The sequence below is a fragment of the Megascapheus bottae genome, chromosome 11 (assembly GCF_031878675.1).
Source record: "Megascapheus bottae isolate mThoBot1 chromosome 11, mThoBot2.hap1, whole genome shotgun sequence".
NCBI lineage: Eukaryota > Metazoa > Chordata > Mammalia > Rodentia > Geomyidae > Megascapheus > Megascapheus bottae.
In genome coordinates, this window is record NC_143519.1 from 51,462,328 (window position 1) to 52,297,065 (window position 834,738).

At 36.2% G+C, this 834,738-nt stretch overlaps 2 protein-coding genes, 1 long non-coding RNA gene, 2 other non-coding genes and 1 pseudogene across 11 annotated transcripts; 3 read left to right on the forward strand and 3 right to left on the reverse strand.

Moving 5' to 3' along the window:
• The first annotated feature begins 278,705 nt into the window (after positions 1 to 278,705).
• Positions 278,706 to 775,487, forward strand: Nbea (neurobeachin). 7 transcript variants are annotated; one of them, XM_090342258.1, is made up of 58 exons: positions 278,706 to 279,047; positions 319,425 to 319,656; positions 323,618 to 323,718; positions 323,934 to 324,029; positions 330,985 to 331,106; positions 331,929 to 332,055; positions 334,069 to 334,188; positions 335,785 to 335,931; positions 347,159 to 347,356; positions 348,180 to 348,313; positions 369,812 to 369,920; positions 374,606 to 374,758; positions 376,728 to 376,896; positions 382,098 to 382,177; positions 382,805 to 382,867; positions 382,961 to 383,058; positions 385,535 to 385,627; positions 392,006 to 392,114; positions 396,544 to 396,625; positions 396,850 to 396,973; positions 397,801 to 397,993; positions 400,941 to 401,957; positions 403,724 to 403,941; positions 406,491 to 406,644; positions 414,159 to 414,339; positions 416,575 to 416,705; positions 420,005 to 420,112; positions 427,554 to 427,722; positions 429,497 to 429,592; positions 437,325 to 437,763; positions 448,938 to 449,092; positions 451,261 to 451,387; positions 459,502 to 459,629; positions 487,876 to 487,937; positions 502,971 to 503,035; positions 517,663 to 517,771; positions 521,735 to 521,901; positions 559,928 to 560,052; positions 577,896 to 578,039; positions 595,680 to 595,816; positions 657,465 to 657,582; positions 658,049 to 658,151; positions 663,784 to 663,899; positions 675,013 to 675,125; positions 691,829 to 691,969; positions 704,782 to 704,901; positions 718,559 to 718,711; positions 735,421 to 735,588; positions 750,401 to 750,463; positions 750,787 to 750,876; positions 753,660 to 753,852; positions 755,536 to 755,607; positions 757,359 to 757,514; positions 758,094 to 758,264; positions 767,304 to 767,405; positions 768,952 to 769,148; positions 770,173 to 770,324; positions 773,669 to 775,487. In XM_090342258.1, the coding sequence occupies exons 1-58, from the start codon at positions 278,727 to 278,729 to the stop codon at positions 773,757 to 773,759; spliced, it is 8,922 nt and encodes a 2,973-aa protein (XP_090198384.1). In that variant the 5' UTR covers positions 278,706 to 278,726; the 3' UTR covers positions 773,760 to 775,487. The 7 variants fall into 7 exon arrangements, with proteins under 7 accessions (XP_090198384.1, XP_090198377.1, XP_090198378.1 ...); XM_090342251.1 differs by lacking the exon at positions 750,401 to 750,463; XM_090342252.1 differs by lacking the exon at positions 750,401 to 750,463 and having other exon boundaries at positions 753,675 to 753,852.
• On the forward strand, positions 298,001 to 303,131 carry LOC150057068 (phosducin-like protein 3 pseudogene; annotated as a pseudogene).
• LOC150057069 (small nucleolar RNA SNORA26) lies at positions 373,137 to 373,256 on the reverse strand. The gene has a single exon (XR_016537186.1). It is a non-coding gene; the product is annotated as a small nucleolar RNA SNORA26 (small nucleolar RNA).
• LOC150057070 (U6 spliceosomal RNA) lies at positions 525,699 to 525,804 on the forward strand. Its single transcript, XR_016537196.1, has one exon. It is a non-coding gene; the product is annotated as a U6 spliceosomal RNA (small nuclear RNA).
• On the reverse strand, positions 567,523 to 578,615 carry LOC150057071 (uncharacterized). Its single transcript, XR_016537129.1, has 3 exons — positions 578,542 to 578,615; positions 577,867 to 578,008; positions 567,523 to 567,542 (listed from the first exon to the last, which is right to left on the reverse strand). It is a non-coding gene; the product is annotated as an uncharacterized LOC150057071 (long non-coding RNA).
• Mab21l1 (mab-21 like 1) lies at positions 596,568 to 601,265 on the reverse strand. Its single transcript, XM_090342250.1, has 2 exons — positions 601,158 to 601,265; positions 596,568 to 600,199 (listed from the first exon to the last, which is right to left on the reverse strand). Exon 2 carries the CDS (start codon positions 599,373 to 599,375, stop codon positions 598,296 to 598,298), a length of 1,080 nt encoding a protein of 359 aa, XP_090198376.1. The 5' UTR covers positions 599,376 to 600,199; positions 601,158 to 601,265; the 3' UTR covers positions 596,568 to 598,295.
• Positions 775,488 to 834,738: the final 59,251 nt, after the last annotated feature.

Genomic DNA, 834,738 nt, shown 5'->3' on the forward strand with positions numbered 1-834,738 from the left:
TCCCGAATAGCTATTATTACAGGCATGAGCCACCAGTACTTGGCTAATAAATTAGATTTTTACGCAAAAAAAAACAAAGACAAACACAAACAAACAAACAACAACAACAACAACCTACTAAAAAGAAAATGGAAGAGAGACCTCTCAGGGGAAGAAAATATTCCCAGTTCTTATGTCTAAAACATGTCCAAACCTTATGAGGCCTTGAGTTCAATATACAGCACTGAAGAGTAAGAAAGAATGAAAGAAAGAAAGAAAGAAAGAAAGAAAGAAAGAAAGAAAGAAAGAAAGAAAGAAAGAAAGAGAAAGAAAGAGAAAGGAAGGAAGGAAGGAAGGAAGGAAGGAAGGAAGGAAGGAAGGAAGGGGAGGAGAGGGAGAAGGAGAAGAAGAAGGAGGAGGAGGAGAAAAGAAGAAGAGGAAGAAGAAGGGGAAGAAGAAGAAGAAGAGGAAGGAGAAGGAGAAGGAGAAGAGGAAGGAGAAGGAGGAGGAGGAGGAAGAGGAGGAGGAGGAGGAGGAGGAGGAGGAGGAGGAGGAGGAGGAGGAGGAAGAAGAAAAATTAGCCTGAGCACATTAATTTACTTTGATCATCTAATATAAACACTATTTCATGTAACAAATATTATCTTTCACATGTGCCAGGATGTCTGGGCCAGAAGTTGGAAATACAAGAATGAGCTACTGTTGTAATAAAACAAACAAACCAACAAACAAAAACCTGTTAGTCTTTGTGATCTTGCAAAATTATGCTAGAAGATATAGGTAAGCAATGAGAATAGATGGTAATAAATGCACCAATGGGGAAAATACTTATTTGTTCATAGAGCTGAGTAATGACTGAGTGTCATGTTACCTAGATGATGGCAGCTGGTAAGGAGACCAGGAAAAGAGAAAAAGCTTGGTTTCTTCAGGTTATATTACTAACCACATTTTCTAAAATAAATTAAATTTGTTTCAACATATAAAACAACATACTTAAAACTGTACATATGCATGAAGTAGGATTCATATATTGTACAATGTGTAATTCAATTAAACATATCTAGTTTCCCAAGCATTGAGCTATTTAATTTTTCATTTAATCCTATTGGTTTTGCTATAATGTTTTTACTATCATAAAATCTAATCACTTATATCTCAGTAGATGTAATTAACAGGGAGCAGAGATCGTTTTGTAGTATGTTCTTTTTTATCTTTAAATCTAATTGGCAAGTTTTTCCTGTGTTTCTGCTACTAATCAAAATCACAGAAATTGTATTTATTGATCCTAACTCTATGCCCCAGAAATCCCCTACTGAAAGAACTGTAACATTACTAATAGAGTAATTCCTCGGAAACAAACTGGGCCTCACCCCAAATCAAACCTGATTCTTTAAGGAAAGAAACCTCTGATCCATGCATAAGAAATAAATCTTCTCCTCTCACCACCCATTTTAACCTACGTCTTTGTTGAGCTCTTTCCATTCAGAAAGATTTATGTTCATAGTTACTATATTATTTGACTGGGAAGATAATCCAACTTGCTACTACAGACATTTCAGAAAAGAGAGTTACACAGAATCTAGGCCTTTTAATTGTCTTTCTGTGTTCCACATTGTGTGCTCTGAGGAGTGTTCATTTTATGTGGTTTCCACATGAAAGGTGGCACAGAGTTGCCAAGTACAACCAAGAAAGGGAAGGTAGCTATGCCTTTGACCACCATCTCCTCATTCCTCCTCTCACAGAACAGACATTTATTGATCCAGAGAATGGAGCATATACACAAAAGGAAGTAAACATCAGAGCACAGAGAGAAACTCAGAAACCACAGGCTTGAGGTATAGATGGTCTTTCTGTGCGGCACCCGACACCCCTGACCGGCAGGGAAGAACGGACACCACCCAAGGATCCTTCTTGTATCACGCTTTATTGAAGAGCCACTTGATTGAAGGGAGAGCTGAAGCAGAGGGGCCCCGGGCCGGGAAATGCAACTGCTTATATAAGCCCAAGGAACAAGGGGCTCTCTACCATTGGCTGCTCTGTTGCTAAGGCCGTTTTGAGACTCGGGATTGGTCAGGCCCTTTTTCGTCATGGGCAGACTGAAGAGCAACTTGATACTTAGTAACGAGTAAAGGCCTCGCACACACATACCAAATAAGTTACAAGGAGCGAGGCAGGAAACAGGTGCCATCCGGCTCCCCACATTTCTGCAACTAAACACCAGTTCCGCTCATCTATCTCCCATCTTGTCCTTCCAAAATCATCCAGTGCATCAACTTCCACTTCCATTCAGACAGTTGAGATGCCTCAAAGGGCTCCATGATGTGAATACTGTCCTCTTGTTTGAGGTGTGTGGGAAGTGGTGGGGGGGTGGGGCATAAATTCAGGGCCCGGCACTTACTATCCCTTAGCTTTTTTTTCATTTTTAATTTTTTTATTGTGATTAATAGAAGGGTTACATTATATTCACCAGATAAAAGGTGCATAACTTCACAAACATTGATTCTCCTTCTCATGACATGGTCTCCCCCCATTTCCCTCCCACCCTCCCCCCACTTATCTTGATTTGCCCCCTTCCCTATCCAATTTCAAATAACCATTTAAGCACATATAAAATATATCAGATAACAAGGTGAAATATTGTAACAATATGAGATAACCAAGGGATGGCAAAAGAGATGAGAGATAACAGTACATTGAGAACAGCAGTTATTCATTATATGGCTTTTGTTTCCTTAGCCTGGAGGTCCTTACATTTAATGTCATACTATTTGGCCTAATGTCTCTAGATTTTGTTCTATTGTAAATCTCTGCTAGGAGAGCCCAAGGTTTCTACTAATTATGACAAATGAGGGAAACTATTGTGCCTATGTTCCTTTGAGTCTGGCTTACTTCATTTAATATGAATTTTTCTTTTTTTTCCTTTTTTTTTAAAGTCTGGTTTTTTTTGCATTTTTTTATTGTAATTAGTAAAAGGGTTACATGATATTTGCCAGATAGAAGGTGCATTAATTCACATACATTGATACCCTTTCACATGTCTTGGTACCCATTTCCCATTTCCTTACAAATGGGGTGATGTCATTCTTTGTGACTGCAGCATAGAATTCCATTGTGTATAAATACCACATCTTGTTGATCCACTCATCAACTGAGGGACATCTGGGTTGGTTCTATAACTTTGCTATGGTAAATAGTGCTGCAATGAACATCACTGTGCTAGTGGATTTAGTTTGTTCTTGTTTCTGGATGATTGTGTAAATGCCTACTAGTGGAATTGCTGGTCATAGGGGAGCTCTATGTTTAGTCTTTTGAGGAACTGCCAAACTGCTTTCCATAGTGGTTGAACGAGTTTGCACCCCCACCAACAGTTTAGTAGTGATCCCTCCTGGCCACATCCCCTCCAGAGATGTTGAGCATTTTTTCATGTGTCTATAAGTCATTTTTATTTCTTCTTCAGAGAAAACTCTCTTTAAGTCTTTGGCCCATCTTTTAATGGGATGGTTGATACTTTGGAGATTAGTTTTGGAGTGATTCAATTTTTCGAGCTGTTGATATATTTTAGATATGAGGCCTTTGTCCATTGTTTGTGAAAGACCCTCCCCCTGAGAAGATAAATAAATTAAAAGCTTATCATATACTTAGTAGCTTAGCATTAGTAATGCCATTTTGCAAGGCTTGAACTCAGAAATAAAGAAGTAGCCTCAGGATAAAAATAGGGTGCAAGAACAGGATATGTTTGGGCCAACATCTGACCCGGGTTCCAGGAACCAAGAGGAACAGATGTTTGGTAAAAGAATGGAGAAACACCAGGCCTGCAGTTCCTGCAGTTACACCAGAGTGAAGTAACATTAGGCCAGGTTTGTGGTTAAGAAGTTGTGTTAAGATGGGAAGTCCCCAGTGTATCAATAATAGGAACTTAATAAACCAATCAGATTCCTGTAACTATGCTGCCTCTGCTTCTGTAAGCCTGCTTCAGCTGTCTATAAAAATATACCCCTCTCCCCAGTCCGGCGCGCAAGTCTTCTAGGAGACTTGTCGCCCGGGCGCCCGATACCCAAATAAACCTCTTGCTGTTTGCATCCGACTGCGTGGCCTCGTTGTTCCTTGGGAAGGGTCTCCTTCTGGAAGACGTCCCGCTGAGTCGGGGGTCTTACATTTGGAGGTTCCACCGAGATAGGAGACCCCCACCCAGGGACCATCGACCCACCTCCGGGAGGTAAGCTGGCCAGCAATTTGTCTGTTGTCTGACTGTAATTTTGTTCTCTGTACTCTGTAACGTGCGCCTGCGCGTCTGTGACCCGGCCGTGTCAGCCTGTATTTTGCGGTGCTGAGGAGGAGCTGACGGGCTCGGACTCCCGACCGTAGCCCCTGGGAGACGTCCCAGGGGTGAGAGAGGCTAGAAATAGTCTCCGCCTGTCTGGTGGGGTGCTCGGTACCCCTTCTGAAGTGAGTATTCACTCACAACCTGTAAGGGAGGAGGATTGATCACCCTCGGACTCCCGTCTGAATTTACTTTCAGTTTGATGTCTGGGGTCAGATTTCTGACCCGTCCTGTTTCCCCCTTTGGGCTGAGGACTCTTCAGTCCAGCTGATAAGGGAAACGTCTGGGTTTCTTCCGAACACCAGTTTACTTTCGGTTTTGGAAAGAAGCTGTATTGTGAGGTTTTTTTGTCTGTTGTGTATTTTTGTTCCTTGTGTTAATTGTGACGGGACTGAAACTGACTATTAATATGGGACAGTCTGTGACTGCTGCCATGTATGCCATCAAAGTTTGGGTACTTAAAGGTCTCTGCTTCTGTCTTGTTTTATGAGGTGTTTTTTTTTGTTGTCTGGTTTTGTTTTCAAAATTGGTACCAGTCTTAAATATGGATCCTTGCAATTTTTGTGTGTGTATTCTGGACAGTTGTAACAAGCCCTAGAAAAATAAATCACTGCTAAGTTGCCTTGTAAAAAGTTTTGTTCTGAACCTGGTTCTCACCTGCAAGAGTAAAATTGGCAAAGCTCTCTTGACACAAACTTCCGGAAAATGAACGGCCGATATTAATTTTGCGCGCTTTAAGATCTTTGAGTATGAATGTGTGTGAATGAGTGAGTGAACATGTTCAAGGTTAAATTATCAGCATGCTGTATAAAACAATGGATAAATTTATACTTGAAATAAAAAAAAAGGCAATTGGGTAAATCTAAGTCTAAACTTCAAGAAAATTATTAGGTTAAAATGTTTTACAATGTCTCAAAGGGTAATTGCATTGTTTTAAAGAGAAACTGGTAAAAAAAAAAAAAGGTAAAGTAAAAAAAGTATTTTCTAAATAAAATTTGCATTAATAATTTAATATTGAAATGCATAGAGCTGTTTACATTGTAAACATTGTGTCCTGTTTAGCCCAGAGGTATTAGGGAATTTGGAATCTATTTCCTTAAGTTAAAATTTGGAGATAAATATTAGGAATTAAATGTAAATTTATTTATTAATGTCAGAGACTTTACCTAAGAGAAAGGATGGGAAAACTTAGGATAGTCCTGTGTGACCATCTTGGGGGGTGAGAGGTGAACTGGCAAAGGTGCAGCTCTGGGTAAATAAGCTGGAATGAAGGTCCGTTCACTTAACCTGGTCAGGTGGACTGAGATCCACATCTTTGCTCTTTTTCTTTGCAGACTGACATTGAAAATCTGATGGTAAAATCTGGGTAATATAATTAGTATTTTAAAAGGAATAAATATTTAAAAGTTTATCTCTGTATAATTTGGGTTCATGCTACTGCATTGCAATTGGATGCATTCTAGAAAAAGAAAGAAATTAAGTCCAGATTTAGACTTTTGGTGCACTGATGATGTTTACAGTTCTTGCATTGAGGAAAAACTTATTTGAGTTTAAACTGTTGCTGGAGTTTTGAAACCTGGAAACAAAGGGAGTTCCTTGGGCCCTTAAAAGATTTTTCAAATGCACATAAAGGCTAAAGTGTTAATTGTTTAAGCAAATATCAGTAAAAATTTTTAAAGAATATTGGAAATGGGTTTCTGAACAAAGTTTGAAATTGAAATTATCCTGAATGTTTATTTAAACAAGAAAAATTAGGACTACCAAAATGGTTGCTTAATTGCTATTTTAGCTTATTCTTGCAAGTTATTCTATAGCAATCTGCAGCAGGTCCATGGAAAATGACAACAGATCCTCATTCAGATGTAAATTTGGCCCTCACCAAGTTCCAGGTAAAATCATGCTTAGAGACTATTTCTGAGTTGACCACCTTGTTGCTTCTAATTGGAGTAAAGTGTCCTTTGTAGGACTCACTGATCTGAAAGCCGCAGTTTTGAGCCAGCCCGGGCAAGGCAAAGTCCCTGTGAGACTGTGGTGTCTAATCTGTCAGAGTGCTATTGAGAGTTGCTTTGGAGCTCCAAGTGGCAGAGTGCTAGCTCTGAGCTGAAAAGCTGGGGGACAGCACTCAAGCACCAGGCCCAGGACTCGGTGGCAGAGTGCAAGCCTTGAGCTGCAGAGCTGAGGAGAGGCACTCAGGCCCTGTGTTTAGGACTTAAAAGTGGCAGGGTGCTAGCCTTGAGCTGGAGAGCTGAGAGACAGCACCCAGACCCTGAGTTCAAGTCTAGCAACCAACAGAGTGAAATGCCAATGGGACATTTATTCCTGTGTGGAGAGACACTACTGGGACAATGAAGCATCCAAATGCAGTAAGCCACAGCTTGGATGGCAGAGGTGGTGTCAGATCCTAGAGTCATTTGTGCTTAGCCATTCAAAATTAATTAGAGCCGGGAGGTCATAGAATAGTTTGTAAGCATGCCTTACTAATGCCCATGCCTTTCATACCTGGGCAGGAACTTGTCAATCATCTGTGATATGGTTTAAAATCCTAACTGAGTGAAGTTTGATTTGACACCAGCCACAAATTCAGGGTGGATGTGGCGCTTGCGTCCCTATTATCTGTTTAGATCTGGCAACTGAAGCATAGAGTGCAGGGATTAAGTTCCCCAGAAAATCAGGAAAATGCCTTTGCAAATGGGTGTTAAGTAAACTACACTGTTGTAGCCAAAGAAAAAGTTTGTGCAGTTATTAAATGCTTTATATGACCTCCAATTTGGAGTAGAATATATGTAATCTTGACAGCCTCTTGGTAAAATAGGCTAAGTTTTCAGGGTCCCTGGCTAGGTATAGAGACAACGCCCCTGAGTCAGCCTAAAGAAGTTATAGAAGATGGATCGTCGCCCATCAGTCCTCTTTAGATAAAGGGACCAAAAAGTTGTTTCTTAAAAAATTAAGACAGTATAAGTTAGAGGCATGAAAAAATAGTAGTAACAAATATGCAAGAGTAGAGACTGCACTTGTGGGGAACGGCTACAGTTTCAAGTCTTCTGTGCCTGTCTAGAAAATCCTAGCCTTGTTTAATCTGGTTACTAAAAGTTGTCACCTTGGTATTACTTTGGATTCTCAACCCTATACTGTCTTAAAAACCAACCGGTGCCAGCCTGCAAAAATGAGTGTGCTCGGGTAAATGCAGGACGGACTAAAATTGGACTATTAGCCAGAGTGAGAGGACACCGCCCAGGTGTTCATTGGGAAATTGACTTTACAGAAATTAAACCTGGACAATATGGCTACAAATATCTTCTAGTATTCATAGACACCTTCTCTGGATGGGTGGAAGCATACCCCACCAAGCATGAAACAGCCAAAGTAGTAACCAAGAAACTACTGGGAAAAATTTTTCCTAGGTATGGCATGCCTCAGGTCCTGGGGATGGACAATGGGCCAGCATTTGTCTCCAGGGTAAGTCAGTTGGTGGCCAAGTTATTGGGGATTGATTGGAAATTGCATTGTGCTTACAGACCCCAAAGTTCAGGGCAGGTAAAAAAAATGAATAGAACAATAAAGGAGACTCTGACCAAATTAGCCTTAGCAACTGGCTCTAGGAATTGGGTACTCCTCCTCCCCTTGGCCCTGTATAGGGCCCGGAATACTCCAGGACTCCATCAGTTGACTCCCTTTGAAATCCTGTATGGGGCTCCCCCACCTGCTGTCAGCTTTTTGGATCCTAATATCGCCAGTTTTGCTAATAGTCAAACTCTTCAAGCCCATTTGCAGGCTCTCCAACTGGTCCAGAAAGAGGTCTGGAGACCTCTGGCGGCAGCATACAAAGAACAACAGGACCGGCCTGTGGTACCCCCTCAAGCCAGATTGGTGACTCTGTTTGGGTCCGCCGACACCAAACCAGGAACCTTGAACCCAGGTGGAAGGGACCCTACACTGTCCTGCTGACCACCCCCACCGCTCTCAAGGTAGACGGGATCGCCGCCTGGATCCACGTATCCCACGTCAAGCCCGCAACTCCTGTGGACTCTGGGACCGGACAACAGACATGGCAAGTCCAGCGAACCCAAAACCCCCTCAAGACAAATTCCCAATAATGGTTCTTATATATATCAATGCCCTTTGTTGTCAAGGCTCTCCCCACCAACTTCAGCTGTTAACCTGGCAAGTTCTGTCTGGTAATGCGGAGGTAGTGTGGGAGACCACCCAGTCAGCGCCCCCCAATACCTGGTGGCCCACTCTGACCCCCGATTTCTGCCAATATTGGGGGGAATAACTGTGGGGGGAATAGCCTCTGGAATTGGAACTGGGACATCCGCCCTTTTGGCCAGTAAGAAAATTAAAATACTTCAACGTGCAATGCATTCAGATATTACAGCTCTAGAAGAATCAGTCAGTGCCTTGGAAAAGTCCTTAACCTCCCTGTCTGAAGTTGTGTTACAAAATAGAAGGGGACTAGATGTATTATTTCTAAAAGAAGGGGGACTGTGTGCAGCCCTTAAAGAGGAATGTTGCTTTTATGCGGACCATACTGGAATCGTAAGAGATAACATGGCCAAACTAAGAGAAAGACTAAAACAAAGACAGCAAATGTTTGATTCACAACAAGGATGGTTTGAGGGATGGTTTAATAAATCACCATGGCTTGTCACTCTACTTTCAAGTATTATGGGCCTGTTAGCCATTATTTTTCTAATTTTGCTATTTGGTCCCTGTATACTGAACCGAATACTGCAATTTGTCAAAAATCGGGTGGCAGTAGTCCAAGCCTTGGTATTAACACAGCAATATAACCAGGTGCCTCAAGAAGATTTTCTTTAAAATAAAGGATTTTATTTAGTCACAAGAAAAAGGGGGGAATGAAAGACCCTCCCCCTGAGAAGATAAATAAATTAAAAGCTTATCATATACTTAGTAGCTTAGCATTAGTAATGCCATTTTGCAAGGCTTGAACTCAGAAATAAAGAAGTAGCCTCAGGATAAAAATAGGGTGCAAGAACAGGATATGTTTGGGCCAACATCTGACCCGGGTTCCAGGAACCAAGAGGAACAGATGTTTGGTAAAAGAATGGAGAAACACCAGGCCTGCAGTTCCTGCAGTTACACCAGAGTGAAGTAACATTAGGCCAGGTTTGTGGTTAAGAAGTTGTGTTAAGATGGGAAGTCCCCAGTGTATCAATAATAGGAACTTAATAAACCAATCAGATTCCTGTAACTATGCTGCCTCTGCTTCTGTAAGCCTGCTTCAGCTGTCTATAAAAATATACCCCTCTCCCCAGTCCGGCGCGCAAGTCTTCTAGGAGACTTGTCGCCCGGGCGCCCGATACCCAAATAAACCTCTTGCTGTTTGCATCCGACTGCGTGGCCTCGTTGTTCCTTGGGAAGGGTCTCCTTCTGGAAAACGTCCCGCTGAGTCGGGGGTCTTACATTTGGTTAGTGAAGATCTTCTCCCATTCTGTAGGCTTCCTAATTAATTTACTAGCTATGTCCTTTGCCTTACAGAAGCTCTGCAGTTTAATGCACTCCCACTTATCCAGCCTTTCTCTGATTTGTTATGTTTCTTGGTCCTTATTGAGAACATTTCGACCCGTGCCAAGGAGGCCTAGTGTGTCTCCTATTCCTTCTTGTAAAGTTTTCAGTGTGTCAGCTTTTACCTCAAGCCCCTTAGCTTTCTTTGCTCAAGACTAGCACCCAGTACCACTTGAATTACCATGGTACTTTTAGCTCTTTGCTGGTAAACTGGGGATATGAGCCTCATGGACTTTGCTACTGAGTCTTGCTGTGAGCCAGGATCCTCAGATCTCAGCCTCCTGACTCCATTCCTTTTGAGCTCTGAGTTTTCCTCTCCAGAGTACTTAGAAGCACACCATGCAACTGATTTGCTCTTGCCTTGTGAACATTCCAGAATGATCATGTGGCAGGCATGGATAAGAGCTATTTAACTTGCCTGATGCAGTACTTAGCACAGTAACAAAGACACATGGATGCCTAATAAGCCATGGAGTACAATTAGCCTAATGCTGCTAGCCTCCTTGTTTCATCAGCCTTCAGGGAGACAATGATAATTAGTTGAAATAGCTGGAGAATAACACTTAATCATAGAAAAACAATGCAGAAAAAAACATTTTAAAAAAAGCAGTCTTTGCCTAAGGAATACTGGTATCTTAGCAAAAAGAACAAAATAAAGCACCTGTCACACCCTCTAAGACTTAGGTGCTAAAATATTAGTATATTCTTCTTTTCTTTAATGTAACCACTCTGAGTACACATTGGACTTAGATACCCACATAGGTCAAGCCTCCTTCTGATCCTATCAAATGATTAATGGAAGATATTTTCTTCTTTTTGTTGTTGCCAGTTCTGGGCCTTGAACTCGGGGCCTGAGCACTGTCCTTGGGCTTTCTCAAGGCTGGAGCTATACTTCTGGCTTTTTCTATGTATGTGGAACCCAGGAACTGAACCTGGATTTTCATGCATGCTAGGCAAGCACTGTACCACTAGGCCAAACTCCCAGTCCAAACTTTTTTTAATAGAAACAGTTTACAATTGATTTCAGTCATTAATGTAAAATATAATTAAATTTACAATATTAACTCCTGATTCTTGCAGATTTAGAAATAACCATATTTTTTTCAGTATCAAGACAGACGGATGTTTTGGTTTTTTTACATAGTGACTTGCATAATGTTTCATATGGTAATTAGAAAACAAAAAGAATGAAAGCAACTTAATGTAAAATGTCACGGTTTCAGCAGTTTGAGTTCAAATCAAGCACCTTTCTGGAAATTAAAAGTTATGATTAAATAAAAGTGAAGTTATACTGTGTGGGTGGTTAGATCATCAGAATTGCAGAAAAGTTACAAGCTGTGCTTTTCTCATTCCAGACAGCCCTTTAAGTCTTGTAGAAGATGATTAAGGTGTCAGTTAATGGAAAGTGTGTTTCCTAGCAAAACTTCAACTAAGGTAAGACATCTTTCCATGCCTTTCAATATCACAGCCATACTGAAACACAAACCCAAGGCTCATGCTGCAACAGATTTACATCCTTCCTTTTCATTTCCAGGCTGTCATTTTGTAGCAATGATCACTTCCAAGGGCTGCAACTCACAATCCAACATAGCAGATGTGTGAGGGTAGGGGCTGCTTATCTGCAAGCTTGCATCATCACAGGACTGCAGCTTACAGACTCAAAATAATGAGGCCTGAATGGCTTGAATTGGCTTCTTGTTGCCTTTGACTTTTTAGAAGACATTTGAACAAAGATGACTGACTGCCTTAGACAAAGGGCTATGCAAAATGATGACTTTGGTTCCGCCTCCTTATTGCCCTTTTTATGTGATGTTTAATAAAATCATAGCTTGGGAAGATCAAACCATGGAAGAAAAACAGACTGTGTATTGGAGCACACCTTCAGGGTGAGAAAACCAGGAGTGGGAGGCACACCTACAGGATTGCAAATTCTAGGGAACCAAAGAGGGAGAAAATGAAGTAAGAATCCAGGAAACCATCTGCCTTTGACAAAACCTGAAACCATGTCAGCAGTGAAAAATCATTTCAGAGGCACAAGCTGAAAATCAGCTCTGACCACCCAAGAGCAAAGATTAGTATCACTTGTGCTGCCACAGCTGGCTTAACATAACCCCCAGGTAATGTTCTTAGACTTCTAGCTTTTTTTTTATTTGGATTTCACATCCTTTTGCCTTTGAGATATGAAATACACTGCACTACCTGAAGCCTGGCTTTAAAAGGAATGAATCCAAAGCACTCCAGCTACTGTGGCTTACAGTTTAAAAGTTTATACACCCTTGGCTGTTTGGGGACTGCCATGAGGTCTTGTATTTAGTATCTAAGGTATTGATTCTGTAAGTAGGATGTGCCTTGAAATTGACTTAATGGGTGCGAGGTGATAAAACTTACAGCCTAAAATAGTGGACTGAGTTCTGCAAAAACACATGTGTAATCTCTGCTACTGAGTAGCTATCCCCCCCCCAAAAAAAGTCTATTAAGGATGGTTGAGTAGATGGATGGATAGACGGGTGGATGAATGAGTGGAGATATGGAGAATAGATCCACTTAGGGCAGTAAGCTACATGGAGTGTTCACCTGTGACACTATTCCTACACGCCTCAGAGTTTAGCTTCTATATACCTGTTCTTGTCTAGCTTTGTGTTTCCTTTTCTTTATATGTTCGCCATAGGTCCCAGGGCCTCTCTTTATGCAGCCTATGATTTCTTCTTATGTTTTGTAAAATTCTTTATCGTATCTGCAACCCCCATGTTCATTCAGTATGTTTGGCTCTTTTCTTGATTCCACCCCAGACTGCCTCACATGATGCTTTCAACAAAACAAAACAAAAAACAAACCTGTAAAGAACTGGAAAATCCTAGTCAAGATGAATCGCATCATATATCGACATGCTGAAATGAAATTATCTTACAACTACTTCAAGAAAATTTAAGAAGTGAATTCAATAAAGAAGAACAACAACAAAAACCTGATTTCTCAGTTTCAAAGACAACCTAAATCAATGAAGTGAAATCTTAAGTCACAGGGTCACTTTTATTCCTAACAAATATTTTGCTTTCATATTACCCCATTTAAAAATGTTCTAGGTAAGTACTATGGCATAATTTATCAAATAATGGAGAAGCTGGCTTTGGTGACTCATGCCTACAATCTTAACTACTCAGGAGGCTGAGATACAAGGATTGAAATTCAAAGCCAGCCCAGGCAGGAAAGTTTGTTAGACTCTTACTTCCAGTTAATCAGTAGAAAGCAAGAAGTAGTTCAATGATGTAATGTCAGACTTGAGTATGAAAGCTAAAAAACAGTACCCAGGAACTGAGTTCAAACTCAGTCAAAACACTAAAAGACAATTAATGGTAGTAGCTCTATTTGCAATCTACAGTGTACATGCATTCTATCATTATTACATCATTATTCTATCATTATAATTACTATTTCTATCATTATTCTATAGAATGGTTCCAGGTTAGGGGTTCCTATTACAACTGAGTGTGAGATTCAGGGAATCTCAAAAAGATGCACCAAAAAGATGCAATGAGCAGCATCTTTTACCTTCATTGCACAGCTGCACATTCAGAAAAAGATCTTTTTAATGTCACACACCAAACTCTTCGAGCATTTCCATACTTTTCTGATTCTCATTCTAATTTTCCTCTAGAAATCAAGCAAAAGAGTCTCTTACACTGGATTTAGCACTAATAATGTGAAAAAAACATGAGAAATTGAATTGTTGAAGCTTTCATGGCAATATATTTTGCTTTAATGACATTTGATTTAAAAAAGAGAGGTAGGAATGATGGCTGTGCCTGTAAATCCTGCTATGTCAGAAATAGACATTTAGAAGATGATGGTTTGAGGCCATCCCAGCCAGTTAGACCCCATATCTCAACAAATCAGCTAGCTATGATTTCTCACATCTATGATAATACACAAATTGGAGTATTGTAGTCCAAGATCAGACCCAGGCAAAAACATAATATCCAATCTGGAAAAACAAAATAAAACAAACAAACAAAAAACTAAGGCAAAAGAAGGCTACAGGTGATGGTGCTTAGCTCATACCTGCCTAGCAAGTATGAGGCCCTGAGTTCTGTCAGGGTGTGTGTGTGTGTGTGTGTGTGTGTGTGTGTGTGTGTGTGTGCGCATGTGTGTGCATATGTGTAAAATGGTCCTAATTTTGTTTTTAGGTTGATTATGTTTCTTCAGAATTAAGCTACAAGTGAGGAGAAAAAAGAACCAGCTTTCTAAGTTTAGAATGCACACTATTCTCTCTCTTGAAGGTTTATAACCTAGGATTAACTTTTCACTTTGCCTCTTAGTTGTTTAACTGTTCCCAGTGTGGATAATAGGAAATACCTGATTACCTATGGATATGATTCTGGAGTATTTCAGCAAGCCTGAAGTTACAGAGGCTCCAGGTGCTTATTGCATGAAGGTTTGAAGAGGCTCAGAGTAGAAAGCAAGGCTGACAATAATAATAATTCAAAAAAATGTAAAAGAAGTGAAAGGGACAAAGATCAGGAGACAATCATTGGATTCGAAAGAAAGAAATAATGTCAGAACTGGCAGCATAGCTCAAATGGTAAAGCACTGAAAGAAGCTCAAGGAATGAAGTTTGGCCTGAGGTCAAGCCCTAATACGAACATAGAAGAAAGCAAGGAAACAAGAAGGCAAGAGAGAAAGAGAAAGAGAAAAAGAAAGAAAGAGAGAGAGAGACAGAGAAAGAGAGGTGAAGGGAGGAGGGGAGGAAGGGGAGAGAAAGATCAAGGGAGAGTGAGGGAGGGAGGAAGGAAGGAAGGAAGGAAGGGAGGGAGGGAGGGAGGGAGGGAGGGAGGAAGGGAGGGAAGGAAGGAGAAAGGACGAGAAAATAAGTAGTACCCATCATTATTACAGTTTCCGTGATCAAATTTCCAAGATTTTAACCAAAGAATTGCAACTAAGGGTTTAAAGATTTTTTTTTGGTTGATTGGATTGTTTTAAAAAATAAACAACAACTATGTCAATGGGCATAGATTAGAGAATGAGTATCCCTTGTATCTGTCCCTTAAGATACTACTTATATTTCTAGGCCAAAAATAAATTGAGAGACCCCATAAATCAAGAATATACAGGAAAGTATTTATGCAATGTTTATTCAGCTCTAGGCAGTGCACTGCTTGAGCATATCTAATAGATAACAACCTTGTCCACTTCAGGAATTCTTTATCTTGGCCTAGACACCAAGGACAACAGTGCTGCTTCTTGTTTGTTGTAGAAGCCCAAGTAGCAAGACATCTGCCTTGAGTATATGGAGCACAGATGCTTAATGTGTGATTTGTAGCTGTGAGACCCTGAGGTATTTGCTGATGGTCTCCCCTTCCTGACACTCTGGTCTTTTCATAGTGAACAGGATTGATCTGTGATCCAGTGGACTATTGTGGAAATGTTAGGGTTTGATCTGTCCAACTGGGTTCCAAAGGACACCACATCTATGTTTTGCCTTCTGTCTTGAATTACTTGTTTCATGAGAAGTTAGCTACCACAGACCCTAAAACAGCTCTATGGATGACATACATGGTAAGGAACTTAAGAGTTCCTGCCAAAAAGACAGCAACAAATTGAGGCCCCCTGCCAACAACTTTGAAAGTGAGCCATCTGGGAAGCTGATCTTACAGCCCTAGTCAAGTCTTCAGTTGACTTCAACCCAAATTTTAACTTTAACCTCATGAGTAATTTTGAGCCAGAACTATTCAGCCTATAGCTGCTCTAAATTTCCAACCCATAAAAATTATGAAGTGATAAATGTTTAGTAATTTAGGCTTCAGAGTCATTTTTAAACAGTGATAGACAAAGAATACATATTTTGGCACTTGGGTAGTTGGAAATGGGTTGCTAGAATAATGGTAGCTAAAAAATAGGGGGAGGCTTTGGAGAAAAAAATGTGGGTAGGAGCTGAGAAGGTTTGAGAAAGAGTATTAGTATGAGCCTAGAGCATGTAAGCAAATTTTTAGGAAAGTCTCAGAGGGTATCTGCAAAAAGCTAAACAAGATAGAGAAAGATGGGAGAAAGGGAGTGCTTGTAATCAAGTGGCAGATAGTCTAGAAGTATTGTTTCCTGATTTTTAAGAGAGCAGGAAAAGTAGCCTATGAATGCAATAACAGGTTTAGAGTTTAGGGAAAGTGTTAAAGGTATTATTTGTTGGGCCAGTAGTTTAGCCTAATGGTAGAAGTGCTTGCCTAACACACATGAACACCCTGGTTTGATTCCTCAGTACCACATACATAGCAAAAAAAAAAAAAAAGCCAGAAATGGTGCTGTGGCTCAAGTGATAGAGCTCTAGCCTTAAGAAAGCCCAAGGACAGTGCCCAGGCCCTGAGTTCAAGGCCCAGGGCTGGCAAAAAAAAGGTATCATGGTATTGTTTGTTGCCTCTTGCTGCTGATAGCATAACCTCAGCCTGGAGCTTAAAGACAGCTAGGTCAGGTGGCTCACACTTTTAATCCCATCTGATCAAGAGGCAGAAATTGAGAGGATTGTAGTTAAAGGCCAAACTGAGGAAATCATCAGTAAGACCTCCATCTTAATCAAATAAGACAGGAATCAAATAAGATAGGCCTGGTGGAATGTGTCTGAGATGTAGTCTTGCAGGAGGTTGTAAGTAAGAGGATCAAGGTCCAAAGCTGGCCATAAGTCAGCAAGCACAAGATCCTCTCTGAAAATAAGCCAAAAAAATAAAAAGAAATAAAGGCTAGAGATGAGGTTCAAGTAAGTACTAGACTTCCTGCCTAGCATGTGCAAAGCTCTGAGTTGAAACCTCATTACAATTAAAAAAAGAAAGTCAGTCAGGTGCCAGTGGCTCAAGCCTCTAATCCCAGCTTCTCAGGAAACTGAGGTCAAATTCAAAACCAGCTCAAGCAGAAAAGTCCATAAGACTCTTTCCACTAACGAAGCCAGACCTTGGAATGTGGCTCAAGTGCTAGAGCACTAGCCTTGAGCAAAAAAATAAAATTAAAAACTAAAACAAAAAAAAGTTGGGAGCAGTGCCCAGGCCCTGACTTTAAGCCCTAGAGCCAGTACACACACACAAACACACACACACACACACACACACACACACACACACACACACACACACACACAAAGGTATAATTGACAAATTAAAATTGTATAAGGTGTAATTGACAAATTAAAATTGTATATGCTTATAATGCATGAGGTGTTTTGATATAAACACATATTGTGAAACTATTGAAAGTAACCTATTCATCACCTCACATACTTGTTACTTTAGTGTTATAAGAGCATTTAAGATTTGTCTCAGCAACCATATAATACACTATTAACACTTCCCACCATGCTGTCCTACATCTCACTGAACTCACTTATTTCTAATTGAAATTTTGTAGAAGGAAAAACTTTACTGCCTTTAGCATTGCAGGTGACCAGAAATGCTAAAATTAGGAATTAGTTTCCAAGTAAAGATCCAATCCATGGTTTCCTCTAGGAAAACACAATGCTGTGATATAGTAGAAGGTGTGACTGTAAAATCCTTTGTTAACCCTTTGATATGTTGTTCTAGCAAACTGCTGAGCCAAATAATAGACTTAAAAAAAAAACCTAACCATAAATTTCTTCAGCAATCTCAGCAGAGGCCCAACCTAGAGAAATGTTTATCTCGAAAAGATTTGTGTACATGCATTTTATCTAATAAAGGACCCAAAAACTTTAAATGCAAATACATGGGCAGAAGCTTGGCCTGAAAAGTACACAAAGTACAATTTTTTAAAGGACTTAGGATTCTCAAAATTCTGCTGGCAGGAAGCAGGCACTGGGAACTGCACAGCTGCAAACACAGCTGAAAATCTTTTGGAAATGGATGGATGACTCACAGCTATCCAGAGCCCAGAGGGAATAGTGCAAGAAGAGGAAGAGGAAGAAGAGGACTTCACCCTTCCAGTCAAACAAATTTCAAACTATACTCATAGATTCAACGCTCTTGACTCACATATGCCTCTTATTTAAATATCATGGTCATCTACCCATCTCACCATTATTAGTTATGAACTGGAGAGAAATAGCTTGTCTCTAATCTCAAGACTGAGTGTCCTTAAAGACTTATGCTGGAAAAACTAGGTCTGATGGGCCACAGAGGTATCTTGATCTGAGCTGTATAACAAAGTTACTAGGATGAAACTTGGGGGATTATTAGGAGAGTGTGAATGTCTTATAGTTGTCCTTATTATTTTGGCATGTTGTATTGTGTTTACACATGCTTAGGAGAGACATTGCTCCTTGGAAGCCAAAAGATACCCTGTGGCAGTCAGTTGCCAAAATGTGTGCCCAAAGTTCCTGGTCCTTGAAATTTGTGTTGTGGTATAGTTCCCTCTGACATTAAATAAAAATAACCTTTGAAACCACTGTGAAACTGCAGAAATCACCACAGGACTTAGAAAACTATGTAATGAAGACAATACAGCTTCTCCAATTTCCCCCTCCTCACTCTCCTGGTGGTCCCACTCTGGGTGTGGGGCTTGAACTTAGGACCTAGGCACTGATCCTTATCATTCTTATTCAAGACTACTGCTCTTCCACTTGAACCACAGCTCCATTTTAGGCCTTTTGCTAATTAACTGGAGCTAAAAGTTTTACAGACTTTCCTTCCTCGTCTGGCTTTGAACCATGATCCTCAGATCTCAGCTTCTTGTGTAGTTACAGGTATAAGCCAGTCCTACTCTCTCTCTCTTGATCACTCTCCTGGATGAAGCTTCTATATTGTGAGGACACTCAAGTAGGCTTGTAGAGAAGCTATGTGAGAGACAATTGTACGTTAACAACAGCTCCACATCTGGCTCTAGAAATACAAGAAGTGTATTTATATGTGCATGCTTATTGCTGATTTTAAGGCTATAGAAGATATAAGCAATAATGTATACAAATACTAACATTTTGAGGACCACACAACCAGTTGATTCTCATAGGCTGTTTACATTATTTTGTTGAATTTCTGACAGAAATTGGTTAACACTTTTGACTACACTGATAATTGAAAAGAAAGAAAAGTAATGAAGGGATCCTTGCGGAAGTGGACAATAGTTGTGACTTAAAAGAATTTTGACCCCCACTGGCTGCTCTGAAAAGCCATCTTTGCATTGTTCCTGGGTCCTGCTCCCGCAACCTCCTCCGCCGCGCGCCTCCTCTAACTCTGGCATTCTTTTTTCCTCGCTGCACCGGATTACCGGCGGGCCCCCCACCCCACACCATGTCAGATGCAGCTGTGTTCTCCAGCTCCGAGATCACCACCAAGGACTTGAAGGAGAGGAGGAAGTTGTGGAGGAGGCAGAGGATGGAAGAGATGCCCCGGCCAATGGGAATGCCAATGAGGGAAATGGGGAGCAGGAAGCTGATAAAGAGGTAGATGAAGAAGAAGAGGAAGATGGTGATGGTGAGGAGGAGGATGGAGAGGAAGAGGAGGAGGCAGAGGCAGCTCCAGGCAAACAGGCAGCTGAAGATGATGAGGACGATGATGTCAATACCAAGAAGCAGAAGACTGATGAGGAGGACTAGACAGCAAAAGAGGAAAAGTTAACTAAAAAGGCCACCGTGACCTACTCACCCTCCACTTCCCGGCTCAGAATCTAAACGTGGTCACCTTCGAGGAGAGAGGCCCGCCGCCCTCAGCGGGCAGCATCACCAAGCTCTCCACCACCCCACCACAACCACCACGGGAATCTGCAACAGGGGAGGAAAATACCAACACTTCCAAGGCCCTGCTTTTTTTTCTTAAAAGTACTTTAAAAAGGAAAATTTGTATTTTTTATTTACATTTTATATTTTTGTACATACTGTTAGGGGTCAGCGCATTCTGTCCTGCTTCTGACTACTTGTGGTGTGACCATGTTCATTATAATCTCAAAGGAGAAAATAATCTTGTAAAAAAAAAAGCAAAAACAACAACAACAAAAAACAATCTTATTCTGAGCATTCCAGTAACTTTTTTTGTGTATGTAGTTAGGTGTACGATAAAGTAGTTTGTTTGTATGAGATGGTTAAAAAGGCCAAAGATAAAAAGGTTTCTTTTTTTTTCTTTTGTCTATGAAGTTGCTGTTTATTATTTTTTTGGCCTGTTCTATGTATATGTGAAACAATGTTGTCCAACAATAAACCAGAATTTTATTTTGCTGAGTTGTTATAAAAAAAAAATATTGAGGGGCGGGGGTGGGGGAGGGAAATGGGGACCAAGACGTGAGAAAGGGTATCAATGTTTGTGAAGTAATGCACCTTCTATCTGGTGAATATAATGTAACCCTTCTATTAATTACAATAAAAATATATGAAAAAAACATTTTAAAAAGAATGTTGTGCTATACTGGGCGTGGTGGCTCATGGCTGTAATCCTAGCTACTCAGGAGGCTGAGATCTGAGGATCAAGATTCAAAGCCAGCCCAGGCAGGAAAGGACCTGAGACTCTTATCTCCAATTAACCTCTAGAAAACTTGAAATGGGGCTTGACTCAAGGGTAGGGTGGTAGCCTTGAGCTGAAGAGCTCAGAGTTCAGCCTTGAGCTGACGTCTCCCAAGTCGAATTAAAGCCCCATCACACACACACACACACACACACACACACACACACAAAGAATATTATGCTATTCCCAACGAAAAGGCTGTAGATATTGTAGATATGACATACTTTCGAGTTTAATCTGTGTTGTTAACATTTCTCCCTCATTTTCTAAAGTCTGAACAATCAATAAGCAATAACACTAAGGCTGATTTCTAGTGCTGACTGACATTCATAACATGAATGATTTTGAACGACTAACCCAATGTCACTGACTGCAGAAATGGAAAGAGTTGCACAGTAGTATACACCTTCAAATCTCCCCATGTGGACAGAGTAGTCAAAAATAACCCACAAACACCCATAATGGAAAATTTTTAAATAATCGTAGTGATGAGTTCTGAATATTTGCTACGTTGGCTTTTCAAATAGCTTGTTTAAATGATTTCTGTGTGATATGTTTTAACAATATGTTTAATAATTGGTGTTCATATTTTTTAGAATTTTAACAATGAGCTTTATTTTTGTCAGTTGTGGGGCTTGAATTCAGGGCCTGGCCACTGTCTCTGAGCCTCTTGGTACTCCAGAATAGCACTCTACCACTTTGAGCCACAGGGCCACTTTCTGTTTTTGAGTGGTGAATTGGAGATAAGAATTTTATGGGACCTTTCTGCAGGGGGCTGGCTTGGAATTGTGAGCCTCAGAACTCAGCCTCCTGAGTACCTGGGATTTCAGGCGTGAGCCACCAGCACCTGGCTAACAATGGGCTCTTTAAAAGAGATGTTAGCCAAATGGGACAGGCGATTGAAATAATGCCTCCTGTCCATGGTTACATGAGAGAGCCATCTTGGAAGCAGGCCCATTACCCAGTCAAACCTTCAGATGACAGAAATCCCAGCCAACATCTCATGCAAGACTCAGAATCAAGATATTCCAGCAAAGCCACTTCCTAACCCACAAAATCTGTGAGTGACAATTACTGTTCATCCACACATTTTGAGATAACAAATCTGCTTGTGTGGTACATGGGCATTTGCTGCCACAATCAGGGACATCACCACGTGGAGGCAGAGTGGTACAGGAGGAAAATGGCTGGAGCTTAGGGACCACTAGTAATTACAAGCAATGACTTATGAAATACCCTTGTGACTGCTGTGAGCATCCTTAGAAGTATTTGAGAAAAAAAATCACAATGGAATTGAATGTTTCCTGGGATCTTTGCTTTAATCCTCATTTGATCAGGGGAGTAACTGAAATTCAGAAAGGTTAAATAACTTAAAAAATGTTACACAGCCAAGAAGCAGGTAAACACTAAAAATCAGAGCTTGAAACCCAAATGAAAGCCTAGATTCTTACAGAGGATGCCTTAACAAGAGGTCTTCAGAACATTTTTGTTATTATGAATAATTTGGTAACCTCCATAATGTACTAAGTGGAAAGCATCATTTCTATCTCACAAGTTTTTTTATGACATAGTGCCAGAATGATTAGTATCTAGAGGTGATGCAAGAAAACGTTCATGGGAACCAGAAACTGTCTAACCCCAAGATCTAAGTAAGGACTAAAAAATAAATAAATTAAATAAATAAATAAATAAATAAATGAACTTGAGAATCAAATATATAACTGAGTGTGAAATTTGGTTGTATATAATGTAAAGCCTATGAAATTTCAACATTTGATGCCTTATTTTTAAATAGACTTTATATTCAATAGGTGGTAACAGATTTCTAGGATACACCTAGCCTCTGCATACCTTGTGATCTGGTAACAAATTGTAACAACTGTAACAACCACATTTGCTACCTAGACATATCATTATTCAAAGGCCATAGTTCCACACAATTCATTCATGATGTTCATGCTATGGGCTTAAACAGATGTGTAATGATAAGACACCCACCATTATAAAACCATAATGCATCGTTATACTGAGGTCAACAAAGTTCTGTACTCTTCTGATTTGTCCCCTTTCTGTCTTTCTAATTTAGCAGTCAGAGCCAAGAAAACATCTTTAATATGTATCTTTTTATTGACAAGAAATATAGATGATATTTTTAAGATTTACTAAAACCTGTGTGTTAGCTAGTGCCATGGTTCCTGACTATAATCCTAGCTACTCAAGAGGCTGTGATCTGAGAATTATGGTGCCAAGCTAGCCAGAGCAGGAAAATCCATGAGAGTCTTATCTGTAATTAACCATCAAAAATAGTTGAAAGTAGAGGTGTGGGTCACATGGTAGAGAACTTCCTTGAATACAAAAACTCAGGGACAGCATCCATGCTCTAAGTTCAAACCCCAGGAATTGTACACACACACACACACACACACACACACACACACACACACACACAATTTGAAATTTCTCAAAATCAAATTTCTTTTGTGTTTCCTCCAGATTGACCCAGGACCTGCAGGTTATTCCTAATTTGCATGAGTAGCTCATACAGTTTTAATACATTTTTCAAATTATTCATTCTACCAGCTTTTCATAAGCACTTCAAATGAGTGGTAACAACGGCTTTGTTTTCTAGGTGTCATTTCATGTGTCAGAATAATTCTATCAGACTTTTATGATTACAACATTTTGGGATGTGGAAGAATAAACACCAAATTTAACTTGGAATTATTTTTTTTTAGCAAAGTCCATATTTGCTTGTCCTCTTAATCTTTTATTATTTATGTGTTTGACACACAAAAACTGCAGTGGCAGAAGCTCTATTGAAAGTACCGAAAATTTGAAAGACTAGACCTGTACAAGGAAAGCACTCTGGCATTAAATATGGAAAATACAAGCCAAAGAGCCCACTCAGAGAGGTGGGTTGTATGTGTGATGATCAGAGAAATAGGACTGTATCCAAAATCTGACCAGAAATAATAGATCTGATTTTGTGGTTGAAAGCCAATTAATCTGGCTGGGATAGAGACTCAGGGAGGCATAAAATGATTGAGGTCAGAGGAGATTATAAAATAATCATCTGTCCTATAGTTTGTAGAAGGAAAATATGTCATCTGAACTGGAAGAGTGCTCACATGAGTTTGTCAGATCCAGGCAAGGATTCAGGGAGGCAAATAAGTAATTGAGGCAATTTTCTAGCATCAAACACCTCTAGACAGAAACTAGACAATGTTCAGGTAAGTAGATTCCATTTTGTGGGATGAGAAACCTTCACAGTTTGGTCTTAGAGATATAGAGGACACACTGAAGCCCAGTGTCCTGGATAATTACCATCCAAACTACTGATGTGGTGTCCCTGAAAGAGATCAGGAATTGATCACTTTCTTTCAATGGTGCTGTTTCATATGACAGACTGAAGAGAGCTGGATGGGGGTTAGGGTACTTGGGGGGAAGGAATGTTCCCCTGAGTTTGCTCAATTCTAGGGAAGCGTGTGTGTGTGTGTGTGTGTGTGTGTGTGTGTGTGTGTGTGTGTGTGTAGATCCATGTATATATATGAATATGAATATAGATATTCAGTCTTACTCTCTAGCTGTCTTGGTTAGGACTCTTGCCTCATATATTCAGCCACATGTTCACCATTAGGAAAGAATACTGAACACTTATTAAATTCTATGTTGGGCACATTTTATGATATATTATAACCTCTTGAGAAAACTCTTAAAGTCCTCATCTGAGAGATTGACAAACTGGAGGACTAAGACATTACCTGAGACCATATTGGTATGTGATAAAGCTGGAATTTGATGCTTTTAATGATAATAATCATGATGATAATAAAGAGTAATTGATGTCATTGAGCAATTAATGCCTAAACATTTCTCTAAATTCCTTGAGGGTGCTTATTTCTTTCTCACAGAAATACCATAAGGTAAATAATATTACTCATTTCTCACATATATCTGCTGACACTGAGATCCAAATAAATTAAGTAGCATACAAGATTTCACAGCATGTAATTACTGGAACTTTGAAATCCATGCTCTTCTATCCTTCTCTTCCACCTTTTCTGCCAAATTGATTCATTCTTAAGGCCTACTCTCACTCCTTTATGTGGTATCTCTTGAAAGTCATCTATAGAGAGACATCACAGAAGGTACCTACCTTCTAATAGCTCTAGAGGTGTATTGAGGTAAATAAATTCAAGAAGATCATCTCTATGACACGAATGTTTCCAAACACGAGAGCAGGAAATCTTTAGGAAGTAATGCGCTGAATAGTTATATACTCTTAGAAACCATGGTTCCTATCACAAGCTAATATTAAAGAATAGAAAAACAGTAGTCAGGTGCTGGTAGATCAACTCTATGATCAGAACTACTGAGGATACTCAGACCTGGAGAATCACAGTTCAAAGACAGCCTAGGCACAAAATGTCTCTGAGACTCCATCTCCTGTGGAACACATTGCTGGACTGGAGCTATGAAGATCATAGCTCCAAGCTAGGCAGGATAGGAAAGTCCATGATATTCTTATTTTCAATTAACCATCAAAAATAGTTGAAAGTAGAGGTGTGAGTTGAATTCCAGTTGTGAGAAAGAAAGTCATGTAAGCATAAGAGCCTGAATTCAAAGCCCAGTGCTAGCAAAACTAATAATAGCCATCATAATTGTAGAATGAGAAAATTTTCAAAAGAATTGTAAAAGATCACAATTATGATATAAGTAAGTAGAGAACTTGGACTGACTACAGAAAAGAGAATATCTGGGCTTTTGGTTTTTGTCAGCCATGTAGCTTAAACTCAGTGCCTGGAAGCTTTTCTGGCCTAGGCTGTAGCTCCACACCTTGAGCCATAGTATCACTTCCAGTTTTATGGGGGTTAACTGGAGATAAGAGTCTCTTGAATTTTCCTGCCCGGGATGGCTTTGAATATTGATCCTCAGATGTCAACCTCCTGAGTAGCTAGAATTGGAGGCATGAGCCACCTGCATCTGACAAGAAGAGAGAATATCTTAACTTAGGTTTGTGAAACCACCACAAGGCATAAATAATGCAAGGTGTTGCATCCATTAGGAATTAGTTCATGACTGAAGAGCCTGAGCAATGTCTGATGTTACAGAAACTTCTCCATCCGAAGTTGACGATAGTTTTGAATAATTTTTCAGTGATAGCATTTTGTTTTCTTGTGAGTCTTTCTATGACTATGTATAAAAATGTTTAAATTTTTTGTTTAAGAGAAATAGAATATAAATATTAATAATGTATTATCTGGGGGTAGTGGTTCATGCTTGTAATCCCAGTATTCTGTAGGCAGAGAGGAGGCATTGGGATTTGCTACTTATCCAGCATAGGATACATAGTAAGACACTGCATAGTAAGGCATTGCCATTCCTGGGCTTGAGCTCAGGGCCTGAGCGCTGTCCTTGGACTTTCTCAAGGCTAGTGCTCTACCACTTGAGCCTCAGCACCACTTCCGGCTTTTTTGTATATATGTGGTACCAAGGAATCGAACCCGGGTCTTTGTGCATGCTAGGCAAGCACTTAAACCACTAGGCCAAACTCCCGGCCCCTCAAAAGCAATTTTTTTCTTTTTTATATAGTTGGAAAAGTGTATAGAGGGATTACAGTAATATTCGTCAGGTTGTAGATGTATTACTTCTAGAAAATTAATATCCCTTCTCATGTTTTTGTCTCCATTTCCCTTCCCCATCTTCTCACAATCATCTTGTTTCCCCCTTCCTTTCCCAATTTCAAATAAACAAATAAACATACATAGAATATACTAGGTAACAAAATTAGATACAGTAACATGAGATTAACCATAGGGCAAAAATAGAGAAGAGAAATAACATAGCACATTAAGAACACCAAGCACACAAGATAAAGCTCTTGTTTCTATATCCTAGAGTTAATTTCATTTAGCCTTATCCTATATGACCTTATGTACATAGGATCAAAAGCAATTTTTAAGTATCCATTATAACCTGATTACTTAGCCCAGAACTGATGGCTCATTCTTGTCATTATAGCTACTTGGGCCACTGAGATTGGAATGATCCCAATTCCAGGACAGCCCGAGAAGAGGTTTGAGAGACTATCCCAACAAAAAAGCTGGGTGCAAGAGCCTATACCTCTTATCCTAACTATGGTAGAAAAAAAATTACGGGATTATACTTGAAGCAAATACCTAGGCAGGAAATGAGAATTTATTTTAAAAATAATCAGTACAGAAAATGGCTGAAGGAATGGCTCAAATCTGGCAAGCATGGGATCCTGAGTTCAAACCCCAGTGTACATATGTATATATGTATATATATGCATATATGAATATATGTATGTACATACACACATATATGCGTGCATGTATATGCATATGTATATATATTTATAAGATTCTTTAGAAATGATTTGTCTGTAGGAATGGCTTACAAGTTGATTTTGAATTATTTTTAAAGAACATGCAATTAGCTTTTCACGTTCCATTGTATTAAGTCATCTAGATATAATTTGAGGTGTATAGGAAGCTGTGTGTAGGTTCTATGAGACTACTATGCCATTATACATAAGGAATTTGAGCATCTATGGATTTTGATAACTATGGGAGTCCTTGGAACCAATGTGCCATGGATTCATGGTAAGGCAACTTATGTAACATATTATGCTTTGTTTTCATCTATATGCTTATTTATTTGTTTCATTGCCAGCTTTGGTAATGATCTGAACTGTTACTGAATAAAATTTTGATTCCATGAAAAATATCTCCCCTTACATTCTTTCACAGCCACTTGGTTGTAAAAATGAACTGAGAAGTAATTCCTTTGATATTCTTTGATAATTTCAAAGAAGAAAGAAGTTTGGAACCTGAAAGCTTTTTAGCTTATACAAAGTACCAGGCAGAACTGGATAAACTCTTCTTGACCTTCTATGACATTTAAATACTCTTCTTCCAACTTAACTCACCTTGCCTCAACATGATAGAGACTTGACTTCCAAGATAACAGGAGGAGTTCAAGCTCCACTCAACTAGTTTTAGAAGTTTCCCCATGTGATCATACAAACAGACACAACCTCTCTCTCTCTTTCTCTCTTCACTTCCTGCTCTCATGTCTCTATCAGTCTCTCATATTACCTCTCTCTCATTCTTTTTCTACCATTCTTCCTTCCTTTATCTACTTGAGAGTACAAGTCTGGCTGCACATGTAGTTTCCTTAAAGTAACAAATAACAATGTTGGTCTCCTATCTAGAGAGAGAAGATAAGGGTATAATTCTTTTTTGGATCTACTAGCCCAACTAATTTTTAAGCCATATTATCCATAATTATTTAATAATTGAAACCAAGTTTATAAATAACATCTCTATGAAAATCTTGATCACATGACTGTGGCTTCTCTTTTAACTAAAGCAGATATAGTTAGGCCTGGAGCTTGGTAAAAGGCAAATTATCCCTACTTACAGATGACATAGTTTACACCTAAAAGACCACAAAGAGTTTACCAAACCAAACAAAGAAAACCTCTTTCAGCAAAACCAAAACACTTTCATCAGAAAAGCAGGTTATATATATCCATGACAAAAGGTAGGTCTATACAAACAAAAAACCATCCAAGGAAGCTCCAAAGACTCAACACTCAAAGACCCAAAGTCCAATTTAAAATAGGCAAATGAACTGCAGAGATGATTCTTTAAAGATATACAAATGGCCAATGAATACTGGAAGAGAGGTTCAACATCTCTGGTCTTAAAGAAAATACCACACAGATTTCAATTTATGTCACTCATCATACACAAACAACAACTACTGACAAAAAATGTGTAGGAAAAAGGTAACTTTGTATGTTGTAGGTGAGAATACAAATTATGGCAACTACTGCAGAAAGCAGTGTGGAGTTTTCTCAAAAACATAAAACAAACCTGGAGCTGTACCTCCATGGTAGATACTTTCTTAGTATGTACAAAATCCTAGCATCACAAAACAGTAAGTAAAAACCATAACTAACATGTAATCCAATGATCTATTCATGGGCATGTATGTGAAAGAACAAAAGTCAAGATCCGATTCAGACAGCTGCAATTACAAGCCTACTACAGCACTATTCACAGTAACTAAATTATATTTATATTTATTTTTTATCAGCATAGTGATGTATAGAGGGTTTACAGTTACATTAATAAAGTAGTGGGTGCCTTACTTCTTGAACATTGGTACCCTTCCCATGTTTTTCTCACATTTTTCTTCCCCCACCCCTCCCAGGTTGTACAGTTCATTTCCAACATATTGTCTTGTGAATATCACTGTTACACTGGTTCATCCTTTGTGCTTTGACAAATCATCTTGTTTTTCCCCTTCCCTTTCCTGATTCAAATAAGTTCACAAATGTATATACAATACACGAGGTACCAAAGTTAGATACAACAACAGAGGATAAGCCATAAGGGAATAAAAGAGAAAAAAAGAAAAGAAAAAAAAGAGTAAAGAAATATCTTCACATATTATTGTTCTTAATATACTATGTGAAGCTATTCTTCTTTCTTCTTTTCCCTTTAAGGTTTATCTCATGTTGTTACTGTATCTGACTTTGGTACCAGGTATATTTTATATACATTTATTTCTGTTTTTGAAAATGGAAAGGAAAGGGAAAAACAGGATGAGTGGGAGGAGGTAGGGGAGGGAAAGTGGGATAAAAACATGGGAAGGCGTAACAATGTTCAAGAAGTAATGTACCCACTACCTGATGAATGTAACTGTAACCCCTCTGTAAATCATCCAACAATAAAATACAATTTAAAAAAAGAGAAATATCTTCACATTAGAACAGTAAAAACTACAACCACACGGGTAAGTCTCTTTTTTCCCTATCCTAGAGTTCATTTCACATAGCCTCATCCTATATGGTCATAAACACATAGCTTTTGAGTTACTGGGCTCCTCTGCTAGGACGCATACTCATGATTACAAATAAGGGATACCATGGAGCCTTTGGGATTGGCTTACTTTGCTTAATATGATTTTTTTCCAAGTTTTTCCATTTCCTTACAAATGAGGAATGTCATTCTTTCTGATGGCAGCATAGAATTGCATGATGTATATGTACCACATCTTCATGATCCATTTACCTACTGAAGAACATCGAGGTTGGTTCCATATCTAGGGTATTGTGAATAATGCTGCAATGAACATGGTTGTGTTGCTAACTAAACTATTGAAGCAACCTACCTCATTACTAAATCACGAACATATGGAATATATGCCGAATAAATACCACAATATACAATATTACAACTATATATTGATATATTTTATGTTGTGGTATTTATTCAACATATATACATATTAAAATATATTATATTAAATATAATGGGTTTTATTCAACCATAAAAAGAACAAAATTGTTATTTGCAGGAAAATGGATATAAGAATAACATCATGTTAACTAAGCGTGGTTCAGAAGCACATTGGTCACATGTTCTCTCTCAGGTGCACAATAAAGAATTAAAAGATATATCTGTATATATGTATACCTAGATGCATATACACATACACATATATAAGCATGTATATTAAAAGAGAGAATAAATACAACCACAAATGTGAGACTGTTGAGGGGAGTTAACAAAGGAGAAGAAAAAAGAATGGTGGAGAGTGGATTAAATCCATGTATATTACATCTACAATCTATCTATGAAGAAGGCATAAAGAAACTCACTGAAAGCTATTAAATAAAGAGGGAAAACAGAAATGAGAGTGAAGGGTAGAGAGAAAGTTTTTATAACGTCATATCAGATATGACATATATTACTTACATAAAATATTAGTCAAAAAGCCCAACCTTGATAAAATATGGAGGTACACACATTTGTTAAGGGGGTAGGCCAGAGCAATAAGGCAAGAGAAGGACATCAAAGGGATCCACATAGGGAAAGAAGAAATTAAACTATCGCTATTAGCAGATGACATGGTCCTCTACCTGAGTGACCCAATAAGTTTCCCCCTCAAACTCCTAGAATTAATAAACCACTTTAGCAAAGTAACAGGATACAAAATTAACCTGCAAAAGTGAGTAGCCTTCTTGTACACGAACAAAACGCAAACAAAAAGCCAACTCAAGCAAATAATCCCATTTGCAATAGCGCCCAAAAGAATAAAATACTTAGGAATTAACTTAATCAAAGATGTAAACAAATTACTTAATGAAAACTATAAAAGCCAAACAAAAGAAATTAAAGAGGACAGGAGGAAATGTAAAGATATCCCATGCTCATAGGTAGGGAGAATCAATATTGTGAAAATGGCCATACTGCCAAAATTGATATACAAATTCAAAGTAATGCACATCAAAATCCCAAAGACACTCTTTACTGAAACAAAAGATACAATCCAAAGGTTCATATGGAACAAGAAAAGACCTAGAATAGCCAAAACAATTCTAGGCAAAAAGAGCAATGCACATGGTATTACAATACCAGACTTCAAACTCTACAATAGAGCCATAATAACAAAAACAGCATGGTATTGGCACAAAAATAGACCAGAAGATCAATGGAACAGAATAGAAGATCCAGAAATAAAACCACATACCTACAGTCAACTTGTATTTGACAAAGGAGTCAAAGATATACAGTGGAACAAACACAACCTATTCAATTATTGGTGCTTGCAAAACTGGGCAGCCACATGCAGAAAACCAAAAATTGACCTTATCCTTTCACCACGCACAAGCATCAACTCAAAATGGATCAAAAACCTCAATATCTGACCAGAAACCTTGAAACTGCTACACGATAGAGTTAGAGAGACACTGGAACTCATAGGGACAGGCATAAACTTCCTGAACAGAGTCCTAGGGTCACAACAGATTGAAGAGAGACTCGATAAATGGGACTATCTAAAAATAAAAACTTTCTGCACAGATAAAAGCATAGCCACTAAAGTAGAAAGACAGCCAACCAACTGGGAAAAGATACTTACCAATAATACATCAGACAAATGCTTAATATCCAGTATCTACAGGGAACTCAAGAAACTAATGTCCCCCAAACCCAACATACCAATCACTAAATGGGCAAGGAAACTAAAGAGAGACTTATCAAAAGAAGAGGTTAAAAAGGCAGAGAAACATATGAGGAAATGTTCATCATCCATGACCATAAAGGAAATGCAAATAAAAACAACCCTAAGATACCACCTTATCCCAAGAATGGCCAAGATTTTGAACTCAGAGAATGACAGATGCTGGTGGTGTTGTGGAGAAAAAGGAACCCTACTGCACTGCTGGTGGGATTGTATGCTAGTTCAGCCACTCTGGAAAGCACTGTGGAGGTTTCTTAAAGAACTGAAAATTGACCTTCCCTACGATCCTGCCATACCACTCCTGGGCATCTATCCTGAACATCATAACCCAGGATATGATAAGAACACCTGCTCAGTTATGTTCATCTCTGCACTATTCACAATAGCCAAGCGATGGAAACAATTCAGATGCCCTACTGCAGATGAATGGATACAGAAAATATGGTATATATACACAATAGAATTCTACATAGCCAACAGACAAGATAAAATAATGGCATTCTCAGGGAAGTGGATGAATCTAGAGCGAATCATGTTAAGTGAGGTAAGTCAAGACCAAAGGAACAAAAGGCACATGATATCCTTAATATATGGCTCTTAGATCCAAACAGCACAAGAGAGATGACTCAGTATTCACATAGTCAATGCTATGGACATGGTCTTGGAAATATAAACACAACTACATCGACATAAAAATTTATGACTTTGTAGACATGTTTTATTACATAGATTAATATGTATATATGAAATACAAACCCTCAGCCTAAGTTTAATTATGTTCTAAAATCTAAGTGCAATTGATTATATGTAGAAATTCCCTTCTTCAATACTTGCTTGTTAAATACGTCATTTGAAATAGGATGTAAAAAAATCAATGTTAATAAATTAAAAAAAAGAATAGGAGGTAGGAGTTATTGGGATCCACCATGCAAACTGGCTATAACACTTAACTTTGGGGGAAAAAAAGTATGAAGCATCCAGCCCCAGCAAAAGTTCAAGACATTGTCTGAGAAAGAATACTAAAGCAAAAGCTGTTCAGTGTGTATTTCAAATAGCAAACGACCCTGAGTTCCAACCATAGGGCCACCAATATGAAAGTAAATAAAAGAAGCAAAAGCTCAAGCTCACTGAAAGCTGTTTCTGAATGAGTAATTCAGAAAAAGTTATCCAGCACAGGAGACTGTGCTAATGAGGAAGGGGCTATGGCTGACAGCATTTCCAACATCCCTGAGGGATAGTTTGACTGTAACTGGCAAATCCAAGCTAGGAAAACATTTTAGTCAAGAATTATAGCAGGCCCAAAGACAGGAAACAGTTGTACACAAGATATGTGCTGCTGTAGAAACAAGGAAAGCCATGAAAGTTTGATTTTATCAGCCTTCTATTTCCTAGGCCCAAGAAATATTTCAGGAGAAGATAGTATCTAATTTTCCTGCCTAGACTTCTGATTTGCAACTCTTGACATTATGTTCCTCTGAATCTCATGGAAAATTGTATTACAGATAAAATTGCAGAGATCATGATGAGAGTCAACACCTGGATCATCTGTACCACTAAGCAGAGTATACTCTATTTATAAAGTGCCTAATGCTGCCAGAGCTGTTCTGTGCAGCACATTAATATCTTATCAGATGCTAAAAGGAGACCCTTATTTTTCAAATCAAAAGTCTTAACCAGGAACATGTGATTAATAAAGCATGAATGAATTGTGATGAGCTGTTTTTATGGTATCTATTATCTAATGATATTCCTCAATTCCTTTAGTCTCCTAATGTATTAGATGTAAAATAAACAAAGGGAACTATTATACCTGTGCTGGAAGTTTTACGCTTTGAGACTTAACGCTTATAGGTGAGAAGAACATTCAGATGTCTGACTGATTCTTCTGCAACAGGATACATGTAGCACCTTTGAAAATGGCTGACGCCATAGGCTACCAACAGGAGGACACACCTGCCCATGATCCAATTATCTGGGCTTGAATAAAAGTGACTTGCTCCAATCCAAAGCATTAGTCCAAATTAGTTCTGCACATTCACTACTTTTTTGTGAGGGAATAAAATATGCAAAGGCAAAATATATCATTTTAGCTAATTTTTTTGTACAGCTCACAGGCACTAGGCTACCTTCTTTCCATTGTGAATCCATCTCTATTATACCACTCCAACATTTTTAATGTACCCAGATATAGTTCTAAACCATTAAATAGGGGGTCTCTATTACCTTCTCCCCACCCTCCCAGCAGTTCCTACTAACAACATTCCTATAGTCCAGTTCTATGAATTTGACTATTCTAGGCATTTTACATACAAAGAATCATAGAAGTGTTGCCCACTCACAAGAACAGTCCTGAAGACCAATGTAATAGAACTGAGGACCCAGATATTATCCCACAGACCTATGGCCACCTAGTGTTTGATAAGGGAGCCAGAAAAAAATAGAATGGAAGAAAGACAGCCTCTTCAACAAGTGGTGCTGGCAGAACTGGTTAAGCACCTGCAGAAAACTCAAGTTGGAACCTTCTTTGTCACACTGCACTAGGATTACCTCCAAATAGATCAAAGACCTTGAGGTAAAAGCAGATACACTGAAAACTACACAACAAGGGATAGAAGATACACTAGGTCTCCTTGGCACAAGTTGAAACTTTCTTAGTAAGGACACAGAAATACAACAAATCAGAGAAAGTCTGGATAAGTGGGACATACATTAAACTTCTGAGCTTCTGTATGGCAAAGGACATAGCTAGCAAATTAACAATAAAGCCTACAGAGTGGGAGAATATCTTCACTAACCAGACAACAGACAAAGGCTTCATATCCAAAATATATCAACAGCTCAAAAAATTTACTCACTCCAAAACTAATCTCCAAAGAAACAACCATCCCATTAAAAGATGGGCCACAGACTTAAAGAGTCTTCTCTGAAGAAGAAATAAGAATGGTCTACAGACACATGAAGGAATGCTCAACATCTCTGGTCATAAAAGAAATGCAAATCAAAACAACTCTAAGATTCTACCTCACTCCAGTTAGAATGGCCAGGATCAAGAAATCTAATAACAATAGATCCTGGAGGGGATGTGGCCAGGAGGGATCACTACTACCCTGTTGGTGGGAGTGCAAACTCATTCAACCACTATGGGAAGCAGTGTGGCGGTTCCTCAAAAGACTAAACATAGAGCTCCCCTATGACCCAGAAATTCCATTACTTGGCATTTACCCAATCATCCAGAAACAAGGGCATACTAAATCTACTAGCACAACGATGCTTACTACAGCACTATTTACCATAGCAAAGATATGAAACCAACCCAGATGCCCCTCAGTTGATGAGTGGATCAACAAAATGTGGTATTTATACACAATGGAATTTTATGTTGCTGTCAGAAAGAACGACACTGCCCCATCTGTAAGGAAATGGAAAGACTTAGACAAAATCATTTGTCATAATCAGTAGAAACCTTGGGCTATCCTAGCAGAGATTTACAATAGAACAAAACCTAGATACATAAGGCCATATAGTATGACGCTAAATGTAAGGACCTCCAGGATATAGAAACAAAAGCCATATAATGAGTGATTGTTGTCCTTAATGTACTATGTTATCTTTCATCCCTTTTTCTGTTCCTTGATTATCTCATATTGGTACAGTATCTTACCTGGTTATCTGATATATTGTATATATGCTTATTTGGTTATTTGAAGTCGGATAGGGAAGGGAGCAAAACAAGATGAGGGGCATGGGTGGGTGAGGGAAATGGGGACCAAGACATAAGAAAGGGTATCAATGTATGTGAAGTAATGCACCTCCTATCTGATGAATATAATGGAACCCTTCTATTAATTACAATAAAAAATACATGAAAAAAAGAATTGTTGCCCACTCTGTCTGGTTTATTTCACATAAAACATGTTCATTCATTAGCCTTCACCCTCTTAAATATAGTTTTCCCTACAATGTTTTTTCCACATGCTCTTAAGCATATGGAATTTGTTTGTGTCTTTGTGATAGTATGTGTGCTTTCACTTCCTTCCCATCAATATATAACGCACAAGGATTTTGAAAAGTAAACATTACCCTGAAACAAGAAGAGAGAGAATGATCTGGTCAGTTGGCTTTTAACGTTGTGAGGAAGGATGTATTAAAGGAATGCAAAACAGTGAGCTAGACTTGAAGACCAGAGTGAAAGAGTAGATCTCCTAAACTAGCTATCTGTGTTATTAAATGCTCTTGAATGATGAAGCAAATGTAGACTCCAATGTCTCTATTATGTGAGTCATATGGCAGGAATCTCTAACAGTTTCATGCCATTTTCTCCATTGATCACAGCTAGATCAAGGAGTTTAAAGGATTTTGCCTCCAATATGTTTCACTGCATGAGAAGTTAGGGATGATTTTGCTGTTAATTTGTATCCAAAATTGTTTGAATGTGTGTCCTAAGCAGAAGTCTTACTGAACCATTGCACCATCTCATTGTGATATATATATATATATATATATATACATAGTCAAAGATAAATGTACTGGTTGATGTAAACAAGGACAATAATGCATCTACATAAACTTGAAAGACAGTGAAAATAGTAGATGAACATAAATGCCTGACAAATTTAGATGGACAAACTAACTAATTTGCACTGTCCCTTATTTCTGTCTTTAAGAAGGTCATCAAAGAAGTATAATATTCACTAGACATCACTTTGATCCAATGCTGTGAAGTGTGTAAGAATTACAGAGAGCAAAAAGGAGATTCTGATAAATATTTGAGAAGTGACTTAGATTCCCTATAATTCTCTACTTTCTTTTTTCTTTTATTTCCTTGTCAGGGTGATGTAGAGAGGGGTTACAGTTACATACGTAAGTTAGTGAGTACATTTCTTTTTGGACATTGCTCCACTCCTGAGTTTTTCTCCCACTTTTCCTCCCCCCTCCCCAAGTTGTAGAATTCAATTGCAACATAATGTGTGTATCACTGTTACATAGTTCATTCTTTGTCCTTTGTCTCACCATTTTCTTGTTCACCTTTCCTTCCCCACCACAAATAAATGTATGTACAATTCACCAGGGTACCAAAATCAGATAATGACAATAAAAAATAAACCAGAGGGGCAATAAACAAAAGAGTAAAGATTACAGGCTCATGCCTGTAATCCTAGGTACGCAGGAGGCTGAGATCTAAGGATCATGGTTCAAAGGCACTAAAGATCATGAAACTCATCAATAATTAATCTGTGTCTCCAAGTGTAGGTCAGTAGACTTGAGCTGAAGAGCTCATGGATGGAGACCAGGCCCAGAGTTCAAGCTCCAGAACAACAACAACAACAAAACAAACAAACAAAACACTTCACACTTCACATAGTTCACATAGTACATTAATACAACAAACACAAAATAAAACCTCTTGTTTCCATATCAAGAAAATGTGGCATATATAAACAGTGGAATTCTATGCTGTCATCAGAAAGAACGACATCACCACATTTGTAAAGAAATAGACTTGGAAAAAAAATCATATTAAGTGAAGTAAGCCAAAACCAAAGAAACATAGACTCCATGGTTTCCTTTGTAATAAATAGTATACATGTAGGATTTTCCTAGCACAGGACCACAATTGCTCAATAGCTACGTACATTAAACCATATAACATCCCTTGTAATTCTCTTTAATAAAATTAAAAACTTCTTTGAAAATATTTTGGCTATCAGTCTATACATTATATGCAGAAATAGGATTATATGCATATAACTTTTATTAGATGATGGGTTATACTTTTGCTTTTTTCTCTCCATCATTACAAACATCATTATATGTCTTTAACTGAGCTTATTCTCAGATAATCATTTGTTTTATTAGTCAAACAAAATAGTTGCTACTTCAATCTCAAAGTCTTAGTAGACTATAAATATTTCTTACATATATCAAGACTTATGTAGATTTTGAGGCTCTCCATTTAGTGACTTGGGGAGCATCCTCTTCTGTCACATCCATCTCAACTGATGAAAGTTTTCACAACAGAAAAAAAGATAAAATCAAGGCACAAAGCCCTTAACCATCTTGGCCTGGAAATGATTTCCATTAGTTTTACTCAGAGGCCTTTGTCCCAAACCAAGAGCAAATACTTGGGAAAAATGCAGGAAAACATGTGGCTATCAGTATTCACCAAATGTCTGTATCGTAACTGTGATATTATCCTCTGAGTTACACAGGAAGTCAAGGAATTTTACTTTCCTATTGGAGAAATGATGTCCCCCTGGTTTGAATATACACAGAACAACATAAGACTCATGAAAAATATAAAATTCTGCGCAGATTTCCCATTCTTATCTGGAACTTCAGATTTCTGTATGTTCTCAAAACCATGGAACTTCATATTTCTGTATGTTCTCAAAAGCAAAAGACTTTCAATAACTGGTTAGATAGAACATCATGACCTGAGTTGAAGTAACGGTATTTATGAGCATATCTAGTACCAAAATTTTCATTTGAAGAGAAGGAACTCTGAATTATGTTTATGTATATATGAGAGAATAGATACTAAATTGGAACAGCAGTTTAGAAATAGTCTCTCTCTAAGTCTGTAGTTATCTATTATGTAAGTCTGGTGACAAAATTAATGATTATGTGACTTGTATTGTTTAAAGCAATTTGCATTTATCAGCTCATTTAATCTTCTCAACAATCCTTTGGTATAAATATTATCATCTACACTGACCATACACAGAAAGTTAATTCATATGCCTTTTCTCTATTATACTATATTTCCACACAGAATCTTTTATTTATCTGTGTCTGCCAACATTTGATGAGCTAAACTTGAAATTATCTGTGTTAAACTTTGAAACATGCAAACATGTATGTCTGCTTGTGAAAATTTCCCATAGAATTTGAATGAATAGTCAGTTCTGTCTATAAACGAGAAACTGATCTCAATTTTCTAAGTCATTTTACGCAGAATATCTTAGACTAAGCTCCAGGTTAGTCCTTGATTCAAAGGAAATTTCAAGCTGTGCATGAAAAAGTGTGGCTTTCTCAAGCCACATTTATTTTAAGAGATTGCTTGGGAAAACATTAAGAAATCTTTATACACAAACACATTAAGCTAAGATGTAAGCAACATGATACATCATTCTTTTCATGCTTTAGTTAGATATAATTGATGAAGTTTATATTTGGAGCTGGACACCAGTCACTCATGTATGTAACTACTTTTGTGAAGAGTGTACTTAAAGTTCAAATTTTTTGGGCACTTGTGGTTCTTATCTGTGATCAGTGGATTTTTCCAGCACAAAGCTGGGTTTGAAGGTGCGGCACAAGTAGTAGAAAATCAGCTGAGCAGATAAGTTAACTGAGTACAAGGCCCTGATTTCAGACCCCTGTACTGGCCCCAAAAGTAATATCTATATTTAATGCATTTGGGAAACAGAGAACAATCTTTTGATATATGCATTTTGTGTTAAATGATTAAATCATGTGAACAAATATATCTCAACTCAATACTTACTTTTAATGATTAATCAAGCATATCTCAAGTGTCTTCTTTGTTATAGAGTGTAGCACTAGAAGACATACAGCCAGGAATACTCATTATTAACATAGGATATGTTTGAGTAGACTAGAATAATCGTAACCCTTTAGAAATGTTTTCCGTGAAAGGTGGTTATTTTATATCAAGAAAGAGTATAATTTTAAACTCTTCTTCCAAGTATAATATTATAGCCTTTTTGAGATCTAGAATTGCATTACAAATCCACTTTTTATAAATTTACAGTTACTGATATTTTTCAAGAATATGAATATCTAAGAGAAATTATTAGAAGGTTTGATAAAAGTTAATAAAATAAAGTGACTTTCTGCAACCTCAGATATCTCCATTCTTTCATTATAAGATTTTATAAAGGTAGATAAAAGAGCATCGTTGTTTGGTTGTTTGGTGGGTAGTTGGTTGGTTGGTTGGTCACTTGGTTTACTGGTTGGTAGATTAATTGTTGAGTTCTCTACCACTCTACCAACTCCACTAACCTGAGAATGCTGTATCATATCACTGTAGTAGTCAATTTTTGGCTGTTTAACAAATGCTCTGAAATATTGGTGCTTAAAAGTAACAAAAGCTTCTTTTTTCTTCCTGAGTGTGAGTTGACTAAGGCTCCGTTGATACAGGATGGGCAAAGCTGATAAAAGCTGGATCCCAAGCTTTTAGTACACTTCTGGGATTCAATTGAGTGTGTGGTAGTTACCTAGACCATTTCTTTCTTGTGAGGACAGGGAACTCCCCCCAAAATACCAAATCTTGGAAATAAATGTAAAGCCTCTGCTCATGTTACATTCTCAAACATGCAATTAGGCCAGTCAAAGTATGTATAGTAAAGTTGGACTATAGTGGAAGGAAGTGAGAAATTAGGACAGTAATTTGCCATATCTAATGGTTGAAATTTTAATAATTCTCCTCCAAAAGAAACCACTTTTATCAGACATCAATCCTTTATATTCAACAGTCTTCATTTATTCAATTACTACAAGCCAGAACCACGCTAAATGCATACAAGACCCATCAGGGTTTAGCCTTTGTCTGTCTTCTCTCTATGTGAATGATTTTTATTTTCTTTTTCTTTTTCTTTCTTTCTTTTTTTTTTGTGGGTCATGGAACTTGAACATGGCCTTAGCATTGTCCCTGAGCTCTTCATCTCAAGGCTTCTGCCCTGCCCTTGAACCAAGCCCCATTTTCCATTTTCTACAGGTTAATTGGAGATAAGAGATCTCAGGTCCTTTTGTGCTCAGACTGGCTTTGAACCTTGATCCTCAGATCTCAGCCTCCTGTGTAGCTAGGATTACAGGCGTAAGGCACCACATCCAGCATTGAATGCCATTTTCATAAGCTTTCAGTCCCACTTTCAAAGCTTTGGCCATATAGAAGGTTCAGGAATCTTTAGTCTGTTGGTCTTCCTGTCATGGAGCTGCTTCTTCCATCACTCTTACCTACCCAAAAGAGCTCTGTACTCTAATAACACCTAAATATTCAGCTCCTCAGGATCCCTTACTGATCAGTACCTAGGTGTTTTCATTCTCAACTGTTTCCTTCCATGTACTATTAACAGAGATAACATGTTACTCTTCTGTGTCTCCAGTCCCCAGCTTATTCTTAAACACACTGCAAGACTTTCTCTGAAAGCATAAAATTAATGAAGGAAACCCACGATTATTGAGTTTCTTCAGTTTTTCTCAGGCCATCATATTTTAGTGCACATACTATATTTTTCAGAACATCTTCCATTAAACATTTTGAAATCTATCCAATGTATCTGTCTTCCTACCTCACATACATTACCATTTACATGAAACTTGTGTTTGTATAATAATGTTAATTATTAAAAACATAACATAGTTCTGAGAAACAACTTGAATGTACTAGTAATCATGTTACAAAATCCAATGATACCCAATTAAAGAGAATTCTCTAACTTTCCTCTTAACCACATCAATGTTTTATTAATGCTGAGAATATATTGTCTTTTGTCTTGCTATTGATGGCTTGTTATCAATGCTCCTTATAGTGTCAACACTTTCTACAATATTAAACTATCTTTAAGAACAATATTTAACTATCTTTAAGAACTTGTAGAGAGAAGGTGAAACTCAACATGTGAATAGTTTGTGAGAGCAATGCATCCTGATCAATGTCATCCCTTTCATAGTTCTCCCCCATTTCTCCCAACCAACTTCTACATTTTTATACCTATCTAAATGCCTCTCCTTCTGTAAACTTCAACTGGCATCAAAATGGCTGTTATAAATTGACACAGTTTTCTACCCAGATCATGTATTTTAAAAATAATAATCATTAAAATAAAATTGTACGTTACCAAATTTATATAATACCTTACACATAATATAAAATATAGAGAAAACCATATGAAAAGCTATAATACTTATAAAACATTATACTCTAGGTGCTATTCTTTTTTAATTTAAAGAATTTATTAACATTGATTGTTACACGATATTTCAAATGACATATTTAACAAACAAATATTCAAGAAGGGAATCTCTATATGTAATCACTGGCACTTACCTTTTAGAACATAGTTAAAATTAGGTTGAAGATTTGTATGTCATAGATACATATTAATCTATGTAATAAAACATTATGTCTATAGAGTCATATATTTTTATGTCAATGTAGTTGTGTTTATATTTCCAATACCATGTCCATAGCATTGACTATGTGAATACTGAGTCATCTCTCTTGTGCTGTTTGGATCTAAGAGCCATATATTAAGGATATCATGTGCCTTTTGTTCCTTTGGTCTTGACTTACCTCACTCAACATGATTCGCTCTAGATTCATCCATTTCCCTAGAATGCCATTATTTTATCTTGTCTGTTGGCTATGTAGAATTCTATTGTGTATATATACCATATTTTCTGTATCCATTCATCTGCAGTAGGGCATTTGAATTGTTTCCATCGCTTGGCTATTGTGAATAGTGCAGAGATGAACATAACTGAGCAGGTGTTCTTATCATATCCTGGGTTATGATGTTCAGGGTAGATGCCCAGGAGTGGTATGGCAGGATCGTAGGGAAGGTCAATTTTCAGTTCTTTAAGAAACCTCCACAGTGCTTTCCAGAGTGGCTGAACTAGCATACAATCCCACCAGCAGTGCAGTAGGGTTCCTTTTTCTCCACAACACCACCAGCATCTGTCATTCTCTGAGTTCAAAATCTTGGCCATTCTTGGGGTAAGGTGGTATCTTAGGGTTGTTTTATTTGCATTTCCTTTATGGTCATGGATGATGAACATTTCCTCATATGCTTTTCTGCCTTTTTAACCTCTTCTTTTGATAAGTCTCTCTTTAGTTTCCTTGCCCATTTAGTGATTGGTATGTTGGGTTTGGGGGACATTAGTTTCTTGAGTTCCCTGTAGATACTGGATATTAAGCATTTGTCTGATGTATTATTGGTATCTTTTCCCAGTTGGTTGGCTGTCTTTCTACTTTAGTGGCTATGCTTTTATCTGTGCAGAAACTTTTTAATTTTAGGTAGTCCCATTTATCGAGTCTCTCTTCAATCTGTTGTGACCCTGGGACTCTGTTCAGGAAGTTTATGCCTGTCCCTATGAGTTCCAGTGTCTCTCTAACTCTATCATGTAGCAGTTTCAAGGTTTCTGGTCAGATATTGAGGTTTTTGATCCATTTTGAGTTGATGCTTGTGCGTGGTGAAAGGATAAGGTCAATTTTTAGTTTTCTGCATGTGGCTGCCCAGTTTTGCAAGCACCAATAATTGAATAGGTTGTGTTTGTTCCACTGTATATCTTTGACTCCTTTGTCAAATACAAGTTGACTGTAGGTATGTGGTTTTATTTCTGGATCTTCTATTCTGTTCCATTGATCTTCTGGTCTATTTTTGTGCCAATACCATGCTGTTTTTGTTATTATGGCTCTATTGTAGAGTTTGAAGTCTGGTATTGTAATACCATGTGCATTGCTCTTTTTGCCTAGAATTGTTTTGGCTATTCTAGGTCTTTTCTTGTTCCATATGAACCTTTGGATTGTATCTTCGGTTTCAGTGAAGAATGTCTTTGGGATTTTGATGCAGATTGCATTGAATTTGTATATCAATTTTGGCAGTATGGCCATTTTCACTATATTGATTCTCCCTACCTATGAGTATGGGATATCTCTCCTTTTCTTGTTGTTCTCTTTAATTTCTTTCATTAGGCTTTTATACTTTCCATTAAATTTACATTTTTGGTTAAGTTAATTCCTAAGTATTTTATTCTTTGGGGTAGCAAATGGGATCATTTTCTTGATTTTGCCTTCTGTTTTTGCATTGTTGGTGTACAAGAAGGCTACAGACTTTTGCAGCTTAATTTTGTTTCCTGCCAGTTTGCTAAAGTGGTTTATTAGTTCTAGGAATTTGGGAGTGGTACTTATTGGTCATTCAGGTATAGGATCATGTCATCTGCGAATAGCGATAGTTTAATTTCTTCTTTCCCTATGTAGATCCCTTTGATGACCTTTTTTTGCCTCATTACTCTGGCTAAGGGTTCCAGTACTATATTAAAGAGAAGTGGAGAAAGTGTGCATCCCTGTCTACTTCCTGATTTTAAGGTAAATGGTTCCAGTCTTTCACCATTTAGTATAATATTGGCTATAGGTTTTTCATATATGGCTTTAACTATTTTGAAGAATGTACCTCTTATTCCCATTTTTTTCTAGTGCTTTCAACATGAATGGGTGCTCTATTTTGTCAAATAGAAAATATTATGGCAAGGCTGGGAGTATGACCTAGGGATACAGTGCTTGCCTAGCACGCACAAGACCTGGATTCAATTTCTTGGCACCACATACACAGAAAAGGCCAGAACTGTTTTTGTGGCTCAAATGGTATAGTGCTAGCCTTGAGAAAGCTCAAGGGCAATGAGTTCAAGCCCTGGCAAAAAAAGGAGGAGGAAGAGGAGGAGGTAGAGGAGGAGAAAGAGGAAGAGGAGAAGAAGAAGAAGAAGAAGAAGAAGAAGAAGAAGAAGAAGAAGAAGAAGAAGAAGAAGAAGAAGAAGAGGAGGAAGAGGAGGAGGAGGAGGAAGCGGAGGAGGAGGAGGAGGAGGAGGAGGAGGAGGAGGAGGAGGAGGAAGAGGAGGAGAAGGTGGCAAATAAAACTTGAACTACATATTGTACAAATATATTAGGCTTCAAGCAAGTATATTAGCCCAAATGATATATAATTTGACCTCTTTGAATATAAATTTATCTATGCTTTGACATGTACAAACTGTGTGTAGATCCTACAAAAATCCAACATATTAAATGATATTTTAATTATATGTGAAATATAAAAATATTGTACAATGCGGCAGGGATTTGCCAATTAGGTGCTGTAACTTGACAAAGAAGACAAGTCTTCTTCCAAGATGTCCCTGACCTTTTCCCTCTATGCTCCTGCATCTCCTCCATCATAACACCAACTTCATAGATAACTATTTATTTAATTAACACCCACTGAGCATCAGTTATTCTTCAGTTACTACTGCAGTGTGATGATAAAGCAGTGAACAAATCAGACAAAGTTGTTAGGATTCCTTAGTGCTTGTTTGTGTTTTCTACAAGACTTCAAGTTCTAGGACAAGAGAAATAATCTTTTCTATTGACAATGGCCCTAGTCTGTTTGAGATGCTATAACAAAATACTCAAGGCTCATAGCTCACAAATGACACAACTTTATTTCTTACAATCCTGGAAGATCAGAAGTCCTAATTCAATGCACTAGTTGCTTAGCTGTTTGGTGATGAACTAGTCTCTACTGTCAATATAGTGCCTCTTACTTCACCAAGCAAGGAGGATGAATGCTGTATTATAGAGTGGAAAGATACTAATATAAAAGTCACACTCAATGACTCTGTCCTCATGATTTAATGACCACTTGAAATCCCTACCTGTTAACATCTAACTAGAATCTTATGTTCTAATGTGTACTTTAGGAGAAATATACATGCCCAAACCACAATATCATTGTTAAATAAAACATAAGAATACATTGCTGAATCACAGAAGACTATTACGTTAGGATATAGTCATATATAACAAAAATTTCCACTGTAAGGTAAAAATATTTTTCTTCAGTTAAGTTTTCTACAGTCAAAAGTAAATCAATGATGACTAAAATCACCTAAAGAATCCTTTATATTTAAGAAAAATTCAGCTAGGCATTGGTGGCTCATACCTGTTATCCTAGCTACTCAGGGGGCTGAGATCGAAGAATCATAATTTGAAGGCAGCCTAGGCTGACAATTCAAAGACTTTTATCTCCAATTAACAATTAACCAACAAAAGAAAAACCAGTGAAAGGATGACTTAAGTAGTAAAGCATCATCCTTGAGTCATACAGCTAAGCAAAAAAAGAAGGCCTTGTGTTCAAGCCCCAATAATAGAACAGAAGGAAGGAAGAACAGAAGGAAGGAAAGAAGGAAGGAAGGAAGGAAGGAAGGAAGGAAGGAAGGAAGGAAGGAAGGAAGGGAGGGAAGGAGGGAGGGAAGGAAGGAAGGAAGGAAGAGCGAAATGAAGGAAGGAAGGGTGAAAGGAAGGAAAGAAGGAAGAGAGGGAAGGAGGGAGCGAGGGAGGGAGGGAAGGACTTTTGGTATCTTGTGGATTTGGGTTCTTTTGATATTACAAAGCAAATACATAAGTGCATATATTTTGTGTGTGCATGTGTGTGTGCATGTGTGTGTGATAGAGAAAATGTAATTTGCAGCTTCCATTCTTCCCCTTTCTGAGCTATAAACCTTGTGATAGCAATTACTTGCAAAACAATACAAAATAAAATTTCTTCCTTTGCATACAAACCATAGGACAATACATTCCATATTCCAGTCCACATACAAACAAAAACAAGATTTTGGACAGCTCTGTTATTTTCCTGGGGATAAATACGGAGATTCCCCAAGTATAGTTGAGTAAAACCCCTACTAATAGCGGTAGACAACAACCCTTTCAGTCAGCTGGTGTTCTCCTTAACACTTGCCTTCCTCCTGTAAGTCTATCTCCAAAGATCACATGATAAACATATTATATACATGTCAGCTGGGCACACATAAAAGCTTACCAACTTTGCTCATTTTTCATTTTAATTCTTGCCTTCACTTTGGATTTTTCCCTAGTTCTACCATCTTTACTTCATGGACCCCCTGTAAACTATTCATAGAAATTCTTCAGAGGAGAAGAAAAACTGATTGCTAAGATTTATGAGGTTGTGATGATTTATTCACCTCTCAAGAAAAGAGGCAATCCATCACACTTTGAAAGCCTGGACAGTCAAGCTCTGTCTGAATTTATACAAATCCATAATGCTGTTTTCTTAAGAAAGGATTAAGTGACCACCTTGAAGATGATGCTGACTTGCTCTGCACAGTCATTTTAAGCAAGAATACTTCAGAACCTAGTGCATGACTTACCACTAAGGATCTTCTAGTGGAAAAGAACTCAATAGCATAGTTACTTTGACTCAACATTGCAAAGATTTTTTAAAATAAATTTGTGAGGTAAAAATTATCACTAAATATTTACTATAGGTTTAACACTAACTTAACTACATCATGTTCTCTGCCAATCCAGGACTCACAATAGAGAACAGATGAGTAAATAAATGATAATAGCAAAGTGTTACTTGCTAGAAGGAAAGTTGAACTCTGTACAGACTGAAAAAATTCTAGCTGAGATCAAAATCATGTAAGCCATAACCACTTTGGTCTGCACTAAATGATTTTTAATCTCCAACAAGAGAAAAAGGTTATTGCTTTAGAGCCCAAATATGAATAAAAGATCTGTTTATAGCACATAAAAGGAAACAAGAGAAAAGGGATGAATATAAAACATACTTCTCAACTTGTTCCTTGTAATATTTTCAGAAGTTACCAGTTGTGCAATATTTCATTCATGCAACTCTTAGGTTGGAAGACAGTCTGATAAGTGAATTTTCCTAAAATGCTAATAGTTCGTCATCTGAGATAATCTCACTGAGTAATTTACATACCAATAGGTTACACTTAGAAATAAAAGTACTGAGCAATCATGTGACTTCTATTTCTGAATCTGAATGCTCTGCCCTGATTTCTTCACATCAAAATACTTGAGTCTGCAAGTACATCAAGATGAAACACTGGTCTAAACACCTGGGGTCAGAGATAAGTAATTTAGTACATAGTATTACATTATATAAACTTCTGTTTTAAGTCAAAGCAATACCCAAATGGTCACTTTATTTGAACTACTAGCAAATTGAGAATCTCTAATCCAAAAAATCAGCAATCTGAAATGCTCCAAAGTCTCAAACTTCATATCATTTCAGCCAATACCAAGAAAGTTACAGATTTCAGAGAATTTCGGATTATAGATTTTCAAATAAAGGATGCATAGGCAGTAAAATATGTTCCAATATTTCCTAACCTAAAGTTCCAAAACGTGAAACATTTCCTGTCCCAGCTATTTCAAATAAAAGATATTCAAGCCATAAGCATGAAAGAAATGACTCTATTTTTTGATGGCCTACATCACAGTTTTGTTTTCTCCTTTTCATAAGAAAACTCAAAATAAGGCAATGTTTAAAGAAATGTCTTAGTATAACTACATGACTTAACTGAAAATACTCTCATGTAGCAAAGTTCTAACAAATTAACAGCAAAATCCCAGACAAGCTGCAAACTGAGAGTCTGTAACTCATGCAAGTACTATTCAGAGGAAAAATAAATGATGAATTAATCTCAGAAGAAGCTAATGGAATAAAATGCATTTTATTTATAGAACAGAGCCTCTCCCCAAAGTCAGAATAGGTGCTTTAATAGGATTTTATGAACAAGCGTTACTCCACTTTCAAAGCCCAGCCAGTTGGGATTCTGAGATCTGAGCTCCAGGATGAATAATGTGTCAGAGATGTCCAAACAAGCAAACATGAGCATGGAGAAAACCAGATAATTTCACAGCAAAACTAGAGCTGACTGATGAATGGAACTGTAACCCCTCTATACATTACCCCCATACTAAAATACAAACAGACAAACTAGAGCTGAAAAATAAATCAAGCAGCAAGCCAAATAGGTACAAAATATGTCTAAGATAGGTGGGGAAGGAGGTTGCTAAAAGTAGCAAGACTGGAACACAAAAAGTCTATTAGAAAAATACCTGGAACTCCTTGACTTGCTGCTGTAAGGTACTGATAGCTTCATTGGGTGAGACACACAAAACCAAGAAAACTGGGTAAGTGGCTGGGTTGGGAGAGATAGGTGACATTGATCAAGATCCATTATACTTACGAATCAATTTGATGATTTATAACTTTTGTACAATTATTTAAAGATAATAAAAATGAAATTTATAAAAAGGAGAAGATTTAAACAATGCTTCTTAGAGGATGTTACATAGCATGCAACTTTAAGAAAAAAATATTCCTAAATTAAGATATGTTAGACTGTACTGGGTGAAGGTTAGGAAGCCAAGAGAGATGGAGGGATTTTAAATTCCTCTCCACTTTATTCAGATTTCATTTCCCCAAGTACAAAATTACTTTGGTTTCACTAAACTTAATCCCAAACTCAAAGCTTTAGTTCATTAAAATAGCAGCACCTATCACTCTCCAAGGTTAATTCGGATAGTTCAAACCTTCAACAAAGCCTTTTTTAATAGTTTCAAGAAAATTACACATTAATACTCTTATTGAGGCTTCTTCTTGGCAATAAAACTAATTGCAACACATAAACTCCTGAATACACTTACTACATCAGACCTTTACTCAAATATTTTAAAAAATGTCCCCACCCAAAATATTTGAAAGGCTATCTAATATAAAATATTCTGCATGATAGCCTATTTCTATTTTTCCTTGCTTAATATACATGTGAAAAAATCAATCTACCCGTGGATATTAGCTATTTCTCAAAATCAGAATTTTAATATCCCTTTGCTTTCTCCTGTCACCTGCATGTTGTGACATTTGTTCTGATTTTTGTGGAGTAGATTTCTTTTGAACCCATGAAGATTTCTCTGGTGACATCCATTTGAGCACCCACCCTGCTAAAGAGCCTTCCATTCTATTCACAGCACTAAAGCTTGGTAGAAGAACCTTTAAACTAGCCATGTCAGAACATATTCTGATGTCTGACTTGTTTTTATAATGCTGAAAGCTATGGTCTTAACTATTCTAACAAAGAATTCAGCTACATGCACAGACACCTACAATAAAAAATCAGGAAGTAGTACAGCAATACAGAAATGAAACCCCACAGAGCCTTTAATGGGTAGCTTAACTACATGAATATCAGAGAGCTGAAACAAGATTGTAAGGAGGGGATGATGAATAAAACAAATATACAAAACACTCAATATCCTTACATGATCAAGGAAGTGGGAAATAAAAAATGAGTCTGGGGAGGGAACCAACAAAATGGGTAAGAAAAACAGAAGGATGACAGTGATCCAGATGAACTACATACATAGATGGGCAAGTTAAATGTAATCCCCTTGTGCCATCACTTGATAATCAGAACAAAAATCAGAAATAGTATAGCACTTCAAAAATTTTACTATTACTAATATTAATCACTTTCCAGTAGTGATTTCACCTTTACAAATTATTAAAATCCTGTCATCATAAATTCATATTATATATCACATGTATTTCATGCATCATATATATTATTTATACATTGATGACTCATAGACCATTACATATGTATATTTTCATATGTTTATATGTGTCATTCATGTTTATTATACATGTGCAAATTATGATTACATATATATGTTATTCAGAAATACGTGTATGATTCATAGAAACATATTCTGGGCCTAGGATTAAACCCAGGCCTGTGTGTATGCTGATAATGAAGCATTCACTTTGCTATACACAGTCAAATATTATTTACTTGCCCCTTATAATTTGAGCAGGGTGATTATCAGTTACTTATTCTATTCCGCAGAGCTTTAAATTCTTTTTAAAAGATAACCAAAATTTTGTTTCTAAAACTAAGCTTTAGAATGTAAAGACTTGGGTTTTCTGTGAACTGCGCTTTGACTGAATTGTTCATTCTGAAGCTTACAACCGTTTATATATTTAAACTGATCTACCTTCCTTCAAGGTCCCAAACTATACTAAAAATTGATAAAAAAAAAATTTACTCTTCCCATTTGATCGTGACTAGTAAGAGCTTTAAAGTACTGTCTGTGTAACACTCTGAATAACAAAATTAATCTGATATTTTAAAATTCCAAAGAGAGTATGTAATTTATCCCTAAGCATCTCAGAAATCCAAAATAAATTACAGTGTTTTTTTGCTCAGGAAACTGAGCCTCACACTTAAAGAAAAGTGACAAAAAGGGCCAGACTTCATCATGAAAAGCCCACCTAATCAAGAATAAACAGACTACTTCTAGTGAAATTTTAGAAAACTGTCTTGAACCATAACAGAGAGGAAATAATCACATTTACTCAGCAAATGAGAAATAGCTCAACATTCCAGACATCCTACTTAGTAGCATTTATACCAATACAATGACATCATTAAAATACCCCAGAATTTAAAAATAAGAGGCAATATAATTGTCTGTACTGTTTTCTAAGTTAGTGAAATCAGATACATACCTAAAGCCAAAATAAATATAAGTGTATTTCCATATTCAAAATTGAAATATGATTTTTGGGAAATCATCTGACCTGGCTCTTTCTGAAATATGTTACGATCGGGCCATATTTGCTCTTCCCTCTAGGCTCTATCCTCCTCTTTCATGCAACTAAGAACAACTGTAAATTCCAAAAGCTTATGTCTATATACTACACAATGTAAGTCCTTTATGAAAAATCACCTTTTAATGTTCACTTATGAGAATCAAGAGCTTGCAATATTAGGAAAAAAGTATGAAATGGGCATGAAAATTAGCAGCATTAGCTGGACAAACAAGTGATATTTTTAATCTTTTGACAGATGGATTTTTCAAAATTATTTTGGCTTTTCCTCTCACCCTCACTTTTTTTCCCTCAGCAGTAGCCCTGGATGCATGCAATTTAAGATCTGTGAAATCAGTGGAAGCAGAGCAATATAATATTTAGCACAGTGGGCTCTGGAGACAGAGGGTTTAGGTTTAAATCCTTGTTTTCACCATTTCTTTGTATGAGAGCTTGGACAAGTGATGTACAAATTCTACTGTCAAATGGGAATAAATAATTGTACCACCCTCTAAGTTTGCTGTGGGAACTGAGAGTGTTATAAAGTTCTTGGCATAGTGGCTGGCACATTTTAATGCCCCCCAAAATGGTAGTTATTACTGCTAATGGTACTTTACCCATGTACATACTCAATAATTGTTGATCAACTAGATAGCCAGATGCAGACTGGGTTGAAATAAAAGAAAACAATCAATGCCTGTGGGCAAACAGCTCAATTATTGTGGACATAAGTTTTGTAGTCGAGCTCTTTTCCATCATTTATCTGTCCAGGTATACTAGAAAGATGAATACCTGGAATACTGAACTATAAAATTCCCAGGAAAAGATCAGCCCTGAAAATAGTTCTAGAGAATTGAGATAGTCAGAAAGGTTAATTTTAGGGTTCAATTTTCTCAAAGTTGCAATATCGAAAGGGCTTTTATAACAACAACAACAACAACAATCAGCCAAAAAAAAAAAACCTACCTTTCCTAGACATTGCTTTCCCAGCCTTTCAAGAAGTTTGAAACACATCACCCTCAAGTATGCCACTTTGACATATTGATTATTTTGAGCTAAAGGAAAGTAAGAACTATCCAACACAACAACACAAGAATGGCCTTTGACTTCCCGCTCTTGGTTGTATAAAAACAAAGTATAGGTTTCCCCTTTTGTAAAGGAAATCACATTCATTAACTAATGGTGCATGTGTGTGTATGTGTGTGTATGTGTGTGTGTGTGTGTGTGTGTGTGTGTGTGTGTGCAGGTGTGCACGTGTGAGCATGAGGCATCTCTACCAGGACACCAGGTATTCTGAGACAACTTTTATACTTGATAGACTTTGCCTACTTCTAAAAGCAATATGTATTTACCACATCTTCCCCATACCACCTAGCTTCACAAAATTTGCCATAAACACCCCTCAGAGACCCTGAACCTAAATTTCCTTAGTCATTCCAGCAACCCAGAATCATTTAAAACTTCAGCTGATCTGTACAGCATCCATTTTCATGAGCATTTCCATGTGTGCTTCATAATTAAAATGGTTTTCCTATTCCTCTGATTATGTCAATTTATTTAACAGGCCAGCTAAAGAACCTGAAGATTAGAAGGAACCATTGGTTTCTGAAGTGTTGGAGGTTTTTAAATTTCCACATAAAACGTTAATGAAAGGATAAAAATAATGAGTCTCATAAAGCAATATGTATTGTTATTTTTCATAGACTGAGAAATTAGGAGTCATAATACTTTGATAATTTATCCAAATGCAAATCTACTGACAAGTACAGTCAAGAATCAAACTCATGCCTTCAATTGCATTCAGTATAGCTTGACCATTATTTCATCCAGAGCTGCATGAAACACTTTCTATGTGTCTGATACGTAGTTCTGTAATCAGGATTACATATGTAAATGCCTTCAGAATGTTTGTAAATCAATTTATAAAAAAAAATCAGTCAGGGGTTGGGTGGAAGGTGGTGGCGGTTCAGTGTGAGTCTTTCTGAGCTCTCGCCAAGATACCAGTTTTAGCATCATAGAGAAAAGTTCATACCCAAAGATCAATCCTAAGTAAGCTTTAGCACCACAGAGATCTCAGTCAGAGAGGACAAAGGCAGAAAACCGGAGGAAGAAGACAGCGTGGAGTCGTGATAGCCGCTCTGTGCAGCAGCATGGCCAGGGAGACAATGCCTCCCTCCTGAACCTGAGCAGACGGCACTTCTCGGTAGCGCAGACCTTCCAGCTCCAGACAGAGCCACATAGAGCCTGTGCGAGCTCAGAGCTGTCACCCAGCCGCGGCGCGGACCTGCCAGCTTCACAGAACAAGAAAATCCAGCAATTTGTGAGTACCTCCATGGAGACGTTTCCACTTCTGCTCACAGAATGAAAGACATTGGGAAGGAATCCCCTCCCCCACCAGCCGAGAGCAGCACCATCTTGCCTGCTGGCAAAAACCCCGCCAAGCCAACTGGAGCCTGAGATGAGGGGCTGGCAGCACCATCCTTCAAGAGAGCAAAGACTTTCCCAGAGGCAGCTTAGCCAGATGTCCCCCCCCCCCAACCCCAGCGCTAGCGGAAGTTCCTCCCCCTGGGCAGGGACACACTCCTAGAAAACAAAGCCACTCACAGCACCACCAGCTTTTTTTCTGCCCAATCAAGGAAACTAATCAGAAAAAGCACAAAGCAAAATCGCAGGAGAAAAAGACTTTTTAAAGTGTTTGGATCCCAAATTTAGTGTAGACACAAGATTCCCACCTCCCTCACGCAAAAAAAAATAAATAAAATAAAACAAAAACTGAAGAATCCCCCAGCATTAAAAATTCTCAAAAAATGTTCTACACATTGAAAACCAACATAAATGTGATACTGACAAAGAAATGGCACCCAAAAATCATACCAGCTAAGTACCTTAAGAACTGTCAAGCCATAGGCCATAACGAAAGCTTTTAAAAAATGGCAGGAACTAGTAAATATTTCTCAATCCTAACCCTCAATATCAATGAACTTAACTCTCCAATTAAACAGCATAGATGTCTAGTTGGATCAAAAACAAGATTCATCGTTCTACTGTCATCAAGAGACATCTTTTTTCATATATTTTTATTGTAATTAATAGAAGAGTTACATTATATTCACCAAATAGAAGGTGCATTAATTCACATACATTGATACCCTTTCTCATGTCTTGATCCCCATTTCCCTCCCCCCACCCCCACCCCTCATCTTGTTTTCCCCCCTTCCCTATCCAATTTCAAATAACCAAATACAAATACATCCAATATATCAGATAACAAAGTGAGATACTGTAACAATATGAGATAACCAAGGAATAGCAAAAGAGATGAGAGATAACATAGTATATTAAGGACAACAATCACTCATTATATGGCTTTTGTTTCTATATCCTAGAGGTCCTTTCCTTTAGCGTCATACTGTGTGGCCTTATGTGTCTAGGTTTTGTTCTATTGAAAATCTTTGCTAGGAGAGCCCAAGGTTTCTACTGATTATGACAAATGAGGGAAACCATTGAGCCTATGTTCCTTTGAGTCTGGCTTACTTCAATTAATATGATTTCTTTTAAGTCTTTCCATTTCCTTATAAATGGGGTGATGTCATTCTTTCTGACAGCAGCATAGAATTCCATTGTGTATAAATACCACATTTTGTTGATCCACTCATCAACTGAGGGGCATCTGGGTTGGTTCCATATCTTTGCTATGGTAAATAGTGCTGCAATGAACATCGTTGTGCTAATGGATTTAGTATGTCTTTGTTTCTGGACAGTTGGGTAAATGCCAAGTAGTGGAATTGCTGGTCATAGGGGGAGCTTTATGTTTAGTCTTGTGAGGAACAGCCATACTGCTTTCCATAGTGGTTGAACACGTTTGCACTCCCACCAGCAGTATAATAGTGATCCCTCCTGGCCACATCCCCTCCAGCATCTGTTGTTATTAGGGTTTTTTTGTTTTTTGGTTTTTTTTTATCCTGGCCATTCTAACTGGAGTGAGGTGGAATCTTAGAGTTGTTTTGATTTGCATTTCTTTTATGACCAGAGTTGTCGAGCATTTCTTCATGTGAAGAGACACATCTTGCCAGAAAAAGCAAACATTTTTTGAAAGTGAGAGTTTGGAATTAAGTTTATCAAGCTAACAGCCCCCATAAACAGGTTGGAGTTGCCATCCTCATATCAGATAAAATATATTTCAAACTAAAATTAGTGAGAAAAGACAAAGACAGTTATTACATACTAATAAAGGGATCTATCCTCCAGGAGGACATAACCATCCTAAATATCTACACACCTAATCCCAGAGCACTGAACTTAATCAAGTAAACTTTACTTTCACTAAAACCACACACGAATAGAAACACAGTGATTGTTGGTGACTTTAACACAGCACTCTCACCTATGGACAGATCAACCAGGCAAAAATTAACAGAGAAATCTCAGATTTGAACAACTGTATAGACCAACTAGATCTAACAGACATCTGTAGATTATTCAATCCAATAACAGCATAATATACATTTTTTTCAGCAGTACGTGTTACATTTGCTAAAATAGATCACATTTTAGAACATAAAACAAACATGTGCAGATTCAGAAACACTTAAATTATTCCCTGCATTCTCTTGGACCACAAGGGCATCAAATTGGAACTAAATTCCAATTTCCACCAAGGAAAACCCTGTAATGCATGGAGATTGAACAATGCATTGTTGAATCACCAATAGATCATCAGGTAGTTCAGAACAGAAATTCAACAGTTTATGAAATTTAAGAAAAAGAAGCACACAAAATACCATCTCCTCTGGAACACAGCAAAACTCAGTACTCAGAAGAAAATGAATAGCTCTGAGTAGTTACATTAACAAATTGGAAAAATCGCAAACCAACAATTTAATGTCGCACCTTAAGCTCTTGGAAAAGCACAACAAACCAACCCTAATCCCAGTAGAAGGAAGCAAATTATTAAAATCAAAGCAGAATTAAATGAAGTAGAGTCCAAAAAAAACATAGAAAGTATCACCAAAACAAGTTTGTTCTTTGAAAAAATTAACAAAATTGACAGACCCTTAGCAAATCTTACCAAAAAAAAGAAGGGAGCACATCCAAAGAAACAAAATCACAGATGAGAATGGTAATATCATGACAGAAATTACCAAGATCCAGAGCACATAAGGGAATACTTTTCAAGCGTTTATGCCACCAAATTTGAGAATCTAGAAGAAATGGATGAATTTCTAGCCAATATTAACATACCCACACTGAACCAAGAAGACCTAATCCAACTAAACAGACCTATTTCAAACATTGAAATAGAAATGACAATAAGAGACCTTCCATGCAAGAAAAGCCCAGGGCCAGATGGATTCATAGCTGAATTCTATAAGGTCTTCAAAGCAGAGCTCACCCCAATACTCCTCAAGCTCCTCAATGAAGTTGAAAATAAAGGTTCTTTGTCAAACGCATTCTATGAAGCCACTATACCCCTCATCCCAAAACCAGACAGAGATTCATCAAGGAAAGAGAACTATAGACCCATTTCTTTGATGAATATTGATACAAAACTTCTCAACAAAATACTGGCCAACTATCTTAAGCAACTCATCAAAAAATTATACACTATGACCAAACACATTTCATCACAGAGATACAAAGCTATTTCCACATATACAAGTCAATTAATATAATTCAACGCAACAACAGGAGCAAGGACAAGAAACACATGATTGTCTCAATAGATGCAGAAAAGGAATTTGACAAGACCCAAAACCCCTTTATGCTAAAGGCTCTGGAGAAACTAGGAATCCATGGAACATTCCTCAGTGTAATAAAGGCTGTGTATGACAAACCCACAGCTAGCATTATACTTAATGGTGAAAAGCTAAAGCCAATTCCTCTAAAATCAGGAACGAGACAAGGATACCTACTCTCTCCACTTCTCTTTAACATAGTACTAGAATTCCTAGCCAGAGCAATAAGGCAGGAAGCAAGAAGAAAGACAGCCTCTGCAACAAGTGGTGCTGGCAGAAATGATTAAGCACCTACAGAAAACTAAATTTGGATCCTTCTTTGTCACCCTGCACCAGGATTAACTACAAATCTGTTAAAGACTTTGAGGTAAAGAAGATACACTGAAAACTTTACAAGAAGGGTAAAAGTTAAACTATGACTTTTTGGCACAGGTTGAATCTTCCTTAATAAGGACCAAAAAACACAACAAATCAGAAAAAGTCTGGATAAGTAGGACTGCATTAAACTGCAGAGCTTCTGTATGGCAAAGGACATAGCTAGCAAACTATCTAGAAAGCCTACAGAGTGGGAGAAGATCTTCACTAACCATACAACAGACAAGGGCCACATGTCTAAAATATATCAAAAGCTCCAAAAAATTAAATCCCTCCAAAACTAAGCTCCAAAGAAACAACCATCCCATTAAAAGATGGGGGAAAGACTTAAAGAGAGTCTTCTCTGAAGAAGAAATAAGAATGCCCTATAGACACATGAAGAAATGCTGCAAATCAAAACAACTTTGAGATTCATCTCACTCCAGTTAGAATGGTCATGATCAAGAAATCTAATCACAACAGATGCTGGCAGGAATGTGGCCAGGAGGGATCATTACTACACTGTTAGTGGGAGTGCAAACTCATTCAATCACTATGGAAAGCAGTATAGCAGTTCCTCAAAAGACTAAACATCGAGCTCCCCTTATGACCCAGCAAATACACTACTTGGCATTTACCCAATCATCCAGAAACAAGGACATACTAAATCCACTAGCACAACGATGTTCACTGCAGCACTATTTACCATAGCAAAGATATGGAACCAACCCAGATGCCCCTCAGTTGATGAGTGGATCAACAAGATGTCACATTCATACACAATGGAATTCTATGTTGCTGTCAGAAATAATGACATCACCCCATTTGTAAGGAAATGGAAAGAAAAAATCATATTAATTGAAGTAAGCCAGACTCAAAGGAATATAGGCTCAATGTTTTCCCTCATTTGTCATAATTAGTAGAAACCTTGGGCTCTCCTAGCAGAGGTTTTCAATAGAGCAAAACCTACATATATAAGGCCTTATAGTATGACGCTAAATGAAAGGACCTCCACTATATATAGAAACAAAAGCCATATAATGAGTGATTGTTGTCTTTAATGTACTATGTTATCTCTCATCTCTTTTGCTATTCCTTGGTTATCTCATAGTGTTACAGTATTTCACCTTGTTATCTGATACATTGTATATATGTTTATTTGGTTATTTGAAGTCGGATAGGGAAGAAAGGGGGTTGGGGGAGGGAAATGGGGACCAAGACATAAGAAAGGTTATCAATGTATGTGAAGTAATTCACCTTTTATCTGATGAATATAATGTTAGCCTTCTATTAATTACAATAAAAATATATGAAAAAAATCAATCAAATGAACTGAAACTCCTGCTTCCATGTTCTAAATGGGTTTGTGGAAACGAGATTCTTTTTATTTTACTTTTATTTTTATTGGAAAGTTAATAAGCAAGGGATTTACAGTTACATAGCTAAAGGAATGATTACATTTGTTTTTGTTCTCCCTCCTTTTCTCTCTCTTATCTCTTCCTATTCCATCCTTCCCCAGTTTTAAGGTCCATATCCAACTTAGAGTCAAATGAGTCTCAGCGTTGAATTGATTCATCCTTTGTGCACCTGTTTCTGTGTTTCCCTTTCCCTTTCACACATCAAATAATCTTATATCCATGACACAAGGTACAGAAAACTAACAGAATTGAAATAGAAAGAAAAAGCTACATACAAGGCACAGTAAGAGCTCTTATTTCCATATGTTAGAATTCCTGTTGGTACACATCATTGAATAGGATATGGTCCCATGCATTAAGCATTTGGGTATTTGGGATTCCCTTTTAAAAATATCTTGGACATATTCTAGTTTTACAAATGAGGGAAATCATTTTCTTTCGGTCTGGCTTACTTCTCTTAATATAATATTTTCCAACTCTGGAAACCTTATTCTAAGGACATACTCCTTGACTCTGATGAAACATTTCAGGGTCAGGTGATTGGACTTTGAAAGTTCAGAGTCTTCCTGGAGTAAGATACCATATGGATTTAGGAATGGAAAAGAAGTTTTCCTGGGAAGATATTTCTAGGATGGATTTCGAAGGATCAATGAGATTTGTCTACCCAGAGAACTGGAAGAGTCATTTGGACAGAAAAAAAGTAATCAGTCTATTTAGAAATGAAACTCATGGACAAAAATAGCTTCATGTCACTAAATTAAAAGGAGGCAGAGAAGAGAAACTTCTAGATACTGAACTACAAACAAGGCTTACATAGATCCCTTGAAACTGATATCAGAGAACAAACAGAAAACCAGGACAGCAAAAGTAGGGTTAGCCTACAAGTGACACTGCAGCAGGTTGCTCCCTTCTGCCCCTCCATAAATTGTCAGGTTGTGCTAGATGAGCCCTGACAGCTGTGAGGAAGAGGGGCATTGATCTTGTGGCTACTTCCTGCTGAAAGGTGGGCACTGTGGATTTCCTGGCAGTGTTAGAGCCTGTCATGGAGGGAGGTGCTGTCCACAGGTCCTTGGTAATGGGTGATTTTCATTTCCATCAACATTTATAGTTTGAAATTTTCTAAGCAAGTAGAGACAATTTGATTAGCAAATTTAAGATACATGATCGGAAAATGAGAAGGAGGATAGCAACCAGGGGCTCGCAAAAAAGAGAAGGACCCAAGTTATCTCTCATCACTTCTACTGTCCCTTGGTTATCTCATATTGTTACACTATCTCACTTTGTTACCTGATATATCGGATATATTTGTATTTGGTTATCTGAAATTGGATAGGGAACGGGGGAAAACAAGATGAGGGATGGGGGAGGGGGGGAAGGGAAATGGGGACCATGACATGTGAAAGGGTATCAATGTGTGGGAATTAAGGCACCATTTATCTGGCAAATATCATGTAACCCTTCTATTAATTACAATAAAAATATATTTAAAAAAAGAGAGAAGGACCCAAGTCACAGGGCAAAACCATGACTTTACCTGGTCCCATAACTGCAAGGAGACCTGTGATTGCAGAAATTGCTCCCAGAGAAATTCTTTATTTTTTGTAATAATTAGGTTTCCTCTGGAAAGGCCTGCTCCTATAATTAGAATGGCCAGCTATAATTTATTTTTATGAGTATTGGACCCAAGCCAAAAGCAGACTGTAATATACAAAACACATCTTTTAAGATGAAACAGAAATTTTTCAAATTACTTTTAAGTGGTTACACTTTCCAAAACTAATCACAGTACAGAAAAGACAGGACCAAATTAATGGTTACCAATTTTCTGTTTCTTGCCATATCAAAGAAAGTTTTATCTCAGCAAGTACACTGTGCAAATGTAAATTCATTATGCCAAAGACATTGTCCTGCTTACAGGCTTCCTTAATCTATTGCTTTATCAATATCCCTAGGCTCACTGGTTTAAAATTCCACCTCATTTTATATGCACTGTCCACCTCAACATGGCTAATAATATCAATGTTCCAAGACTTTACTTTGAAGCAAGTGGACATATGAGATGAAGATATGTAGATGAATACGAGAAATGAACCAAAAATATGTGAGCGCTATTGTAGCCTACAATAGATCATTACAATAAAGAACAAAACAATTTTGAGAGATATTTTAGTTTCTTATTCTAATAGAAATAACTAAGATTTCAGTAAGAAGAAAATCCTCCAATGCCAACCATTCAGTTATAACCTCAGAAAAACACAGAATGCATACCATGCATTCTTAAGGTCCAGTAGAGAAGGCCATCCATGAGGTAAGAGTGAGAAACAAGGAGAAAGAGAGGCAAGTGGCTTCCAAGCACAAGGGCTCTCACAGTCAACCTTTAAAGGTGTTATAATATACAACAGATGTACTCAAGCGCTTAAACAATTGAATGTGTGAAATTCTCAATGATATAAACTTACTTCCTAGAAAACTTAAACAGGGTTTAAATAATATATGTATTCCTATACTATCATTATAATTTCTGAGGTTGTGCTACAGCCCTAGGAAATTTAATTACATAACACTAAGGATGTTCAGGCTTCTTAGTATAATATTAAACTTCATGGATCTAACTGTCAAAAAAACCAACAACAACAGGGAAGACAGAAGGGCTGACAGACATATGTCACTGAGATTGCCTCCCTTCAAGGATCTATTTCTCATTCTTTTTAAAGGAGCTTAACTAAGAATGTAAAGGACCTTTTTAACGAAAACTTTAAAACCCTAAAAAAGGAAATTAAAGCAGAACTAAGGAAATGGAAAAACCTCCCATGCTCCTGGATTGGAAGAATCAACATTGTGAAAATGACAATCTTGCCAAGAGCTATCTACAAATTCAATGCAATACCCATCAACATCCCAATGTCATTCTTTAAAGAAATAGAAGAGGCAATCCAAAATTTCATATGGAATAATAAAAGACCCCGTATAGCAAAAACACTCCTTAGCAGAAAGAACAGCGCTGGAGGAATTTCAATTCCAAACTTTAGACTCTATTACAGAGCTATAATTCTCAAAACAGCTTGGTACTGGCACAGGAACAGGCCTGAAGACCAATGGAATAGAACTGAGGACCCAGATATTAAACCACGGACCTATGGCCACCTAATCTTTGACAAGGGAGCCAAAAAAATAGAATGGAAGAAAGACAGCCTCTTCAACAAGTTGTGCTGGCACAACTGGTTAAGCACCTGCAGAAAACTAAAGCTGGATCCTTCTTTGTCACCTTGCACTAGAATTAACTCCAAATGGATCAAAGACCTGGAGGTAAAAGCTGACACACTGAAAACTCTACAGGAAGGAATAGGAGATACACTAGGCCTCCTTGGCACAGGTCAAAACTTTCTTAATAAGGACCAAGAATCACAACAAATCAGAGAAAGGCTGGATAAGTGGGACTGCATTAAACTGCAGAGCTTTTGTATGGCAAAGGACATAGCTAGTAAATTAAATAGGAAGCCTACAGAGTGGGAGAAGATCTTCACCAACCAAACAATGGACAAAGGCCTCATATCTAAAATATATCAACAACTTAAATTATTGAATCACTCCAAAACTAACCTCCAAAGTAACAACCATCCCATTAAAAAAGGGGCCAAAGACTTAAAGAGAGTCTTCTCTGAAGAAGAAACAAAAATGGCCTATAGACACATGAAGAAATGCTCAACATCTCTGGTCATAAAAGAAATGCAAATCAAAACAACTCTAAGATTCCACCTCACTCCAGCTAGAATGGCCAGGATCAGGAAAACGAATGACAACAGATGCTGGAGGGGATGTGGCCAGGAGGGATCACTAATACACTGTTGGTGGGAGTGCAAACTCATTCAACCACTATGGAAAGCAGTGTGGCAGTGCCTCAAAAGGCTAAACATAGAACTCCCCTATGACCCAGCAATTCCACTACTCGGCATTTACCCAACCACCCAGAAACAAGGACATACTAAACCCACTAGCACAACAATGTTCATTGCAGCACTATTCACCATAGCAAAGATATGGAACCAACCTAGATGTCCCTCAGTTGATGAGTGGATCAACAAGTTGTGGTATTTGTACACAATGGAATTCTATGCTGCTGTCAGAAAGAATGACATCGCCGTATTTGTTAGGAAATGGAAAGACTTAGAAAAAATCATATTAAGTGAAGTAAGCCAGACTCAAAGGAACTTAGGCTCAATGGTTTCCCTCATTCGTCATAATCAGTAGAAACCTTCGGCTCTACTAGCAGAGATTTGCAATAGAGCAAAATCTTGATTCATAAGGACATATAATGTGAAGCTAATTGAAAGGACCTCCAGGATAGTGAAACAAAAGCCATATAATGAATGATTGTTGTCCTTAATGTACTATGTTGTCTCTCATCTCCTTTGCTGTCCCTTGGTTATCTCATATTGGTATAGTATCTCACTTTGTTATCTGATATACTGAATTTATTTGTATTTGGATATTTGAAATTTGATAGGGAAGGGGGGAAAACCAAGACGGGTGGAGGATGTGGGAGGGGAGGGAAACGGGTACCAAGACATGTGAAAGGGTATCAATGTATGTGAATTAATGCACCTTCTATCTGGCAAATATCATGTAACCCTTTTACTAATTACAATAAAAAATAAATAAAATAAAGGAATCCCTCTTCCTTCCCATTAAATAGGCAGGCCTCTAGCTTGCTCCATTCTATCACTATCTTTCCCACAGCAATGAGAAAATGCAATTTTTTAGTTGGATGGTGGATGTTTTATTTAGAATAGTAAAGAAATAATATAAATGAGGCAATTTTGATATTTCTACAATTTTTGGTGACAGATTTTATTCTTTAGGGAAATTTAAAATTCAAAGAAAGATGCACAGAAACCACAGAGCCCCTCCGCCTCTTCCACATGTTCAAGGCCTTCTTATGAATATCCTGCTTTAGTAGACTAAGCCCTTACTCTGACTGATGAACCCACTTATTTTTACTTTTCAAAGTTCTTGGCTCACATTTTATTTTTGTTTTGTGAATTTATACAAACATTTTTATTATGCTACATTATTTTTAATAAAGCAGAGCTCACACCAATACTCCTCAAGCTCTTCAACGAAATTGAAAATGAAGGTTCTTTACCAAACTCATTCTATGAAGCCAGTATAACCCTCATCCTCAAACCAGACAGAGATTCATCAAAGAAAGAGAACTATAGATCTATTTCTTTGATGAACATCGATGAAAAACTTCTCAACAAAATACTGGCAAACTGACTACAACAAGTCATCAAAAAAATTATACACTATGGTCAAACAGGATTCATCACAGGGAGGAAAGCTGGTTCAACATACGCAAATCAATTAATATAATTCCACACATCAACAGGAGCAAGGACAAAAATCACATGATTGTCTCAATAGACGCAGAAAAGGCATTTGACAAGATCCAAAACTCCTTTATGTTAAAAGCTCTGGGGAAACTAGGAATCCATGGAACATTCTTCAATATAATAAAGGCTGTGTATGAGAAACCTACTGCTAGTATTACACTTAATGGTGAAAATCTAAAGCCATTCCCTCTAAAATCAGGAACGAGACAAGGATGCCCACTCTCTCCACTACTCTTTAACATAGTACTAGAATTCCCAGCCAGTGCAATAAGGCAAGAAGCAAGCATAAAGGGGGTCCAAGTAGGGAAAGAGGAAGTAAAACTATCCCTCTTTGCAGATGACATGATTCTGTATTTAAAGAATCCTATAGATCTACCCCCAAGCTCCTTGAGCTGATTCAAAACTTTGGAAGAGTAGTAGGCTATAAAATTAACCCTCAAAAATCAACTGCCTTCCTTTACACCAACAGTGAGAGGAACGAGGCAATAATCAGGAAAGCAACTCCTTTCACAATAGCCTCAAAGAAAATAAAGTACCTAGGAAGTAGCTTAACTAAGAATGTAAAGGACCTTTTTGATGAAAACTTGAAAACCCTAAAAAAGGAAATTAAAGCAGAACTAAGGAAATGGAAAAACCTCCCATGCTCCTGGATTGGAAGAATCAACATTGTGAAAATGACAATCTTACCAAGGGCTATCTACAAATTCAACGCAATACCCATCAATATCCCAATGTCATTCTTTAAAGAAATAGAAGAGGCAATTCAAAACTTCATATGGAATAATAAAAGACCCAGTATAGCAAAAACACTTCTTAGCAGAAACAACAGTGCTGGAGGAATTTCAATTCCAAACTTTAGACTCTATTACAGGGCTATAATTATCAAAACAGCTTGGTACTGGCACAAGAACAGGCCTGAAGACCAATGGAATAGAACTGAAGACCCACATATTTAACCACAGACCTATGGCCACCTAATCTTTGACAAGGGAGCCAAAAAAATAGAATGGAAGAAAGACAGCCTCTTCAACAAGTTGTGCTGGCACAACTGGTTAAGCACATGCAGAAAACTAAAGTTGGATCCTTCTTTGTCACCCTGCACTAGAATTAACTCCAAATGGATCAAAGACCTGGAGGTAAAAGCTGACCTGTGCCTCCTTGGCACAGAATCACAACAAATCAGAGAAAGGCTGGATAAGTGGGACTGCATTAAACTGCAGAGCTTTTGTATGGCAAAGGACATAGCTAGTAAATTAAATAGGAAGCCTACAGAGTGGGAGAAGATCTTCACCAACCAAACAACGGACAAAGGCCTCATATCTAAAATATATCAACAACTCAAATTATTGAATCACTCCAAAACTAACCTCCAAAGTAACAACCATCCCATTAAAAAATGGGCCAAAGACTTAAAGAGAGTCTTCTCTGAAGAAGAAACAAAAATGGCCTATAGACACATGAAGAAATGCTCAACATCTCTGGTCATAAAAGAAATGCAAATCAAAACAACTCTAAGATTCCACCTCATTCCAGTTAGAATGGCCAGGATCAGGAAAATGAATAATAACAGATGCTGGAGGGGATGTGGCCAGGAAGGATCACTACTACACTGTTGATGGGAGTGCAAACTCGTTCAGCCACTATGGAAAGCAGTGTGGCAATGCCTCAAAAGGCTAAACATAGAACTCCCCTATGACCCAGCAATTCCACTACTTGGCATTTACCCAACCATCCAGAAACAAGGACATACTAAATCCACTAGCACAACAATGTTCATTGCAGCACTATTCACCATAGCAAAGATATGGAACCAACCTAGATGTCCCTCAGTGGATGAGTGGATCAACAAGTTGTGGTATTTGTATACAATGGAATTCTATGCTGCTATCAGAAAAAATGACATCGCCCCATTTATTAGGAAATGGAAAGACTTAGAAAAAATCATATTAAGTGAAGTAAGCCAGACTCAAAGGAACTTAGGCTCAATGGTTTCCCTCATTTGTCATAACCAGTAGAAACCTTGGGCTCCACTAGCAGAGATTTGCAATAGAGCAAAATCTTGATATATAAGGCCATATAGTATGAAGCTAATTGAAAGGACCTCCAGGATACTGAAACAAAAGCCATATAATGAATGATTGTTGTCCTTAATGTACTATGTTATCTTTCATCTCCTTTGCTGTCTCTTGGGTATCTCATATTGTTACAATATCTCACTTTGTTATCTGATATATTGAATTTATTCGTATTTGGTTATTTGAAATATGATAGGGAAGGTGGAAAACCAAGACGGGGGGTGGGTGTTGGGGGGGGAGAGTAATGGGTACCAAGACATGTGAAAGGGTATCAATGTATGTGAATTAATGCACCTTCTATCTGGCAAATATCATGTAACCCTTTTATTAATTACAATAAAAAATTATAAAAAAAACAAGGAAATAGAAAGTTACATAACAAGATTTTTGTGTAATCAAACTCAGCCCAACATATTAAATAATAATAACTAATCATAGGTTATTCCAGGATGTTTTACGATTAGAAAATTAAATATTAGCATATAAAAGAAAGCTAGTATATCATCCTGAGATGATATATTTTAAAAACAATAAATTTTGACTCACTTTCATGATGGAGGAATTATATCTTAATATTAATGATTTAGAAAATAAAGGATAAAGCATAAGAAATGAATCCAATAATACTTTCAAATGAATTTGACTTTCCTTTTACCAACCAATTTGATAAATGGCAACAAACATAAACCTTGAAAAAACTTCATAGTGAAACATGGGAAAAAATTGCCATTAATTTTGAGAGTAAGATATGACCATATAAACCACATGTTGTGAATGAAAAGATTCCCAATAGTCTCAAAAATGTCCCTAACGAGTCTCAAATCCTTACAGCATCAATTTATTGTTTATCCTTGATGAAAATCACTTATAATTTTTTATTTTACCAAATGTCATATTTTTAGCCCCCAAAGGCTACTTCTTTGGCATTTTATTATACAAATGTCTCATATACATTTATGAGTATGAAGATATCTGATGGAGCATTGTATAGTACACACAATTTGGTGAGCCTTTTAGTAGCTATTGGTATAGTAGCTAAAATATTATGTTAAGTCCCTGCTGTGGGTCATGGAAAATTTTAACACATTAACAAATCTGTAGGTAGATAAGAAAAGCTCTGTAGTAATTCATAGAAAACCGGGGCCGAGAGTTTGGCCTAGTGGTAGAGTGCTTGCCTAGCATGCACAAATATCCGGGTTCGATTCCTCCGTACCACATACATAGCAAAAATCCGGAAGTGGTGCTGAGACTCAAGTGGTAGAGTGCTAGCCTTGAGAAAGTCCAAGGACAGTCCTCAAGCCCTGAGCCCAAGCCCAGGACTGGCAAAAAAAAAAACAACCCCAAAAAACGAAAACAATAAGTCATCCCTGGTCAGGTTGTAGAATTGAGAAGTATGATGGAAATGTTCAATTTTCTAACTGTATACTTCCATGTCATCTAAATATAATTTCCAGTAATTATATGCTACATGTTTATTTCAAGTCTGAAATTAAATATTTTAATATCCTCTATGCACTGATGTTTGCCTTATTGCTTTGAGTATATATTTTATACATTTTTTATTAAAGAATTTATTAACATTGATTTTTACATCATATTTCAAATGGTGTATTTAACAAAGTATTCCAAGAAGGGAATCTTTATATACAATCACTGGCTCTTAGATTTTAGAGCACAATTAAAATTAGGCTGAGGGTTTGTATGTCATAAATCCATATTAATCTATGTAATTTTACATTTTTGTACTGTTGTTTTGTGAGCATTTGGGCTTCTCTGGATTCTTTTCATGCGCTGGTCTGCCAAACTGCTTGCTACAGAAATGTTAGAAAAGAAGTCTTGGGCTGAACCTATGGCACATTGGTAGGGCTACATGACTAGCAAGTATGAGGCCTTGAGTTCAAGTCACAATAACTCTTCTATTAATTACAATAAAAATATACGAAAAAAATAAACAAAATAAAATCAGGAATGCTGGCACATACCTGAAATTTCCTTACCCAAGAGACATTGATGCAGGAGGATGGCAGGTTCAAGCCTAGCTATAACAAGATCTTTGGTAAAGAAAAAACGTTGACAATGATAAATGATTTGTAAATAGTACTTTTTTTTGCCACTCCTGGGCTTGTGCTCAGGGCCTGGGCACTGTTCTTGGGCTTTCTCAAGGCTGGCACTCTACCACTTGAGCCACAGCACCACTTCTAGTTTTTTTTCTATGTATGTGGTACCAAGGAATTGAACTCGGGTCTTTGTACATGATAGGCAAGCACCCTACCACTAGGCCAAACTCCTGGCCCATAAATAGTACTTTCTAAAGGATTGGCCCACACCATATTATCTGAATGGCATACAGATGCAAGGCAATACCTCAGACATGTGTGAACTTGCTTGAGGGGCAGGCAGGGCAATTCACACAGGCCTGGTTGTAAACACATCATTGTAGGCCCAACAAAAACTTCCACCTCCTAGACCTAATGGCTTTTCCACTGACCCCTGCCTCCTTGCCCAGACTCCATGTATGCCCTACCCCAAACCCATCCCCTCATACAACCTCCATACCCACCGGAAGGCTGTGTCCCTGGCTGGCAATAAACAATTTTAGCTGGTTGAGAATGGAGTCCTGTCTATTCCTTTTTCCCTTCTCCTCCATTTGCCTAACACTCCTATTAATTTTTATATTGTAACCATGTCTCATTTAGATTTTAATTATACTTTGGGGAAATTCATACTGTTTTTTTTGCTTTCATTCTGTAGGTGGTTATTTCTTATCTTATGCGTGCCCTATCCTAATTGCTTTTGTCTTTTTTCTCACGGCTATTATAAAGCTCTCATTTTAAAAGTGTAACTGAAAAAAAGGATTTGAAACTTTAATGAAATATCTGAAATAGATATGTATTATACTAAAAGTTAATAACTACCTAAAATTATTCTTTTATTTGCTATAAAGTTGAACTGTCATATAAACATGTTTAGTAACAAATAACTTCTCTATAAAATATGAGCACCTAATAGTTTTAGGAAATGATGATTCATAACCTTCATGCTAAGAATATTTGCTAGAAGAACTACTTATCTAAATTGTTTATGACTTATCTAAATTGCTTATGAAGATACTGTATAAAAGGAAATATAATCTTTACATGGCACATATAATTGCTATCTCCCTATACATCACCTCTATAATAACAACAAAGAAAATTAATTTTTAAAAAGTGTTTGTACTTTCATGTGTACCAAGCTATGTTTCCTGTGTGCAAGTGTGTGCGTGTGTGTGTGTGTGTGTGTGTGTGTGTGCTTGTACTTGGGTTTGAACTCTAGGCCTTAGCACTTCCTCTTAGTTTTTTCACATCAAGATTGATGCTCTACCACTTTTCTTCACATCTCCACCTTCAGCTTTCTAGTAGCTGATTAGAGACACAGTCTTATGGACTTTTCTACACTGGCTGGCTTCAAATCACAATCCTTATATCTCAGTGTCCTGAGTAGCCAGGATTATAGGCAACAACCACCAGTGCCCAGCTTTTGGAGGTTAGTCATATCTACCAGACTTCCGGATCACAAAAAGAAATACTGAGTAACTACTTCTTTAGGAGATTGTGCAGATTTTCTGAAAATAAAAACACAGTTAATTCAATTCTTGTATAAATTATCTTAAAGCATAAGTGCCTCAAACAGATTAAATCCCAGGCAGATTTCCAACTTAACAGCAATCAAGACTAGAATAATGAAATACTTCATTCACTTCATGAATTACTTTTAGGAAAACTAGAAAATTGGATGGAAGCCAGGACACTAAAATTCCACACATAGATCTATCAATTATTTCACTATTTTCTTTTTTTCCTATTGTTACACTGATTTATGCAGTGGTTGTTGTATTTTGTGATACTGCTATTTTATTTGTACAAGGGGCTTAGTTTGCTTAAATGATTGGTATTCTTATCACTTGTGCTATGCCTTCAGTCCTGCTTTATTTTGGTTTTCTGGTAATGGAGTCTCATGGACTTTTCTTCCTGATCTAGCTTTGAAACAAAATCTCAACCTCCTATGTAGCTAGGGCTTGCAGGCATGAGCCACTGAGGCCCAGCTAACAATCATTCACTTTTGAATGAACTTGCGCTTCCAGAGTAGTTGCCTATTGCAAATCCAGTTCAAATATTATGTTTTTCCCTGGGAAGTCCTTCTGTCCCTAGATAAATTTTACCTTGATTGTGTCTTACAGTGACTGTTGGCCCTCCTTGGTGGAGCTGTGCCTGTGGTCCCAGGGGTCCATGTTGTCATCGATCCAATTAAGTGATGTGCATTGACATATGAACACAGAATCAAAATTCCCTCTTCAAACATCTGTGTGATGTTTGCACACAATGATTCAACATTGGTAAGAAAAGTTATGATGTGCAAAGAAGGATGTAGAAACAGCCAAGGGAAGTGAATTTGATCTTAGTAAAACAAAAATTTATTATTGGAAGAATTTCTGAAATTCCCTATTTTCTTGTAAAAACAACCAAAATATGTTGTAGGTATTAAAATTTAAGTTCCAAAAAGATAAATCTGACTCACAGCATAGTTGTTCAGGCTTATAATCCTAGATATTTTAAAATGGAGATAGAATTTGATACGAGCCTGAGCCAAATTAGTGAGACCTTACCTCAAAAAGAAAATTAAAATAAAATGGCTCAGGATGTGTAGATCTTGGGCTCAATTCCCTATAGAGAGGGAGGGAAGGAAGAAATATCTATGTTACACTTTGTAACTGAGACACAAAGAGAAAATTGGTAACCACATCAAAGCAACACATGAGAGAAAGGAGAAATTGCCAGAGCCATTAGAACAGATGAAAAGATTTTCAGAGCAATGAGAGGCTGTTATAACAGATTCGGTCGTCAAGGACAGTACCACTTCCAGGAGTTTTTTGGTGGTTAATTGGAGATAATAGTCTCATGGACTTGCTAGGCACAGTGGCTCACACCAGTAATCTTAGCTACTCAAGAGGCTGAGATCTGAGGATCAAGGTTCAAAGCCAGCCCGGGGAACAAAAGACCCTGAGACTCTTATCTGTAATTAACTTCTAGAAAATGGGAAGTGTGGCTGGCTCAAGAGTAGGGTGGTAGCCTTGAGCTGAAGAGCTTAGGGAGAATGCCCAGGCCAACTTCAAGCCCCATAAGCTCCCCACCCCCACCCCCATACACAAAGAGTCTCATGGACTTTAGTGGCTTTGAACCACGATCCCCAGATCTAAGCCTCCTGAGCCACCATATCCAGCTAAGAAGTACTATTATTAAAGCAAGCATCAAAGATCATTTTGTCAAAAATTCCCTTCTTAGAACAGAAACTAGCTAACTTCTGACACAGGTGATTTAATTAAAGAAAAACACAAAACGATTTAGTCAAATAGGGCATCTTAATGAAAGCTTAGCTTTCTTTGAAGTTATACTATTAATGTTGTAAAAATCAAGAAATCGGGTGGGGGAGGTGGTGGGGAGGGTAATGGGTACCAAGACAAGTGAAAGGGTATCAATGTATGTGAATTAATGCACCTTCTATCTGGCAAATATCATGTAACCCTTTTATTAATTACAATAAAAAATATTTAAAAAATCAAGAAATCGGACCAGAAGTTTGGCCTAATGGTAGAATGCTTGTCTAGCATGCATGAAGACCTGGATTCAATTCCTTGGTATCGCATACATAGAAAAACTGGAAGTGGTGCTGTGGGTTAAGTGGTAGGGCTGTGGCCTTGAGGAAAGCCCAAGGACAGTGCTTAAGCCCTGAGTTCAGTCCCCAGGACTGGCAAAAAAAATCAAGAAATCAAAATGATGAGTTTAAAATTACAAAAAAATAGTGAATCACTGTGATGAAAAATTGCTAATGGCCAGAAGGCTGATTTTTATGTTAACTTTAACCTACAAAAAGGTTAGAATATGTATTTTCCCCAGAATATTAATGTCTCTTTTATTTTGTATTAATGACTCTTCTGCTTAAAAAAGGTACATAACAGCAAAACAGAAGAAGCTGTGAAATGCTAGGATGAGAAACTTCCTGGACAAAAGACTCCACCAATTCTGTTAGTTCTTGATCCTGGTTAATTGGTTTCTAATTAATTCAAGACTGCAGACCTTCCCTACACACTAGCAGCCCATGCCTTATTCCTAGCATAAAAAAATACTGAGAATGGTTGGATTGAAATTCCCCTTCTCAAACCCTAGCTGGATACAGTGGCATGTACCCCGAATCCTAAGCTACGTGAGAGGTTAAGAGGCTGAGTATGTCTGTAATGTCAGCCATGATGAGAAACCTAAAGTAAGCATATCACAGCTCTTTCCTCTGCTGGAAGGGAATGGAGACCCTATTATAAAAATAACAAGTGAAAAATAGGACTGAAAGTGCATCTCAGTGATGTCAAACTACCCTAGCTAGCAAGAGGCCCTGACTTTAAACTCCACCTCCCTCCATCACAGTATCACCGAAAGAATATGTTCCATCATAATGTATAACTTACTTTCTATTTCTGGCAGCTTCAGTAAACAACTGCAATTCTGTAGTGTTTTTATTTACCAATTATTTAATAACCACTGAAAGAAAGATCATGAGTCTCATCAGTGTATGAAAAAAAATCTCTGCAAAATATTCAGAAATAAGGCCATATGAAACCTACCAGCACAACCATGTTCATTGCAGCATTATTCAACATAGCTAAGATATGGAACCAACCCAGATACCCCACAGTAGAATGGATGGATCATGAAGATGTGGTCTATATACACCATGGAATTCTATGCTACCATCAGAAGGAATGACATTGCCCCATTTGTAAGGTAATGAAAAGACTTGGAAAAATTCATACTGAGTGAAGTAGGCCAATTCCCAAAGAAACATAAGTTCCATGGTTTCCCTCACTTGTCACAATTAGTATAAGCCTAGGATTCTCCTAGAAGAGGATCATAGTAGCTCAAAAGCCATGTCATATAGCCATATTGGATGAGGCTAAGTGAAATGAACTCCAGGATATAGAAACAAGAGGTTTATCTTTGTGATTGTTGTTTGCAATGTACCATGTGAAACTATTTCTTTTCTCTTCTTTTCCCCATATGGTTCATCTCATGCTGGTACTGTAGCTGATTTTGTTACCTGGTATATTGTATATGATTTATTTGTTTATTCGAAAAAGGGAAGGTAAGAGAAAAACAAAATAATTGGTAGGGGGTGAGGAACGAAAAGTAAAAGGAAAACATGGAAAGGGGTAACAATACTCAGGAAGTAACGTACCCACTACCTGATGAATGTAACTGTAACCCCTCTGTACATCACCCAGACAATAAAATTATAAAAATGAAACAAATGTTTGCTTAAAATTAAAATTTTATCTTATTATATCCATTTCTTTCTTGTATACTATCTATTGAATGCCATAGTTTGATGCCTATGTCGAATCACTATGTTTAACTTTTTGAAGTTTTGTGGGTTTTTTTCTTTTTTGTTTGTTTGTTTTGGGTCTTGTTTGTTTAAACAAGTTTAATTCATTGAGAGTAGGCCAAAATAAAGCTTCTGAAAATTCAAAATCCTAATATCCCCATATTGTTCAATACTTCTCTCTAAGTGTGTATGTAAAAGTTCATTTGTCTAGGAGCCTGGAGTTTGGCCTAGTGGTAGTGCGCCTGTCTACCATTCATGAAGACCTGGGTTCAATTCCTCAGTTACCACATACATAGAAAAAGCTGGACGTGGTTCTGTGGTTTAAGTTGTAGAGCTCGAGCTTTGAGAAAGCCTCAAGGACAGTGCTCAGGCCCTGAATTGAAGCCCCACAACTGGCAAAAAAATAAAGTTCATTTGTTTAACATGAACTATTTGGGATTTAGAAGCTAATACAGGTATCTTAAATAAGCTTGGTTAGTTCAACTTGGGTACAAAATAGTTGTACTGAAAACTCAATCCTTGTGGAAACCTGATGCTCTCAGATTGTTCAACTCCTCCAGCTAAGTTAGTATGCAATAGTTCAAAGTGCGTGAGTGTATATGAGTTCATTTGACTATTAACAATGATAGTCAGCTTGTTGGTGGTAGATGAATGCCTGATCAGACTTGATATCTTGAAAACAATTCCAGAGAAAATAGCAGTGTACTTTTTTGAGAATGTCTCATCAAAGCCAGGCACTTGTAGCTCATATCTATAAACCTAGCTACTCAGGAGGCTGAGATATGAAAATTCTGGTTCATAGACAGCCTAGGAAAGAAATTCCATGAGACTTTTATCTTTAATCACAAAGAGCCAGAAGTAGAGCTGTGGATCAAGAGGTAGAGTACTAGCCTTGAGCACAAAAGTTCAGGGACAGTACTCAGGCCAAGGTCAAACCCCAGGAATGGCCAAAAACAAAAACAAACAAACAAAAAGTTTCATCATCCAGGCTTTTGATAATATAAAGAATAATATACCTAGGCACCAGTGGCTTACACCTAAAATCCCATTTTCTCGAGAGGCTGAGATCTGAGGATTGTCATTTGAAGCAATACTGGCCACAAAAGTCCATGAAACTCTTCTTTCTCATTCACCAGAAAGAAATCTGAATGGTAGAGCACTAATTGGTCTTGAGCATAAAAGCTCAGAGATGCATCCAGCCCCTAAGTTCAAGCCCAGGACTGGCACCAAAAACCAAACAAACAAAAAAGACATAAAAAGGCTGGAGAGTTGGCTCATGTAATAAAATGACCTGTCTAGCAGGACTCAGGCCCTGAGTTCAAACTCCAGTTATATACATCATATATATATGATGTGATATATGTAATACAAAATATGTATTATATTATATATATATATGTTTGACAATGAATGGGAAGAGTTGTAGAGATACTTTAGCCAACCCATTTTTCTTACATTTATTTCTTTTTAAAGAAATTCATAATATATTACTTTTAAACTCTGCTTAATAACTCTGAATTTTTCAATATGTTTAAGAAAAGGATTTAGTATCAGACAGAAGTATTGAGCCATGGTTTTATTTGGAGTATTTTATCTTTCTTAGTGGTATATGAAATAATAGTGTATCTTAGAATCTGTGACTGCTTCCATTTGATGAAATTCAGTATAATTTTTGGCTCATTGATTCTTTTTATTTAGCTGTGACAGTTTGGGCACCCAGACATGTGTATCTTACAGGCTGCCATTTCCACTGGTTGAAGTTCAATTCCAAATTCTTGATCTTTACTTTATTGAGCCATTCAGCTTCAACTGTCAGAGATTTTCTCTGAAGTTCTCCTTAAAGAGTCAAGAAGGTGGAGAATATTTGCTAATAAAATAATATAATAACCTTTTACATTTGCCACAAATATCTTCCAAATAATTGTCATAGATTTTCCATGTTTACCAGGCATTTTAGAATATGTTGACTAATGTTCTAAATGCTAACCTAGGCTTTACTCATACTAATGAAGTTTATTTTTGTATGGCCTTGATGATTTTTTTTTTGCTTCTAATTAATCATTAGTCAAACTAGTAAACCTCAGAAAGGCTAATTATAGAAGCATGTCTTTTTCATAATCCATGTAAAAATAATCGTGTAAAAACACCAGAAAATGTAATGTTCTCTCATTGAATGTCATGGTCTCTGAAGAAACAGCCTGCTGACAAGCATGATAAGCTATTTTTAGCACATCACCTTTTGAGAACATTTGTGATTGTTAATTATGACCATTTGGAGTTCACAGATGGTATATGGAATTGTAGTGTTCTGTTTTAGATAATTGAGAGTGGTGGAATAATAAATAAATTGTTTTGAAACCAAAAGACGTAGATGGTGCAGAATATTGTGCGTTGATTATTTATGATGTGCAGTACCTGGGTTGTAAATAGTGCTTTATGCTTTATTTCTAATCACAGTTTCATTTGCCACTCTGATCTGTCGTGTTTTTTTGTGTTTTTTTTTAAAAACATGGCTTCTATCACATTGCCTCTCTGATTATACTTGGTGGTTTTTTTCTGTCTTTCCTTTCACAACTCAGCTTGAACTCCAAGGCTCTATGGTCAAACACAACTTTGCTAATTGAAATTATTTCTCACAGCCTCTGGTAATCTATGTGTCCTTCATTAGTGCAGTCTTCTTCCTGGTTCCCTGTTTCCTCTGCTTCTTGCCATCCAGGATCCTGTAGACAATCTATGCCTATTACCTTCACTTCTGCTTCTCAAAATCAACCAACCCATTGAGGCAGACTTTAGATACCAGGATCTTCATAAAGCATCTCTCTTCTGAATTCTAAGTGTACACACAAAGAGTGTGTACATTAGTCATTCTACAAATACAGTATCATGTAGACTAAGCTCAACAAGAAGGTGAGGTTGTAAGTAATGGAGAACCTGACATGATCTGTTGAATAAAATCTCTGAAAAGAATTACCATTTCAGGGGCATTCTCTTAAAGCATAGCATGCTGAGCCTAGTGACTAGAGTCTAGTGACTCCAGTTATATTGATTCAACTGTTTGGCAAAGTGTCTTAATTACTTGTTATTTCTTAGCATTTTAATATTTCTACCAACAAGATGAACAAAAATATTAAGGAAATAGTATACAAGTACAAAATAGATCTTAAAAGTTACTCAGAAGGCAATTATTAGGCTTGATAAGCTTAATTTAGAAGGTAAAAGCTTCTCGTAAAATTACTATAAACCAAAGAGAGAGTAGAGGAGTACAACAAGGAACCCAAGCTACGAGAAATTCAGGTATCTTGTATGTCCCATCAGTGAGATGGAAGGTACCCTGCAAATTCCCTTGAGCAGCCACTTTTCACATTGTGTCATGACATAATATGCAATTCAAAAGCACTAATTTTGCATATTAAGTATTACTGGTGTTTCAACTCAGGGCTTTAATCTCACTAGACAGATGCTTGAGCCATATTTCTAGTCCTTTTTGTTTATTTATTTATATATGTATATATATTTTCCAATCCCAGGCTTGAGCTCAGAGCCTGAGCACTGTCCTTGGGTTTTCTCAAGGCTAGAGCTCTACCACTTGAGCTACAGTACCACTTTTGGCTTTTTCTATATATGTAGTACCGAGGAATATAACCTGGGCCTCCAGGCATGCTAGGCAAGCACTCTACCACTAGGCTAAATTCCCAGACCTGTTCTTATTTTTTAGATAGGGTCTCACTTCTTGCCCAGACCAGCCTGGATGACAATCTTACTGCTATTTCCTACCATAGGCAAAAATAAGGGCTTGCAAACTTTTTGTTTGTTTGGCCTCAAATCATGATAATTCTGATCGCCACCTCCCCAACAGGTCTCATTGCAGGCATGAGCCACCAGTGCCCATTATGTCCATTCTAGAGGTCATACATTCAATTGTTTCTTCAGCAACAACTTTTTATTTTGAATCTCAAATTGAAATATGCACAAAATACTATGATTTAGAGATGATGCCTCAATTTGATAGCTGAAGTGGCAAGCCAATCAATTACTTTCCAGTCTCATAGCACTATTGTGTTGATGAGTTTTAACACCTCCTCTTAAGTCAGTATTTCCTGGGATTGACATTCCAGTAACGTTGTTAGTAAGAGAAGGCAGGCTATTGGAAGTCTCGTTCTCCTTAATTATATATACTTTTGTGTTCTATATCTATTTGTGTTGCACCTGCCTTTCCAAACAGAATAGGTACCTCAGAAGAGGAAGTAGGTTTCATATTTATGTAGGTTCATCCTATAATGTCAGTACCATGGTGAACAAATTGGAAACATAAAGTGTCTGCTTTGGTGGTTGATTGCTTACTTAAAAGAAATGAATAATTCACATCAGAAAGAAACAAAGGCAAAATAACCAATTACAGAAAATCTAATTGCGAACCACATTCCTCATGCAGAATTTACCAGAAGATCAAGACTTCTGAGACTCTCCAACTCAAAATTTTAGATAAAGCCTGACGTGTGAAATTTTAGTGTAGGTTGGGTACTAGTAAGAACTCTCTGTAATCCTACCTGCTTATGAGGTACAGATCAAAAGATAATGGTTTGTAAGGGCAACTACTTGCAAAATATTTGTAAGACCCATCTCAACCAATAGCTGGGTACGATGATGAGTGCCTATCAATCCCAGCTGTGAGTGAAGCATAAATAAGAGGATTGCAATCCAGGCCAACCCTGACATACACACAAGACTTAGCTTTTCATTAATCCTCTACCCTCTCATTTTTCCCATCATATTAGTTCTATATAACTATGAATGCAAACATTTCCCCTTCTCAGTATGCATGCATGTATTCAGCTTTGAAAAGATGTTTAAAGAGCATCTAAGACTCCGGTACTATAAATGACACTGAACACAACCAACTAGTAAGGCGCAAGGTGTGCCAATATTGAACTTGAACTCAGGGCCTTTGTGCCATCTTTGAGCTTATCTGCTCAAGGCAAGAACTCTTCTACTTGAGCTACATCTCCCCTTCTGGCTTTTTTATTTTTAATTTTTTTCAGTACTTAACTGGAGATAGGAGCCTCATGGACTTTATTTCCTGGGTCAACTTTGAACTACAATCCTCAGATATCAGATATCAAACTATATCTGCCTCTTGAGTAGCAAAGATTATAGGAATGAGCCACTGGTACCTGGCAGTACAAGGTTTTAAATATGTTCAGTATTGGAGGAAAGTCCTTGCACAGTCAAGTGAAGGTAGAAACACAGTTGCACCGAATTTGTGAGAAACATTTGATAAGACTAGCTAAAAAATCTACCATTATCCAATGTCTCCCTTTTCAGCAAATATTTTCCCTATTGCTCCAGTATTTATTGAGAAGACAAAGGATTCTATAAATGGAATAACAGGTGTATGAGTACTGTGTATAATTATGTCCTAATAAAGGTATCCTTTTCTATAAGATTTCTGATGACTGAGTGCTTGGTATGTGGTTTGTTTTCTAATTACAATCAATCATTTCCTCCTTGAAGTCATTCTGGTAACACATCTTTGCTGCTATTTTGGGATGTGTGACAAATCGTATACTCTGTACTAACTCAGAAATGTCTTTCACTGAATAGCTCTCATCAAACACTAAAGAAGAGCAAATGGTTGTGTGAGTCCAGGAGTTGGCATTACTTCAGATGGGAAATTAAGTTCCTCAGGACAGTTAACCCTGCAATGAATGCTAAGGGAAGGTCAAGTCTCATAGTTACAATAAGTCGCTTGCTCTCTTGGTAAACGATCCACCTACCCAAATGGCTTTCACATGCAGTTACTTCTTCTTGGACTTGCTTAAATGAGAGATAATCTTACTTCAAAATTACTGTTAAAACAAACATAGTTTTTGAAAAGCTAATATACAAACCTAAATTTTTTTCATATATTTTTTATTGTAATTAATAGAAGGGTTACATGATATTTGCCAGATAGATGGTGCATTAATTCCCATACATTGATACCCTTTCACAAACCTAAATTTATAAAAATTAATTAATATCACTGGGCACTGATTATCCATGCCTGTAATCCTAGAGATTTGAGGACTATGGTTCAAAGACAGCACAGCAGAAAAGATTGTGAGGCTCTTATCTTTAACCAGCAAAAGTCTCAAAGTGCAACTGTGGCTCAGATGGTACAGTACATGCTTTGTGTGAAAAAGCTAAGCAAGAGCAAGACACCTTGAGTTCAAGCTCAGTATTGGCACACACACGAACACGCATGCACTTATTAACACAAAACTAATATCACAAAATTTCTTTCACTCACTGTTAGAGATTCATATCTATAATCACAGCTACCTGGAAGGCTGAGAATCATGATTTGAAGGCAGCCTACACTGAAAAGTTGACTTGACTTCATGTCCAAATTAACTAGCTAAAAGCAGGGCTGGAGGCATGGCTTAAGTGGTAGAGCTTCATTCTGCCAAGTTTAAAGGCCTGGGTTCAAACCTCAGTCTTGAAAAAGATAAAATGAAAATAAAATGCCAAGTATCTTTTTTGTATCTTTTATACAGATGATTGCAAGCACCTGGAAGTATTTATAGATAAAGGAGGAGCTAAGTATGCATTTATCCTTTTCTGTAGTTGTTGCAAAAATTGAGTCCAATTTGGGGTTTACAGAATTTTCCCACAATTTACCATATTAAATGCCCCCCTTTTGAATGTCAGTTGCCTGGATCCTGGTGACAAGTGACTTTACCTAGTACTCAAACTACATATATAATAAATCTTTATGCAAACTATCATTTGTTGTCTATGTGGTTAAAGTAAGAGTTCAAAGAATTTTCTGAAGTTCAAGTCATGACATGAACTCAATCACTCCCAACTCAATTAATTTCTTGGTGTATTGGAAAAGAAGAAACAAAGGCTCATCAGAGGGATTTTAATTCTTATACAAGGTAGGTCCCCCCACTGTGGAGAAGCTAGATTTATTTATTGGATGTATAAGTGGAAGCACAATGAAACAGAAGAACATAAAAATAGATTGGAAGGAGGGACTTAGTAAACACCTGATTATAGGAACATCATTTTCTATAGATAACTAGTTCTACAACTACAGTTTTTAAGTGGAACTACTGGATCATACCTGTGTCAGGTAAGAAGATACAGATAATGCTTCATATTATGTACCATGAAGTTGGGAACCTAAGGAAGAGCAGTAGCACATTTTAGTGTGTCGCCAGTGTGCCCAAAATGTCATGGTTCTGGAGCTTCTCAGAGTTCCTGCTCATCACATCAAGAACTCAGACGAATAGAAAATAATGGTGTGTTGTGTTGGACATCTGTAAAAACACTCCAGCTTCATTGTGTTTGCTCTTACTGGTCAAGTGGGAAGCATAAGGGTTGCCTTTAAAGGGAGCTTTGTTGGTAAGACCTTTCATTTTCCCCAAATTGAATGTTTGGGGATTTCAATCAGAGGAGTTTCAGCTGCACCCCATGTGGTTTATCTATGAAAGGACAACATAGGAAATCAGAAAGTCTCCATTTTTATAACACAACATTGATTTTGCTGCAAAAATGTATTCTACATGGGCAGAATGAAGAACTGTAATGGAATCCTAGCCAGATTATTTAACTAAGCAATTACTCTTGTCCGAATTATTCAGGACAAAGGATTTCTCCTCCTTACATAATGGCTTCATAGTAGCTTTACCTAGGTTTCTAAGTATGATCATTTCTTAACTAGTAGAAATAAAAGATTTAAGGAGTTCATTTTAAAAAAAATTAGCCAGACACTGGGGCTCAAGCCTGCCATCCTAGCTACTCAAGAGTCTGAGATCTCAGGATCATGGTTGAATCCCTCTCTGGGCAGAAAAGTCTGTGAGACTCTATCTCCAATTAATAACATAAAAAGCTGGAATGGTAGAGGGCTATCCTTTAGTAGAAGAAGCTCAGAGGCAATGGCTAGGCCACTTGAACAGTAGTTCAAGCTCCAAGACCAGAAAAAAAAATAATCACAAGAGTGAGAGAAAATTTTAAAGTTAATCTATAAATCAGAAAAGCATATTAATTGGAGACATAGATCTTTTAGAATGAAGTTCCCTAGAATTACTTGGGCCTTTAATTTACCCAAAGAATCATTTTTTGCTATCAGGTAGAAGATATTTTTGTAGTAAAAAAAATCAATCTCTTGCATTCTCTTGAACCATTTTGTTGATTTCTGACACTCCACATATGCAAAAATCATTTACTCAAAGTGACTAGTAAAGCGGAAAAATTAGAGTTTCATGGTTTGTGCAATGAAATTTACACAGATTTTACAGCTTTGCTTTTAAAGAAAGGAAAATGTTTTCTGCAGTTATTTTTATTTATAGTTGGCTTATGAGTGAATTACCCTGGACATAGTTATAAATTTCAAATTATAGGAACTGTTAAGAGGAGGACATTTTTTTTCTTTTTTGCTTGTAAAATACAGTGAGGACACAAGAGAAGCACATAGAAATAGAGAGAATCAGAAATCATAAACATAGCACTGCTTATTTTGCAGACAATCTCTAAAACAAGACTTAAATTTTCTGAGTTTTCCATTATTTAATAATGATTCAGCTAAAACCACATTCCTAGGAGAGTCATTAGCTAGCCAATTACTCCATATGAATCCAACATTTTTTGGTGAAGTGTAACATTACAATTAGAAGTGGTCAAACATTCAATAAAGCAAAGAACATGGCATCTTTATTTTTACTGGAGGGTTGAGAATGAAGTTAGAATTGTACTAGGAATCAATGGCTGGCCGAACCCCACAATTCAAGTCAATTCTAGCTCCTCTAGAGCAAGTCAGCAGTGGAATTGTGTATTTCTTTCCATAAGGAGATTTTCTACGTTTATGTATGCCTTTGCCTGCTACTTACTCAACCCATGAAGTATCTATACACATATAGTCTTCAGACAGTTTAAACTGTAAGCCTACACCTGTCTCATATTTATTTGTGAGTAAGCTGCCCTTCCTTACCACTTCCCAATCATCTCCAGTATATTTAAGAGCGATGTTCTGAATATCCAAATCAGAAATTAGTCCTCTGCTAAAATCTCTCAAGAAGTAATTTCTTAACATTACAAGATTCAATATAATCTCTTTAGCATTATGTTCCATGTATTTCTTGGCCTGGATCTTGATAGCACTTTAGAAGCTTGAAATTTCTACAATACAAATAGGAAGGACAGTAGTAGAGATTACAATGACAGTAATCATGATAACTAGCATTCATTGAGAATTCATAGATTCCGTAAGAGACTGAGACATATATATATATATATATATATATATATATATATATATATAGTCGGTAGTGGGGCTTGAGCTCTGCACCTGGGCCCCCTCCCTAAGCTCTTCAGCTCAAGGCTAGCACTTTACCACTGAGCCACAGCACTCTGGTGTTCTGGTGGTAAATTGGAAATAAGAATCTCAAGGTCTTTTGTGCCCAAGGCTGGCTTTGAATCATGATCCTCAGATCTCAGCCTCCTGAGTAGTAAGGATTTTAGGCATGAACCACTGTGCCCAGCCAGATTTTAGTTCAAAGCAAGTTTAGGCAGAAAAATCTGAGAGACTCCATCTGTAAAAATAACTACCAAACTACTGGACTATGGGCACTACTGAAGTGCCAGCCAAGCAAATGGAAGGTCTTGACTTTAAACCCCTAAGAGGTAAAATGTCAAATACATTATCCCATTCAATCCTTATATCAATATAAGCTAAGTATTGATGTTTTTGTATCGAAGAGGGAAGTGAAGTCCTTGAAATAAGTAATTCATTCAAGATGATATGCAAGCAATCTCTAGCAAAGACAACTGTTTTCTCTTAGTATCAATTATACCCTGGTTTGCCATGGTATTAGGCCTTCTTATGGTTTATTCTCTCCGACTATAATGCCAGCCATTGCTTTGCCTACTTGATTCATTTTAGAAACTCTACCCCCAGAACTGCAAAAGCAAAAGCATGCTCGCACCATTTATTGAAGAAAATGTCTTTCTTCTGACCTAAGTGTTTGGCTCCTTTATCGAAAGTTAAATAGCTGTAGATCTGTAGGGCTATTTCTGGGTCATCTATTCTGTTCTGTGAGTCTTTAGGCCTTGGTTTGTGTCAGTACCACGCTGTCTTCATTACTCTGGCTCCAATATTTGAAGTTTGGTATTGTGATTCCTCCAGCACTATTCAGCCAGAAAATGATTGCTTTTGCTATTCAAGGTCTTCAGTTGCTCCATATAAATTCTTAGATGCTTTCTCTAGCTCACTGAAGAAGGATGCTAGGATTTTGATGAATATTGTATTAAATTTGTAGATAGCTTTGGACAGTATTGCCATTTTCACAGTGTTAGTTCTTCTAATCCAGGAACATGGAAGGTCTTTTCATTTTCTTCTTCTATTTCTTTCTTTTTTATATTTTTTATTGTAATTAATAAAAGGGTTACATGATATTTGCCAGATAGAAGGTGCATTAATTCACATACATTGATACCCTTTCACATGTCTTGGTACCCTTTACCGACCCCCCCACTAACCCCCCCCCGGCTTGGTTTTGCCCCCTTCCCTATCAAATTTCAAATAACCAAATACAAATAAATTCAATATATCAGATAACAAAGTGAAGTACTGTAACAATATGAGATACCCAAGGGACAGCAAAGGAGAATGAGAGATAACATAGTACATTAAGGACAACAATCATTCATTATATGGCTTTTGTTTCACTATCCTGGAGGTCCTTTCAATTGGCTTCACACTATATGGCCTTATGTATCAAGGTTTTGCTCTATTGCAGATCTCTGCTAGTAGAGCCCAAGGTTTCTACTGATTGTGACAAATGAGGGAAACCATTGAGCCTAAGTTCCTTTGAGTCTGGCTTACTTCACTTAATATGATTTTTTCTAAGTCTTTCCATTTCCTAACAAATGGGGCGATGTCATTTTTTCTGACAGCAGCATAGAATTCCATTGTGTACAAATACCACAACTTGTTGATCCATTCATCAACTGAGGGACATCTAGGTTGGTTCCATATCTTTGCTATGGTGAATAATGCTGCAATGAACATTGTTGTGCTAGTGGATTTAGTATGCCCTAGATTTTGGATGGTTGGGTAAATGCCAAGTAGTGGAATTGCTGGGTCATAGGGGAGTTCTATGTTTAGCCTTTTGAGGCACTGCCACACTGCTTTCCATAGTGGTTGAATGAGTTTGCACTCCCACCAACAGTGTAGTAGTGATCCCTCCTGGTCACATCCCCTCCAGCATCTGTTATTATTCGTTTTCCTGATCCTGGCCATTCTAACTGGAGTGAGGTGGAATCTTAGAGTTGTTTTGATTTGCATTTCTTTTATGACCAGAGATGTTGAGCATTTCTTCATTTGTCTATAGGCCGTTTTTGTTTCTTGTTCAGAGAAGACTCTCTTTAAGTCTTTGGCCCATTTTTTAATGGGATGGTTGTTACTTTGGAGATTAGTTTTGGAGTGATTCAATTTTTTGAGTTGTTGATATATTTTAGATATGAGGCCTTTGTCTGTTGTTTGGTTGGTGAAGATCTTCTCCCACTCTGTAGGCTTCCTCATTAATTTACTAGCTATGTCCTTTGCCATACTAGAGGCCTTCGTATTTCTGATTAAGTGTCCAGGAATTAGGTATTCAAAAAGGTTAGGATAAGGTCAAGAGGAAAGGGACACATGAATGAGAAGAAGAGGGGGAGAATATGAACAAAAATCCAATGTATATACTACAAAATTAGGAAGAGTGAGGAAATGAGTGAGTAGAGGAAGGGTGGGTGAGAATATCAAAAGGGGTGGCAACAATCAAAAGTGTTTTAAAACATGTTACACTATTTACTTGAAATGTACTATATGTGATAAAAGTGAGTTATTAACAAACATTATATCAAGTTAACTTTGAGATATAAATGAAATTTATAAATGTAGATTGAAGTGTGCTTAGTTACAGTGTTAAACAATAGTGGAAAGCTATTTTCAGGACCTGATATTGGCAATCTCTCTATTATGTCTCTTCAGGAAACAACCAACTAGCTTATTTTTGAGGCACAGTCTAGTCTATTTGCATATGCAATACAGAAATGACTGAATGATGAATTTTATCACCAAACTATATCCAGACTCCTTTGAACCACCCCAGAGAACTCTGTTCTATTACACTATCTCACCTATCCTGTGGGTATTACAATAGACTTCCATCTCTCCTTCTTTCTGTGCATGCCTCACTCAGCCTTTTCCTCTTTCCTACTGATACTTGTGTTCAACAACAGTATTTGGCACATGCTAGATTGTCTACCTAAAGTTCTCTACCTCGGAGCTGTAACCCACACCTCCCTCGCCTTACCACCACTAAAACCTGTTTTTAACACAACCCCAAGCATCTTCAGGCCCATGTGCTCCTTGATAGAAGCTGAAGTTCTTCCAGTGGTCTTAAGTTCTTTTCCACAAATACTGCCTCCCTCCTTGTTCTGTCTGCTCCATTTTAATTTAGACTTGTTCTGACTCAAATATGCACACCATGCTTCTGTCTCAGGTCCTTCAGCATCCTCTGTGGAGAATCCATGTGCCACAATACATCTCACCTTACATTTTTATCTTCTTTAGTGGTTTATACAGCTGTCACCAGTCCTCCTCTCACTCCAATTTTTACATGATTTCTCTATGTCACCATCCTCATCATCTGCCATATTACACATTTAACTAGTTTGGAGTACTGAATTAATTGTCTTGATGACCCTCATTACTGCCCTTCATGGATCTATGCATTTTGCAAAATGATGTATCATTCTTTCTAAGAAAAAGAGGACTCATTTTCCACCAGTGACCCAAGGGTGTTCTTGGGATTTGCTTTGTCAGCTACCAAATGCATCAGAAGTAAACATGGGTCAGGGGCAAGAGGGATTGTCATGTGGCATTATGTAGTTCTGAACTCTGTCTCTGTCTCTGCCTCTCTCTCTGTCTCTCTGTCTCTCTCCGTCTGTTTCTCTCCCCCCACCTTCTTTCTCTCTCTCTCTTTCTCTCCTTTCAGCCTAGGGCTTGAACTCAAGGCTTGGACACTGTCCCTGGGCTTCTTTTTGCTTAAGGCTATCTCTCTACCACTCAAGCCACCACTTTCAGCTCTTTCTGAATCGTTTATTGAAGATAAGAGGTTCATGGACTTTCCTGCCCCCAGCTGGCTTCACAGCACAATCCCCCGATCTCAGCCTCCTGGTAGGATTACAAGTGTGAGCCATCAGCACCAGGCTGTTGTTTCTCATTTGCTTTTCTCCCCTGCCTTTGTGATGAGTAGAAGCTTAGCCCAGATTAGAGCTAGACACATGAGCAACCCAGATGAAATCAACCCATCCATTCTAGGACAAGCACTAGAAGGAAGCTGGGCTCACTGGGCTCTTTATAAATTTTGCCAACCCATGAACATACCAATGCTCAAATCCCTTTTGGGAGGGCAAGAACTGGGGCTTAAACACAGGGCCTAGGCACTGTCCCTACACTTCTTTGCTCTACCACTTGTACTCTACCACTTGAATCACAGCTCCATTTCCTGCCTTTTTGCTCAGTAATTGGAAATAAGAGTCTTATAGGCTTTCTATCCAGACTGGCTTCAAAGTGTGACCCTCAAATGTCAGCCTTCTGAGTAGTTAGGATTATAGGCATGAACCATCTATGCCTGGCTCAAATTCTTTAAAAGGCACACTTTAGATCACAATCCTATCCTTAATTTTAAAAAAAGTCACAACAGATGTTATTTTTGCATTTAATGATGTGAATCCTAACACACATTTTCAGAGACAAAAATTTGGATAGGAAACTTTCTTGCTAATACTTAATAAGTATTTTTCAGAGATAAGCAGAATAGACAATGTGATTTAAAGCTGCCATACAGAATCCCTTGCCAATGACTGCTGGTGGTTAACCTCCAGTAACAACTAAACTTTCACTGTTAGACATTCATGGCATTTAGGCTGAAAAACCTGTTTTCAAGAGTCATTTTATTTCATTACTTAGTCATCATTAAGTATGAAGTAGTAGCTAAGAATAAAACATTGCAAAAGACATGTAATTCCCACCATCAAAAGCTTAAAATGTAGTTGTAATAAATATGAGTAACTACATGAGAGGAAGGGGCTTCTAAAATAACTTTCAGCAAAGAAATCATTCTCTGCTTAAAAAAAATTGGTGACTAAGTCTAAGAGTACAGTTCTAATGATCCGTGCCTGCCTATCCAGGGCCAGGCTGTGAGTTCAAACCCCAGGCTAACCAGAAAGAAATGAAAGGAAGCAGGAAGGAAGAAGGGAGAAAAGAGGGAGGAAGAGAAGAAAAAAAGGTGAGTAGATAGCTAGAATGAAATTATTTTATGAAAATTCAATTGTTCAATTATTATATAAAAAATGAGTACTACATTTCTTCATTCTCCTTAGCATCATACTCAAATGTATCACGTAAGCAAAACAGCAGCCTTCTAAAATAACATTTGGAGTTCAATTAGTTCTTTTGAGTTTGTTTTCTTTCAGGTTCAAGGTCAGGACTCAAACTTGGTTTCTTCCACTCTATCAACTGAGCCAGGCCTCTAACTCCTTAATTCCTTTTTTTTCTGATTATGTGGTATTAAGGAATTGAACCCAGGGTTTCATGAATGCTAGGAAAGCACTCATTCTCAGTTCCTCCATTACCTTTTTGTAGGAAGCTGCACCTCATCACAGAGCTCGAGAAGTAACATGAACTCACTCAGAACTCTTCTATTCCAGAGTGCCAAGAAAGTCCGTAATGTCATTATCATTTCCTTTTTCTTTCTGTCATTGTTTTAATAATAAGCAAACAAGAGACGAAGAGATATCATGATTAATGCTTATTGATATACAAAGCTGAAGATCTGAATCACATTTTTTTTTTTGCCAGGCCTGGGCTTGAGCTCAGGGCTTGAGCACTGTCCTTGGACTTTCTCAAGGCTAGAGCTCTACCACTTGAGCCTCAGCACCACTTCCGGCTTTTTTCTATGTATGTGGTACCAAGGAATTGAACCCGGGTCTTCGTGCATGCTAGGCAAGCACTTTAGCCACTAGGCCAAACTCCCGGCCCCAAATCACATTTTTGTTGGATGAATGTGCGTCTACACATGCATTGGCATAAGAACTTACTGTAATAATAATAATCAAATAAGTTAATTATGGTGGAAATACCTCGGAGATATGTGTCAATGAAGACCATATCCAGGATACACTGGTAATTTATTTTAAGCCAGCAAATCAAATTTCTGAATCTTAACTGCAAGTTTTGCTTCAAAGGAACGCATAATCTTGAGTCTGAAGACTCAGGATGCTAGTAGATATGGAAAGAGAGACAAGAAAGATGGAAGATAACATGAATAAAATGCATTCATTCATTCACTCATGCACACACACACACACACACACACACACACACACACACACACTGTTTTCCTGAAAAAGCAGGAGCAATAATCACTTTTATCTTTGGGCATGAGTGATGTTATCTTAAGATGCCAGAGATAAAGGGAACCTACTACTTCATTTCTCTCTCTCTCTCTCTCTCTCTCTCTCTCTCTCTCTCTCTCTCTCTCTCTCTCTCTCTCTCTCTCTCTCCCTCTCTCTCTCTTTCTCTCTCCCCCTCCTTCTCTGCCAGTACTGGGCCATCTGTCTGCTTAGGTTGGCTTCAAACCTCCATCCTCAGATTTCAGCCTCCTGAGTAGCTAAGTTGACAGGTTTGAGGCATTGTCACCTGGCCAAATGATTCCTTTCACAGGACTCTTCTATTCTTTTTAGTTTGTGTAAAATCATTACAATGTAGATATAACAGATATGAGCAGCTAAGCTTGGTTTCCAGTATCAAGGACATAAATCTTTTTTCATGTATTTTTATTGTAATTAATAGAAGGGTTACATTATATTACCAGATAGAAGGTGCATTAATTCACATACATTGATACCCTTTCTCACGTCTTGGTCCCCATTTCCCTCCCCCGATCCGCACCCCTCATCTTGTTTTCCCCCCTTCCCTATCCAATTTCAAATAACCAAATACAAATATATCCAATATATCAGATAACAAAGTGAGATATTGTAACAATATGAGATAACCAAGGGACAGAAAAAGAGATGAGAGATAACATAGTACATTAAGGATAAAAATCACTCATTATATGGCTTTTGTTTCTATATCCTAGAGGTCTTTTCATTTAGCATCATACTATATGGCCTTATGCATCTAGGTTTTGCTCTATTGCAAATCTCTGCTAGGGGAGCCCAAAGTTTCTACTGATTATGATAAATGAGGGAAACCATTGAGCCTATGTTCCTTTGAGTGTGGCTAACTTCACTTAAAATAATTTTTTCTAAGTCTTTCCATTTCCTTACAAATGGGACGATGTCTTTCTTTCTGACAGCAGCATAGAATTCCATTGTATATAAATACCACATCTTGTTGATCTACTCATCAACTGAGGAACATCTGGGTTGGTTCCATATCTTTGCTATGGTAAATAGTGCTGCAATGAACATGGTTGTGCTAGTGGATTTAGTATGTCCTTGTTTCTGGATGATTGGGTAAATGCCAAGTAGTGGAATTGCTGGGTCATAGGGGAGCGCTATGTTTAGTCTTTAGAGGAACTGCCATACTGCTTTCCATAGTGGTTAAATAAGTTTGTACTCCTAACACCAGTGTAGTAGTGATCTCTCCTGGCCACATCCCCTCCAGCATCTGTTGTCATTCGTTTTCCTGATCCTGGCCATTCTAACTGGAGTGAGGTGGAATCTCACTTTTGATTTGCATTTCTTTTATGACCAGAGATGTTGAGCATTTCTTCATGTGTCTCTAGGCCACTTTTGTTTCTTCTTCAGAGAAGACTCTCTTTAAGTCTTTGGCCCATCTTTTAATGGGATGGTTGATACTTTGGAGATTAGTTTTGGAGTGATTCAATTTTTTGAGCTGCTGGTATATTTTAGATATGAGGCCTTTGTCCACTGTATGGTTGGGGAAGATCTTCTCCCATTTTGTAGGCTTCCTAATTAATTTTCTAGCCATGTCCTTTACCATACAACAGCTTTGCAGTTTAATGCAGTCACACTTATCCAGCCTTTCTCTGATTTGTTGTGTTTCTTGGTCTTTATTGAGAAAGTTTTGACTTGTGCCAAGGAGGCCTAGTGTATCTCCTATTCCTTCCTGTAGAGTTTTCAGTGTGTCAGCTTTTACCTCGAGGTCTTTGATCCATTTGCAGTTAATTCTAGTGCAGGGTGACAAAGAAGGATCCAACTTTAGTTTACTGCAGGTTCTTAACCAGTTCTGCCAGAACCACTTGTTGAAGAGGCTGTCTTTCTTCCAATCTATTTTTTTGGTTCCCTTGCCAAAGATTAGGTGGCCATAGGTCTGTGTTCTAATATCTGGTTAAGAACATAAATCTTATTAAGCAAACACACATGCTTGTGATGTAATAACCCAGATAAAAACACTATAATTCATACATCTCAAACTCACAAGTTATTTTTGCCTTAATAGTATAGTGTCCGTCATCCTTAAGAATAACTGTTTCTTAAAAGTAATATTAGAGAATAAGCTTATTATTTATATAAATGAAGCAAAGTTAAACACAACTTATATCAATTATCTTACTGATAATGTCACATTCTATTTCATACATGTACAGTACTTATTTTCCAAGTAACAAAATAAATGAGTAACAAAGGTACTAAAAATGCCTAACTCATAGTTCAGGAATACAAATGGAATTTAAATTAGAGGGAATGTACTAAGATCTCCTGGAATTTGACAAGGTCAAATAAGTTTAGACTACAGCTTTTTTTTTCTTTTCAAAAGTTTGACACAAGACCCATAAGCTTAAGGAAAACAATTGCTATGCATAACCTTAAGCACAAATTGCTTTAAGAAAAGTTCCCCTTGAATCACATGCAAGTCTCTGTTTAATACACATGACCAGTCATCAGTTACAGGTCACTGAAGATTTTTCCTCTTGTTTACCAAAAATTTCTGCTTTAACAAATGAGCCAAACTATATGCAGACTACCTCTGTGGAAGGAAACTTGGTCCTTTGTGATGGAGGACTCTGCTCGCATGAGTTTGCTGGTGAGTTCAGTTTGACTGAGAATTCTGTCTCTGAACTACATGAGCAAAATCTCTGTAATCCTTAATGTGTAAATGGATCTGAATTTCTGAAAACCTCTTCCCTCTCCAACAGTTTTATCCTCCAGAATAATGCCTTTTATTAAGCTATCTATTGCACTGAAATGTTCTGTAATTATCTTGGCCAGATCAGTAAATGCATTTCTGTGACCCTCTGAATGCTGCCCTTGGTTCTCAAACTTAGAATCATTTCATTTGTTTCTCAGTTTAAGCATGAAATGTATACCAGGCTTAGTGCCACATTTGAGAAACCAGTTCTCAACTCTATAACCACGAGGTTTGTGTAACCCTTGATCTTTGTTTTTGTTTTTTTTTTGTTTTTTTGTTTTTTGGGGGGGTTTTTGCCAGTCATGGGCCTGAGCACTGTCCTTGGACTTTCTCAAGGTTAGAGCTCTACCACTTGAGCCTCAGCACCATTTCTGGCTTTTTTCTATGTATGTGGTACCGAGGAATTGAACCTGGGTCTTCGTGCATGCTAGGCAAGCACTCTACCACTAGGCCAAACTCCCGGCCCTCAATCCTTGATCTTTGAAGCAAAACTTAATTGAGTCACTGGATTTTTCTGTAAAGAGGGTTGCTGTGTAATACTTGGTGTGGTCTTTGTCCTGAGTACCTAGCATGGATCTTAGAATGTACTTTGAATTTCCCGAAGGAGAGAATCTCTTCATTGTCTGTGAGTTTATACTATTTAAATGACTCCAGAGAGTAGCTGGCCAGCTGAAAGACAAATTGTATTATTACTAAGTCCAGTCTTTGAGCCAGCCTGACCTCTGTGGATAGGTGAAGGCAAAAGATGGCCAATGAATGTTTCAATCAGCCATGCCTATACAATGAAACTCTAATAAAATCTCTGAGTACCAAGATTCCTGACAGTTTCTGGTTGGGGAACACATGTGATATGGGGAAAGGGAAATGACGAAAATAAGCATATTAACTCTATTGGGAGAAAATGAAATGTTACCTAAATGCCTTTTCATTTGACTGTTCCTCTTTAAACCTAATACAAAAGAGGCAAAAATAAAACCCTTCAGGTATAATAATTTTCTGGATGGTATGTGTTCCTCTAATATACCAAGCAAAAACAGGTCATGGGTAATTCTCAAACTAATAAACAGGAGATCAGAAATAAAGGTAACTTGGGATCCCCCAAGCTTGTCATTGACATCGGAAGTAAAGGAAATCGGGTGGGGATATGCATTGAAATCTGCTGCAGCTGATGGTAAGTCTGTATAGTTAGCATCAGAACTTCATTGCAATACATAAAGGTCCATATCTATTGTTGGGCTTTCAAAGGACTCTTCAACCTAATTTCCTCACGCCATGAAAAATAGTCAGTTTCCTTTCTCTTACAAAAATATAGCTGTGCAAATTAAAAAATACTTCAGATATGCAAGGCAGAGTAAGACTTATGCTCTCTCCTAATCTAAATTTACAAAGAAAGGGGGAAAGGAAGAAAGAAAAGAAAAGAAAGAAAGAAGGAAGGAAAAAAGGAAGAAAGGAAAGGAAAAAGAAGGAAGGAAGGAAAGCATAGAGAGAAAAGAGAGAAACCTTACTTAAATAACTGTAACCTGCTTGTTTATCAACTTTACAATAAGTTAAATATAAATAAATAAATGAAAGAACATAATCAGAGCAAAAGCAAGGGTGATCCTTCATTTCTTATCTTCTCTACCTAACATTCTTTCCATTCCTATTCCTCCCTTTGTAGCCCATTTATTGTCACTGCATTTTCCAGTGGCTGCTTATACACTCTTAACTGATGCAAAAAAGGAACAAGAAGTATCTTATACTGCATAAACCCAATGCACTTGGCCTATTTCCAAACACATGTGGAGCTAGAACTGTCATTAGTAATAAAAAACTTCATTTTCTCCATGACTTCCTTTGTCTCTAAATGTGTTCTCAACTCTGTGTATTGATCACTGCACCAGAAAAAGTATTTGGTTTGCTAATTCTAAATCAGTCTGCCTTTTATTAAAGCAACTCATCCCTTCATCTTATATTGATGTTTTAATGAATGAAATATGACTACTTTTCCAAAGTTAAAAGAATTGATCCAAATATTATATATGTATATATATTTATATAGATGCTATATAACCATTGGACTGAAAATATGAAATGTCTGTGAAGTAAAATAACTTTTAAAAATTAACAGGTCATTTGGGCATTCAGATAAAATGCAAGGGAAATAATTTTTTCCCACAGGCGAGGACTGTTTATTGAAGAACAGTGAGGAGCACAGACCTTCCTACAGGATAGAAGGTTGTATTAGAGACTGGATTTGGGGGTAGGCTTTTATAAGGCTTAACAAGGAAACAAAAATTTAAAGTAGGATAATGGTCTCTTGGAGACCCACAGTGGAATGCCCCACCTTGGATGTGGAGGCTAGTATCCCCTGGGGACCAAATTCAAAATGACCTGCCTGCAGACAAGCACGTGAGTATGCACCTGGTGTTTTGCTTGACCTTGGAGGAAAAGACAGGATTCAATCCTTCATATTCCATGTTTATATACATAAAAAAATTAGTCTTATAGGGAAGAGGGGCGATCCTCCATATAGGGTCTTCTGGATACATAATAAAGTTGGGCAAAGAGAGGAGACTGAGAGGAGAGACAAGAGGAAGGGGTGAATGGTTGTCTTTCTGGCTACTTCCTGCTGTTCCCACTGACAGGGGGCATTGTTTTAGGAGGTGGTCTCTTGTTGAAAGGTATCTCTTCCCCATTGAGGGGTTGGTATCCTGTTGCCATGAAGAACTCCATCACTCTCTGGAGGTGAAAGTTCAGACCCCATTCCAGTTCATGGCTGGTAGGGAGCCTCTCATCTGATGTGTAGGAAATTGAGGTAGGTAGAGGTTTGAGTTAGGCTTAGTTTTTGTTTATTGGTTTGTTGGTTTGTTTTTTGTGGGTCATGGGCTTGAACTTGGCCTCAGCGCTGTCCTTGAGCTCTTCAGCTCAAGGCTACCACCCTACCCCTGGTCCTGGGCATTGTCCCTGAGCTCTTCAGCTCATGGCTGCCAACCTCCCCTGGAGCCAAGCCCCACTTCCTGTTTTCTAGAGGTTAATTGGAGAGAAATCTCATGTGGTTTTATGCCTGGGTTGTCTTTGAACCTTGATCCTCAGATCTCAGCCTCCTGAGAAGCTAGGATTACAGGTGTGAGCCACCACATCCAGCTTTGAGCTAGGCTTAATTTTTTGACAGATGTGACAGGACAAACAAGGGAAAATTTTTTTTGACGAGTTGAAATCATATCCCCAAAGTTTACGTAAATGGTAAATGGAGCATTGGAAACAATGGATTCTAAAAGTCATGTGAGAAAGAAAGAAAGGAAAAAAAGGAAGAAAGGAAGGAAATGAAATGAGGTGGCCTGAATATCTTTACAAAGGAATTTTGCACACACACATGCACACACGTGCACATACATACACACGTGCGCACACGCACACACACACACCCCAAAACTGGTTATGCTGATGGAAAATTAGGTACTATCTTTACCCATTAATTGTTTACTAGAACAATAGAAAAAGTGAACCACCTGGACACTACCCCAGTAATGCTACTGCCATATTTACCACCACCACCTTACCCCCCAAGAGAACTCTTCACTTCTCTGAACTCTGTTATTCTAGTCTTTCCAGAAACTATAACTTCAGAGTTAATGCCTTAGTCTGCATGTTCTCAGAAAGCAAGAATTGGAACACAGAATACACTAGGGAGGAAAATAAGGCCAGGAATCATTGTCAGTTAGGCTAAGTACTCACTCACCACAGGACCCTGATGGCTGACAGGAGACTGTCCCTAAGAATGCCTTTGAGCTATCTCTGGAATCAGAAAGTCCCTGAGTATAACAATCAGATGTGTGCTGACATGTCTCTACCACTGACCTTCTAGATACAGTGACCCACATACATGTCCATGACAAATACCATTTATGAAACACTTCAATGCAAAAAAAAAATGCTTCACTGACCTACAGTGTTAAAATCCAGAATGGAGAAATGGTTCTCCCCATTTTATAGAAACCTACGTTATCTATCAACCCCAAATTCATACTCAATGGAGTCAAATTCCTAGAGTGACTTGGGTAACCTGGAAACTTCCTTTCTCCTCTACATGGATTATGTCATCACACAGACAACAGGCATGAAGGTCATTATAAGTCAGCTAAACAGCATGCCTCCTACTGCAGTCTGCCTGTATGAGGAGAGGAGAGGAAACAGCTGTGTTCATTCCTAGGAAGCAACACCCAGGAGAGCTTTGAACATGTTTCATTTTATATAAAAATGCTACAAGTTCACGTACAATGGAGATAGCCCTCCAAGGCTCCTAGCCATGTTAAAGTGAACGCACCAACAAACTATATTTGTATTTAAGGAAAGAGGTCTTGTAAAGACACCCGAAAATATACCACTGAGTTTCTTTGGAATGTGTTCAGGAGGTGAAAATAACTGAAGAAATTGGCCAGCTTTCTGTATCACACAGTATTCCCAGCCATCTGTGCCACGTACTTCTGAAGACGGTGCTCAGTGCTTAAAATTCTCATCAAAGGAAATGTGAATAACCACTTTACAACCTGTGAGGTAAGGGAAGGGATGCATTCTTCCATATCCCCACAGTTCAGATTTACAGTGAGCACGTGTCGTTGTCGGTGGCTGTGCTTGTTTCCTAAAAGGAGATAATTGCACACACCACCAAATAACAAAACAAAAGGGGAAAATGTGTGTGGGAGGTGGGAGTGAGATGGTGGAATAATTTAATTACTGTCAGGTGGTTTTCAAGCTGTACTAGGAGGGAAAAAAACTGCCTTGAACATTATCTGTTACCCAGAAAACAACTTGAGTTTTCTTTCTAAATCTGCTCATTTTTATCCAGATAATCCCAAAAGTTCTTAAAAATTTGAAAGCCTGTGATTAATAAGTAAATCAGTTGTTATTTGTTCCAAGCACAAAGCTAGAGAAATCAAAGACTGGTTAAATTAAGGTCTCAGAAGGCAGTAAGTTTTGCACTGTTCCAGAATTGCTAGCTACATTCTGTACAAAGCTGAACACAGAATAGTCTATTCTACAATGTTTAGTATCCCATGAACAATATAGTTCATAGATACTGCTATAGATACAGATCCAGGCTTCATAAATACTGTTAACTCAGATTATTGAAGAGGTATCGTACAGACCTCTTTTGGTCTGAAACAGATCCAAACAGATCCCAAAAGATCTTCTGCTAAAGCCTTGGTTGCCAGCCTACAGCACTATTGTGTGATGTCTTTAGCAGGTAAGACCAAGTGGAAAGAAGTTAGGCACTTGGCCACAATGTGCCTTTAAGAGTGATAATGTGAAAAAAAAGAGGGATAATGTGATAATAGACCCCTAGTAAGCCCCTTCATATTCTCTCTCTGACTCTCTGTCTCTCTGTCTCTGTCTGTCTCTGTCTCTGTCTTTGTCTCTCTCTCCTTTGCTTTCTCTCTCCTTCCCTCCCTCCTTCCCTTCTCCCTCCCTCCCTTCTCTCTCCCTCCCTTTCTTCTCTTTCCTTCTCTTCTCATCTCTATCCTCCACACATTTTTTCACCATACTCTTCTACCCTTCTGCTCACTACAAGTTCAAAGTGATGGATCTAAGGGATTATGGACATTTCTAAAAACTGGGAGCATATATAACTGTGAACCAAAATGCAAGTTGATTGCCTTATGCATCTTGTCACAATGACATAAAGGTGGCTAATATAAAGAGGGGAGGAAGGAAAGAGCAAGTGTCTATCATTAGAGCAGAAAGAGCTGGTTTGTATTGGAGGTGGGGGAAAGGACAACATAGTTACAACTCTGTGGGGAGGCCCTGCTTTGGAGGTCATAGGTTTATGGGGGGGTACTACAAGCAAGCGTGAGTGAATCATACAGTAGCATTGATCAGCCATCTGATGGAAGAGATGGGAAACAGTGCCCTGGGTGCCGTATGAGTCCCACCAGCTTTGTCAGTTTAAAAATGAGAAGAACAAGGGAAGGAGAGATCCTGGAGAAATATCCTGGGTTGAGAGGCCACAGCTGTCTGTGCTTGACTACAGTGAACACATGGCTTGTGACAGTGTGGATAGTTGCAGTAGCAACATGCTCTAAAGAGATCAGGAATTGCCAGCCTAAAATAGCAAGTGTAGAAAGACAAAATGTTATGTTGGTTAGCATGGGCCATTCAGTGCAGACCTTAACATAGGAATCATGATATGTCAATTGTAATCATCTTGGTAATGACAGCCATAAAAATGCCAGCTCTCCTGAATCTAACAGACTAAGTTGATAGGTCAACCATCTTCTCAAACTCTCCATCCTTCTCCACAATCTCCTCCAAAACTGTGTCTCAGACATTGGAACTAGTTGAAAAATTGAATTAGCAAATACTTTGAAATGTGATCAGTCAACATCAGATCCACATCCATTATAATTATCAGTATTACCTGTCAATATGTCAACAGATAACATCAAAGTATTCAGTGATTATCATGTGACTAGTTAGGAAAAATAGTGAAATCTGCATCTCTGAATGCACAAAAGATTACAGTGCTCACTTTGACACACTACAGTTAATTACACACCAATAAAAGTCAACAATTGTTAAAGCATTATGGTTACTGAAACCCAAATGGCATTGTTTGTGAATCATTGGATTAAAACTTTTGGGACTTTGTGTGCCTTGACATAGCATAGAAAAGAGTTTGCTAACTTGGGATATTCTGTGTTAGAGAGAGAAGTGTTTGGGCTGAGCCCAGTGCCTTGGTTACAAGGACGTCATCAGCCACACTTAAACAAGGAAATACAGGATTCTCAGGAAGTGCACTTGATAATGAAGCCACTTCAAGTCCAAATTAGCCAATAACTGGCATTGCTTTTCATCCTGAATTGTTGCAATCCAACAGTGGAGAATTACCCAGGGGAACCTAAGAGACCCTTTCCCTAGCTTTATCACCAGCTCATGTGATTGCAGACAACCAGATCAACCAGATATTAATGACTTGCCCCTGTTCCAGTTTTTCTTTTCTTTTTTTTCCAGTCTCAAATATAGCCATCAGTAATAGGATTTATAAGTTCATACCAGGCAAATCTACTGGACTCGGGCTTTTGTTTAATGCCAAAGACAATGGTTTATTCTTTTTCATAACTATTCAGCATAAGGCTTGATACAGTAACCATTCAATTCATGTTTGCTAAGTTATTAACTATCAGAAAACCAAGCACTTAATTGAGCTGATTAGTCACTAGCTGCTTGGATAGGCTTTCTTCCTGTCTACAGGGTTAAGCACAGAGCTCAGGATGGATAAGTCCATTTGGAGAGTTACACTAGAAAACCCGGTGTGCCAGCCTGCACCAGAAAGCCACACTACTCCATCCCTGGCTTATTTCTATGATAGGGAAAAACAGCTTGATGAAAAACTCAGAATTCCAAGTCTTCTATCTGCTTCTTTGATTTTTGGCAGTCACTGCCTAAATATCAGTGAAATAGTATGGAAATCAAAGCAATTTTTTACATCATTATTTCTGGAGAGTTCATAGAAGCCCTGAACAGGAAAAACGTGCACAGACAAACTTACTTAAGGAACTATTGTTCAGTGGGAGGGTTGAGAGTATCCAGTTTCTATCCTCTATAGTGATTTGCAATCGGACACCTTAGTGATGCATTAGAGAAAGAAACCTGTGCTTAGCATTACAAAGTTGTTAATAAGGGTATAAGATGGAATAGATCTTAGGAATGGGGTGGAAAGGAGTGGATTTAAGATCTGCCCCTTCACTCCCTGTGTGACCCTACATGTAACACTTAACCTTTCTAAGTGTTCAAGATTGTAAGTATTTCTCTCAGCCTTTCTATAAGACCCAGACAAAACCAGCTACATTCTGAAAGGTTCTGAAAACCGTTATACACATTATACATGTTACTCATTATTCTTTTATAGATGCTTCTTCCTGCGTATGCAGTAAGAAGCCATCTAACCTGCAGGAACATATCCTCTTATAAAGCAGGACCCTTACTGAAAACTTATAGTGAATTCCAGCTGGTCAGTGAGCAAAATCCAACTCTCACATTTAGCAGGTGTCATGGATAACAGTGCACACCCAGAAGGTAATTATATCTTTCTGTAAAGTCCTTTTTAAAATGCCAAGTTTGGCTTTCAATTCTGGTGCCTCCTATATCAGAGTGATTTTTTTGACACCCAGAAATGTTAAGATTGACATTTGTTCAATGCCTATGACATTTAATTTTTTTCTTTACAGTTAAAACTTGTATCTGTCACATAGGCAAGTTGAATTTTTATCCAGATCTGAAAGTGTAATGACAAAACTTTGCAGTTGTGTTTGCATGAAAATATTTTCATTTGATAGAAAAGGCTGAAATGTCAAAAGTATGAAATGCTCCCCAACAAATTTCCACTTCCCTACAAACCTGCAATGCATTCTCTGTAAAAATAAACCATGTTTGATGTATTTCAATGACCCAATTCCTCTCATCATTATTAGCAGACAAACTGTTACGGGTTTCGTACTTTTCTGTCTAGAATAGTTGTGTATATTACAGAAGAAAATGTGCCTAGGTATCATAATTTTCTTGAGTTTCTAGTGAACAATCTTTGCCCCTAAACAGCTATACTACTCATTACTTTTCTTATTATTCTCTTCTGTCCCTCTCAAGCCTTGATCATCGACTCCTTGCAGCCATTATGGCCACAAGGCGAGGCATCCCATTTCTCTTTTCTGGATTTTATCAAGCTGAGTCTGCAGAACCCGACAGAGAAGGCATTGCAGGCCCCATGTTTGCTGCTCTTCCTACTTGCACTGTCGTCAATGGCAATCTAATGGTCTCATATCTCTAGACAGTGGATGAGATTCTGGTCAGGCATAATACAGGGCTCCATAGAAACGGACACATGGGCAACAGAAGAACCCTGGCCTCGCCAGGTGGAGACCCACATAGTGGAGAGCTGCCAAAAGCTAGCAGATGGAGAAAAACAAGAAATATCAAAGGGAAGACCGAATTGTCTGCTCAGGATTATCTCTCTAGCTGATTTTTAAGAAACGGGGAGCAGAAGGAGGACAGACTTTAGAGGACTGGAAGTGAAGTTTTCACCCTTCATTTAATTGCATGTAATTTTCTCTGGGGCAGTCTTCTGAACTCACTTCAATTTTTATAATGGACAAGGAGCAAAGCAAGTAGTTGATCATGAAAACGATTGCCTACACTTAGCAAATGATCAGTCTCCATTTAAAGCCCTCATCAAGTGGTACACATGATGTCATCTATTAAGCGCTTAGTTCTCTCTCTCTCTCTTTTCATTAATTTCATACAGTGATTTCTAATGATCACATTTCAGAAATTGTCAGAAACATTTTTCTCCTTTTGTTGCTTGTTGCCAAGCGAGAACAATCTTGTAATGACACCACACGCTTCAACATGCCTTTTCATAATGAGTCTTTAGGGGAATATTCAACTTAGGAGAATTAAGAAAACAGTCTGCTACTTCCCATAACATCAAAACCACAGGAACAACGTTGTGCATGCATAATAACCACACAGTTATAATGCCTTCAACAAAGCAGGCTTTGCCCTGCATAGATTACGGCACATAGCTATCAATCAATACAAATGAAGTATTCCTTGTATTTATGAATATATACATTTTAAGATGATTAATAAATGTCATTGGTTACCATTTCTAAGAGCATCAGACCAGAAGAGAAATGTAAAACAGCACAACATAAAGTCTCAGCTTTGCCTCTGAATAATTCTATTATGCATGGCACATGAGAAGAAGCTCATGTGCTCAATAGTAAAACTCCCTCAAAGGGAGACACATTCGTTACACTTTTGCACCACTCAGAATCAAACCCAGTCATTAGCATTGTTCTCACAATAAAACTGAAGGAAAAATAAGATGGTAAATGACCATGAACTAAACTCTAAAACAATGCCCTTAGAGGCCAAATAACTTCTCATTTCTGACTGGAAGAGCAGAAGTGGCAGTCACTGTCAAACTTCCCAGGAGTGAAATGTAGTGATTGTTTTCAGCCACAATCAACCAAGAGTTTGGTTTTGGTGTTGGTAGAGGTGGTGGTGTTTCAGAAATGCCCTCTGAGTGTAGTCCAATGATACAACACTGTGTGTATGGTATTGAAATGTTCATTTGGTACATTATAAAAATTATTGGAGGGGCTGGGAGCATGGCCTAGTGGTAGAGTGCTTGACTAGCATGCAGGATGTGCTGGGTTTGATTCTGCAGTACCATTTACACAGAAAAAGCCAGAAGTGGTGCTGTGGCTCAAGTAGTAGAGCACTAGCCTTGAGAAAGCTCAAAGACAGTGCACAGATCCTGAGTTCAAGCCTCAGGACTGACAAAAAAAATATTGGAGACAGGCTTACACCTGTAACCCTAGCTAATCAGGAGGCCGAGATATGAAGATAGCTGTTCTAATCCAGCCTGGGCAGAAAAAGCTATGTTCATTTTATTCCAATTAAACACTAAAAACCAAAAGTAGTGCTATAGCTCAAGAGAATGAGTGCCAAGCCAGACATAAACATTTGAAAGAATCCTATGTCTAATCACCAAAATTCCACAAGTGGAGTGGCTCAAGTGACACAGGACCAGCCTTGGGTAGAAAAAGCTAATTAGGAGCAAGAGACTAGAGTTCAAGCCCCAATACTATTATACACAATTGTGCTATGTTGGACATAGTGCAATTTTTAGATATTTCAAAGATATTTTCAAGAAGTCTAATGATTCCATTTACTTGTCAAGTACTCTTGATGAGTATTATTAGTTTTTAAATGTTTTCCTGATGATTTCTAAATATATAAACATAAGCAGGTAAAATAAATAGTAATATCAGAAAGTTAGATAAGGACAGAGAAAACAAGTTCAATTTGGCATTTATTGATAACACGCTATGTGCACAGAATGGAACTTTTCAGCAGGTACCAGTCAGCAATCCACTATGATTTTTCAAAATGCCTGAGATAATCATCTTCCAATGCAGAATTGTTCATTTTGCCTTATCATTTCAGAGGTTGTAGTTCACTATCAATGGACTTGGTACTCTGGGCCTGGGTTGAAGCAATACATTATGGTAGAAATATGGCAAAGGAATATGCTATTCATGGTAGCCAGGAAGCAAACAGAGAGGAATCAATAAAATATCCTTCAACAGGGAAAATAAGATGAGGGGAGGGGGTGGGGGACGTAATGGGAACAAAAATATGAGAAGGGGTAGCAATGTTTGTGAAGTAATGCACCTTCTATCTGGAAAATATAATGTAACCCTTCTATTAATTACAATAAAATATATTTTAAAAATATCCTTCAAGCCACGTACACCTAATGATCTTGCTTCCTTCCACTCCTTTCCTCGCTCTCTTCTATCCTAAAGGTTCCACAATTTCCCAGTAATGCTACACACTACAGACAGATTTAAGAATGATTATCCATCATGTATTCTATTTTTATTCTTCATAATAAATTATTACAGATAAAGTTCATCTGCTGTTAAAAAAGAATGGGTGTACTTCAGCACAATAGGACTCTAAAATTGACTCTACCTTATTTTGTGATGATTTTTTAAAAAAATATTTGTGATGACAAGGAGAGAAAAACAGAGATTCATCTGTAGAAAACATACGTATTTGTCAATTTTCAAATACTTTGAAAGCACTATAAAGTGCTACAAGGGACTATTATGAGGGAGTACGTTGTTACAGAGCTTATACATGTGGTGGTTGGGTGTATATTGCTTGAATTCATAGGAATGTTCATGTGAGTGAATATGTGTGTGTGTGTTAAGATATATACGTGTCAGGTGTGGGAACATGATAAAAACACATCTAGCACATGATTGATTTTTTGATACTCTAATCACTTGCCTGGAACAACTGGCTCACCACTGCTTCTCCCCTGACTCATCCTTCCAAAGAATTTGGAAATTTCCTTCCAAATGTCAGCTCTGCAGAGATGCTTTCCCAGACCAGCCCAACTCACATCCCTACTTTATTCTATATCACACCATCATAATTTTGTTTGCTCATAAATTTGTTTTTTTTTGTTTCTATGTATCTCACCACTGCAACAGGGCTTTATGAGAATATGTCTGTTTTGTTCATTTATGATATTCCAGGAACTTAAACCAGTCACAATAGGTAGTGTATTTTTAGTTAAAAATGAAGGGGTTGAATAGAGAGATTAATTCCAGTATGTATGATTTGTAATTAAAAGATCCATAAGCCAACCAACTGAGCTGATATACAAAGAGTTCTGTGCTAAGTCATGACCAGTGCCCTCTAGGCCTGAGAGATAAATGTGACTCAAATGCTGCAGCTGTGTGTAGAGGATTTTAATGGCAGTATATACAGGCAAGGGAAATTGTTCAAGCTCCATGCTTTAGTCCCTTCTTTAATATGATAATATAATTGTGTATGCTATAAAAAATTCTATGCATCCAAAGTAAACAAGATGTTTCCCATATCATGACTGTATAAAGTTTGAAAATGAATTTTTAATAATTCGGTGGACTCATTTTGTTGTCTCTCACTATATATAATTACCTCAGATTCTATTATCTGTTACAAAGACATAATGATAGCTGTCATATATCTGAAATAACTACACTAGCCACTTAAAATAGCATTAAAACAAGAACTGTATTTTGATTTGAGGTACATTTCAAACTGGCTAGATGTCCATTTACAAAATATTACTTACCAATTAAAAAATGAAGGGCTGACACTTGAAAGCTCATTGAATCTTGAAAAATGACCTTTCTAATAAATGAAAAAGCCAGTCCCAATAACCATGTTTATTATATATCTGTTCCACTATTTACAACAGGCAAAGGTATACAGAGTTTGAGTTTGCTTTTTTTTTCTATTTTGATATGGGGAATTAGATTAATGATTTGAGGTTTTTTGTTGTTGTTGTTTGGTCCTAGGGATCAAACTCAAGTCCTGGTGCATGCTGGGAAAATGCTCTAATGCTACACTTTATCCCCTAACCCCCAGGTTTACGGTTATGGCTTCACTATATTATTTCAAGCCTACCTAGAATGCACCATGTAGCCAAGGTCTCAAATTTCCCCATCTTCCTACCTGAGTCTCCCAAGTGCTAGAATTATAGGATCCTTCTGTCATCACTCATGGTTCCATTCACCTCCTTTTAAAATCTAGTGTGTTTCAACAAATAGGAGAAAGGCTGGATAAGTGGGACTGTATTAAACTGAAGAGCTTTTGTATGGCAAAGGACACAGCTAGTAAATTAATTAGGAAGCCTACAGAATGGGAGAAGATCTTCCCCAACCATACAGTGGACAAAGGCCTCATATCTAAAATATACCAACAGCTCAAAAAATTGAATCACTCCAAAACTAATCTCCAAAGTATCAACCATCCCATTAAAAGATGGGCCAAAGACTTAAAGAGAGTCTTCTCTGAAGAAGAAACAAAAGTGGCCTACAGATACATGAAGAAATGCTCAACATCTCTGGTCATAAAAGAAATGCAAATCAAAACAACTCTAAGATTCTACCTCACTCCAGTTAGAATGGCCAGGATCAAGAAAACTAAAAACAACAGATGCTGGAGGGGATGTGGCCAGGAGGGATCACTACTACACTGGTGGTGGGAGTGCAAACTCATTTAATCACTATGGAAAGCAGTATGGCAGTTTCTCAAAAGACTAAACATAGAACTCCCCTATGACCCAGCAATTCCACTACTTGGCATTTACCCAATCATCCAGAAACAAGGACAGACTAGATCCACTAGCACAACCATGTTCATTGCAGCACTACTTACCATAGCAAAGATATGGAACCAACCCAGATGTTCCCCAGTTGATGAGTGGATCAACAAGATGTGGTATTTATATACAATGGAATTCTATGCTGCTGTCAGAAAGAAAGACATCGTCCCATTTGTAAGGAAATGGAAAGACTTAGAAAAAATTATTTTAAGTGAAGTAAGCTAGACTCAAAGGAACATAGGCCCAAGAGTCTCCCTCATTTGTCATAATCAGTAGAAACCTTGGGTTCTCCTAGCAAAGATTTACAATAGAACAAAATCTAGAGACATAAGGCCAAATAATATGACACTAAATGTAAGGACCTCCAGGATATAGAAACAAAAGCCATATAATGAATGACTGTTGTCCTTAATGTACTATGTTATCTCTCATCTCTTTTGCTATCCCTTGGTTATCTCATATTGTTACAATATTTCACCTTGTTATCTGATATATTTTATATGTGCTTAATTGGTTATTTGAAATTGGATAGGGAAGGGGTGAAATCAAGATGAGCAAGGGGAGAGGGGGAGGGAATTGGGGACCATGTCATGAGAAAGGTATCAATGTTTGTGAAGTAATGCACCTTCTATGTGGTAATATAATGTAACCCTTCTATTAATTACAATAAAAAAGGATAATGAAAAAAAGAAAAAATATATAGTGTGTTTGTGGCATAGATTTTCCCTGAGAACTGCTTTCTCAGTGTTTCAGGGAAACTTATTGCCCTAGACATGACCATCGATTCTTTTAAATTTGACATGTTTCATGGTCTAAAATATAATTACTCTTGGAGAATGTGCTATGTATATTCTCCTGTTAGGTAGGTGGGTCTTTCTTCTTCCCATCCTTTCCTCTCTCCCTCCACCCCTCCCTATTTTCCTACCTTCCCTTTTTTCTCTCGTTTGTTTGTACAGAGGTTTGAACTCATGGCCTTGTGCTCATTAGGCTGATGCTCCATGACTGGAGACATGTTATGAGCCATCTATTTTTCTGTAGCTACCTGCTGCACCTTATTGATTTATGGTACCATAAAGTCCTTTACTTGCTGACCTCCTCACTAGCTGTAATGTCTATTATTACAGTGTGACGGTCACGTCTCTGACTGCTATCAGTCGATTCTGGGTTGGTTCCATATCTTTGCTATGGTAAATAGTGCTGCAATGAACATTGTTGGGCCAGTGAATTTAGTATGTCCTTGTTTCTGGTCGATTAGGTAAATACCAAGTAGTGGAATTGCTTCGTAGGGGAGCTCTAAGTATATGCTTTTGAGTAGCCACCATATTGCTTTCCATAGTGGTTGAAAGAGTTTACATTCCCATCAACAGTATAGTAGTGATCCCTCCTGGCCACATCCCTGCCAGCATCTGTTGTTATTAGATTTCTTGATCATGGCCATTCTAACTGGAGTGAGGTGAATCTCAGAATTGTTTTGATTTGCATTTCTTTTTTTTTTCCAGTCCTGGGCTTGAGCTCAGGGCCTGAGCACTGCCCTTGGACTTTCTCAAGGCTAGAGCTCTACCACTTGAGCCTCAGCACCACTTCTGGCTTTTTTCTATGTAGGTGGTACCAAGGAATCGAACCCGGGACTTCGTGCATGCTAGGCAAGAACTTTAACCACTAGGCCAAACTCCCGGCCCCGATTTGCATTTCTTTTATGGCCAGTGATGTCAAGCATTTCTTCACGTGTCTAAAGGCCATTCTTATTTCTTCTTCAGAGAAGACTCTCTTTAAGTCTTTGGCCCATCTTTTAATGGGATGGTTGGTTTTTGGAGATTAGTTTTGAAGTGATTCAATATTTTGAGCTATTGATATATTTTTAGATATGAGACCTTTATTGTATGGTTAGTGAAGATCTTCTCCCACTCTGTGGGCTTTCTATTTAGCCTGCTAGCTATGTCCTTTTCCATATAGGAACTCTGCATTTTAATGCAGTCCCACTTATCCAAACTGTCTTTGATTCATTATGTTTCTGGGTCTTTATTAAGAAAGTTTCAACCTTTGCCAAGGAGACCTAGTGCATTTCCTATTTCTTCTTGTGAAGTTTTCAGTGTATCTGCTTTTGCCTGGAGGTCTTTGATCAATTTGGAGTTAATCCTAGTGCAGGGTGACATGGAAGGATCAAACTTTAGTTTTCTGCAGGTGCTTAACCAGTTCTACCAGCACCATATGTTGAAGATGCTGTCTTTCTTCCATTCTATATTTTTTTGGCTCCCTGTCGAAGATTGGGTGGCTATAGGTCTGTGGGTTGATTTCTGGGTCTTCAGTTCTATTTTATTGTTCCTCAGGCCTGTTCTTTTGCCAGTACCAAGATGTTTTGGTTACTATAGCTCTGTAATAGGGTCTAAAGTTTGGTATTAAAATTCCTCCTGTGCTGTTCTTTCTGCTAAAAATTGTTTTTTGCTATACACGATCTTTTATTACTCCATATAAAATTTTGGATTGCCTCTTCTATTTTCTTAAAGAATGATATTGGGATATTGATGTGTATTGCATTGAGTTTGTAGATAGCTTTTGGCAAGATTGCCTTTTTCACGATGTTAATTTTTCCAATCCAGGAGCATGGGAGGTTTTTTCCATTTCCTCAGTTCTGCTTTAATTTCCTTTTTCAGGGTTTTAAAGTTTTCATCATAAAGGTCCTTTACATTCTTATTTAAGATAATTCCTAGGAGTTGCTTTCCTGGTTGCTGCCTCACTTCTCTCGTTGTTGGCATATAGGAAGGCAATTAATTTTATACCCTGCTACCAGGTGGATTGGCTTCTTTCTTTTAGTAACATGCATTTAAGGTTACCCCATGGCTGGAGATATGACTTATATGATAAAGCACTTACCCAGCAATTGCAAAACCCTGAGTTCAAACCCCAGTACTGTCATAAATAAATAAATAAACATCCTGAATACATTTTAGCTATGAGCATTTCTTTTAGCTATCGATAATATTGCACTGACTGGATTGCCACACCTGTAGGAGACTATCTTGACTATCTACTTTTAAAACATTATTAATAAATCTTCACTAACATCCACATGCATATTTTCATATGAACAGTAAATGACAAGAATCAGAATTGTGGAATTAGATGGAAATAGTGTGCTAAGTTTTGTAAGAAACTATCAAAATTGTTATATTTATTTATTTGCTGTGTGTACTAATGCAGAGAATTAAACTCAAGGGCTTGTGTTCCCGCTTGACTTTTTCACTCAAGGCTGGCACTCTACCACTTGAGCCATACTGCCAGTCTCCCAGAATCATTTTATCATGAATTAAAAACTCTGACTCAGAAAAATGGAGCTACCCAAAAAGGTGATCCAGAAACTGTAAATCATATTGCAGAAAGATAAGCACATAGACATCAGAGAGTTTTAAGCACAGAGAGTTCTAACACATTTTCTGCATTAGTGTTATCAGTCATTTGTGACAAAAGATGACTCTTCTCCACATTGCACACACTCAGATAATGGTGTTTCCCAGCTAACCTTCCTTTGAATATTATTAGAAATGAACTCTTAATTGACCAAGGGGTAGAATGAATTAAGAATTCAAGGATGGAGAAGTTATTCAATAAGAAGACAGAATGGTAAATGCAGTGTGCTCTGCTCTGTCAAATTACAATATACCCTACATGTGAGGTTTGAAGAACCTGGACCTTCTCGATGCTATAGATCCTAGTGTCAATGTAACTACCAACTGTTGCTTTCTTTCTGCCGCTAAGTACTCAGGTGTGGATAGCATGTGCTGATCTTATTCTATGTTGGATATCCTGATCACCACCCTTAACACCTGGCATCAGAGTTGGTACTCAATTCTTTGTGAATGAATGAGTATGAGCAAGTGAACCGGATGTTTCTTCTCACTTGACCCAATGTGTTTGTAACATGTTGTGTGAATTCCTCAAGGGCAAAGTCTAAGCCTTTTCTGTGGATGCTGCTCAGTCTCATATGAATATTTACTAAATTTATTGATCTGAATCCTTTGCCACGCTCTCCTATTTTCCTTAAACCCTTGCCAGGCTACAGGATATGCTGTTTCACATAACCGTGTCTTCATGTATGTTGTGTGCTAGCCTAGATTCTTTCACCCACCTTGCCAGCTCTGAGAACTTTCAGTCTCCCAGGAAATTCCAACTCTTGTCTTTTCTGAGGTTGCTCAGGCACTACATGCTGTTGCCATGATGACTGACCATACTGTACCAAAATTATAGTCACATTTGTTTTCCTTACACAATGGACAGTGATCTTCTTGAAATATATGATTTTGATTCTTCTGCTACCTAATACATAAACATTATGGAGGTAACTCATAGTTTCCATGTTTCCTAATGTTAAAGGAATAAACTTCGTGAACTACATAGCTGCATCTGCTACAAAAGAGCCTACATGAACAGGTGAGTAGCTGATGGCTTATTAATTCAGAGGGCTTTGTTGTTGTTGTTGGTTTGTGCTAGTATTAGGGTTGAACTCAGGGCCTGGTTGCTCTCCCTTCATATTCTTTTTTTTTTCTTTTGTTCAAGTCTGGCACTCTACCACCTGTGCTGCCACAGTTTTACTTCTAGCATTTTGGTGGTTACTTGGAGATAAGTCTCACAGACTTTCCTGTCGAAGCTGTTCCATCTGTGATCCTCGGATCTCAGCCTTCTAAGTAGCTATGAATAGCCTCAGGAAACACCAGCACCTGGCCAGAAGTTTTTAATGCACCATGCAACTAGTTTATAACCTGACATGGGAGAAGAAAAAAAGTGAACGCTGTGCATTCATGTATCCAAAGAGGACCTGCAAATGATGACAAGGTTTTTTAAACTTCCATGAACTTAAGTTTTATCTTCAGTTGAAGGACAAGTTTGTCCTTTCTGTGTCTCAAGGTTCCATAGCTTCCAGGTTTGATCAAAAAAAAAATGATGCACGCAAAGTTCAACTGTATTATACTGAGGGAAAGTTCTGTCTTTGGGCTACAGCTATGAGGCTTTACTAGTTTCAAGCTTTTTCCTCAGAACTAAAAAACAAAGGGAGGGAAATTGTTCGATATCCTTTGAAGTTTTTCATCTAATTAAGAATTAAATCAAGAAGTGTTCCTTATCACATTTTCTTCTGGTTGATTCCGCTAGAATATTTCTCTCTGACATGTCAGAGTGCAGTAATTTTTCAGAGGATTCAATTAAAGTTTTTTTATGGGACAATGTAGTCAGTCTTACATTGTTTTTTAAATGATTAGATTTTCTGAGATACACATAATACAAAAAAGATTTGTTTGCTCCATAGTTGGTCTCTCTTTCTTGTACTTATTTTTGCTGAGGTGGTATTTACTGCCCTGCTCTTGAGATGCAGAGACAGTCTAACCTACCTAGCCCCAGAAGAGGTTTTCCTGCAAAGTAGTTCTAAGTGGCACACCTGCTGAGAAACGACTCACACATAAAGAGAACTGAAATGCACACCCTTTTCTCAGAGACTACAAGCAAGTTGGGATGGACAAAGAGACCTGGATCAACATAATCCATGACATACTAAAAAGAACTCAGAAGTATTATCATAAATTGATCTGGAAAATATGTAACAGTCAATATACAGGTGGTATACTGAAACAGAAAAAGCCAAGGTATTATAAGATTAGCTAGTCATTCTTTATAACCTCACTGAAGTGAGGATGTCCTAGAAAACAGCCTTTCACTTCTATTTTTGACAATGTCAAATACGTTTTCTAACCCTGAAATGTTCTGTATGCAGCCAAATAAAGGTGGCCCAGGATTAAATTTATTTAACATATGACAGGTTAAATCTGTTGTTTCTAGCCTAAGACAAATGGAAATCCTGCTATTAATTTCCCCACTCAAATGTTGTCACAAACATTATTTTTTTATTATTCTTGGTATTTATTTGTCTGTTCTTAGCAAAGTAAAAATTCTAAAATAGGAATCAGGGAGCTGGGATTGCAGCTGAGTAGAAGAATGCTTGTCTAAAATGCACAAGGTTGTGGGTTCTATCCTTAGCACTACATATACAGCACCTTTGTGCAATTATTTAATAATAATAATAATAGTAAATAAAGTGACAAAAATTTTCAAAGAATTAATGATTAAAATTCAGGAAAGACCAGAAAAATTCAGCTGATACATATGCATGAATGCACACATGAAAAGGAAGTTGACCTTATATATTGAAATGGATTTTTAAATTAAGTTCATTTTAAATATCAATGATCTACAACATTATCTTTTTACCTGTGATATTCCAGTATTTAATAAAAAACAAAATATGTAAGAACCTAATATTGTTAGAAATATTAAATGTTTTCCATTGTATAGATATATAATATGCTAACTTTATTATACTGTTATCTTCTACAGCCATACTATCTGGTATTGTTAACCAGTAGCTACACATGGTATGAGATGTGACTGAGCACTTGAAATGTAGCTAGTCTAAATTAAGATAGTATAAAATACATCCTGAATATTGAAGACTTAGTAAGCAATCACCAGTTTTGGAGTTCTGAAAAATCTATTGAGCAACACTGGCAATCAATAAATGTAATTTTATATTGGCTACTGCAATGATACAAAAATTATACAGTCTAATCCCAAAATATAGATGGTAGTTTTAAGAAGCTAATTAATAATACAGAAATAAATATCCAAATCCTATCATTCATTTTGCTTTTCTCATTTTAATTTTATTGATTCCTAACAGAAGATTTTGTACATATGTATACAGATCAAATTGTAGCATCAAGTATAAGACAAGAATTCAATGGGAAAAATACAATAGAACTGAAAATAATAATGTTAAGTGAGATACAATAACTGCAGTTGAGATAAAATGTGACCCAAACTAACCTCTTTGAAGAAGAAAAATACAGCATATTACATACTTTTAGACACACAAAAAGATGCCAGTGTTGCTCTATGCAGTAACAAAAGTGCTGATAGGTAGAATTAGATTTAGAAATGTTTCTTGTAGGAAAAACTTTATCTCCCAAAATATTTCATTGATATGCTCTCTAAATGTCATCAAGATAATCTCATTCAGCCTATGAATTCCAAAACAACATATTGCAAAGTGTTGTTTTTCCCCTTTAACTGATGCATTTCTAAAATGCTAAATTACTTTCCTGGCCACTGAACTTTACTTCAGTGACCTATTTTATTCAAGGAATCATCTATCTACCCAAACAGCACCTGACCGCTCACAATGCAGTGTGTGCTGACTGGCAGTGCCAGGCTCTTTCAGCCACCAGTGTTTTGACTGCCTACTCAGGATGGAGATAATTGATCCCACAGAAAAGCCATCCTTCTCATTTCCTCCTAAAACTCATTTGGAAATTACCTCCCACTGCTCATTCAGTGTCAAGCGGTGCCAAGATGAAATGCCAGCTCACTCACCCCATTTGTTCTTTCGTTACCTAAGCCCATGAAGTATTCTTGCTTGCATTTCTAAAATGTCAAGTAGATTGTACAATTAATATACACTAATAAAAATAAATAAGTAAAATGTTAGATGGAGAAAAGAGGAAGGCATAAATTCATTGTCTAGGAGTAGAAATACTTATAAGATCATTTGGGGATGCCACTTGTTCCTGAGGTCAACAGAATTTACAACAAAAAAATCAATTCAGCTTCTAACTTACAGGTAAAAGTATACTTCACATGTCTCCTTTGTTCCAAAGCATATTTACTTAGACCTGGTGCTCCAGCCCTTGAGACACACTGCAAGTCTGGCTTTTTGGTAGTTAACTTAGATGAAATCTTGTGAACTTTCCATCCTAGGCTGACTTCCAACTGCTAGTCCCCTGAGTAGCTAGGACTGCATGCTTGAGCCACCAGCACATAGATATTTCCTTTTTATTTATTTTAAAAAATTCAATTTGAGGTCAAAGACAAAATAAAGCTTTGTTACATCTTTTAACATTATCTTAGCCATAAGTAGGGATCCTGGCTGTAGGAATACCCATTTCACCTTCCACTTCACCAACATGCTACAGGATCTCCCAGAGAGATGTACTCAACCTAGAATTGCCCATGTGACATGTACTTAGTCTTCGCATTTAGTATTTGCATTGAGCAAGTATCTTGGGAGAAAGAGAGAAGTGGAATGGTGAGACCCATTCCCAATCAACCTCTAAGACTAGATCTAAACTTTCCCAGAAAGAAAGAGATGAGGGCCGGGAGTTTGGCCTAGTGGTTAAAGTGCTTGCCTAGCATGCATGAAGACCCGGGTTCGATTCCTGGGTACCACATACATAGAAAAAAGCCAGAAGTGATGCTGAGGCTCAAGTGGTAGAGCTCTAACCTTGAGAAAGTCCAAGGACAGTGCTCAGGCCCTGAGCTCAAGCCCAGGACTGGCAAAAAAAAAAAAAAAAAGAAAGAGATGAGATAGGCAATTCTGATGAGGAAACTCATGAGTCTTTATGTCAGTTTACACTCTAAGCTATAGGATATCACTTCACAAGATCTAGCAGTATGACCAAGTGCTCAGACACCGTAAAGCAGGCCAGGAGCAGGCTGGTATGGTAGAGGAAGTAATACTTCACCAATGGTAGTAAAGAAATAAGTAGATGTGTAGCCTCCTCAGTAACACGGTCTTGCCTTCATATGTTCTTCAGTGTCCTGTCATCACATTTGCACAGTCACAATGTAACTGTATTGCCTCTCTAAAGGGAAAACAAGTTCTTTATAAACAACTTCTCAAACATGTTTGAGTGGGGGATGAATGGGAATCATTCTTTCTTTCCAGCAGTCACTTGGTGTGGAGCAGAGACCAGAAACCAAAAAAGACATCCACTGGCCACTGACCCACTACAACAAGGTTCTCTATGGGTGGCAACTGCTGTCTCTGTGGACAGGCACATTCTCAGGTACTATCTGACCTTCCATTGGGTCAGATAGGTTTGAGGTCTGGGTCAAAATCATGATTGAGACAAAGCTTAGGAGACTGGAGAAACTGAGTCTAGCCAACATATTTGTGAGTTCTACTACTTGTGAATTCACCTCGGATGCTGGAGAGGCTATGTGCTTTCAGATCACATGCAACTTGTCTACCATGGACGAAACATTAGGCAACAGAGTATGAGGTCAGAATCTCCAATCCCAGGAGTGATATTTTTGCTAAATATTTGGAACACCAAGGCATGAAGTGTAAAATTAGCTCTACATTCAGACTACAATTTTTCATCTGAATGAATATTTCAATATTTATTCTATTATTATTTACTAGATGTATACATGGATATAATAGTAAATATTTTTTTAAATTGAATAACATTTTAAATCTCTCTAGAAAAGGTCATATTGAAAGGAATCTGTAATAACACCCCTGGTTTAAATATTGCCAACTAAATGCATCTGTCTCATAATTTTGCACAGCCTTGAAATGGAATATAATTTATATTGAAATTACCATATGTCTTTTGCGCATGTAATAGTGCTATGTTTTGAGATAGGTCCTAGGAGTTAAAGAACGAGATGTTTTAATGTGCCTTTCCTATATTGCTTAATTCCACTCAGTTCTGCTGCACAAAATCAGGAAAGTAACAGGATAGACTGAACTCCTCAGAAGTGTTAAGCCCAGTGGGCAAATTATAGGAAACAAACAAAACTCAGAAAACATATGGAAGATATAGGTAATAAGTAAAGCAGGTAACTTATAGTAGGGGAAAAGTCATTGAATATATTAACCATGGTATGTGAAGTAGCCACTGATCCACAGAATAAATTATGAATATAATGAACAAAAGAATATTTTTATGCAAAATAATGTAAAAACAGAATCTTGCCATAGCTAGGATAACAACTGCATTCACCCACTCTGAGAAGGCTTGTATGGCTTCACTAGGGTCAAGTGTTCTCAGGCTTCTGTTCATTGGCCTGAAGCTTCTTCTGTCTGTGAACCTGTGGCTCAAACTTCAACTCTAGTCCTTATAACCATACCATCAGCAAAGGACACTGACCTCTTTTAGTTTCTCATCTCTACACCAGCAGCAAGAAAGAGAGCAACAGAAAGATAAACATGCATTATGGTATTCAGGACTTGGAAATTGTACTTTTACCTACTCGTACCCTAAACTAAGACTGTTAGATTACTTGCATTTCATTTCCCTGACTTTCCATGATGTGTTTTAATTTGATTCAATGAACTATGCAATTCTATTTTATTTTCATATTAGAGTCTTTATGCTCTGCACTAGTAAGTCACATATGGACCTGGAATCTCCAGTGGCCTTAAGGTAGGTCTTGCACAGTGGAGGTGATGTAGAAGATTTTAGTCATTTATCTACATGACTAAAATCTTCTAGATCAGCTCTAGATAGTTGAGGATCAGATGACACAACTAGATCCTAATTACCTTCAGTTAACAAATGTAAGATTGCCCCATAAGACAAAGCCAGGGTGTCTGTCACCTTTGAAAAATTAAGTTGTCTCTAGCAGGACATCCATAGCTCATGCCTATAATCCTAGCTACTTGGGAGGCTAAGGTCTGAAGATGGCAATTTGAAGCCAGCCTAGGCAGGAGTTTGTGAGATTCTAATCTCCAATTAAGCACCAAAAAACCAGAAGTGGCTCAAGTGATAGACCTCTAGCCTTGAGCAAAAAGGCTCAGGAATAAAACCCAGGTCCTGAGAAAAAGGCCCTGGACAGGCTCAAAATACATACATACATACATGCATACATACATACATACATACTAAACCTTACTCTAAGCCTTTGAGTACAGGTATTTGTGCTGTGTTGAATAAATGTCAATGAATAAGGTAATGTAGACATTTACATACTAATATTTATGTGTTGCCCCTGACAAAGCTTACCAGTGGAACCAATAAAAAATACTTTATTAAAATTACAGGGATTAGGCTATCTTAGGAGGTTGCCATGGAAAAATACCAAACTCCTCCTAGATAGAACTGACAGATGAAAATGACTTCCATGGCATACTTAGTGATTCAAGATCACAGGACCAGTACATTTCAACTTGATTTCAATGAGGACCCCAAATCCTTCTGTTTTTTGGCAAAATTAAGTCAATGCAGCAAACATGTCTGACATGGAAAAGGCAGACCTGTCATCAGGCTGGATTTGCTCAGGAACAGCAGAGCTGAGAAGTAATATGAAAGTTAGGGTAAGACCAAACACCAGTACATGGAAAAAAAAGAGGAGATAGAAGAAGAGAAAAGAGGAGGAAAAGGAGGGAAGGAGAGAGAAGGATGAATGGGAGGAAGAGAAAGAAGGAGAGAGAAATGGAGAGAGGGAAAGATAAATTAGAATGGAAGTCCTTGTTTATTTATCTGGGATGATTGTTAACAATCAGAGACCTGTTAGATAAATGATAGTCCATTCCAACAGCAGAATATTTATTTACAAGTGTTTAAAAAGATGGAAAACAGCTTATGAAGTGGCATGAAACAATCTATATTGTCAAGTCAAAAAGCAGTTTGAATGGCATGCTAATGCTTCGCTTTTAAAAATTGTAAATAGCTACTTGTGTATGCACACAGCCTTGTGCAGTATTTTGACTGTAGTGTTCCCTCTAAGAAGAGGTATCCTAGAAAGCAGACTGGTTTGGGGTATTTAAGTTTTACATGTCTTCATGAAATTTAGGTGAAAAGCTTAAAATGACAATGACAAACAATTTCTTAAATTTAAATCAAACATTTTTGTAAATGTTCTCTAATCAAAAATATGTAAAACTGAACACAGTAAATTACTCTATTTCTAACCATGTTTTGGTTCACAGCATACTGTGAAGTGGAAGATTTCTCATTTAATATCTTGCAAAATAGATAAGAGATTGTAGACTCTGATTGCTTTATATATGGATATACATTTAGAGCAGTTTCTTTTCTAATTGATAAATATAGAATAGCACCACTGATTTGCTAGATCCTATTCAACTTAGGGATTCTGGTACAGCTGATTTCACAAACCTTAAAAATTAAAGAAAACCAGGCCGGGAGTTTGGCCTAGTGGTAGAGTGCTTGCCTAGCATGCATGAAGACCCAGGTTCGATTCCTTGGTACAATATACATACAAAAAAAAATAAGCCAAAGTGGTACTGAGGCTCAAGTGGTAGAGAAAAGCCCAGGACAGTGCTCAGGCCCTGAGCTCAAGCCCAGGAGGGCCCCTTAGGTGAGCAGATATAGTCCCAAATCGTGAATCTGACTCTTCGCAAACCTGTTAGAGAAGTAAAAGAAAAATATATATGCCTGGCCTAGTAACTCACCTAGAACCCAAAGTAAATAATAGTTTAATAAATACTAGCTAACTGTTCTGGTTTAGTAGTGGAGATACAGTTGTTCTGTATACACATTATATCTTATACACATTATACCTGTATACACATTATGCCTTATTTAAATAAAATATAAATACCAATGATTGGTTATGGATGTCATCTGCCTATCACAGTTGGTCAAGCCTCTACCCCAAATATTGGATTTGAATTGGAAATGGCTCATCACCCAACATATTAACAATGAGCTGCTGCTTCCAATGGTGCGGGTAAACAAAATTATCAAATTATTCTTCAAATTTCTTACACAGCTCTAAAGTTACCTGAAATGATTTCTTTAAGTAACAAGTTTTGTTTCAAAAAGGAAAAAGAGACAGGACATGTATTGACATTTGAGGAATAAAGACCTTGGATTAAGATCATGTTTTCTTAATGTACTATGTGAAGTTATTTCTTTTCTCTTTTTTTCCCCCTTATGGTTAACCTCATGTGGTTACTGTATCTGACTTTGTTACCTGGTATATTATATATACCTTTATTTGTTTATTTCAAATAGGGAAATGATGGGGGAAAACAAGATGATTTGGAGGGGATGGGGGGACAGAACAGGGGACAAAAATATGAGAAGGGATATCAAGGTTCAAGAAGCAATACACCCACTACCTGGCCAATGTATCTATAACCCCTCTATACATCACCTCGACAATAAAATACAATTTAAAAATCTCAAAAAATAAATAAGTTAACAAATGGTATGCTATTTTAAAAAAATCACAAAGATAAGAAGGATCTGCACTTGAAAAAGCAAAAACTAAATTTATCTTTCTAAGGACTGATATATAAAGGAGAGTTTTAAGACAATTCATCCTAATTTAATTAAATTCACCAAGTAATCACCCTATCATTTATTTTCGTTGCCTTTGTAAACATAGACAGGGTATCATTTATTTGGAACTTTAGTGAAGAATCATGTAGGTATCTTAAATATTCAAAAACAGCTTATGTTTAAGTGATTTGTCCTTGAGGACAAAGATAAGCTGGACAAAAATCGCCTTTGGGTCTACATGATGTCAACCAACAAATATGAGATCATTTTTTGCTTATTACTGAAACACCAATTAATTACTTTTGCAAATGAGCAGTCATAGTTGAATTATGAATATCTAATCTATAATGACGACTGGGGAGAGAAAAACAAGCAGACCTAAGAAAGGATTGGAGAGGAATCATTAGCTGAATGGAAGTTAATGTATAGCCCCACTTACAGTGGGGTCAGTCACTGAAAAATAATAATCCTACTAAGCTCAAAGCTATATGGGGCCCTTGGAGACATTCACTCTTCCTGATCTCACAGACAAGTAGGAAGAAACCAAGGTCAGTTCTCATCACCATTGAGTGACCTGACAGGATTTACACAGCTCCCTTCCAGCTAGGACTTCATTTTCCTATGATCAACCAAAATATTAATATTAAATATTAATAGTATATTCCAGAAATAAAAATATGAAAGTTTTGAATGAAACTTATGGTAGGATTTTGTTATAATCATCCAGTTTTATTAGTGGTCAATCATTCATCTCTCACTGTGCCTAGTTTCTAAATTAAATGTTGTCATAAGAATGTTCATATAAAAAGAAGCGTATATAATGGGTTCTGTGCTTTACGTGATATCAGGAATTCACTGGCTATCTTGGAACATATTCATCATGGGTATGAGAGAGTTAACTAGCTGGCCCCTGGCCAAGTAGTTGTGGTGGTGGGGGTAATGGTGAGGAAGAAAACGATTAATATAGGAGGGACGCAGAAGATTTAGGAAAGGCAAGATGTTAAGCTCTCTCACTGCTGCCTTCAAGTGTGTGCTGGGGGGCGCGGTGGAGGGAGGATTGTCCAATCAGACTATGGCCACCACTTAGTCAATGAGACCAAAGATACACACTTAAAAGGGAGAGGAGCAGGGAACAGCTATTTGATGGGCCAGTCAATATGGATACCTAATTGGGCTGTTCCCTCTTTTCAGGGTCTACTGTTACTCCCTCTCCTTTCATTCCTTTTGCTCTGTGTGTGTGTATATGTGTGTGTGTGTCTGTCTGTGTCTGTGTGTCTGTGTGTTTGTGCGTGTCTGTGTGTGTCTGTGTGTCTGTGTCTGTGCGTGTCTGTGTGTATCTGTGTGTGTCTGTGTGTGTGTGTGCCTGTGTGTGTCTGTGTGTCTGTGTCTGTGCATGTCTGTGTGTCTGTGTACTAAGGTTTGAACTCAAGGCCTTTAGTTTATTTTATTCAAGGCTGGCGCTCTATTACTTAAGTCTTAGGAAATTTTTGCCCGCATTGGCTTTGAACTTCATTCTTAAGCTCTCAGATTCCTGAGTAGCTAGGATTACAGATATGAGACACTACTGGATCCTGGCCTCCTTTTGCTTTTTTTTTCTTTGTGGGTCATGGGGCTTGAATTCTGGTCCTGGGAGCTGTCCCTGAGCTCTTCAACTCAAGGTTATCATCCTACCCCTTGAGCCACACCCTCCTTCCTCTTTTTCTAGTGATTAATGGGAGATAGGGTCTCATAGCCTTTAATTCAATGCCTAAGTTGGCTTTGAACTGTGATCCTCAGATCACTACCTCCTGAGTAGCTAGGATTAGAGGTGTAGCCACAGCACCTGGCTCTCTTTTTACTTTTAAATATATTTAGTCCTCAAGTACTTTCATTTCTCTTTTCTTTAACAGTGAAAAAGAACCTACCCCTAGATGGTATCAGATAAGCAAAGAACACTCTATGTTCTGTATGTGTGTGAGTAAGAGAGAGGAAGGGAGGGGAGCAGACAGACAGACAAAGATGGAGAATTACCCAGACATAAATTCACAGAGATAGAAAGACATAGAAACAGAGGAAGAATGCCTACATATTTTTCTGTGTGTGTACATTAAAGGAGGCCCTAAAGGAGAAAGAAGAAGCAGCGTTTGGATGCAATGAACAAGCTTGAAGGAGATCTTTACTTCACGACTCCAGTGACTATCCTACTCTACTATCCTATTTGGGGCATAAGGCAGGATGATTTCCAAGAGCAGTTTTTTTTTTTGAGATCTAGTTTCTTTTCAGTCTGCTGAAATAATATCACAATGAAGCAGTATCACAAACCTGTACTTAAAAAGAAACAGAAGAAAAGCCCCAGCAGTCTCCTTGGGTGTTGGGAAGTCTGAGAAGAGATGTATGTTTGGAACACCATTCCTATCGACCAGGACACCATTCACTGGACACTTGCTGGAGGTTCCCAACCTCACCTGCATTGAGCTGATGTGCTCTCTCACACATGGAACAGCAACCTTGCCTCTAAGCATAATGGGGGCTCTGCATTTCTTGAAACACAGACTTGTGCTTCTAAAAACAGCTATTTGTCTAGCGTCTACTAAGAACTTACCTGGGCCCTAACCATGGAAACTGAAGAATGCCTTTTAAAGCTATTTCTGCCACAGTGGGAAAAAAAAAACCTTCAGTTTTGAACCTTAGCAAAGTGGTTTTAGGGCAGGAAAGGCCATTCTACTTCAACAAAAAACACCATATCAAACTCTAACATTTGTGTTAAGTGGTAAAAACTACTCCAACAGACACTATAGTATATTGTGATCGGGAAAAAAATAGAAAAGAAAAAAATCAAGACAATATTTGATCTCTGTATTTGCACTCAGAAATTGTTGAATTCCATAGATTATTAGGGAGAAAAAAACAGCAAAATGAGCCAAAAAATAAGCTCTGGAATTTATACTGATTTTTTAATCAAATTTAACAGGTTTTTGTATACTAAGTAAAATCCTTCTGTAAAAAGAATAATTAAAAAAAGAGGAAGTTTGTGAAACTGGAAAGAACAACCTAATGTTTTTACTAATAGATGGAACTACAAATCCAAATATAAATCTTTCCAGTGCTGTCAAGCCTAGAAAGAGGAGAATTATATAATGGAATACAGGAGAGAAGGGCTAGAGGTCCTTATGCAGATGCAAGTTGATTAAAATTAGCACTTCATGAAATTGCTTCTTTTTTTTTTTTAGCTGAAACGCGATTCTAAGTGGGACACGGCTATAAAAGTAAGAAGTCCTCATTTTTCAATCTATGCTGAAGGCTCTTCCCTGTGTGACCTTGTTTGGTGCTTTTAACATAAGATTATAAAAGGAAAGGACTGTTACAACAGCTTTTCCTTACTTTGGGGTTGGTTCTTACGAAAACCTAATATGATTGTCTGGGGGCAGAGGGACTAGGGTGGTGGTAAGAAAACTCAAATACAAAGTCTAGGACCCACAAAACTCACATTTTTGGACAAATGATGTAATTGACTTGTTAGAGATTCACCCTTACTGCTCATAAATAACAATGCGGATAGGAGCAAGTAAGAGCACTTTTCACAGTGTCTGATGATAGAGAAATGGCATTTAGTGGTGGCTCCATTTTCATCAGTATTCATAAATGGTCTTATTATACGGAGGAGAAAATATTGTTCTTCCACTCTCTCCTTCAGATGGGGTCCTGCAAATTATATGGACAAAAGACCAACTAACCAGAGATAAAACCTGTTTCTTTCTTTTTCTATCTTTTTTTCTTTCTTTCTTTTCTGCTACTAAGACTTGAACAAGGGCTTCATACTCTTGTGCGACTTTTCTGATCAAGGCTAGAACTCCTATCATTTGAGCAGCTGTCCCACCCTAGCTTTTTGCTTGAGAATTGGAAAGTCGTCTTATAGACTTTCTTTATGTCTTGTTGTAGACAAATACAATACAGTGCTTTTTTAAAACATCTGCTTCCTTTTAATTGCATGTATTTGACTAGAAATAATGCTAGCATCAAAGTGGCAGACTTGGTGAGTAGCCCCTTCTGTGACCCTGTGTTACTACAGTTACCCAAACATGGCTGATTCAGAGCCATTATGTCCTGACACAATCAAGTCTATGACTTGGGACCTCGGCAAAATCATAGTGCAAGCTGCAAAGGCTGTGTTTTAAGCCTTTTTTGTTCCATTTGTATTTGTAAGAAAATATATCCTTCAGAGATACCTTTCTCATATGATCAGGCTAATTGGTGGGCCACCCTACCAATTTTGCCAATTATACCCAAGCATCTTCTGTCATGTACTTGGACTATGTCTACTAGCAAAGCCCACTGTGTTCTGCTGACTCACCATCAACAAAAGAAGGCCGTGCTGCCTGCCCATAGTTGGCATTTCTCAGAGATGCACAAATTGGACTGAAACACTGGCAATTAATATTCCACTCATCTCTGCATGACACATGCAATATTACAAGTGGTACTTCACTTGCATGGAAATGAAATGAATTTATTGGAAAAGTTGAAGTGTTTTATAGACCAACATCAGTGCATTTTACTTCCAGTCAGGCTTCTAAAGAAGAAAAGATTGAGGTAAAGTGTAGTTTGGGTACAAATTGTTTATTACTTCCCTCCCCCACCAAAAAGACAAAAAAAGAAAACTTCAGCAAGAGATAGATAGCATCCTTATTTAAAATCTCCCACAGGATCTGGTATTTATCTTGTCATTTAAATAGCTTCATTATTTTAAATTAGTGCAGGAGAAAAAAAATCACATCATAACAACCAGCCGCAAATTTCCCAGAAAGTATGACCATGCCCAAACCTTATCAGACTTCTGCAAAACTATAAACAATGGTTGTATCAAGTCCAAAGTTTGGCTTCAGGTATCTTCAGGTGACCATATCTGGCTGGGGGAACCTTCCCTCTCAGCTAAATTTCCAGAAGTCATAGGAGATGTGAAAGGCAATCTGACTCCCTCCTTGTGCCCTATTGCAATACCCTGCCAACATACGTCCTTCCAATCTTCATCCAAATGACATCTTCATGAGCACGTGGTCACTGCCTAAAAACGATAATGCTTTCTCTGCTCCCATCTCTGCTTAACTTTTCTCTCTAGCATTTCTCATCTTTCACATACTTAGATATGTCTTGTATGATCCTTCTTTCCATTTCCTACAAAAACATTCTTGCTTTTCTCTTCCCTCCCTCCACTGGAAAGTGAGGCCCCACAGAGATTCTGCTATGTTGGTTTATATCTATACCTTCAGGTCCTAGGACAGCACTTGGTTTTCAGTGTTAAACACTTGAACATGTAAAGAGATCTTCACCTCTTGAACTCTGGAGTCCATATGCTTCCCTGGTGCCACTTGTCAAATTATTTTATCACATAAAATTAAGAATAATTTTAAAATGAGATAAAAGGATGACTTCTTGTTCTGATTTAGAGTCATGTTAAATCATTGTCTGACAACCCCACTCAGAGATTTCTTCAACACTCCAAGGAAATGGCTCTTAGTTTATCACTTTGTGTACAGTTGATTGGAGTCTGAGCTCTAGAAAGTTACATGGCAATTCAAAAATTTTTGTCTGATTGAATTGAAATGAATTCTGTGTAGAAGAATGATAAAACCCCAAAGGTTCTGCTTTTATTTGCACTATCAGACATAAGATGGTTTGTTCCTAGTATTTCTTCATTAGTTTTTAATACTCACCACATGATACACAATACTCAAGTACATTTTCTTGGTTGGTTGGTTGACTTTCTCTTTTCTTTGTTTATGTTAAGACAGGGTGTTGTTATGTATCCCAGGCTACATAACTTATGCCTCTGCCTCCAAAGTGCTAGGATTACAGGTATATGCCACCAGACCTATATCCTTAAGTGCATTTTAATCAATTTCATCACCCCACTGATTCTATTGTCTGTTAGGTGAGCATTTTTTCTATTCTCGATATATATGATAATTATATTTTTTTACATTTTGATATTTTCACAATGCTGTGGTTTGAGCAGTTCCCTCAAAAAGGCATATTGAAATGTAATTGCCATTGTAGTAAGATTAAAAGCAAGAACCTCCAACAGGTGGTTAGAATGGGTTATGGCAAGAATGTGTGAGTTCTTTCTAGAATGAGAACTTGATGAAAATTTTAAAACTATCTCCTTGTCTCAATGTTGCTATTTGCCTTTTTGTTTTGTTACAATAAAGGATCAAGGCCCTCTCCAGATACCAGTAGCAGGGCTCTTGAATTTCCCAGCCTCCAGAAACATGGGCCTAATAAACACCCACTATTCAGAAATTACTCAAACTGTATCATAACATTAGAAAATGAACTGAGACGGTTGGGTCATTATCCCACCAAGATGGACAAATGAGTGATTATGGATTATGTTAGAAGTAGAAAATATGGTTTGTTAATATTTTGACTTTGTTTCGATTATTGGAAAGCTCTATTATAAGAATGCTCTCACTGAAAGGGGACAAGGTGGTTGAGATCTGGGCCAGTCGGCTGTAGCTCTTGATTACCTGTTCCTCTGGAGCTGATAGTACAGAGATGATGCAACAAGCTATTTGCCAGGTGTTTGTAAGAGAAAAATCATTTCCACTTCGAAGTGAATTTGAAATATTTCACTATATCTGAAAGTATCCATAAAATAGATGGCAGTTCTCATAAAGGAGCTCTGTTGTGATTGTTTTATAGCTAACATAAGCAATTGCATAAATCTAATATTGCCAGAATTTGCAGAAAATAACGCTCTAATGATTTTAATAATTTAAATGTGCCATCATTTCCATACCTACTTCAAAAAAACAAAAAGACAAAAGGAAAATACTATCAGAAATCCTAGCTACAAGGTATATTCTATATCAGAGTCTTAGTTCGTACAGCCAAAATTAATTGTTAGACATATTAGACTTGTTTGATTAGAATTTGATTTTAAAGTACATCATTTAAAACATCACTCTCCTTGATTTTATCTATGTAGAAAATAATATGAGGGAACACCACAATAGATCCTAAATTGTTTTTTTTTTCTCCCTTACCTTTGGCACCATTGCAGTTGGAACTCAAAACCTTGGCCTTATTATGTAGTCATTCTACCTCTTGAGCCACAACAGGAGCCCCTAATTGATTCTTGCGAATATACTATTTAATCTTAATTCCTCAAAACTGTTATGTTACATTATAGATTATATAAGCAAGCATATACGTTAGATTATGGAAAACATATTAAGTTATAGACTCTAGGGTTAAGTAAGATATTAACTGATGACTTCTATACCAACAGTGATTGTGAACTATAGTATTCCAGTTTTCACATAACTGTCAAGATGCTGACTTAATATTAAGCTGGTGCCTATGGCTCATGCTTGTAATGCTAGGAACTCAAGAGGCTGGAGTCTAAATATCCAAGCCAACCTAGACAAGAAAGTCTGTCTCTTATCGCCTATTAATCACCAAAATGCCATAAGTGGAGCTGTGGATTAAATAGTAGAGCATTAGCTTTATGAAAAACCTAAGGAACAGTGCTCAGTCCTGAGTTCCAGCCTCAGGAAAGGGGAGAGAAAGAAGGGTGGGGGAGCAGTAAATTGAATTCATTAATGAATAATATTGGAATCTCTGGATATCTGTAATAAGAGAATAGAAGGCTGATCAGGAAGCATATATTTTCATAGCTTGCTTTGTTTGTTTGCCAATATTTGAGCATGAATTCAGGACCTCACAATCTTGCTCTACATTTTCTGCTCACAGCTAAGGCTCTGCCCTTTGTGCCACACCTTCACTCCTGATATTTTGTTTGTTAATTGGACATAAGAGTCTTTAGATTTCAGACTCTTATGTAGCTAGGATGGTAGATACGAATTATTAGCACCCAGAGTTCTCTTTTTATTGTACAAATTTATAGTTGTACCTGTGAAGGATCAGTTAAAATGGTTCTAGATCCCTAGTGAGTATTAAAACAATATTGTTGATCAAATCTTTTATAACAGGACCTAGTATTTGCATATGATCTATGCATATCTCCCAAATACATTATATCACCACTAGATTAATAATATCTATACAAGGTAAATACTATTCACATAGATTTTACACTCTATTGTTTAAGAAATTATAACAAAGTAAGGGCCTGAACCTTTTCAGCACAGTTATATTTTTCCTCAAATATTTTCAGCCCTAGCTGGGGATTGATGGTTCACACCAATAATCCTTGCTACTCAGGAAGATGGGATTGAAGGATCTTGGTTCAATACCAGACTGGGCAGAAAAGTCTATGAAAGTCTTATCTCCAATAAACAATTCAGAAAAAAATGGAATTGGTGCTGTACTCAAGTGGTAGAGTGCTAGACTTTAACAAAAGAAGCTTGGGGGGTGAGGACTTTGGCCTTGTGGTAGAGTGCTTGCCTAGCATGCAAAAAGGCCCAGGTTTGATTCCTCAGGACCATATACATAGAAAAGAGCTGGAAGTGGTGCTATGGCTCAAGTGGTAGAGCTCTAGCCTTGAGAGAAACCCAAGGACAGAGCTCAGGTCCTGAGCTCAAGCTCAGGACTGGCAAAAAAGAAGAAGAAGAAGAAGCTAGGGCCAGAGCCCATGTCCAGAGTTCAAGCCCCCAGCCCTAGGACCAGGAAAAGAATATATATATGATCAAGGTACACACACACACACACACACACACACACACACACACACACACACACACATATCTTATATATCCAGATCTGGAAGTTGGACTATAAACGTGTCTTGGCTTCTTATTGTAATATGCTGCAATGCGGTTCTATTCTGAGAGTATGTAAGCATATTTCTCAACAAGGATACCAAGTCGATTCTCTTTGTTTGGAACTGTCCATAGTGTACTATTTAGCAGCTTCTACACATTCTATGACGTAAGCACTGGCCATCACCTGTCAGTCGTTTTAATGAAATACTGGCAAATATTTCCTGGATACAAAATTGACAACTACTGTATTAGTGAAAGCATTCACTATTTCTATCTTAGGAGTGATAAAAATTGACTACTTATCCCTCAAAAATAAATAGTTATATGTGTGAAATATCCTGGTGAAACCTCTTTCAATAAATAATATAAGCCAGTGGCATATTAAGTAATAAGATACTAGTGGCTCATGCCTGTAAGCCTAGCTACTGAGAAGGCTGAGATCTGAGGATCACAGTTCCAAGCCAGCTCAGGCAGAAAAGTCTATGAGACTTACTTCCGATAAACTACTCAGAAAAAGTCAGAAGTAATCCTGTGGCTCAGGTAGTAAAGTGCTAGCCTTGAGCACAGAGAGGCACAGGGACAGAGTCCAGGACCTGAATTCAACCACCAGGACCATCAAAAAATAAAATAAAACAATTATGTATTACTTTAAATTGTCAGGGAGGTAAAAACAAGTCCTGTGTCTGTATGTGAAACTGAAATAAGAAGCTCATCGTGATTGTTTTGGGAAAGAGAAAGGGTATGGAGGCAGGAAGAATGATCTAGGTACATGTATAAACATGTTAACATGTGTGAACCTGTTTAAATGAAACTTCTGTGCAACAAATTTGAGCTAATAACAATGTGAAAAGCTACATATCCTGTATACATGAATATAAAACTGATCCAATAATAAAAACTGTGGCCAAAAAAAGTAATAAAATGAAACCAATGCTAGTGGCTCATATTTATAATTCTAGTTACTCAGAGGGCTGTGATCTGAGGAATCAGGTACAAAAACAGCACAGGGAAGCAAACTCTGGAGGCTTGTACCTCTAATTAACCAGCAAAAGGCCAGAAGTGGAGGCATGGCTCAACTGAGAGAGCACCAACCATTAAAACAATAGCCAAGGGAGAGCAAGAGATCTTGAGTACATGCCCTACTACTGACACAAGAAAAGTGATAAATACATGGGACTATGGAGATTCAAACTGGTATTCTCTTCTGGCTTTCTAAAATATTCCTATTTACCAATTCTACCCCCCTATGCACACACCTTTTTTCTGTGCTAAATGAAGTTAGTTCAAAATTAAAAGTAACATAGGTTATTTATATTACTAGAAATTAAAGTGGCAGAAAACAAGATTGTATGGAAGATAATGAAGTGAACACAAAAAGAGAGTCATTATTTCATCCTAAAATCAAAATATCTTGCTTTAGAATGTAAATGAAGATAATGAAGGTTAAAACTTAAGTGGAATAAACTTAAATGGATAAAACTGTGGAGGGAATGCAAAAAAGGTGATTTTTTTTGTTTTAACTTCTAATAAATACAAATGAGGAACCTAAAAATAAGCAATAGTGTGTTGAAAATTTGGCAAAGTCAATATACTTCTGGTGAGGTAATTCATAAAATCCATAAAAAGAATCTTCTAAACCCTTTATGGAGAAGTATGTTATTCACAAAAAATAATTTTTGGTTTTTTTTCCATTAAAGTTAGTCTTGGAGTACAGAGTTTGCTCTTATCAAAGGGCAGGAAAGGTTAGCATTCATCTTTAGCATAATCTGCCAAGAAGTAGAGATTCTATATATCATTAGAATAACTTCCTGTGTTTTGGGCTGCTTTTAAAATGTCCTTGATTATTTAAAAAAAAGAAAAAGAAAAATTGTCATTGAGAAGAGCTAGAATCATGATTGCTTCTTGTGCATTTATTTTAATATATTTCATTGTCATTTTGATTAATAAATCATGCAGCTAAAACTATTCATGTTCTATAGCATCTATGATTCTCCCTCAATACAGTAGCAGATTTCTTGATAGCTCTTCTGATTTTTGACATGTCAAGATCACTTTTTAAAATGAAAGAAACAAATCTGATGATCTAACTCTTTTACCTAAACTGTCATTACCTAAAGTATCATGTGATTTTTTCAGAGATAACCGAAGAGGGGGGAAGAAAAAACAGATTTCTTTGTTTTCTTTTAGATATTAATTCTCATTGTTATTGAAACAAGTTGCCATAAGTGTAGTGACTTCAAGCAAAATTCTCTTTTACAGCTATTGGGGACAGAAGTCCAAAATGAGTTTTAACAGGTTAAAATCAAGAAGCAGGCAGGGATCTTTCTTCTTAGAGGCTCAAAGAATGTTTCCTTGCCTTTATCATCTTCTAATGGCTTCCTGAATCTCTTGTAGCCTTTATTTCATCTCCAAAGCATCATCACAATCTGTTACATTCTCATGTCACTTTCTCTCTTATTAAATATAACCCTTATGATTGTATTAAGTCTACCTCTATAAACCAGGATAATTTCTCAAAATACTTAACTATACTTCCAAAAATTGCTTTGGCCCTAGAGAGTAACATTGTGATAATTGATCTCACTCATCAACTTGACAAGGTTGAAACATTGGCAAAGTACACTTCTAGTTGGGCTTTGAGGGTATTTCCAGAAATAATAGGCATGTGGGTCTGTGAATTGAATACAGAAAAGCCTCTGTGGATATAGGTAGAGCAGTCCAGTAGACTGGAACACCAAAAAAAAGTAAGGGGAAATTCATGTATATGACAAACTTGACTTCTTTCAACTTGTGTATTTTGTAGCTGATATCAGACTCCAGATTCTTCATCCCTAGAATGTGATATTGAACCCTTTAAGGAACATTTAGGCTATCCAACTTAAAATGGGGCTGTATATTTTGTTCATCTTTGAAGGGAGACTTTAACTTTCATAGACTGAGCAGATCTTTGCTCTTCAGCATACAGGAAGTCATTGTGGAACCAGATTCTGATCCTGTAAGAAAGTCTAATAAATTCTTCTCTGTGTGTGTGTGTGTGTGTGTGTGTGTGTGTGTGTGTGTGTGTGTGTTAAAACTGGGACCTGAACTCAGGACCCAGTGCTGTCTCTTAGCTTTTCCCTCAAGACTAATGACCACCACTTGAGTCACACAACTGCTGTTCCAGCCTTTGATGCCTAATTGTATATAAGAGTCTCAGCAGCTTTCATACCAAGTGTTGGCTTTGAGCCAATATCCTTTGAGCCTCATGAGTAGCAGGATTAAAGGCATGAACTACTGACCACCCAGCCTAAATACCTTCTTGCAATTGGCTATAATAAATATCTTCTTACAATCCCTTCTTACCTATTGATTCTGTTTCTTCTTATCTTCTGATTCTGTATTCAAGGAAAGCCTTGAATAATACAATGATGTTCACAGATTTCAGTGATTAGGGTATGAAGATCTTTCGTGGGCCTATTTTTCAGCCTACCACATCTTATAAAAAAGAGAAGTATCTGAAAGTTCCATATACCTAAATAGTTCCACATTATTATAAAAGCTACAAAAGAAAGTTGGTAATTGAAAGAAGAAACTAAGCCTTCCTCAAGTTTATTTTGCATAAGAAGAGCATTATTGATATAAATATGTTTCCTAGATCATGCAGATTGAAAGGCAAATTGATAAACTTTGAAATGTGGTAGTACTCTGGCTATTTATAGTAAGTTCATGTTCCCAAAAGAAGTAGTGGCCGAATCCTTATGAAGCAAGATGTATGTCAAAAGATAAAATGAAATTAAAACAATTGTAGATCTAATTTATTTGGGATTCATGGAGAAGCCTCCATTCTGGGATACAGAATGAGAACTTCTACTGGATAAATAGCAATGAGCTTTGTAAAGTGGGAATAAAGGAACAGAACCAAGCCTGCTGCTAGTGTTTCATGCCTGCAAGCCTAACTAGTCAGGAGGTAGAGATCTCAGGATAATAATTCAAGGCTAACCCAGACAAGAAGTCAATGGGATTATTTTCAATTAGTCATCAAAAATCCAGAACTGAAGCTACAGCTTCACTTAGAGTTCCAGTCTTGAGAGAAAGGCCAATCAAGAGCTCTAGGCTCTGAATTTAAGTACCAATACCAGTACTTGCGCACAAACACACACACACACACACACACACACACACACACCCCACACACACACACCAAACCCCCCCCACACACACTAAGAAATAGAACCAAAAGGAATTATTTAAAATTATATTACTTCAAGCTATATTCTTGTAAGGGTTAAAATAGAGGGGATTCTGTATTGTACAGCTTAAGTAGAGATTTGGCTACTATCTCTTATTTCTAAATTATTTTTTGGATGGTGAGGAATTTCAGCATGAACCACTCCATTTTGCTTTAGTCTTTTGTACCTAGTACAAACATTCAATCCAAACCAAGGGCATCAGTAGATCTCACTTAACGTATTCTAACAAAGAATTTTACTTCTCTATATTCTGTATATTGGCCCCTGAAATTGAAATGTGATACTTGGTCTATAATGATGGTAAGATCTTCATACTCAGTTCTGAAAACTGCAGTTGTGTCAAGGGATAATAAGCTCGAAGAAAGTCTTGCTCCAGGGATGTTTGCCCTTGATTGCCCCAGATTGTTCTGGGGTTTTTTTCCCCTCTAGGTCAATTATAAATCCATAACCAACAAATGAACAAAGAAGAATACAGTGAGCCTAGAATATCCTGAATTAAAGAGGAGGAATTTCATGCACCATTTGTTTGGAAAATCCTTGAAAATACTTGTAATGCTTTCTTGGTCAAATGGTAGTGATTTAAGCTCACCATTAAAGAATAAAGGTTTACACATGTGTATGCAAGGACATATATGTAGAGCCAAAGCCTACAGGACTTTCCCAGGAAATTACTTAAAACCTTTCCAATGACTTCCAAGTTCCTAGGCTACAAAGACAGTCAGAAAGGTTAGGCAATTTGACAGAATATGCTGAGTTTCCAAGGGGAACAATTCATCTCAATCTATTTATCAGTGTTGAGATAAAAACTATAGACTGGTGATGCCTAGGTTTGGTTTGCTCTGTATGTATAGGAACAATAAGACATTTTTGATCCCACTTTGTAACAGAAAGGTTATTTTTTTAATAACACCTGAAATTTCTTATGAAACAGAAGTTAATTCTCCAGACTTGTAAATACTCAGTAGCATAGAAATCTAGATTTTCTAACCACACTCAGGGAGGCAAATATGTTTAATTAAAACACAACCTCTGTAAAATTACAGAGGCTGGCTGTAGTGGCTTACGTCTGTGAGTCTAGCAATGTAGAAGATCTGGGTTAGAGGTTTAAAATCTGAGGCTGGCTCCAAGTAAATATACAAGTTAACATTTGGGAAATATGTGAGATCCCATTTGAAAAATAAGTAGAATAAAAAAATGCTAGAGATATATTTTAAGTAATAGAGTACCTGCTTACAATGGCCAGTCTCTTTTATCTTTAAGCAGCAATTTATGATCACCCTTGAAAACTGCACTGTGTTGTGTTAATGATTTTTTAAACTAAAATCATGGCTTTCATAAAAATACAAAATGGAGCCATAGCAAAGATTTATTTCATATGTTAAGCAAACATTTTATTTCAGTAGTATCTAAAGAAAACTTGAAGAACACATATATAGATAGAAGAACTATGAAAGTTACAGATCAATGCTAGATGCAAATTAGCCTCTTTAGGGTAAGGAAAAAGCATTACCTCCTCAGTAAACCAAGTGTGCGTGTGTGTGTGTGTTTGTATGAATAAGAGCCATAATACATTGCTAGTTGACTACAACTAAAAGGTTGTAAATGGCAAAGCAAATAAAAGGTAGAGATACCTTTAAATTTGGAATTCATATTTTTAACCTGAAAAAAAGAACATAAGTCACATTAGCACCAAGAAATTCCAATGGGCATACTCCCTCCCCAATAATTTCTTTACCATGTGTAGAGTCCCCATAGAGGACTGCTTGCATAGATTCGCATACCTTTTCTCTAAGTCTCCAGTTCACTGGCTCCTTTAAGACCCTGAGACATAACATGAAGTAAGCAGTCCTATAATAAAGTCTAAAAGACAGCCAGTCACTACCACTCTCCCCCATGGTAGAAAAGAACTAAATTCAATGCAACTGTTAGAATTAAACCATATCCAATTCAACAAGCACACTGAAGGTTGGGCCACTCAAAGTACCTGGCTTTGCATAGACAGTCAGTGGATGAAGTCCCTGGGACCCAGGAACTGGACTCTTCTCCAGGATCTTCCCTTAACCCAATACCAGGCCTTAAGGCATTTGCATTTGTCCTCTCTGAGCTAGTCTGAATGTGATCTCCTACTTGAATAGACTTAACCTCTGAAGGCAAGATTTGCAATACATAAGCTGAAGTTATCTTAGATGCCCCCAAATGCCTCACAGAACCATATGCAAATATATGCAAATAAGCTACAGCACAGACTTATTAAAATAAAGTCTACTAGCCTTAAATAGACACCAAATAATAGTTCTAGGAGAGGTAATTAATTCTATTGTTTACAACCATTCCATTTGTTATATGACTTTTTTTTCCCCAAATGAAGAGCCAAATCATTTTGTTAGCTTCCCTGACAAAAGACAAAAGAACACTGCAGTTATTATCAGCCTTATTGTTATCTGTAACAGCATGGCCATAGTAATTTCTATTAACTAGACAGAAAAATAAATCAGAAATGGGGCCACTGCTAATAAAGCTTTTCAAGGTCTGGCTACTACGCAAAATTTCAGCCTCATTTCTTCCTGCAGCCTTTCCCACAATTCTTCAAGAAGCTCTACAGTGAATTCCTTTAAGTCCCACAGTCCTATCAACTTTAGTCCCAGGTCAAATATGACATGCTTGTCTGTGCCTTCCACCAGGCAGCAGAACACAGTCTTACTCTCAGGAACACAGATCAATTAGGGAAAATGACAGAAAAGCAAGTAACTGCACATGCCAGAGCTTTGGCTTTAAGGATGCAAACATTGGGGCATGTAGAGCGGCACCTAAAGTTGATGAGGCAATGCTCAGAGAATTGCCTGAAAGATGAAACCCTTGACTGAGAGTTAGAGAGAAATAGAACTGTGTAAGATAGAGTTGTATATGACAAGCTACTTGGAGTTATGGGTGTAAGACAAAGGAGAGACCAAGAATGAAGTTCAAGAAGGAATAGTATGCCTGGATCTAACTGGACTTTCCAGAATGAGCAATTTATATTCCATCTACTAGGGAGAAACCTACTGAAGAGCACTCAGTAAATGAATAATGGAATACCCTTTTTATTTAGAGTTAGGGTCATCTCTCTGCCTATCTACAAAAGAGAAAAGAGGGCAAATACAGAAAGGTCAGCCCCCACTACCAAGAAGCTGTTATAGTAATGTCTGAGAGAATCCATGGTATCTTTGTTTGAAGCAGTGGCAATAAACACGGCAATGCACATTTTAAAGATGTTAAGACTGGACATAATTGGCTACCCTGATAACCAATTGGGATGAAGAAAGTATTTAATGAGAACAAAGCAGGAACAAATATTTTGTCTACAAATTGTAATTCTGCCTTGAGATATTGTCAAAGTTCCAAGATTGGTGGAATGTGCAGTGCTATACTGACTGTGTTGAAAAGTGATGGTCTGGTAGAGCTGGCACCCCGACACTTGTGAGTTTAAGTAGGAGACATTGTTGTAGGGATAAGGAAACCCCATAAGGAGATAGTTAGTAGCACAGGAAATAATGCCTGAAGTAGGTCAGAGATTAAGAAAGACTTAATTGTGAAAGGGTATCAATGTATGTGAATTAATGCACCTTCTATCTGGCAAATATCATGTAACCCTTTTACTAATTACAATAAAAAAATTAAAAACAGCAAAAAAAAGAAAGACTTAATTGATGGAAAATTTAAAGAGGCAAGTAACTATGCAAGCATTAGTCACAAGTTTGGAACTATCTTAATTGCTTTTTATAGAATGAGTGATCACAAAACTTTGGATTTGTGTTTTTATTATACTATCTTGAACCTTATCAAAAGTTCAAGCATTAAATGGTCAAAGATAGTCTAACTTTCCCTTTTTTGAAGAAGCAATAGAATTACTGACAAAGACTGATAATAAACTTTACACAAATCCCAAGGCCTTCTCATAAGCCCATCTGTACATATTAAAGAACATAGCTGGAGAGGTGGCTTAAGAGGTAGAGTATCTGAGTTCAACTCATAATGAAAGAAAGAGAGGAAAAAAGGCAGAAATAAGGAATTGAAGAATGAGTGAGAGAAAGAGAAAAAGAAAGAAAAAGTAGTAAGGAAGAACAAAAGGAGGGAAAGAAAGAAGAAAGAAGGGAGAGACATAAGAAGGGAGGAAGGGAGGAAGGAGAAAGAAAAGTAAAGAAAAACATAAAGTACCCTTATAACATGGAGACCATGCTAACTAAGTCTACCAGAGGCCTACCCCTGTCCATATCTGATCACTTCCAATATCAAATAAGGGACCTTGTCTTCTTAAGATGTCAGAAAGCCTGTTAGTTAGAATTAGCCATGATACTTCCTCTTATTGTCAGTCCATGGCTCCTATATAGTTCCTTCACTATAAATTCCAATGCTGTACTTAGATTTATTCCCAGATAGATACTAAGATATAATTTTCCTTCTTGCAATAATCTTGAAGCAAATATCTTCTGACCAGTTTAGCCTGTAAGAGGCCATTTCCTCTTTGACATTAGCCAATTCCCAGAGCTAATTGGTCTAGAGCTAGAACTCTGCTTTCTAATGCTGTATTGCCACATGGCTGCAGATCTCTCAACTTTTCATTTACTTGTAAATATTTAAACAGCTCTCTACAGATGTACAGAACAACAAAGAAACCAAGTTTTAAATAATCCATACATATACCCAAAGGTACATTAGAGCTAAAATCATTTAATTAATAGTCGCTTACTTACCCCAGATCAATATATTCCTGGCTGAGATGAGTGATTGCTTTTGAACATAACACAAAAGAGATCTGGAAGAGTGAATATAATTAGATGATACTGACAAATAGACAGTTAATGAAAAGGAAAAAGACTTGCAATTGGATAGTGGGGGAGTGGGGGTAGAGACCAGTATCAGTCAGGCCAGTCCTTGAAACTTGTATCAAAACACACCCCAGAGTAATTGAGGCCTTGAAACTAAGAACTGTGGCTCTGAGACACACTGTGGCTCTTCTAGTCGAGACCCCACATTCTGGGTGTTTTCTGATTTAGAAGAATCAAAACTTCCTTGGAGTTTCTAACTGATTTTTTTTTTACTGTTATTCTAAAGGTGATATACACAGAGGACACAGTTACATAAGTCAGGTGATGGGTACATTTCTTTTTGAAGAATGTCACTCCTTCCTTCACCCTCTCCATATTCTCCCTCCTGTCCTCCATGGCAAATTATATAGTTCATTTTCAAAATAGTGTCTAGTGAATATTACAGATGCATTTGTTCACCCCTTATCCACCATTTCTGTGCTCCCCAGTTACCCTTCTCAAAACAGATAAGTTTACATACAAGGCAAAAAGTACAGATATCAAAAACAGTGACAAAGAATATAATAAAATTAAAAATCTCAATGGCACATAGCCATTGAGCCTCTGTGATCCTCTAAAAATACCCTCCTCTGGTCTATGTCTGAAATCCAGTATAATTTACCACATCCAAGTGTATTTTTTATTTTTATAATACAGTGCATTTTTGCATATTTATATCACCTTCTAGTTAAAATGAATGAGGGAAACCATGCAACCTTCGTTTCTTTGGGTCTGGCTTCTTCACTTAATATATTTTTCCGTCTTCCATTTTCTTTTGAATGGGGAAATGCCATTCTTTTTATGGAAGCATATAATTTCATTGTGTATATATATACCACATTTTCTTGATCCATTTATCCATTGAGGGGTATCTGGGTTGATTCCATATCTTGGCCATGGTAAAAAAAAAATACTACAATGAATATGGTTGTGCTGGTAGCTTTAGTATGGTCTTGTTTGTGAAAATATCTAAGATATAGATAGCACTTAAACCCTGAGTTCAAGTCACAGTACTGGTGAAAGAAAGAAGGAAAGAAAGAAAGAAAGAAAGAAAGAAAGAAAGAAAGAAAGAAAGAAAGAAAGAAAGAAAGGAAGAAAGAAAGAAAGAGAAAAATGGATAGGGAATGGGGAGGGAGGGAGGGAGAAAGGGAGGGAAGAGGGAAGGAGAGAAGAGTGGAGGTCATGAAGGAAGGAAGGAAAGAAGGAAGGAAGGAAGGTTGGTTCTTATAGGATGGCTCAATATCAGAATGACAGTGGGTATTATGTATAGAGGTTATAAGAATTTTCTAAAACAGGTCAGTCTTTTCAAATTATTCTATCATAAAATGAAAATCTCCAACAGACATACTAATATAAAAAATGTAAACTTAAATGCTATATTTTATACCCATCTTCCTTTTCTAAAATATGTCCAGAGCAAGTGCATTCCTTTGAGAAGATGTTTTAATGTAGAAGTAAATTTCTATATATTCCCTTGATTGCCATGGTAACTATTTTCTTACTAAATGGAAATGGTATAATCGGCACTTAAGAGCATCTATTTCCTGAGATGTTCATCTCATAGGTTTCATACACAAATGACATGTAATGACTTTATTTTCTGTCTTCAATTAATGCTAATTTTGTTAAATCTGGTGGCTATGCAATAGAGAAGCATTGTGATATCCTAGATTCTTTATTACTCATAACACATATTCCTCCAAAATTTGAATATTTTGTTGTAATAATTAACCATACCAGTCTCCCTCATTGTATTGAGAAATCAGGGATTCCAAAAAGGTTCTTTAGTTGTCTCGCTATATTTAGTAAACTCTACAAGTATATGAATTTCTGAATTGAAGGACAATATTCATAAAAGGTAAGAATCATGACTCTCCTACAAATACGAAAAAATAATGTGTTGATTGTTCTTTTTAAACAAATTGGAGAGAGCCAGGAGCCTAGGACTGCCTCCTTGACCAAAATTTAGTCAGGTTCCTCTTAGCTTCCTTCTCCAGTAGGCCTCAACCTCAGTTTCCATCTTTACTAAGTCTTTATAGCCCAAATATTAGTAAGAATCCTACTAAGTCATTGATAGTCAATCATCCTCCATCTCTGATCTGAATTAAGCAAGAAGACTGTTCAATTGGTTTAGTATAGCAAGGATATCTCTCACTCTAAATGTCTCTTCTGAGTAATTTTCAAGCCACCTGAACACCTCATTCTGCTGGTGGGTTACAAATCCCCAGCTACCCCACTCCCTTCGATAGTTAGCTGGTAGAGTGGAGGACTGAAGGTGTGGCGCCTTGGGCCATCCTTAGGTTGCTGGTTCAACAAATCCCCAGCTAACTGCTGTGTTCAAAACTGAGTTTTATTCCTCTTTTATTGAGAAAATCATGATAATTGTTGCAATATTCCTACTTAAAGTTTTCCTTACCATTTTAGCAAGTTTTACAATAAGCAATTGTTACAGCCAAGTCAGAGAAATAGTCAAAATAACAACCTTTTAAACTAAAGAAATCAAATTAAGGGGGGAAGGAAGATGGCGCTGAGACAATAGGGACACTGCCTAGCTCTCTCACACAAAAAGAGAGAACCAGGGAGTCCCACGAGCCAATTACCTTAACAAATCCACAAAAACAAACTCAAAAAGCAACAGAGAAGGACTCAAACCGGAAGAGAAATCCAGATAAAGCTCACATCCAACTTTCTCAAAGAATTCGGAACGCGAGGACCCCTCCCCCACCTCTTGCCGCGGGCTCCAAGCCGCAAAAAGCAGCAGTGGAGGACGCCAGGCCAGGAGCCCAAACGCTGCAGAAACCAGCACAGGACCGGGCCAGCGCGCAGTGGAAGCAGCGGAACCCAAACATGGAACCAGAACAGCAAGCAGCAGGACCAGAGGCAGCGGAGGAGACCCAAGGGGAGTGAAAGACTCCTGACCACCGTGGAACACCCACAGAGGGAACGCAGAGGCGTGAGTAATACAGCGCGTCCCCAAACACATCGGGAAAGCAGAGCGGTGCCAAGCAATAGACCTTAACTCAGACCCCAACACCCCGCCTGAGAAAGACTGGCAGGAGCAGGGGGGCAAGGAATTTCGAATCCTGTCCCTTCCCTCAACAGGCCCCTCCCTCAGGCTCCATTGACTGGAGATTGACAGACTGGCTACCTAAGACCCAGCACCCCACCAAGGGAGGCAGAGCTGTCCCAACTCCCACCCGCCCTATGGGCTCAAATCCTAGCCCTCTGACTGGAGACTGACAAGCGGGCGGACCCTAAGACTCAGCACCCCACCAGGGGAGGCAGAGCTGTCCCAGCTCCCACCCGCCCACCAGGCTCCTCTCCCAGGCCACTGGATCTGGAGAGTGGAGGGCTCTGGGACCCTGCGTTACAACAGCAGGTAGGGTGTGCGGGGAAAATAGGAGCCAGCATCTGCCCCCCCTCAATTGTTGAGTGGGGCATCCTCCACCTGGGAATCCTGAGCAAGACAGCACCAAGGGGACCCCCACAGCAGGGAACTGAAGGGCCGACCAGCAGCCACACTCCCCTTTTGAGAATCAGAAAGGCGAGGCTCCACCCTTGGAGCCCACATCCTCAGCTGGGCCCCGACCCTGGGAACAGAGCAGTCTCCTGCTGGTCCTGCTGAGAGCCCCTGGAAACTCTCAATCCCCAGACCCTTGGCTGGGGGCCGGCCCTGGAAGCAGCACAGGAAAACATCTGCCCAGTGTGCTCAGACTGAAGCTCGTAGATGCATCCCACGGTCCACTGTGAGGCCACTGGCTGGGCTAAGAGCTAGTCGTGCAGCAACACATAACTTTTATTCTAATACTTTCCAAACTTTGTACTCAAATACGCTACCTACTTACAAACTTAGGTCAGTTATCCTTACACTATTTTCTTACACTCATACGTTAATCCTCTTGTGCCTCCCCTGACCTCTCTCATTCTATTTTTCTATCTCTGGACCTCTGTTCGTCTTTCAAACCTTAATACTGCACAGAGCTACACTTGATGGCTGTTGAGCAATACTGTATATCTAGGTGTATAGTTATTCTCTAGACTCAGAGGGACTTAAAGACAATAGAGAATGGATTGAGAGGCTTATTGTTTTGGGTATAAATCACTTATCAGTGGATGTATTAGACTGGTCTGTAAGTACACAAAAAGAAAGAGTGATAACACCAATCAAAACTTGTGAACATCTAGTGTCTGCCAGCTACAGAGCTCTAGGTTGGTTATATCTGAAAAACTATAATCGTGTTTAGTATTAATGTTGCTCCCATTTTCAAATGGGCAGAACAAGAAACTCAAGAAAAATGTCAAATCAAGAATCAACATCCCCCACCCAATGTAAACAGACAATGGAACAGTCACTGGCAAACCTAGAGGAGAGTCTTCCAAGTGCTACACAAATGCAATTGATAAACATCATTAATGAAAAATGTGAAAATATAAAGAAGGAGATAAGGGAGGAAGCCATAGCTGAACAAGAGGAAACCATGAACAAGGTGATAAGTGAAAAAGAAGAAGCCATAAAGGAGGCCATAATAAAGGTTTTTCAAAGAAAGATGGATGAATTCATACAATCCACAAATAAAAAGGTGACCGAATTCCAGCAAATGTCTAAAGAAAATGAAGCTACTGAGCTAACCACTCAAATGGGAATCAAGGAGCTAAAGAAATCCATACATGATCTAAAAGAAGAGATGCAAGGCCTCAAAAATGAGCAATTAGAAGCAAGGGAGATGAAAAATAAAGTAGATAGCTTTGATAGCAGGTTAGACAATGCAGAGGAGAGAATTTCCGGGGCTGAAGATAATTTAGTTATTATAGAGAAAGAACAGAAAATGAGTCAATCCAAATCTAGGAAAAATGAGAGAGCGCTTCAGGAGGTCCAAGATACAATTAGGAAGCCTAATTTAAGGCTAATTGGTATTGAGGAGGGTCTGGTGAAAGAGGTCAATGGTATTGAAATATACTTCAGGGAATCATCTCAGAGAATTTCCCAAATATCCAGAAGAGCAGGCCCATCCAGATACAAGAAGCTTTTAGAACCCCAAACAGACCTGACCAGAAAAGAACATCCCTCTGCCACATCGTAATCCAAACTGGATCAATAGAAACCAAAGAAAGGATCCTAAAGGCAGCCAGGGAAAAGAGTTCAGTAACCTATAAAGGCAAACCAATAAGAACAACCCCAGATTTCTCAGCAGAGACCATGCAAGCAAGAAGTGACTGGAAGCATATATGTCATGCCCTGAAGTCAAATAACTGCCAACCAAGAATACTGTACCCAGGTAAGCTCTCATTCATAACTGAGGGAACAATAAAAACATTCCATTCCAGGGAAAAGCTACAATATGTTGCAACAAAACCAACACTACAGAGAATTCTGAAAGATGTTCTATACAGAGAAAACCAAAATAAATGCAATATAGGGAAAGAAATGCCACCTAAACAGCATACCATCTAAGGACCACAAGAACTGTCAAGACACAGGCCCTAATAAAAGCTTTTAAAAATGGCAGGATCTAATAAATATCTCTCAATCCTAACTCTCAATATCAATGGACTTAACTCTCCAATTAAATGGCATAGGCTGTCTAGTTGGATCAAAAAGCAAGAGCCATCGTTCTGCTGTCTTCAAGAGACACATCTTACCCAAAAAAACAATCATCTTTTGAAAGTGAGAGGTTGGAATAAACTCTATCAAGTTAATGGCCCCCATAAACAGGCTGGAGTTGCCATCCTCATATCAGATAAAATAGACTTCAAACTAAAATTAGTAAGAAAAAACAAAGCAGGTTACTACATACTACTAAAGGGATCTTTCCTCCAGGAAGACATAACAATCCTAAATATTACACACTCAATCCCGGGGCTCCGAACTTCATCAAGCAAACTTTACTTACAATGAAACCATACATAGATCGAAACACAGTGATTGTCAGTGATTTTAACACACCACTCTCACCTACGGACAGATCAACAAGGCAAAAACTCAACAGAGAAACCTTAGAACTGAACAACTATATAGACCAAATAGATCTAACAGACATCTGCAGAACATTCCACCCATCAACAACACAATATACGTTTTTCTCAGCAGCACATGGAACATTTTCCAAAATAGACCACATCTTAGGCCATAAAACAAACCTGGTCAGATTCAGACACACTGAAATTATTCCATGCACACTCTCAGACCACAAAGGCATCAAATTGGAACTGAACACACATCTCTACCAATGAAAATCCTCTAACTCATGGAGACTGAACAACACATTGTTGAGTCACCGATGGGTGATCGAAGAGATCAGAACAGAAATCCAACAGTTTATGAAATTTAACAGTAAGGAGCACACAAAATACCAACTCCTTTGGGACACAGCAAAGGCAGTACTCAGAGGAAAATTTATAACCCTGACTGCCTACAACAACAAGTGGGAAAAATCGCAAACCAACAAGTTAATGTGTCACGTTAAGCTCCTGGAAAAAGAGCAACAAACCAACCCTAATCCCAGTAGAAGAAAGCAAATTATTAAAATCAAAGCAGAATTAAATGATTTGGAATCCAAAAAAACTATAGAAAGAATCAACAAAACAAGGAGTTGGTTCTTCGAAAGAATTAAAAAAATTGACAAACCCTTAGCAAAGCTCACCAAAAAAAGAAGAGAGCATATCGAAATAAACAAAATCGCAGATGAAAATGGTAATATCACGACAGAAATTACTAAGATCCAGAATATCATGAGGGAATACTTCTCAAACCTTTACGCCAACAAATTTGAGAATCTAGATGAAATGGATGAATTCCTAGCCAAATTAACATATTCACACTGAACCAAGAAGGACTAACCCAACTCAACAGGCCTATTTCAAGCTCTGAAATAGAAATGGCAATTAGAGAACTTCCACCTAAGAAGAGCCCAGGGCCAGATGGATTCACAGCTGAATTCTATAAGGTCTTCAAAGTAGAGCTCACACCAATACTCTTCAAGCTCTTCAACGAAATTGAAAATGAAGGTTCTTTACCAAATCATTCTATGAAGCCAGTATAACCCTCATCCCCAAACCAGACAGAGATTCATCAAAGAAAAAGAACTATAGACCTATTTCTTTGATGAACATCGATGCAAAACTTCTCAACAAAATACTGGCCAACCGTCTACAACAACTCATCAAAAAAATTTTACACTATGATCAAACTTGATTCATCACAGGGAGGCAAAGCTGGTTCAACATACGCAAATCAATTAATATAATTCCACACATCAGCAGGAGCAAGGACAAAAATCACATGATTGTCTCAATAGACGCAGAAAAGGCATTTGACAAGATCCAACACCCCTTTATGTTAAAAGCTCTGGAGAAACTAGGAATCCATGGAACATTCCTCAATATACTAAAGGCTGTGTATGAGAAACCCACTGCTAGTATTACACGTAATGGTGAAAATCTAAAGCCATTCTCTCTAAAATCAGGAATGAGACAAGGATGCCCCCTCTCTCCACTCCTCTTTAACATAGTAGTAGAATTCCTAGCCAGTGCAATAAGGCAAGAAGCAAGCATAAAGGGGGTTCAAGTAGGGAAAGAGGAAGTATAACTATCCCTCTTTGCAGATGACATGATTCTGTATTTAAAGAATCCTATAGACTCTACCCCCAAGGTCCTTGAGCTGATTCAAAACTTTGGAAGAGTAGCAGGCTATAAAATCAACCCTCAAAAATCAACTGCCTTTCTTTATGCCAACAGTGAGAGGAACGAGGCAATAATCAGTAAAGAAACTCCTTTCACAATAGCCTCAAAGAAAATAAAGTACCTAGGAATTAGATTAACTAAGAATGTAAAGGACCTTTATGATGAAAACTTTAAAACGCTAAAAAAGCAAATTAAATCAGAACTAAGGAAATGGAAAAACCTCCCATGCTCCTGGATTGGAAGAATCAACATTGTGAAAATGACAATCTTGCCAAGGGCTATCTACAAATTCAACGCAATACCCATCAATATCCCAATGGCATTCTTTAAAGAAATAGAAGAGGCAATTCAAAATTTCATATGGAATAATAAAAGACCCCATATAGCAAAAACACTTCTTAGCAGAAAGAACAGCACTGAAGGAATTTCAATTCCAAACTTTAGACTCTATTACAGGGCTATAATTATCAAAACTGCTTGGTACTGGCACAAGAACAGGCCTGAAGACCAATGGAATAGAACTGAGGACCCAGATATTAAACCACAGACCTATAGCCTCCTAATCTTTGACAAGGGAGCCAAAAAAATAGAATGGAAGAAAGACAGCCTCTTCAACAAGTTGTGCTGGCAGAACTGGTTAAGCACCTGCAGAAAACTAAAGTTGGATCCTTCTTTGTCACCCTGCACTATAATTAACTCCAAATGGATCAAAGACCTGGAGGTAAAAGCTGACACACTGAAAACTTTACAAGAAAGAATAGGAGATACACTAGGCCTCCTTGGCACAGGTTGAAACTTTCTTAATAAGGACCAAGAATCACAACAAATCAGAGAAAGGCTGGATAAATGGGACTGCATTAAACTGCAGAGCTTTTGTATGGCAAAGGACATAGCTAGTAAATTAATGAGGAAGCCTACAAAGTGGGAAAAATCTTCATCAACCAAACAATGGACAAAGGCCTCATATCTAAAATATATCAATAACTCAAAAAATTGAATGACTCCAAAACTAATCTCCAAAGTAACAACCATCCCATTAAAAATGGGCCAACGACTTAAAGAGAGCTTTTTCTGAAGAAGAAACAAAAATAGCCTATAGACACATGAAGAAATGCTCAACATCTCTGGTCATAAAAGAAATGCAAATCAAAACAACTCTAAGATTCCACCTCACTCCAGTTAGAATTGCCAGGAAAATGAATAATAACAGATGCTGGAGGGGATGTGGCCAGGAGGGATCACTACTACACTGTTGGTGGGAGTGCAAACTCATTCAACCACTGCAGAAAGCAGTATGGCAGTGCCTCAAAAGGCTAAACATAGAATTCCCTATGACCCAGCAATTCCACTACTTGGCATTTACCCAACCATCCAGAAACAAGGGCATACTAAATCCACTAGCACAACAATGTTCATTACAGCACTATTCACCATAGCAAAGATATGGAACCAACCTAGATGTCCCTCAGTTGATGAGTGGATAAACAAGTTGTGGTATTTGTACACAATGGAATTCTATGCTGCTGTCAGAAAAAAACGACATCGCCCCATTTGTTAGGAAATGGAAAGACTTAGAAAAAAAATCATATTAAGTGAAGTAAGCCAGACTCAAAGGAACTTAGGCTCAATGGTTTCCCTCATTGGTCATAATCAGTAGAAACCTTGGGCTCTACTAGCAGAGATCTGCAATAGAGCAAAACCTTGATACATAAGGTCATATAGTATGAAGCTAATTGAAAGGACCTTCAGGATATTGAAACAAAAGCCACATAACGAACGATTGTTGTCCTTAATGTACTATGTTGTCTCTCATCTCCTTTGCTGTCCCTTGGGCATCTCATATTGTTACAGTATCTCACTTTGTTACCTGATATATTGAATTTATTTGTATTTGGTTATTTGAAATTTGATAGGGAAGGGGGGAAAACCAAGACGGGGGGTGGGTGGTGGGTGGGGGGGAGGGTAATGGGGACCAAGACATGTGAAAGGGTATCAATGTATGTGAATTAATGCACCTTCTATCTGGCAAATATCATGTAACCGTTTTATTAATTACAATAAAAATATAAAAAAACAAAAAATAAAGTATTTATGATAGTAAAAAAAAAAGAAATCAAATTATGAATAAAGGCCAGACTTTCCTCTTCAGAACACAGAGAACTCTGCTACACAAGACAGAGTCTGAATATTTATAAGTAATATACAGTTTACAAACCCAATTGAAGTAATTTAGAGACAAGGCATATTTTGTATGTAGTAGAAATAATAACAGACAACCTGAAAGGATGTGCTATCTGTCGTGCACACCTGTATTTTACTAAGCATGATGTTGTAAACAACATATAGCATAAATCTTAGTCTTCCTTTACATATCAGCTTTGCAAAGCACAATCTCTAAGAACTCAATGAATGATTTCTCATCATTTGGGTCATAAATAATTGGCTGTGATGAAGTAGGAAAATTTTAACAATCTCAGGTCCTTAATGCAGCACAACGTGTATACCTATTCAAACAATCGAGTCCATGGGTAGTGTTCATTTACAAGGCTTGGATAGGAAAGGGGGGAAAACAAGATGAGGGATGGGGGTCAAGGGAAGGGAAATGGGGCCCAAGACATGAGAAAGGGTATCAATGTATGTGAATCAATGCACCTCCTATCTGGCAACTATAATGTAACCCTTCTATTAATTACAATAAAAATATATGAAAAAAATACAAGGCTTATTTCTTAAAGGCAGAAGATATCACCTAATAAATCCAGTAAAGATGTAAAATGGATTAAAATTATCATTGGTAAATAAAACTCCCAAAAGGCATAATGATGATGATGATAAAATAATAATAATAATAATATCAGGTACAGTAGTTCATATGTGTAATTCTATCTACTCAGGAAGCTGAGACCTGGAGAAGCAAGGTTAGAAGCCAACTCAGGTAAAAATTCAATTACCCAGCAAATAGGAAATAAAGGAAGATGCTAAAATTACTAAGAAGTTCTTGATATTATTTAATTGAAATAATAATTATGTGAATCTGTTATACTTACTACATACTGTCTTTTATATTCTTTTTTTTTTGCCAGTCCTGGGTTTGAGCTCAGGGCCTGAGCACTGTCCTTGGATTTTCTCAAGGCTAGAGCTCTACCACTTGAGCCTCAGCATCACTTCCAGCTTTTTTCTATGTATGTGGTACCGAGGAATCAAACCTGGGTCTTAGTGCATGCTAGGCAAGCATGCTAGGCAAGTGGTGCTACCACTAGGCCAAACTCCTGGCCCTTATATCCTTTTCCACACATTTCTTTACCCTATTCATTTCAGCACAGGGATCGTGTCTACTATCGTCATGTTTTTCTCCACAGAATCTGATCATTCATACAGACTAGGGGGCAGAGGATTGAAGGCTCCACTCCTGGGTTTTTGGATAGTTAGTTGGATAAGAGTGTCTTGGACTTTTCTGCTCAGGTTTCATACTGTGATCTCAACCTCCTGAGTAGCTAGGATTACAGACTAGAGCCACAAACACCAGCCAGTAAGTTTCACTTCTGTATGCGCCTGGCTAAATACATGGAAGAATGTTGTTTTCTGTACCATCATCATTCTTTTTTAATCTAATCCCAAATCACTCCTTCATTGCCTCTAATCTTTATATCTTGGGCCATTGTAAAAAGGGAATCTCCATAGTGTCAGAACTGTTAGGGACAGGACAGTACATGCAGGGGCAGAGGCTCCCAGAATGGTGGTTAGCCATTCTGGCCAGTTAAGGATAAATGAGCACTGGAGAAACAAACCAAAGACCAAGTGTATGTTATCCTTAACTTTTGTGAACCATGCTTTATGGAAAACCTTTCAGTTTCCACAAAGGGATGATACATTTCAACATTATGAAAACATCAGTGTTAATTTTGAGTTGGCAGATGTAACCTTACCCGCTCATGTTTGGTACCTTTCAATAAAATTATTAAAATGCAAAAAAAAAGGGAATCTCCACAACTAGAGGCTAGAGCCAGGCACAATGGCTCATGCCTGTAATCCTAGCTACTCAGGAGGCTGAGATCTGAAGATCAAGTTCAAAGCCAGCTAGGCACAATAGAACCTGAAACTCTTATCTCCAATTAACCTCTAGAAAACAGGAAGTGGGGTTGGCTCAAGGGTAAAGTGGTAGCCTTCAGTTGAAGAACTCAGGGACAATGCCCAAGCCCAAAGGTAGGGCAGTAGCCTTGAGCTGAAGAGCTCAGGGACAGCTCCCAGGCTGAGTTCACGCCCTGTGAACGCCCCCCAAATATATATATATTTATGACGCATGGCTGCAGGGAAATTTGAAATGAAGTTCTAGCAACATATATAGATGTCACTTTTGCTGGGTGATTGAAGCCATTCCAAGCCACTGTAGAAAAGGTAGCTCTCTACCACTTTTAACCATAGCTCTACTTTCAATTTCTTTCTTTCTTTTTTTTTTTTTTTTTTTTTTGCTAGTCCTGGGCTTGAGCTCAGGGCCTGAGCACTGTCCTTGGACTTTCTCAAGGCTAGAGCTCTACCACTTGAGCCTCAGCACCACTTCCAGCTTTTTTCTATGTATGTGGTACGGAGGAATTGAACTCGGGTCTTCGTGCATGCTAGGCAAGCACTCTACAACTAGGCCAAACTCCCGGCCCATACTTTCAATTTCTTGAGTGGTTAATTGGGGATAAGAATCTCATGGGGACTTTTCTAAGCAGGCTGGCTTATAACCCTCTTCCTCAGATCTCAGCTACCTCAGTAGCTAGGATTACAGGGGTGAGCCACTGATGCCTGCATAGTGGAGGTGATGCTTATGGTCACCAAGATTCTCTTTTTTTTATATCCGCTGAACACCTCCATGCACAAGTCCTTTACCCCAGGCCAGCTTAGCCCAGCCTTCCTAGAATTAGCCTGGGGCAAAGCAGTTTTACCTTGTCATCTAATAAGCCATTAAGACACAAAATTCTCCCTTGATTTCTTAAGAGGCTTTGTTTTCCTCCATTAAGTTCTTGTATGTGAAAAAGGTAGATGAGGATTTGGGTGCTTGCTTTAAAAATGGAAGATCATTTCTTGCCTGTCAATTGGTTTTAAAAAACTGAATAATGTAGTGTCATGGGTAGCAAATAAAGTTTTATAAAAAGGTAAATAGCAAATATAGACAACCTGCATTCAGATAGTCATTTTATTGATAGCCTTTCAAAATTATAGAAATCATTCTTTGCTCTGGTACTTTCTTAAGTCCACAGACTTGAGAGAGACAGGAGAATGGTTAGGTAGGTAGGGATAAAACATGGTAGATATAACAAGTGGTCTATAACATGATATCTCTTGTTCCTGTAGTGCCTTGGCCTTCTACTTAAGTGTTTCTTCTTCCCATAATAACTTGGGAGCCAATGAAAGGAGCCAGAGCAGCACAAGCATAAGCCATCAAAAAGCACAAGGCTCAGGGGAGGAGCTATGGAAGAGACCCTGTGGTATAAAATCCACCCTGTGGGCCCTCTCTCCTAATAGGGAATTTCTGCTACTCTCTTTCATAGCCTTCCTGGCACTTTCAAATCAACTTACTCCATTTGCCTTAAACATTACTGTGCCTTTTAATTTTCTAATGGGTGGAAAACAGAAACCTCCAAAATCATATCAAACTCATTTTAGAAGGCTAGAGAGAGAACTTTAAGCCACTTCTTCATCTATTTGTCTATATTGAGCTCAAATCGATTAAGAATTTCATGCTCACTGGGAAGTGGATATCAGCACTTGTGAGTTTTATATGTCTAGGCTGATGTTTGATCTGTGACTAGAATTTTAAAACTTAGGATGTACAAAGCTCTTTTTCAAACATATAAATATATTTGTATGTCTCTTCTGTATGTTGATATCTATAATTTAGAAAGGCCTTTAAATATTGCTGTGTGAATATACAATACTTCTCTACCTGCAAATGGCAAATTTGATTATAAAATCACTTCAATTAAAGCCCTACTCTGGTTAACTTATATAAGTAAGAACTTATATAGCTAAATATTCATAAAATTCCAAGATATGAGGGAAATAGAATTTCTAATAAATTGTCTTAAAGTATTTTTTATTATTAAAGAATTTATTATCATTGATTTTTACATCATATTTCAAATGACATATTTAACAAACAAGTATTCAAGAAGGGAATCTCTATATACAGTCACTGGCACTTACATTTTAGAACATAATTAAAATTAGGCTGAGGGTTTGTATGTCATAGATACATATTAATCTATGTAATAAAATATTATGTCTATAGAGTCATAAATTTTTATGTCTATGTAGTTGTTTTTATATTTCCAATACCACGTTCATAACATTGGGTAAGTAAATATTGAGTCCTCGCTCTTAAAATATTTTTTAAAACTAATATTACACGAATTCTAGCTCACATAATTATCTAAGCCTTTGGCAAATTAGAATAAATCATTATTTTGGTTTAATACAAACAAGTCTTTTCTGAGTCATCAGCATTATTATACAAGACTACAATTATATTTTACTTAATTTTTTTCTTTTCCAATCCTAGGGCTGGAACTCATGGCCTGAGTGTTGTTCCTGAGTTTCTTTTGCTCAAGGCTAGCACTTTATTTCTTGAGCCACTGGGCCACTTCTAACTTTTTTGAAGTTTGCTGGACATAAGAGTCTCATAGAGTTTCCTGCCCAGGCTATCTTCAAACTGAGATCCTCAGATCTTAGCCTCATGAGTATCTAGGATTACAGGCATGAGCCACCAGCACCCAACTACTTAAGTATATTCTTCTTAAACAATTACAGGCTTACTGATGGAGTAGTATTTGTATTTAAGATTATGAAAAAACAAAAGTTTGTGTTTAACCAATTATTGTGTAAATATTTCAATGGATATTATATTTTATAATGTGTCAGTTAATAATAGATTCCACAATGTTTAGGTTACTAAAAGTCTTGTATTGATGATAAATTGAATAAGTTATTAATTTGTTACTCCGATCATTTCTGGGTACAATAAAATCCTGAATCATTAATTAGTAAACATAATTTTGCCTATTTTTATGTGTCTGTATATCCATCCTGGGGCTTGAACTCAGATACTGGACATTCTCCTTGAGTTTTTGGCCTAAACCTAGTGCTCTATCACTTGAACCACAGCACCACTTTCAGTTTTTTGGTAATTATTGAAGATAAGAGTCCCATGACTTTCATACCCAGGCTGGCTTTGAACTGCACTCCTCAGATCTCAGCCACCTAAGTAGTTAGGACTACAGGCGTGAGCCACTGGCATCTGGCCCACAATGACTGTTTTTTTTTTAAATGAGATGTAGTATTTGTGCTGTTGTTTATGTATGTTTAATCATAATGTTTATGTATGTTTAATCTGAATTTTTAGATCGAAGGGATTATCTTGTTTTGTATGACATGACAAAAAATTCCAGGTGTATTATTCTTGGAAAATGCTCTTCTTAGGACTTCCATTTGCGAAATGGATCAATAAATTAAACAAAGCAATTTAAAGCCTATTGTCATGCCCAGTTTTCTGCTTTACTCTGATGCTTCCTTCCCAGGCAGGAAAAGGGTGTCATCTTCCACAAGAGGACCTTCCTGGAGCCTGTGGAAATAAGTTCTACTGGATAGTTCAAGGCACAGGCTTTTGATGTCACTGTCTAAACAACATTGATACTATACCAGTAGAACAAGTTAGGATTTCTTTCTAATTCAGAAGCTCACGACTGTAAGCTCACGATTTAACAGAACATGAACTAGTTACAAGGGACTAAATGACCAGATGAGGGATAATAAAAGAAATTTGTTCTTTTCTAAATTATTTGATTTTTTTTTCTTTTTTTAAATTGCTGAATTGATCTGACCACATATTCCAGCAATGCTGTACAGTCTTTTCTGTATTTTCAATCTAATTTTGAATCTCATTTTATTTGGGACTTTACCCCCAAATTGTCCATCCTCCCTTGCCAGTATATATATATTGGCTGTCTTCTTAGTGGGCCTCAAAGGTTGCCATTGGGAAACCCTCCTCTTTTCTGAAGTAGACTCTGATTCGCCTCTTCTTCTACTTTCTCCCATATTGCTCATGGAGCACATCCAATACATTCTCCATGACCAAAGCCATGTGGAAGACGCACACTTTTGAGCCTTCTGTTAAGATCTGCATTCTACTCCAACAGTAGGTTGACAGTTTGTTAATTTGGAAGACTTTGCTCCATTGGTGTCTAGTAAATGTCCTTGGGATTCTTCTTTCTCATTTTATTATTACTGCCATCACCATCCTGATCTCTGGAAGTGTTTAGATAATCTCCTTTAATTTGGTAGTATTAATTTTTACAAATGTTGCTTGGCATATCTTTTATTTATATTCCTTTTGTAGGTACTTTGATATTCAATTTCTCAGTGTAGGAAATTTTCCTTTAATTATTATTTTCTATATATTCCCCATTAAAGTTTCTTTGGTACAGATGTAAGGATGTCAGATGACCTTTTTAGGTTCATTCCTCTTATTTTATTATTTTTTTTCTATTTTCACTGGATACTTCATTCATTTAAAAAAAAATCTTGCAAAACATCATCCTTCAGCCCTTCCATCAAAACTTTAATAGTTTTAATATCCAAGAGTACTTTGTTCTCTGGATTTTCTTTTTATTTTTATTGTCAGGGTAATTATAGAGGGGTTAGTTAAATTGGTCAGGTGCGTTACTTCTCACACATTGATATCCCTTCTCATATTTTTGTTTTCCACCCCTCATCCCCTCCCAATCATATTGTTCTCCCCCCTTCCTTTCTCTATTTCAAATAAACAAATAAAGGTATATACAATATATCAGGTAACAAAGACAAATACAGTAACCACATGAAATAACCATAACGGGGGAAAAAAGAGAATAGAAGTAACATAATGCATTAAGAACAACAATCACAAAGATAAACCTCTTTTCTCCTTATCCTAGAGTTCATTTTGTTTGGTATCATCCTGTACGACCATATGTACATAATTTTGAGCTATTGTGATTCTCTGCTAGGAGAGTCCTAGATGTGCACTAATTATTACAAATGTGGGAAACCATGAAGCCTGTATTTCTTTGGGTCTAGCTTACTTCACTTAATATGATTTTTCCCAAATCTTTCTTATGTTTTTCCATAAGAAGCAAGCTAGTTTTCTTTCACTACTATAATCAAAATATTTTCTTGTCTCTTTGAGGACATTAATGATGATTTAGTTTAACTTTCCCCTACAGGCTGCATCATTTTCTCTCTTGTCTGTATTGATTCAATTGATGGAAAGCTTTTCTCAAATATCAGTGATCCTGGATACTTCTTTCAAATTCAAAAGTAAATCTTTACCTGGCACCGGTGAACCCATCATTCAGGAAAAGTCCATGATTCCAAGGCCTCACTTTCTTGTGCTTTCTATCTTGTAGGTTTGTTCCTTTTTTTTAATTCCTTCACTGTAATTTAGTGGAACTTTAAAGAAGAAACAAAGGGACTAGGAATATGGCTTAGTGGCCGAGTGCTTGTCTTGCAAGCATGAAGCCCTGAGTATGATTCCTCAGTACTACATAAACAGAAAAAATGGAAGTAGCATTGTGGCTCCATGGGAGAGGTGCTATCTTTGGGCACAAAGAAACCCAGAGGTAATGCCCAGGCCCTGAGTTCAAGCCTTAGAATTAGAAGGAGTATAATCATGTTTTCATTCTCTTGTGATGAGTAATTTATTTTTTTAATATCTATAGTTACCACTTTAGGCAATTTCTAGGATGTGTTCATCTATGGTCTCTAGGTCACTCTCAGTTCAAAGAAGGAATTCCATTCCTAGATCCTTAAGTTTTATAAGCCAATATCCATGAGATGATGAGTTGGCAGTTGGAGGAACTTTCAAAAAAACATCCAAAATTTTTGTAAAGACATGCAAAAAAATTCATATAAAGTATATGATTAAATATTTGTAGGTTGGTGACATCTTCCCAATAGCGCCTGTGGCATGAAATAAATAATTAATTGGAAGATTTGCAAAAGTCATAGGCCCATGTTTCACATTTCCTTATAATAGCCTGTAGATGTGCAGGCACTCTAAAAATTTGGCAGACAGTAAATTGACAGAAAGTCTAAAATGCTTTTCCAGAAAACTAGAAAGGCCTGAATGCTTGTCAGTCATAACACCTGTAAGAAAATAAGAAGAGAATGAGAGAAGTTACCAGAGAAAAGAAGAGCATCCCTTCTTTGGTCATGGTCTTCCGTGTCTCTAGTTCATTCCCTGAACTAAAATCATCCATCAGATGATGTAACCACTGTGCGTAGGAAGACTGCAGGGATTGACATGCAAATAAGTACTCTAGGCAACCTACACTACTCCAGTTCTGCTCAGGGAGGAATAGTTGGGGTGTACATTTGCATTGCATGGGTTAGTTACCAAAAAAAATAGCACAGTGAGTTCACAGCCATTTCCCCTGTCAGATTTCCAGAGCCATTTAAAGTGAACAAAGGTGACAGTGACAGTGAGCTCTGTAAGTCATAGGAAGACAACATGCCTTCTATCGGGAGTATAAATCTTCTTTAAGATGCTCAGCACGCAAACAAAGTCGGCCCACTACAGTGAATACCTCTTGTTAAAGAAAAGCTCTCAGATCACACATTAGTCCATATTCTGACTTAATCTCAGGACTGTTATGTCTGGGCTTCCAACTGAGCTCCTCCTTGAGTCATATCTCACTCTAATGTTACTGCACTGGCTTCCTGTGTGTAAAGAGTGCACTTTGAGAGAAGAAATGCTTCTTTCCTTAATTCACAGCAATATTTATGGCTGCAGGGGAATTCCAGTCTTGTCCTTTGGCAAGCTCACAGCTCTCAATGTAAGCAGGCAAAGCAAATGCATTTTCTTTCCTTCACTGAAAAAGAGCTGTGGTCGACAAGAATTTGTCTCTGAAAAGTGTAGCCATTTCCATTATTTTAGTATTAATAAAGAAATAAAAGCAAACACATGAAAAGGTCATCTTATTTTCAGGTCCTTTGCAGAAATTTCTTTCCTGCAGCATCTTTGTAAAACAACATGTTTCAGTTTCTATCATTATTGTTCTCTGTTTAGTTTGGCTTGGATTGGGTGTTTTGGTTTAGGGGCTGATACGCAGGGCTTGAACTGAGGGTCTAAAGCTTTCACTCAGCTTATTTGTTCATAGCTGACATTCTACCACTACAGCCACCTTCTAGTTTGGTATTTTGCTTGTTAGTTGGAGGTAAAAGTGGCTCAGAATTTTCCAGCTAGGCTGGCTTCTAACAGTAATCCTCAGATCTGTCTTCTTCACTGCTAGAATCACAGGTGTGAACCAGTGGTGCCTGGCCTTTTGATTTTGTTTATTTGACAACCTTTTATAAAGGTCTTAAGGCCCAGGCTAACTTTGAATTCACAATTCTCTTGCTTCGACCTGCTATATCCTGGGATTACTATGAACTGGGATTACCTGGGGCTCCTTTCATATTCTTATTATTCTGTAAATCCCTATGATGGCTCAACAGTGTGAACTGTGGTTGGTAACACATACATCTATCCTCTAGCCATCAACCTTTTTGCAGTGGGGGGAGACTAAGAAACACTTTCTATACCTTGTAAAAGAATATAGTTGTCTTCTAATGGAAAGCGTACCAGGTGGTAGATTGTATGATGATGAGTGGAGATGCAAATGGAGAATGTTATGCTTAAAAATAGGATAGAATGGAGCCAATGATAGCATATCTTCTTTGGACTGAGACATACATTATTATAATGACTATTTCACTAATGAAGTACAACTCTAGTGGGAAAAACCCTCACTTCAGTCATGTTCTTAAGCATAAGGTAATTAATTTAGATATGTTGGTATAATGAACTTCATCAGTCTTATTCATGAAGCTCGTTTCATTTGGGTAAATTACCAACTACATTCTGAGGTTCCCCTGGTGTTCAAGTCTAGCCATTTTTACAAGTGACATTCAAACTGATCTGGTTTCTCAACCTCACAGTCAAGGATTCTGCTGATAAAATACATAAACAGAATTCAACAGAACACATAGTGATTATTAATGAATAATAAACTGCAATGGCCACCTCTTTAACAAATACCTCCCTGGGTTGCTAGTGCCTTTAATACCATCTAGTTTCTTTCAACATATTAATTCTGCTCCACACAGGTACAATGCAAACATTTTTTATCACAAACAACAATAAACCCCATGCTCCCCCACTTTTACAACCCAATAGAAATATTTAACATGGATCTCATGTTCCTTCTTTCCAAAACATTTTTCATGTGAGAAATGGACTTTAATTACATTCTTCATAGAGATACAAAGGAAAATCTAATTATACATAGGGTCTCTGACACACTGAAATATGAATTCAGAATGGCTAAGGTGCTTTGTTGTCATCAATGTGGGTCTAGCACAAACTATTCTTCACCAGCAAAAGGTATCCCCAAAGTACAGCCTACTTGGTAGAAAGTATAAGCCTCATAATTCCTTTACTGATACCTTTTTCCGGGAAACATTTATTCCTATATTCTCCACCAAATAGTCCAAAAGTAATGATTAATGGTATAATTACTTAAGATCCTTAAAATTGTTTAAAGTGAATCTGATGGATTAAAGTTCAGCCCTTTTATGAATACCATTACCATATTTAAATCTGTACAGAGTTTTTATTGTATGTGTACTTAAGTCAACTTCATACTATTATACCAGAACTCCTAAGAGTCAACCATTTACAAGGAACAGAAATGTATTTCTCATAGTTTTAGAGCTTGGGAAATCAAAAATCAAGAACCTAATGTTGAGGCCAGGGGTTTGGCCTAGTGGTAAGAATGCTTGCCTAGCGTGCAGGAAGACCTAGGTTCGATTCCTTGGTACCACATACATAAAAAAGAGCAGAAGTGGTTCTGTGGATTAAATGGTAGAGCTCTAGCCTTGAGAAAGCCTAAGGACAGTGTTCAGGCCCTAAGCTCAAGCCCAAGGACTGGCACCAAAAAACAAACAAAAAAAGAACCTAATGTCCTGTGAGGGCCTTCTGGCTAAGTCACCCCATGACAAACAGAGAAGGACAAAAGAGAATGAGGGGAACAAATGTAAAGAACCACTCATCAGATAATGTGATAATGAATACTTTATCACAATAAGATCATTAGCTAATTCATGAAAAAGAAACATCCAAGGTCTAAACCCCACCTCCTATCAACTCTACAAGAGGGTCAAGTTTCCAACTTATAAACTTTGGGGGACAAATTCAAACCAAAGTATTTTTGTCATCTTTAAATAATGACAGAGGATTTAGGCACTTTTTAAACAAAGTGATGGCTTTAGGTCACAAAACATGCTAAAATATTTAAGTCTTTAAATATTGACATAAGATAAAAGTTGATCAAAAGAACAAGCATTTTCAAAAAGCTAATATTTGTAGCATTACTATCGATATAATGAATTCTTTCAGGTATTATTTTTAGAGACTAGTCATTTATCCAGGAGAAAACCCTATTCTACTGACTGTGTATGTCATTTTAGTATGAAATTAATTCCTTTCTTCAAGGCAAAGTCCTGTTCAAAGTAATAGTGATTTTACACTCTAGAGAGAGATCAATTTCAATCAAAAACTTACCACACTACACTATCTTATTTTTTAGTGAATAAATATTTAGTTTTATGTATTGATCAGAAAATAATGTGTTTTAAAAAGTCATCGGATAGTTACTAGAAGTAAGGTGAGACAAGAAAAGATGAGTTTACCTATCATATATTGAAAAAGGATCAACCCAGCCTGCTTAACTTAAAAATGAACATATTTCAGTTAACTGTTACTAAAATAATGCAATCATGTTTCTCTGCTTTTATTATTGTTTTCTATCACAGCCAATGTTTTCTGATCTGAATTATGGGGGTGGAAAAAAAGAAATAAAATTATTATGTATTCAAAAAAAATTGATCATGGTTGAATGGCCTGAGTGGGTTGACAGAAAAAAAGGAGAATGGAATAAATGAGAAGGTCTCAATCATTAGAATTTAAAGAAACACAAGTCTACTGTAAGTAACATATGTAAAGAGAGAACTTAAGGTGTCCAGGATGGGACATCTACACAGAGCCTGGAGCTACAATGAGGGGTTATTCTCCACCTTTCAAAGCCATATGGCTTCCCTTGAATCTGTGTCTCTTTTCTGGCCTCTAGGTTTTAAAATTTCTCTTCAAATTTTGCCTCCTGAACTGAGTTTGACAGTGTGTACTTGTAATCCCAGCATTCGAGTGGCTAAGACTCAAGGTCAAGTTCAAGGCCAGTCTGAGCTACATAGCAAGCTCCATATCCACTTATGCTACATAAAGAAAGTCTGTGACTCATTTCCTCAAAAAATAAAGTATCTTATTTCTTTATACTGTAGCTGTAGTTAATCACGGCACTTAATAACTCATACCAGATTACAAATGGGAGTTATTTCAATGCCTGATATTGGCTCCATCTTGACTGACGCAATGTAATCATACATCTACCTTTTGTGGGTTAAATAAAATGTCTCTTAAATGTACAGATGATAAAGGATAAAACTACTGGAAGTTACTGTGGATCTTTAAAAGGAAGAGCTTACTGAGAGGCTTTTAGATCATGGGAAAGCAGGAAGTCAAAGAGAATTAGAGAACTATAGTCTCTTCCTTTGGTTTCTTATCCATGAGGTGATAGTTTTGCTATAGACAAGAATGTTCTGTCCCTCCAGAAGCCCGGGGAAAATGGTCATGCGTTGGAACCTCTGAATTTATCTCTTGATAAATTGATTATCTCAGATATTTGTGATACTGACATAAAGCTGGCTAAAACTAACCCCTTTCCAAGCAGACCTGGAAGGGGAAGAATCATACAGAAATATCATCGGCCCTATTGAAGCAACTTTTCTAAAATGGAGTTGTGGAAAGACAGTAAATGTTCAGCAATTGTATACTGTGGACTAGAATAACCCAAGAGGGAATACGGAAAGTTCCTTCTTGTTAACATTATACTAGACCACAGTGGCATTATACTAGAGAGTAAAGAGTGACAGTTATTAGACTGGTGTTAAAAAGTAAATGACTGAGCCAGGCAATGGTAAATCACTAGTAGCTTGTACCTATGATCCTACTTACTCAGAAGGCTTTTTGTTCTTGAAGCCAGCACTGGGAGAAAAGTCAAAAAGACTTCATCTCCAATTAGTCAACAAAAACCCTAACTGAAAGCATGGGTCAGGTGGTAAAATGTAATTCATGAGCACAAAAATTTTCTATAAAAAATATGTAGGGCTGAGAGTGTGGCCTAGTGGTAGAGTGCTTGTCTAGCATGCACGAAGCCCTGGGTTCAATTCCTTACTACCACATGCACAGAAAAAGCTGGAAATGGTACTGTGGCACAAGTGGTAAAGCACTAGCTTTGTGAAAGTTCAAGGACTGTGCTTAGGCTCAGAGTTGAAGCCCAAGGAGATAGATAGATAACTAGATAGATAGATAGATAGATAGGTAGATAGATAGATAGATAGATAGATTGAGACAGAGAAAGTTGGAGTAGGGACATAGTGGCAGAATTAGGAAAGTTGCTGTGTAAATTTTGTTTAGAGCAAAAACATCAACCAAAGCCATTTTAGAAATTGAAGAAGAATGCTACTAGTTGGGACTTCAAAGTTATCTTCTCAATGTGCTGTTTGAAAGTGATTGTTATTGGCAAAGTATGTCAATAAAATAACTAGTAGTGGTTCCATTCATTACTAATTAAATGTAAGCAAGAAGACATTCATAATGAAAGTCATATATCAAAAGTAGTCTGTTCATTATCAGTTATAGAGGCAAGACTCCAAAGTCCAAACCTGTAATCACTTCTAGGGTACTGTATTTAGTGAATTCACAAAAATTACTCAATCTTTCTCAAATACTCAAATATTCTTATATATTAAAAGAAATTAGAACTCTTTCTAATACAAATTTAGTACATCTTTGTGGTTTAAAACTTTTACTTAGAAATTTAGGTGCAATGAATACTTTGAATAAAACATTTGTTAAAAATAAGGTTAAAGAAATTGCGCAATTTACACATGACTCAAATGATGAATGATGTTTTGAGCTTATACGTATATGCTTTAACACATGCTGAGAAAGTATTTTCCACATTGTAGACTAAATCCTGAAGAATTGTGTGAATAGCATATTTACTAACCAAATATACTAAATACTAATTATGAGGACACTGTTAAAATGGAGAAATGTAGTTAGTACTTTTTAGATAACAAATGTGTATAAAACTGTCACTGCTGATTATATTTAATGTGAAAATAAAACAATTTTAACAAAAAAACCCTTTTATTTAGCATATAAAGGACTATTTCCCCATATAACAGTTACCTTTGCTTTCTTGTTTTACTTAGCAGTCCTTCACAACTAAAATGTGTCCAATAATTTTACATTCAAACAGTTTTAATATTTTCCAATATGCTTTATGCAGTAAGAAATTAATATGAAACTAGTGGAATATCTGACTGCAAGGGCCTATTTCCACAACTCTTTTTCTTTTTCTATAATGAAACTTTTTGACATTTTACATGTTTGTCTATTACATACGAAGTAGATCAGATAGTGTATATATATACATATATATATACTAATATATATGTGTGTCTTACATAGATATTCAAGTATACAAATCATTATGTTGTATTGCTAGGATTTTATTGTTTGGGGTTTTGCTTCTTGCAGACTCAGCTTTCTTGCTCACAGATGGTGCTTTGCCACATCCAGTACTGCTTTTGGATGATTAATTGGAGATGGAGTCTCTTGAACTTATCTGCCCCAGCTGTCTTTGAACCATGATCTTCTAGGGCTCATCCTCCTAAGTCACTAGGATTGTAGGCATAGGCTACAAGCATCCTGCCGGGTCACTTCTTTTTAATATGCTGATCACAACCCATGAAATTAATTCTACAGCCCACTAATGAATTAGAATCTATACTTTGAAAAGTACCTCACTGGACATATTAACTATTGTACTTTACTTTGGGAGTTTCTTCTATTCATTGGACACCTAGAAACAGACTCTGACATTTGGAAATGATAGCTAAGACCTATATAGGACCATAAATGTTCTTCCTAGTAACTCACCCTGCCTTTCTCTACAAATTAGTCTGGCTGGTGTCACTGTAAATCTTGAAGGCATTTCCTTTATCTGAAGAAAGCATCTACTTTCAAGAGGAGAAAAGAATCCCCAGTGAAAAACAAACTGGACAACGCAGTAAATCTAGCAGAAAGTGATTGATGGGAGTGGTTGTCAGCAGAACCCAATGTTCTTCCTTTACAATGTGTGAACAGAAGCCCAAATTCATCTTCTTTAATATGTTACCATTTAGTGCGGTGGTCTAGAGACACATTTACTACTTAATAATTAATCTGAATCTGCTAAAAGCCTCAGAAGGGAGAATTCATGGGTAAGATTTTCCCTGCATAGAGAAAGGTTTATAATTAAAACACCATAACATAATGTCTTAATGATAAAAATAGCTATAGCCTATCAGAACTATAATCCATGCTACTTGAGGGTAATAGGGAATTGTGGTTTAAGGCCAGCCTGAACATAAAAGTTTCCAAGACTTCATCTCAACCCACATAAGGGTACAGTGGTCACCTGTCATGCCAGCTACAGGAGAAGCAAATGTTTGGGTGCAGTGCCCTTCAGCTTGCTCTTCTTAACTGTAAGTACTCTATCATTGCTTGGTTTGGGTCTTTTGTCCCACTTTAACTGAAAGCTTTCCTTATTCACTGTGGAATCCACAATGCCTAACCTGGTATCCACAACACTGATACTCAAATAAGTTCTTGAAAGAATGAGCAAATGGATGGATAATACGTCAATGAGTATTTGATAATATATATATAGTCACATGTTTTCTGTTTCCAAGTAGTAATAGAGAGTCTAAGAGCACTCTGGCACACTCTGACCATCTGTTGAAAAACATCCTCATTCTGTTCCTACTCCCCAAACCAAGAACACTTTGGTCAATTTCAGTTCCCCACTCCCCATCTTTCCCTCTTGCATCCCAGTCAACTAATCTTTATTGGGTTCCTGCCATGGGCCAGCAACCACAATATCTTGAAACCATCTGTTCCTCTTCATTTCTTTTTCCACAGCCTTTTTTCTCTTACATGATTCCAGCAGCCCTTTAAATCTTCCTTGTGCTCAGCTCTCAATATACCCTCACCTTAGTCTATTCTACTCATGACTGCCCAAATAATCTTTCTGAAATATTGTATGTCATTCCCCTGCTCAAAGTCCTCAGAATCCAACTCCCAAGTCTGGCATAGAAGACTCACTCTTTTTCCCTAGGTTGTTTCCCCTCTACATCAACCTTATGCTCACTCATATAGCAACACCTTTACACGTTGACAAAAGTGTCAGTGCTCTGTTCCAAAAGGCAGAATCAGACCTTGCTTCCTTGCAATCTGGGGGCCAGGAGCAGTATAGGTCCCTGTACTTTGTGGAGTACCTGATGGCAGACAGAATGGGGAAAATCAAAGAGATCCTCAGTTAGTTTAAATCTCTTAAATGTCAACTCAAACTTGGGCTTGGGAGAACACTCAAGGCAGAGGGAGGGACAGGCAACTGGTACCCTGTGAACAAGTGGCAATGCTGAGATTCTCACCAGATTCTTAGGATCACAGCTGGCTCTTGAGTGAGAAGAGTGCCCTTCCTCACCATATGTCACTCTTTCCACCAAGGGACAAAAATCGTATCCCAGTTTAGATCAGAGCCCGTAGGTATTTTATTTTTTCTTAATTTTTAAAATTTTATTGTAACAATATGGGATTAATCAAAGGACAACAAAGGAGAAGAGAAATAACACAGTACATTAAGAAAAACAATCACACATTATAAAGCTCTTGTTTCCATATCCTGGAGATCGTTTCTTTTAGCTTCATCCTGTATGGCCTTATGTATCTAGGTTTTGAGCTATTGTAATCCTCTGCTAAGAGAGTCCTGGGTATATACTAATTATTACAAATGAGGGAAATCATTGAGCCCATGAGCCTTTGGGTCTGACTTTGTTACCTGGCATATTGTATATACATTTATTTGTTTATTTGAAATAGGAAAGGGAATGGAGAAAACAAGATGGTTAAGGGGGGAGGGAAATGGGGACAAAAACATGAGAAGGGGTATCAGTGTATGAGTTGTAATGCACCTTCTATCTGACGAATATAACTGTAACCCCTCTATACATTACAATAAAAATGAAAATTATTGTAAAGGGTTACAGTTAGGTAAGTCAGGTGATGAGTGCATTTCTTTTGGAACAGTGTCACGGCCTCCCTCTTTCTCTCCTATTTTCCCCTCCAGGTCCCCATCCAATCTGTATACATTATTTCCAACATAGTGTGTAGGGTGTATCACTGCTGAATAGGTTGACCCTTTCTCCCACTCTTCCTGTGCTTCCCCTCCCCAAATCAGATTAATTTACATACAAGACAAAGGGTACAGATACCAAAAACAGTGACAAAAGGGAATAAACCAAAGAAAAAAGAAAAGAAAAGAAAAAGAACTACAAACAGTACAGTACAAAAAAAAAACCTGTTTCCATTTCTTGGAGTTCATTTCAATAAACATCATTGTATAAGATCATCTGCATAGAGCTCTTGAACTCTTGTGATGCTCTCCTAAAAATAACCTCCTTTGTTCTTCCTGTGTGAATGTTTAGAGTGCTGTTTAGTTAATTAATCATGTCCAAGTATAATTGTGTTCTGCTATCCAAACACCCTTACTTATTTATTTCCTTGTTTATTTATTTATTTTTGCTGGAATTGGGACTTGAACTCAGGGCTTTGCACTCTTACTCAGATTGCATGCATGATTGCACCTCTAGTTCCTCCTTTTGGTTGGTTAATTGGAAGTAAGAGTATCAAGCTGGTGTCTGGGAGCATGGTCTGACTATAGACTGCTTGCCTTGCATGCATGAAGCCCTGGGTTCAATTCCTCGGTAGCACATAAACAAAAAGCCAGAAATGGCGCTGTGGCTCAAGTGGTAGTATGCTAGCCTTGAGCAAAATGAAACTGAGGGACAATGCCCCAGGCCCTAAGTTCAAGCCTCAGAACTGCCACACACACACACACACACACAAAGAGACTATCAAGCTGGCTTTAGACCATGGCATCAGATCTCAGTCCCTAAATATCTAGGGTTCTAAGTATTTGTCACTGATGCCTGGCTACAACTGTAAAAAAGCACTCACTTTTACCTAACAGTGCCTGGTACGTAGTATTTTAAGGCACTCTTTACAGATGAGTGGTGAAATGAGTCACCCTTAAACAACAAAACCTTGCATTTTCAATTGGAAGGTTCAGATCCCTACACTAAGAAGACTTTCTGATCTCCACTAATGAGTGCTTCAAGGATTTGTTTTCATTTCATTTAACTTCAAAGGACATGGTGAGTTTCCTCATAATTGATTTGATGTGGTCCCTAGAAGTTTTCCTGTAGTTATAAGATTCCTTAGTCCAGAGGCAGAGAGCGGAACTGAGTGAAAAAGAGCTTGCCTAGCATGCACCAGACCTAGGTTCTAACCACAGGAGTGTGAAGAAAAATAAAAGATCAGATTGGCCTAGAGGAGTGGCTCAAGTATTAAAGCTCCTACCTAACAAATGAAGTACAAAACCCCAGAATCACAAAAAATTCATATTTACTTTTATGATATTAAACCCCAATATTTCCAAAATATTACTTTTTTAAAAAGTTATACTTTGTAAATGCACAATATGGTGGAATCACTATAATCTGAACATCCCACTACTTGTGTTGAATATCCCTTCCATATTTCATGTGAGATATTTCTGTTTATTCTAACATTCATTATATGTATGTGTTTCTCCTGGTTTAACTTATGCTTTAAAATATATTGCATTCTTAAGTCTTGATACATAAGGACATATAATGTGAAGCTAATTGAAAGGACCTCCAGGATAGTGAAACAAAAGCCATATAATGAATGATTGTTGTCCTTAATGTACTATGTTGTCTCTCATCTCCTTTGGTTATCTCATATTGGTATAGTATCTCACTTTGTTATCTGATATATTGAATTTATTTGTATTTGAAATTTGATAGGGAAGGGGGGAAAACCAAGACGGGTGGGGGATGGGGGGGAGGGAAACGGGTACCAAGACATGTGAAAGGGTATCAATGTATGTGAATTAATGCACCTTCTATCTGGCAAATATCATGTAACCCTTTTACTAATTACAATAAAAAAAGAAAATTAAAAAAATATATATATATTGCATTCTTTTTAGTTAGTATAGGGATCTGAACCTAACCATTAAAATATGAATTGATTACATATGACAAATGTTTCCAGAGATGGAAAAATGTCCTGGGTTGGGTGCCAGGATCATTACAGGTAAAAATAAAAATATGAATAACACTGATTTAGATGTCAGTCTCATTTTCTTCAGCCATCTAAGCTAGAGTTGTTTTGTGCTTCTATTGTGCCCCAGTGAACAGCTCTGTTCCACTCTGTCCTCTCTACCATTATACCACCTACACTGTAATCACATCATCTCTTCCACTTTGCCTCTAACCCTGTGAGCCATTGCAACTATCACAAGGCCTGGCATGCAGTAACATGCTTAATATATATTGGTTGCTTTTTTGATTGGAGTCCTACTCCCTCATCTTCAAAATGGGGAATTGCCTTATTGCTTTCTGCTTTCTAGAAATGTGAAGAATATGTAAGTTGGAAGACAAATATTTTTAATTAAGGCATTATATCAAAGAAAGCCATGTTATTATTATTACAACCATGGCTCTACTCTATCATTTTTATCCTCCCAGACTCTCAATACTCCCTATATTGCATCTGCTGTAAAGCACTATAGTTTACATATAAAACATTACCCCAAATGGCTGAAGGCTTGGTACACAGCTATTTGGGGAGGTGCTGGTAACTTAGAAGGTGAAGTGTAGTTGAAGAAAGTACATCACTGGGGAAGAGTTCTGAGGAATCTGTTTTTCCTGCTTTCTCTCCCCCCTACACACACAGCCCTGGAACTCAAATTCAGAGCTTCATGCATGCTAAGCAAGTTCTTTAGTCCTGAGCCATAGGACCAATCTTTCCTAGTCTCCATTCTGAAAGAGGTTCTACTGTCCTCTACTCTGTAGCCTCTACCCAAATATCACAATGACAATCTAATCAGCACAAAATATTATTAGCAGTTGAGAAATCATGATCTAAGCTGAGAATTAGTATACACTAAGAGTCAGCCAGGCTAGAGGGTATAGAAGACAGAAAACAGTATTCCAGGAAGAATTTAGATGAAGGAATACTACACTGACTGATTTATTTCTTAATGTTTTTGCCATAAAACATATATATAGGATACATTTACCATGTTCAAGTCTGTGATGTTAAATACTTTAGTTTACATTGTTTTTGAAACTATCATCATCCTTCAACCCCAAAAGATTTCATATTCTGAAATAATTTTCTGCACCCATTAAAACACACATTAAGCATTAACTTCCAAGTCTAAACTTTCCTCAGCTCTTGAATTGTGCTCTGATTCCTCATAAAGTGTGTTAATACAATACTTGTCCCTTTGGATCTGGCTTATTTCACTTCAAAATTGTTTTCAAGGTTCACCTACATTATAGCCTATTAGAAAGTCTCCTTTCTCTTTTAGGCTAAATAATATACCATTGTACTAATATTATTTACTTTATTCATGCATTCATGTATCCAGCACTGGACACCTGGGCTGCTTTTGGACTTCTGGAGATTATAAATAATGCTACTATGACTATGAGTATACAAGTATCTGTTCACGTCTCTGCTATCAGTTTTTTGAGGAATATATCCAGAAGTCAGTCACCAATTATTTTTAGCAGTCAATTCCCTAGTATTGTTCTAGTAGTTGGTGCATGCTAAGAAAATACCCAAGATCCCTCCCTGTGGAACTTCTGTTTTAGGGAAACTAATAACAATCAAGAGGAGAATACTGTTTTTAGAGGATATAAGCAGAGATGGTACACAGACAAGTTGAATAGAATTCAATAATTAGGAAGGGAGTGAAAAATAAGACAGTGGCAAGTAACAGTCTTTTCAAGAAGGTCAGCCAGGCCTGGAGTTTATATTCCATTTTATAGGCAATTAAAAAAATTTTAAGTTAAATAAATTTTCCAAGGTCACACAGCTAGGCCAGACTCCTGTATCAATGCCCATCATTTTATACACTTTCTTTTATTAGTTGAAAGGTTGAGTTTGGGTACGTGCTTATCAGACACACAACTCTGTATCCTATTTCTCATATATCTGATCTTCTTCTATTATTATGTTTCTTTTTGGAATCAATTTTCTAAATGACAGATGGACATTTTAATGTTTTACTTACCCACATTTACTCTATACTCAGCTGTGCCTCGGTGTTTCCTCTTTGCTTGTTTAAAGAGATTTCCTACAAGTACAAGATAAAATGGTATTGATTCTGAAAGGAAATGTCATACTTGCCTATAGCCTCACTTTAAAATAAACAACTTCTGTTCCACTCAGAACAAAATATCACATATGACCTGAGTAAGTAATATCTGACAAAATATAGAAGCATTCTGTCAAACAATATGAACACTATTTCTGCCAACCTTTGCTTTCATTCAAGGTCATGTGCAGCTTCCATAAATATTACATGAAGCCTGTTTTGCAAAGTATCATGCTGTCTATGAAGATTTATAAACACAGAAGTCCATTGGCAGTGTCTACCTTTTTAAATATTATGAGTTTTTATTTTCTAGCAAGAGGAGGAAGATGGCCTTTTCTCACTTGCATGCAAATGTTCTTTCTTGTAAGACTAAGACCTTAGAACAGTTTGTGTGCAGGAAAATTCATCTTAAGTTCAAGTGTCAAGTGTATGGATGATTGCCATCGAGTTCAGAGTTCAAACTTCACCAAGAATAAGTTATGAAACAAAGTTTATGTTGGGAGAAAAGATTCTTCTTGTAGTCTTAATATTTTGATACAATCTAAGCTTTCATCAATTTTTAAAAGTGATCAGAGCCATCCAAAAGTGTCTTATGTCTGTAGTTCTCTTTACTGAGATATGAGTCTCGCAGCGCAAAGCCAATCTGAACAGAACAATCATGAATGGAGGTGTTGCTCAAAGGATAATGCACCTGTTTTGAGCAAAACAGCCAAGAGGGAGCATGACGTCCTGAATTCAAGCCCCAGTATTAGTGTATGCACATGTGTGCATGTACACACACACACACACACACAAACACACATTCAGAATGAATAGTTGTCCTTCCCCTTTAAAGTACTTTATATAAAAAGTGTCCAGTTTGGCTAATTATGTTACTTTATCAGCAAAAGTGGTTGAATAACTTACATGTAAAACACTTCACCAGATACTATTAAAATTATAAGTAATGGCATAAAGCTAAACAGCTAAATATCTTCCTATTGCTCTGTTTATATAGATATCAATATATATTTAAACATATGTTGATTTTTCTTTTTTTTTCTCTTTTCTTTGTTTGGTGCTGGGGATCAAATCTGGGATGTTGCACTTACTAGGCAAAGGCTTTGTCACTGAGCTATACATCCCAGTCCTAGGTTGATTTTTGTATGATAATTTTTTAAATATTGTCCATGAAAATATTTTATTTCAGAAAAGCTGTATGTTCTTAAAGATCCCATAAATCCCATAATTACTTCCAAGACACTACTCAAATTTATCTTTTAGAATTGACCTCATATATATATATGTAGATATATATATATATGTATTTGTTGTGGTAGTTGTTGTTATTGTTGTTGTTGGTCATGAGGCTTGGACTCTGGGCCTAGGCACTGTCCCTGAGCTCATCAGCTCAAAGCTACCACCCTTCCCCTTGAGCCACAGCTCTACTTCTGCTTTTCTAGTGGTTAATTGGAGATAATAGTCTCACATTCTTTAGTTCTTTAGTGCCCAGCCTCGTTATGAACCTCAATCCTCCGATCTCAGCCGCCTGAATAGCTAGGATAACAAACGTGAGCCACCACACCTGGCCATAAATACCTTTTAATATAAGAATACAGGAAGTTGTATTGCTTTCCACAGAATCTCCTTTGGCCTCTTTGTCACTCCAGCTGTTTTTTTACGTTATTCAAAAGTCAACAATTTTTATTAAGAGTCAGGCTCTGTGCCTGACATTGACATTGTGAAGCTGCATAAGAAAGGCGATGTTGCTGCTGTGTCATATTTATGATCTGATCAGGGAAAGAAAGAAAGCAGTTGTATGAAGTTTCTATGTCCCATGAAAGGGAAAGCAGAATGAATTTCCATTGAATAACATCCAACCTCTCTCCACCACAGCATGGAGAGACAGACAGGAGAAGTGACAGGGAAAACACTCTAAAGAAAGACATATTGGGGCAGGGAATTTGGCCTAGTGGTAGAGTGCTTGCCTAGCATTCACGAAGACCTGGGTTTGATTCCTCGGTACCACATATATAGCAAAAGGCCAGAAGTGGTGCTGTGGCTCAAGTTGTAGAGCCCTATCCTTGAGAAAATCCAGGGACAGTGCTCAGGCCCTGACCTCATGCCCAGGACTGGCAAAAAAAAAAAGACATTATTTACCATATCCCACAAGAATTTCTTTAAAATCACCTTGTTATCAAGAGCCCAAACCTTAAACATAGGTTTTATATATAAGTCTTCTGAGTCCTCCACTGCTAGATGTTCTAGTGCAGTACCATACTCCCCACTGGTTCATTCTTGAATCAGTCATACCTTCCTAAAATACTAGATGAGCTTTGGGGGACCCTAAGCACTATACTTCCCAAGCTGTAACAATTATATGTACTTTTAATCTTCTGTTGCCTTGTGTTGCCTCAATTTCAGCTGAGACCAAGGCACTCTTTGGCAATGCCAGAACACCAAACTCTTGATAAATTTTCTGATTCCTACCTCTACACTTCCTATATTCAAAAGGTCCTGTGCATGTAATTTCTGCTGTAGATTGGATCTATCTCAATACAGATAGAAGTCACTAGAATTTCCTCTCTGGAAGATCCCATCTGAAAAATAACCTAAAGCAAAATGGACTAGAGGTAAGCTCAGTGGTAGAGCAAAGTCCCAAGTTTAAACTCCAGGGAAACCAAAAAAATGGATAAATAATTACAAATACAAAAACTGATTTATTTTTATAAGTACATGTATGTCTTTTATTGTGATGTCCCCATTAGCCTCCAAATAATTACACATGTGGCCTCAGTTCATTCTTCTTAGAGAATTTTGCATAAAAGGAGAAAATATAAAGAATTTATTTTTCATTTGCATCAGCCTTGAGTATGTAAAAATTGGTCTTCACAATAATAACTGAAACATTTTCATTATTTAAACATGAAAGGCCTTCTCATATCTAAAATATATCAACAACTCAAAAAATTGAATCACTCCAAAACTAATCTCCAAAGTCACAACCATCCCATTAAAAAATGGGCCAAAGACTTAAAGAGAGTCTTCTCTGAAGAAGAAACAAAAATGGCCTATAGACACATGAAGAAATGCTCAACATCTCTGGTCATAAAAGAAATGCAAATCAAAACAACTCTAAGATTCCACCTCACTCCAGTTAGAATGGCCAGGATCAGGAAAACGAATAACAACAGATGCTGGAGGGGATGTGGCCAGGAGGGATCATTACTACACTGTTGGTGGGAGTGCAAACTCGTTCAACCACTATGGAAAGCAGTGTGGCAGTGCCTCAAAAGGCTAAACATAGAACTCCCCTATGACCTAGCAATTCCACTACTTGGCATTTACCCAACCATCCAGAAACAAGGACATACTAAACCCACTAGCACAACAATGTTCATTGCAGCATTATTCACCATAGCAAAGATATGGAACCAACCTAGATGTCCCTCAGTTGATGAGTGGATCAACAAGTTGTGGTATTTGTACACAATGGAATTCTATGCTGCTGTCAGAAAGAATGACATCGCCCCACTTGTTAGGAAATGGAAAGGCTTAGAAAAAATCATATTAAGTGAAGTAAGCCAGACTCAAAGGAACTTAGGCTCAATGGTTTCCCTCATTGGTCATAATCAGTAGAAACCTTGGGCTCTACTGGCAGAGATCTGCAATAGAGCAAAACCTTGATACATAAGGTCATATAATGTGAAGCTAATCGAAAGGACCTCCAGGATAGTGAAACAAAAGCCATATAATGAATGATTGTTGTCCTTAATGTACTATGTTGTCTCTCACCTCCTTTGCTATCCCTTGGTTATCTCATATTGGTATAGTATCTCACTTTGTTATCTGATATATTGAATTTATTTGTATTTGGATATTTGAAATTTGATAGGGAAGGGGGGAAAACCAAGACGGGTGGGGGGTGTGGGGGGGGGAAATGGGTACCAAGACATGTGAAAGAGTATCAATGTATGTGAATTAATGCACCTTCTATCTGGCAAATATCATGTAACCCTTTTACTAATTACAATAAAAAAATATGGAAACATGAAAGGCCTTGTTGCTAAACTGGAGCCTGGTTTAAATAGTCCCAAGAAATATGATTATAATCATTAAAAGACAACATGTATTAAACCCAAATTCTGACCTAAGAACTTTATATATATTAAGATTTCATATTAGTAAGAATGGATAGGAGCAAAGCAAGGATTCTTAAGTGACAGAAGCAGGACAAAGAAGGAAGCCAAGTGCCTGATTCAATAGGAAGGATGAGAGAATGGGTTCCAGCACTCTAGTGGAGCAAGTGGGCTTAAACAGATGGTGTTATGATGATTAGATATAGCTCACCCTAAATAGTTCACATGTTAGTCACTCCGTGTGGCAGTATTAAAGAGTTAGGACTTAGTGAGAAACATTTAGGTCTTTTGAGGCTCCCTTCCTAAAAAGGGTTAATTACAGTCTCAGGCTTAGTCTTCTCAAAAGTGAGTTGTTGCCGGGCATGGTGGCTCACGCCTGTAATTCTAGCTACTCAGGAGGCTAAGAAATGAGGATCAGAGTTCAAAGCCAGCCGAGGCATAAAAGGACCTGAGACTCTTATCTCCAATTAACCTTTAGAAAACAGGAAGTGGGGCTCTGGCTCAAGGGTAGGGCGGTAGCCTTGGGCTGAAGAGCTGAGGGCCCAGGGGTAGGGTAATAGCCTTGAGCTGAAGAGCTCAGGGACAGTGCCCAGGCCCAGAGTTCAAGCCCCATGACCACCCCCAACACACACACACACACACACACACACACACACACACACGCACACATACACACACACACGCACACACAAAGTGAGTTGTTATAAAGAGTAATCCTACTCCCGGAAGTCCTCTGGCTTCTAGGCTTCCTACGTGCTCACTTTCGAAGATGTGCACGCTATTGTGATGCCATCCACCATAAGACGCTCATCTCAGGCCAAATTGATGGAAACACCATATTCTGGACTTTTAACCTCCACAACTGCCCTCAGCAGTGTGTATATATATATATATACAGAAAATGGTAGGAGAAGAAAGTGGCACATGTTGGAGATATGAGAAAGCAAAACAAAACTGCTACTACTATAAACCTAAGTAGAGCTGGATGTCCTACCACTGTAATTTGGAGAGGAGGAGAAACTGTAAATTCCTCACAAAAGAGAAATAAGATACTGAGCAGAACACTTAGAGCATGACTGAATTCTAATAGTCACCCAAAAGCATAGAACAAAGTGAAATGATCTTTGGTAAATATAGTTTCTCTAACTTTTAAACATAATTCTAGTAAATTGACTTTAAAAGAAATGAGTTCTATAAGGTATTTTCTTTAATTATGCCTAATTCAGTAATTAATGAAACAACACTACACATTATTTCATGGCAAAGTTTGCTGCTAATCTTCAGTAGGAGATACAACTCTGGAATGTAGGGGATGCCTTATAATTTTACCAGTGAATTAGACAAGAGAGGGATGGACTAAAGAATCTGTACACAACTAGGGTTCTCCTAGCAGAGGATCACAATAGCACAAAAGCTATGTACATATGGTCATATAGAATGAGAGTAAACAAAATGATCTCAAGGATATGGAAACAAGGTTTATCTGTGTGATTGTGGTTCTTAATTTACTGTTATTTCTTTTCTCTTTTTTCCCCTTGTGGTTAATCTCATGTCATTATATCTTTCTTTGTTATCGGGTATATTGTATATATGCTTATTTGTTTATTTAAATAGGGAAGGGAAGAGGGGAAAACAAGATTATTTGGAGAGGTGGGGAAAGGGAGACAAAAACATAAGAAGGGGTATCAATGTGTGAGAAGTAATGCATCTGATGAATGTAACTGTAATCCCTCTATGCATTACTCTGAAAATAAAAAAAGAATTTATGCAGGTTGGGTATTGTCTTATAAAATTTGTGTATTGATGTTATATGGTAGTGAGATATTTGGCATTTGACCCAAACTCCTGCTCAGAAATTTAATGGACTTTTACTAGAACTGAAAAAAAGACATGATAGAAAAATAGATAGATAGATAGATAGATAGATAGATAGATAGATAGATAGATGATAGATAGATAGATACATCTACTTGTCCTAAATTTCCCTAGTAAGTATTCTAGTCATTTTGCTAGCTTAGTGTGTAAAATATTTTAATACTGAGTTTTTCCGTAAGAACAGTCACCCTATGACACATTCTCTTACTCTTTTCAAGATGCCTCCCTAGTAAAATTTGAATCCTAGTGACATAACTATTGATGCTGTCCTCTGCTTAGCTGGCTTAATATCATCAACTAGCAATTATTCTATTAAGATCAGGTACTCACTGTTCCTTCTACATGTCAGAAAAGGCCCAGACTTATATCTTAACGTAACAAAAGCCTATATATACAACCAGAGAACACAATAATTGTTATGAGATTTCCAAGTAGTAACACCTTCTTCTAATGCCCAAATCTCTGCCTTGCCATACAGATACACAGAAACAACTCAGAAGAAAAGCTTGTGTCTTAATTATATCCTTGACATTTAGTAGGGTATCTGCTGAAGAAATGCATAAATGATCTACTAATGAATAAATGCTGAGTTATCCTGAGAGGTTGGCACACAAGGTCCATTGGATTTCAGTATCTATTCCTGCCATTGAAGAGATAGTAACACTGGATCTTTATCTCAGTGTCTGTCCTAGCTTTTAAATATAACATTAAGCATTCTATCCCCAAGAATTAGCAAGACATCACAATTGTCCTCCTATCCCAATTTATTCACAGGGAGCAGAAAAAAATCAAATCATTTAGTAAATCTCAGTGTCTCCTGTTTACTGGCTTTTCCCAACAGAGAGGAAACAAAACAAACTCCCAGCCTCTGTCGAACCTAAAAACCTTCTTCAGTTTTCCTAGAGCTAGGCCCTCCTCACAGTTTGCTGAAATCCCCTCTATATGTTCTGAAATTCTTCTAACCACCTAAGGAAGCAGGTAAATACTCATTCTGGAAACTGGATCTCTCACTTTATCCCAGTAATAACAATGAACATTTTCAGCTATTTTGTTAAATATCAAGCCAAAATAAGCAAGGTCTAGACCTAAATTGTGAAATACTAAAAACGATCCTTCTTTTTTAGTATAAATGTGTTTTAAATTTAATATTCTTCCTAGAGAAGCAAAATAGAAGAAGGCAACATTATAAAGCAGTGAAGACAGCCTGTTCTACCATTCAGTATGTTTGTATCTTTGGGAGGAAAAACATATAGCATCATAGCTTTTTCTACACATTAAGAAATCTTCTCTTGTTGAGGAAGAATTGAGACCTCATAAGATGATAACCATAAAGCTCTTGTAGTTTCTACTAACACAGCATATCAGTTTGTTTGACCAGGAATGGCTATCTAGCATATTTCACAGTTCTTTCAAACATTTTCTTCTATAGAGTCTTCATTATGGAGGAAAAGCTTTTAAGTAAGTGCATGGAATGATTTAAAAAGCCTTTTAAATCATTCATAGAAAGGAATTAATAACAAACATTTTAAACATCTATAATTAGAACAATTTATGGTCTAGGGGGAAAGAGCAATCCATTACTCTCCCAGGAAGAGAGACAAGCAACTGGTCAGTCCATAGCCAAATTCTTCAAGCCAGAACATTTCCTAGGTGCCATTCACTTGTCTTTCCTTTTTAATCTTCATAGCAGTACCTTTAATCAGTTTTATTAACAATCCCCCATTGCATACAGAAGCTAAATCTTGAAGACATCTCACACAACATTTGATCAAAGGCAAATACATATTTTCAATTTTAATACTTTTTCAAATGTGACATAGGTCAGCTTTTGAATCATTAGGAATTAATAACATGGCTTCTCTTTCTGCACTAGGTCTAATTTTACGGTGGAAAAGAACCGAGAAGTGGAGGGGGAAATCCATTCCAATAAAGCAGAGGGTGTGGTATGGGAGTTCACAGTCAAACACGAAGAGGACAGCAGCTCCAGTGTGGAAAGGGAATAGAAGAGATGAGAGGGAACAGCAGTTTTCTACATGTCAGAGCTTCTGCTTTAACTTTCTGCTTGTCTCTACTTCCCCCTCCCCACTTTCCTTCTTCTATAAGCCTGAATCAACCTGATGAGATCCTGAGGATAGAATCCGAAGCAAACTCAGGAAGATGCCAAAAAGCAGTAACTCATTACAGCAGTTATTACATTATTCTATTAAAGATCTCGGTGCTCTCCAAAAGACCATTGCACCAAGCAAGTTCTTCCCATGACAGAGTGCCATCTTCACTCAATATGGAAAAAGCTAATAGAACTTAAATCCTTCTCCCCAAAATCTGAGTGCTATTCATAATCATCCCCAAGAAATAGTTCTAACCACAGACAAAAGGCTACACCTCTAGTTGCAATTCCTAGTCTTCCTTGTTGGTAGACTTGCCCCATCAAGTCAGTGTTGTACCATAGTTAATCTGAAAGAGAGAGAGTATTCTGATTTCATATTCCTGAGCTATGCTTGCCTTTCAGGTAAAGTGGGAATAAATCAACCAACCCTGAATACTTCTTGGTTGTTGCAAAAATGATTGAGAATTAGACCAGGCTGGTGCTGGTGGCTCATATCTATAAATATACACTGCTCAAGATGTGGAGACTTAGAGGATCTAGGTCAAAGCCAGCCCATCCAAAAAGGTCCATCAGACACCCAATCCAAAACCATCAGCAAAAATCTGTACTAGAGGCATGACTCAAATGGAAAAGCCACTATGAACAAGAAAACAAGTGAACATGAAGCCATAAGTTCAAGTCTCATGAACAGCAAAAGAATGAACAGAAGGAAAGGGAGGAAGGAGAGAGGAGAAAGAAGAGAAGAGGAGAGGAGAAAAGAGGACAGGAGAAGAGAGGAGAGGAGAGGAGAGGAGAGGAGAAAATTAGACCAGAAAATTCCCTAGAGTCACCACACTAGAAACGAATAGCATCAAGAGGAAAAGCTCAGAGGACAGAGAACTCAAATGGGCCAGGACACAGGTAATAACCTCTGACCCAGAGTAAAGACCCACAGCTCACTAGCAGGAGAGAACTTGATTCAAGCATTTCCCAGGTACTCAGGAAATTGCATCATGGTATAAGTGAGGAAGGAGCAAGGCTAATCCAAATATCTACACAGAGAGCCATAAACCTGCTCATCCAGAGCAACAAACTTAGAAAGCTGAGAATTTCTACTCAAGTGGTCATATGTTCAATCACTTATAGAAAGAAATTAAACATCTATAATTAAAATAACTCCTGCTGCAGATATTAAACACTCTATTCAGGGTACATTGTGTCATTAAAAACCTAAAGACACCAAAAAGTCACTGAGTACTTTCTCAGTAGAACTCACAATAGCAATGGGATCTGTTTTAAGAAAGAAAACTATTTATGCACTGAATTGAAATGTTCGTACTTTGAACAGGCACACAAAACCCAAATATAATATTATTGCAAAGACAGCCAGAAAAAAATAAAACAGAGTCCATAATATAAGAAGAACAGCTGGAGATTTTCCTCTTATCAACAGAAGACATTAGCCTCAGACAATGAAGAAAAAACCAAGAAATGAATGCATCTTCCCTGCTATAGCATGGATTTGGATTAAACGACATTCGTTTTCAATTCCGTGGTCTTACAGAAAAGATGTTTTCTCAGACCCCTTGGTATGGCACCAAATTTTGACAACTTTGTAATAACCATTTTCCCTTAGTCCAAGTGTTTTATATTTTTTTTAATTTTAAGAGGATCATGAAATACCAAGGTGGAATTCAGAGATGAAAATACACTGTTAATAGAGAAAATAGTTATAGAGTCACAACTAAAGAGAACAAGAAACACACACACACATACACAATAAGAAATTGATCTAAATAAATTGTGAAATAGTTAAAATGTAAATCTAAACATAGAAAAAATATATATATATATTGAAAATCCTAGAAGACATCATTTAGCATTGGGTTTCAAGTATTTCTTTAAGCACTAGCCATGCAGTTATATTAACAGAAAGCACCTGCCTACAGGAAATCGTGTCCTAGTTAGAAGACAATAAATAACTATACAAAATCTGACATGTATAAGGATTATAAAGAAACATTAAAAATAAGCAGGATCAGAGAATAGGGAAAGAGAATGGAATTCATGGTGATAGGAAAATCCATGTGGATAAAATTAATAATTGAGTAGAAATATTAACTAAAGGGGAGATTAGTGCAAAAAAATCAAAAGGAAAAAGAAGAACCCAGATAGAGGAAAGAACAAGTACAAAGGTCTTGAATTAGACATGATTTTGCTATGTTTGAAGAAAGGCTACTAGATCAAGATGGCTTGAATCCAGTAAATTGAATGAGGTGGTAGAGGCCATGGCAACATCAGTTCATGTGAAACCTTAATAGGCCAAAGTAAAACACTGGATCACATTGTGAATGTGATGTGAAATCACTGGAAAGTTCTGAGCAAAGAAAGGACTGGATTATCTCTTTCTCTCTTTTAGAAATATTATTCTAGTTGTTAGATAGAAAATAAGTTGTAGTGGGACATTGTGGAAACAGGGAGGTCAGTAGGTGGTGACTGCATTAGTTCAGGAAGAAAATGATAGAGCACAGCCAGGGGCAGAAGAGGTGATGAGATGTGATCAACAATGCAATATGTTCCTTGAGATGGAGGCAGCCGAGCTTGCAAGTCAGTTGATATTGGTTGTGGGAGAAAAAGAAATTATCATTGACCCCCAGAATTTGTTCAAAGCTGCAAAGAAATGGTGGTAGTACTTACCAAAATCGGAAGTACTCAGGTCATTGGGATAGAAAGGTTTGGTTGTAGGGCTAGAGGGGAAAATGTGAGCTGCGGATTTGTTTAGTTTGTGGTGCCTATTGGAGCTCCAAGCGTAAGGTGTGGAGAATTGGATGAAAGAGTGTAAAGTTCAAGAGAGCCTGGTACTGGAAATAGGAATTTAAGCTCTCAGCATATGGGTCTCAGTAAAATCACCTGCAGAGTGAATACAAACAGGAGAGAGCTTGATCTGGAAACAGCTCCATGGTAAAGTAATTGCCTAGCATGTGTGAGGACCTGAGTTCAATCCCCAGCATAGGGTAGGAAAAAATGGAAAGAAAATGAAAAATAAAAGAGAGAGCTTAAAGAACTGAATACAGAGCCATTCCAAATTGACAAGTTGAGCAATACGAAACTAAGTAAAGAAAACTTTTCAAAAAGAGGGGCAAGCGGCCACTGGTGGCTCACCCCTATAATCCCAGCTATTTGGAAGGGTATGATTAGCCCGGAAAATTGGAAGATTGACTTTCCATGAGTTGTAGGCTGAAAAGTTCTCACTATGCCTTCTTAATCAATAGCTGAGCATGGTGACACATGTGTGTCTTATCAGTTATGATAGGAAGGACAAAATAAGCAGATCAGAGTCCAGACATAACCTTGGGCAGGAAGTAAGATATTATCTAAATAAAAACTGGTGCAAAGAGGCACTTTCATACCCATGTTCATTGCAGAACTATTCAAAATATCCAAGCTATAGAAACAGAACAGATGCCCTATAACAGATAAATGGATTAAGAATGTGCAATTCATGCACACAATGGAGTAATTATGCAGCCATAAAGAAGAATGGAGTTATGTCATTGGCAGAAAAATGGATGGAACTAAAAAACATCATGTTGCTTGAAAGTAAGCCATGTTCAGAAAGACAAAAGCCACATAAATTCTCTTGTCTGTGGATACTGGCCCTAAAAGATAAACATATTCAAATCTACCCACAGGATCTACTTTAAAAATTTATGTCAAATTCAAGGTGATTGGGGTCGAAAGAGGAGAGAATATTAAAGGAAAAACAATACTGAAATATGCTACATCTGTCCATAGAGACAGCAAAATGAAACTCGATGAAAGCTGTTGAATAATAGGCAACAGTTGAGTTGGGTAAAGAGGAATATACTAAGCAAGCAGTTTGATTAAAATACTGTCTATGCATGAATGAAATGCATTTGTGTGCTCCTCTAACAATTAGCATACACTACAAATTTGGGTGTACCAAACAGGTCCTGTTTGGCAGATGGGCACTCATGTGGAGGGGTACAGAGGGTGTGAAGGAGAGTGAAGATGGAAAAAGATTTGATGTATATGGGTGAAAACAAAACAATGAGGCTTGTTGAGACTGGAAAGGAAGAAGAGCACTTGTGGGAGAGTGACAGACAGGGAGGTGAGTGTGATCAAGGTTCATAGTATGTATATGCAGAGAAGTCAAAATAATAGCTGTTTGTTCAAATAGATTACACTCATAAAAAGGTAATCAATCAATAAATAGGTGATACTAGCTTTTAGAATAATTTTAAATGTGCATAAATAAACCGGAAGTGTGGCTCAGCCACACTTTGCAGAGAACCTGCGAAGTAAGCATTAGACTATGAATTCAAATACCAGTAGTGCCAAAAGAAAAAGTATAAAATAAAATATAAAAGAAAGCATGTTCATTGGAACCATATGCTTCTGAAAAACACATGCCAGAGGTGCAGATGCAACTGCTGGTCATCACAACAAAAAGCCCATTCAGGATTCCTAGAACCGTAGTTTCAGTCGGATAGTGAGAACCAAAGCCTGGTTAAGTAGGTTGATATGAGAGTAATATCAGAAGCATTCATCTAAGCATAAAAAATAGAGAGGCTGAAATAAATCTATCCTTACTTATAGATAAATCAATTCTACATATACAAAATAAAATGATACAACCCAAGTATTGTAATATTAATTACAAGATTGCTGAAATCAACCCTACTGCCAGACATAAAACCAAAAGGGTCCTCATACACTAAAATGTAAAAAAATAATTAAAAACTGTAGTAGCAACAAAAAATACATGGCAGTTAGGAGTGAAACTGTAAAACATTATTGGAAGACATGAAAGGCCTGAATAATCAAGAGACAAACTGTACTCACGCATAGAAAAAGTCAGTCATATAAAGGAGTCCACTTTCCCATATTTATTGAGTACTTCAAGGCAGTTCCAATCAGATTCTCAATGGAGTTTCTGCTGGAATGTGTTAAGCTGATTGCAGGCTTACATGGGTGAGCTGCTGATCAAGAAGAGTCAAAAAGGATTAGAAAAAAACAAAACGGATGACAAGTGTCATAAAACTGTGGTGCCTGTACAAAGTTTGATAACAAAAGCAATAATATATAAAGATGCAAAAGAGACACATACAGATGTGGCAAGAATATATACCAAAATTAAGGCAAAGTTTCCATTAGTTTGGGTCTTCAATAATTATATGTGAGTCCGGTGCCAGACGCTCACTGAACGATGAGATTTGAGGACTGTGGTTCAAAGATAGCAGAAAAGTCCATGAAAGAGTATCTCCAATTCACCAGCAATAAGCGAGAAGTGGAACTGTAGCTTGAGCAGAAAAAAACTAAGGGAGAACATCCAGGCCCTGACTCCAAGTCTTGTGTGCCAGCTCACAAGTTAAAAAAAAAAAAGAATTCAATGTGCAAGAGACTTAGTTGAGAGGAGGTGGCTGAAAGGGGTGAAGGAGAGGAAGCAAGAAGAGACTGAAGAGCCTTCACACCACAAGAAAGGTGCAACTTCATGAACAATGAAAGAAAGAAAAATTAAACGGGAGGAGTCTGCAAGTTCCACAAGGATCTAAGGAAGTTGTGGTGAGGCTATCCCTGCTGTACTTGGAGAGCTTACCCCCAATTAACGTATAGAAAGTTCAGATAGTGTTAACAGTGTTTGGAGAAGGGGATCTCTGAGAGGTATTTCGGTCATGGGAGCAGAACCTTTGCAATTTGTTTAATGTCTTCTAAGAACTGACTCTCAGGAGTCATACTTCATTTCTCTTTTCGCATATGTCCCTTTGAACTAATGCTTCTGTCATGAAACAGCATGGCACCCTAACAAGAAGGTAGATAGGTGCTCCTAGACTTTCTGGCCTCCAGGACCTGTGCTAAAATAAACCACGTATAGTTAAACATTCCTGTTATCATAACAGGAAGGAGAATAACACAGTCACCTATTAGATAAGGTCTTGTACCTCAAAGAAAAGTTGGCTTCATCTTACATCTGTATACTGTTCAGCCTTTGCTGGGAGTTTCCAGGGTTAGAGGGTGGAACCCATGGTAAATGTAGAAATGAGACAGCTAGGGCCATCATAAACTTTACTGTCTTTTTTTACTTTTGTCCCAGAAGTTTATTTGTTATAAAACTTGCCTTAACCAAGAGAAGAGTTTGTGCTTTTTGTATTTCAACTACGTAGGCTACTGCCAGAGTTAATTACATATTTGGCCCTGTGGATCTAAGAAGCTAAGCCCCATGTTAGCCCAACAACTTTCTGTGCTTTCACTTTTACTTCTGAGATTTTTCCCTTTGGCACAATCTCTGCTTACAGCAATGTAGAATTGAAAACAGTTGAGATTTTATGGCTAGAAAGTTTTCTTTTATCTCATCTAGTCAATCCTTCAGTTTGATGAGCTTTACATCATTTTTTTTATTTTTATTGTCAGGATAATGTATAGAGGGGTTACAGTTACATTTGTCAGGTAGTAGGTGCATCACTTCTCACACATTGATAGCCCTTCTCATGTTTTTGTCCCCATTTCCCTCCCCCATACCCTCCCAATCATCTTGTTTTCCCCCTTTCCCTTCCCTATTTCAAATAAACAAATAAACATATATACAATATACCAGGTAACAAAATCAAATAGAGTAACCACATGAGATTAACCATAAGGGGAAAACAAGAGAAAAGAAACAGCATAGTACATTAAGACCAACATGAAATTCTGTGTTGCCATCAGAAAGAATGACATTGCCCCATTCGTAAGGAAATGGAAAGACTTAGGAAAAAAATCATATTACGTGAAGTAAGCCAGCCCCAAAGGAACATAGGCTCATGGTTTCCATCATTTGTAATAATTAGTACACGTCTAGGACTCTCCTAGCAGAGGATCACAATAGATCAAAAGCTCTGCACATAAGGACATATAGGATGAGACTAAATGAAATGAACTCTAGGATATGGAAACAAGAGGTTTGTCTTTGTGATTGTTGTTTAACTGTGTATAGCAGGAGATCTGAACAACCTAGTTTTCATGGTGTGGTCCCATTAATTTTCTGTGTGTTGTATGTGAGGGCCGATGAAGGAAGATTGGTCATGATTTAAGAGAAAGAGAGGAACTCCAAATGTGGTGGTGATTTTTTCCTGAGTAGTGGAGACAACATTGTCCAGTATATTATTTTATCTACTTACTCCATATAGTTACCTGCTTTGAATAAATAAGAGTTTAAGAGGTCAAAACCAGGTTTGTATGGAATTTTACCACAGTGGCATATAACCATAGGATTAAGTTATTTATAGCCTTTAGATGCTAAAATTTAGATCCTTGAGGGAAATGTGACATGGAAAAGAAGGAAATTTTCGGGACAGAAGCCCCTGATTGTGGATGAAGGGTGGAGGATGAGTCTTAGCCCTTAATAGGAGCTGGAAAGAGAACCTGAACTCCCAGGTGAAAGGTGAAGATAGCAGAATGGATTTTGCAGTGGCAGATGAGCACATTTTTTTTTTCATGACGGCTGTTTCTTCAATCAAATAAGAAATGAGCTGATCAGCTGAGAGAGAGAGGAAGAGAAGTGGTTTGTGGAGAGCAGAATGCCAAGGAGTCCCAAGGGTTCATTTGAGGTTTGTGGTCGGAGATTTCAAATGATACCAGTCAAAACACCATAGTTTTCCTGCTAGTATATACAGGCTGCCTTTGACTCAGAGATAAGAGGCCTGGACTTCCCCACGGCGAGGTTCCCAGAAGCAAGCATGATAAAGGAGGTTCAGGGCAGGGGTTTAAGAATGCAGGAAAGGGGTATCATAGGAGTGCAGATACAACTGAAATAATGGTAGGAAATGGAAAACAGTGCTGATACTGGGTTACAGGCTCCTAGCATTGGGCTAAAACCCTGCTGGAATGGGGACACAATGACATGACAATGGTACTCAGAGGTTGTAAATTTCAAGCTTGTGATTCTAAATGTAAATAGAGTTCCTGGGTTAGGCTGTAATGGAAAGAGTAGGGGTTTGAGGCTACGTGAGGAGAGGAAATGAAGATAACAAGCTAATGAAGCAACCTAAAGGTCAGAAACATGGGTTCTTGTGTGGATGTTAATGTCATGCCAACTAATGGCCATAGTATGAGGAGAGGGGAAAAAAGTGAATTGAGAACAAAAATAGCAAATAGTAGAAATCATTTAACTTCTTTTCCAAGGGTAGAAATGATCTAAAATGCTACAGATAGCATCAACCAGAAAGGAAAAGGAGAAGTCTCAATGGCAAATGAGAAACATTTTTCAGTGAGAGCAATTTTAGTCTAAGTATGGCCTCTTTTAAAAATATTTGAGAATTATTTTTTGGTTTTATGAAGAAAAAAATAACAAACATAAAGAACATGGAGAGAAAAAATACAATGAACTGGTATATTCTGATTTCTTAGATTGAAATACATCAAATATTAGCATACTTGGGTTTTTATTTAATTTTGAGTTTACTGAGGTATTTTAAATAAATTTCAGACATGAAGCATTTTATTTCTATTTATCTATATGTTTCTTTAAAAGCAAGTACATTTTTCTATATAACTACATATCATAATCACACATAAAAATTCACAATTATTCTTAATATTCTCTAGTACCAATTTCATATTCAAATTTCTCCAGCTGTTCCAAAATATCTTGAACTGCTTGTTGGCTTGAAACAGGTTGCAATCAAGAAGCACACGTTACATATAATTATGTCTCTTTAGAATGAAGAGTAAACTCTTTCTCAAATGCATGTCTGTACACCCCCCCCACACACACATACTAGATCTCCTATAAAATGCTCTATGTTCTGAATTCAACTAATTTTTCATGACACTTTCATTCCTCTTTTTCTTCCCCTAGTGTTTTCCATAAGCAGTCATTTCTGAACCGGTTTGCAGCTCCTGGCCAATGCAGTGTGTGCCTGTATGAGAAAGTCACAGTGAAACTCTCTTGCTGATTACATATATAAACCAATTGCAAAATTTAAAAATTAAAAAGTTCACTTGAAAGTTTGGTGCACACTTAGAAAAGAGCACCATCTACTCTGTTTTAGTCTTCTACAATCCTATCTTCCAGAAATTCTCTACCAAATAATTTGACTGCCAGTGCTCCAATCTCCATCACCTCACTGTCAGCTTCTAATGATTGTTCCTTCTGTGCCTTTTAACTAGCATCCCTGAGGAAGAATCTCTGAGGAAACAGTACCAGTCACTAAGAAAATAAGATAATATGTATTTGAAGTAGAGAAAATTCTTAAATTTCAATTCAAATTTCTTTTCCTTTTTCTTTGTAAATTAAAGTCAAGCTATATATACATATACATAATATATATTTCATACTATGTATATGTAATATATATTTCATGTTAATTGAATAGTTATATACTTCTAAGAAAAAAGATGTCTACCCAATGAAAATATCACTGTGATTTGTAAACCAGTCTTGCTTCACAGATCAGAGCTTCCATTCAGGTTGTCTTGAAAAGAAGGGATGAAATATAGTAACACTAGAGTGAGTTTAATTCATTCATAAACCTCCCTAGTCATATACTTGATGTACATGTCATTAAAAAAAAAAACCTCAGATCCTGCTATAGTGCAGAATGGTTTGTAAAGATTATATAAATCCTTTCATTTAAAATGGTCTTTATATTCATAATATCCAAAAGGAAATGGTAAAATTGAATTTTATGACAAATTCCATCTTTTAAAAATATGAGGGATTTTTTTTTATCCTTAGTGATAACCACCAAAAATTATAAACTGGCAGTTTTTAAATGGATGTCAAATTTCTTTTGTGATCCTAAAATTGGAAAATAGTTCTAAACACATTCCCTGGTGGTAACTGACAATGCTGTGGTGGTCTTTAAATCTTCAATTTGAATGTGTCAGAAATATAAAGAAATGCTCTCCGGAATACATTTCCTGAAGATGAAAACTTTCTTACACATTGAAATCATTCCAGTTATTCAACTCACTTCTTGTTTCCCCAAGTTAACTGTAAAATAGAATAAACAAGAACAGAATTGCAGTACAGCAGAAACAATTCTGAGACCAGGAGCTTCTATGTAAATATGAACAGCCGTTACTGTCTCCCCAGGATAGGCGCAGGTTGTTCCAGTGGAGATGGAGTCTGAAGTATCTCCATTGGAAGCGATTAGAAAGCTGTATACATAATTCACAGTATTTCTTGGAGGCACTAATCTAAATTATCCTTACCTGAAACCCATAGGAACAGCAATATTCATTAACAAAGTAGGTTGCTGCCTACATGGCTTCATTTGAAGGTGGCCTCAAGCTGTCTCTTTGAATGTACAATACAGAGGCTCCTAAAATTGACAAAATGGGACTCATTCTCCCAGACTTCCAGAAGGCTTCTGGTAAATGCTGAAAAAGTTTCTTGGAAGAAAGTACAACTTATAGCTAAGAAAACTCTTGACGATCATGTGTGCCCCATTTTCCTCCCCAATTATTTTTCTATAGGATCACCAGCAAGTTATATACCTTCTCTGTTCCATTGAATGCTGTGATAAATAAAAATGAGCACTCTTCAAAGGGAGATTTATTTTAAATTCCATAAAACATCACAAGGAACCAAGAAAAGAAAATCTCAGCCAAAGGATAAGCAGAAACTGAGGTAACTGTGAGAAAATAATTTTCCAATACCAATCTTTTGCCCTAATTTGCACTTCTCAAACACTCACCACCCTCTGTCCAGTCTTCTCTGTTGATCTGCCTTAAACATGATCACAACTGGTAGCTTCCAAACTGAGCCTTCAAACCTGTAATCTAGGTTTGTTTCGTTTGTTCTTTTGATACTAGGATTTAATCCTGAACTTAAAAGTCTCGTGTTTGCCCACCTTGTTTATTAGTCCAGTACTTTACAACTTGAGCCATGTTTCTAACCCATATTTGCTGATTATTTTGGAAGATGGAGGAGTCTGTTGAACTTCTTTTGCCTGGCCTGGCTTCAGTCTTCTATCTTCTACATCTCCACCTCCTGAGTAGCTAGGATTACAAGTGTCAGCCACCAGAACCTTGTATTTATTTTTTTTAATATTCAATTGACAAAGATTGTATATATTCAAGGCATACCATGTGATGATTTAATATCTTTGTACAATTTGGGATAATTGCCATAAGGAGGTAAATATGAACAAAAGCACATTATGTGTGTTTGTGGAAATAATACACTGAAACTACTTTGCATAATAACTGTAGCACAGAAATTAGTCTCTAGTATAGTTTCTGAATCTCATTTACTCATCACCAAAATACATGCAATGTTGGCTAAGGAAATTTGTGAAATTTTTCTTAGAACTGAGGCATTTTATTGACTTACTACTTAAATAAACTTAAAATGGCATATTACCCTTCAGTGCTTTTTTAGCAAATGCCATTTATTCAATTCATTGGGTATAATTGATATCACTGATGGTGATTGTCTTCACAGTTGATCTACATTTCAATATTAGCAAAGTACACAGATTTTGCCTGACTTCTTTCAATGCCTTCTTGAGACCAGGTTTGCCTTAATAATTCCTTTTTATATTACTATCTGGGCATTGGTGGCTCATGCCTATAAATCTAACTGAGATGTAAGTATTGTGATAGCAGTTCAAAGCCAGCCTGTAAGACTCTTATCTCCAATCAACTATCAAAAAAGCTGAAAGTGAGGGACCAGAAGTTTGGCCTAGTGGAAGAGTGTTTGCCTAGCATGCACGAAGACCTGGGTTTGATTCCTCAGTACCAAATACAAAAAATTAAAAAGAAGTGGTGATGTGACCCAAGGGGAAGAGCTTTAGCCTTGAGAAAGCCCAAGGATAGTGCTCAAGCCCTGAGTTTAAGCCCCAGTACTGGCAAAAAACAATAAAAGCTGAAAGTGGAGCTATGGCTCAAGTGTGTTACCCTTGAGCACAAAAGCTCAGGAACAATACTCAGGCTCTGAATTTAAGCCTCAAAACTAGCACACATGCACACACACACACAACACACACACACACACACACACACACACACACATACACACACACACACACACTGAAAGAAAAACATTATGGTTTACAAACTACTCTTGCATATCCACCATCATTCCATGTGATGATTTGCGGTAGCTTTTTAAAAAAAATTTATTGTAATTAATAGAAAGGTTACATTATATTCGCCAGATAGAAGGTGCATTACTTAACAATCATTGCTACCCCTTCTCATGTTTTTGTCCCCAAATGCCTCCCTATATTATTTCAAACAAACAAATAAATATATATACAATATATCAGATAACAAGGTAAGATACAGTAACAATATGAGATAACCAAGGGACAACAAAAGAGATGAGAAATAACATAGTACATTAAGAACAGTCATACCTTATATGGCTCTTGTTTCTATATTTTTTAAAAAATCTCAAGAGAGAAGAAAGGCTGCATAAGCTGGAGTGAGAATGGAGGGCAAAAGTTCTTTTTCTTCATTTTCACTTGTTAGCGAGAGTCGATCTTCAGGTAGATGAATCAATTATAAAATGACCCAGCATTCGTGAGCAGTGAGACAAACGGAGCTGAGTAGAATTCCCTATTTGCTTTTAGATACACAAAGGATCTAGAAGCTCTTGGGTGGCCTGAGAGTAAGACAACTTTAGGTAGCCAGTTAGCTGAATGGCTGTAATCAAGTATAGGTGTCATTCTCTAGCCATACACAATGGAATATGGTGCCATAACCAGTTAGTTGGATGTGTATCAGATGATACTGAGTTAGGTTGATTCTATAATAAAAGATTCTGGTTCCTGATTTGCAGAGGCTTTGATGGACATGTCATATACTTCATTTTGCCCTCCTACTTCTGCTCAGTTGGACCTCAGAAATGCCAGCAATGATTCTTCAAGACAGAAGGCTGCCAGGGCATGGTTCATAGTTCCACTTTTTAATTTTTTCTTTTTTGCAATACTGAGTTTTAAACTCAGGGCCTCATTCTTGCTTGACTGCTACTCTTACTACTTTAGACACACCTCTATCCCTGTTTATCCTTGATCATTTCTGGCACAGTCTCACTTCTTACCTGACAAATGAGCCATGATCCCTGCAGGCTTTCTGTCATGTCTAGGATAACTTACACCCACCAGTGTGTCCTGCTTCCCTCCATTGAGATGGAGTCTCCTAAGTGTTTCTACCTGAGTTGTCCTGAAACCATGAGCCTCCCAAGGTTATGATTCTTTTCTTTCGTTTTAAAGTACCTGGGTTGTAACTCCGGGCCTTCCACTGGCTTAGTGTGCATGCTCAAGCTGGTGCTCTAGCTTTTTGCTACTTGTTTTGGGGACACAGTCTCACAGCTTGGCCTCAAACCATGATCTTCCAGATTACAGTCTCCCAGGGCACCATTATCTAGCAGTGATTCCATTTTTAAAACGATTAACTTTTATCATAAAAGGGTTTGTGGTCATGCCTCAGCGGCAGAGAACTGCCTAGCTTTTGAGCAGCCCTACCTTTGGTTTCAAGTCAGCTACAAATATAACAAAACAAATATCAAACCACTTTACAGCACACTCTGAAACAATTTTGGAGGGGATATGAAAGCAAAAGAGCAAATGAAAATTGGAAGTCCACGTCTAATCCCAAGTATTGGCTGTTAAAAAAAAAATTAGTGATGCTTGGTAAGGCATAGGAAAGCAGATTTCATTCAAGTTCATCAGGACCACAGAGAATGGATCTTGCAGCACAATAGAAATAGTAAGCTCCACCCTGAATATAGTATGAATGAATGGGGATTTACAGCCAAGATGTAAGAGTAAGGAAAAATCAAGGATAGAGAGGATTCTGGCTAAGAAAATGAAAACAAGCAAACAAAACTGGAGGAAGGCAGACAGAGTACTCAGTCATCATCCAGAGCAGAATGAAGAATGAGGAGCCTGACCATATATCAAGGGTGATTAGACATCAGCCACAGGGAGTTATTATCAAACTGACTTAGGATACTTTCTAAAAGTGGATTTTACCAGAAAGTACACAAATAGATCCAGAAGAAGATTCACATGCCTGACTAAACTTTAACCAAGCAAAGAATGTTTGCCCATATTAAAGGAAAACATTTAGGACCAGAAGACTCTGAAAATTCTCCTAAAACTGGGTGGGATCTAGCTTAGAATCTATCGTCTACTTTCTTCATGATCCAGGGTTATCTGGTGTTCTCTGTTACTCTAAACCTCTTGTTATCATCCACCCCTGGTTAAAGAAAGAAAAAAAAAAGAAACCTTGAGCAGTTACTACCATATTTATACCACCTCCTCAGAGGTGAAATAAGGAGCCTGGTATTCTTACAGCTATTTTTAAAGAAACAGATACCTTACCAAGATATGTTCTTTAGAGAGTAATCCATAAAATGCTGCAAAATCCTCTGTAGGCCTTTATAGAAAAGAACATTGCACATAATTGGGCCTATCAATTCCTGTCACACATGAATTTTAGGGAAATAATATAAAAACAATTTAACAGCAACTTATTTTGGATGTGTTTCTTATCAGCTTCTCAGTTTCCACACTCATAAAATATTAAACTTCTTGGAGCAAACCCCAACTCTCCAGTATCTGAAACATTTATTTGAAACTACACTATATGGAGAGTTAGAACAGCAGAGAAAAGTAAGCCAATGCAACTAAAAGAGAGTACTTCTCCAAGACTACAAGCAGTACCAAAGAAATACTGAGAGATCATGCAATGGGATCTTGCCTACTTGTATGCTTAGTTCTCCAATCTGTCAGACTACTTCTGCCCCTATGCAAATCATAAGAAGGGAAAAATTGCTACAGAAAAACAACTGTTTGTAGAATTCGAGGATTGGCACTGTCTTAGCACTTAGAGCTTTTGCAATGTGTGCTGGTCCCTGATCTTGCTATCTTCATAGAAGCCATATGCCTGATATTTTCAAGAATAATCTACTTAAGGTATGAAATAGGGCCAGCTAGGAGAAATTATTTTTGAAACATGGAAAACTGCTCTGCAAATCCTAGAATGAAATGGAGGTAGGATTTTTTCCCCAAAAAAAACCAAAGAATGACTAATTCTGCAGAGAAACCTCTATTCTAAGTAATTTCCTTTCTTGGATCCAAGCAGCAGAAGAAAATCATTCTTTCTTTCATGGTTTCTCACCATCATTTCACCAAGCCTCCCAGGCTTCTGTTTACACTTTTCTTGACACTGTTGAGAATTTTGCTGAGATTTTTCTCAAGGCAACCAAGGCCCAGAGCCAATGCCATATTTCAGGATTTTACTACATTTAGGAACCCTTTTCTGATTATCTACAAAACTGACTCAATAAACCACTCCAAAACCTAGTGGTGTCAAACAAAAGTAAACAAACTCATTTACAAAAGTGAAATTGGAACAGGATTTAACAGAGACTTTTTATTCTATGGGATGATTTAAGGCTGCCTGAGTGAAATCTGAAAGATCTGCTTTCAAGATGGCTAAAGTGTACAAGTTGCCACACATCGAACAGAGCTCAGTTGGAATTATAGACTTGTCCATGTGGACTTCCTCATAGCCTGCTCATGGTAGAGTGATTGAGTGCCAAGGGAAACATTCCAAGACAGAAGCAGAAAGTCACTGGTCTCCAAAGTCATGACTTTTGAAACTACCATTGTATCCCTTCTACCCTCTTCTGTTTTCTCTCATCTTATCATATTAGCAGACACATCCAGAACAGTGGTATGCAGTAATGGTGATGGGAAAGATTCTGAGTTTATTCTGACTTCTAATGGTTCCAGTAGAGTTAGCATTGGCATGACTATTTTGGGAGATGTGAAAGAAGTACTCATTTAATTCTAGTTTACTAAGACATTTTATCAGGAATAAATGTTGAATTTTTGTCCAGCTTATTGACATCAGTGAAGATGATTATATCTTGTTTCAATCCATTAAAATAATAAATATTTCCAAACTACTCAATCCTATTCCTGAAACAAATTTGACTTAGTGTCTTATTTATTTATATCATATGTAGTATGTCTTCCTTTCTCATAGCAAACCAAAAGCTCCTTAAGATCAGAAGACCTTTTCTTCCAAGTAGACTTCAGTTACTGGTATCTGATAGGTACTTAAAAATTCCTAAAAAATGAATTATAGATGTTCAGTAACTATGTGTAAAATCATTGATGACTCATTTTCTGGAGGGAGGGGGAATAGACTTTATCTGTTATTAACAGAATTCTTGATCTTCTCCATTCTTTATGCTATGTGCATTGCTTGGTCAAGGTTATTATGCCTACAGCCTTGATACTGGCCAATATCTATTGGCCATAGAATCTTTTTCTAAGGAGACAACTTGTAATTTCTTTTTTTGGAGTTTTTAAAATTTTTATTGTAATTAATAGAAGGGTTACATTATATATGCCAGATAGAAGGTGCATTACTTCACAAACATTGCTACCCCTTCTCATGTTTTTGTCCCCATTTCCCTTCCTCCCATTCCCATCCCTCATCTTGTTTTCCTCTTCCATATCCTATTTCAAATAAACATATATACAATATACCAGATAATAAGGTAAGATACTGTAGCAATATGAGATAACCAAAAGACAACAAAAGAGATGAGATATAACATCATACATTAAGAACAAGTCACACCTTATATGACTCTTGTTTCTATATCTTGGAGGTCCTTTCATTTAGCCTCTTCCTATATGGCCTTACATATCAAGGTTTTGCCCTATTGTAAACCTCTGCTAGGAGAGACCAAGGTTTATACTAATTATGACAAATGAGGAAAACAATTGACAGCTTATAATTTTCCCCCCAACATTCTTTCTCCTCTCTCTCTGTCTCTCTCTGTCTCTCTGTCTCTGTCTCTCTTTCTCTCTCTCTCTCTCTCTGTCTCTCTCTCTCTCTCTCTCTCTCTCTCTCTCTCTCTCTCTCTCTCTCTCACACACACACACACACACACACACACACATACACACCTTATAAACACTTATCACAACTACTTTCCAAAATAGTCAATGGAAACATGATATCAATACCAGTAGTTCCTCAATATTATTGCTGGAAAATGTGTTCTTTAACCTATTTCTACTGATTTTCTTTCTTAAAACTATAGGGCTCTGAATCCCTGAATCTGTTCTTCATGCTTCAGTAGATAAGCAGCAAGGGACTAAATTCAAATTTTAAGCATATCTGCCAGATTGCAGTGTGTTTCTGTGGCTAAGCTATGCTAATGAGTTCCAACACTAGCTTTAATCACAATCTCATCAACCATTTGGAGAGACAGTGCCACTGTTTGTACTTTTAAAATCAGTACATTTTCAATATAAACAAGGCAAATGCAAGACACAGAACTAAATTCAAGTTTGGATCCCAAACCTTTATCCACGGATTGGCAAATTCAACACCTCTGAAAGTCCTGTGGCAGTAGAATATTTTGAATTGAAAATTCCAAATCCAGAGACTAAAAGAAAATGAAGAATTGCTAATATACACTTAGAGAGAAAAAGTTTATCTGTAAGCTTTAGAAAGATTTTTTAAAGAGTTTAAATTATAAGATTTCATTATTGGACTAACATTTAAGTGAAATAGACATTAATAAAAACGTAATTGATTTCACCATCTAAAAAAATGTTGAAGCCCTAAAATAATGTGTCTTGTATATGGCAGATACTTGGTAATTAAACAATCTCAGAATTGGAATGGAGTCATAGGACCTTTGACAAGTAGCAAATGAGATAATATAGATGAAATGTATAGACTAGAGCCTACCACTGAAGCTGAGTGTTGTAAGCACTGAATATAGTTAAATCTTCAATTAATTACTAGAAAACGGGAAGTGGGGCTGTGGCTCAAGAGGTAGGGCGGTAAATTTGAGCTGAAGAGCTCAGGGACAGCGCCCAAGCCCAAAGTCCAAGCCCCACAACACACACACACACACACACACACACACACACACACACAAAAAAAAAAAAAACTTTCCTAATGGTGTACTGTTTAATAAGAAGAAGAAATCACTGAAAATCAGATTTAATGAATATATTATGTACTTAGTGCAGTGAAGGACTTAGTTCACATAATTTTCATCAAGAATGTTCATGTAGGATTTATAACAAGTTTAATAATAGCAAGTAGAGCATAATATAGTAGAGACTTTAAAACCACTCACTGATTCACCACTCACTACTCAATTCCAGAACAAATTTTCAGAATAATAATAAGTAATTTGGCTAAGATGTAAAATATAACCCAGTTTTGAGTTAACTAGAACAGATAAATTTGAAGAGAAATTAAATAAATACATTTCACCTAAATCATCACCAAAACATGCAGAGGCTTTACACATGAAAGGCTAACTCACACCTCAAGGTATCTTTGTGATAACTGGACATTTTATTTTTCACAATGAAGTGTTAAACAGTGAGGCATGGTTCCCTAGTAATGACAGTAGTGCTAGGTAAATAAGATAAAACTCAGCTTACAGCAATCACCAGCCATTCACTTTCCATCAAGAGGCAGAAATCCCTTGGATGTCTGCTTTTATACTCCCATTATAACAAAAAGAAATTGACTACTAAATATGTAATCATTTCTTCCCAAAATCTGGAAAAGACATTGGAGTAGTAACTCGGTGTCCCTCAGACACGCTAGATTCTTCCTAATATATATAATTAACTTTAAAAAGGTCATCCTTGCCCAAAGGGTGAAGAAAAAAAGGCTTACTATATTGGCATAAGTTGTGAAGGGTTCTAGCCAGCCTTACTTCAATTCATTGATATCTGAAGTCTGAAATTCTGCATTTAAAATAATCTTTCTTTTTGTTTTGGATTTGGTTTGTTCTAGTTTTGAATGCAAGACTCTCTGTTCCCAAAAATTTTAAATGCAAATCTTTTATGTATGACTCCTTTAACCAAATTGCATATTATATACAAGGGTTATATTTGAAAAAAATCAGAATACATTAAGGAATATTTAATATATGCTCATAACTCAACTAGATAGTTAATGTAACTAAAGTATGACTTGATTAGGCTATCACAGTCACAGGTGTTTCTTATCAGTAACTAGCTTAAATGAACATGTGGTACAATTCTGAGAATAGAAGTCCACAGGGGAACCTCTTTAATAAGTGAACAGATGCACACACAGAAAAGAAATCTTTTATTAGATAGTATTTTTTGACTGGGAAGTCTAGGATTTTCTCTAGAAGTCTGTGGCCATTAGCAAAGTTTTTCTAAAGATGAGCCAAGATGACAGAAGGTAAAATAGATAAAATTTAGATGCCTGATGTCATTGAACTAGTAAATTAATCATGAAGATGCCTACTCCTGGACATAAGGTAACATATATATATATATATATATGTGTGTGTGTGTGTGTGTGTGTGTGTGTGTGTGTGTATGCATTTTTACTGTGTTAGATTATTGATTTTTCTACAATTTGCAAACAAAGGCAAACTGCTCCAGAGTACATTGATCATAGCAATGCATTTGAGAAAACTCTCAGATCTCTGATGATTTGATAGAGAAATGTGGAATTATTTAACACTGTGTCTTAGAATTCCACTTTGCCTTTAACTTCTGTTGAATATTGTTATCAATAATTGATAAACACATAGATAATGTACAACATGTATAGGACTTATCCCAAAAGGATAACTGATAGGCTACCTAGTGGAATTAAAATTCAAAGCATTCTCCTATTGCAAGGAGAATATAAATGGCTGTCACTGTATCCTATCCCAATATTTCCTGCTCCAACTCAGACATCTTCCCTGTAAAGATTTTTCTTCTTCTGACTACCGAACACACTTTAACATACAAATCCACTCCTGTTGTGGCTTTTGTACATATGCGTATCATGACATGTACTTGACATGACATGACATGTGAACTCTTGGAAAATAGAAACTGTGCCTTACTCTTTTGGGTGCTGTTGATGGAATAACCATATGTAGGAATAAATAAGTGAAGTAGATAAGCAAAACAAGTAAATTGAGTTAAAGAAATAGCTGAAGTGAAAAGGTGAAAATAAAAACAGTATAACTAGAAATGTAATAGAAACTACTAAAGACCAGGAAAAATCTCCAGTAGAATCAGTGATTAGGAAAATGAAGCTGGCTTATGCCTAGCTACTCATAGGCTGAGATCTGAGGATAGTGGTTCTAAGCCAGTTCAGGGCAGGGAAAAAAAGTCCACTCTTATTTCCAATTAATCACCAAAAAGTAAGAAGTAGATCTCAGGTGCAAGTGACAAAACACCAGCCTTGAGCAAATAAAGCTTAGGGACAGCCTCCAGGCCTTGAGGTCAAGCCAAGTACCCACCCCTGGAGGAGGTACAGGGAAGAGGGAGGGAGGGAGAGGAGTAGAAGAGGGGGAGGAAATATTTCAGAAGACTGTTTACTCTCCTCATCACACCCTCCTATCTCACCTCTGACATTTTCCCATATATGTGTCTATATTCAGAAATACACAGTATAAGATTGTAGATCGCCAGAACCATTTTCAAATCTTTTAAGAATGTTCTGCATGGCTTTATTGCATTTTATGCAGCAATAACTATGCATATACACTTTCTGTATCATCCCTAGAATCCTAAACAGAGTAGCCTAATACTTTAGATTTTCTGAAAGACCCAAGCCATGGTGATAGCAATGAATAATGCTTAGAATGAAAATCAAATTCCTGTATGACTTCCTCTTCAAGAGACTAAAATAGTTTACTTCCCAATGCCTTCCCCAGGGCTACTCCATCTTCTTTCCACTGCTCATGCACATAAATATCTTAAAAAGAAAAAAACCACTAAATGAGAGGTTTACACAAGGTTGTAACAATCCATTATTTAATGTCAGTTATAGGGTTTCTGGAAACCTTAGCAACTACAAAGATTTCATGCATGTTAAGTATGAAATAGATATATGCAGTTAACTTTGAGAAAAATGAGCATTATTTTCAGAGGATGAGAAGAAAGTCAAATAGCCTATCCATGCTTGGTTTGAATCCAAAGTCTCATTCACTAGAAATCAAAACAAGCTACTAAATCTATTGTCTACGTAACAAAAAACAGTGTTACACTTTTATTTCTTTCTCAACATGAGGATCTGTGTTAACTCCTTAACATAGAATGATCCTTTGGGTCAACTGTCTCATTTATGTAGTATTAGAAAATTAAACCAAGAACAAGCACAAAACTTGAACGCCTAAAAATTTATGCATAGGCCCAAGGGGAGGCAAATTTTAATTGTTACTTGACATGCAGAAAATGTGACTATACAGCACTTGTGTCATTTTTTTGTCTAAAATTTAATGACCCAGTCAAGAGGCCACCAGCTTCCCTCCTCCCAGATTAAATAACCCTTGTCCCTTAGGCGTTAACAAGAAACAGAATTCAGTGATATCCAGATATATCACATCCTCTATGATAATAAGACAAGCATTATTAAAAATAAAATATATGTAAGCAATGGCAATATTAAATTTTAAAACTTAAAATAAATTATTATTTAAACAATCCCTGATAGTGGCTCATATCTATTATACTGACTACTACAGAAGTTATCTGGAGGACTGCAGTTCAAGACCAACCCTGAGACAAAACTGGTGCAATCCCATCTCAACCATTAATAAGGAGTTAGGTTTGATAGTGGATACCTAATAAATAAAGCTATGTGGGAAGCATAGTTAGGAGGATAGCTGGTTCAGACCAGCCCAGTCATAAATGTGAAGCCCTATATAAAAAGAGTTGGGGATGTCTAGCAAAGGTGAGACACTGAGTTCAAACCCTAGTACCCTCTCATACATACAAAACTAGATGATAGATAGATAGGTAGGTAGATAGATAGATAGATAGATAGATAGATAGATAGATAGATAGACAGACAGATAGATAGATTTTAAGTCATAGTTTTCAGTTACTTATGTAAAAAACTTTTATGGCATTCTCTTAAGGGGTGTATAATTAAATTATTAAGTGGCTATCAAATTATTTCTGTCACAAAATAGTCAACACAAACTATTCATGTCACATTTCTATGGTCCTTTGATCTAAGCCTGATGTCAACCATAACGACAATTTAGGGCATATCAAAGTAGATTCTGCACATGGGAATCTGGCCAGCAGGCAAATTCTAGAGGTAGGGTTGTTCATTTTATCCCCATCTGGTGAATGTGAGCAGACTAATGACTGTTTCAATCAATAAGACAGAGTGACAGCGATATCAAGTGACTTGAATTCTGGTCAGAAAAGTCCACACAATTTCCACCTGATTCTCTTGGAATTCTTGTTTGAGGGTTACTGCTTTAAATGCATCTCCCTCTGGAACCCCAGGTATCAAGCTCAAGTCACCTGAAGAAGGCTTGCAAAGGTGCTCTGATTGACAGTCTCAGCTGATCTATCTTTGCCGAGTATGAAGGAAACATCCATTAATTAGATTACTGGCTCTCAAAGTTTAGCATGCATCTGAGTCCACAGGAGGGCTGGGAAATGTCACCTGCGGAGCCCTGCTGCTTCCGTTATCTGCTTCAGTTGATCTGAGAGCACCCTGAACATTAGAATTTGTAAATTTCCAGGTTATGTGGACGCTACCCTTGAGAATCGGTGTTCTAGATTAATTGGGCACAGATTTGACAAGACCCTAAGATTGGGGTGCAGAGATAAGCCATCCCTATTCTCTCTGCCTGGAATTCTGACATTTCATAGCCATGAACACAATTGTTCCACTTTTTTTTCCATTCAAGGAGATTATATTAGTAAGAATTAAATGAAATGAAGTAAATTAAATGGTAAGAAACGATTGATTTCATGGGTTTGAGATTCACTTCTGAGTTTCATGCGATGAAGCACACCTAAAGAAACCTCACTGGTGACTCCTATTTGGGAATCTCCCTTGAGGAAAAGCATGGGCTTTGACATCAGGGCTGGATTTGAATCACGCATACACTTTTTAAAGTAGCAAAGCAAATAGTGAAACAAGAAAGATGTCTATAGATTTTCTATACCTGGCTTAAAGTCTTAATTCTACCTTGCAGCTTGTGTGTGAACTGGAAAGAAAATACCTAGTCTTCCTAAGCCTCCGTACAATCCTAAAATGATCTGACGAGTGTTGTGGTTATTCAGTGAGATAATGTTCCTAAAACGATGCCTGGCACTAAGAAATCATCCCATCAAGATCTTAGGCAATGGTACGTGCCCCTGTCGAGGCTTCTTACTTCTCTGGGCATTTGAATATACCTGTAAGCATGTACTCATGACTCATGCTTATTATCCTAGCTACTTAGAAGGCTGACACCTGTGAGTCAATATTTCAAGCCATCCTGTACAGAGAAATTCAGGAGACTTATCTAATTAACCAGCAAAAGGCCAGATGTGGAGGTGTGGCACAAGTAGTAGAGCACTAATGAAAAAATAAAGCCAGAAAAGAACGTGAAGCCCTGGGTTCAAGCCCCACCCCCTAAAAATAACAAGATACAATTATCTATATTTTGAGCTGATTGTTAGGGTTAAATAACCCAACACTAGTATTCATCATCATTATTATTGCTAGGAAACAGACACATTTCCTGCTACAGAAAGCATAAGTCAGCAACTTTGGCTCTGATGAAATGGAGCTTAATGTGGGAGGCAGGCAATATAATGCATAGAGGGTTTTAGCTTAGTCTGGAGTATACAGAGAGGGAGTAGATGATATTAAAAGTCAAGATAGTATGACAGAATCAAAGGGAGTTCTGAAAGTCTGTTCACGGGCATCAGATGCTAATATAAGCTTTACACTAAATCATTCTGGTGATGGTCTTGGCAGTATCTGATGCACACAGTTCTGAGTCCCACATCTCATACCTTTGCTGTTTCTCAGACCCTTCTCTCCTTCTCTCCTGAATCCAACATGCAGGTTCCAGGTATCACTCCTACCAGATTAGAAGATGTAAAGGAGATCCTCTGAACAGTAGTCAATAATGAACATGCCAGTTAACATTGAAAAGACAGCTTTCAGTAATGAAAACAACCTTCATGGACCCAAAGAATTAGATTCAGTTTAATATAATGATGGGGGCAGAGATTTCCATATTTAAACAGTTTTTTCCTCAGTTCAGTTGAAGTATTATTGTACTTCATTCTATTGTATTGCATTCTCCTTAGTCTGTCCTATTATACAAGGCATTTACATATTTTAATATTTTTTCTTATGATATGTTTCATTCTTCTTAAATCTAAAGTAAGCTAGAAGAAAATCAAAGGAAAGTTTCTTCCCTATGGACAGGAAAATCTTTCTAAATATACGAAGTTGAAAAAAATCACAAAGGATTCTCATTATGTAAAAACTGAACTATGTGACTTGAGGTTCAAGACAGGAGGAGAAAGAATGATACAAGGAGTGACACTGAACAAAATGTGTTATGCTCATAACCTGACATGAAATTTTAACCTCTCTTTATAACTACATAATAATAAAATTAAATTTAAGATATAATAAAATACAATTACAAATCACAACATTATGCATATTTGACTTCAAAAAATTGAAATTTTGATGGAAGGGGTGTCACTGAGCAAAATGGATCACACATATAAATTGACATGTTAAATTGAAACCCCTTTGTACAACTATTTAAAGATAATAAAATATAGTTTAAAATCTTCCACATGATGATAATAGACACCACAGGCTAAATTAAAATTGAGAAATAAGATCATCCACAGGGTATCTATATTTATAATATGCAAATAATTCATTCATGTATTGGCTAACATACAAAGAGATATTCTACCTCATTAGTAGGAAAAAATTGCAAATTGGAACTACATTCTTTTTCCTCTCTTAGCAAATTAGCAAAGATAAAATATGTAATAAGTTTATGCTGATAGACTTCATTGAAACCATTATCTGTATGACCTTTTATTAAATGGTCTAATTTTTCTGGAAAGTAGATTGGTTAAATAAAATAAAGTTATAAAAATGTTTTCAATCCATGATCCAGTATGCCTATGTCAAAAAAACCTAGGTATATTTCTCTAGGAAATAATCAGTTTCCATTAAATTTTCAATACTAAGGTATTAGTCACAGTTTTACTCATAACAGCAAATCCAGTAGAAAAACATACAATTAACACTAAAGCAACTTTATCATTTCTAATAATTCTTAAGGATTTATCATTTCTAATAATTCTTAAGGATTTAGAGAAATGAATGCAAGAAATTAATGAAAAATAATGAGGACACAGGACAGTTCCTAAGTAGAATCACTCCTGCAATGGCCTGGTGATTTGGTGATTTCACATGCTATGTTGATGGTTACTTTGGAGCCTATTCTGGGCTCTGTGCAAGATAAGGTGTGCCATGGGCACAAAAGATGAGGAGTCATTGCACACACCACATTTGGCAACATCCCAAGAAGTATCCACAGGTTTCGATCCCTTATTAGCATGTACAGGTATAAAAAATAGGTATTTATGTCTGTGGGGAAAAAAATCATTGCATTTTAATCTTAAATAGCTTGATTATGATAGGTGGGTGGTTATTTTCTTTCTCTTTTTTCCCCAATTTTTTGCATGGTAAAACAATAGTGCAAAATATTGAGTATTTTAAGCTAAAGATGAAACAACAAGTATAGGAAGAACTTTTCTTCCTACCTCTAGCACAAATCCATGAGACCACCTTGTGAGAGGAGACTTGGCTCTCCCAGGAGAAAAGAGGAGTATCCCAATCTCAAAGAGAAAAAACACAAAGTCTCTCTGAAGTTCCCTTATCCCATGTCTTTTTGGTGCCTGTCAAATTTTTCATGACCTTCTATTCATCAGAAAATACAGCATAAGAGCATTCAGTTTTAATCTCTTCTTCCAGGCTTTTTTTTAATGGTTCTTATGCCATATAAAACTTAAATTCGTATGCCTTAGCCTCACCAACCCCTTATTAATCTGCCTTTTGTTACGAGAGTTTCAGCTAGTGAATCTAAAGGTAAGTAGAAAAAAGGGGCATTTTCTCTCTGCCACTTTGACAATGTGCACGTTAGTGTTATATTAGTTGCTCTGTTTGGTTTGGTTTGGTTGGTATATGTCCAAACCATTTAAGAGATGCTTTAAATAGAATCAAATGTTCACACTGGTGAAGGCCCCAATGGTAGAAGAATTTTAAAAATATGTGCAAAGCAATTTTAGAAAGTGTTTTTATATAATTTTGTTTGTCTATAAGAGAAATGTTATTAGGAGTTAAAACTGTCTTTCCAGATATACATTAACTCTAAATCTCTCCAAATTTGCTTATGAAAAGTGTGGCCTTTGTTTCCTATAGAAATCCAAGAACTTAACAGAAGATTTCTGTGAATGAGCTTTATAAGAAAAATCAAGTATTCATCAGTATAAATAGCCAAAAGTTCTGAAACTAAGAAGTGCCACATTTGAATGTGTCAGTCTTATAGCAAGATATTAACATTTTAGCTTCTTGTGCTAATCTGTCAAATGCTGGGTCCTGGGTCACACTGAAAGCTGATTTGGGTATTTTGAAAGTCCTTGCAGAGAGCACCTTCGAAGTGGAAGAAAAAAAAAAAAGAGCCAAGATGGTGTCCTGGCAGAATTTCATCTGCCTGGTGAGGCTTCCTCAGAATTGGAAACTACAGGCTTCAGGGGAGTCAGAGACAAAGGACCCAGATGCAGCTTTTCCTTTAATTAGCTCTGTGACATGAGACAAGTCATTTTCTCTGTTCTCTTCCAGACTTTCCACATTTGTAATATGAAAATATACTGTTACTGCCCTCCAGGGCATAATAGATGAGCATAAATTGAGTAAAAGATGTGAGATGCATAAACCAGCAGGAAGCTCTGTTTCCTACTGGGTCTCACTCCCAGAAGATTGTATACAAATCCCTCCTAAGGTGTTAACTGATAATGAGGATGTTAACTAGCAGCTAAGCAGTCAGTGATATTGGTGCTTCTAAAAAGGAATTAGGTAGGAATGTACCAAATTTCAGAACTGGATGGTGTCAGGCTGACCCCAGGGAGTTTGGGAGAAGGAAGAAGTCAGCTATAGTTTCTCATTCTCTTGAAACTAAAGCCCATTAGGGCAATTCTGCACTTCCTTCTATTAATTCACACTGGGCCATGGTTGAGCGAATTTCTCACCTTCTTCTCAGTTGATGCATGCCTTCCTTGGCTCCTTCACTATGCTCAATATGAACCCTAGAATACATGTGAAGATAACCATCATTACCCAGAGTAAGAATAGCCTTTGTTTAAGAACTCCTTATTGGAGAAGGCTGTATATAAAATAACTTTTGGGAAAAAAACCTAAATCTATAGGAAAATGATTGATACATTTGATTTACAGAGTCTGAAAGAAATTTTTTATTTTCTTATGAAAAAAATCATTAGAAACAAATACAGATGGCACAAAGTACTTTCAGCCTAATAATTTCCATAATTTATCAGAATACCCATAAATGATTCATTTGGAACATTAGACATATTTTTCCAGAAACTCTGCATTGATCTCGCAGTCTAAATCAAGACATAACATCATCATATAGCCCCTCCGTGATTCCTTCCTCACCCTTATCTATATCCCACAGATTCAACAAATACTTCCTCTGTAAAGGGCATGATATTATACACTACCTATTTATAGGCATATCACCAAACAAATTTAAATGTTACCATAGGTTTTGATTGTACACTGTGATTTATCTAAACTCAAATTGCCTAGAATATGATGATTTTTACTTTTCAATTATCTAAATTTTGAATGAAATGTATCAAGGTCTACTTATGAAATATATAATCTAGATGATTGTATGTAAATGTATTTTGCAGCTGCATCTATTTCTCTTTGTTAGGTAGAAAGGTAGTATAACTTTTGAGATTTTTTTATAAAAGTAATGCATACACATGCAATGAAGTGTGTGGTACAAGCACGTGATGTGACATTTTGTGTAAAATTACTTTAAAGCTCAATTAAAATTAAAATGAAGAAAGTAGAACTGTACAATGCTAGCCTTGAACACAGAGAGCTCAAGGACAGCTTCCAAGACCTGAGTTCAAGCCCTAGGACTGTCATGAAAAGATAAAATTAAAATTAAAAGTTTGATTTTACTCCAAGGTATCTAGTTCTTTGCGATTGCAAATCATATTACCATGAGCCCCTGATTAGAAAACAAGCTTATCCAAAGTAAAGAATTTTTCTCTTCTCTCTATTCCTTTGGTGTATGTTTTAGTTCCTCCGTGTTACTGTATTATGATTCCCTGAAATAGTATTAAATCCAGAGTCATCTTAAAACCAAATAACAAGATGTTGCTTTATGAACAATGTTATGCTGTATTCATGAATATCATATAATTCTCTACTTGCATGACCTTGAATCAGGACAACTATGAAGGGGTTAAACCCTGCCCAGGGTTGCCCTAAAATTGCTGCAAAAAAAGCCTCCAATTAGGCTCACTGGAACAGCAGGAGCCTCTTGCAGCTATGTGGACAAGCAGAATGGTAGCAGGGAAGGTACAAGGCTACAAACTAGCAGCAGTGACATAAATGGGGACTGCCAGGAGGGAAGCCAGAAGGTTCAGGCAGGGGTGAAGCAGAGTCTATCCTTTGGTGCATATGTATTCATTATATGAATGATTTGATGTGGTGGGAACTTTCATCTTACCTGGGACTGGCACTTTCTCAGATGAAGAGGGTCAAAGTACAATATCCCCAGTAGACTGCAGAAAACCAGGAAGATAGGCTTTCTTTTCATATATACCCATTCTTTTTAATTGGCTTCCTTTGTAGTAATCTTGGGACACCAGAAAGGCAGATGGAGGGAATTAGGTGAACAAGGCCCTCACAGGCAAAAAAAAGCTCTCTCATTTGCTAACATGTTCCCTCCCCTCTTCATTCTGCTTCTACCATGACCATGCCCAGCCTGCCTGAATAAAGGCAGACATAGCATTAGTACAAATAAACTGTCAGTTTAGTGAATTTAGGGGACATAGTCAATGATTTAGGAAGTAGGTTTCACGTGAATGGATTACAACAGTACAACAACAAAGCTCTTCTTATTCTTTCATTTATTACACTTGGCTAAAGAAATGAAATACTGAAAGACAGACACACACATATGTACCTTTCTAACTAATCATTTACTGAGCAATGTAGAAAGTCTTATGAAAGGCTCAAAGGTCATCTGATTTTATATAAAAGGTAGACACATAACCGTAACCCCTCTATACATTACAATAAAAAGGTAGACTTTAAGATAACAGAAATATGTCAAGAAATTAATAGTGAAATCTAATCCAAGTCTGGGGAGATTCCTAAGGCTTTGGGTCTAACAACACAGTGCTTTGTAGGTGAGGGTTGACAGGAACTTTGGACAGAAGATTGCATTTCCAAAGGTGTAGGCGAAAAGGAGCAATGATGCTGTTCTCAGTGACTTCATGTAATTCAACATGAGGTGAGTATGTAGTTTGGTAAAGGAGAGGAGTTGAAAGAATTTGTCAATCAGCCAAAGCCTTTAGACTTCTTATATACATGAAATCATTGTTGAATACTTTAAATAAGGAACTCAGTTACAGATTGAAATAACAAAAAGAGGAGAAGAGACTGAAAAGTATGTAGACTGGATACAGGGATACCAGTTAAGGAGATGATTGTTCAGGCTTTCCTGAAAGACATTGGGAACCTACGATGACTTTACATAGTTTAATGTTTAAGGTATGTAAACGTGATTTCATAATGAAAAATATTGGGTCACTAAACCCAAATGAGCTTTGCCAAAGCTGAGTGCAACTGTATGCTTAGAATATAAAAACAAAAACAAAAACTCTAGTCTAAAAGCTGGCCACAACTTTCTCAAAGAGATGGCAGAGGAGTGGAGTTGTGCTTGTGAGTTAGGGGAGGGTAAGTGCAGATATAAAGGCTTTTATTGCATTACATCTAATTGAAAATGACGGACCTTGGTTAGAACTATGTTGAAACCTTTTCCTTTTACCATGGATATAACTGGAAATACATGTAGCAACTTTTGAATGTTGGGGAAAGAGAATGATAAGAAAAACATTATTGCATATTAGCATAGAACTGGGGCTCAGGTTCTACTGCTGAGATATCCATACTAAAAGATACCCATACTTTCAGATCTTCTAAGCCAGGGCCAGACATAAGGAGCATTCAAGCCTCCTGTTCAGCTTCAGGGTAATAACTACATCGGAGAAGCAGAATGAATAGCACATCCTTTTAGGAAACTATTTACACTCTCCATTAATAATCTTTTTCAGGAGTCACCATGTTCTAATTTTCCCTGCTTGGCCCCATTCGTCCTTACATGAATTGATATGAAAGAAGGCCTGCAGGAACTGTTTCACCTGAAAGAACCAATCAGATACCACCATTTTTCTTTAAGTCTTCCATCAGACTTGAAGCTTATTTTAGATGCTAAATGGAGAATGAACTAGGAGGAATCAAAAGCAATAAACAGGTAGTATTTGCCTGGGCTCAATGATGTCTAAAATGGTAAAGAGAATGAATTGATTTAAGGCTATTAGATAATGAAGAGATTTGAGGCTATTTACATGTGTGGAGGACTGATTGAAAGAAGGTGCTAGGGAGAATCAAGGAAAACTCTTGAGATGCTTGAAACAATCAGCTGTTTAAGTAGTGATTCTGGTTACTTTGTTTCTGGAAAATTCCATTGTAGAACTGGTAAAGCTGAAGAACCCATGAGACCTCTTAATAAGGATATCCATTAAGTCAGATGTATGTACTTAAAAGTCATAAGAGAAATCTAAACTAGATTAAATGATTCCTAGGCCATCAACATGTAGCTAACAATATCTGATCTCCTTGGAATAATGAAATGAATGCAAATAGTTAAGCCTCCAGAGAAATACTTATATTTGTAAAAGTAGAGATAAAAAGAAATCTTTGGTGCTAAGAACCCGTGGCTTATGCCTATAATCCTTAGGAGACTGAGAGCTGAAAAAAAATGGTTTGAAGCAAATTGGGGTCAGATAAATATTCTAGACTCATTGCCAATTAATCAACAAAAAGCTATTTTAAAAAGGAAGAAAAGAGAAACAGAAGTGTAGCTCAAGAAGTATCATAGCAAAGACATGGAATAGCCCAGATGTTCCTCAATGGATGAATACAACAGGAAAAGTTGGTGTATATATACACAATGGAAATCTACTCATCCAACAGCAAGAATGATATTGTATTATTCATAAGGAAATAGATGGACTTGGAAAAAAGTTATCATGCAAAATAAGCCAGACCCACAGAAAGGAAAGTTGCATGATTTCCCTCATTGTACTAGCTAGAATTTTCCTATGAATCTGTAAGTAAACACACTGGGTGGTATGCAAGCCATTACAAATTAATTAACTAAAGTGTAAGAGACCCTATGGAGGGCTCAAATAGTATAATTCTGTAAAAAGACTAAAATCAAAGTCCAGCAAAATAGGTATCAATATATGGGTACTTGCAAGGGGTGGTAGAGCTCAGGAGGCAGGGGTAAAGTGAGGAGAATGCAGTCAAGAACTCATTGTATGTATCACAAAATTAAGAAAAATAAGGAAAGGAGTGAGTTGAAGAATGATGAAAGTATTGAAGCAATGATATAGCTCAAGATGAATTGTATACAAAAACTGCTTGGTTAAATGGCAAGAAATTCAATATATATCCTACAAAATTAACAAAAGTGAGAGAAGGGATAAGTTAGGAAGGGTGAGTGAGAATATCGAGAGTAACACTGATCAAGATTCACTGTATTCATATATTGCTTGGTTGAATGGCAACTCCTTTGTACAACTACTTAAGGATAATAAAAATATTTTTAAAGTTCATTATTAGTATATGGACAAACAATGATTTTTGAATGTTAATTCATATACTGTGACTTTTTGAAAGTATTTTTGTGTTTAAGATTTTTATGCATTCTTTACTATTTTTTAAGTACAGAACAGAAAACATGGATGATTTGACTTCTTCCTTTTCTATTTGTATCCCTTTCATTTCTTTCTCTTGACTTATTGCACTGGCTAAGAATTCAATCACTATATTAAGTGAGAGGAAAGAAAGCAAAGAGTATATGGGTGGTGAGAGATGGAGAAGTATGATGAAAATGCACCAAGATGTATCTTGATGTATCAAGATGGAATGGTAACCTTTTGTATTACTACTCAAAGATAATAAAAATATAATTTAAAACAAAAAAGCTATAGCTCAAGAGATAGAACACCAGCAAAAAAGCAGAGTGAAAGTGTAAGGTCTGAGTTCAAGCCCCAGTATGTACATAAAAGAGAAGAAAAGAAAGGAGCCTTTGGGGAAGTCTAAAACTCTACTAAAGATGTAAAAAACAAAGCAGGAAAGGGAAATTCATAGATACATACAAGAAAATAAGCATTTCTAGTACTTATTAAATGTTGCTGAGAAATCAAACAAGATAATTGCTAAAAATGTTCAGTAGGATTTGAGGACACAGAGAACAGTTCTAAATGGGGTGGTAAGAACAAAATCAAAGTATGATGCAAAGAAGAAATGGAGGCTAAGTCTACCTGTGAAGAAGAGAGAGTAAATAAAGCAGGACCAGTAAAGAAGGTAGGATGGGATAAAAGACAACACTTAAAAACAATGAGGGCCCCAGAGTATGGCCTAGTGGTAGAGTGCTTGCCTAGCATGTACAAAGACCCAGGTTTGATTCCTCAATACCACACACATAGGAAAGGCTGGAAGTGGTGCTGTGGCTCAAGTGATAAAAGCTCTAGCTTTGAGGAAAGCCCAAGGACAATGCTCAGGCACTGAGTTCATATCTCAAGACTGGCAAAAAAAATGATGAAAGAGTGATATTGAGGCAATTAGGTATGCACACAAATATGGAATTGATCAAAAAGACAGAAATCAAAGCAAAGGAGCTGAGAATGTGAGTAACTGCAAAATTATTATAACACATGTTGAGATGCAGGCTGAGTTCAGATTCTTGCTCAGGCACTTAACAACACTTCCTCATTTGTGAAACGGGGATAATCTTTTTTTTTTTTTCAAAAAATCATCTGTTTGAAAGTACTTCCCATCTAGTAAAAATTTATGACCCATGGATTTTTCTTTCTTCCTTTGGAGGATAAATCAAAGGGGAACAATGCCTTTAATAGAAATATATTATATAAAACAAATCATCATGTGTAAAGGGAAGTTTGTATTTTCATGTTCTAAATGCATTGTGTTTGATGACATTGTCATACCATAACATATATTTTATACCACTTTAAAATTCATTCAATTGTTTCATTTTTGTCTCATAACAACTCTGTGAAGCAACTAGGGCAGGTATTATTGTCCCTTGCTAATGATAAAGAAACTAGGCCACACCAAGGTTAAGGAAACTATTCTCAGGAGCCCAGGCTTAGTTACTAGTAGTGGAAGCTGCACTGGACTTTGGTGCTTTCCTTGTAGCTTATAACATGTAAATAAAAACCTAATGTCATATCAATGGCACCTCTAGGACAAGAATAATAGATAATTTTTGTTTGCCTTTAGTTCTAGAAATGAGCATAGAGCATCAGTTTAAGTTCCTTTCAACTGAATTTCATCTCATTATCCCCATAATAACTTAATTCCCTGGCACTGGAACTCCTTGCTCTGAGCTTGGCCAAGTGCTCAACTTCACAGCTAAGGAAAAAAAGAAGACACCCAAAAGTGATACTTTAGCGAGCAGAAGGAAACTTAGGCAATAACTCCAGAAAAGAAAAAGTCTCTGGCAAAATGGAGTTAAAAAACAGCACATTTGTCAACACAAAACAAAATATTTCTCTATCACTTCTTCTTCTAGAAATAGTACTAAAAAGATGAATTCAACTTGTATACTACAATCAAAATAAATCTTAGAATTATATTAATTGATTCAACTCTACATAACACCGCAAGCAATATTTTAAACAACAAAAGTTTGTTGTTGCCTTTTCTCACAGTTCTAGAAGCATGCAGTCCTTATGCACTGCAGGAAATGTATTTCCTCCTTGGGTGCTTGCTGCTTGCTGCTTGCTGCCATCTTGCTGAATCCCCACATGCCTTTCCTCTGTGCTATGTTGTCTCTTCCTCTTCTCATAAGGGTAGTAGTCACAAAGAATTAAGACCCCAGAAACCTTCAATTACCTCATCAAACCTGTTTATACCTTCACCACATACTTTTTATTATTTTTTTGCCAGTCCTAAGGCTTGAACTCAGGGCCTGAGCACTATCCTTGGGTTTTTCTCAAGGCTATGCTCTACCACTTGAGCCACACCACCACTTCTGACTTTTTTCTATATATGTGGTACCAAGGAACCAAACCCAGGTCTTCATGCATGCGAAGCAAGCACTCTACCACTAGACCAAACTCCTGCCCCCCCAACACATATATTATGATAGGATCACAACGCTGTCTATAAAAGGAAATAAAATCTGTTTTTTTAAACTAAAGTATACAAATAAATAGATGATATTCAAAGTAGTAAATTGGAAGTTAAAAAGACAATATCATTGAAAAATTAAGGGTCAAAAATCCCAAGATGAAAACACGAGAACATGTAGACATAACATGAGGATGACAAAATATTACAGCTTGGGGAAAGACTATAATCATGCACTTGACTCTGTGTGTTCCTGGATTGACAGAAGAAAACAGAGTTGAAGTATTTGTGGAGATTCAGATGGATACACAGGTAGCCAGTTCAAGCAAGATTCCTAAACTCAATAAAAATTTTACAACTAACTTACAAGACGGCAAGAGAAAGAACAAACTAATGTATTTTTTTAGAAAGAAAGAAATATTCAAAAGGCTTATCTTCTCATCTACATAACCATAAAATAATGGAATGCCAACTACAGTCCTAGAGAGAAAAGAAGATCCTTCCAAAATCTTGAAAAAAAAAAACTCCAGATATCATATGTAAAGGAAATAAAATTATCCTATAAAATAAATACCTGCGTAGCCATGTGTGCGGCTGCATTGTTCACAATAGCTAAAGTACAGAGTCAATTTACGTGTCCATCAATGGATTAATGTGTGAAGTTGAATGGACCCTGGCATTGGGTCCTCCATGGTAAGAATGATATGGGAGTTTCTTTTAGCTATAAAGTCCTGCCATTTGTATCAAGGGAGATTTGGCTGTACTAAATGAAATAAGCAAGATACAGAAGAGAACTATTCCATATATGGAAATTAGAAAAAACTGACCTAAACATAGATTAGTAACTACCAGAGATTAGGAAGGGTGCAGGGTTAGGGGAATTATTGGATAAAGGAAAATTGGGTTTGATCACAGAATGTTATATGCATAGTTTGAAATATCACATTGAACCACATTAACATTAAAATTAATACATATTAACCAAAATTGTCATAAGAAGAATCCAAAATATAATTTACCAGCCCAGTTAAAATAAGGCATTCATGTAACAGCAAAAATTCAGACAATTAACATTGAGAATAATACTGGAAGTATAACTACAGATAACAAATGAATAAGAAAAGGAAAAACGAAGCTGAAAGGAAATGGCAGTAAATGTTTATTTTTGCAATATATAAATGTAAACTGCTAATCATTGAGAATGTGTAAAACAAGGTTTCTTGAAATAACAGAACCAGCTGTAAATTTTAAGTTGACTAAAATAAATGAGACTCAGAGGGACAAATAATACAGTTTTCTCTCATCTGTGAAATCTGGAGGAAGGTAGGAAAAGGATGAAAGGACAAGAAATGTTAGAAAATGGGATGGGGGAATGAGGAAGTAAATATGATCAAAGTAAATTATATGCATGAATGAAAATGTCACTATGCACACACATTCTACAAAATTAATATGCACTAATAAAAATCAAAGAGAAATATTTATAATGATTTGGAAATAAAAATGATCTAAAAAGCTAGCTTTAAAACTTTTATAGAAATACGAATTGCTGTAACATTTGGGGAAGCAATTGATACATCTATTAAAATTTCAAATAATCCTAGAACCAGTATCTTGGGAAAACAGAATCTCCCAATCCAGGAGCAGTGGTGCTTGCAGAACTGGTTAAGCACTTGCAGAAAACTAAAGTTGGATCCCTCCATGTCACCCTACACCAGGATTAACTCCAAATGGATCAAAGACCTCAAGGTAAAAGCAGATACACTGAAAACTTTACAAGAAAGAATAAGAAATACGCTAGGTCTCCTTGGTACAGATCGAAACTTTCTTAATAAAGACCAAGAAACACAACAAATTAAAGAAAGTTTGGACAAATGAGACTGCATTAAACTGCAGAGCTTCTGTATGGCAGAGGACATAGCTAGAAAGTTAAATACAAAGTCTACAGAGGAGAAGATCTTCACTAACCATAAACAGACAAAGGCCTCATATCTAAAATATAACTAGAGCTAAAAAAAATCTCTCCAAAGAAACAACCATCCCATTAAAAAATGAGCCAAAGACTTAAAGAGAGTCTTCTTTGAAGAAGAAATAAGAATGGCTTATAGACACATGAAGAAATGATCAATATCTCTTGTCATAAAAGAAAAACAAATTAAAACAGCTCTGAGATTCCACCTCACTCCAGTTAGAATGGCCATTATCAAGAAATATAATAACAACAGATGCTGGGGCGGAGGGGGGGGGGAATATGCCCAGGAGGGATCACTGCTATACTGTTGGTAGGAGTGTAAACTCATTCAATCACTATGGAAAGCAGTATGGCGGTTCATCAAAAGACTAAACAAAGAGCTCCCCTGTGACCCAGCAATTCCACTACCTGGCATTTACCCACCCAATCCTCCAGAAACAAGAACATACTAAAGCCACTAGCACAAAGATGTTCACTGCAGCACTATTAACCATAGCAAAGATATGGGACCAACCCAGATGCCCGTCAGTAGATAATTGGGTCAAGAAGACATACTGATACACAATGGAATTCTATGCTGCCATCAGAAAGAATGACATTGTCCCACTTGTAAGGAAATGGAAAGACTGGGGAAAAATCATATTAATTGAAATAAGCCAGACCCAAAGAAACATAGGCTCAATGGTTTCCCTCATTTGTAATAATTAGTACAAACCTAGAACTCTCCTGGCAGAGGTCCACAATAGGGCAAAACCTAGATACATCAGGCCATATAGAATGAGGATAAATGAAAAAAAGAAGCTTTATCTTGTGTGATTGTTGTTCTTAATGTGCCATGTTATTTCTCTTCGCTTTTTTGCCCTTTGGTTAATCTCATATTGTTACATTATCTGACTGTATTACCTGATATATTTTATATACATTTGTTTATTTGAAATAGGAAAGGGAAGGGGGAGAAGATATTTGGGAGGGGGTTAGGGGAGGGAAATGGAAACAAAAACATGAGAAGGGGTATTATTGTGTGAGGGGTAATGCACCTTCTATCTGACAAATATAACTGTAACCCCTCTATACATTACAATTAAAAAGAAAAAAGAAAACAGAATCTCACCAGATATGAGTTTCTCACCCTTGTAATCCTAGCTACTCAGGAGACTGAGATCTGAGGATTGTGGCTCAAAGCCAGCCAAGGCAAAAGTACTTGAGACTCTTAATTCCAATTAACCACCAAAAAAACAAAAGTGACACTGTGACTCAAAGTGGTAGAGTACTAGCCTTGAGCTGAAGATCTTGAAGACAGCACCTAGGCCCAGAGTTCAAACCCCATGACCGACATAAAGAAAAGAAAAAGGAAAGACAAAGGAAAAGGAAACAGAATGTCTAGTATATAAGAACATGATATTTTTGCACTATTGTCTTAATGACAAATGCATAAAAATCCAATTATTTGTGAATAATTGTTCAATTATTCAATTTATTTGTTCAATAAATTGTAGCATGTCCGCAACATGGAATACAGTTTTAAATTAAAGAATCTCTAACTGATTTGGATTCAAACTATAAACAACTGATTTCCATGAAGTATAGTGAAATGAGAAAGATAAAATGAAACTATAAATAATCCAGTAGCATTATATAGTTACTGTATAGTCTATCTATGAGTGATAAGGGGTTATTTTCATATAATTTTCCATATGGTGACCCCTATTTAGACAAATTCTCTTATACCTAGAAAAAAACCTAATCCTCCTTCCCAGGCCAGCCTAATGACCATATTCTCAGGAAGGCATTCCCAGTTCCTTAGCTCAAGTTACATCCCTTTCTTATTTGCTTCCCTTATCACAGCTCTCATGACACATTATAATAATTATTTTAATTGCTCATCTTTCCCACCTTAGCACGCTTTATGTGAATAGAGACTCTGTATCTCATTCATCTCCAGCTTCTTACACAGTTCCTAATATTAACTAGAGACTCTGAGCTCAATTAGTATTGATTTAATGAGTGAATGATTCCCTAGTAAGGATCTCAAGGACACTGATAGCATCACTAACATCTATCACTAACCATGATAACATCACAGGATACCTGTATCCTCCTTCACTTTCAATCGTCTAGCATCTTATATCTCAGCAAGAACTTACTTATTCAATGTATATACGAATAGTTGACAGGAAGTATCATAATTGTGATACAGTAAAGATCCTGTGTCTGATTCCTTATGCAAATCACTGGAGTGTTGGGTGATACATATATTGATAAGCAGAGAACTTACTGAAAAGATGAGACCTTGCATCATGGGACCTTGCATGAAAACCTGACCCAAAATGTGCCTAATTTTATTCTCTTTATCAAATTTGAAGTTGTGATACTGAGAGATTCTGGGGCTAAAAGAATATACAAAATCAGGAGTAAATGTGTCCTGAAGCTATTCAAAGCCCAGAATAAGTGTACCTAGAGAGAGAAGAGGAACCCTGCAAAGAGAAGCAGAAAGTTGAAGAACTGCAGCCATGACATTGCCCAGGAACACAAGAAATGAAGACAGCCTCCCCACTTATCTATCCATTCACTTCTCCAGTCAAACATTTGCAAAACCCACTGGGATTCCTACATTATAATAGGTGCTGAGATTCGACAGTAAATGTGACAACCAAAGTAAATACCTTAGCACTTACTTCCTAAAAAGTACCCCCATCCCGAAAAAAAAGTCTATCAGGAACTGATAGTGAAGGGACACAGTGGGAGACTACAGAAAGTTACGATTCTAAGGGAACATAAAACAGGCGGATCCATCCTGGTACAGCCTTTTCTGAAGGTTTTTCAAAAAGCAATCTCATGTGGATCTACTGACACTCATTCCTGTTTTTCAGTACTTATGAGACTATTATTTACCCATTCCAAAATGAGACTTTTTTCCAACTTCAGTATAGCAGATACCTGACTATTTTACCTGCCCAACACATATGGGGGTACTGTTCTATTAGAAACTGTCTTATTCCTGGTGAAGGTATGATCACAATATGCCAACCCTCCTTAGTCTGGCCAATCAAAACCTTCAAAGTTCCAGCCACTGTGTTTGTCTCAGCTATTGGCATACAACCTGCCATGGGTGACTCAGCATACTTTTATGGGAACTGTCAAAGATAGAAGTGTCTCTGCCCTTCTGAAACCTCTACATGGAGGACTTCACAATAGACTGGAGCTGTTGGGGCTATTTTTTGCTGTGTTATCAGTTTTGTGTCATTGTGACAAAATGCCAGAATTTTAAAAGAGGAGGATATTTTTTTGGTTCAGGAGTTTCAGCCCATCATGGCAGGGAGCTTGTGGTATAGCAGAATGGCTCACATTATGGAAGCCAAGCAGACGTGAGAAAAAATGTCTATACTGTGGGCTTGTCCTTTATGCATTTCATCCCATGTAGACCCCCAGTCTATGGGAAGGTATGGCCCACATTCCCTTTAGTTAATCTTCTGTAAACACACACACACACACACACACACACACACACACACACACTCACCTAGAAATGTGCTCCTAGGTGGTTTTCTATTCAAACCAATCAATTTGACCATCAATACCAACTATTACAACTGGCACAACCTGAGGACAAGATCTGAGACAAGAGATGCTGAAAATTATGAAGATTCTTGATGACATCTTTTTAAGTACTTTTTCAGTTTTCTATATTCATGAGCCAGTAAATTCCTTTCTTCTTTACTAATGTAAGTGCTCTCACTCACAACTAAGAGTGTCCTCTTTAATACAGCTATCCTAGATAAATGTCTGTTACGTGCACAAATAATCCGTTAGATGATCTAGTAGAGGTGGTCCTGGGGAAGACAAAATTGACTTGCCCTGTCTCTTCCCTTATCATTTCCCAGATTGTAATAACTTATTGTATAATACTTTTGCCCCCACAGTTCTCCATTCTGTTTCCCATAGCTTTCTCAATATGTCTGTGATGTGGGAATTATTTTTCCCATTCTGCAGTGCATTTCTAAGGATGATTGGCTACAAAGTGGCTGATTTGGTTGTATCAGTGTTTGCCACATTGCTGATTCCTAGTCTCCTCAATCCCCTCCCTCCACACTGGGGTGATTGTTTTTAATCCCCAACTCCAACCCTGCTCCATTGATGTACAAACTGAAAGAATGGCCAATGAGAGATTAATAACCTATTAAATTATTTCTTTTGAAAAATTAAAATTGTTACATGAATTTTATTGTCCAATTAGAGCCTAATTTTCTGATGAAAAATTTTAATATATTAATAATATATTATCAGATTTTTATGAACCTTAAATCATGCCAAAGTTATTCTATTAATGCAGAGAGTACATGTACTTTTTGAAACCTGGTAAAACTATGTAGAAACAGTTATAGAAACAATCAGACATAGGGATTTATCAGATGATAGAAAAATTGTTTTTGTCCTGAGTCTCTCTTCTTTTAAATACATAGCAGCCCTAGGCTAAAACAAAGACACAGGAAACTGAAAATAATTTTAATTTTTAAAAAATCTCCTATACTATGCAGCCACTCTGGAAGGCAGTTTGAAGGTTTCTTTAAAAACTGAAAATAGACCTTCCCTACGATCCCTCCACACCACTCCTGGCATATAAGGACACCTGCTCAGCCATGTTCATCTCTGCACTATTCACAATAGCCAAGTGATGGAAACAACCCAGATGCCCCACTATAGATGAATGGATACAGAAAATGTGATATATATATATATATACATATGGATTATGCATAGCCAACAGACAGGATAAGAAGTACATTCACTGGGAAGTAACTGAAACTTGAGTGAATCATGTTGAGTGAAATAAGTCACGACCAAAGGAACAAAAGGAGCATGGTATCCTTATATGTGGATATTAGAGCCAAACAGTACAAGAATATGACTCAATATTTGGGTACCCAAGGTTATGGACATGGTCTTGTAGATATAAACATAACTACATAGACAAAAATCCATTGTGGAATATATACTCTACAGACATAATGTTTTATTATATAGATTAATATGTATTTTTGACATACAAATCCTCAGCTAAAATTAATTATGTTCAAAAAAATCTATGTGCCAGTGATTGCATATAGATATCCCTTCTTGAATACTTGTTTGTTAAACATGACATTTGCAATATGATGTAAAAATCAGTGTTAATAGAATCTTTCAAATAAAAGAAATAAAGTCTGCCATTTTATCTTAACAAAAAAGAATCTCCTGTACTATGAACTGGATTTAGCTATAGGATTTAGGAAACAGAAATCATTTTTATTCCATTACTCTACAACTCCCTCCCCCAAATACTGTTTGGACTGGAATATTTATTTTTTAAATCTATTTGTTTATAAATCTTCTGGTGATTAAGTTGATATTAAAATAAATCACTATATTTTGTTTTCTTGGCAACATTATTAGACAAAACTCTTTCAAATACCATTATGCTTTTAATATTTTCAAATTTCATTTGGACTTATTATTCCTACATCAGTCTTTGAAGAATGACACTAACTGTTATGCACTAGCAATCCTGCCATTAACTCATCTCCTAAAATAACTCAGAGGCCATAATCACTCAATACACTTTTATCTTGATGAAGTACTAATTCAAGCTTAAAATATAAATATTGCTATTTTTATACAAGAACATCAACTGAGATTTTAAGTATCCATATTTGTGTTCATGAGTCACAATTTCCCCGTTAGACTATTTCCTTATTTAATAAATTAAGCCAAAAACAAAGATGAAAGATTCTTCCCTATAACCATTTTAAAATCTTCTCTTGGTTATGATAAGATATTTAAGAATTGTTGGAAAACTTTTCCATCTGGTGTGCATAGATGAAACAATATATACTTGCAGTAAAGTCAGTTTTGCAAGCAGGCTAAATGACTTTTTATATAAGAAGATTCTGGAGAATCTTCATCTTCAAAAATCTGAAATCATTTAACAGTATGTGAGAGTAGAGACATTTCTACCTCCATGCATTTTCATGGTCAACTGGCATTGTCTGCTCATAGATGAACAAATCAATCTACTATGGGGATAGAAATGAGATCAGGGAGTTTTGTAGAAGAGAGAAGAGAGGCAAAGAAGAGAAGCGAAAAAAAAAAAAGGTCTATATTGACTTCACAAACTCTGGCAGACTAGGAAAGATCAGAAAAGTCCTAGACTACTAGATTACTGGGAGTGGGGAGGATAAAAATGTTAGGAAATAATGTCAACAGACCTACAGAGTTCACTGGCTTCCCATCATATATGACATGAATTCTATTTAACCATGTTTGCAAAATACACTATCAGAATCATGATTAAGGGATTCCCTTAATCAAGCTAGCAGAATGAGTGAACTGACTTTAGCAATGAAATGTAATGTTTTCTGTTCTTGCATATGCACACTCCGCTACACCTTACACAACAAGCTGAAAAATCGATAAATAAATGCATTCATTAATGATTTAGTGGAATCCAAAAGGAAAGAAAAACTGGAGCTACAAAAAAAACGATTAGTGTTATCAGGGCTAGCGATGCTAACAGAGCTATGGGGGAAACAAGAATGCTGGGACTTTGATGCTTCTGCAGCCACAACCCTTAGGAAGTAGTGCCTCTCTGACCTTCGTATCCGCACATTCACAAAGACTGAGAAACAGGAAATTGGAATACATTCCTGTAAAGTGTTCTTCCTTTTTCCTTTCATTATGCACTAAAAGATACCTAGTAAAATATAAAACATCAGCTTAGAATATGTTAATGCTCATAAATTAAATTGCTCACAGAAGGTGATCAATTTTTAATGTTTATACTCAAGATGTTCTTTTTAATTAACACTTAGCTACATTTGTACTCTCTGTTCACTGCAGAAAATGTCTGAACTTGCAGAGCGCAGCAATAAGTTGTAAGACATCAGACTACAGTAATTTTTCAAAGCTGCACTCTTCAACGAAAGAAAAAGGACTTAGCTTCAGAGTGTTGACATCATGCAGAAACCCAAGTTACTGTCTTAGGAAGGAATGGAAAGTTCTTCTGAATACACAGATATTTCGAAAAATTACTTACATTCCTGATAGGGATGTGGAAATTCTCCATCAAAACTGTCTATAATGTACTCTAAGTCATCAAGAATCAAGTGATTTCCCAATTCAGCTAAAATTCATTTATCTAGAATTCTTCGGTTTTTAATTTAAAAAATACTTGTTAGGGCCAGGAGTTTGGCCTAGTAGTAAAGTGCTTGCCTGGCATGCACGAAGACCCAGGTTCAATTCCTCGGTACCACATACATAGAAAAAAGCCAGAAGTGGTGCTGAGGCTCAAGTGGTAGAGCTCTAGCCTTGAGAAAGTCCAAGGACAGGGTTCATGCCCTGAGCTCAAGCCCAGGACTAGCAAAAAAAAAAAAAAAATTAAAAAAAAATACTTGTTAGCTACACAGAACCATGAAGAGCAGATTGCTTACTGTGTGACCTTGAGAAATTAACTCTGTACAGTAAAAACTGGGTTAATACCCAATAGTAGTTTTGATGTATATTAAGTGGCAAGTATGAAGTGACCATTAGTGCCTCATGTATACTAAATGCTAAGTAAATACTAATTTCTTTCCTGTGTATTGTTTTTACTCCCTTTATATTCATTACACTTCCTGGTACATTCTCTCTGAAGACTGAAATGAATTTGTCTGAAAATAAAGACATATCTTACAGCAGAAAATGTTATTTCTGGTGTAATCTGGGCTCCTTCTCTGAGCTATGAACAATTTGGAGAAGCAGACCAAGACTTGGAAATATTCTGCAAAGGAAAAAAATGTTATCTGTCATTTAGAGAAAAGCCTAATTTCTGAAAAGCAGATGCTCATAGCTCAAGATAGGAAAGGTGACTTTCAGTATTCACAGTGGTACTGCCAACTCAATTGAAAATATGCAGCACTCCTGGGATTTGAACTCAATGACTTTTGCTCTTGCCCAGCTTTCTTGCTCACAGTTTATGCTTTACCATTAGGTATAGCTATAGATTCCCTCAGATTGTTTTGCCCATGTTGGCTTTGAATCATGATTCACAAGACAGTCTCTTGAGTAACTAGGATTATAAGCTTGAGCCACTGACATCTGTCTTAAACTACAATGGATACTTGTCATTTATGCAGAGATTTTTCTCTGGTTTCTTTGTGTTTTGTTCTGTTTTATTTTTAGCAAATTATAAGAGTATCTCTAATGTAAAGATTTCAAAATATTCTTGAAATATTTTGGAAGATTGAGAAGACTTCAGACTTAGACTAAATTAGGAATAAAAGAGAAAACTTGACATTAGTGAGAATGGGCGGGGTCAAGTCAGATTTCTGAGCACTGGTTCAAAGTGTATTTTGGAAAAAAGGATGGAGGGGTTCATGTCCAAATATGATTTCACTCATTCTGAACAGGAGATTGTAAATTATTATTACTAGAGGTAAACTAGCTGCATAGGAAGATCTCAAGCCATATATTGGTATTAAGTATGCTAAACTGAATTTCTAGATTGATAAATACTTTCCACCTATGCAAAATTCCAATAATTCATAAAAGCTTGCTTTCAGAAATCATTGGTAGGTGATATATTAATTATCACTCAATCCCACAACCAAATGAAAAAGGATATATCCCAGTAATATATTTAAAACAAAGTTCTGAGAAGCCTTCTAGTTTATATTTCTTGGATAACCATTATCATTTGCCATATATAGAACTAGGAAACATTATTTATAGCTAATCCAAATTTAGTTTACCTATATTTTGCCCAATTTCCAAATATCTTCTAAGAGTGACAATGTGAACTGATGTTCTAACAGCCATGAAGGATATGTTCATTCAAAAGAATTGATGCAAATCTTTACTCATTTCCACTAGAACACACAGGAAATGTACTTGATCATTTCTCTTTCAAAAAATAAACAAGACTTGGTTATCTCATATTGTTACAGTATCTGACTTTGTTACCTGATATATCAGATATATTTGTATTTGGTTATTTGAAATTGGATAGGGAAAGGGAGAAAACAAGATGAGGGGTGGGGGTAGGAGGAAGGGAAATGAGGACCAAGACATGTGAAAGGGTATCAATGTATGTGAATTAATGCACCTTCTATCTGGCAAATATCATGTAACCTTTCTATTAATTACAACAAAAATATATGAAAAAAAGAAAATAAAAGGGAGCCCTTGGATCCCCTCCCACCAAAAAATAAATAAATAAAAATAAATAAACAAGATACCTAAATGGGGTTTTATTTTATGAAGTAGATGGCTCAAGAACATTAAGAAAATAAAACAAATAAAAAAATTAACTATTCAGGAAGTGGCACTGTGGCTCAAGTGGTATAATACTAGCCTTGAGCAGAAGAGCTCAAGGATAGCACCTAGGCCCAGAGTTCAAGTCCCATGATCAACAAAAAAAAAAAAAGAAAGAAAGAAAGAAAAAAAATTATTCAAATAACTTTTTGTTAACCTAACAATTAGTTCATTTTTAATCCATATGTCTGTGAAGAAATTATTAGGTTTTATTAGCAAGAAATTATAACTCTTGATGGCTCACATCTGTAATACCACCTACTCAGGATGCTGAGATCTGAATATCAAAGTTAGAAACTAGCCTAATCAGGAAAGTTCCTGAGATTCTTATCGCCAATTAACTGCCAAAAAAGCCAGAAGTGAAGCTGTGGCTCAAGTAGTAGGGTGATAGACTGCACCCAGGCCCTGAGTTCAAGTCCCAGGGTGCACATGCACACAGACACACACACACACACACACAAATTAGAATTCTCATCATCAAGAATCTTATTGGCTTGTGACTTTAAAAGGGCACACCCAGTCTGAAATATCAACCACTATTCCTTGAAAATTTATTTTTCATTTTGTTAAATTTAAATATTGATTTCCTATGTAGTAGTCAAGTCACTGTACATCAAACTGGGTAGTAGCATCACCTAACCTTTAGAAGAGCAAGTAGCTCAAGTGCAAAATAATAGTCTGGATCGATGTTTATCCATCCTGATTTACATTAGACTTGACTGAATTGTTTTAAAAAATATGTAACACCCAGATCCCATGCAGGTCACTTTTTGAATTGAATGGAAGATTTTTTAAAAAAAAAACTCTACCAGTAATGTAAGAGAGTGAGCAATATCAAAATGCATTGTGTATGTGCATGAAAATGCATAAGGAAAGTCACTGAAAGTGACAGAGGGTGTTAATCTGACCAAAGCATTGTATATGTAAATCTGGAATGCTTTAGTCCTCTTTGTGTAATAAATATACACTAAAAAAATGAATAACAAGAATGTGTAAAAGATTTGGGTGAGAGATGGATTTCAGAAAGAGCTGGGAGGTTAAACACAGATGAAGGAGGATAAATATACATTATGTGAATATATAAAAGCAAAATCATGAAATTTGTTGATATTCTTTTAAGAAAGGGAATGGAACCAAGCATCAATTGGTCACATCTATATTCCTAGCTACTCAGAGGGTGCTGAGATCTGAGGATCACATTTAGGGCCATCCCAAGAATGAAGGCCCATGAGAATCATATTTCCCATTATTCAACCACACACAAAAGTCATAAATGGAGTTGTGGCTCAAGTGGTAGAAATGCCAGCCGTGGGCAGAAAAGCTGTGGAACAATGTCTAAGCCCTGAGTTCAAGTCCAGCACCAACACACACACACACACACACACACACTTGCACACATGCGTGTGCGAGGGGATGGGGAGAACAGCGACAGAAGATGAGAGAAAGTGATAGAGGAGTGAATTTCATCAGGATATAACATATGTGTACATGGAAATGTCACAATGAAATTCCTTTGTGAAAACTGATGAAAATGAAATTTAAATTTAAAAAACCTTAAACATAAAAAAATATTCTCTATCTGGTTGGTTTTAATGAGGAAACACGATTTAAAACCACTATTTCAGATGAACCCTTTGCTTTGTTTTAGATTAAAAGAGCCATTCAAAGTGTTCTGTCCATCACAGCTCCTTGGATACAGAGAATGATCAATAAATGTCAGCTCCTTTAACATTTGAATCCATTAGTAGTCAGCAAACTTTTTCTGTAACAGATCAGAACGTAAATACCTTAGGCACTGAGTGTCATAAGGTCTTTTGCAAGGCTCTGTTACAACCACTTCAGCCTATACTCTTGGCACCAAAGCAGGCTCATATACTCTGAGCTCAGTGGGCCTGGCTATTTGCCAATAAAACTTAACAAAACCAGGACACAGATTGGTTGGGCCTGCTGTCCCAGTTTGCCAACCCATATAATACATCTCCTCTCATTTGAGGCTCTTAAAACTTTCCATAGTTTTATCATTGCAACTTTATCCTATAGCTTTAAAATGTATATTTCCAAAATATCGGTGCAGATTAAACTACTAAGTAGCCACTACACACAATTATCAAAGAAATTACATAAATAAGAATGCCCAAAATAATAATCACTGTACTTTTGATGAGATTACCACTTCTGAAGTGTTGATTGTTAGTGAATTTCATTAAATTTTATCTAGGCTAGCTAATATAATTTTATAAATTATGCCTACTGAGTAGAAAGTGATTAAATAGAAATTCCCTAGTGCTACCGATGTTAACAGCAAGGGCTGCTTAATTGTTTCATAGGAAGTATCATGTTCACTAGTGGTACATACTGGGTGTTTTACAGGGCCACTTACCACCCCAGAAAAGATTCTGTCAATCAGTTAGAACTTAGCCTGGAGATGATCTCCCAGTATTTCTTAACATTGCCCCAAGACGTCACCATAAATAAAAATTCACAGACAAAATGAAATCTAGGGGCTGGGAGTTTGGCCTAGTGCTAGAGTGCTTGCCTAGCATTCACGAAGACCTGCATTCAATTCCCCAGTACCCCATACATAGAAAAAAAAGCCAGAAGGGGTTCTGTTGCTCAAGTGGTAGAGCTCTAGCCTTGAGAAAACCCAAGGACAGTCCTCATGCCCTGAGTTCAAGCCAGGACTAGCAAAAAAACAAAAGAGAGAGAGAGAGAGAGAGAGAGAGAGAGAGAGAGAGAGAGAGAGAGAGAGAGAGAGAGAGAGAGAGAGAGAGAGAGAGAGACTGTAATACTAGAGGGCTGGGAGTTTGGTTCGATTCCTCAGTACCACATTCATAGAAAAGGCTGGAAGAGCTGCTGTGGCCCAAGTGGTAAGGCTCTATCCTTGAGAAAGCCCAAGGACAGTGTTCAGGCCCTGAGTGCAAGCCCCAAGACTGTCAAAAATTAATTAATTAATTAGTTAATTAATTAATTGAAATCTAGGTGGGTTTAGAACAATACAGTATGTATTTTTTGATGCAGATAGCAAGAAAGTTTCATCTTTCCTGGAATATGAATAATCTCTCCTCCCCCACACTGATGAGTATGCTGATCTTACAAGGGAACACAAAGCCACCAGCTTATATTAGAAACGCAGAGAACTGCAGCAAGCCATGTCTTCTCCAAATCAGGTAGTCAGCATTTTGCACAGCATATTTGGAAGAAAGCAGATTTCCCAGAAATCAATGGATCAATGATCTATAGCTAAAGACTATAATTTTAAACTTACCCCAAAATGAATCAAAATGCCATTGACTCACACCTATAATCCAAGCAACAAAGGATGTTGAAATCTGAAGATCAAGGTTTGAAGCCTGCCCAGGCAGAAAAATCTGAAAAACCTCTTACCTGCAATTAACTACAAGAAAACCAGACACGGGGCTGTGGCTCCAAGTGGTAGAGAGCTAGTTCTGAGCAAAAGAGCTTGGGACAGCACCTGAGCCCTAAATTCAAGCCCCATGACAAACTGGGGGGAAAAAGAGTCAAAATTTCTACCATTTACATAAAATAAACCCTACAGAAGAGACTGGTCTGGGACTAGACATTGTGAGGAAGAGACCATGATCCAGCTTAGCCCAAACCTTTCTGTGTAGTGTAGTTGTTCAAGGCATCTGACCTCAACTCAGTTCTCTTCCACATGGCTTTTGATCCTTCAGTGTGCTACGTCAGCTCCTTACATGATGGTGGTCCAAAAACAAGCAAACAAAAAAACCAAAGGGCAGGGCAGTAGAGCTCTCTGTTCCAGAACATATGACCTATATTCTATAGGTCAAAGCAAGGTATTTAATCATTGTCAAATACTGAGACTCTTTCTCTAGGTGGAAGGTGTTACAAAATGCTGGAATCTTGTCTTAAAATCTGCCATTCATGACAGAGCTCTAGTCTCCCTTAACATATTCTGTTTCTTCATAAAATCCTGAGCTAAACCCTTGTAATTATTATGCATGGCTAGCAGGACCAGATGGGACTTCTCTGGCACTATTTTAGAATTCTGAGGCTCTGAGTACCCACAATGGATAAGCAGTTGGTCTAATAAAATTCTATCATAATGAAACTTATTCTGTCTAAGCATACTAGTACATGTTACATATTCACCCCCACTTCCTATCTAATTTTACACATTTAAAAATGGGACCTTAAATAGCATCTAACTCCATAATAAGTAGAACTGACAGTTCAGGAAAAAATATAATTTTTGCTTTTTCAAAATAATAAGATGAAGGCTGGGCACAGTGGCTCACGCCTGTAATCCTACCTACTCAAGAGGCTAAGATTGGAGGATTGCGCTGAGATCTGAGGATCATGGTTCAAAGCCAGCCTGGACATTAAAGAAAGGTGTCTTACCTCCAATTAACCATTAGAAAACAGGAAGTGGTGCTGAGGCTCAAGGGGGAGGGCAGTAGCCTTGAGCTGAAGTGCTCAGGAATAATGCCCAGGCCCAGGGGTAAGGCAGTAGCCTTGAGCTGAAGAGCTCAGGAACCGCACCCAGGCCCAGAGTTCAAGCCCCATGACCAACAAAAACAAATAAATAAATAATTATAATAATAAAATTATATCTGTAGGGGAGGAATTTGGATTTTTATATAAATAGGATACTTCCTTTATTGAGTAGTACAGTAAGGATAAATGACTAAAGGTCTGACATGTGTCTATAATTAAGACTAGACAAAGACAGGCAAGCACCATGACCACTTTTGTGATTTTTCTTAAGGAGAAAAGGGGAATGGGGACATGAAAGCTAAGAATCTTGCTCAAGATCACAGAACTATTTAATGGCAAAACATATGACACAAGCCAAAACTCCCAGTTGAAAAAGGGGGAAAAAAAAAAAAAAGCTTTTGCCATTGCTCCATTTGAACAGTGCCAAGGATTCAGGTGAAATCCTATTAGTCTTCATTCCAAAGGCATTATTGTGGTGGTGAGGTCAAGCTTCAATAGATTTTTTTTCCTGAAAAGGACCAGATAATAATTATTTTAGATTTTATAGGCCATGAAGTTTCTTGATACTCGATGCAATTTTTTCATATATTTTTATTGTAATTAATAGAAGGGTTACATTATATTCACCAGATAGAAGGTGCATTACTTCACAAACATTGATACCCTTTCTCATGTCTTGGTCCCCATTTCCCTCCCCCCACCCTCTATGCAAATATTTTTGTAACAGGAAACATAGGCATGCAAGGAAAACATAAGTATGTCTGTAGTCCACTGGAACTTTATAAAACAGTCCAGGTTTGATCAACAGGCCATAGTGTTCAGCAGTTATACTTGACTGAAGTTTAAACTATTAAGAACTACCTTCATTTTTTTCCACAGCACCATGTTGAATCCACAATAATACTATAATACTACATCTTCATTATGATTAATTTTAACCCTTTTAATTTGAAATTTTGCTGTGTTATGAGTTGAAATCAAAATCAAAATCCTCCATACTTCAAAAAATAAAATTATTTAGACGTAGGTTCTTTCTGGGTAATTAATTATAATAAAGCATTAGGCTAGGTCCTAATCCAATATGATGGATTAACTTTAGGCACTGGTGGCTCACACATGTAATCCTAGCTGAGATCCAGAGGACTATGGTTTCAAAGTTAGACATGTGCAGATAAATCTATGATACTTTCTCTAAAATAACCAGGGGAAAGCTGTGCTGGAAGCATGGCTCACGCAGTATAGAATCAGCCAGGCAAGAAAGCCAAACAAGTGGGAGATATCAAGTTCAAGCCCCGGTACTGGATTTTTTTTTTTAAAGGGAAGCTGTGGAGACTGACACATGGAGAACAGAAAGCTACAAACGAGATATGTGAACATACAAATACATGGGTCAGCAATGGATTTACTACATTCCTGCATGACTAATACCCCCTCCCTCCAAAAGCCCTGAAAACTAAGGTTTGAGTAGCATGCCTGCATGCTGTGTCCCACTATTGCTAGAAAAACTAATCCCTGCTTATATCACTCCATAGAGAAAGGAAAACTAAAAGTTTGTGCCTCATCTCTCCTAGATTCTGCTCTATGAGGTTTTTTTTGCCTTTGCTGATCTTAATTATACACTTTTAAAAGTAGTAACCCATAATTGTTGATTCTAAGATCTTCATGTTTTGCAAGCCCTACTATCAAGTCATTGAAGCCGAAGGTGGTGTTGGAGGTTACACATTTCTTCGCAAGCATACATGAATGAAAAACATAGGGTTATCATTAATAACGTCTCCATTAACTGTGTATGTAATGACTTACATCATGCTGTGTTGTACAGTGAAGGTCTAAGCATAACATATGTGGGAGCCTCCCAAGCTGGTTTTTAATTGAGCAAACTATGGAAACTGGAGATAGCCTAAATTGACCCCATCTCCTTGATACAGACATTAACATTGTCATTGGCCCATTGATCTCACATAGAAAACTTGTCCTCCAGACTCATAATTCCCACTGAGCCATTTGCTATCTTTGAGACACAACAATTTCCATATACTCTCTTAACCTTGGTTTTCTTTTTTTATTTTATTTTCTTATTGTCGGGTAATGTATAGAGGGGTTACAGTTACGTCTGCCAGATAGTAGGTGCATTACTTCTCAAACATTGATACCCTTTCTCATGTTTTTGTCCCCATTTACCATACCTCCCATCCCTTCCCAATCATCTTGTTTCCCCCTTCCCTTTCCTATTTCAAATAAACAAATAAACATGTATACAATATGCCAGGTAACAAAGTCAAATACAGTAACAATATGTGATTAACCAAAGGGCAACAAAGAAGAAGAGAAATAACATAGTACATTAAGAACAACAGTAACACAAGATAAAGCTCTTGTTTTCATATCCTAAAGATCCTTTCATTTAGTCTCATTCTATATGACCTTATGTATCTAGGTTTTGTGCTATTGTTATCCTTTGCTAGGAGAGTCCTAGATGTGTACTAATTATTACAAATGAGGAAAACCATTGAACCCATGTTCCTTTGGGTCTGGCTTACTTCACTTAATATGATTTTTTTCCAAGTCTTTCCATTTCTTTACAAATGGGGTGATGTCATTCTTTCCAATTTAGCCTTGGTTTTCTACTTGAAAAATAAAGAAATAGCAACTACCACACAGAATTAATGTGAATTTTAAAGAAAAATAACATATGTGTGATTGAGTACAAATGGTTAACAGCAGGTGTCTCTTCATCACTTGCCATCTGGCACAAATTCCACATTCTATTAGAAACCATAGGGTTAAAAGGATCTTACCTTTCCCTCTCATCTTTTTACCTTTCTCCATCTTCTAAGGGCAATTTGTTTTTGCCATGCTGACGTTTGTGTGTGTGTGTGTGTGTGTGTGTGTGTGTGTGTGTGTGTGTGTGTGTGTGTGCATATATGCTCCATGGAACTTATTTTAGTAGGTCTGATTCTGATAGTCCCTATAGTAAAGGTGAAAGTAGATGGGTAATATAAAGAATTTTTTTAAAGAAGTTTGTTGCTGGCTGGGAGTTGGCCTAGTGGTAGAGTTTTGCCTAGCATACATGAAGACCCAGTTTCAGTTCATCGGTACCACATGCATAGAAAAAGCCAGAAATGGTGCTGTGGCCCAAGTGGTAGAGTTCAAACTTTCAGAAAGCCCAAGGAGAGCAATCAAACTCTGAGTGAGTTCAAGCCCCAAGACTGGCAAAGAAGAAGAGAGAAGAGGAAGAGGAAGAGGAAGAGGAAGGAGGAGGAGGAGGAGGAGGAAGGAAGGAAGGAAGGAAAGAAAGAAGAAGGGGTAGGGGAAGGGGAAGAGGAGGAGGAGGAGGAGGAGGAGGAGGAGGAAGGAAGGAAGGAAGGAAGGAAGGAAGGAAGGAAGGAAGGAAAGAAAGAAGAAGGGGTAGGGGAAGGGGAAGAGGAGGAGGAGGAGGGGCAGAGGAGGAAAAGAAAGAAGATTGTTCGCTCTTCAAATTATCTGTGACTCACAGTATAGACCTAAGTAATAGTCTCTATTTCTTTTTTCTAATTGTAATTAATAGAAGGGTTACATGATATTTGCCAGATAGATGGTGCATTAATTCCCATACATTAATACCCTTTCTCATGTCTTGGTCCCCATTTCCCTCCCCCCCCCCCCCACGCTCTCTTTTTGCGCTGGCATTCTTCCTTTTTTTCCTCTCTGTCTGAGTTCTCTGTGGTCCTAAAGCTTACTTAGGAGCAATTTCTGATAGAGGACTGTCTTCTGCACTGCCAGTACATGAATCTTGGCAGGAGCTCAGTACGTCTCACCCTGAACCCCCCGCCATATTCCACCGATCTTCTAGTCTTAATTTCTTTATGGACAGGACCAGAGTAGAGAAAATCACATGCTCGTTTTGTCTTGCTTTGCAGAAATTTTTTCATTGACTTCCTCTTAAATTCTGTCATTAAAATATATCAATGTAAAAACAATAGATTTTTTAAACTTTTTTTTTAAATTTGGAGACTCTTTTTCAGTGTAATGCAACATTTGAGCAATTCCTTCACAATTCAAGGCCAGAAGAGGTATATTTCTCTTAAAGATCTAGTTAAGTTTTCTTCTTCTGTATACTGATAAGCATGTGGCTTTGACTGCCATTCAGATCAGAGACAAGGTTCCAGCCCAACTTGTATTCTGATATGTGGACTTTGAACTGCTTTTTTCTTTTCATATGCCTAAGTCAGACTTGGTAGTGGAAGAGGATGAAACAGAATCTGGAAGTTGCTTGTAGAAGGACATGGACTTCTTTTGTGTATGAGAATAGGAAAAAGTAGCAGCAAGGATAGACTTAAGGAAATAAAAAGCAAATCAACCCAAATTTAGATACTCCAATGAGCCCACGTGTACAACATGGTTTGATGGCGTATTAAGAAGGCCAAAGTAAAGAAGCTTGTTAGAAAACCTGACCCAGCTTAAAAGATCTAGTGATGGGAACAAGTGAGGTGTTTTCATTATAAAATTTAGAATACTTCCACGGGGAGAATTCAATTCACAGTCAGATGACTATAAAATACATAGTTTCAATTTTAAAAGACCAAGAAATTGAACCTTGGACCCCACCACATGAGACTAAATGTTCTTAAAGAGTATGACTTAGAGGTTTAACCAGCTGGAGGTGAAATAGTTTGCAACTGAACAATCTAGATGATTATGTGAAGTACCACTCAGAGTACCCATAACTTATGTCTGTGATTATAGCATCAACAGTAGGCCTTGATTTAAAAGGAAAAATACTTGACCCATTGTTGTCACCAAAACACAATACAACAAAGCCTTCTCTTTGAGGGACTTTGAATTGGTTTCATTAACAAAATCTGCATGTCCACTTCAATTCTCCTTAACTAAATTTGTATAAAAATACGCATTTTAATTTGTTTGCTTATATAAACTAAAGACAAGACAGAAAGAAAGAATACATCGAAGAACCTTAGAAATCATCTGGCCCTTAGATCTGAAGTATTATAGATTTGAAATGAAAACTCACAAAGGCTAGAATTACATGGCTCATTCATTTAAAAGCAGAAAGCTACTAAGGGGTTTGGATTTCTGTATGAATTCCCAGTTCCCAGTCAGAAAAAGCATAGTTATTCTGCCCCTAAATACTCCAAAGACATATAAAATGATTTTTTATAACATGTCTGCTACAAAAACAAAGACCCACAATGTGGCAATTTCTTATGGTACCCTACAGTTCACATTTGCTTTTTTCTCATAAATTAAACAGTTTGAACTTGTTTTTAAGTTTTCACATCCCTATATAATTTATATATCCCATACAATTCCCAAGTGACTTTACTGAGCAGATGTGTTGACAGTAGAGGCAAATTTTATCTTAGAACTTGTTACTACATGTTTTTCTTTACAAATGTTTTCAACTTTTTTTTATGACTTCAGATTTTCTTTAAAAATTTCTTTGGACAAGTATTTCTGTATTTTCCACTAAGATTTATTTAGTCCTTTTGAATTCAAAAACCTAAACTGTGGCTATAAATCTATTCCTCAGTAGGGAAAGTATACTTTGCAATTCCTGACAGCCTACTTTTCCTCTTTGTTTCTTCCATTCAGGTTCACTCTCATTTGTTTACATTAGCTGCCTTTGTCTTTATTTCCATTCCACAAAAAACTGAACAAGTGAGTAAAAGTGCAATATTGGAAAACAGTACAAATTTAAAGAGCATGTAGAGTAGAATCAAAGGCATATAAAAGCAAAACGAAGGGCTGGGAGTGTGGCCTAGTGGTAGAGCCCTCTCCTAGCATGCATGAAGCCCTAGGTTCGATTACTTGGTACCACATATACAGAAAAAGATGAAAATCGCGTACAATCACAAACTCTACCAATTTTATTAAAACTTAAAACTTAATTTGTATACTAGTAGTAAAGCTTATACTTTTATACTTGTGTCAAACCAGCCTTTACCTTCCTCCTTCCCTCCCTCCTTCCCTTGTTTCCTATACCTTATTCCAATACCATCTCATTCTTTGTGTTTTCTTTTACTGTATTCAGTTATGCTCAAATCAAAAGAAAAATAATTATCTCATGAAGTTTTTGGAAGAGTTCTGCTCTAATCCTTCTCTCCCCTCCCCCCTGGTAACGTTCTTCATTTAGGAAATCAAGATCTTAAAATCTGTTTCACTTCTTAGTTATTTACTTGTTCTCTGGGTGCTCATAAAATTACATGTAAAACTAACAAGCATCAAATTTTAAACTAATAGGTATTTATCAGTTATGTTAAAACATTCTCTATAATGGACACATTTTCAGATGCTATTATTCTTCTCCTATCTTATTATACTTCAGCAAATAATACCAAATAGTTCTTTATTGTCTTTTTGATATTTTTTTTTCTATTCGGGATTTTGAAGACAGAGCCCAGAACTCTGAAAATGCTAAATAAGCCCTCAACAACTAAGCTACAGCCCCAGCCCTTCTAAGATATTATTTTGAAATGCTACAAGCCTTCTTAGTGAGAAGTATTGAAGTTCTTTCTCAAATGAAACTTCCTATCTCACTGAATTTTAAAGGTTTATCTTACTTCCACATAATATTGACTAAATACATTTATCCAACTATTCAGTATTTTTATTTGATCTTATGCTGTAATTAGCTAGGTCCCCTCCCCCACCCCAGGACATGGCATATCAATCTACTTGGCTTTGCTAAATTATTTAGTTACTGTAGGTCACAGCTTATGAGTAATCTATGTATGTGTGTGGTGGGGGGGTGGTATATGTGTTTGCCAGTGTTGGGGTTTGAACTCAAGGCTAGAGCATTGTCATTTTGCTTCCTTTTGTTTTGTTTGCTTTTCCTTAAGGTTAGTGCTCTATCTGTTGAACCAAAGCTCTATTCACAACGTTTAGGTTTTTAATTGCAGATAAGAGTCTGACTGACTTTCCTGCCTGGGCTAGCTTCAAACTGTGATCCTCAGATCCCTCCCGAATAGCTAGGATTACAGCCTTCATACACTGGCACACAGGTTATTGGAATACTTGTTATTGCACCTGCGATATCAAGTAATTTAGAATTTGGTTCACCAATAGCCCAAGTTAATGATTCTTGTTTTATCCAATACATATGATACATGTTCAATGGCCAAGGAGTATTAAATAATAGACTCAATCTGAGAGCTCAATTTATTGCATTCTATTGTTTTTTTTCCTTTTTTAGGTAACACTTTTTTAGCTTTTTATATTTTATTTAAATAGAAATAAGAAATAGCCTGATGCTATGAGTCTTTAGTCCACTGTGTCAGTGCCACAGTCCAGATTATCAAGGCAGTCATTCCTCTTGCCAATCATGCTTGATTATTTTTCTTGGTACCCTCCCTTAATGATCACTGCACAGTGCTCTGAAATAAATGAACATAGAATTTCTTAAATTGTTTTTCATCCTTCTAGCAGTCTGCCTGCTGCTTAAGGTGTGGAAAGTAAATGATAATGACCTCCAAGGTGAAATAATTCATGTGCATAACTCTCTTCAAGTAAGATTTTGGTGTCAATTAGAGACAATCTTTTTCAATCTAGCAACTACCTAGAATGTAGGGTATCTCCCTCCTTCAGATACTAACAGAAAGAAATTCCAGAAAAAGCTATAACTCAGCCTTTAGCCCTATCAGTAGGATTGTATCCATCCCCAGCTAGTTGACTTATAAGTTGGAAGGCTAAACACCTTTGTTTCATCACTGGTTTTCCTCTCCAAGACACAAACGAAGAACAATTGAAGTGACCACAAATATGGAGCCAGTTTCCAATGTTAAAATATCCTGCCTGGAGCCGGGAGTTTGGCCTAGTGGTAGAGTGCTTGCCTAGCATGCAAAGATCCGGGTTCGATTCCTCGGTCCCACATACATAGCAAAAAGCCAGAAGTGGTGCTGTGGCTCAAATGGTAGAGCCCTAGCCTTAGAAAATCCAGGGACCATGCTCAGGCCCTGAGCCCAAGCCCAGGACTGGCAAAAAAAAAGAAATCCTGCCTGTGTTTTTATTATTTTCTGTAATGTTTCACTTACTCCTTTACCAAAAAAAAAAAAAAAAAAAAAAAAAAAAAAAACCCACAACGTTTAGCTTTATTTTCTGGCCAGCAGAAACTTGGTTACTCTAAGACCACTCCACTATTTCACACTTCTCTGCCCCGCCCCCTCCAACTTCTAAGCCTTTTTATTTCAGTGACCAATGTTCTATTTCGAGTGGCCTCTTCTTTACATCTGCATAACTTAAAGGCATTATCTCCATAATAAAGAAATCATTTGTTGGAGATTTTATCTTTTATCTAATTAAAACTTATTTACCACACTTCAAAATAGAGAAGTTGAGAGATAAAGATCTCATTGACGTCTTTAACCCTCTACTATTCTTTACAGATACCCTGGGGGAAACTAGATACAACCTGAGAACCAACTCTCTGTATTAACTGTATTCAAATATGTTTCTCCTGTATACAAGGAAGTGCATCCTTAGGAATCTGGCTTGGTATGAGAAATTGGAAAACAAAACCTCTTTTCTCCTCCACTTAGTGGAAGGGACACCCAATCTTAACAAACTGAGCAAGTTAAATATATACTATATTTGACAAACATAAACATCATGTAGGAAAAAAAATGGAGAAAAGAAGACAGGGACATAATGGTAAGATTAACTTTCACATTATGATCACAAAACCTCTAAGAAGTAAAGATCACAGGCCAAGGTAAACTGGACAGGACAGAGAGAGAACAGGTAGGAGGCCAAAGATAAGAATCCAGAAACTATAGCCCTTTAGATCTGATATTTCCCTGAAATCACAAGATTAAAGCACAAGGTTGATCACTGGACCTTTGGTGCTCTTTTGAGGTCTCTGAGCTGTCCCAAGAGCTTTTTAGCATTCTCAGAGTTTTACAACTTTTCTCCCGTGTTCTCTGAAGTTTCTAGTAGTTTTAAGAGCAGCTATTTCCTCTGTTTCTTCTACAGGGATAGATCCTAATAAAACACTGTGGGAATCTAGTTTTGTTGTTGTTGATGTTGTTGTTGTTTTAATCCCAAGCTGTGTTCTTAATTGCTTAGCAATGGCATTTCACTGACAGATGCCAAGCGCTGACAGTAAGCCAGACTCACTGAAATGAAATTGTCTGGCACCTGAGGGGTTCTTGGCCTTCTGGTCTTTCCCTTCTCATCTGTGCCCTATTTTTGAGGGCCTGTCTCCTAGGGAAGCTACCAATATGCAAGAAGTTCTGTTGCTCTCACTTCCTACTTTTAATGCTCTTTTAGTGCAGCAAAATGAGTTTACAGAGACAACCTCCATAATCCCAAACCTCAGGATTCTGTCTGATAAAACAAAGGTGGCAAACGGCTTTAGAGAACATTGAGGGCTTGTATGTTCATATTCCTACAAAGCAGGAAGTAAAGGAGCAAAGTTGGATGTGAGATCCACAGTCAAATCCTATATTTAGAGGAAAACCAGTTCTTCAATCAGTTACTACAATGTGGAGTGAAAAGCTCACTGTGCCCAAAATTAACTTTAGAAGAAAAGACAGACCAATAACAATGGCTGTTATCAAAAAGACAAGAAAACAAGTACAGATGATGAGAAAATTGGTGCTTGTATGTTGTTGGTAAGAATTCTAAGTTAATAAAGCCATTATGAAAATCAGTATGAAGGTTCCTAAAAATTTTAAGAACAAGAAGTTTCTAGGTCAGATAAATTTGGCAGGTCCCTGTTTCAAAAACAAAAACATAAACAAATGTGAAGCCCAGGTTTCATTGTTAGGAAAAAGAAAGGGAGGGAGGGAAGAACAGAGAGAAAGAAAGAGAGAGAGAGAGAGAGAGAGAGAGAGAGAGAGAGAGAGAGAGAGAGAGAGAGAGAGAGAGAGAGAGAGAGAGAGAGAGAGAGAGAGAGAGAGAGAGAGAAAGAAACAGGAAAAGGAAAGAAACCACTACCAGGCAGATACCCAAAGGAAATGAAATTAGTGTATCAAAGAGAAATCTGCATTTTTGTGTTCCTTACAATACTACCCATAATGGATGAGAGATAGAAACAACCTGGGGGTCCATCACCTGATGAATGAATAAGGGAAATTTGGTCTCATGACTATTCAATCATTAAATAAAAAAAAGATGAAATCCTATTATTTGAGATATACACATGGAACTGGAGACCATTAGTTAAATTAAATAAGTCAGGCACATGATCTTATTTTAACATGTAATAATAAAAAAAGAAAAAAGAAACTCAATTTCATAGAAGTTGAGAATAGAATGATAATTACTGGAGACTGGGAGAATAGTGGAGAAGGACAAAGAAAGGTTGGCCAATGTGAAATATGTTAGAATTAGAAAAGCAACAAATGAATTGATTTAAATCTTTCTAAAGTCTAGGGGTAGCCTGGGGTCTCTGATTCCTAGCCCTCCTATTTGGTGGGGTTGATCATAGCCTGTTTACTACTGTAAATAGAAAACTAAAAATAAAAAAAAAAATAAGAGGTGAAGCCAGGTACTAGTAGCTAATGCTTGTTAGCATAGCTGCTCAGAAGATTGAGATCTGAGGATTCTTGTTTGAAGCAAGTCCTGACAGGAGACTCTTATCTCAAACTGCAAAAATCAATCAATCAATCAATCAATCAATCCAGAAAGAGAAGCTGTGGCTCAAATAGTAGAGTACTAGACTTAAGCAAAAGAAGCTGAAGAACAGCAGCTAAGCTCTGAGTCTCTGAGTTCAAACCCTCATGTTCATGAGCATGCACATGCCTGTGTGTGTGTGTATGTATGTGTGTGTGTGTGTATGTATGTGTGTCTTTGTGCATGCGTGTGCATGTGCACCCGTGCCCACAAGAAGTGAAGAAAGGATGGACACTATTTTGTAAACTGCAAACCAACTGACTTTTGTGGTAAAGATTCTGGAGTGATCACCAATTAGCAGGAAAAACACTGAGTTGTCTCATCAGAGCTGAATAATACTTACCTGTGGCAAGTATTTGCCAGTCTGTAGAAGAACTATAGCTGTGATGATTAGTGTAAAATAAGTGTTTCAATTGCTTCTACTGAATTAGCTTTTCATTTAAAGTGTGCTTTTCTCAAGTTCCCCAGAGCCTGGGATAATGGAGCATGGCTATTCAATGAACATAAGAACCTGTGAATCCTATGCTGCCTTTGCTTCTAACTTGAGATGCACAAATCAAGCTGACCTTGACAGCACTAATGCAGAAAGGTAAATGTCTTGATTTATCACCCACACACCTCAGATGTAATTCATTTGAATTTTTTATGATATTATAAAAATAGGTCCAAATTTTACCACTGTAAACCAATCAGCCTTCAGATCATTAAATATTTTAATCTGAGTTGGTTTACTAGATGATTTTAGTTTCCTAAAATGAGTTTTGCTTTAGAATAACAGTGATCTTCAATGCAAAGTACAGGTATTTTATTTTAATGAGAAACAACAAAAATCTGAACTAAAAAGTAATTTAAAATATTTTTTTAATATTTCAATTCCTGATAGACTGAACCTAGTATATTTATGAAGTTATACCATGATGATTACCACATTATAATTTTAGAACACTACCCAATAGAAAGTTGCAGCTTATATACACCATTTCCCATACCCAATTTAAGCAATCATGTCTTTCCCCTCCCCTCTCTCTCTCTCTCTCTCTCTCTCTCTCTCTCTCTCTCTCTCTCTCTCTCTCTCTCTCTCTCTCTCTCTCTCTCTCTCTCTCTCTCTCTCTCTCTCTCTCTCTCTCTCTCTACTGATTTGCCTTTTCCTGTAGGGGAGTCCTGAAGTCTATGGAGTTTATTGTTTGTTTGGTATCTGGTTTCTTTACCATAACAACAAGGTCTCAAGGTTCACCCACATTGTGGCATATATGACTATCTGAATTATCTTTATTATCAGGTAGTATGGCATTTTAGGGATAGACCACATTTTGCTTATCTATTCACTATCAGATGGAAATTTAGGCTCCCTCAATCCATACTTTGCTCATTGTGAATAGTGCTTCTATGAGTGAGTTTCTTTGTTAAAAATGTTTTCATTTGGGGTAGGAGAGGTATAAATATCTAAGAGTAATAGATAATAGAGAAAGTTTTACCAAAGTGCTGAGAAACTGTCAAACTTTTCTCTAAACTATCTCTATCATATTATATTCCTACCTCCAAGTATAAAAGTACCATTTTTTCTCATCTTTCACATTTCCTATTATCTGTCTTAATTTTAACTACTCTAAAAAATAAGAAATCAAGGGCCGGGAGTTTGTCCTAGTGCTAGAGTGCTTGCCTAGCATGCACGAAGACCCGGGTTCAATTCCTCGGTACCCCACATACATAGCAAAAAGCTGGAAGTGGTGCTGAGGCTCAAGTGGTAGAGGTCTAGCCTTGAGAAAGTCCAAGGATAGTGCTCAAGCCTGAGCCCAAGCCCAGGACTGGCAAAAAAAAAAATAAGAAATCAAATATAGTTTTAATTTCAAGGAAAGGGTTTATGGCTCTTTATAGAAAAACGGTAGCAAAAATATTCTTGTCTATCAGTGCATTCCATTTTCTAGCTAAAACATCCGTTGACAAAACTCCATTCAAAATAAAGGAACTTCTACAAATTCCCAGTTTCCAATAATTGCTAACTTAATGTTAAAATTGTCTATTTGAGTGAAGACCCCAGATGGTAAGTTATAATCTGAGACTCTACATGCACACAGAAAATGCTCTTTTCACAATTCCTCAGTTCTCTTTCCCATTAATGCAATGTTGGTGCCTGGAATTCACAAATCAGACTCTTCCTGAATATATTTTAACAATCTATTATTCTCATGCTCTTTCAATAAATATTGTAATTGTAAGGCAACTTCTGTGTTTCAAAGAAAGCTATATATTGCGTATTCTTGCATTTATTTTACTGTGACTGTAGAGCTTTCCTCCAATTCTAGAAACCATGTTGCTTATAGAACTGCTAAAGAATGCTTTTCATACATTTACAATTCAATTCTGTCTGATAGAGGGCCAGCCCTCCCCCCATGGATAAAGAAGCAGTTTTGTCTGTATTTATGCATTCATTTCATTACTCCTGATGTAGAAACAAATCTTTTTGTTTGCTTATTTGTTTGCTTTTGGGTCCTCTTGAATTATTTATAATTTCTGCCTGACTCCCTCATTGATCAAAGTTTAAGTCAGATCTTTAATACATTTTTGTTTTACATCTTATGAGTCATGATTTTATCGCTTTCTGAAAATTATCATTTAATCATACTTTTTTCTTGATTAACATAAATATAATTCTTAATAGGTAGAATCAATATTTACTTACATTTGTAAAAATTAACCTTTTGGATAGAAAACCATCATAACCTCTTTAGTACAATTATTTTCTGCTAACAAAATACCTTCTAAACAAACTTTGGAAAATTAAAAACCCAGATTTGTATTTTGTGAATTTTATTTACTTGTATTCAAACTCCTTTTAATAAGTTTGTTACCAAAGAATATATTCCACAGTCAGGTGCTAGTGACTCACGCCTGAAATTCTAGCTACTCAGGAGGCTGAGATCTGAGGATCACAGTTCAAAGCCAGCCCAGGCAGGAAAATCAGTGAGACTCTTATCTCCAATTAACCACAAGAACACCAGAAGTGGTGCTGCGGCTCAAGTGGTAGTGCCCTATCCTTGAGCTGAAGAGCTTAAGGACAGCACCCAGGCCCAGGGGTCAAGCCCCATGACTGAAAAAGAGAGAGAGAGAGAGAATATATTTTCATAACAGAAATTTCTCACCCTGCATTATCCTTTAAATCTCATTTTACTTTATGTTATAGAAAAAACATTTTCGAGATTGTGGTCTATGGGTAGAGTACTTACCTAGCATGCACAAAGCCCTAGTTCAATTCCTTGGTGCCACCGGAAGTGGTGCTGTGGCTCAAGTGGTAGAGCACTAGCCTTGAGAAAGCTAAAGGATAGTGCCCAGGCCTTGTGTTCAATTCCCAGGACTGATACACAAAAAAGTTAAAATTCAAAAGGAATAAAAAAGAACAAGAAATAAAGAACACAGCAATACTTGAAAAAAGATTATCTAACCAATAATTTGAAATGCTTGCTCTGTTCCAATACTTGTTCAGAGGACTCTAGTACATATATGTCTTGCTCTTGCAAGTCTCCTTCAAAGGTCATGGAAGAAAACATTTACCTCTCTATCTACTACCTTTCCAGGGAAAGGAAGAGTCAAAGCTCATATTCTCAAAGGATTTACCCAAGAGAAGAGAGCGGGATGATTGGACCACCTCCTCAGCCTGTCATACCTTTGGTAAAACTGTCTTTCAATTTGGCTTTAATTTTTGTCCCTTAGATCGCAGATGTACCAGCACAAGTTCTCATTTGGCTCAATCCTGATATCCAGTGAGAACGGGAAGAGCAATCCCAAGCCTATGCTAAAGTGAAGGAAATGAGATGAAGCCATTTGTCAAGGAAACTGGAGCTAAGACAATTTTCCATTGATTAGTCATAGAGCCAGCCAAATATTAGAATAAATTAAGACTAGGATGAAGAAGACCTAGAGCAAAGAATGTAAATGTGAAAAGTAACTTGATAGATACTACAGGAAAGTAGAATAGAATAGTATGATAAACTCTATTTTTCTGCCCTTAGAGCTATTTGAAAAGGTGATAGATTAGTAAAACGTGAAAGTACTATCTAATTCATCAATAATCGTGGTCCCTAAGGAAGTGTACAGAAAGGTAACCTGTTTTGTGAGTAAATCTATCCCTCAGATGATGAAGAAGCAAGGGAAGGATTGTGGGAGAAATGAGCAGTTATTATTCAGCATAATTCAAAGACAAACACCAAGTGTGTGGCAAGATAAACTTTACAGTCACTGGAAATATATAAGTAGAAATGAACGGTTAATAAATGGTTAATTAATCAAGCCTAACTACAAAATAACAAAATGTCTCTCCTATTTAAATGATATTCTGTTTATCAGTATCTCTTACTGGCCACAACAGTCACAGCAAAAGAAAACCCATCAGGGAAGATCTGTTCATTCCTGTACCTAGAAATGAATATCTCACACTGTAAATTATATTGGCCTCTTCTGGGTAGATTGCCATGTATTATTTTTCCAGGGGCTGCTTGACAAAATAGATTCATATTATCCTGGTGTCCCCCTAACCTTTCCTATGGCCCCTTTAAAATTTTTGGATGATGACTATGAGTTGGATGTCATTACTCAGCTCTTTGGAAACCTAAGCCCACTTTGGTTTTTTATCACTCTATGTATTTTTTTCTTGATACATCCTGTTACTGCTCAAGAGCAAAAAAACCCAAAAAACAAAAACCCCCACAAAATCCCCTAAGTTTGGTCTAGTCAGAAAATAGACTGAGCTAGTAAATTTAAAATTGAGCATCTCTTAGATAAATATTCAAATAAATGCAGCTGTGATATTCTCTAGTTCCCACAGTCTTAGTTCATAGTGTAAAGACCACTATGGAAAGCAGTATGGCAGTTCCTCAAAAAACTAAACATAGAGCTCCCCTACGACCCCTACTTGGCATTTACCCAATCGTCTAGAAACAAGGACATACTAAATCCACTAGCACAACAATGTTCTTTGCAGCACTATTTACCATAGCAAAGATATGGAACCAATACAGATGCCCCTCAGTAGATGATTGGATCAACAAGATGTGATATTTATACACAATGCAATTGAATGCTGCCATCAAAAAGAATAACATTGTCCCATTTGTAAGGAAATGCAAAGACTTAGAAAAAATCATATTAAGTGAAGTAAGCCAGACTCAAAGAAACAAAGGCTCAATGGTTTTCCTCATTTGTCATAATTAGTATAAACCTTGGGCTCTACTAGCAGAGGTCCACAATGGGGCAAAACCTAAATACTTAGGTCATATAGGATGAGGGTAAATGAAAGGATCTCCAGGATATGGAAACAAGAGGTATATAATGTGTGATTGTTGTCCTTAATGTATCATGTTATTTCTCATCTCTTTTGTTGTCCCTTGGTTATCTCATATTGTTACAGTATCTTACCTAGTTATCTGGTATATTGCATATATATTTATTTGTTTATTTGAAATAGGATAGGGAAGGGGGTAAAGAAGATGAGGGGAGGGGGTGGGAAGAGGAAAATGGGGACAAAAACATGAGAAGGGGTATCAATATTTGTGAAGTAATGTACCAGCTCTCTGGTGAATATAATGTAACCCTTCTAATTGCAATTTAAAAAATAGCAAAAAAGAGAAAAGGAAAAAAAAAGACTGTAGGTTTCTTTCAGGGCGCAATGGCTCACACCTGTAATCCTATCTACTCAAGAGGCTGAGATCTGAGGATCAAGGTTCAATGCCAGTCCGACACAAAAGGACCTGAGATTTTTATCTCAAATTAACCCCTAGAAAACAGAAGTAGAGCTTGGCTCAAGGGTAGGGTGGTATCCCTGTGCTGAAGAGCCCTGGGTCAGTGCCCAGGACCAGGAATAAGACAGTAGCCTTGAGCTAAAGAGCTCAGGGACAGCACCCAGGCCTTCTAATTCAAGTCCCATGACCAACAATAAAAAAGAAAAGACTACAGGTCTCAGAGGTAACATGCCACTTGGTATCAATTTGAATAAAAAAGGTTTAACACTAATGAACTAGGGTTTCAATGAATGATTATTAGGTGAATTAAGTAACTTTCCCTTAATCAAGTAAATGTGAGACTATAAAAACATTTCTTATCTTATTCATACCTCTATTCAAAAGCCTAATTTCTAAATTGGGGGAATTTAGCACATTATTGCCAGTATGAAATGAAGCAGATCAACTAAAACATATTAATCAATATGCTTTTTAAAATGTGTTGATTAGCTGGGTGTTATGGCTTACCCCTGTAATCCTAGCTCTTCAGGAGGCTGAGATCATGGTATCTGAGTATTGTGGTTCAAAACCAGTACTCTCCAATAAACAACCCAAATAAAGCCACAAGGGTAGAGCATTAACCACTCAAGAACTGCACACAGGCCCTGACTTCAGATCCTTGTTAAGCCAATGGATAAGGTTTTTTGTTTGTTTGTTTGTTTTTTGGGTTTTTTTGGTTTTTTAATTTTAATATATATATTTAATTGTGATTAATAGAAGGGTTACATTATATTCACCAGATAGAAGGTGCATAACTTCACAAACATTGATACCCTTTCTTATGACATGGTCCCTATTTACCTCCCACCCTCCCCCCACTTATCTTGATTCCCCCCCTTCCCTATCCAATTTCAAATAACCAATTAAGCACATATAAAATATATCAGATAACAAGGTGAAATATTGTAACAATATGAGATAACCAAGGGATAGCAAAAGTGATGAGAGTTTTCAATGTCAAGATTTAAAAATATATAGCAGAGTGGGGTTATAGTAGGTTAAAATGGAGAAATAAATTTCATGGGGGAATTTCTCAACATTCTTTAAATAATGTTAAGTTGATACACAGTCTCCATAAGGAAGGAAAGTTGTAGGCTTGTTGTATGAAAAGACTCAAATAGGAAAGCTTTCCACAAACTAGTTACTAAGACGACCAGAGTAATGTCAGTAATAAAAATGCAGTGACCACATAATGCTATAGAATTTTCATACAACAGAAAGTTTACTAAACAAACATAATGCTTTGAGTTGAAGCACAATATCACATTAAAAAGAAGATCTGATGCATGTCACCACATGTGATATTAAAGATGATAAATACAGAAAACCATATCTTGTATGGCTCCTTTTGCATGAAATATTCAGAACAGGCCAATCCACAGAGACAGGAAGTAAATGAGCAGGCTAGGGAGGTAAAGGCTAACTTCTATGAGGAATGAATTTCCTTGGGGGGAAGATAAAATATTCTAAATTAGTGGTGATGAGTGCACAGCCTGGTGACTATTCCAAAAATCATTAGATTGTACATCTTAAAAGGGTCATTTTTATTGCCTACTGAATTATATCACAATAAAATATACAATGAATCAAAAAATACTAGGAATAAAAAACAGCTTGAGTCATTTATCATTGCTATTAGAACAACTACAAACAAAATCATGTTTTCAGGATATGAAAGATTATAGAGCCAGCCATTTTAGTAGCTCTATAAAGCATTTTTATAATTCTTTTCCTCTAGTTTCCCTGCAGTCTGCTGTCTTGTGCCTTTATTCACAGGCTGTAAAAACTGCAATGGTCAGTTGGTATTTTGTTTCTGTTTTAAATTTTCAAATTTCTTTAAGTAATTTCTTTCAATATTATAGTGCTGTCAATTTAGCACATTCAGTAAAAATAAAAACTTGTACTATTTTCAGTTAATTTCAAGTGTTCCTCTGAACCATTAATTCTACTTTTAATATGGACATTTATACCTGTTTGCTCTGATGCTTCAGATATGCTGAAATGAATAACTTTCCTTTTATTTATCATAGTGATATAACTTCCTGCTGTTGTTCACTATAAATGTCAGTTGTACAGAGAGATAAACTGAAATGTCCTTTGGATAACAGAAAAATATAGTGACATTATGTTCATATCACTTTCTTAAAGATCATGCAAAATTCTGAGTACGAGTGGCCCATGCCCATAATCCTAGGTATTTAGAAGGCAGAGTTCAGTAGCTCTCCATTTTTAGCCAGCTCAGGAAGAAAAGTCTGCAAGTCTCAATCTCCAAAATAACCACCAAGAATCTGCCTTAAAGATGTAGCTCAAACAATAGAATTAAGTTAAGTAAGATTGAAGTCCCTGAGTTCAAACTCTGGTACAAGAAAAAAAAATTAAGATCATACAGACTTGAAAGATTACTGATGAAGGGTTTAATAAAAGTCCCATGTATCATTATGGTTCTCAACCTTCATGGACTTCATCCCCTTCACAGCACATTTTGAAAAACAACTATTTTGGCAGGGCATGGTGGCACATAGCTATAATCTCAGCTAGTTGGAATTGGTACGCATGTGTTATTTCCTCTACTTTGAAGTAGGGATTGGAGGAATGCAATTTTTTGTGTGTGTATTCCAGTCCCGGGAGCTTGAACTTTGGGACTAGGCACTGTCCTTGAGCTTTTTCAAGGCTAGAAGTGCTCTACCATTTGTGCCACTAACGCCAGCGTTTTCTGTGCATGTACTACGGAGGAATTGAACTCAGGATTCAGTACATGCTAGGTGAGCACTGTACCACTAGGCCACACTCCCAGAGAGGAATGTAATTTGAGGCCTGTTATGATATTACAAAAATAAATTAAGAAAACAAAGTGACATGCCCTTGTGGTGATGACACTTCCAGGGGTGGGGGTGTCTCCATAGGTACTGTTACTGCTGGAATTGATGTTGCTGCTACTGTTTCACAAGAAGCTGCAAATCGTCTTTCCACTGACAAATAAGGAACACAGAATCTGGATGAAATCTACCATCACCACTGCACCTGAAGCCAAGCCCACAAGGCTTTATTCCTAATGTTCTCCCTGAAACCACTGTCTGAGCAGGAACTCAGAAACCTAAAATCATTGTTGTACTGTCCAAAGTGTTATCCCAATCAAGAATTTTAAAACCTTCTTTTCCCTTCTGCTACTTTTCCTCTAATGACTTGTCCCAATGGCCCATACAGGCCATGGGCAAAGCTTAGTCATATTCTCTTAGTCAAAGGAATCTAGGAAATTTCATTCGCAGGATTTCCCACTCCTGTGAAGAACAAAGCATGGTTGGAAGATTTCTGAAAGCCAACAAATACCCTAAGCAGAAGAGCAGAAGTCTTGATCATCTGACCACCACAAGCCCATTGTCCAGAAACTGTTCCACATAAATATCAACTTTGCCTTTTCCTTTATTCTGAAAAACTTACTAAAGAAAATCTGTTGTGGGGCCAGGAGTTTGGCCTAGTGGTAGAATGCTTGCCTAGTATGCATGAAGACCCTGGTTTGATTCCTAGGTACCACATATATAGAAAAAAAGCTGGAAGTGGTGCTGTGGCTCAAATGGTAGAGCTCTAGCCTTGAGAAATCCCACAGACAGTGCTCAGGCCCTGAGTTAAAGCACCAGGTCTGGCAAAAAGAAAGAAAGAAAGCTGTTGTTAGCAATAAATTTTCTTTTCTGAAATGTTTTCTATTAAATTTAATTTAATTTTATTATAAAAGTGATGTACAGAGAGTTATAGTTACATAAGTAAGGTAATGAGTACATTTCTTATCTAACAATATCTATTCCCTCATCTTTTTCCACTTTCCCTCCTCCCCAGCTCCCCTCCTGCCAAATTGCAAGTTCATGTCTAACAATGTCTTGTGAATATTGTTGTATTAGTTCACCCCTCGTCCTTCATTTCACCATTTTGTTATTCCCCTTCTCTTCCCCAAATCAGATAAATGTATATTCAAGACATTGGGTACTAAAATCACAAATAGTGACAACTGGGGATAAACCAAAAGGGGAGAAATGAAAGAAAAATGAAATAATTTTACACAGTACATTAAAAAAAAGAAAGAACCCTCTCATTTCCATATATTGGAGTTCATTCCAATTACCAACATTTTATATGATCATATGTACATAGTTAGCTATTGTGATCCTCGACTAGGACTACAGACATATATTAATAATTACAAATGAAGGAAACCATGGAGCCTGCTTCTTTGTCTTACTTCACCTAATATGATTTTTTTTCTAATTCTTTCCATTTCCTTATGAGTAGGGTGATGTCATTCTGATGGGAGCATAGAATTCCATTGTGGATATACACCACAATTTCTCGATCCATTCATCTATTGAGGGACAAGGGGGTTGGTTCCATATCTTAGCTATGGTAAATAGTACTGCAATGAACATGGTTGTGCTGATAGCTTTAGTGTGGCCTTGTTTGTGGTCATTTGGGTAAATGCCCAGGAGTGAGATTGCTGGATCATAGAGGAGCTCTATATTCAGTCTTTTGTGGAACGTCCATACTGCTTTCCAAAGTGGTTGAACCAGTTTACATTCCTATCCACATTATAGTAGTGGTCACTTTGGCCACATCCTTATCCCCATCTACTATCATTTATTTTCTTGATAATGGCTTTTTTAACTGGGGTGAGGTGGAAACTCAACTGCATTTCTTTTATGGCCAAAAGTGTTAAGCATTTCTTCTATTGACTATACTTATTTCCTCCCCAGAGAAATCTCTTCTTAATTCTTTAGCACATTTACTAATGGGGTAGTTGTTTCTTTGGATTTATTAGTGGATATTTAATTTTTTGAGCTCTAGATATATTTTTATATGAGGTCCTTGTCTGTTATGTAACTAGTGAAGATCTCCAAATCTTCACTAGTTGGTTGGTTGGGTTTTTTTGGTTTGTTTTTTTGGTTTTTTTGCCAGTCCTGGGCCTTGCTCTCAGGGCCTGAGCACTGTCCTTGGACTTTCTCAAAGCTAGAACTCTACCACTTCAGCCACAGCACCACTTCTGGCTTTTTTCTATGTATGTGGGACCGAGAAATTGAACCCGGGCCTTCGTGCGTGCTAGGCAAGCTCTCTACCATTAGGCCAAACTCCGGGCCCCTGTGGGCTTTTTTAAATATCTTACTAGCTATGCCCTTTATGATGAAAACTTTAAAAACCTGAAAAAGAAAAAGTGGATTAAGGAAGTGGAAAAATCTACCACACTCCTGGATTGGAAGGATCAAAATTGTGAAAATGGCAATACTTCTAAAAGTTATCTCCAAATTCAATGCAATAGCCATCAATAACCAACAGCATTCTTTAATGAAATAGAAAGAAGCAATACAAAAATTCAAATGGAATAATAGAAGACCCTAAATAGCAAAAAACTTTCCTTAGCAGGGAAAAGAGTGCTGGAGAAATATCAATCGAAGTTTCAAACTCTAACATAAAAGCATAGTTATAAAAACAGCTTGGTGCTTGCACATGAACAGGCCTGAGAACCAAAGGAATGGACTGAAGACCCAGAATATCCCACAGACCTATGGTCACCTAAGCTTTAATAAAAAGAGCCAAAATCTTCAGCTGGAAGAAAGACAGCCTCTTCAACAAATGGTGCTGGCATATTTGGCTATACACATATAGAAAACTGAAGTTAGATCCTCATAGATTACCCTGCACCAGAATCAGTTCAGAATGGATCAAAGACCTCAAGGTAAAAGCAGATACCCTGAAAATGTTACAGGAAAGGAAAGGGGAAACACAAAGTTTCCTTGGCACAGGTTGAAATTTCCTAAATAAACATCCAGAGATACAACAAATCAAAGAAAGGCTAGATATATGGAACTGCATTCAATTTTTTAAAGGTATTATCTATTTGATGATATAAAATACAGAGAAAGAAATCTTAAAAAAAAAAAAGTATTAATGTGGCTCAGTGGTAGAAGACCAGCCTTGAGAGAAAAAGCTAAACATGAGTATGTGAAGTACTGAGTTCAAGCTTCAGTACTGGCACACACACAAAGATTTAATTATAAAATCAGATGGAAATTTTAAGGGATAACTTTAATTTTTAAAAAGTAAATAAGAATCATCAGATAATAAACATCTGTGTCAATTATTCAGTTGGTTTATATACTCCCAAAGCAAAAGTGAACACTAAACCCCAAATGCTTCCATCGAAGCTCTCTCTTAAATACTTTCTGCTTTATTTTCCATGCTTATAATTATCCTGCCGTGCTCAGTTCTTTGCAGCCTTGAACTTTTCAAAGTTCTTTACCATTTTCCCCACCCTAAAACTCACTCTACCTCTTTAATATTTTCAGTGTTTGACAGACCAACCCACTTCTGATTGTTTTCTCCACCTCACTCAACAAGATTCCTTTTGAAAATAAAATATCTCCTATCCAGATACAAATTTCACTACTGCTGTAGATGGAAAACACAGTTGCAGTCCCTTTTTGTCTTAAATGATCATTTTTTCCTTTGAGTTATTATTGAGTTCCTTTGTTGATGCAGTCTTGAAAAGGCCAAGACTCTGATTGCAATAAATTATACCTTGCCCTCTACTTCATAGTTCTGTCCTCTCAACTTTATCCCACTAGCTATCATTAATATGCTTCCTTCCTTGTATAGGGAAATGAATTTTACACCTCTTAGGAAAGTTGGATTTTCTGCATACTTGCTGAGCACCTCTAGGTAACAGATTTTCACAAATGATCTATATTGTGTTGCAAATACAATAAAGAAAACATTCATTATTTTCTTACTTTCCTTAACTTTCAAGGAGTCTCCAACCCATGAGGAGAGAAATAAGACCTATACATAGAACTATAAAATAAAGCAAAGTGTTTCACTATCCGTAAGAGAGAAAAAGAGAATTCCCTCTTTCTTTTTTAGAAAGTGGGCAGCAGAGCTAAACTTGGAGGATGTGTTGAGGCAGATAATTAAAAGCGATAGGAAGCTACAGGAGGATACAGACACAAAAAGCTGAAAGCCATAAAGAAATTGAGTGTAAGATCTTCTGGGAGAATAGCCCCTTGCTTCCTCTTCACTGGCTTGAAACCAGAAATCACCTGTCAAGACAGTTAATCACCTGACTGTGAGTCAACAAAGGATTTCAGACTCTGACATCACTTCCTCATCTGCTGAGGTCATTTCCTGGAACCCTCATCATACCTCCCTCAGAAATAATAATTGCCTCTGCCTGAAGTTTTATTGCTTCATATCTTTTGCTCAATATTCTTTTTTTAAAAATATAATCTCTTCAGAGAGACACTCTTGTCATTGTGTTTTGTTTTCTTCCAATATTACCTGATTTAATTATTTGCTGATCTTTCTGCCCTTGAGGGCAGATAATCTTGTCTCAGACCATGCTAGATTACTTGAGCTAAGAACAAGTTATAAGCCCCAACACATTTCTGTTGACTGAATAAATGAAGGAGATCATCCCCAAGGGAAAGAGATGCTGTTATGAACATTTTGCAAAAGAAAAACTATATTTACTCTAATTTGGATTTGTACAGGAGAAACATAGACAAATATGATACTTGGCCACATCCTCACAATTTTTCTCTGAAGTTTTCTCACTTTAGCGCATCCTGGGGCATACTTTCAAGAATTCTGCTGTCCTGTATTCTCACAGTGGAGTTGCTGTGATTACAACTTCCACAAAGATAGACTGGATTCTTTTTCCTGCTTGGAGATTTTTTATCTTACTTGGTCCTGCCCATGAATATGAACAAAAAATAAGTATACCAGTATTGCAAGTTCAAAACTCCCCTCTAGAGGAAGAAAAATGGATGCAACATCTGAAGAAACCATATGTGGTACAATTGTTGCTGCCTCAAGAAAGATATGACCAAGGCTCTGTTACATCCTCACTGCACAGTTTGTAAATTGCCTAGTTAAGTCTGGACTCAAACTGTGCTACCCAATTTTAAACTGTTAAGTTTCTTAGTACTTTATAGACTTGATAGGGTGAGCCCATTTACTGTGACAAAAGGAATACTTTTAAGTTGGTCTTTTACTTTAAGTAAAATACTATTTCTCCTCTAATGAGTCTAACAAAGGAGTGCTGTAGTTTATTACCTGTGGATGAGCATGAAGAAAAAGAGGATTGTGAAATTAATGGAATTCTATGAGGAAACAGTATGATTTCTATGGGAGGAATGGTTTCACATACACTGCAGATATAATCATGACATAAAAACTGCATAGATAAAATGGCATAATATTTGCATATAATCTATGCACATTCTTCTGTACAATTGAAATAATCTCTAGATAACTAACTAATACCTACTGCAATATAAATGCTGTGTAAATAGGGAATAAGGACAAGAAAATGATTCCCCACGTTCAATATACATTAACACACACCTATATAATATATATGCTATACATGTATCATAATACATGTATTATATATAATAATATAATTAACCTATTTGATCATCATTAATATCAATATTATATTTAATATAGTATATGTACTTAACATTATATATGATTATACAACATAATTATATAATATATATTTATATATACATATGTGTCTAAATATACATTTGTATATATGTAGTACATATGTATATATATTTTTTTCAATACCCAAGGTTGGTTGAATGCATGATTAAATATTAAGGCCAAACTGTGCCTATATAAGCCTGTTCATGTGCATTGCAGTACATGATGGGTGTTGGGAGTTGTAAACAGGGCCTGGAAAAGCTAATATGTGGTATGAACATGTATTTAAAAGTACATTTTAATGTTTAATAAACTCAAATGAAAAACATTGAGAACATTTCCTTCAACTCTATATGAATCTAAATATTTACCTTACTGTAATATTAGTAAATTTGGAATTAGTATTTACCAAAAATATTGACATTCATGTTAATAGCTATTAAATACCTATGCTTAAGAAATTAATGGTAAAAAGATGTTCCTCTCAAAGGTAAATTCATTTTTTAATTTTTACATGTTAGAAGTTCTTTAATGTTTTCTCATTCTCTTTTGCAAGATAGCACTAATGTTCTCCTTTATGATTTTTTTTCTTTTTATGTTCCATTCCTATCTTCCCCTACAAGTCTGGATCTAAGCCAGAATAAAGAAAAGGTAATGTTGATCAAAATTCATTGTACTCATAATCTGACTGGTTGGACAAAACCCTTTTGTACAACAATGTAAATATATACATATATATGTATGTATATATGTATATATATATTAAAAAATCTATAACAGCAAACTGTCTCCATATTTCAAGTTGTAGTACTTAAAGGTCACTTGAGATTTGGGAATCTATATGCTACATAGTTTTTGTATAGAATCTTTAACAAGTAGTCAGATCCCAAGGGACTCATAAAACTTTATGTCTTTACTGACAAATAGACATTGGATTTCAAATTGATTTTTACTGATCCCTTGGGAGGTGTGCTCCCTGAAGATAGTACTGTACTGTAACCTAAAAAAGGCACAATTAAGTGCTTTGGAAAAAGATATTTCTAAACTGATAGACTAGCTCAAAAATTGACAAGTCAGTTCTCTTTGAAGGCAAGATTGTATTTTACTACCAAAATGAAATGTTATCATTCCTTACCATAACATTACAGACAGTTTTGCAATTTTTTTTTCTTGACCAGTCTTGGGTCTTGAACTCAGGCCCGGGCCTGGGCACTGTCCTTGAGCTTTCTCAAGGCTAGTACTCTACTACTTGAGCCACAGCACCACTTACTGCTTTTTCTGTGTGTATGGTAACCAAGGAATCAAACCTTGTATACATATGTATACATCGTGCATCCTAGGTAAGTACTCTACTATTAAGCTAAACTTTGGCCCAATTTTGCTATTATTTATATGCAGTCTCTTATCCTAAGTTGAAGTCAAATATTCTGGGTGAACAGGATCTTTGTGATGAGTTTACTATATACCTGCTGATAGAGAATAGTATCTTTCTTTAACAAAAGAATTATTATTGTATTGATATATTATTTAATTATTGATTAATATACTATATTGATATATTGTTATAATAATATAATTTAATATAATAATTATTATTATTGAGGGGGTGAGCTAAGGGATTTGTACTTGCCACCCAAACAAGTGCTCTACTATTTTAGGCATAGTTCTCTCTGCTTTTGTTTTTTTCTAATAGGCTCTCCCCTTCATTCACAGACCACCACAGACTGAAATTCTCCTGTTGATGCTTTCTGTGAAGCTGAGATAACATGCACAGGCCATCATTCCCAGTTTTTTACTGATTGAGAGGGTCTCTCACTAACTTTTTTCCATGACTGGTCTGAAACTGGATAAATGTCAAATGGAGATTCTCCCAATTTCTGCCCCCGAGTAACTGGCCTTGCAGGCATAAGCTATAGTGCCAGCTAAGGCTAATATTTCTTTGGAAGCCCTAGAGTTACTTCCTTAGAGCCCTTTTAATTATATTTCCAGAAAACCATAAGATAAAACTGTATACATCAAGGATTCACCTAGCAGAGGACTACAGTAGCTCAAAAGCCATATAGAATGAAGCTAAGCAAAATGAGCTCCACAATATAGAAACAAGAGGTTTATCTTTGTGATTGTTGTTCTTAAGTCACTATGGGAAGTTATTTCTTTTCTCTTTTGTCCCCCTATGGTTTATCTCATACAGTTACTGTAAGTGACTTTGATATATATATCAAATATATATATATATATTTGTTTGTTTGAAATAGGGAAGCAAAGGGGAAAAGCAAGATGATTGGGAGGGGTGGGGTAGAAAAATTGGGAGAAAAAAATAAGAAGGGGTATCAATGTTCAGGAAGTAATGTCCCGCTACTTGATGAATGTAACTATAATCCCTTTATACATCATCCCAGTAATAAAATACAATAAGAAACTGTAGACTGTAGACAACTATTTTCCAAATAGCATTGTTCTCATTTGTTTTGAAAACTTAAGTCAGTCCTATCGATTTATGTTCATGTTCATATTTCTCTTTGCTTTTCTTATGAATCAAACATCTTTTCCTACCAAAACTTTTCATTGTGACTTTTGGAAACTATTGTAAAACATTCTCTCTCTCTCTCTCTCTCTCTCTCTCTCTCTCTCTCTCTCTCTCTCTCTCTCTCTCTCTCTCTGTTTTGTTTTAATTGAAATCTAACCCTTTTTATGGAGGTATCACTTCACTTTCAACACATTCAACTGCTGAGGTTATCACAGCATTAGAAGTAGATTGGAATATTTTTAGTTATCACATTGCCTATCCCAAATCACTGCTTACCTACTTAAAAAACTCCTTTAAAAAATTCCTTGTCTGTCTGTTGTTTTAGTTATACCATAGTCTACTAGCCATCACCATAATTATTCTGGAAATTTCTCTCTGCTCAAGTCCTATTATTATCATATGGCTTTTCTTCTATACCTCTGCAGTAGGTTTTTCTAACATCTAATCCACATGGGTTTCTTACTTCTGCAGTTATGAGACCTGTACTTTTTCTTTTTTAGTGTTTTTTCCTTTTTTAAAAAAAAAATGCCAGTCATGGGTCTTGAACTCAGGGCCTGGGCACTGTCACTGAGCTTCTTTTGCTCAAGGTTGGAAGTCTACCACTTGAGCCACAGCACCACTTCTGGCTTTTTCTGTTTATATGGCACTGAGGAATTGTTCTCAGGGCTTCATGCATGCTAGGCCAGCACTGTTATCACCTTTCCAGCTGAGATCTGTATTTTTTCTTGATCTCAGTCTTCCACTGAAATGTTCTTTTGATCTCAAAATGTTTTATGTCAAAAATCACATTTCAAAACCCAAAATGTAATAGTCATTAAAATAAAGGTACATATGTTAATCTTCCAATAATTATTCAATTTTAACCTCTACTTTGGTTTCTGATCTCAGAGTGATGTAGATATTCTGGAAAATAGTAATAGTGCATCAATTTCCACTATTTGCACTTCTCTGTTCCTGTGTCCATGGAAATAACTATAGCAGAGTATACACCAAAATGTAAACAAAAACATGTATTTTTATAACTGAGCAATTTATAGTTTCTTCAAAATGACAACCATGTTTCCATGTGTTGTTATTCTACTTCCTATATCAAATGTTTCCATTTTTTTGTGTGTGTATCACTTCTGGAATACCGTCCCTGAGTATTTTTCCATTCAGAGTTCTGGTGGTTAATTAGAGATAAGAGTCTTAGCAGGACTTCATTTTTCAAGCTGGCTTTGAGCCTTTATTTTCAGCTCTCAACCTTCTAAATAGTAGCTAGGATTACAGGCCTGGGCCACTGGACACTGCCTCTGGTTATCACTTTTAACATCACTTCCATTCCATATGTTCCTTTATTCTCAGCAGAGCCCCTACTATAGGGTGAGTTCTACTTTCACAGATTGAACAAGTCTGGTTTAGCTTCTTGATACCAATGACTTAATTTGGAATAGTACTATGATCATTGTTTAGAATTTAGTTATATATTAAGAGTTTAGATAGAATGATTGTACGAAGTTAGGAAATGTTAGAAATTATTTCTATTATTACAATTCTATTTGTATTAACTGATAGTGCGAAACAATTTACCCTTCACCTATAAACCTTGGTGGTTATACTCAGAAAAAAGCATTACAAAAATAGGTAACACAAAGAGATTATTTCTAAATTCTTCATTATTCAATTAATATAAGCTTATTCTTAGAACATTGTGTTTATCAAGTTGAATAAATGTGCATGTTCTTATGAGTATATACACTTTTATATCTTTATAGATAGTCCTTTAGGAAAAAAGTCATATTTTTAAGAAAGCCTTTAAAGTGGAAAACAAAAGTATATCTCAATTTTCTGTTTTATTCTATGTTCCCCCAAAAACCTACTCCTCCTAAAAAAAAAGTAATGAGAAATTTGATTTTAGGATGTTCTACTTTCTAGTACTCTTCCCAGTGATTTTTTAATACAAAATATCATTAAGCCAGTTGTACTAGATAAGATGTAACTTTGGCTGATGTGTTATATGTCTAAATTAACAGAACGTTCTCAAGATGGAATGTCTGTTTCTTTCTCACTGCACAGCCTGAGCTAGTATAATAGTTCAATTCCATAGGGTGATTAGACGGCTAGGATTATTTCTCCAGTGGCTAGAGTGGTGTTCCCACCTGTGTGATCTCAAGTAATAACCAGTTGGAAGGGCAGCAAGATACTTTGCAATAATTCATTCCTTAGGAGGTGAAGACACCCCTTCCATCTTAATTGGCTACAATTGGCCACAATAATTATAAAGATGCTAACCAGAATAATCTTAACTCTAAATACCTAGGAGCTCACTTAAAACCTGGGGATTACTATAAAGACTGAGAATAGATATTGAGAGATACTTAGCTATCATTCACATTAACTCTTCAGCTACCCACACATCCATAGCCACCCTTTTCTCTACATAAAAGTTGTGTTTTTGTGATCTCTGTACACATTGATGAGATCCATGGAGGTATGTAGTTTCTCTATGAAGTACAGAAATAGGTCCTTATAAATTAGATGATAATTAGCAACTTTACCCTATATTGAATCAGACCATGATAATAGGGAATCTATAATAACAGATGTTTTACAGAGGAAATATTAGAAAACATCTACATACCTGAAGTTTTTATTAGTTATAAGATCCTGGAAACAATCTAACACTCAAGCATCCTGTCCTGGAAATTGGAGTTACTTGTTTAGCCTCTGGCTCTATTTTCTCTTTCTTTCTTTCTTTCTTTCTTTCTTGATTTTTTTATTTTTGGCCACTTGCTTTGCCTTCTTTTTATTGTCAGGGTAATGTATAGGGGTTACATTTACATTTGGCAGATAGTAAGTACATTACTTCTCACACATTAATACCCCTTCTCATGTTTTGTCCCCATTTCTGTCCCCCCACCTCTGCCCAATTATCTTGTTTTCCCCCTTCCCTTTCCTATTTCAAACAAAAAAACAAGCATATATACAATATACAAGGTAACGAAGTCAGAAACAGAAACAATATGAGATCAACCAAAGGGCAAAAAAATAGAAGTAACATGGTAAATTAAGAACAACAATTACACAGATAAAGCTCTTGTTTCCATATCCTAGAGATACTTTCATTTAGTCTCATCCTATATGACCTTATGTACGTAGGTTTTGCACAATTGTAATCCTCTGCTAGAAGGGTCCTAGATGTGTACTAATTATTACAAACATCGAGACTATGTTCTCTTGGGTCTTGCTTACTTCACTTTTTTCCCCAAGTCTTTCTATTTCCTTACAAATGGGACCATATAATTCTTTCTGATAGCAGCATAGAATTCCATTGCATACAAATAACACATCTTCTTGATCTAATCATCTACTGAGGGGCATCTCGGTTGATTCTGTATCTTTGCTATGGTAAATAGTGCTGCAATGAACATTGTTGTGCTAGTGGCTTTAGTATATCCTTGTTTCTGGGGGATTGGATAAATGCCAAGTAATGTATTTCCTGGGTCATAGAGGAGCTCTATGTTTATTTAGTCTTTTGAGGAATCGCCATACTGCTTTCCATAGTGCTTGAACAAATCCACACTCCCACCAATAGTGTAGCAGGGGGTCCCTCCTGAACACATCCCCACCAGCATCTGTTGTTGTTACATTTCTTGATAATGGCCATTCTGAATGGAGTGAGGTAGAATCTCCAAATTGTTTTGATTTGCGTTTCTTTTATGGCCAGAGATGTGGAACATTTCTTCATGTGTCTATAGGTGATTCTTATTCTTCTTCAGAAAAGTCTCTCTTTAAGTCTTTGGCCCATCTTTTAATGGGATGGTTGTTTCTTTGAAGATTTGTTTTGGAGATATTCAATTCTTTTAGGTGTAGATACGTTTTAGATATGAGGTCTTTGTCTGTTGTATGGCTAGTAAAGATCTTCTCCCACTCTGAGATTTTTAACTTGCTACCTATGTCCTTTGCCATATAGAAGCTCTGCAGTTTCATACAGTCCCATTTGTCCAAACTCTCTTTAATTTGTGTGTTTCTGGGTCTTTAATTAAGAAAATTTCAATTTGTTCTGGCTCTATTCTTTAAAAAAATATTCATTCATTTTCTTCTCTGGTTAAGTTCTGGAGGTTCTTTCCTTGTCATTCTTCACTTTGTCTTTATGGGACTGAATACAGACAATGCCTTCTTCTGGGCTGACTTCAGGGGAGAGATGACAATTTTTCACTTGCCTCCTGATAGTATAAGTTTGGGGCCTTGGATATTTTTAATTTTTTATTTCTATTATAAAGGTGATATACAGAAGTTACAGCTACAGGTAATGAGTCAAGTAATGAGAGATTTTCATTTTGGACAATATATCCCTTCCTCCCTCTGCCCCAGTTTTTTCTCCTGTCCCCACCCACAAGTTGTATAGTTTATTTTCAACATAGTGTCTAATGAGTACCACGGCTGTATTTGGTCACCCATTTTTCCCTCTACTTCTGTGCCCCTCTTTATCCTCCTAACATTCATAAACAGACAAGACAAAAAGAAAAGCAATAAAAAACAACAACAAAGAAGAATCCTCTTGTTTCTAGTTCCTGGAGTTCATTTTGATAAATATAATTTTATATGCTCAGAAGCCCAGGATTTGCTTACAGGAGTTTGATGTTCAGTCTGGCAATTAAAGACTGATAACACTCTCAAAATTGTAGTTGAATCCCAACATATTTGATTTTGACCCATTTAATAAGCAAGTTGTCCCCACCAACCATCTTTTGATAAAATTAAGACTTTGAACTCCTTAATTTTTACTTGCTGCCCTCTGGACACCATAGTACACCACCTCCCAACTTAATTGCAGCTCCTTGAGGTTAAGTGTCTTGGTGGGAAAGCAATGCTATTATTCTAATGTTTGTCTAATTTGAATTTTATTGTTTGGCTTCTATAGCTCGGGGCCACAACCTAAACTCCTGCTAAAGGTATCTCTTAAGAACAGTTGTCTTCCAGTTGCTTTAGTGTAGGGAAATCATTAAAGGAGTTACTTGTTAGCTCTTCCCAGAATCTCAGGCCACTCACATCTCAAGCCGCCAATGACACAAGACATTCTTAGAGTTGTTGCCATCCTTTTCACCTCTGATCTAGGTTGATTAGTTTCAGTCCAAATTCTATCTGAGATTTTGCTAATAAAAGCAAGAAGCAGACCATAAAGTGTGAAATTTCTCTTTGGCGTTAGGGTCTCATGCGGCATCACAGTATCATGAATAATGGATAATGGTTTTCCAAATATTTCTCCATGGCCTAACAGAACTCAGCTGTTGGGGATCTCTAATACAATGCAATGTACTTCAAATTTAGCACCACTCTACTCTTTTTCCAGGGATCACATTTGTATTGAAATATAGTTCTGGTGGTTATGATAGAGGTTCAAATAAGTGTGGCTTAAGCAAGGGAAAAAAACTATTTACTTGACACACTAAAGAAACAAGCTGGTATGTTAGCCAGCTAGGGAAAATAAGGAAAGGACCCATGTCACTGACAAATCAGCCACTGAAGTTGATCACATAGCTATTCAGAAGCTGTAAGAGCAGCTGGGGAACAAATGAATTCTAGGTTGTCAAAATTCAGAAGAGATTCTATAGGGATTGGGTAACAGAAACAATCAGCACTACTCTGATTTGTATATTTGTGATAGTTTTAATTTGCATTTTAAACTTACAATTATGTGAATTGGAAAAATACATAAACAAATACAACCTGAGAACATTTCCCTTTCCATTAATGTGCCCCTTACCTTTCATGTGCCTAACAAAGATGAGAAGCAAAATCATCTGTATATGAAGAACAGTATTTGATTTTGTTTTCAAAATCCTTTCCTAATAACTGAATCCAAATGTTGCACAAAAATTAACTATTAGTTAATTTGTTCTTCTTTCTCCAAGCATTTTAGACAGCCCTAAATTTAAGATATCATGAGTAATTTCCACTGAAAGACCTCCATGTAAAAGGACAGCTCACATATTTCCTCTATAGCATTTAATGTATATTTTCTAGTCAAAAATGAACCCCTAAAGTCCTCACAAAATGATCCATTTTCAGCTGGGAGTTTGGCCTAGTGGTTAAAGTGCTTGCCTAGCATACACAAAGACCCGGGTTCAATTCCTTGGTACCACATACATACAAAAAAGCCGGAAGTGGTGCTGAGGCTCAAGTGGTAGAGCTCTAGCCTTGAGAAAGTCCAAGGACAGTGCTCAGGCCCTGAGCTCAAGCACAGGACTGGCAAAAAAAAAAAAAAGATCCATTTTCATGAAAAACAAATTATACATGGGACTGACAAATTAATAGAACATAAACTCTTTGAGGATTGAGGTTGTATATCTTTGCATTAGTAGACAATTTTAATTCTTCTTCTAATTTAATGACCTAACTATGTACTTCAAGCATTAAATACATCATTTCTTGTATTCAATCTTGAAAGTGCCTATATTCTGGGAAAAAGTAGTGAGTCTCTTCTACCAGTAGAAGGGAGGTCAGATTCTAGAATTCAACATCTCCATCCTGTCTTGGCCCTGACCCAATGTTAGAGAAGTAAAGTTGGAATTTTTGAAGTATTTTTAATCTCCTAGGACTAGACAGCAGGAAATACTAAAAAAGAGAAGAAAAAGAGTAGGCTTAACTTTTAACTGTTATGTTTATAATGAGCATAAAATAGGTATTTCCAGAAAGAGGAATAAAAGACTCTATTGATCAAACCTGAAGGTGGCTGCCTTCATAAACATCTTGCTCCTGAATTTGGACTTATACTTACATGTTGGACTATTCCAAAAACCTGCTATTTGTTTTCAAATAACCTATATTTTAATGGATTAACATAGGCAACCTACATAATTTTTTTTTTGGAAATCATGACTTACTTCAGCCTATCACAGAATTATCTATAGTTTTAGTCCTTTGGAAAGCAGTTATGTCTGGCTGGAGTCCGGCTACAAGAATCTCTTAATTTTGTAGATGTCCATCCTTTATACATACTTAAGATGATATTTTTATGTCATTCTCACTATGATTTTATCTAATAGTAGACAGCTTGGGGTTCAGAAGTCTACCAATAGGTAATGCTTAAACTAGTTTTTTTTAACAGAGATGAAAACAGGATAGGATAAATTGACATGAGTAGTAATATAGTGTTTTCAAACACTCCATGTAAGTTTCCTTCTGTTTCTGTGTGCTTATAAGTCAAAAGTACATCCTGGCTGCCCTGGAAGATTTCTTCTCCTAGTTATAAGTCAAGTATCTAGAACAATACAACTATCTGTACCAGATTGAACATATTAGAAGGTTTTAGATGGCTTAGAAAGTTCTATGCTCTAAGAATATAAAAGGATTGTGTGTGTGTGTTTATGTGTATTAGAGACAAACTCAAGCCCTTTGTATATGTATTATGTATTCTTCGGTCCTTTTGACTTTAGTTATATATTTGCTGTTGTTGTGTTGTTGTAGCCAGATAGGTTTGCATGTTTTCTCTATAGCTGACATCAGAGCAGAATCCTGCTTTCACCTCCTGAGAAAAGTATATGCCATAAAATGATACTTTTTTTGTGCTGATCCTACAGCTTAAACTCCAGGCGTGGGAGCTGTCCCTGAACTTTTTTACTCAAGGCTGCTATTCTACTACTTGAGCCATGGCTCCACTTTTGGCTTTTTGGTAGCTAATTGGAGTTTCCTGCCCAAACTGGCTTCAAACCATGATCCTCAGATCTCAGCCTCCTAAATAGCTAGGGTTAGAGGTGTGAGACACTGGTTCACTGCTTATAAAAATTATTCTTAAAATCATATCATATGTTGATGTTTTATTGCTCTGTGATCATGTACTTTACAGTCTCTTTAGTGAGATTATTTGTAATTTTTTAATCAGAAGGAAATAATTTTAGATGTTATGTAAAAAAGGAAAAAAGGACCAGGCCCGGGTGGTTCATGCCTGTAATCCTACCTACTCAGGAAGCTGAGATCTGAGGACTGAAGTTCAAAGACAACTCAGGCACAAAAGTCCATGTGACACTTAGCTCCAAATAACCACCAAAAAACAGGAAATGATGCTGTGGCTCAAGAGGTAGAAAGATAGCCTTGAGCTGAAGAGCTCAGGGACAGCACCCAGATCCAGAGTTCAAGCCTCACGACTGACAAAAAAAAAAAAAAAAAGGAAAAACATAACCAAGGAATCTCTTTGCCAGTTAATTTTTAATATTTTCACCATTTTCCTCCTTCTTGTCTTTCTTCCTCTTCCCTCCTTTTCTCTCCCCTTCTCTCTCTCTCCCTCTCCCTCTCCCTCTCCCTCTCCCTCCCTCTCCCTCTCCCTCTCCCTCTCCCTCTCTCTCTCTCTCTCTCTCTGTCTCTCTCTCTCTCTGTCTCTCTCTCTCCTACTAGAGTTTAAAATTCAAAGTCTGTGCTTGCTGGGCTTTATGTACAGCTAGCACTCTATCACCTTAGCCAGAGCTCCAGCCTTGCCTTTTCTTGTTATTTTGGAAACAGAATCTCAGAATTTTCTGCCCAGTTTGGTTTTGAATCACAGTCCTCTGGATTACAGCTCCTTGAATTGCTAGGATTAGAAGTGTGAGCCAACAGAGCCTGCCTTGCCAATTATTTCTTCATTACATTTTCTGGCTATGAAATGACTAGAAAGATTTTTCCACTTGTCCATTAGTATTAACATCTAGTTATTCATTCACTCACATTTCTCTAGTAGCAGCCACTCAGCGTTATGGAGTTTAGCATAAAAGGGGAAGCAGCTCAAGACTAGTGAGAAGTAAAATCATCATCCAGCTAACAGACATGCAATGGAAAAAAGGTAAAGAGGGAACTAATAATTGATTCTTATATTCCAGTCACTGTGATAGATGTGGCTCACAAAATTAATTCATTTCATCCTAATAACATCTTGAAAGAGGCTGTTAATCCAAAAAACTTAGATTAAGTTTCTACAACTTATTGCTTATTAAATGAATAGTAAGCAGTAAGGCCATATAACAACTCAGGCTTGTTATCAACATCGTGGTCTGTAAGATGCCTTGGGCACCAAAACATTAACCATACTGAAGGAGTTGAAAGAATATTCATGAAGAAGAGGCAACTGAAATCAGTTTTTGTAGATTGAGCAAGAGTCGTCCCATAGATAGCTTAGTTTGTGAAATGCTTTCTAGACCAATGATGGAACAAATACAAAACTTGGCGAGTTGTGAGCAATATCAAGTTTAGGAAGTTGAAAGTGCCTTAGCACAAGACTACTGTAGATTCTACAGGTAGGCTGCCTGCATTCAAATCTCAGCGTCTACACTTCTTTCATTTATCATTATGACTGAAAATTTTTTAAACCTTTACTTCTTATCTCAATAAGGCAATAATAACACCTATTCAAGAAAGTTATTGAGGATTAAATAATCTACATAAAGTATTTTATACAGTAGCTGGAATCTAATAAATGTTCCATGAATATTACATATTATGCTGAAATGTCTGGGTACAGTATTCATAGGAGATAATGTCAACAGACGAATTTGAATGCAAAGGTTGAGACCCGGTCATGAAACATTTCTATTCTATATCATTGGATCGTCATTGAAGAATTTAAAATGTCACATAGGATCGTCTTATATAATTGGTGTTAGTTCCTGATCTAAAAATATCTTCCTGATGTCAGTGTAAAGAAAAGATGAGAACTGAGACTTGAGTCAAGAGACCAACTCTTATTATTTCACTGATCTAGGAAAAGTCCCACAAGGAAATGAACTGAATGGAGAGATAGGATAGAGGTAAAAGCAAGTATCAACAATAACCACCTTAGGAAGTAGTACCAGTAAGATTTCACTAAAATATCAGGAGGAGAGACAGGTTAAATTAGTCCCAATCGCAGAGACAGGCACAGAGTATGATACATAGGCTTTGGAAAATTTGTTTGGATAATGAAACCGGGTCCCGCTAAAACAGTAAAAGAAATTAACATACCCAAGCAAAGAATACAGACACAATCCTGTCTCAAAGAGTTACCCAGGGAATCTTGCTTGATGCTTAAAGTTAAATGAATGTCTTGCTAACAAATAATTTCATCATAGAGGAAAAAGCCTAAGTTAAACATTTATTGAATCAAATTAATAAATAGTATATTGCCACTAATTTACAGAACATACAAAGAATATATTTCTCTGTAACCCTAGCTATTCACGATGCTGAGATCTGAGGATCATGGTTCAAAGCCAGCCTAGGAAGAAAAATTAACCACCAAGAAGCTAGAAGTGGAGGGATGGATCAAGTGGTAAAATACCAACTCTGAGTGTAAAAGCTCAGGGAAAGTGCATAGGCCCTGAGTTCAAGCACTACAACCAGCATAATGTTTTTTTCTTTTATGTGTATTGTATTAGAGGTCAACCCTAAATCTTTGAGTATGTTTAGGCTAGTTTCTATCACCGAGTCACATTCCTAATTCTGTAGGAAACTTTTTTTTTGTCAATCCTGGCTTGAATTCAGGGCTTGAGCACTGTCCTTGGGCTTTCTCAAGGTTAGAGCTCTACCACTTGAACCACAGCACCACTTCTGGCTTTTTCTATGTATCTGGTACCTAGGAATCGAACCTGGGTCTTTGTGTATGCTAGGCAAGCACTCTACCACTAGGCCAAACTCTCAGTCCCATTGTAGGAAACTTTCATATGATGTATATCTACACAAACATTCACATATACTGTATTTTCTCATAAAGTATAAATTAGTGAAATGTTTGCCAGGTGTGGTTGCTAGCAATACTAACTATACAAGAAGAAGTAAAAGGACTATGGTCTGAGGCAGTTTCTGGCAAAAGTCTGACCCTTTCTAAATATAACCTAAAATCAAAAAGACTGGGGGTGTGATTCAGGTTGTAGAGTATTTGCAAGTTTGAGGCCTTGAGTTCAAACCCCAGTACTGCCAAACATATCATGAACAGAAAACTGTACAATTATTTATGATTTGATTAGTCAAAATTACCAGTGATAAAGATCAAGCAGATAATATCTGGTGCATTCACAATAGTTCAAAAGCTATGTATATATGGCAATATAGGATGAGGCTAAGCAAAATGAACTCCAGGATAGGAAAACAAGAGGTTTATCTTTATGCTTGTGTTCTTAAGGTACTATGTGAAGTTATTTCTTTTTCCTTTCATTCCCCTTATCGTTTAATCTCATGTAGACACTGCATATGTCTTTGGTACCTGGTATATTGTATATATGTTTATTTGTTTAGTTGAAATAGGGAAGTGAAGGGGAAAACCAAGATGATTGGGAGGGGGTGGAGGAGGGAACATGGGAGAAAAACATGAGAAGGGGTATCAGTGTTCAAGAAGTAATGTACCCATTGCCTGGTGAATGTAACTGTAACCCCTCATATGTTACTCTGACAATAAAATTCAAAAAAAAAAAAGATCGAACAGAAACAAATGTTAAACAATCCAGCATAAAATCCCTTGGCTTCCAATGCCCAGAAATGGACACATAAATACAGAATACACTTTCTCAATGAAATAGGTTGTATGTAGATCTAAAAGGTCTAGTTCTTGCTGTAAATATGCATCTTAAGTGCATCTGTCCTTGAGTGCAGATGATCATTAAGTCTGCTGAACTTAACTATCAAAGAAGGACTTACATCGACATTTACACTTCTTTTTCTGAGAATACATAAATGTCTTGCTATATACCCAGGATGTGACCTCAACTCAAAATCAACAAAGCAATCCTCCTGAGGAAAGTGAATTTCACCATAATTTCTAAGTCATTACAGGCATCAAATAAAAGCTAATTACTTGTAATCAAGTGTGCTTTAATATAGTTAGGGAATTATACAGCAGGTACTTATTTTTAAAACAAATCCTTTAATTCTGACACCTACGTAAATACTATTTAACATGAATAGGGTTAACTACTTGGCTAGTCGAAATATGGTTTCAGATAACTAAAACATTTGTAAATCTCTCTTGTGCACTAGCATTTTTGAATTGTCAATTATGTCCTCCAAATAATTTTTCAGTAAATAAAATATAGTAAAAATTAGAAGTATAGTTAATATTGATCTTACATCAAGATATTATCATATATCAAATTTAATACTTCATTTGAAGTGTTAACATTAATCCGCTTCATTCATGTAATCACATGGTATGTTTTAGAAGTACTGTTTCATTTTGCAACTACAAGTATTTCACAGATTAGTTTCAGCACCAGGGACAGTAATCTTCAGGGATAATTGTAAATGCAATGCTGTAAATGAGTAAATGCTAGAGTCTAATGCTATGGGTTCAGATTAATTACTGAGTTTATGTGAATGAGTATAACATGATAGTTGAGAATGCAAGCAAAAAGTAAATATTCAACAAATAACTGTCACTGTCTTTGTTATTATTACCCTGAAGCTGATGTAATAAAAAGGAGATTAATACTTCTTCTTAGTTTCAAATGCAAGTATTTACTTAAATATGTATAACAAGGCCATTATTCTAATATTAGATAAATGTTCAGTAGTAGAGCACTTGTCTAGCATGTGTGAGACCCTGGGTTCAATTCAAAGCACTGCAAAAAGAAAAATTATCACTGACTCAAATTATTCAATCCAGCTTCATTAGTGCTTAAGATAACCTTTAAACATAGTTATAGGATCCTTATGTATTGCATTTTTTCATAAGGGATTTCAATGATATCTTTTTGGCTACTTCTAAAATGTCATTAACATGCAAATTATTATATATTCTTTATTAGAAATGAAATCTGATTCTATACTATTTCCCATCTGGCTGCTTACTTATTTGCTAGTAACAAACACACTTTATATGCTAGTAATAAATATAAAAAATTGAAACCATCAGTACCTAACATTTTAATAGGTGGAGCAATCTTTATGCTGATATATCATGATTGTTATACTTCTTTTTGTGTGTGTGGGGGGGGTCATGGGGCTTGAACTCAGCCTGGGCACTGTCACTGAGCTCTTCAGCTCAAGGTTACCTCCCTACCCCTGGGCCTGGGAGTTGTCCCTGAGCTCTTCAGCTCAAGGCTACTGCCCTAACCTTGAGCCAAGCCTCATTTCCCGTTTTCTAGAAGTTAATTGGAGATAAGAGTCTCAGGTCCTTTTGTACCTGGGCTGGCCTAGAACCTTGATCCTCAGATCTCAGCCTCCTGAGTAGCTAAGATTTACAGGCTGGGGCCACTGCATCTGGCATATTTCATTTTTTAACAATTTTCTAGGTGATACTGAAATTTGAATCTGTTGCTTGCAAACCCAAATACCAAAAATGTTACTTGAATGGTCGAAAATCAGGAGAAAACTGAGCACCTGTGGCTCATGCTTATAAGAGCTAGCTCTTAAGGGGTCTGAGCTCTGAAGATCACCGTTCCAAGTCAACATAGGCAGGAAAATCCAACAGACTCTTCAGTTAGTCACTTTAAATAGTCAGAAGTGAAGCTGTGGCTCAAGCAGTGGATTGCTAGCCTTGAGCAAAAGAACTCAGGATAGTGCTCCAGGATTGGTGCATGCACACACACACACACATACACACACACACATGCACGCAAAGAGACATGCACATACAAATCAGAAGAAATACAGGTCAATTTTTTAATGGTCTATAAAGCCAATAACCCACAGTAGTTACCATGAACTGAAAGGAACAAGGTTCTTGGAAACAGAGATATGCACTGTGTAAAAAGAACAATAACTTGTTCCCCAGATCTGACCTTGTCTGCTTGTCATTCTCCCTCTTGTGGGAGGCTGGCCTGAGATTTGCTGGTGATCATTGGAAACATCCAACAAGTGGCACTTTGTGGTCAATTTTGAATTTGGAACTAGAATGGAAAGTTATTAAAGGATAGTATTCTGTCCTTACCCACAGGAAGGGTTTTATCCAGCACTTACTTCACATTACCTCAATTAAACTGTTGTATTAATTGACATTAGATAATAAATTAGTAAGCTTAGTCATAGTAAACAGGAGTGAAGTAAATATTTGCAATTTCAGTTGAAATAATACACATGGAACATTTAAAATGAGAGAGTAAATCAGTGATTTAGCTCTTTTACTTTCAAAATATTTTGTGGTAGCACAAAGTCAAAGTGTAAATCACAAGAGAGATTTGTCTAGAGATTTCACAGAGCTATAACCTTCTGTCCAATCAGAAAATGCATTCCTGCAGTCTTTCTTTTTATTTTAAAATAAAAATTGTATTCACTTAGAAGCATTTAGAATGTCAACAAAATAGCTGTATTTTTTGCAATTAGAGTGGTATTCATTTAACAATAATTATTTCATGTAAACTGCATCAGACAGCTGAACATGAAAGAATTACTCTCTTTATATAAAAGTAATTTGTGCTGTGCAGCAATAATAATCTACTTTACATTTGCATGCCAGTTTATAACTCCCATTCTGTACCAGGCCAAGGTTAGTAGCTACTGAATATACCTCTAGGGCATGGCTGTCTAAAGGCACATTCGGTAGAGTTAATCATACAAAAATAAAGAGGGGGAAAAGAAAGAGGAAGAGCAAGAGGAGGAAGAAGAGAATGCAAAACTCAAGGGAAAATACAGAAAGGAAACTGCTGCCTACTTAAACCTTATTCAACAAATAAGGAAGCTGTGAAGGCTGAAAAGATCAAGAAAAAGAAGGAAGAGGAGGAAAATGAGGAAGAAGTTGATGAGAAAGAGGAAGAGGATAAAGAAGATGATGAATAAAATGGTTCCAGTGCAGTTTCTTGTCTATAAAGCATTCAACTCCCCTGAACAAAACTCACTCCTTTTAAAGAGAAAGAAATTAAAATGTAAGACTGTGTAAGCTTTGTTTTTAAACTGTGCAGTCTTTTAAAAGCTAATCAGGTATGTGAATTAATGCACTTTCTATCTGGCAAATATAATGTAACCCTTCTATTAATTACAATAAAAATATTTTTAAAAAAGCTAATCAGGATATTGTCAGAATCTCTCTTCTTGGAAGGAGCCAGTTGCATCCACTTACCTCACTCAGATCCATGCCCCAGATTATCTGTCCTTCAGGATTGATGCTATTCACAGAGAACTGGAAATATATCAGAACTGTGGTGCAACCTTGCCATGCCTTTTGAGGATATTAAACTCAGCTTCTTGTTTACCTTCTTCTGTTTGTTCACTATGTTTCCAGTTTCTTGAGTTTTTTTCCTACCACTTAAGCCATGGCCTCAGTACATTTTAATTTAATTTTCAGATAGGGTCTCTCTCTCTCTCTCTCTCTCTCTCTCTCTCTCTCTCTCTCTCTCTCTCTCTCTCTCTCTCTCTCTTGTTTTTATTTGGTTTCTTTTTTAAAAAATTCAGATAGCCCTCAAACTACCATCCTTTTACATAAACTGTCTCTGAAGCTGGAATTACAAGTGTGCACAATTTGATTCAGTCTATATTTATTTTATTGGTTGAGATGGGGTCTGGCTAACATTTTCTTTGGACTTATGTCAAATTGCAACCACCCTGATTTCGCTCCTTAGTATTTGGGATTTGAGGCATGCATTTGCACACTCAGCCCATTTGCTCAATCTTAGGTTTCCTTCCAGCTCTGTTTTTAAAAATAGTGCTCCAAATATTGCTATTCTGACTGGTTTCTGACTGGACATTGTTTTTGTCTATCCACCTTGTAACTTTTCTCCACTATGGCCTATATTGTGTCAAAACTAGTTTTGTGGCTGGAGTTGCCTGCAATTCTAACTACTCAGGAGGTTCAGATCTGTGGACCCATGTGTAAAGCCAAACAAATCCCTTAAATCTTTGACTTCCAATATACTGGCAAAAAGATAGAAGTGGAGGTGTGTTTTAAGTGATAGAGCACCAGCACGGAGTGAGAAATCTAAGGAAAGTTCTGAGTTCTAGCCTTATTATGGTTATAAAACAAACAACAAAATGGACCAGTTGAATGTTCTCTAGCTACTCCTAGCTAATGGCAGCAAACAGCATTTTTATATCACCAGAATTACTATCTCATTCCATATCTTTACCAGAATTAATGTCACTGATTTTTTGTGATAGTCTACACTTTTGAAAACATGATCACATTTTCTCTCATGTTTATGACAATTTCAGTCTACAATAGGAACAGTTCATTTGCATTTTATTGGTAAACCAAGATTCAAGAAGCTGGATAATCTTCATCTGTGGAGTAGCACATGACAAAGGATCTTTATGTTATTATTTGCAAACTATTTTTATAAAATCCCAGGGAAAGATAGTAAAGTTCATAATGTGCCTTCACCCACTATGACTAACAGAAGGCAAATCAAAGTTATTTTGCCAATTTAGTTAAATGTACGTAGGAAGGATAAAACATTACCATTTGAGAAACAAATGAAAATTATTAAGATTATTATAAAATAAACAAATGTTGAAATAGAACAGGATAGGCTTTTATCAAACAACAACAATAGGAACAACAACAAACAAACTAACAAACAAGAGGGGCTAGGAGTTTGGCCTAGTGGTAAGAATACTTGGCTAGCATGCACAAAGACCCTAGTTCAATTCTTCAATACCACATACATAAAAAAAAAGGCAGAAGTGGTGATGTGGCTCAAGTGGTAGAGCACTAGCTTTGAGAAAGCCCAAGGACAGTGAGCAGGCCCTGAGTTCAAGCCCCAGGACTGGGGGAAAAATAATAAAAAACAAGAAGAAACTGAAGAAAACATTGATGGTCTATTTGATTTCGAATAAGGGAAAGCCAAGTCAATGGATAATGAGAAAGTAAGCAAAATCATTCTAAATTTTAAAACTCAACGAATCCTTTTTTTGTCAGTCTATAATCATACCGTTTATCATCTATTACTCATTACAGGCATTGTTCTAAAAGATCTGTGTGATTTTGTCTCTTTTACCACTTCAGGTATTACATACAAAGTAGTTATATTTTTCAAGGACAATAATATAGGGTCAAGGATAATGTGGTAGAATTTGAACACAGTCTATCTCTTTTCAAACCCATTCTTTTAGCTAGTATATTACACTTCAGATGATTGTTTAGGAATAAGATAGGGAATGCTAAAAGGAAAACAATGAGAATGTTTTATGTATCATGCAGTCATGTGAACTCTGCTGTCTATATGAATAAAAACTCTGGTCTCAATTATGAAGATAAACACTGTGGCCTCCATCTCACTATGCTTGAGCAAATCAAAATAGCCCACAACATGCTATTGTATGTTCTTCCTGCTACAAAAGAAACTGGTGGAGCTTGTTTTAATATAAACAAAGAAACTGTTGATAAATTTGTGGCCAACATTTGACCATTCATTTACTTCTAAGAAGATAAGATCAGACAAAGAGAAATGTAGGTTTGGTTTTCTTTAAGAAATTAAACAAATCATTTTTATTTACATCTTGAAGACATAAAACATGATGTATTAAAAGTTAAGGTGCCATATTCCCCTTGAAAGCCCTACAAAGAAAATTTTCTTGTCTCCTTTTTGTTTACAGTAATTGCCTACAATACTCCCATTTTCTTGGCTTGCGGCTGTAAATCTCCAGTCTGTCACTATTTTCCTATGACTGTCTTTCCTGTGTCTGTCTTAACATCATCTTCCCTATGTTCCTGTCTCTCTTTGCTTCTTAGAAGAACCTCAATCATATTCATTGAAGATTCACTTAACAAACCTTGTCTTAGTTGATTTCATCTTATTCCTAAATAAGATCATATTCACAGGTACTGGAAGTTGGGACATCTCCAGTATTTTGGGGAGACACAATAATTCATCTCAGAATAATATATGTGCATTTCAAATATAGGCAATTATATGATTTTTAAAAGGCAAAAGGTTGAAATATTTATGTCAGATTAAAAATTATTTAATTTTTAGGAATCAATTACTGGAAAATAGCAATCCCTCATAATATATTTTTTCAACTAGTGAATATTATAAGAATTAGCACATCTCTGGGCTGGGAGTTTGGCCTAGTAGTAGAGTGCTTGCCAAGCATGCACAAAGACCTGGGTTCAATTCCTCGGTACCACATACATAGAAAAAAAAAATCTGGAAGTGGTGCTGAGGCTCAAGTAGTAGGCTCTAGTCTTGAGAAAGCCCAGTGCTCAGGCCCTGAGCTAAAGCCTAGAACTGGCCAAAAAAAGGAAATAAAGAATTAGCGAATCTCCTAGATTCTAGCATTCTGTGTGTGTATGTGTGTGTGTGTGTGTGTGTGTGTGTGTGTGTGTGTGTGTTGCACAAGTGTATGTAGATTTCGTGGGACTGGGTTTTGAACTCAGGGTCTCAGGCTTGCTATGCAAGCATGCTCTGACCCTTGAGCTACTTCTTAACCCTTTCCGGGGGGTTAATTATTTTTTTCTATGATCTTGTACTTATGTCCAGACTGGCCTGGACAATTTTCCCCATTTTGATATTTTACATATAACTGACATGGTAAGCATGCCGTCACGTTCTGCTATTAGTTGATGAGTTCTTGCTAACATTTTGTCTGAGCAGGCCTGGAACTTCACGGTTTCCCATTTCTGCCTTCCAAGTAGCTAAAATTACAGGCATGAGTCATTAAGTCATGCCAGAAAAAAATTTGTTAATAAATTTAATTCTACATACTTAGGAAGGTGGTGAGTCATTGATCAACATTTCTATCAGGGAAGATAGAAATCTTTCTTGACAGAAAGCCAAAGAATGGCGCGAGGGTCTTTGACAATAAGATGAGGACTCAAGATTACATTAGGCAAAGAAGGTTACTAGTAATGTTTTGAACAGATGGAATGTATGTATGTACAATATCTAATGATTATTAAATAATGTGGACTAAATAATCTGTCCATAAAGGTAGACCTTTTGCAAGATTATCAGTGTGATAATGAAGCAGATCAAGCACCATGCTTCTCCCATCTGAATGAGGATGGCAATGCAATTGAAAGAATGGGATGCATTCTGGAAGATTCCTAGGAGAGAAAGGGCAGAGGTACTGTTAGTTTAATGGAAAATACAGAAAACTATGTAGTACATCTATGTGTATGGTATATGATGCTTGAAGAAACATATGGGCATTGCATTAGATTATTTATACTATATCTGCTTTTGAAATTGCAGAGTACATATTATTTTTGTACCATTCTCTTGACATTTTTAATGCATTGATTTACTGATTAGGTTTCTATATGTGAAGACAATTATTTCTTTAAATGGAAAACTCAAAATCCTTTCAACTAGTCTATTGCATTTATTTATTTTTAATTTTATTGTCAGGGTTATGTGCAGCTGCATATGTAAGGCAGTGAGTATATTTCTTCTCAAACATTATTACATCCCACACATTTTTTCTTTCACTTTCCCAACTGCCCAATTCATATCCCTCTCCCCCCAGTCTATTTTATTTTTACAGACAGTAGGCACTCAAATATTTGCTATTTGAAATCCAGCAGTGCTGCTCACTAGACACTACATCAAAAATGAACTGTATGTATTGTGGGTGGGGATGGTGGGAAAAATCTTGAGAAAGCAAGGGAAGGGGAGACATGGTTCAATAAGAATCGTACTGTTATGTGATTCATGTAACTATAACTCCTCTGTGTATCAACTCTGCAATACTGATAAAAATAAAAATAAATTAAGAAATTTGACATCCAGAATGTGTTTAAATAAAGATTTAAATGTTGAAATAAAAAAATATTTGTTATTTGAAAAGCATCTACATTGCAAGTCTTTGAAGAATTAGGTAGCTAATATTGAGTGCCAGTATCATGTCTGTGTTTTCAGTTTAGGAGAAAAATTAGTGGAGAAAAAAAAGACAATCCTATCATCATGTTTATATGTAATTTCTAGACACATTCTAATTAATATATTTTTTCAAGTCCTTCCATTTCCTTCAAATGGTGCAATATAATTCTTTCTGATGAAAGCTTATAATTCTATTGCGCGTATATACCACATTTTCTTGATCCATTCATCCACTGAGGGGCATCTGGGCTGAAACTAAATAGAACTCTAAAAAAATCACATATTAAAGGGTTCAGATTTTGGCCTAGTGGTAGAGTGCTTGCTAATGAATAGTTAAAAAGAGTCTAAACAAACCAAACTTTTGACTGTTACTTGTTACCTAGTATACACATGTTATCTATTATACATAGTTATAAATATGCAGATGTATATGGTATATATGCATGTGTGTAAATATTTTTAAAATATAAAATATATTTTTGGATTTTTGTATATTTGCATTTTTATTGTGGTTTTGTCTTATTCCATAGGAACTGCCTGTTGTCATCCATTAAATGAATTTAATTACCCATAACTTGAGACCTACACTTTGCAAAAAGGTGAGTTGATTTTATTCATACTGTTACTATTAACTATTGAATTACTTTTATCCTGATCCATTATTTGCATGACTATATAGAACTGTTTTCAAAATTGTAGCTATTAAGAAGAAAAAGACAGTGAATTATTATCAAAATAAATTAAATTTCTAGCATATGGAATTTAGTAGAAATTTTTGATAAAATAAAATTTAAATAAGCATGTAAAATCTGTATTTAGTATCTCAAAATCTAAATGTAATGAGACATTAGAGATAGGCTACTGTGTAGAAACAAAAGAATTTTGGCTTTTCTGGCTAGTAATAATTTTTAATGAAAAGGAAGTAGAAATAAAATTATTTGGAAACCTATTATGAATATGAATTTTTACTTTGTTACATGGATCCATACTACATTATATAGATTATTAGGGCCATGCTGCTGAAAACTTGAAAATCAACCCATTAAATCTAACTTAATTTGGGGTTGCATCAACAGGAGTTGTATGTTTAAATGTTGAGTAAAGTAACAGTTTCTCTTTATATCCTAGTAGTCCCATTCCATATTGAATTTGGAGCATTCTGTTCAGAAGAAACAACAAAAACCTGCTTCAAAACAATGGGCAACGGGGGCTGGGAGTTTGGCCTAGAGTTAGAGTGCTTGCCTAGCATGCACCAAGACCCGGGTTGATTTCTTGGTACCACATGCATAGAAAAAAAGCCAGAAGTGGTGCTGAGGCTCATGTGGTAGAGCTCTAGCCTTGAGAAAGTCCAAGGACAGTGCTCAGGCTCTGAGCTCAAGCCCAGGACTGGAAAACAATAACAACAACAACAACAGCAGCAACAAAAACAATGGGCAATGGGATACTATACAGTTGGTAGGAGTGTAAACTAGTTCAACCACTATGGAAAGCAGTACTGGAATTCCTCAAAAGACTAAACATAAATCTCCCCTATGACCCAGCAATTCCACTACTTGGCATTTACCCAAATCATCCAGATACAAGGACACACTAAAGCCACTAGCACAATGTTCATTGCAGCACTATTTACCATAGCAAAGATATGGAACCAACTCAGATGCCCCTCAGATTGGATCAAGAAGATGTGGTACTTATACACAATGGAATTCTATGCTGCCATCAGAAAAAATAATATCACCCTATTTTTAAGGAAATGGAAAGACTTGGGAAAAATCATAGTAAGTAAGCCAGACCCAAAGGATCATAGGCTCAATGGTTTCCCTCATTTGTAATAATACATATTACAAATGTACATATCTAGGACTGTCCTTGCAGAGGATTACAATAGCACAAAACTTATGTAAGTAAGGTCATATAGGATGAGACTAAATGAAAGAATTCTAGGATATGGAAACAAGACTTTATCTTGTGTGATTGTTGTTCTTAATGTACTGTGTTATTTCTCTTCTCTTTTTTTGCTCTTTGGTTAATCTCATATTGTTACTATACCTGAGTGTGTTATCTAGTATATTGTAGGTAAGTTTGATTATTTGAAATAGGAAAGGGAATAGGGGAAAACAAGATGATTGGGCAGGGGTGTGGGAGGGAAAGTAGGACAAAAACATAGGAAGGGGTACCAATGTGTAAGAAGTAATTCACCTACTACCTGGCGAATGTAATTGTAACCCCTTTATACATTACAACAAAAATTTTTAAAAAATGTATAAGTAATGAGAATATTTAGTTTGAATTATTTTCATTGTCTAAAAATTTAAATTAGAAGTCATCTTAGACACCAAAAACATTAAAATAATGTTTTTTCCCTCACAGTCAATGAACCATTTATTGATGGTTGTTCCACATTAAGCACCTTGTTTATCAGCTGCTGTAATCCTGGGAAATAGTATTACAATATTTACAGTGGTTGGGTAAATTGAGGCTTGGAAGTTCTGCCATTTGTTCAAGAGTACACATAAAAGCAGGTGGTGAGATAGGAACCCAGACTAGATTCTATTCAATCTGAAGCATGCATTCTAAACCATAATTTGTCTCTTAGAACTCAGATTCATAGACTTCTACCTGCTAAAAGTAGCACTTTGGAATCGGAATTATGGGAATGCAAAACTGTATACAAATTTAATATTTACTGTACATATAATTTATATACTAAACACTATAGTATATATAGTTACAAAATGTATAGATATATGCATGCACATATACATTTCCTACTTTTGAAGTGGGCCTCCTACTCTTGGAGAAGATTTTGTTCATAGTTAGTACTCTAGATTTGAGACAAACTCCCACTTCTAGCTTTTTGCTTGTTATTTCAAGATAGTCTTTTGGATTTGTCTGCTGTGCCTGGTTCTAAACCTCAAACCCCAGATCCCAGCCTTCTGAGTAGCCAGAATTATTTGTGAGCCGCCACATGTTTTTAATCTATAGATTTAAAAGTGAGTATCTTATGCTATTTTAGTATTATGCACCTATCTTTCAATTAAAAATATTACAAATCTAAACATTAAGTATTTGTGTACTTGAAAAATGGCTTTGTAGTGTAGAAAAAAAACAGATTTGATCACATTGTTACTGTATCTGACTTTGTTATCGGATATATTGTATATACATTTATTTGTTTATTTGAAATAGGAAAGGGAAGGGGGGAAAAGATAATTGGGGGGTGGAGGAGAGAAATGGGGACAAAAACATGAAAAAGGGTATGAATGTTTGATAATACACCTACTACCTGGAGAATGTAACTGTAACCCCTCTATACAGTACCCCAACAATAAAAAATAAAAACAAGAAAACAGATTTGATTGCCAGCTTTTCAAAACTTCATGCCTCAAAAACATGTGTGAAACATTTAAAGGTTTGTATGCACTTATTTGTGTTTCCTTGTTTAAAGACCACTTAACACATTGCTCCTGTATACTAACAATGCAAAGACATATTGTATGTTAGCTGCTGAGGTGAAATTATTTCATTGACTTCTTACACTCCCCTATGGGGCAAGTGTTATGTCTGTTCAAGGAAGAAGCATAATGAAGTTGAAATAGCTTGAGTAGACTGTATGGATAGTTCTGAGTGTGATTCAAAGCCCTCCCCACAGTACACTGTGCCATACTGCTTGTGAGGAAGTTTACAATCTATAGGTGAACACTTTAATTGGTAAGCTCTTTGAAATATCTCTGACGTTGATCTAAGCATTCAGAAGTATCCCCCTCCCCATTTTGAAATAGAGGTTTTCTCTTTAGCCACCCCTAATCTCCACTGAAGATCTAAACAAGAAAACAAGGCAAAATTGCAGGGGAGATTCAAACAGAAATTTTAAAAATGATGCTAAACTATACATTTTGAAAGAAAATAGAAAGTTCAGGTCGTCATTTCTCTCAAAGCATTCGTTCAAGTCCAAAATATAAGAGGTAGAACTTGCTGCCATATATAATCATAGATCGATCGACCTATCATCTATCTATCTATCTGTCTGTCTGTCTGTCTGTCTGTCTGTCTGTCTGTCTGTCATCTACCTACCTACCTACCTATCTGTGGGGTTAAAACATGTGTTTTATGACTTTTAAGTCTTGATTTGTATTTGTAAAATTATGTACCAATTTAAATTTACAAATGGTATCATTCTCATAGAAGTAGATACCTGCACAGACAAAAGTTTTGTGGACGGCTTACATCATGGCTTACACTGGTAGCTTACACCTGTAATTCTAGATATTCAAGAGGCTGAGATCTGAAGGATTACAATTCAAAGTAAGCCGGGGCAGAAAAATCCGTAGATTCTGTCTCCAATTATCCAGAAAAATGATTCATTAGAGGAGTAGCTTACATAGTAGAGTGCCAGCCATTAGTAAGAAACTCCAGTGAGAGGACAGGGTGCAGGGCTCAGCCTTAATACCAGCAGACACCAAAAAATGAGACGTTGTAGATAAGATATGAATGTTACAGGATTTTCGGTTAGATTTCATCTCACATCACACTGATACAGGTTAAGTCTTTCAGGTTTTGCAAATCCTCATGTAGTTATAATCATGCTAGCATTATATAATTCCACTGTTACTTCATTGAAATGAACACACCAAATTCTTCAAATTTTTTTTGTTTAACTACTTTAATAACTCAGTCACTTCAGTGGAAGTTTCCACAAACATACGACCAACTATTAATTCTAATCTCTTGTTTTGGGGGGAATTTTGTTATAAGCTGTATACTTCAGACTTTTTCCATGTCCCTTGTGCTCTGGGAGTTAAGTTCACCAGCAGTAGTTCTAATTAGATGTGATTAGTAACAAACTGGATTATGGTGGATTTATATATTGACTTATTTCCATTTGAGATGAAAATGAAAAGGATTTGAATATTAAGAGATTTAATATTTCTCATGTTTTGTGAGATATATCTTTATTGCACGGGGCAAGCTTCATGAAATATTCAAAAAAATTACATCTGTCATTTGAAAGAAGCAAGAATTCATGTTTATTTAGTCTTAATTCAACGCCAGCAGTAAGATTATCATGCATATGTTAACTTCTTAAAATTCAAACTAAATTCTTGGGGGCAACTGTATCTGTTGAGATATCGAAATCTACTTTTCTCCTCGACTAAGGCTAGCAAGTGAGAATAAGAATCTCTCTTTACATTCGGATAATTTCAAAATAAAACTCCTCAGAATCCTACACCCTTAAGGGGAGGTATCATTTTCTTTTCTTTTTATTTCAAGTGTGAGATTTGTTGCAAACCACTCAATTACTGCCCAGGGTCACCCAGGTCTAGTATTAGTATTATTTAGTTGGTAGGCTAGTTCAAGAGCTATTTGTTGTTCTCAGCCCGTTCCTGAGAGGATCACTGTTTGACAAGTTCTATTTTAAGTCGCGCCTGTGTGTGCAGGTGTCAGCCTCTCTCTTGGCTGTAGGAAGAAGAGGAAGAAAAAAAAAAAAAAGAAAAAGACCCATTACACTCCATCTGCATCCTTTCCCCCAGGCAATGCGGGCGCTTCCCTCCTCGTGTGTTTGTTTCTGCTTTGCCAGCCACTTTCCCTTTGGGAAATTTCAGAGAGAGCAGGCGCACGGAATGCAAGGAAGGGCAAAGAGGGGCAGAAAGGGATGGTCTGCCACTCCCCTACCTGACCAGGCACGTGGCGTTGGCCGGAAGCCACGGCGAAGACCACGAAGGAGCTCCCAGCCCGAGCACAGAGAGAAGGGAGGAGGCGGCGGCGGTGGCAGCTTAGGCAAGACACGCACACGGTGTCCTTCCCCGTAGGGAGAATCCACCCTCCAGGGAGCAGCCACAAGGAAGCCACCACCCGCCCCGCCTATGCCAAGCGCAGTCCCAGTGTCTGGCAAGCCCGTCCCCATGCACCTGCTCACCTGTCTATCCATTCAGGGTGGTTGTGGGTGAGTGGGTGGGGGGGTGGGGAGAGGGACGAAAGGTGTCGGGGTGGGTGGGTGGGTGGAACCGAAGGAGGGCAGGGAAAAAAAAAAAGAGGGGGTGCAGAGAGGGCTCCGCCCCCGTAGGCTCTGCGCAGGCGCAGTGGCCGCTACCGCAGGCAGGGGGCGGCAACATGGCGGAGTGAGCGGCGGCGTCGGGGCTTGACAACAACAGTGGCGCCGGTACCCGCGGCGGCCAGCAGCGTCCGTTTAGTATCGGAAGCAGCCTGAGCTTCAGCAGCGGCTGGCGGCGTGGCCCAGCGGCTGCTGCCCGGGGATTTCCTTATTTTTTTTTTTTTTGGGAGGGGGAGCGGCGGCGGCGGCATCTCTGTGGGGGGTGGGGGGCGGGCCGCGCCGGCCGGACCAGGAGGAGGTGGGGGGGGGGGGGGAGACCGGCGGCAGCGGCGGCGGCAGCGGCACGGGCGCAGCGGCGGGGTGGGCACTGCCGCTCGCTCGCCGGGCACCGCTTCGCGGCGCCGCCTCCGCCGGGAATAAGGCTGTGGTGAGGATCTGTGGCTGCTTGCACCCGGGCCGGACGCCCGCGCGGGCCGGGCTGAGGCGCAGGCGGGGAGCGGGCCCGGCGCCTCGGCGCTGGTGGATGCTGGGGCTCCGAGGCGACGGCCGGGGGGCGGGGGCCGAGGCGGGGATAACGGTCCCGGCGGAGGCGGCGCCGCTGCTCTCGCCTTCTCCTCACGAAGGGCGCCCATGGCCAGCGAGAAGCCGGGCCCGGGCCCAGGGCTCGAACCTCCTCAGCCCGTGGGGCTCATCGCCGTCGGGGCCAGCGGCAGCGGCTGTGGCGGAGGCGGCGGCGGCGGCAGCGGTGGCGGCGGCAGCGGTGGTGGCGGCGGCGGCGGGATGGGTGAACTGAGGGGGGCGTCCGGCTCCGGCTCGGTGGTGCTCCCCGCGGGGATGATTAACCCTTCGGTGCCGATCCGCAACATCCGGATGAAATTCGCCGTGTTGATCGGACTCATACAGGTCGGAGAGGTCAGCAACCGGGACATCGTGGAGACCGTGCTCAACCTGGTAAGGGAAAAGCCGTGTGTGTATGTGTCCCTCCCTTGTCCCCCCTCCTCCACATCCCGGTCTCCCCTCCATTTTTTCGGTCCCCAGTGACCCCGCTTCCTCCCGCCCCCCCCCTTTACTCCTCCTAGCCCTCCCTCTCGGGGTCACCACACGCAGCGCGTCCCGGAGAGCCGGGGTCGGAGCGAGCGCTCTACGCGGGGCCCGGGTTGCCCGGCAGGTGACCCGCCCGCCCGCCCGCCCGCAGCCCCAGCCGCCGTCCCCTGTCCCATCCTCTCCCCCGGGAAGGTGGCGCGGGTGTGTGTGCCTGGAGGGGGGGAGGGGGATGGTTGTCTCCTGTCCTGCCCACCTGAGCGCAGCGCCCCAACTTCACACCAGCTTCTTCTCCTCACTCACTCACTTCTCATGGCTACTCAGTGGGTCCCGGTCGGGGAGATTGGGGATGGGGTGGGTGGAAGATGGGGGGAGGGGGGAAAGGTTTCTTATTTTTATTTTATTTTATTTGAGTGGACTTTAGAGTTTAGTTAGGGAGGTCGGGAGGCCTCGGTTTCGCCGGGGTTGAATCGGGAGGGCGGAGGGGTGTGTGTGTGTGTGTGTGGAATTCCTTCTCCAACACTCTTCAATTGTCCGAGGATGACAGCTTTGCCCCTGGAGCCTAAATTTACACCCCCCTCCCCCCCCCCCCGCCCCGTGCTCCCGAAATGTGAGAAGCGCAATAAAGCTCCAACTTGAGCAGCTGGGGTGTGTGATGTTTTCGAGGCAGGAGGAGAATGATGCAGTTTTGCATCTGTCTCCGGATGTGTTCTGGGCTGTGGTGGGAGAGCGTGGTGCCAGTATCCAGCCCCCACCCCCACCCCACCTCCTAAGCAGCGATCGCTTCTTTTGTAATGTTGCTCCGAATATGTTGATCTCTTGGTGTTCTCTCTCTCTCCCTCTCTCTCCCTCTCTCTGTCAAATTTTATGCACACAAGGTGTTAAAATGTGAAGGTAGGAAATCATACAGGTTGGTTTCTATGGTTGCCTTCAGCACCGTGGCTTCAGGCTCTAGCACGAAACCACCGATTTTAAAAAAAAATATGCAGCCTAGGTTTTGGCTTCTTTCACGAGAAGAAAGAGTTACTGCGGAACCGTGTATGACTTAATGTTTTGTGCTACCTACAGAAAGGCTAAGAAGTGTTCAAGATGACAGCAGAAGGAAGGGGAAAGGATGGGGGAGGAGAATCATAAACAGCATAATTAAGAGCAGCTCATTTTTAGTGCTTTGTAAAGGCAGTTTTTTTTTTTTGCGGCAGCAAAGCAATAATAATAAAAAAATCAGTTTCCTCTGCAATAGCTAGCCTTTGACATATTGTAAGATTGGGTTTGGGAAGGCAAGGTGTAAATCAGAAGCAGTCACTTGATTATTTTACAGGAGGTAAAGTCACAGGAATGATAGAAATGTGTTTGCCGGAAGATTTTTATTTTTTTAAAATAACACCCATCCCTGCACTCTGCTTTTTCCGCTAAGCAATTATTTTTATTTGGTGTATGGAAAAATGGAAAGAAAGCTGCAGCTACAGCAGTGATAGTGCCTGAGACACGGATTAGATCATGTTTATGGCTTATGAATCCCTAAAATTTACAGAAAAGTTTAAACTGCTCTCCCCAACCCCATTCTGTTAGTTTGTTAAGTTAAAGATAGGATATGATCTGCCTTTACTTTGCTATTTTTATTGCTGCTTAAATGCAGAATGCCATTTTCTGCTTTTGTGGATCCGTCAAATAAATATCTACAGAAAGTCAGTGTGAAGTTTGGAAGCATGTCACCACATTGGTATAACCTGTTCTTTTCAAAACTTACATAGCAATATAATTTCCTTGGCATTTTAATTTTGGCCAGGTACAAATAGGGAGTCAGTACTTGTCCTTTTTTTCTTTTTAAAATGAAAAATGAAATCTTAAAAATGTTAGTATGTTAGCTGGAACTGAATTACTGTATTAGTTTGTACCTTTTTGCTAATCAATATTATTTTTACTTTAGAGGATGTGATAATAGTGTTTGTATACTTTCTTAGTTCATATAACCTGGTAAGAGATAGTTGAGCTTTCACAATCTGGAAACAGACTTGAATATGTAACCAGTTTGGACTCTGCAGCAGTAGATATGTATGCAGGATCAGTTCTTAACAGATGGGAGCCTTTAGATATACAGAGGGTGAGAATGGAAGTGGAGTATTTCTCTAGAAGTAAAATGACACTCTATTCCTTAGTGCAATGAAAATCTACCATGAAATATGCAAACATTATTTTAGAGCTGAGGTTTACTGTTAAGTTTACAGTCCTTAGAAATAAAGTGATTGATACCAACTGGTACATCCCTCAATTCATATAAGAACATGTATCTATCTTGATCTTTTTGGATAAAAACATTAGGTTTACAATTTGGGGGGAACACATTTAAGGAATACAATAGGTTTTTAGAGGGAAAGTTTCAGAGCAGAGGATAGATGATGAAAGGAGCTGTTTGTTATTTAGCTATTAATTATATTAATTGTAGCATATAAAAAGTCATTTGAAGTTGAAGTTTCTTACATTATAAATTTAGGGCTTTGTTGCTGCTCCAAAACATGCGCGCGCGCACACACACACACACACACACACACACACACACACACACACACACACACACACACACACAAAACCCTGTCATGTGAAAATTTAAGCTAATTCTCAAAATGGTATTTGGAAATGATAGACATTAAAAAATAATTATCAGGATTTAATTTTGTGTAATAAGTAACAAAATAACATTTATGACACAAAGTAACATATTAGAGGTTGGAAGCTTTTAATTTTATTTCTAAAATTAGTTTTCTACAATTTCAGTTGTAATTAAAAATGTTGGAAGAAAAAATATTAAATGGCAACAGTGAAATACCTTATCACACTGCTCTGGACGACGGAATAGGAAGGTTGGGAACTAATAAAAATTCAAAACAGTTTCTACTTAGAACAATACCCCTGTCCTAGAGTAATATTCTTATCAAAATATGATTTTTTTCCCTGTTCTTTTGTCTATATGAGAAAATTAGTATCTGTTTTTTAGGTACTATTTTGTATTTATCTTATACTTCACTTTGGAAGTTCTGTAGAGAAGTTTTAAGTACACAGCAAATGACTTGTCTTATGGCTACAATTTTTCTACTGTTTGCTAAGGTAGAGAGCTGTTTCTATTTCTACTTGTAGGAGTTTGGAGAAGAATTACTAATGTAATGAGAAATAAAATGATCTCATTTTGAATGTATGTGTTTTACGCAATAATGTTTTAGCCTACTTAAAACATTCCCAAAGGAGATAGAGAAGTTCAGGTGGATTAGTAAATGAGTTTGTAAATAAAGTTGCAAGAAGAATGTGTTTTCAGTGATTTTTCATTGTGGCTCTATCAAGTGAACTGATAGAAACCTATGAAGAAGCTTTGGTTTTAGGAGGAATTATTTAATGTTGTATTATGAATGTTTATACTGAAATTTTGTTTGTTGGCTTTCTGTTGTAAAGCAGGCATGTTTCTGAACGAGTTGCTTCTTTGTGACACAATTGACATACATTTTCATGGGTTTCTCCATTCTTGAAGGTATCATATGTACATATCATGTGTAAACAAATGGTTACAACATGGGTTTTTATCTGAATTTGATACAAATATAAATTTTTAGAAAAGGAAAGACATGAACATGCTATTTAAAAAAATTCACAACAGGCTGTTTTCAGTAGCTATATTGTGCAGTATAAATCTTCAAGCATAACACAGTTTTATGGCCATGTAGATTTTTTTCATGAATTACTAAATTTATAATTTGTTTTCATGAATTTGTGGAATTATTTTCACTAATTATTGTGGGATTGTATCACTATGTCTTTAGTTGTAGGGAATGGCAACTTCTCTAGTTTTGTTTAATTATTTTTAGATCCTACGGGGCATATTCCTTACTGTATTGAAATCATAAGGCATTTAGGAGGATTTTGTGGGCTACTGTGGATCATGGTATTTTAATCAAAACAGAAGTTCTAAGTTACTGTTTGCATTTTAATTGAGAGTAGTGCTTACCTAGAGTGCTTCACTTGTAACTTGATATTTGGAATTGGTTATAGCTGGATCATTAATTTTTATTTTAATAGTATTTAGATTTTTACACACAAAAGCCTTTGAACTTTATTTAAGAAGCATACAGTTGCATCTTACGTACATTAATGGAAGTCTTTAACATTAATGAAATGACATTTATTCATATTAAAAGAATTTTATGCATTTTAACTTGTGTTGACAGATGAAGCTGTTCATGTTAACTCAAATTTATTCTTGCTATTGAGTATGGAAAATTAAATATGTAAACACTGAATATTCTCAAGGTGGCCAAAAATCAGTGATTGGTTCAGGAACTTTAAGACAAGAGTCACAGAGTCAGTCCAGCACTTGGGCTTGAGTTTGTTCTTTGGGGAATGCTGAACAGATAGACCCTTAGTTTGTGACTGTTGCATTTTGAATTTGACCAGTTGTGAAGCCAAAAGAGAAATTGCTTCTTGATTCTATTGGAACACCTGGAGTCAGTGCTTGGTGATTGTCTTCTATTAGATGCTTGCTTTAAAAAACTTATTATTGCTGTTGTGATCATTTTAATCAGTTGAAGTTGGGTTTTTGTCACTAGTAAATGAAAGTATTCCTAGGAACACAAAATTAGTATGGGAAAAAGATGTTAAGATATAGGCCTTGAATATTGAGATGGAAGAAAGCAAAGGCTTTTGCTATCTGCTGGTAATTCCTCATAGAAGGAGGTAACATTGATCAAGTTGTAGTCGTAAACTGCTTTGTTAAATGGCAAGTCCTTTGTACAACTACTTAAAGATAGTAATTAAAATAAAAGAACCTTATGGAACATCTGCTTATATTGTCCCTTGATGTTATCCTTGAGGTTGAACTCCTTTGGTCACTCCCGAGTCCTCTGATAATGACTTACATATAAAAGAGAGCAATTAAACTGGGCACCAGGGGCTGACAGTTAAATCTTAGCTACTCAGGAGCCTGAGAACTAAGGTTTGTGGGTCAAAGCCAGCCCTGGCAGGAAGGCCCAGAAGACTCTGACCTCCAACTAACCTACCAAAAAGTCTTGATCACAAAAGCTAATGGACAGTGCTCAGGCCCTGAGTTCAAACCCTAGGTACAGCTTGCCTGAAAGGAAGTAGAAAGAAAGGAAATTAAAAAGAGGGTCGTTGTGCCTCTGTCTGCCATCTAAGCTGTAAATAAATAGTAATATCAAGAGCTTTTGATGATGCATGCTTACAAGTTCAGCTACTCTGGTAGCAGACACAGGAAGCTCACAAATTGCAGTCCTGTTAGGGATAGCTCCAGCAAAAGTGGGAGACTCCGTGAAAAATGAAATTAAAAAGTAAAAAAAATGTATTGAGGTGTGATTCATGTTAGTATAGTGGTAACACAATTAGTGTCAACCTGTGAGTTCTTGAATTACATCTCTAGTATTGAGAGAAAGGAAAAAAGAAAAGAAAAGCTTTGTAAGTTGGGAAGGTTGGTAAAGCTTGTTTTCACCCCATGCAAGGTTGGTAAGAGGAAAGTTCACTGGTTTGAATTGGAAAAAGTTTTTTTTTTTTTTCAATTTTATTTTTATAAGTTTCTCCCAAGCACCCAGACTATAGAGCAAAGCAGCAATTAATCCAGTTCTGAAGAGTTTTTACCCAAGATGCAGCCAGGGAACAAGTGTCTTGATTTCCTGGATTATTGTTTCACACAGCTTCAAGGAGAGTCATTAAGCCTTGGGTTAAAGGGATAATAGTACCAGGAAGTTCTATTGCTATGAGTCTAAAACTTTGGGCTCTGAAACCCTGGTTGCTCTACTTTATATTGGAAAGATCTGTTGTTGTGGTTGCTAATTCAATCACTTGACTGAAATGAATTAGCCAAAAAGCTTGCTAAGGGTTTAGGGAAGTTGTACTTCTAGAGAAACCTTAAACCTGGTAAACAAAAGCCTGTGTTCTTTGAGTTCTAGAGCATTTCTAATCTGAGGTTTTTGCCAAGAGGGAGTGGGCTACTAAACCAGTATAGCTCCTAGACGGGAAATGATTTATGGGCGTGGACGATAATGGAAAAATGAGGTTGTCTAGGGCTATAGGAATAAATGCTTTTAAAATTGGCTGACTGAAGAATTACATTTATCAGAAAGGGAATTTTTGGTAATTTGACCATTGGCTTTGCTTTGTATTAGTGACCATGATTTTTATAACATTCGCCACTCTTCTTAAATGGGCTGATTATTATTTATCTTTTATCTGTTGCATATTAAATATGAGGTATAGTTCAGTGTGTTTATTTATTTATTTATTTCACCAGTCCTGGGACTTGAACTCAGGTACTGACCGCTGTTCTTGAGCTTTCTCAAGCCTAGCACTCTGCCACTTGAGCCACAACTTTTTCTTTGTATGTGTGTACCAAGGAATCGAACCCAGAGCTCAGTTTATTATGTAGCTATATATTGTCAGATTATGAGTTAAAGCCAAGAAGAATGTACAGTTGAATCTGACTCCCAGTAAATAAAAAAAATGTAGACTTGTACCTACATGCAATAACTTGAATTCTTTAAAAAGTTATTTATTCAGCTGGGTACTGGTAAATCATGCCTACTCAGGGTGGATAAGTTTGAGGATCGTGGTTCCAAGCCAGTCAAGGCAGAAAAGTCTTTTGAGATTCTTATCTTCAATTAACCAACAAAAAGCCAGAACTAGATGTGTAGTTTAATTGGTACAGCACCAGTTTTGGTAGAAAAAGTCAATAAGAGCCTGAGGCCCTAAGTTGAAGCTCCTATACAGGCATACATGTGTGCTCGCACCTTAACACACACACACACACACACACACACGTGTGCACATACTTAGAAAAACTGTTTTATCCAATGGTGAATTGGTAAATATATTTTGTGTGGCTAAGATGGTAATAGTGTTAATTAAGGGTATTAAAGAGATTGAATATATGCAAGTGATTATTTGAGATGACAGGCAAAGGAGTGATGGTACAGATTTCTTCTTGTTAAATATTCCTGTGTCCTTAACATTTATAGATTGTCTGGTTCTTGGGGATTCATCCTTTCATGTTTATAGTTTGAAGCTTCCTTGCTTTCCACTGCTTTCTTGGACAGACATGGAAGTGGGTTTGTGGCTTATCAGCAGATTCTGGTTATGAATCTGGCTATACTTTTTTCAGACTTTCCAGACAACTTGATTACTTTATTTATTCTGTTGGAGAAAGAAAGAAAAGAGTTTTCCTGGCTTGTTATATATGTTAGAATGTAAATCTAGAGTTGACTGGCAATCTGCCTCCCTGAAAGAAACATCTGAATAAGAATGCACAAAGGCATCTAGCAGCACGATATAAATTGTGGATAGCATCTTTGAACTCTTTATTTAATTCTATCATCAGTGTATTAAGATAATACATTTTCTATTTTATTTAGTCCAGTTTGAGTCTTATTTCTATCTATGCCTGTCAAAGATGACTAATATTTCAAATTTAAATAAAAATATCCTTGGGTACTAAATAATATAGGAAAACTTACAAATAATATCTTGTCAAAGAAATTCAATAAATCTGTTTAGTAGAATTTCTATTCATTTTGTCCCTTAATGATTTTTTAGTAAAGTAGAAAACTAATGACATATAATAAGCAGAATAATCTTAGTAATTGTGTGTCCAAGGCAAAATTAAAATTCAGGTCCTGTGTTTAAAATGTATTCAGAATTCAAGATGATGGCAGTGAATTCATTAGCCACGTAGGGGCTCTTCTGATCACAAAGCCGTATGTGACACCCAAGTTGTTCATCAGTGAGACTCTCTAAAAAGAAAGGTTTAAATGTTGATGTTAGTCATTTACAATGTTACAGTTGTTCTGAATGACATTTTAGCAGTTGTATCAAGAACTTTTAAGATACTCCTGTAGTTGTTCATTAGTTCTTCATCCATACTTATGAAAAAATTACCAGTGGACAGAGTAAAATGTAGTTTTTTAAAAAAAATTTATTGTTGGGGTAATGTATAGAGGGGTTTCAGTTAAAATTCATCAGATAGTAAGTGCATTACTTCTTACACAGTGATATCCCTTCTCATGGTTTTGTCCCTATTTCCCTCCCTCCACCCCTCCCAGTCATCTTGTTTTCCCTCTTTCCTTTTCCTATTTCAAATAAACATATAAACATATATACAATACACTAGGTAACAAAATTAGATTGACCAAAGGTCAACAAAAGAGAAATGAAATAACATAGTAGATTAAGAACTGCAATCACACAAGATAAAGCTCTTGTTGGTCATGGGGCTTGAACTCTGGGCCTGGACGTTGTCCTTGAGATCTTCAGCTCAAGGCTTCTGCCCTGCCCCTTGAGCCACAGTTCACTTCTGGTTTTCTGGTGGTTAATTGGAGATAAGAGTCTCATGGACTTTGTGCCCAGCCTGGCTTTAAACCTTGATCCTCAGATCTCAGCCTCCTGTGTAGTTAGGATTACAGATGTGAGGCACCAAGTGCGGCATAAAATGTAGTTTGAAAAAAAATGATTTATGAGAACCTATTAGTATTAAACAGTAGAGATAAGTTAAATACATTCTTTCATATCCTTATTTTTGAACAATGTACGGCCCTTCTGTTTTTTTTTTTATGTATAAGATGGGATACCTACCACATATGGCTTTTTTTCGAATTAAATAAGTCTATATATATATAATGCTTTGGGAATAATTAACTTTATTTACTGTTGTTATTTTTACACTTACCTTAGTCTTGAGGATCATCTGATTATAGAAAAATAATAACCTTACTAAGTCAGATATCCTATTTTAGTTTAGAATATCTGAGCCAGGTGAACCTATCGTACTGTGGGTGGTAGGTTTCTCCTTATAGCCTGTGTTGAGTGAGGTGAATGGAATGGAGCAGGTATGAACAAACTATACTCCTTCCTTCACTCATATGTTTGAACCTCACATGAAGATGTAAAAGGGCATGAATGATGATCTTTGAGGGAAAAAAAAAACAACTTACCAGGGGGAAAGTAGGAGAATTAAGCACTATGTCATGATAATCTTATTTTAGAAAATTTTAGTCTCTCTCTCTCTCTCTATATATATATATATATATTTTTTTTTTTTTCTTTTTTTGCCAGTCCTGGGCCTGAGCCCTGTCCTTGGACTTTCTCAAAGCTAGAGCTCTACCACTTGAGCCTCAGCACCACTTCCAGCTTTTTTCTATGCATGTGGTACCGAGAAATTGAACCCCGGTCTTCGTGCATGCTAGGCAAGCACTCTACCACTAGGCCAAACTCCAGGCCCCTTTAGTCTATATTTTAATGTCTGTTAGTATTTAGATCACATTTCTGATGTTGTACTATTTAATACTCAGAAAAAATTGCCTTTTTTATTCATCATCATTTTATAGCTTTATTTATTTCATTATTTAATATATTTTTTATCTTCTCTGTGTGGTTATAAGTATCTACATAGTATACAGTAGAATTCATTCACACTTACTTTATTTAACATATAACTTATGAAGGTAATCAATTCAATTTTTGCCTATTAGCTTTATATTTAAAAATGACATACAATTTATCACTTCTGTTTATACTATTATGGATTAGTCCTAGCTTATCTTAAATTACTGTAATTACTGGTTAAGGCTATATATATTTTCTTGAGTCTACTCATGCCTTTTATATCTTTATAGTTTTAGTGTAACTTTTTTGTTTGCTGTTTGTTTAATGTACCTTGTTTTTATGTTTGTCTATAGCTGAAGCTATAATGGAGGCTCCATATTGTTTTCTGACCATAGATGTGACCTAACATTAAAAGTTGAAATTAATATATGTATAAAATGCACTATATTTCAAAGAAATAGTTTTAAAAGATGTGAAGAGTATCAATAACTTTATTGGTTATATGTTGAAATGGTAATATTTTGGATACATCACTTCCTGGTTTAATTTTATTACAAATCACCTATGTATATATACATATTATTGTATGTTTTAATGGCTTCTTTTTAAATGTAATTACTGCATTCTTAAAATTATGTTTGCGCCTTTGTGAAGTAATGCACCTTCTATCTGGCAAATATAATGTAACCCTTCTATTAATTACAATAAAAATATATTTTAAAAAAGTTAGTACAGAAAAAAATTCAATAGACATTTTATTATGCTCTCTTTCTCTCCTTTTCTTATTCTTTTTATATGTACATATAGTATATATGTGTATATGTATACGCATAATATCCTCATTATTGAAGTCATTCATGTTTTGGGGTTTCCTGTTACATGTCGGTAAACCTCATCCTAACTAATGGCATTGACTCAATACACAATTTAAAAACCACATGCCATTGGGGAAAAACTTCTTCCCCTGCTCTGGTAAAAACGTCTAAATAATTCATGAAATCAATATAGCAACAAATTAAAATGTATTTTATTGTCAGCAGGTACTTTGGAGGGCACATTGTAAACATTGCTACAGAGTTGAAAGTGATTATTAGAATTAAGATATAGGAGTTTATAGTTGGATGAAAATATTGTTATTTCAACATGTTTTTGTTTACATTACTTGCTAGATTGTGTCTCCTAGATAAACTATAACTTTGTATGAGATACTGTGAAGTGTATGCTTTCACAGAAATCTGTATTTTGTGTTTATCCAAGCCAGAATTTAGTGTTACCTGAAAAGAATACATATTTCATGACAATTTATTTAATAAGTAATTTTTTACTTTGTATCATACTATCATACTTTGATTGCTACCTTGAGTATTACTTTTGAGCGTCATCCTATCTTAAATAGGTCTTTGAACTGAATAGTGATTTGCTGCTGCTTGATTTCAGAGACCACTGATTTAATATGGGCTGTTCAATTTGTAAGTTAATCATACATCATTTCAGCTCTCTTGATTTTCTAGTGTAGCACTTACTTCTGTTATATTAATCTGAATCTTCTGGATTTGACTGGTGTACTAGTTGCTAGGTTTACCATAACAAATACCATATGTATGGTGGCATAAAGAACAAAACAAAATAAAATTCTCCCTCTTCTGGTGGCCAGAGGTCCCAAGACTGAAGTATTTTCAGGGCTATTTTCTTCTTAACAGTTGTCCTTTGCTTACAGGTGGCTGTTTCTTCCTTTGGTCTTTGTATGGTCTTTCTTATGTATCATTGTCTTAATTTTTTATTCAGAAATATTCAAATATGTATATATATACATATATATATAATTTGACAGTGGCCCTTAAGTAGGTAGTATGTTAAGGTGAAGAAACTTAGGCTAAAATATGATAAAGTTACTTTTCCAAGATTGCAAGGTAGTAGCTCTTGTTAGGCTTTATCCAGAGGCAGTACTTTCTACGATTACTGCTTTCTCCTCCTCCTGCCCCTTAAAACTCTTTAGAATGTGATTGTGTTCTCTCTGAAATTTCAATTTGAGATACCATAAAATTAAAGTGTGGAAATTCTGTCATGCCCTTGTGAACTTTTGTGGTAACTATGGTGTTTACTATGGAAAGCATTTAGCATATTTAACTTCGGAAGTTTAAATAAGTAGATGTACTTGCGTGTGCCACCAATTATTTAGTAGTCTTCTTTTATTTTAGTGTGTAAGCATCAAGATCAATGGCATGCCATACTCAGTATATCTGATCTGTCTCCTCCCTCCCCTCCCCCTACTTCCTTTTTGCTAGTACTAGTTTGACTCAGTGCCTCACACTCACTTGGCTGTTTTTTCCCCTTGGGATGAAATGCTCTCAGTTATGCCATACAATTTCCTGGTTGAGTTTTGCAGACTTTCCTGCCTGGGCTGCTTTAATCTTCATCTCTCATGTCTCAGCCTACTGAGTAGCTAGGATTACAGGCATGAGCTACTACTGGTGCTTGGCCCTGCTGCTTCTAGTGAAATTTCTGTATAATAGGCTGGACATGTTTAGCTGTAATAAACTAGTACTCATAGTTTCTGGTGTTTAATGTATTTTCACATTTCCTTTGGGCTGTACATCTTTTAGGTCCAGTTTGGGAATAATTAGTTGATTATGTACGTACTGTCCAAGTATATATCTACATTTCTGTGCACTACTGAAGGTGGATTTGGATCCCAACACCTTTCAAAGAAAAAAGTGTGGGCTGCTCTAAAGAACTTTTTAAATACCTATTTGTATTAGCCAGTTGCACAGTAAATGAGAGGAGGCAGGAAGTTTTGAATAACAGAGGAAGAGTATTATTTAAGTTCCGCAATCCACTGGTGAGTAGGTGAACACAGTCCCAGCTGGAAGATAATACTGGAACTAAATTAGGCCTTCATTGCTAACAATAGTAGATTGTTGAAAGGACTATTTCAGGTACAGCAGGGCAGAATAGAGAAATTGCCATACCATTGTGGCCCAGGAAATCTTGTCATATAATTTTGATAATTGTCATTCTTTTTCATATTGTGTTCTCCCACTAACATTATAGTGTCAGTCCCATTTTTTTTTCTTTTTTTGTCGTGGTACTTGGACTCTGGGCCTGGGCACTGTTCATGAGCTCTTCAGCTCAAGGATACTACCCTATCCTTTGAACCATAGTGTCACTTCTGGCTTTCTAGTGGTTAATTGGAGATAAGAGTCTCATGGTCTTTTGTGCCTGGGCTGACTTTGAACTGTGATTCTCAGATCTCAGCCTCCTAATTAGCTAGGATTACAGGGGTGAGCCACTGCGCCTGGCTCCCCATTTTTAGATAGTTTAAACTATAAAGATCTTCAAAGTCTTGATGGAGAGTTGAAGCAGATTAATTTGGCAAATTTTTTCCAGTCCTGGGCTTTGAGCTCAGGGCCTGAGCACTGTCCCTGGACTTTCTTAAGGCTAGAGCTCTACCACTTGAGCCTCAGCACCACTTCTGGCTTTTTTTTCTATGTATGTGGTACCAAGGAATCAAACCCGGGTTTTTGTGCATGCTAGGCAAGCACTCTACCACTAGGCCAAACTCCTGGCCCCGAAACAGATTAATTTGAATAGCTTCTATTTTTATTAAGTTGATGAGGACTTAGGGATGATAAATATGTTTAAACCTGGATTGGATTCTTGTCCTTTTTTTCTTTTAAATTGAAATGTTGAAATAATTTATTATATTTCATCAGATCATAATAGACTAAACTAGAAATCAATAAGCAAAAAGAAAATGCACAAGCAAATGGAGATGGAACAATATGCTTCTTAAGTTAATATTTTTTAATAGCTATGAGTTGCACAAAGAGCTTCCATTTTGACATATTCATATTTACTTACAATGTCTCCTGATCAGATTCCCACCATCCATCACTATTCTCTTTTGCCCCATCTTTAAACATCTTGAGCAGGTTTTCAGTTTCATACATGTAAGAACTTGGACTATGTTTGCCATCTTTTAGCCCCTCCATTTGCCATTTCTTCCACTAGCAACCAAGCCCTACAGAACCTGTTTTACATTGTTATTCTCTCTTTTTTAGGTGCATGTTGATTGTTCAAATAAGTTTCACCATGTTATTTCACAAATTCATCTATTAAGAGAATCAGATTTGCCCTCTTGAGTATACTGTTATTCTCTTTTTCCCTTGATTCTTATCTTTGGGGATATTAAACTAAACTAAGTAAATTTAAACATGCTAAGTAATGTGATTAAACCTTTGTAGTGTCATCAGTCTGAATTTAACTCCTAGCTGTGGCTTAAAAAAATTTTTTTGTGACCTTAAGTGTAAGTATGTGCTAGCTATTACACCACACAGAGGAGAAAGTGATTAGTTATTTGGAAGAACCAAGAAAAACTTTTTTTTTGGCTAGTTATGGGGCTTAAACTCCGGGCCTGAGCACTGTCCTTGGACTTTTCTCAAGCTAGAGCTATAGCACTTGAGCCACTGTACCACGTCCAGCTTTTTTTTTTTTTCTATGCATGTGGTACCGAGGAATCGAACCTGGGTCTCTTTGTGCATGCTAGGCAAGCACTCTATAACTAGACCAAACTCCTGGCCCCCAGGAAATACTTTTAAAAGACTTTTCTTCCATTGATTTCAGAAGATTATTTGAAACAAGCTGAATACACCTGATAGAGGAAGGATAGTTCAGGTAAAGTTATTTGCATCAACATTGATTCAGGAATATAATTTGAGTATCCCTAATCTGAAAATTTGAAAATGGAATATTTCCAAACTTTTTGGTTCTGGACCTGAGTTTTAATTAGGGCTTGTCACCCAGTAAAACTTAGGTAAATATTTCAAAATCAAAGAAACTCCAATAGCTGAAGTACATCTTCTTGCAAATATTCAAGCTAATTCCAGTTTATCCGTTAGGACTGAGCTTAAGCTTTTATGTCTGCTATAGATCATTCTCTAACTGATGGAATTTTGCAGCACTAAGTATTTCCATTTTTGTTTTCCATTATTATCTTATAAATATATCAATCTCCTTACCATTTTAGTAGTTATTGTTCTGAATGAAATATGATTGGCAAAAGTGTATCTTTAAAGAATTGTGAAGATGAAAGGGATGGGAGAAAAAGTCTGCCATAAACATACATATATTCATATGGAAATATGTAAATAAAATTTCTGGAAAGGATGTATTTTAAAATTGTACTCATCTCATTGGTTGTTGGCTTCAAATATAATTAAAACCTCAAAAATAGTTACAACTTTTTGTCAGTGTATGATGCTAAACTGTTGACTGTTTGATTTCATTACTTTTGGTAGGAAAAAAGAAACATTATTAGGCTAAATGTACACCTCAGTTGTGTGTTTCTAACTTGATTTCAGAAATGTTTGTTTGCTTATTTATTTTTGCCAGTCCTGTGGCTTGAACTCAGGGCCTGGGCACTGTCCAGGCCCTTGAGGTGTCCTTGAGGTTTCTCAAGGCTAGTGCTCTACCACTTGAGTCACAGAACTACTTTCATCTTTTTCTCTTTTTGTGGTACCAGGAATCCAGCTCAGGGCTTTGTGCATGCTAGGTGAGCACTCTACTACTAGGCCACCCTCCTGGCCCTCAGAAATGTTTAACGTGAAAAAATATTTCTCAGAATAAGTGTTATATGTTATTCCTAATAACATAACTCCCTCCCTCCTTCTCTCCTTCCTTTCTCCTCTCTTTCCCACCCCCTCTCCCCCTTCTCCCTCTTCCCTTCCCCCTCCCCCTCGATCTCTCCCTCCCAGCTCTCTCCCCCCTTCTCCCTGTCCCTCTCCCCCTTTCCTTCTCTCTCTCCTCCTTTCCCTCTCCCTTTCTCCCTCTCCCTCTCCTTTATTTGCCAGATCTGGGACATGAACTCAGGGCCTGGGAAATGTCTTGGGCTTTTCTCAAGGCTAGTGCACTGCCACTTGAGCCACAGCACCACTTCAGGCCTTTTCTGTGTATGTGGTACCCAAGAATTGAACCCAGGGTTTTGTGTATGCTAGGCTACCTCCTGGCTCCACATAACTCCCTATTTGTCATATGAGGAAAGTCAAGTGTGATAAGTTTAAATTTAAGGGCTTTGGTCAAACAGCACAAGAGAAGTTTTAGAAGACAGTTTTTTTTCTTTTTTCTTTTGCCAGTCCCAGGGCTTGAAGTCAAGTCCTGAGCACTGTCCTTGTGCTTTATCAAGGTAAGAGCTCTATCACTTGAGCCACAGCACCATTCTGGTTTTTTCTGTGTATGTGATATCGAGGAATCAAACCCAGGTCTTCATGCATGCTAGGCAAGCACTCTACCACTAGGCCAAACTCCCAGCCCAGCCTTTTTTTTCTTTCTTGTGCTGAGGTTTGAACTTAAGATCTTTTCCTTGCTAAGTAGGCTGTCTAGCATTTGAGCTGGAGCTTGCCTGGTAAAGTGTACATAATTATTAGGATGCCTCTTCTTGGTTCATCTTACACTTGCTTCTGTCAGGCTTTTTATGATCGTGAACTGATGAACCTTATTCTTTCTATAAGATTTGAAAATTAGTGTGTAAATACTGTTTTGAATTAACTCAGTTTTTTATTTATTTATTTTATTTATTTATTTATTTATTTTTGCCAGTCCTGGGCTTGAGCTCAGGGTCTGAGCACTGTCCTTGGACTTTCTCAAGGATAGAGCTCTACCACTTGAGCCTCAGCACCACTTCTGGCTTTTTTCTATGTATGTGGTACGGAGGAATCAAACCTGGGTCTTCGTGCATGCTAGGCAAGCACTCTACCACTAGGCCAAACTCCCGGCCCTTAACTCAGTTTTTTAAATCCTGTTTTTTAAATAGGTTGGCCTTTCAAATGTGACTAATCTGAATTTGAATTCTGGTTTTTTCTTTTCTTTGCCTTATCTTGAGCCAAGTATTAGACCATCCTGATCCTTTATGTCTCTCATTTTCATGCTATATCTAGATCTATTTTATATATATATGTGTGACTATAAATATATCCTTCACATACATGGAAAAGAAAAAAATGTGACTTTCCTTTTTATTTTGCTGTCAAGAGTAAACTTTGTATATAAGAAAGATACAGCTGAGTGCTGGTGGCCCATGCCTCTCACCCTATCACTCAGAAAGCTAAGATATGAGGAGGGTGGTTCAAACCAGCCCTGGTAGAAAAATTCCTGTGAGATTTTTATCTCCAATTAACCACTTAAAAACCAGAAATGGAGCTCTAGCTCAAAGTGGTAGAGTGCTAGCCTTGAGCAAAAGAGCCCCATATCTAACAAAACAAAACAACCAAAACTTGTGACAGATCATTACATTATTATAATTATTAACAGTTATTAGCAATTTCTGCTTCTATATAGAATATTTAGCACAGTGCTCAACAAAATGTGGCCCACAGATTGTGTATTTGTGAAATGCTTGCTGATCTAAGGGAAAATAAGGAGCTTACTCCAGAATATAAATCCACTTTGTGACTAAGCATACTGTTTGTTTCAAGAAATTTTATTCCTTCTCCTAGCAAGACTTTCTTGATGAAGGAAGCTCTGTGCTGACTCATTTTTTACTTGGATTGCATTGGTTGGCCCATTGAGTTGCATGTATGTAATTGTGACATTTAGAATAAAATAGAATCCCATTCTAAAGTATAATAGCGCCAATATAGAAACTTACTTCACTAAAGTCTTTGTTTTTTTGTTCCTGAAAAACTATTTTAATTAAGCATCTTGGCAACTATACAACATGACGTTTTTGCTAAAGATAGGATATTTGTTGTCCTCAAATATTCATTTATTCAGTGTTTTTGTTGGTTTAATAGAATACCTAAAATGAATGATTTATAAAAAGAGGTGTATTTTGACTCATGCTTGAGGTGAATAGTTAAGATTTGGCAGCTTTTGGTGGGATTCAGTTCATTCTGTACATTATAAAGAGAAGTTGGTATGTATCAGTAACAAACTACAGGATAGAGATACTGTGCAATGATCTTTCTGTAACCAGGTCTATGAGAACTAAACTTACTTGAGAAAAGAAATGCATTGATGCATTCACGAGGGCTCCACTTTTATGCAAAACACCTCCCAGGAAGCCTGTTATGCTCAAGATTGTTGAAATGAGAAATTAAATTTGTCACATAAGAGCTTTGAGGAAGATGAACTCAAACCATATGAATTTCATGTGCAGGGGGTGGAGATGGACAAGTAAATGTGTATCTATGTGTAAATAAATAAATCAGTAAATCAATAAATAATGTGCTAGAGATAAAGACTGAACAAAGTTACACTACAGAAAAAAGATAAACAATTTCTTAATATAAAAATATAGGTGCTTGTGAGCAATGTAATTATTCAATTGTAATTGTAATTGTTATTGTAATTATTCAAATTTGCAGTCATAGTGGAAAGGCAATCATATATAAATGAAAATAAATCATTTTCTAGTACAAGATTTTTGGTACCGATTATGGGTTCAGTTCAATTTTGATAATAGTTGGAGTTAGTATAAATCTATAGTTAAGGGACCTGTACCTCAAGATTACCTTTATTTCAGATGTTAGCCTCAAGTAGGCTTGTGTTTCTGTTTTACTGACTACATTATTCTAAACTTCTCTCAAGCTTGTTACGATGACTTACAGAATTCAGAAAGTGGTGTACTTAGAGTTACAGTTTTATTACAGAACATACAATAGCCAATTGGAAGAAGAGTAGGTTGCAGAATTTACATGCGTTCTCTGGGTATATTATCTTCTCAGCTTGCCAAAGTGTTTTCTTTCAGTAGTGCTGGGTTTTGCACCCAAGGCTTCTCTCTTTCTAGGCAAGCCATTTATTTATTTATTTATTTATTTATATTTTTTCAGATTTTATTCACAGTTTATTGTGTTTCTTTTTTAAATTTTATTTTATTGTTGGGGTGATATACAGAGGGGTTACAGTTACATTTGTCAGGTAGTGGATACATTACTTCTTGAATATTGTTACCCCTTCCCATGCTTTCCTCCCACTTTCCCTCCTCCACCCCTCCTATTCATCTTGTTTTTCCCTTACCTGCCCCTTTTCAAATAAACAAATGAACATATATACAATATACTAGGCTGTATCTGAATACAGCCACAAAATGAGATAAACCTTAAGGGGAAAAAAAGAGAAAAGTAATAACTTCACATAGGACATTAAGAACAACAATCACAAAGATAAAACTCTTGTTTCCATATCCTGGAGTTGATTTCACTTAGCCTCATCCTATATGGCTATATGCACATAGCTATTATGATCCTCTGTAGGAGAATCCTAGGCTTATACCAGTTGTTACAAATGAGGGAAACTGTGGAGCCTATGTTTCTTTGGGATTGGCTTACTTCATTTAATATGATTTTTTTCCAAGGTTTTTTATTTCCTTACAAATAAGGCAATGTCCTTCTTTCAGATGGCAGCATAGAATTCCATACCACATCTTCATGATCCATTCATCTACTGAGGGCCATCTGGGTTGGTTCCGTATCTTAGCAATGGTGAATAATGCTGCAGTGAACATGGTTGTGCTGGTAGGTTTCATATGGCCTTATTTCTAGATATTTGGTTTACATGCCCAGTAGTGGGATTGTTGGGTCTTGGGGAGCTCTATGTTTAGTCTTTTGAGGAATCTCCATAATTCTTTCTAGAGTGGATGAACAAGTTTACACTCCCACCAATAGTGTAGTTGTGATTCCTTCTGACCACATCCCCATCAGCAGCATCTCTTGTTAGATTTTTTGATAATAGCCATTCTAACTGAGGTGAGATGAAATCTCAAAATTGGGGATTTGCAATTCTTTTATGGCTAGAGATGTGGAGAATTTCTTCATGTCTGTATTGGCCATTTTTATTTACTCTTCAGAGAAATCTAAGTTTTTGGCCCACCTTTTAATGGGATGGTTGTCTCTTTGAGGGTTTGTTTCTGAAAGATTTAATTTCTTGAGCTGTAGGTATATGTGGGATTTAAGGCCTTTGTCTGTTGTATGGCAAGGGAAGATCTTTCCCACTCTGTGGGTTTCCTATTTATCTTGCTGGCTATGTCGTTTGCCATACAAAAGCTCTGCAGTTTAGTGCAGTCCCACTTGTCCAAACTGTTTGATTTGTCATGTTTCTGGGCCTTTATTAAGAAAGTTTCGACCCATGCCAAGGAGCCCAAGTGTGTCTCCTATTTCATCCTATAAAATTTTCTGGGTATCTGCTTTTACCTCAAGGTCTTTGATCCATTTGGAGTTAATTCTGGTGCAGGGAGACAGACAAGGATCCAACTTTAGTTTTCTACATGTGTTTAGCCAGTTCTTTCAACACCATTTGTTGAAGAAGCTGCCTTTCTTCCAGCCAGTATTCTTGGCTCCTTTATCAATGAAGAGGTGGCCAAAGGTCTGTGGGTTGAATCCTAGATCTTTAGTTCTATTCTGTTGGTCCTTTGCCTGTTCTTGTGCCAGTACCAAGCTGTTTTTAGTACTGTAGCTTTGTAGTAGAGTTTGGAGTTTGGAAGAAAGACAGCCTCTTCAGCCTCGTTCTTTATGTTGTTGGCATACAGGAAAGCCATTGATTTTTGAGGGTTAATTTTATATCAAAGTTTTGTATTAGTTCAAGGAGCTTGGAAGCGGAGTCCATAGGTTTCTTTACATACAGAATCATGTCATCAGCAAAGTGGGACCATTTTACTTCTTTCCCTATTTGGATCCCCTTTATGTTTGCTTCTTAGGCAAGTCATTTATCTCATGAGCCAGCCATTAGCTCTTTTTGTTTTGTTTGTTTTTTCAGGGAGGTTTCATTCCTCCATCCTTCCCTCCTTCCCTCCTTCCCTCCTTCCCTCCCTCCCTCCCTCCCACCCTCCCACCTACCCATCGTTTCTTCCTTCTTTTTCCCTCCCCCTCCTTCCTTTCTTTCCTTTTCTCCTCCCTTTCTCCCTTTCTCCCTCCCTCTTTCCCTCTTTTCTTTCCTTTCTTTCTTTTTCTCCTCCATCCCTCCCTTCTCTCTCTCTTTCTCTTTCCTTCCCTCTCCCCCACCCCTTGATCAGGACAGCCCTGGATCTCAGTACTCCTGTATGCCTCTGATGTTTCTGGGATAAGAAGAGTTATAAGCCTGCGTAACCCAAGAGCTTTGGTGGAGGCTTCATTATGTAGGTAACATTTTTAAGCAATAGAGTTGACCTCGAGGTCCATTTCTTCACTTAGTCCACTTTGCTTGGACTTTTGGTATGTTCAGCTCTTCTTTTGAATCTATCTAAATATCAACCTTGTGTCACCTGTTGCTGTAAATTAGGTGTTGTCAAGAGGGTCTTGTTATGAGTATCTCAAAAGCACTTTTTTCCTGTCCTGGGTACTGAACTCAGGGCCTGAGCACTGTCCTTGGGCTTTTCTTAAGGCTAATGCTCTACCTCTTGGACCACAGCACCACTTCCAGCTTTTCTATCTATATATGTGGTACAGAGGAATCGAACCCTGGTCTTCATGCATGCTAGACAAGCACTCCACCACTATGCCAAACTTCTGCCCCCCTTCCCCAAAGCACTTTTATGTCTTGGGATATGGCAAAGATTTTTGAAGTTCTAGTGGAAGAATTTGGGCCAAACACTTTTAAATTAAAAATATTTAATGTTATTATAGAGGGGCTACAGTTACGTAACTCGGATAATGAGTAGTACATTTCTTTTTGGACAATGTTGTCCCCTTCCCTCATTCCGTTCTCTTCCAGTTTTCCCCTCCTGTCCCCATACACAGGTTGTATAGTTCATTTTCAATATAGCATTAGTGAGTACTTATGCTGCATTGGGCCAAACACATATAAAAAGTTATGCCATATATGCTATTAACACAAATGAAGTTATTTATATAAACAAATTATTAAATTATTATAAACAAATGGAGTAGGTCATGTACCAATGCAACTTTATTTACAGTGAAGTATCAAAGTAGAATTGATATGCAGACAGTAGTTTGCCGATTCTTGCTGAGTAGAAGTGAGAATCTCAGAAATGATTTTCAAAAAGGTGACATTTGAGATTTTTTTTCCATTTCTCCAAAACTTCTTGTTGAATGTAAAGTGCTTTATGCAAGTTTAAAATGATTCATTATAGTCTCATTAATGTCACTTGTTTTCATTCAGTAGTACTACTCATAGAGAATTTTTTAAAGTATCAACTGGGAAAGACCTCAGTTCTTAGAAATTAATTCCTCTTTGTGCCTCTGGTTCAGGTTTGAACATTAGCTAGTGATTCATAACTAGTAGGTGCTCTTTCAACTAATGATCATTTTTATCACATTGATTAGTGAATTTTGTTGAATATATTTATGTTAAAATACCAGCTAAAATACCAGCTTCCTTTGCTTGTTTTTATTTTGACCTCTACTCTTTCTATTTTTAGAGAAAAGTATTCTACCCTTGGATTGGAATTTTATGCTTCTGACTCATGTGGGCCTATAATTAAATAGGTTCCACATTCTGATATTTGTCCAATGAAGGATTAGAAGTTGTCCTTTATTTGGCAGTGTGATGGAGACATGTAAAATCTTTCCCTTTTAGCTCTTTCCTTCATTCTTTTTGACACTTGTATTTGAAAGGTTGTTTTTTTTTTAAATTCTTGTGTACAAGTTTTACCATAGAAAAAGAACAATCATGCAGATATCACTTTTTAACTTCTTTTGTTAATTTTACATCTTAGTACATGTGACAACATTTCAATGGTCACAGATAGGAACACTGAGACCTCTGAGCCTCTAAGCAGTGGACTATAATTATATTAATTGGAATGTGCTTTGATTATGAAACAGTAGACAGAAGATTGTAGGGTAAAGAGATTTGCTCTTATGAATAATGTAAAAAGTGAGGATGAAATGCGAGTAATGAAAAGTAACCTAACAGACCGGGAGTTTGGCCTAGTGGTTAAAGTGCTTGTCTAGCATGCATGAAGACCCGAGTTCGGTTCCTCGGTACCACATACATAGAAAAAAGCTGGAAGTGGTGCTGAGGCTCAAATGGTAGAGCTCTTGCCTTGAGAAAGTCCAAGGACAGTGCTCAGGCCCTGAGCTCAAGCCCAGGACTGGCCAAAAAAAAAAAAAAAAAAAAAAAAGAAAAGTAACCGAACGATTTAGGGAGAAAAGCAAAAGTATTCAGAAGAATTGAATGAAACCCACTCTCAGTAATCACAGAAGAGTTAGTTAGTAGTGTTATATTTAAAAAATAAAGACCAAACACTTACGTATGATAAAATGTGTGTGTGAACTATAGTAGTGTTCTGTCAATCAGCAGTACATTAACAGTTATTTCATTCACTTTTTCAATTGATCCACAGACACACACACATTAAATCTTCTTGGTAGTGAGATAGATCCACTGGGAGAAAAAATAGAACAGCAATAATTTTACTCTTTAGTTCATATATGAGACTACAAATAATCCTCACAATAACACTATGGGATTAGGTTCAGATATCCATGATATACATAAAAGAAAGCAATATCTAGTCACTTGTCTAGGTTAAGCAGATAGAAATGACTTCTTCAGATGCAGGCCTTTTTACTCATTTTCTTTCTAAAAGACATAATCTCATGAGATTTACAAGGTAAATATAAAGAACTATGAACTTTGTGCATATGGATAGACAACATCTTGGAGGAGTAGAGATTTAAGGAAAGCTCTATAGGGGAGAGAGATGTGGAAGATGAAGCTCAGGCCTGATCATGAGTATTAGGATAACATGAGTTAGCTTAGTCAAAATTCCACTTTTCTGTTGCAGCCATTTTGCACTGTTTTTCTTCTGTAAGAAAAATCTTCACAGTTATAGGTCTGCGTGATTAAATAATGTTTTGTATTTAGAGAACTTCTGTATTAGATTGCATGTCTGTGCTTTTGTACATGAGTAAAAATACAAACGGATGTGGAGTGTTCATAATCTATGTCAGAATAAATGGCAACACTAATGAGTACTTACTTAGAAGTCATCTAATTGTCTTGACATTTGATGTCATTTTTTCCTCTCCAGATGAAGGTTCGCAGTGTTTGTTTTGTAATCTTTTTGCCTGGCACACTGTAGGCATTCAATCACTTTGTAAGAAAGTAAGAAAGAATGGATAGAATATATTTTTCATTTAAAGTTGCTTTTTAACCAGTCTTTTAGTCATAAAGCAGTGAAGACTAGCTGAGCAGAAAACAACTCAACTGAAAAATAAGTTTGGAGAAGTTCTGGAGATCTCAGGAAAGAATTATGTTAAAGAAATTACCAAAGCTGGTGAAGGTTTATGGGTAATTTTGTACCTTTACAAACAAGGGAATCCCCTGTGTACCCTTATAAATCAACACTTCAATAGGCCTGTCAGGAAATTTCCTGATGTCAAATTTATCAGGGCCATTTCAACAACTTGTATACCCAATTACCCTGATAGCAATTTGCCCACTGGTGATAATCAAGGCACATTCATTGGTTCTCTGGAGTTTGGTGGAATGAACCTGACAAGAGATGAGCTGGAGGGGAAGCTCTCTGAGTCTGGAGCTATCAAGACAGTCCTAGAGGAGAAGCCTAAGAAAACCATTGAAGACAAGATGATATTCTTAGTATGAAGCTCTGTTGCCATAGGAGGGTCAGCAACTCTGAATAGTAAAAGCAAGGCTGCAGCTGCCATAACTTTTGGAACATTTTTGGTGTGACGTATCATGTAGATGTACCTTAAAAAGAAAAAAGAGTAAATCTTTTTGGTTTTATAGCCTTTTCACAATTACACTTGAAATGTTATATATTTCAGAAATTGATGCTGGGAATTGATTAAATTTCTGGAAACTTAAAAAAAATTAAAAACATTAGAAGTTAAACAGCTGTTGGCATGCCAACTAACAAAAAAGTGATTTTTTTCTGATTGTTTTATTTTAACTTAAAAGTGAGGATTTGAATTCATTTTCTTGAATGTGTGCCTTAAACATAGCAACACCTCTCTGAAAGATAGTTGTTTTTATTCATACTTCACACATGTAGAAGATAAACACCAATTCTGTGTTTAAATTAAAATTTTAAGATAATTTATTCAGTTGTAGTGTCTGGATTTTCTTTTTTATTGTTGGGATAATTATAGAGGGGTTGCAGTTACATTCATCAGGTAGTAGATATATTACTTCTCACACATTGATACTCTTTCTCATGTTTTTTTCCCATTTCCCTCCCCTCCACCCCCACCCCTTATCTTGTTTTTCCCCGTTCCCTGTCCAGTTTCAAATAACCAAATACAAATATATCCGATGTATCAGGTAACAAAGTGAGATACTGTAACAATATGAGATAACCAAGGGACAGCAAAAGAGATGAGAGATAACATAGTACCTTAAGAACAACAATCATTCATTATATGGCTTATGTTTCTATATCCTACAGATCCTTTCATCCTACTATATGGCCTTTTATATCAAGGTTTTGCTCTATTGCAAATCTCTGCTAGGAGAGCCCAAGGTTTCTTCTGATTATGACAAATGAGGGAAACCATTGAGCCTAAGTTCCTTTGAGCCTGGCTTACTTCACTTAATATGATCTTTTCTAAGTCTTTCCATTTCCTAACAAAAGGGGCAATGCCATTCTTTCTGACAGCAGCATAGAATTCCATTGTGTATAAATACCACATCTTGTTGATCCACTCATCAACTGAGGGACATCTAGGTTGGTTCCATATGTTTGCTATGGTAAATAGTGCTGCAATGAACATTGTTGTGCTGGTGGATTTAAAACCTAGACTCTTAAGCATCAAATAGTACTCACATTTATGGTAATCAGGGCAGTACAAATTAAACTGTGATGTCCATCATCATGGACATCTCTGTATCTAACTTCTGCCTATACACATTTATATGTATTTAAAATATTAGCAGATTATGGCCATATATCTTTAAAGGGCTGGAGGAAAATAACTTTAAGTCTGGTAATATTCTACTAAAATTAACATTTTAGAATAAGACAGGAATAAATACAGTTTCAAGTTTACAGATCTATGGAAGGTATCCTGTGCACAGATCATTGCTAAACCAATTACTAATGGATGTGTTCTAGCAAGAGGAGCAATGAACCAAAATAAAATAATGGGCTTCAGGAAATAATGATGCACAAAGAAAGCAAAACATTTTAAGTTCAAATGCAATTGAACTGTTTAAATGAAAGTTTTGTGCAGTCATAAAAACCAGTAAAACATAAGCTGAGGTTCCAATCTTTTTGGAGGAATCGATGTATTTGCTAAAATTAGAGTTGTCTAGGAAAAAAAAAATATATATATATTTTTGCCAGTCCTGGGCTTGAGCTCAGGGCTTGAGCACTGTCCTTGGACTTTCTCAAGGCTAGAGCTGTACCACTTGAGCCTCAGCACCACTTCTGGCTTTTTTCTATGTATGTGGTACCAAGGAATCGAACCCAGGTCTTTGTGCATGCTAGGCAAGCACTTTAACCACTAGGCCAAACTCCCGGCCCCAGGAAAAAATAAATTTTATGTCAACTACTACTACTGCTAAATGTGGTAGTAATACTATTTTACTTTTACTAAACACTATTTATGTTCTATACATGATATAAAAAATTCATTATAACATATATACATATACACACTATTGTATATTTTCATATGTACTCTTTTATTTTCATATATCTTTTATTGTAATTAATAGAACAGTTACATGATATTTGCCAGATAGAAGGTGCATTAATTCCCATACATTGATACCCTTTCACATGTCGTGGTCCCCATTTCCCTCCCCCCCAACCCCACCCCTCATCTTGTTTTCCCCCCTTCCCTATCGAATTTCAAATAACCAAATACAAATATATCCGATGTATCAGGTAACAAAGTGAGATACTGTAACAATATGGGATAACCAAGGGACCTTAAGAACAACAATCATTCATTATATGGCTTATGTTTCTATATCCTAAAGATCCTTTCATTTAGCGTCATACTATATGGCCTTATGTATCAAGGTTTTGCTATATTGCAAATCTCTGCTAGGAGAGCCCAAGGTTTCTTCTGATTATGACAAATGAGGGAAACCATTGAGCCTAAGTTCCTTTGAGTCTGGCTTACTTCACTTAATATGATCTTTTCTAAGTCTTTCCATTTCCTAACAAATGGGGCAATGCCATTTTTTCTGACAGCAGCATAGAATTCCATTGTGTACAAATACCACAACTTGTTGATCCACTCATCAACTGAGGGACATCTAGGTTAGTTCCATATGTTTGCTATGGTAAATAGGGCTGCAATGAACATTGTTGTGCTAGTGGATTTAGTATGTCCTTGTTTCTGGATGATTGGGTAAATGGCAAGTAGTGGAATTGCTGGGTCATAGGGGAGTTCTATGTTTAGTCTTTTGAGGAACTGCCATACTGCTTTCCATAGTGGTTGAACGAGTTGCACTCCCACCAACAGTGTAGTAGTGATCCCTTCAAAAGTACTCTTAAAATATTTTAAGAGTAGCCAGCAGCTGTAAGAATATCTACCAAGCACACCCAGAAAGGAGAAGAAATTGAAATGGGAAAGTGTGAAAGTCAAGAGGGAATTTTAGTTCTATCTTTATAGATGGTTTTAAAGAACAGAGTATTGGCACATTACTTGGGTAATCGTGTTACTCTTTTGGAGGTCTGAGTCTCTGTATTTCCGGATGATTATTTTTAGGCATATGGCAAGGCAGAAACAACAGAAAGGCATGTCTGTTCAGCCCAAAGCCCCCACACAAAGGAAGCATCTGGGACAGGATATCTTTTAGAGGAATACTTTCAGGAATGTACTTTGCCCAATCAGGCCTTACCTTTCAGTTTTCACCGTCTCCCAACAGCCCAATTATGAATCCATCAGTGGATTAAGCCATTGATCAGGTCAGTAGATTCTCATGAGTCAGTCACCTTTGTCATACCTATCTCTGAACATATGTTTATGACAAAGACTTTAACATGTGTGCCTTTGATAGGACATTACCCCAGAGTTTTAATAGTGATTAAATCTGGTATTTTTGTATTCTTTCTTTCCTGAAGTATCTGACTATAATGGTAGTGTAATACATAAATCTTTTATAATTAATTCCATATTCACCTGTAATCATAGCTATTTGGGAGGCAGCAATCTGTGGATCAAAGTTCAAAACTAAACTGGACTGACATATTTGAGAGCTGTATCTCTAATGAGCCAGTAAAAAGTCATTACTGGAGGCTAGCTCAAGTGGTAGAGTGCCAGAAGCCCTGAGTTCAAACCCTAGTAGCAGTGTATGTGCACATGCACACACATAATGCACAACACACACACCCACACACACAACTCTAATAGCTAAAGAGACCGAGAAAAAAATAGCAACATTTTTCTCTGAAATAATCAACAAATTTATGGAAAAAAAAACCACTTTAATCAGTCAGGGGCTTACTGAAGAAGGAAGGTTGATGGTCCATATATTAACAGAAAAGGAACAGCTTCTGCAGGCGGTTCCATCCTGGAGAGGAGATGTGTTAGCTTTTCATCACTGTGACATAATACCCGAGGAAACAACTAAAAAGGAAAGAAGATTTATTCTAGTTCGTAGTTTCCTAGGTTTATATTTGTGGTCACTCAGCATTCTGTGTCCAGGACATCATGGTGAGGATAGTTTGGCATAGAAGAGCTTCAGTGGGAAGTTGGTAGGAGACACAGCTAGAGGGTGTCTGGGCAAGCTTCACTTCTGCGGCATATAACCAGTGATTAATTTCCTCTAATTAGGGCCTTACTTCCTTAAGTTTCTAACTACTCCCAAATTTCAATGAGGATTAAAATGCTGAAATAAAAATCATTTATTGTGTATTCTATAATTTTTCTATAAGTTGTGACATTTGTTGCAATTGGATATAAAATTTCTGATAGATACTAATGTGTATATCCTAAAACATAATGAAGATGATTTATGAGGGAATTTTAAGTTTTATTGTGAATGAATGGTAAATGATTTGTTCCTTTGTCTTGGAATCCATGTATGACATTTGATTGGGAAATTCACTTTTATGTAGTTCATCCCTTTTGCTATTTGAGATATTGGACCTCTGCTCATTTACTTTGCCTTCTTCCTCTAGTGCTAGAGATTGAAGCCAGGGAGTAATTAAGTGGTCATGCTACGTTACACTCCTGGCACCAGAAGGGCCACCGTGTGTGTGTGTGTGTGTGTGTGTGTGTGTGTGTGTGTGTGGTGTGTGTGTGTGTGTGTATTACATGATTTTTGCAACATTATGTAATATGAATGGAGTCTGGTCTAAACCCTTGCATCAGATCTGTCTGGACATTACAGTAAAACAGTAAGACTAGAATTCTTGGAATTTATATTCAGTATATTGGAAATGGATAATATATACATAAATCAAGTACAGGCTGTAAAATAATAAAGGCAAGTGCTTCATTGAATAGATGGCAAGTTAGACTGAGAGCAAAAGTCTCTCATGTTAAAGGACGGTGCAAGCATATGGAAGACACACAGAACAAAGAGGAAAAGCTTGAGAACTAAGGGAAAGTTGGTCTTTTTGGAGAGTGACTTAAGCCTGATTTTATTGAACAGAGAGGAGAGCAATGTGAAATGAGATTGGTGAAGTAGACATAAATAAAATTTATTCAAATTTGTAACCTGTTGGAGCAGGCATACAAGAGCATTAGAAAGTTATGGGAAATTTTTAGAGTACAGAGATACCTAATCTCCATATAATCTTTTCCATTTGGAAAACACATAGGGACAGTAGAATGGGTAGATACATTGTTATTTATTTACTTTAGATATTGTTATATTTTAAAGAGATTTAAAAATGATAACCTTTTGTATTTAATAATGTCCTTAAATTTTTGTGTGTGTGGATTCAAATGTTCACCAATTTCTTTATAAAGATTCTGTTTTTATCTGTAAATGTCTATTTAGCTTTTATGAAAAGGATTGGCATTTTTCATTGTGAGTTAGAATTTAAAAGGATGTAATTGGCATTTTAGTTTTACTTTATTTTTTATTTACTTTTCATTTTTACTTTATATATTAAGTGGCTTCAAGTAACCAGATACTTATTATATCTACTATTAGAGTACATTGTTATGATGTGTTTATGTGAGTTGTAGTCAAGTCAGTATATTTGGGGTAATACCTGGTTTTTAAAACAATGTTAAAAGTGGTTATACTGGGCTGAGAATTTGGGCTAGTGGTCAAAGTACTTGCCTAGGGGCTGGGAGTTTGGCCTAGTGGTAGAATGCTTGCCTAGCATGCACGAAGACCTGGGTTCGATTCCTCAGTACCACATATATACAAAAAAGCCAGAAGTGGTGCTGAGGCTCAAGTGGTAGAGCTCTAGCTTTTAGAAAAACCAAGGACAGTGCTCAGCCCCTGAGCTCAAGCTCAGGACTGGCAATAAATAAATAAATAAATAAATAGATAGATAGATAGATAGATAAATAAATAAATAAATAAATAAATGTGGTTGCCTAGCATGCAGGTAGACTGGGGTTCAACTCGTCAGTACCACATACGTAGCAAAAGGGTGGAAGTGGTGCTGGTTCAGTGCTCAGGCTCTGAGTTCAGTCCCTATGATTTAAAGCTTTTGAAAAAGCTTTAAGATGTATTTAAGGATATGCTTTGAAGTAGGAGCTTATTGAATGACTATTGTTCCCTTTGTTTTCTCCTCCCATCCCTAGAGTGTTTATGGACTGTATTTGTAGCACATTGGCTATACACTTGGGTATAGTTGTTTCTTTACCTCAGAAAAATTGCCAATAGGAATTCTTTGTAGAAAGGACTAGTGTAAAGTTAGTAGGAAATAAACAAGTGATTTTTATTTTGTTTGCCTTTATTTCTGAGAGTCACTAACTTACGTATATCCATTCCTACATTACAAAACATTTTCTTTTCATTAAGTCACTTACAATGCATGCTAAGGGTTAAGCAAATTCTGCAGGCTAATGGTTAAGCAGTTAGATGATTGGTAGAGGAACATGTATTTGTTTTGGGGTATAGTTTTTCTGATACGATTTTGAGTACGTGAATTTAAATTTGGATGTGGATGCGAGCTTTGGTACCTCGGGCAAGCTATTTAAATTTTGGTAAGTTCAGTGTCCTCATATGTGATTCACTTAGTCATGAAAAATAAAGAATGTTGTATACGGAAATTACTTAACTAATATGTTAATAAAATGCTAATTTCTAATTGTCTAGTGCTTTGACTTACATACTTGTTTCTTTGGTAAAGATTATATGCAGATATAGCCTTATTTTTAATAAAATATCTTTATTATGAATTAATAATAGAAGAGTTTTTGTGATCCATATTGTACTGCTTCTAAAAGTATGTCTGTATTGGCTCTGATAGATGTTATCTGTAAGACTAAGATGAAAAGCCCAAAGCTTTTAGGGATGTAGAATGAAATGGCAAATATGTAGTTAAATTATTAATCATTAGTTTTAATTTCCTGGCAGCCATGGCAAAAAGGAAAATATGATGGTTTACAGTATTCTGTTTACTAGAAGCAAGTATACTAGTTTGTATATGTAACATTTCATTTTCTCATTGTCTGTGTTTCTGTGCGTGCACGTGCGTGTGTGCGTGTGTGCGTGTGTGCGTGTGTGTGTGTGTGTGTGTGTGTGTACTTTGCTCCTAGGGCTTGAATTAAGTTTATCCATTGATAGAAGTTTCTCTGTGAGTTCTCTCGATTTTGATAATTCTTTCTTTTGATGTGTAGAAGCTGTTTAATTTGATATAATCCCATTTCTTAACTCTGTAGATGGGTGTAGCCGGTGGTTTGACAGTATCCTTAAGTGCCAGAATAAAGTGTTTTATTAATACAAATATTGGCACACCAACTCTTTTATTCTCACCATCTCTAGCTCTTGACAACTACTAATATATTTATCTCATGTTGAAATGTTAATAATTTTATAAAAATTTGAGGAAATAGTATGTGACCTTTTGAGATGAATTTTGCTCAGTAAACCTAATGTCCAGCAATCAATCCAGTTTGTTATGTACGTAGACAGTTGTTTCTTTTTGATTATTGGCTTACTATCCTTAAAGTTTTGGTCACGATAGCCTATTTTATTATTTTTCAATTGCTATCTGAAAGTCATATTTCCTCAATCTTCTTCGTATTCTTGATAGTCTTTTTTCCAGTGTTTTATTTTTTCTTGGGTAGATATTTTTATTGTTTTTTCTGTTACATATTTTATTTAGAAAGACTTTTTTAAATTTAATTTTGTCAATATGATGTACAAGGGGTGTAGTGCATACATTTCTTCTTGAACATTGTTAACCCCACCCACGTTTTTCTATTTTCTCTACCTCCAATCCGCCCTGCAAGTTGTAAAGCTCATTTCCAACATGTTGTCTTAAGTTTCACTGTTGCATTGGTTCACTTTTTGTCCTTTGTGTCACCATTTTGTTGTTCCTTTTCCCTTCCCTAATTCAAATAAATGTATATACAATAAATGTGATCTGTTGAGCTTCTTGCTTCTAGGATTATTTTCCTCATCTGTGTTGCTAAATTTCTCATCCACCTTGCTAACTTTTTGTCCAAATCTCAAAATAACTTCCTTACTTCATTAATTCATCTACTTGGATTCTTTTTGAGGTCATTGATAATTTTTTTCATATATTTTTATTGTAATTAATAGAAGGGTTACATGATATTTGCCAGATCGATGGTGCATTAATTACCATACATTGATACCCTTTCACATGTCTCGGTCCCCATTTCCCTCCCCCCCTAAACCCCTCATCTTGTTTTCCCCCGTTCCCTATCCCATTTCAAATAACCAAATACAAATATATCCGATGTATCAGGTAACAAAGTGAGATAACCAAGGGACAGCAAAAGAGATGAGAGATAACATAGTACCTTAAGAACAACAATCATTCATTATATGGCTTATGTTTCTATATCCTAGAGATCCTTTCATCCTACTATATGGCCTTTTATATCAAGGTTTTGCTATATTGCAAATCTCTGCTAGGAGAGCCCAAGGTTTCTTCTGATTATGACAAATGAGGGAAACCATTGAGCCTAAGTTCCTTTGAGTCTGGCTTACTTCACTTAATATGATTTTTTCTAAGTCTTTCCATTTCCTAACAAATGGGGCGATGTCATTCTTTCTGACAGCAGCATAGAATTCCATTGTGTACAAATACCACAACTTGTTGATCCACTCATCAACTGAGGGACATCTAGGTTAGTTCCATATGTTTGCTATGGTAAATAGGGCTGCAATGAACATTGTTGTGCTAGTGGATTTAGTATGTCCTTGTTTCTGGATGATTGGGTAAATGGCAAGTAGTGGAATTGCTGGGTCATAGGGGAGCTCTATGTTTAGTCTTTTGAGGAACTGCCATACTGCTTTCCATAGTGGTTGAACGAGTTTGCATTCCCACCAACAGTGTAGTAGTGATCCCTCCTGGCCACATCCCCTCCAGCATCGGCTGGATAAGTGGGACTGCATTAAACTGCATAGCTTTTGTATGGCAAAGGACATAGCTAGTAAACTAATTAGGAAACCTACAGAGTGGGAGATCTTCACCAACCATACAACGGACAAAGGGCTCATATCTAAAATATATCAACAGCTCAAAAAATTGAATCAATCCAAAAGTAATCTCGAAAGTGACAACCATCCCATTAAAAGATGGGCCAAAGACTTAAAGAGAGTCTTCTCTGAAGAAGAAACAAAAATATCCTATAGACACATGAAAAAATGCTCAACATCTCTGGTCATAAAAGAAATGCAAATCAAAATAACTCTAAGATTCCACCTCACTCCAGTTAGAATGGCCAGGATCATTGATAATTTTTTAAATTAGTGCTTTGAATTCTTCTGATGAAGCATCTATCTTAATATAATTGGAATCACTTTTGCCAAGTTTCTATGTTTTTGTTTATGCATCTTTGGGGGATAGAGGTCTCTTCTGGTTTTATCTAGGATATCTTCTTAGGTTTCAGCCGTCTTTCAATGGCTCTTTTGGGGAGAAAGCAGGGTATTATATAAACAATTAAAAACCAGACCAGGTACCTTGATGTAGTGAAAAATATAAACTGTACCCCCTTATAAAGAAAAGAAAGAAGCTACAATACCTATACGATAAAGTAGGAATTTAAAAATTGTTAAAGGTTGTCTAGTAACAACAAGTAAAATACGGGAATGGGAAAGAAAAGAGTAAGGAAAATAGGAAAAAGAAAAAGAAATGGAAAGAGAAAAAAAAGAAACCTACAAAGAATCTGTGAAACATATCTGAAGTTGTACTTTATTCTAATAAAACTTTAGCATACCGTGTCATCTTAGAAAAGTCAGCTATAGGGGTAGGAGTTTGGCTTAATGGTAGATTGCTTGCCTAGCATGCACAAAGACCTGGGGTTGATTCCTCAGTACCACATACATAGAAAATGCCAGAAATATGTGGTTCAAGTGATAGAACTCTAATTTGAGAAAGCCCAAGAACAGTCATCAGGCCTTGAGCTCAAGCCCTGGGACTGGCAAAAAAAAAAAGTCAACTATGCATAATTTAGACGTGAACATATGCAAAAACTAAAATGTAAAAATATATGTTTAATCTATAAAAGTGAATTGTTTTTGTAATAAAGTGTGAATGATTTGCATTGTGAATATAATAAAACCTTGAGTGGGCTGGGAAAATAGTTTAGGGGTAGAGCGCTTGCCTAGCATACATAAAGTCTGGGTTCAATTCCTCAGTGACACATAAACAGGAAAAGCCAGAGTGGCGCTATGGCTCAAATGATAGAGTGCTGGCATTGAGCAAAAGAAACCCAGGGACAGTGGGTCTTGAATTCAAGCCTCAGGACTAGTAAAAAATCATGATAATAAATAAAAGTAAACGTTGAGTAAATACATCAAAGGTATAAATTAACATGGCAAGATAGACAAAATAGTTTATCAAACACCTAATCAATTAACAAAGCTTAATACAACTCCCTTAAAAATCAGCAATTTATAGATAAAGGCACATTATAAAATTTACATAAAAGTCAATGTGAGAGTAACTTAAGAGTTCTTTGAATAATGTTAAAAGACATGGGATGAATCATTTTACAGTTTAAAACTGCCATGTGCAGAATATTCTGATAGTTACATAATTGAAAATTGTGTGATACTCATAGACCCAGAGGTCACAAAAGAGAAGATAAAAACCAGAAACCAAAAATATTATGGCAAACTGATTTCAACAAACATTCAAGAGTAATTTAATGAAGGAGGATAATATTTTCATCAATTGGATATCAATAGGCCAATAATATGATCCTCAACACATTTATACCTTAAACAAAAATGATGTAGAAAGGTGGTTCAGTAGAGACATTCAGCACTGAAACCAGATTCTGAAAGAAAATACATTTAGTGTGTGACTCAAGTTGTAGAGTACCACCCTTGAGCAAACAAAAAAAAAAAAAAAGAAAAGAAAAGAAATAAAACATATGAGGTGGCCTTGAGTGTTCAAGTCCTAATATCAGCAACACGCACACCCCCCCTCCCCTGCAGTGGTATAAGTGCACAAATTGTGATTGTTGCTATTGAGGTCCATAGAATAAGCTAAGAAGTCTTAAAACCTTGAATTGAAAGTTAGTAAGGAATTCAGCCGTTTGATTAGGTTTCTCCTTGTATAAGAGCAGCACTAGCATCCACTTTCTGGTAACTTCTTGTTAAACTTATCATCTTGTTAAACTAAAAATTGTGCATAGTGTACTTCATAAATTAGAGAAGTCATGTCTTACTAATTCAAGTGCATGGGTTTTTGTGTTAATTTATATGAAACCTTATCTATTTTCCAAGAAGTAATGGAAAAATGAGACAAACGAGGAATATAAACAGGGCTATGGAATTATCTTTGGCTCTGCGATTACCTCTGAAGCATTTAAAAAGTTTTATGGCAATTAAGTAATTCTTTGTTGAAGGAAAATATGAGCATACACAGAAAGCTTGGTTATTAATTGGGGCCTAAGGATAGAAGTGAATCCTGCTTCCTAACAAGCTTTACCTCACTGCTGTCTTCCTCTTTTCTTGTGTTAGTGTATAACTTACACACAGTGGGCAGTAGCTAATGATATAAAATATCGTGGGTAGTAAGACATAATGCTCCTTGTTTCTTAAAAAGCCTACTTCAGAAAGATAGAAGAAACCAGTAAACGTTTTTTTTTTTTTTTTTTTTTTTTTGGTCTGGTAAACCAAAGTGCTGTGATCTGAGTAATTTACACTATAGAGTTTTTTCTTCATGGTACAGTGAAACTGTTTTTTGTTTTGTTTCTTAAGAAAATTAATGTTCTTTAATGTACTATATTATTTCTCTTCTCTTTTTTGCCCTTTGGTTAATCTCGTATTATTACTGTATCTGACTTTAGTTACCTGTCATATTGTATATACATTTATTTATTTGAAATAGGGGCGGGAAGGGGGGAACAAGATTGGGAGGGGTTGGGGGAAGAGAACAGGGACAAAAGCATTAGAAGGGGTATCAGTGTATGAGAAGTAATGTACCTACTACCTGGACACTGTAACTGTAACCCCTCTATACATTACCCCGACAATGAAAAAATAAAAAATAATAAAAACAAAATAAATCCCTCTACAAGAGGGTGACTCACTATTCTATTTAAACCTAATTACCTTCCCAAACCCCAACTCCAAATACCATTATAATGGGTGTTAGCACTTCAACATAAGAATTTAAAGGGGGGCAGTAATTTTGTCTGTGATGTAAAGTAATGGTTAATATGGTGGGAATGGACTGTAATGGGATTTGGAGAAAAGGCAAGAAAAGGCTTTAGGAGTTAAGTGATATCTACCCTCATAGATAAAGATTTCATAGCAGTTAACAAGTGTAAAGATTTGAGAGAGAACACTATGACTAGATAGAGAAAGTAACACGTATGCAAAATGTTAGATGAAGTATTAAATGGCATTGTCGAACCTTTCTTTAGATGCAGCGAGGAAGGGAAACAGGAAGGCAAAGCAGAAAGTTAATGAGGACTTGATGAACAGACTATATTGAAGTTGCAAAGAAATCCAACTAAGACCATATATGTATGTAAAATCCATGAACATGAGTGTGCTTCCTGTGTAGTTTACACATATGAGCAAAAAAATTTGACTTTTTTAGCTTACTTTGTCTTGCTCAAATATGATATGTGATGTCATCTGTTTTCCTGCAAGTGATAATGTTTTTTTAAGTGTCTTAATATGTTAAAAATTTCCTTTAATTGTATAATGAAGTTATCATTTAACAACACAATTTATGAATACCTTACATTTTGGTCAGAATCACCCCTCTAATATTCATCTGTCCTCCTAATCTGCCTCTTACTTCACTTTTCACAATTCTTAGGACATACATTGAATTCTTAACTGAATTCTTCTCTTCATTTGTCTAGGGGCGTTTTTTTAGGAAATTCTTTTTTTTTTTAATTAGACATAAATTGTAAGATGCCAGGCGCGGTGGCTCTCACCTTAATCCTAGCCACTCAAGAGGCTGAGGTCTGAGGATCATAGTTCTAAGCCATAGGGCCTCTTTTTATGCTCTGGGCTGGTGTTCTACCACTTAAGCCATGCCTCCAGATCTGACATTTTGCTTGTTATTTGGAAACACTAAGTCTTCCAGACTTGTCTGCTTTCGCCAGCTGTGAATTGAGATGCTTAAATCTTAGAGGATTGTCTAAATAATAAATTTGCTGTTTCTGCCTTTTGTTATATTTAGTAGCTTGTAACTGTTAAACTACTCATTAAAGCAGGGCATAAATACTGCTGTAATCTTGAAAAATAGTTTCTTACAAGTTAACCTCTTTAATAATAATGTATCACAGTTATAATAAAAATTAGCTTTCTGTAGAGAAAATAGTCTCATTCTGTAACATCTATAGTACTTGTTTATATTACTGTGATAATGAAATTAGAGAGCCTCAGCAGTCCTCTTTTCTTTCTCCTTCCTCTGTGTGTGTGTGTGTGTGTGTGTGTGTGTGTGTGTGTGTACGTGTACGTACTAGCTAGACATAGGGCCAAACCTGGGAACAGGTGGGAACTTCCATGCATGCATTGCTAGTTATACTTTTTTATTTTTGGTAGTTACATTGTATGAAAAAGTGCATGTTATTCCTAACTACAAAACTCATGGGTTTCACAGAAGAGAGCTTACTTGTGAGAATTGCAGATATTGAAAATCCTGTAAAGTAGACTTTTTATTTTTGTTCCACTGAAGCTCTCTCTGCTGTTTACACATGTCATAGTGATAGTTGGTTAAAAGCAAAGTCCATTAGTATAGTTAAAACTTGTTTTAGAAAGTAGTAAAAAAAAATTCAGTGCTTTCTCTTTCATTTTAGTGCACATACATTCAGCAACAGATTTATTCAGAGGCTCGTAGGTATAAACTTTAGTAGCTGTTTCTTCGTGGTTCAGTCATTAAGTGCCTGCCATCACTGATTTTAAAACCTTTTTATTTCTTTATATGGGAGAACCTCTTCTGCAATACTGATCACTGGCTTACTAACCTCATAGTAGTGCTGACTCAAGACAGTTACACATATAATAATACTCTTATTTGTATTACATGATGCAGCTGATAATTTGAATTGATTTTAATAGGTCTATATGTTGCAAGTAGAATGCAGATTGAAGTCAGTTCACTGATAGTCTTCTTAGAACTTTTCTTTTCTTTTTTTTTTTTTTTTTGTTCGTGGGACTTGAACTCTGGGCCTGTGCCTGGGCACTGTGCTTGAGCTCCTCAGCTCAAGGCTACTGCTCTACCACTTGAGCCAAAATGCCACTTCCTATTTTCTGGTGGGTAATTGGAGGTCAGAGTCTAATGGACTTTTGTGCCCAACCTGGCTTTGAACTTTGATCCTCAGATCTCAGACTCCTGAGCACCCAATTGCTTGACTACTTTTGTGCTTTGTTTCCTCAGTAAACTAGAAATAGTAGAAGGAGTTGAGGTGGTCAGATACAAAACTGAAATTAAATTTTAACTAGAAATAATATGTCAAAGAATAAGAATTTAGTGGAGGGGTTAGTTACTATGAAGTTTTATTTTGTATCAGTTACAAATAAAATTATATATTGTAGTATTTTAAAATTTAAGACAAATGTCTACTTTTAGAAGACATAAATAGTTCTAGATGAGATTGTATTGTTTATGTGGTCTCCCATGAAGATGAATTTGTTGCTTGTTTGTTCTGGATCACATATTTCCTTTATGACTTTTTCTGGGTATTTAACACTTTTTAGAGTAGGGCAATACTAGTTTCTTAATAGACATAGAAACAAAAGCCATATAATGAGTGATTGTTGTCCATATGTACTATATTATCTCTTATCTCTTTTGCTATCCCTTGGTTATCTCATATTGTTACAATATTTCACCTTGTTATCTGATATATTTTATATGTGCTTAATTGGTTATTTGAAATTGGATAGGGAAGGGGGGAAATCAAAAAGAGCGGGAGTAGGGAGGAGGGAAATGGGGACCATGTCATGAAAAAGGGGTATCACTGTTTGTGAAGTAATGCACCTTCTATCTGGTGAATATAATGTAACCCTTCTAGTAATTGCAATAAAAATTTATAATAGTACTAAATATTACTATTTAGTAAATAAGGTGATATCATTTTTGTTATTAATTATATTATTTATATGTGTATCTAATAATTTGTTCATGTTTGTATCTTTCAATAATGGAAAATGTACTTCTTGGTCTGAATTTTACATCCTTTCTGTTTCTAATATAACTTTTCTTTTGCTTATTCCTTCTGCAGTTATTTTGATTTATCTGTCATTTTTTAATCTTACATATTTTGTAATCCAGCTCTTTTGGAATCCTTATTACATGCATGTACACCTTCCTTCCTATAATCTAGCACTGTCAATAGCATTGTCAAGGCCTGGCCTTCCTTGTTCCCACAACTCATTATAGTATCAGTTTAGAGAGTAAATTCTAGACACTAATCAATAAAGTTCTTGTTAAATGAAGAAATGAGTGAATATCTTCAAACATGTCAGGTTTTAAATAAATAGTACTTTATTTTGAAATCTTTCATTCATTAAACTGTAAGGCTAGCCACTTGTGAAGAGTGATAATTAACATGCCGACTCATGTGATTTGGAAGGTTGGAGGCATGTCTCAGGTTGTAGATTGCCAGCCAGTAAGCAAGGCCTTCAGATGCTAAGTTTTAGTCCCTCTCCCAGTAAAAACAAAGCCAAAACCAAAACCCCAAAACCAAGTATGTGATTTGGTTAATACAGAGTAAGAGTATCATTCTATTATCTCCTTGTATTTTTGTATCCCTCTACTTAAATTAGCATTTTTAAGGCCAGTGATAACCTTTGCTCACTTAATGTAATGCAACGAGTTATATTTGATGTTGAGTCAACTTTCTTACTTAATTCACATTATTGCCTCCAAAAGTACTTTGTAAGACCTTACATATTTCTCCATTCAGCCTTTTAAAATATTTTTCCATCATTTCAACATTATTGCAAATTGTACATCTTACTATCACTTTTCTATATAATCATGTTCTGTGTTAACCAGCCTTCTTCCGTTTTTAGCTATTTATCCTGAATTCCATTTAGTGTGAATATGCTGTTTATAGTTTGTTCTTTTTCATCTTTATGAAAATTGGATTTTTGAAGTTAGATAGCTCTAAAATTTTGGGTCAAAAAGTTTTATACCTAGAGCGGTAGTCTTGAGCTGAAGAGCTCAGGGACAGCGCCCAGGACCAGAGTTCAAGTCCTATGACTAATATATAAAAAAAGGTTTATACCTGGAGATTTGAATTTTTAAAACATACTTTATTGTATTGGTGATGTACAAAGGGGTTACAGTTACATAAATCAAGTAATCTTGTTGAATTTTTAATAGTAGCTATGTATCTTTCCTAGTTATATTTTTGGTACTGGTTATTGTTATAATAACCATCATACTATTTCTAGTTCTTGTTTCTTTCTGTTTGTTTTCAGCTGGTTGGTGGAGAATTTGATTTGGAGATGAACTTTATTATTCAAGATGCTGAGAGTATAACATGCATGACAGAACTTTTGGAACACTGTGATGTAACATGTCAGGCAGAAATTTGGAGCATGTTTACAGCCATTCTACGAAAAAGTGTTCGGAATTTACAGACTAGCACAGAAGTTGGGCTCATTGAACAAGTATTGCTGAAAATGAGTGCTGTAGATGACATGATAGCAGGTATGTAACTAACTGACAGGAAAGTATTACTTCACTATTAATACATTTGACAGTGTTCATAGGTAATGTAAATTTGTTGAAATTACCTTGATTTAAAATATGTAGAAATATATGGAAAATTTGTCTTTTAGACTAATGGAACACCTGTAGAGAATAAAAGAAAGGAAATATAATTATCATATTAGACAAATGTAACTTCCATTTTTGCTTCTCTAAATCGTCTAAAATATCAATACTGGGTAGTACTAATCAAAAAAAGACAGTGTATTTTTATATAACAAATAATTGAATCTTTACATAGTTAAAATGTTACAACACATGTTTGAGTTCTGTATAATGAATGAGTCCTTTACCAAATTAACCCACTTTCCTGGTCTTCAATATGTCACATGTGAAACTATGACAGATGACAAGAGGTTCTAAAAGCATGCTGTGTCTTTGGAAGTTTCTCTTTTAGCTTATTATTGTTTGGGGGAAGCATCTATATTAAAACAAGCATTATAATTGAATAGATCATAAATTTCACACAAAATTTCAGATGAAATGATGCTTTTTCTTTGTTATAGTTTATTTTCAATAACTACTTTGAAATCAGTGATTTGTCATCAGTAGCCCTTCACCTTTTTCACACTAATATTCTTCTATGGCTATGTGCGTTTCTGTGAGATTATTTTTAATGATTGTCCTAGAACAGCAGTTATTTCAAGAAATAAATAATTGTACTTTGTTTTTAAGAAATAGATTAACTCTTAGAATTAGTAAAAATTATATCAAGTTACTTATGCTGAGATCTAAAATTTACAAGAATCAACATTTTTAATGTCTGAATTTATTTTCTGATGATTCATATATTTTTTTCTTAATGAGTATATTGAAATCAATCTTAGTTGCTTTCACAGTGGCATATAGCTCTCTATTGAACATGCTCTGGTATTCTCTTTACTGGTTAGTAGTAGGTAACTTTTTGATGAAAGTAGACTCTGACTTAATTTTTTAAAATTGTATTTTATTGTCAGGTGATATAAAGAAGAATTTGTATAGTTTTACCTGTCATACATAAAGTGTTTGCCACCTTGCGCTAACATGGTACATTTAAGAAAAGAATCCAGAATTACATGCATATTTTAACTACTGGAATATAATTCATGAGCACTGGGATTTAATGACAGTGAAGGTAGAAACAGAAATTCATGTTTTGACATTTTTTAGACTATTCAGCTCCCTGCTTCTTTTATTCTTTCTGCTTAGTATTGGTAGTGGTAACACAGATTTTTTAGTTTTTGTTAAATTAGTTCCCAAAGAGCGTGATGGTGGGAGGATATATAAAAAGTGAATGAGTATCAGAAAACAATCTGTACCTTAACTTTTTTTTAGAGAACTCAAGATTTGGATATCATGCTAAAATTTGAATACTAAGTTTTCATCTCTTTGCTGTAGTAAGTTAAGCTCAGAGAGGCACTTTTTATTTATTACTATAAATATTTAATTGATCAGAGTTCCATATCTTTAAAAAAATCTTGTCTAAGCTGGGTGCTGGTGGCTCACACTTATAATCCTAGCCACTCTAGATGCTGAAATCTAGACTGAACTGCTAAATTGCAGTTCAAAGCCATCGCAGGCAGGAAAGTTTGTGGAACTCATCTCCAGTTAAGCACCTGAAAACCAGAAGTGGAGTTGCAGAACAGAGTGATAGAGTTCTAGCCCTGAGCACAAAACTAAGGCACACAGCCCAAGTTCTAAGTTCTATCCTCATGACTAAGGCTAAAATATTGTATATGTTTTCATTTACAATGAAATTATAAGGAATTAAAATATTGAACTATATACAAATTTAATTTCAGTCTTCTTTTGCACATATTCTATATGTCTCATATAGAAACTTGGCTTTTAAGAAAATATCTGCATATAAGCATTTAAGGAATATTTGATGATAGTTGCTGTTTCACTAATTGCTTAAAGTTTAACTTTTTTTTCTATACATTTTTTTATTGTAATTAGTAAAAGGGTTACATGATATTTGCCAGATAGAAGGTGCATTAATTCACATACATTGATACCCTTTCACATGTCTTGGTACCCGTTTCCCTCCCCCCCACACCCCCCACCCGTCTTGGTTTTCCCCCCTTCCCTATCAAATTTTTTTTGTAAATAATCTCAAAGTTTGTATTACTAACATTTTCCTACAGTTTTATTAATGAAGTGATGAAAAATTTTGTTTCATTAAAAGATCTTTTTCAAATATGGCATATCTACTTGCACACATCATAGAGATTATTTTCTTGATATTAAGGAACAGTTATTTATTTATAGTTTAAAAACAAGTAATACTTTAATTTTTCAAAATAATTTGTTACACTAGATACTAAAAATTCTATAACAGTAACATTATTTCACTTTACCTATAAATAACTTTATATATGTGTACATTTAAAAATATTTTCTATGTGTGCATTGGTTTATATTAGCATGTGTAGTATATTTAATTCTTAGTGCTTTAGAAAGTAGGGAAATGAAGTATGAAATTTACCTGTTTAATTTCTTATAAAGAACCCGAAGTATGGCCTAGTAGTAGAGTGCTTGCCTAACTTGCGTGAAGCCCTGGGTTTGATTCCTTTACCACATGTACAGAAGAAGCTAGAAGTGGTACTGTGGGTCAGGTGATAGAGTGCTAGTCTTGACAAAACTCAAGGACAGTGCCCAGACCCTGAGTCTAAGCCTCAGGACTGGCAAAAAAAAAAAAAAAGAACATGGAATGAGATATTAATTACAATGTGCTGAGAAAGTAACTAGAGACAAGAGATTAATTTTTCTTAGTGTTTGCTGATCTGATGTTTTCATTTTGTATGTAAAAATACTAATTTGTACAATGGATATTTTTAGTAATGCATTTAAATCAGACTTCTTTTTTATAGATTATTGGGTAGGAATAGGGTTCTAGTCATATTCCCTGGGTTTGAATATTGACTTTACTACTTGGTATACTTTTACTCTTGGACAGTTTGACTGAGCGATATGTGTGAAAATTATTCTTTTTTTTTTCTTTTTTGTCAGTTGTGGGGTTTGAACTCTGGGCCTGGGTGTTGTCCCTGAGCTCTTCAGCTTAAGGCTAGCACTCTACCACTGAGCCACAGTGCCACTTCCTGTTTTCTGGTGATAATAAGGAATAAGAATTGGAGATATGAGTCTCATGGACTTTGGTATCAGGGCTGGCGCTGAACTGTGATCCTCAGATCTCAGCTTCCTGAGTAGCTAGGATTACAGATGTGAGCCACTGGTACAAAGAACAATTTACTCATTCTTAAAAGATGAAATTTGTGGTATTTAACTTAAGTTTATTATGAGGATTTGTGACTTGGACATTTACCAGTCACTTAAAATAATGCCTGATATGTTAGTATTTAATAATTTTCAGTATTCAGAAATCTAACTAAGATGAGGGATATTTCAAGAACATACTTTATTTTTATTTATTTTGCTAGTTTTGAGGCTTGAGCTCAGGGCCTGAGCACTATCCTTGGGCATTTTTTCTCAAGGCTGGTGGTCTGCCACTTGGGTCATAGCACCACTTCCAGATTTTTTTTCTCCAGTGTATGTAGTACTGAGGAATCAAACCCAGGTCTTTGTGCATCCTAGGCAAGCACTCTACCACTAGGCCAAATTTCTGGCCCTAAGAGCATATTTTATTAAGAACATAATTTTGTTAGAAAATGTAGTCAACTTTCAGTTTTTCATTTGAAATAATTATTTGGAATTTTATGTTTTTGTCTCCATAGTTCAGCTTGAATTTTTTCCTCACGCAGTAAATAATGTGTCAGAATTGTTAATTGGAATTGCAATTCGAAAGGACATTTTATGTATATATGTATCTTCTATTGGTAATTTTTGCTTTTTAAATATGTTTATACCTTATCATATGATAGCTCCTGAGTAGAGTAGAGAATAACTTTGTTTTTCTTTGAAGATCTTCTAGTCGATATGTTGGGGGTTCTTGCCAGCTACAGCATCACTGTTAAGGAGTTGAAGCTTTTATTCAGCATGCTTCGAGGAGAGAGCGGAATATGGGTAAGCTATGGTCAGAGAGAAGAAGAATCAATATCTGTCTGTTCATAATTAAAAGTTCAGCAATTTGTCCCTAGAGAGTTATATATTTGAGTTGGTAATGGAATTTTTCTTTCTAAACCATTAAGTAAGTAAATAATTTTCTCTAGTTAGAAAATACAGTAATTTAAGTGGTATGTTTAGTGTAATGACATTTTTTTTATTCATTGTTTTCTTAGCCAAGACATGCAGTGAAATTATTGTCAGTTCTTAATCAGATGCCACAAAGACATGGCCCTGATACTTTTTTCAATTTCCCTGGTTGTAGTGCTGCGGTAAGTTTTGATTGCATGTGTTTTTATTGTAATTATCATTATTATTATTTCTTTTTTAAATTGTATTTTATTGTTGGGCTATTATTTAGAGGGGGTAACAGTTACATTCATCAGGTAGTAGGTACATTACCTCTTGAATATTGATACCCTTTTCCATGTTTTTCTCCCATTTCCCCTTACCTCATTCCCTTCCAATCATCTTGTTCTTCTGCTTCTTTTTTCCTATTTCAAATAAACAAATAAATGTGTATACAATATATCAGGCACCAAAGTCAGATACAGTAACAGCATAAGATAAAAAATAAGGGGAAACAAAAGAGAAAAGAAATAACTTTGCCGAACACATTAGGAACAACAGTCACAAAGATAAAACTCTTGTTTCCATATATTGACGTTGCTTAGCCTCATGCTAAATAGCCATCTCTACCTAGCTTTTGAGCTATAGTGCTCCTCTGCTAGGAAATCCTAGACATAACCTAAAGATTACAAATGAGGGAAACAGTGGAGTCTATGTTTCCTTCGGTCTGGCTTACTTCACTTAATATGATTTTTTCCCCAAGTCTTTCATTTTCCTTACAAATAGGGCAGCCATTCTTTCTGACGGCAGCATAGAATTCCATTGTGTATAAATGCCACATGTTCATGATCCATTTATAATTATTTTTAATCTTTAAGTCAGATAGCTTCTGTTTCTTTTCACCTCTGATTTATTTTGTTTTTATATAGTTTTAATTTTCCAGATCATCTTGTAAGTAAAATTATATACTATATAGTCTATTGGTACCCTTTTTGAAGTAAGGTCTGCTTTGTAACTCAGTCTGTCCTCCTAGCTGTGTCTGTCTTTTATGTTTTGCTTCTTCCACTTATGATAACCCTTTTGAGATTGTCCCTGGTTGTAGGTCTTATCAGTACTTTATTCTGCATAGTATTGTGTTTTATGGTTATATCTTTCTTATTTATTCATCTGCTAGTTAGTAGGCATTTGGAATTCTAGGTTTCAGCTATTGTAAATAAAACTGAAGTGAGCATTTAATGCACAGTTCTTCCTGTGGACATGTTTTCTTATCTCTTGGTTAAATAGCTGGGTGACATTGCTGTGTATTATTGAGAGTATTATTTATGAGGAACTGTCAAATTATTTTTTATCAGGTTTTACTCTTCCATCAGCAGTTGAGTTCTGAACAGTAGTAGTCTTCTTTTTTTTTTGGCAGTTGTAGGGCTTGGACTCAGGTGGTCTTGAACACTGTCCTTGGACTTTTCTCAAGGCTAGAGCTCTACCAATTAAGACACAGCACCATGTATACCTTTTTTTCCCTATGTCTATGGTACTGAGGAATCGAACTCGTGTCTTCATGCATACTAGGCAAGCACTCTACCACTAGACCAAACTCCCGGCCCACAGAAGTAGTCTTTTTAACTGGTTATGTAGTCATACCTCATCATAGTTTTATCATAACTTAGGATGGTAAGAATTTTTTATGTGTTTATTGTTCAGCATGACTGGTCTTTTGCAGTGTTTTTTTCATATATTTTTTATTGTAATTAATAGAAGGGTTACATTATATTCGCCAGATAGAAGGTGCATTACTTCACATACATTGATACCTTTTCTCATGTCTTAGCAATCTTCTGCTAATGTCAGTACAAAATGCTTATCTTATTAAGATACCTTAAGAGTTCATTTATTAGACACATTTGTCAAATAATTTTTTTCCAGTATATGATATTCGTTTATTTTTAACAGTATTTCTTCAAGTGTAATGGGTTTAATTGGTAAAGTCAAATTAAAATTAATTCTTTCTCTTATTATGGAATGTGCTTTTAAATTCTAAGAAGTCAATATTAAACCTAAGTCACAACTTTGTCCTACTTATGCTTTTATCTATGCTTTTATTAGTTTATTAGTTTTATCACTTACATTTGGTTTTGTTTCTTTTGGGTTACTTACATTGACATTTTACTTGTTTGCATATCCATATTTTGCAATAAATATCTGTTGAAGGGACACTTTTCATTTTGGATTACTGGATATTTTTCCTAAAATTAATTGAATGTAGTGTGTAGCCATGCCCTAGATTTCTATCTTTATGCCAAAGTCATATTTTGTTATTCTGGCTGAATAATTAGGTTATGTAAATACTTAAACGTGACTTTTAACTTAAAATAGTTTTTGTTGTTTTGGGATGTTTGCTCTTGTGTACATTGTTGGATGACCTTGCTCAATTTTGTTAAAAATCCTGCTAGAACAATTTGGAAAACACAGCTTACCTTAATATTATTGAATCTCGCAGTTTTTGAATACATATTTTAATTGTTTTTAGGTTTTTCCAGTGTTTTTAGTTTTCAATGTAAAACTTGAAGGGTGGATCATCTCAATTTAATTTCTCTATTTCTTTGTACAATTCACTGTTTGATTTTTAATTTAGTACTATGTAGTCCTAAGTATTGAGACTGGTTATGTAGACAATTTCAAGGCTGTTGGGGGGTTGGGGATTATAAATGTAGAACAATGGAGGGAAAGTATGTTTTGGTATACACCGGTAATAGTGCTATAAGCAGCCACTTCATTGATTTGATGTTCTTTACAAAAGGCTGAAAATAAAAATTCTAAACCTGGGCCGCAAGTGTGACCTAGTGGTAGAGTGCTTGCCTAGCATACATGAAGCTCTGGATTCATCAATTCCTCAGTATCACATACACAGAAAAAGCCAGAAGTGGTGCTGTGGCTCGTGTGGAGTGCTAGCCTTGAGAAAGCTCAAGGACAGTGCCCAGGTCTTGAGTTCAAGCCCCAGGACTGGCAAGAAAAAAAATCTAATCCTATGCCAGTGTATCTCTTATGTGAAAAAGTTAGCATATTCATTAGGTTGACATATAATTCTATACTTCTCGTTTTACTACTTACTGTCTTCAGTATCTTTCCTATTAGTGCTCATGTGGTTAATATTAATGACAGTTTATAGAAGCATAAACAAAATATAGTGCATAAAGTTATAAGGTAAAATACTTTTCTTTTACAAATTAAAGCTTTTTTGACAAGTTGCTTGAGTTAATAGCTGAAATATGTGAAATGATATTACATAAGCAATTTTATATGTATATGAATTTTTAAATTATATATTTTTATCTTTAAGTAGTTCTACTAAGGGTTACAACTCAGCAAGTCAGTTTATGTATCTGAGGCAGTATCATCACTTTCATGATTCTCCCCCAGTGTATGAATTCTTAAAGTAGCAAATACTTGCAAATCTTTAATCTTTTTGACATTATTTATTGGCCATACAATGTTTTTCCTATCTTAATTCATGATACTAGGAACGTGAGTCTTATTTACTCCTTGTGAAGAATTCTAATGGATAGATACAAAAGTTTTTTTTTCCCCCCTTAGATTTAGGTACTAAGAATTATGGGAAGCAAGGCAAAGAGAAACCAAGCTAGTGTAAACTCCTCGGAAGCTTGAAAAATGAGAGGACTATTAGCCTGGAATTGAGGGATAGTGGGAGTCTTTTATGGAAGGAGAACGTTTTCGACAGCAGCAATATCATCTATGAAATGGGAGGCTTTTAAGGTTTATAGGTGGAAAAGCTGTTATGTTTAGGTATACATTGAGTATGGGATAAGGTAGTAAAAAGAAGAAAATTGAGATGATTAGGTGGTATCATGGTGTGTATGAAATTTTGTACAACCTGAATAACTTTAAATTTTATTCTGTTTGGAGAGGCTTTTTAACATACAGAGACTATTTGTAATATTTTTAGAAAGGCCATTATTAACTATATGAAGGATGTGTTTGTGGAAAAGATCAATTATAAAATCATGATGGGTAACTTCTTTTGTAAAGAAATTTGAATATTATTATCTAAATAAATCACCCAGATATTTCTTTTTTTTTACTCTTTTTAAAAAATTTTTTTTATTGTAATTAGTAAAAGGGTTACATGATATTTACCAGATAGAAGGTGCATTAATTCACATACATTGATACCCTTTCACATGTCTTGGTACCCGTTTCCCTCCCCCCCCACACCCCCCACCCGTCTTGGTTTTCCCCCTTTCCCTATCAGATTTCAAACATCCAAATACAAATAAATTCAATATATCAGATAACAAAGTGAGATACTATACCAATATGAGATAACCAAGGGACAGCAAAGGAGATGAGAGACAACATACTACATTAAGGACAACAATCATTCATTATATGGCTTTTGTTTCACTATCCTGGAGGTCCTTTCAATTAGCTTCACATTATATATCCTTATGTATCAAGATTTTGCTCTATTGCAAATCTCTGCTAGTAGAGCCCAAGGTTTCTACTGCTTATGACGAATGAGGGAAATGATTGAGCCTAAGTTCCTTTGAGTCTGGCTTACTTCACTTAATATGATTTTTTCTAAGTCTTTCCATTTCCTAACAAATGGGGCGATGTCATTCTTTCTGACAGCAGCATAGAATTCCATTGTGTACAAATACCACAACTTGTTGATCCACTCATCAACTGAGGGACATCTAGGTTGGTTCCATATCTTTGCTATGGTGAATAGTGCTGCAATGAACATTGTTGTGCTAGTGGGCTTAGTATGTCCTTGTTTCTGGGTGGTTGGGTAAATGCCAAGTAGTGGAATTGCTGGGTCATAGGGGAGTTCTATGTTTAGCCTTTTGAGGCACTGCCACACTGCTTTCCATAGTGGTTGAACGAGTTTGCACTCCCACCAACAGTGTAGTAGTGATCCCTCCTGGCCACATCCCCTCCAGCATCTGTTGTCATTCGTTTTCCTGATCCTGGCCATTCTAGCTGGAGTGAGGTGGAATCTTAGAGTTGTTTTGATTTGCATTTCTTTTATGACCAGAGATGTTGAGCATTTCTTCATGTGTCTATAGGCCATTTTTGTTTCTTCTTCAGAGAAGACTCTCTTTAAGTCTTTGGCCCATTTTTTAATGGGATGGTTGTTACTTTGGAGATTAGTTTTGGAGTGATTCAATTTTTTGAGTTGTTGATATATTTTAGATATGAGGCCTTTGTCTGTTGTTTGATTGGTGAAGATTTTCTCCCACTCTGTAGGCTTCCTGATTAGTTTACTAGCTATGTCCTTTGCCATACAAAAGCTCTGCAGTTTAATGCAGTCCCACTTATCCAGGCTTTCTCTGATTTGTTGTGATTCTTGGTCCTTATTAAGAAAGTTTCGACCTGTGCCAAGGAGGCCTAGTGTATCTCCTATTCCTTCCTGTAGAGTTTTCAGTGTATCAGCTTTTACCTCCAGGTCTTTGATCCATTTGGAGTTAATTCTAGTGCAAGGTGACAAAGAAGGATCCAGCTTTAGTTTTCTGCAGGTGCTTAACCAGTTCTGCCAGCACAACTTGTTGAAGAGGCTGTCTTTCTTCCATTCTATTTTTTTGGCTCCCTTGTCAAAGATTAGGTGGCCATAGGTCTGTGGTTTAATATCTGGGTCCTCAGTTCTATTCCATTGGTCTTCAGGCCTGTTCCTGTGCCAGTACCCAGCTGTTTTGAGAATTATAGCTCTGTAATAGAGTCTAAAGTTTGGAATTGAAATTCCTCCAGCGCTGTTCTTTCTGCTAAGAAGTGTTTTTCCTATACGGGGTCTTTTATTATTCCATATGAAATTTTGGATTGCCTCTTCTATTTCTTTAAAGAATGACATTGGGATGTTGATGGGTATTGCATTGAATTTGTAGATAGCTCTTGGCAAGATTGTCATTTTCACAATGTTGATTCTTCCAATCCAGGAGCATGGGAGGTTTTTCCATTTCCTTAGTTCTGCTTTAATTTCCTTTTTTAGGGTTTTAAAGTTTTCGTCAAAAAGGTCCTTTACATTCTTAGTTAAGGTAATTCCTAGGTACTTTATTTTCTTTGAGGCTATTGTGAAAGGAGTTTCTTTCCTGATTATTGCCTCGTTCCTCTCACTGTTGGCGTAAAGGAAGGCGGTTGATTTTTGAGGGTTGATTTTATAGCCTGCTACTCTTCCAAAGTTTTGAATCAGCTCAAGGAGCTTGGGAGTAGAGTCTATAGGATTCTTTAAATACAGAATCATGTCATCTGCAAAGAGGGATAGTTTTATTTCCTCTTTCCCTACTTGGATCCCCTTTATGCTTGCTTCTTGCCTTATTGCACTGGCTAGGAATTCTAGTACTATGTTAAAGAGGAGTGGAGAGAGTGGGCATCCTTGTCTCGTTCCTGATTTTACAGGGAATGGCTTTAGATTTTCACCATTAAGTGTAATGCTAGCAGTAGGTTTCTCATACACAGCCTTTATTACATTGAGGAATGTTCCATGGATTCCTAGTTTCTCCAGAGCTTTTAACATAAATGTCACCCAGATATTTCTTGAAAGTGAAGTAAACAAGTATTTTCTTCTTAAATAATCAAATTTCATTTTACTGTTTTCAGTTAAATTCTGTATTACTGCTCTTCTACTTATAACGTGAACCTGAATATTTTGGGCTATAAATTTCAGTGGCTAAGTTTTGAACAACAAATATGACTTCCTCTTACTTCAGTGTTTTGAGAGTTATAAACATTATCAACAGAACTGAATTTCACTACTGACTTGACTAATATTCTCTAGCATAGTTGTTAAGGGTTGCAAAGATTCAACCTCCTGGAATCAAGAGAAATATTTCCAAAAAGTAGCAGTGTTCATAGAAAATTGAAAACTATGAGGCATATATTATATAAGATACTGAGCATTGGTGAAATTAGAGGGGACTTGGAAAACATTCTGCAAAACACTGTATAGTCTAGAAATGAAATGTAATTTGATGACTCTTTGTAAATGTAATACTTCTATAGTCTATAAGCAGTATGTCATATTTAAATAAGATAATGGTTTCTGTTTTCTATTCATAAATTTCTTGCTGTTTTCTTAGTCTGAATGTAAGGTTTGACTTTAGTGGCTTCATGTTTCCATTAGCTGATACTTCCTTTCTCATTGGCTTGTAGGCAATTGCATTGCCTCCTATTGCAAAATGGCCTTATCAAAATGGCTTTACGCTGAACACTTGGTTTCGAATGGATCCATTGAATAATATTAATGTTGATAAAGATAAACCTTATCTTTATTGGTGAGTAGTCTACTTTCTTTTGGACTTTTGTTTTTGTCTTTTAAGTAATTACATTTTTTACTATATAATATAGTTTTGAGATTATATACTGGAATGTACATATGTGTATATATACCATGAAAGTTCATAAATATTTACTTATTTTACTATAGTGATTATATAATTTTTCTTATTTTGTTTTTCCCAATTGTAGTGTAGGAGTGAGGATTTCAGACCTTCCTTTTCCAGTTTGTTTCAATGCTTACCACTTGTAGGACACTTAAGATCGTGGGTGCCTGTACTAGGAGAAAGAAAACTCCCTTTAGATTTCTACTATTTTGCCTTTTCACTTATTCACATATGTTTAAGCAAAAGTAATAGCTACATGTTAAACAATAGTGAAATGAACTATTTAAAACTATGATTAGAATATGTTTTTTTAGTTGATTAGCTACATTATTTTACAAAAATGTTCTTTTTTTAAATTTGTAAGCTATTTGAAAACAAAGCAGAATGAGAAAGCAAGTAGTTACTGGAAATATTAACTGTATGTAAGTAACTTTTGCACTTGTTAATTAAAGATGATCCTTAAGGTAAGTTTACTTGATAGATTTTTATTGAGTGTTAGTTTTCATATATTCGTAACAGATAATGTGAAATATTATAAATTCCTGCAGTCTCATTTAAATTTTATATCTTTCAGTTACATAAACTATAAAGATTATTTAAATGGCTCTATAGAGAATTTATACATGCTATAGAGAGCTTAGGTTTCTTTGTAGATAAAAATACTTGATATTGTTTCTTTTTATGAGATGATTGTATTATTCTCATATTCGCTAGTTTTCGTACCAGTAAAGGAGTTGGCTATTCTGCTCATTTTGTTGGCAACTGCTTAATAGTCACATCACTGAAGTCCAAAGGAAAAGGTTTTCAGCATTGTGTGAAATATGATTTTCAACCACGAAAGGTAGGTTGAGAGAATTACTTCTGAGAATTACAAAAGCCACCATTTTCATTGTTTTTGTTTACTGTGGTTTCTGTCATATTCTCTCTCACTTTTTTCTATGACTTTTAATGCTTTTTTCTATCTCTCGTCATTTCCTTTTTATTCTGTTTCTGACTTTTTTTCCATGTATTTTTGTTGTAATTAATAGAAGGGTTACTTCACATTTGCCAGATAGAAGGTGCATTACTTCACATACATTGATACCCTTTCTTTTGTCTTGGTTTTTGACTTTTATCTTCTGAGAGATTTGTCTTCTGTAAAACAAATATCTTCTGTTAGATTTGTAAGATTTGTCTTTTGATCCCTATATTATGTCTCTCTCATACTCTTAATTCTTTCTCACTATAACCTGTTTTATGACATTTTTTCGGTAAGTGCTTATTGACTATTTACTGAGTTAAACAGAAAAAATTCTTCACTTTTATAGCACTTATATTTTACTTAGGAATTTTGTCTAATCTCATGATATTCTAACCTTATTTTTATTTTCAGAGCTCTACTTTTTTGAGTAGTTTTCAGCAAGATATCTTTCTGGCCTGTGGACCTCAGAATATATAACACTGAATTTAATGTCGGTTGCCTCATATCTCCCCATGTGCTGAAACCCACTGATTCAGAGGTCTACCATCTCATAACAATTGAGACTTGGTCAGCTTTGCTCTTAACCTTTGTTTGGTTAACATATTAGATCATTTTTTGAGTTCCACATGGGAAATACATCCCTCTTTTAAAAATACCTTTGCTACTCTGATTTTTCATGTTGATTTTTTCATCTTGGATGATTTGTCTCTTTTTCAAACATTTTACTCATAAATGTGTAAAATATGAATCTTGAAACAAAAATTCCTCTTGCTTTCTAAAGAGCTAAGATATGTTTTGTGAATATCTAACTTACATGAAGCAGTTATTTTCCAGTAGATTGAGTTTAGTGTGATGTTGATTACTTGAAAAAAGGCCGAGGTGTTAGTATGCTCAAGTGCTTTTTGTTAGGCAAGGATGCCAACAACCTTGACAAGATGAAAAGTAGTCAGGACTATTATAAAATCCAAATGGCTGGGGCTGTTGTTAAAGTTTACTAGCCTAGTTTTCTGGACACAGTAAGGCATATTTAAAACAACGAATCAATTTTTGGTCTTAGAGAATTGGAGAATTCACGAACATTAAAAGAGATTTTATGTTTTTTGGAAAAAATATTTTTTGCAAATTTCATGGGAAATCAGTTAATTTGAATGTCTAGTCCTGATAGAATCTTTTTATATATCTTCATTCAGATCCTCCAATTTTGATATATAGTATAATTAATTCTTAATGCAGTCACATTTCACATGTATAAAGTTTGATACATATTATATAGAATATATAATAATGATAGGTCTATTAATCTGTTAAAGAAATAACTTATTTTAACCATTGCATTAGAAAATCTTTCAAAGGTAAATATTCATATGTAAACTTTATTTTATTTGCTTGTATTTTAAAAGTGACACATTTGAAGAAATGTTAATTATAATTTGTTCTTGTTCTCTTCAGCTCAAGGCTATCGCCCTGCCCTTGAGCCAAGCCCCACTTCCCATTTTCTAGAGGTTAATTGGAGAGCTACTCTAGGCTGAGATCTGATGATTGTAGTTCAGTGCCAACTCTGGGCACAAAAGTTTGCCAGACTCTTACCTCTGATTAACCACCAGAAAACTGGAAGTGGAGCTGTGGCTAAAATGGTAGGGAGCTAGCCTTGAGCTGAAGAACTTGGGGATAGTGTGCAGGCCCAGACAGAATTCAAGCCCCAGGACAGACCACAAAAAAGAAAAAAAGAAAAAGAACAAAGAGAAATGGAAGAGGGAACTTCAGAAAATGCTGACAACTGATCAGTAAAAGTCTTTCAAACATTCTCTTAAAGCATTTTATAAATTTTTGATTGCATCGTAGGCAGTAATAGCTCAATATTACATACTAATATTTTAATTATTTTTATTTCAGTGGTATATGATCAGTATCGTTCACATTTACAATCGATGGAGGAACAGTGAAATTAGGTGTTATGTTAATGGACAGCTGGTATCCTATGGTGATATGGCTTGGCATGTCAACACAAATGATGTAAGTTTCTTGATTTTAAAGGTTTATATTGTAATGAATTTGAGTATATGGTTTATTTCTATCACATGAATTAAATAATGAAATAATCTGATAGCACCATGTAAATTGTACTTCAAAGTTTATTTTGTGTAACATGTGAAATTTTAAGTCTTAACTCTGGTATAGCAAAACTGTTAAAATTACATGACTAGATAAGCACTGATACCTGACACCAGTACACTGGTACCTCACATCTCATTCCTAGCTATACAGAAAGCTGAGATCAGAGTATCACAGTTCAAAAAGCCAGCTCAATAGGCAAGCCCTTGGGACATTTTATCTCCAGTTAGCCACTAAAAATCCAGAAATGGTGCTATTACTTAAGTGGTAGAGCCCTAGTTTTGAGAAAATAAGCTCAGGAACAGCAGGCCATGAATTCAAGCACTTTACTCCCTCCCTACCCCCCTCTCCCAATCTTAGATTAGTGAGCTATTTGTCATAATTCAGAAATGGAGAAGGCTAGGCAATAACACACATCTTTGGGCTGCATACTTTAACTTATTGATTAAATTCTATATTATTTAATGAGGAATTCTTACTATTGTGCTCTATTCCTTCCCCTGTTTTGTTTTTGTTTTGCCTGTTATTTTCTGTGTTACCAAAGGCATTTCATTTTCATGTATGTATGTGTGTGTGTATGACTTTCTCCATGTTGATTGATTATATGTGTTTATCACAGTGTAGACATGCAATATCCTGTGATTATGGAAAAAACTTGAAAGTGACTGATTTTGTTATGAAAATGGATGGGGTTTTGAAGGATTAGAAAGAGTTTTCCTGAGCATGGCTTCTTAAGTGTTTGATCCTCTTGATGGAACTCATTGTATTCTCTACTATAGGCAGCAGATTATTAATTTAATTCCATATCATGCCTACATTATAGAATGCATAATGTATCCATAATGGAGAACTAAAATAGAATTTAAAAAATTCCTCCTGTCGGGCCAGGAGTTTGGCCTAGTGGTAGAGTGCTTGCCTAGCATGCACGAAGACCCGGGTTTGATTCCTTGGTGCCACATGCATAGAAAAAAGCTGGAAGTGGTGCTGAGGCTCAAGTGGTAGAGCTCTAACCTTGAGAAAGTCCAAGGACAGTGCTCAGGCCCTGAGCTAAAGCCCAAGACTGGCAAAAAAAAATTCCTCCCGTTAATTATAATTAATTTTTAGATGTTATTTCTTTGATTCAAATGAATCTGTCTCTCAATGTGAACAATTATGAATCATTAGTTTTGCTTCAATAAAATAAAATTAGTTTTGCTTTCATAAAATAATTACAGGTCCATTGCCTTTAATGAGAAAGTTTAGAAAGTAGTTTAGTGTAAGAATAGTTATTCATTTATTACTTTTCAAATGTAAGTCATTTAACTGATTTTAGTTTTTTGAAAAAATATTTTATTTTTATTGACTTTCTTTACTTAAATATTCCATGTTGTCTTAATTGATGTTTGCTTCTGTTATTTCTATTTTTTAAGTGATGTGTGATGATGAAAACAGACATCTTCATATATTCTGTCACTACAAAATAACAATATGCTTTTTGTGTGATTTTTTTAAAAATAGAGCTATGACAAGTGCTTTCTTGGATCTTCAGAAACGGCCGATGCAAATAGGGTATTCTGTGGGCAACTGGGTGCTGTGTATGTATTCAGTGAAGCACTCAACCCCGCACAGATATTTGCAATTCATCAATTAGGACCTGGTTATAAGGTAAGAATAACTAGCTTATCACAACTGTAAATTTTCAGTTGTAAATGTAACATGTGATAGTATTTAGTGAAAATTTCTCTTAGTGCGTTTTAAAAGTCCTCTCCATTCTTGAAACTCAGCTATTGGTTCATTCTGAGAGGGTATTTTTTAACTGTTTTTCTTTTGTGACTTGTTTGATTCTTCAGAACGTTATCTAATGTAAGTGACCTTTGCTACCAAATATGAAAAAATAAATTTTATTAAGACTGTACTGTTTCAAATGTATTTGTGCAAAGCCTCTAGGCCCTGCACTGAAACAAGAAGGTTGCGAGGTCAAGATTAGCTGGCGCTACATTATGAATTGAAGCTAGACTGGGCTAAATAGAGAGACCTTGCTTTAAAACAAGCAAGTATACCCCCAAACTTCTATTTCTTAGTATGGTACTTGAAATCTCAAATCATGGAATATATAAAATAAATCCTGAAAATATGAAATGACCTGTCAAGTAAGAGATACCTTGGCACAAATGGTTAAAGGTTTAGAAGGAAAATAGTATGCTATGTGTGACTGGAAATAGTTAACTTTTGCCTTTCTTTTATAGTAATAAAGAACTGATTAGACTATTAAGTATCCTTATTTTATAAAAGGCATTTTGTAAATTTTGGGGAGAATAACATGTTTTTCCTGTTTTTTTAAACAAAATAAAACAAGGAAAAGCGTTCCCATCTGTGAATTAGATTTTTTAATGTATAGTATACTCAACTGTGTAGTATGTGCGGATTTCATTAATAACTGTGAAATATAAATAATTTTAAGGTCTGAGAATTACACTTTATAAGTCTGAGTATACATTTTAGGGAGTGAATGTCTTATGTTTTATAGCTTAGTGCTTAATACTTAATGGGAAGATCTGTACTATAAAAAGAAATACTAACCATGAATTATTATCACATTTCTTTCTCTAACATTTTATGTTATGCATACATGACAGTTTGAAATTACCTTTACTAAAAGATCTTATTGTCACTCATTTTTATAATCAAAAATAGTAGTGCGATTCCTGTTATTTTTATGTCCAAGTGACATTGTTGGTTGTTGTCTTTTATCCAATTAGTTTTATTTGCTTCACTAGCCGCAGAAATGAATTAGTGCTAGCATAGCCATTTTTCTCCTAGCTACGCCATCTATTGTTTGTTTTGAATTCAGGTTTTGCATGTGCTGACAATGCATGGAAATATTCCTGAATTTCATAATTTTAGATTACTATATAGCCAGCCTTCCTTTTTTCTTTGATTTATACATAAAATATTTAATTTTTCAATCACTATTGGGATGATATTAAATACAAAATATAAATAAAATTAAAAGGTTAAGGAATACAGATATAAACTATAACCCTAATACTGTGATTATGGCTCAAAATCGACAGGAGCTTCTTGACAGCAAAAAGAGGAGTAGGGTATCATGCAAGTAGTTACCTAATGTTTTATACTGAAAGGAACAAACATTGTTCAAACAGCTCTACAAAGTTTGTAATTCCTTATTTAGCTCTTTACTTTTTGTGAAAACATGCCATAGTCTCATGTATCTGGTATTTTGATAGAGAATAGCATACCTATATTGAAGTTATTAAAAATACTTCTAAGTATTCTCTTCACATGAAAGAGTATTTTATTAAATAGTAAAAATCTCTGAGCTTCTGGTTAGTGAGGGATGTTGGTAAATCCATTAGCAATTGCTCAGCTTAAATATTGATACAAAGTGTTCTCTAGAAATGTCGAGAATTGATAAAAGAGAGGAAATTATATAAATGAAGATTCCGTTGGGTGGTTTTAAAATATGTTTTTATTTATTTGTTGTATATATGTATGTATGTATTTATGTATTCATGTATATACATATGTATGTATTTTTGTGCTGGTCCTAGGGCTTGAATGCAGGGCCTTCCCACTGTCCCTGTGCTTATGTGCTCAAGCCTAGTGCTTTACTACTTTGAATCACAACTATATTTCTAACTTTTAGTAGCTAATTGGAGACAGAAATCTCACAGACTTTGCTGCCTGGTCTGGCTTTTAATGGTAGCTAGGTGTGTGCCAGTGGCGGCTGGTATGTTTGCTTTTAAGTAGTAATACGCAAGTCAAATTATGAGTACAATGAATTTTGATCAGTTGTGGGTTTTTTATGTTTGTTTTTGTTTTCGGTTCCTGCGGCCCTGGCAACTGTTCTGAGCTTTGTGCTCAAAGTGAATACTATACCACTTGAGCCACAGCTTCAGTTCAGCTTTTTAGTAGTTAATTGGAACAGAGTCCCAGACATTACCTGCTGGGGCTGTCTTCCAGTTGTGGTCCTCAGATCTTGTTCCCTGGGTAGCTAGGATTTCGAGCATGAAACACTGTTGCCTGGCTCAGTTGTGTTTTAATAGGAAAAAGGCAAGTGTTTCACATATTTTAGTCTCAGTTTTCTTGATTAAGCATGGGAGAAAGTTATTCACTATGTGTAAAAAATTAGAAATCTGTGTAGTTGTAAAAGATATATGGGATATAAATTAGTTGACTTCGGATTTGATTTACGAGTGAATTATTACATTTCCAAGGTAACCCAACTACTATAATTGTCAGAGGTCTTTCTAAAGAAGTATAAAGGAAAATTTACTTAAAAAGTAAATAATTTCTTAAAATTTAATTGAAACATAATTATGAACTGCAATAAAATCAAATATAAATTTTAGATTTGAAAGTATATATTTAGCTAAAAAAGAATTTTATGTGGATGTATCAACAGAATGTTAGTGGAAAATAAATGAACTTGAATTTAGTTTGGTAGATGTGTTAGAAAAGGATGTTAAAAAAATGAGGGGGAAAAAAAGGAACAGGCCATGGAAATATTCTGGGCAACTATAAGCAGTAAGGTGAAGGGGCCAGAAAAAATTTTGAAGAAGTAATGATGGAATATGTCCTATTTTTGATGAATAGAGAAAAATAGCTATGACTGTAAGCAAAATCAAATCAAAGAGAACTTGTTTAGGCACACTGGAGAGCCAAAATACAACTGCAGAGATCTAGATTGAAAGAACTTAAAAGCAGGCAATTAATGGAAGAAACAAATTTGAATCAGTATACCTATCTCATCATAAAACATAAGCCAAACATCCTTAAAAGTTATGGTTCATGGATCAAGAAAGATGTAATACTGTAAGGAGTTTATCTTGAAAGTTTTAGTGAAAAACCTAAAAATGTAAAGTTGACTAAGATTCTACCAATGATATCACTTATGAATTCTAAGCCTGATATTATTACAAAGACTTGTTATTTTAGGAACTAGGAAATACTTCATACAGAAGATAACTTTAAAACAAGACTCATAAGATTGTTTGGGTAGCCCTTATGTGATATTTTATCTCCAGAGGTTAAAGACTCTGCTTTCCTTAATTACATGTAATAACATTACTATGCTTAAAACTTCTCTTTATCATTTACTCTTTACCCAGTTTCTTTTTCTAAAATGATAGAATTCATATTTAAAAATAGTTAAAATAAAAATAAATTAAGAAAAAATACTTTAAATACCTGCCATCCAGTTATTATCCTTCTTGTTGGGTTCATTTTAGAACACTTAAGCTGACTTCTGGTTTTGCTCTGATGTAGTTGCTGATGTTAGCTATGTCTTACAATTAAAAATAATTATAAAACTGGGAAAAATGCATGACATTCCTTTTTAGACATTTGTTAAATCACACAGAACAAGAAAGCACTTAAGATGTGCCCCATATTTATTCTGATTCTCTGATTGGAGCCAATAAAAATGAGTAAAAAGGCTGGGTGCTGGTGGCTCATGCCTGTAATTCTTTCTACTCTGGAGGCTGAGATCTGAGGATTGCTGTTCAAAGCCAGCCCGGGCATGAAAGACCATGAGATTCTTACCTTCAGTTAACCACAAGAAAACCGAAAGTAGCACTGTGGCTCAAAGTGGTAGAGCGCTCTTGAGCTGAACAACTCTGGGACAGTGCCCAGGCCTAGTGTTCAAGCCCCATGATCGACAACTCCCCCTCCGCCAACAAAAAACTGAGTAGAACATGGAGGTGTTCTTGCTGAGAGCAGGAGCTTTGGGTCAGAATTAATCAACTATTTAAAGAAACAGTGAGAACTTGTGAAACCTGAGCTGTTGTGGCATGAGACCTTTGTGAGACTTCCTTATGGATTCTTGGGCATCACCCACTTGATGTTCCATTAATCCTAGTAGAAAGCAGCTGTTGTCAATAGTAGAAGAGATTTGTTAGAAATTGCATAATGATTGAAGATTTTATATATTTGGCTGTGTGGGTGCAGCTGTCTGTAATCTATAATTGCTCCATAATTATTATAAAATTAAATGATGGTATTGAAACAGAAATTTTAGGATTTTTCCTTTAAAACAAATAATTATTTTACTTTTCTACTCAAGTTATCTGTATAAGTTATGTACATATATATGTGTGTATATATATATAGATAGATAGATAGATATTGGTTGAGCCTGCAGCTTCATTATCATATGTTCTTAATGATTCATATGATCATTCTTCTATGGTACTGCATGTCTTAAAGAACCTATTCATGGAATAAGTTTCATGAAGTTACTTGATATAAACCAATAAAACTTTAATATATGCTTTCTTTTTAAAAAATCAACAAAATTTTATCAAATTTAAATTTTTTGACTTTCATAAATAATATGTATTTTCTTAGTGTCATGCTAAATAGCTTTTCTTTTGGATACTGGTTTATGTCACTAATGAGTTTCTGTTTAATATTTGAAATATTTCAGTGATTATAGCACTAGCACTTGCACTTTGCATGCTGTAGATTTTAATGTTTTAGTAATTTTCTATGGTGAAGTACTGACTTCCTTTTATGCAGAGAGATTTTAATCACTAATATATGTCATTACTGTCAAGGTTGTGACTGTAATCTTTATTCTCTACATTCTTGCATGTAAAACAGTGATAATAATGATTACATGACATGCAGTTGAATAAAATTTAGCAATACATTGAATATTTATTGTACTGAAAAAGTGTTCTAAGCTTTAAGGATTAGTAATGATTAAGCTCATACTTTCTTTATGAGAATGTAATTACATTTCTAAATATTTATAATTAGAAGTTGATATATGTACCGGACAGGAAATATAATGCAAATATTCTTTTAGTTTTAAGCTAGGCTGGATTAATTCCAGCCACAGAGGATTTAGGAAATTTTCAGAGAAGGAAGATTATTCTTTTAGTGTTCTTAGAAGATAAATGATAAATGGATTTCAGAAGGTGGATGGGAGGTAATGATAGTATTTGAGAAAGAACATAATTAAAAAGATAGAAACAAGGGAATACAGATTACGTATTGACTAATATGTAGGCATGGCTTGATGATAGAACACACACAGTAGGGCTATGATTTAAATAAACTGTGTTGTAAAAGATGGTTACAGAAAGCTTACCCCACTGAAGGCTTTAAATGTCAGTATTTTCTTTTCTTTTTCTTGTATTTTCTTTTTCTTGTATTTTTTTTCCAGTCCTGACTTGAACTCAGGGCCTGAGCACTGTCCTTGGGCTTTCTCAAGGCTAGAGGCTCTACCACTTGAGCCACAGAACCACTTCCGGCTTTTGTATGTGGAACCGAGGAATCAAACCTGGGTCTTCATGCATGCTAGGCAAGCACTCTACCACTAGGCCAAACTCCCTGCCTTGGGTCCCTGCCTTGAAGTAACTATGATAAAAACAAAGACCTTGGAAATCATCTTATGAAACACTCTCTGAAGTATCACTTAAAAACTGGGAAAAGGAGCAGTTTAGGTCTGGGTTGTCTATGCCTGAATAAATAATGGGAATTCTTTAACCTCCTCTGTGGCTCAGGCTTTTTATAAACATTTATAACCGGCTTAACAAAACTATCTAGAAAAGGAGATGCAGTTTTTACCCCTTTCCTATGGGTGTCAATGGTAGAAATAGAAGATTTAAAATGACCTCCTTGGGGAGGCACTGGTGGCTCACACCTGTAATCTTAACTACTCAGGAAGCTGGGATTGGAAGATGGCAGTTTGAAATCAGCCCAGTCAGGTGACTTATCAAAAACTTAAGAAGTGGAGCTTTGGCTCTACTTGAGTGCTAGCTTTTGAAAAAGAAGAGTTAAGGACAATGTCCAGACCCTAAGTTCAAGCCCCACAACCAACAAAAAAATTACTAAGTGACTTCTTTTTTGTGTGTATTTTTATTGTAATTAATAGAAGGGTTACATTATAGTCACCAGATAGAAGGTGCATTGCTTCACAAACATTGATACCTTTTCTCATGTCTTGGTTTCCATTTCCCTCCCCTCATCCCGCCTGTCATCTTGTTTTCCCCCCTTCCCTACTCGATTAAATGACTTCGTTTTTGATAGATATTTTTTGAGAGAGAGCAGTAAGCCATATATGAGTGATCTTACTGGACACAATACAGGGAGATGTACTCCTTCCTTTGATGTGTTTTGAAGACTGTCCCACTCATTCTCACATTTTCATATCTAAAGATAATTCTTAAGCAAACCAAGGACGACAGTATTGCTTCTGGACTAGCTGCCTTTTCGTTATCTCCCTCCCTCCCTCCCTCCCCCTCCCTGCCTTCCTTTTCTTTTTCCTTTTCTTTTTCTTTTATCTTTTCTTTTTCCTGTCAGTTTTGCGGGTTGAACTCAGGGCCTGGGTGCTGTCCCCGCGTTCTTTTACTGAAGGATAATGCTCTACCAGTTTGAGCCACAGCTCTCCTAGTTTTCTGATTTTTAATTGTAGATAAGAATCTACCAGAACTTTCCTGCCTGGGCTGGCTTTCCTGCCTCAGGGCTGGTTCTTCTGAGTAGGGAGGAATACAGGAATGAGCTTCTAGTGCCTGGATAGTTGTACTTTCTTAATCTTACATTTTACAGACTTTAAAAGTTGCTTCAGTGTCCTAGTTTTTAATTGCTTAGTATTTTATTTAATTTTTATATTTTATTGATTTTAAGTAGTTGTACAAAGGAGTGACTTCAACAAATCAGTTTATATGTACTGTATATCTCCATTGATGTCATCCATTAATCATTCTTTCCCATCCCTCCAAAACATCCCTGTCCCTCATGTTTCTTAGTGTCATAGGATATGCATTGAATATTATGAGCACATTTTCTCTATTCCCCTTTTCAGTCCTCTATCCCCTCCCCTACTCACTAGTGTGTTTTCTGATACTCATTTTGGTGGAATGTGCATTCTTTTTTCTAAGGAATTATAGTGTTTGAATGCTCCCATAGAAATGCCATATTACATTTGTGAGCACTTGCACACAACTTGGCATATTTATCAATGTAAATAAATACTTTTACATTTAGATAAATGCAATTTATGTAAATATTAATGTTCTGCTTTCACATGAGAGGCAATTGTTTCTTTTGTATTTCTGAGCCTGACTTTTTTCACTTAACATAGTTTTTTCAGGTATCTCTATTTCTTTGCAAATGATGTAATACTATTTCTAATGGTGAGTAAAATTCCATTGTGTGGACCATTCATCCATCCACACATTAAGGGGCATCTAGACACACCTTGGGTGGGATGAAGAGTGCTGCACTACACTGGTTGTGCAAGTGGCATTATTGTATCCTTATCGGGGTTAATAATATTTTGGATAAATGCCCATGAGAAAAGAAGGAAGGAGAAAGAAGAAATGAAGGAAAGGATAAAAGAAGAAGGGAATTTCTCACTGGAATTAGAGAGCTATCCCTCAGGTGCTGAACACCTCACAGAGGAATGAATAATTTCATCTCTAACTTCTTTACAAATAATTTAACAAATCATCCACCACTGCAGATTCCCAGCTTCCTCAGATGAAGCATCACTGCTGGTTCCATCCAGAAGATACTCTGAGGATAGATGAATTACTTAGGGAAAATATGATTTCTGTGGTAATGAGCAATGAGTTTAATTGATAGAAGTAATTCAAGTTGAAAGAATAGGATACCCCTGGGTTCATTCTTGTAATCCTACTCAGGAAGCTGAGCCTATTCAAGAAATCCTGTGAGACTCTTATCTCCAGTCAACAAGCAAAAATATGGAAGTGGATCTGTGAGTCAAGAAATAGAGCATTAGCCTTGAGTAAAACTGTTCAGAAACAGGACCAAACCCTTAGTCTAAGACCCAGGATTGTCACATGTGCATGCCCATATGCACATAAACATACACACATGCACACATATACACATGAATTTATCCCATATTCTACTTTTAAGGAATCAGAAAGTATAGGTTTGCTTGGAGCAGTTTCAGTTACAAATCATGAGCACATTGTAAGGGGCAGGTAACAAGGTATAAGGACGCAGTAAGAAGTACATAGAGGCACTCCTGTCTTTGACATGATCACTGTGAAATGTCAGAATTCCATGTCTTTACTCAGACACAAGTTTAGCAATCACATTAACAGCAATTTTCTGATGGTAGCAGGCGTTCTCCATGTACACAGTCCATTCCTACTTCCTGCATTCAGCCATAGTTCCCATGGAGTCCTAGGGTTTCCACAGTCAACAAAGAATTGGAGATAAATATGCCAAAGCTAAGCACTTTCTATACCATGTGATTTTCATCTCCTGGCTCAGTAGGCTCATGCCTACAATCCTGACAACTCAGGAGACTGAGATCTGAGGTTTGTAGGTTGAAGCCAGCATGTGTCTCGTAGACTCAGACTATGAGGAGAGTCAAGTGGTAGAGTGATATCCTTGAGCGCAAATGTGCTCAGAAATAGCACCCATGCCCAGTGTGCAAGCCCAGGGAATAGCAAAACAAGCTAACAAACAGAGAAACCAAAAACCCCTCCTGGCTCAAGCTTACCATGTTGTCACTGGAGAATGGATGAAGCCTTCTGTCAGCTTTCACTTTCCAGGCAAAGAAATCATAGACCCTTCAGATCAACTTACAAAAATATTTTAGTGTCTCACAAAAAAGGAGTGTCTCACAAGGTGAAATTTTAACAAAGATTTATTTTAGTATAATGGATAAAGTAGAAAAAAACAGAAAAAGAAACATTTAAAAGACTCATTAAATCTTTATTTTAAACCAGGACTTAAAAAAAATTCAACTGTTAACTCTAGCTTGGAAAGTTGGAATCCATGAGTTTTAAGAAAAGCAATTAAAATATGAAATTTTGAGTTGAGAGGCAATGTTTTATATTGTACTTAATTGAGTAGATAATAGATAATAAAAGCTCTTTTCCAAATAAGGCAATTTTTGTTATATTTAATATCAAACACTTAAACATACTTACATGTTTACCCTCCCTAACTATATTTTTATACATTTCTAACTATGCTTTTGTCTTGGTGCAATTCTTGATGAATGGTTTGTATCTAGCTTTATGTTAGCAATATATCAGTCAAATAGAAAACTGTCTGAAACTGGCCTGCATTATTTTCAGGTATTTGAATTAAAAACCTTGGTGATATTATTTTATAAGAGCAGACTTTATATTTTCTCTTTAAAATTTTAGAAGACTGGAAGTATAGCATAATAATTGAATTGAGGACAGCAGTAGAGGTTTCTTTCAAACAGACTATGCTCTCTAGTGGAGATCTCCAACCTAGCCCACTTCACTTACATGAGTGTTCATTTGCTTCCTATAAGATAGTGAGTTTGAGGCCAGGAGTTTGGCCTAGTGGTAGAGTGCTTGCCTAGCATGCACAAAGACATGGGTTTGATTCCTTGGTACCACATACATGGAAAAAAGCTGGAAGTGGTGCTGAGGCTCAAGTGGTACAGCTCTAGCCTTGAGAAAGCCCAAGGACAGTGCTCAGGCCCTGAGCGCAAGCCCAGGACTGGCTAAAAAAAAAAAAAAAAGAAAAAGAAAAAAAGATAGTGAGTTTGAGCTGGACACCAAGGGCTCACACCTGTAATGCTAGCTCCTCAGAAGGCTGAGGTCTGACCTTTGCAATTCAAAGCCAGTCTGGGCATGAAAGTCCGTTACACTCTTGTTTCCATTTAACTACTAGAAAATGAAGTGGTACTATGGCTCAAGGGGTAGGGTGGTAGCCTTGATCTGAAGAGGTCCGGGACAGCTCACAGGTCAAGAGTTCAAGCCCACGACTGACATTGAAAAAAACAAAAAAGATGAGTTTTTAACATTTGAGTTACCCTCATTATAACTTAAGGAAGAGGAAGTAAGAGCCATATTACTTAAAGACATACTAGCTTTCAGGCAACAATGGCAGCTGCAGGATTATAACTCATGACTCCCTTAACCAACTCTTTGACTGTGTGGCAAAATATTTGAAGCATCCTAATTCTTTTCTTCCTGTATTTTTTTTTTTAATTGTCGGTCGGTCGTGGGGCTTGGAATCTGGGCCTGGGCACTTTCCCTGAGTTCTCAAGGCTACTGCCCTACCTCTGGGCCTGGGCATTGTCCCTGAGCCCTTCATCTCAAGGCTGCCCTCCCTCTTGAGCCACAGTGTCACTTTTGGTTTTCTGGTGATTAAATGGAGATAAAAGTCTCTTGATCTTTAGTGCCTGGGCTGGCTTTGAACTGTGATCCTCAGATCTCAGCCTCCTGAGTAGTCAGGATTACCATCGTGAGCCACCACGGCCAGCTCTGTATCTTCATTTCTATAACAATGTTTTCACAGTTGTATAATTGAAAACAGATAATACTAATTTCATGGGATTATTACAAAGATTGAATATCTTTTTCATTGTAAGATTCATACTTCTGAGCAAATTAAACTACTGCCTTTAATACAGTCAAATATTACTATATAAAAATAAGGTATTAACTTGTTTTATTGAAATCTTTTGGTTTTAATGTATAGCACTGGCATTCAATGTGCTTTTTTTTAAAATTAAGAAGCAAAATATTTTTACATCTCAACCTTTTTTAGTATAAACTGTTAGTTTTCTGTGTTAAGGAAGTCATTTGTCATGGTCTATTCACTTTTGTAAATATCTTTGAAAGTGATAAGAAAAGTTTATGAAGTTTAAAATAAATTATTTACCATCGTGTCTCGCATTTTTCTAATAAAATTATTTTTCAAATACTCAAAAAACTTACAGAATGTTTGCATTAGTATATTGACATAATTGAAAATAATATAGTAATGAAAATAGTCATGTGCCTGACACAAGGAAGGCACATAGCAAATTGTTGATTGTTATAATTTTTCTGTTTTAAAAATGTACTTTTTAAAGATTTTTTAAAAAAAATATTTACTTTCATTTTATTTGTTTCAGAGTACCTTCAAGTTTAAATCAGAGAGTGATATTCATCTGGCAGAACATCATAAACAGGTTCTTTATGATGGTAAACTTGCAAGTAGTATTGCCTTTACATATAATGCTAAGGCCACTGATGCTCAGTTATGCCTGGAATCATCGCCAAAGGAAAATGCATCAATTTTTGTGCACTCCCCACATGCTCTAATGCTCCAGGTGAGAAATAGTAGTTTGTTGTCCATGTTTTTATCTGCATAATATTATTTCTATTTGATTCATTAAATATTGCTCCTTTAAAGAAACACCATCACTCTTTTTAGATGAATATTTTTTAGTTATGATTTTGACATGAGTGGGGTTTGAACTAAGGGCCTTTTGCTTGCTAGGCATATGTGCTACCACTTGAGCCATGCACTCATCTCTTTTTTGTTAGTTGATCAGTTCTTTGCATTTTCTATTCAACACTTGCTTTGGAATACAATCCTCCTATGTATGTATCATACGTAGCTCAGATTACTGAGTTCCATCTCATCTGGGTTTTTTTGGAGATGGCCTTGAATTACAATTTTCTAGATTTCTGCTTCCCCAGGTGACTGTGATTACAGACATGGACTACTGTGTCCAGCTTGCTTGCAAATTCATTCGGACTTGTTTTTGTTGAAAATGTTTTTTTCTGCCCTACTAAGAAATAAAATCTATTGATTAACTGAACACATACTTATTAGAGATCAACATACATTTTAAGAAGATATACAAATTACCTTAAAGCTAATATAAAAGTTAACCTTAAATCTTTAAATCAATCAAGAATCTTAATTATTCTAAAATAATTTCTATTTTTGAAATATAAAGGTCTCTCCAGATTTCAAATTTAAAAGTGATTATCAATACCTCAAGTATATATATCATTCGTATACATCTTTGAAAATTATATCATTTTGAGCTCTTAAATATCAATGTCTTATAAAGATATTGAAGACAGAGAAATAGTGATGAAAATATGCCATAAGTTCAATAAATATTTTTGTGTCTGATGTAGGATGTGAAGGCTATAGTAACACATTCAATTCATAGTGCAATTCATTCAATTGGAGGGATTCAAGTGCTTTTTCCACTTTTTGCTCAATTGGACAATCGGCAGCTAAATGACAGTCAAGTGGAAACAACTGTCTGGTAAGTTTTGTATTTTAGTGTACAAAATCTGGTGTTAATCTACATACTTAAGTATGGCATAATCATTGCTGTTTCAAAAAGTGCAGCATTTGAGTTCTGTTGCAAAACTGTTAATAAAAATATTTTTAGAATAAGAAAATTTACACAAAATAAAAGAAACCCTGGCATGTAGAGTTTTATTACAATTAAAGAATTTCTTTATTGACAAAAAACAAAAATATTTCTAGGTATAGCATAGTGATTATTATATGCAGTGTGGCAAATTCTTAATCCTGATGTTATCCTTTACAAATGTTCATACTTTGCCCTGTAGACAACTTAATATGGTAAGGTTTTTTTCAAACCAATACTGCTTAAAGACTGGTCTTGTTTTATAATAAGATTAGCACAATACTAATTGGTATCATTTTTTTCTTTAAATGTCATTCAATCTTGAGGAACCAAGAAATATTTATGGTCTATGACTTTATAAAATTGAAATATCTTTTATTGAATTTCAATTAATATACATATTGTATAACTCATGCATCATATTTAGATTTAATGTCATGTCCTAGAATTATATATATATGAAGTTAAATAGTGATTTCAGATTCGATCTGCCTCTGTACATCATTTACTTTTGCATTTTCAGAGGACAAACTATATTGACAAACTTTTTAATCTTTAATTCAGAACCTTTATTGAAATGTTGCACATATACGTAAGATCTTTTATGGGCCATTTTGAATTGATGAAAAAAATTAGTGACTGAATCTGTGGTAAAAATTCAAGCACAATGAAATAGAATACAGAATTTCCTCATATTAACTGAATTAGTATTAATAACATTGTTTTAATATTGCTAATATTATTGTTCTTGTATTGGGACTATCTTTGTGTGATGTATATATTTAAATATAAAAGCAATCTTGCTTTTACAGTATTCAGCTTCCATCTATAAGTTATGACTTGAGTATTATTAGTTGTAATGTATTGGCATGAATTTTGAAAGTCTAAAGCTTTGAAGTGAAAAGTTATCCTGTGTTTTGATATCCTTCTTTATCATTACATGATTTTTAAAAACAGGCAAGGACTGGTTTTTTGAAGAAAAGCGAGGGGCATGAACCTTCCCATGGGATAGAAGGTTGTGCTAGGGACTGGATTTGGGGGTAGGCTTATATAGTGGTTAATAAAGAAGCAAAAATAAAAATGTGTTATGGTCTTCTGGGGTTCCAGGGAGGTGTCCTTGGCCAGGCCCACAATGGTATGTTCCACCTTGGATGTGGGGGCCATCGTCCCTTGGGGACCAAGGACAAGCCCATGAGCATGCACCTGGTGCTAATTTTATTGAGGAGGTGCTAATTTTATTGAGAGGCAGATCAGTATAGGGAACACCTCATTTTAATTCTAGTCCTGAGTTAATTTCAAAGTGTTTTGTTTATCATATAAATAACAGGGAAAATTATGATCTGTAACATAAAATTTATTAATAATACTAAAAAGAAGATGAAGAAAACTACTTGTGAAATGTAAACATTTCTTACTAATTCATATAAAATATATCATTTTTAAATTTGAGATGTACTTTCAAAGATTATGCAGTCTGAAATATGGTAACTCAAAATTTCAAAATAATTTAGTACTTTTTGAATGGCTAATTTGAAGTATTTGATCTAATTCTTTATTTGACAGTTTATCAGCACCATTCATTCAAGATATATACATATTTTTACTGCCTTACTTATTATAGTGTATATACTATATTTTAATATCATAATTTAATTTATTTCACGTAGTAGCTTAAAAGATAGTGTAAGAAGTCAACATACTGATTTTTATTTTGTTTTGTTTTTAAAGGAATTTTTAGATCATTCACATTAATTTTCCCCTGTAATCATTCATTCTTTTAAAATGTATATTGTGTACTTAGTTTATTGCTGAGTAAAAAGGAAATATACTACTCTGTTTAAAAGCAATATCTGCCCAGCTGTAAACTGTACAGTGATCCACTTCTGTCCTACTTTACATTTTTAATATTCTTCACTATTTGTTTCAGAATACTTGCTCTTCTATAAATAATTGTATAGAAAATCAATTAAGCCAGGCATGGTGGCTCATGCCTGTAATCCTAGCTACTCAGGAGGCTGAGATCTGAGAATCAAAGTTCAAACCCTGCTGGGGCACAAAAAGACCTGAGACTCTTACCTCCAATTAACCTCTAGAAAATGGGAAGTGGGGCTTGGCTTAAGGGTAGGGTAGTAGCCTAATGCCCAGGCCCAGGGGTAGGGCGGTAGCCTTGAGCTGAAGAGCTCAAGGACAATGCCCAGGCTGAGTTAAAGCCCCATGACCCATACACACACACACACACACACACACACACACACACACACACACACACACACACACACACACACTAAATTAAGTTTCTTATTTAAAGTCTTGAAGGTGATCCGGGTGTTTGTGCATCAGTGATAGAACCATTCATATTTTAAAATGGTATAACCAAGTTGTGTTATAGAGTCTCTCCTGTTTGAATAATAAAAATTAGTAATTATTCATGAGATTGTAGGATTTCTGATTTTATGCCTATGTCACCTGCTTACAAAGATGAATGAGACCTTGCTGTAGGATATATCATCTTACTTTTAGTCCATATTAAATTCTTCCAGATGAATCAGAATCACTTCAGGTTTTTCAGTCTTGCAAAGCAACTGTATATTTTTTTGAAACCAGTTAGCATGGCAACATTTATAAGTGTCTACTTTTCACTTACCTTTTGGTGAAAATCAGCAATATCACACACACACACACGCACACACACACACAGACACACACACACACACACACACACACACACACACAGAGGCTTCTGTATTTCAAGCTGAAGCAATCCCTTCTTGTGAACTTTTTCATTATTTTCTTAAGCCTTACCTTACTTACCTCACTGACAGTATGGAACTATATGTTGACTACTTCAATGAGCTGTTTTATAGTATCATGATAGGTGAAATTAAAATACTTCATTGAGGGAAGACCTTAAAGATGGGTTTGTGCCAGAGTATTTTTGTAGCTTTTATTATTTTGTAACAATATTAATATAGTTGTTACTTCATATGTGACTTTTCAAGGCAAACTTTGAGCTTAATATTATTAGTACAACTTTTGAGTGTATTATTACTGAGTATGTTATTTCTACCATTGTGAAACCATAATAGTTTATACTCAGGATTATTTAGAGTACTTGTAACCAAATGCACAAATCACACCTCAGAAGTATTCAGGACGTTCTGATCTTCGCCATTATGATGATAACCCAGTGTTTTTTCTATCATTGCAATTTTAGATTTAAAATACTATATGTCACATATTCTAAAGAAATAGATTGTAATTGGGCTCCTTTCTTCCCTCCTTCCCCTCCCTCCCTCCCTCCCTCCCTTCCTTTGTTCTTTTCCTCCCTCCCTCCCTCCCTCCCTTCCTCCCTCTCTTTTCTTCTTTCCCTTTCTATCTTTTTACCTTTCTTTGCCAGCCCTGGGGCTTGAACTCAGCCTGGGCACTGTCCTTGGACACATTTTGCTCAAAGCTAGTGCCCTGCTACTTGAGCCACAATACCACTTGTGGCTTTTTCTGTGTATGTGGTACTGAGAAATTAAACCAAGGTCTTTGTGCATGCTAGGCAAGCAATCTACTGCTAGGCCAAACTCTTGGCCCTCATCTTTCTTTATATGAATTTCCTTTATCTTACAATACTATTTGCAATAGAGAATTATTTACTTAAGTTAACTAGAATTTGCCTTGTAGATACAATTGTGATGAAAACTGATTTTGAGCAATTATTCTTTTTCTAGATATTGTGGTTTAAGATTGACATTCATGTTAACTGTAATTATAAACATGAGCAACAAGACAGTGGAACCCAAAGAGTTCCCGTTTAGCTGGTCATATGACTTAACTTCCCCTGTAGTACTTAAATTTACATTAATAATACTGTATACTGCCTTAATTATTTATAAAACATTATTGGCAATAAATTATTAGATAAATTCTATTTAGCAGGGTCAGATGACTTGTGGCAATAAAAAGCTTTTGAAGTGATAAGTTTTTCAATAAGTTCATTAAGTATGTTTGAACATCCTATTTGTAATTATTCTCAGTAATTATTCCAGGATAATAAGTCATCAAGGCTATTTGGATGTATTCTAATTTCTTTGTGACTAATATTGACTCCTCTCAGTCCACTGAGTTTGAGTACAAAAATCAAGCAGAGTTCCTTTGACTAGATATTTAATATTTAAGAACTAGAATTGATCAAACAGTTAAGAAATTAATTCAAAAAGCTTAAGCCTAATCCTGAAATGATGATCATTTTTTATATTTTGTCTGAGATTCAGTAAATTAGATAGAAACTTCATTTTCCTTTGAATTAGATGATTCTATACAGTAGTTGCAAACAGTATATTCTGATAAAGATGAATTAATGCAATTAATTTGGTAGGTAATGCAAAATTAGACAACTATCCTTATGGGACTTAAGAGAAGATTTTCTTTGAAAAGGTATCCTTTCTTAAGCAAAATACAATTTGGTTTTGGTAGATCAAACAAAAATACAGTTTGGAGAACTTCTCTTTAGATGCAGTGTAGTGCATTGGATAATTGTTCTTTTGGTTAAAATCCAGTTCTGTTACATGTTGTCTTATTGTGCTGTGATGGTGATGTTCATGTGTGAGTAGAGGAAGAATAACTAGAGTTATTCACTACTTGGTTTTATTTCAAAACAATTTCACTATCAGTTTAGTAAAGTTTTGTTAAGACAAATAGCTACATAAATTGTTGTGCCAAGAGAACAGTTTGAAAAAAATAAGGAAAATAAAGAAATACCATTTGATAAACTATAATGGTATATTAAATATTTTGTTAACAAAATAATTTTATTATGCTGATTATGAGGAAGAAAGAAATAGAATTACTGCTCAAGATCACCATTAAAATGTGGCTGATTTCAGAGTCCTCAGTGTAAATTACAATGGATTATTTGAGAATTACTTTAGTTGTGATAATATCCTCACACTGATAATTTTTATAAACTACAAATTAATTACAAGTGATAATTTAAGTGAATATTTGTAAGAACGTATTTTCCTAGGAAATGTATCCTTATTTTTAATTTTATTTTTAATAATACTAAATTAAAATTTGATAGACTAATAAGATCAGTTTAGAAAATCTCATATTAAAACTCTCTCTTGGGCCGGGAGTTTGGCCTAATGGTAGAGTGCTTGCCTAGCATGCATGAAGACCCCAGTTCGATTCCTCAGTACCACACACATACAAAAAAAAAAAGCCGGAAGTGATGCTGAGGCTCAAGTGGTAGAGCTATAGCCTTGAGAAAGTCCAAGGACAATGCTCAGGCCCTGAGCTCAAGCCCAGGACTGGCAAAAGAATCAAAACAAAACAAAGCAAAACAAAAAAAAACATTCTCTTGCAAAAATTAATGACTTGTAATTTACCTAGTGAACTTAAGTCATAATTTTTCCCCAAAACTCTTGGCTAACTAAAATTGTTATAGAAAACAATTTAAATTTTTTATAAAGTAACCAAGCAGCCCCATTAATAGTTAAATGCTATATGTAGAGTCTTAATTAGCAGTATTGTCATAAAGCAAATAAATCACCTAGAAAGTATAATATTTTAGTGTTTATGTAGTTTAACAATATTTCTTTATAATCTTAGATGTAATATGTAATATTTTTGCCAGTCCTGTGGCTTGAACTCAGGACCTGAGTAGTCTCCTTGGGCTTTCTCAAGGCTAGCTCTCTACCACTTGAGCCACACCACCACTTCTGGCTTTTTCTGTGTATATGGTACCGAGGAATCGAACCCGGGACTTTGTGTGTGCTAGCCAAGCACTCTACTGCTAGGCCATGCTCTTGGCAGTAGATAAATTTTTTGACTAGTCATACCTTTTAATTTTTATTTAGATAAACATATCTACTGTGCATAGATTATATAAATTTCATTATATACTTTTAATTCAGCTCATTTAAAAAGATTATATTTACTATGCAAAATAAGTAAAATCAGTATCATTTTTATTTTCTCATGAACTGTATGTATTTTAAATTATATATTATATAATTAATAATTATATTAAACTATTAATGATTTGGTTTAAAATAATTCATTAAATTTTAAAATGATTTGTTTAATAATATGTCATTCTTAGAAAGTTTTTATCAGGCTATAGCTTGTCAAATTATATTTCATTAATTTAAAAATACATTTTCTGAAAGAATATATCACTCACAATTATACTTGATTATTTGCCTTTATTAAAACATATTAGTTGTACTGAAATAATCTTTGAAGTAAAGCCACTTAATCAAGCCACATAAAGTAAGAGAAGTAGTTTATTGTTTTATTTGTGTCTACAGAAAAAGTTAGGTTATTATTAATCTATTCTAAAGTATTTCTTAGATTATTTTACATCTGTTATAATATAGGAGTCCTCATATAGATATTAATTTTTATTTAATTTATATCCATTTAATACTTTTCTCTAGCAAGTGTCAACATGTATTGAATGTACTGATATTTTCTGTAATATCATTTGTGATGACCCTTTGCTTAGAAAGCTTCTTAAGACTCTACTGATACTTGAGTGTACTTTAAACCATGAGTATAGATGCATACATGTATCTTTTGAACAGCAAATGCCTGTAGGAATTAAAGAGGAAGTGTCCTTTATTTTCCTGAAGGCTTAAGAGTCAAATACAATCTAAAATGTACAAGAGTTGGTTAGTTCCATATTGAAACAATGTTCTTTTGCCCCTTGTGGTTTAACGGTTACATTTCAGGCAATGTCACTAGGCATCTTTCCCTTTGTGACCCAGTATTTAGAAACATGGGAACTTGTCAGGGTCACTTTTTCGGGCTAATAATTGGGAGCTTGAATGGCATATAATATAATGGGGAAGAATGATTAACAATTTATACATGTTATAAGCAAAATCTTGCTTTAAAAACTATGCTCTATTGTTTTTGTTGCAAGTTAAGCTGAAACTGGAAGGCAGATTGTAATAGCTGACAACTGGAAGAAGGAGTTTTTTTCTAGGGAAGGAGGTCTGGTTTTATTTTCATTTTGAGGTAAAGTCGATTCAAAGCTCTCTGGGTATTGATAGTTGCCTCTTAGCTGAAGACTGGTTAAATAGATTTACTAGTATAAGTTCTAGTAAAGTATTATTAATAGACAAGAACCCAAGAGTAAGAAGTTTAATTATGAAGAAAGTATGTTTGATAGATTGCTGAAGTATAAGATGAACTTAGAAGTGACAAGTTTCCATGAAATGAATGTTTAAGAAAAGTACTGGATGCATATATGTATTTATAATTTCCCTATAGGATGTGGCATTCCTTCCTTGTTTCATACAGTAGTGAGTAGGATCAGATATGGTCCTTTCTATCAGTCTTAGTGGAACTTCATTTGGACCTAATATTGCATAGGTCATTACATTGATTATCTTTGTTCATAAATAGAGCTCTTTATTAAAGGAGTCTGTGAAAAGACTGGATAGACTTTTTGCATATATATGTTTGTACACATAGTCATATACATGTATATATCATATTCATGAGCACACTTTGCAAATTGCTCCTGGAAACAGAAGACAATCTTATATTCCCAGCTCTCACTAATTGATTGCAGGAGTACTGTTTTACTTAGGATGTTGTAAATCATGAGTTATAAACTTCTGCCCATTGGGATTTAATTTCTATACAGGCTTTAGATATTTATTAGTTTTGGATTCAATTTTAGCATTTGTTCTAATATTTTGAATAAAAATGATGAATTTATTCTACTTTTGATACTTTATTGTAATTTGTTTTCTTTCTTAATAGATAATGATTACTCTTAATCTGGGTACTAAATTTTTTTTATAAACTCTTTTACAGATTGATAGACTTAAGTATGTTGAGAACACGTATACATTATTTTAAGTGTTTGTTCGTAGAAATAATTCAAAGTATTTGCTGTTTTTCATGAAGTTCATAAAATATTTTTAACATGGCTTTCCATTGTGTATCTTTCAAATGTGACAGAAAACACATTTAGGGATTAAAGAAAATCTTTGGATTATACCAAAAGCATGTATCAAATTTTCTTTCCAATTTCTGCAATTCAAGTGCAGAGTAAAGAAAGCTATTTGGTTTGTTTTGCTTCGTTTTTCCCATTCTTTTAATTCTTGGGATGAGGCTATACTGGAGTTGAACTCAGCTTTATTCTTGCTTGGGTTTGTTTCTTAGCTAGAGCTCTACCAAATAAGCTACAAATCCACTCTCAATTGCTTTTACTTTTAGTCTTTCTGAGTTAACACATATTCATAATATGAAATGGTTTTATTATGAAGTTTTCATGAATTTGCATGTAAACAATGTACAGAAAAAAATCACATTCTCTACTATATTCCCATTGTTCTTCTTTATCCTCCATACTTTATGTACAGTGTTTGGTGGAATTCATTATGCTATATTAGTATTTGTGATTGTATGTGTTGTTCGTGTATGTGAGTGACCTTTTGTTGTTCTTCATTCCCTTGAATCCCTTCTCCATTCTTCTCACTGATCTCCCTATAAGATTGTTTTTTATAGTCATATATCCCATTTTATTAGCATCATAATGAACATCATCTCTCCAATTTTAAAATATCATTTAAAATTACTTTAAAGAGTTTAGTTTTACCTTTGAAAGCACCAAAAATAAATTCTAAATGATATTGAACACTTTCTGTGTGTGGCTGAACGTGGGTAGCCATGCTTGTAATCCAAGCTACTCAGGAGGCTGAGATCTAAGGATCACAGTTGAAAGCCAGCCCAGGCACCAAAGGTCCTGTGAGACTCTTAACTTCAACTAACCATTCAAAAACTAGAAGTGTATTTGTGGCACAAAGTGGTAGAGCATTAGTCTTGAACAAGAGAGCATAGAGACGAGTGCCCATACCCTGAGTTCAAACCTCATGATGGACAAAAAAAATCAAAAGAACAAAACCTTTTTTTAAGAATATGGTGGTATACAGATCTATAAGACTATGGATTTGGCTTCTGGCATGCACAGGAGTGCTAATCTAGCATTTGTGATGTCCAGCATGTGTTCAGGGCCCTGAATTCAGTCTCTAATACTGCCCAAAATACAACAAATTAACCAAGCAAACAGCCCCCCCCCAAAGTATTCATTAAAAATGTTCCCCCAAAATTGATATCTGATTTAAAATAAGGAAATTTGAGCACAAAATTAATAGGTACTAGGTTATAATTAGTTAAGAGTAAGAAACTGTGATGCATAATTGCATAGCAGGATGACTATAGATAACTACAATGCACTGTCCATTTCAAAAAGCTAAGAGAAAGAATTTTAATGTTTTCAACATAAAGGATACATTATAAAGTAGCTAGTAGCTATGATCAATCTGATTTAAATATTATACACTGTGTACACATATTAAAACATTATAGAGTACCCCAGTAATCTGTAAGCTTCTACTTTTTACATTTCAGATAAAAATAAAAATTTTTTAAAATGTTCAAAAGAGTGGCCAAGAATGTGGCCTAGTGGTAGAGGGATTCCTAGCATGCATGAAGCCCTGGGTTCGATTCCTTGGTGCCACATACACAGCAAAAGCCAGAAGTGGCGCTGTGGCTCAAGAGTAGAGTGCTAGCCTTGAGAAAGCTCAAGAACAGTGCTCAGGCTCTGCATCTCAGCCCTAGGATTGGCAAAAAAAAAAAAAAGTTCAAAAGACTCCTTACAACACCACTATGAATTCTCAAAGCATGAGTCATAATTTAACATCATGACTAAGTTATAATAGAAGGGAATTGTAAATAATGTATGTCATATATAATATCTGGACATGAGGTCATTATCTTAACAGAAGTATGACATTCTTTTTCTCTTACTGTATGAAATAATTGACAATGTCAGACTTAAAATGAATCATAACATTCATCATCATTACAGCCACAATTTATATGTAAATAAGAGGCCAAATATATATATATATGTATTTTTGTACACACACATATATGCATATATATATATATATATTTGTAGCATCAACTTCAGAAACTTGTATAGAATACTCAGAATGGAAACAAATTTTCTATTGGTTCATATAATAATAGATGGTATGACCAGGGAATCTGTTTGTATGAATATGATGATGATTTTGAAGAAATGGTCAGGTTTTTCTATAGATGAACTTGCTGATATGTGACATGCAACACCGTTAAGGGGGTTGCAACCCTAAAAAGTGTTGAGTTTATACTTGCCATTAGAACAGTGTAATATTTTGATCTGTTGTATGGGTACTGTGATTGTTCCTCATCCTACAACCATGACTGCAGAATGAAGTTATAGAGCAAACATGGTATTAAGAAGTAGTGGGGGAGGCTGGGTGCCAGTGGCTCACGCCTGTAATCCTAACTATTCAGGAGCCTGAGATTTGAGGATCACAATCCAAAGCCAGCCCAGGCAAGAAAGGCCATGAGGTTTTTTCGTTTTGTTTTGTTTTTCATATATTTTTTATTGTAATTAGTAGAAAGGTTACATAATATTTGCTAGATAGATGGTGCATTAATTCCCATACATTGATACCCTTTCACATGTCTTGGTCCCCATTTCCATCCCCCCCCATCTTGTTTTCCCCCCTTCCCTATCCAATTTCAGATAACCAAATACAAATATATTCGATATATCAGGTAACAAAGTGAGATACTGTAATAATATGAGATAACCAAGGGACAGCAAAAGAGATGAGAGATAACACAGTACCTTAAGAACAACAATCATTCATTATATGGCTTATGTTTCTATATCCTAGAGCATAGGTCGAAACATTCTTAATAAGGACCAAGAATCACAACAAATCAGAGAAAGGCTGGATAAGTGGGACTGCATTAAATTGCAGAGCTTTTGTATGGCAAAGGACATAGCTAGTAAACTAATTAGGAAGCCTACACAGTGGGAGAAGATCTTCACCAACATACAACGGACAAAGGCCTCATATCTAAAATATATCAACAGCTCAAAAAATTGAATTAATCCAAAACTAATCTCCAAAGTAACAATCATCCCATTAAAAGATGGGCCAAAGACTTAAAGAGGGTCTTCTCTGAAGAAGAAACAAAAATGGCCTATAGACACATGAAGAAATGCTTAACATCTCTGGTCATAAAAGAAATGTAAATCAAAACAACTCTAAGATTCCACCTTACTCCAGTTACAAAGGCCAGGATCAAGAAAACTCATAACAACAGATGCTGGAGGGGATGTGGCCAGGAGGGATCATTACTACACTGTTGGTGGGAGTGCAAACTCGTTCAACCACTATGGAAAGCAGTATGGCAGTTGCTCAAAAGACTAAACATAGAACTCCCCTATGACCCAGCAATTCCACTACTTGGCATTTACCCAATCATGCAGAAACAAGGACATACTAAATCCACTAGCACAACAATGTTCATTGCAGCACTATTTACCATAGCAAAGATATGGAACCAACCTAGATGTCCCTCAGTTGATGAGTGGATCAACAAGATGTGGTATTTGTACACATTGGAATTCTATGCTGCTGTCAGAAAGAATGACATTTGCCCCATTTGTTAGGAAATGGAAAGACTTAGAAAAAATCATATTAAGTGAAGTAAGCCAGACTCAAAGGAACTTAGGCTCAGTGGTTTCCCTTATTTGTCATAAGTAGTGGAAACCTTGGGCTCTCCTAGCAGAGATTTGCAATAGAGCAAAACTTTGATACAAAAGGCCATATAGTATGGCCATGATGTTTTTATCTCCAGTTAACCACCAGAAAACTGCAAGTGGCGCTGTGGCTTAAAGTGGTAGCCCAGGCTCAGAGCTCCAACCCCAAGACCAACAAAATAATGATGATGATGATGATGATGATGATGATAATAATAAAGCATTGAAGCATTATTTGTTCTCATGAAACTGTACTAGGTCAGGGCCTAACACAATCACATAAACACAATAATGAGACTCTGAACAGAACTTGTTTATAAGAAGCTCTTTTATTTTTCTGGTTTGGGGAACAAGGGGTTGTCTGCCATTTCTTATGTGTAGTTTTGTATTCTACTTTCCATTATGATTCATAGCCACTGTAATTAAGTGTGTGCATTTTTTAGATTACTTAGTTTCCATTTGGGACTTCGTAAGATGTTATTGTCTGTAAGAACTTAGAATAACTTAAGTGTTTCCAGAATATTTTAAATCAAGTATCCTGGACTATCTAAAAGATAAAATAAAAATTACAAATTAAGTAATGGCAGGATAGTAAAAAAAAACAGCAATAGACATTTACTTTTTTTGTTTGGATATATTAGTCAGGATAGGGCATGTACCATCAAATTAATCCTGAAACTTGGTGGCTTCTTTCAATAAAGATTTATACATAGTTCAGATATCCAAACCCTCAGGGATCCAAAACATTAGTTTTCACCTTTGTGTTTTAGAGTAGCTAATCAAAATGGGAAAAGACAGACTAGAAAATTATGCATGCACTTGTTGCAGCTTATAAGATAATTCAGGCAGGAAATATAATGTTCATTATACACATAAAAGAATGTGAAATGAGAACTGTAGTATCTATGATTATGTAGTAACTATGTATTTCTCTGGTATACTTGGTTCCATAGCAGATAAAATTCGTAAGTTATAGTGATTCTTGGTCAGAATCATGCTTCTTCCTTGTTAAACAATATAAAAATTGAAATTTCCTGCTCCAATAGTATTAAACCTGACTGTCATAGTTGGTGTTATATCATCTAGCATCTGCCACTGTGTCTTACCATATTGCAACAGTATGTTTTCACTATAATGTTAAAATGAGAGTGATTGAGAAAGATTACTTGGTAGGAAGAGAACATTAGATTATTTTACTTGTAACTTTTAAGTCCATATGAAATTAAATATAGTCAAATTATACATAAAATTGAGTGAGTATATTCTCTTTATGTCACTCAAAACACAAAACAGTACAACATATTTACATGGATAAAATTCGTGAAGCACCTATTTGAGAGGTCTTAAACTCATAGCAGTAGGGTTATAGAACTTTTGAATTGGTGGTCAATTTACTTCTGTCCCCTCCAGTATCCTGAGTGAACTAAATGCACCAGAAACTTATAGATGAACACAAAAATCACATGCAATCATCATGTGTATGTGTGCATGTGTGTGTGTATGTATGTATGTGTGAGAGAGACAGAATGTGAGCAAATTTGTTCTCTGTTCTTTAATGTCCTAGTTTCTATGTAGCCTCATCACAGTAGACACAGAGGAACAGAAGAAGACAAAAGTTTAAGAGTCATAAAGCTCTTTGATCAGTGGAGCTAGTGCACCAATAGGGTGAAACAAAAAAATTGTATAAGTTTACATGTATGTTTCACCTCCTGGTGGCTCTAGATGAAGGTAGTATTACAAAATTATACAGCAAGAAAAGAAAACAAAAGTTGAAATTAGATAGGGAAGGGGGTTGGGGGATGGAAAAGGGGACCATGACATGAGAAAGGGTATTAATGTTTGTGAAGCAATGCACCTTCTATCTGGTGAATATGATGTAACCCTTCTATTAATCACAATAAAAATATGTGGATAAACCAAAAGTTATGGCTTTTTGGCAGAACTAGTGAAGAGAACTCCATAGCTAGAAACCATCAGGAAGGAATTCATGCAAAGACTGTGAGAAGGTAATTTGTAATAGTTTTTTGTGCCCTGTGATATGCATAGATTGACTCTCAAGGGCTCTAATCAGTGCAATAAGGTAAGAAAACTTACTCAAATAAAAAGTATTAATAAGTTAAAAATAAATATCAATCATTACAAATGACATGATTTTCTATATACTAGTTTGCAAGCAATTAAGAGAGAAAATTCTAGTTTTAATATGTTTAAAAAGATTATAAGAAAAAGGCTCATACACTATAAGTTATATATTACTTTGTAGGTTTTTTTTGGCAGTAGTAGGGCTGAACTCAAGGCTATACACTTTGACTCAGATTTCTTGCTATTTTATGCATGCTCTTGTCTGTTTTTCTTTCTTGGTTACTTTGGAAATGGAGTCTCGTGGGCTTTTCTTCATGAACTGGCCTAGAATCACAATGTTCCACATCTCAGACTCCTGAGTAACCAGAATTAATGGTGTGAGCCACTAGTTTTCTTTATAGTGTACCCAGTTTAATAATGCTATTAAAATAGTTTTTAAACATTCATGTATATAGGCATAAATTTCACAAAATATTTATGAGATCGGTGTAACTACAAATTGTTGAAAAAAATTTAGAGACCGAAATAAATGGAGAGCTGAATCTAATTCTTGGATAAAACAGATAAAATTGTTGGAAGATATTTATTGATATTTTTTAAAAAGATGATTCTAAAATTTATATGGTATGAAGACATGAGAAAGGGTATCAATATATGTGAAGTAATGTACCGTCTCTTTGGTGAATATAATGTAACCCTTCTATTAATTACAATAAAAATATATGGAAAAAAATTATATGGTATGATAAATGTAACTAGCATAGCTAAAATATTTTGAGAAAAATTTGATGGAATTATACATATCCGGCTATAGAACTTTTATTGTAAAACTATAATAGTGAAGACATTGTCATAATAACATAATCCTGGGCACATATATTAATGAAGAAAATAAAGTTCAGATACGGGCTAACACATTTATGGACAATTGATTTTTGCTACAAGTACAAAGAAATTAAATGGATTAAGAGCTTTTATTTGTCTAGCCGTGACTGTTGTCTCACACCTGCAATTCTAGCCACTCTGGAGGCTGATATCTGAGGATCAAGGTTCAAATCCAGCCCAGGCACACAAGGACAAAAGGACATGAGACTCTTATCTCCAATTAATCTCTAGAAATCGGGAAGTGAGGCTTGGCTCGAGGGTAGGACAGTAGCCATGAGCTGAAGAACTCGGACAGTGCCCAGGCCCAGTTCAAGCTTCAAGCTCGATGACCCCCCCCCCAAAAAAAAGAGCTTTTAAATGTCTAAAAAATAATGAGGCTTGTCCTAAATCACCCACCTTATACAAAAATTAACTTGAAGACTAAAGTAAAAAAAAAAAGAAAAAAAAAACAGAAAAAACATGGAAGTATAAAACTTTAAGAAGAAATTGTAGATAAGCTTGAGGAACTATTACAACAACAAAGAAAGCATGACTATGGGCTTTATGAGCTCTAGGGCATGATGAAGAGATCAATCTAAGAATTCCTGTTGTACAAGGAATTGCTGAGATAGAAAATAAAGACACAGAAACCTATTTGAATGACATCCTAGCAGAAAATCCCCAGATCTAGAGAAGATATGGACATCCAAGTACAGAAGATATTTGGAATGTCAAATAGCTAGACAGGAAAACATTAATAGTTAAAATTACAAGATTATAGAATAAAGAAAGAAAGACTATCAAAAGGCTACAGAGTGATATGTCATTGCTTATTAAGGTAAACTCCTCAGATTTGCAACAGGCCTCCAAGAAGAAGTAATAAAAGCCAAGAAAGCATGAAATGGTGTATTTCAAACTCTGAGAGCAAATAATTGCCAATCAAAGTCAATGGAGAAAAATAGACCATCTAATAGATGATCACACAAAAGGAATTCATGACAATCAGTATCACAGAAAATACACATACAAAAATCACATATACAAATGAAAAAGAAACAAATGTGAGAACTCAGGAAAGAGTAAATTTTGTGAGAGGAATATATGAACAAATGAAAATCAGGAAATAATAAATGTGTCAAACTCAAAACACCAAACTCCAAAGATGAGTAAAGAGAAAAAAATTAAATACTGCTTGAGTCAACTATGGGTAATGATTTAAACTATTCACTGTAATCACAACAATAATGATTCACAGTAAAATCCTAAATATATGTGGTTGTAACTCTGAAAAGTTTCAGACTGGGTGATTGGGTTAGTGCATAAGACCCAACTGCCCAACTGTATTTTGGTCTGCAAGACACACAGCGCACTGGCAAAGAGTCATGCAGACTAAAATAGAAAATGTCAGAAACTGCATACACCAATCAAATGTAAGCCAGAAGCAAGCAGATTTATGCTTTTATCTAACAAGGCAAACTTCAAATCAGAAAAAATGAAGAGAGTCCTTACTAACAAAAGGAATAATCCATGAAATAAATCAGTTATAAATTTTATATGCACTGAACATTGATACATAAATTTCATAAAACAACCACTATTGGTCATAAAGGTACAGTTTGTAAAAGATAATACAATAATAGTACATTACTTTAATACCACATTTCATCAATATTCATTGAGGAGACAAAATTAGCAAAGGAGCTTCAGAGTTACACTTCACTATGGATCAAATAAACATAATGAAAATTACAAAATAGTCTATCTGACAACTGCATATTGTTTTCAGCATCTTACATAATTATATCTAAAGTTGGTAACATTTTAGGCCATTACACAAGTTCTACCAAAACAAAAAAGAGAGAAACTACAGAAATACACTAACATCGAAATTGTCCAATATGTTTTGAAAGATAAGTGGATTATTAAGGAAATCAAGGAAGAAAATTTAAAATCCTTGAATCAAGTGTAAGTGGAAATAAAACTTAACAGATCCTTTGGGATATAGTATAGGAAGTTTTTAAGAGGAAATTTATTTTGGTGCCTAGGTTGCAAAAATTAGAGAGATCTTAATTAAATAACCTGATTATGTACCTTAAGTTTTTTAGTTAAACAGGAACAAACTGATCTATAGTTAGTAGATAGAAATATCAAGGATCATGGTCGAAACTAATGAAATTGAAATTGAGGAAAGAGGAAGTTTTAGCAGAAGATAGGGCTGGTTCATTGAACAGATAAAATGTTTGACAAACCATTACCCAGACTAACCAAAAGAAAAAGAAGATAGAACTTAATAAAATTGCAAATACCTTGTAATGTTGAATTGATGTGTTTTTCCTTATATGTTAAGATATACAATTAAATTTCCAAAAGTGATGATCCATACTGAAATGGTGTCTGCTATTTGTAACATGTGCAGAAAGTTTTCATGAAGAAGCTATTTAGTTTGTAATGAGATCTGTTAGGTAGTATCTAATTAAACTGAAGAACTATTCAAATCTGCGAAGTTTTTTTTTTGTTGTTGTTGGTCCTGGGGCTTGAAATCTAGGCCTTAGAGCTGACCCTGAGCTCTTCAGTTCAAGGCTGTGATTGAGCCACAATCCACTTTCAATTTTCTGGTGGTTAATTGGAGATAAGAGTCTTATGTACTTTCGTGGCTAGGCTGGCTTTGAACCATGATCCTCAGATCTCAGCCTCCTGAGTTGCTAAGATTACAGGTGTTAGCTACCTTTAATACATACATGAATGGCAGTGTACATCAATTTATCATAGGAAGGTGGGTTAAAATTAATCCCTTTCCAATCAAACATTTTGTTCCCTTTATACACAGATTGATGCATTTAAATTACCAGTATTAACACTCAGAAATCTTTTCCCTTCCCTTTCCCTTCCCCTCCCCCTTCCCTTTGCTATCTTTGGTCAGAAGCAGGCCAGTGAATCATAAAATCACAATTTGTTATAAAACAAAGACCTAAGTATGCAATAACCTAATTTTGAATAGATTTTCTTACAGAAGTTATTTAAGTTTCAATTCAGTTAAAAGGCAACCTGCTTGTTTACCAGTCTAAAGGGAAGGTAGAAATTACTGGGAAAAGATTTCATCGCCAAGGTCAGGCCTAGTCATTTCATGTGATATTCCATCTGCATTGCATTTCACTCTTTTCTTTATTACTTTGGCATGAAGCTCTATGTCTGCACCTAAGAATGTGTTTTTATTAGGATTTAGTTGAATACATAGACAGTTGTCTTAAATGTTTAGGAGTTCCTTGCCTAAAAGTGACTGCTAAATACTGAGGAGGTATATGTATGTTAGTCACTGGAAATTATTTGTCTTGGGTGTGAAGTTATTTTGTGTGTGGACTTGATTGGTTTATTTTACAGTTTTATTTAGCAAAAAAATTGTGGTAAAAGAATAACATCTGTAGTGATAGATGTTTTCTATGATTTTCATCTTTTGAAATATTTCAGTACTGAACTAGGTTGTTTAAGAGATGAAACTTTGTGAAAATGTCAAAAGATTTTTTTTTACCTTTATTGGTACCTGCAGTCTTAATTGGAACTTAATCTACTTCAGAATTTATTCTGTCCATTATTTTTTCTGTAGGACTTCTCAAGAGTTTAAATGTTTTCAAAGGGTAGAGGTTTTGAATCTCAGGGAATCTTTTATTTTTATATTACTTACATTCTTTAAACATAAAAGATGTTTACTTAAGAAACCAATTTGGATGTTAATACTTGCTAGATACAAAGAAATTAAATAGCTAGCTTGTATCTTTTCTGAGCTAACTTTGAAATGAATTCAACTTATCTGTTACTTCTTACTCATGATGTATTGTCTTTAAATACAAAAAGTACTTTGAATTAAATAAAACTTTTGGATTATATTATGAATTATATTCCTCAGTTATTTTGAAATTTTAAGTGAAAAAATTAAGATGATATCAATCTACACTTCTATAAATTTTAATGGAATCTAAATAAGTTTATCTTTTTATTAATACTTAATTTTATTTATACCTACTCACTAAGTATTTTAAGACATGTATAGGCAAAGACTATTGTGTTATTTTAACAATAAGGATAGAAAGATCAAAGACCTGGAGAGAAGTAGGTATATGAAGTTACTACAGGCAGGATTATATTGTTTCTTTTCTGTTGCCAGGCTCTAGCTCTCATATTTTTATGATATTTAAAGTTGTTACTATTTCTTTAGTTAAATTTTTTTAACAATTAGAAGATCACAATTATTTTTACAGAAAAATGACTCAGTAGACTATTAGTGGTGTTTTCCTTAAAAGGAGACAGGATTACAAACCCTTACTCATTTCTGAAGTAGTAATGCTGCTTATGGAATCAATGTTATAGTCCTGTCTGTTGAAAAGTTTAGCAATTTAATATCATAGCACAATAATTAACACAGTTTTTGTCTGTCATTAAAATGCATTGACAACACTGTGTCCCTAGGTATTGCTCTACTTTTCTAGAGAATTTTTTTATGTTGTGTATGCTAGTTTGGGCTGACATGGCTACTTGCTTTTTGGCTTATCTTGTATATGTAGATCCTCTGCAGATGAACTGATATGTTCTAGACAGGAGGTGGTATGTAGGAGCTATAGGAATGGGCTGAAGTATCCTTTATATTTGCCTTTGTATCTAGGGGAGTTGGAAATAGGCAAGAATGGAGAGAAATTTTGTATGGCAGTACACAGAATTTTGCAAGTTTATTGTGAGCCCTGCAGCAATCCGATGCATTTTAGTTACTGGTAAGTTTGTTAAATTACGTTTGAAAATGTACCTCTTCGAAGATGGCCATCTATTTACTGATACATCCACCATGTCAAATATACCGTATTTTTAAGATTTTTTTTAAAAAAAGATTTGGTGTTGTTATTGCCTTGGGTTTTAGGTACAAACTAAAAATACTGGTTAGTGAATGTATTTGACTTTTCCATGGTTGTCATGGCTATTATCAAAGTGAAATTAATAGTATAGTTGTGTTTAACAATTGAGGAATACAATGAAATTAATATTCCTGTTTTTGTAATGGAACTCAACCATATTTGTAGGTCCTAGTTAACATATTTGATGTTAGAGAATGATTAGTTCTTCTGACATAAAATAATTTTAAAATTCTATGGCATCTTTATATTTTCATGTTGTTCTATATAGGAGGTGATCTTACTTTCTTTTACCTGTTCTCATGGACCATAGTGACCACAGTTAGGTATTTCTAGTCTTTCTTTTTGGCAGTGCTGAATTTTAGAAAAACACTTCCCTCCTAAATCATTAAGTAATTTTAGATAAGAATTCATGAACAGATCAGGAAATTGTATAACATTTATACAGTAGTTTTTCTTTATTCTTTTCAAATATTTAAGCAGAAGTGTTAAATGTATTTCAGTACTTAAGCAATTATTTGTGAAGTGGCTTTGACTATTGATTCAATTTATTTAAAATGGACTAAATTCTTTAATAGCTATACTTCTTTAGAAAAACATTTAAAAAGTCATAATGGATCTCTTTGGTAGTTGTGTTATAAATGTGTTTCTTTTGACTAAGGACAAAGTAAAAAATAACATTGATTTGTAATATTTGATTATTTTTGTGGTTTGGGCTTTATGGCAAATTGATATAATTGAATTTTAATTTGCTGATATAAAGTGCTTTATTACTGGGTAGTGTATTTTATAAAGCTGGTATCATGTAGCTCATTAAACCATTAATTTTTATTATAGTGAATATTTTATTGGTTCTTGATACAACATTTGATTTGAACAAAACTAGCCACATTTATCATACAAATGGGTTCTTTATCAATTCTGTTGAAACCAGAAGAGCTAGAATAATTCAGAGACTAGAATAACTTGAGATTCCATAATAATTGTCAAGTTTTCCACATTACCATATTTTCTTAATTTTTGTAAGAATGAATACTATTGTGTTTAAAATATAGTTAGAAATCTGTGGCTTTACCCTTCTTATGAATACAAATAGGTAATTTAAGCTAATATTTTGGTATTAATTCTTTATAAAGTCTTGTTTTTTAACACTTCATTGTAAACTACATTAAACACATACAGTGAAGAACATATATTTTTGCTTTCAGAAATCCTATGTCTATATATTAGTGCTGGTGGTTGAACTCAGTATATGTAATTTTGTGATACATTTTCAAAGCTGCATTCAGTACAGTCATTTCTTTTTCTTTTCTCCCCCTCATTCACTCATCCAACGATGTACCTAGTGCTTAACTTTTGTCTGGGATATTTCTACGAATGCTTCTGTGTGTTTGTGTATACAATGTGTAATTAACTACAACTTTTCATTTTGGTATACATGAGTCATTTCGTTCCTATGTTCTTGGGAAATTTTCTGAGGGGATATATAGATTAAAGTGATATGTTGTTGCATATTTCTCTTGCTACCTTTTTATAAATAAAATGTTTATGAAAACAAAATTTAAATAACTCATTTACAAACAAGTATGTTCTTTCCAAACAATAATTTATAAATATTTAAAATTTGTGATACAGTCCTTATGACATGTGACATATATTTAAGGTTAGATTTACTTAAAACAGTAAATATATATTTGTATAAATAAGCTTTGATGTTTAACTATGTAATAAAATAATTATTTTCCAGTTAGTCTATTTAACTTAAAAAATATAAAAGTTTTTTGTTACTTATGAGAAGATATATAAGTAACATTTATCATCAAATAGATATTAGAGTACAGTTATTTTTGTATAACCGTTCAAATGAATGAAGCATGTTTATCATAAACATTTAATGATTGCAAAATGAAATTATCTGTACTTTATATGCAGTGCTACTCTTTTGGCATTCCTGGTTGAACTACTTAAAAGTTCAGTAGCCATGCAAGAACAGATGCTGGGTGGAAAAGGCTTTTTAGTCATTGGCTACTTACTTGAAAAGGTAAGTGATATGCAGTTCTCATAGTTGAACATTTGACAATTTTAATCATATTTTCTCTTTCTTTCCCAGCTCCATGGTCATATCATTTGCTAATTTAAGAATATTTAAAAATTATGGTTAAATATCTTAGAAATCTAACTAATGAATAATTTTTGAGTGGAATTAAAAACTAAAGAAAAAAGTCGCATCTTTTATTCAAGTTCCAAATATCACTTATTTTTTTTTGCCAGTCATGAGCCTGAGCTCAGGGCCTGAGCACTGTCCTTGGACTTTCTCAAGGCTAGAGCTCTACCATGTGAGCCTCAGCACCACTTCTGGCTTTTTCCTATGTATGTGGTACCAAGGAATCAAACCCGGGTCTTCGTGCATGCTAGACAAGCACTTTAACCACTAGGCCAAACTCCCGGCCCCTCCAAATATCACTTTTTTTAGGGATTTTTTTTTTTTTGTGGAACAGAAGCCCCAGAAATAAACGCACAGACCTATAGTTTTCTAATATTTGATGTGGGAGACAAAAATATAGACTGGAAGAGTCTTTTCAACAAATGGTGCAGGGTAAAGCGCTATCAAGCTATAGAAAACTGAAACTTGAGCCTTGTTTTTTTAATGCTAATTTTTATTTTAAGTATATATTTTGGACATTTCAGTGCATGGTTTGCTGTCCCCATATCTATGGGCCTGAAATAAGGCTAACCATCCCATTGAGGAGCAGGAAGTATAGCTCACCCAATGGCAAACCTGAAGTAGAGAGAGAAGCCAGGAAAAGACCAAGGTTTTGGTGATATTATCAGAGTCCTCAGTGAGCCAAGCCCTTTAGCTCATCCTCTATCTTCTAAAGTTTACACAGTCTGCCAGTGAGGACACAAATGACAATTAAGGACCAAGCTCTGAACACATAAGCCTCTGAAACAGACATTTCACACTGGCTGATCTATTATAGTGTTGTCAGGATTCTGATAGCATAGTTGAGTGGGGATTTTGAACAGAGTTTATTTAAGGCTTCTTAAAAATGTATGTTGTGAGCACTGTTAAAAGGCAGTAAGGTCTGAGAAAGGGGGAAATGATTATTTAGTGTAACTTAGAAAGGTAGCTTTGGGAAAGTCCCTGACAGGGATGCAGATGCAGTCTTCAGTAAAGGAGTAGTTGACCTGTTGGTTAATAGTCCATCATTATTTTATTCTGTCTTTTAACTCCTTACTGTTGTCAACTCATGAAACTATCAACTGTATACCAGTGGGACCATCCCAAACATAGAAACAAGGTAGGGAGTTCTACCACTCTAGCCACAGCACCACTTCCAGCTTTTTTTTTTTTTTTGGCCAGTCCTGGGCTTGAGCTCAGGGCCTGAGCACTGTACTTGGACTTTCTCAAGGCTAGAGCTCTACCACTTGAGCCTCAGCACCACTTCCGGCTTTTTTTTTTTTCTATGTATGTGGTACCGTGGATCGAACCCGGGTCTTCGTGCATGCTAGGCAAGCACTTTAACCACTAGGCCAAACTCCAGGCCCCAGCTTTTTTTTTTATAATATATATGGTACCATGGAATCAAACCTGGGTCTTCGTGCATGCGAGGCAAGCACTCCACCAGTAGGCCAAACTCCAACCCCTTGTATTTTAATGCATCTGTTAATATCTAGTGTCACAGAGTTTATCTTTTAATTTTACCTACTATCTGCCCCTACTTTCTCCTTCATTAAAATAGTTCTTAAGAGGCCAGAAGTATTTTCTTTTCAGTTTTGTTAACTGACTTTTCCACAGTGTCAAAGAGAGTGCCTAGTAAATAGCAAGTATTCTCTGTGTATAATTTTTAAATAACTAAACCAAAAGTCTTGAGGTCTCCTTTTAAAATAAAAGAAGTACACATAAGGATATTAGTTACACCTTGAAGGGAACAGTAGTAGAAAACTAGGGTAAACTTGACCTAAAAAAAAATTTTGTTTGGCTCAACATAATTTTTGTTTTTTCCCTGGAACATTACTTACCACTCAGTTTATTATGTTTAATCCTAACTTATACATTGTTGTTAACTCATTGAGTTTGTGGTGGTTTATGTAGAAGTATGAAAATTTATGTTTAAAAATTACTAATTTGACAATGTTAGATGGAACATATACATAATTTGTATGGCTGATAAAAACTGGAAAGACAATTTCTATTTTGCAGACTTTGTATATTCTGTAGTAGTATTTTGACTTCAGTCAATGTAAAATAAGGCAAAATGTTAAAATGTGACATGTATTTCAGGATTCATCAATCACTAATTCATTATCTACGATAGTACAGAAAAGATCACTTGATGTTTTATCAAGGAAAATGTGTTTCTGATGTTTGAGTTTAATGAAGTGTATATTTTGTGTCTGTAGACATTTTCACTTAGAATTATATTTTAGGATAGCATTTTCCAAAGGAAATACATTGTCAACCTCATATGCAACTTTAGATATTAATGAAATATTATAGGTGATACAAACTTTAAATAATATATTACAATATAATTTTAATAACATATTCTCTGATGTATATTAAATGTCATCTCAGCATATACTTAATACAGAAAATATTTGGTCATTTTTATACTGAATTATAAAGAGTTACTATATACATCTTTGTAGCCCAGGTTGCTTTGGACTACGTACATTTTTAAGTATAGAATGGTTACATGAGGATAGTGGCTACGTATTTATCACTAGATTGTAGAGGTTTAGTTTCATATTTGCAAAGTGTACTGTTTTTCTTGTTCGTGTTTTAGTATAATAGGCTATGCTTCGGTAATGATATTTATAATTTTCTTTTTTTTTTTCTGTTTTGGGGCTTGGACTCTGGGCCTGGATGCTGTCCCTGAGCTCTTCTGTTCAAGCTACCACCCTACCCCTTGAGCCACAGGCACCACTTTCCATTTTCTAGTGGTTACTTGGAGAGAAGAGTTTCGAGGTCTGTAGTGTCTGGGCTGGCTTTGAATCGCAATCCTCAGATCTCAGCCTCCTGAGTAGCTAGGATTAGAGGTGTGAGCCACCGTGCACAACCAATTTTATAATTTTCAAATTTTTTAGGTTTTATTATATTTTAATAGTCTTAAATTTGGTAAAAATGACAGGAATGAAAAATAACATGGCAATACTTTCTTTTTAAAAGAAGTTTAAGTGGAAACATCTTTATATTTGTCCTTTCCACTAATATTTTAATATTTTTTTCTTTTTCCCTTTTTTTTTTTTTCCCAGCTGTAACTCCAGACAGGATCCAGAGAGGAGTTTTACCATCTCATCTCTGGGTTTCATGGAGATTTCCTTTAGCCTTCTGTGTTAGCCTCTTAAGACACGGTCATCCTTAAAAGGGCACAGGAAAGGGCGTATTTTAATATTTTAATTACATTTTAATTACCTGTAAGTAGTATATAAAGTTACCATTCAACTAATCAGTTGATTAGTCTAGTGCATCTTTATCATATAAATCCTTTTCATTATTCCCCCATCCCTTCCATGCCCTCCCCTCAGTTTTCTTAGTTTTGTAAGATATGCATTAAATATTATGACTGATTTCTCCAAGAAGCCATATTATTGGAATCTGTAAAAGCATACGGGTATCATCCAAATTGAGTCTAGAGGGAAGAAGTCTAAGTAACTAATATTTAAGCAAAGGACACGGAGGAATAATACGAAGATCATGAAATCTATATGTATCCAGGGAAGTCAGATTTGTTTCTCTTTCCCAGAATCTATGAGTAGATTTGAGAGGTGGATGCTAAAGAGAGGTGGATGCTAAAGAAAGATAGATGTGGAAGTCTTTTGTAACTTTGGAAGAACAGATTTAATGGAATAATAGGGTTAGTTTTATTTTTTCTCTGGTTTGAAATAACTAAGTGAGAAAGTAGTTCTGTTTCTCAATGTTTTTAACATTATTATGATAATTATTTTACTTTCTATGTATATTTCTTTGGTATTTGACATTATTTTGGATTCTGCTTCATTAGATTGAGCTGATAGCTTTATTTCATCTCATATATTTATCTAAAATTGTATGAGAAGTGACACAATATGCTCTAACTCACAGAAATATTATGTTATACATATTTAGTTTCTTCTTGCTTTGGATCATGAATTTGGGTTTGGTGAATGCAGTGTTAGTTATGTCCCTCATCCTTTTGATTTGGTTGTTGAGATAAGATTTGGCTAACTCTGCCTGCATTGCCTTACATTTCCTCTTGCCATCACTTCATTACACTCATGTATCACCCTGCTAGGCTAAAGGAATATAATTAGCAAATAGGTTTTATTTTATCACTAAAAATTGAATAAAAAGTAATATAGCAAACTTAGTATTCTGAGGCTAGGCACTGTGACTCATGCCTTAAGCCTAGCTGCTCAGGAAGCTGAGATCTGAGGATCACAGTTCAAAACCAGCCTGGACACAAAAGTCCCTGAGACTCTTATCTCCAAGAAACCATCCAGAGCCCGAAAGTGACACTGTGGCAGAAGTGGTAGAGCCCTAGCCCTCAGCTGAAGAGCTCATGGACAGCTCCCAGGGTTCAAACCCCACGAATGACAAAACAACAACAACTTTGTATTCTGAACTTAAACTATGAGGGATAGCATATGAATAATTGCGTCTTACTTTAATTTATGCAGTTGTGTGAGTTGGTAGTACATCTGTTTTTAGTTAGAGTTCTATGTTGTTTTTTTTTTCTTTAGTCCTCAAGAGTTCATATTACAAGAGCTGTCTTGGAGCAGTTTTTATCCTTTGCAAAATACCTTGATGGTTTATCTCATGGAGCACCTTTATTAAAGCAGCTTTGTGACCACATTTTATTTAACCCAGCCATCTGGATACACACACCTGCAAAGGTTTGAATTTTGTGTTGATTCATTTTATTTTAGTATAATATACTTTATAATTGTTAGATTTAAGATACACGGTAATAACTAAATATTTTGGATTATTTTATAGTCATGCCACCATGGTTATATTAGCATGAGACATCAAAACATTAAATGTATAAATGTAAAATGAATTAAATTACTTAAGCTTGATATAACACTGGTGTAAACTCTGACGTTATCTGGTATAATTCATAAGAGCTAATTATATCATGAGTGCTAGAATCATTTTGATTGGGAAATTGCTTTCATTCTGAACACAGTACATAAAAGTACATCCAACTAGGTATTTTTCTAAAGTTAAGATAAAAGGCTTATTTTGCATAGTTGAGTTTAGTCCTCTTATGTACTGATGACGGATATATCACTAATGCGGGATATTTTGACTTGGGGTGTCTTAAATTTACAAAATCTTCTATATACTTAAATATACAAATGAGTTATTTTTCATTATAGTTCATTTTACTATATATTGGATTAAACACATGAACTTTGGGCATATTTGGTACTAGTTCTAGTCTTGTGAGGAAATACATTCATGGGTAACTACCGAAAAGTACTTTCCTTAAGAGTGTTAGCACAGGGCCTGGGAGTTTGGCCTAGTGGTAAGAGTGCCTGCTTAGTGTGCAGAAAGAGCCATACATAGAAAAAAACCATAAGTGGTACTCAAGTGGTAGAGCACTGGGCCTGGAGAAAGTTCAAGCACAGGGCTCAGGCCCTGAGTTCAAGCCCCGGGACTGGCCAAAAAAACAGTGCTAGTTAGCATGGTGCTGCAGATTCACACTTTTGTAATCCTAGTAACCAGGAGGCTGAAACCTGAGGATAGCTGTGCAAAATTAACCTGGGCAGGAAAGTCCTTGAGAATCTTATGCCAATAAACTACTAATGTAAAAAATTGATAAAAACCTAGAAATGGAGCTGTGACCCAAGTGGTAGAGCTCTAGCCTTGATCAGGGAAGCTCAGCGCTAGCACACAGGCTCTGAAGTCAAATCCCAGGACCAACACAAAGGCAAAAAAGTGTTGGTGTAGGTGACTTTCAAAATGGGATTTTCCCATTGGATTAATATCTCATCAGTTTCAAAGTATTGGTAAATAGCCATTACCATTCTTATATTCTTTCTTTTTCACTCTTTTTCTTTTTCTCTCTATTTCTCCCTCCTCCCCCTTCCTTCTCTCACTCCCTTTCCTTTTTTCTTCCTCTTTTGTGTCTTGACCTTGCTTGAACTCAGAGCCTACATGCTTCCCCTGAGGTTTGTTTGCTCAAACCTCTTGAGCCACAGCTTTACTTTCTGTGTATGTGTGGTTTATTGGAGATAAGAGGCCACAGACTTTGTTCCCCACCTGGCTTTGAAAGGTGATCCTCAAAATTCAGCTCTAGGATTTCAGCCCTTAAATTTCAGTAGCTAGGATATGAACCACTGGTGCTAAGCTACTATTCTTATTAAGCAATTTATTTAGTATAAAGTACTGTTAATAAAACCAGTGGTGTTAGGATCAGTTATATTAGGATTGCTTGCATTTTGAACATTTCGCTTTAAAAATAAATAACAAGAATAGTTATTATTATTTTTGTTGTGGGTCATGGGGCTTGAACTAGGCCTGGGTGCTGTCCCTGAGATCTTCAGCTCAAGGCTACCATCCTACCCTTGAGTTAAGCCCCACGTCTCATTTTTCTAGAGGTTAATTGGAGATAAGAGTGTCAGGTTCTTTTGTGCCTGGGCTGGCTTTGAACTTTGATCCTCAGATCTCAGCCTCCTGAGTAGCTATGATTACAGGTGTGAGTCACCACACCCAGCTAAGAATAATTATTTTAAAACAAATAATTAGTTTACATTTCTTAGTATTCACTAATTTTTATTTGAATTAAATTTAAATTTGTACTTATGAGCAATTGAAATATTTATATGTTAATAATCTGGTAATTTTTGATATTAGGTTCAGCTTTCATTATATACTTACTTGTCTGCTGAATTTATTGGAACTGCTACCATCTACACCACCATCCGGAGAGTAGGAACAGTATTACAGCTAATGCATACATTAAAATATTACTACTGGGTCATTAATCCTGCTGACAGTAGTGGAATTACTCCTAAAGGATTAGGTAAGTACACCACTGCCAGTGTTTCCATTTCTCTGGGATTGTTCTATATCCTGAGTACTATTATAGTGAACAGATAAGCATGGATATGAAATTATCACTGCACTCTTTACTTACTTTCTTATGAAATAGATTGATATTGGGATGGTTTATAGTAAAAATACATTCATTGCTTTCCAGTATTAAAATTTTTAGGACAAATGATTGGTTTGAGAAAATAGTAGTCTTCATTTTAACCTAGATAATTTTTTTAGTTTCAAGAAGATATATTTTCATATTAAAAACTGATAAACGAGCGGCTGGTTCTGTAATTCTAGCTAGTTTGAGAATTCAGGTTCAAAGCCAGCCTCAGCAGTAAAGTCCATGAGACTCTTATTTGCAACTAATCATAGAAAGCCAGAAGTAAAACTGTTGCTGTAGTGGTAGACCATTAACTGTGACAAAAAAGCTCCAGGATAGTGTCCAGGTCCTGAGTTCAAGCCTCAGAGCCACACAAAAACAAAACCAAAACAAAATACCCAAACTAATTAATCCTATTGACTACAATTATATTTTCTAATAACTTTGAATTTTTATTCCCAGTCCATCCTTTCTTCTGAAGGCACTAGTAGTAGAAACTAATTTAATCCTTTAAAATTCATATGTCTAACTCTCCTTTCCTTCCTAAGTTTCCTTCCTTTTCTTTTCTTCCTTCCCTTCCCCCTTTTGTCTTTCCCTTTTCCCATTCCTCCCCCCACATCTTCCTTTCTAACTTTCCACTTCTCTCTCCCTTTATCCTTCCCTCCTTCTTTGCCCTGATAAAGTACTTTGTACATGACCCTCCTGTTAATTTTTTTTAGCATTTTTTTTTATCAGATAGTGTTTCATGGATTTTGCCTGGGTCAGCTGTGAACCATGATCATCTTATCTTCACCTCCTATAACTGCAGTTGCAGGCATGAACCACCACACTCTTCTCATAGTGCTTTATGTTCTAAAAGTGGAAGCCATTTTTAACAATTACATAAAATTATAGGAAAAACACAATCAAAGAAAAATATTATTTATGAGCCAGACTATAAGCACAGCAAATTTGGCATCTTCTCTATCACTGTTTCTCATTATTGAAATATGTGAATTTAGGCATTAGATAAAACTGTGATTAGACTTTTTAAACATTTTTACAGAATTAAGAACAACTACTTCTCCTCCTCCTCCTCCTTCTCCTCCTCCTCCTCCTCCGTCTTCTCCTCCTCCTCCTCTGTCTTCTTCTCCTCCTCCTCCTCCTCCTCCTCCTCCTCCTTTTCCTCCTCCTCCTCCGCCTCCGTCTTCTCCTCATCCTCCTCCGTCTTCTCCTCCTCCTCCTCCTCCTTCTTGTTCTCCTCCTCCTCCTTCTTCTCCTTCTCCTCCTCTTCCTCCTTCTCCTCCTCCTCCTCCTTCTTCTTCTCCTTCTCCTCCTCCTCCTCCTCTTCCTCCTTGTTGTTCTCCTCCTCCTCCTTCTTCTCCTTCTCCTCCTCTTCCTCCTCCTCCTCCTTCTTCTTCTCCTTCTCCTCCTCCTCCTTCTTCTTCTCCTTCTCCTCCTTCTCCTCCTTCTTCACCTTCTTCACCTTCTTCTCCTTCTTTTTTTTTTTTTGCCAGATCTGGGCTTGAGCTCACAGCCTAAGCACTGTCCTCAGACTTTTTCAAGGCTCTACCACTTGAACCTTAGCACCCTTTCTGGCTTTTTTCTATGTATATAGTGCCAAGGAATCGAACCTGGGTCTTCATGCATGCTAGGAAAGCACTCTACAACTAGGCCAAATTCCGGGCCCGATTTTCTTCATTTTGACCATTTTCTTTTTCACTTCTTTGTAGTTAAGGGGATTTAGTATTTACATTATTTCTGTAGTTTATAAAGATGTAGTATTTACATTTTATCTATAGTTTATTAAAAAAATACCAAGATTATATACTTTGTATATAGTTTGTTTTTTTAGACTTGATGAGAAGGGGCTAATAATACATTTTAAATTTTTTGAAATATATTTGTTAAATTTCAGTAATAATGTGCTAGGAATACATTACTTTTTGATAGAGGAAATAACATTTCACAATTTTAATTTTTGATATGAATTTACTTTTATTTCAGGGACAAGGATGTAGAAATTGGTATTCTTACTCAGACCTAGTTTGTCCTTTTAGGATTTCTTCATTGTTTTAAGCTTATTGTGATTAAAAATCTATTAAATTCTTGCTACAAATTGGATTCTATGCTATACACTTGACAACAAGTTGATATGTTTGCTATCATATAATGTAAATATGTAGAAAATACTTAGACTATATCTTTACATACCTATGTTGTTACTGTCATGTTGTTTTATACATTAAAAAATGGAGCCAGGCCCTGATGACTCACGCCTTTAATCTTAGCTATAAAAGAGACTCAGATCTGAGGATCATGGTACAAATCCAGCTCAGGCAGGAAAGTCCATGACCATTTTCTTTTATCTCCAATTAACCACCAGAAAGCTGGAAGTAGTGCTCAGAGTAGTAGAGTATTAGCCTTGAGCAAAAGAGCTCAGGGGTATCAATGTCCAAGAATAATATACCTACTACCCGATAAATTTATCGATAAGCCCCCTTTACCCCACCCCAACATAATATACAATTGAGAGACCAGAAGCATCACCTAATGGTAGAGTGCTCACCAAAAATGCATGAAGACCTGGGTTCGATTCCTTAGTACCATATACTCAGAAAAAGACAGAAGTGGTGCTGTGACTAAAGGGGCAGAGCACTAGCCTTGAGCAAAATGTATCCAAGGACAATGCCCAGGCCTGAGTCAAGCCCGGGGACTGGCGGAAAAAAAAAAAAGGGAAAGTTGGCACCAAGTGATAGCATTGAAATTTGAATGTTTGTTTTTTTTTTGTTTTTGTTTTTTTTTTTTTAATTACAGCTCCCTTTTTTTTTTTTCTGGAACACTGTACTCTATTCTGCCTAGCAAATAATATAATCCCAGATGTTAAGTTCTACTGTCAAACATTGATTTCTAATTTTTTAAAAATTACAAGGAAGGGCTAAGAGTTTGGCTTAGCCTAGTGGTAGAGGGTATGATTCCTCTGTACCACATAACATAGGAAAAACCAGAAATAGTGTTGTGGCTCAAATGATAGAGGACTAGCCTTGAGAAAACAAAAGAACAGTGCTCAGACCCTGAGTTCAAGCCCAAGGCCTGGTGAAAAAAATTACAAGGAAAATGCTTAAAGATAGTAAAATGTAATTTTAAAAATTTTGTAAGAATTATGGAAATAATTCTCATATGCCCTTTGTCATTTCCCAATATCTAGCCTTTTGCCTTATACACTTGATCATTCTGTTATTCTCTTTTTATGGAGCTTCCATTACTGTATATGGATATTTTTGTGTATCAATTGAGAATAAATTGTACATGTGATACCCTCTTACTATTTATTAAATAATCATAAGATTAAAATTAGGAAATTTGCCTTAATTTATCTAACTCAAAAACTTCCCTGAGATTTTATTAATTATCCCAATAATTTCTGTTTTAGAAATAAAAAGACCTTTAAGGCCTCTTGAAGTTCTGTGTTGCAATGACTGTCATCCTAACATTTTTATGTGGAGTAGTTCTTTTATCTTTCATAACCTTGACATTTTAATGAATACAAGAAATGATTTTTTTCAGAATACCCCTTAATTTGGATTTGTTGGATATTTTCTCATGATGCTTAATATTTTTCATATTGCCAGGAATTACAGAAAACTCATTCTGTTTCTGTCTTATTTTATCATGTCAAGAAGGTACATGATATTCAATAGTCTTGTCACAAGTGATTTTCCCTTTGAACATTTGATGAGTTGTTTTCCATGGTTTTTTTCTCTTTTTTTTCAGTATAAAATGACTACTTGGTCCTTTAAAACTAAAAGGTAGTTGGTGGAAAAGACCATAAGACTATATACATATTCTATTCTTTAGCAAAAGTTTCCCTACTTACTTTAGTTCATAGATAAATTATGCTAAAATTGGTCTTACTGGAATGGCTGCCAGTGCTAGAAATAATTTATTTTTACCCATTTATTATTTTTCATTCTTATATGAATATTGGGTCATGGTAACTATTTTTCAGTATGTTTTATCTATACTTGGTATGCTTTCTTTGCAAAGTGCTATATAGTAAGTGTTTTGGGCTGACATTACTGTTAAGTCTATGTTGAACATAAGTAGCCCTATCATTTCTAATTAGAAATAACTCTAAGTAGTATAAAAGTAGATATATTTGGTTTGTTCCAATGAAACTACTAAAAACACATAGCATGGTGTATTTTGACAAAGACTATACTTGTTCCAACATTTGGCATGTGTTGTAGTTAATTTCATTTGCTTTTTCATTTCATTGTTTGGATTGCTTCATATTTGGCTAGTAGAAACATTTTCATGGATTCATATGATCTCATAACACAGTGTCAGATGTTACCCTTACCTTTCATAGTTTGTTTTCTTATTCTCCTTTCTTATTCTCATCATTTCTTTATTTCTTTTTGGTGATGTTATGGATTGACCTCAGAGCCTACGTGCTTGTAAGCAGCCTTGATAAGACTTGAACCATGACTTTCAGGTTTTTTTTTTCTTTTGTTAGTTTTTCAAAAAAAGTCTGATTTTGTCTAGGCCAGCCTGAACTGTGATTCTCCTATTAATGCTTTCTGTAGTTGGAATAACAAATATGTACTGCCACACCCAGCTTTTTATGGGTTGAGATGCCATCTTGCAAACTTTTTGCCAGAGTGTGGCTAGAACCAAAATCCTTTTAATCTGACCCCTCTCATAACTAGAATTGCCCAGCTTCCTTGTTATTTTAACATTGCAAGAACAGTTCTTGCTGCCTCCTCGATCTGAATAGTTTAGTATTAATTAACATACTGGCTCTCTGGTCCTTAATCCTAAAAGGTCTTTCCAGGCTTTGTTGCCTCCTTGCCTCTGTGAACCCCTCTTTGTCTCCTTGGTACCCTATTGCTTTCTAGACCTTAGCCTAGAAACTTCATTGGTTCCAACCACCTCAATAAATGTATTGTAATGAAAACTGACAATAAAGTAGAAGAACAACTATTTTTGTTTTGATGTAATTTAAAGACCTGTTTTATTATTTAAGAGAATGGCATTCTAGCTTGTATATTTTAACCTATAATAGTATGATTTTTCCCCCTGTTTTTCTATTTTTATCCTAGATGGTCCCCGGCCATCACAAAAAGAAATTATATCACTTCGAGCATTTATGCTGCTTTTTCTGAAACAGCTCATACTAAAGGTAAAATAACTTATGTAACTCATCATTGCAAAACAAAAAGGTAAAAATGGACTATTGTTATACTTTTATTTTTGCTGTAAAATTAGCAAAGAATACCTTGCATGAATCACTTTCAAAATTTGATGGATTTTAGTAGCAGAGTTTTAAATTTAATTTGTGGTTAAATGTTCCAAATTAAGGAATGTAGTACAAAGAGACAAGGACTGTATTGGTAAGAATTAAGCATAAATATCCTATCCTATAAAATACTCATTGTTTCAGTTTATGAAAGCTTGTACAGTACTTTTATTGCAGAATTATTGTCAAGGTCACAACAAAGACAAAGGGAAAGTAAAGTCAAGATTGTAAGATAGTATGTCTAATTTGTATTGTTTTAAGAAAACTGTTTAGAAAACAATAATAGGAATATTGCTGATCATTATAATATTAATATCAATTTAATTTAGATAATATTCTTACTAATGTATTTAACTTGAAATTAAATAGTATATGAATTATAAAGCCTTTAAGACTTTTAATAAAATTACTGCTTTAAACTTACTCCTATTTTGTAATCTTTTTGGTGCCTTTCTTTAAAGTTCTAATTTTCAGTTTAAATGAAATACTAAAATATATTTTTTTAATTAGGATCGAGGGGTTAAAGAAGATGAACTTCAAAGTATATTAAATTATCTACTAACAATGCATGAGGTAGGCCAAATGATGGGTCTTCTGCATTACTTTTTTTGAGTGTTTTAGAACTAAAATTTTAACTCAATAAATATTTTGATTTTATTTATGCAGGATGAAAATATCCATGATGTGTTACAGTTATTAGTAGCCTTAATGTCAGAACACCCAGCATCAATGATACCAGCATTTGATCAAAGAAATGGAATAAGGTATGATTATGATAATAGTAGTATTAATATTTAATAGAATCCAATTATGCAATCTAGAATATCCTCTGTTCTCTTAATGTTTGGATAACAGAAATTTTACACATATGAAAGAAATGGAAAAGCTATTCATCCACTGATATTCAAGGAAACTGATGAAATACAAGGCAAATTACATAAGAAATATAGACATTTATAAGGTAGTTACAGATTATTTTACAAGATAAGAGCCTAAAATATGTCAGCAAGAAAAAATAATGACACAAGAACAAAATAGTGGTACCCAAGAGAAAAGATATAGGGCAGATTTTTAAAAATTTATTTGTTTATTTGTACCTTGATGTCATGTACTAGGGTGTAAACTCAGGGACTTGAGTGTGGATTCGGCTCTTTTAGAAAATATACTTTATTTTTGCCAGTCCTGCGCTTTAGCTCAGGGTCTGAGCACTCTCCTTGGACTTTCTCAAGGTTAGAGCTCTACCACTTGAGCCTCAGCATCACTTCCAGCTTTTTTCTATGCATGTGGTACCAAGGAATCGAACCCGGGTCCTTGTGCATGCTAGGCAAGCACTCTACCACTAGGCCAAACTCCTGGCCCCTAGAAAATATACTTTTGAGCTGGGAATGTGGCCTAGTAGTAGAGTGCTTGCCTAGCATGCACGAAGACCCAGGTTCATTTCCTGGTACCACATATGCAGAAAGCCAGAAATAGTGCAGTGGCTCATATGGTAGAGCTCCGGCCTTGTGAAAGTCCAAGGACATTGCTCACATCCTGAGTTCAAGACCTGGAACTGGCAAAAACAAACAAAAAGAATTAGTCATACAAAGAGTTGCCACTTAAAGCATTTATTAAACCAAATGTCTTCATTGTCATCCCTTTCTATATTCTCACCCACCCATTCTTTTCTGTCCTCCTTCTTAATTTTGTAGCACAGACATTTGATTCTTGTCTGCATTTTCCTTCTCTTCTCTTCATATGTCTACCCTTCTTGCCTTGAGTTCCCTACCCCTTTCCTTTATCTCCTTGCTGATATTATATTTTGCTGAACTTTGATTTTGGTTCTCTATTTAAGATCTCCTTAATTCTACCAGAGAGTCAAAGAATATTTGTGTTTCCTTACATGGGAAAGTTTTATTTAGCTTACAAACTCAGATAAATTATGTTGGGTGGTATGCAAGTGTATACAAGATGTATTAACAAAAATTGCTTGGCGTGCATGTGTGTGTGTGTGTGTGTGTGTGTGTCTGTCTGTGTGTCTGTGTGTCTGTCTGTGTGTCTGTCTGTCTACCTATGTTGGTGCTTGAACTCAGGGTTTGGGTGACATCCCTGAGTTTCTTTTTGCTCAAGGATAAAGATCTACAAGTGGAGCTCCACTTCTGGCTTTGTGGTGGTTAATTGGAGAGGAGAATCCCACTGATTTTCCTGCTTGTTCTGGCCTCAAACCTCAATCCTCAGAGCTCAGCCTCCTCAGTAGTTAGGATTGCATGTCAAATTCTCATGTGTATATGTCCTTAAATTGAAAATCTTTGTTTAGTATACTGAGAGAAACTAGTTACAAATAACCAGTCAGACTGCCCATTTGGTGTTTATTTGGAGGTCAATTTTTAGGAAAGATTGTGAGGGACCAGGTGTGTGGCCTAGTGGTAGAGTGCTTGCCTAGCATGCACTAAGTCCTGCATTTGATTCCTCAGTACCACAGACACAGAAAAAGCCGGAAGTGGTATTGTGGCTTAAATGATAGAACGCTGGCCTAGAGAAAGCCCAAGGATAGTGCCCAGACCCTGAGTTCAAGCCCCAGAGCTGGCAAAAAAAAGAAAAAAGAAAAGAAAAGAAAGATTAGTGAAATGTGCTCTTTAATTAGTGCAAAGAATTAAAAACTCTGAGAATAACACATACCTTAGAGACTTAGAAAAAATCATTTCAAGTGAAGTAAGCCAGACTCAAAGGAACATAGGCTCAATGGTTTCCCTCATTTGTCATAATCAGTAGAAACCTTGGGCTGTCCTAGCAGAGATTTGCAATAGAGCAAAACCTAGATACATCAGACCATACAGTATGACACTAAATGAAAGGACCTCTAGGGTATAGAAACAAAAGCCATATAATGAGTGATTGTTGTCCTTAATGTACTATGTTATCTCTCATCTCTTTTGTTGTCCCTTGGTTATCTCATATTGTTACAGTATCTCACTTTGTTATCTGATATATTGGATATATTTGTATTTGGTTATTTGAAATTGGATAGGGAAGGGAGGAAAACAAGATGAGGGGTGGGAGTTGGGGGGAGGGAAATGGGGACCAAGACATGAGAAAGGGTATCAATGTTTGTGAAGTAATGCACCTTCTATCTCGTGAATATAATGTAACCCTTCTATTAATTACAATAAATATATATATATAAATACATACCTTAGTAGTTTATTTGTATTTAATGTTTAAAAGTATTAGTAAACATTTAAAAGATTATTTATTTTTTAGGGTGATCTACAAATTATTGGCTTCAAAAAGTGAAAGCATATGGGTTCAAGCTCTGAAGGTTCTGGGATATTTTTTGAAGCATTTAGGTCACAAGTAAGTATATTTTATACAATGAATTAAAGAAATGGCTACTTAAATTTTATTTTTGTTTTATGGATAGTATATAATGTCTCAGATTTGACATAAGAAAAAGTAAAAATGATAAATGTTTATAAAATATTCTATGATGTTTTAATAATAGTAAATTATGGTATAAAATTGTAGTTAAAGTGTTTTAGTTTTCTTCAAGAAAAGTATGTTCACTTAAGAATATAATATATTTTATCAAGTTTTTATTAGTAGTACAGTTGTTAAAGTTTTTATTGGTACAATTTTAGTGAAAGCTTTTTTGATGTATAATAAATTCCACCTATATTATGTTATGTTTGAGAGGTAACCTAGACCTACGTTTTGACTTTTCATTATTTGTATTCCTTTTGTATTATATTTACAATGTTTATATTATACAATAATTATTTCATTCTCCAAATATGAATTTAAAGAATTTTGAAGTATTATTTTTCCTATAGTAATAAATAGATATTTAATGTTTATAGTCCTTATTGTATTCTTTTTTCATAAATTTTATTTCACAGATCTATTTTCAGGTCAATGGACCTAAGGAAGTAGTCCTGTTATGTAGCTCTTGCTAGATACAGTTATTCCTAAAATATCAATTATACTAATTTTTTCTGTACTTACATTCATGGGTTTATTGCTAACAGTTATGAAACTTGTACAAAATTCTTATAAGTTATATATAACATGCTAAATAGAAGTTTTGTGTATTTAGCTCATGCCTGTAATCTTAGCTACTCAGGAGGCTGAGAACTGAGGATCTCGGTTCAAAGCAACCCAGACACTAAAATGTGAGACTCTTATCTCCAATCATTAGAAAATGGGAAGTGGGGCTGTTACTCAATGGGTAGGGCAGTAGCCTTGAGCCTGAAGAGCTCAGGGACTTCTTCCAGGCCCAGAGTTCAACCCTCATGACCTACAAAAAAATTTTAAAAAGAAGTTTTATGTACTTATTTTTTGATATCAAAATAAAGTGAGAGAGAATGAAGACATTATAGATGTAGGCAATAACTCACACAGCCATGACTATAGAAAAGGATTCCATACGAATGTATGCATTAATGTATAAGACTGCTCATTTAGATTGGCTTATGTAATGATGGACTCAGATTTCAAGGTTTAGTTCAAAGTAAACACTTTAAAAAATATCAGAAGAAGACAGATGCTGTTGTTCCACGCCTGTCACCCTAGCTACTGAGGAATCTGAGATCTGAGGATCCATTATGGTCCAAATCCAGCCTGGATAGGAAAAGTCTGAGACTCTTATCTGCAATAAACTACTGCAGCGATGCTGTAGCTCAGTGGCAGAGCACTAGCCTTGAGCACACAGAAGCTCAGGGACAATGCCCAGGCTCTGATTCAAGGCCCATGACCAGCAAAAACAATCTATATCTATGTTTATATATATATATATATGTATATATGTCTATATATCAGTTTCAAAGGAACACATTGATAAAATATAGAAAATGGAGGAAACTCACAGACAATACAATTTTTTAAATTTTTTAAATGTCATTATTTATACAAATAATGATTAAGATACTCCTACATATTCTTATGTATTTTTTCTGTAAAATTTATAAATAATACAACAGAACAAAAAGTTATTTGAAACACATTGTTATTATGATTGAAGACACAACCTATTAATTCCAAGGTGTAAGTTTCTTAATAATGATAGGTTGGCCCAAGGTATGAAAAACAAACAGAAAAGGATAAAAATATAGAATGATAGCAAATGTCAAAACCTTTCTGTAAAATATTCATTTTGAAGACCAAAGGTTTAAGAAGCAAAATGTACTTTTAATTGGAAGGAATAAATACATTATAACTGATACAAAATCCTTTCCAAATCACATTGGCTTCAGAAAATTAGAAGATGCAAAGGATTGTTCAGTAAGTAATGTTTGTAGGCAAAATCTGCGTCTGGTTATGGAGATGAACATTTTAGATTGTGAAGGTAATAAAGTTGTGTTTGTCTCTTCCCTTACACAGACCGATACCTTCTAAAAATAGCTTTCTTCAGCAAAGTTGACTGTCAAAAAATTTGAGACATTAGTTAATTTATTTTAAACAAACAAATGAACAAAATAAAACAACTTGGGGTCAAACATTGAGACCCAGTCCACCCCAAACTATTCAGGAAGCTGAGATCAGAGGATTCCTGTTCAGAGCAAGCCTGGACACAAAAGTCGTGAAACTCTTATCTATAATAAACTACTCAGAAAACACCAGAATAGGTGCTGTGGCTTGAGTGGTAGAGTGCTAGCTTTGAACAAATGAAGCTTAGGGATAGCACCCAGGTCTTTAGTTTAAATCCCAAGACTAGCACCCCTTCCCCTCCACCATAAAAAAAAACCATGTGGAAAATAAGCAAAATTAACAGTAGATGAAGAACACTTAGCGGGAAAATTTTGTTAATAATAATTGTGACTTAAAATATTCTGATAGGTTAAAGAACAGATGAGTGAACTGCTTCTGAGGAAGAACAGCCAATAAACTGAATTTCAAAACAACTGAAAGAAATGATTATAGAAAATGGAAATATTGGATTTTGAAATAGTAACTTTTTAGAAAAGAAAATGGGATGAAATCAACATACAAATAAAAATGAAATTGGAAGAAGATAAAAGGAAGATAAAATCTGTACCTAGCCAGAAGGATATGTAGAAGATAAAAATGAAAACAATGTAAATAATAAAGAGAGGTGAAGAAAATACAGAATTAGGTGGAAAATCATTTTTAAGAAGGAAGAAAATTTCCAATTTTTTCTTTTTTTTTTTTTCTTGCCAGTCCTGGGGCTTGAACTCAGGGTCTGAGCATTGGCCAGGGGCTTTCTCAAGGCTAGAGCTCTACCACTTGAGCCACAGCACCTCTTCCAGCATTTTCTATATATGTGGTACTCAGGCTTTGAACCCAGGGCTATGTGCATTTTAGGCAAGCACTCTACCACTAAGTCAAACTCCTGCCCCACCCCTCCTTTTTTTTTTTTTCTTTTCTTGTTTGGAAGCATCACTTATTCAAATGTGGGAAATTCTCGGAGCCAGGGATTTGACCTAGTGGTAGAGTGCTTGCCTAGCATGTACTTCTTTTTCATTTTTATGTTTATATTTTGCTTGCTTCCTTCCTTCCTGTCTGTCTGTCTGTCTGTCTGTGTCTCTCTCTTTCTCTCTCTCTCTCTCTCTCTCTCTCTCTCTCTCTCTCTCTCTCTCTCTCTCTCTCTCTCTCTCTCTCTTTTTTGGTTGATTATGGGGCCTGAACTCTGCCTAGGTGCTGTTCCTGACCTCTTCAGCTCAAGCCTACCACTCTGTTACTTGAACCCACAGGACCACTTCAGTTTTCTGGTGGTTAATTGGGGATAAGAGTCTTTGGGCTAGCTTTGAACTGAGATCCTCATATCTCAGCCTCCTGAGTAGCTAGGATTGAGCTTGAACCACAGGCGCCCAGCCCTATTTTACCTTTCTATTACATATGAATGAAACAGTAGTTTATACCTGCATTTTAAAGTAAAATATAGTGGGCTGAAGGCAAGAATGAGGATAACTAAACATTCCTGAGAACCTGGGTTTGCTTCCCCAGCACTGTAATTTAGCAGCCAATAAAAGATACAATAAAATTTAATATGAGTTTTTTTCCTATTTAGTCACCCATTTTCTTACTTCAATTTTCTTCTGTATGGAGAACTTTTACTGTTGATTTTAAAATGGCACTTTGGGATAGTAGAATTTTAAATTTTCCACATTTAGTTCCATGCAAAAATTGAATTTCTAAATTATATCATATCACTAAAACTATTGGTCAAAATGAGTTAAAAATAATTTGTAATGCTATTTTAGAAAGAGTAAATAAGAAGTGCCAGTATGACCACTGAATAGAAAGTTTCTTTTCAACATTAAATACAAATGAAGAAATAACAAATATTAAATTTTATGTTTTATTAAAGAAAATTAAAATCTCATACCAAAAATCTTGTAAAAATTCAAAAAATAAATAACTTTCAGTTATGTAATTATGGTTGATATTTGTCTTGGTATTATTAAAATAACTGTAATCACTAGGAAAAAGATCACAGAGGGAAAAATGGTCAGAGGACAGACAATATTAGAGATTTCTTAGAAATGTTATAAATACTTGGGCCGGGAGTTTAGTGTACTGGTAGAGTACTTGCTTAGCATGAAGACTAGGTTTGATTCCTCAGCACCACATACATAGAAAAAAAAAGCTGAAAGTGGTGCTGTGGCTAATGGATAGAGCTCTATCTTGAGAAAAGTCCCAGGACAGTGCTCAGGCCCTGAGTTTAAGCCCCACAACTGGCAAAAAAAAAAAAAAAAAAAAAAATTAAAGAAATGATCTAAATACTCAAAAAAATATAAAGGACCAGAATTTTGCCTCAAGTGGTAAAGTGTTTGTTTACCAAGGATGAGTTTCAGAATTCAATCCTCAATACTACCAGAAGAAAAAGAAATTTTTTAAACTATGAATATTTGCCAGCATTTTGGAATAAGAAAGTTTTATACTTTTAACATATCAAATTAACTTTTTTACTATTATGGTAGTACAAGATTATGAAGAGATAAGAAAACAAACATTCTTCTATGGCATATATATATGGGGGTATTTTGGGGATCAGTTTTCAAAAAATAATAAAAATTAATGATTTTTAATCCATTATTTCTGTTATAAGAATGTATTGCATGAAAGCCAGGCCCAATGGCTCATACTTTCTACTCAAGAGGCAGAGATCTGAGGATCAAGGTTCAAAGCCAGCCCGGGCACAAAAGGACCTGAGACTCTTATCTCCAGTTAACCTCTATAAAATGGGAAGTGGGGCTTGGCTCAAGAGTAGGGTGGTAGCCTTGAGCTGAGGAGCTCAGGGACAGTGCCCAGTCCCAATTTAGACATAATGTAGGTTTTACTCCTGCTTTGTAGCAAAGAGTCATTTTTTGACAGGGTTATGGCATTTGTTCTTTCCTGATCAGGAGCAGATGAAAGCTCCAGGCTTCCTTTTCTTGGGGAAAAAACAAAAGCTTTGCTCTCCATCTAGCCCATATAACATCTATAAGTTCTGTGCTTTGGCCAGTTGACCTTTATAATCTTTAAGTGTTTTTCATATACAGTGAGGGGAAAGCCATTTGCTTTCTTTTGTGTATAGATAGTTTTGCTGCTTCCTTCCTTGAACTGAAGAGGAGTGGCTGTGGGGACCAACAATCCTGTGTTTTTGTTGTGTGGTATACTGCTTGGAGGTTGATGTTAGACTAAGGATTTTCAAGTGAATAGTTCACAGATAAATGCTTCATTTTACTTCTGTATTAACTAAAGTAACTATGACTGCTATTATATAGACAATGAGACTTACCAAATCAGTTGACTCTTTCCTGTTCACTTAAAATTTAAATGAGTTTTAGCCAGAAGATGCTACTTTTGCAAGAAATTCTGGTAGCTTCTTCCACCCTATCATATCCTTATATTTATCACATGGCTCCTGCGTTTCTGGATCCTTTGAGTTTGGAAGACTCATAGCTACATTATTTGCTTTTGATCATAATTTTAGGTTATTTATTTATTTGGTGCCAGTCCCCGGGTGTGAACTCAGGGCCTGAGCATGCTTCTTTTTGCTAGGACTCTACCACTTGAGCCACAGCACCATTTTTTCTATTTATGTGGTGCTGAGAAATTGAATTCAGGGCTTTGTGCACGGTAGGTAAGCATTCTACCCCTAAGCCACATTCCCAGCCCATAGTTTTACATTTTTGATATTAAAGTTCAGACTGTGTTGGGATTAAAATTGTTTTTTTTCTTTTTTTTTTTTTTGGAGCTGTTCCTGGGGTTTGAACTCAGGACCTGGATGCTGTCCCTGAGCTTTATTGTGCAAAGCTAGCTCTCGCACTTATGCCACAGCATCACTTGCAGCTTTTTGGTGCTTTAATTGGAGAGAAGTGTCCCATGCATTTTCTTGCCCTGACTGGTTTTGGACTGTGGTCTTCAGATCGTGGCCTCCTACATAGCTAGGATTATAGGTGTGAACCTCCAGCAAGCACCCAGCTAAAATGTTTTTTTTTTCTTTTGCATAAGAACAGCTTTTAAATAATGGTTAAAAATTTGATATAATTCATTATTTTTATATGGTTATACAATTCATATACATTGTATTTTAGTTTACCTTACATGATACGTGTTTAAATAGTAGTCTAGAACTTTAAAAAACAGCTGTGTTAATTATTTCTTTCTATAGATGGAAGCAGGTAAAGATAATTTTATGACTCTGTTTCTGCTCACAAATATCTTTTCTTATCTAAAAGTCATATGATCTCAGACTCCAGTGTTTCATGTTTTTTTTTTTCCTCTCTCCAGGAGAAAAGTTGAAATTATGCACACACACAGTCTTTTCACTCTTCTTGGAGAAAGGCTGATGTTACATACAAATACTGTGACTGTCACCACGTACAACACACTCTATGAGGTAAAGTAAAATATGAGATGAAGTTATTTACAGCTGAAAACTTCAGCATTTGTACTGAAGCCAGCCATTAATCGAAAATGTCAGTTAATTCCCAAAATAAAGATGCACACAAGCTTTGCATTTTTATTTTTTAGTGTATCCAAGTGCAGTCATTTGTCAGTGTTTTTGTGTTATTGTAAGGCCTGTTTGGTTAGTACAGAATAATTAGCTTTGTAATCTTTCTTATATAAACATTCATATACGATGTATAATAATTTACTTATCTTTCTCTCCACCCTGCTTTCTAGTATATATGTCAACTACTAACATTAAAATAGAGTTGATACTTAGATAAAATGAGGTAAGAACTATTTATATAAGTGATATTTGGAAGCTCTTTAAATATCACTATTTGAATTTAGCTAAGTCACTTTCTAAATTATTTCGCATAAATGGCAAGCTATAGCCTTGAGTACCTTCCTTCCCTCCTTTCTTCCCTCCTACCTTTTTTTCTTTCTCCCTTGTTTTTTATTTTTAATCTTTAAATGTTTTCAGTTTTGCTGATGTTGGGGATTAAACTCAGAACCTCATACTTGCTGAGAAGTGGCTGCATCACTTGAGCCATAACCCCAGTCCTTTTTTCTTTAGTTACTTTTCAGATAGGGTCTGGCAAATTTTGCTTGGGCCAGCTTCAGCTTCCATCTTCTTGTGAATGCTAATGCAAAGCTAATATTGGAAGTATGGACCCAGTTCGTTTGTTGCACCAGATCTCACCAACTTTTTTTTCAAGTTGGCCCCTAACCATGACCCTCCAAGTCTTTGCTCCCTGAGTTGCTGGGATTCTGTGTGTGAGCCATCAGATCTAGGTTTGGGTTTATTATTTTCTATGAAGTACCTAGAGTGCCCTACATTAGCAGTTTTAATTTTTTCATGCTATTATTAGGCACATTCATCTATATTATCTTTAATTCATTCAGCTCAACCTTAATCTTACTTTCCAGTGAGTGATATTCAGTGACTTTAGTTCTTTTTTTTCTGGTGTAATTGATGTCAGAGAAACAGTACCTGTTTTTGTATGGGTGGGAGGAAAAGATGTTATTTTTTCTATTTTTAAGTGTTAAAATAATCAAAAGAAATAATCTACAATATTAAAAACTACATAAAATACAAGTATTGGTGATTATAAATTGCTTTATTCGAACCCAGCCATGAAGATTTGTTTGGGCATTCACTGAGGTTGCTTTTGCACCATGGCAAAGCATGTTTGCAATCCTTTCTTGAGTAGCTGCTGTAGGCACAGCAGGAACCAGGTCATTGTAATAGCTCAGCAGCATTTCATGTGCCACATGCATTTCCAGACTTTATTCTTTTTTTTAATACCAGTGCCTATATTAGTGCATATCATTTTAAAGCAAGCGAAACTGGTTCTAATGGCACACTTTTAAGACACACTGGATTGTGAATTGTTTTGTTACAGATTCTTGTGGCCATTATAAAAGTTAATTACAATCATACTAATAGATAACTGTAGTATAGCTAATGTAGTTAGGAAATACAGACTATTTCCTTTTGATAGATTTCTTCACAAAAATGTTTTTGAAAAAGGTTAAAGATGGCCAGGTTACCAGTGACTAGCATCTGTAATCTTAGCTACTCAAGAGGCTGTGATCTGAGACTCTCTATCAAAAGCCAGCCCTGGCATCAAAGTCTATGAGACTCTTATCTCCAATAACTTATAAAAATGAGTCAGAATTGGAGTTCTGGCTCAAATGATAGAACACTAGCCTGGAGCATAAAAAACTCAGAGATAGTGCCAAGGTCCAGAAATCGAGTCCCAAGTCTAGTAAACAATGACAAGAACAGCAACAAAACAGCAATTAAAAGGCATTCGAGAAGGAAAACAATGAGATTTGAAATGGGAAAAATTCAAACTTCGACAATGTTGCATCTCCCCTCCCCCACCTCTTTTGTTCTTTACTCTCTTTCTCCCTCCTCCCTTCTTCTTCCTTTCTTCTTTATTTCTTTTTTTTTGTTTTAAGACAGAAGCTCTTCTTGCCTCTAGTCTGTTAAGCACTAGAATTACATGCAATCATGCCTAGCAAAGTTTTTTTTTTCTTATTTCTGATAGTATATTCTCCTACTAATAGTTGCTACATTTTATTGGGCATTTTTTAAAACAAGCACTTTGGCAATACTCAGATCTAACTCTTACAGTTACCCTATAATACTGGTATGTTTATTTCCTCTTACAACTGGACTGGGATGTAGGTCTGACAAGGTGCATGCCTACCAAGTGCAGTGTCCTGGGTTTGATACCAAATATCGAAAAAGGAAAGACAAAAAATAGTTAAATAAACAACAACAACAAAAACCCAACAGAGTAACTGTGACTCACAATACTACTAATACTTATAAAATTGACAGGTTATAAATGTAGTGCCTCTTGATTAATTCTTGTCCACTTCTCCCACTCTGTCCCTTTCTCACCTCTTCTTAATCTTGGGTTTATAGACTGATTTTTTTTTTTGCCATTTAACAAAGCAGTTTGTATATACAGTGCATTTTGGTCTATGTCATCCCTTCAGCATCTTCACTGCCTTCCTACCTACCCCGTTCCTTATTTTTCTCAGGTCTGTGATGTACACAATGCATTCTTGCCTGTATTCTATTCATTTCTCCTATTCTATCTTCTACCCCTGTCCTCTTGACAGCCACTTCTTATGTGCCCATTATCATGGGCACTGTACCACTTAACTCTTTCTGGTATGAGTGTGCAATAGTTTTCCTTTCTCTCTATGAATATTTGTATTTTCTGTATTCTAAGAGTAATCTATTAAATTTGTATTGAAAATTAAAAAAATAAAATTAAATGGACTATTCAGTATATAAGAATTTACCTTACAGATTTACCTTCCAGCTTCAGGTAGTAGATTTTGAACATCCCAAAAGTTCTATGATGACAAAGCATACAGGGTTCTTTCTGAACAACTTGTGAAATTAATTTTGGAGGAGTATTATTTATAATGAACTGATTCTAAAAAAAACAGTTAAAGTAGATGTATTAAAGTATCTAAAAAGAAAAGTAGTAACTGATATATTGGCACTGTTGGATCTTCACAACTAACAAACCTAATTGTATTTTAAGAATAGTATGACATCTGGACATTGGTGGCTCATGCTCCTAACCCTAGCTATTTGGGAGACTGAATTGGGAGGGTTGCAATTCCAGCCCAGCCTAGACAGGAAAGTCCACACAAAACTCCATCTCAGTTGAGATGGAATGAACAAGAAAATCTTAGTAGGTAACAATGAGCCACATTTAAAAGAAGAGGCGATTTTTACACTTCAGTTTTAAGTAGAGACCTTAGCATAGCATACTTGTCTTGTTTACTTACTTTCTAATTTTTAAAACATTTTTAATTGTTTTAAAATTTATTTTATATTTTCTTATATTTATTGTGAAGGTGATGTACAAAGGGGTTATAGTTGCATGAATCAGGTTAAGCTAAGCACATTCTGTTTTTGAAGTATCACCACCTCTTTATTCTCCTGTAGTTTTTATTTCTTCTCAGCCCCCTCTCTCCTCTAAGTTGTGTAGCGCATTTTCAATATAGTGTTTCATGACTATCACTCCTGACTTACTTACTTCACTCTTTGTTTCCATATCTTGGAGTTTGTTTCAGTATGCATAATATTTTATATAAATATGAAGAGGCACTTAGGCATTTCACCTTGTGTTTTTCTCCTAAGAGTATCCTCTTTTGGTCTCATTGTGTGTGAGAATCTAGAATCCTGTATAATTTGTCATATCCCAGTCAGCATTTCTTTATTTGTGTGTGTGGTGTGTGTGTGTGTGTGTGTGTGTGTGTGTGTGTAACAAAAAGACATGCACACATACACACAGAGAGACAAAACGACAGAAAGAGAGAAAGTGGCAGAGAGACAAAGACAGAGAAAGAAACAGAGACAGAGCCAAAACAGAGAAAAAGACAGACTTCCTTTTATCATAGATTATAATTTTTTTGTCCTAAAGCTTGTCATTAAAACTGAGTTTTTATACCATATTCAAATGTCATGTTCTATAAACAAGTATTCAAGTAAAACATCTATATGCAATCACTGGCTAATAATACTTTCTAATTTTCTAAATTAGTATTAACACAGTCATCAGACATATAAAAATCACAGCATAAGTAACTATCTAAGAAGCACACTGCAAAGTTATTTTAAACAGAGTACATTAATGGGCTATTTAATCTTTTATTTATAGACATTGGGTATGATTTTATATTTGTGTAAAAATGAAATTTGAGACATTTACCAGTATGTGGAATCATTGGAAAGTTTCTAGAAGAATGTTTCACTTGATTTGCATTTTCAGGTCTTTAGATAGCTATGCTATTAATTTTTAAAATTACTCTAAATGAAGTTCAAATTATTTGCCTTTCAGATCTTAACAGAGCAAGTGTGTACTCAGGTTGTACATAAACCACACCCGGAGCCAGACTCTACCGTGAAAATTCAGAATCCAAGTGAGCAGCAGCAGTTCTTTCCTGTTATACGATAGTGACATGCCACCATGAGTGATTAAGACAAACTTTTCTAATTCCTTCACTCATTATAGTGCTTAACTTGTTCATGACACTTATAACTCGCTATCATTATTCTAAGGTTAATTAGAATTAGCAAATATGATACATATCTTAGGTTCACATATGATATAGTTACAATCTTCAATTCATTGTTTTATTTACAGTGATTCTTAAAGTGGTGGCAACTTTGTTAAAAAACTCTACACCAAGTGCAGAACTGATGGAAGTTCGTCGTTTATTTTTATCAGATATGATAAAACTTTTCAGCAACAGTCGTGAAAACAGAAGGTAAATACTTTGAGATTTTAATACAGTAGAACTTTATTTCCATGCATGTTTTACCTTAATTTTCAGATTTCTTGTTAATTATGTTTCAGTTCTTTTCCATATTGCTGAAACTTTTAATCATTACAGAAGTCATTTTGTACTTTTATATATTCAGCATTCTTTTATTTTTTAATTTAAGTAGATTTATTTTAATTGTGCATATGAACATAGCTAAATACATACATAGCTATAGATAGATATAACTATATATACAAATCCCTGCTAAAATGTATGTTATCCCTAATACCTATCCCTAACACCAACAATGCCACTTTTAGTTGTGATTGTTTTGGGTTTGTTTAACCTTGTTTATACTATCCATTGTTTAGTTTATGAATATTGTCATCTATTTTAAAGCTTCTTTGGTAGAACTTGAGGTACAATATGAGACCAAGAACGCTTACCTCTTTCCTGAGCCTGATTTGATGAATAACTTCTATAGTGTGGGAAGTCCAGAACTGTGCAGGGCAGTTTTATGGTTAAGGGTAGCCTTAGTACAATCCATTGTGGAAGAGAACCGTCAACCACTAAGTTTAGACATATGAGGTGCCTTGCAAGTGCTAAATGTGATGTGAACATAGAGAATAGATAACTAAATATAATTAAGAGTGCTAGAAAAAATATTGTGAGCAATAATTAGGATTTTTCAGCTGAGAATTATAGGAATTAAGTAGAATGTGAATTACTATATTCATTAAGATCTATATGTGTTACTTTATACAGACTTCAAAATGATAAATTCTAATTCAGTTTTGGTATTTTATTGAGGTATTTTTTTCCCTACTTAGATGTTTATTGCAGTGTTCAGTATGGCAGGATTGGATGTTTTCTCTTGGCTACATTAATCCTAAAAACTCTGAAGAGCAGAAGATTACTGAGATGGTCTACAATATCTTCCGAATTCTTTTGTATCATGCAATAAAATATGAATGGGGAGGCTGGAGAGTCTGGGTGGATACCCTCTCAATAGCCCATTCAAAGGTAATGGGAATTTATATTTTAACATTTTATATTATTGAGGTTTAAACAATAGATTAAATGGCTGTAAACCCTCATCTGGTGCCATCTTCTGGACATCCTAAGTTACAACATCACATTCCTTGATTGTAACTTTTTCTGTTTATTCAATCCCATTGATAGATCACTTAAATAACAAGTTTATAAGGAATTTAGATTCTGTATCCGTTTGTAGAAGATTTGAGAATTTGCTTCTGACCCAGTTGCTTTTTAACTAAAACTACTTCTTACAAAAATAATTCATGAAATGATCTCTGAAATACTTTTTTTTCATATATTTTTATTGTAATTAATAGAAGGGTTACATTATATTCACCAGATAGAAGGTGCATTACTTCACAAACATTGATACCCTTTTTCATGTCTTGGTCACCATTTCCCTCCCCCCACCCCCGCCCCTCATCTTGTTTTCCTCCCTTCCCTATCCGACTTCAGATAACCAAATACGTGTATATACAATATAACATATAACAAGGTGAAATACTGTAACAATATGAGATAACCAAGGGACAGCAAAAGAGATGAGAGATAACATAGTACATTAAAGATAACAATCACTCATTATATGGCTTTTGTTTCTATATCCTGGAGGTCCTTTCACTTAGCATCATTTGATATGGCCTTAAGTATCTTCTCTGAAATACTTTTAAGACCACTTTTAAAGTAGTCAGTTTTTCATTTCCAAGTAAAAATCACGAATATATCTAGATTGTTCAGTGATCATTCAAATTCTTTTATATTTTACCTATTTTTAATTCTAAGGATCTATCTATATTAAATGTTTTAAAATCTTTGATATAAGTCATAAAGTGTATAAATATGCATGCATTTTACTTTGAAAGTTTAGAGTTAGAATTTCTCACCATTTAGTGTCATAAGGAAAGGATGGGGAGCTGGGAGCATGGCCTAGTGGTAGAGTGCTTGCCTAGCATGCATGAAGCCCTGGTTTCTATTCCTTGGTAGTGTTTACACAGAAAAAGCTGGAAATGGAACTGTGACTCCAGTGGTAGAGCTCTAGCCTTGAGAAAGCTCAAGGACAGTACCCAGGCCCTGAGCTCAAACCCAGACTGGCAAAAAAAAAAAAAAAAAGATGGGCATTAGAAGTTTACTTTCAACCTAGTTATATCCACAATTTAGTTTTGTAATTTTTAGGGCACTCATTTAGTCTTTTCTTTATAGAATATTATTAACATTTTATTTTCTAAACTTCAAAAGACTGAGCAGGGCTGGGAGTTTGGCCTAGTGGTTAAAGTGCTTGCCTAGCATGCATGAAGACCCGGGTTCGATTCCTCGGTACCACATACATAGAAAAAAAAGCCAGAAGTGGTGCTGAGGCTCAAGTGGTAGAGCTGTAGCCTTGAGAGAGTCCAAGGACAGTGCTCAGGCCCTGAGCTCAAGCCCAGAACTGGCAAAAAAAAAGACTGAGCAAAGGAATTAGTTACAGTTTAATATTTCCATCTAATTGTCCAGTGCTTGCTGATCATGTTCCCTCTTCCATCATTCTCCTTCATTCCATCTCAAGTAATTTTTAGCAGAAATTAGAAAACTATTTGAAAAGGACATAAAGTTAAGTTTATGGTTTATGGTCTGTACTGCTTCTCATGGAGCTATTCCACACCTATGTGCGCTGTGACACAGTATATGAAAAAGAATAGTTGTGGTTATAGCCAATAGAATTTTTATCAAAACAGATGGCAAAGCTGGTTGCCGGTAATTCTAGAATGACCATCTGTAATTCTAGCTATTCAGAAAGCTGAGATCTGAGGATAGCAGATTGATGCCCAACCTGGGCAGTAAAGTCCATGAGAGTCTTATCTCCAATTAACCACTAGTAAGCCACAAGTGGAACCATGGCTCAAGTAGTACAGAACCAACCTTAAGCATACAAGTTCAGGGACAGCACCCAAATCCTGAGGATTGGCCTGTGTACCTGCATGCATGATGCAGTCACACACCTATACACACCCATACAGACAGACAGAGACAGACAGACAGACACACACACACACACACACACACACACACACACACACACTTTAAAAATCAGAGCTAATAACAGATGGCAAGCAGATATGATCTGTTGGTTCTAGGTTGGTAATTTCTAACCTTTGGGATTTATTTTTCGCTTCTGTAATTGAATTGTTTCTGTTATGAAATGTACATTTGATAATATAGTGATGCTTTACATCATTTGTTTAACAAATTTAAAAAGAGTAAATGAAAGGATATTGAAAGTCTGCACAAAAATATAGATTCTATATGAAAATGTAACCATGAAACTTTAGGAGACAGGGATTGGATAGATGTGGAAAATGTTGGAGGTGGTGACACTGATCAAGAAGCATTGTACATTCAAATGGATTTGTTAAATTGAACCTCCTTTGCACAGCTATTTGAAGGTAATTTTAAAAGTAAAAACAAAAATACATTCTGATTGTTCGGAACAGGCCTGTGTGCAATAACAATGTATTTACTTATATGTGTGTGTGTATGTGTGTATGTGTGAATTCCTTTGACCTTGTCATGAATTCGCATGTGAACAATAGGCAATGAAAGCATTTAGCAATAGTATTTTGGATATTGTATATTATTGTCTAGCAGTTACTTTTTAAGTTTAAATACATATATGAGAAGTATCTATCATATTTGGGGGGTATCACTAATACTTAACCTAACAAGAGCAACCTATTATTGTTACTTTACCTGTGCAATTCTGAGGAAATCATATAATGGCTCCCCAATAGCTATATTTGATTATTACATTTATTTAAATTATGCACTTTTTAGGATTAACGTGCTAATTGGAAGATTGCAAAAATCCTGTTATATTTACCTTGACTTTATTTGTACAATTCTTTCCATCTTGACATATATACAAAGTGCCTTAGAATTTTCATTTTTCATTTTCAAGGTCACTTATGAAGCACATAAGGAATACCTTGCCAAAATGTATGAAGAATATCAAAGACAAGAGGAGGAAAACATTAAAAAGGGAAAGAAAGGGAATGTGAGCACCATCTCTGGTCTTTCATCACAGACAACAGGAGCCAAGGGAGGAATGGAAATCCGAGAGATAGAAGATCTTTCACAAAGCCAGAGCCCAGAAAGTGAGACAGATTACCCTGTCAGCACAGATACACGAGACCTGCTCATGTCAACCAAAGTATCAGATGATATTCTTGGAAATTCAGGTAGACCTGGAAGTGGAGTACATGTGGAAGTACACGATCTTCTAGTTGATATAAAAGCAGAAAAAGTGGAGGCAACAGAAGTGAAGCTTGATGATATGGATTTGTCACCAGAGACTTTAGTGGGTGGTGAGAATGGTGCCCTTGTGGAAGTAGAGTCTTTGTTGGATAATGTATATAGTGCTGCTGTTGAGAAACTCCAGAGCAATGTGCATGGAAGTGTTGGTGTCATTAAAAAAAACGAAGAGAAAGATAATGGTCCATTGATAACTTTAGCAGATGAGAAAGAAGAACTCCCCAATAGCACTACATCATTTCTCTTTGATAAAATACCAAAACAGGAGGAGAAACTGCTTCCAGAACTTTCTAGCAATCATATCATTCCAAATATCCAGGATGCACAAGTGCATCTGGGTGTTAGTGATGATCTTGGATTGCTGGCTCATATGACTGGAAGTGTAGATTTAACCTGTACATCGAGTATAATTGAAGAAAAAGAGTTCAAAATTCATACAACTTCAGATGGAATGAGCAGTATTTCTGAAAGAGACTTAGCATCAGCTGCAAAAGGGTTAGAATATGCTGAGATGACTGCTACAGCATTGGAAACTGAGTCTTCTGGGAGCAAAGCTGTACCAAATATTGATGCAGGAAGTATCATTTCTGATACAGAGAGATCTGATGATGGCAAAGAATCAGGGAAGGAAATCCGAAAGATCCAGACCACTGCTACAACACAAGTAAGCTATCTTATAGGAATTCTGTAAATAAACAGGCATTAAACATGATTGCCGTGGTGGCACATGCCTGTTAACCCAGCACCGGGAATGCCGAGGCAGGAGAATCACAAGTTCAAAATCATCCATCATAAACTGAGTTCCAAGCCAGCCTGGGCTACACAGCAACATCCTGTCTCAAAGCAACAACAAGAGTAAAAATACTGAATAGATAATTATTATCTGTAAAATGTAGTAATTTCCTACTAATGATACCGTGTTTGTATTTATTTAATGTATCATAGTATTTATGCAATTTGGTAGTACACTGGAATGCATATATGAAATGAAAAGTATCTGAATAATGCCTTCAGTTCTTCCGCATTTTTTATGTAACTTTGCTTAACCAGTCTGGAACTTGAAATCTTTATATAGTACAGAGCATTGTAGTATATGGAAATATGGCCTTTATGGTCTCTTCCAGTTCTACCTTTTATGGCTTTCACTTCACTCATACCCTTTTTACTTAAAATCTTTATCCTAAATTCTTCATTAGTCTTCTTTCAAGCTTCCAAGTCCAGTCCTATTCTTTGCATTATAGAAAAGATGACTTGTAGTACAGTAGAACTGATAAATGAAGGGAAAAGAAAGGGAACTGTTATTTATCAAGCACCTTCTGTGTTCTGGGCACACTGCTAGATGTGTTCAGATTTAATCCTAATACCAGCCTCTATGAAGCAGGTAATAATGGCTGAGAAAATTTGTAATTGGTAGCATTGACAATTTTCTACCATGTGGATAGAAATTTGGAAAAGTGAAGATCAGGCCTTGCTTTATGAAATGTTAGTATTACAGTTTGAGCCCTGCATAATAAAAATAAAAGGATGTTGTTGGTTTTTTAAAAAATATGGTTATTGAGCTAAATAATAGCGTATGACTAAGGGTATGAGAAATTATAATAATACTTTCCCATTTTTGAGTTTTGTTATTGTCTGTTTCTTTTAACTTACCTTTAATGCCACTGAAAATAAATTTAACTCATTTCCATTATAAAAGAACCAACCATACTTTAATGGTATTTTGTAATTCCGTAAGAATATTTTATAATATATACCTTGTGTGGGAAAGATATTTTTATTTTGTTCTTCATGAACTACCAGTTTTCATTTCTGTAACAATTGTAATATCATGGTATTTGTCAGGGGATGGGAATATCAAATTAGGTAGAAATTTAGAATAAAGGCAATTAGGGTGGTTTGCTTAGTGAGTATAACAATCACTAGATTTGTTTGCTTTTTTCTGGTTTGTTAATGTAACTTAAGTGCATTTGTAGTTTTATTTGTAGTGTTATGAATGAAATAAGCTTTGGAGTTAGCTTGAATATGTTCAGATCCCATTTCTTCTACTCACATGTTGATAGTTTGAACTAGTTGATGACTTAAGTCCAGGGTGTTCCATTTCTTGTAATACTCATCTCCATGAGGGAGACCTACAGCAAGGCCACATGCATCTGCTTTTCAGTGTGAGTGTGTTGTTAACCTTTGATTGCTTTTTCTAGTTTCTTTAGTATTAAAATAAAAACAGTAATATTGGCCTACTCATCTTAAAAAGGTCCCCAGATGGGGAATTACAGGTGAATAGTATATTTTCAATAACCCACTGAAATCCTACTGAAATGTTAAAGTGTTACTCACTTTACTTGTGCTCATTGTTGTTAAGCCAGATGGTTTTTCTTTTGTTTTGTTTTGCTTTTTCTTTGTACTCCACAAGTTTATCTTTTGTTTCTTTAGGCTGTTCAGGGTCGGTCTATCACCCAACAAGACCGAGATCTCCGAGTTGATTTAGGATTTCGAGGAATGCCCATGACTGAGGAGCAGCGGCGACAGTTCAGCCCTGGCCCCCGAACTACAATGTTTCGGATACCTGAGTTTAAGTGGTCTCCCATGCATCAGCGACTTCTCACTGACTTATTGTTTGCTTTAGAAACAGATGTACATGTTTGGAGAAGGTACAACTTTTTCTATAAATAAAACTAGTTTCACTTAAGAAAGTGAGTGTTTTTATTTACTGCCATCAACTGATTTGTACGTGACTACATTTTTGAATAAAAATGACCAATTAAGTTAATTTAAAAAAATTTAGAAATTTAAATTTTTGACAAGTTAGAATTTTTTTAAGGGTTAGGAGATACCATATCAATAGATATGCAACTATTTAGGTTAAAGTCAGAAAAATTAAATCTGGCATGGCTTGTTTTATATTAAAGTAGATTCCATTTGAAAGCTCAACCATTTCTTTAATTATTGATACTGTTTAATAAAATTTAATAAGCTCCTCATGATCTGTTTTTAAGCCTGTGGCACTTAAAGAATTAGTGCATGTTCATTTGTATATAATCAGTGAAAGCAAGTCTACATGAATACATCATAATACTTTCTAATTTTGAGTCAATTTTTTGTTATTGTTTTGCTGTACTGTGGTGTTGAACTTGGGGCCCAAAACTTAATAGCGGTTGGGAAACAAAGTAATTGTTAGTGCATCATGTACATCACACACACACACACACACAGACACACGTACATATACATACGTTAGGAAGTTGCTGGATGTAACAAAGTACTTCACCTATTAGCAACTTCATGGCATGATATTCTTAAGACTCAAGCTTTTTTCTACTTTTAAGGTGGCTTCCTTCAGCTCCCAATATCAGTTCAATGTAAACTTCACAACATTAAAAGGCAGGAACCCTACCTTCCTTTCTTCCCTTCTTTCTTCCTTTTCTCCCTGCTTTCCTCCCTACCTACCCCTCCCCTTTTCCATCTCCCTCCTCACTTCCTTCTTCTTTTACACTTCTTTTTTCTTTGCTTCTTTCCATCTATTTTCATTTTCTTCTCTATAAAAAGTCCTCAAGAAATTTCCCCTGTATGATCCCTGAGTTCATTTCTAAGTTACCTACAAACAGAATAATAAATAATGGGTAATAACCCAATAGTTGAGATAAGGCCAATGTTTCCTCCTCCCAGTAGAGCTCAAGGGTGGATGAAACTGGACTTCTTGGTAGGAAAGAAGTCCTACTGCAGAAGCAGTGCACAGCATCTGCTGTAAAAATAGTTGGCTTTTCATTTTACGATCAATTTCTTCTTGGGCTAGTCAGATATGTGTGTGTGTGTGTGTGTGTGTGTGTGTGTGTGTGTGTGTGTGCAGAGAGAGAGAGAGAGAGAGTTGCTAATGTTGCCATTTGATAAAGTACTTTGTGAGAGTTAAGGAAAGTGAAATGCCCCAAGAATCAACGTGTGTAGAGAAAGCATGTAATGTACTAACGATGTTAGGAGCCAATGACATTACATTTCCTTCCATCAACAAATTGTCTTTGTATTTGCTTGTGTTTTTTATGAATATTTATGAAGCTTCCCTAAGCACGGTTTTATGTAATTAAAAATTTATTTAAGCTAGCCTTTATTCCTAGTACATGGGGAAAGCACTTTACTGTTCAAACTATAATAATATTTTTTTCTCAATAGAAAAAGTTCTGGGGGTCGGGAGTTTGGCCTAATGGTAGAGTGCTTGCCTAGTGTGCACGAAGACCCAGTTTCAATACCTCAGTACCATATACATAGGAAAAGCAGGAAGTGGTGCTATGGCTCAAGTGGTAGAGCTCTAGCCTTGAGAAAAATCCAAGGACAGTTTCAGTCTCTGAATTCAAGCCTCAGGACTGACAAAAAAAAAAAAAGAAAAGAGAAAGAAAAAAGAAAGGAAAGAAAAGGAAAGAAAAAAAAAGAAAAGAAAAATACCTGACTGACACAAAACTAAAAGTACTTTTCTTTGGACAATTACATGTTTTCTATAATAAAATCTACTTTAAGATCTTCCTTTTATTACTCAATAAATCTTTGAATTTATTTACTTTCTTATCCTGTCTTTTTTTTTTTTGACTGAGTGTGCTTTTTCAACATGGCTGTTGAAAATCAGTCTGGTGAGATGTTGGGATAAATTAATTGAAAGTGCCTAAAAGGCAAAGATGTCAGTTACGTATGATGTTGCTTTGCTTCTTACCACAGAACAAGCAGATATTCAAAAAATGTATTTTTAGTTAAATTAATTCACCTAGTCACTTGTTACAATCTTAGTAGCAATGAGGTCCTGACTACTGTGGAAGCAGTAGTGTCTGCCTTAAAAATAGTTAGCTTTTGATTTTCTGGTCACTTTCATTTTAAGCTAGCCATGTATTTTTTTTCTTGTTAATGTCATATGCTGAATTGCCTGGTAAGAGTTAAGAAAAGTTAAATATCCTGGGATATATTACTGATAACAAGAGAGTTAATGTTACAATTAACAAATTAATGTATATTTGTGACACTGTTTGCTTAGACACTTGGACACAAAAAACTTACAAATGAATAATTTTGATAATGTAAAAAATATATTATTTTCTACATTGTTTTCAATTTCTTTGGGTCCTCTCAAAAGTGTAAAATTAGTTTATAGTTTAAAAATGTCACTCTAATCCTATTCTTAAACTAAGGAAATGTTAATTTGTACTTTCTTTCTCTTTTTTAGCCATTCTACAAAGTCTGTAATGGATTTTGTTAATAGTAATGAAAACATTATTTTTGTACATAACACTATTCACCTCATTTCCCAAATGGTAGACAACATCATCATTGCTTGTGGAGGAATTTTACCTCTACTTTCTGCTGCAACTTCACCAACTGTAAGTACTTTGCCTCCATCTAGTGGTATAATTGTACAATTACAACAATTGAGCATTTCAGTAGTGTAGGTACTATAGCTTTTTTTTTTTTTTTGGACAAAGTATGTTCTTCTAGTGGTTTTAACCATGTAAAATTTTAAACCATTCTCAATTTATACATCTTTCTGCATCTATGAAAATATTATCAGGTGATTCCTGTGCATATTATCTGGAAAGAGCCATAAGTAGGAACAATTACGTATTTTCTGTACCTTATGATATAAGCTGTGCTTAATAATACTTTTATCTGATATTATGTACTAATTCAAAATAAAAATCCAGTTCCCATTTGCTTCTTTGTAAAACATTGCAATGTATTAATAGAACACATTTGAAAAACATATATGTTTAATATATTAAAACATATATTAAATGTATATGTCATTTAACATATAATAGATCAATGTTCATTTTATGTTTTAGCTCTCACTTTAAAATGTCTTTGAGAGACCAGGAGTTTGGCCTAGTGGTAAGAGTGTTTGCCTAGCCCACACAAAGACTTGGTTTGGATTCCCCAGTATTACATACATAGAAAAAGCTGGAAGTGGTGCTGTGGCTCAAGTGGTAGAGCTCTAGCCTTGAAAAAGCTTAAGGATGGTCAGGCCCTGAGTTCAAGCCCAGAACTTGCAAAAAAATCTTTGATTCAGGACTAGGGATATATGTAGATGAGTAGGAAAACATTTGTTTAGCATTTGTAAAGCTATGGGTTTAATCACCAGTAACATAATAAAATGAAATAATTAAGAGCTTTGATTTGTACTAAAACAAGATGCCAGAACCACTATTCACTGTGAAATACTGTAAAACTGAACTTCTTATATTATTTGTGTTCTTGCCATCATGCTGAAAACTCATCCAACATTTGCCAGCTTTATTAAGATGGTTATTTGTTATTATAGTTATTTTCCAATAGATTGCTGACTTTATTTCATCTTTTACAAGCTATTTCCACTTGGCTATTTTTCTTATTAGTTTTGTCACTCCTGTCACCAGAGCATCAGTGAAGCTTACAATATTTACAAGTCTAAAAGTCAAGCAAGCTGGCTTAGGAGGGTGTAGAGCATTAAGGCCCTTATGGAATTAGCCAACCAGGTAATAGAGGAGGGAAGAAAAGAGCAGTATGGATGATGGATGACATTTGAAAAGCACAAATGTCCGGAGTCATATGCCATCTTTTCTCTTTAATACCAGTTTTTCTTTTGTATTTTATACCTAATTCAAATACATTTTTCAACTATGCTTGAATTATGACAGGGAATACTCTCTTTTTTCCTATTAAAAACCATATCAGTGTTTTGCATGTGACCATTTTCTTTATAAAAATTTTAAATCTTTTAGCCAGGCCCAGTTGGCTACTGTCTACTCAGCCACTCAGGAGGCTGTGAGAATTGTGATTGAAAGCCAGCTCAGGGACTAAAGTCTGTAAGACTCTTATCTCCAGTTCTAGAAAACTAGAAGTTGGGCTGTGGCTCCAGGTATAGGGTGGTAGCCTTGAGCTGAAGAGCTCAGGGACAAGCCCAGGCCCAGAGTAAGCCCAATGACACACAAAAAAATAAAGAAATTTCACATCTTTTAGGTTTTCATTTGTTGTCAGGAAATTTTTAAAGATTGTACTAAACTTGACTTTAAAATACTGAATATTAAAATTTTTAGTGTAGAATAAAAACTACCTTCATTAGTCAAATTTTGAACAAGTTTGAAATGTTCACATTACTAAATGATCTAAATTTTAAAGTGAAAAGATTTATTTTATTATATATAATTAAATTAATGATGTGAATTATAAACTTTGATTGATATACTATTTTACTATCCATATTTTGTTGCTCTTATAATGCTGTACAATAAATGCACTGACATTTTAAAATTTGGGCTCTTAAAATTATTAGCTATGCAGTTTTTGATTCCTACCGGTTTGACTTGAAACTACTTACACTTTGGGAATTTATTCAACTATAGAAAATTTTGTTTATTTTGTTTCTGTATTTCTATTATTTCAGTCCATTAACTCAATGTGCCTATGCCTGGTGGTATTACACATTTGATCTTTCTATTATTTACAAAGCAGCGAAGTCATGTGCCAGGGGCTCATGGCTGTAAGCACAGCCACTCCTGACGCTGGTCTACAGGATATCAGCTTGAGGCCAGCGTGGGCACACATGTCCAGGAGACACCAACTCCAAAACAACTAGCAAAATGCAGAGCTGGAGGCATACCTTACGTGGTAGATCACCAGCCTAGCAAATAGGCTGAGCGAACACACCCTGAATTCAAATCTCAATAATGGAGAAAGAAGGAAGAGAGAGAGAGAGGGAGGAAGGTAGGTTGAGTTCAAATCTCAGCAATAGAGAGAGACAGAGAGTAAAGAAAGAAAATAAAACTGAAAACAAATACGGGCTTTTTAAACTTAAAATATAAAACGATGAGAAAATTTTGGAAGTGATAAAAGTTGACAACACTAACAACATACAGATGAACAAAAAGGCAGATTGTCTTGTAAATAAAATTAGGATTTAAAATAAATTCTTGAGTTCTGCTAATTTCAGTTGATTATAAGGAGTTTTTCAAATTTTTATATCATGTATAGATAGGTGCTTTATGAACAAATGGATTTAATGATGATTATGGCAGTTTTGATCAGACTTTCTATGTGGAGACAGACAATATTTTATGTTCTCTGGGCCATAGGGTGTCTATTCAGTTACTTAACTCTGCAGGTACAGTAGAAAATCAGCTACAGTACATAAATAAATAGGCATGTACATGTTTTAGTAAAACTTTATTTACAAGCTTTATTTACTGCTTAGTGGAGCAGACTTATCCCATGTACTAGTCTGTTAAATACTGGTGCAGGGTATGAGCTCCACATAAAATACCAATGCCATAACAGAATGATACATAGTGAAAACGCAATAGTTAGAACTTAAGATAAACTTTTTCCTACTAAATAAGAACTGGAAAGCTGGGCTCTGGTATCTTATATCTGTAATCTAAATTATTCAGGAGAGTAAGACCTAGAAGATCACTGCTTAAAGCCAGTCTGGGCAGAGGAGTCTGGGTGAGTTCAGTTAAGCAACAGAATGCTGAACTGGATGCTTGGCTCAGCCTTAGAGCATTAGCCATGATCCAGCAAGCCTATCAAGAGTACAAAGTATTACATTCAAGCCCTGGTATCAGCAAAGAAAAAAATAGAAATTGAATTTGATTTACTAGCCATTTGTTAAAGTTGAACTTTGAAAAATAATCACTGACTATTGTGGTCCTCTCTTAAAAGGTTTGTACGTTTTTATATTCAGCTATGCTAATTTTGTGTAATTTGACATATTGCTGAAATGTGCTAAGTTTTGGAAAGATAAATAGAAAGCTAAATATTTAAGAAATTCTGTCACAAAGCTCAACCCCAAACTGTGTCTTTCTCATTTCTTGAAGCTATTGTGAACAGTTGAGTGCTTTTCATAATCAAATGCATTTCTCAGTATCAGTGAGGCACAAATATTTTGAAATTGTGAGTTAATGAAACATAAGACAATTTTGTATGTTAACCTCACCTCTGAAATTTTCTTCTTGTCCTAGAACTCAGTTTCTTAGTGAAAAGAAATGTTGGTTACACTTACCCCATAGGATGTTTGTGAAAATTGTTAGTTAATACTTGTAAAATGTATTAGATAAAGATACCTCTGAAAGTTTTCTTTCTTGAGTCACTCTTTGGAACCATTTAATTTCTTTTGGATGTATTTTATAAAATGATAGAACATTCTTCAATTTATAAATTGGGCTTGTCATATTCAGAACTTAGAAGTTAAAATATTTGAGACAGCTGGGCACTGTGGGTCACATCTGTAATTCTATTACTCAGTAGGCTGAGATCTGAGGATAAAAGTTCAAAGCCAGCTTGGGCACAAAAGGACCTGCGACTCTTATCTCCAATGAACCTTTAGAAAATGGGAAGTGGGGCTTGGCTCAAGGGTAGTGTGGGTAGCCTTGAGCTGAAGAGCTCAAGGACAATGCCCAGGCCAAGTTCAAGCCCATGACCCACAAAAAAAATTATATATTTGAGACAGATTTAGTTATTATGGGTCATCTTTTTGGTAACAAAAGACAAAAATGATATAGTCTTTGTGTCTGCTCTTTTTGTGGAACTAGCCACAAATGTGCTCCGTTTGCTTCTTCAGAACCATAGATGAATAAAATTTAGAGATAAAGTTTGTATATTACAATATATTTTCCTGGCAGAAAATATTCAACTGCTTAGCTTAACCTTGCTTTTAAGTACAAGATTGTAGTGGAAATGTTCAAGCCAGAGTTGGTACAGAATACTCTGAGCTTAATGTTCCTGAAATAGCAGCACAGTTTTGAAGTTTGCTATTGCCTAGATTATTCTAGCTCATATGTTGCAAAGAAAATAAATAATAAAAGTATTTTAAATTTTTAAATAAATCAACTCTTTTTAGTACTCAGAAATATTATGTGCTATGTGCTTTGGTGAGTCTTTGGTTTGGGGAAGGAATATTATTTTCCTTGTTAACTTTTTCAGTGCCTATTATTTATTCTCTTATCATATTGTCAAAGTTGTCCATGAGTGAAAGCCAAGAACTGGAGGGAAGAAATGAATAAAAACAAAGATCATGAATCAACCACAAATTCACTCATTGATTTTGTTGTGTCAAAAATGGTCAGCTTAGCATGTAGAATTCTGAATACTCAGAATTTGACTCAGTTTTAAATGTGATCTAATTTTCTCTCTCCCAGGACAATAATGAAATTGGTATGCATGGTTCTCCTAGTTATTGCATGATAAAACAATAAGAATAAGTTTCTTTTTCTGCTAAAAGTGATACGAATATCTACTTTTAGTTTACCTTTTATTACTAGGATATATATTTGGAAAAAACACTAATTTTGGTTTTGTTCCTGTCTGTCTCAGTTTCTTAGGCGCTTTTATATATTCCAGTGAGTGTGCCATGAAAATAATATGTTTGCGGTTTTATATTCCCATGTATAAATATATATATATGGCAAAAACCAAAGAATAGGAATGATTAGTGACTATTAATCATGAAACATACTCCTTTGTAAATTTCCTTTTTAGATGAGTATAGTTCTTGAGTTAATTTTATTCTAACACTTGGTACAATATATAATTATGTACTATATCAGTAAAAATAGTTTTTATGTTATAATCACATAAATATTTCAGTGTTGATTTATAAGAGGATTTCTAAATGTCTGAATAAATTGTAGTATGAGCTACAATTTAGCAAAATGTAGAATGTTGGTATAAGTACTTTATTTCCCTGAATAATTACTGATTTTATCAGTACAGATAGAACTTTCGCAGAGGAAGACTATTAATAAATTTGTTTAACTGTTTTATTAATCATCAAAACAGCACATGTATAATTTCTATATATGAACTGTACCTATGTATATTACTTAATTTCACTTGAAATATTTAATCTTAATCATATAACTTCAGAATTTCTCTTCTGAGAATTTTACTTTTAACGAAAGAATCAAATATGATTTTAAATATATTTTGTGTTTCAATTTTACATGTATTTTCATTTAATTTTAATAATTTTCTTTTCTTGTACTTTTTTTGGTCTGTTGTCTGTTTTGTCTAATGCATGTCCAGGGTTCTAAGGTTAGTATTACTTCTGAGTAATTTTTAGGTTTTTAGTTTTAAATTTTATTTTTACTTACTTACAAAATTTTTGACTTGGTTATATTTTGAGTTTCCATATCATCTTTAACATCAGGCATATCTTTTGTATATTTTAAAGATTTATTAGAATAATTATTTTTCAAAAATAATAATTATTTTTCTTATGCATTAATGAATTAGCATTTTATTATTCTCAGTAATGCAATTATCAAAAATAATATAGAAACTATTGATTATAGGAAGGTATGTGATCAATTTTGTCTCACTCCAATTAAAGGAAATAGCATGAAATATATGTCATTTAAGGATGAATGGTAATTTTTATGTGAATAATTTTTATTTTTAAACCATATAAGATGCTTATATAACACTGTGTTTGTAAACTATTTTTGTATATGATATACTAAGAATTTCTTTTAAATTATTATTTCTGTTAAGTCTGTTGGCTTAAAATCATTTTTGTTAGAAATAACAGTTTGTCAAATCACATAAATTTAATAATTTTTTCCTAATATTTGTTTGCAATTCACTTAAAGTAGAAAAACATTTTGAAGATTAGAACTGTAGTCACCAAACCAACTATAGAAAAAAAATTAACTAATGAAGTGTTTTCCTCAGACATGTGCATGTTAATGTTCCCGCTTCTTCCAAGCCAGAAGTATAGCTAGAGTGATGAGTATAAACAGTATCAATCAAAATGGATTAAATAGGATGAGCAATCATATCTACTCTTCTTTTAGTGAATTAATCAGTTAGTGAAGAGGTAAGGATAATCTGTATGATGAGTGTGAATTTTCAAGTAATTTAACCAGTAAATATTTTTTATTAATAAAGCATTCCTTACTTTTCTGAAATCTGCCCCTGAGAAAATGAACCCTACTTACAAGAAACAAAATCATTAAAATGTTGTGTATCAAATAATGAAAAGTAAAAGGACGAATGTTACCATTGCTTATAAACTCCAAAGTTATACATTTTGGAAACAGAATACTTTACCGTGGAAGATGAGAAATTTCATATTTTTACAGAGAATATTATAGTGAAAGTAGCTTCCAATGTTTAATATTATTACTAATGAGTCATGGGCGACAAAGCAACTATCTAGGACTTGATGATCCTCTTGATCTAGTTAACCTAAAGTTTTATTGTACATTTGTGTTTTCAATATTTTCTAAAATGCGTAGGAATTAGTTTTTGGTTTGAGGCATGGCTCAGTTGATAGATTGCTAGCCAGTGAGCAAAAGCATCAGGTACTGTAGTGAGTCCTGGCCTTGAACCTAGGGGAAAAAAAGAATTAATATACCATCTCATTGTGATGTCAAAAAAGGCCATCTTTCCTTTTATCTTATATATACACAGAAGTAAAACATCTTATAAATGACAATAAATATTTTAAAAAGAATGTCAGCTTTTTGATTTTGTTGTAACAAGATAAAACTAGTTAAAGTGCTCATGAATAGTTATTTCTAATAGCTTTGTACCAAAAGCCCTAAGTTTTTAAAAAAAATTATCTGTAGGTAGTTGTACAAAGGTGTTGCCATTTCACAAAGCAGTTGATGAATACAATGTCTTAATGTTACCCCATTTCAACATACTTTAAAAAAAAACTAATAACATTTAAAATCACCATTGATGGTTTTAAGTCTCTTTGTATATTCAAGAATAGTTGTGTTAACATAGTGTGTTAAACTATGATTTTAGTTTGTCATTTGTGTTGTTAACTATTGCTAAAGTGTTCACTTGTATTATGTGTTACATGTATTATATTTTCCAATTTTAACCAAGGCTTAAATCTTCTACTCTCTTAAAGACGGAATTGGAAAACATTGAAGTAACTCAAGGCATGTCAGCAGAGACAGCAGTAACTTTCCTCAGTCGACTGATGGCTATGGTTGATGTCCTTGTGTTTGCCAGTTCTCTAAATTTCAGTGAGATTGAAGCTGAAAAAAACATGTCCTCTGGAGGCTTAATGAGACAGTGCCTAAGACTTGGTAAGTTTGTTAAGGATAATAGCAAACATTAGTTACTTAGAGATTGCTTTTATGTAGCTATGAGGTATGGAAAGTCTTCATTTCAGTTGATGGTTATGTAATTTACTGATTAACTCGTAGTTCTTCAGAGTTACCAAGCTTTAAAAAATTCTTCACATTGAAGATTCCAGGAAATTAGTAAACTTCAATCATTTATTATTTAAAAATAAAGTTGAAGATAGCTTGTATCTCTTTCAAATTTTGTATGACATTATAGTTTTTTGCATTTCATTGAAATGCAAATTCATTTGTGAATCCTACTTTGATGAACTGTTACTGAGATTAGTACCCACAAACAGATCAGAAAACAAATGATGTAGTCTTAAACGGGAGAGACAAAAATGACCCCCACAACTTTGTTTCACAAAAGGAACAGATACTCCTAAAAACATTACTAAACCCATGTCATTCATGTTTTTTATGTTGCAAAGAAGGTTTAACATTGGATCTTAGTACATTTGGGTGAGCTCTTCAGATAGGTGACACTCTTACCTCTTTTATTTTTCTTAAATAAAATATCCATGTAACTATGTAGGCCTCCAAATTAAGCTGAAGTTTTTTTTAATATTTGCCTTGAAAAATAATAATAGCTTAAGAATGGGAGGTACACATAAAAAGGGAGTTCCAGTTATGCACTTTTTAAAAAAAATAGTCTTAGGATGGTATGTAAAAACAAAACTAAACAAAAAGTATCTGTTCAATTACAGTTACACAGTGGTATTTACTGGGTAGGTTTTTTTGTTTGTCACTTTGTTTTGTTGTTGTTATTGCTGTTGTTTAAATATAGGATTTTTCTGTGTAGCTTAGGCTGACTTCCAACTTGTTCAGGAGCCAAACCAGCCTTAAACTTGGCATCAACCTGGCAGGAGACTCCTGAGTGTTGGGATTACAGATTTGTACCACTACACAGGCATAGTTGTTTTTGATACAAAGAAGGAGCAAATAGATTTAAGAGTAGCAAAATGTGATCCACTTAATTTGTGTTAAATTTTCTAAAGTCAGGTAAACCGAAAAGAATTATTTCATATCCCTATACAGGAGATATTGACAGGATATGTCTGGCAATTAGGTTAATTTACGATGGGCTATTTAACATTTGGAACTTTGTGACAAACACAAACACACACACAATTAAATTTTCAGTTTCTTGAAACCAGCACTAATTTGGTTACTTTGAGTTAACGGTTTCTAAATGTAGTATAAGATACTAATAATCATTTTATTTCTGTCCTAATAGTACCTAGCAGACTGAGTTATGATAACATTTCCCTAAAACTCATAAGTAAATGGTAAAACAAATACTTATCACCTCTTTGAACTTTATGTAAATTAATTATATTAGTGTAATTATACCTCATGACATCCCTCTAAGTGAATTATCTTTTTGTAATCACTTATACATATGAGGAAACTGATATTTAAAGAGATGGCCTAAGATGATATAGTTTTGAAATGCCAGAATCAGGATTTGAGTTCCTTTGGCCTGACTTTCAATGTTACAGTATTGAGTTGGGACTACAGCTCAGTGGCAGAATGCTTCCCTAGCATGCAAAAGACCTAAAGTTCAAACCAACTACCACCAAAAAGAACAGCAGTAGCAGCAACAGCAAGTCAGAAACCAAAAGGAATACCTATGAGTCATCTTTATTACTTCACTGGTTGTGGAAGAAATTGAATGTATTGATAAAAGTCAACTAGATTCACCATAGGAATATTAGAACCTATGGTACCTGAATATATCTGCTTACTATTATAGTCAAATGAAAGTCATTTTCTTTTTTTTAAATGTATGTCAGCTGGGCACAAATAACTCATACCTGTAATCTTAGCTACTCAGGAGTCTGAGATCTGAGGATCGTTCAAAGTTCAGGCAAGAAAGTCCAGTAGACTGTCATCTCCAATTAGCCAACAGACAACCAGAATTGGCACTGTGACTCACAGTGATAGAGTGCTAGCTTTGACTGGTAGTTTATATGTCTTTTGCTTTCTTTTTTTTTTTTTACTACATGATATATGTTTTCTATGTATTATTCTTCCATTATTGTATTTCATAATTAAAGTAATTATTGATATGATTGATTTTAAGAATGATGGGTAAATGAAGGGGAAAGGATTTTTTAAAAGATAAATTAGTAAACTTTTTAATACATCACACCAACAATTTATAGTAATCGTATGTTTTTGATGTCTAAATAGTGTGTTGTGTAGCTGTGAGAAACTGTTTAGAATGTCGACAAAGACAGAGAGATAGGGGAAACAAGTCTTCCCATGGAAGCAGTAAACCTCCGGAAGTACCCCAAAGTGTCACTGCCGCTACTGCGTCCAAGGTAACTGTCATTTTCTTTGAAAATGTTGGTTTTGTTTAGGAGAACAAAAAAAATTGGTATTTGTAATCAGACAGCTTTTGGCTCTGGTTCTGGCTTTCTGTTCTGTAATTATGTTACCAAGATTTTTTAATATCTCTGTGATTTGCATGTGTGGGTTATTGAATGAAGAAACTAATTTCTAGTTCCTAGGGTTTTTATATCACATAATGTTATTTTTTCAGTTACTTCTGTTTTTAATATTACATGTATTTCAGAGTTTGATGTATAAGTAGTGGACTTTTGAAATAGATGGCTTTTGGATAGACATGACTGTTTTAAAAATTATCTGAATGCTCATCAACTGAATTGAATATCTGAATTGAATTATCTGAATGCCCAACTAAATTGGGCATTTCAGAGTATGTTACTATTGCTCACTTTAAATTTGTTCTCTTTATTACATGTTACCTGAACCTAAGCATTATGAAATTTTTATGAACATGACTTGCAGAGTTTGGTGTAACTAGTTATTCTTATTTCAGCTACACCTTGTGTGTGTAGATTGGGTTTAGCTCATCAAAAGAATGTTTAACTCCTTAGATTTTATGTAGTTTCCTTTTCTTGAAATGTTCATCCTTATTTTTCCCCAATTAAAAATTGGTCAACTCTTGGGTTTAACTTAAATGTTTTTCTCTGGAACTGTTTTCTTACACCTCACCATCATTCCAGTCCAGGGTACTCATTTTCCTAACATTCAGTATGTCTTGCCACCTACTTACTACACTTGAAATTAAGTATTAAATATAGACCATGATCTTTGAAGTGAAAGCATAGGATAGACATTTAATTGCTTTTTATAGGTTTTATAGCTTTATAATTATTCAGTTTCCAAGCAGACCAAACATATACTCTGTGTGATTGATGGTGGTTATATTTAGTATTGTTGCCTCTGTTCTTTTTCACAAAGTAATTAGATCATATATTATGTTACTGCTAACAAGACTGCACATGGCTCCTCCATTACTAGGTAAATTAAATGACTCTGTCATTCATCTGCTATATATCGGCTGTTGTAGACATAGTAGACTGTATATTGACAGAATGCGGAGTCCATATCTTGTACATTGCTGAAACTCCAGACCATTTTGAACACTTCAAGAGTGGTGTGGAAAGCTGCAGTTCTGGAGTGGTATTCTGGTTCCATCACTTATGGGGGTGTGAGGAAAGACAAATACCCTTATCTTCTGTGCCTCAACTTATTTCCAGTCTTTAAAATGGATGTTAATACTACGTTAAATGTAGTCTTTTCTATCAATGCATTAAGAAAACAGTGACAATGCACTTAAATTCGTAGTAATTCTTGTGATACAGGGAACATTGAATTAACAGTGATACTTTCCCCTCTCTAGCTGTTAAATGCTCAGTAGGTCCTCATGAAGTGAATAAATAAATTCAGATTTTAGAGATCCTAGATCTCAGATTTGTTGGCATTTAGAAGATAATAGGGAGTGTCTCAAGATTTTCAAGCCAGCTATTTCTGTGATTGTAAAATGTGGATAGAAAAGCCTAGTGAGAAAGTCATTTGTAGTTGAGCTAGGAAGTCTGTCTCTGCTGAGGAGTTTGTCAGTAAAACGTGGGTAAGTGATAGATACAGCAGTAATAAGAGAAGACTTGGTAACAACACATTTCAGGATTAACAATAAATGCATCCAAGTAGTGTTTTTTATGTTTGTTTTTAAGCTCTCTTTATTTGTGTGTAAGTAAACCATAGTTCATTTATTTCGTATAATAGAAAAAGGTTCTTGCCACTAATCTTGGACTAAACATGTCTCATTCCTTATTAGAGCATCATTTTCACTTAGTAAACAGGAGTCATAGCCAAGCTATTACTATCTTGTCATTTTTATAAGCATCAAATTGGATTGAAATCTTGTAAATTGTAAAATAGTATATAAACAGTAAGGTGTTTCCAGAATTTTTTCAGATGTGCTATAAATTATGCTACTGTCTTTCATCATCCTGTGATACATCTCCTTAGCCTGATGTTTCAATAGCCTAGTTGAGTTTTGTAAAGGTTAAGAACTCATGTAAGATTACAGAGCTTGTAAGATTTGAAAAGTTTGTAAGTTTTAAAATTGTGATCAGAAGCAAATAGCTACCAACCTTCAAATACCATCCTCTCTTTACTGTTTTATACTGCCAAAGAAACAACTTTTAGTGATTTACTGAAATATCATGAAGTACATACATGTTATGTATAAAAACTTATTTGATACTTCATATATGATTAATTCTTTTTTTAATGCTGCTTCTGGAACTTGCTCTGGCTCTCACATTCTTAGTTTTTTTGCTCAAGATTGGTGTTCTAAATCTTGAGCTACATTCCACGTCCAGCTTTTTGTTGATTGAATGGAAATAAGAGTTTCTGCCAGGGCTGGCTTTGCACCAGGATCTTCAGGTGTCATTTTCTTGGGTAGTTAGGATTATAGGCTTCAGTCATCGATGCCTAATCTACACACTCTTTATCTAATTACTACATATGTGAAAAAAATACTAGATTGAGTTTTAGTGAATTTGACTCAATAATTTATCACCTAAAATGAAGTGTATCACCTAAAATGTGTAGAATTTCCTTTCTCCAACTATAAAAAGGTTTTATGGTCAAGTTAATGTCTTTCAGCTTTAATGGTATGTGAAAGCTATTTTTCATTGGAAACTTTTGCTAATTTCTATAGAATAATTACATATATTAAATTCTACAAACTAGTATCATGTAATTCTATTATATAGTATAAAAACGTGATAAGCCAGGAATGTAGCTTAGTGAAAGAGTGCTCACCTAGCATGAAGAAGCCCTGGGTTCGATTCCTCAGTACCACATATACAGAAAAAAAAAATAGAAGTGGTACCGTGGCTTAAATGGCAGAGTGCTAGCCCTGAGCAAAAAGAGTCCAAGGACACTGCCCAGGCTGTCAAGCCCCATGACTGACCGAACAAAACGAACAAACAAAAGATGTGATAAGGAAACGAATCCAGAAACTTGAAAATATTTGTTTACTAGAGGCGTGAAAATGAGGCTCGGGCATAGACTCCTAAATTGTAAATCAGTCTTTTCCTGCTATACTTGGACTGAAAAAAGAGTAAGAACAATGAGAAGACCTAGCATAATATGAGAATAGAATATGCTTTATAATAGAGTGTTGGTGAAGAATAGCTCAGTGTTTTATTCAGTTTGGCCTAAACATTAAAAATGATGTTTTCATGTACTGGAATATCTTATTTTGTCTCGATTTTTACTTTGTCTCTTTCTCTTTTTTAAGGCTCCCTTAGAAAATGTTCCAGGTAATCTTTCTCCTATTAAGGATCCTGATCGGCTTCTTCAGGATGTTGATATTAATCGCCTCCGTGCCGTTGTCTTTCGGGATGTGGTAAGTTCTGTCTCCTTTATAAATTTTCTAAGGATTCTATAAGTTAAAAATACATGACCTGGTATGGGTGTTTATTGTGTATGTTTAATCCTAAAACTGTTAACTCTTAGCCTTCTGTGAAAGCTTGCTAATAAAGACGTGAAACTTTCTTCAGTGAAACTTTCTTCTCATTTGGTTATTTTTCTAAGAATAAAGATAGCCATTAAAAAACACATCAAAACATAATTCTCCCTTTTCTTGCATTACTTTCTCTTTTCCTCTTGTCTTCTTCGTACATCTAGAACTATGTTTTGCTCAAAACATTTTGCTTAAAAGTTGACACTGTTGGAGTAGATATTATTTATAATTAGATGTAGCTTATCATTAATTTTTAGGAAGAGAATCTACCTTTCAAAGAATGCATTTAGGAACATATGTGAAATGGAATTTGAACTAGAAAATTTTGTTAAGTTTTAGGTCCAAGGCGTTTTAAGACGTTGTGTAGGACTCTAGTAACATTGACATCTACTCAAGGTAACTAAAAGTGAGATAAACCTCATACATTGTATGAAAAAAACATGAAATATTTTTACAGCAGATTTGGTGTTGGCTGCACATTTTTATAATTTATATAAATCAGCCACTTTAGATTTCATGCCTCTTATTTTAGTTAATGATTCAAGAAATGTAAACGATGGGGCAGAAGTTTGGCCTACTTATAGAGTGCATGCCTAGCGTGCACGAAGACCCAGGTTTGATTCCTTGGTACAACATACATAGAAAAAGGCAAAAGTGGTGCTGTGGCTCAAGTGGTAGAGTGGTAGCCTTGAGACAGCCCAAGGACAGTGCATTCCATTGTGTATATGTACTACATTTTCTGTATCCATTCATCTACAGTAGGGTATCTGGATTGTTTCCATGGCCTGGCTATTGTGAGTAGTGCAGAGATGAACATAGCTGAGCAGGTGTCCATATCATATCTTGGGTTAGATGCTCAGAAATGGTGTGGCGGGATCGTAGGGAAGGGCTATTTTCAGTTCTTAAAAAAAACTCCACACTGCTTTCCATAGTGGCTGAACTAGCAGTGCAGTAGGGTCCCTTTTTCTCCATAACCCCACCAGCATCTATCATTATCTGAGTTCAAAATCTTGGCCATTCTTGGGGTAAGGTGGTATCTTAGAGTTGTTTTTATTTGCGTTTGCTTTATGACCATGGATGTTCAACATTTTCTCATATGCTTTTCTGCCATTTTATCCTCTTCTTTTGATAACTCTCTCTTTAATTCCCTTGCCCATTTAGTGATTGGTTTGTTGGGTTGGGGGTGTTAGTTTCTTGAGTTCCCTGTAGATAAATGGAGATTAAGCATTTGTCTGATGTATTATTGGTAAGTATCTTTTCCTAGTTGGTTGGCTGTCTTTCTACTTTAGTGGCTATGCTGTCTTTCTACTTTAGTGGCTATGCTTTTATCTGTGCAGAAACTTTTTATTTTTAGGTAGTCCCATTTATCGAGTCTCTCTCCAATCTGTTGTGACTCTGGGATTCTGTTCAGGAAATTTTTGCCTGTGCCTGAGTTCAAGTATCTCTCCAACTCTATCATGTAGCAGTTTCAAGGTTTCCGGTCTGACATTGAGGTCTTTGATCCATTTTGAGTAAATACTTGTGCATGGTGAAAGGCTAGGGTCAATTTTTAGTTTTCTGCATGTGGCTGCCCAGTTTTACAAGCACAAAAAATTGAAAGGCTGTGTTTGTTCCACTCTATATCTTTGGCTCCTTTGTCAAATACAAATTGACTATAGGTATGTGGTTCTATTTCTAGGCCTTCTATTCTGTTCCATTGATCTTCTGGTCTATTTTTGTGCCAGTATCATGCTGTTTTTGTTATTATGGCTCTATAGTAGAGTTTGAAGTCTGGTATTGTAATACCACCTGCTTTGCTCTTTTTGCCTAGACTTGTTTTGGCTATTCTAGATCTTTTCTTGTTTCATATGAACCATTGGATTATATCTTCTATTTCAGTAAAGAATGTCTTTGGGATTTTGATGGGGATTGCATTGAATTTGTAATCAATTTTGGCAGTATGGCCAATTTTACTATATTAGTTCTCCCTATCCATGAACATGGGATGTCTTTCCATTTCCTGGTGTCCTCTTTAATTTCTTTTGTTAGGCTTTTATAGTTTTCATTAAATAATTCCTTTATATCTTTGGTTAATTCCTAAGTATTTTATTCTTTTGGGGTCTATTGCAAATGGGATCATTTTCTTGATTTAGCCTTCTGCTTGCATATTGTTGGCATACAAGAGGGCTACTGACTTCGGAAGTCTAATTTTGTATCCTGCCACTTTGCTAAAGTGGTTTATTAATTGTAGGAGTTTGGGAGTGGAGCTTATTGGGTCACTCAGGTAGAGGATCATGTCATCTGCGAATAGGGATAGTTTAATTTCTTCTTTCCCTATGTGGATCCCTTTGAGGTCCTTCTCTTGCCTTAGTGCTCTGGCTAAGGGTTCCAGTACTATATTGAAGAGAAGTGGAGACAGTCAGCATCCCTGTCTAGTTCCTGATTTTAAGGTAAATGTTTCCAGTCTTTCTCCATTTAGTATAATACTAGCTGTAGGTTTTTCATATATGGCTTTAATTATTTCAAGGAATGTACCTCTTTGTCCTATTTTTTGTAGTGCTTTTAACATGAATGGATGTTGTATTTTGTCACTTGCCTTCTCCGCATCCAGAAAAATTATCATATGATTCTTATCCTTAGCTCTATTGACATGATGACATTGATTGATTTGCCAATGTTAAACCAGTCTTGCATCTGTGGGATGAAGCCTACTTGATTGTAGTGTATAATTTTTTAAATTTGTTTCTGGATTCTGTTGGCTAGTATTTTATTGAGGAGTTTTGCATCTGTGTATTTAGAGAGATAGGTCTGTAGTTCTCTTTTTTTGTTGGGTCTTTACCTGGTTTCGGGATAAGTGTTATATTAGCTTCATAGAATGAGTTTGGTATGGTTCCTTCTGCTTGTATTTCTCGGAAGAGTTTCAACAGTATAGGTATTACCTCATCTTTAAAAGTCTTGTAGAATTCTGCAGTGAAACCATATGGACCTGGGCTCTTTGTGGTTGGCATTATGGTGATTGCTTCTGCTATTTCATTATATGAATTTGGTTTGTTCAATTTGTTTACCTCTTCATTGTTCAATATGCGTAGCCTATATTTATTTAAGAAGTCATCCATTTCTACTACTTATTCATAATGGACTGAATTTCTTGGATATCAGTTGTGATTGTTCCTGTAGGGTCTCCAAACTTGTTTATTTTATTTGAGTCTCCCCTCTCCTTTTTTTGATTAATCTTGCCAGGAGTCTGTCAATTTTGTTGACTCTCAAAGAACCAACCTTTTGATTTATTAATTTTGTGTAGTGGAACTTATTTCAATCTCAGATATTTCCGGCTTTATTTTGTTATTTCTTTCTTTCTAGTTGTTTTAGAATTAAGTTTTACTTGTTCCTCTAAGTGTTTCAATGTCTTCTTTAGGTTATTTACATGCTCTTCTTCTGTCTTTTTAATATGGGCTCCTAGTGCAATAAATTTGCCCCCTTAGAACTGCCTTTGCTGTGCCCCTTAAGTTCCTTTGTGATGTCTCTTGATTGTCATTACATTCAAGAAAGTTTTGAATTTCTTCTTTGATTTGTTCTGTAACCCAGGAGTTATTCAGAAGTGTGTTGTTCAGCTTCCAAGTGTTTGAATGTTTTTTTACCTTTTACTATGTTGTTCAGAAGTAGTCTGACTCTCCTGTGATCAGATAGAATGCATGGGGATTATATCAGCCCTGTTGTATCTGCATAACTTTTCTGTATGAACTATTATATGATCTACTTTGGAATATATTCCATGTGCTACTGAGAAAAATGTATAAAGTTTCACCGTTGGATAGAAGACTCTGTATATATCTATCTGTTAAGCCCAGCTGGGCTATGGTGTCGTTTTAAATTGATGGTGTCTTTGTTTATCGTTTGTTGAGTTGACCTGTCCTTTGGTGAGAGTGGCATATTGAAGTCTCCCACTGTGACTGTGTTTGAGTCTATCTTGTTCTGTAATTCTAAGAGAGTTTGCTTGATGAATTTGGGTGCTCCCATGTTGGGGGAGTAAATGTTTATAACTGTATTATTCTAGGTATAGATTTACCCTTTACTAACATGTAGTGGCCATCTTTATCTTTGTATACTGATTTTACTGAGAAGTTTATTTTGTCAGAGATTAAGATTGCTACTCCTGCTTTTTAGCCTGGTGCATTGGAGTGGAAAATTCTTTTCCATTCTTTCACTTGGAGTTTGTTTCTGTCTTTGGTAGTGAGGTGGGTCTCTTGGAGGCAACATATGGATGGGTCTTGTTTCTTAATCCAGTCTGCTGTTCTGTGTCTTTTGATTGGATTATTCAGCCTGTTCACATTTAGGGAAATTATTGAGAAGTGGTCAGTGTCTTTTGTCCTTATATATTTTTACTTCTGAGTTTCTTTCTCTCACTTTTTTCCCCTTTTGTGTTTAGTGATTTATAGATGATAGCTGCTTGATGGGAGTTCTTGCTCTTCTGGAATTTGTTCTTGATTGCTTAATATGTTTTGTAATGCTGGTTTAGTGTGCACGTATTCATATAGCTTCTCTTTATAATGAAATAGCATTGTTTCTCCCTCAAATGTAAATGCTAGTTTTGCTGGATATATCAGTCTGGGTTGGCAGTTGTTGGTCTTCAGGGCATGAATGATATTTTTCCAAGCTTTTCTTGAATTTAGGGTTTGCGTGGAGAGGCCTACAGTTATTCTAATTTTTTTCATTGTAGTATATCACTTTCTTTTTTTTTTTTTGTGGCATTTAAGATCAGCTCCGTAGTATTTGGGCCTAATGTTTTTACTAGGATGTGGCTTGGCAAGTTCCTTCTAGGATCTTGTCTGCTTGGAGTTCTGAAGCCTTCAGTAATGTGAATATTTTCCCTTTTGAGCTTGGGGAAGTTCTCTGCTATGATCTTGGTGAATAAGGGTTGCATTCCCCTATTGAGAAACTCCTCCCCTTCTTTGATTTCTATTATACGAAGATTAGATTTCTTGGCTGCATCTGCCAGGTCCTCGAGTTCTCTCTGGTGAATTCTGACTAATCTTTCCAGGGTCATGATTCTCTGTTCCAGATCTTGTGTTTTATCTTCCGTTCCTGATGTCCTATTCTCCATCTCAGTCGATCTATTGCTTAATGCTTCTATTTTTGCTTGCATTGTGGACACTGAGCTGATCATGTCTGCTCTAAAGGTATTAATTTTTTCTTCTAGGGAAGTATAATTTTTTTCTATTTTTCTTTTGAGATCAAGGAGCTACTTGTTGATTTCCTGCTTATGTTCCTGGAATTGTTTTTGGAATTCTGCTTTGATCTCTTTAGTCATGTCCTCGATCATCTCCTCGATCAGGGTCATGTTTCCTGTCTGTTCAGGTGTCATTTCTTTGGATGGTGACATCTCTCTCAGACTTCACTCTTGTTTCTTTTTGGGCTTTGTGTGGGACTTTGATTATTTATATATTTCGTCATTGTCGTTCTGCTTTCCGACACATTGAAGACTTGTTATAGGTACGCTTTGTGGTTGGTAGGTGGTGGTCTTATTTGGTTTGGGGTGATGGTTCTGGGAATCTGTGTATACATAGTTCTCAGCCAAATTAGTTCTGCTAATGACGGGTCAGAGATTGTAGCTTTTACAGGTGTGTCAGCCCATTCACAAAGGCTTTGTGCCACTGCACAACTAGCTCTTGACTAAAATATGTATAGTATTAAAACCATGTTTACGAATGTCACCATATTTGTGACTCCAATCTAGAGTTAGCAAAAGTGTAAGTCTTTTTAATACTAATTTAAAACAGGAAAGGTATATTTTATATTAGTAAAATATTGTAATGTGGAAATATAACACATTATGGTATAATATATTATTATATTCAAAAGATACAATAAGCATTAATAACAACACTTGAGGCTTTAGTTATTTTTTAAAGATGTTCTCATATTTTCCTTAAGCTAGCTTGAACTGCCTTCTTCTTATTTATGTTCCCTTATTATGGGAATGTCAGGTATGTGCCAACATGCTCAACCTTAGCTTGGCTGAGATAATATCTCCTGTACTTTTTGCTTAGGTTACCCTAAACCACAATCCTCCCAATCTCAGCTTCTTAACTAGCAAGGATTCCAGATATGAAGTACCACACTCACCTCTACATTTTAATTTGGAACTTGTGGACCACAATTACTACCACAGTTTTGATCTGGAATTACTACAATTAGTCGATGGTACTACAATTAGTACTATAATTTTGATCTAGAATTACCAGTTTTTACCTAGCTTATGGAAAAGATTTTGTAAGTATTTATAGTTAGGTCCTTAAATATGGTATTAAAGATTGGATATTGTGTTAATTGTATGAAATAGCCCTCTCAGCCTTTCCACAAAAGATGTTTATCCTTTTTTAGTAGAAAGCTCAAGGTTACATACAGCTTACTGTATTTTGGGAAAGCAAATTTATAATGAAATTATCTTTCCTACCTGGAGTCTGAACTTTTAAACTTTTATTTCCTTGACTTAATATTAAGGCTTGATTACCCATTTATATTTTTTTCTCAAATCAACATGATGCTCTTTGGAAAAATCTTCCATTTTATCATTGAGTTTTAAAAGTGAGTGGTCTGTAATATTTGTAATTGTTTAGAAGTAACTTTTCTGGTACAGAATAATTGCATGGTAATTCTTCTTATCTATTAATATTCAGAGATTAAATTAATGTTTTCTTCCATACCATGCTTATTTCATATTAAGCTTGTATAAATTTATATTTTATATACCCTATTGTTTGTTCTCCTATACACTCATGATCTCTCAACCAGGTAGTCTTCATGCCAGAATTTTGTCTTATAATTTATCCTATTAATTTTATTCAATAATGTTTAAAATTCTAAATTTCTTTAAAATGTAAGTTATTAAGTATCTTTTCACATTTGTAAGATGTGCATATTTTATAAACACATATTATTATGCAGAAGCGGACTAAAATGATAAAGAGAACAAAGAATAGATTTTATGATATTTAGTAAAATGTTAAAGTTTTCAAATTATATTTCAATCTATAATTTAGATAAGACTATTTGGAGTATTGTATTTATACTTATAGGATACTTAGCAACTAAATATGACTTTATATATGTAGGCATAACAAAATATATGATCTGTTAATATATTTTAACATATATATAGCCAAATATATATATGCATTTTGTGTGCATGTATACATATATATTTATTATATATATGCACATATATACTTAATCAGGTTTAACAAACTTAAATGTCATACTTTGCATCCATAAAGTAAAGCAGCATTATTGATAAAGTACTTAATTTAGAATTTGCAACTGTTACACTTCCTTTTCGTTTTACCAGGATGACAGCAAGCAGGCACAGTTCTTAGCTCTGGCTGTTGTTTACTTCATATCTGTCCTGATGGTGTCTAAATATCGTGACATATTAGAGCCACAGAGAGAAACTTCAAGAACTGGAAGCCAACCAGGAAGAAACATCAGACAAGAAATAAACTCACCAACTAGTACAGGTCCTGGAATTTTTCTTTTTTAATTGGAACACCAGAATTATTTTTTTAGAATCTTTTTGCATCTATATTAAAGCTGAACTTAGAATTGTCTGAAATTTTTATGAATTCTTGGTATACAAATACTAATTTAATATTACTTAACTACACAAAATATATATGTAATATTTGTATAGTATTTGCTATATTCCTATTTTATGAGTGCAGTTTTTTATTGCTTCTTACTTATGAAGATGAATTATTTAGTTATGCCCTACTTAATGCAAGTAGTTCATGCTTTAAAATAATTTTGTAATTTTAAAAACATGAATGTCCTTATAAATGGTTGGGATCCAGAATAAATTAGAACATAAGTATAGCTAAACTCAGAAATTATTTTCTTTTTCTCATTTTCCCTCTACTCCCTCCTGTTTTTTTCCCCTTCTCTTTCCCTTGTCCTCTCTTCTCCTCACTTCTTCTTTTCTCCTTTCCTCTATTATTCCTCTTATATTCTCTACATCTTCCTCCAAAATTCTCCTTTTTCTTTATTTGGTGTATGACAATTTCTGTATCTAAGTATTCTTCCAACTATTCATAATATGCAAACATATATTTGTACTAATGGTTCAAAATGTGCACAAAATGACCTCAACTAAAATCAGACTTATAAAGAGGTAACGTGGACACCAGTGAACTGCTTTGTTCCAGTGAACTGCTTTGTTTATGTCTTACCTGTTTGCAGAACACACTCATATTGCAATAATTCTTGTATTATTGGCCTGATTTACTCTGCTTGTAATTTAGAGGTACATTTTGGCTTCTAATATTTCAGTACCCTAGAATGCCTTCAATCATTTTCACTTCCTACCAGGTGTTGATGGCAAGATTGTTTTTCTGTTGGTTTTAATGTAACCTTAGTAACTCAATTATTGTTTCATATACCACTGAATTAATTTGTAGTTGAAATTAACTTTAGTAAATAAAGTACTATAATTTATAAGTTTAATGACTATTTTAAGACTTGAGTACACATTGGTGATCAAATCTATCTTGTTACCATAAGCATATCATATTTCATGTTACCATAGTGGAAAGAATATTTTAAGTATAGGATTATGTTGTTGCATGTCACATTTTTACTCTTATCAATGTGAACATGATATTTTATTGTAGTATATCTTTTCTTTTAGTTTTATACTATAAAAATTGCACTATTCCAGTTTCTCTCATTTTATCACTTAAAATACTCATACTTTAGCTGAGCGTGGTGGCTCATGCCTGTAATCCTAGCTACTCAGGAGGCTAAGATGTGAGTATCAAGGTTCAAAGCCAGCCCAGGCACAAAAGGATCTGAGGTTCTTCTCTCCAGTTAACCTATAGAAAACTGGAAGTGGGCTTGGCTCAAGTATAGGTTGGGTAGTCGTGAGCTGAATTGCTTAGGGACAGCGCCCAGGCCAAGTTCAAATCCCATCACCCACAAAAAAAAATATTAACACTTTATCATTCTTTTATTATTTTAATGTGCTTATAAATATGTCATAGTATAAAGAGCAATATTATGAGCTTTATAATTATACTTTCCTATGTCTCAATGTATATTGCTGAAAGTATTCTATTTAGTGAGAATATTTTTTCTTTCTTTTAGTACATGAGCTCTTTCATTCCATCCCAGATGTATTCTGCATTGATAGTACTATGTACATGTTGAAGTAATGAAGAATTGTAATGGATCTTCAGTGGACCATGTTGTAGGTTTTTACATTCTGTCTCAAATTTTACTTTATGATTTTCTTCACAGTTGTGGTTATACCATCTATTCCTCATCCAAGTTTGAACCATGGATTCCTTGCCAAGTTAATTCCTGAGCAGAGCTTTGCTCACTCTTTTTACAAAGGTACTATTGACTTCATCTACTGGCCTGTTTACTATTCTTACTTCATAAGTTGCTGGAAAGTAAACATTTTTGCTCTAATTGTTTATAAATACATATGTTTTTCACAGAGATGAAAGGTTGTATTTATACTGGCTGTTGAAATCAAAGTATAGCTTTTACATACTGATTAAGGATATCTACATATTTATATATGTACAGTACAGTACTGATGTACACCAAAATGTGAGGGTAAATTAGTCTGATGTGTCAGCTACTCTAAACTCACTGGAAAATAGATTAAAAAATAAGTCCTTTAAAGGAATGCAAAAATTATTGCACCAAAAGACATAGAATTAAATGTGTAACATCCATTAAAACATTGCTAAGTATGTAAAGAACAGAAAAAATAAGTAGTAGAGAAAAAAAATCAGTGGACAGAAATGGATTTGGAAAAGGAATATTAGCATTATTGAATAACTATTATTGTAAGATTAAGATGTTTTTGAATAAAAGGGAACACAATGAAAAGACATTATGTAAGCGAAACTTTACAAATGAAAATTTTAGTGGTCAAAACAATTCTTCTGAATAGGATTAACAAGATATTAGTAGCATAGAATAAAGAATTTTAATAGGCACAATTATAAAATGATCTCAGAATTTTCATTTATGTACACCTTGCAGAATTCATTGGACGGTGAGTATAAGGGATTTTACTGCTATGATAGAGTTTTGTTCTGTGCCACGAATGATTTCTTGTTGTTGTTAAGGAGAAATAATAAAATGCTTGTAAGCATTTTTTTGCTCTTGATTGCATCAACTATTTAGCCCTTTTGTAATTCCATATGGATTTTACTATTATTCTTCCTATTTCTGTCAAGAATATCATTTTCATTTTTGATAAGAATTTATTTGACACTATGCTTTGGGTAGCATATGAGCATTTTAGCACATTAATATTCCAATCCATAAACATAAAATACTTTTCCATTATTTATGTCTTACTCAGTTCTTTAAGTATGGCTTATAGTTTTCAGTGTAGAGATCTTTGACCAATTTAGCTAAATTTCTTACTCAGTAGCCAGTTGTTTATAGCTAAATAGGATTCTTTTCCTGACTTTTTTAGACGCTGTGGTGTTAGTGCATAGAAATGCTAATGATTTTTGTATATTTATTTCATATCCTGAAAGTTTACTGAATTTATTGTAACCAACATTGTTTTTGGTGGTCTTTACTACATATTAAAAAACATGCCATCTTCAGATAATTAAACTTGTTCCATTAGGGAAACTTTCATCTTTCTTGCCTATTTAAGACTTCCAGTACTTTTTCAAATGAAAGACATCATTTTTCATATTTATTATATCTCTAGTACCACCCATGTTGTTTAGAAATAAATACAGTAAAAACTTACTTGTCAAGGGCTGGGAATGTGGCTTAGTGGTAGAGTGCTTGCCTAGCATCCATGAAGGCCTGGATTCAGTTTCATAATACCGCATAAACAGAAAAAGCTGAAAGTGGCACTGTGGCTCCAGTGGTCGAGTTCAAGCCTGTAGGAAAAGAACCTCAGGGATAGTTCTCAGGCCCTGTGTTCAGACACCAGGACTGATCAAAAAAAAAAAGCATATATAGTATATATATGTATGTGTGTCAAGTAAATTAGTAAGTTAATAAGAAAACTATTTTGTAAGGGTAAATATTGAAAATAACCTGTAACCTGAATATTTATTTTATTTGTAAGCATGGCAAAACAACAATAAAACTAAAAGTGGAAAACTTGTCGTAGAAGCTATAGAAACTTCAGGTTTCATAAGAATCAAGTAAAGTAAGTTGAACTAACAAATAATATACTGTTAGTATTTATCTAATTTATGATCAGGAAATGAGTAAGATAGGAAATAAAAATATACTGGTCCAAAATAGACACATGGATAAATTCTATAAAGAGAGTTGAACATTCTATTTGTTAATTAACATATGAATATTCTATGTACTATAAATGTAACTTTTCCAGCCAAATGAAAGAATTATCATTTACCACTGGATTAAGGAATAGTGCTTAGATTTTGTTTTCTCTGATAGGACATGTTGATGTGATGATAATAGCAAAACCAATGAGAGCACTACCAAATGTAAAATTTAATATATAACATGGTATTCATGTATGATACTCATTCATGTATTATTCTCTATAAGTATTACTTATTTATATATTTCTATATGCTCATTTCATAAAGGAATAGGCTGAGAAAAGTTAAGGAATGTATTCTAACTCTCAACAAGTGATAAATAAATCTTGATTTAAAGTTAAATAGTACTAATTTTAAAACCTAGGTTTTTAATCTTTGCTTAACAGCCAAATTTTAATCTAGTTGATAACATTAGAATTACACCATATTTTGCTATGCATCTTTTGTTTTGCCAATCAAGAAAGATGAAGATACCTATGTTGACATTTACTATTAACATTGGTGGTCAATTCCATTACATTTTAGAAAGGCATGATAAATTTCAGTTGGTATTGTCTGTAGGGTTTCTTTTCTTTTCTGTTTGAGGAGAAGAATAAAAACAGAAGTTAGAACAAAAGGACACCAAACTAGATATGAATGGATATTTTGTAAGTTCTTGTTGATTTAAAGCTACATTAATTAATTTTGTTGAATTAAAACTACAAATCATGTTGAGACAAAACCAGAGGAACGAAGGCACATGGTATCCTTAATATGTGGCTATTAATCCAAACAATACAAGAGCAAGGACTCAAAATTTGCATACCCAGTGCTGTGGATATGGTATTGGAAATATAAACACAACTACATAGACATAGAAATCTATGACTCTATAGATATAATGTTTTATTTCATAAATTAATATCTATCTATGATATACAAAGCCTTAGTCTAATTTTGATTATGTTCTAAAAACTAAGTGCCAATGATTGTATATAGAGATTCCCTTCTTGAATACTTGTTTGTTAAACATGTCATTTGAAATATGATGTAAAAATCAATGTTGATAAATTTTTTAATAAAGAAAAGAATGGTAAAAAATATTTGAGTTTTAAACATTTTTAAAGATGAGATGTCCAGGTCCTGGAGCATAGCCTCGTGGTAGATTGTTCTCTTAGCCTGCATGAAGCCCTGGGTTCGATTCCTCAGTACCACATGTATAGAAAAAGCCAGAAGTGGCACTATGGCTCAAGTGGCAGAGCACTAGCCTTGAGCAAAACGTGTCCAAGGACAGTACCTAGGCCCTGAGTTCAAGCCCCCGGACTGGCAAAAAAAATGAGATGTCTAGTTAATATGTAAAGCAAGGACCACTAAATTTTATTTCTCAAAAATGTAAGAGAGTGTACGTGGGTAAAAATTGTCAAATTTGACTTTTTTAGTTTTCTGGAAAGTTATCAAAAGGGATAAAGCAATGCAAAGAGTATTTATTATATATGAATTGTAAAAACCTCAGAAGAATAGGAAGCTTAGTAACCAATTTTTGCTACCTTTTGCTAACTAGTCTCCTAGTTATGTGGTAACCTTGGAAAGCAGAGACCAAACAACCTTGGCAACAGTGAAAAACAGCTGGAAACTTAGACCTGGTTTGGGAGTTCTTTGAAAGGTGTATCCCTAGAGCACTGAACCTTTTAGATTATCTAGAAAGCCCTTGAAAAATTCCATTCCCAGTAGGTGTAGTTGACTTGTGATATTTACCTACTTGTTCATAATGTACTTGGATCAAATTCAATCCTCTATGACTTTTGTTAATAATAAGTAATTTTTAACAATGTAAACTCCTGAAGTGATAGTCCTAATTTGGAACAAAGAAGTACCTTGATTAACATCTTACAACAGTCTGAAAATCACATATACACACCCTTGGGGTTGTGCTTACTCAGGAAGACCTCCGGCCCTTGTTTTTATTTACAGTTACTATTTCCAACAGCACTTATTTATTTATTTAGTTAGTTAGTTAGTTAATTGCCAGTCCTAATGCTTGAACTCAGGACCTGAGCATTGTCCCTGGGCATTCCTCAAGGGTAGTACTCTACCACGTAAGCCACAGCACCACTTCTGACTTTTTTTGTGTGCATGTGGTAATGAAAAATTGAAGACAGGGCTTTCAGCATGCTAGGCAAGTGCTCTACCAGTAGGCCCTGCTCCTGGCCCAGCACCTTATAAACAGAGTATTCGTTTTAGTAGGATTTTTGTTGACATGTCAGACTTACTGCTTCTCTTTTGAAAAGAATCTCAAGTAAAATAAAAAGTAAGATTAAGGTACTTTCTATCTGGCAAATACAAGGTAACCCTTCTATTAATTACAATAAAAATATATGAATAAAGTAAAGTAAAATAAAAAGTAAGTGCATAAATATTTGAGTAGCTATGTGGAAATAACCTAACATTCAAGATTAATAAACTTTTGATTAGTAACAAAAATTTTTTATCAAGAAGTCAATCTTTTATTAAAACTTCAAGAGTATAATGTTCAGGAAGCCAGTGAGCTTCTTGGCATTATGAAAAAGTTGGGCAAACAGAGCAGTCCCTCTACTGGAGAAGTAAGATCATGAGAAGTTCTAAAAGCTAATAATGGTCCTGTAAAGTGATTTTCACAAAGAACAAGAATTTAAATGGTTATATGACTGGAGTTTCTAAACACAGAATATGAAAAAATGGTTATAATCATACTTGTAATATGTATGTCAAACCTATTCTTTCGAAGCAGGACCCAGATACAGTTAATATGTTATAGATTTTGAGAGTAACATGCTCATTGAGGAGTAATTAATTGAGTTGATAAGCAAAAATAAATTGCTGTCAAAATAGTTTGATGTGGTGGCTGTGGAACGCCAAATCAAGCAACTTACTTTCTTAGATAATTTTTTATTAGTGAAATCTTATATTTAAGTGTAATATTACTTAAATAGTTTAAATGTTTTGTGTAGCTCTTAATGTAAAACATACCATAAATTTAAAATATCTTGTCATTTTAAAGGTTGAACTGTAGATAAAATATATAAATCAGCTAAACTAAAACTGAGGACTTAGCCTCAGGCTCATGCCTGTAATCCTAGCTACTCAAGAGACCGAGAGCTGAGGATTGCCATTCAGAACCAACTTTGGGCAGGAAATTCCAAGAGACTTTTATTTCCAATTTATCACTATAAAACTAGAATTGGCTCTGTGGCTCAAAGTGGTAGAGAGGTAGCCAGGAACAAAAATGCTCAGGAAGAGTACCCAAGCCCTGAGTTTAAGCCCCGTAACTGACAAAAGAAAACAAATACCAAGGACTAAGTGTATTAGATGCTTTTTTTTTTCCCCAGTCCTCATCATGCTTGAATTCAGGGCCTGGGAGCTGTCCTTAGGTTTTTCTTAAGGCTAGCCCTCTACACTTGAGCTGTAGCACCACTTCCAGCTTTTTTTTTTTTTTCTCTGTGTGTGCAGTATCAAGGAATGGGGTTCATGCATGCTAACTAAGCACTCTGTTACCAGACTATTCTCCCGGCCTTTATTTATATGCTATGGTAATAAAACTGTGAGAAAAAAAATTGGTGCCTTAATTTTGTGCTCATATTCTTTATCTTGTTGGTATAGAAACGTGACTTCATTCATTTATTTATTGATATATTGCTGCAGTTTTCCCACAAAAAGTATGCAATATATAGATATATACCCTTAGTAGTGGAAATAACAACTTCAGGCTTCTTATCTCAATATATGGATATAAATTACAGGTTTATTGTTTTTTACTCTTAGGTTATATATTGCATTAACATAATAATTTACACATTCCAATACTGTAGTTTTATTCATAATCTCTCATAAAATTTTATTTAAAACGATATATATATGCACACATATGTATATATATACCTCCGATTTATTCCTTCTTTGGCTTTGCCTGGTATTATTGAGATCATCTCAAAACTCTAATGTAGTTATTTCCAGTTTTAATCTTGGAAACAATAAAATGTCATATTAAACATTCAGTGTTTGATTATTGTTACAATAAATCTGCTTTTCAATTCAAAACTTAAATGTAACATGTATATATGCATGCACGTGCATGTCCATGTATGTTTACAAATGCATGCTAGTCCTGCACTTGCATTAAGGCTTGAACCATTTTCTCTGAACTTTTGGGCAATGACTATTACCACTTGAACAGATCCACTTCTGACAGTTTTATTGTTTATTTGAAATAAGAATTTCATGATCTTTTCTGTTGGGCTGGCTTCAAACTATGATCCTCTCATCTCAGCCTTCTGGGTAACTAAGATTACAGATGTGAGCCACTAGTGCTCAGCTTTTAATTATGTATTTTTCTTATTTAAAATGTTTAAGTTAAAGATTATTGCATATATCCATTTTACTTAGATTGAATACAGTTGGAAAGCTATTATTTAGAATTTGTTAACATTTTATCATAAATAAAATTGTATTTTATTATTCCTTCTTTATACCATGACATTTGACAGGGTTTTTTTTTTTTCTTCCCCTGTTCTGGAGTTTTTACTCAGGGCCAAACACTTGTTCATCTTTCTTTCTCAGCTTGTATTCTATCACTTGAGCTATACTGGAAGTATGGCTCTGCTAGTTATTCTGGAGATGGTTTTCAACCATGATCTTTTCAGTTATCATCCTCCTGAGTAGCTAAGATTTATTAGCTTGAGCCACAGACACTTGGATAAAGCTGAAATTCATAGTTCCAGAGAGTGGAAATAAATGACTATTCTAAAATAATTGTTCATAAATGTGTATAGTAGGCTAAAGTACTGAGGAGCATAATTCTATAATTAATTTATCCTTTTGAAGACTAATCATTCCTTACTTCCCATTTTGATAATTTTTTAGAATTATATGTGGGTATAATTTTAAAAAATCAATTATCTTAAGAATTCCAAACATTTGTTATGGTTATTAAAGATCAAAAAAGGTATAAAACTGACTTCATATATTTAAGGGAAAAATATATATATATATATTGTCCATCATAGAGCATGGGATAGCCTGGGTGCTATCCCTGAGTTCTTCAGCTCAGGGCTACCACAGCGTCATTTCCTATGTTCTAGTGGTTAATTGGAGATAAGATTCTCAGATTTTTTAACACTGGGCTGGTTTGAACCGCCATCCTCAGATCTCAACCTGCTAAGTAGCTGAGATTACAGGCGAGAGCCACTGCACCTGGCTCCAAAACAATAAATATTAACAACATATAGGGATTTCTCTTGTGTAATTCATACATAGCAATGGAAGAATAGAAGTAGAAAATCCATATTACAAATAATTACTTTAAGTTGCTTTAAGAAATTATTCAGGGCCGGGACCGTAACCCAATGGTATAGTGCTCGCTTAGCATGCCCAAAGCCTTGGGTTTGATTTCCTCAGTGCCGTATACACAGAAAAAGCCAGAAGACATACTGTGGCTCAAGTGGCAGAGCACTGACCTTGAGCAAAAAGTGTCCAAGGACAGTGTCCAGACCCTGAGTCAAGCTCCAGGACTGGCAAAAAAAAAATTGTTCAGAGAATTATTTACTGATGCCATTAAAGGTATGAGTTTTGAAAGGCTACATAATCTTAAAAAGTTATTTTGGCATCTGCTGGCTGAGAAAAATAGCATTTCTGGATGAGTGATTTGTTTTAAGTGATTTATAACATTGGCACTCAAACATACTAATGTCTTTTTCTAGTATAAAAATATTTCATTAATAACATGTTTTCACTGGTGAAATTTTTTTGAAAATCAATTTCTTTTTTTACAGAAACACCTACTTCATTTCCAGACACTATAAAAGAAAAAGAAATGCCAGTGCCTGGTGAAGAAATACAAATAGAAAGTTCAATTCCTCATACAGATTCTGGAATTGGGGAGGAGCAAGTAGCTAGCATCTTGAATGGGGCGGAATTAGAAACTACTACAGGTCCTGATGCCATGAGTGAACTTTTATCTACTTTGTCATCTGAAGTGAAGAAATCTCAAGAGAGCTTAGCTGAAAATCCCAATGAATTGTTGAAGCCTGCACCATCTATTTCTAGCATTAGTCAAACCAAAGGCATCAATGTCAAGGAAATACTAAAAAGTCTTGTTGCTGCCCCAGTTGAAATTGCAGAATGTGGCCCTGAACCTATCCCATATCCAGATCCAGCATTAAAGAGAGAAGCGCAAGCTATTCTTCCTATGCAGTTTCATTCCTTTGACAGGTAGGTCCTCAGCTTATTGTTCACAGTTCTCTGTTTATGAAAGGAAGAGTAGATAGTTAATTTAAAAATATCAGGGAAAATGTAGATTCTTATTACAAAGACTATCAGAGATGCAAACTTGATGGTTATGCGATAAGGTATTGTAATAATAGATCTTAAAAAAAGATGTTTTAAAATGATAAGTATAATTGAATTGGAATTAGTGAACCCAGATTTTGTTAATAATCTATTATCAAAGAAATATAATACTCTACAGAACTCATTTTTCTCTTCCTACATTATTGTTTTACATATAAAATGAGAAAGAGATAGGCTAAACATCTCCAAAATCTTCTGACCATTAAATTATAGCAGTTCTATATTGTAAGATGCTATACTATTGTAGATTAAGTGGTTTAAGTAACAAAATTCAAAGTAAATTGAAAATGGTAACACATCAAACCTCATTTAAAGTTGTTTCCCCTGTGGGGATTTTTATCATCAATAAACATATTTTGTTGAATGTACATGGAAGTAAATTTTCTGAAAAATATTTTGCATTTTAAGTATCTAAACTGCTTATCATGGCCCATATATTTACATTTAAACAATAACTTATTTAAGTTATTTATTAGAAACTATTTCTTTTTTCTGTTATTATATGTATTGAAAAGATAGTTCAGTGAAACAAGTGAAACATTTTAGAACTAAAGAATCCTCAAAAAATGTACCTTTTCTAAAGCATGTATGATATTAGACGAATACTTCAAATGTTACTAATTCCTATGATGAGCAATTATACTCATCTGAGGTTGAGGTACACTTTGAATTGTTTATACACACACACACACACACACACACACACACACACACACACACTGCCACACAGCACTGGGTTTGGGTTTTGTATTCAGGGCCTGCCACTTGGTAGGCAAGTCTTCTCTTACTTTATTCTATCTGCCATTTTGCATTGGCTGTTTTCAAAATAGGGTCTTACTTTATGCTTGGACTGGCCCAACTTAGGCCACTATGTCTATGTTTATATATTTGTATATAAATCAAAATATGCGTTGGTATATCATCTTAATTAAATCGTTTCATTGATGTTTAAAATGCTTTCTCACACCAAAAGTTGATGTATTACTATACAAAAAGAAGAATATTTTGTATGTTCATATGAATTTATTAACAAATGTGTCAGGTTAGTGAGACTATTAGATTAGGAAATCAAATATTTAATTTCAAAGTTGATATAGTTAAAATGTAACATTTATTACTACTTTGTATAAAAATACCACAATTTCTTTATCCTAACTATAAATAGTAATTTTGATCATATACCTTGGGGGTAGAAATGTGAAAGTAAATTCATTTAATTAGGATGAATTATCTTTTTCACACTTAAAATATATGATTAAAAACATGCCTATTAGCAATTTAATCGCTATTTTACATATATTCCTTGGGATATAACAATAATTGCAATTAATTTGAGTTCAGTAAAAGTGTAGAGTAATATAGAAATAAAAATTGTAAATACTGCATAGGCAAAATGTGTTGTTTCTAAGGTTCTAAAGAAGTGAACAATCATGCTCATAAAATTTTGAGTAAATTTTAAATCATTTTAAACTAATGGTATTATTATATTCATATGTCCATTCATATAGTGAATATTCCCTATAAAATATCACGTATCTGACATAGTTCCAGGGCATTCATGTGTATGTTTGAGATTATATAAATACATAACTTTAAATATATATAGTTATAAATATGGAAAAGCTGATATCCAAAGATAAATATTATACTAAATTAATTTATGGTTATTATTTTAAATTATAGCTTTATCTTATTAAAATACAAATGAATAAATGTAGGTAACTATTGTGATTTGCACAAATAAGTGAAATTGAGTAAAATATTTGTATTTTAATTTGGATTGTTATAATAATACTTTTCATTTAAACTCAAAGTAATCACCTGAAAGTCAATGTTTGTAAGCTTCTCAAAATTTGTACCCTTTTCCAAATACTGGATTAAAAACAGAGCTTTCTAGTTGCTGCTGGCAACATTTGTACAAATGCAATGGGAGTGGAATCATTATTCTAAATTGCAAAAATAGAAATGAAATGGAAGAGCACAAAGCATATTTCATTCCTTTTTTCGGAAAAGAGTCTCCAGTGTGGTTAATATATGCAGTAGCTCAAGTACTATCAAATGTAAATGACGAGGTGATATTGATGAAAGGAGGGGATTGAGGTCTCAGGGGGCACTGATGACGGATAGAACAGAAGCGGCCTTGCCCTGAACGTAACTCAAGTCTGTCGTCTTCACTGCTCAAAGCCATAATGGGAGGTGGCAGTCTGAAATGAGTTGCCACGGCAAAGAGTATTATTTTTGAAATGCTTTCACACAAATCACTAGGCCCTGCATACAACTTAGTTTCATGCTTTAATGTCATCAGGAGGCACAAATTGGTGTGTCTAATTGTTTGCCACCTGCCAGCAAAATGAGCTGCCAGCCAGCCAGACGGGTTTGATTGTCTGTCAGCCATTCAATAGATTGAGAGTGACAACATCAAAAATTTAACTTCAAACTCTGAAGCTTTGAGCAGCTTTTCAGACACATCATCCCACAAGAGCTTCTGGACCACTGCATTTTTTCATTTTATTTCTAGTGTTCAGCTACCTTTTGCCTTATCTGTCTTAAAGTATCTATAATTACATTATAAGGTACATAAACATATTTCTGAAGCACTGAAGTCTGAAGTCCAAGTTATGACATGTCTTTTAACATCAAATCACATTCTTTGAAAATAGGATCCAAGATGACAGGTTTTAAAATGAAAATATAGAGTGATACTAGTTTCATACACGGAATTATCATGGGTTTTACTCTTTATCAGTAAAGTGTTTCTCATTTTTATCTTCAGTTAACTACAACAGGAATTTCAGTTGCATAATTCTTTGTAACTAATTCGTGTTTCCTAATACATCCGATAATGTTAATGGAAATCTGTTATTTTCTTTTGATAGCCAATTGTTTGTTGATTCTATATGTATAAATCTTAACAATGTATTTTTATATCTAGATTCTAGATTGTATATTTGGGAGAAATGTCCTAGGATAAATGATATTAGAACTTGGCAAAATTATGTTCTACATACATTATTTCTTCCTATATAGGATAGAGCATTGAGGAAGTTTAGAAGTAGGCAGTTTATAATGTATTCATGGAGATGACACCATCGAAATTAGAAATATTTTAAAATAAATTTTGGAATTACATATGTCATCAACTTGCTTATAAAACCTTAAATAATTTTTATAAGATAAAATATAAGAAAGTGCTGATTTCATTCTTCCAACCGTCTGTGAAGATTTAATGTCTCTTATTACACTATTGGTCCAAAAAATGTGTATTTGTGGAGTGTAAAAATGTAAGGGATCTTTTAATGCTGTTCTGTAGTGAGGCAAAGAAGTGTGTGCATAGGTAATATGATAATGAATAGTTTTTCTGATTTTTTATAATTGTAAGGCAGAGAAATATATTTATGGTAATTTTCATTCTAATAGAAAAGCATTAATAATCTTATAGAATTCGGTAGTAGGTTATAAAATTCTTCAACAGTGCTATCTATTCTGATAGATTTCTAATATAGAACTATGGTTAAGTAAATATTCAGGCTAAATGTTTACTTTTGACAGATTAGTAAGTGTATCATTTTCCTTTTCTTTAAAATCACTAAGTGAAGTTTTGCCTGATCTTTGAACTAAAATTTTAACCCTATATTCCAACTGATTTTTCTTTACAAGAGGTTTATTTTGTGTGATTGTTGTTCTTAATGTATTATTTCTCTTCACTTTTTTGCCCTTATAGTTAATCTCATGTTGTTACTGTGTCTGACTTTGTTACCTACTATATTGTTGATTCATTTATTTATTTGAAATAGGAAAGGGAAGGGGGAGAACAAGATGACTATGACAGGGTGGGGAGAGGGAAACGGGGACAAAAACATGAGAAGGGTATCAGTGTATGAGAAGTAATGCACTTACTACCTGATGAATGTAACTGTAACCCCTTTATACATTATCCTGATAATAAAGTGTAAAAATTTTAAAAATTAAAAAAATTAAAAAGAACTTTAAAGCTTTGGCTTAGCTGAGTTCATTTTAATTATGATATTTTAAGTTTTAATTATGTTTTAAAATTCGTTGTAAGTCTACGATATTGTAGAAAACATACAGTTGTGTCCTTTTTTTTACATACCTTCTTTTGTGTTCAAATTACTCCATTTGATGTATTTAAACATACATATCATTTTCCTCTATTTCAATATTTTGCTTCCAAGTGTTTAACCTTTATAAAAAGAATGTCTGTAAATAAACCTATATTATAAGTAATATTTGTAATAAGTAACAATAAACAATAAGAAGTAGTAATAATAAAGTGTGCAAATAAAATGTTTAGTAGAGTTGATAGGATCTTCTGACTATGAGTTTTTTAAATGAAAAATTGCATAAGAATATGAAAAGTATAAATGCTTTTCAGAATCTTCACTTTGTGCTCTTATTGCTGTTGTTTGGAAAGGTTTATCTTATTTATGCCACTTAAAAGATAAGTAAATATAGATCACACTGATTACAAATTGCCTGCATTTATCATACAGCTTTTCTAGTAATCTCTGTTTTCATTGTGCTTTGGATATCCATCTGCCAATTGGACTTAAAGACCAATTGCCACAGGGCCAGGAGTTTGGCCTAGTGTTTAAAGTGCTTGCCTAGCATGCATGAAGACCCGGGTTTGATTCCTTGGTACCACATACATAGAAAAAAGCCAGAAGTGGTGCTGAGGCTCAAGAGATAGAGCTCTAGCCTTGAGAAAGTCCAAGGACAGTGGTCAGGCCCTGAGCTCAAGCCCAGGACTGGCAAAAAAAAAAAAAAAGACCAATCGCCACAAGGTACAATTTTGACAAAGCCTTATTGCAACCTGATTTCATCAATGTTATACCTGTTATTTATGGAGAAAGATCAATGAACTGAATAAAATATTTGTTTTCAATAGATGCCTTAATAGTACACTTAATTGCTTATATATTTTCATGCTAGTGTTATCAAATATTTTACAAACTAGAGAAGTATTGTCAATGAAAAATACAGATTTCTGATGAATTTAAAAAACTAGTAATATTGGCCTAAAATATTTAACACACTATTTTTTTCTAATTTGCAGTTTTTTTTCAAGATGAATGTTTAGCATCTACAAACTTTTTAAGAGAAAGAATGCTTATATGGAAATGAAGATTGGTTATTAATATTTGATTATTATGTAATTAGTTCTGTGACTGTCATCAGTTAGCTGGCTCTCTGGATCTAGTTTACAAACCCAAGGAATTAGTGGGATTAAATTGCCTCATTTCTGGAAAAAAAAAATCTCTGAAGTTCCAAATTCCAGTGACAAATAAAATGGCCTTTACTTGCTCTCAGATATGCCACAAATAGCTCTTTTCTAGCATGATTACAAGACTTCAATCCCAGAAAAAAAGTACTGTGTCTGAAAGTTCCTTGACACAGGTAACGTAGTACATTAATTAAAAGAAATTTCATAGCTTATTTGTTTCTGCATATGTTCCCTTCTGGTATGCATATGACTGATCTCTGAAGCATGGGATACTTCATTTACAACTTTGAAGCCCCTAATTTTTTAGCATAATTGTAGCCCTATCCTATCTAATCTTATAAAATGACTAAGGGGACAGGAAAAAGAAAGGGATTCCTATAAAGAGTCATGAATAATTATAAAATTCATCTTTTGGGTTTTTTTTCAGTGTCTGTCTTTTTAAATTGTTGCACATTAAAAAAAATTATTATTAAAGAGTTATACCGAGGTTTTAATTCTGTAAATCAGGTTATGAGTAAAATAAGTTGATAGGACAGTCATGAAATACAAAGAAGTACTCTTTTTTTAATATTTTTTATTGTAATTACTAAAAGGTTTACATGATGTTTTCCAGATAGAAGGTGCATTAATTCACATATATTGATACCCTTTCACATGTCTTGGTCCCCATTACCCGCCCCTCCACCCCCCATCCCCCGTCTTGGTTTTCCCCCCTTCCCTATCCAATTTCAAATAACCAAATACCCATATATCCAATATATCAGATAACAAAGTGAGATACTGTAACAATATGAGATAACCAAGGGACAGCAAAGGAGATGAGAGATAACATAGTACATTAAGGACAGCAATCATTCGTTATATGGCTTTTGTTTCTATATCCTAGAGATCCTTTCATTTAGTGTCATACTATATGGCCTTATGTATCAAGGTTTTGCTCTATTGCAAATCTCAGCTAAGAGAGCCCAAGGTTTCTACTGATTATGACAAATGAGGGAAACCATTGAGCCTAAGTTCCTTTGAGTCTGGCTTACTTCACTTAATATGATTTTTTCTAAGACTTTCCATTTCCTAACAAATGGGGCGATGTCGTTTTTTCTGACAGCAGCATACAATTCCATTGTGTACAAATACCACAACTTGTTGATACACTCATCAACTGAGGGACATCTAGGTTGGTTCCATATTTTTGCTATGGTGAATAATGCTGCAATGAACATTGCTGTGGTAGTGGATTTAGTATGCCCTAGTTTCTGGATGGTTGGGTAAATGCCAAGTAGTGGAATTGCTGGGTCATAGGGAAGCTCTATGTTTAGCCTTTTGAGGAACTGCCATACTGCTTTCCATAGTGGCTGAATGAGTTTGCACTCCCACCAACAGTGTAATAGTGATCCCTCCTGGCCACATCACCTCCAGCATCTGTTGTTATTCGTTTTCCTGATCCTGGCCATTCTAACTGGAGTGAGGTGGAATCTTAGAGTTGTTTTGATTTGCATTTCTTTTATGACCAGAGATGTTGAGCATTTCTTCATGTGTTTATAGGCCATTTTTGTTTCTTCTACAGAGAAAACTGTCTTTAAGTCTTTGGCCTATTTTTTAATGGGATGGTTGTTACTTTGGAGATTAGTTTTGGATTGATTCAATTTTTTGAGCTGTTGATATATTTTAGATATGAGGCCTTTGTCTGTTGTATGGTTGGTGAAGATCCTCTCCCATTCTGTAGGCTTCCTAATTAATTTACTAGCTATGTCCTTTGTCATACAAAAGCTCTGCAGTTTAATGCAGTCCCACTTATCCAGCCTTTCTCTGATTTGTTGTGATTCTTGGTCCTTATTAAGAAAGTTTCAACCTGTGCCAAGGAGGCCTAGTGTATCTCCTATTCCTTCTTGTAAAGTTTTCAGTGTCAGCTTTTACCTCCAAGTCTTTGATCCATTTGGAGTTAATTCTAGTGCAGTGTGACAAAGAAGGATCCAGCTTTAGTTTTCTGCAGGTGCTTAACCAGTTCTGCCAGCACAACTTGTTGAAGAGGCTGTCTTTCTTCCATTCTATTTTTTTGGCGCCCTTGTCAAAGATTAGATGGCTATAGGTCTGTGGTTTAATATCTGGGTCCTCAGTTCAATTCCATTGGTCTTCAGGCCTGTTCTTGTGCCAATACCAAGCTGTTTTGATAATTATAGCCCTGTAATAGAGTCTAAAGTTTGGAATTGAAATTCCTCCGGCGCTGTTCTTTCTGGTAAGAAGTGTTTTTGCTATACGAGGTCTTTTATTATTCCATATGAAATTTTGGATTGCCTCTTCTATTCAAAGAAGTACTCTTATTTTTTCTTTTTCTTTTTCTTTTTTTTTTTTTTTTTTTTTTTGCCAGTCCTGGGCTTGAGCTCAGAGCCTGAGCACTGTCCTTGGACTTTCTCAAGAGAAACTGGTAGAGGAGCCCTACCAATTGAGCCTCAGCACCAACCTGGCTTTATTCTATGTATGTGGTACCAAGGAATCGAACCTGAGTCTTCATGCATGGTAGGCAAGCACTCTACCACTAGACCAAACTCCCAGCCCCAGAAGTACTCTTATTTTTTTTTTAAGAAAATAAAATTAACAGCAGTATTTAAAGCAGTCCTTGATTCTATTCTGACCACTTGTCCTACCTTCTTGCATTCGTTTAGTAATCTTACTCACTTTCCTGGCTTTAATAACATCTAGATGACAATTGCTCCCATATTTTATAACTCTTTCTAAACCTCTCTCCTAAATTAGAGGTCTATCCATATACCTATTCAGCCTCACTATTTCATGATTAATAATTTGGAAATTACTATACTTAATTACAGTTTTAACTAATAGTGGTTAACATATCTACTAACTTAAGGCAATTTTTTTTTCATTTTGTTTTTATTTTCTTGTCCCATATCCAGTTTTTAAATTTCCTTAGCATTGCCTGGCTTTTCCTTTTTCATTTTTGACCAATCCCTTGGTAATTCCAATGTCAACCATCCACCATCTTTTCTTGTTTATAGTGTTCCTATCACCAGGCTTCCAGTGTCCACTCCTAACCCTTAAATCTTTGATACTAGTAGCCAGAATGAACCATAGCTTATGTTTTATTGCCTCTGATAAGGGTTGCATGGCTCTGAACTTAACTCATAGTAAAAGCCAAACTCTGTGCAGTCAACCAAAAGGCCCTTTGGTCCAGTCCTTTCTTGCTTTTTTCCTATCTCTTAGCTGATACTTAGATGCATGTGACACTTTTCCATAGATACCTCATGGCTTCTTTCTTCACCTTTCAGTTTTCTTATTTCTTTGTGTCTTCTAACAGAACTATTCTTCAAATGATATTCCATCTGTTACCTGGGCATAAAACTATTTACCTCAGCAAAGTTGAGATTTGGGAAATCATAGATTGAGGTCAGCCAGAAAAGGTCTACTGGACTCCATGTCCAAAGTAGCAGCAAAAATGCAGGTCCAGAGGTGTCGTGGTAGAGCACCCAACCAGCAAGAGTGTTGAACAAACTCAAGGTCTTGAGTATAAGCACAGTGCCACCAAAAAGTAGCAGGCCAGTGATTTTTTTTTCCTAAACATGGGTATATCTCTAGAAATTAAATAGGTCCTAATACAAAACACTGCTCAGTAAAGATATATTAAATGAGTGAATGAATAAAAGGAATATAGTAGCTCATATCCCAAATCTCTAACCTTGAATTAGAATAAATTCAGTAATTCATACTTGTATATATTATGTACTACTCAGTGAATAAGAATATCATCACCCATTAATAAATTGACATTTGAGGTACATGGAAGCTTCTTCATGGTTTTATATCACATATCATCAGAATATTTAACATTTTTATATTTCTCTTTTTTCTGTAATTTTCAGATCCTTTCGGCCTTTCCTCATATGACTGTCATCCTAACTCTTCCCTTACAGATATGATGCCATTTGTTATTCTTTTTTGAAATTTTTTTGTAATTAATAAAAAGGTTACATGATATTTGCCAGATAGAAGGTGCATTATGATACTCATAGAATTTAGTTCACGAGTAGTGACCAGGTTGTACTATTGGAGGATTATTGTTACTGTTGCTAACACACATCGTGGCTAAAATGCAACACCTTTCTATAATATTCTAGGTGGTTGCTGAACACTTTGCATGTGGTTCTTCTTTTGTCTTTCTTAGCAACCTTACATAATAAAAAGCATTAGAAATCTTATTTAGCAGATAGGAGAAGTTAGAGATTTTTTTCCTTATTAATTACTATTCTAACACAGCTCTGCAGACACTTAAAATGGGCTACTTTTACCATTATGCTTCTATATTTATATATTGTACTATATAAAAATACAATATCTACTAATTTTGTTGATAAGCTACCAGTATAAGAATTTGAGTTTTTTGTACAATGACACATTTCTTACAGCCTATTCCCTGGATATTATTATGGATAATTCTTTAATAAGAATTATAAGGAACTTACTATCCATGATCTGATAGTCAATAATATTTGATAATAGGTATTTCTGTTGTCTACAAATATTTGATAGCACTATCAGACAATCTATGTATCTTTTCTTTTTGTTGTTTACCAGAATTTGGGTTTAATCTTATCCTTAGGCTTGTTCAACTGGTGCTCTAGCTTATGAGACACATCTCCAATCTGCTTTATGTTGTTTATTTTGAAAATAGTGTCTGGCAGATTTTTCTGTTTGGGCTGGTGTTAAAGAGTCATCATCAGGATCTAAACCTTCCCAATAACTTAAGACTATAGGCATGAGTCACTGGATCCTGATTCATCCTATACTTCTTTATCAACAAGAATTTTTAAGAGATGCAGAGAAAAATATCTCATTGTATATTTCTTTTACAATTTCATACTACTTCACAAAGAAATCAGTAAAACCATATGCTAAGGACTGACCAGTTCATAGATGTTGGTTTTTAATCTATGGCTCCCTTTTTTTGTTTCCTTTTGAAGGCAAGATTTTTCAGTGTAGCCTGTTCTGCCTCAAATTCAGGATCCTCCTGCCTCAGTCTCCCAAGTAGTAGGATTACAGACATACATGCCATTATGCCATGATTAAGCTTTAGCTTTTCTATGAAGAGACTTTACGTTTTCCTCATTAATTGTTTTGCTTTTGCTTTTTTATTTTACTTTGCAGCACCTGGAATTGAATGCAAGGTCTCATGCATATGAGGCAAGTGCTCTATCAGCTTGCTACTTGAGCCACTTCCCAAGCCTTTTTGTTGTTGTTGTTGTATTTTAGATTGGATATAAGGCCATGAAAACATTTTCCAGGCCTGGTCTCCCTGAACCTCATGATTTTCCTGCTTCTGCCTCCCAAGTAGCTGGTAGTTTTACATTTTTCATGAATATTTTACCCATGGAAAATGTGATATAGATACAATGGACATGTTATGCAAATTTTGTCAAGAAATTCTGTACAAGTTCAGCATTAAAATCTGCTAAGTTTAACACATATTTCTCAGCATTTCCTGATCATGATTGAGCTATTTGAGTAAAGAACTAGATACTGCAGATAAATGCCAGATACTACTATTTGTCAAAAAAAATTTTGTAAACAATTTACTTTGCTCATATCCTTTTCATGACTAAGTTGGCCTCCTGAATTTAGCATGTTCTTAAAACTAAAAATAAGAAAGAAAAACCAAAGAAAGATAAGGAAAGGAAGCAAAATGGAATGGAGTGAGAGAAGTCACTATTGACTAGGTGATTCTGGTAAGCTTGGAATCCCTCTTGAACTACATGTCAGTTATTTTCTATCACTGCTTTCTTTGCAGGAGTGTTGTGGTGCCTGTAAAGAAGCCACCTCCAGGTAGCTTAGCTGTCACCACTGTGGGAGCCACCACTTCAGGAAGTGGGCTGCCAACAGGCAGTACCTCTAATATATTTGCTGCTACAGGAGCTACACCAAAAAGTATGATTAATACAACAGGTATTGTTCTTAAATATTTTTGTGATACCTCATCTTTTTCTTTCTGTTTTCTATATCTTCATTTTCTCTTATTTGACCATAGAAATTGAAATGCCCTGATCATTTATAATTACTTTAGTCTTAAGAATTTGATACTTCATGTTAAAACTCTTCAGAACTTGTGTCTAGTTCTAGGATGAATTTTTCCTTTGTTGTTTTAGGGAACACTAATGTCTGTTTTGAGTTTTCTCAAAACTACAATGTTCTTAACTTTTAGAGAGAAATCAAATTGCTAAAAAATATTTGGGGAGCAAAAGTAAAACATACTATGAATATTGAAATTTGATATATAAAATTAGTAAATTGTATAAAAATATCAATACATAATTAAAATGCTAGTGACAACATGGACTCAGTGACCTTTATTGATTGAATATTAATAGTCTCTGCTAAATCCCCTAAGGGAAGGCAAAGCTCCCCTAGAGACTTGATGATATGCAAGAGCCTGAACTTATCAAAAAGTGCATGTGATTAAAAACTTTGTTTTACATTGAATGAATTTATATTCTTGATTATAATTTTGTCCAGTCATTGTCCGACAATGTCCTAATGCAACCAAAAATTCCAAATCACTATAAAATTGTAAAGCCTGCCTAAAATATCTTTTTTATGAATTTCCAGAAATGTTGATTATTAGCTAAATAAATCCTTACCCAAATCTTTGTGATTCCATTTTAGGTATTTATACAACGCAAGATGATCCCTGACTTTTCTTCCCTGACTATAGTAGTCTTCTCTTCTCCAAACTGTATAGCCTTGAACTTTTCCATTTATTATCATTACTTAGATTATTCCCATTTTTATTAATTTTGTAGGTCTTCTTTGTGCTTTCTGTATCTATCTTGTTTATCATACCACCTGAGTCTGACATATCATGAACAACACATTTATGGGTTGTAGTAAGTAGAATGTACTCTATTAAACATATATATGCATATATGAGCAAATAAACATTATTATTAGAATTACATTAAAGAGTATTAATAGCTTTTGCATATCTATATTATAAATAAGTGTTTATATCTGGCTTATTTGAAGAAATGAAAGTCCTTCCAGTATTTCAATTTAATATTCATTATACTTACTTGGTTTTCTAGAAACCATTTTAACTATTTACTATGTATTGTTTACCATATACCAAAATCTTAAGATTTTTTTTAATGTACAATGGAAGAAAAAATAATCTAAATTTAGTGTTGTTGGGGAACAAAGCCTGAATGTCACCTCATATCTTAGTATGAACCAAGTCATTACTACACCTTTTAATTTCTGTCTTAAGAATATTTAACAAGAAGTTTGGTGATAGTATAATTAACAATAAACTTGAGCATTAAATTTCCTAAAAATATGAACATAAGTATTTAAGTTTACATATAAATATATGGCCCTTCACACATATACAGATGAATCGGGGGCTAACATCTAAACTGGGTACATTGTCCGGTTTCAATGTTAGCATATAGACATATGAAAATATTATAGTGGAAATCTAGTAAGTAACTTAGTTTTATGAAAGTCAGATGATACTATAATATTTAGAAACACTAGATGTCCCTCAACTCCACAATTATTTAGTATACTCATTGCCAATTATAGGAAAATCCATTCTAAAATGGCATCTTCATATCATTGAGGACTACTCATTAATTTCAAATCAATTAGAATTATATCCATTTTGGTCTGTTTTACAGAATCACTTCCAAAAGCAAGCATTTGATGCTGCAGAGCCACAAAATTATCCTCAATATATTTTAAATTATGTTTCAAATGATGAGTACTAAAGTGACTTCAACATACCAGTAAAAATAAAAATTGCACATTTAGATTTGCATTGTTTTATCAGCTTCATTCTATCTAGAACTTTTTCTTTTGTTGATGTCTTTTATTTATACCTCACTCATATATGTAATTTTGTTAGATTTTTATAAGAAAAGTAAATAAACTAGATTTCAATGCCTGTTATTTAAAACTGTAGCTTGTAATTACTTTAAAGGCATTTGGTTTTTAATTGCCAAGTGCTGTTGTTAAATTCAGTTGATTTAGTCTTAAAAATAAGCACCAATGACCTCATCAATTATGTTATTTAACATATTCATATTTAAGACTAAAAATCATTATTTTGGGAACAGGTGCCGTGGATTCAGGGTCATCCTCTTCCTCCTCCTCCTCTAGTTTTGTGAATGGTGCTACCAGTAAAAACCTTCCAGCTGTGCAGACTGTTGCTCCAATGCCAGAAGATTCAGCTGAAAATATGAGGTGTGCATAACTAGTTTTTCCCTCACTTTACTCGCCCCTGTTTAAACGCAGTGAAATGATAGGTAGTAAACATATACCTATAGTTGGACTCTTTGTGATATAGATTAATTTCATAATTTTGTATATTTCCTAAACATGCTGACATTTTGCTGGTTATTAAATATCATTCTTATATTTAAGTATAAAAATAAGAGCTGTTAAAGATTTATTGAATAGATTATGTCATATAATGTATATTACTACTATTATGTATATCACTGTACATTAATGCATATTACTAATATTAGTATAATGTATATTACTATAACGTATATTACTAATTTTCTTTTTTCTTTTTTTTTTTTTTGTTCTGCGTCATGGGGCTTGAACTCGGCCTGGATGTTGTGCCTGAGCTCTTCAGCTCAAGGCTACCCATCCTACCCTCGAGCCAAGCCCTACTTCCAGTTTTCTAGAGGTTAATTGGAGATAAGAGTCTCAGGTCCTTTTGTGCCCGGGCTGACTTTGAACCTTGATCCTCAGATCTCAGACTCCTGAGTAGCTAGGATTACAAGCATGAGCCACCACACCCAGCTATATTAGTAACATTCAACAGCTTTTAACACACACGATGATATTTGATAAAATTGAGTGCCTTTGAGTAAAATACAAAATTTGAATTGTATACTATATATACATAATTATATCTACATATAGAGAGAAAGAAATAGAGCATCAAATGTTGAATAAACATGGGTCGGGAGTTTGGTCTAGTAGCAGAGTGCTTGCCTAGCATGCACAAAGATCCGGGTTCAATTCCTCAGCACCACATACATAGAAAAAAGCCAAAAGTGATGCTGTGGTTCAAGTAGTAGAGTTCTAGCCTTGAGAAAGCCCAAAGACCCTGGTCTCAAGGCCCAGGACTAGCAAAAAAATAAAATAAAAAAAAGTCAAATACACAAACACTGCTTTATTTATTGTGATTAAAGAGTTTTTCTAGATGAACTGCCTCTCATTCTGGAGTTAAAGGGTACACACACGCACAGATGTATATTTATTTATAGTCACATTTCCATTATAAGCATAACAAAAAATACAATGAAAGGGAGAATATACTCATGTAACTATCACCAAAACAAATAAATAATCTGTTCTCAGGCCCTAGAATATCTTATGTCAGGCTCCATTCCCTGACTGTTCTCTTAACAGTTTTCACCATGATTTATAATCTTGGGGTACTTTCTCCTTTTAAAATTTTATATACCGGGGTTGGGGACATGGCTCAGCGGAACAGCCCTTGCCTGGCAAATGCAAGGCCCTGGGTTCAGTCCCCGGCTCTGGAAAAAAAAAATTATAGAACTTTAAATAAATCACAAGTATATACTTTTTCTCATTTATTTGCTCAAAACTAAGTTGTTGAGGTTCATCTATAGCAAGTTTGTTCATTCTTATTCCTTTGGGTGTGTATATTGCAACTTTTAAACTCATTTTACTGACGATTGGTATTTGGAATTTCACATTTTCATTAGCTGTTAGAAACGTACTGTTATATAGGTAAGCTGCTAATCATTTTAAGTACTCAGTTATGATATGGCTACCAATATGTGTATCGGTTTGATAACAGATTCCTAATGTCATGTCATGTTGTTGACTTTATGGGCTGATTATTGAGCAGCAGAAAGTTGTTTCACATCTTTGGTAGGACTTAGAGTCGTCCCTCTTTTATTTTTGTCTAAGCCTAGTGGCATTTCAGTGGTAGTATTCTTTTAAATTTTGGTTGGGCTTTTAGTTTACTTCTTATAATTTATTTCCTAGCCCTTGTTTAAAAAATTTTCCTTTTTTCTTATTCATTATGTAAAATTATTTATATAATTGGAACATTACCCCTTTAATGGTTATATATGAGTATATACATGTATATACATTCTGCAGTGGATTTTCTTAGAATTATTAGTAGATTCTCTTTTGATCAATGAAGTTAAACATTTTAATGAAATTCAGCTGACCAGATTTGCTATTGTTGTTTCTGAGAGCTTATTATGTATTGAGTCTTAGATTATATTTTCTCTCACTTTTATCTCCTGGCATCTTGTTTCTTTGCTTTTTTATTTAAATATGGATTCTAACTGAAGTTGACTGTGAATGTAATGAGAAAGAAGTAATATAAGATGATTAGTACCCTTTATTTGAAAGATTCATCCATCCCATGCTCTGCCATTTTTGTCACAAATCAAGTGTCTTTTTGTCAGTCATGGAGCTACTCAGGAACTGAGCATTGTCCCTGAGGTTTTGCTAAAGGTTAGTAACTCTAGCATTTTGAGCCACAGTGCCTCTTCCTTTCTAGTGGTTTATGGGCGAAAAGAGTCTTAATTGACTTCCTACCCCAGTTGTGTTATCGAGGATTACAGGTGTAGGCACTGGCCCCCAGCTTCAATATAGTCTTGAATTTACAGTTTTGTACTGTTCTTTGATCCAGTTTGTCTTCTGTGTGTTTATATCCATCCTCTGTACTGTTGTCAAAATTAACTTTAATTTTCATAAAGGTCAATATGGTTTTTCAGTAAAGTCTTATTCTTTCTCTCAAGAAAGTTTGAGCTTTATTGATGATGCACAGTTCAACTTGAATTTTAGATTAGGTTTGTCAGTGTTCACTTTAAATACCACTTGGTGCAGTTTTCATAAAGAATGGGAAATTTAAAGTCTTTTTTAAGTTTTGTAACTGGGATTATTTTGCATCTATGCATATTTGGATATTTTGATTTCCAAACTGATCATATTTCTTTCATGTCTTTAATTTTTCCTTTAAATTACCCCTGTAATGATTTTAGTTTACTACATAGAAGTCTTATAAAAATATAAGAAAGTTCCAAGAAAGTTAATATTTTGTATTTATATGTTTTTCTCAGTTGGTCTTTTTGAAACATTTTTATGTTGCTGAAATTCAGTAAAAATTCACTTAAGAAGCAAGACACATTCTAATGAGTTGACCAGTTTATGTACTCATAAAACCACATAATATAAAAATATGATATGAATCCATCACCCTAGATACTACTATCATGTCTCAGTTTTCATTTACACTTATGGTCTAGGTAAACACACATTTTTTTTTAACAATTTAACAAAGATTTTTTTTTGCCAGTCCTGGGGCTAGAACTCAGGGTATGAACACTGCCCTGGGGCTTTCTCAGGGCTAGAGCTCTACCACTTAAGCCACAACACCACTTTCGGCTTTTTTTTATGTATGTTGTACCAAGGAATTGATCCCGGGTCTTTATGTATGCTAGCAAGAACTCCACCCAAGATTTTATTTTCAAAAATTTCACATTATGCAATGGCACATTTTATATTGTTTATATATTATGCAAGTTTGCTTTAAATTTTGCATTATTTCCCTATCTAATTGTATATGGCATCCACCTTTTCAACTATTAATTCTTAACAGTAGTTACTTGTTTAAAAAGTGGACATTGCATGCAAGATGGCAGTGACTTACAATAACATTTGTTTATAGTGGGCCTATGTCTACTTCTGCTGTTCTCTAGTGTCAAGGGTTGAAACATTCTAGCCAAGCTTCAAGCAGGGATTGTTTTCTTTTTGATTCAATAGGCTGCTAATACTTCTTGTGCTTAAAGGCATTGTCCTGAGTTCATATGGTTCCTTATTTTCTTGGTTCAGTCTCAGTTTGACTTATGTGCTATTCTGGTTCTTAAAATTGGGTGCTTAATTACTTGGAAACAATGAGGTTTCAAGATGTTTTCCTGTCTGTCCCAAGGCAGAAAAATAATAATATTCCTTCTTCTTTAAATAGACATTCCCCGGTCTTCTGAAAATGATAGGGTCTGCTGTCTTTCTTCAGGTCCTTGAGGCTTATAGTTCAGTTAAGGAGACTGGGAGAAGGATGGAGGCAATGCCTTCTGCCTTTTCTCCAGAGTTACTTCTTCCTCTTACCCTATGGAAGTAAAGAAATCTTTTGTGCTATATCCCATTATTAGTGAGGATTTTGAGAAGTCTGCGAATTCCACTGTGTCTTCAACTCTGATAATTTTATATTTTTATAATTCTATATTTCTCATATTACTTCACATTTACTTATAAATTAATTTAAAAGTTTAGATGAAATCTTAGCAGCATATACACTGACGAGCATTTGCTATTTATTCCTGCTAAACAAGGTCCTGTATTCCATTCCTCCTTGGAGATTCCTATTCCTGTCTTTCTTTTGAGTTTCAGACTTCAAGACTAGTGGCTGACACCCTATTTTCTGATGAGTCCTAACAGAGTTATGACTTTGTGGATTATTTGGCTTTTTCTTATAGTTATTGCAAGAGTGACTCAATTATTATTTATTACAAGTAGAAACCCTCTGTTTCTTCTTAGATGTTCAAGTTCTTAATTTATGGTTTTCAACTTATATTTTCAAAACTGTCATATGAACTAAGTACTTTACTAAGAATTCTCCTTTACTACTACCTAAGGAACCAAATTCATAGATAAAGCACGGATGGTTTACAATAGAATGTTCTCCATAGCCTGTTTGGACAGTGTGGGAAAAGAGAGTTATCTTAGGGAAAAGTGATACAATTTTAAGAAAGATCCCAGTGTTGTTTAAGGAATGCTTTAAGGTTGGAAGTATCCAAAGATATGGTATTCTCAGTTGAGTTAAGGGTGTTTTGTTCTTTTTTTTTAAAATTATATTTTGTTGTCGGGGTAATCTATAGAGGAGTTACAATTACATTCATCAGGTACTGGTTGCATTGTTTCTCAAACCTTAATACCCCTTCTCATGTTTTTGTCCCCCTTCCCCTCCCCCTTCCCCTTCCCAGTCATCTTGTTTTCCCCCTTCCCTATTTCAAAGAAACAAATAAATGTATACACAATATACCAAGTTTGTTTTTTTTCTCATGACCAAATGACTTATATTGTAGTATCTGACCTTAGGTAAAGTAGCTTCCTTGAAGGGAAGAATTTAGCTGTGAGACATCATTCCACAGCTTTCCATAGAGCTTTCCAGGGAATGAAAGTGCGATCTGTGAGACTTTAATATCCTGTAAACTACAAGAAAAAGTCATAAGTAGAACCACAGTGGCTCAAGTGGTAGAGTATTCGCCTTGAGTATAAAAGCTCAGGGAAGTGCCCAAACCCCAGAGTTCAGCAATAAACACCAAAAAAAATTTAACTAACTAACTAAATAAATATCAACTGATGTAGTAGTATACAGAAATATCACCTGAGTTCAGTTTTGTATTAATCTTCTCTTGTTGGTGTACAGAATAGCTATTAATTAAACTCTTTTACTGTCATGACTGATACTCTACCACTTGAGCCACTGCTCTACTTCTGGTTCTTTTTGTATACATGTGTGGTTAATTAGAGTCTCAGGGTCTTTCTTTCTAGCCTCGTTTGAAACTGTGATCCTCACATCTCAGCCTCCAGGGTAGAATGCTGGCTTCATAGAATGATTTCAGTGGTGTTCTATCCTTCCTATCTCATTAAAGAGTTTAAGGAATATTAATTGTCTTTTAAAGGTCCTATCAAATTTGTCTGTAAAACCATCAGATTCTGTACTTTTTTTGAATATTAGATCTGTTCTTTTAATTGCATTACTTCTTCTGGATCTGAATACATTACTTCTTTTTTCAGAATTGTAGTTTGAAACTAGGGCATTCATAGGCAAGTGCTCTACCTTTTGAGAACTGCCCTACAAAAAAAGTTAGTAAATTTAAAAAAGTATAGTTAAGATATGAGTTTTCATGAATCCAGAATTGTTCTGAAAAGTAATTTTTATTCCTTTTGTTAATTTCAAACAAAAATAAATATTCATGCTTCTAATAATTAGGTAGAGTTTTCTTATAGGCTCACTCTTGGCAGTTTTTACTTATCATTTCTTCATAGAGAGGATTCATTTAGCTGGTAAGTCACAAGACAGGATCATGGAAGCAGTAAAAGAAGTTTTATTTGTGTTTATTAAAGTCAGAGGAAATTTACTGTGCTGATGGTTAGTCTGTGACTTCAGGCAACTGGAGATATTTTTTAGGGAGCAAGGGATATTGATTTCCTTTTGTGCTAGCCTTAAAATTAATTTAAATTAAAATAATTTTTAATTTAAATAATTCCATTTTAAAGCAGTCAGTCTCAAAGTCTATTCGGATCAGCATTATCAGTGTCAGAGAATTTGTTGGAAGTACACGGTCTCATTGTACTCCTAGCTCTGCTGAATCAGAATTGGAGGAAGGGTAAGAGGGGAACACTAATATTTTTCATCAGTCCTTCTAACCTTGGTTTTAAAGTAGGTGATTGCCTTAGGAATAACAATGTGCAATAGATACTACAAACTTGGGTCTTCAGTCTGCCTATCCCCTTTCCACTCATTTTATTTTTCTTGTCAGATGTCTGTTCAGAGCATTTTCTTCAAGTGTTTGTAGAAGTGTGCAAGCCCCAGTTTATTCCATGTTGGCTTCTTTCTCTAATGTTGTTGAGCCAATTAAGAGTAGACAAAGTTGGGCCGGGAATTTGACCTAGTGGTAGATACTTGCCTATCATGCACGAAGACCCAGGTTCAATTCCTTGGTACCACATACATAGAAAAAATGCCAGAAGTGGTACTGTGACTTAAATGGTAGAGCTCTAGCTTTGAGAAAACCTAAGGACAAAGCTCAGGCCCTGAGCCCAAACCCAGGACTGGCAAAAAAAAGTGTAGACAAAGTTAAATAGAAGTTCTGGTAGCAAGCTTGCTGTTTCCAATTTAAGGAATTCAGATTACTCCTTAATTCCAATGAAGTTCTTAAATAAAGCCCATGCCAAAGTACAGTTTTAAATGTTAGTAATATATTACAAATTATTCCATAGTTAGATACTTTCTTGTTTTATTTTTAAGAGTTTCCTTAGATCTAGATGTGGAAAAATATATTTTGAAACATTGATATCTTAATATTCTTGTCTTTTGTGCAGAAGAAGCTCTAAACTATTGGCCTCACATCTTCCATAACTGATAAAAACTAACATTGATCTCTCTGTGTGTACTAGATATTTTCCCACGAACTTTACATGGCATAGTGTTTTTAATCCTCAGGGAGCTCTCAGTACCCTAACATTGCAGACGTAGAAAGTCTAATGTACCCACAATTATCTAGCTTGCATCTAGTAGAGCAAGAATTCCAGGCAATTTTTTCTCTAAAGAACACATCCTTGTTGTTGTTGTTGTTGTTTGTTGTTGTTGTTTCTGTTTCCAACGGTCAGTACTGGGGCTTGAACTCAGAATTTTTGTTCCCATTGCCCTCTTGCTCATGCTGTTGTTCTATCATATGAGCCACAACTCTAGTCTGGCAATTTTGCTGGAGTTTTTTAGAGATGAAGTTCTCATGAAACCAGGATACTTCAGGATACTGCTGCCTGGGCTAGCTTGGAATCATGATCTTCTAAGCATCAGTCTCTTGAGTAGCTAGAATTACAGGCATGGGCCACTGACCTATGACCTGAGTAACATATTTCTGAGAGAGAGAGAGATCGGTAATCAAATTATATATTCACCTAAGTAGAATGTTTTCTTCCCCCATTTTTAAATATCCCATTAAACTATTACGAGTACCACAGAGTATTCATGTAAAATCAGTAACTTAAAATTCAATACTGATCAATATACATAATGCAGAAAATTATAAAAGAAAGTATATGTGCTTATAAAACACAAAATGCTTACTTTTGCAAAGCAATTTGACCAAATTCTAGTTACTTCCTTAGCTGTTCAGTTTTTTAGGAATTCCTTCTTGAGAACAAGAGTTAAATTTCTTGCAATTTGAGTATAACCATATATATTAATATAGGTGCTCACATTTTTAGGGGGTAAACATATGAGATATGTAAAAAACTTTCTTTCAACTTACAAAACTATGAATATACTCTGACACTTTGAGATGGCACAACTCTCGTTCCTTTTTATAGCATAGTCATCCTAATCTGGAATCTTTTGAGTAGCCTTATGACTTTGAAACTGTACATTGTCCCTTCTGTAGGGAAACTTTATTATTCCATGGGCTAGATCTGGAGGTTAATAAATGGTGACGATTTAAACTTAGAAGTTAAGTTTAACATTTTATATTGAATTATATTTATTAGTCTTTATGTCTTAATTTCAACAGCATCACTGCAAAACTTGAAAGAGCTTTAGAAAAAGTTGCTCCTCTTCTTCGTGAAATTTTTGTAGACTTTGCCCCATTCCTATCTCGTACACTTCTTGGCAGTCATGGACAAGAGCTTTTGATAGAAGGTATGATTTCTCTATTTTAATTATTTTAGTTTTCTATAATGTATCATTAATCATAGCATAAGTTTTGCTTCTAGAAGAATATATACAGAGAGACAAAATAATGTAAAGATAACGCATCCACAAATTCTAGTAAAAATTTAAATATTGTTTCTCTTTGATCGTTTTTAAATGACATTTTTGCTGCGACAGTATTTGAAAACAAATAACTGTATAAAGTCGTGGAATGGAAAGTTCTGGCTTCTGTTTTCTTTCTTATCAGGGCTACTACTATCCTCCTTTTAGGATAGTGTGTTACTAAACAATGTTCTCTAAAACTTCCTTTTGAATCTGAGAGTCATGCTTCTTTATATAACTTTTCGTATTCATGTAGCACTTTTAATTGAGAGTTAAAGTGAATAGAAAAACTGAGCTGGAAATTGGTGGAGTCCTAGCTTCTGCCTAACAGCTTAAGCAGTTTGAGGCAAAGGAGAGAAATTTATTGTGGTGAAGATTCAATTCATGCAACTGTATCAAGAGAGTAGCTTTGAAAATTGTAGCTAACCAAAATTTTATTTCTTTTTTTAAAAAGTTTAATTTTATGACTTCTGTGGGCTTCAGAAAGGGGAAATCAATAGTAAGATGATCCAGTAGGTAAATGGTGGCTTTACAGTTAGCTGCCATAAGGTACTACTTTGGATTTTACCTTGATTTACTAGGGAAGTAAGAATGTTCTGTATCTGTTTTGTCATTTTGTGTCTACTGCTTCTGCACGGTGTTTTTCTGATGTAAAATAGTGATAAATAACAGCCTATGGCTCCACTGCCTTGCTCTGTGCCTTTATGAATTACTCTGCTGCTTGGTACTTTAGTTTCATTTCTGTACAGTGGAATCACTGACAGCATGGAAAGAATTAAATTGCATAATGAATTTTGTATACTGTTCTGTGAGCAAAGGCTCCTAAGTGACAATATTGAAGAGGAAAATTGTGGCTTGAGCAGAAGGAACTGGAAAGGGCAACCAAGAGAGGTACCTGAAGGAGTACTGAGTTTCAAAAAGAGTAGAATTTCTTTATGGGTATTACTATTGTTGCTGTTATTTTTATTACTTCCATTTACAAAGTGAAGTAGAAAATTCTCCTGAGAACAGTACTGCGAGAAGAATTGCAGTGATTTAAAAATATCTAGTATCAAATTTTACAAGTCCTTAGATTTCACAGTTTTTTTGTTTTGTTTTGTTTTTGTTTTTGTTTTTTAATGTTGGTCATGGGGCCTTGGACTCTCGGCTTGAGAGTGCTGTCCCAGAGCTCTTCAACTCAAGGCTACCACCCTACACCTTGAGCCACAGTGCCACTTCCAGTTTTCTAATGTGTAATTAGAGATAAGAATCTCATGGACTTTAGTGCCTGGGCTGGCTTTGAGCTGAGATCCTCTGATCTCAGACTCTTGAACAGCTAAGGTTAAAGGCATGAGCCACTGTACCTGGTAGGTTGACCACAGGTTGTGCCCATAATTTAAATATCTTTGTTCCACATGTCTAGGACTTAACAAAAATGGCTGTTCATAGATTTATTCAGAAAATACGAATTATTTGCATGCTTAATACCAAAAGTTAAAAGCTTTAACTCTACTTCTAGGAACAGAGTAAAAATGAATAGCTACAAGTCAATAAATATAAATATCTATAGATGCGTATATGTATGCATACATATAATAAAACAATACACAAGATATAGTTATGAGACTCCTTTGAGCATGTAAGCCTCTGATAGACTCAAAGTAACTGTTAATTCCTGGTCTTATTCCTGCCTATTACTAAAGCCTCTTCTTCATCACATTTATGAAAGCTTAGTTTGTGTTTTCTTGGTTCTCCTTGATTACTGTACCACCTCACTATGTTTTCAGAATTCCAGACCTACCTCATATAAATATTTCCAACCAAATACTAAACTAATACCTTGAACTTTATGCAAAATATACTTATTCTTTTCAGATAGCTTTTTATTCCAAAATTTATCTACTTGTTATTAAAATCACCATTAATGTAAATAATATTTTTAATATTTAGCATTCAGTTTTGATGTTTATAATGATTTGATGAGAAATAATTTAGAGCCTAGATCCATAAAAAGCCATACAACATGAAATAAATATTAAGATAGATAAATGGAGTCCTTGAAAGTTATATATTCCAAAAACACCAGATTTTTACAGAGTAATTTTTTTACTTTCTTTTGTTTCTATTCTTTTCATTTCCTTATAGTTACATGTTATTTATACTTTAATACAAAACACTGTTATTTATATTTTAATACTTTCCTGACATGATTTTTACAATTCAAAAATTTTTAATAAACATTAATTGAAAAACAATTCATAACTATTTCCTCTTATTTTATTCATTTCTGTTTTTTCTAAAATTGACAGAAATCCATAAACTGTACAAGGATAAAAATAAAATTTAGAATAGTTACTGTAGTAGTAACAATATCAGGAATGGGTCTCACATTATTTCTAAAACTAAGTCACAAATTGTTTACTGAGTTGTCTTGATTCGAAAGAAGGGGAAGAATTAGGTAAAGTTGTAAGACTTACATTACTAGTTCCTAAAACGTCTATGATGATGTTCTTTGGAATTACTCTCAGAAAAATTTTAATGATTGTATATTGGTCAGTCAGAATACCCATGTGTAACCTCCTTTGCAGAATTTTCCATTATTAGGCATCTCAGCTTTAGAATTCTTTCACAAAACAGAAAAGATAAAGAAAATGATTGAATACCTAAGAACTATGTTTAGGACCTCTCTATGTTTACCTCATCTATTGTAGATTGAATTGAAACAGTATTAACAGTAAATCTCCACTGATAGATAATACTACATAAAGCTAAATATGGATAATTTAGAAAGTCAGTAGGCTAGAAATTAGATACTGAAACAAGTAATATTGTTAATTTATTATGGGATTGTCTAGCTCAGAACAATTTTATGATTTTTTATACTCAAATGATTTTAATACATCCAGTTTTAATGCTATATAGGTACAATATTCATGTCATTCTGAGCTGATACTTAAAATGTCATTTTTAAAAATGTTTATCACATGGTAGGGGTTTTTTTTGTTGTTTTTTGGGGGTTTTTTTGCCAGTGCTCAGGGCCTGAGCACTCTCCGTGGACTTTCTCAAGGCTAGAGCTCTACCACTTGAGCCTCAGCACCATTTCCGGCTTTTTTCTATGTATGTGGTACCGAGGAATTGAACCCAGGTCTTCGTGCATGCTAGGCAAGCACGCTAACACTAGGCCAAACTCCTGGCCCACATGGTAGGTTTTTAAATTGTGAGTTTTCCTTTCAAATGCCATTAGTTAGCAAAATGAAATGTTGGCAATTTTAAGCTATTTACTAGTCTATGCAGTCCAAATATATAGAAATTATTTCTGTATAACAAAATGGCATTTAGTAATTTAGTATCACTCAGAATTTGGTCATAATCTCCTTTACATTTGGCAGCTCAGTATCTTTTTGTAATAGAAGATATTCCTTGAACGTGTAAGCAATTTGGATATCGTCACATTTCTTTCTTTATGTATAACTCTTTTTTTTTTTTTTTTGCCAGTTGTGGGGTTTGAACTCTGGGCCTGTATGCTGTCCCTGAGCTCTTCAGCTCCTACCTCTGGAGTCACAGTGCCACTTTCAGTTTTCTAGTATCTAATTGGAGATGAGTCTCATGAGTGCCAGGCTGGTTTTGAACCTCAATCCTCAAATCTCAGCCTCCTGAGTAGCTAGGATTACAGGAATTAGCCACTGGGCCTGGCTAGTTGTTTATGTATAATTCTTATTCCTGATCAGCATCCTCTTTCTTTTTTCTCACTACAAATTTATACTCATCCTTGAGTCTTGTTTCAAGGTCAGAAAGCCAAATTAATGTCTTCTGTTCTATGCATCTGCAGTATTTTACTCATCTATAAAATTTTTCTCCACATGTACATAGAGAATACATTATTATTGCATTGCTTTGTATAATTTACATATTATTATGTAACAAATATTCAGTATTTCCCCTATACTTGGATACAACATTATATTTTACTGACTATTGTTGGTAAATTTTGAAGACAGGCAAAGATTGATATAATTTTATGTTCCACCATACAAATTTCAAATGCTGAGTAGCTGTTCATAGCCAAGAGTTTGCTAGTACATGCATCTCAAGTTCATTCTGTATAGTTATTTGCCTTTCTTGTTGGTGGGAGTGCAAACTCGTTCAACCACTATGGAAAGCAGTGTGGCAGTGCCTCAGTAAACATAGAACTCCCCTGTGACCCAGCAATTCCACTACTTGGCATTTACCCAACCATCCAGAAACCAGGACATACTAAATCCACTTGCACAACAATGTTCATTGCAGCACTATTCACCATAGCAAAGATATGGAACCAACCGAGATGTCCCTCAGTTGATGAGTGGATCAACAAGTTGTGGTATTTGTACACAATGGAATTCTTTGCTGCTGTCAGAAAGAATGACATCGCCCCATTTGTTAGGAAATGGAAAGACTTAGAAAAAAATCATATTAAGTGAAGAAAGCCAGACTCAAAGGAACTTAGGCTCAATGGTTTCCCTCATTCGTCATAATCAGTAGAAACCTTGGGCTCTACTAGCAGAGATCTGCAATAGAGCAAAATCTTGATACGTAAGGCCATATAATGTGAAGCTAATTGAAAGGACCTCCAGGATATTGAAACAAAAGCCATATAATGAATGATTGTTGTCCTTAATGTACTATGTTGTCTCTCATCTCCTTTGCTGTCCCTTGGTTATCTCATATTGGTATAGTATCTCACTTTGTTATCTGATATATTGAATTTCTTTGTATTTGGATATTTGAAATTTGATAGGGAAGGGGGGAAAACCAAGACCGGTGGGGTGTGTGGGGGGGGAGGGAAATGGGTACCAAGACATGTGAAAGGGTATCAATGTATGTGAATTAATGCACCTTCTATCTGGCAAATATCATGTAACCCTTTTACTAATTACAATAAAAAATATGGAAAAGGAAAAAAAAAACAAAAAAAACAACAATGTGTACCCTTACCTCTTCTTCAGTTTACCCCATCTGGGGTCAAATCCAATACCTAGAATGTGCTCTACTACTAAGCCATATCTTCATATTCCACATTTTCACGCATGAATATTTACTCTTGTTTTCCACTTGCTATCGCTATGTTGTAATGTTACCAGCTTTTACTCTGGAGAAAAAAAGCTTCCAAAACATGTAGAACTCAGGATATTTTCATAATAAACACACAGTTATCCCTTTTATTATATATTACTGATTGAAAAATAGTATTTATGATTAATAAGTCATATGGCTTTTGACTTCCCCATACTTATGTGTATGGCAGCAAAATTGAATTTAACTAACTAAAGATACTGAGAAAGGGCTCTTCATCTAATCATTATTCTAACTTCACTAATCATAAAATATATTTATTTTGCTTCTTTATATGATGATTTCATTCAGTTTTCCTTAATATAAAAAAGATTTTGTAGAATGACCAGTAAGATTTTTGTTTATAGCATTTAACATATGTGCTATACAAAATTGTTAGATTTTTGTGGCTTTCTAAAGCAATGAAGAATGTACCCAAGAGAATATGTGGCACCTCTCTGAAACAGTGGAGAGGAGCTTACTGAAGAATTTGAATCTATGGCCATTTGTCAGATGAGTGCTAAATTCCAGGAAACAGAAATTGAATATTTCGATATATAAGACTAAATTATCATTAGTCATAAAGAAATAAATATCCTTAGTTTAATCAGTAGAGATAGTATATTTAGGGGTGTGTATGTTTGCACACTTCCCATTTGAATGTTCCATCGTGGAATAGTGTAGTCTTGTAGTCTTGCAAAACTGTTTTTATACTGTGAGCATTATTTTTTAAAATTTTATTGTCAGGGTAATGCATAGAAAGATTACAGTAACATTCATCAGATAGTGGGTGCATTACCTCTCAAATATTGATACCCCTTCTCATGTTTTTGTCCCCATGTCCCTCCCAATCATTGCTGTTTCCCCCCTTCCCTTCCCTATTTCAAATAAACAAATAAACCTATATGCAATATGGGTACTGTATACCAGATACAGTAGCCACATAAGATTAACCATAAGGGGAAAAAAGGAGAAAAGTAATATCATAGTACATTAACAACAACAATCACAAAGATAAACCTCTTTTTTCCATATCCTAGAACTCATTTCATTTAGCCTCATCCTATAGGACCTAATATGCAAAGCTTTTGAGATATTGTGATCCTCTACTAGATGTGAGCATTATTTGTTCCAGTTTGGGGCTCTGCAAAAATATTCAAGTTAAGTTAATTATCATGAGTTTAGAGCAAAAAGAGGTTTTCACTTATTTTTTTATTTTTATATTTTGCCAGTTCTGGGGCTTGAACCCAGGGCCTGGGCTTTTAGAAATGTTTTTGCTCAAAGCTAGCACTCTATCACTTGAGCCATAGCACCACTCCAGGCTTTTTCTATGTATTTGGTACTGAGGAATCAAACTCAGGGCTTCATGCATATTAGCCTCCTGCTTCTCCAGTGTGTATCTACTTAATCTTTTCACTTATCTGTAAAACTAACTTCTTTCACTTAGTCATCAGACAATGGCCCACCCTATGACTTTAGCTCTGAATATGAATGTTCTTTGACTCAACATGCCTTTTATCATCTGACTGTAATGACCAAGAAAGATGTCTAATGTGAAAATCAACTTAACTCTAGTGAGTTGGTACCTTGTATGAACTTGGATAGCATTGTTGAATGCTACCCTTTTCAGGAGCTATATATAAGGTGAAATATTTTTAAATTAGTTGTAGCAATATAGGAAATTTCAGGTAGTGCCATGAATACATGTAATACTTAAAGGCTCTTTAGAATTTCCAAGAAGAATCAAACATTTCTTTAAAGTGTAAAAATACAGTGTGAAACATTACATTATTATTATAAGGAAATTACCCTACTTGAGATGTCTTTAACGTGCCACGCACCATTCATAGTAGCAGTATGGATAGTTAGAAAGTCTTATATATGTTTATATATTTATCTTATCAAAATTATGTATCAAAAGATAATTTTAGAATTAACATTGTTAAATTGTATTACTGAACAATACAATGCAGCAAATTTAAACTATATGGCAAGGTAGCATAATTTCTAAATAGAGATGATTTTTTTTCAAATAAAGACATTAAACAATAGAAGCTAAAATAACTGAGTAAAACAAATGAGTATTCTCTGTCTGGCTATTATAAATGTCACCTCTCTGTTCATTGAAAGAAAAAAATAAATCAAAAAAATCCCAAATGAGTATTCAGTGAAACAATAAAAGCTAATATAACAGCTAAGAACTACAATGGATATTCAATAGAAGCTAAATCATAGGAATAATAGAAGCAAAAATAATAATTGAGAACAAATTGGTATTCATAAGTCTAGGTACAAAAGCTCCTATTAAACCCCACTGTGCTTGAGTGGAAATAATCTGGTTATCACTTCATGATACATATAGCATGGTCAAATGCATGGGAGATTGGTGGTAAACAGGCAAGCATCTGAGAAATCTGGGCTACGAATAATCACTGGAAACTCAGGAAATTCCATGAGCCTCTCTACTTAACCACAAACAAGCCAGAAGTGAGGTTGTAGCTCAAGTTGGTAGAGTGTTAGCCTGAAGTCCAAGAACAGCACCCAAGCTCTGCATTTTAGCCAAATGACCAGCATCAAAAATAAATAAGGAAAAGTTGTTTCCTACATTTTATATATCCCACATGGCTACTTGTCACTGCATGAGCAAAGTAGACAATTTTACATATCCAAATAATAAAAAACATATTGAATGACGGTTGTCATGTAAAAGGAAAGTGTTCCAATTATTTCTTACATGCATAATTATTCATAATCAAAACAGTTCACTTATATATGAAATGAGCTAGATAAACAGTAATTATAAATTTTATGTTTTATAATTTTCAATCACAAGTAACTTTCACGAAAGTTAATACTTAATATCTTCTAAAAATACTTGGCATATAATTCAAATTGTGATTTACACTTTTAGCATTTCTTTGTTCCCCAATGTTCCACAAGTCCAGAACTAATTTAAAACAAGGTCTTTATTATATGTTCTGCTTTGGTGTATGTCGTCTTGTTCTTGTAATCCTTTGAAAATGTAAAATATTAGGCCAGGATTCTGGCCTAATGGTAGAATGATGCATACCTAGGATGCACTAAGCCTGGGGTTTAATTCCTTGGTACCATGTACATAGAAAAATAACAAGAACAAGAAATAAATTTCATTTTAATACCAAACTTAACTAGCATAACATAAGCTATCTAAAATTAACTGTTATGTTACTAAGAACTGACTATTATAGACGACAAAAACATAAACATTTGTTTACTTCTTTGGATAAATTTTTATTAGTTTATCACAAGAAATTATTTCCTTATTTTTGACATAATATCTGTCTAAGGATAAATGTGCAAGTATATATAATTTGTTTAAAGGTATACATTTAAAAGACTTATAAAAACAAAGACAATACTTAACAATATATTGTATTACTGAAAAATGGTTAGACTGAAAGTGTTTCTCCCAACAAAATTGTAAACATGCAATGTAATGCATGTTGTATTTTGGTAGTTTTATTCATTATACGTTTAGCTACAAAAAATCCAATTATATGCAATACATACATAATATATCAACTTAGAAAATTAAGGGGAACTCTTCTAAAAGAGTTACATACTTTAGAACTTTCATATATGGCAATGATATCTTGAATATGACACCAAAGGCACAGGCAACCAATAATAGCCATATTGTTCTTAATTAAGATTAAACATTTTGTGGTTAAAAAAAAACTATTGCCAGAGTAAAATGGGAACTTACAGAAAAGGAAAAAAATATTTGCAAATTATATATTTCCTAAAAGATTATTTAGAATTTATAAGGAACTACTACAACTCAAAAAAATACAAACAACTAAGTAATAATGATCTAGATACTTGAGTAGACATTCCTACAGAGAAGATATAAGAATGGCACAGAAGCACTTGAGAAAATACTCAACAGTCCTAATCATTAGGGACATGCAAAGCAAAATCACTGAGTGCTGTCATTTGGCAGACATTACGATGGATAACAACAAAAGATCAGGAGGCAACAAATAATAGAGGATATGAAAAATTGAAACACCATGTCTTATAATAAGTGATAAGATAAAAGGGTATGACTAATGTAAAATGTAGTTCCTGAAAAATTAAAAATAGTATATGGTCTAGCAATTTAGCATTGTATTTAGAGCAAGATCTCAAATACGTCTATTTATACACTTGCACAGTTGCATTATACATAGTAGCTGACATGGAGAGAAAATTCAAGTTCCATTGATAGGTAAATAGATAGGAAAATGTGGTATCTGTATACAGTGGGATATTCAGTCCAAGAAAGTGTGACATGATAAAAAATACACTGAATCTTGAAAGCAATACTCTTAAGTTTAATACATCAGTCATAAAAGACAGACTGTATGACTCTATTTACATATGGTAGTTGGAGAAAAGTCAAAAAGGCAGAATGAAGGCAGGATCTCAAAGGAGAGAGTAATTATTATTCAATAAGTATGAAGTTTGATTTTTATGACACTAAGAATTACAGAGATGAATGGCGTCATGATTGTACAAGATTATCAACTTCTTACCACTGATAAACACTTAAAAGTGCTTCACATGGTAAATTTCAGGCTGTATTTATTGTACTACAATAAAAAATGAGAATATTAATTTGGAATTGAATACATTTTATTAAAAACAGACTATAGCAATATAAAATTCAACATAGCCCTGTTCTGTTTTAATGTCAGCAGAACAGAATGATTTTTGGAAGTTATTTTGCCTCCTGTACACCATAAATTTTATGTATTCATTTCCAGTATTTTAATGCTAATAAATACACATTCATGTCAACCAAATAAAAAGTTGGTTTAATATACCATAATTTATACATAATATATTTTGAAAAACTTACTAAAAGGCTAGAAATATAGCTCATTGGTAGAACATGAGGCTCTGGAATCAATTACTAGAACACTATCAGGAGAAACACATGGTTTAAAGATATTCAAAAACTATACAAGCCAGAAAAATAATGAAAGTCTGTCAATTGCTGAGTTCTTAAAATATTTCTCAAAAGTAGGTGGAGAATAAAGACCTTTATAGGCATTAGAAGCTGGCAAAGTTTATTTCCATTAGATTTATATTATAAAAACTAGTAACCAAAAGTGCGTGTTAAAATTCACCGCCCATTCAGTATAAAAAAATTAGGAAAACAGACCTCCTGAATTCAAACCTCAGCCCCAAATATCTTTGAAACAAATAACAACTAATATAAAACTTCACTGTGAATCATCAGGTAAGACTGGGAGGAGGATGTGAGTTTCACCATTCAGCACCTTCATCACAGGCTTTAACTAGTAAAGCACAAAAGACCTACAAATTAGAGAAGCGAAAATAAAACCTTAATTTTAGGTGAGACTATGTAAGAGATACTAAAAATTTACCATATAGTTCTGGTTTATTGTACAAAATGGTTAAGCCTCTTGGAAAAATAATTTGATATTGTTTCACAAAATAAAACTTGTACTTAAAAGTTAGCTCAACATGGGACTGGGAGTTTGGCCTAGTGGTACAGTGCTTTCCTAGCATGCACAAAGACCCGGGTTCAATTCCTCAGTACCACATACATAGAAAAGAGCCGAGAGTGGTGCTGAGGCTCAAGTAATAGATAGAACACTGGCCTTAAGAAAGTCCCAGGACAGCACTCAGGCTCTGAGCTCAAGCCCAGCATGGCAAAAAAAAAAAAAAAATTTAAAAGCCCAACTTCACTTATCTTACTGTTTAAGACATCTCTGTAAATGTTTTGATAAATTTCATAGTAATCACAAGTACAAGCACATCTACAAGCAACTGTGCACTATATTTTTCAAAACACAACTGTACAAGTGCTGGGATATCCCAGTGATAGATTATAACTCACATTTAGCAAATAAAAATTGAAAGCTACTAATACTCAGAATGCATAAATCTCAGAACTTCTGAGAATACTAAGGCAGGCTCAGAAAGTTTATATTAGATGATTTCATTCTTGTCACCAAACAATTCTTGCCATGTTCCAAATAAAACTGTTTGTGTAGATGTGAGACAGTTTGTTACCTGAGAGTAAAAGTTTAGACAGGCTTGATAATGAGCATGCACTAGGAATTTTTTTTAAATTTTATTGTCTGGATAATACATAGAGGGATTACAGTTACATTTATCAAGTAGTAGCATTACTTCTCACACATTGATGCACCTTCTCATGTTTTTGTCCCCGTTTCCCTCATCACCCCTCCCAATGATCTTGTTTTCCCCCCTTCCCTTCCCCATTTCAAATAAATAAACCTATATACAATATACCAGGCAACAAAGTCAGATACAATAACAACATGAGATTAACCATAAAGGGGAAAAATCGACAAGAGAAATAACATACTACATTAAGAATAACAATCACACAAGATAAACCTCTTATTTCCATATCCTGAGTTGTACTAGGACAATTTTAGGTTGATGACTTTAGTGGTGGTTATATGCATATGTAAATTTCTCCTGCAGAGATGATTGCATCCAGAAGGGTCACTTTGTATTTTATGCAAGCTATAATTCAATATAATAGATTAAAAATAAGAAAAGTAATTTTTGAGTATAGGGATATACATTCACTCTTCATAGATGAAGTAGATAAAAATGAGAGTTTCAAGATAAATTTTTTCTTTAGAGAGTGATTTCAGAGGAGTAGTGAAACAATTGTAGAGTAGTGGGATAGAATAATATTGGGGCATTTGTTGGAGAAATCTCACAGTGAAATAAGAGAGAAAATTAGAAGTTTCACTGTTATTCAAAATTCTCGGAGAAGGGAAATCTATGTTTGGTAGGAAATAGGAAAAACTACCATTGGAGATGAAAATATTTGATAGGAATAAAAGAAACAATGAAGTTAAGGCAGTTCAGAAGGGATTAGTCAGGTGTTTCTAAGGCCAATAGAGAATTTATAGACTAGAAAAGAGTTTAGGAAATCATGTGTCCATTATTTTTACTCTTATGTTCCTTCGGGGATATCATCATTTAGTTAATTCTGGGTTCTAAACAGCACCTTCTTTTTAACTGACATGTGCTGATGACTTGTCAAAAAAAGTTCTTACAAAGAAATAGAAACTATCTAATCTCAAAAGTAACACGTTTATTCAGTATGCTTATTGCCAAATATATTTCATCAAAGACTAATGTAACACAAACACAGTGCCTTCCACCTTATTGATCATAAATATATTAACTGCATAATTTAGTATTCCAGTGTAGAAACTTTTTAGCCAGTTAAAGTGACTACTACAAAGACTTATCCCTTGTTATGACTGGCATCAAATACATATGATTTTATCATCAGTTCACAAGTTTATGACTCATTATTTATGACCAATATATTTATGAATATGTCCTGGCTGAGTTGAAGCTATATCCCAAAATCTAATACAAATATCAGATATTGATGACATATTAGAGAAATTGTTTTATTACAAAATTTACTAAAAAACATAGGCCAGACACGAGTGGCTCATACCTGTAGTAACCCTAACTACTCAGGAGGCTGGATCTGAGAATCACAGATGGAAGCCAGTGCTGGCACGAAAGCTCTTCAGACTCTTTTTGACTGTTATGGAGCACTGTCCCTGAGCTCTTCAGCTGAAGGCGCACACTCTACTACTTGAGCCACAGCACCATATTTTGTTGGGTGTTTTGTTTTTGGTTTGGGTTTTTTTTTTCTGATGGTTAGTTGGAGATAGTATAGTACCTTGGCTGGCTTTGATCTCTGCCTCCTGAGTAGCTCAGATTACAGGAAGAGTCACCAGTGTCAACTCTCCAATATCTTATCTCCAATTAACTACTAAAATAAGTGGAATTGGAGCTGTGGCTCAAGTCATAGAATGTTAGTTTTAGCAAAAAAAAGTCAGTGACAGTGCATAGGCCCTGATTTCAAGCCCCAGGACTGGAACAACAACAAAAAGGAACAAAGAAAAGAAAAATAATAGAGATAACATGTCATTATCTTCTAGTGTCCTTGTAGGAAAAATAGAATTAAATTGTATGGTAATGGAAATTCACAGAGATTGGAAATATAAATGACAACATATTAATCCAAAGTAGAACAAAGGGATTAGCCCCTAAGAAATATAAATGACCTCCTGTCTGAACTGTCTGGTGTAGGATTAACTGAAGACAAGTAATTTGCTAACAATGAAAGATGAACTTAAATTTACTTAGGACTCTTTCTTCTGATTGCTTTAAGTAAAACCAACAGTGTAAAAACTGAGTTCTGTTTCTTTCACTGTGCAAAATGACGGGGAATTTTGTTATGCTTTTATAGTATAATACATATTCAAAATTTTCATTTATTTCTCTTAATAGAAGGATAAAAAATTTGAATAGAGGGCTGGGAGTGTGGCTTTGTTGTAGAGTACCTAGTAGACATGAAGCTCGGGGTTCAATTCCTCAATACCACACACAGAGAAAAAGCCATTAATGTGTTGTGGCTCAAATTGGTAGAGTGCTAGCATGAAGCAAAAGATGCTCAGGGACAGTGCCCAGGCTCTGAGTTCAAGCCCCAAAATGGGAAGAAAGAGAGAGAGGGGGGGGAGGCAGGGAGGTGGAAAGGGAGGGAGGGAGGGAGGGAAAGAGACAGAGAAAGGAAGGAGGGAGGGAAGGAAGAAAGGAAAGAGAAAAGAAAGAACAAAAGAAAGAAAGAGAGAGAGAGAGAGAGAGAGAGAGAGAGGGAGGGAGGGAGGGAGGGAGGGAGGGAGGAAGAGAAGAGAAGAGAAGAGAAGAGAAGAGAAGAGAAGAGAAGAGAAGAGAAGAGAGAGAAAGGAAACTTCCATAGATCAGAATCTAACCTTCTGTAGTCCAAGGTGTCAGGGATATACAGTGATGATAGATTCTAATAGCTACAATTCAGCCCATTAAGGACAAGATTCCTAGAAAGGAACAGTGAATTGTGGGCAGTGATGGAATAGCAGCATCTGGGAATGAGGTAGGACAACAGGGACTACACAGTACATATTCTCATATATTATTAGATGATTGATTGGTCCCAGAAACAAAATGGAAAGCTAGCCAAGGGCTATATATGCATTGCTTTCGTCTTAACCACAGTAACAACAAATATAAAGTTGTAAGTACATTTTGTACTATTTTTATTGTAGACACAAAAAAATTTCGGTTTGGTAACATGCTCATGTATTATAGCCATAGAATTCATTGAAATCAGTGTATTTCAAGTAATTGAATAAAACAGATACAGAAAAATCTTTTTATAATTGAGTTGTTTATAATTGTGCTGTTTATTAATCATGAAATGCCTTTCATTTGCCTGCCTTCTTCTTGATGATATCTTTAAATTTATTATAAGCTTCCTCTAAGAAGACTGACTTAAAATTTAAACCTAAAGTTCCTTTGAAAAATGACAACTGTATCTGTCATATGGCATAATATACTTTTTCTTGAGAGCATGTATCAAATTTTTAATTAGGTAATTGATAATACCATCTGCCAGAGCATAAGTTCTTCCAGGGTACCAGGACCTGCTATATAATATGTGCCCCAAAGTATTGCTTAATAGGTTAGAAGATAAAACAAATGAAACTTCCTATTGTTGAATGGATGGTATTAATGATAGAAAAAAACTCTTATTTATCAAGAAACAATAAAAAACCTTGATTAACTTATTCCAACACTGAGTATTTTGTGCATGATGACAATAGTAGCCATTTTCTGTAATGCCTATTTCCTAATGCATTTCACTGTAATACCAGAAATTTGTTGATAACTTTGCAAAAGTAGGCTTTTCAGTATTTAACTGCCCTGTTATTGGTTTTATTTTCAACTGTATAAATTTTTGTAAAATAACAGAACAATGTACTATAAAATAACAGACTAGTATACATACACAATGTGTATAACATATTGGTTAGCTTTAAACCTGAACGAAAAACCAGGTATATAGGAATATGTAGTCAGCAGAGTCAGGAAACCTCTTATTGCTTCATGATCACCATTGAAAGTTAGGGGAAGATAACATGGCAGTGAAGGGGAGAGTCATGGATGATGTTTGACAAAAGCAGCATAATAAAATAAAAACTCCATAACTTTTGAGCATGGAGACATAAAATCAAATTAAGATTTAGAATCAGAGGATAGGAGTTTGGCCTAGTGGTAGAGAGCTTGCCTAGCATGCACGAAGACCCTGGTTCGACTCCTGGTTACCACATACATAGAAAAAGGCTTGAAGTGGTGGTGAGGCTCAAGTGGTAGAGCTCTAGCCTTGAGAAAGTCGAATGACAGTGCTCAGGCCCTGAGCTCAAGCCCAGGACTGGCAAAAAAAAAAATCAGTCTGTCTGTTCTATACAGCAAGGATGGCATGGAAGAAGACCACACAGATATGATTTCTCACCAAATAGGATTTTAAACACAGGTTTAAATGTGGATAAGAAAAGGTACAGGCAGTTGAAAGCACAAAAAAGTGAACAGACACTATACCCATTTAAGATTTAGTGCACTGAAGAGCTGGCTGTTTTATGCACAGACTTGCTCTGCAGAAGCACTTGTCAGGCATTAAGAGCTGACACTTAAGGGCTACAAGATACTTTGTAAATACATTTGCCTTCATTTACATACATTTTATTCCTGTATTTAAGTGGAGAACAAAATAGAAATCTCATACCTACATGATAAAGACCCTGTACATTTCTAAGTCATTTCCTTTCCTCTCTCACATCTCTTCCCTTCTGTGTCAGTTTAGCTCAGGAAGACCTGAAGGAAGGACACAGAACTATGGATATACACACTAGAAGAACTGATTTTTTTAGTGCAAAGGTTTGCAAGCTTTCTGACATGGGTCAAAATGAGAATGTTTAGTTTTTGAAAAGATCTACTTTCCTTCTTAAACACTCAGTATTGCCATTTAAGCATATATTGAGCCATTGACATACATAAGTGAATATGACAGCATTTTTATAAAACAGTGTGAATGCTAAAATTGAGTTCTTATTTAAGTTTAAATTGTGTTGAAATTTTCTTGTTTTCTCTTAATTATTTCAAAATGTGAAACTTATTTTTGGCTCATGGACCATCTGCTGAATTGATGGTTCTGGCTATGGACTATTGCACATTTGTTATATGGTATCATCAACAAAGTATTGTACTCGAACATAGCAAGGAATAGCACAACATAGCATAGATCAGATTTTGACAGTGAAAGAAAGTGATGTTTTGTAAAATATTTGTGATAGTTATATGTACTGCGGCATGATGTAAATTATATTGCTGCAGTTTGCAATTTAAAATAAGCCATTAGTCTGCTGTTTATTAGCTAACAAATTCAGCATCAAGAAAAGCAAGTCTTAAGCTGTGGCTCGAATGATGGAGAGAGGGAGAGAAGGAGAGAGCTAAAGAAAAGTAAGTCTTAGCTTAAGTGTAAACATCTATTTAAGTTTGTAGAGACTACATTCAATCCAGCCTAGATTTGGGGTTGAATTATAAAGTAGATCCTAGGTAAAGCATCCTACAATGCTAATAAAATTGTTTAGTTTTTGTGAGTCGAAGATAAGCATATATTAGTATATTAAGCTATTTCAAGGTAAATGAATGAAATAACTGATAGATAATAAATTAGTGATAAACAATAGCTGATACATAAAAATAAAGGATAAATAATATTACCATTTCAGTTATTTCTTGCTGCCTACCTAAGTTGAATTTTAAATACCAATATATGTACATAGAGCATATACAAGCCGACTTTTCCTGACCCTTGGTTTTGGCTCTTCTAATATGTTGTTAGTTGCTCACTAGTTTGAGGTTGGGAGGTCAGGGCCAGGGCGTGTCAAAAATGTCTGCCATCAGTCTCTCATCAGTACTTCTCTAGTATCAAAACTAAATTGTTCACATTACAAATGCTTCTTAATTAGGTAGAATTGCTACACTTTAGGTGGACCCTGGATCGCAAGAGAAATGATCTATCCCTTGCATTAAGTATTGCTAGAGAAGCTCAAGGAAATCTGATAAGAGAATAACATTTTCCTACATGTCACAGTGGAGAAGCTACTCCTTTTCTGTCTGCTCTCTTGTGCTATGTTGTTCATTGTGTGCATGGAAGGATGGCTCTTTAAAGGCTAGTTTTAAATCATTGGAATTTGTTGTGTTTGAAATCATGTGTGTATGTGGGTGTTTATATTTAATACATATTTTGAGAAAACAGTTTTGAAAGTAATTGTTCCAAATTCACCATGGAAATGTCTGGTGTAATTTAATTAAATCAGTATTCTATATACCACAGTGAAATAGGTATATTTTAGTATTTATTGGTATCATTTTAAAATCCTTACATGTGACATAATTATAAAGAAATATGAAATACTACACAAATTATGTATTATAATTTCATTTTTATGTTTTCCTAGTGTTCATGTATTTTTGTGTATACTACTCAATTTCAGCATACTCCCTGTATAATAATTCCACTCTAAGAATACAAATAAGAATACCTTCTGTGAAGATTTCTAGGATAGAATTTTATGAATTCACTGTCCTGATTATTGGAAAATTCATTTTATATCAGGAGAAAGAGAGAGAGAGAGAGAGAGAGAGAGAGAGAGACAGAGAGAGGGAGAGAGAGAGAATATTTATATAGTTTTCTCCAGTGTAGTCTAGTATTTTCCCTTTCTGCAGTAACCTACCCCGGAAACCTTCCCTCACAATTTCAAAATGGGCTTCTTTGGTTTTCTCATTGTTTCTTAAACTGCATAATGTCCTAATACTGTTCCTAAGAAATTCATGTACCTGATGTTCCTGCAAAGTGGTTGTACTTTCGTATACCTCCCATTGTTGGTCTGATTATTAAAGGATAATGATTGTGTCTTTGAAAAACTATTGGTACTGCTCCTGGAACTTGAACTCAAGACGTAGGTGCTCTCCCAAAGATTTGTGCTCAAATCTAGTACCAGACATCCACTTTTTTGGTGGTTAATTAAACATAAGACAGTCTTGAACTTTCCTGCCTGAGTTTTGAACTGGGATCCTCAGATGTCAGCATCCTGAGTAGTTAATACAGTTGTGAGCCACTGGGGCCCAACCTTCCTTGATTTTTATACAGCCAAATAATACAGCCAGGTACTAGTGGCTTGATGCCACCAAAGAGCCAGAAGTGGCACTGTGTTTCAAGGGATAAGGCAGTAGCCTTGAGCTGAAGAACTCAGGCACAGTTCCCAGGCCCAGAGTTCAAGTCCCATGACTGGCAAACAAAAAAAAAAAAAAAAAAAAGATAATACAAATCAAATCAAGATTGTGATAGTGTTTTTCATACATAACAATGTTTTCCTTATTGTTGACTATTTGTGAGCCATGCATATATAGAGCTGTGACTTCATGAACTTTTAAGATTAAGCCTCCCACCCCAGCCTCCATGTCTTTTTTTACTTCCAGTGTACTTAGTTTATTTTCACTTTTCTTACTTGGTTTGTTGGTTGGCTGGCTGATTTTATACATATTACCCTTTCTGGTTAAGGAGAACCATTGTTCGGAGAAGAACCATTGCTGGGATTTGCATTTAGGGCCTCTTTCTTACTTAAGCAAAAGCCCTATCACTTGAGCCAGCTCTTTTTGCTTTAGGCTATTTTATATTATGTCTCCAAATTCTGCCAGAGTATAGCATCAAAGTGGAATCCTCCTATGCCCACTTTACAAGTAACTGGGATCACAGTTATCTATTTCCATGCCTAGCTTGTTTGTTGAGCTAGTTGTCACTCAGCTTCTTCCTGGCCTTGAACTGTTATCTCTTTCCTTGAAATCCTATCTCCACTGACTGAGTTGATGAAATTATGCATGTGAGCCATTGCATAAGGCTGGAATTGAAGCTTTAACCTAACCTTGATTAGTATCTAGTTAAAAGAATTTACTGCATTTTGTAACTTAAACTCAATAATTAGAACCAGATTCTTTCACATTAAAAGTTAGTCTGTAATGCCAGTCTTAAATGTTAGAATACTATTTTCTTCTCCATAGGAAAATGAATATACATAGTAAATATTATTATTCATACTTACCGTGTTCTCTGTGGATGTTTTCATTGCACTGATTTCAACCAAAGATATTTTTCTCATATGATGTATGATTATTTAGTTTTAAAGCTATTCACTTGAGTCAGATGATGTAAATAGCAAGACAATGGAGCATGTAATTTAAAAATCTTATCAACTACTTTTCTTTTATGTATTTTTAATCTTTTATTTTATTCTACTGTAAAGGTGATATATAGAGGACTTACAGGAATATAAGTAATGTAATGAGAACATTTGTCAGTGTTACCTCCTCCCTCATTTTCTCCTACTTTCCCTCACCCCAAATCTCCTGCCCCTCAAGTTGTAAAGTTCATTTCCAACACAGTGCCTTGTGAGTATCACTGTTGCATTGATTCACCCTTTGTCCTTTGTCTCACCATTTTAGGATTCCTCTTCCCTTCCCCAAATCAGAGAAATGTATACATAAAACACAGAGTACAAAAATCAAAAATAGGGAAATAAACCAAACGGGGGGAAAACCAAAAGAAAAATATAAATAACTTCACACAGTACATTGAAAAAATAAGCACAAAATGTCTCGTTTCCATATCTTAGAGTTCATTGCAATTAGCATCATTTTATATGGTCATATGTACATAGCTATTGGGCTATTACGATCCTCTGCTACAACTGTCCTAGATACATACTAATTATTACAAATGAATGAAACCATGGATCTTAGGTTTTTGACATCTCTGGCCATAAAAGGAATGCAAACAAAAGCTATATTGAGATTCTACCTCACACCAGTTAGAATGACGATTATCAAGAAAACGATAATAGCAGATACTGGCAGGGATATGCCCAAAAGGGAACACTACTGCACTGTTGATGGGATTCTAAACTGCTTTAACCACTCTGAAAAGCAGTATGCAGGTTCCTCAAAAGACTACACATAGAGCTCCCTTATGATCCAGCAGTCCCACTCCTGGACATTTACCCAAATGACCACAAACAGGAGGGCCACAATAAAGCTAACAGAACAACTATGTGCATTGTAACATTATTTAATATAACTAAGATATGGAATCAACCCAGATACCCCTCAGTAGATGAATGGGTCAAGAAAATGTGGTAAATGTATACAATAGAATGATATGCTTCCATTAGAAATAATGACATCACCCCTATTAGTAGGGAAATGTAAAGACTTGGAAAAAATTCACATTAAGGGAAGTAAGCCAGACCCAAAGAAACATAGGCTCCATGGTTTCCTCATTGGTAATAATTAGTATATGTCTAAGGTAGTCCTAGCAAAGGATCACAATAACTCAATAGCTATATATTTTTTGTAATAGAATTTTTGGGAATAGGTATATTACCAAGATAAAAATATGTTTATATCAACTTAAACAGATCTTGTTTCATAAAGTAAATACATAATTTACAATTACTCATCTTAGAATGAGCCCCAAGTCACTGTTGCCCTATAAAGTAATAATTATAGATTATATCCTGCATTGTGGCATTTCTTAATTTCATTCTTTTTTTTTTTTGCCAGTCCTGGGTCATGAACTCAGGGCCTGAGCACTGTCCTTGGACTTTCTCAAGGCTAGAGCTCTACCACTTAGCCTCAGCACCACTTCTGGCTTTTTTTTCTATGTATGTGGTACCAAGGAATTGAACCCGGGTTCTCGTGCATACTAGGCAAGCACTCTACCACTAGGCTAAACTTCAAGCCCTTCATTCTTTTTTTTATAATTACTGCAATAATGTCATTTATCTTGCTCTCCAAGTAACTGGTGTAAAACAGTTTTGAGGTAATTCTAGATCTCTTCAGTTGAAACTACTCAGTTCATCTGTGGGGATACAGGCTACTCCACCATACGTGACAAATCTATTTAATCTGTGAGAGCATAAGACCAACACACATTTTTTTTCTACACCAGAATCATAAGTTGTTCCACTTTTATTGTAGTTTTTCATTATTTCCAACAACATATATTCCAGTAAACATCAAACAACATCATTGTAATAAACTATTGCTTGGGTTTACATATACATTAATATTAATTTATGTGACTTTTAAGATTATCAATATTATAAATTGAAAACACTTTCAAAAACATGTTGGAAAGAATTAATAAAGTTACACTAATTATCTGCAGCATTTTCTTTAAATGGTCAATTCAGTAAGGATATGGAAACAAAAGGTTTATCTTTGTGATTGTTATTCTTAATATACTATGTGAAGTTATTTCTTTTCTCTTTTTTTTCTCTTATGTTTAATCTCATGTGGTCACTGTATCTGACTTTGTTACCTGGTATATTGCATATATGTTTATTTGAAATAGGAAAGGGAAGGGGGGAAAACAAGATGATTGGGAGGGGGTGGGAAAGGGAAAGGGGGACAAAAACATGAGAAGGGGTATCAAGAAATAATGTACCCATTACCTGACGAATGTAACTGTAACTCCTTTATACATTATCCCAGCAATAAAATACATTTTAAAAAAAAAGCTTGGCATGGATTTTAAAAGTCTACTCTTTAAGCAGTAACAGGAGATTTTTGATGACATAGGTTGCTTTCTCGGGATACTTCAACAACTTAAACCTACAATTACTGGATAAATTAATGAACTATTGAAAATGAGTGAGACTCGCCTCCATTTAAGCCTGCATTAATCTGTTAATTTCTTTTTTTCCATATATTTATTATTGTAATTAATAGAAGGGTTACATGATATTTGCGAGATAGATGGTGCATTAATTCCCATACATTGATACCCTTTCACATGTCTTGGTCCCCATTTCCCTCCCCCCCACCCCCACCCCTCATCTTGTTTTCCCCCCTTCCCTATCCAATGTCAGATAACCAAATACAAATATATCCAATATATCAGGTAACAAAGAGAGATACTATAACAATATGAGATAACCAAGGGACAGCAAAAGAGATGAGAGATAATATAGTACCTTAAGAATAACAATCATTCATTATATGGCTTATGTTTCTATATCCTAGAGATCCTTTCATTTAGCGTCCTACTATATGGCCTTTTGTATCGAGGTTTTGCTCTATTGCAAATCTCTGCTAGGAGAGCCCAAGGGTTTCTACTGATTATGACAAATGAGGGAAACCATTGAGCCTAAGTTCCTTTGAGTCTGGCTTACTTCACTTAATATGATTTTTTCTAAGTCTTTCCATTTCCTAACAATTGGGGCAATGTCATTCTTTCTGATTCTGTTTAAGCTTTAATCAGAATACCACATATTTTTCTTCTACTAATTTTCTTGGCTTTTTATCTTTGATTTCATGAATACATTATTATGAAAGGTGACAACACAATACCACCATTTTAGATAGTTTATTTACTTAAGCATGTGGAAGAAAAAATACCACTTTTGTCAAAATATTAAAATAAAGATATATGTGAATTAATGCACCTTCTATCTGGCAAATATCATGTAACCCTTTTATTAATTACAATAAAAAAATAAAGAACCTAAATTAGGAATATATTGCTGAAAAACTGACTTTACATTTACTTAAATTTGAGAACATTATTAAACATATTTGAGAATTTATATAAAGGAAAGTTAAAATTTAGATAACTTGGAAATACGTAAACATTTGTGAACTCATCCATACTGTATATTTTAAAGACTTCTATATTTTTTGCAATTTAAATTATTTTACTTTTAACACAAAAAGATTACTACAGTAATTTTAATTATAACCATTAAATTAATCATATGTCTACTTAAGTTGGTATATTTCTTTTTTTGACTGTTAATTTGTACTGTAATGATGTATAGATTTAAAACATGTGTATGTTTTGATAATCATTTGAATAACCTTTTATACATAATGTTGAATTTGAATCACTCATGGTTTAGTAGTATGTGAATTTAATTGAAGCTTTGGAAATTTGAAGGAGCTTGGGGAAAAGAGAAGAAGGTCAGTAAAGAGGACTGATATAAGTAAAGGAATTGTTACTATAAATTAAAAGATAATTGCAGAATCCAGATGATTTATAATAGTGAAAATGCTTCTTATTTCTCTATTTTACATAATTCTTTGGTGTTTAAAGTTATTCAGGTTAGTCACTTTGTGTTATGAGACTTGTTTAATCAAATGTATAAAATTGTCCCATGCAAACCTCAAAAATTATAGTTTTATGTAATTTGGAAACATAGTTCTCTACTATGATTATGTTTCAAGACAATACTTTTGTGTATTTGTCCACTTTGTAACTTGACTACTAATTCTTTCAAATTAAAGACTATGCCTCTTAAATTCTGGGATCCTTCCTCAATACAGGGATTAAAGTAGCTTAAAAGCCGATCCCAAACTCTGTTAGTAGTAATTTAGAAATTGTATTCCAATTTTAGAATATGTTAATAAAAAGAGCATTTTGGTGGAATGGTCAATCAAAATTTTGTCACATAAAGATAGGAGGTGACTTTGAACATTAAGAAATTATTAGCGGGGCCAGGAGTTTGGCCTAGTGGTTAAAGTGCTTGCCTAGCATGCATGAAGACCCGGGTTCAATTCCTCGGCACCACATACATAGAAAAAAGCCAGAAATGGTGCTGAGGCTCAAGTGGTAGAGCTCTAGCCTTGAGAAAGTCCAAGGACAGTGCTCAGGCCCTGAGCTCAAGCCCAGGACTGGCAAAAAAAAAAATTAAAAAAAAAAGAAAAGAAAAGAAATTATTAGCACAGTATAGTGGCAAATACTTGTAATCCAAGCACTGAAGAGACTGAGGCAGGAATATTGAAAGTTCAAAGCAGCCTAGCCTACCTGTCTCCAAAATATTTTCCTGATACATTTTGATGGATTAGCACAAATATAATTTCTAACATAAAGGGCCCTGAGAATAGAAGTTCAAAGCAACCTGGGGCAGGAAAGTCCGTGAGACTCTTAATCTCCAGTTAACTACCAAAATACCAGAGGTGAAGCTGTGGCTCAATGTGGTATAGTGGTAGCCTTAAGAAAAGAGCTCAGGAACAGCACCCAGGCCCTGAGTTTAGGCCCAGGACCACTACGACCACTACCAACAGCAACAACAACAAAAAAAGGAGTAACTTTGAACAAGGTTTTACAGTGAATTGGGTTAATGCCATTGTTAATAAGGCCATGAGAATATTCTGTTCATTTCAATTCATAGTTGAATTTAATCACTTTTAAAATCTATAATAACTGTCTCACTGGAATATTATTTTAATAAAACAGCCAAAAAGAATTGTAGGGAATTGAGTGCCTATAGTATATAATACAGTAGATGTACTTTTCTGATTTCTATATTGCTATATTGCTCATTTCTTGTTCTTCTGACAATAAAGAGCAAAGTTTGCAGGAGTATTTATTTACCTGTCTGGGTTACTGGCCTGTTTGCCTTCAAGTGTGAGATATGTGAGGTGAAAGCAGCTCATTATTGCGTGGCTCCCTAGATCTTAAAGCCATAGGTACTCTGCCTCCTACCCCCTTTCACCATTCTTTGTATAGAGATAGAGATAGAGATAGAGAGATATGTATAGATATGAACATGTACATATTTCTATATATCTTCTATAATGTTTGAATTGTCTTTGTGGGAGCTATATAAAAAGTTTAGCAAAAGTATAGTTGTGGTGAGAAATTTGAGATAACAAATTTCTGGTTTCCTGATTAATTCAGTTGCTTAACTTCAATATTAAGAGAACTCATTAATAGCAAGATTTTGACATAGTCTTCCTTAAACCATTGGAATTAGTCTATATTTAAAAGAATATAAATCATCCTTTTTTGCTAGTGCAGGAGATAAACTACTTACAATTATCAATCAGGCAATCATTATTTTTACAGAAAAGTAAAGCTAGAATTATGATGTATAGCCTTACATTCCAGCTCCATTTTATCTTATTCCTCTCTCTCTCTCTCTCTCTCTCTCTCTCTCTCTCTCTCTCTCTCTCTCTCTCTCTCTCTCTCTCTCTCTCTCTCTCTCTTGCTCTCGCTCTCTCGCTCTCTCGCTCTGGCTCTGTCTCTGTCTCTCTCTCCGCCCCCCCACATGAATAGGCTGAAAACCATTAGCATACATGTTACATTCCTATAGTTTCTCCCAGGCGAACTTGCTGGCTACCCTTTCTGTACGTCTGCACTTCATAGTCTTCAAGTAGTTTTCAAGATTCCCTACCACCAGTGTCTAACTTAGTAAAGTCACCTATTTTCTTCTCTTTCCAACTGATCATGTCTGTGATATAGTGAGTTTTCACACTTTGTTAGACCTCTTATTTACAAGCCTTCTTTAAACTGTCAGGCCCTCAGATATTGTCTACATTCTAGTTGCTTGTTTCATGGTGGTAAGCTACCACAGTTTGCAGTATTGGCTTTTAGTATTTCTGATTAGAATATTTATTCTGGCAATTTTCTTTCCTGGTGAAATGTACTAGGCATTGATCCCCAAATAAGGTGGATTTGTTATGAGAAATTATGCATGTATGCCTTCTTAGATGCTGTTGACACACAGATTGTCATCTCAGAATAGAAATGTCATATATAAACCATTCCCCCAATTTATGACTATGTCTAAATTATTCCTTTGAACTTTCATAACCATTTATAATTGTATTTTTTCATTTTTACTTCCTTTTGATTTTTAGCCTAGTCTTCCAGTTCCTCTTTCAAATATCCCCTGTCCTTTAATCATTCAACCTCTAAGCTATAAAGCTGTTTAGTTTTTTTCTCTGTACCTCTGTACCTGTTAGTGTAACTATTATTCACTCCCACTTCCAAAAAGAACATGCTACCTTCACTGAAAACACCTTCAAAGTTATCCTTGGAATTAACCATCCCGTAATGCTACCATCTTGATACTGATTTGTCCTTGTCGGTCTATAGCAGATATTAATGGGTTTTTTTAATTATATGATGACCTCAGATCCAAACTGCACAACTTACTGAATGTGTCTTGGCTAATCACCTAGTATCTACATTTTTGAAAATCTGTTTAGTGATTAATAAGTAGCCGAACATTACTAAGAGAATTAAATTACCCAACTTATATAACCTCACAGCATGTAAGCTGTGTACTTTTATTTGGAGAACTATCCCGATTTCTAACCAAACTAATGATAATAATGTCTTGGGTTATTACTATCATCTTTTAAGTGCTAACATAATTTTCTCATAAGGAAAAATCAGATAACATGCTTGAATTATTAATTTCTTGCTACATAAAAATAAGAAAGACAGGGTCTGGAATTTGGTCTAGTGGTAAAGTGCTTACCTAGCATCCACGAAGATCTGGGTTTGATTCCTGGGTACCACATACATAGGAAAAAGAAGGAAGTGGTGCTGAGGCTCAAGTGGTAGAACTCTAGCCGTGAGAAAGTCTAAAAAGGGTGCTCAGACCCTGGGCAAAAAAAAAAAGATAATGATTGAAACATTTACTGGAAAATTACTTCCTTAATGTATTTACCACTTGTGAGTTATTTGTATCAGCACCATATAAACTTGACTTTCTTGAGTTTTTTTAGTAAGATTACACAAAATCATGTTTGTTACATACATCTCAAAATTTCATATATATGTGATGTTTTATTAAAGGTAATAAATCACCACACAATGTTTATATTTTCAAAATCATTCAACAATAATGTTGTTAAATATTTATGACATTGGCCTTTACCATTTTTGATAATACTCTTATTGACATGTAGAAATGGTTCCAATGAGAGTATAATATTTGAAGGTAAAAGAATTTCCAAAATTGCTTTTGCTTGATTTCTCATTGTCAAGGTTAGTTACTTCCTATATTTTCTTTTAAGGAGGATTCATTAGTTAATTTCATCAAAAATTAGACAGTACACATTCATAAATGGGTTTTCTATGGAGTTCAAATTATGCTCAATGAAGTACTGAGCGTAAATACTTTTCACAAATTTCTCTGTCCTATCAATTTCTTATTGCTTGGGGAAAAAACATTAATTAGGATTCATTAGTCTATATATTTATGATAGAACAATAATATAGCTAAGCATTACCAATCTAATTACTGCATAAATTTTAGAAGTTTGCTTTAAAAATAATCCATACTAACAGAACTTAATCAGGAGCTGGTTGCTCATAAGTACAGTCCTAACTACTTAAGAGTCTGAGAGTAGAGGTTCAAGATTCATAAGCAGCCCAGTTAGACAAGACTGTGAGACATATATCTAAATTGAATCAGCACAAAGCTAGAACTACAAGCCTGGTTCAAGTGGTCTAATAACTGTGAGAAAGTTGAACCACTCAAGACCATGAGTTCAAGCTCCAGTACCTAACACTAGCACCAAAACAAAAACCAAATAAATATGATTACATTTTTCTCATTTTTACTTTAAGGTATTATAGATTTAAATGACTAGAACAAATATATTATGAATAATTCCATATGTCAAAGTCTCATATTTCTGTGCATACATACCTTGTAATCCTATGGACGTTTTTTTAATGTTTACTTTGTCATAATTCATAGAGTAGGTTACAAATATTCCTTTAATCTCTCTGACTCTAATTCCTGATCATGAATATGGCTAACTAATTCTTAAATGGGAATTTTACTTCTACTGCTTATTTCATTAGTTAACTATCTGCTCAAGGATTTGATAAGTGTGAATACTAGTGCCTTCTTACAACTTGGTCTGCCTGCCTGTACAAGAAGGAAACCATTGTTAGCAATAAAACTACAAAAGGGCATTTATCTACCACCTACAATAAGTGTACATGCTAGTGTTTACAAGGTTCTTGAGATCATTTATTGAAATTACCTTATAGAACAACAGAACAATTTTGCTTCCGTTTTCAGCTTAACAGCAGCAGCACATGCAAAACTGAACAATTTCTTGCTAAAAGATGAATTTATTGAAAAAATTTCTTTATTCTTTGTCTTTTTTTGTCAGTATGCTAGTGAATATTCCGTTTATTCTATTTTAAGAGTTTTGTTTTAAGCAAGGTTTTTATAACTTAAAATTGTATAATGATTTGAACTAGAGGCTTTGTACCATTGTGATTTCATTATATTTTTACCCTTCTATTTTGTAGGCCTTGTCTGTATGAAGTCCAGCACATCCGTGGTTGAGCTTGTTATGCTGCTTTGCTCTCAGGTACAGAATCTCATCCTGACTATTTTAATTTACATGGGAATTTTTTTGTGATTCATAAAAGTATGTGCATCTGTGTGTGTGTGATTTCTTTAAACATCTTTCTCATCACAGAGGTGAAGAAAGCGATTTATATTAAGCTATTATTAAAGCTGCATGGTCTTACAATGTATATATTGTGTAATCCTAAGTCTCTCTTTTTCTGTTATCTATCTGTGCTTGGTCTGGCTTTGTCTGTCACTCTCCTTATTCTTCCATTTTCTATCATTCCCTGTTGTTTCATCTTTGTTGTATGTCTTTCCATAATCAATGCCCCACCTTTAAAAAATGATGGATTTTATTTCACAACATTGAAGTATATTACTAATTGCAATATTTATTACACTTCATTAGATAATAATGAAAACTAAAGATTCTTTTTCAGTCAGTAGCCAAGCAAAGTATGTGTATAATACAGCTCACTGATGATTGACCTTTATTGTATTGCATTCCTTGTTTTCTATATGTAATGATATAGAAAGATAAAATCAGATGTTGATGAGAAATTGTAAAAAAAATCTACTTAGAGCTGTTTAATAATAAGAATCCCTAAGAACTATGTTCAGCTTTTTAAAAATGTGTATATTTCTGTTTTCTGATAACTAAAGTAGAAATACTATAATCTTTCCTTTTTCCAACTCTGTCTTACCCTTAGAACTCGATTATCATATAAAAACATTTATACTTATTTAAATAATAAAAAACTGAAAAGAAGACCTTCAATATGTTTGTATTACATAGTTTCTACATTTATCTCTAGTTTCGTCACTAGAAAGAGAACTGAATGTATACACCACTTCTTATAACTAGCCTGAGGTTCCCTAAAACCATAACTTACTCCAAATTGGAGTATGGCTTGAACTGATCTTTTATACACTGATAAAGCAAAACAATTAACTTACCTATTGATTTCCAGCTTTCAGGTTTACTTTCTGAGGAATATATTCATAGGCAAGTCAGTAGGTCTTGTTCCACTTCTTTTGCCATGAAAGAGGTTAAGGGAAAGGATATCCTGGAAGAATTCATTTGCAGCCATGTGAAAATGTTGTCACTTAATGCTAAAAAGTACTGAGTTCGAGAGATGTTCTGAGAGTTCTGTCTGGACCTTTTAGGTTTATAAGGATCCACCTTATTTTTCTTTTTCTTTTTCCTAAGGGTTTGTGGAAATAAGTGGTTTAGAATTCCTTCTTCTTTCTGCCTTGTCTCACTGCAGTTGAGAGAAATAAAGAGGAATGTAGCATTAGGATCCAGTGTCTTTGATGGCCTCATCATCTAATCATAGGTTTAACATTACTCATTTGCTGGCTCCAGGAATTCCTGCCATTAAGAGCCCTAGAGATGAAACTTTGCCTCAGATATTGATTGAAAGGAAGAGTGAGAAATTTAAGCTCTCTATGCAGTGCACTTTCTTTTAACGTTCAGCAAAGCTGTCTTATAAACATTTCTCTCAGATGATTTTTAATTTTTAAAATCATTCAGTGAGTTTGAACAACTTGAAAAATTAGATTGTTTTAGGTGGATCAGTGATTCAGTATACCTACTTCAGAGATTTAAAGAGGTATGCTTATATTAAAAAAAAAAAAGCCCCAGGGAAGTGAGGGGAAGGAAATGAGGACAAAAACAAGAGAGGGGGTAACAATGTTTGTGAAGTAATGTACCTTCTATCTGGCAAATATATTGTAACCCTTCTATTAATTACAACTATAAATAAATAAATAAATAAAATTAGCCCCAGTTGTTTTAACATTCAGAAAAGTCAAAGGTTGCTTTCATAAAATATTTTTAATGAAACAAATGGATAGGGGACATTTACAGTTACATTGTGAAAATAGGTTTGTAAACCATAATAGATAACTAGCTAATCTCTGTATGTTTAGAAGTTTGGTCTTGAGATGGGAACTAAATGGACATGTCTTAAAAATAATATGCCATTTTTGCTTATTATCCTAATTTATGATGACATATGCTTTTATTCATTAGCAGGACAAACATAGCAGTAGCAGATCTCTAATAAGGAGACATAAGTATAAATGGAGTTAATGATGCTATGGAGATTGTGTGGCATAGCTTTCTCAAAACTAGTGTGCTCTTACATGGGCCATTTTAATGCATCTCTTGTACATGGAGTTGATCCCTGTAGAATTAGCAGAGTTCTTCAAGCTGTCTTCATGCCAAGGCAGAAGGCAAGCCTGATAAATCTTTAAAGCTTAAAGCCCCTGAGTACTTTATATTTTATTTTTTCAGTTAGTCCTACGGTAGTATTGTATAGCTCCAGTGGATGATAATCAGTAGTAGTAGTATTGATAAAAGATAGTTAAAATATAAATGAGGAAAAAATTCTTGTTATTATGCATATACCTAGATATTCACTGTATGACTTTATTCTTGATAAAAATAAAATTTAAATGCAAATAGAATTTTCTAGTTATTTTTTAAATATGCTTTTATCCAACAATTTAAATAAAATTTAAAATAAAAATTTTATAGTTATTCAATATTATTTATGGAAAATCAAATTTTGTAGAGAGTAGACAGCTACGGGATTTGAAAAGGAAAGGGAAAATAACAGTTTTGAAGCATTTGTTTTTCTTTACTGCAAGTATTAGGTGATTTAATGTTTGTTTTCATTTTGGAAATTTCATGTATATTACTACATATTATTAAGGAAATTAGGCTTTTTCCATTTTATTTGAGGTCTTGAATAAAATTGCTTTCACTAATAGTGTCCAAAATATGTTCTAAATTTACATGAGATCATATTACAAGTGTCTGAAGGTACTTGTCAAGGATAATTCAGTTCATATGGGAAACCTTTTAAGCTCCAAGGGACATAGCATCTATTTTACCCCTAGTGGAATTTTACATCTCTGTGAAAAAACAGTATTTTAACTTTTAAGAGGATATTGGAACATCTATTCAGTATGATTCTTCTACAAATACCACCGCTATTACTAAATTCTTGGTATTTTTTCCTTATGTAACACCAATATAATTCAATTATTAATTCACATTTAACTTGTATTAAAGTGTTAGCTTATATAATAGCATCTTTGGTTTCCTGTCATTTTAATGTGAAATTCATTGCATAAAAGAATTGATATATATATATATATATATGTCTAGTAGACAAAGTCAGTGCATAGTCACTGAGACACATTGTTTCCCATAAGTCTCTCACAGGTCATATTCTGCTTTCGGACTCAGCTTTGTTTTAACTTTCACAGTCAGCTGTGAGATACTTTCCATTACATTATTCTTAGTGCATTTTATTCTTTCATAAGTAGCAGATATCATTAGCAAGTAAACTTTTCAAAGTACTTTAATAGTTTCTAATTGTTTCCAGATATTTTAGGAAGGCTACATGAGAAGTACTGCAGAAAAAATTGAATGAGGTTATCCCATAGGATTTCTTTAGTTTTCATAAGTAAATCTTAGCAGATGTCGTGCACTTTTGTGTATGTGTGCCTTATCAGTCAATGGAAAATGTTTTATAAATTGATGACATACATGTAAAAAAATAATGTTTCCCAGTATTTAAGTTTGGTCTGGCTTAGAGCACTGATTAAACAAGTGCATGCCTAATAAGTAATGTTATTTTATTTAAACACTTAAAAATAAAAAAGTAAACTAAAGTCCCTTGGTGCTATATAGTTAGTAGAATAAATTATCTTGTGGTTTTCATTTAACTTTATTCTTTTCAAAATATTTCATATACTTAAATTAAATGGATTTTTAGTAACTTTATTCATGTGATCAAGGCACAGCCCTACACTTCTAAAGACAACATTACAAAGGAACCACAACTAAAGAATAATCCTCTTTTCAAGTGACCCGGCCTGTGAACATTTAATTTTTTTCTGTTTTGTTCTGTAGTTTGATATAGTACAGTCAGATGGTAAAAAACAAAAAAGACTTTTCTCCTTCTAGATATAATATAGCTAAGAAGTACTACTAAAAAAAGCAGTAAGGTTAATGTAGAGGAATGTTTAATATTCACATAGAATCAGCACTGTTAGGATTTTTGTTGTATGTATTAAAATTATAAATATAGGAAAACCTCGTATAATGCATTTGTTTTCTCAGAGCCTTTGGAAATTTTATGTAAAATTGTTACATTTAAACAAACAGTTAATTATTCAGTAACTATACTGTTGGGCATTGTGGTTCCTTCTAAACTCACAGTGATATTTTTCCATTTCTCAAAAAGTTTAGGGTTATCTATGAAATTGCAAGTTGTATAGGTAGGTACAAAATAAATGAGGATCAATAAAGCATGGCCTCATAATTTTAATTAAATATAATCTAGTCTATTCTATTATGTGTGGTTCATCAAACTGAATCTATGAACCAACTAAGTGATGCTCCTGTTAAAGTGGATGAAGATGTGCTCTAATGTCATGGACTCTGAAATAATGTTTGTGAATGCTGTACAAACAATCTGAGCAAGGTCATAGAGAAGAAAGAACCTATTAGATGCTCAGTCATAACTGACCTCATCAGAAATTAAAGAGCCATAGCCAGTTGATGGTGACTCATGCCTGTAATCCTAGCTACCCAGGAGGCTGTCCATCTATATGGTATTTATAACAGAATAATAAAATCGATATCAATAGGAAATAATCAAGAAATTTATTTGTAATATATCTTGGTGAAGATACTTATAAAATATTTTCCCCCTACGAGAGCAGCCTCAGTTCAGTTATGTTCTCAATTTATTATCACATTCCTGTATAAATATTAATGAAATAATTTAAGTATATATAATCAAATTACTTATTTTCAATTCCATGAAGTCTTCTTGATTAAAAGACAAATATCTTTGTTGATTTGCTTTCGTTGAATACAAATCCTAGAGAAGTTAGCAAATGCAGTGTTTTTAATTTGTGTGTGTGTGTGTGTGTGTGTGTGTGTGTGTGTGTGTGTGTGTGTGTGTATGTATGTGCGCAGTCCTGGGCTTAAACTCAGATCCTGAGTACTGTCTCTGATCATTTTTTTTGCTCAAGGCTAGCAGTCCATCACTTGATCCACAGATCCATTTGTAGCTTTTTGGCAATTTATTGAACAAAAGAGTCTGATGGATTTTCTATATCAGGCTGTCTTTGAACACAGATTCTCATATCTCAGCCTCCTGAGTAGCTAGGATTGCAGACATGAGCCATTAACACCTGGCTTAAATTTGTTTATTTAATTAATTTATTTAGCTCATTATTTATTTTTGGTTGGTCATGAGGGCCTGGGTGCTGTCCCTGAACTCTTCAGCTCAAGGCTGCCACCCTACCCCTTGAGCCACAGCACTACATTTGGTTTTCTAGTAGTTAATTGGTGATAAGAGTCTCACAGACTTTAGTTACTGGCTTTCAACCGTGATCCTCAGATCTCGGTCTCCTGTGTAGCTAAGATTATAGGGGTGAGCCATTACACCCAGCTTAAATTTATTTATTTATTTAATTTTTTGCCAATCTTGGGGCTTGAACTCAGGGCCTGAACACTACCTTGGGACTTCTCAAGACTAGAACTCTACCACTTGAGCCACATCAGCCTTTCCAGCTTTTTTCTATTTATGTGACACCAAGGAATCAAACCCGGGTCTTCATTCATGCTAAGAAAACACTCTATCACTAAGCCAAGCTCCTAGCCCCTTAAACTTATTTTTAACTAATATTTAAATATACAAAAATTTTACTCATTAAGGAAGTACTTTCTAATGTTCTGGTACTGGTATATATCTCATAATGTTCAAATCAGGTTAAACATGATCTATTTTCTCTATCATTTATTATTTGCCTATGACAGAAATTTTAGAAATATATAGTACATTATTGTTACATCCTATTTAAGTATGTAGTACTTTATAACCTATCCCTGTCCATCCACACTACTATCTGAAGCTTTGGTAGCGGTCATTCAACTCTATAACTTGTGTAAGATATGAATTTCCTTATAATGTTGACAGTAAGCCTACCTCTCCTGCCTGAAATTCATTGTATGCAACAAATGAACCAGTACAATTTTGAAAATAATAATAAAAAACATATGCATGTATTTCCATCCTATCACTACATAGCTTTTTTTGCTCTTTGTAAAATTTTGTTTGTTTGACCTTATGGGGCTGTGTGTGTGTGTGTGTGTGTGTGTGTGTGTGTTAACATTTTTTGGTGTACTTTATGAACATATGAAAGAAAATTACAATTAATGAAATCAAATATTTTACATCCAAGTATTTTACATTTGTTTGTTTAGCTTATATGAAAATTATTGTCATTCTGGGCTGGGAATATGGCCTAGTGGTAGAGTGCTTGCCTGGTATGTATGAAGCCCTGCGTTCGATTCTTTGGTACCACACACAGAAAAAGCTGGAAGTGGTGCTGCAGTTCAAGTGGAAGAGTGCTACACTTGAGCAAAAGTGCTTAAGGACAGTGCCCAGGTCCCAGGTTTAAGCCCCAGGACTAGGCCCCCCCAAAAGAATATATATATATATATATATATTCATTCCAGCAAGTATGAATTATAAAATAGAAAAGAATTTGTATTTCATGTTCATTATGTTTTTAATTTGCATTTTCCCAATAACTGAAAATATGGTTACCTGTACATATTGGCCTTTAATATACATATTTTAGAAAATTGTATATTCATGTGCTTTTCTTTCATAATTGTATTTTTTGTTTGTGTGGCTATTGTGCATCTTATGTGCTCTTTGTATACTTTGAAAATGAATGCCTCTGTAAGTTATTTTATCTTACATTATGTATAGGCCTTTTGCCTTTTTGATTGTATCATTTAATGCATAGTATGTTGTAAAATGCAGTCTTATCTAATTTACCTAGTTGGTTGTTGTGCCTATGCTATCAGTACCGTATTTATGAATATGTTGCAACAATCTAAACTTGTTTTTATTTATACCCAGCTTTCTCCTAAGAATTGTGAAATTTTAGCTCTCATATTTCAGTGTTTAAACCATAGTGAATTAAATTTTAGATGTGTTAGGAGGTAAAGGTGCAATTGTACTCATTGATGTGTGGATATTTGGCCTTCTCAGCACCACCTATCAAAGACTGTCAAAATGACCTAAGTGATTTTGGAATGCAAAAAGTAGTTATGATTTTCTAAATTTAAAATATTATATCATTTCAAACATTATATTTTCTCATAGTCTCAATACTATTTAAATTATTTCTTTCAAACTGCTTATACATGAACATAAGATTGTTTAATTATTAAAGTAAATAAATTGTGAAATTGTAACATGACTCACAAATAAGCTTTTTTTTCCCTCTGATTTCCACACTAGACTTCCACTGAAAGCAAAAGTGGACCTGATACAATTACAAGTTTCCTAATGACTATATTTAAAAATACTAAAAAAAATAGATTGATTTCAAAGTAATAGATGTGTTTAACATCAATATAATTTCACTATTTAATCAATATAAAAGTAATCAATATGTGTTTAGGATCATTTTATATTTTATATTATCTCCAAACTGAAAACTGTTACCTCTTTTATGCTGAGTACACACGTGGTTTATATCATTCACATGAAAAGTGCTTATAGTAGACATATGTGGCTAATAGATGCTGTGTTTGTAGAAACAAGCTATTCTGAGAACATATGAACATTACTAACTTTCATTGTTTTAATTCAGCAGTAAAACAAACTCTTCTGGAAGCCCAGAATTTTATAACTCATCAAAAGTCAGCTAATTATAAGTGGGATCAACTTGACAGTTGTGTATAGGCATTTGCAAATAAAATGGAATAAATAAATGATTCCCTAAAAGATGTGATGCCTAAGGTTTATTTATACCTTTATTTTTTACAGTTTTCCTTTTCTTTATTATTAGAGAACAAGCATGTATGTGTTTTTGTTTGTTTTGTTTTTGGGGGATTGGCCAGTCCTGGGGCTTGATTTCAGGGCCTTGCCACTGACCTTGAGTTTTCTCAAGGCTAATGGCCATACTACTTGAACCACCATTCTGGCTTTTTCTGTGTATGTGGCATCGAGCAATTGAACCGAAGGCTTCCTGCATGCTAGGCAAGCACTCTACCATGAGGTTGTGCTCTGGGCTCTCAGTATGAATGTGCTTTTGTGTGTTATATGTGAATTCACACACAATCTTAGGTGGCAAAAGATATTCTAGTAGTGAGTTAAAAAATATGATTTCAGTTGGGCGAGGTGGCTTGTGCCTGTAATCCCATCTATTCAGGGGACTGAGATCTGAGAATCAAGGTTCAAAGCCAGCCAGGGCACAAAATAACCTGAGACTCTTATCTCTAATTAACCTCTAGAAAATGGGAAGTGGTTCTGTGGCACAAGAGCTGAAGAGCTCAGGAACAGTGCCCAGGCCAAGATCAAACCCCATGATGCACAAAAAAGAAAAAAAGAAAAATATGATCTCTAGTCAGGTGCCAGTGGCTCACACCTGTAATCCTAACCACTCAGGAGGCTGGGATCTCAGCCCAGGCAAGAAAGTCCATAAGACTCATCTCCTGTTGACCATCAGAAAACAGGAAGTGATGCTGTGGCTCAAGTGATAGAGTGCTAGCCTTGAGCTAAAGAATTCAGGGATAGGGCCGGGCCCAGATTTCAAGCCTCACAATCAACAACAACAGCAACAAAAATAAACTTATATGTATATATGATCTCTAAATTTCTCTATGAAGCTAAAATTTTTAGCATTGGCTTTTAAACATATTTTATGTGACTGAATAATACATTCATTATGAATATAATGGTTTATAATTCTGCTTCATGCCAAAGAATTGCAACTAGCACTGATGTTAAGTATTCAGTACTAGCAACTACTTCTATCCAAGTGGTAACATGGATCAGTGTCATAGAAAAATAAATTATTTTGTCATATATTGAATTAAAGGGAAGTACTATGGCTAAAGCCTATAAACCTAGCTACTTGTGGGGCACAGATCAGAAAATCCTACTTCACATCCAGCTTGAGTATAAAGACACTTTCATCAGTGGTTCAGACATATCTGTCTTCCCAAACTATGAGGCATGTAGAATGGCTAAACACCTGCAAAATTGCAACAAAGGCAAGCACAAATAGAAGGATTTCAGTCCAGGCAGGGTAACAGCATAAATTTAAGACCCTATCTTGAAAATAATGCAAGGCTGGGAACAAATAGGTGCAAACTCTCATCCTAGATACCAAGAATCTGAGATCTGAGTACCACAGTTTCAATCTGGTCAGGTCAGAAAAGTCCTAGAGAGCTGGGCGAGGTGGCTCATGCCTGTAATCCTAGCTACTCAGGAAACTGAGGTCTGAAGACCAAGGTTCAAAGCCAGCCTGGGCACAAAAGGACCTGAGTCTCTTATCTCCAATTAATGTCTAGAAAACTGGAAGTGGGGCTTGACTCAAGGGTAGGGCAGTAGCCTTGAGCTGAAGAGCTCAGGGATAGCGCCAATGCTGAGTTCAAGCCCCATGACCCACAAAAAAAAAAAGAAAGAAAGAAAAGAAAGAAAAGAAAAGGAAACAGAAAAAAGAAAAAAAATAAAAGTCCTAGAGTCTGTATCACCATTGAATTAGTTAAAGTATCAACCTTAAGGTATAGCGCAAATTGTAGAACACCAGCCAAGAGCAAATGCAGAATGAAAACATAGGCTTCGCATTCAAACCTAGGTTCCAGGAGAAAATGAAAATACGTTATAAATGCAGACTAGATTGGCAAAGTTGCTCAAGTGGTAGAGCTGTTGCTTAGCCAGTGATAGGCCTTGAGTATCCTGTCCAAAAGAATGGAGATTGTGTGTGTGTGTGTGTGTGTGTGTGTGTGTGTGTGAGAGAGAGAGAGAGAGAGAGAGAGAGAGAGAGAGAGAGAGAGAGAGAGAGAGAGAGAGAGAGAGAGTGTTTCAGTTTGATGTGTGAGAATGAACAAACCGGCAAACATCATAGTTGTTACTAGGCAATCTTGAAAATAGTATGCTTTTTATAATCTGTTTTGTTATGGAATATTCATGTAAGTGTAGATGTTAGTCACAACATGTGACTATGCAAAAAGTCTTCAAAATTACCATGTTGAAAAATATTGTGTCTGTTTTAAGATTAAACTTGTACGGTAGCTTAATAATTGCCAACAATTTCTGGCAAGGCTTTCTTGTACCTCCTATAAATATGAATTGGATTATTAAAAAAAACTGAACTATCACTCTGCTCATTTAACAGGTTTTAGTGAACTTCCATTAAACAAAATATAAAAATATTTTATGACAAGTGATTAAAAGCTAGAGAAACAAAATCATTGTTTTATTGATTATGGACAAGTATAGGATTTTGATTTGTTTATATTTTAAACCTAGGTTTATATTCTATATTATACTTTAAGAACTGAAGTGCTTCAAACAAATTAAATTCTAAATTTGTACATAAATGTGACAAATAGCTTGCATCTTTCTAATTTAAAATATTATTTGTTTAATTTTAAAGTCACACTGGGTGTGGTGGCTCACGCCTGTAATCCTAGCTACTCATGAGGCTGAGATCTGAGGATCAAGGTATAAAGCCAGCCTGGGAACTAAAGGACTTGAGACTCCTATTTCCAATTAACCTCTAGAAAATGGGAAGTGTTGCTGTGGCACAAGGGGTAGGATGATAATCTTGAGCTGAAGAGCTTAGGGACAGCGCCCAGGCCAAGTTCAAGCCCCATGACCCACAAAAAAAAAGCCACAAATTTGGAAAGCTTTTAAAAACTTAGTTTTGCTTTTTGTGTGTTGCCCCGCCCATGTAGTTTTGGCGTCAATATGCAGTCCCCGCGCCACAAATAAAATATTTCTTTGATTTATTTTCATCATTTCTATCATTATTTTTAATAAAAAATAAGGAACTCCTGTAATAATTCATTGTATGTAATTTCTAATATGTATATACATACAATATATTATTATATACATAGTTAGAGAAGCTGTCAAAAATAGTAACTTACTGTACAGATTTATAAGTGTGACAGTTATTTGAACATTCACTTTGAAAATTTTAAGGACATATGATGTCTCAATGATAGTTACTGATAAGTATACATTAAAATATAGGAAATTTGAAATTAGTTGTAGAATTTCAGATCTTAAATCCAAATTTATCCCTTCATTTTTCTTTTATATTTTCCATAGTCTCAAAATTTAAGATGCAATGGATCTCTGAGAATAGCAATTGTTTTACTGAATTATACAAAAGGAAAGAATAAAAAGTGTGCGTTGAACTGACATAGATGTGGAGAAACTGATGGAAAAGATTTATGTTCGGGGTCTGAGATTTCTCCTAGGTCATCTAACCACCATAAAGTGATTTTGAAGAGAACATGGGGATTTCATTGGCATCCTTCTGGAACTTATTTGTCTTCAAAGTGTTTAGTTTCAAAGGGTCCTTAACATGAGATCCAGTTCCCTGAAAAAGTCCTTCATCTTCAGGAAATTTTATGCATCCATGCAGAATTGTTTTTTAAAAAATGTGACAAAACTGTTTAAAGATTTGACAGTCCTGGGCAGGCATTTATATGTGAAATTGAATAAACATATGTGGTTCTCCCCAAAGATGCGATGCCAATGTTGATTTACACCTTTTCCTAGATTTTTCATTTTCTTCATCCGTAGGAGTGGGGACAGCATGCCTGTTGGGGTGCATTTTGTGTCCTTTATTCTCAAATGGCAAAAGATAGTCATGAATGACTTGGAAAAATCATATTTGAAGATATTTTCCCCATAATTATGAAGTTGATACATTTGTTGAAATACTTTATAAACCATGTCTAATCCCAGTGTTTTCTTTTTTTGTTGTTTTTTGTTTTTTGGTTTTGTTTTTTGCCAGTCCTGGGCTTGAGCTCAGGGCCTGAGCACTGTCCTTGGACTTTCTCAAGGCTAGAGCTCTACCACTTGAGCCTCAGCACTACTTCCGGCTTTTTTCTATGTATGTGGTCCCGAGGAATCAAACCCGGGTCTTCATGCATGCTAGGCAAGCACTTTAACCACTAGGCCAAACTCCTGGCCCCTGGTTTTTTTTTAATTGTAATTAATAAAAGGGTTAGTAATGGGGACCAAGACATGTGAAAGGGTATCAATATATGTGAATTATTGCACCTTCTATCTGGCAAATATCATGTAATCCCAGTGTTTTCTAAGACACATACATGTTTTATTTCTATTTTTTATTTTTGCCAGTCCTGGGGCTTGAACTCTAGGCCAGGGCAATATCCTTGGACCCATTTAGTTCAAGACTAGTGCTCTGCAACTTGAATCATAGTACCACTTCTGGCTTTTTCTGTGTATGTGGTACCGAGGAATCGAACCTAGGGTTTCATGCATGCTAGGTGAACACACTACTACCAAACCATGTTCCTGGCCCTTTATTTTTATTTTCTATCACACTAAGTATGTTTAAAAATTGAAAGCTATAAATTCATGTTTTCTCCTTGGCTTCAAGAGATCCATTTCATTAAATGTCACCACTGCAATTAGAGCTGACAAAATATTTTATGCAAAATCTCAGAAAATTGCTCAAAACTTTGTTTAATAATCAAGTTTTATTAGTTACCTGTGTAGCTTACCAATTATCACCCCAATATTTGTCCTAGCAACACCTTGGGATACAGTGGGATGAAAGGGAAGCTTTAGCACATTTGTAAGAATGCCACCAACCATAAACACAAAATATTTTTCTGTCATATTATTCTTATGGTATTTACTATTTTGAGACTCTCCTTTCTCCTCAGCTAGAGGAAGAAGATTATGAATGTCCTGAGAGTGATTTTTATCACCTTCTGGGAATTGACAGCTTACATCCAAATTTGGAAACTAAAAACATTAAATCTTCTTTCTTTTGAAAATACACGTTGAGAGCTTACAAATATAGCTAACAGCTGTTAATGGAGTTCATAGACAAGAATTTGTTAAATTAAAATTATGTGGATTAGAACATATACTTGATAAAAAAATTGCAAACCTCAAAAACTAAATTTTTTCATATATTTTTATTGTAATTAATAGAAGGTTTACATAATATTTGCGAGGTAGAAGGTGCATTAATTCTCATACATTGATACCCTTTCACATGTCTTGGTCCCCATTTCCCTCCCCTCCACCCCCACCACTCATCTTGTTTTCCCCCCTTCCCTATCCAATTTCAAATAACCAAATACAAATATATCCCATATATCAGGTAACAAAGTGAGATACTGTAACAATATGAGATAACCAAGGGACAGCAAAAGAGATGAGAGATAACATAGTACCTTTTCTGAACTTTAACTGATTGCTTTTACACGGGCTATACCTTGCTAAACAACTCTTGTATTCCCAGTGTATAACATTCATATATCACCCATAGCACATATGGCAAACAAACTAGTATTCATGGGTGACAAGTTAGTATCTAATGAAAGCTAAGGGAACAAAAGATAGTAGAAAATGCAATATTTCCTAAATTCTATATTCAAGAATTTATATTTTCGATCAGTGTCAGTAAACGTCTTAAATTGCTTTATACTATGGTAGTGTCACTATGGAAAACCTGCAGTACTGTGTCACTACTGTGAAACTTACATTTTTTATTGCCTTTAGCTTTATTATCATCAAAGATGAGTAAAAATGTCTCTTCCATAAGCACATAACGTGCACATATAGTATGTAAGGAATAAGCTACGTTTGCTGACACATAAGTAAAATGCTTAAGATTTATCTAGTCTTATGCTTCTATAATGGAAAAACTGGTTACCTTATTTTTAAGTTTTATTCTAAGGAGACAGAGAACAATGTAGACAGATGACTCTTCATCTTCTTGCTGGGACACATGAGAACAGAAAATATTTTCTGTACCTTAGAAAAACTTACCTTTTGATGATTAGTGATATTCTTTTATATCGTCACAGAGAAAAAGTTAGTTTGTTCTTTTATAGGGATAAAAAAGCAGTACATTCAATTATATTTGATCATTTAAAACAGAAACAAACAGGTAATGTGGCTCAGTGGTAGAGTACTTGCCTAGCATTCTTCATGCCCTGGTTTGATTCCTCAGTAGCACATAAACAGAGAAAGATGGTAGTGGCGCTGTGGCTCAAGTGGTAGAGTACTAGCTTTGACCTCTGAGAGGCTCAGAAACAGTGCCCAGGCCCTGGATTCAAGCTATAGTACCAGCGACTCTTTAGTAAAGCGGAGAATTGACACGAAGACTGTTTTCTGTGAAGCTAATTCATCCACAAGGCAGCTGACCACTTTTATGTAATTAGCATTTTATTTATTTAAAAATATATGTGCCAGCTATACTTAAAATGAGGAAGGTTTACATTATTAGAATCAGCAAATAAAACAATGTTTAAATTGTATGCTCAATATTCTATAAGAGAAGTACAAAATTATGTTTCCCTAATCCAAAATATTGCATGACATTTTTGTTCATATGATGACTCTGACCCCCTAAGACTGCCAGATTTACAGATATGTCCTAAATTAGCACATGAAGACTTTTATATTTAGCAGCATTTTCAGTTTTCTATATTTTTATATGTTTTTAAAGACTTTAGGTGTAACTTTTTTCCTATATAGATTTCAATACTTAGGAATGTATGTATAACTACTGAATGTCCCAGTCAATCTCAGTATATAGATTGTATTTCCAACTTTATGTTCCCAATTTTAATCAAATAAATCTCCATTAGGAGCTGAAGCTTTCTACCCTACGTAGTTCTGTGCATTCATCATTTCTGAAAGGGTAAATTGTGCAGCAATACCTCTGTATTTGTGATCTCGTTTTCCATTTCAGTTTGTATCAAGCTTGAAATCTGGGAACTTACAACAAGCCTTCTAGGCTAAACGAAACAGGGCTGTTTTTTTAAAGTTTCATTTCTTATAAAACATTTATTTCAGTTCTTGTAAAGACATTTATAATCAAAATAATCTAGAATCTATTGACAATGACAGGATCCTTAAATTATATTTTACATGTTCACATTAATTTACATGCACTTTTATGTTATACTCGCTTTGTTTTTCCCTTTTAGGAATGGCAAAATTCTATTCAGAAGAATGCAGGACTTGCATTTATTGAACTCATCAATGAAGGAAGGTAATAAATTTTACAATTTTTAGATAACTAAGTGTGCATTTTATTCCACTGGGCAACTGCTATTTTGTACCATCTGTCCTAAAAATGTGTAAACAAACATGTTTTAGTTAAATAACATATAGGTATGAAAGCCTTTATCAACAAAATTCAAAATAGTAAACTTTATATTATTCTTTGAGAAAAAGGCATATATACTGAACAGTGAAGTTGTTAGACACAGATCAAGTGAACCCAGTGTGCAGTCCCATCTGCCGTCCCATCTGTTTTCAGAATATGCTCAGCATTTAGCCCTCAGCTTCCCATCATGACAAGAATATGTCACGCACTCAGTATCTAACTGAAAATGTGAAGCATGTTCAATACAGAAATCATAACATTTGGGTTAGGAATTTATCAGCACCATTGTCACTAATGCCATAAATAAAATTATGTTTGAAACCATTTTTGTATTTATCACTTTGAGAAAAAGAGTTAACTATGGGTATTGCCATGCCTTGTGACAAGTTAAGACAACTGGACAGATGTGTCTTTGTACACAACTGGACAGATGTGTCTTTGTGCACATTGTGCATGTATAATGTCCATTAGCCTAATGCCTGCATCCTTTACAATTTCAATTTCCTCTGAAGTATAGGGTGTTCCATATAAAATGATTTCTGAGCTTTTGTTATTATCTATTTTTTATTTGCAATCAGATTTAATTAGATTGATAAGGAAATAATAATGTCTCTAAAATTTATCTTTTTCTTCGAAGGGGATTTCATGATATAATATTCTATGAAGAAATAGCATATATGTTAGATGTTAATACAGTTTTTAAAAATTAATTTACATGTCTTTCAATGTTTTTCTGTTTTCCCACATTATTCCACTGCATACTGAGAAATAACTTCTGATTTTATGTCATATCATCCGACTGCATATTCTCCATTTTGTTACCACATAAAAACTTGTGTCTTTATTAGTCGTAGTAGTATTTATCTACCATTTAGAATACGTTATTCACTTTCTGTAACACAAAAGATCCGGGAAAACTTCTATAACATAAATAGTATTTTGCATAATATTCACTTTCTCACAAAACTTAATTGTAATAAAAGTTGGTAGTAGATATCTATATAAAGTCACTTTGAAAGTGCAAAATACCTCCAGTCATTTCACTTTTAGAAACAGCTCTTGAGTCACATACATGGTATTTTTTATTAAAGCTGTAAGTGAAAGAATAAAATTGTCATCACTATCCCCCCCCATACACACATCGTTTTTTGTCAGTCATTGGTCTTAAACTCAGGGCCTGAGGTCAATCCTTAAATCTTTTTTGCTGATGGCTAGAGCATTGCCTCTTTGAGCAACAGCTTAGCTTCCAGTTTTCTGCTGGTTAATTGGAGATAAGAGTCTCATAGACTTTTCTACCTCAGCTGGCTTCAAACCATCATCCTCAAATCTCAGCCTCCTTGTAGCTAGGATTACAGGGGTGATCCACCAGTATTCAGCATCATCACTAACCCTTTCAAGATAAGAAAATTCAGTCTCTAGGCGCTAAAATTAAAAGTATAGACATTGCTGTGTTCCACTGGCTTAGAGCTGTTATCATAGCTACTCATGGAGGCTGAGATCTGAAGGGCCTGGTTTTAAGTCATTCCAGGTAGGAAAATCCATGAGACTTGAAAATCTTTTCTCCAGTCAACCACCAGAAAGTTGGAAGCAAAGCTATTGCTTAAGTAGCCTTTGGCAAAATAAGCTTCGGCACCATACGCAGACCCTGAGTTCAAACCCTAGAAATGGAAGAAAATAAAGAGAAAAAAGAAAAAAGGAGAGAAATTAAAAGTGGTAGAAAATTTGCCAGTTCAAGAGGTTTTAAGCTTTTCTACAATTTAGTTTTTCAGTTGTACAGTTTGGGTTTGTTTCATATTAGGTAAGAAGTTGGAAATAGACATTATTTATAATTGTTTTTAAAAAAATTGAAATTAGAAGCTCTCACCATCCTGTGCTTTATAGCCCATTATGATTATTTATTTATGTTTGTTCTGTTTACAAAGACAGACCAGTACAAAACAAATGCTATTTGCAACCCAGAATACAATGTTCAGTATGAGTTTTTATATATTTAAGAAAGACTATGATAGCTAAAAGAATTTGGATTGATGACAGTTTAGATAACAGTAAACGTACTAGACTAAAGGGGATACTAGATTAAAGAGTTGATATTTAAAACACAGAGCAAAGTCTTAGTTATATTAAGTTTTACAATTTTCCGTTCACTTAGTATATCAAATGGCCAATTCTTTTGTGGATTTTTGCTAGTACTAGGACTTGAATTTCGATTGAACTCAGCCTCACATCTGCTCACTCTCATTAAAAAAATTGTTAAAAAATGATTTGAGAATAAAAGCAAAACTATCATACACTGTCACTTTTCAGAACAAATTCAAGGACTCATGATGAAATTTCTGCTCAACACCTACTGTGTAGAAAACAGTAATAAAAAAAAAGGATTAAAAAGAGCATGTTAGAGCCAGGAGTTTGGTCTAGTGGTAGAGTGCTTGCCTAGTATGTTCACAGACCCGGGTTCGATTCCTCGATACCACATACATAGAAAAAAGCGGGGAGTGGTGCTGAGACTCGTGATAGAGCTCTACCCTTCAGAAAGTCCAAGGACAGTGCTCAGAACCAGAACTCAAGCCTAGGACTGGCAAAAAAGAACAAGATAGATATTCTTCTAATTTGGGGTGTAGGAGCAAATAGTAGTCATCACATAGAAGGCATGATTGGGAAATAGCCAGTGAAGAACGTGTTGGGTAGCAATTAAATTATAAGTAGGGGTGTAGTTCAAAGACCTAGTCAAACCCCCATCTGCATAATGAAAGGAGTTATTGGCATAGATCATGCCATTAAAGGGTTATTAGTAAGCTCTGCTGAGGGTATCTGAGTACCCTCAGGTTTGAGGACAACCTACAGTGTGGGGAATAGATTGAAGGGCAAAAGGTTGGAACAGCAATACTGATGCAGTGATCCTGCTGAAGTTGATAGTGTCAGGATGAATAAACAAACATGACTTATTTTAGAGTGTAGCATAAAATATTGTTAGGCTTTTTCAGTTTCACTGAAGGTTCAGAATTACATACATAACATTTGTGACAGCTATTGACACTTAAGAATAAAATAATGTTCATATAAATGTTTATATAAAACACTGTTACATAAAATACATATTCAGAGTCTCTCTGACTTTAATTATTTTAGGTCATTATTTAAATTTAGCAAATTAGAACTATAAGAGCCAGAAATGTGACACAAGAATGTAAGCCCAGCTTCTTGGGAGATAGAGAACTGGAAGATCACAGTTCATTCTCAATCCAGGAAAAAAGGTAGCGAACTCTCAGTCTCACTAAATAAGCTAGGCATGGTGCATGCATCCAAGTATGAAGGAGATATAAGTAAGAACAATCTCACTTCAAGAGTGTCCTTCTTCTGGCTTCATGGAAAATCATGACATGGGAGCTGCCAACATGTTTAGACTCTGTAGAGCCAAGGTAAAAAGTATGTTACTCTCTCCAGAAAATAACAACAAAGAAAGGCCAAAGCTATGGCTATGGCTCAGGAATAGAATGCTTGCCTGCAAGCTCTGATTTCTGAGTTTAAACTCAGTATGAACACACACACACACACACACACACACACACACACACACACACACACACACACGCACACACACACTAAAAGCTGAGAAACTGAGTTCCCATGAAAAAAAGCACTCAGTTACTTATAGTAAGGACACACGGCTCTACATATGTGGATGCTTGTTATGCTTACTGTGCTCAAGTTAGATACTTTATACATGCCTTTATCTTATTTGCATGGACATATAACACTTTTTAAGGTTTTCAGTTGTTTAAGAATATTTCTTTAAAAAAACAACTCACTTTCCCTGGGCTGTTAGAACATCACTCTTTAATTTGTTCTTGTGGGAATGAAGATAAAAATCTTTAAGTGGAAATTGTTATAAATGTTTATCCTATTTAACAGCTACACTGGAGAATAGAATTCATCAATCATAGCTGGGGAAAGCAATTGTGCAGTTGTCTACAATTAACAGAACAAAAACAGTTGATGAATATGCAGCTGAATTAAAGTACTCCCCAGAACAGGCTGAAATTATAAACTGGATCATTTAAAGGAATCTAACAAAGGATCTTTATAATTAAAACAAAGCAAGGTTAATGAGATGTAAAATTGCCTATAATATCTTGGCAATAATAATTTGAATTTAAATTATTAAAATACGAAATGAATAAGGGACATAAAAAAGACTTTTAAAGTATGGTATGTGACTGATCTTTGGGAATAAATTAATCATTTGCCTAAAATTAACCTTTCTATGCTTTTGGCAAAAGCATAGGATATAATTAGTAAATAGATTTCATCATAAACCAGAGTGTTCATGTTTAGCATTGAATTTAACTTCCAGTTCACAAAACCCTGGCTTTTATTTTAATTCTTTTCTTTCTCTTTTCCTTTTTTCTTTTAGAATAAGGTGAAATACACATGGCTTTATGGCAAGATTTTAAGATGAGTAGCTTATTTCATCTAAGTATAATTCTTCAGTAGATATATGGCCCCAATTTGAAAGTCTTAGTTAATTTAACAAATGCATTTAAAATTCAAACCAGTAATTTTTGGTTTGCTTGAGTTTGTTTTATTTTATTTTTTTAATTTGCCAAAAGCAAAAATAAAATCAGCAAGAAAAATATATACAAATAATGTCGACACTGTAAAATGAAGACGATTTTTAGAGTTAATATTCTTTTTAAATTTCTAATGAAGAGTATTTGGGTTTGGGAGTTTGGCCTAGTGATAGAAGTGCTTGCCTAGCGTGCATGGACTGGGTTCAGTTCCTTGGTACCATATAAATAGAAAAGCCATAAGTGGTGCTGTGGCCAAGTGGCAGAGCACTAACCTTGAGGAAAAAGCCCAAGGACAGTGCTCAGGCCCTGAGTTCAAGCTCCAGGACTGGCAGAAAAAAAGAGTATCTGACAAGTCCTCTATCTATTTTTCATATGTATTCTGATCTGTACCTATTTCTTCCAATTTGCTTGCATATGTTATATGTATGAAAAATTAATATGTGTTGAAGTTTATTTAAAAAATGAGTCCGAATGTCTTGTGGTTTATAAAAATTTCTTACATAAAAGAACGTTTCTGATTTATAGACATAACCTTAGACACCGATGATGATGTAAAATGTTATCTAAAATTTAAAAAATATCAATTAATAATGGTTAGACTTCAGGTGCAAAGGAAATGTATTTTAGATTTAGTTTTCTTAGTCCATTCTATGCTACTATAATAATACGCTAGACTCTGAGCATGTATATTAAAAAAGATTGACTCATGTTTCTAGGAATTAGAAGTCCAAGATTGACATGCCAACATCTGGCAAGTTCCTTCTTACTCATCTTTCCATGAAGGAAAGATAAAGAGAGGTCAGGAGACATCAAGAAGGGTCTGAACTTGTTTTTATAACAAAGCTGTTCTTGCAGTAATGTGAATCCATTCATGAGGGCTTGACCTACTCACTTGTAAAGGTCACACCTCTCAACACTCTTTCACTGACATGATCAGAATGGGTAACATTCATGCTTTTGCATTTGTAATCATTACATTTTACTTACAATTGCATTGTAAAATAGTTTTTCAAATGAATGTGTGAAACTTTTTTCTTCTTAGAAAATAAAATATATATACCTCCCTTCTTTCTTTTCTTTTTTTTTTTTTTTTGCCAGTTCCTCAAGTCCAGGGCTGTCCCTGAGCTTCTTTTGCTCAAGGTTAGTGCTCTACCATTTGAGCCACAGCGCCACTTCTGTCTTTCCCTGTTTATGTGGCACTGAGGAATTGAACCCAAGGCTTTGTGTATGTTAGGCAAGCACTCTACCACTAAGCCACATTCTCAGCCCTATATACTTCCCTTCTAAGAACTTTATTTTAACTTTGTAAGAGGTAAGTATTATTTCACAAAGCACTTAGTTGTTATACTAAAAAACAGAAGATGCTAACATATGAAAAATGTTTCCTATATTTGGTGCATTTATTTCCATAGTGTATTTTCCCATTTCTGTTGTTCTTGGCTTAGGTAAACAAAAGTTAATCAAGATTTTGATAATCCATGTATTGTGTATATATATGTATGTCTGTATATACATGTATACATATGCATGTGCTCTTTTATTTCCAATAAACTTAGAATTCAGAGGTTAGGGTATATATATGGACTGAAGTAACTTAAGCTATTCAAACACTAGAAGCAATGTATGACTTAATGCAAAGCAACTCACATAAAGATTTAGCAGCTTCAGGAGGAAGACCTATGCCAGAGGCAGTTGTAATTGCAAAAGGCTTCTTCTATGGGAGTGATCCACATAAATATAGGCACATGGTATGAGAACAAAAAGACAAAAGCCATTTCAGCTTTTTATTTTTTTTACCAGTTCTGGGGCTTGAACTCAGGGCTGAGCCCTGTCCTTGGGCTTTTTTTTTTTTCTGAAGGCTAGAGCTATGCCACTTGTGCCACAGCACCATTTCTGGCTTTTCTATGTATGTGGTACTGATGAATCGAACCAGGGTCTTCATGCATGCTAGGCAAGCACTCTACCACTAGGCCAAACTCCCCCAGCCCACCATTTCAGCTTTTAACATAAAAAATTAAGAAGTTAGAACAACGGAAAATATCTTTGTTTTATCTAATACAACAAATGTGGACATATTCTTAGCATAATTTTTCTTTGAGCTTTATATTATTTAAATAATAAATGCTTCCATGACTTTTAAATGCTAACCCTAATTCACTTGATTCTTAATGCCGGTATCCTTTTTTGAATATTTATCTGTATATAGAAAGCATATGGACTATTACAGTATTCTCTCTGGTTTTTAAAGCTTTACTCAAGAAGGCTTCAAAACAATCCATTAAACAGCAGTCTAGATTTCTGTAATTATGACACATGTAAAAAAAGATATTAAGAGCAGAGTAGATGTGAAAAAATTAAATATCTGAATCATATAAATTGTATACACAAAGACTTCCAGAATGGGTAATAAAATTCAAAGCAGTTACATTAATCAACCCAGGTTGTATTCAGAAAAAGCACTTTATTGAACAGAAATTCCTTTGCACAACTACTTAAAGATAATAAATATATTGTCATAAAAGAAAAAGTAAAAATTCTTCCAGAGGTAAGAGGTAATATTTTATAACTCATCTTTTAAAACTCCAAAGAAATTTCAAGAACTGAACTTCATGATGTATCCATCATGTTTTAGTTTGTATGTGATACAGAGGAGTCGAACCCAGGGCTAGCACTCTACCAGTAGGCTGCGATGCTGGCCCCTCAATATATTCTTAATAAAATTTCCAACAGGTTTTTCAGGGATTTTGTTTTGTGTGTTGTAGGAATTGACAAGCTGATTTGAAAAATTATTTGAAAATACTAATGTGAAAGAACCAAATTGACTTTGAGATTTGTTCTAAAGCTACAACAGTCAAAGCAGTATTGTATTAGTATAAAGGTTAAAAAGATCAGTGCAATAAAAGAGAAAACCAAGCAGCTTTATAATATAAATAGACAGGCCTAGACCATCGTGCCCCCCCATGAACTTCCTGTACCTTTGGTTCCGGGATATAATGGACTACTTTGTTATTGTTTTATGATTAGCTGGTTCTGGCAAAACTCAGACACTTACGGCACCAAGAGACCAACCTAGGTTGCTCTTTGACTGCAGGAGTTCATTTCCAGGACCCATAAAAATCAATGGCTTCAGTTGTAAGGGGAAGTCACATTTAGAGAAATATACCCTGGAGTCACTGAAATGTTCCCTTAATTGGTCTTCCTGATAACCAAGACTAGAAATGGTTAATCCAAATTCCAGGCTTGTATGGTCACACAGAGAGCTACTGACTGACATGTACAACAACTTGATCTACACTTTCCAGATTTCCTGTGTGCATTTTTGTTTATGGTTTGATGAGGCTTTTATCTGGTTGTAGCACCATACATAAGAACAACAGATGGGAATGGAACTATAAGGACAGTGGAGAACTGTCGTTTATCCATATCGAGCAATCATTCAACCTGGGCTCTCATTAATTCTCATGTACAGAAATTTCCACATTTTATAGAACAAACTCCAAAAGTACATAACTTGCTGAAGATTATATCACTACTTGAAAAAAGAGCAAGTACTTGAAAAAGATCAAAGTAATCTGGAATACCACATTTCATTAAGGAAGAATAATATATCATATGTATATAAGTAATATACACATTTTCAAATGAAAGAAGCATGATTAGCTAAAAGCTAATAAAAGTAACTCCATATGAGGAAGGCAGTAAGTTGTCTCCATTTCTTTTGTCATAATGGGGCTTGAAATCTGGGCATGGACACTCTCCCTGAGATCTTCAGCTCAAGGCTGCCATCTTACCCCTTGAGTCACAGTGCCACTTCCAGTTTTCTAGAGGCTAATTGAGTTTCACAGTCTTTAGTGCCTGGACTGTCTTTGAATCACCATCCTCAAAGCTTAACCTCCTGAATAGCTAGGATTACAGGCATGAGCCACCACATTCAGTTTCCATTCTGTTTTAATTGCATGTTTATTATTTTTTAAGTAATTGTACAAAGGAGTTACCATTTAACAAAGCAGTTTATGAATACAGTGCATCTTGACTACCTCTCCTTTTAAAACTGAAATATAGGCAAAGTGGCAAACATAGAAAATTATAATGGATCAACACAATAATAATGTCTAGTTACTTAGAACATAAATACTACTCCAGATACATCCTTAGATATGAGTTTATTTTTTGTTTTGTTTATAAAAACAAAAAAAATAAAGAATTTCAACAGCCTAAGTGTAAACTTAGGGATGTGGAACTTTATGTGTGTGTCATAAAACATGCAATTAATCTCTTACACTGGAAGTAGACAAGACTTTAAAAGGTAATGTAACTTTAAAGAAAAAGAGAACAAAAAACTTAATAGATACTATGCAAAAGAAGATACAAAAATAAATCATGTCTCATGAGAACAGAAGAAAAAGGAAGAAAAATGAAAAGAATATTAGAAACCTGTAGGACACTATATGAATGTATGCATAATTAGAATTCTAGGAAAAAAGGAAAGAAAGAAAGAAAGAGAAAGAAAGAAAGAAAGAAAGAAAGAAAGAAAGAAAGAAAGAAAGAAAGAAAGAGAAAGTAATATAATGTATAAGAAAAATTGTCAGAACTCACAAATATGAAAAGTATTAATGTGAATATCCAAGAAGCTGAAGGAACTCAAAGTGGTATAAACCAAAAGATATTCATGTGTACATTTGTAATGAAGCTTTGCAAAGACAAATTCCTAAAGTGAGAGAGGGAAGAGGGAGGAAGGAGGAAGAGAAAGGGAGGAAGTGAGGAAGGGGAGAGAGGGAAGGAGGGGTTCAGGATATGAAGGAATACTCACCAAAATTAAAAATTAGTCCAAAACTTTGGATGCCGTCTGTAGTTGGATCAAAGTACCAAATGAAAAAGAGACTTTCAAAACTTACACATCAAAAAAAAAAACCTATAAAACTGAAGGAGATAAGAAGATACTCCCCCCAAAATAAAATCTGGATTAATTATCAGTAGACTTTTCCTGTAAGAAAACCTTCCTTAAAAGGAAACCTTCCTGCTGAAAGAAAAGGATGCAGCAGAATAACCTGAATCCATATGATGAAATAAAGGATGCCAAGAAATGTGACTATTGGGGATGGTACTAGTACAAATGCATTTCTTTAAATTTAATTTTATTTGTCAGGGTGATATACAGAGGGGTTTCTTGTTTTACATTTTTACCGCTTCCCAGGTCTTTCTCCCACTTTTTCTCCTCCCAACCACCAAGCTGTAAATTTCATTTCCAACATATTCTCTTGTGAGAATCTCTGTGACTGTGCTTCACTCTTTGTTCTGATTTAAAAATACCTCACAAATAACAATTATAAATATGAGTTTGGGATGTACAATGCAAATAAAATCTATAATCTATGACAATAGTAACATTGTAAAATGGCAAAACTGGCCGAGATATAAAGAAGCAAAGTTCTAAATTAAAATTTAAAAAAGCAAAGCTCTCTTATTAATAAACTTAATTTGCATTAATCTACCTATATTACAGGATAAGGTGCCGATTGCAATTCGAAGAAGAATTACTAGAAAATAAAATATGTGGAAAAATTACCACAAAGAGAGGATATGAGAAAAAAGTATATTTTATGTTGTAAACAACCAGCAAAATTACAAAATTAAGTCTTTTTGTCATATATGAGTGATTACAGTACAAGTAATTGAAACAAAGCATTCTGTTAAAACAAAAAGACGGACAAATGGATTTTTTTAAAAGATTCAACTGAAACTGATCTACCACAAACACATTAGATTTAAAACACAAATATTTTTATGTTACATATTATCTGAATTTAAAGAATTGCACTTTAAATGTGTATTTCAGAAATTGATGCTAGGAATTACATTAAATTTCTGGAAACTTTAACTTATTAACATTAAAATAAAATTAAATCAGCTGTTGATTAAAAAACAAATAATTCAGGAAAATGATGGGGAAATAGACTCCTTCTGAACAAAAATCAAGCTATAATGGCTGTGCTGTGTCAAAGAAACTACATATTAAGATGAAAACTTATAGTACAATCCATCAAAAACATACTGTAGTTCTGAACATACACTTAAGAAATCAAATATGGATGTGTATATGTCTGAAGTAGATAGATAGATAGATAGATATGTATGTCTGAATGGTGAGATGGAACATTCAGACATAGGTAATAATAGGTACATGTGTCAATATTCTGCATTCATCCTTAGACATTGCCTAGCCTCATGCCAGCATGATAATTTTTATAATTATTTTTATTCTTTTTTCTGTATTTTATTAGCATCAATTAGTTGTACAAGGAGGTGGGGAAGGGAAGGTGAGCCTGAAAAACAGTTAAGGACCATAGTATAAACTATGAATATTAACTTTCAGTAAAACTCCTCGCTTACATTTATTAAATAAACTTTAAAAGGGAGACAAGATGCAAGATATGGAAATATTCAATTCAATGTCTCTACTTAGCTCATGCTAAAGACTGAAGAAAGTCAGGAAGAAATCTAATATGGGCAAATTAGTGCAGATTACAAAACATAAATGGATTAGCAGGAGACAGCAGGAATGGAAAGGCTCATGGTCTGGTTGGTTAATTGGTACCATTCCCAGGAACAAAGTAGTGAGTGGCAAAACACAGAAGTATTGCAGTGGGGTAGGGATTGTGTAGCATAAGATTTGCCACAGACACAATACGGTAAACGTGTCAGTTACTGGAAATTCTGTTCTTTATCTGGCATTTTGAATTGTATGCCAAATAAACTATATTGCTTTATTGATACTGAGAAAAAGGCATCCTATCATTCTGAGTGACTTCATTATTCATGTGAACTACTCCATTTACAGTAGCTCACAATTCCTTGACCTTTTTAATTCTAGAGATCTTTAGTTCTAACTTACTTGAGAAAATAACTCCCTTAGTCATGAAGGGCTGTACTTCTTAAATCTTTAAGCTCTGGACCTTTTTTAGGTCACAATCACTTATTTTTGTGGCTCTCTCCCTCTTTGAGTCTCATCTAGGAAAACAAGCTCTTGACTTCTCATGTCCAATTCTTCAATTCCATTTTCCTCTTGGGCCTTCATTTTCTACCCAAATCCATCAAACTGTGACAGTTACCAGTTTACTTTCTGTCTCTACAACTTTGTCCTAGGGCCCTCATATGAGGAGTCATGTAGTATTTGTTCTCTTATGACTACTTTGCTTCACTTAGCATAATGTTTTCAAGTTTAATCCATGCTCTGTGAAGTATTAGAATTTCATTGTTTTAGGATTCCATTTTATGAACATACCATGGTTTGTTTATACATCTGTCAATGAACACTTGGATTACTTTAGCCTTTTGGCTATTATAAAAATTCATCTATGGGCAGGGAGTGTGGCCTACTGGTAGAGTGCTTGTCTTAGCATGCACAAAAACCTGGGTCCAATTCCTTGGTATCACATACACAGAAAAAGCCAGAAATAAATGGTGCTGTGGCTCAAGTGGTAGAATTCTAGCCTTGAGAACAGGGAGGATCAAGAACAGGACTGGCAAAAAAAATGCATCTATAAGGAGAAGTATTCAAACAATATATGTATATACCTATCCTAGGGCTTGAACTCAGGGCCTAGGCACTGCCTCTGAGCACTGTTGGCCCAAGGTAAGACTCTACCATTTGAGCCACATCTCTACTTCCAGGTTTTTGGGTGCTTATTTGGAGGTAAGACTCTCAGGAACTTTCCTGTCCTGGCTGGCTTTGATGATCGTCAGATCTCAGCCTCCTGAGTAGCTAGGATGGATAGTAAGTGTAGCCACTAGGACCTGGCTCAAACAAATGTTTTTCAACTCTCTTCCTGCTTTTAATTGTTTTGGGTAGAGGTAGAATTGCTGGCTCATGAGACAATTCTACCCTATTGCTTTCCATAGGAACTGTACTACTTTTTAAACTTATCTAATTTCTTCATGTATTTTTTAATCAGTTTGGGCAGTGCTGAAGTTTTAACTCAGTACCTCATCTTGCATCCTCACAGATGGCATTCTACTTCTTGAGTCACATCTCTAGTCTGATATTTTTCTGGTCCGTTGGAGATAGATAGTGTCTCTCAGAATTTGAACCTCATTACTTGGACCCTTTAGTTTTTAGACTCTTGAGTATGTGCCATCAGTGCCTGCCACTCTTGCATAACATTGCAAATAGCACTGTTTTCTTTTTTTACTTTTAGTTGCTTCATTTTTAGATATAGATATACATGTGATTTTTGTATATCTTTCAATTTCATAGAATTTATTAGCTTGGGGGCTTGATACAAAAGATAATGTTTTTTTCAGTAATTGGAGACTTTTACTTACTCCTTTCTAACTTAGAAATTTTTAAATTCTTGTTTTTATCTAAAACCTCACATTACAATGATCAATAGCATTAGTAAAGAGTGGAACATTAAGATTTGCTCTTGGATCAATCTTGGTGTGTGTGATACATTCAGTTTCACAATTAAGCATAATGTTAGTTGTGAGCTTCTCTCTGTCTCTCTCCCCCTCTATCTCTTTGTCTCTGTCTTACTCTGATAACACAATTTTCCAGGGTGAGAAAGTTTACTTCTACACCTTGAATTATATTTTAATTATCACTGAACAGTAGTACTAAGTATTATCTACAAAGAAAAGCATCATTTATTGATTGATTTGAAATAGGAAAGGGAAGGGGGAAAACAGGATAATTGGGAGGGGGTAGTGGGAGGGAAATGGGGACAAAAGTATGAGAAGGAGTATCAATGTGTGAGAAATAATGCACCTACTATCTGGTGAATGTAACTGTAACCTCTCTATATATTACCCAGACAATAAAATAAAAAAGAAAACCAAAAAAGAAAAAGAAAAACATTTACACCCCACTCTCCATCATTCTATCACTGTGGTTTATTGCACAAATTAACTTCCATATCCAAAAAAAAAAAAGCAACCTGGAGTAAATTCCATTAGGTCTTGTGATACTTTTTATATGGTGCCATGTTAGCTTTGCCAGTATTTGGAGGATTTCTACATCTGTATTCAGAAGGTTTGTAATGTTTTTTGCTTGTTTGTTTTTATTTTGTTTTGTTGCTTGTGGGGCTTGAACTCTGGCCTGGGCATTGTCCCTGAGCTCTTCAGTTTGAGACTATCGCTCTACCAAGTGAGCCACAGCACTGCTTCTGTTTTTCTGATGGTTAATTAGAGATAAGAGTCTCACGGCCTTTCTTGCCCAGGCTGGCTTTGAACCCCAGTTTTCAGTTCTCAGCCTCCAGAGTCACTAAGATTACAGGCATGAGCCACTGGTGCCTGGCCTGGCTATTTTTTTTACGTTTTTAAAGACTGAAAACAACTCTAGAAATAAACAACTCAGGAGGTCTTTTTAGGTTAGAACTTAGTGGAACCAGGGATTTAGTAAGGGAATGTACTAGGTAACTTAATATATGTTTTAAAAATAATTCAAATATTCCAATAAATAACACAATTGAAAATTTTTGTCCCATTGTTGCATTTTTTAAGTTTATTTTAGTTTTACTTTTGAATTGAATTCAGCATTTAAGGAAATTGTAATCATAATTTAGCCCTCTCATCCATACCATACCAATACAAATGAGGATTCATTCTGCAAATTTCTTAATACACAGTCATCCAGTTTATGTTCTAAAGTTTATTTTTAAGATGGTAAATTGTATCTATTAGACACTGTAAAATAGCCTCAGAAATCCTTGCTTTTTATTGTGTTAACTGTTTTTCTGGAACTGAGTCATCTGTTTATGACAGTGTTTATCAGGGGCATTGTCAACTGTGATGGATTATAAATTAACTTACATTGGTTTTGTATAAGGTAGATTTAATCTAAAATTTATACAGAAATAGTTGTAGAAATAAAAAATGATTATTGAAGAAAACTGGACTAACAAGAGCTATCAAGGACATTAACTTCAAAGATATTTTTCTTTTTAGATTGCTGTGCCATGCTATGAAGGACCATATAGTTCGTGTTGCAAATGAAGCAGAGTTTATTTTGAACAGACAAAGAGCTGAGGATGTACATAAACATGCAGAGTTTGAGGTAAGGTTTGAGGAGTAGATTAGATTGCAGTTTCCTTTTTCTCACAAATGGTGCAATGCCATTCTTTCTGATGAAAGCATAAAACTCCATTGTGTATTCATACTACATCTACTTTATCCATTCATCTACTGAGGAGCATTTGGATTGGCAATAGTGAATAATGCTTCATTGAGAATCCTATACTGGTAGCTTTAGTGTGTCCTTGTTTATGGACATTTGGTTAAATGCATAGCAGTGGGATTCCTTGGTCATTGGGGAGCTCTGTTTAGTCTCTTTTTTTTTTTTTTTTTTTTGGTTGGCTCATAGGGCTTGAACTGGGCCTGGGCACTGTCCCTGAGCTCTTCAGCTCTAGGCTACCACCCTACCCTTGGGCCTGGGCATTTTCCCTGAGCTCTTCAGCTCAAGGCTACCGCCCTGCTCTTCAGCCAAGCCCCACTTCCCTTTTCTAGAGATTAACTGGAGATAAGAATCTCAGGTCCTTTTGTGCCCCGGATAACTTTGAATCTGATCCTCAGACCTTAGCCTCTTGAGTAGTTAGGATTACAGGCATGAGCCTGTTTAGTCTTTTGAGAAACCTCCATAATGCTTTCCAGAGGGCTGAGCAAGTTTGTACTCCCACCAACAGTGTGGTAGGGTTCCTCTTTTGCCACATCCCAGCCATCATCTGTTATTATAAACCCCTGCTCATTACCTTTTCAATAGTGATCAAAATAAATAAATTGTACTTTACTGTTGCAAATCAACCATCACTCACTTGTCACCTTACTTAAATTTAATTTTTGAGAAAACTTTTCTGAAAGTAACACATTTCGGGTCCTATTATTAAAATCATTAGTAAATTCAAAAAGAGCAATAGTTTATTTCCAGTTTGATTATGAAACAAGAAATCCTTCCTGCCATGAGCCTAATTGGTAGAGTTCTTCTAACTTAATCTTAAAGAAAAGACAAATTGGGCCAGGAGTTTGATCTAGTGGTAGAGTGCTTGCCTAACATACATGAAGACCTGGGTTCAATTTCTTGGTACCACATACATAGAAAAAAGCTGGAAGTGGTGCTGAGGCTCAAGTGGTAGAGCGTTTGCCTTGAGAAAGTCCAAGGACAGTGTTCAGGCCCTGAGCTCAAGCCCAGGACCGGCAAAAAAAAAAAAAGACGAATTAAAATTTATAATAGATTTAAACCAGAGGAGGTTTACACACATTACATTGTTTTTTTTAACCAACTCATATGATTCATAAGTTTAAATTTTTATATATAGTACTTATTCAATATTTGAATTCATTCAATTGTCAACACAGTTGATGATCTGATCTTTAATGGTCAGCTATCGGCGTTGGCAGTAGTAAATACAAATTGATTTTCTTAGTTCACATACCACGTATGTGGTATGGCTAGAAATCATAACCCACAATTCCAGTTTTGTTGAGTTGTTTTATACCTAGGTCTATGTCTCACCCAGATAGATGAATGGCATGAAACAGAAAAATACTTTCTATCACTTTCATAAACAAAGCCTCTGATCTATTGTCAGAGGAGACATGATGAATTCATGTTTTGAGACTAAGATATATATAACATATATAATGGTAGAATGAACCTAATTTTTCAGAGTAGCCATTTTACTTGTAAATTCTAAAAGCTTTTACAAAAATCATAGAAGATTTTCCTAGGATTTTTTATTGAGTTTTTCTGTCTTCTGTTTAAGCCTGTAATTAAGAGGAAAGGCCTATGTAATTTGAGATGGGTATTTAACAGTTAAGCTTTTTATTGAGGTAGCTATTGTAATTGTTAAGAAAGAAAAATGAAATTTTAATCTTACTCTCCAGTGCGCTAATGAAATATTAACTTCATTATGGAGGCAGATCCTTGTACTAATTGGTGATTCCCTATACAAAAAGCTAAATTGGAAAATGAATTAATCCTTTTTAGATTACTTGAGATTTACTTGAAAAGAGATGACTCGTGCCAATGGTCTATTTCAGTAGACAGAAGGATTCCATGAAATAGATTTTTTTCTATAGAAATGATGAATGGAACAGTTACATATATTTTCTCAGATGTATGAGACTTTATTATTCCTACTTACTACACATTTGTTAATGCTAAATCTACAGTCCAGTTAATCTGTACAAAAGTTAAACTTGCTAATTGTGGACTAGCGGTAAAGTGCTTGTCTAGTATGCATGAAGCCCTAGTTTCGATTCATTGGTACCACATACACAGAAAACAACCACAAGTATTGCTGTGGCACAAGTTGGTAGAGCACTAATCTTGAGAAAGCTCAAGAACAGTACCCAGGCCCAGGCCCCCTGAGTTCATCTCAGGACTGGCAACAACAACGACAACAAAGTTAAACTTATAGTGGTGAATTAGCTTCATTTCTATAATCCTTGGGGAGCTGAGATTTCGAAAATCATGTTTTAAGAAGTACAACTCCATGCAAAATGGCCATGTGAATCTGAGTGTCAGCTGGTCACATTAGCAAGAAGGCTGAGTTCTGACTTTCTCAGTTTGAAGCCAATTCAGGCAGAAAAGCCATATGACTTCTTATGTCCAATTAACCACCAAAATGCTGGAAGTGGAGTTGTGGCTCAAGTAGTAAAGCAAGAATGGTAAGGGACAACGTTTGAGCCTGAGTTCAAGCCCTATTACCAACATACACAAAAAAATTGAGACACACACACTAATCTCAACCAACAAGCTAGGTGTGATGGTGTGCTCTTATCTTCCCAGGTGAAATAAAGACAATTACAGTTCTAGGCCAGCAAGTTCCTAAGACTCTGTCTCAACAGGAAAACTCTGTGTGATGATATAGACATGTCAGCCAAGCTATAGTGAAAAACATAAACAGGAAGATTGAGGTCTAGGTTATCCTGGCAAAAAGTGTGACCTTACCTTAAAAATAATCAAATTCGAGGAGTTTGGGAAAATCAAGTGGTAGTATGTCCACCTAGAAAGCATGAGGCTCTGAATTAAAACTCCACTAGCACAAAAGGAAAGATTGAAATGATTATTTTTTAAAAAATTCATTTTCGGGGCCGGGAGTTTGGCCTAGTGGTTAAAGTGCTTGCCTAGCATGCACGAAGACCCGGGTTCGATTCCTTGGTATCACATACATAGAAAAAAGCTGGAAGTGGTGCTGAGGCTCAAGTGGTAGAGCTCTAGCCTTGAGAAAATCCAAGGACAGTGCTCAGGCCCTGAGGTCAAGCCCAGGACAAGCAAAAAAAAAAAAATCTTTTTCAAGTTTGTATTGAAACTGTTGATCTGCAGAGTATCCCATTGATCAGCAGTGTTACTAACACTGTGTAAAGACCACTATAAAAATCAAGCATAAATACAGCTAGCTGACATGACAATAGAATATTGTGGGAAAACAAAGATAAAAAATGATAATAATTCTCACGAAACACTTTAGAAACAAAATTAGCATTAGATGGTAATGTTAAAAATCCGTGTCGTAACTTTCTTTTACATAATTAAACTAAGTGCAATTGCATGAAAAACCCAGGGCTACTAAATTTCTATATTGTGTTTTTTCTTCTCTTATATATTGGCATTGATACATGGACATTTTAAATTTAAGTGACTTTTGTCGTTAAATATCAAGAGCATGTCTTATATTAAGTGAGACGCATCATATAAGTTAAAATAACAAGCAGATCCATATTTTTATTAAACCTATTTATAAGATGATTAATTTGGGATATTAAAATTGTATTTTTATGAGTGAATGCAACTCTAATGTCATTACTTAACATTATTTAAAATATTGCACAAATACTTTGAAAAGAACCCTTTTTTTGCACATTTTAAGGTGGCTTTATATAGTCTTTACAGCGTCATATTATATAGCCTTCTTTGAGTTTTTAAAGAGTTTGCCCTTTACCTTAAGGACAGGTAGCACGACCATTGTACAGAGTAAAATATCTGCCCCATTCATTACACATTCTTGTCCTCTATTCCCAGTCCCAGTGTGCCCAGTATGCTGCTGACAGGAGGGAGGAAGAAAAAATGTGTGACCATCTTATCAGTGCTGCCAAACATCGAGATCATGTCACAGCAAACCAGCTTAAACAGAAGATTCTCAATATTCTTACAAATAAACATGGCGCCTGGGGAGCAGTCTCTCATAGGTGAGTTGAAATAGAATATGACTTCCTAATAAATAAATTAGCAATTAGCATAAGTAGAAGTAAACTGACCACAAATTTAAAATACAGAAAAATGATTGAATTTAATGGTTCACATCTTCATTTGAAAATCAGAATGTTTTAAAGTAAGTCTAATGGGACATATTTTGATTTTGTAATAGCGTGTAAAAAAGGTCAATTTTAGGCAAGTATTTTACACTATTATCATCTAACATGGCTGTTTAAGATACGATGTAGCTTTTTATGGCTACTTTAGAAAGGTATTATATGTTTATCATTCTTGGTTTTCTTCTAGAAGCATATATACTTTTTAAGTTTTCTTTTATGACTTTAGATACAGATTTAGTAAAAAATTTTCATCTCAAATTAGAGTATTTATGATACTTTATTATACCAAAATCAAAAATAGGATATTTGTGAACTATATATATCCTGTCCTCCTCTCCTTCTCAAAGTGTTATGAGCCTAAAATTATTTTTATTTGTACTTAACTAGTATTGAGGTAGTCACTGCATTTAGATTAATAGCATCTTAACATTTTTCATTTTTATAAATTTTGTCTGTTGTGGCGCTTGAACTCAGGGCCTGGACACTGTCTCTGGGCTTTTTCTGCTCTAAGCTGGTGTTCTTCTATATTGAGCCACAACCCTGGTTTACTGATGGTTAACTGGAGATAAGAGTCTCACAGGTTTTTTTGTCCAGCTTGGCTTGGAACCACGATCTTCAGATCTCAGTTTCCTGAGTAACTAGAATTACAGGAATTACCCAGTTCATTTTTTTATTTATTAAATATAGACTAGTTGTTTTGGAACTACATTTTGGAAGAACTACTTCTGCTAAAGATTTGGCTAAAATTATAATATTTTGTTGAGCAGGACAGAAACTGAGATCCAATTTCTGTTTAATTGTCTTGAAGATAAATACCTTTTTGTTCAGAAAACCAGTTTTTGCTAACAACTAATTGGATGTTTCTTTATGACATTATTGAGGAATATCATTTACTTAATATTAACTGATATTAAACGTTGACTCAAAACATCTTCACAGCAACAGATGGACTGATGTTTGACCAATAATTAAGTACTATAACCTAGCCAGTTGTTACACTAAATTTAACCACTACGCAGAGTAAAAATGAGCATCTATAGAATTTGTCTCTTGAGTTGGATTACTTACTTTGTTCACAAAAAATATAGTATAATCTCACTAATAATTCAGTTGATAAGATTGATGATGGTACGTAAAGATGTTCAAAGCCACATTTAATGTTCATGCCCAGGGGACAAAGGCTCTTCATAGAAATCATGTACAGTGAGGTAGTAACATTAGACTCATATTTTGATCTTTGGTTAGTTCATCCTTTTTCACATTTCATATACAGAGTGGCAGAAACCTTTAAGGAACCAGGTAATTATTTCTTTCTTTCGTACCAATTCTTAGTGCTTACCAACTTAAAACACACACACACACACACACACACACACACACACACACACACAAAATTATCTATTATCATTTCCTATTAACTAGATCACTGAATCCTAAATTTTGAAAGTACAGATCTTGTTCTCTGTAATATTCTTTTTTATTGTTTGTTTTATTATGTTTAAGTAGTTGTACAAAGGAGTTACCATCTAAAATAGCAATTTATGAATATAACACATCTTAGACAATGTCACGCTTTTCCACCTTCCCATCCATGCTTCCCAACTTGCCCCTTCCCTTGCTTTTCTTAATTTTCTTAATATTATCTTCAAGTCATTGCTGAAAAGAATTGCCATTTAACAAAGCAGTTCATGAATACAATAGATCTTGATTGGTGTTACCACTTTTCTTAATTTTGTAGGATATAAATTGAGTTTTTGACTGCATTGTCACCCCCACCCCTCTTCAAGTACTTGTTTCCTAGTGTTCATTTTTTGTAGTGATTATTTCGATATAGGGTCTTACTGTTTGTTCACCTATATATCTGACCATTTACTGCCTAACTGTATGCTTTCTACTGTAACTGTAACATACTAACCACCACATCCAGCTTCCTCCATCATGATAGATCTTGTTATTTAATCCAGAATGGCTTGATATTGCAGTCCTGTCCATCTCAGCTTCACATGTAGCTGGGTTAACAGAAGTGTATCATAGCATTCAGCTTGAAAAGAGGTCTTTTGTGGATACTCAGGCTGGCCTCAAATCAAGAGCCTCCCAATATCAGCCTTTTAAGTAGCTAGGATGACAGAAATGTGCAACCAGTGCCTGTTTTTTGGGGAGGGCACTGTTCCTGAGCTCTTCAGCTCAAGGCTACGACCCTACCCCTGGGCCTGAGCATTTTCTGTGCTCCTGTTTATTTTTTGAGATAAGGGCTTACCTTCCACCTATTCTGGTCTGGTTTATGGATCCTTCTATGTATGCTTAAATTAAAAGCTTGCACTACTGTGCCCAGCTTTTTTGTTGAGAATTGTTCTCATGAACTTTTTATTCAGACTGGCTTTGAATTACAGTCCTCCCAATCTCAGGTTCCTAAGTACCCAAATGAGAGGCCTGAGCCATCATGATCAGCATATAATACATTTTTGTGTATAATAGAATAGTTAGTTCTTCCTGACTGACATTTTCAGGGAGAACTAAAGAATTGATGTTTCACAGTAGAGTGGCTGTTAACTGCTTTGTTTACCTTACTGGACCACTTAACTATATTTGACAGTTTCTCTAAAACATGATATTAAAACACTTCTATTTCCCTGCTACCTAACTGACCTCATATCCTGCCATGCACATTCTTAGCATGTGATCACTGGGATAGGCCCATCAACTCGTTGTACTTGCATGGTATCCCTGCTAGGTGATCTGCTCAGAAATTAAATGCCTTTCCTAGAATTTGAGCTCACTAGCTATATGCATATGATCACATAAAATGACGTTTATGGAAATGAACTCCAAGTAGATGAAACAAGAGAAACTTTTAAAATCCTACTTTCTTTGGTATTTTTCTGTTTTTCCTTTTAGGTTGCTGTTTTATTTTCTTTTTTAAATTTCTATACCTTTTGTCTTGTATGTAAGTTTAGCTGATTTGGAGAGGGGAAGGGAAAGTACAGAAATGGGGGAACAAAGGATGAATTAAGTCAGCAGTGATACTCGCTAGACACTATGTGAAAAATGAACTATACAACAGGAGGGTCAGGAGGATAAAAAACTGAGAGAAAGGGAAGAGGTGACGCTTAAAAACCATGCTCAATACCTGAGTTATGTAACTGGAACACATCTGTACATTACCTTTACAATAATTTTTTTAATTAAAAAGTGTACCCTTCTCTGCAAAACTCCAAGTTTTAAGTATGCTCCAGTAATGAACATAAATTTCTTCCTTTTTGATGTGATAATGATAAACACACATGCATTTGACAAAGAATTAGAGCTTCATATTCAATACTAAGAGTTCTCTTGTTGACTACCTGATTCATTAGCTGTATAATCATGAAAACATAGTTTTACTTCTCTGATAATTAACTTTTCTAATGCATAAAATGGAGTAAATACCTTCTATTTCATTAAGTTATTTTAGTGTTAAACTATTATGTGCAAAATTCTTGCCACTAATACCTAACACATAAGAAGTCCAGTATTTGTTTATTGATTTTCTTTTTTCCCTGTGGTTAGCTTCTTACGAAAGGATTTGCAAAAATTACATATAATCTATAATTCATTTTATCAACAGACAAGCCTTGAGCTTCTTTGTGCTAGTACAATGGTGAATATTATTATCTGATTTAAAATTGATACTAGTGCTTGCTTTGGTAGCACATGTACTAAATTGGAATGATACAGAGAAGATTAGCATGGCCCCTGCTCAAGGATAACATGCAAATTTGTGAAATGTTACATAATGTGTGTGTGTGTGTGTGTGTGTGTGTGTGTGTGTGTGTGTGTATTTTTTTTTTTGTGGGTCATGGGGCTTGAACTCTGGGCCTGAGCACTGTCCCTGAGTTCTTCAACTCAAAGCTACCCCTGGAGCCACAGCCCCACTTCCTGTTTTCTATTAATTAATTGGAGATAAGTGTCTCATGTTCTTTAATGCCCCGGTGGCTTTGAACCATGATCCTCAGATCTCAGTCTCCTGAGTAGCTAGGATTATAGGCATGAGTTATGTTGCTCAGATAGGAGTTCCATATTTTTATAACTAATCCCTCTGTACATCATTCTGACAATTAAAAAAAAAAACAGAGGAAGGAAGTATAGATGAAATGCCCCAAGAATGCATGTTATACATATACTAGCCACATTCTGTGACATGACCAAGAACTGTTAGAAATTAATATTTCCACTGAATCCACTGATGGTCTTTCTTGATGGCCACAATTTTAACGTAGTATCATGTACAAGATCCCTTTACAAGTGTCCAAGACAAAGAAAAAAATTCCTGCAAATGTGCCCAGTGTCCATTTTAAGCTAAGCCAGGCCCTCAGTATAGTCACTCAATATATGTTTATTCAATTTAATTAAATTTGAATTAAATTGAAAAAATACTAGATATAGAGGATAAAAATTACAAATGCAATCTGTGGCAAATAGTAGGAATGAAACATCCAAAGTACTTTGAAGGAGTGCTTATGTCAGAGACATTAATTTTAGATTAGGAAGTCAGAGAATACTTCTTGGAAAACAGCCCTGTTTATGCTAAGAAAGGGGTCAATGTAAAACCATTCCGGAGGGATATATTGCAAGAATTCAAATTTCAAAAGTTAATAAAGGAAACTAACGTGTGAAGAGCTGAGAGAGCAATGGAGAGTAGTAGCTTGAAGATGATGTAGGAGACTAAAACAGATGATCTAAATGTTTTAGATCATATTAAAGACATGTGACTTTATCCTAATGGGCATGAAAGCTGAATTTTTAAAAAGATGGGTAACATGATCTGAATTCATACACACACACACACACACACACACACACACACACACACACACACACGCACACACACCAAGAGTTTGAACTCAGAGCTCATGTTTCGTAGTTAGGTACTCTACCAATGGAGCCAGAACACCAGACCCCTTCCACCCCCTAATTTTTTTAAAGATCAATCTGACTATTATGAAATATACATTGGGACAAGGAGTAGAAATTCAAATGTCACAGATTTCTATAGCATTACATGGCATTTTCTATCTTTTCTAATCCCACTTCCTCATTTTTTTGTTTTTATCTCTTTTGAAATTCTCCATGACATATCACTTAGCTCAAAGCCTGAGCTCTGTCCTTGGGCTTTCTCAAGGCTGGAACTCTACCAATGAGCCACAGTACCACTTCCAGGCTTTTTTGTGTGGTACCAAGGAATCAAACCCAGGTCCTCATGCATACTAGACAAGCACTCTTTCTCTAGACCAAACTCCAAGTCATCACTTAGTATTTTATAGCCATGCAAAATGTCTGTTTTTTAGAGTTAAGACCTTCCCAAATTATGGGCTAGCTGATATATATATATATATGTATGTATATATATATATATATATGTTAAGTCTAAAGGGATTTTATTTCAATAATATTCTACTTATCATTTTATGAAAGAAGGTTAAATCTGAGCATTAAAAAGTTCCTTTTACTCCTGTCTTTTCATTCAGTGAAGCTGCTGACATTGATATATTTTAACATGTGAACTAATATTATGGATCTTTCTTCTTTGAGGGAAGGGTATCATTTGAGGAGTCCTATAGGTACATATTTCAAAACTCAATGCTGGCATGAAATATTCTGCATATAGTTTTCTATATACTCTTTTCATAGAACATTAGTATGGAGATTGTATTTCCTGATAAGGTATGGTACTAATGAACATTTATTGAACTCAGCCGTATTTTGTTAATAACTTTTCTAAAACTTTACACCTAACGTCTTATTTTCACTGTGACATTTCCATACATTAATTACCATTCTCATGTATGTGTTATGTTATTATTTTAAAGGTAAGTAAATTGTGCCTCAGTTTATCCATACTTTGTTCTGCCAAAATGAAAAATTAGTGTACATATTTATGAAAGAACTGGGACACCTGGGTACAGTTAAAGAAGTGCCAACCATTTTATTTTGAGTAGATGCCCTTTATCCTTTTAGCACTACAATGTTGTATCAGCTTCTTGACCTTACCTAGACCTCGGGTATATCAATATCTTAAACTTCAGTAATGTCCATGAGCATCCTCTCTTATAAGACTCTAAAACTACTTTTTTAAACTTTTTTATTGTAAAGGTAATGAACAGGGGTTTACAGTTCCAAAAGTAAGATAATAAATACATTTCTTTTTAAACACTGTTACCCTCACCCTCTTTTTCTTTGGTCTCCCCTCCCTACTCCCTTCTCCCTGCAACTTGTGTAGTTTGCTTCCATCCAATATAGTGTCCTGAGTATCATTGTTATTATTTCATTCTTTATCACATTGTTTCTGTGATTCCCTTTCCATTCCATGAATCAGATAAGCTTATATTCAGACAAAGGGTACACAGAAAACTAAAACAGAAAAAAATAGAAATAACTACTATGTACAGTACATAAAAAGAACCTCTTGTTTCCCAGTCCCTAGAGTTCATTTTGATATGGCTCTTTACATTATGGTCCTATACACCTAGCTATTGTGATTCCCTACTAAGGATATCAAAGACACAGTGTACTTATTAGAGGGAAACCTGTATTTCTTTGAGTCTAGCTTGCTTTGCCTGATATAATATTCCCAAGGCTTTCCATTTCCTTTGGGGAAATATCATTCTTTCTGATGGAAGCATAGAACTCCATTTTGTATATATACTACATCTTCTTGATCCATTCTTCCACTGAGTGGTATCTGGGTTGGTTCCATATCTTAGCGATGGTGAATAATGCTGAAATGAACATGGTTGTGCTGATAGCTTTAGTATGGCCTTGTTTGTGGTCACTGGGTAAATGCTCAGGAGTGGGATTTGCTGGGTCACAGGCGAGCTCTATGTTTAGTATTTTGAGGTACCTCCACACTGCTTTCCAGAGAGGTTGAGCAAGTTTACACTTCCAACACTGTAATATCATTCCCTGTTGGCCACGTCCACACCAGTGTTTGTTGTTATTAGATTTCTTGATAGTGGCCATTCTAACAGGGGTGAAGTGGAATCTCAAAGTTGTTTTAATTTACATGGCTTTTATGGCCAGAAATGTTATTATTTCTTCATGGGTCTATTGCCCATTCTTATTTCCTCTTCAGAGAAGTCTCTCTTTAATTCTTTAGCACACTTGTTAATGAGGTGGTTGTTTCTTTGAAGGCTTGTTTATGGAAGATTTAATTTTTTGAGATCTTAAGTAAGTTTTAATATATGAGGCCCTTGTGTGTTCTCCCAATCTGTGAGCTTTCTGTTCATCTTACTATCTTTTGCCATGTAGAAGCACAGCAGTTTAATGCAACCACATTTATTCATCCTTTCATCATGATAGAAATCACTCGAGTCTTGATTCAATATTCTAATTGTTCTAAAGGGTAGACAGAGAGTGAGCAGTAATCTCTCTTTCTCTTTTAATCCATTCAAATTCTCTAGCCCAAGCTATTCTGAGAAACCTGTCAGATTCAAAAGTTCTATAAATGTGAACCTTTGAGATTCAACTCATAAGGTTCTAATTAATTAAGTTCACTCATTTAAATCACTACCTTAAATAGTAAATTTACAATCTCAAGTTAGCTACAATCTTTATAACTTCCTGAAGGAAAAAACAGAAGTGTCAAGGATGTTGCCGTAGTTACTACTATTATTACAGGTATGTAATATGTATGTTGTCCTGGCATTGAAAATTACAAGAGTAACTGGTATGGAAGAAAATATATTGCAGTATTACAGGGATTAGAAGATGGTAAAAAATCATTTTTGTTGAATGAACTCTTAAAATAGATCACATTGGGAAAAATAATGTTTAGAAAGACTCAGAAATGTTCATTAGGGGCTGGGAGCATGGCCTAGTAGTAGAGTACTTGCCTAGCATACACTAAGCCCTGGGTTCTATTCTTTCGAACCAAAAACACAGAAAAACCTGAAAGTGGTGCTGTCGTGCAAATGGTGAGACAATTAGCTTTGAGGAAGCTTAAGAACAGTCCTAGGCCCTGAGTTCAAGACTCAGGACTGGCAAAGAAAAGAGAAGGAAGAAATGTTGATCAATAGAGATTGATCACAATGGGAGGAATAATGTTTGGAAGGACTCAGGAAACTTGATCAATAGAGGTTGAATGTGTCATAAGCAAAAATGATCCTAATGATTCCCTAAAAATAGCTACATTTATTAAGATTAGGATAATTATTTTAAACTTTTAAAAGTAAGATACTTTAAAATGTATACAATTATTCATAACCCAAATGAGTCTAGTGAAAAAATCAATATACACATGAAATAACTGATCACACAAATATTAGGCTACTTTTGTAACCATAGAACATTCTTTAATTTTTCTTTTTTATACAATATGTGTATTTTCAATTACCAGATTAATAAAACTTACAAATTGCATAACATTTTTTGTTGATCCTGACTTGAACTCAGGGACTGACTGAGCACTGTCCTTGGGCTTTCTCAAAGCTAGAGCTCTACCACTTGAGCCATAGGTTCCTCTGGCTTTTCTACGAATGTGGTACCAAGGAATCGAACCCAGGTTTTCGTGCATGCTGGGCAAGCACTCTACCATTAGGCCAAACTCCTGGCCCATGACATTTTTAAACATGGATAGTTTAGAACAAGTTCCTGGAAGTCATATTAGATTATCATAGACCCTGGTTCTTAATTTAGCTGTTAATAAAAGCACACACTAAAATAGTGTGTTTTTTTTCAAGCAGTAACGTTTAGTGGCTTGGAATACTCTAATGCATTTTTATTGGAATGACTGAAGATCTTACATTGTTAGGGTGGTGAATTCAATGCTATCATATTTATTTTGTAATTCTTCTTTGAGTTTTAGATGTTTCCACTGAAGGGTCATTTATGTTTCCTGAAACAATATGGTCAGCTTATTTATTTTTACAATAAAATAGGTACTAGATCTTTAAACAGTTGATTGATTTCTAATAGTCTTTTTCTATAAATATTTTCTTTTTATAGCTATATTTCTTCTTATGACACATGTAAGGAATAGTTTACACTGACATTGTATGTTACTGGCCCCCAAAAATTGTAGAATTAGATTGTGAAGTATGATTTAGTGATTATAAGTAGTTTAATGTCATTTGTTCAATTCTGAGGCTTGCCTGCTTAGTTGGAAAGAGCCATTTTCCTACAGTGTTATATTTTGATGTCATCTGTCAAGGATTCTTGCAGAGAGAAAAGACTATTTATGTTTATGGCATTTTAAGTAACTGAGTTAAACCCTGTGGAATATAAAGAAAAGCCTTGTTTACTGTCATCACTGTTCATTTAATCTCTCGACCTTGACATAATAGCATTCCCCATAAATCTTCCTGTGGGTAGTTCAATAAAGCAGATGAACATCAAAATGTAATGATTCTCTCAGCTCTAGGAATTAACTGTGTAATAGAATAAATATGATCCAGACAGGAAATAGTATCAAAGCATTCTTCTACTCTGGTAGAATGCTATAATAATAACACTAAAAATTATTTGTTTTAATTTATAATCTACCTACTGATGCTATTTATTGTCTTTAATAGATTTTTAAGACAAAAATAATACAAATATGCAAATAATATGCAAATTGCAACTGCTTTTTTATATTTTTTAAAGTTTTATTTTCATTTTTAATATGTTTATTTAAATAGCTGTACAATGGAGTTGTAAAGCAGTTCATATATTCAGTGCCTCTTCATCAAGGTCACCCCTTTCTGCATTCTCACTTACCCTAGTACCTTACCCCTTTCTGAATTTTTCCTAATTTTTAGGTTATGGTTTGAATTTTTCTGCCAATTAAGAATGCAGTTTATGTATGAAATGCATCTTGCTCTGTCATTCCTTCAACATCATCCCCCTCGTCCAACCAGCTCCTTCCTTTATTGTTCTCAGTTCTGGGTTATATACAGTGCTTTCTTGCCTGTATTCTACTTCGTTTCCCTGTTCATTCTTCTACCATTTAATTCATTTATATCCCCTTACATGTTACCCAGTGTGTTTACTTATAGATTTGTAGGCACATTTTAGCTCCCACAAATGGAAAAAAACCATGCAATCTTTTTCTAAAGGCAGTTTTATATTTTAATATACTTAAAATTATAAAAATAATAAAGTTTATATAGAATGTTTTGATGAGGTTTTAGTATACATTTATTGTCACATTTCTTGTTGATTTACTTTACATTCAATTTTTGGTGTTTACTATTATTTAGTTCCTCAAACATGAGTTTTTAAATTTAATAGCCAACTTTAAAAAATAGGGTCAGTAGAACATCTAAGTAAAAGAAAACAGCATATACCACTACTGGAAAGTTTATTGAAAGGAACTGCGTGTACTTAGCATTTGGTACTTACTTACTATTCTGTGTTTCAGAGTCCACAATCATAAATTATAAGAAATACAACTTTTATTCATCACCACCTGAAAAAGCAAATGTTCTGAATATTTTGCTCAGAAACAGATCTAAGAAAAAGCAATCCTAAAGCGAGTTACATATGCCACCATTTTCATATGTTATCATTAAGATATGAAGTATAAAATTTCATTCAAAACAAATAGCGGTTTTATGGCTCCAAACTAAACTGATTCTTTTTGCCAGTCCTGAGGCTTAAATTCAGGGCCTGAGCACTGTCCTTGGGCTTTTCTCAAGGCTAGTACTCTACCACCTGAGACACAGCACCACTTTGATTTTTCTATGTATATGATACTGAGGAATCGAACCCAGGTCTTCATGCATAGAAAGTTTCAATGGAGACATCCAAAGAAAAATGATAAAATAATTATTTTTTTGCCAGTCTGGGGTTTGAACTCAGGGCCTGACCACTGACCTTGGGCTTTCTTCAAGGCTAGCACTCTACCACTTGAGCCACAGCATCATTTCTGACTTTTCTATGGATATGATACTGAGGAATCGATCCCAGATCTACATGCATAGAAAAGTTTCTATAGAAACATCTAAAACTCAAAGAAGAATTATAAAATAATTTTTTTGCCAGTCTTGGGGCTTGAACTCAGGGCCTGGGCACTGTCCCTGAGCTTCTTATGCTCAACGATAGCACTTTGCCACTTGAGCCACAGTGGCACTTTCAGCTTTTTCTGTTTATGTGATACTGAGGAATCAAACCTTGGACTTCATGCCTACTAGCAAGCACTCTACCTATAAACCACCTTCCCAGCTCTCATTAGCTTATTGAAAACCATAAAATATACACAAGCATTAAAGATAACATTACTTTTCTGACTTTTAATTGCTTATTTCATGAATTCTATATTTTAATTATTAGCAAATTTAAAAATTACTTTTTTATGCATAAAATTCATGACTAGAATATTTAGAAAAAAAGTCTTAAGTAAAGATGTGGCTGAAGGTTGTACATCTGTAAAAGTTTTCCAAGAAAAATAATGCCAAAAATCTGAATTTCACCTGTGGTTTCATACTTATGAGCAGTATTTTTGCTGTTTTCATTTCTCAGATGAACATCTTTTGGCATTTGATTGTTCATTTATTTCACCATGTAACTACTTTCTTTGCCTTTCAAAGAAGTAGATGTGTAATTTTGAACACCTCTTTTGGAATCTTTGCTTCTTAGTCCTACAAGTCTAATTTAAAAATCATGATGCTTTCTTATTTAATTTTTCTTTGTAATCTAAAATATTGTCTTGATGCAGGAATGTTTAATCATATAATCTCAACTCTAAGCTATTTTATATTTCACATTCATATCTTGTTTATTTGCTCAACAAGTTTTTGATACATTGGCCAAATGAAATTTAAGAAAGTTAAAACATTTCCTTTTGTTGTTGTTGTTGTTGTTTAACAAAAGACTGCTCATAAGTTTTAAACCACAGGTGAAATTTCTACTGTGGCCAGGAGTTTTGCTTAGTGGTAGAATGCTTGCATAGCATGCACGAAGACTCGGATTCAATTCTTTTGTACCACATGCATGGAAAAAGCTGGAAGTGGTACTGTGGCTCAAGTGATAGAATTCTAGCCTTGAGAAAGCCCACGACAGTGTTCAGGCCCTTAGTTCAAGCCCCAAGACTGGCCAAAAAAAATAAGGATTTATAAGAAATGACAAACATTTGGTTTTATAATAACCAGTTACTTTGAATATATCAGAAAATTAAGAACTCTCAGCAAAAAATAGGCATCCTTCGGGGCCGGGAGTTTAGCCTAGAGGTAGAGTGCTTGCCTAGCATACATGAAGGCCTGGGTTCGATTCCTCAGTACCACATACATAGAAAAAGCAGGAAGTGGTGAAATGGCTCAAGTGGCAGAGTGCTAACCTTGAGAAAAGCCCAAGGACAGTACTCAGACCCTGAGTTCAAGCCCTGCAACTAGCAAAAAAAAAAAAAAATAAAAAATAGGCATCCTCACATTTCTTAGTTCATAGTTACGTAAACTAATACAGCTTAGTTGCTCATAGTAGCTTCATACATCAGCTATTGCCTCTGTGTTACATAGGAGGAAAAATGTCTAACTAGATTCAGTTTGCCCATAATTCAATAGATAGTAGAAATCATGTCTATTATTATTTGTTCTTTCCTTCTTATTTTTGTATTGGGTCATAATTCTCTATTTCCATAATGTAAAGAGTTTAATTGCAGTAGCTGTGCAGGTCACTTTTATTCATTGATACATTACTGTTTTCACTGTTGCAAAGCACAGAGCCCTTCAGCATTATGAAGTTGCTCCTTGACATGGCTGCTATATTTGAAAATCTCAGTTGCTCTAGAGTGAAAGTTTTCATCACTTCTGAAGAATGTTGTTTCCTTCATTTAAATTTAGTTAAATTTCATTGCACTGTTGTGGTTTGAGGTTCTGTAAACATATTTAAGCTTGAGCCTTTCTTTTTTCTTTATTTAGAACTTACGTCACTTAAACTAACATAGTCTTAGTGCTACAATTATCCATAAAATCCAGATTTGTTTGTCACGTTTTTTAGCAAAAAGAAGGGGGGGGGGCCAAAGAAGATAAATGCTTTGGTGTCATCTGTATATTTTAGAACATTTCTTTTTTCTTTCATTGTATAAATTATACCATTTTTCTTTTTTTAATTTTTTATTGAATAGAGGGTTTAAAGTTATATTCACCAGATAGAAGGTGCATTATTTCTCACACGTTGATATGCCTTGTCATGTTTTTGTCCCTTCCTATTTCAAATAAACAAATAAACATATATATATATATATAAATCATACCATTTTTCTAGAATTGCCCAAGAGGTAAGGAACGGTCACCAGAGGCTGGAGTTATGGGGTGGGACAGATGTGAGAGGAGTAGAATTTTCTCCCCTTTGGTCACTGTGGAAGGAGAGGGGAGGCCTATAGTTATGGAGTAGATAGTAAAGGGACTGTGAGGCTGTTGGCACCTGCTTCAGTAGAAAAAAGGTTAGTACAACCCTGTCTTTCATTGGTGCCCCTCTGAGCAGGCAGACAGCTCCTACATCCAGGACGCTGTATCCAGCATTCCTAGAATATTTTCAGGCCTCTTTGCAACTTGGTGAGAAGACAAAAATCTATGGTGACAATCACATCTTTTTTTTTTTTCATCTTTCCACAAAGAGCTAAGAAAAACAATCTAGTTAAAAAAATCAAGTGTATACTCTAAAATAACAAGCAAGATGAACATCACTACCACCCGTGGAAGAACCTACAGAGATGACTGTATTGCTGATACTGATGTAAACAATAGTAAGCAAAGAAGCAGCAGAACCACTAGTGGTGAGGGTGAAGGAGTAGGCAAGAAAAAAGATGTTATTTTGGACACTAAACAGGGATTGTAGTGAGAGATGACAGAACCCAGTCCTCTGGATGACAGGATCAACTTGGATAGAGCTGTTGAACTTGAAAATACAACTCTACTGTGGAAACAACTTCAGTGTGAGGGTAAGGTCTGACAGAATGTTCCTTTCTTGTACAACAACAATCTCTGTTGACTCTGGCTTTTAAGGTTAATTTCCTTCAAATATAAATGCCTCCAAACTTTTACATCTAAAACATCTGGAATTTTCATAAACTTTCTTATCTGAACTACAATGAAGTGGCAGTGCAATTTTTTATTCCATAAATTGGTTAATATTCGCTTCTTCCATTAAGTAAATCTCTAGCTCAGATTCTAGCCATCTGTTAACACAGGTATTTTAGGTATGCATTTGTATGTAGTAATTTTAAATTGCTTTTCTGGCCTAGTTCTTTACTGTATTCTATCATCTTGGAAACCATTTTACTCTTCCTACCTTTGTAGTTACTTTACCATAAATTCTGGCACTTGCTTCTGTCATAGTTCCTTCCCGGTGGCCTTTATTATCTCTGTGTTTTACTTTTATAATCACAATAAGCAAACAAAACAAACATGGACATACACACAAGTATATATCCCTTATCCCTGAAACAGCAATACTGATGTGGATTTTTCAATGAAATTTTTGTTCTCTATGTTTTGTATTAGCATACATGGAGAGATTAGCACATGGAGAGATTTCATTATAACATTTTTATACAAGCATATAATATATCAAACTAACTCCTCTGTTACTCTCCATTATCACTTCCCTTCTTTATTTTCTTCTTTTTTGTATGTGTATGAACCAATTTTGGTGCTATCCCTGAGCTTTATTGCTGAAATCTAACTCTATGACTTGAGCCACAGCTTACCTCCAGAATTTTATTGCTTAGTTAGAGATAAGAGTCTCAAGGACCTTCCTGCCCAGGCTAACTTTGAACCTCTATCCTTAGATCTCAACTTTGAGTAGCTAGGATTACAAGCTACTGGACCCACCAGCACCTAGCTCCTCTTCTTTCTGAAAACAATACTATAGGCAAGTTACCAGTGCCTCATGGCTGTAACCCTAGACAATCAGGAGGGCTGAGATCTGAGAATCATGGCTTAAAGCCAACCTAGGGAGGAAAGTACGTGACTCTCTTATTTCAAATAGGCTACCAAAAAGCTGCAAATGGATCTATGTGGCTCAAGTGATAGAGTACTTAGCCTTAAGCAAAAAATGGTCTGAGATAGCTACTGGGCCCTGAGTTCAAGCCCCAGAATCGGCACAGAAACAAAACAAAAATAAAGAAGTATAAAAATTTAAATGATTTCAACCATACTTGGCACTTTTTCTTCTCTCAGTTACTCTGTTATGTTTATGAACTCTTTTCAGTGAATAATCCAGAACACATAGTATGATCTTCCATGAGATTGTGGTTCAATTCAATTTTTTCTCTCTTCTAGCCACATGAACAAGTATAAACATTATAGTTTTAGCTTCTAATCCATAAACCTGACATCAGCAATTAGGTTGAGATTTCTTATTTTGGGTCTTTATAAGGCCTGCTAATAATCACTTTAAGATGGCAGCTCAGAGTACATAAAATCCTTTCTTATTATCTTTGAAAAACGATTGCAGCTTTTTTGTTAGAGCATACTTTTAATGTTGGAATCACCAAGATAAAATATGACCATCAGTCTTTATTGTCATTTTTAAGTAACTTAGATATTCAGTATGATGTGTTTACATTCGTGTGTGTGTGTGTAACCAAATTAATTTAGATCTGTTTTTAGATTAACTCTCCCTCACATTTCAGAAGCTGTTTTTTTTTCTAGAAATCTCTTTTGCATGGCTGAATGGTCTGGCTCCTCAAAAACAAAACATTTGAAATCTATATATCCCTTATAGGCATAAATTTATGTGGAATCTAAAAGATATAGAAAGATTTCTGACTCATTAGAATCAATATCTATATTCATATTTCAGGAAATATATGGTCATTCCTAACATATTGTAGAGATTTTCTAGATATAAGCCATATCATAATATTGGCTGGTAACCTTAAAGCACCAGCTTATAAAGTTAGCATTGCAATTTTCCTTCATGTATTACAAAAATAATAGAAGTAAAGTTGGGGGTTTAGAAATCTCAGATAAATATTACAAGTATGTGAGATCAATGAATTTGAATTTTAAACACTGAAATGGATCATAGATTTCTTAATATGAAAGAAGGCAAAGAGGGATCGGTATTTTCTATTTCTTTTTTTTTTCTATATATGTGTTACCAAGGAATCGAACCAGGGTCTTCACGCATGCTAGGCAAGCACTCTACCACTAGGCCAAACTCCCAGCCCCATGGTATTATCTGTTTCATATTAAAAGTGTTGCTGATCCACAAAGAGAAAAGTGTGTATATTATTCCTGAATGACGCCTTGTTTTCAAAAAAGAAAAATACATATGTCATTAAAAAAACTATAGTAATGCTAATTTTCTAAACTGAATGATAACATTGGTATCTGCGTCAACTTTAGAGCCAGCATTGCAGGGCATCAGTAGTTCACACCTGCAGTCTTAACTACTCAGGAAGTTGAGATCTGAGGATCACAGTTAGAAGCCAGCCCAGGTAGGAAACCCTGTGAGACCCTCACCTCCATTTAATCACAGAAAAAGCTGGAAGTGGCACTGTGGTTCAAGTGGTAGAGAAAAAGGATTGCAGGGACAGTGGCCAGGCCTGGAGTTCAAATACCAGGTCTGGCAAAAACAAAATTCAACACAACCACTGAACTTTGACCATCCTAAGTTATAATGCCATATATTTATTTTATCTACTTTTGGATTTAAATAAGTGGAACCAGGTAATATGAATTCATCTTTCTAACATTAGTTTTGCCATATAAGGATGCATGCATGCATATAACTACATGTGTGCATTAAACAGCTTTTGGCTATTATGAATATTGTTGCCATGAAATTCTCATACATCTTTATCTTGCCGTCCTCTGTGTGTGTGTGTGTGTGTGTGTGTGTGCGCGCGCGCGAGCGTGCGTGTGCGCACTCGCTTGCGCTCACGCGTGTACTCATGGAAGCTAGTCCTGTAGCTTGAACTTGGGATCTCAGCACTTACCTAAGTCTTTGTGCTCAAGGCTAGTGCTCTACCATTTGAGCCATTGTTTATTTGTGGCTTTGGGGGAAAGCAGGGGTGGGGTGGGGTCCCAAGAGTAGTTAATTGGTGATAAAACTTTCTTGGATTTTTCTGTCCAGGTTGGCTTCAAATTATGGATCCTCAGATCTCAGCCTCCTAAACATCTAGGCTTACAGTCATGAGCCACCATCATCCAACTGATTTCCATGATTTTTCTCATGAATACTGCCTTTCTCTTAAAGCTCAGAATAGAACTGATGAATCATGGTTGCAGAGTTACGTTTATTTTGATGGTTGTCAATCTCCATCTTTTTAAAAAAATGTTATCCATTCCAGTGAATTTATAAAGCTGAGTACTTTTATCCAATAACCTTGTTCACTCGATTATAACAATTTCTACATTTTATTAGATTTTTCTATGAAAACAGTAATATTACCTGGTAGTACAGGCATCCTCTTTTTGAACTTTTAAAAACATTATTGTAATTAATAGAGGGATTACAATTGTATTTGCCAGATAGAAGGAGCATTACTTCATACACATTGATACCCGTTCTCATGTTTTTGTCCCATTTCCCTCCCTCTACCTCTCCCCTTATCTTGTTTTCCTCCCTTCCTTTTCCTATTTCAACTAAACAAATAAATGTATATACAATATACCAGATTGTTACAAGATATTGTAACAATATAAGAATAACCAAGGGACAACAAAAGGGATGAGAAATAACATAGTACATTAAGAACAACATTCACACATTATATAGCTCTTACTGAAATGGCAGTAATAAGGGATAGCAAGCTACTGTTCTATATATTGTATAGAATTCAATATGTATAAAATTAGTTTTAGCCACAGAGAGATATAAGTAATTAATGAGAGCATATCAAATCTTAAATGATGATAACATTAATATAAAGGTATATTTAATATTTGAACGATGAATTAACTAGCCTATATTGTTTATAAGGAAATAGGTGAATATTCCTAATTCCAGTTTCAAGAAATGAACTGAATTGCAACATCAGACTTGTTTGAGAAACATTATCCAGAATATGAGAACGTCTAAGAACAATAGTAACATTAAGATTGCACAGTAGAGTTCAGATGTAATCAAGAAAAATCTTAATTGGGGGCCGGGAGTTTGGCCTAGTGGTTAAAGTGCGTGCCTAGCATGCGTGAGGACCCGGGTTCGATTCCTTGGTGCCACATACATAGAAAAAAGCCAGAAGTGGTGCTGAGGCTCAAGTGGTAGAGCTCTAGCCTTGAGAAAGTCCAAGGACAGTGCTCAGGCCCTGAGCTCAAGCCCAGGACTGGCAAAAAAAAAAATTCTTAATTGCCCCCACTAAAGATTAGACTCCTCCTACACAATTCTACAGATTAGGAAATGTATCTTAAGAGGACATGACCTGGGCCGGGAGTTTGGCCTAGTGATTAAAGTGCTTGCCTAGCATGCATGAAGACCCAGGTTCAATTCCTCGGTACCACATATATAGAAAAAAGCCGGAAGTGGTGCTGAGGCTCAAGTGGTGGAGGTCTAGCCTTGAGAAAGTCCAAGGACAGTGCTCAGGCCCTGAGCTCAAGCCCAGGACTGGCAAAAAAAAAAAAAAAAAAAAAAAAAAAAAGAGGACATGACCTGCCTCTAGTGATGATAAATCAGAACTGGGAGTTTTTGATAAAGAGAATATAATCTTCCTGATCCTTAAATTTTCTACCCATTCCTCATTTATGTGACCATTTAAAGATTGCATTATATAGCTCTAATTATACTTTTCCATTGTAAAATTAAATTGAAGAAGAGTAGAAAAAACAATTATTCTGTGGCCATGACAGATAAAATTGGCATTCATGTAATATGATACTCAAACTAAAACCAGGTCATAGGGTACTGGAGAAAAGGAAATAAGCAACATACTACCTCAGGGTGATGAATGTGGCGGGAAACATCTTACATAATATTCTAGCCAGGATATTTATCATTTAAGGTTGAAACCCTGATGACATGATAGCAAGATTTTTCTATCATAGCCATAGTACCAAAACCCAATGAAATTACTTTATGATAACATCCTACTCATATTAGCTGGGTTATTTTTTGTTTTGTAGTGTTGTTCTTGTTTTTAATATTTATGATAAATAATTTCATTAGTCTGTAAATGTGTTTGTGTGTAATTTTGTGCTATATAGCACAAACTGTCCTTTATGAGTGTGAGTATATGGAATACATAATCAATACATATACCTCATTTGCCTTGGATTTTATGTGCTTACCAAGCATGTATATATTTATGCATTTTTGCCTGTCCTTGAGCTTAAAGTCAGGGTCTGGGTTCTATTCCCGACCTTTTTGTTCTCAAGACTAGTGCTCTACCACTTTGAGCTATTCTGGCTTTTTGTGGTTGATTGGAGATAAGAGTCTTTCAGACTTTCCTACCCATGCTGGCTTTTAATCAATATTCTTGAGTTTCAGTTTCTTAAGATTTTTTTCTCATTCATTTCTCTTTTTTTGGTAACAACATTTTTACCAAAACCACATTTTCATATTACAGTTATTTCTGTTACCCACTTTCAATAGAAATGATGATAATGATGTTGATGATGATAATGAGGATGATAGTGATGATGATGATGATGATGATGATGATGTGATGATGATGATGACGATGATAATTAGGACTCAGTCTAGCCGGTGTGATAGGCTATATTCAGATTTGTAGTTTTACTAGTAAAAATGAATAAACCAGTCTCTTGACAGTGCCATCTCAGCAAAAGTTTTCCTGTGCCATCGCCCTTTTCATGACCTGTGAACCAACAGGTATTAGTTTGCTATACAATTATTTTATAATTATTCCTTAAGTACATTAATATTGGCAATACAAGCATCTTGTATACACTAATTACACATGAAGCACCCTACAGAAGTTAGAATTTTAAGAGAATCATGAAAAGTCCATATTTAGAGGCTAGAGGAGGTAAGTAAAATGTACATCATAATCACCTCTCTAGAAAGACTCCTGAGCTAATGAATTAGGTAGTCTTAAAATTAGGTTAAGGACTTGTTAGCCAGTTTAAGATCGACTGGAATTGAGAAGAAAAGAAAGTATATTATCCAAAGTCAGCAAATAAGTCATGTCAGCCAGAAACAAGTTGTATCTTTACAGTTATAAAATATAAGTGGTCTTTATATTTTAAGGGAGATAAGGAGATGGAATAAGAATTGTTCCTTAATGACCATGTAATGAGTCTAGAGGCTTAAAGAGCTCCACAGGTTCAAGTAATTATTGTCAAGATACATGGTTGGAAATCATTCCCTTAACTAAGCACTTAGATTGATATGACTAAAAGGAAAGCTGAAGAGAAGCAGTTGATCATTGTGGAAGAGAAAGTCAGAGCTAATGTACCCTAGAGTAGGTATACTCTTAGCCCAGAGATAACAGCTACTAAAATGAGTTGCATTTTCTGAACTGCCCTGATGGGAAGACATGAAAGGATATAGTAAATATGAGAAAACTGGAAAAAAAAAGAGTCACATTATTCCTAACAAGGAAAACATTTAAAATTGCTATCAGGTGTGCACATGTGTCTGTCCTAGGGATTGATTGAACTCAGGGCCTGGACAATATCCCTGAGGTTTTTTGCTCCAGACTAGCACTCTACTTTTTGAGCTACAGCTCCATTCCAGCTATTATGGTAGTTAATTGTAGATAAGTGTCTCACAAACTTTCTTACCGAGACTGATATAGAACTGGGACCTCAGATCTCTGCTTTGTGAATAGCTAGGATTACAAGCTTGAGCCACTGGGACACAGCTCTGTCAATATTTCCTAAAGGTCACAAGGAAAACTAATTTTGGTAGAAAATACAAAATTATGTATTAATAATAATCTTAAATATTTCAAATAAATGTAGGGTTTGTTCTACTTTGGCTATTGATGAATTATCTAGGCAGAAAGATATTGGCATGTAATTTGCCAGTGACATGAAAATCCAGTTTGAAAAGCTAAATCTCAGCCATGCACAGTGTCTCCAAGCTACTCAGGAGGCTGAGATCTGAGGATCAAAGTTCAAAGCCAGCCCGGGCACTAAAGAACATGAGACTCTTATCTCCAATTAATCAATAGAAAACGGGAGGTGGGGCTGTGGCTCAAGGGGTAGGGTGGTAGCCTTGAGCTGAAGAGCTCAGGGACAACCCCCAGGCCCAGAGTTCAAGCCCCATGACCGACCACAAAAAATAAAAAGTTTAATCTCATTCAGAGGCTCAAGTGACTTCTAGAACCTACGCATGGTCAATGGAAAGAAAATAAAACTCCCATCTTCATACTTGCTTCAGAAACTAATGGGACACCAGAGGAATGGTCATTAAGTAAAGATAAAAATGTGACTATACTTCTAAATGCTATCCTCATATTCTTGAGGTATGTAGCAGTAAAATTTATTAAATAATAAGATCATAACAATTTATTATTGTTTTGAATTAAGAACTAGAAAAGTTCAGAGCTTTCCATTATAAAGAAATTAAAAAATGTTTCATGGTAAAAAAGATGATTATCTTTTTTTATCATTATTCATTCAGTTATGCAAGAACAATACAGCAAATATATTAAATTATCACACTGTACCCCACAAATATATAGAATGTGATGTATCAGTTTAAAAATTAAAGGAATATAATATTTTATTTAGCATTCTATTTAAAAATATTTTATCTTTGGTACATAATAGAATCTCTCTGTGTTTGACGGGCTGGTGGGTTGGTTGATGGTTGGATTGGTTTTGGCCATAGCAGAAATCCAACTAAGGACCTTCCCCCTAAAAATACTTTTTGATTTTGCCTGTCTCATACTGAAAGGACAGGGACTGTATTCATTCAACTTGATGGGTATAATGCTCACAACAGTGCCATACACATGTGGAAAGTAGCTTTTAGTAAATGACACATTTCTACATACAATTTATCTTTTCTTTTTTCTTTTGCTAGTCTTTAGGCTAAAACCCAGGGCCTGGGCACTATCCCTGAGCTTCTGTTGCTCAAGGCTAGCACTCTACCACTTGAGTCACAACACCACTTCTGGCCTTTTCTATTTACGTGGTACAGAGGAATCAAACTCAGGGCTTCCTGCATGCTAGGCAAACACTGTACTATTAAGCCACATTCCCACCCCTCACCATATTTTTTGACAAATACTTTTGTCATTATTGAAGTGTTTTATACAGGGGCTACCATTTTTTATGTCAGGTAATTAATACATTTCTTTTCTAGACAATTTCACCTCTTATTCTATTTGCCCATCCTTTTTGCTCTATCACAATGTTTGATATAATTTTCTGCAGAAATTCACAGTAAATCCTATTACATATAATTATACTAATTGTTCAATAAAGTCTATTTTGTGAATATATGCTAACAACTGTATATAATAGAAAATAAATGATGTTTTAAAACAAATAATGCTGGTGTATGTATAGTATAAATGACTACTGTAAATTTGGAAAAATGCTGACAGGAAGATCAGTCCAAAAAAAGCTTTTTTCTCCTTCACAATTTTCAGTAGCATTTATAATAAAATACTAAGAGTGTAACAATAAATTCTTCTGTTTTGTTGGCAACATTTTATTTTCTAATTTAACTCTTCCAAAATATGACAAATAGTCTGAGCAAAATTCTTATTTTATAAAACATTTAGGAATTGAAAAAATGTCTTTAGGAATTGAAAAAAAGTCTTCTCTATCTTTGAAATATTTCCACTACACAGTCTGACATTTATTCAAAATGCTTTATTCCTGTTTGATGTCACTTTGTTCCTTTATTCAGAAGTTAAAATATTTTGTATAATAACTAATTATCTATTTGGTCTCAAGTTTTCTATGTCTTTAATTCTAAATATCTAGAGTAACCTGTAATGCTGGAACATCAATTTAATACTAACACCAAATCTGAGATGCATATTAGGTAATTCCAGGCTTGCTAAAAACCAAAAAGGAATAAAATAAAAAGTAATCATTATTTCCCAAAATATAACAGAGATACTAAGTCAACTTCTTGGTGAGCTAGATCAAACAGTTAAATTTGTAACAAGGATTAACTATCAAGGCCAGTAAATCTAAATTTCATTTGATCATTTTACGTAGTGAGTCTATATTTAAAAGCACATTGAGTTTTTATGATTGTTGATAAATGTGGCTACAGCAACCTTATAGCAGAAGATCAATGTTTAAAAAATTGAAACAGTATAGGTTTTTATTGATTAATGCGGTTAAATCAAAATGAGGGGCTTTGTAACAGCTTTCTTAGACAGGCTGCTCCTCAGTAATGACAACCTATCAATTCTAGCTTTCTACTGATAAATCAGCTTGAAAATTGGATGTCAAAATTTTTTCACCCAAGTAGTGATTTTTCTATGCCCTTTAACCTTTTCTGATACATTAGATTGGTTTATAAGACTGAGTCCTATCTTACAGAAAGCAGTTGTCAAATTGACAATTGGATAGATTTTCAAATGATAGTAGCACCTGTTTTCATCCAAATGTATAAAATCCATACATGTATACTCCTGCATATACCTTCTAATGCAATAATTGGAAGGCGTGCTTTTACCTTGAAATGAATTTGAATGCACGTTACAAAATTGTGGATCTTCTGTTTATATACCTTACAAGTTTATAGAAGGTTAAAGTCTCAACCTGAAAATGAAGTAGCATGCTTCCGGAGGCATTTTAATTTTAATTTAGTAAGGACATTGTTTTGTTTTTCTCCTTGTATTTATTTTTCTCTTTTTTCCTTTAAAATACTAATGGGTTAATTAATGGCAAACTCTGTAATATTACGTATAGTGAGTAGTAATCTGATGTGCTTCAAAAAAAAAAAAGAAAACAGAAAAACGGAAAGGACTGAATGTAACATTTCATTCTTCTATTAGGAATCGGTATTGTGATTTTGATATAATACTAGAGATTTCATTAGCAGTACAGAAGAACAAGCTTAAGACTTCAGTGACAGACAACCATATCTTACCATCATTCCAATATTGCCAGTTTTAGGTTTACTTGAGAATGTATTGATTTTGAAGTTCTTGATGTATAATTACTTTTTTAGGGGGAAAATATGTGATATATTGATCTGGATGAGAGGATTTGAGTAGCAGTTTCTCGTGGCTAACAGTGGGTGTCATCTTTCAACCATGATAAATGGTTAACGCTCAAGCTAGGCATAATTACTTTGTGGTGAAATGAACCTTCTATCCTCTTTTTCCCCACCATGGAGATATAAAAATCATCTTTATCTGAAAGCCATGATTTACTGAACTAATCACCCTCTTAATAGAGGAAAATCCTTTTCCTCTAGAGTATACTCTGTTTTTGCTAACTGAAAATGCCAGAATTAAAAATTTTAGAGTGCACAAGTACACACATTTGTCAAATATTGTGAGCCCTGCTTTTACCCATCTCTTTGCTCTTACATTGGTTTAGAGGAGAAAAGGGAGAAATGGTCAGTGTTTATGATTTTTGGCACACTTACTTTGGCAATAGCGGTATCATGAAAATAAACCTTCACAGACTTATTGGTGATGCCGACTGTGTATGGTGAATATCAAACATTAGTTTATTTAGAGGAAATATGTACCCAGAAGCCTTCTCTAGTTATTATATTTTTGTGTGATTTTTAGTGGTAAACATTTTCATTTTCTAGATTGTTTTTCTATTAAGGCTCTTTCCATTAGGAAACAGGACATGAATTTGAAAACTACATAATCTCTATCAATTCTAAAACACTAAAATAATTTACATTGTTCATTCACTTTTTGACAAAGATATTTAACATGTCATCAATTCTTCCTTAATTCTGTTTACTATGCTTTATTGAAAACAGAGCTGTATTTACTTGCCAGTACTTAAATATTGCCCCTGGGTAGTGACTTTCAGTTAAGTAATTTAAAGAATATCTGCAGTCATTTTAGGTCATTTTAAGACTGCTGTGAAAGGCTTGGATAAAGGTCATTTTCAATGATTGTGCTTTGTTAAATAAATGTGAAGGGTTTCACTAAGGGAATTTTGCTTTTCAGTGTGCTGTCATAAATTTCCTTTTAGCACATCTGGGAATACCAAGTAAAATGGAGTTGTTTCTGCCTTGAAGGCAGTAAATTTTATATTTTCATTCTCTTTGTTTATTTTCGGCTGATAATTCTGCTTATTCCCAAAACTGAGCTCAAAGGTTTCATTCTCTCATAAATTATATTCAGCATATGTGACAGTTTGAGGAAGCCCATGTATGTATTCATATCAAGCACACACACATATGTATGTGTATGTGTGTATATATGTATATATACATGTTAAAAATAAACTATTTTACTGATTTATTTAAAAGAATAGGTTTTTATTTTTTTGTTGTGTTTACTAATACATATTTAAAATGCTACTTTAAAAATAAACAAAGACATACTTCCTTGAGTATAACCCAAATTCAGTTTACCCCCTCTCTGGCTACAGCTGGTCTCTCACAGCTAAAAAGTGAAATCAATACTTGCTCTAACAAAATACAGATGAAAGCCATTCTGATCATACATAGTCATTTTCCATAATTTTTAATTACTGTTACAATTTCTGAACACATTGTTGATTCAAGTAAATACGGACCTAATTTTTGTGTTGAGATATGCTGTCTTCTAAGAAAATAATGCTTACTTATTGCCCTGAGTATTGTGAATAACTCATCATTACAGAGTATAGTTTTTCTGAAATGACTATTGCTTTTGTTCCCCTAAGGAAATACTACATTTCTAAGCAAGTCATTTATCATTTGAATTCTAAGAATTTGTACTCTAAGCAAATATGTCCTTTACTCTTGTTATTATTAACACAAAGTAAAATTAGGACACAAAGTAAAATTAGGACACAAAAAATGCTAATACATCTCAATCCAAATTATCAGTGATGAAGATTGGATGGAAAGCTATTCTGTATTTGAATACTTTAAAGGTCACAGAATTACGATGAGTTTGATGGAAAACAGATTTTCTTCTCCTTAGTTTAAATGGTTCCTACTTTGATTACAAACATTTATTATAATTACCTAGAGATTAGTTTGTTGTTACAGAATCCTGGTAATGGACCCATTTAAAAGGAATATAATGGCAGTTTATTGGATTTTGCAGAAGAAAAAGCACAGATAAAATGGCCTTTTTTTGGTAAATGATTCAACTGCTGGCTGAGTGTACTAATTTTATTATTTTATCTTAGTTCACTTTAGTAGTTTTTAGTTGATAAATGTGTAATGTTTTCTAATAAATGACCTGTACTATGATCATTTCTGTAATTTATTTTATTTTTAAGGTGTACATAAACATATATACACATATGTATATATGTATACACATTTGTGTGTATATGTCTGTGTACACATACATATTTTATGCATACAAACAAATAAATATCACTCAGTATTCTCTGATATGTAGTCATTGTTTTAAATGCATATTTGTATATTCATCTAAAAATTTTAATACTGATGTATAATTTTACTTTCAAACCACATTAGTATATAGGATGAGTGCATTCACTTATTATCACTTCTAGTTTATGTGTGCTTTTAATTTGAATGAATCAGCTCCAGTGAAATAAATACCCAGGAAGTTGGCACATTTAAAACCTATAAATGTATTCTATAATATCTTTTCTGTAATGTCTGTTGGAATTGATTCTCAGGCTGGGGACATATTTGGATATTTTCTAATTCCTCAGATATAAAAATATGGATTTAATGAGTAATTTTCTCTTCTGAGATATTAATCTACTCAAAGCCAGACACTCGAAAACACATGATACAAATTTTTTCTACTTTCTTTTATCCTTTAAATTGTTATTGTAAGGTGATGAATAGAGGGGTTACAGTTACATAAGTCAGGTAATGAGTATAATTTTGGACAATGTCATCTCTTCCCTTGTTTCCTCCAGGTTTTTTCCTCTTCAGTCCCCTCTTCCACAAGTTGTATAATTCATTTTATATCTTTTTTCCCCCAGAGCTGAGAACTGAACTCAGGGCCTTGCACTTGCCAGGCAAGGGCTTTTCTGCTGAGCTAAATCCCCAACCCTGTATAATTCATTTTCAACATAATGTTTAATAAGTATCATTGCTGTATTTGTTCACCCTTTGTCCCACCATTTCTGTGCTGCCCTTTAACCCTTTCCAGAACAGATATACTTATATGCAAGAGAGAAGGTACAGATTGACAGAACTTAAGTTCAGAAAAGTAGATTTTCCTATCATTTTCTGGACTTGCAGCTAAAAGAATTGCGCTTGCTAAAGCATCTAGAGAAAACAAGGAATTGATGTCTGAAAAGAGAGGGAAATGAATTAGTGAGAGCTGTAGATAGTAGGTTCCAGTAGTAAAAGACGCAAGTCAGAAAAGTTTATTGTGAAGTTAGAGTCTTAGGTGTTTAGCTTGCTATTTTAGAAATGATAAACTTCCTGAAAACAAAGACTAGCTAATAGGTGCTGTACCAAAATACCTAAGTAAATAGAGTAGGCTTTCAGTAATATTTCCAATAGGGAATATGTTTTGTTTATGGAAGCATTACTTTTTTAAAATCTTAGTTTTATTTTGAAGAATTTTGTATATTTTCTGTCCTTTTCTTTAATTGTGCGTGCGTGCGTGCGTGTGTGTGTGTGTGTGTGTGTGTGTGTTTTGTATGTGCCAGTAATGGTACTTGAAGTTAGCCACAATTCTACTCCTACTTTTTTGGTAGTTAATTGGAGATAACAATCTCAAATACTTTTCTGCTTTGATTGGCTTTGGATATCTATCCTTTAATCTTTGTCTCCAAGTAGCTATAATTACATACATAAGCCACCATTACCTAGCATACTTTTTAAAATCAGTGCAACTATCATTGCAAAACGAAAGTCCTAATGAATAGAAGTGTTTACTTTGTTTCTTAAAACTCAACCTGAGTGCAGAAGGAGACATAGCTCAAGTATCATAAGAAGGGTTTATTTAAAATATAAATGTTTCAATAAAATATATATGTTTCTAGAGACAATAAGTTAGTGTAAGGATGTGGCTGAGCATGTTTTAATTCATTGCTATTCTTTATGTTATACATATTACAGGGATTTGTGGTTTTACACCTGTTTGTATGGATACCTTTTGTGTGTGTGTGTGTGTGTGTGTGTGTGTGTGTGTGTGTGTGTGTAAGGGCTTGAACTCATGGACTGGGCACTGAGCTTTTTTTGCTGAAGGCTAACTCTCTACCATAAAAAGCATACTTTTCGGGTGGAGAGGAGGGTAATGGGGACCAAGACATGTGAAAGGGTATCAATATATGTGAATTAATGCACCTTCTATCTGGCAAATATCATGTAACCCTTTTATTAATTACAACAAAAAAAGCATACTTTTCTGTTACTCCTAATCAGGGTAATCTTACAAGATAGTTGCCTGTACATTCTTCATCTTTTTTATCATTTAAAAGCTTATTTCTAGCATTGTTATCCCCGATTGTCTTTGTACACTCATGGATTTCCTCAACGAGTGTTCTGAAACATTAAATTCCAAATCATTCTGTAACAACCTCTATATTTGCTTTCTGCTCCACTGTACTGTAAGCTTTTTAAGTTCACTATTTTTTGTTTCATTAACTCCTAGCTCAATTACTAGAACATGTAATCATTTAAAGCAGGTGCTCTTAACCAGCAGTTTTTGAGGTCTTGGGAACACAGTATTCCATACAGAAAGAGTCTGTTCTCTTGAACAAATGGGAAGTTTTATGAATTTGCTAATATATACTCACTACCTCCAGCACATAGTAAATTACATTTTTAAATGAGCAATCACTGCCTCCCTGAGAACATATTGGAAAACATATCCATTGACAACAATAAGTGTTCCTTAAGTATATTAATACATGGTCAAAGGGATTTAGAAAATGTTGAGTACAAAATAAGACTTTTGGGCTGGGAGTTTGGCCCAGTAATAGAGTGCTTGCCTAAAATACACAAGGTTTGTTTCCTCGGTACCACATACATTGAAAAAAGCTGGAAGTAGAGCACTCGCCTTGAGAAAGCCTAAGAGCAATTCTCAGGCCCTTGAATTCAAGCACCAAGACTGGCAATATAATAATAATTATTTTTTTTGTTTGTTTGCTGCAGATATTCATTTTGAAAATTCTTCACTAAAGCTTCCTACACATTACAATTCAGTCTTTTTTTAATGTGGGACAATTTTTTAGTCACATAAAATTCTTCAACTTATGTAATTATGTCTTACATAATTCAGAAAGAAGTGAAAAGCCTCTACCTATCTTACAAACATCTTTAAACATGTTCTTAATCAGTAAGACTGTCCATGGCTTTATTTTTAGGGATAGCAGAGGTCATTTTTGATCAACTAAATACGCATCATTTTATCCTCATTATTCATATTTATATTTAGAAAAGGCTTCTGCAGAAGGTCAGATTAATGGGCTATGGATTAATGAATTGTGAATTATGTGGCAAGTTGTCTAGTCAGTTCCCATGTTGTTATTTAAGCATTTAAAGATATCTTTAGCCAAGAGAAAAAAAATAGGAAATTGATTCTGACTACTGTCCATCTATACTTACAAGAATCCAACATGTATCAAAAAAATATCAGATTTTTTAATTTTTAATTTGCATGAACTGCTCAAATTTGAATATGCAATCAAGAGAAATAAAAGTAAAAACTTACACAGTAAGCATCATACTAATGAAATAGCTTCAAACCACTACAATAAGTGAACAGGAAAAATATTTTGTCTAAGTAGAATTATTGAGGTTTAAATATTGCAATGAATATTTAACTATTATCTAGTTACAAGTTTATGTTAACATTGAGAAAAAGGCATATCCACTAAACAGTAAAAATGAGTTCAACCAAAGTAGAGATATGATTCAAGTGGTAGAGCAAAAACTTTAAGGGGGAAAAAGTTAAAATAATGTTCAAGCATTATTTCAAGTACAAATTTTAAATAATTATTATTGTTTTTTCATGAGTATACTTTTTTAATATTTCTGTGTTGAGAATTAGGAGATCAAAATATAATAAAATTGCAGTATTGGTATTGAAGTCATACTAGAAGCTTTTTCTATATGTCTGCTCATTTTTATTTTAATTTTGAAGGGTAAATTTAAATCAGTGGAGAAAATTACTTTTGCAATGATTTTATTTTTTCATGCCTATATGATGGCTTGAACTCAGGGCTGTAGCACTTCCCTGAGCTTTTTTGCTCAAGATTAGTTTTCTACCACATGAGCCATAACTCCATTTCTTACTTCTTGGTGGTTAATTGAAAATAGGATTCTCAAGGATTTCTTGCTCAGGCTTTGAACACAGTCCTCAGATTTCAGCCTACTACGTAGCTAGGATCACAAGAATGAACTATTGGGGCCTAGAAATGGTTTTGTGTACTTAAAGACTAACGTTTGCCAGGTGCAGAGGCTCATGCCTGTAATCCTAGCTACTCAGGAAGTTGGGATCTGAGGATCAAGGTTTAAGCCAGTCAGCCCAGGCACAAAAGGACCTAAGACTCTAGTCTCCAATTAACCCCTAGAAAATGGGAATTGGGGCTTGGCTCAAGGGTAGGGTGGTAGCCTTGAGCTGAAGAGCTCAGGGACAGTGCCCAGGCCAGTTCAAGCCCCATGACCCACCCAAAAAAAAAAAAAAAGACTAATAACCCTTTAAGAAAAGAACCGAAGTTGGATGGATACACATATTTTTGTCAGAAAGATAGCTTCAGCCATGATGAGGGCTTTTATAAAGACAGCCAGCTATAAAACTAACAAGGTAGTACACGTTTTAATTAATATGAAAACAAATGTGCATATAACTTTTGCCACAATGGAAACATTTTTGGCATATCTAATAGAAAAAAAATACAAATAGCTAGCCATTCTTTGCTTACTGACGTGATTTTATAGCCTAAAACAAATTTTACAAAGACAGACTGAATTGCCACTATGTTCCTATTTTACCATGTTATTTCCCTATTTGGATTAAATATGTTATTGACAAATGTTCTTCTATGGAAGAATAATAAGCTATTAGAAGACTGATAGTTTTACCTCCATTATTTGTTCTTTGTTAGCTACTTGCATTCCACTGTGTGCTAGTAAAGTTACAGAATAATTTTTATGTGATTTTGTTACAACTCATGAACATAGTTAAGCTTTGAGATCTTTTGGCTTTAGCTGTGTCATAATTTTATTCTGAAAGTGAAATCTAATCTCATTACATAAAAACATGGTACAAAATAGCCAATTAACAAATATATTGTTTTACCTAATGTTTGTAAATACTCTGTAGTTTGCACTTACCTAGATTTATTATTGCTTATTCTCTGGTAACATTGTCAGGATGTAAGGGCAAAAGGCATTGTACTTTAGAGAAAAGAATGGCATGTGACTGAAAAAAGCTTCCAAAACAACAACAAGAAAGATTACAAAATCATTTTCCAATTGAACACACAGGAATATTTTAATGAAAGAAATAGCATAGAAACAAGCATGAACAACATGAGATTGGATGGAACACCAGGAAGAATAAATATTCTAAATGAACACAATAGGGTAATAAAAAGAGAGCCCCCTATCATAACATGAGTAGGTTAAAAAACTTACCTGGAACATATATTGTTTGACTTTGGTAAATTCAAAATATACTCACTTTCAGTTTGCATAAAAGTTGATATAATTGCTACTTGCTGGTGGACTTGTGAAAGTATAAAGCTAAGGGAAAACATAAGAACTACTACTTCCAAACAGCTGAGAAAAAAAAATATTCAGGAAAGTTCTCATTCACCTAGCAAGTGCCAGGAGTAGAACTTGAACTGATAGCTAATTAGTCTGCTTTTTGCTGTTACTGACAAATATGCCACTTTACTTACATTGCTTATACATAAAGAAGGTATTACTTACCACCATTTCATGCATGAACTGAGATCTAGAAAATTACAGTAATGCAAATCACAAACTTTAGAATTTTAAGTAGTACTAACCATAAATATTTTATAACTAATAAGCTATCTGTTGTGTGAAATGTAGATTTGGAGGTGGTAGGCATAGTTTTAAGGATAAGTAAAAACTATATAATTTAAAGTAAAGATATTTGTCCAAGTAAGTCTTTTTCTGTGGAATTTCTTTTAGTAGTCAGTCTCTGAATTCCAATGCAGAAGAATTTTAACTATAATTTCTAAAAATACTCAGTCCTGTTCACTGTAGCAATAGTTCTTAGGAAGAAAGAATGCCTACTTTATTCAAGTTGGATAATTGCTTCATAGAATTACATGTTTCACAAGTAATTTTACAATTTCATTAATTAAGATGAAGGTAATTATTTCTACCCTAAGATTGCTTTTAAACTGAGAATCTGGCCTTACTGGGAGAAATAGAATGTGTCTTAGCTCTGCAGAGTTTTATCTATTACTGAGAAGAATAGCTTGTCAAAGATGTAAAGGCCAAAATTAAAAACATAATTCAATATTTGCTGATTGTATATGTAATAGAGCTCATTAAATAAAGCTTGAGAAAGGAAACTCTTTCTATTCTGTATTTTCCAGTACTGTTTAATGTTTGAGAATATTATAACCATTTTCTTTTTGCTGGTCCTAATATAGTAAAATGTATACTCAATTTTCCCTTAGAAGGTTTCACACTTGAAGTCCTTCTGTTTACCCCAAGCAGATGTCTTGCATAGGTCTGCCTGATATGAGGTTCTTCAGAACCTGATGCATCCAGAAAGTGAGTGACAGTGCTCTAGTGGGCGCTCTGCCTCTGTGGTCATATGTGGAGGAGCTCAGAAGCCTCAGCTCTACTTCTCCTTCTGCTCACTCAGGTCTCTACTGTATTTTTCTCCTTTTAATTCATATTCAGAGTTTTAAAACATTAGAATAACTATTTTGTTAAAATTGGACATCTAATTTAAAATAGTTGTTTGTCCAATGTCTTATAGTAATATAAAGAACTGAACCAAAACATTATGAGCTTCTCTACTTCCCCCATCCTCTCATTTTCACATTGAAAACTAGCCCATAAAGACTATGGAAGCACTTTATACCTTGAGATACTAGAAAATCAGTCTTGTGAGAAGTGGAAGTGTACCTAACAGATAAAAAGAAACCACTGAAATAATTTTGGTAGAAAATACAAAATTGTGTATTAATATTCTTCAATACTTGAAATAAATATAAGTTTTGTTCTGTTTTTACTATTGATGAATTATCTAGGAAGAAAGGTCTTCGCATGTAATTTGCCAATAACATGAAACTCCAGTTTGAAAAGTTAAAAGAGAACAAAAAAACAAAAGAAAATAAAAATTAGAGAATCAAATATAACATCCATATTCCCATCTCTTTTGCAAAGTTTCAAATAAATGTCTTACATGATGTCTGATATGATTATTTAAGAAAATCAAAGAAGATACAAATGTATCTACTTTTAGAATATGTTTACAAACATATTTTCTTGAGTGACTATAACCAATTCACGCTATGTGTGTGTGTGTGTGTGTGAGAGAGAGAGAGAGAGAGAGAGAGAATGTAACTCTGATATGCATTTATTTTTTACAACTAATTTTTGCTAATAACATTTTTAAAAGAAAATTACTTCTGTTTAAAAATCACTGCATACTGCCAGGATCCTTGTGCATGTGTTGTGAATTCACTGTTGTACTATAGTAGATGCCTAAAGGTTTTAATTTTTCATACTGTATATCATTTTACTTTAATCAAATTATACTTCCTTTTCCTCTTTTTGAAAAATAAGTTAGGAGTGAAGCTAGAAATATTGTAGCTGTGATGAGCTAACTACAAAGGAGGGACCAAATGGAGGTCAGAAATATAACCAAAGGTTTAGTAGTAATACAATAACAATAAGAAACACATGCTGGAGGAATGGTCATTATTGTTTCTGATATGAAACATGCAGCCATTCTAATTGTTTTACCTCTATAAGTGAGATACCTTTTTTTCTGACTGATTTTTAGAATTTTCTTTGTCCTCAGTTTTCAGATTAATTATATGTTTTGTCATGAGTTTCTTTGGGCTTGTTGTGTTTAGAGGTCAGGTAGCTTCTTAAATTTATACTTTTCTGTTTTGCTGATTTAGGAAATATTTACTCACTATTTCTTAGGATACCATTTCACCCTTGAGTGCTTTCTCCTCTCCTGGGCTTCTGATGACATAAATATTAGCTGTTATACCCCACAAATCCCTGAGCCTGTGTCCACATTTTTTTTCAGTCTATTTCCCTTCAATTAGTCAAATCAGGTAAATTTCTTTTTGTTCTACCTTCCAATTAAGTACATGTTCCTTCTGTTACTGAGCCCAACCACTCAGCTTTTGTTCTGGTGGATACATTAGTCAGATCTAAGGTCTCTGCTGTGCTTCTTTGCATTTTTCATTTCTTAGCTGAGGGTTTCTATTTTTTCATCATTTCAAGTATGTTTAAAATTACTTATTGATAGATAGGTTTTACTGTTGTTGTTTTTTGTTGTTGTTGTTGTTTTTTAGCATAGCCAATTTTTTTTTTCTAGTCCTGGGCTTGGGCTCAGGGCCTGAGCACTGTCCCTGGATTTTCTCAAGGCTAGGGCTCTACCCTTGAGCCACAGCACCACTTCTGGCTTTTTGCTACCGAGAAATCGAACCCAGGTCTTCATGCATGCTAGGCAAGCACTCTACTACTAGGCAAACTCCCGGCCCTAGCGTAGCCACTTTTAATTCTTTTATCTTGTGGGTTATGATGTTTGAAATCAGTCTGGGCACTGTCTCTGAGTTCTTCGGCTCAAGGTTACCTCCCTACCCCTGGACCTGGGTGTTGTCCCTGAGCTCCTTAGCTCAAGGCTACTGCCCTACCCTTGAGCCAAACCCCACTTCCCGTTTTCTAGAGGTTAATTGGAGATAAGAATCTCAGGTCCTTTTGTGCCTGGGCTAACCATGAACCTTAAACCTCAGATCTCAGATTCCTGAGTAGCTAGGATTACAGGCGTTTGCCACCCAGGCCCAACTAGCCACTTTTAATTCTTTACCAAAAACTTACATGTTTTCATGTCAGGATCTATCTACTGGTAACCTTTTAAATTCGGTTTGAAATCTTAATAGGTTCTTAGATTGACCATTGATCATTAGATTGAAACCTAGTTTCTTATTATGTGTAGAGATTTTTCTTACTTAGGCATTGTCTTTTAGTTGAAATCCTGGGCAATTCTTCATCAGGGGAAGGGGTCACTACCTCATTATTGACAAAGACAGGAGACATATAAGTTTCCAATTTGGCTTCCATTGAAACCCAAGGAATGAGGAATTCCTCCTTACTTGCTGTGAATGGGACTTCCAACCAACCTCATTATTATCTAACTTGGCTGTCTCCATGGTCTTCTCTGACTCCAAGTGGGTAAAGATCCCAGTTACCCACTAGCTGACTTCAAAGTCCTGCTTCTGTAATTGCCCTTCTGTGATACCACTTCCACAAAGGTCTTGAGGTATCTCTTTACTTCCTCATGAGGATGCTTGTCTAGGTTCCAAACTCATCCCTTGCTCTGCCGGGTTTTCTGGGTTTTGTGTAACGTGTGGTGTCAGTGCATGTAGCAGGTATGGTCTGAAAGATTTTCTTTCTTGCTAGACTACACATTTTTTCATATATTTTTATTGGAATTAATAGAAGGGTTACATTATATTCACTAGATAGGAGGTGCATTACTTCACATATATTGATACCCTTTCTCATGTCTTAGTCCCCATTTCCTTCCCCCCACTCTTGCCCCTCATCTTGTTTTCCCCCTTCCCTATCCAATTTCAAATAACCAAATACGCATATATACAGTATATCAGATAACAAAGTAAAATACTGTAACAATGAGATAACCAAGGGACAGCAAAAGAGATGAGAGATAACATTAGACTACACATTTCTTATTCTTTCCAAAGATCAATGTTTATATGTGAGAAAAAGGTAGCTCATTACTCTACCTCCTCTCCATGCTTTCCCATACTCTCCTAAAAAATACGTTATTTCAAAAAGCATACATAGTGCCTAGCTCAGTTATATTTTTGTGATCAATACTAAAATCTATGTGGTAAGAAATTGTGAAATAATAATAAATCTGTTTTCTCCTGATAAATTGACTTGGTTAATTTCAATATAATATTGACAAAAATCATTAGAAGCAATAGTTTCATGTAGTCTTTTTTAACCTGCTGAAATTAGTCTATATTTAGAGGGATAGAAATTATTTATTTTAGTCAGTGAAAAGATACACTATTTACAGAAAAAGCTATAATTCGGAAGCACAGAAAGAATAGTAAGGACATTATACTATAGTTTTTATATTATTGAGAACTGTTAGAATGGGGTTTAAAGAATAAACATATTGCTATAAATATATGATATTAGAAAAAGCAGTCATTTTTCTCAGTGAGAACACGTCTAGGTTTTTAATTAAAAATTAATTCATTGAATATTCATTTTACAAATACTGTGAACTTGAAACAAGTCTCAGCTGCATGCTAGCCTACCAAGTTGGAGATTCTAAGTTCAACCTCAGTGCTGAACAACAACAAAGAGGCTAAAACTGGAAGAGGATCCAGAGTCAAAGCCAGCCACAGAAGAAAAGTCCTCCAAGACTCCAACTCCATGGAATCAGAAAATTTCAGGCTGAAAGCACTACAGAAGTAGCAGAGTGCCAGCCATAAGAAAGCCAAGCAAATGCAAGACCCTAAATTTAAGCTAAAGTTTTATATATCTTCTTTTTTGTTGCTGTGTTGCTCAGAAATATCTGTGTATTATCTTTTAGAGAATATCATTCTAACTACTACAAACAGAAAATACTAACTTCTCACATACAGTATTTACAATCATGTTTATTAAAATTAAATTGAAAACAAAAATTGTATCATGAAATATTCCTTGGTTATACAGTGAACACATTTCAGCACTTTCTGAAATGTTTGTGGATTTGTAATATTGGCTTAGCATTTGAAAGACAATGTTACTCAGTGACGACCATAGTTGTTAATGGTTTATATTAGTTGAAAGCTGTAAAATCATCCAGGAACTCCGTTGGCATTAGAATAATAATTTACCAGGACAATTACCACACACAGGAATTTTTTGCAGCTCTAATTCACTATTATTAATAATGGATAAAATGGCACTTTTCTCAGGTTGCTGTGGGCAGCGGGGAATTATTTCAATGAATATTTCAGCACATTATTTTAATCATTGCTCCACTAAATCCAAGTAGGCAATATTTTATACTTCTTAATTCAGTCTACGATGCCATGATCATTAAATTGCCCACTATTTGTAGTGAGGTCAGTCCTGTGATTTACAAGCCTTGTTAGAAACAGTGAAAAAGAAAGCAAACTGTGTCATTAATACTTGTAGTCTGATGTTGTATTTGTTACCAAGTTCCACTTGATTAATGATTCTAGTAAAGGAAGGATAATTGTTCTATTTATTTCTTAAGAAAAAAGAAAAAGCAGAGATTAGTGTTCAGTATGTGAAAAAATAAAATATGAGTCTACCACTTGTGATTTATGCCTATAATCCTAGCTATTCAAGAGGCTGGGAACTGCAGTTCAAAGCTAGCTACTGCAGAAAAGTCTGCAAAATGATCTCCAATAAACCAGCCCAAACAGCATTAAGTTATTGAGCATCCACTGTGAGCAAGATAAGCAGAAGGAGGGGGGGAGGGGAAAGGGGGAGAACTCTAAGGGATGCCAGGGGTGGTGAGGAGGGTTTTGGAGGGAGAAGGAGGAGGGAGAAGAAAAGTGGAAGAAGAAAGAGGAGAGAAAAAAAGAGAACTTTACTATGTTACTATTTAAGTTCTGCTCACTTGTGAAAAAATTCTACAAGCACCAGTACAAAATATCTCAACAATCAACCTAGTCTTTCTGAATAAAAATATGGCTTTAATTTCATGAAAAAATTATTTCTCGTCATGAGTTTTCAAACCATTTCTGTCTTTTTCCATATTTAGCCAATTGCATGATTTCTGGCGTTTGGATTACTGGGAAGATGATCTTCGACGAAGAAGACGGTTTGTTCGTAATGCCTTTGGCTCCACTCACGCTGAAGCATTGCTTAAATCTGCAATAGAATATGGTTAGTACCGATGCCCCTTCAACAAAATTACTGTAATGTGAGGTGAGCCTCTGTAGTTGACATTTCTTCCACTAATATATGTTTTCTATGTGGTAAGTAAGAAATATTTTAAGTTTCATGTTCCAGCATTATTTGCTAAATTCACTATTTCTTATAATACATATATTTAAGAGATTTCAAATTATTTTTAAGAGATTTAAGGCCATATATTTTATTATTACACAATTTCTCTAAATCTAAAATCATTTTCTTTTTCAATATTTTCAAACTTTAAAGACCTTTGGTGAAAAAGCAAAATAATACGTTCTAATTTTGTACTCAGACCCGTGCTCTTTTAGGGATAATTTGGTATCTGAACAAATGTTCACTCTCTGTATATATGCAAAATATATACACATATAAAATATATATATACACATATACGCGCATATATACATATGTATAACAGACACATCTTTTTATGTCAGTCCTGGGGCTTGAACTCAGGGCCTGAGCACTGTCATTGGGCCTTCTCAAGGCTAGAGCTCTACCACTTGAGCCACTGCAGCACTTCTGGCAGTTTTCTATTGATGTGATACCAAGGAATCAAATCCGGGCCTTTGTGCATGCTTGGCGAGCACTCTACCACTAGACCAAACTCCTGGCCTCTGAAACATCTTTATTAATCTCTTTACATTACATTTTGTGTACCATTTCCAGCTTAATTTTTAGTGATTAATAAAATTGAAATTCCATTAAATTCTGACAATCTCACTCCCCATCTTACAGTTAGAGACAGATGTTCATTTAGTGTCAAAGTAGACTCTACATTATTTTATAAGCATAGTAAATATTAAAATACAGTACAGTTTAATAAAATACTGCTACTTTACACTGTTTACTGCTGAAAAATACAATTAAGAGCATTTTTATTGCTATTCATTTGAAATTTTCTAAATAGTTTAAATTTAAATTTTATGACAGACTTTCATAAGCCACACATTTGAGGTAATATTAAAATTAATATAATCTATATATTTTGTTCACTTTTTATTCTTTATGCTTACTTGTGTTTTATTGCATTAATTTTTATTTGGAAATGAAAAGTGAGCCATCCATTTTAAAGGTTACCAGAATTGGCAAATTATTTAATTTTTTTATGCTAATCCTGGAGCTTGAACTCAGGGCCTAGTCACTGTCCTTAACTAATGAACTTGAGCCACAGCTCTAGTTCTGGCTTTTTGTTGTTTGTTGTAGGTAAGTGTCTTATAGGCTTTTCTGCCTGGGCCAGCTTTGAACTATGATTCTCAAATCTCCTGACTAGCAAGGATTATAGGCATAAACCACCAGCACCCAGCTGGCAAATATTTTTACGTGCGAGTATAGTTTATACTATTTAACACCAATCTTGTTATTAATGAATTGTACAAGAATAATATTTAATCACACACAAAAAGAGAAAAGTACAAAGATTATCAAAATCTGTCATTCCAATAAGCTACTAATTGATTAAAATTAAGTAAAATTGAGAAAAACTAAGTAAATAATGAACATGAGGATTTCATGTGAAACCATTACACCTAAGGTAATTCTCACATGGCATCTAATACATTAGGAACAAATACAGAGAAAAGACACTTGAAAACGTTTATAGTAGTTCTTACTTCAGGGAATTTCCTTAAAATAACTCTAAAGATAGCCTGAGACTCTTAGCCTGAGTATAAAAATGAGTTACTGTGATTCTATAGGGGAAATTCTTAGAAATGCTGGTTACTTTGCATGGCTTGCTTTAAAATATGATCTGAAAATTATTGAAATTTCATTTACACAGAAATTTGTATTTTTGCCAATTACAATTGAAATTAGAATCAGCTATTTAGAGTTTGCAAGACAGATTAATGGATATTAGTGATATACAGTATGAGGTCTACCTTATACCACCTTGTATGTTCTATATGTTAAATTTTCAAAGGCCTTATTTAGAAAATGTTCCTTTCTTTTGGTGGGGTGCTGGTTCCTCAGATCTGTGACTTAGGTACTAAGGAAACTGAGATAGGAGGTTCTTTGTTCAAAATCAGCCAGGGCAGGAGACTATATCCAATTCATTGTTTTTTGTTTTTTGTTGTTGTTTTTTTTAAAAAAAAAAAAACAGAGGTATTGCTCAGTCCCTGAGTTCAAGTGCCAGTATTGGTACCTCTCCCATGGCCCCCAAAATGTTTCTTGAAGTTGGATACTTTCTATATTTAATTTTTATAATATTTCTACTAGCAAAATAGTATTGACTTTCAGAACTTTAAAACATTTTACTTTAAAATCACTTGACTTTAAGTCACAATTTAGTAGCATAGTGACTATTACTAATAAACCTGAACTAAAAAATAATACTCAATTTTTAAATAGAAAAAAGGATTAGGAGGCAGTAAATATTTCTTTTTGTTGTTGTTTTGTTTTGTTTTTGGGTCATTGGGCTTGAGTTGTGCCTGGGCGCTGTCCCTGAGCTCTTCAGCTCAAGGCTACCATGCTACCTACCCCTGGGCCTGCATTTTCTCCCTAAGCTCTTCAGCTCAAGGATACCACCCTACCCTTGAGCCAGCCCCACTTCCATTTTCTGGAGCTTAATCGGAGATAAGAATCTCAGATCCTTTTATGCCCAGGCTGGCTTTGAACCTTGATCCTCAGATCTCAGCCTCCTGAGTAGCTAGGATTGTAGGCGTGATCTACCACACCTGGATAGGCAGTAAATATTTAAGTATGTATGATTTTTTTAAATACTAGGTGATCAGCAGTGTTTAAAACCAATTTTCCTTGAGTTGAATATTTTCAAAACAGGAAAGCTGAATGTTCTTATTTTGTGCATGTTAAAAATAAAAATCATATGCATTGCATAAAGTGCTTGGAAAATCAGCATGGTAGGAACCTATGTTGGAGTTTCTCCAAGGCTAACATTCTCCAGAGCAATGCTAGGGAATGGAAGACCAAAGTTATAAGCAGCTGCCCTCTGAAAACACTTCTAGAGTGTACTTCTTTTATCCTTAATCAGTACACAACTCTAGACTTTGAGAAGTAAAGAGAGAGTTGGCAATAAAATGGTGGAGGCTGTGAAGAAGGGAGTGGAATGTCATTCCTTAAGTTAGCTAGACAAAGAAGTAGAGGAATTACTAAGTGCCAAAAGAAAATATAGAACCTACTTTTCTCTCAGCCTCCCAGTGGGCCCTCTAACCTATGTGTAAAATATTTCTTTTGAGGAAATAGGAAGCCAGTGTCATTAATTTTTACAAAGTACTTCATCCAGTAAAAGTGCATGTTGAAAAAAACATAATTGAAAACAGATTCTCTTCACAGCAATCTATAAAACTTAAGAACCCTAAGCCATACACTAGAAGGTTGAGATCTGAGGATCAGGATCCAAAGTCTGACAAATTTAATAAACTGTTATCTCCAACTACCTAGCAGAAAGTTGGATGGAAGTGAAGTTGTGTCTAAAACGGTAGAGCACCAGCTTTAGGCAGAAAAGCAAAAAGCTAAATGAGAACAAAAGACTCGGAGTTCAAGCCTTTGTGCCATCTCAGAAAACAATGCTACAAACAAAAAATTTAGCTCATCAAATGAGTGCTCTGCCAATAAACATTTAAATGTATCTGTATTTATTAAAGTCAGAGTTATATAGACCAACATCCAGATAACTGAATGTTTGTTGTTTCACAATTATAGATAAAGAATGTGTATTTGTAGATCGGGGGTAGGTGGTTCAGGAGATAGAATGGTAGCTGCTTAAGAAGCTGAGATTTGAGGATCACAGTTCATAGGCAGCCTGGGTAGGAACCTCCCAAAGACGCTTACCTCTCATTAACCACTAAAAAGCTACTAGAGTTGTGAACAAAATGCTGAAGGACAGTGCCAGATCCTGAGGTCAGGCCCAAGACCAGCACACAAAAAAAGGAGAGAAGTAATATTTAAAATACAAACATGTATATTATGTATTGTGATCGAACTCTTTGGCAAAATTTATTTAAGGTATGTTTTCCTCATTGTAAAACAATTTTATTATTTGAATTTCTCTGTCATTAAATTCTATCTTGGAAGTTAAACTTTACAAATACAGAACTCTGCTGTAAACTTTGGCCAAAAACTTTTGTGTGTTTGTGGTTTTAATTAGAACATTTAAGAAACAAAAGAATGCTTCATGTGTAGAACTTTTGATATGACTATAGTAATATAGCACTATCAAAGATCAGCTAATTCACAGTTTTACAAGTTGTATGCACTGGGAGATTGGCTTTAAAGTATTGAAACAGGGATTGTGGATTTGACAATCAAAACCTTCCCTCAGATCTGAATGTCTACTGAATTTTATCTATTAATGTAAATCATATTTTTCAGTATTATAAATCTGCATTCATGTGGTAAAAGCAAAACAAACTTAACAGAGGTTGTTTTAATAACATTAAGTCAGTTGTTTTTTAATATCCTAAATTTAGTTAAATTTTACATTAGAGTCAAACTTTTATAGAATTGAAAGGAACATTTGGCTACATTTTAGATTTCATGACATTATTTTCAAACTGTTTATTTGGATCCTCATATAGAAATGTTAATGCTTTCTTTTAGTGAGTAAGCAATCATAATTGGATATTTCAATGAAACAAAAGACAGTAATTTTATTTCGTATTTGCTTTGAAGAGCTTTCATTTCAATTCATTATTAAAACTTTTGGTTGACCTTTTTTTTTTGCTCAGTTGGAAAATATCCTTTACATTGATGGAGTTTTTCATGCTTTTTAGTAACACTAATGAGTTGAATAATTTATGAGGTTGTCATGTGCAAAAAAGATTTGGTGTGATTTGATATACTCTCAGCCTCTGGTGTTAGAATGTGATTAATAAAACCTAGAGGCATGTAATTTTTTCTTGATGTTTAATGTCCTAATTTTGTACACGAGGAATGTGTTAGTTAGGTATTTTCTAGTGGTAAAACCTCAAACCAAACAAGTGTAAATTTAATTGGTTACCCAGATTTTACAGACTACAGCAGTGGGACAATATAAAGAAAACATTTTAAACCTCATCAACCTGTCTTCTGAGTTTATTAATTTGGGGCAACTTAGATAATAGGGCAAGTTAGTAGAAAAGGAAAATTTGTAAATTGTTTCTATGTCAATGTAAAACCTAAACTAGTCAACTTTCAGCAAATTTCTGGTGCTTGAAGGATATGGCTGTCAAAGAATACTTCACAATCTTAATACATTTGGTTGTCTTTATTGACAGTCAATAATCATTTAAGCTTCATAAAATTATACTAGAGCAATGTTTCTTCAGAGCTTAAGATTGCAAGGGCCTCCATGTCTGTGATCAAAGCCATCATCTTAAACAGGTCTAATCTGGCACTGCAGATCAGGGCAGTCTGCCTCAGCCTGGGGAAAAAGAAAACATGGAGCAAAGATGACAAAGTTAATCAGTCATTTCTTTGGCAATAAATAATAAGGTATTGCTGAGGACTGCAAATGAGAGCCTTCTTCAGTTCCTCAGAGATGTGTCTGCTTAACACCTGATTTATCTAAGCTTGTGCAGCCATCAAGATATGACCTTGATGAATAAAAAGCAGCTCTGTAATGAATCTGGCATTAAATTAGTTTTGATGCTATATGCAAGCCTACTATAATATGCTACTTACAGTCATCATGAATTCGGAAAGGCAAAGAATAAAAAATATTAAGGCAGCTACACCATTGTTGAGAAACAAGCTACCAAAGTATTGGGTTTAATTTTTCAATCTGCAGTTCTATAATACTGGAGAAAGATTATTTGATGTTTCTTTCTTTTACCTAATAATGTACTGATGTGTTATATACTTTCAGATACTTTTTTATATAGACGTTCTTCATGAATAACTCCACTTTCGTAAATAGATGGTCAGATTATAGTCAAGTAATTTATTGAGAATTTGATTATGTAACTGTTTGGGCTGTTTATTTTTTGTGAGTGACAGGGATAGTGCCAGTCCTGGGACTTGAACTCAAGACCTGGGCACTATCCCTGACCTTTGTTACTCAAGGCTAATGCTCTACCATTTAAGGCACAATGCTGCTTCTAGCTTTTTGGTGGTTAATTGGAAACAGTCTCCTGGACTCGCCTACTCAAGGTGGTTTTGCATCATGACTCTCAGATCTGAGACTACTAAGTAACTAATAATTCAGGCATAATCTCCTGGCACAGCACTTGAAATAACTGTTTTTAAGACAGGGGTGTCTGTTAGGTCTTTTGGGTCTTTGCTTGGCCTCAGAGCTTTAGTTTCGTAACTATTATAAGGCCAGTGCTGATGGTGCTAATTCTGGAGCATATAAGCTCAGGGACAGTGTACAGGCTCTGAATTCAAGCCCCAGTACACACACCAAAATAACATAGATAAAACTATGTTATAAATATACTTAAAATGATGCTTCAGATACATAGCAATTTTCATATTAATAAATACTCTAACAAGCCACTTATTTTGTGTTGGGTATCTAAAATATGTAGACTTTAAACACATTCAGAATAACAAGTAGTGTGAACTGAAAAGCACTTACTGAATAGCATGAAAACTTTGTAGATTTGAATATTGAGAGATTTTTGCCATCGTTATAACAGCACAGTTATCTTTCTCTCTGCTTCTCCTGAATACTGACTTTTTACCACCTAAGAACATTTAGTTCTCTCTTCCCTCTCCCTTTCTCTCTCCCTCTCCCTTCCTCCTTTCCTCCCTTACTCCTTGCCATTACCAGGATTTTAACTCAGGGCCTCACGCTTGCTTGCTTGCTTGCTTGCTTGCTTAGCTGATACTTTACCCCTTCAACTATGCTTCCAGCCTGGCTCCTTGCTGTTTATTTTGGAGATGAAGTCTTGAATTCTTTTCAGAGTTAACTGGCTTTGAACCAAGATTCTTCTTAGCAGCTAGGATTACAGGAATGAGCCCTCAGTGCCTGCTATAAAAACATATTTTTAATGTTTTGGTGTGTTACTTTGTTGTAGTTGTTGTTTTAAGACAGGGTCTCTCTGTGTAGTTGAGCCTGCACTCAAACTTGAGATCCTCCCGACTCTACTTCCAGGTGATAGGATCAGGTACATATACAATAGTTTTTAGAGAGAAAATACTTTTAATTACTATTTTGCCTTCCTTGTCTCTAAGCCAGTTCCTTACCTGTCCAAAACATCTCCTCTTCCATTTTCCACAGTCCTAAACTTTAAAAATATATTTCTCCCATTGAATTTTATAACAACTTTCCAAAAGTAAAACTAAGCATTATTCCTGAAATTAATGTCACCCACTGCCCATGAAAGACTCCCCATTCTCTCAGCCCTCTTTCACCTTGTATAGTTCAATTGTCTTTCATTCTAAGTTCTAGCTTTCATTCTCTTACTCATCTGTCACCACCCTCTCTGCACACTTGATGTAGACTTCTTTTGATTGTATCTTCCACTCTCCTCCTCTTCTCTGTCTTCTCTCTTCCCTTCTCTCTTTATTTTCCTTTCTGTCTAGAAATAGGAAAACAAAGAAAGGAGATATCATCCATCTCTCTCTTTTTCTTCCTCTCTCACACACACATAATGAAGATAGCTCTCATTATCATTGCGATGTATTTATTTAGGTTTTTCCTGTGCTTATTGTATCATAAGGCTCAATACAATAAACTCAAACTGTTAACTCAGATGAATGAATAATAGACCATCTCTACTCTTTATAATGTCTCCCTACTCTTTATAATGTCTAGATAGTATTAAAGTGGCCAAATTTTTCAATATGCTTCATAATGATTTTGTTTCAAGTAAAACGTACCATGTGATTTTTAATGTAATCATTTTAATGTAATTATTTTAAATAATTAAAATTATTATTTAAATAATTAAAATTATTCTTACCTCATGAATAATAAAATTCTACAGATTAATACCTGTTTGAAACTTCAGAAATACTTGATACTTGCCATCGCTTATATTCTTAGAATATATTTTATTAGGGCCAGAAGTTTGTCCTAGTGGTAGAGTGATTTCCTAGCATGCATCAGGATTCGAGTTTGATTCCTCAGTACTACATACGTAGAAAAAGCTGGAAATGGTGTTGGAGCTCAAGTGGTAGAGCTCTAGCCTTGAGAAAGCCCAAGGACAGTGCTCAGGCCCCAAGTTCAAACCCTGGGACTGGCAAATATATACATATATATATAGTATATGTACATATTAACATATAGTATATATTTAATATATGTATTAGTATGTTGTATAATATATATTAATATGTGTATACATATACTATCAAATGTTCAGCATAGAATGCACTTTTCTGTCTCAGGTCCATTAAGAAAGTAATACTAAGTTAAAATCTCATATTTGCATAGTGTTTCATTTAAGGTCAATGACATGTTCTTGTACCTTTTAACTGCATTCTTTTTAAAGGTGCTATTTGTGAATGTCCCCTTTGTTGGTCTTCTTGTCTAAAAGATGTTGCTTACATATGAATATTTTGAATTAGGAATAAATGAAATTCTAGTTTTTGCTGTCAGAAACAAATTGTAAAAATGCATTGCATGTCTTTTAAAATCAGTATACTCTATTAGCAGGCCTGTCAATATAAAAAGTGCATTCCATTTCCACCTCTTGCTCTAATAACCTTTTCTGTGTTACTCTGAGGCAGTTCACATAATCAGAGTATATTGTCAGCTTACTGGAGTTGGGGAAGCATGAAATGAAAATCACATTAATATTGATCCAATTCTTTTACTTGCAAGTGTCCTTGATGTCCTTTTCTGCTGAGCAATGACTGTTGCTGTTAGGTAGCCATTTTCTTCTTTCTTAAATTTCAGCAAATTGTTACAAGCAAAAATGATCTGAATAAGTTTTAACACTTGGAATAATTTCTATGAGCAATGAACCTTAGTAACTATCCAGATTGCAAGTGTTGCGTGTTTACTAGCGACTGAAACCTTTTTCCTCCAGCTTCCTACAGGGTCCTTGCCTGGGGGTATGCTATATATTATACATTAACTCCTTCAAACAAATGAAAGTCTGTATGAGTTCTATGGTCTAATCACAATGATATCATACTCTAATTTTAAGTAATTATGTACTAAAAACAGACCATAAGTATTACTGATTCGGGTAAGGATCAGGTTTGTCATAGATTTGAACCTGGTATTAGAGGTTTTCATTTTATGCTAGTACGACTAATAGCTGTTTTTGATTACTCAATACTCTGTGAACAAAAATGAATTTACATGGGAATCATGATTAGATCCAATTCAGTTACAGCAAAAATACCACAACTAAGAAAGGAGTAATTTGATGGCTTGTAGATTTCATATCCATATTTATTAAATTGGCTCAATAACAACTCAAATTTTTAGTTACAGTATGTTTGCAAACAGCAAACAGAAATAATCCATTTAAAAAGAAACAACTGATTTCATTTGTGGAAATCTTTTCATATGAGAATTTAATATGGCTAAAATGAAACTTCTGATTCAACAGAACAAATAAAAATAGTGTATAAGATGTTTGAGACTTCTTGTATTTCTTTTTACTGTAGTGCTTTATTCATTATTATTAACATGTTATACCACTGGAATTTTTCTACTGAAATGTATCTTTTCTAAAAAAGAAAACTCTACAAGAAAAATTTTTTTTCTTAATTTTCAGTAGACAAGTGGCCTTTTCCATCATCATTTATGTTTCTTAAGGCATTCTTTATTGTATTCTGCTGACTAAAACTACAAGGTTAAATTTAGAATTAAAATACAGATATTTACTTGATTGTAATTAGTTGTTCCAGCAAGGTTTCTAATAGTTTTATCTCACAGCTTCACTAAGATCACCATAAAAGTTTTTGGAGGGATAGTTTCTAGTATAATAAAATATTAACAATATAATAAAAACATGCTTTCATCCTTTTTTTCAAGTGTTCATAATTGTAAATTTCTCACTAATGGATTGATTCATATGTATAAATGAAGGAGATCATGTCACTAGAAATGTAATTTTTGAAAGATATATTTATCCTAAAATCTTTTCCTTTTAGTGGAAGTTAAATAACCTAATTTAGAATTACTGAAAGCACTGGCTGGCAAAAATATTTGTTGCTCTTATTTAAGTTGTAATAAGAAACGTAATCTTTATTTTAACATTTTCCTAAATATTGATATCATTAAACTTTTAAAGGAAGTATTTAGGTCAAAAAATAGAGTATATTCTTTTATTTTCATAAGGGTAGATTTTTTTCTAAGCGCATTAACAAGCTAAAAGCATCATGAAATGGCATATAATCAATAGAGTATATCTTTTGAAAAAGTATGCCATCTTGTGAAATTAATTTCTAGATACTTTGAAACATTAGAATTTCCTGACCATACACTTAGACAAAATTAAAATAAATTTCCATTGTACCCATCATTTTACTTAAGATTTCCTTAGAGAGATGAAAAATAACCCAATATTAAATGTGCTAGCTTTTATATGGCAAGCAAATTTTCCTAAAAATACTCAGATTTTTAAACTTTATATTATTATGATTACTATATACAAAATAAAAAAAACAATAAAAACGTTCATAGTCATCTAATTTTATTTAATAATTTTTAATCAATAAAATGGCATAGGAAAAGAGAGTACTAAATATAGCAGCTTATACTCCGTTTTGTGTGAAAAGTATTCCATAGCACCTTTGCTGTTAGCATATTCTATCCTCAAGGGCAGTCCAATACAGTAAAGAAACCTAAGGTTCATATTTCATTTTAATGAATATAAACAGACTGTTAGGAAAGCATGTTGCAAAGTAATCTAATGCATCTAAAGGAAAGGAAACCATTAGTCAATACCTTAATTTGGTTAGGCATTGTACTGTGACCTTAGACTCATGCTTGCTCTTTCTGGGCTTCTAATTCTCAAATTAGCTACTTTCCCCCTATTATAAAAAAAGAACCCTTTGATTATACCTTTTGTCAGTTTACTTTATATTCTTTATATTATATTTTTATGTATATTGCCAGGAATTGAACCCAGACCCTTGCACATGCTAGACAAGCACTCTACCTCTTGTTCTATGCCCCATCCCTATTATAATCTGAATATTCATTAATTTGCTTTATTATATCAAAATCTTTAGGAATCCATCATCTTTAACCTTTTAACAATCCTATGGGAGCTATGTTGAAAGATAATTATTCCTCTTTTAATAGACTAGAAAATGAAATTAAGAAAGCAGCTTGAATTTTTTTAACTCTTAATGTGCATAAGAAGAAATAATAATCACATAGTTCAACTTTCTTATTTATGAAAAGCATACAGAGGACCTACAAAGAATAATATGTAATGGTATAGGACATGCTTAATAGGTGAATTTTGTTTATGCTTTCATGTGCTTACTGAGCAGTGTTCATTGTCACTTTATTTGACATTTACATGTGGAAATTAAAGTCTTCTAAGAGGTCTGGGGACATAGGTCAGGTTAGAGCACTTACCTTGCATGTACAATTGTACTGGGTTCTGTATCTAGTAGTAAAGAAAAACAAATCCACTGAAGTCCACCAAGACATTAAATAAAAGGCTCAGGAAAGAATAATGAAAATATATTATGACGTGTTTCTAAAATATAAAAATTAGAGAAGCCCAAGCAGGTAAGAAAATTACAAGTACAAGAAATTACATATACAAAATGGGAAGGTAAGGGAAAAAACAAGATGAGTGCAAGGGGGTGGGGGAGAGAAAGTAGGAGAAAATCATGGGAAGAAGTAACAATGTTCGATAAGTAATGTACCCATTACTTGATGAATGTATACCACCCCAACAATAAAATAAAAATTAAAAAAGGAAATTAAATATACCAGACTGAAAGGTTTTTGACAAAAGCATTTAGGTCTTGAGCAAAATAAGTTGTAAAGAGGAATAAGGGTTAAATTAGTAAAGCTGTATATTCAAGGACTAGATTGTGAACCATAAACTATAAATCATACAGATTACATAAGGTTGCAAATGTGTTTATATATATATATGATATATCTATATCAGAGACATGCATGTCCACATATATTATTGATGTTTTATATGCCAATTTCCTAAACAGTATAAACTACTATGTGCTGTTTCTCTTTACATTGTTTATATTTATCAGTAGAAGGTAACCAAGTGAGAAAATGAATTAATTCTTGACCTTAATTTTTGAAAATTCAAGATGATCTGAAATAGATACGTTTGTAAATAAGTTAAAGTATCTAATGTGTCAGTTCTTTATTTTGCTTATGTTTTTTAAAAAAGAACAGTACATATTTAAAATGACAATAATTTAGTTCTAATAATATTAATAGAGTATAGTAATAGTACTAGCAATATTTTCATTCTTTTGTTATTTCACTTTTAAAAAATATTTTGTTTTGGACGCCAGGAGTTTGGCCTAGTGGTAGAGTGCTTGCCTAGCATGAACAAAGACCTAGGTTTGAACCCTCAATACCACATACATAGACAAACCTGGAAATGGTGCTGTGTCTCAAGTGGTACAGCTCTAGCCTTAAGAAAGCCCAAAGACACTCCTTTTAAATTGTAATGCTCACTACAAAATTAAAGACTATTGGCAACTACTGACACCAAAAGTAAAGACAAATCTCAAGTACCAGAGCAGACCAGTCCATAGAATAGCTAAGCTACTACATTTGCAATGCTTCAGGAGTTGAAAGTGATCTTACAACATTACAATATGCAAATTGAAACCACAAAAAAGATGACTGAGAAGATTTTATGAAGAATGAAATGGAAACCAGGGAACTAGAGGACAAAATTTTTGACCAAGGGATTGTTTCTTATCTGTGCTCTGTATTAAAGAAGCAGAAAGGAGATTAGCTGAAATGTGTGTGTTTTTATCTACAAAGAAAAACCTGTGTAAGGTAATGGTTAGAATCAAAGAAAGGATAACAGTGTTGGCTTGCATGAGCTCCATGGGTTTGAGATTGAAATTAACATTTGGAATGGTGAATTCAGTAGGCTATCTTCCCCCAGAGTGGTTGAATGCCACACAGTCTTTTAAGAGGAACAGAGTAAACTGAAATCAGAGGAAGAATTTACCCACTTTGTCCGAATTTATTAGTTGAGCCGAAACACCTTATCACATCCTGTCCTGGATTTGCACCATTTATTCTCCTGGTTTTCTGGCATTTAAACCAGTCGTGAAATATATACCAGCTTTCCTGGTTCCCCAGTTTGAGAAAGTAGAACATGTTACTTCTCAGCCTCTGAGACTGGGTGAACCAATCCCTGGCAATCAATCAATCAATTTAATACCTCTTGTTGATTATATTTTCTAATGAACACTATTACACTAGCCTCTGTCTTCTTTAGTTTGCTAGATTATAGTAGCACACACAGAAAATAAACTACCATACACACCTCCCTCCAAAAAAAGAAAGCTCAAGGATAGTGCTCAGGCCCTGAGTTCAGGCCCTGAGTTCAAGCCCTGGGACTAGCAAAAAAAAAAAGTACTTTGTTTTACATAATTTTTTTTTAAAGAGTAAATTTGAAAAAGTGAAATTTAAGTTCAGGCAATGCAACATCAAATATTAGATAACAACTTTACATATAGACCTTCTTCAAGTATGCATCTTTACTGGTAAATATTGGCTATATAATGCTTTTAACTGTATGGTATTTGTAACATTCTATGAAAAGAAAACATCTGATTTGGGATTTTGCTTCATTAATCTTAAAGTTGGTGACATTTTTTTCATCTAAAACTAATTTTTTTGCCAGTCCTGGGCTTGCGCTCAGGGCCTGAACACTGTCCTTGGACTTTCTCAAGGCTAGAGCTCTACCATTTGAGCCTTAGCACCACTTCCAGCTTTTTTCTATGTATGTGTTACCGAGGAATCGAACCGGGGCCTTCGTGCATGCTAAGCAAGCACTCTACCACTAGGCCAAACTCCCAGCCCCTAAAACTAAATTTTTATGACATAAAATTTTTGTAAGGAATAAACTTACATGTCTGTCTCATCTAGCTTTAAACATAATTTATATTTTTTTAATCTAAGGCATTTTGAAGGCTTGTGGTATTTGCTTGTTAATTTCTTGATGAATGGCTGAAGAGACCAGCAAGTGCACTTGGTCCAACATGTCTTCTGAAGACAGACGATCTCCAATAAATTCCCTTACAAATCAGATTTTGATTTGTTGGGTGATAAGCCAATTCTTTCTAAGGACATATTTACAAGCCTTGTAATGAGACAGCCCTCTGAGACCTTTCTTCTTTTTTCCTGTAATTTTGATGAATGAAACTCTAATTCATAAAGGATATTGTGATTGAAAAGCACCTTTAGATCTCATATACTTTAATTTAGATAAATGTCCATGGTAGTACCAGAAAATCAGAACGTTTACTGAACTTCAAGCTGATAATACTTAATAAGGTTGATAACCTCAGTGTACTCACAGGTTTTTTTGATTATTTTATTTTTTTAAGACATGACTATTTCAGTGCTTTAAAACTGAAGGGTATAAAGTTGGAATTTCAAGATATGTTTTATTTCTTCTTCCTTCTGTCTTTTCCTTATTAGGAGGATATAATTTTGATAACAAAATAGTGTTGTATAGCTGCATTCTTTTTCCCGATACAAGGAAAACCTTAATTTATTAGGCTGTCATACTTAATGGACTTCATTGACTTCTGTATAAAGAACCGAGTACCCTTTCATATAAAGACACAGGTTTTTCTTAGTTCATTCCACACTGAAATGTGTCTCTAAGGTTCTAATATATCTCAGAGACTTCAGACTTACAGGAAAACATTATGTCTCCATCTATTCAAGATTATAAGAGCAACCAGCTATGGTCTAATGGCTCATGCCTATAATCTAAGCTACTCGGGAGGCTGAGATCTGAGGATCACAGTTCTAAGCCAGCCTAGGGAGGAAAGTCATTTGAGACTCTTATCTCCAATAAACTATTCAGAAAAATCTAGAAGTGGCACTGTGGCTTAAACGGTAAAGAGCTAACTTTGAGCAAAAGAAGCTCAGGGATAGCACTCAGGCCCTGAGTTCAAGCCCCAGGACTAGCAAAAAAATAAAAAATAAAATAAAAATTATAAGAGCCTGCTATGTGATAGACAGTAGCTAAGTACCAAGAACACAAACTTGTTTTTAGTCAGTGTTTCTGGGCTACTAACAGGTAAATATGCACACAGTTACACTACTTGTATTTTAGTAGCAGGGTTTTGAGGTATGGCAGAAGTAAAGAAAAAGACTAAAGAAATCTGCCTTAAGAAATCAGAGAAGAGAATTCGATGGGGAGCATGAACTTAGTTCAGCACATGTTTGTTTCATTCCTGCTGGGTACAAGGCACTAAGGCTACAGAAGTGAAGAAGGCAGACACTGAACAGACTCTACCTGTACAAGTCAACCAAGTTGACATGGATTGGCTAGGAGACGCAGTTGAAAGGAGGGTATTTTAAGGGCAAGCTAGAAATAGCCAAGAATGAAAGAAGGAGTATATCTCATGATAACAGTACTGGTAAAGAAAGATGTGAAAGCCTGATGTATTTTAGAAGCTAGTACCAGTACTAGCTGAAGCGGGGAGTGGTGACAGATAATGTGAATGGTGACAGATAAGTAGACAATAAACCTTGATCAAATGTACTGAGGAGTCAGGTTTATACTATAGCATAACTCTTACATTGAGTATTACTAATTTGTAGGAGTTAATAGAAAGTATTAAGCAGAAAACTGTCATCCTCTAGTTCCTGCTTTACAGTAGCCATGCTGACAGCAATCAGGAGGGTTATGGGATTAAGGCAGCAATTGAAACCTCTGGGGCAAAATGATGACTTGCACTAGGGCAGTGGCAGTTACTCAGTCATTGGTTTGGCTTAAGTGGTTTGTTCTAAAGAGGAGCAGGAGCAAATAAGCTCAGGGAAGTAATGCTAACAATATTCATCCAGGTAGATACCTAGAAATATGGCCATGAAAGCCGTAGGAGACATCTGGAATACTAATCATTGTATTTGTCTCTGCTAAATGATGCAAACTCTGAATTTATCTAGTGAAGTTAGTACCTAACATACAAAGAATAAATAAAATTAGGATAAGGTTCAGAAGAATTCAGGGAATCTATTCTGAGTCATTTATTACAGAAATAAAAAAATCTATAGGCCAATGAAAAAAGAATACACATTTACACCTGTTATTCTTTCCAATGAAGCATTGATTTGTAATAATAGTATCTGTCTCTGAAGTATCTGTCAAAACATATTTTTAACAATCTATCACTTTAAATTCTAAACTGTTACCCAGACTGAGTTGGGATGAGTTCTGCTGTACTTTTATAATGGCTGTAATCACTACCATGTGTTTTCACAGAAACTTCAATGGCCTTTGAGTCAGTTGCTTCAGGTTGTATGGCTCTGACACTGACAAAAGCACCTGCGAGGTTGGTGGGGAGGGGGGAGAATGAAGGAAAAGGAAGAAGAGGAGGTAGAGGAGACGGAGGGAGGAAGGGAAGGAAGGAAGACGTGAAGGATAGCACTGTTTTTGTTTTTGTTACTGTTTTTAACGAGTTTTATGACACCTAAAATGCATCTGAGCAAACCTCAACAGAGAGTTATAGGCTGCTGGGATTCTGTGTTTGAGCATGGGGGAATTAACCGAGAACATTGTGAATTTTAACTGTAGAGAAATTTGGCCAAGATATTCCCTGATTTGGAAGGAGCAGTTTCCAGTATAGCAACATCATGCCATCACCTAGAAGTAAAATAGAACAACCCCACAAGTACTGATTTCACAAGTACTGTACCACACTAAATAAGATAGGATGGTATTTTCCTAATTATGCTGGTTTTGAAGCAGATACATTGTTTTTCTTCACACTGCATTTCAGCATCAAATGATCTAAAATAGGATATCTATGTGTAAGGACATATGCATATGAATGTTTTGTACATAATCACACATATATAGTTTAAAAAATCATAAACTAAATGGTGAATATATAAACTAAATACACATACACACATACACATGCAATTTCAGATTCATTGTCCCTGGCAAAAGAGGTGTTTAAATGTAAATAATGGAGATATTTGTTAAGCAGTATATCCATGAGAGATGTTAATACATGGGTTTCCAATTTTTATATTGATTAATATATTGATGGCAAGTCAGAATTTACTTTATTTTCATTTTTGTTATGTTTTATTTTTGTTTTTTATGTTACTTTATATGCCCAACTAAGGAAATCTCCCCCCATCAGGATTTAGTTCATTTGTGAAATAGATCTATATATTAACATCATTCCTAACTTTACCTTTCTATAGCTTCCAGTGACAATCACTTCCCCCTTAGATATGACCAAGACATGAGAAAGGGTATCAATGTATGTGAAGTAATGTACCTTCTATCTGATGAATATAATGTAACCCTTCTATTAATTACAATAAAAATTATATGAAAAAAGAAAACCTAAAAAAATAAATGCTTTCTTGGTTATTTTATCTACTCTATTGTGAAAAGACAGCTGGTCAGTTAATTACCTAATTCACAGAACCATTTAATTATGTAACAATTATCTGTTATTGTCAGAAGACTGAACTGGAAATGAGGTACAAATTTTATGTGGAACAAAAGTCTTCAAATATGGATTATAGATCCCTTTCCAAAGGATGTACCTTCCATAACCTGTTTTCTCATCTGTGAAATGACCTTTGATCTATGTAATGATTTGCAATCACCTATAATCTGACCATTCTCATAGACTACTAATAAGATAAATAATTGTAAAATGTTCTGTAATTATATCCAGTTAGTTCTAATACTCGCTGAAAACAAAAGCAATTATAATGACCTAAATTATTATATTTCCATTGTGATTAGGAACCGAAGAAGATGTAGTGAAGTCCAAGAAAGCATTCCGAAGTCAAGCAATAGTGAACCAGAACGCAGAGACAGAACTCATGCTGGAGGGAGATGACGATGCAGTCAGTCTTCTACAGGAAAAAGAAATCGACAATCTTGCAGGTAACTCTTAAAATACTTTTTTCCCTGTTGGTTGTGATAAGTACACTGAAATTTCTCAATCTAATGCATTAAATCAGTGTCTCCCAGTGAATAAATGTGTGCCAGTAGTTGTCACAGCTCAGTCGTGTGACTGTTAATAATATATCACATATTCTGGTATTGAAGAAAATTGGGATCTTCTTTCCAACAAATGTACATTTGACTGACAATAAATGAATAGCACCAACTTTCTATGCAAAAAGAAGCCACGTTTTATATGGGAGAAATAACACATAGTGCAAACTGTCCCCACGTAATTGTCTGTGTCACTGGGAGTTGGGCAGGAGGGTAGACCTCGGGTTTATTAACCTTGTAAAACTCTATAAAGAATAGCTGCTTTGGCCAGGTGACCACGAATTTGCTACTTGCTCCCTGCTGTCTTTCTTTGTAAAGCCTCTCCCTCTTGTTCTTTTGTTCTCTACCCTCATAATGCTAATTCCCCATTTCTAGTAGACATTCTCACCCTCCATCCTTCAGTTTCATCCAGTTCTGGTGCTGGTATAAGGTTGAGTACAGCATCCTCAGTGACCATTTGTGGTATGTCTCAAATAACCTTTCTTTTAGTTTCACTCCAATTTGAGACTCTAATGAAAGCAGATGACTTCATAAAGACACACATATGGCATCATTTCAGAGTATTCAGTAATCCTGAGAAAATAGTCTGGATCATACCCTAGCTCCCAGGATAAAAAGTCTGCTTTCATTGAACTTAGTGGTACATGCCTGTAACCTTGGCACTTGGGAGATGGAGGGAGAAGGGTCATGAGTTAAAGGACAACTGAGTTCCATAGACAAATCCTGTCTGAAAAATCAGCAAAACCCCAACAAAACCCACTCTTCTGTTTCTGAATCTTAAAATGTGACTGAGTCTTTCCTCAATTCTATCTTTTTGACTCATGTAGCGTAGGAGCAGACAGTAACAATAGAGGTCTGACATTTTTCACTACCCAATAGGATGCATGAACTTTTTTAGAGAGTGTGTTACTTCATTCAGATATGCTAACATATGGTTCATAAATTATGATTCAGTTTAGACTGTCTTGTCCTTTGTCCCATTAAAGATGAATGAGTCAATTCACATTTGCCTCATCTCTTGAATTGTATTACAGTAAAATCCTTCTTGTAATGGTAGTGACACAGTCCAATCAATGCTAATAACTCCTTTGTATTTCTCTCCCTTAATGATAGCTAAATGTTACATTATGTTTATAAATAAAACTTTAAGAGCACATTAAGTTCAAACATTGGAGACTAATGGAAGTACCCTTGAATTTATTTCAAAGTTTATTAATCTTGACTATCAGAACGATGACAATGTTAAACAAAATTCACTTTAGGAAATAAGAATTGCCCTACTCCACACCAATTCACTCACCATGACTTCTCTAACTCCTGTCCTTTACCTGGTTTTTCTTTAAGCTGATCTTTTCCTATCCAGATGGCTCTGGCCCTAAATCATACTTTATTGATATCCTTGTGTCTGAAATATCTTATAAACTGTCTTACAATACTGATCCCTTGCTAGATCTGTAATGTTGATTTTTTTTTTAAAGAACAGCACAAAATGCTGCTTGGAACCTTGAATGAACTTGGAAAAGCCGAGGGAGATGGCTATTCTGTGAAGAGAGGCATCTGCATAATGTATCAGAATACACAAATTTATTTTGCACATGCCAAATATGCTTATTAATCCCAATTATTGTGAGAAGTACTTTACATAAGATTCATTTTGAGAACTTAATTGTAAACCAGAATTCTTTACTATTCATAATTTATGCTAAAAGCCTGGTAACTCTCCTAAAGAAAGCTGTGTCATTCCAAGAGGACTGAATCTAAATTTAAATCCAAGGGATCTTAAAATTTACATAAAATATTAATATAGTGTTATATTTATTTGGTATCTAAGAAATATTCTATACAATAATCTTATTAGTATAAAATATGGCATCAAAAATATCTAACATACCATGTATGCCAATATCAATCTGTCACATTAATATTAGTAAGATATATTAGAAGCTGATCCAACCAAGATCTCTATGACCAGAGTTCAAGCCCCAGACCTGGCACCAAATAGGCTAATGTGTGGGGGGGCAGGTGTGTGTCTTCTTTCTCATGTTTTCTTTCTTTGTTTTTTCCTTGAACTTTTTACTTTTAATAAGTTTAAATGTTGACATAATGTTCTATAGCTTTAAATGTCAAAAATTTTTCTTTCACTTTTAGTTACCTTTCTTCCAAAGCTGCTCATCTCAAGAGGCAAATTAAACGTGTGTGATTACTAATTACTCAATTTAGAAATATTCCAATCAGTTAAGTAATTATTATATTAATAACACCTATTTATTCTAATTGCTTTTTTACTTTGAAGCATTTCAACAAAATAGATTAGGGCCTAGGAATTCATATGTGTTAAAATATTTAAATTTACTAATTGTATTTTATTTAAAATATTGAGATTAATTCTATAACAATATATTGTGATCTAAAATTTTAATTATTTATTTTGACTTCAAACTTAACAGTTTGTTTCTTAAGATAACTTTTAAGTAACTAGAATTTTACATTAACTTAAATTTATGTAAATAGAATATAAATATAATTTAACTCATAGAATTGCATCATGCTGGTCAAATATTAGCGATACACTTCGCATAACACAATTGGAATTTATTTAGATTTCTTTCTTGCTGCTCTAAATGTTAATAATATTCCTAAGAAGGGAACATTGAGTTAATAAGGTTGTTAATTATCCTTTAAAAAATGCTTTATTATTTTTCCATAAATTACAATAATTTTCATTTGGATGTAAGCTGGCATTGCCAACAATGTACCTATCTGTATATTTTCAAATAACATAAAAGGTTTTCCATAGGCTTAAACTATTCTGTTCCTGGGGCTTGAACTAGGCATGGGTGCTATCCCTGAGCTTCTTTTGTTTAAGGCTAGTGCTCTTCCACCTGAGCCACAGTACCACTTCTGGCTTTTTCTGCGTAGTTTATTGGTAATAAGAGTCTCCTGGACTTTATTGTCCAGATTGACAAGGGATGGGACAATGGGTGAACCAATGGAATAGTGATGCTCACAAGACAGTATGTTCGAAATAGACTTTATAATAGGGAGGGTGTGGGGAGAAGGGGAGGGGTAATACTGTTCAACAAGAAATGTACTCATTACCTCACGTTTGTCATTGTAACTCCCCCTTCATGCATCACCTTTACAATAAAATAAAGTTTAAAAAAATGAGAATAAGAGGCAAGCACTGGTAGTTCACATCTGTATTCCTAGCTAGTCTGAAGACTGAAATGTGAGGATGATAGTTTAAAGCCAGTCCTGGCAGCAAAGTTAGTGAAACTCTTATCTATAAATAATCACCAAAAAGCTGGAAGTGGAGCTGTGGCCTTAACAAAAAAACCTCAGGGCTAAATCCCAGGCCCTGAATTCAAGCCCCAGAACTGGCACCAAAACCAAACATCAAAACAATAAAAAGAGAGAGAGAGAGAGAGAGAGAGAGAGAGAGAGAGAGAGAGAGAGAGAGAGAGAGAGAGAGAGAGAGAGAGAGAGAGAGAGAAAGAGAAAGAGAGAAAGAGAGAGAGAGAATGAGAAAAATGGAAATAAGGAAATCTAAGTCTATACTAAGTCCCAGCACCTCCCCCAGTACTTACTCTGAAGTCTCCGTTATATCTTTTACAGTTCCCAAGCCTTTTTTTTCTTTGCTGGAATATTTTTGAATACTTTTATTATCTTTAAGTAGTTGTATAAAGGAGTTGCCATTCACCAAAGCAGTTTATAAATGCAGTGCATCTTGATCAGTGTCGACCCTTTCAACATTCTCACCAACCCTTCTCAACCCTCCCCTTCGCTCATTCCTCTGAATTCTTTAGGTATGTATTGAATTTTTTGTTTGTTTGTTTGTTTGTTTGTCAGTGGTTGGGCTCAATCTTTCAGCCTGGGCACTGACCCTAGCTCAAGGCTAACACTTTACCACTTTGAGCCACAGCTCCACTTGGAGTTTTTGAGTGGTTTATTGGAGATAGGAGGCCCCATAGACCTTGCCCTGGCTGGCCTTCAAACCATGATTCTCAGATCTCAGCCTCCTGAGTATCTAGAATTACCAGAGTGACCCACCAGTGCCAGGCTGGTCCATTTTTATTGAAGAAGGGTGATGATGTTGAAGCCAATTTTTTTCTTTTTTTTGCCAGTCCTGGGCCTTGAACTCAGGGCCTGAGCACTGTCCTTGGGCTTTCTCAAAGCTAGAGCTCTACCTCTTGATCCACAGCACCATTTCTGACATTTTTTCTATGTATGTGGTACCCAAGTCTTCATACATGCTAGGCAAGCACTCTACCATTAGGCCAAACACCTGGCTAAAATATTCTTAAAAGATAAAAATTTACCTCTCCCTACCCCTCTCTATCATCTTGGGGAAAAGAAGACAAAAATTGCACATTTCTAATTTGAGCCTAATATAATTTTATATGTGTGTGTGTGTGTGTGTGTGTGTGTGTGTGTGTGTGTATGAGAGGTTGATTTAGTATCTATGAAAAAGTACACAACAATGATGCCTATAAACTCAGCCCCATTAGCCAGTGCAGGCCTGACTTCTCCATGCTCCACAATTCCAGTATGGTAAGGGAGCATAAAATTCTTTACAGACAAAACTAGTCTGTCTTCTTCCACATTTATTTTTAATAATTTGAATTAAAGTGTCTGACTAGGATTAATTCAACCTAGTACTGCTAGTTATGGGGAAATGTCTTTTAAACTTTCTGGATTTATCTAAAATGCATTTTACTTTTTCCTTTAATTTTTAAACTCATGTGCATTTCAAGGAAAATTTAATCCATATGTCCCTGACTCACTCACACTTAACTCATCAAAATGTTGTTACGCAAAAGCTATTTGATGTTGAAAAGCCTTATAAGTCTTTTTTTCTCTCTCTTTGAATTCGGAAGTTGCTTTGCCAGTCATAAATAGTAAACCCAAAGGGTTCACATGCAACCTCAAACACAGAATCCACAAAGCTCATAAAGACAACATTAACACAGGCTCATTTCTTATAAAGTTAAAATATTTAAACCTCTGCTTTAAACTGTCAAATCAAAGTTTTCAGAACTAAAGCTTTATCCTGCATATATAGATTTCTTTGTTTTTCATTATAATAAAAGAACAAGCTGGGTGAGGTGGGTCACACCTGTAATCCTAGCTACTCAGGAGGCTGAGATCTGAGGATCAAGGTTCAAAGCCATCCTGGGCACAAAAGGACCTGAGACTCTTTTTAAAATTTTTATATTGTAATTAATAGAAGGGTTACACTATATTTGCCAGATAGAAGGTGCATTCCTTAACCATCATTGCTACCCCTTCTCATGTTTTTGTCCCCATTTCCCTCTCCCATGCCATCCTCTCATCTTGTTTTTTCTCCTTCCCTATCCTATTTCAAATAAACATATATACAGTATATCCAGTAACAAGGTAAAATACTGTAACAATATGAGATAACCAAGAGACAACAAAAGAGATGAAAAATAACATAGTACATTAAGAACAGTCACTCCTTATATGGCTCTTGTTTCTGTATCTTGGAGGTCCTTTCATTTAGCCTCATCCTATATGGCCTTATGTATCTAGGACCTGAGACTCTTATCTCCAATTAACTTCTAGAAAACAGGAAGTGAGGCTTGGCTCAGGGTGAGGGTGGTAGCCTTGAGCTGAAGAGCTCAAGAACAGCGCCCAGGCTGAGTTCAAGTCCCAAAACCCACCAAAAAAATCAAGCAAGCAAGCAAGCAAGCAAGCAAGAAAGAAAGAAAGAAAGAAAGAAAGAAAGAAAGAAAGAAAGAAAGAACACATTCCAGCCACTTACTGGACATCAGCCTTGATTCAAATCACATATAGCACTCCTTAGTCTTTTGTATTTTAATAATAAGCTACCTTTTGTTTTAGACAAGTGTTACATAATTATGAGATCTGTTCCTTCCAATACAACGTTCTAGTTGAAACACTCTTTTTCTTTTTTATCTGGATAGAGAATTTCAGTGAACTTACATTTATATCGTCAATCTGAAACACACAGGCAATAAGCAAATTCCTACCACTATCATATCAATCTGTAGGAGACAAAGTGTATAAAGTGATATGTAGTAGAATGTATGTGGATACAGAGATTAATAATCTTACTGAAGACTTATGAGTCTTTTTATTTGTTACTCTTTTGGGGACAATGGGAGATAACAAAGCTATTCTCTTCTGAAAAAATAGTGGATGCTAGCAATCAGAGAGGAGAATACGGACAGATCTTGTTTTTCACTGACACACTTGAACACGCTGGTCTTTTCTCTGGCAGATTTTGGCAATGGTTCAAAAATAAGTGAATCAGTGACTTTACTACTATACTTAGAATAATGATAAATAAAAGACTAACAAGTCCTTTTATTCATATATTTTTATTGTAATTAATAGAAGGGTTACATTATATTTGCCAGATAGAAGGTGCATTAATTCACATACATTGATACCCTTTCTCATGTCTTGGTCCCCATTTCCCTTCCCCCAACCTCCACCCCTCATCTTGTTTTCCCCCCTTCCTTATCCAATTTCAAATAACCAAATACAAATATATCCAATATATCAGATAACAAAGTGAGATATTGTAACAATATGAGATAACCAAGGGACAGCAAAAGAGATGAGAGATAACATAGTACATTAAGGACAACAATCACTCATAATATGGCTTTTGTTTCTATATCCTAGAGGTCCTTTCATTTAGCGTCATACTATATGGCCTTATGTGTCTAGGTTTTGCTCTATTGGAAGTCTCTGCTAGGAGAGCCCAAGGTTTCTACTGATTATGACAAATGAGGGAAACCATTGAGCCCATGTTCCTTTGAGTCTGGCTTACTTCACTTAATATGATTTTTTTCTAAGTCTTTCCATTTCCTAACAAATGGGGTGATGTCATTCTTTCTGACAGCCACATAGAATGCCATTGTGTACTAATACCACATCTTGTTGATCCACTTATCAACTAAGGGACATCTGGGTTGGTTCCATATCTTTGCTATGGTAAAATATGCTGCAATGAACATCGTTGTGCTAGTGGATTTAGTATATGTTTGTTTGTGGACAATTGAGTAAATTCCTAGTAGTGGAATTGCTGGGTCATAGGGGAGCTCTATGTTTAGTCTTTTGAGGAACTGCCATACTGCTTTCCATAGTCGTTGAACGAGTTTACACTCCCACCAACAGTGCAGTAGTGATTCCTCCTGGCCACATCCCCTCCAGCATCCGATAACAAGTCCTTTTATATACCAAGTTTTTTGTTGTTGTTGTTGGGGTGATGTACAAAGGAGTTATAGTTACATTCATCAGGTAATGGTGGGTACATTACTTCTTGAACATTGTTACCCCTTCCTATGTTTTTCTCCCACTTTCCCTCCCTCTACCCCTTCCCACTTCATATACTGACTTTTTCTAAAAAAAAAAAAAAATGTTTCTGTAGCTGGGTGGTACAGAGAAGAACAGCAGCCTGCAAAAGGTGCTTATACATAAACAACCCTAGGAACAAGAATCTACATAGAATGCATAACAGTTATTCCAGTAGAATGTGATCTACTAGTTCAACTCAACAGTCCAATAAAATAAACCTACACCTGTTATCAACACAGAGCAGACAGATAAATTGCTATCTAAATATTGTTAACCATTTTCCCACACAAAATATTTGTGCAGTTTTATTGATCAGAAAATTACCAATTACTATTTTTTATTAGAATTCTATTGACTTTTTTCTATTCAACCACTACCGTGTGTGTGTGTGTGTGTGTGTGTGTGTGTGTGTGTGTGTGTGTGTGTGCATCCTAGGATTTGAACTCTGATCCTGGGAACTGTCCCTGAGCTTTTGTGCTAAAGGCTAATGTTCTACTACTTGAGCCAAAGCTCTACTCCAAGATTTTTGGTGGTTGTTTGGAGAAAAGAGTCTTACGAACTTTGCTGATGGGGCCTGTCAAGTCACTAACTTTTAAAGCAGCCAAGTATAGCCACGGTACTCTTTTACCTCAGTTTCAATATGAATACAGCCACAGATCATGGAAAACTTAAAAGTAAATAAAATTATATCTATGATTGGAATGTTGAGATGTCACTTTTTATCAACCAGTGCTCTGAGGAGGAAAGTAAAAGCAAGGAAAGTAAAAATAAATCAGGGAGTGGAAGTGGAAAAGGGAAGAAAGCACTCATTAATGAAAAAGCATTACCATAGACTGATAGTGACTTATAGATCATATTTAACTTTAAGCTCTAGAAAGTTAGGTTCCATTTGCAGGATTCTCATTCATGAGCCAGGACTTGAATCCTTTTTTTCTTCATTTGCTTCTAAAAGCCCTTCATTAATTTATTACATGAGTGTTTTTGGTTTAACTTGTTGTTTGTTTTTTAATGTTGCAACCCTTTTTTAGGCTTACTTATCAGTATAGTAGGCTATTACCAACATCATTTATAAACATTACTTATAAATGAGATAAGACAAAAGAATATATTGCAAAAGAAAATTGCCAAAAAGTATACAGTAAAGACAAGAACTGGATGACCTTTATTTTCTAATTCCAGGTCCCAGCTTGACTAGTTGGATGGCATTATCCAAGCAAAACATATATATCTAATATCTGCTAAATAGAAGACATTAAGTGGATACTTGGGGAAAAAAACTACATACATGATTAAAGTTCTTGGTTTCAGTGATCTGTTTAACTGTGGCTGTTGAGTATGTAAGATTTTCCAAAAAATCCGAAATTTGAGAGTTAAATTGGGCTTGAAGTTCAAAATTAAAACCATAGAGATCATTTACAGAAGTGAGAATATGAAGAGGAAAGAACAATAGGAATGTCAGGTCCCCTGGGAAAGAGGTTTTAGGGCAGTCAGTAAAGAGAGCCATCAGGGATACCAAGAAGGAAGTCAAGCAGTAAAGCCCAAGAAAGATTGCTGTGCTCTAGAGGTCAAGGGCTCAGGAAATGCAACCTGGTGGTCCATGGAACAAAGTACTGTTAAATATGGTAATGAGAAAAACAAGATCTATAGTCAAATGTGTTTGAAGTATTCTGGATATGTTGCCAGACACTTTTATACCTGTTTATACCTGTAATTCTAGCTACTCAGGCTGAGATCTGTGGACTGTGGTCCCTAGCTAGTCTAGATAGGAAAGTCCCTGAGATTCTTTTTTTTTTTTTTTTTTTGCCAGTCCTGGGCTTGAGCTCAGGGTCTGAGCACTGTCCTTGGACTTTCTCAAGGCTAGAGCTCTACCACTTGAGCCTCAGCACCACTTCCAGCTTTTTTCTATGTATGTGGTACCGAGGAATCGAACCCGGGTCTTCATGCATGCTAGGCAAGCACTTTAACCACTAGGCCAAACTCCCAGGCCGTCCCTGAGATTCTTATCTCCAATTACACACCAAAGAGCAAGAAGTAGAGCTGTAACTCAAGTGACAGAGTGGTAGCCTAGAGAAAAATAATAATAATAATAAAACACTATGGCCAGGAGTTTGGCCTAGTGGTTAAAGTGCTTGCCTAGCATGCATGAAGACCCAGGTTTGATTCCTTGGTACCACATACATAGAAAAAAAGCCAGACGAGGTGCTGAGGCTCAAGTGGTAGAGCTCTAGCCTTGAGAAAGTCCAAGGACAGTGCTCAGGCCCTGAGCTCAAGCCCAGGACTGGCAAAAAAAAAAAAAAAAAAAAAAAAAAACAACACTCAGGGACTGTGCCTAGGAGTTTGAATTCAAGCACATGGACAGACAGACACACACACACACATACACACACATACACACACATGGGAAGGAGGGAGGAAGAGGGAGGGAGGGAGGGAGAGAGAGAGGGTGGGGGGGAGGAGGAAGGGAAAGAGGGAGGGGAGGGAAAGGAAAGAGAGAATCTGTTGCTCAGATTTGAAGGCAGGAAAGAACTGAAAGTGGCAGCGGAAAAAAAAGTACAAAAGGGTCAGGTAGAGAGTGTAACAGGAAGAATGATGGTTTCCTAAAACTAGAGCTAAAAATAGTTGAAGATAAATGAAGATGCATAAAAAAATCTTTCATATAGGAAGGTATTAAGACAAATGACAAAATTTAGATTTTCTCCAAAATAAGTAAACTGTAACATACAGTTGGGGTAGACAAATGTAGTCACATGAATTTTTCTAGGAAAAAAAGCACATGCATTTAACTATGTTCCCACACCCCCGCATCTGTAAACCACCCAAAACAGATAACTACTACTATTGCTACTCCACATTGAAATTTCTAGCTCCACTTTCTGGAATTACAGCTAATACTGAAGAGTGTATGGTGATTTGTTGTTATTGTTGTTGTTTAATCTCAGTCTTCCTTTCATGTTACCACATCTGTCCAGACTTAGTTTATACTTACTCATTCCTGCAACAAGGTGCTCGATCATGCTATTTTCCCCTGGTTATAGCACCATCCCCCTCACACCCACCTATTTGTGCTTTATTCACTTTCACAGCTCACTTTAGATATTTTCATCCTCATCCTATTCCAGTCACATCTCCCCCCGCAAAAAAAGAGAATTATCACCGTTCTATAAATCTCCATAAAATTGTTTCTGACCTTTTTTTGGTAAGAGTCAAAATTTATAGTTGTTAAATACTCCAGTTTAGAAACCATTGAATCCAATCTCTGCCACTTACTCATTGTGTGACCTTTGCTAAATACGTACATTTTCATTTTCTCAATTGTAAAGTGTAAATAATAGCTATATCAAAGGATGGCTAGGAGGAATAAATGAGATTAGCTCACTTAAATGCTTTACTCAATGCTTAATTAAGCTCTTTCTCCCACATGTCATCATTTTCTCCTGTATTTTTATCTTTTTCACTTTCACATAAAAGGTTTACTAATGTATCATTGTGCTCCCTTAGACTGAAATCAATGTACATACCTGAATGCTGAGGTAAATATGTCTCTACATCTAATTTATAAAGCAGATGCAATTTATATACTAGGAAAAGTATGGAAGTCATAAACTTATGCTCTTTTTATTTTTAAAAAAGTAACATGTCTATCATGTAGTTAGAATGACCAAATGTAACTCTAAATGGCTTTTAGTATGTTTTCGATTTTTGTTTTCTATAAAATGAACATTTTTATATCTTTTTGAAGACTTTGACATTGATTTCTGGAAAACATTTAAGGTATGTGGTGTATTTTTATGTGACTCTTTCCTCTAAGATAGGTCCAGAACAGCCATGTCATTTACTATATCCAACTCTGTAAACATAGACTGTATATACATTGTGATAGTACTGGGTTAAATGAAGAAAACAATGCCTCTGTCCACAAGTCGCTTGTGACAAATTTTTAACTATTTGTAAACGCATATATTGTAAGTCCTGAAGTAAAAGTGTACCCAGGAAACAATGAGGACAGAAAGGCGAGCTCTGGAGTATAAAGACAATCCTACTAGTTGGACAGATTTTAAATCCTCCCATAGGGTTCATTCACTCATCCAGTCTACTAAGAATTTACTCTTTCCAATCAGTAAATTATATCCTAGGACCATAAAAGAGTCAGACTTTTCCAGAAGGTGAAAAATGCATTCCATATGTTAAACTAAATGTAATATAACTAGAAACACAAATCTCAGCTAGCACACCTATTAAATCACAAGATGGCAAATTATCACACTGAACATTAGAACTAGTACTGGCTTTTTTTGTTTTGTGTTTTTGTTTTGGAAAATAATGCTATTATATTTAGACTATACTTTCTAAGATTTTTCTACTATAAAATTACTAATTACTGTTGCAGAATGGGATATATACTTTTATTGGTTACTTTTAATATTAAAATTTACCAGTTGTACAGATAAATTAAAAAAACATAAATGTAGGCTAAAGCTACAGCCTATGAGATTGTCAATATACTTTTGTTGTTCATACCATCATTATATACGTGAGAAATTAACAAATATCAAATAATAGTGGATTAAAATTTCATTTTCCTCAATCTGTTAAAATTATTCATTATGAACACATTAAATAAGACCATATGCTAAATTACAATGTTCATTTTTTTCTTGTAAGAAGGCTCCAATTTTCCTGTTTGTTTCAGAGTGAATAGACTTTGAAGCCATGAGTTTGCACAAATCTCAAAAGATCACTGAGTATTCTTAAGCAACTCTCTTGTTTTCTACAATTACCATCTCAGGAAAACCATAGATTGGAAGGATGAATGGTTATTATTAGTCTCAGTCTTAAAATAGATTATACTCAGATGTCACAGAGATAAAGGGTCACTTTTTGAATACAGTATAAATTGTTTTCAGTGGACAGTTTGGAAACATTATGTGTATATGTGAGCATTGTGAGGAGAGAATAGTGCTGAAATTAAATTCTTAATTTTTCTTGTTTTGGCCAGTCCTGGGGCTTGAACTCAGGGATTGGGCACAAGCTTTCTCAAGGCTAGTGCTCAACCACTAGAGCCACAGCACTGCTTCGGGGTCTCTTCTGTGTATGTGGTACCAAGGAATTGAACCCATGCATGCTAGGCAAGCACTCTACAAATGGCCACACTCCCAGCCCCAGATTCATAATTCTTTTGTTTTTTTTTGTTTTTGTTTTTTTTGCCAGTTCTGGGTTGCGCTCAGGGCCTGAGCACTGTCCTTGGACTTTCTTAAGGCTAGAAGCTCTACCACTTGAGCCTCAGCACCACTTCTGGCTTTTTTTCTATGTATGTAGAACTAAGGATCGAACCCGGGTCTTCATGCATGCTAGGCAAGCACTTTAACCTCTAGGCCAAACTCCAGACCCCCCCAAATTCATCATTCTTAAGATGTATTTTCTGCGAGTTGTTCAAGTTATCACTTCCTAATTCATCTATTTCCATGAAAGTGAAGTATGTGAAAATTTCAGGTGTTGTTTATTCTAATCATGTGTTTGGACACGTATCAATATTTGTCATATAAAGACAAAACTCTCTAGGGATTTTGTTTTATGATCTCTTTACCCTTAAGATATTTGTGCTTGAAACACATAGAGCTACTCTGGACAGTAGAAATCTAAGTGTGTTTACAGTGTTTTTCCAAGACTATTCTCCCCACTGGCACATATATAAACACTTTGAGCTTTCTTTAAAATCCAAGCTTTCCTAAGTTTTCAAAACAAACTTCCAACTTCCTTATACCCTTCAGTAATTTATTTTAGATTTCTTTTGAGATTTACTACATCATATCATTTTAATTGTGTAGGAAAATATTTTCTTTAAATCAATACTGCTATAGTTTAGAATAATAAGAGCAAGAGTATCGTTTAGCAGTATATTCAGTTGTTTGTACATTAGGAGTTATTTCCACAGATTTTATTGCATTCTAAAAATGATTATAAGGATTTACACCTGACTGTATTTTTAATCTTCATTTTTTGAAAAAATATCCTATTACTCTCAACATAAAGATTCATTTTAGTCCTTCTAAATGATCTCAGTATTTTAGTTTCATTGTTTTAACAGGATTTTCCAATATTTATTATGTCAAATAATGATCCTTTACATGTTCAAGAAGAAAGTAAACATGTAGTTTCAAAGTAATTGAGGTTGAAAAAAACTTACACAACTAATAAAAACTTATAGCTATATTAAGTTAAGTTTTGGAAATACTGACGTGATTTGGAGGTACATTATAATTTATGTATCCTAAGTATAGTTTTTGCCTGTTGAATGTCACATCAAATACTTTTAACAATGTCAATTCTAATTAAACTCCAACTCTTTCTTCTATTCTTTGCTCTGCTTTATGTTAAAACTTGCAGAAAAGCTTAGCGTTGTTTGAAAATTGAATTGCTATAATTGCACTTTAATAGCTATGATGCTATTTGCCCAGCTCTGAAACATGATTAATTCCTGCATCAGACAAAAGAAAAGTGGTTATGACCTTTGAGTACTGGCCTGAACTGCATGTAGGCACTGTTTTGGAAGATGGACTGAAGTTCAATGAAGCTAAACATAATTTTCTTTTGTTAACATTAAAAATAATGGACATCAGACAGGATCATAGGATAAAGATGTGAGACAAAACAACAAAAATACTTCATATTTTGTCTAAGCTTAGACAAAAACAAGGTCACAGTGCATACCACAAAAATACCAAACATCCCCCTCTTCTGGCTAATATGAATAATGCTATTTTTCAACTGCAGCCTTTGCCTACCTCTAGCCTGTTAAAGTAGCCATTCGCAGAATTATCCCTGTTCCCTATAGAGCCACTGGATAGCAAAGTTCTGCCTCCCTGAAGCTCAAATGACTTGAAGTCTGAATAGCACCCTCACTTCCAGGGCTGTCAGACCCTCTCATTGACAGAAGCATTAAACACAGTTTATTCAACCACAGGTGTAATCCTGTTGGTCTTTGGCAAGACAGCATGAACAGGTATTTACACAGGCTTGTGTGGTGGATGTTAGTTAAATAATAGAGACTTTGTTATAAGCTATGAAATTTTGCTAAGAGTTGAGTGTATTATTATCAAAATTTTAGGCTAGTATAATCCAGATCCCTAAATGTTCCAACATTCTACTTTTGAAATATGCTTGATGAATAATTCCTTTTCGAACATAAAACACGTATTTTGTACTGAAATATTTGATGAAGTTTGCCATCAGAGAAGTTTGTTCTTTCCAAGTTACCTCTCATGGTTGGGTAATATTTGCTCTAGATTTTAAATTAACATTTAATGACAAGTAATAGCCTCAGTCTTTTAACATGGAAGTGGATCCATATTTTTATACTGCCAATCGTAAAAAATATATATATATTTTAACATTTACTCATCACTCTCGATGATGGAGTTTTAAATTATTTTACACATGAATACAGTAGAAAGAGGTTTATTCATTCATTTAACTATCCTTTAACATTATTACTTGTATTTGTACACTGAGTAGCTGATTATCAGGTATCCTTTTATGACTAGAGTCGGAAGTGGAATATATATATTTAGAACCAGTCCCCAGCTCATTACACCAAGCCATTTGAAGGTTAAATTTGTAGTTAAAATCTCCTATAGGACCAAATCTGCCAGATCACCATTTCTGTGATATCCAGTGATGCTGTCCTTTTGAAACCCTTTATTTAGCAAGAGATCAAGGTTTTCAAATAACCAGGTACCATGTGGGCAGTCTGCTGTTTTGTGATTGTGCTTTATGTAAACGTTTTAATATAGGATCCCTAATATCCAGAGTCTTCCCCAAAGGGGATTAGAACATAATCCCCTCTCTCTGTTGCTGTAGTGGATTAACTCTATTCTCTCTGTGGCTGGTTTGCTCCCTGAAGGCTGCAACAAAAAGACTCAGTGCTCCTTAAACATACTATGGAGTTGGAAGTTGTAATTGGAGATTTCCAAGGACAAGAGGAAAAATGACGCACTAAGGCTGAATATTACACGATGTGTCTTTTCTTAAAGAGCAGTTCAAAATCCTTTTTATAAACTCCCAGAAAAAAATCTCAACTCAGTAGAATGAAATTGGAGTCGAATCAAAAGGAAGTGCAGAGAGGAGACTCAGAAATAAGCATAGTATGTTCCCTGTTAAGAGTTCATGGGTTGCATACTTAAAATTAGTCGTTTATTTCAGTACATCGGTGACTACATATTTCATAATTCGTTGCATGATCTTATTCTTTTCAGTTTTCCCGATGTAGTTATTTGGATGTGTGATATTACATTTTAGGAGAAAGAAGCGGTTCGCCATTTTTAGTGTTTCTGACTATTCTTCGTCTCCAAAAGCCAGAGACCTCGATTGAGCCATAAATCACGAGTGCTCGGTTTGGAGGGAAGACTTTTCTAAGGTTTTAGCAAGGCCCGACAAAGAAGACAGTTTCCGAGGCGAACCGCACCCCCAAAATCTCACCCCACGGACCTGGGAAGCTGAGCCAGGGAGAGCGGCATCCGGCGGAGCGGTCTGGTAGCTCAAGGGTTAAGGGAGCGGTTCGAACCAGCCGCCGCGCCGAGGGACTGGGAGGAGGGCGCGGGAGGCTGGAGGCGACGCCGCGCGCGGAGACCCTCCAATAAACACAAAGGAGGGCCTGGGGAATAGAAACCCAAATCCACTTGTAATCGTACAAGAGATCCGGGCGTAATTACTTGAGCAACCTAGATTAAGATTGATGAGCCTTTAACGTGGCGCTTCAGATCGACCGCCTCGCCCTTTGGAAAGAAAAACCCGGTGGAGTCGAGGTCCTGGAGCCGAGAGGGACCTCAACTGCTCCGGGACGCGCGGCCGAAACCGCGGGCCCGAGTCCCCGGGGCATCCGGGGGGCCGAACGCGGACCACCGGAGACCGGGGCCTGGCGGCTGTCTGACCGCGGCGGTCTCCTCCGGGGCGACGGCTAACCCCGACGCCCCGCGCCACACAGCCTCTCCCCTTCAACGCCGCCAGTCCCTGCAGTGGGGCCCGGCCCGGCGCTGGGCAGTGGCCGACTGGGGGTGCGCGGCTCCCGGGAACGCCAGCCTTAGGCACCGCCGGCAACCCGCGCGGGCCCGGCCAGGCCCCACTGGGTGGCGGCCACTGGAAAGTCTCCCGCGCCGGGCCGCTGGGGATCTGGCTTTTTATTGCCTTTCTCCTACCGCTAGCTTGTCTCATTTGACTGTGTGCCTCTGAGCTGGTAGAGGAAGGGTTCCTTAGAGCCTTTGTACCCCAGCAGGAGAAAATGAATGCATTATCTCTGAGTTCCCTGTCCCGCGCTAAGACAGGATCACGAAGTGTGCCTCCTCGCTGAGGGATTTTGACGAGGGCGGTCTGATCTTCACACCCCACCCCCACCCTTCTAATCGCTACTCTAACGCCCTGGCACTCAAACTGAGGAATTCGAAATAAGCACCCATAGGCACACATTGGGGAGGGGCGGTGAGGGGGGGACTGATCTTAGATCCTCTTTCCAAAGTTGGCAAACAGCACTTAAAGACGCTTTTTTTCTGAGAATCGTTTTGTTTCCGCATCTCCCTTACATCATTTTTTGACCGATTATCTGGTTAGAACATGCTAAAAATTTTCCGGGGTTGTTTTCCCCCCCCCCCCTCTCTCTCTCTCTCTCTCTCTCTCTCTCTCTCTCTCTCTCTCTCGAACTTTAATGTCTTTACGTGTGTGATGGGACTGAAAAATAAAATAAAATAAACCTTTCTCAAGTTGCTTACCTCTCAGAGCAACCTATATATTTAAATCTTTTCCTCCCTCGCCTCTTCTGCCTCTTCTTGGGCAGCTATAGCACCGATTGGAATGGCTTGAAATGACGGTTGCCCTTTCCTAGCTTAGCTCCTACCTAGGGTCTCTTGAAAGCCATAATGCACCAAGGGACATCTGGGTATTGTGGAATCCATTCTGCAATGGGTCGCTTGACCTTTGGGGTTATAGAATGCTTTGTCTCCCAGCTCTGTATGTAAGTGTTTAAAAGCTGAGCAGTTGAGCACATCATATCTAACGTGAAAAGATCTTGCCACATAACATAGGCCCCATTTTTTCGTGTGACATCTTTACAAATAAAACCCTGCTGGCGGCCTTGTGGGTTGTGTGAGGGGGTCGGGCGCATCCTGACTCCAATCCCTTGTCTTTCAGGCCCTGTGGTTCTCAGCACCCCGGCCCAGCTCATAGCTCCAGTGGTGGTGGCCAAGGGGACTCTCTCCATAACCACGACAGAAATCTACTTCGAAGTCGATGAAGATGATCCCGCCTTCAAGAAGATCGACACGAAAGTGAGTCAGAGGGATTCCATGTACAGTATTGGTGGCTTTTGTGGCAGGAAGTGGTTTTCGACTTTGCTTGGGTTTTAATGAAAGTGGGGGAGGGGAGCGCATTCTCTTTCTCGCAGAAAATAAAATGAATGAAAATACACATGATCTCTTTTACGGAATTGGGGAATATACTAGTGAGTTTAAATCCTGTATTACCAGAATTTATTCCCTCCTTTTTGTGCACTTGGGGCAGATTTGATAGTTAAGATGAATGATCCTAAGTGGTGCTCCCCTCACCCCCAGCATTTCAGTTAGGAAAAGTCTTAGGAAGTGTTGTGTTGAGATCATTATTAATTTCCAAAAGTACGGCTGCAATATATGAATTATCATTTATTGAAATGTTATAAGTAACTGGGAGGAGATCCATTATAATATAATTTCATTTCTATTATTACATCCATTTTTCATATTCTGAAATAAGAATGGATTTTTACATATGAATTTAAGAGAAAAAACACACTAAAAGCTTTAAAATGTATATTTATACATAGCATATTCTAACACTCAAGTGTTTCAAGTTGTATTCTTCAGATGTAATACCAGAAAAATAGATATTTGGACCATTTAAAATCATAAATTTGATCTTACAGATTTTAACAATTGAGCATTAGAGCAGCTTTATGTCTCAGAACTGTTGTTTTAACTTTCATGTGACTGTAGAATTTGAAAACTTTTTCCTGAATTTAAGAATTCAAGATAATTGTCATTGGCATTATTGTGCAATGATCTTCCTTTATAAAATGTTTTCGGACAGTCATTGTAAAATAATTTAAAACTCCCATTAATCTAGGCTTTTATTCACCTTTAACTTAGAGACAGAAATGAAACAGTATAAAATATGACTTGTAAAGTGGCGATTCAAATCCTAAAGTTTATCAACTCCTAGATTAATTAAAGCCTATTAGTAGAGACCTTTCAGCACATGGTGGCTATTAAAATATTCCAAAAGACATGTACTTATAGCTCCAAGAATCACTGCATTTTTAAAATGAGTTTGGATGCTTCATATTTTAAGGACTTCAAAGCTTGCCCTATGTTTTATCATTTGCTTCCCCTTTGAAGTAAAAAGGAATTTTGGTCTTGTGACTAATTTATTCTGCTAATGGAATTGCATTAAATAAGGCTGAAAAAGTACATATGAGTTTATCTTATCCGCTTACTTTCCATATCCAAATTTCAAAATTTGGTGTTATGATGAATTTACTTTCTCTGAATTAGCCTGATTTTCTGACTCACTCCATTTGAACAACTGTCAGGATGGATTTCTTTCCTTATATTGTCAAAAATGTTTTAGAAATACTAACCAGAACAGCAAGGATTCAAAAGTAGATTTAAACTGAGTAAGTTGTAGGAAGGAAGAAATGATCTTATAAACAAGCTAGAAACCAATGGGAGATGGATATCTTCTGTAGCTATACAAAAAGAGCTCTTCTTTAGTATCACTGTTTATTTTTAAACAATTTCGTCAAACTACGTTCTAAAATGTTTTAAATATTCAAGTGCAATCGATTTTCAAAATGGTGTATCACATCTTTTGATAGAAAAACAATTTAAAGCGAAACACACCAACTTGGTATTTTACTCATTTATTAGCTTCTAATTAAATAAAAATCAGCCACAGAAATTAAATTCTAAATCACAAAAGTAATTATCCAGTGTATTTCAAGTGCATTTTTCAAATATATAATTCAGATATTCAAGCGTTATTATATAAGCTGAATTCAAATTCATTTGAATATATTTAAATAACATTTCAAGTATATTTATGGAATGTTAGAAATAGAACAAGCAATATATTTGAAACAAAAAAAATGTAAACTTTTTTTTTAAGTTCAGACACTTTCAAAGACAGATAAAAGTACCAGGAGGAAATCTACCTTTAAATGGTATCTTTATAAGTGAAAAATGTCTGGAAGTGTTCCAACATGGCAATTTTAAGTTCTGTTCACCAAACCACAAAACACCAACATCCACACTTTAAAAGACAATGTGAGCTCACAATTTTTGTTACAAACCAAAATATACATTACACTTTCCTTCAGATGACAAATCCAAATCGTATTTACTCACAGACAGATGCACCTAAGTCACAGAATTGCTATATAATCCTTTGCTAGGCAGTGTTCTTGGTTCTTCGCCACAGCCGCTCCGATTTCCCGGTGTTATCCCGTACTTTCTAAGGGAGATGAGGAACCGTCTGTAAAGGAGTCTCCGTAATACTTGTTCGGGTTTTCCTACATCCATCGCTGCTTCTTTTTCTCCCCTCGCAGGGATAATGGGTGAGATGACGCCTAGACGTGGATAGTACCCCTCCTTTTTAAGGAAGAAACTGTTTCCACTGTCCCCTAGAATATCTGATAGGACCGGGAGGGGAAGTTTTCCCGGAATCAGGACTTTGAGCAGAGCAGTCGTTTCAGCTCTCGATTAGCTTATCCGTCCTCTAAAGTTTCTCCAAACTTTTCGGGTTGGTCAGGATCTCTCGTGCCAGCCGCCACGTTTGTTTGGCAGCGTTTTCCAGGGCTGAGTGAGGCTTGCCTTGAAACAGATCTAAGTTGGGGAGGAAGTAGTGGGGACAGCGCCGGCACTGCAGGCAGGAGATGAGTTGCAGCAGGATCCCGTTCAGCCGGTCGCCCAGGCAGGACTCGTCCCAGTCCGACTCCCGGGGATGTTTTTCACACTCGTAGGACACCAGAGTCTTCATGTGGTAATTGTTGAGGGGCTGGCCCGGCAGCTCGAGGTGTCGGTCCCGCAGGGTTTTGAGGATGGAGAGGCATTTCTTTCTGCAGCCCCCCATCTGCAGTCTGTTCTCGGCCTCCGCGAACTGCAGCACCCAGGCGTCGCTCTCGGCCGAGCTCTGCTTGCCGGCCAGGGAGTGGCACTCCTTGGACAAGAGGTTGAACCCTTCTGCCTTGACCTCCGCCACCCGGTTGGGCCCCGGCCAGGGGATGTGGGGAAGCGGCCAGTGGGCAGCACTCCTGGGCCAGATCCCTGTGCATTTAAACGCCGGCGTGATCTGCACCACGTACCTATCTCGGATTCTCAGTTTCACTTCGCTAGTGTCGGCCACCATCTTTACCACATCCCGGTAGCTGCATTTGTCCACCGCCTGGGCCACCAGCGTCTGGAACCTGGAGCGGATCTTGCGCGCCGAGAGGTAGCCGGAGGCAGTGATGAATTCCACCCAGAGGGACATGCTCCTCTTGCGCCCGTCGCTCAGCTTCAGCACCGCGCAGCCAGGCAGCGAGCCATCGTCCACGAAGTTGAACACCCCCATTTGGTTGAGATAAAGCACCACTTCGAACTCGGTGGGCGAGATGACCTCGAGGCCCTCGTAGCGATTGTCCATCTCGTTGAGAGAGCTGATGAAGCGGGGCTCCTGCACTTCTACTTCCTTTAGGACGTCGGAAACGACTTTGCAGACTTCCCGGATGGTTTTGGCGATGGCAGCTTTCCTGGCTTGGCATTTTTCGTTGTAGTACTTATTCAGATGGTAGACCAGCTTGGCCTGGGCCGCGATCATGTTGGGGCAGAGATCCGGATTATACACCGGAGTCTCGCAATAGGCTGTGGGATCCAATGCGGCTGCTAGAGCAGGAGCCAACTTCGGTGCAGAAACGGGCCGCAGAGCGCAGAAACCGAGCCCAAGCGTCTTCCCGACGTGCTGCCGCGCCGGCCTCCGGGCGGCCTCGCTCTCCCCGGCCTTTTATCTGGGAGCGCAGCCGGTCTTAAAGTGAAAGGTGGTGGTTCTCCCCCCCTCCTCGGTCTCTCTTCCTCTTTTTACTGGATCTTCCCGAGAGAGAAAAGCCGGGAGGGATCACCTTCTCAGTAAGAAAAACCAAAGTTGCTCTGAGACCCCAGCAAAGCTCTTCCAGCAGTCAAAAGAATCACCCCCTTTCTGTGTTTATTTACGTTATCCTGTAATCATTGTGTGTGCAGGACTGTTCATCAGAGGGAGGAAAAGTGTTGCTGAGTGTGCGTCGGGCGCGAGTGTGCGTGTGTATGTGTAGGAAGAAGCTGCTGTAGGTTTGCCTAAGAGCCCAGATGCACTGGTGTGGAAATTATAAAGGCTGGGCCAGGCAGGCGGGCGGCCAATCGCCACTGGGCTCGTCACGACAGCCTCCTTCAGCTCCAGCCCGGCTAATTAATCCCCCCTCGTGGATCTAGGCACACAAAGTAAAGGTAGGGAGCTGCTGGCGGCACAAAACCACCCAGGCCACCTAGACAGTTTGGAAATCAAGGGGAAATCTCTCAGCTTTTGGTATTACTTGAAGCATATTGACGTTTTGAAAAGACTTGGCAAAGTGGCTCTCCTCTGTGCTGAAAACCCTGCTTGTCTGTTTACAGCTGAAATGCAAATACAGGTGTATTAATGGCCATCCATCAATGAATGAACTAAATAGGGCTTTTTAAACAGCCACTAACTTGCATTTAGAGTACGATAATTAATGTCTGCCAATCCTCGGGGTCTTTTTGAAGTGTGCAGGTTCAAAGTTTGTCCTTTCATGCACTGACTACTGCTTCACAGAAGCTGGCTTTAGGTGGAGTATAGTACTTGAGTCATTTTTACCTTTTGGATGGCCCCTGTGTGTTAGAATGACATCTTAAACTGGTAGTGTACTCTTTATGCCTGTCCTCATCTGCACTTGTTGAGAGGAATCTGAAAATTATTGCTGAATGAGGTAGACCTATGCACCCACTTTAAACCAGGACACTTAAAAAAGTATCTGCTCTCCCCCATCTGCGATCTCCTAAGTAGATAGATTTGCCCAGGGCTTCAAGCAGGACACTAAGCTCTTTATGTACATATACAAATGTTGTTTTTAAAAAGGGTCTCTGGAATTTAAAGATTATTTTAGTGTAGTTTCATAGTCAGCTGTACCTTGATGAGTGAAATTCAGAAGAGATTTTAGAAATGAGACCCACTGACACAGTTTCTGGCTTGCTTGCAGATGTATCTCCTGGCTAAAGTGTCCTTAGTGGTGACCTGACAGTAAATTAATTTTAAACTATTCCATATGATGCAAGTAAGGGGAAATGGTTAATAATATTAAAGTTAATTTACAGTCATTCTGACTTATTAACAATAAACATTTGAAAAAAATGAAAGGAATTAACAAATTTCTAAATTCTGGAGCCTTGATATAAAAGAAACATAGTTTATGAAGAAATTTCTTATTCTTGGTGGTATAGAGTTGTATCCTTCATGAACAAGAAGTAAAGAAATACTAAAGTTTTACACTGTGGCTTCCCTCACCAGGGTTGTTTTTTGTTTGTTTTAGTTTTCTACCTTTAATTTAGATACCTGGTCTTTCAGACTAAGAAAATACTTCCTTGGAAATCCACAGCTCCAGGAATCACGTTTCTAAGCACTTTTCTTCCAGAACGGCTTTTAGCAGGCTCATATTGAGGGTTCTCTGCCTGCCCTGTTTCACTCAAGCTTTTGGGATGGGGGAGGGGCAGGCTGGCACTGATCAGCACATCACAGAGCCCGCCCCTCCCCATAATTCACATTCTCATTATAAGAGGATTCCGGTGAAGTCCACTACACCCCCTTCAACCTTCTGTTCCTCAAAGACTGAAAACCCCAAAAAGCTCCTCCCCGTTTTGCAGGCCTTGCTACCTTGTGGCAGTTTGAAGGGAGGGGGGTCGAGAGGGGGGAGAGAAAGCAAATCAGAGAAGCACTGAGAAGCAAAGGAGAAGTACAAGAAAGCGAGTTGTCTCCGGGGACGGGCCACCCTGGCCCTCTCTTGGTACTCTTGCGCGTTTTGCTGCCCACCTTTGCTCCAGGGCTCTGCCCTGCTCAGATCCTCATTCCTCCCACTGTCTTCTGTCTGTCCCATGCGCTGTATTTATATGAAAAGGTTATTTTTAAACTTCTCTCGGTGGCCCTGTCTCCTCCTCCCTCGTCTTTTGGAGACCTTGCTCTGTGTCCAAGCCGGTTTCAGCCCTTGCCCCTTCCAATCCAAGAGTGATGGCCGAGGAGCCAGGCGTTTCCTCCGCGGGACGGTGGGCCGGATGCCTCTCGTTTTGAGTCTGGGTCAGAGATGCTTGGCTTCTGGGCCACCTGCAGACTCAGTCCTTCTTCCCCCTACAGGCTCCCTTCCCCCGTTGTTGAGGGTGGGAGGCCGCCTCCGAGGGCGAGGAAACCGGGGCCGCCTGGGTGGCTCGGAAGGGGAAGACGCGGGTGAGCAGGGGCGCCGCCTGGCTCGCTGGAGCCAGGCGCGCAGGTGGCGCATCTTCGGGGCTCGCTGCGCTGCTTAATTGGGTTAAAGCGCAGCTAAACACTGCAACACTTTGTGCAAACTAATTGGTGCAACCGGGGCCTTTCCACTAACGATTTGCACTTTGAGAAGGCAAAATAGATGGAGAGGAAAAAAAAAAAAAAACAGAAAAACTCTTCTGTCGTAGTGTATGGCAGGGGAGTGGAATCGTAGGGTTTTTAGCCACGCCAGGACTGGATTTTCCGAGCGGCTTCCCGGAGCCCCGCCACTCCGGGCGCTGACAGTGATTTACATAATACTAGACTCACGGGTCCGCCGGTCGCTGGGGTGAACCGAGCGCCCCAGAATAACACTCAGCGCAAGTGGTGCTTGTTGCTGCAGCGCTGCGATTTTCTGTTACACTGAGCACGTGAAATGAATTTCCATCTCTAGCAGAATCCTTCTAGGGATCTTAACACCCTAGGTGGTGGGAGGGAAAATTAAACGATTCTGATGACCGTTTGACTGTTTTCTACCCATGTCTTTAAAAATAATAATCAATAGAAGGAAATCAGAAATAATAGTACATTAATTAAATTAACTATAATCCAGGTTTTAGAGCTAGATTTGTGTGCATTAATGTTTGTTACTTATGGTAATTAAAAAATTATCTGACCTTTTGAACTAGTTACTTCAAATAAGGATGTAAGATGTGGCTGGTTTAAAATCTATTTGTTATTCACATGAAAAGTTTATCAAAGAACCGTAACGATATTAGTGTTGCTTTTTTGCTATAAATATAGAATCCTGGTAATTAGTTATAGACTAAAAGCGCGCGCGCGCGCGCGCGCGTGTGTGTGTGTGCGTGCCTGTGTTTGTGTGTCCTTGCTTTAATATACAAATGTTTAATTGTGTTCAGTGGTATGCAGGCAGACATCTTTGAAGTGAGCTAATAATAGAACGATAATTGAAGAAAAGTGACCTAATTGCAAGGAAAAAACACACCCCAAGAATCTCAAGATTTAACAATTGAGATGCTTACATTTGACTGTTATTTCAGATTTTAAGGTCTGATTCATTTCTTACCAGTGCAACCTTGATTCAAATGTAGCGGTTAGAGAAAAGTACAACAAAGATATGGCACACCAGTACCATTACTGGTGGAATTAATGAACATAAAATAAATACATTTTGTCATTAACAATACAAAACGTTCCAAGTAATGACGGCAATTTTTCCAGAATTACTTTTTCCTAAGGAATTTATCCCTTTCTGTAGACCTGCTTGGGTAGGATACAGAATATAATTTTTAAAACAATCTCCTTGCTAGGTGTAAAGGGAAAAAATGCCATTGGGACCAGAAATGTAGGAATCCAACATTTTTGTATTAAGAAAAAACAAAAACTTAAGTTTTATTTTGACTTTGAACTCAGTGGTACACATTGTTTGCCTGGAAGGTGTGAGGCCCCAAGTTTAAACACCCTTCCCCCCCTTAGCTCCACAAATTTAATAATAATAGTGGCAACAATAATAATAGTAATAATAAGCCTAATTTATATTTGAATTGGGTGTTTACAAATTTCAGTAATTGTAACCTTTCTGGAAAAAGGTGCCTATTAGATGCTGTATACACAATAATTGATTATAAAGATATTATTCTGTAGTTTTTCATTATCTTCTGGCTGCTAGTTTATTCACAAGTATTCATAAATTTAAATTTTTATTTTTAATATATGCCTATTACACTGAGGAGATAAAAAGAATATGAAGTTGAGTTTATTACATTATTTATCTCTACCACTGGAATGGCTTTGAAGGCTCATTGTATGCATTTGATTTCTTCTCTTTCCCCCTTTTTAAAAAGTGCACTCACACTATTTCATCTGTTTCATTCTGCCAGACACAATATATTTCCTTTATTACACTAGAGAAATTAAAGACAGATATTTGTGCAAGGTTTTATATGTGTCATATTAAATGAAGTAAAATAGAGGGAGTTTTTCTTTTTTTTTTCTGGTAACCTAATTTGATAGCATCTATACTTTACTTCCTATTGTGACTTGTGGTATAAGAACATTGAAACAAAATAGTTTGAAAGCTTCAAAAATTTTAGTGCTTTCTTAAAATATTATTTCTTGTTTTAATATTAAGTTCATCATAATGTCATGGAAAGGAGTGAGGTTACCGTTTACACCGTATCAATCCTATTTTCAGTGTATCCTGAGAAGTGGTTTCAGAAAATATAAATTCTTCACATGAATGAATCATCAAGGCCATTGCTTCAGCGTTATCACCCTTGTACATGATCACAAGGCCCCAACTGCTTATACTGCAGTATTGCTTATAAACCTGCTATTGGAGTTAATAGGTGTTGAAAAGCAAAGTCATTTTGAGATTAAAGATGGAAGCTGGAAGTACATGTACAAGAATTACCACGCCTGCTTGGCTTGCAAATTGAAGTAATCCCGAGTAGACTTTTCTTTGGAAGGTAAAGAAATTTAAGCCTGTATTATGTATGCAATTGTCTCAGTTTCTTTATTTCATTTGAATGTGTGCACAGCAGTGCAGAATATTTTAAGTTACATCTAGATACTGAAAATACGATAATAGAAAGGTCATCAATTAAAGAAATTTCTTGTTGTTCATAATAAAATGTGATTTTTAACTTCTTCCAAATATTTATGGACAATAGGGATTATTCATTAATTTCAGGAGTATTATGGAGGAAAGGATGAATACATTGTTTTTCATTCCTCCTATACTCTTTATAAAGTCATCATTATCTTTCTAATTGATAAAACTAAAATTCTTTTCAGTAAACCTCAGATTATATCTTTCATTCAGAAATCATAGTGATTCTATATGCATAAATGAAAATGAAGTGCTATAAATAGCTAACATAGATTTACTTGATTTTGTGATATAGGTTTATAGCCCTAATACTATTAGTATGTTACATTTTTATTGCACTTAGAAAAAAAACAGTAGGACCATTTGCACCCTCACTGTGTTAATCTGTGTGTCTGTAGTTGTTCAATCCAGGACTGAATTGCTGTCATTATGGCTCCATACTGTATCTGATTAGACCACTGAAAATATTCAACATGACCTTAATCCTGGAATATGACACATGGATAATCTACTTCCAGAGATTGCATATCTAAAAGAGCCACTCCTACTTTTAATTTGGCATGATGAAGCTTATTTTTTAGTGGAAAAGCAATTTCTCTAAACTAGAATTTATTTTTTACATGACCAAAGAGTTACAATTGAGAACAATTATATCTAATAAAATTGATTACTCTTTATATATTACATGTAATATAATAAATGATTTAGATAAAATATAATATGTAAATAGGAACATCCTTTATCACTTCACAAATGGATACAAATATTCCAAATAGGCACAGATTACAAACATGATCTAGGAGTAGACCACTTAAGTAATACTTATTTTTTCACTTATATATGTTTGCTTTTACTATTCTAATAATATATATTTCCATAAACACTGTGTACTGTTTCTTGAAAGCATATGTTTTCATATGGTGAAAAGTATACATTAAAAATATACAGTTATAAAAATTGAAAGTAGATAATACTTTTAAACTCACATGTCCTTATCTATTTTATATAAATATATAAATCAAATTAGAAGATGATACAGTGCTTCTAATACAGACCGAGAACTCTGTAAAATAAAAATACAGCTTTATTTTATACAATCTATGTTTTAAAAACTTATGTATATTAATATATAATCTTTGTGCTGTACTGTTCCACTCTTTTTCATGAACATGCCATTTTATGAATTGCTCAACTACATTAGCAATGTTAGAGGCATATTTGTAATATTAATATCTTAATGGCATTAGGGAAACTAATTTTGTAATCTCTTAGTATTTATATGTTTTACTTTACTTTTAATAGCAGAATCTTCCTTTTGCTTGGCTTAGAATGATGGTTAATTAGTGATAGTATTATTTAAATGTACAGACATTCTTAGGACATATACATCTAATCTAATTTTTATATGAAATACATTGTCATTTAAATGTAGATGGTTACAAATAATTCAAACAAAGCAGTTTCACTGATACTGGTGTTTTTTTAAGTACATTCCTTTTACAAGTTGGAATAGTGCAACTCATTGCTTATTTTTTCCCCTAAAATACACAAATTATTTAAGTACTTTGTGTTTTATATTTTTATTTGGCAATTACAGTAAAAATTTTAATGTTATGAATGCTTATGGGCCTATTAACAAAGAAGTTATTGCTTTGTTAATAATCTTAAACGATTTTTAATAAACATGCTCTTTTATGCTGTTTGCAAACTAGCCTGTGCATACAGACTTCGTACAATGGAAGCTATGCAAACACACACACATACTCACATTTTAATAAAAATGGAATCGGCTTCTATGCGTTTTTACACTAACCTTTTTTTAAGAAAAGTACTAAATGAAGAATTTTGCCAGTATTTGCAAGATTTTCCATAAAAACCTTTATATCTTAAGGGCCTGCTGCTAAAAGGATTTAAGAGTAACAACTGGAAATTCCAACAGTATTTACCAAGTCACTATCCTATGGCAGTTTTGAATGGCATAAGTTTTTAATTCTGCAATAGAGAAGTTTCAGTATCACTAGCCCTTCTGTTCATAGAAATAAAAAAATATGGCTTAAATAGCCACTTAATATTATATCACTATACATAAGAACATTTTGCTAATTTACAATCCTTTTGTACTTTTAACAATGAAACATGGCCAACTCTTTTGAAACCCCAACCTGCATTTGATCAACAGAATACAGACCTCATCACGGGGCCAGGAAAGCCAGGGGTTTTGTTTTGGGTTTTGGGGGTTTTGCCTAGCAAATCCAGTTCTTCATTTGTTTTGCTCTCCACGCTGCATTAGCGCTGTTTTCCCCTGTGTGCATCTGCCAGTGTACAATTTAGCCACGGGCATCTGTAGACCTTGTGGTGATCAGTATTGCAGGCAAAAGCCATATGTGTTTAAATAAAAAAAAATCTCTTTATTTCATTTGCTGTTTTAACTGGATGGATAACTTTTGTGCCTCAAGACAGAAGAAGAAAAAATACAGAAATAATTAATTGCCTCTATTCTTGAGGCAGTTTCATTTCCCCCTCCAATATGGAATGCTTGTCAGCTTTCCTGATAAATGACTGCATGTATTTGCATAGATTTTACATTAACACAAAAATTAGTTTTATTTGTGGAAAACTAGTTTACATAATAATATGAAACCTAGTGTTATTGATTATGTTTCTAAGCATTGATGACTAGTGCCATCATAGCATTCTAAATTTTCAAAAGTCTAAGCAACCTGTTTCTTAGTATGAACTTATTTTGATTTTCATACTTGCGCACCAACTAGATATAAAAATGTATTTGTAAAATTTTAAGCTTTCAAAAGTATTTTTCCTAAATGTATTAGCCACACCTAGTTTAAACATATAGTTAAACATATGTCAAGCAATAATTTTAATATTCATTACCAACTATGTACATATCAAAAGAACTGGAGGGTTGGATCTTATAGGATGGTTTCAGTTTTCATATTTATTTCATCAAAATGAAGGTGCCATGTGGTTTGTTCCTGGGAAGTTATGCATTGTCTACAACCCAATTTAAAATATACCTTAGAAACAGTCTCAGATATTTGTTTGAATATATTTATTTGATCACTCTAACCCAACCCTGAGAAAAAAAATTTTTTTAAAAAAGAAAAAATCTGCTGGAACACTTTGAGTATAGAAGACAAGGCAGTAGATGTTTATTCAATCTGTAATCTTGCATCGTGTTGTCTAGAGGCAACCTGCTAATTATGTGCTATCATTGTATTATCCATGTTATGGAAAATTCAAACCTGTTCACCGCTGTTAGTTACATCACAAAGCTTTTCATGAAATATACTTGATCCTCAAGAAACCTACTAGACTTAATGGCAACCTAAACCAAGAGTGCCTCTGCCACTTCTTGATTCTGGGACGCCCTGGGTGCCAGCTGTCACAGCTCAGCTAATGATGACAAATGCCCCTCTCTATGCAGATTGCAGAGCTTGCAGGCTGCTATGAGAGGCAATGAGATTACCTTTCTCCAGATAGTAACTTAACCTTTTAAACTCATGTCAGAATGAAATGATTCACTGCGATACTTTCAATAACTGTATCTTTAAAAACAAAAAATCAGAACAATATTTGTGTACATTCCACTATTTGTGCGATTTATTCTGTCTTATCCTTGAATGTTATAGTATTCTCCAATGAGAAACAAAGGAAAATAAACTTCATAGTCACTTGAGAGTATGCATTTAAATCAGATAGTATGAATAATTGAGATTATCCAAATTGTTTAAGACATATAGATAGGCTAGTAAAGTTTTGGAGGAAAATATCTTCTCTTAACCTGATTGGTACAGCTTTTATTATTGAACTTGATATAACCCCAGCATACTCCAAATTGGATGGATATGGTTTCTAATTGGGTTAATTATTTGAAAATCACTTAGAGACTAATTTTGAGGAATAGTTACATTCTCTTAGTACTGTAAATCTTGAGCTAAATTGTTAATTTGTTTCATAGAAATTTTTACTATATTATGATACATTAAACTACCTTAATTATTCAAAACAATAAAGAACAGCAACTATAATGTTATACAATGCGATCAGTTAACTATCAACTGCGATAATGCCTCATAATAGTAATGTTATTTTTTTTTTTGCCAGTCCTGGGCTGGGCACTGAACACTGTCCTTGGACTTTCTCAAGGCTAGCACTCTATCACTTGAGCATCAGCACTACTTCTGGCTTTTTTCTATGTATGTGGTACCGAGGAATTGAACCCGGGTCTTCATGCATGCTAGGCAAGCACTCTACCACTAGGCCAAACTCCTGGCCCAGTAATGTTATTTTTAATTTATGAAGGATTGACTTGGATGCATTTACTCATCTGATATTTAAAGTAACTCTGTGTTCTGGTAGAGATGTATCAGAAAGCATGTACACCAATACTTGAAGAGTATATATCTCATTTAATCTTCATATTTATTAATAGACACTGGATTTTGAAAGGTTAATAAATGTCTCCCCAAGAATCACATGAGTAATTCCAGAGCCAGATCTGTCTGATTGTGGTTACTGTTAGCACTATAATATTTGAAATCTAAGTTGTGGAAATGATACACAATTATTTATTTCCTATCTTTATTCAGATATAACTTGTAGCAAAAGCTATTATGATATAATTACTTTCAAAAGGAAGCTATAGATTTTCATTGCATGAAGAATATGATTTTTTTGTCAGTCATGGGGCTTGAACTCAGGACCTGAGCATTGTCCTTGAGCCATTTTAACTTAAGGCTAGCACTCTACCACTTTGAGCCATAGCACCACTTCCAGTTTTCTGGTGGTTAATTGGAGATAAGAGTCTCACATACTTTCCTTCCCAGGCTGGTTTTGCACCAGGATCCTTCAATCTCAGCCTTCTGAGTCACTAAGATTTATATACATGAGCTACCAGCACCTGGCTAAGAATAGAAAATTTTTTTGATGAATTTAAAAATTAGATTTTATAGAGGAAGCATTTAGCTAAGTAAATACCAAGAGACTTTTATGTTATGAGTTTTACTTTTATGAATATACTTACTGATCTCTCATACAGGGAAACTAGGAAAGATAGAAACTATTTAACGAACGCCAAATTGTACTAATTCATCTAAGGAGCCACTTCATTGTAGAGACTAAGATTAATAAAGCTATCTTTAGGGTCAGGAGTGTAGCCTAGTGATAGAGTGCTTGCCTAGCATACATTTAGCCCTGCCCTGGGTTCAATTCCTCGATATTGCATACTCAGAAAAAGCTGAAAGTGGTGTTGTGGCTCAAGTGGCAGAGGCCTAGCCTTGAACAAAAAGTGTCCAAAGACAGTGTCCAGGACCTGACTTCCAGCCCCCAGTCTGGCAAAAACAAACAAAAAAACATGATATTTTTATTACATGCCAAAGAAGTATACCAATTACTCAAAGAAAGTATACACTTTTGTAACTTATCCATAGACTTTTACAATATGATATAAATTATATCAATGGGTATCATGTGTATCAAGTATATAAGCCACAACATAACTTTTAGGACTCATTAAAAATATTCTTAATTAAAATAATTGGCAGAAATGAGGTTTGAACTCAGGGCCTTGTGCTTGCTATGTAGGTATTGTAACACTTGAGCCACATACCCAAACCTGGGTTGTTTTTTTAAAATTAGTTTTACAGGGATTTATTTTTAATATATCCACTTTTATATAGTCAATCCCACTCATCACTTTTCTCATCCCCCACCCCCATTTGCTGGTTATTTGGAGATGGAGTCTATGACTTTTATGATTAGACTGGACTCAAACCAAGATCCTCCAGAAACTAGCCTTCTGAGACTCTAGAACTGCAGATGGCTCATTTATCAAGAATTAAAGTGTCTATTTGAAAAACGCTATGTAAATCCCACTTGGTTTTATTCCTTGGTAAATTATTTTTTCATATATTTTTTATTGTAATTAATAGAAGGGTTACATGATATTTGCCAGATAGAAGGTGCATTAATTCACATACATTGATACCCTTTCACATGTCTTGGTCCCCATTTCCCTCCCCCTCACCCCTACCCCTTAGTAAATTATTTTTTAGACTACAATGTAAGGATTACAAAAATCACTTCTGGTTATGCTGCAGAGGCTCTGCACATTTCAATTATGAAATATTACATGCACTTACCAGTAGTATTAATACTTAAATGATATTCTACTATATAGAAAATGTGTCAAATATATAGTGAGTATTTGATGAAAGCATATCATGTTGTTAGTGTCAGGAAGAATGAACTAACTCTCCCTTGAAAGTCAGATACCTCACATTAGGGATCTAGAGGAGAATAGTTACACTATAACCTTTCCAGTCTTCTCACCATGATTGGTGGTGGTCTTCTGGCTGACAAACTTACCATCAGTTTATTCTTACAATCAGAAAAACTTCCTAATGTTGGACTAAAACCTTCTGAGCAGTGGTAGAAAGCTGTGGTCCCCAGCTACTCCAAGACCATGGGAAACAACCAATGCTCTACAAGGCATCATGCTGCTAAGCTGAGGTGCTTGATAGGTGAGTTATATTAAATGTTCCCCCCACAAACCCCTACCCCAGTCCTGGGGCTTGAACTCAGGGCCTGGGCTCTCTTCCTGAGCCTCTTCGTGCTAGTGGCTAGCGCACAGTGCCACTTCCAGCTTTTTCTTTTTATGGGTGTGAGGAATCAAACCCAGGGCTTCATGTGCACTAGGCAAGCACTCTACCTCTAAGCCACATTCCCAGCATTTTTGCTTTCATTACTTTCAGTTTGTGATGGATTTATTGGAAGATAACTCAGATGAGGAAGGAGGAACCTCTGTATTTGAGACCCGAAACTAATATTTGTATCTTTCAGTCTTCATGTAGATAGATTGATGTATATTTGAAGCTACAAGAAATTAGAAACAGTTCTGGTATTTTTGTCAAGTGTAGTGCCTAGAATTTTTTTTCTCCAAGAAAAAAAGTGATAAATGTAAAAATGCTTTCTATTTAAGTAAACATAGTCATGTTAGCATTTTCATTACTGTCAAGCCAAGTACTTGGCTTTTATGTTTTCCCAATCAGAATTTTTGTATTTTTACTTATTTTTTCATGATAAAACTTACAATAAATTTTATAAGACAGTTTTGAATGGAATAACTATACAGCTGTTTCTACAAATTTGTGATTGATGTGCTACCTATAGAACATCCATGGTAAAATATAATTTATTTTAAGATTTCATTAATATTGATTTTTTATATCATATTTCAAATGTCATATTTAACAAACAAGTATTCAAGAAGGGATTCTCTATATATAATCACTGGCATATTGATGTTTAGAACATAATTAAAATTAAGCTGAGGGTTTGTATGTCATAGATACATATCAATCTGTATAATATAACATTATGTATATAGAATATATAGCCCATCATAGATTTTTATGTCTATGTAGTTATGTTTATGTCTCCATGACCATATCCATAACCTTGGGTGCCCAAATATTGATTCATTGTGAATTTAATATTTTTACTCATCCTAAGGACAAAAGAGGCCCGTTTGTGGGTAGATTAAATTTAATAAATAACTTCCCAGCCTTTGGATAATTTTTGTTGTGTAATGGCTAGAATTACATTAGTAGCGATTCATGATTTTAGCAAAACACATGATAAGCTCTACCTGTAATAGATACCTTGACACTTAGCAATTTTTCCATCAATGAAGTTTATATCGACAAAGGGAATATACAGGTTTCCCACGTGTTTGATCATGACACAGGAAAGTTAATAGAATTTAAATGCAATAAATATATTCCTAAGTTATATAAGCCATTGTGGGAGTAACTTAGATAATGAACTTTTAATATTTTAACTTCCTAATGTAGTATCTCCTAAATAATTTACAATGAGCAGAGAGGTAAATGTCTTTAGAATGATATATTAATGTTTTAAAGTCAGTGTGAAAACTGTGTTATTAAGCTAAATTAGTCTCAACAGCCAGGACCTAATCTGTTGAATGACTTTCTTCAAGTGTTGTTCCTAGAACTGAATACCCAGTAGATCAGAGTTAGCTGGTGGTTGCAAAAGGGCTGCCACATTGTTCAAAAACAACAGTTAAAGTTTACAAAAATATTTTTCTTTGTGTTTCTGTGTGTCTGTGTGGGACAATAACCTCACGTGATTTAACTTTTGTGTGAATATTATTTATTTTAAAGCCTTAAATTTCAGTTACTTTGTAGACACATAATTTTATTTACCAAGTTCTTCCCCTTAAGTGAAAATATTTTGGTAATACTGTATTTACTGCTTCTATGACATTTAAGTGATAAAACACAGACAGCCTGCCTTCTTGCGGTTTGTGTCTTGAATGGAAAATAAAGAAGTCTAGTGCTTGTACAAAAGAAAGCTTCTCAAGTGAAGAGCTGCCATCTGTCTCATCTGGTGGCTTATGCAATAAGAGGTGTTATCACATGAATCCAAATGCAAAAGCAGTTGTTTTATGAACTCTTCCTGTGCTTGGAGTAGTTTATAAGTTGCCTGCTCTATTGTGTGCCAGTCCCAGCTGACCCAAGTACATTCTGCTGAGCATATTTGGGGGATAATTAGAACTAATGAAGCCTGGAACACAGCTAATTTTCTAAGTGATTTATTCTCATGCTCTTGTCATTTTTCCTAAGAACTTTCCAAAACCATGATCTATGCTACTTATTCTTTTCTAGCTTTGTGTTGATATAGCTACTCCATTTTTAAGTTTGTTTGATGAGCATAAAAATAGATTAGATGAATGAAAAGCTGAGAAATACATTTCAAAGTAAAAAAAAATAAATGATTTGTTAGTCCCTGAAGAGAAAAACATTTCTTTGACATATTTTGCTTTTGTTTAGATCACAAAATGTTTATAGTACTTGTAAATAGATAGTAAGATAGAAAACATCAAGTGTTAAGGGCTTTTTTTTAATGTGCCCTGATAAATGAAAACTACAAGTAAAATAATTCAGAATTATTCATTGAAGATTTTGATTTCTGAATTAAGGTTCCTAAGGAACCCTGAAGATTTGTTAGAAACCTTTATGAATAGCCTCCATGTTTCTAATGTCTGTTTCATGAAGATGACCTCTGTACTAGCAGTGGTGAGAATGACATTTTTGTCCTTGCCCTCACCAAGTAGTGAGTGATTCAGTGGCCTGTAACTCTTTAAATCCCATCAGCTAGCTTGCCTTTCCTGTTGTAACTGCTTCAATGAGTGACACTTTTGTTGTGCAGGTTAACATCTGGTAGCTTACTGAGGGCACACTAGAATGAGGACAGACAGAATTGCCAACAAACAAAGGCTGTAACTTTATTAGAGTCTTCCATTCAATAAATAAGATACTAGTCTCTTTAGGTAGGTAGTTTCTATAGATTATGATCTATTTGGTTTGCTCTTTCTAGAAAATATAGGAGAAATAGTTGATACTTTTACTTTTATGTATTGACTCCAGTATTTAATACTTACTATACTACAAAGCTCAAACAATACCACATTATTAGATATATTTCAGCACATGTACATCAGTGTAGATTTCAAATCAGACTGAAAAAGGATTAACTGAGGGACCAGTTATCCTTATTTGTGAGATCATTAAATTCCACCTCAGATAAATACTAATCTTAAAAGTATATTCTGACCTGAAGAGTTTCTTTCTTCACATATGAAATACTCTTCCACATGAAATGCTCAAGCAACATGTCTTCAGACCTTGACTTAGGAAGTTGCCTTTTTAAGAAAAGAAGAGTAAGCTGGAAAGATGTGGTAATTTGGAGTTCTTACTCCCCTCTCAACATTGTTATGAAGTGGATACAACTGCTTTCAATTTGTTACTAAGAAACTGAGACACAGTGAAGTCAAGTAACTCTTCTTAGTTTACCAAGCTAGAAGTGCATAGAGTTGAGGTTCCCCCCATATCTGCTAATCTCAGAAGCCAGAGTCTCCCTTTTAGCCATGACTCTAAACTTCTCTAAGTTCATTTTCCCATATGAAGAATAGGGATAATATCCAAATTGTAGGGTTTTGTATGGATCAAGTTGATGCACATAAAATCTTTAAATATTTTTAAATGCAAACTTTACCCCAAGTTCATATAATAACTATGGACCTAGAATTTGATCCAGATCTGACTCAAGACCCCAGAACATATCTAGAATAGTTCTTAGATGAATATTTATTGAATGAATAACTAAATGGATTTTGTCTGTCCAGTATTGCCCTCATTAATGGAATATTTTATTAACTTTGCTCTTTTTTTTGATAATATGCTACACGCTTTTAGAATGAGTAAATAACTCTTCATTCCTGCTCTCCAATCATACATATTCTCTATATTGATTCACTCAGTTTTGTAACTTCTGCAAAGATCCTTTCCCTCAACTCCATGCTCATTTATCTAACAGTTTCTTCAATCTCCTACATATGTTAGATGTAGTTCAGAATTTACCTGTACATCTGAGTCAGCACTTGTTCTGGTATTCATACATTAATAAATGGCAACACCCTTCTTCCATTGTCTCAGGTCAACAAGTTAATTCTTTACTCCTTTCTTACTTTTATGCCCAGTATCCACAGCAGCAACAAATCCTTCAGAGTCTGATTACATCTCACCAACCCCACACTTTCCATCCTTATCAAGCCACTGTCATGTTAGAAGTGTGAAGTTATTGGAGAGACATCCCTGTTTCCTTCCTTATTCTCTTCCTGCCATATCCCTTGACCTATTTTCTTAACATAGCAGCTGGAAGGATCTGTTAAATGCAAAGAAAACCAGGTTATGCCCCTTTACATTTGCCGTGGGTAAATGTAAATCTCAGAATAAAAGTCTACATCCAAAAGTGCCCAAGTAACCCTTACAGTTGGCACTTTCCCCCATCCCCTTTCCACCCTTATCAAACTTACTACTGTCTCTCTTTCCACTGCTGTCGCTTTACCAGTACATTGACATCTCACACTGGGTCTCTTGCAGTTGCTGTCTCTTCTAAGTAGAACTCTGCTCCCCATGTCCACAGTATGTCTTCGTTCACCACCTGAAGCTGTTGGTTCTCTAAAATGGCAATTTACATGCCTGCTAGGACTCTCTACATACTCTCCCTGCCCCTTTCCTCTCCACTTATCACTATCTAGCAGATGTTTTTTTACTAATTTATCACATGTGATACCTTTTCCATGAATGTAAGCCAAACGCCTGCTGAAAGCTAGGATTTTGTCTCTGTATTGCTGCCTATCCAGATTCTAAAGTAGTGCCTGGCTTATAATGAGTGTTCAATGAATACCTTTTCACTTGAAGAAAGAAATGAAGGAGAAAGACAGAAGGAGATGTAATGAAGATAGGAAAGGAAGAACTAAAATGAGGTAATATTATTGATACTGTTGAATATTGTTTGTATAAGGCCATTAAAGCTGTAACTAAAAATGCCTAGAACAATGCTGTAAACATAGCAGATTAATAAGGTATCAAAAATTCAGAGGCAATTTATTGATTGAAGGAATAACTAATAAAAGTGATCACCTGTGGACTGATTACTAATTTGGCAAACTTGTTTCCATATATTGTATTTAGCCCAAGAGTACTGTAGTAAGATAGCATTTAATATAGTTGGAGAAAACTGACTATTATTTACTTTCCTGATGATTATTAATGCAGTTAAAAAGTACATTGAAGCATTATTCACCATAGCAAAGATATGGAACCAACCTAGATGTCCCTCAGTTGATGAGTGGATCAACAAGATGTGGTATTTGTACACAATGGAATTCTGTGCTGCTGTCAGAAAAAAACAACATTGCCCCATTTGTTAGGAAATGGAAAGACTTAGGAAAAATCATATTAAGTGAAGTAAGCCAGACTCAAAGGAACTTAGGTTCAATGGTTTCCCTCATTCATCATAATCAGTAGAAACCTTGGGCTCTACTAGCAGAGATTTGCAATAGAGCAAAACCTTGATACATAAGGCCATATAGTATGAAGCTAATTGAATGGACCTCTAGGATATTGAAACAAAAGCCATATAATGAATGATTGTTGTCCTTTAATGTACTATGTTATCTCTCATCTCTTTTGCTGTCCCTTGGTTATCTTATATTGTTACAGTATCTCACTTTGTTATCTGATATATTGGATATATTTGTATTTGGTTACTTGAAATTGGATAGGGAAGGGGGGAAAACCAAGTTGAGGGGGTCGGGGGAAGGTTATGGGGACCAACACATGTGAAAGGGTATCAATGTATGTGAATTAATGCACCTTCTATCTGGCAAATGTCATGTAACCCTTTTATTAATTACAATAAAATATTTTTTTTTTAAAAAAGTAGAAACTGGGGGCTGGGAGTTTGGCCTAGTGGTGAGTGCTTGCCTAGGATGCACGAAGACCTGGGTTTGGTTCCTCAGTACCACATACATAGAAAAAAGCCAGAAGTGGTGCTGAGGCTCAAGTGGTAAAGCACTAGCCTTGAGAAAGTCTAAGGATAGTGCTCAGGCCCTGAACTCAATCCCAGGACTGGCAAAAACAAAAAACAAAAAACAACAATAACAACCAAAAAAACCCAAGAAATTGTAAGACTGAATTAAAACTATATGTCATCTACATACATACATATCCTGTCAGCTTTATGCTTAGACTCAGTTTAGGTGAAAAGATGTGGATAAAGCCTGGGGTTGTAGCTCAGTGGTAGACCATCTAGCATATGAGAGTGCCACATTTAACCGAGTGTACCTTAAGTAAACAAAAGCCAAAGATACAAATGGATTAATAATAAATACATATACAATATATATATAGATGTGAGTGTGTGTGACCAATACCAACCATAAAATGGTTAGAATGGCTCTACTGGTATTAAACAAAATACTCACTTATACAGAAAAATATAAATGGAAACAAATATTTTACTAAATGGATAAAGAGAAACATTTTGTGAGGGTTAAAGGATTATATAAATCATTATTGAGAAGATAACAGAATATAAATTTATGTGTACCTAACAATAGAGCCACATGTATGTAAAACAAGACTAGGTAGGACTGAAAGGTGAAACACACAGTTCTGCAATAATAGTTGGAGATCTCAGTACCCAGACTTTCAGTAGTAGATAGCACTGAAGGCTATTCAATTCATAAATAAAAGACTCAAGTAGTCTTAACCCACCAAGTCTAACATAATAAAATGTTCTACTAACAAGAGCAGAATTTTTCTCTACTGCACATGGAACAGTCTTCAGCAAGAAACATATGTTAGGCCATGAGATAATTTACAACTTTAAAATGCTTATAGCATTATAAAGAATTTTCTCAGACCCAAGAGCACTACAATTAAAATGAATATACTGGTGACACAAACCAAACTAGCAAAATTACCAAAACTTTGGCTAATATGTAACATTCACAAGTGATACAGAAAGCATGACTGGTGAGGATGGGACAACATGAAGTGTATTTCTCAAGTTCCCAGTAGGAGAGTAAAATACAGTTTTAAGGAGCATTCTCTTATCAAGAGAGAAAATAAATACATTTATATAGAATATCTTTTCCCCCAAATCAACCAGTAGCAAGATATTAAGGTGTACATGTAGCCTCTTTTTCTCCTAGTCAGCGCTGCAATTTAGATTCTGAGTTCATCCTTCTGTTGAAACCTTCCCAACAAAATTATGTTGCTTTTCACTCTCAGTGAACTTCTAAATAAGGTAGATATTATTCCACATAGAACTCTGTTTAACTATTTGGTTGGTAATTAAAGGAAAGGAATAAGGTATTTAGCTGTAGAGCATCACATAAGATTCAAACTTGATTTTATTTGAAATAGAACCCTGTTTAAATATTTGCCACAAAATTAATAGAAAGGCCAGAATTATTTGATTATGTAACATTGTATATAATCTGAAATCTGATAGATAATGCTAAGATTCTAGAATTCTTATTTTGTCCATTATTAAGATAACCCATATCTTCCTCATTTTTTTAGCTTTCAAAAAGATTCTAAAATTCCACTCACTAGTAATAAAAAGCAAAGCATTTTCCTAATGCAGAAAAATATAAAAGTAAAGAACATAGCAAAACACATGTATGTATTTCAGTCCATTTTCTGTGTGTGTAAGTAGTACTATAGTATACTATTACTTAGTACTATACACAGTAGGAACACTGGCTCAGTTTCAGACTCTGAGATACACACTGACTTGAACTGATCTTTTTCTATAGAAATTCTGAATGTATTTCATTGAAGTACTTATCTCTTCAGAACTACCAGCTATCTTTCAAGAGATGAGGCAAATAATTGATGATTTCTGATTAGTCTTTTTCCCTCCCAAACAAGCAAATTCCAATTTAAGATCTAGGGCAAGGGAATGAAAGGCTGGAATCCAATTATATTGATTTTAGTTGGAATAAACTATAGTAATATATCACTACTATATATTTTAAAATTCTGAGATATTTATTTTAGAGATAGCATAGCATTATCAGATAATGAAGTATTTTTCTTAAAACACTAGCACAAGCTGGGTGCCAGGGGCTCATGTCTGTAATCCTAGCTACTCAGGAGGCTGAGATCGGAGGATTCAAAGCCAGCCTGCACTAGTCCATGAGATTAGTATCTCCAATTAACCACCAGAAAACCAGAAGTGGTGCAGTAGCTCAAGGGATAGGATGGTAAGTCTTGAGCTGAAGACCTCAGGGACAGCGCTCAGGTCCAGAGTTCAAGTCCCATGACCACCCCCACCCCTAAAATTAAAACATTAGCACAGTTGGTCACTCATAGCTCACATCTGTATATTAATGTATTGTTAAACCTGGGGTTTGAACTCAGGCCCTGGGCACTGTCCTGGAGTTTCATTTGCTGATAGCTAGTGCTCTCCACTTGAGCCACAGCATCACTTTGGCTTTTTCTGGATAATTTATTCAAGGATCTCAGAGACTTTCCAACCTGGGCTGGCTTCAAACTGAGATCCTCAGATACAGCCTCCTAAGTAGCTAGGATTACAGGAAGAGCCACAAGTGCCTGGCCACACTTATAATCTTAAGTACTTGAGATACTGAAATCTGATGATCTTTGAAGCCAGCCCAGATAGACAAATTCTAGAGTCTCTTTTATCTCCAATTAACCAGCAGGAAGTCAGAAGTGGGGTTATGGTTTAAGTGGGCAAACACCAGCTGTGTGTGGCAGACACCATGCCAGAGCTGGAGGGTTAGAACTAAAGTTCCATTACTGGCACACATACATGAGTAAGTAAATAAATAATTGTACTAATAGAATGGGGATTATGCTTAACATTTTATAAAAAAAAACTTCGTTCAGGGAAACTGAAGGAAAGATTCAAAGTAGCCCAAACCATTTAATAATCTACATATTTTCCTTGCTTCTTTAACTGATTTAAATATACCCTGAAAATGTTTTAAGACTCAAATCTGAACCTTAATAAAATTTATATTTAAATGTATAAAATTATATTTTCAATTATATTAAATATTCAGTTCTCATTATTATTCAGTTAAGTGATACCTGTCTGTACTGATGGAAATATGGTATACTGGATGCTCCATTAATTTTTTTCCTCCCTAATACATTATGTTCAGCCATGCCTAGTCCATACAATACATACCATTCTCACATTATCAATGAGTTGTTCTTGACCATTAGGTTAAGATTTGTGTGATATTCTTCTTTAAAAAGAAGTATGTAGTGGAACTTACATAACCACATCAGGCAATTAAAAAGTGGGCATTATTTTCTGTCCTTGGATCTGTAACCCACATTAGTCATAATCGCTTGTAAAAGAAAATAGTTTTCACCATGGCAATCAGTTTGGGGTTTTCTTTTTCCAAATGAGAGAAAATGGAAGTAATGCTCTTTACGTTGAATTTTGCAGAAAAGCTTAACATCTGTTTACCTGGTTGAGATTCAGATTCTTTTATTATGGTGTCAATTCTTTGGTTTTGGCAGCACTTCTGAAGTGTCTATTCACAAAAAGACTTCCCCAGTGAATGAATGCTAGTGTTGACACCACCTAACAAGCAAGGATTATGTGTTTACAGAGAAGTAATATGATAGGTCAAGTCTAAGAGGCACTTTTCAAGAGCACTTCAGCACATAATGAGTGACTGACTAGGAAGGAGAGAGCTGCCACTCTGGCTCCAGGTCCAGGTTGATGCCTGCTTCTCTTCTCCAAGCTCTCTTGATCATGCTCAGCTGCTCTGTTCTCATGTGAGGAATAATAGTAGAGTAAAGCTGCTTTTCTGTCTCATTTTTCTTGCTAATTTACACATTCAAGCCATTTTTTTTGTTTGCTACCCTTATTTGCCATTCCCTTTTGTCAAGGCGCTGTTCTCCTTTTCGCCTCAGGCCTAAGAACTAATTTGAGCTTCTATAATTACTTCATGTTTTACACCTGTCTGCATATCATGCAAACTCCTCCCCCACCTGAGTCTAGGCACTTACACTGTATATTTCTTTGCAGAAAAGCTAGTTTTCATATACAAGGACTCCTAAGTTTCTCCCCTCAGACTTCTGACAGGAGAAACACAATTGAACTGTTGCCATATTCTCAGCTATGTGGCTGACCTTTGCAGTTCATGAAGGACAAATGAGTGCTGTCTACTCAGACAGTTTGTGTTAAGACATTGTGGAACAGAGAGCCTGAGCTTTGTTCCTTGTGAATGAAGCAATGGTTGTAGTCATTTTAAAATCATTAAGACTGAATGCACTGACTCATTCTCTAGTGTTTGCTGTACGGCTGCTCTTCTGCTTTAATAGCAGCTTATTAAATTTGGGTCAAGCATACTCTGAAGAGTAGCACAATGAAGAAACTGTTCTAAAAGTTACCTGTTTAAAAAAGGCAATTGATGAGATTTTTAACTTAAGTGACAGCTGCAATTCATTGCCTATTCTTTGTGATGTCCTGCAGCCCTGGCCGCCTTTTGTAATTTAGGCTTCATTTTGTAAGAGCTTTCCTGAATAATCCAGGGTTGCTTTCCACTTGGAGCCTGCTTCAATCCAATTAGGATTTTAACAAGGGTCAAATTAAGGAGGCTTTACACTTGGTGTTTGCATCATTAGGCATCAGATTGTTATGGGAGTACATGACTATGTCAGGAAAAGGGGGAGAGGCTGCTAGATGCGACAGACACAAAGCTGTCATTTACCGTGTGCAGTGCCCCTTCACTGATGGAAGCTCAGCAGGCTAGCAACAACATCTCTGGTTGTCTTTTGGGGTTGTTGCCTTGTCAGATCGCTGGTATACAGTTGTTGCAAGGTTACAGGTGCTAGCTGGGGCTGTGGAGAAGCCTGTATTTTTGCCTACTCAGTTCTCTTCTGGTAGTGCATTGTGATTGGACAAACCACTGGGAAGGCTGAAAGTTGAAACCTCTTGAGCATTCATTATTTTTGATGAGATGACAACTATTTAGGTTCCCATTTTTTTACTACTCATGATCCTATTTTCTTTAAGAAAACATAATTGTTTGTTCAGTAAAACATTATTGTAGGAAGTAGAAACTTAAGTTTTTAGGAGTTGAGGCTTTGCAAAGATCACAAAAAGACTTCCTAAAGATATTTTCAGAATTGGATTCCTAGCAAAGTACAGTTTGATTATGTCTGTGCCCATACTGCCAAAATACGTGTATATCTGTAATTGTGTTTTAGCCACATTAGACCACTATTTAAAGAAAATGACCTAGTTCTACAAAGAGGAGACAACAGAATTCTGCTAATCAGAGTGTGCATGCTTGGGATATTGCTGGAAGACTGCTGGTGTGCTCAAGAGCAAAGCTTTGTGCTGATACACACAAAGTAAAGATTTGTCTAAAAATAACACTTTCATTGTTCCTTTCTTACCTCCCTAACCCATTAATAGGTACTTTAGTATCATGAGAGTTTTCATAGTTTAATCCCCTTTCAAAAGCTTTTCAGAATAAAAGCTCTAAATGGTCCTCAGTATTAATTTGATGTGACTTCTGTACAATATGGTTTAAAACTCTCAGAAGCACATTTTTGCCGCTTACTTCTTTTCACTGGAGTAACGTGTGGAAAATGCCAGCTAAATGTTTATCGGAGGCTCTACTGTGAACCATTTTGCTCTTTCCTTATATGGCTATCCAATTAAGTGTTATAAATGTGCACCCTCAAGAATATTATTTTTAGTTGAATATTACTTTCTAAAGTTTTTTAAAATGTTGATACTTTCTATAGGTATATTTTAAGTCTCAGATTTGTCAAGAATTTAGAGCCAGTAATGAAAGTCCGTCTGCTAATTAGAAGTGGGCTTGATTATATGCACTTGGTTACATCTTTGTTTATGTTAGGATCACTAGTTTCAAACACAAGCCCTTTTAGCTCTAATAACCCACTTCATTTTCTTGTGTTTTATTGCTTTTGAATACACATCTGTTTTTTGAGAAAAAATAACATATGGAAAATAAAAATCTTGCCATCTACAAATCAGTGAATGCTAGATCAATGCATTACATGCCAAATTCCATTTTCTCCCTTTTCATACATCTACCAAAGTTCTAGTATGAGAAATAGAAAAAAGTTCTCTATTTCTTTTGAATGCCACATTCCATCATTGAGTTTCAACATTCATGTTTTCCAGGAGAATAGATAAAATATGTGTATGCTTATGTGTTTGTGAATATTTTCATAGAAACATCTTTCCACAATCAAGAAGCTATTCATACTGAAAAAAAAAAGATTTTTCATGCTCTTGCATGTGGCAGGGTCGAAGCCAGTAAGAAGTGAAGTCAAACAGTATAACACTGTGTCTTGGAGCTTCGGTGGAGTGGGAAACAGTAAAGTTAATAAGTGTGCACAGAAGTATAACTTAACAACTGAGAAAGTAACTTTGACCCAACCTATTGAAGACATCTTGCCATAAAACAAATCTTACTTATTTCCAAGGAGCTAAAAATGCTTGCACATAGGCTTTGACTGGAAATTTAAAAGCTAATAAAAATCTATGAAAGAGACCTAAATGATGATTAAAGAGCTGGTGAATCCTTGCTCAAAGGCTATACTTATAGCTTACTCCTCCATTTTTGTCTCCTCCCTTCCTCTCTCCTCCCCACCCCCCCCCGTCTGTCTGTCTTTCTTTTTTGTTTTTTGATGCTTAATTGAAAATGACTCTCAGACATTCCTGTCTGTGTTGGCATTGAACTAAAATCCTCAAACCTCAGCCTCCTGAGTAACTAGGATTATGGGCATGAGCCCCTTGTCCCTGGCCAATAGCTAGAATTTAAGGAATCTGTAACTACATAAAAACTAGTAAAAATCGATGTTGACCGATGGTTATCAAATGCAATAATTTCCTTTCATTATGTCTCAGAAAACTTAATTAGTTTAACCTGACCTAAACCTGTAATGAATTATTAAGTACCGAAGTCTACTACAGATTTCCTGGCTGGAAACACATTTGAGGGAGGAAGAAAATTGAGTGTGATTATTACTGAATTTATTTGTCCCTGAATACAGTCACTTTAAACATTAGACACTGATCACATAACGTGTGTTTTTTCTACATAATTTGAATGCAGTTAAATATCTACATATGCACTTGGGAATGATAACCAAATACATTGATAAAAATAAAATGAAGCTGTAGTACAACACAATCTGTATTTTCACAAATTCTGGGAGTCATTTGATTTTTTACTTGCTATTTTAAGAATCATTTTAAAGTTATTCCACACATTACTAGCGTCAAAGAGAAGCTATATACAATATATCATTCAATGTAGCAGTTTTATCATTCAGTTATCAGAAAGTGCCTTTTACAAATAAGTACCCTTAGAATCTGGCTAAAACAGCAAGATTGATATCACATCATCTGCAAATTCCTTTACTGAAAGTTTGTTAGGATGGTTGGTTTTGAGTTGAGTGGTTGGTTGGTAGGGACTGGGAATTAAACTCAGGGTCTCAGCTAAGTACATGCTCATGCTCTACAACTAGGTGCAGTACTCCTAGTCTACCAAAGAGTTTTTCTAAAAATGTCTCATGTAAACATTTCATATTTATATTTGCATACTTACTTAAATTTCTTAAAATTTCTCAAGACTATTAGCTCTGGAAGAAGTCTGTGATTGGAGAGGACATACACTTAGTTTCCCAAACAAATTTACTCTGCCTCCTTTCTACCTGTAACTGAAATAGAATGAGCTTCTGTTCAAGCAAGTATTTTACAAACATCAATTGAAAAAAAAAATCTACTGCCTGTCCTGAACTATCAGTGAAAGCTTATACAATTTTACTTTTTAATTTCTTTTCTAACACGTTAGCTGCACTATAGATACATGACAGGAAGTAAATCTTGAATATACAGCTGCCTGATACCAATTCAAATCTAAGCTGAATGCAACAATATCTTTAAATCACATGAAAGAAAAGGTCTATATTCCTAAAGAGAAATTATGAATTCCTAAGAGAAACTCCTAAAGAGTATTAGGTTGGCTGCTTCTGTTGTGGTTCAGTTCTTCAGTCACATGGAATACATATCATTTAAGTAACTTAAGAAAGAGGCTTTACCAGGCACAAAGAAATATCAGTTGCATGGTTTCCCTCATTTGTAATAACTAGGATTCCAATTGCTAAGTGTACAGGACCACATAAAATGAAATGTATCAACACGAACTCCAGGAATTGGATGCAAGTATTTCCTTTTCTTTTCTGTTTTAATTTTCTTTACCCTTTGTCTTGTATGTAAATTTATCCAATCTATGAAAAGGAAAGGAAATTATAGAAGCAATAGGACAAAGGATGAACTAATGCAACAATGATACTCACTTGACACTATGTTGGAAACAAACTATACAGCTTGTTGGAGGGAGAGGAGTAAGCAGGAGAAAATGAGGGAGGGTTAAAAGTGTTTTAAAAATATATACTCATTGGGGGCCAGGAGTTTGGCCTAGTGGTAAAGTGCTTGCCTAGCATGCACGAAGACCCGGGTTCAACTCCTTGGTACCCCACATACATAGCAAAAAAGCCGGAAGTGGTGCTGAGGCCTCAAGTGGTAGAACTCTAGCCTTGATAAAGTCCAAGGACAGTGCTCAGGCCCTGAGCTCAAGCCCAGGACTGGCCAAAAAAAAAAAAAAAAATATATATATATATATATGACCATTCTTATGTAATTGCACCCCCCTGTTCATCACCTTTACAATGAAGATTTTTTTAAAAAGAAAAGAAATCGAGGCTTTAGATCTGGGCATGGTGGTTCATGAATGTAATCCTAGTACTTGGGTATATATATATATATATATACATGAGAGAGAGAGAGAGAGAGGGAGAGAGAGAGGGAGAGACAGATAGAGTTTGGACTTTAATTGAGTTTGCTCTAGGAATCATTCACTGTTTTCTCCATCCCTGTCCATGAACCACTTGTCCTGCTCATCTCTCTTTTATTTCTTTTCTTTTTTTTTTCTTTTTTTTTTTTTGTGGGTCATGGGGCTTGAACTTGGCCTGGGTGCTGTCCCTGAGCTCTTCAGCTCAAGGCTACTGCCCTACCCCTGGGCCAGGGTGTTGTGCCTCAGCTCTTAAGCTCAAGGCTATCACCCTACCCTTGAGCCAAGCCACACTTCACATTTCCTTTTGTGCCCGGACTGGCTTTGAATTTTGATCCTCACTCAGATCTCAGTCTTCTGAGTAGCTAGGATTACAGGCGTGAGCCACCAAGTCCAGCCTGCTCATCTCTTGAGTGTTCTTTCATTCTTTTTTTTTTTTTTTTGCCAGTCCTGGGCATGTACTCAGGACCTAAGCACTGTCTTTGGGTTCTTTTTCTCAAGGTTAGAGCTCCACCACTTGAGCCTCAGCACCATTTCTGGCTTGTTTCTATGTAAGTGGTACTGAGGAATCGAATGGGTCTTCATGCATGCTAGGCAAGCACTCTACCACTAGACCAAACTCCTGGCCCTTTTTTCATTCTTGTAACAGATAAGCTCCCTAGATTTATGCATAGCTAGTTTGTTTGTGTTTTTGAATTGTTTGCCTGGTCTCTCACTACATGATGATGTTTCAGCTTTAGTTTCAATTGTCAGTTACACAGTTCATAATGTGCTTCCTAATTTTAGTTTCCCAAAGACAAAATGTGACTCACTTAGCTCATACTCTTGAGCCAGGCCAAACCACAGACCACTCCCAGATCTAAAGATTAGCTCTCATCGATTCAGCATGGAGGAGGAGTGGAGGAGGAACTTTGTGGTCCTCAGAGGTTTGCCTTTCCAGGGAAACTATGAAGGAGACCTTGACACACAGAATGCAGATGTGGTCTTTCTTGTTTCACCTCTGAAGGACTGCTTTTTCATTCAAAGTTATGCTTTGGGAAATATTATGTAAAGAAAACCTTGAAACATGTGAGGTATTATTGAAGACATTATCCATTATATATCACCCGCTTCTGAAAAACCCTGGCATAAATTTATTCCTAACTTTAATACTAGGAATAATTAAGTGATTATTCCTGAACTGATTTGCTTTTACTTATTAACTTCATGATGAAGTTATTCATTTATTTTCAATATTACCTGTTGAAAGTTCGCACATTTGTGGCTCAAGTAAAGGAAGTTTACATAACTTTGTTGTGGTTTGTATTTTCTTCATCAACTTTACACCTGGATTTCTTTTCTATTTTTAATACTTTTCATATATTTCTATTCTGAACTTCATTTTATACATTACTATAAGTTATATCTTTTCAGAAGCAAGACATAGATATAAACCATATAAATGTAAACTATATAAATAAAAGTGAAATATAGGAAAGTTATCAGCTAGTTTTTAGTTAATTGTTAATACTTAAAAATAAATTTTATGATGTTAAGTGGAATATTTTTGTGTATTCATGAAATTAAAAGTTATCTTTAGAAAATACATAAAAATGTTTTGACATAGAAATACCTTTCTGGAGTTTGAGACTACAATAAATTTTATTACTTATTCATAACTTTTTGATATAACTTTGTAACATATTCTCATTAACATTTGTACACAGTTTCAACAGTTTTTCTAGAACAACAGACTCTTTCCCCTTCCAACAACATTATACTCCTAGAAATATTTTTCTCCAGTCTCTTATGTCTTGGCTACTTTTTCTTGTTTTGTTTTTAAGAAAAGAAATAGACAAGTATTTTATATAAGTGAAGCCCTAGAGGTAGAAAGTTAGGAAAGGCTACATGAGTTTATAGCAGACAAAATGTCACTTGCATTTTGCTACTCAGTAGTTTGATGTACTCATTTGCTGATGTGAAACGACGAGGGCTTACAAAACAGGGTTTTGTTTTTCAGTTGCTTGTGGACCTAGTGGGGCCTAACAGAACCCAGTCAGCAGGTCATTAGCTCTGGAGAAAACAGCTTGCATTAATATGCTCTAATCCGGTATAATTAGTCAAATTACTGCACGCCGACCAGCTTGTCATGTGTTGTCAGACTTGGCACGCATGCTGGATCGCCTGGGTCCCTCTGGAATGCCACCCTCAATCAGGGAAAACTGCTCATTTGTAGGGGACTTGAACTTTCCATAGAAAAGCCTGCTATAACGTTGGCCATCAAGGAACTCGTTCTAATTCTCAATGTTAAAATATTTTTTTTTCATTGAAAGTAATTCAGGTGAGGAGCAACTGTGCAGCCTCTCTCTAAACTTTGATTTTTAGCCTCATTAAGTACTGTACATGGAAAGAAGTTGGTTACTAATATGAATAAGCACATTAAATACATTACAGTTTTATTAACAACTGTAAAAACTTCAATATTTTTGGTGATTGAAATACAGTCTTGTGATTTCCACAAACGCATTTCCTATCACATATCTATATACTAGCCCAACAGAAATTATCACTGGTGTAAAGGAAAATCTTGAGTTATTACCAGTTGAGCATCAATATTCTAGTATATGCGACGGTACAGTATCTGTGTTTGTGTGTGTGTAGGTCTTTTTCCAGTAGGGTAAAAGGTTATTAAACTCTAAAAGGGCCACATTAGCATAAATTTACAAGAGGGCTTGTTCTGGCTGCATGATAAAAACCAGTGTTACCTTTGCATTAACACTGAATTGCTTGTTGTGCTTTTGGCAATGACAGATAAGTCAGTGTAATTCCCCATTGCAACGGAAATGATGCTCCTGATTCCAAACGCATCCTGAAGATGTCACTGACAATAATCTTCAAAGAACGGGCAGTGAAAGTGGGCTGTATGTTTGTAGGATGATATACTGCAAATGACAGGAAGAATTATGTGAGTGAAGACGAATCTGTAACATATTATTAAGCAATTTCATGAGAATAACAGGGATAAAAGGATAATGGATGAGGGTGTCATTATTACCTTCATGTAGACGGAAAGCAAAAGCAAAGGTAGAGAGACAAGATTAATTGAGGAAGGGTGAAGCATTCATTGCTCATCAGCTCTTTTGTACTCTTTGCTCCTGAAATTCCAGACTAGGGGAAAAAAAGGTGCTCACAGCTGCATTTTAATGTAGCTGGCAAATAGGAGTGGAAAACTGACAAGGCACTTTTTAGTCACCTCCTATCTTATCAACAAAATACATAGTGACTACTATCATTTGAATGTTTGAAAGTGACCACAAACATCTCATACCACAATGTTTATTCATTGTGTGTGTGTGTGTGTGTGTGTGTGTGTGTGTGTGTGTGTGAGAGCTCTCTGTATTAGTTATGTTTCTAAACACCAAAATTATAAAATTTCAAAATATATCCTTCCATGTCTTTCAAAACTACTGTAATTTTAAATTTAGAAAATCATGTTTGGAAATAAAACAGTTTCAAAATTTATTTCAGCTCACTTGACATCATTGGCAGTAATAAGATTCATAATCAGTTTTGTCTGTTTCAAAGCACATTTCCCTTTTCATATAGTACTTATTTTCTTACATAATAATAAATGTATTTCCCTTTATTGAATGAAGGATAGGAATGATTGAAACTTTTAAATACCAGTTTCCTTTTTATGATTTTCTTTATAATCTATTCTTTTATAGCTTCTCATTTAACCAATTATTGCAAAGCCATATCATATGATACACAGCAAGATGTAATTATAACAACCACTCTCCTTGTGATTACAGAATAGTAACACAGGTGTTTTTATGGAACCTAAGAAACCTCTAGGGATATGAATTCCCTTCTGACTAAAATTTACTCTGGACATGGAGTTAAATTTAAATATTGTAGAAAATTTAAGAACATTTACTTGTTTGCTAATCTAGTAGAAAAAGCAAATTTAGGCTTAGGTATTTGCTCAGAGTATCAGTAGTTATTCAGAGTTGAATTAACAAGAAGCCACTATTTCAAATTACACACCAGGTTCATATATTCAGGAAAGGCAGCAAAATGCTGAGATTCATATTCAGGAAGAATTATATCATGCAAAAATTGATAGCCAACTATCATCTGGCTTTAATATGTACATAATGTTTATATATGGTCCTGAGTAGCAGTAATATTATTAAAGGCAAGTAAAGTATATACAGCATCTAGCAATATCTTTCTTTTGCTGAGGGTAAGAGATGGTAGATTCTGGGGATTGAACCCAGGTATGCCAAGCTGCTGTACTGGAATCTTGTCTTCCCATATTCTATCATAATTGATCTTGGAAAGTCACTCTTTAGTGAGCAGAACTAGACGTCTCTTTTTTTTTTTTTTTTGTCAGTTCAGGGGCTTTAACTTAGGGCCTGAACACTGTCCTTGGGCTTTCCTCAGGCTAGGGCTCTACCACTTGAGTCACAGCATCATTTCTAACTTTTCTATATGAACCCAGGTCTTTGTGCATGCTAGGCAAGCACTCTACCACTAAACTAGGACAAACTCCCAGCCCCTATTTTTTTTTGACAGCCCTGGGGCTTGCAGTCAGGGCCTGAGCAGTATTCTTGGGCTTTCTTAAGGCTAGAGCTCTGTCACTTGAGCCACAATACTACTTCCAACTTTTTCTATGTACGTGGTACCGAGGAATCAAAACTTAGGTCTTTGTGTATGCTAGGCAAGCACTCTACCACTAGGCCAAACTCCCAGCCTATACTTCCTATTTTATTTCTATAAATGGGTAAACTGTGGAGCAGAAAATTAAACGAGTTTACCCATGTAGTAAGTGACACTTCTAACAATAAAACCATCTTCAGCTAGTTCATCCAATGTATTTCCCATACACTGTTTCAGTTTTTTGATTTGTTATTCAAGGCACTTTCTGTCACATTGTGCCTTTTTAGTTGTTTTAAGCATTTCTTGATGGAAGAAGCATCCTGTACCTGTGTTTGTTAAAAAATACAGGAAGAAACTATCATTTCCTAATCTTAATAATTACTAGACATTGTACTAGGCATTTTTTATACAACATCTATTATTCACAGCATTTAAGTGAACTGGATATTCAAAAAATACAAATCTAAAATTCAGAGACCTCAAGTTATTTGTCCATGCTGAAAATTGCAGTGTCAGAGATTCAAAACTAAAGCTTCTTGGTTCTGAAGCCCATGCTCTTTCAAATACTACCTAACCACATTCTTTTGTCTGGACTATATCTTATACTTACCTTTTATATCTCTCTTCCATATTTTGGGTCTTCAAATATCTAAACTGAGTGTTCATTTTCTGTCTACCTATTCCTTGATATCTTCATGGCATTTTGACACTTCTGAAATCCTAAACATATATTTCTCTACTTAAGTCCTTAGGTCTTTTTTGTTTTGCCAAGCCCTTAATATGAATCCCCCCATCCTCAAAGAATGGTCCTTCCTTCACATTTACTCCTTTTCTTATACCTTCCCAGTACAAGGTTTATCTACATAGTGAGACCATGTTTTACAAAACCAAAAAATGAAAACAAGATTTATTTGGCTTAGAGTCTGTATAGGCCAAAAAGCATGTCACTCACATCTGAGAGATGTGATCTGAGAGTCCCACCTAGCTTATGACACAGCAGGTAGTAAAGAGGAAAGGGTAATGACTCCATGCAGAAGAAGCCTGTGTGAGAGCAAGGAACAAGAGTGCCTGGAAAGGATCAGGTTTTCTCCTTTTTTGGGGGCGAGGGGGGGGCGTTGGTTGTGGGGCTTGAACTCAGAGCCAGGACACTGTCTCCGAACTTCATGCTCAAAGCTCATGCTCCACCACTTGAGACACAGGAGCATTTCCAGTTTTTAAATGGTTAATTGGAAGTAAGAGTCTCACGGGGACTTTTCTGCTCAGGTTGGCTTCGAACTGTGATCCTCAGATCTCAGCCTCCTTAGTAGCTAGGATTATAGGAATGAGCCACCAAGGCTCAGATATGTTTGTTCTTTTAAAACAGCTCCCTGTCTTTGGAATTAATACACTCTATGAGATTTTACACTGAGAGATACCAGTCTTGACCTAATAATCATTTTTTCTAGGCAATTTTATTACCATTATACTTGGTAGGAGTTAAGTTGCAACATGAGTTCAGTGGGAACAAAACCACATTCAGACAGCACAGTAGGGGTATGCTCTGCACCATGAAAAATGAATTTGAAAGCACAATTTGATTTGGTGAATTTCTTAAGTGAAAGTTAAGTCTAAGGTGCATTTTATCTTGGTGTCAATATATAATGATACTCAGAGATGCAAACACATCAGGATCTAACTTGGAATGAGAACCACATTGTGTCCTATACCAAAGAAGTTGAAATATTTCTTCCCTTTCACTCCAGTGGTACCTAGGGCAAGGGCTTCTATGGGAAAAAGGACTGGAGAGGTTGACAAAGGGAAGATGTACCAGTGTAGAGAAATAGGTTAGTGAAACAGTGGTAAGCACCGTGGGACATCCTGCCAAAGAAACTCAGTCTGTGTGCAGATGCTTACTCCCTCTCTCTCCTTCCCTCTCCCTCTTTCCCACTCTCCCTCTCTCCCTCTCTCCTTCTCCCTCCCTCTCCCTCTCCCTCCCTCTCCCTCTCTCCCTTCCCCTTTTTCTGCCACACCTCTCTCCTCCTCCCCCTCACTTCTTGCTCCCCTTCCTTTTCTCCTCTTCTCTCCCCCTTCCCTTCTCCTATCAGATCTTCAAATTAATTATTGTTCATCTCCCCTTTCCAATGCTATTAGTATATATTGCCATGGCCCTGACTTCTTTCTTGACCCTGTCACAGGGGTGGAGAATCTTTCTTTTGACAAAGGCCACTTGAATTTTTTGTTATTGATGATGATGATCCTGGATCTTAAGCCTCAGGGCTTGCGTGCCGTTATCAAGCTTTTGTGCTCAAGGCTAGCATTCTGCCATTTGAGACACAACCCTACTTCTGGATTTTTTGGTGGTTAATTGGCAATAAGAGTCTCAGGGATTTTCTTCCTGATTTAAAGCAGTAATCTTCAAATCCTGGCATCCTGAGTAAGTAGGCTTATAGGCATGAGCCACTGGTACCCAGTAACTTGAGTACTTTTAAGGGTCAATATCATGTTCTGGCCATACAACATTATCAATACAAATAGATTTCCCACAGGCAGCTGTAGAGAAGCATGTAAGAAACAAACCTGTCCATCCTTGTCATGTACCAAATGCTTTCGTCCTGTTGGCCAGATGTCCCCCCATCCTCTAGAGGAAGTGTACACTTTAGCTTCTCTCTGCTCCTCTCTCCACTGAGCTAGCAAAAAGTCTAGAGGACGCTTCTAAGTATTTAAATTTCTTCAACTTGAGATACTGTTCTTGAGACTCATGGTTTATAGCGAAACAACTAGGTTGTTTGAAAAAAATACTTCTTGATAGCTCTGCTTTGTCCATATTGAAGAACTTCTGCCCCAACTTTTGTTGGTCTCTTACAGAAATTTCAACTCTGATTGTTCACAGTTGAAGTATTCATTGGGCCCTAACACTTTCCCTTTTGATGGGCCAGTGCCATTTTAACTTGTCATTGATCCCTTTGGTATGCACACCTAGACAGAATGGGATCCCTTGAGGAGGCTGCTCTGCCTGTTTGCTTCTGTTTTGTTCTATAGAATCCATAAGTGGAATTGGACCCTCTGGAAGCCCAGCTGGATTCTCCTCATGAGCTCTGTATGTATGTATGACCCACTTTCATGTAAGATGTTAGGGCTTTTGCTTTGACTTCACATCTGAATGTTTGTATTCCAACTTGCTAACATATCTTGTCTGAGAGAAAGAATGTCAATTATCTTTGATCTAGTTGCTTTGCGGTTTATTATTGTCCCTTGTACATGTTTTTCATCTAGAATTCTGCAAGTCTCACACCTATAATCTTAGCTACTTTGAGGCCTGCATGACCACAGTTCAAGAATAGCTGGGACAGAAAAGTTCCTAGAGCCTCTTCCATTTCCAGTTAAGCAGAAAAATGCAACTCCAGGTGTGGTTCAAGTGACATGGACCCAGCCTTGAGCAAGAAAGCTGAAATCCTGAGTTCAAGCCCCAGTACTGGCACGTATTCCACAAAAATTATCTCGTGATGTTATGATAGGACTCGTGCAGCAAAATTTTACATCTAGTCCTGAATCTGTTACTGGCAAGCTTCAGAATTATTTGGTTGCAAGAAATATAACACATTTATTTATTCTGAGATAATTAGGAAGTTTAGGGTTTGGAGGTGAGGGTCAATTGGTAGAGTGCTAGACAGTGAATGAAGTGTCAAGCAGAAATCTATGTCCCTAGTCTCAGATAAAAAAGTTTATATGATCCAATGATAAATACAGTCAAAACCTGAGGAAATACTAGAACTGAGAATTGAAAACTCATGTGTATAGTTTTGTCCTTCTTCAGGCCATGTTGTTTCTTGTCTATTCTTGTTCCCAGATTAGATTCCTTTCAATCTTGCTGCTCAAAAATGTAATCATCATAGCTCCCTTACATTTTATTGCTTCCCTGTCACCTGTTCAAACTTCTATTTCAGATTCCGCAAAGAGGGAATATTATTCATGAGCCTCTTTTCACAGGTTGTCACTGTCATCTCTCAGCTATGGCCAGAAGTAAGGATGAAACCCCCTCCCCCAAAATTGTAAACTTTTGTAACAAAAGGGCTATGACTGGGACATAATTTGCAAAAGCCTAGCTCCCTTAAATGCTGTGCTACTTTCCTTCCCTCAGAAGGAAGGAGAGAGGAACACTCAACTCAGAATGGAGGCTGACAGGAAGAACTAGTCTCCAGCTTATCAGGAGCAGGACAGTCCTTAAAGATAGAGCCTTGGGTATAAAAGCATGGAAGAGTACACTGCATGGAATTCTCAGTGGGCAGAGAGGGCTTAATAGGTGAAACAGTGGCTGGGTGCTACATCATGGCTGTAGAGTGCTGAGATGCAGTCAGCACACCTAGGGGTAAGGCTGGTAAACACTAGACAACCACTCAGATGAAGTGGGTGTTTTCACAGGAACCGGAAGAGAAAGGGATCAATTTTAGATATAGTTTGGAGCCAGAATTGTACAAAATGAAGTAACAAAAATATTTACAGATGAATTCCACAACTTCAGCTTTGATTTCTTTCTTTTTTAGGGGGGGAGGTTTGGTTGAGTTTGGGTTTTTGTTTTTGCTGTTTTTAGGATGGGTTTTTAAAATTTTAGCTTTTATTTATTTGTATGTTTATTTTTTGATAAAATATCTAGCTATGTAGCCCTAGGCTGGTCCTAATTTGTAATGCCACAGCTTCCATCTTCCAGGTTTGGGGATTACAGATATGTGCTGCCACACCCAGTTCATTACTTTATAAATAAAATGCTACTACTGTAGTGACCACATATTTTGTGCTGTGCTAAGTCTTTCATCTACTGTTTCATTTAATCACTATAACATGTCTATAATCTGGGTGTTATTTTTACAGTTGCAGATATAAGAAAGAATCCTGAAGGATTCTGATTATCCCATTTCTGTCAGCAACTACCCTGCACTTTGATTTGTTTTCCTTTAGGATGAAGGATGGCTTTCAAAAAAAATAAGCTTTGTTTTTGACTTCTGCATTGAATTTCCCATGAGACCATTCTGCTGGAGTTGGATAGTGGGAATTAAGGTAGAAGTCTGCAGCTTAGAGCAGTCTGGGCTGGAACCTCACCCATGTGACCCAGGTTGGCATAGGAATTAGGAAAGGAATCCCTTAAGACACTGCCCAGTAAATCACCTTGTAAAGCAGGCACCAGCCTCTTGCATGTGGGAATACATGTGTCTTTGACACTGAAAATGAAAGTCATCTTCAAATACCCTTACACACAGTTTTTCATTTTTAACTCTAAGTTGCCTCATCAGCACAGGATATAAGCATATAAGTCTCATAATTCCTTCTCTGTTAGTTACTCTAGCCATATTTTTAGACTTTTACCTTTTTTCCTTCAAAAGAAGATTTTTCTAGAGATTTACTTATTTTATTTGTGTTTATAACCAACCAGTTTTCAGACCTTTTTACTACTCGCTATTTTGTTTGCTAATGATTTTACTTTTATTTGGAATACATTTCCTTTTCCTACTCTATTTTCCTTTGATGATTTGTGTTCTATAGTATTTAAAAAATTTTTAAATTTATGTATGTTCGAGAGATGGAAACATTTAAAAACAAACATTTATATTAGCGTTTTACCTGCATCAGATTTCATCATGTTTTAAGATTCATTATTTCCTAAATGCTGTGTTTGCTGTTTTCAATCCTAAGAGAATGTCATGACCCTGATAGTTGGTAGAATGTCTTTGGTGATAAGGTCTTTTGGGCACTGGCAAAAGGAGGACAGAGCCAGCAGCTGCTCACTCCTCTAAGTTCTATATCACATATTCCCAGCCAGCTTAGCATCCTTAAGACAAAACTGAGCTGTAGAATTTTTTTGGCCAGTCCTCGGGCTTGAATTCAGGGCCTGCTAGCACTCTATCACTGAGCCACAGTGCCACTTCTCACTTTTTCTGTGTATGTGATACTGAGGAATCAAACCCAGGGCTTCATGCCTGCGAGGCGAGCACTCAACCACTAGGCCACCCTCCCATTTGAGCTACCAATTTGTTTTATTAAAATATTTTATTAACACTGATTTTTTACATCATATTTCAGATGTCATGTTTAACAAGTATTCAAGAAGGGAGTCTCTATATGCAATCACTGGCACACAAATTTTAGAACACAAAATTACGCTGAGAGTTTGTATGTCATAGATACATATCGATCTATATAATATTATGTCTATAGAGCATATATCCCATCATAGATTTTTATGTCTATGTAGTTATATTTGCATGTCCAAGACCGTGGAGCTATAGATTTTTAAAGGAAAGCTCCTTTCTTTCTTTTTGAATATGTTCTAAGGAACAAGTCAAATTATTTGGTTGAGTTCCAGCGAGCCAAGTAAGCTCTGAACAATGTGTTCTGAGTGAAGAAAAGAGTTCTGTAAGAGCCAAGCCTCCTTATTCCTTGCTCCCACTACTCTAAGTTCTTACTTTCTATCAACTTACCATCAAATTATAATAAATATAATCGCTTGATATTTATACTTACTTTATTTTACTCTCTTTGTGTGTGAAACCATTGAACATTTACCAAGATATACAGTAAATGATTGTGAAGGTCATGGGAAAATATAACTAACTGTATTAACGAAATAAGTTGGAGAAAACATGGGGAAGTGTGTACTCTATGTGGGAACTCAGAATGCTTTTGGAGTCTAGTCTGTCCAAAAAGACTGTTCGGACAGACTAGACTATATATAATATTTAGAGCTGGATTAGGTTTAAAAAGGCGTATTTACATTGTGTGAGAGTCTCGGAGGCCCAAAATGGAAGCACCAGATTTGGTGTCCAGTAAGGGCTGTTCTTTGTTATATAGGTGATGATAGCTATAGCTATGTCCTCATTCGGTGGGAAAGCAGGGGAACTTCCTCGAGGCTCTGTTCATGAAGGTGCAGGTCTTGTAAGCCAATGTTCATCTCCCAAAGACTCCAAAATCTAACACCATCATTGTGGAAATTGGTTTTAACACTCACATTTTGGGAGAATTGTGTCTTATAATGTCCCACAAGTGTTATATCCTGGTCACAATTCCTAAGCATTGAGATTTATTTGACATGATGAAATGAATGAGCATCAGTAAATCCCTTTCTACTTCACTGATAAAATAGGAATAGAGTATTGTATGATGAATATGGTAGTCCATCATTGGTACTTAAACATTTATTTAAATACTGGATGCTTTTAAGGATTATCCAAACTGTCTTATAAAATAGATGGATACATAGAAAAAATAAAGTAATATAGCCAATCCTGGGTTTTCAACCATTCAATTTTGAAATAACATAAAAAGCTATCATATTTGCTTTTGCCCAGGTAGCAATTTGGGCTTCTATGTCATCAGCTAGGAGGCCCTACACTATTTGCTTTTGATCATTTTTGCAAAACAATGTTTTATAAATACAAGCTGTACCCTGCTGTGGTCCCACTTTGTCCTTTCTTTAAATTTTTTATGTTGTTTTTAGGGATATATTCTGAAAATTTTTATGTTCAATTTTGGCTTCCTACTCAGTGTTCACAGTTTCTTAAGGTCTTAACAATTTTGTTCCAAGAGTAAATACATCCATTGTTATGAATTTTAATAGCAGAGCAGGCCGTTTATATAGATGTCCAGATATATTGAATTCTTTTGTCATCAAGAAAACCCATGATCAAACTCTATTTGCCTTTTGTTCACTTTCTAAATGTTAGTTAATGCCAAATAGAAATAAAATGTATTCTTTTAAGTGCATGTATGTTTAATCATTTCTTGAGAATAGATAAAAATAAGACTAGGAGTAACTTTATAACTTGATTAAAGTTGCAATGGTAAGCATATTTAAATGACGAATATTTATATTTGCTGTATTGGGAATAGGTTAATATTTCAAAGCAAGGTTGACAGGAGAGAAATTCTCTTAGTTTGCAAAAAGGAAATTTGTTTCTTTAAGTGAAAATTGGGGTCAACAGGCCATCGTTCCCCTTGCTCCTTCATGACTGAAATGAATTAAATAATGCAACAGTAAAGCAGTAGTGAGCAAACTAATGGCAAAATTATACATTAAAACATGAATAAAATCAACATACATTGGAAACATGTATTTTGTATATGAAAATATGCAGTGTTACCTTCTGCTCACTTGGACTTTATTACCTTAGAATAGCAAGTCTGAGTCTTGTCTACTTGTGCACTTGAGGAACTCAGGATCTTTTTCCAGTAAGAAAAGGCATTAACCTACTTGTTTTGAATATTTTCCAGTCTTATTTACTTCATTCTGTCCACTGGTTAATTTTAATGTGATAACAAAACCCTTGTTCTTCATGTAATAGAAACAATGCTCAGCTTCATATGCTACTTATTTACAGTGAGTATTATTTTCTAGACAGTAATTGTGATTGAATTGTTTACTTGCCTCTGGCTGGTAGTAAATTCTTAAACAACTATAGTCTCAGCACTTCTTGTGAGACATGCCCACTATCTACTCTACAACAATCCTTTAAAACAGATATCATTTGCAATGCTCTATAAATGAGGAAATAGGCTCAGAGAAGTTCGACAGTTGACAAAGGTAAGCAAGCAAGTAAATTGCAGGTATTATAAGTCAACTCCACATATGCACTAGTAACGTTTTTGGAAACATATTTTCTAAATGAAAGCATATTCATATTTAATTCAGTATTGAATTTTATGATTCAATGGTAATTGAATGGGAGCCTATTTTTAGTAATTAGGATAAATAGTACCCTGATGGTATTCTAAGCATTTATACTACATTCAAACACACATAGAATATTGGTTTTTGTTGTTTCAGTGCCAATATCAGCAGTTACCCCATGAAAATGTTCTTGAAAACACTAAAATATATGAGGTGTGTTTTATTATACAATCACTTACTCATATGAAGAATGAACAGAGTTGACATGCATATAGAACTACTTTGAATAGTCACATGTAAGTCAAATAGATCTGTACTATGATCTGTACATACTGAAAATCAGAGTCCACTTCACAGAAGGTACTTGGTTATAATGTCCTTTTTACTCAGCTTTTCTCTGTTTAATCTTTCGTACCAGGTTATACAAAATATTCTAGGTTTTCTTTCTGGGGTTTAGTTATTTATAGTGACATTTTTCCTCAATATGACAAAAGTGAGAAAATGTGTCATATAGCCACATAGAAATAATAGTTTCGTCTTTGCAAGGTGATTGTTTATGAAGACAAAAATTTGAATACCTTAAGTAGAATTCAAAGCAGTTAAATTTCCAATAGAATATGACTTACAAATTAGAAGAGACAGTTATTCTTATATTTCTTTTCTTTGTGCTTCTATTTTCAAAGTCATCTGTATCTACTTTTCCTCTAATAATGACTTTCACATTTTCTTGCTTTAATATGAAGTAATGTGGGTTGAGGATTTAGTAGATTGTTTTTAATTAGTGTAAAAAGTGATCTGTAATTCTAACAAAAAGCATTGTTTCCAACCTTAATTTTTTCTTCCTCGAGTCCATCCTGTCAAGCTGAAAGCGTGAAAGTTATTTTCTGGTGGTGTGATTAGATTGGGGTTGAACTCTCCAGCTGGCAGGCCTGTCTATGACTGGCGGCGGCCTGTCCCTAGTGCTTGTCATTTCCTGACATGCCTGACAGGATGGGGACAGCCGCCCCAGACAGGTTCATTAGATGGTGTTTGCTACAGCTGGGCTAAAAATAAATAAATAAATAAATAAGCCTGTGCTTTGTTGAGACCCAAGCTGTAGGGGCCCTTCTTGTTGGTTTAAACCAGGGCCTTGTTTTGACAAATTTTGATCTGTGAGGTTTTTAGGTGTTTCTGACACATTTTTGTTTCTTTCCCCTTTGGCTTGCACTTTGTGCTCTCTGCCTTGTTGCTGCTTCAAAACTCTAACACGATCTTCCCAAGAGAAAAAGAAGCACAGTGATGGAGGGTTTAAAAGGAAAAAAAAATGTGTAATACCCCATATAGTAGCAGTAGTAATGGATTTCCATCAGTGATCTGGGTAATGGGAGGAAAAACCTACATTGAGACTTTCGATAAGCCAATTACAAGAAAGGTTAAGAGTTTTTATAGTGCCAGAAACATGCCATGTACATGAGAACACTAAATCATTACTAGGCGTCTACATTGTTGAAGATACTGCTCTTCGTAACGGACAGAAATTTAAGTTGTCTTCATTCTTGGGCTTTTAGGAAGCTGACAGACTGGACTGATAGGCATTGATGTCAGGAAGAGAAATTACCACAGATTGTAAAATACTTGCTCATTGAAACCAGAAATAAATTCCAGAGTAAAATTTAGAAACCTATTTTTGTGTGTGTGGATGCCCACGACTGGTGTGCCTCTGCCATGTACATACAATGCAGTCATGATTTATTCTAAACTATAGATTAAAACTTTTAAACTGTAGTACTGAAAAGGAAAATGATTTTTAACCAAAAATACTTTCCTTGATTAAACATACAATTAAAAATAGATGTGGATTTGTTAGCCACAGTCTCTGCTCCCCCACTTGCTGCCCGCCACATTCCATTGAGAGGAACATTTGATCTTCCTTTTTGGTAGGAAGAACAAGCCCAATAGAATACATCTGACCATGTGTTTAACTTTTAGTGCCTTTCATATCATGTAAAGGTACAAAATGTAATATGTTTGTGTCTCCTGTGCATTGTCATTAGTGTAATAAATAGTTGCTGGAAACAAATCAAGCTCCTCATTCACAGAAATCCTACCCCTTACCTTTCCTTTGTATTGTTAGTTTCTCTGCAGCTTTAGTTCCCGTCTCTATGACAACTGTTTAAATTGGGATGGGCAACTGTCATCTGGAGTATTACTGAGAGAAAAGTGTTAGTGAGCACACAGTTCCCACAGATAGAGCATTTCAATATAATCCAATTTTAATTGAGCTCCAGAGACTTTGATGTGCTGCTCAAGGTTGGGAGAGAGCTATTCCAGGGAGAAATTAAAGCAGCCCAGCCAGGCTTCCTGCTCCAGACTGTCACCAGTTTAAGCAAGCATTAGCATCAGACTTAACTTCCCCTGTGGAACATCTCACTTCTTTCTTCAGCTTTTCTCTGATTATTTTGCCATATGTAAAAGCAAAGCATATACATATATATGTACATATACATCTGTATATGTTTTTGTACACATTCTATTAGGCTTTAAAAGCTTGTTCCCTAGAACTAAGATTCATTTTATGCTGTCTGTTGGACTTCACTTGGCAGATCATAAAAGAAATAGAACATAAAATAGAGATTAGTGGGAAATTGTCAGCTGTCATCTATTAAATTTTCTTTTACATATTGCTTTGTAAGTACCCATCTAAAAGCTAGAGTTGAAAGAAGAGTAAGTTTTATTTAGTTTTGACTTACTATTGCATTTCACTCTAAGGTTTATATGCTTGGGCATTTATTAGAAGCTCAGTTTTTTTAGTTCAAAATGCATCCTTTCTCATCACTAGATTATAGAAGTTGAACACGGATACATCAGGCTTTTTATTTTTTAATTTTTATTAAAAGATTTTATTAACATTGATTTTTTTACCTCATATTTCAAATGTCAAGTTTAACAAACAAGTACTCAAGAATGGAATCTCTATATGCAATCACTGGCACATAAATTTAATAGTGAAATTAAGCTGAGAGTTTGTATGTCATAGATATATATATTGATCTGTATATCAATATGTCTATAGAATATATCCCATCATAGATTTATATGTCTATATAGATCTATTTATTTCTCCAAGTTCATCTCAATGACCGTGAGTACCCGAGTATTGAGTCATTGCTCCTGTATTGTTTAGATCTAATATCCACATATCAAGGAGACCATGTGTCTTTTGTTCCTTTGGTCTTGACTTATCTCACTCAACATGATTTGCTCTAGTTTTGTCCACTTCCCAGTGAATGCCATTATTTTATCTTGTCTGTTGGATATGTAGACTTCCACTGTATATAGGTACCATGTTTTTTTTTTTTATCCATTCATCTATAGTGGGGCATCTGGGTTCTTTCCATCACTCAGCTATTATGAATAGTCCAGAGAGGCACATCAGTCTTGAATGAAGAAATGAGTATTCCTTTATTGTTTCTACTGAAGAGGAAAATGTTTTTGTTTTTCAAGAACTTTGAATTTATTTATTTATTTATTTATTTATTTAGTCTGTCTTGGGGCTTGAACTCTGGGCTGTCTCTGCTCTTCAGCTCAAGACTACTGCCCTGCTCCTTGAGCCACAATGCCACTTCCTTTTTTCTAGTGGTTAATTGGAGATAAGAGTCTCACAGACTTTAGTGCTGGACCTGGCTTTGAACTGCAATCCTCAGATCTCAGCCCTCTGAGTAGCTAGGCATACAGGCGTGAGCCACTGTGCCTGGCAAACTTTGAAATATTTTGAAAATGTAATGTTGTATAGTGATACTAAAACTGATTGAGGATCACATCGGAATAAATTGTTAACTAAAGTAATTAAGTAAACATTGTTTAGGTACACATATATTAAATTTAAAGAAATTATTATGTTTATTATATCCCAAAGACTTCTGATCTATATTGATATACTGAAGTAATAAATTTGCAATGTACTGATGATTTAATAAAATATTTAGAAAGTAGTTTGAGGATATGTGCCATCACTAGTATAATCTAGTTTTAGACCTGTTGTTGAAGCTTCTTAAGCTTACAGCTTCAGCATCACGGTCCTTTACTACTAAATGTCCTTGGGAGAGATGAGAGTGGCTAAGAATTTTATAGGAGTATCAGCTTACTGTGACCTCAGAAAAAAATAACCTCTTTTCTGACACTTCAGAAAATGGAGTGATATTTTTCCCATTCTAAATGTATACTCACATAGCTAGGCTCCTTGTTTTGTTTTTGATGTATAGCTTTGTGTTCCTTTTCTTTAAAAATATCCCTTAACTTTATGAAATAAAACTATCCCATACTTTCATCATTAACTCTTCCAAGGACTCCTATTTGTTACTAAAACGAATAGTATGGTGAATAACTAGATACTCACTTTGTAAGAGCAGAGACACTTGGTAAATTCCAAATAATGAAACTGCTAAAGCACAGGACACACATATTTGAAATTTTGATAAAAATGATAAAATTTCCTTGAAATAAATTATCATTTTGTATTCTCATGGCAATGTAATAAATACTTGTTTTCCTCACAGCAGGTTCAATGTTGTTTGCTATTCAGATAGAAAAATAATGTAAATCCCCACATGGTATATTATAGGTAAAGCTCATTGTATTTTCAATAACAGCCATTGTATTGTATTTTCTGACATTCGTTTAAGTTCTTAAAATTCTTTTCTCAATGTGGATAGATTATTGACAATGCTTTCTCATATGCATATCTTTTGTGCTAGATATCTAATATATTATAATACATAGAGATAATTACAAATACATATGTCTTCCTTTTTTCCTGCATCTCTCTTATTACTCCTTTGTGGAATGTCCTCCAAATTGCAATGGCATCTTGGAATAAATGCCAAGGCCTTGTGCATGCTAAGCAGGTGCACGAGCATTGAGCTGCATTCCCAGGTCTTCGTGGAATCATTTCTAAGGATAAGATTTTAAAAAAGAAAACATTGACCTACCCATGTTCTTTTACATTATTGAAAATATACTTAAATATATTAACACTGAAGACATATTGTCTAAACAGAATTCTTTACTGGATGAACGTCATTCCATATAAATGAGTTCACTATATAAATATCCTTCTTTAGCATACATTTTTACTTATTTACTAAAAATATGCATATTGCAGAAACATTTCCCAGGGCACTCCAGAGCTACACAGCTGCAAGCATTTGCTGTCCATAGCACATGTTGTTAAATATCAGGGGAAACACTCAGCACTAACAATGAAGTTTGACTAAAAGACCAAAGTCACCTCTGTCTATGGGAAATATCATATTCATACTATTTACTTACATTAATAGGGAACAGACTTTAATAATAACAGATCAGATACTTTAACTTCTTCATAGTTAGTTACTGGGTATCATTCCTTTAAAGTAGTGCAATGTAAGGAAGTTAATTACTGTCAGTACTTTTTCTAATTTTCAAGACATCCCCTGTTTATATGAGTGATGAACAGAGTAATGGACATGTCTAATGTTTGACTGACAGTGCTACTTACTGTTTTCAGAGTATGTGTAGTCTGTCCATAATCCTAAACTTCACAGATGGCAGAGAGGTCCATTCAGCTCACCACTGAGCTATCAGTACTTGCAATACCTTTCATGCATTCCATATTTTACCTTAATCATTTTGTCTCATGAGTACATATACATGAGCACATATGTATGGACTGCTTATATGAAATTTCCTGCATGTCCTAATACCTTAGTTCAGATTTCCAATTAAGGCATACTTCCAAGTCATTCTCCAACTTGCTTCAGAGGGGCTCTTTCCAACACTGAAGGTTGAAGTTCTGCTCTCAGTGACAACCAAGTCCTGTCTAGAGCTACCACAGATTGAAATCTAAGTGTAAAATCATTGTTTGGGTTTATCCTTTCTTCAGTGAGTGCTCTGGAAAAACACTTGCCTGTTGAAATGCAGCCTGGTTTTTGTTTTATTTGTATTTATTTATTTTTGCCAGTCCCAGACTTGAGCTCAGGGCCTGAGCACTGTGCTTGGGCATTCTCAAGGCTAGAGCTCTACCACTTGAGTCACAGCACCACTTCCAGACTTTTCCATGTTTGTGGTACTGAGGAATCGAACCCGGGCCTTTGTGCATGCTGCAAGCACTCTACCACTAGGTTAAACTCATGGCCCTGCAGCCTGTTTTTAATGGAGACTCAGGAGAAAAAAACACTAAATATGGTAGCTCATTTAAGTTCTTCATCGCCACAATAGAGTAGAATTAGTCTATCAGTCTTAGAGATAAAGGTACAGAGAAAAGAACACTTAGCACCAAATTTGCAAACTAGCAAACTAAATTATTATTTGATAAAGAATGGTTTATGATGCTAACAGAAGTTGCTGATGATATTCAAAATAGGTGTATGACAGTCTTCAGTGAATATGTAGTTTATACACAGGAGTATGAAATAATCAGGGACAAAAATCTAAAAACAAAACAAAACCCCAAATAATAAATAAAGCATTCATATATAGATGGAACATTTACCATTTACTGAGAAAGGTACAATTAAACTGAGTTCTTTTTGTTTTGTTTGAATTCAGGGCTTCATGCTTCCTAGATAGATACTTTGCTACTGCAGCTTTGTGTGTACTCCTTTTTTCTTTCATTATTTTTTCAGATAGTTTTTCCTGTTTTTGCTCTGAGCAAGTCTGGACCAAAATTTTATGTGCATTACATACCCAGCTTTTTATTGGTTGAGATGGAGGCTTGCTAACCTTTTACTGTAGCTAGCCTTTACCCATGATCCTTCAGATATCTTCCTCCTGAGTAGCTGTGATCCTGGGTCAAGTAAAGCCTGGATTCCACTGTTCTTAAGGGCTGCTTGATTCAACTGCTTATGGAGGTTTTTAAGAACCAGGTTTGTTGCTTGTCTTCACTCTGTTATCTCTGGTTGTTCTACCTTTCATACTGATATCAGTGTGGCTTCCAGATTTGCAAAATGTAGTACAAGTCCAAGAAAAGTCCAGAGGAAAGAGGAAGCTTCCTTTTCCCCAGCTTGTGCCTAAGAATGGCGTTTTCTAAACCTAATCTAACTCTGAGACTTGCTGGCCCTGAGGTCAGTGTGTTCTTACTCAGAAGTGTGAAGATGAGAAGAGTTGTGTTAATTAGGAAGAGGGAGGTAGAGTGAGGCAAGGAGCAGAAGTAGATTCTAAGTAGATTAGCAGTAATGTCTACTACAATTTCCTTTAAGAAAATACAGAGATACACATAAGAAAATCTCATTAGGCTTTCTGAAAAATCAGCATCTCACTGCAGTTCCAGTAACTTACTTTTAAAGCTATTTCTTCCAATCGTAGATAACCTATTGACAATTATTAACAGTTATTCTGACTTTGTTTATATTTATGCTACTACACTGACTCCATATGTACCTTTAATTAATTATACTTCTTTACAGAATTTCTATAGTGTGCTGAGTGATAGAGATATAGAATATGCAAATGAGAAAAAGCAAACAGTCATAAAGCTTACAATCTAAGGAGGAAGATTGTATTAATACAACACATATGCAAGATTACATTTTGGATAATACTGTGAAGAGAATTTGTGTTCCATATGTTGCCATTGAAAGTGTGAAATAGAATTTTAACTTGCCAGAAAATTAAGTTTAAAAACCTAGAAAGTAAAAAGAGATGGCGAACAAGAATTAAACTAGGGAGAAAGGGGAAATAAGACGTTTCCAGAGCATCTGCATTGGCTTTTTCACAGGAAATAGCAACACATGCAAAAAAGCCAGCATGATCAGATCCCAGAGGCTGAGAGCTATCGGATACCACCTCCCTGATACCTTCTTGCTGTGTTTTCCAGTTCTCTATGGGTTGTTACTGAATATCTCATATTCACATCATCATGTGGGGCTATATGATTGGCTCAGTTGGCCAACATTCATGAGAACATGACTTTGATGGGCAGTATTTTCACTTCCACATTCCCAACTATAACACTTAGATAACTACCTTTCCATTAGTTGTCCATACTGGCTCTGTCCGCTGTGGACAGGCTGGTATGCTTGGGGTAATAAACTTGGTACAAACAAACTTCTTAGAAGGGAATATGGTTCACATTCGTTCCTGTACAATCGATAACGAATTAGGAGTCAACTTGGGATGCTCAGTATACACCATAATTTTTCTACATATGTCTGTTACCAAATAGAGATCTGTTTTCAGTTATTTCTTCTTTTTTCTTTGCACTTATTCCCTGTTGTTGCTAAATTAAAAACATTATAATGATAACCTCTCTCTGTACATCACCTTTGAAATATTTTTAAGTAAAAAAAAGAATAGTGTAAGTTACTGCTATATACTGACCTTAGTAAACATGAAAAACCCAGAAATACATTGGAAATTCTTTTCACAATTTTACAGAGGTAGAAAGTCCTTAAAAGAATAAAACTGAGGGGTCAGGGGTTTGTCCTAGTAGTAGAGTTCCTTGCATGCACGAAGACCAGGGTTCAATTCCTCAGTACCACATACACAGAAAAAGCTGGAAGTGGTACGGAGAATCAAGTGGTAGAGCTCTAGCCTTGAGAAAGCCCAAGGACAGTGCTCCAGCCTTGGGTTCAAGACCAGGACTGGCAAAAAAAATAATAAAACTGGGAGGTGTAGAGAGACAGCAAAAACAGCAAGTACAGGAATATAGAAGCATGAGAAAACGTGACACATTGAGGAGCTGAAAAATATTCAGGATGGTTAGAAAATAAGAGATGGATAAAATTTATATTATGAATAAATACAGTCTATTGCCATTACTAGTACTAATAAATATTACCTTTTAAAAACACTTATTGCATACCATAGTATATATGCTATATATATATATATATACATATTAAGCTCTACGAAGATTTTGATGACAATTAGCAGAATATTTTTAACTGTGTGTAGCAAATGGGTAAGAATTTAAAACTCCCTTGATACCTATAATATCTACAATTTCTTCAGATTAACATCAAGAAGTATTAACTTGGAACTAATAGAAATGTTAATTGGGAAATAACTTTAGTCCTTAAATTAAAAAATATTAAGATTTCTCAGTTCATTACACACATCTCATTACTTTTTGTATTTTTCATAAGAAAAAGTTTTAATGCTATAAGAGTTCTTTCATGACATAATTAGATCTCCAGTGAAGAATGATTCTCTTTTATGTGTACTCTGTAAGCTAAGGCTGATTTGCCTATTACAACAATAATTATGTCAACTCTTCCCTCTAATCTGGTGTCATTTCTTACTGTGCCTAAAATTTAGTATGAAATACTCTCAAGAAGAGAATAATTTTGCTGCCAATTGATAGATAATATCCACAAAGTCAGACTGTGCAACTAAATTCTTTCAAAAGAAACCTCTCAGAACTCCAAATAAATAGGACACAAAATGTCTTATCTAAAGACAGAAACATAACTACTATAAAAATTGTAACAATGAAGAAAAGTACAAGAGAAATTAATATTACAGTTTCTAGAAAACTGAAACCTCTATCTTTCCAATAGTGCTGAGATCCAGTCTCCCTTATCCCCCATCTGTTTTTAAAATAAGAGCAGAGGGAAAAGATACAAGACTTTAGAGCATGCCAAATTCAAGAAAATGAGGAAACACAGCCAAAGTCATAATGTTTACACATGGGGACATTCCTGAATAAAACAAAAATGAAGAAATCTTGCCAATATTCCTTTTTTCATTTTGAGAGTTTTACCGTAATTTGGAGAGCATGTATTTGAAGATAAAGTAGACACAGAGGAATCCAGCTGCAGCTTGGCTGATTTGTAAATGAAATTGTTAAATATTTTACTCAACAAAAACTGCGTTGCTTCTACATGCAAGTTTTAAAAATAATACATAAATATGCAACCTACTCTTTACCCTCATTAAGTCTAGCATTTTTACAAAAATATATAAGTAATAAAATATATAAATTTTAAACAAATTTTCTAATGATTGTAAAATAAAATAGCATTTACATAGATGATTGGAAATGGCTCCCTTCCCCTTTTTAAATCAAATTAGCCCATTTTAGCTACAGTAATGATTTCTAAAATAAGAATATCATCATCTCACCTCTTTGTTTATAGTCTCCTTGTGGCTATCCACTGTCCTTAGACCAAAATCTTAACTCCAACATGAATTCCATGATCTAGCCTTATGCTCCAGCTTTACACCTGCTTTTATTGTTTCAGTTTTGCTTTTACCTCCCTCATTCTCACAATGTAATTTCAGACAGCCTGGACTTATTATCCATAGATCCTTAATTCCATGCATATTGCTTCTTGTCCTTGAAATTAGCACCCCACTCCCCTGTCCTCACGCACTGTTAGTTATTCTTCACCAGCTTATGATGTCCTGCAGGCCAGAGACTCTGCTTTCACTGTTCACCATCCACCCATGGAGGTCAACCCATAATATTTGTTTAACGAAACTGAAAAAAATAATTATTGAATCATAAGAATAAGTTTTAGAGGTGGGATGTAGCTCATTGGCCAAGTACTTGCCTAGCAAGTGCAATGTCCTGGGTTTGATCCCCAGTGCCCCCCAACCCGAAAAAAAGACAAAAAAATAAGCTTTACGGAAAAAACTTTACCTAATTATAGGCTGTTTGTAATAAGACAGAAAGAAATCCTCTTAGTTATCAGTACTAATAATGAGAGGATGAGAGTGGCAGCTGATGCTCTAAATAGTTGAATGTCATAGTTCAAGGTTATTAATGAGACTTTACATAAGTTCTGGAGCGCAAAGGACCACTGAGGAAGCAATAACGAAGCCCTCAGTTCAGTGACACATTGTGTGCTGTGGTTCAGGTTTTCAGAACCCAGTTGGCAGAGATCCTCTGTGTTTGGGTGTGGGCACTAAAAGATAGGGGATAGTGAGACCACAGGAGGATATTCTTAGGAGAGGATCACAAAGGCTCAAAAGTTATGTGCATATGATCATATAAAACGATGTTTATCAAAGTGAATGCCAAGAAATGAAAAGGTTTTTTTGTTATTTTTTCTTTCTTTTTTATTTTCTCCTTTGTTGCTGTTTTTTGATTTCTGGGCCTTTTGTATGTAAATTTATCTGTTTGGGAAGGGAAAGGGGGAGAACAGAAATAGTGAAACAAAGGATGAACAAATGCAGCAGTGATACTCACTAGACACTACGATGAAAATAAACTATACAATTTGTAGGGGAAGGAAGTTTGAGAAGGAAAACAAGGGTGACACTATTCAAAAAGAAATGTACTCATTATTTATGTAACTGTAACCCTTCTGTATATCACCTTTACAATAATAATACAAATATTAACAATTACTAATTCATACAGTTTAACAAGTATCCTGTGAAATTAATTTAACTTGTGTGGGGTCCCACAGCTAGGGAACATATTTAAAATTAGGCTGAGAGTATGTGTGTCATAGATACATATTAATTATGTAATAAAACATGTCTGTAGAGTCATAAATTTTTATGTCTATGTAGTTGTGTTTTTTATATATTTTTATTGTAATTAATAGAAGGGTTACATTATATTCATTACTTTACAAACATTGATACTCTTTCTCATGTCTTGGTCTCCATTTCCCTCCCCCCACTTTCCCCAATCTTGTTTTCCCCCCTTCCCTATCCTAAAAATGGACATTTTATAAGTGGACATTTTTTTTCTGTTTAAGCTCATATTTCCGTTCAATTTCTTCCCCAAACTTACTGTAATTAAAATATGGTTAAAAGTATCTGGTCACTATATTATATTCACCTGATAAAAGTGTGTATATTTATTAAGATTTGAAGTTTCAAATTCCTAATACTATAAATTGTAAATGTTTAAAATTTTATCCTCTATAAATCAATACCATAAATATTAGAAAATAATTGTATCATAACAAATACAAGGTGAGCTTTAAAAATAATTATCAAACATAAAGGACAATTATACCTGAAATTTATCTCAATAAGAATAATTTATAACTAATGTATCTATATGTGATTATGTATTGCTAGAAAAATGCAGTATTAGAGTTACTCCTGACTTTCTTTTTTATAAATGTGTTGAAAAACGTTAGCATACATGAAGAGAGAAATTCTGGTTTTGTTGTACTTATGCTGTTTATTTTACTCCTTCTATGTTTTATGCTAAAAAATTTCTAGTGACCTATCATCAAAAACTAGATCCAGCCTCTTCTCTTTCAAAGTGAAAACTTGAGAAGCCATCTAACTTGCAAAGGGATTTTCTTCTTTCTTTTGCCAGAACCAGGGCTTGAACTCAAAGCCTTGCACTTGTTTTCCTTCCTTGAACCACATCTCCAGCCTGGCTCTTTGCTGGCCACTTTGGAGATGCTGTCTCCCGAACTTTTCTGCCTCAGTTGACTTCCACCAGAAAGCCTCCACATCTAAGCTTCTTGAGTAACTGGGAGCCTATCTGCATGTTTCTTTTTCTTTCTTTTTCTTTTTTCTTTCTTTTTCCCGCACTACTCCTGGAGTTTGAACTCAGGGCCTGGATACTGTCCTTGGGTTTTCTCAAGACTAGGACTCTACTGCCTGAACCACAGCACCACTTCCAGGTTGTTATGTGTATGTGATACTGAGGAATTGAACCCAGGGTTCAGCATTTTCTGTGTATGTAGTACTGAGCAATTGAACCCAGGGCATGGTGCCTGCTAGACAAGCACTCTACCACTAGGCCACCGTCCCGGCCCACCATGTTTCTTTATCACATTTATCAGAGCAGTCTACCTAACACCTCCAATTATTGTTTCCAGTTGTCCTTTGGCTACTGGATTCTCGTAGATAAGATTCTATACTTAATACAACAGACAGAAATATCTCCTTTTATTTTTAGAGAGATATTTTCCAATTGAAAAGAGGAGATGAGAAAGAGAACTTGATCTTTCTTGTTTCTCTTTGCCTTTGGTGGGGAAATACCATAGCTAGGACTTAAGAAGTGGAAAGACAATTTTCTAGGTGAGGTCTGCCCTCCCTGCTGTGTGCCACACCAGCAGAAATCAGTCTTTCAATGGCTATTTCAGCATTCAAGCTTCTTCCATTGTGAGGTTCCATTGTACTGCAAGATTGAGAATCCTTTCTTTTCTTTGGGGGGGGGCTTGTTTTTTTCATATATTTTTATTGTAATTAATAGGAGGGTTACATGATATTTGCCAGATAGAAGGTGCATTAATTCACATACATTGATACCCTTCCACATGTCTTGGTCCCCATTTCCCTCTCCCCCACCCCCACTCCTCATCTTGTTTCCCCCCCCCTTCCCTATCCAATGTCAAATAACCAAATACAAATATATCCGATATATCAGGTAACAAAGAGAGATACTGTAACAATATGAGATAACCAAGGGACAGCAAAAGAGATGAGAGATAACATAGTACCTTCTATCCAGTTGACAGATATGGAAAGAATATGGATGTTTGTAAATAAATGTAAATCTGAAATTGCTTGTGAGCTCTCTCATCTTGAATATGTTTTCTTTGATCTTAAGCTGTTGATAATGTCATGTGAATTTATAAAGATAATGGTAACTTATAACTTTTCCTTCCATTACAAGCCCCTTAATTAGACTGTTGAAGAAATAAGTGCCAATTAAATATGATAACCTCATGAGAATCAAAAAGACCATGTCCACTCTTCTGCAATGTCTTCATAAATTTATAGCAGGGCATGCAAGTGAATGAAAACTTTAGTTTTCTTATTCTAAAATAAACATATTTATAATGCATTCTAGTATATGTGTTAGATGCTTTGAGATCAGTGAAGCCATTGCTAAACAAGCAATGTCTAGATTGCATAATATTAGCTGCCTCAAATAGGAAAAAGATAAGCTAGTTGACAACCATATGCTTATTTCTGCTCACATTATACATGTCTGATACACGTGAGAGCCAACGAGCTCTGTTTTTCTTCAGCTTGACCACCAGATATGTGATAAACACATATTTGGGTAGATGTTTTGAAAGGGGGCTCCATTGCATGTGTTTTATATTGCTTTCTGTGCATATCAGCTCATAGTTAAGAGGGTGGGCTGAGGACATAAGGCAAACATATAAAGGCTTTTGGATATCAGGCAGTTATTTCAAAGTAATTCAGTGTCACTTAAAAATTACAATGTTCATAAGATTTGGGATCAAGATAGTTTAATATTTGTCTTTATGACCTGAATGATATGATAAAAATTACATTTTCAGAAAATGAAACTCAATGGGGTAGTTAGTATTCAATGGTTAGATTTCATAGCATATTAAATAATTTGGAGAAGTAAGCCAGCATAAACCAGATGATACAGGAAGGTTGCCTTATGAAAAATAAAACCACAAACCTCAACTAGAGATAAAAGTATTTGTATGATTTAGAAAAATCTCTTGGACCATAAAGAAAAGCAAACAGAGTTATAGAAAGTCCTAAAACTTATTATGTAACTGGTGAAGGTATAAATAAAACAGACAATTTTATAGAATCAGTTTGTATTTCAGAGCTGGGCTTTATGCCCAGATTTTTATAGAAACATGCCATAAAGTCAGCATTTAATTGACTATAAATGATATTTCTTTACATTTCTGAAATATATACAAACTGATCACACTCCTCATAGCTTTCCTGAATGGTATGCCATCTGGTTACGCCACCTCCAGTTTCACAGCCTCCTACTTCATCCTGTACAGGCTTTTCCAAGGGGTCTGACTGAAATCTTATTAAAACCTTCCCATGTTCCAGGATCTGCTTGGACCCAATCAGAGGAGAGGAACAACATAGCAATTTACAGAAAAAAAAAGGTCTAAAATAATTGACTGTAACATAAATTAGTACAGAAGATTGGAACTACAAAGGAATAGCTAGTATGACAAAGACTATAGAAATAGCACTTGAAAGAAACAGGCAGTGCCCATAGAGCTATTCTGGAACTTAGGGACAGGTCCTGCTGGGGCCGAAGGGAGTAGGCAGTAGCTCATTGAAAGATAAAGTTTCTCTGGAGCCCTGCAGCAAAAGGTTCGTGGAACTCTGTCCTCAACCATTTCCCAGAATCCCACTTCTAGGGAGCTGATAAAGCTATTCCAGGGTGGTGTCTTACTAGAAATATTGCTACACCACTGTCCTGAAGTGAAGGGAGGGCTGAGAAACCTGCAGTCTGTGGGTAGTGGTTGTTTTCCATGGGGATCCAGAGGAGCTGGCACTGGAGACCAGGAGCCTGCTGAGTGAGCACACTTGAACCCACAGAAGGGAGACCCTTCAAATTCTCTCCTCCATGCCCTCTGCTGACAAAGTGTATCCCTGTGCTAGCGAGCAAAGGAAACATGTTTAAAGGGCACAGATTCATTTTCACAGAACTAGTAATTAGCAGTTAAGGTGGATCTGAAAGGTCATAAATTCCTAATTGGCACAGTTTGAGACAGTTCTACATGGAACACAGAAGCACTCAAACTACCTGCTTGAGCATATATTCCTTATATCATAGTTTCCAAAGAACAAAACGATCATTTCTGTATGTATGCCATGTGAGATACGTCCACAGGTAGGGATACATAGACATCTTCCTGGCACCACAACATTGAGCTTTCATGGGACAATTTTACTGATTCGATTTCAAAGGGTCATCATTTTTTTCCCATCGTAAAATAATGGTCATACCTGGTAACAGTTTTCCACCTTTTGACTTAAAATGTTTCTTCATGCACCCCAAAAAAGTAGTAATTCTGCCAGGCATGGTAGCTCACACCTGTAATCCTAGCTACTCAGGAGGCTGAGATCTGAGGATCTTGGTTCAAAGCCAGCTTAGGCATTAAAGACTGTGAGACTCTTATCTCCAGTTAATCACTAGAAAACCAGAAGTGGCACTGTGGCCCCAGAATAGGGATAGGGATAGCCTTGAGATCAAGAGCATAGGGACAGCACCCAGGCCCAGAGTTCAAGCCCCATGACCCACAAAAAAAAAAATAGTAACTCTGGATTGGTATTACTAATTTCTTTTGTTTTGTGGTGCCAGTCCTAAACTCAGGGACTGGGCTTTTTCACTCAACAGTGGCACTCTACTCTGGAGCTACAGCTCCACTTCTGGGCTTTTGCTGGCTAATTGGAGATAAGACTCATAGACTCTGCCTTGGCTGGCTTCATTTAGTAGTTCTCAGATCTCAGCCCCCTGATTAGCTAGGATCGCAGCTTTCAATCCTAGCTGCTGTTAGGTTAGGTGCTATTTACTGTTAGTCAGTTATGTGCTTGAGTGAGTATTGCCTGATCACTGCCTCTTGACTAGCTGGAATTATAGGTATGAATTGCCATATCAAGTTCAAGTTTTGCATTTAGTTGTCACAGAGGCTCAACAACACAAACATATTAATTTATGAGCAGAACTTAATGAAGCCACAGTCCTTGCATTGATTATCTTTGCTTACTCAATATTAGGTGTTATTTTCACTGTTTTTCAGAGAATGAAAAATCAGATGGAGTTAGGTAATTTTCCCACGATTCTACAGTTAGCAAATGACAAAGGCAAAGTAATAGGAATTCTACTGATTCCAAATTGTTTCAGGATTTAATTAGATGTCTAACTGCTCTCTTAAGATCTTTAAACTTCTAGGAAAAACTGAACTAAGGATTAGAAAATGAGATTTTTAAAAAAGACAAAAAAAAACCCCAAACATTGTAGCTTATGCCTGTACTGCTCACTACTTGGAAAGCTGAGCTACAAAGGATCATGGATTAAGGTAGCCTGGGCAAAACATTCACATGACCCCTACTCAACTAATTTAGGTCCAGTGGTACAGCCTGTCACGCTATCTGTGCAGGAAGCATAGATAGGAGGATTGTAGTCCAGGTCACTCTGTGGATAAACACTAGATTCTAGTTTAAAAAAATAACCAAAGCTAAAAGGGCTAGAGATACTGCTCAAATTGTAGAATTCCTTCTTAGCAAGTAAAAGGCTCTGAGTTCACACCCCAATACTACCAAAAGATGTACATACATATATCCATGCCCACGTATGTGCATCATAAAATAAAGTTAAATAAAAAAACAGAAGATGAACTATTGTGAATACCTCAATTTTGTTACTTTCACTAGAGAAATGAAATGAACAAAAGAGAACTTCATAGCCATCCAAAGCTAAATAAAGCCACTCATTAACTAGTTTCTATTTTCACCAAAGCAAACACAGGTATATCAGAGCAAGTAATGGAAACATTTATTGTTAATATACATAAATATTATGTCAAGTATTTGTTGGACACTTGACATCTATGACTTAACAGATGTGGATTGACCTTACCATGAGTTTAGAAAGTGCAGATAGACAATTGCCGAGATTGTTGTAATAGCTCCCCCTGGCCAACCTTGTTGTGGTTACCCCAATCTTCCTTTCACAGTCTTGTACTACAATGTCAACCATCATAGCAATCCTGATGGGAAAAGTGCCATACCAAATACATACAATTATTCTTAATCAACTTTTCTGAAATATCCAGAGCTGCCTTTAGTAGCTTTGCTCTCATTAGCCAGTTCTTAGTCAAGTTTCTTCTCCAAAAGCTTCAAGGGAATTTGGGAAAACAGAAAAAGGAACATTGTCATGATTAACTTAGAATGTGGGTGAACCAAATTCTGACCTGGTTTCAAATTAAGTCACTTGTGAGCAAATAAAGTTTATTGGAATATAGGCATAATCATTTCCTTATTCATTGTTTGTGGCTGTTTTCATACAAGTTCAAAGTTGAATAGTTACAACAAAGACCACATGGCCTACAAACTTGAAAATATTTATGATCTGTACTTTCACCAGAAATGCGAGCCTGTGGTTTAGACCAATTGTAATACATTGCTTGGGATGCCTAGAAATGATAGGATTTCCATGAAACAAGATATCAGAAAGAACCAACAATATATATCATAGAGGGTTACCAGGCCCAGTTATATATATGTGTGTATATATGTATACACACACATATATATATATATAATATGTAATGTTCTAACACAATAATGTATTTTCTGTTGTAAGTCAGTTACCTTGAATGTGTAATTTTTCTACAGCTCACTTTCTCATGAGCTAATGGAAAGGCAAGGAATTTTGCAAATATGTAGTATTAAATGACTGGCAATATTGTGTGTCATGAATTTAGGAAGATACTCGTTTCAAATGTACTGATTTAAAGACAATTTGAATGTAATCTCAGAATCTTAACTACATATTTTGCTGATGATAACTTTCCTCTAAACCGTTTGTTTTAGGTTCTTGCGTACACTGAAGGACTTCATGGAAAATGGATGTTCAGCGAGATACGAGCTGTGTTTTCAAGACGTTATCTTCTGCAAAACACTGCTCTGGAGGTATTCATGGCAAACCGAAGTAAGTCCTCTTTAATTGCTTGAAAAACATGTGCTTGCAGTTTAATGTTTCTAATTTTTGCATAACTGTCCCGACTTTTGTCATTTCATTGCTATCCTCTCACAGTGTGTGTGTGTGTGTGTGTGTGTGTGTGTGTGTGTGTGTGTGTGTGTGTGTGTGTGTTTTAAATTGAAAAGAATGTGTTTGAAGAAGAGTTGTTAGGACTGGAGATGTGGCTTAGCATTATCGAGTCAGTCTAGCAAGCATAAGGCACTGAATTGAATCCCTAGTGCTACTAAAGGGGAAAACAAATGAATGTGTTTTTTCACATGGACAAAGTTATGCAGCGGGATCATTTTCCATGAAGTCATTACCATAACAAATAGGCACCTGATAGTTACACGATAGGCACTTGAAAGTTATTCCTTAAATTCATGGTTAGTTTTTCTCTGGTTTTCTAAATCATATTCTTTTCTTCTTGCCACAGCCTCCGTTATGTTTAATTTCCCTGATCAAGCAACAGTAAAAAAAGTTGTCTATAGCTTGCCTCGGGTTGGAGTTGGCACCAGCTATGGTTTACCGCAAGCCAGGTAATTATATGTTATTGCACATTTTCTGATTTGTTCACATATTTCAGTGCTCAAAATGTCAGAAATGTAAATATATTTCTACCATTATAATTATTTTGAGGACCAGTAGTTCTCCTCTGTGAGTTATTAGTAGGTAGAGAAATTATGAAAACATAATATTTTAACAATGACAGAATAACTAGTACACATTTTTTACTTAACACATCTAAATGAGTGAGTAAAAATGTAGATTGTCTCTCACAGCTAACATATAATGAAGATGCTTTTTTCTGGTTGAAATCCTACAGAAAACAAACCTGGATTTTTCAAGAATTTTGTGATTAATTACAATAATGAAGAAACATTAAGAACACTTCTTAGCCAGGTGCCAGTGTTTCCCACCTATAACTCTTGCTACTTAGGAGGCTGAGAACTGAGGATCAAGATTTGAAGCCCCCTGGGCAGGAAAGTTGCTGAGACCCTGATTTCCAATTATCTATTAAAGAAAACCTCTACATTGAGCTGTGGCTCCACTGGTAGAGTGCCAGACTTGAGCAGCAACCAAGCCCTGAGTTCAAGGCCAGGACTATAGAGCGCGTGCACGCGCGTGCGCGCGCACACACACACACACACACACACACACACACACACACACACACACTTCTCAGAGTTTGTTAAGAGGAAAAACATTCATTACAGTATAATTTTAATTAACTATGGTATAATTTTAACTATTATCTAAACCTTTCATCCTAGTGGTCTAGAAAAATCATCTTGAAAGCCTTATTTCTTTTTAATAGAAAAGAATCTAAATAGCACAGTAACTGAATACATTATTAATATCATTCAGTCTATTTTTGGCTTTAAGAAAATAAATGCCTGACTAAAAGGAGAGCAACAAAGAGAGACAGAGAGAGTTGTAATAGAAGAGATCTGGAGTTAAGGTGTTGCCAATGTTGTTCAGAAATTCATTAAAGCCAACAATCTTATGTTGTTCTCATACAAAAATCACTGCAACTGTTCAAGATATGACATCTTTTCCTATCTTCATTTACATAAAAATCTGGGAATATCCTATTCTTTGTCTTGGAAAGGATATAGTTCTCTGACATCTGAGTCTTTATCTTCAAGCCTCTTTGGTGAAATGGTTCACTTTCCTAACATTTAAATCAGTAAGGAAAAAGTTTGATGGCTTAATCCAGTTATTACCTAGAGTTTATAGAATACATACTTCTGAGAACTGGCTATCTCAGACCTGAGCAAAAGAGATTCAGTTGATGAGGAAAAGGGGGAATTTGGCTTCAGGTAGACAGCAATAATGTCTACTACATAGGGCAGTACAGCCCTGAGGATTATTGTAAGCTCTTACCTCAGTGGAAAAACTAATCTCTGTCTGTCTTCCCTTAAACAGGTTACAGACATTTTAAAGACAAGGAGTGGGTTTTACTTATCTTTTAATCTTATAGCACCTAGCACACTGCCTAATTGCAGAAGTGCTTTTTAAGTGCTATTCAACTGGAGTTCCCTTGTATTACATCTTATCTATTCTCTTTAAACCTACTGTGGAAGAACAATCCACTGACATGTATACACATGCTCAGGTTGTTTACTAAGAGAATGACAAGATCAAACCAAGTCCTTAGTACTTAAGCACTTATACAAAATACAGGTCAAAGAAAAAAGTGCATTTAATCTGTCAAAGACAATGAGATCAGTTTTGCAAGACATATTCTTGCTGAATTTAAGGTGATTCATAGTAATCACTATTTCCTTTCCCTAGTGCTTACACGCAGGTTTAATCACCAATTCAAGAATGTTTTCCAAGAATAAATATTAAGAACTCAAAAATCAGTCTAACTTCTTTCTTTGTCAGAAAGAAAAGATGCTTCCTGGCATCTTATTCAATGAACATGATTCCTGAAAGATTACGGAAGGGATTTCTAGGTGGCACAAATAATTTCCTTTAGCACTTCCAAGCTTGTGTGAATCTGAGTTCATTTAAAATAACCAGCACCTCTTTTGCCATCTTTCTTAGCTATTATGAGAATCAATTCTCTCTTAACTACATCTGGTCTTTCTCTCACTTCTGGTATATTACTTTTCTGAATAGAGAAACTAGAAATAAAATAAATGGCCTGTGTTTTTGTTTTCTGTTACTTCACAAAGCCATTCTATTTCAGAACACCCTTTTATTGACCTTAACTTTTCCTTGTAGGCACAACCCATTCTTTGTTTCCTAATATTAGTCTTATAGGCTCAGTTTTTGCTTTTGTTTTTGTGCTGGTCCTGTGGCTTGAACTCAGGGCTTAGGCATTGTCCCTCGGCTTTTTCACTTATGGCTAGTGCTCTACTATTCAATCACAACTCCAGTTTCTTTTTGTTGTTTTTGATTAATTAGAGATTGAATCTCAAGGATTTTCCGGCCCAGGCTACCTTGAAACCTCAATCCTCAGACCTTAGCCTCTTGAATATCCCGGCCTGAGCCCCGGTGCCTGGCTAGACTTTTATGTAGTTCCTGAAATATGTAGTCTTAGGCTGAGGAATAGCAGCAACAGTTGCAGATCCAGTAAATGTGAGTATAGATCTGGCAATTACAAGCTGAGTAACACTAATGGAGCCTAGTATTTATAAGAACCTCCATAAATATTAGTTAGTAGACTAGCTAATACTTGAAAAAAAAGTATCATACTCTAATCTGCCATAAAATGGGGACATTACTTACTAGGGAATATTTTTTGTATAATTTGAGGGTTTCTTTTAGATAGTTCTACACTTTTGCGATTATATACCTATATATCTACCAGTGTGCATAAGCATAGACACAGTTACAAGTGGTCAGGTATGTAGGTAGACTGATGTATCCATACACACATCTATCTGATAGGTTAGATCTTAGACAATTTGTCAAAGGATGTGGTTGATGTTTATCTCTGACTAGTTTTGTCCTCCAATATTTTGGTAGAATCACAAAGAATATCTAGAAATTCAACCTTTGATTTATTTTCTTAACCCTGTAGCTTTTTTTCCTTGTTAAACAGTTTACTCAAAACTTGGGAATTTAAAACAAAAGCCCTAGGATAATTATTTTAAACAACTATAAGAATAGACTTATCAAACTCAAAGGCAGATATGCTACCAGAATCAATGGCTTTATTTAGGCCAACAAACCAGATTGTTATTTAACAAGCAAAGTGTAGAATATAGGTCCCATTTTATTAAGCTTGTATGGCCTAATTAATGCCTACTTTGTTTGTGTTTGTAGCTGTTGTTCACAGAGTACTTCTCATGTACCAAATATTACATTTTGTGTTTTAGTTTATAAGTATTATTGCCATTAACTTTTTTTGCCAGTCCTGGGCCTTGAATTCAGGGCCTGGGCACTGGCCTTGGGCTTTCTCAAGACTAGAGCTCTTCCACTTGAGCCACAGCACCACTTCTGGCTTTTTTCTGTGTATGTGGCACTGAAGAATTGAACCTGGGTTTTAGTGCATGCTAGGTAAATACTCTGCTGCTAGGCTAAACTCCCAGCCCCTATTGCCATTAATTTTTAAATAAAATTACTCTAAATGAATAGGATTCTTAACCTATTTTGCAAATAATAGAATTTAGATTCAGATTAGATATTCCTCTAGCTCACTTCTTAAATTCCTATTCCATGTTTCTTATGTGGGAGACTCGCATTAGTCCTAAAAGAATAATAATGTCGGGGCCGGGAGTTTGGCCTAGTGGTAGAGTGCTTGCCTAGCATGCACGAAGACCCGGGTTTGATTCCTCGGTACCACATACGTAGCAAAACGCCAGAAGTGCTGTGGCTCAAGTGGTAGAGCCCTAGCCTTGAGAAAATCCAGGGACAGTGCTCAAGCCCTAAGCCCAAGCCCAGGACTGGGGAAAAAAAAGAATAATAATGTCCTAAGAGAATAATAATGATAAATACTTGCTCATATTCTAGACTTCATACCTGTAACTGTTTTGTGGTTAACGTGTTTTATATCAACCAGTACAATCAATTAAAATTACTTTTTCTTAGATTCTTCACTTACAAAGGATGCACCTAAGTTGTATGTACAGAGTTGCTGAACTTAAACAGTCATTGTGCATTATGATACTTAATACTCTTTATTTGTAAGTTTCAATATTAGATAGTACTCATGAGTTTGATGATACTTTTGTGAAACTGGATGTTGTGTTCAAAGCAAAAGCTCCAAGAAAAAGTTAGCGTAGAGCAAAAAAAAATGAAGATTTAGTGTCAGAATGGATATTGAACCTACAGTACCTAACAGGGCACTGTTTATGAAGGTTTATTTCTAAATAGCTTTTAAGTTCTTAAGATGTTGTCTTAGTTCATTTTGTATATACTACACAGAACACCCAATAGGGAGCATAAAGTAAGGAGATTGATTCCATTTATAGTTTTTGAGGCTGACAGTTCTCCACCAGGCAATCTCATCTTTTAGCTGCTGGTGAGGCCCCTTGATTGTATCAGAACATAACAGAGAAAAAGAAAATAAAGATGGCTACATAGAAAAGGGGCCAAGCACATGGAATGACAATCCATTGAACAATCTGTACTCTTGACAGCTCACTCCAGGACACTAGCACCAGTCCTGTGAGCTTGCTTTTCCCCTGACCTAAAACCCTCCGTGATCCCCTCAACACTACCACACTGATGGCTAAGTTTCCAGCACATGAATCTTTGAGGGACATACTCAGTCTCCATCCAGAACTCAGCAGACAATAAGTATTCAGTTAGTTGTTGATACTTAACTACTAATAAGCAGGACTAATGGATATTTCTCTTAGCCAAGGAGCACCATGAAAGTTATTGAGGCCAGGCACCAGTGGTTCACACCTGTAATCCTAATTACTAAGGAGGCTGAGGTCAAAGCCAGCTCTAGCAGGAAAGCCTGTGAGATGTTTACCTTTAGTAAGCTACTCAGCAAAAGCCAGAAGTGCCACTGTGGTTCAAGTGATAGAACACCAGCCTTGAGCAAAAGGAGCTCAGGGACAGTGCCCAGGCTCTGAGTTCAAACCCCAGGACCAGCAAATAAAAATGTTACTGAGACACTGAAGTTGACATGACATGAATTTTTAAACTCTGAGAAACTGTTGATCATTTGTCCTTTATTCTGGAATGATACTTTTTTGGGGGGAGGAGGGAGCTTAGTTTATTTCCAGAGGGATATGTTCATTGTGTGGGTAGAAGCAGTACACTTGTGCACTTTATGTGTAGAAGCAAGTACCAAGTTAATGAACTTGGCCATCATTGTATACAGTTTAAGTCCAATGCTGGTAGTCAGGTGCCTAACTAAATAACTACTAGCTAGTTATCATGGAGTAGATTTGCTCTATTGTTTAAAAATACCTTTAATCAATTGAGTATCTTTTAACTTTTTCTTTTCTTGTACACATTTGCAGGTATAATTTATAAAAAGAGTTGTTTTCTGATTTGCTTAACTTCAATAAGTATCTTTGAAATATAATTCCAAATATTGCTAATCACTGCATTGAGAATATATTCTATGATACATCTCTGATGGACAATTTATAAGTTATTTTTATTTGAATGCTATCAAACTAACATATATCCATATTAGTAATGGGTTATGTAGAACTGTGAGTGAAACACGATTGTTGTGGTATGTTTAATCACTAGGCGGATATCTCTGGCCACTCCCCGACAGCTTTATAAATCTTCCAACATGACGCAGCGCTGGCAAAGAAGGGAAATTTCAAACTTTGAGTACCTGATGTTTCTCAATACTATAGCAGGTGAGAGATCTCCCTTTAAGTTCATCATCATATGTTTATCTTCATCAAATTCATTTATAATATGACTTGACATGATACATTTTTCTCATAGGGTTTTGAAGGCACCATTAGAATAAATATTGAAACACTCGCCTTACATTTTATTAGAAACCCTTCAAACCAATACCGAGGTTTTAGGTGCATTTATTGTTGAAGAGACTTTTCCTTGGCTCCCCTTCTGCCATTTCCTTTGCTGACAGCTTTGTCTGAAGGTTTATTAGAGTCAACAAATCATTGCCAGAGAGAATCTGGAAATAATAATGGGAAATGTAATTTCACTACTTTGTCATTCTCCACAATAGTGACTAAGACAAGAACAACAGGATTCTGCCTAGTACAGATGTCTGCTGGATTATGACATGATTGGGTTACAGCACCTCTTTTTCCTTAAAAATTTTCAATAAAAATAAAAAATCTTATTATTCTTTCTAGACGATGAGTAAATGCCAGCAAGCTCAGCAGTTACTGTATATGTGAATTAAACAGAGATGGTAGCTTTTGTTTTTCTGCTAAGTCAGTGATTGTCAGTGAGTAAATATGCCTTTAAGTTCACATACCTCATTTCCCCCCTTAAGTTGAATTACAAAATCCTTTATTCACATTGATTCACAAAGATCTCACTTCTATAAATTAGGTCTACAAAAACTTGTAACCGGATGAATTTAACTAGCTACATAAATGCCTATACTTATCTGTAGCTATCACTTCATTATGAATATCCTACACTGAATCATTGCTTTTAAAAGTTAACTACATAATAAGACTTTTAAAATCTGTCATATATAAATATGAACAAGAATATAATAAGTAAATATTAAATATGAGGTCATAGGGGTGTATTAAATCGTTAGGAAAACAGTTTCTTGACATAAAAGGATAAAGTTATTTGCAACATTTAATTTTTTAATCACATGTTCATATGTATGCATTCATACATATTTTATTTATATATATGATGTATAACATACATATATCTGTATATTTGGAGAGAAGAAATTTGTTCATTCCCTCAAAGTTAAAACAAATATAACTAGGATATTATTTTCATATACATGTAGAATGAATTTAAATATTTGGAATGTAAAGAACTGAATTTCCTTAGCACTAGTCCTTCAATATCTGAAGGAATTGATTCCAGGATCCTCTGCAAGTATAAAATGTGAGGATGCAAAGTCTTTTTAGGTAAAATGGCAGAGTATTTTTTGTGTAATCTCACATCATCCTATATACTTTAAACCACTGACTTAGAATGCCTAATAGCATGCAAATACTATGTTAAATAGTTGCTAGGTTATATCATTTAGGAAATAATGACAAGAAAACAATTTTGATCCATGGTTTGTTAAATCTGTGGTGCAAAACCTGCAATTAGGAAGAACCCACTGTACTTAGGTTGCTAGCATGACTGAGCAGAAAAAGCCTAAATCTCAGTGCCAAGGAAAATAGGAAACAAATCTCAGATTTTCCAGCTTGTGTTCCGAAACATAAGCTAAAAGCTAAAATGTTGAGTTTTACTTCTATCTTGAACTATTTTTTTTTTTGCCAGGCTGGGCCTTAAATTTAGGGCCTGAGCACCATCCTTAAGCGTTTTCAATGTCACAGCACTATCACTTGAGCCACAGCACTATTTCCAGCTTTTTCAAACATGGGTTTTTGTGCATGCTAGGCAAGCACTCTGTAACTAGACAAAACTCCCAGTCCAAACTTATAGTATTTTGGTAGTAATATTATCTTTGTATCCACTAGAGTAACTGATATGTATGCTTGGTCCTATACCAGTTTGTTGTATACTATTTTATGAGTTTTCTTGTTTTTCATATTGTTTGTCCTTATTTGACAACACTAATATTTTTTTTACTCACCACTTTAGTGATTTAAAATGTTTGCATCTTTCTTTTATTTCAAAAAAATATATTTAATTTTGAACAACTTCCTGAATTGTATTTCCCTTTTCTTGGAACTAAAAAATAAATCAGTCTCTCAATCACACCAGTATTAAATACTTTAACTCATGTACTTTCAATCACTGTTAATGTTTATAAGTATAGTTTACTATCCAAAATAGAAATTATTTTTAACTTTTTATTTTTTAAATCAAAATCTTTCTTATATTGAGAAGGTTTTTAATTTGTTAAAATTTCTTCTTTTTTCTGTAGTATATATTTTCAGTTATATTGTTCTTTTCCTAAGATTTTTGGATAATCTTTTTACATTAAGTTTTGTATTTTTTCACATTCCTTGTATTATTAAGTCTTTATTTTTGTTGGTTGAAGGTTTGTCAAGATGAAGTACCTGCCATTAGCTGGGCTTGTTGGGGTTTGTTTTGTTTTGCGTTTCTCTTTACAGTGCTTTTCATAGAGCTGTTGGATTAAACCTGTAGAATCTATAATGATATTCCTTTTTTCCATTTAGTTTCCATTCCATTTACATGATAAGATTCTGCTATTCCAAAATGAAAATGTCTCTACTCTCTTGATGGTTTTCGTCTGTCAGTCATGGGTCTTAAACTCAGGGCTTGGGCTCTGTGCCTGAACTCGTTTGCTCAAGAGCTAGTATTCTACCACTAAGAGCCACAGAATCAGTTTGGGGGTAGTTAATTGGATATAATCTCACAAAGTTTTCTGTCCAGGCTGGCTCAGATCTTAGCCTCCTGAGAACCTAGGATTAGAGGCATGAGCTACCAGAACCTAGCTCTACATGGAACATTTTTAATTTGTTGATTTAAAGAGCTGTTCTAGTCTCCATCCCATCCTATTACATTTTACTCATGCCTGGTTGATTTCCCACAACACTGTCTAGTACCATTTGTAATAACCACCACCCACTTCATTCCTGTTGCCTTCTCTCTAACTCTGGAAAGATGGTTCATCCTAAGTCTACACAGATATAACTGTGATCCTTTCTAAAAGTTGTACAAGTTGTACCTGGGCAGTAAAGACCAATACACTTTTTCTAGTTGGGCAATCCTTAGGTATCTGAGCCAGAGCTTGCAATCAGAGAGGGGAAGTTAGAGATATCCTCTGGCTTTCTTTTTTGAATCAGTGGGGACCTGTCTTATCTGGCAGCATAGACTATTGACTTTCAAAAAGAATTGTTTGGATACTTTCTTTATAATTCATGTAGGTAAAAATTAAAGCAATGATATAAAAGAGTAAAATAGCCAAGCAGTAGTGGCTCACAACTAATCCTAGCTGCTCAGGAGACCAAGCCTCAAAGGATCACAGCTTGAGAGACTGTGAGACTTCATCTCTAATAACTGGAAAAACCCAGGCTGAAAGTATGACTCAAGTAGTAGAGAACCAATCATGAAAAAAATGGGCAATGAGCTTGACCTGTGTTCAAATTCCAGTTCTGGCAGTTTTAAGACAGCTGCTTTCAGGCTTGAATAATTGCTATGAACAGTGAATTCTGTAAGTGCCAAACAGAGGAGAGGACTCTAAAAGTGTGTTAAGGAAGAAAGGAAGGATAGAGCCAAGAGCATCATATTTTGACGAGATCTGATAATAATAGATAACATGGGACTTATTGGGGGGCATATTATAAACAGGCTTTTAAGTCAGTATAGCACTGAAGGAATGCAATGTAAAATTTTATGAAAATTATAATTATGTGTGATAGGAATTAGAATTGTGATAGTTTATAATTAGATCTATAAGATTATTACAAAAATGTAAACTGATGTCAATTTATTCCAGTAAATAATTACTAATCATTTACTGTCTTTTGTACACTCTATTTTGCATTGCAACTATTGAAGCAAATAAAGTATGATTTTTGTCTCTCAAAAGATCAGACTAAACATTTACATCAATATTCCTCAAAATGGAATTTTTATCATGGGAGCTGCAGTGAAGCCATTTTGGAGTCACAAATATAGAAACCATTACTTTGAACAAGAATTCTCTTATAGGTAACCTTTAAATTGGGAGCTGTAGTATAAAGCAAGAAATACCTAGAAGGCATTCCAATGGGGGACAAAAAGAAAATAAAGGGTAAAGTTAGATAAGAACATTGGAAGTACTCCTTTTATTAATCTCATATTGTTACTGTATCTGACTTTGTTACTTGGTATATTGTATAAACATTTATTTGTTTATTTGAGATAGGAAAGGGAAGGGGGGGAAAACGAGATGATTGGGAGGAGGTGGCAGGAGGGAAATGGGGGCAAAAACATGAGAAGGGGTATCAATGTGTGAGAAGTCATGCACCTACTTACCTGGAGAATGTAACTGTAACCCCTCTAGATTACCCCAACAATAAAAAAGTGGCAGTACTCAGGGCCAAAAGATTGAAGTAAATCACAATATAAATGATACTATTAGCCAAAAAAGTAAAAGTCACTATACTCTTCTCTAGTTTAAAGTTTCTCAAAGAGCTCAGCATCAGCATCAGTACCACCCAGGGACCTTTAGAGCTATAAATTCTGCAAGTCTTCCTCACGCCTACTGGATCTGAAGCTGTCTGCCTCTTAGTCAGTCTCGAGGTGATATTGATTAATGAATTTAAGAACCATTGTTCTATCCATCTAAACCTACTGATTGGAAGAAAAAAAACTTGCATGAGAAGACACTGAAGAGAATATTCAATAAGTGCTCCTAGATTTACTGAAAGCTTAAAAGCCTGAAGAACGATCAGTATGAGGTTGAACACTATCGGTTCATAGAAAAGATGAGCTTTAAGCTAACTCTTTGAGAGTTTTGTAAGGCATTAGTGATTATCCTGGCAAAAAGAGCGCTTATAAATAGAATGATGGGAAAAGTTAGGTATATGAACATCCTAAGGTGCTCTACTGATTATACTCCTATTAATTCTTCCCTTGCCATTATCCTAAACTACTAAATCAGAGTACAAAATTAGACTTTGGCAACAACATGAAGACTTGGGTGATGGTTTTGTAAAGCTTCACTAGTACCAATCCTAAGCATTCATTAGGGAATTGTTGGTTGCTCTGAATTATAGAAAATATGTATATCATTTGCGTCTCCAAAACAACTTTCAGATTTCTCTAATGATACAAGAATAAACATACTCTGAAAACAAATGTGCCAGTTATTACTTTTGTGGACATAGGCTCATTCTCACTGTTTCAGAGATAAAGTTATTGTTCAATAAATATTTAATGCGATTAAAATTTAAAAGTTAACATTTTAGAGAGGATATTAGCATTGTTTTGACAAAGATAATAACTATGATATTTAATTTGCTAGTCCAAAGTTAGAAATAGTTGATTTATATCTTATCATATTTACTTAGTATTGATATCAACATCTGATTTCTAATATCAAAATGTCAAGAATTAAATCAAAACTATCCATGTTCAGGAAGATATAACTAGTAGTTAATGTTTATTGAAATATATAACATTGATCTGTGGGCTTTATTTTATTTACTCATTTCATTTTTATAGCTCCAAGGGTTCAGTTCAGCTCTTATCCTTGATGAGGAAAGGAGGTACAGAGAAATTTAATAATTTTTCCAGCATTCAGAGCTAACAGGTGGTACAGTCAGATTCAGTTTGGAGTGTACTCTGCCCACACTGATCCAGCATTTTCTTGGAGCCTTTCTAGTTCACCTCCAGTCAGTCTTTTTTTTTCTACTAATTTCTCTAAAACCTAAATTCCAAATGATTCAAAACAGTTTTACTTTCTTTTGCATTCAGCAGAAGACCCTTTGACCTTTATTTCCTATCATGGCATTTGTATTCCCTGATTCTTTATTGCTAAAAGGGCCTTGAATTACTGTCTGTGATGTAAAACCTCACTTAGATCCAAACAGATTTTGCACAGAAATTAGCACCTGATGTGAGCACCTTTGGGATCAACAACTGTGGGAGAGAGCAAAGTTGGAATTAGGCAGAAGTTAAGCTCCAATGTAGTTATAACAGTGATTTCCAGGGAAGTCCAAGGGGAGCTGGGAGCCTGAAGGTGACTTGATGGTTCCATTCTGAGTTGTCTTGCCCTGAGTTGTCTTTGCTCTGCAGCCATTGAAGGGACTCCTAAAAAGATCTGCTGAAGACAGGGATATTAGAGAGGGACTTAGCCTCAGCACCTGTCAAATAAGCATCTATTGGGCCAAACAGTTCTCAAATGTTACCACATTGCAGTCAGGCTTCTTAAAACAGAGACGGTCAGGCCTCACCCAAGCAGTTTTAACTCAGTTCATTTGGTGAGACTCTAGAATTTTTATAACTAATCAATTCCCACTTAATGATTATACCATTGCACTGTACTGTACCTATGTTATATAAATGATATACATAAAGATATTTTTATTAATTACAGTTCCTATAAATACTTTAGTTACTGTCAAGCATTCCCAGATTTTTTTCTTAAAATTATTATTTTAAAGTCAAATATGAAGTATGTTTTATGACTCATGTCTTGCTCTCCTCTTCTTAATATCTGTTATACTTGACTTTTTAAATGTTTTCCTCCTTTCTATATGCTTCTAAAAAAGAGAGAATCTATAATCTGACACCAGTGGCCCATATCTGTAATCCTAGTTACTCAGAAGACTGAGATCTGAGGATCACGATTTGAAGCAATCCTAGATAGGAAAACCCATAAGACTCCTTTTTAAAAAATTCTTTTATTGTTAGGGTGATGTATATAAGGGTTACAGTTACATTCATCAGGTTGTAAGTGCAATACTTCTCACACACTCGTACCCCTTCTCATGTTTTTGTCCCCATTTTCTTCCCCCCTCCCAATCATCTTATTTTCCCCTCTTTCCTTTCCTATTTCAAAAAAACAAATAACCATATATACAATATACTAGGTATCTTCAATTAACTATTCAAAAAAAGCTGGTGAATCTGTGGCTCAAGTGGTAGAGTGCTAGCTTTGAGCAAAAGAAGCTCAGAGACTTCGAGTAGGCCTTGAGTTCAGTTGTGCAGGCAGTAAAAAACAAATAAGAGTCTATAAAGCATTTTGGCAGTAGCATCCTGGTACTGAGACATTATATGGGCTTTTTAGATGCTCAGAGCATTGTGCATGCTAGGCAAGCACTCAACCACTAGGCCAAACTCATAGGCCCTGTTTTTTTTCCTTGGTACCACATATACTGAAAAAAGCCAGAAGTGGTGTTGTGGCTCAAGTTGTAGAGTGCTGGCCTTGAGGAAAGCCCGAGGACGGTGCTCAGGCCCTGAGTTGAAGCCCCAGGACTGGCAAAAAAAAAAAAACAAAAAAAAACTGTGTGTGGGGGGGAATGGGAGAAAAACATGGGGAGAGGTAATAACGTTAAAGAAGTGAACACTACTCACTACTTACGAATGTAACTGTTCATCACCCTGACAATAATAATAATAGCTGCACGTGAGTCTAGCTTAGTAAGGTATAATTTATTTAACTGTTTTTGAAACACAAGACTCTGAAAGAATTTTAATTACGATTAGAGTTGAACTAAAAATACCATTTCAACCTCTATTTTCAGAAGTGACTTCATTTATGTTCATTGTGTTCTGAATAATACAGCCCATGCTTCATTTTAGACCTTATTGAAAATACTGAGAAAAAGATGTTAAAATCCAGCATTCTTACATTAAAAAAATAAGAATGATTGCTAACATACCTTTGTGGAGACGATTCCATTCAACTTCAGAGATTTTGAGTTTTGTTTTTTTTCATATGATTAGCTAATGAATTCAGCATAACTTCCCCAACCCCAACCTTTTTCTCCTGCTTAGCATTTTCCACTTTTTTACTCTGTGATGAACAAGCCCTCCCTGGTTAATTATGTATATATTTAGCTACTGCATGTGTTGGGCTTATTATTGTCATCTAATTAGATGTAACTTGAACTGCTTGCTTCTAGAAAAATCATTAAAAATTCTTTCCTAATGACCTAGAGATGACAAAATGTCTGTAAAGTGTGAAGAAGCCGACAAGCCCAGGAACAACGCTCTTAAAGCGTGTTAATCCAGATGCTGCAATCATCTAATTAAACAATATTTTGCTGTCATTAACATTTTCACCAAGGAATTGCAGTTATAATTTCTTTGTCAGCTGTCTCTAGATCATTTTACCTTCAAAACTAAAGTGCCATATAAAAACATTAAATTGGATGGTTTAATTAAAAAGTTTTTTTTAAATGAAGAAACATATCCAGTGTTTCTGAGATCTCATTTAATGTGCTTCATTCTTATTGTTTGAGTAGATTAGTGTCACAGGCTTCCAATATTTAATATTCATCCTCCAAGATAAATGTGCATAAGCAAATTTTGCATAATCTATGTAGTATATATCGTGCACTTAAGGAAAGAACTTGACCAATTATTGTATGATACATTTATTAAATTTAAACTGTCCTTAAAAACAAGTAAATATCTGGAACTTAATAGAGATTATTTTGGAAATACTCTCTTACAAATAATTTAGTAAACTAATCTATTTTTATTGTATTTTATTGTCAGGATAATGCATAGAGGGGTTACAGTTACATTTGTCAGGTAATGGGTACATTACTTCTCGAACTTTGATACTCCTCCTGTTTTCGTCCCCCTTTCCCTTCCCCCACCACCCCAATCATCTAGTTTTCCCCCATCCCTTCCCTATTTCAAATAAAGAAATAAGTATATAGTATACCATATAACAAAGTCAGATACAGTAACCACTTGAGATTAACCATAAGTGGAAAAAGAAAAGAAATAACTTCACATAGTACATTAAGAATAAAAATCACAAAGATTAACCTCTTGTTTCCATAACCTAGAGTTCATTTTGTTGAGTCTCATCCTGTATGACCTGTATATAGGTTTTGAGGTACTGTGATCCTTGGCTAGGAGAATCCTAGATGTGTGCTAATTATTAGAAATGAGGGAAACCATGGAGCCTGTGCTCCTTTGCATCTGGCTTACTTCACTTAATATTTTTTTCCAAGCCTTTCTATTTCCTTACAAATGGTGCGATGTCATTCTTTCTGATAGCAGCATAGAATTCCATAGTGTATAAGTACTACATCTTTTTGATCTATCATCTACTGGGGGCATCTGGGTTGTTTCCATATCTTAGCTATGATTAAATAATGCTGCAATGAACATGGTTGTGCTAGAAGCTTTAGTATGGCCTTGTTAGGCATTTGGGTAAATGCCGAGGCGTGGAATTGCTGGGTCATATGGGAGCTCTGTGTTTAGTCTTTTGAGGAATCGCCAGTGTGCTTGAATGAGTTTACACTTCCACCAGTAGTGTAGAAGCGATCCCTCAGGGCCACATCCCCACCAGCATCTGTTGTTATTAGATTTCTTGGATAGAGTGAGGTGAAATCTCAAAGTTGTTTTGATTTGCATTTCTTGTATGGCCTAAACTAGTATTTTTTATTTCACAAGATCTTTAGTAAAATGAAGGAATAATGCTAATTAACTAAACTTTAGCATACAAATATTATGAAGTTATTCCCCACTCATGATTTTCTTCTATGTGTTATTAAAATCTTACTAAATATAAGACTATTTTTAATTCAAATAAAAATATATATTGGTTGTCCATGTTTTTCATATGATTTATGTTAAGATTACTATAGGTATTAGAATTTAAATGGGAGTTTTATGAACTTAAAAAAATTCATATGTTTGTTCGTGTGAGTAGCTGCAAACATTTTCTTCTAGTTCCACATGCATAATTCTTTCTCATTTATACTTCTATGCCTTTGTAAAAGTCCTCATCCCATAAAAGAATGTTCAGAAGTTTTCCTTATTTGGCTTGGTTTGTTTACCTTTTAAAATTAGGTCATTTTATTCCAGTTTATACACACACACACACACACACACACACACACACACACACGCGCACCTATATACACCAATTCATTCCATCAGCAAAGGTTTGATGATCAGATCATGTGTACAATATGTAAAGATTTTGAAAGGTAAGACAAGTCAGACCCTACATTCGGGAGATTAGACCCATGTAGAGGCTGTGACTTCATCTCTGTAAATAACAAAAGGAAGCAGGGTAATGCTTTTTATCAGTTCCCTCAAGGTATAACCCATTCCACTCAACTAACACATTTCAAACAGCATCTAGTTTAGGCACAAAATGAAACATTTCATATCAGATAAAATGATTACCCAATAAAATGTCTAATTAATTTTTTTATATAACAGTGGAATTAACTCTTACAGAGAAGATAGTAGGGTTTCCCTCCACAGTCACATTTACCAAATGCTGTTAGTATATGTATCATTTAATCTTACTTCCTAATAATGAACACAGTAAGGCCTCTATGTATTACACTACAGCATATGTAATGTGCGTACCAAGACATACTGAACGAAATCCATGAGACTAAATAACAATTACAAGTCTGTTTTCTGTGATTTGGAATAAACATTTGGAAAGTTACACATGACACACAATTAAGTTTTGTCTAGATCATTTAGTTTGGATAAACAGTCTTTGGTTTGAAGTCTGGACCTGGATGCTGTCCCTGAGCTCCTTTTGCTCAAAGTTAATACTCCATCAATTGAGTCACAACATTACTTCTGGCTTTTTTGGAGTAGTTTATTGGAGATAAGAGTTTTATGGACTTCCCTGAGTAGGTCAGCTTTAAAAGGCAATTCTCAGATCTCAACCTCTTGAGTAGCTAGGAATACAGGTGTGAGCCACCAGTTTCTAGCTTGGATTCTCTTAATTTCATTTGATCATATGTTCTTTCAGTAATTTAGGAGGGCAAATACTGTACTTTCTCAGCCTTCATGTCTCAGTATCCTTCCTAGAATATTTAAATCATTCTACTAAGCATAAGCAGACAAACACAAACAATCCTGCAATTCTCTACTTGAGGCATATCATCTCCGGCCATACAAACTATGTACATAGAAACTAAATCTCTGCCAGAACTAGTAAGATAAGCTAGCCCAAGAGGAAGAGAATGATGGCCAATGAGCAGTCTATGTGTAGATCACTCTTAAATGTAGTAATTCTTACTTTAAATGCATAATTATCAGAATATTTTTAATTAATCACAGACATAGTTCATTACGTAAAAGAGTTACTTTTCTTCTGAAAGTTAGAAGTTTCCTTATCACAAGCATGTAAAAGACTTCATAAATAATTGCTCTAATTCATTTGTTTACTAGGGCGGACCTATAACGATCTAAACCAATATCCTGTGTTTCCATGGGTCTTAACAAATTATGAATCAGAAGAACTGGACCTGACACTTCCAGGAAACTTCAGGGATCTCTCAAAGGTAATTTTTAAATATGCAGAAGTTTATATCCTAAAGAGGCTGCAATTTAAAGGATTTCTATCAGTGTATAATTTCAATTAATGCTGGTAAGAAAGTAAACTGAATTGCTTCTCCTGCTTTTGTAGTCAATCTCTACATCTCATCAGTTAAAACTGATGAGTACTGAAAGTACTCATCCCATCAGTCCAGGAGGACATAGTCACAGGGGAAGGGAATTTATAAGGAGATTTATCAGAGATACTAACAAGGCCACCCTCCTCACAGGAATGGGAGCAATATGGCTCTTGTTTCTATCCAGGGACATCTATGTAACACCGGGGTTAGAGGTGGGAGGAATAGCTAGGAACCAGTAGAGAATAGGAATACAGACCTACCCCTGGAGAAGCTGGTGAGAATCCTGGCAGAGTTCTTTGTGCTGGGCAGTGTGGAGTTTGGGTGAGGAGGGTGTACTGCAGGCTGATGCAGCTGGGGGCAATTGCAAGCTGTCCAGGAAGTGAAGTGGGAGGGGCTGAGAACCTGAGATGGAGGGAATGCTAACAAACACCACTAGAATTCTTGCTACTTAAGAATCTGAGATTTGAGGATCAAGGTTTGAAGCTGGTCTGGGTAAGAATGTCCCATGAGACTCTTACCTCCAGTTAACCACCAAAAGGCCAGAAGTGGAGCTGTGTGTGACCCAAGTGCTAGAGCACCCTTGAGGGAAAAACCTAAGGGACAGCAGACCCTGTACCGGTACACACACACACACACACACACACACACACACACACACACACACACGCACATACACAACACACACAATTAAGTATCAATAGAAATTAATACTGAAAAAAAAGTTTCGATAAAGTGTCTGTTTAATACAGAAAGAATGTATGCCCTAAAATGGCAAAAGAAAGATATAATGGAAATAAAAAATACAAAGTAAATTTTGGGTTAGTTTATGTTATTTGTCAAGAGGAAATTTAAATAGGTTATTAAACTATTTGAAATGACAAATTAAAAAATAATCCAAAGAAGGTGCTTAATAGCTTGAAATGATAGCTAACATGAGCCATGTTTCTGAGATATAAACTCAAAATTTTTATTGCATATGTATATATATATGCAATGTTATATATAGGTGTGTGTTTGTATGGATGTAAATTGTAATGTTTACTATAATCACTTTAACACCTAAGTCTAACACTAAAGTTTATGTACTTTAGCCAAAGTAAAGCTCAGTTCATTAACTTTAAAATCATCTCTTTTCTGTCAAACTTTATTATCTAGTTTAGCAATCCAGAGAAGGTTAAAAGGTATGTGTGCACTTGATTTTGTGAGGGGCACACTTATCAAGCTCAGAGCCTGAGCTGTTATAAAACATCCAAATTAGAAAAACATCATTGTACCCAATTTAACTCTCTTCTTTTCTGGCTTTGAAGCTAGACCTAACCAGACTGAAGTTTTGTATCCACTATATTGTTGGCCTTACTGTAAGTTGGCCTTGAACTATTTTCTCTTCCTTCATTTGTAATGAGATTAATGATGGAATCTTCTACCAAATGGTTAAGGTGAAGTGGCATGTACATGTAAAGAATTTAATCTAATACTTAACACTTAGTTACATTGCATTAAATTTGTTATTATTAAAATAGATTATTTCATAGCCTGTTTATCTATTTTTCCATATTAATGTATTTTATTTACTCTCTAGCTATTTTAAATTATAATTTAATTAAATTGATAATTTTAGTTGTGACATTTATAGATGGTAGAAATGATCTAAGAAACCATCTTTCAGCATCAGACAGATGATTTAAAAAAAACCTAGATTATGATTCCATTGAACAAAAACTCCATTCATGACCATGTTACAAGTAACCATTAGGGCATAGGTAAACAGCAGTATTATAATCCATGGGCCTCCCCTCTTGTTATCAATAAGATCAGTTGCCATAAAATTAAATAATGTATTATATTTTATAAAGAAATCTACACAAGAAGCAACATATAGTGATTAGTTAACTAGAATTCTGGAACAAGGCTGCATGAATTGAAACCCAAATTCTGCCACTTATTATCTGTGGTATATTAGAGAATTACTTACTTCCTGACCTGTGTAATAGAGACAATAATAATAGGATTATTTTGAGGGATTATTGAGAAAATAAGTATAAAGAATTTTGAATAGTGTGTTATATCATTATTATTAATTAGTGCATATTATTAATATAATTCTGAATTATAATTATCAAAATAGGCCATGTACTTAGAAATGTCTTTTCAAATGATGATAAATTTCTACGATTATAACCACATTGTAATTTGTAATTTTAATATTATGAGTTATATGAATTGGGAGCATGACTTACTAGAGTTGAAGTTTAATCTTGGTGTAAAACAAAGCCAAATTAAACTAGCGAGAATGACAACTGTCGTTATTTAACATAATCTTGTTTGTATGTATTTTTTAACATTAATTGAAGACATTGCATTTAAGCATTATGATAAATTGTGTTAAACTGCATAAGCTAATCATTGCTACAGCTGTTTAAGATTCTTTTTCAAACAAGGAAGGATGTCTTTTTTCTTTGAAATACAACTGAGTTATCATAAGGGAACTAACAGACAAGATTTTTTGTCTTTCTCCCATTCATCTGTTTATTCTTTCAGTCAGTCAACAGATTTTTATCATATTTATCACTTCCCATAGGTTTAGAAGATAGATTTCTGTATTATGTAGAAAAGGTCATGTAAATAAATATGTGACTAATATAGTCACAGCCTCTTTGGCAGGGATTGATTCCTGAGCAAAAGTGAGAACTTAGTTATCAAAACATGAGGACCATCGTGTTGATAAGGCTACAGTGGGTATCAGTAGTTGAGTGCATACTCCTCTACCCTGAGATATGTGGGCACATTATGATTAATGTGGACCAGAGACATCTGATAAAATATTTGCTAGTATAAGACATTTGGTTTATCTGTGTAGAAAAGATGAATTAAATGATGAAGTCACTATTTCTAACATAAGCAGAAGATACAGACCTTTGACAAGTTTTGTAAGTTGATATATTTCATATATACTTCCTTTGGCAGAGCTTTTCCTTTTGTGACTCACATTTTGTTCCAATGTCTACAGTGTTAAATAAATAGAAGAGATAAACAAAGCCTAATAAATTAGGCGACATAAATCGAACTATATTTTTGCAAGCATGAATTCCCCATGTTGTGAACAGTTGCACTCATGAGCTCCTTAAAAAGATAGATAGCTTTTTCTTCCAATTCTACTGTTTTTCATGCTTTAGCAATTTGTTCTTTCTATTCTGTCACAGTAACATGATAGGAAAATGTTAGCAAATTAAAGCCTCTTGATATGTTAATAAATTACTCTTGCATTGTTCCCATGCTTCATTGAATTTCTTAATAGGAAATTCTTACAAATGGTCTAGAAAACCAAGTCTTTTCTGTATAAAAACCATTAATAAACAAGATTTTAATATATGAGAATATATCTTATTATACGCCTAATGGGAAAATGACATTTGAACTATAATGAAATAATTAGGAAACAGCTATGGTAATACAGTATTACTGTGTGGAAGGACAGCACCTGAATTTCTTGCATGTTTTGTCAGTGATACAAATGGAGGTTTGACGGAGCATTTGTACTTTCCAAAACTTCAAGGAACAAATTGGACTAATTCAGGAACATTATAAAAAATTGCTAACAGAAAAAGTATTTTCTAAACAAAGATTAGGAGTCAATTCAAGTAATAATTCCTATCAGAGAATAATTCTAGAATTTGCATCAGTGAATACTTGAGGTCCCAAATAATTTCATGATCTTTATAGTATTAACAGTTAAAACATTATAAAATATACAGAAACAAAATATTCAGTAATTTCTTTTTTCTTTATATCACTATTCTGTATTACCCAGGCATCATAAAATTCTACGTTACATCAAGAAGCTTCTAAGTTAAAGTATAAGAAAATACAGCTCAAATTGAGTTTTAAAACAATATTTTCTTTTAACTTTACTCATTTTCTGTATTTGTGGCACAAGGATTCGACCCCAGGGCTTCATGCATGCACGCTAGCACTAAGCCATGTTTTCAACCTCAAATTGGTTTGAATCAAAAGACACATATGAAGTTTTTTTTCAGAAAGATTTGTTGTAATGATTCTGATCATACCATTAAATATCTTATCTTACCATTGTTTTCTTGCTTCCTTTATACTCACCTTTGTCTGAATTGTCTACAGTAGCTTTCAGCTCTCTCTTTCCTTCTGAAATGGTTTCAGTATTTCATAATTCATACCATCTCATCCAGAAGAAAAGAGAGAATCATTCCACACTATTCTCATAGAAGATAACAGATTAGTCTCAGAAACAATATAAAATGTCTTCCATCTCACTAGTATTGTTTAAAAGTAAAGGCTCTGCCACTTTAACAATGTATGAACTTACCATTTCCATGTTTGGAGCTAGAGGTGGACTCAGAGGAATCTACCTATCCAAAAACTGGGATAATAGTTTATCTAAAGAAATATAATGCCCTGTTTCTGAAGGGAAGCAGCCATTGGATGGTCAATAAATAAGCTTGCTATTATAAGGTATCAAATACAATGCATCTGTGAATTTTTTCTGTATGATATCGATGATGAAGCAACTAGCAAACAAATATACACTTGTTTGTGAATAACTATTTTTTTTAATATTTTTATTGTAATTAATAAAAGGGTTACATGATATTTGCCAGATTTTTTTCAAGATCTTTAAGATACAGTTCTAGCCCTCAAGAATGTTTAGGAGAAAACAATAGGCAAGAAATTGGTCACCAATGTATGAATATTCAGTAGATTCTGAGCTAAATTTACCATAAAGCTAATGAAGCTTAAGCCTTAGAATCCCTCAGTTTTCAAGGCTTTACCCCTATACTTTGTACTTAATTTCACGAACATAAGTGAATATTCATTTTCTTTAAGAACCCTTTTAAGTCTATTATGGTTAGAAAAATACCTGACAGAATAATAAAGTGGTTTAATTTGCCTCATAATTTCAGTATAGTTGCTGGACAGTGTTTCCTTGGTCCTGTGATGTCTTAATACACCATTTCAGGGGTACCTTGTGAGGCTGGGAAGCTACATGACCATCAACTCACTCCCTCTCAATTTGGGAACAGAAAACCAAATTTCTTTTGATCATCTGTTACCCTATTAATGAAAATGATAGGATTCTTTATCCCTTTTCCAAGAACATACCCATCCCTGTTAAGCAATGCCAATGAAACGGAAGATGTTTTCTGTGTTTCTGAGAAAGAAGAGTTATGTTGTTCTATTATCCTTTCCAAGTGTACTACCTCAGTACTTTCTTTTTCCAGGTTCCATCACCTCCCATAGGCTAAGAAGTAGCCCTTTAACACATGAATGTTTGGGGTCCAAACTATATCAAAAGCCCTCTCATATAAGTTTCAGAAAGCTAAGTCTCACATAACCTGGATTCACTCTCAAGTAAAGAAGAAAAAGCTACCTCTGGGGTAAACAGGGATGGCTTCATGGAAGAAGCAAATAAGAGAGTTGCATAGGTCCTTGAACTAATGAAATGTATTTCCTCTATCTGATTCAGTCCCATAATTCCACTGTTTCATGCATATCTACAGATTTCCTTCGTACATTCTAGCAGTGTAACAGTGATACACTTTTTAAAAGTAGCATCTAATATACAATAAGAACATATTAAAAAGACTAACATTGATTTTAAAGGACTTTGAAGAAAAGAGCATCAAATAAGCAGTACAGTAAATAAAAACAAATGTCTCCATGAAGCATACTTTGCCTTGCTCACTGATGATAATGTGAACTGGACCTGGCTTTCTTCCTTTTGCTAAGTTCACACTATAGCCAGGTCCACAGCATGCATTCTTCACATTCTTGTAACTTATCAGTGTTCTTATAACTTCGAATGGTTAACCCTGGAATTACCAAACTCTATTTTTCCATATATATATATACATATATATATATGTCTTTTTATTTGGATTGAGAACTCTAAAACAGAGAGACTGTAAGTGGACATGGAATAATGTGGAGTGTGCTTACATATTTCTCTATACCATATTGTATAAACTAATGCAGGTTTTCTGGGCTGTTCAAAGATGTATATCCTCTTATTTAAAATGAACATGATAATATGGGTGGAGTAGGGATGTTGAAAGAAGGCCACATATTTATGTAGACATGGCACTTAATGTGATACCTTACCCAGTGGCATTCAGGGAATCAGGGATACATAGCATAGTTTTATAACCATCATTATTTTAGGGGTAAAAATCCCAATAAAGTAATATTTGAGTCAGTTGATTTACTTTTAATTTAGTAAAATAAAAGGCAATATAATTCAATAAAGCATTTCATGCAAATAGCTTATCTCTTTAAATTGTCAAATTATCAAAATACTGACAATTGACTAAATTTTCACTGAAACCTAATATGCACATTTATTTAAGCTTAAATGTTTTACATTTGTAATAGTTTACTCTTCCTCTATTTGGCATTTGTAATTTTCTTATACTTTCTTTTTGAACAGTTGAAGTCCACAGGAACAGAGAAATTTTTACCAGTAAAATTTATTTGACCTTCTATTTTATTCAATATCATAGATTCAAGTTTTACATATTACACATACATGTTATAGGCTATATTTGTTTTTTGACAAGATGGACAGCAAATTATATATTTAACATTGAGATATATTTTGCCTGCTAACCATCAGCAGATATAGAGATTCTGCCCTCCCCAAGACCTTTATACAAATATCCTCTATGGAGAGGTGTTTTTGTGTTGGAATTCTTCTTAAAGCATGAGATGTGCTTGTATTTCCTTTATTTACATATACTCATGTAAAAGGACTTATAGTGGTTACATGAGTTTGACATGAAACACAGGATCTGCTTATTAAAGTGTAAATGGAATTTTCCTATTTACCTCTCATGCCCTCTGATAAATGAAGTCCTTCCATCACAAAATCAAGTCCTGCTAATATCAACTAGAACATGAGCTATCAGCCCTGCACATTCTTTCATTGAGTGGAAAAATATATTTTGTTAACACACGAGTTGCTTGACTGACAGATGATGATAAGCATAACCACTTTCCCAAATTATTATGCCACTTAAAAAAGGAAGTGATAATGCCTTGAGGCTTTGAAATGTGATAATGCAAATGGATGCACTGAAGTGTTAAACTCTTCACAGTCCACCCTTGATTCTGCCAAATAGCTATACACCATAGTAACTTAGAGAATGCACAACTCAGAAATCAAGAATAAGTTTCAATCTCAAAAAAATATATAATTCTGTGTATTATATACTTTACCAGATGTTGTTTTTAATAGCAAATATGAAGTATGTAACAAACTACAAAGTGTATTAGTAACCAATTATGATGATATAAGACTGTTAACTACAAAAATGTAAATGAGTAACTTTAACTATTTGCCATTTCCCAAAAATCCACTGCTAAATTTCAAATATTTATCTAAATAAATGTTAAATGTTTCAATATGTGGTCCACAGTATAAAAATTGTGTTCGTCAGGCTTGTATACGTGACAGTGCTGAAGAGGTACTATTTTCAAGAAAAGATATTGTTTTTGTATGCCATTTTAAACTCATGGAGTAACCATTTATTTAAATTAATCATTTTATTCATTCATAATTTTAATTCACAGGTACTTATTTCAAAGCAACTCTGTGCTTCAAATTGGAGATACAATGGCAGTAAGAATCAGACAATATCCTAAAAATTTATAGTCACTTTTAGTTTGCCTAGTGTCATGTGTTTTCCCTTTATTTGACAAAGAACCAAGGAAGGTGTAAATTAAAAAAATGATACACTTGAGGTGTATTTGTTAATCTCTCCGCTTTTGATTGTTTGGAGACATTCAGTAGCATAGCAGAGAGTTTTGGGGGTTTACCCAGAACTTCTAAACCAGCCAAGGCTCTGTATGCTTCTGCTAAAATATCCCTTTATCCTCTTTTCTGTTTCTTCTCATTCACCCCCTGGTCCAACCATTCCAAAAGAAGCAGGGGATGAGGACAGGAATACTCACTGTGGCTTGCCCTGCTTTGAAAATTTTAAGGTTTTAAGGAAGGCACTGGGGCTGGGTACCAGTGACTCACACCTATAATTCTACTTCCACAGGAGGCTGAGACAATCTGGATCTGAAGTCAGGCTGGGCAGGAAAGTCTGTGAAATTCATATCTCCAGTGTACTAATCCACAAAAAGCCAGAGGTAGAGGTCTGGCTCAAGTAGTAGAATGCTAGCCTTGAGTAAAAATCTCAAGGACAATACCAGGCCCTGAGTTCAAGACTCAGAACCAGTATCAGAAAAAAACAAAAAAGCAAAGTCATACTCTTAGTGTGTGCTCACAGTAGAATTCTACTGAGGAAAGGCAAAGAGCCCACCTCATTCACTTCTGTTACACCAGACACATGTCCTTTTAATCTTTCTTTCCAAAGGAAGTTGAATATTACATATTGATGTTCAAAACTAATTTGTAGTCCTATCATTTTCCTTCTAGTTTAACCTTAGGAAATATCTAGAACAGAAAGACTTAACATAATACTTTCTATATTTATTTTTTCAGTAAGGTTCATAAAACCAGTTTCCTTATGAATCCTTTTATCATGATAACAATATCAGCCAGTATTTGTGTGTATTTGTTACATTCCATGCAAACTGCTAATAAATGCTTAAAGCTTTTATTCCAACTCTATGATACATTGCACTGGTTACATAGACTGCAATTTATTTGTTACCTAATATTTTTCTTCAAGAGAGAAGGCATACCAAAAACAGCAACAGTCCTAGTGACTGATTCATCTTGTAGGTGCTTTCCATCTTTTCTGGAAGTTTTATAAACAGCTTTGAAAGAACCCCATGGCCATCTGACAGAGGACAAGTATGTCTCATATGAATAGAAGAACCAGAAGAAATTCACTGTGTGAGACACTCCCTACTTCCACAACTCTTGGTCCTTTGTGGAACTAGCATACTTGTGAATGTGCTAATAGATTTTGCTAATCAGAACGCAATTTAGGAACAAAGATTATTTTTTATTATATAGTCAAATCACATTATAGTATCCAATAAGCAAATATAAAAAAATACTCTATAGCCAACAAAATATCTCAGGACACTTTCTTTCACTAATGTTTTTTTCCTTATATTCTGTTCCTGATAAGAAAATGTGGTTATGAAATTGCAAAGAGGATATTTTAATCCATTTAAGTATGCAATCACACATTTTATAGATACAACATCTTGAAGAATTTTACATATTGTTATCTAAAAACAACTCAGAATGTAGGCAGCATAGAAAGGAATTAGTTGAATGCCTTTATTTTGTTTCTTTTCACACTCCATCTTAATTTTGAGTTTTTATGAAGAAAATGTTCAAGCACAAAGAAAAATACTAATTATAAGATGCTTTGATTACTGACAGTCTAGCATTTTTTGTTGCTGAAATATTGTTAAAATAAATTAAAACTATCATTCTTTACTCCTAAATCCTTCAGTTTGAAAAAAAAAACATTTTCCCTTATAACCAGAATGCCATTAGAATATATAAGAAAGTTTACAGTAATTCTTATTTGACACTGAGTCCATAATCAATTTTCTTTGGTTATCTCCCATTCATCCTTAAAAATAGGGTTGCTCAATGTAAGATTCTTTCATTGACCACACCGTAAATACACCTGATGCTTCTGTCCTTTGTGTCTATTAAGTTTCCCCACCACCACCCACTCCTCTCTTCACTCAATATTAGCTTGCTGAACAATAGATCAAGGCCAGTCATCCTGCAGAATATTTCACCTTTTGGACTTATCTTTTTTTCTCTCCAATTTTGTCCTTTAGCTTTTTTTAAAGGGTACCATTTTGATGTATGTTACTAACTCAAATACCACTGAAAATTGATCATAAGGACTTATATTAGAAAATATTTCATTTCTCCTGTTTACTAGTCCAAATTTAAAGTTACTGTCAATGATTACAGTTTATTAAAGTTGAAATGCTCACATATGAAAGGTATTTCTGGGTCATATAATTGAAAAAACAATCCAGAATTTTATTAGATAAACCAGATTCTTTGAATAAACAAATGGCACAGAAAGGGAAGACCCATCATTTCCACTCTCCAGAGGTAATAACTGTTTTTGCCTTTCATTTATTTTTCAAAAACATTTTTCTGAAGATTTAAGCTAAAATGTATTACATATTTATTTTAAAGACATTTTGGTAAAGCTATATGATCTACTTTGTGGAACTAGCTTTCTTCAGCACTACCACTATTAATTTAGTGTTGCCTATAAACTATTCTACACAATATGGTTGAAATTAATGTTCTAAACTCTAGCTGAGATCTGGTTTATCTCCCACTTAAAACCAGTAATTTCCACTGTATATACCTTCTAATAGCTTTTCTTCTAAAAATGTTTCTCTCTAATAATTGTTCATTAAAGTCCTGTGGTATGTGTAACCTTACATTTTTCTTACATCATCTCATAAACTTCTCCTTTCCTATGTAGCATTTGAAGCACTCTACCTTCAATCCTTTGAACTGAACTTGTCATAGAGTCTTTCCTAGAGCCACATAGTAGCTTTTCCTCTGGAATGAGTTATTCTTACTCCAGAATTTCACATCTGGCTTGCTCTTGTCTTTACACTTCACCTCAGAGCAACTTCAGAAACACCTTCCTTGTTTCCCAATTGCTGCAATCGCTTTTAATCATCAACACAATATATGCTTCTGAAATTTTCTTACTTACCTAAAGGTTTATATTGAGATTTTTCCCTGTTTCTGCCTCTACAATTACACACATTCACACTCTCATTAAATGCATGCATACACATTTGAATGCACTTTCATAAAAGCAAGGACCTTCTTCATCTAATTGTATTTTCCATAACATTTTCTAAACCATAGTAAGTACTCAATACTGATTGAATTAATTTACCCTGAATCTTGTCTAATTAGTTTTTAATTAGCTGCATGATATACAGCAGTGTGAATATGTCACTTACATTACCAATCCCTTATTCAATGGTCGACTCTTTCCAGTTTTTTATTTCATTTTGTCATTTCAAGTAACACTTTCTTTCCATATAAAAGAATCCCTCAGAGTAGAATTACTAAATCTGATGTACATTGTCTCCAGGTTGCCACCCAAGAAAAATACTTTCTTACCAATAATTATAAAAGATATTATATTTTGATATACTTCAAGCTATTCTGAAGATTTGAAACCACATAATTTTTGACAGTCGAGTAAATAGAAATCACTGAGAAGAATACCTTTCCCCTAGATAGGTAAAGCCAAGTTCCTTTGGATTAGCTTGGATCATAGTCTATTTCTGCATCAATCATAGTGGTTGGCCTCGTGAATAGAATATGCTGATTGGCAGGTCTGAATCACATGTCCCTCCTTGGAAGTCAAGTAGTAAGATCTGCTTACCTACAGCAGGTAGAATGGGAGAGAAGAAGGAATGGTTCAAAACTGAAGGAGTAATAAAGAATAAAGAATAATATATTCTCATTATACTGTAGGAGATGTCATTATTTCTTCATACATTAAAAATTGGAATTTTCTATGAGCTACCTGATCATATTTGTTCCTTTTCTATCAGGAAAGTGTTTCTTACTGATTCATAAATCCTCATGTTTTAAAAGAAACTTTCTCTTTCTCATGTGCTACAAACACATTTCACTTTGTTATTTATATTGTAATTTTTTTCTTAAAATTCTGTCCATATTTTATATGATATTATATAATCTGACTAATAAGTCTTTCAAGAAATTCACTATTTATAGTTTATCTAAAAAGGGCCTAATACTGCCATGTGTATTGAGAATTCAGAGATGAATAAAAGATAAGACATTCTCTTTCAAGACTACTCTACTGGGGAGACAGAGATACACAGAGACAGAGAATAAGGCAGAGAGAAAGAGAGGTTATAAACTTACCTAACTATTACCAGATGGCTTCACAGATGAAATCTGAATTATTTCCAAAAGAATGAGTTGATGTTCCCTGGTCAGATAAGAAGGGAGGCAGGGAAATCATTTGAACACACCAGTGGGTATGAATCATTTCTACATTATCATAACTGAGGTTTTTCAGGCTGATGTCATGTGGTATCTGGTTCATGACCGAATAGAACATCCAAAAATTTGTGAAGCCTATCCTAAGGATTTTTTTCAAGCTCTCAATTGTTATTATCAACCTCGGGATATATCAGAAGCTCTGATTATATTAAGACTACTGAGACAATTAAAACATCTACCTTGAAGCCAAACTGATAACTCACCGAGCTCCCAGCTTTCTGCAACAGAGTCACAGCTATGACATGGGAAACACACTAGCCAGCGGGGTGATCTGAATTTCACTGTCTTAGTGTTGTCATTCCTTGCATGGGAGCACGGGACTAGTACTCCTGCAAGGAATATCCATTTGTGAGGCTTTGGGTAGACAAAGGAAGCAGAAGCAGGAGGGTTGAAAGGTCTCTGCCAAAGCCATCCTTGGCTTCATAGCAAGACCCTGTTTCTAAACAAGAACCATGAAACAGAATGATGGACCAAATAGTGCCATCTAAGAAACTCTGGGTCCAGTGTTCTTGGTCTAGTGGTAATGAATAAAACAAAAAGAATATGGTTCATGTAAGCATAAGCAAATGAAAGAATGAATCAAGTATAAAATGATAAACAAGTCTATTAGTGATAGTGATGGTAATACAAATCTACATAAGAATCTGCCAGGAGTTTTAGTCCATTGTAATAAAGTCACAAGGTTTGTTCAGGAATGCAAAGGGTTTTGTGTGGTTTTGTTTTGTTTTGTTTTTTTGAGAGGGGAAGTGATTTTTTTGTCATTTAGCTTAGAGTCAGATTTTTCTCTTTGATCTTCCAAAAAGAATAATTAAGAAATAAAAATGAAGAAAATATTTCACATCTTTTCTTCAATAAATACAGCAATGCTTCTAAACAGCAATGTTACACACACAAAATTCACATCGTTTTCCAGAGAAAGCGAATTTTTGTACCCGAATTACTACTGATTTTTCTCATATTGCAAATAGTATTTATAGCCAAGTATGTGGCATATACCTGTAATCTTCTACTACTCAGGGGGCTAATATCTGAGAATCGTGGTTCAAACACTCTGGGCAGGAATGTATGTGAGACTCTTATCTCAAATTAACCACCAGAAAATGAGAACTAGCACTGTGGCTCAAAGTGGTAGAGCACAATAGTTCAGGGACAGTGCCTAGACCCTGAGTTCAGTTACCATCACCAAAAAAAGGAAGGGGGGGGGAGAGAGAGAGAGAGAAAGAGGGAGGGAGGGAGGGAGGGAGGGAGGGAGAGGGAGAGGGAGAAAGTAGTATGTATGCAAGCTATGTAGGCTTCATATTGGGTTTGCAAAGCAAAATTATAAACTTTTACAATTATAAAAATTCTACCTTTTATTTTTGCATGATTTGCTCTTATGATTTTCTGTTATATGTTCTAGTGTTCCCTTAAAACAAAACTTCACAAGAACAAACAGTAACTGATCATTTTAAACTTTTGGTGAAACTTTTTTTTTATAGGGCAAGTATTAGAAAGCATATTGGTGCCTTTATCTATATGTCCAACAGTAACTTTGATAAAAGTTGAAAGACAGCAGCTTAAATATATCCATTCTATTTATTATGGCCTTGCTTTTTCACCATAATTCTTATTCATCTACCAAATTCAAAAAGTATTGACATTGCAGTTTGCACAAATTTTAAAAGGATAGCAAACATAACTTGAACCTGCATTAGGCCAAACCTCAAAATTAGCTGTATTTTTTGAGGAGTTCCTAATGGAGCCATGTTCTGACCTTAATAATGTGCGGCTGTTTCCTACAAAGCATTATTCTGTAGGACACTAATAAAGTGACTTTGATGAAACTTGAGTAAAATGGAAAACGTAAATATTTATTTTATCCCTTTTTCAGTAGTTGGGGAAAAGGCTGGAAAAGATTAGAAGAAGAACTGTGTTCCCTTCTCAAGAATGTTTTGTGAGGTCTTAAATAACAAACAATATCAGATAAGGACAATCCCCAGTGATTGGACAGACATTTTATACAAATAGAAAGATCTATTAGCATATTCAAGAAAAAGTAGTATAACATTGTAAATGGTTTGAAAAATATACTTACTGAATTAGCTAAATTTACACATCCAGAAAAGTATAAAATATGTTGGCAATTTTAAATTAAAAACTCATTTCTATTCAGTAATAGAATTCCATCCATTCTATATAATGGCAATTACCCTTTACTAAAATAAATCAGTGTTTGGTTAAATAATATTAAGATCTTATGTAATGTTTGACAAAATTTTTTTTCTTTTCTTACAACTAAGTAAAAAAGACTGTAGGTAGACATTGAAATGTAGTACAGAATAACACACCATTGGATATTAAAAAATATATTTAAGCCTAAATTTGTAATTTGTTTATAAACTCAAAGAAAAAAATACTTTTTAAGATTTTTAAATGCTAATGTTCTCTTATACTAGAAATGTAGCTTTTAAAATAAATAATTAGGGGCGGGGAGTTTGGCCTAGTGGTAGAATGCTTGCCTAGCATGCATGAAGACCCGGGTTCGATTCCTTCGTACCACATACTTAGAAAAAGCCAGAAGTGGTGCTGAGGCTCAAGTGGTAGAGCTCTGGCCTTGAGAAAAAAATCCAAGGACAGTGCTCAGACCCTGAGCTTAAACCCAGGACTGGCAAAAAAATAAATAATAAATAAATAAATAAATAAATAAATAAATTGTTTAAATCTGCTGCTAAGATACAATTAAGGTTAACAAAAAATGACCATAATTTCCAAATAATTTTAATATTCAGGCTAAGCACCTTTGCAAATAAGAGTTTATTATGGAAATTCTAGTAGACTTTTAACCACTGACATCATTGTATTATTTGAATTAGTCTCCTGGGACCAAAAGAAAAGGCACAGAGCAGTTTATAAATGGATCTTCTCTCTTGTGTAACATTATATGTCCCATGGAAACACTAATTTTCTACTACTTTTCTTGTTAAAATGAAGCCTTGGGGGAACTTCATTGTTAATTATTAATACTAAATTTTGAAATGAGGTAGTAAGATATGGCACTTAGTACTCATATTTTGTATTCACTATAAACATTTCTTTTTACTGTATGTAATCTAAAGTAAAATAATTACAGCTGTTTCATGAGTGGATTTCGTATACAAAAGTCAAAATTAAAAAAATATTAAGCTAAGGATATTTTCTATTTGTAATATGAAAGTGTTGTATAGAACTTCTCAACAATTGTTGTGCTAAGAAGTTTGAGACAATGATTTGATCATTAACATGTGCTTTATTGAAGTGGGATAATGTATTCAGCTACTTCTATGGAGGTTTTACATCATAATGGATAAAAGAGTGGTCCTGATAGGAGAGGAGTCAGAGGACTTGGCAAACTATATACCAAGGAATGTGAATTTTTCCGGACTAGTTTCTCTTACTTTGGTTTGTACTTGAAGTAATAAAAAGCAGTTATGTCTGGGAAAAAACAGAATGGGTGTGGCATTCCAATAGTCCTTCATCTGGAGATGTTTTGTTTTTCTCCTGGTAAGCTATTGGGAATATCCTTTTCTATAATATGTTTGTCTCTAATATAGTGGTCAACTATTTTCCCTTTTTTTTTTTTTTTTTTTGGCCAGTCCTAGGCTTGAACTCAGGGCTTGAGTACTGTCCTTAGGCTTTTTTCCTCAAGGCTAGAGCTCTACCACTTGAGCCACAGCACCACTTCCCGCTTTTTTCTATGTAGTATCAAGGAATTGAACGTGGGTCTTCATGCATGCTAGGCAAGCACTCTACCACTAGGACAAACTCCCTGCCCCATCCCTTGTTCTTCATTATGTGAAGTAAGTAGGCAGAAAAATAACATAAGAATTTTTTTGGCCTTAACTGACTCAACTTTTGTAATCTAATTTACTAAAATTCTTAGTAAGTATAAACTTATACTTAGCATAAACTTTGTATAAACTTTGCACATGTGAATAGTCCTCAGGTGATTTTTGTTTTAGCTAATATAATGGTTATTAATCAATATAAAAATCCAATTCATAAAAATATAATGCAAAAAATATACCCTCTATTGTAAAAATAAATTAATAGGGGCCAGGAATTTGGCCTAGTGGTAGAGTGCTTGCCTAGCATGCACAAAGACCTAGGTATGTAGACCTCAGTACTACATACATGGAAAAAGCCAGAAGTGGTGTTATGGCTCAAATGCTAAAACAATAGCCTTGAGAAAGCTCAAAGGGCAGTGCACAGCCCCTGAATTCAAGCCCCAGGACTGGGGAAAAAAAAAAAAAACAAGGGCCGGGAGTTTGTCCTAGTGGTAGAGTGCTTGCCTAGCATGCACGAAGACCCGGGTTCGATTCCTCGGTACCACATATATACAAAAAAAGCCGGAAGTGGTGCTGAGGCTCAAGTGGTAGAGCACTAGCCTTGAGAAACTCCAAAGATAGTGCTCAGGCCCTGAGCTTAAGCCCAGGACTGGCAAAAAAAAAAAAAAAACAGTAACTTTCAGAAAAATGACAGTTTTAGAATGTGTAATCTGAATATATTAAACAAAATTTCTTTTATCTTTTTATAGCCAATTGGTGCTTTGAACCCCAAAAGAGCAGTATTTTATGCAGAACGTTATGAAACCTGGGAAGATGATCAAAGCCCACCCTACCATTATAATACACATTATTCAACATCAACATCTACCTTATCCTGGCTTGTTCGAATTGTGAGTATTTTCCTTGAATTAGTTTTTTTAATAGCATAAAATCTCTTTTAATTTAAACTTTATTGCAAAGGTAATGTACAGTGGGGTAAAAGTTACATAAGTAAGGTAATGAGTACATTTCTCTTTGAACAGTGTTACCCCTTCCTTCCCTCATTTCTCCCTTTTCTCCCTGACTCCCTTTTCCACAAGTTGTAAAGTTCATTTTCAACATAGTGCCTAGTGAGTATCGTTATTGAATTGGTTTACCTTTGTCCCACCATTTTTGTGATTTCTCTTCCCTTCCCCAAATTAGATAAATTTGTATACAAGACAAAGGGTAGAGAAATAAAAAACAACAACATCAATAGGGAATAAACCAAAGGAAAAAACGAAAGAGAAAAGAAATAACTGAAATCAGCACAATAGAAAAACCTCTTGTTTCCATTTCTTGGAGTTAATTTCAGTAAGCATCATTTTATATAGTCATATGTACCTAGTGAGCCACTTAATATAATTTTTTCTAAGTCTTTCAATTTTCTTACGAATGAGGCAATGTCATTCTTTCCTTTTTTTTTTTTTTTTTTTTTTTTTTGCCAGTCCTGGGCTTGAGCTCAGGGCCTGAGCACTGTCCTTGGATTTTCTCAAGGCTAGAGCTCTACCACTTGAGCCTCAGCACCACTTCCGGCTTTTTTCTATGTATGTGGTACCAAGGAATCGAACCCGGGTCTTCATGCATGCTAGGCAAGCACTTTAACCACTAGGCCAAACTCCCGGCCCTGTCATTCTTTCTTGATGGAAGCATAGAATTCAATTGTGTATAAATTATACATCTTCTTGATTCATTCTTCTACTGAGGAGCTTCTGGGTTGACTTCATATCTTACCTCTGGTAAATAATGGTGCAGTGAATATGGTTGTGCTCATAGCTTTATTGTGTCCTTGTTTGTAGTCATTTGAGAAAATGCCCAGGAGTAGGATTGCTGGATCATAGGGGACCTCTATGCTTAGTCTTTTGAAGAACGTCCATACTGCTTTCCAGAGTGGCTGAACAAGTTTACATTCCCGCCAACAATGTAGTAGTTTTCCCTTTTGGCCACATCCCCACAAGCATCTGTTATTATTTATTGATAATGGTCATTCTAACTGGGATGTTATGGTCATTCTAACTCAATGTTGCAGTCCTTTCATGGCTAGAGATGTGGAGCATTTCTTCATGTGTCTATTAGCCATTCTTACTTCTTCTTCATAGAAGTCTCTCTTTAAGTCTTTAGTCCATTTATTAATGGGGAGGATTTGTTTGGTTTTGTTTTAGCTCTCAATATATTTTAGACCCTTGTCTGTTGCACAGCTAGTGAAGTGGGATTTCTATTTATCTTGATAGCTGTGTCGTTTGCTATGCGAAAGCTCTGCAGTTAAATGTATTCCCAGTTACCCAGCCTTTCTTTTTTCTTTTTTTATTGTAATTAATAGAAGGGTTATAGTTCTATTTGCCAGATAGATGCACAGCCTTTCTTTGATTTGTTTTCTGGGTCTTCATTGAGACAGTTTCTACCTGTGCCAAGATTTTCAGGGTATCTGATTGTACATTGGGGTCTTTGATCTATTTAGAGTTGATTCCAGTGCAGAGTGGTATATAAGAACTTCAGTTCTGGACAGGTGTCTAGCCAATTCTGCCAGCATCATTTGTTGAAGAGGCTATCTTTCTTTCATTCTGTTCAGTTTTTCCTCTTTTATCAAAGATTAGGTGGTCATAGGTCTTCAGGTCTTCATTTCTTTTTTATATGTTTTTATTTTTTTGTCGGGATAATGTATAGAGGAGTTACAGTTACATTTGTCAGGTAGTAGGTGCATTATTCCTGGCACATTGATACCTCTTCTCATATTTTTGTCCCCATTTCCCTCCCCCTCCCAAACATCTTGTTTTCCCCCCTTCCCTTCCCTATTTCAAATAAACAAATACACATATATACAATATTCCAGGTAACAAAGTCAGATACAGTAACAACATGAGATTAACCATCAGGGCAAAAAAAAAGGAGAAGAGAAATAATATAGTATATTAAGAACAACCAGTGTTCTTATGAGCATCTCTGCTGTGAAAATCTTACAGTCTTGGATCTCAATTCTGGTCACCCAAAAATATGGCTGTCTCAATGCTTTTTCACACCTAGTCAGTGGGGTCCCATGCCTGAATTCATTTCAAGGAACAAAAGAAGTCTTTTTATACCTGATTACTGAATAGCAAATGCATTCTTGTGCTTACTTCCTAACAGAAGGTAGGATTACAAGCTGAAATTCTGGGGTGCACTGTGATTCTCCAGCAGATTCTATAGTAATATTTTGAACATAGTTTTGGGTTCATTTGTGGGTCATCAGTTCTATTTCATTTGTCCTCTGGCCTGTTCTTTACCTTTTTATTCCTTCCTTCCTTCCTTCCTTCCTTCCTTCCTTCCTTCCTTCCTTCCATAGGAACTGAGGAGGAGTATTGTGGAATGCTATGCTAAATTAGTAAGGTTTTTTTCTTCCTTACCAATGTATACTTGAGATCTCTATGGTACAAAGTTGATAGGCCTCAGAAACACAATGGTAAACCAGCATACATAAAAACACATCTCTTACTTCAAAGATCTTATTTCATGCATTTCTTTTTTCCATATATATTTTATTGTAGTTAATAGAAGGGTTACATTATATTTACCAGATAGAAGGTGCATTACTTCACAAACATTGATACCATTTTCATGTCATGGTCCCCATTTCCCTCCCCCCACTCATCTTGATTTCCCTCCTTCCCTAACCAATTTCAAATAACCAATTAAGCATATATGAAATATATCAGATAACAAGGTGAAATATTGTAACAATATGAGATAACCAAGGGACAGCAAAAGAGATGAGAGCTAACATAGTACCTTAAGGACAAGAATCACTCATTATATGGCTTTTATTTCTATATCCTGGAGGTCCTTACATTTAGTGTCATACTATATAGCCTTATGTATCTAGATTTTGTTCTATTGTAAGTCTCTGCTAGGAGAGCCCAAGGTTTCTACTGATTTTGACAAATGAGGGAAACCATTCAGCCTATGTTCCTTGAGTCTAGCTTACTTCACTTAATATGACTTTTTCTAAGTCTTTGCATTTTCTTACAAATGGGGTGATGTCATTCTTTCTGACAGCAACATAGAATTCCATTGTGTATAAATACCACATCTTGTTCATCAACTGAGGGACAACTGGATTGGTTCCATATCTTTGCTATGGTAAATAGTGCTGCAATGAACATCATTGTGCTAGTGGATTTAGTATTTCCTTGTTTCTGGACAATTGGGTAAAATGCCAAGTAGTGAAATTCCTGGGTCATAGGGGAGTTCTATGTTTAGTCTTTTGAGTAACTGCCATATTGCTTTCCATAGTGGCTGAATGAGTTTGCACTCCCACCAACAGTGTAGTAGTAATCCCTCCTGGCCACATCCCCTCCAGCATCTGTTGTTATTAGTTTTCTTGATCCTGGCCATTCTAACTGGAGGGAGGTGGAATCTTAGCGCTGTTTTGATTTGCATTTCTTTTATGACCAGAGATGGTGAGAATTTCTTCATGTTTCTGTAGGTCATTTTTATTTCTTCTTCAGAGAAGACTCTCTTTAAGTCTTTGGCCCATCTTTTAATGGGATGGTTGTTTCTTTGGAGATTAGTTTCGGAGTGATTCAATTTTTTGAGCTCGTGATATATTTTAGATATGAGACCTTTGTCTGTTTTATGGTTAGTGAAGATCTTCTCCACTCTGTAGGCTTTTTAGTTAATTTGCTAGCTATGTCCTTTGCCATACAGAAGGCCTGCAGTTTAATGCAGTTCCACTTATCCTGCCTTTCTCTGATTTGTTGTGATTCTTGGTCCTTATTAACCTATGCCAAGGAGACCTAGTGTATCTCCTATTCCTTCTTGTAAAGTTTGCAGTGTGTTGGCTTTTACCTCAAGGTCTTTGATCCATTTGGAGTTAATTCTAGTGCAGTGTGACAAAGAAGGATCCAACTTGAGTTTTCTGCAGGTGCTTAACTTGTGCTATAACTAAAGGTTAGGTTTAGTTTGAAACTCTTCCTTAAGTGTTCGTATATTTACACTCTAGTCAGATTTCCATTGCAGTAAAAAATACACCTAAGAGACCCAGCTTAAAAAGAAGAAAAGTTTATTTTAGTTCATGATTTCAATGATAAAGTAATGTATCATGATGGTAGAAGCATGTGATGGATGAGCTTGATCAGCTTATGGCTACCTTAAGGGAGGTGTGAGGAAGGTAAGAAGAAAAGAGAGAGAGAATGAGAGTGTGGACAATAATATGCCTTCAGAAACATGCCCCTGCTTGACCTCCTTCTTCCAACTGGGCCCAACCCATAATGCATATACCATCCTCAGCAAGACCACAGGCTGGAAAATAACTCTTGAGCACATGAACTCTTGGGAACATTTTAGATCTATAATACCTTTCAAATCTATAATACCATTATGGGGAGAAATTAAATTGACAAAAATATATACATATATGCATATATTTACATATTTATATATGTGCTTTACTTATAATTTATCTAAAGATTCAGCTTAATTATGACATTGAATTCTTTTGTTTAGCAGTTAGAAAAATTGTTTTATATTCTAACACTGTGAAAGTATTAGAAGTTCTGTTTCCCTATTTTCTATTAATTAGGTTTATATTCATACTTGTCTATCACTATAAACCCATCAGAATGGAGCACCTTTATTTTATAAGTGATAGTAATATTACCCTGAGAGGGAGAAAAATACTTCACTGAATGACTTCTTGAATTACAGACAGAGAGTTTTACAGCATCTATTCTGCAGTTACAGACATAGGTCAAAACTAAACAAAAACATACTGGATTTACATCAAGATTTCAAAGAGGGTATTTTCTTTACCATGAACATAAAATGTCCTCCGTATTGATTTGTGCTCAGAAGTAGACATACAGATTGGGGCGTTAGATTCTCTGATCTCAAAATACACTGCCATAAAACTAAAGTTCTAATCATTCCCACCACCAGTGAGAAATGACTTACTAGGGAGGAGAAATTATAAACAAAGAAGAAAATCTGCAGAAATTGTAAACCCAAAGAGAAACAATGTTAACAAAATTCAAGTTCTGCTTGCTACCTAGGATTCACTTTAGAAGCAAAGAAAGGATTGCCTGTGCTGAATGAAGTAGCCTGTGAGAAATACAACTTTAGCTACTCTGTCAGTTTGGGCTCATCAGTTAGTACATGTGTAACTCACAGAAGGAACTTCAAAGCTGCAAGGACAGAAATCTTTAGAAAACACTGACACCAAGATTTTTACCCTAGGAGGTCTTTTCACAACCTTTGTGTGTTAATCATTCCACAGTGAGCCACCAAATGGAAAGACAAGTATCTTCTCTTAGCTACTTAGGTACTTCGTGTGTGGAGAAGAGATTCGAGAGTCATTTTTTCTGGAAGTAAAAAACAATCAGCTGCATTCTCTTGATATATAAACAAGAATAATAAGAGGTAGCACTTTGAAATATATATCAATATCAATATATTATATATTATATAATCTACACTGTTTATGCTGACTTAGCCAAATCTGGAGCCAGACTTATAAGATTTGAGTATAAATCCAAAAAAACTCATATTCTCAACCCCATGATTTAGTTAACTGTCCTATCCTATAAACTAAACACCTTTAAAATCATAAACAATAATTCACCCTGAAGTTATTTTCCCACTGAATCAAATAGGAACTTATATCTCTGCAGGAGTCTAACAAAGCATTCTATATATATTTATCCTACATACAGCAGGACTATATACAGAACTATAATTGCAAGTGGTTTATATAATTTAAGGTTTCTAGTATTTTAAAGGAAAAATAAGCCAAATTGCTTTTGTAATTATTTGGTAATTCTTCATAGCCAAAAGCTTATCATATGAACTGATAAGAAACTGATACCTTTTATATTTTTATTCTAATTCTTCAAAGTACAAAGGATATTTTTTATTTATAGCACGTCTGCATTTTAAGTGGTAACATTTCAAGAGCTAATTATACACCTTACGGCTATTGACCACTGTATCAGACAAAACAGAACTGCAGAGTTACTTTTATGAGGATTCACGTGGTCCAAACATCTTATGTCATACTGTTATAAACAGAAGTATTGGTCTAATAGCATACGAGTGTTTAACCTAATGACCCAGGGAATTGTGATTTCCTCTCAGCCCAAGGAGTTTATGAAGTAGAAAATGCATTAGAAGTTTTGTCACTAAAAACTTGTTCATAAAAATATACAAATTAAACCTTTTCAATGTTAGTTTCTGTCAATATACCAAGTCTAACTATGTTAATAATTGCGTAGAATGCTAATTAACCACAGTCTGACTTCATTACTTAGAAGTAAAACTATTCCTTTTGACAAACTACCAGTGAAATCACTTGTCTAATTTTCGAGGCTTCAGAAAGTTAATGTTCTTGATAGTTGTCTGACAAATGGTGAGCAAGCTATCATATCAGGAATTTCCTTATGTAAAAACAAATATAAAGGAATTTTACTTTGATTTTTTTTTTACTGTTGTGCCTTCTCTTGTACACGTGACATTCACCTTGAGTATTTACATCTTCTTCCCTGATAGTTCAGCCTTATATGTTTATTGTCCAGTCCAGTGTACTCAGTCCTCTGATTCAAAACCCATTTATTAAGCCTTTACTAATAATTAAGAAATTGAATACATGGTACTTTTAAAAGTTAGTTTGTAAAATGCATTGTATATAATTTAGAACTTTGAAAAAGTAAGTTATGGAGCTTTTTTTCAAAACTTACCCTAGAGCCTTTTAAATCATAATGACTCTTTAGAAATGTATATTTATAATAAAAGTAATAGAAACAGTTTTGCAAGTATTGTAATTAAAAACAAAAGATAATTCAACTAAGTAAATATTTCTGCCATGTTTATTTTGAATACTGATGCTTAAGGGCAGTGTACTTTTTACTTAGAGGGAGATGAGGAATAGTAAAATCTGAGTGCATAGGAGGCTCAAAGGTAAATTAGTTTTCATTTGGTCATTCATGGTTCTTGAACTCTGGGCGTGGGCACTGTGCACTGTCCCTGAGCTCTTCAGCTCACGGCTAGTGCTCTACTCCTTTAGCCACAGTACCACTTCCAGATGAAAAAGTTTTTTGATTAAAGATCATTGAAATTAATACTTCCTGCATCGGCTAGAATGTGACCTCAGAGTTTCACAGATGTAGACAGGGAGTAATCAGTGAGAACTGTGAACTGGGCTAACACAGTGAGTAGCACAGAAAGGTATACTCCGTAATTTAGCTCCCTTTCCTAAGTTTTGGCTTCTAAATGGAACATAGAAAAGGAAAAGGAAATAACTAAAAAGAGTTTATGAAGAAGACTTTATACTTTATGAGATGATTAAGCAAGAAAAAAGTCATGGAAAATGGAATTAGACGAAGAGGAGAGTGAACAGAGGTAAGATATGGGTTACTCTGGGTAGTACTAACTGATCTGTAATCCTTAAAACCAAGAAGGATGCTTAATGCCCTTAAGACTAATGGATATGATAGAATACAGAAGGACAATTTTTTCCAGTACAGGTCAACTGAGTCTGGGTTTTTACCCCTGAAAAGGGGACTGGAACATATAGAGTGAATTTTGGGGTAGATATAAATTAGAAGAAAGTCTGACAGTGGCCACTGTTATTGTCAAGACCTGACCTGGAGTTTTGAAATACCCAGTGACTGTCATTGTTTTCATTTCTTGATATCTTATTTAATACTTATTCACTTATACATCATAAGCACCAAGGTGAAAGCTTTTCCATCATAATGGAAAAATAATTGCCCATTCAACCCATCAGGTGAATAGACAAAAAGTAGCTTCCATTTCATATAGCACTTCATCTTCAGTGTTAGTCAAGTATGAGCTGAATTCAAACAAAAGATTTTTGTACCATGCCTTCAAGGTAATAGGGAAACACATGGAAAAAAGTAATCTGCACAGTAATGGGAGCTCGACAGATCAATACTCACTTATAAACAAATAGGTTATCAATTTCTATTAGTACTCTACCGCTGTAGCCACCAGAGGCCTTCAGAAATAATGAGAAAATATGTCAGTAAGCAGAATGTGGCCCTGAGACTGTTGTTAATCAGATCCTTTTAAAAGTTACTTAAGACACTAAAATTTGAAATTCTTCAGTATTCCCTACAAGGGCTACTACCAGAGTAAGAAACATGTTTTTTTTTTTCAGAAATAAAAATAAAGCTTCAATTTAAGATTTCTTTTCACTGTACCGATCAATGCTATTCTTACAATGTCTATGTTAAGAGTTTAAAATGAGAAAAGATTTCATAATGAAGGATGAGAGAGAAATCAGCTTCTGATGACAAGTAAGTCTTTCAAAAAACATGGAGACACTTCTGATCCTTCAAGTTAATCTCTACATACTCACACAGGAAGAGATGAATGACTTGCTTCCTAGACTAATGAAATAATTCTTGGTCAAGCTTCTTGCACATAAGAACTGAAAAGAAAAAGTATAACCATACTCTTTTACCCACATGTGTCCTCATCTCTAGGTCAGTGAATTCTGGGCCCGGACACTGTCCCTGAGCTGCTTCTGCTCAAAGCTACTACTTAACCACAGTGCCACTTCTGGGCTTTTTCTGAGTAGTTTATTGGATGTAAGAGCCTTAGGGACATTCCTGCTGAGCTGGAGTTGAGCCGTGATCTCACATCTCAGCCTCCTGCATAGCTAGGATTACAGACTTCAGCCACAAGAGCCTGGCCTAACATTTAAAAAAAATACCACTATGAACCATGCTGCAGGCTTGGTAAAGGGATACACAGTAGAATAAGACATGAGGAACTGAGAACCTTTCAAGGGTGCCCAGGGGTCTGGCATTCTGGTGAGAAGCTGAAATTTAAATATGTGTCATGATATAGAAAGCTGGTGGTCATTTCCTAGTTCTGTGTCACAAAAGATACAGTAGGCTTTCTCTATATTATTTTATGTAATCTCCTCTAAACCCTACAATTATCCTAAAGGTATTGTTCGTCCTAGTTTACATAGGTGAAGAGAAGTACATTGCTTGACACAGTTACTTAAGATAAAGCAACTTGCCCAAGACAAGAAATAGTTCAAGCAATACTCAACATTATATCTGCTAAATTTTATTTAATTTATCACTTTTTAGAATATTTATATTCAATTTTATTGTAATTAATAGAAGGGTTACATTATATTCGTCAGATAGAAGGTACATTACTTCATGAACATTGATACCCGAATGGTTTTTGTCCCCATTTCCTTCCCACACCCTCTCCCCTCATCTTGTTTTCCCCCTTCCCTATCCTATTTCAAAGAAAAAATAAATGTATATACAGTATACCAGATAACAAGGTGAGATACTATAATAATATGAGAATAACCAAGGGACAACAAAAGAGATGAGAAATAACATAGTACATTAAGAACAACAATCACACATTATATGGCTCTTGTTTCCCTATCCTGGAGGTCCTTGCATTTACCTCATCCTATAAGACCTTATGTATCTAGGTTTTGCCCTATAGTAATCCTCTGCTAGGAGAGTCCAAGGTTTATAATAATTATGACAAATGAGGGAAACCATTGAACCTATGTTTTTTTGAGTCTGGTTTACTTCACTTGTTTTTCCAAGTCTTTCCATTTCCTTACAAATGGGGTGATGTCGTTCTTTCTGATGGCAGCATACAATTCCTTTGTGTATAAGTACCAATCTTGTTGATCCACTCATCAACTGAGGAGCATATGGGTTGGTTCTGTATCTTTGCTGTGGTAAATAGTGCTGCAATGAACATCGTTGTGCTAGTGGGTTTAGGATGTCCTTGTTCTGGACAATTGGGTAAATGTCAAGAGTGACCAGATACTATACTATATTCAATGTTGATTTTTCATAGTGAATTAAAAACTCACAAAACAAATGAATTAGTGAAAAGCATCTCATAAATGTTTTATCAAAACTAATGTAATTTTGGTGGCATCTATTTGGCTCTCCTATATCCCTTAAAATCTTAAATAACAGTGTCAATGGAATAATAATAATGCCTCCCATCTTGCAGTATTGTTGTATCACTCTGTCATCACACTTCTTTTCATTTAGCACTAAACATGAAATGTTAGTAACACATTACAAACTTATAAGATGGATGCTATTCAGGCACACTAAATTTCACATGCTATTGAGAATGACAAGTACTTGTAGTCATTGCCCAGTACCTTTTGAGGTTAGTGGCAAGTAAGAGAGTTCAAAAGAGAAAAATCCATGTTTAATTCACTCAAAGGGATGAACAGACACTATATATGAAGAAAAAGACAAGTACTTAGAAAAATGTCATGTAAATTAGCATTATCAAACCTGGGAAAAACACATCATTCAGACTTCTTTTAAGAAAGAATTAAAGCAAGGCAAAGGAAAACATATTTTACCTTTTCTAAACTTGTAAGTAACAGCTAAATCTTCAGTAAAAGTAAATATTTAATCTTCTTTTTAATTTGGAAAGAAACTGTGTCATCTAGAACAAACTTGGTATCATTGTGCAGACTCATAATACCAGCTGATTGTAGAGGTAGGGCTTAAGCTCCAGAACATTGAGATAAGATCTCCTAGGGTTTTCCTGTTCTAAGAAGATACCTTGAATAACAGATACTGAAAACCAAAATAGCTGCCACAGAACTGAACAAAAACTGAAATTTAGCCAAGCAGTTATGCCAAGTACTGGAGGTAAGTTGGTGAATAAGCTAGATATGGAAACTTCTTACAATAGAGAATATAGACAGGTTTACAATGAGTTACAGTGATACTCAGTGCTAAAGAAATACAAACTTCTGGGTCTGGGAAATTGGCCTAGTGGTAGAGCGCTTGCCTAGCACGCACAAAGACCCAGGTTCGATTCCTCGGTAATATGTACATAGAAACAAAGCTGGAAGTGGTGCTGTGGCTCAAGTGGTACAGCACTAGCCTTGAGAAAGCCCAAGCTCAGGCATTGAATTCAAGCACCAGGACAGGGGGAAAAGAAAGAAATACAGACTTCTAGGAGAATTTAGGTAAATCTAGAAGAGTTTTTCAGGGGAAAGTGTCATGAAACTTAAAAGATGCAAAAGGTAGTAAGGGAAGGTAATGGGTATGTCCCACCCTGCAAGGCAACATTATATTCAAAAGACAAAAAGATGGCACTTAAGAGACTTGTAAACATGTGGAAGGGAGAGATGAGATGAGATGTTAATGATTCTAGATCATTCTCTTAAAAATCATGAAGAGCTGTTAAAAGTATTAAGCAGACTTATTTTTATTTATTTTTATTATTTTATTTATTTATTTATTTATTTATTTATTTATTTATTTTGTGGGTCATGGGGTTTGAACTGGGCATGGGCTTTGTCTCTGAGCTCTTCAGCTCAAGGTTATCACCCTACCCCATGGGCCTGGGTGTTGTTCCTGAGCTCTTCAGCTCTAGGCTACAGTCCTACTCTTGAGCCAAGCCCCACTTCCTGTTTTCTAGAGATTAATTGGAGGTAAGAGTCTCAGGTCCTTTTGTGCCCAGGCTGGCTTTGAAACTTGATTCTCAGATCTCAGCCTCCTGAGTAGCTAGGATTATAGGTGTGAGCCACCACACCCGGCCTTATTTTTATTTTTCGAGTTGGTTCTAAGGCTCTAACTCAGAGCCTGGGTGCTACCCTTGAGCAGTTTTGCTTAAATCTGGCAATCTACCACCTGAGCCATAGCTGTACTTGCTGCTTTGGGGTGATTGATTGGAGGTAAGAGTCTGAGGGAATACCCGGGCTGGTTGGCTTCCATATATAATTCTCAGATCTTAGCCACCAGAGTCACTAGGATTACAAGCCAGAGCCACAGGTTCTTAGTGTAGAATCTGCATCTTCATAAGATCATTGAAGAGCCCGGGAGCATGGCCTAGTGGCAGAGTGCTTACCTAGCATGCGTGAAGTCCTGGGTTTGACTCCTAGGTACCATATACACTGAAAAAACCAGAAGTGGTGTGGTGGCTCAAGTGGTAGAACTCTAACCTGGAGAAAGCCTAAGGACAGTGCTCAGACCTTGAGTTCAAGCCCTAGGATTTCCAAAAAAAACCCAAAAAGATCATTGAAGCACAATGTCAAGGTGCTTGAGTCACCTTTCACAGGCTCCTTAAGGTGTACATTACCCCATTGTCACCACCAGAATGACTACTCACTGATGTATCACTGAGTGTGACCTTGATTATTAGAAAGTAAATCTTAGTTCTAAGTATTAATCAAAATCATTTATCACAAGGTCATAAAGCCCTATGACTTTTACACCCATGATTTTATAAACCTGAGGACAAGGCCCAGAAGCCCATTGAGGCTGAAAGCAGGTAGCTCATACCAGTCGTCCAGCCTATGCAGGAAAGTATGTGACAATCTTATCTCCAATTAACCACCAAAAGAAGGCCAGAAGTAGAAGTGTGGCTCAAGTGATAGAGTGCTAGCAAACAAAACCTCAGGGACAATGCACAAAGTGCTGAGTTCAAGCCCCAGGACTGGCAAACAGACACACATGAAAAGAAATGTATCCACATGCCAAGGTTGCAAGAGCATGGCTGTCAAAAGTAGGAGTGTCCCATCTCAGCCTATACCGCTGCCACCTGACTCCATGTTGTGGCTGCTTCTTCCATCTCAGAAGGGTCTCAGAGATACCCATGTTGTACAAAAGCATGAGAAAAGGCTGCGTTTCAAGTGGTGATTGTCCTGATTCTGTTTTTGTTTTAGGAACCTTTCACAACCTTCTTCCTCAATGCTAATGATGGAAAATTTGACCATCCAGATCGAACCTTCTCATCCATTGCCAGGTCTTGGAGAACTAGTCAGAGAGACACTTCTGATGTAAAGGTAAGCATTTTTATTTGTTGCTATTAATTAAATCTGAAAAGTCTGTAGGAATTTAGATATTTTAGTTAAATTTAAGTGGGTGTATAAGACATTTTATATGGTAACTTTGTTCCAATCCTGTGCTTCCTCTAATCTTAAAGGAAATAATGTCAAGCATCATAAAAATGTAATTCAGGATTCTTTCAGTTAAAGCATTCTCTTTGTTATTTCAAACAATTCCTACCTAATTTAAATGGAATAATCAGGAGATGGAAAGAAAAGCTCATAAATTGCCTTTCCTGCTGTTCACTCAATATTTGGCCTATTCCATAAAACACAGCGGGAATTGGATTTGACCTTAATGTGTCATACTATTATAGCTAGCCCAGCTTTTGGTTTGTGTAGCCTGGGGCAATTAATAAAGCATTAATGACAAGACCCATTTAAAATGTAGGCTTTTCTGTACAGCCTTACCTTTTACTTGACTGTGCCTGGGGATACTATGCAACAATACACATTATATTAAACTAGCAAATACACATACACAATATTCAGGAACAGCCAGAAAGCAGAGTCATTTTACAGTTGGTACTACTTAACTATTGTTAAACACAAAGGTTTGTTATTCATTTATACAGGCTCTTGTTTTCAGAAAAAAATGAGAAGATTGTATTTGAAAACAATAAAAGGTGTTGAAATGTATTAAATGCACAAAGAAAAATGCATTTTTCATTTTTGCCTTATTTAAGCTTCCTTTTCTTCATGGTAAACTTTTCATAGTCACTCAATATAAAAGTATGTTATCCTTCCACTTAGGATTTTAATCTAACAAAAGGCAGTGGGGTAGGGTAAAGTCAATTTTTGAAACTTGCATATATTCACTTACCTACTGTAAAAAAAATTTTTACATAGCACAATTACATGTTACCATGCTCAAAAGTAAGCAGTATTTTCCCAAGACAGAACACAAAGGAAATGGGACTGAGTGTATTACATTCATATGTGTTACATTTGTTGCTTTCAAAGGTTTTGTGACTATTAATTTATACATACAACTTATTCACATTTAGAAAAAAAGGAAAAAAGGGCTTTTCTACTCATTTAATCTCTAGTGACCCATACTTTTCTTATAAGACATAATTTTTATGAGGAATTAACTGTAAATTTATCCATATGCTTTCATTTTACTAATTTCTCTGTTTCTTAAGGAGTATATATCACTTTGACAATAATACAGGATAGGGAAATCAACAAAATTTCAGTAACTTGAACTAGCCTGTTTATATAAAAGTACTCAGTAAATATTTTGTGTGTGCATTAATCATTCTTATCAATAATTGAAGCTTTTCAGTTACATATATGATTCTTTCTATCAGCAGAGAGGAATATGATATCAAATTATTGCAAATGAAAAGGCCTGTTTACTGTCACTTGACATCAACACAGAAAGAAGATTTCAAGTTAATTCAAACACCCACCCTCATGTGCCTTTTGTCAGGTTGTTTTGTTTGTGTAGGTAAATACAGTTTTTAGATTTTTTTTCTCCCTCCAAAATTCCAGAACTTTATCCATGTTTAGATCACAGGTACTTCATCCAGTTATCTCAGTCTCTTACCATCAGCATCCCGTTACCAGGCTTTTCCCTCTAAATCTTCCCAGCTGTTTTCCTGCTCAGAAGCCATTCAGCAACATTCACATTTTGTTACTAATTGTTCTTCCTGGGCTCCTGGAGTTACATCATTAAGGAAAAGACCAATGTGGCTATCACTAACTTGAGAGGCTTTTTTTGTTTTCCATCCTCAGGCAATCATACAGAAAAAATACATATCCACCGCCCCACTCAGTCTTAATTGGTTCATAAGGAGCTCATTTCCCTGGCTTGACATTACACAGATTGCTCTCATTTTCAGTTCCCTCTGTCACCAACCCAACCCCTCATGTTGTATGATAATATATCTTGAATATCTTGCATTTGGACCTAAGGACCTAGCCTTTTCTTTTTAAAGGGTGCATGCTATATGCATATACAAGAGTTCCTTTATGCAGCTGACAGAGGTTGTCTTTCTGACACTATCAAGCTGCATTGAACACCCTTGTTTGGGCCTCTCTGTGACCCTGTGTGTGGATGGACAGGGTGATTTCTCTTAATGAGACAAATGGCGTAATGTCTATACACATTTTAATTTTTTTTAGATATTCCTAAATCTCATCCCTAAATTTAGTGATGTCCCCCACAACGAGCTGCCTCTATTTAAATTCCACATTATCACTGCTGCTAAAAGTAGTGGAACTATTGATGATTTGGTGAGTGCAAACTGGATTGATTTTGTTTGGGTTTGCAGTTCTTTGAGTAGTGCTCATTTTTTATACATTTATTCACCTGTAAACACATATTTTGCCCACTTTTCAATTGGGTCTTGTATCTTTTCTTTAATGATCTGAAAACAGTATTTGAGATTATAGAAAGTAGTATTGCAAGAGTGATTTTTTTTAGCTTTAGGCTAGTGTGTGTGTGTGTGTACAACAATGAGTTATATGTATATAGAATCAATATTCTTAAATAATTGCTGATTTATCAGGTAAAACTATGTTATTGAGTGTTAATCTTTTACTTTATGTTTAAACCTTAAGTTTTTCTTTTCTTTTGTTTTATTGTCAGGGTAATGTATAGAGGAGTTACAGTTACATTGGTCAAGTAGTGGGTGCATTACTTCTTGCACATTGATACCCTTTTAATGTTTTATTTCTTATCCATAATGGTAACACACCATTTGATCTATTTTTTAAGAAAATGTGTTTTCATTTCCAGAGAAGAAAATCATCTCAGCAGAATCTACTAACTGAGATAATCCTGGGGAGGAAACTAGATGCTTTCATTCTGTCTCTCTCTATTAATGTCAGTCTCTTCCTGTGCTAATGAACGCAAGCTGGGGAAGAAAGACTGTTCTGAAGTGACCCCATAGGAGAAGGGTCTCTGGAGTTGAGACAACCCTGTTAGATTGTACTTCATTTTTATTTTCTTTTGAATTACTTTCTAGCCTAGTCTTTCTAGTGATGACATCCACCTTACCACAGTTCTTATACTAATTTTCCTTAATGCCTTCAAAAGTTGTTATATTACTTTTTGAATAGCTATGTAGATGTCAGTAAAGGTAGCTGTGACAAAATGTCATTAAGGTGACATAGTGTAAATTAATGCAGTTAATGGAGGTGCTTGCCACTGACTCAGTGACCCATTATGCGCTCTGGTGGAATTAATGAATGCCCAGGCATCAATCTTTTAGGGGAAAAAAAGGAATCGGGCTAGAGTTGGCAGCTTTAAAACCTTTCAGTGAATTATATTAGAAAAGTGAAAACGTCTGGGTTGGATTTGATTTCACTAGGAAGCCATAAAATGGTACGCTTTCTCAACAAAATATATTAAACTGAAATGTCAGATTTGATGCAGTAGGTATACAATTATGATAGTGTTAACAGTGGTCTTCTGTCATTCTAAGACATACTTTCAGGTCCAATTTCTTAGCAGCTTGAACTTGTCATAACCTTATAAATTAGAAATTGTATTTGAAGGTATTTTCCTATTTTTGACGGAATGCATATAATGCTATTAACTGAACCAAAGGGTTTTACTATAGCTGTTAAACTAGGAATCACATTTGTAGTCGCAAAATGCCTGTTGCAATATTAATTTTTCCCATTTTTTAAAAAAAATAAGTGTTTTCCCACACTGTCATTTAGGAAATTTAAAACTGCTTGACCTTTCTCCTTAAAGAGAAGCTGATTAACAGCAATTTATCAGTTTGAGAAGTGTAGGCAAAGCAGTAGTTACCTTAAGTAGGCAAACAAGTGTCTACTGTGTGTCCGTAGAAGCACACTACAAGTAGAACCAGCCCAGACTAAGAGAAGACAATACACTCTACTTCCTAGCAAAATGGAGGGCAAAGTCACATATTAAAAGGACTTGGGTACTGGGAAGGATTGGTATGGGCATCTTTGGAAACAATCTACCACAATCTGCATTCCAGTCATAATCCTACATACCTCCTGCATCCAAAATATACAGAACCTGTTGCATACAAATCTCATCTCCTACCATTTCAGGCCTAGAATCTTGTGACTTACGATCTGCACAGAACCACATGCTAAAGTAACACAACATTCCCTAACTCAGAGATGTAGGAACTAAAAAGACAGATTATCCGTCCCATTTTCACGCAGATTACTGTGCTGTCAAGAACAGGTAAATCTCAGCAGATACATCATGTTTAAAGAAGAGAGTGGGAAGGTGGATGGCAATTGCTGGTTCATTGTAATTCTGAAATTCAGCTGGGCACATATGACTAGTGTTCTGGAGTAGGCAGTGTCCTAAGTCGTAGCTGATTCTACTATTTCATCCTGGCTCCCTTTCATTGTTCCTTCTCTTTCATGTTATGTCTTCTGGGATTCAGGTTTTTCCTTATGAATCATTCTTTACAGGAAAGAAAAAGAAATAACCTTGTTTGTGTCTGAGTATCATTTTCTCCTTGCTTCATCACTGTAGGAAGTTGACACCAAGGCCTATTTTGCCCAAGTTGGTTGAGCACCTATGAACTCTTTTGGCTTTTTTTGTGTATCAGATTTAAAATTCAGTCAGAAAGCACTCATATAAATCCTTTTGAGACAAAGATCAAGGGAGATATTGTTTATAACGTCTTTAAGATTTCTAGAATACACTCATGTAGCCACACATATCTATAATCCACTACCTTAAATTTTTCTGAGTTTTGCAGACATGCCCTTGATTGGAGCTTTACACCACAGCTCCATTTTGTTTTCAGTAGATGGGACATGATCCTCACCCTCGACCTCTATCTTTTTTTTTTGCCCTCATATATTTTTATTGTAATTAATAGAAGAGTTACATGATATTTGCCAGATAGATGGTGCATTATCTTTTATGTTAAGAATCTTTTGATGTCTGAAAATATTATCCTAGACGTAAAGATCTCCAAATTCTTTCACAAAAAGCACAGAGTGAGCAGAGTTTCACTCTTTTCCACACCATGATAGCTGGGGAACTTGCTGGACCAGAGAATCCTAGATCATCTGGGGATTGCCAAGGACTGTCTGTCTCTCACATGATTTGTCGAACAAGGGAAGCACCCTATTTAGGTTATATAGGGCCTCAAAGAGGACAAAGTCCATAAATATGTTAAGTATTAGCCTTCCCTGAAAGCCCCAAGTGTTGTTTTGTCATGTTCTCTGTGTGACACAAAGCAGCCTGTATGCAGAAATGTGGAAACAGATTCTGCCCTTTTATGGAGAGGGATGAACAGGGATTGCAGGTGTTATACAAAGGGGTTGAGGAATCATAGGAAATATAACATACAATGTAGAATGATAATGTAGAAATGCTATAGGGAGAAAACAAGTGATCAGTTAAAATGAATTCTATTTTGGTTTATACCATTCTCTTCAAATCTGATTGCACATTTAGGTATAAGCCTGGAAGCTGAAGTGTATATTACTAGATTGGGTGAATATAAATTAGTCTATATAATTGATACAGTAGCTGAGTCATCTGAATTCTCAAAGTGATCAATCACCCTACAAAACTGTAGGAGGGGTTTGGTACTGGATAAACTAAGCAGTAATAATTATAAGCAATATAATTTTTATCTCAAAAAGTGGGTAGTGATTAGCCTCTGAAACCTGTTTTATAATATCAAGCTCTGAAATGCTTCTTGTTTCATGCAACTAACATTCCCACCTACCTTAAGAGTTGATTGCTTTTATCCTGATCATTTTGCAAATCAAGGCATTATTATTTTTCCAGTAGATTACGAAACTTGCCCAGGCTAGCTAGAATTCTTCATTTCAACTCAGCTCTAGTTGATTCTAAGGCCTGATGACAGTGTCTGTCCAGAACTGCTGCCTGAGCCGCCATCTGCACTCCTTTCATCTGTCTCAACAAATGCAATGTGAAAATCAGGGCCATCGGTATTTTCAATCAATATTTCCTGTGTGAGCTTCATAACATGGACATATAGCAATATTTGCTTCATTGTATAATTTTAATTATGTATTTTAATTAACAATTTTAAGTTTAATTGAACTTGGAGCTTGAACTCAGAGCCTCACTCACACCTGGCTTGACTTTTTTGCTCATGGTTGGTGTTTCACCAATGGAATCATATTTTCAGTTCCTTGCTCCATTTTTTAATTTTTTAATTCCACAGATATTTAAAGTCATTTTTATATGTCAGTTACTTTCCCTCCCTCTTTTTATCTTTTTTTTTTAGTACTGGTCCTGGGCTTGGGTTCAGGGCTTGGGTGCTGTCCTTTTATGCTTAAGACTAGCACTCTACCACCTCTTGAATCTCATCTCAACTCTTAGCTTCTTTTGCTTGCTAATAAGATAAGAGTCTTGGGACTTTCCTGCTCAGGCTGGCTTTAAACCATGATCCTCAGTTCAGGGGGGGTTTTTGTAACTAGAATTATAGGCATGAACCACTAGCACCTGGTTGAGTGCCATATTTTTTTTGTCCGTACTGGGGCTTGAACGCTGGGCCTGGGTGCTGTCCTTGAGCTCCTCAACCCCTGTTTTCTGGTGGTTAATTGGAGATAAGAGTCTCATGGACTTTCATGCCCAGGCTAGCTTTGAACCACGATCCTCAGATCTCAGCCTCCTGAGTAGTTAAGAGGAACACTGGTGTGATCCACCAGTGTCTGGCTGAGTGCCATTTTTAATAAGTGAGTGTTAATAACTGAACAAAATAGACAAGATCTGTTCTGGCATGCATTATCCCATAAGGGATATATCATGTGAATTTTAAAAAGAATAGTAATTGTAGATGAAATCAAAACAGTGAAGTCGTATGAATGAGGGGGTTTCTGCTTTAAAAGGCAAAATGGAGAACAGAAGAGCTAGGGACCATATGATTTAAGTGTCTGGTTTAGATATTGACTTTACTACCCATTTGCAGTCAGCTATTAGCAAATTACCCACTTTTTTGCATAAAGGAAACAGTGAGAATACCTAGTTCATGGTGTTTTTATGAAGACTAAATGATATTTTTAATGTTAGAAAGATATTTTTAATGTTAGAAGCACTTGGAATTGCGCCAGTGCTTAGTAAGACATATTAAATGTTCTTTGAACATTGAGTGACCAGAGTTAACATTTATTTTATAAGCTTCTTCTGATGTGAGAACAAAAATGTAACCATTGTTATCCCCTCATACAAAACCAATAGCCTTCAAAGATGGCATTTTCTTATTCTATATTGGGAAACTAAGCAAATCTTTTTCTTTTTATTTATTTTTATCAGTTGTGGAGCTGGAACTCAGGGCCTGGGCATTATCTTGGAGCTTTTTCCCTCAAGGCTAGTGCTCTATCACTTTGAGCCACAATGCTACTTCCAGTTTCCTAGGGAAAAAAAAATACAAGATCTTCAAATCTCAGACTCCTAAGTAGCTTGGATTCCAGGCATGAGCTACTAGAGCCCAACATAAGCAAGCACATTTTTACATAATATAAATGAAAATGTAACTACAAATCAGATGTTACTAATGTACATTAGCATGATAACCTTTAATAAAGTTGTTATTTGAAACAAGATTTTAAAACAATAACTCTGAGATGTGCAAAACTACACATTCTACTGCTTCAACTCTATCTCCCTGGAGTTGTGTGATTGGATTTACCTTTCCCCCTTCAAATACAAGTATATTGTTTTCCACCTGGGACTTCAGGCTCAGACCACTTCATTCACTGATAACTATAGTGTTGTGAAGCTTCTGAAGCCTTGCCAAAAAACCTTGCTTCAGGTGTCCTCATATCTGTTTTAAAATGTATCTGTTCAATGATTATTCCCACCACTGGACGTGGAGAGAGCTTGTCCCTTCAAATACCAAGCCTCTGACAGCTTATGGCCACAGCCTAGTTAACACTCTTAACTCATTTTCTAAATTGCTGTATTGTTGTTTCAAAGGTGATATACAGTGGGGTTATTTTTACATGCATCAGGTAATAAATACATTTTCAATTACATCATCTGTTCCTTCATTTTTGCCTACTGCCTACTTCCCCTCTCCACCCACAGGCAGTATAGTTCACTTTCCTCAGTGACCTGTTCAGCCAATGCACTCCACTACTGCACTTTATTTATTTATTTATTTATTTATTCTACCATTTTTCCTTTGACTCTGGGCCCATCACCCACCCTCCCCCAGAAATACATGTGAACACACCTTATGAAAGGTAAAGAATACAGACTCATTCACAATGAAAAAAAAAAAACCACCTACTTTAAGAAGTCCTTTGTTTCCATATCTTGGGAGTATGTTTCAGTCTGTGTATTTTATATACATCTGAAAAGGCACTTAGCTATTGCACCTTTGTGATTCTCTCCTAAGACTATTCTCTTTTTGTCTCACTGTTTGTGAGTATCTGGAATTCTGTGTAATTTGTCATATCCTGGTGTGTTTTAAGTTAACTTCCATGTATCAGGGAAACAAACCCATCCCTCCATATACAGCTGAACAAGATTTGTTCAAGTTCCATCCATTTTCCTGAAAATGACATTATTTTATTCTTTCTAATGGCTGTGTAAAATTCCATTGTATATAGGTACCACATTTTTTGGATCCACTCATCTATGGTAGAGCTTCTGGATTGTTTCAGTATCTTGACTTTTGTGAATAGTGCAGCAATGAACATAATTGCTCATGTGTCCTTATCATATCCTGGTTCTTGATGCTAAGGCTGGGTCATAGGGAAGATCTATGTTCAGTTTTTTGAGCAACCTCCAGACTGCTTTCCAGAGTGGTTACATTAATTTACAGTCTCGCCAGCAGTGCAGTAGGGTTCCTTTCCCCCCATATTCCACCAACATTTCTTATGGTTAGAATTCAAAATATTGGCCAATCTAACTGGGGTAAGGTGATATCTCAGGGTTGTTTTGATATATATTTCCTTTATGGCCAAGGATGATGAATATTTCTTCATGTATTTCTTTGCCATTCTTATCTCTTCTGAGAAGTCCCTTCTTAGCTCCCTTAACATTTAGTAATTAAATACCCTAATGTGTTCTGAACAGTATTCTAAAGTCTGATAGCATTACTTTTTAGGGCTAGCTCTACTGAGACTATCTTAGAATCACTGTGCCTCAGTCCTGCTCAATCTCTATTGGCAGATTTTTTTTTTAGTCTCACTTTGTCCCTGGTGCAGGCCAGCTCTCAGTGCCTTATTTTCACAGTACTTACATTAAATTGGCACAGGGCCTAGTTCTGCAACCTTGGAACATTTCTTTTCTTTTTGTTTTCCCTTCCGGGGCTGGGGATTGAACTCAGGGCCCCCTGCATACTAAATACACACTATAATGTCAAGCCACATCTCATGCTTTAAAACAAACTTTTGCTAACTTGAATTTAAGTCCATAATGGTCTGAACCTTTTCAATCTAGCTAGAATAAACAATGTAACATTTTTCTTAATCTGTAGAAGTTTCCCCATAAAAAGTGCAGATTTCAAGGTTCATTATTTAACTTTTATTTAATAAAGGTCTTCATTGAGTCTATTTATCTTGAGGCACTCTTCCAGCAATTGGCAGATTCCCCAGAAGATTCCTAGTGATATTAAAATAACTTTGTATCTAATATTTTCAGTAGTTTAATATTTAATGAGCACCTGCTGCATGCAAAGTATAGCACCAAGAGCTATGAGGAATTCATCTCACAGTAACAGCCACACAAAGTAAGGCTTAAAAATTTGCTCTTGCTCAAATTGTTATTAAGTCCTGTGTGTCCTGTGTCTTTATGACTCTAATGTAATGACATTCGGTGAAATTATATTTAGTAGTCAGTACTAACCATGAATTGTATAGGATACTATATCACAATAAGGAATGGGAAAGACTCCATGAAACACTTGTTTAGTGCCAGATAGTGGATGATAAATTGAGAATCTTTGAACTGTTTAAATGAAAAATAAATCCATGTTGCTCTGTCAATGTGGATATGTATCCTTCTCGGTTCCTGAAGACAGAGACATAAGCACATTGGACAGAGCCACAAACAACTGAGAGAAGACAGCAAGACAAATCCTTGACTTATGTGAGTCTGTTACACATAAATCACCTTTAAACCAAGGAACTGCATGAGCATCCCTACACAATAAGAAAAAGAACAGAAGATAACTGTCTTTGTTATGATCCTACATTGAAGTCATCAGTCATTCTGGTTGGATATACCTAAGAGTAGCAATGGTTCTTTCCTCTGTCTTATGATCAGATGGCTCCTTTGCTTATTGATCGACTGTGCCATGCTAACCAGCTCAGACATCAAGTTCATGATAATCATGTAAACAAACACTGCAGAAACATCCTCTAAGTCCTATCCCACCTCAGTCAAGCCACATTATCATTAGCAAATAAACCTATCCATCCATATACAGCTTTTCTGTTTCTCTCTCACATTTAAGTCTTTGAAAATTTGTATTTATTGGAATTCTCTCCCAAACAGTTAATGTTTGGTACAGTTGTCCTGTACATAGTTTTCTGTGAATATGCATTTTCTTCTCAGCATGAGTCATGTAATTTTCCATCACTTCTATACAGGCCTGAACTCCCAACTGTATGCACCTACCCCCCAGCTCATCCTGGCAGTCCTATCCCACGTCATCCCTCCTGTGCCTGATGCTGTTGGTTTTCCTTCTCCCCAAAGGCCATCAATCTACTCTCTCCTCTCTCACCAGCCTTTGTTATGTCACGCAGTTTCTTTCAGTAAAACAAATATGAATATGGCCATATTCTTCTCCAGTTTTTGGTTGCCAATTAGCTTAGCCTTCACAAAACATTCTCTATCATCTGTCTCCGTATGCATCCGCACACACAGCCCATCCTGGACTGCCTCTACTATTCCCTGACCACCATTTCCATCCTCACTCGGTTTATTGGCACTCTCCAATGGTCTTCCTGCCCCTTCCCTGATCTTGTTGTCTGTGCTCCACTCACAGGTATTTCCTCACTTGGTGTAAGTTCCCTGATCTCTCCTCTCTACCCCCTCCTTTCACAGGTATTATGGTTGTGTATTATAGCCATTCATTGATACATAAACCGGGTAGACCATGTAGACATGGTAAGGCCATGGGTTTTCCATTATTTTTTTCAATACCCAGCATAGTGTCTGGAACTCAAAACCTATATTAGATGAATAAATGAATGTTAAGGCAGTTATGATCCCAGAAAGATTTCTGTTTAGATGGTTTACATATATGGGAACTCAGGCTCTTAAAATACTGAGCTCCACTTATCCAGAAAATGCAGTCATTCATGCTCCCAGAATTTGGGAGAAGATGAACATTATGATCTTCTGCTGTAGCTCACAATAAGTGTATCCAAACCCTGTGCACCCAGAGCATTATGATAAGCATCCAATTAGGCTGGAAGGGGCATTATTTTTAGTAGCAGAACGGTGAAGCTGGGCCTCTCCATATGCATTTCTTAGAAAATGAAGAACCAAATCCTTGAGAACTCAAAAATCATATGACTTTATTTTTTTATATGCATCTCTATGGAGATTACAGTAATGAGCCTGGCACAGTGGCTCACACCTGTAATCCAATCCTAGTTACTCAGGAGGCTGAGATCTGAGGATTGCCAGCCCAGGCACTAAAATCTGCGAGACTCTTATCTCCAATTAACCACCAGAAAACCGGAAGTGGTGCTGTGACTCAAGGGGTGGGGTGGTAGCCTTAAGCTGAGGAGCTCAGGGACAGCGCCTGGGCCCACAGTTCAAACCCCACGACTGAACAAAGGGGGAAAAAATAGAGATCCGTAAGATTCAAAATTCAGTTACTATATTGTCAGTGCTGATCAAGTTACACAAATAAATATATTATTCTCTTTAGTGTATAATTTAAAGTCAACTTCACTCTTGTTTTGAAATTTGGGAAAGAATGGCATGAATGGTATACACAAAACTAGGATTGCAGGGGTGATCCATAGCACCTGTCTGACATTTTTTTTTCATGTTTTGCTGCTTTAGTGTTTGTTTTATCCCATTTACTTAAAAAATGCATAAAAATTTTTATGGCCCCTTCGTCTTCTTTAAGTAGTTGTACAAAGTAGTCACCATTTAGCAAAACAGTATATGAATACAATGCATCTTGATCAGTGTCACCCATTTCTACACTTTCACCCATCCTCCCCTATGCACTCCTTCCTTCTACCTCCTTGATTTTGTAAAATACACTTTGGATTATTAACTGCATTCTCCTCTCCATCCATCTATATCTTTCCCCTGGACCCTACTCCACAACCTTTCAAGTACCCATTTCTGGGTGTTTATTTTGTTGAACTTTGAAATTACATTGTTTGAGTTTGCCCTTGAATCTGCCATAGCTCAGAGAATTCATTTGTATACACATGCATACTATCCAACATATTTCTGTAGAAATGGATAGGCTAAATCTAGCTTCCAGATACAAAGAAAACATGCATCTTTTGTTTCCCTGGGCTGACTTACTTCACTTAATGTAATTTTCTAGGTCTTTTCATTTCTTGACAAATGCCAGAATATCATTCTTTCTAATGTATGAGTAAAATTCCACAGCATAAATATACATACATGTGTATATATGTATGTATCCGTATACATACATATATACTCACATATATCACATCAGTTTTCTGCTTTCAGATTTATTCTGAAGCACATTAGCCTCATTACTAGACATTAGGCAAAACACATACAAGTTGGTTATGCCGTACATAGCTATACTAGTAAAACAATTTACCTTTATATCCAATTTATTACTAGCCTATATTTAAGTGGCATTATTCAATATTTAGAAGTAATGATAATATAATGTTATTTTTATTATGTGCAGTAGAAGTTAATAAAATAATTTATTTGGAACCAGTAGTAGAGTGTTGATGTGTATAAAGGCCTTAGGTTTCATCCTCAGCACTGAAAAATAATCTCCCATCAAGTGGTGTGAATAGGCTACACCTGTACCTACCTACTGAGGAGACTGAGATCTAAGGAAGCCAACTGGGGAAGGAAAGCCCATGAGACTCTTATTTCCAATTAACTAACATTAATGCTGGAAGTGGATTTGGGCCTCAAACAATAGAGCTCAGGGACAGTATGCAGACTCTGAGTTAAAGCCACAGATTGGATCAAGTTTCTGTTTTCATCAAGCCAAAAAATAAAAACTGAACTTTTTATAAATGCAGAATTATAATTGTTAGTATAGTATAAAGGGAAAAGACAAAATATTGTGATGTTTAGTAAATACTGTCAACAACCTTCTAAATTTTGAATAGTTCATTAACACTCAGAAAACGTGCTTCATCAACACAGATTTGTTGATACGATATTATAGATTTTATTATTAATGCTATTGTGAAGTAAATATAATTTATGTATCTATATTAATTTGACACAAGGAAAGATCAAAATAGGTAATATTTTAAAATTTAGCTCTTAGAATTTTTCAAGGTAATTATTTAAGAGAAATATTTTCACTTGCCTTCTCAGACTCATAAATCTTGTAAAACTAAGTAAAAAGATTAGATGTACTAAAATATTGTTTTGGGGTAGAGAAAGTGTTTTATGCCATTTCTAGCTAGTAAGGTAAAGGCTAATAATTTTATTCATTGAGTAGTTAAATTTGCTACTTCTTATTCATGACAGGAATTAATTCCAGAGTTCTACTACCTACCTGAGATGTTTGTCAACAGCAACGGCTACCATCTTGGAGTCCGAGAAGATGAAGTAGTGGTAAACGATGTTGATCTTCCTCCTTGGGCTAAAAAACCCGAAGACTTTGTGCGCATAAACAGAATGGTAAGAAAGATTTTTGTCTTGACTCAAGCATTCATCAGAAGTTCAGATCGTCTATAGTTTGGTTGTTAAATATTACAAAGTGTCACTTACCATGTATCTAACAAGGTTAAGGTTTAAAAAAATGAAAGAGAGCAGCTTTACTGTGATGTTGTGACAGCATTTTTGTAGAGTGAATTTCCTTTCCTCGAGACTAATCCATGAATGATAATTCAGTTATGTTTGCTCCCTTAGGAGAAAACAGATCACCATCTGGTGACTGATATCATGTAGTTTAATATGCTTATAATAAATGCCCATTCCTTACTGTCTACTGTAGCCAGTATACCTGCACACTTTTCTCACTCATGAAAATGGTCAAGGTAGGAAAAGAACAACATTTGGAATATGTAGGAAATTAAGCTGGGAAGCATACCTCACGATGTGTGTTTTGGCCTGTAGGAGAAGACACATCTCATAAAATTCTTTTTCAATTTGTATGATAGATGTTTGACATTCCAATAAGAAATATGTAAGTAGAATGGTGGGATGGAGGACGTCTATATATTTTCATATATTCTATCCATGTTTAAGGAGATTCTGATCTGGGTACATTATAGAGTCATGAACCACTTTATCCAACCATCCCTTGTTTGTTTGTTTGTTACCAGTCATGGGCTTGAGCTTAGGGCCTGAGCACTGTCCTTGGACTTTCTCAAGGCTAGAGCTCTACCACTTGAGCCTCAGCACCACTACTGGCTTTTTTTCTATGTATGTGGTACCGAGGAATCAAACCTGGGTCTTCGTGCATGTTAGGCAAGCACTCTACCACTAGGCAAATCTCCTGGCCCCAACCATCCCTTGTGTACTTGATCACTTGGGGAATTATATCAATAAAATTGGTGACCTAAAACATATCCTAACGCTGTTTCATTCACTCTCAAGTTTTTTCCCAAAGGGCTCATAAATCTGTGTTATTGTATTTCTGCAGTTTAGTTTGTTACGAAGCAAAATAAGTTCTACACATTTCAACTATGTTCATGTATTCTTTCCTCTTTTTTTGAAACAACTTGATTTGGGTGCAATTCACATACCATATAATTCATCCTCTGAAAGTTACAAATGTGTCCCAGCCTGCTAAGAGTTATGAAGCCATTACCTGGATCAGTTTTAAAGCATTTTTATCACTCCATAAAGAATCCCCAGACCTGTTAGCACCTCACCCTATTTTTCCCAACTAATCTATTTTCTATCTCTGTTTTCTGTTTCTAAGTCTTCCTTTGATCTCTGTCTGTTTTAAACATTTTTTTTTGCCAGTCCTGGGCTTGAGCTCAGGGCCTGAGCACTGTCCTTGGATTTTCTCAAGGTTAGAGCTCTACCACTTGAGCCTCAGCACCACTTCTGGCTTTTTTCTATGTATGTGGTACCAAGGAATCGAATCTGGGTCTTCGTGCATGCTAGGCAAGCACTTTAATCACTAGGCCAAACTCCTGGCCCATGTCTTAAACATTTTTATAGACAGAATCATACGATATGTGGTTTCTCTCCCACACCTTATCACATTATTTTGAACTTCATTGTTAGTAACATTCACCTTTCTATTTCAGAGCTACATTTTTCTGTTTCTAATATTCAACTTTCAATAGGTTTTGCTTAGCAAGATTGTTGCTGATGTAATAGACCCATATTTTATAATACCATATTGGCAGGCAATTTACAATCTAGCCCCCTCCTCCTTTGAGGGTTTATGTCATATAACATACATGTTTTACCATGAACAGTTTAAGTAATACATACTCTTCACATCTCTACTAGCTATTAGAATTGATTATCCATTAATACATCATCAGTATATACTTGAATATCTGGCATGGTTGTAATGGAATGTAAAGTAGAATATATACTGTCAACATTAGGACACCAGATTTACTGGAAGCATTCTATATGTCATTGTCTTTGTGTCACATCATATCAGTGTATCTTCAAATCTAGAACCATGCCTGTGACATTGCACATGGCGGAAACATTTGACTAGTCCATTCCAGTTCAAAGAAATGAATCCTTCACTTAGGCAAGCAAACTAGTCAGGATTGTTGGACAGAGTTTTTGTTGCTTATGCTATTGAAGAGAAGTTCTCACATGGGTATTATAATAATAAGTGCCTCTGCCTTTGTCAAGCAGTAAGCCAGGCACTTGACTTTTTTCTAATGTTCTTAAGTTGTCCCTGTTTACAGTTGAGAAACTCAAGGACCAGAGGTGTTTAATAATTTACCCATGGCAATGCAGTTAGTATAGACTTTAGATTCAAGTACAGAAAGGAATTTAACTCCCCAGCCATAACTTTTTCAGGATACCAGTTGTCTCTGCTATCCATGTGAGATTATTGAAGCTTCACTTTTAGGTTTATAGATGCCATTTATGATTTTCTTTATTCCCTTTATTAACATTATGGAAGCTATTGATGCTGATCATCCACAGCAAAAAATTGGAAGGTCACTGATCTTAACACGCATGAGGGAAAAGAGAGTAATTATCAGGATTATATACGGGACACTTCACACTTGTTATTTTGGTAGATCGTGATAAAGGTCTTTCGGAGGTTTACTTAAGCAAAATTCAATTGATTGTGTACTATGAAATGTACATGATACTTTGTAGACTCTTGGACATGCAGTAAATGCATACAAAATGTATAGGAGGTCTTTTTTCCCCACTTCTAGAACAAGGCTGTATTTCCACAAGGAGCTTAATATTCTCGGTTGCATTCATTCTGTGAAGTGTGTAAAAGATTAAAAGGCTGAAAAGAAAATTTATGATGAGGGGAAATGTCACTGAACTGTAGGGCATGACCTATGCTTCAAAAACTGGGCAATTGGCCCCTCACTTGTACCACTTATCCTATTTTATCTTACATATATAGAAGGGGTTACATTGTCTTAACTTCAATGAGAAAAGCACAGGCAACTTGGCTGTCATCTTTTCTAGAAATAGTCATCCAAGAACATTTTTTCACTAGAATTATTTGTTTCTCCCTTAGTTTTGCGAGGAACCCCTTAATCTTGCATTAACAATATGAAACCTCAGACACAAACAGGATAATGAAGTATTTCAAGTAATCCACAGTTATAATAAATTATTACTGAAAATAAATTCTAGGCAGAATTCACCACATAAAAATTAATCTATAAATTGATTAACCAGATTAAAACTCCAATATATACCACTACATTAGAATGCGTGCAGAAAAAAAAATGATTCCAAATACAGATGAAGATTCAGTGACTGAGATTTCATTCCTACTGCTGGTAAAAACAGCTCACTAATTTCTTTTTCTTCTTCTTTTTTTTTTTGCCTCTCATGGGGCTTGAACTCAAGGTCTAAGCACTGTCGTTGGACTCCCAGTCCCTCACCAATTTCTTATGGTCAAATACACACTAACTGGGGAGTTTTGCCTAGTGGTAGAGTGCTTGCCTAACATGCACGAAGACCCAGGTTCGATTTCTTGGTACCACACACATGGTAAAAGCCAGAAGTGGTGCTGTGGCTCACGTGGTAGAGCACTAACCTTGAGAAAGCCCAAGAACAGTGCTCAGGCACTGAGTTCAAGCCAGGACTAGCAAAACACACACACACACACACACACACACACACACACACACACACATACATGCATTAATCATACAGCCTAGCAATCCCACAGCTTGATATTGACCCAAGAAAAAGCACTGAACCTCATACAAATACAGAAATATTTCAAGTGGCTCTGTTTATTTTCCTTTAAAAATCAGAAACCACCCACATATACTTCACCTGATGAAGAGAAAATGGTAAGAGCAAGTAACTACCAAAAAAATGAACAAAGTGTAATTTAGTGATATTTACTGAGTATGTGTAACATGTTATATATTATTATTATATGATATATTATATGGCATAATATGTTGTATTATATATGCTATATAATTACATAAATATATATCATGTATGATATAAAATATATATTATAAAATATATATATCAAAGATGAATTTTAGAACATTTCCATCTCCCCCAGAAGAGATTTCTTGCCCAATTCAAGCTAGAGGCAACCTGAAATTTATTTTTTACTTCTATAGTTTGTCTTTCCTGGATATTTCATGCAAAAGAATCATATATTATGTGTTTATTTGGGTTTTGCTTCTTTTACTTAACATGACTTTGAGACTCATACATAGGCCAGCCAGCATGCATCAGAACTTCGTTCTACTTTTTTACATGGTAGTACTCCACTGTACAAAATATCACATTTTTTCAGTCAGTGAACATTCCAGTTATTTCTACTCCTTAGCTAATCTGATTCTGCTATAAGTAATCACATACAAATTGCTGTGTGAATGTAGCTTTACATTTCTTTAAAGGAATTGTAGTTAATTTATATTTTACTTTTTAATAAAGTACTATCTTCCAAACTGCTTTATCTACTGTTCCTGCCCACAGTATAGGACAGTTTCAGATCCTCCATTTCTTCACCACCACTGATTACTGTGATTTTTGTTATTATAACAAAAAGCAATATCTTTTTATAATTTTAATAGCTTTAGTTACTAATGATGTTGAGCACACATGTGTTTATTAGATATTAATGCATTTAGATATATTTTAATAAAATATACTAGTGATTCATTATAGACACAAAGCCTTATATTCCTTATTATATTGTTTATTTTTAATCGTTTTACTTATGTGCATAAATGAAGTAAGAGGCAGTTATGGGCCGGGAGTTTAGCCTCGTGGTAGAGTGCTGGCCTAGCATACACGAAAACCCGGGTTCAATTCTTTGATACCATGTACATAGAAAAAGGCCAGAAATGGTGCTGTGGCTCAAATGGTAGAGCTCTAGCTTTGAGAAAGCCCAAGAACAATGCTCAGGCCCTGAGTTCAAGGCCCACGACTGACAAAAAAAAAAAAAGAAAAGAAAAAAGAAAAAGAAGGCAGTTACGATTCTAAAGCCAAATCTTCAGGGGGCATCATATAGACTATTCTGAACTTAAGGAATGCTAGTACGGATAAGAAACCATCAACTAATTTGTATTATAATAAACTGAGCTAGTAAAGGCATGTGTTCTTGATTAAATTGATAGAAAAACTCCAATACTTTCAGCTAGTAAAGTAGGGTAAGTAATATGATCCAAGCAAGTACATTTTTTCAGATACTCAAAATTTCAGGTTTTCTGTAATATTTGTTTCGGACGTGAAACTTGAATTCTGGGCTTGTACACCATCCCTGAGCTTCTTTTGCTAAAGGCTGGAGCTCTACTACTTGAGACACAGCTCCACTTCCAGCTTGTTCTGTGGTTAATTGGAGATGAGCGTCTCATGGACTTCCCTTCCCGGCTTGCTTCAAACCATGATCAGCTGATTTCAGCCCCTGCCCCCCACCCCCCCGCCCCAAGTAACTAGGCTTACAGGCATGAGCCAGCAGCACTTAGAAGGACTTTTTTAAATTAACATTGTAATCGTTATCTTTCTAAAATGTATTGCCATGTTTCCCTATCTTTCTGTATAGAAGCTGGTCTATTCTTCTCCTTAAAATAATCCGTGCTAGGAAGTGGCCCTGTGGCTCAAAGTGGTAGATCGCTAGCCTTGAGCTGAAGAGCCAGGGACAGTGCCCCATGACCAGAAAAAAAAAATCAGTTCTAAAGCCAAGCACTGGTGGTTTCTGCCTGTGATTCTAGCTGGTCAGGATGGTGGTTCAGAGCCAGCCCAAGCAAACAAATCTGAGAGACTTTTATTTCTAGCTACACATCAAAGAGCCTTAAGGTGTGGGAGTGATGGAGTGCTACCCTTCAGCAAAAATAGCTAATAAACAAGACTGTGAGGCCCTGAGGTCAAGCTCTAGTTCTGACATACACAAAAAGTGAAAAATCAGTTCTGTTTTCCTTAATACTCACTACTTGGTGAAGTGACAAAATTTTGTACCAATTCATTTTCTGTTTTCTTCTTAAGATTGTTTAGTTGTCACCACAATTCTTCAATAGTCATCAGCCATGCAGATTTCATTTTGTTGTTTATAATAACTAAACTAGATATAATAACTAAAAAGTAGATATCAGATCTTCACGCTGAAGAAAAATTTGTCACTCGAGTTCCAAGCAAATCCCCAGAGGAAAGGTTGACTTCATGGCTGTGCCAGCTAGTGACCTCAGCTTTTACTTGTGCTTTATTGCTATTGTCTGATGGTCTTCAGATTTGGAAATTGTGTATTGAAAGATGAAATGACAAAAAAAATTTCTTAGTAAGTAAAATGTTACTATAGACTACTCAGTTTACATCTCTTACCCTCCATCAACACTGCCTGTCACTAACACTCCTCCTTGCGGTCTGTGTTCATTTTTCCCCTCATCTGTCCAGGATCGACTGCTGACAACTATTACAAATCATAGTGCTTTACCTCAAGCCTCAGTAATACTCCTGACTATTATCCAATACTCCTGAGGGTTATCCAATATTTTTCTTCCAATACTATTATCAGTCCAAGTACTGACTTCTGTTCACATACTTCTTGTCTTTATATATTGTAGTTTGTCTTTTTAACAGTTCAGTAATTCTTAGAAGACTTTAAAATAGTCCTCCCAATGTAGTATCCTTTAAAAACATATTTATCAAGCGGTATATGTGGCACATGTGTATCTAAGGACTGTGTGTAGGTTGGTAAAGTCACTTTTTCTCAAAGATTTGCTCCTACATGTTCAAAGCAATTAAGTTTTACAACTGAGATAGATGCCTATCCTCTAAAAATATAAAACATTTTTAGAAATAGTTCATTTTTATTATAAGTATTACATTTCAACTTATATTCATGAAGAAATTGAAGAAGCTAGGCACTGGGGTTTTGCTTTATTCTTTTTTCCATATATTTTTTTATTGTAATTAATAAAAGGGTTTTGTTACATTCGCCAGATGGAAGGTGCATTACTTCACATACATTGATACCCTTTCTCATGTCTTGGTCCCCATTGCTCTTCTCCCCACCCCCACCCTCATCTTGTTTTCCCCCCTTTCCTATCCAATTTCAAATAACCAAATACGCATATATCCAATATATCAGATAACAAAGTGAAATACTGTAACAATATGAGATAACCAAGGGACAGCAAAAGAGATGAGAGATACCATAGTACCTTAAGAACAACTATCACTCTTTATATGGCTTTTGTTTCTATATCCTAGACGTCCTTTCATTTAGCGTCATGCTGTATGGCCTTATGTATCTAGGTTTTGCTCTATTGCAAATCACTGCTAGAAGAGTCCAAGGTTTCTACTGATTATGGCAAATGAGGGAAACCTTTGAGCCTCAGTTCCTTTGAGTCTGGCTTACTTCACTTAATATGATCTTTTCTAAGCCTTTCCATTTCCCAACAAATGGGGCAATGTCATTCTTTCTGACAGCAGCATAGAATTCCATTGTGTATATACACCACATCTTGTTGATCCACTCATCAACTGAGGGACATCTAGGTTGGTTCCATATCTTTGCTATGGTAAATAGTGCTGCAATGAACATTGTTGTGCTAGTGGATTTAGTATGTCCTTGTTTCTGGACGGTTGGGTAAATGCCAAGTAGTGGAATTGCTGGGCCATAGGGGAGCTCTATGTTTAGTCTTTTGAGGAACTGCCAAACTGCTTTCCATAGTGGTTGACCGAGTTTGTATTCCCACCAGCAACTAAACCACATCCTGTTATCTCATTAGTGATTAGAGAAAGGCTTGTGAACTAAGTCTTCACTCAATATACTAAAAGACTATCTGACGAAACTGCACTGTCCAGGCCATGGCTGTCTATATCACCACAAACAGTGCCAGGTTAAGTAGATGGTATACAGGAAATTGCCTAGAACTTTGGAAGCATTTCTTCTTTCTGCCTTCAGCTGATCTTTCTAGAACGATCTTGACAGGACTACAAGGAAAAACTCCTGTGTATCAGCAGGGTACAGGTTGTCTGTGATAACCTTTGTTTGCCTCAGAGTTAGAGTTAAAAGACAAACCCAGAATGCTGCCTCTGGGAACAACCATGGCTGCAGAGCTACAAAAAGACAGCTCATCCAATGTGGCCATGTCTCCAGAGATACTATTCTTAATGTTTCTTGAATTTGAAATTATTCAGGACAGAAAATGCTCCCTCCAGCTTTTGGTCAGTTTTTCCATACTGCTGCTGCATTTCGGTCTGATACAGGATGTCTTTTGTTCCTTCATGAGATCGGTATGACGATGAATACAACCACCATTTTTCAATACTGTCTTGTAACTTTAAACCTTGCTACCTTTTACTGGCTGGGAGTTGGTGTAAGATTTAGTTCCTCTAAATAGATTCAGAGAAAATTTGCTCTGGTATATTTATAATTTGGACTGGGATTATCCTTAGTTATTTGCAGGAGTTCTTTATAATGAGCCTCAAGTGTAAAATGAAAATGTCAAATATCTCAAAGAAATGACATTCACAGTGGTAAAAAGCCTTCATCTCTTTGAACAGATTAGTATTCTGTATCTGTGAGCACCCCTCCTTCTTCTTTCAAGCTGTCATTAAGAAATTCAAGGCAAAAAAGACAAAATAGTATGAAAGGGACGATACCATTATTTCTAAATGTTCCAGTTCATTATCCCATGCCAATAACCGATCAGGTGTTTACAACTTTGTTAGCAGCCTCTGTGTGTCTACAAACTAATCTCCTATTCTAACTTGTAAAAATGAAATCGTACTTTGATCTTTAGATTACTGCATTAATTTACAGCATATTAATGATACAGAATATTGATTTTGAGTATAACGTTTTTGTGTATATTTATATTGTAACTTGTAATATTTACCTCTAACCAAGTATGTTGGGTTTTGAATGATGCATTTCTTTGACTCATTGATGTTGTTAGTATTTTTGCTTACGTGTGGACAGGAAAATATAGAATGGATCAGAATTGTTTATACTTTATAAATACAATGATGAAAATTAATTATTTCACTGAAGAAGTGTGAAATTCAAATTTTAGTCTCATTAGAAAACATGGGAAAATTATATAGTCAGTGGTAATAGACAATCTACTAAATTCTATGTGCATTGAGTTTGAATATCAAGAATTGTTTAATTTATTTTTAAACATCCCGGCTTATCATGAGTGACTTACTCCTGAAACATTAGTAAAGCATTGTGTGAGGATTGTGTTCAGTTCTAACATGATTATAATCTGACCTCCTGACAAAGGGCAGAACTAGAAAGTATCTCTGATAACATTACCCTAATGCTAGGTTCATCAATCATAATCGACCTTTTAAAAATTTGTTTTAGAAAAAAGCCCTTTATGGATGTGCACTGACAATCTCATACAGCCCCCAGCCCAGCCGATAACTAAAGCTTTTAGACAAAATGCTTAACGTTATCTGCAGCATATGCCTGAAATTCAAGTTAGTATGTCTTTCTTTTCATTGTCATGTATCTTTTAGAAACATTTCATATTTTAAAGAAAACATCTATTTTATAGTAAGTAACAGTTTGAATTTAGGATATATTCCCAAGTCTCTTCTCCCTCAAAAAACAGCCACCTTTCTATAAAAAAAAAGTAGTTAAGTAGCCATGTATGTTTTACACCCATAATCCTTGTTACTTAGGAATCTGATAACTGAAGATCACAGTTCAAACCTTCTCCAGGCAAAGAAACCTGAGAGACTCTTGTCTTGAATTAACCACCAAAAAACACTAAGCAGAACTGTGACTCAAGTGGTAAAGTACTAGCTTTGAGCACAAACATGCAGAACCAGTGCCCAGCCCTAAGTTTATAGCCCCAGGATATCAGAAGGGAGGGAGGGAGGGATGGAAGGAGGGAGGGAGGGAGGGAGGAAGGGAGGGAAGGAGGGAGGGAGAGAGTAGAAAAGAGAAACGAAAAAGAAAGAGAAAGTAATGATAACATTCATGCATTTTGACAGGCAACTACTGAGGGTTCCATACACTGTTTTCCATCCTTGAAAAATATCAGTGAACAAACAAGGATCTCTGCTCTTGGTGAATTTATTTCAGTCAAGAGAGACAAGCATTAAGTTAGCCAGGTACTGATGGCTCACACCTGTAATCCTGGTTATTTACAATGATGAATGTGGTGAAAGAAACAATGTACTCTCAAATGGATATTGGTGATCTGGAAGCTCTTTGTACAGCTATTTAGTGATTAAAAAATAATAATCCAGTGAATTACAGTTCTAAGTTAGCCCAGGCAGAGAAAACTGCACCTCCAAAATAGGCACCAAAAAAAGCAAGCTGGAGGAATGGCTCAAGTGGCAGAGTACAAACTGAGTGAGCAAACAGGGCATGCAGGAGCAGCTGGATCAGTTATTGATATGGGTTAAAGAACTGGAACATTTGGAAGTCAATCCACAGTACTGCCAGAGAAAGACAGAATGAAGATAAATTCAATAAACAAATAAGAGAAATATTTAATTTATTAGAAGATGATCATCCTGTGGGGAAAAGAGGGTTGTTCCAGCCTTTCTGTGAAGGTGAAATTTGAGCAAAGGCCTGGAGGTGAGGAAGTGAGGCAATGGACGGTGTTGGGAAAGAGCTGGCAGAGAGGATATCTCAAGCACATGCTCATAAGAAGGAAATCAGTAGGCAAGGGTAGAGTGAATGATTAAAAAGGACTGGGCAGAGATGGAGGGGCTCATCACCTGGACACTAAGACCATTATGGGCCTGTCACTTAACACAGTAACATTATTACATACAAACCCTGTGAAACCAGTTTTCATATGAACTGGACAGTGCTGCACAGGAATGGGTTTAGAATACTGCTTATTAATACTTCACAGCTTCAAAAGTCCAATGTGACTCCTCGAGAGTGAGCCAGGGTTCTATGGCCCAGGAATACTGTTATACAAAATAAAACCTCTAATCAGAGGTGACTGAGGTCCAGTCTCCCTTCTGCTCTAAATTAACCTGAATGATATAGAGAGCCATCAGTGTTTTGAACAGAAGAGTAAAATGATAACAACATTTTTATTTAAAACAATTCCATCATTGAAATTATAATGACAAAAATTCAGCAAAGTCATGATAAAAGCAACCATAGACACTACAAAGGTAGAATTATGATTTTTTGATTCTTTTTGCTTCAATAATTGCAACTCTGCTTGGAAATGTTTTATTTCCAAAACATATTATTGAGATAATAGAGAAGACGGTGACAATGTGTTTATTCTAATATAGAGGATATATGAATTAAAACTCACAAAGAATTCAGGAAAAATATTCTCTCCTCACAGTTCATGTCAGTAGCCTAATATTCCTTTTCCATAAATTTTAAGAGAGGTTTTATCTCTAATCTATTAGAGAAAGAATTCTCCAGCATCTAACTCCCATGGGACAAAATGGAAATTAGAATTAGATAAGTATTATCCATCTCAGAGATACCCTCTCTCGTTTCAGTATCAGTCTTTACTTCCTTCCCCAAGATCCCTAGGGTAGAGTTACGAATTGGGAATTGGTTTATCTCAGTTTAAAGCAATTGCTTCTGCTTTTAGATATGTGAGTAGATGGTAAAGAAAGCTATTAGACCATTGTAACAGGAATAGCTTAGCAATCAAGTAAACTTTTATATTTTTCAATTTTAAGTATTATACTAGAATCTTATTTCCAAGTCCAAAATGAATTTGTTTATGAAAATTCAGCTCTGAAGAAGAACAAATGAGTACATATCGTGTATTTAGTACCAGATTAGTATTACTTCAGCATTTTATATTCTAATTATGTGTTAGCTAATATTCAGTGTTTAGATTGCATTTGACTTAGAACCATATTTAGCTTTTACATGTTGCAAACTAGATTTTCTTTTTCTCTGCACAAGACCAGCAAGACAAAAAAATCTGTGAGATTTTATTAGCTTAGCTTCTACTTCCTTATTTCTGTCATTTAATTGTACAACAAAAAAGAAAAAAATATAGCTATTTACCTACAATTATCAGTTAATCATCCTGCTTCTATTATGTAGCCAATATTGTACCTAGATATAATAAACTAATATATGATAAAAAAAATTACATAAGTATGTATAATGCAAAAAGTCCAGGCTTTGTTAAAGTTTATTTTGAATTAAGCAATTTTAACATTGAGATGAAACAAATAGATACTGGGCAAAATGAAAAATATGCCAAATGGAGACTTTTGTAAGCCTTCAAGCAATTCAGTAAAATTTTCCTATAACCCTAGAAAATTTACAGCCTATATTACCTTTTAAGTAAATCCCTCCACGAATCTCAAAAGACTGTATATTCATTTCTGTTTTTTCTCTCCTTTTCCCCTCTTTTTTTTCCTTTTCTTCCTCTCCCCCATCTCCTTCTTTCCCCTTCTCTCTATCTCTCCCTCTCTCCCTCCTTGAACTCAAGGCCTCATATTCTCATTTGGCTTTTTCACTCATAGTTGGCACTCTATCATTTGATAGCCATACCTTCGGTTCAGTTTTTTTTCCTCTTGTCAATTAGAGACAAAGGTCTTATGGATTCTGCTTCAGTTGGCTTGGAATTGTGATCCTCAGATTTCACCTTCCTGAATCTGCAAATATATATTTAAATATGTGTGTATTCAAGTAGAAAGATGACACCAATACATCATTCTGGAAAGCTTTATTTAGTATGCAATATTAATATATAAATCATATGGTAATTACTATATAAAAAGTAACACTTTGTACTTCTACCACATATGCTTGTAAGTAGATTTTAGATGGATTAAAATGTGGAAAATATATCCCCTAATGTAAAGCTAATGGCTGGAAATATAAAAAGCTGTATTTGTCACATCAAAAACCTTAAGAATATAACCATTTAAAATTATTCATCAGCTATTTCAAAATTAGAAATTGCTATTCAATGAGGAGCATGGGCGAAGTAAATATATATATATATATATATATATATGATAGGTTTAAAAAAGTCATTAGCAATGTCTTAAACCAGTAAGGAGGAACTGTTGCTTAAAATATTTAGAGAATTTTCACAAGTCAACAACATAAAGAGAGAAACTTTCATTTAAAAAATGTGCAGAGGCAGAAAGAACAGCGCAGGAGGAATTTCAATACCAAACTTTAGACTCAATTACAGAGCTATAATTATCAAAACAGCTTGGTACTGGCACAAGAACAGGCCTGAAGACCAATGGAATAGAACTGAAGACCCAGATATGAAACCACAGACCTATGGCCACCTAATCTTTAACAAGGGAACCAAAAAAATAGAATGGAAGAAAGATAGCCTCTTCAACAAGTGGTGCTGGCAGAACTGGTTAAGCACGTGCAGAAAACTAAAGTTGGATCCTTCTTTGTCACCTTGAACTAGAATTAACTCCAAATAGATCAAAGACCTGGAGGTAAAAGCCGACACTCTGAAAACTTTACAAGAAGGAATAGGAGATACACTAGACCTCCTTGGCACAGGTCGAAACTTTCTTAATAAGGACCAAGAATCACAACAAATCAGAGAAAGGCTGGATAAGTGGGACTGCATTAAACTGCAGAGCTTTTGTATGGCAAAGGACATAGCTAGTAAATTAATTAGGAAGACTACAGAATGGGAGAAGATCTTCACCAACCATACAACAGACAAAGGCCTCATATCTGAAATATATCAACAGCTCAAAAAATTGAATCAATCCAAAACTAATCTCCGAAGTAACAACCATCCCATTAAAAGATGGGCCAAAGACTTAAAGAGAGTCTTCTCTGAAGAAGAAACAAAAATGGCCTATAGACACATGAAGAAATGCTCAACATCTCTGGTCATAAAAGAAATGCAAATCAAAACAACTCTTAAGATTCCACCTCACTCCAGTTAGAATGGCCAGGATCAGGAAAACTAATAACAACAGATGCTGGAGGGGATGTGGCCAGGAGGGATCACTATTACACTGTTGGTGGGAGTGCAAACTCGGTCAACCACTATGGAAAGCAGTATGGCAGTTCCTCAAAAGACTAAACATAGAGCTCCCCTATGACCCACCAGTTCTGGATGATTGGCATTTAACCAATCATCCAGAAACAAAGACATACTAAACCCACTAGCACAATGATGTTCATTGCAGCACTATTTACCATAGCAAAGATATGGAACCAACCCAGATGCCCCTCAGTTGATGAGTGGATCAACAAGATGTGTGGTATATATACACAATGGAATTCTATGCTGCTGTCAGAAAGAATGACATTGCCCCATTTGTTGGGAAATGGAAAGGCTTAGAAAAGATCATATTAAGCCAGACTCAAAGGAACTTAGGCTCAATGGTTTCCCTCATTTATCATAATCAGTAGAAACCTTGGGCTCTCCTAGCAAAGATTTGCAATAGAGCAAAACCTTGATACAAAAGGCCATATAGTAGGACACGAAATGAAAGGATCTCTAGGATATAGAAACATAAGCCATATAATGAATGATTGTTGTTCTTAAGGTACTATATTATCTCTCATCTCTTTTGCTGTCCCTTGGTTATCTCATATTGTTACAGTATCTTACTTTGTTACCTGATATATCAGATATATTTGTATTTGGTTATTTGAAATTGGATAGGGAAGAGGGGAAAACAAGATGAGGGGTGAGGGTTGGGGGGAGGGAAATGGGGACCAAGACATGTGAAAGGGTATCAATGTATGGGAATTAATGCACCATCTATCTGGCAAATATCATGTAACCCTTCTATTAATTACAATAAAAATATATGAAAAAAAGAAAAAAAATGTGCAGAGGAATAGGATAGGAAAGGGGGGAAAAACAAGATGAGGGATGGGCGTGGGGAGAGGGAAACGGGGACCAAAATATGAGAAAGGGTATCAATGTTTGTGAAGTAATGCACCTTCTATCTGGTGAATGTAATGGGACCCTTCTATTAATTACAATTAAAAATATATGAAAAAAATGTGCAGAGGAAATTGACAGGATTTTTTTTCTTTTTTTTTGTTTTTTTTAATTTTTTTATTGTAATTAGTGAAAGGGTTACATGATATTTGCCAGATAGAAGGTGCATTAATTCACATACATTGACAGGATTTTTTTAAAAACTAAATCCAAAAGACCAGCAAGCATCTTGTTAATAGGATGCCAACTACGCTAGTAAGAAAAAGGAATATAGAGTACGACAACGATGTTTCTATTACTCTGACCAAAATTGAAACCTGGATAACATCAGGAGTCAGCAGTGATGTGGACACATGTTCGCTCAGGAACTAGGGACAAGCAGTCTTGTGAAGAGGAGCTGGGAACTAATGATGTGGAGTACACACCTCAGTGCAGAGGTGCATCAGTCCCACTCCAGATCATAAACCCCAGAGAAATTCTCAGAGATTAAGAAACCATGGGAAGAAGCAGCACTGGTCACAGCCTATGTCACCAGGAGTTAGAGGCAAGGAGGTATTTGCCACTGGAGGAAACTTGTGCAACCATGAGCGGCAGTGGACTAACACCACACACGGTCCATCTTGAAAGCAATGCTAAGTGAAAAATGAAGGAACATGAAATCTGGAACACTAAACCATGTTTCTAGATCACAGACACGTGTGGTATGCCCATGCACATAATGAGTAGTTCTTTATAAGAACAGAAGGAGAAACAATTAAGCACATTATAGTTTCTTTGGAGGAAGAGAAATAAAAAAAGGACTAACTACATATTACAACTTCAAATTGGTGAAGACTCATCATGCTTTCTGTCTCTTGGGATATGCGTTTTATTTAACATTTTTGTCTAAGAGAATAGTAATAAATGTAGCAATTTTTTCTTTAGTGGCATCTACATTTATTTCACATGGTTGCTGTTTTACACAAGCATGTAGGTAAAAATCATTGGATAATGAGCCTTCCTATATTCATTTTTTTATCCTTTAACGCCATCCACTGTTACTCTCACTGAAACGTATTGAATTTTTTCTTAATTAAGTAGTAATACTTAATCAACAAAATTATTTATACAAATGATGAATACAAACCTAACCAATATAGAATTTTAACTAATATCTCCTTGGATGCATTTTTGTCTCATTTGTTGTCATCGTTTCTGGACAGTTATTTTAAGATTGTTGAGCTGCAGGTTACAGAAATTCTGTTCAGAATCTCCTTACTTGTCAGTATTTCCCTTAGAGGCTTCTTAGGAAAGACAAGGACATTTTATAGAAACTTGGCATGATCACTGATTCCATAATCTTCATTTTATCCCGAATGATTGTCCAGTTATACCCAAACTGCAAAATAACCAAGCTAATTCACAGCAGAAGAAAGCATTCCTTTGTAGTCTTCTTAGAGGTGGGCTATAAGGATTTAGGCAAGGAAATGGATGCATTTTAAAGATATATAATCATTTCATTTCAAAGGAACATTTCAGAGTTAGAAATGAGATAATTTTCAAATGGCATTAACATAGCTACTTCAGATTATTCTTTCAAGCATGAGTATGTTTTTGAAAGACTATTTTAATATAAAAATCCACATTGTAGACCTAATGGAACCATAGAACAGGAAGCACTTTAATTTTTTTATTGCATTTGGGTCTTAGGCTTATAAGACATAATAGAGAGTTAGTAGTCTACTAACTAGGAATTGAAGGCTCAATTCAGATAAATTTAATGGGAATGTAAGGAGTATATTCTCCTTATTTATCCAAATTATTTCACTAGAAGAAAGACCTGTGGAACTTTGGTAAGTTTGGACAGACTCTAATTTTCTTCTTAATGTTTCATTTCAGGCCCTAGAAAGTGAGTTTGTTTCTTGCCAGCTCCACCAATGGATTGATCTGATATTTGGCTACAAACAGAGAGGACCAGAAGCCGTTCGTGCTCTGAACGTTTTCCATTACTTGACCTACGAAGGCTCTGTAAATTTGGATAGTGTCACTGATCCGGTGCTCAGGGAGGTAGGTGTGAATTTCCATATTCTTCCAAAAAGAACACAAATTTGACCTTCCTTCTCTTTTGGGGTAAATCTCCTTTCACCATAACTCTGGACTGCACATATTATTTCAAGTTCTTGACAAATGTGAAAAAACCAATATATGTTAGAAACAAGTAATGAGGCCAGCACATTGTTTCTTTTCAGATTACAGGCACGTATAATGCACTTCTGTGTCATCATTTTATTTTACTTCAGAGTCTTTACTAACAAGTCTAATGCATTGTGTTAGAATATATGAGACCTAGATAAATAACAAAATGTGAGTAGTTCACGTAAAAGTAATCTGCTAGTGTATTTTTAAAATAAAAGCAAAATGGCACCCTTCAAAACATAACATTAAAGAAAATATATACATGAAAGAGATGCAGTTATAGTATTTTATTCCCTTGTGTCCTCATCCTGAAATGTTTATAGTTGAGAATTATGTAAGTATGTTTGAAAATATTCATATCAAATATTATTCAAATTATTTTCCCTTTGCACAAAATGATTTCAGATACATAGAGCAAAGATGCAACAGCTGCTACATAAAGTGCTGCTGCAAGGAAGCTATATACTAGCCTTCATCCACCCAGTATGCCATCTGCTGTGTGCAGAACAAGTCATCATTTCTATGTCTCCAGGCAACAGAATATCTTGTTTTTATTTTAACTTCAGAAGTAGAAAGTGTGTAGATTTGGGAAATGAAGCTCCAGCTTAAAAAAAAAACCCTTATATATCCATAAAGATATTTCTTACATACCTCTATAAAACCAAAATGATTCCATTTGCATGACAAAAAGCAAAGGAGAGTGAACACTCATTGGATACTTACGCTAAACACATTATAGAACACATTACAAACGTGCTATTAGAAGTAACACTGTACTGTGTCCTGTGCACAAAGAAATGGAATTAGAGATAAAAAATGAATGAATGAATGCATGCGTGCATTTGATAGGTATAATGAGGAATTTTCTCCAATAATCATTATACTCATCTTACTTAGAACATTCCATTGTGTATAAACAGTAACTAAATTATTTGGTATTAGATAATACTTAGCTTAATTATTTCGTTAACTATATACTTTTGCCCGCTACATAAATTCCTTACAATTAAATTCTTCTTTCAGAAAAAAGATCTTTTAGAGAGAAAAAGATCATAATTTGAATAACTCACTATTGAATTCCAAAAGTAGTTCCAAACTCTTTTTCTTTGTTTCATGTGTGTGTGTGTGTGTGTGTGTGTGTGTGTGTGTGTGTGTGTGTGTGTGTGTGTTTGCCAGTCGTGGGCTTGAGCTCAGGGCCTGAGCACTGTCCTTGGACTTTCTCAAGGCTAGAGCTCTAGCCCTTGAGCCTCAGCACCATTTCTGGCTTTCTTCTATGTATGTGGTACCGAGGAATCGAACCCGGGTCTTCATGTATGCTAGGCAAGCACTTTAACCACTAGGCCAAACTCCCAGCCCCTCGTGTGTGTTTTATCATGTTATTTCGTTTTACTTTTAAAGCTCACAGACAACGTTGATACTGAGTATTTTATTATATATTTCTACCCATTGTAACATTCATTTCTTATAGGGAATGTTACATGGTAATCCTGTTTGACAAAAGACAAATATATTGAGCCTTATGAATGATAAACATACAAGGTAGATTTAAATAGAAAAATAGATGGTTTTCAAATTTAAGATTAAAGGATAAATGAAATGAGAATTAGAGTTGAGACATTCTTTACATAAATATAATGTGTTTACATACAGTTTGAACCTATTTTTCAAAATCTGCTTCTATAAAATAGCAACCATTACTTTGAACAGTGGAAAAGCCAAGTATTCATTGCCATTAATCATCAAACTATAAGACTTCCTAATAAAACTTTGCATAAAATATGTATCTTTTTATTTTGCTGTATATGGGAGGGATCTAGTTTCATGTTTGCTTATTATATAGATGCTCTGAACAATATATTATGGAATATTATTCCCCAAAGGGATACACCATCTAATGTTAGTTAGCTAGTGTGTTTGGCTTAGGAATCTTCTTCTACCATTCTCACTCTAAACACATAATTTCCAGATACTAAGGTTGACTAGATTCCAAGATTACACTTCGATACATATGTTACTGTCCCTAAATCACTACCTATATACTTGATCTTCTCACATAAGAGTAGTAGATGTGAGAAAACACATACCTGGAATAATATAACTCCCGGCTCTCAGCTAGCCAAATTGGTTGCCCTGACTTGGAGAACTTATGTCAAGTCAAGAAAGCTTCAGAACACGCTTCATAACAGGTAGAGGACCATTTTATATGGTATAAACAACAGATTTCGTGGTTTTAAGGAAGTGAGTTAATTCATTCTGTCCCCCTGCCCATCATTACTCACTCTCCTGCATTCCCACTGATATCAATATGAATTAAAAATTAGAACTTAACATATTTTCTGCACTAATAAAAAAGAGCTATTTAAGAGTTAGAGAAACAATGCCCTCTCCAATGGATTAGTACACACTTGGATCCTGTGAGCTCTCTGAAGTCATCCAAGTCATTGACTCTCACTCTGCCTTAATCGCTCACTCTGCAGAGAGCAGCACATATGGTGCTTAACATAAGAGCACTCAGCATCTACTGCCACAGAAAAACATCTGCAGGCGAGTGGAATGAAGGGTAGCATGCTCAGTATTTGTGGCCACTTAGGTTCCCTCACCATTTCACTGCTCCTGTGAGTAGACCTTCTGCAAAGCACAATGCCTGTCTTCAAGACATCCATGTTAGATTTCCTGGGGATCTTCTGTATCATACCCTGACCTAAGAGAGTTAAGTTCCATCTGGATCATTGAACACAAGCTTCTGCATACACCACAGTTCAAAATGTTAACTCTTTTGTTCAGCTGCATATGTTTTTAAAGTGCGGATCACATAGGTAAATCCAAAGAAAGATTACAGTCATCTAATGCTAAATGCCAACTAGCCAAGGGAAAATTCTTTTTTGTTGTTTAAATGCAGGCTCCCAAAAGAAATATTAACCATTGAAACATCTACATATGTTCACTTGTTTAAAATTTTCACCAGTCTGACTTTAACTGTGAGCTTTGAAGTTAGTGCTAAAATTTGAAAAATGGCTTAAGGTCAATTGATTCATTCTTCCTTGACAGGTGAAATCACAGTGCAGCACTAACCACAGCAATTATAGCATTAAAATGTCAAGAAATTAGGGGTCAGAATAACAGATAATTTTCTTCTCTATGTCATATTAAAAATTGACATTCTTTGACAGTTTAGGATCTCTAGCTTAGAAAATTATGACAGCTTAACTTATTTTATACTTGTAAAGCAGTAATTGATAAGAAACTTTATCTTGACAGCCTCCAGGCAGAAACATGACAGTACAGTTCTGGTACAAAGCTCTTCTTAATATGTAAACACTTGATCTGTTGGATAGTAGATATTATTTAAATTGTCTCAAGTCTTGCTTTACATCATAATCTAGGCACTCTTTTTACAGATGGCTTGACTATTTGGGCAATGTTTTTCAAGCATGATAATAGTCTTTCTTACTCGTCTTACATATTAACAGAAACAATATGATTTCCTGTATATTTTTATAAATTCAGTCCTATGACATGCTTAGGAAATAAAGGATTTTGGTTAGCACTTATCAAGTCCCATGGGTTTTTGTTCTGTTTTCTTTTACTTTGTAGTACTAAGGTTTGAAGTTAAGGCTCTGTACTTGTCCCACTGAATCCCTACCTGAGCCACAGCTCCAGTCCTATTTCTCATTTTCTCATGTCAAATGTGGTCCAAAGCCCAGTCAAATCATCACCACCTGAAAACTTGTTAGAATGACTGCTTGGAAGCTCATAATTCCCTTTAGCTCCTAACTCAGAATAAGCTTTCGGTTGGGACATGGAAGTGATTTGCTTGAGAATCATTGGGAAATTTTCCTGTATGAAAATAAAGAGAATGGAATAATGAACCCCATGTACCTATCTCCATATTTCAGTTCATTGCATCATCACCTTCAGCCCTACTCCTTCTGTTGTTTCAAGTACTCATGCCAAACTTTTGTGTTCCAACTAACTTTCCACTTGTCTTGTTCTGCTGATCCCATGGGCATTTCAAAGTATCTCTATTAAGACTCCAAACAGGATTATTTGGGGGAGGGAAAAAAATCCCTCCCCAAATTGGCATGCATTCACAATTAAAAATCACTACTACAGCCTGATGCTCTTACTAAATAACTTTCCAAAATCACTCATCTGAATGGCAGCAGAGAATAAGGTCACCCCATTCTTGAATCACACTTTATTGTTGAGGAATTACAAATAACAGATGTATGCTTAAAACCATTCTCCATGCCTCCAAAAAATTTATTCTTGAAAATTTAAGGGCAAATCATCCAAAAACAAGGACATACTAAAGCCACTAGCACAACGATGTTTATTGCAGCACTATTTGCCATAGCAAAGATATGGAACCAACCCAGATGCCCCTCTGTTGAAGACTGGATCAACAAGATGTGGTATTTATACACAATGGAATTCTATGCTGCCATGCCATCAGAAAAAAAGACATCACCCCATTTGTAAGGAAATGGAAGGACTTGGAAAAAAAATCATGTTAAGTGAAGTAAGCCAGACCCAAAGGAACATAGGCTCAGTGGTTTCCCTCATGTGTAATAATTAGTACAAACCTTGGACTCCCCTAGCAGAGGATTACAATAGCTCAAAATCTAGATACATAAGGCCATATAGGATGAGGCTAACTGCAAGGATCTCCTGAATATGGAAGCAAGAGCCATATAATGTGTGATTGTTGTTCTTAATATACTATGTTATTTCTTTTGTAGTCCCTTGGTTATTCTCATATTGTTAGAGTATCTTACCGTGTTAGCCGGTATATTGTATATATGTTTATTTGTTTTTTGAAATAGGATAGGGAAGGGGGGAAAACAAGATGAGGGGAGAGGTGGGGGAGGGAAATGGGGACACAAATATAAGAAGGCATATCAATGTTTGTGAAGTAATGCACCTTCTATCTGGTGAATATAACTATAACCCTTCTATTAATTGCAAGAAAAAAGAAAATTTAAGGGCAGCCAGAAACCAGTTACTCAGGCCTATAATCCTAGTTATTCAGGAAGCTTAGATCTGAAGGATCTGGGTTCAAAGCCAGTGTGAGAAGAAAAATCTTCAAGAAATCATCTACAAAACTAACCAGCACAAAGCCACACTTGATTTGTGGAGCAAATGGTAGAGTACAAGCCAAGGAAGGTGAGAAAGCCCAAGGCTCTGAGTTTCAACCTCTGTACTTGGTGTTGGAGAGAAAGGCGTACATTTCCATTTTACCAATCTAGACTTAATGTCTTTTTTTATTCATACTTCTAAATTAGTTAAGCCTTTCCACTTAGTAAATTTTCCAGTGATGATAGGAAGAAAACTTCAAGGAAAAATTCAAATCATTTTTTAAAAACTTCACTAGATATTTTATTGACTATTGGCTTTATTACTTCTCAGAAAAATATCACTTTATCATCTTCTGAGGGCTTCAAAGGAACTATGTGCCGTGCACCATCATTAGTAGTTGCTTAGTACACATTACAAGTTAAATGAATGCTGCAAAACATTAGCATTCTTTTATAATGAAAACTATTCTTCAGTTGTTTTAAGAAATGATTACATGATGATAGACAGTTATTAAAGCCTGTCTGCCTCAGGTATGCAGAGGCAGAAGAATCTGTTCCAGTGTCTGTTCCATTAAGCCATTCACTAATCCTTATGTACCTTTTTTCTGCCACTTAAAAAAATTATGACAGAAACGCAACATAATTCATGGCAGAAATGATAGGTGATAATGTACTAGAAACTGTAAAACACACCACAGACACAGCTTATTGCCCAGAAGTGAAGAATCTTAGAGGTTTGCTTTAATGATTGTCTTTATGTAATAAAGGAAACATAACAAAAGTTATTAATAAGAGAACGGTCTTTGATAACAAGACAAGCCAATTAATTTGTGTTTTCTCTTGTAGTTAAGAGATATATTTTTATACTTATTTTCAACAAAATCTTCAAAGTACTATAAAGATTCCTTAATAGCAACCCACGATTTTCCTGTAACACTTTCTTTGTCTTGATGTAAGTTGATTACCATTTATATCCTTTATTGTTTTTATAGTATACTATTTTTCCTGTATGATTAGTATTTCATTTGTATTGTGAAGTGAATTGGCACACGTGTGGTTTTAGCTCTGAAGTTGTGCCTGTTCAGCAAAAGGAAAAAAATGGAGATTGCATTCCAACAGAAGTTGTAAGCTCACATCAGACAAATTATTAACAAGACACTAAGTTCTGAGCTTGTCATGGAACTTGTCAAACTTACTGTTGACATCTCCAGACTGAATGGTTAGATGACTTCTCTTTGACAGTGAGAGGTATGCACGTAAGCAGATCATAAAGCAGTGTTTGGCTAGAAGCTACTAGAGCGTATGTGCCATGTAATATTTACTCGTTTATTACATATATACACTTACCTATTTTGCATTGTAAAATATTAAATACACTTTGTTGTTATCAGCAGTCATAAAAATGAGCTACTCTTAAACTGTTTCTTTTTTTTTTTTTTTTTTTTTGGTGCTGGTCCTTGAGTTTGAACTCAGGACCTGAGTCTCTCACTTCCTTTTTACTCCAGACTGGTTCTCTACTTGGGCCACACCTCCACTTTTTGCTAATTAATTGGGGATATGAGTCTCCACAGACTTCTTCCCAGGCTAGTGTTGGACCTTTAACCTCAAATCACAACCTTCTGAGGAGCTAATGTTACAGGCATCAGCTACCAAAGCCAGGCTTCTGTTACTAATATTTCTTGTACTTCCTGGGCATTTTCTTCTTCCCCTCCTTCCTTTCTCCCATCTGGCAGCGTTAACAAAGCATCCCTGTGGATCTGCTATGGTGAAAATATCCCCACTTCCCCACCCCCCAGGAAGTACAGTGGGTCACTCCAGGTTTCACTTGATTTTCTTGCTGAAATATTTTTTGCTACTATAGAGACCTGACATGATAAGGCTGTCATGAACCAGCAAGACAGATGGGTCTTTAACCAAAACAGCTGCAAAGCTGGCTTTCCCGGAAAGATGAACTCATAAATTTTATAAGGAAAATATTAACACACTTTTCAGTCTTGTGATGTAAATGAAAGTACTGATAGTGACAACAGTGATGGCCTTTACCACCATGGCTTATTTGTATGTAAATTTCTTTTTCACATTCCTCTCCCAACTTGTGGCTTCTTTCTTTGGTATGATAAGGTATATCATCACCACTCTCTGCTCCTGCCTGAATGAGTTGTAACCTAGCATTTGCTGCTCATTGACAAGTAGTTAGAGGCCTGACGTCCTTTCATCATGGACAGAGTTCTATTCCTGGGCGGGTATTCAGAAGTACGGTTGGAACAAATGAGCAACAAATAGCCAACACAGATTTCCTAAAATCATCTTCATTTTCCCTCTTTTATTAGAAAAATTTTAGCAACGCCAAATTAAATACATAGAACAGCCCTACATTTTTCATCATTGGAGTTGAAATAGATATATAGTTTGCTTTAAAAGCTAGACCATCACCTTGGGTACAAGAAGAATATTCTGGCCGTTGAAGCTGAAAGTATGTAGGGTTACGTGAATTTATTATGTTTTACATCTATAGCAATAAGACTTGCACTGTAGAGATTTGTCAGTAAAGTTTTCATACAGAAATTCATATCAAAGAAATTAAAGGCACATATTTGATTTTTTAATTTCAATTTATTTTTTCTTCTCATAACTACTGAAGTCAATAGAAGATGATCTATGACCATCATTTATCTCCAGAGAAGCATAAAGAATGCAGCTATTCAAATCAGAATGTATATCATTATGTGAGATGTGCCTTTTTCTCCACTTTGTGTTATTTTCATTGTGTGCAGTTGAGAATTCTTAATTTTTGATTATCTGAAATTAGCAGTAAAGGCTTGGTCATATTTTACTCAAAAGATGAAGAGTAAAAATTGCAATTTGCTGTTTGAAGAAGAAATATCTGGAGGAGATTTCCTTATTTCAACACTAATTTTAGTTATATTACATATATTTTATCCTCAAAATAAATATATTGCATGCTTCATTGTGTTAAAGTAGATATCACTCAATCTAAGTGCCTAACATTTTAGTTAGTTGTGACTCATCTTTTAAGGCTTTAAACATATTGATAGTGACCCCACTTGAAGTCTCAATAAATTCTTTCTGAAGTATTGCTCCCCATTTATGCCAAAATCTAAGATAATCATTTTGCTTAGCTGCATACATGATATTTTAATCTTATTGTGTAAATTAAAGCATATTGCCAGGTAGCAGTGGCTCATACCTATAATCCGGCTACTCAGGAGGCTAAGCTGTAAGGACCAGGCCAGTCAGAAAAGTGAGTGAGACTATCTCCAATTAACCAACAAAAAGCCAAATGTGGAGCTGTGTCTGTAATAGTAGACCACTAGCCTTGAAGAAAAAAGGACAGCACCCAGGCCCTAAATCCAAGCCCTAGGACTGGCACAGCCCTCCCTCCCTAAAAAAGAAAAAAAAAGTTTATGCTTTCATTTTGGAATATTTCTTTTTTTTATTTATACATTTATTTATTTTTTTTCCTTTTTTTATTGTAATTAGTAAAAGGGTTACATGATATTTGCCAGATAGAAGGTGCAGTAATTCACATACATTGATACCCTTTCACATGTCTTGGTACCCATTACCATCATCATTTTGGAATATTTCTATTACCACCTGGTAAACATTTGTCTAGAAGTCATTCTGTGTATCATTTTCATTATTGTCATCTTGATTATTACTGCCATTTTCATTATTATTGTCTTCCCATGATTAGACACTCTAAGTGAACTTATAAAATCTGCCACCATCTGTACAACTATGCCTCTCTGTTATCTTTTGAATTATTGGATAATACAATATGCAAACTTTTTTGAGATATCCCTGGATATCTCAATAGGTCACACAATGCTAACTATGACGAAATCCACATACTACCCTGGTACATATCTATAATCCCAGCTGATCAGAGAGAGAGAGAGAGAGAGAGAGAGAGAGAGAGAGAGAGAGGGGGGGGGGGGGTGCAGGATGATCCTAAATTCAAGGCTAGTGGAGCAAAGTTAGCAATACTACATCTCCAAAACAAAATACAAATATGAGATAAGGGCCTGGATAGCATTCTTCAGGCCCTGAGATCAATCCTGCTACCTCAGAAAAAAAAAGGTTCATATATTCCCAACGTGAATAAACTTGAATTTAAAAAATTGAGTGAGTTTGCCACCGGCAACTGATGTAGGAAGAATACATTCTGGGTGGAACGTTGTATCCAGAAAAAATGATAAATATATATATTTCAGATTTGTTTGCTGTCAGTTATATAAAGTTATAATTATAATTTATCGTTCCAAGGAAGAAACAGGTATCTAGAGAGAGTCCTTTTAAGTGAAAATAAAACAATAGAAAACAATACAAATAATAAAAGAGTGAATGCAAGAAGGAAGGAAATCAATGAATTAGAATACTCTTTCTCGAACATCTTCTAACAGTGTGCTGCTAATATGATCCTTTTGTATGTGAGTTATCAAATATTTGCTTAAATATTTAATAAATTTTCTAGACTTAATACCATAGAACCTTAAAACAAAGGGAGAAATATTTGTGTTTCTTTTTTCAGGTCCTATGAAAAACCAGAAGCAGTTGAATATAAAACAGCATTTTAATTTTTTATATAGTTTAATGTTTATATGACAAGAAATAATAAAGTGCATATATTAGTTGCCTGATTTACTTTGGTCCTGGTTTACTAGCATTAAAAAGTAATGCTTTCTATGATCATGTTTTATTATAATAATAAGCCAGAAGCAAAAGCTTATCATTTATAATGCACTCAGCCAGTAAGTAACCTTTCCTTTTATCATTTCATATGTCTCAAAGTTCTACTGTTGTTTTGCTTATATTTTTCTTCCGAGGTATTAATAATGCTGAACCTTGAAGGAAAGAGATAATATAAATCATATATATATCATATGTTATTTTGTGTCAAATTTATGTTTTTTTTTTTAGAGCAGGTACATTTGAATTTTAAAGGCACTGTATGTAGGAATACTAAGGAAAGTTACTGAAAGTTTTTCTGTGTTTTTAAGCAACCACTTTCACAATGTTTTTCTTGAATTTTCTGAAAGTTGTCAACAAAATAATCTGGTTATTGGGGCATAGTTCAATGTATTGAAATTGTAGATGGCATAACCATCTGGTTTTCTTAAAGTCTGATATTTCTGGAAGTAGATTTAAAAGCTAAGACAGAGCAAGCAGGGCAGGTCAGTTGAGAACCATGAATTGTTAACTCCCTCCTCTGTCTCTCCCTATACTGTAGGCATTTTGTCTGAATGATACTGAATTGTTTTTGAAAAAGTACCTAATAACTTTAAAGAATCTATGAGTAGAAAAAATGCTTTGGTTAAACTAACTTGCTTTGTGCTTAAAACAAAATTAACCAATTAGTTTTGTTTTCCTTGGTATTAGGTTGGAACTTAGAACTTTGTGCATACGAGGCAGGCACTGGACCACCTAAGTCACATCTTCAACCCTTTTTGCTTCAGTTATTTCTCAAATAGAGACTCCTGTTTATTTCAGATCCATCTCTTGTTTTTGTTTCTCCCTTACCATCAGGGCCATTGATTGAGGAGTCTCATGAGCTTTTTGCCCAGGCTAGCCTCAAACTGTCATTCTCCATTGCTCTGCCTCCTAAGTAGCTGAAGTTAAAGGCAGGGACCATCATACCCAGCTAGATTAACTGAAGTTTTTATCTACCACACACTAGAGAAGGTATACCTACTATATTTGCCATATTCATTTTCATTTTGGCTATAAAACCTTTTATCAAGTCTTATTAGCAGGCATGTATACAATGCACAGTTTCTGTCCTCTTCTAAGGTTTAGCCTCAAGTAATCTACAGAGGAAGTGAAAAGCTCATAGTGGAGGCAGAATTATCTTAGAAGGGAGGGAAAGAAGGAAAGAAAAGAAACAAGAAGTCCAAAAGAAATAGAGTTTAATGTCACATGTCACTCCATATCTAACACCCCTGACCACTTCGTGCACATGTGCAAAGACACCTTCCTTACATAATAAATTGAAAGAATTTCTCCTTCCTCTGGGAACTGCAGTGGATTCTAGCCCATATTTTCCCCCTAATAGGGCAACGTTAAACAGCCATACACAAGGACCCTGCCTGACATATAAGGAAAATTAAAGACTAGAGAGAGCTTGTGAGTATTTTTTTAAGAGGAAATCTGGATAATGATGTAGATAATTCTGTTACTTGATGGGTAGTGTTCTAGAGATTTTAAAAGTGAGACTCTTAATAAATCAAAATAAGGTAATGAGAAAGTAGGGAAGGAATAAAAGAGAAGTATCTTTCAACAGAATTTTCCTTAATGGAAGCTTAATCTCACAGATAAGCAGATAAGACTGAATTTTGTGTATGGAATTTGAGAAATCACACACACTGTTCACACCTGCATATCTCTGTGCTCATTTCTGTTTACTTCTCTTCTTATCCTTGTATAATTCCTTTTATCAGAATCTCTTGAAGGTGTTAAAAATTTTATGGTGAGTCTTTGCTAGGAAAAAGAGTAAGAGTTGAACACATAATGATTGATAAATAAATATGAGTAGATACAGCTCTATAAGCACAGCTTATAGAGAAATACAAATTTATGCAATCTTTATTATGCCATTTCTGATAATATGGAAATAATCTATATTATAATTAGCTGTAAGTAGATTTTTAACCTGATGTGTTTGGGAATTACTAAGAGAACAATTCTGTATTGCAAAAATATTTGATGTCACTGACTAGTTGTTTTCCACTTACCTTTAAACTCATGTCCTTTATCTGTTAGTCCCTTTCTAAGAGCAGTGCTCTCTCTTCCCCCCTGTCCTACCTCTAGACTCTCAGGACAGTGTGACCTTTCCTCCTCCAAAGGCCTTCCTGCCATGGGTGCTGAGGGCCACATCTTTCCTTCTGAGCCTGCAGGCTTCCTGAAGGCAGACTTCAGGTTTCTGATTTTGTGTCCCTTGGCATTTGACAACATTCAACAGATGTTTTTAACTTAATCACTTCTGTGGAACCAAATCATTTTAATCAGTAAAGGATTCTGGTACTTTCTGTTTCTCATTCTTTCTCTGGACCTTTCCTAAGATGAACTTTCAGTTCTGATTCTAGATTGAGTATTTTCTTTGGAGACCTCGGTAAAAACTAAGTCTTTAGAGAGTCTGTTCTGACCTTCAGAGATTTATAGTCTGGAAAAAAGACATGCGTGTGTAAGTGCACGTTAAATTCCATAATAAAGGATGAGTATATCGTGAGAGCATGGAGAGCCTTAAGTGTGGAATCTGGGAAGCAAAGGACTAAGGTCCCCTCCAAAGATCACATCCATGGAGGATCTCCTCCTACGTAGGGAATAGCTCTCCAAACAATGACTTCATCCAGATTATGGATGCAGAAGAAAACTTACGCCTCACTAGGCTCATTTCCCAAACCCAGTACCTATCTCCTGGCTAAGTCCTGTGAGTTCCTTTTAAGTAAGTATAGAAATAGGAAGCCTGGAGCAGGTAAAGAATGACAGCAGATGCTCTAACTCTCCTTTTAATTATATGGTGATGATTTAAAAAAAAAAATAGAACTCAAAGGATATAGCATGCTTTTCCAACATCAGAAAGGTCTGTTGTTTTCAGAGAGAAAGGGTTTACTAGAAAGGAAAAAATACAAGACCCTAAAAGGTAAAGATTGGAATAATATCCTTTGGGTCATAAAGATATGTGATGCAGAACACAGAGGGATTGGTTTAATCATACAAGAATAAATTCATATAGGGAATGGAGTGGATAATGAAAAAGGGAAATTCATCCCAGCTCCTGATACTCCTGGTAGGACCGGGGAAGAGGTCTCCACAGAAGATCTGGAAATTCAGTCTGTTTCCTAGACTTTTTAGTACAATTTTACTAGTGCTCTTTCAGAAATAGAATTAAAGTTAAAGGAAGCACATTTGAGCTGAGCATCAGTGGCTCACCCCTGTAATCCTAGCTACTCAGGATCCTGTTTCAAACCTAGCCTGGCAGGAAAGTGAATGAGACTCATATCTATAGATAACCTGAAGTGATGTTATAGCTGAAAGTGACAGAGCACTAGCCTTGAGCAAATTAACTCAGTACTGCCCTCAGGTTCTGAGTTCAAACCTCACAAGCTACAAAAAAAAAATAGAAGAAGCCTGTTTTGTTGATGGATTCCTTCAGTGAATATTTAAATGCTAACTAGCTGTAAGGCACCAATCTAGAAATCAGATGTATGTTTAATTTTTCTGCCAGCTGCTACCCCTATGGGTGTTTCCTCGACAGAGTGAAACATAGACAAAGGTATTGTTAGAATCCATTGCTGTTGGTGATACACTGTGCTTGACATTGGACATTAATCAGATCAAATTTAATAGTAAAATTACTGCTTTTTCTCCCCAACAGTTCTCAAGAGTTTAATGTTAATGATATGGAACTAGCCATAAATGATCTCTGCTGCCTTCTTTTTATAATCATAAATCTTACACTACAGAGGAAAAGCATGAGCATACATTTGTGAGGAAAATTTAGCTAAATAGTCACATTTTGCATATGAGTGGACATTGCAAATAAATGTATACATTAAATTGGACAGCACTTAAAGTGATTTAATAATTGATCCCATTGCCTCTGCAAATAAACGAACCAAAGCCTCATTTTTGTAGTTGCTAAAATATGGTGGATAATGATCCATTCATGTTTAATATTGCTAATAAATTTGAAAGTTCACATTTTTATTGATAAACATTTCCTGAAACGCAGTCTAGGAGGACAGATTGTTAAATTTAAGTACTTTATAAATGAGAATTGTAGATAGTGATTTGATTAGAGGCAGTGCTGTGTAAGGAGCCATCTACCAACTTACCTGCATTTTGTCAAGCACTCCGTAGTGAGTTTCGTATTTCATTTTTATGTGCAACCAAATTGCACACAATTTTAGGGGAAAATTAGCATGGTAACAGAGTAATGATCATAGTAAATATTATGCTTCTGCTTGTTGGCTTAAATTACATACATAGAATATAGTATGCTTTAGAAAAAATATTTCTTCATCAGACCTAATATATTGAAATGATTTATCCATAGAATTTATGTGCAGAGGAAATACTTTCATAAGCTTCTTTCTTTCTCTCTCTCTCTCTCTCTCTCTCTCTCTCTCTCTCTCTCTCTCTCTCTCTCACACACACACACACACACACACACACACACACACACACAGTCTGAACAGTTTGAGGTTTAAATCACCTTAATTCTTTTAGAAGCCATAAAAATCTCATTAATACTTCCATCTACACAGGTTTTGATGAAATAGGGTACAACTTGAGATAGCAAAATAGCTCTTTCCTTCTTGAGTGATTTGTCTCTACAATGCCAGGCAAAATACTTGAGAGAAATCATACCTAATAAACAATGTTCTAAAATTCACCTTAAAGTAACATAGCAAGTTAAAATGTATTTTTGTAGTGGAAATGCTGCCATATGTAACTATTACACAAAAGTCTCAGTGTCCTCTCTAATAATTGCCCTCAGAATGGATGGGAGTATCTGATCTTTCTGAATTTTACTTTGTATCAATGGTGGACTTTATGTTTCATTTTCTTTTCCCATTAAGATTCCAGAAGCTTATTTCATTAGAGATCCCCATACATTCCTCCTCACAAAGGACTTTATTAAGGTATATGTTCTATATTTAGTGCTAAAAGTTCCTTGGTCTTTAGCTGCATGCATGAAATCACAACTTAGCATTTCCACATTTAACCCCAGCTTCTGGTAATAAGAACAGTGATGTTGTTAACTGAAGCATGTTTGGAAGAAGAAGCCAACCTTGTCTACAAAATACTAACACTTGAATGGTTCTGCACCCTGGGAAAAGAACACCCGGTGAATTTTCTGGACTTTTTTTCATGGCTGACTTGGGATCCACTTGCATTGTCAAGAGTGTGTTGACCTCTCTCTTTGATGCATATTGAATGTGACAGTCGCCCTCCTTCCCTGTAGGCTATGGAAGCGCAGATACAGAACTTTGGACAGACGCCATCTCAGTTGCTTATTGAGCCACATCCGCCTCGGAGCTCTGCCATGCACCTGGTAAGACATGAGCATGTTGAGGGATTTTTCTTCATACCAGAGCATAGAGCAAATTAAACTGTGATTTTAGCAGCATTTTTAAAAATGTTCTCAAGCTATTCATTAACTCTTCAGGACAAAGGATGTACAGACACTCTAGGGAGAACCACAGAAGTACAATTCTTACTTTGAAAAGTTCAAAACTAAGACCAATCTTGAATTCACAAAAATAGCCATCTTCTCTAAATATGCCTCTATATAAACTCATTCCTACCCGAGCAGGCAAACAAACACACACTGACAGTAAAATTAAATTAGATTTGTAAATTACAGTGTAAGCATAGACACAATATGATTTTGCTAAATTTAATTTGTGGGGGACAGTATGGGATAAAGAAAGTAATTCATTTTAAAAAGAGGGGAAAATGCAAAGGTATTTTATGTCCTCTGCAGAGAGCCTGTGAGATGCTTTAGGTAAGAGGAAGGGCTCCTGAGCCAGACAGGGGCTGTGCACCGTCCCTGCCAATGACTCCTGCAAAATACTCACCAGTCCGACATCTGTAACGTAGGGGCAAAACGAGTAGGTATCATTGAGAACCTAATGACTCGATCCTGCAGAGCATTTAAATTAGCCACTGGATTGTGAGTTGTCTATAAATATAAACTGACATCCTCTTCAGTACCCCCTTATGCTAAACCTTCATTCCCAGCACAAGGGGAAAAAGCATATTGATTTGTGTTTTTATCTAAAGCTTAAAGTCCATTTTTTATAACCATCAGCTGATAAATTCACTATCTGCTATAAACATGTGCTTATTTATTGTTTTTCTTTTGAAATTTATGTTTATTTTCTTTAAACAGTTTTACAAAAGGGTTTCAATTTAACATATGAATTAGTACATGGATCTGATCGACATCACACCTTCCACATTGTCCTCTGATTCATCCACTGATCTCACCCCATCCTTCCTCTGGAAATACATAGAATGTAAAACCTGTCCGAGAAAAAATATTTAAAGTACAAGGTTTTTTCACCAGTTTTTTTTATTTTGCTTAAAAATGTTTGAAGGTAAAACATTTCCCAACTGAATCCAGCTCATCAATTTTTGTATAGATAACCAACATAAAAGTAACAAGTCCCTGGTAATGGAGCCCTGAAATGTAGCCAAATAATGTATCAACAGATTTAGATATTCTTTCCTGAAGAAAATTCATGTCTTTTATTTATATAACTAATTACTGATTATTTAACCAAAAGTTTTGGAGCCTTATCTGCAAAACAGTAGAAGTACAGAGACAAGAGGCATCCTTCAGAGCCTGGAGGAAACTCTTCCCAAGTCCTAGAGAAACAGAGCTCAAGACACTTGTTTTCAAACATTTCTTTCCTCTCTACTGTCAGCCCCTTGGCTACCCACTAATGCATCCTTTGGTTCTGCTGTGATAAGACACAAAGGTTTGCCCAGAGCCCAACCTCTTTCCAGACAAACCCTCAGATGCAGTGCAGAATTCAAGCTTCAAGAAGAGGCACCGATGGCTCACACCTGTAATCCTAGCTATTCAGAAGCCCAAGCCCTGAATTTGTCAAGTCACATGACTGACAAAAAGAGAGAGAGAGAACGAGAGAGAGAGAGAGAGAGAGAGAGAGAGAGAGAGAGAGAGAGAGAGAGAGAGAGAGAGAGAGAGAGAGAGAGAGGGAGGGGAAGGGAAGGGGAGAGAGAGAGAGAGAGACAGAGAGAGAGAGAGAGAGAGAGAGAGAGAGAGAGAGAGAGAGAGAGAGAGAGAGAGAGAGAGAGAGATGGGGGAGAAACTGCTTCAATAAACTGTATTTCTAATGCTATTTTATGCAATGGTCTAGCAGATGAGTCCTAATCATCTCTGTTTAATGACAATAATAATTTGTATTCTGGAAAAAGCCCAGTTAGAACTCACTTCTTTCCTATAGGTAATTCTTAAAGACTAAATTGGCATAATTTAAAAAAAGATAATTTTAAAGAATATCTGAGATTTGTTGGTTCCTATTTCAAAGCAAAGGATTCATATATAGAGGAAACAATCACAAAACATACACAAAAGCTATAGAGTTATTGCTCCCAGCATCTTTATTTTTTGTTTTTAGTACAGTAGTATTTATGTGTAATGCTTACAGTATCTACTTTCTATCTAGATGTTTGAGGGGGGAAAAGATTAAAAAGAAAAAGGAAGAAAAAGTGCTGGCTGTCAGGAAACCTAGTGTATAGAAGGGAGTGGGGAGGCATAAACCATAAATTCAGTCAGCACCAGAGCAGAAATGTGTGTGAAACCCTGACAGGGGAGTACTTGGACTGCTTTATGGAGGCTGTTATATTTTCATTATTTAGTCTGTCACGGTGACCCCAGATCTGCCAGATAGGAAGGAAAGGAGCAAGGCAGTCACTCCGTATTTCATGTCAACAGGATCAGTTATATGAATTCACTCTGGGTTTTATGTGAACTGTACCAGTCATTGACTATTTTTTCCACCAAACTCATTTTTAATAGCACTGAACAGCTATGTTCCATCTTGTGTCCATATCTATGAGCAACTTTCTGCGTGGCACTCTGGCCACATCTAAATCATGGCTGGTGTCCTGTGTCAGTGACTCGGAGAGTTCCTCCTCAAGTGAAAGGGGCTGTATGTGGGACAGACATGAGATGGCAGGACAGAACAGCTTGCTCCATCTCCCTGCTAGCCTTGTCTAATGTTGAGCTTCCTTCTCCCCAAACCATCCACTAATTGTATTATCCCTTTTCTTTCCTCTTGTTCTCTTCCCTTTTCTACTCAACAGTGTTTCCTTCCACAGAGTCCACTCATGTTTAAAGATCAGATGCAGCAGGATGTGATCATGGTGCTGAAGTTTCCATCAAATTCTCCAGTGACCCACGTGGCTGCCAACACCCTACCACACTTGACCATTCCAGCCGTGGTGACCGTGACCTGCAGCCGACTGTTTGCAGTGAATAGATGGCACAACACAGTAGGTACGTACCCTAAACAAGGTTCTCGCCGAAGAGGTAAGGTGAGAATGGGTGTTGGGATAGCAGATCATTGTCAGGTCCAGCTAAACAATACAGGTGAGCCTCCCTGACTTCAGCCGCACCAGAGGCCCTTACAAACTGGTACAGCGTATTTGATAGACTTAAGCAGTCCTACAAATAAATCAGATCTTGTCCTCCAAAAAATATCCCCCACTTTTATCCTATATTAACACAAAATGAATTTGGATTTTCTGGATGATAGTCCCCTATCCTGTTTTCTTAATGTCATTAATTTATTTAGCAGATATTTGAATAGCCATCACATGTCCAAATCCCCTAAGCATATGCAATAATGAAGAAGACCAACACCAGTGATTTCACATATGCCGTTTCTGCCAACGCATCTTGAAGTGATATAATACCACTGCAAAAATGTAGACGTATTGATACTTATTTAACCAGGGCAGAAGTAGATGTGACCAAGATGATTTAGTTGGCCTACTTTACCACTGAAGCTCTCCCTGGAAGCCCAGGACTCCTACTGTCCATAGCACTGAACAGATGAGCCGGGCTGAGTCAACCTGAATCCTTCTCTAGTCCTCACTTCTACCTTGCCCTGAAAAAGAGATTTATACAACAGCCCTCTCCCAAAGAGTTTCCATGTGCACCTATTTACATACATAAAGCATAAATTATAAAGGTATTATGAATGTATTATATAGCCACATGAAAAAACGAATGAACTCTCGATCAAACCCAAATGTTAATCCACTGAAAGTATCTTTTAATGAGAGTGAAGATTAAAATGTGCTCAATTTTATATCTTCAGTTTATCCATCATATGTGGAGAGAGGACCCAGTTGAGTTGGAACCACAGATTCTGCCCAGCGCTTGCTCAGGAGAGCTCTCTGCGCTTATCATATCTGCATGGAAGTTTAACTTCCTTTTTTTGGCTTACTGGTTGTGTTTTTAATGGGCTCAATAAATATAACAATCCCGTGTTTCATTCAGATTTTTCTTATCACTCCAACTTTCTACACCTTAAGTAAGAACCTGATATCCTTGAAGTGATGATGGTGTGTGTGTGTGTGTGTGTGTGTGTGTGTGTGTGTGTGTGTACTGAGTCTTGATCTTGGAGCCCTTTGCATGTCCCTTAGCATTTATGCTCAAGACTGGCACACTACCCTTTAAGTCAGCTCCAATTCCAGATTTTTACTGATTAATTAGAGATAAGAGTCTTCTGGCTTTGAGTATTTAGGATTACAGATATGAGCTGCTACCACTACCACCTGCCTTTGTGAAGATGTTCTTAAGACTGAATACAAAGTTACAAAGTATGACTGAATCATTCTTAAAATAATTCACCCAATTTTTTTTTTTTTGCCAGTCCTGGGCTTGAGCTCAGGGCCTGAGCACTGTCCTTGGATTTTCTCAAGGCTAGAGCTCTACCACTTGAGCCTGAGCACCACTTCCGGCTTTTTTCTATGTATGTGGTACCGAGGAATCGAACCCAGGTCTTCATGCATGCTAGGAAAGCACTTTAACCACTAGGCCAAACTCCCGGCCCATTCACCCAAATTTTTTAAACCGATAAACATTTTTATAATCATCATAAACAACTCCTTCAGACATTCTTTTATAATAATTTTATAGAAGTCTCTTTTCTATCTCTTCTTAAATTTTTAGGCCTCAGGGGAGCACCAGGATACTCGTTGGATCAGGCCCATCATCTTCCAATTGAAATGGATCCATTAATTGGTAGGCTAAAAATTGTTTTTATGAATTACTGAATATCAACACATTCCTACGTATAATATTTTTCTACCAAAAACATAAAGTGAAGATAGCATCAGATTACCTTCAAAGGCACATGTAAATCATAATTTCCCTTCAAATAACTGTTATTCAAGCAATTCTTTGTGACAGTTTTGGAACATAAACAAGACAAATAATTTAAAGGCTACTCTTTATTTCAATCTAAAGTATTTCTAGCAACTTCTTATTGCTTAAGGATTGAAAGAGGATACTAATACTGAAGGGCTAAATATAAAGTAAAATGTATCTCATATATCTATAATTCTTCATGGACAGTATTAAAATATTTTTAAATTGCATACATTAGACATTGCTTAATTAGATCTGTGGTCTAGAGCAAGTTCCTAATCATTCTTGATATCTGTTTCACATCTGTAAGATAATTCATAATAAAGCTCTTATGCCTATCCTGTGGGTTTATTCAGAAAATGAAATTAGAATAAAAACAATCCTATAAAAATTATACTATATATGAGCTTTGGGGGTTTTTTTTGCTCTTAGAATAATACATCTTTCATCTTTGAACCAAGAGATAAGATATAGCTATATCTGCCAGTTACTTATACCCTAACAACATTGCACATATCATTTAGAGAATGTAACATTTAGAACCATAAATATTTTTAGAGTCTAGTCTAGATATTCCTCTTTTCAGCAAACATCAACAGTGAAATATATAGCTAGTGTGTAGCCATGAAAAAAATGGATTTCTCTATTATAATTAATCAGGCTCCACTTACACAGCTTTCTAGTGACCCAGGACTTTGAGTTTATTTCTGCTTTCTTTCCTTCTTTCTTTCTGCCTTTCTTTTCCTTCCTTTTCTAATAATTATTTTTACAGTGTTAGAAGGTATCTACAAACAGTGTCATGTAGATTTTTAATTGGTGTTGGAGTCCGGTAGTGGTGACCTCCTACATCTGCATTTCCTGTTTAAGAATTCAGTCCAGGGATTTTGCCTGAAAGGATGGTATAGCTGGCATCCAGACAGGCACTGGGGAAATCAGATGTGTCTCTGAGTTCCTGACTTTATTCAGATTTAATCCCAGTGTTATAGGCTGATTCTCTGCCTGTCTCTTTTCTCCCAGTCTCTCTCCTATCCTTTTTATTCCTCTCCTTCCTGCCAGCCCGTGCTAGAAAGGCCTTCTGTTTGTTGACAATCCAGGTCTTCGAGAGCTGCTGACCTAAAGCTCCCTGTGGGGCTTCCCAAACAACAACATGCCTTGCTCAGATCTCTACCCTCTTCTTTTTTACAGGGATTGTAAATGTCATTGGAAAATGACAGATTGTGGAAAATCTTTTCTATGTATTTTGTGTAATATTTATCCTTTATTTGGTTCTTGTTAGATGTTTGTGCATAATGAACATCAGTAGAATCACATGCATTTATTTACATTTATTTATTACATTTTAAATGCATTCCCTTGAATTCCTCATCTGCTTCTTATTTTTTGGTGGAGGAAGAACTTGGAATTCTGGCATGCTTTTTACATATATAATATAGTTCATAAATACTCATGGCTACTAAGGAAATTAATATCCCCGAAAGGGAGAATGTCAAAATCTTAATAACTGTGTAGCTTTACAGACCTAACACTAGATGAAGCAAAAAAAAAAAAAGTGTTCTGTTCCTGCTGCAAAGGCTTAGTGGCATTCTTTTGGGATCTTTCTTGAAGTTCTTTCTATTTCTTTGTAGCTAATAACTCTGGTGTAAACAAACGGCAGATCACAGACCTTGTGGATCAGAGTATACAAATCAATGCCCACTGCTTTGTGGTCACAGCAGACAACCGCTATATTCTTATCTGTGGATTCTGGGATAAGAGCTTCAGAGTTTATTCTACAGAAACAGGTAAACCTAATGTGCAGTACAGTACTCTCTTTAAAATAATATATTTAAACCAGAGGTCAACATGAAATCATACAGCACATGTTACACCCCCTCCAGGCCTTCTTTGCATCAGTGGTCATTATTCACATTAAACATTCACTTTGTAAACCAAGTAACTAATTTTACTAATGCCATTTTGAATGTTAGTATGATCCCTGAGTTCTTAGGGTAAATGAGGTCTTGTCCTCCTCCCAAAATTCATATCCAGTAAAACACCTGCAACCTCCCTCCAGTCTAGCCCAAACTCCAAAGACACAAATCATATTTATATTACTTTATGAGACTCTAATTTTTTCAAAAACAATCCCAAATTCCAAAGAGAGAAAGCTCATAACTGTGTTATTCTGCCACACCTCTCTTAAATATTCTTGCATCAATTTTCAGAGTCAGGGAAGAACCTGTAGGTAGGTTTTAAATGACTTTATAAATTTGAGGCTGCCTAGATTTACTCCTCACATATTTAGTAGAAAATAAAGTTTAGCTTACTGTCATCTAAAGAAAATGAGTACATGAAGTAAACCCGTTGTTTCACCACTGCAGGAAAGCTAACCCAGATTGTATTTGGCCACTGGGACGTGGTCACATGCCTGGCCAGATCTGAGTCCTACATCGGGGGAGACTGCTACATCGTGTCTGGATCCCGGGACGCCACCTTGCTTCTCTGGTACTGGAGTGGGCGACATCACATCATAGGAGACAACCCCAATAGCAGTGAGTGCTTTTGGAATTGTCCTGTCATGCTATAATCCCCGTACATAGAGTTTACCTTTCAGACTTTCCTAATTTTTTCTTGATTCTGTGTTTTAGAATATGAGTGCTTAAATGGGAGAAATATTTCTTGGAATGTAGGTACTATTTAAAGTTTTGTTCCGAATGTAAAGTGGCAGCAGCTGTCATTGTGGGACAGGGGCGACTGTCCTGTTCCTTGCCATAAACTCAGCCGCCTAACCCCACAGCTGCATGGGCTTTGCAGGTTTCACCTGGTCTGTTAACCCTCATGACTTCTCTCAGCTAAATACAAACTCCCCTTTCTCTGAATTTTACTTGGGGCTCCCTCAAATCATTTATTACTTGCTAACATGTAATACAATAAATCTGTCCATGTATTATTTATTTATAAGGATTGAGCCCTCCCCTCCCTCCCTTTTCAGATTAGGCATTGAAGATGCAAAAACTAAGACATTTCCCTTTCTTTGCAATGATTCTTCAATTATTCTTTGTTCCTCAACGCTGCCTGAGATATCCTAAAGGGGAAAAGACAGGATTCCCTAGAAAAATAATTTGGGGGGAAACTTACATGTTCTCTGTCTTTGCCCATCTGCTTTCCTCCCCACCGCTTCCCTCTGCTCTCAAAGTCCAACACCATAATTATAATCACAATCATATTTTAAATATCTGATGTTCCTTACAACAGGAGCTATGTAAATACAAAATGATTATATCAGTCCTTAAGAACAAAACTCTGAACATCGTATTTCTTTGAAGCAGTATTTCATTTAAGCCTCAAATAAGGACAAAGTTATCATTAAGAAGTTATTGTGACAGATTATCTTGACTATCTATATGTGATGTAGTGCCTCCATCTATGAAGATTTATTTATTAGTCAAGCATTTTTTTGCTTGGTGTCAGTGGTTCACACATGTAATCCTGGCTATTTAGCCTAAGATTTGAAGATTGCAGTTTGAAGCCAACCAGAGCAAGAAATTCCGTGAGATTCCTAACTCCACTTAACTGCCAAAAAGCCAAAAGTGAAGCTGTGGCTAAAATGGCAGAGCACTAGACTTGAGCAAAAGAGTTCAAGAACAGCACTTAGACCCTGAGTTCAAGCTTCAGGAGCGCGTGCACACTCGCGCGCGCACACACACACACACACACACACACACACACACACACAGAATCAATAATTTTGAAGAGGAAATGTCTCTTGTCATCATTATGAACTTGCCTCCATAAAATGAATTCTGTAAAGATTTTATTAGATATTTCAAGTGTATAATAGAGAATAGCAGCTTCTATTTTTCTAATATAAGAAAAAAATATTCCTCTCGATAAATGGGACAAACACCTACAAGACGAGTCAAGCATTAAATGAATACATGCTAAACATCTACTGTGTACCTACTAGTCTCTTAGTAGCTAGGAATTCTGGGTATATACATTCCTTGGCCTTCTAGAGTTAAATAAAGACTTCTATATTATGCTCATCACAAAACTGCTTCTATTGAGTGTACTGAGAATACTGTGTATTAAGTATATGAATCATTCACTGTACCAGGTAACATTTTATAGGTTAAATTTTTTGTTATCTATATAGTAGTAACTCATTTTACATCTTGAACATAAACTGATGATTACATAAAAGAATCCATTTCAATATTTTGCCACAGTGAAGATCACAATAGTAAAATGAGTAAGTCAGATGTAGTATTTGATTGGACTGGCTGATTTATGTGTCACTTGTCTAAAGCAGCCAGCCGAGGAGTATAGTCATGCTTGACTAGAGCAGTGCTACATTGGTCAGTTTGCTTTTTTTTTAGGTAGTTACAGAGAACACTGAACCCACAGTCATGTCAGTGATCTCACTGTGGTGTTAACATAGTCATCCGTAACTTGCAATATGAGAGAAAAAGATGCTTTTTCTACTCCAGTTTAATCTACTCCAGCTACCAATTCACAGGTCAAAGAAACAGGCTATCTGTTTTCTATTTCAAACCCAATGTTGCTCAAAATCGAAAGGCTAGTTATGTAATTTGTATTAAAGTGTGTGACCCAAAGCCCTGAGATTTTTAGAGGTTGTATGAATTAACCCAGACTTGAAGGGAGATGCCTAGCATGAAACATAATATCCTCAGAGCTGTTGAGAGTCAGGGGTTGGTCTTAGGGTAGACATTAAATCACTTTTTTTATGGCAAAGAGGACAAATATACTTTTTAAAATCACATCATGATATGGTAGCATTTGTCATCTACTATTGTTATACACATCACTGAAATCACAAGGTAAATTCAAGTGGCTTTTATATTTGTTTCCTTTGCACTGTTGTTATATCATTCTTTTAAGTTTTAAGTAGATATAGAAAGGATCTATGCTTTTATTGTGGGAAATTTATCATTGTGATTAATTTAGACATCTCAGAAGTATTAGTGTTTTTCTAATTGTTTTTTTTCAATTTTAATGGATTTGTCACAAAGACAATGAAAATGTGTAGATTATTATACAGAGCATTTCAGATCATAAAAGAAATGAGCAAAGGCTACCTAGCATATGTTAGAGTTGAATTATAGTTGTTCTATTAATGCATTTTTACTAGTAATACTCATTGTTATTCTTTCCAACTTGTGACTTTGAACATAGGAAATTATCTTGGAGATTTTAAAGAGGTCCCTAACTAGATAACAGAATTGCAAAGATGTGAGGGACAGATGCTTTCATCTGAAACAGTCTTACACAAATTCTGAAACTAATTTGGAAGTGATAAAAATTAATTTGCGCACTTTAATTGGAGGCAGTCTCCTGCATGAAAGAAAGCAGAGCAGAGCAGGCAATTTGTGCTAAAAGCTGATTGAATTTTTTGTCAGGTAGGTATCTTGGACTTGGCCGCTTATCCTCTGGAGCCCTCTGCAATATATTACAACCCATCTCTGACTGGTGTTCTTTAAAAGGATCAATGCTATTCCTGTTGAATCCCTAGAGTCCAAAATTTCATTGATCTTGGGACTTGACATTTCTCATTATATGCTGTAGCTTCCAACAAGATAGTCACCAGAGGGCCAAGTTAACATTGTTGTGTCTTCAATAGGAATTGAAAATACATTGCGGCTTCAGCTCCAAAGCCAATCTGCTTTGAGAGTATGGAATTTAAAGGTTTATACAAGATAGAAGGTGCTTTATAGAGAGCTTGATGATATACACATATGGAACTTTAAAAATCATAGCAGTGAAAATTTTAAAACCAAATTGACAATATTCACTTAGCAGTATGTATAAGACATCATTATGTGTTGCTGTACTGCACGTTTTAAGCACAGGTCTTTTAGCTCATGTACATGTATTACACAGATGATGAAAGGATAAGCCAATTGAAAAGGGATGTCCAGCTGTGCACACACACCTTCTCTGGGCTCCTATTGTGTAGGGCTTCAGTCCTGGACACTTACTCTCCTGCCAGCCACAGCCTGTCATGAAACATCTGCCAAATCACACTCCTCTCTTTGTTTGTATCCAGCTACTAGCCATGATACTATGAGACAAAAGCATGGACAACTAGCCCACAGATACTTTTTAAGTACATCTATAGTTATATACATGTAGATTGAAATGATCTATTATTCAGTAAATTTGTGCCACTTCCCAGACAAAGATTTAATAACCTTTTGCAAAAAAGATTGGTGTCAGAGGGAGCAGAGTCAAATGTGTAAGAATTCTTATGTCCAAGAGCTTTCTGGGGATCATGTGGCCTCATAGATGTAATGGAACACTGTAGCCCAGGCAATGAACACAGGAGCCCACTCAGCATGTCATCTCAGTCTCACAACTGGAGACGGTTAGGGTCTGTGACTAGGAAGCAGAGTGCTTTCCACTGGTCTCTGCTTTCCTCCTCTATACTTCAACCTGAAGCTTCTAGAAAGGTCTTTGACCTGGGTGGGAAACAATACTTTAAAAATTACTGCCTAGGGGCCGGGAGTTTGGCCTAGTGGTAGAGTGCTTGCCTAGCATGCAAAAAGATCCAGATATGTAGAAAAAAGCTGGAAGGGGTGCTGTGGCTCAAGTGGTAGAGCTCTAGCCTTGAGAAAAAGTCCAAGGACAGTGCTCAGGCCCTGAATTCAAGCCCCACAACTAGCAAATTAATGAATAAATATTGCCTAATTTCTTCTTTGATCAGATAGCTTCAGCTCAAGAACAGGGATGGCAAGGCATCATACAGATCATACAGATCCCTTTGGGGAGGGCAGGTGAATTGTTCTAGTGGTAGTATGGGGGTGAGGGAACAGTGGAAATGTGGGAAGGATCAGTGTCCTAGATCCAGGATCCAGTACTTCAGGGGAAGAGACTTGCTCTGTAATTTGCAGCTTGTCCAGCTAGTATAGTTAATATCACCTCATCTCTGAACAGGGTCGGGGATGGGGGAGGGTGGGGAATCAGAGTAAATAAACAAGTAGGTTCATCCATTCACTCATTCTTAGAGAAATGGGTCTTCTATTCTCCATTAAAGAATCTTCTAAACTTCATTAAATACTCTGAGTATGTGTTTTTCTATTGATCATTGACTATTTTATTATATATAATGAAAGGAAACCATTTCATGTGTCCCTGATGTTTTTTTTCTAGCACATGGACTGTTTTGTTGTTGTTTGTGTTGTTTTGTTTTACTGTGCTCACTTTTGGTCTAGGGAAATGTGGACCCAGTCATATTTGGGACTTAATCCAGGCCTCCACTGAGGACTGAATGTGTTGATATCAGGGACCCCCATTGACTCTGCCCTTCTCTGTCCCAGCAAACCTGTTCATATACATATTACTACAGTTACAACAAAACAACTACATCCTTTGACTAAATCTCTAACTCTAGCACCTTAATTTAAAAAATCATCATATTCTGTAAGAAAATCAGTAATATAAACAGATTCTACCACCTTTCTGCAATAATTTAGACAGTCAGAGGCAAAATCTGAATGTCCTTCATCACCAAATTGCTCATCTTCTGACTGCAGCAAACCCACTCTGATGAGTTTAGTTCTTAGAGAGTGCAATCCTTATGCAACTGATTTAGAAGGACCAAAGCTTCCCCTGCACAAACAAGGTTACATAAGAACCATGAGTAATCTCTACCTGGGCCATCTTCCTAAGAGCCATAGACTATCTGTTAAGAATCTCTTCTCATCGACTCTATGTAAATAGAAGCATCTAATATATAATTTTTTCTCCTTCAGGAAATGACTTTAGATTTAAACGTGATAAATTGTTCATTTTATGTCTGGACATTCCAAATATTGCCTATTCTTACAGTAATTCCATCACATAGAGGGCTCTTCAGCTGAGGAAATAAGAAAGAATGGGGGCCATGGGCTGCAGTGCTGGGAGGGAGGTCTCACCTGCAAATCCCTCTGCAATGGCCCTTTAACCCTGAGCTACATCCATCAATTGTGATTGGGCTAGCGATTCCAAGTGATTGTTGGTGCGTTGAACATCTGTCCCTGGCAATAAATAGAGCGAATATATTTTCTCCTTGATGTAGAGTTCCTTTTAGAAATCCTAGAATAACATTTTCCTTGCTTTTTTCCAGTTTACACTAGAGCCCTTTAAAGAGGCTCCCAGGGCCCCTAAACAATACCCCTTTAGGTTTTACCATTTTGAATAAATTTGAATAATGATCTAGGGAAGTTATAATGAAATAATAAAACATTTTAAATTCAGTAAATCACATGTAGTATTTAAAGGCCTTACTTATTAATAGAAAGTGTATAACATATGTAGTGAATATTTTTGTACATTTTTCCAATTCCTACAATAAAATAGAATTAAATTGCATTTTAGATTTTTTTTAATAATTTGAGTTAGGTCTCAAGAACTCTATAAAGGGCCAGGAGTGTGGCCTAGTGGTCGAGAACATATGAAGCCCTGGGTTCACTTCCTTGTTACTACATACTCAGAAAAGCCAGAATTGGTGCTGTGGCTCAAGTGGTAGAGCACTGCCTAGAGAAAGCCCAAGGACAGTGCCCAGGCCCTGAGTTCAAGTCTTAAGACTAAAAGAGAAAGAACTTAAAAATTTTATGAAACACAGTTGCAAGGTTTTTCAGTAACATTATCATTTTTTTTAGTTTTTACCATCTTGATATTTGCTTTCTTTATTATTTTATTTTTCCCCACTATGAAACACTTAGAAAAATTAAAGAGAGTTATCACACATAGAATCTTAACAATACTTAATCTCTGTTTTACCAGTGAATGCAAAGAATCTAGGAGACATGTCTATAAATTATGTGAATATATTTTAGAGAAATCCAGAACTTCCAGGAATACAATTTAAAATCTATTAGCAGAGGATTACAATAGTGCAAAACCTAGATACATAAAGCCATATAGGATAGAGCTAAGTGAAAGGATCTCCAGAATATGGAAACAAGAGCTTTATCTTGTGTGATTGTTGTTCTTAATATATTATGTTATTTCTCTTCTCTCTTGTTGCCCTTTGGTTAATCTCACATTGTTACAGTATCTGACTTTGTTACCTGGCATACTGTACATATGTTTATCTGTTTATTTGAAATAGGAAAGAGAAGAGGGGAAACAAGATGATTGGGAGAGGGTGAAAGGAGGGAAATGGGGACAAAAACATGAGAAAGGGTATCAATGTGTGAGAAGTAATGCACCTACTATCTGGTGAATATAACTGTAATCCTATTCATTACAATAAAAAATCTATTATACTATATATAGATTTAAATACAATGGAAGGCTGGTATGAGAAGGGTGCTCGTCCACACTGCATTTCAGTAGTGCTTCAAAATCAGAATGGGGGTAGATAGGTGAGAAGACTCACCTAAAACTGTGGCAAATATAAGATGGATGTATTAAGGAAGGGGAGATTGATAGACCAGAGTGGAGAGTTCAGGGCACCTTACTAGGTGAGAATCTAATTCTGACATCCAGTGTTCCTCATTGAGCCACATCAGTGCCAAAAAAGAGGAATGCAGGAGACAGGGCTTCATTGGGTAGCTCTTAAATGTTCAGGTCCTGTATCTATCCCTTCACAGTGAAAGTAAAAGCCTCAAGCCAGAAGACAACACTTCAAACGCAGATGGCCCAGCCCAAACACCGGAGTGCAGAATGGTTCTTGAACATTCAGGATAAAGAGCAAGGGGCCACCCCCATCCAGAATAGGAACTCAGAAAGAGGCAGATACCATGCAAGCTCAAGCTCTATAAAAGGAAGCCCTCGAGCCAGGCACTCTGTTTCAGTTGATGAGCAGTAAAGAGAAGAGAGAGAAATACAGAACTTTAAGATGACTTCATAGTCCCCAAGAAATAAGAAAGATGATATTAAGGTTACAAGAAAGGTTGTGTATTTCTTACTTTGATGATAAGAACAAGAGACTTAATTATATTCTTAGTTTTAGACATACAAATACTTAATATGTAATCAATACTTTAAAATTATCTGGTTTTCTTTCCAGTTCTAGGGCTTGAACTTTCTCAAGGCTAGCACTCTACCACTTGAGCCATAGCACCACTTCCAGCTTTTTCTGCATATGTGGTACCAAGAATCAAACCCAGGGCTTCATACATGTTAAGCAAGCACTCGACCAACTAGGCCAAACTCCCAGTCCAGCCAAACAAATTATCTAAGTCTTGGAACAAGAAAAATAGGAATCCGTGAGGAAGCTACCACCTTTATCTCTTGAACTAAATTATCATATACAATAACCTTCCCCCCCCAAAAAGGAAGAATGACGAGTATGTTCTTGGATCCTCTGAACCCTAATTTGAGCAACATTGTCTGTCTTTTATAGTTTTTGCCATCTTGACATTTGCTTTCTTTTCCTTTTTTCTTTAAATTTAAATTTTACTATAAGGGTAATTAAAGGATTTTCAAAATATTCATTACATATAAAGCATTGATTTAAAAAATCTATCAAAGAAATGAACCCCAAACCCACCATCTACCAAGATGGTGCATGGGTGCATTTACCTTCCTCATTCCTTTCAGACATTCTCTTACTTCCTTTCCCCCAACACTCCTGTACTTCAAGACTAGATGGCACTCCTCATTTTTATCCTGTATTGGCTTCTCCCAGAAGCTTTTCCGGTCAGGGCAGTGCTGGGTATGGTGCTTTCCTAAGTTGGTTGGTCTTTCTCGCATGTTCCAGGTGTTCTGGTTTTCTCTTCATTCATGCAGAGACAGTTTTCATTCCTTCTGAACTTGTGTGATCAAATTTCTTCTTCCTCTTATTTGTCCTTTTTTGAGCAGCAAAAAGGTGCACAAGCATATGAAAGGCAAAGTTATTCGGTGTGTTGTGATTTCAGCAGTTTCACGTTTGCCTTCAAACCTTACCCACTTAGAAGACTGCTTATCCTTAGAAGGCATTGGTTCAGTCTGTGAGAACACTTAACAGTGAGAATGCTAAATGATTCCACCAGACTTAGGTTTGCACTAGTAAAGGGGAGAATTAAGCTTAATTTCCCCCCTTCCTGACTTTCCCCACCATCATTCATTTCCTCCCCCCACCCGAAGCTCATCTCTGCCTATTCTGTTGGAGAATTTAGGGAATGCTTTTACTTTCATAAGAGCATGACTTTCACACTTACAAAGCTTAAATTTAAATCTAACACTTACTACTTCTGTGAAATTGAACAACCTTGTACAATGATAGTACCTGACCTCATAGGAATATTACCGTGATTAAAGGTGAGAACACACATGAAAATGCCTTGGTGGGCATTACACCTGTTTTACAACACCAGTTAGTAGAAAAAAGAATATCAGCAATACTGTCCTAGTGTTCAAAGAACATTACATGTTAATGTATCACAGCCTTTAAATAGCCTATGTCATAGAGACAGTAGTTAGACCCATTACACAGATGATGGAAGAGCAGAAAAAGGTTAAAATATAAATGGTTATGGTCACACAACTAGCAAATGCCCTTCATAAATTATTGGTGCTTTCTTTATGAAACAGGAAATCTACTGGTTTTGTGCCCACTGTCTGCTCTTAGTCTGGAGAGACTCATCCCAGCCATTCTCTTGCAGGTGACTACCCGGCACCCAGAGCTGTCCTTACAGGACATGACCACGAAGTTGTCTGTGTTTCTGTCTGTGCAGAACTTGGACTCGTTATCAGTGGTGCTAAAGGTCAGAAGTCACTTATTTCCTTTTAATTGTGCCATTTTCCAAAGCTGTACTTTCTGGTTTATTTCTTCTAGAAGACTGTCTACACATAAATGTCATACCTGGGTTCTTTGAAAATGTTTATTTTTGTTACTAATACTTACTAGTACTAACATAAAGTAGGAATAAAACATTATGTGGCATTTTGTGTCCACCAGCCTGCTAACTATAACACTGGTAAATGAAATGGCTATGCACCCACAAGATACCTGTGTTAGAGTATTTAAAACATGAAAGGAAATGTCATCCCGCCGTGGGGATAGAGGGTGGTCAGATCACTGCATCACAGTTTCCTTGGATGTACTTTCCTCTGCGGAATTCCCTTTCTGTTTGTTTTTAAAGAAAGAGCAAGGTACAGTGTGTTTGTGGCTCACACATGTAATCCTAGCCAGCCTGGAAGCTGAGGTCAGAGGATCGTGATTGAAAGCGAGCCTGGGCAGAAAAGTCTGTCCACCTGGAAGTGGATCTGTGGCTCAAACAGCCGAGTTTTAGCTTTGATTTAAAAAAAAAAAAAAAAAAAAAAGCTCAGGGACAGTACACAGGCCCTGAATTTAAAAGGCCTAGGACCAACAAAAGAGAGAGAGGGCAGAGGGAAGGAGGAGAGGGAGTAGAGACAGCCACATAATACCAAACTCATAATACAGACACTTATTTTGTTGAACTTGAATAGTAGTGTCTTTTTTTTCCTATCTTAACCCAATTTCTACAGGGGCAAAGTTCTTCCAAAAGAAAAGTCCCTCCTCAACTACTTTTATACTCTTGCTTCACTGCTAATATATATAAGACAAAATGTATTTTAGTGTATTGTATGAATTACCTGACAATCAGCTCCCTAACTTCCCTTTTGTATTTTATGTATTGATTGTAGATAAGGGTACAACTTGATTGGTCTTTTAGTTACGTAGTTCAACATGAAAATTTTGATGCTACTAGAGAAAATTAGCAACTATTCTGATAATTCTCTTAAGCTTTCAAGAAAACATTAGGAAATGCATTCTGGGGCATTCAGTCTTTTTTTTTTTTTTTTTTTTTTTTTGCCAGTTCTGGGGACTGAACTCAGGGCCTGAGCACTCACTGTCCTTGGGGGTTTTTTTGTTTTGTTTTGTTTTCTCAAGGCTAGAGCTCTACCACTTGAGCCACAGCAACACTTCTGTGATTCCCAGGAATCAAATCCGGGTCTTTATGCATGCTAAGCAAGCACTCTCACCACTAGGCCAAACTCCTGGCCTGACAGTTTTTAATTTTCCCTTAGTCTATAAATTGTATCCTTTTATTATGAGTATTACTATCCAAGGTAGGAAAATTCATTTGTTTGTCTGGATACGTTTGAGGTACTTTAGAAACATGTATTAAATATTGAAATACAAGCTCAGTGCTAGGCTCTAACCAACATACCTCCGTCTTCTTTCAACAAATCTGAGTGCCCAGCCAGGTAAGGTTTTAGACTGGTGAGATCTAGTGAGCTGTTGTGGTCACTCACTGTTCTGTCACCGATGTCCTCATTCTTCAGAGGGTCCTTGCCTTGTACACACCATCACTGGAGACCTGCTGAGAGCCCTGGAAGGACCTGAAAACTGCTTGTTCCCACGTTTGATTTCTGTGTCCAGTGAAGGCCACTGTATCATATACTATGAGCGAGGGCGATTCAGCAATTTCAGCATTAATGGGAAGCTTTTGGCGCAAATGGAAATCAATGATTCAACACGGGTAAATTTGCATGTATAATGCTAAACAGGATTGAGGTTAAGACCAAAGATTGTTTACAGTAAAGGATATAATAACCATGTCTGGGGTAATCATATAAATGTGTGCTGCTTTAAATGGTATATACATTCACAAGGATAGATACTTTGAATGAATCCAAAATTCCTTTAGTCACAAGAAATTGACTCAGTGAATTAGACATCAGAGACCATAAGTGTTGTTTCACTAGAGGTTTTTAAATGGAGGATTAAACTTCTGAATTCCATACATCAGTGCAGCCCTTTACCCTTGTACTTCCAGAAATGGTAAAGGTCACACCCATCTTCATGTACATACATTTGCATTTAGGTTTAAGTAGAAGAATTCAGGAGCTAGCAGAAGTTGCTCATAATTACTATACAATGTCAGTCTCAAGCGTGTTTTGTTAGTCACTGGTAGATGCTACAGGTGATCCAGAAGCAAATTGCCTCCGCATTCCTTACGTAGGACCCTATTACAGTAAGATCCAAGGATGGCCAGTTTGAAGCCAGCCAGCACATGAAAGTCTCTTATCTCCCAGTAATTGGCAAGAAGACAGAAGTAGAGCTATGAGTCATTTGGTAAAACACTAGCCTTGAGTGAAACGATAGCTGCACCAAGCCCTAAGTTCAAGCTGCACCAAGCCCTAAGTTCAAATCCAAGTACCAGCTCAGAAAGAAACAAAAAGTCATTACTTAAACTGGTTTCATAAGAGCCCTTGTTTCTTTGATGAGTCCCACACTGGAAGTATACAGAGTGGGCCTCTAGGAACGTGCACCACAGGGGACTGCGTATTACTAGGGAATGCGTGTGTGCTCTTCAGATTGCCAGTATTGTTTGTTTACTTTTCCTCTGCTGGGGATCAAAACAAGTTTCACACATGCTAGGGCTCCCCTGCCTTCCCCCAGCTGTCCTCCTAGCCCAACAGACTGATTTTCAGTACTGGCCATTAATTGTGAGAGAAAAAAATAAAACTGAAAGAAATGGTGGGTCTTGTCTTTCTCTGAAGGCCATTCTCCTGAGCAGCGATGGGCAGAACCTGGTGACTGGAGGGGACAATGGTGTGGTGGAGGTCTGGCAGGCTTGTGACTTCAAGCAGCTGTACATTTATCCCGGATGTGATGCTGGCATCAGAGCAATGGACTTATCCCATGACCAGAGGTGAGCTACCTAAATAACAAAGGTCGTCACAGAGCAGTCATCAAAAGCTCTAGATGCAGATGACTCACGCCCTATCAACCCAGCTACACAGGAGAACTAGGATTACAGTTAGAAATGAATCCTGGCAGGAAAGTCCAAATAGCCAACCCCCACCAACAAAACCAGAAATGGATCTGTGGCTTACATGGTAAAGCACTAGCCTTGAGTACAACTCAAGACAGCACCAAGTCCCCAAGTTCAAGCCCTAGGATTTGAACTAGAAAAGGAAAGAGAGAGAGAGACAGAGAAAGAGACAGAGAGAGAGAGGTTGGGAGTGTAGAGTGGGGGAAAAAAAGGAAAGGAAAAGAAGAAGGAAGGAAGGGCTGGCTCTTAACATTCTACCAAAAGTGAAATGGACTAGAATAACTGTAAAAGTGAGTTTTCTAAGGAAGGATTCAGTCAGGGAGCAAATACTAAGAAATCTCAGAAGTGAAGCTGTTGAGTGAGGGCATCTGCATGCAATTGAAGGGCCCAAGAATGGGCTCTAAGGATAAGGACTCATTTTATTTATTAAAGAATCAAAAGACAGGAAACTGTTAAAGCAGACAGATGAAGTTTATTTGAACATGAGAGCATAGAATCTCCATATACAGGGGGTTGCAGTCTGACAGTGTAATGGAATCCTCTCATAGACCTGTTGTTATAGTATGGGGCTCATCCCATGCCTCCTTCCCTGGGCTTTGCACAGATGGCCTGATGGTTGTGTACGTCTCCCCCATCCCCTTCTCCCTCAGCTGTTTTCATTGGAGGAGCAGTTACTCCAGGGCATATAGTTAAAAGACACTGATGTTGGCTGCCACATGTTGTTATTTCTGCCATTTTTGTAAATCCCTGTCTCCTAACTGGGAAAACTTCCTCTCTCTCACCAAGGCATAGAACTCATTTTCATCAATATCTCTTCACAGACCCTCTACTCACATAGGATTCCCCTGGATGAGATAACAAGAAAGAAGCATTTTTTTTTTTTACTTGTCTGTCATGGGGCTTGAACTTGGCCTGAGCAGTATCCCTGAGCTCTTCGATACAAGGCTACCACTAGGCCTGGGTGTTGTTCTTGTTCAAGTGTGCCGTCTACCCTAGAGCCAAGCCCCTCTTCCCGTTTTCTAGAGGTTAAATGAAGATAAGAGTCTCAGGTCCTTTTGTGCCTGAGCTGGCTTTAAACTTTGATCCTCAGATCTCAGCCTCCTGAGTAGCTAGGATTACAGATGTGAGCCACCGCACGAGCTTGTTTTGTTTTTTAGCACAAGTTTATTTGAGCAGGGTGAGGTTCATATTTAGATAACCAAACTCAAGCATATATAATTAATAGGTAGTCTCCAATTCACAAATACTAGCTGTTTACTAATTGATTCAATCCTTCCCCCTTGAGTTTCTTGTTCACCTATTTCTCATGCCATTTTTGTTGTATTTTATTTGGTACACATTTTCTCTGATCCCTGTTTGCAACATTATTTTATTTCCTAAAATTCACTTTGAATTTGTAACAAAGTAAAAAGAATATGAGTAGTATAAAGTTTAACTAAAACCGTATGATCATCAAATGTCATGTATTATACCATGTTGTTATATATTGAACAGAAATAAGAAAGCCTATCAATCAACTTGCAACTATGTAAAATATTTCTTGCAAGACCATTGCTTGTAAAATATTCTAAATATTAAGATATATAATAAAGCTCTTTATACTACAGTAAAATGGTGCTGAAATCACTAAGGAAAATAATGTAATTTAGTCTAGTGAACAGATATTTGGCCTGTAGCCAGACTGTTCTGAAGAAAGATAAAGGCTATTATTAGAGTACTCCAAAACACTATAATTCATATTTGGAAATAAGCTGGGAGTGGCTTATTGTTATTATTCATTTATATCTGAGTTCTGTTGTTAACTCTTGAAATATTTATTAGTTTATATTGAGTGCACAAAGGAGTTTCATTCTGGCATTTCCATGCATGTATATATTATACTTGGATCAAATTAGTCCCTATATTTACTCTTCCTTAACCCTACCCCTCTTTCTTCTAGAATTTTTTTACACTTTTTAGTGGGTTTCATCATGCCTTTTTCATACATTGATACAATATGTTTTGATAAGTATTTGTCCCGTTACTCTCTGCTCTTTCTTCATCTAATCTCCATAGAAAATATCTTAACCACCTGGGGATATTCACTATGAACAACACTTTTGCGATGAGTTGGGATTCTAATTTTAACTAATCAAGACATTTCACTTTGTCTCTGAAATACATCATTCTCATATTAAGTTGATGAATTTCAGAATCATTTCTTTAAAATAACAGCATACCAGGACTTATACATGAGTATTTCCAAAGTATTTGAAATCATTTGTGCTCGCTACTAGGGAACAATTGTTAATGTTCACTCATGTGTTCATTTCGACACCATTTTCATCTATTTGTAGGTGAAGTATTATGTAACCATGTTAAGGGTAGATAACATGATTACTGAGCCCACTGAGCTCCATTATCCCAAGTCTCAGGGTCAGAGGTGCCTAACTGGAGTAAGGAAAAATGCTAATTTAGTTTCTATTTCTATTTTCATTTTTAATGTTGTTTGTTTTGCTGATAAGGAAACAGTAGTATGTGATTAAACATTCTGAACTGCTGTATAAACATGCGTTGCTTATTTATACTCAAGAAGTATTTACTAATGAAGAGTTGGGAGGTAAGCACACTTGGTCTGGGTAGGTCATGGAACCTGAGCTGTGAACTTAATGGCAGTGAGCCTAGGGAGACATGGCCCCACAGTAAGGAGCCTCGAAGCAGTTGGCTGATTGGTTAAAGAAACAAAGAAGAAAGCACAAGGCAACATGACCTGAGGTCAACAATGACTGGGAGTAGATGTGTTTGAGTCTGAGGTTTCTGTGACACACCCTGTTATCCTCAGTAGGCCCAGAGAAAGTGTCATTAGAAGAGATTGTGCCTGCAGCATCTGCCCAGGCCCAGGGAATGCACATAGACTACGGATTAAAAGAGTAGGGTAATGAAGGGAGACTACAATATATTAGAAATGTTTAGAGAAAGACCAGAAGTTCTCAGAGAAAGCCAATGGTATGAACATGATTGTGAGAGGCAGCTGTGGAGGTGACAGTGGAATCTATGGATTCTCAGCTGCCCAGGCAGCAACAGGGCTGAGAGCATCTCTTGGCAGAAGCAAGACAGAATTTTGCTCCTGTCTCAGTGACCACAAGCTGAAACTTAGGAAACTTGGAGATCCTAAGTTTCTGTCTGTGCTTAACGACTACTTGTGTCTGTACTTAACATAACTACTGTCTGTGCTTTTCCAGGACTCTGATTACTGGCATGGCTTCAGGTAGCATCGTAGCTTTTAATATAGATTTTAATCGGTGGCATTATGAGCATCAGAACAGATACTGAAGAGCAGTGAAGAACCAGACGCCAAGTTCAAGTAGAGCACAAGTGCTGCATGGCAAGGCAATATCTCTGGTGGGAACGCTCGTCTGCATCGGCCTCTGTTTGTACATTCCATCACACCCAGCAATAGCTGTACATTGTAGTCAGCAACCATTTCACTTTGTGTGCTTTTACAGGACTGAACACCAGCTGCTATCAAGCAAGCTTCTATCATGTAAATTATATGAATTAGGAGATGTTTGGGTAATTATTTCATATATCGTTGTTTATTGAGAAAAGGTTGTAGGAAGTGTCACAAGAGACTTTTGACAATTCTGAGGTACCTTGTGTCCAGCTGTTACAAAGTTTAAGCTTTGAACCTAACCTGCATCCCATTTCCAGCCTCTTTTCAAGCTGAGAAAAAAAAAAACACGTTTGATACTTTGTACATCAGATGCATCTTATTTAAAGGGATACTTTTATAAAAGTAAAACCTTGTATAAAGAACAAAACTGTTTCTTAATTTTATTGTGGAGTTACAACTTGCATGTTCTTTACTCCTGTCTTGATGGAACAGGTGTGTTCACACTATGAAACAGAAAAGTCTGTCCAAGGACACAGCTTGTAGGAAAGGGTTGAATTTGGGCTCAATCAGTAATTGGTTTTAACATTTTCCCCAAATATGATTTGCACTTTTTAATCAAAATTCATCTCTTTTAAGTGAAATTTGCTCATTAAGCATTTGGATAGTAAGCCATTCTTTGCCATTTTTGGTACCTTATACAAAGAAAATTCAGCCCTACCCCTTATCATTTTAAGACGCAGCAGAGAGGGGGCTTCAGGATGAGTTCCTGGTTTTGATTGGATGAACAGGAGTCTCATACTAATGCCTCCCCACACCTGGACCTTTCTTCCAGAGTCATTCCACTGGTGTAGTGTATGTACATTAGGGGAGGAGAATGATGTTCACTTTTCTCTTTCTTTTTCCTCTTTCGTTCTTGAATAGCTTAGTTCCTTTAATAATGACTTGTTTTACAACAATAACTGAAGTTATGCTTTTAGGTTCTCATGAGATTCTCACCAAAAGCCACATTCTTCACCTGAGGCTCTTCATCTTTTATGATGCAAGATGATGGCTATCAGTGATTTTTCCAGCATTGTACTCTGATCCAGTTACACACCCAGGGTATATACACTTTATCCATGTTTCTTCTTTGTATATTTGGTGACTGTATTGTCATAGATGTACATATTGTGTCGGTAGGGCTATGAGGCATGTTACAGGAATGTAATTTTCTCAGAATTTACACTCACTTGCAGTCATTTATTTAAAAAAGATAAAACAAGATCATGGGTTCTTTGTATTGGCACTTTGCACCAGAAACATATCATTATTTATTGATGTGATTACTTATTTGTTACCCACCTTGTACTAGTAAGTTTTAGCACTGAATTATTCCTTCTTCATTGTCGTTTGTATTTATGAACTTCTGAAATTAAGGGGAATCAGCGTAATGATTAAGTTATTCACCACCAGGCTGTAAGCAATATCTTGAGTTTGTAGCTTAGAATGGGGAGGATACTGAACATCTGGAAGACAAGTTCATTTCATCTTGAGATCATGGTGAAATATTTTGGATATATAAATTCCTTAAGCTATTGTAACCATGTTTTATTGCAAAGATGTAAAATATGCCAGATGTGTGTGAGTTGGAAATCAAAAAAAGAAAAATAAAATATGCAAAGAATTCACTGGTTGTTTCACATTTCATTGAGCACCTCACTAGCATTCATTTGTTAAGCTGTCTTAGGAGTTCCGGGAATCAGCAGTGCCTCCTATAAAGGACGAGCATGCAAAAACATGAGATCTGGGCCTAATGAGGACCCTAATTTGCTGAAACATGAGCTGCTCTGCCAGACCATCTGGCAGGGATTTGGGGGTAACAGTGACCACAGGGAAATAGTCCGGGTGTTTATTCTGCACAATCCACTTTGAGGGTTGTTTTTAATTTTATTTAAAAGAAGCAAAATGATGACGGATGTAACTATATGAGTATATCAAGAAATTCTGTTTTCACTTGAAGCAACATGCTGTAGAATTCACCATCAAGCAAGCACGTCAGGGACTGAGAGGCCTGGAGAAGCCCAGCTGTGGGTGGCCACTGCAAGGTGAGGGCCAGGAAAAACTGCTGGATGGACTTGGGTTATGCAATCACAAATCCACAAGTGTAACCATACCTCCTTGGTAATCCAAAAGGCCCTGGGCAATGAGACAACTCCATTCTGGGTTCCCTAAGAAAACCTGGCTTCTGGCTCCCCATCCTGTCCCAGAACGTGGTGGTCATTATGGGGCCTGCAGGCTGTCTCAGTGCCGCCCTTCTCACAGCCTCGGGTGGCCACTTCCTCAAGTACCTTCATACTGCAGACTGATCAGTGACCAATCTCTGATCCACCTCTGTCCATTCCGTACCTGGCTTGCTACCTTACAGAGTCAATACCAGTAAGCATAAGAATAGTTATTAAAGTCTAGGGGTAAAAAAAATATATATATCACCTTGACAGCTTTTAAAAACAGAATGTAGCTGATGCGATAACTTGGGCACTATACCAAGAAGAGTAAAATCAAAACTCATTAGAGCAGATAACTTGTTACAGAGGAACAATTTCTCTGCTGGTTAACCGCAGATAACTTGTTACAGAGGAATAATTTCTCTGCTGGTTAACCACACTTTAGGCCAGTGTATCTGAGAACTCCCCTGCACCCTCATCCCTGAGCTTTTCCTGCTTGGATACCTCTCCGTTCACACTCCCTCATTTAACTCCATGTTGCAAATTGACTAACACTGTCATGTACAGTGTCCCCAACTAAAGTGTCCCCAACTCTTACCTCTTCATCCTCATCATGAAAACAACTTTCAAGACCAAGTTCTACAACACATAAATAATATTAATAAACTAAACACATCTCAGCAAACACAAGACCATTCCTACAACTCTTCAGACACAGAAACACCAGTAGTGTAGAAACTGGATGACACGGGACTTAGAGCAGAATTAGCAACCAGAATCCTAACCCATGTGTTTAGAGATCACAGCTTAGGCACCATTCTAAGACAGCAAGCTATATCTTACTATGGAGAGGTAGGAAAAGGCTCTTGATTATGTTAGCCAGTATATTCTGAATTCATATGTACTAAGTATCTCTAGCTTCATCAAAAAGACCATTTCTATTATTTGTCATAATTTAGAACCCAACAATTTTCTCCAGTGAGAAGTCATCTTTAGGATTTATCCTAGGAAGCTGCTGATTTCCTTTAGGAATAGGAATCTAGACTTGAAGGGATGATGAGATCTTTCTGAGTTAATGACCAGTAATGTACATTTCAACTACACTTAGACTTCAGTGTAAATCAGCACATATGTCTACACTAGATGCTTAAATTCTAACATCATAACTTGCTCCATAGTTTTATAGATGCTCCTGAAATGGTCCCTGTTGTGTGAATTCTTCCCTGGCTACTGTGTTGGCTTCTCCACAAAGGTGTATCACTAGTAGTGTCACACTGGGTTGTGTGTTGTCATCACATTTGTCTCTCCACTACAAGCCTGTGTGCTGCTTAGATATTGGAATTCTTTAATCCAGTAACCTGCTGCTAGATTCAGAGTAGATTTTCAACAAATGGATATGCCCTAAAGGAATAGATAAATGCATCAAATACCACATCCCCAGCAAATGGAAGAATTACCTGGTCTGTACTTGTCTTCCATCTGGCTGTCCCCAGCACACCACAGGCCCACATCACTTTCCCATCTACTTTAGAGCCTCCTGCCTCAGTGACCACTCAAATCAAGGGTGCTTTACTTTTGTTTTCAGAAAAATACCAATAATAACAATTCCCAATAAACAGCTCAGGTTACTTTTCAGATAGGCTCTCACATTTTTGCCCAACATCTGCCCTCAGACTGCAGTTCTCCCCTCTTGAGATTAGATAATATATGTATGTGCACATGCATGTGCAAATAATGCATGCATACACTAGTCCTGGGGTTAGAACCAAGGGTCTAAGTGCTACCCCTGAACATTTTGTGCTCTAGACTAGTGTTGTACCACTTGAGTCACAGCTCCACTTCTGGCCTTTTTTTGATACTTAATTGGAGGTAAGAGTCTTACAGGCTTTCCTGGCCAGCCAAGCTTCAAGCCACGATCCTCAGCATCAGCCTCCAGAATAGCTAGGATTACAGGTGGGAGACATTGGTGCCTGACTGAGACTTGGTAAATTTTTTTTGTATATTCTCTTTTGGTACTGGGGATCAAACCCAGGACCTTACTTTTGCTAGGCAAGTGCTTTGCCACTGAGCTACATCCCAACCCCTGAGACTTGGTCATTTTTGAACAACAGAACTTTATCATTCATAGTAATATTACCCTATAATTTAGGATGTCTGATGTCAAGGTGTCAGGAGATTTGGTGGCCATTCTTCACATATATTACCTTCTATGTCTTCACTGAATGAAAGAGGCAGTTAAGTTCCTTGAACTTCTTTCATATAAAGACAAGAATCTCCATGTACGAGGGCTCTAAACCTCACACCACCACCTCTTACAAATAACACATCAGATACTAGGTTGGATTCTATGATATGGGGAAGAGGAAAGCATTGTGTTCTCACTTCTATTGTGTGACAGCTCAACTGCAGCCATTTCTTCTTTTTTGTGCCCTGGACACATACAAAGAGTACCCTGTCACTGTCATATGTATGTTTTTCTTCCTTCCTGAACAGTAAATGTATATGCTAAGTCTCTGTTCACCTTTCCTAAGAGTCGCAACAAGCATTCTTATAAGGCCACCATAGAAAGGCATAACAATGTTGTTAATTAAAGTTTCAATGCAAAGCCTGGCACAAGTGACTTACGCATATAATCCTGGCTACTCAGGAGGCTGAGATCTGAAGATTATAGTTTGAAGCCAGCCTGGAAAGAAAAATCCCTGAGATTCTTTTTTGTTTTGTTTTGGTTTTGTTTTTTTGATTTTTGTTGTTATTTTGGGGTTATTTTTTTCCAGTCCTGGGACTTGAACTCATGGGTTTTCTCAAGGCTAGAGCTCTACCACTTGAGCCACAGCACCACTTCTGGCTTTTTTTATTTATGTGGTAAATAAACCCAGGTCTTTGTGCATGCTAGGCAAGCACTTACCAGTAGGCCAAACTCCCAGCCCATTCCTGAAATTCTTTCTCCCTATTAACCAGAAAAAAAGCCAGAGGTAGAAGTGTGACTTAAATGGTAGATTACTAGCCTTGAGTAAAAAATAGTTGAGAAACAGCACCTGGTCCCTAAGTTTAAACCCCAGTACCTACCTACACACACACACACACACACACACACACACACACACACACACGAGTTTTAAGGTGGCACCGAAGTCTCCAGAACACAGACCCAAAGACCCAGGAAAAAGTGTCCATTTTGAGCCTAGTTCTTCTGAGGGCTCAACAACCACTTCCAAATGTGAGTGGACAAAATGAATCTGAGCCAATGTGCCTGAAAGGAGAACTCAGAACCAGTTGTTTGATTCTTCTTGGCTTTTCAGCTGTTGTATTTCTTCCTAGGTACAAAGCAGAATGTCTTCTAATGTGAAGGTCCTTTGGATTTCTTTTATGGCCAGCTCACCCCCAGAAATCCAGGAGATGATAAAGAGTCATGTTTGTTAAGACTTTAGAGCTTGCTTTGGGGAAAAGGGTTCTAGGTTCTATGACCTAGTGTGAGGAAGAGAATTCTGGTTTCTATGACTGCATGAGGTAAGGGAGGGGAGGGAAGCGAGAGGGGGAGCTCAGAAGACTAGAAAAACCTTGGTTCTGAGGCTGCTTCTGAGACTGGGGTACTTTAGTCAAAATACTGAGCCTATCTAAACACCATACTGGGAATATCATTTTCTGAGCCCCATCAAAAAAGTATATGCACAGATCAGATCTGTTGGGAGGTTTGCTTCCCAATTTCTCCACATACCAGCTCTGTAGTCTTGAGCAAGTAATTGAAACCTTCCCAGGCTCGATGAGCAATACAGGTAGACTGAAGCCTTTGAGAAGTTCCTATGATTTGCAGATCACAGGACAGGCATGTAACTACAGAGCTACCACCAAACAGCCAGTCCTCAAAACACTAATTCTGCTGCTTTGAGGACTTGGCCAAATCGCACAAGAAAGTCAGGGGCTCTTTTTAAACAAAACTGATGCTCTCCTTGGGAGAGGCTGAGCCAGTAGCCTGCCACCCTCACATGTAGACATAAATTTCACCTCTGTTTAGCATCTAAGAAATAAAGATTTTGTTTGATACTGATTTTTTTTATTGAGTCTACTAGCTAGTATAAGAAACCATTTAAGGCAATTGAGAAAGCCATCTTGGCATAGGCCCTTCCCTGGACAAATTGTTTTCTGGATAAATGAAATGTTTCCCTGTTTGCTTCTAGAGCTAAATAGCCTAGAAGGGAAAGCTCTGATCATAAGCACAGACACCTATGTTAGCTTTCTATCATGTGTGATAAAATACCTAAGAAAAAGAACTTTAAAAGGTAGGAAATTTTGACAGAGAAAGTTCCAGAGGTTTCAGTCCATAATTGGTTGTTTCTATCTCTTTGGGCTTCTAGAGAGGAAGAATATCATGGTGAAAGTGCATGGCACAAAAAGAAAAAAAAACAGCTGAGATATACTTTCTCCAAGGATAGCCCCCCCCTCTGATCACAGCAAGGAGTCGTGGGTTGAGGGGCCCCAGCCAGCACTGATGATAAGAAGAAGCCAAGTTCTGCCTTTCCAGGGAAGGTGACCAGCCATAGCTGAAGGAGATAACACAGACACTATGAAGGCTCACAAGTCTACTCTTTTTCTGGAAAAGTGATGTTTACAGGGAGTATGGAGGCTGCTGCCCCTTCCCCAAGCCTGTCCTACATAGAAGGCAGTCTTCCTTCGAAACACAGAGTGGACAGGATTAGAGAGCCTTTGGTGGAGTTTGGCTGGAGTGGGAAGTTTGTGATGAAGGAGATTATTAGTCAAGGTTCTCCAACGAAAGAGGCCTATAGCAAGCAGACACTCAGGTGCATACACACACATGCACACATGCACACTTACACCCACTGCTGGGGTTATTGTGAGGGACTGGCTCACAGAAGTTTTTGAGTCCAAAATGCCTCATAATTTGTGACTATGAATTGGAGGCTCAGAAGAACTGGTAGTCTATCAGTTCCAAGAACTGAGAACTGAGGGAGTTAAGATAGTGACAACTCAGGTCCCAAGAGTAAAGAGGAAGGAGAACAGGAGGTGAAATAAGCTGTCTCCACTCCAGCATAAGCTAAGCACTAGTGGCTCACCTGTAATCCTAGCTACTCAGGGGGCTATTATGGTTCAAAGTCAGCTCAGGTAAGAAATTTCATGAAATTCTATTTCCAATTAATCAGCTGAATGACACCAAAAAAAAAAAAAAAAGGTCAAGTTGTGGCTCAAACGAAGCTGTAGTTCAATTGATGGAATGCTAGCCTTAAGAAAAAAAAAAAAAGTTAAGGGTATAGTACACAGGTCCTGAGTTCAACCTCTAGTATGGGCACAAAGCAATTTTTAAAAAATTAAAATACAAGGCGCACCAGACTCCCCACCTACAAAATGTTCTGCCCTTCCTCCTCCCCCCCTCCCCTTTTGCTCTCTGCAGGCCTTTGGTGGGGTAGGTATGTCCCACTATCACGGAGGATGTCTGCTTTCCTGAGTGCTAATATCACGTCAGAACACCCTCATAGGCTGACCTGAGAGTCATATTTAATTTAGACACCCAAAGGCTGGTCAAGTGGCTGGCACAGAATTAAGCATGGTGGCAGCTGGATACCATTGTCTGAGTCAGCATACCCCTCACTCCTACAGGCCAGAGCTAAAGAATGGGCCTCAGTTTCTCTCACATCATTATGCCAGAGGTTTCCAGCCCTGACCCGAAGGCTCAGAATAACAGGGCCTCCCTCTAGAATGAAATCAGACAAAAACTAGCCAGAGAGTGAACTCAAATGGGCTATTCATTTTCTTGCAAATGAAGCTATGAAACATGTAGACAATTATTATACAGGTCTTTCTTGATCAAATAAGATCAATGCCTAAAATTTTGGGGGAATGTTTTTCATTTTATTTTTATTTATGTATGTATTTATGTATGTATTTATTTATTTATTTATTTATGCCAGTGCTGGGGCTTAAACTCAGGTCCTCGACACTATCCTTGAGCTTTCTTAATGCTAGCATTCTATGACTTAAACCACAGCACCACTTCTGGCTTTTTCTATGTATGTGGTACCAAGGAATCAGACCCAGGGCTTTGTGCTTGATAAGCAAGCACTCTACCACTAGGTCACACTGCCCAGCCCAGTGGCTTTTTTTTTTTTTTATAATAGTAGTAGTAGTTGTACTGGGGATTGAATTCAGGGCTTCTCCAACACCCTTTAGTCCTTTTGTTCAGTTTGTCTTTCAGATAAGGTCTTGTACTTTTGCCTGTATTAGCCTTAGACTGGGATCTTTCTACTTCTTGCTCCCCTAGTAACTGGGTTTACAGCTGTGAGCCACTGGATCCAGCTCAAAATGTTGTACATTCTGAAAATTGCACAATCAGCCTCTAATTACCATCTGATGTTTGCCATCAGAAGAGAAGAGGGTCAGATTGGGTTAGGCCTTGGAAGAGTTACAGTCCTAAGTCCCCAAATTTAGATGGCCAAAAACAAACCCACCTGGAATGGCCTTTTAAAGGGTAGTAGCTGGAAGGTCGAGCACAGTGTTTCTGACTGGAATGAAGCTACATCTCACTGAACCAAACTGACTCTTCCTCTCTGGTCAAGCAGAGTAGACTTTGGATGTATGCCTACTCCAGGTAGTAAGAAGCTACGGTCTTGGCTTACAGGAAATAAGAGATTCCACTGTGCCTGTGCCTGTCCATTTCTAGGAAGCAGAGAAGGGGCTTTTAGGGCCCAAATCCTGCTTTGTCTGGGCAAGCTCAACCTCACTTTCCTCTCACAGACAAGAGTGAGCCCTGAAGGCTGACTGGGGGTCCTGGCAGTTTTGAATAGGGCTGGGGCCAGGTGCAGGAGCTGGCAGCCACAGGATAGCATTTTCGCCCTTTGCCTCTTACTCGGTAGCAACTCTAGTGAAATGAAGCAGAGAAGAGACTTAGCCAAGGAGTGCTTGGAAAAGCCTTCCACACCTTAGGCTGTAAAGATGAGCTAGAAACCAGAATGCCCTTCTCAAATGCAACACCAGAATGTGGACTAGAACACAAAAACCCTCATTCAAATGCACTGCTGAGTTAGCACAAAAGGAAGTCCCTAGAGGCTAGGGGAGGCCTGCTCCCTGCCCAGGGCTCTGGAGAGTGAAGGAGTTAGTATAGAGCTGTCTGGATGCCTGGAGGACCTTAGCAAGTGTCAGCTTGCATCTTGAGCCTGAAGGTTGCAGGGGGTGGGGACAGTGTACACATATGTTATTACTTGTTAGGTTTGGTTTGGTTTGGCTTAGTTTTGAGTGTGAATATATGAGACCACTGGCTCCCTTCATCGAGGTGGAGTAGCAGAAAACACGAGTACTGCCAGACTAAAGACATTCACACAATGTAAGTCCATACAGGGGTGGGCATATGGCTCAGTGGTAGAGTAATTCTCCACCAGCCTGGGGGCTCTTGGTTCAAGTGTTGGCACTGTAAAAAATTTCCCAGAAAATAAGAATTTGCAAAGACAAAGTAAGAGGAACCAGGAAGAAAAGCAATTACATGACTGATATCCAATTCACTATGAGTTTTCTACCAGAGCCAAAAAAGCAAAGCAGAGAAACTTAATCATAACTACATAGTCAAAGCTACACTAAGTTATTATTAATAATCCTGCTGAGTATTCACTTGGTGCCTGACAATTTTTGTGACTTAAATACATTATCTGGTCTTCTCAACAAACCACATATGATTGACATCATCATTCCAATTAATCACATAAAGAACTGAGATCCTGAAGAAGGATCAACATATACCCCGAAAAAAGATCTCTTTATGCTAACTTTTGAAATTCATTATGTATGACACACTAAGAAATCAAATGAACAGTGCCTACTTAGCACATGCAGACACAGGTTTTATGTGGCTTTTCAAAAATATCATTTTGGTAAAAATCCAAGGATACAGAATATGAAAGTTGTTCAATGAGGTTAACCCCGAACATGCAGAATTAGAAGGAGGCAGGTTTTTGGCCCTCTGGAAGTCATGTTTGATCCATTGTGGCTAGACTGGACTAGCTGGGTCGCCCTTTTTGACAATTTATCCCAACCAGTGCATTAAGGGATGTTGGCTGCTATATTGGAAACAAATCTTGATGCAGTGAATATAAGAGGTGGAGACTGTGCTCTCTCAGGCTAAGTCCATGAGTCACCGTTCAAGCAGAGAGGCTGCCCCACTTTCCCACTGCTATCTGAGGCTTTGGAGAAGAAGCAAGACCCTTGGGAACAGAGACAAAGGACAATATAGTTCTCCAATAGTATTGCATCTTATCTCGGAATACCAAAATCACTGTATTCATATTATTCCACTTTTAAATAAGCTACATCTAAATAACTGTTCCTATCATTAGTCTTTGTCACCTTTCTGGCTAAGAAAAATCTACGTACAGACTCCTCAGGGGAGTCTGTCTTCTCAGCTGCATCCTTCTGGAAAGATCCCAGGAAAAGGAGATCTAGAATAAAATAATTTTCTAGCTGCATGACAAATCAAACTCTCCAGGACTTAAAAAAGAGAACATCTAGATTATACCTCCCCCCTGCACTCCTGGCTACTCTGGAGGCTGAGGGGCAAGGTTCAAAGTCAGCTTCAGCAGAAGTGTCTGTGAGATTCTTAACTTCCAATTAGCCAGCAAAAAGCCAGCAGTGGAATTATGGTTCAAGTGGTAGAGTGCTATCTTTGAGGAAAAAGGCCACGCATGAGTGTGAGGCCGAGTTCAAGCCCCAATACCTGCATATGTGCACATGTGTACACACAAACACACAAAGAAAGAAAAGAAGATGTGGTTGTGCATGGGGAGATTCACAGAGATGGAGGATTCCTCCACCAGAAAAGCCAGGTGTCAGACCATCCTCTCCCCTCTCTCCCTCATCACACCCTCCTCTTGTCTGCTGTCTTTTCTACCTCACCTATGTCCTAAGGAAGTTTATGTAACTCATGATCCACTTGCCTTTTCTTCCAGAGTGCAGACACCACTAACATATGGCTCTCAACCTTGTTCTTAAATATTGAACAGTAAGCTAGAACACTGGAAGCTGGTCAACACTGCTGATTCCAGTTCGGACATTTCCAAAAGCAGTTATTGTGTGCTATCCTCAGAAGTCTGGCCATCCTCAAAACACATAATTCAGGAAGAAGATTTCTGTGGTGTTGCTGGAACCCAAGAAATTTCTTTTCTTTTAAACAAATGCAAGTGCTGGGACTTGAACTCAAGGCCTCAAGCCTGAATCTCTTGTTAAGCTTTTTTTTTTCTTTTTTTTCCCAGTCCTGGGGCTTGAACTCAGGCACTGTTCTTGGTCTTTCCTCAAGGCTAGGGCTCTACCACTTCAGCCACAGCACCACTTCCAGCTTTTCTATATACGTAGTACTGAGGAATTGAACCTGGGTCTTCCTGCATGCTAGGCAAGCACTCTATCACTAGGCCAAACTCCTGCCCTCTTGCTAAGCTTTTTGGCTCAAGGATGAAGCTCTACCATTTGAGCCACACTTCCACCTCCAGCTTTTTGGTGCTCATGTTCCTCAGATATCAGCATCCTGAGTAGGTAGGATCATAGGTGTGAGCCACCAGAGCTAGGCAGGAATTACTTTATTTCCTCTTAAGCTCTCTCTTTTTTAATTTCCTCTTACACTTTAGAAATTCAATGTGACCCAGATGGAATCAAGATATGCCTTCCTAAGGGTAAGTTTGCCTTCCTCCCAGACTCCCCTCAGAGCCCCCTGCAGGGTTTCCCAGCTGGAGCACACAGAGCTTTCAGGACCATGCCCTTGGTTCAATAGATCCAGATGAGTTTGCTCTTCTTCACTGTTACTTCAGATCTTATCCTTAGACACATTAGCACTAAGAGAAAGGAAAGCTCTGACTGGTAACTGGAACCTCCTCATGCCTGGAAAGCACTTATGGAAGTGATCTTACAACACCTCCCTTCTCATCTTCACATATGATTTGACAAAAGGGCTCAAATGAGTTCCCCATGAAGGAAGTTCAGACTATTCAGTGATAAAGTGAGAGACAGGAAAACTTAACAAAAACTCAATTTCACAGAATGGTAGATGTCTATAATATTTTTTAAAAACAAGATGCAGGGAGGGGGTGGGGGAGGGAAATGGGGACAAAAACATGAGAAGGGGTAGCAATGATTGTTAAGAAATGTATCTTCTAGTAGCTAGGATTACAGGTGTGAGCTACCTCCAGACAGAATGTCTGATTTTATATCAGTCAAAACCTAGTTTTCAGATACTACTTCTAGCTTTTATAACATCTCACTGCATTTCCCACTAGGCGAACATCAGATGAAGCTACTTGATTATGTAGCAGCAAAGTTCCACGAAGAAGCTGGCATCTTCAAGCTACTGAATATAATGTGGCTGTTTTTGTGACCAATCAAATGACTGCTGATCCAGGAGCAACTATGACCTTCCAGGCAGACCCCAAAAAACCCATTGGAGGCCACATTTTGGCTCATGCTTCAACAACAGAAGGGAAGAGGAGAACTGAGAATTGCTAAGATTTATGACAGCCCTGAGATGCCTGAAAATGAAGCCACCTTCACAATAACTGCTGGAGGAATTGGGGATGCCAAGGAGTAGGTGGCAAATTGATGCAAATTGCTTCTCAGTGCTTATTAGGAGCTGAAGAAAAGGAAAAGCAATCTTGACTTTTAGATATTGAAAGAAGAGGGTTTTTTTTTCATGTTATTAATGGAAAACCAGTAAAAGAGAGCTAAGTTTTACATTTATCTTAAAAGTTCCTGATATATAACTACACATTGACTGTCAATTCAAAAATGTATATTCTTGAATTACTTACAATAGATAACTTACACATTTACCGATCAGAAACTATTTGGGGAAGGGGTATGTGATGCCCTCCCTTTTGCTTCTCAAAGTAAGCCATTACGAGAACAAAAAGTCCAAAAGTTTACAAAGGTCCCAGGGCCTCCTGATTTCCTTTCTAATACTTGTCTGGGACACAGCACCACCTCATTGCACAGCTGGTGATGTTTGAATACAGAATGCTTAGGACACCAAAAACTTTTATGTACACAACCCAACTGTGTATCCTTAGAGCAACAGACAAGAAATGCTAGATAAAGCCAAATTTTAAATCATTTTTTTTCAAAAGTTGAAAATACATTAGAAAAATGTATTTTTGAGCCAAACATGGTGGCACAAGCTTGTAATTCCAGCACTAGTGAGGCTAAAGAAAGAGAATCTTCAGGACCAGCCCAGGCTATCTAGGGAGACCCTTCCTCAAAAAACTAAACAGAAAAAGAAAAATGGATTTTCGATACATATATAGTCTCTTGGGGAATGTGATTTTTATATTTTAAGTTTTAGGTAGAGAATTAAAATATTTTTTACTAAATGCAAATGTTAACAAACATAAAATTTATGAATAGTAACTTTAGAAATGTGTACTATAATTTTGTTAAAATAAAATGTAATTTTTAAAATAAAATTATGAAAATGTTAAAAAAAAGAAATGTATCTTCTATCTGGAGAATATATTGTAACCTTTCTATTAATTACAATACAAAAGAAAAGAAAAAAATTCTCAATACTGATTTTTATGAGTGGAATTCTGATTTCAAAGGTCATTTAATTTCTTTTGCACTGATCCTAGACCTTGAATTCAGGACCTGGGCCCTTGCAAGCAAGCTTGCTTGCTTGCTTGCTTCCTTCCTTCCTTCCTTCCTTCCTTCCTTCCTTCCTCCATTCCCTTTCCTCCCTCTCTTTTTTCTTTCCCTTTCTTTTTCTTTCTTTCTTTCTTTCTTTCTTTCTTCCTTCCTTCCTTCCTTTCTTTCTTTCTTTCTTTCTTTCTTTCTTTCTTTCTTTCTTTCTTTGTTTCTTTCTTTCTTTCTTTCTTTCCTTTCTTTCTTTCCTTTCTTGTGAGGCTTGAACTCTGGGCCTGGGAATTGTCCATGAGCTCTTTTCCTCAAGGCTAGCACTCTCCAATTTTGAGCCAAAGTGCCACTTCCAGTTTTCTGGTGGTTAATTAGAAATAAGAGTCTCATGGACTCTTTTGCCCAGGCTTTTTGCTCATGGACTCTTTGAACCTCAGCCTCCTGAGTAGCTAGGATTACAGGTGTGAGTTCCCAGCCCATGATTAGGTTATTTATAGTTGGTTCATAAACAGATCAGGGAAAAGCACACTTGTGTTATCTCTGGTAGGTTTCTATATAAGATGAAGGGAAATATGGAAGTCACCCGAGCTGGGAATGAAGTCCAGGTGTTCTTCCTACAAAATGCTGTAATGAGGAATCCAGACCTGAAGTTTTATTCAGCAATCTGGCACAAGTTTAGAGGAAAAGCTATTAAAGTAAATGAGCAAGCCTGTAGGATATTGACCTAGAGAATGTAGAGTAATCCTTTGAGAAAATTAGGTAGACTACCTTTTAAGTTTGTCAAGGAAAGAGTAAGTAGTTTAAAAATGACAAGAGTCAGAGCAGACTATTTAGATTCTATTTTGGTCATATGGAGAATTAGTTATTTTAAAAGCATGCCCACTACAAAACACCTTAAAATATTGTAAATGGCAAGAATATAAGGGAGGTCACCAGAGGCCAAAAACAAAGCTGAATTATGAATCCAAAGAAGCAAATTCTTGGAAACCTGCAATTATACTAAAGCTATTGGCCAATTCAAGGGTCTAAGGCCCCTAAGGAGAACAAAAGACAATGTGTAGACCAGAGGGAGGGGATGGAACATGACCGCTGCCCCCAATAAAGGCAGAACTTCCAAAAGGCTAGACTCAAAAAAATGAGTGAACCAAGAAAAATACAAAGGATTTTTCCTACTTCCCTTTGGTTTCATCTTTATATAGGGAAGGAGAAAACTCTCCACTAACACTAGAATCCCAGCCCAGCCCACATGGATAAAGTCAAAAGCCCCATGTCAAAGAAGTAACTTAAAGCAGCCCTAAACTAAGCATTGGGCTTGAGCTCAGGGCCTGAGCACTGTCCTTGGGCTTTCCTCAAGGCTAGTGTTCTACCCTAAACCACCACACCATTTCTGGCTTTTTCTATGTATGTGGTACTGAAGAATTGAACCCGGGTCTTCGTGCATGCTAGGCAGGCACTCTACCACTAGGCCAAACTCCCAGCCCCCTGAGAGACTTTTTATCACCATTTAGCCAGCAAAAAGCTGGAAATGAAAGTAAGACTCAAGTGCCTGTCTTGATTAAAAAAAAAAAAAAAGGAGAAAAAGAAAAAGAAAGAAAAGAAAAAGAGTTGGGCACTGTGGCTCATGTCTATAATCCTAGCTACTCAGGAGGCTGAGATCTGAGATCTGCCAGCCTGGGCAGAAAAAGGGAAAGAAAGAAAAGGAAAGTAAAGAAAGCCAAGTAAGAGCACGAGCACAAGACTCTAAATTCAAGCGTCATTACTGGGCATACTCACGCGCACACAAACAAAAACTGACACTAGTGCTTTATTTGTGGTACTTTCCAGGCATCTGGAAAATAAATTTAGTACCTGGAGAAATGGATTCTCACTTGACAACCATTTCCCATAGCTACGTTGCACGGAATATGAGAGCTCTGTCTGTCTGTCTGCCTCCCTGCCTGCCTGCCTGCCTCTCTGTCTGTCTGTCTGTCTGTCTGTCTGTCTGTCTGTCTGTCTGTCTATCTGCCTAGGTGAACCACTGGTGGCAAACAGGTTATCTCTCTGGCCCTATGGTAGAAAGTACTCCTGACTAAAGAAAAAGAAGCCATAATTCCTTATTATCCCATGGATTATAGAGCCAGCTTCTCTGCACTGCATACAAATAGCAATGATCACATGATGGCCCATTTTTGTCTTACTCATTTAAAAAAAAAAAGACTTATCAATTCAAAGAGAACATGTCTTTCCCTGGGACTCTAGTCAATGGGAAGGCTGTGGATCAGATGACCTAATGGATTAAAGTGGCTAGGTTCTAGGTGTACCAGTTGTCTTGGGATAAAGGAGGCTCCAGAGTGAGGACTTTACTCTTAAAATCTGTCCTGAAAACCCCTAGAGCTAAAACTTCACCATGTTAGAGATCAAAGCAAACCTCAAGGCATATGTTTCCTTTAGCTTGGTGTTAATTACACATCAGCTTGGCTTAGGCAAACAAAATATTAGGCAAAAAAAAATAGTAAAGATAACACATCCATAAGAGCCTAAGAAGTTTCTTAGGTGTTATATTTGACATACCTGACTTACACTTGGTTTGTGTCTGTGATCACCAAACCAAGAACAAGAGGATGAATATTGCCTCTCCTTTCACAGGCAAAGCTTTGAACCATCAATCATATACTGGTTAAAGTGATCTTGGGTAATATGTTACTCACTTTTGATTGCTGGGATAAAATACTGGAGAAAACTCACCCTTAGAGGGAGATTGATTTGGGGCCAGTCAATCCAAACCCAGTAGGCTCCCTGGTTTCTGGGTCATGAGAAGGCAGAATAGACTACAAGAAGGGTGGGCGTGTGTGGCATAGAAAAGTGATCACCTCATGGAGGCCAGGAAGCAGAGAAGGTAGCTCAGAACAATAGCATCCACACCAAAGTGACCCCAGTAACATACTGCCATTAATTAATCTCCACCTTCTAGTTAATACCTCCCTGTCTTGCCATGACAGCATGAATGGGTTAGTCCACTGATTATCTCACAGCCCTCAGGATGCAGTCGCTTCTCCATGATTGGATCCACCAGCCAAGGACCAAGCCTTCAACACAGGAGCCTTCTGGCTCAACTTTTCATATTCAAATCATAATAGTTAAGTTTCTTAATAGGATTTTCATAGTGAGCAGGTCATGTAAAACACGTCGTGAGAGGTGTATGCCTGATCCCTACACATACTGGCAAACTGATATACCTTACCATCCAGCATCATTTTTTTTGATGATTCTGTACATTTTAGACTTGTGAAATGAAAAAGGTATGACTGGGTAAGGCCAAAGAATTTTTTTTTGAAAAAAAAAAAAAAGCTTTTTTCACTAGAGATGTAACAAAAAGGGAATCCCCGGTTCAACATTTTGTTTAATTTAAAAAGCTTTTGGTGTGTCTTTCTTCCTTTATAGACCAGGAACAATTCGCTTTCGGGAACACGGGCTGAGAGAAATTATTGAAGCCAAGCATCTATTAATGGAATCACTGCCCATCTAATTCAACTGGTCTGGTTCTTACACATTTAAGGATTGTGCCTGTAATCCTAATGCATTAAAAAATACAACACACATTAGTCCACAGAATATTTATTGAATAATAAACTTGTGGCATACCACCCACATGGATTGATTTGAAATTTTATTGTTTAGTTGTACAAAGGGGTTACAATTCCCCAAAGTCAGGTTAAGTACAACACCCCTGAACCAATGTCATCCTTTTCATTTTTCTGCCCATTTTCTCCATCCCACCCCTCAGCTGTATCTTTCTAGTTTCATTAGCCACTGTGTAACTTTCCATGACGTGAAAAGAACCAGTAAGTTGTTTTGTACTTCCTAAAATTCTTATCACTATGCCATCACTTTAGGGTCTTGCAAATACAGAGCTGAGTTTAGAAAAGTCGCTAAAACACACCTGTCAGGCCAAAAAACTGAGATTGCTCCGTAGCTGCTTGCTCCTTACCCCTCCTCCACCCCCCACCCCTACATGCACACACCACATCCCTTGACAGAGGAACAACACAACGGCAGAAGCTCTGTAGTTTGTAATATAGCTAGTGCCAAGGGTTCTGCTACTCAGATTGCTTCATTTATGGTCAACGAAGCCTCAGTGCTAAATCATACACTGAAATTCTGAAAAGCTGGCATGTTACCTTTCAGAAATAAGATACCCATGATCCTATGCCCATGATACATACCATGCCATCTGCGATGGCAGCAAGATGTCTTGAGAACGGGGTGGGAAACTGAGGACCGGGGACTCACATACTTCTGGTCATGTTCCTACCCTCACAGATGTACACTTTTCCTATCTTCCCTGCTAAGCTCCCTTGCCCAGCTGCAAAGCTTCAAAATAAAATTCAAGACAAAATTACATTACACACTCTAATTACTCACAAGGACATCAGAATGTGTTTACCTAGAGAAGCATGGGGAAAGAATACAGAATGCTAACGACAACTAAAAAAAAACTGCAATTTTTCTTTTTTTTTTTTTTACTTGGGTCAGATGAGTTAGAATTATTTCTTTTTTTCATATATTTTTTATTGTAATTAACAGAAGGGTTGCATGATATTTGCCAGATAGATGGTGCATTAATTCCAATACATTGATACCCTTTCACATGTCTTGGTACCCATTTCCCTCCCCCCATCCCCACCCCTCATCTTGTTTCCCCCCTTCCCTATCCAATTTCAAATAACCAAATACAAATAAATTCAATATATCAGATAACAAAGTGAGACACTGTAACAATATGAGATAGTCAAGGGACAGCAAAAGAGATGAGAGATAACATAGTACCTTAAGGACAACAATCATTCGTTATATGGCTTTTGTTTCTATATCCTAGAGGTCCTTTCATTTAGCATCATACTATATGGCCTTTTGTATCAAGGTTTTGCTCTATTGTAAATCTCTGCTAGTAGAGCCCAAGGTTTCTACTGATTATGACAAATGAGGGAAACCATTGAGCCTAAGTTCCTTTGAGTCTGGCTTACTTCACTTAATATGATCTTTTCTAAGTCTTTCCATTTCCCAACAAATGGGGCAATGTCATTCTTTCTGTCAGCAGCATAGAATTCCATTGTGTACAAATACCACATCTTGTTGATCCATTCAGCAACTGAGGGACATCTAGGTTTGTTCCATATCTTTGCTATGGTAAAGAGTGCTGCAATGAACATCATTGTGCTAGTGGATTTAGTATGCCCTTGTTTCTGGATGATTGGGTAAATGCCAAGTAGTGGAATTGCTGGGTCATAGGGGAGGTCTATGTTTAGTCTTTTGAGGAACTGCCATACTGCTTTCCATAGTGGTTGAACGAGTTTGCACTCCCACCAACAGTGCAGTAGTGATCCCTCCTGGCCACATCCCCTCCAACATCTGTTGTTATTAGTTTTCCTGATCCTGGCCATTCTAACTGGAGTGAGGTGGAATCTTAGAGTTGTTTTGCTTTGCATTTCTTTTATGACCAGAGATGTTGAGCATTTCTTCATGTGTCTATAGGCCATTTTTGTTTCTTCTTCAGAGAAGACTCTCTTTAAGTCTTTGGCCCATCTTTTAATGGGATGGTTGTTACTTTGGAGATTAGTTTTGGATTGATTCAATTTTTTGAGTTGTTGATATATTTTAGACATGAGGCCTTTGTCTGTTGTATGGTTAGTGAAGATCTTCTTCCACTCTGTGGGCTCTCTATTTAGTTTGCTAGCTATGTCCTTTGCCATACAGAAGCTCTGCAGTTTAATGCAGTCCCACTTATCCAGCCTTTCTCTGATTTGTTGTGATTCTTGGTCCTTATTAAGAAAGTTTCGACCTGTGCCAAGGAGGTCTAGTGTATCTCCTATTCCTTCTTGTAAAGTTTTCAGTGTGTCGGGTTTTACCTCCAGGTCTGATCCATTTGGAGTTAATTCTAGTTCAGGATGACAAAGAAGGATCCAACTTTAGTTTTCTGCAGGTGCTTAACGAGTTCTGCCAGCACAACTTGTTCAAGAGAAGGCCAAAGAATTTAAAGGAGAGCAAGACTGGTTATTTTAGGAGAAAGGAACTTGAATATATTCTTAATTTCCCATGGGTAATTCATTTTCCTATTTTGATTCCTCCATACCAATATAAAAAGCTGGATTGCCAAAATTATTTCCTCTGTCCTATTTTCTGATGCTGTCTTCCTTTTTCTTCCCAAAGGGATTCAGAATAACAGAGGAACCAGTGTCAGTGTTTTATTCATGAAGAGAAAAGAAAGAAGGGTTCACTTGGTCATTTCTAATCCAATCCTCTGTCTTTTGTGTTGAAGGACATCTCTAATGTTAATTGACAGTTTTCTGGAAACTATCTCTTCAAGATTCTGTTTCTGGTCTAGATCTGTTTATAATGTCACAGAATTAGGAATCAGGAGACTTCCAAAAAAAAAAAAAAGGTGTGTGTGGTGTGTGTGTGTGTGTGTGTGTGTGTGTGTGTGTGTGTGTCTACTCTTATGTTCTGTTTTTTATTCTAGGAAGGCCATTTGTAAGAGAGAGAGAAGGAAACAAAAGAAGTAGAAGTGAAATTAGACCTGTGTTTATACAGTTCTCCTCATTGGGCCAGGACGTATTTTTGAAAGTTTGTAAACTAGCCTTCCAGTTTAAATTGAATAAGTAGGTGCACCTGAGTAAATGGAGCAGTCTGGGTTTGCAGCCATGTGTTTTCACTTTAAAACGACATTGAAGAGCAACAGAGGGGGTTAGAAACAAAAATAAGAAAGGAAGATATAAGACAGGCTAGTTTTGAAGAGAAAATGTGAGAAAACGAAGAATCAAAACAGAAGTCTTTTTTTTTTTTTTGGCTGGGCCCTTTGGGGCTGACAGTCACTCTACCCTGACAGGAGAGAGCCACCCCTCAAAGCTTATGCCTGAGACCCAGGGAGGAGGGGAGAAACTGGGAAGAAAGGGGGTTGTACCATCAAAATTCTATGGGTTCAACAGAGCCTTTAAAGGGTCAAGGAACATCCTTGGATGGCCTTGTAATTAAAAAAAAAATCTCCAAAGGAAGACATTTGTCGGCTAATCTTAATGACCAAATTAAAAATGCCATCTTGGTCCTAAATAAATAATGGCTGCTTTCCTCTATAGCTCTTAACTATTTTCAACATTGTGTCCCAATCCTAAAAATCTAATGCTAATTCCCCCAGGACTCTAGAATGTTAACTGCATTTAGAAATCAGGTATTAAATAACTATGTTGGGCAAAGTGGCTTATGCCAGTAACCCCGTAGGAAGGCATAGGTTGGAAGATTCTGGCCTAAGGCTGGCCCTGGGCCCAAACTCAGGATTTTATGTAAGAAACAAAGTAAAGCTACAAGTAACTGAAGACTACAAGTTGGCTGAGGTAAAGCACCACACCTTGAGTTCAGACACCATTACCACCACTACCAAATTGAGCTAAAATGATAATGATGAACCTAGAGCACCTGGAGTACTGGCTTCCCCTGTGACAGCCAGATCTTAGAATGGTCCTTGCTACAGACCCACACCACCATCTCTCCTCCCCTTCCTCTTGAACAAATGAACCAGTGGCTTAGAAAGGAGCCTGACACTAAGGCCACATCTGATGCTGACACTATTAAAATCTTAAAACTCTTAAGGCAAAACAACATTGTTCATCCACCCCACTCCCTTCTCACCCAGCTTCTATCTTCCCCCCCACACTGACTTTACTCTTTTTACCTAATACTTAAAGAGCCCTAGTTTGTGGGGAAAGAGGAGCAGGGTATGCCATTTTCCCTTCCGTCATGCTGAAGGAGACTTAGTCACCCTTCCACACCTTCACTCCCAAATAAAGTCTGTTGGCCTGTTGAGTTTGCTTTGTGCCTTTTCTTTATACTGATACCCTCATGACTCAGTTTCCTTTCATAGGTAAAGTTTGGTGTCCTCTTAACAGGAAGACATCCCCAAGGTACCCGAGACTACACACAAGTTAAAGAACAGGTGAACACACAGGAGTCTTAAGATGCTTATTGGGAAGCCATTAGGAGAGACCTCAGGAGAAAAGTCCCTGCAGGCACTTTGATGTGTACTTTGTAGCCTCCTGATATGTGAAAAAATGTATTTCTGTTCTTTTTGACTGATCTAGTTCATGCTGTTTTGTTATAGCAGCTGGAGAAAACAAGTATTCAACTGAAACAGAAACAAATATGGAGATGATAACATGGCTTTCCCCACTAATGCTAAAAGAATCACTGCTTTCATGACACTAGCTGTCCAGGTCAAGCCTAAAGGTCCTCTAGACGCTAATTATTCAGAGACTTCTGGGTGATTCTAAAAGACGTTCCTTAATCTAACCTGCATCCCTTCTATCACTGGAATTATTCATTCCAGAAAGACATGTTGGAGCTTACATAGTACCAGAACTGGCCATCTTATCTTGGAAACAGGGGCTTTAGAAATGTAGTCAAGATGAAGTCATTTAGGACTGGCCCTAATTTAATATGACCAGTGTCCTTATGAAAAGGAGAAGTATGAGACAGATGGCACACAGACAGAGAGAGCACCGTGTGAAGATGGAGCCAGAGGCACATGGGGGCCACACAGAAGCAAAGGAAAGCCACGGAATCGACCACCAGAAACCAGCAGTGGTTTCAAAGGGCCTGGAACACATCCTCGTGAACAGCCTCAGAAGCAAGCAACCCTAAGACATCTTGAGGCCAGACTCCCAGCCTTAGGGATGGTTAGATAATCATTTCTGGTGTCAAAAACATCAGCCTTATCCAGATTCTGATGATTCACATCTGTAATCCTACTTACTCTGGGAGCTGAGATCTGAGGATGCCACTCTTATCTCTGATTAACGAGAAAAAATTCTGCCCAGGTCTCATGACAGCATGCCACCTTTGAGTGATAACAGCTAAGCAAGAGCACAAAGTTTTGAGTTTAAGTCCCTGTAGTGGGACACACACACACACACACACACACACACACACACACACACACACGAGTCTTCTCCATTCATTGGAAGCATCATTTCCTCCCTGGATTGTGACTACTAAGCTATACTTGTAAGTTCTCTACTGATTCCATCTTTTTGGAAATCCCCTAACTCAAAGCCTAGACTGTTTTTTGTATATTTTTGATATTTGCTGAAGCAATGTATAAAAATAAAATTTTAAAAAAGGGTGAATTATAAAGACAGATGGATTAGTCAATCATTGTGTAATAAGTTGTAAGATATGACTCCAGAATTCTATTTTTCATCGTTTCCATGAACTAGGAATTGAGACTAGCTCATCCAGGTGTCAGGCAGGATGGTGGCTGAGCCCGGCTAAAATATGAAAATTGTACTTTCAATAGCTGCTGGCAAGTTTTCTCCTCTCTAGTTCCTCACATATGAGCCCTGCCCTGGGAAATCAAACATTATTTCCTAGTAACAACTGCATACTGGATACAATGACCATTTGATAACTGGATATGAAATTCACTGAAAAGTTCTCCAGGATGCAATGGGGTTGGTTTTCCACACATAGAGTAAATGACTGAGAAAGAGCTTATGCTGAAAAGCTACCTTCCTTTTCTTCCCTCTCGCTTGCTTGCCTCCTCCTCCTCCTCCTTCCTCTTCCTCTCCCTCTCCTTCTCCTTCTCTTTCTTTTTCCTCTTCTTCTTCTTCTTCTTTCTTTTCTTCTTCTTCTTCTTCTTCTTCTTCTTCTTCTTCTTCTTCTTCTTCTTCTTCTTCTTCTTCTTCTTCTTCTTCTTCATGGCACTGGCGATTAAACTCAGCATCTCATGTTTAGTAAGCAAGCACTCTATTGCTTTGGGTATAAACAACCCTATATCATTTGCTTTGGTTATTTATTTATTTTTGTGGTTCATGGGGCTTGAACTCTGGGCCTGAGCTGTCCCTGAGCTGTTTTGCTCAATGCTGGCACTCTATCACTTGTGCCTTCAGCTCAAGGCTACCGTTCTACTCCTTAAGCTACAGCCCCACTTCCTAGTTTCCAGTGATTATTTGGAGACAAGAGTCTCACATTCTTTAGTGCTCAGGCTCCTGAGTAGCTAGGATTACAGGAGTAAGCCACCTTGCTCAGCTGCTTTGGTTATTTTTTTTTTAAATAAGCTTCTCTCTCTTCTTCTCTCTCCTCTCTCCTTCTCTTTTCCTCCCTCCCTTCCCTTCCTACCACCCCATTCTTAGGTTATTCTAGAGCCAATTAACAGCCACCTATTTACATTTCCTGAAATAGCTGGAGTAACAGGCATACCCTACCACACCTAACTTTCCCTACTGAGACCAGAATTTCATGAACTTTTTGCCTAGAATAGCCTGAAACTTCTATCCTCCCAATCTCTGCCTTCCCAGTAAGTGGCTAGGCATGATTACTGGCATGAGCCACTGGTGCCAACCTATAGATTCTTCTCACCTAACCTTTAGATGTCTCCACCATCACTTTTGTTGTATGGTATATTGTATGTTCTGCACTATTACATGAATTACATATAAGTTATATGTATTACCTGTGTGTCTGTGTCAAGGTGCAGGTATGTTACAAAGACTATAAATTCCAAGATGCAAGCAGCCCCAGAACCATCTTGAAAACTGCTGACCAGAACAAATCCTAAATTCTGAACCCAGGGTCACCAGCAACTGATTCTGGGTCTGGCTGCTAGCTTTCTGGGACTTTCTATTGGGGCTACTTGGGTGGAGTGGGGGCTAAACAAGCCTATGGTTTGGGGTCACTCACTGGGATGGAATGACATTTCAGACCTGCACTGATTTCTTTGCTGACTCTACCTATCCACTCCTCAAGCTTCCTCTTCTGGAAGGTGGCAGGAGCCTGGACCTATGAAATGAGCAGCCTCGAGGCTTCCTCAGGCCCCCCCCACCCCCAAGTATGCTGTGAACTTGGCCAATCAACTGCTCATCAGTAAGTGTCAAAGGTCATGGTACAGCTAAGTTGACCAGAGGAGCCTTGCTGGCCTGGTCTTCAGTGGGTGGTGAGTGATGACTCCACAGTGGTGTAGCAGAATTAGGGGGCCCCTAGCTCTGGCTCTGTTTCCCCTCATCTCACAAGCACAGTGCCTGTTACACAAATGAGTCTCAATGTGTTGCTCTCACTTTTCCCCACTTCAGAGGATCCATCGAACCCATTCAATTTTCCTATTTAATAACATTTTAGTGGTGGAGGGAGATCATGGTGTCCTTTATCCTAGGATGCTGTCAGAACCTCAGAATGTCCCACTTCTTTTTCAGGGGCAGGCATAGGGAAGCAGGGGAATGGACTAAGAGTCTGGTGCCTGTGCACGTGGGCTCTTGCCATCCCAGCCCTGTTGCTGGCTGTGCCACTTCCATTGAGTCCCATAATATGCATGAAGCTTTTTAATTATGCTAAGTGAAGCCAGGCTCAGAGAGAGAGAGAGAGACAAAGGCTGCATGGTTTCTGTCATGTGTGGAAGGTAGGTCTAAATTACAAATATAGATATATATACACATATATATGTACACATACACATGTATGTATATACAAATGTATGTATATACACATACATATGTATATACACACATTTATATATACATGTCATGCACAGGGTTATTTCCATTATACACAAACCATGTTAGCAGAAGTATGGTATATGTAGCGAGGATTGCGATGATGTTAAACTTGCAGTTTAACCAAATGAGTACCAGGAAGCTGAAACATGGACTGTCAGGGAGAGTGGGTGAGGTGGAGAGGAGGGAACAGACAAATGGAGACAGGAAGAGTGGCAAATGCAGTCATGATATTTGATGTGCAGACATGAACCTAGAACGGTGTAATCTGAGGCAATGGGTGGAGTTGGGAGGGATGGAGAAGCTGGGAGATGCCTATCAGGATGTACTGTACTCATAAACTTGTTGGATGGCAACTCTTACACAGTGACTTAAAGGTAACAAAAATCTATCTTAAGAAGATGCATTGGTGATTAGATCACCAATGAAAATGCAGTGTGGAGATGGTTTTGTTCAACCACTTGAGATCTATACATCTATATGGTACGGGAAATTCTTACATCTGTATGGAATTGGGACAATCATACCATCATACCTATTTTGTAGGCTTGTGTGTGCATGTGGGGAGAGGGACAATACATGTAATATACCCTGACAAACTCTTTTCTGCCCCCCTCACTCAGGTGAGCTGAGGATGACTGAGGTGAGAAATGAGAACAATAGACACCCACGGACTTCTACTCTGCCTCTGCTGTTTCCAAATTCCACAGCCACAGTGGGCACCCTGAGAGGTTCAGGACACCCTGGGGCGACAGGCTCTGGAAAATAAAGTCACTCCTCTCTCACTCACCCTTGCCCTCAGGTTGCATGGGACAGCCACATCAGGAAATGATTTTCTTTCCCTCTTTATTTCCTCCCCCCTTTCCTTTTGAGACAAATGGAGAAATAATTTGATCTCCTTGAATCTTTTCACCTCTGGTATTTTCCCCCTTCACACCCGAGTGCTGCCCCTTGATAAATGAGAACACATGTGTTGAAAGTGTGGCCTTCGCCTGCTTGGCTCTCAGAGTCCTCCCCTTCCTTCTCCTCCTCTTTTCAGACCTCAAGGACAAATTCAGCACTGAAAGAAGACTATAGTTTTGCTTCAAAACAAACAAAGAAACAAAAATTCCCTATCACAGTTATTCCATGTGGAAGGTAGAGTGTTACTCTTTAATCTCAAAGCTTCTTCTCTCCAGTGCTAACAGGTAAAGAAGCAGACATTCCCCACTGATTCAGTGGTGTTTGGATGACATGTGCTGCATCTTTGGAATATTGTCCTGTGTGTAGATTTCTCATGGTATGTACTAGGCATTTCCATCTCTTTGTTCATTCACATTGAACAGTTCCATTCGTAGTTGTGGTGTGTGTGTGTGTGAATGCATATGTACACTGGGACTGGGACTTAAACTCATGGCCTGGTTGTTGTTCCCTTAGCTTTTTTCACTCAAGATTAGCTCTCCAGCACTCAAGCCACACCTCCACGTCTGGCTTTTTGCTGGTTAATTGGAGATAAGAGTCTCATGGGCTTTCCCAACTGGCTTTGAACTTCAGCCTTCAGATATTAACCACCTGTTGTGTAGCTAGGATTACAGGTGTGAGCCACCAGTGCCTGTCTGGTGTGTTGCTTTTGCAAAGAATTCACTTGCAAGCTGAACTTGCTGAAGATATATTGCAGACCTTAAAAACAGTATTCGACTATTGCTTCCTTATCATCCTAGTTCCTAAGCAAACAGCTCCTCTTTTTCTTTAACAATAACTTGCAATGGCAAATGCTGTATGACAGAGAAATTAAGCTTTGTGAATTGAACCTCTCCTGTAGAACATGCTCAGAGAATCAAGATTTCACTGCTCAAGAATTCCTGTAAATTCCCATGCACTTCATTTTTAAGGAAAACTGCCTGATACATTTCATTGTCTGCCTGGGATCTTTGTTTACACATGCCTGCTGCTAATCAAAATCTATATTTAATAGATGCACTCACACATGTTGGAAGTGAATTTTCTTTCAAACTCCAGCACTTTCTGAGAAGGAATACAATGAGAGGGGGGTCAGCTTGGCAGCCCTCCATCACATGGCCATTTATTGTCATGGAATGTAGCAGAAGACGGCTCCCGCTATTTCCTTTTGATTTTGGTGTGTAAATCTGCTCTCACCTAAAGCTTGACCACATGATGGTGCAGACACACATTAAACTGATTATTTCTGTCTGACTTGTGTGTAGACTGTGCACTCTAAATTGCACATAAAAATGTTCTCCAAAATAGTACCACCTGCCTGCATGAGTATCATTTTCTTTCAAAAAGATAGGCCCCAAATGTGTTTGTGGGGATTTGGCAGGCTCATCGGGATCCCGTGTGTCTTGGGTACAGACAAATCTGAAGTGGGGATGTGGCTCCTTGAGCTGCCCGGCTTCCCTTGAAGGGATGCCCAGAACCTTCCTGGATGTTTTGGTTCACACAGAGGAGACTCTCAGCTGTTGCCTATCATGAGCCATGCTCCAGTTCAGCAGAGGAAGGGTGCAGCAAGATGGTAACAATGGAGACAGCACAGCACAAGGTCCAAGAAATACACGAAAGAATAATCCAGCTGGGTGCTGGTGGCTCATGCCTGTAATCCTAACTACTCAGGAGATTGACGTCTGAGGATTATAGTTCAAAGCCAGCCTGGGTACAAAAGTTCCTAAGATGACCAGAAAATGGGAAGTGGTACTGTGGCTCAAGTGGTAGAGTGCTAGGCTTGAGCTAAAGAGCTCAGGGACAGCACCAATGCCTAGATTTCAAGCCTCACAACTGACCAAAAAATAAAAATAAAAAAAGGATGATCCAAGCCAGGAAATAGCTCTTTTTTTTTTTTTTTTTTTTTTTTTTTTTTGCCAGTCCTGGGCTTGAGCTCAGGGCCTGAGCACTGTCCTTGGACTTTCTCAAGGCTAGAGCTCTACCACTTGAGCCTCAGCACCACTTCCGGCTTTTTGATATGTATGTGGTACCGAAGAATCGAACCCGGGTCTTCATGCATGCTAGGCAAGCACTTTAACCACTAGGCCAAACTCCCGACCCCAGGAAATAGCTCTTAAAGATCACAAGAGATAGACAGAAACAGGTATATAAGACTAACAACTGATACAGTTTTCTAAGGCAAAAAAAAAAAAAACACCCCCAAACCAAAAAAGAAACGTAAGATCAAATTGTCGGGATTTTTTTTTGTATGATTAACAACAGAGATCACAAAACTTACTATGTTTATTAACTTTCAAACATCTGCCATACACTTGCCAAGTGAGAGAAGAAAGGGGGAAGAGAGAGGGAGGAAAGGAGAGAGGAAGGGAGAGAGAGAGAAAGAGAGAGGAGAGAGAGGAGAGAAAGAGAGAGAGAGAGAGAGAGAGAGAGAGAGAGAGAGAGAGAGAGAGAGAGAGAGAGAGAGAGAGAGAGAGAGAAAACAGACTAGTATTTTGTTCTTGTAAGAGAAAGCTGGGGGAATTAGACTCCTCCAAAATAGTCTACCTCAGTACCGACAGATCGTTCTAAAGCTGCCATCTATTTATCAGCTTTCCTCTCCCACACCTATATGCTATTATTAATTTTTTCTGGACTCGGCTTTGAACTCAGAGCTTTGCATTTGCTAGGCTGATGCTCATTCTGCTGCACCCCTCAGGTACGTTCTTATATTTTTGCTCCAAACACATTTTAGACAGTGATCCTCCTTACTGTGCCCCCTTCAAGGGGAAGAGTATACATCTGTGCCACCACTTCTAGCTCATTTGTTGAGATGAAGTCTTAAAGCTGACCTTAAACTGAAATTCTCTAGATCTCTGCCTCTGGAGTAACGGACTACAGGCATGAACCACTTAAAGGGTTTTAAATAGGTGTAAGATTGTGTTGTTGTTGTTGTCTTGGCAGTATGTCAGGAGAATCAAATAAGGCATGTAAAGGAGGATGGCTCTAGTCCAGAAGAGCACATTCATTTGCTCCATCCCTTCCTTTCTCCACACAGTTCTCATTATAGATTGCCATCCACTTTTGTTTTTGTTTTTCCAGTCCAGGGGCTTGAACTTGTGGCCTGGGTGTTGTCACTGAGCTTTTTTGCTCAAGGCTAGCACTCTACCACTTGAACCACAGCTCCATTTCCTTTTTTACTTTTTTTTGAGTGTTTTGGAGATAAGAGAGTTTCCTGGACTTTCTTGTGCAGGCTGGCTTTGTACCACAGTCCTCTCAGCTCTCAGCCTCCTCAGTAGCTAGAATTACAGAGCGAAGCCACTAGTAGCCATCCTGACATTCACTTTTACCTGCTGGATTTCTTGATCAAAAGTGTTGTCTTCAAAGTCAGCCTCAGTCCAGGCTCAGTTCCCTGTGACTTTCCCCAGGCTCTCCCGGAGAGCACTGTGAGACTCCACCCACAATCTGAAGAATGGAAATCTCCAGGCTGGTTGACCAGACCTCATGAGTAGAAAAAAGAAAAATCTATCTCCTGAGGATGCTTTGTGGCTCGGACACAGTCAGCTGAGAAATTCTTACAAAGCTGGAGGGTGATTGGATATCTAGTAATGATAGTCAGGTGATGATGGCTCATACTTGTAATCCTAGCTACTCAAGAGACTGAGAGAGATCCCAGGACCACGGTTGGAAGCTACCCTAGGAAAGGAAAATCCACGAGACTCCTCTTTCCAGTCAGCCACCAAAAGGTCAGAAGAGGAGCTGTGGCTCAAGTGGTAGAGCCATAGGGCTCAGGTTCTGAGTTTAAACCCCAGTAGTTGCGTGAATGCACACAAGTTTGCACATGTGTGTACACACACACACACACACACACACACACACACACACACACACACAAATAGTGCTTCAGCCCTTTAACAGACATAGGTTCAAGAATCCCTGGCTGACCACTGAGTTTTCCTCCCCACCCCCAACACTGATGTGAGATGGAATCAGAAAAGACATGACCCCTTTGAGAAGGAAGCTATTTGGTAGAGCAGAAGATACCAGGGAAAGGATTTGGGAAAATCTGTGATAAGGAGGGGCTTTTTCCTAGGACACCAGACAGAAGAAGTGGACAGGGTAGAGTTGATGAATCTGGAGGAGGGGGTGTCAGTTGATTAGAAGATAAGATGTTTTCCTTCGGGTCATTTTTTCTTTACTTTTCTCTCTATCTCTCTCTGTCTCTCTCTGTCTCTCTCTCTCTCTGTCTCTCTCTCTCTCTCTCTCTCTCTCTCTCTCTCTCTCTCTCCTCTCTCTCTCTCTCTCTCTCTCTCTTTCTCTTTCTCTCTCTTTCTTTTTCTTTCTTCTTTCTTCCTTTTTGTGGGTCCTGGGGATTGAACCCGGCCCTGAGCTCTTCAGCTCAAGGCTGCCACCCTAACCTTAAGACAAGCCCCACTTCCCATTTTCTAGAGGTTAATTGGAGATAAGAGTCTCAGGACCTTTGTCCCAGGCTGGCTTTGAACCTTGATCCTCAGATCTCAGCCTCTTGAGTAGCTAGGATTATAGGTGTGAGCCACTGCACCTGCCCTTTTCTTTTCTTTCTTTCTTTTTTTTAAATCATAATAACCAGTTACTGCATACTACTTTTATTATGTTTCAGGACCTCTACTAAATGTGTTTTTAAATATTGTCTCAGTTAATCCTTCCTTTAGCACAGCTAAGTTAATTTAATAAATAAAGAGACACCATAGAAGTACCGCAGACATCCAGCCACATCCGGTTGATGTGACTGATACATTTTGCAGTTTTTCACATAAAAGGCAAATATAACAAAGACAAAATTAGAGTAAAAAATTTGTTTTCTAATGTAGAAACTGAACAGGATAGCTAGGTACTGTTGGCTAATTCCTGTAAGCCTAGCTACTTAGTTTGAAGCCAGGAAAACCTTTTCATTTTTGTTTGTTTTTATTTTGTTTTGTTTTGTCCTTTGTTTGTGAGGCTTGGACTCTGGGCCTGGGCGCTGTCTTTGAACTCTTCAGCTCAAGGCTATCACCCTAGAGGGGCATGTTTTCTGTGAGGCAGGAGGTGAGTTCCTGCTGGAGGAGAGGTGAGAGGCCTGGCCTGCTCCTCCTTACTGTATTGGCTTATGGGCTTTTCTCCCACAATCCCCAGAGCCCTCAGATAGCCAGGGAAGGGACTGATCTGATAAGCACAGTGTCCTAACTAGGTGGGGATGGAGGAACACTGGGTAAGGAAGGAAGTAGAGGTGAGAGTGTGGCCAGGGTGCAGAGCTGGCCTCTAGGTAAGGAAGGACTGGGGGAGTCCAAGAGGCCGTGAAGGGAGAAATGGGGCTTTGTGGCCAGCATATGGGAAGATGGAGTGTGGGGCTGCGGGGGTCGGGTCTTCAGGAACAGCTAAGTGCTGCTAAAAGTCTGTGAATGGCTGTGGGAGTGGATGGCTGAAGTTGCTATGCCTGCTGGGGTGTGGTATGTAAAACAGCATCCAGGGGTGGAGGGAGCTGCCTCAGAGGCCTCAGTGGATGCTGGACATTCAGAACAACACCCTGCCCTGTCTGTGTGGGTGGGGTGCTGTGGGAGAAGACAGGGCCAGCCCAGGAGGGCGTGAGATGGGTGGATCATGTAAAGAGTTGGAGGGCCGATTGGGGTCAGGGTGGAAGCACAAAGCTTGGAGCCTTGAGAGCTGCCTGAGAAGAGCAACACTTTCTGAGAAAAGCAATCAGCCCCACAGAGCGGGATGGGCTGGCTGGAGCCGCTTCCCACCCGTGCACTTCTTTTCACAGTAAAACGTGGAACCCAGTGTTATTATTGTGAAAAAAAATAGTCACTTGAGCTCTTCAACGCCTACATAGCCTAAGCCCTTACCTAGATTTGTTTTTGTTGCTCATAACGCTGTTGTGTTTTTGTTTACCACTCAACTACATCCTCAGCTCTTATTGTGCAATACTTAACAACCTTCATATAACTGGTGACGGTGAACACTGGCTCTGTGTTTTGTCCATCCGCTGGCCTGAACTGAGACTCAGAGAAAGCTGTCTGCCAGTCCCTGTGGTCTCTACATGGACCCTGCTTCCTGCACATCAAATTGGCTTCTCAACAGTCAGTGCTTTTCCAATTTTCAGAAACAGTTGTTGTTTTCAAGGACATATTACACCTCGTCACAGCCAGTACTCTGCTTGTTCACACTGAATGTCCTGGGGAAAATCTCTAGCTAATCTGGGGCCTCAGCAGGGGATAGATCACAGGTCTTCTCTGGAGATGTTGCTGTATTACAGGGTCCTCACTGAGAAGCCCTCACCCTGCTTCCACCCACAGGGCAGTTGACCCCACTTAGCCAAAGCACCAGTCCTGGTGGTATCATCATGTTGGTTAATTGAGGCCAGCCGAAATGGTGCTGGACTAGAAACTCATCCAAGTTTCAGAATCCCTCTTATCTGAACGGTTCCAGCAGGAAAAGGAGCCATCATTACTGGGTATTTATCCTGAGCTGGCCCCTAGGCCTCTGTAAATGTCTTGGTAGGAAAAGCCATACCCTACTTCTGCTTGTATGCATCTCCAGTGCCTAGGACTGTAGGGAGATGCAAAGAGCAGGAGGCCAATGTTTAATGTTTGCAGATGAATTCTCATTGTGGGGCAGAATGGTTTTCTATCACAGGAGATGGGGAGGGGCAAACCAAATGAGGCTTCCTTCTTAGCAGCCACTGACTCAGCTAACTTAGACATTACAAAAGGTTGTATCAGTACTGCTAGAGGGGTGGGAGGCTGGAAGCCTGACCCTCTCTGCTGGGTGCTCTTTTACCCAGTTTTTTAAAAATGACAGGTTACACCTTTCATTCTAGGCTCTTCTAGGAAACTGGGTTTTTGCTCTGGAGCCTCCTTTTGCAGCACACAGCAGGCATTCAATAAAATAAGTGACGAATGAGAGAAAATGTTTTGCCTGTCATCTGGAAAGCACATTTATTTCAAAGTATCAGAGCTTTCTAGGAAGGAGGATTGGTTGGCCCTGTCATCTCTTTCACTTGAAATCCTACTTCTGATTTTTTATCATTTAAAGAATTGATTGATGAACTATCAATCCCAGATTTTGTTGTTTATCCTAAATAAATAAAATATATGTCCTCACAAAAACTTGCAAACAAAAGTTGCTATTAACTTTCCTCTCCTCTTCCACCACCTTCTTCTTCTTCTTCTTCCTCCTCTTCTTCTTCTTCTTCTTCTTCTTCTTCTTCTTCTTCTTCTTCTTCTTCTTCTCCTTCTCCTTCTCCTTCTCCTTCTCCCTTCTCCTTCTCCTTCTTCTTCTTTTTCTTCTTCTTCCTGTTCTTCTTCTACCAGCCAGCCTGTAAACCTTTTAAAATAACATTTTTTTCTCTTTTAGTCTGAAGTAATGAGGTAATACAATTATTTTTCTACTCTCAAACCTCTTTCTCTGAAATTTAAGCATCAAGCAATAGCATATTTTATTTTACCAAGTGCATAGTGCAGCTGTAACAATAGGAAAGCTTCTTGGAACCTGAGTTTGAAACCACCACCCATCCCTCTGGGGGCAGACTGGATTTCCCACCATCTCTTTAAGAAGCTGGTGCTCCCCAGTTGGAGTTGGTGAGGGCTTAATCCAGGGTGTGTTCTGGGCTTTGTGTTCTTCACACCCACGTGACTGACTGACCTTTGTTTTTCTTCTGTTGGAATGGCTGGCATTTGGGAAAACCTGTTTATTTCTGGTATGGATTGTAGAGATCCATAAAAAACAGTTTGAACCCCAGGACTGAGATGAATCTGAAAGGGGGTGAGGGGGATGGGAAGATTGGGAAAGATTCAGGATTTGTTCAGGATAGGGATTAGGAGTGGGCTGGGCTAGGTGATTGAGAAGGAAGTATAGTGCCTGTCCTGCCCTTCCCCCCACCCCCTAAACCTCTTCACTCTGGGACCAGTGCCATGGCCCCAGGCAACAGAGACAACAACACAAATAAATAGAAGAGCTGTTTCATTAAAATCCCTGTAAGATGGTGCGCTCTGAGCTCGGTCTCCTGTGACCTCTGGAAGGAAAGAGGCCATGTGTTAAAGGCAGGATGGCCCCTGAGGCCAGTCTCTGGATCAGGACAGGGACAAGGAACAGGGGCAGCTGAGTGGCAACCAGAGCAGCTTCCAGCTGGAGAGGGACTGCAGGTCAGCAGCTTGCTAAGGAGCAGGGCTGAAGCAGCTGCTGCAGACAGGGACCTGATGTGGACCTGAGCTGGTAAATCTGCCTGGACTCTGGTGAGGGAAAGAAAATGTAGCAGACAGAACGGTGGCAGATAACATGTGGCCTATGGAGGAATTTCTCATTCCCATGATGCCTTTAGAGTCTGTTCAAATGCTTCTTCCTCCCACAAGGCTCTGGGTGTTTACTTAACCAATGAAAAGAGCTGGGAGGCGGAGGCAGCATGCACTAGACATTAATTATGCAGTCAGTGTAAATACCAGAGATGGAGACATGGATGGGAGGAGCCATGTACTGTAAGAGCGGTTCACTGGACTCTGTCCTTTTGAGGTTACCTCTCTGAACCAAGATAACCTCTACATTCCTTTCTCCTACTTCCTTTTACTATGGAATTCACATATTCTGTTTACTTGCCTTTGTGTGTGTGTGTGTACCAGACCTGAAGTACTGTAGCTGAAATACTGAGCTTTTATGTTAAGGCTAGTGCTCTACCACTTGAGCCATAGTTCCACTTCTGGCTTTTGGCTCATTGATGGAGATAAGAGTTTCACAAACTTTCTAGCCCAGGCTGGTTTCGAACTGTGATCCTCAGCTATCAGCCTCCTGAGTAGCTAGGATTTCAGCTGTGAACCACCAGTGCCTGGCTTGGCTGCATTTTAATTTTTTTCTTTTTCTTTTTCACTAGTCCTAAGGCTTGAACTCAGGGCCCGGGCTCTGTCCCTGAGCCTCTTTGTACTCAAGGCTAACGCTTTACACTTGAGCTACAACCCCACTTGTAGCTTTTTTTTCTGAGTGGTTTATTGGTGATAGATAAGATTTTCCTGACCCTCACAATCCTCAGATGTCAATCTACTGAGTAGTTAGGATTACAGGCATGAGCCACCGGTGTCGGACTTGCCTTTTTTTTTTTTTTTATCACTTTAATGGGTTAAGAACCCAACCCTTGCTCCTACTTAGCATCGCTGGAGGAGACTGAGAACAGCTGGGGTTCCTGCAAAACAGCAGACCCAGAGTCGAGAAAAGTGTATTATCTTGTTTATATTGCATTTACTTTATATATGCTTTCCCTAAAGTTCCCTGCATGACTAGGGATGGTAAGAACCCATAAATGGCTCCTTAAGTGACCAGATTCCATGCTGTGTAGCAGGGGATACCACCACAATCCACCTCCCATCTACACTTCCCAACTGCATACATGGAAATATCCTTAAAGACATTTTTATGTATTTCTGCCTTGGCATGCATTTCCCAGAAGCTGTGGTGCATGCAATTAGTATCCTGGCCAGTTTAATTGATAAAATGAGCTTACATACATCTGCAGCACATCCAAACAATTACTACACTGCCTCCTTCTGTACATAAACTTAGCCTGGTAGCGTGTGTGCACATGCGCACATACATGCACCATTATGGTTGATTGAGTTATGATGTTTACCTTAGAATTTTTTTTTGTCCTTTAAAATACAAATTGCTTTGGCTGAGACCTTTTGGGGAATTCTTCCTCTAAATTACATTCATTCTCATTGGCCTGTGCTTAGCATAAAGTGAGGCTTAAATTTACTGGATGGATTGAAGCATCTTGTGTGTTGCTTAGTTTCCTTCAGAGCCTTCATTTTTCCATCTTTAAATAAAAACCACTCGTGAGGGTTGGTGTTAAGCATGCCAACACCCTGTAGGCTTAAGGCGAGGTATTACACAGATAACACTCTCTCTGTAAAGGAATCAAGCCCTGTTCATGAAGCCCAGACTTCTACTACATTGACAGACCTTCAGAAAATGGTTCCCCTTACTCTCTTTTCGTAAAAATACCAACATTGATGCCCTCAAAGTTACTATAAGTATTAAATGAGATAATACAGTTTGAAGCAGGTTGGAATTTAGGAATTGACAATCAATTCCTACACCTTCAGGGAAATTGTGCATCATCTAGAGTTTTCTTGCCAGAGGAACAAGAAAAAGCCATGAGAACATTCAATGGTCCACTAGAGCTATGGAATGGGTGGATGTCCCAGCTTAGGTTCAGAAGCATTCTTAAGCCCATTAAGGTTGCAAAGCACTCCTAAGAAATATAAACATGGCCATGTTCATAAATAATCATTATTGCCCTTCATTTTTCCCCTTATAATTCCTTTAGAATTGATTTCCCTTTCTGTCCTACAATCAATTGGGAATATCTGTCTATCGATTGGTTGGTTGGTTGATCTTATTCATGCATTTTCATTGGAGGTGGGTTTCCCTTGCCTCATCTTTCGAAGCTGTTACCCTTTGCAAATGTTTCTTTGGCAGGATTAATTTGGTGAATGGACAAATATCCATTTGGATAGCTCTAGGATACTGCAATAAATAAAGCAGTCAGTGCAAACATCTGCACAGCTTGGTGATCTGTGGTTCCAGTGAGTGGGGCCAAGTCCTTGATGGACTTGGGAGCCTCAGAGAATACTGCTTGGGGAAGATTCATGTGGGGAAAAGGCAAAACAGGTCACTTTCCACTTCAGTTCCCAGGTAGGCCGAGTTGGCATGGGTATGTTGGAATTGCTGTCTAATCCTAGCCCTCACATGTGTTGGATAATCTGGCTTCAGCCCATTCCAACTAGTCTTTGTGGTGGCTTCACAAGAACTAAGTCCAGGACTATTTCTTGAGAATCTGGGGAGAAGGTGTTGTCCAGATATAGACCCCGAATCTCTGCTTCCCTTGACTGGGCCATTCCCTGCTTCTCACTCATGTACTAGTGGGGTTTGTGTTCTATGACGCACAATTGCTTTCCTCCCAGGCTGCCCTAAGCTCTGGTTTGAATACCCATCCAAGGCCACCAAGCTCTTTAAGTTCCTAATGGGAGACCTGGACTGGCAAGGTCCACCTGCCTCCCATCCAACAGCCTGCAGTCTCTCTCTGGACACTCCCTGAGTGCTGAGTCGATTTTCCTAGTGTTCCCGCAGAACACGGAGACCCTTGACTTGAGAGTGTCATTTTCCTCTCAACTCCATCAGTGCAGGCAGGGAGAGTAGCTTCTTTCTCAGCAAGAAATTCGTAGTAATTCTAGGGCCTTGGACCTGAATGGATGCTGTTTCGAGTCCCTGAGGAAGGGCTGCTATCTCGTTACTTTTCCTGGACTCTTAAAAGTACCCTTTTATGGTTCTAAGATCAATTTATTTTTCAAGTTTGGACTTCAAGATGTTAAATTTCTTCTTATTGATCAAATTCAATATCAAGTTTCAATGTATTCATTTAAGAGCTGAAGAAGTTTTTCTGTACCTTATTGTTACTTTTATGCACAAAAATGGCTAAAAAGGTGCCATTACAATTGACACATGTGGATTTTTATGGGCATTTCTGACTTTTAAGATTTCTTTCATAAAAATATAAAAATGAATAGGGCTGGGAGCTTGGCCCATTGGTAGAGTGCTTGCCTAGTATGTACGAAGACCCAGGTTTGATTCCTCAGTACCACATACATAGGAAAAAAAAAGCTAGAAGTGGTGCTGTGGCTCAAGTGGTAGAACACTAGCCTTGAGGAAAACCCAAGGACAGTGCTCAGGCCCTGAGTTCAGTCACCAGGACTGGCAAAAAAAAAAAAAAAACAAATAAAAATAAATAAATAAGTAGGCAGGCACCAGTGGTTCATACTGCAGGGGGCTGAGATCTGAGAATCATGATTTAAAGCCAGCCTGAGCAGGGAAGTCCATGAGACTCTTTTTTTTTTCAATGGGTCTTGAACTTTGGGCCTGGGCACTATCCCTGAGCCCTTCAGCTCAAGGCTATCACTCTACTATTTGAGCTACAATGCCACTGCCACTGCCAGTTTTCTGGTAGTTAACTAGAGATAAAAGTCTCTTGGACTTTTGTGTCTGGGCCTGCTGTGAACTGAGATCCTCATATCTCAGCCTCCTGAGTAGCTAGGATTACAGGTGTGAGCCACCAGTTCCAAGCTTTCCATGAGAGTCTTGTCTCAAATTAATCACCAGTAAGGCCAGAAGTGGAGCTGTGGCTCAAGTCATAGAACAAACTAGTCTTGAGCAAAAGAAAACTCAGGGACAATGCCAGGCCCTGAGATCAAACCCCGGGAGTGGCCTAAAAGAGAGAGAGAGAGGTGGGGGAGAGGAATGAATTGTTATCATTGAGATTATTATTGTGACAGTTGTATAAGACAAATACAACCCAGGCCAAGTTTATGATAGTACTAATAGTCACAGTTTTCTTCTGATTATAACAGAAAAGTAAAACCCTGGTCTAGGGGGTGAATCTTAAGATGTAGTGAAAAGTCCTGGGTTCAGACAGAGTAGCATTCCTACAGGAAACGATGTCCACAGAACTCTTATTCTAAAGGATGGGTCGATTATTTCAAATAAATGCCTAGGCAGCTCAGGAAACACCTGAGTTAAACAGCATGCTGACCATTCTCAGTCTGTAATAGCCAGGCCTGTGGAGATTCTAGCCCCCTACTGGACTCAATGCTATGATATCCAAGGTGGATATTACCACCTGAGCAGCCTCGCTCTGTGATGGGCCTCTGATTAAGCTTAGCTTGCTTTTGCTTCATTTTGTTGTCTGGCATGTGATAGATACTTGATCGATGTTGACTGAAGGAATGAAGCCTCACTTGTTTGTCTATGCCACTGAAGTCTGATTTTCTCTGGCCAATGAGGACTGAGTTACTCTAGCCAATGAGGTCTGAGTTTCTGTAATGCTTCTTGCTGCTCTCAGGAATGGAATTGCTTCTTGGTAGCCAGAACTTCAGGGATCCAGGCTGCTGTTTAGAGTTCTGGCCCAGGTCTAGCCAAATGCCACAGACTTCTGGCCAGAGGACTCATTTTCAAAGACTGTGTTTGGAAGTCTTTCTGGCAGATTCCCAAATGTGTGAACCCTTTCACCAAGTTCTCATCCAAACTCCTGCTCTATAGTGACCTGCTTACTTAGTTCTTCCCCTCATACCACAGGAACCCCTACCACCATAAAAATAATCGATGACTCAAGTGGCAATTGCCAAAATGAGGCTTTATGAATTTGCCTGCTCAAGGTCAGATAATGGCTGTGCAGAATTGTATTCCAAATCATGAAGTGGCAGTAAGTTGGTAATCTCTGACCTGGGCTACTTTTTACAAGGTTCTTTACAAACTCCTAGTAGTGAAGGCATCGAATTCTCAGTAAAAATATATGTGGCAGGCAAGAACCAGGAGTGATAAAGGCTTGACCTTGCACCTTAGATGCAAAGAGTAGGAGAAAGAAGAAAGGAGGCAGAGTCCAATGATCTCAAGGGATGCCTGGAGCTAAGAGAACCTTGGGGCTCAGCAAACAAAATGCAGCCAAGCACATGATTAGCTGCCTCTTCAAGGTCGCTGGGGGGTAGTGGGTGGAAAGAAGTAGCTGTTAATGTGCTGGTCCATTCCCCAGGGAGTGGGATGATGCGTGTCTGCCCCCTGGTGGCACTCTGAGGAAACTACAGGGCTCTAAAACCACAGTAGTCTCAGGTGGGGAAGTGGCTTGACCAGCAGGAGGTGAAGCATCACCTGTTAAGAAATAGAAAAGAAGAATCAATACGGGGCATGGGATCCAGAGTGTTTTAATTAAGTGTCTGACACCGTGGGATGTCTTCTTAGTGAGTCTATACCCACTTAGACTATGTGGATTGATTTTGTGATTACATCTTGAAGCCAGGCCGCCAGGAGCTTTGATAAAATCTTTACATCTACATTAATCAGGGAAACCAGGTAAGCACCTCTGAGCTTTGCCAGATGTGTCCAGCAGATGAAGGTCCACGTGGAGGGCATCAGGGTTGATGTGAGCTGTAAGCTTCAGCAGGGCAAACAGTATGGGGATGGGTGTGGGATAGGGAAGTTGAGGAACCAGCAAAGCCAAGAATCCTCATCCCTGAGATCTCAGCAGCAGGAGCACCCCTCCTGTTGGAGCAGAGGACCAGCCATGACCATGGCTATGGTTGGTTGGCACAGAAACGTCCCCAGGGCTCTCCAACAGAGCAGTCTTATTCCCCAGATTAGGATTTACCCATGGGGGTAGTGATTGTTGGTGACTTCAACACACCACTCTCACCTATGGACAGATCAACAAGGCAAAAACTCAACAGAGAAACCTTAGAACTGAACAATTATATAGACCAACTAGATCTAACAGACATCTGCAGAATATTCCACCCAGCAATAACACAATATACGTTTTTCTCAGCAGCACATGGAACATTTTCCAAAATAGACCACATCTTAGGCCATAGAACGAACCTGGACAGATTCAGAAACACTGAAATTATTCCATGCACGCTCTCAAACCACAAAGGCATCAAATTGGAACTGAACACACATCTCCACCAATGAAAACCCTGTAACTAATGGAGACTGAACAACACATTGTTGAATCACCAATGGGTCATCGAAGAGATCAGAACAGAAATCCAACAGTTTATGAAATTTAACAGTAAGGAGCACACAAAATACCAACTCCTTTGGGACACAGCAAAGGCAGTACTCAGAGGAAAATTTATAGCGCTCAGTGCCTGCAACAACAAGTTGGAAAAATCGCAAACCAACAAGTTATTGTCTCATCTTAAGCTCCTGGAAAAAGAGCAACAAACCAACCCTAATCCCAGTAGAAAGAAGCAAATTATTAAAATCAAAGCAGAATTAAGTGATTTGGAATCCAAAAAAACTATAGAAAGAATCAACAAAACATGGAGTTGGTTCTTTGAAAGAATTAACAAAATTGACAAGCCCTTAGCAAATCTTACCAAAAAAAGAAGAGAGCATATCGAAATAAACAAAATCGCAGATGAAAATGGTAATATCACGACAGAAATTACCAAGATCCAGAATATCATGAGGGAATACTTCTCAAACCTTTACGCCAACAAATTTGAGAATCTAGATGAAATGGATGAATTCCTAGCCAATATTAACATACCCACACTGAACCAAGAAGAACTAAGCCAACTCAACAGGTCTATTTCAAGCTCTGAAATAGAAATGGCAATTAGAGAACTTCCACCTAAAAAGAGCCCAGGGCCAGATGGAGTCACAGCTGAATTCTATAAGGTCTTCAAAGGAGAGCTCACACCAATACTCCTCAAGCTCTTCAACGAAATTGGGAAAACCCCAAGTTTCTTTCATTCCCATACCCAAGATGCACCATCTCATGAAGCAAAACATCTCTTAAAAATGTGTGTGCCAGACAGTTCTAGGCTAATCTGCTATGTGTAACCAAGAGATTTTTGTCTTATTTACTTTATTATCTTTATTTTTGTGCCAATACTGAGGACTTGAACTCAGGGCCTCACATTCCTTTCTGCCTTTTTTACTCAAGGCTGGTGCTTGTGCAAAAGAGGAGAGCACCTTTCTGTCCTAACCAAGGGATTTTGTGGGAGTAAAGCATTACACACCATTCCTTAAAACACACAGACTGAAGATAATCATAGTTTTGTTGAAGGTATAGTTCAATGGTAAAGCCTGTGTTCAGCATGTTTAAAGTTCAGGGGCCAATCTTAATGATGATGATGATGATGATAATGATGATGTGATGATGGTGATGATGATTTGATGATGATGAGGATGATGACAATGACGACAATGATGTTGTTGATGATGATGTTGTTGATGATGTTATGTTGATGATGACGATGGTGTTGTTGATGATGATGTTGTTGATGTGTTATGTTGATGATGATGACGATGATGATGGTGTTGATTATGATGATGTTGTTCATGTGTTATGTTGATGATGATGATGTTCATGAAGATGATGTTGTTGATGCTGATGATGCTGTTGATGTTGATGAAGATGATGTTGTTGATGTGTTATGTTGATGATGATGTTGTTGATGTTGGTGAAGATGATGATGATGATGTTGTTGTTGATGATGATGATGATGATGTTGATAATGATGTTGATGATGATGATGTTGTTGATAATGATGTTTGATGATAATGATGATGTTGTTATTGATGATGTTGATGATTATGATGATGTTGATGTTGATGATGATGATAATGATGTTTTTGTTGATGATGTTGATGAAGATGATGATGTTGTTGATATGTTATGTTGATGATGATGTTGTTGATGTTGGTGAAGATGATGATGTTGATGATGATGATGATGATGATGGTGAAGATGATGATGTTGTTGTTGATGGTGATGATGATGTTGATAATGATGTTTGATGATAATGATGATGTTGTTGTTGATGATGTTGATTATGATGTTGATGTTGATGATGATAATGATGTTTTTGTTGATGATGTTGATGAAGATGATGATGTTGTTGATATGTTATGTTGATGATGATGTTGGTGAAGATGATGATGTTGGTGAAGATGATGATGTTGATGATGATGGTGATGATGATGATGTTGTTGATGATGTTGATGATTATGATGATGTTGATGTTGATGTTGATGATGATGAGGATGATGTTGATAATGATGATAACAATGATGATGATGATGTTGATTAGGATGATGTTGATAATGATGATGACAATGATGATGACCATGGTGGTTGTCAAATCTTCTTCAGCTGGGTGCCAGTGGCTCATGTCTATCATACTAACTACCCAAGAGGCTGATAGCTGAGGATCACGGTTCAAAGCCAGCCTGGGCAGGAAAGTCTGTAACACTCCTCTCCAATTAAGACCAAAAAAGCCAGAAGTGGAATTGTAGCTAAAATGATAGATCTTTAACCTTGAGTAAAAATGTTCAGGAACTGTGCTCAGGCATTGAGTTCAAGCCTAGGGCCAACACCAAAATAAGAAAGAAAAGAAAAGAACTGTCATTACAGTTATCAAAATAGTTGTTTAATTGCTGTGGCAAAGGTGTTTGTTTTTGCTTTTTAGTGGGGCTTGAACTCAGGACTTAGACACTGTCCCCTAGTTTTTTACTTAAGGCTAGGGTTCTCTCTACCATATGAGCCACAGCTCTGCTTCTGAGATTTTGCTAGTTAACTGGAAATTAGCAAATAAATTCATCTTCCCAGGCCGACTTTGAATTTAGATCCTCAGAACTCAGCCTCCTGAGTACCTATAATTACAACCATAAGCCACAGGCATCCGGCTAAAGTTTGCTTTTATAAAAGCATACACTGGCTAGCCAAAATGGTCTCTTTAGTTTGAGCTGAAGGGACTGTTTACTATAACAACCACACCCCCATTTAGTGGTAGACCACAATGAAGCTGTTAGGGTAGGATGCCTTTCACATCTGAGATGGTGGAAAAGCAAGGAAAACCTAGCCTTTCTTCATCCTTCCACATCAGGACATATGTCTCTCGACGTATGTACTTCCTAAGAGGCCTTGAGGCCATGCCTCTGGCAGCCATGCTTTCTCCTAGCTTCTTGGGAAACACAAGCTTTGAGAAATGACTCAGTGAAAAACTGCTCATAAAACATAAAATGGGGAGTCCCTTCCTCTTGCCAACAGTAATGTGTCTTCTACTCAATCCTACCCTCCAAGAGAATCAAACTGCCTATGAGCTGAATTCGAAACATTTGCTGCATTAAGAAAAAATTGAGCCTAGCCAGGATCTTTATGGGCCTTATAAATATTTATACTTCATAACATCTGAGCCAGAGCTTTAGTTTCAAAGCTTGTGTTTGCTGAATGAGTCTAGCTTTGTTTTGCTTTCTTTTTTAAATTGAGAGATGAGGTGAACACCTTCAATTTGCTATTTTTCTGGTCACATTCATTTCTCTTAGCACAGCATACAAAGCCAAGCCTAAGTTGGGTTGATTTATTCACTTGATTACGAATCAAAAGGAAAAAAAATCAAGCAGGATGGAGAGAGGGTGGAATGGAAGGTGGAGCTCCTGCAGGGCCAGATCACACATCTGAGGGTTGCACAATTAATTATCTGCACATGTCAGGCCCCCAAGTCTACTTTTGCCTGAATGAGATGACTGCTTGTCCCAGAGGTCCTGAATTTCCTCTAAGTAATTGCATAATGTTCTCACTTTGTTTCAGCTAAGAAGACTTAGTCATGAGAATCAAATGAATGTTGTTGATCTCTTCAAATTTTCCAAAAGCTTTTTGTTTTTGAGGACCGATTTATTATTTTTGTAAAGGTGAAGATCAGCCACATGGTTGCATCACCAGAGTGCAATTATATCTCTTGGATTGAGGACAAAGTGTGTGAAGGCAAATGAAGTCACCCCTCAGTTTTCTGCACTGGGAGGGGAGAAGCTATTACAAAGTCAGGGGTGTTTGGTTTGGAAAGGCATTTGTGTTTTTAATCAAAAGCAATCTGTTTAGATTTAGGGGACAAGCACTTTGAGCTAAGTAAGCAATTTTTCTTTGAAAAACTTATATCCAAGGAATGAGGAAAAAATTCCCTTCCCATTTGTTTCTTGTTCATGCTTCAATAAAACCTGGGCAGGTGTGGGACGAATCGGAATGGTGTCTTACATCAGTAAGATCCCAGCTACTTTGGAGAAGGTAGAGATTGGGATGGTCGAAGTTCAAAGTCAGCCCAGACAAAAATGTGAGTGAGACACCCCTAACCCTGCCCATCTGAACAAATAAGCAAGGCATTGTGGCAAAGTTAAGGAATCCAGACTGCACTGGATGCAGAGATAGGAGAATCACAATCCAAAGCTGGGTGGAGAACAAAAACTCAAGATCCTAGCCCCAAAAATATGAACAACAATGAAGGGTTGAGGGCATTGATCAGGTACTAAACTGTGGAAAGCTCAAAGCCCTGAGTTCAAACGCCAGTACTGCCAACACAGAACAAAAAGCAACAACAACAACAAAACCACTAGAAAACAGAAGACCCTAGAGCCAAAAAAAAAAATACAAACAAAACAACAACAACAAAATCCTTGGTGAGAAAAGACAACACTTCCTCATGAGATCTCAAAGGTTTGGGGGAAAGTCATCCCACTGTTTCTAGACCCCAATTGGTGATGTAATTTAGGGTTCAAGGAGCTCCCCAGCAACCAGAAGCACTGCAGAGAAAGCAGGTACAACGCTGAAGAGCTCTCCATGCCAGTCAAGGCAGGCTTTCACAAGTTAGTGCCCCTTGCAGAATAGAAGGAGCTGTTAACTAGGAAAATAATTAAAGAATAAATGCTGTCAACGAGTTAGATTTTCCCCAGACAAACTTGCATGCTAATAGCAGATATGCCAACTCACATAGCAGATAAACATCGGTAAGTTCCAAGAAAGATATTGCAACAAGAAAGAAGTCAGGTGACCTGCTCAAGATCATGGCTTGGGATTCTTCAGGTTATTGGTGACCGTTGACCCCTGGTTCCCAATGTTGATAGTGTATTACTCTGCACAAGTTTTTTTTTTTAATCTTCTCGTAAGTGGAAAGTTTAACAATTCATTTTTGGGCGGTGAGGGGATAAGCATTCAATCCAAGGCATGTCAGAGGCACTTTCCCACTGAGCTATATCCCTAGCCATCTTAATGCTGGGCTTTGCTAAAAACTACCCTTTCTGATGTCCTATCTTTCACCCGGAGAAAGTTAAATCTCTACTCTTCTTATTAAAAGCAAAGAGTTTGAGAAAGGGATTTCTTTCTCTACCCATAGCTTATCATCTGAAACATGCTGGAAAATGAGAATGAAACAGAAGATAAATGGCCTCCTTACCATGCAAAGATAGCAGTCACCTTTGGAATAGATGAGAGGTAGAGTTACGCTTCACTTTCTTAATGAGACAGGCGCTATGATAACTTTGGAAATGTAATCCTCAACATGATACCTCCAGGAATGCATCTAATAAGTAATTTGAAAGCAGATAATGTTCTTGCTGTGGAACAGAGCAAGAGAACCATGAGATTAGATTTATTTTCCTGTGTTTTTGTAAATGAGGCTGAGAGGCAGGAAGAGAGAAATATGGTCTACTTCACGATACTCATATTCTGACATCATGTGACTATGTTCTTAGGCTTGGGTCCAGAGGGTCCTCAGGCAGAGGGAAATCGAAGCTGAAAGCTGAGAACCATCCATCTCAAGGCTGAGCTTTTTCAGATGCTTTCTGAAAACTGAGTATGCACAGGATGTCCTGCACTGCCCATGATTTCTAAAGTCTGGGGACTTGGAGAATGCGCCGATGAAAAGAGATCCCAGGGGAGTTGACAAAAACCTGGCCTTTGAAACACAGACTCAAATTTCAGGAGTAAAACAAATGATTTTGTTTTAGCATAGTTCGAAGACAGCAAATGCCACTTGAAGTTTTGAGTTTTGCAATATGTGTGTGTGTGTGTGTGTGTGTGTGTGTGTGTGTGTGTGTATATATATATATATATATATATATATATAACTTCCTTAGGCAAGAAAAAGATAAGACAGAGGCTTCTAGCCAAGAAGTTAAAATATAACAAAAATAATATTTTGGAGATAGGAGTAAAAGGAACTGGTTAAGGCACGAGGTGTAGGAGTCTTTCTCATTAAACACAACATAAGCCCAACTTGGACTTGATATTTCTTTTTTCCTCTTTTTTTTTTCTTCCTTTATGCTGGTACTGGAGCTTGAGCTCAGGGTCAGGGCACTGTCTAGTATTTTTGCTCTACCATTTGAACCACAACTCTACTTCTAGAGTTAATTAGGGATAAAATCTCATGGATTTTCCTGTTGAGACTGGATTTGGCCACAATCCTCAGCCTCCTGAGTAGCTGGGTTGCAGATGTGAGTCACTGGAGCCTGTCAGGCACCAGTGGAGGCACTCTCTTAGAATAGTAACTACTTACTTACTGATTGGCTCTTGCTAGGTGAGATACTACATTAAGTGCTTTTTGAATATTTTCCTGATTGGTTTTTGTGACTATGAGATATGACATTATTCCTGTTTTCTGAATAGGGAAATTGAAGTTCAACAAGGTAATCTACTCAGTTGGTATGTGAACTAGCCAGGATCCAAACCCAGACTTATAAGCTGTTCTATGTCTCAGGATGTCACACAAAGCAGCTCTTCCTCTGTAGTAAGCTGAGAGAGACATAGATAGGGAAGGAAGGAGGGAAAGAGGGAAGGAAGGAGGAATGGGGGGGGAGAATAATAACACCTGTGAGCTCTGTTTCAAAAATATAACAGCAACATCAGTGGATGAAGAACAGGATTCAATAGATTTAGCAGAACTGAAGTTGATGAGAAGAAATGCCAAGTCATATGGTCATTCTGAAGACTTCCCAATATGTGAGCCAGAAAAGACAAGGAAGAGATCTCCACAGCATGCTGAACTTGAGCTGAGAAACTGTGTAAAAAGCGAGGTCTGTAATTAGGAGCAAGGAGTTCATTTAGGAAGAGAGAAGGGGAGCAATTCTGACAAGCCTGGGTGCCAAGATCAATATTATCTTTTATTAAAAAATAATTGAAGCTGGTACAGGCCTTTGCAGACCCAAATTCACCATGACCAGGAGAAGAACGGGGTCGGGGGTGGGGGCAGGTAAGCAGCCTAGGAGAGCAATTAATTTTCCAGTAGCCTGAGGAAGAAGAAGAGAAGCCGATGAAATTCAATATTGCAGAAGTTAAGGCGGAGAACAAAAGATAAACATGTCTAATGGAGGAGAATAATAAAGAGAATACTCTGCATTCATAGGTATTAGGTCCTTCAAAGTCCTTTGCAAATAGTCTAGGGGAAGTCCACTGCTGTACACCTGTGGGGCGTTAGTATTTGTAGGCTGCTCTTGAGAGAGAACCTGCATGCTGACAATGGTAAGAAAGGACCAACACGAAGATGATTATGATGACTGCATTCTTAGCCTTGAAGGGATTAGGATCCAAAGCCACCTGGGAAGAGAACAGCGCTATAGAGGCTGGAGTGGGGGAGGTCTTGCCTGGGTGCTCTTTTTGCCAGTGGGCGGAGATTTTGCCGTGTGGTCCCCTGATGTCACATAATGTAACCTCCCTTACCATGCTCCCTGCAGAATAGCTGAAGTTCTGCAAGGACTGTTTAAATGTCTGTGGCAAAAGCCAGTAGTCACTTATGTGGATGTAGTAAAATGGAGTTGATGATCACTTTTTAATTAAAAAAATTTGTTCTTCTTTTCCACCTATTTGTTATATTGACATTTTCCTAGCTACTCAGAGGCTGAGATTGGAGCATCACAATTTCCCAGCTTGGGCAGGAAAGTCCATGAGACATTTATCACCAATAAAGTACTTAGAAAGAGGTGGTAAAGGCACTGTGGTTCAAATGTTAGAGCACTAGCCTTGAGCAAAAGAAGCTCTGGGACAGAGTCCTGGCCCAGAGTTCAAAGCCCCTGGACTGAAAAATCAACAATCAGTGATGGACACTGTTAGCTGAGGATCATTGTTTGAGGCCCGCTCAAACAGAGAAAGCCACGAGACTCTGTCTCAGTGACTGAAGGGAAACCAGGGAGGACAGGACGCCTACTGTGGACAGAGTCCTGTCCAGAGGGTAGTGGGAACACCCTGAGAAACCTGAATTCGAGTCCTCCAGTGCCACCAGTATAAATAAATAAACATCATTGATGATCAATGTTCAAGCAAGGCTATGTTCAAGAAGGATCAGGAACTATTTTGAATTCAATACCTACTACAATACTTCTCAGTGCCTGCATTTTTTAGTCACCACCTAAGCTTTGTCACCATGAGTTAATGCAATTGCTTAGGCTGTTACTTCTGTCATGTTATAAAATCTCTATGTCTGCTATTTATTCTTTTAAATGGATCTAATAGATTAACAGATATAATGCCTATCAGCATGTTTTTAGAACCTAAGTGTAAGCTATTCTTTCTCTCCCCTCCTCTCCCCTCCCCTCCCCTCCCTTCTCCTCTCCTCTCCTCTCCTCTCCTCTCCTCTTCTGTGTCCCTTTATCTCTCTCTGGTGCTGAGTATGGAACCTATAGCTCACATTAGATCCTCTTTAGCTATACTTCCCAGGCTCAAATTCTTAATTTTCAGATTTTTTTTGTCATTCCATTTTCTCTTTGGCATTTTATTGCCCTTATAGTTCTCTCTTATCTCCCCCCCTCTCTCTCACACACACACACATCTTTGAGTAGCTGTACAAAGGGACTTCAATTCAACAAGACAATTTATGAGTATAATGCATCTTGAACAGTGTCACTCCTAATGTCCACCTTAATGTATTTTATGTATGTCTGTGATCAGACTACTGTACATTTCCTTGAAAAGTACATATGTATATGTATTTGTTTGTATATTTTTAGATGTCTAGGTTTAGGAACTTAGTGGTAGAGTGCATGATTAGCATGTGTAAAGGCCCTGTATTTAATCCTCAGCACATCAGCTACAAACTACATAGTGTCGACCCATCGTTTATTTTCCCATCAGAGAATCCATGCAGGTGGAACCCTGGAACAAAGTGAGGCTCCCAACATTAACAGATCCACAAATGGGATCCTTGGTGTTATTTACTTCACAGCATTCTTTGGAAAATCTAAGAAAAGAACACACATACAATGCCAGCATAGTGCCTGGCGTAAGTAAGCATTCATTAAGTACCAGAAGTTCTAGCCAGGAAAGCTAGCCAAGAAGAGGAAATTAAAGCTGCTGCAATGGACAAGGAGACATAACACTATTAATATCTGTTGGTGATATGATCACCTTAGGAAATTCCTAGGATTTATTGCAGGTTAACTTCATCTTTCAAGCAGAAATTCTTTCATATAAATTCCGAAGTGGATTGGAAGAACAATGCCTACACATAAGCTTTTCCTTTTTTACTTTTTCTTCTTAAAACGTTTTCATATAAACAATTCGAGTAGGCAAAGCACTCTGTCATTGATGTTTATTGATTGGGATGGAAGGGGCGCAGGACAGGGTCTATGGAGTGATACTAGGAATGTCTGTTTGGCTTCAGACATCCATCTCCCAGTGGGAGAACAAAAGAAGTCTGGACCAGGCTTTGCCACCTTGCTGTGGTTGACCCCAGGACTCATTTTTTTTTATTTCAATGTATGGAGGGGTTACAGTTATATTCACCAGATAGAGGGTGCATCACTTCTCACACATTGATACCCTTTCTCATGTTTTTGTTCCCATTTCCCTCCCCCATTCCCTCCCCCCCATTTTTTTCCCTCCTATTTCAAATAAACAGTAAACATCTATATAATACACCAGGTAACAAAGTGGGATACAGTAACAAAGTGAGATTAACCAAAGGGCAACACAAGAGAAGGGAGAAAAACATAACATGTAAAGAAAAACAGTCACTTATAATTAAGCTCTTGTTTCCATGTCCTGGAGGTCCATTAATTTGGCCTCATCCTATATGACCTTATGTATCTAGGGTTTAAGCTATTGTAATCCTCTGCTAGGAGAGTTCTAGATGTGTACTAATTATTACAGATGAAGGAAACCATTGAGCCTATGTTCCTTTGATCCCAGGACTCTTGATGGGGAAGGGGCCTTTTAACTTAATGAGGAGCTCATCAGAAGGACATAGCAGGGCCTTCCTGAGGTTGAAATTTAGGAAGTTCAAAGCAGAAAGTTCTCAGAAAATGTTCCCATAGTTGAAGCTCTGGCAAGTACCCCATGTACCCATTGGGAAATTTTCCCCTTCCCTGACCCCCTCGCCTAGTCTGTCCCTAGGAGAAGAGCTAGACTTTGATGCCTCTGAGCACAGTGGCTTTAAATTTATGACTGAGTTCCCAGTGTTCAGATCAGTGCTGCTCAACAGAAATGCAGATGGGTTAGAGACAGAGAACTTGCCTAGCACGGGCATGCAAAAACTTGTGGTTCCTTGTGCAGCACAGGAAGGAAAGAAGGAAGGAAGGAAAGAATGAAGGAAGGAAGGAACGAAGGAAGGAAGGAAGGAGGAAAAGAAGGCAGGGAGGGAGGGAAGGTGGGAAAGAAAGGAAGGAAAAGAAGGAAGGTAGGAAGGAAAAAGGGAGAAGGGGAGGAGAGGGGAGGGAGGGATGGAGGGAGGGAAGATAGGCAAGAAAGAAAGCAAAAAGTTCACTCACGTGTGTTTAAAATTTTTCAGAAGTTAAACAGAAATCATGAAAAGAAACTGGAAAAATTAATATAGAGACAAATATACCAAAACTCTTCATATAACCTAATATATTCAAATTCTTACAATTGTAACATGTAATCAATGTAAAATTATTCCTGTGATTTAGAAAACTTATTCTTGTATAATTTTCTCTGAAATTCATGGCATCATTTCAGACTACCTACATGTCGTGTGTGCAACAGGCAGATACATCCCTCTCATACCCGGGACAATGCTAACACATGGCAATACAACCTGTGTCTTTACTACAATGCAATTAAGTTCTTGTTTCCATAAATGACTTAAAACAGTGAAAGTTGCCACCTTACTGTTTTGGAGGCTGTAAGTGTGAGATCAAGGCAGAGTTGCTTCCTTCCTGTCACTCAAGTTGATGATCACTTCCATGTCTTTCTCTCCGTTTCTGGTGGGGACAGTGCTCTTTGGTTTGTAGAAGTATCATGGCAATCTGCTTGTCTTCACCTGTCCTTCCTTCAGGTATTCCTCTCTTCTCTGTCTCTTGAAAGAATACACTCATCCTTTCTACCATGTGAGCCACAACTCCAATTATGGCTTTTTGGTGGTTAAGAGTCTTGCAGAATTTCCTGCCCAAACTGATTTTGAGCACCAGTCCTCAGATCTCAGCTTCTCAAGTAGCTGGGATTGTAGGTGGGAGTTGCTGTCACCAGGCTCTATCCTTACTTTAATCATATGAGTTTCTAGGTGGACATCAATGTGTGTGTGTGTGTGTGTGTGTGTGTGTGTGTGTGTGTGTGTGTGTGTGTGTGTGTCGGAGAGGGGATTCAATCCATAGCAGGACTCTAGGTACTTAAAATTGTAAATAGCTCCCAGCCGATTCTCTATTGGCTTGCAAAATGGGATTATTATATCACATTTACTAATTTGTTATTCTAGTCATCTGCCCAAATTCTTATATCTTGTAACAAACGAGTTCTGTGTGGTTCCCATATCCACACTTATAAAACTGGTCTCAAGTCCATCTCCTCTCTTCATGGCCCGCGGATTCCTATTAGCTAATTCCCACCAAAGTCCTCTGCGGAAGGAACTGCTTCCTGCTCAGGGTTTGTGGTCTTTCAGCCAGTAGTTTGACATCACAGCGCACTCTGTACATTCGCTGGGAATGATTTGTCTGCATTAGAACCATCCTTGTCATGTGTTACTGAAGGTTAAGAAGGGGATTTGTTTCTTTTCATTTTAGAGCTGGGGAGATTTTAGAAGAAGGATAGGCCAGGCACAGTAATAGAGTAGTATCATCCACTTTTTGAAAAGCTTTCATCAGAACTCGGAGCAAAATCCAGTGTATATGCCTGTCACTGGAGATAAGTAGCACATTCTTAGTCTCATCCAAGAAAAAAAAATGAGGAAAACACACAGAGAAGTTTTTAACAGAGCAAGTTTATTGACTGCACCCCTCAGGCTGATTCTGGCCAACAACCTAACCAAGCAGTTGAGTACCTTGAGCACAGAGTCTAAGACTATGGATAGGTTCAATGACTAGTGTTTAGTGATTATGCCAAAGCTACATAGACAATTGTGGAATGTTCAGAGAAACTGGAATACAAGTCTAGGAAAAAGGGAATGGGGAATAGTTTGACCTCAAAAGGGTCTCCAGAGCCGAGACTGTAATTGGAAGGCACATGCATACATGAAACCACAACTATGATGAGCTGTAAATCAAGGCTCTGAACAGCTGTTAGGGTTGGGAAAGTCGCTGGCAGAGACACTGTTAACCACTGTTCTAGGTAGGAGTCTCCACAGTGCTCTACTGTTACTCCTGGAAATGGCGGAGCAGGATGTTTGGAAAAATGTACTTGAATCAAGTACAGCCCCTGCTTTCCAGCTCCTTTCACCTTGCAGTTTCTTTTCTATATGCCTACCTACCCATCCTATCTCATATCCAGTGCTGGAGACAGCTCCGTGAAAGGGTCTTGTGAAGAAAGAGGTTTCTAGATTATGTGTGTGGGGAGGATGAGGATGGGGGCTTGAATTCAAGACTCAGGTGCTATCTTAGCTTTTTCACTCAAGGCTAGTGCTATACCATCTAAGCCAAAGCTCCAATTCTAGCGGGGTTTTGTGTGTGTGTGTGTGTGTGTGTGTGTGTGTGTGTGTGTGTGTGTGTGTGATTAATGGGAGATAAGAGTCCCATAGCCTTTCCTGTCTCAGCTGGCCTTGAACTACCATCCTTGATCTCAGCCTTTTAAGTAAGAATACAAAAATGGGCAGCCTGTGCTGATTGTTTTTGAGAAACTGATTAGATATTCTGAGGAATAAATGCAGGATTAGTCCACTAAAAGTAGCATGTGTTGATATGAAAGACTTACCTTTCCTTCCAAAATGCACATGATGAGATTTCATGGACAGACACCCAGAGATTGAGTTACTAATGGTTCTAGGTCATTTTGCTTGTGGGAGAATGAGCTGGAAGAATCACACCCATGCTGCTCTTTTTTTTTTACCTTTCCTACTTGTGACAGTGAGCACAACCCTCTTCAAAATTTCCTTTGTTTCTTACTACATTTCTGTCAAGGACAGTAGAACTTTCTATGCTTCCCACTCATGGCACTGGGAATCATCACGGCTACTGCATGATGATGAGGTAGCCAGGCCAGCTTAGCTCAGGTTTGTCTTTGGGCGGCTTGGGAGCCTGCCTCGGCTGTTTGGTGCTGATGTGAAGGAATGCTTTCCACTGGTGCTCTTGCTCAATGCTTCTGCAGCTCCTATCAGCACCAACACAAGTCTCACTATGACATTTCCAGGCTTGGCCAAGTGTCTAAAGGACACTCTTTTGGTTGAATGGGCCTTGAGAGGATATGGAGTCTCTTCCTCTGCCACATCAGGAACTCTGTCATGAACCACCAAATGCAGATATGCTAACTTGTTACCAGAAAAGAGCAAATTAATGAAAGGAAAACAAAACAAAAACTCCAAACCTGAGTCTTAACAAAGCACAAGTGCTTGCAGCCCTTTTTGGGGTACACTGCCATCAAAGTCACTGGTTGTGGTGGAAACTGCAGACCCGATTTGTTTTGTTGTTGAGCTTGTACTCAGGGTCTTACTCTTTCATTTGAACTTTTTCTTTAATGGCTAGTCTTAGGATTTGAACTCGGGACCTGGGTGCTGTCCTTGAGCCTCTTTGTGCTCGAGGATAGTGCTCTACTACTTGAGACATAGTGCCACTTCTGTCTTTTTTTCTGATTAGTTTATTGGAGATAAGAGTCTCAGGGACTTTTCTGCCCATCTGCTTGAGATGGCTTTGAACCACAATCTTCAGATCTCAGCCTCTGGAGTAGCTAGGTTTACAAATATAAGTCATCAGCACCTGGCTTCACTTGGCCTTATTGCTTAAGGCTGGGTGTCTACCACAGTTCATTTTTTCTTTTTTCTTTTCTTTTCTTTCCTTCTTTTTCCCCCCTCCATGTGAGGTTACTGAAGACCTCTCTTTTAGCTTTTTCACTCAAGGATAGTGCTCTACTACTAGAGCCACAGTTCCACTTACGGCTTGTTGCTGGTTAACTGGAAATAGTCTCACAGACTATTCCTGCCTGGGATGGCTTTGAACTGTGTTCCTTAGATCTCAGCCTTCCCAATAACTAGTATTACAGCTGTTAGCTGCCATCGCCCAGCTTCCTGTGTGTTTTTTTTTTAATTTTTATTTCATGTTTTTATTTTTTTGTTATCTTCAAATAGTTTCACAAGGGGAATGCCCTTACCAGATTCCAGATTTTCACCTGGGATTCCCAAACTCAAGAACAGCAAGAAAATAAATTACTGTTGTAAAAGACAGCTGGTCTACCCGGTTCACTCTTATTTTGTTATGCAACCTGAGCAGATAAAGGCATTGTGAGAAACTCAGCCAGGTAGGGGAGTTTGGGCTCTCCCCTCATCCTGTGTCTCTTACTGGTCTAGGCCTCATCTTAGTCTGTAGGGATATTTGGGTGGTGTTAGAACCTTTTGGAGGTGGGACTCAGCGCGATGTCCTTAGGTTATTGGAGGAGTGCTCTTGAGATATTGGAGCCCCTGCTCCTTCTTCTTTCTTACTTTCTAGCCATGAAGTGAGTAGCTTTGCTTCACCACATGTTCCTAGAGTGATGTACTATCTGACCACAGACCCAAAAGCAATGGGGCCAGTTAATTAATTAATCAACACCCCAAACTGTAAGCCAAAGATGCATCTTAAGATACAGCTTTAAAAAAATAGATTATCTTAGGCATTTTGTTATAGTGATAGCAATCTGATAAATGCCCAGAACTATACTTTAGTTAACATTTACCATTAGGAGAGAGTATGTAAAACTAGCCACACCACTCCTTTTGTCCAGTCCATAGAGTTTTCTAGGCTTCAAATGCCTGGCAATGCAACTGATAATACTGTTCTTGTCATTGCCGATTGCCCTTTGAAAGCCTTTGGGAAACGCCTTTACTTTTAAGCATAATGTTCCCCCTCAATCCTCCCAGGTGTGTACACCCCTTTTTTTCCCTTGGGTTCCTCCCAGATTGGGGTGTTAAGCCCTGGTAAGTTAATCACATGCCCTCATTGGCCTAGATCCTATGGTTACATCATCATTTCCTTGAACCCTAGAGAGTACCTTTTCTAGCCAACTATTTTATTTCTTCCTCTCTCTACTATTGTGGAAAACAATGGAACTAACCTGTTCTTAGGCTCCTGTTTCTTTTCTTTGAGGTGATGTTCAAGCTCAGGCATTCTTTTTAGTTCTTTAATTGTTAATTATTTTCTGGTTTATCAAATCTTGTTAGTGCTCCCAGCACTCAGGGAACACTTTGGCTCATATGAGTGCTAACTCCTCTATCTTCTCTTTCTTTTTGATAAAGTTCTGATATTTAATGGAGTTTTTTTCTCCTTTTTCTAGAAACAGTGGGGTCATTTTTGAATTTTTGCTTGTGGTTAACATTTCTTCTTGCCAGTTTCTACTTTCCAGGTTTGTTCTGTGACTTTCATGAATTCAACTCTATTTGGGCTTGTGGCTGCTTATTAGTAGAGAAACCACTAGACCTATGATTCTTAATATGTTATGAGTGAGATGTAGCAGTCTTTTGATTCTGAGTCACTTCCGAATACCTCTTTGACAGAGTTGTGAGAATTTGATAAGGTCATTCCTGGAAAGATATGGAGTAGAATGTCAGGGAGATAGTAGGTGTCCATCAACATGTGTTGCATTAACAGTGAACTTCTTTTCCTCTAATGAAACATCGGTTCTAATCTGAATCACCACCTAAAAGTGCCGTAAACACTGGTGTAAGAACATAGACATTCCTTGTGGTGGAGGTATGAATGGAACAGGTTTATTAAACATAAATCTTGCCACATTTATCAAATATATTAAAAGTACCTACATTGCCCAATAATTCTAGCCTAGGAATTTTCACTAGGGAAATAGGCCATCTGTCCAAAAGCAATAGTAACACTCCAAAAGAAAATCTTTCATTATGACAATATGAGACAGAAAACAACAACAACATATTTGTTACCTACACATTGAACAGTGACCAAATATGTGTATTCCCACACACTCTGAAAAATTACTCCAAAGAAAGAATTCTGACAGTGTCTACATGGGGATACTGTCAGCAACCACAGCATCAGGGTACAGTCCTATGATATTATCTTCCCTGTTTCACATGTCAATGGCAGGCTTTATGTGGTAACCTATTCTTATTAGCAAATAAACCTGAATTGAATTCCTATGACCTTCTTCCTCTTGTTCTACTATTTGCTAGGATGGCTCACCATACCCAGGGGACACTCTGGCCTTTTATTATAAGGGTTACTACAAAAAATGCAGAGGAAGATGTAAATACAGAGATACAGAGATAAAGAGATACAGAGGATAAAGTCTCAGTGGAACCTTCTGTTCCCTTGGAGTTGGGGATATACCACCTAGCAGGCAGAAGGATGTGTTTGCCAACCTGAAAACAATATAAACCACAAAGAAACTATCTGAATCACATAGTCCTGGGATTTTTTTGGCAGAGGATTCATGACTATATGCATAGTGGATTATCTAGAGTCAGTCTCAAGAACCTGGCCTCTTTCCAGAGCAGGAGGTACAGAGTTGTAGCTCCTGATCACAGCTTGGTCTTTCTGATAATCAGCCCCCATCTAGAAGCCCACGATAGAGCAAAAGAGATTCCTAATTCTTAAGGAATTTTGATGGCTAAAGAGTTCTGCACTAGGAACAGAAGGCAGATAACCAAAATATGATTCATTATGTCACAGTATAATATAGGATGCTCATGGGAGCATTTTTTTCAGACTTGTAAAGTACTGGAAACAACTTAAATGCTCATCAGTAGAGGATAATTTAAAAGATCCTGCTGAGTCTATAAAAATAATGTACAGTCATTCAAAATGGTTTTATGGAGGAATTGTGCATGACAAGTACAATATTCATGACATTTTCACCAAGAAAAGAATGTTAAGACACCTTTGGGTATTTTATAGACAAAATAGAGCTTGCCTGTTTAAAAAGTACAAGTCCTGATCTTCATGCACTCATCAAACATGTTCTAACTATTGCCAGCAATCAATGATAACTCCATCCTTCTGATTGCTCAGGATAAAACATGAGAGGCATCCCAGATAATCACAACCTCCATCTAGCCAATCTGGAAATCCTTTAACCCCTTACCTTCAAAGCACACCCAGAAACACAGGCTCTCTGGACCCCTCATTACCCCAGAACAAGCCACCATCCTATCTCAGCTGGATTATGGGCACTGGTCCTCCTATTATGCCTAATGAGTTATGCTCCATACAGCAGTGGAGTAACCCTGATCAAAGCATGAAACCCCATCTAGGAGTTTCTTGTTGCAAGAGCTTCCCATGTCACTTGAAGCCAAAGACAGAAGTGGCCTACAAAATCCATGTATATGCCTCTTCCATGACCTCTGTGAGAATAAAATTGGAATGGAAATTACATGGAAACAGCCTTTCAAAATGCAGTCCGGAGACCCATAAGAGAGAAGGACGAGGAATGTGGATTTCAGGTAACTTCTGACTACAGGAAGCTGGAACACGTTGTGCACAGGTGAATGTAAAGAGGTTAATGAACGCTTGTCTTGTGGGCATGCTTACTAAATATAGATAGTCTTTTTTCTTCTTTTGGTCACAGTATCCCTGACATAGCTTTCTCAAATTCAATACAAACGCTCTACAGAGAAGCTTGTATTGCTTTGTCTGGTTTGCATACTTAAGATCTCACTTTCTTTGCCTCCTTTGGAAAATGGATTCAATATTTGACATGTATCTCTCTCTCTTTTTCCCCCAGTTGTGGGGCTTGACCTCTGGGCCTGACCACTGTCCTTGGACTTTTTCTCAAGGCTAGAGCTCTATACTTGAGCCACAGCACCACTTCCAGCTTTTTTTTTCTATGTATGTGACATGGAAGAATAGAACCTAAGTCTTTGTGCATGTCAGACAAGCATACTACCACTAGGCGAAACTCCCAGCCCTAAGCTGTATCTCTTAAACTGTAATTTCTAAGACCCCAAATAAAGTCCTTGTGCTTTTACAGTTAGTTCTGAGTTTGAATTGCTCAGCAGTTCTCTGATGGCATTTCTTACTACTCTCTTCTCTGCTCCATCCATCATATCCATACTAATTCTTTCTTTTCTTATCTTTTCTTTCTTTCTCAGTCCTGGTGCTTGAACTCGGGGCCTGGGCATTGTCCTTGGGCTTTCTCAAGGCTTGTGGTCTACCACTTGAGCAACAGCACCACTTCGGCTTTTTCAGTGTATGTGGTACTGAGCAATTCAGGATTTCATGCATGCTAGGCAAGCACTGTTACCACTAGGCCATATGGCCAGCCTGCACTAATCATTCCTTGAACACAAAGATAAAAATCTATTGGTTCAGACTGCTCCACTGGCTATTCCCAGATAGTTGCAAAACTCCACCAGTACTCATGACCTTGCCAAAACCTTCTCAATCCGCCAGATGAGATCCACCTAGCATCCCAGCTGCCTGGGGGGCAAAGGAAGGCAAAGGAAGGACCCTTGCATGTTTGTTAACAACCCATGCAGTTGTTGAAACCTTGTTTTAAAGAAACACAGATAAAAGAGATGGGAAACTGACTCTAGTGGTACAATTTAATCAAGCCCTGACTTCAATCTTTAATATTAAAATAACAAGAACAGAAGCTCAATGCCACCTTTTCTCTACTGTGCTTCATGTTGCCTCAGGATTTTCTACCACCAGTGATTATGACTTTCCAACCAGCATATTTCATTGGTTTATCATATATATTTTTCTACAGATATCTCTGATACTGAAATGCAGTTGATGATCATGGATATCCTGTAACTTACATGTAGCCTTTTGCTCTTTTGTAGTGGTGATCTTAGAATCATTGATTACGCTGTGATGATGCATCTTCAAACTGATGACATGCTTGCGAAAATGATTGCAATTATTTCCTTCTTTGTATCCACATCTGTTTTCAATGTGATTTTGTAGCTCCTCTTTCCATACCCCTTAAATCTTGCCTGGTATTATAGCTTTCTTTGATCAATAGATTGTGGCAGAAATGAAGGGAAAGTTCTGAGCCTAGGCCTCAAGAGACCTTGTGCACTTCCTTTCTGTTTCCTGGAACTCAGCCTCTGCCATATGATAAGCACCAAGCTAGCTTGCTAGACACCAAGAGAAAAATAACCTTGATGTATCTAGTGCTTCAACTCATAGCTAGAAAACTGCATAGCTGGCAGGTGGATGAAATGAATACAGAAGTAAACTCAGAAGGCACAGGAGAGCTACCAAGCTGAGTCCTGGGGGTGGGGAGGGGAGAAGAGATTCACCCATGGAATAGATATTTAAATAATTGTTCTAATTTTGGTATTCCTTATGATGCTGTAGCCTTAAACAGATAACTAATAATGCCTGGAATTCAATGAAATACAATGAATAAAGAATAAACTAAAGAAAAGGATTCACATTTATATAATCAAACTTTTATGTGACATAGGTCCCTTCAGAAGTGAGAACCCCCAAAACTCAGGAGAAATATATGTGTGTGTGTGTGTGTGTGTGTGTGTGTGTGTGTGTGTGTGTGTGTGTGTGTGTGTTTGTAATCAACAGTTGCACTGGAGTAAAGCTAGAAGGCAAAAGTGAATAATGACTGGGAGAGGTTGAGAGGTTGGCCTGTTCATTCAGCATCTCATTGGTCTTCAGGTACAGGGCAGGATCCTGCTAGAAGGTGGGCCTTGTAATTTATTTTCAGGGGAAGCAGATCAGAGAATTTTTGTATGATTTTACTTCAGGGGAGAAAGGTCTGAGAGTGGCCCTCTTGCTTCCATGTGGGCTTACCAATTTCCTTTAGCTTAAGATATTCAATATGCAAAGGTGCCATCTTTTGGAGTGTCATGTTCTCAGTGAGCCTTGACACAGAATATAGATTTCTGCCCTGTCTTATGGGCAAAGGCATCTCCCATACCCTGTGAGTATTAACTTAGTATTCCTCTTGAGTGCCCAAGCAAATGGCAGTCCTATTTTTGATAAAGACTGAAAGTATAGTCTTCATTATTCAGAGATTTCATATT

Coding starts and splice junctions, on each gene's coding strand:
- Nbea (XM_090342258.1), top strand. CDS start 278,727: ATGGCCAGCGAGAAGCCGGGCCCGGGCCCAGGGCTCGAACCTCCTCAG. Junction 503,036..517,662: donor GAACTCATCAATGAAGGAAG/GTAATAAATTTT, acceptor TTTTCTTTTTAG/ATTGCTGTGCCATGCTATGA. Junction 769,149..770,172: donor AAATCAATGATTCAACACGG/GTAAATTTGCAT, acceptor CTTTCTCTGAAG/GCCATTCTCCTGAGCAGCGA.
- Mab21l1 (XM_090342250.1), bottom strand. CDS start 599,375: ATGATCGCGGCCCAGGCCAAGCTGGTCTACCATCTGAATAAGTACTAC.